Here is a 1,069,243-nt window from a genome sequence, read left to right on the forward strand (position 1 = left end):
ATTCGTCTTCTTCTTCTTCTTAATGTGCCTCTCCAACTAGTGAAGGTTGGCAGTCAACTAAGGAATATTAAACAGCTTTGGTTCATTATATATAGTATAATTAACAATTACCTAAAGCTTATTTAGATTTGTATCTATTGTCGTGTACAATGTACTATCAATACAATATTATATGAATATTATCATATTTAAAAAATCCTTATGAATACTTTCATGGAAGCGCCATAATGGATATTAAATTGTTTAATATAATAAGCCTAGTATGCATCATGCTTTTACAATGTTATAAGGTTTATTATAGTTTTAAATATGAGATGTTGCTGAGAATAATGTAGTATGTGACTATCGGCTTCACGCTGTATCGCGCTTTGCCTGGACACCAGATCAAAGAAACGAAAATATAAAATATTCATTTCCTCGAATGGGAATAGAACCCATAACCTGCCGCGTTGGCAGTCACATGTCTGTGCCCATGCGCCATTACTGGCCTAGTATGTGAATATTTTTTTATTAATATTGTTGATACAGTTAGGGCACGATAAGTATTAAATATTTGAAATAAGTATTTTTTGTATAAAAAAGTTTTGTAAAAATGTAAATCAAAAATGATAGTATGACTAGAATAGTTCTCCATTTTAGTTCCAAACAAATAAAATTAACATATCTATTAGATATAATATTATAACACTATGTACATATTATACATATAATATACAATTTAAATAATATTAAATATCATTACAGTCTACCCACGCAGCCACGTGTTGAGCTTAATTTGATAATTTGATTAATGAATCCTATTTTTATTTAATAGGCAGCGCACATATCGATAGCTAACACGTTTGTCACTAGATCACTAACAGATGATCGAACGCCGTTATGCGTAGTGACTAGTCACTTCATTCAGAGGTTGCACAATATCATAAATAGTCTATTCATATGTCATTATTAGCAATGAGAGACACTATTTATTAAGCCAGTATCAGCTTCGATCATAGCTGATATATTTTCCACTGCAGCAACCATTATGTTCTAATGAGTCCACTATGTAGATTAGACATTCTATAGAGATAGCTATGCTATAGTGCGCGCTCAATAACGGGCTAAATTCATATTTTTTGTATAAATTTACATTGTAAAAGACACAAATAATTTTAATAGGTTAATTTGTGCAGTATAAACTACTATAATTATACAAAAAAAAAATCTAAAAAAACAAGCAACCACCAAAAGCTTTGTGGGTTCGTTTCAAACTATAGAAAAATTAAATGTTTAATATTTTTATTACCTCGCTCCGGTAACGCGCGGCGTTGAGTTCCGCCATTTAAAACGCCACATAATTGGGCGGAAAGTGGGGAGTGTTTAAATACTCGGTTTTCTCTAATTTCCTTACTATTTGCGAGATATAGCGTGAAGCTGAAAAGAATCAGTGATTGAATATTTTTCATTCCTCTTATAGGAATCCTGACTTCAATTATAATAACATAATTATCAGTGCGTAATCTTCATTTGAATAGCAACTGATAGGAATGTTGTATTCCAATAGTAGGTATATATTTTATATTAAACTGAACTTTTTAAGCTCCGTGTTAAAGTTCATATTCCTCCATTGTCGTACATACGAGTATATTTATTTACTGATGCGTGTGCATATTCGCTAGGTGTGACATGTCTGAGTAGTTGACCGACGTTTGGCACTCCTCTGGCGCTAATCTAATAGATCTTAATAATCTGACAGCGCTGTATAAATATTACAGTCTAATGATATGAACGTTGGTTACAGCGTTGTTGCAGCGCTTTGTTTATGCATAAAACTTAGATTGCAATTTATTACACTTTAATTTGACATTGATGCAAAATTAAATATTCTGCTACTTTGCTTATATTAAGCTAGGATGTAAATATTTTTTTATTATTATTAATTATAGTGATAAATTGTTTAATATAAATTAGTGGAAAAATACTGGATATTGCTATAGCGCAGGTTGGATTAAGACGAATCCTGTTTTCAAGTTTTTATTGCCTTGTATGTTAGTTATGGTCTAATATTGAAACTTAATTTTGAAGCTGATATCTTCAGCCCATTTAGCAGAAAAATTGTATATACGTTAGCTGTTTAACGTTACATTGAATGCAATATGGTGGACTTCTAAAGATGCAGGCTAAGTTTTTATACTTCCTTAGGTAGGTACAATAATTATTCATGGTATGCCAGTGGTGGCAGTAAAAAAGTACGATTAAAACTTAATTTTTTTCCGTCGTCGTAAAACGTTCTTATTTCATATAAAATTTTATTCTCTATATTACTCCCTTGGGAGTTGGGGGTAGATTTTTCTAAACTCCTTTCTTGGAGTACACTTGAAGTCAAAAAATCTTGAGAATTTACTTGTATAGATATTAATAAGCAAATTGGATTACCTGAACTGATTGATTTTAATTATTAAAGTGTAACATCCTATCCTATCCTATTCTATATCTTATAAAACAAAGTCGCTTTTCGTGTCTGTCTGAACTTTCTAACTCTTCTTCTTCTAAACAACCCAACGGATTTAGATGCAGTTTTCACCATTAGATCGAGTATTTCTTAGGGAAGGTTTTGTATATAGTTTATTATTTGTACATTCTTATGAAAATTACCATAAATACGATAAATGTGTATAAAGTCCTACCCCTTGAGACACTTTCGTGCATGCGCTGCTTTAATAGTAAGTACTACATGAAAATAATGTACTGGATTATTGTTCCTCTCAATAGGATCTATAAAAAAGTCCGTGACAGCATATTCGTATCTTTTAAGAATAACGTGTAGTGATCATATTTCTGTCTAAAAATAGTAATTTCAATATATTTTTTATTGTGAGGGATATTTTTCCATAATGATATTAATCCTTATCCTTTAAAATACTTTATTAAATTTCTAAGTTAAACGAAGATAAAATTTGCTTTTTACGCTATTTCGAAATTGCGAATAGTTGTAGAGAAAAACGCATTTAATTGTTAACACATCATGCCGTTCACACATCAGCTGTATCGAGTCCTGTTTTACTTATACCTTACCCTCAGCATATAAATAAGTATATTAGTTACGTTGGCCATTTAATGTAGATAAAAACTGTCTTTTACTGTTTTTCATTTTAATAAGTAGTTTAAAAGTTGTTACAATATCAAAAAATCCTTACTGCGAAACGCGCCCGGCGACGTTCTGCTTATACAAGCGCGTCCGCCGCGTCCGCCTGACTTACACGCATCGGTGATTCAGTGATAGAATGCTCGCCTGCCACGCGGGCGGCCCGGGTTCGATTCCCGGCCAATGCATTTTATTTAATTTTCCTCACAGGCAGCCACGTAGTGCTTGCTTTTCATTAGGGACAGAATACCCTCTTCAGCATTAACCACAATCTCGAAAAAAAACCCGCCTGCCTCTATAGCAACGAAGATTTAGATGCGTCTGCACGTATTGGATAATTGAAGTTGAATGTATTATTTCAGCGCGATATATTTGGTATCATATTTTTTGTAGTAGTTATTAGTAGGTAGGTTTTTGTTTATAATTTCTTCCGTTTAAAAATAGTCACTTAAATATATTTTAATAAGTACTTGAAAAGATTAGTAGCACAGATTTAAAATTACGGTACCTACTAAAAAATCCTTGCTGTGTAAAACAATTGGAAAATCCTTATTGAAACTACGAAAATGCGGGTTGCATTAGGGTTTAATTAATTTTCACATTATCTTAAGTGCTTTGCAAACATACATTATATGAATAATCCAGTAGTTAAAGCGGGCGAAGCCGCAAGAGGGTCGCTAGTTAGTTTAGAGTTAGTTAAATATAGGGAATTTGAAATGAAATGCTGATTTTTATTTAATTTATTTTCAAGGTTCAATTAAATCTAACTACAAAAAATAAATTAAAGACGTATTACCAATACGGAAAGGGAGATCAGCGATAAAATATGCAAATGTGATCACGCACAATGGAAACCCATTATCGTCACCATAAGTCATTTCCCAGCTACCGGCAGCAACCGTTGACATAATCTAGGCCAATAAAGTCAAAGACGTGCATAACGATTCATTAATATTGTTTGTTTTGAAAAGTATCAATTGATTTGTTTGACACTAGACAGGCATAATGTGGGGACTGGTTTATAGTAAAATCTTATTAAAAGTTTGACTTTAATCTTTATTCAGAAATTGCTTTTATTTAAGCTGGAATTCAAATAAAGGAATAAAGAAACTGTTCTAGCTTTTATGAAAGAAGCATTTTAATATGCTGGAATGTCATGTATGACTGACTACATATATAAGTGCTGCGCACTGAAGCGTAATAAATAATAGCAAATTAAAAAACTTATATATTTTTTTTATAGCTTTACTCTGTATCTCAGGGTAAGCAGAGAGAACGTACGAGTGTTAGATACTACGTTTTCTATTTAGTCTTTCTTCAGACCGAAAAAATGAAAATATTAAATAAATCATTCCCCTGAGTTGTAATGGAGTCCATAACCTGTCACGACGGACTCTTGTATTACTTGTAGTTCAATTTTAGTAACTTCTTTATTATAAGCATAACCTCTAAAGAAAAGAGGACGTCGCTGCGCAGCGGCACTAGGGTCTGACTGTAACGCGACGGTGTCGGTTGTCGTGGGTTCGATCCCCATTCGGATTCTGGGAGTGAAATATTTATTTACTTTTATATTTCCATTTCTTCGCTCTGGTGTCGAGGCAAAGCGCGGCGTTGAGTTCTACCACTCAACACGCAGTGCCTCTAGAATTAAGCAGAAAGTGGGTTACTGTAGAAGAAGAAGTAACGTAAGTAAGTAAGTACGTGAAGCTAATTTTGATTACTTCAATATAAAGTGTGTAAATTATATTTAGGTATATTCGTAACAGCCTTTTACGGTAACTTCCTCTCATACCTATTAGCAAACATGATTTGAAAAAATATTGAAATTACTTTATAAAAAGTATTACTTATACTTCCGTGAAGTCATGAACTGATTAAACATGTTCCTTAGTCAGTGAGATTATTGATGACAAATCTCTTACACACTTCGTTTTTTATCCATAAATGATAATTATAAGAGCCGTGAGGCCAGACCAGGCCAGACCAGGGTGTGACTGTAACGCGACGGTCGTGGGTTCGATCCCCACTCGAGGAAGTGAAATATTTATTTACGTTTATGTTTCCATTTCTTCGCTATGGTGTCGAGGCAAAGCGCGGCGTTAAGTTCTGCCACTCAACACGTAATGCCTCCTGAATTCGACAGAAAGTGGGGATCGTAGTGTCTTAACACTAGGTTTCCTCTGCCTAACCTACTGCGTGCGGGATACAGCGTGAAGCTGATTTTTCATATTTTAAACCTAGTAATAAGTTTGCAAAAAAAATAAGGTAATGTATCTGCTTTCTTACATCATGTTGTTTCCTTATACTTGTAATTTTACGACCATTTTGGATAATGACATTTAGCAAATGTTATTATCAGTATAAAAAGTTGTTATATTTTGTAGTCATTGTTATATTTGTTATTATTAATATTATAGTTTATACTTTTTAATAATATGAGCATCGGATAAATCTTTCTTTGTGTTCTCAATATCTTAAATTATAATAATATAATTATATTATTGTAAAACAATAATTTAATAATCCTCACACTCTCTCTAAAATCACATACGGTATTACTAAGGTGAAATCTTATATGGTGGTTACAGCTTTTATTTTTTAGCGTTTGCTATAGATAGTTTTTCTACTAAAATATTATTGGAATTCATATTTATAAAATCTATTAGAAAACAAATTGTGAATACAACTTAAATAATGTCAATTAAAAAGGTGTAGGTACATTAAATATGTAATTGGCCTAAGGCTATAGTTGTCGCTTATCGAAATATAATTAAATATTTTGGTATTCAAATACAACAGACAAGGGCTGCTGTAGATATATTGTTAGATCACTTGAATTTAATTAATTTATCAATTGAATATTAAAAATAATTTTGACATTTCCACTCATTTCTGTTTAACTCCGCCAAGTCATTTAATTGAGGTCACGCAGGTCAATCTCTTATGTCACGGTCGTACACCTGAAGCGAATTAAAATAAAATTAATAAATATTGTATTTATTTACAATATACTAATTATTATAAAAACTAAAAATCAAATTTCTAATATTTTACATTATATCTATATAGTATGATATGGTATGGTTCTTTTATTATGGCGTTCCGAGCATGCCAGTTGAGCACATACCACTTCGCCAACATCACGTTGTATGGAGAAAACAGGAAGGGTACAGGTACAGGTACAGGTACAGGTACAGCAACATTATATATAAGTATATTTTTTTCCTTAAAACCATTTCTTTAACTTAAATTCGGTAAATATAAAACAAAAAAATATATTTATATGCATATATATACCTACTCGTATACATAATAAAAGATCGCGTCGCGCCCGTCAGATTCGCGCTCAAGGCGGACTGGGCCATTCCTGAGCCGGAACCACATGGATATCGCTCACCGACATAATCGAGAACTCGCAAAATACATAATTAACTATATTCTCTGCAGTTTCGATGTTTATATCAATATTAAAATTTATATCACCTGATATGCCTTTTTATTCACAGTATGCGTTGTTAACATATATATGATGTTATTTAAATCAATTTCCTTTTTTAAATTGGTCAACTTTTTATTTTTCAACTTTTGAAGGTTTAGATAACGTTTTAAATTTAAATTAGTTGATTTAAATAATTACTTTCGTAAAACTGTGATGCTGCGAAGTTAACAAGCAGTTAATTTTATTAAAGGGAAAAGTATTAATTTAAAAGAAATTACTAATTAGGAATATATAAAATTAAGTATCAGTGACGTTCAATTTATTATTAAGTTTAATAACTCTAAAATAAAAAGAAGATAGGAGAAATTAGCCACGGGTGCAACAGAATCCACCAGTTGCTTGGTAATTTCTCCTGTCGTTGGGTTGTTTAAAATAAAAAATATTTTCTGTCTTTTATTACAAACAATTTTTAACAATAAATTCTATAGTTATTTTAAAATATATACCTCATAAATTTATTTATTTTTATTTTTATAATAAGGCTAGTTGAAGTAAAATAATAATTTCAAAATTAAAAACAATAATCGTAAAAGAAATAATAAATTCTATTTGACAAAGTTGTTTTTTGCCATAGGCATAAAAATTATACTTTTCATTCAATAATATGAATAATTAAGTATTGACATAAAAAGAGAAAAAACGTTACCGTGTTATTGCGTTTCTCGTAAGTATCACCTTTTTATATTTCATAGGTGTGGCGCAGTGGCAGAGCATGAGACTGTAAGCGCGACGGTTGTAGGTTAGATTCCCACTCAGAGAAATTAATTCTTTAATATTTTCATCGCTCGCTCTCAACAAGCCATGATGGGGCGTTCTGTTCCGCCATTCAACATGCAATGTTTCGAAAATTCGATCTACTTATTCCTAACCCAGTCAAAACACTGCTTTCTCCATTATGATACTATTAGAACTTAGGTTTAGGCTACCTTACAAAATATTAGAGATATGTCAAAATAAGAGAAAAACATCTTTGTGGGGCAAGAAATAAAATATTCAACTTTAAATTGTATTATAATACTAGCGGACCCGGACGCGGCTACGCCTGCTTGAAATATAAGAATATAATTTCTATAGAAATATTATTTCAATCTAGATGAAATGCTAAAAGTGACTATTATATTTATTTTCATAAGGATGAATATCAAAATGTCGCGGTAACGAACGCGGTCGCGTAGCGACGACGGTTGTTATTAACATGGCAGAATAAATTGCATGTCAAATTAGAAAGCATTTTAATTTATTAGTATATATGTGTAATGTAATATTATATAGCCTATAGCACTTCTGAAGAATGCAGCTTTCATACAAAACAAAAACAAAGTAAATCGATCCAGTAGGTCCAGAGATCTTAGCGTTCAAACAAACAAACTCTTCCGCTTTATTATTATTATATTATTATATTATATTAGTACTAGTGGACCCGGACGCGGCTACGCCTGCTTCAACTATAAGAATATTTATTAAATATATTCATGAAATTATTTTCAATTTTCAATAGAATTAGTAAGAAAATATAAGCTTAAATAATCAAAAGAATAATAAGTAGATACACATTATTAGAAAAAATTATCTGAGTTATTGAAATGAACCAACAAAAGGATTAAAAGTAACTAAAGGATAGGTATTCTCAATATTAGAAAAAGTACCTAAAGTTTTCCGTGCGTGCGTACATAGATATCGACTCTACGAAATAACTAAACATTTCTCTCTATTAAGTAGGATAATTTTAGCGGGCAATATCAAATAAAATAAGAAGAGAACCAAAGTGTAGTTTAAATTAATTATAAACAGCAAAGTTCGAAAATGTATGAAAATTTATAAAACCGTCAACGTCATCTGCCCGTTCGCGTCGGTCATACTCACACTGTGCCGCCCGTAGGCTAGGTCATTTCGAATCAGTGACATCTCTTTAATTATTTATTAGAATGTTATACAGCAAACTATAATTTCAATCTAGATAAAATGTTAAGAGTGACTATTATATTTATGTTCATAAGGATGAATATCAAAATGTCGCGGTAACGGTTGCGTAGCGACGCGACGGTTGTTATTAACATGGCAGAATAAATTGCATGTCAAATTAGAAAGTATTTTAAAATATATTAGTTTATATGTGTAATGTAATGTTATATAGCCTATAGCACTTCGGAAGAATGCAGCTTTCATACAAAACAAAAACAATGAAAATCGGACCAGTAGATCCAGAGATCTTAGCGTTCAAACAAACAAACAAACAAACAAACAAACAAACTCTTTCGCTTTATTATATTAGTATAGATAGATAGATAGATAAACTAAGAAATTAAATAAATAAGTACCTAATCCAATTTTAAGCTGCCTTGTTATATTAAATTTAGTTTGAAGAAATTATAGGCAAATTGATTCTTACTAAATAATGTGAATGTTATTTCTATTGAGTAAGTTTATTTTTTTTCCCAACAGAAGACCTCCTTTTCAGCTTGACTAAATTCTTAGCTCTAAATACATCGTTAAGCATATAAATACATCATAAAAATTACATATAAATACTTTATAATGTCTTATGCAAATCAACTATTAAATAGTTGCAATATGTTTATTAAATATTTAAATAGTATTTTGACATTATGCTTAATTGAATTATCTCTTCTAAATTAAAGACGTAATTGATTGCCATCTATAATTACTATGTGAAATTTTTATTTATTTTACAGTTATATCTTCACATTACTAAATTGGTTCACTTTATTAAACTTTTATTACTTTCTTATATAAATATCAGATCGACTGCGCGAAAGTGGCCTAGCCCATGTTTTAAATTTATGAGAATGTGATATTTCTTCTAATAAAATACTTTTCCATAATATTACACAATTCACAGAATATATTATACTAATATAGATTGTACGTATAGAAAATATATTTTATTTAGTTATAATTTTATATTTTTTAATAAATGATACGGAAAACACTACTTTGGCTTAGGCCACTTTAACTACAACAGTCCCACGTTGATATAACCAGTTGAATTAACGACTGCTCCGACAAAATATTACATATTTAAATCTAATTGAATAATTTCTTTGATTACATGTTCGATAAAAACAATTTATTTATATTATTAGAGAAATATATATTAGTTATTTCATACCTATTAATATATTAGTTAGCTTTTGTGACTGACAAGTCTTCGCATTTCTTAAATATAAATGTTTATAAACGATAACAGTAAAAATTGAGGTTTATTTTAAATACTATAAATGAATTATACGAAGTTCTGATGTTACAAAATAAAAGGTTACCTGTGTTCAACAGCGAAAGTTGCAAATTATGCAATGTGTTCACTTCAATCAATAAAATAAAAAGACGTATAACCAGAAACTATAATCCGAAGTCAGAAATAAAAAAAAATAGGTGTTACTTGAAATATTATTTAGATTAATGTGCATATAACAACGTAATGTGCGTCGATGCGACGTTTGTCACTTGTTCAGTTTTAGTAATAATATAGGAAGTATAATAAATACCCAATATTTTAGTACCACATATTATTATTATTATTATTGGAAATTAAAAGATAAAGAGCAAAAAGATTTGTAAGAATATGAGTGAACCTATCTAGAGATATTTTCTGGAGGGACCTGGACGTTAGCTTTGAACAGAAATGTTCGTGTAAACGTTGTTTTAAGTTTTTTGTGAGTAAAATTTTTGGAGGGGGCACAAGACTATTCTGTGATGGGCATGGACCACCCGGCATCCCCTATTTCTCTCGACCATCAGAATAGGTTACACAAAATGCACAATCCAATCTAAATTGACTTTCAATTACAATGGAGGCGCGCGAGGAGGATTTGCTCGTATACACAAAGCTTGTGAAACGCACTCTAGGAAATGTGTATATTTAAAATATTTTCGCTTCATTACTTAAAATGCGTTTCCACTAGACATTGCGCAAAAATTTTACAACGTAAATATTACATACGTACCTATACTATAGATATCTATAGTCACTACGGAAAATTGAAAGTAGTCTCTACTTTTTGCGTATTTTAGAGTGGGCGTTAGTAAGCTAATGTAGTAATTTTAGGTGTTTTTTCCGTCTGCTCCACTTGATTCGCAATTTTTTACCTTACCCGTGCCTCTCTAGGTTACCCAGTAAAACACTATGGTTGTTTGAAGATACAGAACAAAACAATTTCAAATATCGACAAAATAAAAACAATTTTACTAAAACATATCCAGACCAATGCCAATGGACACACCATATAGGCACACTTTTGTTATAGTGAGCATATTTTCCTCTATCATTATGCTTCGCTTTCACTATTGCCCATCAAGTGACGATGTGACAGCATAATTATGCGCATCGAACATAATCACGTCGCGTGCAGGCTCTGTTAGTACTGCACAAAAAGAACGCTCGTGACCTCCGCCGACCTGCCTCTGCCGGATATATCGAAAGTGCTCATCATCATGCCGAATAGCCTGTGGCGATCTTCGTAATCCAATCTTTGTGTTATGTGACACTTAATATTTCTAATTGTAGGTATATATGTATGTACATGAGCTTACGTAGACACTTTTGTATACAAGTTTTATTGGTTATACAATTATTGTATATTTCCCTATTGCTCATGTATCATGTTTACTTGAATTAATATTACGCTATCTTTTCTTTAGCATTTAAGCAAAACAAAAAGAAAAACAATAAAAAATGATTAAAACACCCTAAAATACATACAAAAATAAAACACCCATAAAGATTATAATAACATATTATTTCAACAATCCCATAAAATATCATTAATATTATTAATAACACTCATAAAATCATAATAATTTATCAAACACATATAATATGCAGTTAATACATAATAAAATTGACTTTATTGATCAAAACATAATTAGCGAATAGACGGTGAGATATCGAAGGTGTATTGCAGAGCATGGAGGCGCAGTGGGCGAGGTTAAGCGATTGCTTAGATCCGCGTTCACCTCTCATTGTGCAACCAGAAGAGGGGGGGCCGTGGGAACCGCCGAAAGCTGTACCCAGCTTCCGCCACTACGCCCGATTCGACTAACGATACATCTCACACGCTTACCGTAGCCAACAATTGAGACGATCATTATCTTTAGCAACAGGAAATCATGTCCGTCACTTCCCAAAATCTCACTGTTTTTAGTTCCGATTATAATAATTTCACGATGAAAGGGAAACTGCGTAAATAATTGCTTAATTTCGATTACATTATATCTTTTATATTAACTTATTAAATAACAAGTAGATAAAATGTGAAAAATAAATAAGAATCCTTGTAAAATTAATAGTAAAATAAAGAAACTATAAACTTAGACTTCTACTTACGTTCAAACGACTAAATGAATATAATCGTTGTACCATAGAGTAGCTAGAGTGGCACTACATTGAAAGCTTACAAAGAGCTTTGAAATTTATGATAAGTATTCATATTGTTTTGTAATTGTTTCAAAACGGTGCGTAGTAGAGCACAGGAATAATTCATAAGAGCTGTTCCCAGCGGCTGCGACGTCGCCCGACAGCTGAATAGAGCCAGGCTGGGCCGTCGCGGGGCAGTGCGGAGTGGGGGGTGGCGGGCTCAGAGGACTGAGGGCGGAGCACCTGAGCGCGCCCTGACCTACGACCTGTGGTGAAAGGCGCCCACGTACAGGCACGGGCCGACGACACAGCGTTGGCAAATGCGAATCCAGTTTTAATATAAATCAGTATCAGTACCTGTATTATGAAAGTTACACAGTTTATTTACTTGTAATTTGTTATTTTAATGGCTTTTAGAAAATATTTAATAATATCTAAATTACTATATTATATATGTATACGCAAAAATGTGCATACGAAGTGGACTATTGTATGTAAGAGTATTTGATGATAGGTAATGTTACAACTTTCACTAACAGTTCGTGTTAAATAAATCACAAGGCGCCAGTTACGTGCGGAAATGAAGATAGATGATGACCTACACAAAAAAGTTTATTGCGATCTACACAATATCATTTTAAACTTACCTGGTAATTGGTTGCTCTTAATCACTTTTCTTGTGTGAAAATCAGCTTCACGCTGTATCCCGCACACAGCAGGGTAGGCAGAGGGAACCTAGTGTTAACACACTCCGTTCCCCAGTTTCTGTCGAATTCTGGAGGCTTTGCGTGTTGAGTGGCAGAATCTAACGTTGCGCCACGACTTGTGTTATTACTTGAAAATATAATATTGATATAGATTTCTTTTATACTAAACGTAAAGTGAATTGAGGCTTAACTTAAAGCTGAAAAAAAAATAACTTTTTAACACTGTGACATAAATTAATGAACATTACTTAAATTATTTTTCTCCGGTTATGTCTTATATAATTTCAATATCTTACTTGGTAAAAAAAACGATTTAAATTAAATTAACGTCAAAAATAATAGCACTAAGACGAGTGAGTTAAAATTGTACCTATTAAGTTGCCAGAAAAAAAGGCTACAAAATAATTACTGTTGAATATTTTTTCTCGACGACGACGATAAATAATTATGTATGTATAGTATATATAATAAAGTATAGTTTTAGGAAAATAATGAAAAAATAAAGGACTCTCTACGATTTAAATTATTATATTATTTATGCTCTCTCTAATGAACTTTTCTCATTAAAGTGAAATAATTACAATAAATAAACGTAAACGTGACAGGTTATAGGTTCAATGCCCATCCGAGGAAATTAAATATTTAATATTTTCATTTATTTGCTCTGGTATCGAGGCAAAGTTCGGCGTTAAGTTCCGCCAGTTAACAATTAAATACTTATAGTAAAGACGTTTAACCACCTTTACATACCTGATTCGAGAGGCACTTATCTACATTTTAATTGTTCAGAAGTAGCGTCTTGTGAATAAGTACCATGGCTACCCATAGGTACTACACCATTAAATTGGATAACAATTAAATATGAATTATCTTATTTCGACCATTACTTCGATAAGATAACAATATAATTGACTTCTACGCTGTTTTAGTTGAATGCTGTGAGGCTTATTTTGGATTCTAGTACATTCCATTCTAAATTTCATAGCATTCATATATTTCGGTCCACGGTTTGAAAATCTTCTGGAATCCTTGTATGTGTTACAAATGTTAATAATGGAAGCTATCAAAGGCAGAGCAAAATGCGACTTAAATATTTCTTGTAAGAAAGAAATTCTTATATTTAAAATATTTTTATTAGAGTTTGACTGATTGAAATATGTATTGGAACAACTGTATTGGAACTCCAAAATCATTTTTATCAATTTAACGAGTCTGTCAACATAAAAGTGAACAATTTTAATATCATTATTAATTTATATAATCACACTACATAAGCATGACCCCACTTAAGACCTGTAGGGCACTAAAATATCTACACTCTCCAATACAGGTCTTTGTTAGGTTTATTATTATTAAGATAAGCCTATTTCCCCCATGTATGGTAAAAGGAACACGAGGCTAGTTAAACATCTTGCCTGTCAAAAATATCGTGTAAGGAAAATTTAATTTTAATTTACATCATAGCTTTTATTTACATCGTTATATAAAAGATATTATCATTTTGTGTACACGATAATTTCTAATAGATACATGTTTTGTGGTTTCTTCGGGTATTGTGTCATCAAGTGTATGACCTTTCCTTATTATTAATGTATGGTATGGTATGGTATGAGGTCAAGTTAAGAGATAGGCACAATTATTTGTTTAATATTGTATGCTTATTTTATTAATTTTCCTTATTGAAATTATAAAATCTTACGAAATTATATAGTTGTACATCATACATACATAGGTTCATAGGAACATAGGTTCGTCTTTGTACCCGAGAAGTCAAGAACTATCCTACCCACGCTATATTACTCGGTTACCAGCATTTGCACCTGATCTATGGCAAGTTGGACTTACCACGCAGAGATAAGTCCGAGAGGCTTCCCTTTACTGCTTTTTAGTTTAATGATTCAATGGCAGGAGTAATATAGGTCACGAAAATGTATATAAGTCATATCAGTAGACATATGATAGGTATGTATAAAAGTTCTGATATAAAGATTATAATAATAATTTTAAAAATACCCCCAAAAAATGCATTAAGTCAAAAAATACTTTTAATTATAATTCTTATTATAATTTCTCCTTATTCATGAAAAAAATCATATATATATCAAAAACTTTATGAAATTGTTTTAATATTTAAATTACAATTTTAAGCCCAATTCATATCTATTAAAGATAAACTACTCTAGTGCGGTGGTCCGTAACGCGCGAAGTGATTTTCTATTGTTATTTTTATAAGAGCGAAGCACGCAAGCCTCGGGCGGTTCTCAGCCGAAATCTACGCTTCATAGGCACTCAACGTAAACTGACGTTTCAAATTAAACGTCTTACCGAAACTATGAATTTTATCAATTTAATATTAAAACGTATGCATATTCATGTTGATTTATAGCGATTATGTTTCAGAAGTGTGTCGTAACTTACTTTGACTTTACCGATAAGTGAATTGACTATTGAAAAATATTAAAAACTTATTTTACTTAAATGTATCCTTTAAATAATATAAGTATTATAGAAATAGATATCTTTACTTTAAACAAAATTTAAGCGTGCATTGTATCCATTACTCGTAATAATTCTTTCGTCGTGCACTGCACCCAAAAGAGGCATTCATTCCACTATGGATTTAGATAACGGCATAGATTGGTCTATTATACAAATGACTGGCAATAGAAAATTTCGTAACGTTTGATTTGCATCTTAAATTATTATAATTTCAACTTTGTTCCTGCAACATCCGGCCTATCTAAAGCGAATCTAATTCGAAGAAATATTCAATGTAGCTGGAACATAAGTACTGATGCTCTCATCGAATCACAATGGAATATTGCCCACGCATTAAGATTAATTGAAAAAAAAATGTTAGGTATTAAATATATCCGCTAGGAAATTCTAGCGAATAGCTCTTAACAAGGATATAATAAAATTTGAAATGTAAGAAGTATTTCTTCATGTATAAATGGCACAAATTATATAGACTTGCTATAACATTATAAACTTGTATTTTTTTGAAACAATATGCCCATATACTTAGTATAAAACAGTTCAGTGTACTGTATGGATCAATATAGTTAATAAATACGGATAAGATTCAAACGCGGACGCAAGTTGGTCACGCGCGCATCTAATGGTCTTTTAGTACAGATATTTTTCATCATCGATGATAACAGATAGAGGAGAATCTATAGTTTTATATATTTTATTTCTATTGTATAATTAACTATATTCTATATTAATAGGCCAATCGTGGTGCAGGGGCACAAAGTGATTGTAAACGCGACGGTTCGATCCCCACTCGGGGATTGATGCAAAGCGCTCATCTCTCTGCACGGTCAATTTACGGTGTGCTATGGAGTTCATTCTCTTCATATTTATTATGGAAGATTAAAAAAAAATGAAGGTACTAATTTAAAATTTTTCTATCGACTCTATATTATTTCGAATTTTGTTTTGGCAAATAGGACCTTTAAACGTACACTTAGGTCGCTATGTCAAGGCATTGTACCACAAAGACGCAAATTAAAATATTTTTCTTTAAATAATTTACAAAATGAAAGAGAATTAAACTATTTTTTTTATTTTTGTCGGTTAATCAGCTGTCGGTTAACTAGCATTCTCTAAATAACAGGATGTTAACGCATACGTAACTTGAGTGTAGAAAATGTCAAAAAAAATAAATAAGGTATATTTTTGTATAGCTTTTATTTTATAATTCATTTTGTTTTATAATAAAATTACTTAATATTATTCGTGCTAATTATTGTATTATTGTATATTGTGTATATAAAAAAATCATACGTGCTTATCAACATCCCTTATACAGGTCAATTCAATCAGTTCTTTAATTACGGTGTTCTAAGCGTGCCAGTTGAGCATACTCTTATATATTCTAAGTCTTAAATAAACCAAAAACTAAATGAAAATACAAACATATTATAATATTTTTGTTTTTGTCATAATTATCATTTTTTAAAAAAATAATTTAAAACTACCTTACCTTTTTCCCTAATTTATTAACGCTCTCTAAGTCTGATATTAAATATAATATTTCTTAAGTATAATAAGGTTACTGACATTTCCTTTTTTCAGAAGAAAAGATGAAAGCCCTATTCAATTCGATGTAAATACATACCTACATACGAGTACATATACGTGCAAGTAAGATTCATAGGGCGCTTTGGCATCGTGTCTTGTTAGAAGAAACAAACAATGAGATGTTTCAAGTACAAATAACTAATGCAGGATAGTAAGATTGCCTTAAAAGAAGATCGAATGAGCTTTTGTTCTATTCTATCCAATTGTTTTCCAGTATAACATAAATAATCATATATATCTATCTATACCTAGGTATGTGTATGTATATAAATTAAATATGATAAGCCTAAAAGTAAGTTAATTTGTGCAATGATTAATTAAATTTTTTTAATGATTCGGGGTAGACATAGGAAACCTAGTGTTAGCTTGTGTGGCGGGACTCAACCCCGCGCTTAGCACTTGTTACTAGGGCAAAAAAATTAAAATATTAATTATGAATTATTCATTTCTCCGAATGGGGATCGAACCTACAATCTTCACGCTTATGCCACAGAAGTGCCACGACAGCTTCATATTGTTATTAATTGTTAGATAAATATAAATGCTTAAAATGATAAAAAGGTTACATTAAATGTCATCTTAACGCGGCAAGAAACTTACAATATGTCACAAGGAAGGAAGGATATCTGAGATATAATATGTTTTTTATACATATAAACGAACAATATATATGCAATTTCTTTCATTTTACTATTATTGGTCCATTACGATTGAACCATATTTTACAACTTCCAGGAAATAATCTTGTTACGTTCCTTAAATCGTCTTAAAGCAAAAGCTTGGCATTTTAAAATTGTGATGCAATTATTTTAAACGCTGACATTGAAAAAGACAAGTTAAAATAATACGAGAATTCCATGTGCCCTTCACTTTGCTGTTGCGCTGATGCATTGTGATGGCCGATGTATCTAGACCGTATGAATTCGTGTCGGCTACTTAAATCCGCTTTAAAGATGACTTACTTGTATTTAGAAACTAGATTAATATTCTATTTTAAATACGTATATATTATATGAAGGATTAAAGGATATATTATATGAACTTGTCAACTTAACGTGCAAAAAAGTCTAATTTTAGTGATTTAATGTAAATTTACTTCTATCTCAAACAGAACGGAGACACAAACATGTAAAATTAACCTTCAAATTTATTAAAGGAAAAAATAGACCATATTGAAGTTCTGCCGTGTTTATTAAGGTCCTGCAACTTTTTAAAGTAACCGAAATAATAACTTATGTTTTTAATTATTTTTTTTGCGAATGGAAGTTATCGTTCAAGTTAATTAATTTATATATAGGTGTGTAGGTAGGTACAAACTTTTTTATGATATGTAGTAATGAAAGATAAATATATATTGCATTCGCTGATAGTCTTAAGTATAATAAGGTTACTGACATTTCCTTTTTTTATTTTAACAACCAAGGTATGGTGGTCTTGTAAGGTTTAGTGTAAATTAGCAACAGTTAATCAATTAGTAAAACAAATTTGTAATTGAATTTATATGCATGAATTTGCTTTACTAAATAAATAAAATTTTAAAATGTATTTTTTTAATTTTAATAAAATCTTTCAGACATTTTAGTATAATTTTCTGACATTATTTGTTCAATATTTTAAGCATAGGTAGCATGCTTAATTTATATTCCGTTTTTATCAAAACGGGATTCTGATTCCTCATAAAAGGCTTTTTATTAATATTGATACGGCCTTTTTTGAGGCATCTGATGAGAGAAAAAAAAATAGTACTAATTAACGAAGGGCTGTCAAATTTACCATGTACAATACAAAATATGTTTTTCCAACGGGCAAGCTCGTAACGCTATAAACTAAGAACTGAATTGAACTGAATATGTTTTAACAGATTATGAACTTACCTTATAGAATTTTATAAAAAAAGGCTTATATAAAAAACAACGTATGAAAACACTATGCTGTTAATGTTGATAAGGCAAAAAAAAAGGATATTTATGTTATTATTTACACATAAAGAACCTCCTGGTACTGTATCATCATGTCCATCTATAATTTATTGAATTCAATCTCCACTGAGCATCGTATGTCCGTGTTTGCGACAGCTTACTAATAAGTAATAAATGATGACATCTGTCTATGTATAAGTAGTAATAGATTTTAAAATAAAGTTCCTTGTACGGTTCTTAATGCGTGACCAAGTACAAACACTACTACATTTGTAACAACTGCATATTATTTGAATTTAAACTATGATTTAAAAATATATAGATTTTCAAAGCAAATACTACTGATATATTATTTATAAAACTAGAATATGAAAGAGAAAAACCAAAATTCTTGATTTAATTGATAAATATGAAGGTAAAAAGGTTGTATTTATATGCGACTGTAACAACTTCCACTCAGGGGGGTGAATTATTTATTATATTTTCATTTTCTCGCTCTGGTTAGGCTAAGCGGAGCTCTGAATTCGGCGGAAATTGGGAATGGAAATGTATTAATGAGAACAGAATATGTTAACACTAGGATTAGATAAGATACTGGTTGAAGCCAAAAAATATATTAATTAATTTCATTAGTACTTACGAAAGTAATTAATTAAATATAAAACACATAAAATTTAAGTTTTAAGTCTTAAATTGAATTATTTTATTCTTTTAATAATCTATTTGCACTTGTTTTGCTTTTAAATGTAATAAGTTGTTTTTATATAACGACATATCTTATCTCGTACGTGTTATTTATTTAGTTACGACATTTTAATAATTTCAGGTAGCTTCCGCTATACACGTTACATTTGCATACGTTTGGGCCGAGCCCAGTGATGTAAATAGATCCTAACTTACGGAAGTATCGCCAGGATCTGTGCAAGAAAACCTTAAAGGCCAATGGCTTGATTTATTACGGAGTATTATATAAATAGGAAGGCACAGCCGCGTTTAAGATTCTTTCGATTCGATATACAATTTGTATTACTAACCACAGTTTTAAGTTCTAGATAGCCAGCGTGACAGCTAAATGCAACAGCACTCACCTTGTGCATAATAAAAGTATAACAAATGAATAACGATCTTGGTTGAAATGTGGGCAGACACGTTGACATTTACTTATCTCGCTGTATAACTCTACCATTATAAACAATTAGTGAGTGAAAGTATTTCGGCTTTGATTTTTAGCTTATAAATCGGTCTAGTCTAGACCTAGACGCATAAAAACAGATTAGGATTAGAATAAAACAGCTTAGCAATCTAGATGTTACCGCTTGACTGATCAGCAAGATATTGCGGCAAATTAAATGCCAGATTCCCAGTACACTAAGTTCATAGACACATACTCGTATAGCTGAAACGTGCACGAATAACTTATTATTTAACCTTATTTAATCCTATTACAAGCTGCTACGTAAGTGCCATTTCAGTTTATAAGTTGTTATAGTATTAATGCATCCGGTAATTAAAATTTGACACTACGGTATTTCTATCGTGTTTTTATTTACAGACATCACGAATACCGTTTGCAAGTGTCATTTTGGAATTATATTACTCGTAATAAGGTAATTGGGGTAAAATTATATTGATAATGTAGTACTTCCAGGAGTTTTTTCACCAGCTAAAAAAGCTTTCAGTGTAGCAGCGTAGGCACTTAGCAGAAGGAGCTTAATATTAGCACACTGTACTCCCCACTTTCCGCCGAATTTTACAGGTATTGAGTGGCGAAACTCAACGTCATGCTTTGCCTCAACACCGAGATGAAGAAATGAAAATATTCAATATTTAACTTCCTCGAGCGGTAATTGAATCCACAACTCGTCGCGCTTAAAGCCACGCGCTTGTGCCCCTTTGCCACGACTGGCCTCAGGTATTTGTTTAACTGTATTAATTACTAAATAGAGTTGAATAGGTCATCGCCATTGGGTTTTGTGGGTGAGGTTTTAGTAATAGATGAGTGCTTTGATTGTAATAGATAAAGCATCGCAGCGGCGAGCTCGGAGGTGGCGTCTGGAGGTGAGAAACGTGGCAACAGGGCGTGAGATAGAACGGCCGATACCGTCCGCGGTCGACGCGCCGCCCCGCGACGAGCCGCTCCTTTCCAAGCAAAACTTACATTTTTGTTAATATTTTGTAGATATAGAAATATGTATATAAATATGTTAGGCTGGTCGTGGCAAAGGGGCACGTGATAGATTGGGATTCGATTCTCAATCGAGGAAATTAAATATTTAGTATTTTCATTTCTTCGCTCTGGTGTCGAGGCAAAGCGCGGCGTTGAGTTACGCCTCTCAACACGTATTGCCTACAGAATTTGGCGGAAAATGGGGAACGCGGTGTTTGAACACTAGGTTCCCTATGCTGACCCTGCTAGGTACGGGATACAGCGTTAAGCTGATAAAAAATAATAATTTAAAGGAACATGACCTTTCCATTTTCGTTTGTACAATGAGAAAAAGTATTTTTGGAAAGAAAAAAGTTTAAGAAAAGGTAAATGATAATCATTTAATAATAATTTAATAACTAGGTTTCGGCAATACCACATCGTTTTTTTTAATCGACACCTCGTACTAATTAAAGCTTGTCACGCAAAGTGACAACAGAAATACGTAAAGCTTAATCGATTTATTGCGCAGGTTACGCACTTTACTGTCGCCTTTAGCGATCGAAATTCAGGAATCATTTTATTTTTGAATACGCTACGACTGATGTATACAATCACATGACTTTTCGAAAATAAAAATTATTTTGACATTATTTTTGTGTCATCTGTATCCGACACATAGCGGCTTATACAGAGAGAGCTTAGTGTTAAGACTTTTCGTTCTCTCTTAAGATACTTCTATTTCTTACATTCCGCCGAATTCGTGAGGTATTGAATGTTGAGTGGAGGAACTCAACGAGAAAGAAGAAAGAATTGAAAATATTAAATATGTCATTCCTCCGAGTGGGATCGAACTCACCTTAGTCTTAACCTTAGTCTTAACAGTCACACGCTGGTGCCACTGCGCCACTACGTCCTCATTTCGTATGGTTCTCCATACTGATTTTCAATATTTTCTTATCTGCTTAAACGTTAAATTTTTGGCAATATAATTACTTACTCGGCGCGCTCACGTGATAAGGTGGAGGTGACAGCAGTGAACTCCGTATCTGATCTTTTCGAAAGAAGACCGAAACAATGTTAAATTATTTTAACCAAAATTATTAGGAAGCAATTTAAAAATAAATTGACAAGTAAAGAAGGAAAAATAAATTACAAAATATAAGCATTAAAGCTTTTCCGTTACTGCTTTTAAGACCACAGTCGCACAACTCTTAAGGATTATTTTGTAATAAAATACTTTTAATAAAGCTTGATACTTTTAGAAATGTAAAAAACCTTTAAAAGTAATCTTTATATATAAATATTTTAACGTGCTTGCTGTGTTTTTAAGTTATATTAATTGAATTGGAACGTATTAGATACAAATAAACCGCATTTATTGTAATGGTTTTGCATTAAATATTTTTTATTATACTTTAAAATATTAAAACATATTGGAATAAATAAAAATAAGATTTTAATATCAATGTCAAAAAGCGTTAAATCTTTAACAGCAGACTTGTGAAAACAGTTTTTCAACTGGAACAGATAATTATAGAGTGCAGGCAAAATAATAATACATTAACTCGGCGCGCTTGGACGTGTGAGGACTTTGATAATGTCCAAAAGAAATTGTAAACTGATTTTGAGGTGTGATTTTGGAGTGAATTCACGGCTGATTACGGAGGCGTCCCCCTGTCATTACCTTGTCGGGGCTTTGGTGGCTAAAACGCCCCACATACGCTTGCACCAATTAAAATACCGTTATATTAATTAATTATGGACATCATTGTTGATATATGGGAGCAAAAGTAAAATTAATATTACGATTTATTTTGTATCATTATATAAGCAGGAGGAATTTATATTCAGACAGAGCTAGCTAGAACAATGACTAATATTGTTCTCTTATAAGATTAAAAATATATATTGCTAAGTAACTGGCACATGCTTAATGTTAGTATGAGCCATATTTATTATTTCCTATATAATTTAAAACATTCAGGTTAATATACTTTCAGTTGCCTGTGTGCCAATTAAAAATATCTCAAGTCTGAATCAATTGAAAAGTAAAAAAAGTACATCCTACTCGTATCAAAGTTCAATTTTAAAAGATACAATATTAACAAATCACGTCAGGTGGTTGGTGCAGATATTTTGCAGGTCACATAAACTGCGTAAATGTCAATCGATGTTATTTACGCGAAATTGCATGTCACACAGGTCTCATATAATTACGTACGGTACCTTGGCGCGAGAGGTCAAAAAGAAATTCACTTAAAACTGTAACACGCCCTTTGCGAATTTTTAAAGTCAGGTCATTTTCGAAAACCAGTGTCCGAAAGTGAAACTACCCGGGCATTTATTACCAAGTAAAATATGTAGATTGCCAACGAGATAATAATGATATGTGCCTGTAGTAATGAAATTTCCCGCAGAGCCGTCAAACGGTGCCAAAGTAATTTGCGTTGGTTGTGGCCCAAGGGCCGCTTTCGAGCTTACGCAAACCATAAGACTTTTGTCAACTTTATTCGGATACTTCCGGAGTCAATGCAGTATCTTATATTGCTTTTTAATATAACATAAGTTGTATTTATGATTTCGCTGTCTTGTTAGAAAAGATATGAGAATCAAAAATAAGGTTAGTTGAAGGTTTTCTGTAAAGAGAAGAGAAGAGGCCGAACGATATCTTATATTGTATTTTATAATTTTTTACTACTTTTTACTATGAAAATCTCTGATTTAAGAAATTAAGCCTATATCTTTTAACTATATCATAGTATATAGAACATAAGATGCGAAATAATAGTCAATAAAATATATTTTTTCATTTACATGCCGTCTTATAGGTACATGTCGCATTTTACATTGTTATTTAGTAGGTACTAGCGGCCCGCCCGCGGCTTCTCACGCCTGAACTCGCTTATTTATTTACGTAATATAATTTAAGAGTTATTTACAGAAAATCGGTCGGTTATTTTAATATGGTTATGTTTATTATTATACATTAAATAAAAGTTAATTTAAACCTTTTTAAATTTATTTGCTTTTACTCGTAAAATTAATAAAATTGTTTGGTTATTTCGTATCTATCCAAGCGGTAGGCTAAGTTTTTACCGTGTGAATCTCGGTAAAAACCACGTTGCAATTTTGGGTTGCTACACAAATTTCTCTATCTTCTAGTAAAAATTCCATAAAAATCGGTTCAGCAGCTCCGGAGAATAGCCCAGTTAAACAGAAAGATAGTAAGATAACATTTTTTAAAACGTTTTTATTTTGTATTTTAGTAGGTATGGTGTAAATTATACATTACTATATGAACTTTAAAAAATACAGTTATGTTGAAATCACAGACAGACTTTCAATGTTTGTTAAAATGTAGATAGATATAGCATAGGCGTCACTGCATTAAGTGCACACTCAATTTCATATATTGTAATGGTGGAAAAAAGTGTATTTTTCCCTACTAGATGGTCCTGCAACGCCAACGATAAATTTATCATATTTTTCGCATACATTCTTTTTAAATAGTTTTGTTTAGCTTAGGCATGAACCAGATGCAATAGTATGTTCGATTTTTTCTATAAAAATGTAATTCTCATTGAAGTTATATATCATTATACTTTGTATACATACTTGGGCAATTTAAGGAAGAGCCGCATGGCCAGTGGCCCCCATAAGAAACCACTTGGGTGATCTTATTGTTGTTAAATCAACAGAGCCATATAATTTTGATCGATATCTTCATTGACGGCTCAAATTTATTGATCATTTCTTTTCAAAAGCGAGAATGATACGGCCGTTGTGAACTTTGAAACATGTTGCCGCAAGAATCGAAGCCTTTGCACGTTGGATAACTGCTATTGGTTTCGTTTTTGAATAGGCCTTTTTATATCTGATTGACCTACTTTATTTTGGAGAAATTGACACTCTCGAAATATATTTTACAATTATTGTTTTTTTTCAAATTCTTCATAAAATAAAAAAAGAAACAAAATCCGTATACTAAAAATGATATAACTAAAAAAAACATATATTTTATATATTTTAGGGCATTAATTTCCGGAATAATAATTTAAAGCTAGAGCTGTATAAGTAGAAGGCCTGGAAACCTGTATATACCGATGTCTAGTTCATAGTAGAATACTGCAGGTGCTGCAATGTTCATTGGGGCGGTTCGCGATATGCCACGCGTTGTCGCTTGTTCGCTAAACGACACAGACACAGGCCGTATTTCATCTGTGCGCTTATCTTCGACGTGTTCCTTTGCTGACGATGATTTATTCCCCCCTATTTTAACAACGTACAAAATGTAATTTTAGATGTTCGTAATTGTTATAATGAATAATTACTACTTGTAAAATTGTCAACGGCCGTTTATCGAATAATGTAGTAGGTGCTTATGTTTTATCGATTACTTTCGTAAAATGTGATAAATAAATACCTTATCGTGTTTGGGTTTTTTTAATAGGTTTACTTGATGTTTGTTTTTAAAGTTATTACTTGTATTCATCTACAACGAAATTATAACTTTTTAACTATAAGCAATTATTAGCTGGTAAGAAAAAATGTGTACCTATAAGATTTCTGTAAAAGTTCTAGAAAAATATATTTTTATGTATATTTATGTATATGTGGGTTCGATTTTCCCTCGAGGGAAGGGAATTATTTTTTCACTTTGGTAAGAAGACAATAGGCAGCGTTGAATTCCGCTACTTAACACGCAATGTTTAAAAAATTGAGCGGAAAGTAAATACCAGACTGTTTTAATACTAGGTTCGGTCTGTCTACCTTGCCACGGGCGGGATCATATAAAAAAAACTTTATGCATGCTTGGCAACCTATTGCTTCAGTTGGGCACGCTTAAAATGGACCATGGACTGATATACTTGCGCCATTAGTTTAAATGAGTCGCTTTTTAATATTATAAGATGTTATCTTTCTAATAAGATAAAAAAAACTTACACGATATAAAATATAAAAATAAGTCTTTTTAATTAAATTATATTATAATAATCAAAGTATATCAAATAAGTGTAAAATAAGCATATATATTTATAATTACCTAATTTTGATTACCTGCCAAAAAAAAAAGTTGACAAAAAACTGCCCTGAAACAGATAAATGAAACACAAATGTCAGATGAATTATGAAAGCAATTGATGGTAAAACTGTTGGTTCGCAAGTCGCAACTCATAGAAAGTGTCTCGACCTCCGAGCTTTCGTTAACCGACGCAGCGCGCAGGTCAACCAGCCCCAGCACATAAATATGTCGACAGCGCGCCCGTGGTACCACTTTGTTTGTTAATATACTGCCAATTATAATCAAACCGTTCTTGCCACTGTCAGCCGTCAACTTCTTAATCCATAAATGGATTGTATTTCTTTGCCCACTTTTGTTTTCGAGTGCAACGGAACGGCGTCCATGGATTATTTTGCACTTAACGTAACTTTAGATGCAACGGTAACAACTTTATTCCTTATTAAGTTTTTTAAATAAAAGTAAAATTATTCTTAAATAAAAATTATGTCTTAATTATTAATTAAAGTAATAAAAAGTCTATAATGCGACAGGGTGTGGGTTCGATCCTCATTCGAGGAAATAAAATGCTTAATATTTTCATTTCTTTGTTTATTCTGGTAAAGTGGCAAACCGCGGCGTTGAGTTCTCTCAGAGAAAATGGGGGACGGGAGTGTCCCTAATGGGAACAGAGTGTAGTCCCAGATTTCCCTGCCCCTTTTATAAGTATAATAATAAAAGATTAACATAATTATAATTATGCATCCCACAAGCCAATTCTAAATAAGAACAAAAAGAATTATGAAACCATTTTTTATATCATTAGGATTAATTCTAACAATATTAATGTTAAATTTAATAGTTACGTTTTACACCTGAAGTAGAAATTGCGAAACATTTCAAATCGGAGTACAATTCCCACGCTGCGCGCGGCCTAGCGGGGCGCTGTCGTCCATCAACATCATTATCTATTAAAAATATCACGTCATATTGTTCGCTTTCTGTATAAAGCAACTTTTTGACGACTACAACTCGCTATCGGTGCTTCATCTTTAAACACCAATAAATCACTTCTACAACAATTATGAAACAACTCTCCCTCTCTCTTATACTAAATATGCAAAGTTGAAACGGCATAATAAATGTTTTGATTACACTGGTATTGTTATAGAGTTTGGGTCATACTCGTGCTTCGTCTGTTAGGACCTACGCCTTTTTTTTAAATGTATTATAGTTTTATATATTAATTTAGAAATTATTAATGTATTAATCTAAAATCTATAGATAAAATTATAAATAAACTACATTATTTTTATTACTAAATTTAATTGATTTACTTATTATAAGTGTTTTATAGTTAAGTGCACAAACAGAAATTGAATGAAACTGAATTATATGTATATATTTATAATTGTGAGCGCAGCCACGTCCTAGAAACCTCACTGAACTGCATCGTTACGGCCCTTAAGACTGATTTATGTGCGTAATAAATATTTTTTTAAAGTTTGAATGCGATAATAACTCCATTAATTTTGATTAATGACAATTTCTCAAAAATGTTTTAACTTTAACAATCGAGCACACCATATTCGTTGACATATCTTTCCCCTGGATGGTATTGAACATTTTAATTAAATTGTTTTTCAAGTATTTGTTCTCATTTCATGTAAACATTCTATAAGATTTTAAGGTGAACTTTCTTTTGAGTGCTTTTACTTTATTTTTTGTTTTATTTTTATATATCTTTCGCGGTTTGTCAGATAAACAAAGAGAACTTACTCAGAATAATTACCTCAAATTTTTGTCTATTTAAGTGACATCGTATATGGGGAATTTTGTCAAAGCAGACTAGCGAAATAACATTTGAAAAAATTACCCTATTTCTATCCACAATCCTATTGTAACACGGGAGGTTCCAAGTAAAATATTTATTTTAAATTAATTGAATAATACAAGATATATCTACCAACGAATGCTGAATATGTAAAAATAAGTACCAACTTGTGCTAGAATTATTTGTTAGAATTACATTCCGTGGAGTGCTTATCGTAAGAGAGCCGTAGCACCGGCGGCGCGGGCGCAGTCCCAGCCAACACATTCAGCGAATTTGCAATGCGCGATATCCCGCATTACCATAAACAGTATAAGGCGGAGGGCACGCCGTCTATCGCGCTAAGACATATAAATTATTCAAAATAAAGTATCGCTTAACCCCTGACCCGCCGCCGCCAGCCGCACGTTCGCTGCGCTACGCTGTCGTCGCAGCTTTTGTCTCGAGAAGAAATTATATCCTAATATATATCCTTCCTTATAGAAAGAACAACCCAAAAAGCAACCTAGCGGTAACTATACACCAATATAATGTAATAATACTATTGATGTTGAAGGATTAATAGGTATGCTAATATATCTTAATTGGACTATTTTATTATAACCTGTCCCCGATCATTTAGTAATGTCGTGGATTTGAAGGTCGTATATGTAATAAATAGTGATTGATAATTAATTTACAGCTTTGCGACGCTTTGATTGTAAAATCGTTGATAAGCTTATTATATAAACATACTACCCGAACGCGGCTACGCCCGCTTGAACTATACGAATATTTATTAAATATATTATTTTCAATTTTCAATAGAGAGATGCATTAAGCAAGCTCATTTTGGGTGACCTTTTCTAACAATAAACTTTGCAAATCGTTGCTTAGCAACGATCGCACAGCGGCGGTTGTTATTAACATAGCGGAATAAATTGCATGTCAAATTAATAAGTATTTTAATATATTGGTAAATATCAAAAATATTACAAATATGAGAAAAAAAAGTATCCTATGTTCATCCCGAGACCCTCAAGTATCTCTATATGAGTATTTTATCACAAACAAATTAGCGGTTTGGTACTGATTGCGTAAAAGACAGACAGACAGACAGACAGAGTTACTTTCGAATTTATAATATAGGTATGTTTTCAAAATAACTCTATATGAAAGTGCAGTAAAATAATAAATGTATGCTACGTGTGTAGGGCGGGTGCCGCGTGCAAGGGTGGGGTCGCGTGCGCACCCGGCAGGAACTACGGGACTAAGTTGACGCTTATTTACTCAACAGCTTTTGCAAAACGACCCATTAGGGATAACTGTATTAAATAATTATTGCAATGTGCCTTTCTATTTCTATGCGCGCATCGTTGTGCGCGTGCGCGTCCACCTGCCGCTGGTCACTATAATTACTTACTATGCATGAATGCGACGGCGGCGATGGCGGCTGTCTAGGACGATTCGGACAAAGAACGGTCATGTACGGACAGGTTCCTACGTCCACTTGGGTGTGCGGCATAACCAATTTTAATATGCTCATTAATTTACATTCACTCCGTATGACGCCAACTACATAATATAAATATGTATATTAGTATAGTAATAAATTACTTTTATTCTGTGTTGTAAATTTAACAATCTTTCTTAAATAAGCAAAATAATAATATTAGTTTTTATTGTAAGATTAATAAAAACTAATTTATTTTTAAAGTCTAGACACCAAAGTGAAAAGAGGAAGAAGCAAAAACGTTAAAATCTTCCTTTAGATGTTTGATTCGTTTTTTCCTATATTTTATAAGTGTTTTACTTTACTTATTTCCTTTTTATTATGTAAGACTAAAAATCATCGTTACTAACAAATGCAAATCGTAAATCGGAATTGCAATGGTAACTTTTGTAACTTACAGCAGATAGCCTTGTTTCTATTTCAAACAAAAGTAAATTTAAACCTTGAAGCATCGAAAATACGCGGATAGGATGTCTTGCATTGTTCACAAAATAATTCTAATAAGATGTTTCAATGGTAAACAAAAATGAATGGTGACCTTCTAAACACAAGTCAACTTTTACTGCCAGCTTTGTCCGTTATACACATATTAATATAAATTATAAATAAAAAAGGAAAAGTTTTTTTTTTCTTGTCTATATCTAAGAATCTACTTGCCTACACCTGTCTACGTACATATATGCAATTTAATGTTATAGACATTTTGCAATGAATTGTTAGAACTCGTTTTACCATTTTTATATGTTGTTAACGGAAACGAGTAGGTAAAGGACAACCTTTACCTACTCGTTTCGTTCTCGTACAAAATTTATTAGATAAAATTTAAATAAACAACATAGCAATGAACTTTTGTGTAGATTACATTTTATAAATAATTATATTTTTAAATATCTATAAATTATGGTGGCCATAGACTAAAAAGATTAACTTTTTAATTACTTTTTAATGTATCTATAATATTTTTTATGGAATAACATTGCTTAAAAAGATATTAAGAATTTTATGACCTTAAACAATTGTATAAAAATAAAGGTAAATTCACGGAAAATGCACCAAATATAAAATGAGAAACTTACGCTTTAATATGTATAAATATTGTGGCAAAAAATGTTTTGTTATTTCGTTAAGACAAAGGAAACTACTAGTCAGCAAAGACGAAATTTTGGAAAGTTGGCAGTTGTTATTATTTTGTTGAATTACAAACAATTTGAAAGGAATGTAATTAAATTTACCCTATAAAACCATATTACATTATTACTGTTGACCTTCAGGTCGTAAAAGAATCTATTTTTACTGCTATTTTTTTTCCTCTCATTCTCTGAAAGTCTGCCCCAGTCTGTAAAAGCAAAAGATAAAACTATAGAAAATAAAAAAAAACCGTAGAAAAATTAGTTTCTTCTACAAAACAATAAGATATTCTATAAGAGAGTTATTTTCACAAACAGACCAACCTATAAATATGGCTCCCAGTAACTTATTTCTTTTGATTGTTTTATAAAATTAAGTTATCGGGAAGAATATTTTTGGATATAATTAATATATGATTGAGAAACAAGGTTTTGGAAGAAAAAAATAAATATTGTACTCGTTTATGTTTAAATAATTAAGTAAGACGTGTTCTTAATTAATACATTTTATATTCAATTTTAATTTTGCATTGTTTTTTTCCGGAGATTTATTTTATTAACTTCTAAAATAAACTTTATTCATTAGTGAACAATAAGATGGACAGCAGAATGCGATCGCAGGCGGAGCGTAGACAATATAGTGTTGATAAGCAACTTTCTTTTGCCATGATGTCATGTCAAGTCGAATTGAAGACTATAGTAGTAGATTTCTAGGATTTAATAAAAGTTAAATATTTTATTTACAGAACGAATTAGTTTCATACAATTTGTGGATATAGATAAATATATATTTTTATGTAGGTATATAAAAATATGTATTTTATAAATATGGTTTACAAAAATTTACAATATTGTTTTTACAGCTTAACGCGTCTTCGTATAGTAAAGTTCCCAACTATCTAAGCATTTTTAGAAACATAACGTGCAACAGAACTGAATATAACACCGGGCTTTGTCTAAACAGGTTGAAAAAAAAATAAGATAGGGGATTAAGGGAAATATTATATTTATGTTTATAGCATAATATCTTAAAATTTAAATACTTCCTATTTTATTACAACTCACAACCAACAAAGAAATAGTAGGTAAATGATATTTTCACATTGCATAACAACAAAAATAGAGAGGCAATTCGTTCAAAATTATATATGCGAGGCCGGCGTTATAAAATGAAAAGAATATTATTTAAATTTAAAATCAGCTACTAAAATATCCCACTAATATGCCCACTGAAATATAAATAAATAATTTTGATGTTATCTGTGTGCCAACCATTTTGAGTCTAGAAGGCTATGGGTGAATAAGCTATAAAAAATTGGACGTTCAGTTGATATCCGGTGACTGATGCTGTTCTCATAAATATGTATGCTTTATATTGAATAAAAGTAAAAGTGAATTTATGAAACTTAATAGTTGAGACACGAATGTAACTTCCATCATGACCCTTATCTTTAACCTTATTTCTGCTTTAAGTACCTTTGATATAGCTTTATATTATTTTACTTCTTATCATATTTATTTTGTTTTTATAATATAATCGTTAAGTTTATTCACCTTAAAATAAGTTTAATACATTTTATATCTACATAATATACATGTACAATTTTAGTCAGACTTTATCACATATAAAAGTAATAGTGTTGTAATATAAAAACTATGATAGTATTTTTATGTAGGTATAAGATTTACTATTTTATTAAAAAAGTATTTCGTCGCCGATAAATTCGGAAAAAACTAAATGATTATAATTCATTTATGTATCGAAGAACTATTTTTTTATTTCTTTATTGATTCTATATGACATGCTGGAGTCTCGCCCACTCAGCTTATTTTGCTAATGATGAATAAAAAACTGATCTCTTTGAAAAACTAATTTAATAAATATTATAAAAAATATAAATATATATGTAAAATATAAAATACTACTAATACTTTTTAATCGTAGACCACGCATAAACTCTCCATTAGACACTTTAATTTTAAAAAATATCAAAAACAAAGATTATACGATATGTGTAATATACATAATTAAGATAAATAATAATAAATAAGTAGATTATGTGGAATATTTTGATCTATAAAGTTAATGATAATTTGCACAATCGTTAATCGTCGGTCCGTTTTAATGGCTCCGATTCATCACATTCTCCGGTTTTTACAGTGTATCACAATCTGAATCCACTCAGCAGCAAGGTCGTCGGGTATAAAAAATGGTGTCTTGTTTTTGATCTGTTTTTATCCTTTAAGAAAAAGAATATCAGAACGATTTGGAAGTGCCCGACGACGCAGTTCGCGCCGGCGCGGCAACTTGCCCATGCAGGAAGTTGATCCAATTCGACAACAAAAGATTTATGTCTGTTTCTTACGCTTTAAGAAAAAAATAATACCAGAAATACAATTAAGAAGTTAAAATAAGGTTTATGTTACCTTTTTAGTTTAAAAGTAGCGTATGTGCAATCTTCAATAGATTGAATCATTGTAGATGGAATCATCCTCGATTTATTTAGTTTATCTGAACCAGTGTTGTTTTATTACGGGCCATGGGGCATTATGCTACACAAGTTACAAGCGTTATGCAAAATACGAAGCGCCTCTCGATTCTGAGATACCTATCTATAAATAAAGACAACAAATCGTGGGATTGCGCAGGTGAATGGCTATTTTGATATGTTATTTTAAATTAACTACGAGTATATCGTTCATAATAACAACCTCCTTTCGTCCACTTATTTAATTTTAGCAATAATTCACAATCGGATTTAAATTAATATAGTAGTCATTTTAATTTCTATTGTCAGAAATGAATAAGAGTGTGCTAAAACTGTTACAGATGTTACTTTCAAAAACCCATTCACAAAGTAATAAAAAACGTCGATTATTGAGATAGGAATCGCAGAACGTGTTGAAACGTTTATGATATTAAGCTTTCTATGGTAGTGCCATATCTTAATATGATCACTTCACCCCTTCCGTTTATGTTGACTTGTAAAAAATAATTAAAATATTGAAGCCTATGAAATTAAGTTAATGGATCCGCTTGTATAATAAAATGATAACAATAAATTTTAAAGTGCGACTCCTAGCCTCAGCTTTTGCTTCCATAAACTGTACTAAACTTTTATTGAAACGTTATGGGTCACTCATATACATATTATTTTTTACTTCATATTAATTATTAGGTATAAGCTATAAATTGCCAACAAAAAATACACACATATTAATGATGTTATTTAATATTTATTTGTAGTGTATGTGCATTTATTATAATAGAAGATGATAATGATGATGAAGCCAGACGTGGCGCACAGGGTGGGACTGTAAACGGTTGTGGGTTCGTTCCCTACTAGAGGAAACGAGATATTTACTTAAATTTATTTTACCGTTTCTTCGCTCAGGTATCGAGGCAAAAGCGCGGCGTTGAGTTCCGCCACTCAACACGCGATGCCTCCAGAATTCGGTGGAAAGTGGGGACTGCAGTGTGTTAGCACCATGTTCCCTCTGCCTACCCTGCTGTGTGCGGCAGCGTGGAGCTGATTTAATTTTAATTTTTAAAATACTGATTAAAAGTAAAAATACAAGATAATTTGTATTCGGCGCCTAAATATTCTCTCAAACTCATTTTAAGTTTTAATTATTTTTGCTTGTAATTATTGCTATAAACTTTTTTATATCTGTAATGAAAATCTCCTATTACCTTAAGTTGTTGAATACTGGTGCCAACAGTAACCCTTCTGTATTTTAAGAGTTAATGATTATAATACAATGATTTATAATTTGACTAACCTTAAAATATAAAAATATTTAGTTCTGCAACGTAGCAGTTCGTACTTATAGTCAGTATGATTTGATTTAAAATTCAAAATGCATTATATCAGAAAGTCAGAGACAATATTGTTCGCGGGTCACAGCGGGAGATCGAGATGACATCTCTCAGCGTGCAATCTTAGTTCTATACTCGTGTGCCGCTCTAACCAACAACCTTCATTCGACCTTCTTACTACCAAAATAAAGATTATTTTTCCATATCAATAACATTCTCAACGAATATCAATCCTACACCTTACAGCATAGAGTTTTATTTTATTAACTTAGAAATATATTATAAAAATAAAAGCACAGATAAAAAGACAGATAGAGGTAGTTACAAAATTAAGCAACCAAATCGTTTTCGATTACAAAGTTCATTGTTTGATTCGCAACGTGATTTCTATGAGTGGAAGGCGCGAGCGGCGCTGGCGCAGGGTTAGCGGTTCAGGCGCCCGTCACTGTTCCCACGGAGAGCGGCATTTTAAATGCCTATTTATCTAAGTATGGCGACAGGACGATGCATTCTATCGGAGTAGCCTCTTCTGGATGGGTCAAGGATTCAGAGGTGATTGCGGATCCAAGCTCGCTTGTGTGATGGCGAACAATCTAACCTTGTAATTGTAGCCGTATCCTATTATTGTCGAATCGACCGCAATACGCTAAAGACCTATATATTCATTATATGTAATAATTTAATAGGTAGCATTCATTTGCGTGGCAGTAAATGTAAATTGATTTTTTACTAGATCTGTTGATGTTATTGACAATGTATCTATCTATATACTTAATCAAAGTCTAACTTATCTTATTTAAAAAACTTCTTTTTTAGATCCAATGTTAAAGCGGTCAAAAATAATTACTTCCTTGGTTAAACAACACTGCATATACTCGTAGATATCGCCTCCACGTTCCTTCAGAATATATTATTGCGGAAGAATGTCGAATAAAGTGACCATTTATACGACTTGTTGACAATCATCGTGATTCACATTTTACCTCGAATTCGGTGAAAATAGCTTTGCGATTATGAGTTCATGTGAAGAAATATTCATTTCTGACATTACTACACTCTGTGGGCATTAAAGTTGAACATATTACTTCTGTAGTTCATAGAAGGTTTTTAAACGGTATGGTTGCTATATTTATTTCATTACAAAAAATCTAGTTAATTTACGTTTTTTAAAATTAAATTACAATTTTTTTAATATTTTAAGTTGTTATAAAGGCTAAGCCTTTTATGTTTCAATTTTAAGATACAAATAAATAAATTTTCATGTCAAATGGCTTATTTAATATATATGCATATTAAAAAAAAAGAAAATATTCTAAAGTTTATAGTATATATATTTTAAAAATGATAAAAACAATACAGCTTCAATTTTATGTTAAATGTTTTAAAGTGCTATACTGAGGGCAAAAAAATGTTTTTAAAAAACTTCATGAAGTGTCCTTGCCGCCCGAATTCGACATATTTTGTGTTGAGAATTTAACATCGCGATTTCTCACTATAGCTGGAAAATAAAAGAAAATATATATGAAATGACCACCATATGCTACATTTAAGGGTTGCGTTATATCTTTTGCTTAGGGATACATTCCCACATCGATCACTTTTTCTACCTGTAGATGCTCGCTCTATTCGTAAGTGATGCTAGAAGATAAGTATTCTAAAACTATAAATTATTGTTTTTACGAAATTTTTTACATATACTTTTCCAATATTGTTGAAACTCCTATAATTAACGGTTTTATAATCCTTTTGAATGGTGATATTTATTTTCCATTCCAAAAGTCTAATATACACATGTTATATACATTTTTTTTCCGTTCCACGCTGTATCCCGCACACAGAAAGGTAGGCAGATGAGACCTAATATTAAGACTCCGTCCCCCATTTTCCGCCGAATTCTAAAGACATTGCATGTTGAGTGGCGGAACTTAACGCCCCGCTTTGCCTCGACACCAGAGCGTAGAAACGAAAATATTAAATATTCTAATTCTTCGAATGGGAGCATTTTTATATTGGGCGACATAATTTCTAATTTAAAAAATCATTCAATTTTTATTTCATTAATTGATTACCAAATTCAATAACTTATTATTGATAAATATTGCAAATATATGTAGGTACATACATATGTATTGAATGAAGCGCGTAAACCATGAGCGCGTTGAAGTCTTTTTTATGACAAATTGTAATGAATTATAGATATATTATGTACGTGCGGTGTACAAGCGCTTATTATACTTGATACTAAATAAGGTATTTGTTAAAAGGTCGCACTACTTATTGTAAATTATAACCAGAGACAAGTGATCGAAATTTTAAGGGGAAGTAGGGCAATACTTTTATGCAATATATCTGTCAAGTAAAAAAATATAAACATCATTAAATAACAAAAAAAAAAAACATTTACTTTTTCTAAATGGCATTAGTCTCGGCTTTTATTACAAGGCTCTGCCTTCTGACTCAGTCTTCTTTGCTATTGCATGGTTCATCGACTGTCATGTCCTACATCAAGACATCCAGCCATTTGTTCCTTGGACGTCAAAGGGATCTAACTTCAGGGATGTACATAGTTAGACACTTCCTTTCAATATAGTTCCTAGGCCGGCGCGCAATGTGGCCATACCATCTCAGGGGATGGGACTGGGACTCTTGGAGCTTACAACCAAAAAAATATTTTTTATGATTATGGTTTAATTTTTTTTATTTATTAATAATAGACTGATTATTTGTATTTCTTATATTGTATTTAGCGTATTTTTAGGTATGAAATAAAAAAATATATATATACTTTTTTCAGCTACAAGCTACTCGTAAATTATGTTTTTAGAAAACTTACGTAAATGTAAAACTTCACTTAAAACTTTTACAGCATATTGTTTTCATTTTTCATCTTTAATGCGTACTTTACAGTGTCAGCTTTCCCCTCGAAAAGATAAACTGCGATAAAATCGATATTTTATGAATCGACAAGTGAACATACAAAAATCACTTCACATGACGATTATAGCTGGAGGGAAGGAGCGAGAGTAGCACTAAACCTCTTTATTTTACGAGTGCTTGTCTAATAAAACAATCGTATAATTTGCTGTTTCAGCCTTTTAAATTTGTACTTATTTTACTTAATTTGTATTAAGTTTATTATTTTTTGTAATAACGACATTGTAAACATTTGTCGACGTAAGTAGTAAATTTCGTACAATTCTAGGGCTTCTAAAAGTGCGGTAGCATATTATCAATATAAAAAAATAATCTTTAACTGTAATTGAAGTTTTTTATGTCTTATATAGTATTTTATATATTTTGTTTATATGGATATGCAATTATAAGTATGATTACATCTGAAAAATGAAAGCTATAACATTTTTATTTGTCTCAGTTATTCCAAATAAAATCATATGTAAAAATCATCGAGTAATAAAAAAGAAACACTTAGCCTAATTTGAAACATACAGTTTTATTGTACGATGGTTGTAAATGGTAGGTACTAGAGTGAAATACGCGATAAGGTGTAAACACAGAACGGGGCGACCCCGCGGCCTCAACACAGCAATAAATGGTGTAATTAAGTGAAATTATTATAATTTTCTTAGCATTTTAAATGCATGTCCAAACATTACGTCCTTTCGTTAAATATATTTTTTAAACCGCTAAATAGCTGCTTCACTTATGTATATTTAAAATATTTTGAAGATTCTTAGTGTAGATTTTAATACAAATTTCTGTCACCGAAATTTACGACTAAAGTATTATACGAGTATATTCAAAAACCATAATTACCTGCATTTCACAAGATGTTAATCTCTATTTATTTTAAGACTTCATTTCTCTCTTCTTCATCTGTATGTATAATAATTTAGCCATGTCGTACACATAATTGTGTGTGTGTTGTGGAGCACATACTTAAGCACTGTGACCTCAATGAGATAATCTTTTACATACTATATATATCTCGAAATAAGCAGAAAAGTAGAGAACGGAGTGATTAAAACAGGTTTTTTTTCTCTAGAGTGACAGTTAAGTTAAAAATATTAATTCACTTGTTCCCCCATCTGTATTTTTAATTCATAATATCGCTAATATTAACGTTATTTTCTTAACCATCTCAAATCCATCTCGCTTTCGGCCACAAATAAGAATAAAAAAAAAACAATATCGATATCAGTCCATTATGGATTGGAACAAATGATACAGCTTAAAGCCTTTTAAGTGGTTGAATCGTGAGTCGTCGGAGTAATTAACCGCAACTGATCTCACCCAATGACCGACACGACATCCGCGGGCACTACTAGAGTTAGGATAAATGAATTTAATTTAATACATATATATTATATTTATATGCATTTTACAATATTTTTCAATATTTAAACGATATTGAGGCTATAAGACAATAGGCATTAAGATTATTTTATAGGATAAAATTATAAATATATAAATTATTTTCCTGTGCTACATTTGAATAGAAATAAAGGATACAGTCAGGCTCGAATGATATTTTCAAATAATATTTAAAACTGTCTTAAGATTTGCCACATATTCTTTAGCCTACTTTATTTTACCAATTAATATTTTATCTATTCTAATATCATTATATAAAATATGCAATGGTCATGCAATGGTCATTCGGGGTAACTAAACGCAGTGGGTAAGTTAGCGCACTGCCTGTATCTCAAGGTGGGTAGGGTAGTATGGGTTCATTTGGGCAATTGGAACCGCTAGTGAGGCAACACAAATGTAACACTTATATAAATCCGTCGCATCAAGCTTTCTTTTTAATAATATATATTTAAAATCCTTTTGGCTGATTAAATCAAAATATTTAGAATAAATCAGCTTCACGTTGTATCCCACACAGAGGGAACCTAGTGTTAATTGAATATTTGGTCCTGGGGAAAAGCATACCATTATAAGCACGCAACGCCGATAACGGGCCAATATAAATTTACAAAAAAACAAATTTCAAATTTATTATAAACTGCTTAGAAACTTCAATTTTAGTTTCTACTAATAAGATTGATCTGAAGTTGGAGTGCCTTATTATGGTATATTCCTATATCCTGCATGAAGCTGGCTAGACAGAGTCCACCACATTCCGCCGAATTCTGGAGGAATTGTTTATTGAGTGAGAAAACTCATCGCAGCCGACTTGCGTCGACACCACCAAAAATTAAATAAATATTTAACTCTACATAAAGTGTAGCAAGCTTTAGAATTTTTAAAAGCTGACATGAAGTATTTTATATGATTGCAATATAATATTTTACAATCATGTCACATGTGACGTTCTTATCTTACATAAGTATATCAAGAACACTTGAAAATTAAATTTACGTCCTCGGAATTTATTTTATAAACAGTTTGCTCTTTAGTCGTAATTGCCAGAAAAGCTTTTGGATGTAGTGACAAATTGCATGATAAATGTATCATATACTAAATATTCGAATTTATTTAAACTGTCACAAGCGAACATACAAAATCCATTATAATAAGATAAATACGTATATGTTAATCATTATTACAGAATATAATTTAATTCATAACTATTTGAGTTTAGTAATGCAATGATTGAAAACTAAGAGCACGGGCAATTATATATGTAAATAATTATAAAAATATATAAGACTATCGAAAAATCTGTTTTTATTTAAAAATAAACACGCTGATTCTTGATTACAGTAAAATATTTATAAGTCTTAATTAATTAATATAAACTAAATTTCCATCAGGAAATAACTACTCCGTGATTAATAAATGCAGTCATAAATACGTATATTTTAAACATATCCTTTTATAAGTAATATTAGTATTAATTAATATAAATAAATTTCTAAATTATTATATCAATAACGTTTAAAGATTTGCATAATATTACATTAGTTAATTTATATAAGGCGGCATTTCGAACAGGTTTTTTGTAAATATATTTAACCGTCTAGATGCAAATTGGTGATAAAAACCATTTGTAACGTAGTTGCTAAAATTATATTATATTAATGTAAAACACGTTACGTTGGTGATAATTTGAAAGGAACAAATAACCTGGAATCGTTCCATGCTGGCTTAGTATTGTAACAAAGTCGATATTGAATATGTATATAAATAGAGCCTATCTATTTTAATCATTTATAGACAAACAAGACTGCAAAATAACGAAACAAATAAAGTTAATAAAAAGATAACGAGTATCTTATTACTTAAAATAACACGAAATAACGTAACTATAATTTAAAGTATTAAAATAAGTAAATATTATCTTGTCAACTTCAATTTTGCTATATTTTTGAAGGAGGAAAATAATTGAATAAATATAATTACATCAGCCATAATATGTAAATAAAACAATAAATCGTACAATATATTAAGTAAAATAATATAGCACAAAAAACATAAGCAAAATTTGGTTAGTGTATTAATAATAATTATTAAAATTGTTAACTTAATTATAATACGTCGTTTCTAAAGAACACCAAATGATAAATGAAATCTGTGTTCATTTTCAAAGCTAATATTGTGCGTAGACGCTTGCATCAATGATGGAGCTGCATTTATGTTGTTCATAACGATGACTATAATCAACATTATCGACTGATGGAACATTCTGAATAACCATTAGGTTGGCTTTTCTGGAGTCGAGCCCAGAGCCAATTCAAGCGCGTACTACTTACTCAACACTTCCTTGTACATATAATTGTGTTCATGTGTTGAGTAGGTAGTGCTGTTAGAGCGAATCGTTTCTTTTATCTTGCGAGAGTACTGGTCGATGTTAGCGGAAAATCGAAATAGTACGTTGTGGCGCGATGAACGTGTGCGATATCATTCATTAAGTCAACTGTTTTCACGTCAAATTAGTTGGGACCGCGTTTAATTAGACAAAGGTGCTGCACCCGCGTCCGCATCTTCCTCACAAATATTCAGCTCCAGCCGTTCACTATTTTAAGCACATGCACATCATTAGTGCAATCCAAAGCAAGATTTTCTTTAGACATTTATCTCTAAATCATTATTAGATGCGCAAAATTAACATTTTGAACACCTTGTATTTGAAATCCTGTTTAAATTATTACATCTTGTTTTACAAACTAAGCAGTCGAATTTATAAAAAAAAAAATAAAGAAATTAAGATTTTTTTTTGTCGAACATGAGGTTAATGTTGTTAGCCCTATTGGCTTTTACAGCGACACCAGTTAGGTAGGGAAGAGGGTACTTTGTCCCTGAAGAAATGGAAGCACTAAGTGGCTGCCTGTGAGGAAGTCGACGGCTGTAAGCGCGCCTCCTACGGGACTCGAACCTCGGCTTGCGGCCGACGAGCGGACTGGGAAAAACGAATTGGAGGCGCCGGGTATCGATCCCAATACTACTCGCATGCTAAGCGAGCGCTCTACCTTCTGAGCTACGCCCCCTTTAATTAAGAAGTAGCTATAACTTTATAAAATTATAATAATATGTTTAAATTATGAGTTTTAAACTCATAATTTCTGTATTTATAATTGGAATTTTTAACTTATAATAGCCTTGTTACTTTCATTACAAACGTTATCTCACTTTTTAGAGGCAAGTTAAATTATTATACTTAATTAAGACAATGACTAGGTTCAGCTGCTGCCGTCGGGCGGTGCACGCGAGCGGCTGCGATACTAGACGCAAACGCGTGCTAGCGTACAACGGACCTCACTACCTGTATCGCTACTTATATATATATATATATATATATATGCATATACTGTTACTATGACTTTACCTCGATGCTCTGCTTACTTGAATACTTATGCTTGACGATGTTACTTATCCATTTTCCTAAGGAATAAATAAATAAATCAATAATTATTTCCTGGGCAGACCAGGGATTATTACTATGAAACTTAACGGATATTTTAACATTAAAAAAATAAAGCTAACACTATTGAATTCATCAAAATATTTATTTCACTTATCTTTTGTTAATTACTAACCTATCACAAGGCGAATGCAAGCTCTAATGCCCAAAACCAGTTAGACAAGTTACCACATGCTAAATACTAAAAAATATCTAAAAGGTTAAAAAATTGTCATACAAAAGCGATGGGCAATAAATAACATTTTAAAATTAAACATTTTATGTTTTAATGCATTTTATAAAATAATGGACTTGTTTAATAGAATTTGTCTAAATTCAAAAGTCCAACGACAATTAATTAATCATTAGCTAGTTTATAATACTAAAGTATTTAAAAACATAAAATTTTTGAAAATAAAATTTGTTAAAAGGCGAATGTGGTGAAGTTATTAGTAAATGACTTTTATTTTCGATTGACCTGTTCATATCTACTATTTCGGTATAAATAGAACTATACCAGTACTAATAATATTTCAGGTAGGCAGAGGGAACCTAGTGTTATGTCACTCACACATTTTCCGACGAATTCTGGAAGCATTGGGTGTCGAGTTTGCTGCGACGACAGAGATTTCATTTTCTCGATTGGAAATCGAACCCACACCCTGTCACACGCTTATACTCCTGTACCACGACTGGCCTCAATGTGGATAATATTATAATTTCATTTAATTAATAATTAATATAGATTAACGTACATTTTCAAAATATCTACGTCTAGTAAATGTATCTGTATTATGGAACAATTAGCGTAATTACGACAACGGTTTCAAGAGCAGGTGCAAAGTGCGACAGCGCACTCATAATTCCTAGTAACGGACCTGGCTCAAGGCAGTACTAGGGAAGCGTGCTTGTAGGCTGCAAAATTACTGGTTCCCTATAATCGATCTGTGTATAATTCTAAGCTACTTCACCTGACCATTTTAACGGCAATTGTTTATTGTGTAACCGTATCTAGTTGGCGATGATGGAAAAACGCCACACTGCTCTATACTAACCTATTTTTTGCGACCGTGCAATGTGCAATCAACAGATAGCGCTATAATGACAGTTTTAATTGGAATTTTTAATGTACATTCTTAATTATAGCTTAGACACTCTCCTGAATAGTTTTCTGTGTATGTTATTAACGTTAATTACTATCACCTACGCTATATTATCAAGGTTCTTTTATATAATAAAATTTTAACTGCTTATTTTTTAGTAAAAGCGATCTAATTATTAATTAATTCAGAACTTGCAATTCAAATAACTGCTAATGAGAAGGAAGTCTTGGACGAAAGAGGCATAGTTTTGTTAGCAGGCACGCATGACGCTCTCGTGAGGACGTGACCCCATGACTCTTATACTCTACAGCATAAGGTGAATAATGCAATAAATCTTTTAACTAACTGTATCCCTCAAACTCATAAAATAACACCAGAGCCGCTTTGTTCTTAGTATTGGCAAAATCTCGCTGCACATAAATTTGCGGGGTTACTTTGTGAAAGCCAATATTCTTTGTGGCGTTGAGCGAGGTCTATTTCTAACATTAAATAAATTACACCGATATTACAAGAACGAATTGGCAGAACTTGTTTTCGACGGACGTGTCTGCTCGCGAGTAACTACTTGCCATCATTTTTGAATTACCCTATTCCAAAAATTGTTGAGTATTTGGATTTAAAACCTTAATATTTGATTATTATTTTTTAAAATATTATTCCAGTTAACAATTTTTCACTTTTTTTACTCTATAACATAATATATTTTTAATAAGAATTAATAAATGCAATCAAATCTATACCAAAATTCATATATACGTACAAATTAATATATTTACTTTCACATAATTTAACTATATATACATTTTAAATAACAAACAAAAAATCGTATTGCTTAGAAAACACATTTTATATGAAAACAAAACAGAAAGCCCTAAACAAAGGCAAGTACGAGGTCAAAAGGCATCCGTTTAATTAACACAGCCGCAGTGAACAAAGCTCATCATTAGAAGCACAATCGTGTATCTTATTTGTGCCGATAGTGCTATTTGTGTCAATGCTAATGAACACGCCAATCTTAAATCTCATAAAACTCTAAGATGGCATATACTCTGCTATAACATTATTACTTTATGATCGATATATACAAACCCCACTAGAATATAATCTATCTTAATCATTTGTTTGATATCTTACGTAAAACCGTATTAGAATTATTGAACATTTAAATTTTAAATGTTTGACGTGATAAATCAACATTATGTGTACAAATGATACCTAATATTTTATTTCAAATCTGTCGTACTAGAAAATCAATTTGATTTCAATACAAAAGTAGGTACAGACAGTATAAAAAAATAAAACCGTAAAAGTTTTGTAAATAATACTTATCTTTTAATCTTTTATTTATAAAGTACGAATAAGTAGAGAGTGAGATCGAACTTAAGGAAATAATTATTCAACAGGATTATTTTATTTATTGCGATATAGCGTATTAAAATACAAGTACTGCTTAAATATGTAGTTAAATAAAAAAAGGTTTAATTTCATTTTTATGTTTTATTTTTAGGTTTTTTGAGAACTTTTTTTTTAAATATTTTATTACATTATTAACTTAGTTAATTTTTTTATACTTAATTCTTACCTTATTATGTAGTCAAAAAACAAGATGCCAGTGACTCCAGTCGTGGCGAGGAGGCACAAGCGAGCGACTGCAATCGTGACCGGTTGTAGGTTCAATTCCCCACTCGAAGAAATGAAATATTTAATATTATCATTTCCTCGCTCTAGTAACGCGGCAAACACAATGGCAATCAAATGTCATAATGGGAACGGGTACGCTAAGTTCCCAGGTTCTCTCTGTCTACCTTACTATGTGTAAAAATAAATAAAAATTAACATCAAATCTTTAACTGATGAAACATTTTCCATCACTCATTTCTTATTTATGTACAAGATATATTAATGCACGTACAAAATAAAAAGAACTTCTTTCAAATACACGACCCGGATTTTTTGAGATAACTCGACCAAGGCAATGCAACGAACGTAATAAGCGAGAAAAATTTTACGAGGTATTCATTATCGAACAATGATCATTATAAAGCAGAAAGACTTTTATGTAAGGTTCTTATCTGTCTTGGAAATGTTCGAATATTTTAAGCTATGGAAAATATGCAGGTGCATATAGCATATCTCATTACATTTGTGCGATAAAACTTCTCGTTTAATTTATCTATTTTATGTTGTTGTAATATTTTTTCAATCTATAATAATGTAGATAATTTTATCTATCTATATATATAAAAGGACTTGTCCTCACTGACTGAGGTAAGACGCACGCACAGCCTTAACCGCTGATGGTAGAAACGTTAAATTTGAACAAAAGTTTACTTTCGTAATCTGGACATCCACAATTTGAAATTCAGACTCTTAAACGTATATAATTAAACACATGTTTCATGGTTTTCTAGAATTCACCCCCTAAGGGTGCAAATAAGGGGTTGAAAGTTTGTATAGGTTTTTTTTAAATTGTCACCGATTTTTATAAAATTTGAAATTTAGACTTAAAAATATTTCATTGAACACATGTTTCATGGGTTATTAGAATTCACCCTTAAATAGGCAAGCGAAGCTGCGCGCGTCCGCTAGTATTATATATGATTACGGAATTTTTTTTATTACAAAACGTGACTATTACGTGCATTTGTACATACTAATAATATTGACAATAAATAATAAATACAGTTAGTAAAAAGTTATAAAAAAAATTCATTGAAAAAAATTACAATAATTTGTAACTTTAATAAAGGTTATAAGAAAACAGCGCTCTATTGAGCATCCACTAATCTAATATTTCTTCAGCTATTTTAGTTCTGCAACTTAATACTAACTCCTGTTCTACACTTCGTCATTGTAGCCTTGAAAAGAGAACTGTGAAGGGAAATATAATGAGAGATTTTAAGTTGTTATATTAATTTTCTGTAAAATTAATTCATGGGAACCTAATATGGTATCAGCTGTACACCTGCTTTGTTTCCTGGGCATTATAACCACAGAATCAATGGTGATAATTGTGTTCCAATGGCGAACTGAAGCTCTACGCTCCGGCGCACGTGTTTAATAACCATTAAAATAATAGCTACCCGGTTTTATATGAAGTTAATTACAGTAATAAGGGTTGTTGCGGCTACTCGATGCGCTTCACTGCGCCCTACTAATTTGTGATGTCCTGTAAATTTCCCCTAAAAGTTAAGGAATATCCAAAAAAATATTCAAATATTTATTGTAACAGTTGAAATAGGGTAAAACAGAGTAGGATTGCCTATTGTAGTTAGTGTTAATTTTGCATCGTTTGAGATATTTCTCTTTTTTTATAAAAAAGACAAGTCATCCGATGGTAAGCGATCACTGCCCTTCACAGACTATTGGATCTTACATGAAATGTAGCTTAATTAAAATAAACTGTCATTAGTTTTTAAGTATTAGATTTTAAATTTGTGGCTAAAATTGGCACTCCAGTTCAGCAGAGTGTGAGAATATTACTTGTATGCATATTTTTATAGCAATATATTTATTATCTTTAAGTGATCAATAGCTATATGTTTTATACAAGTAGGATAAATCATATATTTTATTTATTATTATTGAAGAGTCTTCAAGAGAAAATAAAATTGTGCAATTTGAAATCTATATATCTATATATATAAAATCGAAAGGTCACTCACTCATCACGAAATCTCAGAAACTACAAGTGCTAGAAATCTCAAATTTTGCATAAGAGTTACTTAGGACGCAGGTGCTCGCTAAGACGGGAATTTGTAATATTCGACTTCTAAAGGGTTGTTTTTGGGGTTGAAAATTTGTATGAAACTTCGTTACTACAAATGCTAGGAGACTCAAATTTTGCATGGACATAACTTATAGGACGTAGGTACTCATGGAGACAGAAATTCATAATAAAGTAGTTCACGCAGGCGAAGCCGCGAGCGGGCCGCTAGTATTTTATACATGCGAAAAACTACTAATTTATAAAGACTGACTTCCATTACTTTTATTGCAAAAACTGTAAATAAATTAGATAAATATTGCCAAATTAATCTTACACTCTCACCTCATTACCGTATAATCTTATTTTAATTAAATAATATATAATAGTGACGTGCTACAACGGCACATTACTTTCAGATATGTGTACGCAACACTCATTTAGTCATTATTCCGGCAATTTATCAGACGTTGCGTCCTTTACCCGACGCCGCGGATGAATTTAATTTAGCTTTAACGGCGTCAGTATTCAAATTTATATAATCAATCACAAGATTGTTATGAAAGTGTGCTACGACGATTTCTCGGCCAAATTTGCATCATCACTGCAAGCAGGTTAAATGTTCGTTGCACCCGTTCTACGCGAGGTACAGAGTGGTCAAAGGTGGATGCAAGAATACGACGGGCCTGAGATAAAGTATAAGTATAGTAAAAAGTGAAAATTGCAAATTTTTTTATTGTTATTTTGAAATATTAATAAGCGTAGTTTTCGATTACATATATATGTTTAAAATACATACGCATAAACAAGGATCTTTTAAAACTTTGAAAAAAAAAAGATTAAACCTACTGTTTTCAGTATTTCAATGGCACTAAATAGCAAAGCACAATTTTAACAATGATATCAATAAGTATCTTATTTTAACTGTATTTACATATCTATATTAAATCCTATATCCAGTTACACTCAACACAAAATGAATGTAATACGTCATTGTATAAAATGAAATATTCCACGAACTCTCATTCAAATGTCGATATATATCATAGTCCATAATTCGATTTAACTTTAATTGGATATTGTTTTACTGTAATAAAATATACATATAATAAGATTGTAGGAGGTACATTTAACTATTATTACTAAAACTTTAAATTATTTTTTTAAGACGTAAGAACGAATTGAATAAATGAAAAAATTAAACAGCCCTTAATGAACCAGAATTTAATATTGTATAACGTAAAAAAAATATAGCAGGGTAGGCTGAGACTCAGTTCTCCACTGTCCGCGGAATTCTTGACATAGCGTATTGAGTGGCGTAACTCAACGCCACGATTTGTCCCGGCACCAGAGCGAAGAATTGAAAATATAAATGTAAATAAATATTTTATTTCCCTTACGCCACAATCGGCCTCAATATGTATATATCAAATTACAATTTATTTAATACTAGCGACCCCCTTGCGGCTTCGCCCGCTTTTGCTACTGGATTATTCATATAATGTATGTTTGCAAAGCACTTAATATAATGTGAAAATTAATTAAACCCTAATGCAACCCGCATTTTCGTAGTTTCAATAAGGATTTTCCAATTGTTTTACACAGCAAGGATTTTTTAGTAGGTACCGTAATTTTAAATCTGTGCTACTAATCTTTTCAAGTACTTATTAAAATATATTTAAATGACTATTTTTAGATAGTTAAATGACTATTTTTAAACGGAAGAAATTATAAACAAAAGCCTACCTACTAATAACTACTACAAAAAATATATCGCGATGAAATAATACATTCAACTCTAATTATCCAATACGTGCAAACGCATCTAAATCTTCGTTGCTATAAAGGCAGGCGGGTTTTTTTTTTGCTTGTGGTTAATGCTGAAGAGGGTATTCTGTCCCTGATGAAAAGCAAGCACTACGTGGCTGCCTGTGAGGAAAATTAAATAGAATGCATCGGCCGGGAATCAAACACGGGCCGCCCGCGTGGCAGGCGAGCATTCTACCACTGAACCACCGATGCGTGTAAGGCAGGCGGGCACGGCGGACGCATGGCGAGTGGCGAGCCGTTTCGCAGCAAGGATTTTTAACAACTTCTAAAGTACTTATTAAAATGAAAAACAGTAAAGACAGTTTTGATCTACATTAAATGGCCAACGTAACTAATGTACTTATTTATATGCTGAGAGTAAGGGATAAGTAAAACTTGAGTCGATACTGCTGAAGTGTCAACGACGTGATGTGTCAACAATTAAATGCGTTTTTCTCTTAAACTATTCGCAATTTCGAAATTGTGTAAAAAGCAAATTTTATCTTCGTTTAACGTAGAAAATTAATAAAGTATTTTAAAGGATAAGGATTAATACCATTATGGAAAAATATCCCTCACAATAAAAAATATATTGAAATTATTATTTTTAGACAGAAATATGATCACTACACGTTATCCTTAAAAGATAAAAATATGCTCTCGCGGACTTTTTTGTAGATCTCATTGAGAGGAACAATACTCCAGTACATTTTTTTCATGTAGTACTTACCATTAAAGCAGCGCATGCGCTAAAGTGTCTCAGCGGGTAGGACTTTATTCATATTTTTCGTATTTATGTTAATTTACATAAGAATGTACAAATAATAAACTATATATAAACCTTCTACGAAAAATACTCGACCTAATGGTGAAAACCGCAATAAAATCCGTTGGGTAGTTTAGAAGAAGAAGAGTTAGAAACAACAGACAGACACGAAAAGCGACTTTGTTTTATAAGATATAGGATAGGATAGGATATTTTGACGTTTATACGTCAAATTTCAATAATAATTAATTTACAATAATTATATTTTAAGCCCGTTCATGTTTTTAGTACTAAACAAAATACTAAAATATATTAAGTAAGCTATATTATTAAATCTGAATGATAAATAATTTAAAGTTAGGATAAAGTTAATTGTAAAAGTTGTAATATGTAACCTATTTTGAAATAACAAATCGATGTTGCCATACTTTTTCTTATGACGATTCATTTCTCCAGAAGGCACAGTAGTCAATGGACACTTATCTCTACAAATGAGCTATTATTCAGAGCGAGCCGTTTCACTTTAGGCGTACTTATCTATTTCTACATTGTCCTATGCATCAGTCAACTATAATCTTATCTGTATATCGTGGGAGCCGATACTCGTGACGAGTAGAACCATTTAAATCAATACGCCGCGGTCACTTGAGTTACGTATAAGTCATTCTACGGCTATAATATTAGCAAACTTATTTTAATAAAATCTTAGAGAGGATGACGAATGCATAAGCTTCCGGTTTCCTCTTATATGTGTTATATACTTTTCAATCAATTTTATTTCGAACATTCCAATTCATTGTGGGGACAGGATCAGTCAGCCTAGGCCCTGCGCTACCGGACATAGCTGCTTCCAGGGTGCGCCACGTGGAGGCTCACCCCTGGATAAATCATCCTGTGACTGTGGCGCCAATCCACAAACGATGGCACACTTACTCTCCTGCCCGAAATGTCCATACACCTGCTCACATGACGATCTGATGGAGGCAACAGATGCCGCAGTCGACGTGGCTAAATACTGGCAAAATATGATCTGAATTCTCCAAGCATTGACACGAAGAAGAAGATGAATCAATTTTATTTCCCGTTTAGATATTTGCTGGTCTATTTTTTTATATAACGTTTTTTTAGCTGCAATTTAGCATAACCATATATATCGCACCCAGTAGCAATCAATAAGCGGCAATAGCCTCGTGAGAACCGAGTAATTTATCTGTCTAATCTAATCTATCAGTTGTTTCTTACTTAGTATTCTATTGAAACTTACTAAGAAAGGCTATATCTTAATATTTAAAGCCTACCTTCGTAACTATGAAGTCAGAGTTTCGGAAAGACTTAAAAATTTTATTTATTTTATACTTTATATATTTTTGGCAAACATTGTGATTCTATATAAAGATTTTATTACTTAATGGATTGACAAAAATGGTTTTATTGTTATTTAAAATAGAGCATGCATCCAACATTTAAATTCTACAAAAAATATGAACCGATATGTTGCGTAACTTTGTATAAGTGAAACTATTGTTATGTAAAATATAAAAATTTATACCTAAGAGTATTTCTCGCTATTTTAGTTTTACTCCGTTCCACTCTTTCCGTCGAATTCTGGAGATATTGCGTGTTGAGTGGCGGGACTCAACACCGCGCTTTGCCTCGAAAAAATAATTTAAATAAATGAAAATATAAATTTTAATAAATATTTTATGTCCTCGAGTAGGGGTCGAACCCACAACCAGACTTGTTTGTCGCACTGCCCCTGCGCGACGACCCTGGCTTTATAAATAGAAGATTATATAAATTGTACCTAAGAAATACGTGTAGGTTGAGTGATTTTTATAAATGCATAAAAACTTCCGCCAGAGCTGTCTCAAGCAAAATATAAATTATAATAATGTCAAATATAAAATAAAATATAAGCACTAATCTAAGCTAATCTCTCAATTCCAATAATATATTTCACTTATTAAATGGACTTTCGTACACGTCATAATGTTGCCAATTTAACATTCAAGGATTATGTTAGCAGCCAGACATCAGTCGGGTTAGGATTTCTCATGCAAAGCGATAAATGCGTCTAGATAAGTCTGCGGTTGATGACTAAGTGCTATTTTTGCCTTTCTATAAACAAATTTAAAGGTTGAAAGAGATTATCGACTAAATTCATTTTTGTATCAAACGTATATTAAAAGATTACGCAAGCCTTCGCGAAATATATTTATTGCTGTAACATTCATAATAAAAATTTCATACAGGCAGTTTCTTGAAATTTAGACGTAAGCATTTGTTATAATAATATTTAAACTATAAGTTAACTTAATCAATGCATCTTCCATATATGGGAGCGCGCACTGCTGAGAGGTCGACCTGCATCTGCAACGCTACTGAACGGATTTAATTGAAATTCCTATTGTAATATATTATGCCGCTGTAACGTGAGCATCTAAAGTAAGACATAAATCCTGGTGTGGACCTATTTATTATTGTTGTTTTATTGTAAAATATAAAATATTCTTATATAATAATAAACATTTTTATATTTTTAAAATTTCCTAATCATAAAGCTTTAATTCACAATATAATAGTTATATTGTATGGTATATACAAATAAACAAATGAAAAGTAGTCGTGCGTGCCGTTCGCATTTTAAAATAAGACAAAATTGCATAATTATCTAGTTGGACTCTTCTTGATATTGTGAAACTGGCTACTTCGTCGTAATGCTTAAATTATGGAAACATCAATCATCGACGACCTCGCGGCAGTTTTTGAATCTACTTATTAGCGTGTTCTATATAATAACATGCTATCAAAAAATAATTGATAATTTATTCATACGGAAACGGGCGACCGCAAGCCGTTCTTTGTAAAAAGCGTATCAGACCGCACCCTGACCGGCGCGCTGACCTTGTTACCTTAATGCACCCTAATTTCACCGCGGTCGCCGTAATGCATTCCGAAAACCGACACGTCACTGTTTGCACGACTTGCCGATAAATTAATACTGTGCGAGTGCTCCTGCGAGTGAGGCACGACTCGCCTGCGTGCCCATCTCCTGTAACATACGAGTGTGACGCTTATGATGATATGCAGTTTTAATTTATTGATAATAAATAAATTACCTAAGCTTGTTATAAAATAAACATTCCAATACAGATACCTCGTATTAAATGCTTTAGTTTTAACTCAATTTCTAGTAGCATTTTACAGGGTGCACACTGCACATGGGTCATAATCAGAAAAGTGGACATTTTCGAATTTGTAACGTAACTGATAAGTAACAATACTGATAATGTTTGTTACGAAACTGATGTCATAAGGCATTATACACAACAAAATAACGATATTATATGAATAAAATTTGAGACACATAAAAATTTTAAAGATTCAATCGTTGAATTAACAGATTATAAATGTAAGAAAACATAACAAAGTGACAATATTAACAATATAATGATACTAGTTTGTAACGTAATAAACTTATATTTCTAGTTAGAGATCACAAAGTTAATGATAAAATTAAATCCACTTTAAAATATATCAAAATTTGAGTCGTTATCACTGGAATTAAGTTTAATTCTTTGTAAGTGTTTATTCCGCATATCTCCATATTTAATAGGATTGGTCTTTTTAAGACGTTCTCTATATCTTTTATGTCTTTCAGCATTTGACATAGGAGCCATGACGCTTACTGAAAATAAAAAAATATTTATCAAAAAATAGTAATCACAAAATTACAACTAATTTCAGGAAGAATAAAAAAATGTTTTTAACTAAAGCGGTTAAGCTGTTTCTGAAATTAGCGTGCACAAACACATAGACAAACAAGCAAAAAACTTAAAAATCACTATTTTTTGTTACTTTACGTTATGAAAAGTCACTAATAGTATTTTTCATATGCCAGCATTTTTTTTTCTTATATACATATCTTCCATACACAAGAAACGGTTCGTTACAATTTTATTATAAACATATATAAGAAAACATTGGTAACGTAATTGTGAACTAGGCTTCATATTTTCTCAGTTTCGTTACGTAACGAAATATAACGAAATTGAGAATGAAGTCTGAGAAATTCTAACCTTTTTAAATATTTGCTCATAAGCCACGTGTGGCATGTGCAAGCACTAAAGTTCTTTTTTGAGATTTTGTAAAAAGAAGCAAATAACATAAACAAGAAAACGAAATTATAGAATACTTACCAAAATAAAAGCCGTTTATAACCCTGAGATGTAATTTCACGCATTCCCTCTAAAACATTTGAACTCCTCAACTGCTGCGAGAACACTACTGGTTGTAGCTACGACAGCATTGACTTTTAGAATTATGGTGCCACAACAAAAAATAATATTAAACACCATCGAAAATAATTGCGTTCATAATTTAATTGTACGTTATTAACCCTGAGTAACAAAAAGACAATATTTTGGGACAAATTTACTTAACTAATATATATTATTTATTAAATTATGTATCAATAAAAGTAGTTCTTATTTAATATTATGCATAAAGTAAAGTAATCCATACCTATATTATAAATTCGAAAGTAACTCTATCTGTCTGTCTGTCTGTCTGTCTGTCTGTCTGTCTGTCTGTCTGTCTTTTCCGCAATCAGGGCCAAACCGCTAATTTAATTGTGATAAAATACTCATATAGAGATACTTGAGGGTCCCGGGATGAACATAGGATACTTTTTTTTTCTCATATTTGTAATATTTTCGTTATATACCAATATATTAAAATAATTAATTTGACAAGGAATTTATTCCGCCATGTTAATAACAATCGTCGCTACGCGTTGCTAAGCAACGGCTTGCAAAGTCTGCTGTTTTAAGAAAACGTCACTCACAGTGAGTTTGCTTAATGCATACATGGTGCGCGCCGATATAGATTTATACAAATCTCTTTATACAAATCATTAACAAAAATTAGATGATTTCTATAATTTGATATTCATCCTTATGAAAATAAATATAATAGTCACTTTTAGCATTTCATCTAGATGGAAATTATAGTTTACTGTATAACATTCTAATAAATAATTAAGATGTGACTGATTCCAAATGACCTAGCCTTCGGGCGGCATAATATGAGTATGACCGACGCGAACGGGCGGATGACTTTGATGATTTTGTAAATTTTTATAGATTTTCGAATTACTGTTATTTTTTATCTAATTATTTGCTGCTTATAATTAATTTATCTCAGTTCGGTTATCTATACCGATTTTATACACTTAAACTATCGTAATTTTAATCATTTGAGATTTTATTTAATATTGTTCGCAAAAATTAATAATTATTTAATATAGAAAAATGTTTAGTACGCGCGCACAGCAAACTTTAGGTTTTTTTTTCTAATATTAAGAATTTCCTTTAGTTACTTTTACTTCTTTGGTTTGTTCATTTCGGTTACTCAGATATTTTTTCTAATAATAAATCTCCACTTATTATTATTTTTTAACTTATTTTAATGATTTAGGCTTATATTTTCGCGGGCGTAGCCGCGTCCGGGCCCACTAGTCTATCTATATAAAAGGACTTGTCCTCACTGACTGAGGTAAGACGCGCGCACAGCCGTAACCGCTGATGGTAGAAACGTGAAATTTGGACAGATGTTTACTTTTGTAATCTGGACATCCACTAAGAAGGGATTTTGAAAAATTTTAACCCTAAAGGGGCGAAATAGGGGTTGAAAGTTTGTATAGAATTTTTTTAAATCGCCACCGATTTTTATAAAATTTGAAATTTAGACTCTTAAAAATATTTAATTGAACACATGTTTCGTGGTTTATTAGAATTCACCCCTAATTACGCAAGCGAAGCTGCGCGCGTCCGCTAGTATAAACATATCTGAAATCAAATAAAACCATAAACATTCGTAACAAATCAATTCTTAAAAAGTAAAGTGGTGAATGGGACACGAAAAATTGTATGGAAGCATTTTGAAAAGATTTTTGCAACTAACAAAAAATACTATTATTTGCCATAATATATTTCAAATATTACAAAAATCTTTAAGTTAATAAATAAATTTATCGTAAATGGCAAAATATTTTAATTATCTTTAAAATTGTATTTTTAAAACGCATTCAAAGTAGCGGGACAAAAAAAGACACAAAAAGTACACTTTTTCTGATTATGACCCACATACGTAACCTCATACAGGTTCATGACAAGTCATAATTTGATTTTAACTACTGAAAGGATTTATATAATACCTTACAGTTTATTACAGTAATATAGTATATAATTTATGTAAATATATTTTGATTAATTTGGCTATAATGTAACAATAAACACAAGCGAGTGACGCCGCGGGTAGGTCACTAAAAGTTTAAAAAAAACACTAATTTCGACAAATTTAAGTTTACGGGGGCACTAATTTTGCCGGATTTGCCGGGCTCTGTTGATATATGGAACTCTAAAAAGAAAAACAGGTCTTTTTGAGAATTTTACATATTTTTTTATAGCGAGTGAAGCTAGTAAAACGCAGTGCCCCATCTTTACATATGTACATATGAATAAATTCTTAGAAATAAATTAACGATATTTGAATATTTATAACATTACAAACCATTTACATTATAAGGCAAAACACATTGACAAAATTAGCAATAAATTCCGATACTAATATATTGCGAATGGAGATGGTCTATACAAACGGATTGAGGTGATTAGCGAAAGCGATTGAATCTTGGGCCGAAGGGCAGATAAATGATAAGCCGACGTCTGCGCATGCGTAATTAGAGGTAAACAGAAAATAATTGGACGCAATCACGCGGTATAGGAACGTCTAGGGCGGTGCCGGCCGATTTACTGGTACAAGCGCCGCGCGCCGGCACGGCACGACATGGCGGAAGCTCCTAAGGATCTTAGCACCGGTACTTATTAGTACTGTTGTGTTTCGTAATAACCTATAATAAATTACTTCATTATTAAACTTTGATTAAAAATTATAAAATTAGATTGACAATAAAAATTTAAATATACACGACAGAAATCCGCTTTGCATTATTCACGATAGGACTAATTTTATACAACTTCGTCCGAATGTCCTCTATCAATAATTATAAATGCCGGAAGATCAAAATATATAGCACATTCGATAAAGCTTTGACAAATGATCTAGTTTTCCGTAATAATACTTAAAATCGGTTTTAATGACTATTCCGGTAAACTAGAGTTTTAATTAATAAAAATGTTTAACACTATAATTTTATTACATTGAATTTTATTAAGCACTCGTAAGACATGAAGCTTTTTTTACAATTTACATAACACCTTAATTTTGTAAAATAAATAACAACTTTAAATTTACTTTTTTTGTCCCGATTATAAGCATTATAACTTTAGAGTTTTTTTAAAACTCTTTTGTGTATAATCAGTCGCTTAAATTTATAGTTCTATATCCTTTATAGTAAATGGTTCCAAATACGGCGGACGTCACGAAAAAGAATTTATAAAATGAAAGAATTACTATTCAAAAATTATGACTCAACAGATATCTTTGTATTATATATTTGTATTCCACGCAATGCTTAATATAGTTAAGGTGAAAGTTATTCTCACAAGTTTACTATCATTAGGGTTTCCGTATACTCTTTTCCTTTAACTCAGCTTAGTTCCAGCGAGCCAAACCCTCCACGACAAAGATGTTCCAGCCTAGGTTTAAGTTTAACAGGAGGCGCGTTTCCAACTTCCTAGGTCTCCTTTGTTAGCAGATTTCAAAAGGTGAAATAGTTAGCATTAGAAATTTGGAATTCCGTCTATCATCACCTCAAAGACGGGCATCTGTAGATCCTCTGGTGTTACACGGGATCGTGGGCGGCGCTGGTAATTTTTCACCGAGTATACGTGTCATACTCGTTTGCCTTGTCTTTTCCATAATAAAAAAAATAAAGTAGTAGAGCTGGCCTGTACAGTATAAGTTCTTCACATTTCTCCCTCATTTTGCGGTAAAAAGACAGAAAGAGAAAACGTAATGTGCCTGAATAAACGCATCACATAGCCTTACAATCTGATTATTTGCTAATTTCATAGTGAATAGAGTATTGAAACTGAACGTCAGGTTGTATCTTGCTAGACTGATGAAAATAAAAACAAATACACACATATACAGATCGAACCCACATATTCTATTCTTCTTCTATTCTATTCTTCTACTCTAAATAAGTGTAGACAACATTGTAAAGTCATTATACCACAATGGCGTCTACACTCATTAATAAAAATAGAACATACTCATATAAGAATTTATTTTCCTGCTTTAAGAATTAGACATCATCTACTGTCAATATAATTTACACGTGGAATACATTTAAATGACCTGCCTCCATATTGATGAATTTAAAATAGATTGATTTTCTACGTCAACTTCGACAAGACCTAATTTAAACACAACCCACTGCGTGTAAGCTATATTACTAACGGACTGTATAATCTGAAATAGATTAGTCAACAATTATCTTGCCTATAGTTAAGGCGTATAAGCTATTTGATTTAGCAGTCAACAATAGTGTACAGCGATTAATTACTAAAGTATAAGGTATTAATAAAAATAGGTTGTTAATCAGTCCACTTTTTTTAGTTAATGTAAGTTTGTTTTATGAATTATAGTAACTTTATTATATTTATATACATACATATCTAAACAAATTACAAATAGCTAATAATATATATATTACAGCTATTTGTAACGGAAACAGTAGGTCAATTCCTCGGTAAACTGAGAGCCGATAACCACCTATTCTATTAATTGATGTATAATTATCATATCTAATTTATTATTGAAATAGCAAGACATACAAATTCATAATTTAGATTTATAAATTCAGATTTATAAGACGGATTCTATGACAGACATTAGAAATTAAAATTCAAATTTATTCCTTAATATCGATCATAAAGTGATATATTTCGTCAATTGGCTGACGTAATGTATTCCTGACCTTGTGTTTTGAATGAGATCAAGAATTAAAGCTTAAGTCACACCACTCAGTAGCCTGGAAAGGTTTCGTTTGACTTATATATAAATAAATATACATGTCTAACTGTCCGTTATCTACTGCATTTGTCATATGTTCTGGGAAACTGTTTGACCTGTTACCTGCTGCCGAATTTTCTAACCGCACAGTGCATCACAAACTCAAATACAACCCCTCATCATCAGGATACGTGACACTCAACTACTATGTGGTTTTGTAAGAACTTTCGTCCACGCGCCACGGAACTGTGGGATGGCCTTCCTGCGGCAGTGTTTCCAGACCGATACGATTTGGTTACCTTAAAAAGCGGATCTATCTCCACCTTAGAGTACGGCAGGGCACCTGATGGCAAGTGGTCACCGCCGCCCACGACCCTAGGACACCAGAGGAGCTACACGTGCGATGCCAGCCTTAAGTTGAAGATAGACGCTAATAAATTTTAGCACGATGTACATAATCAGTTTTAATTTTCGGTGTCTCCTATCGCATACTATTATTATTTTTTTAATCACTAAATTATGCACGTTATTCATTTATCATTATTAAAATAACTTGCAAGAGACTTGCAAGAACAATTTCAAAATTATCCACCAAAAATATATACACGTTTAACTGATATTAAACAAAATTACATAATTTAACAGCAAAATAGCGCTAGAAAATCATAGAGCAACTGCAATAAAACTCGTACCTAGTACATTAGATGTGAATGAAAACATAGTAAATTGCATCCAAAAGCTGGCTGTTTATCGGTTAAGTGTATCATTATGATTGTTATACGTCGTTATCTCCACGATACGTGAGGTGAGCCGTGCCCGCACCTCCTCTGCAGCATTGACTCTCACCCAGTCCGGGGGGACGGGGCGCCATGTTTGTACACGTCCGACCTCTTCCAATAATACTACTTGATCAATCTCCGAAGCAGTAAATTGCCAAGATATTGGTATTTGGGAAATAACGACGCAGTTGTACATCATTCGAACGTGTATTTGTTCAACGAACACTCTAATTGTCACTGAATGCTCATGTAAACTGCAATAACATTTGTAGTTTTGCATCTGCGCTTCACCGATAGATTTATGGTCGTGTTGACGGTACAAGCAGACTTGCGCATGGTATTTAGGAAATTAATTCAAGCAATATATTCTGAAGCAGATAGAGATCAACTTGTATAAATATTAAAGGATCAGCAATTCGTCTTTCGATTTAGATAGGTAATGAATCAATCTAGCCGACGTGGAGTTTCCACAAACATGTCCAAGCTCTCCATCCGCGCCCGGCGGCGGTGAGTGCCTTAATTGACATGTGTCAGAATGTGTACGGTTGACCCGCGGGTCACGTGAGAACAGAGTTTCTTGCATTCTACCACTTTCGCCGGTACAGGTACTGGCTCGAGGCTATTTGGCTATTGTAAATTAGAAATTATAACCATCAATCAGTCGCTATCATCATAACAATAGCCTGAAAGTGGGTCAAATCATGCTTTACCGTAGTGGATGAATCAATAAAATAATATTTGGAAGTCACTATCAATAGCTATATTTTCTCTTAAAATAATGCTTACTATTTTAATAATAACAACACTTAAGTACAACAATATCGACAAGGATCAGAAACACGACTGCTTCATTTTATGATACGGTTATGGGGCCTCGGCGACGTCGACATAAAATAATAATCGTGATTTTAGTAGGATTTTGTATCAGCACCTAGCAAAATGTTTCCCCTACGGCTGCGCCCGACATTCTTAGCAAGTCCTGAATCGCGGTGAACTTTGATCTTATTGTCAATTCGTACCCACTTGTGCGACACTCTCTTAGCTATTTAAAGTACAGGATTCCTTAATATGTTTACTTTAGTTCGTACTAAATATTTCATTATGTTACTTGTCGTAATTGTTAAGCATGTAGCATATTATAACTTTAAGAAAGAAAAACTTAGTAGGTAATTTAAGATTATAATAGAAATAAACAACTACACAAAGAAATTATAAACAAAAATTAATATAAAATTTTAATAAATTACAGGTTAATTAATAATATTAAGGAATCTGTTGTAGTTCTCATTACTACACGCAATTAGACGGAAAGTAAAGAGCGGAGTGTCTTGACACTATGTGTTATTTGCCCATTTTTTATTCATATGGTTAAATTTTAAAAACAGTTCAACATTTATTTGAAAATAACACCACCATACCTCACCTGTAATATAAGTTCAGCAATATTAAAATAGTAATAAATAAAATAAATTAGTCACGCAATCACTGTAACAATAGTAAGATACAAATTCAATTCACTGTAGCTCGAGGCAGACGATACGTTGACGCAACACGAACAATAGGGTTCCAGTTCACCGACCTTTCGGGATCTGTGACAACGCCGCGAAAATATGGGCACAGCATTCCTTAGGTCTGTGGGCTTGAGATGGCTTTAACTCGACCCACTTACTAAATTTCTATGTTTTTGAGATTTTTACTTTTTATTATTTGTTACTTAACAGCCTTATTTTATGTATAGGTATTAGAGAACAACTAATCCACCTACATGTGCCCACATTCTACCATCCCGGCCCCATGCAAGAGCTACCTTGCAGGTTGACGAGCTCAGAGCACTGGCCACTCAAGAGCAGGCTTAAGGCCCTTTACAAAGCATTAACGCTTACCCCCAGTCCCCTTTTCTCTACTAAACCAAATCGGAGCCCTCTCTCTACTAAACCAAATTTTACCAGGACAAATAATTCAAGGCTTCGTCATACCTATATTTTTTAGTTTTTTCCATATTTTTTCAATTTTTTCCATGATTTGTCAGATAAGCGCTTAAAAATTTAAATTATATATAAAGTAAATTTAGTTATATCAAAATCGTTAGAATGTTATAGAGCATATAAATATATTAAAACTGTTAGATTTTTAATAAGTAAAAAATCCTTTATGATTGTACGGTAACTTACTACGGTATTTTTTATACTTTTGTGTAACGGATTCTTAGACTCTAAATGTTGTAACAATACACGATGACGCGATGAATGGCGCACAGCTCGTGCTATGTAACGCCCTGTTCAATTAGATATTGTTGTTGAATTCCAAATTAGATTCTAGCATAGGACAGTTATTTGTTGTTTGGTAATTGAAATGACGTTGTTTATGACTCACTGTCAGCAATTACAACTAAAAAATACTCAGTCAACTTACTTGTATATTATATGGTTATTATAATAAATACTGTAGTAGATGCCCCTCGGATGCCCAAGGAAGCGCTGGTTTGATGTCGTGATGCAGGACATGAGAGCCAATGGACTAACCACCGAGGACGTAGAAGACTGTGTAACGTGTAGTAGGTAATGCAGGAAGGCAGACCCTGGCAACATACGCCGGGATAAATATTAGATAACCTATAATTTTACTTGTTATTTTTCAATTTTCTTTATTTTGACGATATTAAAATGTTTTTTTTTTTCAATTTAGTTTTAGTTTATATTTGTGCATTAAAGTATAGTTTTGAAATCGATTTATTTTTCTAAAAATTGTTTTAGGTATATATACTAGATACTACTTACAATATATTTGAACACAATTAAAAGAGAAATGAGTTTATATGTTTTGAAAAGGAGTAAGGAGAGGAATAAATGCACCGTTTACGATTGGCAGTAACTTGTATATAGTAGTCCCAAATAGCAATAAATAACTCACAATAACTAACTAGTTCCATTACAGTTTGAAGTGTATATCACGGATCGATTTAGTGCAAAGCGTTTGTACGAAAATTCATGTGCTTTTGGCCGGGTGCAGCGGACGGCACAAGCCGCCGCCGGCGGAACTATAATATTAGCCCTCGGCTTCTACAAGAATAATGCTGTCTTTACGACGCTATGAAGCGACGTCTTATTTAGACGCAAACTCCGCTCAAATAAGCACCTTTCAGCATAATTTTGAACATTTGGTGTAAAGCTCTTTAATAGATAATAGTACGGTTCCCCAAAATAGTTTTGAAATATTTATGTTAATTATAATATTAATTTAACGACTCAATAGTAAATAATGAATATATTACATTCAAAACGTTATATAAAACAGTTCCAATAGTTCTATTCCAAAGATATAATTGTTATAGTAAACGGTACAGGTAAATCTTGTCTATTAATTTCACAAGACTATTGTTCGAGTTGTTGGCACACAATGAAGAGCCAAAGCTAACCTAAAGTGGAAGTAGGGCGCACGAGGAGCGTCGCGGTGGTGGTGAAATGTGGTAGGCGGTGCCGAGCACGCCGTTCCGCCCAGCCCTTTCACTGCCCCGCCTTCTCCCACCCTTAGCCACCTTCAGTTCTAACTTACGTAACCCCCGTCGTTCCCCAGAATAGGATCACGCCTGAGGCTCCGAGGCCTTCGAGCAAGTCTTACAAAATAACGGTGTACGTACTCTACTACCCTCGATATGCGCAATTGTTTGCGAAAGGAATACTATAAATTATAATTTCTATACTGAATCTGTCATAAAAGATCTTTTAATTGGTAAAAGATCTTTTATGAATTTCTCGTGCTATAACCATTATTCGTTAAAGTTGACTTTGGTTCCAATTATTTGTAATGCAAAATATACATGTAAGGCATTTTTTGCAGCTCAATACAATTTACGTAGGCATAAATTAACTTGAGTATATTCAAACGTTTAAAAGATTATAAAAACGTAGATATCGTAGATAAATAAAGAAATCAAGTAATACGTGTGTGTGTGGTATAGGCTTTCGTTGCGAAGGGGACTCAAGCGTGTGACTGTAACGTGACGTTTGTGGGTTCAATTCCCACTCGGGATATTGAATTATCATTTATTAATATTTTCTTTTCTTTCTTCAGTTACCAAGGCAAAATCGGGACATTGAATAATGCGAATAAACACGCAATGTCTAGAAAATTAAGCGAAAACTGGGGAACATAGTGTCTTAACTCTAGATTCCAGAGGGAAGAGAGGCAGAGGCCTACCTCGCTATATTTGAGATACAACGTGAAGCTCACATTACTCTCTGATAACGTAGCTTCTCCATATTACATCCGTGAGAAGCCGGATCGAGTAACTAGTACATACATAATTTCATAATAATTATTTAAGAAACACTATTATTATATTTCCCATCTATCTTCACTCCTACCAATATTAACAGTAATTGCAATGACAGGCAAACACTTATAATTAGACGCGATCAAGACGATAACTTTATTATTATCGATTTTATGTTTATTGTTTAATGCTCCAAACTAAGCAACAGATGAAAGGTTAAAAAGCTCAAATAAGCGTGCATTAGGAAAGAGGTGGCCCGGGTCGCGGTTAGAATGCAAACTGCCGCCCATACATTAAATCTGCTGCATTGGAATTGCAAAGTCGTGATTTGTCAAAGCATAATCTAAAGAACCGCAATATTCGCACATCGTAATTATTATCAAGTAAAATGGCACCCAAATCTTGAACGGAATCTCACGGTTTAGGTATATGCTAATAGTGTCCCAACTCCTAATGTAGGAGGAGCAAACTACAAAGCTCTTAGAAGTAAATTGTTTTTTTTTTTTATTTTCTCACATTATTACACAATACGATCTCATTAGCTAAGTATTTAATTTTAATATATCTACTAAAATAAATATTAATGGTTTCCTAATTTATTTTTATTTAAATTGCAAGAGATTATTTATTTAAAATTAATTAATTTGATATAATATGAGGTAAACTACTTAATTCTAGATCTTAGCCGAAGGTCGCTGCTTCTATAATGCTCTACTATCATATTTTATACAATAATAAATGGTCTGTATAGGCAATCAAATTTAAATTAAATTATTTTCGTATCTTTTATTAAACAAATTTAGAGATGTTTATAGTCAATGTGTGTCATAGATAGTCACACTTACTGTATAAATATAATAAGGATTCTTTTACTATAGTTTCATAAGTTTTTTAATAAAAATATATTCCAATTCTTCTTAGATTTATGGTAAATTTGTTTTCTTTTAAAACAACATATTCTACTATAAATAGACTAATTTAATTCTTGAAATAGAGTCGTTTTGCCTAATTAAATTATTACTTACAGCCCTATATTTTTGGTCTCACTTAATAACTATCCGCTTAATAACTATCCTACATTAGATAGAGGTATCTGAGTTAATCAATCTCTTAATTACATTCATAATTTATGCGTTGAGCTTAAAATTATAAACGGGACTACGTATTGCATAGTATATAAATTAATTTAATGAATAGTTTCATATAATCTTGATACTTGATTAAGATTCATCATCGACCTGCAAGTAGTTCTTACGGCAAATCATTTTATCACAAAGGCCTAGATAATAATGTTATTGATGATAGCACTACTAAATTGATCTTTATTATGACTTAATTCACATTATTTAAATACATTTAATATTTATTTATACAATATTTTTAAATACTTTATAAAATTCTTTAAGTAATATTTTAAATTATTTACTCTTCTCATTTCCTATATTTTCATATAAATACAACGTGAGTAAAAATAAAATATGATATGAATAGTACACGATATATTTCACCTATGTTCCACGTTTGTAATGCAAATCTACCTTGTTAACATCGTCCAGAGACATCTGGTCTTCTTTAGATAAAGATTTAAACCTCTTTATACTATCCACGGGAAGATAAATATTTCCTAAGCGAAGACGCCGTTTGTGTTTTGTCGTTGCTGGTAATCCGGACTATCGATATCTCTAAATTATTTCACTGAGCCTCCGCTATGTAACATCGCAGCAAGTCCTGATAACGCTTTGATTTATTTCATGGAATATTTAATGACAACAGACAATTGCAAAATTTACAAGCCACACCATTTAGCTCAATACATTACAAATAAATTTACAGTTAGGATCATGTTTTCCATATTCCCAGCGCAGCGGTCTACAATGTGCCTGGCTCTTGTCGGGCACTTATATATTCCACGTGAGGAATTTTATTGAAGAGTTTAGAGGTTGGTCGGAATAGCATAATTGTAAGCTATTATGGGCCCTTAAGAGGCTGCTCTCGAATAATTCAATTTAATGCTATTGTATACATTTTCTCCGCTTTGCTATCGCCATTCGTTTGACTTACAATGAGATTTAATAGCTAGCTAACTCATAGACTTTTACTATTTTGTGTTATTTCAATATTAGATAATATATTGGAAGCTTATAAGAAGCTTAATTAAGCTTTATTTTACTCATTGCTATCGAAAACCACAAGTACGATGCACGACTGCTATATCGTACCTCCGTCAGTATGAAGGACGATGTCAACAATTTATCGTTCAAACAAAGTAGGTTCCGCCAATTACCAAGCATTTAATTATAGTTTATTGTATACAGGTAAATAATGAACAATTATTTTAAGTTATAAACGGGTCTTGCTTCATCATCTACGTATAAGCTCGGCTAAGTTTTCTCGGGACTTATAATTGAATTTCCTTAGAGAACAATTGCTTCGATTACAGCGCGGCTCGACACGGATCGACGCCTAATGAATCTTCCCCTGTCTAGTTATTTACTGAGATAAACTCTGTGTTTACCGGGAACACGCGCATGATTGCACGAGTTCCCAATAAATTACATTTATCGGGAATAAAGGTATACATATACTTGTGTAAAAGAAAAACACATGAGGGAATGTTACGTCTTACTTTAAAGAGAGTAAAATTATTAAGGTTTTTTTTTAATATATAAGAAACAAGTTTATATATTTAAAATATATTTTTTTAAAGATAATTGATTCAATATTATCCCAACTGTAATATAGTTAAGCTTCAATAACAAAGACTAATAACTTTCGCAATTCAATATAAATCAATAAGGTCTGTGCCGGCACCAGGCAGTAACCGGCGCACGCGCAGTCGATCACCGACGGCTTCAATCAATCGGATGCAAGCTCCATTTCACGATTTCAATATAATTTTAATGAAATGTCAGCACTTACTGAAATTTCATTGTACAATGTGAAATTATATATTATTTGGTAATACTGTTAGTGTTTAGACATTTACACATGTTTTTTTATTTATTATGTTTACGTTACATTAGATACTAGCATAATATAGAATATATTTTATATTATGATTATTTAAGCAATTAAGTAACTTATTGTCTTTTACGATCAATTAATTATGAAGTGAAGGTTAAATTCTAAATTATGCATATAAGTCCGTAAATTAAAATTTATATAAATCAATGTCTTGACCGACCATATTTAAAATAAACTACGCAGACAAGTTTTAAAATATTATATAAAATAGTTTTTATATACATAATTCAAATAAATGTACTACGTAATTATATACTAGGCATATTTTACCAATATTATTATAACAGCAGACATATTTATATTATTAAATTAAATAGTGGGGTCAAATGAGAGCGCAGGAGCAATACGACTAGCGGCTGGATGTTCAATATCTATTATCGGTAATATCTCAGTGGAGAGATGGCTCTGGCCCAGATCTGAAGCCGGTTAGACCAGTTCTCCGGGCATCCTTGCGTAACGCCTGCGCGCCGCGTCGCTTGCAAAAATGCATTAGCGAGCTCCCAAAAGACACGCACGCCCCTTGAAATAATTTGAAGAGGTTCGAGTGCCGTATCACTCACCGTACTCGTACCTACCTACCAACCGCACGATTCTGATTAAATTCGTGGTTGTTCAATGTGAACCGATTTTCGTCGCGGAAAAAGCAAAAACTGTATTTTATTATGCCATAACATAAATCATGAAATTATTACAGCTCTACCACGCCCTGAAATGACATGCAATTTTATTTTGGAAATTATACGGCGATGTCTTATTTATTGGGCGTTTTTTTTTGTCTTTAATATACGACTACCTACGAGTTTTAGCAGAGAAGTGACGTCATATATCTAAAAGCATAGAAAATTTTAAATTAATTTAGTGTTTATTATTTTGTCTAAAAATTCTTATATATATTTTGTAAATGAATTACGTTTTATGTAATAATATTATCATAAATAAATAATTATTATTTGTCACAGATTATATTGTAATTAACACAGATTCGTGTCTTAAATAACTAAATATTATTTAGTTCCCATGGCACTAAGGGCAAGTTGAAAACTACAAGACTAAAATAGGATCTTAGTGATAATTTATTGATAAAATCATAGTATAAACTGTAGGCGTGCGCACAACCGGTCCGCGCTAAATAATGCTCTGTTTAAACCACTGCAATATCGTGTTCATCTGCCTTCCTTAACGGTAATGTACATGAACTTGCTAATAATAATAAAAACCTCTCAAAAGTCTCTTCTATCTTGTTTAAAAACAAAAACTAAAAACAAAAACTTATATTAGATAAAGTAGTACAAATTGCGGCGTAGAACACTGCCACTCAACACGCAACGCCTCTACAATTCGGCAGAAAGTTGAAAACGTAGTGTCTTAACATTGAGTTTAAGAAGGATAGGCAGTGGTCTATCCTTTGATTTTTTGAATTACAAATTATATAATATGCACATAAAGTTATTTTATATGATAATATAAAATCCACATTCACAGTTTAAATGGATTCTAATAAAGGCATATTAAATCGCCAAACCAGTTTTTAAGTATTCTATTTCTTAATATAAAACTAATAATGTGTTAAATATAATTTCACGTGTCGGTACTAGGTCTTTGATAATATAACTAAATGTATGCAAAACATGGCGGCCAGGGCGCAGCGCCGTCGTCTCTCACGGTTATTTTATTAGTGTAGAATGTATGTTTAATTTGCAGAATATGCGACGATGTAATAACTTGTTTTGTCAGGCCTCATTAAGCTTACATTCAGGTATTTTGGGAGAAATATATACATTTAATAGTAAAATTATTAATAGTAAAGGTGTCCTGTAACTAGATTTATGGATATCACGACTGTTCTGAAATTTATATTAAATTGTTAATTATTAGATATTTATTATTTTATATTAACTTAAAACAGGAGGAGAATTAACAATAATCTTGATTTACTATTTTATGAAAATTCTTATTGATGTAAAATATTGTAATATATTTAAATAAGTTTATGCTCAGTGGACACTGGGCTATCAATAACAGCTTCACGCATATAGATATAGCAGAATAGGCGAAACTAGTTTTAAGATACTCCGTTAAATATAAAAATTAGAGACACAAAATTAAAGATCACTTTCATTTCTACCACATCGACGAAAGAAAACGAAAACACATTTGATAGAAATATATTTTTTGCTATCTGAGTACGATTTTCTTGTAGGTACATTCAATCGTCTACATATGTCTCGTAGTTCCAATTTTTTTTGGCTTCACACTGAATCCAACACACGACAGGGTAAGGGCAGGGCCTTAAGACATTCCGTTTAAATGTGAATTGAGTGGCGGAACACAACGCCGCCCTTTGCCTCGACACCAAAGCACAAACATCCCTCTGCTTATATAACGGTTAAAAATATATTACTTAAAAATAAAACTAAGGAGCATATGAATTTGATTTTTATAATAAACATTGATTTACTAATAAATTATTCAAAATGTTTCGTCAAGATTTCTTTCATATATGCATTTAACACCGATAATAAGATTTAATTATTTAATCTTACAAAATGCTAAGTATTAATCCTACTATTTAGTTAGTACTTCAACAGGTATGTACCAATTCAAATGGAAATTTCTCTCAAGCTTTGTAGTTAATTAGCACTGCATTCTAAGAGTATGTCTAAATTACCTACCTAAGTATTTAGTACTAACAAGTAACAACTACCTTTAGTCCACGATTCACTCATTATTTATATATACATTTAAAAAAACTCTTAATTAAATCAGCTTCACGCTGTATCCCGCACACCGCAGGTTAGGCAAAGGGAACCTAGTGTTAAGACACTCCGTTCCCCACTATCTGCAGAAGTGCGTGTTGAGTGGAAGAACTCAACGCCGCGCTTTGCCTCGACATCAGAGCGAAGAAATGGAAATATAAACGTAAATAAATATTTCATTTCCTCCAGTGGGGATCGAACCACAACCGTCGCGTTACAGTCACACCCTTGTGCCGCTGCGTCACGAAGGTTTGAAAAATGTCACGTCATTTGAAAAATGAATTATTTATTTTAAATTACCTAAATTTACCAATATTATGACAAATATCAGTCTTTGCTTACAATATATCAAATTAATAAAGGGAGCAAATTCACAGGATTAATCCACTAACTGACTTGTAATATTTTAATTTATTTCTTAACACGGCGAAGTGTCTGTGAAGTATGTAATTTAATGCATTAGTAGGAACATAATTTACGTGTTTGTTGATTGCCGATTGTGTAGTTTCCCAGCGGCATGACTACCTTCACTAAAATGTTAATAAAATTGCAGCTGTACGAGTGTGCAACAGACATTAGTTTAATGCGCCCAGTTGAGCTGGCTGTGAAGATTTTCGTCTATTAGGTAAATTCGTGTTTCATTTAATTTATCACACACATTTATATTTAATATTAATATTAAGACATCCAATACATATGGGTACGTACAGTAAGGAGGTATTGACACAACTAAGATTTAATCAAAAGCCAATGCTGCCATGCGAAGTTGCAAAAATTGTAAAAATAATTTGAATATACTTGGAAATATACTATTTCTATATAGATTAGATCACATTATAAAATTAATAACATACCTATGTACAAATATATGATACCTACTATATAAAGCATAAACTATAAATTAAACGTTATATATTTTTAAACTGTATCAATTGATGCCATTTGCTAATACTCCTAAAATAACATTCAGTATAAAAATAAGCTCATTTTGACTTTGTTTCCAGTTTTGATCACCTCAGATTTGTATCTACGCGTATTTTTAAAGTAAAATAGTGCTTTCAAAGTTATATTTGAATAAATAATATTTAAAATTTGAATATATGTATGCTTCATGTATTCATATTGTCAGTTTTTGCTTATATCTCCTTTAGATTTTCTAATCCATAATACCATAAAGTATCGATATCTCGGTACGAAGTAATCTGTAACAAGATACAACGTGTACAGTTAATGTCATAGATGTTTGTCATAAATAAGTATTTATTGTGAGATGCGAAGAGCGAAGAGGGAAGGGGTCAGCAGAGCGACTCGTGACCGAGCGCCGGCTCCGGTCTCCCGGCGTCACGACCGCCCTCGCCCTCGCCCTCGTCGCCTCCAAATAACATGATATTACTCACTAACTGGCCATTTCACGCCACGTTCGGATCTCGCAACAGTTTTAGTTCACTAACAAAATATTGTTAGTGTCAGATTAATTGCCATTATGATTTTGTACACGATTCACTGCGGACATAAATAAACAAGGCTATCGCTTTTGGTTTATCAACGAAACACAATTCATATCAATTATACGAGTATAGTCTACGGTTGGTGTTGAATTTATTGTGTTAACATATTTTACATATAAAAATCACGGGTTCTAGGAAAATACGATGATTATGACTATATTTTTTTTATTTAAATTAATTTATTTATGCTTTTATATAGACTTTGAAATTCCGTTCCCCGTAACTCTATTTGTGCATGTACTTATTTTTTTTATTTATTTATTATTATAATGGCTAAGAGAAAAAATCAAACATACTAAATAGGATGGCAATAAAAAATCACTTTTAAGGTGAGGATATTCTTGTCTTTATCTCAAATATATAATGTACTTTTTGTTAAATATATAGATAGATTTCTTTCAACAAATGCTGTTTAATGAGGCTAACACGAAATGTTCAACCAGTACTTTTTATATGTAGAGACGTAGGAAAAACAAAAAGAATTGGAATATATTGGGTGTCTAGCGGCTTGGGACTTTCTTTGCAATTCCGAAAACTTAAGTTTAAAAGCATATTTAACTTTGAGTTATAGTTTCTGGATTTACCAGTTAATTTGAATAAAATGTAAATATATATTAATATAAAGGATTGCCAGCAATATGTTTACAGAATATAATTTGATTCAGAAATAAAATGATATATGAAGCTCAATTGGCATTATATTATGCAACTGATTTACTGTTATTAATGTTTAGGTGATATCTTATATATCTTTGCTTTGCACATGCAAATATTGTTCGCAGTATTTATTGCTCGTAAATAAATAGGTCAATATTGAGAAGGCAGGAGATACGTAGTGTTCAGACACTCTATTTCCCCTCAACTCTAGCGATTTTATCTGCCAGAGTGCCGCCTGAGTGCTTTATCTGCTAGATCCGGGTATTGAAAATGCTATAGTTCCGAGAAGGGATCGAAACCACAGTCATTGCGTTTACTGTCAGTTGCTTTCCCACAGTTTCGCTACGGCCTTATCAAAGGATCGAATCCTGTTGAGAAAGTAGAAAAAAGCTTAGAATACCTACTTTTTTTTCAGCTAACTGACTATCTCTTTATGTTTCAATGGCGGAGCAGAGAAATTAGTGATAACAAGAAATTAATAAACATAAATATTCAAATATATCCTTTAGATTTAAGTGCACCTCAAATAAGCACTACAGTTTTATTTTTATTATCTAGAAGTAAATAAGATTTGGTAGTTTTAAAGTTAGCCTCCAATATTTCAACAAATAATTAGAGTGGTTCCACACTTAAAAAAAATTGTTAAAATAAAATTATTGAAAACATTATAATAAAATACGATATAATGGTTTTAATGGATCAATGTTTTAAAATAAAAATCATTAGCAAAATATATTTTTCGGCTTCACTGCGAGTCATTATTGCCGATTTCAATTATTTTTGATGGACTACAAGTAATAAACGTAATATCGGCGAGTTGTGATCGAAAAATATGCATAGCAATTAAAACTTTCACAATCCCACTTATCGCAGCCTTGAATTGAATGATTACTTTATCTCGAAGCTGACGAGTCACTTTAAAATGCTTACAACGTTTCGCGGATCCAATTAGACGCCATTTTGTGCCGATAAAAGATAGCTGGATGCCCATTGTTTAGTGTTGGCGATCATGTAGGAAGCCGTCATGGCGTCTCCACGAGAACGATCACTCATAAGTGTCAAATATAATGGCAAGGTAAGTAGTTACTGCTCTTGGCTGTCCCAATACTCCATCATTTCTATTAAATGGATGCATATTAATCTGAATTAAACGTTTTGTGCCAAACACTCTTGCGACATCTCATTACTTATGTTAATCTAAGACTGTATTTGTTTCGATATTTAAAGTTACATTTGTTGATCTTGTGGAGCTTTCATATACTTAAATTTAACTTAGCTTCTGGCTGTATAGCAGGGTAGCCATACCTCTCTCAGACCTCTTTTACCTCGTCTACTGTCATCAACCTCTTCAAACATGCCCTCTTGTAAGGCATGTGTAGGTCACGTGAAATCCATGGGGACCCTCGGCCTCCATCTTTCATACTGTGTTTTCAAAGATCAACCGAGGTCTCTCTCTACCTCTCTTACCGCTCACTTCTCTTTCATAAATCTTTTTTGCCATTCTTTCATCACTCAACTTCATTGTGGTTTAGATCTAAGCGGTCTAAGATCTAAGATTAAGATCTAAGTCTATCTTTTATCGCAAAATCATTCAAAAATTAATTTGGTAAATTATAAGATTATCGATTTTTTATTTCTGCTGTATATTAACTTACTATCATAAAAAAAATTTTTTTTGGATATACGAGTAGTATATGCAAAAAATAAGTACACCATATAAATTCAAATTTTGCATTTCTTGTAGATCGTCCTTCGTTACTGCTATACTTGTTCTCTGTTTTAGTTCTAATATTTTACAAAATATATTCTATTTAATTAAGAACTGTTTCGATATAATAAATGCTATCTATAATAAAGACATATTCCTGTATGTACTTATGAAATAAAGTAATATTCCGATATAAATATTTGCTTCCGTTACAAAATCTAAATATGCAAACGAGTATTTTACTATGTAAGTTTCTACTTTCGGTACAAATGAGATGTTGCAGGCCTTGAAACGGCGAGCATTTACAAAACACATTATCACCGGCGTCCTCTATCCGTTGATGCACATATTTGAATTTTATATTACAATTATCTTAATATAGACGATACGATGCTAGATCTATTAAATTTCATATGCATATATGCAATAATTAATGACTATGATTATAATAATAAAAAATAATTTATTTAAATAAATTTATATTGAAGGAATTATTTTCAATTTAAATAAATGAAAAGAATGAAGCCTTCGTTACGCTGTGGCATAAGCGTGTGACTGTAAACGCGACGGTTGTGGGTTCAATTCTTCCTCGGGGAATGAATTATATTTATTATTATTAATTTATTCATGTTTTCATTTCTTTGTTCTGGTAACACGCCGAAGCACGGCGTTGAGTTCAGCCACTCAACGCAATGCCTCGAAATTTGCCGGAGACGGTAGGGAACGTTGGGGAACGGAGTGTTAACACTAGGTTCCCGCATATAGCAGCTTAGGCAAAGGCCTACGACTGATATACATAGTAGTATATATGACACCTAGGAGTCTGTGACGTAGCGGATAAGCTCCAAAAGCGTCGCCTAAAATTGTATGGCCACTTTGCGCGCCGGCCTAGGAACTATGTCGGATGCAAGTGCCTTGTCTGTGCCTGGAGTTAAACCTCCCGGATACTCAAGGAAGCGGTGGTTAGATTCCATGATGCAGGACATGAGGGCCAATGGTCTCACCACACGGGACGTTACAGATCCTGCAAAGTGGAGTAGGTTAAGCAGGAAGGCAGAAACTGGCAACATACGCCGGGATTAATGCCAGGAGGAAGGAGAAGGAATAAGATGACACCTATTACATTATTAAATGCTAATAAAAAAGTCTTAATTTAAGTTTAGGTTTATAACAGTATAAATATAGGTAAACATAATATGTTGTAATACAAATATGCAGCTAGATGGATTTGTGCGGGCGGATCTAAGTCTGGAACCATAATAGTAGTTTTCAAACAATCTTGGATACCGGCGCGTAACACCAGAAGTAACTTAAAGCGAGCTAGGTGATTAATGAATAAGATAGGTATACCTTATTCATTCACCATTCACAACGTTAAAGTATTGAGGGAAATACGGACAAAATTATATATACGGACAAAACAACATATTAGGTTTATTTTAAAATTGGTAGGCTATAGCCCGTTTTTCAACACAGTATACTGTTAGACGTTATAAGGTGACAACAGTCATTTTGACATTACGCAAAATACAGTTAAATAATCGTCTAATTCAAGCAGGCGAAGCCGCGGATGGGCCGTATCCGTTTCGTTTATCCTGATTTAATAATAAATATAAATAATTATAATATGTCAATAATATTTCCATAGCTTACAGTATGTAGGTTAGAAACCAGGTAGGTAGCATATGTGTACGCGTACATAATTATATTTATTACCTTCACGCTGTATCCCACATTGGCACATTAGGCAGAGGGAATTTAGTGTTAAGACACTCTGTTCTCCATTTTCCGCTTAATTTTCAACACGCTGTGTGTTGGATGGTGGAACTCAACAAGAATGGACAAGATGGTGGTCTTGTTATCAGAGCGAGACAATGAAAACAATTGATTTCCCCGAGTGAATCGAACCCACATACGTTGTGATTACCGTCAGATGCTGTGCCGTTGAGCCACGATGTCCTTAGGCACCATAATCTATTTGTTGCCTATAAGAAACGAACGAACGAATGTTTAAAATGTTCCGGTAGAGTTATGAACATAAGATGAACGACAATGATGTGTACTGTTGTCCTCCTTGAAGCCCAACACATCCTAAACATACGATGAGGTTACATGTCGGAAACATTCTATTATTTAGTAGTAGGCTTGTAATTATTCAATATTATACTAGGAAAGCTCATGACTGATGACCTAGTATAAGAGCTCTAAGATTTATTTTAATAAGATTAGTTAAAACAGATTTACCTATACAACAGTTATGTGGGAATTTCATTACAGACAGCCAATATATTTTGATTTTTCTTTTTACATTAAAAAATATAATTATTTCAAAAATATGATAAAGTGAAAATACTCTGATTAATGGTCTCCCGCTGACCTGAGGGGGAATACGGTGAACTGTGATTAAGTTTTTATAAATATTCATTATCAATTTTATATACCGCTCGTAATATCCGTCTGAACTGGTCCGTTTTCTCTTTCGTCGAAATTGTGCAAGTGCAGGACAATAAATCAGAAGTGTAAAGTTGCCTCAATTTACGCTCATTATTTAAGTCGTATGTGCAATTTGCCGAGGGCTAATTGTATTAATTAATGCCCATTAAATTTGGATGCGTTGAAACTTTACTGTTATATAGACTTGCAGTATTTCAGAAATGTTAAACAACTGTTAGCCACTTCAATACATTCAGAAACATGGAAGAACGGCTATGGTATTATTAAATATAGTGAATTCCATATGACGTTAGGTACGTTTTACTATATAATATGTTAAAAGTATTCAATAACAGAATTCTTATAATGTTCTAGATATACCCTTAGAACTGTTGTAGTTTGTATATGAAAAAATATTGATTCTAACTGTAATATCTAACACTAACAAGGAAAATACAATAAATTAATGAACTTTCTACTCATATATAATGCTAAAATTGAACGTAACATGACAAATGGTGCTATGTAAGCCACTTCTACTATATATTAAATAATAAACTTACTATCTCATAAAATATCCAATACAAGATACTACTAGTCAAAGTTTAAATATTCCATTTAATACTCCCTTTAGTCGTGTATCTTAATAGAAATACACGGAAACATAATGTAGCTGACAGAGCAGTCTTGAGTGATTTGTGGTGCGATCGGGCTCGTGCGTGGATGTGGCAATACAGAGCGAAGCTATTGAATGCAATTAGCGATTTTGCACAGCGCTGTCGGCGTAGCAGCGGCGAGCCGGCGCGGGCGCAGCCGCCGCGACCCCTCACCGAGGGTCACTCGAGACGTTCAATACATGTGTTGAAATTCATGACATATTTAATTGTATTATGTCAAACAGTATTAATGTTTTACTCGCTCAAGGTTTTTTATTATGCATAAATTAAATATGTGAATATTGTTGGTGGTGTTCGTATTATGATTAAGGATAGATTTTATATTAGAGTTAGCCAACTGTTTTAGTAATTAGGGTAAATATCAATTTAGAAATAAATAAACAAAACAAAATTTAAGAAGAGCTTTCGGAGTCCCCTGTTGCTTCTTCTGAGACATTAATTGTTGTGGTTACCTAGGCCGAGGCCGCGGTATACGCCTATCCCTAAGGCGGGGCGGTGGGCATGCCCATTGGTTACTGCCAGAGCGTGACAACACTCATTGGACAGTCAAACAACTAGTGAAAGTGAGTAAGTGACGACTTCGCCGTAGCACCTTGCGCAAAATAATTACCTATCATTAGATAGGTCAATTGCAAAACTTCAAAATATTTCTCAATGAGCGCCTATTCTATTGTTTTTGTTGTTCTCGTTTATTTCAAGCACAATTTAATAACATAAATACCATATTCTTTGTATGATGGATTTTTCAAAAATGAAGACTGCCATTAATGCCATTGTGAAAAGCTCTTGGTAGTATCTGTTAGAAAATCCTATTATTTCTTTATCTATATACATCTTTCGCATATGACATGGAGTGAGTGAGGAGACCCTAACAACAAATTACTCTGTTTTCTCTTTTCGTCTATTTAGATTCTTATTAAATACTGAATATGAAGTTACCAATGAAACCCACCAATTTTGATATCGTTTTAAATATTATTATAAAGGTGGTAATATCAATGTAGATCAATCATTCAAACACCAGTACTGGTAGATACTTATTTACTGCACGTAGTTTTTAGTTCAGAATAGGATCCCGTAATTATATATAGAAAAATGTCATGAAATCGTAAGTAGGTACTTTACTAAAATGCTTAATAGCAAATTTCTACTAAAAACTTAAACTCATAAATTATGTTTATTTGTTTAAATTAATAACTAAAAAAAATCTACCACTACCGTCCTTTTTATCAATAGACAAATTAACATAATATTTCGCTCTAAATTGAAACCCTCCATTATAAACAAATATGATAATAGTACCGCAAAGAGCATTAAGATGCAAATCGGTACACGCATAACGAGAACATTAGCATTATGAGCGACAATATTGAAAAGTGACTCAGCGCATCAGTCAGTCCACTCCGGTTACATTGTGACGCAAGCCACACAAGACAAGTTTGCTGCAGCCCGTGCCCGCCCAAGTCCTCGATCAATAGCCGTGAAATTCAATTATAAAAATCAGGCCACAGCTCGTGTTATACTAAAACTTATTTTGTGTAGTCATAGGCGTAAATAACTTAACTAGTTAAAATAATAGTAGGTTGATATAGCTTTATTCTCTGTACATACCTACTTAGATTTGAATATTAATATCAATGACTAATTATAATATAACAGTGTGCTAGTTTTGGTTATAATTTATTATACACATATCATCAAAAGTTACTTTTAAAAAAATTATAATGTCTCAATAGAATCGAAAAGGCGGATGCCGCCAAGTGTTACAATTTTCTCAAGTAGGTAAGTCTAAGTGTCCTGAAATTTATTTGAAATAAATAAACAAAAAGTAAGAACAACGGAGGAGAAGCTATTTCAATTTAAATACAAAGTCGATTAAAAAAATTAATTGTCAATAGAAAAGACACAATCGAAACATGTTTACATTGTATTCTGAGGCAGCGAATTATCTCAATGGCCAAGGCAATAGTTTATAGTTTTATACGAAAACGATCTAACAAAATTCTTTTTATTTTCTACGAAAAGAACAGAAATTGATTTTCTTTGCCACTTAGGCTATAAGCTTTTGAACAAATCTGCTGGTAAAGCTACTACTGCTAAAAATCTATGCTTACAAAAGTAGATTGTTTATAGTAGCGAGTTGTGATTGAGCTTCTTTTTCAGATAAAATATTACCATACTTTTATGACTACCGTATAATATTTTTGATCTCGACTGATAAAAAAATAAATTTATGCTTTTTACTTGTAAATAGTACTATATACATTAAGATTAGTGGAAGAGATTAATTTTGTTATTGGTGGCACTATGTTCTGCCGATTACTCTCCTTCGTGTGTTCTCCACACAACATGACATTGGCGAAATGATTTTATGCTCAACTGACAAGCTTAAAACGCCCAGAACTGGATTGAACTGGCAACACTATCATTTGACGTTTGTCAGTTCATAAATCTAAATTCTTAACGTTTTATTGTCAAAGTCATTGTCAACCTCTGAGCCATTAACCAATTTGTTGTTGTAAAAAGAAATTTTTATAATATACTATTTATCAAGATTAAAACACGTCACTATGATTACAAACTTTGATCAACTATGCAGTGAATTGGAAAAACAAGAACTCGAGGTAATAATTTTAGTATTAGTGATCCAAACCGGAATTCTCGTTAATATTGTTTATTTTATTCTATCTAATTTCTACCTGCGAAAAAGTGAAATAAAAATACAATTTAAATGCCAAAAAAGTCTTATTTATATTTTTTATGTTGTAGGCCACAAATGGTGTCGCTTCAGCATCAACCTATGCACAATTATTAGCAATATATCTTTACCAAAATGATTTGTAAGTACATACTTCTATTACTATATTATTAAAACAATGTAAAGATTTAAGAGCTTTGTGTTTCTATTGAATGGTATCAAGTATTGATTTTTATCATTGTGATTTATGAGTACACAATCATCACAACACATAAATATAAGCATTTTTTATCAGTGGTAATTGTTAAAACAAAATCATACCTTTATTATCATGTGATAAGAAATACTCCCAGGGGAAAAGAGAACTCTGATCCATAACTCTGAGTAGACATTGAACCCCCAGCCATACTAATTATCATTATTGGTGTCCCACAACATCAATATTTTTTTTAACAGCATCACTTTATATCTTAAAATTTATCCATTTGAGTTCATCCTTAGGTGTTCTAGATTTCTATTTTTTAAGTCAATTTTAAGAATTAACTTTTGTTAAGGAACTATTTCATTATTTCTTATAAAATAGTTGAACTATCATGGGTCAAACCATGATAGTTAGATTAGATGTAAGTCTTTAGAATCAATTGCTATAATTACTATGCTCTTCAAACTTCATTCTTCTTCAGTATTCATATTTTATTATTGTTTTTACTACTAATTTTATACTATTTTGCTTCTTTATGATCTAATCACTTTTTCTTTTAATATTACCTAAAAAATTTAAAATTTTATTCACAATATTTCAGATGTAATGCAAAATTTTTATGGAAAAGAATACCTCAAAATATTACAAGCAGTAATCCAGAAATAGTTGCTATTTGGGCAGTTGGACAAAAACTATGGAAAAAAGATTTAGCCGGCACTTATCAAGCTTTAGCTGCCTACACATGGACTGAACCAGTTTCTAATATAATTAGAGCTTTAGAAGGTATATTTTATGTAAACAAATGTTTATATTTTGTCTTGCAAATGCAATATTTTAATTGAATTTCTTTTTAGCATATTTTCAAGAAATGTATGTTGAAAACAGATCCAGTTGTAAGAATTGAGAAGAAACTTCTTAATATATCAAAATTTCTCATTGTGGATGCCAATTTTATCAATGCATCACTGCAGATATGATTATACATTCATCAACAACTTAAAAATATCACTTTTGTACTTCCAAAGCATAGGGTAGGCAGAGGGAACCTCTGTACCTAGTATTAAGACACTCTTTTTCTGTTAAGCCAATTCCATTTCTCACTATTCACCAAATTCGGAAGGCATTGCAGGCCTTGAGGGGCGGAACACAATGCTGCGTTTTGCCTTTCCACAATAGTGAAGAAATTAAAATATAAATTTAAATAAGTATTTCACTTCCTAGAGTGGGTTCAAACCCACAACCATTGGTGTTTACAGTCACTCTGTGCTCTTGCATCACAACTGGTATAGCTGGGTAGGACATTGCATGTTGAGGAAAGAACTTTGTCCGACTAGAGCATGGAATGAAAAATAAGCATTGTTTTCAGTTAGGACTGGATCCACAACTATCGCATTTACTATCAGACACTCTTTACTTACGTTACCAATGTCTCCTAATACTTTGATGCTTTACAGTTATTTTTTGTTTATATATATTTTATTATATTTCATTTATATAAAAATATCTGTTCTTTTTTACAGAAAAAGTTCGTGAAAGAGCTTTCAACCTTATTGGAAGATCATATAGTTCAATTTCTTTAGATACTATAGTACTAATGTCTGGTTTGAGTCGTGAAGCCGTGCTCCAAATATGTAGAGAACGCAAATGGGAAATTCACACTGACGGAATAACAATAAACCCATGCCCGCCCACACAGCCAGCTCCTCTACACACATCAAGTGAAGACCAACTCTTTAAACTCACAGAATTTGTATCCTTCTTAGAAAACTAGTCCTGTAATTTATCTTTATTAATCTGATAAAACAACCTATATAATAATAAATTGGCATTAAACAACATTTCTTTTTTTCTTTGAACCCATTGAAGCTTATTATATTTATGGCTAGCAAATCGTATATAAATTAAGAACAGCATTTGATAGAACTCGAGCAGTAGTAGTAATATTCGGGCACTCATAACTAGTAGGACTTTTTTGTTTTATTCTTAATTGAACAAAGGCATTCAGGTATGTATAACAATGGAATACATTTTTAATTGTTTTTATCAATAAAACTTTTATAATAAAAACTATATTATTATAGAAAATTAAATGAAACAAAATTAGATCATATTCAAATATAATATATGGATATGACTTGTTACAAGTAGAAGTATAAAAAGTGGCAGTGTATGTTTAAGATACCGTACATTATTTATATAAAAGAACACAATGATTCCACATCAGTCACTTAATTTAATACAAAATAAAAAATATCACAAAATATTCGATAGTTACAAAAAAAGGATTTGAAATGTATTAATATAAAAATAATTACTATGCTACTAAATGAGTATCTACATTGCTTAAAACTAAACATTTTAATTCGTATTGTTGGCAGTTCTGCTTTACAATATGGCGTAGCATGTTTCGCATCGCGTTGCGTTTTCTTTTAATAAATATTTCAATCATATCAATAATTTTTGATCTTGTTTCAGCATAATGTCAATCAACATTAAAATATCATACAAGTTTAAATGAGTTTTGAGTCAAAATCTTTAATTATGCTGTTTGCATAATTCACAATTCGTTTAATGCGAACGAAAAGTTAGGAATGTAAATATTTATTTTACTAGAATCTTCCTTGAAAAGATACTTGATTTTGTCTCGGTTGAAGTCTCATTGAGTTACTATCGTCTTCATCTCCTAAGCCAGTTTCATATCCCCTATTAATCATTCCTCCGTTAGGTTCAGCGAAAACGTCTTTTACTGAAATATTTGCAGTCGAAGTGCGATGCCGTGGCTGAACTCCATGGTTATTGTTCAACTGAAATTTTAATACACCTAATAAAACCGTGTCGGTTGGAAGATATATAAGAAAAAAGTTTGTGCGTTTGTTCACGCTATTCTCAGAATCGGCCTAATCGATTTAGTTGCAGTTTTCATTATTGTATTTTACCAAGCTACCGTTAACAGTAAGTGTCTCTTTTATTTCAATCGATTTATAAATAAAAAAGTTATACCGTTTTACAGAATGTTGTTTGATAAAATTGCTATTAATAACTGTTTTATTAAATTGGCTGAAATTTTTCTATTCAATACTATTCAATAAGTATATACATTATTTTTAAAATGATATTATTATTAGAAAACGAAAGTAATGCAGATTAGTAAATTAATAATTATTTAGATCAAGCGGGCGAACCCGCGAGCGGGCCTCCAGTAATAATTATATATATTACAGATAAATATAAAATACATTGAAAAAAGGGGTATAAATGTTGTACATAAAATTGAGGATAAGTAAATTTACCATTCCAGTAACTCCATATTCATTGTTTGCGCCAAGCGTTTGCATTTGTGACTTACGACGTTCCGCCATGACTGAATTTCTTCTCGTTTCTAAAGCTTTCAGAGTTTCTCTACGTAACGTCATCTTGCGGTTTAATACTGGTGTACCTTGTTGGAATGAAATATCAATTGCTTATAATTAAAAAATGATAGCTGTTGCCTCCAGACTAAAGTTATTTAAGTAATTTAAAAACTTTCGAATATCTTACCAGCAAAATTTTCCGTAACAAAAGCGCCAAAATAGTTAGTATCTATTGGATTTTGAATACAAAAACAACTTGGTAATTTAACTCTGTTATCTTAACAGATTTTTCCAAACAAGCGAAAGCGATAGCGCAATTATTAACCAGTACTACATTAAAAGAATTACCTGGACCATCATTGGCGTTCATATTGAAGAACCGCTTCTTGAAAGCCACATCAAGTGTTCCTATATTCCTCTTCTTTTGCCTGGCCTTCTCTAAATTGTGGATTGTCTTTCGTCGGCCGACATTCTGTGGTCCCGAGCCGGAATCATTATCATAGTCATCATCTAGACCGTTTAATTTCTGTAGATCTTTCACTATTGCTATTGCATTTTTATCTAGTAATGCATCTTGTGATAAGTCTTCTGACTGCAGATTAAAATTAACACTTTTAAATGAAATTCCTTTTCATTCATTAATTTTTCTATATTCAATTCAGAAATGTAAATTAGGTAAAGAAATCTGCATGGGACTTACCTTTTTAGTGCAACCAAACCAATTGAGTTCAGTTGACGCTAAAATGTGAGACAGTGTTCCAAATCTATGGAACAACATAGCACTGAATTGAATGACCAAAATCAAAGCGAAGAAAAACACAAAGACTAGACCGATGGGTTCCAGTTGCAAGTATTCTTTGGATATTAGCACCTAAAAAATTAAAAATATGATAGTCTTTGCTGTTCTCTTATTTAATAGTTTGAGCGAGGCGAAGCAGTATGTGTAATATGTACAAAAATGGCGTAGATTTGCTTTTTTGTAATTAATGTCAATTCAATTACTTCAAACATAATATACTTGTAATAAATTTTACATAAATAAAGATGTTTATATAATAATCATGATTAATGATACATGATGATAACAAAGTTAAACACAAAGGTAAATATATTGTGCGTAATGTATGACCAGTGCTAATTTGAATTTAAAAAGTAGCAAATCAATTGAGAATGATACATTAATTGAAAAATTAGAAATCCTTAGACAAATGTTAAACAAATCACCCATTATCAGTGATTGAAAGTATATACAAGGACTACCCGTGATTGTTAACGGACGTAATAGAAATTTAATAGAAGTACCATCACCTTAAGACAGATAGATACCTAGTCCTTAGGGATTTGGGTTGTGCAATTAATTGAGGTATTTGGAAAACATTTTGACCTATAAATAGGGTCATGCTCTTCAGTCGCACATGCGTTCGACTTACTAGGATTGTATTTTTTTATCTAAGTGTTCGGGAAGAGTGTTTGAAAAAAAGTATTTGAAAAAAAATACTTAAACACAGATTTTTAATTGTAATGCATGACATATTTTTCACAATGAAAAAATATTTCTAAATTTGATATAATAAGTGGAGCCCACATTAATTGGGGGTTTTGTAAAGAAAAGGTTCATGGAGTCTTTTGGTAAACTTGGAGTAATTGTAGGAAATGTGAAACGACACTAAGATTTTAGTTCGGTGTGGAAGATTTAGAATCTTCATGCTGTTGTGCCATCCCAAGACAGATCTGTTAGAAGGAGACCGTTAGACTTGTGAAGTGACACACAGAATTTGCAATATTTGGCTATACCTCGCCTGTATCCTCGATGTACGTAATGTTTGTCTTTACACCCAAAGGCCAAATCACGTGGAGTTGATCTTTGTTGAGTTGTAATAAAAATACTATCAATATAAATAAAGCATTGAACATGACAAACGCAAAAACTGATTTATTGCGAAGCTCAAGTAAATCACGTGCAATTCGAGCCTGTAAAATTGATAGAAAAAAGCATTAAAATATCGGCTTTCAATGGTGACTTAGAATGTGACTTTTCAGAAAGACTTTTATAACAATGTTGTATTTGAGGTTTCGCATGTCGTTCAGAGTCATCATTGAAGGCCGATCGTTGAACACAATTTATTCTCACGTTACCTCTTGCGAAACCTCATCATAAGTAATATTAGTTTTAACTCCCAGTGGCCATTTTATATGAAGATTGTCCTTGTTGAGTTGCAGCAAGAAAACAATGAGCACAAAAAGAGCATTAATAATTATAAAAGAAAATACTGACGAATCTCTCAATTCTTTAAGATCTCTGGATATACGTGCCTAAAATTTAGGGTAAAAGTGTTATTCTTATAATGTAATTATATGTTAATAAAAACAAAAATCCTGAAAATAAATAGTGATAATTAAACATATCATATAAATTTAAATTTAAGTAGGAGTAAAAAAATTAAGTTATTAAATTATTCTATTATCATGGTTAAAATGTTTGACAACTGTTGGTTTTTTTTACTGTGTAGGTATCTTCATTAATTATTATTTTTTAAATAATAACATGCAATTGTGCATAAAAATATAAGATGAAAAAGTTTATATTTGTACTTAAGTTTACCTTCTCTTCCTTGTTTTCATCTATAGGATATAGATATTTATCAATAAGGTCTTTCCAGAATGAGAGTTCAGATTGACTTAGGAAATCTACTTCTCCTTTTTTCAATTCGGGGTCTTCTAGCCAATATGGATTAATAAGGTCGTCTCTTTTTTCCTAAAATATACCAAATCATATTAAAAATTTAATTCAATAGGAAGACATTTTACTTTCGAAGATTCAAGACATTATTGACATTTTACTTTTAAATAATTTATACGTACCCTCGGTGTTGAAGACATTGTGTCTGTTTCTGAATCGGAATCATTATCTTCCTCTTCACCTTCCGCCACGGGTCCCAAGGCATCTCCATTAGTACTACCTCTTAATCCTAATGACAATTTACGCCCCCTTGATTGTCCATGGGGGTCAATAACTCTAGAAACAAAAATGTAATGGTTATTTCTAATTAATCTAATGAAATTCAAAGAAATCAATAATAACATAACTATAAATAATATTTCACATCAGATTAATACCTTAACATGTAAAAATATAAAGTAAAAATTTAAATAAAATCACTGAGATAATTTCCTCATATTTTTGTCCCCTGTTTCAAATGGTGAAGCAGTGGAAAATAAAATTATTAACTTTTACGCAGAGACGGACGGATACACCACTTATAAAAAGATTGTGGGCGCAGCCACCTCAGACCAAATGAATTATTATCATTAACTTTATATTATATCGTCAGTTCACCATCGTTAATACGCCAAGGAAATAGGTATATGAAGACCAAAAAGTGTGATGTCATACCTCAATTAGAAAGGTATGCCCACCGTGCCCACAATATGAATCTCCACTTGTTTAAACGTAGTATAATATAAATTGCACTAACCTTTCCACATTTTCTAACTTTTTCTCTAGCTTATCTAAGGTCGTCGCGATGTGAAGAAGTTGTACTTTTTCTTCATTTCCTTTAGGATGAGTACATAGCAAACATTTAAACAAACCAGCAAAAGAAAACTCAATTGAACCTTCTTCTTCGTTACTGTTTACTCCTTGAAGGAATCCTAGTAAAGACTTTTGCTTTGCAGTTTTCTTAGCCTCTTCTGCTACTTTCTTTTCTTCTTCAATTTCCTAAAATAAAAAATATTTTAATATTTAGTTCACAAAAGTGGACATATCTCTATAACAGATCAAAGAGCCAGCAAATTTGTAGCAATGGATGAGTGACAAGTAGCAGGTAAGAGCATGCTACAATTTAAGAAATAAATTTATTATTTGAATAATATTTAAAACAAAATCTTACCTTTTTAGTTTTTTTAACTTGTACTTCTCTCGTTCCCCATGTTACATTGTTTAGATTGATAATGGAATACAAAATTAACAACAAGTACATCGATGGAATTGAAAGTAAATAAATGATACCGGGCACTATACACCAAAACTCTTGCGGATGCAAACAGGCCGCTATGAAAAACGAACTCGAAAGTGATATTAAAAATATGGCCGATGGTGATCCGATACCGTCCTCTCCTAACTGAAGCGCCGTACCGACAATCACAGCCATCATGATCATAGCATACGCTGTTGATAAAATCTGTGCCACTAGTAACTGAAACATAATATGATGAGAATATTAATATAAAATTATAATAAAAAAATTATAAATATATTACAAAAAGAAAATATTTTGCAAATAACAAATAATCTTAACTATTCTATTTTGTTACCTGGTATTCTGATTTCATAGTGAAGCAAACGAACATAAAGATTGCAATAGGATATAAGTTATATTCAAAAGAAGTCCAATTGTCAATTCTGAAAGCGGCCACGAAAGCACCCACCAACATAAGAAATATAGTACCCGGACCCAAAATCGTACCACCCATCAACATCATCTGCAAAAATAATAATATTATGTCACTTTTTTATTAGCTGCAAGCTTTATTCAGCATTCATCTATCTTTTTTTTCTTTTATATATTCACGTTTCGCTGCCATATAACAACGACCAAATATACAACTACGCTGACATTTCGCCATCTTATCAATACAGACACCATTCCATCTCATATCTTTTATCCAAATCCATTTCATATCTTTCATCTCATTTCTAAATTAAATTAAATCAATCAATTAAATCAAAAATAATTCGGAATATGGTACCTGGTAAGCAATGTAGGGAGTCGAAATGTTGTCATTAATCTTAATCGTATGTTTATAGTCCACAAGTAAGTCCATAATGTTAGCAATAGTAGAAGGCACCCAGCGACGACGTTGATTATAAAACTCACTGAAACCCTCGGGACAATGAGTGTAAGCATCCGAAGCAGCCGAATATTCTACTCGATATCCTCTTTGTAATAATAACGTGCATAACCAACGATCTTCCCCTGTACAATAATATTTATTTAATTTGAAAAGAATATATCAATAGTATAATTTGAAAAGAATAAAGCAATATTATTTATTAAGCATAGTACTAACCTTGATCATATTGTACATAATGCCGAGCTTCATCAGATCTCAAAGTATATTTTTTCATGACATTGTCATCCATCAAAGCCTTGCCACGGAAAAGTGAGAAGCATCCAGGACTACAGAGGACGCACCCAATCATGTGCTCAGTTGCCTTTTGCAGCCAATGGCCAATAGCGTACTCGAACATTTGATACCATACCATCATACCTTTTGAAAAAATATAATGTATATTTATATAAAATAATAATTATTTAAAAATTATTTGTATTTTAAAAACTCAATAGCTAAATAATCAGGTGGGAAGTCGTTATACCAAATGGAGCAGTGGAAAATAATGCCTGTCTAAGTCATGGGACCACCTTATAAAAAATCTATTTATTATTTATCTTTGTTTTAATTTTTATTTTACTTTCGGTTAGTCTTTTTAAAAAGTAGACTGTAATATAAAACTTAAACCCTATCCTATGGTCAGCGGATAAAAGCTTTATTTATTATTTAATTTAAAAAATTACCAGAGCCAACGGGATGAATACGACCACAAGCCGCGCCTAGATTTTTGTTTTTCTTCATTAAATCGATGAGTAATCTCACAGCATGTGGTTGAAAATCAATGTCCCCGTCGAGTGTCAGTAAAAAAGTATTCTCAGCCATAACTTCTTTACGATCAACTGATATTGGCAATTCCATAAGACGATGTCCGAGAAGGTAGTACATGTACATGACCTGGAAGTATCCAAATTGTAGATAATGAGAATCATAATTATGACTGATTTCGATAAAGGTCTAGTCACTTCTAGTCAATAAAAATATAAGTACCTAGTCGTAGTAAAAAGCTTGTAAATATTATGACTTAAGGATTACGTTATAATTAGGTGTATTGCCTACAAGTATTTACTTTACACTCTTGTTTCATAATCATTTATTTTAATCACAATATTTGGGTAGTAATATATTAAGAAGAATAAAATACGCATTTTACCTGTGACCAACGTTTCCTGTGACGAATTTTAGCCTTGTCTTTTAAATGACATATCATTTTAGTTTTACCAGGGAGCACCCATGTTAATCGCCCTCCATATGGAGCTGGATATTTCTTCGGTGGCCGAACACGAATTATAGTCTGATGAACTTCGGATGCCGCTTCGTCGATAGTATCAACAAGAAGTTTAACGAAACGATTCACTTGAGAATCCTCGTCACTGTGATCAGATATTTCAAACGCATCGTCCAAATATATATGAGCTAAAATTTTATATTTCAGATTACTAAACTATAACGTCTATTTCAGTTAGTATGAGTAATAAAACAATACTTACTTTCGAATTCATAATAATCAGGATCGACAACACGTAAGTACTTTTGTGCGACACGCCGAGCACATTGGTCTTCGTCTAATCTTAAAATAGACTTTAAAAACTCTATCATTTCATCTTTAGTTTCATGCCACATAGTAGCGCATGCATATATTCTTGTAATTTGATCGGATGACTTGATTGTTTTAGGCGAAGAACCAGTATTATCAGTATGCACGGATATAGTTTCATAATATTCGTCACCTTTCTCCTTTTCTATTTCTGCGAGATCCTGTACAAAACAAGTCGTTTTTAATAAAAATATAAATAAGAATTTTATTTTGCTCATATAGAGCGAATGTCTCAAAAATAGATGTTTTTTACCTCAGTCTTTACATCCCTTTGGTCATCTCTTTTTCTATTCAATGCCATACTTTGATCTATCAAAAGTCCATTATACATTGGCAATACGAACAACTTTTCAGTCGCAGCCAAACGTTCAGCTTTAGGAGTCCAGATATGTAATGTAATCCACGTTTGAGATAGCAACCATAACAGCCAAATCCAAGCCATTTGGCGAGAAATAAAATCACTAAGCGAGAACACTGAAACAATAGTAGCATCATAGAGTAGCACCACAAGAGATTTCGTTGATGTATAAGTAATATAATAAGGTAATATAATAAGTTGTTACCTGCTGGGCTCTCGAAGAAAAGATAATCGGGCACCGTACCATGGAATATGCAAGTATCGCCATTTCTAAGGCCACATGCAGCTATTAGGAAATTTACTACTAAAGGAATTACAAGATTTATCGGAAAAGCGTAACTGAAACCTTGAATAAGAATTTTGCAAGCGAACTTTCCAAATATATAACAGAAATATGCGGCAAAAATTTGTATTAGTAACACGTAAAACGCTGATTTATATATCGCTGCGACTTCGACCGAATCTCCTGTTAGAGTAGCGTTTGCCAGATCCGGTATAACTGTGCCACCGAGTTGTATTTGAACCTACAAATTACAATATTAATAAATTTCCGTTACTATCAATAAAATAACTATTTCTGTTCATTATTTACAAAACAATTTAATAAAGTAAGAGTGCAAAATTTCTCATGACAATATTGATATATGTACTTGCCTCTTCCACAACGATGTTGTGTGGTCCGAAACCAGGATTAAACAATTGGAAAAACATAGCAGGATCATCTCCATCCATCCATATAGTGGATAAAATTATCACGAGAAACAAGATCACCTTCCAAAGAGACATAATACGATATGTATAATATCGTGTATGATTTAATTCTTCTTTTAGTCTACCTAAACTCTTGATTATGCCTGGAAAGGAGAAATAAATACTTTAGTAAATAAATAAATACTTTAGTAACTCATTTTTCAAAAGGATATTCATTGTAAGATTAAAAAATGATAAAATAGATATTCTAAAATGGTTACATAAGAAGCAAATTATTTAATAACTTCATACATTTACTAGGGTTGGTATAAAAAATCTAGTGGATATGATAGTCAATTCTTGGGGTATTGGTAATGTGTTGTGTTTTACAGTATGTAACGCTACTCGTGGAAGGTTACAAATGCTAGGTAAATTTTATAAGGAATTTAATAGTTATGTAGTAATTATTAGTTATTAATAATTGTTATTAGTTATTAATAATAGACTTACCAATCGGACTTTGTCGTGTTACGTAATTTTCCCACCAGCCTAAAGATATGCACAAAGATGAAATCGGGATGAGCCAAAGAACAGGTTTTTGCTCCAATAAAGGCCAAACAATGAAACCAGTGACTTGTGCGACTATAGCAGCCATATCTACAATAACTTTCATAAACCTCTTCGAGTCGCGTGAGTTTCTAGAGAGCAATCCTAGTATCGCAGGCACGATGCAGAGACAGTTAGTTATCATAGCTCCTTTAACCACATCTAGCTCGGGCAATATTTTGAAAAATAACAAACCCAAACCAATTGTGTGTAAAGATTCTGCTATGAACACCTAAAAAACGTAATATTTATAATTCACTTTCTAAAAAAAATACATTTCTAAAGTTTAACATTTAACAAGTTTATTTATGTACTTAACTTATTTAGTATAGGTATACTTAAAATACTTACCACCATAAATTGCACAGCGTTTGGTCTCTTCGAAGATTTAAAGAAACATATTCTCACTGCGCGTATGAATGCACCTATTTCTGGAATGGCGAATGCTGCCAATATGGCCCACATCCACGCAACGCGCTCCTCATCTGGTAACGTGACTATAAATTGCTTATCTCTTCCTGAAAATTAAAAAGAAGGAATATAATAATTTCAATATATATAATATTTTTCGCATTAAAATGACGTATATATCATACATACCTAAATTCCTATTACAATATGCAAGACGCTTGTCTTTTTTCAATTGGGAGGTCATAAAAAGTACTGTGCCTTTAGCTATTACACCAGATCCAAGGACCACTATGAAGGTAAGAGTGTAAGCTAAGACTTTGAGCACTCTTACTGTAAATTCTAAGCATTTTTGACTCTCCATGGACCCACTGTCCTGCTTCGGTGGAAACTCTCTGAAGACGTCCCATCCTTTTGTTTCTTGTACTGTTCTTTGACTGAAATAAATATAAAAAAATATTTTAACATACAATATTATGCATTATTAAAACTGTCGTGCCGGAGTACCGGAGTAGTACAGAATGTATTGTCGGTTGGTGAATAAATTATTAAATATTTTCATTTCGCTCTACAAGCACCACTGAACCCTATCACTCAATACACCACGAAAATGTGGCAAAAGGTGGAGAACGGAGTGTCTTAACACCCTCTCTCTGTCTATTGTGCTTTATGCGGGATATATAGTGAAACTAAAATAAAGAATTATACACAATTATGATAAAAGTTTTTATACTATGGCTATCAAACGCAGTTTCATTGTATAGGAAACAATGTGATTTATATGTCAATATGGTATTGGAGCTAATTGCGATAATGCTAGAAAAAAATCAAATTATCAGTAGTAATATTGTTTTCTATTGTGTCCATGTAATGCTCACTGTACGTGAAGTATCTAGTTAGCGGACATATTAATCAAGACAAACAACTTTCACACGCGCCGCGCGACCAACGCTAGAAAATAATCTTTGTATATTTTTATGGCATATTTATATCTACATATTATCTATTTCCTTCCTATTTCCTTTATATCATGAATTTATAATGTATAAAATAGTTTGAATTAAAATAAATGACATTTTTTTTTCTAATCCAGCGCCGTTTTAAGTAGATATATACAATCTTAAGAACATTCTCTAGCTTCTTATATGTTTCAAAAGCCAAAATATACTCAACGAAAGTCCGTTACAATGCAGTGGTTTCGACACTGCTTCTTGCTTAGCCACTGTTGTGTCAAGGGGTTTACGTAAGGTATGAGCGGGTATATAATTTTAACATTGCGACCAATTACATTGTTCCATTTATCTAAGTAACTTTATGAGAATATATGAAAAATTTCAAAATAAATTAGGCTTTACATTTTGTCTTAAATTTATATTTATAATTTTATTGTTTAATTCTTATAGTCGTATATATTTTTTTCTTAATAATTTTAGTTATGACTCACATCATCGATATATTGAACTTTCTAAATATCATTAATCGATATTTTGTTTTACATAGATGATTGTATAATGCATCTAAAAAAATACTTATTTCTCCTGTAATATACTTACATATACATGTAAGAACATGAAAAATCTACAATACTACAAACCTGTAAATACTACAATAATTACTGTAAATCGAGTTATTATTGTTGGCTACGTAAACAGGCTCTATATCAGTGAAATCCTGCCTCTCGTAATAGCTCTTGCGATCTTGATCACTCATTGCAACGTCACTAATCCCTAGAGGGAACACCGCTAACGCACATCACTGATTATATCACAAGAGAAAGGAATTTTAATGAACAGAGAGCTGGGAGTAAGTCCTATTCGTTCAAATATTATTTAATAACTCATTGTTTCAATCAATCGAGGACGGCCAACGGTGCCATCGCAATATCTAGTACTGGTGGCGGCACGCGTCAACCAAAGCATTTGGTATCATATAGAAGTGGACAAAAGAGGAATATTAATTTTTTTAGTTTGCAATAATATAATACGTCATTTGAATTTGAATTTGAAAAAATATTGTGTATTTTTGTAATGTGTGCTATATATTCATGAAGTACAGGTAGTAGCTGATTTTTTTTATTATTTTCATGTATGTTATTCATGTAATATTTTTTAATGTATGTTTAATTCAAAGAGGTAGTAATCTTTGCAAATCAATTTGAATAGTAAATATTTAAAAAAATTGCGTCGTGTCTGCGAAGTTATGTGCAACAAGTTCCTCGTTCTGCGGTACTGGGCACATGAATTTATATCGTTTCGCTTAATACATTTAATAGTCGCGCGTAGGCACTAAAGACATGTGAAAACACTGGAATTTTAATTAACAAATTGGCTAGACTAACATTTGTAATTATTTTAATATTCTTAATCTTTCATATAGACTGAACTTACTATTAAGGTTTACGTGCTGAATTTTCCACCCAATTCCAGAGACTGTGAGACACCACTAATCAATATAACTCAACACAAGTTAACACCAGACCGGAGAAATAAAAAAAAACATTCCTCCTATTTGGGATCGAACTGTATGTAGGTATGTATATAAAAATAATAGATTTTGAAATTTGCAAAACTGTAATAAAAAATGCTAACCTTCCAAAAATCACGAACCTGATAGACGACTTAGTAAATGCAGTTTGCTGCCAAACGTGCAATAGTTTCGAACAATTTTGACTTTATATTAGAATGTATAAGGTATATATTTGTAAAATTTGTTATTTTATATAAACAAAAAAATATATTCAATGTCAGCGTCGATCACGAAAACTTACGAAAGTCTTACAAAAAGTTAGGCTAACAGGTATGTAGCAAAAATCTATTTTAATTTAAAGCTAAAAATCATATTTATATAATAGTAAAGAAATCCAAGATGTTTTTCCCTTATTTAATTTAATTAAAAGTAATTATTAATTAATTTATGTAAGCAACTTTGGAAATAAATATAACGAATTTTATGAAAGTGCTTGTGCAAGACGTTTTCAAAATACTTATACTTGACGGTCATTGACCACGTCACTGACGAGTACCATAAGGTAATATCCGGTAACAATAATCAAGACTCTACATTTGATTTCTCTTTATTTATATTTATTATTACTTTTTATTTAATTGTATTTAAATACAAAGGAAATACTGAATAACTGTATCAAAAATATTTTAACGTAAGCTAAAGTAGCGTAGAGTCAACTTGTACCCGTTGTATAGTAATATTCCTCTCACGTACGACCCCGTGCCCGGAGTGTACAACCTACCAGTAAAAGTCGAGATTAGAAACGCATCCAAACAAATATATACCTTATTTGCATACTATATAATATTCATTTCTTCTGCAATTAGTTAGTGTTTTTGAGCAGTATCATATAGTATACATAAGATATACTCAGAAATACCTATATTTTTTATTTTACCTTGTCCATATATTGCATTATTATATTTTAAGGAATCTTTATAATAATTTTAAAGTTTATATATGAACTATTTATAAAATCTTTAAATCTTTCATAAATATATATTCCATGAAACTGAGCATTTTATATTCCTTTGTGTATAAACTAGTAAATAGTAATTATACATAACTTAGCTTAGTCTATCTACGAGTATATAGGAAGAAGTGGGGCGCAAAAATGTGGCGCACTCGATCGAAAGTTGTGTCGTCAGAGTTGACAACCTTGGCATTTGAGCGGGTTCCGGCACCACTCCGCTCGTGGAGCGACCTCTAGCTTTATAGCGAACTTATTTATTGTTTTCAAATATCGTTATTGTTGCTTTTGGACAAATATGAATATTATTTTTTAACTATCTTCTTTTTATGTAAATCGTTATTCATTTAATTTTTATCATTATGTTGAAATTTATACACAAAGACAGATATTTAAGTATTGTATTCTTAGATATTTATAAAAATATATATATATCTATAACGTTATATTATATGAGACATCTATTGAATAGGTGATTCAAACATTATACATTCTCATTTCATATGATTAATTATTGGATTCCTTGACCACCGGCAGACGGATGAAGATTATTAAATGTGATTCATATTTTATATGTTTTTTTTTAAATAGCAAGGTTAAATTATTTTATGCATATATAACGTGTTTACATTATAAAAGTTCTTAATTAATTTCCTTTTATAATTTTCAGGTGAACTGGATATAAGTTATATTTATCTTATTATTCTTTTGTTTTGTGTTTGGCGCAAACCAACAACGATTTTGTTTTAACCTCTACGCTACCTACTTTATTTTACCGCCAGACATCTTATAAGCAAACGAGTATAACAGTTTGATTTAGTTTTTAATTATCTAATTTTAACAAAATAAAGGAACCAATCTGCTGAGAACAAAACTGATGAGATCATGCAAAAAAAATAACAGTTACGAAGCGTGACATCACGGCGAATATAAAATATTTCAAAAGTACTTTAAATCCAAAATAAACATTTACATATGTAAGTGAAAACAACAAATTCGATTTCACAGTTCGAATCGTAAGTATTCATCGAGTACGTCTTGAAGTAAACTTCAATATTTAAATGTCTAAATCGACCATTAATTAAATATGACTCACGACCAAATTTTTCTATAATAAAGTAAAGAATTTACAGTTACATCATATTTATATTTCAACATATCGCTTAGTAATTTTGCGGTTATTTTTTTGTTATTTAGCGTACTTATAAGTCCTAACGACTTTATTATTTTTAAATTTTTGTCACATAGTTTAAGTACCAACCTTCCACCGTAAGTATCATTTGCAAGTGGCAGGAGCTCGTCGTCGGAGTTGTCACTGGCTTCCTCACGCCGCGACTTCCCCCCTGAAGTCGCCATTATAAGTTTTTGTTCTGAAATACAAATATAATATATAAATATAAGTTATTATTTAAAAAAAAAATTAAAGCAAGATTTGAAATAACACAGAATATTGATGTACAAAAAACATGTTTATAACGAGACATGCGTTGAAGTCTTTTATAGCGTCAGCTGTGAAGCGAGTTCTAGTTGGCAAACATCTTTAATACAAAAACAAAAAGAATTCCACGTTTATTTAATTTTTTATAATTTAAGTAGAGGACGTCGCGTCGTGGCGCATGGGCAAAAAGGCGTGTCTGTAACGCGATGGTTGTGGGTTTGATCCTCACTCGAGGAAATAAATGAATATTTATTAATTTCTTCGCTCTGGCACCAAGGCACGAGCCCAGAGTTGAGTTCCACCATGCAATGCCTTGAAAAATCCCGCGGAAAAATGGGGAATGGAATGTCTTACATTAGATTCCCACTGCCTACTCTGCTGTATGCGGGATACAATATAAAGCTGTTTTTTTTTTTTTGAGTATAGAAGTTACATAAAGCAATTTTAACAAACTTGTGCTTTCTACCCACAAAGTAATGATATATTGAAGTGTTCGTATAAACTGTCAATAATAGATAAAAATATTAATCTTAAATTAGCCAGTTACGTTATAAGTTGCATTATCGGTTAAGAACTTTAAAAGCTGACTTGCGAATATAATTGTATATATATATACCCACGCACACATGCATGCTACCCTACACATGTAGGGTACATTTAGAATATTTGCATTTTTTTGAGAGGTGGAGGATAACCCGTCATTCTTTTCCTATATACAAACAAAAAAAATAAAAAACAAACGTAACATATGATTGTTTATATCTAAATATTGATATTCTAATTATATAATTATTCATTACATATACTTTAATTAACTATTTCATGTAGATTTTAATTAATTTTTAAACCTCAAAATTTTGGTTAATCTCAGCCCTGAAGGATTTTATAAATAACAAATATAAACTAAACTCAATAAATATCATAATCTTTAAAAACGTTGATTATATAAGAAAGTTTTCATATATGTATGCATTATTTTGGGTGAATCATGATCCTGCAAATGCGCATTCCGCTGAGGGCGAACCCTGTTCTGCTTCGGTCGTTCATCCTTGTTCAATTTATTATATTATACTTTTGAACAGTTAAGATATTTTATATATAAAAATTAAATATAGCGATATGTGTAAGAGTTAACACTGGTTTCTTAGAAAGTTCGACATATAGATTCATATTGATTTTGAATATTTAATAATTAGTCACGACATTTTTCCTTATAAGTGAGAACTACTTCAGTTATTCTGCTATAAAACGACATATCTAGACAAAAATATCAAGCTAAGATGTGGCTGGTGATAATGCAGCGTTAACTTTTTAATATTAATAATAATATTTATTAGTGAAGCCACTAACATCTAGAAATTAGATTTAAAGTGCTTACTTCATAGTATTTGATAAATATTGTACTCCAAATTTACAGAATTTAAATTTAATACATGTACATTTTTATTAAATGAAAAATAATTGTAGTCTTGAGTAGTTTCTCTGTTACGTAAATTACGATTCATGACATTATTTAATTTTAAAAGCGTATGTTAAGGTCAAAATGTTAATCGATACGTATAGTAGAACCAAACGCAACCTTTGGATTATAAATTCTCAGTTTTTTAAAATTACATTGTTTACATATGTTATAACCTTACTTTGCATAAACATTTAATCAGTTTAAATTTTTTCAACGTAACTTACGTTAAATATTGAAATTTTGGATTACAATAAAATACATAAATATCAATTTATATATTATTTTTAATTTGTAAAACTACATCACTTAAAATTTCATTATCAGATTACATCAACATTTTTAGTATTTTTCTATCCATGTATAATGTATATGCATAGTTGGGAGTTGAAGGCGGAGGGCGTAGACGCGGCAAGGTCAGCGACTTCCGTGCCTTCTGGACAATAGACCTATAGCTCGGCAAATATTTCTGGCTTTATCTTATAAAGAAATACAGAAAATAACTACGCTAACAGCATTTTTTTAAAATTTTATTTTTATATTATATTTCTTTTGAGTACGTATTTTGAATGCGAAAGCATTTTTTAACTACGTGCATATACAAAAGTGTTTTATATGACAACATATATATTTTACAATAGTGACTTTGTACTTTCATAAAATACCAGTAAAAGTATTAAAAAATGTATTATAATATAGCGACTTTAAGGCCTAACATTACTGCTGAGTAAAGCAGAGTTCAACTCAAACTCACTTTCACTATTGGCGGCCGTCAGCTGTTGATCCCCTTCCCCTCGTACCAACGCCTTTACCATTTTAACACTGCGCAACACTATCTTACTCTTAAAAATGTTAATAATAACATATCTATTAACTACTTTACTTATAAATTTCCTAAACCAAATTGATTAATGTATAAAATTTTCTAAACTTAAATTATAATTGTTGAGTGTTTAAAAGTAATTAACGTTAAATGTTTAAAATCAATTTAAATATATTTAGCTTTGTTCATCAATTTACAAGAAATATTTTTTTTACATGATTTAAAATAATATTGAATCCATGCAAATATGTGAGTTGGCAAGCTGTCTGATTACGCATTGCAAGATAATATTTCAGATTGCCTTTGAGTGGTTGCGTTATAACGTTACATAGTATAGTACAATCAAGGCCGTTGATACATCATGATGGAGTTACTACTATATTCAGTACTAATTCAAAAGAGAAAGTTATAATCTAAACCTACCATTGAAAATTCGTGAGATGACAAATCCTATAAAAGTTGGCCTACTGCTTAGTAACTACTACAGTTTTTTTTTATTTACCACATAGCAGGATAGGCAGGCAGAATTTGAATTTTTCTGAATCCTAGAAACGCAGTACTGTATCAGTACATGAAAAAATTACACGTTATAGTAAATGAAAATATTTCATATATAATCGCTTCCTCGAATGGGGATCGAATCTTCAACCATCGCGTTTACAATTAAACGCTGTTACAATCAAAACTGATAAATGAAACTGAAAGTATAATTTAATTTCAAAATACAAATAACGTATTAAAAACTCCACGCAATATTAACATGCTCGCGTTGAACTCTTTTTTATGGAGCTTTATCGCACACGCTACATTGTAATTATTTTTATATTGAAATGATTCGCGGACTGCACAAAGTGCAGACAGAACCATCGGTTACAAAACTAAAGTAACCTATGGAAATTTTAGAATTACGCGAAACCAGTTACTATCAAATTAATTAGACCAAGCTTGTCTTAAAAAAATCTTATTTATATCCAACAATAAATAATTTAGGAACACGTTGATTGTGTAAAGTTAAGTAATAATTCAATATAACATATTAACAAGCAACTGAGCATTTGCAACGGCAACAATTATCTTGTCATATACACTTTCGACTACCTCGTGACGGTTCATGCTGTCGTGTCATACAATGGAACATATTGCTTTATATTATATTTTAAAAGCGAGGTCACAAACATAGTAAAAAATGCTGAAATATTGTGCTCATATATAAGAAAACTGTTTGCTAAGTAATAGATCAAGATAGTATGGCAATAGAAAAATAATATAATCTTAAATTAAACTATTTAGCAGGATTAATGGTTTATATTTAGTATAGACGAAAATGAAATCGGACTACTGTAAAGTATTCGAAATGTCGGCTTTTCAAAACTGTATAATACGGGAGTTCCATTTAAAATTAGTAATTATCGCGATCTTATTATAATATAATATATTTTTCAAATCTTTATTGGGTAAATTCCATTCATCTTTTGAGTTGGCATAATCAAAATTGTTACCTCCATTATAACATGCAGAACAAGCTCAAAACAGGTTCGCGTTACAATGAAGAAGAATATTTTAATACAAATAAAATTTAAATATTCTTATTTAATAAATAATACGCCATTTTAATTAAGCAGTTTCCGTAAAAATCGTAAAGGTCATAAGATTTGTATCATCTATCTATCAAAAAGAATTGACCTTTAGCCAAGATAAAAAACGAAGGCGCATCCGTTATACTTTTATATGTATATATAAAGAGATTTATTTCTTTTTTGTTAAATATACTGGTAGAATACTCTATTTTAAAATACTTGGAATTCCGCTAGTTATTCCAGGCGATAAATACTAAGAAATATCTGTATATTTACCATTGTTGATATTTCTCTTTATCTTTTTATTAAATATTTAATATATTTTGTATAACAAAAAAAAAACATAATTCTGAGGATAGTAAACTTGATAAGTTACAATTACGAAACTGAACGTTACAAATGAATGCTATAAGAGCAATTAGTATTAGCGTGCACTTTGAATGCAATTAGGTTTTGTAACCGAGCGTTGGGCAGACTGCGTAATGTATTATTTTACTAATTATATAATAATTATTGTACGGAAATAACTAAATGTTTTTGTTTAAGTGAGAACGACCCTCTGTCGGTGCCGGATATACGTGAGGCCTAGAGGCCACGCAGCTAATTCTTTCATATGATTATTTCAGTTAATAAACAGTTATTTAATAAAAAAAATTATACTACGGTCTATCTCTATAATATGATAGAGCAGCGTTATGTATTATACTGTTACATTTACATACAATCATATGTTTCTTTGTTTACGAATCTAATCCAATCCAATTTTCTATAACTATAGGTGAATTTAATTATAAACTAAAATCTCTCTAATTAACAGTACATTTGCCTGATAACAACTATCATCAATTTCTCTAATTTCCGTTTATATCTTTTGTCATTATATCAATTGGCTGTATCATTTCTAATTTCTTTAGAATGATCTAAAATAAAATAATAAATGTTACATCTACTCTATAAATGACTATATTACATTATTATTATATGGGCTGTGTCCAGTTTCCCACTCTTACTTACGCGTACCTAGAGCGCACCAAACCACCTACATACATTCACTTTTGTTTGGCATTGCGAATAACAATATCAGTACTAGTAATTCAATAGTAATTTCACTAATCAATTAAAACATATATATAATTACTAAAGATTTATATTTAACCTACTTTACGGAGAGAGAGTGCGACTTTAGAAATGACAAATTCACACTTTCGAAAGCAAAATTCTATAAACTTACAGTAGATCACTTTTAGCATGACATAAGACTTTTATAGTGAAATTTAAATATATATCAAGCACTCTCTATATTCTGAATAGAAATCTTAAGCAAATATACATATATGTATGTACATGTATATACCTGTGTTATGGAATAAGTTTAACGCAGCTGATCGCGTAGCCTTCACAGATTTAAATTGAACTTTTTTATGGAAACTTACAATAAAAATAAAAAATATAGTCAAAAATACTTACAATTGTATCTATATTTAAATCCAGATATTAAATCACTTCACTATAACACACTCGCGGGTCGCATGGTGCGTGAATGCGGTGAGGTCGCCGCGCGATCACTGTGCCCACTGCGCTGCTCGACGCGAGCCACTCACTTCTAAAGCCACTGACTCACTGTTGAGGCTTTCTTAATGAGTTTTTCCAACTTTAGTCATTATTTTTTCTATATTAAGTAGTATAGTAGGTATAACATTAACTGATCGTCTAATTCAATAATAGTGGATAAAGATTTATTATTGATTAAATGGTCTTGTCTTTATCGGTAATTAAATTAAATTAACAATCTTTGATCTACCTATCAAAGAAAAAAATGCCTTTAATGTAGAATATGCTTTAAATTTCATATAATGAGACACATTTAACAAATTTTATTATATCATTAATATTTTTTTAAAGTATAATATCACAAAAATAGAAAGTAATGTATGATATAATAATTATAGACAACATATGGTAGTACAAATATATATAATATGGTAGTTATAGCTCTTACTGTAGTGTACGTTACTTTATATCATATATATTGGATAATAATATATACCAAAACCTAGAATCATTTAGATTGTATGTCAGAAACTCTATATTTGGATACTATACATTAACGACACATATTTGACGCTACAAATACGACCATTATTTTTTTTACTTTTCTCAACTACCCACAGTATCCCGCACATAGTAGGCAAAAAATAATGTAAAACTTGACTTACATATACAATATGTATTTGCAAGATATCACTAAAAGTCGATAAATTTTAATTATTACAAAAACGTAGTAACAGGTACATATATTTTTTACAATTACATTGTGATAAATAAAACTAAAGCTATTTTTCTTCTAATCATTTTAATACATATATTTTGACTACTTAGTATTGCCTGTAATAATTTAGAAATAAGTTATTAATAACTATGAGTTAATAGTAATAATAAAATCTATCGTTACATGAATACAAATACTACAAAGTCATATATAATTTAATAGACAGTACCAATAATTAAATAATTATAATCAATATAATAAAATCATCGTTAACTTATAATTACTGTTAAATAATTAAATAACTACAAACAATATTTCACACAATTTCTATAATATAAATAAATAGGTAGTAACGATATATGCATGTAATAACATAATTATGGTCAATCAGTCAATTGTCAATCGTAGTCAAGAATCATTATAGAGTTTATCAGTTAGCCGTAAATTTTGTAAGTATCTCTGAACCGGACGGTGCTGCGACGCGGGTGCGGCGACATGTTGTCGTCGTCGCTGTCGTACGCGGGTTCATATCCGCGGTTCACGTATGCCAAATTCGATGTTCTCGCCATATTTAACTGTAAAACAATGCAATCTTTAATAAACCTGATGTAATCTTTGTAAATTTCCTTTTTCGTATATATCAATTATGGTCGTCGTAGATACCAGAAGATGGACGCGACGAGTGTATGTGTAAACGAACTTTAAATGTTAAGTTGTTCAGTTATTTGTATTTAAATTATAATTGCAGAGGTCACAAGTCATTAAAAATGTACGTCGAAATATTTTTGGTAAATAAAAAACTATGTTTATTTATTGCTTTTAGTAGCTCAATGACATAGTGATATTTACAATATCTTAATCATTTAAATATGTACTGCTAGTGTTACATTAATATAGTAACGATTTAGATCATCAGTGTTCTAATAAGTACTTTTGTTTATAACATACTTTTAGATTACATTACTTCTACATTAAAAAAAATCTACTTAATAATGTGATACATATAAACAACAAGATCAACAATATATATCTTACCGTAGCGGGGTCGTCGTATATGTCCGTCCCGGCCTGCAGTTGCGAACGTCTCTTCTCGGCGAGCACGGAGTCCCTGCGCGTCATGAGCGCGCGCAGCGTCGCCCGGCGGGACTCGTTGTTGTCACCGAGAGATGTCATACGAGACGTTATTGCTATGTATGGAATGACAATACGTTAGATTTCCGTATAAAGAGAACGTCGCCGTGTAAAGACTGTTGTGACCCGACAGTTGTGGATTCGATTCTTAATCGAGGAAATGAATTATTTGAATTCTGGACGAAAAGTGAGGATACAGTGTGAAACAATGAGAATATAATGAACACTTACATGGGTCACCATTTTGCAGGATAGTGAGTCTTCGTTTGAAATTAGCATCCAAATTGACAAAGTTCTGTTTCGCGTCTCTTGTTTTTTCCAAATTGTGTAACGTCTTACGCCTTGACACGTGTGACTCATCGACGCCGCGCTTTTCTAAGTCATCCACGTTTAGCTTCTGAAGATCTTTCGCTATTTCTACCGCCCGCCTTTCGAATTGAGCATCTTCTGTGATTTCATTCGGCTGTAATTGTTATAAAAACTATAAATTTAAGTGTGTACATGTATCCTAAAATATAATGAATTAGCGTATATAATCCAGCAGACTGTGTTTCTCCTCAATCAATACAATATTTTTTTCATACAATACTAAAACTGATACAAAAGTATACCTATAACTATTTTCTTACCTTATTAGCACAATACCAATTAAGTTCAACGGTCGAAAGTAAGTGCGTTAGTGTTCCCATTCTATGTAACAACATTCCAAAGAATTGTATCGCGAGGACTGAACCAAAGAATATGATCAAAATGGACCCGATAGGTTCTAGTGTTAAGAATTCCTGCTGGATAGTTATCTAAGGAAAAATATAAATAATCTTTCATATATCAAACATTTTTTTATTTTTATTTTATAACTTTGTTGAAGTAATAATAGTTACTATTAAAAATAAAAGACCCGACTGCATAAAACGAAAAAGAAAAAACAAGCTCAATAATTCATTAGTATTAATAGTATTATACCCATTTGGCCCCCGACTGTTAATCCTCTTTTTAGTTCTTTTTAGCTCTTTTTAGTCTTTTTCAAATCTTTAATTTGAAACCCATTATTCGAAGAAAATAATTACTTTCACTAAGTAAAAAGCATCGCACCGCCGCTATGTTTGATTTTTTTAACGTCATTTTTTTAAGAACACTTGGGCTGCTAAGACAAACTTAATGATACCTCAATTATGTAAATCCGTTCAGCGGTTCTAAAGATATAAAATAATAAAAAATATCACATACATTTTTATTTAACGTTAATAAAAAGTAAAAACACAGTCAGGTCAAAAACACAACTCAAACAAAACACGACTAGAAAGATACTTACAATATTCGATTCTCTATCGAACGTCAAATCGATTTTCTGTCCAAATGGCCACTTGAAGTGCAATTCCGCCTGTCTTAGCTGGAGTAAGAAAATGGCGAGAACGAAAAGCGTGTTTAACATGAAAAAAGCGAATACCATAGTGTCGCGCAAATTCTTCAAGTCATTTGTAATACGATCCTAAAACAAATGTTTTCATAAAATACAAATTACTAATATGTTGCAGGAGACGCAATTAGACAAAGTTAATAGTTTTCCGCATACATTGGCATATTTAATTTTTAAAAAGTGCAATTTATAGTACGTCACAGTTGTATTAAAGTGTAATATAGTGTAACAATAACGTAAGGTATAGGTAACTAAATATACATATAAAACTATGAATATACTTTTTCTTCTTTGTTTTCATCAATTGGTCTCAAGTATGTGTCAATGAGGTCTTTCCAGAATTCCGTTTCAGCTGTAGTCAAGAAATCAACTTCCCCTTTTTGCAGGTTAGGATCTTCAATCCAGTAAGGATTGATCAAATCATCTCTTTCTTCCTAAAAACATATATAGAGTTATTAATGACCTGCTCGAGGACTATACAATAATTATTTATTAACTACTAGGTACCACTAATCTGTATTACGTATGTTTTTTTATGTATGATATACGATGTTTTTTTGATGGGATGGCCGATTTAAATGAAATGAAGTTTACGAAAATTCAATAGTAATAACTACATTTTATTGGTAAAAGTTTACCCTATATAGTTTAAATATTCATAGAATAAAATATACTTTATTTAATTATTTCAAACAAATAAAACATAAAAATGCCTTAAAAAATAAACATGCAATGCAAGCAATAAGACTGTTAATGCTTCAACCAATCTCTTACAGATAACCTTTCATATATATCCATAGAAATAAATATTCCTATTTCTATACACGAAACTAAATATTTGTAAATATAAAATTTTATTACTCTTGGTAAGTCACTAGAAGACACTTCGCTGTCCTCATATTCTGGTAACATTGACAACGTATCAGTTCTCATTCCTATTGAGGATCGTCGCCTAGGTATTAATTTTTCTGTCTCCTGCGATGCACCCCTTTCGAGAAAAAGATGGATATTTTGATTTTCACGATTATTACACATTTTAAATGAAACTATTTAACAGGATTAATCACTCATATTTAGTTTTATATATTTTTACAAATGTCTTATGTATTCTACTACTTGTAAATATGCAAACAATCACACAGAAGATATATTAACTTGAATGAGGTAGCAAAAATAACTATCCTCAAATATGCCCAAAAATGTATAGCCTGCTAAGCCTGCTGCTAAACCCGCCACGGGCATAAAGCTGTATATGTCTGAATCTAAAAAAAATACATACAAACTGTCCAAGCGTTTATCAATTTTGTCCAACGAGTTAGATATCTGCAGTAAGTGTAAATCTTCCTTATGGTCCTTCGGGTTGGTACAGCAGAGGCATTTAAACAAACCGGACACACTAAACTCTAATGAGCCAGAAGTCTCATCAGCAGATTTGCCAAACCAATTCAAAATCGTCTTATTATCCATTTGTTTTTTAGCTTCTTCGGCGGCTTTTTTCTCCATTTCAATTTCCTGAAAATTATCAAATATATAACTTACTGCGGCCGTCGTCGTGAGGCAGCGGCAATGCGAATGGCAAAAAAACCTTGAATTCCGCCACCCAATACGCAATGCCTCGAAATTTCGGCGGTCAATGGCAGACAGAGTGTCTTAACACTAGATTCCCTCTACCTACACGGCTATATATGGGAAACAGCATGAAGCTGTAGCTGTATAATAGGTTTGTAAACCTAACCCAATTTGACTGTACATTAGTTAAAAAAGTAATAATATAAAATAATATACATGCACATGTAATATTACCTTCAACGTTTTCTTTTGCGCCACTTCTCGAGTACCCCATGTGATATTATTCAAATTACACAGCGAATATATGATGAGTAACATGTACATGCTAGGTATAGTTATATAGTATATAAGTAAATATATTAAACATAAAAATTCTTGTGGATGTAAAGCCGCTGAAACGAAGAATATACCGAAAGTGGCGACAAAGAATATACTAGAAGGGGCCATCCAACCGTCTTCAATGATTTGTAGTACAACGCCCACTATCACCATCAACATCACCATTGCGTATAAACAAGATATTATGTTCGCCAGTTGTAGCTGAAAATATTAGTTCTTTTTAATATTTATTAGCTTCACGCTGTATCCCGCATATACTAGGGTAGAGACTAGGAGTTATAAGACACTCTGTTAATCATTTTCCGCCGAATTTTCAAGATATTGTGTGTTGACTGGGACTCAATGCTGGATTTGGCCTTGTCACCAAAACGAGGACATGAAAATATTAAGTATTTACTTCACTCCATAAAAATAAAATTATTAATATTAATACTTTATAATATATTAACGATAAATATAAAGATGTTTAAGGCCATCGTAGGGTTACGGGACAGCGTCTGACTGTAAGCTCGATGGTTTTTGATCTCTCAAGACAAATTACATTGTTAAATTTCACCACTCAATATATACCGTCTCGAATTCAGATGAAAAACGAAAAGCGGAGTGTCTGGACAGTAGGTTTTCTCCGTCTACCAAGCTATATGCAGGATAAAGCGTGAAACTAAAAGTTATCAAATCTTATTAGTAAGAAGAAAATATTAATTACCTGGAATTCAGATTTACAAGTCATACAAACTACAAAGAATATTAAAAGTGGGGCAAAATTGAGAAAAAGTGCGTTTAAATTACTTATGCCAGTGAGGGCATTGATAGCGCCTATCATCATGAGGAAGATCGTTCCGGGACCCAATACTGTACCCAACATTAACATCATCTGAAATGCAATAGAATTTTGGAACATATCTATATTTCTAAGTTTCTGTAGATAAATGTTAAATTATATCAATATGGTATTAGTCATCTACATAAGAAATAACTATGACCGATTAATAAACACAAAGTAATTATTAAAAAAATTACATTAAATATGTTAAATGAGAATAATATGCTTACAATAATTACATTTGTTTCATGACAATTGAGCTTATACAATTTAATTAGAATTTTATTCTTTTTACCAACATTTAATCCAATGTTTCGAAAATTAATTATTTATTAAGTAAGCTTTTAATAACTATTTACCTGATATATAATGTACAATGTGGATATATTATCATTGACTTCAACGGTTCTTTTGGAATCTGCTAATAAATCAAAAATATTGGCCATTGTAGAGGGCACCCATCGACGTCGCTGGTTAAAGAATTCATTAAAGCTTTCTGGGCAGTGAGTGTAGGCGTCCGACGCGGCTGAGTACTCTACACGATAACCTCGTTGTAGGAGTAATGTGCAAAGCCATCTATCTTCACCTATTTAAAAAAAATAGAAAACTATGTATTAGCGTAAATCTATTAACAGACTATTTTTATGTATTGATTATTGTAAATGAGAATAACTATTATTTAAAATAAAGCTTGACAACATTACAAAACAATGAGAGGAATAAAAAAAATGAGAGTAGAAATAGAATTAAAAAGTTTCGATATAAAAATAGCTCAGTCGACCTAGGTCAAGCCGAACCTCTGTAAACCCCAGAATAAATATCTAAGCATCGCACTAGACGAGAAGTAACAAACCTACATACGTTATGAGCAGCTATATCGTCCTATTACCTTGATCATATTGTACAAAGTGTCTCGCTTCAGAAGCTGTCATAGTATATTTCCTCATAACGTTATCATCCATCAAAGCTTTTCCTCTAAAAAGGGAGAAGCATCCGGGACTACAGAGTACGCAGCCGGCCATATGTTCAGTCGCTTTTTGCAGCCAGTGACCAATCGCATACTCGAATATTTGATACCATGCCATAAAACCTGTTACCAAAACATAATTAATTAATTAAAACACAATACGAAACAAATATTTTTTTATGTTCTCGAATATTCTACACTGTTCCAAGGGCGTAGCCAGCTTTTTATATAGAGGGGGGGAAGACAAAAAAGCCTAGAATTTTAGGAAAAAAGAAGCCTTATAAGATAACTTTATTGTCCGTCCGTCTGTCAAGAGACTTTATCTCTGGAATGCTTGGAGATATCAAGTTGAAATTCAAACCTTATGCCTAGCCCATATATCGACAGCCCCATGATCTCCTGAAAAAAATGTTTATTTTCTCGTTTATTAGTTCAATCATGTTCATGTTCCCCCCTAACGACTTCTATGGAGCTCGTGAAAATATAGTTTTCAAATGATCGACTCATTTTAAATAAAATGTGTGAATACAGCACTTGGATATTTGCCTTTCAATCGAGTATTTTTAGCTATGACTGAAACAGCAAATGTGTAACAAATATCTACATAACTCGGTTTTATGTTGCACTATCATTTTTGTTAAAATAAATATTTTTTTAAATCTATTTATATGATAATGTAATAATAGATATTAATTCAATTATTTTATTTATTAATATGTTTGGGAGTCTTATCGTTAACTTCGCACAAATACTGTATCTTATCTCACATAATTGTGAATTTGGATGGATTCTAGAAATTGATAAAGAGTTTGATCACCCTTTAAAAAATAATTAATAAGGATACGAGTATATTGAACATTTTTAGGTACATAATATAGCGGTGGTAAAAAAAATTTAAAAGAGCACGAAAATCTAGGCGGCGGCAGCGGCTCTCGCGATTTTGCCCGCTTGACCTTGTGTTGACTTTCGTGATCTAATAACAATATATTTTTAAAGAGTATATAGTCTTAGTCTTAAAAGTGAATTTTCAATAACAAAGACAGACAAGCCGACAAACAGAAGTTTCTTTTTTTAAAACATTTGGGTTCTATTACATTGATAAATGCTCGCAATAATAGTTTTTCTCATATATCTTCCACCGAACCTACCAATGGAAGGAGAAAAAAAGAATGACGAGATATTTTAGTTTAATTATTTGTTTATAAGAATGTAAATGCTAATTATAAGACCAACCTGAGCCAACGGGATGAATTCTACCACAAGCTGCTCCCAAATTCTTGTCTTTCTTCATGAGATCAATAAGCAATGTAACTGCGATCGGTTTAAAATCTATATCTCCATCTAAAGCCATTAGATATGTATTTTCTGCCATCACTTCTTTACGGTCGACGGATATAGGCAAATCCATTAAGCGATGTCCCAAAAAGTAGTACATGTACATTACCTAACAAGAAGAAATACATTGTAAGTAATGGAAGAAAGGAAGAAAACGTAAAATATTGAAATTTTGTTTACGTATATGTTTTACAATTTAAAGTTTTTTTTTCGTTCAGCTTAATGCTGTATTCTGCACATAGCAAGGTAGGTAGGTCGGGCGGTACCTGGGAACCTATTGTTAAGATACTTCTGTTTCCTACTTTCCGCTGAATTCTACAAGTAAGTATTGCGTCTTGAGTGGCAAGATTCAATGTTGCCTTTTGCCTCGACACCAGAACGAAGAGCGAAAATGGAAATTCTAAATATTTAATTTTCTCGAGTGGAAATCGAACCTACAACCTGTCGCATTTACAGTCACTGAGTGTTTTAACACTAGGTTCTCGCTGCCTACCACGCCATGTGCGGATACAGCGTCACGCCAAAACAAATATTGAGTAAAATCGGTTATCATATTAAGGTGAAGGTCATATTAGTTACAACCGATTACTTATCATTTAATACTTGTATTGTTAGATTTACAAGCAATCACATGTTTACCGGTCAATAAAAAAAATCTGACAGTTCAAAGTATGCAACATTGATTGATTCCGATTAACATTTACTCTTTCGTATTTATGGCAATTTTAGAGTTCCCTACCTCAAAAGCAAAAACGGAACTCTTATAAGATCACTTTATTGTCTAGCTGTCAAGACTATTTATCTCGAGATTACGTGGAGGTATCAAGCTGAAGTTATTATCAAATATTCCGAAAAATCAATCTTCTATGTTAACGCAATTTATAGATACGAGCATATTATATGCATCGTTTTTGTTGTATTTTACATAAAATTCCGCGTAATCAAAATCTACATAGGTACATGTGTCTACAGTTATGGTTATTTCGGCAAGAAGTAATAGCTTAAAATATAAATAAAGAAAAACATCCGAATAGTGAAAAATTATAGTATTTCATAAAAAAAATATATTACAAACTTATAATTGTAGTTAATTTCATACAAAACGACACCATACGCCCGCAAACTTCATATGTCAATTTTTATAAGTTGTACTTCCCGTTGACCTACTACCCTGAAGTAGGTACGAAACCGTCACTGGGCGAGTCTGACTCGCATTTGAGCAGTTTATTATGTATATTTTTTATGTTAAAACTTTCGTTTCCGTTTCCTCATTAGCAAAGTTATGTACAAATGAAGCAATGAATTAAATATTAAGTCGCGTGACTATTGACAGCTTCTAATGCTAGAACTTCCTTAATGAATATACATATATACTAAATCCAGCAATGAATAAAAAAAACACTATTAGGTATAAGTGGGAGTAAGAATAATGAATAATGTATGTATTAACAGTATTGTCAAGTATAATCGATTGTCATAGCACACTATTATCAGCACTAAGACACATATTTTTAAACATTAGAGTGAAAAGGTAAAATTAAGATACCAGGAATATTAAGGCTCCGTACCAATATTACTTTGTAATAGTTGAAAAATTTAAGTTTGTACTAACTTTTCATAACTTTATTTTCATATTTTTCTCATAACCGTAGATTCACGGGAAGTATTCTATAGGGTTTGATTACACGGCGAATTTCATACAAAATGATGCAATCGAGTCGATTTAAAAGCTTAGCTTTTTCGGTGCTTAACGAACCTTATTAGTTTCAGCTTGATACCTCTACGCAATCTCGAGATAAATGGTCTTGACAGATGGACAACAAAGTGATCTTATAAGGGTTCCGTTTTCACCTTTTAAAGTACGGAATCCTAAAAAGAACCTTACTTATCATAATCTTAAATAATCGCGACTTACTTGTGACCATCTCTTCCTATGTCTAATTTTAGATTTATCCTTCAAATGGCATATCATTTTGTTCTTGCCAGGCATAATCCATACTAATTTTCCTCCATACGGTGTTGGGTATTTCTTGGGAGGCCTTAGCCTTACGTTAGTAAGATGAACTTCTGAAGCAGCTTCATCAATAGTGTCGACAAGGCACTTAACGAACCGATTGACTTGAGAATCTTCTGAACTGTGGTCTGATATCTCGAAAGCATCGTCCATAAATATATGCGCTGAAAATTTATATAAAATTCAACTGTAATACTTTTTCTGATTCTCATGATTGCATATTTTAAGATATTATATGTTCCAATAAGTCTAATAATAAAGCCATAAAATAAATGATGAAGGACAATATCATTATGTATTAAAATAAATTAACTTCAATTCAATATTGATCTAGCAAATTGATTATATTGATAATCTACTGTAAAACTGAACTAAAAAATTCTTACAAATAGGTAATCAAAATTATATAAAAATAGCATCAGCAAAAAAGTTACAAATAAAACATACAATTTTTTGATGTGACGTTTACTGAGTGACAATTAATGATAATTGTCATTACATTTATTTGTATGTGTTTGTAAGTTCAAAACACTATTAATAGCGTCTTAGTTAACTAAGAACTGAACTGAAGTTCAATTTAAGATTACACGGTCTCTACCTTCAAGTTCATAATAGTCAGGATCTATAATGCCCAGATATTTCTGAGCAACTCTTCTAGCGCTTTGGTCTTCATCCATTCTAAAGATAGACTTCAAGAATTCTATCATTTCCTCTCTTGTCTCATGCCACATCGTTGCACATACATAGATTCTGTAAGTAAAATGTTAGTATAATATAACTCACACCAAAAATACAAAGAAAAAACATTAACAAAATAAAACCTGGTAAATGAAACACTCAGGACTATTTTATTTTATTTTAGATAACATTTCTTATTTTATACAATTGAAACTACAGAAGTACTTTAAAGGAAATACCTTACCGAGTAATTGAATCTGAAGGTCTTACATCTTTTATAATATGTTCAGAGCTAGCGTTTGATATTTGATCAGAGTTTTTATGATCTTTTAGTTCCTAGAAAAAAAAATACATTACATGACGTATTCAAAATTATTATAGAACAATATAATATTAAAAACCTTACATCAAATTGTATTTCAATTTCTTCATCTTTAGTTCTATTCACCAATAAAAATTGGTCAACAAATGCGCCGTTATACCAAGGCTTTGCGAAAAGTTTGTCTGTCGCAGCCAATCTCTCGCATCTCGGAAACCATGCGTGTAAAGTAATCCAAAACTGGGACACCAGCCATAATATCCATATCCAAGCCATTTCTCGTCCTATATAATCCTTTAAGAAGTATACTGAAAAGTAGCACCCGAATGTAAACTTTTAGTTATTCGGCGCAATATAATATTTGAATAATTTATACTTTTACGTTGAATGGTAAAAATATCTTTGACTCAACATAATTTAATAATGTACTACCTTATTATTAACACTGATACATAGACTTTTAAGATGAGATTTTTAGCTAAAGTACGTGGTAAATTTTTATTTACTTACCAGGCGGTATTTCAAAGAACAAATAATCCGGTATAACGTTACGGAAAGCACATGGGTCAGCATTTTTCATGCCACAGAACAAAATCAATAGGTTCACGCAAACAGGCCCGACTAGCACTAGGGCGAATGTAAAACTGAATTTTTGTATTAAAATTTTGCAAGCAAACTTCGCTGCTCCATAACAAATATATGAACATCCTACTTGTATCAATGCAACCCATAATGCAGAAGGCCAACTTGCAGCTATGTCAAAAGTACCCCCTGCTTCAGCATACTCTACTGTACCTTGGTAGAGATTACTCAATACGACTTGTACCTGTAAATAGTTTAAATATAAGGTTCTTTAAATGATTGATGAGATATAAAATGTAAGTTAGGATTATTATATAACATAATGAGAGATTCGTACCTCATGCACTTTGTACAGGCGCTCTCCAAACGCGTCAGTTGCGTTAGTAAAAAATGTAAATGGTGCACTGTCCGTGACTTCCAACGATACCACAATACAAACCATGAACACGACAATTTTCCACAAAGATAGGAACAGGTGCGCGTAATATCGAGAATTTTTAATTTCATCCCTTAATTCACAAAGAAATATTAGAGACACTGAAAAATAAAATATAAAATTAAGATGGAAAACAGTCTAAGTCTGTTGAAATCTGCTTCTCAACATATCAACATTTACAAGGGTACAGTGGTTGGAAGTTGTTTAAAGCTAATAAAACTAGAAGAAGTTAAATACAACCTGATGTATGTCTTCCTATATATCCTACAAAATTTTCCCACCAGCCAAGTGATATAAGGAGGCATGCAAACGGTATGCACCATAACGTCGGCGTTCCATCCAATAATGGCCACACAACAAACGCTGTCGCCTGTGCAGAAATCGCTAAGACGTCCAAAATTAGATTTAATACATAACGGGACTCATTCCGATCTCGTACAAACGCATTAAGTATTCCTGGTACTATAAAAACTGCATTCATTAACATCGCACCCTTCACTGCATCCAGCTCTGGTAAAATGAACAATAGCAGCAGAGCAGTACCTAACGTCTGCAACGTTTCTATTACAAATGCCTGAAATAAACATGATAATAGTTTTTTATCAATAGATTGACTTAAGGTTCTAATTCTAACTATACAATAGTACTTTTAAGAAATTCTTTAAATAGTTACTGTTTGACGTACTGAGAGACACTTGAAGAATTCCTTCAAGTTTCAAAAGTAAACTATATTTACATTAAAATATAAGTTTTAATCTCACCGTTATAAAATAACCCTTGGAAGGTTTACGTGTGGTTTTGAAAAAGCACATTCTGAGACTCCTTAAAAACATTCCTAATTCTGGAACACTGAACATCAAAAGCAATGCCCAAAGCCATGTTATACGTTCTTCTAACGAGTGTACTGTCATGAACTGTTGATCTAATGCTGAATAACAACAAAATACAACTTGATTAAATTGGTGGATAGACTTTCAGCATGATACTTCTACGCGATCTCAAGATAAATGGTCAATGGAACAATGTTGATGATGGAGACACGGACAACAAAGTGATCATATAAGGGTTCATATAAGGAAAAGTGATCATATAAGGAAAAAGAAGTAGGTTACGAAATTTAGAAACGTACCCAAAGCTTTGTTACAATGGCTAAATTGACGTCCCTTTTTAATCTGTGAAGTTGTGAATAGCAAAGTCCCTTTTGCAACCACCGCACCACCTAATACAACGGCGAATACAACAATATACGCCAAAAATTTAAGAACTTTTACGCTGAAATCTATCCAAACTGTTGAAGCCATGGAACCGCTTTCTTTTTTGACTGGTAATTCTCGAAATAGATTCCATCCTTTCGTTTCTTGGGCTGTCCTTTGGCTGCAATAAATAGAAACAAAATACACCTTTCATGAGCAATATTATCAGAAAGTAAGTTATTTATGATGTAATCCACTCGGGCGAACTGCTAAACCTGGAGTAGAGCGTAGTAGTATGTGATAAATATACAAATATTTTTATTTTCTATATTCGCGTTATGATAATCAATTCAGTTTGTGATAGAACTATCTGCAATAAGATTTTAAACAAATTTATCATCACTAATTGCGTTACTAGCGCTAGGAAATTTATATGAAAGTACATGTCAAGTGTTGTTTTTTAGGTACTTTCCTATACCCTAAAATATAAATAAAACACTAAAGTCTTGGTCTATTATTAATTCTTAAAAAACTGGCATTTAATTTTATTTTTGTCTAATTTCATAATGTTTTTGGATTGTTTTTAATTAAGTACCTACTATTAAAATTCCACTGAAATTACCGTACTAAATATCACGCATCAGGTATCATTACCGTTACGAGCACTTGTATGTAAGTACATATATCTAATCAGTAATCTATTAATTGATAGAGACCTAAACAATGCTTTTGAATAAATCACTATCCTTAGATCCTTTTGATATCAATTTACTGATTCATACATTACAATATGTGCTTTTGGTTTTTTTAAGCTTCATACTGTATCCCACACATAGCACGGTTGGCAGATGGAACATGCGAAAATAGTGTTAAGACACTCCATTCCGATTAATACACTTCCGTTCACAACTTTTCGTCGTATTCTGGAGACATTGCGTGCTGAATTGGGGAACTTAACGCCGCGCTTTGCCTCATGGCCAGACCGAGAAAATGAAAATATAAGTTTAAAAAAAAATGAAAATATTAATAGATCTACCGAAAGATATTAGGTAAATGAACCCTATGGAAGTATCCCGGATTGAACCATTTTTATTAATTATATTTTTTTATGGAAAAGACAATTCAAACGAACGTACGAGTCACCAGAGCCTGCGACAGGCTCGTGCTCGGCCTTTAATGATACTTTGCTAGTAAATTGTGTTCTTAAAGTTTTTTATAGGCCTTTATGTTCTCAACATGTAGTACATACAAAAGTCCATATAGTAGTAGTATGGACAGTACCTATAATTTTTTTTTTGTCCATATAATTTTACATATTAAAGATACAATTTTTCATATTCAAAGTTTTATATAGTTCCTATTTAATTACTAATAGTCTATGAACTTAACATGAACAAAAATAAACGAGAATGAAATAAAATCATACTCAAAATCATCATTGTCATCGTAAAGTGGCTGAAATTCTGCATCGGATAGATCTGTTTCTTCGTCTGCAACTCCTTTCAATCCTGCACCTGGTGATTTAGCCATGGAACGTCTGAAAAGAATTTAATTATACAATACATATTTTTCTTATATTAAAAATACTATTCTGCAATAACTGCAAAATAGTATTTTTCTTTGTTTCATATTAAATTCGGCCGTCGTGACGCGGGGCCACAAGAGTGACTGCAGCATAACAGTTGTGTAAAAAGAGGAGAAAGTAATAAACATCGTTGTGATGAATAGCCATGAACTGTATAATTTAACATTCTTATAATTTTCTAAAATTAATTGATAAATAGTCCTGAAGCACAAAGCAACCTGACAGTTAACAATATTATCTACAGCAAAATGGATATTTTTCAAATATAATCATTTAAGTTTGCAACATCTATATCATCCATTTATGAACGGAGAATGTATCCTTCTAACGTATACCTTATAATACATTAGGCTAAGACCCATGGAAAGAGAATAAAATATAAAAATGTTGAAAAACCGGGAAAATTATAACTGTTATGCTGTATACACAACTCTTAGTTATGTCTATTCGATCATAAACTATTAATAATAAACTTATAGTAATGAACAACCAGGTTTTGTTATATAAAAACAGAATAATTACTAATAGGTACCTTTATTTGGCAAATATTAATTAATTACATTATTAAATATATATCTTAAAAAGATCCAGTCTTTATAAAAATAAATATGTAAAGAAAAAAATTAACAATAAAATGCTTGCTTTTGTATTTCTATGAGATTCGTTACAATACATCTAGCCTTTCGATGGCTTTCTACTAAATATTTATAACCTGAATTTAAAAAAATCAAATGTTTAGGTCATTTTTTTCCTCTTTGCTATTTTCACGTATCATAGTAGGCAGAAAACCAACCATCCAATTTTTTCTCAGCTTTCTGCCCGTGGTGAGTGGAGAATTTTAACGCTCCTCTTTCTTACCGGAGCGAAGAAGTGAAAATGACTTAAACATTTCACTAAATGAGGATCGAGTCCTCAATCAACGCGTTTACAATCAGACGCAATTCAACTGCTCCACGTTGGCATTAAGTATATGATTTAATTAAAAGACGCACTTTGCAATAAAATTGATCGTGAACATTCGAGAAAATTATTGTATATGAATACAATTAATTAGGTGTAATATATTAACATTATGAAATACCTACGTAAGAAAGTTTTGAGAATACTACGACGCAATACTTTTGAAGCACTTTTACTCATAGGTTTGAAGTACTAATTGTTCCTACACATATACATATGTACATACAGATTATATGAAAAAGTGAACACTGAAGTAAATTTCAAATTTTACTTAATGCTAACGACATTAGTTTTAATCATTTGTAGAATTGATTTTAATTAAATAATTATAATATAAACAAAAAAAAAAATTCTATACAATCGAGGCAATAATTAATGTTAATGTTTTATCATTTGTTTTCTTTTAGACCTACGCGGCTATGTATAAAATTTGTTTACAAAATATTAACTTTTAGCAACTGACTAAAAATGCATATTACTTAGCAAACTAATGAACAAAATAAACATACCTTTTAAAAATATGGAATAAATTAAAGAGACATCACTGTGAAATAAATCACTTTTCAATATCCATGCACAATTTATATAGTTTAATAAAAATAGTATTATCGAAGAACAACGATCACTGACTGAACTTGTTCGTCACTCAACAATGCCAAACGAATAATTTCAAAGCATCATGTTATCAGAACGTCATTATAAATTATCATCAGATTATAAATATATCAATGATAACGGATCATTGATGACCGTGATTTTATATGTTCTAAGGAAGCGACATTGGCGAGATCTTATCATGATTATAATAATAAATTCCCACAAATTTAATTATAATACCAAAATATTGTTTGGTTGTTTGTTTCAATTTAAGCTACAAAAAACCATGGAGTGCGTTAAATATTTATGGTCAAAGGGAGTCCCCGTCGTAAGCTGATAACGAATAGAATAGTCACTTCACGTCTTTAGAAATATTCATTTTCATTTCATACAGAATAATGAAATTACTTTTAACAAATAATAAGATAAACGGTTTTCATTAATCTTATCGATATTTTATATTTATATACACATGAGTATATATATATATATATATGTATATAGCAGAAATATATATTGCCTTTATGAAATGATGTTGTAAAAAATGCAAATATATAATCAGTAGTTATATTTACTGACAGACACAAATTACTGACAGAAATTGGCCAAAATTTTGTTATCTTAAAAAGACAAAATAATCATTTTAAAGTAATTAAAATCATAAATGTAATTAAATATAATATTGAAATAACTTAAAAGTTCCAGTTATCACCATTACATAACCATCAAAAATGTTATCTTAAAAATGCTGCAAATTATCACTAATATAATTAACAAAGGTTATTAATTGTCATTTTCGTTGGCCATACTTTTTGGGTTACTATAATCCTGGGTTTTACTATAATCTACTACATCATCCATTTTGGAGAAATTACCCATCGCTACTTGAGCAATTGTGTCTGCTATGCTGGCTGCACTTGAGTAAGAAAGCGGCGTAGACATCTTAGGCAGTTCCTCGTCACTTATCTTACGACTTTGACTATAATCTGCCACATAATCCGGCAAAGTTGTTTTCTTTGTTAGTTCCAGCATTTGGTTCAGGAATGGATCTCCTCCGATTCGAGGTGAAGAACTAATCTGAGGGTAGTCCATTTGTGATTCAGATGTAGATTTTGACGACTCACTTTTTGATGTGATAATGTCGGAGTGCTTAACAGATTCAATAGAGGAATCCTTGCCTTTACCAATACTCCCAAAATCTGGTGGCAGATAATCTTTGCTGCTACTTTTCAACAAGTCGTGTGGACTTTTCATCATCATACTCTGATCTAGACCGGCTTTAGAAGAGATTGGGCTACTACTTGAAAGTGGTTTAAGAAGTGATTCTTGCATTTTCAGCAAAGACGGCGACAGGAACATATTATTGGCAGCGAGAGTGGACTTGGACATCGGATCCGGTATGCCCAATATACCTGCACTGGAGTACTTACTTGCTGAGAACAACGCGTTCGCTATATCTGCCGAACTCATCATAAGATTGGACGCAATACTCGCGGGTATGGGAGCAGCAGATGTAGTGCAACTTGTTGATGTACTAGTTGATGTTTTCTCATACACCATATTGTTGGAAAGGTTTTGTAGCGAAGCTGCATATGAAGGTAAATCGGGAATTTTCGAAGAGGGCAGACTGGCTAGGTTGGATGCACCTAAGCCTGGGGTGAAACCTGCAAGCATACTATTCGCAGCCGCTAAGCTTTCTAAGCCCGTCGCTCCAAGTGAAAGCGGCATATTAGAAGATCCTAATCCTAAGGCCATGCTTGTTAACATATCCAATCCAGTTGGATAGGCAGGAAGAGATGGTGTTGTCGATTTCGATGACTTCGAAGAGTTCGGCAGCACTGGAATATTTAATGGCGGCGTTTCAAATTTATGTGGCGACACTGATCCTATAGCAGATGATACATTTATTGGTGGGATCCCAACTGGCCTACTGACCATTTGCTGTAATGTACTGACTGAAGGGAAATTAGGCGCGGAAGACGAGCTAGGTTTAGATGCTGGTATTGGTTGTGGAACAGCAAGTAGCGCGTCCAAATCCATTTTATCATCATTCTCTGATGAACAACCTAATTCGTCTCTAATAAAATGCCATAACAATCCATCGCTTTGTTCGCGAGGAAATTTAGGTGTTAAAGTACACTTTAATTTATCCAAAAACATTATATCTGGTTTAAAGCTTTCTTTAAAGTTAATAAATGCTTCATCCATATATGTGATATAATATTTAATGCTTTTTTTTATTTGCTCCATTGCATGAGTGGACAGATGGCTGTCATGTACCATATTGTATTGTAGCAAGAGTGGTCGTGGATATTCTGTAGGCCTTTGTTCCGGTGGCGGCATCACCCAAAAGAATGTTAAAGAAGATTCCAAAACTGGACTCTCAGGGTTATAAGGTGCTGAAATAAAAAAAATGCGCTTTTACTCACTTCTATTATTATAAAATGGTAAGCATTGATAATACATGAAAAATAGAAAGATTCCAATCAATGTCTCAATTGAATGTTGTTCAACTGCTATAGTCATGTTCACAGATCATATATTATATGGTAGCATATTATATAGAATTTAATGCTCCACATATATTACATTTATAGTTAAATAGTTACAAATAGATATATTCTTTCAGCCTAGTGCTGCATGGATTTATCACTAATTGAAATTGAAATTCAAATTCAAATTCAAAATTCAAATTAATGTATTCCAATTTATTAAGAATTGTGAAAAAAAAAAATCCACAATTAAAAGTATCCGAAATATTTAAATTTATATACACGAAGCTGTACTTACAGCATATAACGCCAATACAGGGTATATATGATATCTCTGAAGGGCCTCTTAACTTTATTTGATATTCCAACTGACTATCACAGTCCCTCAAACTGGGCATTGCCGGGTTGGTTGGATGTGAATGATACCAGCCTAGCAATGTAAGACCTAATTTTTCTATCTCCATTTGTATTTCTAATTCCACTAAAACTCGTGGCCTTGAGTCCTTCTTACTTATTAGACATGGAAATGTATGAGTTATCATCACATCTGAAATAATATTTTATTGGTGTATTTGAGACTATTTATATAATATGTTCATATATTTTGTGTTTGTTGTTTATATAATATATAAAATCTTTATATAATAATATAGCAATACTTGTTCACTATAAAAATATGATGATCACTGTGATATTCAAAATCATAATATCATATTAAATTCAATTTAATTTCAGTGTAATGGAATAACTATCAAATAGCTCTAATAAAAAAATAATGAATAACATTAAAGAGCTCTAATAGAAAAATAACATTAATTAGAAGAAATGTTTGTGTGAATAAATGAATGTGTTTTTCTATAAAATAGTTACTGAATAAAGAAATTATAATCACAATGTTGTACTTACTATGGTTATTTAAATCCCAAGTTCCTGCAACATAACCATATACCTCCTCTTTCTTCAAGTGACAGTGAATATCAAGTACAAGTAAAGCATTAGAGCTTACAGATACCAGAAAAGGTTGAACTTTCCCAGCTGATGAAAATGATACTGCTTCAATAAGCATGTTTGAATCACTGAAATAAAATTGTTTACTTTTAACAATAGTATTATTTCATTAATGAAATTATTTACTTAAAATAATAGTATACTTATAATCTATTTATTTATAATAAAATAAAAAACGTGTGTAAAAAGGTGGGGAACCTAGTGTTAAGACACTCTATATGTCACTTTCTACAAAATTCTAAACAATTGTGTGATAAGTTCAATGTTATTTTTTAACCTCTAAGAGAAAATAAATTATGAGCCTGGCTCATTGGAATGGAATGGAAAGAAAAGAAATATAGAATTCATTAAAGAATTACTGCAATGTATGTCTTAACTCTAAAATTAGATGACTTACTGTTGCATCATCCTGTTTGGAACAGTGTTATGCTTCATAACAACCCTCTGTGGCGGTGGCTCTGGAGGGCTTTCCACTTCCATCTCTGTCTCTTCTATAAGCAAATGAGATTGTTTTCTATACTTTGATAAGTGCATTCTACTCATTGCAAAAGGGAAAAGAATTTAGTTTTAGAAAGTCTTGCACAGAGTATTGGGTTCTAGCACCCACAATGAATCTGAATTTAAGAACTGTGTAATGAGTGGCAGAATACATTTTATTTACTAAAGTAAAAATCAGTAAAAATCAATACACCACTATCACATCTATAGTCACACTAGCACAATGACTTTATATTTTTAAAACTATACTATAGATTTAGCTAGCAACAATACATTATGGACCAAAAAAAGGATGACAATAAAATTACCATCACTATGCATGTTTTCTCTTTGTAATTGTTTCTTGCGAAGATATGTTGCTTTAATTGTATCAAGCTTTTTGCCCCTGTACTTTACTGAAGCCCATCCACAGCCAGATCTTTTGTCAGGGTTAATAATTCTTTTGCAATGAATTGCCCAAGCCGAGGGAGAGCAGAAAATTGTTTCAGTTTCATGTGATTTGATTTTACCATCAGCTTGCAGATCCCCAACAAATTTTTGACCCTAGTATATAATAAAACTATATAAAATTATATTTTCTAAAATTTGCCACTTAATTCAGTTTACTTAGTATTCGGCAATCGAATTCGTAAGTTTGTAATAACAGAGTAAATTACCAAATATTCTATAGTCATTGCAGCTGTTCCTGGTTCCAACATTTTATCTTCTAAGAGCATTTGTAAAGTTACTCCTCTGCCAGGCATAGATTTGCTCCCTGGCTGAGTTTCAGATTCCTGAATAATAACAAAATATGTTTCAGTTAAAAAGAGTATGGTGTACCTTTAAAAATTTCTTGGAATATTATTGAAATAAATTGATTTCTAAATCAATTTGACTGTTATACCTCATCAGAAAATTCCTCTCCGCTTGCAATTTCTTCTTTATCCTCGAATTCTTTTATAGTCTCATTTTTTTCTTTCTTAGGTTCCTCAGCAGTATTATCAGGTATAGCCGATTCTGATGGTGAAGAAGAAAAGTTGTTGTTTCCAGACATTAATGCTGCGGCCAATTGCGATGTTTGTAAGTCCATATTTTTCAAGATATTGTTCTATTTACTAATTTTAATAAACAAACTCTTAACAACAAGCGCATCCCCGCATCCCCTCACAAACACAAAACCTAAGCCACAGATTACAAAATACAAATTGGTAACGAAGCTGAATCAATCAAAATTATGCACAGTAGATTGGAAAAAAACACTTCCAGTAGATACTATCTAACTAGGATGAATAGAAATCACGTGGTGATGCAGTTAAGTTTTTTTATATCATAATATCCAATGATGTTCATTAGTAAAAGTACTACTATTTTATTCGTTTCAATTAAAGAACAAAACTATTTTATACTAGAAGTAGGTATTGCATCGATATTGAGGTAAACTTATGAAAAAGTAAAATAAAACATGTTTGAGAATCCAATTATGATTAAAGATTTTTGATCACGGCAGTGGAGTAGCGAGCTTAACTCGCGCCCGGGGCAATATACTTCTTCATCTTCAGTGCCCCTCAGACGAACCCATTTAATTTCATATGTATTAAATACATATATTGCAGATATATAGTTTTGCAGACCATTGGGCGCCTTTTGGGAGTAGCGCCCGGGGTAAGATGCCCCCTCTTGCCCCCCCCCCGCCCCCCACTACGCCTCTGAATCACGATATCATTCAAAAGCCATCGTTTCGCAAAATAAATAAATAAGGTAAATGTACGGGAGTTCGGCAGTTTAAGGCTCTCATAACTTTAAACTATTGTAAATACATTATTAAAGGTTATATGAATTTGCAAATTTTAGTGTGATCAAAGTGGGTCTTTTGGCAGTAATTTAATGTGTGAATTATGCGGTTTAACTTAACCTTAATTTTTATATTAATTTATTTGTGGACCTCTAATTTGAACCCTACTTCGTGATAAAATTTAGCTCTGTTTCTAACTTCGTGAGTTTGTGTCCCCTATTTCGGGTCACAAGTTTTTACCTCGCGAGTGAGGTTTTATAATAAAAAAAAATAACACCTTTATTGGTTTTGATTGTAAAGAATTTGTAAATAAAAAAAAATAGGTAGATCAGCTTAACGACATTAAAACTTTCATAAAAAAAATCAAATCAAATTAAATCATCTTCACGCTATATCCCGCACACAGCAGGATAGGCCTAGGTAGGTAGGTAGGTAGATAGGTAGGAACCTAGTGTTTTTAAAACACTCCGTTCCCCACTTTCTGCGGAATTCCGGAGTCACAGCATGTTAAGTGGCACAACTCAACGCCGCGCTTTGCCTGAAATATAAATTTAAATACATATTTTCTATTTTCTATACTATTCCTATTTTCATCTCCTGGAGTGGGGATCGAACCCACAACCAGTCGGTTTTACAGTCACACTTTGTACTCCTGCGCCACGAGTAGCCCCAACTTTTATAATTTACAAATTATATAAGCTCAGTTTTAAAAAAAACTACATTTTTTAACTTTTATATATTTTTTTTATAAAAAATATATAAAAAAACTCAAAATTGAAGTTAAATTTTTTGAAGCTAGGTATGCCAGTTTATAGAACTATATATTTTCGCAACCAGTTTGTACGGCGTTTTGTGTTTAGTAGGTATATATTATATTCCTGAAAAATTCTTGAAAAAATAAAAAGATCTTTATTTAGACTTATAACAAGACTAAGATAAACACTATTAACAAAGACAAAGAAGTCAATGTGCTGATTTTACGTAGATTTATTTGTCACGAAGTTAGAGAAAATAATGAAATGTAGGGGATCTTATTTCGTGTTACTGATTTTAGTAACTTCCGCAGTTCTGTTTATTCAGTATTTTTTACATTATGTAAAGTAATCATTAACAACCACGTATATTCGATAAAATACACAAAAATAAATTATAAAGGTTGATTAAAAAATAAAATTACATTGGCAGTACCTATACGAATTTAGCTTAAAATTAGCAATTCAGGTTACCTTTAAAATAGTAATATAGAAATTTAAGTGGACAAAACATATACCGAATTTCGATCACGAGAAACTTTAATAAATACAGTAACTGATTTTAAGCTTTAAATTTAAATTATCTTAGTTATAACATAAATATAAATTTATTAAAAAGTATCTAAGATTTCCCTAATTCGGTAGTAACACGAAATAGCGGACACTTGATAAATAAAATGTCTGCTATTTCGTGAATCGATTTATTACAATTTTAAAAGAATTTTATGCTTCCATCTATTTTTTTTTTCAATAAAATATTTAATTATAGAATACAAAAAAGCATATATTCAATGTTTTATTCGAATAACTTACCTTTGTCTTTCTACAACCTTAAGAAATTCTTACCCTAGTCTTACGGTCGCAAGCATCGCAGACACGTTACAATGCAGTTTGTAGCCAACTCTGCGTTTAAAATGTCGCTATACGCTCAATTTTATCATTAAAATATTGTTACTTAGTTTTTAGACAGTTGAAAGTATAAAGATTATATACCAATATATAGTTTCCGTAAATAATACTTAAATTGCTTATTATTTTTGCCAGAAGCAAAACTCACGAAACCACGTACTATCACGAAGTTACCGTCACTTACCTTATGTTATAATTATAACAAAATAAAATTATAAGCAAACAAAAAAATCAGCTTCACGCTGTATCCCATATATACTAGAGTAGGCAGTGGGAACCTAGTATTAAGACACTCAGTTCCCTTCTTTCCGGCGAATTTTTCGAGGCATTGTGTGTTGAGTGTCGGAACTCAACACCGGGTTTTAGCTTTCGAACGATCAAACCCACAATGGTCGTGTTACAGTCATATCCGTGTGCCCCTGCTCCACGACGGCCTCTAATAAAGCTTATAGCTATCTTTGTAAATTATTATGTTTATTTTATTAATATTATATGGTGTATTATATTTTCGGCTTTTAAAATAAATATAAAGACACCATTTGATTGAACGCGCTTATCTCAGGAACTACTGATATGAAATGAAAAATGAGCGTGTTTTCTTCCTTCTTGCTCATCATGAGGGAGCGTGGGGAGCGGCATCAGGGAGAGTCCCTATTACCGGGTTTTATTCTGCACCTATTAAAATAGGCGCGTCTTCGGGTTGTGGCTGTGAAGGCGCTACTTCTCCGAGGGGGAAGTAGTTTTGGGGAAGATGGGGGCTAGGAGGGGGAGGATGAGCTAGAGTCGCCTGGGCGATCAGCCCAGCCGGGTGAGACCCTCGGCTACCCGAGAGAGGCCCAGCTTAGGCGACCAGCGACCGAGGCCACAGCTCAGGAGTCGGATATTGGGGGGAGGGGGGGGGGGGGGAGATCCCTAGGGAGACGGCGCGCATCTGGCGGTCTTGAGTGCCACGGGGCGATGTCCTTGGACGAGAGCCGGCCGATGTGCTCCTCCAGGCTTTAACAAATAAACACAGAATAAAAATTAAAATCAAATAATATAGAAATATTTCATTTATCCACCTTAATAATAGAAATATTAAATAATCTGAACAATGACAACCAAATAGTAAAAATTGGTCTTTTGAACGCACATAAATTTTATCTTATACAGAAGGCTATAGCTACATTTTATTTTTAGTTATCGTCTGTGGTTATCATACCTTACGCTTACATATACATACAATCATATAATATATATTTATATCGGTTTTTGTCTGTGTTTTTGATTAGAAGTGCCGAAATTTTCAATTTTCAACTCTTGTCTCTTACTAAATGTGGTGTAATCATAACGTATTAATTCAGCAAGAGACATACAGCTGTGATTTATATTGAATTATGACTTAAACCAATGATTATTTTGTAAAATGAAAATTTACCAAAGTAGACAATAATATTTATTAAAGTCAAAACAACGAAATCGACAATGGCTATTGTAAAAGTTCCAATATTAAAAGTTATTCTATGTGGTGAATATGGTGTGGGGAAAAGCTCTATATTTCGGCGATTTATTAATAATACTTTTATGCCCAATTCTGACAGAAGGTCAACCTTAGGTTTGGATCACTTCGAAAAGATGTACCGGGTGGGAGACAAAGATGTCAAGGTTATTTGCTTATTTGATTATATGTTTATGAATATATTATAATTAGCAGTTTTATAGTTAAAAGTAAATTATAGTTACAGCTATGGGATACTGGCGGAATGGAAAGAATAGCGTCTGTTACATCGAGCTATTACAAATATGCTGAGGCAGCTATTCTTGTATTTTCTTTGGACAATGCTTCTTCATTTCATGTATTAAGCCAACATCTCCTGGATATCGTGACGTATGCTGAAAATGCGAAAATATACTTGTGTGGCAATAAATCTGATCTAGAAGGAATATGCCCCCAAGTTACAGACACTGATATAGAAAACTTTTGGTAAATATATTATTATATCATTTTCATTATTACATGTTGCTAATACAATAATTGTCCGTAACCTGATATGATTGAATTTTTAGCGAACAGTGTCATAACCTCATCAGCAGTACTTATAAAACATCTTGTAAAAGTGGACAAGGCTTGGATGAAATGTTTACAGATATAGCTCAACAGTTAGTTGAGTCTACTAGATCCAGAATTGAGCTTCAGCGGTTAGATCACAATAGCTTCAAAATAACAAATCCAGAACCCCCGGAGGAGCCGTCCTGTAGTTGTTAATTTTTATATACTAAAGATGATGAGTTGCTCAGACTAATATACATGATATTTTCCTTTTACGACAATTTTATGTAATAAATTAAAGAAATATGCATGCAACAATAGTGACATGAATACAAAATTATTTGTGTTAGAAAAATGTTAACAATATAAACAACCTAACAACTTATCATTTTTAGCTATCTTGTGTTTTTAATCTACAGTTTTATTAATTACCGGTTTTTACAAGGCTTGGCTTTATCCATTTATAATGGTGATGTTTACTGAACTTGTGATCAGTTTTTGAACTTATTATACAATGCTAAATATATTTAAACAGTGCTATTTTGAATGTTAGAATATACTAACTGAATAGGTACCATGATTGTTTTGAAAATAAAAAAACTTTTAAGTTAAGTTTAGGCTTAATCAAAAAAAAAAGTTATATTTATACTGTACTCATACCAAGCATGAAGTGAAAAGTCTTAGATTTGAAAAAAAACAGTTAATCATTATAACATAATTGAATCGTTTAACTTATATATGACGAATTTGACTTGACAATGACTTGATTTAATTTCAACATATATACTGTAGTATTTATTGTGTTAGACATTATTATTTTAGATATAATATAGTCTCAAAGTTGTAATCTCTGTGGTTAATAAATTTTAAGCAATAGCACAAATAATTATTATTACTTATGTTTCTGAAGTATTTTCTGCAGTTGAATTTGATTGTATTAATGAAGTATTACTTTATACTGTTGTATGTTTTGTTTACATTTCTTTTAGGCATTATACATAGATCTTCTTATCTATTTAAGTACCTGAAACTTTTCTTAGTTTTCAAATAGACTTAAAACCATATCATACATATGTGTTATTTTAATAATTGCAATTCACTGTGTAATATTGTATTGCTTCTTAATTATTTTTAAGGTTTTCTCTAAGTCATTATTTTATTTATTTACTCTTCTAATAATAGTATATGCAGTATGATTAATAAATATGGAATCACAAATTAGAATTTTACCATGTGACTACCCTCAGTAACATATAATACTAATATCATTTTAAATATCAATAGGTTAAAGATAAATTCCATAAGGTTCAAATGAATATAACAATATTGTAGATTTTTATATTTTTACTAAATAAATATCCCGCATTGTATAATGTGTATAACTTAATTTTTTAATAGAAAAAAAATACATTAATTTTCCATGTCTATGATAATTTTATGTATAAAATGTAAACTTATTATTACATTAAGAGGCCAATGTGGCACAGCAACATCTTCTGACTTTATATTGTTAATTTGATTTCCTCATAGAGAAATGGATTATTTTGATTTTCTTGCTCTGTTAACAAGATAAAACGCAGCATTGAGCCTCACCAATCAGAAGGCTATGTATCAATGTAGGGAACAACATGTCTTAACACTAGGCTCCCTGTGCCAGCAGAATATGCGGGATATAGCATGAAGCTAAAGATTCAAATAACACATTGAGCTTTAAACTGTATGCTAGTTCTGCTCTACTTTATAATAAGGTCAATATACAACAGGTGCAGCTTTTAGATAAATATACTCACCATATTTTTCTCTAGTATTGTAGAAAATTCTTAATTAATTTTGTTATGTTATTTGTAAATCATAATTTTAAGAGCTGGAAGCTGGAAGCTTTAATTTTGTTTAATTCGTTTTGCAAATGCATTTTATTTAACAGTGGTTGTGTTATGGCAAACCTTGTATTTATTCTACGGTATCAATTTGATAATAAATATATAAATGTTAACTGTAATCTCTTAACATATTAAACAAGTATTTTTTAATTAAAAATCAGTAATTCATTGCTTTAATTATGTTTTATTAATACTCTACCTTAAATTACTATAAGCTTCATGTAGTGAAGTCAGTAGCTAGCTATTATTATATATAAGTGTCTTAATGTCTTAAGCATCCACAATCCCAAATTAGATTAAAATACTTTCTTGTACATTATTAACCATTGACATGAAATTGAATATTAAAAGTTAAATAAAGTTAATAATATTGTTTTATACTTGCTATGGCACCCATTAAGTAATTTGTAATGAGTCATTTGGAAGATAATACATAATGCATCTATCTTTTTAAAATAACAATGATATTTGTAATATTTTTTATTAACTTGAATGCTTCCTATAGATTTGTGGCCATTAGGAAAAGTAAAGATTTTTTTACACCATCTTAATATCATCGAGGCAAAGACCAGCGTTGAATTTCGCCACTCAACGCCTCTAAAATTCCGCGGAAAGTGGGGAATGGAGTCTTAACACTAGATTCCTTCTGCTTACCCTAGTGTGTGCGGGAATACAGTGTGAAGTAGATTTGTTTTTTTTAATATTAATTTTTGAGACCGTCACAGTGCAGTGCGTGTAGTGTCTTGACTCTAGGTTCTCTCTGCCAACCAACTTTGGGGGCTGGAGCATAATAGTAATCTTAAATCATTAATATTAAGACCAAACAAAGTTGTATAAAATATAACATAAAAATGATTTCAAAATAAATAAGTAGGGTTTTATTTAAATTAAAGATGCAAAATTATTTTTTAATCTGCTTTTATTATTTTACAGTAAATATTTTTTTTTTTACAGAATACAACATATGTCAAACATGTTATCAATGCTATAGTGTGATTCTAAATTGTAAAAAGCAGTATAAGACATATTTTCGTGTCCAACAATACATATTACAAGTTTATACAATTGTAACATAAAACAAATAGTACTATTAACATATTTGATAGACTAGTAACAGCGATGTCTTTATAAGTAAATGATATGAAAAAAGTTAAGAAAGAAAATATTGACATTGTCATTACATTTCTCATTATATTATCACATTACATAACTGTTATCACAAGTTTGTGTCATCCTCCAAAATCGAAATTATATTGATTTCACAATTGCCAGATCATTTTTACTAATTTAATGTCTAAAAATTTAAATTTTTATACTTGGAATTTTATGTTTAATGCTGTGACCATTGTATGGTTTTTATATCAACTCCTTCTTGGACCATTTCCCATAGGGGACTCATCTCTCTTAAACGCTCAACATGTCTGATTGTTTTTTCAGCTGTATAGTCTACTTCTTCAATTGTCGTAAATCTTCCTAACCCAAATCTGCATATTTTATAAAAAGAAAAAATATAATGTCTGTTCTGTTCTTTAATTATGGCATTTCAAGCGTGCCAGTTAAGCACAAAATCACTTTGCAAATGTCACATTGTATGGAGAACACAAAAATATAATGTTTATATGAAATTTTGTAAAAAATCAAATGTCATCAAAATTATAACCATAAAAATTATAAGAAAATGACAATAGATTATATCAGAGTCATATAACATTTATAATTAGTTGGAACAAAAGAGTTGGAATAATATGAATAAAGAAATAATTACCTGATTGAACTATGGGCAAGATCTTCATCAGTTCCAATAGCTCTTAGAACATAGGATGGCTCAAGAGATGCGGAGGTGCAAGCTGAGCCACTTGATAGAGCTACATCCTTCAATGCCATCAATAATGATTCACCTTGGAAATAATGCAATATCAGTACAAATAGCTTCACAATGTATCCCACATATTGGACAGACACTCCAATCCTTAATTTTACACTATATATTTTCTTGTTTTCATGATGAAAATCAACCAACATACTAAATTTTGAGATAATGAAAAATAAAATGGAACAGTGGATCTCAAAATGAAATACTATGTGTGTACAAGTGGCACAATTTTTTTTATATTTAGCATCACTTCATCTAGGTTGATAAAACATCTCTTTTATTTTTGAATATTATTGTTTCATTTAAGTAAAAGTTAAAAATATTCTCACCTTCTACATATGCAAATGACAAATTTATGCATCCAGGATATGACTGGTTAGGGTCACCATTTCTTATGACATGTTTCAATCTAGAATATATTTTGTCTAAGAATCTTTGCGCTAGTTTCTCCATCCAAGCATGATCATAAGTCATTTCATGTTGTGCTAGTTCACAAGCTGCACCTTTTTTTAATATTAAAAAAAGTATTTAAGTAGTGATATAAATTTTTAATACAAATTAAAAATATTGCTTATTTTTTTCATCATTAAGTGTTTGATTATTTATTATAAATTATATATACAAAACACATTTTAAAAGGATTAAACCTCCATTATCTGTATGCTAAAATAGAAAAAAATTATACAATAATTCTTTACTTGTATAAATATCTTTTAAATATTAGTTAATTATTAAATTATTATTTTTGAATAAATAAAGACAATTCTAGCTTAAAAAAGACATCAGAAGGAAGATAATGCTAAGACACTTGGTTCGCCACTTTCTATCCAAATTTTGAGACACTAATTTAAGTATAATCATTACCCTAAGTGATAGCTGAACCCACAACTATTGCATTTACTGTCAAACCTTGTTCCACTGTACTGAGAAGGCTTCAATAATGATAACAAATTATGTATAATATTTTTGTACCTAATCCCACAACCAAAGGTGTAGGCACAGTTCCACTTCTCATTCCTCTTTCTTGTCCACCCCCACTTTGGATAGGTTCAACTCGTACTCTAGGCCTGCGTCTAATATAAAGAGCACCTACACCTTTTGGACCATATATTTTGTGACCAGAAATAGACATAAGATCTATATTCATACTATTGACATCTAAAGGTACTTTGCCAATAGCTTGGGCTGCATCAGTATGAAAAAATATATTCTTTTTTTTACATATTGCTCCAATTTCAGCAATTGGTTGTTTGACTCCTACAATAATAAATTTGAATGAAAAATAATATTTATATTTTTATTAAACAAGCAATATATATAGACATAAAATATTCTTATACCTATTTCATTATTTACTGTCATTATTGAAACCAAGCTTGTTTCAGGTGTGAGTGCTTCTTCCAGTTCTTTTAAATTTATAATTCCGTTTTGTCCAACAGGTAAATATGTAATTTTGAAACCTTCTCCTTCAAGTGCACGGCAGGAATCCAGTACACATTTATGTTCCTGGTTATTAAAGGTTATATATAGTAAATACTACGGAAGGGAGAAATATTATATATATTGATTTACTTACTATTTGTGTTGTAACAATATGTTTTTTTCGTGATGCATAAAAATGGGCAACTCCTTTTACAGAAATATTATTTGACTCTGTAGCTCCAGAAGTAAATACTATTTCTTTTGGGTCTGCACCTATGAGGTTAGCCACTTGCTCTCTGGCTTTTTCTACACCTGCCTCACTTTCCCAACCATATGCATGAGTTCGAGAATGTGGATTTCCATGATAGTTTACCAGATATGGTAGCATTGCATCAAGTACTCTAGGATCCTAAAAAAAGGTTTTTTTAATTATTGAACTCAAATTTTCAAATATATTTCTAGTTTTTATCATAACTTGTACTACTCACAACAGGAGTTGTTGCTTGTGCATCGAAATACAGCGGTCGGCCAACTTCTTCATGTTTTAAAGAAAATTTTTCATTGGCTATAAAAAATAGGACATTCATATTATAAGTGAGCAAATTAAAAATTTATTGTATAAAAAGACTAAATATCTAACGTTAATCGCATGTTATAACATTACGAAATTTTAAATATTTACCAGAGTCCGATAAGCATTTTGCTTGAATTAACATGAAAACATTATTTTCTTGTTGTGACCGTTGAAGAACATTTTTGGAAAGAAAAGGTGTGACATTTTTTAAAACGCGAAACATGTTCGTGTTCGGTATTTTCAACTTTGCAATTTAATGGAAAATTGTTTTCTTCATAATGACAGCTCCACTATTCTGAAATACAGATTAGGGATGCCCGATGATCATCGATTTTCGATTAACATCGATCGTCGTATTGACGATTACGATAAAACATCGTAACATCGATGTCAGCAGGGACACATAATCCACACAATCGATATTAGAGGGCGGGGAGCTGTCGACTCGTGCGTCTCGTATTTTTTGTTATTAATGACGATATGTGCAAAAAAATATCGTTGTTGGCTGACATTGATGCCCTAACATCGATGTTTTTCTTTCAATTTTTATCGAACATCGATGCTTTAGCTTCGACGTTGACTTCGATGTAGTTACACAAAAGACCGTGGAAAGTGGAGTAGGTTGAGTAGGAGAGCAGACCCTGGCAATAGCCGGGATTAATGCCAGGAGGAAGTTGACATCGATGATTTTCTAACATCGGGCATCCCTAATACAGATGATATTTTTTATACAATTATTTGAGTAAATTCTACCTACTCGATATAGTATTCGAATTTTAGTAGAATAAATCTACTTATTTACTGGTCAATGTCGTCAGATGATGACCACTGCGATTGACAAATCACCTCCTTCACATTGATTGACAAATCACATCCATTGGTATATGTGCTCTGTGCTATGCATGTATTGACAAAACTTGACACTGACAGTTGACAGTCTTACTGAATTCTAGTTTTCGTGCAGTTTTATTACCGCAAAATAAAAATAATAAAATACTTTTTACTTATAATCGACACAGTGCCTACGAAATGGTATATTTACATTTTCCTTCTAATTTAACAGAAGAAGAATTGATGCTTCAAGCAAAGTATCAAAAACTAAAAAAAAAGAAAAAAGCTCTCCAAGCCTTAAAAGCACCAAAGCAAGAACCTGAAAAACCGATTTTACCTAAACGTCCCACAGAAGCACGAGATGCTCGTGAAATAGCACGGAAGCTAATCAAAAGTGGAGCGATACAAGCAATTAAAAGCCCTCCACCTCAACCACAAAATGCTACATTTAAAAGACCAAGAGCTGGTATTTGTTTAATTTATATAATATAACGTAGGTTTATTGAAAATAGAAAATAATATTTTATAAATATTTTAAAGGTAGAGAACGTAAACTTAGTGGATCAACTGGATCAACTGGTGGTGTCGCTTCGTACCAGCCTTTCAGTGCATCACAAGAACCACCACCTCCTGAAGAAAAATCTGCACCTCGTGTTAAATATTTATATGAATCATTTGTAACAGCTAGAGAGAAGTAAGTAATTTTTGATTCTAAATATATTTAGAACTGGTCCCCAGTTCTAAATATCCCAGGACCGTCTTATTAGCAAAGCTGATATTTTGAGGGTTAATAGTCTTATATGTAGTTAAGATAGTATGCTTACTTACTAACTTAAAAACGGGCCTTTTGGAGGTAGCTCCAACTAAAGGCACATGCTCACTTATGTTAAAGTAGAAATGCTCATATGACAAATGTTTTTAAGAAAAATGTCAACCAATAATATTTTTTCTTATACATCTTCTATGTACAGACACCATTATGATTTTATTAGAAGTATAGATATATATACTCAAGCTTGCAACTAATAGTATATTTGGTTTTACACTAAAAAAAATAAGAGGCAAGCTTCATGGTTGATAAGCCAAATGCTAGACAAAAATATTCATATAAGTGAAACTAGCTGTCATGTTGCCTAAATTGTGTTGTTTAAATTGTGTTCATTAAATACTTGTTCATAATAATATTAATCATATTTTTAAGAGAAGAGAAAAGTGCTAGAAACAATCCGGTAGAAACAACAAATAATAATGGAAAAACAACATACTTACAAATAGTTGGGACAAAGATTACTGAGGAAGTTGTCAGGCGCCGTTTAGCTTCATGCGAACCATTTACATATACACAAGAACCAGATGATGATAAGTAAGTTTGTAAAATGCTATCCATGTACATTGTTTTTAATAAGTTTCAAAATTTACCTACTGTTGAATATCTACAATAATAGGTTGTCTTTTTTTCACTGACATGAAAGACATCAAGTTTTTTTCACTGTGATGAAAGTCTTAAGTCAGTTTTAATATTACAAATTTCTCAAATCAATTATGTTTTCAAAACAATTTTTTTCTATCAGTGACTAAGAGAAAATATAAAACTATTTAAATTAAAAAAAAAATAATTTTAGAGTTTTATTTAATATAATTGTAGCATTATTTGTACTACAGGGTATATCTTTCATTTGAAACTGTTGAAATGGCCACACATGCCCTAAATACCCTTGATGGCTGTGAAGAAGGGTGGAGAATTACATTTACTAAGAAACCCCCTCAACCTGCAGGATCTTGGACGCCAGCTACTACACCAAGAAATCCTCCACCGCAAAAAGATTCTAAGCGTACACTATTAACTTATGATGATATATTTGATTAAATCTTATTTATTGTATACTTATTGACTAAGATTCCAATTACAATATAAATAACCTCAACAGATGTATTGTAAAAGGAATTATATTCTAAAAATCTTCCTTTAATTTAGTTTAATCTTGCACAGACTTATTTTACAGTTGGAATATAAGAATCTTGTATATGGTTTTTTTTTTTTTAAATAAATTTTATTTAGCTTTTATTTGGTATTTCTATTTTTTTTATTATTATAATCGACTTTATATTGTAATCGACTGGTTGTGGATTCGATCCCCACTCGAGGAAAGGAAATATTTATTTAAGTTTTTATTTTCATTTCTTCGCTCTGGTGTCGAGGCAAAGCGCGACGTTGAGTTCCACCACTCAACACGCAATACCTCCAGAAATCGGCGGAAAGTGGGGAACGAGGTTCTCTGCCTGCCCTGCTGTGTGCGGGATACAGCGTGAAGTTGAAAAAACAACCTTCGTGTCTTCTCCACTATTCACGAAAGAACGTGACATTGGCGAACTGGCACGCTCGGAACGCCATAATCAAAAAACATACCATACCATAAACAATAACAATGTTTGTTTGTTTTAGTGTTAGAACCAGCCCATCAACTACCATATCTACTTATATCAGTTCATATTCTGCAAATTTTACTTTTTTACATAATTTACATCATCATATTCTACAAATTTTCAACACAGTGTATCACTAATGCGATTATTATCGTACAAATTGTTTCTTGTGTAAATTTCTTGTGTATTCCAATAAAGCATTTATTTTACTGCTTTATATTATTCGTGTTGGCCTTTATTTATAGCGCTCCGTGCGTGCCAGTTCAGCACTATTCACTTCGCCAATGTCACGTCGAATGGAGAATATTATTCATGTTTTTTCTACTATACGTGACACTGACAGATTATTTTGCACATTTTTTTATTTTCTTTATACCAACTTAACAATAAAACGAATACAAGATAAAATAAATTTAAAACAAATTTGTCATTATTATTACAAATACTTAAACAAATTATATTACGTCACCTAGCACCGTAACACGTGGCAAAATCATTATTGTAGTTTTCCCTAAGTAACTATCTTAAGTATTTCTCAAATAAAAAAAAAACAATTATTAGGCAATTTATATTTATATAAAAGGTACGTAATAAGTGTATCTGATAATAACCCTTTCCCACACACGTTTTTTCTATATGCAAGGCTTACTTAGGTGCGTACAGACTACACACATATTACTTATATGTATTATTTTCCCGTTATAAACATCAAAGTTAAATACATCCAAATTTCTGTCCGTTTGTTTGTTAGTCATTGCAGTTGTTTGTTATTATGATATTACTCAACGTCTACGGTCAACAGTGACTCATATACATACTATTACATATTAATAAGTAAGTACATGTATAAAGAGGTTACTGAACATTTGTATATAAGTAAATGCTAGCTCATTGTAGATTCAAATAGTGTTTTGAGTATTGCTAAGTCATATTCTGAAAGAGACTAAATCACGTTTAAAATGGAACGTAAAGGGTTTTCCTTATTGTTTTTTGTAGTCTCGATCACTCTGTTGCATAATATTAATGCATTACCTAGAGATAAAATTGCTGCAATTGTACCGGAGCTGCAATCTACAAATTTCCAAGAAACAAAGCGACTTCAATCCATCGTACCAGGTACATATTATTATTTTTCTTTCTTAAACTTAATAGTTAATATACTGGAGTAAGTAATGATGTGTAGCATAGGTATTAAACAATAATAAATATATCTAAGCTTAGATGAATTTTGATGACCTTCAAGTATCTGTTTTTGTTAAAGTAAGTAAGTAACTTTAGTGAACAAGAATCGTCATTTTTAATTATAAATTAAGTAAAAACATAAGAAATGTGTGTATTCCTTATTAATTGCTAGTTCATTCCGATTTTAAAATTATAAGTAGGTAATTTAGATACAAGCTTAATTCGCCACTGCAGTATTATTTTTGTTATAGTAAAAAATAATATAAACGAATTTTAAAGTAAAAAAATGGTTTTCTGATATTATAAAATGCTTCGTTTCAGCTGCCCCCGTCCTTCTGGGCCGCTTAGAATGTGCTCACGAAGAAGCTACAGAAGATGCCAGTTGTCAAGAACACTGTCTTCCTAAGGGATACTCTTACGGGATTTGTGTCAGTGGCACTTGTAGTTGTATTTAAATATTTAAATTAAATAATGTTTTTATAAAAAGGTGAATTATTGTTTTTTTTTCACAATTTAAGTAATTCATCATACGTAAATTATATAAAGATAAATTATACTAACAAGAACTGTACGTAAACATGATTTTTTACACGCTTTTATTAATCATTGTTAATTTTAAAATGCTATTTTGAGTCATTTTTTGCAGTCAGATTTGCTTGAAACTTTGCTAACGTGATAACAATGCAAAATTTTCTTAGCGTAAAAGATGTCGTGTCCAGGACGATATGACAAAGATTTTTCACCGACTTCTGTAAAAGGAGGAGGTTACTTGTAATAAAATTGTTATCGAAGGGTACACGGAACACGGTGTACATGGAAGATACATGAGAGAAATTGTTTCACTGATATAATGAACCCGACAGTACCTAATATTAAAAATTAAATGAACTTGTACTGTGTGCATTAATTACAGAAATACATGCAAAAGAAAGTACTTTCTTCCGATTCTTTTTATTGGGAAATTTAATAAAATAACTTTTTTTTATTTTATGTAATAATTTATTTACTATTAACATTACGTTTCCATATTATTCAAGAGCTATATTTATTTAATATTTACATTGTAATTGGTAGGTAGGTACGTCTATTTAATCTTCTTCATTTAAGTGCATCTACCTTATGATAATAATATATTTATTAAAACACTACCTATGCGTATCCCAGCCATATCCATATATTTTATAATAACACCTAACAGTACTTAGTTTAATATTTCTTATGTTTATTTAGATTTCTCACAAATTGTTAAAGTTTCCAAATGCTCAAGCGTAGAAATCGACTGAGGTTTGGCGTTTATTTCCTTCTGGTAAAGCTGGTTGGCTTCATTTTTTATTACATTCCAGCTAATTTCTACATCGTCTTTCGTAGTATACTGCGAGCATACAACGAAGCGTATAACATATCGCCCTCTATATGTGCATGCCACCATAAACACCTGTTTCTTATCAGTTAAGTTTTTTAACAATTGTTTAGTTATTTTATCACCTTTTTCAAGTCTAAAACAAACTAGTCCCATGCTCGGTTCTGGTTCTACTATGAATCTATTATCCGATTGAGCTAACTTTGCAAAATATTGTGCTAGACTTATTTGTTCTCTAATAAAGTTTCTAAGTCCACTAGCTCCGTACATTTTTAAGACTGACCACAGTTTAAGGGATCTAAATCGGCGTCCTAGTGGCATTTGCCAATGTCTATAATCGGGTATTTTTACTGTAGCGTTTACGTCATCTAAGTAAATACGCTGTACGTCGAAAGCATTGATTAGGTCATAGCCATCTTTTACCCACATGGCCGAGCAATCAAAGTTTACGAGTAGCCATTTATGCGCGTTTACATCAAAGGAATCGACATATTCAATGCCCTTCATCAAATATCTGTACTCTGGACAAATAAATGCGGCCCCAGCATATGCAGCATCGACATGTAACCAGACGTTTTTATTTTGACATATTGGTCCTAACTCGGACAAGGGGTCAAAAGAACATATTCCGGTGGTACCTAAGTTAGCTACAACGTAGCATGGTATGAGACCCTGAGCTTCATCCTCCTCGAACGCTTGCTTTAATGTTTCTCCTCGTAACCTACCATTTTGATCGCTTTTTAGAAGCCTCATTTTCATCGATCCAAGCACTCCTGCTTTCTCCACAGAAGAATTACATTGTTCAGATGTGTATGCCACAAATTTTGTTTTTGTTATGCACTCATCTAACTCTGGATCTAGTTCTTTCAGCTTTCGAATTTTTTTATCCTTCGCTGCTAATAATGCCACTAGTGTTGCTTCACTTGCTGAGCCCTGATAATATGAAACAAATACTTAAGTAGTATTATTTTATAAGTAAATATAAATATAACAAATTTATAAATATATTTTATTTAATATAAATTTCAACGATTACAACGATTAATAGGAAAAGCTTTTTTTTACCTGAATAACACCGCCGCCAGGACCTGCTGAACAATTTAGAAACTCCTCGGGCAAACCTAGTAATTTTCCTAACCAGTTCATAGTCACTACCTCTAGCTCCGTACATGCTGGACTGGCCATCTGTAATGAATATCGTGTTACAAAATGTAAAAAATAATAGTTAGAGTAAACAGTTAAATATCTTGATCCCAAATAAATTGAAATAGGTATAGGTAAATAATTTCGTTCATTTGGATCGGTTGCAATGTTATAAAAAACAATATGACTCGCTGAATTGCTAATATAAAACAAAAATAATGTTAACCTGAACAAAAAACACAAACCCATGTAAATCCTACGATTCCTAATCCGTCACTAAGGAGATTTCCAATGATACTGGCATACGACGACCCAGTAGGGAAGTAAGCATGGAAGTATGGTGACTGCCAGTTCGTCATCTGAAAATTGAAATACATCGTATGTCAATAAAAAAATAAATTTATATGCACACAGCCGGGAACGCGGAGGGAACCTAGTGGCAAGAAACTCTGTTACCCATTTTCTGGCAAATACTGTAGGTGCTGCGTGTTGAATGGCGCTGCGATTTAGACTAGATATTTTTATAATTAATAATAATTATCTACATATACTTTAGAGATTGTTTTTAGAATACCCACTTATTAAGTAAGAACGACATTTATTTGCCATTATTTTGTAAAAAAAAAACATAATAAACTAAAGGAACTAACTAAATAAATGGTTTTATGCATAATAATATTTATATAATATGTGTTAGGATGAAGAAATGAACGCCTACTTAGTTCCGATCATCAATCCTTAATATACTGGTGGAATTATTTTTTTATTTTGTATGCATGCAATCAGGATTTTTTGTATACGAATTTATTAGCATCGTTATTATGATTATTAGATGGAAAATGGATGATTGAGGAAGTTATAAATTCCAATTAATTACCTATTAAGATTTATTTGGACGAATCAATACTTAAGATCGCTGGTTTAAAGTTATATAGGTAAGTATATGTCCGGGCTAACATCTAAGTAGATCAGCCGAATTGATTATTATTATGGGGGACGACTCTGGAGCAATATAAAGGCTTGTAATGGTGGATTTTTGCGGATATTCGTATAGTTTTACATAAATTTCATGTATATTACATAATTTTGAATATATTTACAAAATGAGATCAAACTATGGTAAGAAACGTTTTTCACGCTTATATCACACTTTTATAAAAGTTATATGAAAAGTTACTTACTCCAGGCATAACTACTTCATTAAAATCTTTGAGCAGAGTTTTCCAATCCTCAGGTTCTTCTGGAGCGTTTTCTGGTAGCATTTTCATTAAATATCCAGGTTCCACTGACGGTAAAACATTCCTAGCAGAGAGCGGAAATAAGTACTTATACAGCATTAATATAAATTAAAGCGTATAAAATCAAAATTTACTGTAAAATAAATTACTTTTCTTCGTTTATCAACATCGAAGAAGAGTAATGTTGTGTAACAGGTAGATTTGTTAGTAATGGCTATAGCAGTTATTTTTCCTATTGTTCATTGTACTGCTATTATACAATGTCTGAGAAAAAAAAATTAAATAATAATTTTGAAATGTGACTTAATTACTAGTAATTATTTCTTTATAAATTATGTTATGTTCATAATATTATCTTATAAACATGTTTAAAAATTAGATAAATGCTTATGCCGTAATGGCTATAGTCATTAACAGAGTACAGAAAAAAATACTGAAAAAACTAACTATTGCTTTGTTTCTTATTGATGAGTAGCTATTTCATTAGTTATGATAAACCATCTTTTTGCAATCGCTGGAGTTAATTATAATTATAATGTATGTTAGATTTTAAATTATATACATTAAATGGAAATATAGGTACCTACTATTATTTCGCATGTAAAAAATATTATGGATTGCATACAATCCATCCAAGAATTGTAACTGTTTTTTATGACGAAAATTGTCATATGTCTAAATATATAATGTTTTTTTAAATACAAAAAACACAAACAAATGGGCTTAAATGTTTTGTCTGTATGTCAGTCGTGGGCTAATCTGCTGAACCGATTTTCATGGGACTTTCAATGGAAAATAAAGAATGTCGTGGAACAACATATAGCTACTTATTATTCTAAATTTCCAGCGAGATTAGTATTTCCGTGGGATAATATCTTCTTTTTTTGCGATTTGCCAATAATATTATTTAAATAAATAAATGTATAGTTAAGGCGTGCGAAGCCGCAGGCGGGCCGCTAGTGTTTTATAAATTAATTTTGATATTGGATATTTCGCTTAATATTTTGGCATATTTTAATATTCAAATTATATTTTCCATTTTTAAAGCTTTACACTGTATTCCGCATTTAGCATAGTAAGTAGAGGGAACCTAGACTTAAGGCCTAGTACTCCGCTTCGAGATACTGAGTGGCGTAACTCAACACTGCGCTTTGCCTACTACATTTTTTTATAATACCACGTTAATAATTTATTAATTATATTACTGATGTTTTTATATTTTGTTCTTAAAAGTTAATATATAACGTTGGTATATGAAATATTATTAAGTGAATGTATCAAGTCAGCATATAAGTAAATATTATATAAAAAATGATATAATTTTACCTGTCTCTTATATTATCTATATAATTGATAAGCAAGTCGACAGTGGCCTTTGCACATTCGCGAAACTCCGAAGAATCCATAATGCACTAAATGAACTAATGTTATTCACGAACTTTCACGTTTTATAGCTGTTAACATAAAATAATTAATTATAGTTGTTCAGTAAAGACATGAAACTCGAGATACGTTCAGAGAATTAATGGTGGAACAGGTTGTGTGAAACGCGCTTTTATGCACTGCTCAGCTTTCGACTGTCGTTTGTTAGTGGGCGCAGCATCCTCATTATGTGTTTAATTACGTTCAAAAAAATAAATTTACAACATTTAAATATGAATAATATTGTGTCAATATAAGGAGACAAGTACCTATCATTTATTTTGTTAATTTATTGTAAAAAAATAAATTTTAGAATTTTATTTTATATATTTATTAAATTATTAACTACAGTAGAAACTCGGTAATCCGGCCCTCGGTTATACGGATTCGCGATTATCCGGATGACTAACGACAACAATTAGTCCGGTTAATCGAGTTTCTACTGTACTTAAATACTACAAAAATGTGTATAATTGAATTATAGAAATAAACATCAAATATAATCTTTCCAAAATATAATATTTAATAATGTAAAAAATATATAGTTCCCTACTATGCTTTACATGTACATCGTTTAATTTATTATGAATAACTTTCACTACGGTGCAGCCGGCAAGAGATTTTAAAAAGTGGACTTAAGTTATCCCTTCGTTTACAACATGTATCACCGTATATGCATGTATGTATAAATTATTTAATAAAATATATCTAGAATTTATGAAATCTTTGTAAAACTTTAAAACTAGGTAATCTTGGAAATGAATCTACGTTATGTGTTTATTAAAAAGCATTATAAACCAATCTTGAGTAAATCTAGAAACAGAGAAAAGAGCATTAGGTACACACAGAACATTAAAATTAAGAAGATTTTTTTAACATATTTTTCTCACATGGTAGAGCGTTTCAAATGGAAGGTATAAGGTAAAGAGTGTCGTAACACTAGATTCCCTCTGCCTACCCTACTGTGTGCTGTGTGCGGGATATAATGTGAAGTTGATTTAAATTTTGATTTTAAATTCGAGACATAGTGTGTTGATGGAGGAGTCGAGGTTGGGGAAAGTTTACAATATCAATATTACAAATACAATAAGGGCGACAGACAGTATATGAATATCTTTTTTATTTTTTTAACACTATTGTACAAATTTTCAAAATTGTAGGCATTATATAACAAGAAATAAATCAGGAAGGTCAATAATAGTTGGTTTGAAGTTGCAGGCAATTGCTGCTCGTCGAGCGTGGCTAAGTGGCTCGGTCAAGGCGACGACAGGCGACGCGCAGCCGTACCGACACCAACGCCTCCTCACAACCCGAACTGACCGTGGACTCTATCCGTTTCCGTATTTTATTTTTGATGACCAAGGGGTTGTGTTTATATGAAAGGCAAATAAATAGTCATTTATATTTTTTTTTCAGCTTCAAACTGTATCTCGTATATAGCAGGGTAGGCAGAGGGAACCTAGTATGGGAGTGTCCTACTCCACTTTCCGCCGATTTTTCGAGATATTTCGTTTCAAGTGGCGGAACCTAACACCGTGCCTTGCCTTGTTACTAGAGTGAAGAAATAAAAATATTAATAAATAATAATTCATCCGCCCAATTAAGCACGTCGACGCACGACAAACGTCACGTTTACTTACTTTAATTAAACAATTTGTTAAATATACACAGATAAAAATATATTTCGGAGTATTCGCGAAAGCTTATAAAAAAACGTACGAGTAAAGTAATCAAGTGAGGTAGATTAGGTATCCTACTTACGTGAAAATTAACTCAATATAAAGATAAAAAAAATATTTCTATATTTTTGAAAATAATTATAACACGTTACAAATACTTTATTCCACTAGCAAAAGGGGATTTACCGAAAATGGAGTAATAGATAAATCCTACCTATAATATAATTTAAGATGGATAGTTTCCCCCGGAGGGCATGTGTGAAGAGGTTGATGACAGTGGACGAGGCGAAAGAGGTAGAGACCGTAGCGTTTGGCGCTCCGTTCTCCCTGACTATCCCGCTTGGGATAAAGCGTGAAGCTATGTATGAGATAGTTTTTTAAGGATTTGAAGTTAGGTAGTTAGGTAACACGATTGGTAGGTACAATACGGGACCATAATTATATACTACAACATTACTAGGATATCTTTTATACTGATTACTTTTGCACGTTAGTCATTCAGCTTCATTAGTTATTATGTAATATTGTTGCAATTACATTTGAATTATCAAGTTTAACTACAAGCTTCATTATACGTACTCTTAAAAAATGAGGAACAAATTACTATATTGTGATTGTACCAATGTGGAACTATTCAACCGGGAAGTATTTTTCATTGTAACAAAACACGTTGAATACCGCGAAATTGAGTGATAACTGCATTTTTCAAGGTCAGATTTCTATTGTTGTGAGTATTGAAGATAATTGAATAATAATTAAAAATGGTATTCTACACGTTTTCATTTATATACGTACCTCGTATACTTACCTACTTTTAGATATTAATCGCTTAAAGATTCCATAAAAATTATCCTGTAAGTGCGTATATCCATTCCACATTCAGAGGTTAATGTAATGGAATATTTATCCGTTCTTTCTTGAGGTAATAGAGTTACAGGTAGAGGTAAGAAATCAACAGTATGTTGAGATAACGTTACTTTCTCGAGTCTTGACAAAAGCGCACGAGAGGTAATGCGGAAAGTGGTGCTACTACGTAAAATATGTTGCACTTCTGATAGATTCGTACCACCTTCTTTTAAAAGTCTTACAAGTATTAATCTACCAGTAGCAGATTCTGAAATAAAATAATCACGTATTTATTTTTATATATTAGAAATGTATAAAAAAAATATCAGACCAAATTTTTGACGTATTAAGGACGAATAAAATATAACAAAAAAACGAAACGTACCAATAAGATTGTCAAATATATCCATCATAACTTCCGAAGCTTCTTCAATTAATGCATATCGTAAAGACTTGATCATCAACTCGTTGAAATGGGGAATCATTATGACAGTTGTACGATAACATTCACAAATATCGCCGCAGCTACAAGGGGCCAGAGGCCACATGTGCACCCTGCCTTCCAACGTATCTATTGCTAGATCCCATCGAGGTTGTGTTGTGATGCGAATGAAAAATTCACCGATATCGCTTCTGAACCAGAGCCACGTGTTACCTATTTGAGAATTGAAGCATGTAATTTGTAAAAACAACTTTTGCTCTTGTATTTCTTGTACGCTGTCCCTAGGTATTCCGTTTAAATTTATTTCTTTATCGATAAGGTGAAGTCGTTTTACATAAAATTTAGGATATGCCTTTTCTTCAAAATACACAGGTACTTCTGGCTCTGTGTCCGTTAAATAAAGTTTGTACGTTGCAGATACTGTAAATGGTGATGCAATTAATACGTCCACTTTTATAGTTCGATATAAAGGTCCAGTTACTTTGCACTTTCTGAATGGATTAAGAGCTCCGACATTTCCTTGCAGTATAAAGACCATATATGTATCAAATAATCTACTTTTATTATAACCATATACAAGTAGTACAGCTATTTCTTTTGCAACAAAATTTGCTGTATATTTCACACTGAGATATAATTTTTTACCATTATCATTTGCTGGAACTTTTTCAATTGAAAAATTGGACTTTAGATTGTTTAGAATTACATAATTAAATATGAGCGTTTCTTGGATAGCCGGGCTTATTGTTAATTGCCTCGAGGAGCTCTTAAGAAGCGGTGGATTTAATTTAATAATATCTTTTGGAGCAAATGTTGGCAAAACTATATATAAATGAATAGATAGAAACAACATTTGTAAAAAATTTGGTTTCAGTAAGTCTTTACTGCTAAGAGGAAAATTTATTCTTAAAACATTTATTGCCTCTATTATAAGGCATGCGTTGTTTATAATTTGATCAGTATCTGTATTTTCATCAGTATCACAAAACAGTTGAAAATGATCACTTATGAACGGACAGTAATTTAAAATAACTGATATAAGTGCAATGCCATCAGCTAAATCAGTGGTAATATTAGTTATTATTTTTAGACGTTTATTTTTGCCGCGCAGGTTGTTATGCTGTTTAGATATATTTTCATTGTACCAATCTATTATGATTTTTATTATGTCTCTTGACTGTGTGCTCACGCAAACACATTCGAAGAAACAACTGTCCATTACGAAAACTTTGTAACTTTGCAAAATAAAATCAATCCAACTTTGCTTATTTAATCTATTGAAAAGATTTACATCTGCTATCAGTTCCTTTGTTATTAGAATGTCAGCATTACAATTTGGGGTTATATTTTCATTATAAATAACAAATTGTTCAAAGCTCAATAGAAATTTAGCTTTTAATATCCAAAGGTTTGCCCCACGTGATTTTAGTAAACTTAATATTTCTTGGTACGTACTATGAATTTCTTTAACATATCTAAATGATTCACTTATACCATCGACGCTGAAACATAGTAAGAATCATAATATCATTATTTTAAATAATTTTGTTTGAATTAAAAATATTATTTGATGTTACATTTAATCGAAATTATATTTCTTTTAAATATACTTAATATTTGCACAACAAAGTTAGGATGATTAATACATAAACTTATAAACATGTTGCATGTTTAGTAAATGTAATTTTATAGTAACTTACGCTATCTTACGAACATGCTTCATAAGTGGTCCTGCAATTCTTCTAATAAAATTTAAATATGTAATATTGATCCCTTTTGATTTAGAATAGCCTGCTTGTGATGAAATTGCAGATGATATAGCGTGAAATGTATCTGGAATTATAGGAAATAAATCTCTTCTGAAACCTTGCTGAAACATCCATTTTTCAAGAAAACTGCAACACGTTTCCATGTAATTGAATAACTTATCATCATCACTTAAAGGGTAGTATGGGTATGGGTTAAAGTCTTCTTTTACCACGAGCTGACTGTGTAAAGTCAAAGGACAACGAGTAAAACAAAAACAAACTTCTACTTCACATTGCGACTTGTTCTCATGTTTAAAATACATCATTTCACTTTTTGCAATATTTATTTCACTCAAAGCTGTTATTTTAACATGAGTATTTGTATAATATGTGCCTTTTAACAGCTCAATTTCAGAATCAATAAATTCTACAATCAAGTGTATTTTTTCTTCTGAATAGTATGAAAATAAATCTTTATGAGATTGACCTTCCATTTTAAGCGTCAATAATCTTGATACTTTTTCACCAATGTAACAGGGTGGGAAAATAATTCTGTATATATTTGGGTGCATGACTGGAGGCATTTTTTTACCAGTAAATGTGAGATTATAATACGGAATAGACATGGCTTTATCTAGATACAGCAAGGCAGTTGAAAAAAATTTGCCATGTAATCTAGGATGGAATTTCAAAGTGAGATTAACATTTTTTCCACAATTTAATTCGAATTTTATACAATTTTCGTTTACTTCAGGTACAATTTCTTCTATATTAAATTTTAACGTAAAGTTTGGAGATAATTTCGATGTTTGAATTGTTACATAAAAGTTATATTTTGAGATGTTTGCCATACTAAAATTTATAGCATTATCCGAGTTTTGCACATACTCTATTTCAAAATTTTCAATTGAAAAGGAAATCCAGGGTACAGTTATTACTCCACATATACGGCAAAACGAAATATCTTTGTGTATAGGTTTTATTTTAACTTTAGAATTATTTTCATAACACCTAAAATGAACAAGATTTATATAAGAATTGTATACTTATTACTATATAGTAAGTAGTAGTAGTAAGTAGTGTAGATGATTTTAATATGACTAACTTTTCATAATTTCCAGTATAATACCGCAGTTCAGTTGAACACGAATTATTATTCGGTGGTCCTAGCAAACCATTTATTCTAAAGGGTATAAACATATCGTATTCCCTACGGAAAGAATCATATACTTTAATAAATACTATTTTTGTTTGTCCACCCTCCAGGGTAAATTCAAATATTCTTTTTCGTTCATTAACTTGCAAGACATATACATCGAATATGTTCTCATCATCTGTTTTTAATACTTCTACGACACTTTTCACATTACTTGAGTTGTGAAATGTAACTGGTACATAGGAGATCATATAACAAGGTATACGATCCATAAATATATTTTTAGGATGCAATGATATTTTCGGTTCTACAACGTTTCCACTCACACAAATCATGACATTATCTTTATTATTTATTTTAAGGCAAACATCAAAGGCAAATTCTAAAACGCACGAAATTTTAACAATAATGTCAAAGGACATAATCATTTTTGGCCGTATGGAACCGCACATTGGCTCTATCTTAATGCCTGGTATTGGTGGTTCCATTACATGAAAAACAGCTAGTTCTCGAGATGAGTTTTCAAGCTTCACTTTTTCAATGGTTTCTAAATTCAAAGAGATATCTTTAAATGTTACCGAACCTTGTAAAAACTTTATAGATAGTTTACGAGTTATAATGCTTAGCTCAAACGGTATAGATCTCGTTATATCACTAATGGACAACAAATCTATTTCATACGTTTTAGTTTTTGATATTTTGGATATATATTGCACATCACATATCCTGCTGGAATGTCTAGGTATTGTTCCAGAGCTGGGTATTATTTCGAAAGGTATATCTGCATGTAGTTCATTCAATTTAAAATCAACACTTAAATTAAAGTTATTATATATTTTAATAGGGACAGATGTAACAAAAGTTTCTATTGTTACCATGCCAAACTTTAAGCTTTTTTCATTTGTCATCAGTGTTGGAGTGCCCACTTGTAAGGTGTAAATATTACTTCTATAGAAGGTTTTATCTATACAATATTGAAATGATCCAGAAAAGTTCCCATCCACGCGTGGTGCACTGAATATAGTTATAGAAATATATGCAAAAGGCTTAACTTTCATATCTAAAGTGGCTTTTTTATTTTTGGAATAAAGAATAAATTTATCTTTTATAAATTCAATATCTACCTCAAATTTTGTACCGTTATGTATAGTTATAGTATTTTCACCAAAACTATGAGTCCCAACCCTTCCAAAGTTGATTGTGTTAGGATTTATTTCTATTTTTAAGAGATCATAAATTGAAGCTGTTTCTTTAATATTTTCACAAAAGTTTACTTTTCTAGTATCGTGTAGTACACTTGGAAAGAGTTTTTGTATTGTTGGTAAATATTTCTCAGAAACAGGTACCTTTGTGCATATTTTTCTTAAGCTTTTAAAAGAATTAAGAGCATCATTTCGTCTTTGGTTACGTATTAAAAGTTCTGTACCCACGTAAGTATAATCTGGATTAATCTCGTATAATTTATGAAGTGATTCATATTGCGCCTCTTTAGATATTTTTTTGTATATGATACTAAGTTTGAGGTTTACAAAATATTCAAGAAAATTACGATTATTCTCATCGAACACATCGTGGGCGTGGATTAGTTTAAACTGGAGCACATTTTTTGACAAATGAGACGTAGGTCTTATTGTGATGGTTACTTTCCTCGAGCTTCTTGGAGATATAGTAAATATTTCAGGTGTCACTTCGACACCAGCAATCTTTACGTATTTCATTTGCGCAGATATCATGTTACTTTCGTTTCGTAATCTTAAACATTTCTTAACTTTTGTGTTAATTATAATGTCTCCAAAGTCGAGCGTGTCAGGGGAATGACAAATTTTACAATGTTCAAATTGGCCACTTATGTAATATCTACCGATTTCAGAGTGATGCTCATTGTAACAGCAATGTGATCCATCTATTTTTATTAAACGCAGGTCAAATACAAACATATTATCAAAATCCTTGTCATGTTTTGCTCTAGATATGCATTCATTATTTGGTGAAAATGTAATTTGAATGACATGATTATTTTTTACAGTGATATGAAACGCTCTATGTGAAGCGGATATCTTGCGAGCATCATCAAATTTCTAAAAACGTATGTATTATGAGAAAATGAGTTCATTTATTAGATTTTTTATATCAAGACGTAAAAACACCTACCACTAAATTGCCCTTGCAATTGGTTTTTAGATAAGCCGATACATTCAGATCTGCATCTACATCTAATTCTAAAATAGTGGACAGTCCCACAAAAGTTATCGGAAATTCCACAACTTTAAATCTTCGAAATATATTATCGGGATTGAACAAATTACAAAACATCACTTAAATTGTACACAAACCACCATATAAAAAACTACAAAAACATAAGGAAATAGCATAATCAAAATGACAGCTTTAAATATCAATATTTCGAATAATATTTTTTTTATATATTCTGTGGAATGTTGTCTATGCTTAAAACATTGTAAGAGTATTTTTTCTTTATTTAATATTTATTACTTAAAGCTTAATAGGTACCAATTTCTTTTACCAAATAATATGATAGTTTGCTGTGGTAATTGGTTCATAAATTATTATTAGTTTACGTTATGGTATTTTTTTTTATAATATTCCCTACTTCGGGATTGAAACGTAAATTTCTATTTAAAGTATTTAACTATTTACATTATTTAAATCGTATTAAAATGTAGGGTCCGACTTCAGTATAATTAAATTTAAAAGACAGTGTACCTATTGCCGCCTTTCCTATGCAAAAATTTTAAATTCCTTAAATTATTTTTCATCAGCAAATTAAGAAATAGAAATATATGTATATATTATAAGCTCGTTATATTATAAGGACGTTTATAACAATTTCAAAATTTCTTTTCTTCACATTTGTACTAGATAAGTAGGAACGAAGTGCCCCGTGAACGGCATAACGCGCTGGTGTAATATTGTAGATGGATGTAAGCACGGGGGGTGTGTCGTATGACTCCGGAAAATTAGTTCGGGGCGGGGGAGCCCCTCGCCGCTCCGCTCCGGGGTTTATCAGATTCAGGGGGTAAAAAATGACTTCTCAATGGGAGGGTGCGGCGAGAGCGAAGTAGGGGCGGGCGTGGGCGGCGCTGCCACGTGGGCAAGGCCCGCCACCGTCGCGACGCCCGCTGCATTGCTTTCATGCTTCTAATATGAAAATGTACGCGTGTCACACTTTTAACGGTACGCTACGGTATGTTGTGTCTACTTGAAAGATGTTTGCATTGTGACTATCGGACAGACTGGGTTCGTGAAAACAGATACATGTGAGGTGGCTGTGGGGCCGGAGCGGATAGACTCCATGGACCCTTCGCTTGAGGCTATGCATCCTCTAGATCCGCCACCGCCTGACGTTCTGCTGGCTTTGTTGGCTAGAAATAAAACGTTTGAAGGTATGGACATATCACATTTTTATGTAGCTCTTTTGATACGATAATTGATGCCAATTTATACTGTATATTTTAAATTAAGATATTTTTTAAATTAAACATATGAGTAGGGTGGCATATAAGCAAACTTCTGTTGTTCTAAAGGACCACGTTCATATATTCTTATTTTTAAGGAAAAATTGTTTACATCAGGTACCTACAAGATATTTCGTTTCAATCTCTTCTATCGCTAAGCAGAGATCGACATAAATTACAAATGTTGGTCCATATTTGTTGCGGGTATATGAAATTTTAAATATCAATGTCTGTCGCCATTTCATTCTATTCTATTTATATTCAGAAAAATATTATAATAATATTAACTTCGATAACAAAGCTAACAATAATAATAAAAATTAAAAAGTTGAGTTGAGAGTTGTTGCACAATTTTCGCATTTTTCACATCGAGTAATTTTAAATCTATTTACGCTGACAAGAACAAATTCACAAGAGACTTAGAGGCGTATGATTTTAGCAGTAATTGTAGAAGAACGATGACGTTTTCATAATGAACGCTACAATTACTGTATAGGGAGTCGCGTGGCGATGCGTGTGGCGGCACGCGTTGCGGCTTCTACCCTGGTCCCTGAGTTTTCTAGTTAGTTTGTTTATACTTTTTGCTAGCGGGGCTTCCATCCTTGAATTACGACGTTTATCAAATAAATGCTTATAAAAATCTGTTAAAATTAAAATATGAATCGAGTTAGACCCAATTTAATTTCATTGGTACTTATTTGCACTTTAAAATAAAAAACGCATTTCAAATGATGAAAAATAATTTGTGTTCAATAATGATAATAATAATTTAATTATTAATTATTAATCGATGATTTCATTAAACATGTAAACACTCACAATACTTCATTACTTTTTTATGCATGGTACCTAATAGAAGATCTTAATATTGATCGTGGTGTTATATACAAACATACCTATTATGTTACATACATAATAGGAATGTATGGTAAAAGAAACAGTAGAATACATTGATAATTTATTTAAAGTTTATTTAAAAAATAATAAGTAATAACTTAATAGGTACCTATAAACAGCGACGGCAGTATTAACTAAGATACTATTAATTTATCCATTTTTTATTAATTTATTGTCCAAATATTTGTGGACTTTGCTATGTTTAAAATATATTTGGAATGTATTATCAAATTTCATAATAAAATGTCTCTTACTCAACGCGTAAAGCCCTTCGATTTGTTTGTAGTTTTTACCAGTAGGGCTTTAACATGCGTAATCAAGTTAAGTGCTCTTACCCACGAGCGTCGATGAGCAAGTCTTTTTGATTTTAACGGCATCTATTATTATTTCGATAACGTAGCACTTAACAAAATTAATCTAATAGGTTTTACTTGCTTGTCGATTATTATATGTGACATTACATAGAGGTGAAAAGTAAGCCAATTTTATATAGGAATTGCAAGCAAGAAATTTATATCTAGAGTAAAAAAAATACTAGCGTCTCAAACGCGGCTTCGCCCGCTTAAATTTATAGTTATATTACAAAACGCTTAAATAAATTGTAGCCTAGACGTGTTATTCTGATCTATAAAGCTATATTACTGTAATAATATCTATAATTGTAGTAGGATTAGTAGGATACATAAATAAATAATCAACATAAGTACCTATTTGTAAGTAGTCATACCAGAGGGCCCGGAATTTTGTGTGCTGTCCCTTGTCGATTAATTTTACATTGCTGTCCCGTTCATAACTACTAGTTTTAGTCAGCTATTGTTTAATATTTACATCTTAAACAGGTCCTTATAATATTGAAGTTTCATTTATTTAGGACAGTTAACGTAATTAAGAAGATTCTCACAAAACAAATCAAACAACAGCTCTAGATAGTCTATCTAATCTCGAATGGGACACTTAAACTGTCATTCTGTTCGTGGCCCCAGAAATATCCCGAAAATAATAAACCTGGATCTGGCAATCCTATGTAGTTGTAACTGAAGAAAGTGCTACTTATAATAGGATCTGCATTTTTTAAATGCATTTATAACACAATCTACGCCTGCAGGCCTTGCCTTGTTCATGCTAAAAAGTCGTAAAATTTATATCGTGTAATCATAAAAATTTATAGTATTTTGTATTTCCTTAATAATAATGTAATTACAATTTTATGTTTAATATAACTTTGGGCTTATTGATAATTATCAATAGTTTATGATAGAATTTAGAATTAAAATTGTTCTATTATTTGTAAAGTATTTAATGAAAATTCCAGCTAAAACAACCCATTTTTATGCCACAATTGACTGTGATCAATTACCAAAACTTCACTTCGCCATAACTTATGCCATACAATTACTTATGAAAAGCTTTTAATTTTTTATAAATTATAGTCATTAGTATATTATTATATATTCACATTGTCGAACATTAAACCAACCATATTCAATACCAATTATTATGGGATTTAAGCCCTAATATTATATTCGAAAGCTATGATTATGTTGTATGGGGTGGTTTTTCGCTTGCGGCTAGTTGCTTATTATTTTTGTGCATGTGTTATACTTTTCGGAGTATTAAATCAAAATATTATATTATCATGAAAACAAAACAATTTTTGCAATATACCGTGGGAATGTTCGTAGAATAATTAAATGGTATAAACTCTACTTTATCTCTTCGTCTTCATATACCTGATTCATATTATATTTAAGTAGAGACATATAATTTTATCATTCAAAGTTTTACAATAATAAATTTGAAACTATAGCTAAAATGATTACTAAAACCAGCTTTACGTAAAAAAATATTACAAAGTAGTCATATTTTATAAAATAGAAGTATACTAAATTTATATAAAATTTCATAACTGTAGTACACTTCTATTTCTCTATATTTTTTCACTAAAAATAGGTGTGAGAAAATTTTACTACGATTACGGAAGTATTTAAGTGAATACACGAAGTTGGAGATGTCGCCTATTATATTATCACATTAGCGGCGGAAGTGCGGCACGTGGCGACGCGTGCGCATCGAATTGTCACTTCCGGGTTTTTTTACCTATCAGTAAAGTAAATGCAATTTGATTTGATATTTGTACACTTATCTTTACAGGTATATATATTATAATTTATGACATTTAGAGTAAAATATAATGCAGATTACATATTTCGAACTACGCTATATTTGTTGTATGGCTAAAATCTTATGCTATGCTTAAAAATATTTTATATCTATCTATCTTATCATTAAATTCACACATCGCGTCGTTACGTGTATAAAAAGAAAAAAAATGTGAAAAAATACCTATTTTTTAGGCAGAAGGTAGTAAGATTAAAATATATACTTATTTATTTACTTTCTACTCAATTTTAAGATATTACGCGGAGGGTGAAGAGATTTCTTCTTATAAATCCTACTAGAATATATTTTATATAAATATTCTCCTAACTCTACTGAAATAAATATAAACTGAACTTACAATAATTGTACGTAAAGGAAAATTCTTTTTGACTCCAAATGGCATGAATATATTTACATTTATTTAAAAAAAAATCGATTTATGAACTAAATGAGTCACAAGTGAATAGGGCATAAAGCCATCTAATATAGTAAGACAATTAAATAGGGTAGCAGTAACTTTATGGGTACAGCTTAAACTAGGGCGAGATCATCATTCGCTCAGCGGGGGACAACATCTGTTCACCAACCCTCGAGCCCTTACCTTGCTTACCTGTTCATATTTTCTGTATAAATAAGTAATAAGTAAGCTAGACGGTCAATTATACCTAAATTAATATCTATATTAAATAAATTTGTTTAAATTCAAAAGTTCTAGATACATTTATTTATTTTGAAAATGTCATGTCAAAAAATACTTTTTTAAGCCCTGACCACTAAAAAAGTTCGAACGTTAGGCTTTAACGTTCGAACTTTTTTTTTCGAACGTCAGAACGTTTTCAAGGTTTCCAAGAGACACGAAATTCAAAATTTCTATACGTTTTCAAATATCTATACGTTCCATTTGTAATAACTTCCAACGTTATAATGTAAGCTTTTTTTTAAATAGAAAAGAAAAATAAATATTTTTCTTATATTACATTCAAATCAAACAACAGTGAAGCTTAGAAGTCATATTTAGAGGAGTGGCTGTGTGGGGCGAATTCTTTGATTACTCGTACATAAAGGGCTTCTGTTCAAAGTCCGTGATCAGTTTTATCCTTTTGTTAGGGTTTTAATCAATCAGAGAGATTTACTGAATGCCCGAATGATCGACCGCACTTGTTTATTTTTTTGATAAAGTAAGGCGCTGAGAGGACATTATATTTTGGGTTAAAATAATAATTTATTGATATTTAAGGCCGTCGTGGCGCAGCGGCACAAGGGTGTGAATGTAGCACGACGGTTGTGGGTTCGATCCCCACTCGAGGAAGTGAAATATTTATTTACATTTATATTTCCATTTCTTCGTCTGGTGTCGAGGCAAAGCGCGACGTTGAGTTCTGCCACTCAAAACGCAATGCCTGAGATTGATAGATAGATTGATAGATATAAATTGCCAGATCTCGGCAGAAAGTGGGGAACGGAATGTTTTAACACTACGTTCCCTCTGCCTACCCTGCTGTATGCGGGATACAGCGTAAAGTTGATATTAATGATAAACAGTGGTTGTTATATTTATTACTTAGAGAATATACTTTTATTAAATTACTGAATCAATTTTACATTTTTAAATATAAATTATTATAAAAAAAAACATACATACATTTACTTATATTTTTATGTGAATTGATTATTCAAAAGTGCTTGTAATAGCTTAATTAAAGAAAAATAATTTTATTTTGTGTAATAAAATATCGTAGCTACAATACAAAAGACTCGGTACTTTTAAGTAATTCTGACTAAAACTTGATCTATTTATAAAATTAATATAAATAATTGAATGTTCTTCTTCTTCGTCAAATTCTATAGGAGAATTCTAATCTAATCGTCATTCGTGTTTCTAAGTGTTTATTTTTATTAATAATTTATAGATGATCTAATATAAAATTGAACTTACTAACACATAGATACAAATAGGTATCAGCAAAAAAAAAATAATTACGAATAATAAATAAATAATACCTATTAAATATAATTTTATTTAATAATGTTTTCAGTGCATAAGAGCAAAATTATCATCTGTTTGTATGTCTATAATTTGATTAGAGATCATTCAACTTTTAATAAAATTTATCGGAGAGTTTCTAAACAGGCGTTATGACTATGTTTTTAGACCAAACTTGCACATTTTATTTAAATGTTGACATTCCAATGAGTTCTGGATGAAGTCACATAATAGTTCTAGGAACAAACAAATCAAAATCGTATAATATTGATGTGTGGCAAACTCATTTCTTTTTGAAGGCGATTTAAATTTGTATTATTTATAATAATATATTATTTTGCTGATGCTATTTTTGCTGTGACAAATGACTATTGTAATTACACTTATTCTATAAAAACAAACAGAGTTGTTGTTTTTAGTGCCGTAAATATGATTTAATCATTTTTGATTATAAACAGGATTTCAAATTCCAATAAATAATTTTCTTATGCAGAGGTTATTTACTGAGCTTAATATTATAAGTAGATACATTTATTATATCTTTCAATAGAGTTATATTTTGTCCTTTGCGGCTTTACGTATTGTCTAATATTCGGTGAGATAGTTTTTTACAGCCTCTAAATGTAGTCAATTTTTATGTACAATACGTACATATGAAAATATTGGACATGGAAATTTAAATTTCCGCCTCCACTAAGACAATGTCTCGAAACTCACATTGGGATTCTACATTTGTGCGACGACTTGTCTCATATATTACCTATATAATACAAATAAGGATTCAAAAACGAGATAAAAAATGAATTAGTGCTTCATGTCGATTAACCTATCATTAAGTAGATGTTCTTTTTATTAGTTTCTTTTTATAGTTAATATACTATACTATATACTATAGTTAATAACTCATACTAGATTTCGCCCCGATATTAACTATTTTCGTAACTTTTTTTTAAAATATTTTATTTTTATTCTAAACTAATAGGTATCGACTATTGCTATTATTATATGTAGCAAATATATCTATTTTAACTGTACCTATTTGAGTTTGACTGTGTAATATCAGCCTATATATTTGAGTTACACTTTGACATGTAAATTCTTGTCTCTGAAAATGTCCATTTAGGTATATTTATTTTCTGTTTCTTTATTTCATTTTAGGACTGTCACTGACTTATACAATACATACATAATATGCGTTTTCTATCGTGTAACATTGTCTATTTTTTACCGTACAACCTCCTTCGTCTCTTCTCCATACAACGTGACATTGGCGAAGTGATATGTGCTCAACTGGCACGCTCGGAACGCCAGATTTAAAGAACCATACATAATATGTGTACAGGCTTTATTACGAGTATATTCATTTATTAAATAAACACTAATTGTTATACGAATGATTTTTGCGGATTTCAAATTACTAAATTAATTTATTGGGGAACGGAGTATCTTAACACTATGTTTCCCTGCCTACCCAGCTGTGTGCGGGATAGAGCGTGAAGCTAATTTATTTTAAAATTACAAAATTAAATGATTACAAATAACTACGTAACGTTTACTCTTTAACCTTGTTAAGACAAACGTTTAACTTAAATAGGACGTTAGACGCAAAATTAAGGAGACGACCGACCTCGGCTACTCATTATAGAGCAGTATTAAAAGCAGGGCCCTTCTAATAGAATATGTATTTTTACGAGCGCGGGGCCCAACTTCGTGCATGTTTGATGAATACAATCTCGGATCTCTACCTGGGATGCGGCGGCATTTTCTGAATATCTACGGTCCCTATTCCCTAGTAAGAAGTCGTAGAACATAGATTTAGAAGTGAATTTTAATATAGTCTTTTTTTTTCTTTATATTTATAGTTAATTAAATTTATAAACATTTTCTTTTACAACCACATTTTTCTATTTAGTCTTTTAGGTGAAAATTATTTAAAATTGTAATTTAATTTTATGTAAATTAAAATTAAGATATATTTTTTCCAGCGTCACGCTGTATTCCACATGTAAGAGGGTAGGCAGAGGTAGCCTAATGTTAAGCTCAACGATCCCCCCATTCTGTTGAATTCTAGAGGAATTGCGTGGCTCGACACCAAAGCGACGAAATGAAAATATTAAATATTTCATATAAAAAAATATTTATTTATATCATATATCAAAATTAAGACAGCAGAAATACTTTAAACAACTACATTATTGTAACGTGTAGGCAATTGATAATCTAGGCTCATGCAGCGCGGCAGTAGCAGCGAGGAGGAAAGTTGGTGTGGGGAACTGTAATCAAGAAGAGTAGAGCCGTGCGCGTCCCTAGGCGCCGCACGCCCCCATCCCTCCTCCCATTGCCGCCCTCCCTCCGCCTGAAACCCGCACGAAACCACCTCGAGGGCAATGCCTCAAAACCTCTATTGACTTCTCGTTTGCCAAAGAAATATTCTTACGTTTTCTTTGTTTATTTGAAATGTCAATACTTAAAAAGACAGGTTGATCTAAGGAGAAATAATCCCGCCGATATTTTCGTAGAGATTTTTGCTCTTTGTTTGCAACTTCCATTACCTTATGCTACGCAAATATTCGTTTATAATTATATAAATCCATTTGAAATTTATATATATAACTACCGGAAAGCAGTAATGAATTAAAACTCGAATAATTATTGTTGGTAAGTCAATACAGAATGCTTCGTAATACTCAACATTTGTGCCAACAATCGGCCTGTAATGCTCGGCTTTTATAAAACAACAAAAGTTAACCTGTCTGCCCGTCCGGCTAGATGGAATGGAACGATTTTAGGGTTGCGAGGGAATGACATACCGTAGTACCTACAATGAGTTTATGCCAACATCATTACTACGTATATTTAACCAAATGTTATGCAAAAATAGATGTTAGGCCCCTGTATTAAGAGCTCACGATAAGCGTATTACACGTTCGTGTAAAATGGTATACAAACAGAGTCACCATGTGTTATATACCGCATGTCGCGTTGACAGTGCGATCATTATTGTACATGCAGTTCTGACAGCAATCTCTTTAATGGACATTTATACAGTTATAGTATTTTAACAAAATAATATAAACCTGGTAACATATCGTTGGTTTAGAGTGTAAACCTGCCAAATCCGTTTTTCGTTTTTTCGTTATACATATTTTGTATAAATCAAAAAAGTAAAAAAATACATAGAATTGATATTTATTTTATTTCATATGTTCTTAAATCAATTTTCAAAATTGTAAAAAAATCTTCTGACTATACATCATCACAAAGACTCATAGTTTTTTTTGATGACGTCTTTTGTCTCTCCTGGTAATTTGTTTTATATGGTGTTAGCAGGTTTACATATATATTTAATTATGTTTTATATCATAATTTCCAAGATTCAAACAACAATATATATTAAAACTGGTATACAGCTTTAGTTGAGCCATAGACGCAAATCGAGCGATTAAACGGCTTAATAGTTAATACTATTAAGTGATAAATGTAGCAGGCCGCGTATGAATAATTTCACAGAATGGATACAATATACGCTTTTGCTAAACGGGTCCATATTTTCAAAATCCCCATAGAGCAATAATATTCAATGAGGCGAGTGAGAGGGAAGTATTGTTGCACGTAATGGCAACTGAGATGGGTGATTGCAAGGGACACGGGATGGCAAATCCTGGAGATTAGCGCGACGAGAGCGACATGTGGCCTCCCGGCACTTAGCGATCTGCGACCCTCCGTAGGCATCCCCGTACTACAGAGGACAGAACGATGCTGACGCAATCCCGTAATATCTTGTCAGTCTATTCCTCATAATATATAGTATCTAAATATTAATATATATGACTGTTGCAAATGCTTTAGGTATTTAAAATATAAACTCGTTTAAATAATAACAAAAATGCGGGTAATTTAGAAACTTTCTAATCTGATCCACTTGTTACTATTCTGAAGTATATATGCACTTGAAAATAGTAGATGTGATATCATCTCATTTTGAAAACGGCCGTGGATCTAAAGGTCGGTGCGGGTCACTACGCGGGCGCATTGAATAGCGTTGAAGCGGAACACTACACAGAAGGTGGAGAGCGCATACGATGCCATATGTCGTACGCATTACCGTTCTGTGCGCACTACCCTCCAAGATTGATGACTCCGCGCATTCGTGCGTATTAGGGCATGTAAATGTTACGTGATTACTTAATCTAATGGATTTTGAAATTTCATTACTTAATTTATGTCGCTTTTTAAATCAGATATGAAATATTTCATAAAGATCGTTTTGGACTGTCCGTGTATTGAAAATAGAATAAATAAATTTCTTATTTTTGGCTAACATGAAAATTTTTTGAATTTCAATTTGTACTAGAGATTTTATGATCAAGTTGATAATTATTGTAAAACGTGGAAAGAGTTTTTAAATAATTTTAAATTCAGATGTTTGTTTAGTATTATTATACTAAACGACTTAATTACGATTTGAGATTAATACGAATTGATATAAAAATATTAGATAATATATACGTAGGCAGGCAGACATGCTTCTATTTTATATATTGTATTTACTCCTCAAGTGGCCTTTGGACTTTCCCATAGTAAAGGAGTTAGACTACCAATAGAGAATCAACATGTCTTCGTGGGTTTAAGGGTTCTACGTGACTCAAGTCTATACATAAGGGTTTTAAGATGAAGATATTATGTAACATTTTTAATTCTTTAGCCTTGAAATTTTTTATAATTATATGCACAATGCTAATTGCCCAAACACACTTAATAACCTTACATTTTTTGAAACATCTTTTTAAATTTGTTAATTATAGTAATTTATTTAAAACATAATCTTTCTAAATTTATTTATGTATAAAAACATGTAATAAATATTGTGAAGACTTTTTTTCTGGAATCTAAAATTATTATTTAATTAATTTGCTAATTTTAGTTTTTTAATATGTGCTCTCTGAAGATATTTTACACTTGTTCTCAATTTTGGCCTCAATCAAAATCAAGGTGTCGTCACTCACCCTTCGTCGCTTTCTATTTATTTTTGCATGACACTTTACAAGATCGATTTTCTTAATTATCCCAAAATACTTAAATACTTTTTTCTCTTTCTTACTATCACATTTTATATTTACGATTAAACGTATCTCTTTAAGTAAATATATTCTAAGAAAAACCTTGCTGGCTCGATCCGAACAGCTAATTCTCCCGCATATTCTTAATATCTTAAGAGATCACACTTCTCATCTTGATATCGTTGATATCAGTACTTCCAAACTGAAGTTCTGTTGACAGATATAGAATTCTTTTAATATGTAAAAAGTAATACAGGTTACAATTGAAATTTTCTGAAAATATATTCTATAAGCATGGTTATACAATGTTTATTAATAAAAAAGTTCGATTATATGAATTGTATATTGTAATATAGTTGTTGATAATAATATCAATTGAAAACTAAAAAATACCTTTACTAACGGCTAATGTAGAAAATAAACAAAAAAGAGGAGGTTGTTGAGAGGATATCATACGTTTTGTAGGGTCGTTTTCACCCTTGTTATACCACCGAAACACTTGGCGCAAAAACTGTAATGGAGTTAAGTAATGACCCCCCATAGAAAACATCTAAACACAAGCTGTGTTGAGCGAAATGTTGTTTTATATTTTATTTTTATTCATTTATTCCCTTATGTATGATTTGTTAATCAATAAATGTATGAACTGATCTGAACCTATGGTACAGGGCTCGATTTGAAATGAGGAAAAATTATTATTTTCGTTTTCCCATTCTGGTAAGGTAAATTTGTTAAGGTAAAGACAAAAAGCAGGGAACACACTGTAAATTCGGAGAAATTTGATAAGATATATTTTTATAATTTCTCATATATATTGCCTTCAATCATGACCTAGAAAGAAATATCGTTTAACAATGATTATCTAATGACGTGGACTAGTTCCACTTAGTAAAGAGACATCCCCTTACCGGTTGCGGAAGCCGCATACGAATCAAATGTATCACTAATAAGGGGCCCGGGGCCGGTCGGACCCTCGCGATTCAATTATGGCGCTCACACTGATCTGCCGACGGGTGAAAACGATACTTGTGAGATATTGCTCCATTGTTTTTTCTCGCGGCTAAAAAGTAAGCACGCGTCAACGTTTTGATAAGGGTAAATTTATGTATAAACCAAATATAATCCCTATCGGGAATCATATACTTTAGGAGTAAAAATCGTGAGATACTTACACAATTCCTGTCGTCCATTGTAACAAAAAATTAACTAATTAGATTGGAATGAAAAAAAACTCAATCAAATATTTAAAATAAGATTATTACATTCAGAAAAAAACATGCAACCTATTTCATAGAAAATATATACCTAAAAGTTTATCTAAGTAACTGTTAGTAACTAAGAAAAATATTTGCGCAGGTTGACCAAAAAGGAAGTAGTGATAGTTGAGGACTTCTAAAATATAATCTAGCTCTAGCTCTTTCACCTAGTCCTGTCATCATTGTCTTCATACATGCCCTCAGTGGGGTCCTCATGCTTTTTACGTGACCTTCCTCCAGTATTTTTGATATTGTGTTTTCGAAGGTCAACCGATTTCTCCTCCTACCATTACCGTTAAAAACCCTATAGCATAAGCACTAACTGCGGTGGAACCACTGTGACGCTTTAATGACACGGTTCCAATTAGGTACTATAAATTAAATAAATAAATAAAATTATATTAATAAAAACCTCTGATAACTGCATAAAGTAAAGATAAACTTCTTCAATGGAGTGCTCAGATAAATTATTTAGAACGAGATAAAAATATACCCTCACTACAATATGTAGTACGAAAGTGAAAAAGATCGTATGATGGCGTCTAATTTAGATTTGTGGAGCACCACGACGCAGGTTGTGAGCAGAAGGCAGAACGCGGCACGAGGAACTCTGCGGGAAACGGATTGTTTAGTAAATTCAATTACTATACCACAGACAGAACCTTTGTTTTGATTTTACGATAAACAGCTCTATCAACCTCTGGCGTGTGAAAGTTCATTGTTTGTGAACAACATATTTCTTTTCCTCGTTTCATAATACTCGTGGTCGCCTTTTTACTTGATGTGTTCATTTTTAACTTGGTTATTTCAAGTCTTATTTATGAAGTCGAGATATATTTCTGTTAATTAATAACATATCTGTATTATTAATTAACAGAAATTTCTGTTAACTTATGTTGTAACATTTACCTAAGCAGAAATTATATATTTTATATAGATACTAAATATATATCATATTGACTGTAAACAGGACGGTTGTAGGTTCAATCTACACTCGGGGGAATGAAATATTTCTTATTAATAATTTAATTTCTTCGCTCTGGTAACAAGGCAAAGCGCCTTCCGCCAGCAGTGCCTTAACACTAGGTTCCCTATGTGCAGGACCAGAAACCTTCGATATTCCTAAATAATAAAAACAAATGTGCTGTTACCATACGGTGGTAATAAAAATTACTTATTTTGATGATGTTCCAGTAATTACCATAGCTTGATAGTAAAACAATAGGGTGGATCGTGAACGCTAAGCATGCAAGTGCAATTACTATACAACAAATATAATGTAATATATCCTCTTGACCTGACCGATTTTAATCACGACAACGAAAATGATTAAAATCTCTATACAAACCATACATAATATATATTTTTATATATTTTTCTTCACTTTCACTCTTCATTTCACATATTCGTAGAGATTAGCTTGTTAGGTTCGTAAGGACTTAGGAAAATCATCGGAAAATCGTTTCCACGCTAATATTGTAATAGGTACAACCAGACATATCTCAAAGGGTGATTAATAAGAAAGTATCATAAATATGATATAACTTACTATCATGGAGTTAGAAATATGTTACAATTGCGCCAAGATGGTGTAATAATGTTTTAATAAATTGTTAATATTAATGTAAATAATCACTTTACACTGTGTTTATATATATATACTTCATACAAAAAACATATGAACAACAGATTACTTAATTAATACAAAAAAATACTCAATTTTAACTTATTTATCTACCTTTTGCTTTTTTAATAAAATGCTTTGTTATTTATCGAAATTAGTTTTATGATTTAATTCTTTAAAATATTTTATAAGACATTTATATTTAATTGAATAAAATATTTCAATCGCCATTCAATTCATTCAATTGTACCACGATGACATCGCATGTCGCTGTGAGTGTGACTAAAGGTTTTAGACAGACACATTAAACATCTGTGATATAGAGTACTTTTATAGTTTGGATAAGTTAGAATAGGTATAATATGTATAGGAAATATGGATATTGAAGTAGAATAGGTGTAGATAATATTAATAGTCTAACTTATAATTTAAAGTTTAATGTTCAAATAGTATACAAAGCTTTATTTCTTGTTTTCCATAAAACAAAACTGCATATAATTTTTATTTTAAAAAAATGTGACAAGTCAATTTTGTAAGTTAGGTACTAATTGTCACGTTCAAATTGTCGTAATTAAAAAACTAAACAAAACTGCATTCATTTACTAACGGTTGTAGGTACGTTAGTAGAGATCCTCAGGCGATATAATCATAGCTTGCTTACATGTTCTTAATATACTTCCCTTTTTGTTACTGTACCTTTATGTTGACTATACTTTCAATTTCTAATATATTCAAAAAGAGCCCATAAACGCTAAACAATTTTTCTAATAGCTTTATAGTCATATCTCTTAAGGCTACCATCATCATTTAAAGAAGCCATTTATATTCCATGATCATTTAAAGAAGCACCTAAAAGTAGATAAATAATTCGATATTAATTCAAGAATGCTATTATTTTTCCTACTGTTGAAAGGGTGAAGGTTGGATGAATAGAATTTACCTACTGCATAGAATTATTTCTCACGAAGCATGCACATTTGCGTGTAGATAGACGTGAGACAGATGAGCTGTTTTCCAGAACAAGGATTGACGCCTCTATAGACATAGTTATTCACTTATTAAATTGATAGCATCGAGCTTGTTTACCTATCTACATGTTTAATATTTTTAATTTGCCTTTTTCTCTGAAATAATTATTACATGCTTATATTAGCGCAATAGGGTATTTTTTACAATTTGTATAATTTGTATCTACTATTGTGTATTTTTACTTCATTCTATGTCTAAGAAAAGCGTCTGACTGTAAAAGCGATGGTCGTGGTTTCAATTTCCATTTGAAGGAATGAAGTTTGAGTTCCTCCACCTAAGACGCAATTTCACGAATTTGGGTGGAGTGTCTTGACTTAACTTTATCTTTGCCTATCCACGCAGGATAAAACGTCACGCTTAAAAAATATATTTCTTATATATAGGAATATAGGGGGATATGTAGGAACATATGACATGTACCTAGATGAGCACTAATTTTGAATCTTAAAATACATAAAACTATACATAGTTAATAACTAAGGATGACGTAAAAGGTTTTTTTATCACTTAGATCAGTGTGATTAGAGGCAATATATTACGAATGGCCATTTGATCACGATTACGTGGACAACAACGTTGGGCATAATGTATATTATACTCTATTTAAAAGTGGGTGGGTGTGCGATATTATCTGTGGCGGGCGCGGCGCCATCTGTCGGGCAGATGCCGCTGACGTCACGCGAAGCCCCGCAGGCTACCGGAGCTGGCACGCGCCACATCTCCCCACGACAGCTGATCCATCCTGATTTACAACTCGTGTGTTTTATGATTTCCTACCACGAATACTTAAATGGCTTCTGATTATTATATTTTAAAAGATGTAAAATATAATACGATATGTCCATAATTATACACCAAAAGGCCATTAATCTAGCCATCATAGCTGGGGTAGTCAGAGAGAACGGAACGCCAAAGGCTACGGTCTCTACATACCTCTTTCGCCTCTTCCACTGTCATCAACCTCTTCATACATGTCCCTCTGGGGATCCTCATGCTTTTTACGTGACCTTCCTCCAGTATCGTTGATATTGTATTTTCGAAGGTCAACCGAGGTGGGCAATCGAGGTCTCTCCTTACATCTTAATAATAACATAGTAAATAAAAATAGGTATTACCATAACACGATTAGGCGCTGTGGTTTTCTCCAACAAATTCAAAAGAATGTTTATGATGTAGAAATTTGAATATAACAAAGGTTTTCTGTGTGTTATATGTGATTTACATCTTTACAGATGTGAGAAAATGTTTAGAAAAGAAAGTTAGCTCTTTGTTAAGCAAAAAGAGAAAATGAAAATTAATTTTATTAAAAAAGTGTAACTTAGATTTTTAGAACCTCTTTATCTTTTATTTTTTTAAAGGTTTTTGTTTTTAGAGATATTTTCTAGAGGGGGGCCTGTGGAATGGCCATGGACCAGACTCACAGGCCCGGTCCCCCTCTTCCCTAATCTTACGCTTATGGCTATTCTGTGTTAATCAATACATTACAGCAACAATGGTAAAATTGTTCCAGACTAATAGATGTTTTTAGCATAGATATTTGGTATTCTAGTAGAACCTTAAAATTTAAATTTTGTTTGCTTTTTAAATTCTCAATTTTTTATTTATAACATTAAATATTGTTGTAAAGATTATTAGGAAAAACCTTGAAAATTTAAGCAACCACGAAAATATTACAAGGGCGACACTGTTTGTATCTAGGTATAATATTATAATTTATCCGCATTTTGATTTTGATTGCTAACAGTAATTATTATTATTATTTTCCTTTTTTTCAATTTGCAATTTCCTTACACGATTGTTTGCAATTGTGTTATGATAATATTGCATAACATTATAGATTGGTTCTCTATTATAATGTATATATAAATATTTCTCGTTACGTACAACTATAAAGAACAGCATAATTTTTTTGCAATGGTCAGTTAGTTCTACTAGAAATAGTTCTAGATTAAGAATATTTTTAAGAAAAGCATAATTCATTATTAAATTAATATAAAAAAGTTTTTGAACGCAGATAATAAAAACAACCCATAATTGTTTTTGCGTGAACTTCAAAGAAAAATCCAATATTTTAGTTTAAAATGATTTCATTACATGATCTGTTAACAGTTGTTTTGAAAGACTCTTAGTTTATTTTGCTTGCGAATAAGCATAACTAAACGCGTAGCTGACCCGCCGGCATGCGCCTGGATTCAATTTCAGCCACCGAACACCTCACAGCCTGGCCACGGTTGCGTCACGCCCGCCGCTTTCTTAATATACCTCATTAACCCACGAAACTCGTTCACACTAAAACAATGTTCAAATGGTAACCCGATTCCCACTGCAGTCAAATCGCAATAAATAAACAACAAAAATCTCTTCGCGCTAATGAGAAAGCTTCTCAGCTAGATTTCTCGGTCTGAGTGCTCGTAATCATTAATTATAACACAAATATGCGGGTACGCTTATTAAAAATATTTGCTGGGTAAACAAGGGTCCCTCTTCCGCCGGGTACCCCCAGACACGGTCTGGAGTGGTGGGCAAACAAATAGATCAAAGCGCTGCAGTTGTGAAATTTGTACAATATATGTACGTATGTATATTTGGACTTTATGGTATTGTTGTTTACACGAAAATATATATTTTTTTTCGTTTTGATATAAATATATTTTATTCTATAGTGGTTGATAACAATCTTCCTTTTCTATTATACATCGGTTTGTCCATTACAAGATTAGTTAGTACGTTGTGTAGTATTACATTGTAATTTTGTATAAGAATTAATTTACAATAAACCAGTTGTGGCGCAGAGATATAGAGTATGATTGTAAACGTGACAAGTTGTAGGTTCGATTGCCAGCCAAGGAAATAAAATATTTAATATTTTCATTTCATTGCTCTGGTGTCATGGCAAAGCGTCGAGTTCCGCCACTCAACACGCAATGCCTCCAGAATTCCCTTTGTCTACCATGCTGTGATACAACGTGAAGTTAGAAAAAAGTTAATTAATTTACTCATTATTATTTCCTGATTATTATTTATAGGAATTTAAAAAATCCATCCATACCTATATTATAAATTCGAAAGTAACTCTGTCTGTCTGTCTGTCTGTCTTTTACGCAATCAGGGCGAAACCGCTAATTTAATTGTGATAAAATACTCATATAGAGATATTTGAGGGTCTCGGGATGAACATAGGATACTTTTTTTTCTCATATTTGTAATATTTTCGATATATACCAATATATTAAAATATTTATTAATTTGACATGCAATTTATTCCGCCATGTTAATAACAACTAATCAGTTGCTAAGCAACGATTTGCAAAGTTTGTTGTTAGAAAACGTCACCCAAAATGAATTTGCTTAATGCATCTCTCTATTGAAAACTGAAAAATAATATTCGTATAGTTTAAGCGGGCGGAGCCGTGTTCGAGTCCACTAGTATATTATAATTCACTATGAAATATACTTTGAGTGGATACATAAGATATAAAAAAAACACGAAGAGCACAAAGTTTAGGCATTTGTATTAAGCAGACTCTACATTACGCGGTTAACGGTGTTTGCTAAATATATTACTTGGCTATTGACATAGTGCGATCATTAATACAAGCAAGAGCCCACTTATTAATTTTAATAAGTGGGGTGACTCGTTTTGGAGGGGGCGACAATAGAGCTGTGTTTGTTTTATTAGTTTTGATTTTATGGTTTCTGGCGCTTTATTCACTTATCTGCTATAAAATCTGCTCTTGTTTTTATTTATATTGAAAACTTAAATTAAATACCCTGACAGTCTTGGTGCAGGGGCGCAACCGTGCGACGGTAAACGCGACAGGTTGTGGCCTGTGGGTTTTGATTCCCACTCGACGAAATGAAATATTTAATATTTTAATTTCCTTGCTATGTCGCTCTGGGAATGAGGCAAAGCGCGGCGTTGAGTTCTGCCAATCAACACGCAATACCTCCAGGATTCGGTGGAAAGTGGGGAATGGTCTTAACACTACATTCCCAGGTTCCTTCTACCTACCCTGCTATATGCAGGATAAAGCGTTAAGAGAAAAGAATAAATAAAAATATATATAGAAACTTCCAGATCATTTTAGTAGAAAATTGGATTTCATATTTTCAATCAATATTGTACTAGTAGACGAAAGTAACACCTTAGGCCGTAGTATAGGTAAGTAAATAAGGAAACAACAAAATGTTTAAATTTTTTATATTTTTTTTTCAATGTTTATATTAGTAGAAATAATTGCTTTTGAGGATAAAGGTTGTAAACAGTTTTTGTAGCACGTGTACGTGATTCTAGTCACGGAAATGAACGGAATGGACAATACTATAAGTTAGAAAGTTACAGCATTTTTTATATCTTGTTTACAAATAATTTGCTAGTAATTATTTGATAAATAATTAATTAAATATTTATCAACTAACTACTGACTGGTGGTGGTTAATTCAAAATTGAAAATAAAGCATAATCAAAATTATAATAAAGATGACTTGATGCTATCTGTAATGTTTGTACGGGTAAAAAAATATCAACTGGTAAACATCAGATATATCATTTTATTAAAAAAAGGGCTTGAAAAAAAATCTTCATTGGAATATATTTGATACGTTTTTAAGTAGCGCCCAATGAATATTTGTAGCAATCACGACTATTAGACATTATCCTCAAAAATTTAAATAATTACAGATCTAAGAATTTCAATGGGATTAATGACAAAAGGAAATTCAGACGCTGAAACTGTTTTTAAATTTTGAAAATTGATTTTTAAAAATTACTAAACCACTCTTTTGGACTTAAATTGAGCTAGCTAAGAAAATAATTTACTAAAAACTAACAATTTTCCACATATACCAAATTAATTGGGTTACGTTTTGTTACTGAGAGTGCAATATGTATAAGATATATAATAAAGAGCATACACATTTTAAAAAAATAAATATTACTATAGATTGTTTCATTCGTTTGTATGACAAAGTCGAATCACATAGCAAATGTAGAGTTGTAAGTTCAATAGAAAATAATTGATGAGATGGACTCCGGTTGTATAATGAATTTAGAAATAAATAAATACAATAGTTTAAGTAAAGGAATTTTACTGAATAATTCGAGATGTTATTAATAAATTTTATAGTATACTTTCTATAATACAAGAGCACATTTGACTGCTTTTAGTTGACATTATATCATATTGGCACAAGTACTAAGATAACCCCCCATTGACAACAACGATAAAATGGCAGGCGCGCCGCGTGCCACCTACAGAGCGTCTCTAAATTGCATTTTAATCTAATTATATGACGATATAATTTTTCGGTCCCGTCATAATCTGATAACGAAGACATTATCGAATTAAAGTGCCGTTTGCAGTGGGTGCGTGCCCGGCCGTGTCATACGTTCTTAATTGTTTGTAATATTGTTGTTATTATTTATGATTTTGCACATGGAGTCATTAGTGCTATTTTACAATTTATTATTGATTGACAACAGACTGTTTAATCAATGTTTTCAAGTTATTCTATATATTAGTATATTTAGTTTCAATTCCGCCAACACAGCTTGGAGATAAAGGCTATTGACAGACAGACAGACAGACAGACAGACAACACAGTGACCTAATTAGGGTTCCTTTTTTCCTTTAAAGGCACGGAACCCTAAAAATAGCAGAACATAGATGGTATTCAATTTCTAATTTACAATCTGCCTATAAATTCAAACTACACAAATATATTTTTTGAATAACAAGAATCATAATATCAATTGGAGTTTGAAGGGTATTTTTGTGATCGTCCCATACGATAACTATTTTCCCATAGTAACATAACACCAAAATAGAGGGCCCGGGCACGCTTCTGAGTAAGGATGTCTTTGGGGAAACCAAAAATTACGAGACAAAAAACCTTACAAATGAACGTGGGAAAACGACATTAATAGATAGGTATGGTGTACTTAAATGAGAATTGGTAAAATCCACGTGTAAACATTCTACTATCAATATTTCTAGAGAGGGATGAGGAGGTACGTACATGCCGGTGATTTATTTTAAGCTTCAACCTGTATCCCGGTTAAAGCAGGTTAGGCATAGGGAACCTGGTATCCAAGTGTTAGGACACTCGGTTAAAAGAGCAAGGAATTTAAAATATTAAATATTTCAATCCCCCGAGTGGGAATCGAACTCACAACTGTCGCGTTTACATTCGCACACTTGTGCTCCTGCGCCACGAGGGCCTTGGATGGTGCGGTTAATACTATCGTTATTTAACAGTTTAGTACAAAACAGCAGTTAACATAAAGGTAGTATATTTAAAAATACATACTTTAGAAATAGTTATGCTAATTATTATTCAAATAACTTTATATAAATCTGTACATGCAATGGTTTACTTAAGCTACACTTAGGCTTATTGATTCCGCTCGAGTACGCGCCTGTCGCATCCGATGAGCAGATTAGCGGACAGGCAAGAAGCTCTTGCAATGCGGACACGGAGGCAACCCTCAATTACCGAGCGCACGCGCACGCGGCCTGGCTCTGGGGACGCACGCGACCACCCTTTATTATTATAAAATGAAAAAAGTACCATTCCCTTTTATATTTAGTGGAATTGTTGACTTTAAATTGTATTGTTTACAGGTGTAATGAAATAAAATAAAGAGAATAGTAAGGCCTATCTATAAAATCTCTACATTTATAAAGAAAATAAAAAAAATGTAACCTGAATAATTGAAACCCTTTCCATTGTTCAACTAACAGTTCAGAAACAGTGTATTAACGACTATTTCGAAAATCGACAAAGCGGTTAAAAAAAAAATATATTTCACAAGTTACAAAAGGCAAGTATTCGCAAATTTTTGCGGCCCTATTGCTCGGATGTTAATATTGTTCCTATAAAATATCAAATTATCGATTAGCTTTAGTTAATGTATCTTGCCTTTTGCTGTAACTGGTTAATCCTTTTTGGAGCAGAGAGCAGTGTAGAACTAGGTTCAAAGTTCAAGACAAAATTTCTTCAAAATCGTGACCATGCATCCATAGAAAATATCTTTTTCTTTAATGAACACCTACCTCATCATCGCCAATAATATAGGTCATGGGTACGGATAACTTTACTCTATTGGCTGGCAATTCTTTCACCACCCATCCGATGTTAGAGATGTTCGTGAGCAAAAGCAACCACTAGAAAGGTAAATGGGTGCGTTTGCTCATGGTGGGTCCTTTGGAGGTCCTTTGACACGTTTTACTACTTTTTTGAGTTCTGTACCTACCTCAAAAGGGTAAAACGGAACCCTTATATCCTCACCCTTGTCCGTCTGTCATGAGCATTTATCTCGAGATTGAGTGCACGTATCGATATAAAATTAATGTTAAATTTTAATAAAAAAGGAGCCTATGGTCCCTTAAAGCACTGAAAACATCAAGCTTCTAAGTCAACGCAGTCAAAAGATACGAGCGTTTATGCATTGATTTTGCTGCATTTTGTATGAAATTCGCCGTGGAATCAGATTTTATAGGTTCCCGTGGATAGACACTTATGAAATTTGGCAAGAAGTGATAACTTGCACTACAAAGAAATAAAATATGATATGAGTGAAGAAAAAAATTTATAGATATTTTACAAAAAAAGCTTAAGATTGTCAATTTTTTGAAATTGTACTCCAGATTCTTCAATTGTGTCTCATTGACATATTCGCGTGGAATCCTCGCATTTAACTAGTTAAATTTTTCAAATAAACCTACTGTTCGAGTGAGTTAAAGATCTCAACTATATTTTGCATCTTCTTGTATCAATCTTAATTTTTTTCTTTTAAATAATCCCAATAACAGAATTATAAGGATATTTTTGACCGACATTGTAACAATAAATGATATTTTCATACAAATTTTGTTAACCTCTGAGCGTAAGATACACATGACAGAAATACGACTAATTTAAGTGACTCTAACTTAATTAATCATTCATTTTGGTAACTGGTACGACCTTTTCATAAAATAATCATACAAAACTTTAGCTCAATAGGTTTTATTTCAAAAATCACCTCTAAAATTATGAGGCATATCTAGTTGCTTCCAATTATTTTAAATAATAGGGGAGAATATTTTTTTATTATATTTATAAGCATATAAACTTACATATTATATTAAGCAAATTTTATTTAAAATATCAATAATAAATTTAACTGAGCTACAGTTTAGCTTTAGTTAATCTGTATAAAATTTTGCATATAACAGCAAACTTACTATTCTTTAAGTTTTCAAGGGCTGATATTGAGTTCCTCCCGATCCTGAGGACTAGTGCAGGGAGTGACGGTCTACATTGATTTATGTGGTCGTAAAGTTGCACACGCCGCTGCCCTCGCGCTCACTTGTATAATTCATTGTGCCAGGTCACGCTTGACCACGGCCTAGACCGGATTGTATTACAGATTTATTGTTCAGATTATCGAGAAACTTTTGATATACCATATAAGTTAGAAACGGGGAAGTATTTATTCGTACCAATTTCTAAACAAAGTAAACAAGTAATAATTTATTATTGTCGCAAACTTTTATTTAGGATTACTTTGATATATTAGTTATATTTATTTATTATACGTAGCGCTACGTTTATGACTATGGTGCTACGGACTATATTTTCAATATATTAATTTAATTATTTAGTTTGCTCTTTATAATCTATCTATCTATCTATATATATATATCTATATATATAAAATCGAAAGGTCACTCACTCATCACGAAATCTCAGAAACTACATGTGCTAGGAATCTGAAATTTTGCATAGGAGTTACTTATAGGACGTAAGTGCTCGCTAAGATGGGAATTTGCAATATTTGACTTCTAAGGGGTTGTTTTTGGGGTTGAAAGTTTGTATGAAACTTCGTTACTACAAATGCTGGGAGTCTCAAATTTTGCATGGACGTCGCTTATAGGACGTAGGTACTCATGGAGAAATTAATAATAACGTAGTTCACGCAGGCGAAGCCGCTGGCGGGCCGCTAGTATATATATAAAATCGAAAGGTCACTCACTCATCACGAAATCTCAGAAACTACAAGTGTTAGGAATCTCAAATTTTGCATAGAAGTTACTTATAGGACGTAGGTGCTCGCTAAGACGGGAATTTGCAATATTCGACTTTTAAGGGGTTGTTTTTGGGGTCGAAAGTTTGTATGAAACTTCGTTACTTCAAATGTTAGGATTCCCAAATTTTGCATAGACGTCACTAGGACGTAGTCATGGAGACAGAAATTAATAATAACATAATTCACGCGGGTGAAACCACGAGCGGGCCGCTAGTAAGTTATAAATACAAATAATTAATTTTCAATTAAATGTATAAATACAATTAATTAATACGTATCTTTCATATATTAAAAAATAAGTATTCAAAATTCACTTAAGCAGGCAAGATTATGTGTGAGTAAACAATTCCTTGTTATTTTTCGACATTATTTGGCATAAAAAAAGAAATATACTATCCATACTAACATAGAAAAATAATAATCATAACAATAGAGTCCATTTGTCTACTAACACTTGTAGTGTAAAACGTTCAATATCATTCTCACTGAAACGCGAATTTTCCCGCAATCGATCGCTGGGTGGACCAATCGGCGGGATTGGTCGAGGGGCGTGGTGGTTGTTATCATTAGAGAGACGTCGTCCAATGGCATGGAGGCAGTGATAAGAGGGTTTGGGGTTGTTCCGAGGGGTGGCATCAGTGCGTCGGACGCAGCGGCTCAGGGCGGCCGTGGATCATGTTGGGTGCCATGATGTACCCCGGCGCGGAGGATGAGCTCGCCGACATGCGCGTACCGCCGATACAGCTCGAGCATCTGCCTGAAGTGTTTCTATGTACGTAAACGAGAATGTGTTGTGCTGGAATGTGTCAAGTTTTTCTGTGATTGTTTGTTTACGAGTTTATAAGTACGAGGGAGCATTATAGATATAGTAATACTATATACTATATCGTGGTAAATGGGTCAAAGATCGATATCAATTATCGATATTACAATATCGCTATATAATAAAAGGGATATTCAAAACCAATAAAAATATAACCGATACTATTTATTTTTGTTGTTAAACTGATCATTTAGATATTTTTTATCGTTATTAATACCGGTTTTTGATTCGATTTATTTTAATAACAACAATGCAATGAAGAAAGACATTTGATTTCATAAAATAGTCATAATGTTAGCAGGAAAAATATATTTGAAATATACATACTCGATGACGATTTTTCTGTTGTAACTAAAATTTAATTTCTTTGGTTCTTTCCGTTTATTTCTTATTCTTCCTCTGTGTTTGTGTTTTATATCACGCTGAACAACTTTTGCTATTGGGCGGCAATTCATTATTTCTTATAGTTCAGTTGGTTATAAATCAGGTGTGCCAGTCTTCAAAATCAACTATAGCCTAGATTCTAGGCAGAATTAATAGCTATACAACAAAAAAGTTTCATTCAAATCCATCCGTAAGTATGTCGGAAGATGTGCTCATACAAAAAATAAACACAAAAGCAGACAAACAAACATGACGATAAAACCTAGTAAACTCCTTGTTTATGTCTAGGAAGACGAAATATAAAATAAAAGCTTTTAAAATACGGTCTCATACGGCCGGATCATTGGGCGGATTATTTCTTTAGCCTTCGCAATCCATCCTTCGCCTTCTTCAGACATACAAGCTGAAATATTGTTAAATGTTCTGAAAAAAGCAAACTATCGACCTACAAGCAACTTTAAGAAGAATTTACCAAAATTTTCTAATATCATATTTATATTGTTTTCCTCGTATACGTTATTAATAAAACCCTCGTAACGAAGATATATGCATATTCGTCATAAAAACATTGAAGATTTATTTAAAGTAAGGGAATTCGGTGGACACCTCAACCTTTTTGAAAACCAAGAGCAGTTTTAGGTTGAACCATTCGAGCTCAATAAACATCTTAATGTTGCTAAAAAAACATACGAGTATTTTTGGTCTACATAATGATGTAACAATATCAATCACAGTACATTACATCACTCTCAAAGTACAGAATTTTTTTCGAGATTAGGATTCAATTTCATAAAATAATATAATAGGAAAACAATCGAATAGAATTAGGATTTAATAAGACATTTCAAGACACAGACATAATAAAATCCATCCCATTCATAATTCCATTTTTGATTGGCCTCCAGCTCTGTTATAATTTTAATTGCGCGCCAACTGACTTCCAGATTAAATTAATTTAGTAATATGGGGTAAAACCATCAAAAAGTTTTGCTTCATCTGTAAAGATACACTAGGAATGTCTGAAAACTTGTTGGTAGGGTGTACTGTAGGTACTCCTAAATAGAGATCAGCACTAACGTCACTATGACAAAGTATTTGAAATCATAGGTGAAGCGGTTATTCTTTCAGTAGAAATAGAAGCGGTATGGCAGGGAAATCTATCTATATAGTTTATTGAAAAAATCGGTCTGTCTGGAACTATGATGAATTAATTTCTAGAATGTACTTCAAATGTGGCATTAGTAGACTCATTTCGAATTTAGATAGAGAGAGGAGCTCGGTATTAGATGTGAGCTTTAATGCGCCCTTTAAGGGACCTTAAACCTACACTGCGCATGTCCCAATCATTGCTCCGAGCTCCTCATGCTGAAACGCTGTGGGCACCGCACCATGAATACATGGACTGCTAAGTAGTATCTTTTTTTAATTTAAGGCTAGAAAAATAAAACCGGTCAAGTGCTTGTTCTATGAAAAACCCTTTAGATATTTATTTAATTATTTTTTAAGTATTTGTGGTTATAGCGGCTACAGAAATATATTATCTGTGAAAATTTCAACTGTCCGACTATCATGGTTCAGTAGATATAACCAGGTTTAACATTTTGGGTACGAAACCCTAAAAAGTATTTTCTCAATTATTTTTTTTTTCAATTTAGAGCGGTTTTTCCTGAGATTACTGCGTTTAACTAAACAAAAGCTAACTGTGTTTATGTATATTAGGTTCATGAAATTAGGTACTTATGAATTTCTTTGTAGAATTCATGCTATTGTATGTAATAATAATAAATGTAGGTAAAAAATAAAAAAAACAATATTATTACCCTATTTTAAGAGAGATCGTTGGCTTTTTAATAAAATATTATTGCTGTAGAATTTATAGTATTTATTTGTTACAGCTAGTATACCTAAGTGTGGAGGGTGCCATGAAATGATAGTGGATCGATATGTGCTAAAAGTGTCGGACCGCACGTGGCACGCGGGCTGCTTGCGTTGTGTCGAATGCCGTGCTATGCTATCGGGGAAGTGTTTTGCAAGAAATAACCAATTATACTGCACTGAAGATTTTTTCAAGTAAGCCTCTTGATAGATTTTATTTTTAGCTTCACGCTAACAGGGTTAGGTCTAGTGCCAACACACTTCGCTCTCCACTTTCCGCCGAATTTTGTAGTTGTCTAGTTATGGAACTCAACGCCGCGCTTTGCCTCGACACCAGAGCGAAGAAATGAAAATATAAAATATTTCGTTTCCTCGGGTGGGAATCGAACCCACACCTGTAGCGCTTACAGTCACACCCTTATGTATCTGGGCAACAACTGGCCTTCTGATAGAGAAATATCGAAAATTATGCATATGCTTTATTCTAAACTTGATTCAATCTTCTTATAATAAAATAATTCATACATACTATATTCGACAATGGGATTTCTGCTGCTATCATAAATCTATAGTGTGCTACAAACATGATACCTAGATTTTATTATAGAAAGAAATTAAAGAATTAATAACAAATATCACTTTGATAATGTTGTGGGTTGCGGCTGTTGTCCCAGGCGGTTCGGTACGAAGTGTGCAGGCTGTGGGGAGGGCATCCCGCCGACGCAGGTGGTGCGCCGTGCGCAGGCGCATGTCTATCATCTGAGGTGTTTCGCGTGTGCTGCTTGTGCGCGCACTCTGAACACTGGTGACGAATTCTATCTAATGGAAGACGGAAAGCTCGTGTGTAAGCCCGACTATGAAGCGGCGAGGGCAAAAGGTGAGTCATAAAATAATATGTAGATATCATATTCATATGGTAGTTTTAATTATTTTATTGAAAACGAAATTTACTCATCTAGAAATTAGGAACATTTAAATTAATAATTTCATTTGCCTAGTGTTTTTTTTATAGAAAACATTGATAACAACATTAATAAAAGTCCGCTAACAGGTGAAGGTTCCCTAGACGGCGACGCAGCCAGTAAGCGACCGCGTACAACTATAACTGCCAAGCAGTTAGAGACCCTGAAGAGTGCCTATAGCAGTAGTCCAAAACCAGCCAGACATGTAAGAGAACAGCTAGCTCAAGATACGGGCTTAGACATGCGTGTGGTACAAGTCTGGTTCCAAAATAGGTAGGTTGTTTTTCTTTTTGAACTTTTAACATCTTCTGCATCACTTACCATGAGCAGATATTTTATAAATATATATATCACTGATCACACGGCTTTCCATGTTTTTGTGCGTTAGGTAGAGAAACTTAACCATCTTTCTATCTATCTTATCTAAAGTAGATTGCCAGGCAAGAAAATGTATATTTTTACCAATGTACCAATCTGATGAGATTAAAATCGAAGTGTTGTAGCCTCTATGTTTAGGTTTTCTTTGTTTAATTGATTGAGTAATTGAAATACTACATACTTATTGAAATTATCCAGTTATAATTGCAATTTATAATATCCATGTCTATGAAAATGATATTTATTATCTGTGATGATCATGAAGCTACATCCTACTAAAGTATTCATTATAATCCTATAATCTTAAAAGTGGAGTTGTAAATGTGAGTATTTCTCTACCATACAAGGCAAATAATCGCGTTCAACAAGTACTATTTATGCGATAACGATTTTCACAAGCATATTAATTTGAAATCGATTTTGGATATAAATAATCAATTTTGCATAAATGTTTAACCTGTAAATGGTAACATCCCTCCAACTCACACTCCCAGTAACATCAGTCTATGAGACTAAGTTATTTTTTTGTCTTCTGCATTTAGGGTGTAGAAGTTCAGTAAAAAATTCGTGTTTAATTTTTACTAAAACTTTATTAAATTAAATATGACAATATCAATAAAGATCACAAACGAATCGAACAACACAAACAAAACTAATGTATGACAATATAATATAATACAAACAACAATGAGAATAAGAATACAATTAAAAATTTTTAATATTTAAAAATGAAACAAAATAAAATTTGAAGATTTTTATACTTTATTCGAAATCAATTAAAAGAAAAACAAACTTACAAATTTTGTACACACGTATTACAAATTTTTTTGGAGCATTCTAAGCAATTAGGTGTATCGCACTTTACACATTTGTAATTAGTCATCCTATTTTTTGCATAAGGACAATAACTACAGTTTTTTCTTTTTTCTAATCTGTCAGTTTTATCTAATTTCTTGCTTTGACAAGGTTCTCCTTTATTATCTTCAGGATGAATGGTTTGTTTTATTATTTTTTTTAATTCCTCGGGCAAATTTGGTATGTTGAGTCGAGTCTCCGTGTGTCTTCTGATAAGGCTGAATCCGATTTTTTTCAGGAAATTAAATCTATCAGTTTTTGTTGTGCTGTGAATATTGGAAAATAGAACATGGCTATTGGTACAGCCCAAAGAAATGAGGTGGTAAAAAATCGCCAATGGCCACCTTCTGGTACGCCGATTTGTTGAGTAAATACTACACTTGTAGTCTAAAGTGTCAACACCGGATTTAGTGGCATTGTAAAATGAAACTATTTCGGGTTTGTCGTTCCCTCTATCCCTGAACTCTGAGTTATGCATAGAGGAAATTAATATAACTGCCTTATACTTTTTGGGTATAAAAGAAAGGAGAGTCATATTCTTTGTATATCCATACGTACATGATCCAGCCTCTTTTTGTCTGTTAGGAAAAAACTCAGGAGGTATTTCTTTCTTGTTTTTTTTAAGCGTGCCGACGTATGTGAGCTTTCGCTTCTCTAACTCCTGAATTAGTTCTATGGACGAAAACCAGTTGTCAGCTGTTATGTTTCGATTTGTATTGATGATTGGCTGAGCAACTTGAATCACAGCCTGAGTCGGTTTCAATAGTTTTTGTTCCTCTTTTGTTAGGTTTTTCCCATCGCTGTCTTTGCCTACATAGATATAGGCATTTAATAGATACGAATTGTGGGCGTCCGTCAAACATATCAATTTTATACCGTATTTTGCCGGCTTATTCGGCATATACATGCGGAACGGGCATCTTCCCCGAAATGGTATGAGTGTTTCGTCAACACATGCATGGGCTCCTATTGAATAGACCGCCTGGCAGTTTGAAATAAATATATTGAAAATGTTAGAAATGGCTGCTGCAGGGTGTGTTTTTTGCCTCTCACTCCTAGTTGATGAGTCATCAAACCGCAAAGCTAGTAACAATGTTTCACATTGTTTTAGGGAATCATGTCTATGATTCCCCGAAAAATAGGACGACCAGTAGTATCTGTTGCAAAAAGTGATGACAGCCTTTCACGACCAGATTTGAAAATTGAGCATAAAATCAAAAGGCCTAGCAAAGCTTCAATTTCGACCAAGTTTGTATTTCTATAAGATGAAGAATCGGGGGTTTTCAAATTTGCTCTTAGTTCTTCTAATTTTTTGTTGGTGTTGACCACGATTTCTTGAAGAATGTCTTTTGTAAAAAATAATCTGAAGACATCCTCAGCAGTCGGATTACTCAATTTTAAGGCAGGACCTTTAATAGCAGTCAATTTGATTTTAAGAATATTCCTTTCTGGCGTTTTCGAACTCTTATTAGGAGCTTCTGAATTCCAAGAAAAACAATTTTTTTTACCGTGATAAATCGATGGTCGATTGGGAGCTGGAGGTTGCTGTGGCGTGTCATCATCGCCGCTAGTATCACTGCTAGCACTGGAGAAGTCCTCGATGTCAATTTCAGGATCGCTGTCATGATCTGAAGAAAAACAGTGGTCACTGCCTAGATATGATTCATCAGAGCCAACTTCAGCGTCACTTTCTGGTATATCATCCATGCAAAGCTGCATAATTCGTTTGGTCCTTTCAGACACATTTGGAGGTATATTTTGGCATTTTTTAGACATTTTTATCTGTAAAAAAAAAAAAAACGGAATTGTATTATTTGATCAGAAGTGCGAACATAATGGTGTTTGTTGACGTTTATAGTAACATCCGACTGTCAGGCGGACAAAAATACAAACATTTGAAGTAAAATCCGTCTGATGGGCGGATATTATTATAGACACTTCCAGTAACATTAGTCTAAGAGGCGAAGCAATTACTTACCTTTGGAGTAATATCCGTCCTAAAGGCGGTGTTACTTATTTTCAAATTGCAAATTTATAGTGAAGCACAAAACTTTCATCAAAGGTAAACAAACACAATCAAGGTGATGGATCAACTGAAGCATAGCTGGAAGGTGGAGGTTTCAACTTGACGTTTACGCCGTCTAGCGGCAAAACTGTTAAGCTAATCCGTCCTACAGACGGATATTACCGTTTACGGGTTAAACCACAAAGCGAGTTATCACTAACGATTTTGAAATGGTTGATATTTAAAGACGTAAATAACCTTTTACTTACGGATTTTGAGTACAAGCGATTCACCTGTGTTTGTTCTAATTGATATATTCTTAGCAGTTATTGCATTTTCAAGTATGTACTCATAAATTTTAATAAAATGATATTTTTGGTAATTAATTTTGTATTCAAAATGAAACGGACGTACAAATAAACAAATTAAATACCACTAACTAACAAACCTTATGTCTCTCACCTTGAATAAAAAAGAAATGACCTCGACTAAAAATGTATAATTCATGATTTTTTTATACAAATAAAATATCTATAGTACTCTTGCATGTTACTGGATATAGAAATGGAAAAGGAATTGTGTAGGCATTGCTTTGTTCCTAATTAAAAATTTTAGTTAGAACATTTTCCAACGAAATCCATTAAATGACTATTAAGTACATTTTATTGTAAAAAATTTCATTACAGTCGCGAATAATATTTTTGTAAATTTCTTTTTCCATAATAGACAATTCATTTCATAATATGTAAAAATTCTATCACATCTAAAGTTAAAGAAGCCAGTTGTGGCAATTCAATTCATTAATTTCATTTCCTAGGCCTTATAAGCCTTTACTATATAAAGCATTATTATTATTATTTGAGTTCTACCAATCAATGCCTCCAGAATTCGGCGCTAGGTATGGAACGGAAGTGTCTCAATGGGAACGGAACGGACCAACTAAAGCTTTACAATGTATTTCGATTTCTTTTATAAATACATTCATATTGGCCTAATGATAGGTGTTATTTTAATACGACTGTAATATAAAATTTGTATGTATGGATTACTTAAAAAAAACATTTAATATTATGATCTACGTTTACTTTTGTAACTAGTTTGTCCAATTCAAACTATCGCGATACGTTTGGTTTCACGTGACCGGCTCACGTCACGGCGGCCGTCACGCCCTGCGCTTTGGCCTCGCCTCGTAAAACTGCACCCGTTATCACAATGCCAGACTTATACTTTGATCAACCATATCTATTATCCATGTGAACATGTTACACATAATAGCTTATTCATTTATAGAACAGTGGTATATATATACCACTTATGGAAAATGAGACCGTCCTGGCTCAGGGACACAAGGGTGTGACTGTAACGCGACGGTTGTAGGTACGATACCCACTCGCGGGAACGAATTATCATTTAATAATATTTTCATTCGTTCGCTCTGGCACCAAGGACCCGCGTTGATATACTCAACACGTAATGCCTTCGAAAAAACGTCAAGTGTCTTAACACTAGGTTTTCTCTGTCCCCTATTGTGTGCGAGATACGGCGAGAAGTTAATTAGATTTTCTTACAGAAAATAGGTTACTTTATCAAGTTAATTTACAGAATATATAAAAAAAATCTATTAATAGCTATTAGAAAATGAATCCTTATGTAATATATATATAAAAGTCTAAACAAAGATTTTTTGTCCATTTCATAAAGTCAATAATATTACGCAATACTTACACAGTTAGGCAATTTCGTTGTTCCAATAATCCATTGGTAATATCGCAGGCCGAGTCCCCGTGGACTGGGCGGAGGCGCATTAATTAAGCGCGTACACGACGTCGCGTCGGCTCCCCGCCGCTTTACTAATAACACACGCTAAATATACACAATAGGGAGCTTTAAAGCTTTTCAGGACTTTTGATGTTCAATTGTTAATATGTAAATATAGTATCGTAGGGCGATTGTGTGTTTATTATACTTATTAAGCAACAACATTAAAATAAAAGTATTACATATAAATAATGAATATTAATAGAAATAAACACTTGAGAATAATAAATAATGATATACGTAACGTTGTTACAGAAGAGCAAAGGAAAAGAGATTGAAAAAAGACGCAGGGCGGACCCGGTGGTCTCAATATTTCAGATCCATGAAGGGCAGCGGCAGTGGCTCCCCGAGACACGATAGACTACTCGACAAGGACGAATTGAAAATTGATCTGGATTCCTTTAGTCATCACGGTATATTTTTCGTATTATTTTATTTGAAGTAACAACTTTTCTAATATACGATTATATACATATTTGCATTATTTTTTTATTGATGATATAATGTTATCGAATTTTGGGTTTAATGAGTTACTTTGATCAAAAGTTATAAGACGAATATTAAATATTGGCATAGTATATACGAGTAATGTTGGTGGATATACGTGGCTTTTACGTGCTTGTTAAATGCATCGGTCGATAATCTAATATTACTATACAATTTTTCTAATTTTACTGAGCTTTTGGAATATAAATGATAAACATTACTTAGAGCTTTTTCTTATTTAGTGCCGTACTTAGATGCAATTTTTTTTTCAATTGCAGAGCTAAGTAACGACAGCTATAGCACAGCAGCGTTGGGAGGCGAAGAAGGGTCGCCTGCGGGCGGTGCGGCTAGCGCTAGGTTTGGGGCTACGCCGCCATATCTGCGCGCGCACTCGCCACCTCACGCACACTACCATTATCCCCCCGATCATCTTGTTTATACTAATATAGGTAAAATATTAAGTTAAATTGGAAATATATTTCTTATTATTTTTAGTCTATTATAGATATTTAAATGTGTTTTTTTCTCTTTCTAAAATAATTCCGATTCTACTTATTTTCCAGAGCATTCTCTTACTAACATAATTTAATATTTTTTTATTGTTACAGGTCAGGCTATGAGCGGTGCTGGTTTAGGGGCCGGAGCAGGTGGTGCGTCGGATATGAGCAGTTCATCATCACCAGCAGCTGGGGGATATCCAGATTTCCCACCTTCCCCGGACTCTTGGCTGGGAGAACCGCACCACTATTCGCCGCGAGGTTATCCCTAGCGGCGGCCACCACCGGCGCACGCGCACCCCACGCTCCCCGCGCCCGCCGCGCCCGCCCTGCATCCCATGCCGTGCACGCCGCAAGCTCTCGGCTTACAACCTCTTGAGCTTGTCGTCAAGCGTGAACTGTGATGTCCTAATGACAGTGATTAAATTGTAAAAACACTTCTGAGTGATGTGAACGTACTGTACATAATTAATTATCGAATTTTAAAATTGAGTTATGTATAAGAGGCTTTGTTTGTAAATAAGATATCGAGAGACTTGTATTTGAAGATTGAAACGTGTAATATCAGTGTATATAAACTTTTAAGAACGTATTTGATGTGATAAGTTCACTAATACTTAAGACACATATTTTATTGACAAATTGAAATTGTTGCTCTCGTCTCAAATTAGTGTTTAACTAATAGAAATTATTATTTATCTATGAATTGATAAGATATATGTTTTCTGTAATCATTACTAATGTACATATGATTAATGTAATTATTTCTTTAAAATTTTAAGTGTAATTTCATAGTGATATCAAACTTTGTGCAAAAAATCTAGTCGAAAAAATGCCATATTTATTAATAACACATAATACGGTAATTCGACTGTAGTTTTATTTACAAATTGCGTATTAAATAGTTATTGTAATAAATTTCATAATTCTGTTGTAGCGACTCCCCAGTACTGCTGCATGCGGCCTTCTAAATCTAATGAGTCTTGTGATTGTGCAGTTTTTTCTTGAATAACGGCAAAGTCATATTCTAAATGATAAGGCATGAGTCGTTGTAAGGAGCCAAAATACGCAGCATTTGGACCACCGTTAGGTACTCGACCTGATCCAAAACGAAATTCTGGCTTGAGAGTGTTGCCGAAATTCCTTGCACTTCCAAAATGTTTGGAAAGGAATGGTACTTTAGCCTGTTTTCCTGTTAAATGTAACTGGGGGCTGCTGCCAGACAAACCTTTTACATTTCTTAAACTGCTTGTGTTGGACTTGATCCCCTTTGAAAGGTTATCTAATTCCTTATCGAATATCATTTGCGTATTTTGTTCTAGCATATACTCCCAACACTTAAATTGTTCATCAGAAGAGGGCACAGCATCATTCTTTCTTTCCCCCTCTTTGTCTTCTTCAACGCGTACTCTAATAGCTCTAGCAACGCCCCCACGTGGTCGTCTTTCAGACGCTCTTATGTGCGACCTGACACTTGCGTAGTGCTGGTTTACAGATTCAGTTAAAGGCCGATCACTTTGCCCACTGGGCGACGATCTATCACTAGTTGATTTTGGTGGGGTTATGGAATGACAGCATGGTTCTAGTCTAGAGCAACAACAGTCTGCTTTGCACTCTGTCTTATTAGTATTAATGGTATTTCGCAATTCTCGCATTAGCATATCTACATCTGAACGTGTGTCAAATCTTACTATAACTACAGATATACAATCATCGGTCCCATAGCTTTGTGCTAAATCTTGTAGTCTCTTTGCTGCTAGCACTGGATTTCTTTCAGCTCTCACCTCCGCTATAGCAGTGTCAATTGTGACAGATCGCCAAAATTTACTGTTTCCTAATATAAGAAACTCGTCGTCTTCTTTGATCACTGTATGAATAACGTCCGGATCGGGAACAGTATTTGGATATCTAGATGAGTAGCCGATGCGTTTATTGTTTTCCACACCGAGGCACAGTGGACCACTACGTCGACTTAACACTGCTTTTGTATCACCAACATTTGCTAATCTTAAATTATACTTTTTGGCTATCTGGCCAAAACCATTTTCTGGCATGTTTATTGGTGACAAGTGGCACATTATTAGACAAGCTCCTCTTTTTTGGCCTTTTTCCTTCAACTCTCTGTGGGCTGAGAGTACAACATATTTCATATATTCATTAACAGTTTCTTTTATCGATCTTTCTTCCAATAAAAGTCCAGGTAAACTGGATTGCAAAATTCTAGGTACTTCTACATCAGACTCCCCATCAATTATAGCAAAAAGACCTTCCTTATTGCAAAATGACGGCAGACGAATTTGAGCACATGATAATTGTAATTTTTTGTTAGGACATTCTGAAAAACCTGTAACCCATGGAGTCACGCCGTTTAATTCTTCATGAAAATTATTTTTTTGGGACCACGATACTGTATTCTGGCCTGTTACATCCACGAGACTAAGTGGCCGTTGACATTTATATGCATTAAACTGTGATGGATCCATTTGCAGTTTTTTATTACAAGATATGTCAAGAAATTTCAACTGTTTTGGGGCAAGAAGTCTTAAGTCGATGCTATCCAGTTCATTATGTGCAAAATCTAATATTTTTACTGAAGCACTACATGCAAACATTGGTACTGATCGTAGCCTATTGGAATGAGCTCGTACAATTCTAATATTATTCAGTTGTGGCAAATTGTCTGGCAACTTCGTCAGTGAGTTTCCAGATATTACCAGCTCTTCTACCTCTGGCCAAAAAGTGAAACAGCTTTCAGGTAAACTTGTAATGCAATTATAGGCAATATGAAGTATTTTAAGACCACGAAACGTTATAATGACATCTATCACTTCATCAGATAAGCAGTTGGCGGTTAAGTAAAGACGTTCTAAGCAATGCGGCGACGCTCCCCTCACACGTGGTAGTCGACTTAATCTATTATTTGAAAGATTTAACACGCATAATCTATCACATATGGAGAAAAAGTTTTCTGGAAGTGCTTGTATACAATTATCGTGTAATAATAGTTCTTTCAACGGCGACCTTAGTCTAGGCATGGACGGGAAATTCGTTATTTTATTATGAGCTAAATGAAGATGACTTAAGCTTGATAGTTCGCTACAGAAAAGATGTTCTGGAAGTGAAGTTAATTGGTTATTGCTAGCGTATAGCTTGGTCAGATCTGAACACCCACTGAGCCACTGAGGTAGTGCTGTTAGTTTGTTATGTGAAACATTTATTTCTGCTAAATTTATTGGTGGCACCATCGTCGTTAAGCTATCCATTTCTGGAAAAAAGAAAATAAATAGATGTTCCAAATGAAGTAAATATAATAATCAAAGTATATAATAAGTTAACTCGATATATAATAAGTTAACGCTAGGTTCCCTCTGCCTACCCTGTTATATGCGAGATAATGAGTGCACTTAAAAAACTTAGTTGGACTTTTTCATCATTTTGAAAAATCAAAAAATAATAGAATTCTACTTAATAAATCTTTTCTGTACCTACTTCATAATAAGTTTGTAAAATATTTATTATTCAAGATCTAATATAAAATAATTATTATCTAGTATGTATTTGTAATACAAACATACATTCAAAATACTCACGGTTATAAGGCACATGCAATATTCTGAGAGAAGCGCCGTGTAATGCCAGATGCTGTATATTATTGTGGGCCGCGTAGAGTTCGCGGAGACCTCGCAGTGCCGACACCACGAGCACCTCCACTGCATTGTGAGACACATCTAGCGAGACGAGATGCTGTGGATATTACGAAAGCATTGTTAGACAAGTTTCTATATTAATAATACCGTAATACGGTCCAGGGATTGGTTTCAAGGGTTTTATATCCGTGAAAAATAACTTTATAAAATAAGAAATGTGGTGATAATTGAAGTTTTACAGCTAAATTTACAAAAATTATAATAATTATTGCTTACAGGAATGCAATTGATTGAAATACACAAGTCTATGTCCTTAATACGAAAATTTTTTAGAAGTAGCATTATTCATCATAGACTACAGCGAAGGCTTATTACAATTTAGTTCTCTTCCTATTAGTAGATAATAATTCTGTTTAATGTCATATAAATAATTATGACTTACTTCATAATTACCAAGTATAATGCTTCCTTTCAGTCTATTGTATCGAAGGTCGACGTTTGTGAGCGGCGCGCGGTACTCGCCTCTGTTTTCCTCTCCAGGACCCATTTGAGCTGTCCTACTAGTCTGAAACCATAAATTAAATAAAACTTCTAAAGTGAACAAAATTATTTGAGCATGTGGGTAATTTTAGCAGGTAGATTATGTTTTGTAGAGCTTTTTGTTAGATTTTTTTTTTATTAAACTCTAATAATAAGCTTTATTTTTAGAATCCTTTTTTTCTAGCTCTATTAGACTTTCATTCAAACAAATCGATGATAGACTACAATGATACACATATTTCAGTCTTTTTTTTCATATGTTATGGAAACTTTACTGTTAAGTACTGATAAACTATGTTATTATCAATAAATCTTACCCCGAAATTTGTAATAAGATTTCGAGCTGCTATAACTGCGCGTAATCGTGGCAGTCGCAGGATGCAGTCTAATGACTGAATCACGTTGTCGCTAACATTTATCTCCTCTAGCCTGAAAAAATATAAAATATTTTTTTTATTAAGATCCCTTTACATTTACATTGACCTTGGTTGACCTTCGAAAACACAGTATCAAAAATACTGGAGGAAGGACATACATGAGGACCTCCCGGAGTGCATGTATGAAGAGGTTGATGACAGTGTACGAAGCGAAAGAGGTTAGTAGAGACTGTAGAGTTTGGCGCCCCGTTCTCTCTGACTACCCCGCCAGGAATAAAGCGTGAAGCTATGTATGTATGTAATAAAATACTTCATATTTTTAATACTACCGTACCACAATGTATAAAATTAACACAATAACAATCATACAATGAAATGAAACATCGTTTAAATGATAGGTGCACGCACTATCAATTAAGATGTAAAACAAATCAGTACCAGCAATTATGAATAATTTGTACAAAAATAAATAAATTTTCCTTTGTAGAGTTTCACCTATTATTGAAAAGGTCATTCATCTAAACATGTGTAAAACCGACATTAGCTTAATAAAATAGTTTTCTTACAATTACACACTTTATAAATAATATTTTAATACAAATATAAAAAAGCAGATTTTAAGTTTTCTTTAAGGCTAAACCATCCGTAAAAGTTTAGAAAATCTAGTAGCTCTATCAATTTCCTTACCCTTGTAAGAAAATTGATTGAAAATTGATTTTACCATAAGGATGGTTGATTTCCTTTTATTCTTGTATAAGACTCTTTGTGATATAATTTTACACATTACACAATGACGGAAACAACTTTCCATAATATTTAGATATGTCTATCGAAGTCTGACAGGAAGGCTATCTCGAATTATAATAAATTTATGTTTTAACGAATTCTTGAATTTAGTAATAAGATTTAACGTTGATTTTTTTGCGTTATATTTATAAATTTGATATTTAAATCTTAAAATGAAAAAAATGTATATGTACTACATATAAGACAGATATGGGAAACAGGCGCATTGAACCTGCGCTGAGAATAAGGAAGCCAATAATTAAATATTGGCACGATTTAAAACGATCACAATATATTGTACCATCTAAGTATACTACATTCTTTTCAGGGTTCCTAGTTATTTTTATTGACTTGCTTGTGTTTTATTTGACTATAAAAATTTCATACTAGTTCTACATGTAAAATTCTTATAAAAACACGGATATTACACGTATTCCTTAATGGCCACGCCTTAACCAAACTTCCTGTAGGAAGTTATCATTTAACAATATTAAATTTTCGATGAAAAACATACATTAAATATTAAGGTAATCGCAATATATTCCGAAATATAGGTAGGTCATACATATTATCGAATTCCAACGATATCTATTATAAACTATAAAGAAACTTCTCAATGTTTATAATTTCTTCCAAGTTAAGATTTCGTATGTAAATTTCTGACCTACAAATGAATAAACCGCGACTGATGAAACATATTTAACTTCACGAAATGGCTTTAAAGTATTTTTATTTGGTAAAGAATAAAATGTAGACAACGAGCATAAATTATTGTTAAAACTTATTACGTTATTAATTAGCACGTAAAAAGTACACACTAATTTAATTGATTGATTTATTTTTATTGCAATTATCTATAAATCACTTTAAATTAGTCTTTTATCGTGCCTTTCATGACTTGTTGACCGTACTGTAAATATAAATTTCCAAACAACGATATTTTAATTTCGTTATTAAAAGATATTTTAAGGTGTATGTGTACGTGTAATATCGTTTATAATATAAATTATTTTGGCGCAATATACTTTTTATAAATACGAAATATGTATTTTTTTATTTCATTCTTATATGTTTAATATACTGTTTTAACATCTTTAACACTTTCCACACAAATAATTGTATTTGGCATAAAAGTAAAAGTTACAAAATTATATCGGATGAAGTAATTACGTAATTGCAATTAATTTAATATACATAGATACAAAGACTAATCTGCTAGGACACAATGCGCTTAATTATTTATTAAATTTAAAGCATTAAAATTTAATAAATAATTAAACTCATTTATTCCTACATATATATAAATTATTTACGAGAAGTAAACAAATCTATATATGAATACTTACCAATATTTCTAGTAAGTCCCAAGTACATCCTGGATATTTTTGTAACATAACGATCATTCACAACTAAAAATATTAGCTTTTAACAATAACAAAAACAATTTACGAAAAGTTAAAGAAAATCAAAATACGTATGACTATCACTAAGAATGTGTAGGCACTAACTGACCGCAGCATATTCGCGCCCCACTGCATGTCTCGTATACAGTCGCGGACAAAAAGTTATAATTTTAAAATATTTTTGCTATGTTGTGCGAAGCTAATTAATTATAGAAAAAAACCTCGAATTACTTCTCTTTTTTAAATGTTGATTGAGTTCCTTGATAATATTAAGCATATACAATTTTTTTCTCTCATGTACCTACCAAGTATTTTTTGTTGCAAAATTAGCCACAAATTTCAGGGCAAGTTAAACAATATCAAAATAAAACATTTAATACGCCTTTTCGTTCTTATGTAAAGTTATAATAGTAATTAAAATTCTTATTTTTATGTAAATCATTTGACCAAAAACATTTAACCGTAAAAGGGCCTAAACTATAACACTGAGACGCATATTAAAACCAGGTTAAATATAATCAAAAATTAAAAATCGTACTTCTGGAACAAATTATTTTATGAAAATAATCAAATAGTGTGTAATAAATATAATAAAACAAAGGAAAACTGAATAGATTATAATAAAAATAAGCCTGTTTCACCGACTGTATTGTCTTCAGTCCACATTTCCTATCAACGTTTGGCAATACCGCCTAGACGCAACGGATTCACCGGCGATGTTACAATACACACACATTATTGTATTTCTTATCTAATAAATCTATATGCAATAGCTGGTCTCGATTTCCCCTTTCAACACTTCTGCTTCCTTAAGGTCTTTTTGTTGTTAAATCGAATTAGGTACAACTATTTCATTATCATATGAAATCGATTATTTATTGACTATTGTAACATATATTAGTAGTTCAATTTGGGCGGTAGTGATTGGGATTGAATATTATTTGTGACTAACACCCGTCTCGTAGATATAGAGAATGAGACACCACGCTCACAATTTCCGCCTTGTTTAGAGACATTATGCCTTAGATGACTTTATTTCACGTCACGTTTCATTTTACGAGAACGAAGTGATTCGTAATTTATTGTTTATTTCAATATGTAATAATAATAATCAATCCCGAGTGCATCAAACCCATAAACATCCATCACCCATCATTTATTTCTTTCTATTAATTATAATTTTTGTTTCACTATTCCATTAATTTTAGTTCAATTCAAAATACGTATAAAATATTAATCTATGACCTTTGTAAAGAAACACGAAAAGGCATTCTACAAATGCATTTTATCTGATCGGCAAGTAGTTAAGTATTCACGGAACTATAGAATGAGCGGATATGGTAGATAATTCCTTCAAAAACCATCCAACTGACTACTATAAGATGGTATCAAATACTTAATTGTTAATTAGGCATTTGTTTACTACGTATTGTAAAATAGACACTAAGCCTGTATTAAGAGATATTATAAAATGACAACAAACATTGCTTACAAATTATTGTAGCTAGAAGATGCTATCCTATTGACTAACTTGACTTCAATCATCATTTTAATTGTTACTATAAAAACCTACATCAGTGATCTTATATATATAAAATCGAAAGGTCACTCACTCATCACGAAATCTCAGAAACTACAAGTGCTAGGAATCTCAAATTTTGCATAGGAGTTACTTATAGGACGTAGGTGCTCGCTAAGACGGGAATTTGCAATATTCAATTTCTAAGGGGATGTGTTTGGGGTCGAAAGTTTGTATGAAACTTCGTTACTACAAATGCTAGGAGTCTCAAATTTTACATAGACGTCACTAGGACGTAGTCATGGAGACAGAAATTAATAATAACATAGTTCACGCGGGTGAAACCGCGAGCGGGCCGCTAGTATTAAAATATAATTCAGTATTAGACCATCGCTCACACGTCAAACTATCACACAACGATCTTATGTACTGTGTAATAAATTTGAAATATATTTGAAGGCTGCTAAATTTTATTCTCAAAATAGTAAGAATTATCAAACCCACTTATATGTAATCGATCAAATAACTAAAGTCAATCACGCAACATTTATATACAGTATTCATTTATATATGGATTTATTAACACAAACAAGGCCGCCGTTAATAGGGGTTGCGCGCAAAGTGAACGTAACCGGCACGCTTCGACGCCCTGATGTAGATAGACTTACAAAGAACTGAGAATATAAAGATGGCATAATACATAGAGTATATAAGTAATATACAAAAAAATGTATATTTTAATTAACATTTTCAAAGTTATATACCAAGTTTAGACTTAGAAACTAAATATATTTTTTGAAAGACGTATAAACATTTAGACCATACCATTCCAAAAGGCGCGGGTTTAAATCTAGCTACGTTCACATTTATACGTTTTCTAAAAAGTATTTCTATATTTATATCGTATTAGTGTTCGGTTAGCTCACAATTATTGATTAATATTACTATAAATACACTTATTCAATCAATCCTGAGTTCAAAAATTTGTGTCTAGTAAATTTATTTTCACATAAACATATATAATTCATTTTCTATTTCATTTTCGGCTTTGATAATATTTATTTTCCTATTCTCTTAAAATAGAGCAGGTATTATATCAAGATTTGAAGCTCTCTTAAACCCTAAAACTTATAATTGATGGATTTTTTACGCAATTTGTTGTCAGTGTAGACGTTTGTATAACGCGCGTTCGCTTAAAAATTGGCACACAACGGAAACGTACCCAATTAACAGCTTACAACTGTTATCTTAATAGTTATAATGATGACACAAGAATTTTCTTACTGACACACATACCGATATAATTATGAATTGTTATATTTGAACCTTTGAACTTCAGGCATAATGAGTTGAGTTTAAGTACGCTACATAATTATTTACTTAAAAAATATTATTAAATTAAATATGAAAAATATTAGGGACAAGCAAAATGTTAAGTTTCCAATAAAATAGAGAAAGACGATCTAATCAATGTAATTTAATTTTAACTTCTAAATATATTTTTTATATTTTTTGATTGACAATGATTCTTTTATATAGGGGGTAGAGATAAGGAGCACCATCTCATATAAGGATTCAGCTGTAAAAGTAAATAGTAAATTATAATTCAAAATTCCAAATGGCGTTAATATCTAGAAAGGTATGCTATGAAAACTGAATATAGAAAACGTGAAGTATACTGATTGAGTTTGGATAACTTTATTTTTAATGACGATAATAGCGTTGTTCGAATATTCTTTCGAAAATTTAAAAATTATCTTATGGTACCTTTATTTTACATTTTTTGATAGACACTCTTTAATTCAACAATTAAGTATTTTTTTCTAATATTACAAGCGTGAAATTTTGTGAGGATGGATGTCTATTCAAATTTCAGGCAGAAACTTCTGAACGGATTTAGATGACACTTTACAGTAATAGAGCTAACACATCAGAATAGCACATAGGCTACATTTTTTTAAAGATTTTGTTGAATTTGGTTATAATATGACAAAAAATTCAAGTAGGCAAAGTTGCGCATTAGTCGCTAGTTGTGAATAAAATTTGTCATTGCTCCTATGTTCCGAGTGGTGTATTGAGCTTGAAACGTATGACAATAGCGTAAGTTCCAACTTCCTAGAGTCTGTGTCAAGAGTAGCTATCATTAAAACATATACAACATACATAACGCACCATGCTATACGTAAAAGCGAAGAAGGTTGATACTGAGATGCAGAACGCCACGCTTCACCAACGGAGCGTTAAGAACAGACCCGTAATAGCAACATACACTGATCTAATGTTCTCGAATTGTGAGCCAGATGTTCTTCGAGCTATTTGCTTTATATTGGGTGTGTTATTTAATATCATCTGTTTTTATATAAATGTGATAGAAAATAATTAAAGGTAAATAAAAGCTCTTGCTGCTAGCACGTGTACTAGCAGCAAGTAGTATGAGTACTTTAATAAAAAATGAAATTTTATCAATCTTCAATCTATATAATCAAAATACACCTATATGTGTAATCAATTACCTATATGTGTATTTTAAAATTTTGATTTACTTAATACTAACAAACTATATAGGCTACTATTTTATTTAACTAATTACCAAAAAGTTTAAGTGGGTGAAGCAGCATTCAAAAATGTAATTATATTAGTTGTAAATTATAAGAATTCTAATTAATGCTAGTACAAAGAATTTTATAAAATATTTGTTGTTGTTGTAAATGGCTATGAAATACTTATACGTTAGAAATTTAACATGTATTATGTTTTTAATTACTAGGTTATATTTTTTTATAAAATACTTTCTATTAACTGACATGTAAATCAGTCTACAAGAACGAAATTCTCACTTTGTAAACATGTTAGATATAATAATGAAGGCAAAGTATGTTTTTAATGAAACAGGGTGGTGTTTCATGACAATGATTGACTCCCAAAGAAAGGAATATAGGATATTCATCGAACTTCCTTTCCCACCTAATTTAAGCAGAAAAACACACATGTAAAGCAAACAAAGGTGAAAAGTTTAAACTTGACAATAAATAATATTGAAAGTAAAACTCAACTTAACACTTTTCACATTCACAGTACCAAATAAATAGTTTACAATAATTAAATTACATACTTACTGTGTCAACCGACATAATTCCTCGGGCAGTTCAGTTATCTTGTTATCGCTGATGTCGAGGTGTGTGAGGGTGGTTAAAGCACAGGCCTGTGGAGGCACTGAGGGCAGAGCGTTGCCGCGTAAGCGCAGTACGCGCACCGCAAACCCATCAGATGCATGTTGGTTTAACGCCGTTGATAAATGTGATCGGCTGCCACTGCTGAGGTCCAGCACGTTGGGAGGCTGTGTGCTTTGTGTACCCTGGACAAATAAAAAAATATATATATCTTGAACCATTGTACATTTTCTTTATATTATCTGTCATTTTTTATTTATATATATATTTTTATATTATATATTTTTATCGGGGAGAATCAACTGTTTTCTTTTTAATTTGGCACGACTCAACACAAGCAACAAGTATACTCAACAATGTTTTGAATTTTTGTGAAAAGTGAAGAAAGATCAGTTCACAAGTTACGTTATTATGTTTCCACACTAACAATGATATATTTAAGTACAATAACAAAATAAAATAATTTCACACTAAATTTCACTACTCGTATTATAAAAAATAATAAATTTTAAGTATTATATCAGATAAATTATTCGTAAGTTTCTTATCTTTACAATAGTAGTTACATAAAGGAAATAGAAAAACAATGTAATCCATTTTACAATAAAACAATAAAAAAATAAAAATCAGCTTGAAGAGTGCAATAAGTCCGAGTTGACTCCTGTTGAATATCGGAACTCAACGCCGCGCTTTAGCCTCGACACCAGAGATCCCGCATGTTGCAGGGTAGGCAGCGAGAACCTAGTGTTAAAACACTTCGCTCTCCAATTTCCACCGAATAAATAAATATTTGTAATCAAATTAAACAGTGCGTGGACGTACCGCGCTTTCATATCTTTCTTTATATACAGAGGGTTCTAAACTGTCCAAAAACACGTCGTCATTGCTATGTTGTGAAAACACATCTAAGCTATCGATCTCCTCCTCTTCGCATTTCATTATATTATTTTCAACCATTCCAAAATTTTCTAAATATAATGAATACTATTCATCTCAGATGTTCTTCACTATTTTTATATGCACATTCCAATTTTTTCACATTAAATATTTGTTATTCTAGAATCGAATTACACTCAAACACTTGTATTAAAGCTCATATATCACAGGCGCGGCCGTCGAACCCGTGCAACGCTATGCTTCTAGACTTTGAAACAATTTGAAGTTAAATTGTTATTCTGGTCACGACAGTGCTCACTTGATAAGCGACATTTAAGTGTCCTTTCTCACCTCCTATGGCAATATGTACCTCACTTGAACTTAAACTTGGATCTTAAGATCTTAACCTTATTGCACTTTTTTTTATTATTTTTTTATTTTTACTCTCCGTATGTCACCAATGTTATGTCACAAGAAAACGCGTCAAAGTTAAGGCTCAGTACAGTTTTGACTGACTCAGACGCCCGCCCGCTGAGCATTTGGGATACGTAGAGCGTAACAACTGTTGTAGGGCGGAGCATACATTTTCTAATTAATACAGCTTATTTATTTATTTATCTTTTTAGTGATGGTATAAAATTTAAATAATCATTCAATTTTACTTTTTACTAATGTTATAATTTTTAAAAAGTTTATTACAATTTTAAATTAGTTGCAATATATCAAGTTGCATAAAGAGCTGATTATGAATTGTTTAATGTTTCATAATTTTTTCTCTAATTTCTTAATTAATTATTTTATTTCATAAATTGTATATGTAAATATAAATAAAAAAAACTCTTTATCTAATCTAATCTTTACTTTCTTACAATTTACATAAAAATATATGGAGTCACAACCCTTAACATAAAAAAAATACACATCTAAATGTCAAAAGATTGTCTAACTGAGCAGATTTCTAGTAATTTGCCGCTTTTGTAAACGGATCGTTAGTTTGCGAAGTGTACCGGAATCGATTCCCAATCTTAAACTCGATTATAAAATACCTATGAGTAGATATAATTTAACCATCGACCGTTCACTATTGTAATGAAACAAGCTATTTGTTTGAAAATACATAAACGTTTATATAATGCACGTATTCATATGTCGACTAATAACGTCGTCATACGATTAAAATCCTATTACAATTTTTTACATAATATGTTGGTAAAATACAGTGGGATTGGGATACCTCTTTTAGCCAGCTGTACCACATATTTCGTTCCCAAACGGTGTTGAAGCCAAGAAACAGATGATTGATTCCAGCATCCAAATTGTTGCCTGGACAACGTGGTTTTACGCACAGTACTAGCTTTTGTGCTTTTGGCTGGCAGAGCTCTATGATGCCGCCACTCAACTCTAGTAAATCCCACGAAACTCCTGTAACAAAATAATAAACAATTTATTTCAATTTCAATATACTAAAATATCAATTAAAATCTAAACAAAAATATTCAGTACCTTTTTATTTTTATTTCTTAATTTATTCGTTTAATTGAATTCGATTCGATTCGAACGGAAAGCGGAGAACGGAGTGTCTTAGCATTAAGTTCTCTTTGCCCTCTCTACTATAAAGATAAATACCGATATGTTTTATTTTACAAAAAAAAATATAAGTTTTAATTTGTTTCGGTTATAGTTCTAAAACTTTTACTTTCTAGTGACATGAAGAACTTACCACATGTATGCAGTTGAGATCCAATTATATGAGCAAGTCGTGGCTTCCATTGTGGAAAAACGTGACCTTTCAATACAAACACTGTGCCCGAACGCAACACTCCCCCAGACCTGCTAGCAGGACCTGCGCACCATCGCAGTGAATGACGCAGCTCTGGATCCACGGCAAGTCTTAGCTGCCGCGCTACGGATGTCCAACCATTCTTCGCTAAAAAATCATCTTGAATCTTCAAAGGAAACTCATTAAGCTCTAAACGTCGAGAATTTTCTCCACCTATCTGGATCCACAGAGTCAAGTCTTCGTTGAAACCCAGTTTTTTGTTGACATCCTCGACCGTGGTATACTGTGATACTTTGATGAGTTTGCTGGGTGCATCCACAGCGAAAGGCTCGAGTCCGTCAAATACTCTTATCCAGGAGAATTCCGACCGTGGTCTAAATCCTCTAGTTGAAGCGAGTCGGCGTAGTGACTTGCGGGGGTGCGATGGTGCATGTAAGCTGTCGTCACACACCATGGCCGCGGCAGATGGACGCGAGGCGCGGAGGCCGACACCGCAATGCCCGTGCGCACGGAGCATGCTCTTGCATTACAAATGGGTCGATGGTGGGGGTGGGAAACATGTCGCTCGGTCAGTCGGGAATACGACATGGAAATGCTAATTTCGATACCTATATGCAAATTAAGTAGGGACATTTTTTGTAATGCGAGATATTTTCGTAAATATTTAAATATTTTTCCATATGGATTATACTTGTTAAAAACAATTTTAATAAGTAAAACTTCGTTAACACATTTAGTAAGGGAGCGTTTGCTCGTAAAACTTGGTTCCGCACTAACAATCACCCCACCTGCTGACTCACCTGCTGGATCGAGGATCTCGGACCCTACGTATAAAGAACAAAAGTTAAACGGTAGGTACAACTACTCGTACAGAACGTATTTAATATTATAAATAAATTTCAAAATGTACTACAATGAGACTTGGAGTATAACTAAATCTACTTTGTTATTAATTTTTCATCCACTTAGAAACATTGTCTGGCGGAATATAATATGGAACTTTATCTAACTATTCAACAACATATATGGTATAAATAATAAAAAAATATCTTTTATAAATTTTGGAACTCACAATCATTTTGTTACGCAAAATTCGTTCTTCGTTGAAATGCATAAAAATATTACATATTTTAACTTAAGCACTACATATCAAATTTGTATATGAACTATATATCTAAAATAAATAAAAGACATTTAATTAACGATTACATTTATTTACAAAGTTTATATGTAAATACATAAATTATATTAGCAATATGAATAATTATTACAATTTACTAAATACTTATTTCATACAGTACAATCTACCATGGATAGTTCTTATGTATTCTTCCCGTACACGAGCATGTAGCGTTGCACATGCCCTGCGTACAAACGTTTACTTGTCTAGAGAGAGATTCACAGTTTGAGTAGAAATCTTTGACAGGACAAGAGTTGGAACACAATGAGTCCGATATACAACTGTCTGGACAGTCTCCGCACTGGGGTCCGACTTTGTAGGGAAACTGAATTATAGTTTCGTAGTTACCCCTGAAAATACAGTTTATAAAAGTAAAATTATATAACAAAAAAATGTTGTCAATATCGATTTAATTTTGTATTGGAAATGGGAAACATTTGTTCAAGCGAAATAATATAATATAATATTGAGATTTTAGAGTAACAAAAGGTATTCATTATTAGTTGCAGAAATACTTAGAAGCTTAGACGAAATTTGAACTAAACTAAAAACTAAAAATTAAAAACAAATGTGTAGGTAAATTAAAAAATAACTGCGTACCCAACCAACTGTGTTACGTCGATATAGTAAACATATAGAATGCATTTACTAATTTCCTTAATTTTCTTCTTAAGACTTCTTAAGTTATAATTAGTTTTCAATGCTATTTATTAAATAGTAAACTTAAGTTTTAGATTTTTCCATCAACACAAAATGTTTGAAAAACTTAGCAATTATACATTTATTCTATTAACTATTTTTTTCACTCAGGCGTTAGTAATTTATTTTAATCGCTCGAAGTTCATGATTCTTTAAGCTTTATCATTAATCAAATTATTGTGTAAAAACAAGAATAACATAAAGGACTTTAATAATACAAAGGATTTATTTACTGTGGTTGTTATTATTTTTTTGTTCTTTACAGGGTTCCGTAATCCCAGGATCAATTTGTTGCTTAAGAAAAAGAAAAGCTGAAATTAATATCTAAAACCAGCAACGTCCCTTTGAATTATACTTAATTATAAAAATTTTGTGTGAAGCAAAAACTTACGGTACAAATTTTTTTTTTCTACGCAAGTATCCCACATATATACCCATTTATGATTCATTTCCTTAAAAAAACTGTGTGTGAATTGTAAATAATTCAATGCCTCAAGTGGGAATCGAATCCACAACCACCGCTCTTACAGTCAGACACCGTGTCTACGCCAGAACCTCCTCAATTCTTTACCTACTAGAGGTTACGATACCTGTTTTTCTTTTATTAAATTTACATAATTAATTTACATTTAATAACTTAATTGCAAGAATTGTATTGTACTCGGTCCCTACAATTAACTATGTTATTAAATTGTCAATCTGATTTGCCGGAATCTCCGCAAGCGCTGGATTAGGCATATAAAACCTACTTTATTATTAAAATATTTTATTGAAATAATTAAAATAATCTTCAATAAATCCAAATTAACAAATAATTTTGTATGAAAAATGCACTATTTTCATAATTTCATTCATACAAGGAATACTTATAAAGTTATTTTTGCACTAAACAAGTAATTTATCGCAGATAGATCATATCACGTATTATTTAAGGTTACAGAACAATGTAATGACCTAGACGTGATGTTGGTTGTAAGCTCATTACAAGAAAAGAATGCCAATTATTTGTAAATTGAACTTGATGAGCATAGAAAGAATTAAAACTTAATTATAAAGCTTTTGTAATTTTTTCTCAGCTTCACGCTGTATCCCGCAACAAGCAAGGTAGGCAGAGGGAACCTAATGTTAAAACCCTTTCCTCAGTTTACCCCGAGTTTTCGAGGTTTTCGGGAAGAAGTTATATTATTAAATATTTCATTTCGTCTACTGGGAATCAAACCTACAACCTATCACGTTTATAGTCACGCTTGTGCCCCTGCGCCGTAACTTCTATAATTAGTCATCATTAATGTTTTTTCTACGACATTTGTATACACTAACTATATTTTAATCGTATATGCGGCATTACGTGTCTTATAATTTTAAAATTAGTCACGACGAAGCTTTTAAACAACTTTGTATAGATAAAAGCAATAAAAACTAATAGAGAATGCAAAACAAATGTTAACCGCAAATAGTATACTGCAAAGTCCTTTACGTCTACAGGTGGGTACATTAGTATTTAAATGTACAATTACTATTCCTAAATCGAAAAATAAATATAAATATATATTTAATTTAAATATTGAACACGAGAGCTAAGCGGCGCTTCGTCGCGGATATGAATATTTTAACTTGTTTATATCTCACTTAGCAAACGAATGTAATGATAATACTGATATGTAAGTATATTTAGATGTTTCAAGAACTTTATCTGGATATGAAAAACGAAAATTCAATATTAATTAAGTTTATTTATATCAGCCTCACTCTATATGCCGCACACAGCAGGGTAGGCAGTGTTAAGACACTCTGATCACTTTCCGCCGAATTCTGGAGGCATTGCGTGTTGAGTGGCGGAAGTCAACGCCGCGCTTCGCTTTGACACCAGAGCGAAGAAATGAAATATAAATTTAAAAAAATATTTCATTTCCTCGAATGGGGATCGAACCCACAACCAGTCCCATTAGTTCACACTTTGGGCCCCTGCGCCACGGCGGGCCTCATTCTGTATTACTGTATACAGTGTTTTATATTCAATATTTATCAACTTATTATAAAAAATGCTATAATTTAACTTACGTGGGGCAGTAATGGCAGACATAGTTGTAGAATTGTCCCCAAGGGCCACCTGCACACCGGGCCACTCCGCAGCCGACCTTGTGGCTGGTGGCCCAAACCATCTGAGTGTAGTGACCGACTGCTTTCAAATTCCTTACTGGTGCTCCATATGTAAAGTTTTTGTATTCAAGAAACCAACTTTTAATGGCGAAAAACCTGAAATGTCATTATTTGACTGTTATTCTATCTTTATAAATATATTAGTTACAATTATACCAAACGACGACGTTTTATTTTGCAATGAAATATACATAACAAGAAAGTTTAATGTTTTGAGGTTTCTAAGAAATTCCTTTGTTAAAAGTCACAATGTGAATAGCATGAATAAATCATTAATTACCTATACTGTCGCCGGCCTAGGTAGGTACATTCAAAAAGATAGATCGTCTGATACAAACACCGTATAAGCAAATGAATGAGTATTGTTATTTGGAACAATAAATTTGCCGAAAATATAATGTATTTAAATATACTTCTCGGTAAAATAATGGAGGTATGCAAGTAAAAATATATATATTTTACATTTGTCATATAAGACATTCAATAATTAATTAGACGTTTGTAAGTAAATCTCGCTAACTTAATTTACTTACATTATATAAATATAATGTAAGTAAAGTCAGTATCATAGTCCAATAGAAAGATGAAAATAAACAAAGTCGAACGTTTAAAACTGATACAAAAAAAACGAGAGTTAATTATTTAATAATGGATATACCCATTAATAAACTTAGTGAAATTGAATAGTGCATCATACTATCTGTTGTACGACCTTTGACAAAAACATTAAAAAATAATTTATTAATCTAAACAATAAAAAAATTAAAAAAAGTTTGATATTATTATTGGTTTTGATATTATTACCATATGGTTTACCATAGTTACCACTATGGTTACTATATATTTTAATTTTTTTGGACTTAAACAAGCTACAAAATTCATAAGCATTTGAAACTTAGGTTAAGCTTAACTTAACTTAAGCTATCAAAAAAGGAAGAATCTATGAAATGTACATAGTTATTCTTAACATAATTATCTCAAGCAACATAATAATAAATATTAAAGTACATATACATATAAACAAAGGGCATGTGATTATTGCCATGTCAGTCTGTGAAATCTTTAATTAGATGTTCACGAATTCCCTATTATCTTTGTACTACGGTTAAAAGATCGTGCGCAAGAAAAATACGACGGACAAACAAAGAAATACACGTAAAAAACGTCTGTACCAAACGTTAAAATAGCAAACGCTTAATGTAAAAAAACAGTATTTTTTTGTGTAGAAATTATTATAATAATACTAAATATAATTGAAAAATTATAATATAAAACATTTTAAAAATTTTTCACTGATACATAAAGCTCAGCCAAAAGTACAGGGATAATAAAAAAGGATTTCTAGAAATTTTTCACGGAGACGAAATAAAATGGAATAAAACTATGGAGAACAGAAAAGGAAACATCACGACGAGGATCATTGAGTCCTCGTAAAGAAAAACAATAGCGAATACAAGATTCTTTTCCAATTTTGTTAAGTAGGTACAAAAGAAATCGAAAAGATTACGTCTGATTTCTACTCACCAAGGCGTTTTTAGTGAGGATGCAAAAAGATTTTGTCCGCAGCTTCCTAGATACGGTACAGTATTTTCACTGGGATCATTATGAGTTAAAAATATACACTTATCTGCATATCTTTGAGCTTGCTGAGCAGCAAGCGGATGCCATGACTGTAATACAAAAAATCTGTATATTACTATTAAATACAAGCAAATAAATGAGAATATTATGTAGAATTATAGGTGCTAAAATTCTCAAATATTTTTTTACACATAGTGGAAACATCAAGTTCTAGTAAAAAACTGTATCAATTGCCTAAATACAAAACATAGAATTAAGTCTTATTCACTATATACCTATGTAGATAATATGTTACAAACATTCGAGTGATATATTAGGTAAACGTTTTATTACTCCTAGCTATTAATAAAAATAAATAGATAAAAAATTACAATTAATAAAAAAAAAATATATAATAAAAATAAAAATTATTAATAATTATAATTACTTTTTAAATAATATTACATACCATTAGAAGCATATTAGAAGCAGTCGGACGCACTTTTGTGCGGAAAAAATTGTGATACAACACAATTTTACGCCTCACGACTGATCTGCTAGGACTTAAACCATTTTCAGGAATTTTACTCGAAGGAAAAAGTTCTGAAAATTTTAAATGATTATATTTCATCACATTTAATGTTTTAAAGAAAAAGAAAATCTAAGCAATAATTATAAACTGCGAAAACTTACGTCTGTGCCCCCAAGGCTTGGTAGTTTGTTGTTGTATAACATTGAATAAATAAAATAATGATATTAAGAAAATTGTGCTGCGAAACATTTTAACTTATTGTGTGACCTAAAGACAATTATAAGTACGTTAGCACCTAAAAATCGTAAATATTACTATAATGGGAATATTAAAGCAAAAAGAGTTATAATAATTATAATAAATATATTATTTTATTTATTATAATTATTTTATTTTAAATATATTTAAAATGTGCCCTTTAGACATTTAAAATAAATGAAATATTTTATACTATTTACTATTCGCTGTAAAGCTCTCGTAAAAGGAAATCGGAATACATCACGATCTTACTTCCCACTGTATAATGACCTTAATTGTCAATAACTTTTGAGTAAGAAAAGCGTAAATTGATGATTGTATACGATGATTAATACAAAAATGTATAAAAATTCAAAAGTTCTCGTTCTAAGTGGGAAACGAAATATCTTAACAAAAAAAAAACAAAACTAAACTAACTAACTAAATGAATTTAATTGTATTTCATTATACTATCATTATAAAAGCTATATAAAATTTAGTTATTAAGGAATTTTAACTTGGATATTTTCAGATAACATTTTTCAGCATTTATATAATCTTAAATACCTATCAAAAAATATAATAAACTTTGATATAGTTATATTTTTTTATATTTAAAATTTACAGGAACATTTTACGAAGCTACGTCACTTATTATTCTTAAAGGAGAGTATGGTAATAGATACTTAATAAAAAAATCCACATAGCTGGACAGGCGGAGAACACCTAGTTTGAGGACACTCAGTTCTCTGTTATCTACTCAAATACTAGACATTACGAATTGAGTTACGAAACCCAACGTTATAACATATTCATTCATGTGTCTTATTCATTCACATTTAATTATACTCAATTCTTACAATTAAATTTGTTCGGAGAGATCTTTTACTATCATTTCTTATAAAAATAAATAATAAGTTTCCATTACACTAAATTTTTGCTGACTCTACATTTAATTCAATTGCTTTTAGTATCATCTGATTTTATACGATGACGCTTGCTTCGTTCATCAAAATATTTATAAGTAATATTTATTATTTAGTATTAAAGATATGTATGCATTTAATTCTTTCACTGTTCTGGGAAATCATGAAACTTGTTTTAAAATAATTAAATTTATTTCAACGTATAAATTGTTAAAATTTTATAAATTATAAATAAATATAAAGCTTTTCATAATTAAAACATCTTACCTGTTTCTTTATAAATTCACAATGTTTATTTATATAATTCAACAACAGAAATTCTATAATTTTCACTGAATTTGCTGCAGTAAATCGATAAAATTAAATAACAGTTATATAAACAAAACCTGTATGTAATTTGAGTATTGCTACTTAGAATTACTATTTGATAAAAACAATCAGATACGGCCGCTACCGCGCGTTGCGAGCGTAAGAATTCAAATAAATAAGCGACCGAGTGACCGTATACTGTATACTACTATAATGAATAGCTGCAAAATGATCCTCAATATAAAATTTATCTTAAATGGCCTAGCATAAGCAAAAAATCATATCATGGTGGTCTTGCTAAGTACTTGTATTTTGCTTCATTGTAGTATAAAAATACAGCTGGTAACATATACCTACGCACGTCTTTCTTTTGTTGTATCTAATTGTCTAAAATGAAAGAGAATGGAGGCTATTTATATCATGAACGAGGTTTACGAGAACCACAAAATATATTATTTATTGAGAGTATTGTATTTTAAGCTCGATGGTTACGTGTTAGATTCCCACACAAACTGAATAGTAATTTCCCTAGATTAGTGAACAAAGCGCAGCATCGAGGTCCGTAATGCCCCTAATTAATGCTGAAAGCGCAAGAACGGCAGACTGAAAAAAATATATATCACAATTTTTAAGTTTAGGTACAATATAAATTAATAGATTGTTATTTATAAGACACTGAATTTACAAATAAACATTAGTATTGTAAAGAAGATGTTATCTCATATAAGAAAAATATTTTAATTAAGCAACATACCAGTAGCGTATATACAGTTAATTAAAATTATTATTTTAAATATAATAATAATGAAGGCATCGTATTGTTATTATAATTATTTCTGGTATACTTGAATGTTTTTAGCTGAAATTAAAACGCTTGATAGATATTTCAAGTCTACATTTCAATTGGAGCTAACGAGCATTTACAGTGTAGAGTATATGATAGAAGTTCTAATTAGTTCATGAATTGATATGCACCGTTCAAACTATTACTTATTTTATAATAATTACAACAAAAGCCTCTAAATATTTTGTTTTTTTAATATTTTTGTTTTTTTTCATCAGCTTCACGCTGTATCCCGCACACAGCAGGCAGAGGTAACCTAGTGTTACAACAGTCCATTCCCCACTTTCCGCCGCCTTCTGGAGGCATTGCGTGTCGATTAGCCTGGACACCAGAGCGAAGAAATGAAAATATAAATTTAAAAAAACCGTTTAATAAACACATTTTGCCGCTGCGCCACGACTGGCCTCGTCTCGAACTTATGTAAGGGGATTGAGGATAATTTAAAACTGTAGCCCAGATTTCATATATTTTCATAAATATTCACACCTCAAATATAAGAATAAAGAAAATAAAATATCAACATAATTATATTATTCTGATTATCACAACGAGGACTTTTAATAAATTCATATTTCACGAAAGGCTTACAACAGGATAAGCAAAAAAATTGCACTATTAAATATATATTATAGGTATTATACTATAGAAGTTCAAGTTCACATTATAATTCAGTCATCTCGACGAAAAGCATAATAAAACGTTATGCAAATAATAAACAAAATCAACCGTTAACATTCGCATATAAGTCACTCAATTAAAATAATCATTGATATGGCGTTTAGCCCAAGCGAATGGGACGCCTTGACGCCTTGCCTGGGCCGTGATTACTCTTAATAACTAGTCATGGTTATTAAACAAAAGTGCTATAAATTTATTTTTATACAGTTTCTGTAATATTTCTTTAAAGACTGTGGCTTGGAATTGTAGCCTTAGGCTTGTTAATAATTTTTAAGACCAATGTACCTACAGGTGTAGAGAAAAAGTGGAGAGTAACGAATAGGAGCTTAAAAGTTACTGCAAAAGAAATTAATAGTTTGTTATGTGCTAATTATTTATATACATAAGTAACGCTCGTACCTTTTGAATGCGTTACTAAGAACCTTTTTTTCTTGCTGCAAGGGACTGTTGACGTCGATGTTTGATATACATTATAGCTTGATAACTTTACGCAATCTTAAGAAAAGACGGACATAAAAAGATCCTTTAAGTTTCGTTTTTTCCTGTTGAGATAATAATCCCTAATAACTAAAAAGGAAAAGAAAAACAAGTACTGGGCAAAGCAACAAGTACCTATCGGGGAAATAGTAGATTATGTATTGACATGAAACTGTTATTTTTTTTTAAATTGACGAAATAATGAACCGAAAGTGTTACAGGCCACAGATCACTTTTTACCGTAATAATAAAATAAGATCATCGAACTTATTATATATAGATCAAAGAATTATTTGAAATTACTTGTTTACATTACGTCTATTTAGTAATGATTGACCCATTTAATGAAGTCCGTGCTTGGACCGTTTTATGGACGTTTAAGTTAAGAAATGAAACAATAATATATAGATAGTGAAATATATTTTTTTATATTCCAAAATATTATTAAAAGTTTACAAAATCAAATTCCCTTTGTAATTTTAAAGTTAAAAGTAATGTTTCTTCATTAGAGTCCCAGCTGGCTTTTGAAGTATCTGGATTTATTTCGTGTGGTAGAGATAGCTTTAAGTGATATTGAGAAGAGTCGATGGTGACACATATTGTGTCCACAGCCAATTCAATATTTTCTTTTTTATCCCCTGGCATAGATACTCTCACGATTAAATTCTCGCAACTCGCTGAAGAAGGTGTTTTTGGCCCCATCTGCTTACCAAGACAAAAAATAAGTATATATTTTACATTTAATTTGATTTCTGGTGATTCAAAGTAAATCATAATATGTAGTTTCTCCAAAAAAAATAAGCAATCGTGTTTTGAATATATTACATGAACCAAAGAATAAGTACATACTTATCCAAAAAAAATTTTTTTTAACTATTAAAAAACAAACCTGTAGGAAAACATCTTCAGCGCTAACAGACTGTTGGTAATTCATCGTGTAGGCAGGTGTTTTACGATCGCCCGATCCAAAACCAACTTTGCCCATCTGCTCTGCCTCCTTAGCCAGTTGCTCCTCATATTCCTCAATATTTGCAGGCAGTTTCTGCGATGGAGCGAGGGCAATATTGCCATTCCGTGTTTCTGTTATCTCATATTCTAAAATATTGTAAAATATTTCTTATAACATCTAATCACTCATTTTACGTTTAATATGGCTTAACAATTTTCAAACTTGTAATGCAAGTATTGGGGTCTTCTAACTCAAACCTTTAATTATTATGAAAAAGTTTGATAGCCTACCAAAAAAAATTAGCAAATTGTTGTGTAAGTATCCACATAGCGCCTAGAGGAAGTCCGCACTGCATTCAAATGCACTACTTATAGGGTAATTTCAGTGGGCTTACTTCAAATACCTATGCAGTTTACGTTAACATTAAAATATTTGGTATTTTTTTAAACGCAGGTCTATTATATTGGAGTATTATTATATTGAGTTATTCATCACTTAAGTCATTTGATTTAAGTACTTATAATAAATTAACATTCGTGATGTCGCTTCAAATATACTTACTTGTCGACGTAAGATCATCTCCTTGTAATATTTCTGGTTCAGGTTCCCTTAAAAGTTCAGCTAATTTTTCTATGTGTGACACTGTAAAATCCATTTTATGCAGATCTAAGAAGTTCCTTAAACACAATATTAATAGCTGATTGATCAAACAATATTTAATTCCATAGCGACAATGTGTCATTGCGTATGCGTAATATCTACCTAAGTAGGTACTTATAATAAACGAAAAAGTTTTTAAGTTTTAGAAAATTAGTGTTTAAATAATTTTGCTGTTAAAATAAGATTTGATTCGATTAGAATTTGCTGGAAAATACAAACATGATTGAATTATAAAATTGGCATAATCTTGTTGGTACCATTAAAATTTATTATTTACCATATTGCTTATCGTCATTGTGGCACAGCGACTTCTTTATTCGGAGGAATATTAAAGCCTAGCTCGCGACTTTTGTCGCATATACTTACTACACAGTTATTTATTGTTTCATCTGAATTACTTTCGTAATCTAATAACATAATTATTTTAAAGATAATATCCATACAATAAAACCCTTACTTTGTAGCAATGCAATTCATTGTATTGACTTAAGTAACTTTTTTAAATAAGAACCGATTGAAGTAAAAGAAAAATGTTAAGGCAAGTTTCCAAAAATATCATAGTAAAAACTATATTTTAATCGGTACGCTATGCTAGAAGTGAGAATAGAAAAAATATAAAAGTAGATATATTCATCTACACGTTTGTGGTAAAACAGGCAGGGCAAGACCTCAGCTGACTTTCGAGAAGACATTATCAATTATACACGAGATAGGTTACGTAAAAGACACGAGTACCCCCGGAAGATAGTCGTGGCGCAGTGTAAAAGCGACTGTAAATGCTATAGGTTGTGGGTTCGCGTCCCACTCAAGTAAATGAAGTATTTAATATTTTCATTTATTCGCTCTGGTGTTGAAGTAAGTCGGCGGGAAGTGTGCCTACCCTGCTATGTCCAGGATTCAGCATGAATTCTTCTAAATTTTCTTCTTTTATTATCCCTTTCTGGATTATAAGAGCTCATTGAAAAGTTTATTACTATTTATATATAATAAATTTCCACTTAAATTTAATTATAAGAAATTTTTACAGGCCTAAATTTTAGTGTAGTTTTAATAGTTTAATATTGAAATAATTGTGAATGAATAAGTCAATTGTGTCACTTTGTAATTTTTTTATTTATTTAACCCTATGAAATAAGAAAAATGCAATTACTATATAGATTTATAATTATAAGGCAAATACAATTAAATATTTATTAATGGTAGGAATAATTGAATTGAATACAAATGGGATAATCTAAATATTTTTAATTTGTAGTTAATTTTATTACAGAAAGCTACATATTGGACACAAAGACATATTTAAGGGAAGCCATCATCATCTTCTTCTGCCATTTCTTTAGCCAGTTCCAAATCTTGTTGCTCCCTCTCTCTTCTTTCCTCAGCACTTTCTAATTCCTTGCCATATGACTTAGGCGGATATCTCATAGCTTTGACACTTTGATTATGCAATTCCAGGCAGAATGATATGCGTTGATGAAAAGCCAACTGAGGTTCTCGTGTGCAGTAGATGTCAGAGCTTTCCTTATTACTCATGTATCCCTTTTCTGGGTCAAGTGTTGCTTCAATGACACCATCTCTGATAGCTTTAGCAACAATGAATTCAGCATCTTCTGCAGAGTCTAAGCCTAGTTTTCTAGCAATATCCTTTGGAGAAATCCGAGAATATGACAAGCCAATAGATCTGATAGCAGTCTTTATTACATTTTGTCTTAGACGTAAAATCAATGTGAAAGTATGGTCACTGCGGAATTGTGGTCCAAAATTTTCCAAAACTTCTCCAAATCTCTGAAGATTGCCAAGACGTACTGCTTGTGTAAGTTGAAAGTAAGGAGCCAATGATTTTCTAAGCGGAGCTTGGCGGAAGATTGCCCGTTCTGGTATATCACCCAGTAACAACTCTACAACAATAGCTAGCTTTTGTACAGTCTGTCTAAATCCAACAGCTGCAGTTTGGGGAGCTTTGCGTAAAGCTTGAACTAAATGCTTGTGAGCATCACTGTACTCTAATCTGGCAGCTTTAATTCTGCCAAGATAGTACAAAAAGCGTGCCCATTCATTATTACTGGCACTTTCAGGAAACACTGATTTGCTAACCAATTTATCTGCCTGATCATACAGAGCATAATGTAGATAGTTACGTAAAAGACAGTTTATTAACACTGCCTGGCCTTCGTAATCATTTCGTAAAGTTGAAGTTCGCAGACGAGCATGCAGCAATCCTCTAATGAGGTCTAACTTATTGGTAAGTTCAAACACTCGTGAATGATAGAAATAGCATTTTGCTGCAATAAGATCCAGAGTTCGGCGGTTTTGAGCTGTTACCTTATTCATCAGCTGCTGAGAACATTCTACTGCTTCTTCAAGTTTATTAGTATCTAATAAACGAAGCAGTACTAACAGGTGCATATATGCATCAACTTCTGGCGCCGGCGTTTTCGGAACACTACGTGAACGTGGAGCCTCTATTTCAGCTGCACCTGACAGTGGGTTCTCAACAAACGCGATCAAAGTTTCTTTGTCTGTGCTTGCCGGATAAAGCTGATTAATAATAGCACGTAAAACATTACCATTTAGTTTTTTTCTTGTACTTGGTATAGATCTAAGAACTCGCATTGCAAATCTCGGTTCCTTGGATGTTACAGCCTTGTCAATTTGTCTAACATGTTCCCTTAAATCTTGAACTGCTAAGACATCGGCATCTTTCTTCACTTCACCAGTTTCTACGTCACTTGCAGCGGTTGGGCTGTCTACATTTTTCATTTCCACATCTTGCTCAACAGGAGCCATTATTTCGTTGTTTTAGAAAGGTTGTTAATTTTATGGTCAAAAAAGATATTTACTACACAGAAGAACGCTACAAAATCACTTGTTCACGATATGTCAAAAATATGCCGAGTAACAAATTTCGTTCGGATACATTCTCAAGATTTATTACTATATTTAAATAAAAGTATATGTGAAATTTATACAATAAAATTGTAATAAATATAATAAAATAAAAGCTAAATTAGTAAAATTTTGTAAAATTCATAGATTTTTAATTTGATATTTCAGTCTAATAAAGTATTTTTTAGTACACATTGGAATATCAAATTCAATGATATTTGGATGTATATCCAAATATCATAATATCGTAGTATTATATCCAAATATCGTAATATTTAACGTATGGAGTTTAAATTTATGTGTCGGTAAATTGGTGTCCGTATTTTATACCGCACTGGATTTTTTATTACTTACATTGGATCGCAATTTTATATTTATCTTAAAATATAATATTTTTATGTAATTAAATGTATAACTTTTGTTTTTATTTGTATTGTTTATCACATTATAATTTCTTATAAGATTTCTTAAAATTATTATTGAATCTTTTACATTACATAGTCTATCTTCCTTTATCCCATAGACTATAGACAAGACAAAACTACTAGCAATGCTCGTAGTTGCTTAACCAATATACTTTTGTAAGGAAATAGTGATATAAAGCTTCTAACACTTTGGATTACTAATGTTACACTCAAAATATCTTGGATTACAACCATCACATCCCAATAAACGTCCGTGCCAAAAATTATAAGCCACGAAGGCGCTACGGCCGCAGGGGACCGGTTAATTCTTTTCTTAAAATTTCAATGTGTTCTGGAAATGGTTTGCAAAGAGGACGTGGTATCATGGTTTAAAGAATTGGAAAGCTATAAACGCATAGATGCAATGTGTACATTATTAAATATGTGCTTGCCATTTGAATTACGCTTTATTGGCACGTATCTCGAAGAACTCGGTAAGCGGGACTTTCAGGAGTTGCGTGGAGCCGAACTGAGAGCTAATAATCCTACAGATCTCGCTGCAGACATCGGAGGAGCAGACACAGATTCTCGGACGAGACGAAAAATGGCCTTATATGTATCACTTTTACGATCTTGTAATTTCGCTTGTGCGACCACATTGTACAATGCTATGGTCAGCTTAGAGCAAAGTGGATTGCTGAAAGGCCTTTATGGTGATCTTTTAGAAGAAATTCTTCTTCTGTACACAATGGCCTTGCATCATCCTGCTTTTACTTTTGATCAAAAGTCACATTTTGGAGAGATACTTGATAAGTTAAAAATTGAAGACCAGAGGTTGCAGTATCAAGAACAACAAGAGCATAATATAAACATAGCTCCTGTGAGTGGTCTTACACCGTCTATTATTCCACCCAACATGTCAATCCCACCACCTAATATGCCTAGCTTGGGACCACCACCTGGTATCATGTTTGTAAAGGCACCTGGGGTACAGGTCAGTGTCATCAATCATTATTCATAGTCACATATTCATTAACAATTGACTGACAATTTTGCTGGTTTATGCGCTTATAAAGAACTACATGCTTTATATAAATCATTTATATATTTGATCTACATGATAATAACATTAGAAAGTAAGAAGAAAAAAAAAACAAAATAAACTTGAGACTAAATGCTTCATCTTTTAAAGTAGATAGCAGCATGCTATAATATAAAAAAAATCTAATTATACAGTTTGTTGACAAATTCAGTGAAGAAAATAATCTAATAACAATAAGAATAATTCAAAAGTAATTAAACATTTACAACACATTTACATTTTTAAGGTTTATTTATAAATAAATAAACCTTATTTTTTTTCACTTAATGTTCATAATCATCATAAATATCTAAAATATGTTACAATATATTTATGGTATGATATTTTGAACTATATAAAATTTATATTTGCATTGTACCATGTTTTGTAGAATATATTATAAGAATCTTATATGATAAGTTAACCATTTGAAATATTATGGAAATAATAGTTTGAAAGTTGTCTTATCATTGACTGATAAATATCTATTAAAATAATTCTTAATCTATATTTAATAGTAAATAAATACCTATTGTTTGATACAGTATGGCTTATCCTGGATTTGAGCTATGTTGGTTGTTAAAGTTAATAAGATATTTGACATTCAAGTAAAGTTCATTGGTAGTAATTTGCATAAATATAATATAGTGATTGTGATTTTGATATTTTAAAAATATAATATGCATTTGTAGTATTGATAACAAATATTATACTTTATTTGTATCCAACATGTACAATTTTGGCAATTTTGTGTAAATTTCACTTTGCTTCATATATCAATTGCAAATCTATCTTCCATGAATTATTCATTAAAACTGATTATAAATATATCAGATTACACTTTCATTCCATGGGCAAAATAAAGAATATTTTAATATATTGTGAGTTGTTTAAGATATATTTATTTTTAAAGGCTTGCTTTACAAACTCATTACATTTAATTCTAGTTATAACTTATTGAGTAATAAATGTGGGCTAAGAACTTTACCACTTTTTTACTTTTGAAACGACCTACTAGCAATATATTTAAATTAACTACTTTAGATAATTTAAGATTAATTACATTTATAAATAAAATGACATAGTTACATCATTTTGATAAACTGCAGTTCATTAATGCTTTATCACATAAATATCTTACAGTTTATATATACTACCATAGTATGTGCCCTGTAATGTATTTTACAACTAAACTATAAACTATACTATATTTATAAGTAAAATGTACAGGAAAAAAATGAGGGTGAGGAAAGGGAAAAGAGATATTAACTTCACTCAAAATGTATATCATAACAATAATTGATATATTTATTACAGCCACAAAATTCAGATGCAGTTACGGAACTCAATTCAGCATCGGTACTAAGTGGTGCAAGCAATATGGTTTCTATGTTGGGGGAAGTATCTCATCCCCCACCAGGATTACCTATCCCACAGTACAATGTTGGAGAATTTATAAGACAAAATACATGGCCAGCCATTATTATACCACCATTAAATCAGCCTATAGAGGTAAGACTGGGGAGACATAAATGTGATTTTTATTTAGATTTTTGTGGAAATTTAAAATAATTAATTGCATATAGGTTTTTATTAATTTATATTATTGCGGCTATTTTAATTCTACTTAAATGCTACATCATCTAAGAATAATTTTAGGCAGATTTATGTCTATATCATTATAAAATCAGTACTAACTGTGGAAAATAAAAAATATTTTACCTTCTTGCTACCCATAATATGATTAGCTAGATTAAATATCGTCACAGTTTGTTCCATACATAAAATACTTCCTTTGAAACATGAACCAAAAAAGTAACTGTTATCATTTTTATAATATACATATAGATTTATATATAAAATAAATTATTGTTTAGCTAATATAGCCATATTTTAAGCAATTACCTATAAACAAACAAAAAACTATTTTACTAACATTATAATGTAAAAGTATACTGTCCCATGGTCGTACAGTAAGACTAGTTTTGAGGTTGATTCATCAATTTTGTATCAGGTTCATTTCTATATTCATTCATTTATATACAATGGTAAACAAATAAATAAATCAACAAAAATTTATCCATTCTTAACTAAGATGGAGTTGTAAGAGACGCAGGAACCTTGGTTGACCTCAAAGGTCAACCGAGGTTCCTAGTAACAGAACACAGTATCAAAGATATTGGAGGAAGGTCATTTAAAATGCATCGGAGGGCATGTAAGAAATAGTAAGAAATAGTGAGTAATTTGTAAGGAAAAAAGAACTTATCCATCCTTCTATTTATTTTCCAGGTACTAAACTACCAAACGGGACCGGCGCCGGCATCACCCTTGGTCTCATCACCTGGGGACAGTCGCGCCGCCTCGCCTCGTGCCAGACGTCGGCCCTCCCGCGACAGGTCGCCCCCGCTAGTGCCACTCCCGCCTGAACAGACTTTGCCCCATCTCGCTGCTAACTTTGAGAATTTGAGTGTTGCTGAGGTTAGTGATAATATTTTTTTATGCTTCACACATTAATTTGAGATAGGCACAGGAAACCCAATATATATACCTCAAAATACACTTGCCCCAATCGTCCATTTTACAGTTAGACTGCACCCTTTGCGCCCTAATGTTAATTATGACGTTAAATATAACATTAATTAATTGATTCAGCTATATTAAACTACGATTACTTAATAATTACTCATCTAGTATATATAGGTTTGCCTTGCCATAATTATTGTTACAAAGAAAAAAAGAAATTATTGTATGTAACATTACTATTACAGTGTTTTAGTTTAATATATTAATATAAAACCATTAATTATATGTAAAGCTTATTCGAAGTGGTTACCATTATCAGCAACAGTCCTTTAAATGTTAAGGCCAGTTATCAGCACACACACTTTTTATGAGAAAATTCTTCACTGCCAATCGTTGGGTATGGATTGTTTTAGGGACTTAAAATTATCAAGGTGTTTAGAGCAACTCTTACTCTCTAAGACTGATCATAAATCATAATTCAGTGGATTAAGATGACGGCCTTCAGCTCTGATGAAGTCGGGACAGTTCGTTTCTAACCAAGATTGGTTGGATCAAGCTTTATGACGTCGTTAATGAACATGGTGTTGTTAAGGAACTTAACTACCTTCTCAAGAATGGTATCTAGATACATTTGTGCCGATTTGGTTCTACTTATAATCCCACATTTACAAAATATTAAATGTTTTATTCTTATTTATTGCTCATGTGATCATTTTCTAAGCAGATTATGTAATTATATTAGTATATATATCTGTCCAATGTTTCTTGTACCCTTTTTAAAATTTATATTGTCTTTTAAACATCAAACTACTATCAAATCAGATGCGGCATAACATCGGCGAAGAAAGATTACGCGAAATATCCACTATGCACCACCAGTACAGATCGCTTGAGAAGCTGAACGGCGTGAGGAGGCGCGCCGCGTACTGCCCGCCGCGGTCGTCCTCCGACAGTGGGTCCAGCGCCGCGTCGTCGCCACCCTCCACGCCCGCGCCGCTCCCCGCGCCCGCCCTGCGCCGCGCCGTGCCCCCCGCACCTCCCCCGCCGGTGCCCTACATGCCCTACGCGCGGCCCTATCCCTACCCCACGCCGCCGCCCGCCTACCGCGCGCCGCCGCCCTTCGCCAACGGCGAGCCGCCACCCTACCAGCCGCCCTACGCTGGATTCGTGCCAGTGCTGTACGCGCCGCCCAAGCTGTCCTGCTGGAACTGCGGAGCTGCGGGCCACGCTGGCCACGAGTGCAAGGAGCCCAGCCTCGAGGAGATGACGCGCGCCGGCGGCTACCAGCTCGACTTCGGGGGCGCGCCGCCGCCGCCTCCCGAGCCCGCCGACAAATAGTGTATAGTGTAGTGTGGAACTCCATACTAGATCCAAGTATTCAGTAGGTTTGAATTTATGTAAAGCTTGTTGGGCTTTTCCTGTCTATTCATTTTCGTTGGTTGCACTTTCAATTTGGCAGTTGAACTGATTGTCATTATATGTAATGCAGCTTACTGAGATCCACTGTCTTTGTACAATTTCCTTTATTGATATATTTAGTGGTTGTTAAATTTGTGATCACTAATATATTTGTTTTTAAAATGTTGAATTTCGTAATTAGTTTAAATATATATTAGTATTTGTAAATAATATTTATTTGTACTATAAAATAATTTGTGTTATAAAGTAGATAAATACAAGTACAAATAATAAAGTATACAAGAATTAATTACATTTATTATATGAATGTTTCATCTGTTAATTTGAAAGTGTAATGGTTAACTCAGAAATGTTTAGTCACAAGAGTTTATAGGGATTCCATATTAAACAATATAATTTTTATATGAAGATTTATAAGTAAACTTGTTTATTTTTCAAAATTAATATCATATTTTGCTTTCTTTTTATTGTGCCATAATATTTTTCAAAATGGCCTTCATTATAGTTTTTTTTGTCATTATTAAAATTAAGTTAAAATAAAGTTCAATTTATAAGTACAAATAAATACAAAATAACAATCTTTCAATCAGAGTTTTTAACATTTAAATAATATGGAATTCCATTCAACTCTTTACAAGTGGTTAAAATGTTAATATGAACAGTCAATTGTTATGTTTTTAATGTAATACCAATTGTAGCTTCAAATTTATTAAAGTTATGCCAGTGTTGCTGCTTTGTTACAATTTTTTAATTATTCTCAAGTATAGTCAGATTATTTTAGAGATTTAGTCTCGATTATTTTTATATTATTTATATATTTTTTTAATTCAGTTAGATATGTATATCACAAATGGCTGTATGTGTAGCTATATTAAAAACATAACAAAACGTAAATAAAAATCACCAAGCCATATTGTACAAAGTTGAAAATGGTATGACTGAAATTATTGTTAATAGTTTCCTTTAACCCAAGACTGATTTGTAAAACTAATGATTTCCAAGATTTCTAAAACTTTTACAGTTTGAACAGTTTTGGACAAAGTTTGAAAATCAGTGCTGTAAGAGTAAGTGAAAATGATGTAAAATACAAAAAAAATATTATGATAATATGTGACTGCGCCTTTAATGTGTGCATTTTGAACTATTGTAACGGTATCGACCAATGGGTAGCTCAAATTCGAATCAAATATTTCTGGTATTAGTATCGTTAAAAAGTAGCAAATACAAAAATAAACATCTTGATACGTTTTTTTGGTCAGATTATAAAATTTTGCATTAATATTTTTGTAAAATATTAAATTATTACATAGATTTCAAAGATGGCGATACCGGATTCGTAGACAAGATCAATGGATGTGAAGGCAATGCTCTTTATAATAGTGTTAGAAGAATGTAAATAGCTACAAGTGTGTACATGACACGCGATGTGATCATATTTTGTAAATATTCTCGTTTATATATGACTAGTTGGTAAATATATTTGTAAATTACCCTAACAACTCAAGTGTCCCATAAATTATTCGATTGTTTCGATTTTTTCGATTATTTATGATCACTGTCACAAATCACAATATTGCATTTTTAAACTCCTGTTTTTTAACGTTCAAATTATATGGATTGTATAATTGTTTATTTTTTTGCATAATTATATGTTTTTAATCGAGTCGAATGAGTAACGCATGGTGGGTGCGGCGCGTTGGCCGATTGCCTTCTAAGACATAAGTGATTGTTTGGTGTTCTATATTGCATTTAGTATTCCAGTCTGTCTATCCACTAATGTTCGGGACTCTTATAGCGTCCCACGCGTGTATATTATCACCAAATTTCATACATAATATATGTACATAGTAGTTTTAATTTTATAAATTGATAATATTATTAATATAATAGTGTTTGACTAAATGCAATCGTAATGTTTTTGCCCCTAAACGGATACCAGTTGTAAGCTGAATTGTGAGGGTATGTTATGAAAATTCTCCTTATAAAGGTTGTATGTCCACATAACGTAAATATTGTGTTATTTATATCTTAACAATTTTATTATATTTATAACGAGTTTGTAGAATAAACATTTAGATGTAACTTACTATATTTTTGCCTCGGAACGAACATGTTGGTTATGTACGGTCGGGTTGTGCTGTAATTTGCGGAATTAAGTTGTGTCTACACGATTTCTATACTATGATATTGTGCACTAAATAACAGTGAGCTCCAAAGCTACAAGTGTAAAGCGACTTTATTCTGCATTTTACACGTGTTTTTTTTGTTTGTCATTTAGGATTTAACTCATGCGTACTATGAAGAGTACTAACAGTATATCACTTGTAGGCGCCAAAACATCATAAAATGGCAGATACACGTACTTGAATGCCTATTCAAATCGTTTATTCTTATATAGTTGTGTATATTTCGGAGTTATATACGTGTATAAATTAGCCTTTATCTATAATGACCAAAAAATAAAAAAATAAATAAAAAATATCACGTTATTTTCTAGAATTAAAAATTATTAAAATAAAATGTTTTGTATTTTTTTTATTTAAATAACACATTACGACCTCAAAGAATTATTTTTTTTAAAAGAAACTAATGAAGTTATTCATGAATATGTGAACCTAAATAGAGGTTGTACATTTCAAAAATAAAATAAAATTATTAATACTCGTAAGAAATAAAAATTTATATTCCCGTCCCTTATTTTTTTGTCCTACATTGTTTATTTAGTACGCGTGAGTTAATACTTTGAGACCACATAAATCAATCGATATTAAAAGTTCACGAATAATGATAACAATTTTTATTTAGTACCGGCGGAAGTATAATATTTTTTTACTTTGTACAGATGTTATAAATGTGATAAATAATTTTTAACATATTTAGCAATTGTGATTTAGTAAGGTGTGTAGTATATAAAAAAGTATATCGCTTTACTAAATGAATAATAATACGCGCTAAAGCGATATGTGTAACTTCTTTTCCACAGTTTTATATGACTACATGCTGTTCTATTGTTGTACCTACTAATGAAAGATATGAATCAGCATTACAGGATATAGAAGGTTTCGGCCCAATGTAAGACCTGTATCCCACCAGTGCTGTGAATCATTTGCTTCCTGACAAATAAACAACCAAAATCTTGTGTTGTGCTTTTATTGTACCTTTTTAAGTATACGCAATAACTAGAAAATTCACATTCCTTCCATTCAAATCTTAGCTTAAAAAAATAAGGTAGCGGATTTTAACGTCTGTTAAAGTTTAGTATTGACCGATTTCGGTTAATTAAATCAAGAGAATACATTTACAATTGATTTGAACTAAAAGCTATCGCGCTTAGTCTAAATCCTTACATATGAAAAATTCGAAAAATCTCCAAAAATAATTCAATATCACAGACATTCGCACGATTTGTGTTTTCTTATTCTCTTTTTTTTCTCCTTTTACTTACTAGTCATTTTGTTAAAGTAAATGATACTAATTAATATAATAAGAGCTTATGTAACATGGATTCGATTTACTTGGCTATATTAGACGATACCTATCGAACTCAACTAACATGTGTAACTTTGTTAGTTTCAATAAATAATATTTCTATTCTAACTACTAACAATATACAAAAAAAAACTGTATTTAATTTTTTTACTTACAAGGACGTAGCCAGCATTCCATATAAAGGGGGGCAGATAAAAATGCCTTTGACTTTGACTTTGACTTTGATATCGAGTTGAAATTCAACTGATTTACTTACTCAGATGGTCCCTTAATTTCCATGTATGCAGAGGAAACCTAGTGCTGAGATACTCTGTTTATTATTTTCCGCCGAGTTTTGGAGGAACTCTACGCCGCGGTGTGCCTCGAAGCCAGAGCGAAGAATTGAAAATACTAAATATTTCATTTCCTTGAGTGGGAATCGAACCCACAACCTGTTACAGCCTGCGCTTACAGTCCCATGCGTGTGTCACTACTGGCTTCCTTTTTTAGGTTTTTTATTGATGTCTATTTTATGTGTTTATGGCCATATTTCATAATTGTACTAAGCTCTGCTATTTCAACTGAAATCAGAGCTAATAATATGAAAGAGGGTTACAGATAGGTACACCATGAAAAATGTATTTTTAAAGTCATTTTACTTAAGCAATTATATTTTTAATACGCTATAATACAAGCTTGCCCCCACTTTCACTGCATCTGTTAAGTTCCCACGACGCGACGGCAAGTTTGTTCAATAGATAGAAACTTTACGTTTAAATCAAAGTTTCTTTCTAGTAACAGGTCACGTACTCGCAAAAGATATTTTATTGGTGCGCCGCTTCATAGAATTTAATATCTTCCTTTCTCGTCTTCCCATAAAAGAAAACTTTGCCGCCAATTTCATTAATTACTCAGATTAAAGCTAAACATTAAAATATTGTTCTAATGAATATAATTTTAAAATAGAAAACCTTTCATGTTTATTTATTCAAAGAAACGAGGACAAAACGTAGCTGAAATGTGAGAGCGAAATTATTAAAATATAATGAGACCTATCTTAATTTAGCGACGAACGATTTTACTTTGAAATAATAAAATAATTTGAAGAAATACGTACGTAATATGTAGTGTTAAAATATTATTTTAGTTTAAGAGATGTTAAACGCTTATTAAAAAATGAAGCTACTAAATTAGTAAGTATTTTATAAGCTAAAGTTGTCGGAGTCGAGTAATGACTAATTAGTAAAGTTTCTGTGAATAACAAATTGAAATGAAGAGAAACAACATAGAGCTCGAGAGGAAATATTATTATAATACGAGCGAGTATTTAGATAGTCATAGGTTCTATATTATGTTAGTAGTACAGAAAAAAATACAAATTTAAACTATATTCAAAAGAGTCTCAGGTACGTCGCTTTCGGATCAAGTGTCGTAATTTAACAAAAACCGAAAACTTATTTCTAAATATATTCAAATGTATACCTAAGAAGGAGCCAAATAAAAAAATATGAAATTTCTATCTCAATATTATTTTAATGAAGATGACAATACATTTTTATGGAGTATTTCGTAACGCATTATTTCAATAGGTTATTTCCTAACAAAGACATTATTCTTGAAGCGATGGAGTACCGACGTGCTATGAGCCTTACGGCGTCGTAAATACGGTTCGCAACACACGATCATCCTTTATTAATGCTCCGTAAGCTCTTCGAAGGATACAAACAATCTCCGTAAACAAAATGTTCGCGTTTTACGGAGTGCCGATGGGTAAACAAGGAGCCATTGCGTAATGGGTTCGCTTTTAGTACATGTATCATATACTTTCGTTTTGGCTTTCCTCTTACAACAGTTGATAAAAAGCTCACGCTTCACCTCCCTGGAGTCACATTAGGCGACGTTTTGCAGATCATTTGATTTGCTTAAATTGGGTTAAGTTTTTTGGGAAATTATAATATTTGGAATAATTGTTTCCAAGGTAGGGAGGTACATTAATTTTTGCTAAAAAATATTTTTATTCTTTTCAGCTGCAGTGATGGCTTCTCTTTTATTGATCAACTGATAACTTTATCCAGAAAGATAAATGAAGCGGATGTGAGTACTAAAAAAAAGTAAAAACTCGTAGCTAAGTAAGGTAAATAGTACGATTATATAGCTGTACAGTGAGAGTAAAAATTAAACTCTTTGCCCAAATTCGAGACATTTATGACTAGTGAAACCCACAGTCGCATTTTGTCTTTTTAGAACAGGGAAATTACAAAAAAATATATTACCCGATGGGAATGGAAATGGGAATATTACCCGAATCAAAAACTATTCCACTTCCATTTCCTATTCCACTGTGCCACGTATGGCAAGAAAGTCAAAGGCTAACGCTAACTATATCTAACTTCCCTTTTATTATGGCACCGAACCCTGACTTTGCGTGTGCTGTACACTCACTCATAAGTGCGCTTCCGACAGCCACAAGCGTATTATAATACTATAAAACATAACTTCATCCTCGCTATATTCACTCAATGTCGACGTTATCCTTCCGTTTTATCAAACTGTCATCAATCTTGTCATGGTTTGAGGGAGACGGATGTAGCGGAGCTGCTTTAGCTATCTACTTATTTAGTAATTTGATATTTGAATGCGAATATGGACCGAATCACTGCAATCTAAGTAATATACCTAATTTCGATATTTATTGCTTGACTTCCTTTTAAGATGCCTAAAAGATGTTGTTCGATAAAGTTTGTTAAAGTAACTTTTAATGAAGAAACATTGAGCTTCTTACGAAAAGCTCGTTTATTTTTGTTTTATTTTGAATTATGTAGTTAAGTATGTATAACTGATAGTTGCCAATTAATTAGTTATTTCTAAAGTAACTTAGTTGATACGTCCACACCCTTAATAATAATTATATTATTATATATAGTATATTATTTAACAAATTACGATATAGTACTTATATAGAAAATGTATAAAAAATTGAACGTAATGGGATTTGAACCCGCTTGGAAACCGTCCAAGCGTTCTTTCTTAACCATACGTTCTCATGAGAACTTAGTGGTCTTTAAGATACAACGTTAAGATATAAGTAATTAATAAACGTCATAATAACACTTTAAAAATGTTAAATTTACATAGTAACTTAATTGAAATAGATAAACGTATATATATAGACCTATGCCTTTTTCTATTTTAACTGATTTTGTTTTAAAAACAGTTAAAGGTGCAACAAATTGCGAACACTGTAAGTACTTTGTGTATCTAAATAGTAGTTTGAAAGTAAAACTTCCACTTACTGCTATTTAATTACAAATGCGAAACTTCAAACGTAATGTTACAGAACGTAAAAGTTGAAATATTTAAACCACTTTGCAGTGCAAGTTCAAATTAGATAAAGATAAGAGCAGTTTGCGAACATACCGCCTTGCTTGCGCCGCACGCCGCGTTTACAATAAATTAAAAATTTAATTAAACTACGAGAGGTCACAACCTTTTGATAAATTTTCGTTCTATTCGCTTGTTATTAATTATCACAGGTTTTAGATAATAAGAATATGTCTCTGGGAGCAAATAAATACATGTTAGGTATATAAATGTTAATTATATGTTCTTGTTTAAATTATTTCAATTAAATATGTTTACCCGCAATATGTAGGCAGGAAACTTCAACTAGCGTGATTTAGATGGAAAGTTCGCGCGGTTTCTGAGTGCAGCAAGTTTGCCGAACTGTCTCACACATATCCGCCGCAAATATCTGATGTAAGTAAGTGTTATGATTGGCCTCAGTGAGTACTGGCACACTTCTCTACACTTTTAACGTTTATATTTAAATATGTAAAGCGGAAAAGATTTTTCATATATTTCTATAAAAGAACCTTCTTTTATAGTAGTCGAATATGTTATATATTTAACTTCTCTACAATTCAGTACTAAGTACATATTTATCAAAAAGTAAATATTTGTATAGCATACTGTAGCTTGACGATATATTGTACAGACGTTTACGTTATGGTATACATACCAAATAAAAAATACATTCAGGACAAGTAAAAATATTTTCAGTCGAGCAAAATTCCGGAAATTACATCTGACTCGTAAGCCTGAGAACAGCTACGTCTACAAATATTCTTATTATTTTCATAGCACTGTTAAAATTTTGATGAATAATTTGTTTTACGGGAAAACTTAAAGATGACGGTTTTATGCAAACATGTTTAAAGAATGATATTTATAATTTGCAAAAGCAAGTATATTTTGTACCTACATTCTACATCTATATATTTCTGTGTTAAAAAACATTTCTTTTCATACTAACACATAGAAAATGCACTCGATTGTACCTGCGATTGCGATTTTAGCTTTAAAAACCAGAACTAGAAAAATTTATCAAACAAATCTCATCGATCTCCGCACGTAGTGGTACTATTTTCCTTTTACGTGATCGATCTTATGACAATGGCTAGAACAAAGAAGTCGATGCATTAGAAATATTGCAGAAATAAATAAAATATAAATTGTTGAATAAAATATACAAGGCCAGTAGTGGCGCAGAGGCACAAAGGGTCACTGTAAAATCCACTGGTTGTGGGTTCGATCCCCACTCGAGGAGATGAAATGTTTATTTAAATGTATATTTCTATTTCTTCGCTCTGGTGTCGAGGCAAAAGTGCGGCGTTGAGTTCTGCCACTCAACACGCAATATCCCCAGAATTCGGCGGAAACTGGGGAACGAAGTGTCTTAACACTAGGTTCCTCTGCCTACCCTGCTGTATGCGGGATATAGCGTGAAGCTGATTTTTTTATTTACTTAACTGAATAGGCTCCAAAAACTCGAATATTCGTAATTTAAAGCCAATATTTGAGCTATCGATGTGCAAGATTTTACCGTTACTTAAAAAATATCTCTGATGAACAAAATATAATAGATACATAATTCTAAATGATAACAGCTTTCTTTCTTGCTCTACAAATTAAAAAAATAATATCGTATTTTTCTTTATTTCATTAATATTCAATTCTATACTAGTGTCTAAGCTACTCAATTGTTATTAGTATAATATAATGTTTCTACAGGACTTAGCCATACCTCGTGGTTAGACCAGATGTTAGGTGCTGTAGCTTTTAACTCTCTTTTCAGAGCGTGGGTAAGTCTATTAGCACGTTAAATTTTAACGTAACCAAACAGAATATACAGCCAGATAGATATCAAAAATAATTATTTTTTTCGTTTTTCAAAGTTAAGGTCATCGTTCACCAAGGGCACAAGCGTGTGACTATAAACACGACGGTTTTGGGTGCGATTTCCACTCTGAGGAATGAAATATTTCATTTTAATTTTCTTTCTCTGGCAACGAGTCAAAGCTCGGCGTTGAATCCCGTCACTCAACACGCATTGCCTCAAGAATTCGGTGAAAAGTGGAGAACGGAAGTTTCTTAATGGGAGCGGAGAGGAGTATCTTAATGGTAGGTTCCCGGTTCCTCTATCAAAAATTTTATCGGAAAAAAAATTGTACTTATTTACTGATTTAGTATTTTTAGATTCGACTTTTCTAGTATTTCTCGTTGTTGTTTTTTAATTATCGGTGTGCACCGAGCGCTGCAATACATGGAGATGTTATAATGATGACAGATTGCTATATGATACGAAATACAATACCTAGAGGATGGAGTAGAATATGTTATATATATTTTTTTACAATATTATATTTTTAAGAAACTTTTACTAAACAAATCACATTTCTTCTAGAAGAATCTTTTGTGTAAGTAGATTGGAAAAAAGTTATAATAATATATGTACCTCAAGAACTCTTTGAATAATATTTGTTTTTGTGTCAGCCTTACCGAGACAATAATTACAAGGCAGAAATATTTACTTACAGGCTAAAGCTGTAATCAAATTGAAGATCTTCAAAATATTTAAATGTCAGCTAAAAAGACGGTATTCTGCGACCTATTATTGAAATTGTTAGAAACTTTATTAAAATTTATAAGTACACTATATATTTTATTCAATAAGAATTATTATTCCACATAGTAACACTATATTATTATAATTAATTATATCACAACACCTATTTAGTTCAATTAATAAGCTTTCATTATTAAATTAATGGAGATGTCAGATTAGTGTATGACAATGAAACAACTGTCGTAACTTAATCAAGGTAAATGTTGCTTTGAGATAAACCTTGTAACTAGCGCTAATTTGCCTTACTATGTACTATATAATGAATAACTATAGTCTTGTAAATTAATATTATATTTATGTTTTCTTAATAATATATATCTTTTGGTTCTGTCCAATACATTTGATTGAAGGCCAATGATTCGAATACTTCTTTTTTTGAATGTCCAACTATTTTTGGACTTCGCTCTAGTGTTTTAAAGGTTTTTACTATTTCCTGCACATAGGGAAGGCAGAGGGAACTGATGATGCTGAAAGTGATGTCTGCTGTATTGAATGATGTTAAGAAAACTGCAGTTCGTATAATTTATTTTACTACTGTTGAGTTTACTGTGAGTTACAGGTGTAGGCTTAAGAGTTAACTAACATTCGCCTTCGGTGCTCTCTATAAATAAAGCCCAATATAGCAAATTACCTTCAAAAAAATATCTACCGCCTTTTATACAATATAGTTACAAATATGCTGCCAAAGAAAGGCTGCCTGTCAAAGAACAATTGCCAAAGCATATTTGATATGGCAGGCATATTAGAGATTATTAACTCAATGAAACAGTTACTTTGTAGACAAACGGACAACTGGACAAGCAGACAAATCATTGACTTGGGTCAATTATATTGATAAATGCCCTCAGTAATAAAGTTTCTTATATATCTTCCATGTATGATTTTCTTAGCATTCAATTACAATTTTCTTAAATGTATAGATTTCATTCCCCAGTGGGAATCGAATCGACAACCGTCAATTTGTTTTTCATTTTACTCTTGCATTAGCAAGAGTACGAAGAGTACTGCATAAGCTACTATAAATTAATAGTAAATTTATAATAAGAATTAAACAAAAGCAAGAAAAAAAAATTGAATGAAAACAAATGAAAAAGATAAGTATGAATAAAACAACTGATATTACTATAATGTACTATTTTATTATTTTAATGAGATAACGTTGTTTTCACACAGGATGCTTGTGGGTATTTTACGAGGGAGACAAAGAGAACCTACTATTACGTCTCGCCGTTCCCTAAGTTTTGACTAATTAAGAGAGTACTGCTATATGAGGACCACATTGTCACACTTAACTAAAACAATTTAATATACATATTAAATTGGTCTTATTAAATATTAAATATTATTTTGAGAAAATTGCAACAGCTTCAATATTTTAATATATATATTAATATTTATAAATCGTAAAAAAAGTTGTCGATGTTGATAAATATGTGAAAAAAAATATTTTTTCCTTAAAAAGTTTCCTTTTAATATTCTTTTAAGTCAAAGATATTAATATATTTGTTTGAAATGAGTAGGATACTCTCAAATCCATGCAACCTGTCTATTGCTTATACTTTAAAATAACCATAAGGAATAAATTATCTTTAAAAATTATTGAATCTATCTCTTAATATTTGCAGAACGGTGTTAGTAAAAGCAATAGACGGCACAGGATATAAAGTTCAAAGTTTGAAAGTTGCGATTCGGTCGCGTCGAGGCGTGGTGGTGTTAAACCGCTGTTTTCACCAAACTGTAAATTTAACTCAGCTTAATATATAAGATGAGACTACATAAAATTATTTATGAAAGCAGAAATATCCTTTTCCTTGAAAAATTATGTAAGTAATTTTATTGCTTCTATTTGTTTAAGAATATTGTGAAAGACTACGTTTTCAATGTCTAAGATAACTTTTTTAAGCTAGTAACGCAGTTATTGAAAACTACACACCAGCATTGGCACGTGGCTAAACACGCAACAAACTAAATATTTTAATAATTATTTTTTACAAATTACAGGTAAATTAATATATTTCCAGGTTTTAGTTATAATTTAAAAATATATACTTTTCAACAATTAGTTACTATTCATTCGATGAAAAATTACTCACTTAAATAAACTTATTTCCAATTAGAGAAAATAAAAATATATATATATACATGTATCACGATAGTACGGGCATTTATTTTGTCAATATATTGCCTCGGTTAAATACTCATCAATTAACTAAATCGACGACATCAATTGTTCATATATGCAAGCGTAGGAGCAAACTGCGGTCCCATTGATGAGCAATTCCTATTCGTTATTATAACAATTACAGATACAATTACAATCTCCTTTAGAATATAAATGGGAAATTGTTTTAATTATAATTACAATCATATTTAATACTGATGTTTGATGTAGAAATAACAATAAAAATACTTTATTGATATAAATCTTAGTACATTGGTTTTAAGCGTCATGCTGTATCTTGCACGCATCAGGGTAAGCCAAGGGAGCCTAGTGTTAAAACACTTCATTCAAGTAGGTACTTGTAGTAAGGGGCCCATTCTTAATCTTGTCACGGACTTCAGAAATCGCTATTAAAATATATTTTTTACCAACACATCTCTCCTTAGCATATGAGGTAGAGACCCAAGAAATTGAAGTTAGTGGAGTGCTGCTTTAGTGCTCGAGTCATATAATATAAATATATATATATATATATATATATATATATATATATATAAATAAAAAATATATTTTTCTTTTTACATTTCTAGACATTATTAATCACAATATTTAAACAAAACTATAAAAACTACCGATTACTTTTGCTCGGTGTAAAATAACGCAAACCACATCTATTTGTCACCAAGATACTTCTTTGCTTCAGCAGAATGATATTTCAAACTAGCGACGTAGCCTCATTCTTGCCTTAAGTATTTTTAATAATTATTTTCGTCTTCTTGGTATTGCGTCATCACTTTTCATATTAATGCGATTTAAATAAAATTAACAAATGTCTTCTCCTCCAACAATAGACATTTAATAGTTAAAATAAAAAGAAAAATAAATTTTTATTTATTGATATTTAAATAAAATATAAAAACAATGAATTAATTTTACACATTTCGGTACAATTTGTTTTTCATTTTCTTAACAAAACATCGTCTTTGATCACTTCTGTATGACAAGAATATAGTTGTTTATTTATGAGGACCTGCAATTCTCGCTTGATTGTATCGTATGTAGCTAGCGTGGGGGTCGTGACATTCTCCAACGAATTTTGGGGTGAATCAAGATATAGTGTTCATTTGTATACCATCATCTTCGAAGCAAGGGTCAGGGTCAGGGTTTCTGTTCATAATAGTGATTTATAGTAACTTAGTTTAAATTAAACATGTAAAGTTAGTATAGGATATACTTTAAAATATATAAACATATATGCATGTGGTGCAAAATATATTAAAATATTATATTGTAAATACAGCGTGGGGTTCGATTTCCACTCGAGGAGATGAAATATTGAACATTTTCATTGGCGGTGTTGAGTTCCGCTACTCAACACGCAACGGCGCCAAAATTCGATGGAAAGTGGGGAATGGAAGTGCCATAATGGGAACGGAGTGTCTTAACTAGGTGTCCCGAATACTGATTTGGCTGAATAGGGTAAAGCACAATTGTTTTCTGTCAACAAATGTGAAAATTTTCGGTTTTCTCTTATAATATGATAATCGGTATTTTTATTATTAATTTTCGAATTTTTGTAGAGTAGGCAGAAAACACTTAGTGAATAATCACCCCATTATTTACATTCACTCATTCAGACAGCACTGCGCTGCAAGACAACTTTTGGTTAAAGGTTAAAGTATAAAAGACACATGTTATGAGATACCAAAACAAAAATACGCATGTTGCATTAAGATTTCTTTATTTTAATACTACTTGCGGTTGGCATTACTTCAATATTTAATTAAATGTACTTTTGTTAATAAAAATATATTATAAGCGTATAGGTATATGAACTACAACAATGTCCAATAGAGTTATTATAATTTTGTATAACAAACTTTATAGAGCACAATAGAAAACCATACAAAGTAAAAGTAGTACATTTTTACACAGAATAAATTTTTCAGAGCAGCTATTTAATAAAAGTTTAATAAAATTTCGACTTAACAACTCTCAGTAGTGTGATGGGATTAATATTTGTGTTTATCATACAAATATTTGATTTTCGGTATAGCATCGAATCATCCTGCATCAGCCATATTGCAATATCAAGATTGATCCAAAAATAGTAAACAAATGTAGAAAGCGAAGCAGTTTTAAATTACGTTGTTTATAGCTGCACGCTTCTGCATACGAGAACGTAGTGTTAAGACACTCCGTTTCCATTAACACAATTCCATTCCCCATTTTCACTGAGTTTGGAAAGGCGAACAGTTACCAGAACGAAGAAACGAAAATATGAAATAGTTCATGTCCTCCAGTGGAAATAGAACCTGAACCTGTCGCGCTTATAGTTGCACGCCTCTGCTCCTGCACCACGACAGGCATTCATATTATTTACGAGTATGTTAGAAAAATGTAGCTGGTAGTTAGAGAAGAACAGAACAGAACTAGGAATCGAGAGAGTAATCTAGGTAAGCATTAAGCGGTAAAGCGAACTATGCGGTGACTATTGCCAATTAGAGCTTGTTAAACGTAATTTGTACTGTGGCGTCTTTGTGTGACGTTGAAACTTTGCTAATGATCGTCATTTGTGTTAACTAGGCTCATGATGGAGCGTGCCGTACGAACACGACGCAGGTTTCTGTGTAAAAAAACAACTGTGATTGAGTGGAAAAGTATTCTAGTTCTTTTTATAATTTATTTATTTTTCAATGGAACTATGATATTATTTTAAGCTTATAGTTATATATATCTTTTATTATTTTTCCCCCTGTTTTTTTAATATAATATACCTACTTGGAGGTGCTAGCATAAAGTAAATGAACAGGACGTTTGTTTTTCTGACAGTAATGTCATATTGTTATTATTTGCCCAGATTAGAATGGTAATGGCATTGTAATGGGCGAGTAAACTCGTGATTAATCTCATATGTTTTATTATATTGTTTCCTAATTACAGCACACAATTTTTATTCTTCAAGTGTTTACAAAAAGTTCTAAGAACCAAAAGATGAGAGTTATTCCTAACATAATTTCAATTTACATTAGTGCTACAAACTTTGAGTGAATGGAAAAAGTAAACAGGAAATCCGCACGAAGTCAGTACTTTGAGTACATGGTATATTTATTTAGTATTTCCTAGGAAAACGTTACTTAACTTGCCAGGCTGTCTTGCCGTTCAACTTGGATTCTTTCACGATAAATTTTATGAAAACATCACAAAATACTAAATAGTATTTTAAGTTGTATTTTACTGATCTTTTTTTTCGGTTTTACTTTTTAAGAGACGATGAAATGCCTAGTTACTACGTTTTGGTAAATTTGGCCGGAGAGATTTGATTGATTGATATTGATTTTGACAGTTGGTGTACTAATACTAATTATAATATAAAATAATATAAAAAATGGAATTATAGTAGAATTTAATGAAAGTCTCAAACGAAATTTATTATGAACAAAATCGTTTTCGTGGTTTAAGTTAAGATTATGATAAGTTGAATTAAAGTTGAATTAAAGTGCGTTTATCTCATCCAATAGTCCAATATTCCATCCATTCAGAGTTACACCTTGTCCGTTGAACGTATCTGGGCAATTAATTACCTGAGGTTACTCAGAGATGAATCTCGGCTTATTATATTTTTTTTATCTTCTAAGGAGCCTCTATATGTTGGTCCTGTTTCCACATGCAGGCCTTCCAAAATACCGAGTTTTTTAGAACCCGAAGCCGAGCGGGATCTGAGTTTTTTTTAGAGAATTCTATTAACAATAAAATTATAATAAATAATTACAATGACGCACAATTTTTATTTCATTTTTAACTATTTAAATAATATTTCATTTAGAATTATACAATTTAATTCCATTTAGAATTTCATTAAATATTTTGAGTGAAATGCATAATAAGCTTTTACTCATGATACTTCCCTTTGATAAATGTTCCTAGAGTAGATAGATAGTTCTTGAATAGAAACCTGGAGTCAATGAAATCCGACACACTTTAATAGATACCATAGATTGAAGATGGTCTATCTTTTATCACTAGCTTTCTTTTAGGGTTCCTCGAAAAAAAACGAACCTTTTGTAGGATCGCTTTGTTGTACGTCGGTCTGTCTGTCAAGACCCTTTTTCTCAAAAACGCAAGCAGAAATTTATATCAAATTCTTACTACAGATAAAAGAAAAGTTGTGAAAAGAAAAAAAAATATAGGGAGTTCATAGAAAATAATCATTACAACCTAGTACGTGTAGTTCATTTCATACAAAATGAGTGCATATGCCCGCAAAAGTCATGTTAGTTTTACAATCCTCATAAACTATACCTACATATAATAATTACTCTTAATTTATTCATTTTCACTAAATACTATTAATTATACTTTGCAGTGACGTAAAATATATTATAAACTTATCACTCTACATACACTACGTAATTTAATGAAACATAATATCAACTGATTATATTTATTCAATAATGGATAGATTTAACAGAAATTTATGTTAATAAATATTCATATTGGAGAATATATCTACTATTGCTTTGAAATTGCAAGCTATTAAAGCAATGTAACGGTTGAACTAATTGATACATTTTGGGAAATGTTCGCTTAACGTGGATACATATAGGGCAGTGCGATACTATTTACCTTCAATTACCGACTGAGTTTCACTTAGGTTACAATTTTCATTTCATCTTCTTAAGTACATATTATGTTATAGTTGATATTCCAGCGTGAGCTCTTGCTACGGTCACGTACATATATTAAATTATACGAGTAATACTATCAAATTAGGTTTAAGAATCAATTTTATATAATATGTTTTGGTATATATGTATATAAAATTTGCATTCAGTTGTGGATGGTTATGGTTTTAATTTTTTATTTGAATCCACAATTTACGTGTTCATTTATGTACCACTAAATATTGTCCTAGACCTTAATAATACCACACCATCCATCGTCGATCGATATCGATCTGACTCTTAAAAAACAAAAATATAAATAATAACAATCCAAAATAGTTATACCGTCGTGGCGCAGCGGCACAAAGTGTTTCTGTAACGCGACGATTGCGGATTCGATCCCCAGGAGGGGTCATCGAGAAGGTGAAATATTTATTTACGTTTATATTTCCATTTCTTTGCTCTGGTGTTGAGGCAAAGCGCGGCGTTGAGTTCTGCCACTCAACACACAGTGCCTCTAGAATTCGACAGAAAGTGGGGAACGGAGTTAACACTAGGTTTCCTCTTCCTACCCTGCTGTGTGCGGGATACAGCGTGAAGGTGATTTTTTAAAAAATAGTTACAAATTCTCACTTTCTGATAGAATAAATAATATACCCACAGAAAGTGACCAAAAATGATGTAGTTTAAAAGGCTGTATTGCTGCTTAAAACATATTCGTAACTTTTCGTGCTATTTAGTTCAGAATAATTACTTACCAGTACCTTTGTAAATTGTACCTATTTTTGTATATAGTACAGAATAGATAGGTATAGAAAGCCGTTCGTCAGAATGGTATATAGTAGCTAACGCCCGATGGGTTAGTCCATGTCTTTGTATAATTTAGGAATCTGAGAACACTATTAGGCACCAGTTGGCGAGTGAACGTAATCTACGTAAACATTAGGCTTTGACAGAAACGTACCTATCAGTATGTACGTACGTGCCTACTAGCAGTTCGCAATTACGTTGCTATCTATATATATAAAAGGACTTGTCCTCACTGACTGAGGTAAGACGCACGCACAGCCGTAACCGCTGATGGTAGAAACGTGAAATTTGGACAAAAGTTTCCTTCCATAATCTGGACATCCACTAAGAAGGGATTTTGAAAAATTTTAACCCCAAAGGGGTGAAATAGGGGTTGAAAGTTTGTATGGAAAAAAAATTAAATCGGCACCGATTTTTATAAAATTTGAAATTTAGATTTTTAAAAGTATTTAATTGAACACGTGTTTCATCGTTTTCTAGAACTCTCCCCCTAAGGGTGCAAATAAGGGGTTGAAAGTTGATATGGAAAAATCTTTAAATTGCCACCGATTTTTATAAAATTTGAAATTAAGACTCTTAAAAATATTTCATTGAACACATGTTTCATGGTTTATTAGAATTCACGCCTAAGGGTCCAAATAAGCGGGCGAAGCTGCGCGCGCCCACTAGTTACATATAATTAGATTAAGAGCAGTTTTAATCAATTTTCGATACTGAGAAATTGAAATGAAAAACATTAACTTTATATTTTGAGTACCTAAATGTATGTCATTTTCGTCTTTTTATTACATGTCACGAAATTGTTATTTTCTTTATTTGAAATAAATATTATGTCTTATTAAATTATAGTAATGACGAGCTTGCCTTAAACTAATTTATAAATAGGTATTTGTATAGTGTTTTTGGCCTAAACAAATAAAATATATTTTTTTGATTAAAGTTCACTATATATAAAGAAAACTAACTTCACCAAAAATAGTTTTATTAGTTATATAAAATAAATAGTTTTATTCAATTATATCAATGCGTTTGCACCTTGGATAAAAACTAAAAATACCTTTAAGTAACGTGAACCACGGCTGGCTTTATTACATTTAACAGTGTGACGTACTCGTAGGTATAGTTTAAAATTTTGCTTTGACTTTTAAATGTCTATTCACAAAATTTTTTAGAACGGAATGCAAAACTTCAAACGAGTGAAAACAACAGCGTGTAGTAATGGCTGAGTGCATCGATTTAGTGCGTTCCAGTCTCTTGCCTTTGTTGGTCGTTTTACTTTATAGATGACATAAAACATTCAGTTGTATTAGACGGAGGTGTACTTTAAATTATTACAGCCATTTTCATTAAAGCTTGCGTAAAATTAAAAGAGATTAAGTTCGGTACATAAATAATTAATTAATTATTTTCTCTCTCGTCTGCGAGAAGTTATAAGTTACAAAGTGCCGGCGTCGTTGGCTTTCGATAGATATTTATTTACGACTAGCGGCTCCCGTGCGGCTTCGCCCGCTTCGACTATCCAATATTTATTTAATAATATTTAAGTGTAGATACTTAGCCTGATGTCCAGTTGGCATTTTAGTAGAGCTATCTATGTATTATGCACTTAATAAAATGTCATCTAAATCTTTTGAGATTTTATTTGATCTTGCTTGTAGAAAAATGTCGTTATAAAAATTGTTTAGTTATTTAAAAACATACTAATTTCAATAGAGGGTATGGCTGGAAGCCTTCTACCACCTGGGACCCACTCATAAAATCATTGAAGTCTTCCACCCACCATACCAGAGGGCAAAATAATTTCAGCTCATTCTGCAGGAATCCAGGGCAGTACGCGAGGCATTTAAAAAATCGTTGGCGGTAGTTTGATATAATAATTATATCAACTGACAGACGAATGCCACCTCAGTCTACCCGTGACCACGGACTACTGGAAAGTGTTCGAAACGTCGGGTTTCCCGGAAAGTGTATAATCTTAAATATACGCGATTAATTCGGTTAAAATATTATGTTAGCTTAATTTAAAATGTGTAATAATCGTGGAAATCAAAGAACTTTACCACTAAGAGTTTCGTTTTAGGAAGTGCAGTGATACAATTGAATATGTATAGGAGGTTAATATACATCTTTATAGAATTAAACATAAACTAAATAAAAGTAAATATTTACACCCTGACAAAGTTATAGGTTTACATATCAAAGGAAGAGAAGTAACAATTACTGATCATTAGTATAATATACTCGTATATTATATCAATTGCAAAATGTAGTGAAAAATAACAGCATTTATATAATAATTTTGCATTTGTAATTTAATGCTGTTACTGATATTCACTGTTCAATACGATTTTAATTAAATTCAATCTATACACGTACAGTAGTAGGTTGGTATAAATTTATACGATATCTTTTGTTAGTATAAATTATTTGGTTCTGTTTTATTAAATAATGTAATATATAACGAAACAAAATAAGGCTTCATTAGTACATATAATGAGGTCAGTCGTGGTGCAGGTTCCCAAGCGTGCTGTTAACGCGAGATGTTGTAGGTTCGATCCCACTCGAGGAAAAGAAATATTTAATATTTTCATCGCTCTGGTAACGAGCGCGGCATTGAGGTACGCCACTCAACACGCAATGATTCCAGAATTCGATGGAAAGTAGGGAATGAAAGTCTTCATCAGTATGATTTTTTTTATTCCATGCACATAAAGTTAAGCTTCAATAGGTTTTGTGAGCTTCACATTTCTTAGTTTCCTTCCGAATTCGAGACATTATGTATTGGAACGAGCCTCAACGCCTCTCTATGTCCGGCGGAGGAGAAAAATGACAATCATCCCTCGAGTGGATATCGACCCATAACCGTTTTAGTCAGGCGCTGTCACACTCCACCAGGACGGCCTCTAAGTTTTAAGAGCTAGATATATAAAAGTATGTATTTAGTATAAAAGCGGATATATATTTGCCACGCGTAAGCTTGTGTGGTTCCGCCGCACTGTTACTAACTTAAATGCATTTCCCTAGGTGTTAATACTCTGTTCTAAATTCTAATCTACCGCGAAATTCTGCGCGTACGTACATTGTGCATTTACGAGGATATTTTAAAGTTGAACTATAAATAAATTTAATATGTAATATACCTTATGTTTAATATTTTATGAATAAAGTATTATTTATAGTTGTTCATAAATGTTTTAACAGAAATTTATTTCTAGTTCATTTATGATCATTAAATGCTAACAAAATTTGGTAACCTGCTCTTGCTAAATAACTTGTTAATTAATGAACTATGTTCGTACAGGAAAACAAATTTGTAGGTCCTTTTGATTCTATAGACTAACAGCAATAATATTTTTATTCTATGTAACAAGCACTCTATTTCTTTAAATAGCACATTTTGAAAAAAAATAATGGTAGATGGCAGGAGCTAGTTTTACATGTGATGAATATAGCAATTTTTATTCTTAATTGCGATTTATATCTTTAAATATATGTAGGTATATGCGTACATATAGTATGTATATGCATATTTATGTCATTTCAATTAACTAAAAAAAATCATTATCTTTCAAATTTTATGATCTGAATAAGTTCCGTTGACTAAGTAATTCGTGAGAGCATAAGTACCAACGTAAACATAAACTGTCGTCCGCAGTCAGACATATTCCTCGTAGCCGCTACGACGGCGGTTTTTGAGCACAGCTATGTTTCGTGAATGCATATAGGTAAAAAATATTAAATATTAGTTCTAAAGAACTCATTAGTCTTAAGTTATTACCAGGATGGATTTTAAAAATAAGTAGCTTGTTTGGGTAAATAAAAGAAAAGTAAGTTATTATTTTTTTCGCACTTACATTTTTTTTGTATTTCTACCCAACTGCACAGCCGTATTGAACGTTTTTGATGTTTAATACGTTAATTGATTCGTCTTATACATTTTTAAGTTATTGACATTACGCAAGCGTTTTTTTTGTTTTTTTTTTTTTAAATAATATAATTGTAGGTAATTCCCGTTGACCGGATCAATAATGCGAAAATTGGTACGGAACCCCCGGTTTTTTTTTCTTATTATTTCATTGTCATCAGCAAGTATGCAAAATTTCTAATTAATCCGACGTTTCAAAAGCGGATATATAGGGATGCTAATAAAAGCGTGTTAAAAATACACCACAGTGACAACCAGTCGTCAAATTTTCAAAATGAAAAAAATAAAATCGTCGAACTATGTCAAGTGGGATATCGTTTATTGGGTATTCAATTACGATTGTTAGGTATTTTTTTCATGATTTTTCTTTCAATTTGGTTATTTGGGATATATGAAGATACAAAATATTTTTAACAACCATTTTTGGTAAATTTCATATTTATTAGTTATAACAGGTACCCGCTGTGCTATTTTGTTAGTTTGCTCAATAGTTCATTAGGATGAACAGTCGGTCTTCAACAAATTAAATCTTTACAAGGGGCCTTATAAACTGAAATAGTGTTGGGAAATTTAAAGTAATTATATAATTAATTTCTTATTAAATTATTTCTAAATATATAAAAAAATGAAATATAAGGAAATTACAGCACAAATAAGCAACTTAAAAAATACCGTTTAAGGCATTATGTTTTCCACATGAGGAAAACTATTCATATTTTGTTTACTATGAATGAATGTTTTCGTAATATACTACTGGAGAAGCAATTTTCCTTACACGGACACTTACATTATTGCACCTTATATTTTAGTGGTCTGGGGAAAACTAGCTCCCGACAATTTTATTGCTTTCACGAACTAAAGGGATATAGGTAATTTGTTCTAAGTCATACTCTATGCATAGGTATTTATTATAACAGCTTCACGCTTTTTTCGCATAGGCAGAGGTCTCTTAGTCTCCCGTCATACCCTACTTTTCGAGACAATATGCGTTAAGTGGCGGAAGTTAACGCCGCATTTTGTCTACCTAAACTGGTAAACATAAATAAAATAAATATATTCATTCTTCCGAGTAGGAACCACAACCGTGTTACGTTAGACGTTTTTTCGCTGTGCTACCACGGCTTCAATTACTATTATATTCCCTTCTTTTCTAATATTACACTGTTATAGGTACATACAAAGTTCTTACATAATTACATTTTATGTTAGAATGTCGAAGAGCTGAGATTTCTTTCTTTTTAACCAACTAAGCATTATCTTTATTCTTTTTACTCTATTTTTTTTTCAGTAATCACAAACTCAGCTTCTAAACATCATCCTCTCGCTAACCAGCACAAGGAATTGTGCTATCAGAAGGCGTATTCCGCGTAAGAAACATCCTCTCAACCCGTCCTGTCCAAAGTGGCAAGAGAAGTGTATATGTAGGTAAGCATATGTTAAATATAATTATATAAATTTAATATATTATTGAATTCGATAATTCCATTCAATATAATATACATATGTGAGTAATATGCGGTATAATAAAATGTTAAATAGCCTCATTATGCATTCATAATAGTTCGTTACGAATAGACAATATTTAAAGTCACAACAACGACAAAATTTATAACTCGGTATATTGCCAGAGTCACTGCGCATCAATTAACTTAATTGTCGACCATCAATTAGATTGTATGTGCATATTGAAAAACCAGCGGTGAAAAGTGTTTATTCATTTTTTAATTATTTCATATTGGTAGTGGCGTAGGGGCACAAACGTGCGATGTTAAACGCGGTCGATTGTGGGTTCGATTCTTAAGGAACCGAAATATATCATATTTTCCTTTCTTGGCTCTGGTGTCAAGGCAAATCACGGCATTGAATTCCGCCACTCAACACACAATGCCTCTAGTATGCCGCATTCTACTCTAGGAGCGGAAAATCTTAACACTTATAAATAGAGATACTAACAGCTGAAAGTAGTTTTATCAAGATAGAAATTATCTGTTATATTTTAGTATAAAATAATTGAGTCACTTTGTCAATATATTTTTTACTCTAGGCATAATAATTAAGAATTCATAACTTATTCGAATTAGTCGAATTAATGTGTAATGTAAATATGTTTTTTAATAATAAAAGTATCAATAATCTTCTTAAAAGTAAAAGGCATTAATATCTACAGCAAACTTGATTCTATTTCTGGATCCTCATTTTCTCGCCCTGATTACGAGGCAAATAGAAATAGAAGTTAAGATCAAGACGTAGGTATTCATGTGATGAGACTTCATATTATACCTACTATATAATTATTTCATTAATTCAATATATACAGTGGGTAAAAAAAGTATTTGCACACCTAATTTTTTTGAAGTTACACCTAGAAAAACACAGAATGATTTCAGTTAATTATTGTATTTAATAGCTTAATCTATATATATTTAGAATTGATTATTAAAAATTCTTAGAAAACAGAAATAAAAAAATTAGATGGTAAAAACACCTTTTTAAAAGTCAAATAAGTATTTGCACACCAACCATTCTCTAGATACAATGTTATTCCCGCGACATTTTGTCACTTTAGGTAAAATGTGAACATTGTATGTATACATGAGAACATCGGGAAACGTATTCTAATAACGAGACATTTGTTTAGTGTTCAGAAAAAATCTTGAAGCCAACATGCCGAAAGAATTTGAACTGTCGATATCGACGCGTGAAGAAATTATTTTATTCCGTAATGAAGGTTGAAGTTATCGCCAAAACGGGTCAAATTTAAAGTTAAATTAGCTAATGGAATGCACACAAAATATTAAGTGTCTTTTCTTACATTAATTATTGATTTTTTTTACAAAATACGTACAAGCCGGTTGGTGTGCAAATACTTATTTGACTTTAAAATATGTGTTTATACCGTCTCATTCTCTAATTTCTATTTGCTGAGAAATTTTATTATCCAATTCGAAATATATATAGATTAAGCTATTAAATACAATAATTAACTAAAAGCATTCTGTTTTTTTGTAGATGTAACATCAAAAAATTAGGGTGTGCAAATACTTTTTTTACCCACTGTATTTTATTTAATTTTTGGTAGAATGTAAAGAAAATAACGACAGTATTTTAGAATGCGACCAATCTTTATCATTTCGATAACATGCGACAGTTTAAGTTTGGCTAAAAAATATTTTTATTTCCACCTCGCTAAATCGGGCAACTGCATACGATCGTTTATTTATATGTATGTATATTTCTGCTGTCAAACATGACCCTGTTAGTAGAGTCGGTGCTCGTTACAAAGTTTCAACTTTAGGTCCACTTACTTTTTTCGAACAAAAGAGTAATTGAATGTAAACATACGGGGAGTCAATCAACAAGCAAAACAAATAGAAATAAGTTTCATTATTCCAAATGAATGTCGTTTCAAATATAAAGAATAAGCTGCGTGTGTGGATAACAAGATTTTTTTACTAAATTATTTTCATTAATTTCACTAAATAATTATCTATACAGTAAATTAAATGATTAACAGCTTTTTAACTTATTTTATAAGTGATTAGAGGTACTTATTTCAACTTATTAAGAATGTAAAAACGATTTTTCTAGAATAATTATACGGCAGATCGATAGATGCTTCCGGCAGCTCATGATGCCAGTTCTTTCGTAGCCCCAGGGTAATAACGGCATAATGAATCCATAATAGAAGTGTGCTGGTACGGTTTTATAATTATTTACTTTGCATAATCTATTATATACGAACAAGTTGCTATAAAATCTGTATATTAGATTCTAATGTCAGAAAAGGATATAATAATATTCTTAATAAATTCTTTATTCTTCTTTCTTCATAATTTTATATTTTGAAAAAGAAAAATAATGGTTTATTAGCAGCTTAAAGTGTCATTTTATGTGATTTATAAATTATTTTTATGGCTTTTTAAAATTTGTTATAACAATTTACCCTAAGAGGAATTCAAATAAAAATACAGAATAGCTATTGCCGAGGCGTTTTTACGAATCATACCAATATAATTATTATCAGAGAACAATATGTTCTTCAGACTTCGGTGAAGTAGCTAAAAATGGAGGTTATACGCAACAGGCGCTGAGACCATCGATGACCAATTTCCAAATGTTCTTCTCCATAAGTAAAATATATTATTGTGAGGCCAAAGAGGGTCATTAGTAGAAACAAAAGTGATATAAATTTATAAGAGCATTAGATAGAAAGACCGTTCTCGAATTTTCGTTTGTTACAAAAGTTAGGAAGTTGTAATTTGGTGGCGGCCAACAAAACCACCGTATTTTCATCTCGGCGTAAGTTCGCCTTCATCCTGAGAATGGGGAAATTCCATTCATTAGATGTGTTAGTGCCAAACATGTTTTATATTATTGAGTTCCATGAACTAGTTCTATTTATTTAGTTTGTTAAATTAACGTAGCGATATATACCTATAGACATGTACATACGTCTTCTTACCTTTAAAAATACGTGGTGTTGATAATATAACTCAAATTATCTAATATCGCCTTTAGTCAAATCGAAAGTGCATTCAACTTTTAACATAAAAAATATTCGTCTGTCTAATATTGTATTTTATATTTTTTTACCCTCATTAAGAGCCAATTTTAATTTACCGATTTTTAGGATAGAATCATTGAGTGAGCACTACGAGCTACTAACGCATAGAAATATTCTGTTTCTAGAATTTTGCATGTTTGTTGTCATCTTTGTTATATTTAATATAAACTATGCTTTGTATAATAACTCTTGTTACACTGATTTGGAAATTTATTTTAAACGTCTTTGAAGTTTCCTCGAACACTGAGCCACTCAAAATTGTTCCTTTTAAATATCAAATTCGTAGCCCCTCGGCTATGTAAGCAAAGTAGCTTCGAGCCAACAAATATTATTATAATTTCATTTGTTGTACCCGTAATAAAATTAATGATAATTTCACCAAGTATTATATATAACAAGAGATATTAAATACAATATGGCTCAAATTGAAATCAAAAAGACAATAGCAAAATGATTCACAAATTGCAAAATTTAACTGCTAAAATATTGCATCGGATATCGCTCACCAATTAAATTAATCGACGATCATCAATTACTTCACATATGTATGTATGTATATGTGAGTTGGAGCCAACTGCGGCCCGCTATTGATGTGCGACTTCTATTCATCATTATTGCTAATATGCTGATGTCAGAGGGTTTAAGGGACCTCTGTAACTACATATATATTATATGTAAAATGATATAAGTTTTGTAAGTAATAAGGTGGAAGAACTTCTGCGTTTAAATTACTCCTAATATTAGTGGTTGAAATATTTTTGTGTTAAAAAGAGGATTTTTTTTTTCTTGTAAATATATTTTTATTATTATACGAAACTAGTAGGCCCGAACGCGGCTACGCCCGCTTGAACTATACCAATATTTATTAAATATATTTATTAAATTATTTTCAATTTTCAATAGATAGATGCGTTAAGCAAGCTCATTTTGGGTGACGTTTTCTAACAACAAACTTTGCAAATCGTTGCTTAGCAACGGACGTATAGCGACGGTTGTTATTAACATGGCAGAATCAATTGCATGGCAAATTATTAAGTATTTTAATATATTGGTATTTATCGAAAATATTACAAATATGAGAAAAAAAGTATCCTATGTTCATCCCGAGACCCTCAAGTATCTCTTTATGAGTATTTTATCACAATTAAATTAGCGGTTTGGCCCTGATTGCGTAAAAGTCAGACAGACAGACAGAGTTACTTTCGAACTTATAATATAGGTATGAATAATATCACCATACAAGTTTCTAATTTCTTTTGTATTAAAAATCTTTTACAAGTTGTTTACAATTGTATTAAATATAACTATTATTGTTATTTTGTTCCGTTTTTATACAGAAAAATCGGAATAGTTATAGTTAAGATATTCGCATATCAATACAAAAACAAACTTTAAATTCCATTCTGAAAACAAAACAGAGAAAAAGCAGCACCAATTTTAGGTGGCTAATAACACTATATGTGTGCATACCTACATATAAGTCGATATCTTAATCCCACAGTTGCCTTAATAGGCGTCATTTCAACTGTGGTTTAATCAATGTTGATTGCTTCTGGCTTCTTAGTCAAAATTTAATATATCTGTTTTCTTATATATCATTGATATATAAGAAAATAAATTTCGTCGGTAAATAAGGAACGCAATGTCTTAAGACTAGGTTCCCTCTACTTACCCCGGTATATGCGGAATATGGCATAAAGTAAAAAAAAAATAAAACTAGAAGCTTCTATGCGAATTGTGTGAAGTTGGAAAACTAAAACTTAAAAGGTCTTCTTGTTCCGACTAGGCGAGGGCGTCATGAATTAGATCTAGCAACGACTCGATCTAATTTAAATGAAAATGAAGAAGCTATTTACTTACTATTGTACGACAAGTTGTCGGAGCAGTGTACTCGTTATACGTAGAATGCAATATATATTTTACATATTGTTTTTAGATTTATATATGACTAGCGGACGCGCGCAGCTGCGCTTGCTTATTTAGGAGTGAATTCTAGAAAACCATGAAACACATGTTCAATTAAATATTTTTAGTCTAAATTTCAAATTTTATAAAAATCGGTGCTGATTTTAAAAAAAAATCTATACAAACTTTCAACCCGTCAGGGAGAGAATTATAGAAAACGATGAAACACGTATTCAATTAAATACTTTTAAAAATCTAAATTTCAAATTTTATAAGAATCGGTGGCGATTTAAATTTTTTCCATACAAATTTTCAACCCATATTTCACCCCTTTAGCGTTAAAATTTTTCAAAATCCCTTCTTAGTGGATGTCCAGATTACGAAAGTAAACATCTGTCCAAATTTCACGTTTCTGCCATCAGCGGTTACGGCTGTGCGTGCGTCTTACCTCAGTCAGTGAGGACAAGTCCTTTTATATATTATATAGAATATAGATATAGATAAAATGTGAACAAAAAAATTATATCCTTTAGCATTAACGACGAACAAATTGGGATCTGTATCGTTTAATCAATGCGAGTATAGAGTAAGGCTGAAGTCTTGTGATAGTTTATAAATTTAATTTGTGAAGTTCGCTATGCTATATATTGATTAAGTAAATAAAATGGATTTAAATTTTTTTAATACAATTTTAATAATTTAGAGAAATAAAATCTGTGAAGAAATTCATTTAAAAAAAATTGTATTAACAAAGTTAAAACATGATACGTACCTACTTTTGTGTGCTATATATGCATTTTTTAAATATTATTTTATTAAAGGGTAGGGTGACATGTGATTTTTACGGGAGCGATGACTGTTTATTTGTATTCTTCGTATATATTTAGAAATTTCTTTTCTCTGATCATAAATAACTATGAATTTTGACAATTATTACTAGTAACTGAATTAGCTACTTCCGAAAATGTGTATAACTTTCAATCAGTTTATAAAAAAAATATTCACGACCGTAAATCTCCGGGAAATTATATAATTTAATATTAAGTTAAATAAGCAAGATGATACAAATCTGCTAATTGCTCCGAATGCTGGAAGAATATCGTTGGACTTGCGTTTTGAAATTACAAAGTTTTCGAAGTTTGTATTGCGGATTGCGCGCCGCTTTACCGCAACAAATTTTAATTTAATACTCGATTGTAATTTTAGTTTAATATTGTAAATACATAGATATTATTTTTTATATTTTTCATAATAAGTTAGATTTATAATGTAAAGCAACTTTACTTAAACTTAAATAGGATCCGTTTCCCGAAAATAAATAAAAAATAATTAAAACTACTTCATATAGAGCAAAAAAACATTAACTCGCTGTATCTTCTTAAACTCGCATATACTTACAAATAAATAGTTTTCATATATTTATACTTCTGTGCCCTCGAATATCGTTGGAAAGTTTTACGGCAAACGACTGCTATTCAAGTTTGTAACTTTACTAGTAGGTAAAATTTTACAAATTGAACTCGGTTTTAAAACCCTAAGGTTTAATAAAATTTAGGGTAAATAGGGTTTTTCCTTAAATAATAGTTAAAAACTAATAAATATACTATACTAGCGGCCCGCTCGCGGTTTCACCCGCGTGAACTATGTTATTATTAATTTATGTCTCCATGACTACGTCCTAGTGACGTCTATGCAAAATTTGAGACTCCTAGCATTTGTAGTAACGAAGTTTCATACAAACTTTCCCGTCTTAGCGAGCACCTACGTCTTATAAGTAACTCCTATGCAAAATTTGAGATTCCTAGCACTTGTAGTTTCTGAGATTTCGTGATGAGTGAGTGACCTTTCGATTTTATATATATAGATGAGTGTATATTGACTTCCATGAAGCATTAATTGGTATTTAAGATATCAATATACATCTTTGTTTGCAACGTGTTAGCCAACGTACGCCAAAATAAAAAATCAATGCTTTTGTCCTTCGCCATAAATTATATGGGGAGATTACTCAAAATGTTTATATGAGCGTTACATAACACTGTTTTATGGGAGCAACGCGACAACGTGCCAAGTTTAGCTTTAATATTTCTGCAGCGAATTATGTTGTGGTGTCTATGATATTTTATTAAAAAAATTAATTAAATCAGCTCTACCCTGTATTCCGTACATAGCAGGGTAGGCAGAAGGAACCTAATGTTAAGACACTCCGTTCTCCGAATTTTTCGAGGCATTGTGTTTTGAGTGGCAGTACTCAAAGCCAGCCTTTTGCCTCGAATTATGTGATTACCACAATGCCTATAAATAATTAAATTTCAAAAGTATTTAGACTTTTCTAAAAATTGAGGGGGGAGCAATTAAAATTTCTAAGTAGTCCTTACACATGTACAGACACACATTTACACTGTTTTCTAATGCAATTACGTGATTGTTACGCCAAATGAGCGATACTTAAATAACGCAGATAACACATATAAGTAATTTCATAGTAATATATTTTAAACTTTCTTTGAATTTTATTAGAAGTATAAAATAATTCTTAATTTAATACGTAATAAATGTATATTTTAAATTGCCTTTATAATACGATGCAAATTTTAAATGAGAGTGGTTACACGTAAACAAGTTACGTCCTTACCTAAATTGCTTGACTTAATGTCTATGGAATTTGGCAAGCGCAGCATGTGTTAAGGAGGGCGTACCATATTTTACCCAGTTACAAATCTTTAAAGCTTTCAGACTTTCCATGTGAAAATACAAACAAAGTTAGGATATATTTAAATTTCTAATTATAATATTCATATAATATTAATATTCATATTCATTCATTCATTATATTATTATTATTATATACTTATATTTGTATATACGCATTTTTTGTACTTAGGTGCTTTTAATATACCAACGTAAAGTTTTATCGTGTATTTTAAAATACAATTTAATAGCATCATTCAATATTGAGTTTTCATATACAATCAATTTACGGATACATTTTAAGGTTCTTTTCCTTATATCTTATTATTCTTATAAATATTACATATTTTTGTTCCTATAAGTTCTTAATAAAATTATTTCCGAATTATCACTATGAAAGATTTTATAATATTTTTTATGTATAGTAATTTTTTATGGTTTATTTATAAAATTTTATTTTTGTGTAATTTGTTAATTGTTTACATTTTTAGTTCATTTTATTTACAAATTATAATTGTAATTTTTTTCTATAACCTGTACAATAATTACTACAATATTATATATCTATGTAATAAAACATGTATTAACACAGCATAGAAATCGAACCCGTTGCGCGTTAATAATTTCTATTAATGCTACATTGAGCATAGCGGTCGGAGTCGTAAGTTTCTTTTTATATGTATTCATTTTTATGTTATCATGTTTAATTAATAATTTTTAACATTATCTAGGTCATTTTTTTATTTATATTGGAAAATGTACCAAAGGTATTTTTATATGTAATAAAAGTATTGAACGAATTGCCTTTTTATAATATAAAACATAATAATAGGCTTATGCTATCAAAGTAGGCTGCTAAAGTCGATTGCTTCCAAATTAGGTAATTATTATAATATAGCTTGTACTGCTCCAAACAACCCCCAAAAACAAATATCCATGGGTTTTGTTGTGGGATTTGATCCAAGGCTTCATACTAAGTGACTAATTACACCGTATTTATTTTAAAGAGACCAAATAACTTTTGCAATAAATAAAAATATTTGTGAGTAACATTAATATACTGTAATTAATTAATGCATTAATGAGCATATCCGAACTCAATAATAAATAATCAACTTATTGATAATAAGAACTTATAATAATCTATTGGAATGTGAATATCCATTTATTTTTCACTTTCACGCTCAATCCCGCTTGTAGTTGGATAGGCAGAGGCAGCCTAGAGTTAAGACATTTCGCTCCTTACTTACTGCCGAATACAGGAGGGATTACGGGTTGAGTGGCAGAACTCAACGCTGCGTATTGTCTCGACACCAGAGCGAAGAAATGAAAATATTAAACATCATTTTCTCGAGTGGAAATCGAACCCACAACCTGTCGCGTTCAGCCGCTTGTACCCCTGAGCCACGACGGGCCTCCAGAAAATGAAAGACAACAACGATTATTATTTAACATTGTAGCGATAAAAAAACATTTACATATTCAGCCTATACAAGCGTATTTACTTTTTCAGCGCTAAAATATATACCTAGTTTTAAATTTCGCAGTTATTAAATTGAATGCAAGATTCAAGCAGAACTAATATTTTTTCACTTATAATTTACCTCGCTGTTAGCGCACTGGTTTAGTGTCTACAAAGCAGAATAGATGGTTTTAAAACAAGAGTAAATAAAATTGTATGAAAACTACGTACATATATTGTTCGCACTTTTAAAATATTGCATGTTATTTGAGAATTATGTGTACAAGTTCATGTAAATTATATACGCTTTTTCAAGAGTTATAAAGTATTTTTTTTTTTAGAAAACGTATAAAAATTAGAACGTGTGAAGTGGAATTTGAACCCGCGCTTCTTAGAAACCCTATAAGCGCTCTTTTGTCGTCTTTTATTGAGTATTTTTCTTTTCTTTCTATGAAATAACAATTTTAAAATGTTAAAAGTAGCTAGCAGTAAATAAATACTTTGGCATTAAGTCACGTCGAGTCCTCGCATTAAAATCAAGACCGAAACAAATATTCATTTGTAATACAAATATTTTGAACCAAGAGGCGCGCTATTGTCCCTTAAGTTATAATTGGCCTAATAGAATTTTTATATTTTTGTTAAATATTATGGTTATTATTATTTAAATACACTTAATAACAATTATGGTTTTAATATAGTGATAAACTAAGACTAGAGGCCGCTATGCTGCAGGGGCATAACCATAACGCGATGGTTGTGATCTTAACACCAGGTCCCCTCTACCTACCCTGGTGTGTATGTTAGAGCGTGACGCTAAATAAAATATTATGAAAATACATAGTACCAATAAAACTTTTAAACTATAATACAAATATATATATAGTATAAACGTTGATTTGAAACTTGATACAGTGGAAGCCGTTGTTAATTATAAAACCATTGCACGAACATAGCATCTGAAATTGGAGTTCTTATTTCAAATAAAGACTTGAAATATATATCATCGGTGTCTGTTAGTTGTAATTGGGAATGGCTTCGACAATTTGACGTTTATCTAATTTTATTACTTAGAAGCGTGTTCTGGAATCAGTGTTATATTGACACAATTTATGTATTGCTAGTCCTTTTTATTAACCGACTTCTGAAAGAAGAGGAGGTTATCAATTCGACTGTATTTTTTTTTTAATATGTTTGTTTCTTATATGCATTGCTGTCTTAGGACATGAACACGCTTGGGCAATGTTTCATTTTGGCGTTGTGGGGTTGGAGAGAAACTAGGCACGGACATATAATTTTGTATAAGAGGTATACGAGGTGCAAAAGACCGTGCAAAGTGGAGTAGGTTGAGTAGGAGCCTTCCTACCCGACCCTGGCATTAGCCGGGATTAATTCCAGGAGAAAGAAGAGGTGTACGAGGTGTGATTAATGTGGATGCATGATTATTGGATATGTTTGTATGTACGTATTAAATCAATACCTTATTTTAATTTTCATGCAATTTTTGTATTTTTGAAAGGTTTTTATATTTATTTATATATTTAATCACAAATTAATTATAGCTATTATAATATAGTATTTATCGTTTCTTGCTTACTAAGCATATGTACGTGATGTCGACATGAAACTCTTAAAGAGAATAAGTAATACTTGACACCTGTTTCATCAAATGGAGATATTAAATGAGCTTCCATTAATTCGTGTGAGCTCGAGAGTTGCAGCGGCTGCGATCTAAATTAAAATATAGTGGTTTACTATTCTGTACATTTTTTAAAACATATTTCATCTTTCTAACGTATTTCGCTAACGATGAAGTTGAAATTTGCTTTTACTTTATATTTAGTAACCATTTATTACTTTCTATTCATCGCATTGAACCATTTTGGATTGTTTCATAAAATCAATGATTTAAATACTACCTACCTTAAACACAATCCAATAATTATAGTACACGGCTAAAAATTAAATAATTTCTGTATATATTTCTCGAATGTTCACTATTATTATTGTTACTTTATAAATTTCAAAACCCATTTTTGGATTTCATAAAAAGGAACAAGAACGCGTTGAGTAGGATTTATTTAAGATTTTATATTGTGGTCTATATTAAGTTGAAAATTTAAATCACGATAAGATGTGCCTCTCTAAGTGCTAAGTGCAGCTTATTGTATTAATATTTGAAATCAATAAATATGTGTTCTTATAAATATTGGATACATTTAATCATTAGGTATATTTCCTGCGACTGTACCAAGTTACATATATTTTAAATGGAAAATGTTATTCTCCAGAGATTGTTACGGCTCGTTAATAATGCTATCACGTGAACGTTTCAGTCACATTGTTATTATATTTGCTTTCGTTTTCTCAATGCACTATTTTTATTTCCATTTATTTTTTACTGTAGTCGATTTCGCATCATATCGTGATATCTTCACACTGCCTTTGTTTAAAGGTATATAATTGTATATGTAGATAGTATAGACGGAGAAAGCTTAGTGTTAAGACACTCATTTTCATCACACATCATTTTCCGCTTGATTTTCAAGACCTTGCGTCTTAAATTACGGAATTCAACGCTTACGCCTTATCTGTTTCAAGAACAAGAAGATGAAATAATTAATTCGCTAAAGCCGCAAGCCGCAGTCGCCTCGTTCATATTAACTAATAATAAAACACAGATAAATAAATACAAGAAAGTCAAGATAATAAAATAAAGAATAAAATTAATTTGACAGCAAGTAATATACGAGTGAGAACGAAAACATACGTCAGTGCGTGCGCGTGTGAAGATAAATACATACTGATATTAATAATAATGGACATGGACATATTTAATGGACAGTATGTGCGAAAATTTTGAAAATTCATAGGATAATTCTGTCCTAAGGCTGCAAATAAGAGGTTGAAAGTTTGTATAGATTTTTTTTAAATCGGCACCAATTTTTATGAACACGTTTCATGGTTTTCTAGAATTCTCCCCCTAAGAGTGCAAATAAGGGGTTGAAAGTTTGTATGGAAAAACTTTAAATCGCCACCGATTTTTATAAAAAAATTGAAATTTAGACTCTTAAAAATATTTAATTGAACATGTGTTTCATGGTTTTCTAGAATTCACCCCCTAAGGGTGCAAATAAAGGTTTGAAAGTTTGTATGGAAAAATCTTTAAATCGCCACCGATTTTTATAAAATTTGAAATTTAGACACTGAAATTTAGACATATTTCATTGAACACGTATTTCATGGCTTACTATAATTCAAACCAAAGGGTACAAATAAGCAGCCGAAGCTGCGCGCGTCCGCTAGTCTAGTAATATTGTAATAATTATTTTACATTTTAATCAATTCATAAACATTGTGAGCCGGCAGCGACCGGAACCTCTGATTGGAAATAGAATTCAATATCATCACGTTCTTCAATTCTAATATACTATTTTAAATAACCATTCAGGCAGGGCTTATTACATTCAATATATATTATAGTATTTAATAGAATAGACAGAAATACAATTTACTTAGCAACTATAGTATTTTTGAATACAGTGTCGTTTTATGGATATGGTGCTTCAGTTGCTGCCGTATTCAATGCATTTTATCAAAGGTAAGCTCGTGTCACACCTGAATAGTTTTCAGAGAAATCACGATCCACACTCATTTCTGTATACACTTGTATGTATTTGTGACATATATTGTGTTCCTTTGAAAAGTTTCATATTAATTTAATTGTTTTTATATTTCGCTAGTATAATTTTTCTGTTATTTTTTATACTATGCAAATTTAAACTTGAACTTGAAATTTAAATTTAAACTTTTTTATATCAATTTTAATTCTAAAAAGGTTTAAATCGAATATTGCAGATCCTTTAATTTTTGAAAAAGATAAAAAAAGAAAAGAAATCTTTAGAATAAACTACTCAGAATATTTCTGATTGCTTTATTCTTGTAAGAACATTTCTATATTTGCATAGTGAGTTCTGAAACTTTTGAAAACTAAAAATTTGCGGATAAACTAACCGCAACTATTTTCATCTCTACTTAAATTTTGCTGAATTCTCTGAACTGAAGCCTTGTTGTTAGAGGTTACTTTTAATTTCTATTTTTATGTCAGATTATTCTTAGTAATACTTACCTAAAGATATTTAATATATAATATTACTATCATTATATGGTACATCTACTACTACTACAATATAATGTTCTAAAATATGGGTTTGAAAATTTTGATGATAAATATATTTGTAGGTGATTGTAAAGTAGATATATATAAGAAAATATTTAAGATTAAAAGCTTTAAGTAGTTGTTATTTGCTTGAATACAAATAAAAAATGTAGTATTTATTATATTAGACAGTTATTTACAGATGTCAGTAATTTAGAATGTAGATAGACGGCTAGTGACGGAAGTGGAAAGTAAAAAAAAATTAGGTCACATACTTTTATTTGTGAAAAGGTTATTGTGTCATAAACATGAATTTTTGAAATGTTAGAAACAATCTGTTAAAAATGAAAACATTCGCGCTCGTATGAGTAGCTATTTATTTGTGAGGTGTATTTAGAAGCTTAAAAATTAAAAATAAAAGTTGACTTATGATCTTTATAAAGCTTCTCAGTCTTCTCAGTAGATGGAAAACATGAAGGAAAGCAATAAATCAAATTGACAGGGGATGAATTTAGAATATTTTATAAAAAAATAAAATAGTCGTCTGTAAAGTGGGTTTATGAACGACCAGTAATATCACTGGAAGTATTATACTTTTACGGGAAAATGTCATAAGAAAGATTCTTTTTATGGAAATAAATAAATAAATATTTTTACGTAAATATATTTAACATACAAACACATTTCATTTACATTTATGATTTACTGTTTCTACATATATTAAGAGAATATATGGATGTTTGTACTTATTTTACAAGTATTTGGGTAAGGATTAACAACACATTACTGGGTTGATTTAACAACAATCTGACTTAAGGACTGTTAAGCCTGTTAAGAGTGTTAAGTGTAATAGCTTAACTCAGCAGAAAATATGTTACACAATAATTACATAATAATAAATTAATTGAAACCCGGAATACACAAACTATAACAATCACGTGTCAAACACTAAACAATATATGTATATTCATACCAAATTATTAGTATAGTTAGTAAATATTCTTTGTGGGTACTAAATTTTAGAGAAAATAAATTATACGAGGGAGGGTCCTATAGTAAGAGACTTTACAATATTTTGAAGCTTTATTTGTAAACCAAGATTTAACCCAGCAACTTTAGAAATTTCTTATGGAATATTATAAGGAATATAATATGGGCCCCTTAAATTTATACTTAGATCTCAAGTCCCAGACACTATTTCGAGCTCCCCCAAGGGATATAAAATATATTTATAAATATGTTTTTAGTAAAAAATATCAATACATTCTTAAAAGAATAATATCAATACATTGTATACAATTGATGATGGTAAAATACTTAAAAACTATATCTTAAATTACAAGTACATTTCAAATGCAATACTTTAATATTTAGAAAATGGATATCATTCATTGTTCAAAAAGACTTCAAAATGAATTTTCGCTTACTTCAATGTGTTTAAACAAAGGCAGATGGAAAATTTAATGGGTTTCAAGCAAAGAGGGAAAAGTTTGACTAAAGTTAGCGCTCTCTATAGTGCTCTCTAAAATCTAAATTCATCATATTTGAATGTAAAAATAATATAAGCTAACGAATTAAATATATTGTATATATATTTTTATTCGTGTACAAATATTTTTAGTATGTTTTAGTAGTATGAATTCTTACAGTTATAAAAAATATACAGAGATGAACAAAGAATAAGAATATTGCTTAGATAGCACTGTATACATTACTAGCGTAGCTTAAACTTCTCTACATTTTATTCTGATATTTAAAGTTATATTATTGCAAAATTTCATCTAAATCCGTTCAGTAGGTTTTGCTTGCAAGTGGAACAAACAACCATCCATATAAATTTACATATTTATAATCTTAGTATTTACATTTGTAATAATATGCAAATATTGAAAGCTTATATTATATATCTATAAGTATATTCAATATGAAAATTTCAACACAAATAGCTTTCGCTCGTTTCATATAATAATAAAAAGCTCTGACCCCATTAAGAGATATTAAAACGAAATGGTAAGACATTTTAACTGTAAAATGTGTGCATTTGACGATTACCTAGTTATTGCTTGAAGACGTTAATATGAACATCACGTTTTATATCATTCCTAGTGTAAAAGAGAATGAAGTGGTTCTAATATATTATAGAGATATTATATACCTCGAATGTAATTATGATGTATTGATCAAACATCAAAATGCTATAATATTATTGGAAAAAATATATATTAATAAAAACATTCTTGAGCTAATAAGCCCGACCTACATGAAGTTCAAAAAAATAATGTTATCTTATTATATTTTTATTATCTTATAGCATTATTAAAATTATATAAAATAGAGTAGAGGCCGTCGTTGCGGGGCTGGATGTGACTGTAACGCGGCGGTTGTGGATTCGATCCCCACTCGGGGAATGAATTATAATTTTCGTAATATTTCCAGTTCTTTGCCCAGGCACCAAGACAAAAGCCCGGCGTGGAGTTCGGCCACTCAACACGATACGGTGCTAATTGAATAGAGCCAGTTACTAATACTAAGCTATATTTATCACGACCCCGATATATTAGACAATACAGCGCATATAACAAAAATATGCAATCCGCGTAGATCGAAGCGCTTACTTTTTTGTAGATTTTTGTGCAGTTGCTACCGTTTATCACGTAGGGTTGCCAATTGTGGCGAGAAAACATTTTGTACGATATTTATTCGTACATTCGTAACATCAGTTTCAATACGTACGCGTACGAGTACGCCGGCGAAATATTGTGTTAGTGAGACGCGGCACTCCATCTCACGTAGCTGTTGTGCTAGTTTCCATTCTGTTTAGACACAAAAATCAATAGTACTTCACACGAAGCTGCACCATATTCTAGCCTTTCTGCAACTTTCAAAGATTTGTTTTGTCGAGTCAGGCGATAAAGTAAATAACGCGCAGGAACGGCTCGAAAGTGTGCTATTAATATATTTCAGCTTATTATTAAAGTTTAGTAAAAATTTATTCTTACTATAGGAATATTTTTTAAGTAGTTTTTGGAAAAATAACAAAATAAAGCTTGTTTTAACATAGCATTTGTAAATATGCACCATAGTTTGTTGAGAGTTCAAAGATCTTTCTTTAGTTTTTTTTGAAAATCAAAGTTCGTTTTGTATTATGTTTGTAAATTTATTTAATACTTTTTAGTTTATTGTTTGAACTTGGTTTGTTTTTGGTAAAAAATAATTTATTTTTATTTTCGAATAATTATCAAATATTCAAAATTTAACACAATGAATACAAATATACAAATATACCAGGAAATGTTGAGACACGAAGTTCATAGCACATTAGGTTGAAAGCACGTAAATACAACGTATTTATACGGAAAGCTGGTAAAACTATTGTTTAAAGCAAATTTGTACAGTAATTATGTATATCATAGACTGTTGTATAACTAAACGACCCACGCAAGGGTATGATATTAGTAGCACAATTGATAGAAGCGAACGAGTTCACAACAAAATATTTAAATATAAATTAATTAACTATTTACTAAAGTTCATGCTGTATGCCGCATATAATAACAAAGATTTGTGGAATAACAATTTTGGTCATAATTTTCCTTTATGATAGCCCAATGTAGTCAAAGCGCTCCGCTCGCGGGTTCAAATCCCGCTTTTATACGTTTTCTTAAGTATCTATAAGTATTGTTACAAAAGAAAAGGGACGTAGGTATAACTTTAAGAAATATTATTGCTCCATATTAATATTTTCGAACATTTACTTGTTTTTCAACCTCCGCTTGTATTGCCCGGCAATTCGATTATTATTCTGTAATGGCCCAAAGAAGATTACGTCCATCATCGTTTCATAGGCTATGTATATACATACATAAACACGGAAATATTATTTTGTTATTTATTTCATGAATTTGAAAGCTAAGAAGTTTTGGTATACGAATACTAAAAGTTTTATATTTTTCTATAAATCTGAGGTACCTACATATATATACATTTGCATTTGATGCCGTCAGGGCGCAGGGTGTCTGTAACGCGACGGTTGTAGCTTCGATCCCCACTCGAAGGAATGAATTATTATTTCTTAATATTTATGGTGTTGAGATCCGGTACTCAATACGCAATGTCTCGAAAAATTCTTCGGTAAGGGGGAACAGAGTGTTTTAACACTGGTTCCCGCTGGCTACCATGCTTTGTGCGGGTTAATATTATTCATTAATCTTTTTGAGCATGTTACACACAATGAGCGTTTAAGCGACGTTACGTCATTACGATTACATTTATTTTCCAGGTTCAATGTTTGTTTTCGGCATTGCAATGATTTTTTCTTTATTATTTTCCAGCTTGCACCGATTTCCAATTATTAAAGAAAAATCCTATATAGTGGGTATGATTTTTTTTCGCCAATATAAAAAGCAAAAATTTCAAATTAAACCATTAAATTAGGCCAGTAAACACCAACCAACATTCCTCCAAAATTCAGCGCAAAATGGGAAGCTGGCTGTCTTAACACTAAACACTAGGTTCCTTCTGCCTATCCTGCTGCTCTTTTTTTTCAGCTTCACACTGTAAAAATAATTATTTGAAATTAGTATGCAAAAACGTCTAAAAAAATATAAAGCTTCCATTTACCACTTAGACAGTAGGTATATTTGCAAAACGTTGAAAAAAGCAATGTTCCTTTCATCCACTTAGAAGTGGACTTTTAAGAAATACTTTCTTAGCTTAAGAGATTCAGCGGCGGACTATGAGTTAGCCGGTGACCCGAATATTAATTTCATCCGAAACTAGCTTTACCCGTGGCTGTGACTGTGTTATACATATTATTTAGTAATAATAGTTTCTTTAAAATACAAAAAACTTACAATTTTCCAAAATTTCATATAGATATAAAAATATTTCGATTATTTATTCGTGTTTTGGCAGGTTCAATTACTGTACCTATACATTTATTTTGTGAAAGCCCTAAGCTAGAGCCCATTTTTTTTTGTTTCACGCTGTATTCCGCACACAGCAGAGGACACTCCGTTCCCATTGAGACACCCGTTCCCCACCGTGGGAAACTTAACTACCTATTAGTTAAATTGTTGTTATAAACGTAATGGTTGTGAGCTCAACTGCAACATTAAATATTGTTACAACAAATAATATTAATAATATAAAGCATTAAAACTAAAACAAAATTAAAACTTATATTCGAAGTTTCAGTAATGCTACAAGTAATGTCTGTAAACACGTAATAGCTCCCAACGCTTCTATGAACATTTTGAAAATGGTTCGTTAGCAGTATATTGTTTATATGGAAGCGATGTAGCGCGAGTATTTTCTTTACATTTTATGAGTTCAAAATATTTATGTAATGTTGCGTTTAATATTTCTTAGTAATATTTTTATAGTAATACTAGCGGACGCGCGCAGCTTCGCTTGCTTATTGCTTAGGGGTGAATTCTAATAAACTTTGAAACACGTGTTCAATAAAATATTTTTAAGTCTCAATTTCAAATTTTATAAAAATCAGTGGCGATTTAAAGATTTTTCTATATAAACTTTCAACCCCTTATTTACACCCCTAGGGGATGTATTAAAATAAACCACGAAACTTATGTTCAATGAAATATTTTTAATTTCAAATTTTATAAAAATCGGTGGCGATTTAAAGATTTTTCCATACAAACTTTCAACCCCTTATTTGCACCCTTAGGGGGAGAATTCTAGAAAACGATGAAACACGTGTTCAATTAAATACCTTTAAAAATCTAAATTTCAAATTTTATAAAAATCAGTGCCGATTTATTTTTTTTTCCATACAAACTTAGAACCCCTATTTCACCCCTTTAGGGTAAAAATTTTTCAAAATCCCTTCTTAGTGGATGTCCAGATTACGAAAGTAATCTGTCATCTGTCCAAATTTCACGTTTCTACGCACAGCGGTTACGGCTGTGCGTGCGTCTTACCTCAGTCAGTGAGGACAAGTCCTTTTATATACATAGATTATGGTGTTATATAATAGTTGTTTATGTTATATGTATGTTATTTTATTTAAATGTTCCCCACTTCCCGCCGAACTTAACTGCGGAGCTCATTCCCTCGAACGAGGATCGAACCCTCGCACGCTTGTGCCTATGCGCCACAACTGGCCTTAATAGCCCTTTAACAGTAATAATTTTGAGATAAACTTTTAATTTCTAATTTCTCATCATCATAAGAATCGAAAACTAACGTTTTTTATTTATAGTTGTGTGTGTTTTTCATAGAGAAGTGTCACTACTCTTTCTTACCCAACTAAATGTGAGAAATAAGTTGTTTATATAAATAAATCGGAATATTACATTAACAATTTATTTCTACTACTTTAGTTACACAATAACATACATTCGGTCGCATTAATGAACTGCACTGAGAATAATTGCCAAACAAGCGATGTTAAGCAGAAATCAATAATATCTTCATGCTGAATCGCTTTTGTCCAATTTTAAACATAATTCTTTACAAATTTGCTTTGATTTTCCCTTCCTTTGTTCCAATTACTTATATGAATATATGAAAAGCGTTATTTGTGCAATATTACATTTACTATAAAAAAGTGTATTTTAAAAACGAATTCACTGTTTAATGAAATTGTAAAAATAGGATAAAGGTATAAATAAAATGAAACATGTAATTTTTTTTTCATATTTTATTCGTTCTTTTATGTAATCGTCAGAGTTGTACAACTAAATAATCACAGTAGAAACAAAACATAACTATGTAGGTATTATAGTTAACGTCTAAAATAAAATTACGTGCGCCGGCGTCGGTCGCGGGGCGAATTCGCACCTTATAATTTGTACTGGGATTCTGTGCTCTGCTGTCTTAATTAAGTGTACAGGTTCAAGAAAAGTCATCAAAGTATAGTGCAAGTAGCGTGTTACAATCCCTGAGACGGGTTAAGCGTGAAATTTTTACAATTAGTCAATAGCGATTTTTAATATGAAATTTAGGACTTTTATTAAAACTTCAGATTTGACAAGGGATTTATCAATCAAAACTAAATGCAAAAGATGGCTTTTCTTTTCTTATATAAAACTTGAAAAGGACCAATATTATTCGGAAACACACGGCACACAAAAATGTAAAGTTAAGTCTTTGGTAGATATATAAGTTATCATATCTAATTCTAAAGTACACGATATCAGACAACGCAGAGCTTCACAAAAGAACGTAGCTAGTCTGTTAATTTAAATGCACAATTCTGTCGCAAGGGGAAGAAGTATTATTTGATAATAAACAGTCAAAAAAACTAAATATATCGTAAAGACTCAAATATAAAAACGGACCGAAACTCTCCACATTGTAATTCGTCTATATGAATAATTATTGGCAGTGTAATGATATTATAAAAGAATAATAAAACCTAGGTACATAGATGTCGATCTCGGACAGCTATTAAACTCCTACTTACACGATTAGTAATTAACGAGAATTGCTTTATTATTGAGACTTGAGTAGTTTCGAGTGCAAACTAGAGGTGTTCTTATAGTAGATATTCAAAGTCTATATAATATAATTAAACAACCGAATCTACAAAATCTTAGGCTCCGAACGCATAATAAAATCAGTCATTTTAACACAATACAATATATTCTAAAATGTACATCGATCCTATTTCGACGTCGAAGTGAGACAGTTTCATAACCTGTAATTTATTTAATTATTTTACTATAAATTCTTATAAATTAGCGTTAAATTAGTGACTTCTAACGGTCGCAATAACTATCTCACGTCAAAATCGATGGAATAATTCTAGCACAACACTCTTAGTAAGTTATTGATATTTTCCTAGGTGCGACTAAATTTATATTTAAATATATCGAATAAATAAAGTGCAAACACTTATCTCTACGGTCGTTAGCTGCGTCGCCGACGCGTCCTTGGCACTTTCACACTCACTCTCTGGCGTCGCGCGGCCGCCTGTACCTCCTGTGCCGGCAGTACAGGCGGCCGCGCGACCCTCCTCACTCTCTCTCACGCACGCACTCCCATAGAGATCCTCCGCGGGGAGCTATCAATAAATTAGCTACAATTACGAGTAGACCGTAGACTTATAGATAATCTAGTTTTACGTCTAACGCTACATGGAGGAGAGGAACACCAGTTACTGTACAGTTCGCTTACGATGAGATTTCGAGTAGAATGTAAATCGTTTTATATTTATCTAAGATAATTGGGGTACTTCGTTAATTACCGTATGTACATCCCCCTTGAATATTTTCATATAGAATGAGCTACTCGACGTCCAAAGGGACGTTCGATACTATAATTAATATAAAATATAACGTATTTCAATAGTAGGTACGTCGATTGATGCGGAAGGGCCGTACACAAGTGTTATCACGTAAAGCTGTGGACTTACAAAATACTCGTATAAATTATTCACATTTATAGCACACTATCTACAAACACCCACGGATCAGAATCACATCTGGCCCTCCGGCAGAAATCCACTTATCTCGACTTCCGATAAAATACTGACTCGTAGTATGTATGGCTAACTCGAATAAAACTTATATCAAATATTTGGTGAAGATACCGGCTCAGACCTTATAAAAAAGTTACGCAATCGAACGCATATATTCCTTAACATAGAGATTCTTAAGCTAACGATTTTTATAGTATAAAATAAACTCGTAGAAAATCGATAAGAAACGCGAGTCACGGCGTACGAGTGATGACCTCCGCGGATCCAGCAGCCGAGGGTAGGGAGGCCGGCGCGGCTTCAGTGACGGGACTTACAACTTCTGTGCTACCAACTCTCGAAGGATATACATTATACATAGCTAGATAACCTTGTAACTGCAATCTTATATTAAAATAAGAATAAAATATTATTATTTAATAAAAATAAGATTTCAGAGAAATTCGATTTCATTACAGAATATAAAATAATATAATTGAAGTATTGTAGTTAGCAGGTTACCGTCCTAACAAAAAGAGGTCCATGTGCCACTAAAGCCGTCACCGGGATACAATTGACTATACGGCTTTCTGCAGCTTAGAGTTGCTCGTCCAGGTCGGGTCCGTACAGGTCTGCCAGCTTATCGAACCGAGGGCCCCACGCGCTCAGGTAATCATATTCATGTACTTCGTCGTCAGTTCCTGTAGGAAAATATTATTATAATTTTTTCATTTTCACGCTGCATCCCGCACACAACAGGGTAGGCAAAGGGAACTTAGTGATAAAACAAACTGTCTTCCATTTTCCGCTAAATTCTGAAAGCATTTCGTAATGCGTGGCGAAACTCAACGCAGTGCTTGCCTCGGACACCAAAGCGAAGAAATGAAAAAAAAAATATTCAATATTTAATTTCCTCGAGTGGAAACCGAACCCACAACCTGTCACGTTTACAGTCACATGCTTGTGCTCCTGGGCCACGACTGTCTTCTATAAAGGGAAGAAAATATTGAAATAATTTTAATAAAAACTATAATAGCTGGGTAATCAAAGACTTAGTTTCTATTAGAGAAACCGTACATTTTTTCAATGAAAGCCTACGCGATATAATCGTATAAGCATAAATGTTTACATTCGATCAATAATAGCACATAGAACTCGTTCAGCATTCTTCTGTTTCATGAGCTATGCAAACAAATGCAACAGCAGTAGTTTTTTATTACGAGCATCACATATTTTTTTTGCTTTCCATTCGTATACATAAATAGTATCTTAAATAAAAAATATAATCGATATATTGAGGTCATGCGATTTTTCTGGGCTGGTCTCCACTCGTAGGTTATTTTAAAATATTTTCAATTAATTTGGGCGGAAGGAGGAGAATGGAGTGTACACTAGCACTGGGTTCCCTTTACCTACTGTATAAAACCTTACGATACGAGACATTTCTATGGAGAGTCTATGAATAAAGTTTAGTCTAAGCTCTACAAAGCGCGAAAAGTTAAACAAGTAGCGGATGGAAGAGAAGATAATTAGCGTCTGCGTTATATACCTACTCCACTCTATAAGTACGTAAACAATGAAGTTCAGCTTAACTTGTGAATATTATGTAAAGTAACTCTTAATTTTCTGGTGATATTTACTGTATTTGATTAAACGTAAATATCTTTCAACAAACAGGGACCGATAACTTTTTGATTGTGCAAACAAATTTATGTACAACAAATATATGAAAGTTCATATAAGTTTCGCAAGTTGGGTACAATAAATATAGCAGTAACAAATTTGATTTATATCAAATGAAATTTGTTCTCTTTTATCATATTCATATCAAAGATATTATTATATTCTATTTGAATACAAAAGAACAAAACAAATATATGATTATTTAAAAAAATGCAATATATGAAGAAATATTTGACATAAGCTATAAGTTACCGGAAGCCAGCGAGGACAGGGAGCCGGCGGTGCTGCCACCGCCCTCGTACGCGTAGTTCCGCAGGTCGTCGAAGGGCGGCGCGTTGGGGTCGCTGTCGGCGCGCCGCTTGTGCTCCTCGATGAACATGCCCACGTTGGTCTCGCCGGGCAGCGGCACGCCCACCGCGGGCGCCACGCCGACCCCGAGCCCCACTCCCATCAGTGGATCTAAACACGAATATTAAATATATGTGTTATTCACCGTTTCACAATAATGTTATTGTTATTACTGAGAAATCACATTTCGCCACGGTTGTGGATTCGATTCTCACTCGGAGCTATGATTTATATAATATTTTCTTCTCCTTCTGGTTATAAGACAAAAGGTGGCGTTGAGTTCCACCATTTAACACGCAATGTCTCGAAAATTCCGCTACTATATTTGCGTGAAGCTACAAAACAAACAGATTACCCGAGTATTTTAGTTAAACGAATATTTCGAGTGGCAATTTAACATAAGATTAAAGAATTAAAAGTGGATTGGATAACAGGCCTAATTTAGAGCCGGGATAAGCGGACGGAAACAGTTGGTGCAAATTAAATACTTCTGTCTCGGCAAAGCAGCAGTCTTCGCTTTTTTTTTAATTTTATTGTTCCGATTTAGCGAGTCAGCTGAATTACAATAGACAGATTTTTCTCCGACTCTGTTTGTCGTTTGCTTATAAAGAATTGGAATTGACACTATGGAGAACTGTCTGTCAGTCACACTTACTGTTAATAAATTTTCGGAAGCTCGAAAGTTATCAATTTAGGCTTGAGTAAAATCTGTTCTTTTTAGCTTCACGCTGTATCCCGCACATAGTATTGTGGGCTGAGGGAACCTATACCTTCCATATATGGAATAAGTGATAACAGATTTAGTTTTTATTATACACCTTCCAAAAATCCTACAGGGGATACATTTTTAATAAACAAATCTTAGTATTAGTATAATATATGTACCTATGAACTATGTATGTATAAAAGTATAAGAACTATTACGATAAAAATATTTTCCAAGTTTCGAACTTCGATTTATTCCTAAAGAGAAACGTGCACAAAGACCAGCGAGATATAAAATGTAACTCGTATAAATCGTGTCAGCAGTTTCATAAGTTGAAAGACAATAATCGATAGGTATACCTTTACACATATATGAATAAATGTTTGTATTTTGTAAATCGACTTACTTTTATGAATTTGTTGATTTTTTAAATTAATGTTATCACAAAATCTTAAATATTAATTCTTTTTAATAAGCACCAATCAATTAAACTATGGTAAGATGCCCCTATCTTATTATAAAAGTAATGAAATGTAAATGTATAATATGTATTTATGAATCTTTCACTTACACGGCATTTTAGCCGGAACGTGATCAGGGAGAGGTCCACCAATCGGTATCTGAAGGGGTGTGATGTCGAAGGCCGTCATGTCATCTTCGCCACCGCCTTCATCATCGTAGTTTATAATATTCTCACGTACGTCGTCATCTGGACCGGGGTACTTGATGTGAGCTTCCCGACGTCGGTTGTAGACCACAAACACAAGCACCAATACTGTGAACAGCATTCTTTGAATTACAAATCAGTAGAAAAATATTCCTTATTTTTAACATTCGTATATACTATGTAAGTTATATTTCAAAACAATTTCGTTTATAGCAAATACATGATAGGGATTCAAGCTAATATATGATAGTATTGTGTGACTGTGGCACATAAACGAGCTGCTAAAATAGGAACTGGCGGTATTAGTGTTCATTTTCCAAATACGAGGTTTATCGGAAGCTACCATCGCAACTGAAAATTTGATCCCACTAGCGCTCAAGTATGATTTACGTAGCGCTTTATAAGTGGATTTGTAACAGTATAGTATTATAATAACGGCTGGCGCTTCTCCAATCTAGTATCTAAAATAGGTGACATTTAGAAGTTAGTTTTGTGTCTAGATTTACAATTTGCATTAACACTTCTAATTTTTTTGTATGAAAATGATTTCATTTAATTACTAAAGTAAATTATATAATGTAGGATTTTTTTATTTTATTATTTATAAAAAACAATTGAACTATTTCAATTGAAATTATTTGAACGAATGTGCAATCTATGATTTCAGATGTCAATGCAGCTTTTATGTAGTAGGTCAATAGTACTCAGTGACATATATTTGTGACATTATTTTCGACTAAAATGAGTACCTATTTAAATGATAAAAATAAGAAATATTTTATTTTCAAATTTATAGTAAGTTAAATTTACCACAGGTTTGTTTATACACAAATTCATACAAAGTTTATCGACAAGAGCACGCTCTCGAGGCTGTCTATAACGATTTGATCAATTACGCTCTCTGCAACAGAACACGGATAGAGAGCTTTTAGAACGTCTATTTTATCAATTCATATATGGCCATCTCTAGACTTATAGAATTAATGGTTTCTAGACCACAAAATTTATTCTAATACTATTTACTAGACACTAAATGATTCTATATATTTCAAAATTTGATATACAAATAATGACTTACTACATAAATGTATTTGTAAAAATTTGGTGAACATTGAACACTTATTTACACGACGGGGACATAAAAACAAGCAAAACAATAAAAGTGCTCACCTAAAAGCAAAAACAAACAGACAATGATAGCTATAATGAAATCTCTGGAGGGCATGATGATTCCTGACGCGAGTAGCTCCAGCTCGCAATCATGTCCGGTGTAGCCGAAGGGGCAAATGCAGTCGTAGCGCCGAGCCGGCTCGCGGTCCAGGCACGTGCCGCCGTTCAGGCAGGGGTTGTGGACGCACTCGTTCACATTGACACAAGTGCCCCCGGCGCGGGTGGATCCTCCCGGACACCTACACAACGTGCGCTTTACCTCGCGTCGGCCCGTGACCGCGCCGGCCGCGCGCACTGAGCCCCCACAACGATACGTATGTATAAGCATGCACTATGTATGTATATATGATAATAATGAGTGCGAGAGGGTGAAGTGAGACGCGGGATACGCTAGACCAGGAATGGCGAACTTAGCTAATGCGTGCGAGTTCTGTTTGAATTTGTTAATGAGTAATGGATGTAATGAAAGAATATTCTACACACGATACGCATGCCACAGATTCGCCAATCCGCTTTGAATATTGCTCACTCATGATAATAAGGAGGCAGACGAGGATGGCCGCGAGAGCGCCCATGCTGAGTTTGAGTGTGCGTCCTTCCTGAACGAGTTCGCAGTTCTCGCCCCAGAAACCCTCGGGACAATGGCAGCGATAGCCCGGCTCCCGGTTGACACATGATCCGCCGTTGCGACACGGGAAGTAGAGACACTCGTTCTTGTCTACGCAACCCTTGCCGTCCGCAGACAATACCAAACCCTCACCGCAACTAGACACGACAATATGTTAATACACTACACACGAGTAAACATTATATATTAATATAAGTTATATGTTAAGTATAATGCTATAAATGTATGTTATGTACATAGTAGTAAATTGTTATTATTATATGCATGTATATGTGAATTATATGTATATACATATATACAATATATATAAGCGAAGAAGTTATAGAAAGCGGTATATTAAATGTTATTATAATATAATAAAAGATATATCGAAAATGTTATAGAAAATAAAATTATGTATAAAAGAAAACTCAGTGCGCGCCTAAATTATCAAAAAAATTATTCATGTAAAATATATTTTTAGATTATGGAAAAACCAATTGTGGAAATAATTACGTCACGTGTACGTAGGTGTCAGTAACTTTATAAAAGAATCAAAATATTTTTAAATATACAAGTATTATATTTTTTTAAGAGCATAGTTAATTCTTTTTGTTTAATAAGTATAATATATATAGAGTACTCACGTGCATTCGTATTCGTTCCAGAGGTCGACACACTCAAATGGCTCATTACAGTGAACGTTTATGCAAGGACTATTAGACGGACAATTTCGGTCTAAATTCCTGGCCATAGTAGCCTGGCCCCATTGTGTGCCATTCATTGCTGGAGGCAGGGGTAAGTGCTTTCCTTCTAATCGTATATCGTCTAAACAACCTTTCTGAAAATCAGCGTATACTTCAAATGTTCTCACACCAGTATATTCAGCTTTGCCACCCGCGTACACACCTTCTTGTTTGTCAACTAAAAGCCATTGATGTCCTTCGAATCTAAACGTCTCGTTGTATCTTCTTCCTTCGCCGCCATCGATTTCTAACGTAGCTGTACTTCCATATCTACTAACTCGAGCAATGTGCCATTGACCATCATCCACTGCTACAGAATTCAGCCAGACATCGCGTTCCTCAGTTCTTAAGGAATTTAAATTATAGCGGAAATGTAAACGTGAATCTTTTACTTCTAGTATTCCATATTCACGATTATGTTGATCGCTAACTCTAAAAAGTTCTCCATGTGGCTCACGAGTCCTGAATCGTAATTGTATTTGCGTACTAAATCTATCCGGTTCAAAGCTTAAGGCAAATTTAACGTAGCTTTGAGGTCTGAAACTAGTAGGTGTAGTTGGCAAATTGCAAGATGGACCAGTCCATCCTGGTTGACATTGACATCTAGCTTCAGAAAAGCTGCCGACACATGTGCCATGTTCCCAACATCTTGATGTTGTATCTGCTTGGTTACAGATTTCTTCTGTTTGTGGACAACCGGCCACTGAATTGCGTGAAAGGCCAGGATGGGCTAAGTCATATAATTTACTATTATGTATTAAATTTCTAATGCAACCATCAAAACCTTTCCCAATAGGCATGTATTGCCAATGGTAATGCGTAGGATCAAAGTGTTCTATATATAATCCACCAATTTGTAATGGTGCATTGACATTTAAGTATTCATTAAATGGTGGAATAGTACCAGTGGCTTGACAAGTGGAGTCATCAAATTCTGGTGGAGTACCATCTTCCATTTCTTGAATATCTGCTGACTTACAGTAATCAACAATCATTCTAACATTTTCAGTATCCCAAAATATGTCAATACGATGCCATTCTCCATCATCTAAAGATTTTTTTGTTTTCACGCGAAGTTCAAGTGTACCTGATCCAAAATCAATTAATAACCTTGGATTTCCTCTTTCCAATTCTACCGATATGAAATCAGAAACCACAATTTCTTCTGGTTCTGGTGGTACTATAGGTCCATTATAGAGTAGAACTCCTTCTGATTTTCTAGTTATAAATTCAAAACTAAGATGAGAGCTATCACACATTTCGAGTGAGGGGTACCACGCCCATCCAGTGCCTCTAAAACTTCTTGATGTTTGTTGACAACGTGGCCCTGTATACCCAGGTGGACAGGAACAAGTTAAGCCATATTTGCCTTCAATACATCTACCACCGTTATAACAAGGCGAATTTCGGCAAGTTTCTGCTTGAGTAAAGTTTCTGGCACCACATGTACATTCAGCAATAACATCAACTCTCACTCCGACCAGAGCAGTTTTATTAGCATTGACCATGTATGGTAAATTACTTATATCCAAGACATTTGTGCATGAACCTTCACACATTTGATTTTCGTAAAGACATTCGTCAATACCAACCATAGTTATATTAATTCCGACAGCTCTTTCAATTTCTTCTCTGTGCATAAGGACAATACCATTTAACCGGATTGGCTTATAGTAATGAGCTCCATGTGCTGAGAAACGAATATCAGTTACAGGTGGGTGCTTCTTTCTTAACTGAACGCTAAATATATCAATATTTTCACGTTCAGTATTGAGTAAGTCAGCGAGTTTATCTTTAAATATATCTAATTTACTTCTTGAGACACTTAACGTTTTGTAATTCCAAACTCGGATAAAATCTTCATCTGATATTCCCGATATTCGAATGGATCCTGAATTTATGAGAGCTTCATGAGATATTTCTTTCACGTATACAGTTACATTAGCAGGGACATCAGTTTGTGTATGCTTTCTATCATATACTTTAAATTTCAAATGGTATCTACCTTCTCTGGTTTTATGTCGCATTTGTATCATTCCTGTTTCTTCATTTAGGGTGAAGTTTGGATGCTCTGAAGTTTCCCAGAAGAATTTCTTGTCTGGTAAATCCCAATCATCTAAGTCATAGACATAAACTCTTCCGATCTCTGTATCTGGTGCCTGTCCCTGGTAGTTATAAACAAGAATTTCTTTAGATCCTGGTTGCATTTTATTATCATTTACATCTCCAATTACTACGGTAAGTGTACTTGTACCAGTCATAGCAGGATTACCGTGATCTTTAATTATTATTGGAATAAGATATTCTTTTTGCTGTTCTCTGTCAAACGATCTTAGTGATGAAACGATAGCCATACCATCTCCATTAGCACCTTTTTGGTCTTGTTCTACTTTAAATGATGCCCTTATTATATCGTCAGCACCTGGGTCTAGCCTGAATTGGAATGGAGGACCATTACTCTTCGATCTATCATCATCATCTGTAGCTAGTATTTCAGCAACTTTTTTTGGCGTAATATGTTCAGTGAGTACGGGTCTATAATCTTTAAGGAAAGTTGGAGCATTATCATTAATGTCTTGAACAATTACTGTCAGCGTAGCAGTTGCTGTTCGAGGAGGAGCTCCATCGTCAATAGCTAATATTTTTACTTGATGTCTAGGTGTGTCCTCTCTATCCAATGATCTTTGAATACTCACAGTTCCTTCTTGATTTATTGAGAATTGCCGTTTCCTATCTGATGATCTATCGATAGCATATGAAACTTTACTCTTACCACCTTGATCAGGATCAGTAGCCTTAAATGTTTCGAGACTTTTACCTACTTCTGCGTTTTCGTATACAGAAACTTCTATATTGGCTCTTTCGAATTGCGGTTTATTGTCATTTATATCCCTTAACTTAACTAGTACCCATGAGTAAGCTACATGATATTTGTCATTATCATTGTCTTCTCCTTTATCATTAACTTGTATTCTGAATCTAAAACCGTTGCTTTGCAATTGGTCTTCATAGTCTAAAGGCTGTACAATTTTAAGTGAACCAGTGCCATCATTATTTCTAACCATAGTAAATTTATCGGCACCGTAACCACTGTTTTCAATAACTTTATACTGAAATTTATTAGTTTCGTCTTCGTCATGAACAGTCACTGTAAGGATAGGCATTTCAGGTAAATTAGTCCCATCAGTCTCATCTACCTCAGTAAACCATTCATCTTTAGTGAATTGTGGGGGCATATCATTTATATCTTTTACTCTTATTGATGCTGTCCCTGTTCCTTTTAGCCCCCCTCCATCTGATGCTACTATTTGTATCGAATAATCAGGTGTTCTTTCTCGATCTAAACAACAAACAGCTGTTTTGATAACACCAGTTTCTGGTTCGATTTCAAATATAGGAGATCCTGTTTCCTCTTCTATTACGTTTTTCTCAATAGAATACCATAATTTTGCATTGTTACTTTCAGCAGGATCATCATAATCAATAGCTGTCATGGTCATGACAACCATACCCGCTGTTCCATTTTCAGTTACATTACCAAAATACACTCCTTGTGGGAATATTGGTGCATTGTCATTGATGTCTTTCAAATTGACTTGAACGTCAGCATAACCTACTAGTCCCTCACCGCCTTCGTCTTGTGCAAATACAGTAAATCTCCATTGTGGTCTTCCATTAGGTTGATCACGATCTAAGGGCTGGAATAATATTGAAAATCAATATTTGATAATAATTAAAGTATTATAATCGATCTTAGTAAAAAAAATATGTTATTGTTTATAATTTCGTAATAATTACCTTTAGTACAAATATTTCGCCAGTGGTTCTGTTAATATCAAATTTACTATTTGATGGGTTGTCAGGATCAATACCTTGACCAGTCAGAAAATATACAATGTTCTGTTGTCTATCCTTGTCGCCGTCGGTTGCCGTCACCTGGTTTGCATAAAAAACACCTTAGTAAGTTGTATTATATACTTTATACTATAGTGTTATATACATAAAAAGTTAAACATTATTATCATTTAATTTATTTAAGAAATAAGCTCCAAATATAAAAAATAAACTTTTAATAACGAGTATTTCTAAATTGCAATAAAATATAATTTTGAATATGTTGATCGTTTGAAAATCGTAAATAACAATATAATATTATGTTTATTGATTTCCATAAAATAGTTCATATATTTTTTATAAAATGTTACAAACAAGGTATTGTCTTTAATAGTGAAACTTGGCCATTGTTCCGTTGTTTACCCATCAATATATTTGAAAAGTATATTTAAAATAAAATATTTAAGCAACAACTGTTTGCATAGTGTAGCAATAGCGGTGATATTTTATACTAACAAGAGAGATGAACGATAGTTTCAAAAGCATCATCATTAGTATGATTATCTCATTATTTTATTTCGTTTCCTATAAATTGCACGAGATTGACATTTTCCTACATTCAGCTGTTTTATATATTTTAGATTTCAACTTACAATATTAAGGGTCAAGAATAAAAAAGTGTACACATATAAAGTGGAGTCTAGTGGGTGCGTCGTTAGTCGTTACGCGTTACAAAAGTTTTTCAGAGTTATGAGTCAGCGACGCCGGCAGATTGTTTACATCGGCGTGTGACAGCGGGTGTTCCAAAACAACTAAGAAAAGTTCATTCTTTTTGGCGATTCCAAAATAAAAGTTTGAAAATAATATTAAAGTTAGAGTTGGGACAAGTTTATTTAACGTAGAAAAAGTAAACGTCCTTTGCAAAAATGTAAAACAATGTTTAATTATAGTTTGTCATATTTAATGATTTAAAACTACAATTAATGTTATTAAATATATTTATGGTATTTTTTTTACAAATTAACGAAAATAAAACATCGTTGTGATATGCTTTTGCTAAATGTCAATTTTCTTTGAGCGTAAGTTATTATACCTCAACGATTTTTCCCGAACGGCGCTATAAAAATGAAGAGGGTCGACGTTTGTGTAATTACTTGAATTATTTGCGAATTTAGATCAATTATAAAAAAATCCACGTCACAGTGATAGACGGGATGACATCTTTATCTTTTAAGTTTTTAATGAATGAATCTTAGAATATTTTTTTAACATTTTAGCTACATAATGTAGCTCTTAAATAGTTTTGACAGAGAATTTTATACAGGTCTGAACGCCGCACTATGGACAATGGTAGAACAACGGCAGATCAAAAGTCATTTTTTCAAAGTAGTCCCTGATGCACTATTTTTTTTAATTAATAGTATAAGAGTGGAACTTTAATATTATGAATTATTTCTTCGTGAATTACATTTGGAATATATGTTTATTCATCGTGAAAAATTGTCATTCGTGAGAATGTCTATTTCAGGTTGTTCACTTTGATACTTTAAACATAATTTCCTTAAAAAAATGAGCAAGTAGGTATAAAGTGTTATATATTTTTGAAGAGCCCATAGTATGTAGATTTTAAAAAATATATTATATTGTGGATATCGTGACTATATTTTTATAAAAAATATTAACAATAAGTGAAGAGAAAAAAGGTACGTGTTTAAAGTTCATCGAGACTTTTAACAGTTACCGACGTCTCCCGACGCGTTATATTTGATATTGTTTTATAGTCCACATATTCATAAATAAGATTTACCAAAAATCAGCTGCAGAGACCTGCAGACTGAGAAGTTATCACGAAAACTCCGATACAAGTCAGGGGACACGAAAACTCTATCTATTGTAGTTTCTAATGTTTTACTATTTAATTGATTAGATTGCGGTAAATTTCCATAAAATTATTGTTATTTATTGATAAAAGGACGTTTTATCTTCATTTTGCACACATTTTGCCCAATCATTTATTCACACTACCCTCATTTATGAAATTATATGAAGAGTGAATTAATTTAAAAAACTATTACAAATTAGTAATAAAATTACTAACAGACGTTTGATTATTAAGTGTTTTCACTAAATTTCAAAATGACGAATACTTTTAGTGTTCCAAGCATGAATTATTACTCCCATACATTGAAGGTGCAGGGTTTACGTTCAATAGGAGAAGAATTAGCACCTCTTTAAATTATTTGAGGTTCCTGGTAAAGATTTTATTGATTGAAAAATTACTTATAGGTCCCGATTGTTCATCCTAATAAACTATTGGGCTTGTTAATTTCTTTTTAGATTTATGCAGTTGGGGGTGTTTGTTTTTTAATAAATATTTTTTTATTTTTCAAATTTTTGTTAGGAGTCATTATGGTAATGATAATCATGATATACCTTTTTCAAATCCTCATATTGAGCTCTTGAATTTGATACCCATATTGTGGTATTCGAAATCAAAAATTTTTTTTTCACTAAGTCCTATGGCGTCCCACAGCCGCCATGATTATTATTTTTTAACGTCACCTATCTAAGAACACTTGGGCTGCTAAAGTGAATATAACGATACCTCAATTATGTAAATCCGTTCAGCGGTTCTGGAGATACAAGGTAATAAAGAATATTGCATACATACATACGTACATACATACATACAAAATACGCGCGAAAAACATAATTCTTCTTTAGCAGTCGGGAATAATAATAAACTAATTTAATAATACATTTTTACTATTATTCCTTTAATTTTTACTTCTATTTACTGAAGACTTTTCCTTTCATTATTTTTTTATATATAAATTCTCCAACAAAAATATAATATCTGAACGTCACCTAACGCACTATTTCATACTTTATGCTTGTGCAAAAATTCAATTTTTTATCTTAACAAATAAAAAAGTTATCGATTTTTGATCTGATACAGACCTCGATTTCCCATAGTGCGCCGGACTGAACGGACGGAAATGAACTTATCAGATACGAAGTACTACAAATTGATTGTAAGTTGTACTTATACAAAATAAATTAGATTGAAAATACATTAAACGTAATCCGTTACTTTGTCTCGTGCCTGTGAAAGACTTTGCAAGGACGATTAATTAAATTAAGTAAACAAAACGAACAATAGCCAAGTTTGAAAGACCTAAGGTGTTGATGTAAAGAAATTTCCAAACATAAGTAAAACTAACGCTATTCTACTACCATATAATTTAACGTGCAATAAAATGTCAAAAAAGAAAATGTAAAAACCAGTGCAAGCATCTTTTGCTGAAATCAAGCGCAAACTTAAGGCAATTTCTAATGACATAAATTTCACTTACCTGTATAGCTGTAGAAATAATAAAACTATCATATTAATATAAAGGAGAAACTTGATGTCTATTGTTAGTTATGTGGTATAGTAACTAGTTGCGAGGTCAGGGTTATAAATAAAATATAATAGATAAAAGTGAATGGTATAAGAAAATAATAAATAAATGTAATTATCCGCCACCTTAAAGAACAAAATGAGGGAAATATTCAAAAGAAATAATAAAATAAAAATAATAAACAAAACAAAAAAAAACAAAATAAAACCTGTATAAGGAAATGGGGGTAGGGGCCGGTTTCCTCGAGCGCCTGTGTGACGTAGGCGCTGCGGGTGAAACGGGGCGGGAGGTCGTTGATATCGAGAACGTGGACGACGACGCGCGTGGAGTTCTCGTTGCGGCCGTCAGAGGCCACCAGCGTCAGCTCGTACTGTGCACACGCACGCGTTAGATCATGCTCATGCTAACAACTTGTTGCACGAATTTAATTTAAAATATATATTTTAATTTATTGTTTTTTAATGTTCGTGCAACAAATTTGCTATGTATCTTTAGCTTTTGATAAAGCAACTTAAAAAAAAACGTAATAAAATTATTTTGTTTTATCAACACTATAATTGATTCATAATATGAGAGGATAATAAAAATAAAAGATATAAAGATTTATTATATTTATATTGTATTTTCTTTTTCAAAAATAATCAATCAGTTAAATAGTTGTGTCGACTACATTTAAGACTTTACTAGAATTCCTTTAACGGTATGATTAACTTAAGTAGATTTTAATAAAGTAGGTCCTGGTAAACAATAGTCAATATCCGAACAATATGTTAAAAAATCTAACACTCCTTCTATAGTTTTATTTTAATTTTAACAGCAACTGTGTTATATTTTACAAAATATACAATGGGAGCAAGATTATGAGGGCTTATTACCTGAATAATGCTTCCAAATAAAATAATAATCGTATGTTGAATTAAACTTTAATTAAAATAAAATAAAAACCATTAATTAATAAAATTAAAAAGTAATTAAAAAAACACTAACACTAGCACTAAGACGAAAACTACAAAAAAATGACACAAAAGAAACCATGCCATGCAAATGAAAAACAATATAACAAAATCCAATCACAAATCGTTGAATGTCACCCCATGCTTATTCCCTTTGGAAGCTAAAGCGGTGACTGCGGGTAAAGAATCAAATAAGGCCTTTTTATCGCCTTGGGGCGGACCTGTAGCACTCGCTTGGGAAGGTTGCGGTCGTCTTCTTCAGTGATTTGGGTTCGGTATGTGGGCCTCTCGAACACTGGGGGATTATCGTTCACGTCCTTCACGTGGATTACCACGGTTGTGTAGTTTTCCTTCAGATTATCGGAGGCTGCCAACTTCAGCTCGTACTATTTCGTCCGCCACAAATGAACATAAATAAATTAAACTCAGTAATACATTGGTATGCGACAAACAATTATATTAATATTGCGAAACGTCAATAATAAATATAACTGTAATTAAGAAATCGTTGACTTTGAAGATAAGTAATTATAATTAAGATGAACGAAGTTATTTAAAAAGTTAACACAGCAAAATAGACTGCAAATTACGGTCTTAGAAGTTTGTGAAGTTCATTAAGTAAGAGCAAATTCCTGTTTTCAATTTTATTCAAAATATCCTGTTTCCGGAAAAATATAACTGAACTAAAACGATAAAATCTTATAATGCCGAGATTTTGTTAAAAGCCTTTAACAAAAGAGAGGCGGTATTTGTGGTTGCGACCCGGGCAAGTTATTGGCATCATCTGTCGGTGTCACTCCGTTATTTTCAAACAAGAGAGATGTTTGTTTCAGAAGTCATTTCGGGCGCATTATCTAATTTAAAGTATTGCTATTTCCATTTGGACATTTGTTCATTATAAAATAAATTGGATTTCATTGAATACCAACAATTAAATCTATTTTATAATAATATACGTCTAAGATCTTCAATTGTAACAAAATGATGGTGATTAATTATCAACCGAATGTATAAGACAACATCTGATAATATATCTCCTAGCTCATATTTACTAAGTAGGTACGTAATATAAGTTATAAACACCCTGAAGGACTATACAATATGTGTACATGTAGAACATGTGTAAAATTACTATGTACATCCATAATTACTAAAGTTTAAAACTAAACCAGGCTAAAGTTTAAAATATACTGGTAAATTTACATACTTCATAGTTTTTTCACTACTGTGGAGTATGTAAACTTACCAGTGAATTTATAGTTATTGTAAATTCTTTTCAAATATTAGACATCAACATTTTCATTAACATTAACGAGATATTTTTATTCACAACAAAAATTCACATTTTTCCAAATATTTACTTAATGTTGTAAAAAGTGAATATATTTCATATAAACTTTGTACTACACATTAAAGTACGAATAAGACGCGTAGGAATTATATTCCAGCATAAGTAGGTACAATAGTTGATAAGGACTATAATAGCTGACAGTATCTTTACCATTAAGTTTAGCAAAGATCTATAAATTTTATACCGATCAAGCCTTCGGCGGATACAACACCGACTTGCTTAAATGGGAATTAAAGATTAAATTATTTATCTCGAGAAAAGTTCGGTGAATCCTCCTCGGGGGCAACGAAGATCTATGATATTTCAACAATATAGCGAAGCCGGAAATCCTTGGAATCTCCAGAGGCTTACTTGCCAACTGTTGTTTCCACCGTTTCAAATCGTTGATATGCTTATATTTACGAGGCTATTAATCATTATAAACGTTATATTTATTCATGAGAGAGTTGTTTTATAATTATGCTGTCAATTGGTGATAAGGAAAGCTGTTAAAATCTAATATCGTTATTGTTGGGTGTATGCTATTCTTTATGCATATAAGTGTAGGTATACCTAAGTGTATTTAAATTACATAGATTTATTTTTTAAAATTGATAACAATTTATTGTTGCTAGGTAAATGTAAAAAAAATAATATAAAATATGAATCGGCTTCACGTCGTATCCCGCACACAGCAGGGTAGGCAGAGGGAACCCAGTGTTAAGACACTCCATTTCCCATTTCCTGCCGAATTCTGGAGTGATACACTTCCTCGAGTGGGGATCGAACCCATAACCGTTGCGCTACAGTCACACCCTTGTGCCGCTGTGCCACGACGGCCTATTGATTTAAAAAAAAAAGATTTTTGTATTTTTGCCTTCCAAGCAAAGGTGGTTATTGTATTGCACACGTATCGAGAATTTTGTACAAGTGCCAACGGCGGCAGTGGCACTATGTAAACGGCTGACCTACGCCCTTGGTCCATTTTGTTGAAATAATGGTATCGAGCTCCGGCCAAAGTGTCATGCCACAGCCCGTCGCTGTGTAAAGGCTATGATTTACTGAAGCCTATTTACTATCATTCATTTAAATGGACGGACAGAAGTTATTATAATATTCGGAACGTTTTATTACTTCAATTTTGTACGATGTTTATTTAATTAAATTGTGACAGAGAAGAGTAAATTCTATTATTAAGATTAAACCTGTGTTTTGCATTGAAATATTTAAATATATTTAAGCATCGGTTTCGGTTTTTGATAAATAACATATTTTTTAATAATGCCAAAGGATAAGCTAGATACGACCGGCTATATATACATTTTCCTGAACGAAACAATCATATGAATGTTACCTACATAGCGTACAATGATATTTTGTATGCTCGGCCGTATTCAATGCTACGTCAGAAGACAATATTTGTTGCCTCCACGATACACTATCTCATGAAATCATTTGGAAAATATTCATGTTTCGTAGCACTCCGGTAGAGAGGTAAAGGCGAGAGTATGGATTTCTTTACGGTATGTTATACTTTAAAATTTAATTTTAATTACTTCATATTCAATATGGGAAAGAAATACGAGTATTTTTGAAATTAATTATACTTTAAAACAATAGATTGCAGCACAATTGCACTATGACAGCAATAGATTAAATCATTGCTTTAAAGTAAAGTTATTATTTATTGCTTTAAAATAAAATTGAAAACTATACTTCAATAGCTATTCTATTTCTGAAGTCGATCCACCTGTATTTGACCTCATGTGACGAGCTCTGTCAGAGCTAGAGATAGCTTACCCGCTTCCTAGTTTCATAGTCGAGCGCGCCCGCCACGTAGATGGCGCCGGTCATGTTCTTGACGGCGAAGGCGCCGCCTATGTTCCCGCTCGTGATCTCGTATCGAATACGCGACGCTGCAACAAAACAGAATTGCTTAGATGAGCTGAATTCTTCAACTGGATATACGATAACGTATTATTTTACTCGTACGATAGGTAGTGCAACGTATTGGAATTTTATATGTGTATAGGTATATATGCAAAAGCAAAATATATTTCACAGTATTATAATTTTTTTGCATCACGCTGTATCCCGCACACAATAGCGTAAGTAGATGCTGAGGTGGATGTGCGGCGTAACGCGGTCTGACCGCATACGCAACACATTCATTCGAGGTAGTCTTGGGGTCCGTGACGTACCGGATAAGCTCCAAGAGCGTCGTCTGAGATGGTTTGGCCACGTTACGCGCCAGCCTAAGAACTATGTCGGATGCAAGTGCCTTGCTATATCAGTTCCTGGAGTGAGACCTCCTGGACGCCCAAGGAAGCGCTGGCTGGATGTCGTGATGCAGGACATGAGAGCCAATGGTCTTACCACCGAGGACGCAAAAGACCGTGCAAAGTGGAGTAGGTTGAGTAGGAGGGCAGACCCTGGCAATAGCCGGGATTAATGCCAGGAGGAAGAAGAGGGAACTTAGTGTTAAGACACTTCGTTCCCTATTATCCGCTAAATTCTGGAGGCAGAGTGAAGAAAATTAAAATAATATTTATTTGATTTATTTGATTTTCTCGACTGGGAATCGAACCCACAGCCTTTCGCGTTTGCAGTCACATTTTGTGCCTCTGAGCCACGACTGGCCTCTACAGTATTATGATGTTTAATAATTTTAAAATGATTGTGATTTTTTGTGAATGCGTAGCGTCACGTAGCAACATTATTAATAACTTTCACTTAACCTTAATCTAGAACTAGGTCTGTATAATAAAACTCTCAATAACATCAAAACTTCACGCCTCAACTCCTAAATGACGCGCGAGTAAGAGAAATCGTAGCTATTTCTCCAACAGACTCTAGTACTCGCATGATATAACGTTTTAAGGAAATATTAAAAATTTACACGTTTTATCCATTAATGTAGTGTATATGAAATTTAGAACTAAAAATATCTTGATTCTTAAAAATATGTTATATTATACTCAACAAGAGACGAACGTGTGGTTTTACAGAAATCTGAAGTGTGAGTGGTATTTAGTTAATTTTGTAATAATAAACACATTTCATATTTATTTGTAAAGAGGGAAATGGTAAGCACTTAGGACAAAAATATCTGAAGTTTCAATTAGACGCTTGCTCACTTTTATACCAGAACTGCAATTATCACTCAAACAGTGTACTACAAACAGATCTTTATGACAGCTTTTAATTTTCATTCTGAATTATGTGGACGAAAGGTGTAGAAATGTATATTCTTAATATAATTATATATTTAGGCTGTATATTATAATATACAATTATATATTATAATATACAATCTTACAAATATTATAAATGTTAAATTTTGTGAGGATGGATGTTTGTTGCATTTTCACGCAAAACCTACTAAAGGCGACTTAAAATAGTACATTTAGCTTTTAAGGTACATTAGAATAACACATAAGACAATTTCTGTAAAGTTTTTGTATAATTTGTCTATAATATAACAATAAATTTAGGCGGGCGAAGCCGCGTAGGCCTATACTTTATTGTACACAAAAATGACACACATAATACCTATATAAACTTAAATAAAAATTTGGTTATTAAATAAATACAAAGGGCTAAACTTTCAGTAAAATTTTGATTTTATGTAAACTTTTATCACGTCTGATCTGCATTGGTAAAGAATTCCATATTAATATTATATACATTTATTATACATTCAAAGAACTGATAACCAATGCTATTTCAAGTACAATGAAACCGATCCCAAGCAACGCCATTATTATTAAATAACACAGGGCACATATTTCATGTTATTACAATAAGATGAGTTATGTATCGATGATTCGTGTATATTTCATTACGTTTTGGTATTTCAATTTCGTTAAGACAACAATAGATCTCTTAAAAGGAATGTTTTTGTTCCAGCTTTATCCTGCATCCTGCATCCTGCAGATAGGCAGGGGGAGCCTAGTGCTAAGACACTCAACTTCTCACTGTCCGCCGAATTCTGGAGGCATTGCGTGTTGAGTAGAGGAACACGCTCAGCATCACGCTTTGCCTCGTTGCCAGGGGTAGGAAATAAAAATATTAAATATTTCATTTCTTTGAGTGGGAATCGAACCCATGTTTACTGTGACAAGTACACGTTTATACTCGCTACGACTGGCCTCAATAAAATAAAATTATTATATTGATTTCGCTAATTACTGAAATCAATGTATTTATATATGAAACCAATGTTTTTAGGAAAATGTCGAATCCACAAATACCTAGTTGCAAAAAGCTTAGATTAGAAGATATTCAGCTTACCTAGATATTTCAATTTTGGGTCGCATTACGGTGATATTACGCCACGTACACACATATTTTACGCATTTCTTGTATCGATAAGTATCTTATCGTATCGTATCTTTGTGTTTCCTTCGTATGCAGTTTATTTTACCTTTTCCATTGTATCTAAGCTTCTTTGAGAAGTTTAATTCTAAGTAAGTTTTTCCAGAAAGTGCTTTAAATAATCGCAATTCTTGTATTCATAATATATAACTTATTGCTTAGGTTTATTCTTATTAAAAATCTTTTAAATTATTATGCATATTATCTATACCATCATCTGATGATTCCAGTAGAAGCATACCTACGGAAGCATGCGATTATAAACGCGATAGGTTGTGTGTTCAATACTAGGTTCCCTCTGCCTACCCTGCTATGTGCGGGATACAGCGCGAATCTAATAAAAAAATCATCAGATAGACTTTTGTAGTTTCTATTTCTTTAAATTTTTAGAAGTACTTACACTCTTTAGTAAAGAAAATAGGAGGTAAATTATATTTTTAGACACAAATCCTTTAATAATAAAGAAATATTTCAAACAATTTTAAAAGAAAGGAAAACGGATTATATTATAATATATTATAAAATATAACAAAACTAAATTGGAGAAGACCTGGACAGTTTCCTAGTTTACTATAATACATATATTTAATTGGCACCGCTTTTATCATTATTTTGCTTCTCTAACATACATACATAGGGAGCTATAAATTCAAATGAAGCATATTCCACTTAATGAGAATCTCGTATCGCGAAGCAACACGTCCCATCATCACGTGCAATAAAGTTAATATTATTAAGTGTACGCAATTCGTTTAGTCACCTACGGGCTACGGTACACTGACTGCGTACACTTATAACTGAAATTTTAACTTGATATTCACGTACATTTTTGGATTTATATTAATACTATATAAGTATGTATATAGATTTATATTAATACTATATAAGTATATAGCTTTTATTAAACATTTTGCTTTGGTTAGATTATTTAAGGTTGCAACTTGGTTGCCACGTTTACAGTCAGTCATACATTAGTGCCCCTTAGCTACGACTTCAAGTGTTATTTAGTTTAAAACTAAATAATAAAACAAAAGCTAGTTAATAAAAGTACTGATATGTATTTTTTTGTTTCACCTACCTACTAGCATATGGTATGAAACCTAGTGTTAAGATACTTCGTTCCCGGGTATGATGTAGAACCGATTGCTAAGACACTCCGCTCTATATTCCGCCGAATTCTAGAGGCATTCTCTGTAGAGTGGTGAAGAAATGAACACATTGAATATTTCATTTCTACCGAAGGGAAACGAGCTCACAATCTATCGCTCTCGTTCCCCTGCGCTACTGGCATCTACTGACATTTAAAGACAAACTAATTGTTTCTTAATAGCAATAGAATTGCTAGATGCTCGACAAATTACATTAAGTGCTTCACACATCTTCGTACTTCCCACTTACGTACAACATTACGTAAGCCGATAAATAATGTAACTACTTAGTTAAAGCTCAAAGTAAACATGTCTAGTACATTTCGAGTGCATACTATGTGGGTCTATCGACGTAACCGCAGTACAAGAATTAATTGCCTTATAGAGAAAAAGTAGAGAAAGCGGAATTTTTCTTTATACTCAACAATTTTATACAACCATCGATAAAAGTACACGATTTTACTTTTAATGTCATTATATAATAAATCACGGCGCAAGAAAAGCTTTCAGCTGTGTTAATTTTATAAATGCTATAATAACGTTAAGCTTTATAAGTAAAATGTATTTTGTATACAATTTTAATAGTAATTTCCAAAATAGTTTAAAATTTTAACGATATACTTTAAACTTTTAACCACGGTCGCTAAAAATACTCGTATTTACGTAACATTAACTTCCAACGAGCGTAGTTTAATACAAAACATATGAAATTTATATCTAAAAAAATCTGTTTGGTTCATAAAACCTTTTAGTTTTTGTAGCTTTTGTCTTTAACTAATGTACCTAATCGGTTTTTTAATAAATAAGCTATTGTTTTATTATACTGTTAGGCATGTGTGGAGGTAACATATTCTAATTTAGTCCTGTTATCTTCAAGCATTTCTTTTTTTTATTGCCTTATGTATAGCAAATGATTTTGAAATGAATACGTATAAAATAATATTATAATATTATCTATAGGATATGTAAATGTTACAATATCATTCATTTTCAATTATACATTTATATTTTCTATTCGCGATATACATGAACCACAGTGCTCATAGTAGTAGGTCTAGCGTGAGTGCACTCTTGTGCGCAGCTAGCTTAATGACCGGGTTAATGGCGAACGAGGCCTCTTTTGTTAGTCCCCTGCTTTTTTGTTACCCTGATATGGTATAATAGCGAAGTGATATCAAATATTGGCAGCCAATTATTTATAGAAACAATGAGAAAATCGTTAAGTTGTATGATAGATCTCTCTCTCTCTCTCTCTCTCTCTCTCTCTCTTACTCTCTCAGTTTCATGCTGTATCACGCGTGTAGCAGAGAAGGCAGTGGGAGCCTAGTGTTAAAACACTCCACTCCCCAAGTTTCGCAGGATGATCAATATTGATAAAATTCGGTCTATTTGTGTGTGATATGCAGTGTTGCTGAAAGATTAATTTGTATTGGAAACTTGAAACGTTGGAAACTCAAATACACCTCTATTTTATAAGTAATAAAAAAATTCAATTTTAGCTTCCAATTTTCAGCAACACCACATTTTTTGAATATTCTTGTTAGAGAGTAATTTTTTGTGTTTAATTTGATTAGGAAGTTAGTTATTTAGATATATCTGGTTTTAGCATACAAATATAATATCAGTATATAGTCGTTATACAACAATATAATATATTGCAAGTTTATATAGCGCAAAATTTCGTATGACTGTCGTGTATTCACAACTACGTCTCATATTCACAGCTGTGACTTGTATTTGTCACCAATTTGCTATGTCTTTTTACTTATTCAACTGAGAATACTATTCTGTGAAAGTTCAAATTTCTGTATCAGTTTATTTTCGTGGAAATAACATAAAATAGTGATACATATTTCATAATGCATATACCATGGTTAATTTCAATTATTAAATTTCTCATATTAACTATAAGATTAGGTCAGTCGTGGCGCAGGCGACTGGGTGTGGGTTCGATCCCCACTGTAGGAAAATCACGGCCTTGAGTTCCACCTCTTAACACGCAATGCCTTCAGAATTCCCCGTTCAGAATACAGCGTAAAGCTGATTTATTACATTATCGATATAGCGGATATCGATGATCTCAAACACTTCTGATGTTCGACGGGCAGTATCGTATACTCTATAGAGTGACTGAGAGCACACTTATGTGCAGACAACTTAATGACTAGGCTAATGGTTGACGAGACCCCCTTTGTTAGTCCCCTGCGAGTTGCTACAAGTTCTTATATACAGTGTATCGACTGCTATAATATGCCTATTAAGCATTAGTGACCAGTTAGTAGTTTTCCTTATTGTAACTAATGTATGATATTAATCAAACAGAAACATAATAATATTTGTACGAGTATATTCTGAATAAGAACCAAACAGAGAATAATTACGTATATATAAACTCAAATTTATATAAGTAATTATTGTGCTATAAAAAGTACCTTAATATATTTATAATGGGTCTAGTTGTTATATTTTTAGACTTATGGTACAATGGGTACTTTAAATTTGATATCACTGGTAAAAGTGGACACACATTTATTAAATCTGTATTTTAGTAGACGTTAAGAATGTTTATTAAGCTTTTAGCTAAAATCGTTCAAAATTTCAATTTCTCATTCTTAATACTTATGAATGTAAGGAGTTTAAATGAACCTACTGGAGTAATAAATAAAATACACAAAAACTACACTATAACACTTAATAGCATTTATTTCGCAAAACCAAGCTGTGAAAGAAAATAGCTTGGATGTGAAAGGTCGCTAATAGCTTCAGATTCAGATTTTAATTGCCATTTAAAAAAACTGAATGACTTAAAGCCATAAATTGAATCACAGGCATGTCAAAATATACGATTTTTCTTTCCATGGACGGAGCATTCAATAATGCGACCGGAGGTTCGCGGTAAATCACAGATTAGATCGTTATACAGACCGGCACATCTATAATTCCTCTTTTCGGGAAGTTATAGCAAAAAATTGATTAAAGTAATTTATGGCCTGGAGTTGGCGTAGTTTCAGTAATAGAATCTTTTCTTTTCTTTCTTTTATGGAGGGTTCTATGGAGGTTCTGTGGTTATTCTAAAAAAAATGCGGTAGTTGTTTTTTTAACATTGTGACTATTCGTATAACAGCTTCAATCTATTTCCCACACATAGCGTGGTAGCAGGAGAACCTCGTATTAAGACACTGTTCCTCATTTTCCGTCGAAGTCTGGGTTCGAGGCGCTTCTGGGTTAAAAGCGCGGCGTTGAGCTCCGCCCTTCAACACGCAATACCTCCAGAAATTAGCGGAAAGTGGGGAACGGATTGTCTGAACATTGGAATCTCTGTACCAACCCTGCTACATGCGGGATACAGCGTGAAGCTGATATATAACTTTATACATATTACCATACCAGATATTAACTAAAACAAAAATCTATTATAAAAAAAATCGGTTAAATATTAAATATCAAAAGGTACTCGTAGATAACAAAATAAAATAAAATAAACATTTTCATAGTAAACCTTTAAATCATCTGAGGACAATGATTAATCTATGTTTAGGGTCCCATTATTATTTGCGTGTACAACATGGAATAATAACGTCGCGCGAACATCGCCCACAATCTAACATAACCGGCGACAATCCCTCATCTCGACACAGATAAAATATTCGTGGCCGCGACGCGTTCGTGTATTACTGTACGTACGTATGTAAATATTTATAGTGAAATATTTTATACCAGTAACGATTATAGTACGCTTAGGTACGACTATACCACATAATTTTAATAAACCTTATTTAGACTAGTATAAATTTATATTATTAGGACCACAAAATAAAATGAAACAACTCCAATTAGTTGTTTTCAGGATGAAACATCGCATGGGAATTTTCAAAATACCTATAATAACCCCAAAATCTTTATTATGGACGCCTAGTTTTTAATTACCGAGTAAGAGAAATTAATTTTTGCGTGCTCTCTTTTACTTTGTGTATAAATGAATAGTTAAATGGACGCCTTTTCTATATCATGCATGATCAAGCATCATTACAGCTTTATGAAAGAGACTGCAAAACATATTCAGTATTTTTATGCACCAACTTTTCTAAAAAAAAGATTGTCGACTGTTCTAACAAAAAGATGCAACATACGAGTCAGATGTTCGTATTTTATGGGGCGAGTAAAAATTTAAAAAATGTCATCTCGTTTTTCTCGCATAAACGTGGTATTTCATAGCAACTAAGGGTTAAATGCCTAACAGATTTAGAAGGAGCTACCCTAATTCTTGGTCGCTGAATAAATTGGAAGACGAATAGAGCTGGCCTCGGATCCTTAGAAGTCGGGCTTTAATCTATCACAATTTATCCCAGTCCAAGCGGACAATAAAATATTGTCTTGTTCATTACGAAGTATCGACGCGACCTCTGAGGGCAACAAACTAAGCTTTCGATTGCTGAGTTTTCGAAGTAGGTATTAGTTTACAACATTCATTAAACAGCAATTTTGATAGAAGAAATATTTTACAAATAGAAATTCCCTTTTATTCCAACCCAATAATTTTGAACTATAAAAGTTGAAAGTGTAAAAAGACCAAAGCCTAAAAAACAAAATCCACTATTTGTTGATCCCTGGTATAATTCGCTGGAGAACGGCCAAGAGTTTGTTAGTGAAAAATGTACAACCACATGCTATTTCTACATTACATAAGCGATGAATTCGTGTATACAATAACTCAACTGCGTTACTAGAGGCGTAACAAATTACAATTCATCACAACGATAAAATGGTTTCATAAAAAATACGAGAATACCAGTTCATATTTAACAACCGGTATAAATCGGTTTCATTGAAATTTTAATAAATAAACAAGCAAATGAAATAAAAAATAACATTTCCTTAAGAGACGCCGAAAAATAAAAAAAAACAAATACGTATAAGCAGGATGTCTTTAGAAGATTTCACAATTATTTATAAAATATATTTAAGTGTTTTTTTGGTATATAAAATATATAACTGAGATATTTCTCTTTAAAATATAAATGAGATAGTAGTCAATTTAAAACTAAAGATTTATTTTAAAAGCGCTTTACAACTTTTTTTAATGAAAGTAATTGTACTTACGAGTATGTAAAGAAAATGTAATTAGTTTTTTAAGTAAGTACCTCAATGTCAAATATTGAAACCTTACTCAATTTAAATCAATGCCTTACCCTTAATATCTTTTTTTACTTTAAATAATAATGTAATTTTTGTGAATACTAGAAAATTTGTTTTTTAGTTTTATTATTGAATTTATTTAAGATTGTTGGATTTAGAGAAATGTATTTTATATAATACTCGAGTTTACATTTTCGTAGGGAATTTTCATTAGAGCTTTCATATGGTTATCAGTTAATTACTCTCCGTTGGTTTCGTATTCGCTAATGAATATAATTAGATAGCATTCCCAACCATCCGGATTATATAATTATATTTGTTGTGTGAAGTTAAGTTTAAATATACAATTCTGCATATTCTATTATATTACATACGTACATATATTGAAGCCCTCCTAGCGCAATGACACAAGCGTGTGACTGTACGAGTAAATCCGACGGTTATGGGTTCGATTTTTAATGGGGGAATGAGTTATTTCGATTTCTTCGCTCTGGTAACAAGGGAAAGCGCAGCCTCGAGTTCCACCAATCGAAACGTAGTGCCTCGAAATTCGGCGGAAAGTAGAAAACGGAGTGTCTTAACAACAGGATCCTTCTGCCGACCGCATGTATGATAAATAATAATTTTAAAAACTGTGAGTCGCTAATTTGCTAATATAAGCAAATTGTGCTTGAGAATAAGAGTTGTAACAGAACCTACGACCAACGCGCTGAAGCAGATACTGTCTCATTACGTCACGAAGGCCTCATGTAATGCTAAATAAAGTGTATACTTTGAAGACCCAATATATATACCCACCCAATATAAAAATTTTATACAAAGATATTACAATATAGATATTTGTTATAAATATGAAGAAAAAAATCCTATTTTGTAACATAATGATATTGTAATATCATCAAAGTTGTGTTCTAACCGTACTAGATTAGCGCATCCTGTGTAAACAAGGAGCGCGTATCGGGTGATCAGATGCCGATGGCAGAGACGGTTATACATTATGCATGAACTTCTCTTTCCTTGCTCTGGCACAAAGGCACTGCAGCTGCCCAGTCCTTATTTAATTGAAACTAAGTAGCTGTCCATTAACTATAGAGGGATTAATCAACGTCATAAATAATTGTTTTATTTTAAACATATTTAGGGAAAAAACATTAAAGTTATTCGTATTTCATTTTAATTCACTAAGTATATATTTAAAAAGAATTGTAAATTTTTTTCACCTTTCCCGTTCTATTACGACAAAAATGTTGAGTTTCGCCACTTTGGTAAAATAGAGTCGCCAGGCGTGATAAAGCGTGATACAAAATTAAACTCTTGTCAAATTGTTGTTGAGGCAAAGCGGAGAGTAGAGTTCCGCCACTCAACACGCAACGCCTCGAGAATTCGGCAGAAAATGGGGCACAGAAGTGTCTTAATGGGAGCGGAATCTCTTAACACTAGACTCCCAGTTTCCTTCTACCTCTACCTGCTGTGTACGGGATATAATGCGAAACTAAAAAAAATAAATTAGTTGATAAATAACTTTTTGTTACGCATTTACAAAAATATTTAATCAATTATATAATATTTCTATTGAACACAAACTCGAATTTTTAAGGCAATAAGAAAGTTTTTGTATATTATTTAATCAACAAATTACTCTGAATGATGGATGTTAGGTACGATATATACGATTTTGCATATAGGTATAAAACTTAGCTTTGCTTGCCAAAAAACATTCGGCAACAGAATTTTTTTTTGTTCGTAAAAAAAGCCAATATTACTAATGAAAGTGACTTTCGTTATGAGAGTATATCTAATATAACTTTACTTCAAGTTAAATTTGAAATAATTTAATTTGTTAAGCATTTGTTTACTTTGCAGAGTTATAACTGAATACTAAATAAAATAGTAAATAATATATAATTAAAAAAATATACTTTTCTCACGGTTTCTTAAATAAAATTGCGTCAGGAAATTAAGAACGACTTTTAATATTATTAATGAGGAAACCTTGTTATAAAACATTGAAAGATACGAATAAACTTTGCAACAAGAGTGAAAAATAATAACTTGAAGAGAAATAATAATAGTAGCATATAATTTTCTTGGAAAATAAACAAGCTTGCTGCCGACCTAAAAACAAAACAATTTTAATTCATTATGTTATTTTGTTAACATTTAAAATCCTTTTCTAAGTTTCTTAATTTAAGACGTAAAAGGCACAATTGGAAGAGTTTACGGCGCGTATAATCCAAGGCTTCCCATGTAAACCACCGTAGGTACCTACTATGGTGGAGTTTTAATAGCTATCTAAATACTTGGGCTAGGTCTGGCCGTCACGTTGAGTTAATTTACTTCTCGTAGCGGGTGAAGTAAGCTGACTTTAATTTTTAAAAGAATTTTCATATCCTTCTGTTGTGAACGTAAGCGATTAATTAGGGCTAGGTTTCACCGCTGTCCTCATTATTTAGCCGAGTTTTAATTTCGCCTTGTCGAGCGGATTTTATATAAACTAAATCTGTAATATATTTTTTAATAAAAATTATGAAAAATTTGTTTTTTCATTTTAATCGTAACTTGAGATTAAAGTAATAGAAAAAAATGTTATAACGACAAATACTAAATGTCAGATATAAATGTAGTCTAAAAATATACGTACCTAAGCATTACTAAATTACTTTCGTATATATTCGTAAGATACTATAAAACCTCCGCCATTAATCAAAGTACTGGTTTAAAAGCAAAAGCGTAGACTTAGGTAATGAGAAGCGAAAATATTTTATCTTTAATAAATGAAATCTGAAAAACCCAAGTCGTAAATCACGAGAGATACTCGTAGTGCATAGGGGCCTATTTAAATTTAAGCGAAGAAGTGTGAAGGAAGATGCGAGTGATTAATGTAAATTTGAAATTTCATTATCCAGGAAGTTTAAATATTACTGGACAAGTGATCCTGTCCTTACTTTAGTTTTAATGAAAGTCGAAATCGAAGTCAAAATTAGATAATTTTATTCAAAATAAAAAGTTACAATTTAAAATTTTTTGAACGTCTTTCGACGTTTATTTATTAGTGACAATGATACATTCGAACTAGACTGGTGCGAGCATTTAGTTCCCAATGCGTTCTCAATCATCAATTTGGTAATAACCTGGTCTTTTTAAAATTCTTTTGTTATGTGAACAGACTATTCTCGGAGGTAGACGCAGGACGAAGCTGCAATTGAACCGCGCGGTGCCGATCTGGTCTCATTACGTCACAAGCTTTTACTGAAAACGCACGATTACTTTTTATCTATTCATGTCCCACATTTCTTACCCATACTATGCCGTCTTGCCTTAGGACAGTTTACCTTTTCATTTTGATGAAACGCTCAAGTCCCCTCGTTTTATGTGTGCGCAAATAAATTACGTAGTGAGCTTGTTCTCTTAAGTGGAAACTAAAAGGTTTCCATGTTTACTCGTCCGATTAAATTATTAGTAAAAATATATGGAAAGAAGAAATATTTAATTTTTATACACATTTTGATGGAACGCGCAATGCTCAGAGTTTCCCTGGCAGATAGAATCCGCAATAAAGCGATTCGCCAGAGAACCAAAGTCACTGACATTGCACGAAGAATCAGCACGCTGAAGTGGAACTGGGCCGGCCAAGTTTCCAGACGTACCGACGGTCGATGGAGCTGATACGTGCTAGAGTGGAGACCGCGCTTAGGCAAGCGTAGTGTAGGGCGACCTGCAGCACGATGGACAAACGATTTAAAGAAGGTGGAAGGATGCGAGAAGCCCAAGACCGGGATGGTTGGCGCTTGATCAGGAAGGCCTACGTTCAGCAGTGGACGGCGATAGGCTGATGATACACATTTGCAGCAAAATTCATACACGAATAAGAAGAGACTAAGGAAAAAATATTATGGCCATAATAGCGCAGCAAAATATATGGTGTCGTGAAAACGAAAATGTTTTTAAGATGTAAGAGGCTAACCTCAAACGAAATGTAAGTAGGATAAGCAATTGGAAATATATGTATTCCGAGTGGAGCGTAACAAGAATGCAGAAACTGGGCTTTGTGAATAATTCACAGCTTTGTTGGTAAATGTGTGTACTCTACGCAAACAAGATAATATTCGATTAATATTTATATTGAATTGGAACACCTCTCCAAAAGTAATGTACCTTTTTCGGATAATTTTGAATTCTAAAAGAGCTTTCAATTTTAAATAAATTTACGCGACAACAGTATCATATAAAATTTTATAGTAATTAAATTCGTTTATTGAAATAAGACTATTAAATTAGTTTACTAAGTGTGCCGGGAATATAATTATTAAAGTAAATAAATATTATTTAATTTATTATTATTATTATTACAATCGGTATTTATTGTAGGCCAATTAGTATAAAAATATTATATTTATGGGAGAATGTAAGAATATGAGGAAGACTTTTTTATATTGTATATTGTAGTATAGTTACTTGCTTTAAGTATTTGATCATCGAGGCCAGTCGTGTTTCTGCTCCTGCCACAAGTGTGCGACTATAAACTCGACATGCCGTGGGTTCGATTCCCACTCCAGCGACTTGCTGTGGTAACGAGGCAAATCTCCATAATTCGGCAGGAAATGGGGATCGGAAGTGTCTTAATGACTTAATAATTCATTCGAACATTCCTACTACAGTATAATATTAGCTAAAATTCATAGAAAGGTGGAACGTATAATTTCGTGCTATCCATGAGTAATAGAGATATGGCATTAGCCTCGTTCACGCCTATCAGTCTCGAATCTGCGGAAACAATCATAGGCTCATCCGCGAATTATGTGCCAACCGATACAGCCGGTCCGTGAAATTCAGCACATATGAATGCTGAATTTTGCTGTCCATCCCTTTAGCTCGATATTTGTGGCTATCTCGATGATTTACTGTGGATCTGTAGGATCTATATTTACTAAAATGTAAGTTGGATATAAGACAAGATATATATATAAGACAAGATATACATTTAAATAGGGAATAGTGTCTTAACACTAGGTTCCCTCTGCCTATCTATATGCCATGAATATCGGCATCATCGGCAGCTATATTATTGTTGTGGAAGAATTAGTTTATGATAATATGACAAGGCCTTATGCGTCATGTTGGTTGGGAAAAAATATCTCTTATTAAACAAGGTCTTCGTTTGCTAAACTTTTTTTAGATATGAGATTTAATAATTTGTATAAATATATATTATAATATTGTAATTTGCTTAAATCTTGTTTAGTGATTTTTTTCCCGATGACAATAAATTAATAATTCAGAGATCCATTACAGCGGTGCCCACTCTCTATATTCAACTAATTACTAACTACGCGTTTGTTTACTTAATTTTGCTAATAATATCACATAGTAGTGCACTGCAAATATAATGTTTAATTTATTTACAAGTTAGTATAATTAAAACAGTAAATATAGTACAACAGTCTTTTTATATTGCTATATTTACTGGCATATCTTTTTTAGAGAATAATATTATTGTTTTAGTCTTATTATTTAAAAATCAAATATCATAAAAAAATTGAACTTCGAAATATTCAGCAACTGTATGTCGTAACTACAAATGTATGATACAGTCGCCAGTGTATTAAAATACATAACAGATCTACTTTTGCATTCATAATATTCATATATTTACTAAGAAATAACATTCAAAAATAAATATCTTTCTTCATTACTCCTGAGTCTTTTTTATTAAAATAAAATTGCAATTGTTCCCATTCTGTTGTTCACTGCTGTAATAACAATAAATACTTTTTTATATTTCCATCGATAGAGTTCTAAAACAATAACGAATATCAAAGAAAAAAGTCAAAAGAGAAATGAGCAAAACAAACTTCAAAACAAAGCTCATAAAACAATAAGAAATAGAAATACGTACGTAATAAATAATATAGGACAGAGAAATAAAATACCTTATAAATAATAATTCATTAATAAGTACATTTAGATTGCTTCAGTCAATACTAATTTAATATTCGTTTAGTCAACGTTCCGATTGTTTCGTTTCATTCTTTATTTATTTTGAGACCGGTCGTGGGGCAGGGATAACATGGGGTAAATATTTAATATTTTCATTTCTTTTCTCTGGTGTCGAGGCAAAGCGCGGTGTTGGGTTCCGCCACTCAACACGCAATGCGCTCCAGAATTCAGCGGGAAGTGGGAGGCGGAGTGTTTCCTCGACCTATCCTGCTACTTGCGGGATACAGCAGGAAGGTGAGAGTTTGAATTTTTACAAATATTACATTCAGTTTAGAAATTAATTTAGTTTTTAACTATTAAGTAAATAAATAAGCTAAAAAAACATTACTTTTGACACAATTTTTGATATACAAAAAATAGTCAATACATTAACAGAGTGCAATAATGCTGATACAAAATACACTTCAATACTCAGTCTTCCATACAAAAGGATATTTCATGGATTTTATTTAACACCACGACAAAGGCGAAATTATTATCGTTTTATGCTGACAACGCGCCACTCATAAATTGAATGACAATGTTATTTTTTATTATTTTTCCCTCGCGACGGAAACCTCCCTAACTGCACCGTTTACGTGACCAAACATAAAAGTATTGTAGCTTTTTACATAAAGTGCACTACGACTGCATTTTAAACACTTTACTTAATAAATGCAGGAGATTGCGAGAGAGGATTTCTTGGGGAAATTTTTCACTAGTGAACGGTGCATTTGTTACTGTGTGCGCGATATCGTGAAGGGAACTGCATGAGCTACTTATTGCTGTTATTTGAAAAGTAACAAATCTTTTGTCTGTTTCTTATTAACATAAACCTTTAATTTTTTTAGTTTCATTTTTTATCACGCACATGGTCGGGTAGGTTGAGGGAACCTGAGAACCTTGTGTTAAGACACTTCCGTTCCTCACTTTCTGCTAAATTCTAGAGGCATCGTGAATTGATTCGTATTCAATCGTATTGAGATTAGAAGGAAAATATTTTTTGATTGTAAGTTGATTGGTTGGATGGTTGGATTTTATCAGGCAGCAAGGTATAGAGAATCTAATGTTACGTCACTTCGTTCCCCGCTTTTCTCCTGGATTAGATGCATAGCGAACTGGAACCATCGCGTTGACAGCTAATAGCCGTTCCACTGTGCCACAATGGACTCATTAAAACTATAGAGCTACCTTTGTTGCAAACCAGACAAATATGATTTTACTGTTATTAATTTAAATACGTTGCATTTTCTATACTAATTTAATATCACTCTATTAGCTTTGCGCGTGCTATATTTACGTACATGTTGTTTAAAATTTTCCTCTCTTAAATTTATCATTCATTAACATAATTTAAACTACAATTTATAGTTTAAATTATGTCATTTCCACAAAATATATTTAAATCACATTTAATATTCGTTACACAAAAGCTATAAAAGAAAATTTTCATCAATTTTGATAAAATTTATTCATCGAGACCCTCGAAAGAATAAAAAAGAGATAGGTGAGGAAAATGGCTACTGGTAGCCTGGATATATTTGGAAACACAAAATATAAATGCACGGGGCGGTAAAGGTACAGGTCGACTGATAGATTCATGGATATCTATGTAGGTATGTATAATATTTTAGATAGTAAAACTATCACAGTACACAAAAAAATAAAAGCAGCGTCACGCTTTTTCCCGCAAATAAGGTAACCAGAAAGAACCTAGAGTTAAGACATTCCGTTCTCTATTTTCAGCCAAATTTCCAAACAATGACAAAAACTTTATCAACCAGATTAGGAAAAGAAAATTCCACCGAGTGGGTTCGAACCGACAACCGTCGCGTTTACAGTCACACGTATCGTATATATAAATATATAATTCCATAATACTTCAGGCAAGTAAGTACCCATGTTGTTTGGAAATATCGCATTCCGAATTGAATTGTCCAATTTACATTTCTTTGTGTGTGTGAATTTCCCTTTAGCTTTTTTTTATCGATAAAACCAGCAAGGTGGAATTTCTAATAATATTGGGAGTAAATTACGGGTATGTAGGTTTCCATTGGGACTGCGAATACTCGTGACAATATATGTAATATGTATCTACCTATTATATATATAAATAGATAAAATATATATATATATATATAGATAGATAAAGTAGGTATACACAAATTATTCTTACCTATATATTTTTTTGTTAGGGTTAAATTGGAATACGTAATATACTTTGATTTCTTGTGTTTTTTTTTGTGATTTTTAATAATTTACGTTGAGGTCTCCGTAGCGCAGTGGCACAAGCATGTGACTGTAAGCCCTACAGTTGTGGATTCGATACCCACTCGGGGAAATGAATTATTATTTAATAATATTTTTAATGGGAAATAGAGTGTCTTAACATTAGGTTCCCTCTGCCTACTCTACTATATGCGGGATACAGCGTGAAGCTAATAAAATTTATTACATCGAATTTAATTGCATAACTTGTTCATATTGGTAAAACGAAGTAATAGTTAGTTTAAATATAAAGTTAATTAAAATAAACGCGGGATCGAACTCAATCGACTGTGATGTCAGTTCATATCAAATAAAGTCCCTTTATAATACGATTACTTTTAATTCTCCTCTTTTTTTTGCATCGAGTAATATTAAAGTTGATGTCACAACGGCTTTCAGTTAAAATGAATATCTGGGACTGGAATATTAAAATATTATGGAAGTGTTTACGCCTCATTTCATTACCCTTTTAGGATTCGCATCAGAGTTAAAGTATTAATAGTTTGATGTTTACGATATACTACGTTTGGTTAGTCGACCTAATTAACAACTCGCAAACTTGATCAAAAGGTCAACGTGCTGAGTAGAGTTTGCAATTATATACGTTGAATACAAATTTTGGTAATTTTGGACATAAATTACTTTATAACATAGCAAAATCTAAAAATATATATATAATATTCATATTATTTTGAGTATTTCATTAAAAACTACTTAGAATGGTCTGAACGAGATATATACTGTTTTTTATTTATTAGTATAAAATACACAAGTAGGTACGTGAAAAAAAATAATAGGTTCATACCTTTTTCATTTTATTAAGAATGGTTAGATTACATATCTACCTTTGTATACTGATATTATTAGAAAGGACTCAACGATCGTTACCGTCAGACCGTCACCGATACCGTTATTTTATTAAATGAAATAAAAGGCATAATGTGAACATTTACTGTGTCCAAGAACATTTTTTTTATATCAATACGTGATTTACTCACTGAATTCAAAAAAAAGAACAACAGGTTTGTACTTTAAAAAAGCAAATAAATATTTAAATAAAATATAATTTATAGCACGTATTTCTTAGAAGATAAAATAATTTCGATATCCGAAACTAATATCACACTAGTAGTCGTACAGTTTTGATTACATAATTACATTCCATACATAATATATGGAGTTTGAAACACTCAAGCCCGTATTGGATTTTGGGCGCACTGGACTGAATGCACAGCGTAGTTATGATACCAATTAATTAGTTTCTGTTAGTTTTCAAGCAAAAACGGCCACTCAAAGAAATTCGTAGTAGTTCTCTAATAAGCTTCATTTATATAGTTTCGTTTACTTTACGGTAAGTATTATGGAAGTAAAAATTTGTATTAATATTCTTGTATAATGAACATAGCTACTTATTGTAATAATTGTATTATCATTTTCCTCGTACCTCACGGTGAAGAATGAGAAAATATTCTGAAAATTCTCATTTTCATTTTATAATCGTTACTTTCTCCACTTTCCATTCATGAACCTGATATACGCTTAATTAATAATATTCAAAACTTTGTTATTCGAAACTCAAATCCACTATAGTCAAATATAACAAAGACGATTACTACATTTTTGTATCTTATAACAATTGATCAGACCGTATTGGCGCAGTGTGTAACTGTAAAAGCGAGGGTTGTGGGATCCATTACCACTAGTGGGCATGAAATATTTAATATATTCTTTTCCTCGGTCTGGTAACGAGGCCTAGGTTCCCTCTACCTATCTTACCTATCCTGCTATGTGTGGGGAAAAAATGTACTTAAATTACGTTGCGAAATATTTAGTAAGCTCTAGTTTAAACCTGATTGTAAGGCTGAACGTTATAATAAATAATATTAAAAGCGTTGAATATTACAAAGTTATAAAAAGTTTTTATTTAAATCATTACAAATTTATTAATGAAGTTGTAAGAAGCCACGTAAAAGTTAGAAGAAAAATGTAACGGTTTGGACGTTGGCCATTAAGCCACCTTAATGGGGTGCTAAGTAACACTGCTATAGCAGAGTGCACGTTATTCTTTATTTTTATATTACGAAGAGATTACAATTCTATCCCTTACAAAGGAGTGTTTTTTTCTTATAAATAAGAAATAAGTAAAGTAATTCTTCACTTCGAAACATTTCGCCAACTTATTGTTATATTATAGACAAATCTTACAAAATCTTTATATAAATTATAGCCTGTGTTATTGTAATGTATATGCTACATCACTGTAAAGTTTCACCTAAATCAATTCAGTAGTTTTTGCGTAAAAGTGAAATAAACAACCATACTCACAAACTTTTACATTTATAATATTAGTAGAATTAAAAACAAACGAAATACAGAAAACGTTTTCATGTATAAAAATACAGTAGATACAAAACTAATTATCTCCGAACTAACCACTGTGTTCATTTAAACTTTGCTGAAATGAAATTAAATAATAGCTGGCTTTGTACAACATGTGTGATAATAAATGTTACTGACATAGCTCCTTTATACGTATACGAACGTTTAATAAACCTTTTTTTTTCTTTTGTCTATTATTACTGTTTTCTTATTGGTTATTTCTACTGAAAGAAATATAAATTAATAGGGCAAAATCGTTATTTTTTTAACGTTAATCTATATATATAAAAGGACTTGTCCTCACTGACTGAGGTAAGACGCACGCACAGCCGTAACCGCTGATGGTAGAAACGTGAAATTTGGACAGATGTTTACTTTCGTAATCTGGACATCCACTAAGAAGGGATTTTGAAAAATTTTAACACTAAAGGGGTGAAATAGGAGTTCAAAGTTTGTATGGAAAAAAAATTAAATCGGCACCGATTTTTATAAAATTTGAAATTTAGATTTTTAAAAGTATTTAATTGAAAACGTGTTTCATCGTTTTCTAGAATTCTCCCCCTAAGGGTGCAAATAACGGGTTGAAAGTTTGTATAGATTTTTTTTTAAATCGGCACCAATTTTTATAAAATTTGAAATTCAGACTCTTAAAAGTATTTAATTGAACACATGTTTTATGGTTTTCTAGAATTCTTCTCCTAAGGGTGCAAATAAGGGGTTGAAAGTTTGTATGGAAAAACCTTTAAAACGCCACTGATTATTATAATTTTTTTAAATTTAGACTCTTAAAAATATTTAATTGAACATGTGTTTCATGGTTTTCTAGAATTCACCCCCTAAGGGTGCAAATAAGGGGTTGAAAGTTTGTATGGAAAAATCCTTAAATCGCCACCGATTTTTGTAAAATTTGAAAATTAGACTCTTAAAAATATTTCATTGAACACATTTTTCGTGGTTTATTAGAATTCACCCCTAATTACGCAAGCGAAGCTGCGCGCGTCCGCTAGTTATATATAAAAATATTTAATCAGTGTAATGAGTGACGATTATAATTGTTTATCTTTGTAGGTACTTAATAAATAATTAAATTGTTATTTCCAAAGCATGTTCTTGAATATAGTAGCTACCTGACGTTTAAGTATACGGGGGAAGTTGTTGCTACGTCACACCCAGCAAGGTTGTGCCGAGGTTGGATAAGTGTCTAAACATTCAACTCAAGTGGAAATATCTTGTAAAATACAAAATAATAATACATTTGTAACAAATTCAGTAAATATCATAAGTCATTTGAAGATTGTTATTGAAGGTATTATAAGATATATTTATTTATTCAGATTTAAAGAATTTGGTATATAAAAAGAGTTTTTTTTAATTTAAATTAATAGAAGGGTATTAATGGCTAAAATAGCTTTTAGAAATGGCCATGAATTGAAGTTACTTCGTGTCTGTATAGGATTTCAAATTCAATATTATATTACACAAATTTATTTCCTTATTACATATACATATAAGGAGTTTATCATCGATACAAACTTCGTGATTTTTAGCACTGACAATGTGATTACTATAACCACCGAGGACGCAAAAGATCGTGCAAAGTGGTGTAGGTTGAGTAGGAAGGCAGACCTTGGTAATAGCCGGGATTAATGCCAGGAAGAAGAAGAAGAAGAATGTGAATACTATAACTGATTAAAAATAAAATATTACAAGTACAAAACATCTCTTCTAGGGTTCCAACAAACAACAAGAATTCAATACGATTGACCTATCTCCATTGTTTGCATTGGCATCGCATTGCGGACGAAAAAACTTCCCGACAACTGTCCGATATTGGCTTTTATGATACTAAAACTTCAATTCCGGAAATAGTCACGTATTTTGGTTCTGATTTCAGTAAGAATATTATATTAGACATTCTTGCCGGCGTCACCCCAAGTGTTCGTGCACCGCGCTCGTTATTAAATCATAATTTGACTCCATTCCTGCTACATGTGCGCGGAAAGAATCAAAGGCATTTTACTTATAAAAGGGTAACATTCGCCGGTTTCCCTTTATTATTCTCAAATACACACAAAAGACTTAAATGAAAAATCTAACTTTGTGACACAGTAACTTTCAAGTTATATTGGTTTCGTAATAAGCGAAGCAAATAACGAGTATATTCAAAAGTTTCAGAATCATTAGAAAATATGACTTCTTTTTTTTATTTCGAAAAATATGGCAGTACTAGATAAATTCCATTTATTTCTAGAAATATTTGTTACATAGCTGTTTAAAGTTTTTTTTTTGCAGAAAATGCTTTCATTATATATGTATGATATGTACGTGTCAATATAAAAATGTATATCTTAATTATTGTGTAACTTTTAAGTAACTTTAAAAAAAAGTTTCAAAAATTTTATATTTTGTCTTAAAGACGTATAAAGTTTTCTTAAAAGGTAGGTACTAATACTTCACGAAAGTTATTTTATCATTGTTTGTACCACCGATTTATCTATTTTGTCACAAAATATGTGGCCTGGGTCTCGAAATGATAACGTCAATGGAATTTTTAGTGACGAATTCTTGCCTCGTAATATTGGAAATGGGCTGGTGACCTAAGCATGCGTGGTTACATATAGGAGATAACGAAATAAATGAGACGAAAGAAGGCAATATTCCACACGTGCGCCAAACGACTGGCTCAAAGCAATGTCTTGGATAGAATTTTCGGGGTTAATTATTTAGGTAACCACTAGGTACATGTGGCATATTAAAATTATTATTGGATTTTTTCGAATTATATTTCTTCCTACGATGAATATCTATTATTTTATAGAGAAATATTTGTATATGTAAAAATAAATTTAAAGCAATAAACTGAACGTAAGGTTTCGTATTGTCAACATAAAATATAATTTATTATTCTTATACCTCTCTCATAATATAAACTAAATTGGTTTTACATGTAAGTGTATACAATTTTTGTCATCGGCATCTAAACGGATTACATTGATTCCTTTGTTATATATATTGTAAGGGACTACGCTTACTATGATTTTAAATCTCCTCCTAATTTTCTGGTAAGAGTAAGAGAAACAAAAATGGCCAACGATAGCAAAGCCCTTGTCGGATCAGGATGCAAATGAATACGCGCCTGTGGATCGAACGGATGAATATGCATGGGCGGTCCCCGGGCCGGAATAATATCAGAGTACCGCTCGCCCGTCACCGGTGCTACGCAGACCGTGTCGGCTTGTTCCAGTGAAAACCAATAACTTTTTCATTACGTTAATAATATATTGAGCTTTTATTATTATATAAGTTAAAAAAATAAAAATATATATGTTTCATGAATGAATTTTCCGCTTCGCCCTGTTTTCTGGACTACACTTTAATAATATCCATGTATTATAAAAAACTTCCTCCTGAATCTTTCTGTCTATTAATGCAAGTTTCACTTATCATCACTTGAATTGTGGTCAGTCGTAGCGCAAGGGCAAAACAATGCGGCTGTAAATGCAACAGGTTGTAAGTTCGATTCTCCATCAAGGAAATGAAATATTTAACATTTTCATCTTCTCGCTTTGTGGTAATGAGGCAATTCCTCCAGAATTTGGCGGAAAGTGCGGAATGGAATTGTCTTAATGGGAATTGAGTGTAGGTCCCACTAGGTTATCAGGTTCCCTCTGCCTACTCTGCTATATATGGAATAATAAATAAATAATTCTCTTTCCGAGTTCTCATAATCTCGAATATAATTCACCTAAATTTATTCTTACAAATGACAGCACTGATCTACAACAAATATTTATAAGAGAAAGGATTTCTTAGGGCAAAAAACAAAAAGAAAATGATATTAAAAGCTCTTGTTTCCTATGTTATTTATATTAAGATTCTTCGTCTAAAGAAGATTTGAAACTAAAGTAATTTTAATTAAGAATTAAGTTTTTTAAAAGATGTTTTACTGTAGTCGTAATAAAACAAAACAGAATAATAAAGTAAAAATATTATTACAGTAATAATGATGTCTTTAGTTTCTTTTTCTAATTATTTATAAAAAGAATATTTGTGTTTATAAATATAATATAAATATATTTTTTTAGCCTTACGGTGTGCCCCACATAACTGGGTCCTGGCAGAGGGAACCTGGGAACCTAGTGCCAGGACAGTTTTCCACTTTCCGCCGCATTCTTGAGGCATTCCGTGTTGAAAAAAATATAACGACTGTGACGATGTTATATTTCAAAATTATTGATTTTCACTACGTTAATACAGTATAATCACTTCCAAATATACAGAAAGAATCCTCCATTTCAAATACAAAGTAAATATATAGGACGAACACAATCCCTTTCTTACAATCTTTTGAGGTCTGCCTTCCTTATTTTTCTGTTCTACTTCAAGATTTCTTTTAAGAATCACGTAATGGATTCCTTGTAGTTTTAGCTAAAAGTTATAAAAAAATAAAAGTAACTAGAAAAGTAAAAGTCCATTATCTCAAAATTTACTTCAATATAAGTATACCTAATACCAGCTTTATGATATGCAAAAATGTTAAAATAAAAAATAGGCCGGAAAGCGAGTATGAAAATATATAAAGGATTTTGCATAAATAGCGAACAATAAATGAAGAACAATGCAAATATCGAAAATATTCATGCAGCAAAAATAACAGTAAATAAATAAATATTTTTTATCAAAAGAAGCTTTCCCTCGCGAGGTATCATCATTTTTAGTGCGCATAAAGAGAGCACAACTTACGGCAATGAGCTTTCAATTAAAATCAGGTTGAAGGATCTCATTGCTTTAATTAAAGCTGTTTTTTAACAGTCGGTCTGTTGCCGGCGGCCGTCCTCGCCCTCTCCCAGTATTACTCCTCGAGGCTACACATGCCAATGTTCGGTTTAATTAGTTTTTGTTAGACGTACTTCGATTTATTCGTTTGAGATGAACATGTCGTATATAAGTGTTTTATAAAGATATGTTGAAAAATGTAATATATTACACGTTTTCAATTTTGCAACGATTATCTCAAATACAACATAATTACTTCGACTCAAATGTTATTGCGAATAATTATGAGCCTACTTAAATTTTGAGAAAATTAAATTTTCCTCTTGTTACATCTTGAGAAATTTGAAAATCTAAGCATACAAATAATTAAAATTAGTTAGATTATGTAGGGGGTCAAATTATTTTCGTATCTTTAAACAGAAGAGATTAGGGAATTTCTCAGCGAGATATGAATAATTAGCAAGTTAAACCCACCCGACACTGTTGAAAAGAATTATATCGGCTAATGTTCGTTGGCTTTTGGCGGCAAGCCCCAGTAATTTGTCACAGCTGTAAGAGATGTTTATTCAAACGAGGAGATTTTATTGCAACGACATAAATCTTGAAGAAAAGACGTGCTGGAAGTGACGGTAATTGTATGACAATGTTGCTTTCTTTGAATGTCTTTTATACATTTAATTTTGATTAATTGTTCAGTACAATATTTTCAAGTTGTATTTCACGAGAATTTCGTGATTTAAATGGAATTATTTTCAAAGATCAAAAACTCACGATATAAAAGTGAATTTGTTATACAGTATGTTCAAAAACTCATTTTATTTGACAGATTTACAAAATATTTGCACTATTTTCCAAGCGAGAGTACCTACCTATCAATATTTTTTCATTAGTGGTGCTATCTAAATTTAGGTCGCTTGTTTCGAAAAACTAATCTATTAAAATACTCCATATGCATATTTGACTTGCAATAATGCAAAAAATTTTCGTGAAATATATTTAGTAATACATTTACATTAAATATACTAAATATATTTTAAACTAACTGCAATTAAATTTTATCCGAAATATTTTAGCTTACTGAATAAATATCGTTTAAATTCCGCTTACTAAAATGAGAAGCGAGAAACTATGTCCTTTTGAATAATAAATATAGGACTCGCATTAATCATTAAAATGTAAAGCTGTCCCATGGCTATTAAACTCTGAATTTGCAGCGGGCATGGCCGGGATGGCCGGATTTACTGCTGTTACAATTAAAATACGAATGGAAATCCATATTAAGTCCGGGATAGTAATAAGCGAGTTACTCATTTAACTGACCGTTGGTAATCCCGGGTTAAAATATGTAGTGTGTGTGAGCGGACAGTAAGTTGTTATCATTTGAAAATTATTATTTAAACTATCTATGAAATACCACGAAGGCTGTCCTGAACTTTAGGGTAAAAGTAAGCATAATATTGGTTGTACTAATTATAAAGATCCGAAACTTCAAGCCACACTGCTAAGAGAACATCTTATGTGCGACTCGACACCGTTCCTCTTTTGTGGGATACTTTTGCAACTGCTCGCAAGAAACTTCCGTACGCGACATGAATACTCGCTGAGACACAAATATTATAATTTATATGGTACTCCGTCCTCAGAAAGTAAATCCCCAATATTACCGACTTAATATTTTTCATGGAACCTCCTCTTATGTAGTCTAATAATTTTCCTTTTATTTCCATATGATTACAGGATATAAGGATATGTAATATATAGATGTACAATCGTTTTTAGTTTTCTGTTTAAACGACAGAGTTAAATGGCGGAAGCAATTGCTACTCTTTGTTTCAGAGAAAAAAATCATTTTAACATACACATTCGTCCTATTAGATCTTGAGCCTAAAACCATGGTGTGCTTTATGTCATGATGGTATATATTTATTATTAATTGTTAAATGTTGATGGTATATAATTTATTATTAATTGTTAAAGAAATTTCCCCATTTACCTTATAATATCATTAAAACTCAGACATCCTTCATTAAGATTAAAGCATCGCATTATTTGATAAGCGAAATATGTATGTAGGTATATCAATTACATATATACTCATGAACAAATTTACTCTCGTGTCTCCAGAGTATATGTACTTACATATATCATAGACGCGTAAGTACCTTCTCAGAAATCGAACAGCGTGGAGGACTCCTCTAATAACCTTGTTGTCTCATGTATGATTGCTTTAGGGATAATCCAGATTAAGTATTAATAAGACTACAGTTCCATCATTGAATTTATTGGGCAAAAAGCGATGCCTATGATACTCTAGAATGAGATTTTCTTTTAAAGGGCTATTTATCGAGCTTTATAATATTATAGTTCATAATTGAGTCCACCTTGCCGCTGTTGGAAGGTGGACATACATAGAGTTAAGAATAAATGTAGCGATAATGGAATATTGTGTGTAATTGTACAGTCAGTTACTTAACTCCGCTTAAGCAACAAAAGCTGACTTTTTCCAATATTATTATGCGCACTGTATACCAATAAAACAGCGAGGTATTAAAGCAAACTGATGTTTATTATTTACTTCAAATTGAAGTAAAATATTAAATATTACATGCTCTGCAGACAAGCAAACTATCTCGGTAAAATAAATATTCATATTTTCCTTTGAATAATGTTTTCATGGTAGCTATTTGCGAGGCGAGCAAAAACCACACTGAGCTCGTAGCTTGTACTAGTTAACTTTGAATGCGACCAACTTGACTGCCACAGCCTTGTCGATAAGCGGAACATTTGGCAAGTGAGCAAAACTGTGAAAGTGTAATGTGAATAATTTAGAACTTTCGTATAGTTGACATTAATCAACACTAGCTAACCTCGGCGATACTAGTGAGGGAGTGATGAACTATTCCTAATCAACTTCACGCCGTATCCCGCACACCACAGGCTCATTACCCCTTTTTTCCGCCGAATACTGGAGGCATTGCGTGATGAGTGGCGTAACTCAACCTTTAATAAATATTTTATTTCCTCGAATGAGGATCGAACCCACAACCAGTCGCATTTACAGTCACACACTTCCTGCGCCACGACGGGCATCTCACTTCTATTTATCCATATATTTTTCAGCAATACTATGAAGCTCTACTAAGCTTACAATGTAATGCAAAATTGAACCTGTAAATATTTTGCTACGAATATATATATTATCAAGATCTGACGTTATGAGGTTTTTCCACATATTTTCACGTTAATAGCTTCATAATGTAAATGGCAGGGTGTCATAAAGCTTTCCTTATATTACGTGTTTACATTTTTGTGCCACGTTATATTACGTTGTCACTGATATAAGTGACAAAATAATATAACATGTTATAATGAAAAAACTAAATAAAAGTTAAATTTCATATATGAGAACTAAGCAGACATTTATTTATTTATTTTTTAGGTTATATTTGTTTACTACTGAACGTAAAACTCTTATAGAGCACCAACCATCTCGGTCTTGGGCAGCTCACATTTATTCACTTCCACCCACAATCATACAAAATTCATACCCAATGCTTCCAAAAGCGCGGCCTTCATTCTAGCACTTATTTGTTTATAGCATATTATATGTTTTATCTTACAAGATATTTTATTTGAGTATTCGCAAGGAGAGCTAGAGACAGTGCATTTTCGTAGGAATTGAAGACTTATTTAAATTTATTATTTCCGTATACAATTTGAAAAAAAAAAACAAATATGTTTAAGAGAAGGACTTAGCGCTAAATATCAGCCAGTGTTACCCTGTCATGTGGGAAATCATGTAATAATAGGTATATAAATATATATTTTAATTCTATAAATAAGACTAGCGATCCGCCTGCGGCTTCGCCGGCCTGAAATATACCTATGTATAATTTAACGATAAAAAGTAGCCTATAATATATCAATCCACAACCTCCCCTATCTTCCAGTGAATTCTCATAAAAGTTACTTTAGCTGTTCTGGAAATTAGCCCAGAAAAACAGAAAGACAACCAGACGTACAAGAAATGTTTATTTGTGTTTTACTAACGTGTAAATAACTATCCATATGCACTTGAAACATAGTCCATTGGATTTGTAATCACAGACAGACACTTAAATTTTATTTATATGTATAGATGCATAGATTATAATACCGTTGAATACAGTAAGAATGACAAATTGTTTATAATCAGTATAATAGAATCCCTGTTTATGTGCTAATTAGGTTAAATTAAATCTGCATTTAGCGCCAGTTGCCAAATGTAAGCGCGATCGTGCCTATTTGTGGTCGCCAGGCTTAATCCATTTTAATGTGTATTATTTCGTTACAATAATACATATAATTAATATTAAATTTTAAATACCAAACATGGAGGCGTACCGTACTTACATTATTAATATTAAAAAACCTTATACTCGTATAAAGACAGAAATCTAATGAAGTTGCTAAATAATAGGCTCACTTTTACCTAAATGTTTCTCCATAAGTTAATCACAGAAGTTTACTGAATAACTAAGGCCATTAAGATCGTAGAAAGCTGAAGTCGGGAGCGAAAAAGCTAAGTTTAATACTCAGAATAAAACATTGAACGCCGCTAACAGTCTGCAAGAAAATTGTAACTTGATTTGTCAACTGTCAAAGGGCCTCGTGCACTTACTTGGTGGAATAACACGATCAGTCTCCTTCATTAGAGGCGGAAAACCTTAGCCGTGCCCCTATGGTCAAACGCGATTGGAATAAAAGTCCGCAAATAAATATTTATTTTTATATTTATATGTATTTTTTATGTTCCTACTTTCATTAGATTGTGTTTAAAAAAAACAGTACATATCTAAGTAATTGTAAATCATTTGCAAATCATTAATATCAACAGATATATTGGACAACGCAACGGTGGAAACGAGCTTTTATTGACGTTAATTATAATCAATAACGTTACCTGTACTTCTGGCATTTCAATAAACTTAGTGTACGTTGAATATTATAGAATATAAAATACAATATGTTAAAGTTAACAGATTAATGCATAATTTATATTTAAATTTGAGTTACATGTTTAATATAGGCGTGTGCAGTACACGAATTACCATAAATATATTTTATAATTGAGCCATAAAATTACAAAAAAGATCGTTTATAGTTAAATAACGTATAAGGTATTTGTATTTACGAATGTTTTCCATTCTATTGCGTCTAACAATTTTTCTGTAATTCCTAACTTCTTGCTGACTACACTTACGTACCTAAGTCGTCGACACAGGGTGGATCGTACTCACGGTACGCTCGAAAAGGGTCTTTATAATTTGGAAGGAACGTTTGACCAACATCATCAATAAATCAGTGCCCATTCTTCAGATCTTGAAAAAACTAAGGACTTGAAGGAAAATTATTGGATCGTAAGCACTACCTGTTCAGATATAGAATAAAGATTACTGTGGATGTATGTACGTAGTATCTCATGTGTGAGCTTGTAGGTGGGTAATACTAATGCAATCCTATTGGTTCTTAGTGTTATGAACTAGATAATGTTCTTTTATGGGAAGTATAGAAATAAAATAAGACATAGGTTCTAAGCTGTTTTAAAATATACATAAGAATATATAAACCAGAAATGAGGAAAGGAATAGTGAACGGATTACCCGTTAGAAAATTATATTTATCTATATTAAAAGCAAAAAAAATGGATAAGAGCATGTGGGCGCTTGCTAATAACAAATATTTAATAACAAAGGAAAATCATATATATTTTATACATTTAAACAATCATAAATAATTCATCAGCCTCATTATCATCAACAGACATCTTTTGTCCACTGCTGGATATAGGCCTTCCCCGAATTCTCACCACCACACTCGATCCTCAACTCTTCGGACCCATCCATTCCCCGCCAACCTTTTTATGTCGTAAATATTTCAAAAAAAATTTCAAAGTTATGAATTTAATTTGTATTCTATATTCAATGATCATAAATTACAGTTTTTCATTAAGTAGCTCTTTTGGGCAGAGCGGGCGTTGATCACATGTCGTGGCGCATTAGCGAGACAATCCTTCAGCCGGTCGGGCGACAGGTCGTCCTGACGCAATTAACGGTGAAGAGTCACATGAGTGGTCTCGATTTGGAATTACTCGATCTAAGTATACGCGTATAGATAGATAATCTCATTAATTCAATTAGGCGTCCGGATACGCCAATAGACATAAAGTGTATATTATATGGTAATAAATTACTTACATATATATATATATGTACATACGTACGTACTATGTGTATATGAATGTACATGCACATTCATGAGCTAATGTAATGATTTCATAAGTGGTTTAATCTTCTTATATATACAGTATGTGTATAAGACATATATGCAATGTTTCACTATGCACAGTCTCATAGATTTTTTAATATATCTTCTTTTTATTCTATAAAACATATTAATTATGTCAAACTACTAATAAGTCTACTAAGACCTCTATTATATTTTTAAATAGTTATAATTATTTTATTGTGTTCTCTTGTAAAATATTGCCGAAGATTTCTATAGGTCACTTATATAAGATTTTCTATGTCAATAGTAGAAGCTCTATTATAAATAAACATATCTCGGTGCTCATCGCCAGCTTTTCCCAGATAATGGAGTGGAACAGTATTGTATGCAGAATCATTCATGTTACTTTGGCCAAGACGTTTCGTGTGACTAGTTTTGTTTCTTAGTTGCTACTGTGAATCTCGTCTCGCTCATTGTCTTCTATTTGCTGCTTATACATATGTGCTTTCAATAGCTTTATGTGCTCTACTTACAGACGAACTTTATTTTAGGAGCTTTTCAACTTTATTGGGAAAGAGTCCTTTATAAATGTTATTGGAGAAAAGTCAGATAGAATAGAGAATATGAAATAGAAACGCTTTTGTTTCACTTATTGCAGTAAAACGTATTTTTATTTCTTTTAAGATTTCAATTAAGATTATTTATTTGGTATATGATTTTTAGATTAAGACTATTCATGAGGTAGATTGAGATTTTATTACCTAAACTTTATTTAACTATCATTATATTCCACTAATTATATTAGGATTCTTCTTTCCCACGTCGCAGCGTATCACCGCACTTATCACATTTATTTTCTACTCCAATTTAAAATATATGAGTTGGTTTATAGACTTGAATAAAAAAGTGAGAATAAAACTTAAAACATGTACAAGATCCTCCTAAGATGCTCCTAAGATGTCAAGATGACATCAACCGATATTTTTCAGAAGTATTGTATTTTACAAAACTCCTAAGGCTACTATTTTCATATATTTGTTTATTTGTTAGCGAATTTCACTGATTGCCATGACATTTTCTTTTTACGCAAAACATTTTACAAACATCTGGATGGCAGTAATTAACGTTTAGTCCCCCACGTTCGTAAATGACGAAGAACATGGTTCTAGTCAATTTAGTACTTCTCATTGCTTACATACATATATATACATATACATAAATACTTTTCTTAATTCGTTAGCTTAATGGCGTATACTAATGATGTACAATGTATTCGTACTATGCAACTATAGTCCTTGTGCCAACGTAATAAGGTGGTGTGGTCCAGGTGTACGGGTTTCGTGGAACAAAGTACGAGTATACCTGTTTCGACAGTACTGGTAGTTATACCCCGAGCTCTTTTTAAATCGAGCTTCAATGTAACACTTAAAGGCAGAGGGAATTATTTAACAGGTATCTGTTATTCAAGACCCACATTAAGGTAATTTATAGTCTTTTAAAACTAAATTTTTAGTATTAATTAATTAGCAGGTACTTGATACATTTAACTGAATGATCGACATAAATTAATGATTTAATTTCATTATGTTTACAATACATAATAATCATTTCTCGAGGTATTGTGTATTGAGTGGCAGAACTTAACGCCGGGCTGCTGCCTTATTGCTAGAGCGAAGAATATCAATTAATAATAATTCATTCCCACGAGTGGAGATCGAAGCCACAACTGCCACGTTACAGTGACACCGTTGTACCCCTGCACCACCTCACTTTTAATTAATAATGAATTCATTTTTAATTATTAATGAATCACTGCTTGAATTTAACAGATTATGCGTTTTTTCATTTCGACACCACCACAATACGTAATGCCTCCAAAATTCAGCCGAAAATGAAGAATGGAGTGTATTAACACTAACACTGACAGGTGCAGGATACAGCGTGAAGCTATAAAAAATATAACTAACTACAAAAAAAAAATAAGTGTACTATAGGAGAAATATACCTTTCTAAAATTCTCTAAGACGAACAAAGTAAGTAGTTTTGGAAGTACCTTCTGTTAAACGGCGCGAGTGACATAAGCATCTTTACAAAGTTTGGGGAAGAGTTTAATAGTTTAACAAGAGAACTACTAGCATTGTTTAAATTGTTTAGTTTAATTTAAAACAAATAGCCAACATCGCCATCACGTGGCAGTGAAGTATGCTGCAAATCTGTCATGCCACTTTTATATTTAGTTATATTTTTCTCTATCTCGTTAAGTAAGTTGCGCTCATAATGGTGATTTATTGTTAGAACTTACTTTTGAAGCGAATTTATGCTCTACTCGAGAATAGTGTTAAGAAATTTATAAAAACTTTCATTAATACATAAGTTGCTTTTTACTGAAAATCTAATAAAATTTTATACGTACTATTTGTAATTATCTGTTATTAAGTTGTTGAAAACGACATTAAAATAATTTATTAGGACGTTCGGTGTTGTTAACAGAAAATTAGAACTAGGTTTTGGGACTATTATAAGCATTACGTAGTAGAAAGGTCTCGGGATAATTACATAGGTTTCTACGAAATGTTTCTTTTAGAAGCGCTATTAAATATAAAGAAAATATTTTAAAACATTTATACCCTTAAATATATTATTACTTTTGTTCTAACTTAAAATTTTTGTTATTTTTTAATAGATGCTTTTTGCTGATAAACAAATCAAACTACTTACTTGGTTCTTACTTAATTGGTTCGTAGACAAAAATCTTTGTAAAACTTGCTGACGACAATGATAAAAAAATTAAGAAGTTTTAAAGAGATCTTAGGACGGTCGGTAAGCATTATTTTTAGACACAGTAAAAGGTAGAAATAAAAGTCACTTGAAGTACGTACTATTCGAAATTCGTGGAAAGCACTTTTAGAAGTTTCGTACAAAATTCTTTGCAATATTTCAAGGCGAAACACAAATTATATTTGCAAAATTTATAAATGTAAAAACATATATCGTTAAAATTATAAAGAAAGCTTGTTTTAGAAGATACTAAAGTAAAAAATTCAGACAAAATAAAATATATATACAAGTAGGTATTTATGCATAAACACAAGTATTATAAAATGTTGGGTCAAAAAAGGGAACATTGGTTACATCTGGTACTATGTCCACAATCTTTTTTTCTATTATGTTTTTAACGATTTAAGGACTGTACAAATTACATTTCGTAAATGCTATTTTTCGTAACAGCTACATAAATAAGGTTTATCAATTGTGTATTTTTGGGACGGTAACTATATTTATTTTAATAATTAGAGAATATAAATATCAGATTTTTATATAAAGTTAAAACATTCTCTAAAAGAACGTTAAGAAGAGTTTTAGAATTGAAGACAAATAAATCCATAGCAGCGAACAACTTTTAAACTCGGGAACTAATCAGTGGATACTTTCATGACTCAATCGCGATCTTGAATCTTTCGTCGTTTCGACGTATTGATTTAAAGCTGTTGATGTCAAGAAACTAAAAGGAAAGTACTATTTATTGTAATCTTCTCTAACAAAAACTACTTTCATTTAGTTATCAAATGTTATATCATAATTATATATGACCGAAGCTTGCAATAAAGTATTGTTTTACGTTATCGTAGACATTTAAATAAAAAAAAAACCATACATAAAATGATATGAAAATTTAATGTAATCAAAAACTTTCGTAGTGTAGCAATCACTCATACAGAGAGATAAAAAACGTACCTAACTACGGTTATTTGATCAAAATTCATTACACATTTGTTGAAAACAAACGATCGGATATCAACGACCTCGAAATATTTATGAGGTAGTAACAGAAAATTTTATTATACTCCCAATTTCGCCGATGCTTTTCAGAATGGATCCCACGAGGAAATAAGACTACAGTATTTGTAAGAAACTTAGAAAAGCTATTGAAACTGTTGTTCATTTCATCTAGATAGTTATTTATTATATTATACAATTTTCTAACTAATTTTTTTGTACCTAAAATCGACATAATATATAGCATAGTGTTTTTTAAAGCGATATAACAATAAATTCATATACCGCTTACAAATTCCTAAGCAACAGGCATCGACCAAACATAGTCAACATGTTTCTATTGCAATTTACTAAAGAGGTATAGTATATAGTGTACGTATTTGATCGAACATATATGTACACAGCCCATGTGAAAGTTTGTTAGTTGGAACATGCTAAACTAGCTCTCCTGCCAGCCTGATGACATTTAGTCAACGACATTCATACCATATATTGATTTTGCTAAATTCCAATAGATTTACAGACGAACGTGTAGGTATTTTATATAAAACTCCTTACAAATGTTAATTTAAATCCTCCAATCCAAATTTATTTTTAAAATATAAAGCTATGGCTTAACAGTGAAAAATGTATATTTTAAACATAAAGTATTTTATTCAAGTTACGAGGCGGATATCGTTTCAGTGACATATATTTAGAGCGAGGAAGTCACTAGCGTGACCCTAATTCTCTCAGTGTAATATGTATGTCAACCTTAAGAAAATCTGATAAATTATGATGTTTCTAGAAATAAGCATTTATAAAAAAAATTATAATATTTAATAATTATATTTTTTATATATGTAGAATTAGGTTTTTAATAGTGTTACCTTCCTTCCTTACTATTTGTAATTAATTTCAAAAGAATTTCAGCAAAGCGCAACAGAAATACAAAAGTTGTTTATATAATCCCGTTTATATAATCACTAATTATGTTTAATAATTTTATACAAAATATTATTTTTATTACGTCGTAATTTTGTATAATATTTTGATGTCTCGTTACTTTAAAGACTTACTTAAGAGATGCTTTAAGTTAGGGGAATAACAATGATTTTTTATTACTACAAGTTCCAAAGACATTCCAACCAACCTTTGAAGTTAGTCGAACTTACTGTTTAATGACTTCATTTTATGACGCTTTTCAATAATTCACTTCGTTTAGATTGAATGGTACTCCCACCCTTTAATATCAGTTACTTAACTGGAAATATCAAAGTTGACTATAGATAAGAAAGCAAAGAACGAAAGAATATAGCAAAAAATTAAACGAAATTAATTGCTTACATATTTTATCAACTACTTTTACACTAAACAAATAAATATAAAATATTACATGAATACAAAAAAAAGAGTTTTTAATAGAAATTTGTAAATTAATTCTACATACAAAGGCGCGGTCTATAGCGGGTAGGAAATATTACAAGTACATTTTGTAGCGAGCTGTTCTTCAAAGCGATCTAGGCAATTTTGTGTAGATCTACACTCGCGTCGGACCAGCCTTTGTGGGCAAACGCACATGCATTGTTACAATGTCAGTGAGAATTTAATGGAAGTGTTGTGTTATATAACAATCAGTTGTAAATTTTAAAGTTGGAGGATTCTTAATGATTGTATATATGAAAATATTTTTTAATAGATCAAAGTTTCATCTTTTGAATTTCTGAAGAACATTTAACTATATAATTTTAAATAATATTATATTCACACATAGGGATATATGTATATCAGATATGATAATCATCTAAGCCACAGGTAGGCTTTAGTCTAGTCTATAATGTTTCTATTTTCTATTTCTAGTTTTATTCTACATTATTTAAGTGTATTTAAGAAAAAAATATTAATTATTTTAGTATGATTATCTAATATACTGCTACGTACTAAATATTAAGTCTTTAGGGATTTTTCAAATTGCTAGTAAAAATTATAGTATTTAAAAAAAATATTTAGCTATTTCTATTAACCCTACGCGTGCACCGCAAACGCAGATTTTCCCGAGTAAATTTCGATCTCGCGGGGATTCCGGGATAAAAAATGACCTATATGTCTACCACAAACCCTCTATCTTTTTATGTTAGTCCCATAACAATCAGTTCAGATGGTCTGGAGATTAGTCCGGACAAACGAAAAGACAGATTTTAAAATTTTTTTGGTATCCTGTAAATAACTATATGAAATTTAACATAAATAACTTTATTCCCCTTGGAAAACATTTTTTTAAAAATGACTGCGTTGTTACAACAAACACTCCTTTATGGAATGATAATCGCCGTATTTCTAAAATACCTATTAACATTGTACTGCATACGTAATGGCAGCCGGCCTGATTTTTTTCGGACATGAGTTTAATCCTATCAGCCTTAACAGCGACATCAGGTGGATATGCCTGCGATGACGGCGGCAAAGGGGTCCCCTGCGGGACTCGAACCTCGGCTTGCGGCCGGCGATGGGGCTGGGAGCAGCGGACCTGCGCTTGTGTCTCGCATTTGTCCATTCAAAGCTGAACCGTATTTAATATAATAGATTCTATAGACATGAGGTCAACTTATATAGGAGTATCCAAAATCTTGAATTCTCGGTGTTTTTATCATGAGATATAATTTTACATAAATTACATGGAGATTGCAGTAATTTATTTTATTTTAAACTTTTATAGAACGGCATAATAAAACAATATGAGATATAATATAATAACTAGATACGTACATTCGTCGTGATCTTTGGCGGTGACCGTAAGAACAGTGTGTTGAATATCTTCATTTTCGTCGACTTCCGCCTCGTACAGCTCCTTGTCGAAATACGGCGGGTTGTCATTCTTGTCTGCTATTCCGATGCGGATGAATTTGGTCACTGCAAAGAAAAAATAAGTTCAATTTATGATAAATTAATCTATTATATAGCTTTATCTTGTGGACAAGGCAAAAGCCCGACGGTAAGCTCTGAAACTCAACATACAATGCCCCGAAAAATTCAGCGGAAAGTGGGCAACGGAGTGTTTTAACACTAGGTTTCCTCTGGATACAGCGTAAAGCTGATTTTTTTTGACTTGTGATCCTTTTCTATTAAAGACTGTTTATACACATTTGTGATGAATCTATTAATAAATGACAAAATGACTGTTCACATAGATATCATATTATTATTTTTATATAATAAGTACTCTTCTATTTGATATCTTGATATGAGCTTTAGTTATAATGCAACGATATTTTAGTGTTGTATTTTTTGCATAGTCGTGATGAAACATGTATGATATGTATAATCTATATATATAAAAGGACTTGTCCTCACTGACTGAGGTAAGACGCACGCACAGCCGTAACCACTGATAGTAGAAACGTGGAATTTGGACAGATATTTACTTTCGTAATCTGGACATCCACTAAGAAGGGATTTTGAAAAATTTTAACCGTAAAAGGGTGAAATATGGGTTGAAAGTTAGTATGGAATTTTTTTTCAATCGGCACCGATTTTAATAAAATTGGAAATTCAGACTCTTGAAAGTATTTAATGGAACACGTGTTTCATGGTTTTCTAGAATTCGAAAGATTTTTTGACTTTCGTCGTCGAAAGTTTATTTGGAAAAATCTTTAAAACGCCACCGATTTTTATAAAATTTGAAATTTGGACTTAAAAATATTTCATTGAACACATGTTTCGTGGTTTATTAGAATTCACCCCTAAATACGCAAGCGAAGCTGCGCGCGTCCGCTAGTTAAGAATATATTTTGATAACATTTTAGGTAATTTTTTCTCTACATTTATAGAAAACGTAACGAATACATCAAATGGGTCTTAATCTGTGTCACAGAAATGTATGTAAAAGAAACCTAAAGGGAAATTGCTTTCGTTTGAGGTCCGCTTGAGCAAAGATAAATTAGGAACGTTTGTTGAAATGTCCGGTGGCTTTATTAGCAGACGTATAGTTACTTTGAGGCTCTGTTGACGTCCTCTGAACCACATGGGAAGAACATAAACCAAGTCCACCGTCGACACAAGGAAAAATTTATGAGTATTGTGTAGATAGATTACTGTGACGACCTCTGGATTGAACAAAGACAAATTGTTCTGGTAGTAGAAAAGACCTATATTAATTATGTAAAACTGATTGGCTAAATATGTATTGAAATAATTATGTTTTAGTGGATTCTGGAGATATAATCAAGTTAGACATTTTACTTCTGGGCTCTTGATGTTCTCTAGCTTTGAATGTTCGTGTTAATGTTGTTTATTTATTTTATTTTTGGGGGCAAATTTTCAGGGATGGGCATCAGAGTATTGTGGGATAGGCACGAGGTCGTAAAAATTATGCGTATAACTCTTTGTACTTGTTTTAACATATTTTATTTTATCGCTGTTTAGCATTCACAAATGAAACGGACCGACAGACGTCACAAATTATACTGTGGATGAGCATATACATATGCAAATTAGGAAATAAGGAAAAAGCTTTTTTAAAACCGTCAGTATCAAAACAAATGCCATTGTGATTAATGTAGGTATGTATAGGAAAAAAGAAAGTATATGATGATTCCTTTCATATTATGTCCATGGACAGCCTAAAAAGTGAATTTTCGGTCATTTTACATATTGAGGTGTTATTAAACGTAATTAAATAAACTTAGTAGTTAGCGGCGTTAAGTTCTGCCACTCAACACGCAATGTCTCCAGAACTCGACAGAAAGTGGGGAACGGACTGTCTTAACACTAGCTTAACGCTGTATCCCGCACACAGCAGGGTAGGCAGAGGGAACCTAATGTTAAGACACTTCAACACTCTATCTACTAGATTCACGTAAATTAGATTAGATTAGTTTCCTTTAATATAATTTCATTTCCTTTTGTTATTTATTTGAAATGTTTAATTACACTCGGGTAGTAAATTTTTATTGCGCATTCTGTGGCGCCATGAGTTATTGTCAATAATGAAATTCTTTATTAGACGTTGGCTGGGACAATGTGCAGAGGAATGATCCACACAAAGACTAAATATCGTTCTATAATGTAAATACAACCACAAACAATATGTTCATTAAGGCACATCTCATTTCATATATTCGGTGCTATACGTTAAATTAACTGGATTTGCATAGCATTTGTAACAAACGGCACAAAATTATAGTTTGCCATAGTTTGCCAATCTACGACATGCTACGGTAACGCTCAGATTCAAATCCTGCACGAAAATATTTTGCAGCAAATAAGTTGGATGGAGTGACATTTTTTCGAACTTTCTAAATAGTCTTTTTTTTTCTTCACGGTGTATCCCGCATGTAACAGGGTTAGGCTCCCCACTTTGCACTGAATGACGGAATTCAACGGCCGGCTTTTCCTCGACACCAGAGCAAAGAAGTGAAAATATGAATTATTTCATTTCCTTGAGTGGGAATCGAACTTACAACCTATCGCTTTTACAGTTACACGATTGTGCCTCTTCGCCACGACTGGCCTCTATTAAAACATTTATTGTAAATATTTTATACTACATTGAAGTTGAAACCATCTGTATTGTTGAAACCAATAACAATCTACAATGAATATTTAAAAAAGCTTATACTGAGAAACAAATTGTACGATTCGTGTTTTTAAATTAATAAAGAATATATATTCCATTACGATCGTCAGCTGTTCTTGATACTTTTCGTACTCATATATATTTCAATATGACACGAATGAAACATTACCAATGACCTTACATTCAGAGTATTACGAAAGTTTTTCTTTATAATTGCTACAACATTATAATTTAAAAATGTAAAGAAACTTGTAAAAAAACATATATTTCAGCTTGATATATCCCGCATGTAGCAGAGGAAGCAAGCTAGTTTAACACTCCACTCTCCACATTTCTCCGAATTCTGGAGGCATTAGTAGCGGAATTCAACGCCGCGCTTTGCCTCGACATAAGAGCGAAGAAATGAAAATATTAAATATTTAATTACCTCGCGATTTGTGCCTGCGCCACGACTAGTATAAAAAAAATAAGTACGAGTTTATGTATTAATAATTAAAATAACATAATAAACAAAACAATTTTAAAGTGGCCGACTTTTAAGTGTCTAGATGCATATAATGCTTTTAGATTTATATATATAGGAATTGATTGCACAAGTAGCTGACAAAGCAAATAAGATTAAAGCGGCAATGTCTGTCCTGCTAGAGTTCCTTCGTTTTACAGAGTTCGAGAATTGAATTAAAACTTTATACATTTAAACGTTTAAAATGATCGATAGCTAAAATAGTTAAATATCACAAAATTCAGCTGAATTTTATATTTTTCCACTGATTTCATATCGTTTAATTGTATCTCAAAAATACAATTATATATTTTTTTCAGCTTCACACTGTTTCCCCCTTATAGAAGGCAGAGGGGGAATTTTGAGGCATTTTTTCAATAATTTTAACTGTAATAAGCAACTTATATTTTCGGTATAATAGTTGGCAGAAGGGCTCTCGAGTGCTTTAGATGAAACCCCAATAGATACGTGAGTGCCCTTTGACTCCAACAAGACATATTTATGAGGGTAGTTTCTTAACTTATAACCTAACTGTATTAGCCCACTAAATCTGGTTCGATTGTTATTATGAAAGTTAAATTTAATAAAATATAATAAATTATGACTTTATTCAAATATTTCATATTTATTGTACTTTATTTTTTTTTATATTATAATTACGAGTATAATATATATTTAGACTTGTACATAAACTCATCTTTAGCAATTATAAGTAGATCAGTTTAAACTATCAGTATAAATTGCCCGGATACAATAAGCTTATAGATTAATAAGTTATAAAGTTGCAGCTCGATATTCGACAGCGTAAAAGTCTATATGAGATTTTTAAAAACGAACTTAAACTAAAAGTAATATGCCCAAAAATGAATTTCAAAGTTATATTCTAACAAATATAATATCAGTATAAGACATATTTATAAAGAGAGGCACAAATTAAAAAGAATAAGAATTCTGATATATTTTATAATAACCATAAAATGCTAGAACGATTTTTATGTTAGGGATTTGCTTATAAATTAGTCTACGCATAAATTAACACAACTTTAAATCATTTTTACAGAATAAATAATAAATTAGTAAGAGGTACTCTTAAGTACCCCAGGATTACTTCCTTTGAATAAATAAGAATGCATTAGGTTGTAAAGAGAGTTTATTTGGAGGAGTGCCAAGTTCTGTACATAAAAAGAGTATTGAGTACAATGCTAATGTTCGTAGGTCATAAACACATTTCCCAGACATACTTGGATAGCTTCAGCAATAAAATATAATGACATTATGGTTTCCGTCGTTCACTTTCTTAGATACGAGTCGGTATATAGTACGCTGGGGTGATAGATTATAATTTTGACAGCTGACAAATAGTGATGTACAGTCGGTAATAATTCTGTTATTATTTTACATGATATATAACGCTTATGGATAGAGAATAAAAATAATAATAAATTATATTTTAGTTAGAAATATTTTTGGTAAACTTATTGCTTTGTTAGAGATAGAGTTTATGATTTTAATCAATTTTATTTCTTTTTTAAATTTACACACTTACGTCCAAATTTTAATACTTTTATTTTATAATACATCCTATAATACCAGTAATGTAGATATTTTTTTTTACAAGTAATATATTTAATTTTATTTTCGTAAACAAAAACGTAATTGGTACGACAACAAATGTTTATTTTCTCATGTGAGAATGCTAACCAAATAAGTATAAATTTTGGACGCTCCTTAGAAGCTTTATCTCTGTAAGATATTTACTCATGTGGTTAGAGTCAGTAATTTGGGTTGGGTTCAGGATATATATCAATGTACTTAATGTAGTAGAAGTACTAAGATTAATAAATTGTAGTATTGTTTATTTTGAACTCTTCTTTCGTATACCAAAGGAAATTTTATAAAGCTAGGTTATGGATGAGCAAGTAACGGAGAAATAACACTTGAAAATAAATCAGTTTCACGCTATAATAACACTTGAGCGCAGGCAATAACAATTTCAAGTTTATAAATAGTATAAAACATTTAAAGTCTGCGTAAATATAAAACATTAAGAGTTTAACTTAAAAGATAACGTTAATAATTCATATAAAGTTGTTCAAAATAGATAATTTGAACCGGATTCTAGGGGCAAATAGAGTAATGGTGGAAGTGTATTGAATTACGTTGTAGTCTTGCAGCGGTGGGATGCTAGATAATTTACTTAGCGTGGGCAAATGAAATACACGAAGTTAAAAGCCGTTATGGAGCGCGCATATAATGTTTAGATGCAAACTAAAACATTCATCCTTTATTTTAAAGGCAAAAAGAAAACGTAAAATATAATATATTTTTCATTAGTATACCTAAAAGTATAAATAATTATACTGTACATTTATTGGAACGAAGTTCCTTACGGCAGGCTTGGAAGGGATAGGGATTTCGCTGCGTGACCGAACTGAAAAAAATGTGATAGTAAAACCGTAAGAAAAATGCGTGGAATAAAACCGTTAAATGAGACGTGCGCAGGCGCGACAGTCGCATACACAGACGAGTAGTGTATAATACCTTTCTCTTTCTCCCTCTTTCTTTTTTTAGTTGATAATTTGAATTACGATGTTTTTTTATTTTAAGTAATTTATTATTTCCTAAAATACTGAAATTCCTAAATACTTTCTTGTACTTAAATAAAAACTAATCAGCAAAATTTAAGAGAAAAATCAACAAAACCCTACATAAAATTGAGCACGACTTTTTTTGCAATTTGTGTCGATTCTACATTAGCCGAAGGAACTTCGTTCCTACCTGGTGTCCCACGACACCATTATAATATTATTTATAATAATAAAATTATAAATAGTTGAGGCCTTCGTGGCGAAGTGGCACAAGCATAAGCACGGTAGTTGTGGGTTCGATTTCCAGTCAGGGGAACTAATTATTTCATATTTTTATTTTGTTGCTCTAGTAACTAGGGAAATCGCGGTGTTGACTTTCGCCGTTTCAACGGGAAACGGAGTGTGTTAACACTAGGTTCAATCTATCCATTCTGCTACATAATAGGTAATATGTATATGCGGGAAGCTAAAAAAACGTAAATGCAGTCAGTCATTTATTAAAAAGACAATTGAATGAATTGAAGATCAGGCCAATAAGAAGACAACCAAACCGTGTTACAATTTACTTAATTGTTAACGATCCCATGTCAAATTTCACTTATTAAATATTTTATTCAAGGCGGCTAAACGATGTTTAAAAATGATTTGCGAAAAAAATGATAGTAGGCGTAAAAGTAAAATTAATGACAAAACTTAAGTAAAATGTCTAGTCTGAAGTAAGCATCTTTTTCAGGTTTTCAAGGCGACAAGATGTTACTACTACATTATAATGTATTCGGGTATAATTTTTTTATGACGTATATATTTCATTTGAATATGACAAAACTTATCTATACTAATAAAACAATGAAAAAATGTGTCTGTACTTTTAATATTTTTGCTAAAAAATCATTTAGGGTTATATAAAAATAGTATCAGAACACGGATTTATGATTTTTAAAATTTTTGTCTGCCTGTTTGTACACGCACATCTTCTGAACTTCTGGACGGATTAGAACGATACCTATATGTAGCCATTGGGCCTGGGCAGGATTCAGGCTATATTTTATTTTGAAATGACCACTACGGTTCTACATCTGATGTAGAACCGTAGTGGTCGGTCCTAAGCTATAAGAAATAATAAAATGCCGTCTTAATAAGAGCTGTAGTGTGATGAGTATTTTACATTATAGTGTTTTTGATCTTTGCAATATAAATTAATAAGATTTAAAAAGTTGGTATATGTAGTAATTAGAAGAAAAAAAAAGAAGCATGTTATTTTTTTAATCTAATCTAATTTAAATGCAGTTTTCAATATTGTATTTTGGCAAATTTTCCTTAACGTTAAGTGCTTTGTTTTTTTTTTAATCTATAAAGTTAATATACAATAAACTAGGACTAAATTGCTGTATAATTGGTTAATATATAATATAAGCAAAGTAGGGTAATATCTACTAATATATAAACAAGCTGCGATGCTTATGAAATATTTCTTGGCCTTGAGATCATAGCGCAACTCTTTAAGGCTATATTCTCGTGCCAACTCAAGAAAAAACTAATTTCGCGTGTTTGACGTGGCAGCATAATCACACTTTCATTCCATCGCAGATTTTATTCAGTTATTGGAGACGTGTAGATGTACCTATAGACTATAGGTATTGACGAAGTGCTTGTTATTTACATATACTTTTATCAGAAGATATCTTGTTGATATAAAAAAGCACAGTAGAATATTAAATTGTACTCCATTCATGTATATATTTTATTCTAACTCGTCTCTCTCTCTCTTTCTCTTTCTCTCATCTCTTAATATTTTCGTAAAATAAATAATTTCTAATGACATAAAACAGAATTGTTTATTTTATTTTAAAAAACTCATATCATACAAACTGGCAAACTATACTCCATGTCTACAAAGCTTTTATAATAATTGCAATTTCTAGAAAATTTACCCATTGTAAGTTAACGTTACTTGGAAACTAATGAGTTGTAGAAGTTGAATGCCGGTCGGTTTGTGTAAAACTGGTCATTTGCCAATTCCACTGGCTCTTGTAAAAATATGCTTTGATTAGGCAACTTTGAAAGCACTCGTGCTATAACTTTTAAATATTTCTTTTAAAAGTAACAATTAATTATGTGATTAACAAAACCTATAGCAGAATATATTATTTTACAAAAAAAAACTTAATTCCTATTAAGTATTTTAATTATGAAAATATAATCTCAGGTTCTCTTTTTTAGTACACCAGACGGTTATAATTATAGCTGATAGCATTTAATGAGTTTTTATGGGTAAAAGTGGTTCTTATCTTGTTAATGTAGAAGAAACAACTTCGTTCATTGTTTTTGAACATTTTTAACTACAAATTATTTGTTTTTAGAACAATTCTGTGAAATAGAATTACTATTCATTAGAATATCTGGAGTGAATATTGCAACTAAAGTTACATACCACAAAATCACAAGAACTAAAGTTACATATCCTAAAAAAAATTTTTATAAGCAGTCAACACAAAAATGTTGATAAATATGAATAAGATTCGTATGTGTCTACATACTTAAAATAGATTACAATATTAAATAAATAATCGTATATTTAAGTTGTCGTCGTCGTGTCTCTAAGGACCGCGGTAGTTAGACAGTACTGAGAAGACAATGATAAATTGTATTATATTTATGATTTTCATAATAAAGGAAAATATTTATTCTTTTAAATGGGATCTACAATGTTAATGTCATTGTTGTCATGAGTTGTGAGTTCAAATACTATTTAAGGCTAAAGTTTGTGATAAACTTGTGTTTTTCTTGGTATACTTAGGTGCTACTTAATATTTTTACATTCGTATATTGTACGTTTTTAAATTTATAAACACACAAAATAAATAATTTAATAAGTTGTTAAAAGATAACATACTATATATTTTTGTTTTTAAATAACTTGAAATTTTATCTATCTTTATTGTGAACCCATTACGAAGTTTACGAAACACAAAATTCAGCTATCCTGTATTTTTGGTATAAGTGGTAATAGAATAATCAGCCATTTGATAACTTTTCAAAATATCTACTTATTTGAACAAAAACTTTGAATAGATATAAAAAGCCTCCTAATGAATAAAAGAAACCCCCAGACTTTCCTCAAAATTATTATCACGAAACTGATGAAATGAGAAATGGAGCTGGAAGTTACTCAGGCACTTCGCGTAATATATATTCTAAATATGATCTCAATCAGAAAGCTATCGATAGCAGAGGTTGTAATAAATTTTTATTTTACCCCATATATTCTCGAGTGGTTTTTTCTTAAGATTTTACCAAATAATAAATTACAACATATTATCACTTTTATACGAGAACACGATGGGGTTTTTTTATAATTGAAACGTATTTTCAGCAAGGAATACAGTTCATATTACAACGTTAGTTATATTTCCTTAAAAACTTTATTAAAAAATTCAATTTTCACACTATTTTTATTATACATTTTTCAGGGTCTACACTCTATAGAGGATTCTGATGTTGGCATGAACCCAACTAGCACTATCCACGGTAATTGTTGCGGGTTTAACTCAACTGCCTTGCCCTTGTTTGGGCAAAGCCAAAATATAGCGTTTGATCTGCCACCTACTATGTAAAAAAGCGAAATTGTATGAATATTATATATTAGTGCGAATATATATGTCATAGCAATAACTTTCTTTTGATTTTCCCTAACGCTTTTATTATAAAACTTAAGTAATTATTTAGCGAAGACAACATATAAGAACATAGTACAAACTAAAGGCCTTTATCTACCTCTTGCTGGCTGTAGTCTATATCTATTCAGAATTTCAACGTGATCCCTCTATCGATTAAAGGGACACATCCCTACTAGATATTGAGTTATTGTCTCATCTGGAGGCTGTGGACGCCGTGTCGCCAATCTGTCTGGCCTCAGGTGCGCGTCTTATTGCACTGACATACTTTACAAGATATTGCATTGTGATAGAATATTTATCGAGTCAAAATTGAGTAAGAATCTAAAATTAGACTGGTTAATAAACTAAATAATAGCAAAGTAGAAAACTTCAAAAACAGTTATTATACAACGAAGTAAAATGTCGACACAGTTATTAAATGTAAAATAGAATTGGTATTAGTTTAAATATATAAATGATCGTATTATAATATGGGTGAATATACGCTATTTGATTTTTTTGTGTCCCAGAAGGAAATGTAATCTCTTCTATTTAATATTTATAATTTTGCTATTTGACACTATTTTGAAATTGTTAATGATGGGGGCCAGAAGATTTTCTCATATTTTTGTGTTTTATAAGTACCAGAGGAAAATGTGTTACCAGAGGAGTGACACTACTGAGCAAGGAGACTTATATTAATTAAAACACGTAAAAAATATATTATTAGAATATTTTTTATTATATAAGATACATTCGGTCTTCATAATTTCTTAATGCAACATTATTATATTAATATCAATAGTTTTTTAATGCTTAAGTTTTCAATACCCGTTTAAAATAACTATGATGAATTAATTAGATGCGTAGATGTAACCATTTCATTTGGCACATCTTCCTCAGAATCAGTATATACTGCAGCAACATCCAATTTATTTTATTTTTGGGGGTATTTAATGTGGACAAAAATTGCTACAAAAGCAACTGAGGCTCTTCATGTACAACGTATTGCCCACACAGTTTCCTCGTACTTGATGCACTTTTAATGTACCAGTGAAAAGTTTAATGTTTTGTTTATTATCTTTCAGTACCTTTTTTTGAAGATCGATCTTTTTCGGTTATCATAAATATTTGAATGCCGGGACAGTTATATCTAATTCGGTAGCAAAGTCGTTAATGATAGCAATGTCAGTCCTTAAAGCAACAATTTTGTCAACGATACGTTTACATGTTGCTCCGATACCATCTGGAGCTCCTATGAAACCGGTCATGGACCGGTTTCATGGTAATTCCAGGTAAAATGACTAATATTTGGATATATTTCAGTCAATTTACAAATTAAGTAAAAAAAACATATCTTTGTTACGGTACTGAGTAACTGGACCATCGCTTAAAATATGAATGTTTTCTACTGAAGAAGGAAGGAGTGCCATGACAGGTTTCAAATGAGTCCAGATCACAGGTACATTATGGCTTAAGTTTTCTGATATTGTGGCGAAACAAGACCACTGTGTGCAGACTTATTTGCGTTCGCGACCCACCAAAATCCACTATGGCGGTGTTACTGAAAAGTTTCTAGTTGATTGTAGCTACACGCGAGTTCTCTGCTTTCTAGTCTTATCTCCATATTTTTCTAATTGCCCTTTGTTCCCTTTCAGTCATATCATGTATGTTCCTAATTTGTCCCTTTTCTTTTTTCTTTTGGTATTGCTGTGTTGTTTAATTGGATCATTTTTAATTTTTTTATAGCGTAATCTTTCAGCTTGGCGCTTTTTTTCTAATCTCTTTTCTCTTGTTTGCTTTTTTTTAACATTCACCATGATGTCTGATTTTGCTACAATATCTAGAAGAAATAAAATGAAGCCTTCACACATTAAATATTCATCGAAACAGAATCTCGAATTTAAATTTGGCACAGAAGTGACGCCAGAGAAGTGACAAAATCGTATATAACTTACAAAAATAACATCACTCGATTTTCGCACCACAGTTTAACGTAACACATGATATTTACACACAATAAACCTTGTATTTAGCAAATAAACAATTTTGTAACGATAAAATACGAAAACATATGCTTACCAAAGGAAATACTTCAACGACTGGCACAAACACACTCTTTGAGATTATTTCGCAAACTGATGCAATATTATTTAAGTTTTGCTCGAGACCGTTAGCTTGCTAATAACTTCACACTGTTCTACGCGCGTAGTTCAAGCTCAAAACATACATCGGCGATTTTAAGTGATTTTTTTTTCTTTAGAGTTTTGCCAGATGAAGTGACGTATTTGTAACATGACATGAAAATAAGATATTTCTTTTTATATTAATAAATATTTTTACCGTGTATTTTGATGAAATATGTTTCGATGTTTATAAAAGTTAGTGATAGTTTAAAAATAAAACATATCTTTATGCATATTCAAAGTATATTGCCGTTAAAACATTATAATGCATTAATGGGAAGGCCAGAGGAGTATACATTTTTAACTTTTTAAGCTAATAATGCTTTAAATTAAACTATTATCGTGAATAGACTATATGGGCCAGATAAAAGGCCATGTTATTTATTGTTTAAGCATAGAGAAACAATAATATAATAAGGTCAACATAACATTTTTCTACAGACCATTGAAATTCAAATAGCGTATATTCACCCATATAACGATAACATGATGTGATAAATCAGTATGTCTAATTATTTTTCAGAATCAAAAATGTATCGTCAGATTTCTTTTTATTTATGCAGAATAAATTACTTTATATTTTTTTACACGTAAAAATAATATCTATACTGTACTAAAATATTCAATAAATTGTGTCTGTACAATGAATATATTTGCAAAAAAAATAATTTAAAGGGGGTTAAAATAACTAATAGAAAAAGAATAATACCTAGTATGGAAATGGTAATAAATTCCACATAATCAAAGTTTTCAGCGGCCACTTGTATAAACTAAAAAATGAAAACTATAAATGAAAAAAAATATCAAAAGAATATGTGAATATTGAATATCGACTGCAATGCAGGCAATAATAATAAATAGTTCAAATATTAATAATATTACCTACATTATTCTAAAATGGCGAAATGTTAGGATTTATTTATAAAATATTTAAATGCACATCTATACAATATCATCTACTAACATAGAAGTGTGTATATATCCGTATATGTTGTCAAGCTTGACTTTAATGATAGTTTCTCCCATTTCCAGGCATATCTCAAGTCCCAAAGGAGGAAATGAAGTAACTGTTGGACAGAAAAATCCAAGTACAAAGCGACTCGTTAGCAGTCGACACACGTGCACAGCATATTTACTACGTATAAAATTTTCAGGTTTATTATATATATGTTTATATATACGTCAGAATATATATAAAGAATTTTTAAATAAGGACACATTCATAGTTTTATTTTATTCCTTAGTTTTTTGTTTAAAACCGTGAAAGAGATTTCTTACAAGATTGAATAAAATATTTGAAACAAATATTATAATCGTAGGTTGCTATCCAGCATTGATTGCTATCTAAACATATGGTTACTTATAAAGAAGCATTGATCAAATTGATTAACCCAAAGACGCAGTTAAGTAAGCAGGTAGACAAGGAAGGTTTTCATTATATGCTTTTATAGCATTTAGTGTAGGTATACTCGTATATGTATATAAAACAAAACAAGTTTCGCTAAATACGCACACATATTGCCCAAAAGTGTATAAAAGGCACACATTTGTAAAGTTGTGAAGGCACAAATACCCTTGTCACCGACATGTCGGAAACTTGTTTTTGTGTTTCCTTCTAAACAAGTTCCATGAAATTAAATTCCGTACAAATGATTACAAGCACTATGTCAGACCTAAATCTGCGTGCTCAGTTTAATCTCTTAATCTATAAAGTAGCCGTTGGTTGCTCGTTTTTAATTACTTTTTTGGTGAACGTATCTACTTAACTTGACAAAATGTTATTTATTGACATTTCTGTTATTTTTAAACTGTAAATGTTCGTGTAATTTTAACAAGAATTTGTAAGAAAGTCTAATATTTCTTTGGTAGAGTTTTCAATTAAGTAAATTCAGAATTTGCGACAACCATTGTTACTATTTGAATGTAATAAGCGGTGTTTTTATTCTTTGTTGGGCACTCAACCTAACAATATTCACGTTTCATGTTAAAGTTAATTAAAGAGTAAGTCTTGGTAAATTAAGTATTCATAAACAATTGGTTGGGTGTTTTAACCTTGAGACACAGCACTTGGTTTACTGAGTTGGCGCTAAATATCAACTTCCAAATATGTAAGGCTTTAATTTCAGGGTAATTGAGATATAAAATAAGTAACGCGTAATAACCATCATTAAGTATACTTTTGAGGGAATATTTTCCTACGAAAAGTGATTTTCTTAAGCTTTCAAAGTGTAGTATTGAATTTCGTCGTAATTCTTACAGGCAAGAATGAGTCAGCCTCTTTTGGATTCTTTTCATGCCGAGTAAGTAATATAGGTTACGTGCTCTGTTACAGAATAACTAAGTTCGTTCCAATATCGACCTTGATACCTTTAAATTTTTCAAGTAGAGAAATATTTCACACTAGGTTTGCTAATAATTTACAAACATGTCAACTATAGTAATAATCGCTTGGGCTCAACTTGGATGTAGAAATCTAATGAAATTTTACCAAATTAAACTTAAAAATAATAATTACTATTAGACCAAAAGGATAATAATGAAAATTTTATATTAATTTCAACGATAAGTGGCGAGAAGAATTATTTAGTAATTTCAAAAACTTATATCATAGTTATTATTGACTATGTAGAGGTAAATAAGATAAATACATATATATTGTCAATAAGTGGATCGTCTTGAGATCCATTGCACAGCAAGCGACGATACGACAAAAATAGTTTTCTTATTGGTGACTTTGTCGTGTAAATAAAACTCCGAGTGGTGTGTGTCCACTTCTTGTCATTACGAGACTCTTTCTTTTATTTACAGAACATTTTATTTATATGAATGTATACAGAGGCCATCGTGTTGCAGGGGCACAAGCGTGCAAACACGACGTTTGTAGGTTCGATTCCCGCTCAGGGGAATATTTTTATTTCCTCGCTCTGGTAACGATGCAAAACGAGGCCTTGAGTTCCGCCACTCAACACACAATGCCAACGCGTAAAGTTTTTGTTTGGTCACTTTTAATCCTTGTATTAAAAAAAATATGGGCGTCTATTAACAAAACTAACACCCCAGCTTAACGACCGTAATAAAAATCATGTATGTATATGACATATTTAATTCGCATTATGGATTTAAAAGTTATGATTGGGGAGTATAACATAAAAGTTTAAATATTTTAAATTAAATAGTTGAAGCAGAAGGTTATCGTATATACGTATCGTATATATGTACATGTAGTAAAATATAAATGAGTATATAAGAATTTTCTACTGAATTGCTTTTCGGGTTTGTTAGCATTGCTTTGTCAATTTTTCTCTTGCCAGGCGACAACGTGAGAATGTTACTTCTTCCGTTCCAAGAGCTGTCTAAATAATAAAAATCCTAGACATATACTTTTCTTCTCATTTTTTTTTTCGATTTACAAGATCTTGTTCATATATACCAACATTGCTCTGATACAAAACGTATGAAACAAGTGAATGTAGAGTATGAAAATATTTTTCATATAAGTAAAAATATTTGTTCAGTGCGGTTCAAAGAAATGCGGCGATGAATTTCAACGCTCAGCAAGCGGTATCTATAAATTCAGGGTTTCGTTTTGCAGGTAATAACTAAAAGAACCCTTTATGGTTATCTTATTAAAAAATAAAATTATAAATTCAATTTGGAAGAAATACTCTAAGTAATAATTTTAGCAAAGTACAGTTTTTTAGTACATTAATTTTTAATACCTTCTAGTCAGAGAACAAAATAAATATAACCTTAAAAGACTTTATTTTTTAATAATAGGTAGATATAATAACAAAGGACTCTGTTAACCTTAATTACAATAGATATAGTCGTAGAATAAAAGTCAGATATAGAGATGCAAAGCCAATTTTTTTTGCTTTCACGCTGTATCCCGCACACAGTAAGGTAGGGAAAGGAAACCTAGTTTTACCGAATTCTCAGGGCATTGCGTATAGAGTGGCGCTCAACGCCGCGCTTCACCTCGGCACCAAAGCAAAGAAATAAACATCATGTAATAATTCCATTTCCTCGAGTGGAGATCGAACCCATAACCTGTTGCGTTTACAGTCACACGCTTGTGACGACGACGACGACTGACCTCAAACAAATTTCATGACGACAAACGTATTATATTGGTTTACGAATTTTTTCTGTTTAGTGATGAATAAAATCTACTTACACGTATTGCTACATGCCTACTGCTACTATAAAACCAGACGGTGCATGGACAGAAAACTAAAAATCCGACTGAAATCGTATTATTTACTAGATTGCATTTCTACGGGTGCATTAACAAACATCCATTTCCCTTTTTCTAAATAGGTACTAACGAATTATACTTATACCTTTAAATATAAAAAAACATAACGGATTGGTGTCTGTTCATGGTAAAAAATGTTATTGGTAGCATTTAATAACGTAATAGGAGCAGAAAGAATAACTTATAAACTTTTTGTCTGTTTGTCTGTACATCTGTTCACGCTAATCGGCTTAACCGATTTAAGTTCAGTTATCATTATTGTATTATTATTAGTAATCGAAAGAAATGCAGATTAATCTATATATATAAAAGGACTTGTCCTCACTGACTGAGGTAAGACGCACGCACAGCCGTAACTGCTGTGCGTAGAAACGTGACATTTGGACAGATGTTTACTTTCGTATTCTGGACATCCACTAAGAAGGGAATTTGAAAAATTTTAACCTTAAAGGGGAGAAATAGGGGTTGAAAGTTTGTATGGAAAAAAAATTAAATCGGCACCGATTTTTATAAAATTTGAAATTTAGATTTTTAAAAGTATTTAATTGAACACGTGTTTCATCGTTTTCTAGAATTCTCTCCCTAAGGGTGCATTTGCAGGGGTTGAAAGTTTGTATGGAAAAATCTTTAAAACGCCACCGATTTTTATAAAATTTGAAATTTAGACTCTTAAAAATATTTCATTGAACACATGTTTCGTGGTTTATTAGAATTCACCCCTAAATACGTAAGCGAAGCTGCGCGCGTCCGCTAGTAAATTAATAATTATGTAGTGCAAACGATGGAAGCCGCGAGCGAGTCGCTAGCTTAGAAATAAAAGGCTTATTTTTGCCTTGAAAATGTTCTTAAGTTTTTGTTCAAATTCACATAAATTAAATTCAAGCGTAATACAGGGCAACTTGTTATACAAATACTTTTAAGATGCTATAAAAATGCTAGTTATTTCTTTAAAATGTTTTTAAAAGATTATTCATAAAGCTGTTTCGTATTTTTGCTACAATAAGTACAAAATATAAATCGTTGTTATCATTTTATACTTGAAGTGAATTACTTATATAACACTATTGACACTATTATAGACTTCAGGTTGTGGATCAGTTGTGTATTAGTAAGGAATTAATTAAGCCTCTCAGCTCGCAATATTACTTTGTAGTTCTCTTTGTTCCACTAAAGTTTAAGTATGAGTGGACATAATGCTATAATAGCTATAGAGTTGTTCGAAAACTTTAAAATATAAAGACTCTTAAAATATCTTTTTTCACGTTGACTTGACTGACTTTCATCTGTTCTGTTCCAGCTGGGGGCAATGATTATATGTTTTTTAACTTCACACTTTATCCCCAGCGGGGTAGGACAGTGTTATATTATTTAACATATGAATTATCTTTTTCCCGGTCTATTATGACAAAGTTCTGTATAAGATGCCGATTCTCAACAAGCAATATCTTAAAAATGGGCAAACACAGGGCTTCATCGGCTTACTTTGAAAAATGCGAAACATGTATACATATAATTAAAAGTCAGTGGTAAGAAAAAAAATATGTACACAACTTTTAAATAATATTTACATATTTGAAATATTATTTAAACAAATATTATTATTCTCATTTCTCTTTAAACGAATATTCTTGTACAAGGGGCACATCACAATAGCTAAAATGAAGACGGTTTTTGAAGCAATGAGCTCTTGAATTATATTCAGACCACTTCACAGAACAGCCTCTAAGTGAGCAACGTAAAAATCAAATTAAAATGTTTGCGTTTCATGACGTTGTTACATACAACTATAAGCATAAATATCGCCTTTCCGCTGATTTTTTTGTGACATGATGTGTTGAGTGGTGGAACTCAACGCCGGGCTTTTGTCTTGGTGCTAAAGTGAAAATATTCATCCATTTCCTCGAGTGGGGATCGAACCCACAACCACCGCGTTACAGCCACACCTTGTGCCGCTACGCCACTACGGACTATAAGCATAAAGAAAACGTAAGTATCGCGTTTTCTCATAAAAATATTTACATAACAAGTTTTCCTACACGAGTGAGTTAATAAGGAACGAAATATTCGGTTTGCTATTTTCGTTTCTATAAAAATGTGGATACAAATGCTTACACATTTCACTACACTTAATGTGAGAAACGAAGATCTAAATATTGGAGATGTTATTTTTTTTCGCAATAAATTTTCATCATAACTCATTGACAACATCTTAGATTATTATATGCTTAATATATATATATAGCTATTTTAAATTTTGATAAACTAAGTACCAAGATATGTGCTGTTTGTCAACACCCAAAATATTTTCAGGGGGTCCACCATATCCGCGCGTGCAGCAAGCACCCGGTGGCGCTTCACCGCATGGCGCTCTGGATGTCAACAGCTACCGCACAAACCACTTGCATACCACTTCAAAATATTTCTATGAAGCCACACCACTTCACTTTATTTCATTTTAAATCGCAACAATATTATCGAAGTGCCTCACATTAAGATACCGCGGAAAGAGCGAAGTCGCGCGAAGCGAGCGACCGTCGGACGTACCAGAGCCAACTGCCGCTGCCGCGTCGTCGAGCCCGCCCCTACAACCCCGCCTTGCCACCGTTGTGGCAAACGAGCAACATTTTCAAACACAAAAACACGTCCTAATAACCAATTAATGTTTCTGAATAATTTAGAGCACAGCTTACAGAGAAATGAAATATACAAAAAAGAAAGTTGAACCTTAAAAATATATTTTTTACATCTCACTGGTACCGCTTTGTCTCATTATACCTATTCTATTCATTATTCGTTCAAAAAATTGGTTGGATATTATTCTCTGTTCCCTTTTATGCTTTTATAATATCAGATGTAGTTACTTTGCTAAAATAATTATTAATTTCGAAAGTTATTAATTAGTTAAAATCAACGTATTATATTTATGCATATATTAGTATTATTTACAGTATGTAATATTTATTATTAGGATATTATAACTTTTAAAATGTGATTCATTTCAATACTATGCAAAGTAAAATTGAAAGCAATTAAAAAACTAAAAAATATCATTGTTTTCATCATCTATTACAAAACCTTAAAATATTAAAGAATAATGTAGATTCACTCGATTTAAAGTAGCAGAGGACAAAAGCTAAGAATAAAGAAATAAACCTCTAGTTTATTTTCATAATTAGAAAAAATCAAACACTACTTTCTCGCATGGGAAATAGCGCATTGGGCTCAGACATTTTCTATAATAATATTTGCCGTATAATAATTACGAAGTTGTGTGAGCTAATAACATTTATTTTATTATTAGTAGGTACAGCCAGAAGCATGGTTCTGAATATAAACTGCATTACTTAAATAGGGTGTTTGTTTGTTATTTCACTTATTTATAATTAAATCTTAAGTTTGGTTACCAATAACAATTAATAAAAGAAGCGTGGCGTAGGGGCACAAGGGTGTGACTGTAACGCGATGATTGTGCGTTCGATGCCCAATCGGGGAAATTAATCATTATTTATTAATAATTTAATTTCTTCGCTGTGGAACCAAGACAAAAGCCCGCCTCCAAAAATTCGGAGGAAAGTGGAGAACGGAGTGTCTTATATAATAGGTATTAATTGTATATCTATATAAATAATAATATAATTAATATAGTCAACGTGTCTGTATTGTATAGTGCGTATAGTATTAAAATACGATATAAAATGAAATCTACATGAATATTTCTTAATCAGTCTTTTTTAATGATATTGTTTAATTTTTAAAAATAATTTAAAAATATTCTGAAATCATTCATCGATAAGTATATTTCATATAGTATATTTCATGAAAATGAAATGTGGATATTTTTATATGTATAAACAATTCAAGTCAAGTTTTGATTTTACGTTGGCAGCACTTTTCACGTTTAAAACAATTCAAACAATTTTGTCCGCTTATTTGTCATATGTTGTACGTTTCGTTTCACAGTATTTTAAATTATTCGTAGTTTTTTCACGGCAATATTGAACCTTTTTATATAAAATCGAATAGTGCAAAGCGCCGCTTGTACCAAATAGCTCTCCAGTCTAAAGTATTAATAGGATTTCGATAAAATGAATGCGATCAGGTGTATAATTATTTTCTTTCATAGAAATAAATGAAGCTTACATTCAATACAAAATATTCTTGGCAATTTCATTTTGATCTATTACATAGACAAAATAGGTATACCTACGCAGAATTGGGGAGTTGTTCAATTAATTTTGTTTAAGTAAAAATTAATGATTCGGGAGGTGCTATCAGCGTAATTAATTTGCACCTCCCGATCCCTAGTCCTACCGATCAAGTCCAAGCGAAAGGGCGCTTAATCGAAGCTGATAAGATTACTATTAATCACGAAATGAGTTTCGTTAACTGTTCCCATTAAACGTGAATGGGTTCCCGATGTCAATACACTTAAAGGGTAATTAAAGTGTTTACGAGTAAAAGAAATAAGCAATGTTATAAAAGTATTTTATATTAGGTACTATTGGTTTCTTTCTATTATTCTTTTTATTATCCTAGCACACAAATAGTTTTATAATGAACAAAAAAAAAAGTGCATGCACGTTTTCGATCTAGATCGATACTATTCATTCGGTCTAAGTAAATATTAAAGTCGGAATAGTTTCCGCAGAGATATAAACGAATATTTATACCTCAATAACTCGTAGGTAGCTCAGTGCACCTGAATTTATTTTGAAAACAAAGGGAAAATTTTGTACAACGTTTCCCAATGATCAAACATATCACGACTGTGTGCACGTGTATTTACATACCGATATATGTACATAAATATTATAGCAGAGCCCAGAGCATCGCCCCGCCGGCTGCAATTTTGTTCGCCATTGCTCTTCTGCAACTGATAAGCAAGTGTTCCCTGCGTTATTCTAGTAACAACCTCGTCTTGAACTACTATATTACTTGAGTAAACGATCGAAGCGATTAATCAATCGAACACCAATATACTGACTTGTTACAATCTCTTTTGTTATCTACATCATTTTGAACACAATTTATTGTAAAAGAGATATGTGGAGAATGTGTTTTTTTTATATTTGTTGTAAACTTGGAATTAAATATTTTAATGTCGTTAATTTGAGGCCAGTCGCTTCATTTCTTCGATCTGGTGTCGAGCCAAAGCGCAGAGTTGAGTTCCGTGCAGATTTTTAGCGGAAATTAGAGAACGGAGTGTCTTAACACTAGGTTCCCTCTGCCTACCCTGCTGTGTACAAAATACAGCGTGAAGCTGATCTAGTTAGTTTCAGATATTTAGGGATATTACACTAATTAACACTAAAAAAAATATATAAAAAAATGGTAAAACTTCGGATTATGATGTGGGGTAAAAATGGAAATTACCTCTTCAATCACTTCTATCAAATTATCTATCGATCTGCCCTAAATATTTACACTTACATCGGTATATTTTAAATTGTATTAAGTTAAATAATACAATAGAAAACAAACAAGTCGTATAATTACATAGAAATAAAAGTATGGCAAAATGAAAATATGTTCTTAAAGCAACAAATAAATCTCCGCGAAGTTTTTAAACTTTCGCGCTGCAAATCTTTTCTGATTCTCTCCAAATGCCCTTTACATTACAAAATAATCATTTTGGAGCTACAAAGGCGAAGTTCGGTAAAACTTGAAGATTCGAAGAAAAATGCTAGATGAAAAATGTTGTTCGTACGAAACAATGATCTCTTATTTTTATCGTCGTCTTATTTTTTAAATTTTAAACTTAATATTATTCCTACTTTTACATGTCCATTTTTTTTAACAATTATATAATATTTAGATAGCTATACACACACACAATACACTTAAAGGGTAATTAAAGTGTTTACGAGTAAAAGAAATAAGCAATGTTATAAAAGTATTTTATATTAGGTACTATTGGTTTCTCTCCTTTTTATTATAATTTAGATAGCTATAGGTAATTGGAATTGTCTAAATAATCTGTAACATAGAAGATAGTTGGATACTATGAGTATGATATCAAATTCCATTTTGATAAAGTCGAATTATAGACGAAGTGCGTAAAATAATGTAAACCATTATTTTACGCACTTCGTTCGTATTCTTCGTAGTTGCAAATTAAGTAAATATCTATTTCATATTAAAATAAAAAACAAAATTAAGTTCTGATACAAAAAGTTAATATATATACATAAACCTTCCCATAGAAGGTGTGTGCAGCGTGAAGCTAATTTTTATTTATTTTAAGCAAGGTCAGGAATCTTAAGGAAGAAATGTATAATAAGTCATACTCGCTTTCTTTATAAAGAAAGTTAAGTCTAAGCTTTCTTCGTTATATAAATTTTACAAGAGTAATATACAAAATACATTCATATATTTACATATAACTAAATCAATTCATGTCCACATCATCATAAGCCTGAGTTGTCTCTAATGATGATATATAGTCAATTAATGATCGAACATCGACGATAATATTACCAAGTTTAATTTACGAGCCGCCTAATTAGACAGCTATAATTTAATGAAATTTATGATAAGTTATTGACAATATTTCAATATTATTAATAGCATAAAAAACCTGCTACCCTGTTGTCTTATAGTTACAGAGAATTATAGTTGATTATTTATTTCAGTATATAGAAATATGCTCCACTCCCCACTTTCTGCGCAATTCTGGAGGCATTGGGTTATGAAGAGTGATGTAAGGGCACACCAGAGTGAGGAAAATACTAAATATTTTATTTCGAGTGTGAATCGAACCCACAACCTGTTGCGTTTACAGTCACACGTTTGTGCCGCTGCGGCACGGCTGGCCTCAATATAATATCCACAACATTATATTTATAGAATAAAAAAGTGTGTATAGAATTTACATAAAAAATATTCAGGACGAATTGTTTAGAACAAAGTTAACCAAAATTTATATGAGACGCCGAACAATATGTTTTAAAGCTAAACCCATTATATGTAACAAAGACTTGTCGCGTTGAGTGCCAAGTGTTTAAGTAACGTAAGTCTGGTTTCCCAAGTCACTCGGCTAACTCCTGAGTTCCACTTTCAGTCTGTTACAACCTCTAGGTTATAGATAAGTAGGAATATACACCGCGTAGCACAAGTTAATCAAGCTGGTTAGTTTTTATAAGTGTAATGTAATGGTAAATGATTGGTATATTAAAGTTAAAAAATATTATTGAAACGAGGCGTAGATATTAGAGAAGAATAGTAAAAAAGTGTATGCTGTGGAGACACGATTTCTTCGTGGGTTGGTGGGTCAAGTTAGGTGGTTTGGGTACGTCGAGAGAATGATGATAGATTGGTAAAAAAGATTTATGAAACCAGATTGACATTTGAAAACAGTATCAATAACAATGGAGGAAGGTCACGTAAAAAGGAGTCCATATATGAAAAGATTCATAACGGTGGACGAGGCAAAAGAGATACAGAGACCGCAGCATTTGGCTCTCCGTTGTCTCTGGCTACCCCACTATTGATAAAGCATGGAATCAGCGTCACGTTTTATCCTGCTCACAGCAGAGTAGGCAGAGGGAACCTAGTGTTAAGACACTCCGTTTCCCACTTTTCGCCGAATTCTGGAAACATTGTATGTTGAATGTCGGGACTCAACGATGAGCTTTGCCTCAACACCAAAGGGAAGAAACGGAAATATAAATTTAAATAAATATTTTATTTCTTCAAGCGGAGATCGAACTCACAACAGGTTTTCTCTGCCTACACTAAAAAATGTTATATAACGTTGAAAAAATATTTATTTATATTTCCTGTGTGATTAAAGAATGTAGAATTTTTTGGTAAACTTATTTTACAATTGAACTTAATTAAATTAATAAAACCATTAAGAATGCAGAAAATATTTAAGGATTAAAAAAAATACAAACTGTGATTAGCTTCATTTGATACATATATGGTTTAAACTTTTTATTTGACAAAATAAATATTACTCAAGATAATTGTAGAAACGTGCTATGAATAGTAATTTTATTAAAACATAATATATCAGTTCGGCAAAGCTGTAAAACAAATGCAAAGATTCCACGGAACAAGACCGAGATCTTAGCAAATGAACGATTATAAACTCAACTTCTTCATTTTAATATAGCTTTTTTTATCTTATAAATAATTTGATACTTATAATTTGTTTCGTAACTTGGTCCGAATTCTCGTTTTTCAGCGAAATAGTTGTCGTGGAATCTTAAACTTTAGACGAGGATCTCGCGGTAAACTGGCGGATTCGGATTTAAAATCTTTTCTTATTTATGAGGCTCCCTAAAAGAATTCATGGAATATGTTGAAAGCGATTTTTCAACGCGGAACTTCCTCAAAATACATAATGCATAAATGTCTTAAGATATTATCTTTAGCTCCAAATTTGAAGATTATTATCGTCAGAATTCTTTCTAGAGGCACTTTTTAACGAAAGATTTGTATAAAATGTGCACTTGATTACTATATATTCACGAAAAATATATAAAAAATATTTTGAACTCTTGCAGGCTACTTACATATCGAAATTTAAAACTCATTAAGCACAAGATCGTTATCGACGCGATGGAAAATTAAAGTTAAAACAAGCCTTGTTACAATACAAATGAATATATGTATTTACGCTGAAATAAAAGAAAATATTCGGCATCGGCATTGTTTAAATCACGATTTATTAAAAATGAAATATTTTTTTAATGTTAACTGGCAAATACATATATCTTAACTCGCAATCAACTTTCGCTGTGTATCGAGCGCATTCGCGTTCGAGTAGTGTTCAGAATTCATGAATAAATTTTGTGAAATATATAGCGGCACTGTATCGTGTTTTAGTAAATTTGCAGCTATTAAATAAAATATGCACGCCTACATGTAAGTCATTTCTGTGTGTTTGTACTTCGGGTTCATTAGTGCGGACCTAAATAAAAATACACTGAGCGCTACTTTAAAAAGTTTCATATTAACGAATTTGTCTAAATATTTTCACTAATTGACCACACAGATTTAAGTTGTCACTTAACATGGTTGAACTATATGTAACTAACCTAGCCACGACAAGGATAGCAGGTGTACTAATGAAATGTCACTTCAGAACTGTCTCCAGTTTCTTCCTGCAGGAATTGCAGGTGACTCGACTGAAATAAACTCTACATTTAAAGGGAAGCTATTCATATATTCGGTATAATATAATTAATGTATATAATTAAAATATACCAATTTAAAGTTAAGAAGTTTTTTATGTTGAAACACTATATGTAATATTGATGTAGGTACTATATGTAAGTATGTAAAATTATTTTTTGATATAAATGTTAAGACATAAATACATCACATTTAAATGATTGTTTTCAATTTGAGTTTTTATTAATTTCAACCGCATGTCTAAATGAAGTTTTCGAATGTGCACTGCGGATGTGTTATATATTCGCCGATACAGAAATAAATGAATGAATGTTAATTTTAGATATTGCTATAAAATAAGCACATACCTAATAAATATAAAAATGAGAGCTAATAAAATAAGTAATTAATAAACAAAGCGCAATAAAACACATATAAAACTTGAAATATACCTCACAATATATAAGAGCATGATTTGAGTTATTTAATTTTAAAGTTTAAGAAATACGTTAGAATGGCTTCTCAAGTTGGATAAGGGTAAAACACAGCTCATTAAACTTTCTCCACTCACTCGCTGTCAGGATGTTCTTGAGGACATTGATGTCAGTTGTTCGTAAGATAGTTCACCATTTAGATACTTCCTTATTACTTTCTACTTTCCCGCGCTAAGGAGGATAACTATAAAAGGTCGAGTGTGATATAATTACTTGTGGAGTACTAACTTTTTTAAGGTAATAGCCTCCTATTACCTTTATATTTGATACTCTAGTATCCTACATTCATTGTAGTAAAATTTATGTTGGTTTATGTAACAATTTATTGGGATTTACTTACATGAAACACATAAAATTTTATTTGTCGTAAGCTTTAGGTGGACAAAGAAGATCGAAACGGCCATATCTCTTAAATAAAATAAAATTTTATTGAATGTTCCCAAACCTTTTACATTGGACCCGCATACGAATAAGGTAATAAATGTTGATCGAAATAACAAAAACAATTGACTGAAACTATTATTAATGTTATAGCTGTTAGTGAATTAAAAGGAGGCATCAGTATGCGTTCTACGAGCAAGCTTAATATGTGCCTGCTTAATTGTTACTATGTATTCTGGTGTAATGGACAGTAATTGATATAATATATTGAAATCAACGTATTATTCACATTTAATAGATGAAAAAGCATTGAATTTATAATTACGTGTATTAATATTAATTTAAACATCCAGATATTAATTTCAATATACCTGTAAAAGGAAAATTACATCATTTTACTGGTACATTAACTTATAAAAAATGCACATTATAAACAATAATTAATATGTAAGTGATATTAAAAACGATAAAGATCCACCCAAATCCTATTGAAAATAGTACAATGAGGCCCCAGCATCATCTTTGTTATTTTCTTGGGATGTTCGGGGGCCAGGGCACTTGAATAAAAGATTCCTATATTATACCAGCCTCGGATAGAATACAATGGAACGCGACAACGCACATAGTGTAATTCAGTGAGCCTAGCGACCGCATTGTGTGGCGTGAGGTCACACTTACCAAACCACTTTGAACCAGTAGAATATACGACAATATTTTTGTTATATCATACACGAATTAATATAGTCAGCTTCACGCTGTATCCCGCACACAGCAGTTTAGGCAACGGATACCTACTGTTAAGACACTCCGTTCTCCATTTTCCGTCGAACTCTGGTGTATTGCGTGTTGAGTTGCGGAACTCAACACCGTCCTTTGCCTCTACACCAGAGCGAAGAAATGAAAGTATTGAATATTTCAATGTCTCGAGGAATATGAGATCGAGCCCACAACCAGTCGTGTTTACTGTACTACTGTACTGTACTCAGTTGTGTGCGCCACGATGGCCTCATTATTTTTTTTTTTTAATAATATAAAATTGTAATTAAAATTATTTTTTATTTCAATAAATAATAACAATTAAACTTTTACAAAAAAATTACACATGTTCATATAATATTTATTTGCATTAAAATTAGTATATAACACCATTTGCAAATTATAAATGCTGTTGAACCCCACACTAAAATGTTTACTCGAGCGAAGAACGTAAACGCGGTTCATATATTAAATATGTAAAGCTCGTGAGGCATTTCGGTAAAGTAAATGTCACAATCATATTTATTGCTATAGGCATAGAAATATTATTTTCTCTATAATATATAAATAAGTATTTTACGTTATTCGACAAGTTGCTAGACGAGTACCTAAATAAAGAAGTGGAGATACGCCTCCCGCATCCATAATATCCTCGGTACGTATCCGTAGTCAATAAAGGTGTAGGCAAATTGTGATCGTCACGTAAGACGGCGAGGGTCACGCGCCAATGACCTGGCATTATTTGTCAGAATGGATCGAAAGGCAATCTCACCTATCTCGAGTCTATTTGTCACACATAAAACGTGATATATGGCTTCCTGCCATCCGGACATTTTCTGGTCAAGGCACTTCCCGATACGACTGTCGAATGGATATGGAGCACTTTTGATATTTATAGCAAACCATTCCATATGAATAGCAATTGAAAGTTAATTTCAATATACATCCTAAGTTTTCATCTACTTTTAAATTTATTTTTTTAGCTTGATGTTGTATCCCACACACATCAGAGTAGACAGAGGAAATTTAGTGTTTAGACACTCCGTTACCCATATTCCACCGAATTCTGGAGGGAATGGAAATGAATAAGATTTAATGATTATTATTCTAGGTACGCATGAAACGTATAAGGAATATAAGTATAACAATATTAATAAAGATAAACACGCGAATTCTTCGTGTGTGCTAGTTAATAACGTTGGCTCATGCTTCTAATGGCACGAGCAACGTAAAGAAAAAATATAGTTATCGAATATTATATGTGAATAGTATTTCTTTAATTGTCTATATAAATACATATATACTTTTCTAAGTTACAGTCTACGAACAGCCTTCTGTCTCGAAATGTCAAAAAAATGTAAAATTCATGTCATATTAATAGGTTCCTTCAGAAAAATCTAAACTAAAAATTGTGAAGCTTTAGCATTTTGAGTACCTAGTAAACTAATATAAATCTCGCAGCTGTTTATAATAAACTCGACTATCTCAATCATAAATGAAAACTAAATACTAATTTGATTCATTTTACTCAAATTATAGTAAAAAAAAAAAAAACAAATATATAAATAGAAAAACGCCTTCCCCGCTTAAGTGTTCTCCAAATAGTTTGCATATTGGAACTGGAAGTGGATGCATAATATTACGAACAGTATAATAATAATATGTCAATCCTTCAAACAACCGAACATATATAATGGAGTGAGCATGTTCCGACATTGCGTACATTTGTTAACATATTATAACATACGTATTAAATGAAGTGTTCTATTAGAGAATGTTGTCAAACGTTCTACAGTGTGCTCACAGGAAATACATTGATATACAAAATATATGTTTGTATATATGTATATATGTAGGTATGTTCCAAGTCCACTCTCATTACGGCTTATAAGATGCGCTACACATAAAAGCCGATTCCAAGCTTTTTCAACCTTAACGTAAAGATATAAAGTCCATTAGGTTATTTCATTAATTTGTTCTAATACAAGACCGAGATTTCGGCGCAGATGGGGAATTGGATTTTGTCGTATTTGTCCAGAAACAACTAGAGTTCGAAATGAAAACTTGTTCTAGACACAGCTGCAACAGCGCACTGTTAGTTTAGCGAGTAACCACTGATAGTAGGAAATTAGTACCTATACAATTATGCTAATCTTGAAACGAAATCTATGATTATTTATTTTTATTTTTGATTATTGCTTCCAATTTTCGTTTGTTCAAAATTCTACTGACAGTTGTTATCAGTTCTACTACGACGTAGTACCTACTACGACGACATAATAAATTTCACGACTGTCAACTGTCAATTCTTTATAGAATAAAGAAGCACTTGTCATGTATAGACGTTTTAAGGAAATATTTTGTAAAAATACTGAATAAATCAATTATATATTAAATTTACCATTTTTAATAATCAATTAAGAACTTAAAAAAATATTTCAAATAATTTAAGTGTATATATTAGAATACACAGATTGTAAAAGCAAACCAAACCAGCTAAATCCACAAACCCATAAGTCGTGCTCATTTGGTAAGATCATATTAATTTTCTCGCTAATATATTTGTGTAAAAGCAACCATAAATTGTGGTAACTGTTGGCTGCGGTAAGTCCTTATAACTGTTTATTCAGATTTCAGAATTCTTGCATTAGCAATGTAAAATTTTATAATAACGCTAAGATATTCCAAGTGTGTATAGCAATAACGTTTTTAGAAATAATCAAATTAATTAAGTACCTACAAAAATATTTTTAGTGTAATAAATGAATACTAAATAAAAAATTATTACCGACTATTATACCTGGTTATCTAAAAATAAAATAAAATACATATATACTTAATAAAGATATTGCAGAGATTAAAATGTACGCACAGAATATGTATTCAATAATACCATTTAATATATGAAAGAAAAGAGCATTTATAAAAAGCGGATATTGCGATTCAATATCGCCAGTAAAATCATGAAGATATTAAAAATTTCAAATGAAACTTTTTGATGGATGTCTCAGAAATACTTCTACGCTCTTGCTTGCGCTGAGTTTCATAGTCGTTTCACTTTTAAGTGCCATTGCATAACCTTAACTGTATAAAATAGAGTTAGCAATTAAAATATAACCATACTAAAGGCATTGAGGGATACACGTGCGGAAAAATATAAAATGGCATACAAGCCTTTTTTTCAGCTTCACGCAGAATCTCGCACACAGCATGGTAGGTAAAGTGAACTTAGTGTTAAGACACTCCGTAATTCACTTTTTGCCGAATTCTGCGACTTCAAATAATAAATATTTCAATCCCCCCGAGTGGGAATCGAACCCACCACCTGTCGCATTTACAGTCACACGCATGTGCCCCTGCGCCACGAATGGCCTCACGTTTACACTTATACTTATATTTTTAGGTTCCTTTCTTTAGAATATTTTTAATAATTCCCAAATTGAATTTAGTCATTTCACTCACTTGGCTTAGCAGTAATCGACACTCACAATATGAAAGAAACTTCATGCACAAACGTTATATTAATAAAGTTTCGCAGCAAGCTCAAGAGAAGTAGTTTTAGTGAAGTAGATATGAGACAATATCTTAGAACTGCAAAGATTTTATATTTAATCCGTCATTCAAAGTTATCCTGTTTACTTTGAAGGATAATTCCATTTAAAAAATAAATAATTTTTGCACGTAATACATATTTTACTATTTCCATATTTAGCATATGTAAATTTTGTTTCTTTAGTTACCACAAACGAATTTAAAAAGATAACAGAGTAAAAACAACTAATGAAACGTAAATAATAACCAATGCACAGAACTCTCTCCAAGCGAGTATAATTTGTACTTGTCATTTTTTTTATTAAAATGACGCATACAAATTGTACGATAAGTTCTTTATTCTTTTGCAAGATTAAAAATTAATTATAAAAAGTATATTTATTCTTTGCTTTTAATTTATATTCGACTTTCTTTAGATAAAAAAATATATAATAGTATCCTTTCTACTTAATTGATAATTCCATTACGTTAACTTTTCCTATGCTGAGCAATCACAAAGACTGCAAGATCTTTTTTCTGTTTCCTTTTAGTTAATTATAATATTAAGATAATTATACGTATGTATAATAAAGGAAATGATTTACTAACTGTTATAAAAAATATAAAGTTGGTTTGTATTTCCAAATACTTGACCCACAAGTTTATTGAAGTTAAATACAAAACATTACACGCCTTACGTAAATCGCACTTTATTACCAATTTGAAGTGTCGAAATAATAAAAAAAATTGGGGTGATTAGGTGATAAATAATGTATTTATACAATGACTTAACAGTTAAATGCACCACGACTGGCGCATGGGCATTGAATTGCGAAACTCAACGCCGGGCTTTTATCTTGGTACCAGAGCGAAGAAATGAAATTATTCATATTTAATAATCCATACCCTCGAGTGGGAATCGAACTTACAACCTGTCGCGTTTACCACAACTGGCCTCCTGACATAATTTCTAAACGAACGATTTGTATGGACTGATGGGACGTATTTAACGAATGTGATCGAACGCCACAGGGCAAACGAGCGCGGGCCGTGCCTCATTAATGCTAATAGAACAGCATCAATTAATGTTGATTCTATATTGCTCCTGGTCGGTAGTCAACTTTGTGGTTGAACCTCGCAGAATCTATCAGGGTTTCTATATTGATAACGATTAACAAGGTACAGTTAATTATTATTATTGATTCCGTAGCGCAGGGGTACAAAGAGTGCTGCAAAATCACCTGGTTCGATCCCCACTCGACGATGGAAATATTTATTTAAACGTATATTTTCATTTCTTAGTGTAGAGGCAAAAGCGCGGAGTTGAGTTCTGCCACTCAACACGCAATGCCTCCAGAATTCGTGCGGGATCCAACAGCGTGAAGCTGATTTGACTTGATTTTGATAATAATAAAAAGAAAATTATTTTTTAAAGTACATAATTTAAAAATGTAATTTTTTTATGGGTCCAGTACGTTTTTATATGAAACCACATTTCGTACGATATTTTATATAAAGTAAGCGAGTACAAAGTGCCAAGCGATGCTAGTGACGTCGCTGTTTTTTGTAGTTACGCTGTTTTTTGTAGTTATGATGTTTTCGGCCAAATAAAACGCTTAAAATTAATTCCAAGGTATTTAGGACGAAATTTATGTTTTACTTAATACTTTATCCTTAATATCATTTAACATTTTCTTATATATGTTTAGGTGAACAACTATTGGAACGAAGAATATTTCTTTACAATAAGAAGAAAAGAATAACAACTACTTAATAGAACCAGCTGTGCACTCGCCTTCGTTTGCATAGGTAAGTAGTAACTTATTTATGGATCGCAAATACTAAAAAGTTAACTTTAAACTATTTGTTAAGGGAAGTTTGCCAAAATACAATACTTAGTAAAAACTGCATTTAAATTTGTTAAGCTTTTATAACGCACAAATAAATATAGACAAAAATAAAAAATAATTAATGCCTATTCCATTACGTTGATACTTCCACCCAATAATAGTTTTTCTTATATATCTTTCATGTAAACAGACAGCGATCAGTTACATTTTACAAGATTTTTAACCTTTAACTATGGACGTGATTTTTTTATAACATACATATGGACGTCGGGTCTGTCAGACCAGTGTATTTATTGGTCATATTCCGGCTGTTTTTTTAAAGGAAGAAGACAATTTTATGTTTTAGTTTACATGAATAGCCTCAAATCAAGCAAAATCAATATAAATAAAATCGCTTTTTATTAAAGTTTACGCATCACTACGATTTAAGTAACTTAAAGTCACAATTTCAGTCTTCGGCCACATGGGATGACTCTTAAGAAAATAATACTATAAAAAAAAGACAGATAATAAAATAAATATTTTTTTAACAAAATATAAAGTCTAACAAATAAAAAAAATAAAGAAATTACATCTTATGTTATAAAATAAAAATTTTGACAACACCTCAAGATAAGGTATTATTGAACATCGATACACAATGGCTTTCAACATTGTAGGCTAACAGGACGATTGCAGTCAACATAAGTATGTGTTGTGTTTCTATATATCTTTTGGGGGCAAAGTGTACATGTTTTTCAAGATCCCAAAACTATTTTTTTAGCTTCATGTTCAATAAATGATAGATCAGATCGCGAAACGCGAGTCAAAGTCATTCTCAATTCTTAGAGTAGTTTAGTATACGAAACGCGTCTTTTTATTTGATAAAGTGCTATTTTCTTTATAAAATGTCGTCGTCCAATTCTTTTGTTATATGTTGATTATAAAGTACTGATATTTTTGTCCCTGACGTGCTAGGTCGATCATTTTTTTCCATTTTATCATAAAAACTAAAAAAAATTGAATCTTTTTTAGGTAAATAATATTTATATTACTAAAATATATAACAAACAATGCCAAATAATATATGATATAAAACAATAAAAATATTTAAATACAAATAATACAATTAAAATATTAAAGTATATTTTGCAATATTATAAAAATATATGGCGTTTTGAAATCATTCATGTATGGGAAACATGGACGTCGGGTCTGACAGACCCAGGCCCCGTTTAGAAAGTTAAATACTCACGTGTTTTGAACCCAGAGACACAACCACTGCTATCTACATTCATTTTGTCATTAATACGAAAGGTACTGAGAGACTCAGTGGCGGAGGTCACCGAGAAGTGGCCGATTTGTAGAATTCGTAGAACTGTCTGGTCTGTCAGACCCGACGTCCATACTTAAAGGTTAACCGACTTCTGTAAGAAAAGGAGGTTATCAATTCGACTGTTTTTTTTTTTTATGTCTGTTACCTCATAACTTTTAACTGGGTGAACCGATTTTGATATTTTTTTTTTATTTGAAAGGTATAGCTTCCCGAATGGTCCCATTTTTTTTTGGTCCATGTCTGACAATGGTATCCGTGAGAAAATCACATAAGTCTTACATTTGCATTAGGCATGTGCGCGACTAATAGACGAATAACTCAATATCGCGCCGACCGATTTTGATGATTTTTTTTTATTTGAAAGGATACACTTCAAGGATAATTTGGTGAAAGTTTGGTTAGGTTTCGATTATGGAATCCGGAGAAAATTGAGAAAGTTTGTTTTTTTGGTCAAAAATTAATTATACTGTAATAGTTACAAGCAAAAACTTTTTAAATTGATGTCAGAAGTGAGATTCCTGATCGTTGCATTTCTTTTCAACCAATCTCAAAAAAGAGGATGTTCTCATTTTCAACCAACTTCAAAAAAGGGAGATTCCGAATTCACCCGAATACTTTTTATGTTTGTTCTTGTCAATATACCAAAACGTGACTTTGCACAAAAATAATAGCTAATTAAATGAAGTTTTACATAGAACAATCACAACCACTCGTTGACAACCACTACCACCACCATCACCACTCGTTCAAGAAGCATCATTTTAAGATCTACCCATCACTAAAAATCGTAAAATAAATTAATTTTTAACAAAAACAAAAACCGACTTCTAACAACGAACTAAAAAGTGAAAAATAATTATATAAAGATTTTATAATTTTGAAGTAGGTGTCAAACTAATGCTACAACACCTTTACTACAATATCTAATTACTAAGCCTGTTTGTTTTACTTGGCACCGACTTCAAAATTATAAAATCTTTATATAATTATTTTTCACTTTTTAGTTCGTTGTTAGAAGTCGGTTTTTCTTTTTGTTAAAAATTTATTTATATTAAATTTCAACAGTTTCGACGTTTGATCCAAGCCATGAAGCCAAGTTTGATCCACTTCCTGGGTATTTACTAAATGTATAGATACTATAAAAACATTTCAAACAATTTGTGCTTCAAATATTTGAAAATATATCTCAAAACTCATAATAGTTTACATTACATTACAAGTTACATTTTTACAAAAAAAAAGCACAATGAATCGTCATTTTTAAACAAAGACAAGTAAGTATACATTTACATCTACATCTGCCACTGAAATTTTAAGCACGTCAGTAAAGCGGACAGCGCTCGCAGGTTGCCATCGCTATTTCCACTCTTTTTAGTTTAAGACAAAAGAGCATCAGAGTTGGAAAATACGGCTTAAACTGAGTGAAATTCCTGACACCGCGTCTAGGTATTTGGCCCACAATATACGTTTGTATAAGCGTATAGGATTACTGAGACGATAATGTTGAAAACAATACTGAACTTCAAGGGAATATAGCGGTGGCAATGCTCTCGCTGTCTCTAATAGAATCTTTGTAGTTTGAGTGTTTAGTTACAAAATATTTATACTTTGCAAATTTATTTACCGACGGAAAGAAGTAGGTATCTGTTACACTTTTCTAGCGCAAGAATAAAAAAGATTTTTATCAATTAAAGTAGAACGCATTGAGAAGAAATAGGTTTAGATAGTTTTTTTATGAACATAATATTAATATGTTAAAACAATAAAAAATATTTTGAGACTGAAATATTGATGTGCCTACGTTTAATTTAAATATTCTAATCAGCAGATACTTTACCATAGAGCTCTAAATTCTGATTTTTTTTTTGTAAGGATGTAGTGAAATTTATTAAGATTTAAAACATAAAATCTAATTTAATCAGCTTCACACTGTACCCCGCACACAGCGGGTTAGGCAGAGGGAACATGTTAAGCCGAATTCTGGATAAATATTTAATTTCCTCGAGCGGGGATCGAATCCACAACCAGTAGTGTTGACAGTCACACTTTGTACCCCTGAGCCACGAATGGCCTCATTAAGATTAAATATGTATAATTTACTTTAAAAAATCCAAAATAAAGTGGAGAACGGACTGGCTAAATAGTAGGTCCCCTTTGCTTACTATACTATATGTAAAATTCAGCATAAAGCTAAAACGAAATAAAAAGCATTTTTATATAATTACTAAAAAACTAAATTGTACATCTGCTATACACCGAAATGAAAATACTGAATAAGTTGTTTAGTTTTACTTAGTACTCAAGTCAATTAAAAGAAAATTTTCTTAAGAAAATTTTAAAAACATAAAATATTTACATTTCAGTAGTAATTTACCTATATATACATTCAGGAAGCATGTAGCACCAACTTAACATAATAGAAGAGATTAAGCGTGTTAGCACAATATGCGGGTAAACATGTTATTGTTCCACTTTAGAGACTTAGCAATGACGTTAAATAAAAAAAAAACACGGATAATGAAATAAAAATGTGAATATTATATTATAACGTTTCGATATGACCCAAATGATATTGTTTTTTACTTAATATAGACTGGATTTATAAATACAATGAATTTTTGTATTTTTGTTCTTTGTTATATTTAAGAAAGGTTGTTATCATGTATAATTATTAATTTAAAGTATAATAATAATTAAACATTAATAAGTTCTATAGAATCTATTCAAAAATATATAAAATTTTATTCTAAAGATTACTGTTACTGTTTTTTTAAATTAAAAATACAATATTTATATATCTTTAAAATCTACCTATATCTGTTAAAATTAAATGAAAATGTATATAATTTTATTTGAAGCCTGGCATTAGGCAGTCCCAAAAAACATTGCTCATTTACGTGTTGTTCTTCAAAACGACAATATTAGAAGAGTGTAAATGGGACTGAGCTTTGAACTTTTGTTTGTTTTAGACGGCAAAGTTCCATTAAAAAAATTGACATATTATACACCTGCAACAGAAACAAAGGTGGAAATGTAAGAGGAAAAGGAATACAACATTTGTTTTATAATATTGTTTTACAGAGTGAAATAACAATACTGCATTGCCAAATAAAATCATCAACTATGAACAAAAAATCTCATTTCGTGATTTTGATTTGACCGATCAAATTACTTCATAGAAAAAAATTATTTAATCTGATTTAAGGCCAATCCTAGCGCAGGGGCACAAGCGTTTGTCTGTAAACGCGATAGTTTGTGGGTTCAATTCCCACTCAGGGGAATATATATATATTTTTATTTTCTAGCTCTGGTAAAAAGGCAAAGTGCGGCGTTGATTTCCGTAACTCAATACGCAATATCTAAAAAATTTAGCGGTAAGTGGGTAACGGAAGTGTCTTACCATTAAGAACGGAGTGTCTTAACTCTAGGCACCCTGCTATGTGATACAGCATGAAGCTAAAAAACATATTAAGAATTATAAGGACATAAACAATTACAAGTGTATAGGTACGTATTAATAATATCCTGAACATAAGAAGTGTATATATAGCAAATATTATATGTGTACGACGGAATCAATCATATGATCAAATTTATCATAATATTTATTCAAGCCCGACCTTTTTATCCGCTTAAATAAATTACATAGAATAAGTAAAAAAGTAAGAGAGGATACAATTTGAAGAAAAATCAAACTATTCTCTGCACTGTTAGGCCGGCATGTTTGTAAATTTATTGGTTTATAATATTATTGCATAAAATGAAACCTATTTAAAAAACGGTTGAAACGATCCATCTGTAATATATGTAATATATGTGCATATTTGGTATAAACGTAACATAGTAGCAAATAAAATGTAAATATTTACCTCAAAAATATAAAACAACAAGTAACCTATTTTAACTCGATAAATACCGAGCAGGTAGTGAGAAAACAAATAAATTTCAAAAATAAGACAGCCTCAACTCGTTTGAAACACAGGAACGGGCGTGATTTGCGCCAACCGAATCAGATACGGTGAGAGTTGACTGTAACGGAATTTAAAACTGTCACTGATAAGAGCACTAAGTCATCGTAATGGGTTCAAGCCCGGGCCGGCCGCTGGCCACTGTCATGTCGCGCGTCGGCTTGCAGAAACGTATTTCACTAGGGATCGCCGCCGGTACTGCTCACGGACGCTGCTCTTTACGACCAAGTAGCCATTACGCGGCTTAGCATTACTCAAAGAGATTAAAGCCTTTTATGGAATTATACGGTACTAAATTGTAAGTTATGATTGTGACCCCTTTAAACTCGCGGTTTAAATTTTTATTTACATCCATATATTCGTATAGCATAATAGGTTTTGCGTTATCTTAAGTACAATGAGAGGCAAAATATCCGCACACTAAAGAAAACAGCAGAAATAGTTATAATTTTTACCGTCTCAAAATTTCAATAGACAAATATTTATATTGAAATTTAATAGAATTCAATTAATATACGATCTATACCGTATCTTTCATATTCTAATACACGTTCAAAATAAAAAAAAATATAATTAATATGTATTTATTACTTCCTCAGAATAGAACATCCGTTAATGACTGTCAGTTAATCCTTCTCCGAGTAGGATATTATAATCGGGGTCAGGGGTATATTTATATAACTTAGCAGATAAGTATTTAAATTAATCTAAATCAAAAGGTTATGCAATATTTAATTTTAAAAAAGCAAATATCCAGAAATAATTGCAATAAATAGTAAGGGAAGTAGATAATTCATTAAAGTTATATTTTTGTTATATAACTACTAGAGAATATCACAAAGCGTACAAAACTCGTTGCCATAGCGACGTGTATGTCACTTTAAAGAAAATTGCACATTGTATATCTATACTAATATAATAAAGCGGAAGAGTTTGTTTGTTTGTTTGTTTGAACGCTAAGATCTCTGGATCTACTGGTCCAATTTACTATGTTTTTGTTTTGTATGAAAACTATATTCTTCAGAAGTGCTATAGGCTATATAATATTACATTACACATATGCACTAAATAATTAAAATACTTTCTAATTTGACATTTAATTTATTCTGCCATGTTAATAACAACCGTCGTTGATAAGCACCGGTTTGCAAAGTTTCTTTGTTGTTATAAGAACACGTCACCCAAAATGAACTTTATTATTTTGATATTCATCCTTATAAAAATAAATATATTGTATAATATTTAATAAATATTCTTATAGTTCAAGCAGGCGTAGCCGCGTCCGGGTCCACTAGTAAATAATAAAAGCGGCTAATTGCATATTCCTCCGTATCACCATTTTGAATTTCGTAAAGATGAGTACAAAGTATTAATTTGTTGTAACAAATTAAGCAGTATACATATTTATAATAGAAAATACTATACTAAATATACTAATATACTAATAGACAATATGGCGACAAACCTTAGAAACAAACAGGAAGGCATTTGTTTGAGCATCTCTCATTGCAATGGAGGGGAAGATCATTGCTCAGTTCCGTATATCTATTTTTCCGGAAGCGCGCGAATTACGAGCAAAAAACTATGTTTCATATACATTTTGTTAAAATATAATACATATTTTATTCGTTTTTGTAAAACTATTCTTTTAATGTGATATAATCGAATTAAAATTGAGACGGATCTTTATTTTCCAATAAACATGAACTAAGTTTTTTTAAGAACAAGAGACATCCCCCAGTAAGAATCGAACCTACAAATGACGCTCTTGAAGTCCGCTGTGCCACGACGGATTTTCATAAATATTTCATAGAGAGAAAAGAACTTTTGTATTTCTCGAAATTTAAGCGTTCTTAGAAATAAACATAATTTAATAGGTACTATTATAATATCCAAGGACGTAAAATATGTGTTAACATAGATATTGTTTATGTATTAAAAACTCCCTGAAATTTATTGGCATTTTTGTATTGACATTGTATATTCAATGTTATTCACAAAATACTGAAAAGAATTCGTTCCGTGAAAAATATTAAACAGTACGTCAGAAATAGCTTCATTTCTATTAATGAAAACAAATAAGTATGTTATAGATACATTACATTTACTAAATTTTACTTTTTATTATTGAATAGTACGTACTATTCAACAATAATATACAATTTGTTAAATAATCAAATGAAGATATTTGCATTATTCAGTAAAAATTCTGAAAATTACAAAGGTACGAAACAAGTGAATTTAGTAATCTTCATATTTATGTCACCAGTTTCGGATAAGCGGTGTATTTTCTCCCCTTTTACGTGGCTCTACTTTAGCACAAATTACGACGGTGAGCGGTTAACATGCCGCGGTCTTCCCGCACAATGCATTCCAGTAATTATTCGAAAAAAGCCGTACACAGTGTAACAGACTGAATTATTCTGGATTTTTGCATCAAGCGTGGAATGCCGTAGAGATTTTGTCGTATTAAAATTCATTTGTAAATTCTGTAAAGTTTCTTAATAAGACTTTCATAGTAAATTAGGTTTTTGAGAATGTTTGCTTATGTAAAATGTATACACTGCGGCTATTTAAGCTTTTGTAAAAGCTTATATAGAATCACTTACAGAATCTTAATAGGACAGTATACGTTTGCCAGATCGTAATGCCTTTGAGAAACCACCTAATGGATGTACTCCGTTAAAAGCTGAATATTGACCAGTTTAGATGTACTTGCTTTGATATCAAGTTTCATAAACACAGTAAATGTGACATTTACTGCATAATTAAACTTTATAACAATTAAATAAATATATAAAGAAAGAATAACATAATACTAACATAAGAAATAAAATAATATTTCTAAGATTTGGAATAAATTTTGTAATTGAGAATACGTTAAGAAATTCTAGTTATAACAATTTATTTTATAATTTTAAGATACTTTACCAAGCCTTTATAAATAAAACATCGTTCAAAAGCCTAGAGGGTCCTAATTCAACAATTCCTATTATATTAGAGTTGAAATAGACAACATTTACAACAGAATTTGAAAAGAGAATTTAGTATTATTTCTGAATTTACCTGAATTAATATGGTATTTTTTTCAGTTCTACGTAGAATAAACGATATTACCAATAAAAAAAAGTAAAAATTATAAATTAAATATGGTAGAGGAAACCTATATGACTCCTCGTATTAAAAACAAACCAATAAAGATGCACACGCACAGGTTGGAACGTTGGGACCACATATTTGTACTGTGAATACAATGAAATTTCTAATTGACAACCATCACGATCACGAAAGCCATCCAAACATAATAATTGGAAAATTACTAAATACCGTACCGTTTAATTTAAAATACAAAAGATTTCACAAATGTTGAGGATAATGTTCTAAAAAATTAGCTTCGAGTTAGACGCAGTCTGCGCACAGAAGTCTATCCACAGCAAGTAAAGCGACAAACGCGAGGAAATTGCTCGCCCCTGGGAGGAAATTGAGACTCTCCTCGTAAAATCGAACCCCCCCACAGAAAGTAGTCTATATGCAATCAAGTCCGGATCAGGGTATAATTTATGAATAAGCTTTTGAATTTCTACCTCCGTATACGACCATAAATTTCTGTAAATGGAAGCGCTATAATATCGGTACCCTTTATATTGCGAATAAATATATATTATAGTATTAGATCAAATATTTTATTATTAAATTCTTCTTTAAGGATGAAAATATAAAACTATAAACAAACTGCTGGTTTAAATTGTAAACATTTTTTTTCTGTTGGATAGTTGTCGAGAAAGACAATAGGTTATATTCATTTAAGTTAATATTTTCAATGTATCCCAATATACCCCTATAATATTACCGGCATATTAATTAGCCAACATAGTAAAGCGCAACTTTTACTAAAATATAATAATAAATAATCCATTGAAATTTATTCAAATACACATATATTTCGAAACACATTTACTAACTTGTAATACATTTTACCCAAAAATATTAATGCACATACAAACATAATCTAAATATCACTAATTTCATTTAAACCATAACTGACATGACAGTATTTTATTGGCATTCCATAGTAAATAGAATTTTCAAATTCACTTGAAACCCAACGAAATAAAATTGAATTATTTATTTTTAATAACATTTGTAATTTTAATATTCAACTTTGATTCCTTCCTTTGATATTTTTATTACTTTAAGTAACTTCTTTAATTGTGCATCGATGATTTAGATATTTTTTCATTTATATGGAATTTCGTAGATATTTTTTTTATATTGTAAAAGAACTGCCAGTGTTAGGGTAATTTACAAAAAGTAAAATAATAATACCCACATACTTATTTATAAAAGTTTTATGTTCTTTTGATTTCAGTTTTTAAATATATTTACGATTTTCCAACTCAAACAGTGACAACACGATTTAAATTTATGGTTGCACCCATATAAAAAGTGTAATAAATGTCTCACGAATGTCATAAACAGTATTTACTTTTACCGCACATTAAATATTACATGTTGCTTGTAAAAAAGAACAAATACAATAAAATAAAAGAGCAATGACATCAAAGATCAAAGTTAAAGTGCTTTTCAGGACAGAAATTTGAAAGTACCTTTTTGTCAAAAGACGAAATGAATTCTTTGCCTTAATCAATCTTATTTCTTTTAATAAGAGAATGGAAACAAAGAGAGAAAAATTAATCTTAATATTTATTTATCTCGTAACAAAATAACGTAAATGTGTAAATATTTCTATTTTTCAAATTATATCAATAATTTCTAAGACGCAGTTTGATTTCTATAAGAATATAAAGCTAATAAAAATACTTCTAATATTTTCGAAGTAACATTGAAATTTACCTCTAGTGATTTTATTTGTCGTATTAAATTGATTTCACATTGATATATTCTAAGATAAATATTTTGAAATTAATAGAAGCTGAGAATAATATACATACACCGCAATACAGATATAAATAAACATTCCACACTTAATATATAAAGTAAATAAGTTTGCCGATATGAAGGGTACTTATTTACTTATAAAGTGAAGTTTCAGAGAAATAAAGAGGCGAGGCAAGGGAGTCTCATCAATCGCATGCATGGAGGTCCATTGCAGACTCCACCCACGTACCGATTTACTTTTATACCTTTAATAAAAACTTTTAGTCAAGAAGTTGCATTAACTTCGGCATGATTGCGACACCTAGTTAGGACACTAGTCGAAGTAATGTGCCAGAAGTTTGAGAGCTGATCTTAATGAATAATAATGTTTTAACATATATTTAGGTAAAAAAGTATTATGTAAATTATTTTAAATAGTATAGTTATGGCGAATGTATTTTTTTTATATTTAAAAAAATAATCTACTTTACAGATGCGAGTTCTATTAATTAGTCACGAAGATAAGAAATAATAAGACTAAGATTTAAAATGTTCATTGAAAATTAACTAAAAATAGCTAAATTAAAAAAAATGTTACAAATCTTTGATCTTTATCCGTAACATGTACTTAAGTGCATACTATCGAGATAGTTGGAAGATTGACGATAGATCTAGTGTGCATGAGTGTGCTTCGAATGGCATGAACATGATGATGCGACGGTTTTAGACACTATTTGATAGATCGTATTTAAAATTATATTTTTAACCAATTATATACTTATAAGTAAAAAAATAACATGAAATATATTATATACAGGTAATTTACGTTGTATTTACTTATTTTATATTTTTTAGTCATGTGTGAGGTTAAAAAGACCTTGTAACCCACTTGTTCTACTTCGCATGTATAAAAATCTATACATACTTTTATTGGATATTTATTATACGAAAAAAGTAAATAAATATAGAACATTATAATATAAATAGCATGTCAAAATTTAAAATACTCTAATATGAAATAAGAATCGCGTAAAATTCAACAGCAGAGTTGACGCAAAACATCCAAACGCATAATATGAATAACGCACGACATTTCATGAATATAATTTGACTAAAATAAGCAAATTTTGTTTTACTGGTCTATCAAAATTGGTCACGTTAAAACAAAATTGTAACGAACTGAGTATTAATTGAATTGTTTTCGCAATGAGCTTGTTTAGTTTATTTCAATAACGTATGTTAATAACAATTATATTTTTATTTGTTAACTAAAAATATTTTTTAAATAAGATGGCATCACAAATTTGATAATAGAATAATAGTTAGTCCTTACGTTTACAAAATATGAAATGAAAATGTACGTTTCATTTTGCAATATATTTTATAAAGAACTTTACTCGAATGCGAGCTAATATTTCACAAACACAATTCATATCCAGCTCCAAGTAAATTAGGGGTTGCATGTTAGAACAGTTTTGAAAAGAAAATTGAAGCGAAAATACGGAACGTAACTGGACGAGTACAACGTAGAGCATAATTATCAGGATGAATGTTCGATAACGTCGCTTTTTGGATGAATGGTGGGCATTGAACACGGAAATGGCGACAGCGTCCGGCCGCAACAATCGTTGGGAATATGAGCGACGGCGGTCGTTTACGTTACGTAGTACGTTAAATTGTTGAGAAGATAAAGGTAGAAGCTATGTATAACGCTATCACTTAGATAGTTTCATATAAATATATTGGTATGAAGATAAATATATTATGAAACAATAAAATTGTATAAGATATTATATTTTTTAGCTTCACACTGTATCCTGCACATAGCAGGGTAGGCAGAGGAAACCTGGGGACCTAGTGTTGAGACACTCTGTTCCCAATAAGACACTTTTGTTTCCCACTTTCCGCTGAATTCTGGAGGCATGACGTGTTGAGTGGCGGAACGCAACGCCGGACTTTGCCTGGTTACCAGTAAGAGGAAATGAAAATATTAATTACAAAAGTGAAAGTGATATTGTTTATAATGATTCAACCAATCATCATGAAATAACAATAATATTGAAAAAACATCAAATATTGTTATATGGCATATATATATATGGCAATAAAGACTTAAGAATAATTAAAAATTAAAAAAGTAACATAAAAAATATAATTGAGGCAAGTCGTTATGTAGGGGGAAATAATTAATTCAACTATCATTTAACGACATCAACGTGAACGATGTAGCGGGTAAACGGAAACAATAAATTTCAATGTACCTTAACAAAAAGTTATTTTTGTTTTAGAATTTCTTATTTCTTCTCTGTGTCACATAAAAAACTGTATTTTATTCCAAAACTACTATAAAGACGATCTATTGTCGTTATTTGTAAAACTATTCCGGCGCCTCAGTGTTTATACGCGCTGAAGTTACGGTCATAATTTTCCAAACTTTTGTAAGTGATGTTTTAATTATTAGAATTGTACGTAACTGAAATAATATCTTTGTAAATCATATAAATAACCCTTTCTTTGCAGTTGGGTAAATAAGAACCCAACATGAGATGTGAATTTGTTAATTACAAATTACAGGTAATTTTAAGCGAATTTAAGGTTTTATAGAGATTTAACCTATAATTTTCTATTATATACCTGCATTGTACACATAATAGAAATTACTTTATAATTAATATCTTAATTTACATATAATCTAATGAAACATTTTTACAATAAGAAAGTTTTTATAAAATAATATCGAAAATGAAAATGTAGATCTTAATTAATTACAATCCTTTGTATAATATAATTTAAAAACTCCACGTTTCTGATTAAATCTTAACTTACCTTCACAGAGCTATGTTTACAACTTTTGTAACAATATACTCGAGGAAATGAAGGTACCAGGATTTGCTTACCTGAAACAAATAATAAGACTGATTAATTTGCGGGAAAAGTTCTAATAAGCTCTGTTACTCGGTAAGGGTAACATTCCAATCTTAAGTAATACATGTGTTACCGTTGTAATCTGCAATATGTTTCTATGTAATGTTAGCAAACTTATACAATTTGCTAATACTATTATGTACTGTTGTTGTTTGTAATACAAAGGTTTTGTACACAACCTGTGACATGGTAGGCCGTATTTATGATTAATTTTTGTAAAAAGATTTAATAGCGACATTATTTAAATATAGTTAACTATATAACTCTATATCATTAATTTTTAGATGCAATCCATTTTATATTGTCATTTAAACGTCAGCCTTTATTACAGTATTGAAATTGAATAAGCGACATCTGGTGTAGATCAGGGGAATCAAGCGGTCGTAGAAACTCTACAAATGCTACGTAGCTGTAGATGTCTCTACGATGTTTTCCCTACGATGTCGTAGCGGGCGCTGCTACGCAAGCATCCATAGTCGCGCCACCTAACGGAAAGTAGGAGAAACACCAACCACATGAAGGTTTAATTTTGGACGCCATGGCAGCACCTACTACTGAGAGAACATATTTTGTCAATGTAGATGTCGTTATTTTATTATAATTTGGAAAAATACATGTTATTTTATGAAATGCAAGAAATACATAAATTAAGTAAAAGTTAAATGAAACATAAAATTTTATACACGAATAGCTGCGTCGTACTGTCGTTACATGCATTATGTAAAAACAATAAAAATAATAATTCTTTTAAAATAAGAGTTGAACCACACGAGGGAACAATTTAATTTATTTCATTTGTCATATAATACAAAAAGTAAGTTAAGTATTTTTTTGTTTGTATATTACTTTGTATTTTTTGATGATGTCGGTTTACTTTTAGATAGCATATAAATAAAAGTTTTATTTTTATTAACACTAATTCACATGGAAATTGAGTTCCCGGTTTTGATTAAAGCATCTGAGCGCTTTGACTTTACGTTCAGTTATCATCATGGTTAAAGCTTTACGTGGTTTTTTAATTGACTTTTCGAAAGACAGTAGACTGTTAAAACGTTGTACACGTTTTAATTTTAAACAATATATTCTTAGATCTTACAAATCTGGATGTTCTGGTTTCCTTCTAATAAAATATCACTGTCAATTAGTGAAAACTGCATTATGACCCTTCGTAGATATTTTTTATAGTAAGTGAATATAATTAAAAATTATTTAAATTTAATTTCACTGAATAATTTCTGATCTTAAAATTATTTATAACACTTGACAGATTCTGTAATGTAATTTATATAATATACTAGTGGACCCGAACGCGGCTACGCCCGCTTGAACTATATGAATATTTATTAAATATATTTATGAAATTATTTTCAGTTTTCAATAGAGAGATGCGTCAAGCAAGCTCATTTTGGGTGACGTTTTCTAACAACAAACTTAGCAAATCGTTGCTTAGCAACGCGACGGTTGTTATTAACATGGCGGAATAAATTGCATATCAAATTAATAAGTATTTTAATATATTGGTATATATCGAAAATATTACAAATATGAGGAAAAAAAGTATCCTATGTTCATCCCGAGACCCTCAAGTATCTCTATATGAGTATTTTATCACAATCAAATTAGCGGTTTTGCCCTGATTGCGTAAAAGACAGACAGACAGACAGAGTTACTTTCGAACTTATAATATAGGTATGGATTAACGTTAATTACAATCTAAGCCGTTAAGGGAAAAGATTTGAGTTAAAAACATTACGTTTTACTTATCACGCTAATTTACGTGGTTACTGAAAATTAAGTGTCTCTTTCGACTCATAATGATAGAATCATATTGTGGACAGATTAATTACTGTATTTTGAATATTTTATTAGAAAAGTCCACATATTTTATTCCAATAAGCATTATAATCATCTCAATTATTTGCGTTTTCATTTAATGGGCATCAGAGTATACATTATTTGATATCTATTTAAAATTATAAGTGAAGACAGAAACAAAATTGATTTTACTTTAAGACGCAAATTAATATTTTTTTCATATTTCTATTTAATTTCTATAAGGGAACGACTTTACTTCACGAGCAGCAGCGCGGTAATCGGTTAGCAGGGATGGTGCTGGCGAGGACAGGTGGACAGGCCGTGTCCCCCGCAGCCGCCAGTTTGCGGTCATGGCCGTTGCTCTAAATTGGTAATTAATATGAAATATGCTATAAACAAACACAAGTTATCGTTAGATCTATCTACTAACGGTTATTATAAGTGTTAGTGCGTTGTAGAGTGACATGTACGCCTAGTCAGTAATGTCCCAGTTTATAGCATTATTAACTAGAGCATAATATTATATTTATTAAAAACATTTAAATAGATACATATTAAAAAGATATTTCACATTTTTTTTTATTATATTTATAAGTGGCATTCTCCGCAAACTTTTTAGCCTTATAAAAGTTTCATTAAAAATTAATATTCTATTTCATTAAGAAGTTTAAGTGTTCGGCTATGTATATCGAATATAAATTTTGTAGATTTTTAATAAAAATGTATTTTGAACTAAAGCTAAAGCCAACTCTTTCACCTGATATGGTTGATATTATATAAAAAAAATAAAAAATGTTGTTTTATTAAAAGAATTTTAGTAATATTTATATTTCGATCTGCGTTTAGGACTATAAAAGTTAACTAACGTTTTGAAAGTCATACAATCCTATATATGGAAATCTCTATCAAATAATACGTTGCACGACATCTTGTTTGACTTATTAGACGAGTTCTGCTAAAACTTCGTTGCATTATATTATTGACTTAGCGTTCATCTACTACTACTATATTTGACGTTGGTATGTACGAGTATATACTGTGCAAGCAAATGATAAAGCTTAAAATAATAAGTCCAACTTGGCTGGCCGTCATATGAAATCCACATCGCGAATTCACAATAAATTGTCAATTGAATTATTCGTGACTTGAATTTTACATGAAAATACAAATATATTTTGATGTAAAACGCCGAAATTCATTCAGTTACATGTATTTATATACATCAATATTTTTTATTTTATATATTTGTATATATTTCTTACAAATAGATAGAGCCCAAAAGGGGCAATAACTGACTATGACTGTGAGCGAATGGTTGTGGGTTCGATCCCCACTCGAGGAAATAAAAGATATTGTTTAAAAAATGGGGAACGCAGTGTCTTAGCACTAGGTTTCCTCTGCTTACTCTGCTGTGTGGAAGATATAGCGTGAAACTGGTTTATTTTATTTATTACATGATGTTACTATAATAAGCAAACAACCTTTTCAAATTAATCAAATTAAACAAGAAAGCTTTCATAACAAGCCTTGCTTGCTTTAAACCGTTTTTATAATAAATGACGCAGAAAATAAAGCGCATATAAGAGCAAACTTTCGAACGATAAATTTGAAAATCATATAGACGTTTAACTTTTACGATAATAAATCTCAGAGATAAATTTATAGTAGTCACTAGAGGAAAAGTCCAAGGAAGTAATGCATACAAGATTATGTTAGCATTTGCCTTTAGAGTATTTGTTTACTTTATTTTGTAACTAGAAATATTTGTATAAACGTATTAATATTTACAATAATATCTCGTACAGATCATAAATAATTAACAAACATCCTATTGGAACATTTGATAATATAATTAAACTATAGCCACTGAACCCTCTTAGCTTTTTAATTGTAGTTAAGTCAAGATTTAAAAATTTCTATGTGGAAAATGGGGTACCTTTTTTTTCTAGAATTTTTTTGCAAATCTAACAGTACGGTTATTTGCAAATGAAGTCTGAAGTCTTATCGTGCCTTAATGAAAGCTACTGTAGGATTTCAAAAAGTTTAAAGTCGGTCTCAGGTGGTGTGGGTCGAGGGCGCGTCATAGCCTCTTGACCTGCCACGAGACGGTACTGGTAGAATTGCTGTTTGCATGTGCTAACCAAAACTTCTTTTTATTTCTGTTTGACAAGCGGTACTTACTACACAATAGCTAAATGTATAGAAACACTAAGGTTTTCCTTTTCACTTGCTGAATTGCTTAAACGACATAATGGTATAGTTGATTTTAATTTCAAAATTTGTATTACAAATGGTTGAAATTTGGCATAGGGTTATTATTTTTTAAATAAAATCAATATGAAATTACACAATACCACTTCCCAAACAAGCACCGTCTAACGGGCGCAATTGTGACATTAGTACGTAAGGTAATTGCGGTATTTTAAGTATTAGACTTTGAGATTACTTAACTAAATTACATGTGTATTGCATGTGCATGTTGACAACGACAACAGTCAGCTAATGCCCCGATGAGCCACCATTGGGTTTGACGTATATAAAACAAGTATTAGATAAATACGTAACAACATATCATAATCCGATATTCTTCAAAACTAAGATTGTCGCAGGCAAGGAACGGCAAAGATATATTAATTATCTATCTAAGTTGCTAATTAACTTTAAAGTTCCGCGTGCTGAGTTTGGCAGTTGACGTTACCTTATGAAGTAAATTTACGGTACCAATTATCTGGAGCATGGAGCGGTTTCCAGGTTTCCGCGCAATAACCTCTATTCACTGTAACACAGCTGCTGCAAATAATTTTCATATTAGTTTTGGACAAACCACATTTTTGGTAAAATACAAGAGCGTATATTTTATAACATTTCACAATGAAATATACTTTCGTTGTAAAATCTGTAGAGCGCGAGTGATGGTTTTATTACTTTTGTAGTATGTCCAGTATACTGTATTTTTAATTAACAAGTAAAATAAGTTGAAGTTTGTAATAAAATTTCATATGATTGAATTGAATTTATAGTAAATTTATACATGCTTCATGAAATATTTCTAGTTAAAAATTTATTCAATTATTGTAAAAATTGTTTACGAGAATTGAAAAAGCTTTATTTCTATGATCTAATTTTTAAAATATATTTTCTAACCATTATTTGAATTCGCTCTTCTTTCAATAATTGGCTTAGTACTACTGACGTAGAAACATTCATTTGAGAAAGCACAAAGAATTCAATATTCGTATTTTAATTCATACTTCTTTGTGTTTATTTTTTTGTCTCTGACTTGACTTGTCGTAGTGCAGTTCTAGAATTATATTTTATATAATACTTTATAGTGAATCTGTGCTATCGTCATCACAGGTTTAAATTACATTTCAAAGAATAATTATATTCAAAAAATTAGTTGCTTTTTACGGTCTTTTTGACCGGATACATGATAGTTAATATCTTAAGATGTGTTAAATTATAAAAGAAAAAATATTCATATTTTATTGTCAGCGTTAAAATATTTTAAATCTAAATTTTGCTAAAAACATCACTGCTATCCAAATTCGGATTCAAATGAATATACTTATATAAATAGTAATTTATATAAAAGAAAAGATTGATTTTAAATAATATATTTAAAATTAAGTAACCAATCGTATTCTAAAAAAATATATATTTTAATTGTAGGAGTTTAGAAACTGCTCGGCAAACGTCTGGTAATGAATTATTGCAGCATACGAGATACCAAGTCTTATAATTTATAACCGTATTTATGAAATGTAATGAGATATGTATTGTATTGTATATGTAAGTATTTTTTTCGGTTGTTTATGAACTTTATGTTTTCATATTCATACCACTCTTTGGTTTCTTAGTGATATGCACTTTGTATGTGTGGTTAGTCTGCAGCCGTCCTTATAAGCAATCCAAGTATTAGAAGTATATAACAAATACATATTCTTAAATATGTTAAGGTGAAAAAGTATGTTTGTTAACGCGACTGGCTGTAGACTCCATCCCCACTCGAAGGAATGATATATTTATTTAAATATATATTTCCATTTCTTCAGTCTGGTGTTAAGACCAAGCGCAGCGTTCAGTTCCGCCACTCAACACACAATGCCTCCAGAATTCGGCGGAAAGTGTAGCATTGTATGCGGAATACAGCGTGACGTTGATTTAATTTGATTTAATACAATTTCTTAAGGAAGAAATACTGGCTTACTAACATTTCTTTAATAGAAAGATACGATTGCAATGAGACGATAGTAAAGTTTTTGTTTTACATTACATATTTAAGAAATTATACCTCTCGGTAGTCATTAAATGGACCATTTCATTAGGATACGCCTAATGTGTTATGAAAATTTCCAACATCACAAGCTTAGTATTAACAAAAGTTTTCAAACCGCTACTCTGCAAAGTTAGTCGAATGTTCCACCTATCCTATCTGCGACGACGTCGAAGTAACATTGGGGTTGAATTTTAATTAATGTATAAAAAACAAAAAATATATATATATTGAAAGATATTAAATATGTTGTTCAACCACAAACTGAAAATCATAATCTATGTTTAATGGAAAAATATATGAATATAATATTATATTGAGCCCATCATTAATGAATAAATTTCAAAATTCAAAAATTTGGTCACTGCGGTCACGAGTGCTCTGCCGCGTTATTATTTATAGGATTAAAAGAATGTCACAATTATTTGAAGCGGAACTTATATCACAGCCAATTTTTATAATTATAACCAAAAAAATCATGTATTCTTTAATTTTATATTACTCTAAGTTGTAAAATTTTAGGTTTATCTAAGTACCTGCACTGATTACCGTAAAGTATTCGAACGGGTACAAATAATATGAAATAAGTGTGTTTCGAATAATATAGTTACTTATATATTTTTTTGTAAAACCAAAACAAAATTGTGTATAATTTCATTAAATCTTAATTATATCCCAAATTATTAAATAACGTTTAATTACTTAAACGTGAAAAACCTCCACAGCAGAAGGTTTTGTAAAAAATTAATTACTTAGCCATGTAATATATATTTAATTATTTTTCAACAAAAAACCTTGTTACACACTATCACAAGCTATAAATTCAACAATATTACTCTACCAAAGTAATAATGCTGATATTAAATTAAAAGTTTTATAATCCTGCAAACTTGTTTTAGTGCCGATGTAAAAAATATTAGGCAGTGCACAGCTTGTACTAACAACCGGCAATAGCAGAGAAATGTTACGTACATGTAGCCGAATTAAACATAAATAAAGTTCGGGCACTAGCTTTATATTTGAAGTGTCCGTATCGTACGCATTACGGATATTAAAATTCGTAAATCCTTTAAAGCAAAATGTAAAGTAAATATTTTGCTGAAAAAAGTCTTATGGTAGATAAAATTTATTAAAAAATATTTATATAATCCAAGCCAATGAAAAACTGACGTCGGCTAACCGATTTCCTTTGAGGCAATTTTCCGAGAATTGATTATTTCCAATTTAGTCCTTGATTGTATCTAATAACATTTATTGAGAAAGTTTTGATGACATAGCCGGACAGTCTGCTTTGAAATTTTATTTCGAAATACACTCTCTATGAATACTAATATTTCCTGAGGCATTTTATGCTACGTTTTATCCAGTCTATTTGTAATTAAGGACAATGCTTGCAGAAGGAAAGATTTTCTCTTCTATTCTAATATATAAAAATGTAAAATAGTGTTTGTTTATACTACAGGTCAGTTTTATATTGGGGTTAGGTTATCTACCTTTTTTTTTTCATTTTTTACGCAGCTAGTCTTGCATTGTCGTGAAATATATAAGTTTGAACACAATGAATTAAAATACAAAAAATAAAAATACACACTAACCATTAGACATATACCTATACTAAATATAACGATATAATAATTAACATAACTATCTACTACTATATATCGACTCACCAATGATGAGCCGGAGGAGGCTAGCAGCAAGCAGGCCTATATCTGGAGAATTAGCCATGGGTCAATCTCCCGCGCGTACCTTCTCTAGCAGCCATCACACACGAGAGCACAAACTCAAACTATCCACTCAGCTCCAACTGCTCGACGTCGTATAATATGCATCTATATTCACTTTCATGTTGTCCATAAATCTGAAGTGATTGTTAATTCACTCGATATTTGATTAAACAAGCTGCCATTCAAATTGAAGAACGAAACATTGTGACGCCGTTGCTTATTCCCCAGGAACCGGCAGACAACTGTGCACAATAACTCACTGAAAATTGGTGTAACTTTTTAATTTACGCTTCGCTATAAATGCAGGCTTTAGCTTGTGATTTATTCGAGATAATACTCATGATTCTCAAGCAGGGATAATGGAATGTTAATTTCTTACTATAATATCGTAGATTTATTGTGTTATTATACTTTAGTTGTTATTATTTATTATTTACTTGTCAAGAAAAGAAAATATATGGAATAAAATTTATAATATATTTATGTTTTTTCTTAATCGACTCTTTTTTTTTTGAAACTGAGGATGTTCTATATTCGTTAACTATATTTGCCAAGAAAAAAATAACATTAACATACAAATATAATGATACCTAAAGAAATATTTACAAAATACCCATGTTGGCACCGAGTCCAAAAACAATTGATTTTAAATGAGAAATAACAATATAAATATCAATACTTTCTTATTCCTGTTATGTAAATAAATATAGTTTAGTTAGTTAGTTTAGTGAAATCATTTATTTTTTTATAATTATTTTATACAAAAACGAGTTATAGGTATATTCAATAAATAATTAATTATTACAATTTATATTGAACTAACTTAAGTACCATTTTTAGAAAAAATCTGTATCTGACAATACCCCAAGTCTCCTTTTATATTCGAGCACGAAGGCACATGAGAAAGGGCTCGAGGCGAACACGTATACTAGCACAGATAAGATTTTTTTGTTAAGATAGAATTGTTTGAAATATATGTTCAAGCATAGAAACGAAGAAAACATTAAGAAAGTTTAATCACGAATAAACGAAAATATATAATTTTTATATTGTCTAGACTTGTACATTGCCGAATTTGATAACTATAAAATATTTTGAGAAAATGGAGAGGGCAAAGGGCGCAAAAAAAATAAGCGAAAAAAAGACCAAAGATGAGTTAGTGGTCAGGTATACCCAGTTATCCTTTAGTTAAAATGCAAATTGTCTTCTTTTGTTTGCGCAGGCCGATCGACAACAAAGCGTGGTCTGGCACAGCAAAAATGCTAAGGGCACATTTGCAAACCAAGCTGGCGCGCGTATATCTCTCTCTTGTTTTACCATATTCAAAATTCACAACATAAGTCATTGTATAATTGCTTACTCTGTTACCGAGGCTTTGAAACAGTCATTTAAATAACAAATACTTTCATTTTTTACGCGTGGCATAGATAACATCAGTTAAAACTTATACCTGAGATAATAATTGAAATTATTATTGTAAAATGAGCAGTTCATTAAAACTCGTAGCGACTATCGTACACGTAAATAGAGTAGGTGCTTTGTGTAATTTAATATCACATTAATTATAAAATCAATCTTGTTTACATCAAAGTTTAGTCACTAATAATTTTCCAGCACTTAGGCGGATTAAATAAACACTCTGTATGTTACATTAAATTAGTAAAGTTTTCTTTAAATAATGTTATAAAAGTATATAATACATTAATATAATTTTGACTAACCTTACCCAGTACCTAATAGCTAATATCCATCGTTATATAATAATAATTATAATAATAACTGAAGAAGAACTTTATTTCGGACTTTTTATTTGTGTGTTTATAAGTTATTACTTATTTTCTACACCAAATGTGTAATCTTGTGATTAACAGTGTTGAATAAAGGGTACCTACTATTAAAACACTCCTTTGCCATTAATAAATACACTTTCGTTTTCGTTCTGCCGAATTCTTGAAACATTGCTTGTTGGGTGGCGGAACGACTCGCCTCGCTTTATCTTGTTATCAGAGCGAAATAATGAATTAATGAATTGAATATATCATTGCCCCTGGAGAGAATCGAACCCACAACTGTCGCGTCTACAGTTGCACGCCTTTGCGTCACCATAACCTCAATTGATTAATTAAATGGTAGAGAAAATTATATAGGAAAGTTAAATAAAATAAACGTTTGAAATACAATAAACTTAAAATAGTTCCAATTCTGTTATTTAGAAATCCATTTATTTTATTGTAACCAAAACTTTAGTTCTATCAAAGGCTCTTTATATTATTTTGACAACGACCTTGTAACAATATAATTTAGCGACTTTTATAATTCACAATATTTTAAATGTTTTTTTAAATAGTATTACAAAATAATTTAATATATATTCCGTAGTATTGTTATTTCTAAAACAATAACATGTTTAGTAAAGTTTTGAAATAAATGTTATTATTACAGGTTCTATAGTATCATGAAAGAGAAGTCTCGTTATCTCTAGCCTGCTCATTCTGTAGTTCTATATAGTTTATATGTAACGCATATATATTTCGTCATTAAAGCCATAATCGCTTTTGTTATAATATTAACGACTATAGTATCGTATTATATAACCATTCTCTTAATTAGTACTAAAATATACGTATATTTACTAAGTATGTTGTACATGTGTTGTAAGTGTAATATTAATTATTATTGAGACAGGATCTCCATACTTAAATCATTTCAGAATAATGTGATAAAACAACCCTGCCACAATTTATTCGAAATAATTTTGATTATTACATTTAGGAAATCCAAAACAGTTTATGCTTGACTAATATTTTTATACATAAAAATACTATTTTAAATAATATATATATATTACGTAAAAAATTTCCAATTAAACTATGATGGCTATTTAATGGTTATCTCGTAGTTTGACCACTGAACTATTTTAGCAGCAGGATTTTCCGTAATAATTACACTGCTTTTAGGTTACCTATATAAGCTAGCAAACATCGAATGGCAAATATAATTACATGGTTATTCAAATGTAATATTGATTTTGTAATAGGCAGTATGGAGAAAGCTAATATGTAATGATACTGGGAGCTTAATGTGTTAATAGTCCATAGTTTAAGTTTAACATTATCAATTATAAGGACTGAAGTCAATTGTTCTGTATGAATAATATTTCTGGGAAAATTCACATTACGAAATGCCTAACAGATTACCTTTCGTGTTCTCCTCTGCAGGTCAAATTAAAGCCCGAGGTTATCGAATGAACATCACCGATAGATGTTATTACTAGTTGAAAGCCTGAACAATTGTATATAACAGCAGTCACTTCGCATACATTCATAATAACCTCGATTAGAGTCCAATAAAATAAAGACTGAAAAGAATTCAAATCAAATCTCAATTGAAAAAAAAAATTACATAAGTACATAAAATTTTAACTTACATTATAGTTAAAGCTTGTTTAAAATTCATAAAAAAATATGTAATAGTTATTGTTATGTAAACTAATATTATTGTACGTGTTACGGAACAATGTATTTCAGTAAAGGCGGAGAGCTCAGTTTCGTAGATTAATAAATAGTTAGTCCACCCTCGTACACGTGCAGTCTAAGATGTTAGAATGCTCTTGTACAAGCTTTAGCAAGTATTTCAAATGCTCCAGCTTCATATTTAACTAGTAATACACTGCAAGATCTTTAGTACATTATGTTATATAAACCACGTCGATACTGATACGTTAGTAACGTTTTGAAATTCTCTAAAATGCTTATAATTTAGCAGAATTTGAATAAGTCTAATAAAATACATGGTAACATCCTACTACGTCTTTTTTTTTGACAGTTACGTTTTATATTGTTAGCACCTCTGCCTGGAAAAATTGTAAACATTTTTACGAAGCTTCGTATCCTACGGATAACGCAGAATGATTTTTAGCGAAAGAAAACCTATTAACCCAAACATTTAATAATATTTAGAAGAGTCTGAGACAAAGTTAAAAAAAACTAAATTCAGTTGATAGGTATTTTATATACTGTGTTTTTTTATATCGCAGTTATAATTTATTTCAGCGGAAGGCAAGAAGGAGTAAAACGATGTACGTCACGTATGTTAGTAGCTTAAAAATATTATTTATAATATTACCATATAAAATATTATTATTTTATTTTCAACTTTTTAATTTTATCATTTCTTCTTAATATCAATGATGAAAATTAATTATATTTAGCTATGTCAAGATTTCTTAGATTTAATATAGAATAAAAATAAAAATAATACCTCAGGCAGCGGCATATCATATTCACAATAGCGTATAAGCTATCTACTACATACACATGTCATAAAAAATTTGAAAGGTTCGTGAACGAAATACAAATGACGTCACTTCGCCTGTAGGGCGACGCCGAGTGCTCACCAACAAAGCGCACGTGACGCTACCCTTACTCTACGAGTATTTTTGATTTCATTCCGGCCATTACGCAGCCCTTACCCTCTTATCCTTCGTTGTTTCCGTAACTCTCTCTGAAAACTAATATTTTAATTATAATCCATTTCATATTTGGTACTAAAACTATTCGTAACGCTTCTTTAATTTAATGCCTCAAGTCTCAAAGTCAGTTATAATGATTTTCGATTTAAACAGTAAATAGAAATTGTCAAGATCCAACGTCGCAGACGACTGTAAAATCTTATTAGGATAATCAAGTTATACAACAAGACGTCTTAAGTCGTCTCCTTTAAGTGGCGGTTACGATAAACTTCGAAAGTAGGTAAATGGCGAGGCGTTCAGTTAAAGTGTGAATAATAAATGTAAGAATATAATTTCAACATATCTTAAAGAACGTTTTTCACCTTATTTTTTAATAATATTCTTTGCCAGCCCTTAAAAAGGGCCTGTAAAGTATAGGTTAGGACGAAAGTTAAACTAATTAATAAGTACCTACAACAAATAATTACGGCTGAGAGCTTTGTATAATTATTTTTTTTTCTTTTTGAATATTCGAACGTAGAAAGTGGAATTATAATATATCTTTACTAATTTCTATAATATATATTTTTTGATAATAAAAGTGTATGAATGGTTATGAATATAAGTCCGCTTATTACGTTGAGTGTTATGTAACACTAGCGGCCCGCTCGCGGTTTCACCCGCGTGAACTATGTTATTTCTGTCTCCATGACTACGTCCTAGTGAGGTCTATGCAAAATTTCATTTGTAATAACGAAGTTTCATACAAACTTTCGACCCCAAAAACAACCCCTTAGAAATCGAATATTGCAAATTCCCGTCTTAGCGAGCACCTACGTCCTATATGTAACTCCTATGCAAAATTTGAGACTCCTAGCACTTGTAGTTTCTGAGATTTCGTGATGAGTCAGTGACCTTTCGATTTTATATATATAGATAAGAAAAAAATTCTTACAAACTAGTAAATAAAACAACATTAAAAGAATAACTAGGTCAACAATATTCAGTAATTTCACGTTTTCACATCCTAGTCATCGTCGGGCTTATTAATTTAAATCTCAGCTACATTTTCGATACAAATGAAATATGTGTTACCGATAATATTTAATTACCTTAATGAACGCCAAAGCGATATAAATGTCAAATCCATTTGTGAAACTTAACTAAAAGGATGATATTCAATAATAGGTGATAAAATGGAGCTGGTTAACCAATTCGTTACTGAAGTCAATTAAGCAAACACAATAGTAGTGTATTTTGCTAGTCCACTCAATTAAATTTAAAATATTTTGACATATATAGTCATGCCCTAAGCCTTATTTAATAAAAGATTAAAAATACACATTTATGGTTAATACATATTATTGGTTAATATATTATTTTTGCGTTCCGTACATCAAAAGAAAAAACTCTCACTCGTCCTTTGTCGTTCGTCTGTACGTATATATAATTTACATATATTTTCTATAAAAGACAAAAGCTAGTTCCGTTTTAAACTGAGTTGATCTTGATGCTTAAACTACTTCCTATACCTATATAGATATTCTCCCGTAACGCTGAAGTCACGTTTAGTCGTTAGAAACTAATTTAAAATACAATCGGAGCCAAAGGCAACGCTCAGTAAGAAATAAAAGAAATTCTAATTCTATAACATTGACATTTTATAAACATTTTTTATATCATTTCAAATATTTTCGTGACAAGCCTTATAAGAAACTTCTGTTGTAGTGATGTTTTTCAGGCACGTACGTTAGTACTGTCAGGGGGAGAAACAAGAAAATTATATATACAAGAAATATATATAATAATTTCTGACAACATATAGAAATGGAATAACTTTCAAAACAATTATTTCTTAAGATTTTATGTATTGGAAAAATTACAAATAAATATTTACATACATACATAATTCGGAAAAAATGAGAATAATCAAATGAAGTGATGTCGTTGTTCTTAAATACGGAGTAAAAGTGAGTAATACCCGTATACTACCATATTAAGATAAATTAAGCTCTTAAGCTTTAGTAAGTACATACCGAATATTTCATAAGTTCTTTAATTATGAATGTTATTAAAAGGAACGAACATATAAAACTAACAAATATGTTTGTTTTCTGTAATAAAATACCAACATAAAACACTTCGTTGTATAAAATAGAATAAATATAATCATTTCAGACTCAGATCTAGTCAGTGATAATAGACTTGTTTTTCGCAAACAAATATAATCCGACTCGAGTTGTTTTTCAAACTCAATACAAAGCTCATATTTTAGGTAAAACGGCATAAAATTAGACAACAGACTCAATGGAGTTTGTGTCATACCTTATTGTTACTATAGAAATATATGTACTTTACGTGGCTTGGAAGGGAAGTATTGTGAACATGTAACTCCATAGCGAGAGTCAAAAGCATTAAAATTCTTCTTTGAGAATAACCCACAGAAAAATATATTTATGTCTCTTAAACTCAATCTTTGTGTAAAAGAACTCGTACAATTTATTTAAAGTAAATAACTTAATAGGGTAGAATTTATACGAGATTTTTCTCACATTTTAAACTACGCCACATTAAAGTTGTAATCCTATTTCATGTTGGACAAGCTCAAGTTCTGTTGTAAAAGAGGTAATCGGATTTTGGGATTTAAAAAATAGTATACTAAGACCCAATGTAGCCAATTTTAAAAGACAACTTAACTCTATTATCGTCGTTTTTGACGATTTTTAAGATTTTTTATAAAGATAACTCCATAAAAAATCTTTGAAAAGTGGTAGTTAGTTAAAATCAGCTTCACCTTTACGCTGTATTCCGCACACAACAGCGTAGGCAGAGGGAATTTATTGTTAAGGCACTCCATTCGCCACTTTCTGCCGAATTATGGAGGCATTGCATTTTAGGTGGCGGAACTGAACGCCGCGCTTTGCCTCGACAGCAGAGCGAGGAAACGAAAATATAAATATAAATAAATATTTCATTACTTCGAGGGGTATAACCAGTCGCATTACAGTCACACATTATTCTCATGCGCCTAGACAATTAAAGTGTAGTTTAATCCGAGTAAAAGTAAAATGGTAAATTGCTCCAATGAGCCAATGCATCGCAAAGCACCTATAGCTTACTTTAGCGGTGAACAAGACACGGCTAGCGGACGGTTATCACACGCCTTTGCATATTAAAGGCACCAATCACGGCTCAGAGAACGCCGCTTCTTATTACTGCCATTGCTAAATACTAAAGCCTCTGGAAACAGACGAGAAGCCAGATTAATTACTCGGAGACCAGTCGAGACGGAAAATATGTAAAAAAAACAACACACATTTCGCTTCAATGGCTTTTTTGTTGTAAATAATAATCTATGTGTGATTTATTATATTTCTAATATATTGTATTATAATATAAAAAGTATATTCAACCAAATAACGTTAGCTTCATTTACAGATAAGAAATTTTTTTTAGACAAAATGGTTCATTTCCGTATGACGAGTGCCTCGGGGGTTGCTAGCGGATTCCCGCTGTGGCGTATGCTTATAAAAAAGACACATAACATTGACTTCTCTTATTCAATGTAAATATAATTTTTACTGTACATAGGCGTTATATATTAATTATAAAAAGAAAATCGTAAAACACATAAAAACATTCATAGGTTCCGAAAGTTCCCTCTGCCTGCTATTTGCGTGATACAGCGTGAAGCTAAAAATAAAAATAGAATTTAGTGTTAAAGCACTCCGTTCCCCACTAATATAATAATTAAAACCTATACCATTTTAATCTGCAAGGTTTCAGTTGAAATGTGAGTGTTGTGCCGGCGGCGGTGGTGCATAATGTGTTGTTCTATTCAGTTAAGTACCATGTAATACTCGTATAAAAGGCTGCTAGGATTGCTCCTGGGACTCTCTGTTATACACGGCAGTAGGTTGTGATATAATAAATACTTAATTCGAGTAAGCCACCAATTCGAATACACAACCATAATGTTTTAGATATGTTATTTCATTTACTTTCATTTCCGGAAAAAAAGTTATTTTGTTGGCGTAAACAAAATTGTCTTAAAAAGTAAAAAAGCAATGTAATTACATAAAACGCTAAAATACGCTTTCGTCCTCATTATAATTTGCATAAATTAATTTATGTAAATTATCTATTTTAATACTATATTGTAGAATTTATGTATAAAAGCTAACATACATTGAAGCAAGAAGTAATGTTTTTATTTAACCTTTTTTTTATAGAGAAAAGCATATTTTTACAAGTAATGGACGTTGTCGGCACAAATGAGGATGTGTAAAAACATAGATTCTTATTTTTTATTATTTGCCATTTTGAATTTAGATATATTAATTCCTTTATATATGATTCATATATAAGAATATTCTTATTTCTAAACCATAAGTATTAAAAAAATCAAAACTTGTATAGTAACTAAAAAATATTTAGAATATAAAGTTACATTTTTATACTTAAAAGAATATGTGGCAGAATGGAGACAAAATTTAACATAACAGCTTGCCTTTTAAAATGTTTTATGTTTTATGCGGATAGAGAAGGTAAAACTTATAACATTTCGACTTCCAACGTCGTTTATCTTTATATCGCTGTATAACGGCCATAAAACGTATAAAAATTAACGCTACGCTACGTTTAAGCTTACATTAGAAATTTATTCTATAAAAATAACCCATTCAAGTCGCAAGGATTTATGATTTTACAGGTAAGCTTTCTCTTAAATTTTCCGAATAAATTATGGAGGTTAACGTCAGGAATCTTTGTCTATGTTAAAATAAGGTACTTCTTAAGTTCCACATAGACAAGAGTTATTTTAACTTTTAAAACCAAAATATTATTTTAATAAAGTCAGATATTGAATCCAGTTTGTTTGTGTTAGTAGGAACGGAACGATCTAAAATAGGTAGTGTAAAATTAAATATCAAAATTGAAGATCATTTCGACATGTTATAAGAGCTATTTTCGCCCTACTTAATAGAACAAAGAATCTGGCATATACATTACCGTACCTGCACTCGCATACTAATTAAGGCTAGGCTATCCTACACTCACGAATGTTAGAATAGAAAACCTACACTAAGATACCTCAAGGCGAGGCGTACTCACATTTCTTGGTGTTCTTATTTATATGTATAAACCATGTTTGTTTAGTCGACAGCACCATTTGTATTCGGAAAGAAGGACAATTAAAATATATACATATAGTACCTTTTATATAATTTTATAAAGACTAGACCTAAACATAAATACTGCTGATCTTGTTATTATAATAGCTGTTTTATCCCGAAAGGATATATTTTATTTTTATGTTACATATGTCTAAAATAAAAAACGATACAATATTACTTTTTTAACCTCACGCTGTATCCCGCACATGGCAGGTATGGCAGTGGGGGAAACCTGGAAACCTAGTGTTATGACACTCCATTCTCGTTATTCTCTCATTCCCTATTTATCACCGAATTCTCGAGGCGACGTGTGTTGAGTGGCAGAACTGAACCCCACGGTTTTCCTCGTTACCAGAGCGAGGAAATGAAAAAAATAAATATTTCATTCCCCGTATGAAAATCGACCCTAAAACCGTCGCGTTTACAATCACACCCTTGTGCCTCTGCGGCACGAGGGCCGGGCTTATTATAAATGATATTTTATTTATGTTTATTTATTGCGCAGAGCAGGGAGAAAGAACTTAATGATTAATAACTCTATCCTATATATTCTATATCACAGTCACCTTAAACCGTCAAAAATAATATCAATACCTATACAAAACGGAACAAAGTTCAGTGGCTTGTTCAGTAAATAAGCAAAGTTCATAGATACAACTTCAAAACTATAAGTTGAGTATCTATTTCTCTCTTAATGAAGTTCTCAATATACAAATTAAAATTATTCTAATTAAATATATACATACCTATATTTTAAAGTACGTTTCATTTAACTGAACTTTAGTCAGAAAAAATCCTTAAACCCAAAAATATTTGGTATTATATTTAATGTAAAGCGAATTGGAGGTTTAAATTGAGTAATTACTTGCTGTTACAGGAGTGAGACCATTAATGAGTCATTAATTTTAGTATAAGGATTTAGAGCAGAGTGATTACTGGTTCGGACAACCTATTAATTCTACATGTTTGTGACAAATTAGATGCCCTACATTTTACATATCTCTGTTATTTATTAAACAATCGTTTATATAAAATATGCTATTTTGGACGTCGTGATAAATGGTATGAAAAAACAAAGACTTGAAATGTGTCAACTGGTTGGCTAAGACAATCCTCATAAATCTAGATGAACGGAAAAAAACACAATAAGGACACCAGGTCATACTTACTCCGTAAATCAAAATACATGAAGATAAATAATATTTCTATAATAAAGCTTACATTTGAATTTTATTGTTGCTATAACAAATATTAACCAAATCATCCGAGTGGAAGATGAAAAAAGGTTTGACAACGGTAATGATGAATGAAGTCCCGTCACTCACCATATAAGGAGTGAAAAATACGAGTACAAGCATACGCCAATATACTGTGTGTACATCATTTGTTGTGCTTTTAATATAATTGTATACCAAATTAAACGATAAACAAGCGTTGAGGGCAAAGTGGCTTTGTAATTTTTATTATTTCGAATTATTTTATTCATATGAAAGTAAAAATTTATCAAAAATTTTTTACTATTAAATATACATCATTTACATGACTAATATATATTCTATCTTTCTCATACATAGAAATATGTGTACTTTATGTGAAATAAAAAATGTTTATTAACTTTATAAGACCATATGTGGCTTTTAAGCTTTAGAAACGCTTCAGTATTTTCGTAACAAAAAAAAACGTTAAATGCTGATGTTAAATGAAGCAAGAAAATTTACTCTCTTTAAATAGAAAATAAAGCTGGAAATTACCGTCTCCACCTGAATGCGCAGAATATTTAAATTCAGTGATATAATCGGCCATATTTAAATACGCCAGTAGGCTATAAGTAATAAATTCTCCATTGACGACGAGACGAAGAATTGAACAAAAACGGTTCTTGTTGAATTCGCAGGCCAACAAAAGATAATTTATCGCAGCCGAAGCAGCCGGCTCAGGCGCGCCGCTTGTGTAAGAAATTGGTTGAACTTCACTATTTTTCAAAAGTGAACGAATTTATTTCAAATAAATAACTTTGTGGCCACCGTGATAACATAGCTTTTGTATACATTTTCATCTTGAATATTTTCTTATTTGTGGTAGCATATGATTTTACATAGCACCTAAGCTAAGTAATATGTATGAATGGTAATTAAAGCTACTTGGAGGTTAGGATGTTTAGAAGATATTAAAATATTTTTAATACAGTTTATAAAAACAAATAAAAAGTATGTAGTCTCCTTATTTCAGTACTTGTATTTATTTAGTTTCAGACCAAGTTATTATTTAATTTACTTGTTTATCTACGCGACAAACTTTAAAGCATATAAATTGTTTAATGATGTTATAAGCTGGTAATAAAAGCTTTAAAGAAAAAGTTTTTGTATACTTTAAAGCGCGTTTAAATAATAGCTTGTTTCAAAAATATATTTTTTCAGACACCAATATTGTAGGAATAGATTGAAAAATTAGGTGTCCGGTCACTTTGGATTTAGAATGACGTCATATTAATAACATGGACTATCATCCAAACAAAACGTATAAACATACAAATTATAAGGCTTGGTTAGTGTTACTGTTGTTGCTATTATTCCAGCACAATCATCAATCAACAACATTGAGGATGATAAAATGACGTAGGTCTGGAGGCCCTGGAATCTCAGTCTATAGGTAAAAAATTAAGAAATATAGTCGCAATTCAGTAAATTACGTGGAAACTAATTTCAGAAAAGGAATCTATCTAGAAGCAAGCATTGTATATACTATAATAACTATTTCACTTGTTTTAGCTTGACGCTAAAACTTGAGCTCACCCGCCCCGTTCTTCCTAGCTACCCTCTACAAATCCCTAGTGAGATAGCCAGAGACAACGGACTGCCAACCGCTACAATAAAAACAAAGTCGGTAACTACTTGTTGTCGTAAATATATTATTTACTAGCGACTAACTCATGGCTTCACCCGCTTAAACTATATTATAATTATTTATTTACTAATCTTGTTCATTTTCGTGTTCTAATGATATTAGAATAATTTTAGCCTAGCCTTTAAATAACATAATATGTATATTAGATAGGTAAAAATATATATATAAAATATATGAATACACATAGAGATCAACATAATAACATAAATAGCTTGTGATAAGCGTATAAAAACTTAACTAGATCTCTTTTAACCATGCACTCTCTTATTATATAAAATTGTATTTTTTATCGTATAAGAATTTCGTCGTGCCGTTAAAAGATCGTATTGCTTAGTTTTCTGAACGAACGGAACGGTTTTTAACCTTGGTATAAAACAAATAATTAAAAGTGCGGTTCAAACATATTTTTTATTTTTTTATTTATTTCTTTATTTATAACAAAGTACATTAAAATTAATTATTCTTCGCGGTCTTAAGCCCGATTTGGCTTGTGTGACCACTGCACATTCCTAAGTACATTAAGTTATAGAAAACATAAAAACTATACAAAGATACAAATATTTATAACAAACAAACATAAACAAAATTACTAACAAAACAAATAATAATAATATAAAAGAGCACAAACTTAATTTATTAAATTAATAATATGAATTAATTGAAATATTTCAAGCGGGCGAAGACGCGGGCGGGTTACTTCTAATCATATTACAATCCACAAAGTGGCTATTCCTTCCTTAGCATTAATTAAGACAAAAACTGTAACTGTAAAAACAAAACACGAAATAAGTAAACTTGTGTCAGGAAACATTTAAAATTAATAATTAAAATTTATAATAATTGTTTCACGAAATGGGGGAACTTACAAGAACAGATAGGAAATATTAAAGAGTTAGGTAACCGCCGAGTCCCTTCTGTAATATTAGTTACTAAACAAATATAAACAGGTCCAACTAGACTAATAATAGTTGACGTTAATTAATACATATATAACTTGAATTTTAAACTTGTTATAATAAGAATATTAGAATAAAATCTGTTTATGTTCATTTTAGATTTTAAAATGTTACAATTACATAAATTAATTTCAATCTTATCCTTTAAAACAGTTTTCATCCATTCTTATAATTTATAACTGCTTTACGAAGAACCTTTCATCTCAAAAAGTCGTTTCACTGCTTATTTCATTTTGTGATGTTATTCGTTTAATATAAAAAGATTTGTTTCTTTGAATGACCCTAAATTTATCCCTCAAACGAATTACGAAAGGATTTTGTTTCAGTTATAATTTATGATATCGTTTTATATTACAATCATTATGTTAAGCTGTAATTGCGTCGCTATTACTATATTAGCTGTCCGTTTCTAACGTCGCTATTAGTATAATGTTATCTCGGTGTTACGAACTGAGCAGTGTACACTGGAGTACAGCTATTACTTTACAGGCTAAAAGGCTCTCGAGATTCGGCTATACGAACCCGATTGTTGTATGAGGAGGTCTATTCAGGCTCGCTAGTGACTGGAATCGCTGATAACCTTTCAACTAAATGTTAGAAACTTTTTTACACCCCAAGGATAAACGACAATTCATGAAAATAAAAATAGAAATATAAAAAAGATTAATGTTCTACATTTTTTCATAGTGTCAAACTATACATTTTTCATTATAAGTTGAGTATAAACATTCTTCAAATAATAAATGTATATATTTTTTTCTCTACAAACTTGAATATATTTATATAGGACAATCACGAATTGATGTTATTCGATGACTTAAATTCATTTAATAGGTGGAAGAGAACCAAAGTATGCAGAATGCATGTGAGCGTATGAAAAATTGCTTCGAACGAGGGCACACGCCTGAGAAACAATTGGTGCGCGTCGCAATATGTTGCTGAAATATGGAAACTCACTACCATTCACTTGACTGAAATTTATATATTTGATCTAATGTTTACAGAAAGTATTAAAGAATAATATGATAAATAGCACTATATAGGCCAGTCGTGGCGCAGGGGCACAAAGTGTGACTGTAAGCTGGACTGGTTGTGGGTTCAATTCCCCCACTAGATGAAATTAAATATTTATTAAAATTTATATTGTCATTTCTTCGCTCTGGTGTCAAGGCAAAACGCGGCGTTTAGTTTCGCCACTCAACATGCAATGCCTTCACGCGAAAAGTGTAACATGTCATTGTAGTTTAAATAACGGACTATACAGTAAAATCATCTATTAATGCTCCGTACACTCCCAAGGAAAATACATGCCAAATTTCAGCTTTCTGCGCTCAACAGCTTTTGCTATAGGTACATTTTTGTGAATAACTTGGTTAGAAACAGATATTAGATACATCTAGTTTTTCCTATATTTAAAAGGAAGATAGATAGATAGATAATTCTTAAGTTTAAATATTATAGAATATATATGAAGATGATAATTTTATTAATGGCTACAAGTTAAGTGCCACTTTTCTATTCATTAAAAAAATATATATATATATAAAAATCTGTGTATTTCACAATGGTTGTAGCGTATACCTAATAATTTGCTCGTCGAGCATATTTATTAGAAACTCATCGACATTTCAAGGCCTAATAACGTATTTATTGACAATGCCCATCAATAGCTTTTAGAATCTCGAATTTCAAGCTCCAATTTATATAGCAAATATGAGATTAAAAAGAGCTTTTTTTGTTCGTACTTGTATGATATTTTTTGCCTTTACATAGGTTCGTTACGGGGTTTTCTTCTTTATTTTGGATAATAATTAACAAGTACTATTATTTTCACTATAATATTACGCAAATAGAAATATATTGTTTTGATTTAATAATAAAACCTATGATATTATTAACAATGTATACTGCGCTTAAATCTAGAACGAAGAAAATAATGTTAGTGCTAACAATTTTAAAAATAATTTGGCATATTTACAAATATGCAGTTGCATTTGTGACAAATCGATATAAATCACTCAATTAGTTAAAACTAATTATCATTTAAAATTGGTCAACAGTCCGATTTACCCACATCTATACGAAAACAGTGGCTAACTGGCACTTCATCATTTTAATTAACATTAATGAAGCAATTACTAGTTGCAGGATAATACATTACGATAAAAGTTTTTTTTATATTAAACAATGGCAGTGTTGCTAAAATAAATACATTAAGCTTGCGCTGTCAGTCGCGGGCAAGTACCGTAAGAGATATTTTCCAACGTGCATTTTCGCCGCAAGTCGGTTTTTCAATTTATTTCCCCGTTTTAGCTGAGTGACGCCATAATTACGACGGCACTGCGCGAGCCGCAATATCCACACTTCTATTATTTTTAGATTTATTTTAAATGTATTATATCATGATTATTATATTATGGTTTTGTACTATATTTGGAAAGTTGGTAAGTCTGTTTAAATGTAATATTTCAATATCTATAAAAATGTAAGTAATATACAAAAAAAATATAGTAGGTACTAAGTGACCCGTCAATAGGTCATTTCTATGTATAACAATTAATATCAAAATAACAAAATGCTTAAGATATGTTACCAGGAAAAAAAAATAAAAAATAGAGAAAGAAATCTAAACTATCATTATAATGTTATGTCTAACTGTACCTAAAACACGTACCTATGAGTTGTTGACAATTTTTTTTACACAAAAGTTCAGTCACAATCTATATAAATTCACAAACACAACGACATTCAATAAGAGTAAGCCAATCCCAAGTTTCTAAAGACAAATGAAATGGGATGCCATAGAAGAATGACAACAATATAAGGACGCGATGGAAGTTTAACATAATTTTACGGTAGAGTTGGCGCGCCGAGAGCCTCTGGGATACGAGGCAAGTAGAGTACAATTCCCGCTATAGCCGTGCGATAAAAGAGATTGAGCTTACTTCATCCGTAATAAGTAAACCCAGCTACTCAATGCTTCAGACTGTCGCCATTTCGATCAAAAAGTACACTTGGTCTTCAAATAAAAGATCTCCAACTCCGTTTGCGACTCGTTCCACTAAATGACTTGTAGTACTTACTAAATAATAATATTCCTTGTTATTTTTCGAGTTGGGTAAGTAGGAAGCGTGGCGCCAGAGACGTGGTTTTCAGTGATTGTCCGCTTCTACTAAAGAGAATCGAGGTATTCTAAGATAATAAGATATTGGATTCCTAGAATGGATAAATTCTATCTAATATTTGTAATACTCAATTGTTATTGAAGATCTACATATTAGTTATCTTATTAATGACAGTCTAATTAAATGTATTGAAGTTATTTAAGAAGCCAGTAGTGGAGCAGAGGCACGAAGTGTGACACTCGAGTAAATGAAATATTTAAATAACATTTATACTTTCATTTCTCCGCTCTGGTACCGAGGCAAATCGCGACGTTGTGTTACGCCACTCAACACGCCAGGCCTCCCAATTCGGCGGAAAGTGGGGAACGGAATGTCTTAACACTGGGTTCCCTTTGCTTACCCTACTATATGCGGGATACTGCGTGAAGCTGAATTTTTAAAGTTATTTAATAAAATACTTACTATCATTTATAAATAATATTTTAGCTAATTCCCTTGTCTGCGCGCTCACTTGTACAAACATATTCCATACATTTCACAGTCACTAGTCAACATAGCTCTTCCTTTGTTATAGCGCAGTAGAGAGACCATCGCACTGAATAAGTGAACCGATTACAAGGAATTGACAGACGTCATTTTGAAGTAGATACACGAAATCTGGTGCACCTTTAACTGTCATTCGTAAAGTCTGTTTCCGGGTTCAGAATTTCAAATATTTACATTGATAATAGAAAAAGATAAATATGACTATTGTAGAGTATTAAAGTCATGATTAAAAGCTATTTTTCTTATGCTATTTATTTATATTTTTACATCTCATCTCATTTTTGTGTAGCCAAATGAGGGAAACTTTTATATTTAAAAATATCAATACTAATAGATCTCAAATACATTATGATAGCACATATATAACTTAAATATAGTATGATCGACGAACTGTGCATATCGGAAAAGTAGAAAAAATCCTATAATGAAATTTCGAGAAAGAACTTCAGCGCGGCAACGACTCGTCGATCGTACTGTATAAACGTGAGATTAATTTAAAAATCTGTATGTTATAATATCATTACGAAGTTCGAGCTTAAAGCAGCCTTATTTAGTATCTATAAATAAATGACATATTAACTTCTAAAGTCCAGCCATTTGACTAGACAGAGCGGACGCATCGCGTCTTTAATTTGGGACAAACACAATGGCACGTCTAATAGTCCATTAAGGAGAATGGCAAGACAAAAGTAGTGATCAATAAAGGCCCCGTTTAGTGGGCTGAGAGGTTGAGAGGTTAGCTGGAATGTTTGGGATGATACGGACGTACCAAGGGTGTTATTAATAGTTGGCTCATGGAGGCCCACTCGCTGACTGAGACAAGCTTGCGTAACATTATGTAAATGTTAGAGCTACCTGAACATTGTTACGACAATATTATATTTAAACTAATCTCTGTTATAATAACATTAGTTTTAATTAGGATGTTTATAAAATTTCTGTATATCTATAATATATCTATAGTTAATATATTTGTTAATTATTATAATTAACAATTGATAAGATTCTAAGATTTTTTATATGGATTTGTACATTTTAAAATTGAATTACCAAGTTTGGCGTTGATTGGATAGATTTGGAAATTCTTCAGCATAATTCAAAAATGTATATCTACTTTTGCTTGATATATATGTACATATTTTAAACTAACTATGTATAAATTTATTACCGCACCTGCGACTTATTCCACGAAAATAATAAAAACGATATCCATAACTTCTGTTTCTGCATATCATAAATATACACTATAAGGAAAATACTTTCTTCCTCAGGGTAGAATTACTTTAATATTAAAATAGTTTCGATGAAAAATGGGAATGTTGATGAAATTTATTAATTAAAAATTAAAGAATTCAGTATGCTTTCAACGCAAACATTTATACCACGAATATTAAGGCTTATGAAGCTGCTAGCTTGTGAAGCAAAACGAATCCTCAACATTTTTTGCAGTGCACTCAAGTCTTGGATCTCATCTCGCTTTTCTACACTTCCAACATACTCGTATATATAGATACAGAATAAACGTAGAAAAACCGATTGTGTTTCGATTCAAATCTATTTTAAAAACCAATTTAACAATAGGAAACTCTAGTCCCATAGTTCCACTTCCGTCGCAATAAAAGGAACTATAAATTCAATCGAATTCTTCGCCACTTTGACGTCTTTTCCCACATTGAAACATTACATTCACAAAAGTCTAGTAAATCTTATTTAAAACCTAGCACCTTTACAAGATAAATTCCAATGTTTAATTCAAATTAAGATTTACTAAGCAAATTGAGTTTTCATATAATTTTAACATATATCAATATCGCGTGGCTTTATTCCATCTCTATATCTATTGAGAATAGTAGTATTAGTAAAAACTAAAAAAGAGATCAAACGGACTATTGAATACATGCTAGCCATTTTATTTTGTGAAATTCTATTAAAAACTCATATTAGTATGCAGAGTACGTGCATACATAAAAAATAGCGGATATGTAGAATTTTTTTGGAGTCCATCTCTATACGCGGATTGCGGAAGTTTTAACCAAAATATTTATTTTTCACTTATTAAAATCATTTATTTACTCATCCTACTTTAATAGTAGTTTGACATCTTCACTACAAACAAAGGCGTGACAAGCACACAATGCATTCACAACTGCCTATAATGTTTTCAACTCACGGTTCAATAACTCGGATCGCTGATGCAATCACGGCGATGTTGGATAAACCAATTTCGTACAATTCAAATCTATAAATTGACGAGGGGAAAGGAAATCAATTGTGATTTTATTTTATATAAAAACCAATTCAGAACAAATATTTGCAGTGTCTCAAAATGGCACTTGTAAAATAAGTACGTGCCAAAAGGCTACGTTGGAAATATTTTTAAGCTTAAATAAAAAAGAAATAAATATATATTGTATATGGTAATAAAATAAATACATTGTCGATTTTGGGGAAACTGAAACGCTTTTAACGAAACGGTCGCCGCTTCAAATCTAATTCGGACGAATATATACCTATTATTATAAAGGAAATTATATGTAGCTAGTAAACACTTAAGAATTTCAAATGCGTTGTCATAAAAAAAATTACTAAAAAACTTACTAAATATTTATCTCTTTTTCCGAAACATTAGTCTTCACAACACATCCTCTTTGGTGTCAAAAATTTTAGTCAATAATTATTTGATAAATTTTATAATATAAAGAAAAAACCCGCTAGGCTAGCAGCCCGTCTAATCTATGTGTGATATTAATACAATTTCACGAAATTCTATGGACATACCTATCTATGATATCTATAGATGATAAATAACATATTATATTAACTTATAGAAAAGAAAAAAATATACAAACGTGAATAAGATATATGGATTAGTCTCGGCTTTACATACCACTATCGCACTACATTCTACAAATTAGAAGCAATGTTTACGAAGGAGAAGACGCTTCATTTATTTTCATTAGCCTCACCCACATATTATACTGAATACAAACATTTACTGTTAATGGCAATCTGTTGACAAATGACTGGCAATACCTATACATAATGAGTACACGAATATATAAATATGTAGTGAGTGGCGCTATATAGGTTATCTGTAGATATAATAAAACTGTAAGAGGAGTCAATTGGTGCTTCATGTCAATAGCAAAACCAAATCTATATATAATTTTTATATCTTTCTTGTTTAGGAAAGGAGGGAAGGAAGGCTGAAAGAGGAATTACTCTTCGCCAATATATAGGCTTCATCACCTGATGTGAAACCCTATCAGCTCGTCTAATATATAAAATCTATTAATATATCATGTTAAGAAATGTTGGTCAACATGATGAGGACTTCCTGTTGACAACAAAACGAAGGTCTGATACCCTAGCATCAGCATACTGAACCCTAGTAGCTCAGCTATGTTTTAATAGATAATTAAAAATAATGCCTAGAACTAAAACTACTATCCTAAAACGACTTACAACGGTTGGTAAATTGAGGTAGCATGGCAAGCGTCATAAACTCCACACAAATGAAGTGGTAGATATAGCCATTTAAGCATATAAATTGGGAAGTTTTTTAAAATTAAAATAATGTATGTTATATCTGACTCATTATTTCAAATTTATTTTTCTTAGAAGACAGAAAGTAGACGTCTCGGTCGCGGTGCATAGTGACACTACAATTATTTAAATTATAATTTACTATATTTATAACACTTTTAGAAGGTTTATTAAATTCACCTAATATAACAAGATTTCCAAATATATCTAACTAAAAACAGGATATAAAAATAAATATTTGTCTGTTTCATCGAATATATTATAGTAAAATGGAAGCAATTTGTGCAAATGCGAAAATCGAAAATCCCGATACCAAGAGCATAAAAAAATACAACACGCATATAAATATACCAATTATTTAGTGTGTTTTATATAAATTACCAAAAATCTAAAACCGCGGTATTAAATTAAGCCCGACCGTCAATTAATAAATATATAAGTAACAAAGTGCTTTATTCGATATGTAAATAAAATAGTTTGCCATTCTAACTTTTATTTGTTCTATTATCTATGTTCTATATAAAATAAAATTGGTTCAAATAAAAAAAAAACAAAGGCACTTATTAATTACCAATAGTTTTGCTAGTCTATACGTATCTCACATAGAACATACACGGCTTTTGAAGTCTAAAACAGTTTGGAAGTGAATGCCAAGTAGTTAGTAAGTCGATCGAGAATGTGGTTAGACGTTTAGTGCGAATGAACCATGTTCTAGAGAAACCAAATAAGCTAAATTCTGTAGTAGATGTTATTAGATGGGAGTTTAATTTTGCCTATTAAAAGTCAAGATGATCAAGATGTCATCTGTATCCCACCACAGTTAATTAAATTTAAATTTGTAGAACACACGTATTTACTGGCCTTCGCTGCCTGGAAATTGTTGGTTGGATGCAAGGTTGGAAGAAACAGAAGGCCATTAGCTTATATTGATAGGGACCATATGTGATAATATTTGAGCACATTAGCTAAACACCTTTTTAGTACATTAGTTAAAAAGTTAGCCTCATTCAGTATAATATGCATACACGCATTCATAAAATGGAAAAGCCTCATTTCACTCAAACATGCAGAATTAATAGCACAAAATTATTTAGTATTACGATGTTATTCTGAAAATGTAAAAAAAATAACGTAGAAATATCTCCCTATACACAGCAAAGTGGTAAAGTCAACAAGTAAATCTGAACATACTAATTATAAGTTTGTTTTGATTAAGTTCAATAAGCCAGCCCCATCTCAACAACACAATACATGTTCCATTGATTGGATGATATGCATTAAGAAATGAGCTTATATAAAGCTAAAAATCTAGTTCCCGAGCAACTATATATTACTACCTAGCAAATAACCTTCTACGTTCATTGGAAATGCACTCTGAACGAAGATAAAGCACCCCTGTGTAACAGGAACTGGATATATGTATGTATCCATAAATAATTGTCTGTGAATCTGGACGACAAGGGAGTTTTTGAAAAGATTTAAAATTGCCAGACTTTTATGGTTTCTCGTAAACTAGCAACCCGACCTTGGTTCTTAGAAGATGGAATTACTTTAGCATTTGTTATGTAAATTTTTTGTCTAATTTATCCATATTTTATAAACTACATTTTGATAGAGCCAGCAAAATAAATAAATGATCTTATATTACTACAAAATGTATTCATTTAAAATTTAAAATCGAAAAAGTAATATTTTTATTTAAGAATGGTAAAAAAGCCGAATTCTTAATATAGCGTAAGCAATATAAACTTGAACCGGACGTCACAAACGTAAACTCTATACTAGGCTCGGGCCTAGTTATCTCCAACAGACCAGAACAAATTTGTATCATTTGTTTTAACAAGAATTACTGCCTTAGAAGTGCTAGCGATATAAGACTTTGGAGACTAAAAAAGTTTAGGTAATTCAAAAAAATAAAAGTGTTTGTATATAATGTTGTTACAAGAAAATTATTAATAAATATCGATATAATCAATTTATTTTAGTCTTCTAGAAACATTAATTTCTTCGAGGCCGTCACAGCGCAGCGGTACAGCAGCTATACAAGCGACGGGGGGGTTCTATTCCCACTCGAAAATTGGGCAGAAAAAGAGGAACGGAGTATCCTAACACTAGGATCTTCTCTCCATTCTACTATATGGGGGATTTTCTAGTTTCTTTTAAATCCAAATTCTATGTATTATGTAATATGCAAATGGCCACTTGAATTATTTTATAATTGATAGCGTCCCCTTTCTTATAAAATATTTCCCACTTTGGTATACTTAACAAGTAAAACATAGAATAGTATTTTTAGCCTAAATAATAATAGTGATTTTGCCTGCGCAGGGAGCAATGAGTTATGTTATCCGCTGGGAGCTAGATTTACTTTCTAGATAGAAAACGGTTTGCACACAATATTGTGGCCACAACGATATGTTCTGTATTGAAATAGTAGTTTAATATTTTTTCAAAACCTTTGACAGTTTTACGAATATTGTCGAAAAGTTCGTTTGCTAATCTGTTTACCGAGAATGTGAGAACTGAAAAAAGAAAGTAAAAACATATAGAATTCTTGGAAAACTAATATGTATTTCCTTATATTAAGAATTGTTTGAGAAGTTCCAGCGGGAACGCGAGGCCGCTAGTATTAAATAAAATTCACACGTATATTTTTTTTAAAAAGACAGGACATTAAATGAAATATAATAGGGTACATTAAATCAAACTTCTTCGTTTTTATTAGTTTTAATTAATCAAAAGTAACAAACAAAAGATATGTCCTAAGTAATTCTAAATAACTCACCAAATATTATTCTTGAAGATTATAATATTGCGAAAAGGAAATGGGACAGCGATACTGCACGTTTTATATTAATACTCTAAGAACCCGTTCCACTTGGTTTCATATTAGGTAGATACATTGCGGTCTACTATAAAATCTAGCTTATATTATTAATAAGTAAGTTGTTTAGAAACTGTAATTTTATTTTTCAATTTAAATTTAATAAGTAAACCTCACAGAAGTAATTAAATAGCCGACCAGTGATTACCATCATTTCGTCTTGTTGAGCACAAGTTGTAAAAAAAACTTTTTACATCTAAGACATAAAACATTCTTAATTCCAAGTAGACTCAAGAAAGTTTCATTAGGCCCGCCCAGCGGACCAATAAACCATTGTTTTTATAGAACCGACTTTAGAAACAGTAAATAATACATATACGGGTGTAGTGCTTTTTCTTATAGTTTCACTTAGAGGAAATAGTATTTGATTTTTGTTTTATATTTTCTTAGGATAGGAAAAACAAATTAATATAATTTCAGAAATGTATGTTCTTGTTCATAAAATATGTTTATAAACAGAAATAATTTGCATTTTTATTGCATACGATGTGGATACGTGCTTTATCGTCTATTATAGAGCATCTGGCCCTCATCAATCCTACATGGTCCGCCGTAAAATAAAAAGACTTGAAATGTTTCAGTTTTATTCTGTATATTTTTTATTTGTTTATTTATTTACATAACGCTAATGTGACGCAGTTGATTTTTTTTTTTTTTCGAACATGTGGATAATGCTGTTAGCCCTATTGGCTTTTACAGCGACACCGGTTGGGTAGGGAAGAGGGTACTCTGTCCCTGAAGAAATGCAAGCACTAAGTGGCTGCCTGTGAGGAAGTCGACGACTGTAAGGGCGCCCCCTGCGGGACTCGAACCTCGGCTTGCGGCCGTCGAGCGGACTGGGATTTCACCTATGCTAAGCAAACCAGCCGCGACATGAAGTCGCGACTGGGGACAAATTAGACTACTCTAAGGGAGCTAACGGTCCCTAACCGCTGGGCCCGACCGCGCCGAGACGCGATCGAGCCGTTGAATAAGCTGGACTTCGTCGTCGATTCCGTCGACGACGGTGTTTGTGTCGTGTGTGAGTAGTGTGTTTCCTACCTACATACGGGGCATTCGCTATAGTAATGGCGTCATCGGAGTCTAAAAGGACGCTGCGCGGGCGTCTACGTCTAGGGAGTGCGTTAGGGATGTAATTACACGCATTAACGATGAGGGGATTCGCGTGCGAGCCTGCGCGCTCAAAGTAGCGCTTCGCTAAACGTTTGCAATGCTCGTAAATCGATTCCAGTTCAAAGTCTCTATGTAGGTCGACGTTACGCACGAACCAGGGACAACCTGATGCGATACGTAAGAATTTATTTTGTACCTTTTGCATGGGATCTAGCTTAGTGTGCGCGAACGCTACACAAGCATAAGAGAGGACGGGTCTTATACAAGTTTTGTATAGTGTCAGCTTATTTCTAAGTGACATACGCTTGTTTATGAGATAGTATAATCTATTAAGAATGAATTTAGCTTTGTTGCAAGCTTTCGTGACGTGGGGTTTGAAGGAGAGTTTAGAGTCTAATGTGACACCTAGATATTTGACCTCTTTTTCCCAGGGAATGGCTTTATCTAATAGATAGATGGTAGAGATTTGCTCTGAACGAGCGCGAGGGAAGAGTATCGCTTTACTCTTCTCTGGATTAACCTCGATTCTCCATTGGCGGAACCACACACCAAGTACGCGGGCCGCTTTCTGAAGTCGATCGGCTATTATGCGTGTGTTACGCGAAGAGGTGTATAGGGCGGTATCATCGGCGTACATAGCCAAGTGTACATCCCTGGTACGAGGTATGTCTCTTGTGTACAGCGCGTATAACATAGGAGAGAGGGTTGAACCCTGGGGGACGCCTGCGCGGAGGAGGCGGGGGGAGGAGAGAGTTCCTTCTACTTTATAGCGGAAGTATCTATTTGACAGAAAATCCTGCAGGATGCGCACGAGACAGTCTGGCAAGCCAGAGCGCCGCAGCTTGAAAATTAAGCCGTTATGCCAGACCTTGTCAAAGGCTTTCGCTACGTCGAGAAAAATGGCGGCAGTATGTCTGCGGTAGGAAATTTTTACTTTATATTGGGCTATGTGCTCTACCACGCGATGGACTTGGTGGATGGCGGAATGTTTCTTTCTGAAACCGAATTGCTCTTTAATGAGCAGAGATTTGGCCTCTACCACCTCGGAGAGTCTAATGAGAATGATTCTCTCATAAATTTTTCCTAAGCAGCTGAGAAGGCTGATAGGTCTATAGCTAGAGGGCATATTCCGCGGCTTGTTAGGTTTCGGTATACCTATGACAATGGCTTCCTTCCACTCGTCGGGTTACGCAGTTGATATGTATCGGACTTAGTAAGTATAATGTAGGTCCAAATTTGACACAAAATCTAGAAATTTGAATTGAACAAATTTTAGCTAATATATTTTCACAAAAGAATAAAAAAGCATATCAAAAAAGCGTAATTACATATAACTAAATTACTACTATCTATACTTCTATACTAATATAATAAAGCGGAAGAGTTTGTTTGTTTGTTTGTTTGTTTGTTTGTTTGAACGCTAAGATCTCTGGATCTACTGGTCCGATTTACTATGTTTTTGTTTTGTATGAAAGCTGCATTCTTCAGAAGTGCTATAGGCTATATAATATTACATTACACATATATACTAATAAATTAAAATACTTTCTAATTTGACATGTAATTTATTCTGCCATGTTAGTAACAACCGTCGTTGCTAAGCACCGGTTTGCAAAGTTTCTTTGTTGTTTTAAGAAAACGTCACCCAAAATTAACTTATATTTTGATATTCATCCTTATAAAAATAAATATATTATATAATATTTAATAAATATTCTTATAGTTCAAGCAGGCGTAGCCGCGTCCGGGTCGACTAGTATAATATAATATAAGAATAATAAAAAAGTAAAATAAACTTTACGTTTCATAATTGCTCAGTCCCTACCCTATAATATCCAATCTATAAAGTAAAGACATTCTCATTTCTCAAAGAACAATTTCTGCATTATTCCTCGTCCAGTTTTCTACTTTCCTTACTCGTGCCTCTTTCAAGATGCCATTTTGGCTCTTTTCGTAAGGTCATCATTATTTCTAGTGCAGCTGTTACTTTACGCCCCAACTTTAATAATGGTCCCCGCATCATTCCAGCCTTTCAAACTTTCTCCAATAAGTTTTTTTCTATTCTTTTTTGTATTTAAAATACAAATACACAAAACGGAGCCACTACTACATATAACAAAGAAATAAATGTTTAGCTTTCTTTATTATTTAAGAAAAAGAAACAAACACGTCAATTCATAATAAAAATAAACAAGTTTAACTGGCTACGTGTTCTCTATCCTATATAGATATACTAATATTTTGCACTACCTACTTTGCCATCTTTTTCTGTCTTCGATAAATTCAAGTGAAGGTAAAAGAAATATATTTTCCACTAACTGAAGAATTTATTGACAAATATTTGTCGAACGTGGGACGACTAGATGCCTTATCGGAATTACTTGAAGCCTTTCATACGCTAAGTACTGTTGAGAGCTTCCAATCATCAGATATAGTTTATTAGAGACAAATAGGGATAAAAAGTGTTTTGTTCAATTTTTGTTTACTGATTCGCATTAAAACCGATAAGGAGACCCTTTTACGTCAAAAACCTCAATCCCAAAACGAGATTTCACATTTGTGTGGATAACAATGGCTTTTGTTTCCTTTGACTCAGTAAATCTCGCCATTATGCCTACTACATAAAATCGTACTAACAATCATAGAAAATAAAATTTCAAAATTAATTACTAGAATGTAGATCATTGTTAATTAAATTTAATTTAGTTTTGTCTTAAATGATAATTAATAAATATAATTAAAAATAACATCAAATATGTTTTTCAATCAACTTTTATATAAATTGAAAATTTAGTTAAGCAACCCTTAACCAATTCATATATTCTTTACTCTGTGAATTTAATATAACTGAAGTACTACAAGTTTTCAATTGCATGTTCTGCTTTATATGAGGTAATTTCAAAATTTTAATCCACATGCACAATCCGACAGGCAATGGAGTAATCCGAAACCTGACTACAAAACTTTCGAGTACCCAACATCCACCAGGCATTATATTAAATGAAAAGGGAAAAAATATTTACAAACGTTAGCTATATTGTAATTGTGCGTGTCAGTTTACTTTTAGTATAGCTAAATCCTTTACCACTTATCATTAATGATAGGATTATAGTGAAATAAAGCTTTGTTATTAACATTTTACAAGCGATGAAATATAGGCAATGTAATTCAAAATTATTAGTAAATATTTTTTCGTTTTTCTTCTATTTACCGTAAGAATCGGAGAAGTCCTTTCTTATATAAATTTACAAACTAATAAGTTTATCCAAACTAGTCCGCTGGTAACGAAAAGTAGCTTTATATAATTTATAGAGGCCAGTCGTGGTGCACCCCTACAAAGTATGATTGAGACACACGAGGAAATGAAATATTTAATATTGTCATATCTTCGCTCTGGTATCGCAGCAAAACGCGGCGTTGAGGTCTGCCACTCACAAAAATGGGGAAAAGAGTGTCTTAACACTAGCTTCCCTCTGTCTATCCTGCTGTGCGCGGGATATATTTTTATAATTTATATTAACACCGATGTACGTAAAGTTGAAACACGAATACATTTTACTATAAAGTTAATATATAAGAGACTAGTATATATAGTAGGCTACACGTTATTACGAGATATTCCATGAAATATTATTTAAACGAGGCTTAAGCGATCACATGGACATGACATACCGTTTAAGCGCATACAGTAGTCGCATAAAACAAGTTTTAAATTCGTGTAAAGGGCTATATTGCATTTTGAGTAACACTATTATTACAAAGCTCACACTAAAATCCGTATGTAGATCCTAACATGACATTTAATTACATACATTTTATGTTTTGTGTAAAAAAATAGGATAAAATTCATAAAAGCATTTTGTTTTAATTGCTATGGGCTTTCGTTTAGTTAGCAGAGAAAAGATATATGTAAAAGTGGATTTTGTGTGCTTAAATAGCATAAATTAGACAGAAATGAATATTCGATATAGAAGTAATAGCGTTATGCTAAATTATACGCTTTTGATAGATTGCATTCTTCATATTAGTTTATTGTTGCGTTATAACGACGTTTCCTATACATCAAATTACCATAGAGAAGTAAGAAATGAAAAAGGCGAAACCATTAGAAAATATTATATTATAATAACAGAATTATAAAGACAATTTAACATTTTGTCCACTCTAATTGTTTGAACGCCACAAAGCCTCTTTAAACAGCACTTCATACTGGAAGTGTTTATAAAGTTTCTAAGTTATGTTCAATTTATTTTACACGCTCGTTTCTTTATAGGATAGCTAACTATATTTTTGCAACTGACCAACTTGCTGTTCAATTTTTTTTATTTGTTTTTCTTTTATAACGCGAAGCCAGTACTTAAAACACTTTTTTAATGAGCAATAAGGATACTAGGCTACATTTCTCGTAAATAAACCTAAAATATACGCCATTTACATAGAATCAATGCTCAATGAAACAGCAAAATAATTTTCACTTCCACTTTATAGTCAATAAAATATTCAAAGCTACAAACAAATTCCTTTTTGCTTATGTAATATAAAAAAATAAAAATCTTACGTAAATACTTTTGTATCAATTAGTTTTTTCTCGTAATAGAAATATATAATATCTCTGATGATATTATAATGAGATTTTTTCAATTAAAGATGAAATTGTTGGAATAAACCTGGGAGTGCAGACAATGAGCAGCATGAAGTAAAGTAATTACGTCATCACATATCAATCACCAGTTGACGACTGACAAATAGCTATTAACGTCCCACGTCGGCTTAACGGAAGAGTGAGGCGTATTGAATATGCCAATCGACAATCAGCTCGCAGTTAAACTTACACCAATTTGAAGCTATACAAACGTCGTCGTCTTTTAACAAGTCTATTCTAAAGTTAAAATTGATATATATTTTCACTTACAAGACTTACAAAATCTAGATCTATGTTACAGAAGTACCATTTCATATTTCATTTATTATATCGGCCAGCGTCTAGCGGATAATAAATCTTGGTTCATCCACTAGCGATACACGATCTCTGCATTTGACAGATGACAATCAATCCTCTGCTAATGAGCCTGTCCATACAGAAAATGGTATACTTTTATGCAACGCAAAATGAAAACTATTTTAATAATCGATAAATGCTTTTTAATATAACATAAAAATAAAACACTACCACAATTAATGTTAGAATTTAGTGATTAAAATGTAACTCCTTAAATAAAAGCTCTTTGAAAGTTAATTTTAAACGAGAATTTAAATTTAAATTGTGCTTTGCAAGAAAAAAAAATCGGCAAGAATGAATTTTTCATTTCAACAAAGTAATAGAACAATAAACAGTCGAACAGCTCAACATTAACTTTAATTGCATTCTGTATTTAGACACGATGTACAGACAAACTTTTTTCAATGATATTTTATATAAAATTCCATGGAAAAAAACAATTGGAAGCATAGGGAAGACATATGTCATCGCGGGAAAAATAGTCTCATTCATATCGTTTAACACTGACGGCCGCCTAGCATTGTTCGCCGCGTACACTTCGCTGACTTTTATTTTTCAAATAAAATTTAATTTCATTTTAAAACTAACTACAATCCCGTTTTCTGTTTCAACGTCCTAGAAATATATACGTATATTCTAATATCATATTACTGCAGAACAAATATTAAAACATAGTTTAATTTTAAGCTTTCAAGTTGGAAAATTGTTCTCGTACACAATAAAAAGTAAAGTTGTACCTATGAAACGTATATTGTGCAAAGTATATCATTAACTTCATCAAAGTTAAAGTAGTATTTTCTAATTATAGATATCTGTGATATCTATTGTTTGACAATAGTTTATTGTTCATTGTTAATAAATATTTAGATACAGTAGTTTTTTTTTTAATGAAATGAATATAGCACATATTCATTTTTTTTATTAACTGACAAATAATTTAATTTTGCAACGAGTTGACATGTAAAATCGAATTGAATATCGAATAATCGAATCTATTCTGGATGTGAATAGATGAAAATAAAAAAAGTGGAGTGCATGCATATATATACTATCACTTGAATACCCTTCAGTTCAGTTGAGATAATACTTTAAACGTCTTCAGTGGAAGCGAATATACTGAATCATGGCATTAAGAAAAAAGGAAAGTCTCTCGACATATAGAATTTATTTTTAGGTTAGGAATAATATTATTCGTTGTATACATGTATTTGTGCTTGAATTAACCCAACACAGCCCTAATACACACGCTATGTCACGAAAAGTGGGCGGAAAAAGGAGAACGAGTGTTTTTGCACTAAGTTCGTTCTGCCTATTCTGTTATACGAGAAAAATTACGTAAAGGTGCCAAAGGCTAATTATAATGACGTACCTACGCACGTAATGACGGTAGCAATAAGAAATTATTTATTTCGATACATTGTTAATTTGCAAATAAATTAAGATGATTAAACAAATGGAAAATACACATAATTTATGTAACGTGCAGTTGTGTTTATTTTCAATGTTATTTAATGGTAATTCAAACAATTAAAAATGAGTAGAGACCAAATAAAACGTTGTTGATATTTTAAAACCATTAAAGTTCATAATAAAGGCCAAAGCTCTCCGTGGATCTAACTGACAGGTTCCACAGATGAGTAGAATCACTAACCAGTGGGCCAATATATGGAGTCACACTCCATTATGAATTCCAAGTTAGTTTAACAGATCTAAATCATGCGGATCACGCAGCTAACTACTATTTAAATACTCTGCACACGACTAACGAAAATTAAATATTGCATTTGCACAATCTACACGCAAAAGCTAAATTATGTGTACGAATAAGTAAATACGACATAGGTTAGTCGACATTTGCTCGATAAATAATAATTAATATTATATTTGAAATAATACAAAAAAAAAAAAACTTTCTTTTTATTAATTAGTATATCAGCATCCCGCATCAATCATTTATGTACTTCTGAAAGCATTCCACTTCAGCATTTCATAATTTATATTTGTAGACTTCACGCAATATAATTATAATCGTGACATAAATGAATAGCGACATAGACATAATTCATTAAATTATAACGAGATATTTTCAGTAAATACTATTAACGAATAATTATAATTGAAGATATCCTGTCGAGTACAAAAAAAAGCAGACGCTAGTTTCTTTTAATCAACCTTTCCACTTGCAACTTCATTAGCGTATTCATTAACACTGGTAAAATTTTCTTCGATAATAAGATGTAAAAAATAAAACAAGTTTATAAAAAATAAAAATATTAATTAAAGCATTTCTTTGTAAGAAATATATTAAAACTTTCTATTAGGTTAATGAATTCCGTATTTAGTAATTAAGACTATATCAGGTTTACGAATAACTAATTCGCTTTAATAATGAAATGACAAAGATATCATTTTTTAAGACACTCCCTTGCCATTAAAACACTTCCGTTCCCCACATTCCGCCTCATTTTCGAGACACTGCATTGAGTGGCGAAACTCACCGCCGCAACAAGTATATCTAAATAGTGTTTAAAAGCACAGAAGTGAGAGAATAGGTGATAAATTTATAGTAACGCTACCGTGACATAGTGTAATGATAGCATGTCTTAGCACTAAGGTGAAAAGCAATGAAAATTTTGGAGTATAGGCAGGAAGGCAACAAGATCCTACTTTAAATACGCCAAAATTTCAACATATCATCTTTCTGAAATACGATATAGAGCTTTTGCTCTCTTGAGAATTTAAGGAACAAATATGTACCTATATAATGGTTTTTTTATTGAGTTTGAATAAAGATATATTATCAACAAACTTTGCATGGACATTCACAAGTGGATGAATATATGATTTTAAATAGCAAAATAATGAAAACTAATTCACGCGATTTTTTTCCTTAAATATATTAAATCCAATAATAGAGAAAGCTTTTAAAAAAAACTCAAATGAAAATTCTCTATATATTATTAGGTATTCAGCTTTTCCACATATTTTTGTATGTCAAAGAGTCGAGATGAGATTGAAGCTTGCATTTGTAAATAGTCGTATGTATGGAATATGATCTACACGCGACAGTGTAGAAAGCACGTTCCCGTCCATTGTCCTGAACATAGCTTTAGCTCAATAGCTTTTCTGATGCTATCTCGTTTAGTTTACAGTTAGTGTTCTAATTTATTTTAGATGTTTACAGAAAACCAAAAGAATTGGTACAAAAATTTATACTAATTAAGAATTTTGTGACGTATATATGCGCATTTCACATTTTTATCTAATTTTATTCAAAGAATTTTGCATAACAAAGTAATAAGAATTCAATTATACAATTATTCCTTTTAAATCTTATTGGAGTCCAGCATAATAAATTAAAAAATGTACACTTGCCACCCTTTGTCTCTTACTCAATCTTAAGCATTTTCTTATCTAGAAATATAAAAAAATATACATACTTCTAGCAGTACAAAGCATAATTAGCTACAGTTACCGGTATTTGCTCGAAAACAGCGCGCCTTTGCGCTGCAAACTTGCAAATATTTCCGGTCTTATTTCTTAAAGTAATTTCCATTTGAGTAGATTCTTGCTTAATAAATCCCAGGAAAAGATTGCATATTTATTTTAAATGTCTAAGAGCAAACATTCACGGTAGATTTTAAATTATGCTTAAAGTTTCCAAAACTTTACAGTTGCATTAGCATTTCAGGTGACATATCTCAACGTATACATTATATTCGCTAGTGGAGCGCTCGGGCGTCATCTGCACGAAACTATGATATATGATCGTGCAAAAATATTGGAGCTATAATATGTATATCTTAAGTTTGAACTTTATTGATGTAACAGTCTACGACACTTTAACTATAATTATCTGGGTAATTCAACTTGCAATATTAATTCTGGGTAAGCATTCTAAATTTGGCCTAAATTTAAAACATGTTAAAAACATGAACTTGTGACAATTTCAGAGTGGTCCACGTAACCTCCCTCTATTCACCTCACCAGACGTCACTTGGATTATTCGATGTAAAAATGAAATATTTATATCTTTATGTGAGTATATCAGTGAAACAGAATACGTTTAATCAATACTACGTCCTGACTGTTGTACGGGTTGAAAACGTACATTATATTTTAAGAGGACTCTTAAATAAAAGAATTAAAAAAAAGTTTTAAATTATGGTGAATTTTCCAACTTCAATGTCATACAAAATATGTATATTTATTTATAACTTGAATAGTAAAAAGCTTTTATAAACCTAGTTGTATAAAGAGTTACTGAATATAAATTAAATAATTGAAATATCAGCTTTTGAGTATATCTATTGTTTTATTTTATATAAAATTGATAGCAGGGCACAATCCAAATTAAAACATATTACCCTTTATAGTTGCATATTTTGATTTTCATTCATTTATATACTTTTGAAATTTCAAAAATAATAGATTAAATTATAATATGTTTAGTTATAGGAAATTTAAATATTCTTGTATGTTTCGTCCTGTTTTAATATAAAATTAACTTAAATTTTATTGAAACATAAACAATTAATTGTTAACTATTTTCTTATTTATTACTAATTTCGATATATTTATAATTAAAAAATAAAAGAATTTAAATATATATAATGGTTCCATTATTTATTATTCTTTATTTAATATCGATGATTTTATAAGAAGTATCCAAAAAAATAATGTAAAAGATAATGAATCTATAATATTTATTGCATTTTAAACCTATATTCAGCTTTAGAACTTTCTTTTTTTCATGTTTAAGCCTGTACGTACTTTTATATAATATGCTATCGCACTAATCACACAAGCAAAACACGTCGGTCATCACATAACACGTTGTCGGTAACAAGTCTGCCCACTAACTCGCGGTTAAGTTACGTTTCGAGACCATTAGGCACGCGTATCCGCGGTGCAGGCCGGCGTGTCACTGGCCGCCCGCCCCGCGCGCTCCCCGCCGCCCGCCCGCCCGCCTTCACGCGCAATAACGCGCGACGCACAGAAACTGAGCCTACACTATCATTTCCTTTCTTAATGGAACACGGCCAAAAAATAATAAACGAACAACCCTCTACGGCAAATGTTACTGCGTCAACAGATATTACTCTAGTATTTGCCTATACAAGTTTCAGCTTTCAAGCTCTTCACAAAGAAGTGCCTGAAGTGCGAAAAACATTCTGTGAATTATAAAATACTGAGGTTTTAAAGTAGCACGTAATTTAGTTCACAATTAAAAGTTTTTTCAGGTTTTTAGACCTATTTAGTTTTCCGTAAGATTTTTTAACATATATATTGTTAATAAAAAATAAGATCGTTTAAGATAGTAGTGCTTATTGTTCTACATATATATGATCGAATTTTTGTCTTAGATATATGTAAGTGCTATCGTATATCTGAAATATCTAATATATTCATTTCTTCGCTCTGGTGTCGAGGTAGAGCACGGCGTTAAGTTCTGCCACTCAACACGCAATGCCTCCAAAATTCAGCTGAAAATAAGTAACGGAGTGTCTTAACACTAGGTTCCGTCGGCCTACCCGCAGTACAGCAGCATACAGTGCGCTGATTAACTATATTCAAAATGTCGTAAAAACGTTATGAAAGCTTCATTTTCCAAACATACGACTAGATTTATGTCATCTTTGGTGACGGTAAAGAGTTTTTATTAGATGACTATCACTTTCGTATTCTAGCATTTTCACGTTAGCGGCGACAAAGATATGAAGATTTAAATTCGTTCGTACAGTCGTTTGAATTCCATGTCTTTTAAAATGCCCGCACGCTTTGACTACGCTCACAGAAGTATAGCTCGGGAAGCATTCTCGTTTTAATTAGTACGCCGACTAAAATTTAATATAGGTAGTTTCCGGACTTTGTAAGATAAATGTAAAAAAAGTTCGTTTAAATCATCATAAGTTTAAAGAGAGAATGTCAGTAGACATAAATTTATTCATTTTTATTAAGTTTCTATTTAATGAACGCTTCGAAGAGCCACGTTGAATTAACAATCATTTCCTGATTGCGTCACCCGCGAGTCGTTATGGCTGGAAAATAAATAATATTACGATATTAAGTCGCCGTTATTACTTTTCTTACCTTACCTTAGAGATTTGTTCGTAAGCTCAAGTAAGGTAGTTGTGGTCTTGATGGTCAAACTTTTAATTCTGGTACATATTACTGTTTCTTGGTTTTTGTATGAACATATTTTTGATTCCTATATATGTATTTTTATAGGCAAACTTTCATACCCTAATGGCATCGATACTGTTCAATATTATAGAATAATTCAAAATAGCTTAGAATTCATGCTAAACTAGTTATTAAAATTGCTAAATTGCGTAGCTGAAATGACAAATGTACGATCGAGGCGCATTGGGCGTTCCTCATAGTTAACAGCGTTAACATGAATAAAATGTTTATATATACTTGAACATTTAAAAGCAAGTGCATAGAAAATTTTATTACTTTAATAATAAAATTAATAATATTTACCTCCTCTCAGATATGCACCTCATGTGCAATACATTTAAAGAGAATCGTATGAAACTCACAGCTAAGTAGCTGCATCTTAGATAGCAAAACCACATTATGATAATAAGAATGATATTTAAATACCTACTCATTTTGGTGTTTCTCTTATTTTCTACGCTTACATATAATTCTATATATTGTTTTTGCTATAATATAATATGATGAAATTCTTAACTTTGCTGCAGTATTATTAAAGTGGGTGCCCAATTAACCTATTAACTAAGTACAGTTAATATAGAGGCAGCACATCTTAACCAAATCTGTACAAACTATACTGTGCGAGTAATATAAGCACCTCAATAATTAATACAAACATACCTGTAATGGGAAGATTGACCTAACGGTAGCTTCTTATATATATAAATATTATGTAATATGATGCAGATGCAGAGATGTAGACCGACTAAAATATTATATCAATGTTAATTTACAATATCCAAGTCATTGAACCTACAGAATTTTTTTTCAGAATTTTCAACTTGACTATTAAAATTTTATATGTATTTTGATTAATATAAATATAATAAAATTGGAATTTACATTTTGGTAAATTTAAATGGCTTTTTAGAACAAGACGTTTATATAAATGCTGCACTTCAAAGCGCGCGACATGTATACGGCTAGTACATGAAGTTATTTAGGAAAAATATCAGAAGAGCATTCCTACAGAAAATATTTGTAGAAATATACCGTTGACAGTGTGAAAATTACTGTCGTTGCATGCTCTAAATTTTTATTGCTTCATTCATATTCCGCGAGGACATAATTCGACTTAAAGCAGCTCTCATTATAAAATATAATTTATTTTACCTTATTTCTATTAACAGGTTAATGTTTTTTAAATCTGAATACAAAAAGAAATTACACGAGGTTTTCCTTAGTCCATTTTATCTTTTTTAAAAGATAATTGGTAGGTGTGTCCAATTAAGAGAGAGCTTTCTATCTTTCATTATTGTAAATTTTGTTTGATATAAATAGCATTAAATCTACTTCCGGGATTTTAATGAACCGCATAACTATGAGTGCCGTCTGTTTGTCCTAGTTGTAATCGTCACTTACATAGTATTAATGCTCAGAGTTTTAAATAAACGGTGAATAAGGAAATTAATAATGTATAAAATAATATTAAAATAACCCTATAAGGGGTTTTGATCTACTATTGCAAAATAGATAATAATAAATAAATTCATTTTATGATAGCGAAAGACGATAAATTTCCCTTAGAACTAAACTTTTCGGGAGTCAACAAAAACACCGTATTAGTTATTACGCACAGTGAATTCTTATTAAGTGAAGATATACATATATATATATATATGCCTGCGTGAGGTTCGATGAAGTAAAAGCATCTTACTGGTAAAATGTGGCGTTCGATAAATTCCGCAACATCAGGATAATTCATTGGAAAGAAAAAATGATACCATGTCAAAATAAAGCACCGATCTCTATTCAAGCAGAATGTGCTTATGGATAAAAATATTTTTATTTTAAAACGTCATGTTTTTAATATAAATAAGCAACGTTATAATATTAAATACAAATGTCAGGCTGTGATATTTAAATATTACTTCTATTACCCAGTTATATTGTAACTTAGTACACCGATAATGTAACGTTATGTTATACAAATAAGAAAAATCCCCTCTTCGGGCAGTGGTGTCAGGCGGAGAATAGTGCTTGGTTGTCCGCAATCCTCTTACGCTTTTAAGTCAAACGTACAAGATAAAATAAAAGTATTTAAACATTTTAAGTAATACTTTTAAAATGGGAAACGTGATATTTTAATTAGGAAACTAATTTCTGATTTATTGAAATAAATTTTGACTGGGATAACTTTACGAGCACAATGGATATTTATGTAAGAAATAAAATTATAAAAATATTTACAAAAAATCTAGACAAAAAGAAAACACCAACAGAAGTTAACTGTTTCTTACATTTTACAATTAGCTTTATTTAGTTTTTAACCTAAAAGCTAGATATGAGAGTAAACAGTAGTCCATTACACCCAACCATCGCTCGTCAGCGCTGAACGCTTCCTCTACGAACGTGAAAACAATGCGCTTTACGCTTTTTGCAACGCCGGACGCTCCTTGCCTTCAAAGGTACGATACGCTACCTATACAGTCTGATACACTATTTGAAAACAATAGGTTTTTCTATACAAAGCATAGTAAACGCGATGCAGACGTTCATTAACAAAGAATATTTTATAGGATCGATTTTAATTTTCCCGATTCAAAGCTAGACTTGACGATCAGCATCGTGATAAAATACTATATCACTTTTCTATACTCTTCACAAGTTATTTATTGAAACAACATGAATGATGTTAAACCTTCAACGAAATACAATAGTACGTATACAAATTTAACGTTCGCAAATAGCTTTTTTAAATGCATATTGTTTCAAGTATAATTTCCTACCGTTAATTACATGTACGTCGAAAATTATAAATTCATCAATACAAATATTTTGAAATATTAATATTTCATTTAATATAAAATCTCGTGGCGTAATAAACCAATGTTTTACGTGAGCATACGTAGCTACAAGCACAATACCTTATGTATTTTGTATGTTTATAAGTTAATATTACTAATTACATATTGTTGGGGCGTTTTTACACGTCGTCGTTCACTTACATTCTTGTTTAGAAAACAACACATTTTAATTATATTAACATCAATTGCTGTTTTTTTTCTTAATATTAATAACACTAACACTATTTGATATATAAAGAAAGCACTTACCTTTGTTTAATTCATTTCAACGTTATACATGAAAAACTGCTTACCTGTAACAATATATTTTAATTGAATAAACAATCGAATATAATTAATATTTTTTTTATTTACGGTAATAAAGGATCATCATTTATTTTTAGAAATATCAATTGACACAGTCAACTTAACTTTCTTTAGTAGAAAAACAAAGTGTCCAAAAATACAAATACACCTGATTTCGCAACTTTTAATTGAAATGCCAATCATGCAGATAATCAAAACCTAACTTTGTAGCTTACTACAGTTATGAATTTATATTAAAATAAGAAAAACTGTCAATACACAAAGTAATATTCCGCGTGTTGTAGGTTCTATTCCCATATGGGGTAATAAAATATTTATATTTTCATTTCCTCACTATGTTAAGAAGGAGACTAAGCGCGGCGCTGTGGTCCGCTACTCATCACCGCAATGCTTCAAGAATTCGGCGGAAATTGGAGAAAGGAAATATCTCAATTGGGAACGGAATATCTAAGCACTAGTTTCCCAGGTTCCTATGCCTATCCTGCTATTCGTACGATACAGCGAGAAGCCAAAAATAAATGATGCCTTAAAATATATTATTGAATATAATACATTGTTTAAAGCTCCAAATTAAATATTTTATCATAACATATAACATCTAGGGCAGATCCTCATATACAAGATTATAACCAACCTAGTGAAAGAAACTTCTCCTCACTGGGTAGATCTATTATAAACCTTCACTCTTTAAATCGCTTTATTATTAACACTGTCTACTTAGCACTGACACTTAAACACTTAGCACTTAAAATATCACTTAATAACCATTGCTCGGAGCCTACTGGCAATAGTACAACGTTAGGAAGACTGAACTCAATTTTGCTTTCATGGAGTTTTTATAGTCAAAATCCCTCCAAAACTAAGCATACCGGATGTAACTCACATTCATAAAGAAAATTTCAGTGCTACCATCACTTATAATATATTTCATATTAAAAATATTTAATTGCCCCTAAATTATTTTATTAACAATATTTATTTTAAAATTATAATATATATTAATAAAAGTATTCCATTAATATTTTTTATCTTCACTCAAACCAATATCATAACCACTTCTTTTTATTTAACACAACTTATTCAAATGTACCCATATTCACATTTCTTTTACTATAAACTCATAACTATAAAAACATTTGATAGTAAACATTTTCTCATTCATTCTTTGGTCAATTTTCTCAATTAAATAATATCTGAGTATTTTATGTCCCTGTGGATTGCTTATCAAACGAACGTAACTTTCGGTAAGGAAAATATAATTAAGGTCTCTTTAATGCTCTAAACGTAATAAAATATGATGGCAAATTAATAAATGTATGAAATATAGAATATTGAGAGTTTTTGTATGTTCCGCATTTATACACTCGTTCTATTCATTAAAAAGTAGTTTCCTTATTTTTTCAAAGAATACTGGCACACATACGTTCATAACAGGTACATACATGCACCTATTTAGAAATTTTGATATAAATTAAGTAATTTAAAATGTAGTTTTCCCTCTGTAAAATATTAGACCGGGGTTTGATAACAGTAACTCAATCAACTGCAAATAAAAACCCGATAAATTATTGACTTGTAAAAGCAGTAACATCAAAGTTTATTCAGCGACATTTTTTGTTTATTTTTATTACCAAATCAAATTTAAGTTTTTAAGTGTTTTAGACAGCTCGTGTATATGAAATATATGGATGAAACCAAATATATCACTATAATAGTGTGAAATAATATATATCACATAAAATTTTTTTTATTCGTATATAACTTGTAATATTACAGTTTTAATAATATGCTTTATTCATTAAAAAGAAAAACGAATCTTAACTTAATTTTATATTATAGTTAGTGATATAAAAAAGTAAATATAAATTTAATTAATTAATTTAAAATAATCATAATAAACTTGTCTTCTTAATTCCATGATTTACGACACTCGCAAGGACATTTTACACGCATCGGCAATAATGCTAAGTCCCATAATTCGCGAAGGCACCTGCCGAGACAGGAACGAGCAAAGTTTGGGGGAAGATTGTGAGTCCATGGAAAACATTCGCATTTTCTGCCAAGTTATAGACAAATGCGATAAAACATAAAGGGTTTGGATAAACCTCACTTACAGATTTGAGATACGTCACGAAACAACTGTAGAACACTTAAATTTATTGAAATAAATTAAATTAATATTTCATGCTAGGTATTGTTATTTTATACTCTGGTTTCTACATAAAAACAAAAAAAGTGATAGAAACAAAGTTTCTTCTTTATAAAGAAATATTTTATAAGTAGTCATAAAAAGAAGAGCAATATCCCGCGTACAATTCAATATGTAATAAGGAAATAACTCTAAGCAAGAAGCTAGAATATAAAGCACGTCTCTCATTCTCAGTTCTAAGCGCCAACAAAATTCGATCCCACTAAAAGACACTTTCAGCGCGTCACTAGCACCTGCCGCTTGTGAATTTTGATGGAATCATTCCTCTCTATCGATGAAAATGACAATATTTTGCATCGTGTACAGAGCATTAAGTGTTAATTAATCACCCTGAAATATCGGGAAAACTCTTCGATCTTTCTTTCACGAGATGTAATAGAAATTGATACGTTATCTTTGAAAATATATTTACCTCTTTTACAGATTACTTGCGATCCGTCAAAAGGATATGATAAAAGGACGATACAAGGACATTGTGACGTTCACGCTTCCCCGACTTTAAGCTCTGATAAATCATTACGGTTCAAAAATATGTAGAAATATGAAAGTATTTTTATATTCAATTATTTTTTTTGTATTATTTGTTCACATATTAATTCAACAAAGCACCCAGCGAACTGTAAATCCTAAATTGTTGGGATCTATATTATTACTAGTTGCCGCCTGCGACTTCTCTTGTCTTTACCTTGACTATATGACCCTTGTCATGTCACTTCCACTTACCAGCTGCTGTCATTAGAAATCGCAGCAAGTACCTACGTAAAGACAACCTGGTATCAAAGCTGTCTTTTCTCCGCTTTACACCTGAATTAGAGACTGTTAGATTGTTTTACTACAGTGGGAAACGAAAAATATTTATACATATTCCAGTAGAGATCGAACCCATAACCGTCGCATTAGTTAGTTATATTAGAAGTTATCACACTTCTTTTCGGTGGCAATTTAGCATTAGCATATCCGAAAATGTGCCTGTATAAGCAGACAAAATTAAAAAAAATTATGGATTAATGTTTTTGCATCTCCCTACATATTTTTTCGCAACTATATTCATTGTGCAGACACATTTCTTTTACTTTTTTTATATGTCGATTTTATATAGATTTAATTTTAATAAAAAAGGATTTATTTAAAAACGCCAACTCACTCATAGAGAATGTAGAACATGACATACATATATGAATATTTAATTATAATTTATAAATTTTATTGCATACTGAAAAAACTACCTTTAAAATAACGTGAATATATTTTCATACAATGACACTGCCTACTAAAATTTTCATAAATATTAAAATAAAGTTTGCACACGGGAAATAAGTGATAAAATTAAATATGCGACGTAGCGCTATTTTCTTTTAAATATTTTATTTAACCGTTACAAAAACCTACTTTATGTTTAAGAGCTGTCATATATGTTTTTAAATGACGTAAACTCTAAAATTTGAGTACGGAGTTTGAGATATGAAGCTTAAGTTTATTAATAAGTTGTGTATTTCTTAATTACCTCAAAGAAAGGTTATAACTGTTTAAGAAGTGATTTAAATAAATAAATAGACCAGCCTAGTAAATAAATAAAATATATTTTATGTAGACATATTAGAACATATTTTCGACTAACCAAATGTATTTATAAATCTATGCTTGTTCGGATATATGACAGGAATCACGCCAGATAAAAACGACAGAGCGAGTTTACATTATTTTTGCCTGCTTAAGTTCATTTTCAATTGGGGAAATGTATTATTTTAAATTTCGATTGTCCCGCTTTGGTAAAATGCGGCATTGAGTTCCACCACTCAACACGCAATGCCTCGAAAATTGGGTGGAAATGGGGAACAGAGTGTCTTAACACTAGGTACCCCTTGTCAACCCTGCTATATGCGGAAAAATCGACAAGAAATTCAATTTTTTTATGTAAAATAATACTTAAAGTTAAAATTATTCAAGAAAAGATTAAGGATAAGTAACAAAACATGTTTGTCGACAGGTGAAATAATTTAAGAAGAATATTCAAGATTAAGAAGATTATGCACGTACGTTTGTACATCATGTTTATTTAGATGAGGATTGCAGACACAGAGGTAAACGACTAAGGTGACAGTTGCCATAAGCCTAGGGCATGTTCCCTCCTCTAATAAGGTCAAGTAAAGTAATTAAGGTGGATGCACTCATTCGCTACGATAGCATCAACGAAAGTAAGGCACGTAACTATTACAGTCGTTTCGCATTTGACAAACGAAAGTAAACTTAAAGAGCAAACGACAGACAGACGGCACGGCAGACTGTGCTTAACACAAATCAATTATAATGTGAAAAGTGAAAGGATTTTCAGATTTGGGTCGCATTTCATTATTCGTACATTTCTCAGAATGTTTCTTGAAAGAAGATTTATTAATTTTGAAACAAACTTTTAAGACTAAAACATAAGTTTTACTATCATAGTTTATTATTATATATTAAGCTACAACAGTAATAAATAAGAAAATCTTACAAATTTGAATGAACATCAATTAATTTGGACGAGTGGTCCTCAATATTAAGGTACGCTGTCGAAAATCGGTGCGGGGGTAATCTTAATTAATATACTGTAAACAATAGATCGTGCACGACTCTCTTTAGGTAAGTAAGTGGCTATTTAGGCAATATCACGTTTCATATTTTGCAAATTGCAGTTTAAGTTGGGAGCAGGGGAAGGTGGTTCGTGCTCCCTTTATCGGCAGCACGTCGTGCGGCCTTAATTGATATTGCCCAAACGAAGACGCACTCATACTGTGTGACGTTATCAATATCAACAGAATAGAGTTAATTACGAGTACACGTCAACAAAACGTTATTTTAAACCATAAAATGAATTGTATAGCCCAATGAAAGTTAATTGAAATTCTATGATTTGATGTGTTTTTCGCTCGCGCGACTGCATACTATAGTTTTATGATATATACCTATCTATAAAATTTCATAACTATATATATGTATATGTACAATTGTACATATTAATAAATATAAAAATGATATCTATTTGACAAACTCTCCGGCTTATGGGATTAATTCAAATCAATTGTTTTATTGTGGTTTTAATCATATAACTGAAGAGACATTCCACTTCCCCGATCAAAGTGGATTTAATTAAAATTTCGCAATGGCGAGTTGTCTAAATTCCAAGCAAAACGAACTTTCTTTTTTTAAAGAAAGCTTTAATGAAATCTGGTTCGTTTCGGTTCACTTTGTTTATATTTTTTTCCACGTTCGCAACGTTCTTCGGTCCATTTAGATCCCGTGCATCTCATAACAAAAATACATTTTATTTTACCGATTCATTTACTAGATATTTACTAGTACAGGAATAATTAATAAAGATATATATGTTACACAACGAGAAACAAATTGAAGGGCAAATGTAAATATATTTCATTCAATGAAAACTAATAAGTGCATTTTCTCTTATTTATAAATCTAGATACAAAAACATATTACGAACTCAAACTCAAAACAAACGAATAAAAATCAGCTATATTTTTAACAATGATAAATATATTTATTACTAAAGAAACATATGAAATGTGATTCTTTAAAAATAGTTCGAATAATAGGTACTTTTATTTCGTTTGCAATTTGTTTAAATATAAATAAAAATCCAGATATTGAGCTATAACAATATTAATATAAAAATTGTATATTTAGCTACAGAAATCGTACAATAAATATCAACTTATATCATTATTATAGTATTCTAGAATATAAAGCCCATAAATTAATAATAAAACATATAACGGCAAAAATATGTTTATAATAGCAACTTTTTTGTTATATACAAAGAATTTAATATATTTGAAATTGTAAGGGTATGGTAACAGAATATTCATTAAAATAATTCATGCTCGAATAAGACGAAACGAACAGAATTAGGCAAAGTTTAACGCCGTAAAGCCGCAGTGCGTAAAGCTTATATTACCTTTACTTAATCTAACCACATTGTTACCTAAATAACAAACTTTATAATTATTGCGGTTCGCCGATTCAATACTGTTCCCGTGTCTTATATTCAGTTAATTAAAGGGAACTTGTGATAGTTTAAAGTTACTTCCATTATAATATATTAGATAAAATGGACGATGTTTACTTGTAGTGGACTAGTATGCAGTGACGATTTATTTTTATTACTTGTTGTTAGTCTTTGAGTATATAATACAAGGGAATCGCATAAGAGTGTTGTTCGATTATAATTGTAATATTTATGGTTCGATTTTCATTAAGGGTTAAACATGTTTATTATTTACATTAAAAAAATTTAATTTAGCTTTACGCCAGGGATACAGCGTGATGAATGATTAACATTCGCTTTCTTGCGTTTTAAATCTAGGTCTAATGCGTATGCTTGTGTCTTGTTTTTAAGATAATGCGTATGTTTTGTTTTTAAGTTACATATTTTTAGAATCTTTATTAATTAATTTAATAGTAACAATTTAAATTTCCAATATTACATAGAATCACATGTAAACATATTTATTTCAATTCAATAACACGAATTAATAGTTATTAACTATATTTATAAAGCGAAAATAGTGAGTATTTGATAGTTTCTAAAGCAATTAAAATATGCTAGTGCTTGAACGTCAGCAGTATAATCTCATGAATTTTCACGTATGTACAGCACACACAGTAAAGTTGGGTCTAGACAAGGACCTAGCTATAAATATCACTACAGCATATAATACAATGGCTGTGAGCCACGCGACGATCGTAAAAACTATTCACATTCATCCGATAAAGCGACACTTGACCTACAGTTTAGATTTAGTTTGTGTAAATAAAAAAATAAATAAAGTTATTCTACATTATTTACTTTTCCTAAGTGAGTAAATTGTTTCATAGACAGTTTCCATAGCATTATAGATGTTATACGTGTACTAACATAATATGTTTAATATTATAATCTTATTAGAACTTATATTTAGAGACTAGAAAATAGAAAATTGTTGTATTTTTTTCTATTTTCCCAAATAAAAACAGGACTTTGCAAATATGCGAACCTGGTTGCTATTATTTAATCTACAAAGCTTGTTCTTCATATTAAAAAAGTAATACAACTCTACATTGTTATGTATTTGTTCTTTTTCATTGCCCTACCGTTACGTTCAATTTCACTTACCTAGTTATAAATTTTTCCCATTGTAAAAAGAAAGGTTGAAATTTCTGTAAACTTGATTTCTACTCTTTTCGCTTTTCAACTCCACAAAGTTGAGAGACAGTTAAAAAAGAAACGAAAACCTTTTTAATACTTTCTCAATTAAAAGAACTTAAAATTGAAAAATGTTAAAATATATTTATCTTATTATGTTTTTATTTTTTTATTGTTGAAATATATTTCATTAATATCGATTTCCGCGCCTACGAGCAAATTGGTAGATGCTCGTTATCGAGACTCTTCAATTGAAAATTGAAAATCAAGAGCAAAAACGTGCCTCTTAAACAACATAAAATAGGAGAAATGACATGAAAGTAATATCCGCGAATGATAAGGTTGTACAAAAGCGTTAAAAAATGCAGCACGTAGTACCAGCACTCAGGCAGCTTAATCTATTTACGCGAGGATAGAGCCGTGTGCACCAGCTTATATTATGTGAGGCGAATTGCAGAGTACTGGGTGTACTGCAAACGTACGTAAATCAGAGTTGTTTTGAAAAATGACCACAGTAAAAATTAGAATCAATAGTTTAAAGTAACTACAATAAAATCTTCAACAACTATAGAAATAAGTATAGTATTTTTTTTAATATACAACCAAAACAGGTTGAATGTGAAATTATAACGTAAAGTAGAAAAGGTTGGTTGGTTATATGAAAAAATCAAAAGAACCATTGGAATTTTGATATAAAAATATTTTAAGAATATGAATGAAATTGCTAATACTTGTATATTTAGGAATATTCGATAAAACTTTTACACTGAACATTTAATCAATAACTCGAAGAGAATATGATTTTGCTTTTCTTGCTTTTAAAATTAATTAATGCATTTCTTAGAGTTCCAGATAATAACTTTCCAGTGGCGCCAGATGTTGACGAATATAATAGCCGAGTTATGAATTTTAATATCTGCTCAGCGAACATCAGAATGAATATTGAACACTTTTTAAAGTACATAATTAAGTTGGCAAAGATATTTCCGACACCCGGCCGAGAAATTGGTTCCGTAAAAATATTTAAATTATTATTAAAATAGAGACCGAACGAGGCCAGACATGGCGCAGAGGCCAGGCGTGTTACTGTAACCGCGATAGCTTGTGGGTTCGGTCTTCATTCGAGGAAATCAAATATTTTATATTTTCATGTCTTCGGTCTGGTGTCGAGTCGCGGTTTTGAGTTCCGCCTCAACACGCAATGCCTCCAGAATCCAATGGAAAGTGAGGCGCGAAGTGTCCCTCTTCCTATCTCACTAAATGTGGGATACAACACGAAGCTGAGATTTTTTTTTTATAAAAATGACAAATCCATCAATTGATGGTCTTGTTACTATAAACATGAATTTAACATAAATATGATTTATTTTAATTTGATTTGTCATGAGAAAATATAGAAAAATGGTTAAAGATGAAGTCTACGACTAGTTTATCTTGTAGGAATAAGTAAATATTTGTGATAGAGAAAAATTTAAATATCAAATGAATTAATGTTAATAATAAATTTACCAAAGTGCTGTTCAGTACTAAAGAAAAAAATTACAAATGATTTTCTTTTTATAAGTGATCCTTTTCCATATCTATAAAAAAAATGTTTTTTTTGCTACTAAGTAGTAATATGTCATTAATATCGCCATCTGACTTAATTCATAAATGAGATAAAAGTAAAAAATGTGATGTGAATAGATTTTTTTTATTTTTCTAAATTATACACTTTTCTAATTAAAGGGAAATCAAAAGGATCATTGGAATGAATATTAAAAACTTTTGAAACTGAAAATTAATAAACATCAGTAAACAAAGCAGAGAAGCGTATCTAGTTGCAACAACAGTTTCTCATGTAAAGGTAGCTAAAGCAAATTGTGCAAATTGAGCGAATCTAAGGCTCCATCCGTGCTTCAGTTTGGCCAGTATGCCACATAATACAATTAAACCAACCCGTGTTCAAAACATTGTGGACATACCTTGATTATTTAATACTTTAAACTTATATATGAACTTATATGAATAGTTTTCATTATTATCCAGATATATTCGATATATTAATATGAATAGGCAGGCAGCAGTCCACAGAGACTCTTAGAACAATCATCGGCTCGGCTGCATTACCGATGGCCAGACCTATGTAGCGCAGCCTTTGTGTACTCATTCGAATGCCGCTCATATCGTTGCACCAGTGGTTCCCTATCCAATGGCGCAACAACACTCCATATTAAAGGCCCAAATTGCAGTTTAATTTATTCCAAGCGTGTCTCGGCAACGAATAGAATCGCAATAACTGGGCGAAACAATACCAACACTTATTAAGAACAATTCGATTGCATTTACATCCTTACTGTTCGTACAATCCTCAATACAAAATTTTAAATGCATAGCATTAGAATGAAACAATTTAGAATATACTATAAAGCTATTTCTAACTAATCTAATGGATACAAGTCGTATTCTCTTCAAAAAGTTTTTCTCCAATACGATATACGATCGGTGTCGGATTTCACGGTGAAATAGACAATACAAAATAAATCAAAATAGCTTAGCGTAGTCAGTACCTTACTACATTTAAACAAGCTATCTCTCTGGATCTGATTGGATTTTATCTGTTTGTTACTTGATTTTTAAGAGGAACTGGTATATGTACGCTATTAAATTGAAGCATCCGCACCGATCCTACGAGTTGTTAACTCGATAAAAGGAACAAATATTTGAAACCTTTTAAAAATGAGTGAATTTAAAATTTTCACATATTGTGAAATGTTTTTTTTAATAAAATAGTGTTGTTAAAAAATATAATCTTTTAACTAATTAGAGGGAAAAAAACTTAGCATTCCGTAGATACACTGTACGGATGCGGACAGTTACAGCGGCTGGGATTAGGCCTCATTAAAATGCGCGTTAACGCTCTACCCTGTCCGAGCTTCTCTCTCCTAACCAAATTTACTCTACTAGCGCTCCCTTCGAAGTACGTTCTAGAAATAAACTGACTGTATAGTACAGAGAGAACTCTAAACCTATGGTTAGTTCGTGGGAAGTTAACTAGTAAATTATGGTATTAAAAGAAGGTACGTATAAATGTTATATATTATATAGAATTAATAAACTATATGAATTACGGTACAAGGCAAGTTAGATTTAAGGGTAACAATGGAATTGTAGATAAGGTTTTATGTGCGTTCAAGTACGTCTAGGAAGGATCAAGAAGTTTACGAGGGAGTTGAATTACCATACAAAAACAAACTTGTCAACAAACTTCAGTATCTTTTTTGCATATAGAAGCTCTTTAAATATCCAGTATCTTCTGAAATAAGCAAAATATATTTTTTTCTCGAATAATTTAAGTATATAAATTACTGGTAATAATTATAATAAATAATTTATTAAAATATTTGTAAGAACTGAGTCTTTCTAATTGTACTTAGTAGAATGAAATAAATATTTTCGTAAAGTGGATTTTATTTTACGTAAGCTTTGTTAATTATATTCTGAAAATTATAATATTACTGCTTAAATTACGACAACAATTCATCTCTGTACGGAAATAATACGCAAATTCAATGTTAACAACTCAATAAAAATATTTGTTTATGAAAAATATAAACGGGATATTGAAGTTGTAGAAGAATCCGGATTGTATTAGCCTGTTACAATTTGATCATTTTATACTGTAATCCACTTAGCGACCTTTCCCTTTTTAGAATAGAAATAAGAAATGGGAATTGTTTATGGAAAATTAATATTGAATTATATCAAAAACCTTATTTTATTTTTTTATAAATTCATTATATATCTCGCATTTAGAGTCTTGCGATCTAACGGAACCCAGCAAGCTTTTATCTTACCAAATCAATGAAATCAAATTAATACTCGATATCTATACCTAATAAAACTATAACTTAGCGCTTTATGTACTTGGAAAATATATGATAAATCTAGTTAGTATATGGGGCCTTTAATAATTGTTAACATAAAATAAGAAAATTATAAAAAAATACAGGCTACTCTATTTAGATTTCAAATATAATTTATATATGAAATGTTATCGCTTGCAGAGAAAAATAACAAGAATTAAAATAAAATAAAAATGTTGACTCTATCGTCTTATCTTCTTAAATTATACTCGGAGCAGTTGTCGCTTAACTCCAGCCGCACATCTTATTTTAACAGAGTAAACATTGTTCTCTTACTTTTAAAGACTTGGCAAAATACTTCAGCATCAATTCCCTAAAGAATTTGTTAAATTACAGTTTATTTTTGAATCATAGGTATATAAAAATATGAAGGATTTCAAAACTAGAGCTATAATTTTAGCAGATAAATACAGAATAGTAATTAATCTGATATAACAAGAATAATGGAAATAGCATAAAGCACGTCTTCGTAATATTTTAAAAAGTTATCTTAAACATCACAAAAAATGGTCACGTTCAAATATAATAAGGAATTAAAACGTTAAAGTTGTATCGCGCTTCTGGACGTGGCGGACGCGGCGTTGGATTTCATACAACTGGTGCCTTATGCCTGAACTTAGTTGACTAAATTTTCTCTATTTTCCCCACAAAAGAAGAAAGAGAAACGAAACGTAAAAATCACGTAAAAGTATTTAAGTATAATGTTCTATAATATTTAAACTGTGAATAAATAGGTACATATACGAAACGAATACGCTTGTCTTCAAAGAACGTTTTAAGCTTTACCGTTCAGCCGTCTCGCTACGAAACTTACCATTGTTTCTCCGAAGTATGCGTCTTAATGCATATCTCGTACTGCACTTTACTTAACCATGTCCAACTCTAGATTACAGTTAAAGTTGTATTACAAGTTTTGAATACTTATTTTAAAACTATCATCTCAACAAATGCGTTTATTCTTATCATTGTTTGTTAAGTTCTATAAAATTATATAACTATCAGCAGTTATAACAATATAAGTTAGGTACAACCGTACAATTGTGTTTGTTAAAAAATGGCATATTTCAGAAGAAATACGTTTAAAAAATAAATTTTGTAAAATAAGCAGATACATAACCCTCTAAAATGATATGATCAAGATAAATAACTTTAGAAAAGCATTTAGTTTTTCAAAAGATTAAGAAATACTGTGAATGCCAATTTATCTTCTTAACGACTTCCGCAACGTGACGCGTTCGGTGCGGCGAAGGCGGCGGGGGAGGCGGGGGAGGCGGGGGAGGCGGAGGAGGCGGAGAGGCGGAGAGGCACAGCGACTGCAATCGCTCTCCGACATATCCTATCCATCCACAAACACTAACTATCGCGCGTTTGTCGTCATTTTTCATCTCGACATGCATATTCAACACAACAATAAATCATTCGGAGCCATCCCTGCGCCAAGCGAAATAACCCACTGTCCACACGCTAACGGAACGCTAACGGGCGAAAATATCGCACATAAACGAAGGCAAACAAACGGAAACGTCAAAATATCACGTTAATAATTACCCAACCTTTTTGCTCTTTGATAAATAGCGCCATTATTGTCACCATAGATCTTTTTATATTTATACATTATAAAAAAATGATTGTTCCAAAGTCCACAGGTTTTGCTTCAGTGTATATCACGTCACGTCGAGATTATAAAGTTATTTATTTTTCTCATAATCTGGATTAACAAGATATTTAACTTCAGTTGTTTATTTTTATCGATTTTATTCAAAACAAAGAAAGTCTGTAAAATGTAGGATAACTTTTTTTATTACGTAATTGATTAAGAAGCATCCTTCCAAGCAGTCGCATTTAAATAGTAGAACTGTAGCATCCGCTACGAGCGAGCTATCGCCATGAAATCCTTTTATTACGTAATTACTTACCTAGCCACGTAGACTGCTGACTGCTGATTAAGATAAAATATTTTTATGTTTCTTCCGTTCAAAACTATTAAGTAAACATTCTTAAAATATTATTATGATCAATTTTGGATCATTTCATTTAAAATTGGTCATAGTTATATAAAAATGTTACGTACATGCTTTTAAACTTAAGCTTTTAGGAAGTCGTTGTATCTACTTGTTTTTCGTAAATAAGCCGATCTATATAATTTAATGCAAGTTGACATAAGTTCAATTAGAACAAATCAATAATGTATGTAATCCTTGCAGAAACTAGGAACTGGGAAAGCAATAGAGATTCCTTAGTACGTACACAAGTATATTTTCAAAATTTATTTTTTCCGTGATATATACCTGGGATTATATTATCTTGATTTCCATGTATATTATAACCAACGTTTCAGCACAATAAATTAGCACGCGCTACACACCGCGTGTGCGTGCGCTCGTTAAATCAACGCTAGACGAGATGCGCCCTATCGACACATGCACCCAAACGAGCTATTTACATAATTGTCGTCGGATGCGCGCGTAATGCAGGGTTACCGCCTCGACTAATTTCACTAATCATTGTTTTAGTCACGACCGTCCGTCCACCGCTGTAATTAATGCTTATTTGACAACCAGAATTACGTGTCAGCTTTCATTTATTTCTATTGATAAATGGATATCAATTTAACTAGAAAGTTAAATTAATCGTATGAGGATAATTCGTAAATCAGAAGATAAAATAAAAGTGCGCCATATTGTATATGGGAACATGGAATTGCAAAATACTCGAACATATTTTAGGAATATAATACATACATCGTCTAAGAAGTTATTCATAACTTGCAATACATTATCATCTTAATATAAATATTTCTCTATAAACGTAATAGATAGAAAACTTCAAAAGGAGCAGATATTAAATTCATTTGCTTGTAACTGTACGATAAACGGTTTACTCTGCTATATATTTTATACTTTCAAGTTAGCTTATTCGATCAACTCGAGACAATAATATCATAATAATGGTAATTTAAAATACTAACAAAGAGATATGTAATATGATCAATTATAAAATATACATTATATTTCTAATATAATATATAGAGGCCAGTCGTGAAGCTGATTTAATTTAATTTGACTTCTTGTATACAGAAAAACCTCCTCTTAGAAAAAAGAAGTCAGTTAAAAATGCTAATTTATCACTTGTTTGCTTGTTTGCAAATTGTTTTACATTGAGTGAATGTGAATGGTTAAGCATATGAAAGGTTACACCCATAAAGCCACCGTACAAACAAAAGTTTTTACTTAAACATTAGGTAGCTCTTTTTTTAAATATAAAAGTCATGAAAATGTGACGCAGTAGAAATTCAAACTTTACTTTTTAACATTGTTGACTGCATACTAATAATATATGTATATTAAATATTAAATAAAAACATATGCCGCTTCTGTGATAACAACATTTTGAAACTATCTTTTTATTTGTAATATTTTTTAGACTTAGGATAGTCTAAAAAATAATTATAATATGAAATTGAAAAAAAATGTGGACTTGGAAAGCAGTTCTTTTTTAGATTGCCCTTTAAAAAGTCAATTCTTGTTCTTGGCTACGGTTTTTGTTGTAACTACATAAAATTTGCAAGACATTGCTCATTTTAAAATAATATAGAGGCATACAGACTTTGCTTGAGTTATACAATTTTATATAAAAGGAGCCGGAATAAAGAAAAGTATATTCAAACTCAGCTAACCGATTTAAGCCATGTACGGAAAATAGTGTTAATATGTAATTTTGTTGAATTATTTCTTTTTTATCTGTATTCTAGCGACCAGTAATTTCGCTCTTTTATTTTTCCTTGTAGAACTGCATTGAACATCAGAATGAAAAATATCCTATAAGTTGTTTTAGGGTTTATCATTACAACATTTATTCACTTATACACAATAGTTATCTATAAAGTATCTAATTTAAATTTATTACTTTTTAAAGTAAACAACATTGAAAACCTGGATAGAGATTAAAAAATATGTAGCTTCAAACACATAAGCAATTACCATAGATCAATTCGCTTTATTTTTGTCCATAGTTGATGCGCGAAAAAACTAACAGACAGGCAGACAAACTTGAGTCATTTTTTATATTGACTTCTATACCTTTATTATATACATAGAGTATAAAAGAAACTAAAGTAGTAAAGCTTATAAGAACTTTCTATAATTTGTACCATAAAGATACACTTATCTAAGTACAGGAACTATATTAAAAACTTTTTAAATTGTTACTTTCCAAAAGTTTTATATCATTAATACACATGTAAAGTGATTTAATGGAAAGTAATGTCTTAGTAATGGGGTATACCTGTATTTACTTGGATACTTTCTTTCAAATTAAATAGTATATTAAATACCATTATATTTTTTTCTATATATCTCAAGTTTTGTAATGTAATGGCATGTCATTAGAAAAGAGATTTTGTTTGTGAGCTGTCTGTAGTTTTTTTCGCATTTATAGACATTGTACATATCTATCTGTAAATGTTCAAAATTAACTATTCAAACATTCTGGTTCTATCATGGTAAAGGACTGTTACAGAAAGATTTAAAATTAACCTTCATGGTCTTAAGTGCTCGTTTCAAAGCAAATTACATCTTAAGCGTGAGTGTTATTACAAAACCGCGCGCCGAGCTACCTAATAATCTCGTGAATGTAGTTCTTACTTACTTGTTAGAATTATTAATGTTAGTTTCCACGTCTTACATCACAATTATTTAGATACTACAAATAAAAGTTTATAATAATTAAATTGACCAAATAAAAAATAAATATTTATAATACTGTTCAATAGTTTCGAGTGTGCCAGTTGAGCACAAACCACTTGGACAATAAAAAATTGTCTTATATCTGTTACATTGGTAACAAATATAAGACGACACATATAATGCTATAATAATATAACGACATAAAGCTAAAATTTGTGTATGACATTTTATTTATTTTTTTAATTTGAGTGTGTATGTCTTTGTCCTAATGTTTTTAACCTATAAGATTAAAGTTTACTGAAAATATTACTTTCAAAGTAATATAGTAATTGTCAATATCTTATGTAGATCGTATTATTTTTGTATAAATTTTATTTTTTAACATCAATCTTATTAAACAACGTTAAATGAAGCAAATACAAATACGAGTGGGTATATACTTATAAACAATCTATTTATAGTTAATACCTATTCCTTTATGTGGAGGAATGTTCCGATAATATTCAATTTTCTATGTCATCGGTCGTCAAATTTATTTCACGCCACAATTCTTGAGAATACGATTACCATTATAATATAAACGTAATGTTTAACAGTAAAATTTCACTATATAAATTATTTTATTCACAATATTTAGCCTTCTAAATAAAATGTATATATTATGTGAAGTAAGAAGTTTAAGAACCTAGTGTTAAGGATTCTGGAGATATTGCGTGTTGAGTGGCAAAACTCAACGTCGCGGGTGTCTCGGGACCAGAGCGAAGAAACTTAGATTTCCAATCTAAATTTTAATGAACTTAGATTTCAAATCTAAATTTCATTATGGTGCAGTAAAAACCAGTGCGTTACAAAAAACTCTTTAAAAATATTATTATTATTATTTAGCTTCATACACGAATATAGTAAGACGGCCTGATGCATATGATATATTATGAGGATTAACTACGCTGCAGTAATAAATTCTCCTACTAAGATATCAAGATGAATTCACTCATTCATAAAGCTACGGCGCTTATCGTTTTAGTTATCTCAAAATTTTTACTCGCCAACCATTTAATTTAACAGTATTTTAAGTATAAAACTCGTTGTATTTTTCGTATACAGTTTTAATCTCACTATACGTTAATGCAGTACTTGCGAAATGTTTCACTTTAGTTCCCACTTCATTACTTTAATTACTTCTAACATTTTCTTAGGTGTTATAAAAGCTGAAAAAGCTGATTATATAGAAATAGGTACTGTTGAGAAAATTCAACAATAGCGTTATGTATATTTAATCAGTTGATTTCGGTGAAAAGGGTACAAGTCTCTAGAGTAATAGCTAGGCTATTGCCCTTGTTATCCATCATTTTAAATCAGGATTTACATGTATTTGTAACCAAAATATTGGAAATAAATATTAAATTCTTATCAATTATCAATTATTTCACAATCAATACATTATCTAATATGTTACATATTACTTAGTCTAGACTTGTCTAGGCGACTAAATCCATACTAATATAATAAAGTGGAAGAGTTTGTTTGTTTGTTTGTTTGTTTGTTTGTTTGTTTGTTTGTTTGTTTGTTTGTTTGAACGCTAAGATCTCTGGATCTACTGGTCTGATTTACTATGTTTTTGTTTTGTATGAAAGCTGCCTTCTTCAGAAGTGCTATAGGCTATATAACATTACATTACACATATATACTAATAAATTAAAATACTTTCTAATTTGACATGCAATTCATTCTGCCATGTTAATAACAACCGTCGTCGCTACGCGACCGCGTTCGTTACCGCGTCATTTTGATATTCATCCTTATGAAAATAAATATAATAGTCACTTTTAGCATTTCATCTAGATTGAAATTATATTTCTATAGAAATTATATTCTTATATTTCAAGCAGGCGTAGCCGCGTCCGGGTCCGCTAGTTCTTAATATAATTAACACCTATAATATAATTAGCACATACTTTCCGTAAGTAATCCATCAAATCCTACTCAGACTAAACTAGTCTTAATCACAGTCAATTACTTACCATGTACACTGCAATTCAATATTGCTTCATATACACATTTGCTTAATATACGATATTCTACTTAAAAGCAACTATAATAGAGAATATAACTGTCCTAGTACGTTTCTATACCTGTATACATACAATATATCAACGTTTGTCGCGTGTCGGGCGAGGAATGAGAACTATTCTGGAATTCCCGAGGTTAACACCGGAATGCCTTCTAAATTAAGGTGACCAATCAAACTCCTACTATAGAAATGGCTCGTATCATACTACGTACTACCATAAATTTGACGATTATCTGTTTAATTCTAGTAAATATAAGTAGCACATTTTAAATATTTGTTATGTAATTAAAATCGATAGCTTATTTTTACGTTAAAAAAATTCAAAATATCCTTAATAAATAAGTAATAAATACAGTGTCGAAGCGCATGCGGTGTTGCTTAGACGTGTTTTAAGCAGTAATAATTGCACACCACTAAGTGTAATCGTAACCGGTTTTTACTTACATCGTCGTCGGTCGGCCGTTTGGCCGACCGTTTGTATTATATCGTTTTGATCTTTAACGTAGAATGAATACAGTGGAAAATTGCAATGAAGAATCAACAAATATAAATTGTAATAATTTAGAAGAAGATATGACACATTCAGTAGACTTAACAACAATGGTTGAAGAAGAATTATCGACGAAAGGTATGCGTCCAACAAAGAGAGTGCGGGGAAGGGAAGATGAATGGAATTTAGTGAAGAGAAGAAAAGAGAGATTAAGAGAAGTTAGCGGCATAACTGAATTATGTATTACGAGTAAAAGCATATTTCCTAAGCAATTTGCACTTGCGAAGTTATTTAAAGAACAAAATATTATGAATGTAACCAGGGTTAAGTATATAAATCCATATAAACTTAATGTCGAAATTAATAATACTGGAAGTGCGGAGTATTTGGTTTCCTGTGAATATTTTAAAGAATTAGGATGGAAGTTTCATCGTCCTTTTGAGGTTGGTTTGTCGTATGGCGTTATTAAAAATATAGAACTAGACATATCTGAAGAAGAATTACTTGAGAATATAACAAGTCACATAAATATCGTGAATGTAAGGAGACTAAAAAGAAGAGACAACGAAGGCAGTGGTTGGACGGAGAGTGAGACGTTGAGAGTAGGATTTGAAGGATCATCTTTGCCATCATATGTATTCCTTTACAACATGAGAATTGTGGTAGATCCGTTCGTTTTCCAAGTTACTCAGTGTTCGAAGTGTTGGAGATATGGACATTCTAATAAAATGTGCCCATCTAAATTGCCTATGTGCCCAAAATGTGGAGGTAAACATGAAAATTGTCAGGCTAACATATTTCGATGTGTTAATTGTAATATGAACCATATGTCTTTAGATAGAACTTGTCCAGTGTATATAAGGGAAAAAAAATTACGTGATATAATGAGTGAATTTAATGTTTCTTATAGAAAAGCCTTGGATATGTATGTGCCTCCTACTCCATTTCATTCAACGTCGCAAGAGAATGTTATGTCGAACATTACAAGACAAGCCCCGTTTGATGCTACATATGCTTCACCTATTATTCCTATAAAGAATACATATGCACAGGCTACATTACAGTCGAAAGTGACCCAGGCTGCAGTGGCAGCCTGGGTCACGGTAAGGTAGTGACCTTACAGAGTGACAAGAGGATTTCTACAGAGCGCCCCAAAGAAAAGGAAGTCATGACTGATTTTGAAGAGTTTAGCACGAACATGAATATTAATATAGATATAAGCGAAGACACTTGCAGCGAAGAAGTTTTTGACAATAGTTGTAAGAATAATAGTAAACATTCAAGAGATTACTCACTCAAATGGTTAATTGACAAATTTAAATACATTATTTTAATTAAAAAAGGCAATATTAAAAGTAAGATTATATCTATAGTTCAAGTGGGTATCGAGTGGATGGTGTCTTGGATAGTTAGTAATATACCAGAGGACTTTTCTTTTTTAGGAAAAATGTTTAACAATGGATAGTGTTACAGTTAATATTTTGCAATGGAATTCTCGGAGTATATTACCAAAAAAATTAGATTTTGAACAAATGTTGTTCTTAGAGAAAATACATATTGTTGCACTTAGCGAGACTTGGCTTACTTCGGACTGTTCACTCCATATAAATAATTATAATGTTTTTCGTCACGATAGGTCGGATTCATATGGAGGTGTTGCAATTCTAACCCATAAATCCATTAAAGCCCAAATTTGTCCAACTAGAATATCTAATTCTGGTATTGAAATAGTACATGTTAAAATTCATAATTGTAATATGATTAAGGATTTAATCTCAGTTTATTGTCCACCAAATATTCAAACTGTGAAAAGTGATTGGGACTCGTTATTTTCAGTAGCTCATTCCAAAGCCTTGATTTTAGGAGATTTTAATGCCCATCATTCGAATTGGTCAAACAAAACAAATCAAAGAGGGAATCAAGTTTTTGATTCTATGATAGATAATAATTTCATTATTTTGAACAATGGTAAAGCAACTCGATTTAAATTAGTTAATAGTATCTTACAAGAATCTGCTCCTGATATATCTATGGCCTCTTTGGATGTGGGTCTACTTTTTAATTGGAATGTTTCTAATGATTCTCTAGGTAGTGATCATATGATGATAAAAATTACGACGTCGAATAGTTTTACTCCCCAATTATCAAAAAAGAGAAATTTTAAAAAAGCTGATTGGTCGGGTTATCGTAAGTTCATTGAAGAAGCACTCAAAGATTTTAAAGTAAGTTCTAATCCAGAGGATGCTTATAATAGTTTCTTAGATATTTTAAACAAAGCTGCAGATTTAAATATTCCATATATAAAATTTAATCAAAACCCTAGTGGTAAATTTCTTCCAAAAAAGTATTGGTCTTCCTTATTATCAAAAAGTATAGCGAGAAGACGATTAGCTTTGGTATGTTTTAGAAAGAATCCCACACCAGATAATTTAAACGCGTTGCAAGAAAAAATTCGGGAAGCTCAAATAATAACTAGAAGAGCTAGGAATGAAGCATTCCGTACGTATTGTTCCTCCTTTGATGAAGGTATGTCTGCAAATAGCGTACTGCAAGGTATGCGATGGTTAAAAGGATACCGTTCTTCTAAGCCCTATATTTTAAAGTCATTAGCTAAAAGTGTCCTATATAATCTAGCTCCCGATTCTACATGTCCACCGTTACCAACTTTTTTATCTAATAATGTTATATTGGAAGCTGAAATAACTAGACAAGAGTTAAATAAATGTATTAAAACTAAAGATACTGCCCCAGGGTGTGACGACATTTCGTACTCAATGATTCATAATCTTCCAGAATTGGCGAAAAATATTCTATTGCAAATATACAATCTTTTTTTCTCTCTTAATTTTGTCCCAAAACAATGGCGTCAGATTCGCGTTATAACGATTCCTAAACCAGGTCGTGATTTATCAACTGCTGCTGCAATAAGACCTATATCCCTGATGTCTTGTATGTGCAAAATTTTTCATAATTAATAAGAGAATTGAATGGTTCCTGGAAAAAGGGAATTTTTTCGCAGAGGAGACAACAGGTTTTAGAAAAACACGCTCTTGTATAGATAGCTTAAATTCATTAATTTCTAATATTCAAATTGGTTTTTCTAATGATTTAAGTACCATAGGATGCTTTGTACCTAGATAACGCATATAATAATGTTGATATTACCTTACTATTATTAACCTTAGATAAACTCGGCATAGGATCAGTGTATTGTAAGTATCTATGGAAATTTCTTCAAGAAAGATACTTAACAATTGAAGGTCCTGATTACGTTATTACCAGAACTTGTAGGCAAGGATTAGCTCAAGGTGATCCCTTATCTCCATTATTATTTAATGTAGCTACAATTAATGTTTGTAAGTCAATACCTGCTTCTATATCTATCTCACAATATGCAGATGACTTTGTTATTTATAAGACCTCAACTATCAATATAGCAGCTACAGAGTTAAAACATTCTTTAAATATTTTGAGTGACAATTTGAACAGCCTTAATCTTGATATTTCTCCTAATAAAAGTAAAATTTGTATTTTCAGCAAAGGCCATAAAAAATACTCAGCGCATTTATCGATTATGGGCAAACAGTTAGAGGTAGTTGATACAGTCCGATATCTCGGTGTGTGGTTGGATCGTTCGCTTAGGTGGGGAAGGCACATTAATGAAATATCTAAAAAAGTTCTTAAATTTATTAATATTTTTAAAATGTTGGCTGGTTCTAGTTGGGGTGTCCACCCTAAACACTTAAGATTATTATACATTTCCTTAATTAGAAGCCGTATTGATTACGCAAGTTTTTTTTATGATAGTAGTGCAAATATTCATCTAGGGAAATTAGACAAGATACAAAATCAAGTCATGAGAATTATTGGTAGTTTTATTAAAACGACGCCCATTCATGTGATGGAAAGTGAATTGTGTTTACAACCACTATTCCTTCGTCGTCGTTACTTAGCTGGAAAATTTTGGCTAAAAACTAAATCTCGTCAGACAAATAGTGGAGGCCTAAATATAATTTCTAAACTTGCTTCATTATTCAATACTTCTAGATATTGGCACAACAAAAAGACGCCCGCATTAATTTTGGTTCATAATTGTTTAAAAGATTTCAAAATTAATACATCAAAAAATTTAGGTATGTTTTCATTGAATACTTGGGTGAGTAATATAGATATTCAATCTTTTGTTAAATATGACGTTAATTTCATGACAGGACCTAAAAGACGATTTGATTGCGTACTGTTAAAAAAAAAATTTTCTAATTTTATCACATCCCAATACAGTCATTATAAAAAGATATATACAGATGGCTCTAAGGATAAGGAGGGATTGGGGGCGTCCTTTTATGACTATGAACAAAAGATAGCTGTAAAATTTCAGATAGACCCCAATATGTGTATAATGGATGCTGAGCTAATCGCTATAGCAGAAGCTCTGTCATACATAGAATCGACTGATCATATTAATACAGTGATATTGACAGACTCTAAAAGTTCGCTCCAACATTTGGCTCGGTGTACCTCGACATTTCGAGGAACTCCGATAGCCTATACTATATTGGACAATGTCTTGAGATTGCGATCTTTGGGAAGGAATGTAGTTTTGCAGTGGATACCGTCTCATGTAGGTCTGGAGGGCAATGACATTGCTGATTTATTAGCCAAGCAAGCAATATCTGATGGGATTCCTATTATCGGTTCTCCTTTTTACACTAATTTTATTGCCAAAATAAAACAAATTTGTTATACGTTCTGGGCAGAATATTTCGATAAAAGATCCTTGGAAAAAGGTATCTGGTATAAAACGATCCAACCACACCCGTTAACATCACCATGGATAAACAATGAAACTTTATGTAGGAAAAAGATAATTGCAGCGCTTAGACTTCGTTCTGGACACATTCCAGGCAATAAATTTTTGTATTTAATGGGCAAGTCAACGACAGCTAGTTGCGACTTTTGCAATTCTAATTCAGTTGATGATGTCTACCACATATTGATGGAATGTGTCCAGAATGAAGCGCTTAGGACAAAAATAAGCTGCAGATTTCAAGAAATAGGTTTTTGTAATGCTGTTTTGGCTTCACCTCTTTCAGATGAAGCCAATATACTTTATGAGTTGGCAATATCCCGCTTAACTTAAGATATATTGTATTTAAATTATATTTTATTTAAGTTAAACTTACCAGGGCGACATATTCGCATAAGCGACAAAGCCCTTTAATTAGATTAAAAAAAAAAAAAAAAAGTAATAAATACATCTCCAAGAATTCGAACAAGTCAAAATGGTTTGAATAGCACTTGATAATAGGGTCAATCAGGAAAAGAGGCCGAAGGGTGGGTAGGTCAGATTGTGGCAATCAAAACGAGTGGCGAGTTGTGAGTTCGATTCCTACTCGGAGAAAGTAAATATTTAATGTTTTCGTTTTCTCTCTCTTCGCCAGTCAATAAAAGTACAATATAATTCATAATTTCTTAATATAACATAATATATATTTATTATCAGACTAATTTCATCATAATACTCTATCAATCATGCGAGTGTGAAACGGCGCACTGCTCTTGCGGTTGCGACACCGTCATTCATCACACTTCGAGCGTTCTTAAGTGGCGTAGCGATGCTTTGGATATTCTACTTATCTTCATAGTTGATGTACAAACAAAAGAAAATCATTTCAAATTGATTACATAAATTTAATTTCTTTTTTTAGCTTCACGATGTGTACCGCATGTAGCAGGGTAGGCGGAGAGACCATAGTGTTGAAACTTTACGCTCCCCACTTTCCGTCCAATTCAGGAGGCGTGTTGAATGGCGGAATTCAAGGCCGCATATTTTATATATATTTTTTTACTCTAGCTAATTGTTTTTATAAATATTTTGTGCAACAAAAGCAAAATCTATTGCTTGATGATAAAATTTGAATAGTACAAGTCATTTTAAAGTTTTATAGATTTACTTTCTATACCAGAGTTAGAAATAAAGAATAAAATGATAAGGGGTCAGATAGGGCTCATCTAATTGAGATGCAAATCTACTGAATTTATAGGTGTTCTGCTTCAGTGTTAACTCCATTATCCCCTCAGAACTTTGTGACTTAGATACCTGAACGAAAGTATGATAATTTTCTTCCGGTACGATCTTTTATACAAACTATAGAAAACTCCACGCATAACAATTGTATTACTTTAACCATATCTTTTAGTTTAAATTTATGTTTATTTTATCGTATAGTATTTATATAATACAGTACCGATTGATTGACTTCCCTACATGTTTTTAATTATCGGCGAACGAACAAGAAAAATACATTATATTTCTTGTCATATTCAATTTAGAATTTTGCCTATATGTTATAACTAGCGGACGCGCGCAGCTTTGCTTGCGTATTTAAGGGTGAATTCTAATAACCCATGAAACATGTGTTCAATGAAATATTTTTAAGAGTCTAAATTTCAAATTTTATAAAAATCGGTGACTTATTAAAGATTTTTCCATACAAACTTTCAACCCCTTATTTGCACCCTTAGGGGTGAATTCTAGAAAACAATAAAACATATGTTCAATTAAATATTTTTAAGAGTCTAAATATCAAATTTTATAAAAATCGGTGGCGGTTTAAGAATTTTCCCATACAAACTTTCAACCCCTTATTTGCACTCTTAGGGGGTGAATTCTAGAAAACCATGAAACATGTGTTTAATTATATACGTTTAAGAGTCTGAATTTCAAATTTTATAAAAATTGGTGACGATTTAAAAAAAACCTATACAAACTTTCAACCCCTTATTTGCACCCTTAGGGGGAGAATTCTAGAAAACGATGAAACACGTGTTCAATTAAATACTTTTAAAAATCAAAATTTCAAATTTTATAAAAATCGGTGCCTATTTAATTTTTTTTCCATACTAACTTTGAACCCCTATTTCACCCCTTTAGGGTTATTTTTTTTTAAAATCCCTTCTTAGTGGATGTCCAGATTACGAAAGTAAACTTTTGTCCAAATTTCAAGTTTCTACGCACAGCGGTTACGGCTGTGCGTGCGTCTTACCTCAGTCAGTGAGGACAAGTCCTTTTATATATATAGATTGAAATAAATTTATTGAAAGATTGAATTACCTTAACAAATTAAACAAAATTGCTGTTGCAGTTGAATTTGCTATATTTTCAACAAACCCAAACCTAGAAAGTAGAAAAGAATGCCATTACCCATAATAAAACATTATTGATACTTCAAAAGTACGTAATAAGAACCCTAAACGTCAAATTCAATATAAACCTCACGTGCGCCGCAGAGATTTATATGCAAATATTAATATTAAGGACTTTATTAAGCAACGGCACGTCATAATATTTAAACTACGGCACTATCCATATGAATAGCGAAATTGCGGTGAGGATATGACGAGTATCCTTATTCTGAGCGACAGCGGTCGTGGACGAGGGCGGGGTCCAACCCGGCAAGGCCCCAACAAGTCTTTATTAAACCGTTAATAAATTCGACAGCTGTACGTGAACAACAATTTAAATCAATTTTCTTCGGCCACTCTAAATGCAAAAGTTTATATAAAAAAAGTTTTTTATATAACGACATATACTCGTATATAAAACGTACCGTCCTCGTTTTGAATTTAAAGTTATTGTTATTGCAGACGTTTTATAAAATATGTGCTATGAGATATAAAAATGTCATCACATTTTTGAAAATGGTTTTTTCGCCTTCATGCTGTATTCAGCATATAGCAGGGTAGACAGAGGGAGCCTGATGTTAAGAGACTCTGTTGCCCACTCTCCTGTGAATTCTGGAGGTATTGCGTGTTGAGTGGCGGAACATCACGCCACGCTTTGCCTCGATACGAGAGTAAAGAAATGAAAATATTACATATTTGTAATGTAATCGAACCCACAACCTATTAGGTTTACAGTCACACACTTGTGCACACCACGACTGGCGTCAATTGATAATTTTATATATTTCGATTCATTTTAATTCCAGTAATAATATTCTATACGAACGATATTAATTGTTATCGATCTATGTCACAAACAAACGTTTCATCTTTTCTGAAGTCAAATTTAAGCGTCGCAGGCGAAGTTGCGGTCCGCAAACTATACTTAAATAAAATTCACCGAGTGGACAAGCTTTCAAGTTCATTTCGTTGCAATTTAGACTAAGCTCAGTGATCGCCACATAAGCCGGCGAACGGGGAGGTCGAGAGTCTGGGCACAATCAGTATAGAAACGTCTGGTCGAGTGTAATCTATAGAATTTAGTTAAATGCAAGAACAACTTAGCAATTCGAATCATACTAGGGTATTGTATTGCTTTGTCCTCTAGAATTTAAATTGTGCTTTCAATTTCTAGTTAGTGGAAAATCTGTTGGACGAAAATTTAATTATTTTGTCATAAATTTATATTTCAACTTATTATAAATTTCATTTAGTTTAACGTATGTTCATGAAATTGTTTTGAAAAGCTATGAAAATATAAATAATGCACTCGAGGGGCAAACGAGCAAAGAATGGTCGATGTCACAGGTGATACTTAATGGTGGAATGCATTAAGCTATGCTATGCATACGTAATAGCACGTATATGTAGTAAGTGTTTTTGTTTCTATTCACTTTTGAGATTGTTGTGAAAAGTGATGATCTAATTGCTATAAAATTTATAAAGGAATTTCTATAAACATGACTAAATGACATACAAAGAAGAAGAATAGAATAGTCAAAATAACCTACGGTCAGAATTATCTTTTTTGAAGTCGGTTAAAAATATATACTGATTATCAGAATAATAGTCAGTTATTACTGAAAACAATAACCAGTAGATTTTGCATCAAACTTGATTGTTTGGCAATGACAATGTAAAATCAAACAAATGACAGGAAATTATTTTTTGTTTTAACAATAAAATGTTAGACCGTATAATCTAGTGTGTCCCATTCATATGAGCAAATTGCAACATTTATCTATCTGTATATAAAAGCTTTTTTCGCATATACGTAATAACGTAGAACAGCCACGTAAGTGCCACATATAGAAATATCATAAGATTTTAAAAATGAAACGGATTATTTTATCTTTTTTTATATGGACATTTCGATATACATCTATTGGTATAGTATGTCAAGCACAAATGGAATATGTAAGTAGCTTTTGAAAAGCCTATTTTTTAAATATTTATGTGTTGTTCAGCTAGTGAAATGACAGGGGCACAAGGCTGTGAGTGTAGACGCAACTGGTTGTGGGTTCGATCCGCACTCGAGGAAATATTTTTTTAATTAAATTTCAATTTTCATTCACTTGCTCTATGGCAAAGCTTGGCAGCGCGTCGTTGAGTTCCGCCACTCAACACGCAATGCCTCCAGAATTCTGCTCTGCTTACCCTGCTCTTGCGAGATACAGTCAGAAGCAGATTTTTTTAGAAGTAACCTAAAAAAATAATTCTTCACGTTTCATATTAATATTTAAATAAATGATTGTTTTAGGGTCCATATAAAACTGAATTAATGTCAATTGAACAATGCAAAGGGCCAAAAGCAGGAGAATGCACTATATTAAACCTTTACACTGCTCCGGATAAGTCTAGCGTTCGGTTAACTTCGGATATTCAAAAAGAGTGTCCCGTAAAAAATGTAAGAAACTATTGATATTACTATATATAATTATGTATTTCATTTAAATATATATAAAATGTTTACAGGCTAAAGTTATCGTCAAAAAAGCAAACCACACTGACGCGATGTTGAAATACCATACAAGCCAGCCTTGCCAACACTTTTTTCTAGGGCCCATTTTAAAGAAAACCTATAACTTGACAGAAAATAATTGTTACATTCATAAGGTAAGTTATAAAACAAATCTGCCATATTTATTGAAAAAATCAGAACAACATGCATAAGTCTATTATTATTAACGTAAATAACGAAATGCTAAATTCATTTATTTTTGTTAACAGGGACATTATGAAATAAATATGGATGTGCAAGAAATATCCAAAAAGTTTTTAGGCCCAAAATTTTTTTACGAAACCTTTACCTTCAAGATCCTCGTGCATAACGACGCTAACAATTTATATTGTATTAAAATTGTGATCAGAACAATAAAACCATAATATACTACAATAAGTCAAAAGTATACGAGTATATATCTATGCCTATGCATCATCGTCTCCGTTATATTCGACGAAGAAGGAAATACAAGGAAACTTTGATTGGTTGTTTTTATTAAATTCCCCGTTTAAGTATATTGAGAGAATGGTCCGTACGTACATATCTCTTCATAATAACCTTCCAAGAACGAGCGGGCAAATTTAATAGAAAATCTCAATTGAAAATCGAACAGTAATTCGTTCGCAGCGCTGCTCCCAAATAAGAATTTTCCCTAGATACGTCTCGCAATTCCCTTACGAAGTGTCTTTATACATTATACAGCTCATGTTTTAAACAAATATCGAAAAATGTACGTGCTCGAAAAATTAATATAGTATAAGGCTGAGGAATATTTATATTTGAAACTCATGTTATTTTCAAATGAAAGGATACAAGGAATAACACTTAGATACACAAACACGGGGTATTCAATAGTAACAAAAAAAATTGTATGAAAAACGAAGGAGAAAGGAGTTTATTGGCTGGTTTGGATCATTTGGTTTTAAAACCATCGTATAAAGTAAACAGGTCTTTTTTTAAATATTTGTAGCATTATTACAGCCCTATCTACTCTTTACTAACTAATAAAATTACAATAGAAAGAAATAACTCAGTAATAAGTAATATTTTTTTGTCACAAATTTTAATTTTTATAATTCACAACGTGGCGCTGGTTTTTCACAGATTAAATTAAGAACACCGAGCTTAATACATTTTTAATGGGCACGACAATTACACAAAAGATTACGCGGTCTTAGTTAAAGTCCGTGCTCCACCGACTAAATCCCCGTGGTAATGGCGCAGGGCGGCACCTGGGCTGCTGTGGCCTCGCTAATTTCGCAAAGCACAATATAAATTACCGCCACCAAACAATGACGCCCGTTCCCACCGAATTATGTAGTCGCATACTAATGCATGCTAAAAGGATTTCATCCATTATCCTGGCCATTTCAAATTGTTTACAAGTTTTCATGTCCTTTAATCACGGATTTCAATTATATTCGGAGAGCTAATCAAAGATTTTGCTCTCACAATTTCTCAACGATATAAGGGAGTATTTTATGATTTAAGTGGTTAAAGATAAGGCAGGGACTTCGTAATGCCCTCAAGACTAGAGTGGATGCTCGGAAAATATGTCGAGTCAGCCAGTTAATTAATTTCAACAGATAATGATTTGCAAAAAAATCTATGTAGGTATATATATCTAGCTAGACCTTTACCTTTAAAAAAAAGACCTTTACAGTATCATTCATTGCTGAATTAGATAATATAATAATATAAGGGATTTAGAAAACTATAACTTAACATTATGTTATTTATTTTTACATCTAATATAAAAAGATACACCCACATAAAAGATAAAAAATATTATGGAAAAAAGCTATCATGACGCAGTGGCACGTGCGACTGCAAAGGCGACAGGTTGATACTTCGATCCCGCGTGAAAATGAAATATTTATTTATATCTATATTTACATTTTCTTGTGTCGAGTGGTGTCGAGGCAAAACGCGGCGTTGAGTTCCGCCACTTAACACTCAATGCCTCCAGAATTCGGCAAAAAATGGAACGGAATGTCTGAACACTAGGTTATTTTTTATATATATATATATTTACGTATCTTACAGGTATAAAACTTATTTTAATTAATTTAAAATTTATAAAGCTTTTAAAATCCTTATCAGTATTCACTATCAAATAAATCAGGCGTGTTTAAAAGAAATTTTGAACTTCCCTGACACTTGGCAGAACTCCTAGATTTTTGTTCCATATATATATGAAAGAAATTTTATATCAATTTAACGCCGTATTTTATGTTTTATATTAAACTCTACAAATTCTAGAATACGCCAAAGCTAGGCAATAAAAGTAGGTAGTGCACTGTGCAGATGCGATACCTCATATGCATTCACTCAGATTTAAAATACATAAATTTCGAGTTGTGTCTTTGTTGAATTTTACAATAAGCCAGAAATATTTTAATATAAATCCTGGTATAAGCAGCTATTCGACTTAAATTGTAATCATATTTACAAAATATAACAGAAGTACTTGGATACATGAAATTTAATTACGATTCTGTGGCTTTCATATTAATTAAATATTTTTACTTTGAAAAGTGATCGCCATACCGTCCATCTATTATAAGGTAACTTTTAACTTTTTTAAATTATGTAATAGATAATATATTAAAATATTAATAAAAGCAACTAACCTTGATTAACATGTACTAGTAGTAGGTCATCAAACTTTATCTAAATTTTATGGAGTTTGTATCAGTTGGCCAATAATTGTTAATTTTTTTTAGCTGTTCTTTGTATTCCGCAGATAGTAGGTATGCAGAGGAAATCTGGTGTCACTCGTTCCTCATTGACACCGAACTCTAGAGGTACTGTACTGGCGTGTTGAGTTGCGGAACCCAACGCCTCGCTTTGCCCCAATACCAGAACAAGCAAAATTAAAATAGTAAAATATTTGATTTTCTTGAGTGGTATTTGAACCTACAACCTAGCGTTTAGAGTCATAAACCTGAGCCCAGACTGGCCTCTATTACATTTATATGATTGCATATCGATTTTCGGTATTGTTTCCGAAATAACGAAAATTAATTTAATGTGAACATCTAAACGTTAAGCGATCGAATTGGAATCAGGCTATTTGAATGCGTGACCCGTCATTAGGCACGGCGGGGGTCCCGTTCCGCCCGAGTACGCACTTCATGGGTTCGCATAATCGACCTGTTAACGGCCTGGTGTACCTTACAAGTATTTATGTATTTCAATTATAACGTTGTAACCGAGGCCTAAAGTAGAGTTTGATTTTTTTTTTGCTTTTTAAGTAAATTTTATTAACATATAATAAAATAAATTCAGAAATATAAACTTTAACTATTATAGGCTACTTTTCCCGGATTTTCTGCTATGAAAAGACAGAGATAACCTGGTGTTGATCCTCCCTTTTTTACATTTACGGAATAATAATCTTGTGTTTATATAACAATATATAATATAAATTATTATTAGTAGTATCACTCACAAGTAGATGCCAACAAAATTTACCTGAAAAGAGGAAAAATATATAAAAATATAAGTAAATTGCACAAACATATCAACTCTAAAAATACATAGGTATAATTATTTATTAAAACATAAATGAAATAATCACCATTCAATTTTCTAAGACAAAATTTAGTTTATGATAAACTCAACAATATAAAATATTTTTTTAAATCATATTAAAAGTAAAAAAATAATAAGAACTCTATTATGGTGATTTATATTTAAAGGAAAAACAACTTTATCGATAATTGGATACTAAAAGAGAATTCTTGGTGGACTTCAATATTACGAATGCAATTGTATTACTTTCTATCGAGCTAGGATTATATATAAAATGAAATCTGGGTCTCGCAAACTGCTGCTATTTTGTAAAATTACCCTGTTTCTGCCTGTCATTAAAAGAAAAATCATATCAGAACAATATTATTATTATTATTATTTCGGCAGTTATTTTACTAAATTGCATTTTCTTCTTTAAACGTTATTATTGTACAGAAAATAAGAGCCCCAGCTCAAAAACAATAAAAGAGGGCCTCTGGAGGTCTGGGCAAAAATATGTCAAAATATTTTTCAGATTTATTATGAAATAACAGGTGTGATCTGAAACCTCTCGAGCAATTTCGCTTTGTCTTTGTTATATATTTTCTATACAAGTATTACATTATGATTAGGTGCTGGAGTAAACTATTCATAGTCAGCATGCGGCAAAGTCAACTGAAATAACACAATAATGTCATATTATTTCTCACGAGTCATTGTTTCGAAGTCACGTAAGCATTGGCGGCGAACTACACCTGTCGACTGCATTTGCCACTAGAGAGTTCTCTCAAAACTATTGCTTTGTATTTTCACACATGAACACAATTCTATTTCATTTTTCTTCACATTCGCCAATCGAAGAAAACTTGTCAGTTCCGCTCAAAAGAAAGGTCCAAAACTAAGAAGATAACTTCTCAAGTACAGGATGTTCAAATGTAATTACGGGCCTAACTTTGATCAAAGTTTCTCAGTATAGATGTAAACGACCCAGCACGCACACATACTTAGCATAATGGTTTTCTTGGGAATGTCGCTTTCTAAGATTACAAGCCGCAAATATTAAAGAAAAGTATTATAATATAAACACTTAAGCAATTTTTTTATTCAGCTTAACGCTGTATCGTGCATATAGCAGGGTAGTAGGAAGAGGGAGCTCCCCATATTCCACCAATTATTAATTTAAAGCAAAATTATTAATTTACAAAAATTCAACTATTTCAGGACGTACATAATTATATCCTTAATGTTAATAACGTTAAATATAAAAACTATTATACGCAAATCACTCAAGGGAATTATAAGCTTATTACAGTTTGCTTGTTTGGTAAATGGATAAACACCTCATTTATCAAAATGGACTGTAAAGGGACGACACTGAATTGAAATAGAAATACACATAAAAACATATACATCCACACATGTACGGAAACTGTTTAATAAATTACTTTTCTTGTACTTTTTCGAAAGACAGAAGAAACAAAACAAAGAGCGCTGCTATGTTCTCTCTCGTATGGTATATAATTATGTTTAAACAACACAAAACTACCTAGAAGTTTTCTACAATTTTATACATAATTTTCTCGTTCCCTTTATCGAGAAAATGTTTAAAACCATTATTAATAAGCTATTCGCAAATGTTATAAATAAAACATAATACGATAAGTTAATAACTACTGTAAAATATATTTATAGTACACACTTTTACAATATAAATATTAATGTCTATTAAGAGTCCTTAAGCCTACTTACCTACCTAGCACCTAGTAATTACTGGAGGAAAAATTGTTTTTTAACTTCACTACACTAAATTTCGTATATAGAAGAGAGAACGTAGTGCCAGGCACTCGATTCTTCGCTTCAAACCTGGTTTTGAGACATGAATGAAATGATAATGAATTTCCTTTAGTTGGTAATCTACTCCTGCGCCACGATGGCCTCTAATATCATATTTTAATAGAAATAAATTTATATTGCGAAAAATGACTATAGGAAATATTTATAAAGTTTATATCCAGTCCATGTATTCTTCAATATACAAAAGTGTACGTGCATGCGTTGATACTTTAGCTTATAGCCGCCATATTTGAACACAAGAAAATGCGCTCAATAGGGAGGAGGATTAAGGTAGGCTTAAGAAGATTTAACGGCGGCAACTTGGAGTCACTGAGACGATATACACAGCTATTTTGCGTAGTTTATTCGTAACAGGATATACTAGATTTAGCAGCCAGAAAATGTACAGGAGTCGAATTCAACAATTTCCACGCTTTCATACGTAACTCTATTACGATGAATGTAAAAGACGTACGTACGTCTACCTCTGAATTACGAATTTTTATTCACACATATCTTTTGTAAGTTTTAGTTACACTTCGCTTTCATAGCAAAAAATGGGAGGATAAATAAGAGCTTTAAAAGAACGTAGAATATATTATACGAGAACCTAATTATTCTTGTATATTATATGAAATTATACATACATATATGCATGTTTCTAAAAGATATAAAGCATTTTAAATTTACGTATCTGCCAACAATTTTAATTTTTTAAGTAAATATTAATAACAGACCAGAACCCAATTGTGGCGCAGGGGCACTGGCGTGTGACTGTAAATGTGAAAGGTTGTAGGTTCAATTCCTATTCGAGGAAATGAAATATTCAGTATTTTCATTTTTCTGGTGGACACGCAATGCCTCCAGAGCTCGGAAAATAGAGAGCGATGTATCTCAAATACAGCGTGAACCGAAAAAGAATTAATAACAGAGGCACCGTAAATAGATTCTTATATTCTACCTATCCTACCTACCTATCAAACCTAAAATATGTAAACAAAAAACAAGCAAATAAAGAGAATCGTAAATGTTCAATGCGGCTACGATATTCATGACAATAAGTAACCATAAAGACGGTATTTCATATAAGCGGAGTGCCTCGCTGTTACGAGTCTGAGAACGTGAGCTGAAAGAACCACCCACCCACTAGGTACCCACGTTTATTGGAACACCTGCTTACATGTAGCGATACAGCCAACTCTAAAAGTAAAACCGAAATGCTATCTGAAAAGCTGGTTTATATACAAAATAAACGCAATTAGTTCCGCACTCTGGCACTTTCCGTAATAAGGCGATTCGATATTCGATAGGCCTTTTGTGTGTCAATTTTGTGCTTGTGGATGTCGAAGTGTGAATTATAAAATGGAGTACCTAAGCGATTTATGTCTCGCGATGTGTATATTTTCAATTAACATCAATTAATATTAATTCATTAATATTAATCGTATCATCTGACTTTTGAAGTGTTCAATATTTATTATAATTTAAATATTTTAATTTACTTGTTTTTTTTTTCAGTTTCGCATTGTATCCCGCATATAGCAGGATAGACAGAGAAATCCTCATGTTAAGATACTCCATTAATAATTTTTCGCTGAATTTTTTTGGAACTCTACTCTATTTTTGCTTTGGCATGAGAGCGAAGAAATTAAAATATTAATAAATTTGTTACCCCGAATGGGGACTGAACCTATAACCGTCGCGTTAACTCTCACCACGATGACCAATCATTTTTTATATTATAAATAATACAGGATATCAAGATTTTAACAATAATTAACATTTCTTTATATTTTTGCGGAAGTTACCAACATTAAAAACAAGAGAACCAAGCGACAACCGCGTCACACGGGCGCGCAGGAAACACAAAACATGTCACATCGTATATACCCTATCTCATACTGAGCAATGAATATAAATCGTGAGGCATTAGCGTCGACAACTCGACGTACGCTAAAAGTTACTATGTAATTCTGGCCACCGCACCAATATTTACGGCGTATATGATGCAGTACATTGCGTAATTAATTCCGACATATTGGCGTTGTTACGATGCCTTTCTTGTTTACAGCTCCAGGATAGGGAGAGGGACCCTAGAGTTAATACACTCCGCTCTCCACTATCCTGAATCTATACTGAATTCTAGAGGTGTTGCGTGTTGAGTGGCGGAATTCTATGCCGCGACATTAGAGCGAACAAATGACATTGTCTGAAATGCTCTCGTTTACATTTTTCATTATTAAGTTAATCAAGTATAGACATGTGAAATGAAGTATACTTCAATATAAATAAATTATGATATCCCCGAAAATTTATTACCCGAAACCTGGAAGTACGGAAAGTGATCTGATCAATACTAATATGATCAATATTGATAATTATTATAACCGAGGGAATGAAGTTAATGGAATATTTTAGTGAAGAGAAGAGATTCTCCGTAAAATCAATATGGGTAAAGAATTCAATTGCAATAGGTATGGCAGCAAATGATGTTCATACAATATGCAACATAATTTAAATTTAAAGCATAATTACTAATAGTGAGTTTATTTTATAATATAATTGAGGCCGTGAGGCACAGGGGCTCATAACGTGTGAATGTATCGTGACAGTTGTGGGTTCGATACCCACTTTGGGGAATTAATTATTGTTTATTGATTTTTTCATTTCGTCGCCAAGGTAAAAGCCTGGAGTTGAGTTCCGCCACTCAACACCGCATAAAATTCGGCGTAGGGAATAGAGTGTCTTAGCACTAGGTTCCCTCTGCCTACTCTGCTATGTGCAGGATAGGTACAGCGAAGCTGAGTTATTTATTAGTTTTTTATTTTTGAATTGTAATAAGCTGTAATTATGTCATATTTTACATTTCAGTCAAAGTAAAAAATAATAACCATTGAGTGAATGTAAAAATGGACGTTGATTGCGGAAATCGGGCTCCTCGTCTTTGTGGTTACATAAAGATAAGTAAGTAATAAATAATAAGCACAAAATATTTTTTTTCTAGTTGTCAATAATGTCTTCGGAAATGACCTTTTGGCAAAGTATATGTAAAGTGTATTCATTATTAATATTAATTATCTGACGAAATGGCCAACTCGAAAGGCAAAAGTGAAACAAACCCAAGTCGTTAATATTCACCCCACAACTTCAAAATGAAACTTGGTTACTTTACGAAACTTCTACAAAATTTCAATCCAAAGTATATTTACTACACTGAAGAACCCGTATAGCAATTTGTGATTCGATTAAGTAAGAAATTCTTTAGTTACAGCTTTCAAGTATGTAATAGTGTCTCAACAAAAAAATGAAGGACTTGTAAGACATAGCAATTAGGTTTATTTAGGCTACTTTAGAATATTTTTTTTCTACAGTTCACAAAAATGGGCTAAAAATGGTCTTTAGTATTAACTTATTCAGAAATAGCTATCCGTTATCGGCTTCGCCTGCTTGAACTAAACAGTTATTGTAGTTGTAATTTACTTTCATTCTTATAACGATGAATGATCAACTCAATGATCGATGATCAACTCAATGATTCAACGTCAAAAAATATTATATGGTACATTATTATTATATATCACAAAAAATAATAACTACTTGTGCGTAACTCAAAATAATAAACGTAAAATTGAAAAAAGTGAAAATTCTTGTGCTAGCAACATATTCAAATTAAAATTACGAATTCTGTTATCAAATGTGACCGCACTGTAACGCACAGGCCACCACTGCAATATAAATCAGGATAATTTACATTATTTTGATATGTTTGCTGCATAAATAAAATTCCAAGTGTTCACTGGTATCTACGAAATTTTGATTCCAGCTCATTGCATTGAAAAGTGCAGGTTTCATTTTACAATCGACTAGTATAATTTGTGTAAGTGAAATGATCTAACAATTATTTCAGTATTTTTTTATCCATTAATTCTTTTTACCAATTTATTTCAACTGTATATGTTTGTAACAATATCTATTTAATCTATATTTATAAAACAAATTACTAAATTAAAATCTAGATACAAAATTAAATTAGTGTAGATACTTTATAAATTATACATAGCATTGCAACTCTGTATGAGAAATAAATGAATTCTGAAACCCTTATGTTTATATTACTTCTCCTTGAAAATATATAATACCTACATTTTTTTATTATTCTGAGATACATATATCTTAAGAATTTTCCTTTTTACTTAAAAAGTAACTTCCGTCTAAGTTTTACCCAGTTTACACCCTCAGGGATTGGCTTTTTAAACATTCTTATACTTGTCTACAATAAAAAAGGATTTACTTTCTAAAGATTCTATTTTTGTTTTTAGTTCTTAAATTAAATTAAATTAGTAAAAAAAACATTATGTAGGTACTTAGTAAACAGGCCTACAGTGCTGTAAGACATTGAAAAAGTTTATAAAATAAAAAAAATCGTAAAAAATGTCACAAAAAACTATATAATTATAAATATTACATAAAGCAGCCTTCGTGTTTAATCACATTCATACTAAAATTAATTATAATATACAAGAAACCTACAGATAAAAGATATAATACATTAAAAAGTACCATTATTCTTAGATAGGTACATAATATGTGTAAGCATTTTACATAGCCCCCCATTCAACCCATTAACCACTCATCACAAACACCGCCCATTTACGAGCTCAATAGTTAACCAAAACTCAAAACTTTAAGCGTCAGCTAATTTCGTTTACTTCGACCAACCAGTAATTAAGTATATCCAAATATGAATATGTACTTATATAAAAAAATCTATTGTATATATATTTTCACAATTTAAAACATACTGTGTAATAAAGGCCTACTAAACCCAACTAATATTAGTGATATGTCGCGTACCATTTAATGGATACATTAGAATTAGTTCATTATTGTAATTACTTTGTTCGTATAATAGCTTAATTAAAATAAATATGAATTAATATTATTCAGCTATTATTACACTGTTCAGACATTTGTATATACTACGTTATTAGTTTTCTCATTTTTTATCTAACCGTTGTCATGGAAAATGAGAGGTTTCAGCTCCAAGGACATCAGCAAACAATTGCGCAACACAATATTTGTATCCAATATATTTGTTAATGTTACAAAGGGTCAGTGTTTTTACTTGAAGTAACATTATCAATCATAGCATACCGTGACATAAGTGGACCCTCCTCATGCTCGCAGTTCCATTACTCACGAAGCCCCGCCCAGGACTGATTTCCTCAGTCCACCACTTCGGCAATACCCACCCGATACCGTTGCGCAAGAATATTATTCTACGTTACGGAACCAGAGCTTTAGACAAAAAAAGGAATGATAAAAGAAATGAGCATTCCCCTCCGATGCTATCTCGTTACACCCGGAAAATTAACCGCGGCGGTGCGCAGACCGCTATGTATCCTATAAACATCTATAGTCAACTTTAATGCCGAATATCTAGAAGAAGACATTAAATTCTCATTATATTGTATTTAATATATAAATTTACTTATCACAACTTTGTAGTTATCGGAGGTTGAAAATCACTTAATTTTACATAAAAATTTAGTCCTAGCTACAACTCCTAAGGGATGAATTTTAGAATCGTTCAAGACTACTTTTATTACGTAAGTAAGCTATAAAGTCATTAAAAACTTTATGTTATGTTGATTTTTTGTTCTTAGCAAGAAAATATAATATTCATATTATATCATCATATCACTCAAATATACTATTTATTGTGTATATATTTTACTAGCGGACGCGCGCAGCTTCGCTTGCGTAATTAGGGGTGAATTCTAATAAACCACGAAACATGTGTTCAATGAAATATTTTTAAGAGTCTAAATTTCAAATTTTATAAAAATCGGAGGCGTTTTAAAGATTTTTCCATACAAACTTTTTACCCCTTATTTGCACCCTTAGGGGAAGAATTCTAGAAAACCATGAAACATGTGTTCAATTAAATACTTTTAAGAGTCTGAATTTCAAATTTTATAAAAATTTGTGCCGATTTAAAAAAAATCTATACAAACTTTCAACCCCTTATTTGCACCTTTAGGGGGAGAATTCTAGAAAACGATGAAACACGTGTTCAATTAAATACTTTTAAGAGTAAAAATTTCAAATTTTATAAAAATCGGTGCCGATTTAATTTTTTTTCCATACAAACTTTGAACCCCTATTTCACCCCTTTAGGGCAAAAATTTTTCAAAATCCCTTCTTAGTGGATGTCCAGATTACGAAAGTAAACATCTGCCCAAATTTCACGTTTCTACCATCAGCGGTTACGGCTGTGCGTGCGTCTTACCTCAGTCAGTGAGGACAAGTCCTTTTATATATATAGATAACTATGTTTTCTATATACTTAAGTCTTTATATAAATCATTGAATTAATGTTGAATATCTTCAAATTTATGAAAAGTGCAGGTAAGTCTATTATGCTGTAAAAATCATAATAATAACTGCAATTACATAAAAATTTTGGAACAGTTTTCATATTGCGACAGATCGCAATTATAACGTTGATTATTTGAGTCTTAAATATAGTTTTAGATCCAGGTAATCGACATAAGTTCTTTACATTAATTAAAAATGATATATATGAACAAATAGTGTACTGGAGCTAAGTAGAAGAAGGGAGTGGGGCGCTAAAGACGATAATAGGATCTCAGATCGTTATTATTATAAAGCAAAACGAAAACATTCTAAAAATACGTAATAATTGAAAACATCCTTGTTTCCAATTTATCGACAAGTAATAATTGGTGGAAAACAACATCACTAATGCCATGGCCAAGCAGCAAATTCCACGATACTACCAAGACTGTAAATTGTTGTCATAACAGAGAGGAAACAGGGTAATTTGGTCGTTACTACTGTTGTTACGAATTAATTGTTATTGGTGTTTTTAATTAGAATCCCTTTATAGAATTGTCGACAGCGAGAAGGAGAACAGATCGAGCCGTTCTCATAGACGATGGTCTGTTTTAATTAAACTTACTTCATTTGTTCAATTATTTTTTTAGTAAGTACATATGCTGATAATAATATAAGATATTAGAATCCTACTGGAGATTACTTTAAAGTAATAAGTACAAACAAGTAGAGGCAATATAGCCGGGTGTTAGGTGATTTTTATGGCGGCCGAGGCGGATGGTCCCTGAATGTTATGGCGACTATAAACGTCCGTGTTGAGTTGACGTTTTAAGAAAATTCCACCCCCCGACAAAGCTATTTGCCTCCCGTGGGGGATCCTGCTTTAGAAGCTTTCAAATTATCAAGATTCATTTAGTGAATAGCCGACTTAATGACAAGTAAAATCCTTTGCAAAATATATAGCGCGATAAATAAAATTATGAATCAAAGGACCAACGGCTCTTTCGTGATTAAGGATTTCAAATACAATCGTAAAATTAATTATTTAATAAATGACTTCTAAGTATAGAATGGTTTTTTACTTCATAGTTTAAAATATTGACGAAAATATTTAATGGAAAATAATATAAAGGCTGTATTTAGTTTTTTATGATTTTTTGCGTTGTTTGGTTAGAGCACTAAGCTTAGTGTGTTTCTAAAATAATATACTATTACGATTTTTGTACCTATGTGTCAAGTTGCGGGAGACGCAAAAGAAATAATATAAATAATAATAGAAATAATATAAACGACTTTACGGTATGTGCCAAATGAGATTTTACACTTTTCTATTGACTTTCTTTCCTTCTTTTTTAGCTTTACGCTATATCTCGCACGTAGCAGGGTAGACGGAGCGAACTTGGGAACCTAGTGTTAAGACACTTCTGTTCCCCACTTCTGTTTCCACTTCTGTTTTTTTCCGCCGAATACTGGAGGCATTGCGTGTTGAGTGGCGGTAAATTTAGTTTTAAATATTCGTACTCAGGCATCATTTTAAATCAAAGTAACAACGTTCTAAATCATTAGAACAATTTATAAATAACATAAAATATTTAGTTCATTATACTTTTTATTACGCTATTGTCAAACCTATAAATGTATTCGATAAATTTAAATAATTAATTTAAAGTCGTTTATTTCACTTAATATACCAAATATAATTTAACAAAAAAGAAATAATTCAATTTATTTATATGTAGGACGACCTCGCAAAATGTCCAGCAAACTTAAAAAGTTAAAGACATTAATTCATTAATATAAAGATCATTCCATATATTTTAATTAAAAATGTTATGTTGATATGTTTTTAAGATAATAATTAATTAAATTCAACATTTGCCCCGGACACATTGACAAATGATTCAGATGACATCTTGTTCACGTTCCGGCCCTTTATTATTTTTTTGTTGTTTTATATATTTTTCCCAATTGGCAGTTTTATAACAAATCGCCTTCTATACTTACTATAATAAAACAGTAAAAAAAAGTGTGGTTGTGTATAAAATATTTTTTCCAAATAAAAACATTTAGGGTAGTGTAAAAAAATAATAATCGAACAAATCTAAGATTTTTTTTTCTGAACTACTTACACACAGATACAGATTTAAAATTAAGATCTGGATGATTGCTAAAAATCCATAACAGTCCAGTTAAATGCGTTCGCGATTTTTAATAATATAACAGATTTATTTTATTTGGAATCCAGACCAGCATCTCAGAATAAAACGAAATGGAAATTTTATAAATCTGAGAATTTTATGAATGCGTTAAACGTACGACATTGAATTTTATCTGTGCGCTTTAAATTATTTAGATAATATGCATCACATCTAACTAGTCCTTACATTTATTATTCCGTTTCTAAATCTAATTTATCAATATACTTTGCACGTTTTTGAAATTTAAATTACTTAATTTATATTTACGTGTAAGTAAGTAAATCATATTCTATACCAATCCTACCAAATTTTATTATAATTTTCTAGAATATAGCCTTGTGTAAACAGAATAATTAAAATATATCAAAATCATATATGTTTCGTTACAATTGTTTAAAAACATCAATTAGAGATGAGTGTTGATATGTCTAACTAAAACTACCGAACTATCGATAGGAGCAAGTTTAATCATTAGCCGCAAAAGTTGGAGCCGAGAGATCGAGGCAAGGAGAGCTTAGGCAACAAACAGCAATATTTAGTAGTTCGTGACAGTAATCCCCAGCAAGCAGTGCACTCGAGCGCGCCCTCATCACGGATTCTTGAGGGCGCGCTAAATGTAGGCCACGAAGTTCCCGCCGCCCGCCGCACGCCGCCCGCCGCCCGCCGCGGGAATATTGCTTTGTCACTTGGCGACATCGTACTTTCCTAAGCCCAAGTAATTGGAAATACTTGAAATAACTCCGACAGTGTCATTTTATTTTATATATAGATCTTGTCGTAGGCATTTTAAACCTAGTTTGGAATACTAAATTATTTTTTTAAAAAAGTCTGAATTACCATGAAAAGAAATTCGATCAATCATCATATACAGGGTGGAATTGTCAGCGCCACTTTAAATGAAACCACAGTTTTAACTACTCTATAAAAGCCTAATATAATTCGGAAAAAAATAATTCTCAAAAATGAAAAAGTTTTTTTTTTCAAACAAAATAAATAATAAAATTATTGTTTAAAAATAAAACGCCATTTGTAAAGTATAACATAGGCACGCACACACTTGCCAGTCAAAGCGGCAACGTCGCATACGTATGTGTGCGTGACACGAAATACAGGTATGGATAAAAATCGTGAAATGAAAAAAAAATCCTACGTCCAAACCGTTGAGGTACCTTGATTATTTTTTTTAATTCAGGATTTGAAATATTTTACCCTATATGCAGTTTCAGTAAAAGAAGCGCTGCCTCTTCCATCCTGTATATGTAAGTTTTCGATAAATCAACAAAGTTCAGTTTTATCCCAAAAAGTTAAATATATCTTCAATAGTTGCCAAATTAAGGAAACAAGACCTAAAAGTTTCTACACTCTCGATAAACTGGACATATTACATATGAACAAATACGTACACATATAGATTTATAGTATATTTATCGTGCAGAACATCATTTTGATTCGTGTAAAATTAATATAATGCACCTACCCACATTTAAATATATATGTACACAGTACGTGAGGCGATACCAAAATAAAATTATAATTTCGTAAAAACAAAGTAATTGTAAAATATATAATGAAAAATTTCGCCGAGTCAATTAAAATAAGGTCGTAACTACAGTATTGGAGCGCGTGGCTCGAATGAGAGTAGGTACCACAAAAGACGTAGAAAAGGAGCTGACACAATAAAAAAGAAACGAGAATTCCGTAGACCCGCAGTAGACATTAAACGAAGCTCGAACGGAACTGCTCTAATGTTTGCTCCTTCGTTATTATGATTACGTTCACTGTTTTTACTTGAAGCCAATATCAGTCTAATAAATTTAAAGAAATAGAGAAAAATATTTCATTAAAATCTATGTAGAGTAAAATAAAGAAGTAATATGTCACCTTGAGATGTCACCGAGATGATGTACTTACAGTTCTTAACACTGTAATATTAAGTAGTACGAGTGTGTACGGTTTTTTTATTATATAAAATCTGACAACTCTACGGACATATGGTCCATATCCTTTTTCCATATTATTATTTTTTTTATCATTTTAAATATTTTAAATTGCCTAAGCCTAAATAATGCGTAAACGAGATTAATTTTTTATCATGTCTTAATATATTATACTTTATTTTCCATACATATTTCGCGCGAGCATATTACGTTGGTTTCGGGAAATCTCTTTACCCAATATATGCATGCAATGTGTGCCTATTACCACGATACAAGACATCTACTTCACAATGAGCATATGCACCAACACCGTACGTACATACAGACATTAATTAAAGTTGCATTCACCTTATATGATTGATCAGATTACATAATATCTAACACTGTGTAATCTAGTAATTGAATTAGCGACTTCACTGAACACTACTAAAATACATGTGCTGATTGTGCATCTATTCTAGGTAATAGATACCTATTAAAATTATATATTACTTGTTTGTTTTCAATTAATAAATAAATTTAACGTAATGAATAATTTTAATTACGCTAGTTGTATACTTTATTATATGCAATTATGTACATTTGAATTGATTATTAGAATTCTACCTATTGAGGACGATTTACACGCCGCTATTAAACAAAATTTATTACCAATCTTTTAAAATCAATACAGGTAGAGTTGAAAAGTCGAGTCGTTGTAGTTTCAAATATATTCGTATGTTTGATTTCGAGTAAGAGTAGATCTTTACTTTAGCCCGAATCCGTCAATAAAATCAATTGATAATTTCATGAGCAAATAAACGCTTCGATTAAATATCAAACGTGGATGTTGCCGACGTTGTTTGTACGGCAGCAGTAAACAAAGATAACGGGTATGGTTTTACGATCGGAATGTAGTTAGGTTCCCGTTTTATTGGCTCGTATAGATGCTATGTATTTATGATACATTAAGGTAATTGTATAGTACGGAGCTACGAGTATGTACGTAAGCAGCGCTGATCCAAAGCCTGGCATTGTGCACGTGAGACAGATACTGGGATGAGAAGCTTAACATAGGATTACGTTTCAGGCGCTGGTTGATTATGTTCCTGCTTGATTTATAGCGATGCGATATGGTTAAGCGGTGCCGACTTGCCTGCCTAATAAAGGAACTTGCCCAAATGGGACAATTTATGGAGTCACGCGTACGGAGGCAATCGATACCTGACTAAGAAAACAGTGAGATATATTAAAACTCTTATCTGTCAACATTCGAAAAGGGTTGGTGAGGTTGTTAAACACAACCTTTGAAAAATTCGACAGAAAAGAACCTTCCGCCGGGAATGTTTACAAGGGAAAATGGTCATTTAAATTCGGATCACAGCAGTGATTAGCTGGAGAATGGAACCGGTGCGCTGCTTACTGACGCCTCTTAACCTCTAAAGGATTTCTTTGTTACACCTTTTTCTTGATGGATCCTTTTATTGTTATGTTTCAGCATGGAGTGCTATTAACATTAATTTTTATAAAATATTTTACATTTGCTCCAACTGTAAAATATATTATGGTACAATAAGTACTTATGTAAGTACATTGTACTGTGTGATATATGTATTACTTACAATTTCAACCACTAGACCAAGTTATGACGAGTATGACCGAACGTTATTATTGTGGATTCAGGTCTCGCTTGGTAGTTATAGGTTCGATTCCCACTCTGAAGAATGGCATATTATTTTTTTTCATTTCATCGCTTTAGTAACGAGGTAAAGCGCAGCGTTGTGTTCCGCTACGAGAACGGACGTGGGACTTAAAGGGAAGATGTTTTTGACACTAGTTTTCCAATTTCCTTTTTTTTTTTTTTATGGAAAAAGGACAAGGCAAACGAGCGTTCGGGTCACCTGGTGGTGATCACCGCCGCCCACGACCCCGTGCAGCACCAGAGGAGCTACAGGTGCGTTGCCGGCCTTTAAGGTGAAGATAGACGAGATAGAAGGTACCCATATCGTACCGACCTGGAAACACTGCCGCGGGTAGGCCATTCCACAGTTCGGTGGCGCGTGGAAGGAAATTTCTACGAAACCGCACAGTAGTGGAGTGCCAGTGCCTTTACCCTATCCTACTATGTGCAGGATACAGCGTGATGCTACATAACATTAACTGTTTGTTTTATTTCAACCTATTCATAAATAAAAAATATATTTAAATTTAAATAAAGACAGATATAAGACAAAGTTTCTATAAACAGGTGGTTTATTGAATTAACAGAAACAAAATTTTCAATATACAAGTATTATACAAATTAGTAAATCAATAAACGAATAGTTCAGGCGGGCGACGCCGCGAGCGGGTCTCTAGTAATTAATAATTCTGTATGTTAAGCCAGAGTTTGTGAGTCCATTTAGAACGGATATTTGTTAAAAGAGAAAATCTAACTGTTCTATTTATGATTGTAATAAATATGAAGTGTTTAATTAAAATTATATACCCCTACGTATGTAAATTAGCCATCATTAATTTCGGGCCGCATCAATGGAAGAAACCACCGAATAAAAAATAGAATTATTATAGAAATAGAATTTCAGTTTCAATTCATAAATTTAGTTTCAAATTTTTAAAACATAATTAAATAAAACGGCTTCAATAAATAATACTGATGTAGACTATCGGGCAGCTAATAAAAAAAAGATCAAAAAACCCTTTAATCAATTACACGACAACATTTTCAATCGGACCTAAAAGAATATAATACGTATAATCTCATTTTAAGGTTAATAAAATCGTGCGGACGTACCTGAATTGGGCTGGTTATCGGAATTAGGCCGCGCCGAGGGTGCTCCGTCCCTCGCCTCCACTTCTAATGCGTAGGCACCTTGCTTTTCCCTGTCGAACACCACCTTCGTGAAGATTTCACCCGTCTGCATGCTGATTTCGAAGAAATCCTTTCCTTCGTTTCTAGGCGAATCCACGATGTAGTAGTATACCTGTGTTAAAAGCCGTAATATTATTTAATTTATAATGACATTGATATAGGATTAACTGTATTTGAGTTTTAGTCATTCAGACATATTACGTACACATAACAAATGCACATAATATATAAAATTAAATTCGATTAAATGAGAGCCATGACCAACAGATGAAGTCGTAACAACGGCCGAAAAGACGACAACAAAGTTCGAACAAGATTAACTTTCCAGTTTTAGCTTTGTCCACAAATAATAATGCTCAATATTTTACTCCAGTTAAACAATTAAATTAATTATATATTTGTTAGCATTACGCACAAGTCAATTAATTAACAGTATTAATAATCAACCGTACGTTAGTCATGGTGCTGGATGCTATGGAACCGTTTTAATTAGTTTAACAAAGGTATATCATCAATATCAGTAACACGACGAAGGTATGTGATTAAAATTAAGTATTCACGACCCCTCGGAATATCGCAAAGCCTGTAGTATGTAAATGTGTGGTGCTTGTAAACACCGCGCTCCGTATGTTGTCTAACTTAATCTGGTACTCGTGGTGTTTTAAATAACGTAAAGAAACATAATTTCATTGTACTTTTCCCGTGACATGTCGTGACGGGTTTTTGACGTAGATCGAAAATACAAAATGCTAATTAAGTTCCGCTATAATTATTCTAAATTTGTGAAAGCTAAAGAGATTTCCCGTAAGAGACTGGAGATGCATTAAAACATAATATCAAAACCATCACCATCATCACTGAAATACTTATCTGAATATTACAAGATAGGTACTTTTACTTTATTGTTTTAAAATATAATTCTCTTGTATATTAAATAATATTTTTAAATACTCTCATTTTTTAATACTCAAGATAATTAAAATTTTTATCTTACAATAATTACCTATACCGTAACAAACACGTATGTACATAACATAAATAGCACGATGTAGTAAAAACCTAATAAAATTGGGCGTTGCAATAATAATAATAATCATATAAACTTAACCGCAGAAACAGGAGGACGAAACCATTCTCATATATTTCACCAGATATTTTTACCACTGTTCCCGCAGAACACGAATATTGGATTTATTACATAATTATTAGCCAATCGTGAATAGCAATCGCATTGCAACGTAATTGGGATTTTATTATAATATCCAGTTGGATATTACGGACGTGGTTCCAGGCATTATAATTTGACTGTGGTATTTATAAACGTTGCAAGTGCTACTACCAAACCATATACGTGTATTGTTAATTAGTGACATTGTAAAATTAATTTGTTTTTAGATTATTGTTTTTGTTAACAATAAATTTATTTCATTATTAATTCGATTTAAAAATTATTACATTGGATCTCATCTATTATATTTTTTAATAAAAATATAAGCAATCTCATCGCAACAATTCATTTTTCTTATTATATTTGAATTTATGAGTGACGGTAAATAGAAGTATGTATCTATTAGGATAAACTGGACTGGGTACGGTAGAAAAGATGGACGGTTGGAACAAAGCGAATATCTCAAGAAAAGATGATGAAGCCGATTCACTTAAAATATTTTTGTTCTCACTCACTCGCTAATTCCGGTACTATCTCTCTTCGTCTCTTATAGATGTTGCACAAAATATATATTATAATATTTATTAATTATTTTTAATTTTTCAAAATTACGCTCCGTATATGCGCTATATATTTGTACAAAAAAAATCGTATATTACATCACATTAGTTTCTTCTATGAAACACCTGCCAGGGTGGGATACCACACAATTTCCATGCCATAAACGAGGTTACCCGTTGACATATTACATAAGAATATTTTATAGCTTGTGAGGTTTTTTAGTTAAAGTTTTGTTTATAAATAGAAATATATAATATATAGAAATATAGAATAATAATACGGTGACCCCATATGACAGATATGCATAGGCTCTTATATAATTCTGAATTATAAAAAAAATATTTTGGGAATAAAATGTACAAAGACTTTCACAAATAAATACCAATAAATCCCATCATATACGCCACAGCACACAAAACAGTGAAACAACTTTGTACTTCGAACGTAATCATGCAATACTGGAAAAGGAAATTTTCCAGGTTAAATTTCCAATGTGAAACTTTGGGATCGTATTTAACGTGCTTCACAAAAACACGTGTAACGATAAATACATTCCTTCTATTCATAGAAAATCGTTTATAGTATCAATCGCCTGTTAAATTATTTAAAATACAAGCCCAATAACACTTGAATGCCTCAATGTAAATGGAATTAATGCTGTTTGAACTCAGAGACTTCAGAGTGTTTCCTGCAGAAACTGGTAAAGACAGAAGAGATATTATACGTTTTGTAGTTCGGGCGGTCCAAGCAAACTACGTTAAGCACAACTAGTTAAATTATATTAAATTAATATACAGAAATACTCAACCGATATAAAGTCTGGATTTTGAATCAATATCTTTTTAATTATATTTTTTTATTTACCTTATTGCCTAAACATATGCCTAATATTTTTAATTTGAATAAATTAAAAAAAATAAAGTGTTTTTTGTTTGAACCTAAAAAGCAAAGCTCTTACCTGATTATTAGGAAACGTCCCGTCTTTATCAATAGCGTTGACTTGCGTGACCTTGGTACCGATGGGTTCACCTTCAAGTACAGTTTCTTGCTCCCTCTCTGTGAACAGCGGGATCTCGTCGTTGACATCTTCCAGCATTATGTACACCGTCGCTTCAGACGCCAATTGTTGTGCTCCGTTGTTCTGTTATTATATGTATGTTAGTGTTTACAATTTTTAAAAGGAACATAGATTTAGGTAATTTTTACATGCGCAAAATAAAAAAAATATAAGCAGCCTTATAACATATATTTTGGTATTTGAGATACATGTAAATATTTTTTTTGTCTTTAGTATTCTGCTTGAGATTTCGCCTGCCTGGGTTGACATAATTATAGCTATTTCGTTATTTTCATTTTCATTTTCATAACAAATCTTTAATATTCTCAGCTTTCCACAAATAAAATATATAACCATGTATAAATATTCTTATGGATCACATTATCTTTGGTTTTATTTTACTACTAAAAACCGCAAATCAATTGTAACGCGGTGCGTAGATTCAATATTTTAGGCATACATAGGAAGATTGGAAGTAATTTTGTTTTTTACGATATATATAGTAAAGAATATATATACTCACGGTAGTTATAAACACAATTTTATAAAGATATTGAAAAGACAAGGCGTTATATAATAATTACCACATAAAGTGTTGCAGTTAGTCTTAAGAGCCTGACAATAAAAGGACAATAAATATTTATTACGATGGTATGTAACAACATATGTACAACATACATACTATACATATTATGTATGTTATATAGTACTTTCAGTCGTGAGAACTCAGCCGTAAGTAGACATGTATATGTAAATGACTCGTTCAAGCCGTAATATCGATAAAAGGGCATCGTAAATCTCACCTCCACACGAATGGTCAGATTGTATTCTTTAATACTTTCGTAGTCTAGGGGGTGGTTTACTTTTATATCCGCCCAAGTAAAACCATTATCCGCCCTTTGTTGTAAATAAAATGTATGGAATTTGTTCGTCTGAGCCGTCGATCCGGGCATCAGCCTGTAGAAAACGGTCGGGTTGTTCTCAATACCCGAGCTGAAAAATTCAACAAACAATATACATTTCTGTAACAATGAACGTTCGCTAAACATCTACTTTCACAAAACGACATTGATTATGAAATGCGTAAATTAAAAAAGTAAATACTAAGAGGGGTGAACAAAAATTCTAAATGTATATAATAATTGTCAAAAATTAATTCAATTTGATTTTTTCATTGACACTACAAGATTCTTAAAATGATATAAAAAATGAAGAAATCATAAAACATTACTCTATTTTTAACAATGTGAAAGTAATCATTATCATAAATAATATAATAAGGAACACATAAAATTTACTAAATCTATTCATACATTCTTTATTAATGAATTAGAAACATATTTAACATTAAAAATAAATAACTCTCAATCGCTTCGAGGAGCAAAAGAAAAGAACACTACTTTAGAATATATGAATAGAGTGAGTATAAATAATTAATAGTCTTAGATAGTGTGATGTGTTTAGTATAAAATGCTAAGCTTTTATAAGCATAGCTAAGTCATTAGGTTAATAAAGTGATGTTAGTACTGTTTTCTCTTTTCGTGTTCTTGTGAGTTTGAAATGTGTGATTTAGGACGAACAGATAGACCATAGACGTGTGAACCATCAACCAAATTTAATGCAATATTACAATAACTTTAGGTGCCCTTTTTATTATAGTGATGCACATACAATATTATCATTCTCTCTTTAGTGACTCAGGACAAATTAAAATCGTAAAATTAACGAATTAAATCTTTTTCAAGAACTTCTTAAATTTTATATTTATTCATAATCTAAAAATGTCGCGTTAACTGTATTCTTATTTCTTACAATGCGCCATCTTGTGGTGAATTCCATTACGAACTTACTAATAACACAGCTTTTCAAAATTATTTTAACGCCATCTATTGAGGGAAAACAGTGGCGCCATCTAAATTTAATGTTGGTATTATTATACGTAACGGGTAAGCCCCAGGAATAAGGGAAATCAATTTTATCAGAAAAGACACGACGCCCGATTTAATAATAAGAAGAAATTAACTGACACAAACATAACTTGATATAGAAAACATTGTAGACTGAAAGTTTCAGTCAAGTCAAGTGTATCAATATGAACAGACATACTTTCCCATGCCTTGAACATTTTACCTATTTACTCAAAAATCAAATGCTTTTTTCAATTTTAGTTATGAAAAAATTATACTCCAATGAGCTTCCTGTCTTATTTTAGATATATCTTAAAGATTTATTTAAATGTTCATATCCCGATAGGTACTTTACATTTATTAATACTTTAAGTTTAATTTTGTGTTATTTTTTCTTATTTGTCTCGTGAATTTATAAAAAATGGAAATATCCTTATCAACGTTTCTCACAAAACAATACTTGGATTTCAAGCACTAGAAAATGAAATTAAAAAGAATTGCCTAAGAAACTACGATTGTTATAATACCATGCGTACACATAACGCCAAAGACGTGGTATACTATAATAGTCATATTATCGACTTTGGAAACTTTGAAGACGACAAAAATGCACGAGTACCAGATAAATACCTACATGCACAATTTAATGGATACAGAGTTTGTTCACCAATATAATACCTACCATTCCTCGTATTTTAATGTTTACTCAAAAATATTTATTGTTTAGAATATTGCTTAGAATATTATTATTTAAGAAAAGAATTATGTTTCACAAACTAACATAAATATTTTTGAGCCTGTGATCCCATTCCACGGAAGCAGTGAGCCCTCTAATGCACGCATGTGAATTTCAAAAAGATCACGTGTTCGTGACGATGCGGTTGCAGTTCACGGACAAAACATAACATCGTACCGAAACCACCAAGTGAGAGGCAAATAATAACGATGATAGAGGACGCTCGCGGCGCTCGTTTCCGCACAATGCTCACCCATATTGTCAACATCGAATACGCCGATTCTACATTTATTTCTCTAAGGTACGTGCATACAAATATAATTTTATGGACAAGCAGAACTGGTAAGAATGGTAAATAGACGAGACGAGTTCGGTGGTGACAAGAGAGGCGGCAACACACGTGCAGGGGGCTGCGTGCGGTGCCCGTGCCGAACAGTTACAGACGCACCTTGCTTTAACTGACACCACTTTGGCACCAACGGGCAAATTCTCTCGAATGTAGATGGGGCCGTACACCGTGTGGTCCCACACGGGGGGATTGTTCGCGCGATCCACTACGTCTATCTGGACTTCCACGGTTCTGGACAAGGGCGGGAAGCCCTTGTCTTGAGCCATAGCCTCCAACTTGTACGTTTCTCGCTATCGAAAGATCGATGGAAACAGACAAAACCACGTCGTTAGTAGTGTTAAGAAGGGCGGCGGGCGGGTGCCCGCTGCCGTATACCAACCTGGCTTTCACACTGGTCACTACGGTACCCACTGTGACATTCTCTTTGATGTGAACGGGGCCATACGTGGTCATGTCCCAGATGGGGGGCTTATTGTTCCTGTCTACCACGTCTAACTCAACGTCCACGTCTGCGGAGGAGGGCGGGGCGCCTCTGTCTGAAGCGCGCACGCGCAGGCGGTACCTGTCCCGCTACAGATACACGGGTCAGAGGTCAGCGGGGACAAACAAAACATAACATAACTCAAATATAAACATATAATTGTCGCTAATAAATAATTGAAAAAAAAATAAATCGAATAGATCGCTCCCAGATATTATCTGTTTACTATTAAATCATAGAATAAGCCGACCATTCGTCACGCTCGCATCCACTAAGCCAAACTAAAATGATAGAAGGAAATACTGCGAGTTAATTACTAATACTTCAGATTCACTCACGACGTCCGCTTCCACGCTAGCTTCATTCGTGCTAGCTTACTCACTTCGCTCGTCGTAGCCGACGTTATAGGGTGCAAGAAAAGAAATTGGAAATAATACGTTCATGTATTATACATTTCCGGTCTGTACATTAGGGAAAAGACAAACTGTACATTATTTATACTTTTTACAATAAAATTAACTAAACTAATTTTTAAAAAAATAAAGTAAAGTAACAAAAAAGCAGGCAAATGCATGCAGCTCTGCATACAAGACATGGCGGAAAGGTCAGGTTGTCATAAGAAGGTTTAGTGACCTCGTAACGACTACTAAAAACGACACTCATTGTAATGAATATATTACAAACGATGGACGTTACGGTATACTGTACAAATTGGGTTTGAGAACGTAGCCCCTTTCACAGAAGGAATAATGTCACAACTGGCCAGATGGCCAAATTGCCGAGTGGGCAATCTGACCATCTCAGTTATAAACTAACATTTTACAAATTTACATAAAGTAGTTGTACCCTGTAAAAAATTTATTATTATGATGATTATTCTAGTAATATGATATCATGTAGCATGAGTAGTCGTCTCGACGGGCGGTGTGGGGCGGGCTCGAACCGCCCCGTAGAGTCGCTCCGCAAAATAATATCAGAGATTAGTAACAAAACATGTACATACATATAATACTGATAGGTATGTAAAAGCGTAAGCTTCCCAAATCAACCGATTAAATTACAATAAAATAAATTTCAAAAACTAGTCATGTGCGAAATATACAGAAGTGCGGTTACGGAAACTGTACATGTTTTAGAACTAAACATAGGTATCAACAGTGAAATATTTACAGCGGTATTACTTCATAAGTATCATACACAAGTTTGTTCTTATTCAAGATAGTCAATGCAAGATGGTGCTGCGGAAATAAATCTTAATGAAGATTTAGTGCTGAGCCGGCGCTGGCGGCAACTGAAAGTAATCGTGCTGAAGAAGAACAAGCGCCGGCGCCGCCCCACCCCTCCCCTCCCCTCTCCCCGTGCCCCGGCTCGCCCCCGCGCCCCTCGCCCCGCGCCGCGCCTGATGGACAACTACTCCTCACAGGGCGGCAGGATTACCCCTCCACAGCAATATACAGCGGCCAATTTAGAACTATTTACAGTTAACAAACTTAAAGTAGGTGCCAATTGAATCCTAGGGCCTGTAGGTAGCATTCATCCATCAAACTTTATAGTAAAGTTGATCTCTTTCATGCATCCATCTCGGCACAAATTCTCGCGCGATATAGGATTAAAAGCATACTTACGTCTAGTGGTTTCTTTAAAACGATCCATCCGGATTCCGGTTGGATCTCAAAGTAATCAATATCCCCAGGATTATAAGGGGCGCTTAAAGTATAAACTATAGCTCCATTATTGTCAGCATCCTCATCGGATGCCGACACTCTGAGTATATTCGTGCCTATACTGGCATCTTGTTTAACGTTTTCCACGTATTTCTGCAAGATATCACGACAATCTTTAAAAGAATGCGTTTTGATGTATGGCATGCTTAAAACAACATGCAAATAATATAAAAACATCTACGCTACTATTTACAAAGATACTTACTTGTCTGTCAAATAATGGAGGGTTATCATTAACATCAGTTATCTCAACTGTAAACGAACAAACACCTTCCAGTGAAGGTTCTCCCTGATCTGTGGCTTTTACCGTCACCGATACAAATTTTCCATCGTCACCTTCTCTGTCGAAAACCTTATTCGTTGAAACTTCTCCTGTTTCCTCGTCGACAGTAAATTTAGTGCCCTTTTGATTTGGTTGTTGTACAATAGAATACTTAACCTGACCGTTGACACCTTTGTCCTCGTCTGTCGCGTGTACTTTTATGACTGGACTGCCATTAGGAGCGCCCTCTTCTACTTTTGGAAAATATGTTGGACAGTCTTTGAATATGGGTTTATTATCGTTTACGTCAGTTATAAAAACGACGACCACAGCCGTAGATGTATGTATCGTAGCATCACCGTTAACGCAGCAGGCGCCGTCGTCCATAGCGGTAACGTTCAACTCATACTTGTCTCTGTCCAGTGATATTGCTTTATTATGTAATCGAATGACGCCAGTAATTTCTTCTATAACAAATTGTCCAGAACTAGTGCCGCCGCCTACGAACCCAAAACGAACATTGTCACCATCTTTATCCGATGCCACCACGGTTGTAACGAGAGTATTTGGTCCTGCGTTTTCATCGACGTTAGGCGTGTACACTTGCTGCGAAAATTTGGGTTCTTCGTCGTTTTTGTTCTTAGTATACACCCTTACAGTTGCGGTCCCTGTTTTGGCAGGCTCTCCCTTGTCCTTAGCTGTGACGACAAATTCATAATACGCGTTATTGTTGTCAGCGTCGAGTTGCTTGTTATTTGTAATGATGCCTTTAGAGTCCACGCTGAAATGGTCATCTGAAAATAACAAGAAGTTATTTAAGCAAATTAAATATAATAGTTATTGGTAAACACTTATATAATCGTTCATTGCCATTAAATATGAATCCGATTATTACTGGTATGTCTGTACTATATCATATAAACATTTAAAGCAGTCTCTAAAGTGCACGTGGTAATGGCATCAGTATTCGACACTTTAAGGAAGTGGCATAGTTTAATCACACATATTAAAAGGATGCTCACATTTGAAATAATAATTATGAGAAAATATATTGAAATACATTTTAAGCAACAATAGCCTATATAATTATTAGCGACCTAAAATATGTTTGCATTCCATAGTGCATTTGAGTGTATTTGAGTGTATTTGAAAAAAAAAACAGTGGGACATAATGTGTGGGCGCCGAATACAATTTATCTTTTAATTACATAAAAATGAAAATAGTTCCATTGTATTTATTCCTCATTATAAATGACTTGTTTAACCTGTACTTATTTTCTTAGTCTTTGGCATTCGTCTAGAGTATATATGTATATAGTTGTCCAGAGTATAGTTTCGTCTTTAAAAATAATCGTTAAGGATAAATAGATTGATTAGTTCTTTAATTATGGATTGATAAATAGAAAAATATATTTTAGAGGTACCAAGTAATTGACAAAAATTAGCTAGCGTCGAATAGTTTAAACTATGTAAATTTTATTTGTTCTATAGAATTATTTATAATTTAAATTTTTATAAGTACAGAAAACATTTTTTTAGCATAAGTAGTAAAATTTTTGTAAAATGAAATTTTAATGACAGTTTACAGATTCACAATAGTTATATTTTTAACCAACTTTAAAGTATGAATTACCTGAGACTAAATATTCAATTTCGGCGTTTTTTCCAGAGTCGGCGTCCATAGCCTTCACTTTAAGGATGCTGGTGCCGAGCGGGATGTCTTCATCTACGTTGTGCGCTTGATAGTCGGGAAGCTCGAATTTGGGTGCGTTGTCGTTGACGTCCGTCACGCGAATTGTAAGCTGGAATTAAATTATAGAAATGTTAAGCATCACAAACAGTTTTAAATAATAGCTAACTTACAATTTAATATAGACCGTCTACTGTAAAACTGTTAACAGTTAACGTCATAGAATCAGCAAATAAATATGTTTCAAATAATTATAATATATACGATTTAAATCGCTTTCGTAAAGGAAACAAGTTTACCGCAAATCGATATAGACTGTTTTTAATTTGTTTATTCTTAGAAAACTGTTTTGTCATTTCAAAGAGAATTCAATAAGATACCAATATTAAAAAAATGAAGCAAGTAAAAATTGGATGTTCCGGTTCCGAGGATGTTAATCCCATCTAACTAACCAAATAGTCAATAAATGTTTCTTAACACGTTACAGAACGAACGTGTCGTTTCGTCAGCGTTGCCAGGTTTTACCTCGAGTTTTTAGACGTTTTAATTAAAAATGCGAAAATTCTACTTAAAATGCGCCTTAAGCGCGAAAATTTAGTATGCGGGAGAAGAAAAAGAATTAAATTTTCATCAATCATGTGGATTTTGAATTGTTGTTAGTTATTATATCATAGTTATATTATCAATATAAAATTAAGTTTCAATAATGAAACTTAAATAAAAAGGTCTATAAAGACCAGCACATAATATAACATTAATTACTATTAACAATTAGGTTAAGTACATAACAGTTATAACATACCGCGAACATCATTTCTACACCTATTCATGGGCATATTCAAGAATACATATGAAATTGTATATATAAATTTATATAATAAGTTATACACATGGGACAAGTATAAAAACATATATTATCTACCTCTACAGATGTGGAAAATCCCCCGGAGTCCTCAGTGGCGGTGACTACCAACGAATACACGTGGGGCTGTCGTAAATCTTCAAAATCCAGTTCTTTTGCCAGCTTCACGATCCCTGACGTGGGGCCGATATTGAACGTGCCTGCGCCTTGTCCTTGTGCTTTCAAAGTGTATCGAATTTCTCGATCGGCGAACGATTTCGCTTTCACCGAAATGATACTGAAATATGAAAAGAAATTTGTTTTATATATTATAATAGGTAATACATCTATATAACTGAATGGATAAAAGATAAAGGCATAATTATAAGTCGATTATTCAATAAATAAATGTAAAATATGTAATTTCTTTGAAGTTGTATATTGTCTACAGTTAGTGTATTCCAGTGTTACATCGTACCTTAGAGGTAGGTATCATGTGACACTGTAAAATGAAAGAACGATCTTCTCTGATTTATTATAATACAAATACAAAATATTTTTGTCGATAAAGCGAAACACGTCGAAAACAATGGTGGAGACTAGTAATAAAATTTCTAAAAGTAAAGGCAAATGAATATATATAAATTGGTGTCGCCTACTTTTTATTTGAAACGAACTAAATTGTTAGACGCGTCATGCATGGCATGTAATTTGCAGAATAAATTTACGAGGTCGTCAACTGAACTGCACATAACATTTGATACATCTCATAATTCAGGTCAGAATAGCAAATACGTATGTTCCTCTAAATATATTAAGGTGCTTTGAGAATCATCTGAATGGACATTAAACATTTACTTCAGAAATTTACGGTTATGGCAATCCTCTATCTATCTTACTTGAAAATTGTAGGTACGTATGTATAATTAAATATATTTTGTTTAAAGGTAAATTTTGTGTTTTTAAATTAAATTCCAACGTCAATAACCGTTAAGGTATCGAATTACAAAAAGATAGTTTTTCCTAACCTAAGTCCGTTGAGACTGTAGTGGCGCACAATGTCGGCGGACAATGGGGGACAGTGTTTCCCTCTGCTTACCCTGCTATATGAAAGATAGAGCATGAAGCTAAAAAACATACATTCTAACATGTACTTACTCAGAATCTTTCTTTTGATTTTCCGCGATCTCTGCTTCATAACTCGGCAAATAAAACTGAGGCGCTCGTTTTCCACCGACGATACTTAATCTTTCTTCAGGAGTCGATTGAAAACGTCTTTCGTCTACGCGGCCGCTCTGAAATTTAATTCATATTGCATTAATAAATTTCAAGAAAAAAAATACATTTTCGTAACAGGAATAAACAAATGACAATCTGAGTCTCTCTACACATTTCGTTTTATTATTTTCAACAAAAACTTTTACTTAATTTATTAATTACCTGATCTTCGGCCTTGACATACAACACATATTCCATGTCGAGTTGAAAAGGATCAGTGCCTCGTGTTCGGACCACACCAGAGCGCTCGTCCACCTCGAACCTTCCACCTGTCCTGTCCCTTACTATGAAGTAATGGATGTTGTGGTCAGTGTCAGGGTCTCTGGCTTGCAGTGTGAAAACAGGCGTATTGGGAGCGGCGTTAAGTTGCACAACCGTCTGCATTGGCAGTGGTCGATTGATGAAGTATGGTGGCTCGTCGTTCACGTCTTTCACGTGGATGATTACTCGTTGGTTGTCCGTATCTGTAATATTGAAGTCAGTTTTAACGTATCACCTAAAAAATTAATTACTTGCATACAATATTTAATAACTTTTATTTAACGATAATAATACTATATGACATTAAAAGAATATAAAGTAATGCATGCTTGAACCATGACTCATAGACATCCTTTTAAGATATAACGTAACGCAAGGGGCATTATGTTTTTCATTACACGCAAATAAAGCATTCGTTTATAATTTAATAGAAGCTTAGCGAAGGCTACATTTATAATATGAAAAAAAATCTAAAATTTCTTAGACACGCGGAAAAAAATCAAAATTCGATTATAATGTCTACTCAAATAAAAGAAATAAGAAAATTATCGTCCCCTTTCCCCCTATTAAATTGCCTTGCAATAAAAACGATAGAGCCACATTGAGTAAGTATGTGGAACTACCCATTTTGCGTTATCGTCAGTGATGCCCGCCCTCGTATGTCCTACTTCGTAATTAAACTCTTACTTCGCTTCAACTTTCCTCAGAGAATCATTCACACCGCCTGCGGTGAAATCCCATTAAAATGCTACGCCTTATTGTAGGATATATGCCTGTGCTAGATTCATTATGTCGTATGAAATTTTGCAGTATCGAATTTAGATCAGTTTTCCAATATCATGATGTCTCGGGCCCCAGTAAGTAGATCTCATTAAGTAAGATCCATTATCGATAACGCCATCAGTGAAATGCGATAAGTAGGCTTAAAAATAATGAAATTAAATGGTTTGTCTTGAAGATGTATAAAAAAGGATATAATTTCAATTCGGTATATACAAAAGGTAATAATATACTTACATTTGAGAGCCACTGTCGGGTAAGCATGAAAAAACAGAATAGAATTTTGTTTAGTACTTTGAAGCGGTATAAAAATATATAATAAATAATAGTTTAAAATTAATATAGGACGGAGAAATTGCCAAAACATTAATAACTAACATGCTTGATGTATATAATACGAATGTATCAGTATCCACCCATTAGTTAACAAGTCACAAACAAGACTGTTTTTGCACTAGTCGTATATTATATGTGGTATCCCTCATCCAATGGGATTTACTTATAACCGTAATAAATCCAACGTTCGCTGTAATCTTATTCTCCAACTTCAGATTCGGCTTATTTTGCACGCAACTGAATACAAGGAACTTACTATGATTTCTTTTTTTAACTTCACGCTGTTTTCGGCTAGGTAGGAAGAGGGAACCTAGTTTTAAGAAACTCCGTTCCCCACTTTCTGCCGAATTCTGGAAGCATTGCGTGTTGAGTGGCAGACCTCAACGCCGCGCTTTGCCTCGACACCAGAGCGAAGAAATGGATTATAAACGTAAATAAATATTTCACTTCCTCGAGTGGGGATCAAACCCACAACCGTCGCGTTACAGTCACACCCTTGTGCCGCTGCGCCACAGTGACCTCAAAATGAAGCAGTTTTTTTTTTAAATTAATACGTAAGTAGCTTTGAAAATATGTTTAAACAGGAATATTATTTTTAAATAATCATTGGTGTTTTAACTGTTATTAAATATTACGTGCTATTTAAGTACAATAATTCTAGTACTAGGTATAGTCGGAAGAAATTAATTATTCATAATGCTCGATCGATATGTTAAATAACTTTAAGTACTCGGCAACAAAAACATGGTAATAGGTTATACATCAAAGCTCGTTCGTTCTCTGTTTATAGAAAACCCAAAACTTCAATATTCGTTGGTAAACTAAATGTTTATATTTTACGTTAGTGCTATAGTATACTAATTAGTTGTTCTTTTAGAATAGTAGGTAGTAAGATAAATTTTAAGTAAATTTTTCATAAATAAACGAGTAGATATATAAGCGTATAAGATATGCACATGCCATTATCTTGTATAACCGTACTTATAGATCACCTTATCTTTTTTCAATTTCATAACAAAAAATTAAATTCCACGTTGACTTCCCGCTAGTAAAAACACTCATATTTTCTATTCCACCAAAGCAGACCCTGCCCTCATATGTTGGAGCCCCGCCAAACTCATTGATAGTATCTGGAGTAGCAAAGATAAAAACTATTTTCTACGTAAAGATCTCGTGGGAAGTACCGACTAAATCATAATAGCCGGCAAAACAGGGCCATTACCATAAATCAATAAGCTAATGGATATCGACGTTGTTATACACCTGATAAATTAAACAATACGATAAAATATACAAAACTATTTATCGGATGTTTTTAATTTCTTCGTTGTGCAATCGAAACGAAAACGTTTTAAAATTATTTTTTATTTTCATTATTTTTAACTAAAATGTGTATATTTGAAATAATTTTTGCAATTTTTTTAGTTATCTTTTATGTAATAGATGTATCTATGTAAGCAAACGTATACAATGTAATTATATTACGTTACTACCTAACGCTTGTCGGAATTCGAAATTTAAAAATACGAGATACGAACTAATAAAAAGCGTACTTTTTATTTTACAAAATATATTTAGACTATGCACCGGTTTATTAAACAATTAAACATAATTATTTGTTCTAATAAATAGAGTTATTGAATGAATAGGAAGCCTTATAAATTTTCAATGGCTATCCGAGTCAATTAATACAATTAACTATATCACATATCAGGATATAAAAGCTTTCACCTTTAAAAGGATTCCAACTATGCTACGGGAGTGCTGTCTATGTAATTATACAATGTAACTTTGTACGAGACGAGCGGATTTAGCAATACTAATTGAATTTTGATTCTTTGCTATTCTAAAGAGACTTACTAGGATTGTAAAATACGGCAAGTTTTAATATCGCCCTGAGATGAGGGGTGGGAGTCAGGGAGTACTCCCTCTTGCCACCGTCTCATTCCTATGGAATCGCCTAGTCAGTTCCGTTGTTCTGCGCATGCGTACACTAGCAGCCGCGTGCTTTCCTCGTGGCTTACGCGACGGCCATGACGAATAAATTTGAACTTACATTCGTAGAGATTGCTACGAATTATTTTACGTAGCACACATTGTTTTTAAATATTTTCATGTTTTTTATAAAGTAACAATCATCATCCAGTCATAACACTAGGTATGTATATCATCAATAATATTTACAATAATGATGTATAATATAATTGTCGCTATCTAATATAAAAAATGCGCTATATTATAGTTAAAATATTAAAACTTCGTAACTTTAAGCGTAGAAAATATTCCATATTGTAGCACGTTGAATATGATTCAAGCTACACTATATGCTCGTATGCCGTTATACAATGATGCAGAGAAACTTTGATAAGTTGGACTTTGCGAGTGTAATGTACGGGTACAGTGTTAACCAGACGGTCGTTTAGGTGGAATTTACAATTGAATTAAGTTCTGGAACTGCTTGCTGCCATAATGAGTTGGTATATAAAATGTTAATTAGTCGCTGTCTTTGCTTAACCTTTAACTTTCTTATATTTTAATTAGATCAATCTTGCCATGTAAAGAATATATTATCATGTATTGTCTTACTCCTTTTTTGGAGCAATAAGGAAATTTAATAGATGGCTCGTTTCTTAAAAGTATATTTTATTCCAATTTATAATAATTTCTGCTTTAATGTAGCCAGTCGTGGTGCAAGGGCACAACAAGTGTGAGGCTGTTAATGTGACTGGTTGTGGGTTCGATCCCTACTCGAGGAAATGAAATATTTATTTAAATTTATATTTTCATATCTTCGCTCTGGTGTCGAGACATAGCGCGGCGTTGAGTTCCGCCAATATACAATACCTGGTGTATTAGCACTCGGTTCCCTCTACCTACTCTGCTGCGAGCGGGATACAGCGTGAATATGATTCAGCAATAATATCTTAAGCAAATATTGCTTAATAACACTCCTATGTACATACACATTTAAAAGCAACGACACGGTAAATTGTAACCATAATTTATCAAAGCTTCCTACTTCTTTCATATCTATGGGAAAAGTTTTTTAGTCCCGCCACGAACTTGTTCCGCACCAGAGTTTGCGCGTCCCCTCAATTTCTAACGTAATAAATCCTGCAAATCTGAATACCTGCACCATTCGGATAGAATATAATTTGTTACAGAATTCAACCACGTTTTGAAAAGACATTTATCACATTTGACGTCGTGTTGAAGCACGCTCCAAATGTTCCCGCCGTATTTACACACCGCTAGGCCAATTTAATTATAAAATTAGCCTACGGCGTTTATGATTATAATAATTTTGTAAATCAACATATTTTTTGTAGAAATGTTCTCCTTATATTTTTTTTAATAACATCATATTAGAAAGATGAATGCCGTGGAGATGCGATCTCTTCGTAGGATATGCGGTGTCAGCTTAGCTGATCGAATCCGCAATGAAGATATACAAAGAATGGCAGACACTAGCGAGGATGTCACGGTGAGAATGAAGAAGAACGTGCTCAGCTAGTTTGGGTATGTCGAATGAGTGATGAAAAAATGGCAAAAAACAATATGATGGAAAAGTGAGAGGTAAGAGAGGTAGGGGGAGACCTCGATTGACCTTCGAAAACACAATATCATAGATACTGGAGGAACGTCACGTAAAAAGCATGAGGACCCCCTGGAGTGCATGCATGAAGATGTTGATGACAGTGGACGAGGCGATAGAGGTATGTAGACCGTAGCGTTTGGCGCTCCGTCCTCTCTGACTACCCCGCTAGAGATAAAGCGTGAAGTTAAGTTAAGTAAGTTTAAGTTATATTAGAACTTCAATTATTAGGTTTCCAAGTATGAAATGGAGCAAAAAATAAACGTATCCAATTAATTTAAATTTTTTTACCAATAAAATCATTTAATTTTCAATCAAATTATTTAACCACATTATCGATACAGTTTTGCTATTTTAGAGGTAGCTCACTGCTCATTTATCCCTTTGCGGTAGAAGTCATGAAAGTTATTTATATATTTAATTATTTAGATTAGCTGAATTTAATTATTTCTAGATAAACTGTTGAACATTTTTTAGAAGATTTTTATTTTGGCAATTTCTCAATGTACTTACACCTAGCCTAGTTATCTGAGAAACGATAATTTTCGTTGCTCTTACCTGAAACAAAAAAAAAACATAGATATTATTAATACAAGTATAAATTAGACGCCAGCTTCTCTCTTGAGATATAGATATGTACCTATGTATGTTAACTGCACGTTATTTATAGATTCAAATTGCATACGAAGCAACATTTATCACATATCGTTAAGCAGTTGGAATGCGGTGGTGGAAGCATCTCCTATTTAAACTATAGAGGAAACTACCTACTTGGAATTTGAAATAAGTCAATTTTCCACCACTCTACTCCACCACTGCATATGAAAGAAAATTATCAAAAATTCGTCCAAAATGACAGTATGAAACAACACGTAAATATATACTTTCCCTACTAACAAATGGAAATCGTTAACAAGATAAAGTTAAATTGAATTTCACTGCAGAGCTACACCAAAATGTTAATAGAAGTTCTGAATTCATTTGAATAATATAGAAATGAATTATGTCAAAAGACTTGAAGGAATTAAGTTGTAACGTCGTAGGAAAAGCTTAAGATAAATGAGAAAAAGTTAGCAGTTGCACTCTCGTAAGCTATTTATTTACTATGCTACGGAAAATATTATTAAACGCATTTTTCCAAGTCGTAGCTACTTACTCGACTGGTCTTTATTAATAACTGGCAACTGTGCACAATATACAGCGAAGCACAAAATTACAGCGCTAGTTAACTGTTGCTTTGAAATTGCACATGCTACGGTCGCTAAACGAAAATATTACACGACTACTTCATATTGCCAACGTAACTGCAATTTGTAGTAAATTAATTAAATCATATTTTTAAGTAGAGCAATTTTTGCTAAAATTTTTGAAAAATATATAAAATATTCCAATTCAGCATTTCTGTGCGACATTGGGTTCCCGATGTTCCTATCTATATTTTTGCTACCTAATGGACATAAATTTAAATACATACATATACACACAGACATCATAAATAAATAGAAATGATCCCAAAATAAAAAATATGCCTATTTTATTACATTAACAAGTTTAGAAACCTTTTCATTTGAACCAATTCAGCAATTTGTTTACATTCTGTCACGGAAAAACTTGTGCAAAATTGTTAGTACTTTTATGAAAAGATAGATTACAAAGCTAATCTAAGTATATGTATATTATTATAGAGAAAATATTACTTCAAATGTTATCAAATGTTTATCTAAAAAGAGCCAAAATACTATCTATACTCCTCTACAAAATGTGAAACAAAATATTCCTAAGTTATCGAAAAAATAATTTTTAATAATTTTCTTACAAACATACATTCAAGATGCACTCTTATACAATTATACCCATTGCAAGTCGAGCAATTCACAAATTTTTTATAACAAGCAATAACAGAGAAACAACTTCATTCGAATTTCTCTTGTATATAAATCTATGTATTTTTGTTACGAAACAAATATAAAAACATATTTTATATTTCTGCGGAAAACAGCATGTAATCGTAAGGTTTAATTGAAATGAATAAATATTTAATTGACCCAATTTTTATTTAGCTTTTGACATTGACTTGTATTTTTCTGCTTGTTTCCTTTCCTCGTATAAATTATTATTCACGTGAATTGTATCGTGATAAATTGCCACGTTCGAATGGGTATTAACGCGATAGATTTTTTATTTTATACAACTAGCAGAGAAGCTTGAGGTGCTCGAGAGCAGTTAATATTAAAATAATTAAAATAAAATTTATTTATAAATAAATAGCTTAATTTTATACAAACTTATAAATGCTCATATATTTTCATTCCGTTGATTTAAAAGCCTATTTTTTATGCTTACTTTTTTGTGCTAATTTGAACAAAATACATTAAACTATATACGGTACAGTACTTTAATTTTTATTAAGTTTTTTTAATATAATTATCATATTTATTCAAAGTAGCATGCAATGCACAGATATCACCCAATCACACAAATATGTAAAAGCTAACATCGCGTGTCGCGGTCAATTTGTCGGGTCATTTGACGCCAGTCTGGATACGGGTGCGAGGGGGGCAATTAAAACAGGGCTTCATTACGACCCGAGAGCCCTACAACATGCTTGTAACTTCCATTAACTTGTATTGACTTGCCATATAAATTATATGGTTATCTCAATTAATTGAATAGTATTGGATATTATTATTTTCTATTTATATGTACACGACAGTTAATCAACTGAAATAATCAACTGGATGATTTTCTTTTTTTAATTTAATTTATTTTGCATGAAAAATGGAACTTGAAATACATTTCAATTCTAGTGTAAATTACTTATAAATTACTATTTAAGCTTAGCTTAAGCTTCAGCCCAATATTTCAGTAAAAAAATAAAACTGACATTGACCTTTCTAACAATATTCGGTCATTAGATAGAATTCGTTCACATATATCAACACTCCTTATACAGGTCAACACACATTCATTCAATTTTCAATTATTTTTATTTATGAACTGTCCTATATACAAACAACTTTTGCTAAGGCGGCTTACTTTTACTTCTTATCATAAGATTAGTTGAAATATTATGGTTCTTCGTCAGATATTCAAGATATTTAAAATGCAAATGAGAAATGTCTATCACGATGAACAACTTGTGCTAAGCAGTTTTAAATTATTATTTGTTAAAGTTTAACTAAACTGTTATGGTTTTTATTTCGTGTGACGCAGGTACGCATATTAATACCGTATCACTACTAATAACGTAAACACTTACTACAACAAAAATACTAAAATGAAAAAGTTTTTTTTTTCAAACAAAATAAATAAAAAAAATTTCGTCGCTATAGAATATCCACTTATTCTACACTAATTTGAACTATTCAAGTTAGCCTCCACTTAGAATCCTACGAATCCTAGAATATTAAAGTGTTTATTTATACATATATGTCTGTATATTGTAGATTTTTTTTATAGAAAAAATATGTGAATTTATCAAAACAAAATAGTTATTGAACACGAAATACCGCTACATGATATAGCGGTAGTGCTTTAAGGAAATCGCAGGGCACGCGCGGCCTGCAGCGCGACTAATGATATAGAATTTGTCGGGCACTAATAGCGAGGCTGAGTACGTATTGTTGTCTGAACGCCATTTAAATTCTTTATATCAGACTAACAAAAAGTGAACCTAAAGCACACTTCTATGACATTTTTATTTTTTAAACTTTTATCATTTCTATCTTGTTGTCATCTGTAATATACTTTTCTTTTTCTGTTAAAAAATGTATCTATAGATTCTGACCTTATCCTTTTAATATTAAAAATACGAAAGTAAATTTGCTTGTTATCCTCCCCCAAATAAACACAACTGATCCTAATGTAAATTTGTACATATATTTCATGAACATTCCTAATTTCCTACGTCCCACCAAAAACATTTTCATATAAAATGTTGCTAAGACGATGGCTCGCTCGAATTATAAAAAAAATGTGAAAATGGCATCAATTTAGGCGTAACTTCGATACTGAATGCAAAGATTACAAAATACACGTTTAATATAGTCGCATATGAAAAATATATGAACACTATTACTAGATCTAATGAGATGGTACTTTTTAAATCGACTTCTTTAGAAACTTAAAGTCGATTATGATATGTAGCGCACAGATAAATTATCTTTTCTCTCTTTATTTAGTTTATTTATCTTTTCTTACTTTAGGTTAACTGTTAATTAGATTTTATATTGGTTTGTAATTAACTTCTTGTTATAGTTAATTATATTTTGAAATTCATACAGTACAATCCCGATCCACAATGTATATTATAAATACATGTCACTAGGACTTATAAATACACAGCGACCACTCTATCGTAATTAACATTTATTTTCGTATTATGACAATTTGATATATCAAATATTTTAGTTGGTACTGAAAGCTTTTATTCAGTACTAAAATATTTGATGTATCAATTAATCACTTAACAAATATTATTTTAATTATAAAGAAAAACCTTCACAAACAGATCTATTTGAATCAGAAACTCATTTCATCTTATAAAATACATTTCAAAAGGAAATTCCGAGGTATAAGAACAAAAGCATACCGAAAGGAAAATGATAAGCCGAAATTTGATTCGGGAAATTGGTTTATTCCCTGTGAAAATTCGGACACGTAGGTAGAGCCGGGACACTTTCATTACAGTCATGTCCGGCGCTACTCGGTTCAATGTCCGGCTAGAGCTATATTTAACGCAGTGCGCTACGGCAACCGTAATATGCACGTGCGATACAGACAATCCCTATATTGACTTACGATCGCATTAAGAGGAAATTATTTTTTTTAAACATAAATAACTAAATACATCAATATAAGTGTGGACTGTGAGGCCAGTCATGGCGTAGCGGCACAAACGTGTGACTGTATAAGCGACAGATTGTAGGTTCGATTCCCAGTAGTGGAAATGAAATGTTTAATATTTTATCACATAATTATATCACATTTATATAAATAAAATAATACGTAAACACGATAGAACTTGAACTTACAATTATTTTAATTTGTAAGATCAAACTCTATCGTCTATGAGCATAAGAATGCAAAAGTTAGCGTGCCCTGCGCGCCGAAATCAATAATTTTGTCTCACCCCTGGCAGTTCTTTGCCAGTGTAGACGGTTACGTACATTGTTTTGAATTAATACTAAATACATAAACCTTAATAGTAAGGCTTTGTAATAAGATTAGTAAAATCTTTAATATTACAATTGAAATGTATAGCCAAATTATAATATTGTTTCTAAGAAAACAATATAATTTGTATTTACGGTATATAAAGAATACGTACCTAATAAAAAAAATTGAATATACAATTTTAATGTTATAATTTATCGAATGCAGTTGAAGCAAAAATGGCACGATATGGTTCACATTTTACTCAGATATATTATATGAGGTATATATCTACAAAATATATTTGTTTGGTGGTTACTAAAATCACGGGACAAATCAGTCGCAATGACTCTAAAAAGTAGACTAAAAGTCTAAAACATGGTGATAAAGGAGCTAAGTAAACAAAAAACACTTGTACTATTCAGTCACGTAACTGGCATTAAAGATCCAATCTATCAAATCAATTTCTATATTAGTCTTATAAATATTGTATGAAGTAATATTTGATACCTAACCAAAGGTATGTAATAAAGTATGTGTGTGTTAAGTTTCTTTTGGCACGTGTTCGCTTTAGAAAGACGTTAACGGAAAATGAAGCATACGCGGATGAAAGTTGCTAAACTCATCAGCTGAGTCCAGAGCACGCCGCCGCCGCCAGCATTACTTGCGAGGAAACTTTCTTATATTGTTCCAAGTTCCCTCCTCGCGTTACAATAAGTCGACATTAAAGCCGTGTTCTTATGCTACATGAGTCGAGCTCGATATAGTAACATAAGTTATATGACCTTTTCTACAAACGCCATAAATCAGAGAACACGCTCGGATATTTGTAGTTTGTCTAGCTAAAAACTCACATATTTCATATGATACGAATTATAAGAAAAATATTTGAACAAGCCAGCTATCGTTTTTGTGAACGACTACAAATAGCTATTTAAATAACCTGATAAATATATCTTGTTAGATTGTATTTAGCAAATGATTACTAAATTGACAATGTAGGTAATAATTAATATACAATCATTTTAAATTTTTCTAAAATGCATTAAAAGTAAAAAAAAATATTGCAATATACATATTAAGAAATGAAAAGAAAGGATTGCGCAACGGCTCGTATCATTAGAACAAATAGGAGTAATATGAGAGTCTTGATTCTGCACTCCAGACGTACTGGGGAGAAGTTTGTTTAAACACATTTATTTTTCACTAGCGCAGAGGAGCTACGAACACGTACATTTAAATTGAAGTGTATCAATGTATTTCGTCTATTATGTATTTATTTTTATTTTAAACAGCGGTAGCTACAACTTCTTACTTTCTATAATAAGTAATAATCTAAATCTTAGTATATTAGTTTCTTTTATATCTAAAATTTAAAGAACTCTAACTATTCGTGCTCTATCGGACAACGAAGCTATTTAATATCAAAACCTATCTATTCCACCTATTCTATTATAACATTGAAAACTGAAAACAAAGTAAATAATATGTGTTTTATCAAGCCAATGTCCCCTGCAGACGTCTCAAAAGGGTGTTTAGAAAGACAATGGACGCGCACTACAGTTGGGGTATGATTGCAAGAACCCTTATTTTAACATCTCACTATTTCACAATTATTTGTAAAATATTCGTCTTAACACAAACTTTCAATCGACAAATTGCTTTTTTTTACTTTGTAGCATTTAAAAGTAAAGTATAAAAAAAATGTTAAATATATAAAAATAATAGAAAAGAAAATAACTTTTTTAAATGATAGATTTTGTACAGCTTCCGTTATTTTGTAAAATAAATCATTCGTATTTTTTTATTTATTAAAATAAATATTACATATTTAATTTCATCGAGGGGAATCGAATCCTCAATCCCAGCACCACTGTTCTTAAATATAAAAAGTAATTATTAGTTGTTATAATTACACATGAGAACTAAACCAGAATTATGAAATTATAATTTTACAAAAAAACGTGATAATCAGGAGAACCCTACTCTTATATTAAAAGTTGAACGTTGCAAATGCAAATGCGTTTTCTGCTACATATATTACGTCAAAGTTAAAGGTAATTTACTGGGGAACGATTTACATAGGCCAAGGTAGAGGTAACGACGGAGCGGAGGTAACAAACTTTATTCCAATAAACGTAAAATAAACAGAATGTAGCCTGTAGGCATCGTCGGCACGATTTATTAAAAATGTTGTTATAATTGTCTCAAATAATTATTTCAGGCAAATATTTTGTTGAAAAGAAAATAAATAAGTATAATATATGAATTTACTAAAAAAAAAGATTTCCATTTTTGCGTAGTTCCTAATTTTACAATATGACAAGTGATTCTAGCGCAAGTTCAGTATCAAGAAGACGAGTACGTGACAAATGATATACGAGTAACATATTTAAAGCGAGGATTTTATTCCAATTTCGTAAACGGTAAAATTTTGTTTCTAGTTATTAGAGTGTATAATATTGCCCTGAAATCTAATTTATCACCAATTTCCTACTATATGTATTGCATATTTATTATACAAAACATAATATAATATATATCTCTCTTTCTTCTCTTGTAATAAGCTTTTTACATAAAATAAAAGTTAATTACTTTAAAAGCTCAAATTATTATAACATCCTCAAGTTATAAAGCTGTTTTATGTAAATATTATACAATAAATATCTAATAAACGTAATCTTATTATAAAGGTAAGTAAGTTCATTTGATATTGGTTATGTTTACCCGACTTTATTATCTTAAGATATTCTCAAAAGACTTGGCGTTCTCCTATCGGATTACCCACTCAGAGTCGACGTTCATAAGTAACGAAAAAGTGTAGTTCTTTTCGTGAGGAAAAATGGGTCACATCTCAAGTTCACTCGGTTGCCAAATTTCAATTACTCTACCTATTACAAGAATTTATTTTTACAAAATATGTTTGTATATATTAATATTATACAATAAATATGAAATATCACTACATACAAAAAAGTTTTATGAAAAACTAATAATAATATTAATTAATTATTTATGTACTTTTATTTTTGAAAATAAAATTAATTATATTAAAGAAAACTTACTAATAATAACAATAATATGTAGTACGCAATTCTAAGTTTGAATTTTACCCGAAGTGTGTTTTGGACCGAGATGAGTACCTAGTGTTCTTGAATGAGATGATAATATTAATTTACTTGCTAACAACTGGCTAAACTCCTCAGACCAACAAGTCAAGATGTTGGCAATAATGCATTATTAAATTAATTCAGAGTAGGCTGAATATGCCAGAGTTTGATAAGATTGTTAGCACTTTCAATATAATGTATATTACTCTCGAACATGTATGTTAGTAAAATAAAAAATAATAATTTGCCTTGTAATAAGTAAATTCACGATTAATATTCATTTTTCTGGTTTTGCATTCAATATTATATGAGTGGCGGAACTCTACACCGCGCTGTGCCTCGATATCAGAGCGAGAAAATAATACAAGTAAATATTTCATTTCCTTAAGTGGGAATCGAATCCACACTGTCGCGTATACAGCATTTGCTCCTACATCACGACTGGCATATATAAATCCTCTTGAACATGCCTATCTATATTTATTTTATTTATTAACAATAATCTTATTCTATTTTGTCTAGTGAGTTTCATAATGCAACCTGCAACCCTACCATCGATTGAATCGAATTTAGTTACAATGCAAAGGTCGCAACTTGTAGTGAACAATAATACAGTCGTTACTATTGATTTTTGGTGTCGAGAACAATCAATCTGAAAGCCACGTCGCCGTCGTCGCTAAATCAGCGACTTCCGCCCGTCTCCCCTTATATCATCCTATCTCTCAATTACAATGTATTACGACATCTCCGAATTCTCCAATTTTCTCCAACTGATGTAGAATAAAAAAAAACATTTATATTCCCTTGGATTTTAATGTCATTGCGGATGATACTTCCTTTCCATCCACTCACTTCGATTGGACTGGATCTTTTTATATGTTAACGAGAAAATTTAGATGCGCTATCATAAAACGTTTTACTCATATTATGATGATGAGGCTAACAACATAAAACACTGTTAGAATATATAAATTTTATTTTTATATGCAGTATAATAGTTATTCTATAGAAGTTCATCAGAAAAGTGCACGCGCGTGGGGTTGTTGTTTAGAGTGTAGGTACTATAACCGGCGTCGCGCCGCGGTGGCTCATGCTACCCCATGCACCACTGCATTGCGGAACCAGAACTATAATTCATTTTTAGAATGCGAAATACTCCCATTGTATCACGTCTATTGTATAAAAGGCATTTTATAACGATATTAACAAAGCGTGCCACGGGGATCTCAGATTATGGTAATGCTAAATATGTATAAATTAGCACTTTATGTGGAATATAAACTAATTTAAAATGATTACCTGTTTGAGCTTAAATATCGCTGTTATTATTTATTCTAACGTTAGAACTTTTAATGGACTAAGGAAAGTTAATATTGGACGTCCATTTAATATTGTATTATTAAAATGAGATTTGGCCAATAACCGCTATAGTTAGTTTTTTGTGTATTTAATACTTTCGTGGTGTTAAGTTCCGCTATTCAACACGCAACGCTTTCAGATTTCAGTGGAAAGTGGGGAGCAGAGTGAAAAATGAAATTTCAATACCTTTTAGAAATTATTATTCATCTGATAATATTTTTTAAATTGTTATTAGCATTGAGGGCCATATACTATGTGAGATCTTATTTAATTTTTCAATATACATTCCAACTTACTCATTAAAATACAAAAAAACTTTTAACTATAAATAACTTGGATTTTCTTTCTCCGTTTTCCGTCTTCAAGTTTACAGTCACTAAAACTTTATATTTCTCATCCAGTATCTCATTTTATCGATGGCTAAGATGTCGCATTACTACCTCGGGCTGTAATAGTGGCCAACGTCGCCCAGTCAGCGGAAAGACGGAAATGTTATCGAAGGGTACTGTGATATATTGCCGATTTATTTGAAAAATTTTGTGCGCTGTAGATACGGTTCTATCTAAGTTGGTAACTATTCTATGTTAGTTCTTCTGGACATAAGGAACTAATCCACAATAAAAAACGAAATAACATAAAAAAAGGATTTTATAAAATCTATCTAAATAATATAAATACCAGTTGAATTGTATTCCCGTTTGTAATTTTTTTAACATAACATCAATGATACCAAAAATATACATACATCATGGTGAAGACTAATTTTGAAATGTTTATTTACCTATCCCTAGTTTCTGGACGGTTAAATAAAAAAACTATAGAATAACGCAATATATTTTCTAACTTAAGTCAAAACAATAACCAGTATAAGTAAAAAAACATTCTTGCTTAATTTATACATCAATAAAATACTCCCCACTAAGTTAATAGGACCGGTGAACAACAAAATCTTCAAGGGTCATTCTATTTTATAGTTCTGCATTAAGAAATTAGGGACCATACAATAAACAAAATTCGAAACGGCTTAAAACTATCAATCAACGAAATAAAGTCATCAAGGGGCCATAATAAGAACAGAGCGTGATAAAAGATATTAAAGGCTTTGTGAGCGTCTTAAAATCTTATCGTAAGAGAAATATTCGAACGTGTGTGTGAGCCCACCCCATAGCTTCCCCATAGGGCGCTACCAGTGAGAAGCGTGGGGTACGGGGTGCTCGCGGCCGTTGACACGAATCCCTTGGCATTCTGTTTATCCTAACTGATTTTTTCCATACGCGTTCGTCGTATGCACGCTCACGAATAGGTTTGTTTTATCTTTTGATTTAGACAATTGGATACATTTCTCATTCTTACACAAATAGAAACACAAGGCACCGTTACAGTTAGGCTATTAAACATCTTTAAATCAGTTTCAAAGTACAAATATAAAGATTAAAAGTCGGAACATTTTCCAGAATTTAAATGGGTCCCGGATGTTAATCCTATTATAATGCAAAAACATATTTATGTGTGTATGGATTATATAACTATTTTAAAAATGTAGTTGCTCAGAGTTACTTCTGACAAAATTCTAAACTATTTGGCTTGTGTTTACCTTTTTAGATTAGATATTATACTGTCGATTATTTAGATTTTTTACTGTAGATTATTTTTTAATTTTTTTTCTTAATAATTTTATTATTATTATATAACTTTCGGTATAATGAACCCTCAAAATAATGCTAATCTGAGCTTAGAGCCTTAGACCTCGTGAGAGGGTTTATTAAGAAATTGTTTACTATAAAAGCGAAGAAGATATCTAAGAATTGGATGAGTGGCAAGCCGTAACCGTTATCGGTAAACAAATGTCAGTCAAATATAAATAACCGCCATTATATAACATCATCTTCGCACTGCACTCGAATAGCGCTACGAAATTTCGTTCCAAACATAATTGTGATATAATTATTATGCTCCCATTCTTTCCGTTGGTTACTAATATTTTTAATAATTCACCGCCCGCTTTATTTTTGTGAATGTTTTTATAATTAAAAAATAAATTGTTAGTGAAAGGTTTATATCTACCTATAACAAATTGTACTGTACCTATAATAATAAAAACTTAATAGCTAACCTAACCTACATAAAAATACAAATAAATCTATACATATAATAAAATTGTAATTGATCGCTGTCTGTATGCGGACGCTATATGAGTAAACTATATATAGGGGGCATGCACCAATGTACGAGGACAACAGAACCCAAACAACTATTTTTTAAATTTTAGTTGCTTGTGAGTTTATCTATTTGTATGTGCGTTTGTGCACGCTTATTTCAATAACGGCTTAACCGATTTAAATGCAGTTTTCCCTATTGTATTTTGGCAAACTGCTCTTAACGTTTAGTGTTTGATTTATTTATTTGGTTTATATAAATAAAAAAGTTATATCAATATATTATCTTTAAAGTCATTGTGTTATTAGAACACGAAAGTAATTCAAATTAGTAAACAAATAATAATAGTTTTGTTCAAACGGACGAAGCCGCGAACGGGTCGCTAGTATTATATACATTTGGTTACCTCAACGTTTGAATTATTTATATTGAATTGCCTTATGAAAGTAAACATTTACTTGACTGTGTTGAATTGAAACGGTCACAGCATCCATACAGTAACAATATACTTTCCATTGAAACAGTTACAAAGATTATGTCACAAACGAAAACCTATTACCTCAGCTTTGTTAGACGATCACAGTTTAGATTTGACGACCTGCGCTAACCGCCTTTGTATCTCCGCTCTTCACACCTCGCAGCTCTGATAGTATCAACTTGTCAGTGCCTGGTAACGAGCTCTGCGGTCGACCTACATAAATGCTGTGATATTTAATCACTTATGTAACAAAAGTAGCTAACACACTGCCTTAACCTTGCACTTGCTGTTAAGCAACTAAGAATGGTTTTTTTTGGTTCATACCGAAAATTAAAGATTAATAATTAATTTTATATTCTTTTAAAAGAGCTTCACGGTGTATCTCGCATATAACAGGTTAGACAAAATTACAGGTCACTATTATAATTTTTCTAATTTACGTTTCTCATTTTCTAACGTGAATTGAAAGTGAAATTATTGCCAAAACTAGAACGGACATGGATTATAAAAAGTAATTTCCTCACGAAACAGCCTTGATTCCAGTGATTGGCGGCTAGAGAGCTTGAGCTATCTCCGCTCCTATCGGCGGAGCGGTCACGATCCCCGCTGTTGTGGGAACAATACGATGCTATCTCAGTGGAAATGTAATACACAAACCCGCTTAGATAAACCATCTTTTACACGACACCGCAATAATAAAGCGACAAATAACGACTCATTTCTTTTCTTGTCTTTTAAACGTAGAAGTTTGTTTCGCTAGTATATTATAATCGGTCAGCTTTATAAAACTCTATCCATTAGTATTATAGGAACTGCATGCAACACGCAAAGTTAAATGAGACAGGAAACGGTGCGTGCAGCGTGTTGAAGGGGATTTTCGAAGCGAACTCGTTAAACAGAGATCAACTTAATGCATTTATTAGATAACGATATCTAAAGATTGTTTTGGGTAGCCTTTATAGTAATTTTAGGAAAAACGTTGCTGTCAGTAATACGTTATGTGTATTGTGCAATATTTGTTTAAGTGAAATTAACTATAACTTTTTTTTTATTTAACTGTACAATAAAAAAATTGTAAGAAAAGTGTATGAATATAATGATGATGGTTGTAGGGTCTATTCTCTCTCGCGAAAGTGAATTATTTTAATTTTTCGCACTGGTTACGAGACAGCGCGGCGTTGATTTTCGCCATACAACACACAAACCCTCAAAAATTAGGCAGAAATTAGAACGGAGTGTCCCATAGAACTTAACAGTGGGTTCCCTCTACTCTGTTATATATAATGTGAAGACAGAGTCAAGCTAAAAAAAATGAGCTAATTTTAAAATACTAAGCACCAAGCAGCACTTGCTGTTCCTGGTGAATCTATCGTTACTATATATTTGACATGGAACCTATAACCACATTTGTTGCAATCAGCCATATCGATCGTGTTTCCATGTGACCACGCCGTTGCGCGGCAACGTAATTGAGCTGTTCGCTTCCTTCCGTTATACCGGTGACGGTGACCACACTCCAGAACAATTTTTACTATCTACAATATTTTATATTTTTTTCATATTTTTAAAAGTGTTATTCCACATTTTGAAAAGGAAAATGTTTATGTAGATACGAGAACGTATGACTTATGTGGAAAATTCCAGCAGAAATTTAATAAGATAGAAGAATAGAAGTTTCCAAATTTCCAAGACTTATAATAACAGTCGTGATTTGATATAAGAAAATTATATAAAATAAACAAAGGGCGACCTTATAATTTATTTACAAAGCTCTTATAAAATTACTTATCTACTTTACAACTAATTTTTGGCTTCTTCTCAGATTTCGTTAGCAAAATGATATATCGACTTATTCCGAGGAAACGCGATATTTAATCAAGCTTTTATAAAAAAAAAATTAGAGTGGCGCATGATGGGAGGGTGAATTTCACCCTCATATCGGTTCCTCGACATATGCAATAGTCTAGGTTCGATCAATGCTGGCACGTTTTAAGATTACCTTCCACTTATGGTATATGGTTATAAAAGTTTATTTATTACATGTATTCCTAGCAGAAAATGCTTACACTGCCTAATTTCTATCGAAAATTAACTTCTTTGAAATATAAATAATGAAATACCAAATGATCGATCTAAAAGACATATTATGATCGTTTTGAAGCATGTTCTATGTTTTATATACCATAAAACGAATTGTTAAGCAAAACTGAGAGACACACCCGCATTACTACAACAAAGTAAATGAAGAACGTCGCTTTAACCTCATTATATAATATTTTATTTTCGAAACAACTGCCATAGCGTACTACCAACTCATTAATGCCTTAGCGAATATAAAATGCCTATTGTAATTTGTAATATACATAATATAATGAAATTGTAAATGATCGCTGTCTGTATATGGAAGATAGATAAATATAACAAAATCTATTATTGGGGACATTTATTTTGTCAATGTAATAGAACACAAAACATGTCTGTTTATCTGTGCGTTTGTGCAACTAATCACAGAAACGGCTTAACCGATTTAAATGGGGTTTTCACTGTTGTATTTTGGCAAGCTTTCCTTAACATTAAGTGTTTGTTTTATTTCAATCATTTCTTAAAACAACATTTTATAGTTAGATATATATTATATCTATTTTAGATTAGTAAACAAATAATAGCGTAGTCCAAGCGGGCGAAGCCCCGAGTGGGTAGTATAAATATAAAACTAAATTACTATAAATACATTACATTATTCATACAATTTAAAAAAAAAACAAATCGCAAAGGGCAGACGAGTTGTTATTATAGCGCACGTAAGAACACGCCTACCCGCATCTTACTCAAGTCTGCTTTGTAGGCAGTTAATTTGTGGCAAGCGTTTAGCCTACTTTCAAAGAACGTCGTGTAAATCAAAAGAAACGTCCGTTTTCTTCCACATGCTACAGTACCTAAGGAGTACGTATCGTATAACCACCGCCACAGTGCGGGCCTACTGTCTCGCTCGATTAGTGACCTCGCACTTGCCTTTTAACGCCTTTTCATCGTGTTCTCTGCGTTTTAGTTATTTATATTGTACAAACATGGCATTGAGCAGTTTTATTTCAATTAAAAGCTTCGCCCGCATGAGCTACATAATTATTAATTTACTAGTCTGGATTACCTTTCGTATCGTAATTATAATATCATTTTAAAACAATATGTATACCTACATTGAAAACTAAAAATTCTGCCAATTCGATAGAATAGTTATTTATAGCAATTTTGTCGAACGACATTATTTTAGTGGCACAACTTTTTTATTCGTAAGCGGATTAAAAACTAAGTCAAATACTTAACATTAAAGGCCAAAATACAATAGTGAAAACTGCAATAAATTCGGTTAAGCCTTTTTGAACATACGCGTAGACAAAACAGAGTCATTGTCTTTAATTCTATTATGTTATTAAATGCGATCAATATTTTTTTCTCAAATATCTTTCAAGTGCAATCCGGTACTCTAATTTTTTTTTAACGGAGAGATGGGAAATTATGAGGAATGATTTTACTGACATATAAAATATTTTATAGTACATCTCTGCCAAGAAATATAGTAACGTAAACTTAGTTGTACACACTCGTATATTACCTACGTATAAGTACATAGAGCTTATGACCTAAGTAGTCTTACGAGTGTGTGCGAATGAAAATATTATTACACCGATAATCTGTATCATTCATGACTAAATAAACACGAGCATCCACAAGGTCAATGATAGTGTACGACCTATGATGTAGAGCTGGCGTGTGAGATCACTTACCTACTGCAACGTTATTTCCATGCGTTTGATCCTTTCCATACGTTCTGTACCCATATATAGCAGAGTAGGCAGAAGGAACCTAGTGTTAAGATTCCTTTCCTCATTTTCTCCTGTTTCTTAAGCATGACCTGTTGAGTGGCGGTACTAACCGCCGGGCTTTTGTATTAGTGCCGGAGCGAAGAAATGAAAATATTAATAAATAATAATTCATTCCCCCGAGTGGGGGAACGAACTCACAACCGTCACGTTACAGACACCCCCTTGTACCCCACGCCACGGCGCCACGACGCGACGGTCTCATCTTTAAATAATAACAAGTATAAAAAATATAATGTCTATTTTCTTATTCTGTTTTCTGTATACTAGTAATCTCCTTTTGTATATCTTAATGAATTCATTTAACCATTCAATAACACTGAACAAATATTTAAATAGCATAAATATAGAGTGAGCAGATGCATCTCTAAACAGCTCCATTGTGTTTAAAGTTCAGTAAACGCGTTTCAATTCATTTGTGCCTTACAGTTTTATTTTTAAAAGAACAAGGAATATATTTTAGATTTCTTAAAGTAAGTTTAGCATTAGTTTTTGTATTAACCTTGATATTGGTCTGCAAATATTTGAGACATTTTAGCAAGCTTAATTATTGCTTGAACATATTCATAATTTAAGTATTTAATGTGTTTCTTGACTTTCCAAAAACTTGGTAAGAGGATTTTTATTACAGAAAAATTAGTTTTGATATATTAAATATACAATATGTAAGTGCACAAATTAAATTTTTAATAAGTTGATGACTCAGTTATTAAAAAATAAAAATCATTCATCATATAGTATTGAAACAAGTTCTATACCTAATTAAAATTATTAAAACAAATTGTTTACTGCGAACTAAAAATATAGTTCTGCGCGGAACAATTTATTTTTGTTAAAAATATATCCCCAGAAACAAAATTATTATTTTATGTGCACGCACAGTTAGCATGGGAAACAGTAGAAAAGATATACCGTGACCATTCTGTTTATTTAGATAGTCCACTAATCTGTGCAGTGCGCACGTGTGGCGCGCACATGCGCCGGGCGGCCTAACGTTCTCATTGTTTGAAATTTCACATTCAATATGGCCACGTAAATATTTCGACAAAGCTCTAAAAGGGAGAGCGCATAATAGAACATACAGCATCCCTTTCTAAACGCAACACTGTGAAAGAGATAGCAATCGAACTTTTTCGATTTCAATTCCGATATGATTATCGGGATCGCCTTGGAATGAAGTATTAAAACAAAAGAAACTTGTTCGTTTTTTTTTCTCGTGGCTAAGATGTGCGCATTCGGAGCTCAGAGTAATTGTCGGACTGCAATAAAAACCCGACAAAGCGAGGGAGCTGGATTGTCGCACACGTGCATCCGCCTGCCACTTCGCGAAGTTATATTTAAGAACGCACTACTAGACTGTGGTTTAAAGAGGAATTGAACGACTTATTTTTAGGTGCATTTGATTATTTATTCGATTTATTAATTTATATTTAATTATTTATATTTTTTCCACTTAATTTTTTTTTTCTAAAAAAAACAATACCTATATGGTAATGCATCAGAAATAGGATGTAATTGTAACACGATGGTTGTGGGTTCGATCCCCACTCAAGGAAACGAAATATTTACTTAAATTTATATTTCCGTTTCTTTGCTCTGGTATCGAGGCAAACGCTTTTGAAACGTTGAGTTCCGCCACTCAACACGCAATGCTTCCGGAATTTGGCGGAGAGTGGAGAACGGAGTGTGTTAACACTATGTTCCCTCTGCCTACCCTGCTGTGTATAGGATACAGCGTGAAGCTGATACAAAAAAATATTTTAAATAAAAAGGATATATAATTCATATATTAATGTGTATATTAACATTCATAATAATAAGTCAATTAGATTTATTTATTAACACACAGTGATATATCTACTGTATTCTTAAGCACATTCTTCGTAAAATAAGGAAGTGTTAAATATTCTCCCCATTTATAAGATAAACATGATCCCCGCCCGTTCGGAGCTTAATTACGATATCAAAAGCTGCATCGTCACTGGCAACCGTCACGTGCATCTCTTTCTAAGCGCAGGAACTCTCCATCGCACCGCTACATCGCCTATTAAACACGATTCTATGCGCACTCTCGTATTTTATATCATAAATAATATCTCACAGTCGTTCAAAGTGAGATGGGAACTTAAATGAACCCTATTAACATTTAAACATAATTAATGTGAGCTCCGACGACATGGCAATAATGAAAGTAATCATATGTTAACAGTTACATCGTTTCCACGATGGCTGGCAGCCTGGCACACACTATAATGACAGGTTATGAAATTCAAATCGGTTGGCGTTTTATTAAATCTTAACAATGATCTATCAATCAGCCGATATTGATTGGACAGAGGAGATTGAATATTTTTTAAATTATTTTATATAAAGCTACTCCATGGGGTTGATAGATTTTTAATATTCTCGCATTTTTCGCACCCTTACTGGGTGGTTTAACAGATAATTTGATATCGTTCATAAATACACACATAGATAAGTACTAGTACTTACGAAGTTGCCGTTATAGTGTTAAGCTGACAAGCAAAAATTTTTCTTAAATACTAAAAGTTATTTGGGTTGTCTAACCATATATATACTATAAATAAATTGTAATTCGTTTTACTCTTTTTCCATTTTAATATATCTCGTCTGTTAGAGAGCTTTATCTTAAGTAATTAAACTTAAAAAATATATGTGGCGAAATGTATTAACGTAAAGAATAGCTTCAGAATCATAAATTCTACACCCTATTAGGAACTCCAGTACTTCTATGCCAAAATGATTGTAAAATTAATAATACATAATATTCCTCTAAAATCTAAATCTAAAATCTAAATCTAAAATTTATATATTTTCTTAAAATAAATAAAAATAATGCTTATTTTGCTCAATTTTCAAAACACTATACCGACAATTCATACAAAATGATGACACAGTAAAATTAGCCAGGCCCCAAATCAAATAACTGTCAACAGCGTTTGCTTGTTAGTTGTTAGATATAACAAATATGAAGCTGCGTCATAGTTTCACTTTAGCCCAATTAAACAATAAACTTTCAACGTTAAAAACAAACAGAAACCACCTATTTGACATGAATAATTTGAATTTTGCATTTGCATAATTTAGGAGTTATTAGGGTGAAGAAATTTTACAATGGATTAAGATTTAGTTGTTTGTATAAGAATTTATATTTCTCTTTTGCATTTCTTTTTTTTGGCGAAGTTGACATTCGATCCTTGTATTGTGATAGTCCCTTCTTCCGTAAACAATATTATTGTATAATACTAATATTATATAGTTATATAGTTATATCTAAGGTGGAATAAATATTGTAACACTTTTTGACTAAATAGGCTCGTAGTTCTATTAGATAATTATAAAACAATCAAAGTTTAAATTACTCCAGAGCACTAATCTTCCAATAGAATGACATAAGATATTTTGATATAGACGATAAACATATTTTTTTATTTAAAATAACGTTTGATGGACCACCGTTAAAACAAATATAAAACAGCAAGAGCCACGTACCCCGCAGTTTCAGTCAGTCATTTGGAATGTTTAAAAAATGTAATAATGTAGAAGTAAAATATATTTCTAGTACGCTAGTTATGTAACCTTATGAAATCTATATACGAGTATATAAAATCAAAAGGTCACTCACTCATCACGAAATTTCAGAAACTACATGTGCTAAGAATCTCAAATTTTGCATAGGAGTTACTTATAGGACGTAGGTGCTCGCTAAGACGGGAATTTGCAATATTCGACTTCTAAGGGGTTGTTTTTGGGGTTGAAAGTTTGTATGAAACTTCGTTACTACAAATGCTAGGAGTCTCAAATTTTGCATGGACGTCACTTATAGGACGTAGGTACTCATAGAGACAGAAATTAATAATAAAGTAGTTCACGCAGGCGAAGCCGCGGACGGGCTGCTAGTGCATAATATTTATATTATATTGGTTCCATTTATGAAGAAAAAGTAATGCATATGCACAGTAAGCTATAGAAGAAATAATGAATGTTAAATTGTTATAAACTTATACCGTGATCGTGACGAGCGACGACCGCAGTCGGATTTGAGTTCCCATCAGCTTTTGCTAACAGAAGTGTAAAATAATTACCGAGCACGAATCGTCCAAATAGTTGGTGCACGACACGCACATTATAACCCGTTACTTTTAAACGCACTCAAAATATGAGTGATTATTATCATCTTTGCGCACTGTTTATACATTACGAAGAGAATGTAGGAATGTGTGTTTAACAAAAGACCTTAGCTATTTGGGACCTGGTGTCCAAAGCATGCGGTATCAGAAGTTGCTTAACTGACAAATTATTTAACTGATTGATGCTTCAAAGTACCTATATTTTGTCAATTTCTATGTCCACAAATTGATAATTTTCAAATAAAACTAAAATTAAAATTTATGTTGAAAATAGATTAAACTGTTTGACGAAAATTTGCGGACAGGCTTACGTCCATTACATTGCTTATCTAAATAAAGTTACTAATAGCAATATATCGTAATAGATTACATGTAGCGACGTCCCCACAAACATCCATCTAAATTGTCCTCTACTTCTCTACATATTTCCCAAGGGTACAGAACCTCACAGTTGCACCTTACCCCCAGAGTGCAGTAAATCTCAATAAGTGTCGAACAGTTTCTACGTAATTTCGTCATTTTTGTATCAAAAAATACTGTGTACGTATTATTCTAATCTAGGATATGTTCTACGTTTACGTTTGATATAGAATCTAAATAATTCCAAATACTCTAAGACTTTAATTCTAAGTATAATATGCACTTATGAGTGCATGCATATGCATGCATTTTTTGCATGGATATGCCAAAAAAGGATGATTATTCTGACACAGAGAAGTTTAAATTATAGTGCGTAAAATTGATTTGGCCGGGGACGGATTGATACGCTGCTAGATTTCTCTACCTATCATTTAGTTGCAGTGGGAGTTGCTTAAATCTTACATTGAACTAAAATATTTTTTTGAGGTAATTGTATACAGAAATATCACATACTCGTACATGTCTATATACAATTCCCCAAAAAAAGTATTATTATCTAACTCTCTTAACGATTTAGCTGACGTGAAATACATATCTAAGTATATATAGCTCCAGGCAATTACTGAGTCTAATGGGCAATCTTGATTCAACTTTCATTTTCTGCCATACTGGCTCACAGTCGAACGTAGACGAGGGGAACTCCGTGCGGTGTGTACTGTGAATGCCAATCGGGTTGTGAGGGCCCTCCAGTTGCCTTCCCTGAGTGAACAATGCGTTATGAAGTGCAGCACATGCAAGACCGCACGGCACATGCTCTGGCTGGAGTACCAACTTCATTGACTTACTCCTTGCTGGTTATGCTTGTGGGGAACGAAGATCATCGGTATAACTATAATTATAATTATTGACATCTTTTAATGTTTATTCTTAAGAAAAATAAACTCAGATTATATTTATCTTTAGTTTTATCCCGCGCACAGTAAGGTGGCCGCTGGGAGCCTGGAATCCTAGTGTTAAGACATTCCATTGCCATAAAAACACTTCCGTTCCCCACTTTCCGCCGAATTCTGAGGCATTGCATGTTTAGTGGAGTAAGTGTAAATATAAAATTTCCTCGAGTGGGAATCGAATCCACAACCCCGTTCCGTGTCCCGTTTACAGTCGCGCGCCTGTGCCCCCTTGCCGCGACTCAAAGTTATTATAATAGAATACAAATGACACTACAGGCACATATTTACAAGATATAAATATAATTGCATACGTGTGAAGACAAAAGTCTTATATTTAAAAGATGAACAAATGGCCGCAATCATATCACAATCAAAGTGAAAGCCTCTGGTATGGTACCTATTGGAGGCTGGGATCGGCACTCTCTGATGCGTGTTCTGTTTACACTACAGTGTGTTCGATCTAATTATATAGGATGGTTTTGGTTCACGCGCTAGTCACGACTACCATATTGTTCCTTAAATTCTGTTGTTGATATACGGGAATATTTAAACAAAAAATTATTTTCTGTTTAATATTTTCTATTGATTATAACTATCTAGAAACCTACGGTGGCGCAACGGCACAGGTATTGGTCTGTAAACGCGACAGGTTGTGGGTACAATTCTCACTCGAGGAAATTAAATATTTATTTTCATTTCCTCGCTCTGGTGACAAACCAAAGGCAAGCAATGTATTGAGATCCGTGACGTTTAAGTTTAATATTTGTTTAAAACAAAACAAATAGTTATATAATAGCCCTAGACTTCAAAAAATATGTGTGGCAATAAATAGTAAATATTTATATTATAAACATTACTTAGAACAACTTAAGCGCTCGGTCAACGGAACCCTAAAGTGAATATTTCAAAGTAAAATATGTTCTATATTATTAAAAAAAAACTGGACAATACCGTACTTCAATCTTCGAACAAGTTATAAGTGCTCTATACACACTCATAGTAATTTCTTGACCCACGCCACGTAGGGAAAAGGGAACCAGTGACGGTTATACATTCGCACGAGTCACTTCATCACTTTTTTATTTTGTATATTTAAGCACTTCCTATAAAACAAACACTGTAAAACTATTGAAAAACGATAATATAGTAATTATTATTTAGTGGAGCGGAGGCAACTTAGTGTTCCAACACTCCGTACCCCATTTTCCGCCGTATTTTCGAGGCATTGAGTACCAGAGCGAAGAAAGTAAAATATTAATAAATAATAATACATTTTTATTTTCTAGTGGGAGTCGAACCTGCACGTTAACAATCATGCCTTGAGTCACAAAACTTAACATTTTATATCACATTTTATCAAATTGTAACAACACTTAGATGTTTAAGAACGAACCATTAAAACTTCCAAACAGATAAAGTCTCTCAAAGTCCACGATACAAACAAAACCGACGTAACAGTTAAGGGAACTTATGGCATCTAAAATTAGACTCTCAACTCAATTCACATGATGGGTTCATACAAAAAAACCTCGTACCCATCCTCATTACGATAAACGATTAAAAATAAAAAATGGGCTAGCAGATGTGATCAAATATAGTTGGATATTAACTTGTGGGGTCGTTATAGGAAGTGCGTATGTAATTTAGCGACTGGGCACAATAAGGGCACCGGTCATCGGTCACCGGCCAGTGCGATTGTTGTGCGACCGACGCCCGCACCCATCGCCATTGATTGAATGAACGCGTGACTCTAACAAACAACGTTGGCCAAACGAAGCGTAAATGTTTTGCGAGGCCTATAGCCTATAGGGAGCTATTACTATTGCTTCTCTGTACGTATTATTATTTTGGAGCACAAATTGTTTAACTGTTTGTTTCGCTTAGCATTTGAATTAAAAAATCAGCTTCACGCTCTATCCAGCCACTCAACACGCAATGCTTCCAGAATTCGACAGATGGGGGGGGGGGGAACGGAGTGTTTTCACACTAGGTTCCCTCTTCCTACCTTGCGGTTTACAGCGGAGTACAGCCGACAGCGTGAAGTTAACACAAAATGTCAATTTTTCTCAAAATTGTGCCTATTTTTGTCTATTTCCAACTTTAAATATAAATACTGCAATAACTTCTTGCATATTATAAGAAAATATCAAACGACAACGAAATTGCAATATACACGTCCTATACAGAAATTTATAGACAAAATAGAAACTTCACAGATAATTCAGTAACATGTAATATCGCTACATACCGAAGAGATAACTTCTAAATTACCTCATTCCATCAATTTCGACACACATACCTTTCGCATGCGTCGTATATACTACATATATACGAATATAGGAGTAAAAAAGCATTTATTTTCTAGATGGGTTAAATTGGCATCGCGTCGTGGTCATGGCGTACAGAATCGACGAGATAGCCGGGGCCGTGCGACAGGTCCACGATTATCAACGCATTCTGCACGGTGCTCACAACCTGTCTCCAGCGCGGCTTTACGATTTATGAATGTAATAGCATCCCGTGAACACCTGTTCCTAGTCTCGTGCTGCGTATTAGGGCTATCAATCTGCTATTTGTTTTATGATTTACTTAGTTTTTCTTAATTAATACGTATAAATTATAGATATATTTTAGTATTTAATATTCGTGCCTTATCGATATCTCCGTAGGTGGTTATAAGCTCTTAAAATTTTAAATTTAAACATGTTTTCACCATTCTTCAAAAATATATGCTCTTCATTACTTATTGTCACAATTTTATTGTCTCCACTAGTGGACTTAAAAGAGAGAAACACAACAAGACCAAGAGAAACCTAAAGTGGCAAGCACTAGGGTGAAACCGCAACTTTTTAGTTTCTGCAGTCGTAAAATTTATCATCGAAATAGCCTTCTTCTTCCTTTAGTTGATACAAATTTCATTTTATCAACTGGGAAATGTGATGAAAAAAACGAACCATTGAACGAACTAAATTTTAAGAACGCAATCCGAGTTTTAATGAAATTGATGCAAATTTTACTACATTGTTTTACTCGAATACAATCAAAATTTCAACTGAGCCGACTCAATTATTTTTTTTAAGCGAATGCCTATAACATAATGTACCAGGTATAACAATAGATTTAACCAAGCTAAGATAAAGAGTTTGAAAATTATCTTTTTATAAGTTTAGAAAACAGCATCTCAGCACGTGCCAAAACTAGATTTCAAATTATACCTCAATAATTTGAAATCTAGTTTTGGCACGTAAAAATACTAAAAAGTAAACATATATAATATCAGAATAATAGTTCTAATAGTTAGGAGTCATTACGTAGTCGCGACCTATCTCAATAAGTCTAGCCCAACAGTCTGGCAGACGTTGCAGTGCACAAATGTTTACGCTATTACAGACGTACTCTCCCGAGCAGAGCTGCTAGGAATTCAGTTTAAGACAAAAATGTACACCTATGTAAAGTCTATGTATAAAAATGAACCGCCAAATACGTTGATAAACCCTTTAACGATATATGTTCATATATACATATCATTCATCTATCAGTACTTGTCCCCATTTTCATATTTATTTGTCTGTCTAATTCATCCATCCAAGAAATATGAAGTGAGATATTATGAAAAATTCACTAACGATTATTGTTCCTTCTCCTAATAAGATACAATACAATGTTAAAAGTATATTTTCAAAATATCCCGCAACTTTTTTCAAACTAAACATTTTAAAATTATACCATCATTAGTTTAAATATAGCAACATTTGTAAATTGGTAGACATTAGAAGCTTTAAAGCTTTTAAATTCTACTTAAAATATAATAGTTTCAAATGGATGTTCGATTGATAGTATCGAAGCAATTAAGCTTGTCGTGATGGGAATGTGAGGCAGGCTAGTGGGACCTGTCGACACGATGTCATGCACCAGCGAGCCATTCGATTCGACAGGTGTAGACCACGCATTTACCATAACTCCACAGTAATACTAGTTTCACTTTGAACGTAATTTTTTATCAATAAATGTTATCTAATTAACGTGTATATATAATTTTCTTGATATATATTGTAATTTATTTCTATATATATGAACATATTATGTCAGAATGTTTTATAGGTAAAAAAATATAAGATTAGAATTTTGAAATTTACGTACATAAGTATATAATTCTCACTGTGTTAGAATTGTAATTTTTCTACAAGAATAGTAGGTCCCTAAGTTACTGTTTTGTTAAAGAATTTATTTATTCATCATCCACTATATTTGTACTAATGAAAGTTACTGAACAAACATGGTTCTGTTTGGTAACTACTTGCAATTTTACCGTTAACTAACATAGAGACGATTAGTCTTGTGAACATCTGCCTATTACGTAAAAGGTATTTAAATAGACATATTTTTAAAGGTCATAAGTACGCGTCTTTTTGTAGACAGAGTTAGTGCAATTTACAAGTACTACGAATATAGATTAAAACCGTTTTTATTCAAATTGTATTTTGTAAAATGTCGACTTACCTCCATTACCAGCGTTAGTGATGGTAACCCAAAAGTCGATAGTCTTCTCTGGTCCCAACTCCTCGTAGTCCCACTTCTTTTTAACTTTCACCACACCACTTGGTTCAACTGTAACCCACGGATTTTCGTCCCTAATTTTGAAAGTTTCCCGATCAGTCTCTTTCTCGAGTGTAAACACGGCACGTCCTTCAACTTCGCCATCGGCTTCAGTAAATTCAATACGTTTGGTCGGACGAACCGCACGAGTGACCCTTCGCTTTTCTCGGTGAAGCGTTGGCATTTCTTTTCGTTCGCGGATAATAAATTCAATAAAAACTTGAGCAGGTTGACTTTTACGCGGAGGAGTTCCTGTATCGTGCGCCAAAACTTGCAACTCTACTTCGTGGCCATCAGGTTCGCCCGCTAATATCAATTCTCCTGTTTGAGGTACTATTACAGCAAGATTAGTGGGTGTTTTAATTGAATAGTAAATGCGGTCGCCATCAGCATCAAAAGCCTGTACTTTGCCTATATTAGAAAATCGTTGCCAATGGGCAGTTCCGTTACGGCAGTTATTTTCACAAGTACCATTTACAGCAAAGTAATATATTTCCTGTTCGAATAAAGGTTCATGGTCGTTCTCATTGACTACATTAATTCTGATTGGAAGGCTAGCTTTGTTCGCCCCGAGTATGTCAGTCGCCTGAATAACTAAATCATAATGTTTTTTTGTTTCTGCATCTAAACTTTTCATTGCTGTTATCTCGATGTCACCTTCAGTTATGACTGATTTAACGTCTGACTTAGTAGACTTTGACTTGTCGCGAAGAGCAAATACTGATTGCTCATTGCCTTTTATAATTTTGTAGGCGATAGGTCCCACATTTACAAGAGCAGTAGCTTTTATCGGTGGAAAGTCGACAACTGTTCCCGGTGGGGCATTTTCATTAATTTCCCCGTGTAGACCATTCGTTTCAGCAAAATGTATCATTTTTCTGCGATCCATGACCAAAACATGAACTGTATGAGCAGAACTACTGAACGGCGTTTGCTCTAACACAGCTAGATTTAGGGGATGGTTTAAGAGAGGTCCTAGATCTGCAGTTGTCATCAGTAATCCATCATCTAAAAGTGCGAAATAAGGTGCAAATTCAGGGTCCAGCAGTGTGTAACGTGAGTGGTTGCCAACAAAATGACGAACTGCATGACCTGGGCGGACGTCATGCGGCAAGAGGATTAGCGCACTCGTCTCCAGTGCTATCGTTAGGACACAGAGCACCGCTCCTCCTGCTAACACAGTGCGCGCCATGGCTCTGACGAGTTATACTCCAGTTATCCCAACATCTCCAACTATAACAAAATAACATTTGCCTTGTTAAGTAATAAAATAAAAAATTTAAGCATGTTATAAAAAATAAATTTAATTTAATCCAATTTTATCTTTATTAAAATAAATGAAATATTACTTTCATATATATATATTAATACTTTATAATTATTATTTATTCACTTGACCTTGTAAACAGATACTTATATGTTTTAATATATCGTCTAATATTTTTCAAATATACTATCAACCATATACGATCAATGATACGTTTTCTTGTAAAAGAGAGATACTAAATGAATATGTGAGGAAACCACATTTACAAAGGCGTATACAGTCTAGGTTTGTCAGTCACTACAAGTGATCGATAATGCAGTGCAATTTCCAGTAATAATAATAGTATCACATGATGTGACAGCATGAAAGTGTAAGGCGCTGTCGGCGCTGTCGGCGCTGCCGGCGACGTAGGGCGGCAGTTGGCGGCGGCACACATGCAGAGCTTTATTTAGGCGGCAGGCGGCAGGCGTCTCGCGTCTCGCGCCCGCGGCCCGCCGCCGCCGATCAATACCCCCTTGCGCCGCCGCGCGACGATTTGCGAGCAAATCTAGACTGTATGCGCTCCAGTTCACGACACACCATCAAATATTCACACACTTATTAAACTGAATAGAAACTCATTTCGGCGTCGTCGTTCGCAAATATGCACTCAATCCGTAAACTAAAATAGCTAGTGGTTACTCCTTTGACGTAAGGGTCGCCAATTTATCGATGTTTCACAAAGCCAATCGTTTCACATAACCAGATTTGCACTATAATACAAATAAATTATATTTATTAATTTTTCATCAATAATTATTTCTTTATAAATCTTATTAGCATGTTATCAGTAAACATGTGAATTTAATGTAAACAAAATAAAACACTAGTGCACGGTAGATTACGTAAACAATTAACACTATACATCAAGAAAATAGCTTAAATGTATGTCACAATTTTCCCAGATTATAACACGATACGTACTTATTAGAAGCGTGAATAAAATCGCGATATCGCAGCGTTCTGTGTATATCCGTTTCATACGTCACTAGAGCCGTACGCAAGCGGCGTCAAAACGCGACTGGTGATTGAAATCTGCAGCGCGCGCGCGTATTGAGCGCGCCGCCCGCGCCCGCTACCCCCGCCAGCCCCGCCACCCCCGACACCGACACCGCCGCCGCCCTGCGCCCCCGCCCCGGCGAGCGGCTACACTACGTACGGTAGAGTCGTTCCACCCCCTGGCTGCCAACTTCGTTGCACGGCTACTAACTACACACAGTTCTACACAAGCTTTTGTTTTTGATAAAAAGTTATATTAGAATTCGCTAAAGATTTTTAATAGTGTAAATCTTAATACGCTAACATAACCTACGACCCTGCATATATGAGCTGGATATCAATAAATAATTCCGTATAGGATGTTTGATATTGATTGATTCGATTTTCAATTTGTGATTTTAATATTCTCACTCTTATACTATAACAAACATTATAAAACTTGAACGTTTATATACTGACATGTAAGAAATCTAAGTTTTTTCGAAGTTTCTGAACCCACATCCTTCAACGTCTAGCTGCAACTCGTAGGCACGTTCTGGCGACGTATGAATAAGGTTGAGTACAAGTTAAGTAAATAACTAAACTTGCATTTTTCTATATTACGCAAAAAAAATCTATTTCACTCTATATCCCGCACAAAGCAGGGTAAGCAGATGACAGAGGTGTTAAGTGAGTTTGGTGTTAAGACACTCCGTTCTGCACTTTTCGCCGAATTTTTCGACGCATTACCTATTGAATTGCGGAACTCAACGCCGGGCTTTTTTCCTTGATGCCAGAGATTTTTTTTTAAATAAATCAGTTTATTCTAAAGTCAATAAAAAAAATGAGATGAACAGTAAAATAATCATAAAATATAGTATAAGATTCTTTTAATGTAATAATTTTTGTTTACTACACGAATTATTTTAGATATTATTTTATAATATTTAAAGCAAAAATACCAAACAACCTTAACAAGAAATAATCGCTAGTAATAAACTCTCAAATTATTATATAATATGAACACCGCTTCTCATAAATGGGTAACTTCTAAGTCCACGGAATAAAATAAAATCTAACAAAATTAAGTTAGCTGCACCCTGTATTCTTAGCAGGGTAGTCAGGGAGAACGGATCGCCAAACTCTACGGTCTCTTCATACCTTTTTCGCCTCGTCCACTGTCATCAACCTCTTCTTACTTCTTCTTCTTCTATATATACTTTTTGAGGGGTCCACATGCATGCGTGATCTCCAGTATCTTTGGTCTCTCCCTACCTCTCTTGCCGCTCACTTTTCCATCATAAAACTTTTTCCTTTCCTAATCACTTGCTGTGATGCAGAGCGCCCTTTTTTATGGATGTCATGTATAGAAAACCTAAATTTATTAGGTACGTAATTTTAGGGTTCCGTACCTTTTAAGGAAAAAAGGAACCCTTATAAAATCACTGTTGTCCATTCATCTGTCTGTCTGTCAAGACTCTTTATTTCAGGAAGGACTTTTTGGAGATATCGAGTTAAAAACCATATATAATCATCATAGATCATCATCATCATAGATGAGATCTATGACCTCATAATTATAATTTCCTAATATAAAAACATATTTCTATATTTATTAAGAAAAATGATATGGTCGTTCATATCGCAAAAAACGTATATTTCGACACTATCTATAAAGGGAATTAAAACTATAATATGGTACATAAAAAAATATAATAGGGTACTTCCCGGTTAACCTAGATGAAATTTGGTAGCTAGCATTTACAGGCAGTACCAGTTCAAGAAAAAATCTGAAAACTATACATTTATAATGAAATTCTAAAAAATAATAGCCTTAAATAGCAAAAAAAGCGTATTTCGGCACTATATATTGAATCAAAATTAAGTACTAGAGTACTTCCATTTGACCTAAAATTATGAAATTTAGCAGCTAGCATATACAGGTAGCACTAGCAAAAGGAAAAAATCTGGAAACTATACATTTGTGGTTAAATCTTAAAAATTATGGTCTTAAATAGTCTTAAATAGTAAAACCGTATATTTCGAAACTATAAAGGGGATCAAAATGAATAGGGTACTTTCGAATTATGAAAATTGGTAGCTAGCATCTACAGGTAGTACGAATTCAGGAAAAAATAATAGCCTTAAAAGGTTGGCAACATTTGGTAGTTCAAGTGAAATAAGAGATGAAAGGGCTCTGGCTAAGCTAAGCCTGAATTTCAGAAATAGTTCGAGACTTCCAATTTATGTACGGAACCCTCGGTGGGCGGGCCCAACTCGCGCTTGTTCGGTTTTTTCTTTTAATAAATTCTGATTCCACAAAAGGAAAATAAAAAAATTTTCTGATATTAATAAATCTGAATAGATTTCTTTATCTTTTCTTGTATGTATAAAAGGAGATGTTCCCATTGAACGAACGTAAGTCGCATGCACAGCCGTAACGGCTGATGGTAGAATTTTAATCCTAAAGGGATAGGGATAAAAAGGTTGAAAGTTTTTTTAAATCACCACCGATTTTGTGTGTGAATGTGGGAGAATAAATAAAACATGATAAAATGGTATAAATAATTATATTTAAAAACAATTATAATCATTTTATAGACTAGTATAAAAATAGCCAAAGCTTAGCACTGAGCAATTTTTGTGACTTATAAGGGTAAATATAAAATTTATAACATATGTTTTGTTAACATTTATATAAATAACTTTAAAAAATTTATAATTCATATGCACTCGGTGCACTATGGTAAGCTCAGTTTTCTATAAGTATTAAAGATTAGGACTATAAGGCTTAGAAGGTGCACTATCACTATTATTTTTGTATCTTATCTCTTTTATAGTCAATTGTTTTCCCTGATGAATTCTTTGTAAGTGGCTTCTCATGTCATAAGATCTTGAAAAGGACCGGTGGCATACTGGACACTGTGTTTTTCCTGCATGAGAATCTTTATGTAGAGTTAAGGATGTAGGGTGTTTGAAACCTTTGGGACACAGCTGACATCTAAATTTTGCCAAGTCTGATTCTGTAAATATTAAACCATTCCATAAGAATTATTAGTTTTTTTTTTATCAGTGTCACTTTATATCTGCCATATAGCAGGGTAAAACTAAGCAGAGAGTGAGTCAAGACACTCTGTTTTATGCTTACTGTCTAACTTTAGTCTTGTGGTTTTTTGTGGTGTTTTTACATATGATATTTTTTAAAAATTCATATTTGTTTAAATTATTTTTTATAAGACCACAATTTTAAACAATATTTTTGTCAATTTCAAAAGATTCTGTATATTACATAAGCCTAGATTTCCCCGTATCCTAGCCTTCCCCGTATGGTGCTTAAAACAATGTAGCTTCACATTTTTTCCTGTATAACAGGGTAGGCACTAAGCATGTTGCATATTGAGAAGTAGCAGAACTCAACATCAAGCTTTATTTATGAATGGGGATTGAACCCACAACCATTGTGTTTACAGTCAGAGATTTCCAATTGCACAATGATGACCTCAAGATCTATAACATTATTTTGCATAACATGATAAAGAAATATATATCCACAAACCTGTACTACTTTTATCAGATAAATCTTCTGCTGTTGCATTTTGTGTGTCAACTTGCATGTCATCAATAACAGCTGCTGACGGTTTTAATTTTGTGCTGTCAAACTTTGAGGTCTCGGGCTGAGGTTCATTTACATGGTTATCCAGTTCTTGTACAGGAGCTGAACTATCTTGTGGAATGTTTTCATCTCTACTAATAGGAGTGGCTAGATTCATAGGTTCATCAGTAGGAATAAGCACAGGAGGGTCATTTGGTCTACTAGATTTAGAACTTAGATCTAACGAGTTATTGTCATTTATCCTTATTAGATTCTTTGATGACTCATCTTCAACATTATCAGTTAATCCTTTAACCTCTAAAAGTTCAGCAGTTATCAAAAAAGATTCCAATTGTTCCTGAAATATATTTACTTCGCCATGATACATAAAGTTGATAATTGCATTAAGATCCTCATACTTAAAATTTCTAAATATGATTACAGGATGTTGGCATGGATTTTCCTTGAATATTTGCTTGAAATAGTTACTGCATGCAGATAGCAACATCTTATGGGCTCGAATTTTACCACCATCACAACATAAGGTCACATCAACTAAATCATTTTCAAACCGCAACACATTAAATGCTTCTGTTACATGAGTAACATAATTATTCCAACGCAAAGAAAATTGAGGTGCGTTATTCATTCTTTTATATTGAGTTATACATTTAATAAAAATAAAAAATACTTTCACGAAATAGATAAAAAAACATAATGTTATATTATCTTTCTTGATTGATATTTGTTTCCTATTCCTTTTCTCTACAATCTACAATTTGCTCTATTCTATGGCATGACTTAGCTACAGATTAAAGAAAATAACTTATATTATTAAGACTGAATTGGTTAATTATATTGGGATAGTAAGTTACAATTAATAAAATGTTTATTATATTAATTAATATAATATATAATGCAGCTACTATTTTACTAAGTGTTAAAACATTCCCAATTCCCTTATTTTCCCTTTAACATAGTACATACCAATAAAGAAGGTGTGAAAAGAAACAAAACCAAAAAGAAATATTTTTTATATCATAATACCTGTACATATCATTACATTATATTATAATATACAAATTGTATTATTTTACTCTTTGCGTATCATATCCTTAATTCCAAATCATATAACAGTGATTTTGGATAAGAACATCATTTAACTTCTTTAATTTTTTTTTTTTTTCAGCAAAACTACAAGTTTTTGTAGTATAAAAAAATCTCGATATATTCCTATCTCCGTTTATTGAGTAATATACAAATATCTATTTCTATTTTATTCGTAACAATTCAATTGTTATTTTGTGATTGTTTTGCTTTATCTTTATTCTTTTATTGACTGTCCTTTTTTGACTGTTTATAATTGACATTGACTTGATATACACTAATAAACTACTAACGTAACGTAACGTTATAAATAATTAAAACATAGTACCATCTACGTGTGTTTTCTACTATACGTGACACTGGCAGATTATTTTGCGTCTGTCATTGCAAAATCAGACCATTAAAAAAAACATAGTACAACTAGAACTACTTTAATAGTTGTTTTTAAATGTACTTCAAATACATATCCAGTAACAGAAACCAAATAAAAATTGTAGATTTGTATTGCCGAATTGAAACAATAAGATTTAAAATATTTTTAGTTTTGAACTGAGAAAGGAAAAAATACATCATGGATATCAATCAGCTTGCTTACAAAGATCAAAACATAAAAATTGTTCCATCTCTCGAAGAATCTTTAATAATGATGGGAGTTAATATCGACTTTGGTGAGCATATATTGCTATGGTTTAAGCAACTGAAACTGATATGGAAAACATGGAAAAAGAGTCTTACTATTGATCAACATTTTGATATTTTTTTTCAAGTAACTGCAGATCCCTATCGAGTAGCTTTAGTTTGCATTATAAAATGTGAAGAATTTAAGGATTGTAAACCTAAAACTTTGCCATATTACTTTTGTGAAATTCTCTACAAATGGTCTCAAACTAGTACAGTGCTGCCAGATGAATCATTAAAGCTACCTGCATTTCAAATTGCAATACAACAAAGAAATCAAAACTTTCTTAGTTTGGTCATAAAAACATATAAAATATACTCTATCAAAGACAATATTTTACCCATTATTTACAATATGATTAAAGATGATAATTGCAAACAAGCATCTCAAATTGTAATAGCTATGGAACTATTTGATGATATACCTGTAGAAAAATTACTTTTTCCTCTTATATTGCAAGACAAAATTAGCTTGGTAGATGAATATTTGGCTGAATGTCCAAATCAAATAAGACCTTTGCTATTATTTTTGGATAATTTATTGGATAAAAATTTTTGTATAAAATCATATGCACAAAAATATATTGAAGAAAATAGGATATGTAATGTTAAATATGATAAAATTCATTATAAACCACTAGGAAAATTGGTTGCTCGGTTATGTAGCAAATTTAACATTCCAATCGAAACATGTACAAATCTTAGTAAAAATCGCACTACAGGGGGACTCAGATATCTAATATATCAAAAATATGTAGAACATAACATAAGTTCATCTGTCTGGGATGACTTGGTAAAAGATTCTCTTCAAAATAGTATAGAGTGTACACAGCAATTTATTGACATGCTAATAGATTTTGACAGAAATGAAGCATTAAAGTGGGCTACATACTTTCAATTACCTGAGCATAGTTTACCTTTAGCTTTAAAAGATATGTCTATACAGGAGACAGTAACAGAAGAAGAAAACTGGGATATGCCTGAACATGTTACACAGACTTTCTATAAACTTCCACTATCTGACAACAATGTTGTTATGGTGAATACAGGAGAAAAATTTTATGATCTTGTTTCTACTTTATTGAGTCACAGTATAGTAAGCATTGATTGTGAATGGAAACCAACTTTTGGAGCAGTACCATCGCAAGTTGCTCTAATACAAATAGCCACCTTTGATCATGTTTACTTAATTGATACATTAGTATTAAATTCTAAACAATATGCAAGTTTCTGGTATAGGTTTAATAAGTCGTTGCTAGATAATGCAGAAGTAATTAAGTTGGGATTTGGGCTTGAACAAGATTTAAAAGAAATAAAGACTACAGTGAATGGCTTAAGTAATATAAAAGTTAAGGGTGAAGGATTATTAGATTTAAGTTTACTATGGAAAAACCTTATTAATATTGGCTTGTCACTGCCAAATGAGAATGACAGTGGTGGTAACAGTTTAAGTTCATTAGTGCAAATTTGTTTTGGTCTACCATTGGAAAAAGCTGAGCAATGTTCAAATTGGGAACTAAGACCACTGAGAAATACCCAGATAAATTATGCTGCACTTGATGCTTTTGTGCTTCTGGAAATTTACAAATTCTTACAAAAAATGTGTACAGAACAAAACATAAACTTTGAAGAAGTTTGTAATGATGTTATGCTTGAAAAAAAATTAAAAAGTACAAAGAAACTAAAAGTTGTGGACAGACTTCAAGCTTCTACACAAGAAGTCAAACTAAAAAGCATACAAGATTTTAAAATATTAGTAGAGACTGAATTATCTCATTTAATACCATATTTTCGTTATTGTGGTATTGATACTATCATGCCATCTCCAACTATGCAATGGTGTGATATAGTTAACTATGCATTGACTGAGGATCGTTTTGTTTTAACAGGTAAATTAAAATTATCTCCAACTACAAAATTTTCACAGAACCACATTTTAAATATAGGCAAAGGAAATATTCGAGAACAGGTTGCAAAAACCCTGTATCATTTTAATATAAAATTTTCTCAAAGTGACATTTTAAGTAGATGTTTATACTGTAATGAAAATTGCATTAAAGAATTATCAAGAAATGAAGTTCAAGATCTTTGTACACAATATAAATTATCACAAAAAGTTAATCTAAACTTAAACAAATATGTTAGTGATAATGAAGAGGACTATTTTGAAAATATTCTTAGTGGTTCTGATGAAGAAGAAATATATGTATATCATCAACCTGAAGATAAACAAAATAACTCATGTCAAACCAGTAAAGGAGCAGTAATAGAAATAACTGATGTTGATAAACTATCAAAAACATCTAAATTATCAGTTTTATGTGAAACATGTGGAAAATTATACTGGGATGAAGATCCTTGTGTATTTTCAATTAGGGAAGTTATAGATACCTTTATGAATAACACTGTGTAAAAGGAGCAGAAGAGTGATAAGATGAAAATCCTGAAGTATTTCTGTATTTTTTTATTATTTGTATAAACATTATACAATGTATTAGCTTATAGTTATTCTTTACGTTTTTACTTAATTTATAATAACGTAGTCTTGTGTTTCCAGTATAAATATAAAAAGACAAAATTATTTAATCTCATTGATTAAAAATGTTTTTGTTGTTTTGTTGTTTTTTTTTTATTAGATTCACATAATACAATTGCAGTTACTCAAATATTGTAAGCCAAAGTTGGTGCTGAAATATTCTGAAGAGTACCAATATTTAAGCAATATCCAATTTAGTTGTTATTTAATATTGTTAAGTCTGTTATAATTATGAAATTCTTTTGAGTGATGTATTATGTTTATTTTTCTATTATAGGGTTGTTATACAAACAGAGATAAAATGACTTTAAACTGTGATAAATTAGAATCAATATTATAATTAGTATTTTAGATTAAAATGTAGTTTTTAAAATGAAAGTTATATAAGTATTCATTTGGCTCAACAAAGTAGCACCTTATAACAGAATATATTATGATGTATAAACCTATAATGACATTTTCAAAGCATATAAATAATATTTTGTGCAAATAGCTCCTAGGATCTATCACCGACAAATAAATCATACTTCCATAAAAATTGTAGCAAATTACTAGACATTTATTTATTAATAGATTCGTTACAATTAAAATATTACAATTATGTTTTTGTGTTTTTCTTTAAATATAGCAACCTCTTCAGACTTTAAATCGGGATTGTCTTGTACATTTAATTTTTGTAACTCTAAATTAGGAAATCCTTTTAGCGTGGTTAAATTGTTACCAGATAAATTCAGTTCCTGAAATCAAAAATAGTTTAAATATTAGTCATTGCTTAGAATAAATCTTATAAACAATTAATATTTCTCTTTAATGCTAGAATCTAAATAAGCAACTATGAACTTCAAATACTTAAACAAAAATTTATTTTAAAAGTATTAAGTTTCACACTACCATAGTTCTTTGTGGGCCAGTCGTGGCGCAGGGGCACACTAACTAAACGCGACAGGTTGTGGGTTCGATTACCACTCAAAATTTCCATTTTCATTCCATCTGGTGTCGATGCAAAGCACGACGTTGAGTTCCGCCACTGGACACACAATGCCTCCACTATACGGCGAAAAATAGGGAACGGAGTGCTGAACTTAAGTTCAGCACTCCGTTCCCTAAGGTACTAGGTTCCTACAGCAGGGTACTGTGTGCAGGATACAGCGTGACGCTAATCTATATATATAAAAGGAAAGGACATGTTCTCACTGACTGAGGTAAGACGCAGGCACAGCCGTAACCGCTGTGCGTAGAAACGTGAAATTTGGACAGATGTTTATTTTCATAATCTGGACATTCACTAAGCTTATGACTCAATAAAGTAGAAACAAGAGAATAAAATTTAAGAATTCTTATAGATATATAAATAAATTATGGTAATTATGCATATTATATTAAGGCCAAAGATTAACGCGATTGTTGCGGGTTCGAACCCCACTTGAGACAATTAAATTATTGTCATTTTTTTTCATTGAATTGATTATTTTCATTGAGTTCCGCCACTGAACACACAATGTCTGTCCTAACACCACTTTCTACAAATCAGCTTTAGCTTACCTTACAATGATGTAGTTTAACTAATGATGGTAGTATACTAGAAGTCAACTTTTGATTGGACAGGTCAACAATTTTACAAAAACTATAATATTGTATATGAGGTAGACTCGTTATTCTCTCACTAAATTCTACTTTATATTCTGTTGAAATATTTTTATAGTTGTTTGACAGCTGGTTCTCAATGCTCCATTTAGTTATCAAGTCACTGTAGTACCCAGCTCTTTGACTGTCCATTTGTTTCAATGTTTTCAGATTATCTATTACTTCTTCATGATACAGGTTAGCATTGATACAATGTAAGAAGACAGTTGTTGTGAGTAATGTCCCTGAAATAGTTCAATAAAATAGTAAAGATATACTTGAAAAAAAAATATCATTTATACAATATTTCATTGACATTTGAACTTATTATCTGCTAAGCATATTTAAAATAATGCAATTTTGTATTAATTTTAATATTTATGTTTTACCCTGAGATCCGGCCGTTGAATCCTGCATATACGATTTTTCTTAATTAAACCTATATTAATGAATAATACATGATTAGTAGAACAGATTACACCTGGGTTGCCTGGAAGAATCCTGCCGCAATCACCTTTAATTTCATTTTTTCGTAACTCGTTTTTGGAGAAAACTGCACCAATACGTTTTTTATATGAATCGCACATCATTTGAAAGATAATCACATAAGGAATTGGAAAATTAAGGGTCTGCCAGCTCTCAGTCTGCCGCAAGTCTAGGGTTGCCTGGTTTAAACATGTCACTAAATTTGCACTCATGTGTTTTTTGAATGAATCATATATCAAATTAAAGCTTATTTTTTTTCTGAACACTATAAAACAGGGTTGCCTGGAAAATTCCTGCCGCAAACAGGGGTTGCCAGCGTTTGAAATATTTTATTCCGGTTCCGTTTGACTATGAGAATAGACGATGAAATGCGCAGTCTGCCTTATGTTTTAAAGTAAAATATTATATAATAGAAGGTCAATCTTAAAATCAATGTTTATTCTAATTGTTCACCTGTTAAATGATGATTTTAATCATATTAAGTACACGCAGAAAACTATTTAAAGCTGAAATCATTCTTATTTTTCAAGTAAAATAATAATCCATAATATTGAGTCTTTGCAAAATATATTTTATAAATAATAATATTTAGTTAAATAACCCTTTTAAAACAACTAAATTATCTACTTAAGTAAATGTTTACAAATATCGATCTACTAAAAGGTATTAATTACAACATGTTTCCTTAATATAATGAGAGGTGACAATTATTGCGGATATTTTTATTATTAATTAAGAAAATATGGATAATTACATTTCAATAAACAATCTCTCTCTCTCTTCGCCCTCTGCTTGTTTAATTTGATAACGCCGTCCGTATCCGTAGAGAGAACTATGGCGCCTATATTTTTGGTACGAATATTTACGTTTTTGCAAAGCATGTATTATTCATTAATATAGGTTTAATTAAGAAAACTCGTATATGCAGGATTCAACGGTCGGATCCCAGTCTATTTAGTTTGAATGCTCACAACATATAGACATATTTAACTCTGTTTGTAGCTTTTTTCTGCCTTAGGCACTTTTTCACATATAGCAGAGAGAGCAGACAAGCAGATGGAACTTAGTGTTTACACCACTTGCCTTGCCTGTCTCATTTTCAAGACATTTCGTACCAGAGTAGAAAATAAATTCATACCCCTGAGTAGATAACAAGTTCACAATTATTGACAGACATTCACAGACAGTGCCACTGCAGCACACCATGCCAGTGTAATTTGTAAGTAAATTTTTCTATAACTACTTACATCTATTGTCTGGTTCTAGAGCCAGGAGCTGTCTACATGCTTCAAGTTGTTCATTTAATTCCTCTACAACTGGCTTAGAGTATTGGTTTTGAAAAGTGATATCATTCTTTCCAACATACATAGTTGCTTCATATTTGTCACAAATAATTACTTCTTTTTCATTTAGGAAGATATGTTCAAGCTGAAAATGATAAAAACAACATTCACATATTGTTAAAGATAATCAAAGTAAGATTAAAATGAGAAAAGAGAATAAGTAACAAATAATTACTAACCTTAACTTCTCCATCAATAGATTTTAAATTGTGTTCCAATATCCACAAATCATCATACTCATAACCAGAAGCAGACATCCATTCACCTCCAACTTCTAAATCATCTAAGAGTATTTTCACATTATTTTTTATATACTCTTTTGATACACTTTTACTCCATGCTACTGTTGCTTTTGATAGATTAATACAAAAAACTACTGGTTGTATGGTGACTTTGACTGCACCTGAAGTTAGAAAATTAAGCACAATTATAGTAAAATGCTGATGACAACAATGATGTAAAATATTATATTATATAATATTATAAAATATAATATAATTATTCAAAATATATAATAGTTTTTAGCTTCCCACTTGTCTTATTCACTGTTATTAACTTCCTCATACATGCCCTGGGAGCCCACTGCCTCCAGTGTCATTGACTCTTAAAGCTCATTCTTGGATCATCTCTTACTTTTATTTTATCATGTACACTTTCATTTCAATATTAGCAGACGCGCGCAGCTTCGCTTGCCTATTTAAGGGTGAATTCTAATAACCCATGAAATATGTGTTCAATGAAATATTTTGAAGTCTAAATTTCAAATTTAATAAAAATCGGTGGCGATTTAACGATTTTTCCATACAAACTTTCAACCCCTTATTTGCACCTTTAGGGGGTGAATTCTAGAAAACCATGAAACATGTGTTTAATCATATACGTTTAAGAGTCTGAATTTCAAAATTATGAAAATTGGTGACAATTTAAAAAAAACCTATACAAAATTTCAACCCCTAATTTGCACCCTTAGGGAGAGAATTCTAGAAAACGATGAAACACGTGTTCAATTAAATACTTTTAAAAATGTAAATTTCAAATTTTATAAAAATCGGTGCCGATTTAAAAATTTTTCCATACAAACTTTGAACCCCTATTTTACCCTTTTAGGGTTAAAATTTTTCAAAATTCCTTCTTAGTGGATGTCCAGATTACGAAAGTAAACTTTTGTCCAAATTTAACGTTTCTACGCACAGCGGTTACGGCTGTGCGTGCGTCTTACCTCAGTCAGTGAGGACAAGTCCTTTTATATATATAGATAATATTACCTAATAGCCATCTTTGATAGAACCATGCACTGGTATCATCGGGGTCAGTAAAGGCAGCACTTTGAACCATTTTCAATTCATGTTTATGATGATTATCTTGTATGGGTCTACCTCCTGAAGGCAATGATAAAAATGTTATAAATATATGAAAAAACAATAGATTTTTATTTAGAAAACATATAAAAATAACATGTAATTTACATTTAAGTGTAAATTTTTAAAATAACACCAAATATTTGTTGCAATGTTAACATTAGAAAAATTTTACCTTGTAAATCAGGAAACAGCTCTACTAACATTTTACTCCTATAATGCCAAGCTGAATAATTTGAAAAATTATCATACAACTTTTCAGTTGTATAATCAAATTCTTCTTGCAAAGGTGGTTTGCACTGACTTACTACAAAACGCCGATAGTCCCAAGTATGAACTAAAAATAATTCATTAACTATAATAATACATAAATATAACAAAAATATAATAAATATCAAAACATTTACATAACAACAAAACATACAATTTCTTTCATCTAATTTGAGATATGTATTGCACAAGTCTAGTTCTTTTTTCCAATCAGGATCAGTCCTTGTAGTTAGCACCCATTCTCTTTGATGCCAGGCACAGTATGACTTAGGATTTACTTTTAAGCAATATTCTGTCAAAGTTAGTTCAGAGTCATATAGTTTAGACACTTCTTCATCACATTCTTTGGTTTTACTGTAATCAACATTGTTTTTAAGGAAAAACACATTTATGTATATTTAAACATATGCTATATAGTAAGAATATAGCATGCATGCACCAGAAGTGTTAAATATTTAATATTACCTTAAAATGTTAAGTATTTCCCTTCTTATATTCCATAAAGTATAAATATCAGGATTGGACATTAAAACTTTTGCAGTAATGTCTAATTGCTCTTCATCTTGTTCATTATTATTTCTCTGGAATGTTTAGTTATATTAGATTTTATAGAAGTTACAGCAATCAATAATATAAAATATTTTATACAAAATATTTTCATTAATTATACCTTAGACAGAATGTTTTTCATAGCATGCTTAAAAATTTTTAACTTTTCTTGTCTCTCCTTTTCTTTTCTAGCTTTTTCTTCTTCTGATGTGCGAACTTTTATTCTTCCATGCTTAAAATCAAATTAATATAATATTTAATATTGTTAAATATGATGAAACAATACATAATAGCATATAAGCATATATTACAAGTCTTACCATCGTGGTGAATATTTATCTATAAAACATATAACTAAAAATATTAAAATAAATAATCGGGAACTTTATATATTGCTTAAAATGAATTGATTTAATTTGAACATATAAGTTTGAAATAATACACTATCAATGATCTTCAAATAAAATAATAATTACAAGGTTAGATTAAAAAATATTTAAACGATAATTCTTTTAAGCATTTAGCTTCTTTACAATTTCATTGTTATGAACACGTTATGAAATGCAACTACGAAAATAATGTACTAAAACATTCCAAATATTGTATGTTTCATTTCATTATTAAGTAAGTACTTGTTGGTACTTGTCAAATGTCCACAGAATACATTTACTCAAATGTCCAGCTGTGATTATAAGGTATAATTTATATTACGTCAAATGTTTTTACAGATGTAAAATTAATTTAAAAAAAAATACGGTACCATATTATTATGTATAGCTGCAATCAATATAAAGTTTTTTTGGTCTAAATCTAAATTATTGAGGTTTACAAATTAAGATACGGATTTTTTGCATTAATATTGGTGTAGGTCAAATGTTTTTTTTTATCTATCATTGATAATTTAATAACTTAACACTAGCAAAATAATAGTAAAGTAAATTATTAAAATATTATGTACACAATATTTAAATACCGTACTGTTAATTTGATCACTAGTAATTGTGCAGGGGCACAAGCGTATGATTATAAACGTAACCAGTGCTTCAATTCCCACTCGAAGTAATTAAATATTTTCGTTTCTAGGATATCGTAACGAAACAAACCGCGGCATTGAATTCCGCCACTCAGCGCGCTATGCCTCCAGAATTCGGCGGAAAGTAGGGAACGGAAGTTCCTTAATATGAACACAATGTCTTAACATAAGGTTCCCAGGTGTACTGAAGCTGAAAAAAAAACCGACATCTAGCTTATGATCTCATAAGTGTAGCTAAGGATCTCGCGCCAAATTTTAACAATTATTATTATGAAGCTAGTTTTTCGTTAATAGTTTCATTTTGACCAGACGCCCAACTTCTAGCCTCATAACAATATCGTTTATGTTAGCAACAAACAGGGTTCGCAGGGTTGACGTTTATTGGATTTTTTTAAATTCTCCAGATAATTATCTAAATTAGTGAAATAATTTAGGACTACTAGTACATTGCTTCCTCATTTTTACCGTTTGGTATGGTTTTGTTCACATCATAGTTATATCTAGGTGACGGTAATATAGATGATATAGCACTGATCACTGGGTATATTCTGTGGCACTGACAAATGCTTTTTGTTAAATTTGTCATGTCATTTCAGTGAAGAATGAAATAAACTTCTCTGTATTAATTCAATACATTTTCTTAGTGTTTTTAATTTAGTAAACTTTAGAATTTCTCAAAATGGAGCTCTCCGCCGAAGGGAAAACCCCAGAGTATATGGCGTTAGCCGGAATTAAGTTCAAGTTATCATTACCTGAATTGAAAGATAATCCTCAACTTAAAGAACAATTATTACAAGGAATTAAGGCTGGTCATATGGCCCCATATTACAAAGAAGTATGTTCGGACCTTGGATGGAGCTTCGATCAAAAATTATTTGATGAAATGGCAAAAGAGAATCATGAGCGACTTGCTAAATTTGAAGACGATGATTCTGAAACACCAGTATGGCAAGATCGGTGAGCTTCAAATTTAAATAATTTTTCTGATATTTTAAAAATACCCACTGTTTCCTCATGAATCACTGATACGAATTTTATGTTTTAGATTGGACTATTTATGTTCTATTGGGGACAAAGAAGCTGCATCAGCTCTGGCAACATCTAAATATGAGGACTCTACTTTAACTACAAACCGTAGATTAGATGCTATATTTGCTATGTTTAGGATTGCTTACTTCCATGGATGTAATGTAAAAGAAATGGGCAAAGCAATCAACAAGGTACAGTAATCTTTGCAAAACTTAATATCAAAAGAAGGCAGGGTACTTATGTATTACTGCCACCACTGTTAAATATTTGGTTGTCTTCTTTCGTTTAAAGTCCTTAATCTAACCTGCACTTAAAAATCTCCAAATCTATCAATCAGCTAAATAGTTGTCTTAATCATATTTTTTTTATTAACAAATAAATATTGATAAAATATAATTATAATATACCATATAAAGTGGGTGTTATGGCATAATGGTACAGCTGATTACAATTGGTGGATGTAGTTTTGAAACTTATAAAGAGGAATGCTAAAATATAAATGATTTTCATTTCCCCACTGTGGTAGCCAAATTATGGTATCAAGTTCTGCCACTTAATACAATGTGTTGAAAAGTTGGGTGAAAATGTGGTGCATTCTCCAGCGAGTGTCTTAATTGGTTTTATTTGCTTGCCCTGCTACTCAGGAAAAACCATGTAGTGGCTTATATTTACAAAATAATAAGACTAATATATTATGCTAATTATAGGAAATATTTTTGTTTAGGCTCATGAATTAGTAGACAAAGGTGGTGATTGGCGTTCCAGAAATAAACTTAAAGCATATGAAGCAATATATTGCTTAGCTGTGAGAGATTATAATCATGCAGCAGAACTTTTTATTGACTGTGTATCTACATTTGAATCATATGAGTTAGTAGATTTTGGTAAGTATTTTTATGTAATTGTGTGGGAGTTGAATTTTGGTTTGGAAATTACTGTGTACTTATTCCAATAATTTAAGATTTTTAAGGGTTTTTGTTTTTTAATTTATAGCTGTGCATGCTTATCCTTCCTGTGTTTACCCTTCACATAGCAGGGTAGGCAGAGGGAACCTGGGAATCTTCCGATCCCCACTTTGCGCCAAATTCTGGGGGCACGAGATGAAAAAAATGTTTTGTCATAATAATATTTTAATATAAATAATATACCATTTCCTTGAAGTAATCTCAAACCTACAACTTGTCACGTGTATGTTAACATCTCTGCCCCAAGACTGACCTGCTTTTTAATGTGATAAGAATGTATTAAAAATTAATTATAATTTTTTATTAAAAATAATTATATTTAAATTGAAAATTAAAAATATATTAGCTTTAGAATACTTTCAAAGTAGAGAGTTAGTAGCTGCATTTGGAGGAAAAATTTTGTAACAACTTATTATACAACAATTAATTACTCTCCTCTTTTCACTTCCCACCCGAATTTTGAGACATTGCGCATTGAATTGTGGTGAAACTCAACACCACACTGTCTTGTTACTAGAGTGAGGAAAAGAAATGAATTAATCTCCCAGAATGAGAATCAAACCAATAACTGTCGTGTTAATAGTTGAATGCTGTGTCACTGCATTAAAACAGCCTCATACCCTCTTATCCAATGCATATTTAATGACAATAGCCTTTAATTATTAGGTACAATCATCCAATACTGTGTGCTAGCATGTGCACTGGCCCTGGAACGTCACGCCCTACAAGCAGCTTTACGGCGACAAGGCGCTGCTGTGCAGGCCTTGCGTTCACGCTTCCCAGAGCTAAGAGAACTTGTTGAATCGTTGCATGAGTGTCGCTATGCTGACTTCATGAAGAGTCTTGCCTGGGTAAATTGCTATTTATAATTAATTGTATTCATTAGATCATGTGTTCGATATATGAATTTTATATTATTATGTTTGTTGCGTTACAATTTGATTTAAATAATCATTTTCTTTGTTCATATAATCAATAATTTTATTTTCATTTATTGTAACAACATACCTTTTTACAAGATTACTCTTATTTAAATTTTTATGACATAAATAACACATTAAAGATTAATAAAAAAAATATTATCAGCATTATCTAACCAAAAAGATTTATATTTTCAGGTGGAAACTCAGATCTGTGTTGACCCTATATTCAGACCCCACTACCAGCACTATGTAAGAGAAGCCCGCATCAAGGCGTACGTTCAGCTACTACGTGCATATCGCTCGCTCAGTTTAGACAATATTGCAGATACTTTTGGCGTCACACGAGAGTTTATTGAGGACGAAATCTCTACGTAAGTATTGTTTTTTCCAACGAAAACACAGCTGATATAAGTGTGACGTGTTCGTTTATACGTGTGTAGGTGTATCTGTATGTATATCTGCGGCATTGTAGTTCCCAAATTGAAGGACTGATTCTGATTTATTTTTTTTTGTTTGTAAGGAGACTTAATCAATTGCTCCTTGTTATGGTTAAAGAAATATGTTCGGCCATATAAAGATTGTCAGCTCTTTTCTAGTTGTTCGTTTATTTTTTTCAGATTTTAATATCTGAGGATTTTATTTATCTGTTAGGAGTATAACAAGGATGCAATTAATGCCATAAATAATAACAAAACTTACTTAAAAGTTAAAATATTAGTGTTGTATTTTATATACTTTTTATACACCTATTATTATATATATGTACATTACTACCCCAATCTCTAAAGTTCATATTTATCTTTTACATTTTTTTATTTATATTTTCCAACTGTAAACGAAAAAATACTATAATGAAACTAATGAATTATTTTCATTCTATCCCTGTGGTAAAATATATTACATTAAACTGCATTACCCTTGGATTCGGGCGGAATATGGAAGATGGAGAAACTAATGCCCAGAAATGACATTGGTTTCTTCCTGCCAATCGTGATATTTACGAGATATCTGCTACAAGCTTAGAAAAAAATATTTTTAAACCATACTAATACAATACGGCCGATAAAGTCGTAGCTGTCCTGAGGTTAGTTGATAGATGTGCACATCTGATTTTTTTTCTGCAAAAATACAATAAAAAATTACAAATTATAGGTTCACAGCAGCCGGTCGACTTCAATGTCGCATAGATGCGGTCGCAGGGTGCGTGGTGACCGGCGCGGGACGCGGCGCCGATGCCGACCGCTCCCAGTTGTACCAGGCTACCATACGTGAGGGGGATCTTCTATTGAATCGTGTTAAGAAACTCGCCAGCGTGATCAACTTCTAAGTTTCATATGAACTCCTCCTCCTGTTCTTCCTGGCCTACGCTGGTGTTTGGATGGTTATTTTTTTTTACTATAATATGTCACATGCATTTGAGGACATAATCGCATTATTAGAATTTGGAATAAATTTACTTTTTAACAAAATTTTCAGTGTTTAATTGAAATAGCTTAGTAATTTATTACGAAGAATTGAATAGCTTCATTTGTTACACTTAAAATTTGAATCTTAAGTTTTTAACAATATAACAAAAAAAATCGATTTTAGGAAAAGCACTTTGTAGACAGTTATAGTGTAAAGTTTGAGTTTTGAGTAATTACCGAGTGATGTAATGTATATTAGCTTATTAATTCATAAATAAATTTCTATTAAATGATTTATATATTTTATTTATCATCATATAGTTTTAGTATATATTCATAAAATATAGTAAGTAATATTCATATACAAAAACCATATATTTATGAAGAAAGTATTATATTAGAACTTTTAAATTTGTTCTGAGTAAAAAATAAATAAATAAAAAAGGATGGGAATAAAGGATAACAAAAAAGAAAAGTACTATTAGTATAATTGTTCTTTAAATAATTTGAATACTTTTTGGACATTTACATAAACATTTAATAATTTACAATGATTATTTATACTGACATGGACATGACACATCATATTCATAGCTAACACTACTCTAGAGCTATCTGCAACTTGAAAATAATAAATTGTAGGTGCTATGAGAATTTATTCTAACAACTAAACCGTTCCGGGGCCTATCGCCCCAAGCGTCGTTTAATACTAAGAGTGTATGCATGATTTGTTACTTTATAAATAATTTAGGACATTTAGACACATCTAAGTGCCGAATACAAAACAATTGTCCACTAAGTAAGGGCATCGAAAAATGCATATTTGGAAAGAAACGTTTCGTTGGAAACAGTTTTATGGCTCAGTCTGTTTCATAGTAGTACATCTGAGAGCCGGCGTCGCGTTGACGCCGACCGCTCACACTTTACGAGAGATATGTCGAAGTATTCTAAAGCAATATAATAGCTATGACTCTAAACACTTACATCTATGTAGACCTCAAATGCAAATACTTCTTTAATTTACATGATATGAATATGTCATTAAACTCTATTACAATAATTAAATATAGCGTACAGTGTACCTAGAGTGAGAATCGGTCGACGGTGTCATAAATAATTACATCTTACTACTTATACTTAATTCGTTTTTTTAATTTAGGAAATTTCTTTTTATAAGGAGATTCGTCGCTAACATTCATATGCGTTACATAGGTACATATGCAGTTACACAAGCGATAACCAACTACGTGTCAACCTACGCACAATCTATAAAGTATGCTCTTTCTTTAAGAATCCCCTCTCCCCTCTCGTTGGAATGTCGCTTAAATCATGCATATCGCACTCCAGTTACATATAATATAATATAAATATAATTAATTTAAGTTCAATATCATATTTTACCTATTCGTTCATTACAGTACTATCATACAATTTTATATACAGTTAAAGATATAGATTTATGAATTTAATTAATTTTTGGGATAATTTATAATAATTTTAGATGTCATAGCACATGAGAGCACACACAGGAGCCCTCCACCGTGCACTATCACAGAGTAATGACGTAACCGGGACTCGGTCGAGCCCCGCATTGCCCCAGGCCCGGACTCGTGAATACAAGTTACCTACGTAATACTATGCATAATCATAAACCGGTACACTTCTACACTCGGCACGAACTATTGCGTGGTCGGTGACGAACAGTCAGTGATCTGTCACGATCGCGGCGTGGAATGTGGAGGCGGCGGCGGGCGGCGCTCACACCGTGAGGCCCTCGGTGCGCGCGGGCGGCGGCAGCGGCGCCAGCGGGTGCGGCAGTGCGTGCGCGTGCGGGTGCGGGTGCGCGTGCGGTGCGGGCGGTGAGCCCTGCGCGCCTCCTGCGCCGCCGTGCGCCGCCAGCGCGCCCGCTCTGTAGTGGTCGCGCTCGCCCTCCTCACGCATCTGCCGGCTGCGCTCGGCTAGCTCGCGGCCGCGCTCCGCCAGCTCGCGCATGGCTGCCTGCCGCTCGTCGCCGCCCTCCAGCGACGGCGGCCGTTCCAGCGGGGATGCGGCGCCCGGCCGGGCGGCGCCGAACGGCCCGAAGCCCAGTAGCCCGGGGAACTTGCCGGCCACGCCGTTCTGCCCGGCGTTCTGTTGTATTACTGATATCTCGTTCAGCTGTTGAAATTATAGCAATTTTAGTATATAGTTTATTCTTGAATGCTAATAATTATTTAAGAATGTTCGTTAGATTAAAAAAATGATCCCTGCCTCTATTGCGTTCATTAAAGTATGTAAATGTTCGGTATAGATTACCTTTTGTTGCATGCCGTTGAGGAAGGGCGCCGGCAGGTAGGGGTAGAAGAGGTCGGGGCGGCGCAGCAGGTCGTGCGGCTCGTGCAGCGGCCGCGGCGGCAGCTCCAGCGACATGCGCCGCCCGCGCCGCGACGCGCCGCCGCTCCACATGTGCGTACCCATGTGAACCTGTTACAATTACGATAAATTAATTTACAATCTTTTTATTAAAATAATTAGTCAATTTTATGTTATATGAAAGCAAAGCACAGGCACTCCTGCTTTATCACTTTTCGCCTAATTTTCAAGACATTGCGTAAAGGAGGCCTTGATTTTAGTATCAAACTGTTTTTTTGTGTAGGTACTGCATAAAAATATTTTTAAGGCTTAATTTTTTGTTAATATAAATTCTGGAGTGTTGGGTGGTATTCGTTCCTACCTCCAGTCTATCAGAACGGAGAAATGAGAATGATTTTTAATTCAGGGGAATCCCAGACTAAGGATTGAACCTACAATTATCGTGTAGGTACACAGTGAGACGCGCAGTCAGTCGTAGCATCTCTCATACAACCATATTTCATAGTAGGTATAGGTAAACACATTTTAGAATTAATAACTTTAAATGTTCTTTTAATTTAAACAAATATAATTGATATCTACTCTTAATTGCCGGAGTTAGCCGGTAATATCTTAGAACATTATATCGACTTTGTAAATATCGTCTACATTCCGATTATAATAAATGTCTTACAGATATATTAGACATTAACGTCTATTTTTAAATCAGATTTTTCCAAAATAGCAACAATTTTATACTAAATTACTAAATAATTAGTGAATATGATTATTACTAGTCGAAAGTGGAATTTACCTTAAGATTCCCTTTAGTAGTAAATGCTTTCTGGCATACCGCACATCGGAACGGCTTGTCGCCGGTATGTGTCCTCATGTGGATCTGTAGCGCTGATGACGAAGAGAAGTTCTTACGGCATACTCCGCATAAGTGTTTAGAGGACTGCACTGGCGGCGGGTGACTTGGGGCCGTGGGGACTGTAATGGAAAATGTTAATTATTGTTTGTTAGCTTCTTAGAGTTTCGTTCCGTTCCGTTTTCTCAAAAGAAAAAGGATCTCTTATAGGATCACTTTGTGGGTTCGATTTTTACTTGAGGAAATGAAATATTTAATATTTTCATTTCTTCGCTGTAGTAACGGCGTTCAATTTCACCAGTCAACATGTAATGCCTCCAGAATTCATCGGAAACTTGGGTACGGAAGTGTCTTACTGAGAACAGAGTGTCTTAACACTGGGTTCCGGGTTCCTCTGCCTACCCTGCTATGTGCATAATACAGGCTAAAGTTAAAAATAAATAGGTAATAATTATCTTTTTAGCGGAAAACATAAACAAAAAATTTTAAAAGATTGAGAGAGCTTTCGCTTTATTTCAAAAAGCTCTCGTACGTTAGTAATATAGAGAGAATTTCTACGTAATATAATTAGACTATGGAAAAATTAAAGATAATTACCGGTAGGCCTTTTCGGTAGCGGCGGCATATCTATCGGTGGTGGGTGTGATATAGGGGTCGGAGGAAGTACAGGTGGCGATCGTTTTAAATCCATTTTGTCGGGCGACGAGCGCCGGTCCGGGCTTGGCTCGCGGCCTTCTTCACTCGGTGGCCCCGTCGGTCCACTCTGACTCTTTTCGAAGCCAGGTGGCATGTCGCGGATCTTATGCGTCAGCATATGCTGCTTCATGTTACCCTGTAGGCGAAAAGGTTCATCGTTTAACTTCAAAGTCAACTAAAATATAAGTACAAAAATAATCAGAAAATTGAATAAAATGCTTATTTCGACAGGCTTATCTATGTAAATACAGAAAATGACAATAAAACTTGTAATTTAAATGAATTGATATCATGTTGGTATTACATGTGTTGTGTAAATGGAAAATTTTACCACATGACATATTGCTTCATGGTCAAGATAAACTATATTTTTTGAAAAATTCAAAAGAATGTAAAAGTATTTTTTTTCTGATAATACCTACGAGTATTACTGACAATTTATGTAAGTATTATAGCCTATTAATGTTCAACTTCGCGTTAAGGCTTATTATTATAATTGCCTTGAGTTTATATTACTGCTTCGTAATGAGATTACTTTTGCGTTTAAGTATATGATATTTAATACTCATTTCAATGGGCGTCCATGCATATAAAATGCTTAATTTTACTTAGTAAGTAGGTATTGAAGAATCTTGTAACTTGTACAAATAAGCATTTATGTTAGGCACTAATCTAGAATATTTTGTAACATTTTGTTTCGAATGTATATACTTATGAATTATGAAATGTATTATTTAAAAGGGAAATAGTAAAAGTGTATATTGTTTAATTTTGCAACTAGAGGAGGTCGAAACAAAAGGTTATATGTAATAGGAATGTGAATAAATAAGAGTTCACGCTCAGGCGTCGCTCTCGCATACCGGATAGACGAAGGCGTTCCAGAGATCCAAAGCAGTGGCGTGCGGCGGGCGGGGTGCGCGCGCGCGCCTACCGCACCGGCAACCGCCGCCACTGCTCTGGAACCACAAATACACGCACATTTACGCACACCCTTACACAGGACAAAAAAATATACATTCAAATAAACATGCGCTACAAATACAAATTATGATAAAGAAACGAATAAATTACATTTATATTGTAATTAATTTGTACTGCGTACGCTTTATATGAATACATTAAAAAACATTAAATATTTGAATAGTTTGAATTATTTACTAAATAAAAAAATCAAGGATCATTATTTCAAAATATCAGTTTTGTGTTTCGATAATGTGTTTACCAGTATTTAGATAATATATTCAATAAATTGTATAATATAATAATAATAATAATATAATAATATAATTTATTCATAAACAAAATTACAAAAAAAAACAATTTATAACGATAATAACCTAATAAATAATAACGAAATAAATGTATAAAAATGATCGGCGAATATTAAAACTAAGTTCTATATTTTACAGTTGTTTATAATAATATTAATAATCAAGTACCTACATAAGTATTTTTTTTAATTGAATTCCTTAACGTTACTTTAAAATGCTAAAGTATTGTTAGGAGCTAAAAACAAAAAAAATGGAAGACTTCCAAGCATGAATTAATGTTTAAAATATTTGAATACAGTAGATAGTTTGTACCTAGTATTAGAGTTTAGCGGCTACGGCTAGCGCGTGAACTTTAGGTACGTGTACCGACGCCGGAGACTCATTGTAATTTTAAATGTTCTTGTAAGGCTCTACTTGATAAGACCGCGATTGTTTCTGATATGCGCTGCAAATTATTTGCGAAACATTTGTTGCTGTTCAAAATGAATTATTAATTTTTTCAAAAGATTTTACTTTTATTAAAAAAATATTACTTTTTCATATTTTAGAATCTAGTTGGTATTCTAATATAAAATGAATATAATGTCACTCTGATATAGGATATCCGGCACTCTGGTACATATCTGGCTATAACAGATTTTCATTGAGAAGAGATGTGGATAGAACGGAACGGAAATAAGAATTTAATTTTTTTAGCATTACGTCATTTAAAAAAAACGATAGCTATTGTGATATCAGCGTTTAATGTTTTTAGTGATTTAGACGTATTGCTAATAAATGACAAAGGCGAAATGGCTGGAATTGTATATTCTCAAGACTTCCGAATTATGAAAAATTTCAAGAAGTTTACAATACTATTGCTTAATATTAACACCATTAATATATCAAATAAGTAGATATTTAACAGTTAATACAATGTTTTATTATATTATTTATTATATTATTATTAATAATATTAAGTATGTAAGGTCACCGATAATCACCATAGTACGAATGAGCCAACCAAAGGTGAAAAATTTTTATTTCAACATTTATATTATGGATATTGTGGGATGATATGTCACTTTCAGTGCTCCTCATAATGTATTTTAAGATATACCTATACAAAATAGTACAAAGATAGATATAACATAGAATAGATATAGTATAGGAATAGATATAATATATAAGATGTGGTAAGTTTATTAATGTTATTTATCTTTTATCTATTTTTTTGTTGTTTTTTTTTTTTGTGTTATGTATGTATGGTTAAATTATAAGGGTTGGTATAGTAGTTTAAATTAATGTAGTAAAGTAAAGAGCGCTTCTTGCCTACAAACTCACGAGTTTGGCAAGAGATTTTGTATATATTAAGATTGTAAAATAAATAAATAATTAATTAAAAAAAAAAAAATAGCTATGTGAGAAAACACTCCGTTGTATAAATCGAGCATAAATTCCCTAGACAGCGAGTAGGGGAATGTTTACCTACGTATATTTCAAGATATTATATTTCCTAGCCTGGACGATAAATACAAATATTCAAAGACTGTGATAATCGGTTAATATTTAGCCTGAGTTGATCTTATATAAAATATAATACGGATCAAAAAAAAACTAAACAACAAGTTGTAATGAAACATTTAAAATAGATATCTGGCGATAATGAGGTGGCAGTAGGAATGTAGCTCCTAAACATGATATGCAGAAAATGGGGAAAGTTATAGTGTCTATAACGAAAGCGTATTCGTTGTAAACGTGGTATCAATAAAGGCTCACTACCAAATGTATACCTACAGGAATAACAAAAATAGTTAAATTATTTTGTAGATATGTGTTAATAGAATTATAGAAGGTATGTAAATGATCAAACGTTAAAGACGAAATAGTATTGGATTTTTTTTGTAAGTTTAATATTCCGCATTTATAAATAGGTACATTAAAAACTACTATCATTGTATAACTCCAAATAAAAAATGTTGGTAAATTTTTCGTTGTTTTTAAACACTTACAAATTAAGTTTACATTTAATTAACATGTACTAGTAAAGAAAATCAGAGATAGTCTGTTATTTATAATATAATATTTAATAAAAGTAGGTTATAAACATGTTAGGTACAATAGTTATCGCTCTATAACGGCTGCAAGCGTGCCTGGTTTCTATTTTATTGTTGCTTAATTGGAAATGATACTTATAAATTAAATTGCCTTGTGAAGGGGCAAAAAACAGATGAGTACGAAGGAATTTCTATTGAATATAACGATGAAATTGATTCGGTAAAGTGGGTACGTGTCTAAAATTAAATCATAGATTACTATAACTAGATTACATTTAAAATACTAACACGTATCCTGGTACCATACTTATGCACGTTTATAATTCAAAATGTCATTATTCTTTCTCTATATGAAATATAATTAGTTGCTAATAGTTGGCTTGAGATAGATAATTATTATATTATTTCATTTCAGTTCATATACTTGGTATACATACATCGATAAATGTTTTTTTAAAATGATAAAAGTTTAGATTTTTTCTAATTTAAAGATATTTTAAAAGTAAGCCAGTACAATTTATTTCTTCTTTAAACTTGATTGCTGTCAAAGCTGTGTGTAATAGACCATTTAAATATTGCCGGCGCCGTCATAAATAACCTATATTTTATTGATAAGAGCTCTGCACGGTCACTTTCAGAAACTTACGAAAAATGTTATTTTCTTAAGCATAAATAATCTTTTTATGACGAGAAGCGTAGGTAAAGGCTCAAGGATTTATAAGTAATAAATATTTTACGACATCAATTAATATTCTGATCGTTTTCCGTGACGTCGTTTTTATGAGTTATCATTTCTGTGGCGGCGATGGACCGCGGTCCGCGACGCGAACAGCTCTACATGCTTGAAATATTGGCCGAACTGATTATAAAACTTGAATCAAACCATAAAGATAAGAAATATTCTTTAAAAACCTTTGTGTATTGTATAAAATATTGAATATATTATTTTAAGTAGATTTCAAGTAGCTTTATTATTTATAAGTAGACAGCAGCGTGATTGTTGGCATTTCTTTTATAATACCGCCCGTCGCGTTGCCTAATTTGAAAAGATTTAAAGGTCCAGCTGTCATGCCAGGACATATTCGTTGCAATCGTATCATATAATGGATTTAAAGTTTTTTAATTGGATGGTAATTACTATTCATATAAGGTGGAGGACATAATAAATTTGATAAGTGATAAAAAAATATATTTCAGATAAAAATACTAAGTAATGTATGAATTTAATAATATGTAGATACCTATAAATTATAATATTTCTGCTAGTTTGAAATCTAACCTGCTGCAGTAGTGAATCAGCGAAAGCAACACTCAGTGGGCAGTGAGTAGTTTGTTACCTAAGACTTAAATAGACATTAAAGAAAGTCGTTTAAAGGACTAATCCACCATATAAGGTTTATACAAAGAATATGTATACAGGAGGGACAGAGACAGCAACATGTGCTACAGCTGCGTTGATATTCAGTAAAAAGTATTTAAACCTAGACTGGTAATGATTTCAAAGGAATCAAGAAATTTCTATATGTATATAAGTATAACTATCTGGTATTTAAAGTAATATAGATATCAGTATTTTATTAGTATATTCTAAGGTAATGTAAAGTTTGCAGGTAATGCCTAAGTTGAATTGGGCCTCAGATGTAGAGACAGACAACGGCTAAACTAATGTGAACAAGAGACGTCGACGGGGACTTGTAATTACTGCTTGCAAAATTAATGCACAGAAACTTAGATGAAATGAAACCAGAGCATAATGTACTTTAGCTTACGAGCAACTTGCTCTTCGACGTCTAAAGGAAACTTGCGAGTGCCGTGTTAAACTGGAGTAGGTAGTTATCTAAGTATTTTACAGAATTTTTTAGTGTAGGTATATTTTTAGAATCGATTAATGAACCTAATCATGTTAATAAATATTTCTTCCATCATAGTAAAAGTTACATCTTTTATAGCAAATGGTACAAGTCGCTGTCTACGTAATATAAAAGTTATTAGATTGTCTTAAAAACGAAAACAATCAATTGAAACAATTGTTTGGAAAATAACTGGTACACACATTTATCTTATACGGACATTATATAGGTAAATTACAGAAAAAAGAAATAAAATATTTGCTAACCTTGGTGGAGAAGCCTCTATCACAGACGGTGCACTTGAATGGACGTTCCTTGGTGTGGCTGCGGTAGTGTATCTCCAGGGCGGAGTTACATGCGAAGGTCTTGTAGCAGATGGTACAGGTCGTGTTGCCGCGCACTGCACAAATAAATCGAATGTTCATTGACACTATAAAAGTCCGAAAACAAGTATTTCATATATTTACGGCTATATCTTCAATGTTTAGGTAAATTCCAGGGGATAATTATTGTAATATATAATGTAGCGCCCGGTTCAAGGGATATTATTAAGTAATGAAACATTAGGATAATACGAAGGAGCGGAACTGCGGACGACCGGGGCGGACGTTATATAAGGTCCCGCTATCGCATACCTGCGGGCGGGAACGCGAGTCCGAGCGGGCTGAAGGGTGATCCACCGAGAGCGCCGAGCGCGGCGAGAGGCGTGGGCGGCGAAGGCAGCGGCGAGTGCAGAGGCAGCCGCGGCGGCGTCGACAGCACCGACGCGGACGGCGACGGCGGCGAGGCCCGCGCGCTGCGCCCGCTCTCCGAACCTGTCGCCGATGGGAGGGAAGCCGTTGTGGTGATGGTTTTTACTTCGCATTCGGACGCCGAGGCGCAGACGGAGAGCGGCGAAGTTCGACGATCTTTAAGATCTGTGTCGTCGTCGAACTCCCGTGAAGCGGGCTCGCTCTCGTCCCGGCCGCTCTCATCGTCGGTCTCGCGGGAGTCCGCCCTTCGGTCGCCGGGAGTGGAAGGGGTAGGAAATATCGATGGTGGAATGGAAAGGTATGGATTAAATTCAGATATTTCGGAGCCACTACTGAGCTGAAAATTGCTCGATTCAGTGTCTTGGGTTTGTTCAAAAGGGACAATACATCTTTCGCCTGTATGAAGGCGAATATGTTGATGTAAAATATTTGGATCAGTAAACTTCTTATGACAAACGGGACATTGATGCAACAACTGAGAAGGGGGTTTGATACGATGTACGCCCATATGTGTTTTTAGATTGCCTTTCGTTGTAAACGCACGACCACACAATTTACATCGAAACGGACGTTCACCTGTATGTGTGCGATAGTGCATCTGTAAAGCACTTTTACAGGATAAGATGCGATGACATACAATACATTCATTGGGATCTGTAACTTTATTTTCTATATTATCAACTAATTGTTGCAACTTCGCAGTTTCAGAAGTTTTTGTAATTTCAATAAGGCTTTCCCAGGAATTGTCATTGCTTCCAGGGCGTGGTAGCAGTGAATTATAATATACTGGATTGCGAGTTATATCAGAATCTATTGTGTTATTAAGATTAGTTTGGAACGGTGTAAGACACCCAGAAGATACACTACTCGGTGGGGAATGAGGAAATAATGGGAAAGAAGGAAAAGTACGAAGTCCCGTTGCTATTGAAATTGGTCCAGATATCGATGAATTCTTACTTGATAAATTTTCCGGTTGGTCTGGATCAGGCTTCACATGAGGACTTTCTCTGCCAATTTGGTCTTCATTGCTGTATTTTGAGTCCATGCTGCAATCGTCATATGGAGATGTTGACGGATATCTATCTTGCTCTGTATGTTGCTCAACATCGTTTTCTTCAGGTTCTCGTTTTGGTGATATATGATCTGTCTCTTCGAAACTAGAGTCACGCTGACTTTCTTCATCTTGTGGTTCAGATTTAAACATATCAGATGCGGGTCGAGGAGGGCTTGGTATAGAGGGTTTGCTAAGATCAGCTGGAACATCTTGCTCTTCCCGCATACTACCGAACAGCGGGTGGTGTGGAAGTGGTTTATCCCCAAGAGGACGAGGTGGCAGTAAATCATGGTGGGGTGGCCTGTATAATGGCAAGCTTGGCGGAAAAGGAGCTGGTGCACCCGGTTGAAACTGGAGTGGGTGGGGTGGCATACCAGGAATTGGCCCTGGTGACAGTTGAGCCAATAGTGGTGGATGGTACTTATCCAAATGTTCTGGTACGGGATTTGGATTCATTTTGACGTGTGGAAACTTTGCAGTATGTCTTTGGAAATGAACCTTAAGATTTCCTTTGGTTGTGAATCGGGAGCCACATACGTTACATTTAAATGGTCTTTCACCTGTGTGAGAACGAATGTGAATTTGAAGAGCAGAATCACTTCCGAAAACTTTTCCGCAGTATCTGCATCGATGCTTGAAGAAAGGTTCGTTGCGTCCACCACTTTTTCCGTCATATGGAGACATTTTTCCAGATTTTCGAAATGCGAGTTCATCAGCAAGGTTGTTTGCAAGAAGCCCTTGTGACGCGTTATCCAGTACTTCTTGAGCTCGTTTCTGAAGCATTTCTAGTGTATTTGGTTCATTTAGGGATGGCGGAGGATCATTGTTTGTAATAATTGAAGATGCTAATGAGGAAGAAATAGAGCTATAAGGTGGATGACTCATCATAGGTGGTGAAGATGTTGGAAGCTTCGGAATAGAAATAGGTTCTGTTTTAGGTGTAAGATGTGAATGGGTTGATGGCAAGCTTTGGCTAGTGGGAGGAGCGGATTCAGCAGGAGTAGGCTCCCGTGGCGGCCGAGGCGGTGATGGCGATCGAACTGGCGACGTTGGCGCATTTTGTTCCGGCTCACTTGGCGGCGGACTTGCATGTTGATCTTCTTTCCGTCTCGTTAAAGATAATTGATTTTGTAGTTGACGTATTAATTGCAATTGAAACACTTGCTGATGTTGTAAAGTAAATAAAGTGCTTTGTAAAACGGCAAGTTCATGTAAAGCAGCTTCGTTGTTTGCATTATTTGCCATTGCAGTAGCGGCAAACTGTGCTACGGCAACTTTGGTATTCTGTAGAGCTTCAAGAGTTACATGACCCGCCACAGGAAAAGGAAGACCTACGGGGGGCACATCGGCTTCAGGTACTTCTGCTTCACCATCGTCAAGGCTATTATTATTTTCAGCATCCTGTCGATGCCTTCTTACTTGTTCTAATCGTTTATTAGGCCCATCCATTTCTTCATCTCCAGACACTACCATATCCTCAGGATCTGAGTGCATCCTTTCCTCACCCATTTGCATGGCTTTTTCATCGCACAAACGCTTGTGGTATATAAAATCATGAAGATGTTCAAATTGTTCCTGGCAACGAGGACACATATGTGTCTCTGGTCGTTCTCTGATTTCATTGTTAATGTCTTCTTCTGAGCAGGATCCGGAACTATCACCTAGAACAATAAAAAAGTAAGTTAGAAAAGGTTTATTTTAGTATACCTATTTATTTTAATTTGATAGTACAGTAAAAACATTTTAAGATTTTATTATGATTTAGCTATATTTTTTTAAAGTATTTATATTTGGCTTAATATGTTCTCTTGTATGTATATTGCAACTGTATATTATTTAATTATTAATTTGTACTGCTAAATCTACAAACATTTTACATATCCATGTAATTATGACATTTAAAATACCTGCTTTTAATACAAAATCTCATAAATATCATAAGTTGACATGATTTTTACGATTTATGATACTTTAATTAATGAATTCAAAACATTATCTTGATATAATGTAAAAATGAAATGTTTAGGTTTAATCAAAAATGTCATATAATTATTAAACCTGTTTGAAATCAAAACCTTTAAGTAATTTTCGTGTGGGTTGTCTACTTTGTCTACAGAATTTTAATTTTATACAATAATTAATATACATACATACACACAGAATGTAAAAATAGAAAATAATCAGTATAACCAACGAATATTGTCACATAAACAACGTAGTATGTAGTAATATTGTGTCGTATAAGATACTTGTCGATTTTAAAATTATGTAGGTATATATACTTCGTAATTACTAAGTAAAATTATTATAATTAACTCAACGGAGCGTCTCATTATAGTCATTAAATAATTATTGTTTTTATTTATAAAATTCGTTTATACGAGATAGAGATGAGGAAAGGAAAGGATACTTCTACCGGACAATAGATGTCGCTAACTGTTTATCTAATCCAGTAAATACGTAATGTGTGCTTCTTATTCTACGAGCTTAATCTATTAGATAGTTAAAGAAACTTTTTTATTGTACATTTTCATAAAAACTTTTCTGCCAATTATTAATATTATTTATATTTCGGTTCTTTTTAAATGAAATATATTTAAGAAAAGCTGCCGAAAAGAAGTAAATAGAGATTTCAAAATATTTGTTAAACATAATGAAACTATTTTCTATCTTAATCCTTGATATAGTATGAAGAAGACACTTTAAAATAAAAAAAAAATATATTATTCAATGATTGTATTGTTTTAAATATATTCTTTTGTATAAATTTTGTACAAAAATTACACAATATTTAAAAGTTTAGATGTAAATATTCTTAATATAATATTATTAAATTAAAGTACTTTTATTGCAATATAAATAAAGATGTATCGAAAGTAGTTTGTAGTAGCGTAAAATTAAAATATCTTGGGCAATATTAAAAGATACCGATATTATTTTTAAGACTGGCTTAAAATTCGTATGCACGTTGCGTACTTGCGAAGAAGATCAAAAAAATGTTTTTTTTTTTTAACTTAAAGATTACCTGGGGCGACGATGGAAAGTGACGGAATACAGATCTTTTCGTAACTATACTGCGGTGCCAGAAAACTTTAAATGAAACTAAATATTTTCCCGAATAGATTAAATACATTTATTACAATTACCAAATTTATTTAAATATATCTCTCTATATGAAAATAATAATAAATGATAATTTTAAATTTAAAATAGGATAGGTACCTATGGGTAGGTATAGCGACAAAGTAAAACGTAACTTAAAATAGATATGTATATTCGTACTTATTATTTTTTATTGCGAGGAAAATTAATAATCACTCATAAACAATTGTCAAAAAATAAAAATATATAAGTATTTGAAATTAAATTTTAGAGGTGTCTTACGAACCTAATATTGTAACTCAATGTTTTAGAGTAATGTAGCACTTACAATATTTTATTTATTACGAAGACCAAGTTATATTATTATTGAAGTTTTACATATTAATGTGTTAATTTTATAAGAGTACATTATTTTTTTTCTAACAGCACGAGATCGTATGCGACTTATTTAGCCTCATTACATATTGCTACGTCGATAATGTAAGCATATATAAATAGTCAAACGAAGGTAAGATATGCCTTAGATGCGTAATAAAAAAATATATCTTTTTTATGCATTGCGAATAGCTTTTACGTTGTGTTTATAGAGTAATAATCATATTAATCTACTAGATAAAAATATATTGATTAAATTTTTTTTTTGTTTTAGTTTAATGCGGGATAAGCGGGGAAGCGGGATATAGTCCCGCACATAGCAGGATAAGCAGAGAGAATCTGGGAACCTAGTGAAGATACTCGGTCGACTTCTGGAGGCAATGCGTGTTGAGTGACGGAACTCAACGTAAATATTTTCATTTCCTCCAAAGCGAGGAAATGAAAATATTAAATATTTCATTTCCTCGAGTGGGAATCGAACACACAACCTGTCACGTTTAGAGTCATGCACTTTTGCCTCTGCGTCACGGCTGGTGTCAAATAATTTTGGTGAGTTTCAATGAGTTTTGGTGTACTAAGTAATTCTTTTCAATTGTCTTTCTATTTCATTTGTTCTAAAATAAAAACTATTAATAAACGTGTTAAATGAAAATCTTTTAGTTCGCTTTGTATTCCATTGCTGATATAATACAATTTCTTCAGTCTCATTGTAGATATTTTTGGTAGTAGTGACTCTACTTTTGTTTTAGCTACAGTAAAAGCTTTATCAACAATTTAATATTTTCTTTTTCGCTCTGATGTCGAGGAAAAGCACGGTGTTGAGTTCCGCCACTCAACACGCAATGCCTCTAGAATTCAGCGAAAAATGGGAAACGGAGTGTCTTAACACTAGATTCCCTCTGTCTAAGTAACGCTAAAAAACGCTTTATTAAGTTTAACGAAATTTAAATGTCGTATGAAATGAATATTTATCTTTATTACGACAGCAATGAGTAGGTACCCAGTTAACCACACTTGCATATCTTAACCAATTTAAACGTACCTTTTATAGTGTTGTAGGATTTTATGCAAAAAAGTAGTAAACTAGTCTTATGTAAATAATTAGTAGGTCTATTAGACTCATTTTTTATGGATATTATTCTATATAACGTGTAAATATGCTTAAAAAACTTAAATGAGGATAATTTAAATTAAGTTACTTTAAGTATTTTATGCATCTTTAGGTTTATTCTAAAACCAGCTTCACGCTGTATCCCGCATACAGCAGGGTAGGCAGAGGGGATCTAGTGTTAGAACACTCCGTTTCCTACTATCCGCCGAATTTTTTGAAGCATCCACCACAAGTAATTATCAAAATAGTTTAGTATTATATGATGATTAAAAATAATCCTAACGTGTTAAAAAAAAGCTATTTTTATTAGATATTTAAGCTTTTTCATGAATACTGTATACTTTTGCTATTATTTGTATGGAAATATGTATCTACATAAATCTCGAAATAAATTAATTATTGTAAAGTCCACAGTCGTTAGTGATAGAGCTTATTATAGATATAGGTATTTATTTTTTCTAATAATGGTATTAGTTATTATTTAAAAGAATTAATATCAGAATTATGAGCGTTAATTGAGCTTAATATTGAGCTTTTATAATATGGAACGTTCTTTTAAACTTAAATATAGAAACACAGTGTGAAATTATTAATATGCATACCTAGTTAATTGTGGAGATGTAAAATAAAATAATCCATATATATGTATATATAATAATTATAATCAAATCCTTTTGTTACTAATTATTATGGACTTTAGATATTTATAAATAAATTGTAAAAATAGTAAGGTGTTAAATTAAATACCCGATAACCAAGCGATGGCGGTTTTATAATATAAATAGTACGCAGTGCATATACCTGAAATTATTAAACACATGTAGACGACCGCAGGGTAAGCCACCTTTGACATAAAAATAGCTGGTGCAACACTTTTTACAATTCGTCGCTATATATGTAAAAATTTGGCATTTTAAAATTAATTATTCAATATATATGAAACGTTTTTAACTATTCAAAATACTACCAACTACGTAAAATTATTTACATTTTAATGAAGTAGGTATGTCAAATATACACGTGAAAAATTAGTTATTTATAAATTTTTTATATCATTTAAATATACTGATTATTGTTACTTTTTTCCCGAATCACGCTGTATTCCGGGTGTAGCGGGGTAGGCAGAGGGAGGCCTAGTGCTAAAACACTCCGCTTCCCATTTTCCTCCAAATTCAAAAGGCATTACGTAATAAGTGGCGGAACTGGACGCCGCGCTTTGCCTCGACACCAGAGCAAATGATGATTATTACTTCACACATTTTTCTATATATTAAAAATAATGTGCTCAGAGCACTATTTTATTAATATTAAGGCATAAATATTACAGGCATATAATCGATAAGGTACACAGGTATTACACATCTGCTAGTAGTGTACCTATGTCAGCACTCGTTTTAAATGTAGGTAGGTACATATTATTGCGATATCAGAATTAAAGAGTTGTCATTAAAGTTTAATTAATAAGTGTCCAAGATATTTACTTCAAAGCTTAATCAAACAAAATTTATTAATAGGTGAATATATCATTATAGTTCAAGTTACTATTGCTTTTCGTATAGGTGTTGTATCAAAAAATAATATTGCTTAAGAAAAAAAATTCAAAGCTATAATTACAATCAGTTGTAAAATAATATGAATAAACATTATTATTTATTTTTTTATTTGCATTTTTAATAATTTGTTTTCTTCGATTTGTTGTTCAGAATTATAATTAGCTTTTAATTGCATTTTATTATTAAATATACAAATATTTTTTTAATTTGGATTATAATAATCCATTCGAAATATAGATTGCTTTATTACCTCATTATTTACTATACATAAGTATAGCAGTATCAATATAGCCAAATTTAGAATACTATCTTATTTCATCATCAAACTGTTTCTTAAAACGCAAGTAAATTTTATGTTCCTATTTCATTTTAAATATAGCGTCCAAATTAATTAAAGCGAACGTTAACAGTTAACTACTGTAGTCTTTGATCTATTTGTAGTTATTTCAATATTATTTTACTATTAGTTAGTTAAATAAACTCGAATCTTTATAGTAAATGAAATAAAGTTTATTTAGATAATTAAATGCTTGTTTAATAAATGTTAGAATTATATTTTTTACTATCTTATATGGGCGTCATATTATTGTAAAATTCATGTTACCTATTACCAAGTAAGTATATTATATTCAATGTGACTGAAATCTATTTAACCTTTGATATTGGGGCATCACTAATCATCTATTGTTATAATTCATATGTACGCAGGTATAAAAATATAAGTATCACTTTTATGTTTATTTAAACATTTTAATTAACATTTTTTAAAAGTTATTTGTATAATATATTAAATTAATGTTATACTAATTTACACTTTTTTTTTGGCAATGTGAATTAATATTTTTGTTATGTGTACGTAAAGTACTTATTTATTGTGTTATTTGTTGTTCAGAATGGACATTCTATTATTCTACGTACAAATATCATAATTTATTGTTAGTAGATAGATATACTTAAAAATATATGAATTCTTGTTATCGCAGGGATGATCTAAAAGTGTAAGAAAATGCAAACGGGGTAATCATCGAGTCATATTCCTGCCTACCGCGAGAATATAAAAACCACACAATATGGCAATATCACTGCTCATTTAGCTTAATTCAGTAGTGAGTTATTTAAATATTGTAAATAATGAACTTATTAAACATTTCCATGATGAATAAGTCCACCAGCATAAATTCTCTTATCACAGTTCCTACTTTCACCGTCCACATGAATACCGTAACATAATTCTCTATCTTTATATGATATTGCAGGTATATGTAACCGAAAACATTTTCGATGTCACATTTGAAAGTAAAATTTTTAAATTTACGATAATAAAATGCCCTTTTCTACTCGTATTGCACCATACGGTATGTTTACATTGAAATGCTAGCGAAAAGTGAACACCGACACAAAACATTCATAATAATCCGGGATAATCTTGCGGTAAGGGCTTAAACGACTCATTTGTAGCGAGATACCGGTGCGGTTAATACTTAGTTTGTAAGAAGCAGGATTAGAACTTTGTGTTTATCGCAATTTGGCGTCGAGCTTTGTTAGGCGAGCGCGGCCGCGTCAAAGACGGCAGCCCGGTACGCTCGTCCGCGTCGGACCTCGTTTACTCGGAAGATATAAAAAAATATTGCATTTGTATTGAGCCTTTACCATAACTGGTAATATGAACCATTTAACAAATGATATTTTAAATTGATATATATGTGTCAATAATGTCGTATAAAAAGTTGCATAAAATTTAAAAAGTAGAGTCATTCTATTATAAAATTGTAGTCTAGTAAAAATGTAAAAATTAAATGTTATAAGTGGATAATTATTTGTAGCGGAAAATCAATCGTTCTTGATTTTTTAAATATTTATTTTAGCTAATAGTTGATATTATTTAAAATGAGCCACTATTATTAGACGTGTGTGTGTTTAAAATGTTTGGAAAGTTTATTATTAATATCATTAGCTATATAATATGATACACATATAACACTTTAATGATAATTTATTATTATTCATCATTAATTCTTCTATATTTCATTTTAATACGAAATAGAACCGGCTCTTGATCAAATTCTAAAACAATATTTTATGACAAACAAACACACAGATCGTCCATATATATTTAACAAAGAATATGATTAGGCAGCATGTTTCAACTATTTATAGATAACATTTTTCTATATTATTTATACCTATGGCGGTCGTAAACCAGTGTAGCGCTCATATTAATAAACTTTGACGGCCTGTCACTCTACTAATATAGAGCCACTTAAAGCTTTTATCAGAGTGTGTTACTTAATCGCCGTTTACCACAATCTGGCCTTTATTTTTGTATACAATAAGTTTAATTTGAAATGTTTATGATAATTACACTCATGTATGTAAGACAGCAAAAGTTGAAATCAGACTTAAGTAAATAACAGAATTTTAATGATATGATTAGTATAATATACAATTTCAAATTCATTTTTTTATAGTAAAAAATGCTTGGAAATATTTAATGTTGTTATCTTTGAAGGGAAAGACCTCGAAGCCATTTAATCATCCTCAATATTTGAAGGTTGAAAGAATATATTAGCTACATGCATAATTAATTGTTAGGAATTCCAATGTTAAGTGCACTTTTATGTTTATTAACAATTAAACATGGAAAGAAGTTAATCAACTATATAAATTTATAGCCTTCATTTTTAAGCTTGATAGTAGGTAATTATGTAAAATGGACTCAGATTCAACCACAAGTTTAATGGTATATCTATATATTAAGTATGGCGCTGTGGAAGTGAATAACGCTTTATCATGAAAGATTTCAACTAAAATTCATAAAAATATTTACTGAAGTTAAGGAAAAAAATAATAATAACTTATGTAGAGCTTTTCAGAGCTTTAATTTTTTACTAATTTTGTATGAACTGGACCTTTAAAAACATTTCAATAGATTAAAGATTTCTAGCAAAAAGCTGTCCGTATAGGTAAAACGTTAAAAACTGTGCAAATGTGTTTGTTTAGTTCATAACGTAATATTTTTAAAGTTGAATTACAAAAGTTATTACTTGCCCATACTTGTAAGCTCACTAAGCCTACCTACCGCACTTTTCCACATAAAACTCAGTCGTGTCGAGTTTCACTGCACTTTTTACTCACCACCTCGGGAGCGCTCAAAATGCTCACTTTACTCATGAGATACTACTTTAATATGGCTTATTAACTTATTTCTCAAAGAATATTTCGCGTCCAGCAAGATTCCGAACACGCTACTATCACAGGTGGTAAGGGGTATAATTTCACATATCGCAAACATCATGATGTGATGATGTGTAACGTGCTGTAGAGGGTGTCGTACCGATGGAGACGCGGCGCACGCAGGCGGGCTTGACGCGCGGCATGGTGGTCGCGCTGGCGGCTCAGGGCCGGCGCATGGACGCTGGCGGAGGCACTCGCGCGGGGCTGTACTCGGTCGCGGACGCAGTCGGAGTCGGAGTGCGGGCGGCCGCTCCTCTCGCCATGTGAAGCGGGACTGAGCGCGAGGCGGCGGCGGGCGGCGGGCGGAGGCGCGCGCGCGCACCAGGTACCCGGTTATGACAGGGAGGCGGGGCCGCGCGGGCCTCATAAATCAAACTTCGTCCATTCGCACGCGCCGCACGAGCCCCCCTCCTCCATATTCCATATTCGGGGCGGGGCATATTTTCATAATCATAACGCCTCATATTTATAAGTGATATGTGTCCAGGCGCCGCGAGCCCGCAAGGCGGCGGTGGGCGGCACTCACGCCCGCTAGATGGCGGTCGCCGCGAGCCCCGTGAAGCCTCCCACATCCACTAATTGAAGCTACACTTTGTAAGTTATAATCCTTTGTTTGTCAATTGCTACATTGCTTTTTATTTCGTGCAAAGCTTATGCTCTTATTGATCTCTGTCTTTCTCTATCGCATTGTTGTTGTTTCTCAAGTGCATTCTCGTTATGTTTATTTTCACATATAACACTTTCAGTTAGTTTAGTAATAAATACTATTAATCATAAAAAACTCACGGAATTTTAAAATTGAAGAATGTAATTAATTTTGATTAATAGGGACGTATATTTGATTAACTACCGAAATTCCTCAATCATCCCTGACTCATCATACTCACTCTGAAAAGAAAAAACCCATATCGAATCCTCCGACATTGACATCCGTAACTAGATGCGTTGGAGCTACCGAATTAATTTTTAAAACTGCGAGTTCGTTATCAAAGAGCGGAGGCCGGGAGCCGTGTCGAGTGCTTTGTGTGGTTTAAATTAAATAGGAGCGATATACGCGCGTACGGGACGAGTGCGAGTGCGAGTGCGACGGCGTGACTGAGGCCGAGGCCGAATTTGAGTCCGATATGAATGCGATAAAGCAATTTGGCCAAACCTGCGAGTCATCGCGTCGAGACTCCCTGGTGGGACTCGGGACCTAAGCCCACTTAACACCAAGCTTATAATAATGACCATATATAGTCAATATTAATTAAGTGAAACTTACTAATTTAAAATTTTTCAAATATCTAATTGTATGAAGGAAAATTAATCTTAGTTTTTTAAAGTTTTTTATATTCATTTTACAAAATATGATTTATTATTAATTCAAAGTTTTTATTGTTCATTTTATATATTACAATTAAGTAGGTACTATAAGCGACCGCTAATTTTCATAAAGGAAAACTTGAGTCTACAATACATAGAAACAAGTATTGTAGAGTCAAGTTTGTATGTTTTAAGACAATTGATTAAATAAATTTAACAATGTTACTTTTATATATTTTAATTCTTTTCAAGCAAATCAATGATACAATAATGAAATAAAAATAACATTCGTATAAAATTACCTAATATAAACAAAAAGCTCTAATATCCGTCTAGTTTAGCATTACGCAAACGAAAAACATAGAAATGTTCTATGCCTGGGAAAGATACATATTTAAAAACATGTATAAAAATCAATTTCACGCTGTATCCCGCGCACAGTAGGGCTGTAGAGGTACCTAGTGTTAGGACACTCCGTTCCCGTATATATGAAACCAAACTTTTTTTTCTACGTAACATAAAATTTAATATTATTACTTGCATATATCGATTCAGCCACGTTTTGTAAGTAGAGCATACCCTATAAATGTAGCTCGCAATGTACACAAATCAAATTAATATCGTTGGAAGAATAGGTGCCGCGTTTTTATATCAATGTAGGTACTATATGTGTTGAATATTCATCGACGTGGCATTGTCAGTGTACGAATGAAATTGCTGGTGCGTTTGTTGGGGGGTCTATGAAGAGGGAAGATTAATTTGTAACTATTTAAAATTGTTAGTATAGTGACGTTTTTCATAGTTTAACTCTTTTTAGGGTTCCGTACCCCAACGGAATGATATTATAGTGATATTATAAGAATATATCTTTCTCAAGATCGCGTGTTGGTTTCAAGCTGAAATTTATATCAACTATTCAAGTCTACGGTCGCTAAAAGCACAATAAACTGAACTAAACTAAAGATACCTAAAAGATAACTAAAAGATTCTCACATTTTGTATGAAATTTGCTGTTTCAAAACATAAAGATACGACCGTGGACCTACAGCTGGCACGAACTGATAAAGAAAAAAAGCCGAAATGTAAAAAATTATAGATATTTCATATCAAAAAAACCATTACAAACTTATATTTGTAGTTCATTTCATATAAACTGAGTTCATATGCCCGCAAACCTTAAGTTTGTCACCTTTTATAAATTGTACCTACTTCCCGTTGACCTAGAATCTTGAATTGGTACGGCAGTTAACCTGTTTTTTGTATAATTTGGATTTTGATTTTATTTCCACAATTAGATACTAAGAGATTTATTGATGGAAAATTTACATACTTGTAGGTAGAGCATGAGGTACATGTTACCTTATACTATCATTCATATTGTAATTAATATTTCTAGATTTATTTTATATTGAGATAAAAATATCTTAACTAAAAATTTTTAATAAGTAGATACATAAAAAGCCGTGAAAGATTTAAAATTGTTAATATTTATTTATTATACTACCATTAAAAGATGAACCATATTTGATATGTAATGTCTGTACAACAAGGAGTTCAAGATATTTTTGACAAACTCAGATTAGTCTTGTAAGTAAAAAGATAAAAATAATTAATTTGCGTTCGCAGATAACAACTTTAAAAGGAATTGTACATATTTAATTCATTTTACATAAAAATTTATTTTTGGTCTGTATATTTGTACTTACTTATTTACTTTCGAGCTATTTAGTCTTATATAAAAAAAATAATTACGAACATAAATTGTAAATAAAATTAATAAAACTTAAGAAATATATAAGGCAAGTGCTTTCCTAATCTAATTTTTAGTTCTGGTAATTAGACAAAACAACAGTAAGTTGTTGTTTTTAACCTCAGTTGACTAAATAATTCCTGTTTATGATGACACCTAATCCCATATGAATTAATGCGACTTCCCTGAACGGTACTATCGAGGTGTTATTTCAGGTCCATCAGCGCGGCTGTTAAACAGAAATAGCTCAGTAACACAAGTCACAATCGATTTAAATACACAAATTTTTGAAAACGTCTGTTTATTTAAGCTGAAGCACGCGTCGTCCATCAGTTTCTATTCTGTGTCGACGATCTCTGGTCTATGCATTTTCTTGGCTTTACCATTAGGAAAATTATTCATATTCCTAAAAATAATACAAAATTATTATAGTATTTGGTTATTAATCCAGCTTTACGCTGTATCCCGCACTCTGCATGGTAGGCAGAGTGAACCTAGTGTTAAGACATTCCGTTCCCGGAGAATTCTGGAGACATTTCGTGTTGAGTGGTGGAACTAATGCCGCGCATTGCCTCGACACCAGGACGATAAAATATTTCATTAAATTAAATCAAGAAATATATATCATTACAAAATATGTAGGTATTTTATTTCCTCGAGTGGGGAATCGAACCTATGACCAGTCGCGTTTACAGTCACGTACTTGCCCCAGTGCCACCCTCGGCTATTCGATTATTGCTTATTGCTATTACAAATAAACATTGATAGATAGCATTTTGGACATAATAACTAGATGGAGGTATCTAAGTACAATTTAAGTCGATAATAAAGAACAAATTTAAGTTGTTTATAAAAACTCTAATAATATATAGACATTATATTATATATAATTATTTAACATTTGCTCATAACATTATTTTTGTCGCATTAAATGTCGACGAATGAGAGGTGACTGGTGGCCAAGCTGTGTGGACGGGTTCCTAAATTTGAATATGGAAGTGAGTTCTAATGGCGTTGGTGTTTATTTTTACTGCACCCCTATAGGTAGACCGAATGCAACGCCGAATTTATTTCCATGCATTTTAATATCTCCCTCTGAATAACTGCTGCCATTTTCACGCGGTTTTGTTGTTGTCTCTGTATATTTCTATTTCCTCTGCGTTCACCGTTTTATAGGAACTAAATGCATTTTAATTCTGAACGATATCGGCAGACGAAGCCTCTTAAGGTCGTCGGTATATCCAGTATAATTACTACGACGTCGACGGGGCGATTATTTACAATTATAATGGAAGGGTTAGTGGATTCGAATTGCAATCGTGTATTTTTCTGCTTTGTGAAGCCATTTTTTTGAGCAATTTCAAGGCCAAGATTGTCAAAATGAAGTCATTAAGTAACTTTGATCGATCGGAGGTTGCAACGGGCCCGCCTCGCGGAAGTGCACGTAGCGTTCGCACGAAACACTTGAGTTACGTTGCGAGGCGCGTCGCGACGCGGGTCGCTGAACGAGAGCGCTCTACCGCTCTACCGTTCTACGCTGGCAGGCTTCCCTCTACATTGATATGACTTTGTACCTTATTACTATTTACTCGTCTCCACCTCGAAAGGGTTGTTATTGCAGCTTTGACAATTAGCACCGACATTATACTTATTATTATTTAGTGATTAAAATCTGTATCATACGATATTTTCCAAATTATCTTGCTTTTAATCAATATCTAAACTTATAATTGTAATTACAATAGAATCGTAATTGGTCAGTGTCTGTACATGGGAGATAAAGAAGGCCATACAACAAACGCGATTTTTATGCCTTTCTTATAGATACGGAACCCTTTGTGCGTTAATCCGATTCGCACTTAACCAGTTTTCTAAACTAATTGTATATTTTCAATTAAATTCATTATATAATCAGAACACAAAAAATAATCCAGGTTAGTAAAAAAATATATATATCTAAGTTATATTTTTTTAGGTAGAATACCTACGTATTACATATTTTAGTTATAATTAATAATTGTTACTCTACACATCTAATTGGTACATTTTTATATCAAAAATAAAGTAAAGTAACGTAATGAGCATACTAAGATCATTTTGTCATCTAAATTCGAATATATGTAGAAAAAATGGAATTCGTATTATTCTTTGGTGTTATAATACAATAGACAACAGGATTCTAAGTGAAATAGGTCTGCTCGTAAAATATAAAAGTGTCCAGGGGCACTCTGCGACCGGACGCTCATATTTTGTTATTTTATTTATATTAAAAGTAATGGTTCACGCGCGGTATAATGCTCTAGACGGTTTTTTCACATTTCTCTCTCTTCCCTGTGTCGTATATTTTCACTTAAATGATAATATAATGCCATCTCTTCCGTTTTGTTACAAATAAATATTACCTATATGAAAAATACAAAACTTGTTACTAATGATTATATGAAAATCGTATTATTGTTCCAAATTAGGGTAATATAAGAGAGCTAGAAAATTTACTAAATTAGCTTTAGTATTATAATTGTTTATCTGTAATTTAATTTAAATTAATTGTAGAACGTAGGAGCTTACCATAAATACATCACATACTGTTTCATGCTATCATAAACAAGACCTACAGACATGCTCGCTAGAAACTTTACATAGAAAAGCATTTATGTTCGGTCGGCAAAAGGCAACCGCGTGTTAGCGGAACAGTTGTGTCCTATAGAGCAGCCAATAGAGTTTAAGTCCGAATGTAGTTTTAAGCGGCAGTTACCGGCTGGCAATCTGCTCGAGCACTGTACGGCTAGGTACTGTGAGGGCAGAGTGTCGCTAGTGTCGTGGGCTGCAAGAGCTAGATCGGCGGCTCTCTTCCGGGGAAGTCGCTATCTCGGGGTGCGGGAGTCGGGCACCACGCCACCCCCTCGTAAATAACGCGCGCTGGCGAGCCGGCGAAGCGCCCGTGCCAGATTCTACAGCTAGAAACAGTTAAACGCTCATAATTTCGCGCTGGTTAAGCTTATCTTTGTCTCGTATACGAAATTTCCCTGTATCGTCCCCTTCGCGCGTTTTCGTGGACATATTTTATTTGCTGCAGTGGAACGTTCTGTCGCGTCCGGGGCCAAAGTTATAATTGTCGTTCGACATACCTACCATTGCAGCTTCTGCATAAAGTTGCTCGACGACGTTTACATTGTTGAAATAACTTTGTCTGGTTAATGTTTCAAGTTCCCCACTTCCTTATGTGAATTTTAATAAGAATTTGGCAAAGCACTTTATTTATGTCTATTTTAGAAGTTATTTATTTTTCAATTGTTTCAGATTTTACTTCCAACAAAAGCTGATAACTCCAAGTGAACGGTAAGCAACATTTATAAAGTCGTAAGTTTGTTGTTCTACAGAAATAACTTGTATAAGAAATAGATATGGTATTATCATAGCGAACAGTGTTTAAAATGTAAAGATAGGAATAGGGACGCGTGTTACGTCAGCCAGTCAGTAGACACTACAGTCTTCAAAGACAAACTTATGCATAAACCTCAGGCTCAACTTTTCATGTAGATATACTGAAAAGGCATTCGAATGGAGCGCGATAGTGGGGGTGGGCGGGGGGTGTTAAGCTGGTATCATCCGGTCTTATCGCTGTGCGGTGGTTTCATAATAATTTTAATACTCAAGTGCCGTATAGGTACTTTTACAAGCTTTCACGATTTCGCATGTAAAAGTGAGCGCTGTCAACCAGCACATGTGGAAAAGATTTGCTTTTTAGAGTTGACAATATACAATTAGTTTTGAGGATATTAGGAGGAGGATATAATGTATTAAGTAGGTTATACTATTATATACTTTTTCCTATTTTTATATTTAGTTCCACTCTCTGTCGAACCTAATTTATTTATATAATTTTATTTATATAATTTAATTATATAAACCTAATTTATTTCGATATCCTATACACAAATGCAATATCTTAAGTGCCAAATATTTCTTACGTCATTCAATTTACCTCGCCCATTAACTACTAAGGAATATCGTTATACGAGATCTGTTAATTCGCGAAAATGGATATAATAAATGGCAGGCGTAATAGAGGTACTTCAGTGTAACATTAATAGAGCAGGTGGGGTGGGGGATGGGGGGTTGGTTCTAACGAGCGTTTTTATCCGAGACGGATGATGAATGAGTCCACTTCCGTTGTAGCTTCTACTATTTATGAACAATTTCACTGAAACTGAAATAAAATATATTATTTGGTTTCGATTTGGGCGCTGTATATTTGCTAGGTAGAGGGAACCCAGTGTTAAGAAACTCCGTTCACCACTTAACACTGAATTCGAGGCATTTCGTGTTGAGTGACGGAACTTAACGCCGCACTTTTAGCCTCGACACCAGAGCAAAAAAATAAAAATATTTTATTTCTTGAGTGAAAATCGAACTCATAAGATATCGCATTTACAATCACAAGTATGTGCCACTGCGCCACGAGTGGCCTCTGATTATTGATAATTCTTGTAGGAATTGTGTAAATATCCGTACCTGTACCGGTACAACTAATGACAACGAACTGAATTTATTAATGATAGTTATCGTAAGGATATATGCAATTTGTAGTAGAAAAAATATAAAATACCTTCTTTTATAAGAAAATAAATATAACGCTAATTGTTTGAATAATGCACCGTTAATGATGACGGACACTGTACACGTCTAATCAACATGGGGTTCCCCCCTGCTCTGTAGTAGCCCTTCATTTTTGCTATTATTTAGACATACCTACAGTTTCTGAAATTATTACTTTTATTTATACATTTCATCTAAAATCTTCTAATAAAATTTATCTAATAAGTACTTATTATTTAAAATAACATTTGTAATTATATCTACAGTAGTCTATAAATATTACTGGGGCCTATGCAAATGAAAATTCGATCACGACTTAGAACCAGTGCTTACGAATGGAAGTCGCATGGTACTGCGTGAGGCAAAACAGCTAATTACAATATATATTGAAGTTCTAATCGACAATTTGATCAGTAGTATATTAACATGCGTCGGACATTTACATTTAATATTTAGATGGACGGTATAACGAAGTTCTAATCCACGAACAACTCGGTACTAAATGCTTAATTGAATTTATGTTCACGTCTTCAAATGAATATGAGTTGAGCGCTGACTGTTCGTGCCTAATGACACCTAATTAAGTATGCATCACGCCTCTGTCGAACGGTGAGAACCTCGTAACATAAATTTTGCGTATTATTTACGTTGACAAGCTTGCATTATGAAATTATAATGCTGTAGTTGGTATGCGGGCCGCGAGCTGGCTACTCCGAGACGTGGTCATCGCGGTTGACACGTAAAATTACATTGTAAACACGGCCCGAGCACCATACGAGCACAGTTCCCATGGATGAAGTGGGTTGCGGTGACGCTGACATTCCACCTACGCGGATACAAGGGGGAAATTTAGAACCACAATCTTGTCATTTCTCAATTGAATCTTACCCGTAATTATAATCTTCAACAACTATCTCGTCCAATTTGTCTCTCCATGCTCGTAATTAGATAATGAATCAGCTAATACTATTTATTGATATCTTCGGCTCTATGGATTCCATATAAGCGGAGTAAAATACTATTCGAACAAATTAATTGTAGGTACTATCGAGTGGAGGATGCAATTTAACTGGAGTTTAGGTAATAAATTGTATAACACCGTAAGCTACTATCGTAGAAGGTAGTGTTCTATTGGCAGTTGCTTATATATATGTTGGCAAATTGAAATGGTTCCTGGATGTCTTAGAAAATTAAAAGCTTATAACTAAGGAAATTGTTAAGATAACGTCAAATTACTACAGGTGTTGTTTTATATCTATTTATTCTATATTAGTATGTATTTTGCATTTTATCTTAGATACAAGTTATCAAATATAATTAATTACTAAATAATCGATCCGAAACTAGTAATATAACTAGTAATATAATTTATATTTAATACTAGTAATATTAAATATAAATTATAATAAATAGAAGTAGTTATTTTTTTAATTATTTAGGGTAAATAACTGCAATTTTCAAACTTTTTAGTCAACCACAACTCGTAAACGATACTAGGCAACGATAGCGGCGTAACCAACATTTCACCAAAATATTTAAATTTCAAATGTGGTACATTCTATACGCCTAAGAATGTTCATAAAAATACTGCAAAGATACAAAAGGAGTTTTGCGAATAATTAAATATTTTTTTTAAAAGCTTTTTTATCAAAATAATTATGAGAGTTATCACAATAATGTTTTTGTTAGATAATGGAAACATTTTAACTTTCGGAATCCCAGGGTGCAAAAGATAATACAATTTAGAAGACATTTTATACGATAAAATATAGTTAATATAAAGAATAATTACATTTTGTTTGTCGGATATTTGTACAAAGAGCAGAAAATTTAATGGATTTTTATAGATACTTCATAAAAGACACTCCATTCCCCACTTTCTTTCGAATTCGCTGAGCATTGCGTGTTGAGTGGCAGAACTCAACGCCGAGCTTATGCCTCGACACTAGAGCGAAGATATCCACACAACCAGTCGGTAATACTTTGTGCCTCTGCGCCACGATTGATAGATGCATCATTTATTGAGAAAATTCCCAGACCCACTTATATTTAGTTATTTTTACAGATCCTCTAATAACCTAATAGCTAATGCTCTATGCAGAGTCGTATGATGTTCTAGTTTCAGGATAGATTCGCACTAGTCGAAATAAAGCGAGCCAATCAATATTAACACGCCGCAAACAGCGTAAATTGTTGCCTAATGCCGCACACACACACCCGCGTACACGTCCACGAGGAAGTGGTACACTAGCCAGGATGTTCTTATTTAGTGATTGTCATATAAATTATAAATTTTAAATAAGAAGTTGACTTTTGTTGGAAATGTTGTACTTTCATAATAGTTTAGATTGTAATATTTTATAATATGTTAAATATTAGTTAATATTTTTAATATAATCATAATTTTAATAATAAAACTATCTACAATACTGAAACTATACTGATCTATCTCATGCTATATTTACGAGTAGGTATATAAGAAGCGCGCGCCCACAGGCACAGGCGTGCCCGCTGTATAGTCACGCACACTAGCAGCGCCCGGCCTGTAATAACTGGGAACCACAATAAATCAATGTGATTAATGTCATTAAGCACTGTGTGCCGGCCTCTCTATACTCCGTCAATATGCACTGTTTTACGACACGCCGCGCCGCGATAATTAGTCAGCTTTGTTAGGCCCATCCATGAATATTGTTTGAAACGTAACGGCTACATACAAATTATATAAATAAAAACTAAAACATTATATCGCCATCGGTGGATGTCGAAGTCGCTTGGAAAAAGTTGATGGAAAAGTGTTCGTGACATGTTAGGTGAGATCAAAGGTAGCTTATAATAGAACACTCATAAACACGTCGATAATGCAAAAATAATCTCTGCTTTTTCTCAGTCTGTGGATAAAAGTTGAAATCGGGTCGGTTGAATTCTACATTGGGTGCGTTTGTCATATGTCTTTTTATTTCAGCTTCACTCTGTATTTCGCAAGTAGCAGGGTAGGCAGAGAAGGCCTAGTGTTAAGACATTTCACTGAGTTGAGTGGTGGAATTTAACGCCGCGCTCTACCTCGACGTCGTTTCCTCTATTGGGGATCGAACCCACGAGCTGTCACGTTTATAGTCACACGCTTGGCCTCAACGTACGTCTTTTTGATGAATGGAAGGTAATTATAGTGACTAGAAACAGCATCGCAAATCATGAGAATGGCAAGGACAGCATGTGCACTAGTTGACATCGTTATCAGCGCCTCTGATCTCTATTGTTGGTTCGATCTCGAACTCGGGCGCCGTTCTGTTGCGTTAGCTGCGACTCGGCCATTTCATACTTTATTTCATCTCTTATTCACGGCGCAAGCTTCATGCGTGAGACGTAACTGTAGTAGAACGTTCGCATTGAGAATTGAATTCGTGACCCATTTAGATCGCTGATATGACAAAAGATTGATAGGTGCACGTAATGACAATAAATATACTCTTTGTGTATTCAATAGGCATAATTAAAACATTTAATACTTAAATTTATTTATTTTTATATCAGAATCCTAAAGTAATGGAGTCCTGTAGTAGATATAAATAGAACGGTCGTCTAATTCTCGCTTGCACGGGACAAGCGGCTGCCATTGTGGGAGTGTGGATGCCGATGACCATTTCGGTTGCACGGCAGCGCCACAAAGTTTGCAATCAAATAAATATTTCGGCACAATTAAGAAAACGCCGGAGAGTGTAGCACTCGTGACACCAGGACAACGGCCTGCTATGGAGTATCTAACTGTGAGAAATCTTACAACGTTAGAAATTTTTGTAAACAGAAAAAAATAATTTGCTAATTGTTTTTTAAAATAATTTGAAGGTTATGTTCAACTATTAAGATCAGATGGTCCTGGTTTCTTTAGGTATATTGTGTATGTTTAGTTCGTTCCAACGAGACATACCAGCTGGCTGTGTTCAATGTTCACATTGAAATGAAAATGAATAACACAAATAGCGCAGAAAAGGCTGGCAATAATTTTAATAATTGTTTAGTGCCATGCCACCTCTCCATGTATGCCCGTGTGCGTGCTCTGCGCTCTGCCCACATCCGCTGAAGTATTTTGTTTATTGCTAATGCGATTTTATTTTTTATTGCTTTTTATTTATCTTTATTCAGCGATTGCAGTTTATTGTATTAAAATAAATAAGAATTCTTGACTTTTTAATTTTATTCGAGGCAACGTACAAGACAGCGCCGCGAGGAGAGAAAGAAATAAATTTTAATAAGCGTTTCTTTTTTAAGGCGTGATTCTTCAGTTAAAAGCGATTTATTTTTTATATAAACTTGAAGATAAACCGTATTCATTAGAGATCGGCTCGAAAGGGACGAAAATAAAAATAATCGACCGCGAGTTGGTGTCGTCGAGTTATTGTCGTTAAGCAGTGCTGGCGCGGTCGGTGCCTATTAATGAAGAATGTATAATTGTTAATTGCTTCTTTGACTCTTGTCATTTATGGTAATGGGTAAGGCTGTGTCATTTTTTTTCTTAAAGTAAGTAAAGCGGGTCCTTCCACATTAATATGTAAATAATATGTGTCATAAGCGTGAGCTGGTGTCTATTTATGTTACCATGTGGGTCGTGCTCATTGCGCACTCATTTGGATTCAATGAGCGATCACAGGTAGGTTATTACTTGGGACGCGTACAAACGTGTGCTATGTAGAAATTTCATTTTCCCATATTAGGTGCTCGATTACTTTATATTTACAGGGAATCTAGAACTGTTGCAGATTGTTGCATACAAAACAGGTGATAAATGTCACAAGAATTTTCGATATTATAACTTTGTGATAACGTTTTGTTGTAAATTAGGTATTAATGAATTTTTAATTGATAAAAAAAATGTGATAATATTACGGTAAATTATACTTATATGTAGATTACAAATCTCTCTTAACTAAGTACAACTCACATACCTTTATGTCATATGTTAAACATTTCTTGATAACAAATATTGATTTAATAATGTGCGCATATATTACATTCCAATTTTCATTAGCAATTAATTTTACGTATTGATTTACGTCGACAGTGTCCAATCCTGTCGCATTCGGCGGAAGTACATAAATAATGCTTTATCGATCGATCATCGCTAAGGAACAGTGACGCAGACGTTAGATTTATATTACCGTCATTGTCAGCCGTAAACTAGATCTCCATAAAAAGAAACATTTCCTATTTAAAATTTATATCAAAGACAATAGTGGACAAAAACTCGGCGCCCGCTCGCGAAGCCGGCCGGCTGAGCTACGGCGCCAACTGCCAAATCTCTATCGGCCGCGCGTAAATTACGCCTTTTTACCTGGATTCCTGTTTTGACATATTTAAGGCATTAGTAATAATTATGAGTGCACGTCCGACCCCGTAAGTGAGCGCCAGTGAGTTTTGACACTATCTTAATGACGAACGTCGAGTGACAATAAATATTGAACCGTTATCGGTACCTATCCGTGTTCGTGTCACCCGAGTTAGTATTCTAAAATAGACCTCCCAAATTGATTTTTCAAAAGTTTTAGTATTTTTGAAAACATATACTGTATAATATACAAATATGAATGAGGTTAAGAGAATATTGGGGTGAGCGTGAAGGTCGGGAGTCGGGAGTCGGGAGTCGGGAGTCGGGACGGTCGCGCATCTGCTGCAGTTGTCCTCCCACACAGTACCGTTTAGTTAACAAGTCGCAGTAGTTTTAATTGCAATCCGATATTTGTTCCTATATATCATTGTCACTGTAATATTGTAAGGTTTCTATGCCATCGTAATACAATAACGTTTGAATTATAAATACATTGTTTTTTTTTGGTATATCCATCTATATATTAATAGTTTTTGTACCTTAATTAGGCGTATAATCTTATTTATAAACCAGCACATACTAATAATAATCTAGCTTAAACAATTGATAAATCTCTCCTCATAGATAATGTAAATACAATTAATCAAACTCTAAAAGTATTGGACTGGATCTTTATTAATTCATTTAGTATATGCATGCTATCATAATTAAGAATTTAACATGCGAGCCGTATACAATTAATACTCGCCTCAATTAAACATTGCGGCTGTAGAAGCAGAATAAAATAATAAAAAAAAACAACTAAATACCCGCTATCCGAAAAACCGATCATGTGTTTCGGGTGGTATGAATAAATCAGATATAGCGACGCGACTGGCGTAGGCGCCCGGGGGGCGAGGGGACAACTTCTCCTGGATGTATAAAACATACCAAAGAGTGAACTGAAAGAGTCACGCGTAAATATTAAGGGTTTACGATCGCTCATTGAATCATTAGAGTGCGAGTGCCTTTTGTTTATAACCGTTCGTAGAGTTGTCACAAGCAGATAACATCGGTCCCAGCCTTGTTCCTAATTATTTATGTGAATTTTGACAGAGCCACGGTAGTGTTGGGTTGCAGCAAAACTAGTATAAATTATAGCAAAAGGTAGATAGCGTGCAAGACATAAATAACCGGTCATCAAATTAAGACAAAAGGCAGTGTCGATAAGGCGTGCGATTAGGACACACCTCATTGTTCTTTCCAGTGCAGTTCTGACGTGGATTATATTTTTCCTGTTTTTACGACGGTCTGTGATTGCTGTTGGCCGTATATATAGCTTATGTGGGTTCTTTTTATTATTTTATGGATTTTGATAATTTTATTACGTTTGTTATATTTATAATGGAATAATAAATGTTTCTTTTTCGTGATAATATCGAAACTACATTAATTTTATTAATTATTTATTTAATTAATTATTTTTAAAAAATCTAACTACCTTTAACAATTAATAAAATTATCCTCTTTAATACCAGTTATATGCGATAATTTATCAAAAGTATTATAATAAAAACGGTCACATTTTATAATATTATTATCCAGAGGAGAACATAGCGAATAGGCAAGATATTGACAACTGACGGAAATAACATTTATACGAATTTATACTTAATAGGCTTTCCAGACGAGGGTGAGTGAAATACAGTTAATGATAAATCCACAAATGAGATTTGCTGGAAGGCCGCCACTCCAAACCGATGCACCATTGTCGCCGGACACTCACCTTATATTACACAGATCATCGAAATATTCGACAGCTATCGGTTTATACAGCGTGTACTCCTATCACAATTGATGGCTTCTTGTTTTGATTTGAAAGCTTACCTAAGCACAATTATAAGTAGGTAAATAAGTCAGTTAAGATATTTTTTTACTATCAATTTCTAGTAATTTTTGATAATTAAAAACATGATAACATGAAATATTCATTGCCATTTACAATTTAATTTGATCTTAAATAATGTTAGTTATAATGCCACATGTGCTAGACTAACAACTCTAAGAAACTATCGTCTATATTTAAAAGGAATATATGACACTATGAAATTGAAACACTCTGTACAGCGTAGTGATATAGGTAGTGATGCTCCAGATGGACGCAGGTCAGCAGCTGCGTGGTAATTAAGAGGTGGCTGAAAGTGGCATGCGCCGGCGCACAATGCGGTTCAATTGAATGAGAATAATCTTTGCACCCACGCTTCTTTTGTGCGTGGGTGGACTACTGACCAATAGTTATATGACATAAACTTGGCTCTACGTGAATTTGTCCTTTAAAAGTATGCAAGGTTGTATTTAAAACATATTAGTTTAAAAGTAGTGAAGTTATTATGTACTCATAAATATTTTACAAATAGCTAAAATAATGAGAGACGTCGTTTATGTATTTGAGATAAATAGTTTTCTCAAAAAGTTCTAAAGCGATGTAATCTGTTATCTATATCCCAAAAAAATGTAAATAATAAATAAAATCATATATTCCAAATTATAAGGACCAATTAATATAAATATTATCACAATATTAATAAAATTATCACTAAATATTTATGTAGAGCATAATTCAAGGCAACATCAGTAGATTGATGGTCGAAATAATTGTAAAAATTGCCTTAATGATAAATTGGTAATGGCTGCCAATAGCCACAAGGGTAGAGTTCAACTGAGAACACAATCCAGTCATAACGTCCTTCAAATACAATGGCACGTTCTCTATGATTTATCTCTTAATTGTGCACCGTTATCCTTATTTAAAATATTACTAATATTTATTAGTTACTACATTTTATTTAATTTCATACGTTTATTTTTGATTTTAATAGAACGGAATTGTAGAGAAATATTCTTAATTTTCTCTACTCCCCCAGAGCGAAGATGTGGAAATATAAATTTAAATAAATATTTCATTCACTCGAGTGGGGATCGAACCCACAACCAGTCGCGTTTACAGTCATGCTTTGTGCCACTGCGCTTAGACTGGGTTCATAATTTTTTAGTTAATTGTAAGAATCTATATATTCAACATAGCAGTGAAAATCCACAACTAAAACAAGAAAAGTATGTATATATACGAATGACCTCGAGAAGAGAGTTGTACACCTGTACTTGGCTGGTACCGGTGCTTGTAAACAAATAACCCAGAAAGCAGGTAGGCACAGCGTAGCGGGATCCAGTCGCGGGTGACATGGGCGACGATAGACGAAACTATTGTCAATACAACCTGTAAAGGAAACTAATAGAGGTTTCCTCGTAGAAACGACTGTTTTACTGTTTTTATGAGATATCAGGGTTACTCAACATTTGGTGCTTTAATATTTTTTTGATTTTTGGACATGATTGTATATAATTAAATTATTTTATGTTTAAAAAACTAGGATCGGAATAGATCACTTATGTATCTTTCCACTGGGTCTGTCTTTCTACAAATTGGTTATTTAAATATAATAATTTCCAATGGATACATTTTATAGAACGTATATAATGTATTAAGAAAACCTTAAGAAATGCAAAACGAGTTTAAATACTACCGGAATTTTATGTAACTGCTATTTTTTGTAAGAAATTTTTATTTCGAAACGAAAGGAGAAAAAAATTGTGCAGGATTTCTGAAACCGCCGCAAGCGTATGGGTTGTCGTCGCTCTATTGATATCAATATAGGGGAGAACTTTAATATTGAAGCTATTTATTGTAAATCGCTTCCTTGCCCTTTTGTAATAAAATAATATTATCTATCTGTTTTTGCAGTTTGTCATTCCACCAAGACAGTAAAAATGATCATATTAAAGCCATATCATATTTCATATATTTCGCAGGCTCTGAAATAATAATAAGGGTTTAAAGTAGTCTAAAGAAGCTACTCCTAGTTGATACAAGGTTTTGTACTCGTAAATATTACAAGTAAATTTTAGCATTAATACAGCAGTAGGTTGAATTGTTGATACAAATATTAAGTAGTTAATAGCAAACTATTAGTATAAGTATGATAATATCAAGGGAAGTAAGCATAGACAGAAAGCAGACGTTCCCCGCAGTGACAATGCAAACGCGAGGGGGACCTTGTTTGCAATCGCGGTATGAATAAAGATATTCCCGTTATTTGTAGTACAGATGTCATGTAATTTTATTGTAACACGAAATATTTAGAGTAAACAAGCAGGGAGATTCCGCTGGGATGCGATAACATCTCATAGTTCCAATGCTTTTTGTGTATACGCTGCCTAATAAAATATATTTTCATATCACCACAAAGAATGTTTTATAATAAGGGATTTGTAATTTTTTGTGCAACCATAATGGAGATTATCCGCTTTTTCAATAAATGTATTAATGATAAAATTTTTATAAGATAAAATTAGGGCACGATCGATATCCACAATACCGTTACAATTATATAAAGGAATAGAGATATTGTGAGGTTTCTTGTCATCTATGTATGACAAATACCACAACTACATATTTTCGCTATTTAGGTTACTGCATTGTGCTTTGTTATTGTAAGTATGTATAAATAATAGAACTTTATTGCTAGGCTATGAAAATTTATTATCAAAATGTAGCGTATATAATGTAAACTTGTACCTTCTAGGTGATTGCAATAAGATTCTATTTCAGAGCAGCAATGGAAATTCATTATCACATCTTTTGTTCTCGAATTGTTATTTTAAAAATTCAACAAATAATTTGGTACAGCAATCCGTTGATTTTATTTTTTAAATGAAATGTCAAGTAACTTCCATATTCATTCTTTTTATTCTGTTACTAAAATTGTTCGATCCGTACCAATACATTTATAATACATTTAATGAAATCACGTCAGTCATAGGAGATCTGGACAAGCCCAACGAACATGAGCCCTCCATTAAATGATAATCCCTCCAATTTATCGGCAGAGCAAAAAATATACGGCATTGTGTTGTGAGTTGTCGAACATGAAAATTATTTTATATAAACACATTGAATATTCTCGGGTCGCGACCTCCCCGGCGGCGGCCGCTGGCAGATTATTCCCGTTCTTCCCCACTCGTCATCGGATGACATATTTTTTTAAAATGGGGTGACGCGTAATGGAATAATAATAAACTGGAATTTACTTTTTGGTCATCAGAGTGAATTAAAAACAGAAAGGGGTGTGAACATATTGGTTTTTGTTATACGTTTCTCATTGTCGTCTAACGGACCAATACTGTGTAATCAAACCTTGGATGAAATGGAGTTCAGACGGAACTATTTATCGCATGTTTGACAGCAATAACAGGGTTCGCCACGCATTAGAGCCACCATATGTCGGTCATATCAAATTTATTTCTATTATTTTATTGGCTTGCTCGCCGATGATTGCCTTCATTACCTTTAAAGGTTGTCACAGAGAGAATTCTTTATGGCCGGCGATAGCTTGATGACTTTTACAAAGTGAATAAACCAATAATAACAGTAATAAATCGTTGCACGCTATCGTCTACAACCTATCATTTTAAAAATTCTATCCAGCTTTAAATGCATCCTAGGAGGATCATATGCACTTATGTAAATATAGTTCGGATTAATTCTATGCAAATGATAAATAATTTTGTAGCAATATAAGAATTATGTTCGTACGGCAAAAGATATTGTTAGCGTTGAATATGGAGACATTTGTAAACGTATTAGTCGAGGACAATGGCCGCATGAGCAGAATGGGCTTAAAATCATCCATTTAAATAACGTTTTTAAATAAATACGCGTAGATAATAGGAACAATGCAATATTTTGTCAACTGCCGGCTCCGGCCACGAGGAGTTCACTACTGCGTGAAGCGGAAAATCCTCGGGACATTCGAGGACATTTTTTGTGGGTTAATATCTGCACGATATTGTCAACCGGCTATTTAATACATCGTGCAACACAATACTTTAAATGTGACTAGATTTGTGCAAAATTTATAATTTTTACGCTCTGTAAGTTTCTTTGAATTTATTGGATTAATTTGTTCCATTGCCGGTACGAGTTTATGGATTATAATTGAAATGTATCTACTATATTTTTCTTTAGCTTTACGCTGTATCCAGGGTAGGCAGAAAGAACCTTAAGACACTCCGTTCTCTACTATAGTTCTTATATTTTTACATGATATAAAATAAGGAAATTATTCTTATTTTTTATATAATTTGGTATAGTTATTTTATAATGGCTATATTTTCAGCACACACCGCCATTTCCATTGACAGGCGCATACAAACGTAATGCACTAAAGATTTATAAAAGTAGGAAAAGGGCGGAACAAGTGTACCTATAAGTTATACGTACGATATTTTTATAATTACGTGCATTGTATTTATACGAAGAAATTTCCTACCCTCTTGTGTTTGCCGCAATACATTGAATTGCTTCTCGGAACACCGACACCAGTAATTCTCTATTCAATAGCAATAAAACAAGATATGACAAAATATCGGGTTTCATAAAGCTTTGGTTTCGTGATATATAATATTATATTTAAGGGACATTATGGTTTTTGTGCCTTAGGATACCATTTATGTCGTTGCATTTCTTTTTATAACTTATTGTTTTTGATGTGAAAATTTCCAATTGTGTGTTTTTTTTACTGTGGTAGATATTTTTTTTTTATGAAAAGTATAGGTATGGACTTCTGTTAATCAATCAAATATAGTTTATTAAACATATAAAAATAATAATTTTAATTTATAATAATTATTTTTTTTATTACTATTTTAAGTTTTTTTTAGATTGGTAATAAAATGGAAATTTACAATAAAATGGAAATTTACAATAAAGTTTATCTATAACCATCCTGATGAATGCTTATAGGTATAGATATAGGTACAACTATTCTAACCTATTTTATTACTCTATAAAACTAATATGCCTACGACAATTACCTATCAGGTACTTACGGTTAAATAGGAAATTACTCAGTAATTGAATATTGATAGACGAGGAACAATCTTAATAATATTAATGGATTTTACGATACATATATCTACAGTATTATTAATTTTCAAATGAAAATGTGTTTATTTATACGAGAAAATCGAGAATTATGTTTTTCTTATATAAAAAATTAAGCTAAGTTTTGATGCCACTCATCTTAAATTTGTTTTGTTTTATTATTTTTAATAATATTTTTAAAATTAATAAAAAATTTTTTGTAATTAATTAACATTAAAGTATGAAATACCTGTAGGTACAGATTACCCATTCTTTTTATACAAATTTTCATGGCGCCGTCGATGTATAATCGCCTAAAGTTAACTTTTATTACGACAATAAGATTATCGCTAACTCATTTAGATTTTTTATTGTTCTTGCTTTTATATCTACAGTTTATATGGGGCTCATCCGGAATCAATTTAGGAAAAAACTTTATTATTACAATCAACACGAATTGTTCATCATTGAATAAATAAATTGAATTAACGCAATGTTATTGTTCTATAAATATTTTAATGACATATGTTTTTTTAAATATACCTAGATGTAGGTGTGGTCTGCTTCGAAGTTATATTTAAAATTATTTTAAAATAATTTGAGGCAGTCGTTGTGGGATCTTCTTTATATTTTAATTTCTTTGCTCTGGCTTCAAGGCAAAAGCCCGGCAAAAAAAGTAGGGAACGGAATATCTTAACACTAGGTTCCCTCTGCTTACCCTGCTGTATAGCGTGATGCTGATTTTGGGTACTGTTATTTAAACTCCTAAAAATATTTAAAAAATTGGACCACAATACGAGATCAGCTTTGATTATAGCTAAGTAGCATATTACATGAAATTAAATTATGTTAGTTTCAACACAAATAATTGATTCCTAAATTTTATGACAGCAGAAAGGCAGCAAATTTTAGGTAGTAGTGGGTAGGTATTTCCTATATCATGTCATCATCACCTCTTATACCACATACCTACACCTACCAGATAAGTCGAATTCATCTGGAAATCTCAATAAAAGAAGTAATTCTATTTCGGTGTGCAATAAAATTCTTGCATGCTACGCTCACTAATGTCAGAAGCGAGATATTGCATTGGCTTGTTAGTTCGCTTCTTACAACTTGTTATAACGTTGTTGTAAACACGCGTGACGGCGTGGTATCACGTCATCGAGCACGCGAGCCGCGAGCCTATAGGTACCGATGAGCCTCCCCACCTGAAATAATAAATCTGCCATCGCCCATCGCTCGTCGTCCATCGGACACTCGCACCGAGTTTTAAAGACATTTGCTGATTTTTGTACGACGTCGACATCTTAATTTTACCTGTCGAATTTAATAGTAATAATAGGTACTCGTATACGTAAATAAATAATTATGGTTCATATATTTACTATATAATTATAATGATGAACAAGCTGCAAAAAAAATAATGTCCACAAAAATCTTATTCTCTAAGTTCTCTAAGTTTTACTTGGTTGAATTTCACTATGTTTATTATATATGTAATATGATATTTTTTTTTTATCAGTTACTAGAATTGAAGGTTTTGTTAGGAGGGGGTGTAACGTAGGCAGGTCTCCTAAAACCATATATAGAAGTGAATATTTATGCATGAGAGAGTTGCGTGCAGAAGCTGCGTGCGGCGGACACATTCGCCTCTTCGCCTCACATCGCACCCTAATTAATATAAGATCTCAATTAAACTGCGACACATAACGAGGATGCGTTTTTATATTAGTAGTTATTTATTGAAGTAAACGCCGGTGTTGTACATCGAATGTACTTAACAAGTAACAATTTAACTTGGAAATCATCTTATTATAAGGGTCGTTTTTAAATGACTTACAATTTTCCAATTTATAATTAACCTGATATTTAAAAATCAAATTAACAATACATACGAATTTCTAAAGTGCATATAATAAGGGCTTGAACTTCAATAAGTGTCCTTTTCTACTTTCAAGAGACAAAAAAAATCTTCATAGGTTAGGGTATAATAAAATCACATCCATTCACAACCGTCTTTGATAAATCAATACAACGTCCAATGTATTCTCCCAAGCGCAGAGTTCTTTTAAGATTATGATACCTTCAATATAAAAAACAAACATAAAACATTAATTTTTAACTCCGCTTAATTGACATTGGTTTATTATGACTAAACAAATAAAGTATTCCGAAGTTATAAATGGCCACTTTTTCCTTTAATGGTACCCTAAGTTACTATATTCGGGATATAAGGTCTTGACCAAGTTTTGAATCGTAATATTTTGGGCTCTGATTACCAGCACCGATAACGCTACATCTCACCTCTTGGCAGGGAAGGATTCGATATACCACTTGATTTATACTAAAATAGACAGGAACTTTAATGAAATTGTACATAAATGAATACAATTGAGAAATTAAGGTTTTAAAAATAAATATTTATTATTAAGTACATCTAGTTTTGCCTTTTTGCTCTACCTAATTATATACTCAGTATATGATAAAACAAATATTTTTATTCGTGTAATATTGAATTCGTCCCTGTCGAAGCACTGTGAGGCCACACGCGGCCACGTAGCGGGGCAAGGAGGGGTGCGGTTTCATTCATGTTGTTAGATCGGGCGGCTCATAATTTAGCTTTTTAATTTATTCTTCTCCACTTAAATCCAGTTTCCTCGTGGTCTGCCTTGCGCCTCGAATATCTGTAATTATACATAATTTACAAAAATATACTTAAATTTATCTCTATTAACGGCTTACACCTGAAAGGGTTGGTGTAATGAAAGATCGTTTTGTTTTCGTAGGACGTAACATGTTAATATTGCCATTACGATACCAGAAAAAGAAATTATATGAACATATACCTATTTTATTATTAGCAAGAACCATAGTTTACGAAGTTTTATATAACTGAAAAGTAGTAACAAGATCTTGGTACTTCCTGCTGTCTGGCATATTCCTTTGATAAATACATAACAAATTAATATCTCAAGGAGCGTTGCTTTCAAGCATACTAGATCCTTTCGTTCTAATATGTGACAATGTAACACCTACGCCTCATTTAAAAAAAATATCGAATTTCATTCCGGTCATCAATCGAAATAGTGTGAAAGGCTTAATGTTGAATCAAATTGTTTCCTACAATATTTATGTTTGTCTTTAATTTTTACTCTTAAGCCGCCATCCATTTAATATTGGACATGGGTCAGGTTAACGATCAGTATATAAAATTTTATTTCAACGTATCGTCCGCTTCTTTTTTTGTATTAAACACATCATTGGTTTTACTTTTTAATAATGTCCGATTTTAAAGAATATTATTTGTTTGTTTATTAACTAGCTTTCTAAAGAAGTAGTTTTTCTGTATAAATAATATTTTTTATATATGAAATAGAAAATTTCGTATTTATGTGTTCTTGGTATGTATAAGTATTAATAAGTATTTTTTTTTGTTTTTCGGTTCCCACTTGTTTTTTTTGTTTGCCAAATTTTCGCTTATTATAGGTTGAGCTCCATGTTTAAATCACGCATATTACGTTTTCCATATACTTATTGCGGAAAAGGCAGAATACCTGTTCATCTTTGGTCACCACTTTTCCATCCATTTTGAATAGAAATGGAGCGAAGAGTCCTAATATTTGCTTAATTCGATCGGTCAATTGAATATGTTTTAAACATATCTAATGTCATTTACGTTAAACTAAACAATGTTGTTTTTTTGTAAATCCGTACTATACTCGTATAGGTGGTATGGATTTTCAAAAAATGCATAGCACAAAAAAAGGTATAAAGTTTAATATTGGTATAAATATTTTTGTAATGATATTTTCCACTCTTGTTACTTTTCTTATTATAATAATAATTTTGTAAATACCTACATTATTTTGTAGTTTTTGCCTTTTTAAATAAAATCAAGCGCCAACGATATCAACAGATTGTTCAATGTAATAAAGTTTTACAACAACTTATACTATTATTATAGAAAAATAGATAGTGATAAAAATATAAGCATTAGATCTAACTCGGATAATAATATAAATAGTTAGCCAATGTTTTTTGAAGTAAATATTAATTAATAACTTAATTGCAAGCAGTAATATTTTGACTACAATGGAACGCATTGACGATACATCATACAAGGCAGGAGCGTAGTGTAAAATGAAGTGGCGGTAAAGGTCGAGAGATTTGCGCGCTATCTCTGCGGAGCAGGCATTCATGTAGGCAGAGATAGGCCGCGCCGGCCACTGCCCGACCGCCCGGGCCCGCCATCGCGCCGTCCACCTCTACACATGAGATATATTCTTTTAATGATTACAATTTCTCGTTATAATTTATTTAGGACGAAGCATAACAAGTTTTCGAATCAAATGTGTCGCCCATAAAGATGTTGTCTCGAGGGTTGGACCCCGCGCTGGCTAATTGCATATACAGCCTTTGTGCTCACCATGTACGGCCGCTAAATGGTCCTTCGCCGCAATGCCATAAGAATTAAAACGGGTTGTAATCGCTAAACTTACACTGATCGTTTCAAAACTATTCAATGGCCGCTCGCGTGAAGCTAAAGGGTTTCATGAACGAATCTTAGCGAGAAATGAAATATTTCTTCGATAGAATAAATTAAAGTCGATAATCCAATTTCGATGTAGTCGCATCGAAAGTCTATCTTATTTGTTTCTTAGAGGAGAACGGATAGATCGAGATCGGCCGGAGAGTGTGAATGAGAGCATTACGACCGACGCGCGGGTAGCGGGTGGTGGCGGGTGGTCGCGGGCCGGGGGGGAGGCCGTTGTCGCTGTTGGATAATTCTTTATTCTTTATGAATATGTGAGCTCGTTATCTCCGAGCTGACGTGGCTCGAGACATTCGCGCGCGCGCCTGTGTGTGTACTGTATGCACAGTGTGCACACACCGACACACCGAGAGCACTCGCTCTAGTGGTATGGTACTAAATAATACATAGGAATCGACAGGCTCGTCTGCACAGAGCGGCACAGAGCACACGGCGGGTACACGACCGGATCAACACACGGCATCGACGGCAGATTGAACGATAGTTCCCGAGGAACTGGTTATCGTTATGGGGCGACTGGCGGATGAAATTTATTGGCAGTGCGGTGGAGAAATGTTGTGAGCGGAAGGGGCTTGCGATTTTAATTAGGTAATGAATGTCGATGCTGATCTACATATGCCCTGAGCGGTTATGTTTATCTTTACATTTGTTACCTCATTGAAATATCTGTCTTTGCTAACATATTACGTCATTGTTATTGTAGTGCTAAACGTAGAACGTAGTTTAGAAGTCTTATAGGTTAACGTGATCTTAGGATTGAAGTTCCTAGGTATCTAAATAATAAATTTATAGAATTACTAGTATTTCTTTTTGTTAGACATGTTAAATGTAACAAAATAATATTAGTATATTAAACATAATCAAAACAGTAGGTTATATGCTTATGAAGTAGTCAAAAATCCATCTTCCTCTTTCAGCATTTGGAAGCCATATTTAATTTTAACACAATTCTCCTAAGTGGACATTGAACTCACTGTCTTAATGTGGAACCTGGCTGCAATTAGTTTACTGCTATTCATTCAAAACAAACTGATACATCAGTCGTACATTCAAGTAGTTACATAAACTCTTAAGGCAAGCACCTACAATTGTACCTACATATCCACGTCTCTGGACATTTTAACATCTTCCACATTATGCTCAAATTATAAAATAAACAATACGAGAAGAGATGTTTTAAATGGCACATTTCTCTTCGAAATTGACGTTTTTCAGAAGCGGTCGGTTTTTAACATTTTAATTAGGGGCGCACATTACGGCACGCTCGCGCCGGCAGCTCGCCCCTCTCTCTCCGCCTCACATTTTTGTATATTTCTGTCTATTTGGGGAAATTTTATTTTTCGACAAATGTGCGCTATTTTAAGTCGCGTGCAGCCGGCCTCGTCTCGGCGCTAAATCTCTGTGGGAAAAAAGTCTTACCGCAGTTTCTACATTTCATCTATTTATATCATTACGTCAAACTTTAAATAAACAACGAAATTATTCATTCAATAAAAGGCGAATGTACTGGCAGTCGTTTTTATGTTGGTCTCGAATTAATGACGAAGAAGTCAACTGTTTTAAAAGATAATGTATACATCGCAAGAAAAGGAAACGAATAATGTGATGGATAGTGGTGACGAATGACACTTTCCTTGCGGCTGTAAAAAATAGTTTCCGTCCCCTCAATACTTTCACACCTGTCAGTCAGTCAATATCATTTATAATATACTAAGTATTTTTATTTTAGTTCCTCCTGGATGAATTAAGTACTTACTTAAAAATGAAAAATATACCCTGAATTCACAAATGTAAAGATGTCACTTAGATACTTCAAAAAGGATATTTTGTATAATTAATATAAATAAAACAACAGTATAATAAGTTTCAAAGTGTGAGGGTTCCTGACGCAGCCCCAGATATTCTTAGGCGCGTCACGTCACGTCATTTGTCGTCGTTAGCGATGACGCATGGCGCCGCTGACCCCGGCTCTAACCTATTCTATCACTCTTCAATCAACGCGACGATCACGGTTTGGTTACTTGTGTTTCTGGTTTCAACCATCATATGTTATCTTCATTTTGAATAGTAATATTGAAGGCGTAAATGTATATATATATATTCATAGTTTTAATGATACTTTATGATATGATATAGTGTATTTATTTCATTTTTTATATAATGAGCTTTTAAAATTACAGTTTTTTGTTTATAATTGTCTCTCTTAACCCTAATCGTACTATGAACTAATTACGTCTAGTACCTTATAATATTATTATTATAATCTTAGAACCCACTATCATTGCGGTTAATTAGGAAAACTGTGTCACATGACATCAACATTACTGAGACCAAATATTTGTTAAGTAAACATAATAAAAATTAAATAAACAATATGACAATAAATCAAAAGCAGGTGACAAATAAACATAAACCATTTCTAATAATAATCAGCTTTCTTTTCGCAGAAATATTCTGCAAAATTTCTAACAAATGAAAGACAATTTTTTCTCACCACCCACAATGAACTGTGGTACGTGCACGAATAGGCAAAATCTATATTTGTGTAATGATCTTGTATTCAGGCCACAGCATTCATTGACTTTTTATATTTCTATAAGTGATTTATGGCAATATGCAACTAAACAATCGAGCATTTTGACTTACGACGGGCACGAAGCGAGCCTTCACTGGCTACCCTTTAAGCATTTCAAGACAAACCCTTTGAGAAACGGGGTAATAAAATTTTATTATTATATTTGCAAAAACGGAACATAACAATTATGCCGAGCACCCCGGAGCGGCACTGCCGGAGCAGCCCCAATTAGTCATGGACGTTCGTCTACTAAAAAAACTACTTTTTGGAAAATATCTATATAAAAACAAAAATGCCACTTCGAACAATGCAGATTTATGATATAACCAATACTAAATATTATTTTTTTGTTACAGTTTGAACCTTATAAAGTTTTAACACTTTTCCATTGTTTTTACATAATAAAGGTAGGGTACTCCAAAAATTTTGAAAATAGTTTCGTCTTTTGCGATTTTTTCAATATAAATTAGTAAAAATATGATATTTATAGTTTCTGTAACGTGATAACGATATTAAGAAAAACATTGTATCGTTGTACCGCGTAGCTGCGGACGGGAGCGAAGGGCGCCGTAACACGTAACACGGCACGCGTCTACAGAGTTACGGACATTTGATATGACATTATACTATTTCTGTTGTGGCATCGCCGAGATGCGGCGGGATGCGGCGGGAAGCGGCGGGATGCGGCGGGATGCGCTCGGGTGCCTGCAAATGGTGCGTGGAGATGTGTGACGTACACTACGCTCGCTCGTCTGCCACCCTTGTTACTGACGCAGGAGATTGTATAGAGTCGATTGTATAATTTTTTTTTCAGATTATATTAAAACTTGATCGTGTACGTAAATATTAAAAAAAATACGATATATTTGTTATTGTGATTATACTTAGTCTTTGATGCATATAGAAATTTAATAAGAAATAAAGTTATATAAAACGTTGTTGGCAAAATTAAAAAGTATTAACTATAACTTGATAATATTTTAACTCTATAAGCTACAATATTCATACAAAACCTTTAACCCTATACCTAAATACCAAAACGTTAACCTTATTTCTAAATAGTCCATGCGTTTTGTAATTTAATGTGAAAATAAATAAATACTTTTATTTATTAAAATCTACAAAGTAGTAACTACGACTCTAGAGTTTTATTATTCGCCCGTTTAGTAAAACTAAAAATCTTTTAATTTTCCGCTGTATGCAAAGTACGACATTCCTTCCATTATTCTCCAGTTTCGATTTCATGTCCGAGAGAAATAACTTTTTGTCTCGTCACGACGTGCTTCGGTGGCTCCTGTAGTTAATACATTGTTTCACTGCAGACTGCGGTTTTGAATAATTTCTATATCGACTCGTTTATTGTGAAATATTTCATAAAAAATTGTATTTGCATTATAAAATAACATCAAAAGTAATAACTGAAAGTGAAATCTTAGGGAAAAAAAGCTTTTTGTTATTCTAAATCTACATCTTTGTTATGCTAATGATCTCTTGTTTTACAGCTTTTCTGCTAAGGGCACGCTTTGTACTAGATAACCAATTCATTGTACATTTTTAAAATTGACTGGTCGTTGTTATTGGTGCAAGAAATTCTTTGGAATGCTCTAATTTATGCGATGGACTCATTAAAATGCATAAATTGCGATTGTTAGGCAACGTGTCGCCAGTCCCCGGTGCAGGCCCCGGCGCAGTCGGGCTGGTCTGTACAGACCCGGCTGGTGCGCTGTCGGCCGTCTAATGAGCGCCGTGTTCGCCTCAATTGCACACAGCACACTTATTCAGCTGCAATTTATTTCATTTTTGCCTGTGATCGCGCCTTATTCAGCGTCTTTTTATCTTATTGCCTTCGTGGGTCTATAACGTCCTGTTACTTGCAAATGAGACGCACCGGGAACGTGTCGACTAAGCTCGGTCGTCACATACATAGGAATAATTAAAATTTTTGCTTTGAATTAACTTTTTATGGATAATAAATAATAAAGCTTACAATGCTTTAGGACTATTTATATTAGTCTAAGGTGTTACAAGCACGCTTAGTTACATAGCTGAGATTATCTTTTTTTTGAATATCATAAACAAATCATTTCATGTGATTTAGAATTGTATTTGACGTTAATGTTTTAACAATTTATCGCTTATCTAGGATATGAAGACGTTTGCCAGAGCAATTATTATGAATAGGGGCGTCATTACAATAATAACAATCTTTGATATGTTGCCAAGCGGCTGTCGCGGTGATAAGACGCAGTGGGTCGTTCGCAGGAATTGCACTAAAAATATTAAGAAGATATTTTAAAAACATTTTTTGTGTGAAATTTATATATAAATTTTATTTCAAATGGATTCTTAATATCTAAGAATGAATTGATTTAAATATTTTAATGAACGTTTATTGGGTTTTGTAGGGTGATTTATAAAGACCGTATAAATACATTATTATTGATAAATTATGTATAGTAATAGTTGAGGCATAGTTAATTTAACTATGCTTCAAATATTACTACACTATAACAATAATAATTAAATATATTTAATTATGTTTGATTAGTAGGTAGATAAAAAATAAAACCTCCAAAGATCTAAACTCATTTCTGCTTGTTTTTTAGCTTTTTATTACGTTCAGAACACTAGGGTAGAATCGTAAATTAAATGAAAGATCCATCAGTTCGGGAAGAAGTAAATCAAGCCGGACGGATTGCCCCTAATAAAAATTATAAGAGGGCACAATGGCTCGAATGTGCGTCGAGACCGTCAGGAGCTGTAAACTCTTGCTATGTTTGTTTATGGTGCACTAAAATATATTATAAGCCACGCTAGGGCTAACAAGTGAAGATAGAAGATCGATATGATAGATATCGTTAGTTTTTGCCAGGTTCTAAAGTGAAAAATGCTTTTGACCTGATATTTCTGCATCCATTATACATATTGAGATCCTCGTGGCTCAGAGGTACAAAAGTGTGACTGTAACGCAACGGCTGTGGGTTCGATTACTACTCGAGGGAGTGAATTTTTATTTATTAATATTTTCATTTTCTTCATTTTCACCTCGAAAAATTCGGCGGACTGTGGGGAACGGAGTGTTTTAACACTAGGTGCAAGATACAGCGTGAAGTTTATTTTATAATGATTCATTATACATATGCTTTTATTTTCCTATGATTCATAATATTTATCGACTTATCGAGCGTTTGTAAATAACAGTGGGTAGTATATCAATCCAGAAAGTTAAATAATTTAACTTTGGAGAGCAGATATAATGCGCGGCAATATTTCTTTGTTCGCACAGCCAATGGTGCGCAGCCGACGTAGACGTGTCTTGCTGGGCTTTTTGTATTGCTCTTATTATATTTTTTAGAAGCATTTTTGGATGATCTTATTTGTTGGCTCAATACGTAGCCGTAAATCTGTAAAAGGGTATGGGAAAGAATTATATGCAGGTGTGACAACCCTTTCGTTTGATATATGTATTATATTTGTAGTATGTGGCTATGTAGGTATTATTCGCTTATTGCGACAAAATAATAATATCATTTTAATTGACATTCATTTTATTAGTAATTTTATTTCCTCGAGTGGGATTCGAACCCATAACGTATCGCGGGATATAGCGTGACGATTTATTGGCACTTGTTGTTGTTAGTCTAAATTGGAGTCTAGTTTGAAAACAGTTTCACAAATATCCATAACTACATCAGTAGGCAATAGTTGCAAAAATAAACTAAATACGATCAATTTACTACGTTTTGATGTCTATTTAGAATTTGGTCTGTTAACGTTGTGAAATAATTATGCCACGAAGTTTTTATTCGTAAGCCGTTAACCATTTTATAAATAAAAGTACCTACAGATGACGAATATATTTATTTGTAAAGTATTTAGGTCTGTTTCTGTTCTAATCGAACGAGTGTAGATATATTCAAACAAAACACGATCTATTTCAAGTTTAAATTAATTTTGTATTTAGAATATGCCCCATTTATTACATTCACAAATGTAAATGAACGCTTTCGAGTTACTCGTTTACGTGAAAATATTTGTATTTATTTTATTTATGGAGAGAGAGAGCAGCGCGAGGGCGATGTGTTTAAATATCTTTAGATTTGAGAGTTCACTTCGGGCTTAAGAATCCATTAGATTGATATCGGTTATCTTTGTTAGGGTATACCTAGTCATTGAGTCGTGTGCTTATTCAATTTGTGTACGCACATTGTTTTTATATCTTGTAATCGTTTGATATACATACCTATTCGATAACTCTTAAAATTATAGAATGAGTGTTTGAGTCATTGAATTTGACCCAGTCATTCAATCACTCGAGGAAATTAAATATTTAATATTTTTATTTCTTCGATTGGTATCGAGGCAAAGCGCGGCGTTGAATTCACCATTCATTACACATTGCCTCTAGAATTCGAAAGTGGGGGCAGAGGTTCTTAACACTAGGCTCCCCCTACTTACCCCACTACATGCGGTATACAGCATGACACTAAAAAGAAAAATTAAAATTGTAGTACCTGGCTGATGGCAATAATATGTGACAGTTAATTATGTGCGCATGTTCGTTATAAATACGCAATTGTATATACATATGACACATACTTGAGAAGGGAATCATTTAAAATGAAGCTAAATTATGGCTTTATAAGATGTTCTTTCTTGTGTCAACTTTAAAATTTAATGCCGTAAAATATTGCTGGTATATTTGTGACGATTACATGCGCGCTAACGAATTTATGCCTCACTTGTCTTTCGCGTGCTTCGTGAGGATCATAATGTCTCAATTCTATATTTTTGGGATTTTATTAGACTTGTAAAGATGTGTGGAAACCGTAAGGAGCACTTGATGAAGCTTATAAAGAGTAATTCATAAGAGTAACGACTTTTTTACGTTATCTTTTTGTTTTGTAAAACGATGTGTCTCGGAATATCTAGTTTTTGTTTTGGTTTTTAAATGTACGTAATCACAAAATACGTTCAGTTGTCCAATGATTGTAAACGCATTTAGGTTTACATAGCTCATAGATACTAAATGTTTCAACTAAAAGGAATTAATGAATGTTTCTCGGCCTGTGGAGTAAATAAATATGTAAGTTTCTGATGTACATACGTCAACACACGAGTCGGACTTGTCTGCCACTTCGTAAAACATAAATATTATCGTTTAGAAGGCCGTTCTCGATTGAACTTATTTTTCCGACTGCCGACAGTTATTTCATATAAATTAATGGCGCGAGTCGTCACGGCGCAGACGCTGAGTTCTATTTATAAGCTGACGAATGAGACGCCTCGAGCGCACGCGCACGCGTCCCGTCATATTCCAATTACAAATAGCTGTCATCGTCTCCACATACCCAACGAGCTCTGTTTCTTATATTTCAAATAAACATTATCTCCATTCTGTTATTCTAACAAATATTACGAGATTACATAAAACACTACCTACTGCAGTCAGTTGTAAACACGCCGCCTAAATTAGATTACGAACATAAAGAGATGTTCGATGTGGGAACGGCTTACCGTGTTTTAAGAAATAAAATTATGAATTATGATCAAGTGGGTGTCGGAGAGCGTCTCTGTTGCGCTCGCGGAGGCCCGCGGCGCGCGAACGAGACGCAGGGCGGGCGAGGCGCGTACGAGACCGGCACGGCGGCGACGTCGGAAGGGTTATTATATATGAATTATGACGACGGCGGCGGTAATATCGTTATGAATATGCCTCGCTCGCCTCGCTCATTGGCGGGCAGCACATCCGCCTCGAGTGCGCGGGAACGCCTCCGCTGGCCTTTTTATGCCTTTATTGACATTCAGATATGCACGCTGCGAGTGGCGTTGCACAAACTGTAATATTTCGCCGGCAAGGGAGATAAGTCGCCCAACGAGCGGTCGCATCGAACATTTGGGATGCAAATACGGCAGTCCGTCGTATGTAAACGAACTTACGCTACTCGTACGATAGCGATACCTATATGCGGCTATAGGCGGCTGTAGGCGCCCGCTGTGAGATCCACTCAGACGTTTCCTGCATTATATCAATTTGCATTTCAGCTGGTTCATCTGTAACATAACTATATTTGCATAATTTATATTGTTTACTTTAAGGTTTGTTATTTATGAGATAAGGCGGACCAATGAGTGCTTCCAACAAATTCTTATTAGAATATCGATGTTAAATCTTATATAGACTGTCTTATAGACTATTATTACATAGTTATTCAATTTTATATATTTGCATCATAAAAAATATACCCAAGGAATATTAAAAAGATTAAAAATAATATAGCACATAGATTTACAGTCATATAAGAGATTGATCGAAGGACAAACGATATTTCCGCGTGTTGGAAGTGGGTTGCGTGGCTCTCGTGGCATTCACCTTGTTGGCTCAGCGCCAGCCCCGCTTGCGTTCGCCTCCAAACCCCTTTAGGCCACTCTTCCATATAGAACAATGAAAAACCCATTTACAACTATAAGAATGCCTAATGCATTCTTAAATATTAAATTATATTGGAATATTTTTTTTATTATTCATTTACATCTTTTGTACATATTAATTCGACGACGGTCGACGTTGACTGATTATAATAAGCGCAGGGGCACAATTGTGGGTTCGATGCCACTCGAGAAAATGAAATATTTAATATTGTCATTTGTTCTCTCTGGTGTCGAGGCAAAGCGCGGCGTTAAGTTCGGCCACTCAACATGCCTTGCCTACAGAGTTCGGCGGAAATTGGAGAGCGGAGTGTCTTAGCATCAGGTTCCCTTTGCCTCCCCTGTTACTTGCGGGACACAGCTTGAAATTGAGAGAATAAACTATTTGCCGTTAGCACAGACATGACAATGAGTAGGTACCTATCAGTTATAGCGAAGAAAAGACAAATGTTTAAAATAAACATGATATTTTAAAAATAACAAAATTTTAAATAATTTCAGTTCCAGTGGTGTACTAGCCTAAGATATGTAGGTGCTTTTTATATGCGAACATTCTTCTACGATTTATCAAAATTAATATATCTTTTATATTTACATACAGAAATAGAAGTTTAACACTGTTTTATATCAGAATCGACATAGATATTAATAAAAACTAAATTATTAAGCGATTTGCGAAGAAATGATTTAAGTTTAAGTTTTAAGTGAAATGTTTGTAAAGATTAAAATTAGGTAAAATAGAACTTCAACGCAATTTAGTTGTCCACATTAATTTTCCACAATTTTATGTAAAAAGTATGAAAAATATGAGACTAACTTTCATTAAAAACAAAAAATAACATGAATAATCAACGATACAAATACACTGCTTACAAATAGTTCATACTTAATATGTTATAAAAAGCAACAATTACAAGGCTGCTTGCGCAATCGCCCACCACTTACCAGTGTAATGCTCAGTTGCTCTCGCATCTTAATTTGATAAGTACCATTCCCGATACGCCTATTTGCCCGCGTAAAACATACACAAAAACCTTTTATCACCGCGTACATATTCATTACAGTATCTGTATTCGTAACACGACGAGATAAAGTCATTCATTTGGTAGAACCGTAACGTCCCGATGCGATGCTGTGGCCGCTCTTTTCTAAGAAAGCTGTGAATTTATCTGAATTAAAATACAAAGGCATCGAAACCTCGAGAAATGTAATTAATAAAAAAGCTACGAGCGCTATAATTGGGTATTGTTGGCAGTGCACCAACGGAATTGTGAGATCCACATTATAATTCTATACGTTATTTCATATTTCTCATTGCTTTTTGTATAGGTATTGATTTAATTTTAGGCGTGTATAGAATAATATGTGTAAAATTCCGTTTTTATGGAAACTAATGGATTTTTCTGCCATTAGAACTACTCAGTATATTATTATTGTCTAAATGTGCATTTACGTGTTAGAGGTAGAGGACAGACCTGCGCATGGAGACGTAAGGCCATGCTAAGCACCTAAGGTAAGCCTAAGCTCGCAAATCTGTCGTATCGTGTGTACCTCACGGCTGGACTTGTATGTGGACCGAGTCCATGGAACTAAGTACTGGATAATTTATCGAAGATGTGCCTCTATGCTTTATATTAACTGTTATTTATGATAACGATTTAAGCCTAGGTAGAGACAGAGTAAAATAGAGAATAGACAAAAAAGTATTTATTTTTCTATAACAGAGAGAAGACAGACAAGTATTTTCAATAACACTAATTAACGCAAAATATGGCAAGTTACTCGTTTTACATATTATGGTATGTGGTTGTGCAAGATACTAAAAACAAACATTTAAAAAAGCAGAAAGATATTATATGGCTCAAAAAGCGCATACATACGACCACCGTTGTGCTAAAGAAGCCGCTAAAATTCGATTCGTGTCGTACTTAAAGCGATTACAAATTCCTGTATTTCAATTTGGACAACAAAATGATCCATTACGACCTGCTCGGAACCATACCATATCGATACTATAAGAAACATAATTGTAATAATTTTGATGGGTGCCTTGGCCTCCATGAGAATTGGAAGATAGTATCTTAGATTCTTTTTGGGTGTTTTTCATGTATTTCATGAAAAACCTATATATACTATTATTGATACTTTTACCTTTTATAGATATATAAAAAATAAATTTCAATCAATTTTCCAGGGTTTCTTTTTTTTGAGAAGGTACATATTGATATATAGGTACAGATATAGGCCGTCGTGGCGCAGCGGCACAAGCATGTGACTGTAACGCGACGGTTGTGGGTTCGATCCCCACTCGAGGAAGTGAAATATTTATTTACGTTTATATTTCCATTTCTTCGTTCTGGTGTCGAGGCAAAGCGCGGCGTTGAATTCTACTACTCAACACGCAATACCCTTAATTTGGCAGATAGTGGGGAACGAGTGTCTCAACACTAGGTTCCCTCTGCCTACGCTGCTGTGTGCGGGATACAGTGTGAAGCTGATTTATTTAAATTATGGATACATCATAATTTCTTATTGTAAACTTTTTACATTGCCCAGACACTAACTCTACCTACATATAATTGGGATTTTCCTTTGTGAATAATTTAATGTGGCAAGTGTTTGGAACGATTCAACTAGGGCGATGTTCTGTCGGAAGTTAGCAAATTATCACTGGCTCGTAAAATTAACGCTTCTTATCGATCCAGAAATAATTTCAGTATTAAAACGCGCGTACGAATTTGTTCATTTCGAACGGAGAACAGAGATCAAAGTTGTTTGACGAGCGCAGTCCACAGCGCGAAACTTATTTAAAACGTAACAAAATGTTTTCAATTTTATTGCCGATTTTATGTTGAATTCTTTAAACATGTACGATAGGGTGCGTGCGTGTTTGACGTTTGAGTCCAGGCGCACACTAGTGCCGCTAGACACGCGTCGGCCGATAACAGTCCATCGGCTGTACGCCTTAAAGTTCAAAATAGGGGTGGTTCTGTGGGGATTCTGAAATTTGCCTGCTGGAAGTGGCAGTTCCAAGATAAGATCTCACGATGCCGCAATAAAAAGCGTTCGTAGCTCGTTCGTTGTGTAATGTGCACTCAAATTGCATTGTGCGAAAACTAAATTCGCTTCAGGCCGATTCGCACGTTACGATAAACACATGTTTCGATTAGAGCCCAACGCACCTTGTCTCTGCTGGATCCGTCCACTGCTGGACATTCTCCCCTAATTCGTGATATACTTAATTATTATAATGAAGAAAAATAAAATCTAAAGCAATAGTTATTTAAAACAGATATAATAATATCAATTCGTAAATGTTTTGTTAAATACATTCTATTGAGTAATAGTAATAGCAGTATCATCCATTTCGTATGATACTGCTATTATTTCTAAGTAGCCTACACCCTCTATAGCTTAGTCTACAGCCACTCCATCTACAATAACTAATGCCCGATTGTTAGTAAATCCTCAACAACGACTCATAATGAATGTCATGCGAACGTTCCTCGGATGGGCTCTGAAGAGGGACAAACGTTCCATGGTAGATAAGAGTATGACAAAAGCTATTGTTCTATAGACCAATTACTCGCGGCTCGCGAATTACCTAAGCCTCATAATATAAATTAACCGACGGCAAACAGCGGAAAGATTTCTCTAGTTATACGCCAACACAACAATTATTCGTAAATCACTTTACTATATGTTGAAATTTACGAGAGCCGGCTCGGTGAGGCGCCGACCCGCACTCTAGTGTTCTATGCTTTTCAAGCGATTATTGCCTACGATCGTTCAGCATAAGGTTTATTTTGTAGGCAATATCTATATGTTTGTAGGGAACACGAAGTTCTGAAGCAAAAGAGAATATGCATGGCGATTTCGTGATGAATATTCATTTCCTACGGGGCATGAAATTTATTGTGTTTTACATTTATATTCAACTCAGCTGTCTTATGTAACGGTAGCGGTGCGGGATTAGCGAATTGTGAACGTTCATATTACGGCTGACTCCAATTTTCTCTTTTAACGTTGTCAAAAGCTATGTTTTTCTTATATCTTATGGCGTGGTGGTGCAGTTCAGTTTTATATTGATGATGGCTTCATATTTCAGCAATTCCAATCATGGTATGACAAAGGAATGTAATTAAAAAAGATGATCTTAGTATTGTTATAGATATTGTGATCTTTAGATTTCATTACTAAACGCCCGATGTCTTTATTTTAAACAAACGCCGCAAACGTAATGGTGTTTAACTAGGTAGTTTCTGTCTTTTTCCAGAAATTGCAAAAAAATCCTGTCAGAATAAACCAAATGTTATAAAATAACATTTAAGTAATTGTTACAAATGCATCTTTTGCCTACTGCTTCTCTCTCTTATTCAAAAAAAATCTAATAAGTGTAAAAACTATTTTGGGTTGAAACTTGCACAATATTTAAAAACATATATTTTTTTATACGAGTATATATTTTTAAGCAGAGTGTCTTGACATAAGGTCCTCGCTGCCTACTATGCTGGGAAATCTCTATTTCTAGGTCGGTAACTGAATAACTTCGAAAAGTTGTGTCTACGCAAGTCGCACGCTGCCTGTATGTTCATTAACGTCCTACTAAACCTATCATTTTTGTCGTCTCTGTCAGCTTATTTAAAAAGATTTTTTTTTCACTTCTCACAAATTGATTTAATTGTTTTAAATTAAATCAAATTTAATTAATGTAGTTTTTGTTTTAACAATATATCGTTCCTATATACCTAAGTACAAAAAGTATTTTAATAACTTACTCACAAACTCCTATTAGAATTCACCAAGTACAATTATGTTATTCAATGAATTATTTTCTTATAAGAACTTAGTTACTACGTTATAATGGACACAATTATAATTATATTATATTATGGATGTGATGGGGTCACCACCTGATCACCTTACGTCGGCTGCGGTAACGCGTACGATTGTATAATAGCTGCCAAGCGTGAAGCGTCACGCCGCATCCGTGCTGGGTGCGAGGCAGATGCTCAAATTATTTGACATTTGAATATCATTCGGGGCATTGTTAGTCATCGAACTCTACTATCGACACACTTGGCACCTGTCGAATATTTAACGCATAAATCCATAGCGCCGCGGCTTCGATCAAGTCGGCCGTTTGATGGAATCTGAAGCTATATTTAATCGACAGTCGAGACGTAAGTCTTGTTTTTCGATTGAATAGCGTTAGTATCACAATGTATTAGTAAGTTACTTGTAAAGGGAATTCTATGAGAATTTTCGCTTATAAGATATTTTGCTTACTAGAAGCATTTATGATTATATTTCTTTTCTTATTTATTTTGTTAATGTCCCATTGTTTATTTTAAATTAAGCTAAAAATGTGTTTTAATAAAGTCCATAAGCATAAACTATTAATTATTTCAATGATTTGGGGAACGAAGTCACGGGCGGCGGCGGGTGCGGTAGCGGTGGCGGAGGCGGAGGCGGGTGCGGCGTGTGATTGCAGCGGCCGCGTCAAACAATTGATTAGTCGCATAAACTCGGTTTGGCGCGCACTAACGATGTATCATCCGGACTGATAATTAAATTGTAAATTAGCTAAGCTGATGCTAGCTTGCAGCCGCCGCACTGCTCTGCCGGGGTCGCTCTATCGCTACGTACTATTACTGCTGAATAATGTTTGTTTACGCCCATATCTAAACTATATACTCGTATGAATACTAAACTAGGTTCATTTATTTAGGTTATTATACTAAATAAGCTATACCTAGTCATTTTAATGTAGTTTGAACTAAATCAAATTGCATTTGTGAATGCGTAGTGTGTCGCGCGTTACACGTACGTTTACGTAGATGCAGTATTACATAAGTTCGTTTCGACAAGCTCCGCTTGGGCTGATTGCGAAAAATTCAATCTTGTTTCATGGAAATTTAATTTAACATACGAAATGAAAAGCTGCTGTCGCTCGATATGAATCGCCGGCTGCCGGGCGGGCGGCAAGGCGGGCGGCGGCAAGGCGGGCGGCGGTCGACTGCCGCTGCTCGCTGCTCTACCACGCTCGCTGCTCTACCATGTTTGTGGACGCGATAGCGCTTTGTGTGCATATTGTAATCAATTGTCGAATTGTATCAATTTGTACTTTCAGTTTGCAATTTTGACGTGAATTCATTAATTTGTTAGGACTGTTAATGCAATCATGTCCGTTATGTACGCTATAGGTACGTATTTATATTGCGCATTGACGTTTGTATATGTACCTTCTGTACTGGTAGAGCATATTAAATTACACTTTTAATCATATTTAAACATATATTTCTGGAAAATAAATAAGATTTCATTTAGTTTAGAACTTCAAATAATTTTATGACATTTGGTAAATGAAGGTTCCAGAAGGCTGATATAATTTTAAAATAAAAATGTACAAGGACAAGTTAACAATTCTGTTAATTCTGTAACCAAAAAAGAATCGAATCGCACTTCTGCTGAACATGACCGTTTATCACACACTACTCCGCCTATAGCGGTGTGATCGCACATAAAATATATTTATAGCAGTTCGTCGCTCCCGCACCCACCGCACCTACCACGCCGTGCCGCGAGGAGGACTCGCGTGCCGATGCCTTGTCAATAATCGCTAATAGATATTTCAGAAGACAATGCAATCGGCTAAGTATAGACGGCGTGACTAACGTCCCGTCTGTCGCGGCGGCCCGCGTCTACGCATGCCCGCTCCTGTTAATCTTATTATATTCACAAAATTTATCACCAATGAACCTTGTTTGACACTCGCTGACGATTTCACCGTCTGCTGGCCGTTTTAAGTTTTTTTTTCGTTGATTCTTAATTTTAATTTCATTTTAGACATAAAATTATCAGTTGTATTTTCTACTACAATTGGTGCAGGTTCAATTTTTATTCGGTAAAATGTATGTCATCTAAATATGTATGTAAATTCATAATGTAGTAGTTTTCCCGAACCGAGCTAGACACAATGTGATATTTGAAATATTTGTTCCCAAATGTTATGTCGAAATATGTTTACTTGTATTTAAAATGTTAAATCTATATAAAAATAGTGCACGTACTATTAATCTTCTATAGTAGGTCTGTCTGTCAAATAAGTTGATAAAATTTTGATGATATGTAAAATAAATAGAGAAATAAGCATCGGCTTAGCTTATGTTTAGATTTTATCAGTTACGTCACACTTTAATTGTAGTATGCGTGATTGTAGAGTAAGACCACTACAATGTGGTGCTAGAAAAAATTGCTATTCCGCACAGGCCCATATGTTTGCAGGCGTCGGAAGTCGTAACTCACTGTTATGAAGCGAACGACACCAGTTTCATAAACATTGTTTTTCTTCATTTCGCCCCTAATATTTATATTTATCAATCCATCTACACATTTATTTATAGTTCAAAATAGCGGACTTCCGAGGGTGCCCAAAGGGCGCGCTGTCATTAGGATTTATTGTTTTCTTTGGTCATAGATGGGGCCCTCGAATCAGCTCTCTTAAGTAAAATACGGGGCTTTAATGTATAGCAAATTATTATTTTGTGTGTGTAATTTATTTTAAATCTACAAGTCTCCTTTATGTAATGGATAAAAACTTAATTTTATGTAACATTCTGTATTTCCTGTGACATACAATGTGGGGGTTTAGAAAGGGTGAATAGGTATCTTCTAGGCAAGCGTGCACCACCGTAGACCGCATCAACGCTCACCAGACTTGATGCGGTCAAACGCAAGCCTATTCCATATATAAAAAAAAAAAAACAAAAAAAAAAAAAAACAAAAAAAAAAAAAACATGGAAATACATTTTGTTTAAAAATAAAAATCAGCTTCACGCTGTATCCCTCACATAGCAGGATAGGCAGGCAGAGGGAAGAGGGAGATATTAAGACGCTCCGTTCCCCATTTACCGACGAATTCTGGAGGCATTGCGTGTTGAGTGGCATAACTCAACGCCGTGCTTTGCCTCAATTCCAGAACGAAGACATTAAAATATAAATTTAGAGGAATTAGAGGAAAACATATTACCACAGATCTAGGTTTAACATCTACATTGAAAATTTACAAGACCTTCATGGCATAGTCGGACAAATCCAAAAAATATTAAACATTACATTATGTTACCACTTCAGTATGATTATAGTAATTGAAGTATCACATTATAAACACATACTGAAACAGACTAGAAGCTGAGCTAGCTAATAATAATAAAATAATTGCTCCAAAGATCTCTATTTGGAGATCAACAATCACAGTAAAGTTAATAATAAAGCGGCTTTCTCCTCAAAACATGACATATTTATGTACACAGTAGGTGTAGCGCACGGGGACATATGGCGAGGCAATTTATGAAGTCGGGGGCCCATTACCATTTTAAATATTATTTTTAGGGAATTTCGTGTCAGATCTCACTCCTCAGATGGTCGTATATTAAGAGATGTGATCCTCTGATTAAGTTGCCTTGATAATTGTGGAGTCGGCTCAGTTGACTTGCTATGCTTCTAATTAAATTTAGCTAACATGCTAACAATTTTAATTTTGTTTGCTTAGTAAATTGGTGGTTAAATTGTTTATATAGAAATTAATGTAATAAGTAATAAAAAAGATCCATTTTTAGGTTTTCGTATCTCCAAAGGTAAAAACGGAACCCTTATAGGATCACTTTTTTGTTTTCTCAAGATCGCGTGGAGGTATCTAGCTATAATTTATATCAAATATCTAGGAGCACAGTTAATCAAACTTCTAAGTCAAGTCAAAATCATTTTGCATGAAATTCACCGTACTGCCCATTGACTTACATTTACGAAATTTGGCATGGAGTGAGAATTTACAATACAAATAAAGAAAAAAATCCGAAAAGTAATAATTTATTTTTACAATTCTCTTTAAACAACGGAGGAGATAATTGCCGCTAAGCAATTAATAGTTAACCGAAATGTTCCCGACTGCAGTTGTGAACTCCTCTAACACAAACAAAGCTGGGTCAATCACACCATTAAAGTTTATGAAACGGAAACCGTCAAGTCTGACATGTGCGCAGCTTGTCCTTCGATTTGTCAATAACTGATCGGCGCGTGCACACTGCAGACCTGCTGTCTGTCCTGCCCGAACTGCATCGAACCCAAACTAACCCTTATATCATCAACAGCAAAATAGAATTTCCAAAACTAGTTCGATAACAACTTGGTTAATGTTTGTCGTTCGGAAAAAAACTGTTTACTTTGGTCGGTTAATATTTTATGTTATAGAAATGATTTAATACGTTATATAATATAATACTTTTAAGTTTTTAAGATGTTGATTATCATAAATAAGACATGTTATATGTAAAATAAAGCAATAAAAGTATAAAAATATATGATTTAAAGACGATAAAATTTAATTTATTGTAATTTTAAATAATATTAAAATCTAAAGTATCTATTTCGTTTGACATTTGAAGGTTTGTAAAAAAATATAGATATACTAGTTATAAATAAGGCATAAATAATTATGTCATTTTTCATTTGTATTATGTTTACATTAAATTGTACATAAAATTAACATGTTAAAATTATTTAAAAGATGTGATGTGGTATCATCAAGTGTAATGAATCGTGATAGTGTACCGTGACCATCATGCCACCGGACACTGGTAGCCGATACCTGTTCAATACAGTACAGTCATCACCATCATAAAAATATAACATATTTTTTAATATTTTAAGTTGTGGAACGAGTTATTTTAAAATTGATATTTGGATTTAATGAATTATTTTTTTTTGATAAAACCTGCTTTAATATAGAATGTTTTTTAAATTAATAATAATGTTAAAGTTAAACAACTATATAATAATATCGTAAGATACTTAATTAGCTGCAATAGAACTATATACAAAATACAGAATTCGATTTACTAAGTTAACTTGATACATAATAATTGGACACTAAACTCGTGGCGGTGTTGTTAAAATGTTACTATTAAACATAGTAGGTAGGCTACTAGTGTCATTTTACGACTCAATACGATCGTAATCTAGGTTAATTGAATCTGAATAAGTACGTTCTATACTTAGCCTGTTATAGAACTAGTGCCTAACCCTAGTTTTTTTTTTCATTAAAAATGGTGGTTTATTACTTGTTTACGACTGTACCGAAAGTATAATACAGTTAATATCAAACGGAAATATCGAGTTCGTCAGCGCCATTATATTCATACAACAAAGGTTACATCGTTCGTTTTATTGAAGGAAGTTTAATTAGTTAAGAGTTGCGGTACGCTGTTGTCATTTAAGCTATTCTTTAATATTTTTTTGTATATTTGTCTCTTATAGTCTCTCTCTTTGAAAAGATTTTTAAAAGCAATATATTCGAGTGGTCACACTTGGTTAAAGATGAGAAAATCAGAAATTCAAAAATTCTCCTTGATGGAATGTACACCGTTCAAATCAAAGAAAATATAAATGGTGTCCAAAGGCGAGCACGCGGCAATCCCTCACAAGTGGGAAAGACGACTTGAATTTTTAATGTTACACTCAGACCGTTGCAAACCGTAACAGTTTTCTTGTCATTGGTAGAGTGGAGATGTGAAATAAATTTTGCAGAGTGGCCCCATCTTTTCGTTTGACATTAATTTTTAATGCGAACTCGCCGTACCAGTACCTCATACGTGGCATGTCTAATGGCGTTTGTGGAAACTGTATGAAACGGCCTGATTAGAACTCTGCAAAGTAATTATAAAACGTTAATTATTACAGATTATATCAACTAAAACAACACTAAACCCAGACGGTAACTATTGTTCACCTTGAAACCGAATCAACTTCCTTGTAGTTGATAATAATGACGACGTTAAGACAATAATGTTTTTAGCTATTAGTTTTAAATTTTCATTGCAATTCAAGGCCGCGTTAACAATACACAAAACAAAGTTTACGCGATTAGCTTCGCCATATAATTTTAGTTAGACAAACGTCACGTCACTATGAAGTACTGAATCAATTAAGCGTTCAATTTCCGATGTTTTTAAACTAACTTGTAATTGATATTAATATACATAAAAAAAAATATCAACAATTGTAAATAAGTTGTTCTGTCTGTTTTAGTTAAAACAGTGGCCGGTCTGCATGGACAGTCAACTGTGACAACTTCCGTGGTAAATGTTTATTTCTTCTTCTATAATTTGTTTTTAGGTATAGTGTGACGGTTTTTATAGTTTTTTAGACGCTCGTCACCGTCGTGCTCTTGTTGCCGATTCTCGCTGCACCTGCTGCGGCCTCGATGAAAGCATTGCTTACTTAAAATTATTAACTATCTTTTTTACCAGATTTAATATTTCGATTGGGAAGTAGATCACCTCGTTGATTACGAGTACCTTTTTGTTATAGTTTTGGGGCTTTAGGCGAGCGGTGGAGCGTAACGTAATTTTTTGATCCCATTATTTATGTCAGTACTATCAACACAATAGCACTTTGTAAGTGATTTATCACATTTTACAAATAATATTATAAGGTATATTAGTATATTTACATCATTTTTAAAAAACCAAGTTATTGGTACAAAGTTTTATATTGAATTAAAATCTAATTGCTTTTTAAATGTATATCTTCTTGTTAACATCATATTTATCTGACATAAATGTTCAATGAGAATTATTCTTTATTTTATTTTAGATACACGCGCCACTAATGGCTATTGGAATGTATGGCGTGACATCATATTAATATTTTTATATGAGCTCAGTTTAATGATCGCTTTCCGGTTATGCTTAGCAGGCGATATTTTATACTGTCATACGCGATGATGGAATAAAGATTGTAACTTTTGAATAATATTATTCATATTTTACTATATTTGTTACCGAATATAAAGTTTCAATCTTTTGATTCTGAGATTGCTTCAAAGTGATACTAAGCTAAATTCTAAACGTGTATATTTTTTAAATAAAATAAATACTTTTATAAATTACATATATTAATAAATATACAAATTACTGTTTATTTTATTAAAAACCCTTTTTATATCTGTATGCTAAAATGTTTATTTTAACTATTGCTTTTGTTGTGAATATGATCCGCACAATTTATCCCCCTGTCAAGGGTTGACAACGGTACCCTCCGCTCTACCTGAGAATAACCCATTTGTTTTCACTTCATTCATATGTTATATATGAAAATCACTTCTAATGACTTAGCCATTTTCTACAGGAGCAATAGATTTGTCGTGGTACTTGTTACTTTTTGGAAAGGAAATTATCTTATCGCTCTCCTAAAAGCTTATGAAATGGAAATATTACATTTAAATTTCAACTTTATAACATATAATATTAAGATGTTTTTTTGTTTGTTTTCAGCGTAGTTCTTCTCAACGGAAGGAATAGCTTAGTATGTGAGCACATTTGTGTTATTAAATGATTTATGGAGAAGGATTACCAAGAACTTGGCTGTGACTTCAAATGTGAAGGTTAGAGCTATGGTGCTTGGTTCGATTTTTGTATGCGAAGTGAAGACGTTAATCACGCCCGGTAGTCGCGTGTTGATCTCAATGTAATTGAGTTAGCTGACGCCTGATGACTTATTTGACGTGTGTTTTACAATTCCATATCAACGTTGACGTCTTCCGTTATGGGTCACGTCAAAATATTTGTTGCTGTTAATGCTTCATTTATAATTTAATTTGAGATAAATTGTATTTTGATTATGATGTACACATGTTTAAACATGGTTAATTAATGTATTTGAATTTTGTTGGACTTATATGAATAAACACTGTATTGTGGGTTCGATTTTTACTCGGAGGAATATGTTTTTTTATTATATTTTTTCTTTTCTTGGTTTTACGAAATACGAGGTTTGTGTCGTCACCCAATATGCTATGCTTTTGTTTGCTCAAAAGTGAAGAATGAAGTTTTGTTTTGTGGATTCTTTTTACTTACCCCACAAAATTTTAAAAGCAGTTAAAGATTTACCTATAAATAATGTAGATACCTACTATTTTAGTGTTATAATATACCTATGACATTATCTTAATTCCAAAACAGATAAAACAAAAATATTAAAAAGTCAGACGGACTTTGAGTAGCTCTAAGGTATTTGTTAAATATAAGATCCATATAGCTCAATTTTATTAAGAGTTATTATTATAACAAAATCTTTATCTACAGTAAGTTTATTTAAAAAAAAACATATAACGATATCAGCAATAGAGAATTCATCGATAGCGCATTATTTTACCAGATCGAGATATCAAATTGATAAGTGAGGTACATTCGAGGCGGGCGGCAGGCACCCGCAACGGCGAGGCATTATGAAATTGGCCGTATGTTAGGCGCCGTTACTTCCGATAAAATATAACCGGCTGTTCCGCTCATATCTGTCGAACTAACCTCCGGCTTTTCCCAGTCCGATATCCGTTGCACGCATCATTTTATCTATTAGAGCATTTAATAATTTATTGATGCTGCAATGTGAAATATTCACTCCGTTGGAATATGTAATTGGTTTGTTGTTGATTTAGTTGCCTAATTTGGATTATACTTATTATTAATAATTTAAAACATAGGTATGTGATGTATTTAGTAGTTATACACTAACACTACTTAGATATAAAATAAATAACATAAAATCTATAGAAAAACGTTGTTAGCATATGAAATAAATTCTGAAAAATATTTTTTTTTCCAATCAAGGAAAACCTGATAAGGAAAAGTATATAATATAGATTACATTGCAGATACAGAGAAGGAGTTATCAAAACATATCGACCACGTTGAACTTTGATAGTTTATACATCTCGTTGCAACTTCACTGGTAATGGACTTTAAATGTAATGAGCGAGCCTCAGCTGTACGGGCAGTATCTCAGGGCGTTTGATGTGCTATAACATGGTGGCGAGGCTCGCAGAGGCGGGTAAGGAGTGAGGCAGCCGGCGTAACATCAGAGATTTATGTTCGCATAACTCGTAGATGCTGCTCATAAACAATCAGTCTTATTGATTCCATTTCGATATTTACTTTTGCCAAAATTGTTTTATTAATAGATTATTTTTGGGAACAGAGAAATGTTAGATATATGAAGTTTTAAGAGTGAAACAAACCAAAATACCGTTAAACTATGATTGAGTTATTGTAATAATACAATGGAAAGTCTTTAATTTTTTTAAATCTAAAAAGAAAATCTTAACAATATACCAATGTATTAATAGGTAAAGCTTTAATTTTTGATGAACTATAAAAATCGTGATTTTAACCAAAATTTGTTTAGATAGAACGATCGTCCTTTCACGTTTCATGTACATATGTAATATGTGCCATGAATAATTAATTATTTTAATGGATAGCTAGAAAACTCATCGGAACATGATTTATTCAGCTGCTTGCCGATGGAATAGAACTAACTTGCATTAATTCTCATTGACGTTTCAAATATAAAGGACAACAGTAATGAGAATTAATTATTAGTACGCGTAATTGCGCATGTCAAACAACTTCACAATATATTTTTTTATTGTTTCATGTCGAAATAAAGGCATCGAACCCACAACCATTGCGATTTCATTCAGATATCGTCAAACTGCGCCAAGATGGCCAATTTGAATGTTGTTTACATTATTTTGCTATTTTAGTTGTGGCTATAGGTATTCGCTTCATCTCGTTTCACTTTGTCACCTAAATTCAAAAGGCAAATCTTTTTACTATGATGAATTTATAATATAGGGGAATTGTGCTCAAGATGGCATACTATGATAAGATGACACACTACCAATATTGATGAAACTATTAGCGCTAAGTGCGATCTTGTGACGTTTTAGAGAGTGGCTGTAGATGTAGCTAGTGCTTAAATTGAGTATGGCTGAAAGTGAATGCAGATGAGCGAGTAATTCATGTTTTCGTTATTTTCAATTGCAACAAATTTTTCTTTCGCTTTTGCTTGATGGTGAAAAGACATGAAAGATAAAGATTTTCTATTTAAACTAATTATAAATGTGAAATAGGATTATTTTATGACACAACTAACGCTAAAAGCGCATCCTAACCTATAAACTTTTGTCACAACGGTTAAAATTAAATTCATATATCTATTGGGTAAGATGACATAAAAAACATGAGTATAAGATGGCATACTATCTTACCCTTATAAACAGAATCGATGTATTTTTTTGCTTTACCTACAAAATGCCTGGCAATTACAAACGAATATATATTGGTCACAAGAAGACATGGATAAGGCTGCTACAGCAAGGACATTCAATAGCCGCAAGTGACGAAGCTTATTTCCCTTTTGGAAAAGAAAGTGACCGATAACGGAATCCAACCTCATAAAATTTGCAACATATATGAATCTGGCTTTAGTACTGTTTAATGGCCCCCCCCCGCAAAGAAGAAACTATATATTTGTGAACTATGTTCGACAAATAATGATGGCATTTTTATGCCACCTACTAAGTATGTCATTTTACCCTGTAGATATGTCGTCTTACACTGGTCGACCTAAGTGCGATTTTTGTTTGTTTTTAAGATGTTTGAAAGATGATTGTTCCGAAACTAAAATAATTTCGTTGATTATGAAATATATAATAGTATACGCAATATGCTGTTCTCAGATGACTTTATTTGTTTGAATTATTTGTCTTGAAACAAAAAGTATGTCATCTTAAGCACAATTCCCCTACTAGCGGCCCGCTCGCGGTTTTGACCCGCGTGAACTATGTTATTATTAATTTCTGTCTCCATGACTACGTCCTAGTGACGTCTATGCAAAATTTGAGACTCCTAGCATTTGTAGTAACGAAGTTTCATACAAACTTTCGACCCCAAAAACAACCCCTTAGAAGTCGAATATTGCAAATTCCCGTTCTCTGCAAAATTTGAGATTCCTAGCACTTGTAGTTTCTGAGATTTCGTGATGAGTGAGTAACCTTTCGATTTTATATATATAGAAAAAGAGCACTACATAGTTCTCCAAACTTAAAAGCTTCATAATTCGACGGCCGAAACGTTTTGTCCGGAGACTGCATTCTACTCTACTATCGCGAGTAACTAAAAAGGTGTCGTTAGTAATGGTTTTTGAAACATCATAAAGATGTCAGGCGGGCCGTTACCTGATTGTAGCTATCAGACGCTGTAATAGAGCGTGCGTAAAGCCGCTCTCGTACAGTCAATTCTAAAATAGTTGAAATCATTAAAGTTTTTTTTTATTTTTTACTTAAATATATATTTTTAGCTATAAAACCATTTTATAGACACTGTTTAGTGTGCCCAAAAATAAATGTTTTTAATTCGATGTCTTAGAAAATGTCATAAATAATCTAGTGAGAATATTTTTTGCCGCTAAATAATTAATAATAAGAAATAATATTTTCTAAATTATTTAAAATTTATTATTTGTCAACAAATTCAATAAAGTTTTTCTCACAACTTAAATGAGATAATGAAAATATACATTGAGATGTGACGCATTAGTTTACTTTGTTTGTGGATGAAAATAAGAATTGATGATAAAAGTTCTCCACTTTATTCACAGAGAACTCATACAACACATTTGTATGCTGACTCTACATGTTTCTTCTTTTAATCACTTCATAAGTCACCAGAGCAGCATTGTCAGCTGTTATCTTGTAATTTTTGATAGTCAATGGTCACTTAACACTTCAAATTGTTTCGGATAGCTGTTTATTTATTTTAATGGAACTTAGGCCTTTAAAGAGCATTCCCCTAATCAGGGCAAGTGCATTGTTCAATCAACGAGACGTGATATAAAGTAATAGATGGTGAAGTGCATAGTGTTTTGACTAGTTTATCTTATTATTAATTTTGACGTCTATAATTAATTAGCTTTATATTAAAGAATCGTTTATTTAAATGTCATTGTGTAAAACAGTAAAATGCTACATACGACTAATTTTACTATCATCAAGTGATATTACATATATTTTTTCTATAAAATCCATATAGAGGAATCGAACCTACAACTTAACTACTGAACTGAATTATAAAGCCACTAGAATTACAATGCTTATATAAAATAAATATATAAACAAGATATTTTAACGACCAATATCATTAAACATTCAGTTTTAATGAAATCTTGAGCGATAAATGACATACATTAACTATAAGTTATTGCTTCTTTATTCTATTGACGTTGCAAAAACAAACAAGGGGATGAAATGCTTACAGCCAACTTAGCTACATTACATAAAAAATATATTCGGACTTATTCATGATACTCTATAATGCTAATTAGACAAACTCTTATGGTGGCTATTGACAATTTATAGAATTTATTTGCGTATATTATGTTTTATTTTATGTCTATATAAATAGTAAATTAATTCCATGTAAATACTTAACTTATAGATAAAAAATATTTTTCGAGGTCATCGTGGTAGTCGCAGTGGGATGCGATGCAGGATCGTGGGTTTGATGCTAACTTTTGGGATTAAATTATTTATCTTTCTTCCTCTTTCCTTTTTTCCTACTCAGTCAAAACAACGCGCGGTCAATTCCGCCGATCAACACACAGTTTGTCGAATTCGGGCCGAACGCGGAGAGTTGAGCGTCTTAACACTAGGCTCTCTCTGCTATATGCAGGATGAAGCGTGACGTTAAAAAATATATTTCATTCGGTAGGCTTGTTGTCGTTCCCTTATAATATTTATGCTTGATTTACCACCACCTTCGTCAAGCGGAAATTTTAATTTATGCGCTTGAAATTGTTTGTTTTTATAAGCACATTGTTTTTGTCAAGGCTATGGAAAAAGTGGATTTCTCTACATTGAGGAAATATAAACTTATTATTATTGTTATACCTACGTATAACTAAATATTTAAATTACCATGTTTCTTGGTAAGAATATTATAATATACATATTTAGTCATTGCAAATTTAAATTAACACATGAATAATATATTTAGTACCTACTCTATTATTGTAATTGAATATATTCGTATGTAGGTATGCGGGACAAAAAGTTACTATTAACAGAGCAAAACAGTGAAATATTTTACTTGTTAAATATATGTTAAGTACCGTATAGTAATGTTTAACAAAAGATAAATAACATTGAATAAAAAAATGAGCATACTTATGTAGATTGTAGTATTTATTTCACTCTACATGCATCCGCTGGACGTTTTGTAGCCTTTTTGCATGTCATAATAATGGTTTTATTAAATAATTTTCTTGTGGACAAAGTTAAGTAATTAGTATTTTCTTCAATTCAACAATTTTTTTCAGTAGTTGTAAAAAAATATTTCATTTATTTTCTGTATCTAACGATGGTACCTAATAAAAAAAGATAACATATTTTTTTTGTAATACTTAAGTATATTCTGAACCTAAACATGTTTTAACTTACAAATTAAAACCTAAATAACAAGTATATTTAATTAATTACAAGAAAATACAATAATTGATTCAATATCTGGAGACGATAATACCCTTTGCGATTGGTTTCGCTCGAAGAACTCTAATCTACCAACGGTGACACGGCAAAAACTATGGAGTCGGCTGATTTCATCCAATTAACTTTAATCATTTATCTTTTGCATTATTATTGATACGTCACAAATGCTTATACAAGAATTGAAATTTTAATTAAACTTTAGTTAGTTCGGAGCTGCTTATGCGTGTCGTCTATTGTACCAATGCCGATACAAAAAATGAATCAAAAAATATATTTGATAAATTTTGTAGATTCACAGGTTATTATCAATTCATCGTTTTTTCAAGGTAACAATATCGATTGTTCGTGGATCTGGCGGAAGCGGAATGTGAGCCTCATTGAGGCCCAGAGCGTGACTGAAACCACAATCTGTTCGTAGTTCATGGCAGTAACGTTCTTATCGTCCTATTTTTTATGTTAATTATTATAGCATTCATAATTTTGTGAATTCAAAGGGATTAATGACAAATTGTGGGGCTATTGTTATAGCAATATACTGTTACATATTAATATATATCCAAATTATATAATTTTAACTTATCAATACAAAATACAGTACAAATATTTAGTACGTATGCGCCAATTTTAATATTTTTTTAGTAGTTTATTATATTTTTTACTAGATATCTTAGTAATAGCCTATAAAAAATATTTTGAACATAATCTATTAGTGTATGATTTTACTGTATTCAACACATGTTGATACGTCGCAAAATAAGAGGAGGACAGGCGTGTCGTACGCCAGCTATCTACATCTGAACATTCTCAGAACAGAGAAGTCTGCTACCAAATATCATGACTACCGTCTTACAAATGAGAAAATTTCGCTCTAATTATTTATGAATGTGTTATCGTCATATCTCGAGAGCTCACGATCCGGCGTCTGTGTGCACGACAAGAGCAAAACCGTCGGTAATTAGCAAATGTGGCTTTCTTTGTTCTCCTGGCACGTTTTGCATTGGCTCCCAATCTATTACTATATGCAAATGAATTTGTACGTACAAAAAGACTCATCGATATATCGTTAATAAACCTCCATTACTTTCATTAGGGCTATCTGCGGACGGCGGCCGTATCACGACGGCGACCGTCATGCCTGCGACACATAACGAAATTAAACGCGTCCGCGCTATCGGAAGCCGCGCATCGTGTCGCGGTCGTGTCGTGATCGTGTCGCTCTCCAAGGATTTACTCGATTGCGGAATACGCATAAATGTCGATAATGCCCTCGATCATTACACCCGGCCCGACATCGTTCCCGGTAATTCTAAATCTTATTATGGAAATGTATGGAATACCTACCTGTGTGAGTATCAATAATAAATTACGTTTCAGATTATCGTATGATCCAATCGTAAATTAAGACAAGATACATAATTAAGGCGAATAAATAAAATGGTTGGCATTTCGATGGGAGCACGTTCGATTCTGTAGCGCGATGAATAAGCCCTCTATTTTGTGCTATCAGACCTCTTTAATAAAGTGTAGTTTGATTCGTTACATTTAATTGCGATTCAATCGCCAACAATATTGAAGGAGGCAGAAGAGTGCGGAGGTGGGACGCGGCTCTGAATGTCACGACAACATTTTTAATTACGGCGAAGATATCATCTAAGAACTGCACTCTCTACTGTAAGTTGGCGACACATTGTGGAATTACAATTAAATAATTATTTCTTTAAAGGTTTATAATGAGTCAGTGTTATAATTTTATTGCATATGACCTTTATTTGAATTAAGTGAAGTTGGACAGGATAAAGTTGGATAATAACCCAAGAAGGCGGGAAGTAATGCTGGTGATGGGGAGCTGGTGGCACGACGCGTGTCGAATATGATCCAAAGTTTATTTTCGTTCTTCTAATGCGTCTTTGCTGTCGTCCGGACGACAATTAAAAATACAAAAAGCGAAACGTTTGTTTCAGACATTCATTGTCTCCGTTATTAATAAATTTATTTTACCGAGTTGAAGTGGACGTGTATTTTATTTGCTTTAAGTGGTTTCACATTGTTTTATTTTTATGTGAGACTATTTTGGGCGGCGACATTATAATGCACATATTGTGGGGGAAGATGGAGATGTGAAATGGCTCACTCTTGCTCCATTAGAGATATTTGAAACCTCGAGAGTGCACTCATAAATTTACTTTTGTAGTAACAATACACACGGTTTTAATAAATTCATGCTACTCCTTTGGAAATGTTCATAACTTCGTCCTTAATTTACGCCTTGTATTAAGATACTAGAAGTTGTAAAGTTATTTTTCGCTCCTTGCTAACGACCGCGGCGCGGGCGGCACGTCTTGGTGACTCCGCTACTATCGCATTTACTTTACTGCTCTGGTCTTTCAAAGGTAGAGCTCTTAACTCTCATATGTCTTTTTTATAGTCTGCTTCATTTGTTATGGCCCAATGTCACGTGATCTTCTGATTTTCAGGTGTTTTTTTTTTGTGTTAAGGAAATGTAAATATATTGTCGGGTATATGTATATTGTATATATTTAAATAATATTAAAACATGTATATAATAAGCTTTTCGCTGTTCGTACCTGGGAACCTAGTATTACGCTCCATTTTCCACGAAGACACTTCCGTACACCACTTTTCGCCGAGTTCTTGAAACATTGCGTGTTGAGTGGCAGAACTTAACGCCGCGCATTGCCCCGTTACTAGAGAGAGATATTGAAAATACTACATACTTCATTAAATCAAGTGGAAATCGAACCACATCCATAAACCGCGCAACATACACCACACTTGCCATAAGACATTTACAATAAAACTATTAATTTCACCTATATATAAAAAAAAAAATAGGAAAGGTTCTGCAACAAAGTGAAACAAGATCCAGTCCACTAATCCGACAAAAGCGAGCCTAGTTACCCTTCAAATTTATTTATAAGAAAACTCTCGGACAAGTCGTTAATACCTATAAAGTAGGGGCGAGAGGCGCGCGCGACTTTATAACTCACGTACCGAACTTTACTCGCCGACACATGAAATAATAGGTGTAAAAACTAACACGGGAATGTACTCAGGGAGAGCGCGCCGCGAGATGGACGACGCCTTCGCGGCCGCGGACGCTCTACTCGTAGCTTGCGATTCATGCCATTTTCCTTACTTTTCTGCGTCCATCTTTTAATTTAATCATTTTTTTTACGCACACAGAAGAGTAAGGAGAGGGAACCTAGTATTAAAACACCCCGTTCCCAATTTTCAACCGAATTCTGGAGGCATTGCTTGTTGAGTCGAAATAGAATTAGTTTATTTTTCTGTATAAAATTAGTTAGTGAAACAAAGGCCAATAAAAAATTATCTTGCATAAATCATGGTAATGAACACCTTTCGACCGCTTTATATCGTTTAATTCAGATATCACTGCGGAAACAAACGTCGGTTTATCCCGCCATCTGTGGTGCTCGCGCTCACTGGTAATCGTTAACCCCGAGGTGATATTATTTTAAATATCATTTTTTTATTATCTTCCTTGGGCGAAGGTCTTAGAGTCTAATTTCAATACAATTTGTAAGCGTTTAATCTAAGAGTATGACACAAATTTAAATTCGAAACTTATAAGCGTAGAGTAGCCCCGGGCAGGGGGCACGTGCGTAAGCGCACCTTGCAACACATTTTGTTCAGAGCACAAAATTAATGTCTATTTTATTTAAAGTGCATTGTTCTTTTAGTCACAATACCGATAAAACTTGTTATAGAAAGACACATTTGACTATTGATTGCCCTCTAAGGTTTACTAAAATATTACAATATTATCTATTTACACAATCACCTTGACTCCAAGGTACCAAACATAAGATTAATATATGTATTTCATATTAAAAATAATCAATGTTTCTAAGTAAACGTAAAAGTAAAGGTATATTAGTATTTATGTCTCGGTCTCGTCAGCCCAACATATCCATTAGTCCCTCGTAGTTGCACAGCAGTAGGACCAGCATATTTATCTGCCGACTCCGCCTCATATTTGCATGCGTTGCCTGTTATCCTTGCAGTGACCGAGGTCAATCAGGCTCTATGCCCCAACTATAAATTTATTTTAATAAGACACAAATCCGACTTTCTGCTTGTTTTTGAATCGCGAGCCAAAGAAATTCAAATAAAACACTTTTATCAGATTCGACAGGTGGAGCAGTTATTTGTGTTTCTTTTTCCTTCGCTGTAGGTTACGGATTAGCCGGATACTAATCGATTCTCGATATGGGAGGGGAAAACCTTATTAGTTTCATAACTTCCATGAACTAGACCAGACTTAATATCTTAAGAGATGAAATGGATATAGATCGCATATCTTATAATTATTAAAAACAGCACTTTTTTCTAAGAAATCAAAACAGTGTGGGAAATGTATGTTTATTGTACAAGAAAGCTTGAAAATCAATATTCATTAAGTAGTTAATCAGTCCACACAGCCCACCCACGTCCGCCAGGGTACTTACCGTTCTCTTCACCATCGGTGTACTCATCGTCATACTAATTTTAGCACAACTCTGTCTACCAACGGACTATGTGCAATAAATATTTAAGATTAATCTGATTGGGGCCCGCAGCTAGTTAGTTTGCAGAATACTAACGACCACTAAAGACTCCATTCTGTTCGGTTATAAAACAGGTAGCGGAGAATTTGTTTTGTTTTATTATACCTAGTGCTTTTATTTATTTTATTCAATTAATGGAAAATAGGTATACTGGAGAATGAGGGCAATCGTGGTGCAGGACAAGAAGAACAAGCGTGTGCCTTTAAACGGGTTATGGGTTCGATTCACACTCTAGGAATTGAAATATTAAATCATTTAATTTCTTCGCACTGGTGTTGAGTATCTTAAAAAAAGGGTACCTCTGCCTACCCTGCTAAACGCTGAGTACATCGCGAAGCGCCAAGCTCGCTATAATCTTAAAAATTTTGACTACTTATTTAAAAAAAATAATTTGTAAAGGATTAAACATTCTACAACCTAATAAGAAATTTAATTATTATAAAAAAATATGTCCAATATTAATTAAAAAATAACGATAACTTTTAAAGGTTAGGTACATAATTAAAACTATCTAAGACTTGCGAATAGTAGGTAGTTGTTAGTAGCATCAGATTTGTTGGGCTTTGGGTCCCTATCAGGTTACAAATTGTATATCTAAGATCGATACCGGCGTAATGAAGAGGGCTCAGCATTTAAATACATTTGCATATTAGAATGCGCTCAGTCTACCGTCAGGGGGTTGCGAGTCTACATAATGACCTTAGAACTAAGTGGACACACCGTAAATTGTAAAACTGTGAAGCTATTTTTTTATCAATTTCACGCTGTATCCCGCATATAACAAGGTGGGCAGAGGGAACCTAGTGTTAAGACATTCCGTTCCCCACTTTCCGCCGAATTTTTCGAGACATTGCGTGTTTAGTGCCGGAACGCTTGGCTTTTACCTTGGATATGGAGAATTTAGCAATTTTTACCTTAGATTAAACCTTTACGATCGTCAAACAAGATGCATAAATTACTTTATAATATTATAACAAACTTAAATTTCTACACAACATAATGTTAGCGGTAGATACATTTAAAATTAAAAATCTACATTCTACATATAATATAGATATATATATAATGTCATACATGCGAATATTAAGCCTGTGAATATATTTAAGAATACAGGGTGTGCTACTTTCAGTTGTACATATACAGGGTGGAAGAGGCAGCGCTTCTTTTATTGAAACTGCATATAGGGTAATATATTTCAAACCCACACCTAAGAAATTAAACAAGGTACCTCAACAGTTTGGACGTAGGATTTTTTTTTCATTTCACGATTTTTATCCATACCTGTATTTCGTGTGACGCACACATACTTGTGCGACGTTTCCGATTTGACAGGTAAGTGTGTGCGTGCCTATGTTATACTTTACAAATGGCGTTTTATTTTAAAACGATAATTTTATTATTTATTTTGTTTGAAAAAATAACTTTTTCATTTTTGGGAATTATTTTTTTTCCGAATTATATTAGGCTTTTATAAAGTAGTTAAAACTGTGGTTTCATTTAAAGTGGTGCTGACAATTCCACCCTGTATACTGGAAGCTAGGTCGTACGATGCGAAGCTCGATAGCAACACCAATTAATATGCAATGTCCTAGCACTCGTAAACTAGTCACGAACATATGCCAATATGTTGGTGCCGTTAGTGTTCCGACTATTTGTACGTTTGGGATGAATTACTCCCAGCATTATCTTGAAAATAACATTACAATATATAACATATTTCGATATATATTATGTTCACAAATTCAATATATAAAATACTTACCAGTAATTCAAATTTAAAAGATCACGCTGTATACCTCACATTGCAGAGTAGGCAGAGGAAACCTGAGAACCTAGTGTTAAGACACTCCGCACCTATTAATGCACTTCATTTTGTATTCTGTATTCTGGAGGCGTCGCGTGTTGAGTGGCAGAACTCTCTTTTTTTTGTCTCGTTACCAGAGCGAAGAAATAACAACATTTAATATTTTTTTCCTCGAGTGGGAATCAAACCCACAACCTGTCGCATTTACAGTCGCACGCTTATGCACCTGTGCCATGACTAGTTTCAATGAGTACTTCACAACCTACAATATTTTCATTAACTTTATTAACTTGTTTTAGTTTGTAATAATGACATATATTTAAGGTAATTTTAATGAACACTTTACTATTAGCAACGTAATTTTAGAGTAACAAACACAAGTTAAATAGTTAATCACAGATAATGAGAGCGGTGTGAACAGTATGGTAATGCGTAGTATCACCCATCGGCGGCCGCGCTGGCGCCCTCTATCGCGACATCGGCGGCGCCGCGCCCGCCGCCCGCGGGTGTAGCTTCTTCATGTCCATACAATGAAAAATAATATCAGTTAATATTGTAAGCTTTTATTTAAATATTTAACATAAATAAATATAAAAAAAATTAATAAAATTTGTTATTAATGTAAAAATGTGAGCGTAATTTTATCAAGACAATTCGAAAGGAAGACGTTATTGGTGAATTCGTTATAATATCGAACAAATGCTATGTGACAGCAATGACTAATGTTCCCAATGATAACGACAAGGAAATAACACTGCGGGTGTACCTGCGTACATTTCCTTTATTTGAGAATGTCATTGCTAATACCATTTTCAATACAATACATTACTCTTATCAATTGAAATTCAACAATGAAATAGCTAATTTAACAGTTTAAAATTGGAAATAATTTACATTAATTATTTTAAGTATATACAAAAGTTTATTTAACACGCAAAACCCTGAAAAGGATAAGCGATAAAGAAAACCAGTCATGTTACGTTGTGTAGATTGATGACCTACCGCAAAGTCGAGGCAAGAGCAGGCGTAGGTATGGATATACTCGTAGGCCGACTGACGTTAAAGCTCGCAACGCACAGCATAATAATTAGTCATTAGAAAGTAGGCAGCGAGGGTGAGAGGGGGGAGTGGGAGGCGGGTGGAAGGGGCGGCTCGCGTCTGTTTCGGGTTATCTGAAATTACATCTTTTATGGGTATCTGCGATTATTCAGCGCTGCAGCGACTTGCGGCACGTTAGCGCCGCCTGGAAAACAACTTCACGCTACCCTCGGTGTTCCACATAATCCGTGCAAGTACCTTTTATTAGATTGCTTCGGCTTGTGCTATTATTGTAACGTCAATTTTTTTTTATTTTTGTGATTGAGTTATTCACCTAATAATATAGCAGCAAAATAAATACATAACATACCATTCTGAATAAACAAAACGTATAAAATTATGACTTTAAACTGAATAAGTCAGTTGAAATTTATTAGAGACTCCTTAATGGTCCTGGGAAGACAGAGTGGATAAAATCAAATATCTTTGTTTTGTTACACAAAAGCGCTGTCTACAACAACAAACGAATAATTCAGCCGAGTTGAATTCATAATCAAGTAATTTATGTGCACGGCGAATAAATTAGCCGCTCCAGCCCGCGCGCCGCCCATAACTTACCCCAATAAATTGCCTAAAGCGGGCGAACTTCATTTTATCTTTATATAATAATAAGTACCATGAGTTATCAACAATGTTATATATAGTGTAGTGTCTTATCACCACCACGATCACTAAAAATTATCGCCCTCTATATTACAAAACATTAAAACAAAGACAGTCCCAAATACTCTAAAGTCGGTTAGTCCTTTACGATTAAACATGTTTCGAATTTGAAAATCATCATCATCATCATCATCATCAACAGCCATTTTTTGTCCACTGCTGGTCATAGGCCTTCCCCAATTCTCGCCACCACACTCGATCCTCAGCTCTTCGGACCCATCTGCATCCCAATCCCATCCCATCTATACTAATATACTAGTATATAATACCTAATACCTAAATGTGATTGATTGGATTTCATTAAGCACGTGTTGGAAAGAACAACGTTTTTCAACTCGGATATTTCTGTTTATAAATAGACGTCACCCGCAATCGTAATTACGTGGATATGGATTCTATGGTTTATAATGGAATTTTATGGCTTAGTCAGGCACTAAGTGACGGTAGAGTTTTGTATGTAAAATTTTTCTGGCTTTACACTGTACCTACCCCGCATATAGCAGAATAGACAGAGGGAACCTAGTGTTAAAACACTCCGTTGCCCATTTTCCACCGAATCCTGGTGGCATTGCGTGTTAAGTGGCGGAACTCGACGCCGCGTTTTTCCTCAATATCAGAGCGGAAAAAAGTAAACATGAAATATTTCGTTTCTTGGAGTGAAAATCGAACCCACAATATGTCGCCTTTACAGTTGCTTTACATGCTTGTGCCCCAGCGTCACGACTGTTTTAACTAATTAATTATAAATTGTATCAATAGATTTTTTTTTACTTTATTATCAAAAATGTAGTGTTAAGACACTCCGCTCTTCATTTTCCGCTGAATTCTGGAGGCATAGCGTGCATTCTTAACACTCGTATATTTGATTATCATAGCTTCACTAAAAGCTTCACTAACTCTATTTCAGGTTCAACAGCTCACCGCTTTCATCGGTTTGGTTGGATTATTCATACACCTACTGGTAAGTAACCTGCAGGATATACCTACGAAAAAAGAATAGTGCCTTTTCTATCTGCTTACTAAACATTCTCAATACAAATTTAACAACAAATTTAAATAATGATAGGTATAAGAGTATATTGTATTCAATGATTTCCTTTAAATTGACTTAATTATTCTTTAATTATTATTTTTTTCTTTGAAGAAATAGAAATATTGATTTGACCTTTTTAGTTTTAACCAATTAATATCTATATACCTAGGTATAGAGTTAATTTGGAAAGTCGGTTGTATTTCTTTAAATCAATAATTATGTACATACATATATCTATACTTTTTTATATCTCGTTTGAAATAAATATGCATATTACATAGGTACGCCTAAATTTCTTGAGAAGTTAATTTTAATAGCTTGTGTTATCAAAACTGAATGTTTACTGAGGCAGTAGGTATACTAACAGACGTAGTTAAAACAAAACATTAGAACGAATGAAATTTGCGCAACCGCTTTAAATATACTTACAACCTTTTGAATAATAGAGATCGGTCTTCGTATCAGGTAGCACCTGCTTTGCATAAAGCGTCATGTCGAGAACCCCACGTCCAAAGTGTAAATTTTGCGATTAAATGTAAAATAAAATCGAGCATAAATACAGGAAACAAAACGTTGTCGATAAGAATAATAAATGCACTATGTACTTATGTGTCGTGCAGAGGTCGTACGAAGGTGCCCTTATATTCAAGATTAGGATTTTAAATACTTACTTACATATTAATTTCAATTAGTAAAGACGTTTATTTTATTTTTAATTAGCTTTAAATATCAAATTTGCAAAGAAAATTTCCAAACCTTTTTCAATTTTACGTGTTAAGTAAACACGCAACATATTCTATAACAAAAAACGCTTACATATTTCAACGACCGCTGTTTCTATCAGCAAAGTAGAAAATCTACGGAAGGTGCTATTCATGCATACCTACCGACGGAATAAAAATTTAAATACAACAAAGGGATACTTAGCGACCGAAATATACAATTTAAGTGTATACAAACAACCCTTACAAAGATTGTCACGGCAAATTGTCCAAGCGAGGTAACGACAAAATTATCATATACTGAGCGGTGTCACGGCGCAGGAAGTGGCGTAATTTGTAAGCTTTGTGATTAATAAAATATACTAAGTGTGACCCGAATAGGACCACTTGGAGGATTAGCGACCACTTTATCACTTCAATACCGAGTTAACGTCGCGTGACGGATCTCATTTGAAACTCATAAAGATTCCAAAGCAAAATACGCTTGTAGATAACGCTTACTTTACGTCTTAGAACCTTCCACTTGCCAAGTTTAGTCCGAGTCACGCGGGAGGGTCAACTTTAACAAGTTTATTTAAGTTCAACATTATTTATAATTAAATTTCCACTTTAATTAGACTCGGTGTGTAGTGTTCTTGGTGTCGCAAATAGTTTTGTTGTACTGTATTTAAAGTAACAATACAGAAGTGTACTTATTGTAGTTTAATCTATATTATTATTAAATCACAATAATATATTTTTATTAATAATTACAATTTTTTTCAATAACTATTAAAGTACTTCGCAGTATATTTCACAATATATCTTTCTTATTTTACTAGGGTAGGTTTATTTAAACACCTGACATAAGCCAAACAGGAATTTGTCAAAGAGTAGCATTTATACATACAAATATATTTACTAAAACAAACCTGCCAAGTACAGGTTGGAATAAGCTCAGTTCAGGGTTTTGCACCAATTTCAGGATTGTAAGACCCATATATAGGGAAGTACCCTATATATAGGTTTTAGAAGTTTGATTTTTCCCGTGGGTCAAGGGACCCTAGACCTAAATATTTGATTTTTTTCAAATTTTAAATTGATACCTCCACGCGATCTCGAGATAAATAGTCTTGACAGACAGACAGACTGACAACAAAGTGATCCTATAAGGGTTCTGTTTTTTCCTTTTAAGGTACGGAACCCTAAAACGTATATAACCTTAGTAATTTGTTACTTAGACACTACATTGTCTTATCTTCTGGGATAACTCACGCGTCCCATTGTCCCGCCACATTATGAAGGTGTTCGCCCAACATTATTGGCACTTTGAATTTAAATAACATTTTCTGTCATTTGCTTATCTAGAAAGACGAGAGTCGCGCATTATACGTGAATATATTTGACAAATTTTAGTATAAGGCATACTGCGAAATATTCAAGAATGTCTACGCGAAGCTGGCTGTAAGCCGAGCACGACGGCGTGAGGCTCTGTGTATTTGAATAAGCGCAGTGCGCTCAAAGCCAGGGTATTATATGATAATAATTTCACGCGCGAGCGCTTCCCGCCGGCGCGGGGGCTACAGCGGAGCCCCTCGGCTCGCCGCATCGCCTTAGAGGAATGTGTGAAAAAATACCGCATTGATTATAAGTAAGTATTATTTATCCCTAGTTCTACTTGGTGACGATTAAACTTTACACCTTTTATTACTATCGACGTAAACTCTACCCCTTCATTTTCTAGTAATTGATACTACAAACGTCAATATCACTCGAATACTAAACACGCTAACGGGGTTGGTTTTTTTAATAGTGGATACCTTAAAATTGTTAAACAATTATTTTTTATTGTTCACGCGTCTCCCGCGTAATCCAAAATAGGCTCCCGCATATATGAAGTTAGCTGTATAGGAATTCAGCTTTGCGTCGTCTTACAACAAATAATAAGCAACTATCGTGGTTTTAGTCACACCTTGTCTTATGCTCAATATAAAAATGAGCAAATCAAAAAAAAAAAGTTACATAACTAACTAATATTAAATGATTAGTAGGTACCTACACTCGCTAAAAATACAGCTTGGTTGTTCAATCTTGATAAGTGATAAGACGAGGTGATTAAATTAACATGTCATAAAATTATTCAACACATTTACCACGAACATGGCCGTCATAAAAACAATAATTAATAATATAGTTGTTTTTAGATTGCATATCGTTAATGGCCGTGTAATTAGTAATTAGTCCATAAAGAAAACTAACACTCAGTTGAGTGAGCACACGCACCTCCCTATCATATAATTATTATAATTTATATTTTTTTTGTGTTAAACCTATTTGTAAACGTAATATAAGTAGGCTTCACATTTAATGTTTTTCTTCAAGTAAAATTATACATATTTTATTACTTATCCATTCCTTTTTACTTTTAGTCAATTCATGTTCATAGCATAGATTTTAGTTATTGATAATTGATATAAAGGATGTGAAGGAAATTGATATGAACTTATTGATAATTCAGGATAGGCCATCGTGGCGCAGCGGCAGAAAGGTGTGACTGTAACGCGACGGTTGTGGGTTTGATCCGCACTCGAGGAAGTAAAATATTTATTTACGTTTATATTTCCATTTCTTCGCTCTGGTGTCGAGGCAAAGCGCGGCGTTGAGTTCTGCCACTCAACACGTAATGCCTCCAGAATTCGGCAAAAAGTGGGGGATAGAGTGTCTCTTTTCCCTCTGCCTACCCTGCTGTGCGCGGGATACAGCGTGAAGCTGATCATTACATATATTATTTACTATATTATTTTATATTTATTTACGTTAGACATGAATATAAAGGTAACGCATTCTGATACCACGCAACGTCTCCACTGAACCGTGATAAGCACTAAGTGTTAATATAATAACAATCAATAATAAAATAGGTTTAGCTTTTATAATATGATATGTTAATAGCTTACATTTGAATTACATTAACTTGTGAACTGCTACTTTATTACGTAGTATAGAAAATGTAATACAAAAATATGTTATACGGTAATGCGCTTAACGTATGTAAGGCTTCATGATAGTCATATATAGAAAAGCAAGGTTTTAATTTTATCGGATTGTAATTTTATACAGAGCATTTATTTACCTTGAAATACTGTCATACATTTATATAAAAGTTTATTTATTAGAATAAATTACAAAAGTAACATTTTATAAAGGAATGTCTTCCAAAGATATCGTTTTGCAGCATAGGTGCTGGTCACCAAAATGGTTTTAACGTTTGAACTTTTATTAGATAATAAGATAAATATAATAAATTATTAACCTAACCTACCCTTATACAAATAGAGTAAAAAAGGCGTGACAAAATGCATAATTTGTTTAAATTAAAATAAAAAATTCAAAATAAATTTTATGCATCATAGAAATGTACGCTCGTTTAATCAATGACAAATGTGTTGATACGTCTTGCGATATGACTTAACAAAGTATATATACAAAATAAATGTACTTCCTTCCTAACTGATAATGCTTACCCTTTGTAATACTAATATACATTTAAAAATGTGGCTATAACCGTATAATTAACTATAAACTTCATGCACCAGTAAATGTAGACATTAATTTCCACACTAGTTTATCTATTTGGGTGCACAAACCACCTTTATCTGTCATCGTTCTCTATCTAACACCACCAAAACAAACTATAATCAAAACTAGCTCACATGATTTGTATCTCTAAATAAATAAACATAGAAATTATTTTCCAATGACCACATTACACCGCATACGATAAAAACAATAAAATATAACGCGCAGGGAAGGCGACTCCATGTATTGCGTTCAGTCGAAATTATTTTAATATGCAAATAAGAAAATGTGAAGCTAAATTGTTTTGGGAAGACGTCAGCGGAGTCAGTTACGTAGATGTATTCTTTAAATTAATAGCTCGGCAAGATTAGAGTACTGTTAACTGCTTTACATGGAGCGGGCCCGCGAGGTTGGCTCGTTTGTACTGAGAAACAGACAAATGAAAGTACATAATTACTAGGCCCCGTTCTAAATGCAACAAGGATTAAAATTTACATGCCAGCGTTAACGAGCACGCGTATGGCATTTATGACTGCAATATTTAAATATCTTTCCCTTTTGCAAAGGCAACAGGATGTGCGCACTGCACGAACTGAAATACTGCCACTGTATATGAGAACACGTAAAACCACTTGCAATTCTTATATTTGTTTCTCAAAGCTTTCTTCTAGCACGTGAATTAAACTTATAATGAAGCTCGCTACGTTTTGGGTTATAAAATAAATATGATTATTGTATTATTGTATATCTAAAAGTAAATAAAAAAAATACCGAAGAATGTATAAAATGGTGACTAATTTCAATTGAGTCTCTTAAAATGGTAACTGTCAGAATAAAGAAAATGTCCTGATATTAGAATTATCTATAGTATTTGCTCGGGTCTATATGATTTTTTTTACATTTAGACACTTTTAATTAAAAAATGTATTGTCAAATTAGCTGTATCCCGCACATGTCAGGGTAGGCAAAGGAAACCAAGTGTTAATACATTCCATTTTCCACTGAATTCTGGAGGCATTGCGTGTTGAGTAATGGAACGCAACGCCACGCTTTGCCTCGACACCAGAGCAAAAAAATGAAAATATTAAATATTTAATTACTTCGAGTAGGAATTGAAACCACAACCACACCCTTACAGTCCATAGTTACACGCTTGTCCGCTGCACCACGACCGGCCTCACTAGGCGCCCTATATACATTTATATATTGCTTATACATGTTATTGGTAACCAGTAAATTAATATTCACTAAACAAGAGCAAGTTATTCTAAATTGCTTAGATTTAACGCAGCAGATCTGTTCGAATGTTAACTAAATAAGACGTTTAAGCAATATCTTATATCGGACACGGCGTGGTTGGCTAATGTTTTGGTAGTTCTGATATTTTGTTTAGATTATTATCGATTAAATTACAAATAATTGATGTAAAAATTTAATAGAAAAATAATAGAATAAATAAAAGAAATAGACTTGATATTATATAGTAAGAATATTAATAAAAATGTTTCAGTTTAAGAAAAAAAACCTACTGTGCGAATTTCGCATATGAAAATAAAAGCCATTTTCTACTTCTAAGTCCTTTAACTATTAATTAAAGCGAGATATTACACATTTTTCGTTGTAATGAATATAAAAAGTAACTTTTCTGTTTTACTTTTATTTACTCTTTTGAGTTGAATAATTATATGATGTTATCTATACGATTCAATATGTGGAAACGCTCAGTTAATTTATAACGCCAATAAAAACTTGAAGATAAAGTACTAATTAAAACTTAGTTGAATTAGAGCTACTAGGTGGGTACATACTACATGTTTATTCTTATTACCTACGTAAGTAATGACGATACACGAAGGTGATAACATCATATTATATATTTTTTGTATATATAGTTCTGTATATGTATGTTATATTACAATTTTCATTAATTGGTCGATAATTAACCCAAGCTTAATGTACTCGTAGTTAATCTCCTAAGAACTTCCTTCCTGAAATAACCTACCCACGGCAGTGTATATGGTACAACGTACCTGTGGCTCCTCTGGTACATGGAGTTGTGGGTGCTGGTGTTCGCTTACCATCACTTGACCCATACGCTCGTTTGCCTAGTGGAATAATCAATGAAATATATTTTTGACAAGCATAAATCGAGATCATCCAAATAATTTAATGCTCTAACCAGATTTTTGGCAGTAGGTATGTACTACTGTCTACTCTTACGCAGAATATGAAGTGATGGATGAGCGCAGTCGCTGTTTTACATACAATGGCCAAAATAATAAAAGGTACAACAAATGCCAGGTTTCCACAGACGTTAATTAAAACTGCTACGGTTTACGGCGTTTTGTAACATCCCAATTTATGCGGGAAGCGTTTAGAACGTCTGACAGTGTTATCTATACCTCTCAATTATGAAAATAATAAACGTTCTAAATCTCATCGATCTCTCTTTATTATTTATTCATTTTATGTATTTTTTTATTTAGCCATACGCTGAATCCCCCATATTGTATGTAGGCAGAGGGAAACTAGTGTTAAAACACTCCGTTCCTCACTTACGCGGACAAATTCAACGCTGCGCTTTATGCCTTGGTAAGAAATGAAAATGATAATACGTCACAATTCATTCAGTACATAGAATCAAATGATAAATCGTTCCTTTACCCTCTTTTCATTGTATTTTGAAACAATGTAAATAAGCCGTAATTTACATTGTTATAATAATCTATATTTATAATAAAATTGTAACTGATCGGTATCGGTAACGTACATGGAAAATATGTCAGGAAAACTTTTACCTACTAGGGATATATTCAGTGTAATAGATGAATTCAAAACAATGACTTCAAATTTTTTGTTTGTTTGTCTATGCGTTTGTACGCACTAACATCAGAAACGGCTTAACTGATTCAAATGCAGTTTTCAATATTGAATTTTGACAAACTTCCCTTATCCCTTCCCTGATCCTTATCTCAAAATGATCATCTCGTACCTCAAATTAATATAGAACTCATAAGACAAATAAGTTTTTTGTGCACGAGGCCCAATTACTTGAAAAGATTCCACGCGTGTTCGCAAACAAGCGATATAGCAGCGCGTTAAAATTGTTGCAGGAACATTATATGCGTTATTGAGACTCGAATTTGTGCGCGGTTCAGCGTTTTTCCCGTCCGATATCGAAGTATAATTATAGGCAGAACAACGATTAACATCTGTCGACTATTAAATAAACTCAGATTATATGGGTTCAATTGTGAGTAATTATTCTTATCCGTCGGATGTTCTCAAAGAGCTGCCTGCCTGCCTGCCTCGCCGAGACGTGTGCTCCGGCATAATTTTCTCATGATTCGCAAGCAAATCAAACCCTACCCTACCCTTTTATTAAGAAGTCACACTGACTTGACTGCCTAATGTGCCTATCAGATATCTACTTGTAACCTTGTATAATTGTTAGTGTAACACACTACAGTATGTGGGTAAGAAAACAATATTCTTATTATTAAGCAATCTTCTTATAAAGAATTAGAAAAATATGTTAATGGCACAAAATAATGTTGTTACAGAGGGAACCTGGGAATCCAGTGAGGAACCCAACGCCGCGTTTTGTTTCAGTACCAGAGCACGGAAATGTAAATGTTAAATATAAAAAAAAAAATAATTAGTAACTAACATTTACGGTAGTACATGCATACAATAGAAAATGGATGTTTAACTTTAAATAAATGTTATTTTATCTACATGAATAATATTACTTTACATGAATCAGTCTAAAATATCCCTGAAAGAACATTTCAAAAAGTATCTTAAACGTAATGACAGCAGTTCCCGAGATTTAAACATAATTAATTTTTTACTTGTTATCATAGCGTACTTGTTCGTATAATATTTAAAGTAACAAAAACGTTGGAATTAACTACTGAATATCATTTATACATACCAATCTATATATAGGTAGGTACTGATATACCACGAAAAAATCATAACACGACTAAAAAGGGAATCCACGGTAAAGAGCTACGTAAGCGATCAAAACAGCCGCTTCGGCTCTCAGAGGTAGCAAAAACCACTGTTGCTAACATAACGATTATAATATATTAGTTGGTCTTTAATTGCATCGATATAATTACGTCGGTAGCCGCGCATACGTGACGATATCCCGGGCGCTCCCCTCCTCTCCCCCCCCACTCCCCCCACCTCCCACGCCGCGCCTCGTCGATATTAAGAGGAATAACTCGGGCTAACAGATCGAATGTTTTGCGATAATGAGCGGCGGCTAAGATCGAAGCATCATTAGGAAGCTGTAACTGACGAGAAGCACCTTAAGTTATCTTGCTAGCAGTATGCAGGAAATATACCAGATTAATATGTATTTATACACTATTTAGCTATAAATCAATGTTTTTTCGTTTTCTTTTACATTCATTTATTTATTTGATTAACTGGAGAAGTAGATTATGTCATACCTACTTACTATATCATTATTTATTAACAATCTTGATATTATAGGATTTTTTATTACATGGCAAAGGTCTAACTATTAATGAGATTACTCGACACAGTGAAGAAAACGGATAATTTCCTAATGGTTCAACGAGGTGATAGTTAACCATCGTGGGAACCCAGCCGATACTTGTGATGTCTCGTGTTTAATTGTAACTGTTGCTAACACCACCATCAGGCTATCTGTGTGAAAAAGCGAGCAGTCCTACATATTTTCGAACCTGCATTTGGAACAATTAAAACAGGACAAACCAAGTCTTATTTATAACCTTAAATTATATTAAAAAGCCTATTTAAATCAGCACTCGTGATAAATAAACTATAAATAATAGAAAAAGAATATCAACATTGAACTCAGCGACAAGGATAAAAATTATGAATTAATTCAGATAGGACGGCACCTCTCAGACGCGCGACATATTTCGTCCAGATAAGGGAAAAGCGTCGCTGGCTTATAAATGACTCTTTATTAAACGTGAAAGCAGCGACGTCGGCTAATGGGCCGATCATGCGCTACCATTAAACATTATTTAATATTCAAAAGCGGCCGGCGATAAATCACGATCGCCCGCCATGCTTCTTTCACTATACGAGTACGAGTACGAGTAGGTAGATACTGCACTTTTGACCAAATCCTCTCGATTTGTTATGTAAATGTAGGCATTAGCCTTAAACAGTATGCGTTTCTTGCTAATATTCATAAGAGAATTGATGATAATATTATTATTTTTTTATGTAAAACAAGGAACGTAAAGAGTTTTGAGAACGTTTGTTCCAAAGTTTATGTGCAATGCGTGATTACAATATTTTCTTTATTTCACTTGTTTATAATTTAAATCTGGTATTTTTGTGCCTTTATATTTTTTAAATAACATTGTAATTGTATGAAAGATTTTGGATATGTGAAAAGAATGACAATTTACATACATTTGACATTGAACTTAATCAAATTATATATTAGCTTAGGTCTTCCTAATATAAGTAAAAAGAAAAGTGCGTTGTGTTATAAATAGTACATTTTGAATTTAAATCATTTATGTATCTTATTTAATTATTTTCAGCCAAATTTTATCGTTTTAGAAGAAGAGCACACAGAAAATGGTTTGACATAGGAAATTATTGTTTTCGTCATTATAAATAGCTACTTAAAAGTTATAGGGTTTTTTCGTGATCCTAACTATGAAGTGGGAGGTAACAGTAGAAATACAGAAAATAATTGAAAAAATGGAAATTTATATGTAAATCATTACAAATTTATATTTGAAATTGATTTATATAAACAGTAAATTTGTATAACTCCAGCACTCCACCCTCGGTGGACTAGTCCGATTCGCACTTGACCGGTCTTTATATTGATATAGATATTGCTTATAGTCCTTTAGTTTTCTAATAAAACTCGTTAAGCGATTTATAAAATAACAAATGTCCGCGTAGAGCCATAGATTCTTTAAAAATATAATTTGAAAATTGGGATTAGCTTAAACTTAAGCGAAAATAACACATTTTTCACTAAAATTAGCCACTTCTGCTGTTGTTTATTGTATTAAACAAGCGTTGGCCACGGCACGGTACCTTGATCAATATATATTTTAGTAAAAAAAATATTTTTTTTTCATAAAATACGAAACAGACAAGAAAAGAGACATAAATTAAATGTATTGAAAAAAGAAAAATCTTAAAAGGTACGACGATAAAACAAAGCAAATGGAATAAATTATTCATACGTTTATTATTTGTTAATTTTATTGATAGCCGTAGCCATATTTTCTGTAGACTTTTTCAATATATGGCAGGTTGTATACTATAATATAATACTGTTTGATGCGGGAGATAGCATCGCTTCGATAGTTTTCCCGAGGTTGTTGGACTACTATAATTAATTGTGTGATCCATTTGCGTCTTAAGTTAAATGCTGTTTTAAATTTAACATTATGGTGTCTATAAATGTGATCTAGAAGCCATCGTAGTGCAAGGGGCCAATGTCTAGCTCTATGGGTTCGATTCTTACTCAAGTAAATGACTTATTTTATTTATTTCCATTTCCCTTCTTTATTAAAAACAAAATGCGACGTTAAGTTCTGTCATTCGTTATATTTTAACATTTGGTGATTAGGAGAGAACGGAAATTTATGTCCTTAGTAGTTAATTTTTTGGAGAGAAATACAATTAATTATTACATCAATCAAAGTTTGGTTTTGGTTGAGTTTGGATACGATAATAAAGAACTCGTATTAATGAATTTTACTACTATATTGATAAAATTGTTAATTTTGATAAAAAATAAATAATTTCCACAGCCAACACACAGACACCCAATATACGTATAGGAATCGACGTCAGATTTTTTGTAACAAATGGCAAAACAATAATTCGTACCCTTGCGATTGAGCTAATAACAATAAAATAGAGAGGCGATCACAGGCGCGGAGCGGCGACTGGTTCAATCAACGTGACTCAGATTTATTTTTATGAAAATTGGCATAAAATCGGGTGGGTCAGCGCAGTGGCCCCGCGAGACCGCACGCCCGGACCTTTACTGCATCTCGTTTCCTCCTCCATCCTCCTGGATCCCGGCCGCCTCTTCCAAATATTACCAATGCTCATAACTTTTTATATGCAGCGATGACATTGCAGAAAGTGTCGGGTATCTCGTGGATCTTATAGAGTTGTTCATCCTTCTTTAATTTTATTTTTATTATTATTTTCTAGGATTTATCACTGTTGTGTAATGATTTATGGTTTTTATAAGGTTATAAGTTTTAGATTTCAACGATAATGATAGCTTGAAGTGTTTACTACTGATATCCTGGACAGAGAAGTTTAATAAAATGATTACTATAGACATATGTTACGAATATATTTTTATTAAACAATAAAATATGTCAAAAATATGATTATATTGATATTCTAAAGAACAGTAACATTTCAGTAATATAAAATTGTATCGCAAAATGTTTGTTCGCCATGTTTATCACACCTAAAGCTTCACAGACACACTCGGTCGCACAGTCGCGTAGGTTACATTTGACGTGCTGACTTCGGTATCGTTCTCGTAAAGGCTTCTCTATCAACACTCAATATTCGTGCGCTACCTCACCCTTGAGGTCTTCTTGCTTTATGTTTGTGACACGTAGTCAACACAGGTTGTTGTGGGGTTGGTGGCAAACTATTTGTTATCTTTTTTATTTTTACATTTCCTTATTATTTTTAGATATAATTATTTTTAGTTTCAAGTTATATCCTGCATATAGCAGGGTAGAAAGAAGGAACTTAGTGTTTTAAAGGGTAATTTCATGTTGAGTGGCGGAACTTAACGCCGCGCTTTGTCTCCTTACCATCTCATGAGACAAAGCACGAAGGAAATAAAAATAATTTATTTCAGTTCTCGGTGGGCGCACCCAATTTGCACTAGCCCGGCTTTAAAGTACAAAGACGTTTTACAAAAAAATCTGTCTTAGAATTGTATCTTAACGTTGCTTTCCATATAAGTGTACCTAATTATTAATTCTATTTAAAGCATATTTTGTCTCTTCCAATATACAGATTCCCTTTCAATAAAACGTCGAATGTGATGAAAGTACCCGAAAGATTTATCGTACGGAACGAGGTTAGCCAAAAAGTTATATTCATAAGTTAGAAATAGGGAAACAAAAGGTCGATATAAAGTTTTACATGTAACATAAATCTGGGAGTTATTCTCATGGGAATGGGGGACCGATACAAGACTTTGACCTGTAATGCTGATCAATATCTATATTCTATTAAAGTATACAATATTTAGCTATTCATAAAGAAAATAACGCTTTTAGGAGCTAAAATAAGCATTTGTTTGTTTATTTGAAATTTATGCGGTGTTATTATAATAATTTCTTCTAAAAATGCTAGAAATACTTATATACAGGCTTGTAATTGTTATCTCCCATTGAAAAAACATTTTTTATATTTCGTCAGCATTCTCAATAAAGCAGTGTGTTACATCCTCGAGGCAAATCCAGATTTTCAATCTTGAAAGTTATCATTTTACCAAAGTAAAGCTCCCATAATATTTGCCCGCTCGAGAGAAGTCTTCGAATTTCATATTTATTCGCGGGAGCAAACAGCCCACACCCACGCCGCCGGAACTGATATTATTGTGCATTCCGTATAATATTGTTTGCTATTTGGCACATTCGCTGTTTGTTTTCGTTTTTCATATGAAAGGGGAGCTATGGGTGCGCAAACAAATGGGTGTGAAGTTGCTCTACACTCGAGTTCGTATCGGGAAATGCTATTATCTCTATTTTAATACTTATTTTATAACGACATTCCAATATTAGCTGGCTATATTGAAATAGTATACTAAATCAAAGTCGGCAATCATAGAAGTAAAATATTGTTCGTCGGAGGATATGAAAGCGAGCAATCCATTAAGCTGGAACGGGAAGTGAATAGCAACCGAAGTCGAATCTGAGACGTCCCGCTTCTGATAACCCATAATACACGGATATTTTTGCGTTGCTCATATGTCGGAAGTAATGGCTCGTGCGCGAGCTGGATAGAAACTTGAGGACTCTGGAGATGCATTGCTTCTACTTTAATATCTATCTAATATTTAAAATTTTATTTTTTTACTCTTCTTGCTCAAATATAAAATATATTTGAGCTTCATTATTATAAAATTATTTAATGAAAATTTGTTAAATAGGTATATTTACTGTAATTTTTTCATTTAATAAATTCGTAACAATGGAATTATATTACTTCAAAGGGAATATTTTCTCCATATTATAGAATATCCACCGTAGTCTTTCGTAATCTAAACCATAATATATTATATTTGGCATATAAAAGGCTCGCTTATCCAAGGGGTTTGACTGGAAACGAACATAAAGGGTGATCCTCTGTGACAAATACCGTGATATACAGAGCGACAGTCGTAAGAGAAATATTTTTATAAGATGAAACATTATTATTTTTGGGGGCACTGGGATCAGACGGTCGCGTTATTACTTTTGTGATAACATTATTTTGGCCGTTTCAGTTACCTATTTGTTATTTTTTAGTGCGTGCTTACGGTGCGAGTTCTATAGTGATAGTGCTGTGGATCAGCTGGGATGTATAGATGTGGATGTGGGTTCAAATCTTACTTAAAATATTTTACTTTATTTACGATTTTTTGACATGTAGGTTTTACCTTAGGTACCTAATTTTTTTTATGTTAGTTGATCATGGTAAAGTTACCGCATTCGACAACCCGTTTTGCGTAGATAGAAAGTAAAGAACGGGTTTAAGTATCTACTAGGTTTTTATACTGGTATTTTTATCTATAAAAATAATATATTCATTATATGTTAATTTAATGAATCACACATAAATGTATAAACTATCTCTGTTAATCTTTTATTTTATTTGTATAATAACATAAGATAATATTACTATAATTTATATTAAGACATTAACAAAACAAAGAAAACACATGGTTCTTAAAAATAGCAGACAATAGGAATGGCACTGGAAACGTTTCCTCAACAGGAAACTGTCAGACGATTAACTGTTAATAAAACAAATTAATGCGCTTTAACCCTAAAATTGGACAAGTTCAATGCAGAGGTCGTTACCGCTATAGGAAATAAACCATCGCGTATTAACATTGAAATCTGTTCGTTGTATTCGGTGTCATTAAATCCGGAGACAGCTGCGAAAGCATTGTGTGCTTTATTATTATGTAAATTAGGTCTAGATTCAGTTATATGCGAGAGCGGCAACCAATCAAAACATACAAGGAGCATATTGATTCCAAGAAGTGTCGCTGTTAACGTGGAGGCTGAAGTAGAATACATTAGCTGGCGGCGTAATGAAGTCTCGTCGCTTGTAAACAAACATCAGGAGGAACACGAGGTGGCTGGTGCCTGGTGGCGGTGGCTGGTGGCTGGTGGCGAGGCCCGGGGCGCAGGGCGCACGTACCCTTACTGGAATTCTATTTTCACGACAGGCGTGTGTTAATTAACTCGCACCTACGATATTGAGATATCGCCGAGATGCTTCTGTTGTTATTAGCTGACGAGAAGGCTTATTGCTTACTGTTCCTCTCTGCGTTTAGTCTCGCGTTTGTTAGTCTTGCTCGGTTAATGTTAGCTACGCTATGGTATTACATATTGGATTTGGGTTCTTAAGTGTTATGTAATGTTTTTAGTTTCATTTATTTATATAAAGTATAGATTTCATTTATCGATAGACTTATTGTAGATATTCCTATAGTAATTAAACAGTTTAGTATTAAAGTAATTGAGTGTTAAGAAGTTTTATGTGCAGTTTCAATAATTATTTCATAATACATTTAATTTGGCAGTAAATGAAAGATTTTTTTTTATTTTGATTGTGTCATTGTGATTATTTTTTTTATTCAGAATATAAAACAGAATATTTTAAAATATTTTATGTAAAAACCTATTAATACTTGTCTTTAGTGTTCATGAAATAATAATTTAAACAACTTGACTCAATTTGCATCAAATCAGTATTTGATTTCTTTTTAATTTAGATTTTTACATGAAAACATTGAGCATATATTATTATGTAAATTACCGTGCTACAATAATAATATAAATGTTTGTCAAATACTTTAGTGAATCACACATATTATTAGTTATTTTTATTTGATGGGCTGATGTTCCACTTTGAAAAATAAACACGATTATTAAAGAGAAGCCGTTCAGAAACCACACAAAGTGCGAGCAACAGCTGTTCCTCACCGCGCCTTTATGATGAAAGAGGTGATCTTTGAAAACCTGCTACAGTATCATGTTTCCCGTTATGACTTCAGTTTTTAATGGCCCTTTGTTAAAATCTTTTTACTATACAGAAGCACTTACTATTCTTAATATAAATTTTATGGTACTTCTAAGACAATCTATTTTGGATTTATTAGGTTTCATTTATTCTCCAGTTCCAGTTCTCTTTTTGTGGGTTTTAAGTTGCCTACTATCATCTACAGGGAGAGAAAATGGAGATAAGTTAACCTCATAAGTTTTCAATAACGGAGAAATCTTCATAACGTATAACTGCGGGCATCGTATGATGTATTCGTATCATGCAAATGGAAAGCGCGACGAATGGCTCGTAAAATTTGCTGTTTCTTCTGTTTACGAGCATGGTTTTATAAAATTTTATTACTTGCTGTAGGAATGTTGTTTTGAGTATATTGTTGTCGTCGTAATATTGAAATACATTATATTATGTTTTAGTATGAGCTTCATGTTATAAGTAAATAGTGCGTAGTTGCTATAGGTAGATTATTATTATTTTTAATGTCAGGATGAGTAAAGACAAATATAAAAAGAATCTTTAGCTTTGCAACTTGTCGTTTCTAATTAAAAAATGTCGGTAAAAATATTATGGCACACTCTAAGCTAAGGTATTTATGCGTAATACAGGAACTACGTAGACGCGAGGAAGTTATTAATAAATAACACAAAGTTACAATAAAAATAGGTTTATCACATTTTACAAATAATTAAAATTTACACTTGACAAATTATTAAAGCATTAAGCATTATTATAAAAATATATTTTATTTTAAAATTTTTAATACCACAAAATATTAAATATCAATAACAATCTATCGTTTTTTTATTAATTGCAAAAAAAAAATCATATTTAATAAGCCATCATACTATAATAATATTACCCCTATGATAAATTTTAATACGGATTTGTATCTACTACCTATAACTATATAATGTGCTATATATTAAATTAAACAAGAAAATTCATTTTGAAAAAGTGAAGCAATAATTTACGCCAATGCAATTAATTATGTTAATAGTATGACCTTTCTGAACCGTAATCTAACATTTTAAAAAAAAGTGATAAAAAGAGAATGACGGCCCGTTACCGCGAATTAGTCATTTTGGCAACGACTCAAAATGATTCAAATTAAATTACTTCGAAATATTAGCTATTGTCTGAAACGCACTCATCAGAAAGAATTTTAAATCTTCTATAATGAAGCCGCATCATTAAAAAAAATAATTTTCAGCGATTTGTTGAGATTAAGATGATGTTGAAAATATTGTGTTGTTAACATTCCTGTTGAGATGAGGTTGATTTTTGGCACTGAAGATAATATAAAGTGACGCAATTTAAAAGTCGTCAACCGTGTTATTGATTGTTGTGCAGCTGTCGCGGGTGGAGCTCTGTGTATTGCTGATCGTTTGAAAAATAATTAAATTAGAAGATTATTTTTTTAAATAATTATTAATTCTTAACAATAAAACAACCTACTTACCTATGTCTCTATGAAAATAATATTTTTTTAATCTTTACGTTGTATCACGCTGTATCGCTGTATCAGGGTAGGCAGATGGAAGCTAGTGTAAAGACACTCCGTTCCCTAATAACTGCCGAATATTCAAGCATATCATTGCGTGTTGAGTGGCGGCACTCAACGCCGTGCTTTTTACCTTGGTACCAGAGTAAAAAAAATAATGTGTCCCAAGTGGGAATCGAACTCACAATTATTACATTACATTCACACGCTTGTGTCCCTGCGCCACTATGGCCTCGTAATAATCTACATAAATTAAATAAAACAGAAATTCGGCAACTGATTATACTTTATAACCTATCAAAAGAACTTGATAAATAATTGTTGTTATTTTCATTCTGTTCAGATAAACAAATGGAAATTACAATTTTGATATAAACTTTCCCCATCTGCTTCTTCCAAAACATTAATTCGTGTCCATATTAGTGTTGGCATTAGAAAAAATCCTTTTACTGCTTGTTATGTTTTTTACTCTAACTACAGCTTATTTCAAAAGTATTTTTTTTATTTATTTCTATATGTCGCTGTCATTTAACTTATCATTTTACAATGTTTGTATTAAGTATGTTTATATCATAGTGTTGTGACATAACATGAGTATAGATTTATGAGAGGGAGAGCAAAAAAACTTATGAAGGGAAGTCTTGTAAGCGTTACGAGTGTTCGACTAATAAACACGTCTTAATTTCTCGTTGAATAGTGGGCTATTAAAATAAAGTTTTAAATTATGGTACGTCAGATTTTATTTACGCCGCTACAATTTATAGTGCATGGATGCGAGACATGGATGGTAGCTCCGAGGCGGGCGGCCGGCGCGGGCGCATCGCTGACACGCTTATGACAACACGTTGATAGTTATATTTTCCAAGCGATTTATGACATTATAAGAGTACCGTACGTGTTCTTAATATGCTCTCAGTTTCATAAATAGTGGTGATTTTATTTTGTATGTCCTGCAAGACACGTGATGACACATATAATATTATTGAGAGTTACACTGATGTGCATATAATATCATCAGTAAATATATTTCAATAATAATAACCATTTTTATTAAATTATATCTATAATTAGTTTATTTAAGAAATATACATTTCAGAAATCGTTCTTGCACTCGTAAATAAGGAAAATTTGTGTTTGTCGTTCACACGTGGGTACATTGTTTCACTGTGCATTATCTTGATGATATATGCAAATGTTATAAACTTTTCATTGTTCTCAATTTTATCGTGTTTAATGATGATAATACGCTTCTTTTTATTATTTGAGGTCGCTCGTTGCAATAAAAAATACGATAAGTTATTGTTTAGTTATGATATTTTTGACAAAACAGATGGGTACATTAATGTAAGCTAAATATAAAACTTGTATTACAATTGTATAAAAGATTATTTATAAATAGAAAATATATATAATGAATAAAACAAATCTTCTAAATCTTCTAAAGATTGTAAACGGTGTGGGAAAGCGTAATATATTTCATAAAGAGCGATGGAGAATTTACAAGCTGTCGGAACAAAATGATACCCAGAGGTGGCCGCGACTCCTCGCCGCTACCCCTTGTTTGGAAAAATATGTATCTAAAATATTATGTAAGCCTCATCTTTAGATAGCAATGACATGTGTAATTTTTTCTAAAAGTATTAACTATCTATTAATTCCTGATAATACCTCCTTCTAACAATAACTTTCGTAAATTACATAATTTTAAGGATTTTTTAATATTGTATTACATATTTCGCTCTACATTAGCTGCCCTAAAGTTAAAAATTATTAAATTTAGTTCTAAAAGTGAATAGAATTGCTGATATAAAAAAAAAACCACTTGCCTCCCTATACATGTGGAGAGCGCCAGTCAGAATGTTCCCCGAGCGTCCAGCGTGGCGGGCAATATTATTTATGTGTCCGAGAAAGTACATTTATAACAATATTCCGGGTGACCGCGCCCGCCCTCAAAATGATTTTCCTATTTTCCGAAGATTGCAGGTGTATTATATTTCATGGTCGTTATTTATGACGCGACTTTTATTACGAGTGCGTGCGATGTCTCTATTATATTTTTTATCGGCTAAACTATTTGATCAATGAGTTATCCACAGAGGTATTTCGTCTATAAATATATTTAATTAAAATGTTTGTGTTGTTTGTAATTTACTACGTTTCTTAACTTATTTTGTAAACTTAATGGAATACACTGCAAGGAACTACAATAACCAAATTTAGTTCCCAATCCAACTATGATAAAACTAGACATACTACTTTAAAAAATATTTTACTATTATATATTATATATTAACTTCGCTATTTAAATTTATTTTTAAATTAATTAGTTGTCCTTGGCTTGTTGATACTGTAAGTACCTACTGTATAATCTAAATAAATCCATAAGAAGAATACTGATTGACTCACTGATGGCTCTCAGCGATTTATAATTTTGGAGGAGTATTCCCCACGGATGGATATATCCGTCAGCCCGCGCCCTCGGCTTGGAAGTCTGTCTTACGAGGCTCGCGGGAGCCGCCGTCGCTCAACTCTCCATAACCAATAACCGTAAATAACCTAGTTATGGACGTAATAATAAAAAGATACCTGTGTTTGCGGTTTCTATCTCAGTATTATATTATTTTAAGGATCCAGGTTTATCTATCTTTATATAATAATTTTGTTATTAAAAAATGAACATTGCAGTTATTTTTCTAATCTCAGGAAATAATAAAGCATTAACCAAATCTGCAAGATACTTTCTCAACGCGAAGTATCTCAAAGCATCGCTCGACTATCGTTTATTTTTACCTGAAGCCCGCGATCCCGCACATCTCTCCCTATTAAATTTTGTTTGCATTTATTTTAAAGGTGCGACGCTCGAGATGTGGTATGTGAAAAATTACACCTCAGTCCAATATTTATGGGTGATATTCGGCAGCGGTTCCTTTGTACGATGAGGGTGTATAAATAACGTTGCTTATCGCGTGGGAGCCTATTCTCAAATTGGATTTATTTTAATTATTTATTGACACCATTATCCGTTATTCGATTGTAATTTGATATTTGTCATAACTTTGCAGTCTTCATTTAATATCTGTCCGTATGGGACGTTTTTTTAATGGTAATATTTATTTCATTTTAATACCTTATGATTATTATAGAAAGTTATCATTTTTCTTTGAAAAATTCGTAAAAACATATACCAACTTAACATAAATATAAATGGCATTTATTAATATTTTTATGTGTATAGGTAACAAAATTGATATAAATTATATAGGTAGAGGCTAGCGTGGCGCAGGGGCACGTGTGCGACTGTAAGAGCGTCAGGTTGTGGGTTCGATTCCATTCGAGCATATGAAATATTTAATATTTCCTACTATTTCCTTGTTCTGGTAATCCACCACTCAACATGCAGTGCCTCCAGAATTCGACGGAAAATAGGGAACGAACTTAATGGTAACGCAGTGTCTTAACTTTAGGTTCCCATGTTCCCTCTGTCAGATTTGCTAAATACCTGCATACATTAGTTAATAGTTACTCTCATTAAACTTGTATCCCTTCGGTTAATTAAGCACATGTACAATGTACAATATAAATCTCTATTTTTTGTTTTGGACTATCTATCCTTTAGTACGGTCGTAATCTCTATTTCTTCTACGTACCATCATAAACACTTCAGCTTTATCTCCGCGTTTACCTTACGTTTAAATAAATAAATTATACTCAGGGAATATAACGTTGGTTATTTTTATCTATAATCGCGGAGTATGACCATAAATTAGTTCTATATTTAAAGCACGTTGTTTTGCATACAGACAAGCCGTCTGCACATGCGTGCGACATCAATCTCAATTCTGGAATATTTTTCTGTCTGCATTACAAAGAATCCATTATAATATTCTCTTTTAAATTGCAGTAAGTGTATTAGTAATTATATTAAAAAAAATATCTTTAAAACATTTTTTTATTTATACCTCATTCATTTTTAATCATAAAAAGAAATTGGATACAATATAGGTACCTAATGGCAGCGTCAATGAAAGAAGGTTAGTAAATCCACACAATCAGTCAAACATATTAACTAAGAACAGCACTACGGCGTAAAGCAAACGAGGAGGGCAAAATGATTGACAGTGTCAAGAAATTTCATTTAGCGCCTTATTGAGAAGTCGAGTAGGTGGTACACGTCGATAGCGCCGGGGCTCCACTAAAACACTTGATTGCCTCCTCGAGGACCTCTGTTGTGGCTCGTCACCACTCCATGTCATTTGTTACCCTCTTTTGGGTACAGTCTACTAAATATTTAAGGGTTTCATTGCTCTGTAAGTACGTACATGATTATTTCCAATTCATTTAATATAAGTTTGTGGTGGTATAATGGAATATAAAAATTATGTTAAATAATAATGGCCCTTAAATTACAATATATGACAGAGTAGAGCAAAGAGAGAGAGAGCAAAATAAGGATATTATTTATTAAGAAAATATTAGAAATAAATAATCAGTGAATGCTGTCCACCGCTTTCAACGGTGGGTACAAGTTATTTCTACTACTATTCATAGTCGTTTAAGCATCCTCTATTTCAAGAAAACAAGATCAAAATCCGAAAGCGGCATTTTTATGCTTATTCAAATGTCATATTATTTTGCATTTAACATTTAGCTGGTTGAAATGGAACAGCCGGTGACAGGGGAATTTAATAATGACAAAATAATACAAGGCAAGTTTAAGAGCGACCCTTTTTGCTGTCCGTCATACAGCGCTCTATTCATGCACAATATATCTGCGATATCCACCGGCCGCCTAACAACTGACTAATTTATTCAGGTGTGGTAATATTATATATATGACATTTATTTTTTACTTATAAGAGAAATAATAAAAGTTTATCAACGAAATACATCGTCTTAACTAATAACGTCGTTAAAATTTTATTCAATTGATTCGTTTGAATGCGATGTTTCGAAGGTTTAATGCAATCATAATGATAAATGCATATCACTTCATCTCGAGAGCAAAGATTAATGTCGGAGAGGCGAGCGGCGAGCGGCTAGACAAAACCGCCTGCGCGTACGCCACACGTATATAAGTACACTAATTCGATCCGTGACTTCGACAACGATACCTCTTTCACCAATGATTATTATTAATCTCATATACTATTCAAACAGTATAAAATACATTGATAAAGCATATCGAGGATTATCAACTTTCTTATAGCTGTATTGAGAGTTCAAATTTATGTGTTCAATTTGGGCTAGGAGCATCAATACGGCTTTAACTTCCAAAAGAGACAATTGCGTGATCTTAATGTAAGAGATTGCTATTACTATAACGTCAACTTAAAATAAGTATTATAAAAGAATTCTTTTTCGATCTCCACGCTGTAATCCTGCACATAGCAGGGTATGCAGAGGGAACTTAGCAACCACTTCCTTTCCCACTTTCCGAGTTTTGTAGGTATTGCTTGTTGAGTGGCGAAATTCAACGCCGCACTTTGCCTGGACGCTAAAGCGAAGAAATGAAAATAATTAATATTTAATTTCCTCAAGTAGGAATCGACCCACAATCTGTCGCGTTACTCCTGCGGCCTATGCCATTGCGTCGACTATTCTCAAAATAATATAATGTTATAAAAAAAATTGATTCAAGCATTGTCCACAGTCCACAGTGCTTTGTGAGGACACAATTACTATATTAATACGCGAGAATCCCGCTCGATTAAAGTCATAAATGAGAGAAATGTCTGATCAAAAGAATAGCAGGTGTTCTCTCTATTATTATAATTTGTCATTCGCTTTCATTCTGTCTCAGTGGGCTTTTGTAGTTTTATTTATCACCGCAAGCTTATTAACCTTTAATTCTTTTATTATTTCATTTTAGTTGACTAATACCGATTCTTGACAATAAAGATGATAAAGAAATCGTTTTATAAATTTCTTGAAAAGTAATGATTAAATGATAGGCATTTTACTATTTATATTGTTTTGTTATAGATAGATACCCAATTAAACGTTATTTAAAAAAAAATTACAATAAGGGAATAATTTATAGAAGAATATAATATAGTTTTATTTAATTTTTAGTCGTTTTCGAATATTGTATAAAAAATGAATTAATTATTTAAATCGCTCGAACGGAATCTAAGCTCAAAAGGAAGTTAAATATAGAAATATACCTAATAGTTTCCGTTCGAGCGATTTAAATAATTAATTCATTTTTTATACAATATTCGAGAACGAACTAAGCTCAAAGGAAGTTAATACTAATTTATTCGTAGCACAGTGATTCATAAACGATAAACGTAAACTTCATAAATTGTTTCATGATCGTATCCCAATTGATACAAACATTTACAGATTGTTAGTTGAATAACAATGACCGAACATCATCCAAATTTAAACGCCACTACAAACTTGACGGAATATAAATGTGTGGCTTGATCCTGCTGGCTTGTGAACCGAGGACGTGATGCTTCGTTATTAACAAGCCTGCATTAATGACACGTAAATACGTAACCGCACTCCGCACTCCACACTCCACAGTGCCATGTCTACTACTAGTGACACACACGCGGCTTCGCCTGCTTAAACTTGTTATTATATTATAGCCAAATTATAATTATTTTTTTATATAAATTGCAGAATATTTTACAGTAGTCGTGACCACGGGTTTCCAATAATATATAATACTAAATATACATGTACATGATTAATCCGGTTAAATAGTTTCATTTAATTTTTTATTCTTATCATAATATAATTATTCTTATAATAATTTGTATGCAGTAAAGCTTCAATGTTGCACGTCGCACGTTTAGCAAATATAGACTCGACTATAAGTATTACTAAACTAAAAAAATGTTCATAAGTTATTCGATAATTCCATACAAATATATTTATTATTCGTTATTATTCTATTACATCGAAATAAGCATTTATATTTAATATCTCGAAGCTTAACTCTAAGATGTTTACATTTTTATGATCGAATTCTAGACACAGCGGTGGTAATGCCATATCGGTATCGTTTCCTGACTAACATTATACAATTTCATATGTAGGGAGTGTTTTATTGATAATAAGATAATAATTAATCGACAATTACGGTGCTGGAAGTCCAGCACGAGGTGCACCGCTGTGAGCGCCGGCCTCCGTCGCTGCTTAGGATCTGAATGTGTCTTATAAAACATGGTGGACGCTCCCCCCGGCCGAGACGCGTCGGATAAATATTGACATTTATGCACATATTGTTCCATATACGATTTTTATTGGTGTAAAATATGAAGCTAGAGCGGAACATTCGTTTAGCTTTTAATGTCGATACCCTTTGTAAGTAGCTATAAAAATTTGCATAATTGAATGTTTCTCGTTGTAAATACATATTATACGGTCATATAAGTCCGTTACGTCTCTGTTTATGCTTCTTAATCAATAGGGAGTACTTATATGGTGCACTAATAAAAATTCGAACTAAATTTTGTGTAGGTATTATGAAAGTTAAAGATTATGAGGCCAGCGTAATTGTTTTGAAAACTCCCAGTACGACCGGGACCTTCCTGCAGAGTGGGCGGCGTGTGGCGACAGCGACACGTCGATCTGATAACATGCACTAGACAACATCCAGCAGTTATCTGGAGACGTGGAATCAATTGAGCTCGCGGAATTATCGCATTACGATGCCCGAGCTTTGCCTAATTGGACACTTCCTTCCATGTTCTCTCTCAAATACAATACGCTCAATCGTTAGCTCTTGTGCGTACTCCACACGGGTTGGGTATTTATAACTATCTTAAAATATGTCTAATGTCATCCGTACAGAAACATTTTCGTGTCGCAACTATAAAATGACGCGACAGAGAATAACAACAGAAATATAAAGGCATTTACATCACAATTAATCACCATTTTACCGAGGCTGAAATATTTTTTGCTTGTTTAGTATAGTAGACTTAAATGTAAGGGCATAGGGCGGTGTTTTGTTTTTAATAACTACCGTCGTACAGTAGCAGGAAATGCCGCTGCGGTGTCGAGTGAATAAAAAAGTCTGAAACACGCATTATGTTGTTGACTGCAATCTAACTCATCTCATATTTGAAAATACTCCTCGTGACAGCGACCATTTAATTTTATGATATAATTTATGGGATCAGGTTTAGTGACAAAGTTCATACATGACTTCGTAAAAGTATTATTAATAGTGTGTTAATAGTGATTCTATAAATGTCTTTTTACAAAGTTAAAACATAAGAATATTGTTTTTTTAAATTTAATTTTTAGTTTTAGCAGTCATACCTTATTAAAAAAATATACTGTGACATAGTTACGAGAATTTGAATGAACGTTAGGTATCTACTCAAATTCTGCATTGAAAAATAAACAATGAAAATGAGATTTCGAATAGAAATCGAACCCATAACCTATCGCGTTTATAGTCGCACGCTTGTGCATCACGCTGTATTACGCACATAGAAAGGCGGGCAAACGAGACGTGGGAACCCTTTCATGCAGTGGGAATCGAACCCAAAACCTGTCACGCTTGTGGTTCTGCGCCACGACTTGCCTCTTAAGTGTTAAGTGTGGAGTGACAATAATATTAGCTGCTAAACAAACGTTAACTATAAGCAGCAAAGAATTTCATTAGAATTTCACAAAAATTACTTATAATATATGCACATATTCGTATTACTAACATAAAAAAAATGAAATAATATAAAAAAATAAAAGAATATACGACTCTTTTATAATACAATTTAAATTCCCTAGCATCGAAACAGATATCTGATATTATTTTTCATGTTTTGAGTAAGGTGACGAATACATATTTAAAGAGGTCAAGCCATACATTTCTAATGCATTCACTGACCATTGTAGCCACCATATTAGCCATTCAGCGTAAACATTATAAAATCACCTCATCATATTGAACGTCTTTAAGTCAACACTTTATATAACCGGCCACCGGTATAATCAACATCAAAATAATCTTTTTAAAATACTTACAAAAGATATAAATAATATAAAATTTAGTTGTTTGAGTCTAATTTATAAATTTATTAAAAACATATATGAGACTCGTGGCGCAAGGAGCACAAGCGTGTGACTGTACTGTTGCGTGTTCGATTTCCACTCGAAGAAATGAAATGAACTCGAGGATTGTTTTTATTTCATCGCTCTGGTGTCGAGGCAAAGGGCAGCGTTAGTTCTGCCACTCAACACAATGCCTCCACAATTAGGCAGAGAGTGGGGAGCGGAGTGTCTTATCACTAGGCCCCTCTGCCTACCCTGCTACACGCGGGATACAACGTAAAACTAGAAAAGATCTATCTATAATTAGCAATCACCTAACAATAATTTTAAGATCCATATACAATTAATTAAATCGTCCCGCTACAAACACAGTCTGTCTCTAATGATGATAAATTATCGTATATTAAAACTGAGTATTTTGAAGTGCCTCCATAAATTGTTCGTACTGTCAGAATATAGTGAAACGACAATTAAATGGTCGAACAAAATTACCACACAATGCGCCATGTATATTATGAGATGACATCTGTCTGCCACTCTGGAGATGCTGGACCGGCCACTCGTCATACACCGCTTGAAATATTATACGTAGAACTATGCAATTCAACTTCTCCATATTTTAAATGAGCTGCATTATAAAATATGATATAGCTGTTGCAATATATTTGTTGGGAATTAATCCTTTTACTGTTTTCCTTGTCTGCCTCTTCTCATGTAGATGAGAATTTATCTTGGTGGGTTTTTGTTTTAATAAAATCGGGCCAGAGAGTAAAAAATATCTAGAATTTTATATGTTTAATAATGGAAATATTGGGTATCTTTGTTTCCACCACCAGCTACGTGTGTCACCTAACACTTATTCAATTTTGCTAATCAGTTTTATTTGTAAATTCTTGTATCCTCTTGTATCTCTTCTAGTATCTCCTATGAGTCAGTCAGGCAGAGTAGATCCAGTCTTACGACATACATTTCAACTTAAGTTTCTTTCACTTTCCGCTTAAGTTTCAAACACTGCGGGGTGGGTGTCGGAAGTCACAACCTAATACGGTGCTCTTTTTTTCTATATCGCCGTAAAGAAAGCAATACATAATAATTAGTTCCCCTAAATGGACATCGAAACCACAATTTTCCGTCTTCAGTGAGATAATGGATTTTTTATTTAATATAAAAGATTAATCATGAAATAAATATTTAGCTTATATTACATTAGAATAAATATATCAAGTAAGAATATTATACATATATTTTCTATAGTTTGACGCTGTATCTCGCGTATAGAAGGGTAGGCAGTTCTCCATTTTTGCCAAAAATTTGAGTGGCCCAACTCGCGCTTTGCCTCGTTGCTGAGCGAGGAAATTAAAATATTAAATATTTAAATTCTTCGAGTGAGAATCGAACCTGGTACCCCCCGTTGAAATCGCCTCAATGCTCTGCCTAAAGATTGTTCTCAATTATAACAATTATTGAAATATTATTTTAAAAATATGCCTTAAATTCATTATCGAGTGCGCAGTGGTAAGACGTCCTAAGAGGAATGCACTTAATAAACTTTGTAAAACTGATGCACTAAAACTTGATTTACTCTCTTTAAGCCTACACTCTCTTATTTGTTACGAAAAGAAAGATACAAGCTAATTATGCTGGCTATGAAAATATGCTCGGTAATATATAACCCTTTAAGATTTATTACTTTGAAGATATTGAATTATGCTCATATTCCTACCATATTTTATTAGTCGTTCCAACGTGGCACTATAGGTACCACAGACTATATCAAAAGAAAATAACTCACAAATATGAAAGTATAATTTGAAACGCCTATCTTTAACAAATTCTAGACTCCGTTTGACTTCGAAATAGATCTCGTTATTTATTTAGGAATAACGCAAGTCTTTATGTAAATACGTTTTATCGCAGCGGTTACAGATTCATAATAAAATGATGTCCATGTATTTGTAAAATAATGGCGTGATATTATTATTTTGATGTTTTCACGTGGCCTGTAACGTGGCCGCGGGGGCTCGTCAGAAATTCAAATAAAACTCATTTTAATTTCATTAGTCTATTTGTAGGGAGGGATATTCATGGATGTGTATTTCGTAACATTAGTTTTAATATTTAAAGGGTCTTTTAGAGTCTTTCCACACTATTCCTTGTGAACGCGTCTAAGCTTTTTTTTTAGTTATAGTTTAGTAATTAACCGTATATAACGTTGAATTATTATTTTCATTTCTTCGCTCTGGCACCAAGGTACTCTAAGTTGCGGTACTCGCAATGCCTCGAAAAATCGGCGAAAAGTGGAAAACGGAGTGTTTCAACACTAGGTTCCCTGCTTTGTGCGGGAGAAGAATACAGTGTGAAAATATATATAATTAAACGTATTTATGTTTACCAAGAACGATATGCAAAAGTAGTAACTACTAATTGAGAGTTTTTACACAGAAATAAACATTGACATTCTGTGAGCAATTAGATAACTTTTCTTACAATATTATCAACAACATTACTGGCATAATTTGAACAACAATTAAACTTGTTTTTTTAAAAACATACTTAACATTAATTATAGTAATTGAACAGGTCATTTCTTATGAAATGGTGGAGTAGCTGGCGAAAAAACAATTATTTACATTTTTTAGAGCGACTGACAGTTACCAATACGCAGTATTGCCAACACATTAAAATAAAATTTGTTGATGAAAATTAATCGTGATTAAGTAAGATGTGTTTGAAAGTGTTCTGTTTTGCACAAGTAGATATTTTTATATGAATATCAGATTTCACATTTGGATTATGAGAAAACAACAATTTCGACAAGAAAACTTACGATGATTATCTCAAATTTACTGTTTGCTATATATTATATATTTTTGCAATCATGTTTTCTTTTTTATATCGTTTAACTTTTACTTAGTCGCATGAGGTCCATTAGACCTCAGAAAACTGTTGACTGTTATTCTATTAGCTTCATAGCTCATCAGACCCTGTCGTTAGAGCTGCTATCCGAGCTATTTTTGGAGTCCAATGGACCCCAATGGATTAATTTAGATTTCTTCTTGTAGTTCTAGCTATCTGTCTTTTTCAAAATCCTGGGACCCGTACAGACTCCACGTCTAACAGAATAAGTAGTTTTTTTAATTTCAATCCAATAAATTTGTTTTAAATGAATTCTAATATACATTATTATAGTATGAAAACGCTCTATACGCTCTAGATGGCAAGTTGTTATCCCACACATTGTAAATTCAATACCATATTGTGGCGATGAATTGAATTTATCTTTTCTTTGTAAAGACCTTAAAATCCAAAGCTATTACATATTTTTATTTGTCAATAATAATAAATTCTATTTCAGCATAAAACAATAATTGGTATCCGCCATATTTTCTTATATATTTAGAAATGTCAGCACTTATAAATATATTTGTAACGATATATTTTCATTATTATAACGTTTCTATAAAAAAATACGTAAAATTAAATCAGCTTCACACTGTATCCCGCACGCAGCAGGGTAGGCAGAGGGAACCTAGTGTTAATAGCGATTAAAGTTCATCAACGCTAAGATAAGATGTGAAACACAAGGTATATTAAATTTATTAAAACAATGTAGATGAAATTTAAATATTATTATTAACTGCGTATTGTGAGGTAGATATTACATTGTATGTGGATACACAAATGTAGAATATGAAATAGCAGATTAACTTTATATTCTCTTATGAAGCTGAAAAGTCGAGATAATTTTTACCTATAGGTATTATATAGTAAAGAGTATCCGAAAACTGTAGATTTAAAATTGGGCAATGTCTATTTCTGAAGAATTTCTCTTTCTTCTTCTTACGTACCTATTTATGAGTATATATTATTACATATTACATGGATGGGAGTTATTTCAGTCGCCAAAATTTCTCCTGGAAGCTCAATTAGGGCATAATACATTAAGGATCGTACAACAATTGAAAAAATATTATGAAATTTTACCATAAAATGTACATTCTTTAAGTTTAAATCAGAGATTGTTATTCCTTAATATTGAAAAAGAAAACATTTATTGCTATAACAAAATCATTCTATTCTTTTTTATACTGTTTAAACAAATGAATAATTTATTATAAACAATTCAATAAACCTCCTTTATTTGTTATTCAGGACAAAGTAGTTTTCCATAGGAGAGAGCAAAATGTCAAGATGATATAATGAGGCGCTTACCATGCATCAGGCACGGCGAAAATGGGTAAATTGCGACATTTTTAAGCCTGTTTATATCAAAACATTGATTTCATCAAGTACTCTTACGGTACATATGCTGCCCGCAGCGCACGTCCGTCCATCTATCTACGTTTAGAATGTTAATTTCATATATTACGTACCGATATCGACAAACAAATACATAGATGTATTAAAAGTTATAAGGAGAACTTCCTTGCCCCCTGCGCGATTGCTTTATTTATATTTGACTGACACTACTGCTTGAAACAGTAGAGCTCTTCATATGCTGGATATGCCATTCACAAGCCTGCGACTGGGTACAGTCGACACGCACTAGTTTTATTACCCTCATGTTTCTAAATGGCCCTCATTTCGTTTCAACCAAATTATTTATATTTTACAACATGGACAGATCGTTTCCCAACCGCCTGTTGACCTAAAAAGCATTTGTAACGCATTCAACCGTTGACATATTATTACTGATGACATCCGTAATGCAAATGATAGTCTTGTGTATTCTTTGTTAAATTTTGTCTAAAGTAGGTCTTATTTATGTTTTTCCTTATATATCTATGTAATATATTGTGTACTTCACTAATTTATCTAGGCAGTAATGCAGGCACAAGGCCATTTCGGCCTCTAAAAAATAACCTTGCCAATATCATACCGCTTAAAATACCAAATTAAATACCTAATCGTATCTTATTATTTCCAATTAACTCAACAGCTACGCAGTGATTAATTTCGATGTTAATTATAAAAATCGCTTTAAAACATTTCATAAAAAACAAATTCTTGACGAAAACTGTTCCCAATTTTAATGTTTATTTTCATCTTATACCTATAGAAGTATCTAATGTAAGCTTGACGGTTTAATATTTTAAACGCCATATTAATATCAATTAAATAAAGTAAACGGTTATAAAATTCCAATGACAATAAATATCCTCTATTACCGATCGTACCGTAATTTAAGTCTAATTGATTGTTTACTTTAAATCGATCCAAAAGTTACAACAATAAAGTGAATCATCTATATGTAGGGTGACTATACTTTTTGTCAAGAGTTTTTTGTTTTTGCGGTTATCCATAAAACGGTATTACAAGTTACAAATAGTGCACAATAGTACAGAGATTAGAGTGACCGCATAACCGAAGGTCGTGGATTCAAGCCAAAATTTCGATAGATTGAAGCATAAAAGCAGACTTAAATATTAGTAGATATATTCGTTGTATATGACATGGAAATTAATGTTATTTCATTAATAAATTTAATTATTTAAAGTATGTATAATGGCAAGGTCCAAATCCAATTAGAATTTCTCTAGTCACAAGTTATTCAAATTATATTTTCTTTAGTAAAATTAAAAATTAATCAATAAAAAAAATATATAAATCCACATAAAGAAAATGCCATCGAGTGCATCAATTATGCATTGCGCATGCAACTTAACCTACACAATTTAATATTTTAATTATTTCATGGATGATAGAGTTTCCAGTCTACAGCTGTTTAGATGTTGATTTACGTTGGTTAGATCGGGCTTGGCCAATTATCTTATTAGTGGTCGATTTATCGCTCGTCACATTAACATATGGACGGCGTGGACTAACAATCATTGTACACATAAAATTATTTACTTTCGAAAATATTTTTTACTTTTATTTAATTTTATTGATTAGATATTCATTTTAGTTTATTAAACAGATTAAATATGGTTAGTTATTTAAAAAAAAACACGATTTTTTTTTTATTATTCGGAATTTCTATTAAATGCATAAATCTGTGGACATAATAACATAATAAAAGATATTTTTTATACAATCGAGTAATTTCACTGGTTCAGTTTCGTTTGCAACGTCACCAATAATTCGTATATTCCACTACGAGTATCTGTGGGTCAATATTTTCTCATGAAGCTCGACGTTTAGTCACACAAAATAACGTATTTTATCGGCGTTGCCGTACGCTGCCCGCTAAATGTTTTACGGTAATAACAATAAAGAAAAACTAAAGTAGGTATATTGTCTTTTCTTTCTCGCGAAAAAGCAAGACAATCGTTTACAGTTTTATTAATATTTATCTGTTGACCGAAATACTTGGTGACCTTGTATAATTTTAATTTACTTTCTTTATATTTTTGCGTTCTTCTTGCGGTGTAAAAAATGGCGCATTATTTGGTTGTTGTACCTCATTATTCTACATACATATAACAGGTTAGGCATAAGAATCCCTAGTGCCTTGCGTTTTTCATTATTCCGAGACAATGCGTGTTGAGTGGCACAACTCTACGTCGCGTTTCGTCTTCACCAGAGTGAGATAACGAAAATAATTAATTCCTCTGATTTGGAACCTATAACCGTCGCTTTTTCAGTCACTATGCCGCTCCGCCACGACGGCCTTAACAAATAAGAAAAAAAATGTTAGGCACAGAACTAATATAGATAATGATATTTAAATAATGGTATTTAAAATTTTAAAGATCTAAAATATAGTATTCTGGCCAATAATTCTCATTGAATTATAGTATCTTATTATTCGTACCTCGCATTATTAGAACTGTTTATCAGATTTATGTTATGATTCTCACGAACCTTGTATTGACATGTGTTTTCAATAATATACATTACAATATACATATGTAGCTTCGATCGTGAGGTTGTCGGTGCAACCATTTATTTTACTGTCGTACATACAACATTTTAGTAGATATATATGATAATAATAAATGTTATAATGAAATAGTAATTTATTTAGCTATCTATTAAAAAAAAAAAGAAATTTGTCGTTATTTCATATTTTATAATATGCGAATGCAAGCGATGATTATCTGAATAAAATATTTTAAAAAATACTCATATAGATAATAATGTTATTTTTTAATTAGTAGATAAGTTCGGATGTAGTCGCATGCATTTCATATGAGTAACCGCTACAATCTGCAACAAGATGAACAAGCATCCTTCTATGCGTTTCTCTGAATTTCATAACGATCAGTGCAATTATAGTGGGTAATTTTATGAATCGAGTTTCCAGTTATAAATTAATATTTAGTTATAATTAAAAACGTATTTTTATTGTTTCACGCTGTATCCCGCACAAAAAGTGCATCTTACTTCGCCTTAAAGTCCGGCAATGAATCTGTAGCTCCTCTTGTGGCCCTGGCAACCATCAGGTAGCCCGTGCGCTCGTTTGCCTTGTCCTTTTCATAGAAAATAGCAGAGTAGGCAGAGGGAACCTGGAAACCTACTGTTAAGATATATAAGATATACGTTTAAGACACTTCCGTTCCCCACTTCCTGCCGAATTCTCGAGGTGTTATTTTTTGATTGGCGGGACTTAATCCGCGCTTTGCCTCGTTACTAGAGCTAAGATATTAAAATATTACATAAAATATTTAATCTTATGTTAATATTAAAATAACTACGCCATAACATCTTATTATATCATATGGCTTGCAATTCGATACTCATTCAAAAAATATGTAATTCCGGTTTTTGTTTGATAGAGCTCGATGTGAGGTTCCACCATTCAATGTACATTGTCTCTAAAAATACACTAAAACTAAAGATATACTCTGTATATCCTTTTATATGAAAGAGAAAGATGAAATTCGAAAACTGTCTATAAACGGATATAACGAATTCATATATATTATTATTCACGCTTGAAAAGAAACAAACAATATTTCGCATAGGATTATATAGAACCCTGTTATCGTTCACACCGAATACAAACAGTAAAAAATTAAGCATATTAGCCAACAAAATAATAATTTGGAATGAACAATGTTATTCGTTTTTCGAAGATTATGATCAAAACCCTCCACTCATACTAATTAGCATAATATTTATTTTAGGATTGTATACACGTATCCGCCATAAAAAAGTATAAAAGGAAGAATATCATAACTGCTTCAATGAAATATTACCGAAATATGTTTGATATTCAAAAAGCAGAGGGGACTTCCGTTGGGAACGCGGAGCCCCCGATGCACTGCCGAATCTTTCGTATTTTACTGCTACGAGCGATCTGAATAATCACACGGTACATTAGTTTCCCATTATGCCTTCGAGACAATAAAATTTGCCCAATTTTACGATCACATTAATAATTTTATGAATGGAAGCAATCGATTTAAATCCTTAAATGCGTTGAAATAAATAAAAAATATATTTCAAGAGGACAGCAGAGGTCATTCCAATATGTTGGCGAGGTGTTGTGCTGGTTTTCACCGACGGACGGAAGATAATCAATTCCCAGGGTATCGCTTCCATACGCTATTACACCGCCGGATACGTCAACCCCATATTTTATCAATTATTTTTTAAGATATAAACATCGATGATTATTATACGATGAGATAATATTATAAAATTAAATAATATAAATAGAATGATAAATAAAAAAAAAACTTTATTTGATGCTAAGTTTGACTGAGCCATAGGCATCTTTAAAGCTATTTAATTTTATTCTAGACATATTGACTCCATGTTTTTTTTGGTTAGTGTGTCAGTGTGTAACACGTCTGTTATTGATAAAAAAATATCTTGGATACGAGAGATCGATCGATCGATATCGAGAGACGAGATATCATAATTGTTATGTAGAGTCGGATGGACTCACTTAGCAATTGTATTTTTTTTTTCAAAAGTCTATTGATAGATATCTCAAATAATATTATGTTAAATAAATGCATATTTAAATTTAATTAAAAGTATAAACAATCGATAAATGACACATCCCTGGCCCATTGTAATAAACTTCAAGGATGTGCAAGTAACCTGGTCGATCGGGTTACGCGAAATGCAACCGCAACACAACATCAGCCGGCCGCAGGACAACGGAAGCGTGGTATTCGCTCTCACGGACTGTGACTTATTGAGCGAAATATTATTTTTATAGCACTGTATTTATAATTAAAAAAATATACCTATTAATCTAGATAAAAACATATATTAAGGCCGTAGTGGTGCAGTAGCATAACCAAGTGACTGTAAACGCGGCGGTTGAAGGTTTGATAACCACTCGGCGATATGAATTATTATTTTTTAATATTTTTATATTTTCGCTCTTTAGACAAGAAAAAGCGCGGCGTTGAGTTCCACCACTCAACACACATTGCTAAAATAATTTACTAGAGAGTGCGGTAATGAAATGTCTTAACACTAGGTGTTCTCTGCCTACCTGCTATAAGCAAGATAATGCGTGAAGGTGAAAAAAAAACATTTACAAAATACTAGAAATTTACATCTGTATGTGTATCTACATACTTACGACTAGAGTGTTAAAGGCTAAATACTTTTTTAATCGCAGACTTGCCGTTCGAGATGGACAAAGATAAAAGACACCGATGAAATTTTAATAGAACAACTAATTAGTAAGTGTCAGTATAAGCGTAAATAAAATGATAATGGAATATAATTATTGTTGAAAATTGACAATTACAATATTATTTTATAGTCACGGTGTCAACTTAGGACCCTTTATGGGAACCTTAATGTAACTTTACATTCCTACATATTCTGGTTACAATGTATATGATGTGAATATACGCACCTAAAAAAGTAACTACTACACACAAGAAATAATAATATTGAAATTTTCCAACTAAATTACAATCGTAAAAGTGAAGTAAGTGCGTTTATGGCATTATTCAAAGGCATATCAAATGCGACGGTCGCACTTTTATACACAGCCGTTCAGAAATGTAACATTTATTGAAATTGTATTTAACGAAAATTAAGTATAATTTAGATAAGATCTTGATTTTATTTTCTGTAAAATATATTCTTTTTTAAACTAAAACGGCTTTGAGGCTAAAAAAAGATTTTTATTTAAGATTTTTTATTAGTCAATTACATGTTTTGAACGCTTGAAACGTTCTGTACCTACTTTGTTCGATCAATTTAAATTTATTTATATTGACATATCCATCAGTAAAGTAAATGTGGCTAATAAACTTTATATTTAAGTAATACTAACAAGAATATCTGATATTAGTTAATTGGTTTATAACTTCTGTATAAAATTCTAAAATACAACCAAATAAGTAAACCTACTTGAACATAAAATATTCATTTTGAGTATATCTATAATAAACAAATATACAGTCGGTCCAAATAAACAAATATTTTTTCGCACTCTCAAAAAACAATTATTTCAAAGTATATATGCGAAAAATATAAATTTACCTACTTATTCCACTTCGAATGTTTAAAGTACGTCGGTTTATTTGCACACCCTTATTATGGCAGGGAGTGTACTCGTATATGAAGAGTTATAGGTTTCATTTGCGGGCGATAGACGACAATTTTCAATTTTCTTGCGCGTGCGTCCCATTTGAATATTTTAATTTAGGGGGCGGCGCGAATATTTCAATTTATTTTATGAGTCTGTTGCAGAAGGGGTTCGACACTCTCGCCGTTTCAGATTAGTAAATATTTGATAGCTTTATAGCTCGCTGTGATACTCAGCTTTGGCACAATTGAAAGTTCCCCATTACTGTATTATATTAGTGAAGTCGTTGTTAAAGTAATTGAAATTATTAATTATTAAGATATACCCTTAGTAAATCTGATACAGAATTTCAGTTAGATGAGAAGTTTTTTATTTCTCAGATTAGAAAATTTACTCAAGTTAAATTCTAAGCATTTAAAAGTGTTTCACTCTTTAAAATTCTAATAATTATAAGTAATATGTTATAGTTAAATCGTATATGTATAGGTATGTTTTGAAAAAAATATTAATATTTTCCTTAATAATTACATTTAAAAAGTTTATTTTAAATTACAATATCTCATTAACTCTATTCAATATAATATTTGAACTTTAACTAACTCATAAAGCACTCATCGCACAGCAGACAGCATATAGCAGACGGAGGCAGACACGATGCACGGGGCCGCCCGCCGCCGCGTTTAACCTCACACAGCTATGTTTCATCTAATAGAATTGCGAGCTCGTTATCTACGCAGATTAAAATATTCAGTATTTGAGTGATTTCACGAGCGAGTGAGCGGCAAAGGGTTGACTAGTCGTTTCTCCCGCTTTGAACACTTGTGGGGAGAAGCAAGCTTTGGGTTAGGTTATCTTATATACCTATTTTACATACAAGGAAGTCACTTTATTATTTATATTATGTTTACATATATATTATCATTAGATATAGAGTATATTTCATGAGATAATTTTGCCTGTTCACTTACACAGTAAAATTTCTGGGAATGAGCATTTGAAAGCTCAAAATTTGCAATGATATTGCGTTTTTAAATTAAAAAAATATACAGAATAAATACTTTTTTTATACGGCGAGCAATACTATTTGTGCAAACAAATAAACTGGGAAATTTCATTGAATTTTTCCGATATCAGCTTCCATGAATAATTCCATTTATATAATGGCGGCGACCGCATAAAATATTTTATTCTGGATACTGCATATTTAAAAATGACACATACACGTTCCAGAATATTGCACTGGACATTCCATGTTCACATACCAAAGATTATTTACGTACACCGCCATACCTACACAGAAACTGATTAAGCTATTAATTTAGAGTTACCGCCGACGTTCACAACCATATATATTTATAGGATTAGTTGGACTACAATAGTTGTATGGCTACTCGTTGGTATATAACGTTCGCTCTTATTCAATATGATGTGAAGTAATCTGTCACGGTAATATTCAACATAAATAGACGGATGTTGTCGACGGATAAATATGGCACTCCACCCATGGAGAGCTAATTTTACGAGTGAAATTAGTTATTCACCTGTTGTTGCCATTTATTTATAGTGACTACAATGAGACCGGCAGCGGAGCGCTCAGCCGCACCCACCTATTATTTGCGGACGCATTAAAACCAATTCGTTCATTTCATATCTAGTATAGCGCTGTTTGTTGAATGATGATGTGATGTGATCTTCCATAGTCTTTACTCCTTTAAACGTACTTACTGGTTAGATATTAGAGAATAATAAGCTTTATAAACTAAATTAAAAGTTTTTATCTTGTAAAAGGGGTTATTATTGGTGATAATATATTTTCCGTAATAAACATATGTAGGTCAAATATTTATAAAATAAATTTGTACAATTTACTTTAATCAACACTAATAAATACAATGTATATAGATAGATATGTAATAGTTGTAAATAAAGAACTTAGTAAAACAACAAGAAATACATAGATATCGTCAAGAAACGAACAGACCTAATTAAAAATGACCATTGCATGTGACACCACACCAAACTTAGACCAAAAATTGAAACAGGATCTAAATGATGCTCATCGATAAATTTCGATTAAAATAAAGGTATAGAAAAGAAGTGATCACGTACGATGCCACGGGCATTCGTTTTACCGTAGATGGATCACTCCGTACAGTTTTTAGTGACCGCCAGACCGGTCCATATAATTCGTGAAGTACGTGAGCATCATTTTTTGTCTAAAACGAAGCGGTACGAGCGGATCGGAAGCGTGATGATATTCCCATTAAACAGGTGCAGTCTTCAGAGCGGCCGAAGAAATGTCGCGTGCTCTAATACCAGCTCGATGTCATTACATAGTTTATTCTAAAAATAAAATGCCATAAACTTAAAAAGTCACCATAAGTAAACGTTTGTTCTTTTCAAAAGTTTATTTCTTGCGACAAAACAACAAGACGGCCTTTTAAATGTTACAGTTGTAACTGACAACGCCTTATATATTAATACTAAACGACTTCTATTTGCATATATGGAACATGACATAATGGCTTAGCGGGTAGTTTATTTTGTCAATGGCATTTATGACAATATTAAAAACAATATCCAAATATGTAGTTAAAGTAAGCCGGAGACATGTCGGCTTCGTAACGTGTAGTCACGTAATACAGTTGTTAGCGAATACTTTCTATTACTATGTTACAGCTTCGGGTAAGTTAGTAGAAAAAAATAAATTGTTATTATTTCTTGACATTTATGCTCATATGGAATATATTTTTAATTAGCATCAATTATAAACTACCTCAAGGAATGTTGTGACGTTTATTTTATAATGAACTATCATATTACAATACGATGACTTCGTAGTTCGTAGTAAGTGATCACATGTGTAGTCTGGTTAATTCAAATACTAATTTTATTAAATTAGTAAAATTTTATTTAAATTTTTATATTTTTAAATATATTTTTTCAAATAAATATTTGTATATATGCCTTTTAAAACTTAAAACGAATTAAAATATAAGCTTTCAAATACTTTATACTATAAACATCATAATTGTACAAAAAACACAAGTATAAAATCGAATACGTTCGATATTCGGGCATGCCGAATCGATTACATCGCGCTACCGACAAATGCATCTCTTTAGTATACTACCTCTTCGATTATTCTTCAGCTTTATTCCCTTGAAATAAAGTCTATTTTTCTTTATATAATAAAGTAATAACACATACCTTAAAGGATAATGATTAAGCACTTTCCTTGAATTAACATCATAACGCAAAGGAATCTTCTCATTAAAAGATCTTAATTGTTCTTTGTCTTGAAACCTGAGCCTGAAGGTACTTAAGTTTTCAAGAATTATTAAATATATATAAGTTGCATTAATTAATTAATGTTGCAGATTATTATAACAAGATATTTGACTATGTATTATAATTTTTCCTCAAGACTTTTTTGGATCTTTCAAGTGTTTCATTATTATTATAATCATAATCTTAACTTTTTGTGCCAGTCAAAATCAAAAAGTTCTGCTGGACTGTATTACTGGAGGCTATTTATAATAATATATCTATTAAACATTACACCAGTTCCTTATAAAACGTAGAAAGTACCTATTAACTGCTATTTCATTTTAACTTTTTACATTATATCTATCTTCTATATATATAAAATCGAAAGGTCACTCACTCATCACGAAATCTCAGAAACTACATGTGCTATGAATTTCAAATTTTGCATAGGAGTTACTTATAGGACGTAGGTGCTCGCTAAGATGGGAATTTGCAATATTCGACTTCTAAGGGGTTGTTTTTGGGGTCGAAAGTTTGTATGAAACTTCGTTACTACAAATGCTAGGAGTGTCAAATTTTGCATAGACGTCACTAGGACGTAGTCATGGAGACAGAAATTAATAATAACATAGTTCACGCGGGTGAAACCGCGAGTGGGCCGCTAGTTACTTTATATATCCAACAATGACAACAAGGTGTGGTAATGTGGTCTGAGCCACTGGCCATACATTCCGAATGTAGTTGCGTTGAAATGGAAACGTTCTTACAGCAATTATCACCCCGTGCCTGTGTTCTGTGACAAACGGAAGCACGTAGCGATGATGGACGGATCGAAAGGAGTCAATAACATCATCACAATGAGCCTAAATGCCAAACTGTCTCGCTCTACTCCCGACGAGTTCGGGCTGCGAGATCCTGATACTTTTTGGACGATCCTGTCGATATTATTTTTTTTTTATTTAATTAATTTAATTATTTTATATATGCTCTAATATTTTCGTATTTTTAAAATGAGGTAATGAGGACTGTTGTAAAATGTGAATTTATTAGTACTAAGTTAAGCCTTTAATATGGATAGGTCATGTAATCTACATTAAACAGTATAGTTATAATAAATATCTACCAACATTATAGAGTTAATTTATCTTTGTAGCCATTGTGTAGAGTTCTTTATATATCAACTTCACGCTGTATCCCGCACACAGCAGAGTAGACAGAAGGAACCTAGTGCTAAGACAGTCCGTTTCCCACTTTCTACCGAATTCTGTAGAGTACTTTTAAATGTAAAATATTTTTACCTGATAATCTTAAGTATCAAAGTGAATAAGGTACACTTATTTTCGAAGGCGAAAGAAAAGTTATTATTTTCTGAACTATGGTCATTAAAATTTTTGATTAACTACGTTTGATCCGTGTCCAGGAGATGATTCGGCAAAACGTCCTACGAGTTCTTACTCTTTGAACCATCACAAAAGCTTTGGTGGTAACTTTATATTTTTTATAGAAATATTAATAAAAGTTCGTTATTAGAATTTTAGTTTTTTATACTACAACACCATAAAAACATTATAAAACCGATGATTTATGTCGCTGTGTTTATGTATTAACGATGATTATGTTTATTATTAAAATATATAAGTATTTATATTTGACCTACTTTTAGAATATTTATTCTAGTTTACTTGACATGATTTTATCTTGAATGATTTCACATCAACAAAACAAATAAAACAACTTCATTGATTTGCTTAAACACAAAAATCCTTATAAATTTGAAGTAATATTTGATAATTTTTAGATCCATGCACGCAGTACAAAAAGCAGAAATAATTAGTAGTTAGCCATAGTTTTTCTTTCTAACATTTTATGCTATAATTTATTCGTAATCTACACTAGTGAATTGCTTCGGTGTGCACTTTAACGTCCAGCAGTGAACGAAAACAAGCTATCATCAGCGATAAAGATGACGATGATGGAACTACTTCCTATTTAACGATAAGAATGTAAGATACTTAAAAACATATTGTGATTTAAGCCTTCTAAGGCACTGTGCACACTAAACAAACGTTAAAGCAAAACAACGTTATAACAGTAATATATACGTATATACGCATTTATGACGGTACTATTGTGACCCCACCTCAATTGCCCGACTCTGGTATAGAAACTATCCATTCGTCATCCATTATTCACGGCCTAAATTGCACAACTTTAAAGCGCCATTTCTAAATGACATCTAAATCTGTTAGTGTATTAACATTGTGAATAAAATTTATACAATCAATCTACATAAATGTCCGTGTGCGTCCGTCCATTAGTCAGCTGAGGCACAAAGGGCACACGCTCATCTCGTATAGCTCAATCGTATGTACTCGTATTGAAGTCGCTTGCCCAAATCGCACTCTATACTGGCGACGTGCGCCCGCGTTGCGTCGCTCTTCAATATTACAGTTCCTAGCCATTAAATAACAGGCGATAGTAACAGTCATTGAAAGCTCTGAAAGTCCAAAACTATACTTGATTTTGTTGTGCTATACGAAATGTATCAAAATGCTATCAAATAACAAATGTTTTATTGGGTCCATGGCAAAAGTCGCAAAAAATGGCAAAAGTTCGTCAGTGGATGACATCTCATGAAAGGTTTCTTTCTCTTCATTCTCCATCCGTTAGATAGGTCCGTTTTTTGTTTGGGAGAGCGTGTCTTAAATTTAGACCAAGTTATAAGGACTTAGAATGCTACAAGCACAAACTTATCTAAACATTATATATTTTTTTTCAGCTTTACACTGTAATCCGCATGTAGCAGGATAGGCAGAGGGAGTTGCGAAGGAAGGAGAGATATCCCGAAAGGAAGTCGCTGTTGTTCTTAACAAATTCATAGAATCGCCTGACTTGAAAGGCCAGTGAATAAAAATTATTTTTAGAACATTTTTTGTACAAACTCGTATACGCTATTAAACATCGTGATATCAACCAATTTATAGTACTTACTTATCTTCTTGATTTACACGTAAAATCAGTTTCCGGTAAATATAAACAATAGATTCCAAAAAAGCTAACAAATTTCTAATTAAAACAAAAACAAAAACATTATACCAATTATAATATTTAAGAATGTCACAAACAGAGACATAATCTATACAAAAGTGGTTATTACGACATCGCAACACGTAAATAGCTGTAACTTTAATACAAATTAGATAATCAGTGTCGTTTTGTCAGACACAAATTGGATAATTATTCAAAACGTTGCATAAACACTCCCTAAACGGTTATTAAGATATTAAATATGAGAGCGGCGCTGAACGGCGGCGGCCGGCGCAGGAGGCACTCGGCGGGGAGCCCAGCGGGCGGCGCTACCGGGCCGGCCTTAGGGATATAATACAATTGATTGCTGAGAGACACTATAAGTTTAGTAGGTTGGGGTCAGAAGTGATTAGGTCGTTTTCAAAATTTTTTAATTGTCTAAGTATATAATGAATAATAAATCTTCAAACTTAGTAAACATTGTATGGGTAAAACACAATTTATGACTCGCGATGCATATTAATATTAATTATGTGATATTCAAATGTTGAATAACCTCTATTAACCTTCCATCTTTGTTTGTTTCATTTAATTTTTTTTTTCATATTACTTACCTGTTATGAATTTAAGTAACGTTTCCATTAACAAATACCAAAATCCATACGACCATAAAGAATAAAACAAGGAAAAATTTAATACCTAAGACAATTAAAAAATAAGATTTATTGGATCCCAAAAACACTCGTTTAATGTATTCGGTGTCATAAATATAACAGATTCAGTAAAGAGTCGAGTTACATCAAATGGCTTTAAAGAGACCTTATCTCCCTATCTCTCAAACATTGTCGCCACATTTCAAAGCGGTTAACACGCAGGCATACGATAGGTGACGAAGGCAACTTTAAAACCAAACATATTAAAATAACGATAAGAATAATATTAAAGAGTATTATATATGCGTAATAATGTTTTTGGGTGAATTGAATAAAAATGAGGGAACCCACAATATTAGAAATAAAAGAGTGTGACAAGAAGGCCGGTCACCGCGCCGGCGAGGGAGCCCTAGCGCTAGATGCCGCTGCGAGATTGTGCCTCGAATGCTATCATTTATATCATTTCATTGCGGTTGTTTACATTTCATTCATAAGACCAAAGGTAATACTTATTTGTTGAATTTTATTTTAATTGTGATTTTTATTTTAATATTTTTGGTTATAAAAATTGGTATTCCTTTTAGGAATTTGACAACCTTTTTAAAATTGGGGTATTATGGGTATACTAACACGCTGACGATACATGAATTCTACGCAGGAAATGCTTAGCCAATAAAAAAATTGTCTTTAACATTGTCAAAAAAAATAGAGGCCAGTCGTAGCGCACGTCCGGGGCACGTAACGTAACGTGAATGTACGTAAACGTAAACGTAAGACTGTGGACGTGACAGTTTGTGGATTCTATTCCTCCCGATGCCATACTGAGGCAAAGCGCGGCGTTGAGATCCGCCATTTGCATACACAATGCCTCCAGAATTTGGCGGAAAGTGGGGAACAGAGTGTCTTAGCTCTAGACTTCCTCCTCCTTCTGTCTACCCTGCTACCTACAGTGTGAAGTTGAAATAAAAAGATATAAAGAATACATATACACTACTCTAACAGTATTTTTTTTATATTAAAGTCATCGTAGAGTGAAACATCTGCCATAAGTTTTGCAACTTACTTAATAGTATGCTTATGCTTAATGATAACGAATTTCATACTTAACATTTATAATTTTTTAGACCTAATAACTTCAGAGATAACTAACAAGAGAATTCCGAGTATTTAACCTTTGTGTTAAAACATAACTCTAGTATTAATAACAAGAAAAGAATGCAAGCACAATGTAATACCGACAATGTAAGCCGCCATTAACAAAAAAAAGATATTTATATTTATCAACATGATGAAGAATATGAATAAAACCGGCCGGAGGTAATATTATAAGCATCGTATTCATTTTGTTTTAATAAGGCCTGGACTTGTATGTGTCGCCGATGCTCGCACGTTGCTCCTTATTTATTGACCTATTAGAGATAACATTAAGATCAAGATGCACGGCCAAGGACCTTTGTTATAAAAATGTCTACCACATTATTCTTAAAAAAATTAAAGACATTTTATTGTGGACTAGCTTTATTGAAAATGTTAGACATTTTAAAAAAATATATTATTGTTTTTTTAAATATTGTCGATTAAAAGTAAAACAAAGCAAGTTGCTTGTAAATAATGATGGAGAGGTGATTTTTCGCTTCGATTGTTGCTTCTAAATTGAATCAATACATCGTTGTTATTTACTGAGGCGTATCCATAACACACTGACTGGGCCTGAGTGATGGCGGCATCCTGTCGTTATAATTTTTCCCAGATTTTTAATCTAACCAATTTAAATCAATACTCATTATAGGTTCCAAGGGACACACATTTTGAATTTTAACATAAACTGATAGAAAAGTTTTTTATGATTATTCTTGGCTTTTTGGAGACCTCCATTTTATTCAAATATTCCTCTCTACTGTTGTATGCATTACTTATTACTTGGTGATATGTATTTTACCTCATTGATTACATAAATGTAGGTAAATTGTGCATTTACAATGCAAATTTTAATAATTGTAAATGTTTTTTTGGTTTCACGCTATGTCCCGTTGAACTTAGTGTTAAGACACTTCGTTCTCCATTTTTCGAGGAATTGCGGAATTGCACTTCGCTTAATCTCGTTCTCAGAAAGGTAAGAAACTAGATTGTCAAATATTTTTTATGTCAATCTCGAGTAGGAATCGAACCTATCAATCTTAATGGGACCAGAGTATCTTAACACTAGGTTCCAAAGTTCCTTCTGTCTACCCCGCTATGTGCTAAATAGAGAATTAAAATATTCGCAAGATAATTAAATTTGTTATATTTATATTATTTGTCGTACCTATCTAAGCAAGAAAGTACCTGCACATATGTGGAGACATCACCTTAACATGCTTAGTAGGGTGAAATAAAATGCCCATATTTGATAACGTCGTACAGGTTTGCGGTGCATATGTTTTTTATCATAAAATTGTTGTAATTTCTAAGTACAAAACAAGTATTTTTTTTATATTATTATTTATTGTATTATTTTAAAATAATTAATTTGCTAACTCCCGGTATAGAAGGTGACATCCTACTTTGTAATACTCGTATATTTGTGTACATTTTAATAATACGTACGCATGCTTCTAGGAGAGAGTGAATTTTTATTTTATTATTCTATGTCTATTTAATTTCATTCTATATAAGGACTTTGTAGGGACTGTGTACAACTTATTTTATTATTGTCAATTTTCATTGCACTATAAATTTTACGATGCCAGTCGTGGCACAGGGGCTCAAGGTGTGACTGTAAACATGGCAGTTGTGGGTTCGATTCCCATTCGAGGAAAATAAATATTTAATATTTCCATTTCTTCTCTCTGGTGTCGAGGCAAAACGCGGCTTTGAGTTTGCTTTACCTTGTTGCCAGACCGAGTAAAAGAAAAAGAAAAGAAAATAGTGAATATTTCATTTTCTCGAGTGTAAATCGAACTCACTCAAATATTGACGCTATATCTACTTATGTAAGGACATGAATACGCTAAACATAAAACCTTGGAGTCTAATCAACAGAAAGTTATTTCCCTTTTAAATTCTCCTACAAAACGAGTAGCGTAATAAATATTCGAGAAAGTTGTTTTAATTTCTTCTTTAAACAACGCAGATTACCAGAGCGATCGGAAAAACTTCCTTTTTTAATTTTCTTCAAAAACATTTATTTTGTTTTTTTTTTACATTTTATTTCAGCGAATAGTCTGATAGCTTTCTTAAGTTCAAATCGCTTATCTTTTTCCTAGAATATATTCACTTAATTGTTAATACTATTTTCGACTTTAAACACCTCGTCTCAAGCTACATTTTTTGATAATTACTTTCGTTTATTGTTTTTAACTTTTTAATTGCTTTGCAGATAATTAACTTTACTTAGTATTTAAACTGTATTTTTCCTTTGTTCCAGAAAACGATTTCAGCCTCTACCTTCATGTTAATCGCTCATTATAATGTTTGTACGTTATTATTTTCTTAGAGTAAAGGTTTAAACTTAACTTACAATATAACATATCAATCGAAAACCAACTAATAGATTTAGGTCACACAAACCTCTTTACTGCGTAAAAACGGATGCATTTTCCCTTTTGTTACACAAAATATGAGGTGAACGCTTCCTCAAATGATGTTCTGAAAATGAGTGGAAAAGGAAAAAGTCATACTTGTCCCACTAAGAAGGTCATACTTGTGTTTGTGTCATCCCACTAAATGTCTACACAGCCTGCACTACTCAAAAAAATTAAGTTATCTTTACGTTTATTCCTTTTGTATTGAAAATAATAATTCTATCACAAAATTATTTCAAAACTAAAATACCACAATACAAAGTACAACTAGGAGGATAATATTGAATGATCGTTTCTCTAACAAAAGACAATACATTCATATCGAATGCACAGGCTTGCCATCATGGGAAAATGACCGATCTGCCGACAATCAGCACCGAGCACGGCGGGTGCACCTTATCACTGCAAGCCGCCATTGTGTCGGACTGCCAGACGATGCACCGAGGTATCTCACATTCACAATATTCCATACCATTTGACAAATACTTTGCAGATTAAAACTGTGATTAGAATATTACTACCGCACCGAGAATGCGTCGCTTATCTACTTCTTTTTTTAAATTAAGTTAGCAAAATACTTTAAAAATTAAAAAAACCAATCAGCTTCACGCAGTATACCACACACCTAGTGTTTTGGCACTCCGTTCCCCATTTTCCGCCGAATTCTGGAGGCATTCCGTATTGAGTGTCACTTAGCCTCGACACCAGAGCGAAGAAATGAAAATATTAAATATTTAATTTCCTCGAGTGGGAATCGAACCCGTAACTTGTCACATTTACAGTCACACTTCGTGCCCTAGCGCCACGACTGGCCTCGACTACTTAAAAAATTGCTAAATCATAAGTATTTATTAGGCGGCAACTCAAAAGAGATTGAAGAATTGAAAAGATGACGACCGGTCATGAATTTATCATCGTGAGGAATTATGACATAAAAATAAAGTATTATTATAAATGATAGCTACCTATTCAGATTCTTTGCAAAGCATTAACTGTGGGTACACAATAAAAACTGATCCTGTTATAGTTTGCGAAACCAATTATGTTATAAAATTTAAGGATCCCAGGCTAATGAAATATTATTCTATGGTCATTATATTGTACGGTGGAATTTATTTTATTGAAGCAATATAGTTAGATTTCTGTTATATTAGTTCTGTAATTCTATAAAGGGCAAGAAATAAATAATATACACGTATGTATGTTTAAGTTATCTATTATCTATATATATAAAAGGACTTGTCCTCACTGACTGAGGTAAGACGTACGCACAGCCTTAACCGCTTGAAATTTGGACAGATGTTTACTTTCGTATTCTGGACATCCACTAAGAAGGGATTTTGAAAAATTTTAGCTCTAAAGGGGTGAAATAGGGGTTGAAAGTTTGTATGGAATTTTCTTTAAATAGGCACCGATTTTAATAAAATTTGAAATTCAGACTCTTAAAAGTATTTCATTGAACACATGTTTCATGGTTTTTTAGAATTCTTCCCCTAAGGGTACAAAAAAGGGGTTGAAAGTTAGTATGGAATTTTTTTTAAATCGCCACTGATTTTTATAAAATTTGAAATTTAGACTCATAAAAGTATTTAATGGAACACATATTTATGGTTTTCTAAAGCTCTTTCCCTAAGGGTGCGAATAAGGGGTTGAAAGTTGTATGGATTTTTTTTTAAATCGCCACCGATTTTTATAAAATTTTAAATTTAGACTCTTAAAAAAATTTATTGAACATATGTTTCGTGGTTTATTAGAATTCACCCCTAAATAAGCAAGCGAAGCTGCGCGCGTCCGCTAGTAGAGTAATATTTAGCGTCAACGACAGTTATAAAATTATGTTACCTATTTTAGTTAAAAATCTAATTAAAATCCAATACTTAAAATATCAAGAGTTCTAAAAAATAACGTGATTATTCAAATAACATTCTATGAGAGAGAGAGATTCTATTCCTACGATTATTTATAAACATGCCTATTTGAAGTTATAAAATAATGAACGATATTAAACGATCACATAATAATTATTGTGGAGGTTTAAAACGTCAATATAATTTTAATAATATAGGTAATCTTCGAATTATAGATTGTAAAGTTATAAGCGGGTCAATAATGAATGCTCGGCCAGAGCAATTTAACTATAATTTAAATGATGTAAAAACATAATAATTATAAATTAATTTTAATAAGATATTTATAGGAATTCTGTTGAAAGTCTAGAGGTATTAGGATTAAGGGACCACCCCTTTTGAATTTTGTACTTCTCTTTTTACCAAGTCCATTTCGGGACAAAACCGTACGGGGGTATGTAATTTTTATGTGAATATCACTTACTATAAACTTATGGAAATACACGAAAATAGTGTTAAGAAGATACATTATCTTTTGAAGAAGAACTGGACCTACGTAGTTTGTACAGATATATAAAATGGGTATCAGATTTTGGTTTAGCCGTTAAAACCGTATTTTCAGACACAACCGTTTTACCTATTTGTTTTGACTTAGTCGTTACTACCCCTCTTTATTATATCTTAGGTACATAATAATAAAAATACAAAAGGCGATTGCACCTTTATTTGGTGATGTGAAATAAATGTGCCTTAGTGTAAGGTAGACTAGACTAAGATCATTTAGGTAAATTTTTACCCCGAGAAATTATATTTTTTTGGAAATTGGAAAACCACATAGGCCCATGTATAGGTAGACAGTTAGTACTTAAAATAAAATAAATATTTTTTACTTGTATTTAAAATACGCGTAGAAAGGGCGGAAACACTTGAAATTCTGAATAATTCGTAAGTATTATTTTTGAATTTAATGAATCGCATAGAAACAGAGCTTAAATGAGAAGCCGACGATTTCTTCATAAATTTTAAAAGAAAAGAACACGATATGTTCTAATTAATATAAGCACTGAGAAGTTAATTAATTGTCGGCCGCTCGTGTAGAGTACATGAAATATTTATTAAATTCATAACACAGCTAATTATGAAGCAGCGACGCGCCGCGGCCGCGCCACCCGCCAGGCATCCGACCGCACAGAGGAAAAACTTTATAAGTCCTGTCGGCTTCACTTACTCTTTTTGTTACGTTCTCAGTATCCCGACAACGCACCGCAATCATAAGTAGTTTTTGTTCAAATGACCAAATGCGTTGAGAAGTATGTAGTTGGTAATTGTCGGGGCATGTAGAGCAGGCGCAAGCGACTGCTTAAAGAAAACACTTTAACGATATTAAAGTCGTAAAACATTAATCTCCTATCGAAGACCTCTAGACAGAGAGAAAAGACTCTATTTATCTTCATTCATAGAGAAAACTTGCGAATGGAAAGAAAATAAGCACCCGTATATACTACATTGGCCGAATTGCGGGCACTATAAAATTTTGTTATTGTAAAACAAGAAGTAACGTGCCATCTGCAGCGGTGGAACTTATAAGGCGGCCGCTAAATATTTATCAGTAAATTAGTATGCCTAAACTAACAAAATCAATTAACTTCACTTTTTGCAGATAACTGGTTTCGTATGACGACATTCCGGTATTTCACGACATGGATGATGTGGAACAATCCCACTGCTGACATAGTAATGTTTTACGTACATAGCTGCTCAATGTTGGCTCTTTTTTATCGGGCGTTTGATAGTCTTCAGATTCTAAATTCTTAACAAGATGCGATATCAACCTGAGATAAGATTTGTGTAAACGGTCGATAAAGAACTCACTACGAGTATGTATTAAATTAAAACAATCACCAACATGTAAGAAGTTTAATTTATTTATATATTTGTCTTTATACGATATATCCCATACGAATATTTTTTTATTGTAAAATTTAATGAAAGCAGACGTTGGAAAAGTTAACATTGAGTTACCTTCCTAAAACTAATGAAATTTTAATGTAAAAGTATCTTTTTCTTAGTAAATTTCAGTTTGAGCGAATTATTTTTATTTTTAGAAATCTGTACTAATTTAAAATTGAAAACTCTACAAGAAGTAGATAGATACGAGTATAGTGGTGTATCAATAAACAGGCAATGTTAGTTGGTAGATATTTTTACAGAAACTGATGTAAAACTCAAAGTTTCCAAAGTTGTGACCCTACAAGAGGAATACCCAAGTAACAACTCAAGTTTTGCATAGTCGAGTGGCCGTACATCAAAACAAGTGGTGTCGTGGCGATGAGGCGAGGTGGTGTAGCGCGGGGCGAGGGCGTGGGGCGGGCCGGGGGCGGGCATGCAACCTGCACGCCTGCACCTCCCGGCTGACGGCCCACGGCTGCACTCAGTACTAATGTATCGAGCGATGCAATGCTATGCATCTCTTACGATCACATTCATATCTTATATTACACAAATATTATATATTGTATCAACTCTTTATCGCTGATAAAGAATCAGAACTAAAATCATATTTTATTTTTAAAATTCTAATAAATAGAGCATTTTAATGTGATATCGGATTCTTTAATGTAACCTCCTAAAGTTATTGACATTTCACCCCACAGCGACATTGAACTTTATCCCAATATTTATTTTCTAGTGATGCACATAACGCCATCTGTTGGCTGATAGCTGTACTATAGAAAAGCTTTAAGTCGCGTCCTTGAATAAATATGACTACCAAATACCGTGTTACATTATACTATATAGGAACGCGAAAGTTAAAAATACAAAAACTATTTAATCTGCGTACACAAAATTTGGCTCATTTATTTAAAACTTCTTAAATATTAAATATTTCAAATTACATTGACTTAGCTTAAGCAATTATATTAACATTAAAAAAATCTGCATTTTTGTAACTATGAGTTAGTTAGCTCAGTCTTCAAAATCTTAACCCAATCAAGGCAGTACTAATATACAGCAAAAAATATATGAAAACTTAAAATTATTGATAATTTTAGATACCAAGAAAGTAAAAAATAACGCCAAGTACCAAAAATAGATCAAATAATGTAAAAAAATAAGTAATTTCAATAATAACAATGTAGTAATGATTGATTGCTAGTAATAATTTCTTTACAAAAAAAAATCATCAAACATATAAATATAAAATGAGAGCCAAGTTCAATAATGCGTCATTTTTATCTAAACATACGGAAAGACGCACAATAAAGTGATCCTATAACGATTCCGTTTTTACCTTCTGAGGTACGGAACCTTAAAAACAAACAAAAAAAACGTCCCATAAAACATTTTACAAATAAACGTTATCGACAACCTGTACAATGTTATGAGATCATCAAACGTCCTGCATTTTATAACTGTGTCGCTGCACATTACAATTAGTAATGGTTACATCCGCGGATACGGACTTCATTTACATGCAAATACATCGACATTAATACTGAAATGAACATCCTGTCGCAATACGATCGATTTGCATATTTTTTAATAAAATATCAGGAAAAATAACAATGCCATACATTTATAATACGACGACAAACAATTGTTAGAGTTTCCGGTGAATTATTCGAAAAAAAATTATACAGAGAGTATCATAATCTATGCTAGATGATAATTACTCGCTTATTATGAGGTGGTCAACGGGAAAGCATTTATTCATTATACACGGCAAACAACAGTACGCATAAATTATATATAAATTATCTGTACGAGTTACGTCATTGCTTTATAATTATAAAAATTGGGCTATAATTATCTACAGCCGAAATGCTTATAATTAAATTGTTGGTAGTTTAGTAATGAGTTAAGAATGTTATACAATTTTTTAAGTAATTTTGCTAATGTATTATAATTTTTTTAATATTGCTTTTGTGATACAATGGTGCATATGAAATGTGCGTCCAGTAATTCTTGTTAAAAATTCCACTTAAAATATTTATTTTCTTAAAATAGACTTCTCCTTACTTGGTTTAGCAAGGCGTTTAGTTCTTTCATATAATATAAATTGTCTCTAAACTGTCGAGTTAGATCATAGTTTTAGTAGCTTTTAGGTTTACAACGAAACGAGTATTTTTTATGGTGCACAAAACAAATTATAATTAAAATAGTAATTACACACGATTGCATTTTTCAACATGCAGACCGAGTATGACAAGATTTAGTTAATCTATTCCTTAAAATACAAAGATATTCGATATTATATTTGTTTTTCGGTCAGTTCATTTAGGTAGGTACGGTTAATAAATATACCTACATAATAAGCAAGGTTAATTCAGCATAAAGCTGAAGGCATCATCTTGCAGATTTCTGGCCCAAGTTGGTTAACAGCTATAAAAAAATGCTTTATATAAATAAATAATATTTTTTACGATAACTACCTGTAAATCTGATTTGAATGGACACTCTATTGTATTTACATCCATCCATTCATTCATATATATTTAATAAACATATTCTTTTATTTATTCTAATTCTCTATCACAAAACAGTTTTATTATCGCGCTCATAGATGAAATTAATATAGCGTCAAAACAGCTGCAGGTCGAAATATATCTAAAAATACAAGAATAGCGACAAATTATGTTGAAACTGTTCAGATATTATCAAGTCGTCACCTGAACGGAAGCGAAGCGATGTGTAGCGACACAAAAAGTGCATTAGTTTCGTAAACTTAATTATATTCCATCCCCACTTATAGACATAATATTTGAATACAACACACAACACCGATAATAATCTAATTTATTAACTTTAACCGTAACATATTTCTATTAATTGCTGCACCCTGTATCCCGCATATAGCAGTATCGGTCTTAGTGTTAAAACACTCCGTTCCCCATTTTCCGCTGGATTTTAGAATTTTCAAAGCATTGCTTGTTGAGTGGCGGAATTCAATGTCACGCTTTTGCTCTGGTACCAGACCTAAGAAAGAAAAATAATTAATACATAATTTCATTTCGCCAAGTGGGAATCGAACTCACAACCGTCGCGTTACAGTGACACAATTGTACTTATTGCTTTGTGAAAAAATACAGAACTATGGCAGATTTCCTAAAATAATAATATTTGTTAGATTAAAAAATAATACGTTATAAGTAGGTACTTAATAAAATAAGATATGAGCATCTGTTGAGTGAACACTAATGAACCAGCAGACCTCGGACCAGATGTTCAGGTGGGAAGATATTTATTCAATTCCAAATTATTTGTAAATGAGTAACTGTAATATAAATATCTGCTATAGCGAAATAGATTCTAGAATCAAACAATCTTTCGGCCGCTTCCACAAAGCTTAGCATTTTAAAATTAATCGGGTGAAGATCGTAAAATATTCGATAAACAGGGCGGGTGTGTTTGCTTTCGCCAAGTTTAACATTGCTATTAAACAGTCGTGAAATGAACAGAAATAATCGGGCCGATCCGTTACAGCGTCATTCGTATTGTGCTGGCGTCCGCGTGCGTCTTGCTCGCCATTGCCATGCCGGGCCGCTCTCCGCCTTCCACTCGATCGTTAATTCATTAAGCATTACTTCATTACATTTGGCAAAACGCGGGTATTGTAGAATAATTAGCATATCGATGGGTTTTCGCTGAGAGGCCGCTTAGCATGCAGGAGAGGCGGTGTGACGGCGGAGCACTGGCGTGTGTCACACACGCGCACGGAGCACTGCGGCGGTGCGCCGGAGCACCAGACGGCTGCGTTTTTGCGAGTCGCGTCGCGCGCCTCGTCTCTTCGGTTCCTCAAATTCACTTTGACAATACTTAGAAATAGAGCGTTAACTCTGTTCGATACTAATTTGTTAATTCTCATTGCTTAAGATAATTAGTTAAACATTATGTCTGCTTATAAGAAATTAATTATTTTACACTACATTTGAAAAATGCACCATTTGTTTTACATTCGTTATATCCCTATCAGCACAAAATAAACTTAAAAAATTGAGGATTTTTCTCAATGACTGTATGAAACGGGCATGTGGTCATTAAAGCTTAGATACATTGAGAGGAGCCAAGTACCGAGCACGGCGGCCAGCGGGCGGCTCGCTCACTAGTGCCTGTGCGCAGCCTCCCGCGGCGTTGCTCTGGCTCCGCTACTTTTTACCGACGCATGCTTGGCTCGTGTCTTTTTCGCTCTTTCTGATTGGAATTCGTTGAGAGATCGCCACTGTTGGTGGCAGGCCCCTGTGACAAGTCGGCGTTGTACGTGAACTGCGTACACGTTAATTAAACAGTCATCACACCTTCGTATATTATATTTTTTTTTTTTTCGAACATGTGGATAATGCTGTTAGCCCTATTGGCTTTAACAGCGACACCGGTTGGGTAGGGAAGAGGGTACTCTGTCCCTGAAGAAATGCAAGCACTAAGTGGCTGCCTGTGAGGATGTCGACGACTGTAAGGGCGCCCCCTGCGGGACTCGAACCTCGGCTTGCGGCCGTCGAGCGGACTGGGAATATACCTATAAAAAGTATACCTCTCCGTGACAATGTTTGCACATTGTCACGGAGAGGTATACTAGTTAAGTATACCTTAGTTCGTATATTAGTTAAGCGGCGATGATACTGAATTATAAGTTTTATCAATATTTTGAAAAGTGTATAATACAAATAATACCGTAATAAGGCCGTCGTGGCGCAGCGGCACAAGCGTGTGACTGTAACGCGACGGTTGTGGATTCGATCCCCACTCGAGGAAGTTAAATATTTATTTACGTTTATATATCCATTTCTTCACTCTGGTGTCGAAGCAAACCGCAGCGTTGAGTTCTGCCACTCAACACGGAATACCTCCAGAATTTGGCAGAAAGTAGGGAACAGAGTGTCTAAACACTAGGTTCCCTCTGCCTACCCTGTTGTTTAATTTAATTGCATACTTTGTATAATGAAATTGCATCTACTGCAATACTGCAAAGAAACATATCTTGATATATTGTTCTTATTGGGTAGATTTTTTATACCAAAACTTTTAAAAAGTTGGAGCCCATTTATTGATTTGCGTCGTAACTTAGTATTTATTCAGCGAATTAACATAATTAAACATTTCATATCGAGCAATGGAAACGCAGGAGAATACTAATACACAGAAATCGATTTTTGTTTCAAAAACATTTAACAAACAAACATTTAGAAATAATAATAAGCTCAAACGTCTCATAAATACTGAACTCCGAGTAAAATATAGTTAAAGTGTCAACATGCAGTTAATATACTGTACCCAAATTTTCTCACGTAGATACTAAAATAAGTATGGAAATGGAGTGTACTGGTGCAATCGAGTATAACATTGGGGCAATTATGGAGAAGGCGAAGGTGTCGTGAGTAGCGCGGGAGCCGACTGCAGAGTACACGTGTTAGCGACCGCTTGCATAATGCCTCAGGGCTATGCTTTTGATGTTCTACAGACCATTTACCTGTCTATATACATATAATCATTATTAAATAAACTTAAAAATATTTGCAAAAATATTAAGGGAATTTCTCTCGTATATACATAAAATTTTGCTGTGCCCATGATTATATTGCCATTGAATTCATTCGAGAATCCGATCGTTTCAGAACCGATAATCCATGGCAATAATTTTTTTTTTTTTAGCTTTATGATGTACCAATCTCGTACATAGCAGGGTAGGCAGAGAGAATTTGGGAACATAGTGTTAATACTCTGTCCCCATTAATACACTTCCGTTTACCACTTTCCGCCGAATTCTGGAGGCATTTTGTGTTGAGTGGTGAAACTCCACACCGCTTTGCCTCGTTACCACAGCGAGAAAATTACAATTAATTTAATTCCCACTATTAAATTAATTAATCGAACCCACACGACTAGGCTTACCATCTTATAATAATGCATATTTTTAATGTAGCTAAGGAACTGCAACATTTTATGGATCCATCTTTCATTGCTCGTAATTTCTTCGAACATAATTATTAAAAAGTAAAAAAAATATTCAATAAAATACTTTAAAAAATATATAGCAACTTACAATTTAACAAATATGTTTGTAGAGTTTTTACAAAATAAAATTAGTTTTGAAAAAAGGTCTTAAAATTGGCTTCGACCACTGCTTACTTAGTTTACCAACCATCTTAGTCATGAAATGTCAAAAAAATATTTGTTAAATAAATATTCGTAAGACGGATATACTATAACGAAAAAAAATATTAAGAACATAATTTAAGTGTTTACCTAAGAAACTGAAATAAGTTGATATAATATTGCTATCTTAAATAACTGATTTATATACCTACCTACATAGTGTTAATGAATAGGTATAAAACGCTAAAAGAAATAAGTATAATTTCTTTTAATTTATTATTTATTATGAAACATTTACAAAATTAATAACTGCCGTGATGTCGTTTATGTTTTACTGCCTTTTGTTTATGTTCAAAATTACGTTAGTCCAACGAAATATGCTATCATCAATATTCATCTATTCATGAGTTTCAAAAGAAAAATATGACGGAATATTTTGGCAACCCGCGCATAATAAGGCCATATATAATATTAAAAACAAAGAAATGTGGCGAGCGAATGCCCCGGTGGCAGCCCTTCGCAATCACTGAAAGAGAAGCCGCTTGCTCTTCCATTGAATCAAATTCATATATTTTGAGATTCAGTCGCCAATTTTATCTGTACAGCCAGCAAATATAGATGCATCTATTATTTAATTGTCTGTCGATCTATGATTAGAGGTACACTATGTATTGACTTTAAATGAATAAATTAGCGCAGTTTAGATTAAACGTTTATTGACATATACATATATATTATACTAGCTTTTACTTGCGGCTTCGTTGCGTTGGTTGCGCTAATTAGATGCAATATAAGTAGGTACTATAGAGCCTTCTTCGATAAATGGACTGTAAAATAGATACATTACTTTTAATTTCGAAACAGTAGCTCCTTCATTAGTATAGAAACTTATACTTATACTAATGTGACGTCACTGTACAACCATTAAACTATAATCGTCAACCATTCTTGCAAATGAATAAATTGATTTTACCATAATATCATAAAATTAATATTTACAAAATGGGAACGAATTTATATGAATATTAAAATTGTAAATTCTAATCGAGGTTGCATATTCAAAAATATTAATTTTCGAGAATATAACTAATAATAAGTATAATTAAAATAAAGATATACTTGGGAGAAACGTCCACTAGACAAGAGGTGTTGCTCTGACCGTACCGGCATTCCGAGAATTGTTTTATTGGATTATGCGGCGAGGACGCGGAGCAGCTATAACTATTCAGTGTCGTCTTTTGTGTTATGGAAAAACTTGTTCTTGAACCCATGTAGTGTGAAAGTGTTGTTTATTTTTGCAGTTTAATGTTACATATGTACACATATTATCATCGCCTGCGCACCGCGACTGTCACCTCGTGTTGTTAGCGGAGCGCGGAGTGCGGACAATGCAACACTCGCTTACTCTAATAATATTGGTTTATTACTTCTAAAGTAACTTTATATTAAAATTATTAAATCTCTGTAGATATTATATTATTTCTTTAGGAAATAATAATTTAAGTATATATATTTTTTTAATTTGTATTGCTTAATTTTTTTGATATAACGCTTGTCTAGATCTGTATGCTTAATTTTTTTTTGTATTTACTTTAATATGTGTTATTAATAAAAGTAGCTCTTTGTAGATATAAGCAGTTGAACTTTTAGCAATAAATTTTTGTCGCATTCAATTTTCAAATAGGTAGTTTTAATTTTGCACTTATAAGACCTCTAAATGTATAAATTAGATTTTCGTAAATTGATAGACTATTCAATTAATTAAAAATTAATAGATTTTACAGAAAATATTCGATAACATAAAATTAGACTCCCTGTTTCCATTTTCTATGTCCCATACATATGAGATGTCCATACATTGTTACACATATAATATGTCATATAAGAAATGAATCTTGCACTTATTTGAGTAAAATACATACATACATACAAAGGCTTTGGGTATGTTGTCCCTCGGACCATTGGAGACTAATGTTTATTTGGACATATTTATGGCTATAGTTCCGCTTTTTGTGCGGATGGAAATATGTGTGGCGGATCGCACGTCTGCGTGAGATTTCGGACACCTCTCCGCTTACTAAATTTAATATCGTCGGCCTTTATGGCGAGAGGAAAACAAAAAAAGTAAGAAATCGCCATTGTGTCGGCGACGCGAGCGACAGTTCGCGCCTACCGCCACTCATGAAAATCATTTTGTTTTTATTTCAAAATGTATGTTTATGATAACACCTGTTTCGCTGATGCCTCCACGATCGGTGTCAGTCGAAGCTTGTCGCGCTTTTTGCCAATTTAACGACTATAAAGACGCCCGCATCGCGAGCTAATTTAACCACTGTTCGCCGAATTACGCGTTTGTTTTTTCGACAGATAAGTTTCCTATATTTCTTCGTTATTTATACAATATAAAATTGTAAGGAATAGAAACCGTTCAATTATAAGTAACATAAAAGGTAAAGTTTTGTTTTATATATAAAGTTAATTAAAATTTTATTATCATCTAAACGCTAGCCAATGTTGTTTCAAAAGTAGTAATAACAAACCTGATTCACGTGAAGACATGTTTGAGATGCAGGTTTAAATCACAGTATGACATTAAAGTGGCACGCAGTCGTTATAATATAAGTTGTAAGTAAATTAAAACAGATATTCTTATTAATATACGATTTATTATTGGAATGATTACATTAATATCAAGGCGAATGGAATATTTCATATTTACCTTCTAATAAATCAATCGTTTACGTCAACTATAATGATGCAGTTGTCAAAGGAGGGCCGCCTCGGCCACGGTCCAGCTTTTTGCATAATTACGTGGATGGAATGTCGTCCCTTCAATATGATAACAAAGAAAGATGACCGACTGTATGATTGCAAATATTTATGGCTGTCCCAACTTAAATATTTGGTTTGGAAGCAGTGAGAACCGGCGAGTTTTTAATATTCTCATGGATCTCAAGGACACCCCATAGTCCACGTTAAAACGCCCTTGTATTGAATCCGATAGGTATATCTTAAAATAATGAATAATTTCAAGACACCTGTGATTTAACAAAGACGAGAACACAATCTATCTCGTAAAACATTGCAAACATACTCCGTGGGTAAACAAGTATGTCTATGGAGCCGTTCAAATTGATAAACCACATGAAATCGCAGATAGTGTAGCCCTCCTTAGCGTATCCACGAGTTATATATTATCGTAACACAATCCATAAGAAAGCGCTACAATAATCGTACATTTCTCTTGACAATGTTCCTTTGAATATAGAAAGTTAAGGCGAATAGATACAATGTCGAAGATTTGTTTACCGAGCGCTATGAGTCCAGGGTTGCATGATTACCTCTCTAGATCGACCACTCGCAAAATGGACTTTCCTGCCGGGATATATAAGAAGGAATTACCTTTCGAGTGAATGTGATAGCAAATCTATTAGAAGATAGTGCGTTGTCTCACAAACACTTTGCAAAGCTAAATTAGTATATACTCAAATGTCATCTTTCACTTTAATATCCTAATCAAAATTGACATGGGAAATACACTCGTTTGTGATTGTACGTACCCGTTGTAACTGTGTCTATAAATTTTACAATGGAATATATTTAACCGCGTTAACATGGTATAAACTCAGAGATTGCATATTTCAATCATACATTTACTCAATTCCTAATAAATCTCAAATTCCGTTGCAGCAATATTTAATTTTACCTGTAAAATTTACAGACACGATTTACTTTCAAATGATAGATAATTACTTTTATGTAATAATCGTGAAGAATTATTAATTACCCAATAAAATGAATGAAATCAAACCGTTATTTCCCAACCGTAAATACTTAAGTAGGTACGGTAAATGTTCTTATTAGATGATTAACGAGCAGAAATATGTGACATTTAATTTTTTTTCTCCGAGAATGGCATTAATACAAACCAAGCCGCTACTTAGTCGTAAGGTAGCTTACAAGATTTTTTTATTTTTTTGAAATTACCATTAAAATGGCAAGAAGTTGTATTGCATAAACGAAATTATGTATTGACCTAAATCATATTATTATGTTAAGTTACCCTTTTATTTTATACTCAAATTTAATTACTAAATCTAATTAAAATATGTATAAAATATGATAATTAAAATATTAATTAACCAAGTAACGGCTATGTCGGGATGAGGTGCTGGATGCAGTGTCCGGGTGCGCATATACATAGGGAATGTGAACGGTATGGCAAGAAACGACTTCCTGTTTTAATTTCTACTTTTTGCAAAATATGTGAGGTCGGATGTCTTATGGAAAGTAAACTGGTTGTACAGTTAATATGTTAGTTTATGACATGATGTACATATACAGGGTGTAACATGGTTGACGGATCAACGGTTATCTATGGGTAGAGGACCTCGGTACCTATCCGTTTCATCCCTATGTATGTTAGACAATTTTCAGTTGATTTTGAAAAGAAAATTGGCAAATACAGCCTGACTGTTGGGTCTGTAGGCTTTGTGTATAATGCAATATTTTAAAAGTATTAAGTAAGTATTTAAGTTAATTGTAAAGCAACGAATGTCATGACACTCCGTGCTTTCCGCCAGAATTTGAGGCTTGGCCCCCTGATTGGGAATCAAACCTACTGCCATCACGATTACAGGTAGACTCTGCCTCACTCTTTTATTATAGGCACACTATTATATTTACTTATACAAAAGATAAGTTAAGAAAAGATAAGCAATTACAAAAACTGAATTGAGCTAGGGAACACGTAGAAATATCAAGTTCTATGAATTTTAAAAGTCCAGAGCTACAAAATATACAAAAAAAAGAGTACGGACTATTCAATAGTTCTATTAGAAATAATAAATAGAGAAAAATGGAAATCAAACTTTAGTTCATTACTTACATGAAGCAAACAGACATACGAGTACTACTTAATATTATAATAGAGTGCACATAATATTATGCAGTACATATATATTCGTTATTACGCATTCAAAACAGAAAGTATAAAAGACGGAGGGATCACGATTGTATTTTCTTATAAAGTGCCTGCGCATTGCTTGCAAAATTGACATCCAAATCAGATTAATCCAATCAATGGAAATTTATGACGCACCCAAGAGCGACCGCGCTCCGTGCCATTGAGAGATCCGCAGCCTTCGCTAATCAGTTCCTAACTTAGGAACAGCATCCTGTCTTCCATTTAGTTCTTTTGAAAAAAATATCCTTTTAGCGTAGATAAAAAACTCATTGATGGCTTCCATTTAAATGTTACACGAATATAGGCTTCCAATCTTAATAAAAGCTAAAGCTTATTAATAAAAAAATATTATGGCCAGTCGTGGCGTAGCGGCACAAGCGTGTGACTGTAAAAGCGACTGGTTGTGGGTTCAATTCCCACACGAGAAAATGAAATATTTAATGTTTTCCTTTCATCGCAAGAGGTAGGTCTTTAGGTAGGATAGCCTATCCTGTCACGTGCGGGATACAGCGTGTTTTAATGTCACATCACATTTAAAAGTTTAGTAGGTACATAGATTTTTACAATAATTACGAAGACGTGCCTCGCTCGCGATCGTCTTCTATTTGAACCGGCTTTGATTTATACGTCTGCTGTCGATCCAAGATGAGACTAAAATATGAGACATCTCATCAACTATTCAGCCTTTTTAGAACATAGAAACAACCTTTCTAGCTCATTATAACAAAAACGCGACAGTTTATGTGGAAATATGCATTGCAAAACAAAACCTCAAAACGAATATTTCAATCGTATTTGGATGTTATCTTGTCCTTTTACAGCGCTTGAGTAATCGTGGTAATGGAATTGAGAATTTTATTTTTTCTGGCATTACAAGTAGCACACGTTTATAGTTTACTTACGTCTCACAAGGTCTCGAATTCAGATGGAAAGCGGAAAGCGGAGTGTCTTGACTCTAGGTTCTCTAGTTATTTTGCTTTGCGAAAAAATGTACAGGTATAAAAATGTTAGAATCATACAGGTACAAAAAAAATAGATGAATATCGCAGTGTTTTAATAGTAAATTAATATGATGAAACTCACTTTACCTCGTTACCAGAGCGAGAAAATGTTAAACATTCCATTCCCCCGATAGTGGATCGAACCCAGAACCGTTGCGCTTACAGTCGCACGCTTGTACCCCTGCGGCCCCCACATGTATAGATAATTTACAAAAAGTTGTCAGGTCAGAAATATAAATAAATTTATTTTAAAAAAGGTTTATCTTGAAACAATAAAGTATCTAAATCCCTCTACCTTACCAGTTGTCAATTATATTTTATAGCCATCTTTTATCATGTGATCGGTTTCATGTATATTTTTATAATTAAACTAATTAGGCTGGAGATTTAGTCTTTATGTAACTTTTGCATAACAGTTTAAAATTTATATTCGATATTAAAAGTATTATACAGAAGACGAATTATATAGATTATCGTTAGTTAATTTACTTTTACCTATACCTACACTAATATTCTTTTACGTGTATGGAAATTAATATCTTAATTGTATTACAAATTAATTTCATTTAAATTGTTTCATTTTAAACATATAAATATACAGGTAAGTATGTCATATTTATTACTTGACCCTTAGAGTTTTATTATGAAAGTAAATTAAATGCTTGAAGACTCGACATATTTAATATTTTCATTTCTTCGCTCTGGTGGCTTCGCAAAGAGCGGTTGAGTTGATTTGAGTTCGTCCACTCAACACGCACTACCTCCAGAAGTCAGCTTAAAATGGTGAGCGGGATGTCTCAACATTAAGATCACAGTGCCTACCCTGCAACATACGGGATGAAGCGTGAAGCTGAAAAAAAAAATAAACATCACATTTATCACTCGACCTAGTTACAAAGAGATTTAAATAACAATATTATAAATTTTTCTCAAACAAAAATGGTGACACACGGACGGATTACCAATATATTTTTTAACAAACATTACAAACATAAAAAGAGACGAGTTATTATAAAACGTATAAACATTATCGTGGTTGCATTCGCTATGGATTAAGGCCAATGGCCGTCGTCGATACGCGTCAATCCGCAACCATTTACGCGACTGTCTCGCGAGCAACGACGCGTAATTAAAATCAATATTTATGGTCTTATTAGGAGACATAAATAAGAAACGTTGGACGTTCCCCCGTTGATGCGTTGACACTCCTTCACTGTCAGATGTGATCATAAACTTAAAATACCCACAGGACTTTTATTGACAGGACTAGAGATCCAGTGCTTTGCCTTGTACACTATAATTTTATATACAAAGTATAATTTATTATTTTAACATTTTCTGTAATAAATACAGTTTTCAATTAATCATTGATAAAAAAATATTTATCATGTCTAAAAAAGATGTTTTTATATTTTTATAAAATTATCTATGGTAAACCTAATCCTTAACACAAAATTAATAAAGAAACTAGTCATACTACTATTAATACTACTAATAATATAATAACTACTAATGACTGTACTCAATTCAACACCCAATACCATCACAATTCGGTGGAAAATGGAATACGGAGTGTCTTAACACTATGTTCCCTTTGCCTTCCCTGCATTGTGCAATATATAGAGTTACGCTATAAAAATAAATTATTATAACATATTATGTAAACCAAAGCGCACTTTAAGCTCCCATTATCCAAATGTAGGTATGTACTCACATATTAAACCAATGAACCCTAAGGAATCTATAAGTAGATTAAAATACACACATACACACTGACGTTTATTGTAAATAATTAATTATATAAAAGAAATTTCAGCCATTTGCAAAATAATGTTTATATTGATATCTGTAATATTTACGACATAAGTATCTGAGATATCTAGAACATTATAAACACATGAAGGTTGTAAATTTCTCGTCGTTTATTCAATTAAGAGTTCGACTGAATGATATAAAAACTTTTGAGAGTGTGCTATAAAGTACTTGGTAATTATAGGTCAAGCTGTCTGTCTGTAATGCAACAATAAAATATATATTTTTTTCAATTAATTAGTAGACTATTTAAAGCTTAACTAAAACACAACAGAATAATTGTACATGTTAACCATTCGACAGAAAAGGATATTTTTTTAAAGGTCGCTTAAATCGAACGCTATATTTGTAGATAATATTGGGACTATTTGTTTCTAGAGTAAGATGCATTAGGAATAAACTAAAACTTATGTAGTAGTCTACACGTAGATAAAGATAGAGCTTATTACTTCAATAGCATCTAATTAAAAAATATATTTTGAAAGATTGCACAGATAACAATTAAAAGTGTTCATTTTCGGCACAACTTTTTTTAATGACAGTAATCGGAGTTAAACGCTGAGTTATGACGATTCTTAGTATCAATAAGATGGATCGAACGATGCTCATTATTATCTTTAATTATGACAGTTTACCATATACGAATGCCTTACTCGATTGCGACCGCGGACAGCACAAAAAGCAGCCGCTTCCAGTAATGTACCTATCTACTATACAAAGCAACTTGATATTTGATTGAAAAACTTAATGTCTTAGATGTTATACGATAATTCTTATGAAACACTTGGAAAATATTATAATAATTACATTTGTTTATCCATTCAGTTACCATAAGAGATTTTAATGTGGTCCAAATTTGTCTTGGTTAAAACAACAGTTTAAAATAAATGTAGATTTGAGAAAATTTTAGTTGTATGTTTATATTTAAAAAATATTTCCTCAGTTAAGTTAGCGCGGCGATGGGTCCTTAGTAGGCAATATTTGTAAGTGAGTAAAAAGTGATATGAAGAGTATCTAATTATGAGATTCTCTCTCCTTACTCGGTCTAAAAAGGCAGGTGCGGCAAAAAAATATATAAAAGTACCTGTAGTAGGAATCTCGACCTTTAACTACAAAAGAGTTATTATTTATTATTAAATATCTGAGGCCAGACATGGCGCAGGGGCACAAGGGTGTGACTACGACGCGAAAGGTGGTGGGCTCTATTCCCACTTGATGAAATTAAATAAGTATTTTATATTTTTATTTCTCTTCTCTGGTGTCTAAACAAAGCACAGAATTGAGCTTTAGGATTCGGTGGAAAATGGGGAAAGGAAGTGTCTTAATAGGAACGGAGTATATTATATCTATTCTTATACTAGATTTCCAATTAGTCCTTCTGCCTACCCTTTTGTTACCCTATGTGCGGAATACAACGTCAAACTAAAAAAATCTTACTTTATCTTGCAATAAATACTGATGTATTAGATTATATTAGAAATATCTCTTCTTAAACCAAAATAGTGAACTAAGAGTACTTGCAGCAATGGACGGGCATGTTTAATTGTGGCTATTAGAACAGATGGCTTATTCATTTGTAGAGCAGTCGGTCGTAGTGCTTATGTCGTAAGCAATTCGTTCCTGTGCGGATGTTATTGTAGCGTTTTGTCTATGCTCCGCTATTTTATTGAGGCGTTTTGTTGTCTCTACGACAGCGGATAAACGTCTATGCTATGATAGCTTATTGATGAAAGACGCAGTTAGTCTTTTATTACATTTTTTAAGCGTCAAGCTTTCTTTGTCTTGTTACCAGAGGGAAAAAACGAAAATAACAAATATTTCATTCCTAAATAAAATTTTTTTACAATTTCATAGAACAATAGATTTTCATGTACATAAATTATAAAAAACACATCCATAAATCGTATTTGTTCATTTTCTTAATAATACAAACAAAATCGTTTCTCGCCGTAGCCGCCTAAAAGGCATGGTTCTACATGCCCTTATCACCTTGTGACCATTAGCGTGCCCCCAACCATACCTATTTGAATTCAATTTTGCTAACGTGAGTGGTAAAAATAAATAAAAGTGAACGAAGCCATGATAGGCGGGTTGCGAGTTATAGGTCCCCGTGCGCTGTGGCCACTCAATTTCTCTAATTAATTAACGATCCCGTAGATAAGACCCGCTGACAATCTTATTTGTGGCGAACAAATCTTTTAAACATAAATTTTAACGTACATGCTCTAAACTTGTAAATACTATGCACAATTACGAGGCATCTGATAAAAAAGTTCCAAAGGGAATTACTTAAATTTAATAAACCAATATCATTGTTTATTTTTCTTTAGGAATTTCGAAGTAGGAAGATGTAACCGAAACGGATATGTTACTTTCTTCTCCAGTTTGCTCCTATTTCATCAATATTTAAATAAGCATCCTTTTCAAGTATTAATAAACGTAAAAACCCTATCATCGTCAGACTTTTTATAACAACCTAAGATATCTTCGATATATTCGAACAATATTTTATTTTAATAAAATTAAAAACTTTGAAACACAATAGAAGATGAGACTTAATGAACCATGAATCAAATTTTCTTGAAAGATTCTCTGTATGCAGTTCCTTAACAATTTGCCATATAAATTAAAGAGTAGTCTCATTAGGAATTATGGAGACAGCACGCTGCACCTCCACGCTCCTGCAGTTCTTATGTTAGACAAGAAATTCTTTAAATAAAATCTATTGACGTGGGATATTCGCTATTTACTGAAATAAAATGGAATGCAGAAAATATAATAGTATTGAAAAACTGGTGTAAGTAGTTGAAATAGTTTTCCATGGGATTGGGAAGAACAAAACGACATTGATGTGTCGACAGGATCGGTCACGGATAATAAACATTTAGTCAATTTGTCGACCGCTGTCCTCTCTACTATCGTTTATTAACATTTTTTGTCTCCCCATTTTCGATCCTCACCAAGGTAGGTAGATACGACAATTTGAGCGGGTATAGTTTTATTGTGGTAATTAAGATATGAACATGCTTTTAAAGTTAGGGTAGAATCGCTTTGATAACAGAAGAAATTATGACTTTACACTCAACATGTATGCGGGTTCCTAAAAAAGATAAATAATTAATGTTTTTTTTTCATATCACATACATATTTCTTTATATTATTCTTTTTTATATTTTAGATATTTTGAAGAACAGCATGTAATCGGTAACCTGTGTGTTTTTGATAAATTAAAATTAAGAAATATAAATTACGTACCTACAGCGGAGTTATACCATGAAATTAAAAATTAAACTTTAAATGGTATATTGTCTTATATTGTTGCGCCATTTGAAAATTACATAAACAGTACAATTAGCTGACTTTATTTTTCAACGATTTCAAACGCTACTATATTACAATCTTTTACGTTTTCACAATACTAAGAATAGTAATTACATTATACAATTTACAGTGACGACCGTGGGAATACTATACAAGATTCCTAGTAATCGCCAAAACGCTGCCACAAATATTTTTCCTACATTAAAATAATACACGTGTTACTTCTCCTCAACGGTTATTCTGTATTGAAATGCAAACAGTGAAATTAGCCAGGGTGGGGATCCACAAAACTAAGACACGAATACCATATCATCACAATTTATGGCTAGCCCATCAGCGCGGCGTCGCGAACAGCTATTTGACCGACCTCTTACCGGTGGAGCACAGTATCTAAACGTGACATCGCACAACTTTAACTTATTGTCTAGATAAAAGGTTAAGTGATGTTGCTTACTTTCATTTATTAATTTATATTGTACATAATATATTTTAGATTATCAGAGCTAGGACTATTACGGAAATATTTAATTATAATCTAAAATTTCCTGTGTAAAATGTAACAATATTACCTACTTATTACACAATGAATGTCTCTAATGCTAATGCCATCAGCGTATAATCGGTCATGCAAGCAACTAGCAACTTTCAATTGCACAGTAAATTGCAAAGCGGTTATTTATTCTAATACAAAGTCAACGATGTCACGAATTCATATGATTTGTATAACAATCCGATATCCTCGTGGCTCAGTTCCCATGGTTATTGTGGTCGTCCAATAAAAATATCGACGTGACGCAGTGGACAGGTCATCGCTTAAATAAATCAAGAGCTAACAACTAATAAAATATTCTTCATAGACGGTAACGGTCGTGCAGCACAGACGCCGGCCACCGATTCTGTGAAGTCGTTTGGAAAGCAGGCTGTGATTTGCAAGGTCACGCGTATAACACGGATGTTCCCGATATTGAAATGTACAGGCGTGCTTTATTCACCCACATATCAACATATGCAACGAAAAGATCGGAGCCAAGACTCCTCAATACCTTCAAAGTGGACCTTACGCGGCTGTTGGAAGCCACCATTTCACTTGGAGAAACTCTTACGTCTGAACATTACCCAATGCGACAGCAGTATGAGAAACAAACACTCATATTGAATACGAAGCAGATGAACGGTACGACACATCGTATGGTAAATTCTGTATTGCGAATTATTAAATTATTTATGCCGCATATCGCGGTGTGCGCGGTGTGGCCGAGCGCTGAACCACAATATCGGGAATCCCTGTTCGCTACTAATGCAATAATTTGGCGTATTTTGCAATCGCCTATTGAATATTGAATAGTTGGTAAATAGTTTATGTTCTCGACGTGGATTTTGGAGTACGTGATCCGGCGCGGCGACATGTAGATAACACGCTAACAAGTGGTCGTTTTAAATAAAACGTTGTATCTGGCTGTTACAACGTTTATATCTGATAACCGAGATAGCCCGCCACATATTAACTATTACTCTATTTTATGTATAACTACTAAAGTATTTAGATTTAACAAAAATCTTCATTAAATATGTGAAACCTTTGATTCATTTTGTACCTAAGTGTAATGCTTTGTATCTAACATTACTTTTCTATGAGGTTAGCTGTACATTTAAGTCATTTGTCTTTTTTTATTTTATCACCAGAAGTGTTATTGTATGAAATTTTACTTAAAGTAATAACAGGTGGGTATCAGACGACCTAATGACTCCATGCAAAGCTGACGTTTTTCCATCTTCGGATAAGGCAATAATACAAAAATATTTTATATCTAAACGACTAAAAAGATGATTGTATAGCCAGAAATTAAGCCAGAATTTAAGTCATTAGAAATAAACCGTAGGTACCTATATAATTCTGTGAATTCTTTTCATAAGTTATGTTTATGTTAAAATTATTCCATGTATTTACGATTCCGTAAAAGAGAATTCTTCATCTGTAGTGATCGTGTTTTGTTTGTTAATTACCTTTATGTCGGCAAGTAATTACAAACAAAGAAAATTTTCCGTTTCGTTCCTTTATGCATATGAACGTAATCAGAGTTAGAATATTAATTTTAATTCATACTATATGGAAGAGTACCTAAACTTGGCATATGCAACGTATTTGGTTATAGACTACCATAGCGTGGCAATGTCAAGATCTACAGGTGGAAGTATTTATTTATAAATGTTTATCAATATAATAAATATTGGGACCCTGACTGGGTCTAACTGTAAACACGAAGGTTATGGTTTCGATTCCCACTAGGAACGAATTAATTTCTTTTCTCTAAAACTCATTGTCTCAAAATGTAAGAAAAAGTCTCTTCTAGGTACCACAGGTAATATTGACACATAAGATAGAAAATTGGATAATTAACTGTAACTAATTTTTAGTGTTATATTTAGGTTTGTGTGCAATAAAAAAAATGAAAAGAGGCACGGGTGATTATAGTTTCATCACCCGTGCAAGAAGCACGTGTTTCAGAAATTATTTTAAATGTTCTCTAGTTTTCAATATGAATGTTCAAAATGGATTTATTGCATGTTTCATAATTGCAGATAATACAGAAATGAGGTAATTCGACGGTTGGGTTAGAAAGTATAGAAGACTAAGCTCATACAAGATCCCACAAGACATACAGCTTTAATATTAGTAAAAATGATAAATTGTAATTACTAGACCTACTCAGTAAATAAGTGATCTAAGCGTGTATCATGTACGTGCATCTCATTGTATATCTAATTTACAATAAAACTCTATTTTATATACAAAGACATTAATTCTTAAAACTTAGCAAAGGTGGCCCATAAAAATTACCTATGACATCATTTTAAGTTGTGAATCATTGGTTTCTCCAAATATTTTTAAATGTCATTAGCAGCATTGAAATCCACCACCCAACACGCAATGCCTCTAGAATTCAGTGTAAAATGGAGAACGGAAGGAAGTATCTTAATAGGAACGGAGTGTCTTAACACTAGGTTCCCAGGTTCCCTCTGCTTATCCTGTCATGTCTGACATTAAAATAAAGCAACTGTTTAGACAAATATATTCATTATTAACTAAGCGATGCCTATTCTAAATGATAACTGCTCTATGGCCATATAGCGCTTCAGCAATCGTTCATCATCAGCCATCGCGTGACCAGGTAGTGTTGACTTTATAGAGTGCTCGAACAAATTTAAAACACCTCGTTATAACCAACGAGGGTTCCCCTTTATGAGTTATACCACGATTGACTTAACAATTGACTGAAAATAACGCATTGACATGCAAAAATTAATGTCTTTAATTATAGCAATAAATATATATATCCAATAATTTAAATTTGACTTCCATCCATCAGCCTTTTAAGGTCCACTGCTGGACATAGGCCTCCCCCAATGCTCGCCACTCCGTCCGGTCCTGCGCCCTTTGAATCCAGCGGTTTCCCGCTGTCTTCTTAAGGTCGTCGGTCCACCTGGTTGGAGGGCGGCCTGTACTCCTTTTGCCGAGACGTGGTCGCCATTCGAGGACCTTTCTTCCCCATCGGTTGTCGGTCCTCCTAACAATATGGCCTGCCCATTGCCACTTTAGCTTGCAGATTTTGAGAGCTATGTAAATTTGACTTACAAAAATAAAATTATTTAGACAAACAACTCCAAATAATACAAAAAATAGAATATAGCAGGGTTTCGTAAAGTTAACCCCCAGGCACCCGACGAGACTGGGGATTCGTAATTGAAAAATAAAAGGCCGTAATAATAGAATTTACGTTACGTGCTTTTCAATGACAATTTTTCTGTCTGTGTTTTTGTCAGGAGCTTGTAATTGATTAACATGTGTAAATATATGGTACAGTATATGTAACTTTTATATATCTTCTTCTATATAGCATTACAGTATGAATTGTCTCGAATTATAGAAATTCATTTATAGTGGCATACAGGCACAAGTATGTGATTGCGCAACAGTTGTAGGTTCAATTCCCTCCCGGGGAATTCGGCAGGGAGTGGGAAATGGAGTATATTACTGCTATATTGGGGATGAGAGACTGTACCATATGGTTGTTGATTTCAATAACATAAAATATTAAAAAAAAAACAGTTATAAAATAGTTTAATGATCTTATTGATGAACAAAAGCCCCTGTAACAGTGTAATATATACTTAGTAACATTTATATTTAAAGTAATAAAGTCTTCACGATGAACAATGTTCCTTGGTCAAGTATAAACGTAGTAGAGCGCCAAATAAAGCATAAACACATGCAAGAAATGCCCCGGCGCACCGAGGCGCCCAAACATTCGCTTGCAGATATTACTGTATACAGTAGAATTGTTTCGTGCTGCGCGCGACATTTCCGTACAATACACCGGTCAGGCGCGGCTTAGCTAGTTAGCGGAGATGTAAATATGCGCCTGCGCAGGACCAAGGGTCGCTGCAGCTTCTCGCATTCTACACAAAGCTCTTTATCAAATTTTACATATTTTAATGTAATTTATTTTATTGAATAACTGTATTTAGTATAATAGAACACAAGCGTGGGACTGTAAACGCGACAGGTTGTGGGTTCGATTTCCACCGGAGGAAAAGAAACATTGAATATTTTCATTTCCTCGCTATTGTAGCGAGGCAACCGCGAGGAAAAATGGGTACCAGGATCCCTCTAACACCTTGCTATGTGCGGGATACAGCGTGAAGCTGACAAAACAAACATTTCAAAATTTCAAAAAAAAGATATTTCTTTTTTTTTTCAAAATTCAAAATCTAAAGATGATTGGGAAACATTGTGTACATTTGTGGAATACAGTATCTAGAGAACGCTAATTGAAAGATCGTTTTTATTTACTTTTTTATTATAATTATTATCTTTAAGGAAATAAAAATATTAAATATTCCATTACCTTGAATTAAGAATTAAACCCACTACCTGCCAGCGGCTTGTCTCCTCTATTATATAAAATATTTAACAATAAATAATATATAAAATAGAACCTTTCACAGCAACAATAACGAGTTAGATAATGAAAATCAGATAGATGACATTTTATTCATAAGCAACTATTATAAATCTATACAAAAGTCAACGTTTCAATTAACAGTCTGAAAGTACCTATTGTATGCCAGCAACAAAATATAGATAGGAATATAATATAAGGTGATAATAGCAGAGTTGGTTAATGTTAATATGATGAATTCTTTAAATAATATTAACGAAGTCCGTTAACTTTATTATATATTTTTTTATTTTTAGGTACCTCAAAAGAAAAAAATAAGTTGAAATTAATATCAAATATCCAAGTCTACGGTCCCAAAAATGGAAATTTGTGAGATGTATAATAGAAAAACAAAATAAAAAATTTATTTTAGTAGTTAGTTTCATACACAAAGAGTGCATACGCCCGCAAACATAAGTTTGTTAACTTTTATAAGTCACGCACATTGACCTACAGTGATATAATTGCTACGTATCATTCGGTGGGCGAGACCGACTCACACTTGACCGGTTATTATTATTTTCATTGATGCCGTCGTGATCCAGTTGGAGGGATTCTGGCAAAACAAAATCGCTTTGGGCTATTTAAGTGTGCATTTTAAGCTATTTAAAATATTAAATAAAAGAATAGTGAAAAAACACTGTCATTCTTATTATCTTATGTTTCTTAGATTTAGAGGATTTTGGATATATTAATAACCTCCATAACCACGAGGTATGCAGTCTTAGAGAATATTTTCTCAAGATTGACGTGAATATGCACAAGGATGTGGTAACAGTTGACAAAGGCCTTACTCCTCTTTCCTTGGGCAAAGAGAACTGGCGTCGGCCTGTAGTACTTACTACTTCTGATCGCATGGCTGTATGGAAGAGCAAGGAGCTGCATGGTAGATTCCATAGAGCCCTAGTGGGCCAGGACGTGGATACTGTTTCATCATTATCTTGGTTACAGTTCGGGGATCTTTTCGGAGAAACTGAAGGTTTTGTCTGTGCAATTATGGACGAAGTTATCAAGACACGGAACTACCAGAGACATATTATGAAAGATGGCACTATCGACATCTGCCGGGCGTGTCATCGACCTGGGGAGTCCCTCAGACATATTGTCTCTGGTTGTTCTCATCTTGCTAATGGCGAGTATTTGCATAGACACAATCAAGTAGCCAAGATAATACACCAGCAACTTGCTCTTCAATATGGCCTTGTAGAATTGGAGGTGCCTTACTACAGGTACAATCCCATGTCTGTTCTTGAAAATAGCTGTGCTTTGCTCTACTGGGATCGGTCTATTATTACTGACAGGTATATTGTTGCCAATAGACCTGATATAGTACTAGTAGACCGAGCGGCGCGCCGCGCAGTGATTGTTGACGTTACTATCCCACATGATGAAAATCTCGTGAAGGCCGAAAAAGAAAAACAATCTAAATATTTGGACCTAGCCCATGAGATTACCGCCATGTGGGATGTCAATGCGACTATCATTGTGCCGATAGTGGTTTCGGTTAACGGTTTAATAGCGAAAAGCCTCGACCAACACCTTAAGAGGCTATCGCTTAGCTGTTGGATCAAGAACCGGATACAGAAGGCAGTAATACTTGAGACGGCACGTATTGTGCGGAGGTTCCTCTCTCTGGAGCCCTAGCCACCGATGGCTTGGACCCTTGTCCCGCCCTCGGAAGTGTGGTTTTTTATATTTTTAAATGTATCTTTTTTATAATAATTTATATTTAAAAATGTAAAATTGATTCGCTTATTTAATAAAAGTATATTCTGTTCTTAATTCAAAGTACAAAGTCATGAGACGTATGTGATATGTAATACAACGAAATGTCAATAGCGCGTTTGTTGACCCGCTTCTTCGAGCTACTCGCGACATTTCGCGGTAATTGTAGGTTACCATAAATTAGGGTTGAATTTACTATATTTTATGTTTTAAGATAAAAAAACAATATATGTGATATATCTAAATTTAAATTCAAAATCTCAAAGCCTTTCTTTTAGCCTTTTTACATACAAAGGTGTTGTATAGTTCACGGTGAAGAGCGCTACGACCTGTCATGGGGTAAAATAAAAATACGACAATTATCATATTCTCTGATCACAAAGGAAGATGGGAATTGCGGCTTGAAATAAATATGTATTTCCATACTCATATGTGGCCACGGACGAAGTCGAGTCACCTTCGCGAGAAGACACCAACCCTGATCTATAACTTATTATTTGAATGAGATCTATTGATCCGAGGTGTGGAACTCACAATCCGATCCAACGAAGATCATTTTGTTCTCCTTGAACGACCGCTTCTGAGCTAACCTGACGTTACAATGGCGACTGGTGACGGCAATGATTTAAAATCTGTTAACAGGACGCTTTTCTTTTTAACGATCTGTATACAATATCCATAAATGGTTTTCCAGATGATCTCAGTATGTGAATGCATTACACATAATAAGGTGTAACAGTAAGGTGAAGCCGCTCGTGGCGCAGGCACAAGTGTGTGAATGTAATCGCTACTGGTTGTGGGGTCGATCCCTACTCGAAGAAATAAAATATTTATTTCAATCTATATTTTCACTTCTTCGTCACGTTGAGTTTCGCCACTTAACAAGCAATGCCTCCAAAATGGCGGTGGAAAATGGTGAACGGAGTATCTTAACACTAGATTCAATCTGCCTACGCTGCTGTGTGCGGGATACTGCGTGAAGCTTTTTAGACACGTGCAAACTGTAATGTGTAAAATGAAATGGGCATGCGATAGAAATGCTCTCGACGTGGTTTCAACGGGACATTGTTGCAAGGGATTATACATGATGAAACTGAAATCCCCGCCCTAATGAGGTTCTTGTTCATTGCTCCCCGTATTATCTCAAGTAATTATCTGTTACTCCCTACTATTGTGAATGGCGGATCATCAAGATGTCAATTAATGTTCAATACAGACATTCAATGATCTTGATACTTTACTAAGTATTATTTATTTGAGGAGCATTAGAGTCTCAGATGCTGTCTATGTTATAATTGATTATTTATAATTTTTTTTAATTATAATAGTATTCATATCATTTATATTATTTACAACAATTCGTCTTATCATTTGTCTTTTAATTTTATGTCCACAAAAAAAAACCAAAAAAACAATTTAATTAAATAAAAATAATGAATTTATTGTATTAGATTGATAAAAAACAGATAATGGCATCTTCTGTTCGAGATGTGGGTCGCAGTAACCAGCAAGATTGGCAGTGCCAATCATCAATGATAAAATAATGGCTGACTGCAGGAAGCGCGTTTCGCAACGCCCGCGCCCGCGCCCGCGCATACGGGCTTTTAATCAACACTTTATTGTTTAATGACCCCTCGTCCAACTCGTAAATTAAAAGGGTGACGGCTAAAGCCCTATCGACGTATGCGTTGTATGTGAACGGATTTGTACTAAATATTTAATGGTAGATAATAGCACTAGAGGTATTTCTATTTAATATTTCCCCATTTAGATACCTACTCATCTTCAAATCTTTATAATTACTTATGTTATTGTGAATAATCTTTACGGATTCAAATAATATATTCAATGTAAACGAAAACCACTTTCAAAGTTTGTTGTCCGATTCAAAGTTGTTTTAATCATTTCATTTAAGGGACATTTAGATATAGCTGTAAATTGCATATATTGCCATAATTGTAAAATGTCATGAGTATTTTTTTTGTAACTCACATATTTTTTTAACCTTTCTTCATCAATAAATATATAGATGCTGCCATCTTAAACCAGGAGAGCAAATACCAACTCGATAAATTAAATATAAACATCTAATATCAAATTAGAATTTACAAACATCGCTGTATGTACCTACATATGTGTATATCAATGGAGCATAGAAATGTTTTGCACATTTTCAAAACATTAACCTTCTATCTAAAGGGTATGTTAAAACAACGCTAATGGGGCAAGGTAATTACAATATACTTATTATGTTAGTCCGTGGCACTTGACGGTAAGTGTTATTAGTGAATATGATTGGAGATTAAAGTAAGTCGAGTGCGGACGGCGCAGGTAAGCCGTGAGCGTCGCGTGCGCGCTGCCTGAATAAACGCCTTATACTTTGTTATTAAAAAACTATGGAGATTACACACTATGTTCGTATTTAATATTATTTGAATATGCAATTTATATCAGAATCATCATTAGGTTCTACGGCCATAATGGCTTTATGGCCCCACCTAGGCCAGCTTACTTATAGGCAAGTGGTTCCTTTTGCTTAAGAATAAATTTTATTTTATTATTTATACATCTTATATAATGTGACAATTTTTCATAAATAAGCTATATAATTTAAAATATTTACTTATAATACCTAAAATACCACCCATTCCATTTGATAAGTTCATGGTAACAAATGGTAGCATCATGTGGGACTTAAACTACTGACATTTCTATGTAACTTAACGATTCAACAATTCTTGTAATGACCTAATTAAATAGAGAATATTTTGATTTTGAATAAATTAAATACACTACTTCTGTAAAAACCATGTAGACTTTTACCATAAAGGCCGCTCCATAGTTTCTTCACATAGTATTAAAGGCATTTGATCCCTGACTTTTAATGCTTCACCCCAGCATTAAAATTATGTGTATATTTGTATCACGCTAGCTATTGTAGGGCCTCAACAGCAACACACGGTGAAACGAACACCGCGCGCCAAGGTCTTCACCGATACTCATTACTTTATTATTTATATACATTTTATAGAGACATAATATGTATGAAGTTACCGATAGTAATTTATTATTATAAAAATAATTTACATGTATAAAAATGTTTCCGTTATTTTTTAAATTTAATTTCATATTTATATTTAATAACAAAAACAACAATAAGCCTCTGGCGTTAATTACCAGAAACTTGATATCATTCATTAGGAGATCCCGAAATTATTACGCTAGCAAAATTCTTAATTATATATCTTAAATTTCTAAGTAAAATATAGCCTTAAGCTTCGTTGGCGCTGGCAAATAATATGTTTGTAAACAACGAAATTTTACCGTTAGCGCTAATTATACTTTTTGATACCATTCTGCCCGGCTTGTGATAGAGGCTTGATCGTTTAATTCGTTATTAGTATCAAAATTATGCAAATTTTGAATAATTTATTAAAAAAAATAAAAGGAATATTTTAATATTAGCAGGTATCTCAAAGTTAATAATTTAAATTAACACTTTTCATAGAGCTTAAGCTAAACGCTTAGATAATGCGTGAAAAGTTCTCTTTGTGCTCATCACCCCTCCAATTAAATGCGTAACGACGATGTTCAGTTGGAGTTATTAATTTAATAAATGAGGGAGTTCGGGTGTCGCGTCAGGTGCGCGGTAGTGGCGCGTGCCCCGGTGACACCGCGCTGACGTACCACTGTATAAAATATCACATTTATTAATCCATCAACAAACCGTATGTAATCCTTAACAACGCCGACGAAAACGAAACAAAAATACAATCTCTTTTTACAAAGATCCGTATTCATAAATAGCTCTTATCTATGTTCTAACACTTTACGCGCGCAAAGAAATGTAAATTTCTAAAGGACTACGCTTAAAACGGGTGAAACACAAAGAATCACACACTTTAATTTATATGTCTGGCATGCTTCAATGAAATTAATGTGGATTTGTAAGAAACAACCAAGACTTCTTTCATAAAAATTTAATACTCTAATTTATCCCTCCGGCTTGCTCTCCGCGCGAGTAATTACAGTAAAAGGTCTTAAGCATGAATGTTATGACGGCGTTTATGAATCGTATTTCTGAGTTGGTATAACGATTCATTCACGCTCCTTTTTCGGCATCTGAATGCTCTCCACACAATAAATTTTAGGTCGAAAAGATCTTTTATGAATTTTGGAAGTACCGCCTCCTTTGAAAAAAATAATTTCGTTTTTCGCACACAATTAACATTAATTAATAACCATAAGTATCATCACCCAGAATATACCGTTATATTAAACGACATGAACTCGAAAACCCAAAATCTGTAGACATTTTTCGAACTTTTGTCATGTTTTCTCTTGTTGACATTTAGATCAGACAAATTAATTTTGGAATTCAATTGAATTACCGATAGGTTGCTTACATACGACGAGCCTTAACATTTGACATAATGATATTTCGAAGGGAAGAAGTCGAATTTAATAGCGAGTTAAATGATACGTGCCCTGATTGGAAAATGTATGCTTATTCAGGTCGACGAGGCCTCACCCTCCCGGCCTTCACACGGCTGATTTGAAATGAATGGTAATAATGCCCGAGAATCCTGCTCGCATCGTTTTGTATGATTATTCCGAATTAATTATTTGTCGGAATTTTGCTGGCTAATTTTTCGGAACAGGATTTTTCCGCTTTGACTGACGTTGTAATTCCAGCTCGTCATGGGGTGAACGGTGAAAGGCATATCTTTTGTGCGTAATTTTACCCTTTTTTTACTCATAACTACCGATTAAAAGTTTTTTCTTAAATAATACTTTTAATGTCTAAGAAATAAACTTTCCATGATAACGTTATGATATTGTTTTTAGTCGTTTTTATTCTTTATTTAATATATATCTAGTTTGTCAAGGAATTTATAAAAAACGATAAAAAACTGAGCGATTTCAGCAAGGGTAGACCCCTATTTCACTTTTACGGTAGACGTTATAAAAGGCCCATGATCGATTTATCAAAGCACATTCCCATATCTAACTTATAAAAAGCTAGTAGTTTTGCAACAGAACCATGTCACAACGGTCCCGAGGGCCGTCTGATGCGAATATCAAATCGCTGCCACCCTCGCACTAAATAATACTCATCCATTAGACGAGAGGGAAAAACGACACCTATGTCCATCATGCTACATACGAGTACGTCTTCTGTCAATACTTATGATAGGGGTTTTTAGTAAAAAAGAAAACAAATACAAAAATGAGTAAAATTTTTTTCTTAAAAAGTCTCCTCAATTTGAAAAAAAAAATAGAAATATGAACTTTCTTCCAAGTGCGCTTCAACACTCGTTAGCACCACGCTAGAGAAATTTTAGTATCTGTAAGAAGAATAACACATGCACTTGTCGGCAATAGTAGAAACTTAATTTGATTTCAATATATTACTATAAATATTTATTTTCATAAATACAATAGTAAACGAGAGAATAATAATATCTAATTCAGTGCATTGCTATACTTTCTTCATTAACTGGCTGTTTTGCTTTCCCATATTTAGCATCTGAAAATAATTCGTAACATGAAGGTCAAGAGGTGATTTTTGTTTGGCATTAATAGGTCTTTGTAGCAGAACTGGACTCTCCCAAGGGGCCTGAGCTGGCATTCTGACGACTGAACTAAGTAGAAAGATAGAACAGACTTAAGCGGGCCAATTATCCCGTATTGGATTTATTGGTAATCTCTGCACGAATGGGCGCGAGGGTGCGAATCGAACCAACTTTTGATGATGCCTCTATCGGTATTATGAACAAAGTTGTTGCAATTTTTATGTAGGAGGATTTATTGTTTGCCTTCCTCTTGTTTTGCCCTCGATTGTGCAAAGACAGATAAAAGAAGGCTATTTCATTATCTATGACTCAATCTCTTGCTGAACAATACCACTGGATTAGAAGTTTATATGATTGATTCTCTATGAAAAAAAGTCTTACATAAAAAGTCTTTATTTTGTGAGGCTTTACTTTGTGATATATAAAATAATTTTCTTGTTATATTTGTTCCAGGTGTATTTTAATTTCTTTTAGCTTAACGTTTATTGTTTGGACAAAATTAAATGTATTAATTTAATATCCTTCATTTTATATCTTCTTATTATACTTCCATATGCAAGTATGCTAACTAACATTTTAGAATTATTACATTAAATTAACATCATAGTAATAAAATACTAAACAAATAAATTAGTTTCCACTGCTTGATGTGCATCTGTTGTAAGATCAAAAGAATAAATAATATTTAACATCCATAAATATTATAGAAAAACGAGGGTCAATCTTTAATAAATATCGACAATCGAAATTTTATTGCGTCCATCCCCGTCCCGGACTCCCGGCTGACCTACTGTGTGGATCACTGCTGCCATAAAGAAGGGTCATCGTAAGATTTATAACTTATACCCTGGGTGACAAAAGGCCAAAACTATGAAAAGCGACATGGTGCTCAACATCGCATATTTAGTTTTAACCCAAATCTATATTTATTGCTATATTTTCTATTCGAAGATTGACTGTTTACTTTGGTAAGTTTGTACGATTTATATCACAATGTAAATTACGTGGTACATTAGACTTTAAAAAGAGTAGAGATTAGCTACCTGTCTCAGTATGAAATGGACAACATATAATATACACTACTATTTTACTTTACTATGTTAGTAATTAATATGCATCAGTCTTAAATATTATTAATTTTAATAACACAACAATATCACTCGATATCAAGAAGAAGTAAAATGTAGAGCAGCATATATGCATTATTTAAATAATTGTTTTCTACACTTGAAAAATAAGTGTTTTTTAAATTTATTCTTAAAATGTTCTCCCTTTTCGATTTTTCTATACGCCCAAGGCTCGAGTTACCCATATCATGAAAATGTTTATAGTAAAACAGTTTTGCCTCAGACGTCGAACTTGACAAAAGAAATTGATATATTGATATAAAAGCATATTTATGTTCCCGCTGTATTGGTAAAAAATCTTAGTGATACGTCATAGCCGTCACTCTCGCATTGCGCCGCTTGGGTATTGGTAAAAAGTTTCGTCTACAGATGGTCCAAATTGAGTGAACTAACCAAAGATGTTATAAAATAAATTCGACATAGATTCTATATTTTAGTTATTGTTATTGAGTGTTTTCTTAAAATAATATTTATAAGAATTATGACCACAGATAAAAAAATAGAAATTATGCTTGCAATTTTGTGTTATTTCAGCCTTTAATACAATATTAGAATGTTAAAAAAACAGTTGTTTAGTCTTGTTAAAGTAGTAAAATATAATAGTATTATATGTGTGTATTTTACCACATGTATTATGTATGTAACACACATTTATGAATTATTAAAATATATATAAGTATATTTAAAATTAATAATAGAACGACTCATTATAGGGCTAATTTCAATATAGAGCACTACCAATATTTTACGAAAGGCAACAAATTATTTCCTTAATGTTGCCATTAAGCAGGATGTATTGATAATTATATAGTAATTCCTCGTAGGTATTCAGATCACGATTCGAGCGTATCTATAATATATTTTTCAAGAAAAATGTTATATTCATGATACATATAATTATAATAAACATTGAGGCCGTTATGGCGCAGAGGCATAAGCCCATTGTAACGCAATGCTTGTGGGTTCAGTTCTGAGGAATGAATAATTATTTATTAATATTTTCCTTTTGGTACCAAGGCAAAAGCGCGGCGTTAAATTCCGTAACTCAATAAATTCGGTAAGGCACTCAAGGAAAATAGGAAACGGAGTGTCTTAACATTAGGTACCATCTTACTTTACTCAAAGTATTTAGGTGGCGGCTAGAAAATATTAACAAATATTAATAACAATTTATTGAATATTTTTTTCGTGAGTCAAATTTATATTTCTTCTGTGGTAGAAATTGTATTACCGGAAATCGTAGTATTGGTGTTAGTTGTATCATTTATAGACTTAAAAAAATCATTCATTATATCTGTACTGGATTCATCCGTGGCGTTATGTATACTAGTTTCTGTAGAATTTGCAGCAAATATAGTATTAGTTACATTCTCGTTATCAGCAAACTGAGTACTTTCGTCGGTTGTTGATGGCATTGAATCTGTTTTATGCGTTATTTTTTGCGCCCACGCAGGTTTTGACGTCGTCGGTGCACCGAATTTCCATTTGGTGATCGAGTGACCAAATTTATTTAAATATTTAGATTTTTCTTTCTTTATATAGCACGTACAAAAACAATATTTATCTGACGAAGCGACATCATATTTCAAATCTATACACTTTTGAATGCAAAGGTACGCTTTTTCGAATATTTGACACTCTGACGTCTGATGGAATCCATAACGCAAGAACAACTTCAACGAATCTGTAAAATTATGAATAACATTATATTAAATATTGTTAAATTGGGCACAATTATTTTTAATACAAATGTAAATTATGTAATGTATGTCTCTTAATATCCTAATTTTAACGATTAAATCAAAATATTATTTAAGTTTTCTAATTTAATCATCAAAAATAATTATATCATTAAAATTGATATACAGCAACTACTTACTGTTTGTTAAGATATTGGTGCCTGATAACTCCGACGGCGCAAAAACTGAAACACATTTCCCTCTCAATTAGATAGAAAAGAGAAATTGAAAAAAAAAGAGATTTTTGGAAATTACCTACTCTATTATCACTAGTGAGAGCAAAGGAAACATATAGAAACATATACAAATTTATTTTTACAAAAAGAAATTACTCGGATTAGTCATTGTGGTAATTGCAATATAAACACCAATTTAAATTTTTTTGCAAAAAAAATGTTATAGTTTTCAATAATTGTTCTCCAAAAGATGAATTTATTTTTTGCCATTTATCCTATTAGAGTTATTCTATTAATCTCTTACTTAGCAAATATACACAAATATTAATCAACATTAGACATTATCTAAATATAGCTATAAAATAATTTTGGAAATGAAATTATTTATATAATATTTAATGCTTACCTATTTTTGATGTAAAATTCTGGCTTTTAATCACATATATAAATTGCAATATAGTACATAGTACAATATAGTACATTATTAAAACTGAATATGTATAATGTATCACTACTTCGCATAAATTTATGTTTAATTAATAATCATAATTACTTCAAAATAATTACAAATCCATTATAAAATCAATTAAAATCTTGTTTTACATATTTCTAGATTTTAGCAACATATGTCTTGTATTACACGGCTCAAATCAATTTTAAAATTTTCTATATTAGATAAAATTTATTCGTAATTTTACTGACATACTTTTTAACTTATGTTATATTCTTAAAATATTTTTCAAACAGTCAGTTGACACAATAATTGCATATTTCAAACTCACGTCTCTTGATAAGATAAAAAAGCTGAGATGTACCAACATAATTTGTAATATCTAATAAGAAATTCATATTAAAGATAAAGGGAAGGATAGTCTATTAAATAAATATAAGCTTTTATTATGTTCTTTTATTTGAAATAAATCCCTAACATTATTGTTTAACGGTCGTAGTTTCACCTCCAGTAGTATTTAAATTTGTAGTTTCGTTACTATTTCCGGTGCCTGTCACACTAACAGTTGTAAAAGTATGATTAGTGCCACCACACTGCGACGTAGTGTTTCCAACCTTAGATACACCGGCAGTTGAAGTGGTCTCTTCCGTAGCATTTGTTAGAGAACGTGGTGATAAGGTTCCCACGACATCGTAAAGTCGTGGACTAAATGTTTTATGTAATTTCATCGTGGTCCCATTCGTCTTCCATTTGAAATAAGGCAATACAGTACTGGTTTTCATTTCGTGACAGCTACACTTACATAGGCTATTTAATCTAAATATTTGATAGCCGATGCTTTTGCAAGCTGTCATACATTTGAAAGTTTTTACGTAGTCTCCGCAATTGCTGTGAAAGTTAAGCCCATAGTGTTTTCTATGATCTGTAACTATGTTAAAATATTAATAACATTGAATAATAGTGTTAATCAGAAATATATTGAATATTAATAGACGAACCATTAGAATAGCTAATTTTAACACATATCAAGGCTACCACAAAATACAACATTTTCACCTAAAACTCGTAAAACGTGAATTTAATTAAATGCATTCACAAGTAAACTAATAAACATAATTCATTATAGTTTTTACGATAATATTTCAATAAAACCCGCAATATGTTTACAAGTACCTACTAAATTCATACATAAATGAAGCTGTAATAATAAAAGAATATGAAAGTTGGTAGATAGCATCAGTCTATAAAGTGCCTTCAGGGTTATACTCGTATATATCATACAAACCAGCTCACAGTCTGTTCCAAAAGTCGTCCGCCTTTGTTTTCTGGGCTGGGACTGTCTAAGTTCTAATTAATAAATCAGGAATGTGATAATGGCGGTGCACATGGAGTCTACTTCTCGGAACAGCCCACTCTATGGCCACCCAAATGATGATTTCATTATGTGTATGATTTTGATTGATGTATCAAAAGAAGTCTCCGGGCAGCCGAATTCTTTTCATAACGGACATATTTGCTTTGTTTATTACTTGGAACTAATTGATCTGCGGCGCCATAGTTTTTGAGCGCTTTCAAATCCTATTGGAGAATTCAAGGCATAATATTTCAAAGGCTCCAAATAAAAATACGTATCGGATGTATTGCCGTTGCATATCTTGAAGGGCATAAAAAATGTTTTAGCATTATAAAAACCGTATTTATTTGATTTTAGGTACTAATATTAATTCCATATTTGAATACAAATGTTTGTATAAATATAAATAAGATTAGGCTTATTCGGTTGTTTTTGTTTACGACCAGCAATAAAAGGAAGATTCCAGTGAGAGACTGGCTGTCTAAAAGGAAGGTGACAGGTCCCCACAGTTTACGCCAACTACGACACAAATTGCGATATTAAGCACAGGGCGTGATGAAAAAACTCCAACTGAATATAAATAAGGCAGGAGCGCTATAATCAATATAAACGATGCTAAAGAAGATTAGAAAAATCCTATGCGACAACAAATTCACAAGATTGAGAAAGTATTACTACGCTTCGGTTGTTTTAATTTATCAACGTTATTTATTATTAAACTAAAATTAGATTTTATTACGGGCACTATATGTTAAAAACAATGGATTATGGTAAGAGCAACGTGTATTTGGGCAGATTTCTTTAAATGATATGAAAAAATTGAATAGCTAGCTAATATACTATAGTAGGTAGCATATATTTTTATTAATTTTTTTAGCTTCACGGTGTATCTCGCAAATAGCCATGTAAGCAGAGGGTACCCGGTAACTAGTGTTAAGAAACTCCATTGGCCTTTAAGGTGAATTCTTGAGGCTTTGCGTGTTGAGTGGTGAAAATCAACACTGCACTTTGCCTCGTTACCAAAGCGAGAAAATGGAAATATTAAATATTCCTCTGATAGAGAATCGAACCCACAACCGTTTATAGTCGCATGACTGTGTCATGAAGGCCTATAATTTCAGTTAATGTTAATTAAAATTAATGATTATTACCAATTCTAAATATTACTGTTGGCATATCCACAACACTCCTCACGCCAGACGTTAAAGTTATACGGCTCTAAAAAATCGAGTAAAAAATGCAAAGGCGAAATTGAATTTGATTCCGATACATAAATTTTACTTAGACTATTTGTCTCCCTTGGATCAAGCTGGGAAATAAGCCATGTTCATTTAATTTGTTCTTTTCAAACAAAATTACCCACCGCCTTTTAATTGTCTTTTTGAACTTCTAAATGTTCGGACATAGTACATACATATTATGTATTGGTCTACTTCGTATAATCTAGCCGTAGATACCGCCTGCCTCAATACAATACAAACAGTTCTAAATAACGGCTCTCGAAATGACTAAAGACAACAGATATAACGGTTTTTAATGCATGTTATGTTTACATAAAGATTCTTTGTGTGTGGTGTTTTATGGTTTTCTGTTCAACCGATTTGTATACGAGAGAAAATAGATTATAGCCAGTTTTTCTTGTTATTAGTGGTCATAAATCATGGAACATCCGTGGTTCTCCATCCTTAAATAAGATCTGAGGAAAACAATGTATTCACTTAGGTATATGTTCTATCGATTTCTATTACATACATGTTTATTTTTTTTATATTTACTAAAAAAAACATTTATTAAAATTTATATTGAAAAAGGATGTCGCTAAGATCATTATTATTATGATAGGTGTACCTATTCACCGCCTTCTCTCAAAGCTACCAATCCGAACTAATGCCCTGAATTCAAATTTTCCGTATCGCATTAATCCACCCGAGGGTCGTAATAAATTCCGTACTATACGCGCGACACGCGTATTAAAATAAACATATAAACATATACGAGTACACCCCCACGTACACCCACTGGTGAAATGTTATATTAATTAGATATAATTCAATTAAGTAAATATTTTGACTTTAACTTAATTAAATTTTATATAAATTTACTATAATCATATACATTGTTTATATATCTACGTAACTGTATTGTGTAAATTAAAAAATATATTTTAAACATAAAGAGACCGTTTTCGGCTGTTTGAGGCCGTCGTGGCACAGAAGCATAAGCGTGTAACTGTCACTAAGAAGAATAAAATATATAATATTTTCATTTTCTCGCTCTGGCAAACGAGACAAAGTGCAGCGTTGAGTTGCGCCACTCAACAAACAACAAAAAAAATATATTTTGCGGGAAACAAAAAAAAATATATTTTTTTCTTTTGAGGTCTAGATCCTGTGACTGTGCTGTGAGATGGCGTTTTATTATAACAATAATAGAGTCTCATCTCCCAGCGGAGCACCGGGGCACCGGGGTGCAAGTGTATAATTTACTTGACACGTTGTCGAATGCACTCTACAATGTTGTGCATATTGTTTAACGAATAATAATCTAATAATTCAAACGAATTAAAACTGGAAGCAACTAGTATTTGCTCATTTGTAACCAAAGATATTTCTATATAATAGAACGTCATACCATAATCCAACGACAGCACAGTACGATTTAAAATATAGGTTTAAAGCCAGCGAAAACCTATGTCATTCATAACGCAATAAATGGGATAAGCAAATAAAAACTACTGACATTTGTAATTTGGAAATATCTGCGCAGTTAAACACAGTGCATGGTGAACGCTAAAACCTAAAAATGTAAATAGTCTTGAAACTGGAAATCGATCCTTAACCAAATACATATTTTACTACGACAACTTCAAATTTATCTTTGTTGGTTATATATTTAATTAAAAACGTGACTGAAAATATTTAATTCAATAAAGAAAACTCATCAATTCATTTTATTTCGCAAAGAACCGATTAATTTGTTCAAATCCCAAATCGCACTTACAATTTATTATAACAAAGTCATCCCTTAACGAACGATCATTTATAGATAGCCATAGGTAGCTACATATATATTAAATTACCGCGACTCTGCCTCCCCTCTTTTCCCCCTCTTTTCACTCGGCAAGAGCGCTCATTGTTGTCTAACACGAAAATATTCATTTGAATATTTACTTAACATGGATAATATTTTAATCTTCCCCTTTGAATTATACATTTTCCAACGGAGACAATTTCACGCCTATCTCATATAAACGACTCAACTGTACTTCATTATGCAGTGAAATATAGTCGTGAATTGCTTCAAAAGCGAGTAATTAAAGTTGCAATTCGCCTGAACCCGCGACCAATATCAATTTAACAAGATATTCCTTTTGTTAATATTCGCACACGCTTTATCAAATTCTCCAGCGGGGGTGACAATAAGCCGCTGTAAGTATTCTCTCTGACATATGGATAAAAGCTTTCATTTCACTCTTAGCTCTTTTGAGTGTGATATAGAATTGGATAATGGATATAAGTAAATGGGGTAAGAAAATAAATTAAACATTTGTAACATAAGACCAGATACAAAGGTCTTTATGTTAATAACTATTGTGTATTATAATTAACCTTAGATCCTTTTTAGAAAAAAGTAGTTACATTTTTTTCAGCTTCACGCTGTATCCCGATATCAGTCCCTGAGTAACCAGGGAGAACCTAGTAATAAGGAACTTCGTTCTTCGCTTTTCGCCTGCATTCGGAGACATTGCGTGTTAAATAGTGGAACTTAGACATGCACAATGTCTTAATAGATCGGGAAATTAATAATGTAACTTAAATTATTAATTATAATTAAATTAACGGTGTAACTTTCACAACCATCAAAGTCAGTTATGGTCCTATAGCCAAAATGGAGTATTTAAATAAAAAAACAATAAAACATAAAACATTTTAAAACTTAAACTTATATGCAATTTATTATCCGTACCTATTTACGGATACGGAACGTCAATACATTCGTACGAATATTCCGTCTGACTACATTCACAAAATCAAATTACCCGTTGCAGAGTTCGCGCTAAAACGCCTTTGTTGTGTCAAATTATATCATAATTCTATTGTGAAAACTGTTAACTGTCTCCTCGACGCCCTCCGGATAAAAAATAACTCGAACGGGGTCCTGCTCCTCTGTTTAATAACATAATAGCACAATTCCCTCGCCGCATGATTCAATTTGGATTTCCTCCAGCCTCCCCCTCGCACCGTGCAAGCTAAAAAATGACAACTTCATTATATTCTTCGCTCTTGGGGGTGACTTGTTTGTCGCACGGATTATAATGATTAATTCCCTAAAATATTAATACCCATAGCACCCGATTTGCACACTTGCTAGCTATTCAGCTTAATCGAATTTTTAAGCTTCTTATATTTTGGACTTTAAAATTTAATATAAAAAATGATGAGTGAAAAATGTGTAACATTTAGGAAATTGTTAACAGCGCTACGTATATTAATTTTAATTTAAATCACTAAATATGGTTTAAAATATAAAAATTTTGATATGCTTAAAAAAGCTCATAAAGAACTACATTGAAAACTTCTTCAAATAATTAAAAACTATTATAGTTTTACCTACTCAAAAAGTAAGTATATTTTTTATTGCCAGAACTGTATTAAAAGTATTACATGGCCAGTTTCTTCCGGGCTTTTGTCTGCGCAAAATAAAAACTTCATTTCTCTCCCCGAGGAATTTAATTTGGAGTAATGGAAGTGTTATATTGACTTAACAGGCCAGAAGCTCCCCTCGCAGTAACAGTTATTAAAATGGAGAAATTTATTATTAGCATTTCACCGTTACACTATTTACATTTTGAATTTATTTTGTGATTCCATTAGTCACAACCTAGTGCATTAATACAATAACGCGAACCCACTTCGAGGACGAGGCTAAAACGTTGGAGGCACAATTAATCACAGAGTTGAACTTATCAAACTTTTACTTGGATTCATTTCATTTATTTATAAGAAAAAAATATATAATTGTAGAAAATAAAATATTTAGACTTCTTATAATATTTACTATTTCATTTTGCTTTAAGTTTCATATACCTTCATAAAATTATATTATGTTAGTTTTCGCTGGGCTACTTCAAAGTTTATTTCTCAGAAAATCCTCTCATATTAAAACGAATTATAAAATTCATATATTAAAATTCATAACTTACATATATCAATCAATCTTCAAACAATTTATTTACATAATATGTGTTTAACAAGTTGAAAACAACTGATGCCAACACAGATAGGATCTAAAACATGGAGGGGTAATTTTAAAACGTATAATAAGAAATATGACGCGCCCTGAGTATATCATTTATAGTCCTTTTGTCGCCGAAATTATATTTACAGAAGTGAGCAGACAATTTCACGCTCTCTTCCCCGCGCCCTAGCTCGGACTCTAATCAACGGCGTGAAATATTAGTGTGGATCATTTTGTTTATACTAACATTGTTATATTGACTCTACTTTTTCTTTCTTTCTTTTTTTATTGCTATTTAAATGTATCTTTAAAATAATATGTACAAAATTGGCTTATCGCGGCGTTGAGTTTCGCCACTCGACACGCAAAGCTTCCAATATTCGACAGATAGCGGGGAAAGCAGCTTTACACTAGATTCCCACTGCCTATCCTGCTGTGTGCGGGATACAGCGTGAAGCTAACTCTTTTTTTTTAAATTGTCTTGTTCACGACTTTCAGTGTTGTTTAAATATTATACCGAGTAAAACTTATCTCTTAAGCCCATAAACGTCCATCCTATATACAATTCTGCATATTTCATTATTTTACTATATCGTGAACATCTTTGACTATTTACACAAGTTTATATTTTTTTTTCATAAAAGATGTTTTTATATTACCTTTCCTTTTTTTATTATAAAAAATATTAAATCGCTTACTGCAATTTTCTGATCCACTATACTATAGCTTCCAAGGGTACCGATCAATAAAGGGTGAGCGTACAGATGAGCGTGAAAGATTGTCCACATGTTCGATCACACCCCATGCGATCCGGTCTTAGCGGCTATCTGGGCTATGCATCAAATTAATAACCTCTGTCCTTTCCGCTACATTATCTAATACGTCAACAGTTTTCACGCGTCGTCGTTGTCGATCGTGATAAAACAATAACAATTATAAACAAAGTGCTACGTTTGGTATGTTATTATTAGTAGCTGTGATTTAGGAAAACCTACAAAATCTATTTTATTATCAATTTGTATATGAGGCCAGTCGTAGCTCAGGCGCAAGCGTGTGACAGGCTGTGGAACGATTTCCACTCGAGGTATTTAAATATTTAATATTTTCTTTTCTTTGATCTGGTGTCGAGGCGACGCAACACACATTGCCGCCAGAATTCAGCGGAAAGCGGAGTGTCTTAACACTAGGCTAACTCTACCCTAACTGCGTAATACAGCGGGAAGCAGAAAAAAAATGCATTCGAGTATTTTTTAGAAAAGATTTACATCTACACAGTTTAAATCTATAAGTAACATAAAAGTATACTATCTATTGAAAATATCTGAATATATAGAAAATATATTTATTTTATTCACGCCATTACACTGCGTATATTATTGCTAAATCATGTTAATATTATTTACAATTACAATATAGATACGATTTATCGATGCGATACGAACGCAAAAGAGTCGCGTGTCCCTTTCCTGAAATTGACAAGCAAATAAATTGCGAGATCAAAGCTGGTACTTGGAAAAACATCGTATCGAAAGGGGCGGGCCGTATGACATGTCTCTGATCGGAAACGGAAGTAGAGACGGAGGAAGTGATGTAGAGCGGCAGACGAGCCCACTTCCTAGCGCTGCCTTCACTTAACTCAGCAGGGTGTACAAAAATTATCTACACACTTCCGCTCGTAAGGACTTTATTAGATAAATAAAATAGTGTAGTAAAATATAATCATGATAAATGATTACTATTTCCATTACTAAAAAAATGCTTCCAGGATTTGTCAGAAAGTGGAGAACCGACGTACCTTAATGGGAACGGAGTGTCCTAACTCTAGATTCCCTCTGCCACCTGCACATACCTAACAGATGTGCGGGATACAGCGTGAAGCTAAAAAAAATTACAACTGTTATTAATATAAAATTGGTTTATCAAATAGTGATGTAATTGATAAGATCTCAGCACAAAAATAAATGTAAGTTGAAAACTTAAAACCGCAGCGAGCCGGCGGTGCCATAATAAGCCTGGCCTAACAGGTAAGTCAACTAATTTATGAAGTTAATAGTATTTCTATTGCGTGTTTCAAAAATTAATTTGTTTCGAGTTCCTTATTGTTGGGGGTTGTTGATACTCATCGATAATTTATTGTAAATTACTTCCCTTCCGGAAAATATGTAGATATGTATTTGTTTATACCTTATTTGATGTTTATAGCTTTTATAATGGAAGTCTGCCTGATGCCCTTTTAGGTACAGATGTCGCAAATTATCTATAATAATCTAATGATTACATTAAATTAAAAGAATAGATGCAAAATAGAATGAAATAATAATAATTTATTTCAGACTTAATAACAATATTTTCAGATTTATTAATTTAGTTAGAACACTTGTTTTCAATATGCACACATAAATCAATATTACAAATAAAAATATAGCCACTTACAAAATTAAAACTTTTATTCTTATACTTATATTACTTTAACTTAACATACATGTATAATATACAAACTTCTAATGATTACTTCAAATATTTTCTATTTCTACCTCATAGTAACATTTATTTATAAAATTATTCTTGAAAGAGTTCATGAATTATTTCGTAAAGTTCGGAAAAATTTACACCATAATTTTCAAAAATAATCTTAAATTGACTGAACTTTGGACTATCCGCCACACGCATTACGATATCCTTAAATTCTTTAGATGTAACTATATCAATAAACTCGGCTACCTCTGTGTCATTTTGAATTTTAGTTTGTAAAAGTTCTTTCATATCTTCTATTGGTAGCGCTCCCAACATTGCAGCTATGAACCCTGACACTCCTGATTTATATCTTAGTAAATTTTCTGCTTCATTAAATTCAGGTAAGCTCAATTCAGAATTAATAATATCAATCACTAATTTTAAATCATATCCTTTAGCATTTAAAAATAAATAAACCTGAAAAACGAGAACATAAAATAATAGGTACATAAAAATTTTCACATCATATATTTCTTTAAAAACTATGTTTTACCTCTTTGAATTCTTTCATATTTTCCAGGTCCCAAACGATATCCTTAAATTTAGGACTTCTTAAAAATTCTAAAAATCTTATAACTTCCAGATCGTTTATGAATCTAATAGCAGTATTAATGACCTTCTCTATATCTACTAGTTTTAGGAAATCCAATATGTGGTCGCGCCATTGAGATGTTTTGATTTCATTGCTGAATAATACATGTTGTTCATTTAAATTAATAGAAGAAGTTTTAATATTAATAATTTCCCCATAACACGACACTGTCAAACATAACAAAATAAAAACTTTGAACATTTTAAAAGAAACTTTTAGTCTACTTCTACCACTAAGCGGTCGTGAACTAAATAACAAATATTTTAAAATCATATAGTTTATATAGAAGTACAGTAATCTAAGATATTTCGAAATTGCATTCATTCATTTGCTTTAGTTTCAAAACTGTTGATACCTAGATTTGATTTCGATACGATTAACCTACAATGATAATAATCTAAAGATATAACACGATAGATAAGAGCTAATTTTAGCTACAACTATATTAATTTGTGTAGTAGAATGTAACACATATCCATATTCCCTAAATAAAAAAAAATAAATGCATTTATTTTTCAACGTTTGTACGTTCATATTCGTATAGCATAATAATGACATACATAAGAAGGTCCATATAAAACAAGCTAAATCACCAACAAACGACGTACAAAAACGTATAATTTGAAACTTAAGACATTTCATTAGTTTATAATGGCAACGATTGTTCCCGATGCCTAGGCAAGTGATTGCAGAGGAGGCACCAATTGCGCAACAAGCGCAATGAGCAGAACTGACGGACGTGTGACGGTCGGGCGCTGTCCGTCCAGGCGGCGTGTATCGCCTGCAGACTGCGTTTATAGCTATTATAACGACACAGGTCATTTTGTATGTACCATCTATCTAATGCGTTAAAGTGCTTGTTAAGTTATATGATTGTTAGTGTGTTTTATAAAAAAGCTATAGGAAACTATAGTTGAATTTAATGTGTAAATACATAAGTATGTTAAAAAAAATTAAAACTAAATAGACAAATTGGGAGAACTTATCTGAAGTATGTATATCTATATGACAATTCATTAAATGTCAATATTTAGATTTTTTAATTTTTTCCAGTTAACGTCAATATTTTGGAATAACTAAAAAATAAATAAAAATAAATAAGCATTATAGGTATATCTGAACTCAAAATCACGTTGATAGCAATAAAATCCTATAAATATACTAAAATTATAAATAAATATTCTACCAGAGTGGGGAAATGAAAATATATTCGTTCCTCCAAGAGGGAATCAAATCCACGACCATCACGTTTGTAGTCAACCCTGTCCTACTTTGCCACGATACCTCTATATACCTTACCTTTCTTTTCGATTCAATAAATTTATGATTACAATAATTTAAAAACACTTTTAATACTTATATATCTTGATATATAGACATATAAATACAACTACAACCCAACATAATTATGTATTTCTTACATTTGAAATTGTAATTAAATAAAAGCAACATTGTTACATGTACATGTTACTAGTTATCTAGATTACTTTAATAGTACTTAGATATCACATAAATTATCAGTAGTACCATGAAGTACAATGTGAGTTTAAATTGATTTTTATTTCCACTATAATGGATTTTAAAGTGCTGGAAAGGATATTTCCTTTTTACAATTCCTGACTCGTTGGCTGCGATCTCTTTCTTAAGTCACGACGGCTAATTATATTTATACATTATTCCTGGCTGACCTCGATCCTTAGATACAAGTATTTACTAGTGTATATTTGCTAGCACTTACATTTGGAGATGTACAAATGCACAAAAATATATTGTCAGTAAGCGATAGTTTTGTACGAGTAAGTGCTCAAATATCTTAATTTGTCATAATTTTTTTATTTTCATATTTTTTCATTTTCATAAAAATAAAAAAACTTACGAGAGTTTACATATTTCATATGAAAAGAAAAAAAAACATTATGAATTTCTTTAATTTCTACTCAAAAGTTGATAAGTTCCCGCCTGTTAACCAGAAAGATATTCAGTAGTAGACTAACCTAATCGTTTATAAATAAATATCTATCTACGTTACCAAAAAATCAATTCACAATTTACTTATTTAAAATATAAAGATAATTTATAAATAAATATCTATCTACGTTACCAAAAAATCAATTTATAATTTACTTATTTAAAATATAAAGATAATAGTTTAACATGAAACTTTTCCATAATGAAGCACTCACGATTCACGCTCTATAAAAGGCCCATAGAATGTGGATATTCTTAGACGTGGTATCACGCTGTTTGCTGGTCGCCGGTCGCTGGTCCCACAGATTATGTATGGTAATATCGAGTCTATTAATAATTAATAGCATACATCTCATATAGATGAGATACTTTTTTATAATATGAAACTTGTATTCTATTTTATTATCGCATTCGTAACAACACGGTAATTACTGTCAATTGTGTAGAGTCTAGAAAATCTAATATGAAAACTTATAGTGTTCATTATATATTTAAAAATAAGAAACATGTAATATTTAATTTTACATTCGTTACTAAAAATATATTTAAATTGTAGAGAGTTAATTCACGTACTCATTTCTTTTAAATTGTAGGTTATGAAAAGTCATAATTAAAAAAAATTACTGTGTTTTTTATTGTTAAACATTCTTGTTTTAATTAAATGTAATTACTCATTTTATCATACCATTTTATGTCTTACTTTTGCCCATTTGGAAGACCCAAATACCGCATAAATTGGGAGACCCAATATGTACACACTGATCTGGCTGAAGTTATGTTAATTCTTACTACAAAAATCAGGCTGACAGATATCAAGTTCGAAGAAACACGATTCATCTGCGCTACAATAGCGTGCTTTACCTACAAATATGTTTATTAAATTTATATATATATATATATATGTTTATGTTTATTATATAATACATATATATGTATATGAATATATCTAGCTATCATAAAACACCACAGTGACGGAGCAGGAGCACCGCGGTGCACGCGCCTCGCGATCCAATGAGTCCGAAACGGGCGAAACATTCAAATTGCACGCCCGCGCCCGCGCCTGCCCCTATCAAATGTTGTTTTATAGCTAATTCCCGAATTCGGTTATGGCCTATAAACGATCCGCTAGAATAATTTAAATGCGAACCAACTGGTATAACGTTCGTACTTTACTTGAAATAAGGTATTTGTATGCGAAATGTTTTGAAATAGGATAATTCTTCGACGTTTATTTCTTGTGTGCGCATCCGAATTTACTGCTTAAGAAACGTCATTATATTTGAACAAAATTAAAATCATATTTTTATTTTAGTAACTTTCTAACAACAGTTTAAGTAAAACGCCATGAAAAATAACACACATTTTATCAGTAATCAAATTTGAAGACATAGTAAGTTCATTAGGCGACAAGTTAAATACATTAGTTGGTGGGCATCGCCACGGTTTTTACACCTTGAATCGTTAAAATATAATAAACGGTTGACTCTAAGGGTTTTCTCTTGTTGCCGAGCTAATTTCCAGACGGACATTTCCTTTCATTCAATATGAGCGATTGTTTATTGGCGGACTTCGCTTCGCAAGACAATTGAACAAAATTGCTTACTTTAACGGGACTACGTGTCAGTTCAATGAGAATTACCTGTGTTTTCCTTTGCACAATCTAAATGCTTGTCCGCTTGAGAGCGTTTTCATTAATTTGTATCCTTTATTGTATATACGTACTAACAGATTAATTTAATATAGTTTTATTTTTTATTTTAACCTTATAAACATATTAAAAAAAAACATTAACTAATGTAATTTTAATTATCATTTAAGCAATAGTAATAAAGTCCCATCAATATTTGATATTCAATTCGACTACCAACAGTCATCAACATTGAACGATGTTTCCATAACCAAATTATCAGATAACGGGAAGCTATTTCGCAACCGAAATTCCATTTGCCGGATTATTGTAGGTGGACATTATCCGCTTATATCTATCGTACGGCGTAACGGTGTCCTAATGGTTGAAATTTAATCACGACAAGCCGAGTACCACCCGTTTATGAAGTCGGATGACTAAACACCTTTTTAATACGATTCACACGTTATAGTTAGTTAAGTTTTTGTATCGACACATTTCACGGTGCGATGTATTGGACTCTTATTATATGAAATGTGATGCCACATACCGGCTACTGATAGCATCTATTATTATTGTTCCATAGTAAAATATTCAATCATGATACTTCGATAGACATTTTGTGTTCTTATAAAAAATCAACTTTCGTACCACTGTTTAAGTAGTCGTCTTATTAGAATGTCTACACATTGTCTCAATTTACTAAGTAATAAATAAATTAAAATTAAATCAGCTTCCCGCTGTATCCCGCACACAGCAGGTTAGGCAGAGGGAACCTAGTGTTAAGCCACTCCGTTCCCCACTATCTTGCGTGTTGAGTGGCAGAATTCAACGCCACGGTTTGCCTCGACACCAGAGCAAAGAAATGGAACTATATAAACGTAAATAAGCATTTTACTTCCTCGAGTGGGGTTCGAACCCACAACTATCGCGTTACAGTCACACCTTTGTGCCGCTGCGCCACGACGACCTACGGCAAATGTAGTTAATTTTAATATAATTTAGTAATATTTATATAACTTCCTTAATTGGTGTTAATAAAAATAATTTAGTTTAACGAAGTGAGAGAACAAAAGGAAAAAGTAAGAGCGCCTTAATTATACATATTACAGGTAGAGCTAGTAGCCTGCGCGTTCATGAGATCTAGCGAGTGCAAAGGGCGTACAAAATCGTGATGTGGCTTTTTAATCGGTTTCACGTTCGTTCCCGCACCACTTTTTGCATTCGAATTTCTCCCGGTCCGCCAATCTGTATACTGGACGATCTGGACTCCTAGCTGCGTCGACAAATGAAAATATGCTATAGAACTTTAACTTAGAAGCTATTTTTTGAAATTGAAGGTGTCGTATTGAACGGTGCAACTTGGCGACCAATACTGATTTAATAAGATAAAGAGGAGGAGGTATTTTGTTTTGCAGCAAAGTCACTCCAATTTACTTGGCGCTGGGACTATTAGCATAAGTCCAGAGGTACCAGGGTCCCGGCGCCCGGCGCTCGGCGTGACGGCCGCCGCGCCCGCACCTCTTGCGGGATAATTGCGAGTCGCAACACTTTGTTTACTATTGTAAGCGTGAAGATGCCATCGTATATCGACACTAGCTAGCCCTCTCGAATTAGTGCGCCAGTGCTATTTCTATCTACTATGTGGTTTTTTACGACGTTCTTGTGTCGTTCAGTTGCTAAGGTGCTTTATTGTAGTATTGTGATAAGAATGCAATTAGTTTTTATTAATATTGTATCTGCTTTTGATTAATTAAATTAAATATTAAATAATGACATGAGAAATTTGATAATTTATTACGAGCTATTTTTAAATTTATTGAAAGTTGGACAAAAAAATATTTAAAACGAAACAAGTTTTTATTTAAATATGAAGATAAGTAAGAGCGCTATAGGTATAATTACGGTTACACATGGTAGGGCTGTCCCTAGCTCAGTAATAAGCTTTAATTATTTTTTTGACTTCACGTCGGATTTACCTCCTAAATGTAGGAGGATCCGGATAAGCAGAAGAAACTAGTGTTAAGACACTCTGTTCTCTACTTTCTACACATTTTTCGAGATATTGACTGTTGAGTGACGGAAAACAACGCCACGATTTGTTTTTTTAATAAAGCAAGGAAATAAGACTAATTGATTCCACCGAGTGGGAATCCAACCCACGACTGTTGCGTTTATAATCCAGACGCTGTGCCACTACGCCACAACGACGGTTCCAATTACGTAGGACAACGAATTTTATGATTTACGTTAAAAATATATAACTACACTATTTTTTATAAATTATGTATAAAAGTATAATGATATATTTCCATTGTGTTTAAGTATTTGTATATTTATATTTAAATATAACATGTAAATGTTTTATTACTATAAATTAAATTAAAAATGTATAAAAAAAATTTTACCATTGAAAATAATCTTCGAGAGTTAATATTTATAGGTTAGGATAATAATGACCTTTATTATACCACTCACACGAATACCTAAATTTACACTAATATTTATATGGAGTGATGACTCCATCTTATTATACTATACATTATATTATATATTATATATGTTTATATAGGTAAATTCATACTTATAAACAATTTATGATAACCCTATGGCCTCAGAGTAGCGGGGCACGCGCGGACTAGCGAGCTTTCATTAGAATGTGGCATCCCAAGCGATTTTCCTACTTTAGATAAGGTAATGACAGTAAAAACAGCCACCGAGGAAAAACGGATCGCATAAAAATATTGTATCCTTAGTGCCTATATGCCACAACCATTTCTGAAAATCATACGGCGCGAATAGCAAAATCAAGTCGGTGCACATATTTTGCCATACCGAGACGCTGCTAACGATTGCAGGGACGATTTTAATGTGGTTCTCGCAATACATACATACATACATACGTATATACATTAATATATGTATGGCGATCTTTTTTGCATAAATGATTACGGTATTTTAATAGCGAATTGAATTTATATTTCGATGTAGTTTATTCCATAAGTGACACTTGTTAAGACGCCCTGTGTGAAATAACGTGACATATTGAATACCTGCCTCTTCGTTATTATTTAGCTTTATTAGGTCGTTTAACGAGACATTAATAATTATATTTTAGTTTAGTAATATGTGGTTTTTTAATACTTAATATAAAATATGAAAATATAAATAAATATTGCATTTATAATACCTGACGTTATTGTAATGCAGTTGAGAAATGTCTGTTAACGCAAAGGTTATTGGTTCGATTCATATTTAAGGGAATATTATAATTTTATTTTATTCCAAATATTTTCGTTATTGTTGTATCTTTACGTTAAGTTTTTCTTCACGAAGTTTAATTTTTAAGAATACAAAAAAGGGCACTCCAGTGGAACATAAAAAATATATACCTAAGTATATGTAGATTAAATACAGCCTTATAAGTTCACTTAATGATATACAAAATAGGAAACTGGTATGCGATGCAATCCAATAGATGTTTACAGTGGGAATTATAATATCATAATATATTATTTGATATTCGTCCTGAGTCCGTATAACATGAATAATTTCAATCTTTGTTGACGATGAATCATAAGAAGTATGAGTTACTTGTCGTCGCCGTTATATGCCTTTCAATGCTAAGGTGAGGTAAGAGTTGTAAGAAATACTGCAAAAAGCGGTACCCATATGTGCTAAAGCGGGATGCGATCATTAGACCTTCGCCATAATGGCTACATCCTGAATAGGTAGGTGATGAAGCGTGCTCGTCTCTCCGGGTTCCAGCGATGGTTCATTGGAGCTACGTTCATTCATCTTAAACACCAACATTATATTTACAAATTCATTCAGTACCTATATCTTTATTTATAAAATTTAAAAGCAACAAATATTTATTGAATATCAAGTATTATTTATTTTAAGTAATTTTATGCTGACAATTAGGTAAGTAAATTTATCTTTTTTATCGTATCTTATTTTTTTTACACAATATTAATTACGCTATTTATAATAAATTTAAATCAAGAATTACTGTAATTAAAAGCTGTTACTTGTTTTTATATATATTTTTTAATAATAAAGCAGATAAAACTTTCAAACTCTCGCAATTTTACATATTTATTAGTCACGAGAGGCTTAAAATATTTCTGTGGCTTCATGTTATATATAACTGCTGATAACGATTTATTTTATTTCTATATTTTAATCATAACATGTATATAAGAAGAGTTTTTAATATTTATTTATGATAATTATTACACACACAACAATATCGGAAATAATAAAGCAATAACAAAAAAGTAATCAAGTTTACAATAAAGTCACGACGTAGAACAGTCAACCGTTGAACATGTGTTAGTTGGTTAAAATGGAAATAATAATTAGGTAAAAGGTAAAAGTGGCGTGAGAACGTGCGGGGTGGGCTCGAGTGGCCAGCACAGCATACAAATTGAAAATTGTCAGTTCGGTCGATCGGCCCGACCAGTCTCACGGAAGCGTTTACCCTAAGACAAAGGCGAGACATGCATCTATTACCCTTTTTAAAGTTAAAGTTGACTGCTCCTTAAATACCGGCCCTACGTAAATGATAACACGGTCTGACTGCGATGCTTTCTCTATAATTTGGATTGGTTTTGTTGGTGGTTTTCAGTTAAATACCAGTTACGTTATCTCCTTTGCGGCAGACAATTGTTTAGAATAAAATCTTATTTAATTGTCTTACGTATTTCTTTTAAATAAACATAGGTACAAGTATTTTTTGAGAATAATATTACATATAATTAATTATAATAACAAAATGATTACGACCCACAAATTAATTAATATTATTTTCGTCAAGGCAACCCCAACGTTATTTTATCAAATCAAACTCCACCATTTATCACGAAGTCAGTTTATTATGGCCAATGTGTACACAATTAAAATATCATTTGATATGCTGTCAAAAATAAGTGCAGTCTGATGCAGGTTGGCGCGAGGGTGCTCCCGAGACAAACAAATGACGTACAGAGAAATGTACTCGCGCACCCCTTGCCGCTAAGCCCTATGCAAAATAAAACACGCGATTGACATCTCTTTGAAATTTATTAAAAATTCACTCCGCTTACACTTTAAACGGAGGGTTAAATGCTGAAGTGAAAGGATTACCTTACATCCAAAATGCGTCCGACTTTATCTTTGTTATTTATAAGTGTTGAAGCAGTGAATACTAAATTAGTTTTTAATATTTACTATGTTTACGAAAATAACAACAAAAATCTTAGTATATATTTTTCAAGAGATCCATATCCAAATGTCTAATTAATAAAAATTTACTATAATCTATATCCAGTCAATAATAATAACATACCATAGAATAGTCATTGTAGAGAATACTAAAATTAGGATATTAATAATATGCACGCAATCCCCGACATATAAGATGGCGCGCTATATGTTTATGATGATTAGCCGGTCGCCTAGCGACGGGGGTGGTCAGCGGGCCACTTCCTCATACTACCACCCCTCTAGACTAGTAATTATTCTCGTTGACCACGTTCACTTTAATGTTACTTTATACTATCTACTCGTCTTTATGCGATTTCTCTTTATTTGTTTTTCTAATATTGTTACTTGTACTTTTTTCGCAATATAAATTATTTATAAGATATGGCGAAAGGGTGTGAGTGTAATGCGACGGTTGTGAGTTCGATCCCCAATCGGGGTAATTAATTATTATTTATTAATAATTTTCTTCGCTTTGACTTCAAGGTATCTTCAGCTTCACGCTGTATTTGAGCAAGCAAGCTGTTAAATTAATTATTAAGTTCTGCCTACCGCTTGACGGTTATGAATTTAATTAACAATCGAACACCAATCACAGGGTGTTCTTTTAATTTCCCCTATTTAAAAAATTATAGCGTCTTATTAAAAAAAACGTCAACCGTCGTCGCCAGTATTATGAAAGAAAGCGATTTTAAGTGGTGAGCGCTATGGTAATTCACCGTGTTCCTCGATTGCTCGGTAAATATAAATTTAATAACTGTAAATTTGCCGACGGTATTGTGTGTTGTCCAATAGAATTTTTTCATTTCTTTTAAGTCAATTTATATATATAGTTTACATGTGAAGTATTTAGTCACGATTATTTCTTAATTTCTATTCTTTATCCTAACCATGAGCCGTTAAGTAGCGCGACACATTTATAAATTAAGTATAAATGAAGTTAACACAGTATTTTTTCGATTTTTACCTCATTTGAAGATTTAAACAAACGAGTTCAATGAGCAAATATCTTAATCAGATGCCACTTTGGATCCTCATCCGATTCTATTTGAAAGCTAAATAGCAAAGCTTTATTATGTGGTGACGAGCTTTTTTTTCGTAATAGTCTGCCAAATCGTAAGTGGTTTAAGTAGCTGTCCTGACGCAGTGGCACAAGCGTGTTTGTGACGTGATGGTTGCGGGTTCAACACTAACTCGAGTGGATTATTATTTATTAATATGTGCATTTCTTCGCTTTGGTACCAATAGTCATCATGCAATTCCTTTATAATTCAGTGGAAGGTGGGGAAGTATCTTAATACTAGTTTCCCTCTGCCAATCTGCTATATGGGTTAGCCCTTTATATGAACCTAAAAAAAATATCTGTTATTGTATTATATACACACTTAGGATATTAAATTAATTAATTAATTGAAATTAAGTTTTTAATTAAAATTTACATAAAGTTACTTAACAAGAAAATATTTTAATATTAGATGTGTATAATGTGTAGAATACAATAAAGTATGAAACTATCAAGAGTGCGTTCAACTCTAACGCGGTACTATTATTAAACGGAATTCGATTTAAAACCGAACCCTCCTCGTCGTTTGTGAAATTGACATTTATTCTTCGTGTTTCATTGTTGCTGCAGTCGTTTCGATCTATTGTTAATTAGCTTAAACGGCCCATGCGCTACGCTATGCTCAAATATAACAATCTATAAACTAAACTTACTATATAGCTACTTCAGCTATTTTTTAAGTTATTTTTTTTTTTTCATCTTCCTGCTGTCTCCCGCATGTAGCAGGGTATGCCACTAGTTCTGGAGGCATTGCATATTGAGTGGCGGAATTCAACGCCGCGCTTTGCCCCTACACTAGAGCCAAAAAATAAAAATATAAAATATTTCAATTCCTCGAATCAAGGAAGGTAGGAGGAAGCGAACCTATAACCTGTCGCGCGCCGCAAGTGTCTAGATCATATATAAGTGAAAATTCAATTAAAGAAAATTATAATATTGTTGAGAATGCACTACGATTTATTATTTATGGCGCTGATAGTGTGTGGGGGAAATAGAAACTACATGTCATATTATCGTGTAAAACACATACATGCAGCGCCATCTATTAGTGAATAGTTGCATTGTAACTAAATTATGTACATATACAACAATTTATAACAAATTGCATTCTAATTGTTATTATTGTTATTTTTATCATAACATTATTTATTTACATGAATGTTAATTAGATATAAAAAACAATTATTATAATCCACTAAAAATCAGCATTATCGACACCTATGACACAAGGGAAACATTAATGAGGGAAACGTGGCAATGAAATTACATACGAAAGTTATTTCTCCCCCATCGGGCGGGAGTGTCCCGATTAAAGCCGTAAATACTTTGAGATTAATTATCTCGTAAACAGTGGCAGTGGCGCCGCCTCGCTCACCTACGCCGTGAACGCGGTACAAATTCAACTTTTCCAATTAAATTTCGTGAGGCATTAATAATTATTTGGGTACATCAATTTGTTTCGTCCCCGACTGCCGCCTTTTGAGTATTTCGCACACAAGATACCGGATATGGTAAGTGAAAATATATCTACAGATATATTGATGGCACTTATGATACCTGTATGTACTCATATGTTTACAAACTAGAAGCCTAATAAATATGTTTAGTATATAATTTATAGTCATTATATACTTAATAAACGTGTAAAATTTTCTTCTATATGCCCCTATTTTCCTGAATTTAAATTATTTTTTAAAAATAAATAATACAAATATAATTGATATGTACATAATTATGTGAAACATTTTACAATCACCCATTTAGGCTTTATTATTTATGATTTTGGCTTCTGTCGCGGTTTCACACACACGTGTATTTCAATTTTGTTCGCAACCACCAAACACTATTCAGGGTTTATGTGGGTTCATACGATACTAGTAACTCAAGATAGCCACAATAATTTTTTATTTAAATTATGACAACATATTTTCCTTAAAGCTCATGTAATTTTAGGTTCCCTATATATTTAAAAACAATGCAACGGCTATTGTTATTATTATATTACATAACTCTAAATATCTAACCATCTCTTAAATTTAAAACTTCAAAGTCAATAAATCAAGACTTTAAAGTCTTAAGATAGATCAGTGAGATTTACACCACTGCGCGCCAAAGATTGTGAACTTTTGGATTAATTAAATTAAACTTGGAAATGAAATATTAACACTTTAACGCATAAAATGTAATACTGTTAAATTATAATGTGATTATTCAAGTCCTCGGCAATTTTGAAAACATCTGGGAAATTGGATTGAAGCAGCGGCAGCGCCACCTTTGAGCGCTTCCGCTTTGTCGGAGGCGCTCGCCACTTCGCACTGTGAAATTAATTTCGTTCGTCTTTATGTAATTTAATTATAAACATTTCAATATGGCGCTTCGGGAATTTGTGCTCGGGCGAAATTTAATAGAAACGTTTGATACTTATCTTCTAATACACTTCAGAGATGATTGCACGGTTTCTAATAAAATGTAACTTAATGGTGTATAATAAAATTGTGAATTTTAATACAAGACTTAATAAATTAATTAATATATAGTGAAGAGCAAGAAAATATTTATACAAAACATAATTATTAATATTAAAATAACATGTAGATATCCATAGACATTTATATATTATTATTTATTTGCATAAACAATCATTTTATTTAATTTTCTATAGTTCTTAGTAAGTCTATACTAAAATATAATCACATACCAGCACTCTACAATACATCGCTGCACATATAGATCTCATACAGTGATATAGTCTTTCACAACAGTTACAATATAACTTTAATCTATCAAATGGAAAGTATTATTTATATGAAGTGTACATTTACCAGATGCCATATAGAGTAGCGTTTGCAATTTTGCTTTAAAGCGTTCACGCTCCGGCGACGAGAGGCGACATCAAACATCGCTGCTTCCAAACCTTTTGCCAGCTTATCTCCCATTCACTATCTGGATCTTCCCAAAACTATCTACAATCCACCCCATTGTTAGATGTTTATTAAATTTCATTTTACGTTTATCCAACAACACTTTTGTCGGCCACTTTTTGTAGTTATTTGGGACACTTTACGCCGGATTACCTTGTGACGTCTGCTTTTCTAAAGAGTCGATGTCTTTTTGTGTGCGTCCAGTATTATAGGTAGGCATTGCGCGTATTATGTCATAACAGACGAGCACTCGTCGCATTTGTTCGTTTTTTTGTCGCGTTATTTAATTCTAAATTGAATTCTGGGTTGACAATGTCGAACATCCTGCCTTTTATACGTATATTATTTTTAATAGCAATAGAGATATTAAAAAGTAGAGTGGTTCTTTTTCAACTAAATTGTAGGTACTTACATAATATTATATATTTTTTTCTTAACCCATCTCTCGCATAGAGCCACTTGGGTCCTTGCTTTGTATCCACTTTGAAAGCGTTGTGAACTGGGTAACCGGACCCGGCTTTGCTTTGTTTTATCTATACCAGAAAAACAATGAAATAATATTCTCTCTCCAAATAAGTCCATCCGTGAGGCCGTCGCGTCGTGGCGCAGAGGCACAAGCGTGTGATTGTGAACGAATTTGTAGATTCGATTCTCATGGAGAGAATATTTTATTTATTATTCATTAATATTTTCATCTGCGCTTAAATACACCGAACAAAAGCTAAAAAATTACACGTATAGCACCGACTAAAAAAAATTATGCATAGGTTCATCACTTTATATTTCTATCTTATTATTACATTTAATTTCATTAAAGCTCACATTTTTTACTTGTAAATTACGATCGTGGTCTATTGCTTAAGATTTGAATGTTAAAAATGTTTCAATTCCCCCTATTTATTTACTCATATTTACATAACCTATTAACTTATCTTCCAATAACTATTTAAAGAGTCTTCAATAACTATTAAAATTTCAATATAAAATTCGAATTACACTAGCATTCCAGTGTCTTCATTCGCCTTTGACAACGTCAACACGTTAAACCAGTCAAGTACTATGCAGTAATAAAATTCATAAGCACCGTTTTCCTCACCATATTTGAATTCAATTTAAAGTGAATTATGTATGATGCTATTGGAAAACTATATGCGTAAAAGATAAGGTGATACTTAAACATGCATAGCAGTGGACCTATTATAAGAATCAATTTATGAACACGCATAGCCGAGCGAAAGCTGGTGCGTTACGAATATTAATATACTAAAACAATGCTTTAGAACGTCACTAGAATTATTTTGCTCACATAATTGAATAAATACTTATTACTTTAAATATTTGACTTCTTTGTAATTAACTGTTTTATTATGTAAATGGAAACGAGATAAATTTGACGAAATCTTAATTAATATTATCTACTTATATATAAATTAAATATTTATTTTCATTGAAACACCCAGATTAAGTAATCTAGCCGTGCTATTCTAAAAGCAATAAGACTTACAACTCCACCCCTAACAAAACAATCCTGTACCCGGTGTCTTCACTAATGGCGCAAGTTCGACAGTCGAACTTAGTTGGAGTGTTCTACAGCTACAATAAAGATAAATCCAGCAATAATACGTTCGGTTAGGCCTTACGTGGAGCATGGAGCATTGCCTGGGTACCAAATTGAATTTGCATGGAGTCTTAAGTCGACACCGATTGAGACGCGTCGAGCATTCAGCTGTCTCGCTCCGTGGACAATTACGAGTTCCACAACAGTTAGACGACGATTACGCGGTTGAGCCTGTTGAGCCATCCTGAACCCATTCTGTGGACCACCAAACTTTGAATCTAATATAATTTTACTACCTTAATACTAACTGCGATAAATTGTATGAGATAGTTAGGTATTATATAAAGTACGCCAAGAATAGTATAACTAAATTTAATACGTTCATATTACATAGATACATCCTATTGTGACATCGAATTATAATAAATAATTCACATATAGGTAATATATAAAAACACATTTTTTTATATAAAAATAAGTATCTAGTCGTAAAACACAATTCAAAATATTTTTTTCCCGGAAGCACACATTTATATAAATAATAAAAACATATCCAACATAACTAAACAGCAAATACTTTTTTCCTCATTAAGTCCGCACACACAATATTAATTATATTAAGCATATACTCAGCTATATGGGACGTGAGCAGCAATCTTCCTCAGAACGCCGGTAATCCCCGCCGGAGGACCAGGACCAGCATGGAAGGACGCTCCTTATCCCTTGATCCCTTTGTTTACCAGACATTAAACAGATAACAACTCCGCGCCCTGATACTCTCCAGATTAAGCCTCGGCTCCCATAATCCGAACTTCGATTAATTTCATCCAATAATTACACACGGTTTACTTGTTTTGCTAAATATTAGATTACAAGATACAAACCTAACCAGTCTTTACTACAGCGACCATATACAAGAGATATTACAATGAGAAGTAATACCATTATAACAATTAGCTAATGCAATTTAAAAATTATCAGAACTTAAGATCTTTTATGTCTTGTGTAGTTACCCCAATTATTATAGGTATTTTCAAATTAATTGTAATAAAGAGTATATGAAGCAGAAAACAATTAAAATATTTGTTTTTAATGTGAACAATCGAGAACAATAACAGAATAATTGCTTGAATTTAAGTAACTCACCTGCCGTATCAATATAGAAATGATTGTATCATGTTATAAGCTTTCTGGATTGACCTTGTCTTAGATTACAAGCTACTACTGCTACAAACAATAATTATCGAACATTCCAGGCTTAATTCACTTTTAAAGTCATATATAATTTTGATAGTACAATGTCAAGTAAGTATATTCTACTTCGCGTTCGAAGCTGTCTAGTGACATAGTCTCTTCATGTATGTTACACCTCTGGCACGCTCGAAACGCCATATACCGAGAAATCAATCAATCTACACCTTACACAATTAAATAAATAAATAAAGCTATTGATACTAAGTAAGTATATCTAAATAAAAACCGATCAAATGCGAGTTGGACTCGCATGAAGAAGGTGCCGTACCAATTTCAGGATTAGTTTAGAATTAGATTCAAGTTGAAGTGACGTTAATAACACTTTTAAACAATTAAAATTATTGAACACATTTTTTTCTTTCCGTTATAAAGAAATTGCGATTTCCAAGTTCCAACCGCCATATGATAATTTTTATCTGTTTTTATTTTTCTTCTTCATGTAACCCAAATTATATGATATTTTCTATTTATCTACATATAGCCATATATATAACAGAATGATGTGGGGTTAAAATTGACTTGATTATGTTGCTATCTAAACATAAAATTAATTAACGATGTGACGCATCTGTCGACGACACGAAGCTACAGGGCTACAAGTTACTGCGACTGTGCAAACACGGCAAAGCAAATATGTGAATGATACCCTTGCACCCCATCTATACTCGTTCACATTATGATATAGTTAACCAAGTTACTAACTAAATTTATAACTGTTCCATTCCAGTCCTGGCGCAGGGGCTCATGATGTGACTGTATACGATAGGTTGTGGGTTCGATTTCCACTCGAGGAAATTATATTTCTTCGTTGGTGTTGAGATAAAGCGCGGCGTTGAGTTTCTCCACTTAACACGCAATTCCTCCAGAATTAGGTGGAAAATCTGGAACGGGACTTACCTGGGAACTTACTGGGGGGATGAATGTGTCTCACAGATTCCCTTCTTCTACCTTGCTGTGTACGGGATACAGGTGAAGCTAATTTATTTTATTTTTATAAATATCAACTTTAAAAAACTGGAACATATTCCCATGTAATTAAAATTAAAATTTTTAAGGGCCATTTAAAATCATTACACGAAGGAACAATTTCCGCCTAGGACAATAAATAAAAAGTGTTTGATCTATCCATTTAGTATTCAACGACGTTACTCATTTTCTTTATTACGTTATAAACCATCTAAACAAGTTTCATTTAGTTGTTAATTAAGTTATAATCAAACTGTACTAAATATTTAGGCTTTTGGAACGCTTTGGTATTCAGAAATAGATTCATTACTATTCTGCTTGAATAGGCAGGTATATATGTTATATGTAAACGGGCCTACGTAATTAGGTTCCCTAGCGGACTAACAAGAGGTACACCAATATTTGTGGAGCGTCTTAAATCACATTTTCTCGTAACAAACGGCCAGGTATGTTTGTGAACTGATAAAATTTAGTTTGGTCTGATCAAATTCACGTCATGTGTCTGCTGTTCGAACAACGGTAACCACGTGCGGTTTGTCGCACGAGTGTCTTGTTAGAGGAACTTGTTACATATAAAATATCATATGATATTTAAAAAATAATTTAAATTTTAGAGAGCAATTATGGAGATAAATCCCTGGCATTAATCTCGCCGTATGCTGCCAGGGTCTGCCTTCCTGCTTAACCTACTTCGCTTTGCACGGTCTGTAACGTCCTCGATGGTTAGATTGGCTCATATGTCCTGCATAACGACATCAAACCAACGCTTCCTTGGGCGTCCGGGAATCTAACTCCAGGGACAAACATGATAAATGATAGATAGATATGTTCATAAAAATTAAATACCTTCTTTTGTAGATTATATACAATGGCAGGCAGGTTTAAAAAAAATAATTTAATTAAGATTTTCTTGCTTCCAACTCTAAAATACAAATACGGCAACACTTTAAATATTATGGACATTATCATATTAAATTAAAAATGTGCATAGAGAGTGAAGTGGTATATCATAACTCATCATGTTACGTTACTTTTTAAAATCTTTCCGACACACTTTTTGATTGGAGCTTGTAGATGTTTATATCTTAAATTATACAAGAATGTTACGAAAGTTGGCCCTTTAACTTTCCATTAGCAATTATAGTTAACACAAATTTATTAAATATATTAGTATAACTGTTATAGATTTTTGATACATATTTTAAAAATGCGTTATACAACACTTTTCAACCTATGAATCTGAATATTAAGAATGACAGAGTTTCTAGATACAATTAACATTAATATTATAAAAAATTGACCCGAAAACTAAAAAAAACTAAAATTGTTTCAATAAATTCATCTTTGCACTTATAAGCAGTAGTATAACCTCCTTTTTCGCATTTTATGATCCTTTAGTATAGATTTGCTATCTATGCAAAAGATATTAAATATCCATTAAAATAAATTAAACATCACTCACTCAAGTAGGTACCATTTATAGAGGAGATACTTTTGGTCTTATGCAACATCCTTAGCACGTTACATAATTTAATATACCATAAAACCATTAAAAGTTGAGACATTATTAATATATAACTTGCGAACCTCAAGCCTCCCAATGATAAACTGAGGAGAGAAGTCTCTATCAACAAACACAAATATAAAGCTAATTAAAAAGTTTCAAACTGAATTATGAAGCGGGCTCCGATGGACCCTGTACCAAGATTGTAGCTAAGATTTAATCAAAGCGGGTGTCATCGCCAACCCCGCAGGAATGTTACCCCAGGAAGCTGAGCGAGTGAGTGTAACGTAACGTGGCAAACTTTCGTGGTACCAAAGTAAATGTTTACTTGAGACAGTCGCAAACATCGCTCTCACACTATGAGAATTCCAAATTTAGATTACATATTCATAACAGGCGTCGAGGATCTGTTCATTTCGTAAATCCCAGCGGGGACCGTTAGTGAGAGGCACCAGGATGTAGATTTGGTAAATATATAACGCTTTGTGGATTGGATGATAGATAATATTGTAAACATGGAATTATAAGAGGTGTAATTTAGTTTTATAGGAAATAAATAAGTTAAGTTATTAAGACACGAAAATGTTGAAAATTACGCTATCAAAAGCAATAAGGCATTTTGTGTTTAATATGTCTTAAGCTGTAAGATGTTTTGCTATGACATTTTTAATTATTTTCTGATTGTAAGCTATTTTTATGGATTATATTAGTGAGATTTAATAAATAATCACTAGCAAAACTATCACATAAACAATTCAAGTAAATTTTGTTGTATGTATAACTAATAATGGAAAATTCTTCTACTTAATTCGTATTCGTATCTTAATTTGTATCCGTATCTTTAATTTAATATAAAAGTATAGTAGTCAAAGAAAAATTAAGAAATATATGAGTTCTAATTTACAAGAGTCACGATGTTTCTTTATGATCATTTCAAGTTAGGTCCAAACTCTACTTATATAAAAAGTACGTCTAGTTGGAAAGTTAGTTGTAGGCTTGTAGATACATAAAAATAATACAAAGGATAAGTAAAAAATAGTTCTTTATATCCCATTCACATATAAATTTTATATATATACATAAATGATATTAAAACAAAAAACTCTCACAATACATTTTAGTTACATAGTTACTTTACCGCTTGTATAAAAAGTGATTACAAAAAGTCAGTCCAATTTGATCGAACTGTATTAAATATATTCGTAATTGATTTAATTTCAATACAACGATTATAAACTTTTTGCTCGCAAGAAACGTTACGGCGGGAAGAGCCATTGTAATGAGTAAATGTTCCGAATGAAATAGGTTTAGATACAAAATCGATTAAATACAATAATTGAAATTGATCATTTGAAATGTTTTTTTAAATGGAGAATTTCCAATATATGTATGTATATTTAATGTTCAATATCTATTAAAGGTTGCGTTGTCATTTCAAAAAAAGAGGAAGCGATTGTATATGCATCCCATTGGACTATTAATCCAAGTCAAAGCTTAAGCGACAAAGGCGAGTCAGCTCATAAAATTTATAGGCGATCGAATGAGATAATATGGTCGACGTTAAGAGCTTAGACAGTTTGAAAATTTAAATGTGAAGTAAGTTTTGCTAGATTGCGCGGTATAAATCAGTGGAGGACAGGGCGCGAGGAGCGACGCCAGCGCTGCCTCTTCTAGTCAACTGGCGGCTATAAATCCGGAACTCCCTCGGGCTTCTTCACCTTTCTCCATCCTCGTATAAAACACATCCTTCTTAACATATCTGAATATGTCACACCTGATTTACTCTAAATAACGCAATATTTTGCGACATCTCTTTATTTAATTATTTGTAATATCCAAATTAGGGCTATTTAAATGTTTCTATTAGGTACACTTCTGTATATTTATTTTATAATTCTAATTCCTAAAAAATGATGTAATAAATAGTAACAATTTATTTATTTATTTATTTTTTATGGAAAAAGGACAAGGCAAACGAGCGTTCGGGTCACCTGATGATGATCACCGCCGCCCACGACCCCGTGCAGCACCGGAGGAGCTATAGGTGCGTTCTATTTAAAATATTAATAAGAAAAAAACTTGAAAACTAATTACTAACTTAATTATATTTTTCAGAAATAGAAAATAATTGATATAAGACCTCTCTCCTCATCATAGCAGTGTACCCAGTGTTATTGCGGAAAATAGCTTCTCATTAATAAATAAACATTTATCAACGCTGTGTTCTTATTCCACTTGTCAGTTGTAGTATTCAAGGTATTTTCCGCCAACTTCGCCTAATTCTTTTTCACGCTACATTTCAAGAATCTTATTTTTGTAATTACAAAAATGTCTAGTACGTCGACGTTATCCTTAATTGTTGGACATAAAAATTCCATTTAAATTTCCCTTTTAACGATCAAGGAGGTCTGTCTAATTGTTATAATACACTCGTTTACGTATTTTTATTGCCGGTACAATAATTAGAATATAACGGTGCGCTTTTTTAAGTAATTAAACTTTTCTTACAGAGAAAATAGAATGTTATAGTAAGTGGAGGGTTTGAGATGTCTTAAGAACTGAATGTAAAGCAATTTAATGCTTGTTAGAAGTCATCTCACGTACGAATGAGTCTAATAAATGAAATTAATATCTATAATTATTATTGTTTTGTTTTTTACAAACTATGATTAAGTATAATATGGTGGGTACAATGAATGGCAAAGGGCGTGCTAGACGAAGAAAAAAGTTGATAGGCATGGAAAGGAGCAACATTTGGGAATAGACCGGTATCAAAACCGTGGAACAACTATTCCATCTAGCATTGGATATTTAGAGTAGAATTTGGGAGCCATCATGATTGATGATTCATGATGAAGAAGCACCCAAAGAAAATAGATTTATAAACATGGAGATAATTTTCTTAAACAAAAAATAATAATAGAATATATAACATTTTGACAATACTTAATTACCTACACATAAAACATAATTATTACAAACATATATTACGACTATATCAAATAATATCCTACAATCTGTTTTCCCAACTAACGACATAGGTACACCCAAATTCTCAAACTGCGAAAACTTATACGGATTTGCTTATTTGAGGTGTTCGCCCAAAAATAGATTAATCTACAAAGTTACTCTATTATAAGTTGTTAGGCGAGTTAAAGTGAAATTGGTTTAAGTCGACAAATTCCTCCCGTAGTTCGACGACGACGCGAGCTTCAGTTAACTCTAGTAAGACAGTCTTTCATGACAGCTACGAGACTGCTCGTAAATAATACATTAGATTTATATTCGTATAGTCTAATATTACTTTTATTAGATAAAGTTTAATTAATATTATGTAAATATTGAGTTTTCCTTTTGCTATATATTTTGTATTAGCAAATGGTAATAGTTTGGACTTATTTGTATTATTATTTAATAATATTGTCAATAAATAAATGTTACTTATGTAAATTATTTATTTCTTACTAGATAATCATCGAATAATTAAATGCAATAATATTGATCTAGTTCATCTATTTAAGAATTAAGTACTAAAAAATTTATTTTAATTTTAATATACCAGATTAGGACAGCTGTCAGAAATATAATTTCAGAATTTTCAAAGATCATATGAACTCATTATAGTGAGACTGTCACTTGCATTAATCTGTCGATACTAGAATGCGTGGCGAAAAATTGCAATTATGTGTTGGGGTGCATTTCATCACAGCTGGGGTGTCGCAGGGTCGCGACCTGAGATCAAATGTTTGGTAGTTAACCCTGGTGCACTTATCATGAATAGCATTTTTGTACGTACACATGTTTGTTGCTAAATGTGTCTATTTATACGCATATTTAGCCATAAATAAATTTCTGTTTATATTCTTTCTTTGTTTTTTATTCATAAAAACAACTTTTTTCTATTTTATAAACTCTTAATGTAATTTCTTTTCTTCTCTTTTTTTTATCTTCTTTCTGTATCTCACAATTAGAAGGCTGGGCAAAAGGAACCTAGGTTCCTTCTTCCCTGGGTCTAAGAGGTCCTTTAAATTGTTATTTACTAATAGATGGAAGATGCAGTTATTACTTAAGATCACAATCGGTAATCTTAAGCTACTCATATTCTACTCTGCAATAGTGAAACTCTTTTACTATTTTAGCAGATTATTATTTTATTCCAGTACCTCTAAGTAATGGAGGTGAAGTTTTGTTAACTATTTTATTCAGTTCCTTATTTTTACCTATAATCTGTAAAAAATATAAAAATATAAAGACTTTCAACACTATTAGGACGAACACTATACTGGTTTTCAACACTGTATGCATATTAACAGTACAAATGTTTATTTCACAGAAACTTATTCACGAATCAAAAATATGTCTTAACAGTAAAAATCTTTAAGGAGGTACTAAAAAAGCTATTTTTTTCTAAATTTTTCATACAAAAAATTTACATAATACTATAGAGATTGCATTTGCAATTAATTTCTCATAGGCGCTATAGGCCTTTAATACACTTCATAAATGTGATTAATTTAATTAAATCTATTTTAATTTCTATTTAATTAAAATAGATTTAATTCAATCTATTTAATTAAGTCTAAATGGAAAAATATCACAATAAATAAAAACATATCTATATTTAAATAGTTAAAACTCAATTCTTAAAATGTATTTTAAGTAGAGTATAATTTGATGGAATTAGACTTAATATAGTTATAATCCCGTTAAAAAAGATAATGTTTTCACCCACCAAAGCAGATATCTTATGTTAATATTATAATTTAACAGTATGTCATTCATATTTTTTTTATCAGTGTTTAAAATCTACATTCAGAATAAAATAATGAGGTTTTGCTATCAAACACAATTAACATTATTCATATAATTTTAATTCAAAAAACCACTTACTATATGTTATAAATGTTGTGTTTGCTCCCGTTTCAAAATATCCACCTACCTATAATGTATTCATGTTTTCACGTCGGACTCTTTGGAAATCGAAAACGTTTTATCAATATGTCACTCATTCCATAACCATTTAAAAGTAATTAACCGATACCAGTTATATTTCGTTGTTATAATATATTCAATAGAAGATAATATTCATTGCCATAAATATAAGCTATTGCTTTCGAAATCTTAATATTAGAGCATGAGAATTATCTAAGCATATAAAAAATTACCTACATCGATAATGGCTATCATTAATTCTGGGGATCGAAGTCCAATATTTACCATTTGTATAAATTATACTGGCAGGGTTTACGCTCAATCATTTGTAGCTAATAAATATTCCTCCGCTGTGTCTTAAAATGCTGCGTCAACCTATCAATCAGTTTAAAAATTCCATGTTGATCCCTTTAATTTAATCAAAAGATCGCTTTAGTTGGCCAGGGGAGGAAAAAACATATAATGACACGGACGTTACGTTAATATAACGAAATAACGACCATTCGAGGGCGTGTGGGTATTTATGAAGTGAATAATTTCTTGGCTCAAAAGTTTATTTGAAATTGAAATTTAACATTCAAATCCAAATGTCATAGTTAGGAATTGCTAAATCATTTCTTTATCACTAGAAACTTTATAAAATTAAGAATTTATATAGTTACCTAGAGAGTATTTTGTTGTTTTTCTTGTACTAATAAAACATATATAATTAATTTACTAATCTTTAAAATGATTATCTTAAGTAGTGTTAAACGAGCGTAAGATACAAGCGAAGATTGATATTAATTACATTACAGATACGAGTTCAATTGACCCCAATCGGGTGTACGTGGCTCCCCAGGCCGGCACCCCGTAGGATGTAATAAAATTTGCATACTTTTAATCAAAGCCCGTGTCGCGGAGAAGTTTGCCAATAACGGACCGCCGTGATCGATCTCGCGCCGCCTTGTCGTCGCATTACAGTGCTGTTTGTTGTGTAAATGCCGAGACAATCCGATAATATCATCAAAAATTAAGTAATTTTTATCAAAACATTTTTTCTCCTATTGACTCATTGGATCGACAATATTTGAAAATAACCTTGTAATAGGAATTTATAAAAAATATTTCTTATCAACCTATAATACAAATTTATCTCGTAATAAATAGTAGTACCATAAATTAAATACGTACTAAAGATAGCAAAGGCATCCTCAATATTGCATAAAGAATCCTAACGGCACAATTTGCAATAAATTAGCCAGCATCTAATACAAAACGACAAAACGGCTCGAGCAGCGTCACGGCCCCACCGCGCAGCGCCGCCGACCGCCCGCCCGCCTGTCCATCTCCAGTCCGCATTAATCGTGTTTAGTTAGCGGATATTGGCGGCGGAAATTCAAATGCAATCAAATGAAAATAGCATTCGTAAAAAAGCAAAGGAAACAAACCGACAGGCGTCAGTCTAGCGAGCGAGCGCCCCCCGCCGCCCGCCCTCCGCGCCGCACGCTGACCGTACTTACACGATTTTAAATTGTACATATCTGAAATTCCGATCTGTCGCGCACCCACCACTCCCGCCCTGCGCTATGAAATGAAACGAAATAAAACTAGGACGACACGGCGCGCTCGGAAAAAATCAAAATCGAAATTAAAAATAAAAGGATTTCCCGACGCGAGCGAGGGAGGGATGTCGCAATGTTTGCGGCCGTCATTCAATGCAGTCCGCAATAAAAACATGCACTCGACATCTACATATGAATATGTGCGGTGGATTGATTGGAAACGAGTGTGGGGGGGGTGTTACGGGAATCGGAGGTGAACGCCGCGCGCTAAGACTGTAATCGGTTTTGTCGGAGCCGGCCGGTGCCGCGCCGCTACAATTTAACTTTGTTCATGTGTCGCTGGAGATTAGCCACATTGGTCTTTTTAAGTGAACCGGGGTCGGTCCCGCAAGTCATTTAAGATTCGTAAACACCATTTTAACTATATATTCGTTAAAGTTGGACAAACTACCCACCATTTGTGCATCGAATATAAAAATTATTTTAATGTATTATAGACCGAGTACCAACTGCAATTTAATTGAAGTCGAATATAAATGTAATATGGCTACATCATAAATCCACAACTTCAAACAAATAGCAATAGTAGCAACGCTTAAAGATGTAAATGTAAGCGGCGAGCGCACGACGGCTATAAATCATCGGGAGGGGGCGCTGATTGCCTACAATTATGGCATTAGCTTCCGTGCCTAATTTTATATTGCTTTAGCTTCTAAATCTCAAGTGATCTAATACATAGATAATCAAAGTAGCAATTGTGAAATTGTCAAAATTTGTACTTAAATACAATCCATGTATTCGTACATATAGAGGCCGTCGCGGCGCAATGAGCCCGGCTGTAAACGCGACGTAAGGTGAGAATAATTTGGGAGAAGAATTTCTTTCATTTCCTCACTTTGGTACCCAAGATATAGGAATTGAGTTTCTCCACTACTATTGGGCAGAAGCCTATCCCTTACTGGACAGAGTGCCAAATATTATGTTCCTTCTGCCTGCTGCTATATACCTTTCCATAGGATAAAATGTGAAGCATTATATACCTATTTCATTTAATTAACTATTATAAGCAATAATATAAGAACGCTTTATCATCTAGTCATACAATGAATAATTTGTCAAATAATAACTAATATTTTTAGGAACATACATTATGTATATAAGAGAAAATTGAAAAAGGTTTGATCCCTTTAAAGTACCCAATATAACGACGATACTTACTGAAATCTATCAATCAGCAGTAGCATGACAGTTACAAGCATGAAATCTTCAGGGGCAGGGAACAAAGATAAGTCCCGTTTAACTTCCGTTCCCAACTTATCGAATAATTTAACTGAACATTTATTTTTGCGCGCTCATCAATCAAGAGAACTCGCTCTCCGCCGATAAGCCGCGCCTCGACGCCGAGAAATGACTAGGCATTACATAAATCCCCTCTGATGATGAAAAGTGAAGTCTAACAGATAAGAACCGACAAAAAGTTACGATGAGAAATGAATCGCGATTTGTATTCGCGGGTATCCCCCGCGCGTAGCACCCGCTTCTGCGCATACCGTTCGTCGGGAGCTGCTAGATGTTAACATTATTTCGCAATCCTTATATAGGTATATCGTATAATTTTTCGTAGACTAAGAACCAAAATATTAACATTTATGTGTAAATTTAAAAAAGATATAATTTTAAAGATTTATCTATGTAGATACGTACAATACGTACCTACATCTCAAAAACATTTATGCTATAATGACATTTTACAATTTTGACCCCAATCTTCTGTAAAATCGCCCATCTACTTTATAGCAAATTATTTTTTATTCTAGTATAAAAATGTCTGATAAAAAAGCTCAAGTTTAATCGAAACTTTTCTCCCGGCAGCCATTATTAAGATAAACAGTACAATACATAAGCCTATCTCGACATTTATTTTATCACGGGTTCACATCACGCGCCGCTATTCCTTGTTATGATACGACCCGTACCTGAGTGGAGCTGAAAGAAAAGCTATAAACCTGTTCGAAGCGTTTCTTCCGGCGCGCCGGAGCGTCGCGTACGCTCGCCGACTGGCAAGCAGCGCCCGTCCCGCGCCCTCGGCCCTCGCCCCCGACCACCCCCCACATCTGCCGACCATATTTTCCACTTTATGTGTGACAGTTGAGGTAATATCGAGAGTCTCTCCGCTCTCTGATTGGACGAAAAATACACATTAAAGGAACCTACCGGTTGTGAGCGAGCGATTCGAAACTGTATTCCCGTGGAAAATGTCGGAAAATATTGTATTATGGGGGTGGAAAATTGCCACCCTCCCGCCCGCTCGCTCGACTCGGCAAAAACTGTCGAGTATTTGTTTTTGATGAAAACGATTTATTATTCTACGTGGGTTGGAGGCAATAAAGATAAGCCAGCGAGGTGGCGGGGCCTTATTACGGCTAACCCGGGCCTTTGTTTCCTTATAAAGAATAATAAATGAGGCCGCCACGCTTATATACTAAGTTTCTTAATTACGTATTTATGGAATGAAAACATTTTAATATTTACAATAATATCGGGGTTATAATTATAGTCTGTGACCATTAGGAAAAACAAATACAAATAAAGTATTCGGCAAGTATTGTTACCCGATCCAATGATTTTATTGATGTATGTAAATAAAATTATCTCGGGTATATATATAAGCGTATATAAAAGAAGGAGGATCTATGTACTAAAAATATGAGAGTACTTATTGGATTAATTAGAACATAATATATATCGCACATAGCAGGAAAGCCAGAGGGACCTTAGTGCTAAGATACTCTGTTACCCACTTTCCGCCGAATTTTTGTGTAGTGGACTCAACTTCGGGTTAATAAATAATAATTAATTCCTCCGAGTGGGGATCGAACCCACAACCATCGCGTAACAGTCACACCTTTGTAATGTGCTCCTGCGCCACAACTCAACAAAACCTCAATGTTTTTTTAGAATCCAACAAAATTGTATCTAACAGGTATTTTTTTTTATTTTAATGACTTTTTTAGCAGCAAAATTATAAAATCTATCTACTATAGGTAAATATTTTTTGCCAGTTCCTACCGTCTCTATTGGTGTTAACTAATAAATAATACAATTACTTGTTAAATTATACACCCCATGACGTGTTGATAAATCCGGGGACCCCCGCGGAGCGCACGCGCTGCTATCACGCTCCATGGTATTTAAAACATTAGACATTATTGGTGACAGATTTTTTGGTTGCTTCAATCATCTGCTGCGGTTATTTTGTACCATGATTATAAAGTACATAAAATTATGCTATAATCTTTAAATATATAAATTAATTTAAAAAATAAAAATATTTTGTAAACTTTATTTTTATTTAACTTTTCAAGGGTTACTTAAGAAACTAACTTAGTTTTCTATATTATCATTATCATATTTTATACATAGAATCAAGAAAAAAATCTTAATTTTATCATATTTTTAGGGTTCCGTACTTCAAAATGAAAAAAGGAACCTTATAGGATCACTTTATAGTCCGTGTGTCCGTATGTCAATACCATTTATCTCCAGACAGCGTGGAGGTATCAAGGTGAAATTAAAGTCAAATATTCTATCTTAGAACATAGACAAAAACAATACACTGATACAAAACCCTCGCGATATCAACATACAGACATGAAGAAGGGATGTTTACTACCACCGAATAAAGGGTGCCAAAATACTCAACAGTGCATAACTCATAAATAAAATACAATATGGTGAGCAAAACATTGAATTATGCTGGTATTATGTCACATTTAGCCTCAGTGAATTTGTCAAAGCATAAAGTAGGGGGACTTTTCGGTATCGGTGGCCATTGTTGTCTGATAGTAAGGGGTACAGATTTATAACTATCTTATTAGTTACAATAAATATGCATAAAAATATTATTAATTAAGCATTTCAAGTATAAATGAGGTCAGTTATGGCGCAGCGGCAGAAACTTGCGACTGTACGCGGGACAAGTTGGGTTTGGTGGATTCGATTACGACTCGAGAAATTGAGGAATTTTTAAATGTTAGATATAATTTAAAAACATAAACGAACTAAGTTTAACAATAATTACTTATTATATTAATATTATGTATATATAGTTAACTTTTCAAGATTGACGCTTATTTTATTGGTGTTTACCAAAATGACTCCAACGTGTATTGAAAGCACTTCACTTTATAAACAAAATGCTCTCTCCGCTTTGGCATAAAGGGGAGAACAGCGAGCCCGATTCAGCGAAATCATAGAAAAGCACATAAATTGGCGCGCATTAACATTTCCTTTATCCTACGTGTCGGCGTATGACGGGGGCGCCGCCGCTCTCCGCCGCCCTCCACCCTCCGCGTCACGCGGAGCCGCCCAAGACAATAAATTTACATATTTCACCCCTCAAACAGACCTTTTTTGCCATTCCGCAGAATTACGCACATATGGGAATATTCCGTTGAATATATCAGCAGTAAGGAGATATACTCTCAGAATAAAATTATCGCCTCCAACACATTTGCAAACGAAGAGCCCAAATAAAGCACCGTATAAAGAATATTAATCTTTTTTATGGTAAAAATATTAATGAGCGCCATTATTGTTTACATATAACATACTTTTAACATATTTATATATTTAATATTACGTAACTTAGCTATTAAAGTTATTGATGGACTTGCCTTAACCGTCTGACTCTGGTTTATAGCGTTATATACGATCAATTTGCATGTTAATTTTCCACATGAAAATAATAATAATTAATTATTTAATGAATAAGCTTAATCGTAATTAGTATTCCATGGATACTATAGTACACATGAACAAATATACAGATGGAAATGTAATTTTGCGGTAGAGGCACCCTCCAAAGGGTCAAATCAAAATCATTTTCACAGTCCAGTGAAGCAGTGTGCGTACAGTCAGACAGACGCTTTGCGTGCCTTCTGACGATTGCTGAATTTCACGTGAGCTTTGTGGTAACTCATACGGTTCTATCATTGGAAACATAAATGAAAATAACAAATAAGTACATAAATATCGTTAAACAATGTTTCAAATAATCACTGTTTCTTTGCATACAGAGAAACAGTGACTTTATAAACACACGATGTTTATGGGTTCAAACCCAGTCGAAGGAATTTATTTAAAATCACTTTTATTTCTCAAGATCAGTAAGATAAAACAGCCAACGACTCGTAGCTTTCACAAAAAATGTAAAATTGAAGCCCATAAGTGAAAAATGGAGTCTATGCCTATCTTGCTTTATATGTCACGGTAAAGTTAGAGAAAATATATAATTTTAGCACTAATAAAACTATTACACATACGACCAGTTTGCCAAAAAAAAAGTTTTATTAAAATTAGACTATTATTACCTTACACAACACCATTCCTATATAGCAATTTAGTATTTGAAACTTAAAGGTATGTGAATAGAATGAAGTAGCAGTAGCAGCAGCAGCAGGCAGCCAGCTAGGGAGACGGACGACACTAATACTCATTAGAATTACATGGCGGAACGAGCGGTTGCAGCGTCCACCGTCGCCACTCGCCGCACTGCCTAGCACGCTCTATGGATTTACCCATATCCGTAAACTGGGAAATGACATTTCTGTACACGAATGTCTAATGTTGCCTAAAACGAAAAAGACCTTCTGAAATACTACTTGTTGTATATTTTTTTGTATTCTTGATTGGCTATTGGGTAGGTACAAACGTATTTTCTTTTTAAATTAATAAAGGTTATAATATTATACAAACATATAATATTTTATTAACAAAGTACTGTTACTAGAGGGACAGGCAACTGTAAGCGCGACAGGTTCTATGACCACTGGAGGAAATGAAATATTTATTATTTTCGTTACTTCGCTCCGGTGTCGAGGTAAAGCGTGCCTTTAAGTTCCGCCGCAGCATGAGCACTGCCTATTGAGTGGCAACGCCTCAAGAATTCGGCGGAAAGTGACGGTGGAGTGTCTTAACACTATGTTCCCTCTGTTTGTCCTGCGGTGTGCAGTATGAACTTAACGAAACATAAAAGAGGGTCGCAACTCAAGCTACGCTTTGCTTTTTTATGAGAGTGAGGAAATGGAAATATCTGAAAGCTACAACCGTTGGGCTTCTAAAAAAAAGTAGTAAATATTATATTACTTTATATTTTATTTTATCCACGTACAAAACGAAAAGAAATTAAATTACTTATATATTGTTCTCAAATATTTTTCTTTTTTTTAGCTGAACGCTGTATCTCACATAATATGAGGAGTATAATGTCTTACAGCAGCCTAAGTAATAACCTGTTAAGACACTTTCCACCCAATTTCCGAGACATTGCGCGTGGAGCGCCAGACCTTAACACTGCATCTTTGTTTTGTTGGCAGAGCGAGGAAATGAAAATAATTCATTTCCCTGAAAGTGAATCTAATTCACAATGATCGTTCTTACAGTCAGATCTTTATTTTTGTAAAATTATATCGGGTTTTTTTATTAATAGAACATACAAAAGTTGTAAACTTTTATTATTGAACAAATACAACGCTTTTATAAAACAATACATAATACAAATATAAGTTCCAATATAATTTTCTTCACGTATATCTATCTCGACGGACGTAGCGAACGCTGGGAAATATCGCATTCTCTTCACGAATTCCACCACAATCGATAAGAGAGATGACCACTAGCCGCGAGGGAGCAGGGGGCGAGCGTATGGGGAGACTGTTATTTGATTAGTCTTACTGAGAATGAGCTCGCCTCGACTTAATGGGGTGAGGGGATTGTAACCGGAGTATGTGTAATTTTCTATATTCTCTAAACATACACCGGAAAACAAAAGAATATAATTATCTAAGCAATTTAGCTCTGGAATCCTGCTTGATTCTCATCATCAGTTAATAGACACACATTTCTATATAAATGGGTTTCGCTTGAAATTAATTAGTAGCACGATTCCATTATAAGGACAAATGTAAAAGCGACCGCTTAATAGTGCGGTGGAAAACTCGCTAGTTTTAGCTCGCGAGAATAGGGCCGGAGAGAAATTGCGGATAGACATAATCAGTCTTCTGGCTTTGAGGCCGTCGCCCTAATGTGCCGCGCGCCTCTTCACCTGATGAATACACACGCATTACCACTCGCTGATAGAATTCAATATCTACGTTTCATTTGAGCGTAATTGAAATGTTTAATTTTGCGCGCTTGTTTTCCTTATGTAAGCAATTAATTTGTGTCGATGTTTTTGAGGTACGAGGAGAAATATTTATTTCTTTTGCTTGTGCTGGTTAAGTAATAGTTACAAAGTAAGAATTGAAAATGTATTCTCTTTCGTTATAATATTCGCTTAATTCGTCTGAGCTTAAATATTCATATTACAGAATTATATTAATTTTTAAGCATATAATATTTTTACCCATATATATCTCACGTTGAATGGAGACCACCAAAACGCTATTTCTACATATTATCATATAATAAATAGATAAACATATTACTAAGTTTTTATTATATTGAAATAATTGATAATTATCTAACACAATTAGTCCTTGTAAGAATTTTAATCATACGTACTACAGGTGTGAAAACAACATAACACACTAGCACGTAAGCCCGAAGCGGGGCCCACCCCGCGCACCTTAACTACCTCCAGGCACACGCTTTACGACCGGGGGATTAACCCATGTAACGAGATTCATTAATTCTTGTCGTTAAAATTTGTCGTTCTCGATTAATAAGGAAGTCCCGGGCGGTGATACGTTATTATCACTCGACCGCAGCGAGTGTCACAGACGCCGGGGCCCAGGGAGTCGTCGCGAAACTTCCCAGTCCACTCGCTTTATTTACACTATCAAGTAAATTAAACTCACACTCGAGTCGGAGAAAACTTTAACAGAACTTTGTGTAATAAGTGGTACAACAACACGAGTAGAAGAGCAAACGTCGGACGCGGTCTCCGCTTCGCACTTCTCTCCCACTTAACTCTTTGGGACATATTTATTCGACCCTCCGGCGACCGCTGCGATGTTCACCCGCCTCGAGCCCCTGCAAAATTAACCTAACGAATCAAAGGCGATATTAAACGCTCCCAAACCACCTCTACATATAATCAGTGTCTACATTATGAACCTTTATACTAGGACTCCGTTGATTGACTATTCCATAAATTTTTTATTTGTCTCGGTCCCAAAGTAGAACAAAGGAATTTTCTTCCCCCTGGAAATGAACCTTTCCTCTATCTATTTGTATGTAATTTTTAATGTGGGGTCAATAAGGAAGGTACACACTATATCTCCGTCGGCCGACACTGTAACGATAATGAATCGGTGCTGTGAGTACCTTGGACCACGCTCGCAAATTATTAAACGTTCTATTCCCGTAATAACAGCTCTCGTGCTTGGACTAAACCGACTTATTCCTGAACTTCTACAAATTAGACGCCCTACAATTTATTTAAATCTGTATTAATCTGCTATCAAGTAACACTTTGAATATAAAATTACTTAGAATGGTCATCGTCGTAGTTCAGTTTCAATTAGTTGATATTATTAATGCATAAAGGACACCTCGTGGTATCCTGACTACCGCATTTCCTTGTCGTTTAAGATGACCCTCCCTGAGGAGGCGCGGTCTTGTCTTCTGTTTGTCTTACCTGCCGGCGACCCTCGTACAATTGTCCACTAAGTGTTGATTGCTTGTAAATACTGTGTCTTCAGAAAATGTTTACTTATAACGTAATCGTATTTGATAAGGATGTAAATACTCTCGAGTTTGTTTTGCCAGGTTAGTTGATATAAGTTTATTATACGATTTAGCATTTATGCGTGGAAAGAATTGATAAGACACACTTGAACCTTTTCATCTATTGCTCGAAATTTATCGCTGTTTTGGGTTTTTATTGTTCCGTTTTACGATCTCTTCGTACATAAATTGTATAGATAAAAGATTAATTTTGCGACCGCTATCAATTTATTTTTACTTAAGTAATATATATATAAACACACACTTCCCTAAGATACATGATACGTTAGTAACATTTCATAATACACTCTTTTATTAGATTCACGCAGAGGGAACCTGGGAACCTATTGTTAAGACATACCGTTCCCATTAAACCGAAGTATCTTAAAGGGAACTTTACCCACTTTCTGCTGAATTTTTGTAAGAGCTGAAAGCCATGCTTTGCCTCGTTATCACAGCGAGGAAATATTTAATATTTTATTAAATATTTCAATTCCTCAAGGGGTAATCGAACTCCTAACCTGCTTACAATTGCACACTTGTGCCCCACGACGGCCTAACTCTTATTTAAGGTATTAATAACACACAATGTAAAATGAATTCTTCATTAAGCAACATTTCAATTTTCAAGTAGACATTTCTTAGGTACTGTTTCAGCCGCAATAGTAAGATTCTCAACTGATAAACGTGAAATATTTCTCATGACATAACATTAGACCCATACAACCTCCACAATATATCAAGCAAAATGATTCTTGGACACAGCCAGGAGTGCGACAGAGAAGGCACACAAGGTGCTGACCCTTGCCCATAATGTACGGTCCGGTTAGGTACGACTTACGGAAAATGGTACCTACGTAACACCCGCGCCCGCGCCCGCACCCCTTGCATGAAATGCTTATTATACGCGGCACGTACGCCACCCCGCGTTTTTCGCTGGCCTCTCGTCTCTCTCTCTCTCCTACGTACTCTCTGTACCCTCCGAGAGGGACGCAAGAACGATATTACAGCAAATCGAGGATTGTTATGTCCGGTCCGGCAGAGGTCGGCGTAATATATAACCACGGCATTCCGGGCTCATATATTAACAGGGAACTCGCTTCATACGAAAAGATCTTGCACGATGGAAACAAATGGCAAGGAAAATTTTGTTGGTGAAATTCATTGAAATAGAAGAAGCAAAATGGGATGAAAAGTTGCTATAATTTTTCTCCTTTGTTTATTATATGTTGTATGACGGAAAATAGAAGTATTTACCTATAGTATTTGATAAAGCCACCAGTATTCGACACCTTAAAGAAGTAGCAAGTAAAGAAAGAAAATAATTTTGGTGTATTTATTGCTGATTTAAAATAAAAAAATATCTGTGTTATATTAAAAGCTCTTATATAGTAATTAGATGGTAATTTTGTCATAAGATTTGTAATGGTCAAAAATGAAAATAATAAAAAATATATAATACATACAATAGATTAAAACAATTATTATCGATATCTATATATATAAAAGGACTTGTCCTCACTGACTGAGGTAAGACGCACGCACAGCCGTAACCGCTGTGCGTAGAAACATTAAATTTGGACAAAAGTTTACTTTCGTAATCTGGACATCCACTAAGAAGGGATTTTGAAAAATTTTAACCCTAAAGGGGTGAAATAGGGGTTCAAAGTTTGTATGGAAAAAAAATTAAATCGACACCGATTTTTATAAAACTTGAAGTTTAGATTTTTAATAGTATTTAATTGAACACGTATTTCATCGTTTTCTAGAATTCTCCCCTTAAGGGTGCAAATAAGGGGTTGAAAGTTTGTATAGGTTTTTTTTAAATCGTCACCAATTTTTATAAAATTTGAAATTCAGACTCTTAAACGTATATAATTAAACACATGTTTCATGGTTTTATAGAATTCACCCCCTAGGGGTGCAAATAAGGGGTTGAAAGTTTGTATGGGAAAATTCTTAAATCGCCACCGATTTTTATAAAATTTGATATTTAGACTCTTAAAAATATTTAATTGAACATATGTTTCATGGTTTTCTAGAATTTACCCCCTAAGGGTGCAAATAAGGGGTTGAAAGTTTGTATGGAAAAATCTCTATATCGCCACCGATTTTTATAAAATTTGAAATTTAGACTCTTAAAAATATTTCATTGAATACATGTTTCATGGGTTATTAGAATTCACCCTTAAATACGCAAGTGAAGCTGCGCGCGTCCGCTAGTCTTTCGATAAATGGAGAAATGCAGTTTAGAGAAACTTATATTTTATATTTCGGCAAATAAAAGCTAACTTCGGATTATTTCAAAACCAAATTAGTAAAGAAATATCTTTAGAAAATCATAAAATAACACTATAATACAAATATATGATATAAAAAATATAATAGATTGTCATACATACTCCGCTTCACGCTGTATCCCGCACACAGCAGGGTAGGCAAAGGGAACCTAGTGTTAAGACATACATACTCACTTAATTTAAAAATAATTTTAAATAATTACTTTAGAGCGCAGATAGTGCAAATGTTGCCAAATATATAAGTATCTACATATAAAGTGCATTCAGTATATCATGAGCGGTCAGGCGCTGCTGCGACGTTGCAAATGAAGAATGATCACCGCGGTGTGGAGCGCACCTAGAATAGAAATAAACTATGACAGCAAGTAAGTGAATGATGGAAAGTGGATGAAACCAAAAAATTACACTTATACCTTTATTTATATAGTAGCTTCAAATATAATAAAGAAATACATGAATTTACATGAATTATAGAAATTAATAATCAAACTATAGAATTTTTTGAAATGTTGGATAAATAAAAGAACAACAATTAAGGTTATAAACAAAAGTGACGTTCAAACAATATTTAAAAAAAATATTTTAATTTTATCAGATATTTTGTTTATAAGTCTTCAGAGCTCTCTTCTCGATTAAAATGCGATATGCACCCTAACGATTAATGTTTCGGAGCGCAGTTACCACCCGAACAAATTTAAATAAAATCGAGCATTAAAATCTCCAGACGATCATGCAAAAATATACCCATGTCAGGAGAGATTTGGACGGAATAAAAATTCCTTGGGCTCGTCGCATTATCGAGGGGCGGGAGTCCTGTTTGCTTTTGTAGCTGTCGTACGGTATAATCTTTGAGAAAAATGCGATATTTAAATGAAGTGAATTCCTCAATGGGGATTTGCTTGATACCAGTTGCCATTCCATTTATTAATTCAATAAGACACGGATAAGCGCATTGGGGGTGTCAAACATGTCGTGTTAAATTATCAATATTGAATACTAAAATACATTTTGAAACAAAGAGATTTTGAACATTTTTATCATTAACACAGAAGCTGTGATAATGTGAGGGGTTATTTATATTTGACATATTGGGGGAGCTTTTAGTTTAAACATATCGCTATCAGAGCGTTAGCTAGTGTTACGCACAGTATAAACATTATATTGTAATGAGGACAGAGCCGTGCGCGCAACGCTGCAAGAGATCAGCGCCACGCGGCCGCCACGCGCGACACGTCTCTAATTGCCCTTCCATAGGGATTGTGACAATATTAGGCAATCCAGTGAAAATGACATCGAAACGTTTTGTATACATTTCAGACTACTATAATCTCTCATTTTAATAGATAAGTGAAGGCGTAGCCCAATGATTTGTTGAATAGGGCGAAGTCATCAAGCTATTGTAATATTTATAGAGAAAACTTTTAGTCTGTTGTATACAAAAAAAAATAACACTGTAAGCTTTTATTTAAAGTCGATAAAATTAAAAGAAATTAAGGTCTGTCGCGAAACAAATTACCGCCAAGAGAAATAAAAAGAGCAAAACAAATGAGACGAGCTTATTTAAGCGACCACTGAATTGTATTCGGGAGAATAATAAAAACGGAAGTCATCAGTGACACGCACAATAAGCATCAACCTCAAGAATATCATAGATAACGGCGCGGCTCTGCCTCCGCCGAGACCTCATTAGGAGGCCGTAGGGAAATTAAAAAGAAAGCAAGATCTTGGACTCGATTGCGGGCGGAGAAAAACCTCGGCCTTCCTCTCATAACATTACATACAGTTTCTCTAGATTTTCCGGGCAATTATTATTTTGTGGTGCGTAAAAATGTCACAAAATTGCGAAGACAGTAGTTAATTGCAGAATAAGGACACTGGACGTTCAGTATAAACCTGCCTCAAACGGCTTGTATAATAGAATTAAATATGTAATGATTAAAATTTGTCGAAATTATAGTTGAGCAATAATATGTTTATAATGTATAATGAAATAATAACCAACTATTGTCTACGCCATTATAATACCCGTATCTGGAATATTATAAAGATCATTGGAAATTTTTACATGCAATTTTTATTATTCATTTTAACATAACATTGCAACAAAAAATTGTCTTTAAAAATAATTTAAAAGGACGCTAAAACTTTACAAAGAAAAGAAACAATTAATTGCCTTATCCAAGAACAAATTTCGAGTCTTCGAACTTACTCGATTTGCTAGAAAGAACCTATAGAAATCTTGCATTTATGCAAAACAAAGGCAATCAAGGCCCGGACGAACAGAAGAAATGAGCTTCATTAAGCGACGGAATGAAAACTTTAATAATGTAAGATGCAAAAAAGTCGACAAAAATGCCCAAGAAAATCTGACAACATAAAGGCTGTTGTAACCGGGGAGTCGCCGTAAAATCATTAAGATGCTAATAAAAACTTCCTTTTATCGCACAAAGACGGAATCGGGGGATGGTGAAAAAAATATTCAAATAAAAACTCAATCGAGAGAGTGGAATAGGAAACGACGTCCGCGATTATTCTTCAAAACATAATGAACAAAATTAATGTAAATATTCTTTTGCTGGAACTTTTCTCCCTTCCCAAAGTTTTATTTTACAGCGTGTCGTTTAACAACCGACCCCACTTATTGACATTCAATTCAGGGGGAAATTGATTTATGAAGATTGTTGCTTTAATTGGGAATAAATTTTATGTGCGTATATACTTCCTTATAAACAAACACAATTTAATTATACTTACACATAATAAAAGTGGGATATTACGATTTACATGGTTTATTTACATACTTGCATATTTGCTATTATTTTATACTCACGTTTTAAAATTTAACTTTACTGTTAATTTTAATAATTTTATAACCATTTCTATATTTTGTTACCAGCAACAAAAATAATTTAACCGTGTTGGTTTCTAATTTCTTTACAGGAACTGTTAATATTTTTCTTTAAATATTTCGTGTAAAAAATTCACTTTTCTATTCTTTTATTATATTATGAAAATCAAAAGATAATAAAAATAATGAAATAATATAAAAATAAAATCCAATTTAATTAGAGCGCGCATTTAATTTTTAAATAAAAAGTCGGTGTCCGTTTTAAATTCATACCTAATATATATTTCATAAAGCGTCAGACGTAGGACAATGGTGTGCATTATTGAGTAGCCATGACATGCAGCTGCATATGCAGGACATGCGGAACAAATGACCGTGTTTATTTTATAATTTAGAACACGCGCTACTTTAATTTCGAGAATCCATTATTATATTTGTAGCTTTTAAAAATATTTATTTCATTGTAATAATTAATTGAATCTGTTTAACCAACAAAACACGGCGTTGAGTTCCTCCAATTCGGTAGAAAGTGAAGAACGGAGTGCCTTAAGGGGGAACAAAGTAGCATAATATAAGGTTCCCAGGTTCCCCCTTCTTACCCTGCTATGCGCGGCTGTATTCTTTTACAAAAAATAAAAAATAACTGTCTACAAACTACCAACAACAACTAACTTATATAATTTTTCGTTATTTAATAATAGTCCAAGTTCAGAATATCTTTTGTTTTATATTAGATTTTTTTAGCTGCATTAATTATACTGTAAAGTATGTGTTTTCTCTGTTTATTGAAATTAATTACATGACGTTATTCTACAAGAACTATAAAGATTTTTTTGTACATTTTGTATATCGAAACAATCGAAATGAATGGAGACAACACAAACAGACATTAGGCTAAATTATACACATTAAGACCCCGAATCGACTCCTAATATGCAATCACATACTTTATACAAAATTTATAGTACCTATTACAAGATTCGCATTAAACTACCCAGAAAATCTTTAACCTAAGCTTTAAGCTTATAAAAGCTCGGCGCTAATGGCCGGATACCGGAAATTGCGCTCTCATATATCTCCCGACAGATTTATGAAAGTACACACACATGTGCCCCCTCTCACAGGCTGTACCAGCACGCACACACAAACGTTAATGTCGCGATCGCTGCTAAACTTTGACACTTATTAATTTGAAAGGTCATTAATTTCGGTATATCGACTACCGATAAATTTAAACAAACACTATTAAAACAAACTCACGTATAATGAAGATAACTTTAAGACTATTACATTTATTACTCGCACTAGTTATAATAGTAATTTGTTGTTATATTACTTTAGAACAAACATAATACATACTGTATATTATTACTAAACCTACTATTGGGTACATCAAAATTATAAAATTAAAAATATTAAAAAATAACATTGTTTGTACGGCACTGTACTGTACTATAAAACCAGTTGTGTTTATTTTATCGTATAATTCCACCATATATTTAGTAGAGTAATATTAAGATAAAAATCTGAGAGGCTGCCTACGCGCGTAGCAGCTTAAAGGACTACGGCGTAGCCGCGTAGCAGATAATCCGCGGCCGGCACATTCTCACGCCCGCGCCGCTGATATGACTCTGATGGTCTTTCCCTGTCATGTTTAATGCATCTGTCAGCTCTGCATACAGTAATGACTGCGATTTTAAGCCTTTTGTATGATATGATTTTCTTTATTTTGTATTTGCTAATGCAAGGTTACTTAATTTTTGTAACTAAAATAAGCTCTCTACCCATATTTAGTACAATTTTTTTCAAAAACATTTTATTAAATTGTTTAACATGATTATACAATACAAAATTCATTACTTTGTAATTTCTTCAGTATTGTGAAGAAATGAATTTGTGAGTGGCATATACTTGAGTGGACGCTGTTTTTTTAGGATCGTAATCTTCGATGGCTATCCCGCCTTAGCTTCGGCCGACACGTAGCGGCCATTGTGACGTCGAATACGTCTTCCGTGGCGCTTCTTATATGAGCGTTACAAGTGCTTTCTAAATAATCTAAGTCCAGCTGAAGAGAGCGTATTGTATTGACACAGTAGAGTGGTGGCCGGTCGTATAATGCCGCATGAATGTGTGCGTACATCGTCGGTGCAAACACACTCCTGTGTGTTCACGCTTGATAGAATAAGCAAGTCGTCCGGCGCCGCGGGGGGGGAGGTGGTTCCTGCAAGGGGGACACCCCGCAAGTGTCTTCAAGACTGGACCTCCACCACCCTAGCCCACTACACGTCTTCTCTAGCACTTCCGTGGCCACATAGATATTTAAATGTCCTATGAGATATTTTATGAAGTAGTGTAAATTAAGGTTTTTAAAAATAATCTTTTTATTAAGTTTAATTTCAATTACGGTTTCTAATTTCTATTCTATCATTTATCTATCTGATCCTGTCTTCACGTGAGCCTACAGCTACAATTCATTATTTTCACTTAAAATAAGTGAAGATTAAGAAATTACAGCAGTAGGCATTAGAAAAATATATAAATTTCCTCTAAATCTATTTAATATTCATATCTTTACATAAATAATATATAAAGAATTGTAAATCGATAAATTTAATACATCTATTAAAAAATATACGTTGTAAAATATATCCGTTTAAAAATGAGTGGAACGAGCAATTTCATTAAGTCTGTTAGAACGTCACTAGCAGCCGGAGCGGAGGTGGGCGTGAGCGGGAGCAAATCATATTAACAAGAGCGACAGGGTTAGATAACCCGTACTATTCCACTGCCAGTTTTCCATCTCTTGTTTAAACGTGCACCGAAATAAACTAGAAGGAATATCAGTGAATTGTTCCCGTATAGAAAGTCAACTGATGCATGAGTCCAGCGATTGAAAATCGTTTAACTTTCACAACGTAGTCTACGGTTACATTAACATTGGAGTGCTTACAATATTTACATGCTTGTTTCTATAAAAAATTAAATATAAAAGGAAGCCTGGGTTTTTTTACGTTAAACAGATTTAATGTAAAAAAACCCAGGCTTCCGTATCATTTTCAGGATTGTAGGTCAACGGAAACTATAACTTATTAAAGTAAACAATCTTAACTTTGCGGGCATATACACTCATTCTGTACGAAATTAACTACAAATATAAGTTTGTATTTTTTTTCTACACCAAAAGGCCTATAATTTGGAATTTTCGGATTTGTTCTTTTATTTGTATTATAGGCTCTTTCTTCGTGTTAAATTTCATAACTACAAGTCGACGAAGTACGATGTACCTAGATTTTGATTACGCGGCGAATTTCATACAAAATGCAACTAAAAGCCAAAAGAGCTTTCGATTGCATTGACTTAGCAGCTTGATGTTTTTGTGCTTCAATAGACCATAGACTCACATAATTTATATTAATTTAGCATAATATCTCCACGCGATCTAGAAATAAATGGTCTTGACATATCGATAGACGGACAGCCAAGTGATCCTATAAGGATTCCGTTTTTACCTTTTGAATGACGGAACCCTAGAACAGTAATATAGCTTTTTCATCAAAATAACACGAAGGCTATAATTTATGTGAAAATTTTGTATAAGCTGGCTACAATATAACAATAAACAAAAGCGGGCAAAGCCGTGTTTGGGTACTAGTATAATATATAAACAAACTTTAACTTTAGCAAAGACAAAGGCATAGTAAATTTCACATTAATTTTAACAATGTCCGCCACAGATTCCGTACTCGAGCCAAAAGTTATGTTCGAATACTTTTAACGGGCGAGCGGCGGTATGAGTAGATTTACAATAAATACACACAACAATGAAAATGGAATCTCGCTACAAAACAACTTCAGCTTAAACCTCGTATATTGCGCGATTGCTGTTTGTGTATAAATAAACTTTCTTAGACGTAACAGATATATTGTATTTATATGCTTTGAATTATTTTTATATGAAAAATATATGCCTAATTATACTGTTCATTATTAATTAATTAATTTTAAAATTAATTCCAGGCCACATCCAACTTTGGATTTATTTTAAAAAATAAAAAAATCCTTTTTAGTTTTTATCATGAAGTAGTAACAGTAACTAACAAATATTTTGTGAAAATAATTAAGACATTTGTAAATGAAATAAAAAAAAACAATTCCGTGTGAGGACTTCCATGGCGGGCGATACTAGCACCTAAATAATACGAGTAAAGTAACACGATATTAGACACGGTTATTTCCAAAGTTCTAGGTCTATGTTCCCAGGTTCCCGGTGCCTACCGCTATGTACAGGATACAGCGTGAAGCATATGTTTGTTTTAGATATTTTATTGTTTTCTTAGCCCTTGTTTACACAGAGTCCTTAAAAGAAAGTTTGATAAATACATTTTAAGTTATATAATACTTATTTATCACCACTTACTTTAGGTCTATAATTAATTGAGTTTTTAACTATACATATCCCGATGTAAAATATCTAAATTGAGTAAAGTACAAAATGAAATCAAAAAGAATAGTTGGGGTACAATTGACAATATTCTTTCGCATTTCACCTCCAAGCTACACGCACTTGGCGTGTAACTCACCTGCATACGTTGCCGTAAGCCATACATACTTGACTCTTGAGCCACCTGATATAATTGGACTTCAAAACTCCGCAGATCCCCAATACTTCCGCCTCGATTCGCACATCGTCCTCCTATTTATTTTGTTTGCGTTGTCTTTGCCGCTGGTACTGTCACCCTGCCATTTGAACTCCTTTCTATGTGACGTATTATAGACGGTATCAATTCCTTTCAGATATACCGATTTGTTTATAAAGCGCTTACTTTGATCTCGTGGAGCTGTCGTAAACATAATTGATACTTATTTAGATTTTTTGTCGCTATTTTGTAATGTATATACGTTTATTTACTTTTTCTTTTAAGTTACACATGTTTGAAAGATATAAAATATAGTAGACCAACATATAGAATACTATAAATAACAATATTGCAAGAGAAAAGTAAATTATGGTTTATTATTTGTAAGAATAATCATTTATTTTAAAATATTTAATTTTTCGACTAATATAAAAATAACAAGTAATCCTAAACATTCTAAGCAAATAAAGCGCCAATTTCGACCACTCGAGAAGCAAATCTAGAAAGAAACTCGAAGCCGCGCCGCGGTCGAGCGCCGTTCACGCCTCAATCAACTGCACGTTACGTTTCTTTGTACTACGAAAGCTTCAAGACTCGAATCTTAAACGCACTCCTGACTGTCCCCTTAAATAAAATAACAACTGTCCGCTGAGATTTTCTACATTCCCATAGTCACCAGAATACATGAAACGGAATCAACTTCAACTTCATATTGCGTATATGAAAATAAAAAATAAGTAGCTCGTATCTGTTCCTCCAATCGCGTACCTCGCTTTTATTACATCCATAAATTCATCATATCGCAAAGGCAGTGCGGGTCGCCATTGGCCGCGCGAGGGAGACGCCGGTGCTTCTCACTCGCACCTCCTTCATATTAATATTGAATTTTTCTCAACCCCCGCCGCCCCCTCACGGGAGGCTCTACACTCGCTCGCCCCCGTATTGTTGTTATCTTTAATGTTGTGGAAAACGCGTTTTCTTGTGTCGTTAACTTTTATATTGCACGAGTGATACTTTTACGAGTTTGATACATAACTTATGTAAGATCTAAACTAACTACATTAAAGGACACCTGAACTGTTATGAGAACTCTAGCATTGTCTTTAGATATTGAATTTTAATAAAATATTTAAATTTGTATTTAGGCATAGCTATATGTATATAATTATAAATAAAATAATACAAACTATGATCTCACTTCGTGTCAAATTTATAAAATTGTATATGGAAACCCACGTACCACAATAACAGTAAGGTTTCTCTACCTATATAAATATAATCCAGCTATAATAACTTTCAAGGAACCAAATCAAAATAGAAACAAAGAACATAATAAATTAATCACTTCTAAAGGGGTCGGTTTCCCCTTTTATGTTTTCCTTTACGTTTTCCTTTAATGCATTGTCTGCCGGCAAAATTAAAAACAGAGGAAATAACCCGTCCCCGGCTTTAAACGACATTGACCTTTCGCGAACTCACTCGCTTTAACGGTAAGTCAAAATGGAAATACGAAATCAATATAAAAGAAAAATATATTTATATAATGTAATATCGAAGAAATAATATTAGTTTATAATCAAAGCATTTTTTTTAAAACATTTTTTTGAATATAATGTTTTTTAAAATTCCTTTCATTTATTTGTTGTTATATAATAAATAACAATTATACAAGACCATATCGATATTTCACAATTCGTGACATAAAAGATATAAAATGTATTCCCATGAATTTCCTCCCTTATATTTCAAAGCTTAAAAGAAATCGCTAGCAATATCTGTCTGAAAAATATATCGGATTGCTTTGTCGCAGCTTTCGAAATCGAAATCTATTTTCCTTCAAATCTAAGTGAATCCCGTGCGGATTGGAAACGTACCCTTTACCTACCGCCGGGCGAGGCAATTGATATTCTAACAATACAATGTATGAATAAAATATAAACTGAGTTCCTATCAGGCTTGTTCGGTGCAATCGCCGCTTGGATTTAGAAGGTATCTCTTGTTATTTCGAGCTTACGTGTAATGTTATGTTTGCCATTAATACTATTAATGAAATTTGATATTTAAACATTTATTTTAATGACAATCTTTATATATTCCTTCAAAATAGCATTTTGTAGAATATTTTGTCACAATACAATTCGATTTATTTGTATAATTTCTATTTTAACTGCCTTGAAATATGCTTGTGACAACATCGCCACATTTTCTTGAATCTTGAATGATAATTTGAAATCTCCTTTTTAAGCTACAACTAGTGAACAAATAAATAAGCAGCTAGACAATAACAAGTACAATTACGATTAGTGTATATTGTTATAAACTACCTATTTAAATTTAAAATAAAAAATGTCTGTAAGAATTTTTTAGGGGGGACAGGAAGAATCACGTAACAAATTAAGTGAATGCATTGTGTATTAAAAACAGTGTAATACTAGAACAATAAAATTATGTAAATTAATGATATTGCTATTATAACAAAGATAAAAAAAGATAAAGTAAAACACTAAAAAAAATGAATTTATGATTAGCAAAAAAATGACTGTCTTGTACACTCTTGTACACTCATATTTTCGGATCTACTGAACAGATTTGAATGAAATTTGATTTGAACTTCATGAGATGAGGAGAGAATCTAGGCTATAATTTTGAAGACTTCCATACTTAACGTAGACCCGTAATAATTAATCTTGACTTTTTTTCCATGGAAAAGACAAACGAGAGAAGGCAAACGAGCGTACGGGTCATCTGATGGTATGTGGTCACCGCCGCTCATGATCCCGTGCAAGCCCAGAGGAGCTACAGGTACGTTTTGGGCCTTTAAGGTGGAAATAGACGAAATATAATAAAAAATAATCGACTTATTGTCAATCCCTAAGAAAATAATTGATAACATTCAATCATCCATATAATGTTTTATTTATTCACTTATATAGTGAATAGGTTTTTCTTTAATTACTTGCCTTATCATATATATTCAGTTAAAACTTACAATAAAAGTATACAAATGTACAATACATTCTAAGCAACATTCTATCCACAGCTAACCACGCCCGCCACCTACCGTAAACCATTGGAACTAGGTCAAATCCAATTCTGATAATAAGAATGACGATAAAGATATTGAATACACGTATAATTTCCTTTACAAATTAATCAATATTTCTGTATATTTTTTAGATATTTTTATTGTTAAACCACAAGTACCTATCAAATTTTGAAAGACACAGATGGAAATTTGGGATTTTCTTGACTTAAGTTGATCCGATAGTTATGAGTATAAATAAATATTATATTACTTACGTAATATAAAAAATGTAAGTTAAAAATAATATTTTTATAATTACCTATTTTTATAACTAGCCTAGTCGTCATCCACCTAATATATCAATTCAGCTGTAAAAGTGCTTCAGTATTTTAGTTACATAAAAACACACTGGCACATAAGTTAACCAATATTCACATAAAAAAATGTGTATTAAATTTGTCTGTATTATTTCATCATCTACTTTCAAAATGAATCTAGCAACTTTCTGTACATTGTTTGGGTTCTCAACATGGCTACTATCGTATAATATAATTTAGGAAAGCCACGTTGTCCGCGTCCCCTACTCATTTAGCTGTCGGAGAGTTATTTAATACTCTGAGTGACCCGGCCTGGTCTTTCGTATATATTGAACACATCTGCCGGACATCGGAGGTATCATTGTGGAATTTGAATAATAAATGAATAAAACAATACTAATAACGTATGAAATTTTGCTTCGTATTATATTTATTTTAAGTATTTAACAAATTAAATATATATTAGTTTATTAAAAATTTATGTTTATTCGAATGTACCTACTTAACTAAAAATTGGTTTCAACGAATACTATAAGTAATACAACTTCGTAACATAGCGTTCGTAATCTTCTGCGTCTTAAATAAAATAGTGTAGCGTAAGCACTATATGGCCGGTATCTTATGAATTAAATATGAGCGCTTTATTTGATTCCGTAGTCCCTCGATATCTGATAATAAAAAAGAAATTTATCGCACACATACATACATACAAGCGAGTAGAGGCCGCTATTTTTTACGGCCGCCGTCCGTCGACAATCACTTCATAGCGACCCCTGTCCGAGCGTTCGATGACAGAATTATTTATCAGTTTGAAAAATGACGGGAAATTGAATGTAGTCGCAATGTTTACAACGCATTTTCTGTCCGGTGTCCTCGGGGGCTCCTTCCCTCGCGTTCCGATGTCCACTTTTCAAAGAGGCCGCTCGGACGAGGGTCGAAAAAGTGTCCCCAGAGTAAAAAATAAAAAATAAGTATTCGTATTGTATCTAACTTCGGCGATGTAATGGCTGTGAATGACAAAGAAAAAGCAACGTCAAATGAAAAACACGAGTGTATTGATGGAAGTTTATGAGCTGGTCGCTTTAATTGTTAAATTGTACTCGGGGAAGGTATTACGTACGGCGCAATCTATTTGAGTGACCGGAGCCATGTGTCCGCCTCGCGCCTGCTGTCGCCGAGGGACGTATATCTCCTGCTTCCGACTTCTGATCTATATTGAATTATCGACCTCTCATAAGGAAACTTCGGAGGGAAAACTCAAATATATTTTAACGTAACGGCATCCAGCTGTTAGGTAGATTAAGAATATCAATATTGATGTATTCTTACATTTCACTTCATTAAGATAATCAAAAACAGACATATTTAAATATAGGTATAATTTTACACTGACTTGGTTATTCTACGTGCCATTTACGTTCCCAATAAAACAACTTCAAATTAACCTGAATCTAAGGTATCCTTACTTAATTTCAACCAATTATACATCAGACATAGAAGGAATGGACTAAGTCATATATCTGCATATATCTTATAGGTACCTACTATATATAATGAAAACAATTTTATTCTTTATTACCTGCGATGGTACATAGGTACGTATTATAACAGCCATGGCCGCTCGTAAAAATGTTTTATTCACCCCATACGGCGTCGTAAAAGGCGTAATAACGCGAGGAGGCATCGTGGAAGCAATTACCGATCTGTTATAGTTTGTTACAAAGGCGCTCGTTTATTATCCTTTTATTATCAACTCATTTGCTGAACAAGGATACCTTTTAATTCAATACTGTTTTTATGTCACACGCGAAAGCAGTGTACTTAAAGGTATTCATTAAAACTAGTTACTTAAATTAAATTCAGAGTAATAAATAAATTATAATTTATATTTGTTCAATAAATTTAATATAAATAATATGATAAAGTAAATAAGCACCTCATTATGATATATATGAACGTTATGAAGTTATATAATAATACATTTTCCTGAAGTAGGCTTATGATTGGATGAAACAACTCAAACAAATTTCGCACCCCATTATAATCTTCACGAAATATTATAAGCCCGCCCGCCCACGGCGAAAAACTGAAGCCTGCATTCGCTATAACACGCCTACAATATCATAACGGGCCGCTATTGGCCGTTATAAGTTGATATAATATCATAACAAGTCGGGGTTGGGCGAGGGCGAAGGCGCCCCCCGGCCTCACCCGTCTCATTAAAGGTTAGTGCACCGCGAGGTGGCCTGCGATATAATAAGTCGTAGTCCATACGTTCCCGCATCGTTCCCTTCCCGCGCCCCCGCCCGCCCGAGTATGAGCGGTAGGAAATGCCGACCGCCGACCGCCCGAGCCGGATCAATAATAATACTCGCCCATATCTGCAGTGGACTGGATCTGCTTGAGAAAGCGACAGGCCACCACCCGCCACCCCCCCCTCGCCGCTACACAAACAATATAAATCATTTTCTCAATCCTGAGGCCGCGGCCACACGCTATCGCTGAAACGTACCCACAGCTGTTCAGACTAGAAGCGTTTTCTTTTTGGATTATGATATGATAGTTGATTAACTTGAGCAATATATTGTAAGCTAATTAGTCTGAACAACATAAACTATAATTAAACATGGAAAAATAACAACGGTAACATTAAAACTCTTAATTTCATACCAAGGTAATTACAAAATTAATAAATAACTTAATAGAATACAATATGAAAAGGCTGTCTTTATATTAAAAATAATCTCTTCCATGTTTCGCCCTTTCCCTTTAAATAATATTATTATTTCTTCTTCATTTCTATTGTCTGAACTGTCAATTCCTAAATAATAATACAAGAAGCTAGAAAGAAAAAACACCAATTTCATAAGATTGGTGAATAAAATAAATAATAACTACGAATATATTGTCCACTGTATAGCTTATAGCCACTATGAGGTCGAAAAAAATTAAAAAAACACTGTTACTTGTGGAATAATTCATAAATTCGAATAGTTGCCAAAGAAACATGATATAGGTACATTGCAATGAAAGATATATTATCTATGCCTGCAAAAAAAGTTGCTAAATATCACAGTCAGTCATAAAAATATTCGATAGAAATTACTGACCAATCTACGGTTAACTCCTGTTGAAGTTTTTTTGTAGTCATTTTCCGCAAGGACGAAACCTGTACATCTATGCTGAAAACTGTGCATCTATGGTGATAACTTTTGTTGCACTTACATAGTTCCTAATAAGATAGTATAGGACCTTACAAGAAGTCGTTATAATTATTCTTATATAGGTAGTACGTATAGTTATAAAATCGAGGCAACTATCCGGATTTTACCCTGATTACTTCATAAAGTACTTTATGTACTACATTATTCATAATTTAGATTGGTATATTAATATCTCTTGATTTAAACAATACAACAGTTATTATATTAAATAAAAAAATGTTTTAAACATACCAAAATAAAAATATCAAAACGTTGCTCTTATGGAACAGCTCTTATTTGGTGTACCTCTTTATACTTTGTCCTGCTCTATTAATACGCGTATACTCCTCGTCCGCGCAAGCTTTACTTTTTATATTTAAAAAGTTTCTTCTAAATCAAAGCTCGTATATAGCCTTTAATGTAAATAGTTACTTTATTTATATGATAAATTTTAAAGATTACTTTTTAGTAACATTGCCTTAAGAATAAGTTCTTTTAGAAATTGATTTTGTTTTTGTGTATTGAGAAACTCTTAGTATATTACGTGTAACTAACTTTCTTCAAACATAATATACATTTTGATATTTATATGAAACTTAATAATTTTTTTTTTTAAATTTAAATCGGTTTTACTCAAAATTCTCTTCATCTTAAACGTATCCTAAAATTTTAGATTAAAAGTAGTTTTGTACAAATAAGGAATATTTACAATGCTCCAACACATGATTATATTTTTAATCTTAGAGAAAAAATATATGAACATTATCGTTTATTTCCATAATATCCGGGAAACAGCATCAGCTTAAATGAATACAAGCAAATTTCATTACATCTAGACGTGCGACGTGTCGATCGAGCTCATGCAATACAGCGCCGGCGAACTTTGCACAATTTATCAAATTGAGTTACTGAGGGGCAATATCGCAGAGCGAACGCAATATTGCAGCGCGTGACCGCGTCTGCAATACGCGCTCGATACATCGGCCGGCGCCGGGCCCGCACGTCCGCCCCCGCCCGTCTTCGCCGCCCGACCCCGCCCGCCCAACTGACCACCTAGATATTTAGCTAACAATGCCGCCCCGTCCCGCTCCGTGCCGCCCCGCCGCCCCGCCGCCCGCCCGCCCCACGGGGCCCTGGGACCGCCGCGCCGGCCTCCGGTCACTGCTATATTTATTGGCGACGCTCATAAGTACGCGAGTCAGGTTATAAGTTCTGCGAAATAAATGGCCGGGCCACGTAGGGGGTGAGTGCCCGTCTTAACAAGAAAGCACCTCCACTCGACTTGACAGGGGGGCCCCCACCCTCGCAGCGTTATAATTAAAAAACAAAAGAATACAGAGGCACTCAGCCTCTTGGCTGCCGTTCGTTCGACTTCATGCGAAAAGTGCAGCGACTAAAGAAATGGCTATTGATTTTTATCTTCGTCTAGTAAGAAAATATCTATGCTTAAAACGAGCGTGTACCTATGTGTTCAAAACTATAATATAATATATTAATATTGCTTAAAACTAATAGCTTTAATTATGAATAAGAATTCTGAATACAATAATACTTCAATTTGTCAACTTTTAAAAGTTGTACTTCTTATTGTCCAGCAATTGTGAAATTGGTATGGAACCTGTAATTGGAACCCTTGGTAAGCAACGATACACTCTTGACCGGTTTTTTATATAACATTTTTAAGACACTCGAATTATTCCTAATTAAAAATTACTTTGCCAATTTCATTTACCCAATAATTAGCGCCATAGAAATTACTAACTCTACATTTCTAGTTTGATAGTCTAACAATATTTGAAATAATTTATCAATTTCTTGAGACCAGTCATGGCGTAGGGGTAGAAGCGTTGAAAAGTAAACGCGTGGGTTCGATTCCCATTCGAGGAAATGAAAATATTAAATATTTCACAGTAGCGAGGCAAAGCAGCGTTGAGTTCAACGCCGTGCTTTGCTACCACTCGCCCCGCAATGCCACCAGAATTCGACGAAATGTGGGAGATGGAAGTGTCTTAATAAGTAGGGTGTGTCTTAACACTAGGTTCTCAGGTTTCCTCTGTCTATGCTGCTATGTAGAAGATAAAGCGTGAAGCTAAAAAAAACTGTTTCTTCTTTTTTTAATTTAATACATTCAGTCACGATACATTGCTCTTCAATGACAATTTTTAATTTTAAAATTTTCACTGAACAATTTTGTCTGAAAACAGATGTGTATAAAGATCTCAAGATCTATCCGTGTACGTACGAGTGTATCTACGAGTACTTCTAGTATTTTTAACGCTACTGCAAAATAGAAATTTGTATAATTTATATTTTCATTTTTAATTTTGTTTTAAATAAAATAATAAAGAAAAATAAATATAAAAAAAACAGTTTCTTGTTTTTAATATTTTAAAGTAAGTTCATTTAGTATGTTTCATTCACATAGTTACATATAAATCTAAGAAAGTGATAAAATACAGACACGAGAGCCGTACGCCGCGCGCCGGGCGCTTACAATTCATCCAGGCGGCTTCTATTACGAACACAATTACGGGCTTCGCAGATGACCGCACGGTTTTATAATGCGAAGGCAACGTCGTCCAGCCTCCCCGCCTCACCCCTCACCTCTCCCTTGACCATCGACCGACAATTGTAAATGGCATATAAAATAAATGAATGTGCAGCGGGACTCGCCTCTGCAGCAGACAATATAAATTACAAACGGCCGATTATATTCCGTTGGGAATTAAATGTTTTCCTTCGGATACACTTTACGTTGTACGCTGATGAACTGTACGTCTGGGTTTTTATTGATTTAAATTGAATTATTGTAGCGTTGTGAGGTACCAGTTTCATATAATTCTGTGTTGTTATGACAAAATTAACCATAGTCCCGCATATAGCAGGGTAGGCAAAGGGAACCTGGTTTTAAAATACCGTTCCCCATTTTTCGCAAAATTCTGGAGACATTGCGTGTTGAGTGGCAGACCTCAACGATGCCCTTTGCTTCTAAACCAGAGCGAAGAAAATGAAAATATTAAATATTGAACTTTCTCGAATAGGAATCGAACTCACTACCTGTCCTGTTACTTAACTATTACTCCTGCCTACCTGTAGACCGCTTTCCAGATTATAAAAGTAAGATTTGCTTAATATAAGTAACAAAGCCGTGCACATTATGGCAAATTTCCAATAACGTGTCACTTATGTTGCTAAGGGTAATATATGAGATAATTAGGGCGGAAGATAGCTCGCTCTGTACACAAGACGGCGCCGTAAATTAGTTTGCCTCCATTAGATGCCCACCTTACAATGAATTCATTTTAAAAAGCTAAAACATTTTTATGAAGATACCTTATACTTTTTAAAGATAAATAAACTTCTTCTTTTCTTTTGAAATAATATGACACCACAATTCCTATATAAAATAACTAAACAGAACATATAAAATTTTTCGCACATTATACTTTTAATACAATAAAATCCGTTTGCAAGCCATTTATTTATTTAAATTAGGACAAACAACGGCTAGTTTAGCATAAGCACAGATACCCTACATTAATTACAAGTCGATTTGGCTTGAAATTACTTTTGTGCATTTAGAAAATCACAGAGACTAATCACGAACGGAATGAGTCATTCGATATAACAGACCAGTCATTTGGTCAGTGTCGCAAAACTAATGACACATAATGACGGCCGGTACTAACGTCCAGAGGGTGGTGGTTGACAAACTTGGAATTACAATTGGGATCGGCCATTTTGAACGTTATCGCCATGTGATAAGGTAACCATGGGAGCCATACATCAGTCAAGGTCTGTTAGCTGGCCTCCCTGGGAGGTCTTCGGGCAGTCGCGACCGACGACGGCCACCTGAACACCCTAGCCACAGCTAATTGAAGCTCCCCACGGTAATCCGAAATATTATCAAAATTGTATGAATGCTTAATACGATGTCACAGTTGTATTTACATATAAATTGCAATTAATTTGTAAAAATGCAAGGGAGGTGCAATAGAGGAGTCCATGCAGTTAAGAGTGTAATCTCGATTTGGAGAGATAATTTCCAGTTCCTGTTTGCTATAAACCACAACATGCAGTTTCTCTAGCTCTTCAGCGGAACGAAAACTGACGAATTAAATGCCTTTACATAATTTAGCAAGGAAGCTAACATCTCTAATGCGTGAAAAACATAATAGATTTAAGAAAACTTAAAATAATCAATAATTTTTCGCCAATTATTAAAATTAATAGATTTCAATCAAATATAGGGTATACGCTGCTACTATATCTATATGTACCTAAGTGTATGAAAAATCAAATAAATCTTAGTTTTTTCTACTTTACATATAAAAAACTTTATTCTCTATATATATTTTATTTATTCATAATGCAGACAGGTGTCCTACTAAACTCATAACGTGTGAAAGTACCGTGCGTGCGCTCAAAGCGAATTTGCAATGGGAATAAGCCGACGATGCGGAAAAACCTATTAAAATTGATAATGATCGACGACCTGATTCTTTTACGTAGGTACTCAAAGAAATCTTCTTTATAAATTCTATTAAATGATATGAGTTTATTTGCCTGATTCACCTGTGTTTAATAAAGTTAATGAAAACTTTTTTAAATATGATTTTATAGGGCAAAATTTATATTTTTATTTACAGCTTCACGCCGTATTCCACACATAGCAGGGTAGGCAGAAGGAACCTAGTGTTAAGGCACTTCGTTCCCCACTTTCTGCCAATTTTAAATAAATATTTAATTTCCTCGAGTGGGGATCGAACCCGCAGCCAGTCGCGCTTACAGTCACACACTTCTGCCATTATGCCATAATCTCATAGAATAAAAATAATTTAAATTGCATAAATTTATAATATACTCGTATATCTATACCACGAAAACAAACTCTCATTATCTAATCTAGCAATCAACTAGTTGGTCTACGTTTTACCTGTATCCTAATTTTGGTACACAAACCGCAGCAGCATCCACTGGAAATCAGCACAAATTGTATAATTGTGCTATTAATCTGCTAACTTTGACAAATATTTTTAACTTAGTGATTAATTAATATTATTAATTATTCACATTATTTGTTATCATATACTTTTACATAATTAAATTAAATTTTAGAGTAAACAGAGGACGTAAGTAACGTAAAAATATTTATTATCCGATTTCCTTTTCAAAAGGAAATATCGAAACCTATACAGTAATTAAAAAATAAATATGACATTTCAAATTATAAATAGACAATAGTAGGTATACTTCTCGGCTTTAGAATTGCAAACACTGGCGTTGTGTTCCGCCACTCACAGCGCAATTGTCTTGACACTTGTCTCCGCATGCTCTGCTACGTAAAAAAGTAAATAACTGAAAAACAAAAACAATCAATTAATTTAATTAATATCCTAGCATCATGAACATTTTTTCCAAGCATTCCCAATTGTGAAAAGTGAAAATTAGAAAGTCGGACGCTTATAATTCAATTTCAAATGCACCTTGCAATAATTCCATTTCCACAGACAGACAAGCGTGTGGGTGTCTAATTACTTTCACTACTTTCTTTTGCATGTAAGAAAATCTTCGTATGAACTTCGATGAAGCTGATAAAGTATTTAATATCATATACATAGGTAAAATCTATAGTTTTTACATTTCTTATTGTTTTTTTAGCTTCGTGCTGTATTCTGCGTCTTGCAGGTTAGACAGAATAAACCTGGATAAGTGTTAAGACACTCCGTTCCATTAAGACACTTACGTTCCCAACTTTCTGCTAAATTCTGGAAGCACGCACCTTGACGCATTCACCAGAGCAAAGAAATTAATGTATTTAATCGAACCCATAACCTGTCACGCTTAGTCGCGCGTTTGAATCCCTGCGCACGACTAGCCCCAACAACAATATAATTAGTATAAACTATGCATAGATAAAATCAGTACGTTTCTTTGTCTATAATATGTTTAACACCCAGTGGACCATACATACATATGTATGTAATAACTGTTAAAAGAAAGTGCATTAACATGTTTATTTGTTATATTAATTAATGTTTTACTTACTTAGCATTGATTTAGAATTAGCGGAAATAAATAATACTATAAAAGATAATATAAAAAGAAATCTTGTCACTAAAACATGTGATTGAAATTATTTGTTGGCAAATGAGGTCTATATTGAAAAAAATATCTTCATTGGGTAGATGAGTTATGCTACGATGAGAATGGATTTTAAATTAATAGATATTTATTTTTTTATTGTAGATGTGATATAGGAAATATAGTCGATACGGTTAAAAATAAATGAATATTTTTTTAAGCTTTACTCTGTATCCCGCATATAGCAGAGTAGGCAGAGGGAACCCCTACAGTATTAATATGAATCTATTTTGTGAAATATTATGCCAGAGCGAAGAAACGAAAATATAAATACTTAATAACTCACTCCCCAAGTGGGGATAGAACCCACAACCATCACGTCAGTCACAGCCTTGTACCCCTGCGCGATATAATATATTAAGTATATTATGTTCTCACGATATAAAATCACATTAAATACCTATAGGTATAATGCAGTCCTATGTAGGTATAATGTATCTAATATGGAGCACGGAGCGAGAGCGCTGGACGTGTACAGAGATAGAAATGAAATTGATGAACTTTTCTCGCAGCAATAATGGCTTTGGCACGTACCAACATAATTCCCAACAAAACTTCCTCACAGTCCGCCCAAACTCAGGGTTGAACGCTGTTTCATTAAAAAATAAGTGCTTTTAAAATAATGATTTCTAAGATTATATTAATTTTATTAAACTACTTCATTATAATGCTTGGAATAAAAAAAATATGGCATAAGTTTCTCAAAGTATTTTTTGTGAAGTGAGATAAGTAAGTCCTTAATTTATATTTTATTGTACATAATTATACATTACAGATTGTTTTTACCGACCATTAATTTTCAATTTGATAATCAATAATTGTTAAGCACTATTTTACTAATTAATTTAATTGTGTTTAACTGTCTAGAAAAAATTAAAAAGTTAATAATTCAACAATAAATAAAAATATTAGTACTAGCTTTGACATTCTTTGTTCTTTTCTCACGGATATTGTTAAAAATTATCAAATAGATGCTTACTTGCAAATTATTTCTATTCCTACAAACTAAAAAAATCATTTGACTCGAAAACAAGTCAATGACGATCTTAGACCAATTTCTTACGTAGAGTACCTTTAATATTTAAAATATTTATATAGTAGACACAAATATAAATAGATTCCAGCAGCCCTACTTCAAAGGACAACGGTCGGCAACGCGGCGGCTGAAGAAGGGAGCGTACATCCAATATAAGAAGAGAACAAAATAGGTTTATGTCGGATACTTTGACCATTCGCCCGTAAAGTAAGTTCGCTCTACGACTGACGCCCGCAGTTTCATATGCTATGTCCATACTCGTACCTAATACCAAAAATACTTTACACTACTATTTCTTAGGTGTTTTAGACTATTGTAACTTCAAAATTATTAATGTTGTTATGTAGTTTTATTAAAATTTGTTTTATTTTCTTATAAACCTGAAGACGTGTGGGTTAATTATCCTTAAGCTAAACTGCGTATGTAATAAAGATTACAAAATAATTAATAACATATTAAGATTTATACATTTTACTCGTTATAATAAATTTATTAATTTAAATACATGTGTTAGTAACGGGAAAAAGTTGTATCTATTTTTCTTTTCCATCATCACCATCATCATCGTTCAATCGTACATTATATAGCCAAATTTTATTAAATTATGACGACTTTACATAGAAAAGATATATTTATGCTAGATATATTTATGCTATGCGATTTTGCTGCCCAAAATCTGTCCTTATAATAAATACACAATTCCTTATAAAGCTTCTGCTTAATTAGGACTGAAATGGCTGTTGCCCTTTTACTATTGAAAAATAAAGAATAATTTATATACATCTTTATTGTCAAATCTTCAGATTAATTGACTATATACGGTCATACGTTATAGTCTAATTTGAGACGGACATCATTAAATATTGAAGGCGGCTATTGATGCACAACTAAGCAGGATAAGTAGATGATGTCGGCTAATGCACCAGTGGCTGACAGTTTCCTGTAACGTCCGTTGAGATTTCCCATCTGAAATTCTGTATATAGGATTATGTAATAAGACAGAAATAAACGCATGTATATCCTATATAAATTCAAAATATTATTTATTTAAATAGACTTTTACAAGCGCTTTTGAATCGTCGAATGAATATAATGTTAGCAACGCCGGTTCGGAAGGCAGTTCTGCTGAGAAGAGTCGGCAAGAAACTCGACCGTTGCTCTTTTGAAAACTGATATTACAATTTTATTGCTAAATAATATTTTACAAACTACATAAGCCTTTAAAAAAATTTGGTAGAGCTCCTTTTAAAATGTATAATTAAGTTGCAATACAATAACAAAATGAGACTTTTGTGTGACCAGTACCAAATTTAGTCTAAAACTGCGGAAAACTAATCAAGCGTAACGTTGCTTCTAAAACAGAAATGAAGCCAACATCACCGCCATGGCACCGCTTAATCAGAGCTGGACCGCCCGCCCTATATTTGCGTATGCAAAGAGATTCGAGCCGCATTAACTATGCCATATAGCCAACGTAGCGTGCAGCGATTGGGCAAACACATATCTGCATTATAAACACCGTTCGGGAGCACAAACGCGCAATGTGGTCGGCCTTTACCCGGGCCCGGCTAATCAACGAGCTGACCTTCCGCAGCCGAACAAACGCTATACCACACTGCCACGCTGCATTATCACTGCCCTCCTCAATGGAAATACCTAGTTATCTGTTAGTTTATGTGGACAGGGTAACAACTGAAGTAGATATTACGGGATTGCTTCACAAAGAGACTGCTTAACTAAAATTCTTTCTAATATCCAGGTGAAAAGGAATAGGAAACGCGTAGACACTGTAACTGTATCTATGCATGCATGTTCAGTGAATCGCTAAAAACTTTCTACTTTCCACATTTATAACCGCTGCAGTCACATAAGTGGAAAATCTGAACATATTTCTAGACTCTTCTGATCATTAGAGCGTGTAACGAAAGCGGATGTGCGTTATTAATTAAACCATGTTAGAATAAATTCTATATTATTGACATATATATTTATATGTGTGTATGTCTTTTTTTGTATCTATTTAGTTAACATTTCTTATATTTATAATTGAAATGAAATGTCATTTGTTTCATTCAAAGATATGATAACAAAATTTACTCTGCAATAAATAATCAGCTTCACGCTGTATCCCGCACACAGCAGGGTAGGCAGAGGGAACCTTTCGAAGCATTACGTGTTGAGTGGCAGAACTTAACACCGGGTTTTTGCCTTAGTCCCAATGCGAAGAAATGAAAATATTACTAAAGAGTTAATTATATTTATATGAAATCATTAATGTCATCTTTTGTTGACTAATGTAGCCTTAAAAAAACACATAGCCTTAAATTAATAAATAACTTTAGTGAAATAACAACGCATTATGTTTTATTGTTTTTATTTTTTCCTTAATAATATATTTTTAATAAATAAATATCTAAAACCGAGTAAATAAATTACAATAAATTATTAACTGACATAGATACGAGCGAAGGTGGACATTGGGTTTTTATGGTGTCCATCAGATGGACAGAACTTTGGTTTGAGGTCACTTTGTATGTCTACAGCGTAGGTCGTAGCGAGGTCGGCGGGCCGGAAGTCTTAGTGCAGGTCCCAGGCGGCTACGAGCGCTCGCTGGCTTGCATCTGCTCCGCGTAGAAGCGATAAGGGTCCACGCTGCCTGACCTCGCTGGCCTCACAACATATAGGTTTCGCCTTCGAATTAAAGACTAGAATTACAAAATATTGAATTAACGAAAGTTAAGGACATTTTCTTTTCGCTTTTACTGTTTATATAACATTTCACATTGCAGTGTAAATTCATGAGACCATAGTAAAATTAACAAATTGATTACAAATATTGTCGTTAATTATTAAGTATTTAGGTTTTTTTTAATCAAAATGATAGCGAATGTCTTTTAATAAGCAGAATATTTATACTTTTAAAAGTTATTCCATCTAAAGATAGCAAAAATATTTAAGAAAACATAAAAAAACAATTCAAAGCAAGTGTTTTCCTTTACCTATGGTGTCCATCTGCATGAACTTGGAAAGTAGTTTCACCGGTGGCGCCATCATGACTGAACAACTTCTTAAGGGCAATAATACCAGCAATTGTGAGTGCCACCTTGCTGGCGATTAGGGCTTTACCAGCAATAGCCGCTAACGTCTTTAAAGCTATACCTCCCACGATACTAACGGTTGTGAAAATTCCAAGTAGTAAATAAGGTAGAACTTTCTTTCCTAAAACCATAAATTACTTTAAACATGTAACAATAAAAGTATACTTACAGATTCACGTTATTTACTTACCTCTACCTCTGCCCTCTGAAGCTAAATCCATAGAAACAGTATGAGTGCTTAATAATTGCTCGAATCGAGTACGTAGCATCGTATCGAGCTTGTCCTCCATCGTCATTCCCGGGAGGAAGCGAGGCTCTGCTACAGAAGTTGGTGTGTCGGCTTGTTTAACCAATGTAAGCCCATCAGCGAGCTGTACACTTTCCTGTGTATGATAATAAAGAAATTTAATCACATCGAATTCACTTAACACAATAAAACCACCGTGAGCACTAAATCACCTGTTCCACTGCTCTCGTTAAAGCTACGAGAGCTTTGCCTTTAAGACACATTGTTAAATGTTTTTGCGCACTACAATCTTCATACAATTTTTGTAAAATAGCGAACTCCGCCGACGGCCACCAGGAGCTCTCGTCTGCTCTATTGCTTTCAACTTCATTCTCGGAATAGTCCTCTGTGTCCATGCGACGTAACCTTCTATGACCGTGAACATGTCCGCAGACAACAGCCGCACAGAGAAGTACAACAGCTATCCGAAATGAAGCGCACATATTTTCTATCAATTTAATTACACTCCACTTAAAAGGATAAAATTAACGCTTATGAGGGTGGCCTAGCGTCAACTGATGGTCGATGAAACCGATGCGAGCTTATAACGGCGAGTCGCTTCACCGACTTGCACCACCAAACATCCGCCATTCCGCACCAATTCTCCTGTACGCTGGCTTACGTAACTGAACTTGAAATGATGGAGAACAATTTTCCAAGCCAATTTCTCCAATAAAATGTATGAAAAAAGCGAGAACTACGTATGTTATTCATTTTATGTGTAGTTCAGATTTATGTGTGAGTAGAAAAATGTGTAATAGTAGTCGACTTTGCGTGCGTCATTAGACCGTTTTAGTCCCACATTTCACTCACGAACGAGCAGTTTCTGCTCGTTAGTGTATGCGACTTCGCATATTATTGTAGGATTTTTGTCTCTAATGACACCTATAGAGGGTGTAAGGTTACTTTGCACACGATTTATTTGCACGCACATTACTATATTATGTTATATATGAGGATACAATATAAGGAACTACGGATATTTACGATTAAAAGAAAGTAAGAGTTGCAGCGAACCGTGTCAAAATAATATTTTCTAAATGTTTGTTATAATAATCAGCTATAGCAAGGTAGGACAGAGGGAATCTAGTGGTGAGACACTCCATTCTCCACGTTCCGCCGAATTTTTCGGGGCATTTCCCTTGGCGCCAGTGCCATATCTTCATAATTAATATAGTTATAATAATGTATCAGAAGATTAATAATTATCTAAATTAATTTTTTTGATTATACCTACTCGATGGTGCCCAGTATAACCGGCGCGTAATTCAATTACACGCAAATAGTTTGTTAGCTTTAAAAATTCCAACGGGACATGGCACAGTAGGCCACATAGTATGCAGTCAGACAGAAAATCCCACAAAAGAATCTCACCACCACCCTATACAGTTTACTACCGTTAGCAAATCTTTTTTCAGAGAGCCCACCACCTCTGACACACCTAGGGGACGAGCTTCCACGAGTAAAGATGTGCCCTTAATCAAAATAAGCTGCAAGTTCCCCGCCAGCGTTGTCAGAAGACCAACACAAGCCACCCACAGCAGATAGACAGCAGACATTTCTACCATGTGTGAAGTGCGTTACAGACAGGATTTTCAGCATCTTAAGAAGCTTCCATTAAAACTATTTTCAAGCCTAACAATAAGAAAGCATAAACTTAACAATAAGAAAGAGAAAGTTATATTCCTTTGCACGCTGGTCTCTAGTCTACGCGGGTCTAATATACGCGGTTAATCTGGTTAAAGAATTTTATTTACAACTTATAGAAGTTACTTTCGGATTTTTTATTATATATTTTTTGTAATATAATTCTCATTTTGTGCTAAATTTCATAACTGTAGGTCCACGGCAAGCACGTTATATGTTTTAAATACGCTGCGAATTTCATAATAAATGCAGAAAATATATAATAATCGTCGTGTAATTAAAACCTATAGTGTGCTTCCCGTGGATCTACAATTATTGTTGTTGTTGTTCTTTAATTATGGCGATCCGAGCGTGCCAATCTACAATTATAAAATTTGGCAAGAAGTGACATAATATTTATTAATTTAAAAAGAAACAATCTTGCACTACCAGTTTATTAATTTAAACCTTAAATTATGTATAATTATATCGACCTAAAGCTTAAAGAAATACCTTTAAGATGTAAAGATAATACTTATATTATAAAATAAAATTTTCGAAAAAAAAATAAAAAAACTTTCCTATTTATCCGACAATATGTATTTTAATTGCTACCTCTGACAAAACTGTCAGTAATGTCAGTGTCAAATGTCAATTGCCAAATCATTAATGTCAAACGCCTAGGTCAATTTATTTAATATCGGATTTTGAAATCACGTAAGGAAGAACTACAAAATAATAAATGAAAAGTATATTATTTCATAACTACAATTAAAGTAAATTATTTAAACGAAAAAATTTTAAGTTTTCTATATTTTATGGTTTACGCCGCTAAAAATCTAAAGTCAATTGAATTCCAAAATTACTATTTAGAACTAGACTATTGGCAATTTAGTACAAAATACATAATCAATATGTCTGAATCTAAAGATTTATCTTTTGCTGGAAATGATCCAGGTGCAGCAAAATATGGTAATTTTATAAATTATTATTCATTCCATAGTCCTAATGAAAGAATTCATAACTTGGATGCCAGAATGTTTCAATCAATAGAAAATAAAGAATCCATAGTTTGTCTAGACATAGGTTGTAATACTGGAGATTTAACAAAAGAGCTTTATATTTACTTAAAAGCAATTTTTACAAAATCAAAAATAAAAATTTTAGCTATTGATATTGACTCAACTCTTATTGAACGAGCAAAAGAGCAAAATGATAACACTAATATTTCATTTCTTTCTTGTGATATCACTATAAATAAACAATATGACATTATTAAAAGGTTTCCTAATACTCACTGCCAACATAAATTTGATATAATTTTTTGTTTCTCTGTCACAATGTGGATACATATTAACAATGGTGATGAAGGCTTGTTAAACTTCCTAAAATTTATTAGAGAAAACACGAAAATAATTATAATAGAACCACAGCCTTGGAAATGTTACAAGAATGCCCAAAGAAGAATGAAAAGATCCGGAAAACAATTTGAAATGTACAATACATTAAATATGAGGGATAACATAGATAATGTTATTGAAGAATATATTAGTGAAACTCATATAAAAGTTTATGAATCACCAGCATCATCTTGGAACAGAAAGATTTTGAGTTTTTTATTGAAATAAATTTATACAATGTAATTTATAACTATCTATTAACACATCTGGTTTTGAATTATGTGGGTACTTCTTCTGTGCTTGATTCAAATTCCAGTTTCACATCACCACCAAGTCCATCCACATCCATCTCTGTTTCTTGTGAGTTGAGCATATTAAGTGTGAGCTGTGAAGAAATAAAAAAAATTAGTTATAAGTACCAATATTGTTACTTACTTGTACAATTATTTCATAAAAGTTGTTATTATAAATGAATTATTTTGTTTTTATAATCAGATATTTGGCTATTATTGATCTATCATATTATATTCAAAATTCAGTCCCACAGCACAGCAGAGCAAGCAGAGGGAACCTAGAGTACAAAACATCCATTCCCCACTTTCTGACAAATTTTCCTGATGTTACATATTGAACTTAACTTCATTCTTTGTCTTTGGAATGTTGATATGAAAATAATTTTAATATTTTTTTCCACAAAACCATATTGTGTTTACAGTCAAGGACATAAAAAAATATCATGTGTAATTTAAATTAACTTACTTGACCTGAACCAGTATTATTTAGAGATCCTAGCCTTTCTTCTTGAGTTTTCCTTTTAACAGGGGTTTTTGGTTGAGAACTGTAATATTTTAATTTAACTTAGTTATTTGCTTTAGCCCTTACCTTATATTTTACAGTAATCAGATTTCAGTTGAACTCTATTAAAAGGTCCATCAAAAACCATAATGTATTTTAGATTAAGTCCACTTATATGTATGTACAAGTAACAGCAAAGATTTATAATAAAGTCAAATTTAAAATCGTAATATAGACACAAACTATATAAAGACAAATTTATTTAAAGATTCTATTACAAAATTTAAATACAAGTTTTGCAAGCGATTTAAAAAACCCAAAGAAAACATTTGAATAAGGGGTTAGTGGCAAGTAAGGTGCAATGGGCCCAGCACCTGCATAGTGAATCCATTAAATGCTAAGGACTTCCATATCAACTTTTAATTAATTTATAATTTAACCTTGTTTGAGGTTCTGCCATTGGTTGTAACATCATAGTCATTTCTGCCAACTTATTAAATGCTGCACCAGCTTCTGTAAATATTTCCCCTACCTGAAATTAAGAAGGCTTTTTTATTTATAAAACTAGCAATGGATAATTTAAATAATTATTATACAGGCAAACATACATATGGTGGTGGTATATGAATTTGTTTACCTTTGCTGCAGAGTTATTCATATTTCCTATTATTGCCTTACAATATTTTTATTCAAATGTTTCTTAAATTAAAATGTTTTCATCGACGGTAAAAAGGTTATATCATAGTACATTTTTATTTCTAATTATTTAAATTATGTTTAAAGTTATAAAGACAATTCATTTAAGAAAAGTTTAGATAGAATATTCATAAATTTGACAAATGTCATTGACGACCTATGTTAAACTCAATTTGCAATGGCAATAAAGTTTTTTCTTTTTTAATAAAATTGATACCATATAATTCGATTAGCCAAATATTAACAACTATATGTAATGATATTAAAATACTATGTATTATTAATGTATTATTTTTTTTATTCGAAGTACTATGTATTACTAATGTATTATTTTTTGTTTGTCGAGCCTATCTGTAAATATTTGCTATATTTAACCTGTGTATCCTATTTTAATTGACGTTTGCTTTGGTATTATTAATTTGACAGGAGTTATAAAAAAATAAACGCACGTTGGTAAAATTCAAAACTATTTTAATTATTAATTTATTTACATTTTTGTACTTTTAAACCAATCTGTGGAAACTTTTTAAGAGGACCTTTTGTAAGGTGACTGCTGATTAATACTCATTTTTTATTTTATGTTTTTAACCATTGTTATTTTGAATAAAAATTAGAGAACATGGCAGAGTTATAACTATTAAAAAAATTAATTGTTAATATATTGATTGTCATTCAATTCCTTGAGTAATACAAAAAATTGAATTCAAATTCTTATTAATAATGCTCTGGTTACATAAAAAATATATTCTTATTTTGCAGAAATGATTTTGCACTTATCAATTAAATTAATATGTTTCAAAATATTGTAATCGTTTTTCTGTTAAGTTGACTTAAAAATTAAGAATGATTTTTTTACTTACAGGTAAAATTTATTAGCTTAAATTATTGAAGCAATGATATTTATTTCATTACACTTATTTCAGATTATACTAAACATGACTAAGTACGTGCAAAATAGATATAATCAAAAGCACAACCAAAACATGTGGAATCAAAATATATGGCCTCAGAGAAATTATTTACAAAACAGACACACTAGACCTGCATGGACATCTTCAATGTTTGATAACAGTCTCAATTACTGGTGTGAAACATGTGATAAAGGATTCAAAACACCAGATCATCTTGAATTCCATATCAAATTGCATCAGGTAATACTATTAAAACAATTACACCAGAAAAAAGAATAGATAGATTAAATATGATTCAAAAACTGTCAAGTTAATAGTATAAGTTTTTCTTCTAAATTATATATTTGTTTTTTTACATGATAACTTATTATTAAAAATTTATATGAACTATTTTAACTTTACTTATATTATTCATATCCAGGAATAAGATATTGCATTAGAGAATCGTACTTCAAGACACACCATTCTCTGCTTTTCTCCTGTTGTGTGGAACTTGATGCCACACTTTGTTTGCCAGAAAGAAAAAAATAAAATAAATTATTTCTCTATGTAGAAGTCAAACCATCACCACTATCATATTGATGCTGCACCAATATCATGTTGTGCTGTGACACTCTGTCTCACAGCACAACAGTAGTCTGGCTCAGGCCTTAATAATAATTTGTAAAATAACTGTTTGCATAATGTCATCATAAAACCATTTCCAGAAATGTAACATAGATGGATGTCAATTTGTAGCACACCCAAAAGTGATCACTAAACATATACAAATGCAACATGCAACTGGTTTATTTAAAAAAATAGGCAGACTTAACAACCCTGAAGAGATTCAAAAGTGGAGAGATGAAAGAAAAAAGAAATATCCCACTAAAGCTAATGTAGAGAAAAAACAAGCAGAAATTAAAGAAAAAGAAAAAAGGGGGGAAAGGATGGGCTTAACACAAAGGAAGAAAAATATTGTAAACAAAAAAGGTAGGCAAAGAGAATCTAGTAATAAGATATACCATTCTGTTTTTCCCATTTTGAGTAGTTTACCTACAACCATAACCGTTGCAGTCAAACTGCTGTCCCACTGCCCAAAAAAATCCATTATTGGAGACATTTATCTATGTAATAAAACCCAATACGTTGATTTTCATAACATTTGTCTCATTTTCTGTTTCCCTAAACGTTAGTGTTTGTCTTATTCAATTTGTAGTGTACTAACCTATTTTAGAAAATTAAGCTTCTTTAAAATATTAAATAATTAATAAATTCATACTTTGTACCTTTCACGGCAGAGTAAGCTGAGAGGACCAAGTGTTAACAATACATTCTATTTTTACTCTATTTTTTGGTGGGCCTTCATACTGCACCTGGCCTTGAAATTTATATTATGTAAGTAACTAGGATTTTTGAATTATTTTACATACTTATATAGAATGTTCTACTTAACAGGTTTATATAAGAAAGGCAAAAATCCTGCGTCTATTCTGAATAATAAAAGAACAGTAAATAATAGAAAAAGAACTATATCAGAACAGTCTAATAAGGAAAGGAAAGCAAAGAAAATATGTAACATAGTTCCTCCAGTGGAAGACACTAGACAACTTAAGCCATTTAAAGGTATACAAGACTTATTAAATGAAGACAAAGTTGAAGATGATGAACAAGATATCCAAAGTAATCTAATAGAAGATGAAGATTATAATTTCAATAACTGTAATCAAACAGACAACAATCCAAAACCAAATGTATGTGGTGCTCTAACATCTCTAATGGGTAACTATGGATCCTCTGACGAAGAAAATGCCAATGTACATAATGAAGTTAAAACAATTGAAAAAAATACTACTGCCATTTCTGGTTGCAAAATTTCTGTAAAATCTAATGAAACACTATTAGACACTGATAAATTATTACCAATACCAACACTTAGCCATGCTAAAAGTGAAGATGACAGTGGACCAGAGGAATCACAAATTGTCAAAGACCATTTGGAGCCAAATGCAAGTACACCACCACCCAATAAAAATAAGAAAAAAATGGTCCATCAGAAACATACCATAAGAAGATTGACTAAATTAAGAAAAAAATTGCCTTCTACACTCTTAGAAAAATTGTTGCATAGTGAAATACAACATGAAAGAAATGTTATTTTACAGTGTGTTAGATATATAGTAGAAAAGAAATTCTTTGAAGGATAAATTATGTTAAACCAAATACTGCATGACAAGTGTCCAATTTTAATTGACTTGATAATAAACTATAAAAAAAAAATAACAATATTTTATAAATATATTTAATAAATGTATATTTGTATAGTTTAAAGCAGGTGAAGCCGCCCATATCCACTAATTAAATATTAACACAAACATCCAACAATGCCCTTGTGTCAAATCCATACTAATATTTAATATTTTAACTTGAAAAACAAATTATTATTTAATAATCTAACATTTTTAGTGTAGTCAGGTAGTAAAGGGGCCCAATTGTGCACAGTACCAATAAAAAAATGTTTTATTAAACAAAAATACCAACTACATATAACTAAAAAGAAAATTAACAAGCCCAATAGTTTATAAGGATTAACAGTCGGGACCTTTAAGTAATTCTTATCTTTTAAATCTTTACCAGGAACCCCGCATAACTTAAAGAGGTAGGAATGTTTGTGTATTTATATGCACAAAATTGGATAGTAGTAGAATTTTTTAACATTTATATACACTATATTTATTATATACGGAAATGGTAGAAATCATGCCATTCCAATGATAGAAAACATGCCATTCAATTACAATTTAAGCTTCAAAAGTAATAAAATAAAAATTATGTATTTTTATATCAGTTTATTCAGGAAAGTTATAACTTATGACTGAGCAGCAGCTGGCGCGGCCGATGCGGCAGCCTCTTCCCGAATACGATCTTTCTTAAGGGTGCCCATGAAAGCAGCCTTATCAGCAGGTGTTTGGAAGCGACCATGTCCAAATTTGGATGATGTGTCAATGAACTTCAGATTGATCTTCTCAAGAGCTGCTCTCTTAGTGTGGACACGTAGGGACTGAAAAAGTTATTATTTAATAAATTAAAGTTATAATTTTAATAAATATTTTTTTTAAAAGGCTAATGCAAATATAACTTTTGCAATATTGTAAAAAAACTAAAATACCTTTCTCAATGTAATGACTCGTTTCTTAGGTCCCATACAACAACCCTTAATCATAACAAAGTCATTGTTTACTTCACCATAATGAGGGAAACCTCCCATGGGGGTGATGGACTTCTCAGACAAATCATATTCAGTGGAAGCATTGTTCTTGATAACTTTTCCATCCTTGGTATGAATTCCTAAAATAAAAATAATGACAATAAATTAAAGGCATCTTAAATATTTGACTAAAACTAAAAAATTCTAGAAATTATATTGCTTTGAAGACTACATTCATTTATCAAAGCAGAAATGCTTAACTGATTTACCTACAGTATTGTGATTATGAAAACACCACTCATGAATTAGCTAGCAAGCGAAATGTTACCAGACAACTGAATAAGAATGGCAAATTGAAATGCTAAGATGGCCATGTATCTGGGAACAACTTTGTGTGATGGGGGATCCCCAAGTACACAACCATGATTAAGGCCATCTACAATAAATATACTTAGTTTTATTTAGTATGCGACACACAAAACCCTCCAATAATGCTTCAAAAACAAACTTGATATCACACCATCATTACAGAAGTGAAGACAATACACAATATATTTTACCTTGACCAATCCTGTAAATCTTCTTGTTCATTTCAGTTCTGTGATGGTAGCCCTTTTGACCAGCACGGGCAACAGTAAATGAAACTCTTGAAGGATGCCATGCTCCAATACAAGCAACTTTACGCAGACCCTTGTGTGTCTTACGTGGGAGTTTCTTGGTGTGCCAACGTGAAGTAACACCTATAAAATTTTACAAAAAGTTGTTAATATTTATTAAAATCTTGTAATAGTATAAGTTTCACATTCTGTACTAAACATGATTTACAAGATAGATCAAATTAAAGGTTTTTTTAAATAGTCCAACATCAGAACAACAATAACAATGCTTGCATTCAATAAAAATTGACATTTCCTAAGAATTGTGAGCTGGCATATCAATAAAAAGAACCTTAATTTTTAAACCAGCTAACTCCATTATATATTGAACTGTAATTATTATATATGTAACTGTAAATTTAAGACAATCACATTTTGTTTAGTCTACAAATTGTTGTCTTGGTAATTTTACACAATTTATAAGTTAACTAGTTTGCAAATTAAAGTATCCACTATTGATATACAATATCTATAGATAGGGATTAAATAGTAAAAAACGAGTCACACTCATTTATGGCAGTTAAATAATTACCTTTGTATCCCTTTCCTTTAGTCACACCAATACAATCAATCATCTCATCTTGTGCAAAGACAGAATCAACAGGGATAGGTTTTTCTAGATGTTCCCTTGCCCATTTTACTTTATCTTCAATGTTTCCACCATTCACTTGAATCTCCATGATATGGGCCTTCTTTTGACGCTGCTTAAGCAGTTTCATTTGTGTGTGGGCAATAACCCTAACTACACTGCAGTAGCGAATCATCTTTTTGAAGTCCTTCTCAATGGACTTGCGACCAAGCTCATCCTGCCATTTCTTGCTTGATTTAGTAAAAGCCTTCTTCTTACACTTGTACCTATTCGAAGTAGAAGGTTAAGCAGCTGCAAGAAAAACCAAATGGCCTCATCGTTGAGCGGAGACCAAATGGTAACAATATGCAAATGCATATTTAGGTTTTGCTCTCATCTAAAGAGAGGAGAGATTCAGATATGATTAGACATTTAAAAACTGTTATCTTTCTACACATCAAATGGTCACTTACAACTTAAAAATGATACCCAAATTTAATTTCAACATACCAATTCTTGTAGAAGCGACGACGACAGTCCTCAGACATGTGCTCTGCCCAAACAGTAAGCAATGCACGAAGACCGTGGGGTGTCTCAATATAGCCGACAACACCGACACACACCATAGGAGGCGTTTCGATGACTGTAACAGCTTCCACGATCTCCTTCTTGTTGATTTCTATAAAATAAAAAAAAAATAAAGTATTATAAAATAATTAAAAAAATACAATATGGATATTATAACTTCATTACATGAACATTACCAAAATATACTTACTTGAACCAGGACGGTCAGGTTCACGAACCACGTGGGTCATACCAGCTTTATAACCAATGAAGGCAGTAAGATGCACCGGTTTGCTGGAATCATCTTTAGGGAAAGCCTTCACTTTACCACGATGACGGCGGGATCTCTTCTTGGGATAGAATCCCATAGATCCATGACGAGGCGCCGAAAATTTCCTGTGCGACTAAAACAACAAATTCCTTTAAATATCATTCGATATCACAACCACTTTTTTCATAGAATTGTGTAAACTCAGTCCGCCCTAGTATCTTCATTTCATTTCAGGTTCTAACCGTATGAAAAATGTGGTTTTTATCATCATTTAGATTTACAATATCAAAATTATGTAAAGTACAGATTTATTGAGTATTTTAAAAGTAATTTAAATAATCATTTAAAAAATAATGGTACAGATTTTTAAGATGTTTTGAGATTTAACAAGGATCACACGTACCATGTCTGCCGACTATCGCAACAAAAATGGCCGAGTCAAAAGAGACAGATTCATAACGTCAAAGTTACATTTACGTTAAAGGTCGAATGTGTTACCAGCGTAATAAATTAAAAGTTTGAAGCGCATTTATAGTGGCTTCTGGCATAGAAAAATTCCAGCTCCCAAGCTCTCTCATTTTCGCAACATTTTCAATACTACTCCCCTTATCCCCTATCATAGATCATAGCGTAATGTAATATAACCTATAGCTTTTCGCGATAGATGGCCTGTCCAACACAAAAATATTGTTTCAAATAAACCAACGCTTCTACTTTATTATTATAAAGTAGCACGATTTTCTATATTACATATAGTTTACGTGCATTTAAGTAACAACAATTGTATATATGCTATGATTAAGTAAATGACGAATATATCTGTGCAACAAACTCATCAAATGAAAAAAAGCCATCGAAATATAATATATATTTGGAAAATATGCGCTTGAAATTTATTTGAATTTGATAACATAAGCTTATGCCAACTCTAATCACAGCTTTTCATATACCCTCTTCTCGTTTCTACACATCCATACTACGTGTCAATTTACTCCTTTCACGTCTCTATGCACCTCAAATTAAAAAAATATTTTCATTAATATCCATAAATTTTAATATTTTTTTAAAGTTCTGTGAAGTGCATCACTTAGTAAATCTTAAATCATAATTGTAGTAACCGATGCACTAAACTTGTTTATGATTAATCACAATGTAATAAAATTAGTATTTCAACCAAAACGACAACTTTTCCGAAGCTCGAATTAATGCAGCTTTCGCAGCGTCGTACGTTAACGTAACATATTTTATTTTAATTTTCCCTAAATTGACGTCAATGTCAGTGTCTTCCAGTATATAATAATTTAGTTTTTTTTCGGATCGCCATAATTAAAGAACAACAACAACAACAACAACAATTTTGTTTTTTTAAATAAAATATCCATTTATGATGTTAAGGCCACAAAGGCTGGCCACACACACACATAATATTATTGTCAATACTATATTGATAATAATATTGTTCAATTCGTAAAAATATGGCCCCGCAAACGACACAATACTATTGACGATATTTTGTCGCAAAATGTGACGCAGTCGCTCAATAGCTTTATTTGTGTGCGTATGTATTAAATCTAAAATGGATAGCAAGCCAAAGCCATTGCTTTAGTTATGTGCATTTCGCCTACTTACAAAAAAGGCAATAATTTTTTTTATCAAAGACTGAATGAGGAAAAAAACTGAGCTTAATCATTTCAATATTATTAATGAACTATAACTAACAGAGGTTCGTGTCCCAGGGCACAAAGTGTGACTGTAAACGAGACAGGTGGTGGGTTAGTTCGAGGCAATAAAATATTTAATATTGTCATTTCCTCTCTCTGGTGTCGAGGCAAAACGCAGCATTGAGTTTCGCCACTCAACATGCAATGCCTCTAGAATTCAGTAGATAAGTGGGAATATGGCAAAGATATTGTTTTCAAAGAATCACTGCTTAATACTTTTATTATAGTTATTAATGAAATTATATGCTTAGGTTTTCTTTGTTATAACTCTGGATAAGTTTCCCATATCTATCTTGAATAAAAAACACAAGCGTCCACCTCCTTTACAGTATTTTTGCAACTAAAATATTGCTATTCGCCCGCACATGACAATAATATTGACAATAACCATGCCTCCACGATATTATCGTAGCAAAATAGAATTTCTAGCAATCTACAATAATATTAACAACCAGCCAAACACACAATATTATTGACAATACGTACTTTATTGACAATATTATTGTCTGTGTGAGGCCAGACTTAATATTAATAATCTACATTCTTGATTGATTCTACTTTCTAGTTTGAAGTTTCTATATCTTATATTCTAAAATCTAATCTATTATCTACACAGGTCACCAAAATGAGTAAATGTGTTCTGTGCACATACTTAATGGTATAATAGTTTAGTCTTCGTTTGTTTTTTAATTTAATGATTATATCCACAATTTCTGTTCATTATTTTTATTACTAACAAAGAATTTATAATTAACTACCGCGTTTGTGTGATACATTAAAATGGCTGGGCCTATTGAAAGGATTCAGGTATTGGATGATATTGAAAAAGATATCATAACATGCTTACAGTGTGCAGGTATATCTTTAAATTTGTTATATCTATAAAATTTTGTAAATCTCCTATAAACTAATCTGATGTGTTCATTTTTAGCTCAAGCTTTATTGGAATTGGGTAAAGAAAAATCAAGTCAGAAACAAGCAGAAAGTAACACTTCCCAATTCCTTAGAACGTTAAGTCAAGTAGAATCAAAATTGAGTGATCAAATAAATTACTTAACACAAGTTTCAACAGGCCAACCACATGAAGGGTCTGGATATGCATCACAAAAGGTTTTGCAAATGGCATGGCACAGACTTGAACATGTACGGTCATGGGTAAATGAATTAGAGAGGCATAAAGCATCACATTTGGCAGCTGTTAGCAGAACTCCAGTGAGTGTAACAAATGGTGGTATGACTTCCTCTGGGACTAGCACCCAATGATTTTGGGATGATTTTTTATTACTGTAAAATGTGTGTCCCACTATACTTAATAGTTTTGTATTAAATAATAGCAATAGTCTTTAGGTCCCAAGTTCATTATATTGTATTTGCCAAATTCATTATATTACATTTGCTTATAATGGTAAAGCCCTTCCTTCCATTCCATTTCCAGCCTTCTATTATTTCGAATGTTTTGATTGAAAGAGGAATATACTGGGGAAGAGGTTATACTATATTTATATTATTTAACTGAGTTGTAGAATATAGAAAATAAGATATTTAAGTTTTGATTATAGATAATCATTAGTGTATTATTTGTTCGAATATATTGAGTAATTCAAATGCTGTTCAAAATTATAAAGGAATTGGAAAAATAAAGAAGTTATCAGTAACAAAATTGTATTGTATTTAAAGAAAAGTTTACAATGAAATTGGTTTATTTAGTGAGAAATGACAAGAATCTCTTGGGAAATTAAAATTTGTTTTGGACTTTACAATATGTTTGTCATGTCAAGTAATTTAATAAATTTTAATTATAAATTACAAAATAAAATACTATGCGTGTTGCCTGGAGATGTGTTTATTTATAAAAGCAACACTTATCATCATGTGAAATTATTAAAAAACTGATTATATTAGTACATCAAACTTACTAAAATGCACATTTTAATTTTTATTATGTACATAAAATGCATAATTTTTAAACCATTATATATAAATGCTTTATCAGCAACACTATACACCAATAAAACATTTTCTACTCATTATTCACATACAATAAATAAATTAAACACATTCCTCACTATAAATAGTTTGTCCATTGCTAAAACAATATAAATGTTCATGGATGAGGTTTGCAAAAGTTTTGCTATATGTTTTCTTATATGTTTTACATGAAAAATAAGTAAAGCTCAAAATAATGAAATATTTCTAAATAAGCTTCACATGAATGAATTATCTCTATCCTTTAGTCCTTCCATGATCATATATGGAGAAATCACTCCTCTTTTCAGCTTCGTTGATTAGCATTTGCCTTCCTGAATTTTTCTATATCATCCAAAGATCGCTTTGCTTTAGATGATATATCATCCATTGATCTTCTAGCTGTTGTTGTGATATCATCTAAAGACTTTTTTGTTTGTGATAGAAGCTCATCTGTACTTTTACAAGCAGTATTAGCTAATTCTTTTATTTCAGAGTCTATCTTCCCTATTACCCATTCAATTGCTTGGCGTCCTTTGCCAGCATTTAATGAAATTTTGTTGGTCAGTAAATCTTCCATATAGCTGCTTAGTGGTACTCCCTGAAATAATTTTAAGTCATTTTATATTGCTTTTAATTCACAGTATCAAAAGTGGCATATACAGTATTAAACCAATTAATCAGATTTATTATTTGAGAAATATTAAAACACACACATTTGAATCTTATATTGCACTTTGCTGTTCAGAGTGTTTTCTATGCAATATTTGTGCCAACAGCTGTACTTTGGAAAAACCATCTCTGTTTGCATTAATTATTAAAGTAATTTAAAACTATTCTTAGTTATTGTATTTTAAAAGTCAATAAAATTTAAAATATAAACTATGTGGGTTCAACCAACATTAATATATGCATTAATATATACAACTTAATTTAAAATTAATGAATTACAACCAAATATTTTAAAAACTATACCTCAATGCATATTCTTTTTTGTTTTGAAAGTGGTACTTTCTTACAATTAAAAATATAATTATTAATTTCTCTTGTGGCTATATAAAATCATAAATTATACCTCAGAATAAAGCAACAACATTTATTGTTTATCAATGTTATCATTAAATGTAAGGCATAAAGTCACTCATACATTTTTTTTGGGTATGCAGAGGTTACCTAGTACTAAATTGTCTTATTTTCAAAACATACTGTGTTTTGAGCAGCAGAAGTCATACTTTGTCTTGTAACCAGAGTCAGGAAATAAAAATAAATCATTTGTGAGGAATGGAGTGTTTCAACACTGTTCAAAAGTGTAACTTTGATGTAAGCACACGCAAAACACCATGAACTGAACAAAACTTTCATGTGTAAAAGCATGAATTTCATGTTTAAAAATGCAAATTGGATGTTTAAAAAGGTTAAATGTGTTAAACTTCAAATGAAAGGTCAAATACAACTAAACAAGTATGAATTTGAAGTTCATAACCTGTTTATTAAATATTTTTTTGTATTTGAATTGTTACTTACTTGTACAGTAACCACAGCTTCTTGCTTTAGAAGTGTTTTTGTAGGGTCAGATGGGTGAGGGATGTACTTAACAGTTTCATCTACAGCAATATAGTGACAAAATGTCAAGTTACTCGTCTTCAGTGTCATTTGACGTTCATTGGGGTTCACTTCAGACTTTTCGCTAGCATAGCAAATCTTAGCTGTGCCAATAAGCTGAAATAAGGTAACAACATACCATTATTATTGTATTGTATATTCCAAATAAAAAATATTAAAAATTGTACTTTAAGTTATAAATTAATGAAAATACTTACTGCTTGTGCCCATCTTGGAAAGAACCATTTAGAGCTGACTAGTCTGTGGGTATGCAAAACTCCATTTACAACTTTTCTGTCAACTACATCAATTCCTATAACTGCTGGATTCATAGGATTAGGATATTTCCTCCATGCTGCTTGAGCCACAGTTTCCCAAGGATGGCTGCAAGATTATCACAATTAGATGGATTTTAATTCAACATTAGTGAATGAAGAATTGTTAATATTGCGTCACAACAACGTACTTAAAAGTATGTTCTGATGTCCAAATTTTCATAGTTAATGATGTATTTTTATCGGGAGTTTATTTCTAATATAATAATGGTTTTCCCACTAATTTTATAAAATTTTAATTTCGGTTTACATTACGTTACAGCAAGCATATCTACACTCCCACATATCCGACCCGTGAAAGGAAAAGTGACCTTTGAAACGGTTGACAAGTTGATTAGGAAGATAACATATTGATAATTGCATATTTTAAAAATTTGTCTATGAATGTTAAATAAATTTGCTTACGTAGCATAAAAAAATCTGAAGAATCTAAAATAATGTATATATACATAAGAATTATAAATAAAAAAAACCTACATATTCTTTACTCGAAGAGACTATTCTAAGCATTTATTAAACCGCGGTTTAATATAATTTTTTCAAATATTTCAGTCTATAGTTTCCAGGGTCTTTTTAATGAAGCGGCACCATTTTGCCACATTTCATTAAATTAGGAAAAAGTATCGGATTCTACACACACACTATTTAAGAATTAAACCTAGATAAGGAGCAGTATTAGGTACAATAGTATTAAATATTTTTACAAATCAAACCAGTTTTCTTCAAATTGAGACTTTTGAACGTTTTGAAAATTAGAATTAAATTATTATTAAATTTGAAATCTGCTTATACTAGTACACTACATAACACACTCTTACTACTACACTACTACTACATAACTCAAATTTTGAGTCTCAAATCTCAAAGTCATTATTCAATATTCATCATGTATGAGTAAATGTGTTCTGTCTGTGGTATTCATATTTTGATAATTTTGTCATTTGTGTCATCGGCAGAACAGCGGTTCAATAGTAACAAACTTCAAGCATGTTCTTCAATATTGTTTTTCTATAAATAACTACAAACTTTAATTTGTTTATATTTGAAACGTATCTTAAATAAGTTTTGTTGCTTTACATAATTATTATAAATTTTTAACCACCTTAAATAGGTAAGAAAATATACTATAAACATGGTGTAACTTATCCTTTGATAAGATTAACGATTTATTAACGATTAAGATAAATAGTTTTTAATTATAAACATTAACAAACCGTTCACTTATTTTCAGATTTTATTATAAAAAAACTAAAATGCCTTCGAAAATTGAGGAAAGTTCTTTGAGATATAGGAGAGCTCAGAGTGTAACAAAAGCAGAAGAAATAACAGAAAAAGAGAAAAAGGCAAGAAATTCTCAACTGGATAAACCGTAAGCAAATTGAACCAAATTAATTATAATACCATTAATTTATCATTTTATTATGTTACTGCAAGAAGTTAAATAAAATTTTTAGATCTTAATTTTTTAAATTTTATCTGTTTTTATTATAATATACATACATTTTAGATGTCACAAACCCAGAGATTCTTTATTTTCATGGAGTTCAGAGTTCACTAATTTTACTGGACTTGTTAATTGGGGGTTTTTGATGTTAACTATTGGAGGACTTCGCCTGTGTCTTGAAAACTTTTTAAAGTAAGTTGCTAAACACAATTACTTGTGATAATCAAATATATTTGTACAGGTAAGTAATTGCTGATAAAAATACTACTTAATTAGACACAATAATCAGGATGCTCTTTTAAACATATTGAAATGATGTATAGGAACTTAAAATGTGTTTAATATGTTAATTATAAAAAAGGTTTAGTAAGTAACTACATATATATAAATTACATTATATCATATTCTCTTTTTACTTAAAGTAGCTGCTGCTGATAATTACTCAAAATCTAAAACAGTCAGAATTGTGAGTCAATTGCTTTCTTACCTTTTACTTCAATTCTTTGCCTTCATCATTATGTAGAGTCAAATTTACCATATTGGTATACACATTTTCTATGAGATCTTTTATTGATTGTAGTATACATATTAGTTTTATTAGTTGTATTATTTTAATTAGATGTAATATACCTTTGATAACTTCTATTGATTAAATTTTAAATGGTGCCATATTATTATTTATAGAAGAATATCCAGAAAACACTTTCCATTGTCTTTAATAATAGGTGAAGTCTTAAATTGCAGGAACAGAGATAATTAAGCAACTTATATTGTAATTGTTAATACATATTAGTTTTTAGGTTATGGTTTAATTACAAAGTTTTTTATTTATTATAGATATGGTATAAGAGTGAATCCATTTGAATGGATTATTGTTCTCACTGGCTACAATGAAGGCTACAGTCATCAGTATCCCTCAGTTATTTTATTAATTTGTAAGTTATCTTATTTTTAATTGTATAGTAAATCACATTTCACAAAATTGATGAATTGAAATTTCTGTGCCATGGTCTCAAACCAAACCCGGCTATAGCAAGTCTTTTTGCCAATAACTATAAAATATATTTCATGTCATCATAGATTAACAGAAGTTGCACATTATAAATTAAAATTATACAATATTAATTTTGTATATTGGCTAAATATCAAACTTTTTAATTCCTTATTTTAACATTAATATGGTAACAAAGTCAATATATTTCCTGTATATCTGAAATGAAAACATACTTATTTATTGTACTAATAAAGCAATATGCCTACTTATTTTCCTTAATTGGATTATAAATAATGTTGCGGTTATTACACTGATTTCAAGAGAATTCTTATCTTTTTCAGTTAGCGTGGTACCAGCAGTTGTGAGTTTATTGATTGAAAAAGCAATAGCAGTTGTAAGTTAAATAACATATTCCTTTAGAATATTTATCGATCTATAGATCTCTATACAAAGGTTACTATTTGAATTTTTTACAGGAGATATTATCACAGAAAATTGGAGTAACTCTGCAAATAATTAACTTACTTTCTGAGATCACTTTACCTGTTGTTGTATTGTACTTCAAGGGAGATGAATTTAGTTTTGGTATGTATAAAGATATTAGGTACTTAAATATAAAATATAAATATCCCCGTAACCGTCAAAATCACAAGAGGTCGGCGGTAACAGGAGGCGTGGCGTAGCGCCATAACTGCCTATATCTGTGTGAACGCTATGGTTGTGGGTTCGATTCCCACACGAGAATTTTAACTTATTTCTTCAAACTGGTAATTTTTGGTAATTTTATTTCTTCAAACTGGTAACAAAACTATAACCACTCAACAATTAATGTTTCGAAAATTAAACAGATAGTGAGAAAACACCGCGGGATAAATAACATTAAAAAAAATGAATAACAAACAATTTACAATTATGTACTCTGTGTTTCAGTGGGATCTTCAACAGTTTGTATGATTTATTTGGTGCTATTTCTAAAACTTTGGAGCTACTGTCAAACTAACCACTGGTGTAGGCGTGTGATGAGGAGCAAACAATACAAGAACTCATTGCGTCGTCAAAGTCTGTCTGCCCCGAATTGGAGTGAGTGTTTTATTTAGATTTTATATTTTTTATGGACATTATCATGCGATCAATCATGCGACTCTAGATAGATGTGTCGAGAGTACAGTATGGCCATGAGATAGATGGGTTCGCAGATTTGGCTTGAAGGTTTTCTTACTCTTGATTATGCTTTCAGAAAGCCTAACTAACGTCAGGGCGGCCACGACTCGTCGATCTTACTGTAGTTATGGCTTTTATGGAACCCATTCCCGATAACAAAAGTTTTCTTTATGCAGTGACAGTCTCAATAGTGTGACATTGAGTTGGCCGTTTTACTCTTCTTAATAGTTTATTTGTACTAAGTTTCTCCTAAATATAAATAAAAGTTTCATAAAGCTTAGATGTTATAAATAAACGATTAAAAACAATAATATAAAGAGGAGGTAATAAATATTTAACAATGCAAAGTAAGAGATCATTGTGACGGAGCGGCGCAGTGTCTGACTGTAAGTGGTGGTGGTGGTAGAATTTCCTTGGTCTAGTAACAACACTTCCTCCACCTTCCGCCATTTAGCATGCATAATAATCTTAAAACTAGATTCTCTCCTACCCTGCTGTGAGCGAGATACAAATTTATATTAATTAATTTTAACTTCTTACAAAATCTTGAACAATTTACATATCTTTTCATAGGGTCAGGTTTTCTATGAATATAATAATTATGTTATACTGATATACTCATATCAGATAACACTTTACTTAGCACTAATGATAATCACTTTGGTTTTGACGTAATGATATTGATAATAATTTTGTCAGCTATGTTACACAATAATTACAAGTGTAAAGTACAAAGGATATATTACAATACAATAAAATAGATGATGGTGATGTAATTCTATTTATTCAAAATGGTAACACTAAAATTGTAGTTGGATAATATGGGCACTGTAAATGCGACGGTTATGGGTTCGATCCCAAATGCCCGAGAGTCTCTAAGAGTTCTAATAGCAATATTTAATCATATTATTATTTTAAATTATAGTATTTAAGTAATTTGGTTAATAAATAATAACAGGCACATTATATTTGCAGATGAACTAGTAAATGCGGAACAAGATCGTGAGTTACATATAGTATATCGCACTTAACGTTATTTGCACGTAGTTTGTGTGTAATTAATATTTTATTATTAAATTTATTTATTTATTTATGGATATTAGATTTTTTTAAAGCTTGTTTGTGGCTTAAATAATTTACTAGTGCTGTGATTTTTAGATTGTGTATAACATTATAATTTTATGTTGTTGTTTTTGTATATGAAATTTATTTTGGTTTTATATTTTTGGCTTCAAAGTCGCTGTTAAAGCTCCTTAGTGTATCAAATGAAATGCACTTGCTATAATTATTTTTTATTTTATTTATTACGTTGTATATTGTCGATACGCACGTATTAATGTATTTATATTATAAATATTAATATTTTTTTTTAATCTGAAGTTATAAAGGTGGTAGTACAGTGATAAAAAAATGTTCTTTCTTTTTTTATATAATGCAAAGTATATAAGCAAGCCATTTTTATCTTTGTAAATATATAATTGATTATTTCGGGTGATATCGAATGCTTCTTTTTCAACATTTCTTATAAACTTACAAAAAACCTTGGTGTGTTTGTCTCCAGAATCCCACGAAGATGAGAAAAATGACGTGGCCTCATCTTTTTTAGTCAAATATCCAGATAATTTAAACCTTAAAGATCTATTTTACTTTTTACTGGCACCAACCCTTTGTTACGAATTGAATTTCCCACGCACTACCCGGTAAGGATCCCATGTATGCACCTTTTTATATACATATAATATATTTGTTTTTTTACAGGCATTTTGTTAAAGATAATGACGATTTTTTTGCTTGTTTGCATGATAATTTCAATGGAAGTTGAATTGTATATAATGTGTATGTATATTTCACATGGCTCATATAAAAATAACTAATTTATTATAGTACTTTAAAATTTAAAATTGTAGTCTCCTTATAATTATATGTATTTGAAATTGTGCCACATATTGGCGATATTAAATGTATCAGTTTTAGTTACTCTACTCTGATTAAAAATGGAGTCTCATTGGCAATATGCAATGTCTGAAATTAACTCGATATAGGGAAAATATGTAATTAATGTACTAGTAATAATTGATTATCGTTTTAGAATTAGAAAACGATTCCTAATAAAAAGGATAGTGGAAGTAGTATTTGGAATGAACTTGGTGTTGTCATTGTTCCAACAATGGATGATACCCTCTGTGAGGAACTCTGTCGATCCGTTTTCACAGATGGACATCGTGAAGATGACTGAACGACTGTTGAAACTCGCTGTAAGTACTTTTTATGGCAGTATTATGTTAATTTTTCGTGTTCTGTTCGATAAAAATTTATATAGAGGCCATTGTAAGTCTGTAAGAAATTTTGTTCAATGATGACAATTGTTAAATTGTTTGTTTCTTTGTTTTTCTATTTGATTGGAGTGAAATATTGTTTAGACCATCTTACATTGTTTTGTTTTTGTATTTACCGCTTCTGATTTCTAACACTATTGTATATTTTCCAATACGTGATATTGTAAGAGAAACTCAAATAAACGATTTTTGTATGAATTACATAAACATTTTTAAAGAAATAACATTGATGTACAATAATGGATTATATGGTATTAACTAGTAAAAAATAATTTGCTTAAAATTTTTCGTCTATTTGTCAATTATAAAACTCATTAGTTACTTTAAATTATTGGAAAATTTGATTAAATAAAATTTCCTAAAAAAAATTAAATATGTACAATATATTATTAAAAAAAAACCTTATGTTAAACATTTTTGAGATTTAACAAAATAAATCGACTGTTTCTATGTATTCCAGGTCCCTAACCATTTAATTTGGCTGTGCTTTTTCTACCTGAGTTTCCATTCGTTTCTTAACTTAATGGGCGAGTTATTGCACTTTGCTGATCGTAAGTTCTACGGTGATTGGTGGAATGCTAATAATATAGCCGTGTTTTGGAGCACTTGGAACCTGCCGGTCCACGTGTGGGCGGTGCGCCATGTTTACATACCCATTACTGAGATGGGATACACCAAGGCCTCCGCTAGTATAGTTGTTTTCTTCATATCGGCGTTTTTCCACGAGTATTTGGTACGTTTACCTTTTTTTAAATTTATTATAAGTATATGGTGAGGTAAGCAGAGGGAACCTAGTGTTAAGACTAAGAGCTGTGCTGAGCATTTTATGTGCTTTACTGCTTTACTTTTGACTATAAGTATAGTGATTTAGATTGAATAGAATAACATGATGTAATATTACAGCCGTCATTGATAAATGGACTGTCCAAAACAAAAAGAAAATCTTTAATACATACAACAAACTTTTGAGGTTTACAAATTTAGAATAGATTTTTTTGTTACCGGTGCTTGTACATTGTAAATGTAAAACAATTAATCTAAATTAAAAATATTTTTTTAATGGCCTCCATAGTAATTAATAAAATAATTTATATTGATAACGTAATGTAGAGTTATTAATGTTATTATTTAACTGATTGATAATTGATTGATTAAACGATTATAACTTACATTATACTTACCAGGCCGAGAAAATGAAATTAGTTAATTCTCCCAGTAGGAATCGAATCCATGAATGTCGCAAATATAGTCAAATGCTTGCTTTCTTATATAATTTAATAACTAATTAATAACTTTCAGGTAAGTGTCCCACTTCAAATGTTCCGTGTCTGGGCGTTCTTAGGCATGATGGCTCAACCACCGTTATCAGTTTTATCACGCACTGCTCAACTGAGGCTCGGGGCTAGATGGGGGAACATACTAGTGTGGTCCTCTCTGATACTGGGGCAGCCATTGGCCATCATGATGTATTATCACGATTATGCACTGGCTCATTTTACACCGGTGCCTGCTGTTTGATATAAATATATTATGGAAAAGAAACAGTTATATATTTAGGAAAAATATTTTTTATTGAATTTATAATATTATGCAATTTATCATAAATTCATTTATATTATTAAAGAGGAAGGAATGATAATGTAATTTTTAATTATGCATATTATGTTTATTGTTGTTGATATAATACAGATATTTAATCAATACAAAGAAATTTTTATGCGTTTTCAGTTAAATAAATTCATATTTTTTCAGGAAATGTGCATTTTGTGTAACAACTAAATTGCATTTATAATAACATTGCAGTGTTTTTGTATAGTATTTGTAATATTTTCAAATGTATAATATCTGAAATGTTTATGAAATCAATAATATATTTTATTTCCAAAGAGATTTCATGACATTCTAAGTACAAATATTCAATGTATTTTTTATGATAATATTTTTTTATTATTAAGTTGTATGTACAAAATTACTATGTCTTGGCTATAATTGTTAATGTAAAGACTGAGGAGAAGTGTTTTTTATTCAAATTTGAAACATTTATATATTTTTACACTATTAGAATGTAAGACATTTTATATTATAAAATAGATATAAGTTAAAGATGAAAATTACAAATATTTCTTACTTAGTGTCATAAATATTTCTAAAACAACAAATTGTAACACTTTACAAACAAAGTGTTTTGATATAAAAATGAAAAATTATGCAAGTATAATTTATTTTAGAGGTTCTTTGGATAAACTTGAAATTTATTTTAAAATAAAATTTATAATTTAACAATTTTTTATGCTTATTATTATGCTTGTTGATTTTTATTATTATTACTATATTATAGATTATTAAGTTTTGGCAAATTAATAACTTACAATATAATAGAAGTGCCTTGTAGTGATAAAAACTAATATGGGTATTAGAATTTAAGATTTATATCTACACATACTTTTATACAACAGCATGCTGCTAACAAGCTATTTTTTATAATGAATTTATAAAATGTGATATCTTGAGCAATACTTTTTTATTTGAAATAATTTGATTTTATATATTTTTATAAATGTTTTCATAATAATATATTTTTATATGAATAAATTAATGTTTGCTATAATTTTGTTATTTTATTAATTATCATAATTTAGTTACAACATTTTCATATTTCTATATCCATATAATTCCTTCAATAAGATTAAATACATAAGATGTATTGTGCATTGACTGTAGATTATAATTGCCATCTGCTCATGTCATTTGAGTAACAGTCACAGCCGTTATCCTGGCACATTCTGTGTTATCTTAGAAATACCTTACCTTACCTTACTTTACCTTATGTAATATTCTGCAGTACAGTATTATGATTTATATCGTAACTCGTAGGGTGTAGCAATGCACACGCACATTGCTCGTGAGTGACTTCCATGCAAATTTTCTGTCTCTTCAACCCTTTTTTTTCGCAAAAATGTCCTAGCTGTATGAAATATGATTTATGTCTACAATATTAAAAAATCAGTATCAGTATTTAAAAATCATCATAAAAAATATCTACAAATAGTATTTATAATATTTGTCTGTCTAAAACAGATTCGAAAGGATCGAATTAAGAATAAGTACAATTCAAATAAAATAAATAGCTATTTTGTAATTGCTTCTAAAATAATAATTAATACGTGTTACTTAGTTGTTTTTGATAATATAATATATTGTGCAACATCATTGCCAGATTTAAAAAATCGAGATATACTTATAATATACATTTCTCCTCATGGATTATGTGTAGTACCTAGGTACATACATAATACATGTGTTTAGTTAATTACTTAAGCGTGCTCGTGCAACCTCTGACTCGGCAATATGACATGTGTAGAGGTCAATGAACGATAATCTAATTGCATTGAAGGTCACTTCGTCATTTCATATCTCAATATAATTTCACTATATTATCTTCCAATGTACCAGACATTGTATACACTATCCCATATATTCACTACTACAGTATCAAACACAGCTTTAATGTTACAATTTTGATAATAAAATAAAACAAAATTATAACATATCCCAACTGATTGGTACTATTATTAATTTATAATAGTTATATTCTAATTTTATCTACCTGATATCTTAGTCTTGGAGTCTGCCCATAAAAGCTGTGATATCATGTCTATACTTATCTATGTTATTTAAAAGAAAGAAAAATATGATAATTTCTTTATTGTTTCCAAGTTTTATATTCAAAATGGGGTGTGAGGCGGCTTCGTATGACAGGCGAGGACGGCAGATCGATTGATGAAGAGGCTTCGATAACCGCAGAACGTGTTCCGCCGCCGGGAGCCCGCCTCTCGACCGCGCTATCGTCGTACCTGTGACGCTCTTGCTATTGTTTAACAACAATCGAGATACAATGTTGAAAAAAAATATTTTTTACATTTTAATTTTATTTTTAACAAATGTTACTTAGGTATACGTCGTTATTTTAATTATTTCAACATCTAATATAGATATATCGGTAGTCGCGTCTGGGATAACTTGTATGTTTATATTATAGTTTAGTTTAAGCTTATCTATAATCGTATTAAGAAATCCTAGATATTTCCGTTCTACATTTTTATTTAACAATTATAAAAAGGATAGCTTAAGTTGTTTTTTAATAACCATTTATAATATGAGCTGGAGATCAAAGAGTGCGGTAGGTGAGGGGCGGTAGCGGGTAGCGGGTAGCTGGTAGCTGGTAGCAAGTAATCATGTAATAACATTTGCGGCGGCCGCGCTAACAATGTTGACCGTGGCGTGCAAACAGCGGCGTCAGCCCACGGCCCGCCGCCCTCGCACGCCGCAGCGAGCATATCCTATCTATGAACAAATATAATAGATGTAACTAACGTCTGCACATTTTATTTTATATTTTTATATTGATTAATAAAAATACGTGCGTCATATTATGTTTAACTAATTAAATGTGTATTTCTTAATTTTCGTTTTAAAAGATGCGGCCGGCCCATTTTACAAAATGGGTACGGAATGTCTTATCACTAGGTTCCCTCTGCATTTCCTGCTGTGTGCGGAATACAGCGTGAAGCTAAAACAAAGATGAGCACACAAATGACAAAAGCTTAACCTTTTACTACTATTTTATTTGAATTTTTTTTTTTGTAATTTTTCTTAATTTTATCTCGTGGCATAGCAGTATATCTGCATGAAGTTAAAAAGCTACAAAAAGTAAGGTTAAATCAAACATTTTTTGTAAGATAGAAAGAAAATTATCACATACATTTATAGTTTCAATTTCTATCTCTGTTGGTATGAAAGATGAAATAATATTTTAAATATATATTTTTACCCATTCTCTACTTTTAGCTTTAGTTCGCACGTGTCTTGTAAGTCTGTATAGGCTTTGGATTGGATTAATAATCGCAACATCACAGTTAACCAAGCCTCTTATTTTCCAAATATGAACTCCTCTATCCGAATATCTAAAAAAAATTGCACATTTCGTAGCACGAGATATTGTATACTTTTAATTATAACTCATTGTTCTAACAACGAACGCATCGTTTCAATTATTTGCAGATAATAAGGAAGGGTTAAATGTTTAGAGTGCGGGCAGGTCGGTGATTAAATGTAATTCGGAATTACGCTGACTTGTTAACCCCTCAGTGCTCGTCGACGCGTGAAATCACTTTGTTCTAATGTTAGCCACCTAACTGCCAGCTCTACCCTCAAATGTGATTTATTGAAATTAAAAATAAATCGCACCACCATTGCTATTATTTTAATGGCTGGAAATATATATAAAATTTATTTTGTCCTAAATAATAGCGACGCAATGGGTTAATAGTTGATTGTAAACGCTATGGTTGTGGGTTTGATTTCCACTAGGTGAAAATTTTGTATTTAAAATACTGGAATAGACAAAGCACAGCATTGAATTCCATAGCTTACTAACACACGTTTCGATATTGGATGGGAAGTGTTTAACAATGTATCTCACTTATTTAGGGTACCGTACTTTTTAAGGAACAAAGGAATCCTTCTAAGACACTGTTGCCTTTAAACGTTTGGAGATATTGAGTTGAAATTCAAACTCAGATCTACGGCCTCATAATTTCCTGACAAAAAACATTTTTCTATATTTACTTTAAAAAATATATATGAACATATTTCTATATTTACTTTAAAAAATATATATGACCGTTTACATCGCAAAAAACGCTTGTTTCGAAACTATTTATAGTTTCGAACCATCGGTATCAAAATTCATAGGGTATTTCGAGTTGACGAAGAATTATGAAATTTGGCAGCTAGCATCTACAGGTAGTACTGGTTCAGGAAAAAAACTGAAAATGATACATTTGGGGTTACATCCTAAAAAATAATGGCCTTATAACGAGGTCAAAATTTAATATTAAAGCCGCAAATTCAAGTGAGCCTATCAGATGTAAAGGCTCTGGGTAAGTGTGAATTTCAAAAAAACCTTGAAACCTCCAAATTTTGTACGGAACCCTCGGTGGGTGGGCCCGACTCGCGCTTGTCCAGTTCTTTTCTTTCAACATTGTTAATATCCGAATATAGGAAATGCAATGTAAAATTCATAGTAATTACTATTTGCCTTCTTTATAATAAGATTTTGTTTATGTAAAGTGCAAGGGACATCAAATTACGTCCATCATACGAAATGCAATAAAGTCTACACGTTTGGAGTGAGAGTGTATATAATAATATTATGTTATAAAGTGTGTTGTACATGTGTGCTATATTTATTTTATGATGTCTTGATGTTCGTGAGCCTATGTTTGTAATGATAAAGGCTTCACTCGACGTTGCGCGCGTCGCATAGCGTCATTGGATCGGAGGGCGGAGACTCGCGCCGCCCTGTATCGCAGCGGCAGTCCGTTTCCGGCCGGCGCGCGCCCCGTACGGCTCCATGGTTGAACACACACTCGTCGATTGCTCTCAGGCGGGTGCCATGCAAACTCTAACTCCTCAACCGCATCGTGATGCCGACGATGACCAGCTCGCGGATGAATACGTCCAAAATTTCGAACTAGATCACCTAGAAGATCACCATCTTGTTAAACGAGAACCATTGCGATCAGGCTGGCATGATCTTGTGGAAACATTACCTGCTTGTGCTCGTGCATGTCGGCAGTGGCCAGATGCTGGACCTTACCCACAGCCGCACGTAGCTATCGCTGTAGACCCCAGCACACCACCGGAGACTCCACCGGCCCCCGTCGGACGCAGTCCCTGCCGTGCTCCACCAGCGGAAGATGTATTATGGCTACCTCATATGCGTGAACCTCTCGATATGCGTACAGTCCCATGTGGTAGTTTTGAAGAATGGGACCGTCGGGAATGGAGAGAACAAGACCATCACCTGCAGCAAGTAGGATTACGTCCAGATAGCACCTGCTCCGCATTATCACCGCGAACAGGGCCACATCAGTCCTACCAGCCATCATCTTGTGGAGATGATCTTTTAAGTGATGATTTACTCATGACCTTAAGTGTTCGCGAGTTGAACAAGAGATTACATGGTTACCCTCGAGAAGACGTGACACGATTGAAACAGAAGCGTCGGACACTGAAGAATCGAGGTTATGCACAAAATTGTCGTAGCAAACGTCTACAACAACGACAGGAGCTGGAAATGGCGAACAGATCTTTGCAGAATGAGCTTCACCTTTTGCAACTTCAAGTGGCACGAGTGACGCATGAGAGGGATGTGCTCAAGCAGCGGCTAGCGCTGGTGGGGCGCGAGCACGCGGTGCCCCAGCAAGTCGGACACGCGCCCCCTACGCCGCACTCGTCACCAGAATTCTTCTCGGAGCTGTGACGGCAGGGAACGGCGCCGCGGTCCGCCGCCGCCTCGGCCGCCAACTCCGGTGCCTCCTCGTCTGCGTGCGCCTGGCAACGATACTGAAGCCTGCGATGACAGACTGCACATGCTTTTGTTAAGTTTGACAAAATAATAATTATTATCATCAGTTCCAGTTTTATAGTTTTTTAAATGGTGAACGATATAGCCGTGAAATGTGAATAAAAAGGCTATTTAAACACCGTGTTAAATATATGGTTGTGTCGTAATATAATATAATTCATAGCTTCGTTAATATTTGTATTAATTAAAATTATATATAAGATTACATGACTCAACTGATTAATCGATTAATAATTGTAAATAGTTATATTAAAATTAAAGTGAAGAATATAAAATTTAGGATTCTTGTTTTCCTAATAAAATATTCTTAATTAAAACTGATTTTCTTTATACTTAAAATTTTATTTTTGCTTCTAACATAACTTCAAAAGTAAATGCTGAAATTTTTTATCTTAGCATTTTACAAAAAAGTATTAATTAATTATTCATTAGACCACAGTGTTGACAACAGTAATTTTCTTATTTTGATATTCCAATATCGATAAGAGATATGAAAATATTTCTACATTTATGCCTTGTTTAAAAAAGAGGTAACAGATACATTTTTGCATGAAAGCAAGTTACTAATTCTTTACTAACTTGCTACTTTTACTATTCTGTCATTATTTTATTTTTGAATATTTAAAATTGTTCATCTGAATTGTGAAATATAGCCTGAAATGCAAATATATAGGCTTATTATTAAAGATACAAGTTTACGTATTAAACATACAAACTAAGTTCAAATTATTGAACCTAAATGATCCTTATTACTATTCTGAGTAGTCCTTATACTTGTGTACATAAAGGGTATAATGCAATTTACATAAAGACCTTTGGAATAAACGTAGTTTGCAATTTGAATCTACAAATATTGCAATTATTCACACTATAGTACTAAAGTACTAGAGATATTCTCCCGACGTTGGCGACGACTCTGTAAGTTGATGTATTTATCTGTTACTCTAGCTTAATTGATTAATTATCAAATTATAAGTGTCTATCTAGAATATCGAATGAGTGACAACAGAATGGCAAAAAAGATCTATGATGGAAAAGTGAGCAGTAAGAGAGGTACCTTGGTTGACCTTCGAAAACACAATATCAAATATACTGGAGGAAGGTCACGTAAAAAGCATGACGACCCCCCGGAGCGCATGTATGAAGAGGTTGATGACAGTGAACGAGGCGAAAGAGGTATGTAGAGACCGTAGCGTTTGCCGCTCCGTTCTCTCTGACTACTCCGCTAGGGATAAAGCGAAAAGCTGTGTTGTGTTGTGTGTTGTTATCAAATTATCAGATCAACCAATAATTACATAATTAAAAAAAAAAAACTTATATTTCACTATAATATTTCATTTAATTTAATTTCAATACATGGAAATAATCGAGTCCAATGACTTACTGGGGCTGATTGAGCAATATTGCAAGCAATGCGAAAACAACAACAATTGCCCAACACTTGCAGGGAAATGAGGTCACCATGTATGTACGCGGCTGAAAGTACCTACCTACCGACTTTATATAATTTAATATTTAACAGAAAATAATTTAAACGATTATAAGAATTTTTATCAATTAAACTTTTCAATCGTAAGAATACTAAAGTTATTTACTTCATATAATCCCATATATAATTCCTATTAATTTTTAAAACGTTTGAACGATTTGAAATTTACAAAATCTCTATTTTACTAGCGAATTTAAGATAATAATTGAAAAACTTCTTAATTAATTTACTTGAGTCGTCTTATTAGTGATGGCTTATGCTAGATAGTATTAATAACAATATGTTTAATCTATAAAACATATTAATACAGTTAAATTTTATAACTGTGTTTATAGAAAATATCTAATATTAAGCGCACATAGGGACATCATGATATGATACGACTGTAAACATGAAAGTTTTGGGTTCGAAGCCCGCTGTGAGAAATTAATTTTCATTTTCTCTACTGGTCTCGAATTCGGGTGAAAATAGTATCTTGACGCTAGGTTCTGTCTGTGAACCCTTCTATATACGAGATAAAGCGTGAAACTGAAAGAAAAATTAAGAAATTTATTGTAAAATTAGCAAAATGCTACTTGCTGACATCTCTTCACCTGCACAGGAAATTGTAAATTGTTATAAAAAAATACTGTAGATACAGTTCCGCATTTAGAAATCGCTCTCAACTCTGAGATCGAACTTGAGATGCCGTTTTTATTCATAGATTCGATATAACATCAATTAAATTCACAAATAAAAACGACATCTTAATATCGATCTTAGAGTGATAAATACGGGTATAAGAATGTTCTAGCAGATTAGCTATAGAAAACTACTTTTATATAAACTTTTAATACTATAATCTACTACTACTAAAATAATAAATAATAGGCACGTTCGTAAGACACATGATAACGACAATATCAAGTTTTATTATGCATGTAGACACATCGTGTATGTGAAAATAAACAGGAAGCATACATTGTTTCAGTACCTGCGTGTCGAAGTTCTAACGGACAGATTTCTAACAAATGGTAATTTAATACTCCTTGTTATTAGAAATGGAAGGCGTCGTATTCGTTGATAGCATTTCTCGACGCCATAATATCGGTTTATAATATTTTGAAATTTGGAATAAATAAAATGGAATATTTAACGTATATTTTCAACCAGTAGGCCAGTCGTGGCGCAGGGGCACATAGTGTGCTGTGAAATTGACTGATTGTAGGTTCGATCCCCACTCGAGGAAAGGATATATTTATTTAATTTTATATTTTCATTTCTTCGCTCTGGTGTCGAGGCAAAGCGCGGAGTTGAGTAGGGCTTCTTAATATGAAATGCCTCCAGACTTCGGCGGAAAGTGGGAACGGAATGGAGGGTCCCTCTGCCTACTCTGATTTATTTATTTTCAATCAGTTTTGTCAGCTTTAAGTTCGTTTAGTTTTTTTTCTTATAATACAATCGTAGCTTATGAACTTATCCACTTAATATGAAATATAATATACTATACTTGAATAATAAGAGATAGTAAACATGACCTAAGTAGATAGATAATGAGCTGTTTGGTATACATTTAATTTGTATCTATTATATGCTAACATTGTAAAGAAGTGTAATCTGTGTATGGAATAAATACTCAAATTTAATTAACTTTGACGAAAGCAGTTAAATAATAATTTTACTGGATTTTTAGGGTTCCCGTACTTTTAAAAGAAAAAAGGAACCCTTATAAGATCACTTTGTTGTCCGTCTGTCTGTATGTCAAGAGCTTTTATCTCAGGAACGTATGGAGGTATCGATTTGAAATTCAAACCATATAAGTACTCAGATCTACGGCCGCAGGATTTCGTGAATAAAAATGTATATCTATATCTACTTAAAAAAAGATATGATTATATCTCAAAAAATCGTAAAAAAAAGACAATAACTCCACACTACAAAGGTAATCAAAATCCATAGGGTACTTCCGATTATCCTAGAATTATGAAATTTGGCAGATAGCATCTACACGTACTAGTTTAGGAAAAAATCCGAAACTATACATTTATGGTTAAATTTTAACATTTGCTGATTTTTTCTTTAATTATTTCATAATCAAATCAATCAATCATTATTAAATCTTTACATAAATTACCAATCAGATTGTAGTGCTTTTGCGCTTTATTAAGTTTTTTGACCTGCAGTTTTGCAAATTAATGGGAGTCATTTCTTTTTAATAGGAACCTGGAACATATTATATCAATACGAGCTACAAATAACATATATGTTTTTAAAAACATATACGCAGCACCTGAGTAGTTTCAAAGTAAGCACTGTGATAATCCGTGCTACCTGAATGCATGTACCTAGTAGGTACGTGTATATTTTTATACACCTGTACCTTTCTGTATAAAGGTAATACTATCATATAATTAATAAATATTAAGATATATTTGTTACTAGAAAGAGTTTGCTATCCCGCATATAATAGAGAAGGCAGAGGGAACCTAGCGTTAAGACACTTCGTTCTCCACTTTACGCCATGAAGATTTGATATTTTTCATATATCATTCCCTCGAGTTGATAGAACCCACAACTATCACGTTTATTGTCCGACGCTGTTAAAATGTCTCTATTAAATGGACCTGTTTATTTTGAGAATGGTGTAAGTCCATTTTGCATGCAATTTCATTTACCGACCGATATTAAGTTGTTCAAAACATGAGTTTTTTTTGAGAAATTAAACACGGACTATTTAATTACGTGATAGCTCATTTTTCTCAAAAATGGACTTACACCACTTTCAAAATAAACGGTCCAAATGTAAAATGAAATTGTCTAGGTATATAATAGCGAATTGTTTGATATTCATAGTAGGTATCAAGTTATTACGATAAGAATGAATCATAAAAATGTCTGACATTTAATGTCTTTTACTATACATTTTAGTCACACAGTACTTAATAGAAGAGTGTTGTTAAAAATCTTAGTATATTTAATTTATTTATATTACTTTTAATAAAGATATTTTATAAATTAGTAGGTATAGAATAGGATTATAAAATGGGATAGAGGACATTTTTTAAAGGATTGATATTTGTATTGTACATACATATATTTATATTTTTATAGTAGGTATTTAGATATATAAATATCGAATTAATTTTAACTTGGTGCTTATCGCTCAAATACCTGTTCCTGATATAAATTTATTAGATATTTTTCTAAGAATCTATGCTTAGTTTAAAATGACCAGCTCCAGTTTCCAGTCTTCTTCTTCGTGTCAATGAATGGAGAATTCATATCACATTTTGCCAGTATTTAGCCACGTCGACTGCGGCATCTGTTGCTTCCATCAGATCGTCATGTGAGCAGGTGAATGGACATTTCGGGCAGGAGAGTAAGTGTGCCATCGTTTGTGGATCGGCGCCACAGTCACAGGGTGACCCATCCCTCAGTTCGTACCCCCATCTCACGAGAAGCTCTTTGCATCGGCCAACCTGGCTCCGTAAACGATTAAGTGACTTCCATGTTGGCCACTGCAAGTTGTAACCTGCGGGTAGGCACTCTTTGGGGGGAACAAAGCCTGAAGGTGGCGAGTAGATTGTCTGCCATAACCGTATCCTAGCGCGACTCGGAATGCAATCTAGAGCTTTGGTAGCTTGAATAAAACTGTGGCGACTTTTCAAGCGGGCACGAGGTGCGGTGTAGCCAAAGAGTGGGTGCCGAGGGTCTTTTTCCTGACGCATTTTTTCGACAGAACATGCCACCTCACGTCGAACCTTAGGAGGCGCTATTCCGGCCAGAGGGTAGACCTTGTTTAATGGTGTGGGCTTAAGGCAACCAGTAATTATTCGACAAGTCTCATTTAATGCTATGTCCACCTCCTTTGCATGAGCGGAACGGTGCCAAACTGGACACGCATATTCACCCGCAGAGAAAGATAGAGCAAGGCCTGTTGTACGAAGTACGTGCGGAGATGCCCCCCAATGTGTTCTCGTTAGCCGACGGAGCAGATTATTTCTTGCACATACTTTTTGTTTGGTATACAGGCAGTGAGCTTTAAATGTTAAAGACCTGTCCAGTATAACTCCCAGGTATCGTGGTTGTGGACAGTGTTGAATATGAGCACCTCGCCAAGATATTTGAAGAGGCCTGTTTGCTTCACGATTCCTCAGGTGGAACGCACACGACTGAGTTTTAGACGGGTTGGGTTTAAGGGCGTTATCGTCATAGTAAGAGTCGAGTGCGCTTAGGTCTGTCTTCAGCAAACTTCAACAAAGTTTCCAGTAATTACACATTATTACTATGTTTTAATTATTATCTTACATATAAGTAATATATGAAAGAAAGGGTACATAATCACACAGCAGATCAGGCAGAGGGACCCTAGTGTTAAAACACTCCGTTCCTCATTTTCTGCTGAATTCTGGAGAAATTTACTCGACACCAGAGCAAAGAAATGAACATATTAAATATTTTCTTCCCTTACATGGGAATGGAACCCACATCCTAGTGTCATAAAACCAAATATATAATCTACTTTTCTAAAATTATTTAAAGTACGTATATGTATGTATAATATGAAATACTACAATAATATGAAAAATAGCTAACCAGCAGGTGTCATATAACGTATTTCACTTGCGTTATTTTGTACAGAGAGGCAATTTAATTGAGTACCTACTAAGCATTTTCAACCATTGTGGCGCAATTCAATTGTATTAGTTTGTACTGTAACGCGATATTATATATTTAATATGATATTCCTAACAACATATAATAAATATATAAATAATAATATATTTGTTACCTAACTATAAACTTTAAAGTGTAAACGTGTAAACGAAGTCTCGGGCAAAAGCTAGTCATTATACATACTAATATTATAAATGTAAACGTAAGTTTATTTTCGCCTTACGCCAAAACTACTGAACCGATTATCTTGAAACTCTGTACATATATATTCTTAGAGGTAAGGACAACAAAGGACATGATGATACTTTATTATTAAAAAAAATGTTATTCTTTACCTATAAGTTTGAATCGCTAGTATGTATATAAATACACGAATATTTTTGTGCTCTCGCGGGCGAAGCCGCGAGCGTATCCCTAGTATGTCATAAAACTTACTAATTCAGTTGAAGAATGTGAACCTGACTTACATATACATTCTATAGTAACCACCATAAGATTAACCTATTAATGTTTTTTTATATCGTAAGAACTTTCTACATTTTAGTTGATTATTATAAATATAAAAATGTTCAAAATGTATATTATATTTATTATTATTTTATTTATAAATTAATAAATTTAAAATTTTACGTATTTGGTATAATAAAAATGAAATATATCATTATGTTCTTTATAAAGGAAAGAAAAAGGTTATTTTACGTAATTATTTTTCCTAAAGCTGTTTCTTTGTATTAAAGTTATATAAATATATGTTCCATTTTATTCATAGCTGTGTTGTAAAGCGGATTGTTGGATGGAGGGGTGAGGGGCGTGTCCTCGCGCGCCACGCCCCGCCAGAGTGAGAGCAGCTATGCCGCCTATTAACTACCGAACTCAGTATTTTGCAGTTGAAAAACAATTCGTGTGCCGTACCACTATGTCTTAAAGACAAAAATTGAATAACTATTTCACGACAAAATGTTAAATTTGACTGGTTTTTCCACAATATAGTATGTCCATCCTAGCTTCTTATACTACACCCATAGAGCGGTTATTATAAGCTGTAGCTGTACGTAGGTCGAGGATGTCATGCAAATGGAAGACTGTTAATGAAGTCGAGGAGAATTATGGGCATTGTTACTGCGGTCCGGCGGTGAAATGGCCCATTTTGTTGCTATACATCATCGTAATATATGAGAGAATTACTCAGTTTTATTGGCCTGCATCTGAAAATACAATAAGAATGCTAAGATTTTGATTTAATATACTATGCTTTTTTAGACTAACTTTGAAAGCATATATCATAGTTAAAATTATATGCTGTTCAGTATACAATCATTTGAGCCTAAAGAATAGGAAAAATAAGTTGTAAATATGTAATAAAGTACTAAATAAATAAAAACAAAATAAGAAATAAGCAACTATTTCTTTGAAGTTATAGCAAATTGGTATATTTAATAGAATAATTTATCTAATTTACATAATGTTCTACATCAGAAAATTAAATTAAATATAACACTGTGAATATTGAACAAAACATTGTCTTAAAACAGTTATTTGTAAGTGTAGATGGCCGTGCGCTAGGGTGTCGTCGGCGCAGACCGTGCAGACTGTGGAGGGTGCGATGGCCGCGTAGTGATGAGCCAGCGGTGCTCGGCTGCGGCGACGCGGCACATTTTTCTAGTAGCAAGGTCGGTTGCGGTGACGTCACCATTCAACTCGACTTTCTATTTTTGAGATTCATCATAACAAATCCTTTTTAAAGAATTACCTTCCTGTCATATTAGTTTATCCAAAACGTGAGAGAAAGATATTTGAGTAAGGAAAAGAGTTAATGTCTTCCATAGGTTAAATAATTTACGAATTTGGATATAACTTTAATAATAATTCTAGTTAGTTCTGATGCTATGATTGCCTTCTCTAAAATATGGATATTTGTCATTGGATATATCGGTTGTTTACATTACATATACAATACGGTATTTACGAAGTCTGTAAACGACACAGGACCAAAATATTTACCCTAAGAGTTTGTTTTTATTGCTAAAAAGGGCCGATGGCGTAGAAGCGTAGCTCGTACTCGTAAGCGCTACGCTTCTACGCCATCGGCCTGCTGAGGCAGCATTATGCTTGCCAGTTCGGCAGGGTCGCGCCGGTCGATACACCATACTAGGTCGCTTCTGCGTGCTATTTTGGCTGATAATTTTTTATATTTTTATTTTTTGTATATATTCATCTTATTTTAACCTTTTTAAGTACAAACGTAAATATAGATGTTTTAATTCAATTATTTATTAATTCAATTAGGTTTTTCCATTTGGTGAATTGGCCTCATGGAAAATTAACCACTTATTTTTTTTGTTTTAACAAAATTTAAATTGAAAGAATAATAAAATAATAAAAATATGTTAAGATTTAATTTTTTTGCTTAAAAGTAAGCTTAAAACAACAACAATCCATGTGTTTTTTATCTTAAATGTGATACGATTGTATTACTCAATATATATGTTTATAGGTTCGTTATGTTAAACCGAAAATGCTAAAGGCGTAGCTGCGTAGCGCCAACTTGGAGCTGATGCAGCACTACGTTCAACAGGGTCGCGTCGGTCGATACTCTCGCACTGATTTGACCTCTATAGTTTAGTTATATATCGATGAATATAAGAATTTCCATAAGAATTTTATTGTATAGTTTATTCATCTTCACGACCTATTCCGCATATAGGTTTGCAGAGGGAGCCTAGTGCTGAGACACTCCGCTCTCAACTTTCTGCCAAATTCTGGCGGTATTGCGTGTTAGTGGCGAATCAATATTTTTATGATAGAAAATATCTTTATCATCATAATAAATAAAGGCTACAAATTACTTACAATGATAATTTAGAAATTTTAAATGTCTGCTAAACGTATTATTTGAGCTATACCTAAGTGTTTATGATTGGTTGTCATTTGATATATTTTAAACCTTTTATTAAAAATTGGACATTTGTTATGACATTTAAAAAATATACAGGGTGGAAGAGGCAGCGCTTCTTTTATTGAAACTGCATATAGGGTAATATATTTCAAACCCACACCTAAAAAATTAATCAAGGTACCTCAACAGTTTGGACGTAGAAATTTTTTTTCATTTCACGATTTTTATCCATACCTGTATTTCGTGTGACGCACACATACGTATGTGACGTTTCCGATTTGACAGGTAAGTGTGTGCGTGCCTATGCTATACTTTACAAATGGCGTTTTATTTTAAAACGATAATTTTATTATTTATTTTGTTTGAAAAAATAACTTTTTCATTTTTGGGAGTTATTTTTTTTCCGAATTATATTAGACTTTTATAGAGTAGTTAAAACTGTGGTTTCATTTAAAGTGGTGCTGACAATTCCACCCTGTATAAACTTGAGCATGAGTATCGTTTTAGAGTACTAATATCTCCTTACAATTTAACAATCGAGGAAATACTGTAAATGCCTCGAAAATGCCTCGTTTTTTACAATTAAGAATTAAATTACAATGAAATAAAAAAAGTATATTAATAAATAAAAAAAAGTATAGTAATTTAATTAACAAAAGCATAATCTACATTGAAGGTATAGCGGGCTGGCGGGAACGTGGCGGACTGCTGCAGGTCGCTAACGAGGCACTATTTCCAATCGATAGGTCGAGCTCAGCGAGTGAGCGACCGCCACCAGCCCGGCCTGGGCCGGCCACGCGCGACTCATCACTTTAGACGCTACGTCAGGTTACTCTCCTTTTCTCGATGTCCTTCAAATTAGCTTTGTAGGTCAGGTTTTCGCCGAATTTGGCTCCACGTGCTGTTTGTTGTTTGTCCACGATTGACAACCACCTGCAAGATTCATAATAAGTTTTTATAGGCAGTGTGGCAATACAAACATAAGGCATAATTATTGAAAATATGGGATAGAGTGATTTTTTAAGGTTCCGTAATTCAAAAGTTAAAAAAGGAACCCCATATGGGATCACTTTTGTTGTGCGTCTGTAGTGTGACAAGACCAATTATCTCTAGATCCCGTGGAGGTATCAAGTTGAAATAAATATAAAAATAATAATAATAATAATAATAACTTTATTGACTTTTACAAACAACTTAGCTTAAGTAAACATAAGTTTTAGATACAAACATAGGCTAAACAACTATAAAGAAAAGTTTAAAGATTTCCTCTGTATCCGGACTAGTTGCCTGTATTCCGGTATACAGCGCCCATCCCCACAAGAAAATTTTATAATTAGCCTGTTGAAAAATATAAATGTTCAACAATTAGGCTCTAGTGTGACGTGACCTCTCTTTGTGTATTATGAGATTGTGCCTGAGTGAGTGTGAGAGGATGTATAATTTGATATTTATTTATTTGTTTTGTGCATGTGTATGTTGTGTGTTTAAATTATAGCGTGAGAGATTTAGGGATATATATGTATATATAAATAAATAGCAATAAATTTATTTGTCTTTACAAAGCAGGTTTTCTGTTTCTTCGTAAGAGAGCTCATGTAGAAAATTGAACACCTTTCGTTTGCATGACCCTTTTGTTAAATGATAAACATTTAAAATTAATATGAAATATTAAGGATTCTGGTTTCTTAAGGCACAGGAAAATCAAACTTCTGATTCAAAAGATACGAGCATTTATGCGTTGATTTTTTTACATTTTCTATGAAACAGAAATGTTGTTTTATTGTGCAAAAAAAAAGGAAAAATCCAAAAATTGAATACACATACAAGTACGTATTTCACAGAAAAAAATAATTACAAACTTATATTTGTAATTCATTTCATACAAAATAACAGCATATGTCCACAAATTTAAGTTTGTCAACTTTATAAGATGTACCTTCCGTTAACTCAGTGGGCGAATCTGACTCGCACTTAACCGGTTTTTATACTATAATAAATTTACTTCGGTCAATTTACTGCTATTATGAATATCCCCGTACTTAGATAAAAAATATAACATTAAAACACTAGACGGTTCTTGTCTATAAATAAAATTACAATATTGTCAGTAGGTAAATACCGAGGATATTTATTGAGCATCAGCGTTCTTGACAAATATAACACGCTCCGATGAATCCGCGAAGCGGGTAGTGTTTACAGCAAGGTATAATAAGAATTTAATTGAGTAATTTCCATTATTTTCAATAATATTTAATTTAATTTTTTAGAAATAGCAAAGACTATTTTGTATAAAGAATAAAATATTTTTTTCTAAGCTCTTCAATGAAAATAAAAATAAAGAAAGAAGTACCTATAACCAAACGAGTAATGAGTTTCTATGCGATGTGATATACAGACTTTCCAGCAAATATGAATTTTGTCTAATAATTATGCTACAAAGGGGTGAAGCCTAGTGTTTACCTATGCAAAACTTCTGCAGTACATTTTGTTCGTCTTCCCGCGTGCGTTTTATATTCGTTTACTCCAGTCCACCGAGCTCGTAATCGGCGGTGTTTGCGAGGGGAGTCTCTGCTGACGGAGCCCCACAAATATATGTCGTAAGATTTAATAGACATGTAATGGATATCTGGATGACGTTTTAAGGATTTGTGCAAACGGAATATGTCATTTCACTCATATAATTGAAATTTTATTTGTGGGATTTTTGGATAATACTCGTGCCCTTTCGATTCTCTCGGCGATTAGGCGTGTGTTTTATTGGTATCGATTTCCGTCGTCAAATAAAATCTTTGAATATGAGTTACCTTCATATTGAAATATTACATATTACAATCGAATCTTGTTCTACTGCGAAGGTCTTGTTCTCCTTACGTTTGTGCAGGCAGTCGTGATAGTGAAATACCGTTTCTTGACTGGAAGGATGGATCCATATTAGATGCTAAATCCATCCTTTAATATATCTATAAAATATTATTTTTTAATATTTCTTTTTTAATATTTCTATAAAATATTTTATCTCAAGTACTTCGTAGATGAAGAGGCCGTCATGGAGTGTACCTAGTGCTCATGGTGTGACTGTAAACGCGACAATTGTGAGTTCGATCTCACCCGCTCTGATAACAAACCAAAGCGTAGCGTTGAATTCCGCCACTTAACACGCAATATCTAGAAGATTAGGTTCTCTAGTTCTCTTCCGTTCCTCTGCCTACCCAACTATAAACAGATACCAGCTCCAAGTTAAAAATAAATATCTATGCAAAAAAATTGACAGAGAAATCAAGTATTCTCACAAAATGACATCGCGTTACCTATGAGTATATTTTCTGAACAGCAAGTGCCAGATGGAGCGGCGAAGGCGCGGCAGGGCGCCGCCGCAAACACGATTGTCGGCAAACGAACCGGTACATGCCATTACCGTACCACCCGCCTACAATGGGACTTTGAAGATTGACGTATTTGCATTGGGAAATATATGTCTGTCTTCAATACGATGTAAGACTCTTCATATTTATAACAATATAATTTTTTCTCGTAAAAATGGACCTACAGTTTCCGTCGGGTAAATTTTTTGATAATGTTTTGTCATCTTAATAAATATTAAGGTCTTACTAAAATGGTATATTTTGGTTTATTTTTTAAATTATTATGTATTTTATTTTAATATATTATATATATTTAGTATTAATTTTCATATATTCATGCAGGTAAAGATAATACCTACATGTTGTAAAAATTTAGTTTTGTTTATAGAGTGATTCTGTTAATAACTTTCTTTTCAATTGTCGAGACTCAAGGACCCGGGACCCAGCGCCGTTTAGTAATTGCTATTAAAGTGAAAAAAAATAATATTCTCTGATTCGGAATCGAACACACAACCGTCGTATTTACAGTCACCACCTGTGCCGTGACGCATAAAAATATTTTATTAACCATAAAGGTAGTTATTTTAATTGTGATGTTCTTCTGTCTTTATAATACTTAATTGTTGTAAGTGCAGAGAGATACTTTTCAGCCAGAGATAGGTCCTTATATTTACAAGAAAATACAAAATACCAACCCTAAGAAAATTAATATAGTCAGGTTCAAAACATGCAAGTCTCCAAAATCTAATTAAATCAGCTTCACGCTATATCTCGCATACACTAGGGTAAGCAGAGAAAACCTAGTGTTAAGACACTCCGTTCCCCACTTTACTAATTGTTTAAGGCATTGCGTGTTGAGCGGCGGAACTCAACGCCGGGCTTTTTGCATTGTTGCCGGAGCGAAGAAATGAAAATTGTAACTCTCCAGTTGCAGTAAGTAGCTGTATACCTAACATACGGAGTTTAATTACGACGTAGTTTATATAAATAAATACATCTAAATACATTGTATGAGTATGGATAAGGCTATGGCACTTCGTTTTTTTAGTTTAGAAGCTATCATCTTTCTTACAAGTGTAATTAATTCATGGCAGCCTTTACTTCTCGGAATTCGAGAGAAGCAAATGATAGTAGATTGTTTTGACTACACTGATGGCATCCGGTCCTTTTGATAAGTAATACAATGTAATAAGAATAAAGAACCTTATTTAAAAAAGATTAATACGAACTAATGAGTAACTAAAATTTATAGTCAACCTTATTAGAGCAAATAACTTCATGTGTAAATTAAGTATTTTAACTAGTGGCCGCCCGCAACTTCGTTTGCGTTGCCTTTATGACCTTTGCCATGCTGCTTCCATCTACCGCCCGTTATCTCATAACGGGCGGTAAATGGAAGCAAACTAAAAGTAACTCAAACTTGCAGCAAATAATTGGACGTAGTACCGAGACACTCTGTTTTCCTCATTCCCGGTCGAGTGCAAAGTTAAATTTTTATATGTCAATGAAAAATTATGAACAACGTTGTTAAGGAGGCATTCTAATTTCTATATCTTATAGTTTGTATGTATCGTATAGTCGTTATGATTAACTAGATATTTGGACTAGATAGAGACGACAAGAGTAAAAATGATGAGGATGCAATTTACGGCAAAAATATTTTTTTTTTTTTATTGATTTCTTATAATAAATCTCTATTAATAAATGTTATTTCTGACTTTTATGTATATATTTATAATTACTTACACAAATGCAAAGCTCGGCTTAAGGCTCACGAACTGTTTTTGTAGGAATGGGATAAGCTACAAACATAATAACTGTATACACCTTAACAGTAATTTTAATGAATTATATTGAAATCAATTCCAGTTTAGTACAGTCACTACAGTATTTAAGACACTATTTAGATGCTTATATTTAACGTGACATTTTTTATTTAGATCTTCCGCAAACTTGACCTCAATGTCCATTTTGCGTAATGAGTCACAAATCTCTCATTAAAATTATTAACTTAATGTAAGTAAATATTTCTTATTATTCTTATTAAAGTATCTATATTAGTAAAGTATATTTCTTACTGAAAAATATACAGTGTGATCGGTAGACGGATAGACAAATTGATACAGGAATTATTCTTACGCCATGAAGCATACTCTGAAAATTTTCTATATAGTAAAATAGTTGGAAATGACCTCATCTATCAATTTGTCTATCTATTTACCAATCATTACATACAGGTGGAGGCCAGTCGTGGTGGAGGAATACAAAATGTGACTGTAAACGCAACTGGTTGTGGCGATCACAACTATAGGAAATGAAAGATTTGTTTAAATTTATATTTTAAATCTTCGATTTGGTATCGAGGCAAAACGCGGCGTTGAGCTCCTCCACTCAACACGCAATGCCTATAGAATTCCGCGGAAAGTGAAGAACGGAATGTCTAAATACTAGGTTCCCTCTGCCTATCCTGCTGTGTGCGGAGTTCAGTGTGAAGCTATTTTTTTTAACAGGTTTAAAATAAGTTTATATATATAAAATATGGCGTTTTCTATGTTAATATGAATATGAAAATTATAGAACTTACGTATAACGCATTCTATTTGCCATATACCTACATACGTTTATATGGTGAAAAGTAAACACTTACTTTATTATGAATACAATCACGTGGATTAGCTGTCTGTCTCACGGCGGTGTCAGTGGACAGAGCCTGCAGAAGCGAGGTGGAAACATTCGCGAAAAGAATGTATTAGTATCTACCTACCTGCATGTGCCGGCGGAGTCAGGTTGCACAAACCCAAGGTGAACATTTCATAACACTGACGCCATTGGAATCCTTTTATAATATGAATGTAATTGAATATAAGTATTGTTTCGAAATATCTACTAATGTCCACTTGCATAAAAATATAACTAACTATAATATTAGCATAGGTATGTAATGGAATCAAACACCTCAGCTTTTGCTGAACTTTTATTTCTGCTATTACAATTTTATTGTGCTACAACTATTTTTAAACTTTTGTATTAGATTTTCCTATGTAATTTAGTAAAGTAATTATTTTTAAACGAGTGTGGTTTTAACGAGTAATGCCTGCAGAATTCGGGGGAAAGTGGAGAGCGGAGTGTCTTAACTCCAGGCTTCCTTTGCCTAACCTGCTGCTACATGGGTGATACAGCGTGGAGCTAAAAAATTATAGGTATAACAAAAGTCCACCGTTGAACATGACTAAAATAATAGACTTGTATACAATCTACAAATGCAAGGTCTATCAAAATCAAAAGCTCTTTGCAAACTTTTATTAATTGAACCGACTATAAATCCAATCTCGTAAATTTATATGAAAAATTAAAATTAAATCAAATCAGTTTCACGCGGGATACTCACACCCACCGCACACAGCAGGGTAGGCAGAGGAAGACTATTGTTAAAACACTCCTTTCTCCACTATCCGCCGAATTTTGGAGGCTTTGAGTGACGGAACTCGACGCAGCGCTTTGTCTCATCATCAAAGCGAAGAAATGGAAATATGAATTTAAATAAATATTTCATTTCCTCGAGTGGGGACCGCCACAACCGGCCGTCGTGTCCCTGAGCCAGAACGGTCTTAGCCTAGGCCTCGGCGTAAATTTATATTTTTACTGAATATATGAAATCCTCGAGAAATAAATTAAATATGCCTTCCAAAGTAGTAAAATATATTTCAGCCCCTATAATCTACGACTTACATAAGACAGTAAAGACTTATGGTTAGACAAAAGAGATACTATTGTTATATAGGTGAATATATAAAACCACGTAATAGACCTTTTAAAATGAAATTGGTAAATCAAATATTTCGTTAGTGAGTGATTAATGATTCCGAAACAAGTGTTCAATCAGCGTGTGGTCACGGGCGTAGCGGTAATAGCAGGGACGCCCGCGTAAACGCCGCCTTCGTTCAGGGCTCCGAGCAAAACAATGGGAGGCTAATGACATACTCGTAGTAATACAATTACAAACTCCATACGAGCATGTGACTTGCGGAGAGTTAAAGAGAAAACTTACTAAAACAGTCATTAGAAGTGAATGGAGAATTAAGTATTTATAATTTCGAGATTTTATGGTCTAATCTTCGACTGACATGAGCATTGGGCAAGTTTAAAAACTTTTAAATTTGCAATTTTTTTTGCTAAAAAGGTTTTTTTGTGGATATGATCCCCCCCTCACTCAAGGGCATATCATCATCAACAGCCATCTTTTGTCCACTGTTGGACATAGGCCTTCCCCAATTCTCGCCACCACACTCGATCCTCAGCAAGCAAGCAAGGGCATATAAATAGTAATAATTATTATTAGCTTCACCTGTATCACACACATAGAGGGACCCTGGGAAGCGAGGGTTAAAAGACTCCATTCCCATTAATATACATTCCGTTGAATTCTCAAGGTATTGCGTGTTGTATGTCAGGGCAAAACTCAACGCCGCTCTTACCAGAATATTAAAATATGAAATATTTCATTCCTTCAAGTGGAAATCGAACGTACAACTGTCGCACAAAGTGTTCACAAATACCTATACTTACATAAAGAAAGTTCTAGAGTTTCACCAATATTATTTCTACTAATAACAATAAAAATAATGACTAAACATATTATAAATGTTTGTGTTTATTTGAATAATGTTGCAAAATATTATAAACATTTGCTTCAAGTAGGTTAATATGTCTCAAGATTCATTCACCCCGACCCTTTACAGACACATAATTATATTGCATCATTCAGACCAACAATTTTTTATTTTTAAACTTAACTTTTATCTTTAATCTTAACTTAACTTTTTATCTTTAATCTTATATTACCAACAAGTACTAAATAAAGATTGCTTGTTTCTATATTAATTAAGTAAAAGTCTGAGATTATGATGAACTTTGTCAGTGTTGTACTAACATGGTTATGTAGAATAACAAATCATATAAAAATTCCGTCAATATCATTGTCAATATTGAATGATTTTTATAACTCGACGCCGCGCTTTGCCTCCTTACGAAAAATCTAAATATGAAATATTTATTTTTTCGAGTGGGAATCGAATCCACAACCATTAGGCTTACAATCGAACGCTTGAGCCCCTGCGCCACGACTGGAATATAATGCGTATTATTTTTTTTATGGCATAGAACCTACGACGTCCCGCTCAATAGAGACAGTCGTCATTATTATCCTATTAATTGTATGAGTCTAGTCTAGTCATAGAGCTTACTGTAATCCATCACGGACGGTGTCTAATACGTGTAATTGGCATTAGCCTTATTTGCTCAATGGATTTTCTTTTTACTTACAAGCTTAGCTTCGACGCTAACTTGACTTTATCTTTGTATAGAGTTATAAATTCTGTGTACAATGTGATGTTCAAAACAAATAAAATAAATATTAAACTTTTTAACATTTACTTATCATAGAAGATTGTATAATTAATATATACCTATATCAAAGGTTAGTCTTGCTACAAGAGCACAGCACGGCGTTGAGTTCGGACACTCGGAAAGTGGGAAGGTTTTTAACACTAGGCTCTCTCTAGTGCCTACTCTATTACATGCGGGAGACCGCGTGAAACTGATTATAAAAATAATATATATAAAAACTTAGACAAACATAATATTTAAATACAAATTCCAGTTACAGATGGATAAATCAAATAAATTTTATTGATTTCCAAAAATAAAATTATATCGCTGTAATATCAAAAAGTAATTAAAAAAAGGGTGTGTCAGGAAGCATCCACAGTTATGTGAACGTTGATAGTCGCCGTATCATCATTTAGTATGGGGCGGGCGCCAGTGACATTGACGCCTCATTAGTGGCGAATTATTATCACCAGGGGGCGAAACTGATCACATTCATTAGAGTTTCGATTAAGAAATCATTGCTATGTTTTAAGTAATTTGCTTACGTGCTTGGAGTTTGTATTATTTAAAATATCTATTTGAACTCATAATTTCTCCCTTTATACAAAAAGGAGAGGTGGGACGGAAACAATATTTAAAAAAATACTAATGAATAAATGTATAATGAAAGGATAATAATGCTTGTTTAACTTATATTATTTTTGTGTAACCTAAAATAAAAATATCTATTGGATATCTGTTAAAAAAACCTATACCATATGCTTCTTTAGACTTAACCAAAATCACACATAAATAACATATTTAATATAGTGAAATCATTTAATATATATAATATTTTAAACATATTTTGCATGCCTACATTACGCGTGTAGTATAGTGCACAATGACGGTGAAATTGCCTTCGTTTTGAAAGTCTGCCATCTCTGACGGGCGAATAACTGTCAAAAATGATAAGGATAAAATAATCGGGCTCCTGCAGTGAATGTTTAAACATTTTTATAGAATTTGGCTATTAAATATATTTTATTATAATATGTTACAATAAATAGACTTACACCCGATTAAGCATGATTACAAGGTTTCTATTAACACGTAGTTACTTAATTCCAATTAGGAACACACTATCGACTTGTAACTTCACAAATAATAAGATTAAATATTTGGTGTTACCACAGATTATATAGATCACGCATTACAATTTATAATATAGCTCCAAGTAATATCCCGCGCGAAGCAGAATAGCAGAAGGAACCTAGTGTTAAGACACTCGGTTTCCCAGGATTATATGTCAACGGGAATGATTGATTTTTTTCTGTGCTTCAAGGGACCATAGTGTACGGTGCATATTTGGTATTAATTTTAAATTGAAACATTCACACAATCTCAAGATAAATGTTTGACAGACGGACAACAAAATGATCCTAAAAGGGTACCGTATTTTTGTGTTGTGGTACTGAACCCTAATAACGGGAATAGAAGTAGTAGGTACCTATTTAACCTTTTTTAAAACATTTTAAAAGAAAATTTCATCATTTAAAGTAATTGTCAACATTGGCATAAACATCAATTAAGCATTTGCTACTACCCAAATCATAGTTAATTCCAAATTAGCTACAAGAAACTTACATAGGGTTGATAAATCATTCGAATACTGTAATTAGATAGATTCCTTATAATGAATCTGATCCATTACTAAATTATCTCTAAGCACAATGCAATAAATATCGATATCTGTCCTATACGTATCGATACAGAGTAAGGAGACAATATTTACTGGGCAACTCCCCTGGTCCTGCCGAACGGAAACTTATAGTTTTCTTGAGGCGCCCGCCGAATAAAATACTGCTGTTCAGCTAATAAATCAGTTCGTGTCGCGGCCGCAGCCGGCGCGCAGACGCCTGCCTCCCGACTCCTGACTCCTGATGCTCCGCAGTCCGCTACATTTTAATAACGGAAATCCTTCGCCGTAAATGGTCACTGACAGATTTTATTTGAACTCATATATTATGACCAGTTGGGCATGTGAAGTTTTTATTAATAATGGAACTGGTTTTGAATGTATCTGTATTTTATTGTTAGGGAAATTCTCTGTATTTGCTCCTATATCTCTCTCTGTTCTATTTTCTTACCTTTTTTTAACTATGTAAATATTACACCTGTAGTATGTTGTTTGATATGATATTATTTTTATATAATTTAACCTCCTTTCATCATAAAATTGTTTTATTTAATATTAAGAAATTTAAGTTTATTTTAAGAAAAAATTATAAACTTAAATTATATATATATATTTGCAATTCTGGTTAGATTTTAATATGTGCAAGGGTGTGCTGGGCGCCAACATGGTTGGTTTATGGGCAGTTTTACGGTGACCGCTGCCGGACCACCGCGAGGGTGTCGGAAAACATACCACAGCTGTTTTTTACACGTTCTGTTATGGTTCTTACCTCGTAATATGAAAATTCTAAAAAGAGCTCCCTTTCTTTGTTTATTCCTAATTTTTTTTTATTTCTCTATATTTAGCTAATTGATATTATTTTAATACAAATGATGATTTTCTATCTATAATGTAATTTAAGATAAATATTTAGAACAATATTTTTAAATTTAAACAATTAGGAATAATATTATGCCGATTATATATTTAGTTGAGTAATAAAAATTTAAAGTTTACTTGTCTATACTAATATAATAAAGCGGAAGAGTTTGTTTGTTTGTTTGTTTGTTTGTTTGTTTGTTTGAACGCTAAGATCTCTGGATCTACTGGATCGATTTACTTTGTTTTTGTTTTGTATGAAAGCTGCATTCTTCAGAAGTGCTATAGGCTATATAACATTACATTACACATATATACTAATAAATTAAAATACTTTCTAATTTGACATGCAATTTATTCTGCCATGTTAATAACAACCGTCGTCGCTACGCGACCGCGTTCGTTACCGCGTCATTTTGATATTCGTCCTTATGAAAATAAATATAATAGTCACTTTTAGCATTTCATCTAGAATGAAATTATATTTCTATAGAAATTATATTCTTATATTTCAAGCAGGCGTAGCCGCGTCCGGGTCCGCTAGTAATTTATAATATTAGCTCTACTACTTAATACACTCCGTACTTAATACTTTCCGCATTAAAGAATTTTATATCAATTAAAAAAATATAATAAAATATTTTTAGCACGCTTTTCTACAACATTTTTGTTCCGAAGTGGCCGAGGCCATTACAATAAAAATATTAAAAACCGCATAAGTAAGAGGCAGAGGTCGTCGGCAGTTCGGTGCAAATGTCGCCTCGGACACTTACATTATTCCTTACTACCCTCGCCGGTGTCCGGGGACTCTCGTGCCGACCCTCGCTCCCATTATCTCTATACTTTAGATAGTCACGGGGACATTCTTCGATTGACGGTCGTTCCGCTAAATGACCGCCCATTTGACGAGATCCGATTAGTCATGATTGTGTTTGTGTTGGACCACAAAAATATAATCCCTTTTCCCTGAACTGAACCGTCTGAAGCTGAAATTGATACTTCCAAAGGATTGAGACTTAAAGGCGAACATAACAAGCACACCGGTGCCAGCTTTAGACGATCTTCTTGAAATTTAATCAAATGTCTATGAAGATTGCACGATATCAATTTTAAAGATTATTTTACTTCAATGCGTTTCAATAGAGATATAATATGCACTTTGAAAGCTCCATGTTGGAGGAGGAATATCGTTTTTAAGATGTCGGATCAAATTTAACGTTTTACACATGTTATATGATGATATAAAAGATATAATTTTCTTAACGTTTTTAAAAATATTAAATATATAGAATATTTATTTATTATATCATATTTTTTAACATTGTTAAAGTGTTATTCAAATCACGTATAAAAATTTCAACGTAGTGGTATTTGAACAGTACAGTGTTGAGACACAATATAATTTCTCTGACTACTCCTTCTCCTATACGTTGTTATCAGTAAGAGGTTAAATATTTGTAGCATTTTATATTTTAACTTTAATCATACAAATTAAATTTTCAGTAAGTGCCTGTATATACATATTATCACACCTTTGTTTTATATTAATATAAAATATTTTTAACTCCATAATTACTTACATTGCAAAATATATTGAAACGCAGTACAAACAAAAGAAGAGACGGCAAATGTGCAATAAGATACTTGAGCGAAGTGCTGAGTCTTGTAATTTCATACCTTTCGCAAGTAACCTGTAGAAACAATTTTTATTTAACTTATAGGTAAATATACAAAATTACAATTACAAAGACAAAAAATATATTATATTTTATATATATTAAGTTTTATATATGGGACTTCACCTAGCAATTGTAAGAACTGGGGGGAAGTGATATAAAAAGCATAATATTTATGAAGGCAATAAAACAAGCTTCATCTATGACAGTCATAAAATTTTTTGTAACATTACAATATCAATATATTTTATATTTGAGGCATTTTTTAGATTTAAACAAGAGCTATAAGTTTCTGTAACAATCAGTGGGACGATTGATGCGAGTGGGGTACATCGTTCCGGTCGGTTGTGCTTATCGGATGAGCCGGGGAAGACGTTCTGCTCCATTATACTCTTGCAATAATCCTACAATATACTTTGTCTATGACAGGCAGGTATTTTATAAGTAGGTTTCTGAGTGCACTAGATATTCTTAAGCGTAAAAGTTCGAATTCAGAGGAAAGTGGGGAATGGAGTGTGTACTAGGTTTCCTCTGCCTACCCTGCTTAGTGCGGCATACAGCGCGAAGCTGATAAAAAGTTTGGAATGCGGTGTTCATTTGAATGTTGTATTTAACCTGTGTACAAGATCGTAAATAATAGATATTGTACTCTATTTTTAAATACTATATGTATAGTTGTATTAGTATTTATATTTTTTATCTAACATTTTTTTTAATTTAATATTATATTTTTTTTGTTTATGTTTTTAAATAATATTTGAATGTTAAAGATTGTTATTAATTTAATACTATATATTGCTCTATAAGTTTTTTGAAGCGCCATTTCGGGCACGCTTCGTTGAACCCTGATCCTATCATAACGCAATCGCATACTTCCTTTAGTCATATATACATATAAATATTTGCAATCTTACTGCTCTAACATAACATTGCTAATACGATAGCAAAAACTACCACATTGGTACAATAAGACGAAAAGCTACAGATATTTACGTTGATAGCTTTCCAACTAAGAAGTTGAGTAGATAATATGAACTCGATCAGAGACTATTGTATTGGTATTTTTTTTTTTTAGATTCTTTGCTTTATCCCATAAACAGCAGGGCAGGCACAGAGAATCCAATGGATGCCTGCCTGGTGCGGCCTAGGGAACTTGATGCCCTTTAAAATGGTCTAAGGTCTAAAAAAAAGCGAGGTGTCTTCTACCCTCATGTAGATTAAGCGTCAGACACTAAAATGTGACATTGGCTACCTTTAAAAAAAAAAAAATCGTTGACTTTGATGCCCCTTTCCTTTTGATGCCCGGTGCGACCGCACCGCTCGCACCCCCCTAGCTACACTACTGAATCTCAGCTTTTCGCCTTAAGTCGAGATACTATATGATGAGTTGCGGAACTCAACGCCGATATATTCCTACATATTCTACATTTCCTTTTATATTTTTTTACTATCGGATAGCTGCCTCTGACAACAGCATATGTACGGTAAGTACTAAATTCTTTATTTTTAATCCATATAGCATTAGGATGCCATGTAGATTTAGGAATCACATGACTGCGTTATGCTTATACGGAAAAAAAATAAAAATAAGATCTTGTCGTGAGTAAAAATTGGAACCTACTGTAAATAAAATAATTATTTATATGTATTTAGTTCTCTATAGTACACACACTAATTTGTCTTAAAATAAAATAAAGCAAAACCCATCATATTATTTCCCCTACCTTTACCGATAATCCCTTTAGAGAGGGAAAAACTTCAAAAGTTAGTGCGGGCGTTGGGGCCCTGAATTTTTGATCTCTATTAAATTGTTTCAAATGGTTTAACTTGTCGCGGCTCAATCAGTGCGGGGGCGCCGCACGCCGCCTCACGCCGCCACACGCCGCCGTGCCGCGTCACGCTCACTGCCCTGAATACTGATGCTGTACTAGTCACGCCTTACACTTCGTTCCTCATTGTGCTCCAATGAATCCTATATTTCATACTTTGATAGTTCTTTTGATTGTTTTGTAAGATCAGGTCCAATTAATGTGTTTCGTTTATACAGGAGAGGCTTATGATTTTTAGACTTTTACGTTTTTTTCGTGGTATATGATGCACACATATGATGATGACATTTCTTATAAAGCGCAGCGTTGAATTGCGCACAATTTCTCGAAAATTTTACGGTAAGTGAGAAACGGTGTCTTAACACTAAATTCCATCTGCCTATTCTGCCATGAAGGAAAAAGGATGAATATTCAGTGGAAGAACTCTGTCGTGCTTTATCTTACCAGTTTACAGCAGAGAAGCACCAGTAGCGCCTTTTAGCCTATGAGTTAATAATAACTTATTTTGTTTAAGGAAATGAACCAAACAGTCTTCGGTTTATATTTATAAATAATACAATGATAAAACTACATATTTGTCCTATTAATATATATTTATAATCTTTGTAGTCTACGAACATAAATCTCATATAGTAACAAGCTAGGGTGGGAGAGATGCGTTACAGCATAGCTGATTTATACACTAGCTTTATTTTATTATACAGTTTGTTTTATTATTATATTAGGGAGGCTTTTTGTTACCTCTGTCCCCTAAAGCCTCACTTTTTATATGTTTTACAATTTAATATTTACAACCTGTGACGTGTTCAACATACATAATTGTATATCTACGTTATATAATATATTATGTCATCAAAAATACAATTAATTCTAAATAATTATGGAACCCCAAATCACCCTTTTACGTCCATAATATAATCTCACTTTAACATTCGATTAATAAACTTCGCAACCGGCGCTCAATAAAAAATAATATTTCCCGGTGTCCCCCAATTTAAAAAAATTGCGTGAAATTAAATTTTAAATATACTTTTATCCCTCTGGAGTCTGACAAATAGCCGAGAGCGGCGTCGCGATTTAGTCACACTGTAATTGGTTTTTTAATGCGGTACTAGCGGAGTACCTTCCGCTTTATCAAGTGAATACATTATCAAATCGTTAGGTCGCGGTCGCCTCGCCCCCGCCCCCGCCCCCGCCATCAATAAGAATAAAACGCGTTGACGTTTACGAAGCGGCATGGCGGCGGCAATCGCACACGAGCGCTCTGGGGATTGCAAATTAGTGTTTCGCGGTTTCTACTTACATTTAACGGTTTATAAATACAGATTATATCATTTACGGTTATTGTTATTGTGTTTAGTTTATTAGATTTATGAACTCTCGTCGATAAATAGTGATGATTTGATTTTAAATAATGTTAAAGATTTTTTATAAAATCGCTCTACATCGCATTTTTTTAGCTCATTCAATAAACTACATTATTTATTTTTACATTTATTGCCTTAATATTTTCTATAAATACATATTTTTAGATACGTGATAAAGTATGTCATTGTTACTCGAATTTTATATTTTTTATGGAACAATAGAAGCAAAGATTGTGAAATAATCCTGATATGACACTAGTAGCGATAGAGGGTGAGGCAAAAATTGACAAGCGCAGATATTCAAAGGGCGCATTTCCACTTTTTATTTTGGATCTGTTCACATTCTACATATTTTTACACAAATCTATAAAGAAATTAAAATATTCTTCTTTAAATATTAATTCGTAAACAAATAATAAATAAACACATGACTGATAAAATCATTGTCAGAGTTTTCCAATTTCTAATTTAAAAAATAGCTAATTTAAATTATCTTTTTAGATATTTGTAGAATATGAGAAAAAGATGAAAAAGAAGAAATTATCCTAAAAATGATACTTATATGTATATAAATAAAGCTTATCTACTTAGTATCTACTGTCCAATTTTATTATAAGCATGCAATGAAAACACGTTCGCCTATATCGAAGGAAGTCACGTTTCGAGTTACGACCGTAATCGATCCCGTGTCGTACCTGTGATAGTAGTACCTCCGTCTTCAGAGTAGAGCAGGTTGCATTCATATGCTCACTTCCTCAAACAATATCTCGTTATTTCGAACGTCGTCATAGTATAGTTTTAAATTGTCCATTTTTAATATTGTATTTTGTTATCTAATTGAAAATGTTATAGTTATAGATTCAATTTATCTTCGGAAACTTTGTTGTAAAAAATACTTTCGTTTTTTATAGGAAAAAATATATTTAGTAATTTTGTATTATGACATAATACTATTGCTACCGTGCTATTTCTAATTTCTCTTTAATGATACTATAAAGACTAACGCTTATCACTACACAGGTTCTTTCTGCTTAAGTCGTACTAATATCTACTATCGTATTATTATCTAAACAAATGTTCCATAATTCAGTAGATATGTTTAATTAACTATAGTAACAAATATCTGGATGGAAAAATATGAAGAATTATCTTAACAAACAAAATTTTTATCAAGTTATGGTAAGCCTGCCCAGTAAAAGACGATACAAGTAAAATGCGTGGCAGAACTATTATCTTTCTCATAAAGTTACCTAATAGATTTAGTATGGGGTAGAATCTGCGCTTCTGTTGGAGCTTGTCTTCGTGGTTAAGTAGCCCATTCGCGTGCAAACGAGCGTACACTTAAAAATAATAAAAACCCTTTTGTCTCTGTTAACAGTGTGAAGCTTTTTTAGAATTTTTTGAAGGACTTTATGTCAAGCCGGTAATATTCGTTTGATAGTTTAAGTACATCCGGCTTTGAATATATCTACCTACTTTAAAAAAAATGAGAGCTTGCAACACAAATAAAGGAAAAAATCCAAAGAATGAAACTGTATATGTATTAAAACTTTCAGTTTTTATAAATATACATTTTTAATTTTTCATTAAGCCCGCAAGTTTAACCAACTTTTTTGTTTGTCAACTTTTATAAGCTATACTTCCCGTTGACCTAAAATCCTGAAATTGTTATGGACCCCTCGGTGGGCGAGTCGGTCAAACAGTAACCATATTTTTATATCTATTTATCTTAAAATAATATATTGAGATGTAACACAATGTAAGAAAGAACAACATCAGAATACATAATATCGTCATCATCATCATCATCATCATTATTGACAGACATTTGTTGTCCACTGCTGGACAAAGGCCTTCCCCAATTCTCGCCACCACACTCGATCCTCAGCTCTTCGGACCCATCCGCTTCCCGCCAACCTCTATATATAATATAACATCTAATAAATATCACTATCTTATTCTTTCAAATAAAATCAATATTATTCAAGTATGCGGGCAGCGTGCTAAGCCATAGCGGTGTCACTCGTGATTGCATTTCCAGCGGACGGGGAGCCTCGGAGCCGGAGCTCGTGTACTCAACTTATTAGCTGACCACCGACGGCGACGTGTCAGTGTAAATACTATCTAACTAACCGTCGTTTTAACAAAATTGACACAGTTTCTGATTTTATATAATAAAATTGAAGTTACATTTTTTTAAAGAGTTAAAATGTATGTTAGGTATATAAAAAAAAAACAGCTTCATGTTGTATCCCGCATAAAGGCAGAGGGAACATAGTGTTAAGAACTCTCGTTCCTCACTTTCCGCCGAATCCTGGAGGCATTGCTTGTTGTGTGACGGAACTCAACGCCGCGCTTTGCCTCGGGACCAGAGCGAAGAAATGAAAATTTAAATTTAAATAAATATTTCATTTCCTCGAGTCGGGATCGAACCCACAATCAGTCGCATTTATAGTCACACTTTGTGCCCCTGCGCCAAGGCTGACCTATGAATGTTATATTATAATATATTTTATATAGTGTATTGTTTTTTTATTATAAAAGAAAAATAGAATCAATAAATATGTTCAATTATTTCCATAACCTACGGCAAATTACATAGCATATTGAATAATAAGGGCAGATAGCAAATAAAGAGGAAGTTTTGTATTTTCCCATAAGATTTTAAACGTTAAATATCGTACCTATTCCCCGCGAGGGTAAACAAGATAAATTTCTTTTTAAAAGAGACGCTCCCGTATTTTCTTTCTTCTGGGTGTGATGTGCGTCTATCTAGTTAGCACGGGGCACACGAGGAAAATGAAATATAGAGGCAATCCAAATAGATTGTTATCTACCCACGTGTTTACCGGCGAGCGGGCGAGGCACGTTCGCGCTAACAAGCGCCCTCTCCGTGAAACAGACTCGCGGTGACAGGGCGGCACCCTTGAAACCTGTCTAATTTAACAACAATGCTTGTGACAGGTGTCCAGGTGAAAGCATCTCGATATATAAGTAGTTTGTCTCAATTTTTTCTAAAGAAACCTATTTACAACGTGGAAACCAGTTATTTTTTATTAATGATCATTAAATTTTTAAAACAATGATAACAATAATATTGTTAATAACAATACACAACTAAAGTACTCTAACATTTTAAATATAAATCAAAATTATCATATTTTACTGCACTAGACTTTTCAATTATGTACCCCACATTAATAGATTTTATAGGTTATCAGCTAATGAACATACATACATCAAAATGATAAAATTTTATACGAGATATTTCCGCAGTATTAATTCAGTGGCCGCAGCTAAAACTATAAACGGTGGGTAATACCATGTATCATAGCTGGGCGGTCATTGATTCGATGCTATCAGATGGCCAGTGACTTATAGCCGGTCCCCTCGCATCTCGCGCCCATTACCTCTGCCCAAAGGCCACCGACGGCGATCGCGAGTAACTGTAATACATCGTTTGTATTCTTTGCCGTCTCATCTATTACTTGACTAATTGTCTGATTCTTATTAACTTCATTTGTCTTCGCTTAAATTCTAATATTGGTGTATTATTTTGTATGTTAATAAAGCTTCACGTTATGTTCGGTTAGATAATGTAATCTATTATTAAGAGATAGATAAATATTATTAAGACATTTTTGGCTCAATTTTTGAGACATTGTGTGTTGAATAGCGGAATTCAACTCCGCAGTTGGTCTGTGAGGAAATGAAAATAATTGAATTCCCCCGGATCTAAGACGCTATGCCATGACGACTTCAGTATCTAATAAAGAAATTCAAAATAAAAGTGTACATTGTAATTATTCAAAAATATGATATAGAATTAAATTTAACGTGTTCTTAACAAAACACAAAGGAAGATAAGAGTATTACAATTAACAATTAACATAATCCTAGCGGGCGCAGTGCTGATAGCGGTAAGATGCTTAGGCAAATTAAGAGACAGCACCAAGGACGCTACGCCGCGTAGCTCGTAGGCACAGTGTAGCAGTAAAGCTTATTCATTTAAATGTGAAATTTAAATGAATAATTATTTTTTTCTATACTTATGTCTCTTATTAAGCGAAATATCGTTTAATAAAATAAAATACTAAAGAAAAAATTCAATATAAATAAAAACATTATTTACCTTGTGAGTGTGCCTATGAAAATACCAAATTATAGTTTCTCAGTTTGTTATTTTCATTGAAAAACAAAACAATTTTCAAACTAAATTATATGAAACATAATGCTCGTAGAAAAAAAGAACAATATCTGTTTTATTTAAAAAAAATAATATGTTTACTATAAAAAATGGATGGTTTTTCATAAAAACTTTGATAATATATAGATATAGTACACACTCGTAAATAATTCTCAGGTGTCCACGCCACCTGTAAAATTGAAAGTCTCAATACTTGAAGGAAGTAAAGCCGAGCGATCAGTACCAATAGCTGTGATTGGATTAAGTCTGCCGGCGCTGACGAGCCCCCCGGGACGCCCCGGGACGCCCCGGAGCCCCGCAGCCCAGAGCGGTGCACTCGCACGTCCACTGTCACTGCAAATAAAAAGCTGTAATAAATGTTATTCGTTTCGAAGACGTAAAATAGTGATCGGAGTTCGTTTTTTTTTATTATAGTCGTAAATTAGTGAAATGTTTTAGTTTTCGTCCTCACTTATATAAGTGAGGAGTGAGTAGAGTAGAGTAGAGTGTACTTATACTAGTGGACCCGGACGCGGCTACGCCTGCTTGAACTATAAGAATATTTTCGCGTCGGTCATACTCATACTGTGCCGCCCGAAGGCTAGGTAGGTCATTGCGAATCAGTGACATCTCCTTAATTATTTATTAGAATGTTAAACAGTAAACTATAATTTCAATCTAGATAAAATATTAAAAGTGACTATTATATTTATTTTCATAAGGATGAATATCAAAATGTCGAGGTAACGGTTGCGTAGCGACGCGACGGTTGTTATTAACATGGCAGAATAAATTGCATGTCAAATTAGAAAGTATTTTAATTTATTAGTACATATGTGTAATGTAATATTATATAGCCTATAGCACTTCTGAAGAATGCAGCTTTCATACAAAACAAAAACAAAGTAAATCGATCCAGTAGATCCAGAGATCTTAGCGTTCAAACAAACAAACAAACAAACTCTTCCGCTTTATTATATTAGTACTAGCGGACCCGGACGCGGCTACGCCTGCTTGAAATATAAGAATATAATTTCTATAGAAATATAATTTCAATCTAGATGAAATGCTAAAAGTGCCTATTATATTTATTTTCATAAGGATGAATATCAAAATGACGCGGTAACGAACGCGGTCGCGTAGCGACGACGGTTGTTAACATGGCAGAATAAATTGCATGTCAAATTAGAAAGTATTTTTATTTATTTGTATATATGTGTAATGTAATGTTATATAGCCTATAGCACTTCTGAAGAATGCAGCTTTCATACAAAACAAAAATAAAGTAAATCGATCCAGTAGATCCAGAGATCTTAGCGTTCAAACAAACAAACAAACAAACAAACAAACAAACAAACAAACAAACTCTTCCGCTTTATTATATTAATATAGATAGAAGTATAGATAGGTGATAAAAGTCGAATAAATCTTATAGATTTTAAAAAATATATTAGACTAATTTCTTGTAGGCTTTGTCTTCATTTGTCTCTATATAACGGCTATTTAAAGAAATTATTAGGTGCAATTACGGATCTTGTAGTGCGTGATTGGAATTGAAGGCGGGTGGAGAGCGAGGGTCCCACGACAAATTCTTACAAATTAATACATCTATTTGGACACCGCCTCGCGACCCATTGCGATACGTGCGGAATACTTTATTTCTGCCTAACTAAAATTCTTCCACAGTCAACATTGATAATAGTCTTTCTATATGAATATGAAAAACGAAGTTGCATAGCTATAGCAACGTATAAATGTGTAAAACAATGTTTATTAAAAATGTTATTAAGCTTTATTTCTAAAAGTCTAAATAAAATATATAAGCAAATAACATATTCTTATTGTTTAGTATTTTCCAGGACCATAAATAAAAATGTTGAGGCCAGTTTTAGCGCAGATGTACAATGTTTGACTGTACCGCGACAGGTTGTGGATTCGATTCCCACTCTAGGAAATAAAACTAAGCAACATCAAATAGTTAAAAAATCTACAGGCAAGTCAAACCCCAAATAGATATTTATAAAAAAATAGTTTCAAAATAATTATAAATATACTCAATTTCAAATAGACAAATGGACCTAAAACTTATATAGAAATGTAAATATGATTTTACGTTCATTTCTTACAATATATGAGAATTCTTGTTGATAATACACAGCGGGGACTCCTATTTGTAATCTGGTCGAATAATCTGCGACATCAGCGTTGCATCGCTTGCCGCCTCGCACTCGTCGTGTCGAGAGCAATCGGGGGCGCCAATAAAAAAGGCGATCGCAGCCCCGCGCCCGGGCACCGACTTATTTACAGAACACCCTGCCGTCGCTATTTATTTTATTGACAGTCATTTGTTTTGACTCCTGATCCTCACTATCTTTTTCGTGGAGATATTATTGAGCAGGTACTTTGACCCTAATATCTGAAAAATATTTTAAAAACTCAGGTTTACGGTGTATCCCTACCACAGCAGGGTAGGCAGAGGGAATCTAGCGTTAAGACACTCCGTTCTCTATTTTCCGCTGAATTCTGGAGGCATTCTGGACACCGATATGAAATGAAAGCATGGAAAATATAAATTTAAATAACTATCTTATTTACTTGAGTGGTAATCGAATCCACAACCAGTCGTGTTTATAGTCACACACTTGTGCCCCTGCACCACGATTCACCCCGATTTGAGCATATCTTTGTCAAAAATCTGAAAATTTTATTCTTATGTTGCTTTTTCTCAAATTTACTTAAAATAAAACGAAGTTAAAAAAGAAAATCGAAAATTTAAATTGTTGTCACGCAATTAAGTTGCTTATATATTACTAGCGGACCCGGACGCGGCTACGCCTGCTTGAAATATAAGAATATAATTTCTATAGAAATATAATTTCAATCTAGATGAAATGCTAAAAGTGACTATTATATTTATTTTCATAAGGATGAATATCAAAATGACGCGGTAACGAACGCGGTCGCGTAGCGACGACGGTTGTTATTAACATGGCAGAATAAATTGCATGTCAAATTAGAAAGTATTTTAATTTATTAGTATATAAGTGTAATGTAATATTATATACCCTATAGCACTTCTGAAGAATGCAGGTTTCATACAAAACAAAAACAAAGTAAATCGATACAGTAGATCCAGAGATCTTAGCGTTCAAACAAACAAACAAACAAACTCTTCCGCTTTATTATATTAGTATAGATTGACACAATTAAAGGGATTTAAAGAAAAAAAATCTGCAAGGGAGAACTCTTCTAGAAATATTTATAATTAAAAAAAAAAATCAAATACTTAACACAATTTTAAGAGAATCGTATATGTACTGAACACAGGTGAGGTACTGGGGTAACCGGGTGAACGGGTCAATGCCGGTGTAGTGATAGCGGGAGCGTACCCCATTCTCTACACATCATTGCATCGGGCCGCAGATTTATTTGCATGCGGGCCGCTGACCAGGATCCATTATTGCCATTACTGCTATATCTGATGAAGCGGCAAGAGTTATGGTCTCCTTGTTTTCCTAAATAGAAAATACACAGAAAAACAATATTAGGAAATGGAAAACCGAGGGACGGGTTATGACTTCCGCTATAATTCTTTTTATTTGACTTAATGGTATTGGACGATACTTTAATATTGGCCATTTATTTTTTTTTATTTTATTTTTCTAATAATTCAAAATATTCTGTTATTATTTTATTGTCTGTTTTTATTCAAATACTAATAAATTACATATAGTCGTATACAAAAATAAGATGTAATATAATAAAATAATATTTTCTAAAATATGCGATAAAAATCTTCAATATATTCAACGACTTGTTAGACACTAGCGAGAGATTGCATGTTCATTGAGAGCATTTATCACACTCGGCGTGAAGTCGAACGGGGCGAACTTCTTAAACTTATGTTAGAAGCGGAGAAAACTTTCCTTACTATTTATTAGTTGCATTCAGATTTATGCCGCGCGTTCGGACGCCAGAGCGGCGTAGTTCAATACCGATAATGAATGGGGAGGAAACTATAAATCTATTTAGTTCCAAAACTTAAGCAATGGAGAAGGATCAAGCAAGTAAAATAGTCATTGTTGACTATTAGCTCGTTTCCTTATAGCTATTGATGTGTATTACGCAGCCGGTCTTCCGTGCCATTTGAACCTGCTTAGTGAGGTTTCCGCTTAAGCGTATTAATCTGAAATTAGGTCACACTTTAACACCGTGGTGTTAAGTAAAGGTCAGTGCACTCTACTCTTATACTTTGTTTATGTAAACTAAAAGTATTACAAGTTATTTTACTTAAGAAATTAATATTAAATTTAAAATGACTAACGGGTGATAGCAATGAGACAATAAAGTTAATTTAAATAAGAGATAGCCAGTATTGTATAGACATTAAGGAAAATCTAAAACCAAATAAAGAAGCATGGTAAATGTTTTCATGTCACAAACGACGTGATTATGCAAGTGGACCTCAATAATAGTTAAAGATATTCTTGACCGTGTGGGGACAACTTTACTGAGCGACGCTTTATTGCTTGGCTATAAATGCGTGTTTAGTGAGGGGAGGCATACGTTATAGCAAAAAGTCGATACTTTAGCCATCCAGTAATGATTAAAAAAAAAAACAAAACTACTACGCTTACAGATTACAGAGCTTAACTTAACTTAATAATTTACTTTAATAATAGTCTTTTTAGCTTAACGTTGTTTCTAGCATATAACAGGGTAGGTAAAAGGAATTTGGGATTCTAGTGTTTACGACGCTCTTTTCCTATTAAGACACTACCGGTCTCCACTTTCTGCGGAATTTTGGAGATTTTGCGTATTGAGTGGGAATTGAACCCACAACCTATTGCGTTCATAGTGCATGTATGCACTATAAATTTTCTTGCTAGCATTCCTTGCAAGAACGCTTATGTCCCTGCGCCACGATTGGTCTTAATGATAATAATAGTTCTTTAATTTAAAGCAAACATATGAAGTATTTCTAATAGTCATGGCAATATTATTGCTAAAATATTTTAGTAGTACCTTTGTAACATACCTTACAAAAACTAACTAAATTTTATTAGTACAAGTATATCGATAAAAATATTTCACGATACTAGTAGCACATACATTGGCATAATGTGAATGCGACAAATCAGGCCACGGGCTGCAGTAGGGCGGCCCGAAATCGACAGGCCGCTGATTTATAGCAAACTACTGTTATCGCACCCATATCTCTATACTATACATATTTCGGTGTAAAAGAATAAAAAATACTATACGTACAACAGTTGTGGTTTCGATTCCCAACTCGTGAAAATAAAGTTGAATTTTGCCGTTCAACCCCCAGTGTATTTAAAGTGTGACTGTAAACGCTGGACTGGTTGTGAGTTCGATATATTTTCATTTCTTCGCTCTGGTGACGAATCAAAGCGCGGCTTTGATTTCCACCACTCAACACACAATGGCCCCAGAACTCGGTGGAAAATGGGGAACGGAGTGTCTTAACACTAGGTTACCTCTACCTACCCTGATATGTGCGGGATACGGCGTGAAGCTAATTTGATTTGATTTGATATTATTCACAAATTATATTTACGCATATTATAATTTAAAAATTACTAGGGATATTAAAATTAACCTCTCTTTGCACAGGACACGTAATCTGTCGTTAATGTGCGACGACCGTGGTAAATCTCTAGTAATCCGGTGCAGAACAAATATAGTTGAGAGCAGATAAGGTGCGTCCGGCCGCAGGGCTAATGTCCCATTTGTATGATGATGTGAAGTGGCCGCTCTGCTCCCTGGGGTATGACACCTAAATATCCTTGGACCAAAGCTGATATGTCGTTAAACGCTACCAAGAGCATCTATTAACAGATTAAATTACTTGTAAAAATAAGTATTATGGTGTGTTTAATTTTTAGAATGGAAACTATAGCATTTTAATGAAATCCTTTGATTATAATTTCTTAAATATATTGCATACTTATATACTTATGTTCATACCAATACGTGAAATATTAGCAAAGAAAAGTATTTGTCATTATACCTACTAACATGCCTTTTAGTAAGAAAATAACAAAATTTGGACAGCAAACATGAAACTGGAATCAGAGACAGAGTAAACACCGCCGAAAATATGTGGTGTTTGTGTTTTAAAAAATGAGCGGTGGCAGTTCATTTATATGGTAAACAGCGCTTAGAATGGGCCGACACGTACGTTTCAAAGATTTAACCAACGCTATTAAAGATTTTTTCTCCATGTGTACTATAAAAATACCAACTAGAAATGGAAGAATCTTAGACAATTAGGTATAAATTATTGATCATTTACTAACTAAAAATAATTTACTATAGAATAATTTAGAATAAAAAAATACTATTTTATAACGTATATTTATTTGTTAATGCATATAATTTTGATGAACTTTAAGTGTTGTTAGTAAATGAGTTGGCACTTTAGGCGTCATTAGCGGTTATCACTTCATTCCACGTGAAAAAATTTCAACAGCCCCTGCCACCACTCACGTGCAGTTTAATGATTTATTAATTTTTAGCTCCTTCAATATGCATAATATTTATTAAGTTAGATATTATATAGAACAAAAAAATATTTATTATACCTTAAATATTCATAGAAGTCAGTCATGACGCAGAGGCACAAAGTATGCCTGTAAACATGTCTGGGTTGGGTGGGTTCGATCCCCACTCGAGGAAATGAAATATTTATTTAAATTTATATTTCCATTTCTTCGCTCAGGTGTATCTAGGCAAAGAGCGGCGTTAAGTTCTGCCACTCAACACGCAGTGCCTCCAGAATTCGGCAGAAAGTGCAGTGTTTTAACACGATGTTCACTCTGCCTACCCTGCTGTGTGCGGGATACAGCGTGAAGCTGAAAGTATTTGCCTGAAATGATTAAACGAAAAATAAATGTTTCCGGATCAACAAAATAATTTAAGTACAATTTCTACCGAGTTGGAATTGAACCACCCACTACAATCGCTTCTACAGTAAGTAAGTCTAACTCGTTTCCACATGTTATTTAATAATAAAATGTTTTAGTAAATATCGATTATATGACTTGAACGAAGTAGTAGGCTCTAGCCTCTACTGGCGTAGAGTGTGCGTATTCCGTTCCCCGCCACGCTGTGCGACTGCTGAGTCAGCAGCGCGCGCGATCGATACTCATCTCAGCCGCCTACTGAACAGGCTTTTGTTCTTGCATCATAGCCTTACCTACCACTTGTTCCATTGGTTTCATGCTTCATGTCGAACATCACAGAAAATTATTCTAAAATTAACCTGTTTAAATAAAAATGCAAAATGTCTCCAGTTTAATACAGTTTAAAATAAACGTACCGATAAAAACATAACTACAGAGACTATACTTTTAATTTATTTATTTCATTAAACAAGTGCTTGAGTCCATATGGGTTTTTATGAATGGAATGTCTATGACGCCGTTGCCCGACATCTGAAATATATCTGTCAATACGCTCTAAGGCCCGAATTTATCAATCGCTCTAATCTATAAGATCGATCTTGAGATGCTTTTTTATTAATACATATATAATATATGAATGAAAACGTCATTTCAAAATCTCAGAGTTGAGAGCAGTTTATAAATACGGGCCTAGATGTAGAGAACTGCATTTGAATCGGGTAAAGCGTTTCTTAGATTAGCGTGCAAAAATGCACAGACAAACAGATAAACGTTTAAAAAATCATTGTTTTGAGTTCTAACTTCTATTACATTATTAAATGTTCCGAATAACAATTTTTCTTATATATCTTTCATGTACTTATTTTACTATATGTAATCTAAGTGTACTTAGGTATACATTTTATTGTCAACTATTAAGATAATCGTAAAGATGAGTTTTTAAACGTTTAAGTATAATTTAATACAATTTTTATACATTTATTAAATTGAATATTGGTAGGCCAAGTGTAGTATAGATTTATTGTAGTTTTATCAGCAATCTTCCAGAATTTCAAAGTTGAATTTGTCGATATGTAAAATTTTATATACTTATAGCAATTAACAAATAAAAAATAAAACATATAAGAACACACGGAATAAAAAGTGTTCAAATAAAAATGTTATTCATAAATGTTACTACTTAAGTGTTTACCATAGTAAACCTAGTGACATTTTTAAATTCCTCAATATTTCAATAGCAAGTCGTACTTTCTATCAAAAATCATTTTACTAGTATACGCTCCTTGATTTTATTGTACTTTCTATTTAACGAAACGTTCATATCTAATAGGGAAGCGCCATCTATGTTAAAGTCAAGTTATGAAATAAACTTATACATAAATTAACAATTTTTTAAGGTTTTCTTGTATGTACAGAATTTATAATTTTCTTAATAGTTCAAATTCAAGACAATAGTAATTATGATTTTTAATATGTAATAAATTATTTTAAGCCATTGAGGCATTGTAATTTACGATCGTCGCCAAATATCATAGATTAAAAATAAAAAACGTGTGCCTAAGTCTCAAATCACAAATGTCAAAATACTGTGATGGATTTGATTGTTTGTTTGTGGAAAACTCGTTAGAAAGTATTAAAATGTCATTAATAATAGAAGTATAAGCAAATTCTCAACAATAGCAATACTTTTCTTTATAATTTTAATATTTTTTAAGTTGCTTATAAAATATTCGTATTTTATACTTGTTAGCCTTGAAGTACATGTCATTTAAATGAGTGTTGTTTATTTAACATTTTAGTAATATTAGTCGTAATTTCACGATTATATGGCTCTGATATTTGACTTATGTTTTGCAAAAAATTGGAAGAGGCATGTTTTATCCACGCATTCGGGAGAAAGGTGCAAGTTTAGTAGTTCTCAGCTGGACTTGCCTATCTGTTCTGTGCACTGCGTCTATAGCGCCTTGCGACAAGACTCGTAGGGTTTTCACAGAACCGAGTGGAATTATTACCGATGGCCCCAGTAATTCTAATTATACACAAGTTTGTTTCTTAAGTTTTTCATTATTTGATTTAAAAAAATATATTTGTTATTAAAATTAATAATATTTTTCTAGGACTCTCATTGTGAATGGCTCATTAAAGCTGCAAATAAGAGTCAATACATAACATTAAGTTTTCTTCGTATGGGTACAGAATGTTCTTATGACTATGTTTTTGTGTATGATGGTGATTCCTTTGATTCTCCTTTATTGGGAAGTTTTAGTGGTAAAACTGAACCACAAAATGTTACTGCTTCAAGTGGATATGTGAGTAAAAGACTTCATATTATATTTCTGTAGCATTAGGCATTGGAAATGAATAAAATTAATAAAATATAATTATTCTTTTAGATGTTAATATTACTTTATAGTGATACCAATTATGTGTTAGATGGATTCAGAGCATCATATGCAATTCATAATTGTCCAAATAATTGCACTGGTCGAGGTTTGTGTATGTCAGATAAGTGTTTTTGTGTGGGGACTTGGGGAGGACCGGATTGTAGTGTTGAGCTTTGCCCCAATGGATGCTCTGGCAATGGACAGTGCAAAGGAGATAGATGTTTATGTAAAAAAGGGTAAGTTCTTTAATGGTATACAAAAAATAATATTTACAAATAGATTGCTTATTATATTTAAAATTTATAGTATTTTAATAACTTTAAATATATCCAATGTCTGAGGTCCTTTGGCGCATTGGCCTTGCATGTGACTGTAAACAGTTGTGAATTTGATTCCTACTCAGAAGAATGTGTTATTTTCATTTCTTTGCTCTGCTAAGAAGACAAAGTGGCATTGAGTTTAGCCACTCAATATTTAATTTCTTTAAAATTGAGTCTAAAGTTAGCAACAATGTTATAGCTGTCTTAAAAGTATGTTCCCTATGTCTATACTGCTATGCTAAAAATACAAAATAACTCATTCACATTTTTTCATGTGTAAAAAATTACATTCCATACAATATTTTAGATATTCTGGTGAATCATGTTCTTTAAAAAGTACCGACAAAGAGGGCAATAGCTGGCACTGGCTCTCTCACACAGAAAGTGGTATGACAAAGAGGGCAGCCCACTCTGCAGTCTATGTTAACCAGACTGACTCCCTCTATATATTTGGTGGATATGATCTGAATAGAGTATTAGGGTTATTAGAAATTTATAGGTAAGATCCAAAATCATTTCTTATTATCTAAAATTTAATACAAATAAAAGATCATAATTAAATATGTTATTAAAAATTAAAATTTGGCACATGAATTTCCTAATTCAAAAGTAGAGATTATGTGGTAGAAATCGCTGATTAGCGATTTCTACCCCATCAATTAGTTTAGATAAGACCACATATTGTGTGGCAATTTGTGTTATTATTTTTTTCTCTATACTGTTTTTTTCTTTATTTGAATATTAAATAATGAAAAATAAAGTGTTAATAAATAATAAGTTCTCCGAGTTTTGCTATTCAAAAAATTGCTTACATATTTTTACAGTAAAAGTGATTTATTTTTCTTTTGATTTTGAGTTTTTGACGTGAAGCAATTTTACTGAACCTGTTTATCTCAAAATATCCAAAAATTCTATCCAAGTGTGTGAAAATAAATATAAAATATTAAATATGAATACAGAATCAAATTGAGAATAATTTAACGTTAATAGTGTATATTCTTAGATTATTATATACTTAAAAGATTATAGTAATTACAAAAGAACAATAATAAGGTCGCGTAATTACCACAGCTTACATATTTCCTTGTGTCGATATTGTCCTGCAGATTTTCTACTAGTCAGTGGTATGACGAAAACGGAAAAGTGTTACGTCGTTATCCTACAAATGAAGAGATTGATAAGTCATTATTAACATTATTTACCAAGGTGAGTGTGCACTATGTACAATTAAGAAGGGTCGATATGTCATTTATAGATAGATTAACCGACTTACAAAGACTACACAATTTGTTTATTTTATCAAAAAGTAATTTAAGCTATTAAAAATCATTTACCTTGTATACAAATAGACATAATATGTGTTGTTAACATTTTGGAATTATAAATATGTTAATTCAAAGTCAAGGGCAAAGTATGGTTTTATTTTAATGAAATAATTATGGATCACGTGACGAGCTCCGCTCCGACGTACTTCTGTCCGGTTCTTGGGCATGTCCTGATATGTATTCTTATTTTCCGTGACATTATTAGATGGATAATATTTTTAAAATAATATGATGACTGTAACATAAGTTTACGTTGAAGCCCTAGTCGCTCAGCGGAACAGCGTTTGACGCGACCTTTATATTGAAGGAATTATTGAAGAATTAAGAAATTAAAGAAATTTGAAGAATTAATTATTTTATATTTTTATTTCCTCGTGCTGGTAATAACAAGGCGCCTTTGAGCAGAAAGTGGGGAACGATGTGTCTGTCTTAATATTAGGATTTTTTCTATGCCTATCCTGCTAAATGCTGTATACCGCGTGAAGCTAGAGCAAAAGTTATAGTGGATTGACTACTATTGAGTGGAAAAATATGTAACATTAGTAACTTCTTTAAAGTGTTTATTTCACAGGGCAATATAGACGGTAGCTGGCAAATAGGGAATCGGAGTTCTCTATTCAATTTACTTTTAACATCATTTTCTCACCATGACAAGACCACGCTACCTCTCATGTACTCCCCGACCGCCGCGCCTTACTCCGAAAGTTACTTGCAATTTACCGATCGACCGGAATTCCTCAGTTCGAATCTCAAATCTAATAATGACACAAAGCCTGAACCTAGATATGGCCATTTTGCGTGTGCTTTTAAAAATGGTTTTATGTTATATGGTGGGAAATTATCTGATGGAAGTTTGTCTTCTGAGCTGTGGTACTATGATGCGTTGGCCAACACTTGGACGTTGAGAGCTCCCAACTCCACTTTTATTCCGCCTGGCTTGACTCGACATACTTTGACTGCAGTTAAGGATGAGCTATATTTATTTGGTGGTAGCACAATAGAAGGTGAATTTTCTTCTAGGTAAGTTTGCTTTTTATTTTTTGCATCCAAGTACTATAATCTAACTCTCTCACCTTGATATGATCTTACTTAATAGTTGTTGTAAAATTTATGCATATTTTTTACTTAAAATACTATTATTGATATCCATTTTCACCAATGTGCATATGAGCACTAGTATGCGAAACACATCACTATGCTTTACAAACACAAAATAAAGGAATTTGAACCTATAATCACTAGCTCATTCAGACAGATCAAATGTTTTATCCTATAATTATTATCAAAATATAAAAGGTCGGTATGAAACAATTTATTATAATTTTGGATTTGGCCCTGCAACTTCCCAAGGGCCTATAGGTGAACTTTAACATACCTATTTATCAAAGTAATGTAGACAAACTATGCGTACAATCATAACAATTTTTAGTCTATACAAAATAAAAGTGGGCGAAGTGAACACGGAGTCCTGGGAGAGAGTCCAGGTGCGGGGCGGCAAGGAGCTGGATGTGCGTGTGGTGGCGCACACCGCCGTGTACCACGCGCACTCTAACTCCATACTCATTTATGGCGGCGTTGTAGCCAGCGTTGCTAGGTTTGTATACTAGACGGATATTAATATTTGTTTTAGGTATTCTGTCTTAAATCCTGTTTTCAAAGAGTATGCATGTAATAAATAAAATAGTTTCAATGTTTTCTTCAAACATTTTTCTCATAAACTAGTATATTTTATACACGGTACAACCTAGTGATAGAATCTAGTATCATTCCGTTCGGCACGTTCGCCCATGTTTGATAATGTTGCATACTGGTAAGGATTTAAAAGAGACGCGGTATTGGAATACCGCGTCTTTTCCTAAATATTCCACATACACACATGTTTTATAAATATGATAATCAATCAAACTTTATAAAAATATTTCGACATTTGTTTCACAATGGCGTTAAATTCCGCGTGAATTTTACTCCACCATGAGCATGATCATACTGCCAAGTTCGTAGGGGACATAATATGTTTGTATAATAATATTTCTTTTTATAATTAGGTTCTCGAAGCTGTCAGACCGGATGTTCGCCTTTGACCTAGACTACAAGCACTGGAGCGAGATCCACTATCCTCGCGCTCATTTACGCGACACGTACGTTCCGCGCGAGCGAGCCTTCCACACCGCTACTGTTATTGGTAGCTATTTGTTTACTTAAATACTTTATATATTTGATTATAATTTATTTTTATTTGAGGCCAGCCGAGGCGCAGCGGCACAAAATGTGACTGTAAATGCGACTGGTTGTGGGTTCGATCCCCATTCGAGGACTCATATTTCCATTTCTTCGCTCTGGTGTCGAGGCAAAGCGCGTTCAGTTCCATCATTCAACATGCCTCCAGAATTCGGCGGAAAGTGTGGAAAGCAGTGTCTGAACACTAGACGGAATATATGGAACTAATCTGTGTTTTAAGATTACTTAAATTAAAAAATAGTTTTTTTATGTTACTAAAAATGAGAGAGAGAGACTATGATGCTTGGCCCTATTATTAAAAGTATTCAAAAATTGTATCCATAATCATTACAATTCCCAAGATAATATTGTTTTTTTATTTCTATACTCCAAATAAATAATAAAATAAGCAGTAGTAGGATCCTCTTTGCTACATCTTTACCAGTTTGATGCAATTTGTTCCGGACATGAGTAAGCGAAGTCACCGTCTAATTAACCTTGCCAATGGAATAGAGTTAAAAGTCATTGCCGTGATATGTTTTATTATCACATAAACACAAAGTTATTTGTTTTGTAATATCCTCACATTATAGGGGCACTAACAATGATTGTTAACAATCAGGTTTTGTTCATAGTTCATTTACATAATTTATACAAAAAAATACTCAGACGTACCTACAGTTCGAGTCTACGGAGAAATTACGTTTCGTTTTTTGTTCTTATTATTATTAGATATCACCTTGAAATTTGAATTAAAATGCGAATATAATTATTTATTAAAATAGTTTTTCATAGCAACAAATTATAAAGTTATAAGTTGTCATAATATTAATGACTGTTCAAATCGATGGAATATTTTCATGGTTTATAGGTCTTGGTTCGGTTATGTTATACAAAAGAGGGTAAATTTGTAAATTACAGACCGATTTCTGTTTTGCCATCCTTAAGTAAAATATTTGAAAAAATAATGTTCAACCAGCTCACAATTTTCTTAAATATTAACAATTGTTTCCATAGTGAGCAATATGGTTTCACCAAAGGTAGGTCCACTACGGATGCGGGTGCCGCACTCCTAAAGCACATTTATGACGCATGGGAGAGGTCACAAAATGCAATTGGAGTGTTTTGTGACTTATCCAAAGCCTTTGATTGCGTAGACCATGTAACTCTGTTGTTAAAACTAAAACATTATGGTATACAGGATACTGCCCTTGACCTTATTGCCTCATATCTAAACCAAAGAATCCAGACGGTTAGTATAAATAATGTAAAATCATCTGGATCTCCTCTAAAGATGGGCGTTCCACAAGGATCTATACTTGGTCCTCTTTTATTTCTTCTTTATATTAACGACCTGCCTTTTTATGTGAAGAACCTATGTGATATTGTACTTTTCGCGGATGATACCTCTTTAATATTTAAGGTTGACAGAAATATAATAAACTATGACGAAGTGAATAGTGCATTATCGCATATTCTTCGTTGGTTTGATGTTAATAATCTAATGTTAAATGCTAAAAAAACGAAATGCATCGAGTTTGCCTTACCAAATGTTAAAAAACATAATTTTAATGTAATAATTAAAGGAGAACCTCTTAATGTGTCGGAATCAGCTATTTTCTTAGGTGTTACAATAGATTCCAAACTCCAGTGGAACGCTCATCTGGAAGCACTTGCAGATAAACTCAGCTCTGCCGCGTTCGCAATTAAGAAAGTAAGACAAATGACGGACGTTGAAACTGCCCGACTAGTCTACTTTAGCTATTTCCATAGTATTTTATCTTATGGAATGCTGTTATGGGGCAGTGCTTCAGATATCAATTCAATATTTATTCTCCAAAAAAGAGCCGTAAGATATATTTATAATCTAAGAGCTCGAGATTCTCTGCGAGATGTTTTCAAAGATGCAGGTATTATTACAGTTGCTTCCCAATTTCTATACTATAATATTCTCTTTGTCCGACAAAATATACATTATCATAGAAAAAATAGCGACAGTCATACGATAGAAACGAGAAATAAAGATAAGCTTGTTACACCAAGTTTTCGCCTCCAAAAAGTTAATAAATCCTTTATGGGTCTGAGTATACGTGTATATAATAAAATTCCGCAGTGTATTCTTAATTTGCCACTTCCAAAATTTAAAATATCTGTAAAAAAAATTCTAACAAGTAAAGCTTATTACACTGTTCAAGAATATTTAGAGGATAAGCATGTATGGAATTAATGTCTATTGAATGTCAGGCAGGACAGCTGCCAGCTAATGTAATAGTAAAATACGAGTATACCATTGACTTTAAAAAGAGCAACTGTTGAGTTTCTTGCCGGCTCTTCTCAGCAGAACTGCCTTCCGAACCGGTGGTAGCTTTTTGTTGACATGTACATTCGACGATTCAAAAGTGCTTATAAAGTTTATTTGAATAAAGAATATTTTGAATTTGAATTTGAATTTGAAATTAAACAAATTTTAAAATCTTAGCTTGTTTTATACTTTATTGCACGAAAAGAAATAAAAGAAATACGAGAAAAGCAGAAAAAAGAAATAAATAAAAACCAGTATACAAAGGCAGCCTTATTGCTTCAAGCATTCTCTTACAGGCAACCTTTGATAAAAACAAAGGACTTAAAATATAAAAAAGAGAAGAGTGGAATAACGTTACGTGCATATACAATAAAGATAATATTACGTAAACATATAATATACTGTTAATATAAATTGTTGAAATGCATTTTAGTTTTCATGTAGTTAATAAACATTTAATGATTAATCGGTCTAAATAGTGTTTTTTTACCAGTTAAGTTTCTTATTTATAGATCTTCAATAAATTTATTATTTCCAGGTAACTATCTAGTAGTATTTGGCGGGTATTCTCACAGACATAACAGAGAGGAGATTTGCTACGATGGACAAATGTATTTATATCATCTTGGCTGTCATTCTTGGATTCCACTGGATGTTCTTGGAAAAACACGAAAATATTATCCTAAAAAACAGGGAGTGTTTGCGCACGCGGCCGCCTTGAAACCGCCCTCCACTCTTCTCATCGCTGGAGGCTACCACGGCAATGTCAATGGTAAGGATATTTAATTGGAATATTATTCAAGTGTTATTTGACAAACCACACGAGTTAATTTTTGTTTTCTCGCTCTGGTAAAAAGACAGAGTGCTACTCAAATCGTAGTGTCTCGAAAAGTGATCAGAACGTAAGTGTCTTAACGCTTGGATAAAACGTATAAAAAAAATTATGTATCGAGACTTGACCCCGCACTTTTTGGAAACCGTCAAAGACTCGGCTATAAGTGAAGCACAGATCATTTGCATATTAACATTGTCGTTTAACTAATGTTCTATGTTTCGCTATTGTTGTTTTGAATGCCTATTTTGACATATTTTCAGTATTTTCTTATGTTTCGAAAACAGTGGCGAATTTTGGCTTAGCTAACTTTATTCACTATATTTCACTATATTTATATTAACTGGCGACCCGCTCGCGGCTTCGTCCGCTTGGACTACATATCTATTAATTTACTAATCTGCATTGCTATTTTCTTTAATAATAATATCATTTTAAAAACCGTGTGCTAGGAAGGGTGAGGGGAAAAGCGAATGGACTGTGCACACCCCAGAAATTATACTTAGAAAAAAATGTGCCCCGATAAATTAAAAACAACTTATACACGAACACATCTGTTGAAAGCTAAAGTCCAACCAAGAAAATATCTTAGATTCGCTAATGTTAAACACAACATCTATACATTTATTGTAAAAGTAAAATTTCAGCTAATTCAATAAAGCAGTTATTTATAGCAATTTTGTCGAGCAACATTTTTAATGGTAAACTTTATTATTTATAAACCGATTAAAATAAAACAAACACTAAATGTTAAAGGAAGCTAGTCAAAATATATATAATAATAATAATAATAGTGAAGACTGAAATTAAATTGTTTAAGCCGCTTCTCAGATTAGTGTGAAAAAAGGCAATAATAAGACAAAAATCATAATTTTTGGGTCTATTACGTTATTAAATGCCAATAAAATGTTTTCCTTTATCTGTATGTCTTCCATGTACAGACATCAATACGTTACGATTGTATTATAAGTAAAGATGTTTACTTGATTTAATAAAAATGCTTATATTTATTTTTAAGCGTAGTTATTTGACGACCTCCTATAAATTCACTGACATAACATCTTCGTCATATTTAAGTGCATAAAATAAAAACAATGGTATATTTTTTAAAGATAAAACTGAATGATAATCAAAGAAGACAATATAATAATAATTAACACAACATCATTGCTTACTTTATATACTTTACTATACAAGGTCATTGTTTACTTTATACGGCGCGGTATTCTGCAAATTGTATGTGCAAATATATTAGCATATACAAGTGCATAGTACAAGATACACGTTTAATACAATTGTGTAATCACGCAACTAGTTATTATGTAATATACAGGTACTTTTTATATTTATCTATAATAAAATTCGAACCAAATTTATGATCAGATTTCTATTTCTTACCACCAGGCTTAGTTGAAACCGCTAAATATGGTCCCTCAGAAGGCGTGAAAGACCTAGTTTTGATTAATATAGAATAATTAATATGAAAATCATGTTCGCGTGTAGATATCTTATCAATACGCAATAATTTAAATTTGGGCGGAAAGTGAAGAGCGGAGTGTCTTGACACTTTCTTCCGCTATCCCTGTAGGATAGGATCTTTTTGTAGGATACAATGTGAAGCTGAAAAAATATCTTTTTCATATTTTTGTTGATATTTAATATTAGTATTATATTGTGACGATTTTAAGGCATTTCACTAAAAATAATTATAATAATCTATATGTATAAAAATTGAAGTGAAAATCTTGATAACGTTTAATTATAGTGTCACGCTTTCCGTTTCCATACATTATATTATTGAAGTATACGGAAACTAAAATATTTCTCCATTTGCGACGCTCATTAAAATTGATTGTTTCTTTACGAACGATTTAATTGTTTTTTTCCTCATGTTCAATTACAATATTATTAAATAAATAAATATTAACTCATACATTATATCAAATTTTTTTTTGGAGTGAATGAATGTGAAAATATAAATATTTTACGATATATCTATCTACCCGAAATAAAGAAGACGAATTTCTAACGATTCAATAACAAACCACAACTTATAATAATATTATAATTTTACTTTTTCTATAAATACGACATAGCATTTTTCAACTCAGCTAAATAAATAAAGACCCAGGACATAAACTCTTAAATGTTAAGTGGAAATGAGATAAAAACTTGTTAGGATCAAATAAAAATTGCGACTCGTAAACAAAAAATCACATGACTGCAATGTTATTTAAAAATTACTATGTAACGTTTTTTATTTTGCCATTTTATCAGAATGGCTAGACATTAAATTTAAGTCGATGGATGAATCATGATGCATTGGTTATAGAATATTGAAAGAGGGCAGTTGACCTTGAGGTCACTCAGGAACTCCTATGTAGTTCGGCAATTTACATTATACATTCTAATAATCAACATCAACTTCAGCTTCATTTTGTAAACACTACGAGTTTGTTTACAAAAATACGCGGTAACTTATATTTAGTTTGTACGTATAGGGTCTAAAAAATTTAAACATCTCAAGATAAAAATAACGTTTTACATTTTTGGAATTAGATAATTCATTTTATAAACGACTAGCGGACCTGGACGCGGCTACGCCTGCTTGAAATATAAGAATATAATTTGTATAGAAATATAATTTCAATCTAGATGAAATGCTAAAAGTGACTATTATATTTGTTTTCATAAGGATGAATATCAAAATGACGCGGTAACGAACGCGGTCGCGTAGCGACGACGGTTGTTATTAACATGGCACAATAAATTGCATGTCAAATTAGAAAGTATTTTAATTTATTAGTATATATGTGTAATGTAATGTTATATAGCCTATAGCACTTCTGAAGAATGCAGCTTTCATACAAAACCAAAACAAAGTAAATCGGACCAGTAGATCCAGAGATCTTAGCGTTCAAACAAACAAACAAACAAACTCTTCCGCTTTATTATATTAGTATAGATTCCAAAGAGTGCTCTTGCTAAGTGTAAAAAAAAATTGTTTTATAGGGGATCTCCTAGCGTACGTTGTACCTAGCTGGCATGCTGGTATAACGAGCAAGGATCCGGAATCTGCATGTCCAAGACATCGCACGCAACCAGAGTGTCTCGCAGATCCTGAATGCGGATGGTGCTCTGCGGACGATGTGAGTTAGCACATATTTGTCTTAAAGTAAAGCTTTTTATTAATTTGTGGTGAAAATATTAAAACCTTAATTCTTTTTTTTATATATATATATATATTTCTCATACACTGATAGCTTGGATATTATGTATTGTTCAAAATATTAATTATTTTTTAATTGTTATTTAAAGATATGCTATGGAAGAACAATTGGATCCAATTGCACTACAAACTTACAATCTATAAGATGTGGCGGGATTTGTCCGGCGCTAGGAGATTGTCATTCGTGTCTCATCCATGGACCTCCATTAGATAAAAACAGTTCCCGTACACCGTTGACCTCCGTTAGTACTAAAATGGGTCTATATCAGTGTAGTTGGTGCGTGCAAAATGCACGATGTCACCACAAAGATGGTATGTTTGTTAAATTCTTTTGTATAAATATTGTTGATATCATACAACAATTAATTAAAAAAATATGTACCATGTTTTCAGATAATTACGGAGTATGTGGCGAAGATACGCCATCCGAAAATCCGGGCTGGTGGGGCACTACAGGTACTGAAGTAACCAGCCCGGACCAATGCAAAATATTGGACAAACGGCCGGGTCTCACGTTCCTTCGCTACCAGCAGCCGGCGGACTGGAACCACCCGGACGCCGTGTCCGTCATCAACGCCACCACCGTAGACTGGGGCACGGGTGGGGGCAGTAACCACATCTTCAGCGGCGCCAGTGAGGCCCGGCTGCGTGGCTGGTTGCACATACCGCAATACTGGAACGGCACAGGCGAGGCCCTGCACATGTGCGCCGGGTACTCCAACCTGTCGCTTTCTTTGGGGGACGGGATTGAGCCCATCGCCAACCTCACCGCTCAGCCCTCGGCCTGTGTCCCCGTGGAGTGGCCTGCGCTGCTACCCGGCCGCCTCAGCGTCGACATGCACGCCAATGACTCCCTACACACTGGCCTGTATCCTTCTCATCATCACGCCAAAATGGAGCTGCTTCATAATAAATCTCAAGAGAGTGCTAAGGTAAAAGAATCATAAATACATTCACTACCAGTGTTTTTTTTATCGTCTTTTCTGCTATGTTGTAATCGATAAGCTTAACCATTACTAAATTTTTTATGAGTTTTGTACGCCGCTTTCTTAACTGAATTGGCCAAACAGTTTGCGCTCATGAGGGCTAGAAGTATGAATGAGATAGATGAAGGGAGGATTGTGGTATTTGAAGCAATAGAAGAAACCTTCCAAAAGTCATTTCCTTTGTTAAATACTACTGCTCTATTCCAAATTTTTCAATTGGTGTATTTATTTTAAAATTTTATCATAAATAATAATATAACAAAATTACTTGATAAATCGAAAACTGCTTAAACTGCTTAAATGTTATGCGTAATGATACAATTAACAAATATATAAAATCAGTTGTAAATTATATAAAATACTAGCGGCCCGCTCGCGGTTTCACCCGCGTCAACTATGTTATTATTAATTTCTGTCTCCATGACTACGTCCTAGTGACGTCTATGCAAAATTTGAGACTCCTAGCATTTGTAGTAACGAAGTTTCATACAAAGTTTCGACCCCAAAAACAACCCCTTAGAAAATGAATATTGCAAATTCCCGTCTTAGCGAGCGCCTACGTCCTATAAGTAACTCCTATGCAAAATTTGAGATTCCTAGCACATGTAGTTTCTGAGATTTCGTGATGAGTGAGTGACCTTTCGATTTTATATATATAGATATTTAATAACGGGGAAATTAAAAATGATTAAACTTTCGTATTGTTTCTGAAAGAAACATATTTATGACCAGTTTGTTGTTTTATAAACACATGTTTCTTAAATTTAAATATTTATCATGTAGAGAGCGCAACGAAAATATAATCGCGATTCTATCGTGTTATTAATATTTATGTAACTTAGTTTGATAGATTACTTGTGTAGATTTAGAAATATATTTATGCAGATAAAACTGGGCAGTGCAGTTTGTTAAATAATGATACAATTTTTTTATCGTTTTAGGTATTCACGTTTGAATTTTTGGAACCGTACTCGAACGGACAGTGTTCCAATTACGACAACTGCCTGTTGTGCCTATCGGACGCGGCGTGCGGCTGGTGCGAGCTGACGGGGCGTTGCGAAGAGCGTGGCGCGGCCGAGAGCACCGCCTGCGCCGTTGCCGGCGACTGGCGCTACCTCACGCTGCAGCCCGCCGCATGCCCCAACTGCAGCAACCACATCTCGTGCGAGCGCTGCCTGGCCGCCGCGCACTGCGAGTGGTGGGCCGACGAGGCCCGATGCGCAAGGCGCGGACGTGCTGCCGGCGCCGTCACCGCCGCGCACGCCTGCCCTGCGCCCTGCCGCCTCCGCGCCGACTGCGCCGCCTGCCTAGACCAGCGCGGCCGCTGCGTTTGGTGCGAGGCCACGCGCCAGTGCTTCAGCTTCAGCGTCTACACCAGCGAGTACCAGTTCGGCCTGTGCCGGGAGTGGCTGGACCGCGCCTCGCCCGCCGCGCCTGCTGCGCAGTGCAAGGCCTGCGCCGCGCACACGCACTGCTCCGCCTGCCTGCGCTCCATGGGCTGCGGTTGGTGCCACTCGCACGAGAACCCCATCCACGGCGTGTGCGCCGAGGGCGACTTCACGCGCCCCCGAGTCGCCTGCGCCGCCGCGCTCAATGTCAGCGCTGCCGACGCGGGCTGGGCCTACGCGCAGTGCCCCGACGTGGACGAGTGTGGGCTGGGTCTGCATGACTGCCACGAGCATGCCGTCTGCAACAACACACACGGCTCCTACACCTGCAAGTGCAAGCAGGGCTACATCGGCGACGGCAAGAAGAGCTGCATGCGCACGTGCTACAACAACTGCATTCACGGCTACTGCTTAGGCGCACCTCAGTACAAATGTCATTGTGATTTAGGGTGGACGGGCGCGGATTGTTCCATCAACTGTGGATGTCATAATCATTCCAAGTGCAAAACTGGCGTGGGGCGATGTGACGAGTGTCAAGATTGGACTGAAGGTGAATTTTGCGAGTCTTGTAAGCCCGGTAGTCACGGCAATGCCACTACCGGTCAGGGCTGCAGGCGCTGCGACTGCAATGATCACGGAGACGAATCACGCGGTGTTTGCAATGTGTCAACTGGGGAGTGCATTTGTAAAGATAATACAGAGGGACAAAATTGTGAACGCTGTAAACCAAAGTTTTATGGAGATCCGCGGCACGGAGGAAAATGTTACTACCAATGTGAGCCTAGAGGAATGTTAAACGCGTCTCAGACGGAAGGCATTGGCTCTTATAAAACAGATCCTGATATAAAAAGTCTTGGTCCTGCCAAAGAATGTTTATGGATTATATCATCTGAAGATGTTAAGGATGCCATTATTCAGTTCACAGTGAATTCTTCTACGTTTAATGTGCCGTGCGACCAAAACGCAGTCTACGTATATGACGGCTTGGGAGGTGTTCCAGACTTGAGCAATAACCAACAAAGTCAATTGTTGGGTGTCTTTTGTAACGGAGCTTCTTCGGGGGTCGTTGAGGCGCGCAGTGGAAATTTGACAGTTCATTATAAACAAAGTCAACCTGACCAAGGGTTTGAAGGCGTATATAACGTGTTAGCATGCGACGGCCATTGTTCTTGGCCAAGAGTATGCAAAAATAGACATTGCGTATGTAGAGATGGCTATGGCGGATTTGAGTGTGACGTAGAGATTTGTCGTAACAACTGTAGTATCCATTTAAAAGGCGGTGCTTGCGACATGAACTACGGACGATGCCTTTGCAATGAAGGAATAGGCGGCGATGATTGCTCTCTTAAGTTGGATAAATCGCAGCTCGTATTTACAGAACTATTTAATTCAGATTACTTGGCAGATGGATTAGATCACCTCAGAAAGACATTGCCAAGGTTTGGACATAGTTTAGTCGCAGATAGGCGTGGCTTGTGGATGTTTGGAGGTTACTCACTGTCACATGGACCGCTAAATGATATACGATATTATGACACGAAAAATAATACTTGGACACCAGTTACTGTAGACGCTACTCCTGATCCGAAAATGCCCGAAGGTCGATACTTTCACGCTGCCGAGATATATCATTCTAAACAAAATATTTATATTTATGGTGGATTAAGTTTGCAAGAAAAAAGTGGTCAGAATAAGACATTGAGAGACTTCTGGCAATTTAGCCTCAAAGAACAAAGATGGAGTCAAATAAAGAATAAAGTTGAGAGCCCTCCGCCTTTAGCCGGGCATACATTAACATTGCAAAAGTATCAAGATTATGAAAGCTTAGTACTAATAGGAGGATTTTCCTTAGAAGAAGGCATAATGACAGATATTTGGGAATTTGATCTTGACAATGATAAATGGATTAAGTTGACGTGCGGTGGCGCTAAGCCTGTTGGAATTATTGGCCACAGTACAGTCTACCATGCACCCTCCCAAAGTCTTTACGTATTTGGAGGTATAGTGTATATGTATAATGGAACTGTAGTTTCAAATAAACTTTTTTCATTTCATTACCCTTCGAAAAATTGGAGCGAATTACCGACCTTTCCCAGTCTTAACAATGTTCATGACAATTTACCACAAGCAACATATTTGCACTCTGCAGTTACCACTAATGACTATATGATAGTGTTTGGTGGAAGGACTGTACCTGATAACAGATCTAATTCACTTATAGCATATGTTTATAGTTGTAATCAGTGGGTGAAGCTCTCTAAAGGTATGTATTGTCAATAATTTAATTAATTTTGCTTTTTATTAATAAGTATCAGTGGTCAGTTAAATTTCTTTTTAGGTTCCAGTGTATTAGACCACCCTCCCCCAAGAACGATAGCCCACGCAATGGCCATAGACATGGAATCCGAGAATGACTGGAATATTTTTATAGTAGGGGGCTGGACCGGAAGTGCGAATTGTCAAGTTACACGCATTACTCTGCCAGATGATCTGTGTTCTCTTTGGAGTTCTAGCAAAATTGAATGTCGAAGCCACATGGGTTGCAGCTTTTGCAGCACTGGTGACTATACAAAGTGTTATTCTGTGGATAAACCTGGATGTGAGGGTAGTGACAGAATTTCAACGAACGCTGGCGCGGCCTGTGACGCTGACCTAATATCTAGACGGCCTTGTGAAAATTTTACAACATGTACTTCGTGCCTGGCTGCTTGGCCTCTGTATCCTGAAGAGAAACCAGCCTGTAGATGGTGTGAAACTTGTGCTGCAGGCATTGGTAATATTATTATTTATAAAGATGTAATATAACATTGAATATTACATTTTATGTCTTTTTAGTAATAACACATTTTCATTTATATATTATTATCTATATAAATCAAAATCAAATCAGCTTGACACTGTATTCCGCTCGCAGCAGGGTAAGCAGAGGGAACCTAGTGTTAAGACACTCGGTTAACCACTTTCTGCCGAATTCTGGTGATATTGCGTGTTGAGTGGCAGAACTCAACACCGCGCTTTCGCCTCGACACCAGAGTGAAGAAATGGAAGTATAAACGTAAATAAATATTTCACTTCCTCGAGTGGGAGTCGAACCCACAACCGTTACGTTACAGTCACACCCTTGTGCCTCTGTGGCACGACGGCCATCAATATTATGAAGATTAGGATTTATTTTATCTATATATTTATGAATAATTATTTATATTAGACGAAAGTTGCTTTACAGATCTAAAATGCCAAGAACTTTTAGACTTGGAACGTAACTTTCTTTCACAAATATAGGTTGAAATGAGTTCTTTTGTCGACAACATTCTGGACTTTATTATGTCTACTAGAAAACATTTGACACTTCAGGTGAATGTGTGCCAACCGACGAATCTTGTACGAGCATTAAGTGTAACGGTGGCACTACATACATAAGCGACTCAGCACAATGTCCAGAGCTACGATGTGTGGCACCCGACTGCGATAAATGTCTCGCTAATCAATGTTCTTGGACAAGACTTGCTGACCGAGGAGGTATTATATATTTTTCAAAATTTATTGTCAAAATTTTTTGTTATAAAAAAAAATTAAAATATGTTTTTTTTTTCAGCACAAATAACAAGAGTAGCAGATGATCCTTCTGAGCTTTATAATTGGATGTGCGTGACAATAGAAGAACTTCCTCATTTGTGGTCAACGTCGCTTAAGCCGGCTTACTTATATTTTGGTTTGACAAAAGACTGTCCTAGTCGGTGTCATACCTATGATGATTGTCAATCATGCTTGACGTCAGAGGGTGCAGAGGGAGGGTTTTCGGAATGTCACTGGGCAAGCTACCTCGGGACTTGTATATCTCCCGCCTACCAGCCTGTGTACTGTGCGGGTGGTGTGTGCGGGCTGGTTCTCACTAAGGCCGATAAAAACAAGTGCCCAGCGCCGTGTAATACCTTTGAACAGTGTACTGAATGTCTTCACCATTCCCATTGCGGCTGGTGTGCCCTCGAGGGTGAGAACGGTGATGGTGTTTGTACAGAAGGCTCTATCGACTCCCCTCTAGAATATTCCACCCGAACTACTTGTGCAGCTGTTTATTCCAATGTGCATCAAAGTAATAACACGAACGATACATTTTCATGGCACTACACACGATGTCCACCAGAAAATGAATGTGAAAATAATCACCACCAATGTAAAGCTGATTCTGAGGTGATTTCCGTTTTATATTGAAATTTATTAATATACAATGTAAAATAAATTTCCTGATTTAGTATTTTGTTTGAAAGTAGTGATTATATTTATTTAACAGTTTTACAGTAAAGAACGCTTGTGCGGTGGAGGGTGTTAATAGCTCTGGCATAGTTTTACATTAATGTGGTAATTATATAGGTGAATATAATGGTTGTGGATTGCATGCCCACTAAGGTGAACTAATTACTTCCATTTCCCCGCTCTGGGAACAAGACGAAATATTAAGTTAAATTTTCTCGACAATACGCTATGTCTCGATAATTGGGTGGTGCATGAGAAACGGAGTGCTAAAGAACCTGATGAACTTAATACTAGGATAATATTTCCCACAATACAGGGCCGTTTACTCTGATTTATGCGGGAAAATGCGTGTAGTTAAAAAAACAATATGTTTAAATGACGTGATCGCCAGGTGTGCCGCGATCTTCCGGAGGGCTACTCGTGTGAGTGCGGCGCAGGCCACAAGCGCGTGGGAGGCGCGGGCGGCGCGTGCGCGGCTGTGTGTTCGCAGGGTTGCGTGCGCGGCGCTTGTGTGCAGCCCGACCGCTGCCGCTGCGACTTTGGCTACGTCGGCGCCAACTGCACCATACAGTGCCAGTGTAACGGGCACTCGCACTGCGAGGGGCCCGACAAGCTCGACGTCTGCACCGAGTGCCACAACAACACCATGGTGGGTACTTGACATATTAACTCGTCGAATCTATGTTCATTCTAATGCTATTTTTTTGTTACTTTTTCTACTTTATACATAAGACATATTCGTTAGTAAAATACATATTTTAATAATTTGCTGATTTATCTAATGTATTTTTCTTTGTATATCTTCTAATTCTTACATTAATAGTGATTGTTGACCATGATTAAAATTCGTTAGAAAATAAATATAAATTTTCTGTTACAGGGTAGTCAATGTGAAAAATGTAAACCTAACTTCGTAGGCGACCCGACTGATAACGGCCAATGTATCCCCTGTTCGGTGTACTGTCACGGCCATACCTCGGTGTGCACAAACGATGTGGATGTTTCTCTTATTCGCGACATTAGTACCACTGACCTCGAAGAGTATTACCGAGATGGTGCGGCCAAAGCCAGATGTGTGAGATGTGCTAATAATACTGACGGGCCACGTTGTGAACGGTGCATAGAGGGGTACTTTAGAGGTTCGGAGGACTTCCGCGACCCGTGCCGACCGTAAGAGTCTTTCTCGTATTTATAAATGCAAAAAAATTTAAAATTTTCAATAAAAAATGTTTATCACCATACTTTTTAATAATTATTGTTACAATAAATATTAAATCAGTCATTCTCCCTACAGATGTGAATGCCACGGCCACGGCGATACTTGCGATCCGGTGACAGGCGAGAAGTGCAACTGCGGGAACAACACCGAGTCGGACGCCTCTTGCCAGACCGCCTCCTCGGCGAAGAACACCGCGCAGGAGTGCTGGCGTTACCAGTGCGTTAAATGCCGCGACTTGTATATGGGCGACCCGCGTAATGGACACCAGTGCTACAAGACCATCAATATTGAAAACAAACTGTGCTTCGATGGCAAGTCTATTGGTTAGTATTGGCTTAACACATTTTCTGTAATTTGGTTTGCTATGAAAGCGTCTTCTGAATTATTATAAACTATTACATTTACAGTTAGGCGCTGTCAGCTGCGCCACTATAGCCTCTTTTTAAATTCTATAAATGTATTACAACTGTGTAAATTCTAATCTTACATATATTTTACTGCACGGTATAATTTTAATTATAATAAAATATTTGTTTTAACAATCAAATGTATATATTTTTTGGTTTTAGACGAATGCAAGATCAAGCCTCGACCATTGTACCCAGGACAGACAGTATTTGTCGCCGTTAACCCGCGGTATATGAACGTTGATATCCGAGTCATAGTGGACGTGACACAAGGCGCAGTGGACCTATACATGAGTCCAAACGACAGCTCCTTCGTAGTCTCCGTAAATTCAAGTACAGGGGCCCACGCTGTAGAACTAGATCCAACGTATTACAAACATGAATCATATCGAAAAATGCCGTCCTTCGACGACCACGTGCCAGAAAAACCAGAGAAAATAACCTGGTACTACGACAAGATTGAATACGCGCTCGCCGATTTCACTGCTAAGGATTTGGCGACCTATGTCACAGTCGATAAGAGGAATGTCCTCTTACGTGTGAAAAATCTTCGCAACCGACTTGTAATGACTTTGCCACAAAACGTACACGACTTGACTCACACCAAGTTCTTTATAATAATACGTGCGAGACACATGGACGACGGACTGGCAAGCTTTGGCATCACATTCTTCCGTCAAGATCAACTCCATATAGATTTATTTGTGTTCTTTTCGGTGTTTTTCTCGTGCTTTTTCCTGTTTTTGGCGGCGTGCGTTGTGGCGTGGAAGGCGAAACAAGCGGCTGATGTACGCAGAGCGCGGAGGAGACATGTTGTGGAGGTAAGAACTGATGCATATTTTTGATACTGTATCATTGTATTATTAATTTTACTGATTATCAACAGTCAATAGAACAGGATCGCACAGTTAAAATGTAGAAATCTAGCTTAGGAAAAAAATAGTTTTAAGTTGAAGTTGAGACTGTACAATTGATTGATTATACATCAGGCGATGAATTCTTATTTATATATATAGCTTTAGCAGCTATAACTTTTATGTCAAAATATAATGATCATCATAATTCATGCCATATTTACTAAAATAAAATGTACATACCTATGTACTATAATTTAAATGAAAATAGTGTTTTTACTAGTAAGAACTTGGTCACATCCACCAGTATTTAGAAATAGTAAATTAAAACAGGTGTTCAGAAATTAAGTTTGCCACGAAATTTAAGACAGTACATTAATTACACAATGTGACATTTTATGTTTATGGAGCGTGAAGTAATGTGTATGTTTGTCAGATGCTGCACATGGCGAAGCGTCCTTTCGCAGCGGTGCGCGTGGTCCTGGGTGCGGGAGGCGCGGGGGGCGCATGGGCACGCAAGCGCCGCGCCGAGTTGCGTCCCGTCGCCATCGAGCCTACCGCCGACGGCCGCGCCGCCGTCACCTCGCTGCTCGTCAGGTACGCGCCGTCCGCACCAGCTTATCCACATCGAGTGGGATTATATTTAAGTTATTTTCATTTTGGCAAAAGCGCGGCGTTGTGTTCCGCTACTCAACACGCATTGGGTCCAGAATACGGCGGAGAGTGGTCAACGGCGTGTCTTAACACTAGGTTCCATCTGCCTACCCTGCTGTCTGCGAGATACAGCGTGAGGGTGATTTTTTAATTTGATTTTTTTAATTTTCATTTTCGTCGCCAATTTTGCCAAATCGTCGTGATGATGCAATGCAATGATACGTGATATCTTTAAAATTGTGTGACTACACACATAGTATTCTCTCTGTCCACCAGGAGGCAGAAAGGGTTACATAAAATAGTAACAAAATTTCATCAATTTTAATATAGGAACATCTCCCTCCACAGACTTCCAGGCGGGGCCCGCGCCCCTGTGCGCATGGCGCTGGCGTCGGCGCTGGTGCTGGTGTCGCGGGCGCCCCCACCTCGAGCACGCGCACGCCCCCGCCCACACGCGCGCCCTCGCCCTCGCCGCGCGCTCTCCTAGCCCGCGAGCGCGCGCGTGCCACCCTGCCACTACACGCACGCGCACCACACGCCCTACCACTACACGCACACGCACTACGACTACCGCTGATCAGTCACCATACACTGCTTAGGGGTCATCAGTAGATTACGTCACACAAATTTCATGGTTGTCCCCACCCCGTGCTTGTCACGGCTGGTTACATTTGTGAGTATTAAGAGAGACGTAGTGTTATATCGTATGCTCTCAAATGGTTAATTTAAACGAACCGTCGAATATTTATGAAAGCGTGATGTCACACAATGTCACATTTGTCACGCAATGTCACACTTTATCGACAACCTCCCGCCTCTTAACATGTGACGTAATTAATGGGTGACCCCCTTACCGAACGCAACAAAAAACTTGCAAACATTACCGCTATACACGCAGCTATGAACAATGAATACAGTATCAAAACGAAATATTGCTGTATGAATGAAATGCCATATTCACGACTAGTACAAGTATATTTGATTTCCAGTTTTATCTATTATTTTTTTTACTAATCAGTATAAACCACATAGACGATTATGGTCCTCATTAAAACAAAATTCTCATAATATTTGTAATCATTTTTTTTACTATTAATGTAAAATATTTGTAACAGATTGGAATAGGTGTACTCGAAGGCTTTAAGGCAGGCAGCTCACGAGACCTGAGGGGTGAAGGGAGTTAAATGTTAAGATGTATATTTATTAGTTAATAAGGAAATATATATGTATATTTAGATAAACTAATAGTTCTGAATGTGGATCTGTAGCATAATGCATATAAGCATTTTTTTATTATTATTTTTTATGTTACATAACACAATGTATGTTGAGTATGTCAGTCCGAAGAGTAATTGTAAAGAAAAAACTATGTTTAATAGTTATTTTATGAGGTGGTAAGATTTATTATTGTAGATAATGTTTCGTTATCGTTACGCATCGCTTTTTATTTTATTGTGAAAATTTTTTATTTGTATTATAAAATATTATGTAGGTAAGTGTGTTACAGTGGTTATATTTATGTTCAAAGAACTATTTTTAAAATAATGTTTTTAACTATGCCATATCGATTCGATGAGCCAAAGGTATCAAAATTAGCGTGAATTGAGCGCGGGTTGTGAGTAGCCAATAGTCGCTGAAACTGTTGTGTTGTTTATTTCGAAATTTTATTATGCCATGTTAAAATATATACATAGTTATGCTATAGCTTGTTGTTTCTCAGTGAACTGAGCTACTGACTGTCCCTACGAATTATTTATATAGCACTATTTTATTGCGGCTAGCTAAATTGAACTTTGTTTTTTTTTATAGTGTTGAGCACATAACAATATAAAAGTTCTGCTAAATATTGAATCTCAATATATTTATATTTAATGTAGCTTCTGACATAATATTCATTATATTAAGTAGATTATGAAACTTATATTGATATTATTAAATTTGTAAATTATTTATGTAGAAATCACTGCTTGGAACTATGAAAATTGTGTTCTTGGAAACGTTTGCACACTCATTGATGATGATCCTGCTTAAAATTGTAGTAATATACAAATTTGGCATTTTTAATATTTACATAATAAAACTTAATACATCCATCTGAAGTTATCTGTGATTAACAAAAATAATTAGATTCATGGTCCTTCATGGTATATTTACTTATATAAGAAATCTATATTGTTCTAGTAAATTTATAATTTACTGCGCTAATTGTTAACTTTATCTTTCGTATATTATTTATTTACTAAACATGCTCAAGAATCATGGGTTGCCCTTTTATTCGTGTTTTAAATAAATCATTGGAGATGTAGTGTAAATAGAAAAATATATATTATCTTCGTCTTATATTTACATATTTAGATAAAATATATCTTAAATGAAGTTGTCTCAACTAGTTGGCGTTATTTGTAATGAATGTTTAAACTCGACATAGATATTCAATTGCTCATCAGTAATCAGCAGTATTCTGTCACTGAATATTATAGTAGGCGGTTTGTATGTAGATGATGTTGTAGTATAACTTTAAGAAAAAATTTTACTATTAGATGTAATTATATAAGAGAGTACTGATATTGTTATAAATACTTTATAGAAAATGTGATTAATAATTGTACCCCCCACGGTATATATTCGAGTCCATTAAAACATTCCAATTGTAAATCTTTGTATATATTTGTGAAATAAACAAAACTGTACCGCTATTTGTAATGTTCGATTGGTGTCATAATGGTATATTATGGTTTATGGTATATTATATTTTCTAATTTAGGAAATCATTAAAAAAATACAAAAGTATCTTTTATATCTACAAGATACATATGAATTATTGCACACTAAATAACTGTTAACACAATGTTTTTTTATAATATTAGATGTAAGGAAAAGTACAATACACCTACATTCTACAGTATTTCAATAATGATCACCTTAAAGAGAATAAGAAATCTTTCTTCTGTCACATATAACTCAAAAACTTGATATGTAATTGTCAAGAAATGTATCTGAATACTATTTTCTTTATATTATCGTGCGATATATATCTGTGTAAATGAATGTGTGTATTTCAAAAGCGGAACAACAGAAGATACTGGTATTTATCATGTGTAAGAGCTTTAAAAAAATATTACTGTAGGTAACATTGATTGCTCATAATTTCATTTAAATTGTATACACTATTGCATTTAAATAATCTGATCATATAATTGGTGTATTTTATATTAAAATAAATTAATTTGCATCTTGTTTTCTCTTCTGGTTGTCTAGGACAAAGTTGAATTGTATAAATGTAAGAAAAATATATTATCTATAATACTGCAATGATCACTGTTTACTGATATGTTTATAATATAAACTACACTATTGTAAATGGAAAATTTACTATTTACTAAATTATGTTCTTTATAAATAGCCCCCTTAGAAAATAAAATAGTTTTAAATATTCGTAATGAATAAATACTATAGTATAGAAGAGTGTATTAGGTAAAAAACTTCTTACTGTAAAAACGAATATAGTAGCCAAATTTTTATTTGATATACTTAAAAAAATAATAAATGTCCTTATTGCTCAATTAATGTGTGGTGTTACACTTTGAACACTTTTATTGTTGTCTGAATTCTTGTAAAAACCTTTCAGGGGCATATAATATCCTTAATTCAAGGTGCCATGTTAATTTCAAGTCAATAACTATAATATAGGCATAATGTGTTGCAGTACCTTTCATTTTTAATCTTACACCAATTTAAAAATTATAAAAACATACAATTATTATGTAATACTAATTATATTACCATAGAGACCTGGGTTAACATCAGTTTATTAATATTATAAATTATTTTGAATATAAATACCATAACATTAAAACATGACAATGCTCAGACAAAAAAATAGTGTTGGCAATCAGATAAATAGGATCTAAAAGCAGTATTATTAATGTATATCTAAGCAATATGTATTTTTGTTTAATGTAACTGTGAATGTTTATAAATAAAATCTACTGTTGGTTATAATTTACTTTATTTCTTACATAATATTTTAGTGTAGCATTTAGGAATAATAACAAATTCAATACACTTTGGTGAGTTGATTCTACTGATCTTTCTGTGTTAACAGGTGTGTTTTTAATTTCTGAAGTAATTCCTTTTTCACAGAATCGGGCACAAGTGCTCGTGCTCTTGGAGTGACTGTTGTCAATAATGCATCAAATGGTATATTATTGCCTTCACTTTCCTTAACAACTTCTCTGCACAACATTCTGACTTGATCTCTCCAGCCGCATTCAATTAGACGTTTCCTCAATAGTTCCTTAAATCTGGAATAAAATGAAACAAATGTTATTATAATGTGAGAGGCAATTTGTGGTGCAGGGGCATAAGCTTGTGCCCGTAAACAAGACAGGTTGTGGGTTCAGTTTTCACTAAAGATAATGAAATATTTTAATTTCATTACTCTGGTAATAGCACAAAGGGCAGCATTTAGGCGAGAGGATGGAAGTGTCTTAATATTAGATTAGGGTAGGCAGCTATTGCAGCTATACACAGCTTCTATTGTATAGGATACAGTGTGAAACTAAAACAAATATAACAATATTTTATAACTATCTACAAAAATAAAATGATTTGAATTTAGATTTAATTATCTCAATCACTATCACTAGGCACCATCTGACTACAAATGCAATCAAAAAATTGCATTTTATAGCATAATGATAGCCTTCCTTTATAATATATTTTTGTCAATAAAGATCATAATTTTTAATGCATTAACAACTTCGTGAATGTACCCATTTCTCTTGATTGGATTTGTTATATTTTGTTTCTTCAATAGACATTCCAACTAAATTCACCTATCTTTAATTTCTTTATATCAAGTCATCAAGACCACTCTGCTTATATTCTCAAAATGTTATATTAAATAATAAATGAATAGTGCGTGTAGACGCACTGTTTAACTTAAGAAATATATACACTGCTTCGCAAATGAACAAACTCATAAAAGTTTACAGGCCGAATATATAATATAATAAAATTGTTATAGTAAATTATTCTGTTTCGAGTTAAACGTACCTTTCCCGGTCTCCACTGAGGATAAGTCTCTGATGAGCTATAGTATTATTGACTGTCATGTTATTTATTTATATATTTGTTTGTTTTAGACATTAATAAATGGTCTACTATTACTGGAGTTCATTATTTAGACAATTATCACTTTATTTATATTGACGAAGGTATAATATATCAAACAAAATTAACAGAGCTTGACAAATGTCAATTGTGAATTGCCATAATTGTTGACGTTTGACAATAATTTGGCTTTTTGGCTATTAAATTTTCCATTCTTACCTTTTGAATATAAAAAAAATCTATAACTGTCATAATTGTAAAAAAGTGCATAAAATAAAAAAACTTAATTTAGATTTATACATTTGTAAGGGCTTCTTTGTCAATGAAATTTCTTTACAAAGCTTATCTGAATAAGAATTTGATGACTAGAAATAGAATCCCATATCGTATATTTATGTCGTTGTAATTTTCAATTTATTTAAATGAAACTATTTTAACCGAAATAATCGCGTTATTTAGCATAATACATATTTTTGGAAACCCGACGTTTCTAACACTTTGCAGTAGTCCGTGGTTACAGGTAGACTGGGTGGCATTCGTCTGTTAGTTGACATAATTATTATATCAAACTACCGTCGAAAATTGGAATCGAAACGAAATCAAAGATCTTACTTAGTAAAATGTCATTTTCAATTAACTCCTTCTTTGTATCAAAGAAAATGATGATAATTCAATTATATAAATTAAGTATATTGAATTTTAGAATTATTGTACGTAGGTACACACTAAACTATTAAAATAAGTGAACGTTTTTTCATCTATTACTAATGTAAAAATGTTCGCGTACAAGTGTAAATGTGGGTAGCTTTAGGTGAAAAAGACAATAAAAGCAGTGGAATTGTGTCAAACGGACACAGTTGCTTACAGGCGGAAGTCCTGATTGGAAAGTATCTAGTGTTCTTGAGTGATACATGTCACTTATTGTAATTACGTGGAACCTCTGTCCGAGTAACATAAAGACGGTATGTGTATTATCGTGTTTATTTCAAAAACGTTAACCGCTTTCATTAACTAACAAAAAATATGACTTGGTTGGTAAGGTTTGGTTGTATTTCAATGTTATGTTTCTTCAAGCAATTATACTAATGTAAAACATCTTAAAGCTAAAATCAAATTACTAAGTTATTAATTTGAGAACCGTGAAGGCTCTCTTTGTGCGTAATATTTTTTATTGGTATGGAGCTAATTGCTGTGACTGCTGTGGCTATATAGTGGACCTTAGCGGTTCATGTTTAATGTCTTTGCTTTTTGCATCCTTATTTCATCGTACTCTTCTACTCAACTACGAAAAATAACATTTTTAGTACATGCTAACGCTAATTTGGTACTTTTATATTTTAAGTCTATAGTTAAAATGTTATTTCTTTGTTATAAAATCTACTTATTTTATTAATTTTCCTGCTATTGGGATGTCTAACCAAACTATAGCATGTCCATCCAAGTAGATAGAAAACATTTCTATGTCTTCCCAACAATTTTTTATCCAATTAGTTAGTAGCCGCAAGCTTTGCTTTCATTCAACGTATATGTGTTTAAAATTAACGTTGTGTCTATCGCATTTAAACTTGTTAAGCATACAAATTTCAACATGAACTTTATGTTAGTGTGTACTATATTATCACATTTAGTTGCCGCAAATAATGTAAGTAAATTAACTCAAACATTACAACAAAATTACTTGAGCACAATCTTAAATTATAAATGTTGCAATCATTTTAGTAATAATTAAAAAAATCATAATTTTATTAATATAGATAACCGTTGCCTCTTTTAGGCTCGTCAATTTAGAGTTACAGATCAAGTTTATTTAGACATAATTAAAGAAGATAAGCCTATAGGTCGTATAGTTATCGGACTTTTTGGTGATTTGGCGCCGAAGGCTGCGAAAAATTTTAAAATATTGGCAACCAAAGGAATTAAGGGCAAATCTTACAAAGGCACCAGTTTTATTCGTGTAATTAAGAGATTTATGGTACAGGGTGAGTTAATATAAAAAATGCGCACAGTACAAAAGATGTACATTGTAATTTGATTATAAAATATAATAGTAATAAATAAAAAAAAAAATTATTAATAGGAGGAGACGTAGTGACTAATGATGGTAGAGGTTCCATCAGCATATACGGTAGAACCTTTGAAGATGAAAATTTAGATACAGAGCACAGTGCAGCTGGATTCGTATCAATGGCCAATAACGGTACGTAGAGGCTGAAATGATGCCAGAAAAAGACAAATAGATTGAATTGAATTAGAGATTTATCGCTAAATACTCATATCTACCTGAAAGGTATGATGTAATATGTTCATAGAAGAAAGTTAATAAGTTTATAGTTCCATTTTGTTTTAGGAAAGGATACGAATGGTTGCCAGTTTCTTATCACAACAAAGCCAACGCCATGGTTGGATAACTTACATTCTGTAGTAGGGAAGGTAGGTTCCAAGGTGACCTAAGTGTGTTACGATTTATGTTTTTTAGTTAAGTACGTGACTTTTTTCTTTTAAAAAATTTATTTGACCTTTTCATTTTGAACTTTTCTTACCAGGTAGTGGATGGACAAAAAGTAGTGCATATGATAGAACAAACGCCGACAGATATGGAGGACAGACCGGAAGTACCTATTTTTATTGCTGATTGTGGCCTGTTGCCGACGGAGCCTTATTACATATCCGATGATCCATACGAGTAAGAAAATAGTTTTCTATTAACTTTATTCTAATCTATTCTATAGGATGAGTTAGGTTAACGGAATGTCGTAACAGAGGATAACCTAGTGTTAAGACACCCTGTTTCCCATTTCTTATTAGTAAGTACTTATTTGTATAATACTTGAAACACTTACTCATATGACTCGTTGTTAATGCCAACGAGCCACTGTGGTCAAACATTAAGCAAAATATCACATTTTGAGTATTATTGTTACACACATTTTCTTTTTTTCACAGTTTATGGGGTTGGATAAAGGCTTCGGCAGTACCGCTTACCATGTCATTTTCTATTTTAGGTTTCTTTCACTGGATGATAAAAAAGATGGAAATTTAAATTAATAAAAAAATAAAAAATAGTACCTAAACATCAATTGAATACTTTTATGTATTGAATTGAATTATCATCACTGAATAATTATTATTTTGAATAATACGAAGGAGTTGTTTGAAAATTATATTTCAAATTTCTTCGATAAAATTAACATTTATTTGCACTCGTTCATACAAACTATTATTCTACTCTTAATATAAATAACTAGTGCTACTGATCGTTTATAATTAGTTATAGTTTAAAATACATAATGGAATAAATTTGGCGAGAAATTGATTGCATTAATTTCAAATGATTTTAGAAATGTAGTTATTAAATCAATATAGTTTTTTTGGAGTCAAAACTAAAAGTAAAACATTTTATTAAATAACGAGAAGTAACTAGGAATTGTGTCATATTGGATTTTAAAATAATAAAAACAAATTAAATAGTTTTGTAAGTTCATTTATTTCTTAGAAAATATATTTCCTGTTATTTTAGCAATTGTGCCTTCATCACAACCACAATCAAATTAATATGTATACTATATTAATATTACATACATTATGTACAGAATTGTAACTTACATAAAATTACAATTAACCATCATTGCAATATAATATTTATTTATTTTTGTTTCTTTTTGCCTTGATGCTATGAATCACGTTAACGATTAGTAAATTATGTATATTTTTTTAAGAAAACACGAACGACTTAGTAACTAGGTTGTAATTATACATAGATATAAGGTTTTTCTTTGTTATAGGTTATAACTTATAACATACAATAATTAAGTGAAAAATTTATGTTACAATAAATAATGTTCAGTTGTAAGAAAAATTTTGCAATTGTACTTATACTATTAAATTATAAATATTTTATATTAGCGTGTTAGTATTTTGTAAAATCATAAATGCCTATTTATTTTTTGTTAATGATAACATTTTCTTTTTATTTAAAAAAAAATACCCTTTACGCTGTATCCCGCACGCAGCAGGGTAGGCAGAGGGGACCCAGTGATAAGATATTTCGTTTTCCACTTTCCACCGATATTTTTGAGGCATTGTGTGTTGAGTGGCGAAACTCAACGCCGCACCTTTGCCTTGGTGCAAGAAATGAAAATATAGATAAAATAATCATTTATTCCCCCCTACTTCTTCTTTATTTTTTTTATACAGAATAAATATATTGTAATAAATATAAATTAAAGGTACATATCTTAAAAACACTGAGCCTTTTAAACCCATATGCAATGTTTGGGAGAACCTTACTAAGAGGTATGACTACAAATTAATAATTATTATTTAAATATGATGTATAATAATCTAAAAATATAAACTATTGATATCACAGAATGTGAGAAAAAATTAAAGATCGATTAAAGGACAATAATTAAATTATAATATGTTAATATGTCAATGACACATTACAAAAACAAAATACAAATCAAATTAGCAACATTTTTAATTGAATGTAGGTAGAGTGTCAAATTAATTATCTTACCAAAAGTTAAATAAAAAAAAATTCTTCGACTTTGCTTGTAAAAGATTATTAGGTATGTGTAATTCTTTTTGTCTGCTTAAATTTGATTTGACTATAAGACAATTTCAAGGATTCAAAGTTGGCTATCGTGTTGTCCATAATATTAAAGTTAAAAAGCTACAATAGCCGGCCCAACAGCATCAAGGCACACAGTACCGTCGTAGCGGCAGGAGCGCCGTGGGGCGCGGCGGCTGGCGAGGGCGCGGGGGAGGCGGGGCGCGCGGGGTCGCCGGAGCGTTGTCCCGCTGCGGCGCCGCACGCGCGCTCGCACGAAGCCCACGCGCGGCACACGTCGCACGCGCTGGCACTCACCGCCTGGTAGAACACGCGCGCTCTGTGACCTGCAGGAGATAAAATTAGTGAGAGCGTAGGGTGTAGTGCACATGAAAAAAATAATATACTTTTCACATTTTAACAAATAATGAACAACGTAATATCTACAGTAGGTACTTCAATTAAATAATTACAATAATAAACTTTAAGTAACTTCGCAATAAAAGATGAACTGAGTTGAAAATATTTAAAGAAGAGAAAATAATATAGAATGGATAAGTGAACTCACTCGAATCATACAGGTCTTGCAGCGTGACCCAGGCGGCGCGCTGGCGGGCGACGGGGAGAGCGCGCGGCGCCGCCAGCGTGGCGCAGCGCTCCGCCGTGCCCGCGCGCAGCCACGCCGCCACCCGCGCGCCGCCCTGCAGCACGCGCGCGCCCACCACGTGACGCGCCGCCTGACGACATACATTGTTTATTACGCTCCTGCATACAGCAGAGTAGGCAGAAAAACTAACACTATTTTTTAAAAAAAATTGTGTGTTGAGTGGTGGATCTCAACGACACGCTTTGAAATGGTAAAGCTGCTACAAATAGCTGGAAATTGGTAAACTAAAAATTAATATAGATAAATCAAGAGAATGTTCTGTTACCGTCAGTTCAGTGATAGTGTTGATATCTGCTAAATATCCTGAAGGCAGTTGTACCGTAAGAAGCGCCAATCCACTCTCCTTTTCACTTGCAACAGGTACATATCTGAAAAAAGGTTGAAATTTCTAATTAATGATAACTAATTAACGATAAAATAAAATTCTAATTAATGATAAAAAAATCTAATTAATGATTATTAATATAACAAAATTCTGCAGTAAATTAATAATTATCTATATAGTTCAAGCGGATGAAGCCAGTCGATAATAATGTACATTTTTAAATTGTATTGCGCTGAGCACTATAGCGCCCCCGTCTGACACCAAAAGGTTGTGGGTTCGATCTCTAGGCAAACCTCGATAATTCAAAAATTATTTCCATTTCCAGCAAGGCAAAACGTGGCCGTTACTTCTACCACTCAACACGTTATATCTCAAAAATTAAACAGAAAGAAAGGAACGGAGTATCTTAACAATTGGTTTCGTCTGTTTAAACTGCTACTTTTTTCTAAATAAAACAGACTATCGTATACGTACCCCACACAGATGGACAGCTGCAGGCGGTGTCCGGTGGACACGTAGTCGACGCGCGGGTCCAGCGTGTAGCGGGGCCACGCCGCCGTCACGTTGGAGGCGCCGCGCGCCGCCAGCCCCACCGCGCCCACTCCGCGCCCTTCTGTCGTCGCGCTCGCGTTGCGGACATCGCGCACCTGTCAACCATTATTTTCGAATCTTTGTAGGATTTCAAGATTTGAGTTACTCTAACTCTTAGGGGGGGGACTAACTAAGTCTTAATGTCTTAGATCCCCATAGCTGTGTTCCATAAGATCAAATGGGCTTTATGACGCATTAATAAACTGATGGTTTATAGGAAGACGAGATCTGCTTCTTTCCTTTAAGCTTTGATATGATTAGCCCACGTTAATCTAAATGAAGCCCAAATATAGCTAATACAAAATATAAGTAAAAAATCATCATAAATTACCAATTGTGTCTGTATGATGAGTGCGTTGTCGCTATCGATGTTGAAGTTGCGTGGCTCGCCGTTGCCGGCGCGCACTGCCAGGCGCAACTTGGTCGGTGTTTTAATAGCTATGGCGAATTGAGATAACGCGTCCAGCTGTAATAAAATGTATACATAGCACATGTCAAAAATAAATTTTCTTAAGATCTTTACTCGGATGAATGATTATATTTAAATTATTTCTTCGCTAGACAAAGCGAGGCGATAAGACACTAGTTGACAATGTCAATAACTCTTAAGTAGATTACTAGGTTTTCTGCGACAGCTGCTTTTTTATTTAGTTTTCTAGCCAATTATATTTTCAATCATTAAGGTCCAACTCACCACTTCAGGGTCCTGGTCGTTAGGTCCCAATGCCTGCATGAGGTACTGCGCGACGGGCACCGCCTCGTCTATGGAGCTGGCGGCGAGCATCGCGCGCATGGCCCACGCTGCCGTCGAAGCTTCAAGAGTATTGCCTTTCAACCACGGATTACGCCATTCCGATCCAGATATTTTACGCGACCAGAATAATGTTGTTGCTGTAAATTAATATTATCTTTATATTTTTTTGTGTATCGACGTAAACGTCCAAAAGCCTTACTTCAGGACTGCCACGACTCGTGGACTGTACTGCAAACAGTAATAATTACCTGTAGAATTAGCATATTTATCCATGAGTTGTAATGCGTCAGCCGCCTGCGGGTGTCGTGCGGCCGCCAGCGCGCTGCCCGCTAGCGCTAAGGAGAACGCGTCCAGCTCCGCCGACAGCGACTTAGCTAGATAATCCTGGGCTTTGTTTATTGCGTTCTTGTACAGCACGTCGTTGGCCTGGGTATGAAAGCATCTTATAGAATTTCTAGTTTTAGTTTTTTTAATTTTAATTTCTTATGTAGGTAGAAAGTGCGTATAGATATACTTTGTAATAACTCGTCATTTTTTTATAAATTTAAACCAAAACATGTGCTAAAAATGTAAGCATGTGCTGGCTTGACTATAGTGATAAGTATAGATGAACTCTTCTTTATATTCTCTACAAGAATGTGTGAGTTTGAGAATAGCCAGGCTCAGTCTAGTCCTGCAACCCCAACAGATACAGTAAAACCGTTGACTACCGATTTGATTATTATTTAAAAAAATATAATTCCAGAGCTTTGCCTTGTATAGCCTTGTGTGAATATTTTTAAAAACACTTAAAGTACAGTATATAATATACGTTGGTTTATTAATAAATAAAAACAATTACCTTAGTCTCCAATAAAGCGAGTAAAGCATTAGCGGCGAGTGGCACGGGCGCGGCGGCTCGCGGGTTGTTGCGGGCGGCGGGCGGCTCCCAGCTGCCGTCGGTGCGCTGCGCCGCCGCCAGCCAGCGCGCCGCCGCCATGGCCGCCGTGGGCGACACCGCCACGTAGCGCGCCGAGCGCGACAGCCAGCGTGCCGCCGTCGCCGTCGTCCTGAATGCACAAAGGGAAGCTGGTGTCAACACATTCTGTTCCACATGCACCACCAAATGTACGAGACATTGCATGTTGATTATTAGCCGGGCGAGAAAATCAAAATCATTAATTCAAATCTCCCAGTGCAAAACGATTCAAGGTGAGGGAAGACGAGGTGACACAGATGCACTGTCCCTAAAATGTCCACTGTCCTTGAAATGTCCACATAAATACATTTAAATAACCAACTTTTAAGTTCAAATATAATTACTAACCAAACATCCGAAACCGCGTCGTCTCCGATCTCTTGTGCAAAAGACCCGTCCGGGCGGCGGAAGGCCATAAGGCGCTGGTATCCGGTCGAAGTTTGCAATCTCGCATCTTTCACTATAGTCGTTTCGTCGTCTTGTTCGGTTGCCTAAAATATATAAAATAACTTCACTAGGTACCTACTGTTTACCGTCCTATTACCAATGCAAAGAATAAAAAAACATTTGTAACAGTAGTTATCATGACAAGCACATGATGATAATAATGACACAACTTAACCAATGATAACACATAAATAAAAATGTTTATTGAAAATTTTTAAAAATGCTAATCAAAAGAAAAATGAAATTTCTAAAAACGCACCTGTAAGTAATCCAAAACAACACACGCCCTAGCCATCGGTCGTAGGGCGTAAGTAGGGTCAGCTGCCACCACGGGAGGGGCCTTTAAAGCTCTCAGAGCATTGGCCATCAAGTCCCCCGTGGCCTCCAGCGACACGGCGCCGAGGCGCGTGCCGGGCGCCGGCGCCAGAGTCACGTTGCCGCGCGCCACCCCGCGCCGCCCGTCCAGCAGCGCCCACGACCATATATCCTCCGTGTAGCCGTCCTAAATTATGCCAATACATATATTATTATATATAGATTTTTAATACATTTTAAAAATAATTTATAGACTTTGTCATGTAATACTGTAACTTTTTATAATGAACTAAGTAATGGATTAAAAATATATATTAGTAGGTATATATTTTAAGGATTCATAAAACAATTAAAATTATGATTTTATGAATCAGGTTAAGTTATAAAAGATGGTTATTATAATAATTATATCAAAATGATAATTTTGAGCATAATTATAGCCATTGGAAAATACATAACACTTAAAAATAAATTAATAGAGATTTACGTTTTACGTCTTAAATGAATTAAACGTTTTTCGCAACGACCTCAACGATTTAGGAAATTAAAGATCATATGGCGTTGTAAGAAAAACAAACCAACAAACTTATACAGGAAAACTCGTGTTTCTGTCCGTCATCCGTCGCGAGTGAAATATTTTTTATTTCACTCGCCAGTCGACAGGCAATGTCTCAAAACTTAGGTGGTGTGTGGGGAGCGGAGCGTCTTAAACACTAGGTTTCCTTTGCCTACCGTGCTATATGCAGGATACAACCGGAAGCTAACAAAAAAAAATGTACGAACAAAGAATTTCATGTACCTACTCACCTTAACATCAATAGTCCTAAAGAGCGAAGCGGACACGCCATTACCGTTCGCTTCGACGATGACGGGCGCCTCGCCAGCGCGCGCCGCCGTCACCAGGAACGCCGTGCTGGCGGCGCCACGCGCGGGCACTAACACGTCGAGGCGACGGTACAACTCGATTTCTATTGTCATATAATAAATTAGTTATTTATTTAGAACATTACATTAATGCTATTAGGCCTATTGATTTCTACAGCGACACCGTAATATACCATGTAAAAATATTCTTAATGATTAAACTTAAAGAGTAGGTTAAGTTCATTACACGGTCCAATTCGATATTTCCGGTAAATATGTAATGCTATATTTGTAAAGTAAAAACTTAATGACTTACTTTTAGCAGAATCAACACTATTTTCCAAAGGTTCGAATTCGTAGTACTGATCGGAATTGTGGAATGTCACTTTTACCGAAGTGTCCGCGTTGAGGGAACTTTTTAACGTGATTATAATGGCAACGGCTTCTCCCTTTTGCAAAGTTTCAGGAATCTCTGCGGTTATCGATAGTGGAAGAGCTGTTGTAATTTTCTTCGGTTCAGCAAGACCTAGACCGAATGTTGGGTGAACGGCGAAAGCGCCTACCGACCAATCCCCGGGAATTATGGGTGACCAGCGCTCTCGTGTGCCCATGCCGTCATTTCTAAGAAAAAAAATAGTTTATTTAGCTTTATAATTATCAACAAAACACTATAAATAACACTTATAAAAATATATATTATGTGAAAAAAAGGGCTTTGTTACATTTATTCATTTTAACTTAGCGTTAAAATAAAATATATGAAGCAGATATTGACAACCAATCATCTTAACCAGACCGGAACGAGTATTAATACGATATATGCAATGGGTGTTTTTTGTTGACTCTACTAGGAAAGTGAATATGTGATGGAATTATTAATGTTAGATGTTTATATAAGTACTATTAGATAACTTACCCAATAGTAATATTAGTGAACATCCAAGTAGAGTGTGGAGCCTGAGCGCGCGACAGGTAGAAGCGCGGCGCTGGCGGCGGCGGCACGCGGCTGAACGCGTAGGGCCCGGCTTGCGGCGCGCGGGTGCCGGTCTCGAGGGCCTCTGTTGTGGCTAGATGTCATATTCATGTTTATGCATTTATTTGCAAACTATCGCCAAATTATACAAAATCTTTACTTGAATTATAGCCAGCCTATCATGTTATTTGAAAGTATAAGCTATATATACTGTAAAAATTCATCTAAATCTTTTTTATATATTTTTTTAAAATTAAAGAAAAATAGTAATTAAGAAAAGTAATTAAGCTTAATAACTATTCATAATTAATGAGATATCTAGTTCAAGTAAATTATAATTTTTTTTCTTACCTGTATCCTCACTTGATATTATGAGACCATCCGTTAAAACGACTACACCAGCATTCTAAAACAATATACGAAAGTTAATATCATTATTATTTTTATACACAACAATAATATATCTCCGTAAAAATCCCATGGTTAGTCTCTACCAGAATGTTAACAATTAAGACCTTTTAAATTTAGTATATAAATATGAACAGCTCGGTTGTAGAGTCGTGGCCGGCCTGAAGTTAGACTTACTGAACTTTTGGGCTTTGTTACATCAGAGAGAAAATAATCAAAAGTAAGATTTTTCGTTGAGTATCACCATTCAACACGCAATGAATCCAGAATTCGATGGAAAATGAGGAACGGAAGTGTCTTAACCCTAGGTTCTCAGGCTCTAGCTGCCTACCCTTCTATGTGCGGGGTGCTTGGAGCTAAAAAAATAAAATAAAATTTGCGTGGCCATCAACAGATAACGTCAGGGCTACCAATCGTCGGCCGTACTGTTTATAATTTAATACGTACACTAAATACATCTGAAGAGTTCCGACCGCCTAAATCCAATCCCAATGTAGGCAAGTGTTCTTCATTTTTAAACAATGAATGTTTCAACCCGCTGAAACTTTCCACTTCTCGTTCGATCTAGAAATAAATATAATTTATTAAGTTATTAATTTATGTAATAATTGTTTAATTTAATGATATGTAGACATCATCTTCTATAATTAAAAAATAAATAAAATTTATTTGAGTTAAAATTTAAATAGAAAATTTTATTTACATACATTATACGAGTACATATCGTTTTGAATGAATGATACCTATACCTATATATGAAATTTTAGTGTTCTTTAAAATGAAAATCGTGACTACACATTTTACAAGGTAAAGGCCTTTTAATATGGTAAGTGTTATTGTCGATAGATACACTTCTATAGATACGATACTCGTGTAATCGTTAACCTAAGTAATTGTATTAGTAGTAAATTATATTTTTAGTGTATTCAAATTCGAATTGGAGATGGAGAAAAATGTTAATATGCAATTAAGTTATTTCCTATGTATGGTTAGAATATTTTAAACTACTATTCAATATCTTTAGCAACATTGGAATCGACAAAGGAGTGACAATGTCTGTATAAAAATGTATAAAAAACGCTTTAGCTATATTACGTTTTTCATTCACTTAAGTCGTTTCTAACAGCAAATTCTAAATATTATAGACTCCTCTGTCCGAATCAGAAAGCAATTCTAATTGAGATCCGTAGCCGGTATTTAGGGAATCCCCGAATGCTGTATAACTACTGAGTTACGGACCAATATAAATTATCCCTAAGTCACCTCACCGTATGCATATCCAGTCCCTGCCCGAGCCCGTCGGCGGCGGCGAGGCGGTTGGCGACGGCACTGTGGTCGCCGCCGAGCAGCGCGGCCGCGGCGCCGGGCTCGCCCGACACGCGGAACTCCACCAGCCCGTTGGGTCGTAGCAGTGCACCTGATGTTATTGGCGTTACTGTTACCTAAGGAAAATTTATATTTTGGAATAATCTTTAATCTGTACATGTTAATTTCCTTCTTCTGGTAAAAAGACAAACCTTCCCTCTGTTTATTAACCTTTTTCTGTGGGATGCAGCGTGAAGATTAAATGAAATGAAATTAAAATGTACTATTAAAAACAATGAGCAGTAAAAGATTGAAATTTTACTATCTTTGTTAATTTAGAAATTATTACACCTAACTCCCACGCAATCGAAAGCAACCAAAGAAAGCGTTACAAATTACAACTGCGTTTTCATGGTATATTCAAATTGTGTTTCATTCAAAACACGTAAAAAAAAATATAAAATATTTTACAGAAAAGACCAATTTTATTTTTTAATACAATATAAAATAAAGGGAGGAGGAACAGGCAGGACAATATAGGGCACTAGCACCACCTTATGCTGGAGCATGTCGCGCTGCGGCACGTACAGGGCGGCGGACACGACGGCGCCCGACACGCGCGGGTACCAGGCCAGCAGCGTCGCGCCCGGCGCCATGCCCGCCGACACCGCCACCGTCACGTCCACGCTGCGCCGCGCTGGGCTTAACTGTTCACATTCGATTATAGTTAAACGTGTTTGTTAGTTCTGTTAATACAAACGCAACTAACAAACACACTTAAGGGGTGGGGGTTCGATCCAACTCAAGATAATATTTATATAGAAATAATTTCCATAGCTCCAGCTAGCTGAGGCGTTGGGTGTCGAGTACGAGTCGGACTCGCATACCGAGGGTTCCGTACCAATTACAGATATATCAAGGGAACCCTAAAAATAAGTGATTATTTTAATTCTAAATAAATAAGTGATTATTTTAATTCTAATGGCTTTGCTTATTATGAGAAATTGTTAAATACAAAATAGAAAAAAATAGCTTTGCATAATAAAAACTGGAAAAAGAGCACTCACTTCAAAAGTCTTTGCGACAAGTATGTCTCCACGTCCGATGACAACATAATGCACCAGATCCATTGGCTCACTGGCATCGATCCTCGCTCTCATTTCCTCTCCCACAGACGTGTTCCGCGTCAAGAGCTCGATGTTTAAAAACTGTCCACTGTTTTCCAAACTTTTCTGCACGTTTACCACTCGTTCTGATACATCTTTGAATTTAACCTTAATGAAAAATGGTGAAATTAAAGTTAAAAGACCTGTATACATAAATTCTTTCTTTATTCGCTTTTAAATTTAAATATTATTTGTATTTGTTAGCAATTCGAACCATAAATAAAAAGATAATTACCTATATATTTTGAAAAAAAAAGTGTTAACAAAAAGTAAGGAAGTAACATATATTGTTACTTTACATATTTATTTCACATGATATGTTAAAAGACAGCAGAAGACAACGAATACATTGTAATAAGACCCGGAAATCAGCATGTGATTATTTTACATTATAATTAAGTAGGTATTATATAATGGATGGATCGAATATAGAATCAAAAAATAGACGTTATATGCCATTTTAATATCTCATATTCGAAAGTAACATATATTATAAAAACAATACAATTTACAAAATTCACTTACCACTAGATTTAGAGTAGAGTTGGTGTGAGCGACGTCTGGTGTAAACGTGTATTTGGCGAAGCCTTTGCTTAGTGGTACAGTAGTCTTGTTTAAACGTCCTCCATCATCCCACAGACGTTCCACAGCTACCTCACCTGCTATGTCCATAGTGCGTCCAAGCGAATCTACTAATTCTATCTGCAATAAAGTTTATTAATTAAATATATATATAATTTATTAAATCCACTATAGTTAATGTTTTAAAATTAAAATTTTAACTGTAATTAGATTAATAATTAACACTGGAACAATGTTTTAGAAAGAAAAACTGTTGTAATTATAACTTACATTTCTTTAAGCATTTCTCACCTGTACATTATATGGCAATTTGGGCTTGAAACGATCAGGAGCAGAGACTTTGAGTCTATATGGAGTTCTCATAAGCAAGATACGTGTTGACACATTTTGACGAATTAAAGTGTCTTTCTCCTCCAGCACAGCTTCTACTACCAGGGGCCTCGCTGCATCCTCCGCTAAGTCTAAATCAGTCTTAAGGTCATATAAGACGGTCGCTTCCCCGGTAAAGTCAATTACTTTTCGATCGGGTGTTGAAAACACTGGTTGCAATACACCAGAGAAGAACACTGCGTAGACGGACACCGTCAATTCTCCCTTAACTGGAAGACCGTTGAAGTGCCTGTGAATGACAACTTTAGTTCAAATGTTATCAACACACAAATCTCACTTTTCTCTGATACGAAAGAAAATAAATTAACTAAACTGTAAATAAACTGTATTTCTACTTACTTTCTTAAAAAGAAAATAAAACTACATATATGATTTTTCTCACCTAGATCTTTTGAAATAATCTCATCACAAAATACAACTAGGCTATTTACAGTTGCTCTAAAGTAGAGCAGCACTAATATATTTATAAGAAGTAAGAAAAGCAAGAAAAATCAAACAATGCATGTCATGCAACAGGTTATTATGTCTTACACAATAACAAGTAAAAAGCAGAAGGCAAAGAAATGTTGTTATTGCTCACTTTGAAGTAGATAATTTCGTTTGACAACCTTATTGGACTATTATTATGAGAAATTACAATAAATAACCACAATATATAAACAGACAGCTTTCACTGAGAAAATTTTTTTGTTCTAAGATTGAATTAAATTATAATTCCCATCCACAGTTATTTAAGTATTTTCTTGGAAGATGATATTGCTGTAGAGAGCGGGTATTGCTATTGTGTAACTGTGAAATTTATACTTCGAGTATATACCTTTACTCATGTAAGTCAATCTGTCTATGTAAGTTAAGAACTTATATTTGCAGATACTGTTACAATATCATAATTTTATTATCGTAAATATGTATTTACTAGCGGACGCGCGCAGCTTCGCCTGCGTATTTAAGGAGAATTCTAATAACCCATGAAACATGTGTTCAATGAAATATTTTTAAGAGTCTAAATTTCAAATTTTATAAAAAACGGTGGCGATTTAAAGATTTTGCCATACAAACATTCAGACCCTTATTTGCACCCTTAGGGAGAGAATTCTAGAAAACGATTAAATACGTGTTCAATTAAATACTTTTAAAAATCTAAATTTCAAATTTTATAAAAATCGGTGCCGATTTAAATTTTTTTCCATACAAACTTTGAACCCCTATTTCACCCCTTTAAGGTTAAAATTTTTCAAAATCCTTTCTTAGTGGATGTCCAGATTACGAAAGTAAACTTTTGTCCAAATTTAACGTTTCTACGCACAGCGGTTACGGCTGTGCGTGCGTCTTACCTCAGTCAGTGAGGACAAGTCCTTTTATATATATAGATTAGATACATACAAGATACGCGCAAAACACATAACCCTTCCTTAGCAGTCGGGAAAAATGAGTGCCTTTAAACATGGTCTTAATAACTTTCTTACTTAGCAGTAATGCTCATGTTGAAGCGTCCATCACTAAACAAGACTTCCTTTGGACTCTTTATTTCCATATTGAACTTCGGCAGGACGTAATCAGCTACCAGAACCTGCCGAGAATATTTTTGTCCCCGCGCTTCCACCTTGATAAGGAAAAATATAATTAAATTTTACACAACTTTCGGTTATTAGTTTCATTTCTTTAAGTGAAAATGTAAAATCAATTTAATTTTTCAGGTAAATATAGGTTCTATTTAAAAATAAAGCAAAAAAAAATATGACAATTTGTACCTATTTCAAAAATACATAGTTCGTCATTAATTTTATGTAGTATCAATTCTAGAAAACAATAGAAACATTAATTTGTTCAAATGTAAACATGTAGATACTTATTTCTAAACTACAATAGCCCTTTACTTTAATACGTAGAAGGTAGTGTCAATAAAAATACATACGAGTACATAATATAATATGAATATGATAACCATTTCACTTAAGCCTTAAAGGACACCGGACATATACTTTAGGAGGTTGGTAACATCGATCCGGTTTAAAATAAATATTCCTTTTACGTTTCTTATAAATTTGACATAATAATATAACCAAGTAGAACCACTTTATGCTTAAATTTATAAACAAAACATGTTCAAAATACGGATTACAGGAAATATATCACAAGTAAATATGTAGATTACTATCTACACATCTCTACCAGTCACTTACATTAAGACTAAGTAGATTTCAAAATTTTATATTGTCGTAGTGAGACGAAATATTTCCAGAGGCAGTTAGTGTCTAAACCCTCCGTTTACCATTTTCCACGCGAATTCAAGACATTTTGTGTTGAGTGGGAACTCAACGCCGGTCTCTAATGATGACTGACTACAGTAACTACTGTAATTATACTTGTATATTACGAAAGAATTGTACTTACTTGTATAGTCCATTGTCCTAGTGCCGGTTCGTCGGCTAGAAGCAATTCGTCTGAAAATATTCCTTTGTCCAGAGGAACAGCTCCCCATTGCCGCACTGGTGCACCACCAGAGTCTAGGACACTTATGTCGACAGTGCCAGATAAAGGTAGAAGATATCTGTTGATAATCAATCAAATAGAATATTCATAATTAATATATTCACTAATGATATTTTCCATTTTTTTCCAGTAGAGTAGGTAGAGGGAACCTAGGAACCTTGTCTTAACACTAGACAATTCATTTCAGATTACCAGAGCGAGGAAAATCAAGGTATTAAATATTTAATTTCCCCGAATGAGCTTTGAACTCACAACCGTCACGTTTACATTCGCACCCATAACACTGCGCCATCACGCTCTTAATTACCATTTACCACAACTAGAAACAAACACAACTAGCATTAAACGTTATGTAACTCTTAGATTCTCAGGTAATTGTGATACATACCTACATAAATTGTAATACATTACAGTAAGAAGGAAAAAGGAGCCCGACAATCATAATTCAGGACTAATCATAATTAATTCAATATATTTATGTTAAAATTAATCTGAGTTTAATGAAAATTAGTTAATAAATGGCTCTATAATCTAAAATTAATTATAACGTCAGATTGGTGACTAACATATCAGTCATTCATTGGGCTAAATTACATGAATCTTGACGATACCTACTGGGGCTCCAAAATCAACTATATTATTTTATAAATACAAAAAAACTCTTCCAGGTATTCTAGAATTTCGGTTACCCGTGACCAACACTCTCACGTCCATAGTGGCCCCAATGGTACTAGAAGAGGTCGTTGACCGCAGAGTAATCATACGTAATCTCGACGTGCGAACACTTGTACAGCGCAGCGTATTGTTGCAATCAAAAGTATTTTATTTTAATGTTAATGGTAACACCGTTTTGTGGTAACACCATTTTTTTTATGGCTGTTGAGTAAATATTTGTATAGGAAAGCTAACAATATCAGAGGTGCTTTGAGAGCTGATTGTAGAATAAGGAAAAATGAACCAAAGCAAAAAAGATGTGATGATAAGTCTGTACGTTCCCAGCATGTTTATTGGTTAAAGCTAAAAGTTTTATATTGTTAAATATAGATATTTCAATGAACATACTTGTCTAATGCGATAATTCTAAAGTTGATTGTATCCCCAGGTTCGTACACTCCTTTATCAGACTGTACGAAGATGCAGAAACTTCTCGGTTGATACACTAAAGAAGCGGATGATGCAAAAAGTGGACCTGATGTAGACCTAGCTACTAATTTGTACTGACCAGGCCCTGGATCTCCAATCTGTATAGGGAGATGTAGAAGTAAAATAATTTTATAGAAACATAGTATAATTTATTAATGTTATAATGATTTATAAATAGCAAGCAGTATTATAATAATTAAATTACTTATATACAATTACTATCCGATTTTCTTTATTCTAAGAGTATGAACTTACTTCTAAGTCTACTAATCTGGAAGTAGCGGCTTGCACCTGTACGACTCTACCCTGTGAGAACTGTTCTCCTGTTGCTCGTTTTCCTTCAATGGCCACATAGAGATTATGTGCTCTAGAACCTCCTGCTATTGACACTTTGTAATTTACGAAAGGTCTTAAAGCTTTCGGTCCTAATACTGACACACTGAAAATTAAAATATTTGGATAAATTTTTAAAAACAGTACGTAATTAGTTCAGGATTTTAATTATTTTGGTGAAATTATATACTTATAGCTGCGATTGCGTTGACATCAGCGTCAATAAATATTTTTCATGTTGTAATGATTAATAAGTAGGTACTAGGTGATCATTAAATTGTATTCAAACATTAAAATACAATAAAAAATGTTAATCTTGTATCTAGCAACTGAATGTTATGTTTTAATTGGTCCCAGTTATATAACATCACTAGTTCAATCATTGTTTTTATTAATCGTGACAAAAAGAAATCTTCTAGAAATAATGTAGGTGATGACAAATACCTCACAGCAGCATTTTATTGCATAGGAATGTTGTTTTACAGTGAGATGTAGTGATAAATATTTTAAAATAATGATATAAAGACGTAGTTAACTGTATAAGCAAAGTTTTATGTGGTATATAACTAGAATAATTATAGTGTATGGTATATAGCGATGTATTTTAAATGACATTTTCCTATATTATACATAGTTTGGGTAAGGGAAACTCTTACCATTGTACTGTTGTGGCTGCAACTAAGGCTGCTAGAAAGCCAAAAACCGCCAAATTATTCATAGTTTACTGAAAAAAAAATCGACTATATAAATATTAATAATTAATATTTATTATGATTCATTCATTAACTTAAATATGATTAAGTAATTTCCTGTTGCTTAAATCAGATATACAAATCTACAAAAGGAAACTCTCGGTCACGGCTATAAATATGAAATACGCGTTATGTAGGTAGATGCTAAAAATCATAATATAGAACGATGCTATGCTTAAACAATATTATTATTGTTTAAGCAAATAGCACATCTATTTATTTTAATTTTCCTCTGTTATTCATAGCATATACAAATGAATCTACTGGCTTATACTAGAAAGAGACTAAACAATGCATGTCGTGCAGATGCATTTCGAATGTGAATGTTAATGGTGAAGATGACAGATGTCGTGGGTGTATTATTGTAATGTGCCATTGAATTCACATGCTAACTGTTTCCACATATTGAGCTCACCGTCCTTGTGTCTCCAGTCTTTACTGACTCACTGGACAAACATTGTGTACCTATTTGCGTTGGCGGAATAGCCTTTTGTACTTATATGGTATAAGCAGTTTGTCATGTTATGTTAAATGTTATTTATGTAATAATATATATCGTTTAAAAAAATATTAAATATTGATATCTAAATATACTCCATTTAGATTTTTTAAGAAGAACATTTAATTCAATGACATAATATTATAAAAAAAATATTTAGATATGCGGTAACGAAAGTAACTTTCTCTACAATTACAATAGAGAGGTATATTTTCCTCTTAACGGTAATTGTTTTTTGTTCATACCTGTGTTAAAAAAAATCCTAAGTCCTGTCTTGATGTGTCCACATATAATACAGCTGAATTTAATATTTACTATTTATTCTATTTACGTATACAGCTGAAATATGTAAAAAGGCTTACTATTCACGATGTTGTTACTTTTTCAACTAATTTCACTTCCAAATTCCGAAACACTTTCTTTTATTGCATGTAACTTAACACTATATCACAGATCGTTTTATTAGATGCACATAGTTTAGTGCTTTGGTTTGTTCGTCACGCGAGGTGGGCGCGAGTGGCGGTGTCGCAGTATGACTGAGTGCGCGGGCGCTGCTCGCGGAGGCTACGCAGCGGTGGGGCGCCTCGAAGCCTTGCGAAAACCAGCGTCATCGCGCTGCGTGCTTATTGCACCCACTCTACGTTCATTAAGTGAGGAAATACTGTCTACATAACATTGGACGATGTTTCCTGTGTGCACATGGCTCTCTACAATTGTAGAGTTGCTGTCTTTATTTACTTTTAAATTTACTTATTTTTTTTGTTTTTAAAAATTAAGGATGATAGTAAAAAGTTATTAAATAACTATTTACAAAAAAAAATACAACTTATTGTACAAATAACTTGTCTTATATGTAATTATTGTAAAAATTAAGTATAAAAAATAAACAAAAGGATATCGAGCTATCGCAAATACTGATAAGTAAAGTAATACTTATTCAGTGTAGTCATAGTGCAATGATACAAACAGGTTTAGCATGATGCAGTACAAAAGGCCGACCACCGGTTCCTATTATTCAACGGTACTTGTGTACTAAATGATTTCTTTGATCTAAATGTATTCTAACCTAAACGAAAATATAAACAAATTAATTTTATATAAATAAACTTATTTATGTAAACCTTTACATAACACTTTTTGACCTTTAAATAACTTATAAGTAGGTACATCATATAAGTATCAAGTGTGTCGCAAATTAGAAACCTGTTTGATCGTAAAAAAGCAAAACAGCGCCAACAAGTTCTCCCACATTGTTTTAAATTGCAAATGGCTTACGGGAAAGATAGTTGAAATTATGATCACCGAATTGATAAAATTGACAAAACAACATAAATAATATAATAATTAATATTTTTATTCTGCTAGAAAGGAGTCTATTGGACAAACATTTTGTGTAGAATGATTTTTAGTTTCTTCAACGGATTGCGTTTGGCTATTTTCTTCACTTATGTTATCTTTTTTATGTAACTGTGTAGCTAAGTAGGTGTTGTCTGCTAAAGCTGATGCTAAGGCACGTTCCAGTCTTACAGCACCCGCCCTTTCTGCTTCTAGTACGGCTTTCAGTTCTAATACCGTTTCCGATTCCGAATTATTTGTTTCAGTACTTGGTTGTACAGACTGTCTTGATGAGCCACATTGTAGTTCCGTTATTTTAATACCCATGCGAGCAATTTCAGCTGAAATAAAATGAAATAAATGACTGGAAATTTTACACCTAGTAGAGAAGATAATACCTACCTAATGTAAAATAAATAAGACTGTATTATGTTGTAATTTTACTTATAAAAGAGCACGGAAATTTTCAAATTAAATAATATGAAATGAATAATTAAATTATTTTGATATATAATTTTAGATAATATCTAATTATCAACAATACCTTTAGCGTTACGGAGTTCGTGCACGGTGTTCCGCAGCTCGGCGGCAGCGAGGCGCCGCTCGCGAGCGTGGGCCGCCGCAGCCAGCCGCGCGCGCTCACGCAGCTCCGAGCCTGCACTCGCGCATCTCTCCACACGTCGAAGTTCCGTCTCGAGATGATTTGCTTCACTTTATAGATTACAATACAACAAAGTTTTAGACAAAGGCGGCTATTATCGAACAAAATACTTTTATGTGTATATATTTTTAACGAGATTTTATAATTAATTTACAGCATAATATTATGGTGTGTCACATAGAAATAAATAATATTTAATCAGTAGTATACCTTCGCGCTTCTTTTGTTGCTTTTTGTATACACTCTTGCAGCTCTACATATTGACGTTGCAACTTGGCATGTGTAGATTGAAGAGGGCGTAATTGTTGAAGTTCTTTCTCAAATGAACTTAACTTATTCAATAACTCAGTACATTTTTCTTCAAGTTGAACTCGTTGGCGTTCCTGATGACGATGAGAAATTGTGGATACTATGTATTACTATTAGTACCTACATGGCTTTTATATAGATATACAAAGAGATTTCTAAAAAGAGAAAAAGATTATTTTAAGCAATCCTAGTGTAATATATTCTACTATCATGTATCATTTTTAAAAATAAAATTCATTAAAAAAACAGATTCCTGCAGGTTTAAACACTGGAATCTCGATCTATTTCCGATGTAATAAAAGTCAAGTATATGAATACCCCAAAATATTTAAATTTACTTTTAAATTTACCTCTCACTACACTCCATACTTAAACATTACTTAAAAAACCTCCTTATTATATTCTAGAACGTATGAAACAGAAACAATTACTACTGTATATTTTATATCGTTTTTTAATGTAATAATAAAATTATTATCTGACCGTACCAAAGCGATACCGTAAAACAACAAATAAATATTTAATGCGAAAAATTAAAAGATATTGCATACAGAAAATTCAAATTGCATTTTAACAGCGACCAACTCGTCTTGAGCAGTGGCTAGGGCTTCGGTAGCTTGAGTAGCGCCAGCGGTGGCGGCCGCTGCGTTAGCACAGTTCTCGATCGCCATGCGCTCCACAGCATCCCGCGCTGCATCAGCCGCTTCAGCCCGCGTGGCTTCACTGCGTATTGCTTCTCGAAGTTGTTTTTCAGATGTCTTTATTATATTTACACAATATATCAGTTAATATTTATATAACAGCTTCAGGCTTTATCTCATATATAGCAAGATAGTAAAATTGGTATATACGGGATAATGTTGAGACATTTCGTTCCCATTATATTTTTATAGGGAATAAAATGCACAGGTTCCAAGTGTGGTTCCAAAGTATAAATGTTTAAAATTATTTAGTTCCTTTTTTATTTTCGTATCTTATCTTTTATAAATCTAGAAAAATAAGATATTCATACAATTATTTATACTACCTATAATATATATATGTTAAAAGTAGCATTTACCGAAAGAGATTGAAATTCACATATTAATTCAACAAATTGCTGTTCAAAATTTTCCACAGCACCCATACTTGACATTTTATTACTTTATTACACATGAAATGACATCTCCCTATTTCTAAAAATGGCGGGAAAAATAGACTTTTAATATTAAAAGGAATATATCAAAAGCTATTCAGCCTTAAATAAAATACACAATTTTACTAAAAAATAATAAGTGTAAAAATAATAAATATAAATAGACAAAAAAAAATAACTAGTAGATACATAGTTAAGATAAATTAAAATTGTTTTTACGACGACAATAGAACTGTCTTAGCAAGGAACCAATTTTATCTATAAAATATGATTGCTTTATAATTAGGTTTACCACTTTAAGATCAAAGATGCTTTGTTCCAAGTAAACATAATTTTCACCAATAATAAAATAAATTCAGTGGATAATAATAATTGAAATGTGTCAATTACTGCAAGCAAGAAAATGTGCGAGGGGAATATTAAAAAGGGGAATGTTATTTTCCATGGTGAAAAATTTACTATAAAAAGCCAGTAATCGTCTCTAATATTCAGTTCAGATTTGGCTGCCTAGCTACCTGGTAAGTGTAATATTGACCATTGTGCTTAGAAATTATTTTCTATTATTTTTAATTTTTGATTTCATATAGGTTTTAATTTAATAGTAATTTCAGTAAACAAAACCTTTAAATAATAGAAGAGCTTAAACTTATTTACAAAAGTTATAAATATGTGTAATTTCATAATTTTTACTAATCGCTATAAATAATAATAAAACATTTAATATATTTTGTTACAAATCCAGTTTAATCTATTACGCCTGAAATCTTTATTTGTTTGTTGAGTTTTAAACATAATTTTAGTATGGTTTATTTATTATAGTTCCTATATGTATATTTTATAGTCGTACACAAAACTATTAATAAAATTATAATTTTATTCATCTGCAGATTTTAATCGATTCATTATGCGATTCACCATAATAACGTTTTTGACGCTGTCGGTAATGCTGGTTATTTCAATGCGAAGCTCCAGCGGAGCGCGCGTGCGTGGCTTGTCCTTAACCGAGCAAGACGACAGCGACGATTTCAATTCACCCCGAGTTTACAGAGACTACATGCTCCGTAAACGTCCAGTGAGGGCAGAAGAGAATGATCAAGACGACGAAGACTACGGATTTTTCAGATTCGGGCGTTCCTCTGAATGACGAACATATGCTAACAAAAAACGATCCATCTAAATAAATAATCAGAGACAATGAATAAAATAAATAACAAAAATATAATAAATGTATTGTTTTTGGCATAATTCACTATATAGGTTTTATTGGACATATTATTTTTCAAATGAATGTACCGTATTGTATTGTAAGTAGTATTTTTCATCTGTCTTAAGCAGTTGTTACAACGAAAAACATTGTTTTAATCATAAATATTTTTTTAAATATTATGTGTATTAATTATTTAGAAATACTTATTTAACCTAAGTGTGGAATAAAACTTTAAAAATATTAAAATATTATGTGTATTTATGAATTAAATTGAAATACAATCGATATTAGAGTTTACTTGATGTGAACGTTAATGTATATTATAATATGATATCTATATATTAATAATATGAATATTATAATAATTTCCTAAATAAGGGACATTATTAGACGACTTGAAAAATATCTAAAATTATACTTCATGCAATGCAAAGATAAAGACACATTTACTTGCAGTATTCAAAGTCACTCACTTAAATATTTAAGTTTTTATTGATTAGTCATCATATTAAAAACAGAAAATTTCACTTTTTAAAATATAAAAAACAAAAATTATGTTGATAAATTCATAATTAAAACAGTCAATAATTAATTAATATAATATTATAAGGATTGTTATATTTTTTAATATAAATTTTAAAGAGACAATAAACTGATAGTAATATAAATAAGGTAAATTATATAAAAACTTAGCTAGAGAAATTTAAAAGGAATGTTCTTATACTACTTATTTTCATTTAAATGGTCGAGTGTAAAATGTGAAGTAAAAAAACAAAGTATAATTTAAAATGATTTATTATAACCAATAAATACATTTGACAACAGTTATTTTATACTCTACAAGTATACATTTAATTTACTGGGTATAGATTAATAGTTAAAATAAAATATATTAGATCAGTGTTTAGTGTGTATTTAAAATTATGATAATTTAATGATGAACCACAGTTATACTTTATTAATCATTAATCATAATGAAATACAAGATACTCCTACATACTTGTGGTATTTATTTTCATCTTAAAATTAATTTCCTGAAATTATTTGGGATCATGCGAAGGCTTTTTAAAAGCCAACTTGTGTGCTTAAATTAAGTAAATGTTTTTTACTAAAGTGGGTGAATAAAAATAAACATATAATTATAATTATTGTACTTAACCTTCGTTGTACTTCATGGCAAGTTGCCCATTACATAAATTTCATTTTATTTATCACCTAATATATTTTGTATATGAATTATGATGAATTTAGATTCAATATTTCTTGTTAACTATCGCATGGACATAGATCGCTACAATAGTATTGTAATATTAGGCACGCATGACACTAATCTATATTAAATTATAATGAGACTAGTTAGTTTTTTTATGTACTAAATTAATAATATAATATAATATATTTGTTGTTGTTATATTAATATGTACTTGGTGATTGTGAAGCGTACTAGTTCACTATTGAAAACAATTTTATCCTGTTTTGTCACCAACTTACATGTCTTTATTATTTTATATATATAATAGATTTATCTATAATGGAATATAGATAACAAAAATTGCTTGAAATAGCAAATCTTTTAAATAACGGATACGGAACGGATAATTTTCGTGTTTCACACTTCAAAGTGAGTATTGTTAGTTCGTTCTAAACTGAGTTCATGAAGTTTATTAAATAAATTTATATAATATCTCGCTTTTGAGAGCTGCCGAGAAGTGCCTGCAACAATAAAAAATATTATTAATATATTTATAAATTTGAAAAGATTTATTAACTCAATATATCTAAAAGAAATAGTCTATCGTGTTGTTTGTCTGTACCTTGTTAACAAAGTTGACAATTGCTGTGGCAGGTTGTTCAGGTTCCAGTTCCGCAAACACATGACACTCGTTGTCAGCGCCGGATGAAGAACGCGCCACAAACGCGAAAATTCGTCTGTAAAAAAAAAATGTTATTACAGTTAAGATATTGAATCAAATTAAGTCTGCTTTCATTTTAGTTAGTCACAGGGAGTCTAGTGTTAAGAAAATTTGTGCCTCACCTCTGTCGAATTCTCGAGGCATTGCAGGTACCGGAGCAAAGAAATAAAAATATTAATAAATAATAATTCGTTTCCTGGAAGGAAGATTGAACCCGCAACCGTCGCGTTGCAGTCACACGCTTGTCCCCCTACGTCACGACGGGCTAGGAGGGAACACTGGGTTACCTCTGCCTACCTTGCTTTATGCGGAAAAAGAAAATATGAATTATAACACTATAGAAATTGTTACTTTTCAAGTTTCTTGTTATTTTCCATATAAGAAAACCGCCGTTCAGTAGGGTCGAGGCCGGCGTGGGAGACGCCGCTGGCAGGGTAGTGTCGCCTGAAGAACAGTTTGCGCGCCGCGTCCGTCAGCGTGATCCCTCCTCCGAACACCTTGAAGTGCACCACGTGACCTGCCGGCTGCAACAACGTTTATTTTAAATTATTTTATTTTGAAGTTATTTATGCTTTTTATACATTATTTCATGTTATTTCAAAATTTAATAACTTTTATTATTATACGTGCAATCGCTTATTTTTTACCTTTTTCTGCAGAATATTTTGTACAGCCCTCTTTACAGCAGCAGGGCCAGTTAGGGCTTCGGTGTTCTCGGATCCTAACAACAATACGTTACACGCTGCCCCGGTCGATAACAGTGCGCGAGCTGCAGCACTTGCGTTTCCACCTGACCACGGATCCCTGTAAAATAAATATGTTAAGTATACAAAATATTATCTATACTATAATAAAATCATAACGGATCGGTGTTTGTATATGGAAGACATATAAGAAAAAATGTTATCAGTACCGTTTAATAACGTAATAGAACCAACAACAATGTATTAAATTTTTTTGTCTGTTTGCCTGTGCGTATATTCACGCTAAACTTATTATTAGAAAACGAAAGTAATACAGATAGTAAATTAATAATTATGTAGTACGAGCGGGCGAAACTGGGAGCAGGTCGTAGTAAATAACAAAAATAAACTACCTTTCGGGCAACCTGAGAGGTACGGGTAAGGCGAGCGGTGTGACAGTATGCTGATACACGAGGGCCGACAGCGAGCTGAAGACAGGCTCGTCGGGGCAGCCTCGCAGGCGTACGCCGCGCGCCGTGGGCTCCACGAGGAAGTGCCGCACGCCGCCCGCCGCACCCGCGCGCACCGCCAGACCGAAGGCGCCGGGAAACGAATTAGAGTCGCGCACTATGAACGATCCCTCTTCTAATTGTACGAGGGCCGATATCGCTGCAATAAATTAATATAATATTTGTTCATACAAATAAAACAATAATAATATTAAATATATATTTTTAGCTTCACAGCGTCCAAATTAATTAAAAGTAACAATATGCGCTTTACTTATAAGTAATAATTAATGAATAGGATGCATCACAAGCCGAACGCTTAAGCCAATCGTGCCTCTCTATCGTTTGCTCCGCGCTCTCGCTTGCACGCTCGGCTCTGGCAGAACGTGACAATGCGTCATACTTTTTGTGCGTGCATCAGATCGATAATCAGTGCATCGATTTATAAGACGTTATCACGTCAATAATATAGAAATATATATTCTACTCACCATCGTCTCGCGATATATTTGGCTTATACCAATAGTGGCTGGTGTCCTTCGCAAAGCGCACACGATCGGGCGCGACGTGCTGCGGCTCAGTCGTGCTTACGCTGGACCGCCTTGAGCCACTGCTGCCGGTGCACGTGCCGGTACCCGCGCCCACGCCGTTGTATATGCGGTACTCTGATTCAGGACTGCCGTCACGTTCTTTTCTAAAATTAGGAAAAAACATTTGTTAGTTTGTTTGTGGTTAATTGGGCTCTTAAGGGACTAAAGTGTGTTTTGTAATATTTATAGAAAGTTTTCGTTTCCAATTAGACAGGTTTAAAATTATAGTTGTGGCATTTAAGAGCGCTTCCCTTTTACATATACATTTGTTTGTAAAAAAACTTGTCGATATCTGTCCCAAGTCCCAGCCTAATAAAATGTTTTATACTTACTTATCCAAATTGCAATTAATCAGGTCTCACTGTATTTTAATTAAGATAAATGAGAAAAAAAAATTATAAAGAAGTTATTCACGTCTATCTTCTACGTACCTAGAGACGGTCGGTGAGCGTGGTGGGCGGGCGCTGAGTGAAGGCGTCGGTGTTGGCGGGTAAGGTGTGCGCGGGTGCGTAGGGAAGGCTGGAGTGCCCGCGCGAGAGTCAGACCGAGACCAACTTTCTGATCGCTCCCGTATCTATATTGCATAGAACATAAATACAATATAATATCTTATTGTGATTATTTTAATTTGGCTTACTATTAATGTGAAAATAACGATTTCTTACCATAGTTTCATTGTTATTAGGCTCCGCAAGAGACAGTAAACCAGGCGCTTGGGTACTAGTGGGTGTGCTGCTTGTACTCCACTCACGCATCGTCATCTTTTCATACATGAATTTTCTAGATGAGGTCCTATGAAAAAATATTTCACATAAGTTGTTGGCTTCTTTAAAGAATGTCCAATTAATAGACTATTGTATAATATATTATTTATTAGGTATATAAATACCTGTCTGGAGCCTGAGGACTAATACTGTCAGTCCTGAGAGGAGTGCGCGTATTCACATGGAGAGGTACACTAAAGTCATCGTCGTCATCTGCAAATGCTGTTGTGTCACTAGTGTATCCATCCACCCTAAAATAATAAGATTTTAAAGGATTATTATACATGATTTTTAATTTATTAGAGTAATTTATAAATAAGTTTATTTTTATTTCATTGCCATTCATTTAAATATAATTACCGATGGCTAGCTGATCGGCGCACGTGGCGGGAAGGCGCGTCCCACTCGAGCGGTAGTCGAGCGACTCTTTCCCTTGCTTCTTTCCTCTCTCTTAATTTTTGTTGTTGTCTTTGTAACCAAGTTAATCCTGAATTATCTCCATTACTTCCTTCAGATCTTCTTGATTCCCTGCGTGTGGTATTACTATCTTGCCATTCTATTGTACTTGTGGAACGCCATGTGCCATTCTCGGGAGCAGTTTTTCTTGCACTGCTGGGCGGACGTTCTATCCATTCTGCATCACCGTTTGTCCATCTGTTAAGAACATATTACAATTTTTATATATTGGAATAACTATAAAAAATACCAACACTAATAAGTTAGCTCTTTAAAAATATCCTTGAGTAGTGTTTAAATTATTCAAATTAGAAATACAAAATACAATGACAGTTGCAAATACAAATAAACGAACTCGCCTTAGCAGGTTGCCCTAAATTTGATAATGAAACGTCGCCAATACTTGTTATTTAAAAAGTAATTTAAATATATAAATAATCAACAATATTTTAGATAAGCTCAAAGTCCGCGATGTGTACATCTGTGTGTCGGGTCCAACAAAGCGGCGTTCATTAGAAAGTAGATGGCGGTTTACGAGGCTTGTGTCATAGTCAGTACCAACGGACAAGCCGTTTATGGCGACGTTTATCTCTAAATAGCAACTTGTTTAGGTCACGACGGCGACGCAATCATACGCCATCACTATACCAATTCCTAATTACGTTTTTTTATTAGTTTCGAGTCTTCATGAACAAATAGTCGTATTTTTATAACTTACTAGCGCCTAAACGCGGCTTCGCCCGCTTTAAATTTATTTTATTGTGATCAAATTATAGAAAATATTTCCATAATTTTTATTTTTAACTAGGTAAATCCGTTCAGTAGCTATTACGTTAAAGTGGAATTTCCTCAATCATCACAAACCTACATATTGATAATATTAGTAGTATTATTGATTAGGTAATTATTCTGGCTATGAATTCTAAGTGTTAAACAATGATATTGTTGCTAATGAAAAGGCTTACTCTTGTTTCAAATTACGTGATCTTCGTAAAACGTAATTTAAATGATAGCGTCTAGTTCTAAAATATTTATAAATTATATTATTTAGCATTAAATCAATACAAAAATGTATAGGTATTAAGTATATATCCATAATATTAGAAAGTTTACTAATAAACTAGTCTCTAATTAAACATAACGGACTCGCAACCGGATCTCATTTGAGACTATAAACACTATAAGTTGTCTAATTATTAGTTATTATTCAGAACGAACTTGCTGAGTTAGTATTTTTGATCAACTGTCAATCTACCACTTAAGAAGGCGCCATGTTGCCTTATAAATAATTCACAAGCGTAATAACGTTTTTGCACCGTATATTACAAAATAATGCTGTATTTAATACATAAAGTATTAAGTAAACTACATTTTTGGTAAAATATTTTTTTAATAATATTCAATGATATTATAATAAAAATCATTATTTTCAGTTCGCTTCTATATAGAAGCACAACATGAATACGTACAAACCTTTTATAGCTAAGTATTTAATAAGAATAAAATATCGCAGGTAATATCTACGGTAGGAGCGTGGGTCCGTGGCATAAATCTCGTGGGCGTTAATTGAATAACAACCGATGATAACAATAAAAGTGTACATTCTTTAAACGGAATTGGCGTCGTCTCTAAAATAGAACAATTGCTGAGATGCGGATTGTGTTTCAAGTGTTTCATTGTTCATAGAAGAGGATCTTATTCGCCAAAATTAGACATTTAAATATATTCTTTCACACACACAAGACACAAGCCAACTGTTCTCAAACTTGAGACGCATTTTAATACTATATTATTTGTTTACATTTTGTGTCATGCTAAAATGAATAGACTTAATGAATGAGAAATGAATTAATGTTTATATTATTTCCTTTCTTTGTACAAGATAAGCTGATTTTGTTGGTATACACCAACATAATAAATATGCCAACTAGGTATATCGATCCTGTATTCTAAGTATCCTAAAACCAGCATGCAAATATTGCTGAATGCAAAATGAATAAGTTACACAGATTCAATATAAAAATAATAATATATACTTAAAATAAATACAAGATTTAATCAACAGACCACCCGGGCGGGAGCAGGCAGGAGATGCTTCGTCATACATTGACAATGATGCATGTCAACAAGATGAGAAGTAAATTACTGTTATTATTTACAGCACCTTTAAAATCGCAATACCCTATATTACATTTTTGTTTTATAGTCAAACTAATAGGTGACACTTGTTACTTTTTTTCTTGTATATTCATTTGTAGGATTACGCATACAAATCACAATTAGATTCGAGAAATTATTTTTAATGGGCTTTTAATTAATTGAATCAATCATTAAAGTAATAAGAGATAGTAGTGATAGGCGGTGCGCGTGCTGCATACGATTAAATTACAATTATTATTTAAGTATGTCCGGAAGATGAAAAAATGTATATAACTATTAGTCATACAGTGATTATCATTGATTTGTGTGGAACTTTATTGAGCGATAAAACTGATGATAAGTCGATAATACTCTTGACAACTAGGTCGTGATTATGTATTATAATATTTGCGAAAGGATTGTCATATTTTACATACTACAAATGTAATATTTTAGAGAAACTAAGCTTTAAAAGCTTTTGGAAGATATCGCAAAAATTTCGTGTGTTGATCGGTATCACAACAGTAAAAAAATCCACAAAATGGCAATTTATACCTGACAATGCCTTGAAAGTTTCAGACAACATTCTTATATAAAATTTATATAAATAAATAAGTTTTAGCGAAAATAGACATGATTATCTATATTAAATTAAGAAATTCTCAGTAATACGATGCACATAAAAAACGTTTTAGCCGACATGCGTAGTAACAGCAGAGATTGGTTATGGTGTATTTCATTACCCTTCTTCATTGACAGTGAAGTGGGTCGAGCGGAACGCGGCTAAATAAATTAACCGAACCGCCACAACGTTATAGCTTCGCGTGTCGAGTTTGATACCGAGTGTGTCGAAACTGGACGACATATTATCTCCCTTTGTTTGTTCTCACGGGTCTAAGGCCTTCTTTGGTCGAGCGAACGCAATTCTAACGTACGAGTGTATCGAGTTTAGGATTCTTTTGTTTTAATTATATATTAAAAAAATATTTAAGAATTATTTAAATATACTATGAAAATGATTTGAAAATTGCAATATGTTTTTATAAATAGAAGAATGTTTAATCTGTGATATCAGGCGTTATTCTAGTCTGTGTCCTAAATATATTAGAAACGATGCTGTAATTATAATAAGAAGGCAGTAAAAATGCGGTTGTAATGGAATTGATTTAGCTAAAAATATAATATTGATGTAGGTTTGAACGTAAACAGTCAGAGCGTGTAGTTGTAGGCGGCGGCGCGTGGCCTCCACGCCTACGACACAGGAACACATGTTTACATCTCCTGCCCAATTCCCCTTTCTGTTAACTAAAACGTATTCATCTATTTCATTTCCTAACTCAAGAGTCAGTTTTTTTTCAAACTATTTTATCTAACACATGTTATAAGTATAATATATTTTTCAAATTGTATTTTTTTTATTACGAGAGTTAAATTTTACAAGATTTTTCGAAAATATTTTATTCTAAGAAATCGTCAATGTAATATATTAGTTCTATAATATTTAATCAATTATTTATTTAGTTAAATATGTATCGTAATAAATATAGGTTTCATACCTCCCATTGGTCACAGGCGTAGTGGGTGATGGTATCGTCGTGGTTGTGGTGGTCGTGATGTCATCGTGGGTCAGTTTGCGCAGTGTCCGAGGTGAGAGCGGCGTCCGCGGAGACGGCTCCGGGGTGACGGTGCGTTCGTCGTCGTCGTCCTCGATGGGCCGGTAGACGCGGCGCACCAGCTCTGGGCTGGCGAGTCGGTTGGGGGCGCGCAGCATGCCGGGGCGAAGGCCGGGCGCGCCGTAGGTGAAGGGCGCGGAGTCGGCGCGCGCGTGGTACGGTATGTCGGGCGCGCGGTCGGCGGTCGACTGCGGCGGGTCGGGTAGGGCGCTCACGGTGCGCAGCATGTCGCCCAGCAGCGCGTCCAGCTCGTCGGGCGGGCTGGGGGCGGCGCGCCGGCCCGCCGACGAGATGCCCGAGTCCATAGACGCGCTCAGCGGGGACGACGGCCCGCCGCCCGCGCGCACCACTGTCGCATAGATGGACCCGTCGAGAGGGCCGAACGTGTGCGCGCCCTCCGCTCCCTCACCCGCTTCCCCTCCCTCTGCGCTGCCGTTATTATCACCTACCACCAAAAATTTGCTGATGATAACAAAGTGCGCTGAAACTTAACAAAACTTGTTAACTACTTTTAATAATACCAAATAAATATAACCGAAATAACTAACTTGATGAACGAGACAGAAACGTATGGTGGGATAATAAATCATTCGCATTAAAACGAAAGCTAAATGAAGTATTTATTGACCATTTATTACTAACGCAGAGTGGTTGTAGAAACGCAGTTACTATCTGGACAACCGGACAACATCCTTAAAAGGACTAACATTTCCCGTTACCCGTATCCCGGTCGTCACCGTTGTCTCACGGAATGTCACATAGAGCCCTTCTTACTTACTGAACCAAACATGACATATGAATGATACCAACATTTAATTGATGTATCAAACTAATCATAATAGAAGTATTCATAAAATAAATATATTTAATAAACTACAAATCCTATCTTAAACAGCGGCGTTGAGTTCCGCCACTCAATACGCAATGCTTCAAGAATCAGCAGAAAGTGGGGAACGGAGTGTCTTAACACTAGGTTTCCTCTGCCTACCCTACTGTGTGCGGGATACAGCGTGAAGCTGATTTTGATTTATTTACAAACTCTATCTATGAATAAAATGGGCGATGATTAAAAGTTAGAGAAAGAACATAGCATAATTCAGTCTGCCTTCTATTTTCCTACAGGAGGCGAGTAAATATGAACAATAAAAAAAATTAAGTTTTAAAAACAATGTTTTTGTAATACAAAATTGTGTATTTGCGTATGCAAGATTACGACGACCAGATAACCTCGATATTGTTAAACAGTTGTAGAAAAATCCACACACACATAGATGAGTGATTCAAGGTAACCTCACCCAACAAGGAAAAGATCCACTTTTTTGAAGTCAAAGTATATAGAATGTGATCTATTTATCATAAATCAAAACACCGTAACATTAGATTTAAATTTATTATTAAGTCTAATTGAAGAGATCAATTTGTTTTAAAGTTGTCGCCTCAATTTATTTAAACGAAAAAATATTACTGTAAATATTTGCTCAAATGCAATTTTGGACGTCACCTTCACATTACAACGAGAGCTAAATGAAGTATTTATTGACCATAAATGAAGTATTTGCAGATTATGCAGATTTTGCAAAAAAATAATATAAATAAATATTTAATAATAAAAAATATCCTACAAGTTATAGCCTAATTAAGATAAATAAATCTATGCTTCTCTACATATACAACATTTTATTATAGAACTACATAAGCGACGAACAGTTTCAGTTTTTCTTTAGAAGTTAAAACATTCCATGTAACATCTGGCATCCACTGGTAAGAATGTCCCAACTGATCTAAATGTGAAGTTGTCAATAATGCAATTAGCATAAAGTTATCAACGAGCGTCTATGTTGGGTGTGTGTTAAGGGAGATGCAGTTATTTCTGTGATGTCAACCGAAATAACGTATTTAGTGTGAGACGCGTGGCGAGGGCTTCTATTACGAAATGAACACTGCTGCGCAGGAAGAGGATGTGGGCCTGTAACGCCTGACTTGTCAATTTTTATGCATCATTTCATTTTAATTGGCATAATCTATTTTTAATATTGTTATAATAATAATGGAATTTATTAAACAAAATTGTATTTAAGTATTGTTTTTAATACATTTATGTATATATATTATAATTTATATTTATCTCAATAAAAATATATATTGCATTCAGAACAGAACTGGTTTAAGATCGTAAGGTGTTTAGAAACTAGTTTCTATGGCAATCAATTTACTAATGATTCGTCGCGATACAATAAAATATCTCTGCAGAATTATTTAAAGAAAAACATTCATCTGCTGCTGGATACACAAAGTCCGTCCCTCCGTGCGTTACAAATGATATAACAGTCAAAGGTCGCAGTGATATATTTATGACAGCGTTATTCGTTAACTAATGAATATTAGCGTGGAAGGGGCGCGGTAATTTAATATCTCCTAGTAATCTATAACACCATGAAAAGTTTGTAATATTTTTTTTTATTATTTTTTGATTGTTTTCATTGGAACTCAACGCCGCGCCTTGCTTCTACACCAGAGCGAAGAAATTAAAATATTAAATATTTTGTTTCTCTGAGTAAGAATCAAACAAGAAATCAAATTTTCAGTGGCATTATATCAAAAATTATTACCTATATGTTTTTATAAAATAAAAACTACGAAACAAGCTAGTTTTTACTGCATACGTTAAACGTTTAAAGATTTATTACAGTTTACAACGAATTAAAGAAGATTTATTTAATCTTAGGAGTATATTTCGAGGCTGTTAAAAATCAAGAAATGCCATGATCAGTTTGTGAGTTGTGCGATTACCTTCGCACAGCGCGTGCATGTGTCGGCTCCTCATGATGTCATCGGGCCGTGTTTCTGCGAAACTTCTAAGTTCTACGTCGTTACTCAACCATATCCAAAGTCATTCTTGATATCCGTTGCCCCAACATTTAAATAATAACCGGTTCGCATCTTCTTTTTAGCAAATGCTTCACTTTCAACATCTCCACTTTGTATAATTTCATTATTATATTAACGAATTAAATAATAATGAAAATCTATATATAATATTTTTAAAATGGTGTTTTTAATTTTTGACTTTTACACGTAAAGTATAAAAATAACTTTTTATTAACGGTTTACAAACACGTAAGTACTTGCTTTAGGTACACAATGAACAATCTGTCGCAAAAATATTAGATTATTTGATCGTCTTTTGTTCTAAGTCCTCAAATATTTTGATATTTTTACAACATATACACGATTTTATTTAGTCAGTAAATGCAAACCAAATTATAATTTAGTTAAGCATATAGAGCACGTTTGTACGAAAATTTTGCGATACGTGCACTAGTGTTGCACCTTTCTCGTTGACTGAGATTTGAGTTTAGATGAGGCTGGAGGAGCTTAGAAGAATGTATAGAAAATCACAAAAAAATATAATGATATTGCTAAGAACAAGACCGCTCTTAGAAATAAAAATGTCTCTAAGAAATTTTTCGCAAAAAAAAAAGAATCAATGTGCAAAAATTAAAAAAAAATTGCTTAAGATTTGCTTTTTACAAAATGAGCTAATTTATTAGCAAGACAGTGACCGTCATTGACCTGTGAATGTTTTATTAAATCAACGACTAGATAACCCTCGAAAATGTTATACAAATATATATTTTATCAAATAATAAAATGTATTATTTTAATGAATTTCACACATTTTTATAAAAAAACAAATTATGATAGTTATGAGATTATTACCTCTCTCATCAAAGTAAATGAAAACAATCTAGTAGATTAAGCTATAATTACCTAAAAAAATATATTAGATAACACAATTCTACAATTTCTAGAGTAAACTGAAATGGAAACATGGCAAAAGCACTCTAAATAAAATACAAACAAAAATGTGTTAATCTGTAATTGTACTTAATGAATTTAGCTTCGGTGCATAAGCTTAACCTTATAATTCCATTACTAGAAAGTAGAGTGTGACAAATGAAACAATAAGTAAGGGTGATGAGCGAGCAGACATTCATCAGTAATCAGCTACGGTGGTCAATTAACCATCCGACGTCCGAGCAGCTCCAGTGTCTGACCACATGAGATATTACACTCACCATAACCAATGCCATTGTCCATGTGAAATATACTATCGTATAATGGAACTAATTTCGTTACATCTTTCAACTCGTACACGATTCAAGTTCGTTTATTTTGGACGTTATGTGCTATTAGCAATTGTTTAGAAATTTAGCTGGTTTTTATATTATTAAGTGCATTTATTTACACCAAAGCTTTATTTTTGACATAGATATTAAGAGTGCAACGATCTCGACAATCTACTCACCTGTGAATTAAATTTTAATATTCAGTACCACCAGATGACACGAAGAGGTGTGTAAATGATTAAAATCCTTAACTGATTGCAGATTTTATTATCAATTTATGTTAAAATTATTGATAACACGATATCACTGATAAAAGATGAGGAATAATAGGAAGAATTCGTGGCGCGGTGGTTAGGGCCGGCGTGAGACTGGGCGGGCGGCGGGCGAGGCGGACATCACTAAAATAACCACGCACCTGCAGCGAAAAGCTATCGCTACCGCTAACGGTTTTGTCAACCATTAAAATGATATGTCGACGCTTTTTCGATGTTAACGAACAGGTTATTTATTTGTTTATTTTTTATTTAATAAATACGTAGGTATAGAATGATGTAAAAAAAATATCCTAAACAATTTTATACACCACTTATGATTTAAGTAAATATGATATTCGCCTATAGGATTTTTTATATTTCTATGACATAGTGGAGGCCAAGATTTATTATTTACCCTGTTAAAAATCAGGTAAACTAAATGTTTAAACATAAGTTTTAATAAATTTTGAACTATAGTAAGGATAGAAAATATATGAGATCTATAACAATAACCACTGACAATGCTGAATATATCTATTTTCTCTTTTGTACTAAATTGTATTTGTTCAATATTGTTTTGTATTCAGAATTAAAAATAAAGGGAATAATTTAAAACCTGTTGTTTCTGATGAACCACTCATATTTTCATTAAAAAGTTATTTATTTTAGTTTTTTTAGAAAAAAAGAAACAGTTTCATAAACATTGGTTCAATGGATAATATTACTGATAGCAAACATATTATGTACGTAATATTAAGAGCGTATACGGTTCTAGTAAAGCCATGCGTTCAAGTCACACCCTAACCAAAATAAACTTTAAATAACGGATGTTAAACTAATAAAATGACGTTTTAGTACCTCACGCTTCACTAGCTTTTGCTACAAAAATGTCTTCTTGGTATATTCTGTACTCTTATAGAAACATAAATCAAAAACAAACGCACCGATATTTTTTTTTACTTAACCTTTTACTTCCGATGTGGTTTTTATATAACACTGGAAGACTGGACTGGCTTGAGAGTCCACTTGTATAACACTAAATTTTCTAGAAAATATGTATGCTATAGGCATACATATTCGGACATTGGTTTTACAGCTAAAAAATAAATAAGAAATATTTATCTATCTAATTAAATATTAGAATTATATAACTTTTAACTGTTGACTTCGTTGTTAACTAAGAAAGGTCACCTGACGAGATAAAAGTTATATATATTAGAAAAATATATATTAGTACTACTTAATTACTTTGATTTTAAATAACTTCATGCAAAGTTCCCAAGCAGAAGCACAATCAACAAATCTAGCGACTTGTTCACGTGCCGCAACCTCACAGGCTTACCTAAAGGGTACATACGACAATAAGGGTAAGCAAAAAACGTAATCATAAATCAACTATGTTCTCAATTTTGTGTCTATTTAGAGGCTTTGTATTTTAATAGAGGAAAGGGAAACCAACATTTTGCCAGCTTTAACTAGATGGAATAAATAATGTAAATTAAATATTTAATTTTCCATTATAGGTACAAAAACTACATAAAAAAACGAAAACAATAAGAATGTGCTAATTGAACCATCGTACATGGTGTTAAATCAGATACATTTCATCTAGGTACTTCCTACTCGTACGTTATGGTATACATCGGTATTGATCTTCATACCAGCCTACATTGAAATATGCTATCCCTACACATATATAGACCTAGATATATCCTAGATAATATAGGTATAGGTAATTGTATAGCTAGTAACCAGATCAAGACAAAAATAAAGAATAAACATAGATTAAAGACATTTTACAAAATAAAAGTTAATATGACATAAATATTCGTATAACATCCAGTTAGTTTATCACCTTAACGAACTAGAGTTTTCCTGTTGCTACGGACTTCAAGGGTTTCAAATTACCCATGGTAAAAAGTATGTGTTCTTCATACTAGCTACATTCCGATAACCGGATCAATTTCGGAAATGGGAATCGGACCAAAAACTGTCACCTTTACAGTAGCACGCTTGTGCCTCTGTGTTAGATCGGCCACAATTAACTAAGATCTCGAATAATAAAACTAATCTCGACTTACCGGGTTCATCGTCAGTCAGAGCTGAAAGCGGTCGCAAGTGTTCCAGTGAGTCCGCACGAGCAAGTGCATCAGGCGCTGCCCGCAGCGGTGCGGCGGGTGTCGGCGCTGGCGCAGCCCCGGCCGACCCCTCCCCACGAGCGAACACCAGCTCCACAGCGCCGTCGCTTGGAAACGATGGGTCTAAGAACGAGGCAAACACTGTTATTATGATTAAGATACATTTATTGTACGTTATATACATTGTAGCGGTCACGTAACATATTTACATATTATATATTTCACATACAAACATTTAATATCAAATTTGTAGTAAAAGAAAAGAAGGAAGAAGTGGATACATTCATTAAAATATAAAGCAAGAATATTAGATAAAATTCTTAATTCATGAATCTAATATGGATATATTATAATTTATTTTATTTTTTCATTAGCAAGGTAAGGTAAGGTAAGGTATTTGGTAACATATTTTTAAATGATAACTATATTGTGTCATTCCGGATATATATTTACAATATTAACAAAATATTTAATAGTGCATCGGGTGTAGGTTTAATAAGTTTATGTTATGTAAAAAGCAGGAAGGGCGCGTGCCAAGAATTTACCGTGCACAGCGTGGTCAAGTTGTTGCTTAGTGAAAGAGAGGGTGTGGTCGGCGACAGCGCAGGTGTGGAACTGACAGGCGAACACGAGGTGCCTCTGCTGGGAGGTCGCGTGCGCCGCGCGCCTGTACGCGCGCACCAGCACATCACCGCGGAGCGCCAGGCGCCCTACGCCCACTGTCCAGCCACCGCCGTTCACCATGTATAAGCCTAAACAAATATTCTTTTATATTATTTTTGTTAATAAATATTTTATTTTTATAACTTCCTTTACTTATGCAAAGTCTAAATCTAATTGAGTTTTTTTAATAATATTTAACTGGTGGAAGAACCTGGCAAACTACTAACCAGAAGTATACACGCAGGTGTAGTTCTCGTATATCTTGAGGAAGGCTATCGTGGGCGCAGTGGGCGCCGCGAGCGAGCCCGCCACGCTCACGTGCGTTAGATGTAGGGGCGCCGCATTCACTCTGATCTGGCCGGCCAATAAGCCCGCAAAAGTGTCGATATATCTGTACAAAAGATAATGATTTTATAATTTGTTATAGTAGATTAGTTACATAAAATAGTAGTCAAAATAAATAATTAATATTATATCTAGCCATCTGTCTGTTTTCAATCGTTTTTAATTATCTAACGACTTGTGCTAGCAACAGTAAATAATTGTAGAACGTCTATAAAAATTTGGTATATCCAAATTGTGTTCGTGATAAAAACATTTTAAATATTTTTAACTTCACGCTATATCCCGCATATAACAGAGTAGGCAGAGGGAACCTATAGCTAAAACACTCACACGTTCCTTAAAAAAATATGTATTTTCTAAAAATATTTTAAAAAATGTAATCAACCAAACAGTCTTTAAATTTATAACATATATATATTTTAATAAGAATAAGTAACTTAAGTTAAATAAGAAATATGTTTAACATATTGTATTTCTAATTAACATGTTAAAATGAATAATTCATTGAAATTCATCAATTTTTTAATTATATTTACGTAAAATATATGTGTATTTAGCATACTTAAAATTTTTTGTCATTTTATTCGTGTGAAAATGACGTAAGTACAAATAATATATCAAGATAGCTCAATTTAATTCCTTCAGTCGGCAGATTAGGTCAACAGAGGCCGACAGAGAGGCAAATATTCTTTATTATAACATATAAGTCATGTGCAGCCTCATTAGGCGGGAAGTGCCTAGTGGAGCGGCATACTGATTAGCAGACGTGGATAAGCTTTTTATAGGATTATAAACTTCTGAGTATCTTAGCCCTATTTGTATTTGTTATGAAGTATTTTACGAAACACGTATAACTACAGTTATAAAATATCATATCTTTATTAAAGTAGCGCTGTTAAAACTCTACAATTTGAAAAAATATATATTTCAAAAATGATGGCGTTTTCTTTTGCGTAAATGTATAATAGTAAATTACAATACATTGCTAGCCTTTATCGGTACTCATATAATGGAGTAAATAAGAGAGTCTGAGTAATATATGCCGATGACTGTTCACTTTTATCTAGGTGCGCGACACCGTGCCTACATTACTCTAGCACAAATTGCCTATAACATAAAATGTAATGACAGTAAATCTCATTAAATTGTAGCGGTAAAATATTATAATGTATTAAATATAAGGTTATAAACGTAGTAAAATAACTAGAAAATATTAATTTTCTTCATTATATATTTAAAATTATAAAAAAAATACCGTTTGTTCGAAGGCAGATGAAAAATAGGAACTCTATCGTCAAGATAGCGTCGCATCGCGTAACGATCTAAAGCATGCTCCGGCGCACCACATATAGCTGAATAGTGCATATACGCCGCCACCAGCACCCCAAGCCGTTCCCGATTTCCCCTGTAAAAATAAAATATTCCTGATGAACCAACTTTCAAGTTATTAATATTTTCTATTTTTTTATGCATATTTTTTATTTTTACCGAGGTTTAATATTGCGGCGAAGATAAAAGGCAGCTAGTAATAAACCCGTTTGTCTTTCACTTTTCATCTATTCTATTTAATATCATTGCATATATGCATTATATGTCTGTTTGCAATATGTCATGCATTATGCATGCTTATTTACAGAACCCAGTATTGTCTATTTTGCCTATCAAAATCGAGGAAGCTTTTCTCGATTTTAATGATTATTATAAAAAGGCGTATATTTCTTGGGATGGGTTTTGAAAGCCATAATCATCACAGCCATTTAAGCACAGGAGGACAATGTAATCTACAGTCTGTAAACTAAAACAAATAATGATCCACAACGTACCATGCTAGAAGTATAGCGACATTCTTCGGATGTGATGCAAGCCAACTCTCAATATGCTTGCAAGCAGCACACAGTCGTTCTAATGGAGGTGCTAGTTCGCCCGGCCAGCCCAGCGATCGTGCGCGGCCAAACACATTCCTTGCTGTCCGCCCGTCACCTTCCGCGCCGCTTACTTCGAAAACCTGGAATAATACAAGTACAGTATTAATCAATACAAATGTCTAGAAATTAAATCTATTAATTATTCTATAGTGTAAGAAATTTTATTACATAAGTAAGAAACTTTTAAATAATACGTTATTGCGTATTATATTGTTATTCATAACTTGTATTGACTTGATTGTGATAAGTATACAAAGATACTTGCATAACTACTTACAACGTTCTACTATACTACTTATATAGTAGTATAAAAAAAATATATACAAATATTTCGAATAATAGCCTTGGGTGGTAGCTATAAGAGCACTATAATAAATACATTTAAAAAAAATAAATAAATAGATTAATAAATATAATGAATTACAAAACATAGTATACCAACCATGTAATGTTCGCCGTGCTTATTATTCAGCATGTGCGCGGCCTGCGCTTCCGCCTGCGCGTCCCTCTCCGGCAGATGCAGTGCGAGCATGCGCTCCGCCACGTAACACAGGTCCAGTCGGGAGCTCGGTCCCCCAGGGCCAGGGTAGCTTGCTGAACGTGATCCCTAAATGTCCAAATTTGTAACAATTTTCTTATAAATAATTTCATATATTTTTCTTTAATAGTTTATCTGTGGTCATGAAAATGTTTTTTGTAGCTTCACGCTGTATACCGTATATGGCAGAGTAGGCAGAGGGAAATTGGGAATCTAATGTAGAGTCACACCGTTCCCATTAAGACAATTTCGTTTCCCACTTTCCGCCGAATTCTGAAGACATTTCGTGTTGAGTGGTGAAAGTCAATGCCACGGTTATTTTCTACTCTTTGTTACCAGAAAGCCAAGAAAATAAAAAGATTAAATATTTAATTTCCTTGAGTGGGAATCGAATCCACAACCTGTCGCACGCTTGTGCGCTACGATTGGCGTCGAATAAATTTAAAAATATTCTGGTTCAAAATGAAACGGTAAATAGAGAAAAGCCGTGATTAACTCAAGTATGTTTATGGGAGATCAAACACTCGAGCCGTAGGCGCGACACTATTCCGTGAAAGTGACACAAGCCGTGCGTAGGCGCAAGTAATAGCAATGCGTTTTCGACATTACAATGCACTTAATCTGATTATTTAGCTATGAGAAATATATGCCTACTAATTTTTAGTATTACGATGTTAAGAGGTTTAAAACTTAGAGCGGCAATTGTTTTAATTCGAAAAAAAATTATAAACTCATACAGTTTAATCGAGGCAAAATTAGGACGACACATAATAATCCTACGTTCGAATTTTTAACGCATTCAAAGGTTGAAGTCATTCACCAAGTAATATAGGTGATGCAACCAAGCATAGTAATAAATAAAAAATATATGTATGAATTTTGAACTATTAAGTTTTACGAACTCAGAGAAAAGCTTATTAGTATTTATAAGACACCTATTTCCATAATCCTACGAAATAAAGGAGCACGTTATTGTGAGACACGGGCAGTAGAGATCAGAATAACATGTCACTAAGTTCTCACTTCTTATTTCCTAAATACATAAAAATAAATAATGTTATACATACATGTACTCTAGATAAAATGGTCGTGGCTGATGATGCTGGAGCACTGACCGCCCGCGTCTGAAACAAAATAAATAAATAAAGTTAATTTATTATCTTTCATCGCCTTGCAGCAGTAGTGATATTCGATTTATTTGTTTGTTTATAATATGTACTAGCATTAGTCATATTATATGTATATATTTTAAATATATTACATTGACAAAAGGACATTTTGTAAAAATACTATTTTCATGTTTTGGTATTGTTCTTGAGTAAGTTCTGCTTTGTAACCTATATAAACAAGAGAGCTGCATTCAAAGGCTCTTATATTTTTTAAATATATTACAGGTAGACATATAGACCAATATTTCACATTTTTTAATTTTACTAAGAACTGATGCTATCATGATTATGTGTGAAGCATGGGGGTCGAGCTCAATATTTCTGATAGATGGTCGCATCAAGCGAGGTGTGGCCTAAGTGATTACTGCAGCTTTTACTGAGGGTCACCGTCACCGTGTCGATGGAATCAGTCATTTAAAGTATTAAAATTGTAGCCGAAAGAAAGTTTATTTTGATTTTTTTCGTCAATTTTTGTAATTGTACTACTTTTAAACTATGTAACCAAAGAAATAGTTGTTTCATTAAAGTTGCCTTAATCTATGACATAAAAAATACTTAATTTTAATATTGTGTATACACACCATTATCCGATCCAGTCGGTTAGTAGTCTTACGAGGATTTCGCGTTGGACCTCGTTGCAAATAAAAAGCTGCACGCCACAATGCAAAAGCTAGTCTGTGCAACGCGCGAGCAGCCTCTGCCTCGCGTGCGCTCACCACTCGAGGACGCATTCTCACCTCTACTTCATGTCACTTGATAATACCTTCATGTTTTTTTTTTTCATATATTTTTAATGAAGATAACCTTAATTAATTATTCAAGTATAACAATACTTAAGTCAACACGTGCTCTATCTTAAATGTCTTAACAATCTGACCAGATTAATTAAGGAACATTTTGTGAAAATACTATTTATATGGTCTGTAGTAACATTTTAAGTAAGTTTTGTCTTGCTCCCTATATAAACAAAAGCGGTGCAGTCAAAGGTTCTTTACAACCGGATGTAAGTAAGCGCGTATTATAGTCCCATTGTAAATGATTGAGTACTGCAGGGAAGTTATAGTAGAGTAGAAAAATATGTAATGGAAACAAAACAGGAGGTGCTAAGTTTGACAATATCACCAGCATACAGGCAGTGGCCTGGGGGCATGCGCTCCTGCACTGCGGTATCCTATACGCGACAGGAATTGCACATTAACTAATCGTGATGTAATAACACCCAATTGTCAGATTTTTTTTTCTCTATAGAGGTCTGGATTTTTGTACTAGGTAATTATATATTTATTTATAAAAACAAATATACAAATGATAATTAAGTAGATTACGAATGACTTATGAATGATTTCTACAAGTATCCATTTTTTTAATTCTATTTACGTTTGAAAATTCAACTAATTTTAGAAATGTGTAACCCTGACCTTCCTAATAAGCTCGTTCCTAAAGCAAGAGGGTGAATAACCGACGGGGTGAAGCTCATACAAATAAGAAAGCGTTATGTATGGCGTGAACGGTCACCGACTGCAGACAATCTTTGTTCTAACACTTTGATTACAGACTTCTGTTTATTTTACCTTCCAGTTCTATGAATGTGCTCAACAAGGCCCATTTCAGTATGTGCAGTGAATATTGATAATAACAAAAATACATATATGATAGCTTTTTTAAATATTAACATATACTATATATGTCTTTAAACTTAGAAGAAAATTAACGATTACGACAACAGACACATAAAATTATTAATTCGCTGAATAACCAACAGCCTCGCCTATTATATCTTATCTAATATAATTAACACTATCACATTGTAGGTACTTCTTTATCTTGTTCAGTATTTGTAATGTATCTCAAAGTGTCTCTATATATAATTCAGTAATTTATTCAAAGATAACATTTTGATTAAAAAACACATAATTAGAAATGTTAGATATTTGTTAACATAAAATTCTTTAAATCTGTTTTTTTCTCTTATTTTTGAATCGTATCACATTTTTATCACTAGCACTATCACAGTCACTATATCATATAAATGATTACACTAATTTTTTTCCTGCGTTTCACACAAGTTTCGTATATTTTTCGGGTGTGGCGATGCAGCGTGAGTCGCAGCGTGCGGCGCCGGGAGAGGCACTGGCGCCCGCAGCGTCTCGACGCTCGCCGCCGTGACGCCGCGTTACCAGGCAACGCGCATCTATCTCGCTGTCTCGTTGCGCCTTATACCACTAGACATTGCTATACTAGTTTTAGCACATGACTTTACACATTGGTTCCATTCGATTCGTAAAAGTCAATTTCTTAAGACCATCTCAAGTATGAATGTTTTATAAATATTTATATCTTTATAGAGTTAGGAGAGATTATGTAGTTATATATTATGTTTTTTTTTTTTCATTTACTTCTTTAAAATTTTTAAATTATAGATTTTTATAAAGATTGCGTAATAAATATATTCGCTTAAAGTTCACGGTATGTAATTCTTTAACGCAGTAACATTATAATTCAAGTACGAAATCAGTAATTGGCATAATCTAACGAATCTAATTGAACTGGAACCCGCTGGGAATGCTGTCAAGCATCCAACACTTTTGTTTTTATTCACTTATCGCCAGTCTGATTTATATATTATAGGGCTCGGGCTTGGAATGAAGAAATGTATAATTTTATTGTTTTGTTTTTTTTGTGTATGTTATTTTTTGTCTGCATAATATTATCTCAGTATGCATTGGATTTTTATATATTGTATTAATAAAATATTTGAATATTTTTTAATGCTTTTTAACTTTACATATCAGTTTCGAGGGCAGGACAGAAAGAATTCCTGTCCCATGTAATTTTATCTAGTTTTTTTGTAATAAAATTTCATAAACGTTTTCTCTGGTTTCTACTTCTCACAAGATTAGAAACGTTATATAGCAAACTCAATGTCAAACTTTATCTAACTATATAAATATTGCCTTAATTAAGATAAGAATCTGTAATTATTGCGTTTAACTAAATACATACTAAATGCGCCATCCACGCGCATAAAATATATGCAAAGAAGGCTGTAGTAATATATAATTTTCAATATAATTAAAATCTAATATCTTATCTAAAATAATAATTTTAAATGTGTCTATGGAATTTCAATTTTAGAAAAGAAACTTAGACGTGAGATCGAGCAACTGACGATGTAATGCACTTCCGTAAACAAACCTTGCATTAGCAAGTAAAAGCGGCTATTATCCCCATGTTAAATATAAGAACCTGTGCATATGCTACCTTTGTTTACTTTATTCGCGTTCAAAATATAATCTTCCCGTATTACGTAATACTTCTTGTCTTGATTGAGAAAGTTCAAATTAAAAAACTACTTCAGTATTTATATGTTTTATAAATTATTATTATTTTTAAATTGTATTATTTTAATCGCTTTTTATTTAATTAAAGTATTTTATAACTACTATTATATGTTAGTGGTATATGTGTTCAGCTCGGTCAATATTTAATAAAATGTAACATATTTTGCTAAAGGATGTCGGGACGCAGGGGCTCAAGCATGTAAGCATGGGGACTGTAAACGCAAAGGTTGTGGGGTCGATTCCCACGATGAAAATAAATCTTTTATATTTTCATTATCTCTACCATTTTATTGACTTCTACCATTATTACTTAGCTCTACCACTCACCATGCAATGACGCAAAACTTTCCATAAACAATAATTCTGGAAAACAATTCGAACATATTATAAAAAACACGGAAAGTGCTGAATTAGAAAGCAATTCTTTAAAAAACAGCAGCACAACAACGAAATTTAAAAAATGTTTCTCCATAACAAGTACTTCTTCAACTATAGATTAACTCGTGCGTAACAATCATAGATTGGAGATTAATTTCACCAAGCCCTTCACACTGTCAACTTATTTAAACGCCACGGTTAACAAACAACATAATGCTTTCACTTATTCTTATTGCCGTGGGTATAACCTACTTGTTAATAAGAGACTTCATTGCAAGGGATCTTCGATCTAAGTGATCTCAAGAACGTTCTTAAAAGAACGTTTATTGTTTCAGCTTTTGATAACATCGTCTTATTCTTAATGTGTTTTATTAAATAATTGCCGGATGCATAATCAAGTAAATTTAAACTTTTTGTATGGAGTTATGTTAAGGTTAAGTCGATAATTTAACGATTTCTTCAATTACCTCTTTAACCTGTCTACTACGTACGTATACAGTACGTACAAATATTTTTTTCTAATATTATTTTATTCAAAAAAGTGTTATTAGTTTTATTAAATATATAAAATGAAATCATTCTTTGCAAGTATCTCCAGCGTACGATTTTTTAGAAGTTCGGAGTTACATAAAAAAGCAATAAAGAGTTCTCTTCTATCTTATTATAATCTACTTTGTAATATCTATTTTAAGATATAACTGTAAAAACATCCACCCTAAATGTTAATTCAATTCATAAATATTTAAAATCATTTATTTACATAAAGATTCAGCTGGTTTCATGAACTTCTATCATCGTGCCATCTGTGTGCTGGCTTACTCGCGTATTAGTTTAATAAGAAATATATTTTATGACGTTACTAGGTATTGGGGCTCAGTTACATTCTTAGAATTGATATTCTGTATAAAATAAATTCTAATAGTATTGTACGCTGTCGTGTCTTAGTTTATCTGTACGCTTTTGTTGGATAGCAATTCCATAGTAATTTTATAATATATATCTATAACATTATGAGGGAAACTTTTAGTTAGACTATTACTTAGGTATCTCAATACAATATGGTATCTCAAAAAAAGTTAAATAAAAAGGCTCTAAAATTAAGAATTTGCTAAAAATCCTGCTTCGAAGAACTCTATTATTATTGGTTCCGGTCTACATCGTGCAAAGTTAATTGTTCGTGCTAAATTGAATTGCCTTATCTACAATTAAAAACATCTACAATGGTCCTGGTCTTAGAATATTTTCTTTACAAATCGTATATTGAATCACTTATTTGTGGAAGAAACAATTCATTAACAAATTTCAGCTACAATTTTGTGCTAAATTATATATAGGTAATGTCCGATATAGACAGTACGTTTAATATCACGAAACGTGAGAAAGATTCGCGATTTGAGATACAAACGGTTATCTAAAGTCTAACCAAAGCGGCCGGTCTCTTTGACGTCCAATTACAGTCAAAAGCAATTTATTTTAATCGTACTTCTATCAATCCATAACGAATAGAAATTATATTGGAAAATCTTCTGAGGCTTTGATCGACTATTAAGTACTTTAAGGAAATGACGTTAGGAACAGTACCAGTGGTGTTAATGCTTAGTTATGCTATGTGTATATTTCACCTTGCAACGAACGCTACTCAAAATATCATTTAAAAAAACGTATAATATTTTGGGACAATTTGAGGGTTTCGTGGCGTAGGGACCAACAGGCAATCACTTGCAAATTCACCGGAAAGAGAGGAAGTGACTTAATGAGGCCAAGTGTCTTAGCACTTAACTAGGTCCCCGGCACCCTTAAAACCCTACCCCTGCCTACCCTAAAAACAGTAGCGGTAGCGTTTCTTAACTGTAAATAAAGGACGTTTTAAAATGGTAAAATTAAAAAAAAATCAACAACGTCTTAATAAAAAGAATTAAGAAAAATGATTAATAAAATAATACAATACAAGTATTATATTAGTAATTCCATGCGTAATATATAAATGTTGTACAGACAAAGTTATCGCGCGATCTGAGTGAAGGGGCGGTACTAAGGTGCTATTGTCTTAATGTCGAATTATGTCTATAGCGACATCGAACACGCTGCCCGCGATCATACATTCCACCGTGACACCGTGACACAGACACCTGATGCGATGAATATCTTTTTCAAAGTCACGAGACCACCCTCACAGCTATAAATGGAATTATAAAAAGTAAATAGATCATCAACAGATATCATTCCTTAATAAAAAAGATTTAATAAGGAATGATAGATATCTAATGAATAACGATTATTATGTTTATAAGAACGTTTGCAAATTCATAAAAAAATTACTAAAAATAAAAGTAATAACCTCGCAAAACCACTTAATGTTAATGATAGGTACATGCTCTTTACGACTGCTGCCTATGTCTACTTATCATCCGCGGCTGCTCATGTTTAACCATTAACTCGTGTTTTATGACTTCACGGACAAACTGGAAACAAGATTCTCGAATCCGCCAGACGAATGACATCATAAAAAAATACTTAGATTCCTTTATTCAAGGTACTAACAAATTTTGCAAAGTTAACTAACTTTAAGAATTGTATACTCAGTTATTTTGTCATATATTTCTTTTTCTTAAGAGTTATTGTTTTGAATATAACATCCATCCGTCCATCCATCCATTAACATCCGAAAACCATCCCTTTTGGTCAGAACATACTAAATACGCCTCGACATCAAATCAAAGATATGAAAATATGACATCTTTCATTTCCTCTTGTGGGAATTGTACCCACTACTCTCTCGTTTATAGTAACACGTTTGTGCCCCTGCACCACGACGTACCTCAACACATAAATATAGTATTTCATATATTGCATTGTAATGAGATCATCTGTATTTAGAAATCCACAGAACATTAATATGCTCAACCTCGCATTATGGCGAGCCTTGAAAGCATTTAAAATTCCAAACAGTCGCATTAGCAATAGGTACTTGTTCTCCAGAATGGACGTTCATCTTACGTAATCCACAAAAGTTAAATTACTTATTTGTAATGTCATAGTATTGATTTCTTTTTATCCTTTAATACTATAGACTTTTACAATAGATTTAATTACCTCAATAGCAAATCACACTATCAGGCTCTTCTATAGCTTATGCAAGTAAATATGTCATTTTAATCTTACTATGCCTAATTAATATAATTAAAAAATACGTAGGATTTTTAATTTGCTCATACATTTACTTGTACTTTGATAATTACTCGATTTTAATAAAAATCACTCAATTGTACCATAACAAGGGTTTTTATAAATGGCAAGTGAGGTGTCGGATATAATATTTAAAGACATTTATCTTTCTTTAATAATTTTTAGTTTTGTAAGACCAGATTTGAACATACAAACAATATTGAAAGTAATTTGTATTGCTACTCAGGAAAAGGGGGTAGTACCTTAAATTATTCATTCACGAGTGCAGAAGCTAAAGCACAGCCTCATCTGCGTATCACCTTTTCCGTGAACGAATCTTTTATTCATGAAAGTCGTGTGATTTTCTCGGAGATTTAATTTTGTGTCTTCAGAAATTGCCTGTTATTTTTTGGATAAGGATCGCTTAAGTTGTTGTCCTAAAATAGTATATATAAAGGTATTCTATTTAAGCTTATATCCATACCTATATTATAAATTCGAAAGTAACTCTGTCTGTCTGTTTGTCTTTTACGCGATCAGGGTCAAACCGCTAATTTAATTGTGATAAAATACTCATATAGAGATACTTGAGAGTCTCAGGATGAACATAGGATACTTTTTTTTCTCATATTTGTAATATTTTCGATATATACCAATATATTAAAATACTTATTAATTTGACGTGCATCCCATCCGCCATGTTAATAACAACCGTCGCTATGCGACCGTTGGTAAGCAACGATTTTCAAAGTTTGTTGTTAGAAAACGTCACCCAAAATTAGGTCTCTATTGAAAACTGAAGATAATTTTATTAATATATTTAATAAATATTCGTATAGTTCAAGCGGGCGTAGCCGCGTTCGGGTCCACTAGTCATAAAATAAAACGGAACAGCTTCACTTTATATATGTGTTGCGGATCTCAACGCCGGGCGTTGATGCCAGAGTGAAGAACTGAAAATATTCTAAAATAATAAATCACTCCGCCGAATGGGGATAGAAACCACTACCGCGTTACAATTACACCCTTGCGCCCCCACGCCACGACAACCTCATAGGCCAATAGGTAACTTATATCATTATAATCGATAATATAATAAATAACAGGAAAACGTAGACTGATGTTCTATCGCATGAGTTTCAACTTCGCTTTCCAATATAGGGGTCGGTATATTTGAATAGGCGCGTTAATCGACGCATTAGCGCAAAAGAGTTCCGATCGACCATCAATAAGGCCATCACCGCAATCACGTTCCCTGGGACGAGGGGCTATCGTTAGTTCTTTACTTTGAAAAATCGTAACACGCTAGGACGTTTTCTATGTATCACGTGATATTTTTGGGAAGTAAAAAATTGTTGACTTTAATGATTTCAATTTAATGATATTCATTTTCGGGTTGCAATAAATATTCAAGGTGAAGGCAGTATTTTAACTGGACCTCTTTTTAACATGCATTTTCCTATTGTGTAATATAATCTCTTTTTTACCGTACCATCTCCTTCGTGTGTTCTCCATACAACGTGACATTGGCGAAGTGATTAGTGCTCAACTGGCACGCTCCAAACCCCATAAATTAAGAACTGAACTGAACTGGGTAAATATTCAAATTTACATAGACCCGATACAAATGTTTAATTTTAAGCAATATGCACATATTTCTACTTTAAACTATTAAGAAAGAAAAACTGATTTTGTTTACAAAGAAATTAAATAATCAATGTTTAAATAATTTATTTAAATTTTAAATAAATGGTATGGTATTAAATACTATTTAAATAATATAATATATTGAAATAATAACACAATGTCGAAAAATACAAAAACTTTATTACTTGTTAAGTTAAATAACCATTTAAATTGATTATTATTGTTATCTATATATATAAAATCGAAAGGTCACTCACTCATCACGAAATCTCAGAAACTACATGAGCTAGGAATCTCAAATTTTGCATAGGAGTTACTTATAGGACGTAGGTACTCGCTAAGACGGGAATTTGCAATATTCGACTTCTAAGAGGTTGTTTTTGGGGTTGAAAGTTTGTATGAAACTTCGTTACTACAAATGCTAGGAGTCTTAAATTTTGCATGGACGTCACTAGGACGTAGTCATGGAGACAGAAATTAATAATAACATAGTTCACGCGGGTGAAACCGCGAGCGGGCCGCTAGTCTATATATATATATAAAATCGACAGGTCACTCACTCATCACGAAATCTCAGAAACTACATGTGCTGGGAATCTCAAATTTTGCATAGGAGTTATTTATAGGACGTAGGTGCTCGCTAAGATGGGAATTTGTAATATTTGACTTCTAAGGGGTTGTTTTTAGGGTTGAAAGTTTGTATGAAACTTTGTTACTACAAATGCTAGGAGTCTCAAATTTAGCATGGACGTTACTTATAGGACATAGGTACTCATGGAGACATAAATTAATAATAACGTAGTTTACGCAGGCGAAGCCGCGGGCGGGCCGCTAGTTATGTATAACGATGAAAACAGTTTAAGGCAAAACATTTTATTAACGCGGCAACCGACACTTCAGTTAGAATCGAATGATCACAGTATGGTTCATTGCTCTCATTGTCCTGTCAAATGGAAGTTAAAAGTCGTACTATACCACCACAATAATGCTAATATTTCATAATAATATGTAGTTAAATTATATAAAAAAAATATCTTTATAATAAAATTAGAATGCCATGAGAAAGAAAAACATTTGTACAAACAAACAAACAAAAGAGTGAACGGTAAAAAAACGACCTTTGGGGGCACCGAGTGGGTGTATGAATGAATTACGAGACGTAGTAACTAATGTTTAGTGAAGATTTTTGTTTTAAGGGCATCTTAATTCTTGATTTAGTAGAAAGACTTAATATTCTTGTTCACAATAAGTCAAGGTGGTCTCTGGCCCTTTCCGGGCAATAACCCTTGGTTTACGAGCGCTCTAGCACAAAGGTACATTAGCTGAACAACAGGAATAGGTAACTTGTGAATGTGCTTAAGCCGTGGCTGGACGGCAGTTTATGATTTATAATCACCTTATGCAAATCTATAGCTGAATGTAGCCAGGCTCCTGCGTCATTTTATCCCAGAGAGCGCGCGCGGCGGCCGCGTGACGGAACCTGACGTACGATTGCAGTCATTTTATTCAATTTTCTGCCCACTACGTTCAAATTATTATAACGTCCGTCAAGTCGTTATTTATTTATCTAAATAACCACTCTAACTGCAACTACTCTACTTCGAGCGTATGCTTAGAAACTCTCTTAAAGCACATGATGAATATGTCTTAGAAATTGTAAATTGCACACTTTACTGTTCGTCCCGAGATGTAACTGGAGATTCGTCGGAAGTAGTAGTGCATATTGTAACATGCTCATGCAAGAATATTATATTTCTCGCATTTACTCATAAAATTTTATGGTGTCGTATATTATGTCATACTTTTATATAGAATCTAAATTTTAAATATAGAATCGAAATTTATTACTGTTAGGTACATATACATTTTTCTTCAATTGCTGTCATACAATTAAAAAACATCGATAAAAGAGTGTCACATCACTCACCGTAATCGTATCGTAGATGCCGTTCTGGTCGCTGCGGAGTGGCGAAGGTAAAGTAGCAGAGGGTAGTGTGTTTTCAGCTCGTGCCGGTGGAGGTGATAGTTGTAATGGGTCTCCATTTCGAGCCCACGTTCGATGGATTTGCCAACTTGTATCCGTAAATCTGGCTTTGTCCTACGAAAAAAATAATTAAATTTAATTTATCTTAGTGTCCTAAAAAAATATCCTTATATTTTTTACGTGTATTTAATGTACTACTTATATAAAACAAATCAAAGGTGTAAAAGTCTATTCAAAACACTGTCAGACTTTCAACTGTTGTAAATTGAATTAGTACAAAAACTAAACTGTATAATTAGGCGTGTTATTAGCAACTGGACATAGTCACGGGCTCACGGGCTCAGGGGCCGTTCAAAAAGGTTTCGCGGCCAACAAAGAGCTTTCAGATCCGTGTTAAAATGATAATGAATGTAGAAGTGCCGTTTGTCGTGTAATTACTGTTTAGACATGCGATATGGTTTGCGGCACTTTCCTCACATTGATTTCAGTAGACGGAGAGAGCCGCTAGAGGTACCTTGCTGGTCGACGCTCGATAGCCGCTCGAGACGAATTCAATATTCTGGTCACGCGCGGAACTTCTAAGCTGGACTTCTTTGTATTACGGACCACGTCCATCGCTCATACCGTACAGGATACTGCAGCGTTTAATCTTAAAAGGCGCTAGGCACGTCGTGGCCACCTAACCTCATAGCATAGTTTACACTTTGCATAAATTCTCAAATTAATATTTATCTTACCAAATTACTATTTTCTATACTAATGCATCGTGTTATTTATTTTGATAGATGCAATAGGCACTCATATGTCACTCAGTTATCAAATTCGGAAAATAGAAAAATTTTTTGCGAGCGAAAATCAAATAAAATCCTAAAACATTTGAATAACGTTATTAAGTGCATAACAATATACATACTAAAATAATTAATGGATTTTCTCTAAAGCCACTTAATTAATATCAAGTAAATATTCAATATTAAATCAAACGGCGAAACCGCGAGGGGGGCTTAGTCATTACTAATGCATTTTCAATCAAAAAACTCTTAAAAGATAAATGAAGCATATACTCGTGCTTAAATCATTTTATAGATAACCTTACGCAAATCGATTGATACCTTGAAGGATATTTATTGGTATTCATAGAAGTAATACATAAGCTATAAATTAAGATAATGTATAAATATCAATGTAATTTTGAGGCCAGTCACGGCGCAGGGCCACAAGTTTGTGACTGTAAACGCGACTGGTTGTGGGTTCAATCCCCACTCGAAGACATGAAATATTCATTTAATTTTTTTTTTATTTCTTCGCTCCGGTGTCTAAGCAAAACGCGGCGTTGAGTTCCGCGACTCAACATGCAATACCTCCAGAATTCGACAAAAAATGAGGAACGGAGTGTCTTAACACTAGGTTCCCTCTGCATACCCTACTGTATGTGGGACACAACGTAAATCTGATTTTAATCAATGTGATTTTCATTGTAATTGCTTTATAAACAACTAATTAGGTAAGTATTTACGACTACGGATGTCGATTAAAAAAATATGCAAATAAGTAGTTCGGTAACTTTAACTTCATTAATTTGGGTGATCTTAATAACGTATTGTGTAATTTTGGACGATAACGAAGTGTGATAAGTAATACTAAGATTAGCTTACCATGGAATGAAAAACAAAAATATATTCTAAAATATTTAACTATAGCAAAAATGGAGGTTTGTAACTAGTATTATATATACGTATATATACACAAAGATGATTTAATTTATTTCTAGCCACTTTCTATATTAATATCATAGCAGATTTGACCTTCTTAGATAAGGTGATAAACTACCCACGTGCTGGATGTATTGAATATTGTAAAAGTAAACAGAAGTATGCGTGGGCGCATGCCTATGCACTTCACATTTGGTTATTACTTTCCACACATTGGACTAAAAGTAATAAACCTAGAGCATATTACAGATGTATTATGTAAAATATCATTAAAAAACTTATATTTATTCTACGATAATTGTTATTTAGCCTCGACCCTTCAACCTGTTGTTATATAATTTTATATAATCTCAATGAGGTAGTGGCCATCACATATAATTTTCATATTTAAATACACATTAGCATTTAAAATGAGAAGTATTTAGGTAAGTAATATTCAAATACATACATCTTTGTTTGTTCGCTTTTCTTCCTAGAGAAATCGTTGATATTAGAGAGTACGAATATAAGTGTTAATTACGTCTAGTTCCACTTAAGATAAAATGTATCTGTGGAAAACAATTAAAATAAATTACTTTACGCAAATAATTACTATACTCCTAAAGAACAATATTCAAAATTTAATTAAAATACTGTATATATATAATGGTATAAAATTGAAAATACCTAACGGTAAATAATATTTACTCACTGACATGCTTTAAATTTAACATAATGACTATTAATTTTTATCACAGTATCTTATCAATTAATTCATTAAATTCCATATACGTTTCAGAATGTGCAAACGGTTAAGAACAGCAACCAGAACATTATTGCGATATGTTTCCCCACTGATAAAAGTTATCATATCACTTAAAGAATAAATGTACACAAGTAAGCAGTATAAACAGAGGTCAAGGACAATCGGGGCACTAGCTGCGAGATTGCTGCGGCAGATAGCAAAATGGGCGGCCGGATCCAGTTTTTCCTACCCGTATTATTTGCCTCTGGCAGCAATAAGAGGAATAGGCGGGACAAAAATGTTATTATTAACTAAAAATTTTATATTGTTGAACGAGATAGCGTCTAATACAACGTGTTCAGTGATAATCTTCTTGTCGTAGAATGAAATGAGGCCGTCGCGGCGCAGCGGCACAAGGGTTTGACTGTAACGTGACGGTTGTGGGTTCGACCCCCAGTGGAGGAAGTGAAATATTTATTTATGTTTATATTTCCATTTCTTCGCTCTGGTGTCGAGGCAAAACGCGGTGTTGAGTTCTGCCTCTCAACCCGCTATTCCTCTAGAATTCGGCAGAAAGTGGGGAACGGAGTGTCTTAACGCTAGGTTCCCTCTGCCTACCTTGCTGTGTGGGTGATGCAGCGTGAAGCTGATTTATTTTTTATCTTCACAATTTTCCAATTTCCACTATATGTATTTTCGTCAAACCTTAATTAGGCAGCGTATTTAATAAATAATCATTGGTAACTGCGTAATACGCTAAACCCGTAGGTACTGTTGTAAACAATAGTTTTGTTTAATAAATTCGTGTCTAGAGTTTAACAAATTTCAAATATAGCGCGAGCGTACGAGAGTTTAGAGTAATTGGAACAAAGTAAGGCTGCCATGGCAAACAACACAGAATTTAAATAAAAATAGGAACGAATTATACAAGCACTACAAAAATTATGATATAAGGATATTTAATAATATAGATAATTTTGAAGAATTCTTGTAAAAATTGAAAACATGGTAATTGTCTACTATTGAGCAAGTATACTTAGTTAATCTAACTAAGAATAACAACTAGGTAATTTATTGTATAACACATTTATTTTACTTTTTTTCAATAATTTTCAAAACAAATAGGTATACCAAATTCACATGTAGAGGAATGAATGCCGAGTTTTGTATTACTGTTTACTTATAGAGATTAGAGAGCAACATTGCTGTTCTATGGCTTCTCGTTCAATTGACATTTGACACCTAACCATCAACATTTTAAGCGTCAACTGCGTGGGGTTCGAGCAACCAAAGTAATAAGTTATTGAATTTGAAAGTAATATAAAAAGTATTACAACTATACTTTCTAGTTATGTTATGCAAATTAAAAAACATTTACAATAATGTATTAGGTTTAGGTAGATGAAATTTAAATGTATTTGTAGTTGACTTATAATAAACCTATTTGTCGAACGTACACACAGGTCACAGATATACGTAGATTAAAACATCTGTATAAACAACCAATTGATTGTAAAAAAGTCATTTACCTACACTCGTTTAAATTTTACATTAAAAAAATATGATTACTATAATATAACTGCGACTATATAGACATTTAAAAGGTAACATAATTATTATTAAGAAAACTCTTTAATCATCTAATCATATTTGTCATTAAGAATACATCTAAACCGTAAATTGTTTTCCATCTTCGAGAAAGATGTACAGTTAATGGGTGTCGGTGAATTCTAGTGCGATTTCAATTATCACGTTCCCTGGTCGGATATAACTCTAATTTGCAAATATAACAACAAGCAAAGAACGTAACCTGTGGCCTTCAAATGATAAGATAACCTTGCCTTTCAATTTATTTCATACTAAACTCGGCGTGCCGACTGACGTGCAGAAAAGAATCTAATGAAACGCTTATCGGAGCTGACGTTGTTTCGACGGTTAATACCGGTTGTTATTTACATGTACAAACATACCTTTAAAATTATTATTTGTTGATCATTGTATTATTCATATGTAAAATTCGGGATACGTTTAAAATTTCAACAAATATTTGATCTGAATGTTTTTATTTTAATCTAAAAACGACAAGTACAACGAAAAAGTACCTCATTTTCAAAAGGATCATCTGAATGGGAAACTCGTCTCTGTTTATCTCCTGTAAACGACAGCCTCCTCTTGAACAGTTTCATCTTTCAACGGGAGTTTACACCACAAGTCACCTCTCCTTGTAGTTGGCGAAACGTATCATTACTTATTTGTTAAAGACGAGTGCACTTTTAATAACATTTTTAATAAAAAGCCAGGTATAAATGATATAGAATATTTTCGCGCCATTTAATCTGTGCGCGCATGCGGTAACATCGTAGTGCGATACGGTCGCGCGCCCGCCGCGCACTGCCCCTGCTCCGCTCGAGCACCCACCGCCACCGCGCCACCTTCGCGAGCCGCGACACACCGGGAGCGCGACCTATTGGCTCCCTCGAGTATAACGTCAACAAACGCACTTTAAACAAACATCTACTAATAAATAATATCTACGTTAGAAATGTTAGTGAAACTTCATATCCATTTTTCCTATACTGATGAGAAATTTCTACAAACTTTGTATTGGTTTCCCATGGAAATAAACAAGACCTACATGTGTACTCTGAATGGTTTTGCAGAACATGTCATTTCCAACATCCGTTTCCGTACCAGTAACTGAATTATGCGTCTACGCACAAAATTACGAGTGCAGTAAAACATCCGGTGTTACCATAAACAATATACTAATATTAGAATCTATAGGCCTGCATTTGACATTTATGCCAATTACTAGAATATTGATGAAGGCACAGCAAGCCACAAATCAGTTTGTTTAAACTAAAGCATATTTTAAGAAAACGTATAGTTTTTTTGATTAACATAATATCTGATTTGAACTGATGAATGATGAACAATTTTTTTTACATGTATCTAGAAATATAGAGCGCTCATATCACTTAAATTAATTATCTTAAATTTGCTTTAAATAAATAAAGCGTATAAAATAACTATGCTGCCTTATAGCACTATGTAAATAATTAAAAGATCAAATATATATCTTAATTTGTAATATATTATTATCCAAGGAGACAAAATTATAAGAAATATAATCTACGTCTGAAGAAAATGCAACCTAAACTTGGGACAAAAATTTACAAATCCACAATTGATTGTAACATTGCTCACAATCGCGATCTGCAAATTAAATACGCCCGCAGCAACTGGGAAGAAATTAAATGTAAAATTTTATCTTTATTGGTGAAAGGTTTTTTGCTATCTTCTTTTCTCGACGTCTTTAAGATGTAATACTTCTGATAAATCTAAGATCTTGCATATATATCATATCTTGAAATATAATAAATCTTAGCATATTTTGCAACTAAGTACAGTTTTGTTCTAATAAGAAATATTAAATACCAGCTATTATACATCCATAATCCCAATAATTTATTATATACTCCCCGAAACCGTCACAATTAATCCGTGCTGCCAATATGTTGTTACCAATGATAATCCATAAGCAATTATTACAAAGATACCAATAATAGTATTTGTAAATTTATTTGTTAGATTACTTTTCAAAAGAACAAAGATACCAATACATACAAATACATGGGAATCAGTTCAAAACAACAATGATGTACCTACGATCATTCTTACAGCGAGTATAAATTAGGAATAAATACACAATCAACAGCCATTAAAGCAGGTATCTGAATTCATCCAACTCAGAATCTTCGCATATATTTCATTGTACGCAATAATTGTAATATATTGCAACTTCTGAGCTCAGCCCTGAGTGTCTCATTTGTCTCAATCATTACAACTATGCATTGAATTTATGTGACTTTATTGATGATATTTCTATTGTTCAAGCATAAGAATCTATACTAAGGAATAAAATTTAATAACTAATGACTTTCTGTCAGTCTTTATAACACTACTTTATTATCATCTATCGACTTGTCGTGGTGTCACTTAACGAACGGAAAAAGATTTAACTATAATAAAAATTCTTTTTTCGATACATAAAAAATGTAAGGTAACGGGATTTGAACCAGTGCCTCTTGGAAACCGTCCAAGTTAGTTGGTTTCCAAGAAGCACGGGTTCAAACCACACAATGTTAAAATATTCTGTTTCTAAAAAAGTATTTTTCTTTTCTAAGTGTGGAATAACACTTAAAAAATGTTAAAAATATAATGAAAAAGTGTTTTAAATGTACAAAATTATCCCAATTTGTCTGGGAACCTCTGTCCAACAAAGATGCCGTATAAGTGTCATATTCGACTAAGTAACAGGTAAATCTTTTAGTGGTTATCCGTAAGGCCCACCCCTAAACCAATGGGAACGAAAACATATACCTAAGGAATGCAGTATCATGTCTGTGTGAACTTACTAATATTTGTAGTCTATTTAACATCCTCCTCGTGATACGTTTATTTTTCCTTCAGTAATTCACACTATCATAGGCTACAAATTTGTTTAACTCTATAACTATAATTATTTTAACAGCAAATTTTATAAAATATTGTTAATATATTACGTTATGGTTTACTGTTTTTGCACATTCGCTCTTAACTAGTACAAAAAGAACATATCGAATCCACAATTTTAGAAGCAGTGGACCGTCCGCCATTTTGTTTACATGTTAGACAATAGTTTCGTTAGTTAAAAATAATATGAGAAAAATAAATAAGGAGTTATTTTGTAAACGCAAGCCACATTTTGACACCATGTCTGGCGCGCAGCTTTCTTATTCACGTTCCATTATCATAATCATAATGGAAGTGCATACAACCAGCAATTTCCAACCACAAACGGCACTTCGTATCAGATAACAAGCTTATAATAAAGAGGATATTCAGTGAGCTGAATACACGAAAGTTGATAATCTTCTGTGACATGCTTCGAAATTGCAAAGTTTTAGTTACACAAAGGCGAAACACTTTTGTTTACTATTTGTTTATATCTTAAAAAAACATTTTTCAAACTCAAACCATGCTCATTACATATTTATTTTGAGTACTTAAAATTTATGTCAATTTATAATAACAGTAAAACTAGTGAATCCACTCGAAAATTATTAATTGATAATATTATATTTGTGTTTTGCTTTAACAGTCTGGTGTCTGGTTGGATAATTTATAACGAACCCACTAACCACAACACAACATATCTAAAATGGTCGGTTAGCGTAGAGCATAGTCACTATTACTTTTTAATGAATAAGAATTAAGTTTTTAGTAATTTTTATATTATATAATAAATATTTATAATATAAAGATTGACAATGCCCACTTATTAAAGGTTACTGATTTGATTTGCAAGCACAATTTGAATATACATCCATTGCCACACTCGACTAATACTTTACGATTGTTATAAAGAAACCAGTTCTAGCAGCTAGATGACAGTCTCTACCGAGAGTCGTAATTATGAAATAGTGTTCATTGTTTAACTGTAGGTACATACCTATTGCCTATTTCTATCCAGTAAAGTCACAGAACATGCGTGTATAGATACATATTTATATATTTTGCGTACTTTCTATTTAAAATTTCATATGAAATTTTAAATTTTAAATTTTTAAATATAATATTTAAAAAATATCTGTAATTGTTTTTAATGATTTATTTATCTTTTCATTCAGCTTAATGCATGTAATACTTATTAAAGCTTGCTTTGAACGACTAATAGCGATCTTGTTCATAAGGTTATATGTGTGTATGTTTAATAACACTGAGATACACACAAAATTAAATAACCCTTTCTGAGGATCGAATTCACGATATCCGTCTTCGCAGTCAAACTATAGGTACACTAAACTTGACCAAAAGGTCGGCCAATGTACAAAATAAATACATAATATGAGTATCTACAGGTTTATATTATTTTTTTTCTTTTGTTATTACAATATAAAGGAATGTGCCAAGGAAATAAATAATACTTTAAAATGACATTATAATTTATAAAGATAACTTACAGTATTTTGTAGTCGCTGTAATACCTCCGTCGAATTGGCTGGATCCGAGACCTCGATTGCGCTCGATATCTGAAACAATAAATTATGTAAATAAACTTTTATAATATAAAAATTATACTCATAAAATAGATATGTAGTAAAAAGACGTAAAAATTAAGAATTATGTGAAAATCCCTAAAATTTTATTTTTGTATATAAAAAAACCATAATACTTGTTGAAAAAGTACGAAAGAGTTGCCGTATTTTGCCCACAAGAACAATAAAAGTATACGCTCATCTTGTCAAACTATCTTATAACAAAAGATTCGTGGATCACAAACGAGTAAGTGGGTTAATAGCACCCGAAGGAGAAAAGCGACGGAGCAGCACAATGTCCATGTCTGCATTTTATTTCTAGGTACCTCCAGCTGCTAAAGTTTTCCTGCGTATTATGAACCTCGATATCATAATGCTATAGAAACTCTACTTATGTAAGTAAAAGCAGGAACTGGTAGATAGGTAGGTGCGTTTATAATAGCTATGCGACTTTCATACTATATTAGAATGAAATGTTACGTGAGTTGTCTAAACTTAATATTGGCTCACAATAAGGTTGCCTTAAAACGACCCTGGCGTCCAGCCAGTTAAATGTAGGCTACGGGCACTATACGATATTTTGTTATTTATCAATAACAAACAAATATATTATATAATTGATATACATATATTTATAAATGTCGGCTTGACGTTGAGTTCCGCCACTCAAGAGACAATGCCTCGAAAAATTCGGCGTAAAGTGGGGAGCGGAGTGTCTTAACACTCGGTTCCCTCTACTTACTCTGCTGTGTGCGGGATACAGCGTGATTTTTAATGTTATTTTTCTATAAGAAACAAATACATCATATATTGTTTTGGTAAAGTTTGTCTAACAAAAAGGCTTAAATTTAGGTTATATTTAATCATTGACTATGTATGTATTGTAAATGTAAGCGCACTGACATTTCCGCAGCAATGAGATCTTTTACTATATAGGTTTTGCTTGTGTATCCTTTTATGGAACACAAATATAAAATTACCTAACATAAAGTTATAAATTATTTCACTGGCAAAATATATAGAAGATATATATCCTCAAGTTCTGGCTCTGGTAGCCAGATATAACACAGTATAGAAACACCCAGTTATTTCAATTCTGTAATCATCGTTACACTGATGCGTGTGCCAACCGATATTCAGTGACGTTAAAACGAGTTTGATTTTCAGCATTACAATAAAAAAATATGGATCATTTGGAAAATGTGAGTAACGAGCCCTACATCATGTCAAATACAGGTTTATCTGCTATCTTGTGGTTTAAGTTGTTCAGGGCGGTAATTTGTGGTTATTGTCTGCACGATATCTCCCATATCCGCCATGCGATTGCTTTACCATAATGTGTACCAACACTTCTCAACACTACAAATCGAAGTTCGAAAGTTTACATTTTCCCTTAAGATCCCTATTAAGTACAGTATACAGTCATGTGAACTATGTGAAAGGCCACCATTTTCTTAGCTTACTTGAAAGTAAATAAATAGCTTTATATATGACTTTTTATGAGTCGTCAAAATACCACATGTCAAAATACCAGTCCTGGCGAAGAGGTTCAAGAGTGCGACCGTAATCGCGATGGGTTATGGGTTACATTCCACTCGAGTTCCATTTTTTAATATTTTCAATTCCTCGTTCTGATAGGTGGCCGAAGCGTGGCGTTAACATCCGCTACTTATCACTCCATGCCTCCAGAATTCGGCGGAAAATGGGGAACGAAAGTGTAGTAATGGGAATGGAGTGTCTTAACACTAAGTTAGCATATTCCCTCTGCCTATCATGCTTTGTATGGGAAGCGGGAAGCTTAAAAAAACATATCAAGTCAATCCATTACATTTGTGACACAGTTAATCCGCCTACAAGAAGTTATTTACATATTTTTCTAAAATAAAAAGGATAAAACAAAAACTATCAAGTGTTACCACAACCAGTCAACTTTTGCGGTAGAGTTTAGAATTTCGAATAACAGAATACACCTAACGGCCTATAAATATAATAATGTATATAAATAATAATATACATAAATATTTAAAATACATAATTACTTTATCATTTCAATAAGACGTTCTCCATCGTTACATTAAATTTCGTTACTACTATAAGAAATACCGCAAACTATGAAATTGAAGATAATAAGATAAAAGATAATTTTTAATAATACAACTGATATCGAAAGACTTTGACAACTGTTTCCTCACTATAATAACGTACCAGCCGCCCATTCTCTCTGTGTTACAATTACAGAGAAAATTAACAAATAACATATACCTATGGGTGCGAAATAAAGTTAACAGAGTAACGCAACGAGCAGTACATGATGAAAACACAGTAAAGGATTGTTTATGAACTGAATTTAGCGAGGTTCGTTAAGAAGCTCGACCACTCCACATGCCGCAATGCCGTAAAAATAAACCCAGCGCTCCACTCCCTGGTCTGGAGTCGGCAATCGCCCTCATTCGTGTTACTTGATCGACAACAGGCCCCCACTCGCCAAGCTATTTATTGGGTCAATCAGGAAATCGCAACGTTAGTACTGCTTATTATCATAGACAATTTCCTGTTATCCATAATATATAAATATCTCAAACGTAATTTCATCACTTTAAGAATGTAGTTCCTTAATTTAACGGTAGTTTAAGTTTGCCAAAATATAATCGAATTTCGCTTATGTCAGTCAAAGGCTTTTTGAAAGTCACGAAAGTCTATAATTTAAATGTCCTGTAGTGGACACCCGGGACTATTAACTGTCAGCCAGTTCGACCGCAATTTGTAAACATGTTCTTAATAATTATAAGGCTCTCTGGGTTCCAATCAACGGCCACATTCTGCTTTGACAATTCAATATAATTCCGCAACACTTGTACGCCTCGCAACTTAATTAAATTTTGTATTTTTAATTAAATGTTTGTTTTATTTCGGCAACTTTTTTTAAGGTGAAATGTATAATAAAATATAATAAGTAATTATTATCACAAAAAATCCTCAAAGCTCATCAGAATTAACACACATAAATGTTATTATTACCTACTTGACTTCTAAATGACTAATTAAAGTTTTAAAATGGTCCGCTGAACTAAACTTATTTATTACTTCATTTGAATGAAAGTCTTGTGAGATAAATTATGCATTTACAGATCTTTTTGATGCAAAAGCCGCCGCAAACACATCAATTTAGTAAGTTGACTTCAGGCGTGCGCACGAATTCCAAGACGCCGCGCGCCGCTTGCATACTCTTACATTTAGTTTTTAAAGGAATTAAATAAAATATTTAAGGTGAAATGTTATTATCGTTTTATGGTTGATTGTCTGATATGCATTTGGAGTTCGTTATCATCTCGACCAGGATGTAGTGGTAGCATCACACCAAACTGGAGCACATATATACATACATACGCGAATGTTTAAATGTGTGTAAACAATAATTTAGGAATATAAAACTCGAAAGGAGTTTAAGTAATTAACATATTAAAATATATTTTATTGTTATTAGCGATATGAAAGTTACCGTTGTTAAATGTTTAATTGTGTGAGAGAATGTTCCGTGAATCTCATATCCTTGCAATTACATATTATTTTTACTTATTTATTAAATTTAATTAATTTGGCACCCAGTTTTTAATAAAAACATAATATCTAGTATTCAGTAATGATATTTATGTACAATTAACCAGTCTATCGTTTCGATAGTATCGTTAAAAAGTTTTTGATCATAATTTAGAAATTCAATACATACAACAGTTTTGGGTTCGTCCCCTCTCAGAGGAGAATATAAATAAAACTTTAAAATTTAAAAATTATACAAGAAATATTTCCGAAATATATGAAATTTTGTATTCCATGAACATATTTAGTGCTAATATTTATTGCTCTCTCTGTGTACCACCCAGTAAAATAGATGCGTAAAAATAATAAAAATTGACCACTCCTAGCATTATAATTTGTACTATTGTTATAACAGCTACAATTATATGTAACAACACCTATTATTTTTAGATTAAGTATAAGACAAAGCATATTACCGCCGCACATATTATATAACTCAAACTTATTTGTATTCTTGTACCAGTGAGGGCTTGTAATATAAAATTAGTTACGCCAACTTAACGTGATTGCCATTGTTAAAATATAATATTTAATACAGAGTAATTAAACTCAAATATCCTAGACTTTTAATCTGTTAGCTACTATGTCATTTATATGTTCCAGTAGTGGTCCAAAAGAACTAAAAAAATTTAATTAGCTTCACGCTGTATCCCGCACAAAGTGTGACTATAAACGTGACTGGTTATGGTTTTGATCCTTAACACTAGGTTTTTTGAGCCTTAACACTAGGTTCCCTCTACCTGCCCTGCCAAATGCGGGATTCAACGTGAAGCTGATTTTTTTTCTCTAAAGAACAAAATAAATATCTACGCTACATATACAATTGTGTCAGTGTTTCAATAGTTGATAACAAGCTAATAACTAATAAGCAAAGTCATGAACATGCGGCCAGAAGCCGCGGACGAGGTTTCTAGCAAATGTTTGCTGCCTTCTACCGTCCGCGGCAGAGTGAACGAGGCTAAGCAAAGTTTCCACATTATATATTTGTTTTGCAAAACAAACAGCCACTCTCTGAAGTTCCTGCCGATATTATTTTAAATTGCTTTTATTCACACGACCCGAATTATTTATACATTAATGTTCGTCCATTAATGTCAAAATTTTGGTAATGTTTGTATGTGTATAATTTGGCTTAACTCTCATTTTACGTAACCCTTTTTTCAGCATCACGCATGTTCCGTATGTAGGAAATAGCATGGTAGATAATATTTAGAGAGAAAATAATGTTAAGAGATTTCGTTTCTTCGTTTCTCCCGTGGGTTCGGCGATTCAATGTTAAAAGTCTTGTATCGTTTTACGACTTTAGTGTTCCGAATAAACTAACATCAATAAATTTAGGATCTCTCTCATTTAAAATGTAAAGTAAAGAATTACTTAAAATAATAAATTGTCGCTATTAATCTAATTAATTTTAAGCTGAATAATAGTAGAAAATTTTAATAAATACCATGTTGAAAATTTATAGCTAAACTATGTTATTTGTTATTGTTTATTAAGTCTGTTTAAATAACAATTTATGCTTTTTATAGGTAAAACGTGAGAGTTACTTCAGGTCGTGTGTTGTGAGAAAGCAACTTGTCTCTACAATTGCTATTCCCTCCATAAAATTAATGTTCCAGAGGAAGGTAAAATATCTGGAAATAGGTTGACATTTCAAATATCCGCTCCACGATAGCGTTCCAAATTGCCTGCAATTGTAGCACTTATATATAAAAGTGCACAGTTATTTCAGAATACTATATTATGTATTTTGTAAGCAATATATAATATATTTTGAAGGCCGAAGTATGTTATACACGCTTAAGTGGGGAAAAAAGTGAAGCTGCTAGAAAATATGTAGAATAAATGTTAAGAAGTTTTTTCCAGTTAAATATGAAACTAAAACAATCCATACAATCATACATATTTACTTGGGCGAGTATGACGGTATAATAAAAATTAGATATTTTTAAACTAAGTTGTAGTAAACGTACTTAATATCCATGTATATATAGTCAGCATTACATGAAATGGCCACAGTGGTTTCCGCATGGAGCATTTTCTGCATACAAATGGTTAAAGCGTTAAATTTTGTGAGTCATGGCCGGTCTCACAAATCAGTTAACAAAATGTTTTATTATACCAATAAAATATTAACAGCTAAATTTTGACGTCATCCTTTGCACATATTATTAAGCGACCTCACGCTTTTTTCCGCATAGGCAAAGGTTCATTTAGTGTTAAGAGTTAAGGCACTCCGTTTCTCATTTTATTGGTTTCGTTTCGCTTTATATATGAGAGCGGAAAAAAAATCTCTCGGACTCGAACCTACAACCATTGCGTTTACAGTCAGTCGCTATCGAACCGCGGCACCACGATTTTAAGTAAATACCAGTTTTAAATAAATTATATAACTTAATGGCATATAGGTGCTTATTGCTGGCGCGGCTCGTATCAATCTAGGCAAATGTGCAGTCAGGTGTTAAACGTGTTCACTCATTCCGTTGATTGCAGTTAGGAAGCAATTACAAGCAGATATAACGAGTTAAGTAACTTATTTATGTTATAAATGATTTAAATTAACATAAATGAAAATCTAATATCCTTTTTTTTTTAAATATCGTAAATCTAACATCTATTATTTTTAGTGGTTAACATAATTATATTTTCAGATTTTTAAACTTTTACCTATAACTTTACACTTCCTACATATTCTAATATGTACCTAAACAAAAGCTAAATTTTCGTTTCAAATAGGAATAATTACTATTAATACAATTAATTCCTTAATATTTTATAAACTTATTAAATACAGATAACAGTCAATGTAGATATGTCAAAAAAAATCACATTTTCCGTCATAACATTGGGTTCAAATAGGAACAATCTTTTCTCGGATGGGATACTGCAAACAAAATAGGGCCTCAGATTTATACTACTATTTTTAACTTCGTTTGTATGGAATTTCGATCTACTATAGATCTACATATGGGCCAGTCTTAAAAAATTCAAGATCCTACCCAATCCTAATATCTAAACAACCAAAAGTTATATTGAAAATCCGTTCAGTTCAGAAGGCAGCAGACAAAAATATAAATTGATTAAACGTATACTATGATTACGAGAAAATTTTCCTACTTATTTTTTTTACAAATAAATATACAGACACATTTTTTTCCTGTTTCATCATAGTAGAATTAAAGATAGATAGACAGATAGATAAAACCCCTTGGCAACTCACGCTCGGGAAACGACTTACTTTATGATTATGTACATAATTAATTATACTAAATAGTAATTAGTATGGTAAATTTGTAATAGTTTTAATGAATTTACGATCATTTTCATGATATAAAAGTACCAAAACACCGATATCTTATAGTCATATAACTAAACACGTCCTCTAAAAGCTGATTTGATCTCGAGATGCCGTATTTACATGCCAACTAATGAGCCACCGGTTTGGCAAGTCAACAAAGCGATCTACGAAAACTACGCATCTTATACGGACCTCATTTACTCGCTTATAAATTTATACGTAATTTATAAAAAAATATATTATTGTATTTTTATACTTTTACACAAATTCACAACATCAAAGTTCACACATCGCATTACAATAAATTAATGAAAATGACATTTACAATGTCATGATAGCAATTATAATGAAATAATTACTTCGAAATTATATTCAAAACGTAAAACAGCTTTGTAATTCAGAATACCAGAGCATTAGCCTTCCCGGGCTTCTGACCGAGCTTGCGGCCATAAATTCATATTAAAATTGTTATAGCGTCTAAAATTATAATTGTAGGTGTATGCTTAGCCAATTGGAAAACTATAATTATTCAAATTGCGAGTTAAACCGCTTGTTAGCGGTCGATCCAATGAAGCATGTAAGATCTGTTCCCGGGCCCTTCGTGCTTCGGGCGAGCTGACCGGCCGAGCATACTCTAACACTGAATCACTGTATCCACTTTTGACTTACGTACTAGATTAATTTTATCTCCTTAAAGGGCGATGTACTGCATGCTGTACTGGGAACAGTGTTTAAACATTTACTGAAATTTTATACAAATACTCTTTTAGATATATCTATATAAATATGTAAGTATTTATTATTCTGAACTATGAACAAACACCTAAATATTTACATAACATTTGTTACAATATAAGAATTATCAATTAAATTGTGTTACGAAACAACTAACTTTTATCATTAAAAACATATGAATTCTTCTAATAAGATTACGTTTATTTTATCTATTTCGTCCATGAAGGATTAGTCATTGTGATTTGATGTAAACAATGTGTAAATTAAATATTTTTGTATATAAATGGTAGAACGAGTGATGTGTTTTAGTTGGCATTTAGTATGCATGCATGCATGGGAACCTGACACAAGAGATACCAAGCAGCGCCGGTGTCAGTGTCATATGACCCGAGTATTTCAAAGCCAAGTCGTGTTCTTGCCATTTTATTTGTTCGCAGGGTATAAAATACCTTCGCCTATATCAGTGTATTGAACTAAGAGCGTTTGCGTTCACGTGGTAGGGCCGCGTCTAGCGAAACGAACTAAATATTACAATGTTTAACATTCATTCGACGTTTATATAGAGAAATAATACTCAAATATCTAAGTTGATATAAAGCTTATAAAATGTATTTCCCATATAAATTATGTTACCATATCGTGTAAATAATTTTGAAATTAATTATTAATTATCTTGTTACATACCCATAATTCGGAGCTTCCGGAAGAAGTGCTACCGCTTCCAAGGCGATTGTTACGATACATTTCTCACTGAAAAACTAATGTTAATCTTGTGGAAGTTCACTGATCAATTATTGCGGGTAGATATATCATGAATAGTAGAGTTTCCATTAAGAATACTTGTCACTTCACTTCACATTATCACTAGTATAACATTCACAAGACCTAAAGTAGAGCACAGAAAAATTCTTACTCTTAGTTAATATGTAAAGAGAGAGATGTAAGGAGAGATTGATTATAACAACTTATACAATAAATTAAATATTTAATATTGATATTTCAATAGAGCGGTACACCTGTTAGTTTTGAAATGGCATACGTGACTCAAGTACGTAAGTTATCGCTAAACTCCAAAAACATAACACACTTATCGGATATCGCGCAATCGTCGTCGACAATTATCAACGAATCCATTCTATTTTTATTTGATAATATATCACAATCACCTTGAACGTTAGCTATTACTATTTTGCATGTATTTGCATGAGTAAAGTGTTAGACTAAGCTAGCTATACAAGGCGGAAGGAATTATTTATTGCATGTCTCGTAACTCTACTTTGTCAAGTATTTTCTAGGACTTGTTATTTTAATATTAATTTGAATGTTAAAAGAGTTGTTATTTGTTTTAAAACATATAATTTACAATGTCGTTTATGTGTAAGCATATTATCTTTAACAAAATTAAATAATGTTATTTATAATAATTCATAAACATTACCAGTAAATCTTTAGTTATTATGTCTTAATTAAATAGATTACATCACAGCAAAAAAGAAAGAATTACTTAATTAAAACTTCACTTATCTATGAATGAGCAACTGAATGGTCAGTTAAGTAACTCTACGTTTAATAACAAATAGCACTTCCGGTAATTGCTGTTACCGGCACAGATTCAATAAAAAATATAAATATAACTTTAAGTAAAACCAATTTAAGAATATATTGTCTTCTTTAAAGTTATTTAGCTAATAATATTTCACCTACTTGTTATTTCATATGTAAATCATATAAGTGTTATACGATAACAACCAGTAAATTTTAGACTCTACCAATATCAACACAAAGACCCACGGAAAGATTTATTTAAAGACCATATTAACTATTTTGTGTGAAAATAGTAATTCGCAATGTATTACAAAGACGCGAGGGTATTTCGCGTGCGCGTAGGCCGGTCGGCGCGCGCGTCCACACTGCTCTCGGCTCTCCTAAGTTGCCGGCTCACTACTCACTACTCAGCCTAGCACTGGTTCCGTGGTTCGCGAGATTGGCCGAAAGCCGAAGGCACTTCGACGAGCATTGCACCTGACACTCGCCCGCATATCCCAACACCACCCACTAAAACATTTAACCAAGCTTTACAATTTTAAAATCCGTACATATTTTTAGCATTTCCATTTCCAAAAAGAATCATCTTATGTCTGTACTTTTTTTAAGAACTTCTAAAATAATATATTTTACAATGTTATTTAGAATAGTGAGATTATTATCGCAGATAGCGCAGAGAGTATTTTATTAAAGTAGATTTTTTTAGCTTCAAGCTCCATCCCGAATATAGAAGCGAAGAAAAAAAATACCTAGTGCTAAGACACTTCGTGGCACACTATTCATCAAATTTTCGAAACATTGCGTGTTAAGTAGAGACACTCAACGTTTTGCCTTGTTAGCAGGCCAAAAAAAGGGAACATATATATAAGTAAATTTTGAAGCATGAAGCGTTACAATAGTTAAAAATTGTAATGAGTTATATCATATCTTTAAGAAAATTACACTCAAAACTTGTGAAAGATATTTATCAATGTCAGATCGTACTAAATAAAAGAACGGCGGAATGCTTTTAAAATACAACGTAAAACATTCACGCTGAACTCATTCATCAGATTCGAGTAGCGTTCAGGGCTCGGGCACCTTTCCCAGTAATTCCGGCGTGCAAGCGGCCTCTTCATTTGCATTTTGCACCCGCGCGGCGAGGCACAAACCCGGCCAGTACTGCAAGTGCTCTTACTAAAATTCACCATTTCGACTTTGAACAGTTGAGAAGTAAATTTTGGTTACTTCTTTACAAATAATAATAGTAGGATTTGCAGGTTAATATATGCTATAATTATTTAAGGTTTACCTTCCGCACCATGCCAGGTAGAATATAGAGCCTAGTGATCCCCACCCCTTTCACATACACACTTGTCTAACCAAAACGGAAACACGTCTCCTGGCACATTATAATTTAAAAAGTCCTAAACAAAGTTGAATTTAGCCTAACATGACTTTAGATTACCCTTTAATGGTGATAATTCATAAACTACTAAATATTACGTAAAGTCGGAATATTATTGTTATTTTTGTGTCCCATAAACAAAGCACTTCACGTGAATACGTTTAATTATATGTAATATATATTTAAATATAAAACTTGGTAGGACCTTTTAAATTAAATTTAACATGGCATTCAAAAATTCTTTCTGGGGTGTTGTTTACGGATGAGACACAAAGTGCGCGCGCATCGATCAATCAAAATATGATGTACATAACCTTATCTCTAAGTTCAAGTATTACTATATTACCTAAATCTATATAATCCAATAGATTAGATACATTCTATGTTATCCTAAGACTTCCTTAATTAAATAAGATGCCTCACAATTCACGAATGACAATGAATACATTTATTAAAACAGTTTCAAAATCTAAGTATAAGCCAAAAAATGTTTGAAATTATATCATTTACTAATATATTAGACATCCAGCATAGTAAAAGAAAAACCAAACATAATATTCATTTGTTTTGTTGTAAGTTTACTCATTCGTATATATATACATACATATGTATGTTTAGACGCATCGTTTTATTATCAATTGTAGTTATATCACAAAACTTCAATGATCCTCCTACATTTACTAGAGAATTTATGGGATTTTTACGACCCAATATGTTTTAAAAGAAGGTAACGGTGTTGTAAGTGATGTTCGTGATTTGGAACTATCAATACAAAAATACATTTGGAAACCCCAATAGTGATATAGTTCATAAAACTAATAGTTGTTAGGCAAGTTTTAAATATATGAATTCCTATTTCGTGATTGTAAGCCATAAATTATAATTATTTATTATAAAGAAAAAAAATATTTATTCACAAAGAGTAAGAAACTATTAAAAATTAAGTATTATTTACTAAATACAACTATACGATTGTTTTAATGCTAGTATATCTAAAATAATGCAATAAAGAACTTTTATAGCTCCACATAGTGCATAGCTTTTGTATATTTTATTTTATTTTGCAACAAATATATTAACTAAAGTAAATAAATGAAAAGTAAAAACGTGCAGTAGCTCGTCGAGATTAATATACCCGTAATTAATATTTTTCGCACGAAGTAAGCAATTATAATAGTGACATAAATATTATTTTATTCTTAAACAATTATCTCAAAATTTAAAATGTTATTGTTACTATAACGTTTTATCTAACGCCATCTAGTAAAATTTAATTTTATCTCGTCATCGTATTGCAGTAAAACATGCGCAAGCGTCCATTTGTTGTTAAGATTAAGAAACCCTTGGGTTTACCTAGATGGCGCCACCAATTTAGCATAAGATGTAAAGAAAAACGTAAAATTTTATAAATATTTTATAGTTTTTGTATATGACCTTCAGTTGTTGCAAACATTTTCCGTATAGGTAATAGTAGTTTTACAAGATTATATAATAAGGAAAAACTAAAGAAATATTGATAACATATAATTGAATACCTAAGTCTAGATAATTCTTTTTCTGTTTCATATTTATTATTTTATTCTTACTGTATACTTTTTTATTAAATAAAACACACCACTGACATTGGTGGTCCGTGCCCTTTGCTGCTCTTTTTTTGTTTTTGTTTTTTGTGATTTTGACTTGTTTATATTTTAATATACTCTTTTACTCATTTAAAGTTTTATGTATACTTTAGCAATTAGCGGAGTAAGTAGAGAGGAACACTGTGTATTCTGGTGGCGTATCTCGTGAGTTTCTACATATCAAACGAGAAAGAAAAATAAAAATAATATAGAATTAAACTTTTGCGCAAAGCACAGTGAGGACTATAACAATATGTGCCAGAGATTGCTATTACACCATAAATTACAGTGACTAATTATCTTTTAGCTATTTTTTTACTGGAAATGGATTAAAAATAGTCTCATTTGAAGTACTTCATATCATCTATTAGATACCAGCATCAACAGGAAGATTGCAAACGTGTTGTCGGTCTTCGGGGACCTATAGGCCATTTGGGATATAGGGAGGTTACTTGAAACACTAGCTGTATTTTAAGTCAGTTTTAACTCAAATAGCCGTATGATGAAACACAGCTGATATCATTTAATACAATTATTCTTACATACCTTGCTCTCGCAGCCAGTGTGGCAGACATATTTGCAAACTGAAAGGAAAAGTGTCTATTAATCTAAAATACAAAATATCTTTAAGATAATATTTACAGTATATTAGTGTTTGTTCCACTTTTACATTAAATGTTTTATATTAAATTGTTATGGTATATTATATTTAAGTTTAACCGGGCGAAGTCGCGTTTGGGCCCCTAGTATAAAATATATTGAAAAAGTACGTAGGTACTAATTTATTCGAATATTTATAAAAACTATGTAGATACAGAAAGCAAAACGTCAGCCGTGACATTCAAATTAAATATTCGTCTGGAGTTCTAGTAATTTCGTAGTCATTGAACTTTTAATGTCAGTACCGTGAAATTAATTAGAAATGAAAGATTTTCAGATCTAAAACGGTTTATTGAGAGAAGTGGGAACTATTTTAATTTTCATTAGTAAGTACCATTCCTGTTTTTATTATTTTTACTATCGATATTTGTTTCAGTAATGGTGTGTGTGCATATCCATGTCATGTGTAAATCGCTAAATGTTTAGTGATATACATTTATGTATATTAAATATCTTGACATGTTATATAAATAAGGTTCAAAATTTTAAAATAGATACTTATATCGAGGTAGCTATTAAAAAAATATAAATAAAAGCTCTCTTTGGTTGCTAAATTATTTATAGACATACCTCTACAACAGCTACCCTGATTTTGCACTGGTTGATGACACCATTGACATGGTCTTGCTTTTTTAAAGAACTTGCTGCGGAATACATGGGCCTGCGGAACTCCCTCTTTCTGTAACAATTTTTTTATGTAAATATTTTTTGGTATAGCTGCATATCATAGTATAAAGCAAATTAATTACTACAAACTTTAAAAAAATAGGAGTTATGATTACCATTTATATAAAATACCTTAATATAAAAACGAAAGCTTCGGCACGCGGCGGACATAGCGGCTCGACCAGCGGCCACCCCGCGCTTACTTACCTGCCCTACACCCGACATCCCTATCCTTAACAACCCATAATGTTCTAAAGCGCCTTAGGAGGCGCCATTCAAATTTAGACTACTATTGACCATTCCATAGAATAATATTATTTATTTTATTATTTAACGTAACACTTTTAAATCTTTAAAGTTTATACAAAAGTAAAACCGGATGTTCACATAACTCAAAAAAATTAAGATCCTTTAATTGTTCACGAAACAATAAACAGGTGATAAATTTAAAGAGGACTATGTATGAACGATATTTTAAATAAATTGGTACATTTTATAATAAGTATCGTAGCATGAATCATGATCAATATAATGTAAACAAGTACGAGTAAGTCTTACATTCTATAGCAAATACTGACCAACCAACATCTGCAAATCAAATATAACTTGTACCTACATATGAGAAATCACTCTTCATAAATGTAACGTAGGCCTGTGTTGTGGCATCATGGCGTGCAATATGTGCAGATTAGTCACGCGAAGTGCCTGCAGCAGACCAAAGGCTTTGTCTTAGAGCATGAGAGCTTCCAGTGCTCTCATGCTTCCAATTATAGTGCAATGACGTCACAGCACAGCACAGGCGCCGGCGCCGACGATAACGGTGCCATTTGCGGTCCAGATGATACGAATACTGTACATTGATTCCGAATTTAACATACCATATCTCATCATGCTGCTATACTTTAAATAGATACATATTATATAATATTTTCTTATTGAAATACAGTAAAATTAAAATAAAGTATATTATATAAGAACTGTGTTAATTATTTTACTTAATTTGTAAGTATAAGTGACAAACAGTTACGAGCACAACAAAAAGCTTTTTTTAACCTTCTCTTTGGCTTAGTTGTAAGGTTAACAAATTGTATATGGAATAGAATGCATACTGCACATAATTTTCGATTTCTATCACCTGCCTGGTATTTATTGAGCGCAGGCCGACACCCGTGCCATGAAGAAGTCGACAAAAAAGCACGGTAGCCATACAGATACTATAGGGACACATTGAGACGTGAACCAGTCGCCCGGCGCACACGCCCCATTAGCTGATTGAATCAAATTTCAACGAACAGCTGTTCCTGATGCTTTGATTCATCGATGCATCTAGTATACATATGTACATACAAATACACATTTTAATGCATTTATTAATTTATTAAAAGTAACTACATATCTAATTTCATTATAGTGGCTTCAAATCCTATATACCTAATATTGAAACAATGCTGATATTATATTTATTTTGTCTACATAAATAAATTATAATTAGCAATTCAATATCAATATCTCTATTTGAGTGAAAACTAAATGTTTACTATATTTTCGCTTCGTTGTGATCAAATAAGGTTATATATTAATTAATTTAGACTATTTAACTTGATGTACTATTTATTACTGTCTAGTGGTAACAATTCAAAACGACTTTTTTGATTAAGGAACAACTCTACAGTGAAAAGTGAAGCGGTGCTCTTTGATATTAAACTCCATTGTTTTGTTATAGTACACGTTGTTATCATTCTCTTACTGATATATATACATATCTACGTTTTATAAGCTAGAATCAGAAAACCTAGTAGGAAAGTCTCTGCTTTTCGTTTTTGTTCTATTTTAGAATTAAAGCTCGCTAAAGGGCTGAACATAACACCAAACAAATTGGACGTGGGAAACACTTATCTCAATACTAGCGGACGCGCGCAGCTTCGCTCGCTTATTTAGGGGTGAATGAAACATATGTTCAATGAAATATTTTTATGAGTCTAAATTTCAAAATTTATAAATATCAGTGGCGATTTAAAGATTTTTCCATACAAACTTTCAACCCCTTATTTACACCATTAGGGGGAGAATTCTAGAAAACGATGAAACACGTGTTCAATTAAATACTTTTAAAAATCTAAATTTCAAATTTTATAAAAATCGGTGCCGATTTAATTTTTTTTCCATATAAACTTTGAACCCCTATTTCACCCCTTTAGGGTTAAAATTTTTCAAAATCCCTTCTTAGTGGATGTCCAGATTACGAAAGTAAACTTTTGTCCAAATTTAACGTTTCTACCATGAGCGGTTACGGCTGTGCGTGCGTCTTACCTCAGTCAGTGAGGACAAGTCCTTTTATATATATAGATAACTAATGTTCCTAATGGAACTGGAACCCACAAAACTCGCACAAACAGAAACTACGTTTAGTGTCGGAATCCTCCGTTACTGACTAAAGTATTCTCAATTATTTTATAATATATTTTATTATAAAATAAACCAAATTATATCAGAACTACATACAGTAAAAGATAAAAAATGTTAACAATTCAATCTGATTATATATTATAAGCACTAACAAAGCGTTTATCATTAAGTATTAGGTATGTATTCGTTTATTGGTTGTGTAACTTAACTTATAAAGAAACAACTTTAACATAAAGCTTCAGTTGCTCAATTACTGCGATTTTATCTAATTTGGGTGAAATAATGCCTCTCTGATAAGCGATGACATAATTATTCTATTTTAGTGATCCACTTTTCCTTATCAAGCAGTAGATTCAAGCTGTTGCACTTTCGTAAGCTCGTACGAGCTCTTTTGATGGAATCCGCTTCTACGTGACTTAAAATTACAAATCAGACTTAATTTCTTTATAAAAAAATATGGAATTTTAGGAACAATCGAGTGACCCCGGAGCGGCAATTTCTAAAGGTGTTTGTGATGAGACGTGAGGAGCTTTATATTAAAGGTTTCTGTGGAAGCCAAATAAAAATTGTCTCACGCACAGTATCTATCTACACCTAGTCATATTACACTCGTGTACGATTCCCAGTAACATATTCAATACAAATTAATCCACAAGAGTGCGTGAATGCAATGCATGATGTACCAGTTCGATGCTACTATAACACTGTTTACAATGTAAACCACAGCCTGACTATTTATTGCGTAACTTATATCAATGGATATTTCCATAAGGTCTATCCTATACATTTTTATTACTGGAAAAATAAGATAATAAATAAAAACCTTTCCAGTACTTATGTAGAGAGTTGGGAGAATTAGATTTGTTAATCGGTTGGAAAATTTAGTAATTTTAACAGAAATTTCAATGACTTTTAGTTAAAAGATAACAATGGGCTGTAACTCTCGTCAGAAATCTTAATTGCTGCTTTCAATTAATGTTTCCCCTTGACCATAAATAACGTTGTGCTTGAAAGTAAGTACAGCGCAGTTGCCCGTCACTTGAATAGACAATCATTTGCAAATGTCCAATACTTTCCTTTACATGCATAATGTATTATACTTGGAATAAATAGTTGGTGATGCTTAAACTTTATCTACTAAAGTATTTGGTGTAGAAAAAAAGAAAAAAGAGGTATCTGTCTGTCTGTGGCACCATAGCTCCTAAAAGAATAAACTGATTTAAGTGCAGATTTTTTTTAACGAAAGTCTTGTTCATTGCTTTGTTTCTTAATTACGAGTATGTTTTATGAAAATCATATTAGCAGTTTAAGAGCTATAAGTACTTTGGCAAGAAGGTAATGTTATTTTTTGGTTGGTTCCGGGATTTCTTTAATTTAAAATTTTTGTTAGTTTAATTAGGACGCACTACATGATTTTACTATGGTGTGCTCCATAATTGTAATCTATAATTTATACATTTCTTATATACGATAATAATTTATACATATGGAAAAACTCAATATGTTATTTTAGCTTGAAAGTAATTAGTGTTAGTTTTAATCAGATATTAATAAATATGGAGAATGTTATACAAAGTTTCCTTACTTGCTACGCAAAATGTTTTACTTTATTACAAAATTCCTATTATGTAAAGTGAAAAAGAAAGATAATATTAATTCAACTTTGGATATTATTCTTGTAAAAACTAAGTAAATACAAAATTATATGAAACCACATCGAAATATTAGTAATTCCAAACAACAGTACCAAATAGTAGATGCGTGCTGCAACCTATTAATGCAATACGATTCGTGCATGTGAGTTGTGACCCTCATGTCACGTATATAATTATAAAATTGCATCGTAAAACTAATTATATAATGTATCTATAGTACAAACAAAATAACTACTGTATTATTGTACAAATAAAACAACAAATGCACAAACAGTAAGTTCATAAAGGAATCAAAAGAACCATTCTTAGAAATTCCGATAATAAAATAAATGACAGAGGTCACGATGGGTGCCATTTCGATATTGATATATAGAAACCATATCTACTAATAATAATTTCATAATTATAATAAACTCTATATAGTTTTATTCTTTTCTTTTTTAGTTCACGCTGTATCCCGCACACAGAAGAATAGGCAGAGGGAACTTAGTGTTAGGACACTCCGTTGCCCCGCCCCTTTTCCATTCTGCCCGCCAGAATTCCGCCGAATTCTGGAGTCATTGTGTGTTGATAGGCACAACTTAATTTCAGACTTTGCCAGAGCGAAAAAATGAAAATATTAAATATTTCATTTCCTCGAAAGGGGATTCAAACCCAACCTGCGCTACGACTAACTTCCAGTAGTTTTATGCCATCTTATTATATATTTAATATAGGTACATACTTATAAGGTAACTCAAGATTGTTCTTAATATTAAAAAACATAAAATTTTCAACATTAATAAAACGGACTATCTATAGATTAAAAAAAAACCTTCAATCATCTAAAATGGCAAGCACTATATATACAGTTTAAAAATATTTTATTCGAGCTTATATGGAAGAGTGAATAGGGGCTCCGCAAAAACTGTTGGCATAATGGAGGAAGTCTACACATATCTTCCGTTGTCATGTGCCAGTACCGAGTACAGACATGAATTCCACCCGTATACGGCGCAGTGAAAGCCAATTTCGTGGGGTAATAAAGGATGTCTCAATATGCAAAGACATTAGATTTAAATCGTATGGCGGACACACTTTGTTAAAAGAACGATTAGGAACGACCCGAATGAGAAATGACAAACTGAAAATGAAAACTTATAACAGAATGTACTTTTATTAAATTAGTGAATCAATTTTACATTTTTAAATATAAATTATTATAAAAAAATACATTTAAAAATATAAAAAAACCACTCTTCCGAGGGCGGGACAAGGGTCCAAGCCATAGGTGGCTAGGGCTCCAGAGAGAGGAACCTCCGCACAATACGCCCCGTCTTAAGTAACACTGCCTTCTGCAACTTATTATTGTTAAATTTATTCTTTACATGTAATATACACTTTACTGGAAATGTAATCAAACTTTGGCAGCTGTTGATACAGATGTTGGAACACATCTGCTTGCGAAATAATAACTTGGGCAAGTATTTTTAGTAAATGCTTGTGTAGTTCTTTTGAAATTGAATCATGAAACTGAAATTCAAATATTATATTTAATTTGACAGTCTAAATATACTAATACTAAGAATGTAATAAGACAACAAACAATATTGTCAGGTAGTCGTGGCGCAGCGACACAAGGGCGTGACTGTAACGCGGCGGTTGTGCGTTCGATCCTCACTCGAGGAAGTGAAATATTTATTTACATTTCTTCGCTCTGGTGTCGAGGCAAAGCGCGGCGTTGAGTTCTGTCACTCAACACACAAGGCCTCCAGAATTCAGCAGAAAGTGGGGAACGGAGTGTCTTAACACTAGATTCCTTCTGTCTACCCTGTTGTGTTCTATAGTTTATAAACCGTAATATTAAAAATGAAAACAATTAATAATAGTTACGTTTGTTTCATGGTTAATGAGCTAAACCATTAAATTAGATTAACTTTAAGTTTTTAACTTTGTGCACCTCAACATCGTTGATTTGTTATGTTTGGAATTTTAAAATATACCGACACTAGTTAACGACAAAAGTTTTAATCAAAAATCTATTAATCTTCGTTAAGACTTGCATTTCACGGCGTGTTTCAATTAAATTAAATCTTGAATAGTTATATTCGGCCCCTATACGCAGAGTGAAAGACAAGTTCAAACTTAATAAGCACCAATTGTCAATAGCATATGAAGAATTTTTGATAGTTAAAAAATTTTATATGAGATAGTTACTATTAATTTATAAAGTTATATGTAACTTTAACTGTTTCTTGAAAGAATGAGCACAAAGCCAGTACATACCTATCTTAGGTAAGTACGTAGAGATGTTTGTTTAGTGTTGTAATTTTACAGTGACGCCTTCTGTACATGGCGTACTCTAATGCTTTACGCAATTTTGTAGATAAATCACTTTAAAATATGAGGAATTTTATTATAATAAAATATATTTACACGAAATTAAAAATGATTGCTTTGCCATTCTATTTATTTCCACCTAGACCTATTATAACGATATGTAAATCTCATTTGATAATATTAAATTTGTCATATAAGTACTTATACATACTAAAAGTATGATGATATTGGAAAATAATATCCTATGTTTTAATATTCAAAGTAATGATGATAAGGACATATACTAAAAAAAAAACATGTTTAATTAAAAATAAATAAATCAATAAATGTTGGTAGGTTTGTAGTTGTTGTTTTTATTTATTATATTATTTATAAATCTGGATCTAGGGCCAACGATTTTTATATGCAAAGGTAAGGGCCACCGCAAACCATCCGTGAGCAACCTTCTATTGTTTTACCTAAATGTATCATTTTCGCGTTTGTCATAACCGTAACCGTAAAGACACGAGTATATGTATACAACTCTTATTCGAGTATTTATTTTAATGAGAAAGATCATTTCTGAGTTTTCTGAAGTGAAAATTATGTATGTACATAAAATATGTAATATACAACCAGTTAAATTAATTTACTATTACTATTTTATTATATTTATTTTATTTCCAAACAAAAATTATAGACAAAATAAAATATAAAACAAAAGAGGCATGTTAAATGATATTGTCTTTTATAAAAACAAGAAGGAATGTTAAGGGACTCTTAAGAGGTAGCTAGAGCTAATCGGATTGACTCTATTATAATAAAATATTTTGTTTCGTAATGCCCCCCTTAACACCTATCCACTCAAGTGTTAAGTCTTTGGTGTTCTTTTAAATTTGCAAACTAATCGCACTTAATAATTAATTCTAATTTATGCGAACAATTACATTCGTTACGATAAGAGGTTTTATGTTGCTATAATAAAACGTAGTAACAATTTGTTACAGGTATAATATATTTGAGTATTCTATATTTAGATTTTGCTATATATGACGTGAAGTTTTTTAATAAGTCGTAGGCGAAATGTGAGAAACGAGAAAAGGATTACTATCGATTTTTTTGGCACTGAAAAAAATGCTATAAAGTAAAATAACACACAAAGAATTGATCTAATATTTTATAATTTTAGTTATGTTTAAGATATAGTAACGTTAAACATTATTAACGATTTTGAAATAAACATTACAAGAATCCAACGTATAATGACAGCATTTGTTTTTAAAATAAGAAAAAAATCTATTTTATATTTCTATTATGTACAATGTACATACATAGATAACGAAATATTTTCAAAGTAATCTTTTTTATATGACTTCTAGAATTTATGAAAGTAATTAAATATAACTAAGTTCGTCAACATCTTATAATTGTTTTATTTATAATATTTATTTATTTAAGAAAACATTGTATGTATTTATATTGTAATAGTGTATTCTTTATTTATGTATAGCGATGATAACTTAATTGGTATGGTGTCAGCAGCTGTGGCTGTCGGACGAGTGACATGACACGAGGACGATAACTGTATTGGCGCAGTTGATGTGATAGACACGTGATAGTCAGGGCTTCAGGTCATACTTGGATTAAGATTTTTGTTTAAGATATCCTTATTTCTTATTTCATTGGGTCCTATTACATTACGCACGAGGTTTGGACGATAAATAAAGATCTGTTCTCGCAATATTATTGGGTGCTCTTTTTTCCTATAGATATTTAGCAGATGCAAAACATTTTTGCTATGTCATACATATGCATGAAAATTAAAAAAATACGCTCTATACTAACATAAGAAAGATTTCTTTATTCAATATCTCATTCGTAATTATTGTTATGATAATTAATAATTATAAAAAGTATCTATGTAAATATTGTTTTTTTTTTCAATTATGTACGTATTTACGGTGTAAATGAATCTGTAAATGTAGTTCAAATTAGGTGCATTATATAATGTTGTAATGTAATAAGCGTACAGTAACAAAGAGCTTTCATCTTTTTATTTTAGTTACCAACAGCCGAGATGGACTTTGTCTCTGTCAATGTAACTAAATGGAAAGATATAATCTCAAAGACTATTCAGTAAGCTTAAATCATATGGAAAATGGGATAGATATCTAACGGACCTCCCAAGTAGCTCGCTTGGAAATTCAGGAATTATGCCATTAACACTTGCAACTTGAATAAAATTTAAGAACTATTATAAAAACGCCGGTCAGTACAGGGTAAAATACTTATTAAGAAACTTAATGTTAAAAATGTTAAACAATAGTTAAAAAAATAAGTTTGCCAAATTTCATTATTGCAGGTTTACGGGAGGTACCCTATGGTTTTGATTAGGTAGCAAATTTCAAACAAAGTGCAGCAAATCGTTGCAGAAATGCTCGTATCTTTTGATTGCATTGACTTCGAAGTTTAACTTTTCCTGCTCTCCAAGGGACCTTATATTTGAATATTTAATATTAATTTTAGCTTGATAACTTCACGCGATCTTGAGAAAAACGTTCTTGACAGACAGACAACAAAGTCATTCTATAAGGGTTACATTTTAACCTTTTAAGTTACGGGACCTTAACAATATATATTTTTCATAATAAATTATAATCTACAACTCACTTTACTTTTATTTATTTTTTAATTTAACTGCCATGAATTAACTCAGTTGGATACAATTAAATAACAACATTGAACATACGATAGGGTTTTTGTAAATAGTTAGAATAACCATACAAAAGAAGCAATATTTATTATTTATTTACGTCAAGCATTGCGTGATTTAAATGATATTTCTAATATGTTTTATTAAAAAATTACAATGCGTGTAATGTTCCCCTTTCAAAGCGACCACTCTTTGTGTCGCTCTTGACTTCTCCACGCGGGAACGATTTGTTCACTAGAAAAACTAGTCAAGGGTTATTTTGCGGTTACATTGTGTCGAGTTTAAGTCTCATAAATTATGTTGCTGCACTCTAAAGTTAGGAGCTCAAGCACCAGGTGGTCGCGGCTATTTTTAGTCTTCTGTTCATGAACCATTCATGAACCATAGAAACAAATTTAATTTTATGACGTCCATACGAATTGAATTTGATCGGTAAAATTAATCAATTTCAATTCTGTATACAAACAAAAATTTAACGTTGCAGTTAGGTATACGCAGACGTAGCTATTTTAATTTTTTTAACAACAAACTACGGGTTGACAGCTGCTAAGCATGTTTCGCGATGCGTTACATTTTTTTCAAAGACCTTATGTTAGAGTTAATATTTCATTACCGAAATTTTATACATACATGTAATTCTATACAAGATATTAATTGCATGTCGACATTAAAATAATTGTATATTTGATAGTTTCATAAGAATATAAATATGTATTTAAGATGAAACGGCTCCTTTGAACGCATGTAAGTAGCAAATTGACCAGTCGGTAAATACGTCCGTTCTTAAGTACTTGAACAGTAATCATAACGAAGCCCAGAGACGTTCCTGATCTGTTCATTAGAGGCCTCGTTAAGTACCTGCGAGTTGCCCGGTGCCCCTTCTCACTTCCGGTCAACACTTCACTCACTTTAGGCAGTTCCTGTATTGCGCAACATCCTGTTGCAATAATATTATCAAATTAGATCGAGATGTAATACGTATTCATTCATTTTATTTATTTTTAATATAGTAAAATTAATAATGTACAAAAAAATCTATGCAACGTATGTATTTACACGCAGGTAGGTACATATTGTGCTCTTATTTTTTAAATATATAGTTTATACAATTTTCTACATTGCAATTTAACTAATAAATTAAAAATTCTGATTCGGCGTTTAGTTCTGCCACTCAACACGCTATGCCTCCGGAATTTGACAGAAAATGGGGAACGAAGTGTTTTAACACTAGGTTCCCTCTGCCTACCCTGCCGTGTGCGGGATACAGCGTGAAGCTGATTTTTTTTTAATTAAACATTATTTCATTATGGGATACAAATAAAACACAATTAAACCTTCAGATTGCTACAAAAACGTAATTCAAACTGCTTTTATAAGTCGATGACTAATACGTGCCTAAAACGTTTAGCTTCAACGCTTCAAAGAATACAAACAATACTTAAGTAATGTGACAAAGAGATTTGCCTGTCATCAAGAGTGAGGATTAATCCTGTTCTTATAGCCGATGGAAGAGCAGTGGTTAAATTAGAAGGCCTACTCCTAAGGAATGTATCGTAAATCATTCAGTGTAGCCTTTAAAAGAGCCCGACAAGTTGCTTAAAATACCCACTATGGTTGTTATCAATAGAATGTTCATAATAAAAGGCAATATGTAAGTAGAAGGTATAAGTTTACGTTTTGAGAGCATGACATTCTTTGAACTTGATAATTTGTTTATACTATAGACTTATATGGTTTTGGTTATATTTTTGTCAATTATTTTGTTAAATGCTTCTATTATTTCAAGTAAAATAATATAAATAAAATAAATATTTCATTATACAACAGTAAAAACTTATCGTGCTTAAAAAAACATCATAAAATAAAACGAATACTTATTTTATAATAAATAATAAATATACAGGGTGAGTCATATTGAACTTTCCGATTTCAATAAGGTGTGTATTAAAAACAAAGCGACATGCAGTAAAAATTATTTTATTGTTTGAAAGCACATAACATGCAGTTTTAATTTAGTTGGTTTTAAAAATGATATCCTGTAAATGTCTACCTCCATTGACCACACACTGCTGAAGCCTTTCCCGGAAGTTGTCCATTACTCGTCGAGTCATATTCAGCGGAATAGCACCACACTGTCACTCGAGGGCTGTGAAGTGGTCGTTCGTGTAGGTTTCGTGGGTTATTCTCAGCCCAGTATCGAAAATTCTGTTTGTTGACAGTTCCGGCGAGGTGAAAATGTGCCTCATCACTGAAGATCAAAACAGCAGTGCGGGGGATCTGCTGAATGTCGCGGCATAAATTTGTTCGTGTGTCTAAGTCTCTAACTGTTAATTCTTGCACTACCTGAATCTTGTATGGGTGAAATTTAAGGTCTCTATGCAGTATTCTGCGGACACTACTGAAAGATAATCCTAGTGAAGCGGCATGTTTCCGAACAGAACGCCGAGGGGATTGTTGAATTGAAGCCCGCCTTCTATCCACGTTTTCCGCTGACGTTGACGTCCTAATTCGGCCTTGTGGTCTTGTTTTTAATGCTGATGATGTTGCTCTAAAATTTGATACCCAATTTCTGATTGTTGGTCCAGTGGGAATGGGATCACGTCGACCAATAGCAAAATGTAAACGGAACGCACGCTGTGTTGTGATCACGGAGCCGCCATTTTTAATAAACTCTTCAACTACGAACGCACGATGTTGTCCCGACCAAGCCATTGCTCACACTAAAACTGCATGTCATGGCGCGTCTAATGACACCATCCCCACCCTTCTACTCCTTCCCTTCTTCGTGCAACGTCCTTCCAAAACCGGAAAGTTCAATATGACTCACCCTGTATATAAAAGGACTTGTCCTCACTGACTGAGGTAAGACGCAGGCACAGCCGTAACCGCTGATGGAAGAAACGTGAAATTTGGACAGATGTTTACTTTCGTAATCTGGACATCCACTAAGAAGGGATTTTGGAAAATTTTAACCCTAAAGGGGTGAAATAGGGGTTCAAAGTTAGTATGGAAAAAATTTTAAATCGGCACCGATTTTTATAAAATTTGAAATTTAGATTTTTAAAAGTATTTAATTGAACACGTGTTTCATCGTTTTCTAGAATTCTCCCCCTAAGGGTGCAAATAAGGGGTTGAAAGTTTGTATGGAAAATTTTTTAAATCGCCACTGATTTTTATAAAATTTGATATTTAAACTCTTAAAAAAATTTAATTGAACATGTGTTTCATGGGTTTCTAGAATTCACCGCCGAAGGGTGCAAATAAAGGGCTGAAAGTTTGTATGGAAAAATCTTTAAATCGCCACTGATTTTTATAAAATTTGAAATTTAGACTCTTAAAAATATTTCATTGAACACATGTTTCCTGGGATATTAGAATTCCCCTTAAATACGCAAGCGAAGCTGCGCGCGTCCGCTAGTAAATAATAAATGCAAACAGTTTTTTAAATACCTTACCCATTGTATTAAATATATTATACATTGCTTTAATTTTATATAAATAACTAACAGTACCTATTAAAATATCACACATATAACTATATTATATCTAAACGAGAACAATGCAACCCAACATGTGTATTAGCTAATTACATGGACATGTCAAAAGAGCCGCTCGCTGAAAGGCCTTTTGTCCGTAGCGCACGCTTCTTAGGCTCGAGACAAACATATTCTATTTTATATATGTATCTATAATATGTATAGTATACATTTACTTTTCATTATAAATATACGCATATATATCGCAAAGATAAACAATTACTGAGACTAGTAGTGCATTGTCCGTAGCTATTGTAATATGTTGAATTCAAATAAGGTGTGATGCCAGTCTTGGCGAAGGGGCACACCTGGGGCACCAGGGCGTGTGATTGTAAACGCGACAGATAGGGAGTTCGATTCCCACTCGAAGAATATAAATATTTATATATTTTCATTTCTTCGCTCTGGTGTCGAGGCAAAGCGCGACGTTGAGTTCCGCCACTCAACACGCAATGCCTCCAGAATTCGGTGGAAAGTGGTGAGCGGAGTGTTTTAACACTAAACTCCCTCTATCTATCCTTCTACTTGCGGGATACATCATAAATTAAAAAAAAAATATCACTTCCAAACCGCACATTACCTTTAAATTTCAACACGTGTAATGTGCATACCAAATAATAACGGTACGATTGGCGTACAATAGCTCTTTTGACGAAAATAATGAACAACAATGGCAACAAATTTACATTCAAGCTAATTTACAAGACTATTATAAACGAAAAGCAATACGAATGATGGAGGTTAAGGAAATTGCATAAATTTCACGATAAATTATCAATAACAGTACAATGTCTATTGGGTGACAGTGAACTTGTCGCCGTTTGAGGCGGAGGCGGAGGCGCCGTCCCGTGGGCGGTGCACTTGTTCTTGCGCAACTATTTGAAAATCTTAGGCCTCCGTGCGCATATATGACAGTGCTTCGAACTCGCATCACCATTCACCGCATTAGCATTCTACCGTTAACTCTACTTGCCAAGGCACACTAATGATAAAAACAAAACAACTATATTAGTGCGTCTATAATACACATATTCAACTGTTACTATTTATTTTCTTGTACGATTGTTTGAAATTGCCAATTTTTTAAATTTATTTATGTTATAGTAAACTTAAAGACGTAAAAGAATCCTGCTTATCAATAGCTATAAATATTATCTACATATATAAATCCGTTAATTGGTAATAAAATTCAATGTCAACAGTAATATTGTCATATAATTTAGTAATAAAATTAAATTCAAAGTATTGTTAAAACTTTAAAATATGTACATGTTAATTACATGGCATATACGTACACAATTTCGTCTTAAAGTCGCTGCCACAGCACTTGCAAATTTACTCAGAAAGATTGCAATGGCGTCTTTCTAGAATTTTATCGCTGTTTTAAAGAAACACGTACTTTAACTTGAATTAATGGAATATTGCACAAGCTTTCATTTTTCTTTAAATAGTATAAAAACGAGATACTAAGGCGAAGGATAATTTCATTGACTAATTTGAAAGTACCTAGTAATAGATACTTAACTAAAACGTCATACATAAATGGATACCCAGAATAGACTTTAAATAGAATAATTTTTAAATAATGTGAAATAAAGAAATATCTACTCGTATATACAATTTTTAAACTGCATATTATACTTAGATCGTTTTTAATCAAAAACAAGGTAAATGTGTAAACAAAATAAAATTAATTACTGGGGACTTTAATTTCAATTTATATACCTACGGTACATTTACACCACATACATCCCATTACAAAAAATATATAAAATTTTACATAGATACGTAATTAATATTTATAACTTTAATTTAATATGTTAATCGTTCAAATGTATATAAAGTCAGCTCTACCTTTATCGCTGCATATTTTTGAATGCATAAGGTAACATCACGAGTGCACTAATTACATATTTTTAAAGCAACCGTCTCTATTAAAGTGCTCATGAAGGTCATCAATGCGTTCGGAAAATATAATTACCTAGATAGCGTAAATTATGAAGCGCATAGAGTTTAAAATAAGCTTGTATTTTATATATAACAACTTGCGGCCCAAACACGGCTTCGCCCGCTTGATTTCATTGTTATCATAGCCTATGTGTTATTCTGACGTATAAAATGTATTACTATAAAGTTTCAGTTTGCGTGAAATTAGAAGAAACTTTCACATTTTTAATATTAGTAGAAAGTGGTATTTCTAAAATACTCCATAAAGGTAAATTATAAAAAGCTAAGATAAGCATAATCTAAAAATTACTGTCCAATAAATTAAAGGAATGTTCACCGATGTTGAAGATCAATTATGTCTCATTGTCTTCATTTAAGTTTAATACGAGAGTCCGTATGGGAACTGGGATGCACTAAATTTCTAGTTTATAGTAGATTAAGTAAATATCAATTATACTTAAAACTTCTTGAATTAAAGTCCTTTAGAAAATTCCTCTATCAAAAGTAAGTAATTATTTTTTAGCATTTTCCTTCTTACAATATTAGTAGCTCTTATACGGTTTATATTGAACTGGATCAGCCTGTTAGTCTTGTGGTTAGCGAGTTCGACTACTAAGGCTGCGGGTTCCACCTCAAAGATATATGTAACAGAATTTATATTATACGTACTTCATTTTATTTACTTTAGAATCACAATTTTATTATTTACATACATTTATAGCTTTATCAGTTGTCTCATCAAGCAACAGACTCTACCTACGTTGAAATTTAAATAAATACGTTTAGTCTTTATACATAATAAATATGTATTACAAATGTATACAATACCCCTGTATAATTTATAAAAGATTAGATATAAAACATAATTTGTTTTAATTTTTATAAAGAAAATTGTAGTTTTTACATTTTTAAATAATCTATATATATAAAAGGACTTGTCCTGACTGAGGTAAGACGCACGCACAGCCGTAACCGCTGTGCCTAGAAACTTGAAATTTGGATAGATATTTACTTTTGTAATCTGGACATCCACTAAGAAGGGATTTTGAAAAATTATAACACTAAAGGGGTGAAATAGGGATTGAAAGTTTGTATGGAAAAAAAATTAAATCAGCACCGATATTTATAAAATTTGAAATTTAGACTCTTAAAAATATTACATTGAATACATGTTTCATGATTTATTAGAATTCACCCCTAAAAAAGCAAGCGAAGCGGCGCGCGTCCGCTAGTTACTTATAAAATATATCACAAAAAAATAAACATGTAAAATTTAAATACAGTACAATACAATATTACCTGTATTGTAATATCTTCATGCTCCTTTATAACTGAATATATTGAATAAATTACTATACAAAAGATATGACGTAGTTACTTATTGAAAAATGGGAAATAAAGAAAGATAGTTCATTTAATTACGATTTACATAATCCTTATTTTCTTTAAAGGTACTATAAATTTTATACCTGATTTATAAGGTTCAGTGGTCCTGAAACACGGCAAGTTGGTGGTGGTGACTGGTATCCCCAAAAACAATTCCAAGGCATTTTTATTCATTTTCGAAAAAGAAAAATAATCTAATATCTGCCCTTCATTTTCTCCGTCCACTATTAATAATAAATATGGATTTATTCAATTTTAAATTGCAGATAGTTATTTATGTAGTCATTTTTGAACAATTCGCTAATACTGTAGCTTGTTTACAGGAGAAATTACCGCGTAGTAGATTATATATTGTATGAATACGGCCACTCGGGAGCCCCGCCGCGTTACGACTGAGGTGCATACAGCTGATCTACTGTAATACATTTTCCTAGACTATTCCAATTTCAGAAATAAGTAAGATAAGTGTTACACAAATAAAAATAAATATTTTTTTCCTTTGTTTTGTTTCCTTATACATATATATTTTTTTAACTCAACCAAACAAACTCTTACATTAGTATACCTACAACGATATTTCCTACAATATGCATATAGGTATATGCAATATTCAAAACTACGAGGTATTATTTTAATATTATACGAAATTATGTTTTATCATATATTAGTTCCGTAAAGCAGTTTACTAATTAAACTATGCATATAGTAGCTCCAAAGCACTACGTAACTGTTACAAACATTTTAAAATTTACTTACACAAACAATCTAGTACTAGTTAGTACACTACAATTTATAAGATAAAAAGTATTTTGATTCATGATTTATATTTTAAGGACATAAGAAAAATAATATATATTTTTTATATTTACTTGTAAACTAACCTGATATTTAAATTGAGGAACTATACTGATCACCGGTGGGTGCTGACGATCCCGGGACCATGGGCAAGTCCAGGGCATATTTCAAAACCGGTGAACTTCACTGTGTTCCTCATAAAATTAAAAAATAGGATCAAGTAAAAACTTTGGGTGAGGCTGATATTATTTTATAGTTATATTTTAATTTCTGTTCTGATATTTATTTGCAATACATGGCCCGAATATAATTATGTAGGTGCGTGCAACAGGATTGGGGATACGCATGCGTGCGACCAGCGAGCCGCACGACTTGGGACTAGGTCGGGAAGCGCCGCGCTCCAGGCGGCAGGCGTTGTAGTGTTTATATGAATTACATAAAGGAACCCGAGCTGCGAGCACTCCCGGTCTTCACTTGGGACTTCGCGATGGAATACGGACGCATCAATTGCTCGTCTAACCGAGTTCTGCAATAGCTGATATCCATTTTCATTCATACATTTATTTACTACTTTTACGTTTCCAGTTTTAAATTTCGTTACGACACAAAAACATATACCAATTTGTATTGTTAATTGTAGTAATAGATAAAATATTTTTAATTCAAAAGTTATTTCATAAATATTATTTTACTCTTATAATATACAAAAAATAAAACGACACCCTTAAAAAAATATTATTGTCCGTCTATATTGTTGTCCACTTAATTTTGTCGTGACTAGTTTCGCTGATACTATCTCATATTTGGTACTTACGTGAATAATAAAAATAGAAAAAGATAAAAAAATACTGAAATATTATAATAGGTATATTAAAATATATCACCTACTTAAAAATTTAAATAATAAATTAGCGTGCACCTATACCTTTGTAAACAAATGCGTGTTTGTACATATCTCAATGTAGGTAGGTACATAAATGTACCTGTGTGTAAATTTTCTTACTAGAGATATTTTTCTCATTAATAGTACCAGCACACAAACATTTAACACGAATTTAGAGCAATTACGGTACGTTTTCATTGACCTAGTCCATTAATTTACCTTACTGAAGCACTCGCTAACAAGATTCAATTAACATTTACGCAAATATGAAATATAGACCATACGTCAAATTTATGCTAAACACAACCATAAGCTATTTTTTGACATTTACTTAGAATTATATTTTAGTTATAGTCAAAAACAGAAGAAGCAAAGATATATAGATTCTAATGTGTGAGTCGGGTTCGGAACCGAGGGTTCCGTACCAATTTCACGAGTTAAGTTCAACCTCCTGGTTGAACTTAACTCATGTAGGTAGGTAGGTAGGTTTCCTATAGGTTTCTTTAATGTGGAACAAACGAAGCAGAAGCGTTGATAATAGATATGTGTATTGATTACGTAGATTAAACGTATATTTTTTGTGCTCTAAGCGACTTTGGACCTGGATATTTGATATTAATTTCAGCTTGTTACCTGTACGCAATCTTGACAAAAATGGACTTGACAGACTGACAGACTGCTAGATAGAAGGACGGGAAAATTTGAGTTTAAATGTATTTTATTATGAAAAGTATTGACTTAAAATTAAATTCGAAACCACATTTACAGAGCTGGCTCTGATACATTGTTATTGCGAGGGTCTAATATGCATAACAATTGCTTTCATTCCGTACCTATTATATTAATAGTTCAATGTTATTTCTTTTGTGGAAATAATTAACAAGTTGCTACATTATTTGCAAATTCATATGGAAAATTTCTTTATATAAAGAAACATATTTATTCACAACTATCGCGTAAATGTACAGTAGTAGTTGTTTTAAAAAGAAATAATAACAATAAAAACACCCTTTTAATCCTTTTTTAGCTTACCTAAGTTACTTCGTTACTATTAAGTTCCGTTCCCAACTACTTTCCGCTGAAACCTGCATTAGTAGGCATTGCGTGTTGAGTTGCGGAACCAAACGCCGCGCTTTGCCTCGTTATCAGAGTGAATGAAGAAAATTAAAAAATTAAATATTTAATTTCCTCGAGTGAGAATCGAACAGACAACCTGCCGCGTTTACAGTTGCACCTTATTATAACATTAATAAAGTTAAATCATATACATACCCTTCTTGACTTCCCTTTAAGCCGACAGTAATACCACATGATTATTCTCAGTAATTTAGAAATTAAACATGTTAAATTACACATCAAAACACAAAATAATGTAAATATAGTCAAAAAAAATATACACTCCATTCTGAATTCCAGCAAAAAAAAAATTAAAATATATTTTAATTCTTTTTTGTTCTTTTGACAATTACAAGTTGTATAACTACCAGTAACAAGTCGCAACTGAATTCTGAACGCAGTACTAACGCCTGCGTGGCCTCTGTGAACCCTTAAATGCTAATTTTTCTAGAGAACTTCGTGTTAAGGCACTCCGTTCCCCACTTTCCGACAAATTACGGCGGCGGCTTTGCTTGCATTAGTGTTGAGATGTGATTGCTTGCAGTTTGGGCATCCCTTTATTTTTCTAAGTAGTATGTACTTAAGTAGTATAGCTAGAAAGCAGCCAAAATGAAAAAAAAAAATTCTTTTTACATGTATAAGCGAACCATAAAATGAGAACATTCACGTTATCTGTTAACGAAAAGTTAATCTTTGATTTGTACTCATAAGAACAATCATTCTACTAATTTTATAATTGTGTAAGTTTGAATATTTAGATATTTAAATGATAGGAAGTTAAGATAGTGTCAATCATTGTATTAATTAAATAATGGAGGGAGGCAGTAGAGAGGAAAAGTAAAACTACTCATCATTTAGATATAATTATATTTTCGAATCTAAAATGTACAAAAAAATACAACTTAAAAATAATGTACTCTTAACGCCTGCTTTGTCGATGGATAAAAATATTACAGTTCAAATACCTTAAAGATATTAAACATGTCGGCTTCATTAATTGACAATTACTGTGATAAACCTTCAGGAGCAAGCTATTAGGAACAAAAAAACAGTAAGCTACCCATACTATTATCATCATCATAACTTATTTCATACCTGAATGGATTAACATAAACGAATTTCACACATTTAAACGTTAAATTCGTATCGAATAATATCAGGGCGGTCATGTAAAGGCTTTACAACAAGACATCAATGTTTTCACATGATTGTATATTTTCAGATGAACTTTGAACGTCCACTAAATCATAACATAACGAACTCTATCAAATTTTAATATTAAATCAACCATATTTTTATAACAACTTTGGTTGTGTATTCTAGTCGTAAAAATATATATGTTTAGTTATTTACAATATTTAAACATACATACATACATGCGTAGAAATGCACAGCAACACAAAAGAGCTCTTACCTAACATTATTTCGAAGAACTTAATAACACAGATTTACCGGCCCTCTGCAGAAAAGATTACGGCACGATAAGACTAGTTAGTTCTAATCGACGTTTAACGTAGTTTAAGCCCGTTTGGAACTCAGGTTTAGATATTTAGTTCTTAAAGCTGATAAATATTCCCACCCGTACCACCGCGCCGTGTTAGACACTCGCGCATTATTACTATAGAATTAATAAGCATACAATAGCGATAATCCTTTCTGCCGTTGGCCTTCACATTAAACGTTTATAGAAAAAACATAATTAGCGTAAGAAATATCGTCTTAAAGAAATTTTAACTCTAAAAATGTACACAATACCCCTGTGCGCAGACGACAGGCCAAGACAAGAGGCACGATTTTATACAAAAAATAAAATCACTTATGTACGGGAGCGCGATTACCTCGTTGTGTTAGCGACTGTCATCCGACTATAAATATATTTATCACAAGTCAACATCTACAGAGGAGCAAGGGATCACACCAATTATTTACCACGCAAGATTTGATATCGACAAAACAGAATTTTGTAAAAACAAAGGTACAAATGTTCATACTAATTATGTTTTCCCTTCGAAACAGAGATTCCCGTACCTATCAATGTTTCTGTGATTAAAATTTTTCAATAATATTTTTATACTCCAAGTTCCCCGCCACAGAGTAAGTCGACTTATCAATATATCTCAACATATCACAATCCTAACACAGTCCACCTAATCCATATTAATTTGCTGTAACGTTGGATGGAAACTTTGGACCCTATTAATTTGACGCCATACTTATTCTGTAACGAGGAATTGATACATATTAATGCAAAAATATTTATTAATTCGATCACATTACATAAATTCCCATTTATACACGATGACATTTCCAATTATTTGATCGAATATTATTTAATATTTATCATATCCTTAGGTGATTTACTCCATAAAATGTCTAATAGTTCTGAAATTACCATAATCTTACAATAATATATCTGAATAGCAGCCTAATAAAATTATATTATAACCGTATTTGAAATAGAAACAAATTACTTTAAATTGCTTTGACGTTTAAGAATTTATTTGAAGCTTTAATTTTTAATATCAAATATGACTTAATGTACGAACATTAAATGAGGTATAAATCCATTACACCAAGATGTTACATTTATCTTATAATATAACTATATATAGACAAATTGCATATGAGTAATATTTAATTCAATAAGCCCATTTCAACAATTTAATTTTCATTTATCAAAATATGTAAGTATATCTTTTTTCATAGGAATTATATTCGTTGATAAAAATTTAATTACCGATCACGTTTTATTGGTGTTACCATAAGGTACAATCTGGTCGATAAGGAAGATGTAAAAAAATATTAGACAAAAGTATAAAAACATCAGAGAAAGTAGGACTAGCTTTAGTTAAATGTAGCTTGGTCTTGTTGGTGTAACAAATACAATTGGAACAACTGCAAGTGATTGTTTTTGTAAAATAATAAAAGACTTATGACTTAGTTGAGAAGTACAGTATTTCCGGACATGACTACGCTCACCAAAAGCAAATGAAATATGTCCTATTTATTTTACTTTGGAAGACTACAATTCACCAATACTTTTTAGGTTTTAGGCTTTCTCAAACGTATTAGTACATAATATTACATTAACAAATTTATATCCATATCAGAAATATGTTAAAAAAATTGTATTTATGGATATCTGAAATTATCTTTTATAAAGCCCAATATTGTTGTATTTATAATATTATATAAACATAGGTTTTATTTTTACTAGATTTATTCATCCGGAATCACATCAGAATTCGATGTACACAAACCTCGGATGTGTCATTTAAAATTTAGACAGCAACAATAAATTACAACAGAGACAATAGATTACCATACAAAAGTCGTGAATCATTTATGCTATATGCTAACCGTACTTTATTCTTACTCTTATTACCTATACATAATTACATAGTCTCTTCATAAAGATGGTATTGAAAAATATCTTATATCTTTAATATCAGGCACGCATGCATCGTTACAGTAATTTTCGGATAACCAATTGTTCAACTCGCGCAATGGACGTGTTATTATATACGAGTCTATCACTTTTTATACTATATAAAACTGTAAAAAATATAGCCTTCTTTGGGTACATTTCGTCCACATCGAGACGTCAAAAACTATGTGTGACGGCATTTAATGCTCTTCTAACAATCCAATAAATATGCTTCCAATATTTTCAATAAGTTACGCAGACTTCACTAATCGCTGTCGTGTACCTACCAAGGCCATCACTTGTACTTTACGGAACAGGTATATAGGGAGTCGCTACTCGCCGGACGCCGCCGAGGGCTCGTCTCGTAACAAACTTAATGGAATGAACTTTAATGTTATATCGCTACGTGTTTTGGTTATTGTAAAGCTTCATCTCACTATTATGAACAATACCAAACATTTATTTCAATGATTCGTTAACGAAATTGGTCAGTAGTTTAACTTCGATTATGACTTTTAGGGTATAAAAATATTAATATATTTCTTAAAGGCTTTTACTTCGTTATTTATAACATTACGGATACGCCCTATTATTATTTGTACGTTCTCGTTTAGATAGGTTATTATTAAATCACAATATCAATTTTAAATTTAATTTACATGCTATATCTATGGTTGGTAAAGAAGATATCGTTGAATACGCATTTTGGGCAAGTATCCCATAGAAAAAAACTGATTTAAAAGGGATTACGGACGAGAGATATATCTGACGATAGAAATACCCTGGAACTGGACTCAATGCAAAAAAGTTTCGCAAGCGCGTAACCCAGGCGTAGAAGCAAACAACGCATAGTAGAAACATCTAGTCTGTTAGCCGTATATCGTAACATGCAACAAATTGTCGGGCACCAATTATTTGTAGCTTCACATGCGATGAATTCGCTAAACTGTTTTATTTGTAACATTTATATAATAGCCAAATCTCCGAATGTTTAGATTCTGAAAGAAAATTTATATATAATTTATTAAACACGCAAAGTAAACGTGTCACGGCGAATTGTGTTTGTGCACCAAGTCTTATTAAATTAGGCAACAGCGTGGTCAATATTAACGGACACAACGGAAAATCCACAGTTGAGCGTGATGAGATCGTGGTCCCGCAGCAACGGATCTATTTAATGTTTTGTAGACGTAGACGAACATTTGCTCACTGTCAGATCACACGTCGCACTTACACAATCTTATGTTAACATTTAATATAGATTTAATTATAAAACATATTGTGCGGCATAGAAATATAAATCGCGGACGACGCAATTTTAGATAGTTAATAGACAACGAGTCGGACCGTCCGTCAGTTGCGTTAGTGCCGTTGTGTTTGTTTTTTCCAACGTATTAGTTGACATTTACTATGCAAAATTACGCAACCGCTTTCACGCAATATCGTGCATAAAATTTGACAAAATTTTAAATCTAATAATTATGATGAACGTAACTGAACTACGCGGAGACAGTTCAAGACAACATTCCCAAAACAGCCATAATACATACATAATGATTTAATGAAATATTATGCTATGCTTAATACAGTATTGTTTTATGTAGCAATGTGAAATATCTACTTTAAACGTTGTCGGGCATCGACTATCTAGCGGCGCTAAAAGCTAAATTATATTATAGTTGTCTTAGTTCAAAATGTATCAAATGAATGGTATCGCGACTCGACAGTTGTCTAACATATGCTACACAAGGCCGATGATCTCAATATATTTTATATAAAAAGTGACCACTATGCTAAGTATAAGACTTTACTTTCAAATCGATTATAAAATGCTAGCTTTACACTACAGTAATTGAAAATTTGATGAAAATTAATCACCTGTGATGAGTGAAACTTTAATTATCACATCATATAAACATTTTTTTAATTACCATTAACTTGAAAGTCATTATGCATATTAATATTTTTGTTTCAACTTTAATAATATCAGCTAGAAATAAAAAAAAAAACAATTGTTAGTAATTTTTATCTGCATATCGAAAGGCGAAATCATTAGTACGTTTGTACAATATAAATAAATGGTAAACTATACATGACGTCAAATGCAGAAACTTTTACAATTCATCATTAATGGAGACTGAGAGAGTAGACTGTATACATTTCTGAGCTTTAGTATCAATGTTACTACTAATATGATAATAATAAGGCATAACAATGCCAAACAAATATAATTGACCAACTGAAAATATAAGCACTATATAAAGTAAATTCGAAGTTAATTCATTGAAAAATATTGAGTATTTTAATAGGCGTGACAAAGTATATTAAAAATGCATTGTAAAGTATATCAATCTAACTGAACATCAAGTCAAAGATACTAGGTACAGACAGAAAAAAAAACAAGATAACTTGGTGCCACCGGTCAATCCATGCATCGTAGAGTGCCATAGTTTGTCGTGAAATATAACAACTAACTAAATAAATCCAAAAACTTCTCGGTATGCTTTTCGTGCTACGAGTTTTATACAACTACGAATGGAGAAATGAGCTCGCAGGCAAATAAAATAAAAATAACAAATAGTCGTTTTAAAGTATATGTTAAAAACAACTTTAATAAATCAATAGACGATTTGTAATATTACAAAAAAAAATATTATAGCATAGAAACACAAAGATAGTTTAACAAATTATTTACACTAAAGCATTTGCTATAACTTAACAACACATTATTTACATATAAACTAACTCGGCTCCATACTCTCGGAGTACAGCGCCCGAGTGAGTTCCGCTCGCCCTCGAATACTACAGTACAGCTTAACTTTGTCATAACAGGTAACATCTGACTTTCACACTATAATACATAACGTTCACAACGCCAAAAATGTGTTTATATTCCTATACAATATTGCACGCGGTATGTCTCTATTGTATACAAACGTATGTAAAACTAGGCGTACGAATCAATCATATTGCGAATCACAAAAATTTACTCCTTCACAGGATGCTTCCCGCCGTACCTCGAAAACGCGTAGACCAGTAAGTCTACGCAGAGTTCTCTAAGAACTAAAAAAATAGGTACGATGCGAAAACGTTCGTGATCGGAAAATATCACTATCACTACGAGACTATATCACTATCCACGGGGGGGTACGGGGCTGCGTCACTGCGACAGAAGCTTCTGGAGCAGCGAGGCCTTAGCGGGCGCTGCGTCCCCCTCCCCCTCCGCCGCCCCCGCCGCCGGCGCCTCATCACCGCCCGCCCCCGCCGCCGCCGAGCCCGCCTCCGTAGTACTCTGTGGACGCATACACCATGTGTTATTACACTACTTATGCAATTCAACGACCTAATAATGAGCCATCCATAAATTGCGACACTGCATTTTTATTGTCATGTGTTGTCATTTTTAGTGTTATTTTATTTTTGAAATTAATATTGTTCACACAAATTTATTGTTTCAATACTTAGATATTCTAAATATTAAATTGTGATGTCATGAAATTTAGGACTCCTCCCCACATTTTGCCAAAACATGTGACATTGGCATTGCCATTGACATTCATCGACTATCGTAATGTAATTTATAGATGGCTAGTAAGTCGTATTGTCATATCTCTATGAATCAATATCGTTACTGTTACGATTTATATCATAAACTTTTTATGTATTTTTTTTTACAATACAAACAAAATAAAAATCAACTTACTTATTTCTGGAGTGTTATAAAATAAATATATTAAAGTTGCGTTATATTTGTGAAATGTTTAACTCTAGAATTTCATGCAACAAGCTCTTATAAAATCAAGAGTGAAATAACTTGGTTTACTGTCACGACTACAAATGACAGAGTAAAAGCTGCTATATAAATATAAAGCAACTTTAGTACAAAAGTTCAAGTCATAAGTAATTTATGTTAACCGATTATAAGCTTATATACCTGTTGATATTTCTAAACATGGTACAGTTTTTTTAAGTATGTATATGTGATTGCATAAATATAGGAGGACTCGATCAAAACATGAGCTTATTTGACTTATTCTCTTTTCTATTTTATTGACCCTATTCTAATATAACCTGTTTAATATTATTACGCTTTACTTTATAATTATTATATACTTTATAGCAAATACAAAACTATGCCTACCTGCCTATAAAACATATTTTATGAAAAATATATATTTCTTAAAAGTTTGTCTAAACAAAACTAAATAACAAATTCAACCTCTCGAATTTCGTCATTAAATGAAACAGCTACTCATAATACTAACTGTCCGCTCGCGGCTTTGTCGGTGTGGTTTTCGACTTTCTCAAGACTTCCCTTTCTTTTTCTTTTTCAGGAGATATTTGTCGCGGTTTTCAACTAACACGTTTCTAGCTTTGAAAAAGAACGACAAAATTTTTTGAAACTTTCCACATATCTTTAAATGATTGTCGAGAATTCCATTCTAAGCACTCTCACTGAAATAATTAATTAAACTTTTTCAATAATCAAAATAAGAATACATAAATGAAATAAAAATAAAAGTGCATTTTTTTTATAAAATATGATTTTTAATTAAAATTTCATATCTATAATTAGAATATTTGAATTCCCAAATCTATTTCAGAAATGAAACAAAAGATAAAAGTTTACTTCATGTCATATTATATTTAAAAATAAATGAAATAAAAACCATTAACGACCAAAAACACCCCATGTCTTTAACTTTAATTCAGTATTTTGTTAGTTGTATCTTTCGTAAAGTTCCAAAAGAAATATTTTGATCGTGCCTCCGTTATTTACATCGAAGTAAAGAATTGTCATGCAATCATTTGGCTTATAATACGGCACTTTATAAACGCAATAATTCGTATGCTATAAACACATGTTCAAAGCCAAAATAAGCAATCTAATAATATAAATAATAAAAAAATTGTTCAACTACATGATTTTAAAAAAAACCTTCACCAAACAATACCGTTTGCGCATGCGAATTATCCCATTTTTTTGTAAAAAGCTGAAATGTCACAAGTACGGAAAACCTAGAAAGCGATGGCTTTATCATGTTTATGAATCAAATTTATCTAATAAGATATCTCAAAATGCATATTACTTAATTATAAATATCTCTAAGAAATATTATTGGACATCACATCACATAAGCTTTTATTTAATAATTGCAGAAACGTGCCAATTTAAGCCTCTTTGCAAGTGTAAACAATGATCTACTGAGAACAAGGTTGGCACATTTCTATCAATCAGGCTCTAATCAATCGATGCGATCGACTCGACAACACACGCAGCGGAGCAGACTCAGTACGTATATTTAGAGATGTAGTTCTACAAAAGTAATGTAAACCGAGATAGTAGTGTAAGTGAGTGGATGGTACGTCGCGTGACGCGTCCCGGCTTACCGCAGTGCTCTGTGGCGCGTCCCAGCGGCCACTCCCGGCCGCGCCCGCGCCGCCACCTACGTTAGGCCACCTCACTACTTTATAAAGTTACCACTCCCCCTCCCTCTCCCTCCTTCGAGTCAACCTCGAAAATACACGACTATTCTCTTTTTGAATTTTGACTATTTTTGAAAACAGAAATCATTACAGAGTATTGATTAGGATGTTAAAATTTAAGCATGTTTGAAAATATACTGTTTGAATGCCACATGTTCGTAAAACAAAACAATAGTTAATTTACCAAAATCGTTTTTATAAACTAGGTAAGCTAGCTAGCTAATTTAAAAGCTATTCATTTTAACAGATTGTTTTTCAATATGATTACAGAACAGTGCCATTGTAGGACGCCCCTTAGTATTTCAGATAATTATTGTTATTTTGAAAGCACGTATAAAAGTATATACAGATTAATCGTATAAAAGTAGTATAATACATTGAGTTTAAAGCAACAATTTTAAATAAAAAAAAAGTTTTTTAAAATCTGATCAAATCCGGCACAGATTTTTTTAAAACTGAATCATAAAAAAGAACGCTAGAAAGAAAAAAATGAAGAAAGATTCAAAAGCAGTCAAATATCGGTAAAAAGTTGCCAGATGGGACAAAAATTATATGGATAGCATTAACTTAGGGTGAACATTGCGATAAACGCCCAGCCATAATAAAGGCAAAGAAGATTCAGTGGCAGGAGAAAGAAGTACTACCGTCAGATCATATTATAGACACCAAGAAATATTTATGAAATGAATGTAGGCGAATAAGCGCTTCGGAACATTAGTCTTGAAAATTATAAAATATTTCAGGATATACAAGATGGACTCAACGTATTCTCTTGTTGAAGGACGTCTTTGAAGAAAAGAATTACTGAACAAGAAGAAGAATCTACAATAAGATGAGATAAGATCCTACACATACTTAAGACAGTTGAGGAGAACAAGATTATCGGGTAGAGTAATGTATAATAAATAGTATAATAGAGCATCTGATTGTTCCTGCGTAAAATACGCGTGATCTTTTACGTGTAAGATATAAAATACGGTACCAACCGGGAGCGGGCATGTCGAATGTGAGCAGGGGGTCGAGGTCTGGCGCGTGCATGGCGGGCAGGTCGGGGCGGGCCGCGCGCGCGCCCACCACCGCGCGCAGCTCGTTGCGCACGTACTCCGATGTGCCGCCACCCGCCGCGCCGCTGCCACTACCTGCGGGGGCACTCGGTTACTTGCGCGTGTACACGTCACACGTCACAGCCAGACTGATCCAATTGTAAATATAAAGGAATGCCATTTAGTCGATGCTATATTATATACTTGTAATAATTATATATATAAAAGCGGAAGATTTCTGTCATATGGCGAAAATTATTACACATGCACGATCGAAAGAGTCACAATCGAAAAGAGCTTTACGCTACCAAGCTACCGTTTACCTTGCGTCATCGCGAGTGATCTTCGAACAGCAAATAGAACGTCTACATATGTAACAAGAATCAGAGCGTACAAGATGTTAAACATATTAAAATTTTGTCGTAAGGACCCCCTCCCCCATAGATTTCGTCACATGAATTTCATGATTTTTTGACCCCTCCCCCGACTTGCGTCACGGCTGGTCACATTTGAGATATATATTTGAGATATATATATTATAGATATTTTACAATTGTACCTATCAAATAAAAGCAGCAGTTTCATAATATCACTCCTCCCTGTGTTCGTGTTGCGGTACTTACATGGTCGCTGCAGGTCGTGCGGCGGGTGGGGCGGAAGGGGCGGGTGCGGCGGGGGCTGCGGCGCGTGCGAGCGGCGCGCGTAGTCGCCGCAGTAGGCGCCCGCGTCCGCCTCCTCATAGTAGCCGCCCACTGCCACACACTCCTCATATAGTACCAGACCTACCTAGTCGATGCGTGTCGGCCTCGCATACCACGCGTATCTACTGTACTAACTCTAACTATCGTTTCGATATCGATGGCTAAACTTCGAAGCGAATGTAACCATGCAATTAGTTGGTAAATTGTTCTATTTTTAAAAATAAATATACATTTTATACTCTACGGGGCATGCTAAAGAAATAGTAATAACGTCAGAATATACATGCTTTACATGATAACTTTTAGATAAGTTTCGTTAAAAAAGATCTATGTCTACCTAAAATTAAAATTAGTATAATAAATATATGCATAAAAGCGCACCATGGTAACCTTGGATCAGACTGAGTATTAAATATTCATACCTATATTAAAATTTTCTATACGCGGAGCAGTGAACACGTACAAACCTTAACTATACTAATTTTCATAAAAAAAATCATCAAATCTAGGATTTGTAATATAACTACATCAATATTAAATATAATATATTACGGTAAATTTAAGAAGTATAATTTCAGAAATAAATTTCCAAAATACAACTTCGTACAGCCAATACAAACATAATATAGGTCATGTTAATGGATCGGTTCATAATAAAACATGAGTTGTAAGAACAGAATTACATAAGGTTGCGTTCATTTTCTATGGCAGTATATGTAAGTATAAAAAATGTTTATAGTACTTATACACTTAAAGAATATTTTTATATTAATAGAGAATAGATAAACAAATAATTATTATTTGTATTGTTTAATAGTTTTTAAAATTATACTTAATTACTTTTTATACAATTGAATTAATATCTCTTGAATTTTATACCTAAACATAATAATGAAAAATAAAAATGATAAATAAATAATAAATAACAAAATACGAAAATACGATCATGAAAATTTCTAATAAAAGATCGAAAAAACTGAGCTGTATGTAGATATATAGAGTAAATAAACTGGTAAATGATATATAAGATGTCATTTGACTTTTGTATGATCCATACATACCGTGTAGGGGGCGTTGCGGGCGGAGGTAGGGCTGCTGCGCGACGGGCGTGTGCAGCGCCGCCGCGTACGTGCCTGCGCCACTGGGGTTGCCGCCCTGTTCATTAATTTATTGTATTTTATATTTATTGAAAAACGTATAAAAAAATATTTATTACTCGAGTTGCCGCCGGAAACCAATCCAAGCAATCTGAACAATATACATTATAAGATAATACAAATACATTATACGATCTTATCAAGTTACGTCAAAATTTTTATTTAGTTAACATTTCTGTATTTTTTTTTTATCAATAACCTAGTTAGACAAAGAATTACGCTAGGGATGAAAATATTTTTTATAAAATGTTTTGAACAAGAAAATATTTTTTATAAAATGTTTTGAACATTTTAAAAATGTTATTCCACTCTAAGGATAGAAAAATATTTATTGTTTCATTTTGACGTATTTTATATTATTCCAAATTTAATACGATATCATTTGATTTCATATTAAGCAAATACTCCCAAACTCTTCTTTTTTTTAATTCATTCTGCACGGATAATCTCCATAACTTTTACTAGCTAATGAATTTGTGTAATATTCATTTTTTATAGTGACATTACTTAGAATAATGAATATTTTAAAAATTATGTACATTTTACGTAATCTAACTAATAAAAAAAAACATTCAACTTTCAAAATGTAATTTTCATACAAAAAAAATAATTCCTAAAAATGTAATAAAAATGATAGTAATTGACTTACAAGCTGTCGACTCAGCATTGGATTTTGTTGTGATGGTGCCATTTTATTTGTACCATAATTTGACCCCATTTGATCTACAAAGTAAAAAGAAAATAATAATTATTTTTTTTCTATAGTATATTAAGCACACGTTATAAAATGCTTTTTAGAAATAATACATACTTGTATGATGGTATAAATGATGAAAATCTGTACGTTTAAGCGCTACATTAGGTGGCGTAGCTGAAACCAACGCATTTATTGTGGATCCAAGATCTGCTTGAGGTTGTTCAGCAGCCTGAAATTATTGTGTGTCACATTTAAAAATAAGCATTTGAATGTGCGTATTCTAAAATAATTCATTCAGAATTTTAAACATTAATAAATATGCCATCTTATACAATCTGTAAAAAGTTTACAAATAATTTAAATATAAAAAATTTACTGTTCTGAAAAATACTTTGTCATTAGAAATGGAGTATAAAGTATGACGACACACCGGAAGCACGAATATGGCGCGTGAATCATATTATATTGGCAACCGTACATACAAAAAACCTATAGAACCTTCGATCGCGCTCCGTCAAGGTAACTATTTGCTTCAAGGTTTGACTTAACAAATTTGTGTTAGTTGTCGAGTAATATCAATAATGTAGAAATAAATAGAAAAAAGTATATATCGTAATAAGCAGACTTTACTTTATAGTAAAAAAATAGAATATTCATTTATTATATACATTTTTGTAGTGTTTGGTTTTTTAATTATATAATTAAGCACTGTTTTGATATACGAGTATAATAACGATATTAATGTTTGGTATAAACATTTTTTTCATATACTGCTATAGGCCGCATTAAGCCTGATGGGCGTTGATGCGACAAACATGCATGCCTAGTAAATAACTATTCACTTTAGTTTTTGAAGACCCCCACATTATAAGTTATAGGAAATACAGTCGCCACCAAGGAACTCTGGTGAGGGGAATGTAGTCTCACAGCCTTTCGTTCGTACGTTAGGATTTTCACCATATGCAGATGGCTGAAGCTGAACTCCTAGAGGTACTATGGTAAAAAGGTGTTGGGGGAATTAGGTTGCTATAAAGCCAATGTAAGTGTGGTTATATAAGTTAGGCACAAATAAGTAATAATATAATATTATCGTTTTCGAGACTTTGTTCTAAAATAAATCTGAAAATCTGATAAGATCTATAAAACTAGTTCTCCTCGTCTTTGCCATTTAAGCTGGAACATATAATACAGTTGTATAAAATGATGTATCACTTATGTAGTATATAATACAACAATAAAATAAGTCTACTAAAGTGTGTACTGCTATATTGTAACATTTTTTGCCTCATTTATTCACCTTTGTAACAATGTCTCAATTGGTTTGCCGCTTGTGAAATTTAGTAATTTATTTAGTAACAAAAGTAGTTCTTAGAAATCGCTATGTAATGAACACACACTGACCTCGGGCGAGACCAGCATCTGCTGCGAGCGCTGCATCTGCAGCAGGCGCGCGCGGTGCTGCTCCACGACGGCGCGGGCACGCGCGCCCTCCGCTTCGCCGCGCGCCACCAACCCGTACAGTGCGCTGCCCCCACTCATGCTGCCCTGTACCGCACATTATTATTATAATACTAAATTAAATTCTTATACTTTTGTTACTACTTTAATGATCGATTTCAGTAGGAAGACTTTAAATGTATCAAAAATACATTCCTCGTTATGGTAAGGAGACAAAGCGGCACTCAAAATGCAAGGTATCTATAGTTGCAAACTAAATGTCTTAACATAAGGTTCTCTTTGCCTACCCTGCTATATACAGTGAAACTAAAAAAGAATTAAAAACCACAAAACTAACTTGACTTTGCACGGGATAAACTGGTGGCGCGCCTGGACTTGACGAGACCGGACTTTTGGTTGCAGTTTCACACTGCATAAGACTTTGCGTTATCGCATTAATAACAGCATTTTTTTCCTTCACACCCTGAAACAATGAATTTAAAAATAAAAATATTGAATATAAAAGAAAATTACTTTATGTATTGAATATATATTGAATATAAAACAAAATTACTATAAAAAAATATACAAAAAAATATTTAGTATTATTTAAACTAGTAATGCTACACGTTACAGACAGATAAACCAAGATGAGAGAAAAATAAAAAAAAAAATAGAAAAAACTAACGGCGTATTCGGATCTGAGTTGTCGATTGCTCTCTAGATCTAAAATCACATTGACATCGGGGGCTGATCGATCATTGTAGGGCATATTTTCGATCACTTCATCCAAGATATCAGACAGCGTTTTATCATTAGGTACCTCGCTGTCGCCACCGGCTCCACCCTGCGTCCGTATACTGCCTCTGCAATGATAATATAATGTATTTTTAGGTATGTATCTCTCATGTACCAGGGAAAGCAGAGGGAACCTAGCGATAAGACACTCCGTTCCGCACGTACCGTCCGAGTCTTGAAAGCGTCTTGAGCAGTGAAATAGACACGGTACATAGCACATACATCATACAAGAAAATATACTCAAAAAGTGTATAAAGCACTCACTGAGCTTGATTAGCGTAGGCGTGGAGTGCATGGTGCGTGTGGTGTGCGTGGTGCGCGGTAGCGTAGTGCGGCGGGGCCTGCACGCCCGCCGTTTGGTAGGCGCTGCGGGACCCGCCCTGCAGCACCATCTGCAAGTGACTCTGCGCCGGCACCGGCCCCCCGCCTCCTGCGCCGCCCTGCGACGTCTGCACGCCCTGCATGCTGGACGCTAACTCCGCGGTGGACGCCGACGACACGGCACCCGACATTGCTCCCGGCCCCGGCCCCGGCCCAGGCCCCGGACCCGGCCCCTGCCCCGGACCCGGACTGCCGTTCATATTATTGCCTCGGTTTCTACAAATGTTAATAAATAGAAGAAGATGCAGGAAGTATAACAGAAAAATCCTGTCTAGGACTGTTATTAATTCATTTCTACAACATAATTCGAAGTTGGCAGTAGTAGAATCATTTCGAATTTGGCGTCGAAATCGAGAGGAGCTCGGACAATAGAAGTGAGCATTAATGCCCATATCTAAGGGGCCTTTAAACTAATCCCTGTTAAGATAATAAGTGTATAGTCATAGTACTTCTGTGCAGGACTATCATGATTTTACAACAGATAAGTTAAACAAAGGGTAAATAAGAAAATTAGAGGCCGTCGTGGAGCAGCGGCACAATGGTGTAACTGTAACGCAACGATTGTAGGTTCGATTCCCACTCGAGGAAACGAAACAGTTATTACGTTTATATTTCCATTTTCTTCGCTCTGGTGACGAGGCACAGCGCGGCGTTGAGTTCTACCACTCAACACGAATGCCTCCAGAATTCAGCAGTCAGTGGGGAACGGAGTGCCTTAACATTGGGTTCCCTCTGCCAACCCTGCTGTGTGGCTGTTTTTTTTTTAATTAGAAAATGTTATCGTACTATAGTGTTTGGTAAATTTCACAATATTTTTTTTTTATTAATTTAAATGACATTTATTATTAAAATGAAACAAAATGTAACACTCACGTGGCAGTAAGTATGCTAGAGATGGTATGATGCGGGTGTCGCTGCTGCATCAACTGCGCGTGCTGCATGTGCGGGAGGGGATGGGCGTGAGGCTGGTGGTGTTGGTGAGGGTGGGCGTGGGGATGGTGGGGGGCGCGCGCGCGTGCTCCGTAGGGGCGGATCATGGTGGCGGTGAGTGGCGCAGGCGTGGGTGGCGTGGTCTGCTGGCGCGCCAGCAGCGACACCAAGATCTGGTTCTTCTGGCATAGCGGGCTCATGCCCGTGCCACCGCCGCTGCTTGTGGCGGGGCTGCTTGCACTCGACGTCGAAGTGGACGTTGTTGCTCCCGAGTTCGCCGCACTAGATGACACCTGCTAAATCGCGATCAAATCATAACATTTATCCTGTATCACTGGGAGTATATTTTTATTACATATTTTAGAAATTAAATTATCAAGTGACAATACCTGTTGGTTCTCTGGTGTAGCTCTTTTGGCCATGTTCGCAGAAGCTTTGGACTCTTCATACTTCCTTTTCATACCAGCAATATACATGTCACTGCTGTCATGCGAACGGCCGTTGCTGGAAGGGCCATTTGTGTTCGATAGAAGTTGCGAGAGGAGCGCACTGGATTGAGACGAATTACGAGAGTTGTCTATAGGGTTTCGTCTGTTTTCATCACCATCTTCGTCAGACTTGTCGTTTAATATCTGTGCGAATGATAGAAAACATGTGTATAATTTCTCAAAGTAAAAAAAGTAAAAAATTGTTGAATATAAAACAATAAATCACCCTGAGTAGCTGGTTATTATGATGAGAAGATTGATGAGAAGTGTGAGGCGGTTGCGGTGGCTGCGAGGCGGGCGGCGGAGCGCGCGCGTGCGCCTTCGCGGAGTGCAGTGGCGACAGCGCCGATGCGGGCGTCAGCGGCGTGTGCGGCGTGTGCGGTGTGTGGGGCGTGTGAGGCGTGTGCGGCGTGTGAGGCGCTGATGTCTCGCTGCTCGTCGCCTCTTCATCCTCTTGCTTCAGTAGGTCTATCAAAATATTAGTGTCCGGTTTTTTGCTGAGCAAGCTACGTAATCTAGTAGGCTCCTCGTGCATAGGTAACGGCGCCTGCGCCTCCGCTTGATGCGCGGGCGGCACGTGAGCGGCCTGCTCGTCGGTGGCGTTGCTATCTTTGCGCTCCTTGATATTGTCCTGTATATCTCCCATCGGAAAAGACCCCGGCCACGTTTCTATGTCGAAATCGTTCATAAATTGCTGCTCGGCGGGACTCATAGGTGACCGATATCTCGTATCCGACGTCGAAGATTCTCCATTTGATACAGAAGACATGAGTGGACCACCGAGCGACGGTCGCGAGCCTCCCGCTTCGAGTAGATCCACATCGTCTTCTCCGAGCACGGTGTTCGTGGACATTATGAAGTCAGGCTCACCGACGGTAGGAAAATGTCGTGTCTGTGCACTCACTCTGATGATGGGAGCGTCAGCAGCTAGTCGCAATCGATAGGGATCGCTTATCACCAGGTGTCCGGCCCGGCCGACAACCTCCTGAAGATGCGTCAACACGTGCGCACGATCTCCACTATCTACGAGATCCAAGTATCGAGTGCCCACAAGCGTTATGGAAGAGTTTATACAGTTTTCGACACCGGATAAATCACAAGCTGAAAACATTAGGTGGATTAAAAAATAGTCAGCACAAATATATAACTCTCTCAAAGATTATTTCCTTACATAAGATATTGAAATTACAGTCCAATCTGAAAACGATGGTGCGTCTGCCGTCGTTGGAGATAGCGGCCGACTCACAGCGCCGAATGACGCACATGACGGAGCCGGCCTCCTCCGTGGATGAGCTGCGTACTGGCGCAGCGTGGATCACAGTGTCCACAAACCTATGAATATCACTTAAGTTAACTGTTGTTTATAACCAATTATTATACTTATAACGGCGCAATAGAGATAGCAATTTAGGAATGTATTATGAAGTTTTATATTTTATTGTCACGACTTCATAAACACAAAATATTAAATAAATCAAAATTTTATTTACGTGATTTATATTGATAAAAATATTTAACAGTGGCAATTATTTTAAATAAGAACTTTGGCAGTAGTAAGAAAATAACCTAAGCATACAAACCTACTACCATCGGGAACATTTGAGTCTTTTATGAGAAGGCGGGCGTGGATGTACTGAAATTTGTTAGAATCCCCGGAATTCCAACTGATGTTTTGTATATTCCTGAGCAGTGGTTTTATTTTGGCATGGTCGTCAGCATGCAAAAGTGAAAATATAGATTTCTTATACAATTCTGTTCTTTCTGAAAGAACAAGATCTTTAATGTTTTCTGTCACGCACTCAATTTCGCCTTTCGAATTAATTTCCATTAATATGAAACCCAGGACGCCGGTATAATGTTTTATGGCCTGAAATAATTTTACAAATGATAAAATCATGTCAAGTTATTACTACACGTATCAGTCATATAAGATGACGAGATTGATTCCAAATTAATTTTTAACATTTATGATCCAGTGATTCAAAGTAATATTTAAATAGAAGAAAAGAAATAACCTCAATGAGAGTACTCAGGTCAGAGTACTGAATACCAGGTGCTTGTGGCTGAGTGGAGCTGACTTCGCCTGCTTGTACGGGCGAGATACATTGAGATGCACGCAATGGGCAGTCACTGGGGCAGTCCTGCCGCCGCTGTAACAAGTCCCCGATCTGCCTAGTAGCTTCTCGTACTATCCCGTTCTTGTCTGGTTGCTTCACTTCAGCTAGGCAAGTCTCTAATAGCTCCTCTAATTGATTTATAACCTCGTTTTCCAACTCTCGGCGCCTCTTTTCGTTATGACACTTACTTCTGTAAATATTAAATAAAAATTATCGGTAAAATATTGCTGAGGCCGTCGTGGCGCAGTCGGACCTAGTCTGACAGTAAAAACGAGGATTCTGGAGTTGATTCCAACTCGGAACAAATAAATTATTTTCAGTTTTTCTCTCTGCAGAGGATAAGGTACGGTATTGAGTTCCACCATCACAGACGCAATGTCTCGAAAATTGACCAGAAACATGTGAATTTGGCAAATAAACCATATGTGATGATTTAAGGCTAGTCGTGGTAGACTTCCCACCCGAAATGAAATATTTAACTATATTATTAATTATTAACCCATATCTGGTGACTTGTAGTCCGGTTTGGTTAACAATTGTGGATCTGATATTATATTTAAAAATAAAAGAGATTAATTCAGTTTATTTTATGTCGTTTAGAGCGTGCTTACTGTGTACAAATCGCTTCGCCTATGTCGCAATGAATGGAGAAAAATTAACTCTTTGATAATAACATGGGGTACTTCTGTATTAAGGCCACCGCAGCTATAGATTTGACGGTTTTTAAGCGTAAGTTATGTTAGGTTAATCATTTTAAAACTTAAAAATAATTAAACTAACGTGCAATTGATTAACCGCCAAATCTGTAGCTCATTTGGCATAACTGCCCGTAAGTATCCAAAATAGTTTAATAAATGTCAATATGAAGGTATCGAATGTCTCATAACGAGGTAGATAATTAAATACTACACAATTAAATATTATTTAAAATAGATAATGATATGGCTATACAATTAAATGTTATTAAAACTCTCTTTTATACTTCGAGTTGATACTTTAAAATCGATGTTAGTGTATTGAAAAATATATTTGTTTGTATAATAAATTTTATAAAGCGCAAAAAAGCCTCTTTAATATTCCGCAGTCCTTTTGCTATCTGCGATAATATTTGCCAAAAATAATTATAAGGGTACAAAATCCCAGTCAAGATTTTGTATACAGTCGTATAAAAAGTAAAAATAAAACAAACTGAATAAATAGTTCATTAGGATTAACAGTAGTTGGGACTCATTTATACTTTACAGGGCTCCTTAGAAAGATTTAATTGCTCGAAGAAGTGTACCTACCTAGTAGACTTGACTCATTCTAACAATAAGGTCTTTAACAATATGGAATAACACTTTAAATTTATTAAAAATATTTAATAAATAGCATTTTCTCTTGCCAAGTGATAATTCTTAGTAATTATCTTTGAGTATCGGAAATTTGTAAAACTCTCCCTTTAGAAATTAAAACGTATGGCTTAGGGGTCAGAGCGTTTGATCGCAGAGGGAACCTAGTGTTAACACACCCCATTCTCCACTTTCTGCCGAATTCTGGAGGCATTACGTGTTGAGTGGCAGAACTTAACGCCGCGCTTTGCCTTTAACAATACAAGTACCTCGGTAAACGAAAAAAATATTATGCATATCAAATGTACAGTAACTCAATAAACGCGAAAAGAATTAAAATTACTTTAAATGTAATTTGCGTGTAATTACAACATAATAGACTAACTCACGAAGAATATTTTGGAGGAATAGCGTGTCAAAACAAGTTATTAATCTAGAATCACAGAGCGTAATTGTTTCCTGCTTTTATACAGTGTGTCGTCGTTGAGCTTGTAAGATAGAGAAGTTCAAAAATATTCAAATGAATTTGATAGGAACTTATAAAATATCTCCTAAAAGATTTTATATAAATATAATCCTTGTTAAGAAAAGCTAAAATGTTCAACATTAATTAAAACTATAACCTAGGTAACCTGATGAAAATGTAAAAGTAACAAGGTCCCCAAACAATACTATGAGGCTAAGAACTACAAACTGCTTATAAAATTTATTATCACCTTTTTAATCTTTCCATGATATGAAACAAGTCTCTTTCCATTGACGTAGGTACACGTAAATTTTTTTAAACTGTGCAACCAATTTTAGTGCGGTTTTTACTAAAAGATAGGTTCAAGCGGAAGATATGATTATGTGTATAATATGCATATTATAAGTAATAGAGAAAACTCAAGAATATTGTAGAGTTTAATATGATATCGTAAAAAACATAATATGACAAAATGTCAATATGGAAAATAACGAAATACTCAATGACTGTGTTGTTAATGCTGAGAGTCAAAAAGCCTTTCAAAATGTATGATCGCGTTGTTCGTTCGGAATGTCCAGAACAAAGTTGACTAACTTGTTACTCTCTATATGGCTCTATGTCTAGAAAAGTCTTATGAAATGGGGGAGGTATAAAACAAATTTAATATGTATAGACATTATAAAATAAGATATAAGTACTATACTAATAAATTATTATGTAACAAAGGTGAAATCCACCGAGACGTATTGTTATATCTGTACGGAGGCAACGGGAACAGCTGAAGACTTGTGGGTTTAGTTTAGGTTACTCCTAGATATCGATCAGTCAAATTCACGTCATCACGACACTAAATAAACATCATATGTGAGGCAGTTAAGGTTCTATTAGCATATGCACAGAATTGTAATAAACAAAAAACCATCAATATAATTTGAAACTATTAAAACATGAACTATCATTATAGAGGCAAATGAGAAAGATTATTTTGATTTCAAATTGATTATTACTTAAATGATAAAATATGGACATTTCAAGAGAGTGTGAAAAGCCCTGAAGTGTTGAGTAGGAAGGGTTATGAGCTCCTTTATCTGCAACGCGATGAGCCACAATGTAAAATCATGGAAAGCTAAGCTATATCATCATCACCCATAGGTGGGCGACGCCTTAGCATATTATACCATTACCATAACATATTATCTTCTTTTCTAAAGTAAGCTTGGTCAACACTCTTCAAATATATTCCAGTTCGGGGGATGTATAAATCTGTGCCAATTTCCAACTACCATCAGGTAATGCATAGGTTTTAGCAATATGATAGTTTGTTGATTATGCATAATAAAATAAAAACCAAAATAAATTTAATAAGCTGCAGTAATCTGTGAGCTCGCTGGAACTACGTTTTCCTATTAATGTATGAAAATAGACCGTGAGTATTGAATAGAGTTATGGTGGATATTTATACCCTATCCTATTATTTTTTCTAAATATTATACTTTATTCCTATAAAATTTAAAGAAAAAAAGTAATACGTTTCTATGAAAATTTTAAACACAATGACTATGTAGGTAACGTTTCACCAAATACCTATGAGATGTCGTGGTTTATTATTGATAACTATCTAATTTTTTTCATATTATTTATCATAACAAAAAATATTTATTTTAAAATATAACTAAAAATATTTTAAAATATTGCATACCTAATTAAGGTATTTAAAGTAATAAACAAAATCTTCAACAAATCCCTTTAAGTCGCTAATACGTACTGTTGAGACTTATTGTCTGACGACTTTTTTCTTGTCTTCTTACCCGGCGCAGTCACGCTCATCTTGCCTTGCATCCCCCTCCATGTGTCTCCCAGTTGGAGGTCACAGGATTCAATTCTACAGGAGCAGCAAACAAACGTTCCATTAATATTTAATGATAGCTGTTTTATATATTGATTTGAAGAATCAAATATGTATTAAAACTTATTCTTTTATGGATGACGTATAGCCCACAATGAATGCGGAAGGATGTAAGCCTTATTACATAGTTGTACCACTTTTATTAACCATTGATTTTGATCGACCTTGTCTATATAATTTGTTAACAAACGTAGATACTTTTAAAATGTGCAAATGTTTTAATTGAAACTTATCGATGAATAATAAATAGTACGACGAACAAGTTCATTGTTACTATAACTCTGTGCTCATTAACTATTACCATTCCCATGAATATATTACTGTTTAGGTTTAAAATGTGGTAAGGATGAAATAATTATGAAGTGACAACGACACATATTATGGATACTGCTGATCTGAATTTCATACATATATAGGATAAGTAACCGACTAGGAAGATGTTTATTTAAGATGAAAGCACCAAAGTTATCAATCAAGCAAAAGTATGTTCACGTCGACGATACCCATGCCGAATGCCAAGTACAGAATAGCTTAATGCGAAAGCGGGACGGAGATATCAAACGACGCCTACCGAGGAGCCCCACAGCGCAACCTCACTGTGACGGGCGACCGCGCAACCTTGAAATAATAATGCTCAGAATATCAACGCGCCATGATTGACCAAAAATATTAATATAGACTAATATACAAGAGTAAGCAATTATATCATTTAATCGAATTCAAATCTTATATCAACAGCGAAGCATTTTTTAAATTGAAATAACTACAATCAATAATTTCTGCGGCTTAAACACGTAAATTATTTACTTTAGTTTTCAGAATATTTACGAATAGAAAGTTCCTTAGATATGACACTAAGTTAAAGGTAAAAATGAGTGAAAGTTAGGTATTGAAAGTTATGCGAAGATATCGGTTTCATTTGTTGCTCAAGAGCCGGAGCTATTCGTCATCCATAAAAGTGATCTTTAAAATAAACGATTACAATTCATGAGAAATTAAGCATTAAATACTACATACTCGTAGGCTGAACTGTTAAATAACATTAATGGTATTTGTTGTCAGATTTTGTATATTTCTTAAAATTAACATTAATAAGAAGGTATTTAAGGTTTCTAGGCTAAGAAACATTTGTAAGGTAAGTAAGTTATTAAATATTTAAAAACGCTTCATCAGCGCAGAACTGCATATGCTAGATAAAAATCATCGCTTTTCTTATCGTAATTTTAGTTCTAACTAAACTAAGTTACTAATTATAATACTAGATTTGATTCTAGCTAGCAGGATGGACGATTTATTTACGTGATCATGGGATATTATTTTACATATGACTAAATTCTTTAATGAATTTTAGAAATTCCAATATGCTATTTTTGTCTTTAGATTGTAATCTATATCTGTACCAAATTTTATTAGGATTCGTTATATTATTAAGAGTAAATTAATGCAATGTAATGAAATCATTATCATGCAGGCAGAAGAACAAAATGTATTAGCATCAGTATTTACTTTTTAATGTTTAGAGAACTTTGTGTTGTTTATTTATGTTGGTTATGGAACATAAATAAACTATCATATAATACGTCTCATAGTTCATTAATAAATCTTTAATAATAATGTTATACATGTTTACTAAGTATCTTCTTCTGCCTGGCACGGCACGCAGCCAGTACTAATACCGGCTTTTGCTGCTAACTTGCCAGGGTTTAAGTTCTGGCTCTATATACTCTTTGCCCAGTCTTCGACATCCTCGGTTTTACCGTGCATCATGACATCCAGCCATCGCTCCGTTTTACGCCCGGACACCGGAGTCTAACTCTCAGGACAGACGTAGCAAGGCACTTAATTCCAACATACATTCTAGACCGGCGCACAATGTGCCCACAACATCTCAGGCAACGCTCTTGGGCCGCTACGTTACCAACCCCACAAGAACCTCAAATTAATAAGTTCCGTAAGCGATCACGTACAGCTACTGGGTGTTCAGAGTTAGTGCTAGCCAGCATTCACTGTGTAAAAGAATCTGTAGTACCATTCTGTTGTATATTATTACCCCTTGAGCTTAAGCGATATTGCAGACCACGCCAATGACCTCTCGCCATGTGGCCCAGACAGCGTTTATTCGACTTGAGCATCGTGATCGATGTCTCGTGCATAACGGATCCAAGGTACCTGAACTTTTCCAACTTCCTATATGGATAGTGCTCGATTCAGGTTCACTCCCACAAACCATGTCTTCGACACATTTAGTTTACGACCGCCGTTCCGAAGCGTTCACTTTACGTTCTAGCATAAATCTGTTCTAGTCAATGAGTACTATGACAACGGCTATATCATCAGCCTTGGAGGCTGGTCTTGTATGTGAGCTGAGACAGTACGACACGTTCTCCCTTAGATACATCAATAACTCAATTGCTCGATCGATTAAGCTCGATCCCCAGCCGTCTGATCAATCTCGGTGTTTGCAGAGATATTTGATTCTCTACCTCTCCAGTGCTTGATCCGAGGCCTACGTTTTTCGGTAACTTTTTTCTTCGGAGTGATATTATGGCGTCCGTTTTTGGGACGCTGAAGGAATTATTATAGTTGACTATTTGAAGATGGGAGTCACTATTACAAGCGCCTATTACGCAGAACAAATATTTTGCAGAAGAAAAGGAGAAAAGACGTGGCAAAATTGGGGTTCTCTGCATCGTCCGGTCCATCAAAAAGAGTAATGGTTCAGACACCTATTTTGCTTTTTTAGTAATTTTATTTTAAAAAGTATCTTTATTTTTCGTAACTTTTAGCATACACCAAAACCAGCTTTCTTCAGTATAAATCTAATTGTGTCATGTTTTATACATATATGGACTAGTATTTTTAGAAGCCTAACAGGTATCGCGTGAAGCAATTTTCAAATTTAAGACAATACCTTTAATCTTGTAAAAATTCTTCACTAACAAAATCTATTATATAATTATATTACAAGTAGGTACCGATAAAGCTACGTTTGACCTAAGCAAGAAGATAAATACTTTCTTTATGCAATCTATTAACCTAACTGCGCTATCAACGCACAACTTAATAAAATAATGCAACTATAACAGTAAAACTTAAACCAATTGTAGAAATAAATACTTTTAAAACATTATTAGGTGTATTGATTAATTTATGACCAATTTCAATCCACCTTGACGGGATGACGTAGAGTTCGCACATTCGTACATCTAGATCTGTAACAATTTTAAGTTACAAAGGATTTATAGAAGTGTTGTTATACATAACTCGTGTAATTGTTTCTAGTAAGATATGTCCATATTATAACGTAGTTTGTTTTTAATCTTTGGCGAGGTCTGCGTAAATGGAAATTTAAAAAAACTTAGACACGCTTTTGTGAAAAAATGTAAAAAATAATTATAGTAAAGTGATAGCTTTTTTGCATCGCATAATTATTAATATAATTAATACAACAATAATACAATTATATATTGTAATAATTTTTTTTTTTATTATATATTAAATTAATTAATGTATTACAATATAAAAAACCTATATACTATACTATGAACTTTTATAGTTATTTTTTTCACAAAAGCGTGTATTTTAGTTTTTTTCAATTTAGCTTCACGCTGTATGGCTAGCGGGGTAGTCAGAGAAAACAGAGATCTCTAGCTAAATCTAGAGGGAGTTATTAGTTTTATTTAACTATTATTATTTTTTTGTTGGATTGTTTATAAAAACGTGTTTTTAGTTCACGGCAACCTACAACTCGAAAATTAGTACGGGATCCTTGGTGGACGAGTCCGACTCGCACTTGGCCGATTTTTTTCATATTATTGCATTGTTATCCGTATTTGATAAGTATGCAAAATTACGAAGTTAATAAAAGCGTGTTCAAAAGTAGCTTTGCTGAGGTAAAGAGGTAGGTAAGGTAAAAAATTGTAGTTGGTTGTACCTACTTGTATATCAATAAAAAATGCGAATATTTAAGAGATTTTAAACTTTGCACTATTTTGGCTTATGCTTATACTCATAATAAATTTTGTAGCTGCAATAGCTAATTTTTTTTTGCAAGTCGCGCATAATTTATATTATGAGTAATTAAAAAATAAGAGAGGTTAGTTTAAAATTAAAAATCTAGGCCTATTGGATACTGAACTTGTTAAGCATATGATTAAGCAAAATGAAATAATATGTCGCAATGCGAAAGCACAAGATAAATGAATCAAGCTTTAAAAAAAAATGAAAGTGATACGTCATCGGCGGTTTCAATAAGTCGTCAAAAGATATTAACTATATTAAGATACCACTATAATATTATTATGACGTAATTGTTTAATCACATACCTATCTGTTTATTTTTATTTTCTGTAAGTATACTTAAGCAAAAAAAAAATATCCCAGTTTGGATGAAACAAATTTAATGATATATTTGACAACCAAATCTGTCGTAACTGACGATGATGTTCATCATTGAGGCTCTTCATATTTTAATTTCAAAATATTAAGTTTAATAGAAAGGAATAAGACTCCCAAAAATAAGGTATTATTTTAAAAATACACACCTAAGGTTACTTACTCTATGTAGAGTACACCTAGTATGTCAATGTCAACATTGAATCGTGTCTTATTTTTTGTTATTGCGTACGTAAGCGATGCCACAACAGGCAGTAAACGTAAATTATTAGTAAATTGACCCTTCAATGGTCTAAAACTAAATTGCTTGTAGATCTAGTAGTGTTCATTTATAAATGTACATAGCCACATTGTTACATAGAGCTAAGGAGACAATAAACAAATTAAAGAAGTTATTGTATTATCAAAGTAATTACTGTTCGAATAGATTTCCGTCTATATATCATTTTTGTCCCTGGACTATTTAATTAGATAATAGAGTAATTATAACGAGCGGCAGTCACCAATTTTAAGAAGATACCATTTGAATTACATATAAAATAATATTTTCAAACGTTTACCTTAATTAATTTTTAAATTAATGTGTAATGAATACATATAATATATTGAGTTCTGCCACTCAACACTCAATGCCTCCAGAATTCGGCAGAAATTGGGGAACGGAGTGTCTTAACACCAAGTACCCTCTGCCTACCCCGCTGTATACGGGATAAAGCGTGAAGCTGGTTTTAAATGTGATTTGTTTATGATGGACATTTAATATCTTTAACATAATTTAAAAGCCATAGCTGTAATATTCACTTACTTAGTTTTACGATGTATTTTATTTCATTTTGTATAATGTTACCTTACTCGATTTTATAATCTTTGTTAAAAGATTTTTATATAAAAAAATGTTAATATAGTAAATAATATGTATAATGTTAAATATATTTATTCTTGTTTAATGTCGAATACACCAGGTATATGAAACCTAATAAAGGACAAGGGACCTATAAGGTTTAAATCAAAGTCAATTTGTTAAAAGTTTTAAAAAAATCTTATGATTTCATCAAAACAATTATCATGTTAGAGTTTACGTTATTACATTACTCGGTATCTTTTAAAATATAGATAATGTCCCAATATATGAATATATATTTTATAAAACTCCATCAAAATGCACGCAATTAATTACCTTGAAAATGTATTAACAACAGCTACATCTATATCATAAAAAAAATCAGCTAGTCCCTCAACCTCAGAATCTGGTGTTATTGAAGGAGGCAGTGTGGCAGTCGGCGAGGCTCCATCGGCAGAGTGCCCCGCGCAATTAAAGAGCACGGGTTCTGCCTGAACCATGGGCAACATGGCTACAATTTGCTCCAAAATCTTACACTACCACCACTGTCAAAGCGAAATTCTCCATAAAAAAACTTTAAACACAAATAATATCTGCATCCGAACACACACTGCATTGCGCCACGCTCGCTGCGACGCTATCGTCTACGCAGACTTGTCCAGGTGCTCTAATTGTACTGGACAACGTCTGTATATCAAAGTTCGGTCGGTTGTCGAGGTTCTACTCGCAGAGTGTGCATGCACCCACTTTATGACGCAGCTAATAAACTAATGTAATTTAGTATCGGTAACCGTGCAAAGCGTTCACTTCAAAACGACGATGAAAGTCAACTGAAAGACGAGACATACATATACATATATCCTTGTCTACTTCACAGATTATCAACACGGCGCGGCAGAGGCGGTGACGGCGGAGGAGCGGGGAGTATTGCCGCTTCGGTCGCACCCGCGTCACGGCCGTCTCGGCGACAGGCGTTCGATCTCACTCGTCGTCACGAGAATCGAACTGCGCTGTGCTGAGCGGAGCCGATGAGACACGAAACAATATTGTTGGAATTCTGATAAACAAATTCACCTATTGACAAACTTCTCATTTGGTATAAAGTACATATTAATCATATATTATTGGTTAAAATGTATTTATTTAAATACAAGCAATTAGAAACGTTTAACTGCATTTTGATGAAAACTTCACATATATATATTGTTTTAATTGAATTTTCTCAATATAAAAAAAACATTGGTATAGTATCTCTAATGACATATGACGTCTGCATTTTTCAATATAAACAAGTTTATCAGAAATACGTAAGAAGATGAAGCTAGCCATGAGTAGATATCTATAGACATGAAAGTGAAATGGAACAGTATTCGTGTCAAGTGCACAATTTAGATAACAAGGTCAACGTATTGCATAACTTATTTTAGTGTTATTGCTTATTCGAGATTATATTTTTTTATAAAGGAACATAGAAATATATATAATAGGCTTTCTACGTATGCAGTCTTAAAATGACATAAACCACCTAGGAATTTAATGTAATATATATTCATTTAAACATATTTCTTGCATGTAATATTTATTATTATTCAAGTTTTATAACGATCAAGGTTAAATGATTATAGTACAAAGCAATTGAACAAACAAAATTAGCTATCGCAAGTGGCTTATGATATATATATGTATACCTATATGATTTATATAAAATGACAGTAGAGTATTTAGCAGGACAGTCAGAGTTAACCGTAAGTATTACTAATAAAGAAGTAGAGGAAGAGCGAGCACGCGCGGCGTGTGCAGATATCGGTGCAGGCGGCCCCGCGGATGTGTGTCAGTGGGTCACGGCAATGACGTGGCACACGGCCGCGGCGAGCCGCGCACTTCATTCTAATTCCGCTTCGCCGGTGTCTTCTCATCCACTTGCTATTTATGCCCTAATATGTATTAACCAATTAAGAACCCACGCCAAATATGTCTTCTAAGAATTCACGTTTTGCCGAATTAGCTGTTATGGTTGTCATTTAATTAAAAATATATAAAATGATCATACTCGCTCTTGCGTAACGCACTGCATTGATGATTATAAATATTTTAATATTTGTTTAAATTTTTAATTCAAAATTATCAATCCCAAGAAGTTCCAGGACTCTAGCAATTTGTTTTTATCCTGTTAGCCTGTGTGTCCATACCTATATACTATCGGTTTTTACGCTTTGCGTGAACAAACCCACCTTCGGCTTCGTAGAAAATAAGAGCAAGTCGTTGGGGAAAGTATTTCAATGATTGAATAACATTCCCCGCCTTTTACTGTGACTGCCAAAAAAAATTTCAATGTAGAAATCGAACTCATAACTATAGCATGTACAGTCACAAAAACACAATAATAAAAATCCGACTAAACTATAAAAATTCTGTAAACAAATAATACTACTTACAACATCGAAGATTGAGCTCTTCTCTCAAGGGACAATTACTAATATAATGAAATAAAATGAGTGATGAGAACTTAAGTGGCATAATATATTGTTCTGGGACCAAGAGATTCATGATATAACACGATTAAAAAACATATTGCAAATACATTGCAATTCAGAAAAGAAATTTCTATATTTTCTATGGAATTTTCTTATCATTCTTAAAATGTTATCTACACATTTTTTATTTAGCAGTTATAAGTTTAAATATTTACGCTACATTTGTGACTATTCTTACACTACTTCCAATTTTCAACATTATAATTATAATATCAGGTATAAAAACCTTATTAAGAAGTTCTGGCGCTGAAGGCACATTTACAGGTACAAATGTATAAAGTATAGCTTAACGTGTGTATGTTAACATATACATGTAACACATATTACTAATATAAAAACTGCTAAGTGCGAGTCGGACTCTCCCATCGAAGGTTCCCTATCAATTTTAAGATAGTAGGTCAACAGACAACTAATAAAAGTTGACAAACTTACTCATTTTGTAGGGATGAACTACAATACCAACTGCAAATTCTTACTTTTTGCTTAAATTGTAGGTCTTTGACGAATACCCTATAGTACCTTATAGTAGTAGTAGTTTTGATTCAATTTAAATTTTCAAGGCGTATGCACTCATTTTGTGTTAAATGAAAAGGATTAACTATAACTATAAGTTTGTTATATTTTTATTCTATTAAAAACCTCTCTAAAGTTCTCACTTCATGCAAAGTTTCGTAACTGTATGTCCAGGGGTCCACCTCTAGGTGTTGGGACGCGGCAAACTTCATAAAAAATGCAGCAAAATCGACGCTTAAATGCTCATATCTTTTGACTGCGTTGATATAATTTGTTTTTTTTCTGTACTCCTAGGGACCGTAGACCTGAATATTGGATATTATTTTCAGCGTGATACATCAACGAAATCTCTAAAAAAATGGTCTTGAGAGACGGACAACAAAGTAATCCTATAAGGGTTCCTTTGCTTACTTTTGAGGTACGGAACCCTAAAAATAAGCAGAACTTAGTATACAGTTTTTTTTTATTTGCAGCTCTACTTAGCCCTGCCGCAGTTTCCATACGGCAGGGGCTGGAAGAGAGTTGTATCAAAACATATTTATTTATACACCAATATCTTTTTATAGTTATATCTAAACATGTCTTTTGAATTAGAAGACAATATACGATATTGTTTAGAGATAATGATCATGTTAACGTTTTCAGTACATTTATTTGGCGGATTTAATGAAAAAGTAGAAACAAAACGTGTATGTATAAAATTTTATTTTGAGATCATTATATATTAAATAATAATATTAAAATAAAATCTTATTACTAATAAAAAATACATAGTAAATCGTGTGGTTATTTTTATTTTACTTATCGACAAAAAAATGCCTAATCACAATACATGTAAATCGTATATCCAAAAATACTCTGTATTTTACAAATCTTTATGCTAACTTTTCACTTTTAAAATGCTTATTACAAAATATAATTAATAATAATTTATTACATTTTGCAGTTAATAAGTAAATAGGTAAATATAATTTAAGAATTTTATATCGCGTAACAGAAAAAAGCATAATAATGTAGATTTCTATAATATATCGTTTGCGTATTCGATATAAGAAGCGAGCTCGTCGAGAAGAATCCTAGTAAATGCGTTGTTGCGTCACGTGGGCGGGCGGATCGATTGGGCGGGCGACAGTTCGAGCGCGTGCGCGAACACGATCTTAATTATCGACCGCTCACTTTTCACCCAACACTTTTGGGGCAGGTTAGGCCTATGCTCTAGGGTCAAGGTCACGGCTCTTCTTCCAGCTTAATATATTACATACAATACACAATCAAATTTATAGATTCTTGTGTATTTTTTTTATTGTTTTTTGGATAGTTCTATATAAAGTCTTATTTATATATATCACAATCTACTTTTTTGTGCACGTCGTCAATCTCATCATATAACGAAGTGTTGCACGTCTGTTTTCGTCAGGACATTAAAAAAAAGTTATTAATTATACCAAATACACCTACCTCATACTCTACTATTCAAGACTTACAAATGACCAATTAAAGTTTTTCTACAATGTTTCGGTACAAAATTAAATCACGAAAGTCGCAGCCCTTCTCTAAATGTAATATGTCGACAGCTTTTTTATTTATATTGAAAATTAATTAATAAAAAATATTTAAGCAACTTCCATGCATTTACAACAGTTTTCCAACATAACATCCATATTAACCTTTCCTCTATGTTATAGTTAACTCAACCATAGCTTTAATTATAGTCAATTATATATTTTTAGGAGTTTTTTACTCTCAAAGGACGTATTCTGAGAAAATTACGGGATAATACTGTTAAATCACTTCCAAAAGACATGTGCCCCAGAGCGCAAATTGACGAGCAAAATAGATTATCTACCGTAGTCTGGGTAAAGATTGAATAGGTATAAAAGTTCAGGGCATAGACATGTTGCTTTATTCGGCCAGACAAGTATGATAAATAAGAGCATGTAACGAGCTTACAAATGTAAAACAAGTTGCTTCCTATAGTATAATTCTGTGTGTAATTTGCTTTAAAATATCGCATCTTAATTCATGATTGATCTCCTGTACTATTAAAATTATAATAGCATTTCAAAGGATTCTCGCAAACAAAAGTAATTTGGTAAGATCATTTCGAATTTGGTTTTGTAGAGAACGGAGCTCAGACAGCAAAAGCGAGCGTTAATGTGCATTTTTAAAGTGGTCCCTTGTGGTGGTCAAGCCTATATTAGGGCCACAGGCACTGCTCTAAGCTCTTTTCCTTGCCACGCTTGCCACGTACGTAAATTGAACGTACGTAAATCCATGGAATGCTAAGAACTTGCTTCTTATGTGTAGAACTATATTTACATGCGAACTAAGCATACTTTTTCTCTTTACATATTTTCCCTAGTTGGGTAGACTAAGAGTGATCTAAGCGCTAAGTTAATTGTTACAATAAACTTCTCTATCAAACAATTTCATCGTCATGTCGTTATTTACGTTACACCAAGAGATATATAAAAGTAGATCGTCTAGAAAACGTAGAAAGCACTTAGAAGTTATAAGTTAATAAAAAAAAACGATGAACTAGTAGTTAATACTTTATCCAGGTTTAATGTTAATCATTAAAATTTCAATTATTTATATTTTTTTGCGGCCGTCGTGGCGTACCATGTTCCCTCTGCCTACAAATCTGAATTATACCCAGAATTATAAATAATACTTTAAAACAAGTGTTCTTATACGAATTGAAAGATAAACGCAAATATAATAAAGACGCTAAAGGCGTGTGACGTGGGCTTCCTTGGCTCGCAATTGATCGCAACCTTATCGTTCGCTAGAGCTGTAGGAGCCACTGGTGTAGTCATGACGACCGCCAACCGCTGCTGCCGTCGCAGCGTCGCCTCACTATTCAATAGCGTTTGATTTACAAGAAAATAATCAAATATAATATCCAAAAATTTGTTTTTTTTAGTAAATGATATTGAGTTTCATTTGAGAAAATATTTTAAATGGTTTGTTTTTCGAAATATATGTATATATAGATTTATTCTATTTCTCTTATATAATTCAAATAATCCTTACCTTGCATTTTCATTAGGTAAAACTTGCATATATATTTCATTGATGTAGAAGGCGCCATTCAGCGCCGTGTTCCGACGCTCCGTGGCTATTTGTAACTTATATACAAACTTTCTACAAAAATCTGAAAAAGAAAGAATTAATTAATATCTTTTTTATCATTCATATCATACTCACTAGAGATTTGCTCTCTTTAATATTTTATTATTGAATTAAGATATTTAAACATGTTGTTTGTTGTAACTAAAAAATATATATATTAAGAAATAACATATACGATTATACGATATATCTATATGTACGATATATCTATACGCTGTATACGATATATCTATATGTATATGTAATTTTGCATGGTTTATGTTATCTTTATTAAAAAAATATCTCAAACTTTTTAAGTTTCACATATCCTTAACATGAAACTTAAATAAAATTATTATTGTCTTAACACTAGTAGACTAATATTTTTTGTGTATTTTTTTCACTTTGACCATTGTTAACAATCTCTTCATGCACACCACAATGTTTTAAAGTTATGTAATACCATATTATATTTGCCTTTATCAAAAGAACTAAACAATAAATTGTGAAAGTTAGCTTATATGTTTTATTTAACAAAAAACATTCTAAGCTTACTTTGTGAAAATATATAACTTAGGTTATTATTCTGGTTGTCCATATTCAGTAGAAGTGATTAATTTTATATGAAATGAAAAAAACACATTGAAGGGGATGAATTCATCTATTAGTCTTAAAAATATAAGGAGAGAAGGAGCATTAAGACATATGGATTTCCATTCCATTGCATATGAATCTGCATCTTGTCATTATCACAGTAAAATGTGTTTATATGTCTAGATTAAAGATGATATATTTAATTTTGTGACAGCTTCTATTTACCTACATCAGCCAAGGCAAGAAATTCAGAGTTGATAGTTAAAAATCAAGAGTCTTCTCTTGAAATTTTCACAATTCAGAATCAAAACTACACCTGGGTTGACTGTATGACTGGTATGACTTATATATTCTATATATAAGAGTTGATGCATATAAGACAACTCTGACAACTTATGCTTTGTAATTGTGATAAGAAACTGCTGTATTAATTTATCAAATGGTAAATTTGGATTATATTCCTACTGTACAGCATTATCTCAATTTTTTTACCTTAAAAATACAAAATACAAACAAAGAATTACTGTTTCTAAAACTTTTATATTTCTAATTAATTTGGTCCAGGTTACTTATGTTTTAAATTATAAAAAATCAATATAACAAAAACAACTTTACACATAGCGGCATTGAGTTCTGCCACTCAACATACAATGCCTCCAGAATTTGGCAGAAAGTGGGGAACAGAGTGTTTTAACACTAGGTTCCGTCTGCCTACCCTGCTGTGTGCGGGTTACAGCGTGAAGCTGATTTAATTTAATTTTTTAAACTTTACACATACATGACACAAGAAACTCATTAAAAACAACAAAAGTAACAACAAAGTCACAACAGTCTTATCAACAGGTTGACTGATAGTAAAAATGGTGCATATAATCTGACCGATGACAAAACATCACATTTTAATGTATAATGTCGGCAAAACCTGTGCTCTACATGTGCAATTTTATGATATTTTAAAGTAAAATTGTAAAAATCATTTCATTGTTGATGAAATCAATAAATTTAAATCATAATTATTCTTAACCAATTATTTCTATAGACATCATTCAATAATATTATTTACATCAAAAATTCATTGATATATTTTTCTACTAAACACATATTAAGCTCCATCAAATATGACCTATAAAATAAACTTTTTTTGATTTATTTATCTTTTATCTCATGGCTTTGTGAATAAGGTATAATTATCTGGCACACTCAAAATGTACAGAACTGAGTGGTTATACACTGTTTAACCTGGCATATAACTTATTAATTAATACATATATATATACAGTTCATTGAATGTTTGTATTAGACACTGCAGCTGAATATTCATCAGGCTGTTAGTTGAAAGGCACCATTTAGTAGGCTATATTAGCCTAATTAAGCTAAATGACTGTGACGTCTTCAGAAAAAATAATTATATTTCTGTAAATAGTTAAAACTATTTATTATATTCAATCTAATGTAGTTGAGGTTAGATATTATTATAATTAGACTTTCTTACTAAAAGTAAACTAAGTTATTGTGACTTTATTTGTGAATTATCTAGTGTATTAATTTATTCAAAACAAAAAAAGAAAAATCTTTGAATATGTAATCATTTTTTATATTATTTCTAAATTTACACAAAGATAATATTGTCATCAACTTATTAGTGCCTTTTTATTCATAAAACTATGTGATTTGCATAGAATGTTTGCAAGAAATGATTATATGGAGAACAATTTAAGATACCTTTCTAAAAGCCACTAAATATCTTATTGTTGCAATATTATTATGAACCTTTAATGTCTTCTTAAAATTATGAGCCTACTACTCATAATTGAAGCAACATTCAAGATTAATAATTTGGAAAAAGAAAATTCTAATGGTATTTAGATATTTACAATAACAGATTATCTACTAGTGTGAGTTTAATTTTCACATATTTCTTATTGAAAAATAGAAATCACACTAAGACTAATTATATTAAGTTATTCAAAGTACCTACTTTGCCTACCTAACTTGGCCTACCTAGGCCAGTTGTGATGCAGTGGTACAAGCATGTAACAGGTTGTGCGTTTGATTCCTACTGGAGGACTAATGAAATCATCAGAAACATGAATCTATACACAGTTAGATTCAGAACAACTCTCGACTATCCAGAACAATTCCTATAAAATCAAATAACTCTTGCTTTACACACTTTTATATTAAAAATGTCCTCCAGACTATGATTATTGTCCATGGTCAAAACTGAATGCATAAAAAATTTTCTAGTGGTAATTGCAAATGACCTATTAGGTATCATGGATCAGAAAGACATTCTATAATCATACAGACAATAACTTTCAATTTTTTTATATTTATTAATCTTATACTTATAATAGCATATAAGGATATTTGAATATATATGAATAATTATCAAAGCAAGCGCTTCACCTGATATGGACATAGACAGTGGAGTAGGTAGAGTAGGAAGGCAAAAGCCGACATTATTTCCATGAAGAAGAAGATGAACAAAGATCAAACAGGATGTATAATGTAGAAATTGATAACCTCCACAAAACAGAATATGAGATACATATATAATGATTTATCATGGGCACTGTTTAAATATTTTAATATAGAATTTAAGTTTAAATTATTTTAGCAAGGCATTTATAATGAAGTTAATGAAAATGTGCTCTGAAATAAGTTTCTTTTTATACAGCAGCCAAAAAAAATGTCATATAATGGTGGGAGAAATACATTTCCAAGTGGTTGTTTGGAATAGTTGGAATAGTAGGAAGTATAATAGAGTTGGTTGATTAGTGTCTTTTTCTCTTTTTTTTTTTCATTCAGCTTTGATACTATATTACCATCAATAAATGATAATATATTACCATCCAGTTCTGTATCTACTCAAAAAAAAGCAACAGGACCCAATTGTTTATTTGATTGAAATGTGTGTTACAAACTTCTTGAAAGATTTTTCTAATAGGTAATTTTCTTTCATGTGTGTGCATTACCAGACAATAAAAAAAACATGAATATCAATAGTTGTATAACTGAGTAAATTTACTATTTATCTAATTATGAGTGAGTAGTAAGTAATGTAAAAGTAAATAAATAATGTAATTAAAGAATTGAAAACTCAAAATCTTCATTTCATTATAAATTTATATGTTGATGCAATTGAAATATTAGCCTTATGCATATTTCAAATCTTAAAATAGTGCATTGTAGATTTATTTATCCAACTGATCTCTCTATAAATAATCTAAAAGATTTTGAAGGCACTCAATGCTCTGCACAATACTTATAATGTGCATGTTGAATATATGGTTTTCTAGTTTATCAAAACATTTATCGAACTGTAAATCTTAAATAATGATGTTTCTATTTACAATAAATATTTTCAGATTCAGATGTTAGGTTTTTCAAAACCCCTAGGTTGATAAATTGCTTAATAAGCTCTTTTGTTTTTAACATATAATTTACGATTTAATGTGTTACATTAACATTGGTATAACATAATGAATGTGCAAGTAAAATAAATATACTTTTTCTTAATAAATAACTTAATGTGAATACCACATATATTAAGTGTGCAAGAAATGTATTAACCTAGTTCTTAGGAGTTGCAAAGATCATTTAATGTTAAGTGGTGATTAATTCATATTATTTTCCCCTTAAATAACGAGGTATCTCTTAAACATTTAATTAAAAGTGGACAATTCGCTCCATGACGTCATTACATTGACAGTCAATAAAACACAGTAAACAAAACCCAAGCTAGATCATGTTAAACAATTATTATGTTCGATCAGCTGATATTAGCTTGTTTGAATTGTGATGATTTTTAAAGAATAGCATTTTAAGAACAAAGATATCGGTTTATGAGGGCTAACCGTGATCCGTAGTTGACAGCAAAACTAAATAACATGGCGGCATCTTCCTGCAGCCGGTCTAAAAGGGCTTCAAAATATAGTAAACATTAAACACTTACAGAAACTTTTGTCGATACGGATTTAATTCCTTATAAAAATCACTTTCACACAGTTCCAACGAAAATAAATAAGTCCGTATCAGACACCAATGTTAAAATGACGTAACATTCTCAACCTTCACGGTCGCACAGTACAAACGGCAGGTAGGTACAAGTTATTTCGCACCAAACACCATGACCACTTTTTAACAACCTTCACACTAAAACACTTCATATACAAACACCACTTTTGACAATAACAGTTCACTGAAAGTTTGACAAAATAAACTAACGCGTTTTATTATTCTGCCAAAGAACAAACGTGACACGCAGTCAAGCAACCTCGTTCATAATTTTTTTAATTTTTCACAATCCGCGGCGTGTTATCTTCACTTTGATTAAACGAATACTCGTACTAAAATATTCTCGTAAAAAATAATTCATATTCATAGAAATTTGTATATTAATTTATCTATGCATTATATGAGAGATAATATATATAATTATTAAATAATGTATTAAAATTTTCCATTTTTGTAATAAAATTAACAGTTAAATTGAAGGTGTCTATGATTTATATCTATGAATTAATATCAGAAAATAAAAATACGAGTAATCACTTTTCAATTAAAATTAACCAAGGCCAGCGTGATGGTAGGGTTTACTCCAATTTTTTGCATACGAAAAAAAAGAGCCAAAAGCGACGAATGTTTAATATGTACAGTACATATTAACATTCGTCGTCGTTGACCTCAAATTTCATTCTCAAACACTTTCAAATTCTATTAAGAAGGTTTTTTCAAAATAAACCATTCAATCATTATATACTTTTTGGTACTAAGTGACAAATTCACTTAAAACAATATAATAGCTCAGTTTAAGCATTTTGAAATTTAATTTTTACTTAGTAGTCAATATTTTTAACATCATGTCTCTTCCTTGGCATCTTCCTATTGAAGCAATTCCTAGTTTAAAAGAGAAGGAGCGCCCACTTGAATCTTCTCAATTAAAGCACTATTGTAACTTAAATGTTCACCAAAATCCTTGTGAAGAGCTTCAAACGGGCCTAATGTGTGAAATTGGTATGAACAATCAAGATCCAACAATAATACAGAAGCTTATTGCGTCTGGTATGACGATAGCTCTTTTAAATTTACGGGACTTGGACCCTGACGCATGTGCACAGTTGATTCAAAATATAAGACAAGCCGTTTTTAATTACAGTGCAGAGCTGGAATACGTTTACCCTTTGGCTTTACTGGTTGACGTTAGAGGTCCTGACATTGTAACTGGTGAACTTAAAGGTGGTTCACGTACGATGGTTGAACTTTTACATAATGAAAATATTAGACTAACTACAGATGCAAGTTGGCGTGAATGTGGAACAAGCAGTTGTATTTTTATTGGATACGATAACTTAACAAATGTACAAAGTGGAGACTTTATTTATATAGATAGTTTAAAACCTGGAAGAATTAAACTATCTGTATCTGAGGTTGGAGATGATTCTATTGAATGTAAAATTATAAGCGGCGGTATAATTGGTGCAAAAATGCCAGTTAGAATATCAAAAGTACCCCATGAGGTTGAGAGTTCTGATAAAAAAAGACAAGATAACTTAGAGTCAATTTCATGTGACTCATCACAACAACCTTTTGAATATATGGAAGACCAAATAGCATGGGCAGTGGCTGCTGATATTGATGGAGTTTTAGTACCGAATGCACAAAATTTTCAAGATATTCGTCAGGTACGATATATCCTTGCTGAAAAGGGCAAGCACATACTCGTGTTTGCATGTATAGACTCCGTATTAGGATTGGACAATATTGATCAATTATTGATTGAAGCAGATGGAATTTATATTGATAGATGTGTATTGAGCACTGACTTACCGGTAGAGAAAATATTTATAGCAGAAAAAGTTATTTTGGCGAAATGTAATAATTATGGAAAACCTTGTATATGTAAAGCTGTGATAAATGAACAGATTCCTACACTTTGCGTAACAGATATAGCAAATCTTGTTTTAGATGGTGCAGATGTACTGTCTTTGGAGATTCATTATGATTCCCCTTTAAAGAAATTTTCACCTTCGTTTGACACAGTACGTATGGCTGAGCACTGTATAGCAGCAGCAGCTGTAATTTGTAGACAGGCTGAACGCATTATATGGCAACCAAAAACTTATGGGAATTTAGAACTTATGCAAAATAAACTGGACGAACCTTCGAAAGCGGTATGTGTAAGCGCAGTTGAACTATCAATGCGATCTAGTGCTGTTGCTATTATTTGCTTAACTAATTCTGGACGCACAGCAAAAATACTTTCACATGCTAAGCCAAAATGCCCTATCATTGCAGTAACGAGATCTTGTTATACTGCTCGACAATTACGTTTTTGGAGAGGTGTCCGGGCAATGCATTATTTTGAAGCACCGAAAAGTATTTGGATGCAAGAAGTAGAATCTCGAATAAACTCTGCTTTAGACTATTGTAAAGCAAAAAGAGTGATACGCGCGGGCGATCCGTATGTTGTAGTTAGTAGTCAACGCAAAGGTGTGGGCTATTGCGATTCTGTTAGACTTTTATACGCAAGCGCTCGTGATACAATATTTGTTGAGTAAGACCTTTGCCTTATATTAGTAAAAATAATTATCATGGCTCGTGTTTATATTTTGGAATAAAAATAAATATTTTGAAATAATAATTTGTTTTTAATACTTATTAAAATATATCCGTAAATCACGCAAACCGTTTCTTACATTAAAATAGTTAAAATGTTTTAATATATATTTTTTTAAAGACCGTAGTCTTTAAGACGGTGTACGTAAATAGTTTACAATTATAGTTAAAAGTAAATGAAATATGCACTAGACATAAGATACGATGCAAAAAAAAGGGATTAGAGTAAATGATAAAATAATTACATATACTACGAAGTAACTGAATATTATTATTAATATTTCAATGATAGGATAACTACGTACTATAATGTAACATTTTTGTTATTTTTATCATATTTATATCACAGTCAATGTTGGTCTATGAACTTTTATTTTGTAACGACAATTTCAACGCAACTGCTGTCATATGTCAGTTTGTATTTGAAATTTTATTTACGTTTAACATCCTATCAGAAATAACAATTCAGATTCACATCATATTTGATATCTAATAAATATAAATGTTAATTGATAATTCATATTGTCGATTTGCGTAAATAAACTTTTAATTAGTTTTCTTTTTACTGTATAAGCTTCAATGTTACTTCAATGAAAAAATTGTAGTTTTACTGATACAAGTAAATAAATAAACTTTAAAAATATATAAAATTTAATTTTTTATTCAAAATATATAAGTTAATAATAATTAATGCAAAGGTACGGTACGCACATTAGGTACGCACTTTATAAAAGTACCAGTTGAATACCTAATGCAAATATTGAACTCACAAAATGACTGAGGAATCAGTAAAAGAAGTATGTTCAGGATTAACATCTATACGAGCAAACGAAAGAAAGAAAAATGCTGAAACATTAAAAGATTTCCTCAGTAGAAATGCAATACCATCATTACTTACAAAAAATACTTTAAAGAAGTCTGGATATACATGGAATCATGTGTTTGATGATATAAATGACTATATAATGAAGGTTACTTGTCATAATTGTATTTTTATTGTACAATATATTTATATTTTGTAACAAATGTGTAATGTAAATGTTTCTCCATTTATTTAAGGAAACTGAAAAATATGAAACTTCTAAAACTTTCAAAAGTATTACTGCACCACTTTGCACAAATCTTTTGCATTTATGTGTGGCATGTGCTAACAAAGGTAATTAATCTTTAGGCATGTTTTATTTGATATTTGTATATATATATTTTGTTTCATGATGTATCCTGCATGTAACGGCAGGCAAAGAGTACCCAGTGCTGAGACAGCATCCCACTTCCCAGCAAATTCTGGAGGTATTGCGTATTGAGTGGTGGAACTCAATGCTGCGCTTTGACTCAACACCAGAGTGAAGAAATGAAAATATTTAATATTTAATTTCCTTGGTTGTAAATCATACCCACAACATGTTGCATTTAGCCTCCCACACTTTAAGCCCCCGCGCCTCTGCTTTCCTAAAAAAATAAAAATTTACAATTAAAATTTTCCTCTGGTATATATTAAGGTTCATATTTTATACAATTATGTTAAGAAGTTATCATAATTACAAAAACTTGTAAAGTACCTTTACCAATCTTTATTAATCACCTATATTTGGTATGGTAGACAAAAGGTAGCTAAAATAAATAATGTTATTTTCTATTTATTTCAAGATCTGTTTATTATCTAAGATATGTTTATTCCTGTAAAAGAATCTGATTGTGAACTTTGTCTGAGTAATATCTATTAAGACTTTGGAGTGATTTAGTTTCACTATTCAACATAGTATGCTTCTAATTCACCCAGAAAGTGAAATGGAGTGTCCAGGCATTAGATTCACTCTGCATCCTGCTTTATCTACATGTTTAAAATGTAAAAGTGCTAATATTGGGTATTAAATATGAAGTAATCCTCTAGATCCTATAGATTTTCAGTCCTGGTTGTCAAATTAATATACAATGTAATGTTATAGAATTTACTCACTTTACATTTTTTTCAGGTCATGCATATATTAAATGTGAAAAAATAACAGATGCTTGTTTAAATACACTAAATGATATTCGTTTAATAAAGGCTATTGGAGATGCATATTTAAATTTACTATACAAATATATTTTGCCATATGAAAATTACTTGGGGTACATAACACCATCTACATGGGAGAGTAAGATGTTTATTTTTTCAGCACCACTGTGTATCCAAGCATATAGCAAGTTAGATATGCTATTAAATCAATTTTCGAAACATTGGATGTTGAGTGGTAGAACCCAAAGCCATGCTTTGTCTTGTTACTAGAGCAAATAATTGAAAATACGAAAATAATTCTTTCTCCCAAATGGGAAATAAACCTAGAGCCCTTGAATTAACAGTCAAATATGTGCTGTTTTGTAATGACGGCCTTATACATAAATACATCATATGTTTTGTTCTATAATAGGGCCAACACTTAAAACATACTATGTAATGCAATTCAACAACATGGCAATAAATATTAAATATACTAATATTAGGTTAAATAAGACTATACTCAAATAAGACATTCCATATTGCATACGATAAAATTGATATAAATGATGATAAAGTTTTTGATAGTTTTTTGAAATAGTTAGATTCATAGTTTGACTGCTAAAATATATGTGTATTCATCTAATTTATAATATTTGGGATATTATTTAAAGGTTTACTGGACATATCAATAACTACATGTGTTACTGAATATTCATCATTAGATGAATTAGTCAAAATAAGGCTCCTTTGGTTTATTATAAGAAATGCTTGTAGTTACTGCCAATTTGCAATCTCACTACGAGATGCCTTACCAAGAATCAAAAAATATTTTATGAAAGTGCACATGGATAAGAAAGTACAAGAATTTATTATAGAGATTACAATACTATTAATTAATTCAGTAAGTATCTTTTATAGTTTATATAATAGAATATAGAAATAATAATTTAATACATAATTTTTCTTTTATATAAAGCTACATGTTGAAAGTCGTTTAACAATATGCAAGTTCTGCGAGTCACTGCTGCCAATTATATTTAAATTTTATGAAGGGAGCATGGGTAATAAAAAAAAGGTATATATTATACTACATATCCTTATATAATATGTACATTAAATTTTATGGAAAATTTATACATCAATGGATTGTCGACATTCAATTTTAGATTCTACTATTTAAACTGTTCAAAATGACAATTACAATACATCATCCAATAGAAAACAATAAAAATGTTGATGGGACTTTAGCAAGCAGTTTAGAAACATGGAATCGGCACCTTCACACTATATTAGAAATTGTTTGCATGGAAATCAACACCATACAAAGACAACCAATGCAAAAAGAGAATATAATAGAATGTATTGAATTCAATTATGTTGCTGCATCGGCTTTCTATAGGGTAATATATTAGATACAATTAATTTGGTTATTTTATAGGCAGCGGAACCTAGTGTCATGCAAGACATTTTATTCCCCAATTTTCGAGATATTGCGTGAGCAGAACTCAACATCGTGATTTGTCTTGTTATCAGAGTTAGAAAATGAAAATAACTGATTCCCCTGAGTGGGAATTGAATCCACAACCGTTGCGTTTAAAGTCAGACGCTCATGACGTTCGAAGTTCAAATGCGGTGGTGCTGCACCACAACGACTTTATTTGATTTTTAATTTTTTGATTATGTATATATCTGTCCTTTTTAGAGTTTCAACATGGTAGCAAATGAAAGTGAAGAAGTAGGTACTTCAGCTAAGAAAGTAAAAATATCATTTAGCAAAAATAAATGTTTCTCTGATTTACTGGATGAACTACGCGCTAATTGTGATCCATGGTAAGTTCTTGCCAAGTTATTTCTAAACCATAAAATATAATCATTGTTCTTATATTTTCGCCAACTCTATATGTAGGATTTCCAGCCGACAGAATCCCAAATATTCGTAAATTTTAGTTATATTTATTAATTGGTAGGAAAATAATATAAATCATATTACTGTGCCCTAGATACCAAAATATATAAAAAAGTGGACTCTAGTAAATAAAATAACAATTTAAGGACTTTAATGTTACAATTTATTGCAGGATTGCTATTGTATTTATGTATGTGAAACATTACTACTTTTCAATTTCATATGAAGAGTATAAATTGATTTTGAATATCATAGAAACAATTATTACTGTTAACGATAAAAACATAAATTGGGATTGCATGAAGGATCTAACCTGCCTTGTAATCGAAAAATTAACAGCTCTTCCAGAATACACAGATCCTTGTAACATTTTTATTTCGTTTTGGAATGTGTGTGTAAGGTAAGAACTTAGCTATGTAAAATATAAAAAAATAAATGATAAAACACAAATAAAATAAAAAAAAAACATCCTTGAGCGTTATCTCATTTTTTATTTCAGAAACGCAACTGTAGCTAATTGTGCCCACAGCACTATACATACCATTATGCAAATCATTTTAAATGTAATTCCATTAAAATATCACATTGTGGAGCCTCTGTTAACGTCATACATTGAAAAAGCTCTGCCCGTAAATGATCACACTTTAAAGACATTAAATCTTCTATATAACAAATTTTACAAAAAATTATGCCACTTGAATATGAGACAAAAATGTTTTGCTTGGTTGACGCAGAGTAATATGTTTATATTAGATGGCAAAGTAGTCGCTGAATTTCTAATGAGGCTGTTATGTAACGAAAATTTTTCATCAAAAATTTCTATCAAAAACACTCCAGAGAATAATAATGTATACAGTGCAATATTTTTGTCCATGGACACAAGCATCTTGTATAGTGAATTTGAATATGAAATACAAGATCTTGCAGCTCCTAAAGAAGACATGATTGAACTATTTGAGATGAATAATGAAATGAATGTCGAAATTTTGACTTATTTAGAGCAAAATTTATCTAACAGTATCATGGATTTGATGAAAAATGATATTAAAATCATTGATTACATAAAATATGTTTCTGTAATTTTAGCATTATTCGATTCACTTCTAAGTTATAATTTAAAAACAAGCAATGAAATTAAAGCTGTGTCTTTATATACAGAGTGCTTTAGTGCAATGAGGAAAGTATACAAGTGTATCAATGACATCTTAAAATCCGATACACAAATACGTGAAAAAATAGCTATTTTGAAGGCGGTGCAAAAAATTCTATTAAACGAGTATCATCATTTTCTGAATACGGCAATAAGGCAAGATGTGGACACAGAGTTAATTCATTGTATTTATGAAATCATTATACAAGATATTACACCCGAGGTTGGAGATTGTTATGAAGATGATATAGAATTTCATACAATCGGTCTGAAACAGAATTGCATTTTTTTACTTTCAGCTTATTGTAGAAAACGTAGTAATTATACTGATGAGCTTGTGAAACGAATTTTAGATATAGCTTTGTATAATTTTACTTTGAAGGCTGAAGTAGAATGTGCCCTTAAATGTATTAACTTATTGAATTATGGAAAGATGGAACCATCAACATTAGGTAAAATCAATTAATTTAATCTGTTATTAGGTTTTCATTGTAAAATGTGCTAATATTAAACTGTATATATTCTGTTTTAGAATCAGTATTTACATTGATGCAGGGTATGTGCAGAGAACTGTTCAGGAATCCAACAGTAACTCGTGGTCTACTTAAAATATTGTTGCAACTTATGGACACGATTTGGTTGCAAAATGATGAAGTAATGCGACAAAACTGTCTCATAATGATAAACAGTTACTTACGGAGATGCTCAAAAATGCCACCGGATGTTGCCGCCCTAGTATATGAATGTTTAGCGAAAGTGATCAGACTGAACGTAGAGAGGGATGACGACTTAGTTAGAGAATATCGATTTAAGGAGATTTTAATGAACACCATTATGGATAGCAATCACTGCATACGATTATATTGCTGCTACTTATTAACCGTTATGGGTGACGAAATGAGAGAAGAGGATATGAAATATTTGTCAGATCGTCTTTCTAATATATTCATGGTCAATGTAAGTGTCACCAAATTTATTGGTGTCGGTAAAATATTTTTTTTAAAAATGATTATTATCTTTGGGTTGCGGGTAATCTTAATGGGCGTATAAGAATTTTGACGTAGCTTGATGGGAATGTATGGTTTAGTAGGCAGTACATTTGGACAGTTTTCAATAGGCGCGAGTTTAAAAAATTTACATGTCAAAATGATTGACGCGTGAAATTATTTAATAATAATAGGACGCGGGAGTTCAGATTGATTCTTTATCACAATAGCTATATAGTTTTAAAATTTTGTCGAGCTTCGTATTTGAGCTAATTTTAAAATATCATTTCGGCGGAAAGTAGGGAATGGAAGTGTCGTAACACTAGGTGCCCCCTGTCCTACCCTCCTATGTCTGGAAGACAGCGTGAACCTATATTAAAAAAAAAATCATTTATCATGTACGTATGTATGCTGCCAGATTGTTTTGGCTATTCAAAACTTTTAAGGAAATGTATGATAAGTTGAGATGTCTTAATGTAATATTAAGAACCCTTAGACTAATATATTATTTTAAATCAGCTAAATTAAAGGTTATTTTTAAGATTTATATATAAATAGGAATTATATTTATTTACATTTTCTATTCTTTATGACTTTGAATTGTTTTATCTTTATAATATTTGGCTTCATCTTTATGACTATAATATTTTTTCCTTGTAGATTCCTAATGAAAAAGAAACTGTTCTAAGAGATGAATCAATAAACAGAGCCCTTACAGTTTTACATTGTTTTTATGTATTGGGAATAACGAAAACGTTTTATATTCATGACGTCGTGTTCAAAGTGATATTATTTGAAAATGAAAAATCAATGGACAAATGTATAGTAAAAAAAGTATTGAACATACTGACGCAAGCTGTTACATCTTCTACAATTAATATTTACATGAATAATAACATGTTAAGGATATTATACTATTGGTTTGAAAAAGGGAAAACGATTGAAAATATTCCTTTTTATTTATTTGGATTTACACATCTGGATAATTTTGTTGAGACACATATGAAATGGCTTGTTTCTACTGATATTGTATGGAGGAGTAACGGTGTTGTGACCGATAGTGCTGTTCTGAAGTATTTGAAAACACAAACTAAGAAATCAAGTGAGGAAATTTTAGAGGTTCGTCTTAGTAGTAAGGACTTGTAATATAGCTGTATTAAACATATCATTAATGAGCCGTACTTGAATAAATAACCATGACAATTTATTTTTCAGAATTGTTTTTGTAATTTAATATCTTTGTGTCTTCCATACGTGGCGGCGGATAAATATAAATTAGAAAGTGTATATTTAACAGAAAATGCAAAAAAAGTATTTCAATCAACAAGAGATATATTAAATCATGATAAGTGGAGTCATTTAATTGTGGAAAATCTAGGAGAAATATTATATTTGACTGCTACACAGGTGGAAGATATTGAAGGAGCTTCAGCACTATTTAATTTGTGTCTTCAATGTAAACCAATCTCATACACATACTCTAAGCGCACTTTTAGTGCTATTCTGAGATATTTTAGCGTAGGTGTTATACTTTCTCTGTATCTATTTAGATACTGTAGCTGATAATATAATTATCTTTAATTATAAAAAAATATATACTTTCAGGAGCTCATCGATGAAAACATAATGCCATACCTCTGCAAGAACCAACCAATATTACTACTAAGCATTCTGTTTAAGTTATGGGACAGAGTATTAAATGAAAAAATTTTGGACTTTAAAGTATCCAATCTGTATGCGTATTTGTCTTTTGTGGAAAATATCCCATTAGGAAATTTGTCTGATGCACTATTCTGTAACTATTTAATTACAAGCTTCACGTCTGCAATAAAAAATTCTAACATTAAAAAAGAAATTGACATCTTCATTAAAAGTTTACAAATAATTATTTTAAAAATTATAAACCATTCTCCAAACTGTTTGGAGAATGTACAAAAATCAAGGATTTCCAAAATTGTTTCTGTTTTGAACACAAAAACGGAAGAAGGTCATGGTGTCCAATGTAACACTCTGTTGAAACATCTAAAAGATATAAATAATATAGATGATAGCTTCGATGTCGTTGATTGTATTAATTTGATGGCAAATGGTAAAACAGAAAGCAAAGTTACAAAATCTGATTTTCTAAATAGGCTTGAAGTGTTTTCTTTAAACTTAACCAATGCAAGGTGTGTATTATTAAGGTATTAAGTTTTATTTATTCCTTATTAACTCAAATTTATAATTTATAACGTTTCTAAATTTCAGCTACAATACTGTCACTAGTATGTGCCAACTCCTGAAAGAGAATAAACCATTCGTAAAAGAACTTTACGCAGATATAAATAGTAAAGGATTTTCGGAGGATTGCAGAAAAAGTTTGATACACAAAATTGTTTTCAGTTTAACCAATATTCTAAAAAGGAATACTGAGGAAAAGGTAATATATAAGAATTGAATGAAATATGTTGTATTCCGCATATAGCAGGGTATGCAGAGAGTAGGCAGGATAGGCAGAGAGAGAGAAGACACTCCGTTTCTCGCATTCCATACGAATTCGAGATACTGCGTGTTTAGTGGTAATATTTAACATAGCGCTTTGTCTACTTAAGCTGTGAAATGAAAATATCTACAAGCATGGCGTTTGACGCTGTCCCACTGCGCCGTTGCCTTTATCGTTATAAGTATGTCTACTTACTGATTTTATTATTTTTTATTTTAGATCATTATAGAAGCTTGCAATTGTTTGGCGGAAATTTGTACCTATGATATGAAAACTCTGGTGACTGTTCCACCCGCAGATACTAAGAGAATTATCGATTTGAATCCAAAACAATATTTCTCTAATATGGTCTTAGAATCTCTTCTTGAATATATATTCGATGAGGATCCAGCCGTAAGTAAGAAAGTAACCAAGGCACTAAACGCCCTTCTAAAATATCAGGATGGACAAGCAGCATTGGGTATTTTTTCTTTAAATATTTCTGTTTTATTTACAATGTTTAATTTACACCTTTACCGCCTTTGCAAGGCAGTTAATAAGCATCTGATTTAAAAAGTTGTAATAGTATATTTATGAGTTGGATTTAATAAATAAAAATAAAGAAGATATTTTAAGACATATAAGGATCTAAAACATTTTAGAAAAAAGTAGAACGTCTGGTATAAAATTTTGACGTAGCGGGACTCAAACCTGCGCCTCTTGGAAATCAATAAATCCAAGCGCTCTAACCACCTCTAGTCATGCGTTCTAAACATGTTTCAAGAGTACGTTCAAATTATTATACATGTTCTAAAATAAATAAATGATGTTATTATTTCAGAAATGGTGGAAGTCGACAAACGAATATTGAAATCACTATCATCAACGGACTGCAACACACAAACTGAGTACAAAATTGACAATGCCACATTTGATAAGTACAATGATGTTGATTTTTGGGTGCCCATTAATAATGAAAGTCACCATGAATGGATAACACGTATAGCGTCTTCTCTTTTGGACATACTTGCTTCAAGTAACAACTACGTGTATTGTCTTCGTGCGGTTTGCAATGTAAAGGTATGGCAAGAGTAGCTTCACATTTTTTCCCTCATAATATTGTAAACAGTGTCCTTTGTCTACAGAGGACTCTCCCTAGTGTTAAGAAATTCCGTTCCCTACATTTTACATTATTTTCAAGATATTGCGTGTTATAAATGTCGAAGTCACTCGGACTTCGACATTTTACCATAATTACCACCATAATTAGGTCAGTAATCTCTCACAGAGACCAAGAGGCGATAAACAAATTCAGACGAAACTATAACAGAATATGGAAAACAAGGTAACGCAGCCATCGGAATAGAACAACCATAACAAATTAAATCTTCAATTCTTCTGTTGTGTAAAGGAGTATATTTAACAAGCATATTTTTATCAGCTTCACGCTATATCCCGCACACAGCAGGGTAGGCAGAGCGAACCTAGTGTTAAGACATTCCGTTACCCACTTTCCGCCGAATTCTGGATGCATTGCGTGTTGAGGGCCGGAACTTAACGCCGCGCTTTTCCCCGACACCATAGCGAAGAAATGAAAATATAAATTTAAATAAATATTTTCATTTCCTCGAGTGCGGATCGAACCCACAAACAGTCGCGCTTACAATCACACTTTGTGCTCCTGTGCTACGACTGACTGACTCAAAATCACAAAAACAAATTTTAGGCGACATTCTGCCGTAAAATCATGCCAGTATTAATGGGACTGGTACTTACTTGCTCTACTGACATACACGTAAATGTGTTCACGGAGCAAATTAAACAAGTATTCACGTACATATGTGAGAAAACTCTAAACGATGACTTCGAACACAGAGGTGTTGGAAACAGTTCTAATAAATCACAAAAATTGAGTGCGAATGACAAAATGATCGTGGAGTATATGTTGGACATCGTTAATTTTGTTCGAATACAAGCTGGTCACTATATAACACGGTAAGATTGAGTTAATTGTTGAAATTTTTATTTACCTTATTAGAAATATTTTAGTTGTCACGTTTTATACGCCTAATTTATATAACGATATTGGTTTTTCCAGCTTTACGCTTTTTTTTTCACATATATAAGAGTAGTCAAAAGGAACCTACATTTAGGACACACCGTCCGCCTAATAAACCACAATAAATACAATATTATTTAATTTAAATAATTATTTAATAATTTAATTTAATTATTTATTCAATCGAATTTATGTGGCACTGGCACTTACATATGTGCAATAAAAATACATTTAAGTTTAATACTCAATTTTCGCTCGATCTTGGCAGAAATGCTGGACGCCAGAAACGATGTTGCTTGGCTGTGACGTCAGTAAGCAAATGCGCTGATATTGATAATATCAGCTTATAGGTTATTATTAATCTTAATAATAATCTATGAATAAAATTTACAGTCATATCATCTGCAGCTGCATCGCATATTTAACAATACATTATGAACACAAATTTTATATTTTCTTATCGCTTATTCCCTAAGCTATCTTAGTTGTACATTTGTAGATATTTTCTTCTATAGAGTATAATATCTTACCCAGGTCGCGTAAGCGCTCCAGTCCGTGGCTGTACCTGCTGCTGCAGTACGAGCGGGTGGCGCGCGCGGCGGCCGCGGCCGACCAGCACTGGCCCGCTCTGTACTACGGCGAGTTGCACGCCGACCACCATGGACCGGAACGTGTGAGAGATGTATTCAGAAAAGTATGTTAGTTTTATTTTGGTTTATTTATTGTTTAGTTTTTTAGCGTCACTTTGTATCCTGTTGTGCTTTGTTTTGGGTATCAGAGCGAGGAAATGAAAATAATTAGTTTTCTTGAGCTGAAACTCTAATCCACAAATGTTGCGTTTCGGACGGCGGATGTACAGGAATTACTATATATTTAGCATTAAGTAGGTACACAAATATTCAATCCCTACAGAAAAAAGTATTACTTTATTTTCAATGATATAAATCAATTGTATTGTTTGTAGAGCTTTGTTGCGATCGGAGAGATGGATGCTGTAGATGGATGCGGGATAGCGCATCTCACTAGCGAAGAAGAGAAGCGCAAACATCTTATGAGTACGGGGCAGTACGCAGACGCGCTACTCCTCCACGATATAGCGTTGTCCCGCTCGCACGTATCTCCTTCTCCCTCCTCAAGTCTCCACAGAGTAGCGCCGCCTCCCTCCGGCTGGGCGGGCCCCGCGGACGCGTTGTGCGGCGCAGTTGCATGTCTACACCGCTCCGGCATGCATCACCTCGCGCTCCGCTATATCCAATCCTATCCCGAGAATGACGAACTTGATGATATTAAATATGACTGTCTGTCTTACTTGGGTAATTCGTGTTTATTATTTTATTCATAAATATTTTTATAATAGTAAACAAAAATTTACAGTTGGTTGCTAGTTTCCTCGAGTTTAAAGGTTTATTTACGGAGGCTATTAATCTCACACCTCTTATCATTTTAGGAGACTGGAGCGAATTTGTTGATACTTCAGAATTAGAAGCAAGATCAAAATTAGGCATAAATCAAAATTCTATTATAAAAGCTATGCGATACGTCTGCCTCAAAGACTGTATAAATATTAAACCATCAGTTGAAGCCAGCGTCAAATTTGAAAAGCCTTTGAATAGTGCAAAACTGACGACAGCGTTGTTCTGCCAGAAACTTAACATGGAGAATTGTCAGAGCGTATATAAAGTTTTAGGATACTTACATCTGTTCCGTGACATTGAATATTATTTCTCTGTAAGATGCAACAAAAAAACAGTATCTAATCTTATTGATGAATGGAACATTGGTAATCTACCGACTTATAACGATTTTAAACATCTCGAGCCATTAATATCACAGAGGAGTCTGATACTTGAACAAATTGCCCAAACGGATTCAATATATTTATCCAAAATCAACAATTTACAACTTCAGTATGCTGGTAAATATTAATTATTATTGAAAACAATAAGGTGTTCTACCAAAACATTGATAATAATTATTATATACAAACTTTCTTAATTTCAGAATTAAGTTTAAAGAACAACAGAATACAGATGGCTCAAAGATTAGTAACAGCCGTTAAGAAAGAGGAATCTTCCCAGAAAGTCGTTTTGTTAGAGAGTCAAATATCGTGGGCCAAAGGCCATAAAGATATTGCTTTATCATTGCTTAGTAGTGTTGTTTATCAGTATTGTGAAGATCCAAAACTAACAGCCAAATCATTAAGGTAAAGCTTATATCAGTTATGTATTATAAAATAGTTCTAAATTGTATGTTATTTTTTTATTAGACTCATTAAATGTCCTTATTTAATGTGCAGTAAAAAAAAATACGTCTCATACACTAACAGCAATATGACATGATGCTTACTGAATTCAGATTTCGACGATTTTCAGGTGCGATAAAGTGTGGTGAATCGTTCAGAATTTGGAGAACTAAATGTCTAAACCCTAGATTTTCTCTGGTTACTGTGCTTTGTAGGAAAAGCGAGAAGCTTGAAAAAAAATTAACTAGATCAGTACTTAAGGTTACAGTAGGTGTAATTAAATAACAACAAGTAATATTAGGTGTTCTCTTAAAAAAAACCGGACAAGCGAGAGTCGGGCTCGTCCACCGATGGTTCCGTATAAAATTGAAGGTCGAGCTTTTTCTCAAATTCCAGCTTAGCTTAAGCCAGATCCTTTTCATCTAATACCGCACTGGAACTAATGTCTTTAGTGTGTGTACTTAAAAAAATGCATTTGTTTTAAGGCAATACGGTTTATGGATGGCGGAATCAAAACGAGAGAACTCTACTGAAATACACTCGTACTTAAAGAAGAGTCTTGAAGCTTTAAATGGACACGACGATATGGACACGCGCCGAAAAGTATACTATGATATAGCGAAATTTGCAGATGAAGAGTACAAACAGGTATATTATTAACAAGGCCCAAAGGCGGCTTCGCCTGCTTAAAGTTATTGTTGTATTATAACCAAATTATACAGAATATTTACATAACTTGTATGTGTTTTCTATGTGTTACTATAAAACAGTTGTTTTTGCGTGAAAGTGGAATGAAACTCCAACCTCACAAAACTTACTTGCTTTCAAATTTCAATTGAAGCAATCCATCTTGGCTAACTTAATTTCTATAGTTTTATATTTATCTTATTTTTATAGGAAATGTATTTTTAAAGTAAGCGGGATTTGAATCCGCTATTCCTTCTAAGTCCATGTATATAAATCTTCCAGGTGGTGGCTTATATGGAATCGTCCATATTTGAAAATAAAGTAAAATGTGTTGAGAGCATGAAAGGTACTGCTGAATCTTTAAAAACTTCACAGCAAACTGTCACCAGGTATTTAATGTTCACGATTAACGTAATGGCGGGCATCTAGTGTTAAGACACTCTGTTTCTTATTTTTCGCGCAATATTCAAGACATTACTTGTGGCGGAATTTATGCTGTGCTTTGTCTTGTTACCAGCGAGCGAGGAAATGAAAATAAATCATTACCTCAAATGGGAGTCGAACTTATAAGTGTCGCGTTTACTGTCAGTCGCTGCTGTGCTTCTGCGCAACGGCGGTCTCAATATAATAAAATATTTATAATTTTACAGAGATGAAGACAAAGCCTTCCTAAGAGTGCGATATAGAGTCAATACTGCATTTGGACAATTGGATGAGGCAGAAATTGCAAGCACTAGAGCTGAAAAAGAAAGCTTTTTAAAATTAGCTATGAGGTAATTGTCTGTTAGAAATTCCTACAGATATTTTCATTATTTCTTTAAAGAATATTATGTGGTCTATAATTTAGTAAAATAGGAACTACTATAGCTGAATAATTCAACATAAATAGTGTATAAGTAAGATTTATTTAAGTTTTAAAATATTTTTTAGATATTATCTTCTATCACTGAAAGAGAATGATGAAAACGACTTATCAGTGTTCCGAGTGATTTCTCTATGGTTGGACAACATTGGTTTCGATTTTGAAGACGAAGAGTTTGATTTTGGCCAGCTTCTCAATGAAATACCTTCATGGAAGTTTATAGCAGTATTACCACAACTGGCCCCTAGACTTTCCAATGATAGCAGCGTATTTTCTGAGCACTTAAGGAAAATTATCAGTATGTTTTTATCTTAATTTACATTAAATTATAACAATTCATACATTTCCTAATTTTTTAGTTTGCCACTTTCAATTGTTCCAGTATTATTGTTGGTAAACAAGGCTTATGAGGTGGACGTTACTAGCAGTGTTACACTAATGTGATTATATGTAATAGTTTTTGTTCTGTCAAATGTTATAAATAATTAAAAAATAATTTAAATTCAAGCTTTAAAGTTTGAGTGAGTTTTGGCTGTTTCGGACTCGATTCCTCCTCGGGGGAATGAAATATTTAATATTTTCATTTCCTTGCTCTAGTTACGAGGCAAAGTGCAGCAATGAGTTCTGCCACTCCACACGCAATGTCTCAGGAATTCGGGGGGAAGGAAAAGGAGAACAGAATTGTCTCAATGGAAACAGAATATCTCAGTTCCTAGATTCTATAGAGCTAAAGCTAAATAAAAAATTAATTAGTTTATACCTACTTACATACATTTCTACCCACTTACATACATTCTAGAGCTAAATTAAAAAAAAAAATAAGCTTATACCTATTTACATGCATTTTTCAGCGCGATGTGCAACGGAGCACCCTCACCACACCCTACCTATACTATTCAGCCTTAAGAACTCGGAAAAGGGTGAAGGAAGAATATCGTCGACGCCGGAGCCCCGCGTGTCCGCCGCCGCCGCGCTGCTATCACATCTCAAGAACCTCGCGCCCGTGTTGAAGCAAATGGAATTGATATGTGATGGTAATTTTTTTATATAGCGCACCATTGAGTTCCGCATCTCAACACGCAATTTCTATAAAATTATGCGGTGCGTGGAAAACCGGATGCAGTGTAAAGCTAAAAAAAGAAATATAATAGAATACTAAATAATATATTAATGTCAATTTTAACTAGCTGTGTACAAAATTTTAAAAAGGATTGTATAAGTATAGCTTAGATTATTGTAATTATATTTTCGAACAGATGAAACGCTCAAAAAACGCTTTCAGATATTATACGAACTAAAATTTTAATACACTTTAATTTTCCACAAAACGAAATTGCTTTTCAGCTACAATTAGTTTCGCATACTGTGTGCCGGAATCTAAAGACTTGAAGCCACAAGCGGTGCCAAAGAACGAGGCCATTTCGAAATTGCGTAACTTGGATTCGATCCCCATACCCACCGACACTGTGCCTTTACGTAAAGACTGTGACTATTCTAATTTAAATAGTAAGTTCGTTTGTAATTTTTCATTTTGCTTTTTTGTTGAGTAGAGAGAATAATAAGAAAAAAAATAACTAATAATCAATTTAAATTACGGAACAGTTGTTTAGCAATAATAGGAAAAAATATTTATATATTTTAAAAATTGAACTGGATTAAATAATTTATACCTCATTCATTGTGGTTCTTAACTTAACAATAATTAAGGCTGAATATAAAAGTCTTCATATTGATGTTTCAAACAATATTTCAGCGCTGATATCTTTCGAGAAGTACTTCGAGCTAGTGGGAGGGATTAATTACCCAAAAAAAATATCGTGCTTGAGTTCTGATGGTAAAAAAAGAATTCTATTAATAAAGGTATATTTATTTGATCTTATTGGTATATATATAATAAAAGTGTAAATAATTGTACAACGTTCTATTAAATAGATTGACGACGATGCATTTCGTAAGGTATCGAAATTCTTCTATTCTTTGGTTGTTTTCGCTTATTTTCAATAAAGCCTGAAACAGATCAACTGTCGACCTGACATGTGTACCTAAAAAAATAAGAACTCTCGGTTTTCATTTTTAATTGGTTAAATACTTTTTTTGTTATACTGTTTTAACACATCGAAAATCCATCCGGTATTACCCGCCACGTACCTTACATAATATACGTATAAAAGATGTGCGCACTATTATAATTGATTTTAATTCAACAATCTCTCTGTTTAACGCCAGTAAATGCAGTACCTTTAGTGTCATTATATAAAGTTTACATTGTATTTATATTATAACGATTATTTATATATTTTACTGTATTATTTTTGTATTAGGGTAAAGATGATATGCGACAAGATGCTGTGATGCAGCAAGTGTTCAATATAGTGAATACTTTACTCGAAAAGAATCCTGTCACTAACAGAAATAAACTCTTAATTCGGACGTATAAGGTACCATATTTATTTTGTATTTAATTTACTTTTTTTTACATTTATTTTTATTATAACTAATATAATAGCATTATTTTCCAAGATTTATTTAAATATGTATTTTAGACTATATTTTATTCAGAAATTTGTGCTTTCGTTCAGGGTAATTTTGATTTAATATTTGTTTTTACTTTTTTATATTGATACAAATTTAAAAGGTTAATGACTCGGCAGTTTATGTTGTTATATATTTGGGCTATCGTACAGAGATAGTTACCAGGCAATAATATTCTAGAACTGGAGTTAACATTAATTGGTTATATTTACTGACTGAAATTCTATGCTTAATTTTACACAATGTTGTTTTTATTATGTTTTAGTTGCTTCATTCATTTAGTAAACAGTGTCAGACGAGAGAGAGATTATTAACAATATCTAAAAAGATAGGCATTAATTACTCTTCTGACCGTTTTTTTAACCTAGTTTGAAAATAAATGACATTTTTTTGTTTTTTTCTCCGGTATCTGTTGTGTTCTCTGGTAATAGATTAAATTTCAAATAAGTACCCTTTTCAACCATATAAGTATTCTATAATATATAAACTAATGTAAATATACAAAAATAACATATTATTTATGTACAATTTGATTTATCGAAAGATCTCTGCCATATACGACATACTATATTGTTAATTAATGTCTACCTACCTACAAAATGATCTAAATATATATAAAATAATTCAATAATAATGTATGAGGTTGCATGTATGCACAGGTGGTGCCCATGTCCCGTCGCTCCGGCGTGCTGCAGTGGTGCGACGGCACCACGCCGCTCGGCGCGTATCTCGTCACCGCTCACACTAAATATAGACCTGACGTTAGTTTCTTTTTTAGATTCACGCCGTATCTTTGCATTTAGCAAGGTAGGCGCAATGGACCTAATGTTAGACATTCCGTTGCGCACTCTCTGGCTCATTTTCCAGACATTGCCTGTCGAGTGCCGGAAGTCAACGCCGTGCTTTGTCTTATTATTAGAACAGGGATAATGTTAATAATTCATTGCTCAGTGGGAATCGAACCTACACCTGTGGTGTATATTGTCATACGGTGTACTGCTCGTCCACGACGACAATATAATTATTTTAAAGAAAACGTCGCTAAAACTTAATTAAACACCTCTGTTTTTTCCCTCATAAAATATATCTTTTTACATACGAGTATACGAGTTCGTTGGGCGAGAGTGTATAATTAAATGTATTAAATAAAATTTTAGCCTGGTTGCAAAATAAACGCACTATCAATGTCATAGTGAATAGAGAATTAATATTAAATGTTCTCTTTTTAGGATATAACACCAACAGCTGCACGTAATAAGCTCAAAATTTGTCATGATAATAGGAAATCAAACAAATATAAGTTGGAAATTTTCAAAGAAATATTGAAAGTATTTAAGCCCGTGTTTCATTATTTCTTTTTCGAACACTACCTGGACCCAGTTACGTGGTACGAAAGGAGACTCGCGTATACTAGAAGGTAAGAAATTATTAAGAGCTTCTTAAATATTGTTTTGGAAATATTTTAAAATTTTAACTTCTAGTCGGTCTTCTAGTCGGACTAGGCTCTGGAACTCAAAGCTATATAGCCAATAGCCATGATCAAAGGTTTAGTGCCGTCAGAATGCTTGAACGGTTTGCGTACAAAATGTATCATTATTTACAGATACATAATTATACTTTTCAGTGTGGCTGCCTCTTCGATGGTTGGATACATTTTGGGCATCGGCGATAGACATGTTCAAAATATTTTAATTGATAAAACAACCGCTGAAGTGATACACATTGATTTTGGTAACTATGAAAATTTCATAAAAATACAGAAATTTAATAGATATTACAGATGCGCCCTAATATTAATGTACTCCGTTGCCCACTTTCCGCCATATTTTCAAGGCCATTTAATGGTAATGGAATATTTATGTATTAAATTAGTATTATTTATTTATTATTTATAATATATATTTTTGCTGATGTTATTTTTATACCATTGTGATTACCTACTTGTATGTGTTTGTAAGTTTTACATTTCATAAATTAAATCAGCTTCACGCTGTATCCCTCACGCAGCAGGGTAGGCAGAAGGAATCTAGTCTTCCGCCGAATCCTGGAAGCATTGCGTGTTGTGATGACCCTAGAGCGAAAAATGGAAATATAAATTTAAATAAAATTTTCATCTCCTCGAGTGGGGATAGAACCCACAACCGGTCAGTTTTACAGTCACACTTTGTACCCCTGCGCCAGGACTGGCCTCAACTACAACATTTAATAGACTACAATATATGTGTTGTAATTTTAGGTATAGCCTTTGATCAAGGAAAAACATTGCCTACTCCGGAGACCATACCATTCAGACTGACTCAGGATATTGTAGCAGGATTTGGGTCCAGTGGCGTCGAGGGTAGCTTTAGAAGGTGAATTGACCTGCAAAGGGTCTAGCAAGATGAGAATATGAAAACTGTTCTGTCATATAAAACATAGTTTTAACATATTTACGGTTGGGGTTTTAACCCCTATAATTCCCGTACTTTAAGGATTAGAGAAAAGTAATACAATCATGGTAAAAACGGTGTACATGAAACTATTGCAGTTTTCATATGCTTAGCCTACCTAGACCCTTTATTACTTTACATTAAAGTTATCTTCGTAGTGTGTTGTGTTAGTGTGTGATGAGAGCCTCATTAATTCTTTCCTTTGCCTAATCCTGTTATGTGGGAAAAAGCGTGAAACTGCTTTTTTAAAATATGTCTTATTTAACAGATGTTGCGAAAAAACGTTACAATTGTTACGAGATAACCAAGAGACGTTGCTGACTATATTAGAGGTACTGCTGTGTGATCCTCTATACTTGTGGACTGTATCTACTGGGACCAATGCCAATAATTCACGTGAGTGGTTTTACTCAACTCTTTCATTTTTTCTCTAAGCTTTGTAAGTTCAAATAAATGATGGGGAAGGTCATCGTGGCACAGTGGCACAGCATCTGTAAACGCCGCTGTAGGTTCGCTTCTTGTTCGTGGGAATGATTATATTTCATTAATTTAATTTCATTATTTTAATTTCTTGTTGTATTATACAAAGCGCGGCGTTGGGTGCCGTCATTCGGGTACTCGACCTGCTTACAGGGTTGGGTATAAAAATAGTACAAAAAGATAACTGTGTACAGGGGCTGGCGGAGGAGGGTGCGCGGAGGAGGGCGGGCTGGCGGCGCGCGCACTGCTGGCGGTGCGCAGCAAGCTGTGCGGCGCGGAGGGCGGCGCGGGCGGCGTGAGCGTGGCGGGCCACGTGGCGCAGCTACTGCGCGCCGCCGCCGACCCCGCCAACCTGGCGCGGCTCTACCCCGGCTGGCAGCCCTATATGTAGATACGTAGGGCATGTCTTATTATAATGAAGAAGCAGAACGCGGACATCTGCCCAGAACGCTTACTTTAGATGCCGTAGGAAAGCAATACGATATGATTTTCTAAAACCAAAGAGACCCTCTTCAGTTTCAAAGAAAATCGGTTTGTTGTTGACTTTATACCGAAGTTGAAACTTACTAACTAACCTAACACTATTAAGTTTTGTTTGCTATTAATATCGTTATTAGTTGATTCCTTTTATCGCTTTTATCGATGTAACATTTTTTATTGTTTTGTAAAATATTTGATATAATCTTATGAGTAATTTAGTTACAAAGGTTGCTTAAGATTATCATATTATATATTATAGAACACACCAACATTATTATGTTACTTTACTACTAAAATGTAAATAAATTCTATTTACTACACCTGTTTTCTTTTATATTATCATAACATATTAGCGCGTGTTATATACGCTTCTGCAAGTAGCTACTACGTTTACCTTACGAACATTGCGACTCTTAACATATATTTTTTAATTTTATTAAAGAAGCTGGGCAGTGTAGGTAATCTCTCAAAATAACAATCTTATTCATTTACGTTTTAAGGAAGGCCTTTAATTATGTTGGATGTAATTTTTATTTTGCTCTTCTTAGTTGGCAATCCTTTTCGTTGTTTTATGTCATTGTTTTAGATTCCGTAAACCATATACGAAATATAAGTTGTTCAGATAAGGAGAGGAGGACGATATAAAAACCTAACGATGCGTACCTGACTTCCCCCTATTTAAAGCGAAAAGCAATTCAAACAAAGTGACAACCTTGCATGTAGTTATTTGTGCACTTGTTCTTTATATATTTATTGTTATATAAAGTGACAGCCCTGCATATAACAAACTTTTTTTTTTTAAATATTCGTAAACGTCTGTTCCTTTTAAAAAAACTCGTAAATTTCCAACACCCAGGAATATAACAAATAATAATGTCTCCCGAAAAGTTGTCGTGTTCGACCTGAACTGTTAAGAAAGTATTTTTTTACTTACTTCATAATTGTAAAGAACCTCTAATTTTAATCAAAGATTATAAAAGGCTGTGTTAGTAGCTTGTTATAAAAAAATATATAAATTCTAACTTTCTGTTTTAATATATTTTTATATTTCCTAAAATATTGATTTAATGTAACTCATTTAAATTTAATAATATTTTTTTATAATTACGTGTCTTCATATGAAAAATAAAGTAATAAACAAAATAATGTATTTTTGAATTTAACGAGTGTTTCATTTATATTTCCAAATGCCCTCAGGGCACTATTTATGACTATTTGTAAAAAATATATGAAATACTTAAATTGGTAAAAATACCTAATACGTTTAATTTTACCTACCTAATTGCTATTATAGATTATAGTTATCTATGCTAAAGATATAGGTAACCATGGTTACTGCCTTACAAACAAAGCTATTCGCTCAATAGTGTTAAAAACAATCATGTATTTCGTATTTTCTAATGGCAGAATTACATATTTTGGGTCTATTACAGAGTGCTTCTAATTTTAGTGAACCTTACTCTTTATTCTGTCGTTATTCATTTCAATCGGGTAAGTATTGATAGTCTTCAGTATAATATGTATATGCCAGTGCATAGCACAGTTGCTATTGTGAATGTGTTTAATCTTATAAAAATAATATGGAATATTTTCGTCAGGCCCAAATTGGACTCTTATCGCTGGATATTCTGAAGGCCAAACAGTCTCAGGCAAACCCAATCAAAATAGAATTATTGAATGGACTCATCCATTCGATTTACATTATCTTAGTAGAGGTATTCAAGGTAATTTCAAAGTTATGTTATTATAACTACTTATATAATCTATTTATATATTTTTATTAATTAAATATTTTTTCTTTTATTTCTCTTGGTTATTTCTAGGGTGGCCAAAGTTGATTTTACAAGTAAGTTGTCTGGATTCCATAGGGCGTTCATGGGTAGTAGGCTACGGTACATGTAATATACCGTCTAGCCCTGGTCACCATACAGTTCAAGTTTCTTGTTGGGCGCCGGCTGCTACGACAGTGACTGATAAATTACGGCAGATTTTTATTGGAGGCTCACATGAATTGACCCAAACCGATATCGTAAATTTAGGAAGCGACAGGTTTACAGTTTATATATTTTAAAGATATAATATTTTAGTAAGTACTTGATGTTAGTTAGATAAGTACAACTAAGTATTTCATTTATTTACAGGTATAAACTAATAACTCAGTCAAAAGGAGAAATAGAATTAAAAATTTACATACTTCTAAGAAATTTCTCGCAATTTGGTGTTGAGTACAAGTAGAAAATGAAGCCTATAACATATTTATGTTTTACATTACTTTCAATAGTCATCCAATTTTGCCTTATGGACTTCATAAATGGAAGAAGTGAGAATAACGACACTACTACTGACAATATTAAAAATGATGCTGGAAATCTCAGTTATATACTTAAAAATATAAAAGAAAAGCCTCATGCTCTTTTTTACCGCATTGAACGAAAAAAAGGAGAAATAAATACTATGGAACCGCAAGAATACAATAACGTATCTTTGCCAATAACTTATTTATCTAGTACTACGGAATATGCTAATACTCTATTTGATTTATACGAGGAGAACTCATCTACCATTGACGATAATATATTAACAACAGAGACATACACGAGTTCCGAGTTGGATAATGTTACTGAGATTGCTTTTTTTGATAAAAACAATACAACTACGAAACCGACTGAAATGCCAAAGAAACGTAAGAATAAAGAAAAGTGCCACTGTGATTTATTGGTAGGCAAAACTTAGATGTTTTTTTAGCTTCACTGTTCTCCCGAATATAGCAGAGAAGGCAGAGAGAATCAAGTATTAAGTCACTCCGTTCTCCACATTTTGTCGATTTTTTTAGGGATTGCATACTTTTACATACTTATACATCTGCGCTTTGCCTTGGCACCAAAGCGAAAATTTAAATATTAAATAATTATTCTCCTAAGTGGGAACCCAACCCACAACCTAAGAATATAAAAATATACTTAAATATCCGTAAGATTTAAATATACTTAATATATTTGTATTTTTTTTCAGTATAAGCTTTGTGATATCAATTGTTGCTGTGACAGTGATTGCTCTGAAAAAGAAAATATTCTGTTTAATAATTGTATACGACCAAAAAGGAGATGTTTTGGTGAAGAAAAAGCACAATGCCTACAGTCTTCTTTATTGACATGTAATTCTAAAGCAACTAGCAATATTTTTCATTATTTATTTTGTATTGAAAAAATCAATTTGCCTGACAAAACAAAACTAAATCAGAATCAGGTATGAAAACAACTTTTAGTACTGTTCATACAAATTATTAATTCTTTAATATTTGGATTGATTTAGACTTTTTTTTATTTAGATTCACTCCATCGATATCAACAATTTCTTTAAGTGGCATAGTGATGACAAAGATGAACGAGTATACAAATTTAATAAAACTATTTATAAATCAGGCGAACCTGTTTGGTTCTTAGAAAATGGAATTATTAATACTATGAGTAAGCACTTAAACTGATACAAATTTTAATGTGAGACTTAGTTTTAGAGTTCTTTATCTTTACATATATTTGCATTTTGAAGTCATTGTGGTACAACGTCTCACGATAATCGCTACCACTACCACTCCGGGGATCATTCCTCACCACTCGGAGTAATTAATTATTTTCATTCCCACTCGTTGGTCGAATTCCGCCACTCAACCCGTAGTCACAAATTCGAGTCGAAAGGGTAGAACGCATTTTCTTAAAATTAGGTTCTCCCTCAACATGGAAGGAATAAAACATGAAGCTTAAAAAATAATAGAAAGAATTAAAAATCTGATAGTACTATACAAAAAATGTATTTAATTCTTTTTATAATACATTATTATTTTAGCAGAATTTTTTAAACAAATATTTTATATACGATAATGTGGTTGCAATGTCACAATTTCTCTTTTTTTCTGTCCTTCCTCATTTTCTTATATGATCATATATTTTACTTTTATATTACACTGTTTTAGAACTCCCTACTACTTTCACCAATAAATACTGCAATGGACAAAAAGAAGTGAAATTTCTTCATAATGATCATATTAAATGTTATGTAAAGATAAATGACCTTCATATGATAGAAATTTTGAAATTAACCATAAAGTCAAATATTGTAAGCGCAACAACAAAAGCCAATAACAGCACACTACTGGTAATTATATGTGAATGACATTTATTTCTTTATTCAGTTAAATTAATATTAAAAAAGAAGAATAACGTATTTATTCATTTAACCAGAGTGATCTTTGATACTGAAATATATTTCAATAATCAGTCTGGTCTGAACATCCTGTGTATTACAATACAATGTAATTTACTACTATAACAATAATTAAATTTAAAAAATCATACTGTAAGAGTTCAGCAAACGAGGTCTTATTTTGATTCTATGTTGTTTATAACATTTTATATTTACAGAATTGTACCACGCTCCATTGTACTAATTGGACTCTTCTGGTTTGCGATGAAAACGTCTGCAATATGTATAACGACACATTACATCTTCCAACGTGCTCAAATAATTATTGTAATAATATTGCTACTAAAATAGAATACATTATCCATTGTAATGGTTCCCTTATTACTGGAGCTATTATTAAACTTCATGTGAAACAAGTCTCAACTGCCTACAAATTTGTTTGGCAAGAAATTTTTGTTAATTTTTATATGGGCAACACTTCAGAGAATAGAATGGTAAAATATAGTGGCAATGTAGGTTATTTGAAAGGCTATCCGGTCATTGCTTCTTTCGTTGAAAATAATCACACAAAATACTTCTATAATCGAACTTGTATCAGAAAGAGTTATTTGTCGTTCCCCATCAACGAAAACGGACATTGCCTGTATACAAACATTACTCATAATGTGTATAAATTTGGACAAAATGAACAAATTAAATGCCGCCTGACTTTGACACAAAAATATGTGACGCACAATAAAACAGATGGATGTATAAAAATTCAAGAAAAAATCATCGAGTATTTAGAATTTAGCAAACCGATTTTTATATCTCCAATGGGTGACCCAAACGACCTTAAAGATGATGATTGGTTGACTCTCAAGAAGTTTAATAAGACTAATATTTATGGGCAATATCTTTCTAAAGAGTCTAAATTTGTCTGTCACAATATTATAACGAGGTTCACTTTCATAGTTGTATTCGCTGATGTTAGTGAAGACTATACAGAGCAGTACAAGATATTGACTGCTGCTGTGGAAGGTGCGGTTCGGAATGTTTCCTTCAGTGTACAGTCCTTGTCAACGGTAGTAACTTTAGATACTCGTTTCATAGATGCGAGCCTTCCACATTTATCACACAATTTTTTTTTCCATTAAAATCCAGAGCCTACAATTGTATTCCTTCGAAATTCCTATTTCTTCATCTAATAGTAAGTGTAATTGTGTTACAGAATAAATAAAATAATTATATGTAATAACTAATAATTTTTATTTCGAAATAATTTAAATAATTCTGTTGCTATCACTTTAAGTTGGCATTTTCATCCTTCAATGACCGGAAACCGTCACGCCCTGCAAACAAAACGCATTACATCCACCGCAGCGAGGGGTCGCGGGGTCGCGAATCGCAATGAAACATTCGTTATAAAAGAGAGTTTAATTTAACATAGCTACTCTAAGAAATCATGAGGAACACTTATAGTACACATCGAAACGATCGGACTAAAACCACAAAATTTGTATATACAATATTTTTACAGCGATTACAATTCAATCTGTACTAAGTCCGGGGAGTCGTCTCGGTAGCGGGAGGCGGGGAGCGGGAGTGAGGAGGCAGGAGGTGGGGGCAGTTATGCGGGAGGTCGTGTCGCACCTATGCCACGTAGGTGTAGACCTTGCGGTCGTCAGGGGTGCGCGCGAGGTACTCCCGCTCGATGAGCCCTTCGATGCGTTTCTTGATGACCACGGGCGAGGGCAGAAAGCGCGCGCGCAGTTGTTCCGTCACCTCCGCTACCAGCAGCGTGTGCTGAGGACGACACAGTATACTATATTAGATTACATTAAGCGTAGACAGATCCACCAAATGTGAAGAGACTCCGTTAACGTTTAAGTTTGTGTTGAAGTCAACGCTGCGCTTCGTCTTAGAGTAAATAAGAATAATTAATTTCTGCGAGTGAGAATAGCCATAACTGTCTCGTTTACGCGGTGGCACTGCGTCACAACAGCCTCCATTATCACTTTTGTAAATCTATTCTGCGAGAAAATATAGTAAATACGAAAAAATATTCACAATAAAAACTGTCTGTATGGGTATAAAAAACAAATTAAATTCGACTTCATTTTTACCTAGTTATCATTATAAAAGAATGAATAACAAAATTTTCAGTATCTAGTTTAAGAAAATCTTTAAAATCAGGCTCACCGCCATTTTCTTTCTGGCTTTCATGATGCGCACGATGGCGGCCTCTATCTCGTGTTTGCGATCTTCATCTACTTTGTTCCGTGTCTCTCTTCGCTCCGGCTCAGATTCCCCTTTAGCTGCTACCGTTTGGATTTTAACTCTGAAAATTGATATAATTAAGTAAGAGAATAAAAATATTATCAGTATATAAATTGACATATGCCGAATTGCACTCGTAAATTAAGAACTAATTTTGTTTATGTTTTCAATATAATTTTATAAACAATTTTTTTATCCACTACATATTATTTCTTTAAATACTTTCGTTTATCTAAATAAATACAATAATAAAATTGGCATTGAAACGATTTAGGAAAAAAAAAACAAAACTAAACAAACCTGTGCAACTTAGAGGTGAAAGCATCGTTAACGTAGAATTGATGGGAGGGTTCAATCTCCTTGGTCTTGGGGTGTTTTATGAGGACTCTTTGCGTGGGCTTTCCCATGGCAAGGGACTGGAGAGCGCGGACCAGATCCTTCTCGGGGATGTCCGTTTCATTTATTATTTCCTACAAAATAAATATGACCAATATATCTGACATAACTGTGGTATTCACGGGATCAAACCTCGGCTATGGACACGTTGGTATTTGTAATTAAAAGCGTTACCCTCATACCTCATAGGTGAGCCGCTCTCGCTTATTGAACAGCAGCAGCACGCACATCTGGAAGGTGGACACCTGTATGATGTGTCGGCGGGGCGCGGCGGGAACGGGCGCGGGGGTAGAGGCGGCGGGCGCAGGGCCGGCGGGCGGCGAGCGCGGCGGACTGGTAGACGCGTGTGCGCGGAACGTGGCGTGCAGGTCCGCGCTGCCCAGCTGCGGCTGGAGGGACAGCTGGCGACCCGAGTGCTTCGCTAGGTAGAACCTGCAATTTGCAATATTTTACGTAGCGCAGGGGCACGTGTGACTGTAAACCGACTGGTTGTAGGTTCGATCCCCACTCGGGGAAATTAAATATATATTTAAAATTATATTTTCAAAGACAAAATCACACAAAATTTAATAATGTAATATATATTTTTATAGCACTTTTACATTTAATAAATGACCGGATGTTCGAAGAATCGTTTCTTTTCGGATAATAGAATTGTATTTCATCAACTATACATACATATGTTTCCACTATGAAATAAAAAGCATATATTAAATATGATTTTTAATTAGTTATCCAAAGACGACCAACCAATGTAGGGGTATTAAATTGATTGGTCATTTGAATAAGTTATACACATTTAAATATAAACATTTTTATCGAGATTTTACTTTTAAGCGGAAAAAATAATTTATTATTTATACCCTATAATCTTCAATGAAGTATCATAACGAGCGGAAACAATAAGTAATATATAGAAACAAATGCACGAACGCGAGGACGCGTTAAGGGATAAGATATATAAGTAATAGATTGGATAACCGGTCGTTCGGTTGATAGGCGTTGTGCTGTAGTCGAATTTTAAAACAAAAAAAATAACTTACGATTTAAACACTTCAAAGGCACTCCTCGGCGGTACGGGTATATTGCACTTGGGTGTCGCACTCTGCGTGGGCCAGAAGCCCGTCGTCAGCACGCGCACTGACAGGTCCACGCCGTGTAAGTTGGTCTGACATGGATATACATATATTGTTAGGATTCAGATATACAAATACCCTAAAATATAAGTCATCAAAATGGATAATAAAAGAATCTCTAGACATCTGCTTGAGTCGAACCCAAATGGTAAATGCAGGGTTGGAAAACCTAAGCTTAAGTGGATTGATAGTTACCAAAACCACAATACTCTAGGCTTCAAAATTTAAAAAAAAAACCCACAGCTCTGAATAGAGAGGAGTGGAGTAAAGCCTTGAAAGGGGTTTTAAACGCCGTTAAACTATCGATGAGGATAAGGGCTTGGCCTGTTTAGTCGATAGATGGTTTAATAGAATTGAAATCAAATTGATAGTTTTAGGATATCAAAGAAAGATACATAAGATAGACAGTTGTAAATTGGACGAGTTACTTGAAAGCTAATTATTTTCGTTCTATTTTACAAATACGTACAATAATTCTACTTATTTGTAAAAAGGCTATCATGAGCACGTTCTTTGATTTACAGTACTTATCACTACTGTTTCCTAAAAAGAAATATAAATGTTGGTGTGAGAAATTAACAAAATGGGAAAGGCAACATCAAATATTACACAACATTCAATCTTATCTTATAATTATATTTTAAAATATAATAGCATCGATATAAACCTAATGCTCTTGAATTTAGTTTCAGTTTTTTTAAGCAATTTAATAAATTCTTGAAATGAGGAACAATTCTACGAATTTTATGGTTATTTCTTGTAAAGTTTTTTAGTAAAAGACAATGAACATATAGACAGGATTTTAAGCTTCACGCTGTATCCCGAATATAGCAGGGCAGAGGGAACTTAGTGTTAAAACACTCCATTTTACACTTTCTCCTCTTCCATTTTACGCTCAATTTTTGAGGCAAACAATATATAGACCATTTTTGTGATGACAATGAACAATTGATGTAATTGCCTGCATTAATTTGCATAAATATATACAATGTGTTATAACAATATAGTTATCCATAAGTTATAAGAAAAAAAAACTCACCCCAGATGATAGTACATGCTCTTTGAACTCCTCCATGATTGTATTAGAAACTGTCATATCCTTAAACATGCCTTCTAATTTTGATGTGAACTGGCAGCCGCATTCAGTCTGTGAATAAATTATAATTAAATGTAATTTTATTGTATTTCGGTGTTACTTGCAAATTATTCATAAAGGTGCATTCGGATCCGAAAACAGAGGTAGGAGAGGAGGAGGGAGGAGATACCAGCATCTATAAAGTTGTAGTATTTTTGTAGTAGTATGTGTTTACGTTATTGGTATCTATGCGTAACTACGTCGCACGAAATACAGGTATGGATAAACATCGTGAAATGAAAAAATATCCTACGTCTAAACTTTGAAATTTTACCCTTTATGCTGTTCCCGTAAAAGGAGCGCTCACACTTCCACTCTGTATACTTATGCATTTACAAAGTAACACACACGTTGCTATGGCAACGCGTAGGCGCGTTGCGTACAGTAATTTATGCAGCAGTATTTCCTGCTTCGGCGGCATTAATACATTTTCTATTACATATTTTTTAAACTAATATAATTTCAAATACAGCTACTATAAGTTGTTAAAAAAAATATAAACGAAAAAACAATTTCGGAAAAACATGATCCTGCTTAAAGTCTTCAATAAGTAACAACACACTGCAAAATTCTTTACTCGTAGCCAAATGTTAATTAAAACAAAGACTTTAAGCAAGATTTTCAAATAATACTACATATTATAGCACTTACAATTAAAATTTGGTAAAGAATTTTGCAGATGTATATGGGATAGGATGAGGATGTGGAGAGGGTCATTTTTTTATGCATCACTCATAGTGTTCTCAATTTGCGAGACATCACCAATGATGCAGTGAAAATCTCGCGGTTCCACATCTTTCAACAAGCCTTCTCTCTGGGAAAATATGTATTTTTTTATTTCTGTTTAGCTATTGTATTTTTTTATTTCTTTTAAACTTTACGCTATATACCGCACAAATCAGTGTAGGTGGCGGGTACTTAGTGTAAGCACACTCCGTTCCCCACTTTCCGCTGAATTTTCGTGACAGTGTGTCGATTGGTGGAACACCGTGCCGCGCTTACTCGTGTTACGTGTGAGGAAACGAAATGTATAGAAAAAACGGTGTTTAACCCTAGATACTGGCATGCCATATGCGTAATACAGCGTAAAGCGAAAAAGAATTACATATTTAAATAAAATGATATTTACCTTAAGTTTTGAGATCATGTTCTTCTCGCTGTCGTCTGAGACAGACTTGTTGAGCAACAAACGTTTGGCGAGGTGCTGCTTGTAGTAGCGCTCGAACACGTCCTTCTCTTGCAGAAAACGGAACAGCACCATTGTCTTGTCTAATACCGCTTCTATTTCCTGCTCGCTCATCTGCATAGGTGGAATTATATGGAAAAAATATTAAAATCAAATGAAGAAATGTTACTTTTAATTATTTGTAACTCAATAAGTTTTTTAGCTCTACGTTGTGTCCTGCATATTGCAGAGTAGGCAGAGGGAACCTGGAAATCTAGTAATTCTGGAGACGTGTGAGTGGCGCAACGCAGGCGCTTTGCTTCGTTTTAGAGTGAGGAAATAAAAATATTAAGTTAACTCTATTCCCCAGTGCGGGAATCGAATCCATAACCGTCGCGTGTACAGTCGTGCACTTGTGTACCTGCGCTACGACAGGCTCAATAATATATTTCGTGGATATAAATAACTTACGCCTTTCTCTCCTTTCTTGAGTTTTCCATCAATGAACAGCGACAAGAATTCGGGCGACTTATTGTTAAGATTTAGGAAATACTCAAAGTCGGATGCGATCATCTGCTTAAATATTTTATCGTTATTGAAAGAGTTATGGAGGAAGTGATCAAATCTGTCTTTCAAGTCCAGTAAGTTCTGGAACAAAATAATAATAATTATATTTTATTCAAAACAACAGTATTTATTTCAATGAAATATGTATATTTCATTTTTATTCATAAAATTTGTATTAGACGGTGCAGACACATTAATGGACAGTAATTAAGTATCTCATCTCATTAAATCACACATAAAAATAGTTTTGCAATGCATTAAAGTTACTTTAATTTATTTTACTAAGTTTACCAATAGTTTTTACAATTTATTACATCTGAAGTAACCATGTAAGTTTACTTTATAATTTACAACAACTAATATCAAATTCAAAATATTCTTTATTCAAATAGACAATTATTATAAGCACTTTTGAATCGTCGAATGAACATATGAACAAAAAGCTACCACCGGTTCGAAAGGCAGTTCTGCTGAGAAGAGCCGGCAAGAAACTCAACAGTTGCTCTTTTCAAAATCAATGGTACAATTTATTACATTTGCTGGCAGCTATCCTGCATTACATTCAATAGACATTAATTCCATACATGTTTATCCTCTAAATATTCTTGAACAGTGTAATAAGCTTTACTTGTTAGAATTTTTTTTACAGATATTTTAAATTTTGGTAGTGGCAAACTAAGAATACCTTCTTTTATTTATATTTTTATTAATACTAATTTATTAATAAAAATATAAAAAAAAACTTATTTATTAAAATATAATAAAAAAAAACAATAGGAAAAAAAAAATGACGAAGATTAGTTATATTTATCTCACCTGAACATAAGCAATGGCGTTGGTGTTGTGGTGCGTATCGGTGACGAGCGCGCGGCCTTGCTGGCGCAGGTGCGCGGACACGGCGTCGGCCACCGTACGCAGTCCGTCCGCCACGCGCGACAGCAGCTTGTACACGCACGCCAGCTCCGCCGTACGCGTGTGCGTCAGCATGTGTACCACGCCTGAGTTCTCCATCTGTGGACACGAGTAACACGGAAATGTAGATCAGTAAAATAAAATAAAACTTACAGTCACGTTTCATATTTCAACACTGAGGTATGTAAAACAAAATATGTATTGCTTTGATATATTTCTATAAGTCTTTTAAATTCTATAATTATAATTTAAGAACAAAAACTAAATAATAGTAACTTTATGAGAAATACATTAGGATAAAATATAAGAAAAATCATCACACAAATAATATAAAGTAATAATTGATTACATTACAAAGAAGGAAAAATACACCGTAAGTAGAATAAAGAGAGAGGAGAGAATGCTCTTTAGTGTTAAGCCCGCCTTTTGTACATTTTTTTGTAATTATGTGCAATAAAGTATATATAAATAAATAAAAATAAACAAAAATCTAAATGCTTCTGTCAGTTTGCAAGATCTAAAAGTAAATGTATGACTCAGTTGAGTTTATTTATGTAATATCAGACAAATTTAAAATTGTAAAATTGAGATAACTTAAGCAAATAACAATAATTTTTTTTTATTAAACAATAGCCAACACGATGTGACATCATATGGGTCTTAAGTGTCAACTAACTAACACATAATTTGTCCATAGGTAGTTATCAATATAAAAGACCAAGTGACATTACAGCAGAGCAAGGCATCGTGCGTTTGCGTTAGAATAGCACGAAAGTTGAAAATGTTAGAATTTATTGGAACCTTAGGGATGAATTGAGTTTGAGACACTTAAAAAGTTGGAGCAATACTCCGTTAGAACTGTATAAAGTACATACCTCAACGATTGTCTTCATGTGGCGTTCAATAAGCTCGTGCTCGAGCACGGCCACCACGCGTGGCTCAGTGCTCTCGTCGAGGTAGTGCCGCGCTCGCTCCGCTTCCTCCACGATGCGCGTCTCCACGCGCGCTATGTACACCGCCGCACTGTTTTCCCCCAGGAACTTTTGAGATTCCATCTGTGAACACATTATGATTATGATATGATATTATTATAATTACTTTGTGTATTATATACATATATACTTGTGGTGTATATTTTTTATTATATTCATGAGTGACTTTTAATTTTTTTTCTGTTTGTCTGTGCGTTTGTGTACGCTATTCTCAAAAATCGCGATGTTTCGCTGGTATTATAACAAAAAAAATGAGATTAACAAATTAAATCAAAATATTATAAAGAAAATTTTAATAGCACTTTTTTCATAAATAGCAATAACATGTAAATATGGTTTATGTGAACTAAAAATGATCATTTATGTACACAACTGAGGAATTTTAAAACATGACATTAGCCTCTCAATATGTATTACATACATATTGTACAGTTAAAAAATCAATATTTCCTTACTCTATAAAATTCGGCAGACTGATGCAGGAAGGGTTTCTCAAAGTCCTCCTCGTACACGGAGCGGGAGTTGATGCCCAGCACCATGAGCATCTGGCAGGCGTTGCGTATGGCGAGCCGGTCGACCACCTCGCCGCGGCGCTCGCGGGCCACCAGCTCCAGCAGCGTCTGACGCAGGTGGTCGCGGATACAGCCGTAACGGACCACCTGTGGCAATGTATTGTGTATTTTTTCGGAATCTAGTTACACTCAGTTGTCCATTAGGACACTTCCGTTCCCCACTCCCTGCTAAATTCTTGAGGCATTGCGTGCTGAGTGACGAACCTCAACGCCATGATTTACCTTGTTACGAGAGCGACAAACGAAAATATACAAAACTTCTTTCCCCTGAATGGTATCGAGCCCAACTACCGCGTTTACCCGCACGTATGTGCGCCACGACGGCCCCTATCATGTAATAAAAGTTTGTTGGAATATGTATAAAAAAACTAACTTAACAAGACCTGAACCCGCATCTCTTGGAAAATGTCCAAGCACATGCAACATTGTAAAAAATTCTTGTATGTTAGAAGAATTTCGGCGTAGTTGTTAGCTATTAGTTTAATGTAGGTTCATATACTCAGAATCAAATATAAAACTGAAGTTAACTTATAACACTTTAAACTGTGTAAATGTCTATTAAAAATACATAGAAAGGTAACATAAAATTTTCAATAGTCATAGAATTTTAATTTTTTCAATAATTTTCACTTTGTCCATCTCCATATTGTAATTAAAACTACAGAGTACATTAAACAACCATTTTGATTAAGCTATAGCTGCTATTTTCAAAAAATTATGTTTGTGGACATAAGCACACTATTACATTGAAATTAGTTAGGTTAATTATTTCTAAGTCAAATTTATGAGAATTTTCTTTAAAAAAATGCAAGATTTATTATCTTTACTTATTGTTACTGATCTCTGTCTGTATATGGAACATATATGAGAAAATCTGTTATTAGGAGAGTTAATAGACCTAAAATAATGATTTTGAATCATAAATATTAAATTTTTGTCAATATAAAGTATTTGGTGAGAGAAAATTGCTACAAATTCATTTTATTACTGAATTGGCTGCAGCTTTAGTTTTCAATGTATATATATATTATCTGTAATAAAATGTTAATGTTATTCGAACATGAAAGTAATTCAGATTAGTAAATAAATAATTGTGTAGTTCTAGAGTGAGAGGTCACTAGTATTGAATATTTGATGCTGATGCTAACATAATCTATATTTATACTTAATATATCCAATTATGTAAAGCTGAATGTGGTTTGTCATCTATCTTTATCTTTGTTTGAAATTAATTAATTCTTTCCTCACTCTGGTACAAAAAATAAAGCATATTGAGTTCCACCACTCAACATGCAATATCACGAAAAGTTGGTGATAACTGGTGAACTCAAATTTCCCCATCTTACTTATAATATAAGTCAGTTCAAAGTTTAGTGTCGAATTTTACCACTCAACATGCATGTCTTGCATTTGGGCATGGAGTGTATAATAAGGTGTTCTAACTACATAGCCATACTCAGGACAAAAGTGATATTACAAATGTTAAACTTATAACCAATTGATTTGTAAAGAAAAAAAATTAAAATATACCTGATCTCTAAATATAATGAGTCCCAAATTGTATACATTATCAACATCATTTTGTTGCACAAACACTCTATCCATATACATGAGTATGTCACGTATCATAACCATACTTGTTTGGTGATCTGTCCAGGCATTATTTAAGGTTTGCAGGAAGCCATTGTGTAAAGAATGCAACACATCTTCACGAACCTGTTAACAAGTGTGTATTTCATTAAAATTAAACAAATTATAGTCATAAATGTTCAAATATAACAGTTTTTATAATTTAATATAATAATAATAAATGATTTATGTAAATCAAAGAATATTCGCAATAGAACAATTATTACATTTTATTATTGATATACAATAATTATATAGCATAAACATAAAGAATATCTGTTACTATATTAATAATAAAACATTTACCTTATTTTCAAGATGATGTGTAACTACTTCTTTCAAACCTGTATACAGTCTTTCCCCATGTTTATGAAGAACCATTGTATATGCATTGCGATAGAGCTCTTCAAATGACAGGCCTGAATTATTTTTCTTTTGTATTTCTTGTATTGCATTTTTTAATAAACTCCATATACTCTCCACATATTTCTCATCCATAGTCATCTACAAAATATGAAAATTCCTAATTATTTACAGTTGTATGTAGAATATATAAAGCTGTAACAGCCATTATTACTTCTAACTAATCTATATACAAATGTTTTTGATTTAAATATCATTTCGCAAAAATAAACATTTTGAAATAATACAAACCCATGTGTCAGGATACATTTCGTAATATGGTTCCGAGTAATTCCATACTTGAAATTTTCTAGTCATTGTGTTTTATTTAAATTATAATATTTTTTATAAACATTTTAGTAAATAAAGTGTAAATAAGAACAATGATTTATATATTGTAAGCTTTGATTGATTCTCAATTATGTCAAATAAAATATTAAATATGACATATTAAATAAAAAATGTGATCCTGTTGCTTAAGTACTACAATACACTTCTAATTTTAAAAATTACTGTCAATTACATTTGACATATTACAATATTTTGTGGCAGAGACACTTAAATCTATAAGGTCAAAATGCATATAAATTATAACATTAATAAATGTACATTATTGATATTTTAATAAGCATATTAAGTAGACATTTCAACACATTTGTGCATACACTTTTTATAGCAAAAGTAAAACCTGAGGCTGTAGATAGATTGTGAATCACAGTCCTGACAATTAAAAAATAATGAATTATGTACAAATAAATAATCTGATTACTTCTGATAAGGCTTAATTCCAAATAAAGAAAGTTAAAAACTTACGGGGAAGGCTCTGATCCTCATCTTGCCTGGTTTGTCTTTTGGCAAAGTACTCTTCATCGTTGCAGTTACGAATGTGATAACTAGCGCACTAAATAAAGTTCTAAATGGTTTTACTATTTCATTTACAGTTATAAGAATACTTCATTGTTACTTTTCCATCTACATCTGAAATAAAAGTCAAGATTTACAAACGGCAACAGAAACGACATTGGATAAATAATGCAAAGATGTCTATGTGTTGCCGAGAACTGCTTAATGATTTTAGAATTTGTCTAAAATTACAAAATACTAACTTACTAGGCTAATCTATAATAGGTTTCAAAACGAGAATGTACACGACTTTTAAGATTTATGAAATAATGGCATATCTCTTTCTCTCAATTGTTGAATTCCTACACTACAGCGCCACTTCACGATATGGCGTTCTCCAATTTTAAAATAAATCTGACTATTATGTATTGAACTTAACTTACATGTATTCTATTGCTCTATTTTGCACAATGAACTTTAAATTCACTCTTTATGCCATAAAATTTCATGTATATATTTTGCTTATTGAATATCTCTCTCTTCTCAATAAAGATGCGCTATACATATAGCTTATCGATATAATCACAAATCGATTTAATATGAAGAGAAGTATCGATACACGGATATTAGTTCGTTTTATGTTATTGATGGTTATAATATGTACAAATGACTTGTAAATTTAAATTACTTAAATATAAGTTCCATGTTCAGCGTACAAATAATCGGACAATATCATAGGTGTGACATAAAATGTTTTATGAAATATAAGAATTATTTATTACCTCGATTATTTATTTATACTTTTAAACGCAAAAAAATGTTAGTAATAAATTTGACAGAATAAAAGTGATTCACGGATCACATACGTGACTAAAATTAATTCGTATTCGTGTTTTATATTGTAATTTAAGTAAGTGTTATTATTTTATATAAAATGTAAAAATCGCAATGACATTAATCTGCTCATCAAAAATGCATGTAAGTGTAGTAGATTTGTTCAATATCGATATATCGCATACAGTAAGCGAGTTCCACAAAAAACGAAAGGTTAAACATCTCTATTGCTTACTTTTAATTTTTTTTTATGATAAAAGCACAGATAATTTATTATACATAGATAACAAGAATGTCAAAGATAGTTAAATTGCAATTATGATAATTTGTTTTATTCAGTAATATATTAATATTACTGAATAAAAAAAATTATACCCAATTAAAGTTTTATTTAGTATTATTTATACTTACCGTAATTAATATTAACTTTAATTGGGTATAATTTTTTTTGAAGAAATTTAAAGAGTGCTAAATTTGCAGTACTGTTTAGTAGTTATTTAGTAAGTTAATTTTGTTTTATGTCTTATAGTATTCAAAATTGTTTTAAATTAGTAAATGTTATCTTAATATAAATTAAATTAGAAAATTAGTACTGGACTGTACCTATTATCGTTGATACATATATAAGTATCAAACTGTCACCTTTTTGCTCCATTTTTATTCGTTACTTCGAAGCATATCACCCGTCTATCTCCATTTGAGCTGATAAATACGTGTTAGGATGCCAGTTAGTTTTGTTGTATGTCTTATTATACACGTTATTATACACGTCCATACCTTTATTTTAATGAATAGATATTTAATATAGTCTTAGTTTTTACCATATTCTGTTTTGCACTTTTTCCCTGTTTTAGTGATATTACATAAATTAAAAAATAAACAATGTAAAATAAACCTTATCACAAGATATGAGTTTTGATTCCTCAATTGTATACACACAGATATAATGAAAAAAAAATAATCTTCACGCTGATCCCACACACAGCAGGGTAGGCAGAGGGAACCTAGTGTTAAGATACTTCGTTCCACAATTTCTGCCGAATTCTGGAGGCATTGCGTGTTGAGTGGCAGAAGTCAACGCCGCGCTTTCCTTAACACCAGAGTGAAGAAATGGAAATATATTAGCTTAAATAAATATTTCACTTCCTCGAGTGGGGATCGAATCTACAACCATCGCGTTACAGTCACACTCTTGTGCTGCTCCGCCACGACGACCTCGGCAATAGATATGATTTTATAATATTTATGTACAAAATGAAGCCAAATCTTTTGGTGGTGTAGTGATAACTTGAACTGAAATAAAAAGCACGAAGAGTGATGATTGATCTCAAAATCTGACGATGACTTGAAATCCTTCTTAAGTGATAGTTAAATTGGAGATAGGTTATAATTATAGATTATATAGGAATATTTCCACCGATGAATATGTATGTAAATATCTATAATTATAAAATAAGAAAATGTATAAGATAGGATGTTTTATAAATAAGAAAGACAATTATAAAAAATAATTTATTAAAATTTTAAATACAATTAAACTAACACATTTACTAAATATAACATTTATTTATAATACTTTATACAGGTAACAGACAATTTTCAAAAAATAGCTTATAAATCATTTAAATTCTCAAAATATAATATTATTTTAAAATTCTGAAACACCTTTGGTTTCATTTATTTAAGACATTTTGTACTCAGGCACATAAACTGTTACAATTTTATTTATTTAGGTCAAGATTCCAATCATCGCAAATGTTGTTTTATTCTAACGTTGTTACAATAAAACCAGCTCAGTGATTTGTAACAAAGGTTTGTTAATGGACATTCTGGAAAACACTGATTAAAGAAATGAAATTTTGAGATCACTATTAGAATACTTAATAAGGTTCCCTTATTTTACCTTAGATCTACTTTACTTATAGGCCGTCGCGGCGCAGTGACACAAGGGGTGGTGGTCGACGGTTGTGGGCTCGATCCCCACTCGAGGAAATAAAATATTTATTTACATTTATATTTTCATTTCTTCGTACCGGTGGCGATGTAAAGAGCGGCGTTAAGTTCCGCCACTCAACACGCAATGCCTCCAGAATTCGGCGGAAAGTGGGGAACGGAGTGTCTTAACACTAGGTTCCCTCGGTCTATCCTGCTGTGTGCGTGATACATTGTGAAGTTGATTTATCTACTTTACTTATTTTATCTTCTTTATTTCTTCAAGTAAGTACATAATAAGAATAAACTAATAAGTTGTAAAGATAGCAAAAAATACAGAAAAACTAGAAATTCAATACAAAACACACTTGATATATGGATTCATAAATTAGAAATAGATTAAGGTAAGGTATAAGGGATAAGCTCATGTCAGGATAAAGGCGAGATTAGGATTAAAAATAATAACATTTGGAAAGTTTATGATTAATTTCCTTACTACGTCTTTTATTTGTGTTTAATGTGTTTTACTAATATATTATTGAAATATGACCGCTTGCGTGACAAATTTTACTTAATTTGAATCCATTCATTCGTTATAGGCTGGGTGAGCATGCAAAACCCATCGTAACAGAAAAAGCACTAAACATAGCATGACAAAAAATGAAACCATTACGCGAAGAGTCTTCTCAGATCTTTGGTCGCGTTCACTTATTCGAAGACGTTCGATTAGTCCATTCTGTAAAATAAATTTTAATTTTGTCAAATTTAATTTATTGGCACGGGGGCACAGGAGTGTGACTGTAAGCCCGACAGATTATCGGTTCGATTCCCACTCGTGGAAATGAAATATTTAATATTTTTAAATTCTTCGCTATTGTAACAAGGTAAGTGTGGCGTTGAGTTTCGTCATTCAACACGCAATGCCTACAGAATTCGGCGGAACGTGGGAAACGAAAGTGTTTTGATGGGAACGGCGTGTAAAACACTACGTTCCCAGGTTCTCTTTGTCTACCACGCATCCCGCACATTGCGTAAAGCACAGTGTGAAGCTTACAAAAGAAAGCTTAAGAAAGATAAGAATAGTGTAAAGTAATTAAAAAATAAAGTTATTTGCTATAAAATAAAGTTAATTTCTTATATTTTCGCCTTACGTAAAAGTTATGTTCATGAGAATCAATAGTTACGTTTAAAACTTTAGTAATTTTGAATAAATCAATCGGAAACATTTCAATTAACCTTTTGTTAATAATAATATTTATTCTGGATATAGACCACATAATAGGTACCGATGTAGATTTTCGAATAAAAAGTGAGAAATATTTATTTTTATGGAGAAAACATTACATAATCCAATTTACTTAAATACAATTTCTGCAATTAATAAAAATTGCAAATAAAGATACAAATATGTTAAAGTGTATTTTGTAATACCTTCAAAAACATAACGAAAACTAAGTGTCTTAAGCTAGCTTTTTCTGTCTCTGTGACTAATAAAATGTATTATTAATATTTTTTTGTTTACCCATCCTCCATGGCTCGCAATCCAAGAACCAGGTTCTTCGTGAAGTACGTCTGCTATAGCAGCAGCTGGCGCTGCTACCAGTTCTAGAGCCGGCTCCCCGTCAGCTGCTTCAGCGGCCTCTCGACTTAAAGCACCGCATATGCAATATACTGCTGCAATCTGTAAACAAAATACATAATGTTTCTTATAAAATGAACTTATTGGATTCACAGTATAAAATATTTTCAATATAGAAAACGCGTAAATTGGGAACGTACGGGATTACGTTTTTAATTTATATTGTTACGTATTATCAGGTTGATTACGTTTTTAATTAATAATATATAATGAGATTTACCTTAGACCACGTAATATTTTCTCTAGTGATTCGACGTGCGAGGGCAAGGGTCAATTCGGAGAGCGCAGTGTCTGATCTCAACATTGCAGACGGGGCGCGAGTAGCTTGCCTGGCTACATGCCTAAACGCATCAGGTCTTTTTCTCTCTAGAGCAGCGCATAAAGCACGTAAGGCCGCTAGCACTCCAGTCTCCGTATTATTTACAGCTTCCTCTCCACATTCTGTTTCTAGCATTGTCTGAAGACGTTTCATTACAATTTGCTGTGAAATAAAAAATACTTTATATATTTAAATTGTTTTATTTCGCTATAAAATTTGACCTTTGAATTCTAGTTCAGCATGATGATGTAGATATTAAATTAGCATACTATTAGATAAGCTAAACCCTCCAATATGAATAGGTTATTGACGATAGCAGATAAATTATAATTTCAAATGAGAGGTACTTTGTGTAAATATAACAATAATACAGAGCTATTTGTATAATTTTCTTACTTTATTGGGACACGAAGGCGAGCGTCGTATTTGTGTTTTTATATATTGTAAACACAAGGCACGTCCCTGTCTTACTATTTGTGGTTTGACTTGAGTGGGAGTGGCCAGGCACCAGCCGATGGTGGCAGACAGGCGACGAGATACTGCAACAGCTGCAGCGCTTGACACCATAGTACTAAAACGTCGTTTGGTTCGGTCCAAAGGTGATAAGCTGCGCATAGGTGACGACCGTAGCAGATCTAGTTAAAATGGATAAAATATAATACAATAAATGGATTTAAATAACATATTACTACATAAAATGTTAAGTAAATATTGATATTATGTTAAAATCTACCTTGATTCCCAAAGCCATCTGATGAAACAGGAAGACCGCTAAGCGGTGTGCTAAATTTACGTCGCACGCGCAATGGCGGCACAAACCCGTCATCTTCTTCTCCATCTGGTGAAGTGACGTGTATTGCGATGTTGTTGTTTTCTTGAGGTTTTTTTTCTATATTTTGCCATCGTAAGTCTGTTATTGGCCCTATCTAAAACACCAAAAAAAAATATAAAAAATTGAATACATTTATTTTACAATGTCTTATAATAGCAGTGGTTTTATTCACAATATATTATTATAATCTTTTTATAAAATATATTACGTAAATAATCCTTAATAGTTTTTTTATACATTAATTGATTGATTGATCGTATGATTGTAAAAGCGATAGGTTGTGGATTCGATTCGCACACGAGGAAATGAAATATTTCATATTTTTATTTCGTTACTCTGATAACGAGGCAAAGTGCGGCGTTGAATTCCGTTACTCAATCCGCAATGCTTCCACAATGAGAAAGGAGTGTCTTAACACTAGGATTCCAGGTTCCCTCTGCCCTGTTAAGTATGGGATGCAGAGTGAAGCTGAAAATAAAATATTCTGTCAAAATGGCGCTCTATTATATATTAATTAATTTTATTTACATATGCTTTATATCGAACATTTGTAGATGACAATTTCGCACCAACGAAATTGTCTTAAATGGAATGACCGTAATGTTAACAGCACATTATCTTTCTTTACTACGTCTATATGCGCAGGTATTAACCTAATCTCGTCTCTTCGTATGGAAAAATAATAAAGTTGCGACGTCTCCGTTAATTCGAATATTAAGGAAACTGTTGTTAATATATTTTTAATAATCTATAAGTGCAACCTTTTTAAACGACAGAGTAAACGAGTTGTTGCTGAGCAATAAATTTTAAATTATTATAAGTAAGTATGTAGATATAATACGTAATGTTTAGTTTAAAATATGTTTAGGGATATTTACAATTATGTTTACACTTTTCTTGATATTTTTTTACAAACATATTGCATTTTCGGAAGTGCAACTTTTCTAACGCGAAAATAGAAATCAATTCATTATTGAATATTCGAATCATTATTTTGTACCGTCTATATTTTTTTTGCAAATTTATTTTTTTCCCCTAGCCTGCACCATCCCATTGTTGGGCAAAGGCCTATCTCACTTCTTCCATTCTGGTCTATTTTGCGCTATTGAGCACCAGTCAGGCTTATAATGGTCCAGCTCGTCTCGCCATCTCCGTTTTGGTCTGCCAATTCTCCTTTTAGAGCTAATACTTTAGGATAAAATATTAGAAGAAATAGTTATGTTTCAAAAAAAAATCCTATTAGATATCTCTATTATAGTATGTAGAAGCTATGTGGTTAATATTAAACTTAGTTATACATAAATAATATGAAACATTTTGCTTTAGGGCAAGTTAGTTGGACACCAATAGATACGACTACTGCAAACTTGTAGCTACTTCGAACTCACAAAAATAAACATTGACAACTTACGAGTAGAGCATAAGTTTAGATTGGGTCCCAATTGAATTTCACTTGTTAGAGGATAGGTATTTGTTAAATATATTTATTAAATATTGAATTCTACAATATTTAGTATTTTATTTAGAGCTAATAATGTGTCTCTATATGCTCAAGTTACGCTCATAGCGTTCCAGCTGTAGCTAACAACTTCGTTTGCTATATAACCTCAACTTCTGTTTTTCCCATCACTATAGGAATTGCCTTATATATTTTACCATTTACAGTTCTCCCTCATTTCGCAAGGGCCAAATTTTAGATGTCTGTCTGTCACTAAGTCAGTATGTGAAAAGTATAATATATTGAATTTTGTCTAATTAAACTAATAAAATACCTATCTTATTCCAAATGCACTATGATTAGGTTTTCAGTTCAGTCTTGGATTTTACGGTACGTTTAACATACATTTATTTTTTAATATGATTTAAGTACCTTACAATAAAAATAATGTTTGTACCGTACCCTGCATAAAGCAGGACAGGTAGAGGGAACCTATTAATTACGTGTTGAGTAGGAACTCAACACCGCGTTTTGCCTTCTACCAGATATATAATTTCCCCGAGTGGATATCGAACTACAACCGTCACGGTTCCAGTCACACGCTAATACGCAAGGACTGAGATACAATGGCCTCAAAAGGATTATGTTATGATTATAAAACTAATATGTTTTATTAATCTGATGCATGTAATGATTTAATTTTAATATATAAAAAAAACATAAGTACAAGAAAGACAGAAGAGACAATTGCACTTCAACGTTAAAATGACTATAACAATATTAATTGTTGGCATTAAATAAAAGTAGATACTATTGTAAACAATCTTGAGACCTTCGTGCTCTCAAATGAAAATGGTTACTTATTACTCAAGTCACGAATTTCTATTGTAACTTGTAGAGACACATTAGCTTTAAATGGGATACATCTTATTTGGCATCGGTTGAGTCTAAGTTATCTTTCCACAGCAAATTACCTTTTATGTCTTCTAAATTGGTGACAGTCATTTATTTGTTCTACCTTCACGCACGTTTAACCTTTAACTATGGACGTGACTATTTTATAACATACATATGGACGTCGGGTCTGTCAGACCAGTGTATTTATTTGTCATATTCCGACTGTTTTTTAAAGGAAGAAAACAATTTTATGTTTTAGTTTACATGAATAGCCTCAAATCAAACAAAATCAATATAAATAAAATCGCTTTTTATTAAAGTTTACGGATCACAACGATTTAAGTAACTTAAAGTCACAATTTCAGTCTTTGGCCACTGGGGTGACTCTTAAGAAAATAATACTATAAAAAAAAGACAGATAATAAAATAAATATTTTTTTAACAAAATATAAAGTCTAACAAATAAAAAAAATAAAGAAATTACATCTTATGTTATAAAATAAAAATTTTGACAACACCTCAAGTTAGGGTATTATTGAACATCGATACACAATGGCTTTCAACATTGTAGGCAAACAGGACGATTGCAGTCAACATAAGTATGTATACATATTGTTGTGTTTCTATATATCTTTTGGGGGCAAAGTGTACATGTTTTTCAAGATCCCAAAACTATTTTTTTAGCTTCATGTTCAAAAAATGATAGATCAGATCGCGAAACGCGAGTCAAAGTCATTCTCAATTCTTAGAGTAGTTTAGTATACAAAATGCGTCTTTTTATTTGATAAAGTGCTATTTTCTTTATAAAATGTCGTCGTCCAATTCTTTTGTTTGATGTTGATTATAAAGTACCGATATTTTTGTCCCTGACGTGCTAGGTCGATCACTTTTTTCCATTTTATCATAAAAACTAAAAAAATTGAATCTTTTTTAGGTAAATAATATTTATATTACTAAAATATATAACAAACAATGCCAAATAATATATGATATAAAACAATAAAAACATTTGAATACAAATAATACAATTAAAATATTAAAGTATATTTTGTAATATTATAAAAATATATGGCGTTTTGAAATCATTCATGTATGGGAAACATGGACGTCGGGTCTGACAGACCCAGGCCCCGTTTAGAAAGTTAAATACTCACGTGTTTTGAACCCAGAGACACAACCACGGCTATCTACATTCATTTTGTCATTAATACGAAAGGTACTGAGAGACTCAGTGGCGGAGGTCACCGAGAAGTGGCCGATTTGTAGAATTCGTAGAACTGTCTGGTCTGTCAGACCCGACGTCCATACTTAAAGGTTAAAAAGATGCAAGATGAACAGAGAGTAAAAAATCCCTCCGTTTTCTATATTTTGATTAAGCGTATAGCTGACTAGTTGACTATTGAGTGAAGATAGATGAATTGCTAGTCTAAAATAAAATAAAAAATTTTAGGGTTCCGTACCCAAAGGTTATTAATAAGACTTAGCTGTCTGTCTGTCACCAGGCTTGTGAACCGCGATAGTTACTTGAAGTTGGTTTTTACATATGACGTATCTTTGTTGCGGCAAGTATATGTTGTTACAATTATACTAAAAAAACTGAATAAAATATATATTTAATGGGGTTCCCATGATTTATTTTTCCGTTTTTATACATATCGAAAGCTTCGTGCGCGAATCCGACTCGTACTTGGCTTTTTCATTTCGCTTTCCAAATTGACAATAAATCAAGTGGAAACTTTTAGGGCTATTAATTATTTTTAATTATGTGATAAAGAAAATTTCCGTGCATTAACTGCTTGAAATGAGTTTAAGTTGTATAATATAAGAATGACAACCAACTGCAAGTATTTGGAATTCTAATTTATCATAACTTGAATAATACTTTCCTTGTTTTACTTTCTTCTACTGTTTCGTGATATTTTATGTTGTCTCTTTGTAATAAAAGTGAGGCAATATTTCAATTTTAATAAATTAAAGCTTGCTTTTATAATTATAGTTAGTTCCGCATTACTAATTCCTATTTAATAAAACTTTTAAGTGATAATTTTCACCTGTTTCTAATTTAATACGATACATTCCTAATTACGTACCTATATATATTTTTACTACTATTATTACTACATCAGAAATTGAAATACTGTTTTTAAATAATACCTACGAGCATAGCTTACATTTTATGCAACAAAATCTAAAATGAAATTTTACGAGTATATTAAACAAAATTTATAGAGTTGTAGGGAGTAAATGTATTAGTGGTAGATTATTAAATTTGTATAATCTTGGCAAAGTACTACAAATTGATCACGATTTTCCAAATGTCGTCGCAGAAGTTTGTTTTCGTATTTTAAATAACATGTGACAAGTGGAAACATTACTATGGAACCATTTGCAGCACTCTAAACTTGACAATACACGCTATGTCGACTTTTCAACGTACAACATCATGAGTTGTAAAGTTGACTCTTGTAGGATCCCAACTCCCAAATGGAAGGATTCTCGTCCGGGAATAATATATTATTTTTACATTTACAAATAAAGATATTAATTAAATTATTCGTATAAATTACATACTGTTAGTAGCTTGTATCTGTGGTGGTTGAGGTATCTGTGGTCTCGGCCCAGTGTTTTGTTAAGTGCTCGAGACAACTCTAACCGCTGTACAGTAAGTTTACATCGAAACGATTAACGTGATGTAACATCGAAAAAATGGACATATCGATATGCCTCCTCGATAAATAAACACATAAAAAATCAATTCGCACCAGTAGTTCCTGAGCTTAGCTACATCAGCGGGTTATGCTGAAACTATTAACGTCAAGTAATACAGCCTTCGATAATATTGGATTCCCCGAAACAAAAAAAAATTGTCACTCTAAGCTCGTAAGTAGCTTCTGAGATTAATCCGCTTTATAATATTATAATTATAGATACTTAGATAATATAGAGTCTACACTAAAGACTATAATATAATATAGTAAATATTTCATTCATATTAATTATATACACTTAGTAATAATGAGTATTACGGCGTGAGTAAATGACTTACTCAAATCATAAACATTACTCTTGAGGCCAGTCGTGGTGCAGCGGCACAAAGTTGACTGTAAACGTGATTGGTTGTGAGTTCGAGCCCCAAGCAAGAAACCCTCAAGCTCGAGAAAATGAAATATTACTCTGCCACTCAGCAAGCAATGCTTCCACAATTCGGCGGAGAGTGGAGAACGGAGTATCTTAACACTAGATTCCCTCTGCCTACCCTGCTGCGCGCGGAATACAGCGTGAAACTGATTTTAATTTGACCTTTAAAAATTAAATTTATACTATACATATAAAAGAAAGGAGAATTAGGTCAATTCAAAATAATGTGTACCTAGTCATCGTGAATTCGCATTAGTGATGCTACCCAACAGTGTGATCTTGTTCGTGTGTAAGGCGATAGTCGGCGCGGCCGTGGCCGTTGTCGCGTCGGCAATGCTAATTCAACATCTCAATGCTACTGATAACTATTGCGCTACCTGAATACTTAATTATTTGAAAAAATGAGGAAATGTTTCCTAAACTCCTTTCAAATGCAGTATCGTTTCAATTGATTGATTTTTAAAACTTCTTGTACTTAATAGAGCTAATTATAGTAAAAGTAGTAATAGTAATCCGTCGTGGTGCAGGGGCACAAGCTTGTGATTGTAAGTGCGGGGGTTGTCGATTCGTTTCCCACTCTGGAATTATTTTTTTTTTTTAATATTCTAATTTCTTCGCTCTGGCACCTATCAAGGCAAAGTGCAGGAGTTTCGTCATTTAATACGCAAAGCTCATATCTGGGCGGAAAGTAAGGAACGGAGAAAATAAGTTTACTGTTATAAGTAAAAGATCGAGTCCAAATTCAGATGAGTCATTTGAGCTTTGGCAATCAACCCTCGTTAGTCATATCATTTTATCAAGTATATACTTAGTCCATAAATGATACGCTCTTTTCATAAATATTGATAGCACTCGATATAAAAGCTATTAGAATTTGACTGTGCAATATTTCTACCTAATATACGGCTAATATATCAAACTAAAATAAATATAAAAATAATTGTTATTTCAATGAATTTACGTTGACAAAACGTATACACCCTTTTGCCTTGGTACCAGAGTACTTAATTATCTGAAGTCGTATCTGATTGCATACTGTGATTATGGGTCAAATACTAATCGAAGAAACATTTATGTACAATATTAATATTCTGGAGTGATTTACTACTACGTTTTACTGCTTATCCTGTAAAAAGAGGAAGGAATGACGTGATGTGACGTGACATATGTCATGAAAAAGGGACCTGCAATATAATCGTCGCGCGTAGGTATTCTAGCAAGGTTAGAAGATAATTGCTAGATAACCTGCAAAACGTTTCCTTTTGGTTCATGAAGATAATATTTCTAGACTATAGATGGATATTAGACCAAGTTTTCTTTAGGACTGGTACCTAATTAAAGTAATTTTTTAATTGATTTATTTTTATATTGTCTTAAGATATTCTTATATGTAAATATATGAACGCTATACTGTCTATATAATATTCGGCTATTTCTAGCTGATTATAGAATGTGATGCTCAGGGAGCTGTTAATGGAGGGCTTTGCCCCATTACCCGTTGTAGCATTACCACATCAGTATGATAAGAGTGTACACTAACGACCGGTCTGTTATCTCTAACGAATAAATTTACCTATTTCAAATTGTTGTTTGTTTTCTAAATTTTATGATGATTACATCGTACATGAGGCCAGACGTGGCGTAGGCGCCCTAGTGTTTGTGTTTAACGCGACTGGTGGTGGGTTCGATCTCAATTCGAAGCAATTTCAATTCTTCGCTCTGGTGTCGAGGCAATGCGTGGCGCTCAGTTCCGCCACTCAACACGCCTCCAGAATTCAGAGCGGATCGAACGGAATGGAGTGTCTCAACACTAGGTTCCCTCTGCCTGACCTGCTGTGTGCGGAATACAGCGTGAAGCTCATTTTTTATTTTATTTTTATATTATTATCATTACCACGTACCTAATATTTTATATTTACCTAATATTGTAAATATAAAATATTAGTTTAATGGTTCTTATTTAAAAGTATTAAAAATATTTGAGACAGATTATCACTCATTGTTGATTTATGAGCAATTTTATGTTAAGGTAAATTCCACTTTAGCAATACATTACCATAGAAGGTTTAATATCCTTTTAGCTTCACGCTATATCCCGCACATAGCAAGGTAGGCAGAGGGAACCTGAAAACCTAGTGTTAAGGCACTCCGTTTTCTATTAAGATTCCTTCGTCCTTCCATCTTCTGTTCCCCACTTTTACTCGTTGCAGGAGTGAGGAAAAGAAAATATTTAATATTTTTTTTCCATGAGTGGGAATCGAACCGTCCTGCCGCAATTACAGTCTCATGCTTTTGCCGCGTCGCCAATTTAATATAACATGTATTTATGTTAGAATTATTTTTTTTCGTCTCATCGTAATTTTCGTTGGTCACTTGAAATCCGCAGAGTGGATTTCCATGTAAAAGTTAATTAAAATACAAAAATCTCGACCTCAGATCAATTTAAAATTGCATCCTCTTCTATATGTCCATCAACCAAGAAATTATTTTAATAAAAGGACTTTCAAGGTTCATTACGCTCTAATTTTTTTCGACTTCACGCTGTATCCCGCATACAGTAGCATAGGCAGAAGGAACTTTGTGTTAAGACACTCCGTTCTCCACTTTTCGCTGAATTTTCGAGGCATTGCGTGTTCAGGTGCGGAATTCAATACCCCTTGCCGTTGCCTTGGTACAAGAGCGAAGAAGAAATATAAATATTATGTAATAAATAATAATTCATTTTCCCGAGTGGGAATTGAACTCACAACCATCGCGTTACAGTCACACGACTGAGCCGATGCGGCACAGAAGCCTCTAATTTCCCCAAAATCCTATTCGATATTATTACAAAAGTTAACAGGTACAACGGAGAGAAATCACCGAGAGATGGCACGAGTTTGTTCTTAAGCCCGACTAACCGCGATCGTGTGGAACCTCGATAAGCGGTTAGAGGACTTGCTATAAAGCTTACAATGCAATCGAATATGACAGAGTGTGGTGCAGTGCGGCGCGGCTGTTGTGGACTTCGATGAAATCTGCATATTTTGGTCGTTTGTCATCTTAGTTTATTTATCATAGTCATCGTTCTGGTCACGATCATTGAAATATTCGATTTTAACATTTTTCAATAAATAAATAGTTTTTCATCCGCTTTAAAATGACTAAAAGTGCTAAATGCGTATGACAGCCATAAACCGACATAGTAAAGGAATAAATGTAGTATAGTGGTTTTTTAGATTAAACATATTATTACCTTGGTTAACGCGGCCCTAGTATAATAACAAATGTGTATGCGATAGTTGTGAGTTCAATGTTTGATTCAGGGGAATAGGCAAAAATTCCGTAAGGCAAGGTTTGAACCCATTTCAATTGCTAACATATTTTACAATAATACGTCTTAATATACTTTTAATACGAAAAAAGATTATTTGAGAATTTATTTATACGTCAAAATGCCATCAAAATGTACTTAGAGGTACAATGACTTTGAATATATTGTAGCTCGAGGACATTATAAACAAATTTCTATTACATTTTCAATTACTTTTTTAGAATTAACGATTCGTCTAGCGACTACCTCCTTGCTGTTACGACCAAGCTAAATAATAAAAATAAAAAAGAGCAAACAAACTGTACATATGGAGAAGGTTACTAGGTTATAAGAAGAATAAATACCTGTTATAAAACATTCTTTAAATTGATTCATAGTATAAAAATACAAGGCTATTATAAACAAAGTTATTTTACACATCGAAGCCAAAAATAACATTCTCCTCAATAAAGACCTGTTAACGTTTCGTGATCTCGGAGTTGTCTTCGTAATTGGATAAATGACATGCTTTATGCGGGATAATGGAGGGTAATAACTTAAAGTTATATAGTAGTAAAAGAATTTACATACGTCTCTTCTGAGGTCAAATGAACGCTTGTATAAATGATATCAGCACACTGCACGCATTTTTGTACTTGATATTTGGAAAAACTGTATAGGTTTATATTTTGGTATAGATATTACATATACAGTATTATTATTATATTAAGTTATTGTCATCTAGCGTGGTTTATATTTGAGAAAATATGGTGTCATGGGCGTACTCAGACAGGCAGCCGGGAGGTCTGTGCCCACCCCAGAATAATCTGGTGCCCATGCCAGAAATTTAAATAACAAAAAACTTGCCCCGAAACAAAAAGAAACTACATTTACAGGAACATACATATATGTTCAAAGACCCCACACCACCAGAAAATAGATACACCACTATTCTACAACCACTCAGTTGACATCAATAAATAAAGAAAGTCATATACCTGGCGTCTAAGTCTAAATTTGCGTATAATTCGCATTTCGTCGTCACTGTCACTGGACTCGCTAGAACTATTCCTTTCCATTCTTCTGATGGTACATGAAGAACTTGGATCGATGGCGCTAACAGTTTAATGATAAAACATAAAACAAAATTCGGCTACCAGCCTCTATACACGGACAACAACTACTCTGTAATATTAATTTGAGTACAATAAGTTTTAATCTGGCTCATTATAGAAACAAGTTTTAAAGTATTCTATACTTCATTAGCAAAATGCCGATGTTCATTTCATTAACGATTTACTAGGATCATTTGCGAAATTAACTTATTATTAAAGTTATTACTTTATTATTTGTTAAAGTTTCCAACGGGCTCATCATATTTTTGTTAAACATTTTATTTAATTTATATTTTCTTTGTAACTTAAAAAAAAGTTTATCTCCACGGTAGGTACATTAATATTCATTGATTTAGAAGTTCTTACAATTATTATTAAATATTTCTACGAACAGAAATATTTTTGTTGTTTTGAAAAGTATTATAATCCAAATAAAATGGAGAACATGTGAAAAACATGTTCAGTTGAACAACAAAGTGTCCTAATGGGAACGGAGTGTCCTTAAATTTGGTTCCCACGTTCCACCTGCTTACCCAGCTATGTGCGGGATACAGCGTGAAACAAAAATGAGAATGTAATGTTGTAAACCTGTACGAAGCAGCTTACGCTACAAATAATATATTTTCTGCTCCTGAACTATCGTGTATGCTCTCATCGAATATTAATTCAAATTCATTTATTGAGGTCGCGTTGCCTACATCTGACATGTATTTATTCCTGCTGCAGGTCACAACGGTGCCATCTTATTCTTAGTTGTGTACCTACTACCATGAATGTTATCAAGGAATCTTGCATTTAAAAACGTTTAGGAATAATTTTAAGAATGTTGATATTTTGGGAGGGTGTCGTTTTGAATTAAATTGTAATATAAACAGAATATAGAGAAAAAAATATTCAATCTCTGTTATCTTGGATAATTAATTAAATAATTAGACTTCTAATTATAAATAATAATAAATTACAATATTTTATTAAGGTCAGTCATGGCGGAAGGGCATAACCGTTCCACTGGTTCGATCCCCACTTGTGGAAATGAAATATTTCATATTTTCCTTCCTTCAAAGCGCGGTGTTTAGTTCCACCAAATCACACTTAATACCTTCAGAATTCAGCGGAAAGTAAAGAACGAAAGTGTTTTAAAAGGAACGGAGTGTCTTATCACTAGGTTTCCAAGTTCTCTTTGCCTGCCTTGCTATGTACGGGATAAAAAAACAGTACTTTGTAATTTAGTTCATTACTTTATGTTTTGAAGAAAATCAAAAACATTCTTGTATAAAACGTTCAGAAGTAACAGAAAATTAAAGTTGTTTACTTTTCCTAATTTTCGTCTTCGACAAAGGCTTTTGGTATTACATTACATTAGGTGTAATTGCGTTAGTTACGTATTTCGTACGGTGTATGAAACTGTTAGAGGCTATTAGCAGACACTATTATAAATTAGCATCATTTAATATTTTCACATCTAAAATTATCAGCATATAAATTTCTTTGTTCTTTGTTTAATGCGATAATTGTTTACGCGGCAGGGGCTCGTAAACGGAAACTGATGCGGCGGGGCGTCGCGGCCGACACAGATAACTACTTGGTGCAAAGTAGAATTCCTATCTTTTAACATGAATTTCGTTTTAAATTTTTAAGACCAAAATTGTTAAAATTACCTTAAAATTGAACTTGATAAGCCATTACTTCATTCGACCTTAGACTCTGCATCTAACGATATTTAATATTACTTAAAATGTAATAAATACCATGGCTCTTACAAGTTCATATAAAAACATGAACTAATACTCATATAGAGGCATTTTATGGCACTACATTATTAATAATATTATTTAAAAGTTACATATTATTTTATATAACAGTGTTAGAAATCGGAAGTGGTTAACGTCTTAAAAAAACAAGATAAAAACTCATATTGTCTATATGTTTCTACATTATTCGGAGAGAGATTGATTCTACGTAATTAAAATTAGTGATAAGTCTTTACACCCCTCCGATAGCCACAATTCCATTGCTGTTATAGTCTTTTCACATATATCTACCCTCTTTTTATAAAATAGATTTATGAATATGATAGTGTTATACTTTTACGTTAGCATATTAAATATTTATATAAGAATACGCTTTAAAAAGCAAAGATATAAAAGATAGAAGTGTAGATTAGTAGTACCTAGACATTACTAGGTACCTACATTTTATTCTAGTGATTCTTGATTTACGCCAGAGTTGAGGGGTTTTGTAAATAATTCCGCGTGATGGTTCGCGATGTGAGGATTTTTAAAGAATGTATGTAAATCGCGTACTGTTCGCGAGAACTTGTATGAGATAAATGACAGCCCTGACAGACGGACAATAAAACGTTTCTATAAAGGTTTCGTTCTTACCTTTTGAGGCACGGAACCCTAAAAACTTCGAAACCTCTTTTTGTGGTGTATAAAATTACATATTTAGTAATATTTATATAAATACAAGCGTTATTTTTAAATTTTCACCTTGGAATTTATAAACAGTTTAAGTACGGGTCGACATGATGATTAATGACACTCTAAGATTGAGAACTCAACACGGAACTCAACACTAATTACAAAGTTTTCTGTTTGATGCTCATAAACTGACATTCAATTAAACTTTATTAAATATACTGTAACAGCAAATTTAAATATAAATTGGTGTTATATTTATTTTTTTTACGTCACAATTGAAACTTGTTAATTCCACATGCATTTAGACTAATATGAAGAGTTTGTTTGGTTAATTACTTCCCGCCGAATTCTGGAGGATTCGGTGTTGAGTGGCGGAACTTAAAGCCGCACTTTGCCTCGATATGAGTGCGAAGAAATGAAAATATAAAAAAATCTTATAATATTTATATTGTATTGTAACGCATGTATTAATGTAATATTACTTTCTGTTCATGTCCAAAGTACGTGTGAAAATTTCTTGTTATAAATATATAAAACATATCAATTCGGTTCGATTGCCACTACGGGGAATGAATTATATTTTATTTCCTCGCTCTACTTAAAAGACAAAACGCGGCGTTGAGTTCTGCCACTCATTAATCAATGTCTCGAAAATTCTCGCAGTGTCTTAAAAGTACGTCTCCTCTGCTCACCATGCTTAATGGAAGATACAGTTTGAAGCTTAAAAACTCCAATAACCCCTTAAGCGTAGCAATTTCTACGATACAAGTGTTATGAGAGAAATAGCGACTTTACAGTTTCGACAATTCCATATAATATTATGATTGCATAAAAATAAATATATAAAATAAAAATAAATGCTTTTGAAAGATACTAAAATAGAAATAGGTTAAATTATTATTTATAGGAGTTCAATTATAAATTTCGTAACACTATAATATTTTAAAGATTTGAAAATTAAACTATACCTATTGGATATAGCGCATTCAATTTTCAGAGATAAAAGATCTTTAAAGTACCCACATATATTATTTCCTTATGTCGCACACACGACGGAAGACTGTAGCCTAAATTACTTTATTCATCTCTCTTCCTCCAACTTTCTCTCAATTTAAATTGGGTTGATATATATATATATTACACTACTATTTTTGCCTAGTAAAAATTCAAAATCAATTCAAATTCAATAAAATATACTAAAAAATACGCAACGACTATAGTTCAATTTATGTGCATTTAAATAAATACGATTTTGGTGTACCATAAAAATATTATATACAAACAAAAAAATATCGTAATTCAATCTTTTATCATATAATAATAAAAAAAATAAAAAAAAAATTATATGTATATGAAAAAAAATTACGTGTTCTAGACGCACACGAGTTACATGGATTATAAAGGTAAAACGTTAACTTATTTTACTTCTTGCCAATTGCTACGAATATTATTTGTTTCTTATGGTCAATTATTTGGCTTGATTAAATCGTAGGTAAAATTACTAGCAAATTGAAAATAATATTGTAATTATTTATTTTAGTGACGTTCTATCGTAGTTGGAACATGACTGGTTTTTTACTCTTAATAGGTTTAAATTTCATACGGAGAAATTAGTTTTATGAAGTTATTTAATAGAATTTTAGAAAGCGTTATGGGTTAGATTCTATATTCATTCATAGTTCTTCCTTCATGGATACGTCGTGTTGGACCAAACTCACGTTAGATACTGTTTGCTATAATGGAAGTCATGGGCTCTATTATCATATGGAACAAATACTTGTATTATTCACAGTATAAAGGTTTGTCCTGATCTGGGTATGCCGTATTCTATACACGGTGGTACTCAACTAGAACTAGTACAAAATAATCTATATGAGGCCAAACGTACCGCATGGCACAAGCGTGGTACCATAAGCGCAATAGTTAGTGGGTTCGATTCCCATTCGTGGAAATGAAATCGCTCTCACTGGCAACGAGGCAAACCGCTGCCTTGGCTTCCGCAAATCAAAATGCAATACCTTCAGAAATTGGCGGAAACGAACATGTCTCAATGGGAACGGAGTGTCTTAACACTAGGTTCCCATGTTCCCTCTGTCTACCTGCTTTGAGCCAGTTGCAGCGTGAACCTAGAAAACCTATCTATATAAAATACGCTTGACCACGTATATTCAACTAAAATGCGTATCATTTTTATCGCATATCAAATGGTTTACATATATGTATGTGCTTTAGCGAAATAGCCTTAGTAAGTGTTCTGATAAAAGATAAAAATTCACAAGTAAAATGTACAAGCACAGGCATTAGTCACATTATTCCATTGTTCTCCAAGTCATTAATCTCAATAGGTATCCTTGAAAATTTTGGTGGTTCAATGTAAGTTTTTCGCTAAAATATTTGTTTTACATTTTTTTTGCATTAACATATTTAGTAAGTAGGTAGTTTTAAAAATATATTCATTTTTTTTTAATTACCGATGTCTTTTCAACAAGGTATAAAATTAGACAGATTATATAAAATTAAATGTGAATGAATAATTAGTTACGTTGGCTAAGATTACTTTATTATTTAAAAAAAAACCATAGTTCGCGTTAGCAGATCACATATAATTAACACCTGTCCATTATGTCATTACGTGTTATATTTATTTAAACTTTAATATTACTTCTTGCCCAATAATTTAATAAATCTGATTGGAATTCCAAAGGTACAGACGACACGAGTTCAACGAAGTTCTTACGTCTAAGTTTCTATAGTATTTTACCATGACGCGTAAAATTAATTCTTGTTGAATATTGAATTCTCATTATTTTGTACTATTTCAGAGAAATTGTTCACTAAGTTCCAATTTAGGAGATTCTACAGAATTCGGTACAAGTGGAAAACAATTATAAAAAAATATACTGGACTAAAAAATCATAGACACATAGCTAAATTTAAATCGAGAACCATCTTGAAGTAAGACGTTTTCCTACTGTAGATACACGAGGATTAAGAATTTCAATACTATTTTAAGATGCTACATGTAATTTATTCTAACTCATTATAAAAATTATAAAATATATAAACATGTCTTCATATTGTTTTTGCTCATACAGTTAATAACCTTGTATTGTAGGTAGGTAAATAGTAACTCGACTGCTTCTTTTAATAATTGCTATTTTTTATGTATTTTTTTTTAAATTGTTAAATATCTCATTTACTATTTTTCGTTTCAATAAATATATTTTATAATTATAAAAATAGTTACGTGACTATTAAGTGACGTATGTTATAGAATAGATTATATAAAGTAATGAAGTTTTATATAAAAATTGAAATATAATGTTTATTTATATTATGTAAGCATAGTTCTACCTTGGTCAATTATTATTTATGGTGTCTGGAATTTTCAACGAGTTGTCCAACTGTCCCAAAAACCTTTCGACAGGGGTCTGAGTAACTGTTGTTCTTTAATTTATCTTCTTCGAAGGTGTTAACCGTTAGGAGTCAAAATAGGTCACAGCGCGATCGCTGGAACACTCATATGAGTCAATGGAGGCACGAGCGCCACGCACGCCACGCGGTTATCAACTAAGCACATTAAAAATGCCGGTTGCTACAACCAATGTCTTCTCTTGTGTTATCGTAAACATCAACATATTGTTTGATTCGAGATACTCCTCGAGAGGTTCTTTTATTTTTAACTTTTAGTCGCCAGATATAAATTCGGCAGGATCTCGTGTGAGTCACCAAGGCACTGAAGCAATATTTTTTTTGTATTTAAATTGTTTACTAAGTAAATAATTGATTTTTTTAAGATGTAATACACTATCAGATTATTATTTTGTTTTAAATCGTACGGTATCGGTATTTCCAAATAAAAAATATATATAAAAAGCTTGTAGTATATTACGCGATATATTTATTGTACTTTAAGATATGTGACATTGTAACCCTGTGCTTAATTTAAGAAATAAATAAAAAAAACTTAAGTATATATTTTTTGGCTTATTCCTATATTCTTTTAATTTTTTGAGTACCTGGGTAAAGGAAGAAGGTATAATTAATTTCATTACCGCACGTGCGAAGAACTTTAAGAAAACAGTATAAATCTTGCTAACTAAATGGATTGCGAGCCTTGTCTCAGACACCTGTTACAATTTTAAGTAAAAATAGATAACATTTTTTTTTCTTATTAAAATATTATTTGTAAATGTATTAAATTGTCTTTCTTACTAACGATATAATGAAAAATTAAATGGGATGGGGTCGGCACCAGTAACCGACAACCACCAATGATCGATACTTTTTTTAGCTTCTAAATCTTATCTTACCTATCTTAAAGATCTAAAATATAAATATAAATTTCCTTAAAAATTAACACTAAACTAAATGTATATAGACAACCCTGAGGTCATTTAGCACAAATATTTTTTTCCCGTCATTTTACATTTATACGTGGAGCAAAAGTATATTTGTAAGATATTGCTTATAGATTTTTTACAATGACGGCGTGTTTTGGTAAATTTGTATAGTTTTTAGAATTGCTAAAGATATCATTTAACTTACTTTGTAATTAAGCTTTTTAAAGTGTTTTAAACGATAGCTTTTCTTAAAGATTTTTTTGCTGATTAGTATTTAAAGAAAAATGGCAAGGACTTTTAAGACAAAATTACAGCGTTATAACTCTATAACAAGTCCTTCCTTGTTATATAAATTATTTAAAAAGTTAATATGTTTTTCATTTTTAAATCAGCAATAAATACATTAAAATTACATTCTTCTTTATTTTACTACAAGATAGTTTGTATTCGGCCCCCATATATTCTTTCCCAATCTCAATATCGATGCAGGTATTCTCTATTTTTGGCTAATACAAATTAAATGCAATATGAATATATTTTTAAATATATTCAAATTAATAATATCTTTTATAACATAAAATATTTTAAATTATTAGTATTTATTATATATTTTTTTTATATCTATAATGAAAATATACAACTTCGTTAAGACGATTACAGGTTCAATTATTATCTTACCTTATAACCCTATCCAAATATTATTTGTAGCACATTTGGGAAGTGTCTGGAGGTACTCAAGATTCGATTAATTCGCTGAGGACTTGATCCCTTCTGGAGGGTACTATAAATTATATTCATTTCCCCATTACAGTTCATATCGTGGGGTACATTAAGTCGAGCAAAAGCAATTTACGATATTTTCGATCCCCTTTTAACCAAGGAGGCATTGTATAAAGATATTATAAATTTGATGTAAGTTTCATAATATTGTCATTCATTGACTGACCGATCATAGAAACTCTAAGGTAATTCTAACAGATATAGAAGTTTCAAATTTAGAATACAATTAGTTTTTTGTCTGTAAATAAAGGAAAAACTAAAATATATTTCCGTCTAAAATAAATTTCCGTCACTAATAACTTTGTAATCTCTCGTCTCGAGGCAAAGCGTAGCGTTTTCTGCCACTCAACACGCAATGCTTCTAGATTTCGGCAGAAAGTGGGGAACGGAGTGTCTTAACACTAGGTTCCCTCTGCCTACCCTGCTCTAAGCGGGATACAGCGTGAAACTGATTGATCTGCAGAATTGATCGTTATTACAGTTTTATTAAATTTATACATTAAATCTAAAGTGCATTATATGAATAGATTATATTAAAACGAAAGATAAGGGATTATAAACGATAACGCTTTTAATATTAATCAATAAATATAAAAACTGTAATTGAGGTTAAATCTGTTGATTGAAACAGAAACTGGAGGTTTTTGGTTGGAATCCAATAAATTTTTTTTAGGAAAAAAGATTTAACAAAATAAGACTGTAAATGAAAATGTTTATTAATAATTCTTCTCACCCATTTAGAATTTAACTAATAAATTATCATGTCCAGTCAACATTTGCCAATTTGGCCACATAAAATTCATAAATTTTTCTTTATATTCGTCGTGAATTATACAATTTCATTCTTAAAATATAATACGGATTAAAAATATCTCTGTGGGGCACGTGGACCTCGTGATGATTGAGGCACAAATGATTTTGATATATGTTAAGTTGGAACCTTCATGTTAAATTTATGCTATCGACCCTTACTGTTGGTAATGGAAGCCCTTATCTTGGATTTAAGATGCAATAAATTTGTGTTTAAAATATTTGGTAATGTTTTTTTATGGAAACTACCTGACATCAATAAAAATGAGGAAGATTTTAAATTATATATGTATTAAAAAGAATTATTGTTATTTTGAGATAGACTTGCATAAATATATGTACGAGTACGTAGACAAACATCTAGTTAAGTTTCATATGTCCATTTTATTGTAGACTAGCGGACGCGCGCAGCTTCGCTTGCTTATTTAGGGGTGAATTCTAATAAACCACGAAACATGTTTTCAATGAAATATTTTTAAGAGTCTAAATGTCAAATTTTATATCAAATTGGTGGCGATTTAAAGATTTTTCCATACAAACTTATAACCCCTTATTTGCACTCTTGGGGGAAGAATTCTAGAAAACGATGAAATACGTGTTCAATTAAATACTTTTAAAAATCTAAATTTCAAATTTTATAAAAATCGGTGCCGATTTAATTTTTTTTCCATACAAACTTTGAACCCCTATTTCACCCCTTCAGGGTTAAAATTTTTCAAAATCCCTTCTTAGTGGATGCCCAGATTACGAAAGTAAACATCTGTCCAAATTTCACATTTCTACCATCAGCGGTTACGGCTGTGCGTGCTTCTTACCTCAGTCAGTGAGGACAAGTCCTTTTATATATTTAGATAGGTCTGAAGTTCGCGCAAAAAATAATATTTAGCTTTAGTTTAGCTAACAAAAAATAATAATTAGCTTAGTATAGCTTAGCTCTCAAGTCAGCCTAAAACCAATACCCACCATTCATGAATTAGTGACATTAAGATAAACTTTATTTTATGTTAAGTATACATGTAATATAACTTGTTCATTTGAAACTTTCGCCTTTGAGTGAGACTGCTCACTATTGATTGAACTAGTGCGTCAGACGAAGAAAATCATTGAACAGTTATTTGTTCAGTATCCTCGGAGTTGGGTGCTCTTGAGAGACTTAAGTTCTGCGGGAAAGGTTTGTGAATGTCGTAGAAATGAGTGTTCGATTGTTACCGGTCAGTAAATACTGCTAAAGCCGCATAAAATTCTAATATGGTGGTTTTTATACTTGCTTTGTATGAGCAGATTTTTATAATGTAAGTAAGTGGATATAGAATATGCACTTATTTAGATTATGATTTTGTTTATTAAGTTTATGTGTCAATACATACACCCGTAAACTTAGGTTTGTCAACCTTTATAAGTTATACTTCCCGATACGACTGGAATCCTTGGTGGGAGAGTTCAACTCGCAATTGACCAGTTTTTTATTACGATCAGTCGATTATTGGGCGTTAATTAATGTGTGGAGATTTTAATATAGTTGGTTAATACAAATTTCTACCACACTACTACCAAATATAGAGCGAGATAGTAAAAAAATACAAAATTGTACTTAATAGTACTATAACTATCTTTATTATAATTTATATATCTGTGCATCTTTTCTTAAAATAAAAGAGAGAGACGTAGATATTGATTTGAATCACAATTATCTTTCATTGACATTGCTATATTCATTATAATAAAGATAAACATAGCTCTAATAAACAACAACACTCAACAAGGAAACCTTTTGACCCTCGGGTGTCATCCGCATGTTTTGAAAAGGACCTTTTTATTAAATTAAGGGCTACTGATAAACGATTTCGCTTGACAATTTTAGCTTTATCCCCGATATAAAAATTGAGGCCAGTCGTGGCGCAAGGGCGCAAGCGGGTAACTGTCAACACGTAAGGTTGTGGGTTCGATTCCCACTCGAGAAAATTAAATATTTTCATTTCCTCGCTCTGGCCACAAACATGAAACGCCTCTAGAAATCGACGTAAATGGGGAGCGGAGTGTCTTAACACTAAGCTCCCCCTATCCTGCTATATGAGGAATATAACAACGAATTCACTTAAAAACTTAATTCCATTACTGCAGTTCATTCGTACAAAATAAAAGTAGTAAGCTGATTGATCCACGAATCGGGATATGCATGCACAACGAGCTTTGTCTGTCAGAAAAACATAGAGCAAATAAAAATAAAGTTCACATGTTTTATGTGACGTTCACTTTCCGACAGTTTTTAAACTGTGTTCGTTGGAAATTGGAATTTATCTTGTTATTTTCCATCGAGTTTTCATATTTAAATCGTAGGTCACATGCCATGTAATTTAATTATATTTTTAAGTATTAATAATTATATTTTAAGTATAAACTGTTCCTTCGAAGACCGACGTAATAACTAAAAGAATAACGTCACATACGTAAGCTATATTTCCATTGAAAAATATGCTTTAACCGAAGTCACTCCAGTATACTGTTTTCCTGGAATTTTTAGATTTATTTTTAGGGAAGATTCGTTCTATATAAATCTAGAAATATATAATATCTAAATATCTATATAAAAATATCTTTCAATGTACATATATATTGAACCTTTGTATATTATATTGCAATACTCAAAGAAACAAGGTGTCGATGAAGAAATTTGTATGACAAAAACATCACGTATGCCAATAATATACCGAGAGTCATACAAAAGATTGCACAGGTATCTAGTATGTATATTCTCATGTTGTTCGTGTGACCTTGAAGTTGAAGTAAAAGTCAACAGAAGTTTAGTCATTTTTCAGGTCATATTTCTTTAAAATAGTAATATTACCACTTGGTGTCATAATCCGAACATATGAAAGTATATACTTATAAATTCGACTGTTATATGGAAATTCTAACATTGTCAAGGACCTATTTTTTTATTTTCTTAGCTTGACGCTGTATCCCGCACATAGTAGGGTAGGCAGAGGAACCTGGGAACCTAGTTTCAAGTCACTCCGTTCCCATTAAGATGCTTCCGTTCTACACTTTCCGCCGACATCATGTCCACGGTCCCTGCACCACGACTGGCCTCATTTGCAACTAGTTATTTGCTATAATTATTAATTACAACATAATAATTATTGAATATATAATTATCTACTAATAATAGGAGATCAATACAATCTATATAAGTCAGAAGCGATGTTCTATTGGAGTAACATTGTGACAGATAGGAACAGCTTAGCGAGAAGAATTAGGTCACAAATTCAATTACTGGACCTGTGTTATTGGTAGATATAATAAAGAGAAACAAAGGCTACACAGCATACTAAATTGCAATTAAAAGTGATAAGCAACGTCCATCACTCTTTGTATAGAGTATAAAAATATTATATTCATATTTAATTATTGTAAATTTAATAAAAAAGGAAGGCATCACTGGTAGTGTCTTATTTTAGATGGTTGTGGATTCGATTCCTAATCGAAGGAGTGTACATATAAAAAAATAAATTTTTCTCATTTACCGTTTTATAAATTGATTTTTATTCAGAAATAAACATATTTTTACAGACTATGTTGATTCGTATTATATTTTGAAATTTTACTTAGAAAAATAAAAATATCATATTTATAGATTTTTTTATACTTTAGGTATATTAAAGCCTTATACGTTGTTGGTTATACCTAATTCTAAACGTACGTCATTTACGATAGATTGAACAAGCCTTATCAGGCAGTCTATTGTGAAATTAATTAACTTATCACATGTGCACTCATTTACTACACACTCATAACTGATACCATTTTATTTACTTAAATTATCATTGATATTGAAATGTAAAAACAAAATATTCTTATAGTTCTGGCACCAAAACATCTATGGAAAGTGGGGAACGGAGTGTCTAAGCACTAAGTTTCCGTTGCCTAACCTACTATATGCGGGATACAAGGGGAAGCTAATTTTTAATTATGGATTTCAATATGCATACTTAAATTTACATTATAATCGTCCCTCCGGTCTGCTTAGACAAAGAGCCCCGTTGGGTTGCACCTTAATTACGATACTACGATTGAAAATCAATAGTTGTGTTAATGAAAATTTTATCCCAGTATATTATAATTATTATCTTATACAGGAAAATTAATTTAATTTCCATAATAAGAGTAAAAAGCAATAGTACCTATTAAACATTTCATTTTTCTGATTAATTCGTATTTTACATGCTAATGGTGCATCATTACTTTTATTTGTATTTATTCCCATATCGGAAGAAGAAGAGAAAAATATAATATTATGAAACTTTTAATTTAAAATTAACTTGAATATTAAGCGTCCGACTGTAACCGTGACAGGTTGTGGGTTTGATTCACACTCGAGGAAATGAATTATTTAAATATGTTTATTTCCTTGCTCTGGTAAAGAGGCAAAGCGCGTCGTCGCGTCTTAACACTAGGTCTATTTCGTTATATTTAGGATATTTATCTCGAGATAGCGTAGAGGTTTCACAATGAAATTGATATTAAATATTTAATTCTGTAGTCCCTCAAAGACTATTAAAAAATTAAGCCTCTGAGTAAACGCTATCAAAAGATGCTTTTAATTCCGTTTCAGGCATTTATGGGTCATAATCAGAAAAGTGGACATTTTCGAATTCGTAACGTAACTGATAAGTAACAACACTGATAATGTTTGTTACGAAACTGATGACATAAGGCATTATACACAACAAAATAACGATATTATATGAATAAAACTATTGTTTTTTTTATTTAATGAGACACAGATCAAAATTTTAAAGGTTCAATCGTTGAATTAACAGATTATAAATGTAAGAAGAAAACATAACAAAGTGAGAATATTAACAATATAATAATGCTAGTTCGTAACGTAATAAACTTATATTTCTAGTTAGAGATCACAAAGTTAATGATAAAATTAAATTCACTTTAAAATATATCAAAATTTGAGTCGTTATCATTGGAATTAAGTTTAATGCTTTGTAAGTGTTTATTCCGCATATCTTCATATTTAATAGGATTGGTCTTTTTAAGACGTTCTCTATATCTAAAAAAAAAAAGCATTTGTTTCAGCATTTGACATAGGAGCTTACGCTTACTGAAAATACAAAAATATATATCAAAAAATAATAATCACAAAATCACAACTAATTTCAGAAAGAATAAAAATAAATTTTAACTAAATCGGTTCAGCTGTTTCTGAGATTAGCGTGCACAAACACATAGACAAACAAGCAAACAAGCAAAAAAACTTAAAAATCATTATTTTTGGTTACTTTACGTTATGAAAAGTCACTAATATTTTTTTTCATATGCCAGCAATTTTTTTTTCTTATATACATATCTTCCATATACAAGCACCGGTTCGATAAAATTTTATTATAAACATATATAAGAAAACATTGGTACCGTAATTGTGAACTAGGCTTCATATTTTCTCAGTTTCGTTACGTAACGAAATATAACGAAATTGAGAATGAAGTCTGAGAAATTCTAACCTTTTTAAATATTTGCTCATAAGCCACGTGTTGCATGTGCAAGCACTGACGTTCTTTTTTGAGATTTTGTAAAAAGAAGCAAATAACATACACAAGAAAACCAAATTATAGAATACTTACCAAAATAAAAGCCGTTTATAACCCTGAGATGTAATTTTACGCATTCCCTTTAAAACATTTGAACCCCTCTACTGCTGCGAGAACACTACTGGTTGTAGCTACGACAGCATTGACTTTTAGAATAATGGTGCCACAATAAAGAATAATATTAAACACCATTCAAAATAATTGCGTTCATAATTTAATTGTACGTTACTAGCCCTGAGTAACGAAAAGACAATATTTTGGGACAAATTTAGTTAATTAATATATATTATTTATTAAATAATGTATCAATAAAAGTAGTTCTATTTAATATTATGCATAAAATAAAGTAATATAAACATATCTGAAATCAAATAAAACCATAAATATTCGTAACAAACCAATTTTTAAAAAGTAAAGTGGTGAATGGGACACGAAAAATTGTATGGAAGCATTTTGAAAAGTTTTTTGCAACTAACAAAAAATACTATTATTAGCCTTAATACATTTAAGATATTACAAAAATCTTTAAGTTAATAAGTAAATTTATCTTAAATGGCAAAATATTTAAATTATCTTTAAAATTGTATTTTTAAAACGCATTCAAAGTAGCGGGACAAGAAAAGACACAAAATGTGCACTTTTTCTGATTATGACCCTTATGCATCAATTTTGCTGCATTTATTTATAGGGTACTTCAATACAGTTATGCAATTTGGCACGAAGTGGATTTTTTGATGAAATGAATGATGTAAAAAATCCGAAAAATGATAATTTATTTCATCACTTCAAAAAAGATAATTTATTGCATTTCCTAGAAAAAAAATCAATGCAAAATATTATATTTGTAGTTAATTTCATACAAAATTAGTGCATATGCCCGCAAGCTAAGTTTGTCAACGTTTATAAGTTGTACTTCTCGTTGACCTGCAATCTTGAAATTTATAACTTATAACCTTACAACAATTTAATGAAATATTTCATATGACTAAAATAATTAAAAAAATCATCACGTGTGATCACACTAAGACATTAGCGTTATTAGTTTTCAACTGCCGCAATTCAATGATTATAGCATTAATTATAAATTTATAATGTAGTATAAATAATATTAGAATAATATTACAATTCTGATAATTAAATAATTTGAATGGGTTGCTATATGTATTCATTAAAACACACTTTATTGTTAATCCGTGCTCGCAAATTGGTTTCATAATCACTTGAAAGTTTTGTGCAAGTTCTTCGTTGTGTTCAACAAATACAGAAGTTTAAACGGACATTTTAAATAATTATTTTCAGAGTTAACAGAAGAATTAGTAAGAATTATTAATTAAATTTGTTAATTGCATAGGTGTCTAGTAAGTTATTTATGGGTAGGTACTTTCTCGAAATTCCAAGGAGAACGGGACTTAAGGAGTGTACATATAAAAAAATAAATTTTTCTCATTTACCGTTTTATAAATTGATTTTTATTCAGAAATAAACATATTTTTACAGACTATGTTGATTCGTATTATATTTTGAAATTTTACTTAGAAAAATAAAAATATCATATTTATAGATTTTTTTATACTTTAGGTATATTAAAGCCTTATACGTTGTTGGTTATACCTAATTCTAAACGTACGTCATTTACGATAGATTGAACAAGCCTTATCAGGCAGTCTATTGTGAAATTAATTAACTTATCACATGTGCACTCATTTACTACACACTCATAACTGATACCATTTTATTTACTTAAATTATCATTGATATTGAAATGTAAAAACAAAATATTCTTATAGTTCTGGCACCAAAACATCTATGGAAAGTGGGGAACGGAGTGTCTAAGCACTAAGTTTCCGTTGCCTAACCTACTATATGCGGGATACAAGGGGAAGCTAATTTTTAATTATGGATTTCAATATGCATACTTAAATTTACATTATAATCGTCCCTCCGGTCTGCTTAGACAAAGAGCCCCGTTGGGTTGCACCTTAATTACGATACTACGATTGAAAATCAATAGTTGTGTTAATGAAAATTTTATCCCAGTATATTATAATTATTATCTTATACAGGAAAATTAATTTAATTTCCATAATAAGAGTAAAAAGCAATAGTACCTATTAAACATTTCATTTTTCTGATTAATTCGTATTTTACATGCTAATGGTGCATCATTACTTTTATTTGTATTTATTTCCATATCGGAAGAAGAAGAGAAAAATATAATATTATGAAACTTTTAATTTAAAATTAACTTGAATATTAAGCGTCCGACTGTAACCGTGACAGGTTGTGGGTTTGATTCACACTCGAGGAAATGAATTATTTAAATATGTTTATTTCCTTGCTCTGGTAAAGAGGCAAAGCGCGTCGTCGCGTCTTAACACTAGGTCTATTTCGTTATATTTAGGATATTTATCTCGAGATAGCGTAGAGGTTTCACAATGAAATTGATATTAAATATTTAATTCTGTAGTCCCTCAAAGACTATTAAAAAATTAAGCCTCTGAGTAAACGCTATCAAAAGATGCTTTTAATTCCGTTTCAGGCATTTATGCATCAATTTTGCTGCATTTATTTATAGGGTACTTCAATACAGTTATGCAATTTGGCACGAAGTGGATTTTTTGATGAAATGAATGATGTAAAAAATCCGAAAAATGATAATTTATTTCATCACTTCAAAAAAGATAATTTATTGCATTTCCTAGAAAAAAAATCAATGCAAAATATTATATTTGTAGTTAATTTCATACAAAATTAGTGCATATGCCCGCAAGCTAAGTTTGTCAACGTTTATAAGTTGTACTTCTCGTTGACCTGCAATCTTGAAATTTATAACTTATAACCTTACAACAATTTAATGAAATATTTCATATGACTAAAATAATTAAAAAAATCATCACGTGTGATCACACTAAGACATTAGCGTTATTAGTTTTCAACTGCCGCAATTCAATGATTATAGCATTAATTATAAATTTATAATGTAGTATAAATAATATTAGAATAATATTACAATTCTGATAATTAAATAATTTGAATGGGTTGCTATATGTATTCATTAAAACACACTTTATTGTTAATCCGTGCTCGCAAATTGGTTTCATAATCACTTGAAAGTTTTGTGCAAGTTCTTCGTTGTGTTCAACAAATACAGAAGTTTAAACGGACATTTTAAATAATTATTTTCAGAGTTAACAGAAGAATTAGTAAGAATTATTAATTAAATTTGTTAATTGCATAGGTGTCTAGTAAGTTATTTATGGGTAGGTACTTTCTCGAAATTCCAAGGAGAACGGGACTTAAGGACGGAATTTAAGGTTTTGCACCATATAGTCCACTGTATAATAATGTTTTTAAAAAATAATATTTCGTTTATTTTTAACATAGAAATATAATAATATAATTGGAATAAAGCAAAACTTTTATAAATATTTTATTATTTATTATTCACTGGGTATTATCCATATTTTTTTACTACTTTCCTCATATAGAAGGAGGAATGAAAATGTAGCGTCACCCTTTTGTTATGCTTACATATATATATGTAGTATGTACCTTGTACCTATTACCGATACAAAGTACGTACAGTACGTGAAAATGTGATTAGGGTTTCCCGGATATTGTCGCACATTTTCGGGAAAGAAAATTGTAATATATAAAGGTCCGATGGTTTTTGCATGCAAATAGCTGTGTTGAAGTAATCACTTGCTCTTCTCGTTATGCTTTGTTTGTATATATAATGTTCTCTGGCTGTTATCAAAAGCATTTTTTATGTTAATACCAGTAGAGGCCGGTCGTGGCGCAGTGTGTGACTGTAAACTGACAGGTCGTGGGTTCGATCCCACTTGTGAAAATATTAAATATTTTCTCCCTGTCTACACTTCTACATGCGAGATTCAGCGTGAAACTGAAAAAAAAACTAGTTAAAAAATAATTTTCATAGTTTTGACGCTTTAGTAAATATACTGTAATATTTAACTGTACTAATACTGTAATATTTAACAATGTTATTTGCTAATTTATGATTATAAATGTATTACAATTCGATAAAAATATTGTTACTTTTAATTTTCAACAAACATTCAATATAATTTCATGATAAATAAATATTCTATAGGTATTTTTCTCTAAATAAAACTTTTACAATAGGTACTTACCTATGTAAAGCTCCAACATAAAGAAAATATATTTGAAATATGTAGAAATATATATCTTCAAAATAGCAAGGGTTTATTTAGCTTAATATATTGGGAGTATGAAGAGGGTTACGAGAATAATATAAATAAGCACCTCTTATGATTGATAATAGCAATAAGACCATACCATGCACGCTTTTGTCTTGAACTTTAAAGACTGTACCCATAACAATCCAATTCCTTCATTTTTTTAATTGTTGGTATGTTATGTAATAAAGTGTAACTTTATTACAATTTATAAGTTAATTTTATTATGGAAATATTATAATTTTAACTTTAAAAGGAAAATCAGCGCTATAGAGCGACTCACTACTATATGATATTTTATGCAAACAACGAAAAGATAAAATCTCGGCTTCACGCTATACCCCGCACAAAGCAGGGTAGGCAGAGGGAACCTAGTGTCAAGACACTCTGTTCCCCACTTTCTGCCGAATTCTGTAGGAATTGCGTGTTGAGTGGCAGAACTCAACGCCGCTCAAAAACTTAAATAAGTATTTCAAAAAAAGATAAAATATTTTCCTTTCCCCAAAAAAACCTAAATGAGGTCACTGTTTATATGTTCACGTTGCTTACTATGCACAAAAACAGTTTTTCAATCAAATTTACATACTTTTCGCTTGTAGCTAAAGACTTTTCTCGTGTACATGTCTTTTTTTAGTAAAACCTCTTCACCCTAATAGTATTACTAAGGGTAGAGTTCTTCTATATTTCTTGCTTGTTAAATATGCTGAGTCAATTGTATTGGGGATTGATTTCGATTTATTGGACACGTTTATTTTACAATACTGAGATTTTGTTTCGTTCTCATTATTTTATTGCAGACTTTTGAATTAAGAAAAAATTAAGAGCTTGAAGGCTTTATACGAGATCTTATCTTTTTTATCGAAAGAAAGATTTTGTAGTTTCTCTAAAGTTGATTGAAAAAATATTAATCACCTTAAGGCCTTGATGGTGATTAAAAATCATTTCAAAATTTGATATATTTATACTTATTTGAATTAATGAAAACCGGCCCGCACACACACGGCAAAAACTCTCGAATTTTTTTTCGTGCCTTAGTTACATTTCAACGACAGGTTGTGGGTTCGAACCCTACTCAAAGAAATGAAATACTAAAATTTTTATTTCTTCGCCCTGATGTCAAGGCAAAATGTGTCGTTGAGGTCAGCCACTTAACATGTAATGCCTCTAAAATTTGGCGAAAAATGGGAAACGGTGTTATCAGTTTCTCAAATTAAAAAAATACTATAATTAAAATACTTTCGATTACGACTTAACTTACCATAAAATATTAGTATACAGATCTTGAATAAAGGTACAATATAATGGAAATATGGATTTTTTTCTAAGAAATTTTGCCTTAATTTTCCTAGAATAGATTATTAATCTGCAACTTTTCCATTCACTTTGAACTTTCGCTTTTAAAATCAACAACAACAACCTTATTTTATTTTGCAAGTTCCCGGAAGCTCGAGGAGCATTGTAAAAGTGAGGTATCGGGAAGTAAAAGTTGCGAGGAATATTTCGGAAGTTTAAAGTATCCTCATCGTTATATTACCTTTTGACAAAAAGAACACGCCTTTGACAGCCCAAAGGACGTCCTAATAAAGTGACATTGAGCTTTCTGTTAATAATTTGTTGTAATTTTATTGAAAAAGTTTTGCAAATATGACGTCATAATACATACTTATTATTTTGCTATTTATCGACGTGTTTATATAATAAGTATGTACGTAAATCAATACATGCACAAACATATTTTATCGCCATGTTTTGTGAAGTATTTTGTTCAATTAAATTACTATAAATTATCTGTTTTTTTTTGAATAGATTGAACCTTTAAATTTAATAAGTTAAGTTATTACAATACAAAATTTATATTTATTAATAAATAAATAAATAAATAATCGAGTTCAAGAGGGCAAAGCCGCGAGCCGGTCACGAGTTATTTATAAACTTTAACCATTTGCTTACCTTATCAAGAAATGTAAGGGAAAACTCGATACCAAATGTTTGGGCTTACTTCTTCATATTTTGAATATTTTAATATGTATGTTGTTTACTATTGACAAGATGGACATGAAACGTGACATGATGAAGAGATGTTGCCATTTTATAACTTATTTATAGATAAAGAAAAATAAACTATATCAAATTATATTTATATTGACATGGACATTGGACAATGATTATAGCAGGTACTTAACTAAAATAATGTAAACTATACGCAAAATTGTATATAAGATCCCACACACTTATTTACCTTATTTACTTAAAAAGGTGGTTAGGAAACATAAAACTTGCAAATGGAGCAGAATATGTCTTTTATATTACGAGTATGTAACGATTGTAACGCCATTCAAAGAGATTTTATAGGTAATTGACACCACGTCATTTTACCTACAAAATCTTCTTCTTTCTGAAACGAAATATATTCTTCTTCATGTTAAATAAAACTTCACTTTCACTACATATTTCCTTTTCTCAAGTGGGGATCGAACCCACAACCAGTCGAAAATCGCGTCACGACTGTCCGAAAAAATGAAAATATTAAATATCTTATTTCCTCGAGTGGGAATCGAACCCCGAGCCTGTCGCGTTTACAGTCATACGCTTATGTCCCATTAAAAACAATTCTTCGAAACAAATTCGAGTTGGGCATTGAACATTATCAATATTATATTGATATCTAATTAATTAGCTAATTAAAAACCATTGCGTAGCCTTTAGAAAACGTATTGGAGTAAATTAAACTTTGAAAATTGCCTTTTGAAAATTATATGTTACTTTTTACGAAATATTTTTAAACAATAAAAACTTTTTAGGTTAAACAGGGACACTAAGGCTAGGTAAAAGACATACATTAACTTAGAATGAAATTCCTGTATAAGCAAAATGTCTGTAGGTTTATAAGAATTACCTGCGATAAAGAATCTTCATTTCGAATACAAAGAAAAGAAAAATCGATTTTATTTATTGAAAATTGTTTCAGCAGTTACTGAGATGATGAAAGCAGTAAGACTGCTCGTTTCATATATAAGAACGCGGGAAAACTTTTATTAAAGCCTCTTTTTGCAATAAAACAAGTATAATAGAATTTTTATTTAATGAGGTTTAAAGAATTTGTTATTGCTTTTTTTACTTTTACGCTGTATCATGCTCACACATCATCAGGCAGAGAGAACTTAGTGTTAAAACACTCCGCTTGCCATTTTCCTGGCGAAATTTATCGCTGTTCTTTGCTTCGACACCTGAACCAAGAAATTAAAAAGTTAAATATTTCATATCCTCGAGTGGGGATCGAACCTACAACCTCTGCGCCATGACTGGCCTAATAATTGATTATTACTTTCTTTATATTTCATTTAAATAAATAGTACGTAGTAAAGATATGTTTCGTGGTTTTACTTTATATTCGTAAGATAAACAAATTCAATATCTTTGTAAAATCCGAATACAATAGTGTTTTATCTGGAATTACACATTATTTTTTATATCCTTTCAACCCGTCAACAATGCTTTCAATTAACAATAATGTGTCCATTTATTAAATGGCTTCGGTGGAAAAACAGATATAAATATACGATGAAAATTATTTTCAATTATACAACATTTTTTATATAATACAAGAATTTACATTTATTCAAGTTTAGATCTACACATATAATAAAATTGTAACTGACGCTATTTGTGTATGGCATGTGGATGAGAATCTATTATTGGGAGGAGGTTTATTAATAAAATAGAACCCAAAATAACTGAAGTCGATCTGAAGTGCAACCCAAACTACCCTTTGCTCTTATTTTTTAACTTTGCATTAAAATACATGCAGAAGTTTTTAGATGAACTTAAACCTTTTCTAGATACCCAAAATTATAAGTGTAATTGAAAACGAAGCAGCGAACTTTAAGATAACAGATTTTTATTGGCGAAAAGATTTTCTTAATGTTGCTAGTGACATCTATATATATACATACTAGCGGACCCGGACGCGGCTACGCCTGCTTGAAATATAAGAATATAATTTCTATAGAAATATAATTTCAATCTAGAGGAAATGCTAAAAGTGACTATTATATTTATTTTCATAAGGATGAATATCAAAATGACGCGGTAACGAACGCGGTCGCGTAGCGACGACGGTTGTTATTAACATGGCAGAATAAATTGCATGTCAAATTAGAAAGTATTTTAATTTATTAGTATATATGTGTAATGTAATGTTATATAGCCTATAGCGCTTCTGAAGAATGCACCTTTCATACAAAACAAAAACATAGTAAATCGGACCAGTAGATCCAGAGATCTTAGCGTTCAAACAAACAAACAAACAAACAAACAAACTCTTCCGCTTTATTATATTAGTACTAGTGGACCCGGACGCGGCTACGCCTGCTTCAACTATAAGAATATTTATTAAATATATTCATGAAATTATTTTCAATTTTCAATAGAATTAGTAAGAAAATATAAGCTTTAATAATCAAAAAGAATAATAAGTAGAGACATATTATTAGAAAAAATTATCTGAGTTATTGAAATGAACCAACAAAAGGATTAAAAGTGACTAAAGGATAGGTATTCTTAATATTAGAAAAACTACCTAAAGTTTTCCATGCGTGCGTACATAGATATCGACTCTACGAAATAACTAAACATTTCTCTCTATTAAGTAGGATAATTTTAGCGGGCAATATCAAATAAAATAAGAAGAGAACCAAAGTGTAGCTTAAATTAATTATAAACAAATAATTACATAAACATTTACAATAGTTCGAAAATGTATGTCATCTGCCTGTTCGCGTCGGTCATACTATGGCGCCCGTAGGCTAGGTCATTTGGAATCAGTGACGTCTCCTTAATTATTTATTAGAATGCTATACAGTAAACTATAATTTCAATCTAGATAAAATGTTAAGAGTGACTATTCATAAGGATGAATATCAAAATGTCGCGGTAACGGTTGCGTAGCGACGCGACGGTTGTTATTAACATGGCAGAATAAATTGCATGTCAAATTAGAATGTACTTTAAAATATATTAGTTTATATGTGTAATGTAATGTTATATAGCCTATAGCACTTCTGAAGAATGCAGCTTTCATACAAAACAAAAACAATGAAAATCGGACCAGTAGATCCAGAGATCTTAGCGTTCAAACAAACAAACAAACAAACAAACAAACATACTCTTCCGCTTTATTATATTAGTATAGATAGAAGTATAGATTTATACAGGTTTTAATTTATCTATAGATATGTAAATTATAGTATAGTATAAGTAGGTATCTGACCAAAGCATTTTTTGTAATTTTTAAATAGTATTATAGTTTTAATATTTCTTCTAACAAAATTAACTTGGTTCTTGTAATTAAAGTTTATTTTTATAAAAATAGGCAAGTTTAATATATATTTGGAGTAGTAACTTATATCAGTTGAAGAACATACCATTTGAGCGAAATATTTGCATGTAATTACGTCGGTACTATTTAATTAAACGTGTTGCGGAAACATTATACTGTGTTTCGTAGTACTCTGTTTACTGGTAAAATACAAATAGGGATTTATTTGCTTAATTACTACACTAAGGATACTTGAAAATAAAATGAAAAAACTTTAAATAATTATTATAATGCCTAAAAATCCTAACTACTGACTGACTGACTGAAGTATTTTTTGATAAATAAGAATATTTAGCTTATAACATATTTAATCATAAAGTAAATAATTATCTTACCTGTTATATGTGCTCGAGTAATGTTTTCATTTATATTTGTTTGTAGAGGCCCTAATGCTTAATTAATGAAAAATATAAACGGAATTTGGACGTAACGGGATCAACTTTTTATACGTTTTCCATTTTATTTTCTACATGTGTTTACTAATATTATAATGCTTTATTTTTAGAGACCTACTCGTTACCTACTCGTACAATATCAATGGTTTTAATTTGTCATGAGAATATTTTGTTTATTTAAGTATACGTTTAATTATATTAGGTCACGTTTGCTTATTATAAAATATCTAGTAAAAATCCTTATAATGAAACATTTTTAATTCCTTTTTATGGAAATGACAAGGCAAACGAGCGTACGGGTCACCTCTGATGGTAAGTGATCACTGCCGCCCACGACCCTCTGTAACAAAAGTTATAGGTTGCCGGTCTTAAACTGTTCGTTTTATAACTGAAAAAAACTCAATTTTGATATTTAAAGAAAAAATGGGTTCGATCTCCCATTGAGGAGTGGAATATTTATTTGCGTTTATATTTCCATTTCTTAGCTCTGGTGTTGAGGCAACACGCGGCGTTGAGCTCTGCCACTCAACACGCAACGCCTCCACAATTCGGCAGAAAGTGGGGAACGGAGTGTCTTAAAACTAGGTTCCCTACCCTGCTGTGTGCGGGATACAGCGTGAAGCTGATTATTTTTTAAAGAAAAAACGCATTATTAACGTGCGATGTAACAATAATATGAGACAAAAAAATAAATATGACTATGACAAATATTGTACTGTTTATAAAGACATCTGAGAAGATTCTTTCACATATCTCACGGGAATAGCTTACAAAATTATAACAAACATATTTTTCCTATTCAGTTACAATAAACGTATATATGAAGAATCCTTCTGGGACGGAATTTTCATTTTCCTTACCATAGTATACGGTACTTACATTTTATTTATATTATTTATAAACACGCTATATCAGCAACCTGAATTTATTCGCTACATAATTATGGCCTAACAATATAATTGAATTAATTTATAATTTACAAGACGATATACGAAATGTAAAGTGTACCAATGTGCTTAGAAATATTTATGGAATGTAAAAGTATTTTGTTCAACTTTTAGTACAATTAAGAGAACAAGGAAAATAACCCCAACTTTGATTATTTAGATGAGAGGAATTGCAAAAAAAAATATTATTATTTTCAATAAAAAAATATAAATCTCAGTAGTAAGGCTATAAATATTGCCACATATATTAACCATTTATGTATTAAAAGATGTTACAAAAAAGATACTGTATTTTGAATATTAAGGGAAAGAACTTTGGGGATTACAGGTAAGGAAATAAATATTTTATATGTATTTAATCTAATATTAGGTAAATATAGAAATATAAAATACTAACAATCCTCTCTTACGCCCAATGTTAATAATGTATCTCCTATCTCCAGTTAACGTCAATCTTGTATTGTTCGACATGTCTATCCAATCACTAACCTGCATGCCGTCCTCCATCTCTGTCTATTTCAATCTATGGTAGCAATTTATGGATTAGGATTGATTATTAACATTGGGCGTTAGTGTAACCTTCTACACTTAGAAATAAAAAACATTAACATAGAAAAATACTTCACTCTTTTAATGGGATTTTATGAAAAGTATCATGAAACTGCGCCGATAAACCGATTATAGAATAAAGCTTGTTCGTAACTACTTTTATTAAAACTCTATTCATCCCGAAGCTCATTAATACAGCTTACCTTCGTAGCTGTGGAAAAAATAAGAGATGTTGCCAGTATACATATTCATTATAAATATTTCACTGAGGCACAGAACATTATAAATTGTCAATTTTACTTTTCAATTTCTTTGAATTTTATTATGTTAGTATATTATTTCTAGGATTCCAATTTTTTATTATAACTTAAATTATAAATGTAAAATCGTAGCGTGTAACAAGCCTGGAATATGTGTGAAAACTCATTAATGTTGTTTATTCATTTCTCAATCATTAATGTTACATACTGAACCACGTGTTACAAATGATGTCTGCTTAAACCTCACATTTCTCTCGAATTTCACAAAAAGCTAAATTTATATTCTTCCATGGATCTGTGCTAAAAAATGTTTTATTTAGATTCAGAGAATAGTTCAGAGACAGAGAAAGTCAGTATGCCAAGTCTTGTATGCTTTCCAAAAATGTATAAAAACTAACGTACTACACTAAACTAACTAACGTAAACTAACTAACGTAGCGGGTCTTGAACCTTGAAGACTCCACTAAGCCATACAATAAAAGGATTTTTTTCCTTAGTGTAGAATTAAATCATCATCATCATCAACAGCCATCATTTGTGTTGGACATAGGCCTTTCGCAATTCTCGCCACCACACTCGATCCTCAGCTTTCCGGACCCATCCCAGAATTAAATACTTTTAAATATTGTCAATTCTTTACATTTGTATAGCAAACTTAAGAAGAATGACAGAAGTAATTATACATTACATTACCAAGAAAATGTATAGAAAGTTTTCTTTCTCAGTCAATTAAGTTAAATTATATTCTCAAAGGATACAACTAATTCGACTACACTGGCAACGAGGGGGCTGATTCGTTTTACGCCTAAACTTTCTTTATTCACATGGGAATAGTTAAATTCTGGTCTTTGTGAAACGTAATATTATGAATATAATAAGATTTGTTTGCATTGTGTATTGTGAAATTGTGAAATAAAGGTGAAGATAAATAATTAAAATAAAGATTTGAAACAGGTGTCGTTAATTAGTACCTACTACTGATGTTGAAGGGAGTACCAATTTCGTTTAAAATCGCAGTCTCCAGACGTCTAATATCTTTACTACGTGGCAGCATAAGCTATAAAATATTCGAAAATTCGGATTATGAATATTCGAAATCGATTTTTCCGGAAAAGGATTAGTTTTGTATTTATACAAAAAGCTGCAAAAACGACGCATAAATATTCGTATTTTTTGATTGTGTTGGTTTAGAAGATTCACTTTTTCTGTTCTCCAAGAGATGGTTGACATGTATAATTAATATTTATTTCAGCTTGATACCTTTAAGGGTTCCGTTCATTCTAAGGTGCGGAACCCTAATATTGCTAATGACTTAAGTTTTAACGTATTTTCTATATTTTATGAGATATTTGCGGAGAAAGACTTGCTGTTAATGAAAAGCTTTTAGTATAAGCTCAATATTGGTGGTGGTAGGTTTAAAGAGTAGATGTAATAATATGTATATTTTGATAATAAACAACCCCACTAGTAGGATGTGCATGCATGTACTTTCATTACCAAAATCCATCAAGAAAAAAAATGTTTTTTAGGCAATTTGTATTCATTAACGAAGAATAGATTAAGACAATACGCTGATTCGAAATAAACTGCCTGGGAACTCAATTAGCACTATTTTATCTAAACATTTAGTCGTTGTACTTAAAGTAACCACTAAGTTCAAGCTTTAATTAGATTTGTTCTAAAACATTTTGCTGTAACTTGGTATTAGGGTTAGGAATTGGTTGGACGTTATATATTACATATATTATGTAAGGCAAGAGCGAGTTTTATTAATAGCACTACCCTTCAAGCAAAATACAAATCACACGTCAAGTAAATCGATATCCCTTCACGCACAAACCGTACAAGATCACAAATAATAGAATATTTTTAAGGGGAAGAAATCTTTTTTTACAGTTTCATCGTGCGTACTGTATAAAAAAGCCAATGTGATTATTATAAAGAAAACATATTGTAAATATGAGGGCAATAAAAGTTTAGTAAAATTTGATATTTCGATTGCTTTACATATTTTCATATACATATATAACTTTAACAATGTATACTGCATACATCAGGGTAGGCAAAGGGCACCTAGTGTCATGACACTCCGCTTCCTATTTTCCGCTGATTTCTTGTAATATATTCAAATATATTACGTAATACCAATAGTAAAATATTTTTTTTAGATTATTAATTACAGTATAAGTTATTTTTCTTAATTTTATTTATCTTAATTTGTAAATGTCACGTATACTAGTATATACTTAATTAAATTTGAAAGATAAGTAAATAATGGTTCTCTTGAGACCTAATAGGTTAATTTAGAATCTTGTCCGCAGGACAAACTCGACCCTCTTTCCTAATTTTCTTAATTCGTGCAACATCCCAATTTATATAAGATTACTTTAGGTAATTGTATTATGAATATTGTCAATAAAATAACTATTTATGTTAATTTTTTTTCTAAAAAAAATATTATTCAATACTGTTAGAAAGATTTCTTAAAATGTAGTTCCTTAATTTAACTATACGTGAAAAATATATTTTTAATTTATTATTTTGTTACATGCCGCACTAAGCAACTTACTTAATCGAACTAAGCAAGTGGATCGAGTATCAGCTCTCCATCTCTCTTTTTTGAGATGCTGACTATTGGGAACTTTTTGAGTTTCAACGACATCTTCTTCTTCTTTATAAGAAGCATTTATTTTAATTTACACTTATTTTATTTTATTATAATACGATTGTAAAAAACGTATTGAACTATGTAAGACATCTCAATAGTCATATTTCATACTTTAAAATTGCGGTCGATTGACGATAGCTTATTAAATAAAGTTTCTCTAAACTATTTAAATATTTGATTTGGGGCTTAGACAGACCGCCGACGTCCAATAATTCTGTACCTATTGATTGCCATTCGTGTCTAGATAGCTAATTACAAATAGTGCAAGTTATATTGATGAAGGCGAAGGATACGAGGACGTGACTGTAACGCGGCGGTTAAAGGTTCGATTCTTACGCGGTGGAATTAATTATTATTTTTATTTCTTAGCTCCGGCACTAAGGCATAAGCCCCGCGTTAAGTTAGTTAAGGCCTCAACACGTGAAACATTAAGTCGAATAACCTTATATCTAGATATATTTCGTTTTCAACATTTTTATGCATTTGTATTAGTAATAAGGCTATGTAACGTACATTGCAGTCTAAATTTATATGAATAAACAAGTATTTAGTATAATAGGTCTAATTAATAATCTAATTAATTTTGTTAAATATTGTACAATTCTTAATTAAAACCGGAGAAACGGCAAATATTCTCTCGATTTCAATTATTTGTAGATACAATATTTAATAACATAATAATCTTATACACAATTTTATTATTGACCTCCATTTTAAGTTAATATTAACATACAATAAAAATATCCAATCCAACAACTTTCGCAAACTATCGTCCTATTTCTATACTCCCTTTCCTTTCGAAGGTTTTTGAGCGCATTGTACATGAACAAGTGTATCAATTCCTGCACAAAAACAATACCCTAACTCCTTTCCAGTCTGGTTTCCGTCCTGGGCATAGCACAGTCACAGCACTTAATAAAGTCTGTGAAGATATTAGATACGGTATTGACAACCAGCGAGTGACTGTACTCGTTTTGTTAGATTTTTCTAACGCCTTCAACACAGTTGACTACGATTTACTATTATCAATATTAAAATCCATTAACGTCTCCTCCTGAAAAAAGCTACTGAATGGTTTTCTTCTTACCTTCACAGCCGCAAACAGAGCATTAAACTTGAAGGAAAACTTTCGTCAGTGTGCCATATCAGCGCTGGTGTGCCGCAGGGTAGTGTACTGTCCCCCTTACTTTTTTCCATATTTATTAACACTCTCGCTCCACACATAACGTCATTTCACCACCTATATGCTGATGATTTACAAATTTACACGACCGCCGCCATAAATGATTTCTCTAGCGCAGTAACTAAAATTAATTCTGATTTACAAATAATCAGCACCTGGAGTAAATCGTTTGGGCTTTCAATTAATCCAAATAAGTCTCAGGTATGCGTGTTTGGTAACTCCAAGCAATTATCTAGAGCACTTTCTCCTCTCCCTCCAATTATGTTTGACAATGTTTGCTTAGAGGTTAGTGCGAGTGTTAAGAATTTGGGAATCAGGATGGACAGTACATTTTCCTGGTCGCCTCATGTCTCCGAGCTCAGCCGCAAGATTTTTTGTGCCATAGGTAGATTGAGAAGATGGAAGAATCTCTTACCTTTAAAAACTAAAATATCTTTAGCCCATACTCTCCTTCTACCTATACTAGATTATGCCGATTCATGTTATTTAGATGTGTCTCAGCAACTGCTTGGTAAGCTTGAGCGCCTTCAAAACCTTATAATAAGATTTATCTTTGGATTAAGAAAACACGACCATGTGTCACAGTACCGTAGTCAACTTAAGTGGTTGTCAATAAAACATAGGCGCTATTTACATTCCCTCACACTCCTTTATACCGTCCTCTACCATCCTATCACTCCACCGTACCTCAAGGAACGTTTCAAGTTTCTAGGGTCGGACACCCAACACTCCCAACCCCTCCGTTCCCGTAATAACAACTTCCTTGAAATACCTATGTGCCGCACGAAATGCTACGGCGATTCCTTTACTGTGATGACAGTAAAACTTTGGAATGAGCTGCCAGTGGAAGTGAGACGGTCCCAATCGGTTGGGATATTTAAGCGGCGTCTTAAGCAGCACTATCTCAAAGTAAATACCTGAACTGACATTTTTGCTTAATCCTTTTATTTATTTGTATCTTTATTTGTTACGTATATATACGTATATTTGGTGTATCTAAGTATGTATGTACGTATGTATGTATATATTTATGTATGTATATATTTGTTTGTATGTATGTATGTATGTATGTTGTGTATTTATCAGTGTATGTATGTTTATATGATAAATAACGTATTTATATTTAATAGTATCATATTTATTATCACTTTTTGCACCTTTTCGCTGTCTTTTATGTAATAAGTCCTTTCAAATGGTTGCCTGTAAGAAATCGCTTTTAGTGATAAGGCCGCCATTGCACTTTGTATTGTCTTTCTGTAATTATTGTTACTCTACTGATTCTTTGTTTATTTTAGTGCAATAAAGTATTATTATTATTATTATTATTATTATTATTATTACAATATTAACATTATGCACATACTAAATTATAGGTATGTTATGTAATACACGATAATTAATTATACCTACTTGAAATAACAGGCAATAATATGAATAAAATTATAATTGGTGCTGTAAATTTTAAAGCAAATGTTTATTTTCAATTAGTATCTCTAATTAAAAGGTTATAATTATGGCATATCTTTAGTATATTATATGGTGTTTTATATAGATTTCTATATTTGGGGTAAGTGTATAATTGCTTTGTATTAATAAAAATAAAGTCCTGATAGGGTATACACGGCTTAAGCGACACCGACACCTTCTTGTCACCTTGGAATATTGGGGGGAATAGATGCATAAAATTTTCCCATACGAGTTAATGCCTTCCAATAATTATTCCACGTCCAAACCAATAATTCGCCAGGGACGACAAATTGGGATATCAAAGTCGCAACAGTTAATACAGTTTGTGACAATAAGAAATGATAGATGTAATTAGTCAACATAATTGTAGAAAAATAAAAAGTAGTTTTAATATCATCGACGTTAATATATTTTACTAACTACTTATAATTAATTTAAACAAGTGTACAGTCGACTATAATATACACTGACTGTTGTTTTCATAATCTTCATAAACTCGTCAAAAGAAAATAAGATATTTTTGCTGCAGCTTTGGGCCTGTTCTTCTTTCATATAGAGTAGCGATAGAGTGTACAGAATTAAAGATAATTTTCTTAAACAGTTGTTTCTAAAACATCATTCCTTATGGGTTTCACTTAATGTGAACTATTAG

General features: G+C 32.5%; 46 protein-coding genes and 3 long non-coding RNA genes across 96 annotated transcripts; 22 read left to right on the top strand and 27 right to left on the bottom strand.

The window, feature by feature from the left end:
* The first annotated feature begins 78,586 nt into the window (after positions 1 to 78,586).
* Positions 78,587 to 80,859, top strand: CSN8 (COP9 signalosome subunit 8). Its single transcript, XM_085208021.1, has 4 exons — positions 78,587 to 78,745; positions 78,891 to 78,961; positions 79,623 to 79,804; positions 80,542 to 80,859. The coding sequence occupies exons 1-4, from the start codon at positions 78,692 to 78,694 to the stop codon at positions 80,790 to 80,792; spliced, it is 558 nt and encodes a 185-aa protein (XP_085064147.1). The 5' UTR covers positions 78,587 to 78,691; the 3' UTR covers positions 80,793 to 80,859.
* A 262-nt stretch (positions 80,860 to 81,121) lies between these two features.
* On the bottom strand, positions 81,122 to 101,295 carry kkv (hyaluronan synthase-like protein kkv). Of its 7 annotated transcripts, none has more exons than XM_085207968.1 (23): positions 101,160 to 101,295; positions 95,657 to 95,765; positions 91,113 to 91,357; positions 90,864 to 91,030; positions 90,417 to 90,744; positions 89,871 to 90,070; positions 89,422 to 89,740; positions 89,112 to 89,332; positions 88,752 to 89,019; positions 88,415 to 88,677; positions 87,948 to 88,158; positions 87,442 to 87,642; positions 87,121 to 87,347; positions 86,686 to 86,853; positions 86,262 to 86,567; positions 85,848 to 86,089; positions 85,234 to 85,387; positions 84,974 to 85,126; positions 84,166 to 84,342; positions 83,072 to 83,242; positions 82,720 to 82,963; positions 82,312 to 82,457; positions 81,122 to 81,825 (listed from the first exon to the last, which is right to left on the bottom strand). In XM_085207968.1, exons 2-23 carry the CDS (start codon positions 95,749 to 95,751, stop codon positions 81,631 to 81,633), a joined length of 4,701 nt encoding a protein of 1,566 aa, XP_085064094.1. In that variant the 5' UTR covers positions 95,752 to 95,765; positions 101,160 to 101,295; the 3' UTR covers positions 81,122 to 81,630. The 7 variants fall into 7 exon arrangements, with proteins under 7 accessions (XP_085064094.1, XP_085064099.1, XP_085064084.1 ...); XM_085207973.1 differs by lacking the exon at positions 84,166 to 84,342 and adding an exon at positions 84,508 to 84,684; XM_085207958.1 differs by lacking the exons at positions 95,657 to 95,765; positions 101,160 to 101,295 and adding an exon at positions 92,515 to 92,716 and having other exon boundaries at positions 82,312 to 82,448.
* Positions 101,160 to 118,426, bottom strand: LOC146541378 (chitin synthase chs-2-like). Of its 2 annotated transcripts, XM_085207989.1 has the most exons (24): positions 117,819 to 118,426; positions 116,191 to 116,301; positions 114,701 to 114,945; positions 114,333 to 114,499; positions 113,812 to 114,145; positions 113,473 to 113,672; positions 113,064 to 113,379; positions 112,641 to 112,861; positions 112,479 to 112,570; positions 112,155 to 112,306; positions 111,458 to 111,720; positions 109,441 to 109,651; positions 108,130 to 108,330; positions 107,600 to 107,826; positions 107,124 to 107,291; positions 106,313 to 106,618; positions 105,789 to 106,021; positions 105,371 to 105,497; positions 104,791 to 104,943; positions 104,405 to 104,581; positions 103,722 to 103,889; positions 103,324 to 103,555; positions 102,997 to 103,148; positions 101,160 to 102,536 (listed from the first exon to the last, which is right to left on the bottom strand). In XM_085207989.1, the coding sequence occupies exons 2-24, from the start codon at positions 116,292 to 116,294 to the stop codon at positions 102,396 to 102,398; spliced, it is 4,590 nt and encodes a 1,529-aa protein (XP_085064115.1). In that variant the 5' UTR covers positions 116,295 to 116,301; positions 117,819 to 118,426; the 3' UTR covers positions 101,160 to 102,395. The 2 variants fall into 2 exon arrangements, with proteins under 2 accessions (XP_085064115.1, XP_085064124.1); XM_085207998.1 differs by lacking the exon at positions 106,313 to 106,618.
* On the bottom strand, positions 118,340 to 123,504 carry LOC146541379 (uncharacterized). The gene is made up of 7 exons (XM_085208007.1): positions 122,788 to 123,504; positions 122,561 to 122,677; positions 122,213 to 122,447; positions 121,804 to 121,897; positions 121,305 to 121,474; positions 120,697 to 120,945; positions 118,340 to 120,305 (listed from the first exon to the last, which is right to left on the bottom strand). Exons 1-7 carry the CDS (start codon positions 122,971 to 122,973, stop codon positions 118,690 to 118,692), a joined length of 2,667 nt encoding a protein of 888 aa, XP_085064133.1. The 5' UTR covers positions 122,974 to 123,504; the 3' UTR covers positions 118,340 to 118,689.
* Positions 123,505 to 126,545: 3,041 nt separating this feature from the next.
* RabX6 (RAS oncogene family member RabX6) lies at positions 126,546 to 129,422 on the top strand. Its single transcript, XM_085208049.1, has 3 exons — positions 126,546 to 126,980; positions 127,055 to 127,299; positions 127,383 to 129,422. The coding sequence occupies exons 1-3, from the start codon at positions 126,801 to 126,803 to the stop codon at positions 127,579 to 127,581; spliced, it is 624 nt and encodes a 207-aa protein (XP_085064175.1). The 5' UTR covers positions 126,546 to 126,800; the 3' UTR covers positions 127,582 to 129,422.
* A 724-nt stretch (positions 129,423 to 130,146) lies between these two features.
* Nfs1 (Nfs1 cysteine desulfurase) lies at positions 130,147 to 133,417 on the bottom strand. The gene is made up of 8 exons (XM_085208045.1): positions 133,223 to 133,417; positions 133,029 to 133,105; positions 132,695 to 132,949; positions 132,459 to 132,624; positions 132,091 to 132,375; positions 131,448 to 131,621; positions 131,011 to 131,143; positions 130,147 to 130,729 (listed from the first exon to the last, which is right to left on the bottom strand). Exons 1-8 carry the CDS (start codon positions 133,335 to 133,337, stop codon positions 130,576 to 130,578), a joined length of 1,359 nt encoding a protein of 452 aa, XP_085064171.1. The 5' UTR covers positions 133,338 to 133,417; the 3' UTR covers positions 130,147 to 130,575.
* A 607-nt stretch (positions 133,418 to 134,024) lies between these two features.
* On the top strand, positions 134,025 to 136,010 carry Nelf-E (negative elongation factor E). The gene is made up of 4 exons (XM_085208048.1): positions 134,025 to 134,411; positions 134,486 to 134,639; positions 135,147 to 135,308; positions 135,608 to 136,010. Exons 1-4 carry the CDS (start codon positions 134,144 to 134,146, stop codon positions 135,810 to 135,812), a joined length of 789 nt encoding a protein of 262 aa, XP_085064174.1. The 5' UTR covers positions 134,025 to 134,143; the 3' UTR covers positions 135,813 to 136,010.
* Positions 136,011 to 137,129: 1,119 nt separating this feature from the next.
* LOC146541383 (uncharacterized) lies at positions 137,130 to 138,043 on the top strand. The gene is made up of 2 exons (XM_085208060.1): positions 137,130 to 137,485; positions 137,873 to 138,043. The coding sequence occupies exons 1-2, from the start codon at positions 137,329 to 137,331 to the stop codon at positions 138,004 to 138,006; spliced, it is 291 nt and encodes a 96-aa protein (XP_085064186.1). The 5' UTR covers positions 137,130 to 137,328; the 3' UTR covers positions 138,007 to 138,043.
* A 484-nt stretch (positions 138,044 to 138,527) lies between these two features.
* Positions 138,528 to 142,830, bottom strand: LOC146541384 (aromatic-L-amino-acid decarboxylase-like). The gene is made up of 5 exons (XM_085208032.1): positions 142,619 to 142,830; positions 141,236 to 141,356; positions 140,300 to 140,413; positions 139,977 to 140,096; positions 138,528 to 139,844 (listed from the first exon to the last, which is right to left on the bottom strand). The coding sequence occupies exons 1-5, from the start codon at positions 142,696 to 142,698 to the stop codon at positions 138,774 to 138,776; spliced, it is 1,506 nt and encodes a 501-aa protein (XP_085064158.1). The 5' UTR covers positions 142,699 to 142,830; the 3' UTR covers positions 138,528 to 138,773.
* Positions 142,831 to 144,974: 2,144 nt separating this feature from the next.
* On the bottom strand, positions 144,975 to 150,898 carry LOC146541385 (uncharacterized). Its single transcript, XM_085191980.1, has 5 exons — positions 150,737 to 150,898; positions 148,535 to 150,663; positions 147,382 to 148,440; positions 145,625 to 147,183; positions 144,975 to 145,507 (listed from the first exon to the last, which is right to left on the bottom strand). Exons 1-5 carry the CDS (start codon positions 150,896 to 150,898, stop codon positions 145,215 to 145,217), a joined length of 5,202 nt encoding a protein of 1,733 aa, XP_085048106.1. The 3' UTR covers positions 144,975 to 145,214.
* An 830-nt stretch (positions 150,899 to 151,728) lies between these two features.
* On the top strand, positions 151,729 to 185,883 carry Lim3 (Lim3 homeobox protein). Of its 2 annotated transcripts, none has more exons than XM_085185211.1 (7): positions 151,729 to 151,989; positions 178,247 to 178,421; positions 178,901 to 179,103; positions 179,278 to 179,461; positions 184,500 to 184,657; positions 185,009 to 185,179; positions 185,339 to 185,883. In XM_085185211.1, the coding sequence occupies exons 1-7, from the start codon at positions 151,899 to 151,901 to the stop codon at positions 185,497 to 185,499; spliced, it is 1,143 nt and encodes a 380-aa protein (XP_085041337.1). In that variant the 5' UTR covers positions 151,729 to 151,898; the 3' UTR covers positions 185,500 to 185,883. The 2 variants fall into 2 exon arrangements, with proteins under 2 accessions (XP_085041337.1, XP_085041346.1); XM_085185220.1 differs by lacking the exon at positions 151,729 to 151,989 and adding an exon at positions 175,772 to 175,916.
* A 202-nt stretch (positions 185,884 to 186,085) lies between these two features.
* On the bottom strand, positions 186,086 to 199,802 carry Phlpp (PH domain leucine-rich repeat protein phosphatase). 2 transcript variants are annotated; one of them, XM_085185196.1, is made up of 7 exons: positions 199,266 to 199,802; positions 198,780 to 198,967; positions 196,616 to 196,854; positions 189,732 to 189,843; positions 189,317 to 189,439; positions 188,818 to 188,971; positions 186,086 to 188,492 (listed from the first exon to the last, which is right to left on the bottom strand). In XM_085185196.1, exons 1-7 carry the CDS (start codon positions 199,777 to 199,779, stop codon positions 186,148 to 186,150), a joined length of 3,675 nt encoding a protein of 1,224 aa, XP_085041322.1. In that variant the 5' UTR covers positions 199,780 to 199,802; the 3' UTR covers positions 186,086 to 186,147. The 2 variants fall into 2 exon arrangements, with proteins under 2 accessions (XP_085041322.1, XP_085041328.1); XM_085185202.1 differs by lacking the exons at positions 198,780 to 198,967; positions 199,266 to 199,802 and adding an exon at positions 197,492 to 197,899.
* Positions 199,803 to 200,524: 722 nt separating this feature from the next.
* LOC146541388 (serotriflin-like) lies at positions 200,525 to 207,117 on the bottom strand. Of its 2 annotated transcripts, none has more exons than XM_085195667.1 (6): positions 206,887 to 207,117; positions 205,618 to 205,723; positions 205,394 to 205,527; positions 204,889 to 205,034; positions 203,266 to 203,460; positions 200,525 to 200,855 (listed from the first exon to the last, which is right to left on the bottom strand). In XM_085195667.1, exons 2-6 carry the CDS (start codon positions 205,703 to 205,705, stop codon positions 200,630 to 200,632), a joined length of 789 nt encoding a protein of 262 aa, XP_085051793.1. In that variant the 5' UTR covers positions 205,706 to 205,723; positions 206,887 to 207,117; the 3' UTR covers positions 200,525 to 200,629. The 2 variants fall into 2 exon arrangements, with proteins under 2 accessions (XP_085051793.1, XP_085051801.1); XM_085195675.1 differs by having other exon boundaries at positions 205,618 to 205,751.
* Positions 207,118 to 209,366: 2,249 nt separating this feature from the next.
* Positions 209,367 to 210,630, bottom strand: Dnaaf6 (Dynein axonemal assembly factor 6). The gene is made up of 3 exons (XM_085195067.1): positions 210,438 to 210,630; positions 209,817 to 210,022; positions 209,367 to 209,629 (listed from the first exon to the last, which is right to left on the bottom strand). The coding sequence occupies exons 1-3, from the start codon at positions 210,616 to 210,618 to the stop codon at positions 209,372 to 209,374; spliced, it is 645 nt and encodes a 214-aa protein (XP_085051193.1). The 5' UTR covers positions 210,619 to 210,630; the 3' UTR covers positions 209,367 to 209,371.
* Positions 210,631 to 211,766: 1,136 nt separating this feature from the next.
* Positions 211,767 to 213,437, bottom strand: Rpn3 (regulatory particle non-ATPase 3). The gene has a single exon (XM_085185586.1). It carries the CDS (start codon positions 213,321 to 213,323, stop codon positions 211,836 to 211,838), a length of 1,488 nt encoding a protein of 495 aa, XP_085041712.1. The 5' UTR covers positions 213,324 to 213,437; the 3' UTR covers positions 211,767 to 211,835.
* A 487-nt stretch (positions 213,438 to 213,924) lies between these two features.
* Positions 213,925 to 221,988, top strand: LOC146541391 (uncharacterized). Of its 2 annotated transcripts, none has more exons than XM_085208154.1 (4): positions 213,925 to 214,706; positions 216,225 to 216,419; positions 217,197 to 217,385; positions 218,253 to 221,988. In XM_085208154.1, exons 1-4 carry the CDS (start codon positions 214,185 to 214,187, stop codon positions 218,766 to 218,768), a joined length of 1,422 nt encoding a protein of 473 aa, XP_085064280.1. In that variant the 5' UTR covers positions 213,925 to 214,184; the 3' UTR covers positions 218,769 to 221,988. The 2 variants fall into 2 exon arrangements, with proteins under 2 accessions (XP_085064280.1, XP_085064270.1); XM_085208144.1 differs by having other exon boundaries at positions 213,926 to 214,820.
* A 15,848-nt stretch (positions 221,989 to 237,836) lies between these two features.
* On the top strand, positions 237,837 to 330,291 carry LOC146541392 (uncharacterized). The gene is made up of 3 exons (XR_014877965.1): positions 237,837 to 238,031; positions 241,131 to 241,267; positions 330,116 to 330,291. It is a non-coding gene; the product is annotated as an uncharacterized LOC146541392 (long non-coding RNA).
* CadN (neural cadherin) lies at positions 261,315 to 501,933 on the bottom strand. Of its 10 annotated transcripts, none has more exons than XM_085184951.1 (22): positions 501,826 to 501,933; positions 499,500 to 500,828; positions 469,706 to 469,717; positions 468,590 to 468,891; positions 468,308 to 468,444; positions 467,231 to 467,447; positions 466,252 to 466,420; positions 464,562 to 465,412; positions 464,258 to 464,449; positions 462,251 to 462,441; positions 459,963 to 460,152; positions 459,061 to 459,243; positions 456,296 to 456,485; positions 317,343 to 317,486; positions 280,294 to 280,409; positions 277,385 to 277,549; positions 272,771 to 272,908; positions 268,874 to 272,670; positions 267,620 to 267,858; positions 266,354 to 266,557; positions 264,981 to 265,187; positions 261,315 to 263,746 (listed from the first exon to the last, which is right to left on the bottom strand). In XM_085184951.1, the coding sequence occupies exons 2-22, from the start codon at positions 500,785 to 500,787 to the stop codon at positions 263,643 to 263,645; spliced, it is 9,036 nt and encodes a 3,011-aa protein (XP_085041077.1). In that variant the 5' UTR covers positions 500,788 to 500,828; positions 501,826 to 501,933; the 3' UTR covers positions 261,315 to 263,642. The 10 variants fall into 10 exon arrangements, with proteins under 10 accessions (XP_085041077.1, XP_085041093.1, XP_085041102.1 ...); XM_085184967.1 differs by lacking the exon at positions 267,620 to 267,858 and adding an exon at positions 268,149 to 268,384; XM_085184976.1 differs by lacking the exons at positions 277,385 to 277,549; positions 462,251 to 462,441 and adding exons at positions 276,419 to 276,580; positions 462,531 to 462,721.
* On the top strand, positions 437,433 to 438,160 carry LOC146541394 (uncharacterized). Its single transcript, XM_085196498.1, has 3 exons — positions 437,433 to 437,582; positions 437,651 to 437,791; positions 437,906 to 438,160. The coding sequence occupies exons 1-3, from the start codon at positions 437,457 to 437,459 to the stop codon at positions 438,059 to 438,061; spliced, it is 423 nt and encodes a 140-aa protein (XP_085052624.1). The 5' UTR covers positions 437,433 to 437,456; the 3' UTR covers positions 438,062 to 438,160.
* Positions 501,934 to 504,432: 2,499 nt separating the features above from the next.
* Positions 504,433 to 506,263, bottom strand: LOC146541395 (uncharacterized). Its single transcript, XM_085185046.1, has 2 exons — positions 505,436 to 506,263; positions 504,433 to 504,902 (listed from the first exon to the last, which is right to left on the bottom strand). Exons 1-2 carry the CDS (start codon positions 506,118 to 506,120, stop codon positions 504,649 to 504,651), a joined length of 939 nt encoding a protein of 312 aa, XP_085041172.1. The 5' UTR covers positions 506,121 to 506,263; the 3' UTR covers positions 504,433 to 504,648.
* Positions 506,264 to 506,954: 691 nt separating this feature from the next.
* Positions 506,955 to 510,393, top strand: Nbr (exonuclease mut-7 homolog). Its single transcript, XM_085185059.1, has one exon. The coding sequence runs from the start codon at positions 507,150 to 507,152 to the stop codon at positions 509,667 to 509,669; it is 2,520 nt and encodes an 839-aa protein (XP_085041185.1). The 5' UTR covers positions 506,955 to 507,149; the 3' UTR covers positions 509,670 to 510,393.
* On the bottom strand, positions 509,706 to 516,007 carry RabGGTa (Rab geranylgeranyltransferase subunit alpha). The gene is made up of 10 exons (XM_085185071.1): positions 515,742 to 516,007; positions 515,543 to 515,653; positions 515,338 to 515,453; positions 515,027 to 515,226; positions 514,778 to 514,939; positions 514,510 to 514,623; positions 513,424 to 513,647; positions 513,149 to 513,329; positions 511,335 to 511,660; positions 509,706 to 510,529 (listed from the first exon to the last, which is right to left on the bottom strand). Exons 1-10 carry the CDS (start codon positions 515,742 to 515,744, stop codon positions 510,377 to 510,379), a joined length of 1,590 nt encoding a protein of 529 aa, XP_085041197.1. The 5' UTR covers positions 515,745 to 516,007; the 3' UTR covers positions 509,706 to 510,376.
* Positions 516,008 to 517,007: 1,000 nt separating this feature from the next.
* Rpn7 (regulatory particle non-ATPase 7) lies at positions 517,008 to 521,070 on the top strand. Its single transcript, XM_085185128.1, has 6 exons — positions 517,008 to 517,411; positions 517,500 to 517,674; positions 518,208 to 518,367; positions 519,115 to 519,299; positions 519,567 to 519,742; positions 520,524 to 521,070. The coding sequence occupies exons 1-6, from the start codon at positions 517,134 to 517,136 to the stop codon at positions 520,696 to 520,698; spliced, it is 1,149 nt and encodes a 382-aa protein (XP_085041254.1). The 5' UTR covers positions 517,008 to 517,133; the 3' UTR covers positions 520,699 to 521,070.
* A 178-nt stretch (positions 521,071 to 521,248) lies between these two features.
* On the bottom strand, positions 521,249 to 541,295 carry LOC146541399 (sal-like protein 1). Of its 4 annotated transcripts, XM_085185097.1 has the most exons (9): positions 541,114 to 541,294; positions 531,542 to 533,299; positions 530,468 to 530,647; positions 530,099 to 530,232; positions 525,536 to 525,631; positions 524,577 to 524,811; positions 523,923 to 524,101; positions 523,073 to 523,240; positions 521,249 to 522,934 (listed from the first exon to the last, which is right to left on the bottom strand). In XM_085185097.1, exons 1-9 carry the CDS (start codon positions 541,154 to 541,156, stop codon positions 522,536 to 522,538), a joined length of 3,192 nt encoding a protein of 1,063 aa, XP_085041223.1. In that variant the 5' UTR covers positions 541,157 to 541,294; the 3' UTR covers positions 521,249 to 522,535. The 4 variants fall into 4 exon arrangements, with proteins under 4 accessions (XP_085041223.1, XP_085041213.1, XP_085041241.1 ...); XM_085185087.1 differs by having other exon boundaries at positions 530,468 to 533,299; positions 541,114 to 541,295; XM_085185115.1 differs by lacking the exon at positions 530,468 to 530,647.
* An 88-nt stretch (positions 541,296 to 541,383) lies between these two features.
* Positions 541,384 to 602,014, top strand: LOC146541400 (uncharacterized). Its single transcript, XR_014877969.1, has 3 exons — positions 541,384 to 541,607; positions 547,369 to 547,407; positions 601,960 to 602,014. It is a non-coding gene; the product is annotated as an uncharacterized LOC146541400 (long non-coding RNA).
* A 93,100-nt stretch (positions 602,015 to 695,114) lies between these two features.
* LOC146541401 (uncharacterized) lies at positions 695,115 to 696,506 on the bottom strand. The gene is made up of 3 exons (XM_085195189.1): positions 696,386 to 696,506; positions 695,586 to 695,851; positions 695,115 to 695,509 (listed from the first exon to the last, which is right to left on the bottom strand). Exons 1-3 carry the CDS (start codon positions 696,504 to 696,506, stop codon positions 695,138 to 695,140), a joined length of 759 nt encoding a protein of 252 aa, XP_085051315.1. The 3' UTR covers positions 695,115 to 695,137.
* A 58,359-nt stretch (positions 696,507 to 754,865) lies between these two features.
* Positions 754,866 to 756,434, bottom strand: Osi21 (Osiris 21). 2 transcript variants are annotated; one of them, XM_085185838.1, is made up of 4 exons: positions 756,066 to 756,434; positions 755,797 to 755,989; positions 755,508 to 755,727; positions 754,866 to 755,199 (listed from the first exon to the last, which is right to left on the bottom strand). In XM_085185838.1, exons 1-4 carry the CDS (start codon positions 756,333 to 756,335, stop codon positions 755,106 to 755,108), a joined length of 777 nt encoding a protein of 258 aa, XP_085041964.1. In that variant the 5' UTR covers positions 756,336 to 756,434; the 3' UTR covers positions 754,866 to 755,105. The 2 variants fall into 2 exon arrangements, with proteins under 2 accessions (XP_085041964.1, XP_085041975.1); XM_085185849.1 differs by having other exon boundaries at positions 754,866 to 755,213; positions 756,066 to 756,433.
* A 106-nt stretch (positions 756,435 to 756,540) lies between these two features.
* On the top strand, positions 756,541 to 759,414 carry LOC146541403 (putative RNA methyltransferase CG11342). 3 transcript variants are annotated; one of them, XM_085185816.1, is made up of 2 exons: positions 756,541 to 756,984; positions 757,311 to 759,414. In XM_085185816.1, exon 2 carries the CDS (start codon positions 758,337 to 758,339, stop codon positions 759,144 to 759,146), a length of 810 nt encoding a protein of 269 aa, XP_085041942.1. In that variant the 5' UTR covers positions 756,541 to 756,984; positions 757,311 to 758,336; the 3' UTR covers positions 759,147 to 759,414. The 3 variants fall into 3 exon arrangements, with proteins under 3 accessions (XP_085041942.1, XP_085041934.1, XP_085041950.1); XM_085185808.1 differs by having other exon boundaries at positions 756,541 to 756,962; XM_085185824.1 differs by having other exon boundaries at positions 756,541 to 756,793.
* On the bottom strand, positions 759,084 to 760,561 carry LOC146541404 (uncharacterized). Its single transcript, XM_085185864.1, has 4 exons — positions 760,351 to 760,561; positions 760,154 to 760,245; positions 759,678 to 759,756; positions 759,084 to 759,303 (listed from the first exon to the last, which is right to left on the bottom strand). The coding sequence occupies exons 1-4, from the start codon at positions 760,369 to 760,371 to the stop codon at positions 759,196 to 759,198; spliced, it is 300 nt and encodes a 99-aa protein (XP_085041990.1). The 5' UTR covers positions 760,372 to 760,561; the 3' UTR covers positions 759,084 to 759,195.
* Positions 760,562 to 760,815: 254 nt separating this feature from the next.
* Positions 760,816 to 763,613, top strand: Nufip (nuclear FMR1 interacting protein 1). Its single transcript, XM_085185174.1, has 4 exons — positions 760,816 to 760,955; positions 761,333 to 761,560; positions 762,028 to 762,292; positions 762,758 to 763,613. Exons 2-4 carry the CDS (start codon positions 761,345 to 761,347, stop codon positions 763,504 to 763,506), a joined length of 1,230 nt encoding a protein of 409 aa, XP_085041300.1. The 5' UTR covers positions 760,816 to 760,955; positions 761,333 to 761,344; the 3' UTR covers positions 763,507 to 763,613.
* Positions 763,614 to 764,128: 515 nt separating this feature from the next.
* RpL3 (ribosomal protein L3) lies at positions 764,129 to 767,109 on the bottom strand. Its single transcript, XM_085185165.1, has 7 exons — positions 766,973 to 767,109; positions 766,510 to 766,702; positions 766,242 to 766,410; positions 765,696 to 766,018; positions 765,068 to 765,247; positions 764,469 to 764,647; positions 764,129 to 764,360 (listed from the first exon to the last, which is right to left on the bottom strand). The coding sequence occupies exons 1-7, from the start codon at positions 766,973 to 766,975 to the stop codon at positions 764,169 to 764,171; spliced, it is 1,239 nt and encodes a 412-aa protein (XP_085041291.1). The 5' UTR covers positions 766,976 to 767,109; the 3' UTR covers positions 764,129 to 764,168.
* A 1,796-nt stretch (positions 767,110 to 768,905) lies between these two features.
* On the top strand, positions 768,906 to 769,700 carry MED11 (mediator complex subunit 11). The gene is made up of 2 exons (XM_085185190.1): positions 768,906 to 769,146; positions 769,222 to 769,700. The coding sequence occupies exons 1-2, from the start codon at positions 769,071 to 769,073 to the stop codon at positions 769,551 to 769,553; spliced, it is 408 nt and encodes a 135-aa protein (XP_085041316.1). The 5' UTR covers positions 768,906 to 769,070; the 3' UTR covers positions 769,554 to 769,700.
* Positions 769,701 to 769,938: 238 nt separating this feature from the next.
* On the bottom strand, positions 769,939 to 772,500 carry slmo (PRELI domain containing slowmo). Its single transcript, XM_085185187.1, has 4 exons — positions 772,324 to 772,500; positions 772,076 to 772,241; positions 771,780 to 771,974; positions 769,939 to 770,856 (listed from the first exon to the last, which is right to left on the bottom strand). The coding sequence occupies exons 1-4, from the start codon at positions 772,353 to 772,355 to the stop codon at positions 770,563 to 770,565; spliced, it is 687 nt and encodes a 228-aa protein (XP_085041313.1). The 5' UTR covers positions 772,356 to 772,500; the 3' UTR covers positions 769,939 to 770,562.
* A 624-nt stretch (positions 772,501 to 773,124) lies between these two features.
* On the top strand, positions 773,125 to 780,735 carry mdy (diacylglycerol O-acyltransferase). 3 transcript variants are annotated; one of them, XM_085185177.1, is made up of 12 exons: positions 773,125 to 773,303; positions 773,424 to 773,561; positions 773,700 to 773,828; positions 774,474 to 774,571; positions 774,972 to 775,024; positions 775,107 to 775,215; positions 775,561 to 775,710; positions 776,767 to 776,793; positions 777,353 to 777,491; positions 777,881 to 778,046; positions 778,588 to 778,860; positions 779,427 to 780,735. In XM_085185177.1, exons 2-12 carry the CDS (start codon positions 773,446 to 773,448, stop codon positions 779,643 to 779,645), a joined length of 1,479 nt encoding a protein of 492 aa, XP_085041303.1. In that variant the 5' UTR covers positions 773,125 to 773,303; positions 773,424 to 773,445; the 3' UTR covers positions 779,646 to 780,735. The 3 variants fall into 3 exon arrangements, with proteins under 3 accessions (XP_085041303.1, XP_085041305.1, XP_085041309.1); XM_085185179.1 differs by having other exon boundaries at positions 773,125 to 773,250; XM_085185183.1 differs by lacking the exon at positions 776,767 to 776,793 and having other exon boundaries at positions 773,133 to 773,303.
* Positions 780,736 to 784,419: 3,684 nt separating this feature from the next.
* On the top strand, positions 784,420 to 785,876 carry LOC146541410 (transcription factor MafA-like). The gene has a single exon (XM_085195715.1). The coding sequence runs from the start codon at positions 784,543 to 784,545 to the stop codon at positions 785,452 to 785,454; it is 912 nt and encodes a 303-aa protein (XP_085051841.1). The 5' UTR covers positions 784,420 to 784,542; the 3' UTR covers positions 785,455 to 785,876.
* Positions 785,877 to 823,450: 37,574 nt separating this feature from the next.
* On the top strand, positions 823,451 to 848,246 carry Megf8 (multiple EGF like domains 8). Its single transcript, XM_085185282.1, has 22 exons — positions 823,451 to 823,916; positions 823,991 to 824,182; positions 824,267 to 824,493; positions 824,885 to 825,076; positions 825,684 to 825,783; positions 826,474 to 826,922; positions 827,332 to 827,496; positions 827,948 to 828,084; positions 830,960 to 831,193; positions 834,266 to 834,402; positions 834,572 to 834,794; positions 834,876 to 835,414; positions 836,410 to 839,119; positions 839,195 to 839,629; positions 840,211 to 840,375; positions 840,452 to 841,047; positions 841,502 to 841,759; positions 841,991 to 842,280; positions 842,405 to 842,652; positions 842,899 to 843,557; positions 844,027 to 844,187; positions 844,593 to 848,246. Exons 1-22 carry the CDS (start codon positions 823,746 to 823,748, stop codon positions 844,729 to 844,731), a joined length of 8,427 nt encoding a protein of 2,808 aa, XP_085041408.1. The 5' UTR covers positions 823,451 to 823,745; the 3' UTR covers positions 844,732 to 848,246.
* LOC146541412 (peptidyl-prolyl cis-trans isomerase, rhodopsin-specific isozyme-like) lies at positions 844,940 to 853,316 on the top strand. Of its 4 annotated transcripts, none has more exons than XM_085185344.1 (6): positions 844,940 to 845,570; positions 851,134 to 851,338; positions 851,437 to 851,556; positions 851,707 to 851,789; positions 851,903 to 852,042; positions 852,303 to 853,316. In XM_085185344.1, the coding sequence occupies exons 1-6, from the start codon at positions 845,499 to 845,501 to the stop codon at positions 852,397 to 852,399; spliced, it is 717 nt and encodes a 238-aa protein (XP_085041470.1). In that variant the 5' UTR covers positions 844,940 to 845,498; the 3' UTR covers positions 852,400 to 853,316. The 4 variants fall into 4 exon arrangements, with proteins under 4 accessions (XP_085041470.1, XP_085041449.1, XP_085041439.1 ...); XM_085185323.1 differs by lacking the exon at positions 844,940 to 845,570 and adding an exon at positions 849,943 to 850,321; XM_085185313.1 differs by lacking the exon at positions 844,940 to 845,570 and adding an exon at positions 850,856 to 851,001.
* LOC146541413 (enhancer of yellow 2 transcription factor-like) lies at positions 848,237 to 849,434 on the bottom strand. Its single transcript, XM_085185366.1, has 2 exons — positions 849,303 to 849,434; positions 848,237 to 848,548 (listed from the first exon to the last, which is right to left on the bottom strand). Exons 1-2 carry the CDS (start codon positions 849,359 to 849,361, stop codon positions 848,326 to 848,328), a joined length of 282 nt encoding a protein of 93 aa, XP_085041492.1. The 5' UTR covers positions 849,362 to 849,434; the 3' UTR covers positions 848,237 to 848,325.
* On the bottom strand, positions 852,825 to 869,429 carry LOC146541414 (thioester-containing protein 1 allele R1-like). 2 transcript variants are annotated; one of them, XM_085185303.1, is made up of 26 exons: positions 869,239 to 869,429; positions 868,282 to 868,349; positions 867,548 to 867,731; positions 867,212 to 867,390; positions 866,051 to 866,207; positions 865,123 to 865,259; positions 863,558 to 863,885; positions 863,210 to 863,386; positions 862,586 to 862,792; positions 862,073 to 862,225; positions 861,482 to 861,655; positions 860,661 to 860,777; positions 860,157 to 860,211; positions 859,749 to 859,899; positions 859,149 to 859,453; positions 858,776 to 858,936; positions 857,913 to 858,155; positions 857,555 to 857,697; positions 857,090 to 857,297; positions 856,497 to 856,674; positions 856,189 to 856,385; positions 855,826 to 855,960; positions 855,378 to 855,550; positions 854,844 to 854,946; positions 854,480 to 854,648; positions 852,825 to 854,258 (listed from the first exon to the last, which is right to left on the bottom strand). In XM_085185303.1, the coding sequence occupies exons 2-26, from the start codon at positions 868,341 to 868,343 to the stop codon at positions 854,035 to 854,037; spliced, it is 4,320 nt and encodes a 1,439-aa protein (XP_085041429.1). In that variant the 5' UTR covers positions 868,344 to 868,349; positions 869,239 to 869,429; the 3' UTR covers positions 852,825 to 854,034. The 2 variants fall into 2 exon arrangements, with proteins under 2 accessions (XP_085041429.1, XP_085041421.1); XM_085185295.1 differs by having other exon boundaries at positions 869,122 to 869,429.
* Positions 869,430 to 870,209: 780 nt separating this feature from the next.
* Positions 870,210 to 870,925, bottom strand: LOC146541415 (uncharacterized). The gene is made up of 2 exons (XM_085185356.1): positions 870,756 to 870,925; positions 870,210 to 870,552 (listed from the first exon to the last, which is right to left on the bottom strand). The coding sequence occupies exon 2, from the start codon at positions 870,536 to 870,538 to the stop codon at positions 870,230 to 870,232; it is 309 nt and encodes a 102-aa protein (XP_085041482.1). The 5' UTR covers positions 870,539 to 870,552; positions 870,756 to 870,925; the 3' UTR covers positions 870,210 to 870,229.
* A 711-nt stretch (positions 870,926 to 871,636) lies between these two features.
* On the bottom strand, positions 871,637 to 872,316 carry LOC146541416 (uncharacterized). The gene is made up of 2 exons (XR_014878595.1): positions 872,242 to 872,316; positions 871,637 to 871,939 (listed from the first exon to the last, which is right to left on the bottom strand). It is a non-coding gene; the product is annotated as an uncharacterized LOC146541416 (long non-coding RNA).
* Positions 872,317 to 874,300: 1,984 nt separating this feature from the next.
* On the bottom strand, positions 874,301 to 942,989 carry by (focal adhesion protein tensin). Of its 6 annotated transcripts, none has more exons than XM_085185386.1 (23): positions 942,776 to 942,989; positions 925,858 to 925,966; positions 925,174 to 925,211; positions 912,369 to 912,437; positions 903,871 to 904,041; positions 893,311 to 893,367; positions 892,148 to 892,312; positions 891,604 to 891,785; positions 891,036 to 891,185; positions 889,663 to 889,826; positions 889,318 to 889,524; positions 888,716 to 888,895; positions 882,134 to 882,695; positions 878,343 to 878,636; positions 878,108 to 878,233; positions 877,884 to 878,010; positions 877,650 to 877,792; positions 877,120 to 877,322; positions 876,533 to 876,788; positions 876,084 to 876,240; positions 875,788 to 875,960; positions 875,338 to 875,452; positions 874,301 to 875,236 (listed from the first exon to the last, which is right to left on the bottom strand). In XM_085185386.1, exons 1-23 carry the CDS (start codon positions 942,851 to 942,853, stop codon positions 875,198 to 875,200), a joined length of 3,765 nt encoding a protein of 1,254 aa, XP_085041512.1. In that variant the 5' UTR covers positions 942,854 to 942,989; the 3' UTR covers positions 874,301 to 875,197. The 6 variants fall into 6 exon arrangements, with proteins under 6 accessions (XP_085041512.1, XP_085041501.1, XP_085041540.1 ...); XM_085185375.1 differs by lacking the exon at positions 942,776 to 942,989 and adding an exon at positions 941,978 to 942,288; XM_085185414.1 differs by lacking the exons at positions 925,174 to 925,211; positions 925,858 to 925,966; positions 942,776 to 942,989 and adding exons at positions 920,758 to 920,958; positions 921,843 to 921,977.
* Positions 942,990 to 945,538: 2,549 nt separating this feature from the next.
* Positions 945,539 to 983,387, bottom strand: LOC146541418 (uncharacterized). Of its 9 annotated transcripts, none has more exons than XM_085185466.1 (19): positions 972,628 to 973,131; positions 966,915 to 967,031; positions 963,251 to 963,542; positions 962,816 to 963,102; positions 962,407 to 962,567; positions 961,462 to 962,336; positions 961,137 to 961,379; positions 960,691 to 961,043; positions 959,701 to 960,033; positions 959,326 to 959,503; positions 958,996 to 959,121; positions 958,602 to 958,745; positions 957,315 to 957,429; positions 957,153 to 957,226; positions 956,408 to 956,501; positions 955,269 to 955,397; positions 954,589 to 954,741; positions 953,507 to 953,562; positions 945,539 to 951,407 (listed from the first exon to the last, which is right to left on the bottom strand). In XM_085185466.1, the coding sequence occupies exons 1-19, from the start codon at positions 972,798 to 972,800 to the stop codon at positions 951,276 to 951,278; spliced, it is 4,035 nt and encodes a 1,344-aa protein (XP_085041592.1). In that variant the 5' UTR covers positions 972,801 to 973,131; the 3' UTR covers positions 945,539 to 951,275. The 9 variants fall into 9 exon arrangements, with proteins under 9 accessions (XP_085041592.1, XP_085041639.1, XP_085041622.1 ...); XM_085185487.1 differs by lacking the exons at positions 945,539 to 951,407; positions 972,628 to 973,131 and adding exons at positions 978,375 to 978,495; positions 983,005 to 983,387 and having other exon boundaries at positions 951,419 to 953,562; XM_085185513.1 differs by lacking the exon at positions 953,507 to 953,562 and having other exon boundaries at positions 960,691 to 961,040; positions 972,628 to 973,130.
* Positions 983,388 to 983,911: 524 nt separating this feature from the next.
* On the top strand, positions 983,912 to 985,644 carry LOC146541419 (pyruvate kinase-like). The gene has a single exon (XM_085190505.1). The coding sequence runs from the start codon at positions 983,912 to 983,914 to the stop codon at positions 985,607 to 985,609; it is 1,698 nt and encodes a 565-aa protein (XP_085046631.1). The 3' UTR covers positions 985,610 to 985,644.
* Positions 985,645 to 986,206: 562 nt separating this feature from the next.
* tefu (Serine/threonine-protein kinase tefu) lies at positions 986,207 to 1,007,085 on the top strand. The gene is made up of 35 exons (XM_085185525.1): positions 986,207 to 986,638; positions 986,727 to 986,823; positions 987,641 to 987,805; positions 988,320 to 988,549; positions 988,625 to 988,723; positions 988,815 to 989,048; positions 989,351 to 989,478; positions 989,727 to 989,954; positions 990,054 to 991,156; positions 991,237 to 991,661; positions 992,351 to 992,809; positions 992,906 to 993,208; positions 993,296 to 993,858; positions 993,938 to 994,109; positions 994,392 to 994,632; positions 994,993 to 995,231; positions 995,878 to 996,146; positions 996,745 to 996,904; positions 997,175 to 997,523; positions 997,658 to 998,125; positions 998,212 to 998,413; positions 998,938 to 999,100; positions 999,422 to 999,528; positions 999,790 to 999,912; positions 1,000,070 to 1,000,299; positions 1,000,853 to 1,001,035; positions 1,001,346 to 1,001,507; positions 1,001,755 to 1,001,861; positions 1,002,323 to 1,002,439; positions 1,003,193 to 1,003,294; positions 1,003,763 to 1,003,950; positions 1,004,158 to 1,004,264; positions 1,004,770 to 1,004,884; positions 1,005,231 to 1,005,358; positions 1,005,637 to 1,007,085. Exons 1-35 carry the CDS (start codon positions 986,441 to 986,443, stop codon positions 1,005,831 to 1,005,833), a joined length of 8,361 nt encoding a protein of 2,786 aa, XP_085041651.1. The 5' UTR covers positions 986,207 to 986,440; the 3' UTR covers positions 1,005,834 to 1,007,085.
* A 160-nt stretch (positions 1,007,086 to 1,007,245) lies between these two features.
* Positions 1,007,246 to 1,008,195, top strand: B9d2 (B9 domain-containing protein 2). Its single transcript, XM_085185568.1, has 4 exons — positions 1,007,246 to 1,007,413; positions 1,007,521 to 1,007,646; positions 1,007,746 to 1,007,971; positions 1,008,064 to 1,008,195. Exons 1-4 carry the CDS (start codon positions 1,007,323 to 1,007,325, stop codon positions 1,008,155 to 1,008,157), a joined length of 537 nt encoding a protein of 178 aa, XP_085041694.1. The 5' UTR covers positions 1,007,246 to 1,007,322; the 3' UTR covers positions 1,008,158 to 1,008,195.
* Positions 1,008,161 to 1,011,359, top strand: tctn (tectonic). The gene is made up of 5 exons (XM_085195211.1): positions 1,008,161 to 1,008,640; positions 1,008,935 to 1,009,168; positions 1,009,251 to 1,009,393; positions 1,009,861 to 1,010,074; positions 1,010,341 to 1,011,359. Exons 1-5 carry the CDS (start codon positions 1,008,161 to 1,008,163, stop codon positions 1,011,256 to 1,011,258), a joined length of 1,989 nt encoding a protein of 662 aa, XP_085051337.1. The 3' UTR covers positions 1,011,259 to 1,011,359.
* Positions 1,009,715 to 1,022,732, bottom strand: Cul3 (cullin 3). Of its 3 annotated transcripts, XM_085185539.1 has the most exons (16): positions 1,022,574 to 1,022,732; positions 1,022,101 to 1,022,265; positions 1,021,192 to 1,021,389; positions 1,020,787 to 1,020,972; positions 1,019,140 to 1,019,343; positions 1,018,568 to 1,018,747; positions 1,017,597 to 1,017,791; positions 1,016,685 to 1,016,861; positions 1,016,178 to 1,016,348; positions 1,014,953 to 1,015,060; positions 1,013,821 to 1,013,945; positions 1,012,960 to 1,013,209; positions 1,012,682 to 1,012,851; positions 1,012,304 to 1,012,442; positions 1,011,755 to 1,011,907; positions 1,009,715 to 1,011,453 (listed from the first exon to the last, which is right to left on the bottom strand). In XM_085185539.1, the coding sequence occupies exons 2-15, from the start codon at positions 1,022,155 to 1,022,157 to the stop codon at positions 1,011,755 to 1,011,757; spliced, it is 2,313 nt and encodes a 770-aa protein (XP_085041665.1). In that variant the 5' UTR covers positions 1,022,158 to 1,022,265; positions 1,022,574 to 1,022,732; the 3' UTR covers positions 1,009,715 to 1,011,453. The 3 variants fall into 3 exon arrangements, with proteins under 3 accessions (XP_085041665.1, XP_085041675.1, XP_085041683.1); XM_085185549.1 differs by lacking the exon at positions 1,022,574 to 1,022,732 and adding an exon at positions 1,022,398 to 1,022,550 and having other exon boundaries at positions 1,009,715 to 1,011,907; XM_085185557.1 differs by lacking the exon at positions 1,022,574 to 1,022,732 and adding an exon at positions 1,022,394 to 1,022,541 and having other exon boundaries at positions 1,009,715 to 1,011,907.
* Positions 1,022,733 to 1,024,462: 1,730 nt separating this feature from the next.
* LOC146541424 (bcl-2-related ovarian killer protein-like) lies at positions 1,024,463 to 1,043,579 on the bottom strand. The gene is made up of 6 exons (XM_085190921.1): positions 1,043,344 to 1,043,579; positions 1,027,588 to 1,027,780; positions 1,027,251 to 1,027,489; positions 1,026,756 to 1,027,016; positions 1,026,419 to 1,026,577; positions 1,024,463 to 1,025,632 (listed from the first exon to the last, which is right to left on the bottom strand). Exons 3-6 carry the CDS (start codon positions 1,027,467 to 1,027,469, stop codon positions 1,025,483 to 1,025,485), a joined length of 789 nt encoding a protein of 262 aa, XP_085047047.1. The 5' UTR covers positions 1,027,470 to 1,027,489; positions 1,027,588 to 1,027,780; positions 1,043,344 to 1,043,579; the 3' UTR covers positions 1,024,463 to 1,025,482.
* Positions 1,043,580 to 1,069,243: the final 25,664 nt, after the last annotated feature.

The sequence above is a fragment of the Heliconius melpomene genome, chromosome 1, assembly GCF_056956725.1.
Source record: "Heliconius melpomene rosina isolate 202511_hmr_F chromosome 1, ASM5695672v1, whole genome shotgun sequence".
NCBI lineage: Eukaryota > Metazoa > Arthropoda > Insecta > Lepidoptera > Nymphalidae > Heliconius > Heliconius melpomene.

Excerpts from the sequence above, each read along its gene's own strand:
- Nfs1 (XM_085208045.1), bottom strand. The coding sequence starts at position 133,337 with ATGTTTCGCGTTTTAAAAAATGTCACACCTTTTCTTTCCAAAAATGTT. Across the intron at positions 133,106-133,222 it reads AAAATGCTTATCGGACTCTG|CCAATGAAAAATTTTCTTTA; the intron begins GTAAATATTTAA and ends TATTTTTTATAG. Across the intron at positions 132,950-133,028 it reads CACAAGCAACAACTCCTGTT|GATCCTAGAGTACTTGATGC; the intron begins GTGAGTAGTACA and ends ACCTTTTTTTAG.
- MED11 (XM_085185190.1), top strand. The coding sequence starts at position 769,071 with ATGGCTGGGCCTATTGAAAGGATTCAGGTATTGGATGATATTGAAAAA. Across the intron at positions 769,147-769,221 it reads AACATGCTTACAGTGTGCAG|CTCAAGCTTTATTGGAATTG; the intron begins GTATATCTTTAA and ends GTTCATTTTTAG.
- Nufip (XM_085185174.1), top strand. The coding sequence starts at position 761,345 with ATGACTAAGTACGTGCAAAATAGATATAATCAAAAGCACAACCAAAAC. Across the intron at positions 761,561-762,027 it reads TCCATATCAAATTGCATCAG|AAATGTAACATAGATGGATG; the intron begins GTAATACTATTA and ends AACCATTTCCAG. Across the intron at positions 762,293-762,757 it reads AAATATTGTAAACAAAAAAG|GTTTATATAAGAAAGGCAAA; the intron begins GTAGGCAAAGAG and ends TCTACTTAACAG.
- by (XM_085185375.1), bottom strand. The coding sequence starts at position 942,058 with ATGCCTTGGAATTGTTTTTGGGGATACCAGTCACCACCACCAACTTGC. Across the intron at positions 904,042-912,368 it reads TACAGCGACTACAAAATACT|GACAAAGCCAGATTTACGGA; the intron begins GTAAGTTATCTT and ends TTTTTTTCGTAG. Across the intron at positions 876,789-877,119 it reads AAATATATCGCGAGACGATG|CGATATCGGCCCTCGTACAA; the intron begins GTGAGTAGAATA and ends AATTTATTGCAG.
- LOC146541388 (XM_085195667.1), bottom strand. The coding sequence starts at position 205,705 with ATGTTTCGCAGCACAATTTTCTTAATATCATTATTTTATTTATTCAAT. Across the intron at positions 205,528-205,617 it reads CAAGCCTTGGGGGCACAGAC|AACTTTTTCCTTCGAGTAAA; the intron begins GTAAGTTTTCGC and ends TAAAATTTTCAG. Across the intron at positions 203,461-204,888 it reads TCCTCACTAAAAACGCCTTG|GTTTTTCGCCATTAAAAGTT; the intron begins GTGAGTAGAAAT and ends ATGACATTTCAG.
- Lim3 (XM_085185220.1), top strand. The coding sequence starts at position 175,820 with ATGTTGGGTGCCATGATGTACCCCGGCGCGGAGGATGAGCTCGCCGAC. Across the intron at positions 179,462-184,499 it reads CAAGTCTGGTTCCAAAATAG|AAGAGCAAAGGAAAAGAGAT; the intron begins GTAGGTTGTTTT and ends ACGTTGTTACAG. Across the intron at positions 184,658-185,008 it reads GGATTCCTTTAGTCATCACG|AGCTAAGTAACGACAGCTAT; the intron begins GTATATTTTTCG and ends TTTCAATTGCAG.
- LOC146541412 (XM_085185344.1), top strand. The coding sequence starts at position 845,499 with ATGTGGATCTGTAGCATAATGCATATAAGCATTTTTTTATTATTATTT. Across the intron at positions 851,557-851,706 it reads CGTATCAATGGCCAATAACG|GAAAGGATACGAATGGTTGC; the intron begins GTACGTAGAGGC and ends ATTTTGTTTTAG. Across the intron at positions 851,790-851,902 it reads TACATTCTGTAGTAGGGAAG|GTAGTGGATGGACAAAAAGT; the intron begins GTAGGTTCCAAG and ends TTTTCTTACCAG.
- LOC146541418 (XM_085185447.1), bottom strand. The coding sequence starts at position 972,800 with ATGTTGCCCATGGTTCAGGCAGAACCCGTGCTCTTTAATTGCGCGGGG. Across the intron at positions 962,568-962,815 it reads AATGTTCCCGATGGTAGTAG|GTTTGTGGACACTGTGATCC; the intron begins GTTTGTATGCTT and ends TGATATTCATAG. Across the intron at positions 956,502-957,152 it reads CAATGCTGAGTCGACAGCTT|GGCGGCAACCCCAGTGGCGC; the intron begins GTAAGTCAATTA and ends ATTAATGAACAG.
- LOC146541401 (XM_085195189.1), bottom strand. The coding sequence starts at position 696,506 with ATGACCTGTGTCGTTATAATAGCTATAAACGCAGTCTGCAGGCGATAC. Across the intron at positions 695,852-696,385 it reads TTGCGCTTGTTGCGCAATTG|TGTCGTGTTATGGGGAAATT; the intron begins GTGCCTCCTCTG and ends TATGTTTGACAG. Across the intron at positions 695,510-695,585 it reads ATATGAAAGAATTCAAAGAG|GTTTATTTATTTTTAAATGC; the intron begins GTAAAACATAGT and ends CTCGTTTTTCAG.
- slmo (XM_085185187.1), bottom strand. The coding sequence starts at position 772,355 with ATGAAAATTTGGACATCAGAACATACTTTTAA. Across the intron at positions 772,242-772,323 it reads ACATCAGAACATACTTTTAA|CCATCCTTGGGAAACTGTGG; the intron begins GTACGTTGTTGT and ends ATAATCTTGCAG. Across the intron at positions 770,857-771,779 it reads AAGCTGTGGTTACTGTACAA|GGAGTACCACTAAGCAGCTA; the intron begins GTAAGTAACAAT and ends AAATTATTTCAG.
- Nbr (XM_085185059.1), top strand. The coding sequence starts at position 507,150 with ATGGATATCAATCAGCTTGCTTACAAAGATCAAAACATAAAAATTGTT.
- LOC146541384 (XM_085208032.1), bottom strand. The coding sequence starts at position 142,698 with ATGGATTCTTCGGAGTTTCGCGAATGTGCAAAGGCCACTGTCGACTTG. Across the intron at positions 141,357-142,618 it reads ATAGATAATATAAGAGACAG|GAATGTTTTACCGTCAGTGG; the intron begins GTAAAATTATAT and ends GCTCTCTGCTAG. Across the intron at positions 140,097-140,299 it reads GAATCGTAGGATTTACATGG|ATGGCCAGTCCAGCATGTAC; the intron begins GTTTGTGTTTTT and ends TATTCATTACAG.
- Nelf-E (XM_085208048.1), top strand. The coding sequence starts at position 134,144 with ATGGTATATTTACATTTTCCTTCTAATTTAACAGAAGAAGAATTGATG. Across the intron at positions 134,640-135,146 it reads TTTGTAACAGCTAGAGAGAA|AGAAGAGAAAAGTGCTAGAA; the intron begins GTAAGTAATTTT and ends CATATTTTTAAG. Across the intron at positions 135,309-135,607 it reads CAAGAACCAGATGATGATAA|GGTATATCTTTCATTTGAAA; the intron begins GTAAGTTTGTAA and ends TTTGTACTACAG.
- Phlpp (XM_085185196.1), bottom strand. The coding sequence starts at position 199,779 with ATGGTGTGTGACGACAGCTTACATGCACCATCGCACCCCCGCAAGTCA. Across the intron at positions 196,855-198,779 it reads GGTACAGCTGGCTAAAAGAG|GGTACACAAAGCACACAGCC; the intron begins GTATCCCAATCC and ends TTATTTGTCCAG. Across the intron at positions 189,844-196,615 it reads GAATTATGTCGGTTGACACA|GCTAGAGGAGATAAATGTTA; the intron begins GTAAGTATGTAA and ends ATATTTTTTCAG.
- tctn (XM_085195211.1), top strand. The coding sequence starts at position 1,008,161 with ATGAAGCCTATAACATATTTATGTTTTACATTACTTTCAATAGTCATC. Across the intron at positions 1,009,394-1,009,860 it reads ATTATTAATACTATGAGTAA|ATATATTTTACTTTTATATT; the intron begins GCACTTAAACTG and ends TCTTATATGATC. Across the intron at positions 1,010,075-1,010,340 it reads CCAATAACAGCACACTACTG|AATTGTACCACGCTCCATTG; the intron begins GTAATTATATGT and ends TTATATTTACAG.
- Megf8 (XM_085185282.1), top strand. The coding sequence starts at position 823,746 with ATGTTTTATCCACGCATTCGGGAGAAAGGTGCAAGTTTAGTAGTTCTC. Across the intron at positions 825,784-826,473 it reads TATTAACATTATTTACCAAG|GGCAATATAGACGGTAGCTG; the intron begins GTGAGTGTGCAC and ends TTTATTTCACAG. Across the intron at positions 826,923-827,331 it reads GAAGGTGAATTTTCTTCTAG|TCTATACAAAATAAAAGTGG; the intron begins GTAAGTTTGCTT and ends AACAATTTTTAG.
- Rpn7 (XM_085185128.1), top strand. The coding sequence starts at position 517,134 with ATGGAGCTCTCCGCCGAAGGGAAAACCCCAGAGTATATGGCGTTAGCC. Across the intron at positions 517,675-518,207 it reads TGGGCAAAGCAATCAACAAG|GCTCATGAATTAGTAGACAA; the intron begins GTACAGTAATCT and ends ATTTTTGTTTAG. Across the intron at positions 519,300-519,566 it reads TCATGAAGAGTCTTGCCTGG|GTGGAAACTCAGATCTGTGT; the intron begins GTAAATTGCTAT and ends TTATATTTTCAG.
- LOC146541378 (XM_085207989.1), bottom strand. The coding sequence starts at position 116,294 with ATGGCTAAATCACCAGGTGCAGGATTGAAAGGAGTTGCAGACGAAGAA. Across the intron at positions 113,673-113,811 it reads TATAGGAAGACATACATCAG|TGTCTCTAATATTTCTTTGT; the intron begins GTTGTATTTAAC and ends TTTATTTTTCAG. Across the intron at positions 106,022-106,312 it reads CGCAAAAGAAAACGTTGAAG|GAAATTGAAATGGAGAAAAA; the intron begins GTAATATTACAT and ends GATAATTTTCAG.
- Rpn3 (XM_085185586.1), bottom strand. The coding sequence starts at position 213,323 with ATGGCTCCTGTTGAGCAAGATGTGGAAATGAAAAATGTAGACAGCCCA.
- LOC146541410 (XM_085195715.1), top strand. The coding sequence starts at position 784,543 with ATGGTTGAACACACACTCGTCGATTGCTCTCAGGCGGGTGCCATGCAA.
- Osi21 (XM_085185838.1), bottom strand. The coding sequence starts at position 756,335 with ATGTGCGCTTCATTTCGGATAGCTGTTGTACTTCTCTGTGCGGCTGTT. Across the intron at positions 755,728-755,796 it reads TTCAGAGGGCAGAGGTAGAG|GAAAGAAAGTTCTACCTTAT; the intron begins GTAAGTAAATAA and ends TTATGGTTTTAG. Across the intron at positions 755,200-755,507 it reads CATGCAGATGGACACCATAG|GCGAAACCTATATGTTGTGA; the intron begins GTAAAGGAAAAC and ends TTTAATTCGAAG.
- CSN8 (XM_085208021.1), top strand. The coding sequence starts at position 78,692 with ATGATTACAAACTTTGATCAACTATGCAGTGAATTGGAAAAACAAGAA. Across the intron at positions 78,746-78,890 it reads TGGAAAAACAAGAACTCGAG|GCCACAAATGGTGTCGCTTC; the intron begins GTAATAATTTTA and ends TTTATGTTGTAG. Across the intron at positions 78,962-79,622 it reads TATCTTTACCAAAATGATTT|ATGTAATGCAAAATTTTTAT; the intron begins GTAAGTACATAC and ends ACAATATTTCAG.
- mdy (XM_085185177.1), top strand. The coding sequence starts at position 773,446 with ATGCCTTCGAAAATTGAGGAAAGTTCTTTGAGATATAGGAGAGCTCAG. Across the intron at positions 778,047-778,587 it reads AACGACTGTTGAAACTCGCT|GTCCCTAACCATTTAATTTG; the intron begins GTAAGTACTTTT and ends TATGTATTCCAG. Across the intron at positions 778,861-779,426 it reads CGTTTTTCCACGAGTATTTG|GTAAGTGTCCCACTTCAAAT; the intron begins GTACGTTTACCT and ends AATAACTTTCAG.
- LOC146541391 (XM_085208144.1), top strand. The coding sequence starts at position 214,185 with ATGGTTTGCAAAGAGGACGTGGTATCATGGTTTAAAGAATTGGAAAGC. Across the intron at positions 214,821-216,224 it reads TAAAGGCACCTGGGGTACAG|CCACAAAATTCAGATGCAGT; the intron begins GTCAGTGTCATC and ends TATTTATTACAG. Across the intron at positions 216,420-217,196 it reads CATTAAATCAGCCTATAGAG|GTACTAAACTACCAAACGGG; the intron begins GTAAGACTGGGG and ends TTTATTTTCCAG.
- kkv (XM_085207956.1), bottom strand. The coding sequence starts at position 92,630 with ATGAGTGATCAAGATCGCAAGAGCTATTACGAGAGGCAGGATTTCACT. Across the intron at positions 89,741-89,870 it reads ACAACATCGTTGTGGAAGAG|GTTCAAATACAACTCGGTGG; the intron begins GCAAGTACATAT and ends TGTAATTTGTAG. Across the intron at positions 83,243-84,507 it reads ATGATGAGGTTTCGCAAGAG|GTGCTAATATCCAAAGAATA; the intron begins GTAACGTGAGAA and ends TTAATTTTTTAG.
- B9d2 (XM_085185568.1), top strand. The coding sequence starts at position 1,007,323 with ATGGCAGAATTACATATTTTGGGTCTATTACAGAGTGCTTCTAATTTT. Across the intron at positions 1,007,414-1,007,520 it reads TCGTTATTCATTTCAATCGG|GCCCAAATTGGACTCTTATC; the intron begins GTAAGTATTGAT and ends TATTTTCGTCAG. Across the intron at positions 1,007,647-1,007,745 it reads TCTTAGTAGAGGTATTCAAG|GGTGGCCAAAGTTGATTTTA; the intron begins GTAATTTCAAAG and ends GGTTATTTCTAG.
- Dnaaf6 (XM_085195067.1), bottom strand. The coding sequence starts at position 210,618 with ATGACACATTGTCGCTATGGAATTAAATATTGTTTGATCAATCAGCTA. Across the intron at positions 210,023-210,437 it reads AGATGATCTTACGTCGACAA|AATATGAGATAACAGAAACA; the intron begins GTAAGTATATTT and ends ACAATATTTTAG. Across the intron at positions 209,630-209,816 it reads CTGAAGATGTTTTCCTACAG|ATGGGGCCAAAAACACCTTC; the intron begins GTTTGTTTTTTA and ends CTTGGTAAGCAG.
- LOC146541395 (XM_085185046.1), bottom strand. The coding sequence starts at position 506,120 with ATGAATAACGCACCTCAATTTTCTTTGCGTTGGAATAATTATGTTACT. Across the intron at positions 504,903-505,435 it reads ATCTGATAAAAGTAGTACAG|AATCAGACTTGGCAAAATTT; the intron begins GTTTGTGGATAT and ends TAATATTTACAG.
- RpL3 (XM_085185165.1), bottom strand. Across the intron at positions 765,248-765,695 it reads TAAAGGAAAGGGATACAAAG|GTGTTACTTCACGTTGGCAC; the intron begins GTAATTATTTAA and ends AAAATTTTATAG. Across the intron at positions 764,361-764,468 it reads GAGTCATTACATTGAGAAAG|TCCCTACGTGTCCACACTAA; the intron begins GTATTTTAGTTT and ends TAACTTTTTCAG.
- CadN (XM_085184951.1), bottom strand. The coding sequence starts at position 500,787 with ATGGCGCGCACTGTGTTAGCAGGAGGAGCGGTGCTCTGTGTCCTAACG. Across the intron at positions 277,550-280,293 it reads ACTATGAAACTAGGAAGCGG|TACGAGCTGAAGTTGGCAGC; the intron begins GTAAGCTATCTC and ends CGGACGAAATAG. Across the intron at positions 267,859-268,873 it reads TGGAACGAATACGAATGCAC|GTGTCCGGGAGGATCCACCC; the intron begins GTGAGTACTCTA and ends CACGTTGTGTAG.
- LOC146541394 (XM_085196498.1), top strand. The coding sequence starts at position 437,457 with ATGTCAATTGAACAATGCAAAGGGCCAAAAGCAGGAGAATGCACTATA. Across the intron at positions 437,583-437,650 it reads AAGAGTGTCCCGTAAAAAAT|GCTAAAGTTATCGTCAAAAA; the intron begins GTAAGAAACTAT and ends AAATGTTTACAG. Across the intron at positions 437,792-437,905 it reads ATAATTGTTACATTCATAAG|GGACATTATGAAATAAATAT; the intron begins GTAAGTTATAAA and ends TTTTGTTAACAG.
- LOC146541413 (XM_085185366.1), bottom strand. The coding sequence starts at position 849,361 with ATGACAGTCAATAATACTATAGCTCATCAGAGACTTATCCTCAGTGGA. Across the intron at positions 848,549-849,302 it reads CTCAGTGGAGACCGGGAAAG|ATTTAAGGAACTATTGAGGA; the intron begins GTACGTTTAACT and ends ATTTTATTCCAG.
- LOC146541419 (XM_085190505.1), top strand. The coding sequence starts at position 983,912 with ATGTCTCTTCCTTGGCATCTTCCTATTGAAGCAATTCCTAGTTTAAAA.
- LOC146541424 (XM_085190921.1), bottom strand. The coding sequence starts at position 1,027,469 with ATGCGCAGCTTATCACCTTTGGACCGAACCAAACGACGTTTTAGTACT. Across the intron at positions 1,026,578-1,026,755 it reads AAAATATTACGTGGTCTAAG|ATTGCAGCAGTATATTGCAT; the intron begins GTAAATCTCATT and ends TTTTGTTTACAG. Across the intron at positions 1,025,633-1,026,418 it reads TTGCGAGCCATGGAGGATGG|AATGGACTAATCGAACGTCT; the intron begins GTAAACAAAAAA and ends TTTATTTTACAG.
- LOC146541379 (XM_085208007.1), bottom strand. The coding sequence starts at position 122,973 with ATGGACTTACAAACATCGCAATTGGCCGCAGCATTAATGTCTGGAAAC. Across the intron at positions 122,678-122,787 it reads GAGAGGAATTTTCTGATGAG|GAATCTGAAACTCAGCCAGG; the intron begins GTATAACAGTCA and ends GTTATTATTCAG. Across the intron at positions 122,448-122,560 it reads CAATGACTATAGAATATTTG|GGTCAAAAATTTGTTGGGGA; the intron begins GTAATTTACTCT and ends ATTATATACTAG.
- Cul3 (XM_085185539.1), bottom strand. The coding sequence starts at position 1,022,157 with ATGAAGAGTACTTTGCCAAAAGACAAACCAGGCAAGATGAGGATCAGA. Across the intron at positions 1,020,973-1,021,191 it reads CACATCATCTTGAAAATAAG|GTTCGTGAAGATGTGTTGCA; the intron begins GTAAATGTTTTA and ends ACTTGTTAACAG. Across the intron at positions 1,013,210-1,013,820 it reads GCCTTTGAAGTGTTTAAATC|GTTCTACCTAGCGAAGCACT; the intron begins GTAAGTTATTTT and ends TGCAAATTGCAG.
- LOC146541415 (XM_085185356.1), bottom strand. The coding sequence starts at position 870,538 with ATGGGTATTAAAATAACGGAACTACAATGTGGCTCATCAAGACAGTCT.
- LOC146541403 (XM_085185816.1), top strand. The coding sequence starts at position 758,337 with ATGGTTTACGCCGCTAAAAATCTAAAGTCAATTGAATTCCAAAATTAC.
- LOC146541383 (XM_085208060.1), top strand. The coding sequence starts at position 137,329 with ATGGAACGTAAAGGGTTTTCCTTATTGTTTTTTGTAGTCTCGATCACT. Across the intron at positions 137,486-137,872 it reads ACTTCAATCCATCGTACCAG|CTGCCCCCGTCCTTCTGGGC; the intron begins GTACATATTATT and ends GCTTCGTTTCAG.
- tefu (XM_085185525.1), top strand. The coding sequence starts at position 986,441 with ATGACTGAGGAATCAGTAAAAGAAGTATGTTCAGGATTAACATCTATA. Across the intron at positions 997,524-997,657 it reads TGACTGTCTGTCTTACTTGG|GAGACTGGAGCGAATTTGTT; the intron begins GTAATTCGTGTT and ends TTATCATTTTAG. Across the intron at positions 1,001,036-1,001,345 it reads AATGGAATTGATATGTGATG|CTACAATTAGTTTCGCATAC; the intron begins GTAATTTTTTTA and ends ATTGCTTTTCAG.
- LOC146541399 (XM_085185087.1), bottom strand. The coding sequence starts at position 541,156 with ATGCCGCGCGTCAAGCCCGCCTGCGTGCGCCGCGTCTCCATCG. Across the intron at positions 524,812-525,535 it reads GGAACGCCTTCGTCTATCCG|GGTAACATGAAGCAGCATAT; the intron begins GTATGCGAGAGC and ends TTTCGCCTACAG. Across the intron at positions 524,102-524,576 it reads GCTACCGAAAAGGCCTACCG|TCCCCACGGCCCCAAGTCAC; the intron begins GTAATTATCTTT and ends TTTCCATTACAG.
- LOC146541385 (XM_085191980.1), bottom strand. The coding sequence starts at position 150,898 with ATGTTTTGTAATTTGTTCAATCCCGATAATATATTTCGAAGATTTAAA. Across the intron at positions 148,441-148,534 it reads TATACTGGAAATTATGAAAA|GTGTTATGAAAATAATTCTA; the intron begins GTTAGTCATATT and ends TGTTCATTTTAG. Across the intron at positions 147,184-147,381 it reads AAGCATGTTCGTAAGATAGC|CGTCGATGGTATAAGTGAAT; the intron begins GTAAGTTACTAT and ends ACTATGTTTCAG.
- LOC146541404 (XM_085185864.1), bottom strand. The coding sequence starts at position 760,371 with ATGAATAACTCTGCAGCAAAG. Across the intron at positions 759,757-760,153 it reads ATGGCAGAACCTCAAACAAG|TTCTCAACCAAAAACCCCTG; the intron begins GTTAAATTATAA and ends AAAATATTACAG. Across the intron at positions 759,304-759,677 it reads ATAATACTGGTTCAGGTCAA|CTCACACTTAATATGCTCAA; the intron begins GTAAGTTAATTT and ends ATTTCTTCACAG.
- RabGGTa (XM_085185071.1), bottom strand. Across the intron at positions 513,648-514,509 it reads CTATCAAAGATGGCTATTAG|GTGCAGTCAAAGTCACCATA; the intron begins GTAATATTATCT and ends TTCTAACTTCAG. Across the intron at positions 511,661-513,148 it reads TCTAGAACCAGACAATAGAT|GGACATTACTCACAACAACT; the intron begins GTAAGTAGTTAT and ends GAACTATTTCAG.
- RabX6 (XM_085208049.1), top strand. The coding sequence starts at position 126,801 with ATGGCTATTGTAAAAGTTCCAATATTAAAAGTTATTCTATGTGGTGAA. Across the intron at positions 126,981-127,054 it reads TGGGAGACAAAGATGTCAAG|TTACAGCTATGGGATACTGG; the intron begins GTTATTTGCTTA and ends AGTAAATTATAG. Across the intron at positions 127,300-127,382 it reads ACTGATATAGAAAACTTTTG|CGAACAGTGTCATAACCTCA; the intron begins GTAAATATATTA and ends TTGAATTTTTAG.
- LOC146541414 (XM_085185303.1), bottom strand. The coding sequence starts at position 868,343 with ATGAATAATTTGGCGGTTTTTGGCTTTCTAGCAGCCTTAGTTGCAGCC. Across the intron at positions 862,793-863,209 it reads ACTCTACTCTAAATCTAGTG|GTTAAATTCAAAGATGTATC; the intron begins GTAAGTGAATTT and ends TTTTTCATTAAG. Across the intron at positions 857,698-857,912 it reads TTGTTTTGGATTACTTACAG|GCAACCGAACAAGACGACGA; the intron begins GTGCGTTTTTAG and ends TATATATTTTAG.